Genomic DNA, 1,138,507 nt, shown 5'->3' with positions numbered 1-1,138,507 from the left:
ATTGCAAGTTATCCCTTATCCATAGGAAAGGTGATAACTTGCTGATCGGTAGGGATCTCATCGCTGAGACACCCGCTAATCTCCATAATGGAACTCACATATCCCGATCTGCCTATCACTGTGTAGGTCGCTTCTCTGTCTCCGCAGTGATGTCAGCATGAAGGGAGCGCTGGCCGAGCATGTACCGTCAGTCCTCCATTCAATTCACTGGGGCTGATAGAAAAACCTAACAGAGTGACACTCGGTTGTCTCTGAATCCCCACTGAAAGTAAATGAAGTGCTAGTAACATAGTATGTTAGGCTGAAAGGAGACACATGTCTATCCAGATCAGCCCCCCCCCACAATGTTGATCTAGAGGAATTTAAAAAAAAAACCAATGAGGTAGATGTCAATTTTCATCATCTAAGAGAAAAAAATTCCTTCCCGAATCCAATCTGGTAATTAGAATAATCCCCGACTTTTCAGAAGTAATCTGCGATATACAGCGGTCCCTCGCTATGTCGTGGTTCAATGATTGCGACTTCAGTGCATCGTGGATTTTAAATAGACCATATATAATTCTGTTTTCCCTCCGAAATCATGACCGCATACGCTGGAGGTTGCTCACCTGCTGACCTGATGGGACAGGAAGAGGCAGAACATAAAAGGCACCTTCCCTCCACCAACACCAGAGCTTTTCCTGTCCCTTCAGGACAGCAGCAGCAGAGCTCCAGCGATGCTGTCCTATTCCGGGAGTTCCAGGGCTTACCGGTGAGTGGCGGCATCTCTCTTCTGGCAGCCCCAGTTGCCCCAGTTGGAAGTACCTCATCTGGGTGCTAACCGGGGATTGCGTGGGCCTGGGTCCAAGGACGGGCTTTCCGGCACCACAGCGGCCATCATGCTGGCGGTGGCCGCCATCTCTGGCTGGCAGCCTCGGTTGCCCCAGTGGGAAGTACCTCATCTGGGTGCTAACCAGGGACTGCGTGGGCCTTGGTCCAAGGACGGACTTTCCGGCACCACCGCGGCCATCAACCAGGCGGCCGCCATCTCTGGGTCCTGGCTGTAGCGGCGCTTCACAAGGGGGCATGGCCTCGATGAAGCACAGGGAGTGTGAGGCCAGACGCTCCGCAAGGGGGCGTGGCCTCGACGGAGCACACAAAGGTGTGGCCTGGCGTGGCTTGGTGCCAGATTCAAACTTTAAAGCTCCCTGCATGAGGAGAAGTCGGCTGATGATTTTTTTCATGGAATCGATCCTAAGGACAGGAATGGATCCCACAAGCGCAGGATGTCGGCCAGAGAGGACCCAGAGAATCTCCAAACTGTAAGTGGTTCTGTGGGCCAACCTACAGACACCTGCACTACACTTCCCTTACTAACAGAGCTCTCCCTCCCCAGGGATACTCAAAAAGCTAGGGAGGCTAAGAAGAGAAGTAAAAAGCTTAGCAAAACTTGACGACTCCTATACTAAAACATTATGCGCTTCCTGCTCAGCAAAAATTCAGCAGGAAGAAAAATCTTCCCTCATGCCTGAAATCCGGTCCGGGAAGAAACACAGTCCTCCCTTTCGGACCTCCAAGAAGGTCTGCTCCGGAAGTGTTAGAGTCCGACTCTGACATGGCGGAAGAACTTGATCTCTTGATCTTGAAGATCTTGGGGAAGTGTCGTAAAGAAAAAAAAAATATTTTTTTTCGAAAAGCACTAACAGGGAAACCTCGCACTGTGCAGTCACGTCATGTTTGCGGGTCTGCTTCCACAACGTAAATCTAAATTCCCTGTAAACGACACACTTGTATAATTGAGAGTGGAATTGTGTGGATCAAGCTCCGTTAATTTCTTTAAAAAAAAAATTAAATTTTTTTTAGGAGCGTCTTTTATTTGCGGACGATGGAAGTGGCTATCCTTGAGGAGACGCCAAAGGTTGACACAGCTGAGGCTACGTCCCACTAAAAGGACTCTATGCACAACAATGAGATGGGGCTCTATGGTGGTTTGACTGGATCAGCTTCTACGGAGACTGTCTGCATCGGAGCATCAGACCCCGCAAAAGCCCCTTCTATCCACGTCCCTCGTCTTCAACGTACGTGGGGAAAGGAAAGACCGGAGGAAGGGCTAAGGCTCTTACTGTTGTTCCTCAGCCTGCATCTTCATGCCCGGCGGGCAGAAGATTAGTTCATTTGTGCACTAGTTGGAGAAACATAACTACTGACGGGGCCTACCACACGCTGGCAAACGATCCTAAGTACAGGAATTGATCCCACAAGCGCAGGCCTGGGGGGGACTGCGTGGGCCTGGGTCCAAGTACGGGCTTCCGTTTCCACCGCGACCGTCATCCAGGCACCAACCCTAGAGCAGGCTCTACTTAAGGGTGAACAGATCATACTGGATCTCGGTGCAGTTATCCCCAACCCTAAGAGGGAATGGGGGGAAAGGGTTTTACTCCCCTCTCTCTTTGGTTTCCAAACCAGATGGCTCCCATCGATGGAGACTATCAGAACTGCAACCCCCCTGATTGGTAGGGATAACGTTATGGCTACAATTGACGTAGAGGATGAGTATTATCACATCCCCAATTATGTCAACTCACAAAGTTTCCTAAATTTGTGCTGAGAATGGCGCCTTCCCTTTGGAATCTCCTCTGCTCCACGGATCTTTTCCAAAGTGGTGATTGAAATGGTAGCCTTTCTGCGCAATTGCGGGATTATTATCATCCCCCGTCTGGAAGGGGGCATAGCTTAGTGGATGGTTCCCTGCTTTTGGCAGATTCCCTCACTATTCTGAGGTCTCACTAGGGCACTTCAGCTGTTTAAGGGTCTGAGCTGGATCATTAATGATCTGAAATCCAACATGGAACCGGAAACCGGGAAAAAATTCCTGGGAGTCATTTTGGATTCTCGCCTCCAATGTTCGTCCCTTCCTCCTCTAAGGAAACAGCTCATTCTAGAGAATGTTCTACTCTATATAAAAAATCTAGTTTCAATAAGAGAGGCGATGCGGATCCTGGGGCTAATGACCTCATGCATTGGAGTGGTTCCCTGGGCCCAGTTCCACAGCTCTGATCTCCAGACACTTATCCTCCAGAATTTGGACAAGTCAGTCCTCACTTGACAGGACAATCCCTATTTCCACTAGGGCTAGATCCTCACTCCGCTGGTGGTTGTCCTTGGACAACCTTTCAAGGGTATCCAAATGGAATTTTGACCCCGCGATAACGGATGCCAGCGCCAAAGGGTGAGGGGTCCACTTTGAAGGTGGCCATATACAGGGTACATAGGACCCTCACGAGAGATCAAGGTTATCTAATTTTAGAGAACTTAATGAGGTTTGGGAAACCCTACGTAGCCTGCAAACCATTTAGGGATGAAACATGTGAGGATCTTTTCCGATATCATGATGGCAGTGCCACTCACTCGCCACCAGGAATCCTCTACTTCAGCATTTGGTGGGAAAGTTCCTTCAGTGGGCGGAACTCTCAACCAGGTCACTGTCAGCATTCCACATAAAAGGAGCTGAGAATTCAGCTGCAGACTTTCTAAGCAGAAAGAAAGTGGATGTAGGAGAGTGGGGACTCCATCCCGAAGTGTTTAGCCTACTCAGGACAAATAGGGGGTACCCGAAATACATTTCACCACCAGGATGGCGTCTCTTAGAAACCTTTTGTTACCCACAATAGCAGTAAGACTTACCGGCTCACACAACAGTCTGCGGGTCTCTCTCTCACGCGAGAACGCAGCAGGTATGTAATGATGTGTATTTGTGTGCCAAGAATCCCCATGCACTATCTTGACGTGTATACAGGCGTAATACGTGCCAATAAGAAATATGGCCCAATATCTCTGCAGCCGCACCTACTGGAAGGCAGCATTCCTGCAAGGCAATGTAAGACTCTTTATGCAAGTCTTTATAACAATGACTGGGAATTGAAAACCAAAAGAGAGAAATCCATACACAGATGGCTGTTTCGGGATTTTTGCCCCTCATCCGTGGGCAGCAAGTTTCTGGCTTGGCTACTGAGAGGCCTGTGATGTGAGTGAGAAAGGGTATCATCACCACTGTAACCTCCTTCCTGTTGTGGCAATGTCCGCAGAGGGAGTAACACAGTTAGGGGGAATAGAGTCCACTGTTAGTGGCCCCTCCAATCTTTCCTCAGGTGGAGGTGAAGCAGGTGAAGTCTCTGCCAGCAGGGCTACAAGTCCTTGCTCAACAGCCCAGTAAAAACATGGATCCACAGGCAGATATCCAGCTGACACATACTGGAGAGTTTTGGTAGCCATCTCTCCTGTAGGAGCACTTGCAACAGTCTGTTTGGACAAATCCAGTGGCTCACCCACAGAACTTGGTGACGCCGCCTCAGCTGGTTGCTGTTGTTCCGTGGTGGGGATGGCACCCCCTACTTTTCCCACAGCCAAGGTGGTAAACTGGTGGTGGGAGGAATTCGTGGGCTCTGTAGTATAAGAAGAGGAAGAAGCTTCAGCGCCATTTTGTGTGTCCATGCTGTCTTGTTCACTCACAGCAATTAAGTGTAGACCTGGTAGTTCCACTTTGTCCAATAACACGACAAGTCCTCGTCGAGAACGTTCATTGAGTAGGAGAAAGCATGTGTCGTTGGGTATAGCGCATTTTAGTCACACCAGAGCAGGGTTTAGGAGAGTCCTCATATTCTTTCTGCATACTGCAGTTAACTCAACCTTGTCTCTTTGGTAACTTTTTCTTCTTTCTCAGAGGGCTGCAAGACCGGAAAACCGCTCAATGATCCGTAAGAAGCTCTGATGCGAGTACAAAACTTTTCTTCGTGTCCGAAAAGATGGGGTAGGCTCTTCCTCTCCGTTTTTAGCTACAGGCGTGGAGAAATCGTCCTATTCGTGACGCCATAAGCTCCGGCATGCAGTGTCCAAGGAGCTGGCCCACAGCTGAGGAGACAGCGGGCGAGAAAAGGCCTTGTCACAGGGCTCTACCATCTCCTTCCCTGGGGGTACCATGGGGCCCGACCAAGTTACTGCTGGGGGAGTTTCACAGGGAAAACCAAATCCGCAGTTCACCTTAAAGTTCTTTTTGTCACTCGTGACGGCATCATTCCATCTTCTGCGGTGCATCCAAAAGTTGGAAATAAATAGTCCACACACACAGGGATAACTTTCTGAGCAACACCGGGAACGGTCAGTAGAGCTCATTTTTACTCAAATAAACTTAAATACAGTCCAAACTTTACAACATCAGGCTGACAGAGGTGCAACAAGAGATAACGGAGTGACACGGAGGATACTTAGAATGTCAGAAGAAGCCATAGTCCCAGTTACCTGTAGTGTTCAGCTCCCGGCGACTCAATTCTCTTTCTCACTCGCTTGCTCTCTGCTGGTCCACACTCACGATTAGCATTGCACTCTGTATTGCCCATAGGTCCTCTCAGTACTCCATACTAGCACTGAGGCGGCCTGGATGAATTAAGCCTAGGACAAACGGCAGGCCATTGCTCAGCCTCTTCCATACTGGGGATCCTCGTAAGATGAGGCACGCTTTCTCCTACTCAATGAAAGTTCTTTTGGGCTCAGACTTAGCCTGACTTGCAAGACTGACTCTCTTATCTTGCATGCAGAATAGAAGACTCTCTGTTCACTACATCTTTCATATACATATATATAACATGATCATGTGACATATAAGAGGATACATTTTTAAGACATAACCCAGACATTAACCTATTCAGTGCCGCAGAGGTGCAATACACTTCAAATGCATACACGTAGAAGACATTGACAATACAATTTTGCACAAGACAAACCCTTATGGAGGGGCCCGCTAACTCTGGGCCACTACCTATGCTCCTCTTGGAAATATGCAAATAAGGAATAATATCTTTCGGTCACTTTATGGATCATCATTCTCCATCCATTCCTATTCTTGTGTGCGACGGCCGGCAGCTTCCGGGGGCTTCCGGACCCCGTTCTGAATAATTACTATTTACAATTACATACAAACCACTTCTGGGGGGTAAATATTCGGCTGCAATAATCACAAACTGCCCCAAATCTCCCCAGGAACCCAGCGAGCGCCTGGAATGCTGCATCATGGGGAGCGGATGTGTGACATCACAATCCACCAATGGGGCGCGGATGTGTAACGTGACATCACAATCCACCAATGGGGCGCGGATGTGTAACGTGACATCACAATCCACCAATGGGGCGCGGATGTGTAATGTGACATCACTTACAGTCCACGGGCGCCATCCGTGGGATTTTTGGTAATAGGGACAGAATCTGCTTGGAATCCCCAACATAACCCGGGATTTCCTTTCCAGCCAATTCACACAGACGGAATAGGCCGCGCCAGAAACCAGAGGTAACCTGTAGATTTGGTGTGGAATTGCGCAGCCGGGGATTTGGCGGCGTCCTGCGGTGTAATTCCGTCCCGTGTGAAAGGTCACTAATATGTATTTATGGCGGAGAATGATCAGCCGACTATCACTGACAGCTCCCATCTGTCCGCCTCACGTCTATTTATCCTCCTCACTACTGAGCTCCGCCCCTACTGATCACATGACAGTGACATCATCACAGGTCCTTCAGCCACCACTTCTCACTGCTGAGCTCCGCCCCTACTGATCACATGATGATGACATCTTCACAGGTCCTATTGCAGTGTAGCAGATACAGAGCAGGTTTTGGTCACAGCTGTTCTCTCTGTTATCAGCCAGCATTCTTCAGAGACTTGTATAGAGGTAAGAGGTGGTGGAGGGTCTTGTGGGGAGGTCAGACACGGTCCATGTGGTTATTACTACAGGGGTGCGGGGGAGGTTATCCTCCAGTGGAGGGGGGATGTATATGAGAGCGCTCACACAGGGGGGCGGGGGAGGTTATCCTCCAGTGGAGGGGGGAATGTATATGAGAGCGCTCACACAGGGGTGTGGGGGAGGGTATTGTCTGCAGGACGCGACGCAGAGGGCGTCTTTGTTGTCTTGGATATTAGAAATCCCCCCCCAACAATCCCACAAGACGCCGTAATCACCAGCAGGAAGCTCCTCCGCTGCGCAGTTTAATCTCGCGGTTTTCTAGTAAAGACGTGCGGATTCTAACGGACGCGGAATTCCATCCCCATAGAGATACCATTGTGAGGCAGAATATCCGTGCGACGAATTCCGTCCCGCGGGAAAGTGTCGCTTCTACGGACAAACCAGCCCGTTATCGGCCTGAGTCTCGCTCTTAGGCCGCCTGCACACGAGCGGAAATTCCCAGAGTATTCTGATTCAAATGCCCAACAAAATCAGAAAAGTGATCAGCTGTACCCGACCGCAGGACAAAGATGTCCTCTATATACCGGAGCCATAGGAGAACATTGTCAGTAGAGTTGAGCGAACATACTCTGCCCAGCTTGATGCTCGTTCGAGTATTAGCGTACTCTATGGTGCTTGCTACTAGAACGAGCATCAAATCGTGTTCGACCCCGCCCCAGCTTTTGGCTCCTCCCTGCCGCGACGCAGCACGCGTGATTTGAAAATTTTTGGGCTGGCGGGAAGGGGGAGGGGGAGAGGGAGAGAGAAAAACACGAACCAAGAAAAGAACAAAAGTTCGTGACCCGGCGTTCCACATACAAAAATGTTCGAGTCTCCCATTGGAGTCAATGGGGTTCGCTACTCGAGTAGAGCTCTAGAATCTTACAAAAAGCTCGACTCGAATAACGCGGACCCGAGCATTTGGGTGCTCGCTCATCTCTAATCGTCAGTCCAGTCTTTGGAGATATTCGTGAACACAATCTTCTCGACTCATGAGCCCAGGAAAAGGTTAGCCTACATGGGGCGCACAAACTCCCCATGGCGGTCCCCCTGAGCTGGTGGTAGATTGTTCCATCAAAAAGGAAAAAATTGGGTTCTAACACAAAATGGGACAAGATCAATAATGAAAGAACTATGCGCTCTAGAATTTCCCATTGTTGGAGGAAGAATGAAATGGCTTCACATCCCTCATCGTGCCGTATCGGGCTTCTACAGCTAGGCTTGCCAACTTAGTTTCACTGTCTAGAACGATGTTCTCCAGATGTCTTGAAATATCCCTAGTGTCCCTGACATAAGCCGGGAGGGCTTCAAGAAAAGGATGCAGGACTTCGTTGATCTAGACCCCAGCATTTTGTGTTAGATTGTCAATCCCAGCCACTTTATTAACCCTTTCCAATCCACTGTCTGACGTCTAAAGACATTCTGGTTAAAGGCTGTACAGCTCCGATGTCGGAAGACGTCCGGCAGGGTATTCTTACTGTATATTACTGGCTGCTCTGTTGTCGGGGGCCTCTCTAGCATGTCACATACCGCAGTACTGGCTCTAACCAGCAGATGGCGCCATTGTATAATGGTAGAAAGAGAAAGCCCCCTAGGAAACCCTGAATCCAAAATTGGATTGCAAAGGGTTAAAGGTGACAAACATTTATGGACCTTTGGGCTAGTTTGACGTAGTGGCTGATTATTCATTAGTACCTCTAGAAACAACTCCCGTATGCCCTCTATTCATTTGTTTGTTTATTTTTATTTTTTTTGGGTGGGGGGTATTTTTTCTGGGGTCCATATAGGTAGGTGCTCCCTTTTGCCTTTCTTTATAGTTTGCACTTTAATAAAAGTTATATTTTAGAAGGATCTTCAGTACAATTTGTAAACACTTGATTTGAGTGTAAAATAAGCTGAGGAGCCCTGATTGAGACAGGAGCCCTGTACATGTGACAGGAGACGTCCACGTGGTGTTGGGATTTTCCTAGGGGTTCTCTGTCTTCCCCAGATGATGACCAGACAGATGATGTGTGTAACAGCCCTTGGTGATGTAAGAACTTAACCTTTTGTTAGAAGTTAGTGCAAAAGTATACGGAATTTCACTCACTATATGCAACAATATTACAGCTCATTCTATTAATAAAGTTAATATGATCTACCAGTCGATCTAGCTGAAGGATTGATTTGAGTTTAGTGAAGTGTAGATGAAACAGAGCACAAAGTGGCTGTAAGGCTAATCCTGGCTTTGAGTTCACCGGGTAGCTATGACTCACTGTTAGTAGAAGGCTGACCTCAGAAAGGTTCTCCTTTCCTCTGCCGTGGAATGCCAAGGGAGCGGGCTCACACCACGCTCAACCTTGGGAGAAAACGTGCTGCACTGCTGACTTGCTTCTGTCCTCTCTGAAACAACTGACTGCAACCCCTCCTCTCTCACACCTGGCTGAATTTGACTGTTCACTCACTCTTTCTTTTATCTCCTCTGTTTCTTTCCTGCACTTTCTGGACTCCTCCCACTCTTGCATAGGGACTTGTGTTGTGGCTTTCCCGCCCTTGAACTCTGCACCAGTGAGATTAAAGCTGACTATCAGCCAATAGGACACCAGCTGACATCAGAGCTAAGCTCTAGGCTTAGTAGAGAGAAGGGGGGGACACAGGGTCTCTCCTACAGATGGCACCTTCTGTGTCCAAGGACGGTACATAGACAGGTGAGACAGGACTAGTGTTGGTGTGTGTGTTCTGTAGGACCCGCTGGGCCGCTACATCAGCAACTCTGCTCACTGTGATCTGAACTCTGGACGTCTCGCTCAGGTCCTGCAGCCTTTTGTATTCTTGCATTTCCAAGCTTTGTTCAGCTATGTTCTCCTTGCAGCCAGAGGTTACGATCACAGTGAGTGCGGGGCTATCTTACCCCCGGTATCCTGTTCCTGGATGCCTGGTTATTCTATTCGTCAGTCTGTATCCTGGTTATTGTATTACTGAGAGCACTCGTATACTTGGGGGGGTCATTCCAGGACAAATCACCTAAGGGGTAAAATCCAACTATCTCCGATTTATATGAAAAAAATGTTTTGACCTCTTACTGACAAAGTAATGCAGAATTAATGATACTGGTAGGTGATTAAGTGTCCCACAATCCCATCGAAATACTCAGACAGAAACCACACACTGCTGCCTAGTGATGTAACTTGGCCAAAGGTCAATGGAAGAGAAATTAAAGGGGTTTTCCAGGACATAAAAACAAGTTAAAAGGGCTTAAAATGAAAATAAATTCAATATTCATCTATCCCAGCAGCTCCACATCCAACGCTGCAGTGCTGGTGCCCGCCACACGGATCCCAGAAGAAGCAGCAGGCTTCCATACATTCTGCAACTGACCGCTTGTCTAGTCACAGGTGTCAGCGGCCATAGAAGAAACACAAGTCTGTGACTGGCTGAGCAGTCAATTGCACAATGTACGGCACGTGACTGCTCGCCGCTGCTTCTGGGTTTTGTGTGGCGGGCATCGGGACTGCAGTGCTGGACGTGGAGCTGCTGGACAGAGGAGTAGTAATTTTTTTTTTCATTTTAAGCTCTTTTAACTTTTATGTCCCAGAAAATAGAAAACACGTTCCTGAAAATTTATGATGAGAAACTTCCATGTACGGGGCGTATACACTCAGCGTCAAAGATAATCAAGCAATTAGAATGAAACTTTCTCTGTGTGATTGTAACGTTGATATATGTAAGTGATTACAATGTCAGAGCAAAATGATAATATATTGGGAAAAACTGAACACTTGAAAGGAAATTAAAGCTTGTATACAAGATGTGATACTGTCCGGGTAATAAAATTTCTAAGTACAGCACCAATCGGGCCCACCCCACTTGCCCCATTGCCGGCGGTAAGAAGAGACACCACACAGGGAGGTCTGGTATAGTTTCTCACACGGGACATGGCTCTCTGCCGAGCTTTATTACAGATTACATGAGATCTTATACCCTTTGTCCCATCCCCAGCAAGGGGTGATGGGCTCATAACCATATATGGGCAGTCCGGATTTCTGGCCTGAGACAGTGAAAACAGCCGTTATCTTGCTACGGCGCCTCTGGCTTATGTACAGAAAATCACGTATTCAATTAACTCCAGTGCAAAGAATCACCCACTCAATTCTAAGAAAACGGCCAAGCATGCATTCTCCATATATGGGAAGTCCGGATTTCCGGCCTGGGACAGTGAAAGTTATGTACATTTGTACATCTTGATATCTTGCTTCTGGGAAAACAGCCAAGTACACGCGTCCTTCATGTCTGGTTCGGTATCATCTCTGAATTTCTAGAACATCTCTCTCAGCCTTGCAAAGCCTTGGAATATCTGATGTAAGGCGACATATAAGTTTTTTTTCTCATTTGGAATTGAATAGAACTTGCATATAGGTATAAAGCATAAAAAAACATATGGCAATATATATATATATCCTCACAAACCCCCCTAAAAAACTTAATATGGAGATCAAGCATCAGACCTTGCATTCTTCCTCGGTCGTCTCTCCCTTGCGTCAGGGTTTCTCCACTGCCCGTAAGTCCCTACTCCTAAAAGGGAGGGATCCCTACCTCACCTCAGGAGGCGGCCATGGATTCCCTGGGCTTATTTCCGGGCATCCATACCCTCTATCTGTACGAGTTAACACCCCGCAGGGTGTGCCCTCGCCGGAACCTAAGGTCTTCTGCACTTTCCCTAGGCAAATGGGAATTCCACTGACAGTCCATCTTATGAGACCGGGGCAGACACAGTACTAGTACATTTCTCCATTCTTCTGGTAACGTACGTGGTTGGCATTATCGGAACTGGCTCTTCATTTTTTTCAAACAAGGGAAACGCTGGTGTCACATTGTCCAGTCCCTTACTCATACTCTTTTTGATCAAAGGGATAATACACATACAGAAAATTACATACCCCACCTCTTTCTGCTAAAATCATATCCAGGGCTACTCTATTTTGGAACGCCATGGATGAAGTGGGCCCTAATTGGTCAGCTAACCCTTTCAAAGCATCCCTGGTGTAGTTTACAAACCTCTGCTTATTGTAATAGATATAATTCATCCAATCTACATTATTATTAACAGTGACAATAGCAAATAAGGACTCAAAACCTGCTTTAACCTGATCTCTAGAATTAAATTAATCTGGCACCCCCCTTGGCACTCCTATTGCATCTATGTGTACATGTGGATCAAAGTTACCACCTGGAGTGTCAACTTCTCTCTTAGCACAATGCGGTGTTGGATTCTCACTATCAGTGTAGTCTTATTGATTGTATTAATTTGTTCTGATCCCTAAAACAGGGGGCTAGTGTACAGTAGTCAAAGGTGTGTGTTAGAGGAATTGTACCACATTATAGCATGTAAAGGATATACAGGATCATTAGTTTTTTTCAGTGCGAAGTGTGGATCCAAGTGGGTTTTCCTTCAAGCTTGACTGCAGTTGGGGTGGTGAGCAACATCTGGTAGGGACATTCAAACCGGGTTTCTCTCTCAAGCTTTTTCACATAGACCCTGTCACCTGGTTTCAGATTGTGACACTCATCTGTAGGACCTGGGAGAAAAGCAGAGACTACAGAATACATTACTAACAATTCCTTGGAGAGGCCTATGACAACATTAACAAGAAAATCATTCCCCAAACTCAGCTACTGTGGCATGTATCCTCCCAAGAAAAAGAAAAACTAATGGGAGACACTCAATTCAAGATTTGCCCATTTCCTCTATTGGCTTTTGGATCTACTTTCCCCCTACTCCGCGGATGGTAGGGTGTGTGAAAAGCCTGGAATATACCCAAAACAGACATGACGTGTTGCATTATTTCACCTGTGAAGTGTGTACCTTTGTTTGACTCAATCACTTCCGGTATCCCGTATCTGCGGATTACCTCATTCATGAGCTTCTGTGCGGTTACCTGCTTATTTACTTTGGTAACAGAGTAGGTCTCCAACCTGAAAAACATCAACAACAACAAGCACATATTCATGCTTCCCAACAAGTGGGAGCTGAGTGTAGCCAATTTGCAATCCCTGAAATGGGTAGAGTGGTCTCGGCAAGTGTGGTGTGGCAAATTTACTTCTGCCCTGTTGCTTACGGCAAAGATCATGCAAAATTGGACAAATGATGCAGCAGCTACAGAAAACCCAGGAGCCACCCGTCCTTGTTCAAGCACCGACATCATTGCTGTTTTGAGAGGTGCGTCTTTTTGTGCGTTAGCTGGGCCATCATGGGGCACAGGGACTGTGGTAGGCAAGTGCTGTTGACTGTTCACCATACGCCGTCCCTTTTTAGTCCATTTTTCCTTTTCTTCCTTGCTGGCTTGTAACTGTAAAGTCTTTAGCATATCAAAGTCCAAGTTTTTATCAAAGTCCACGGTTTTTTTTATATCAAAGTGCAGGTTCATATCAAAGTCCAAGTTCATATCAAAGTCCAAGTGTAGTCAAAGTCCAAGTGTAGTCAAAGTCCAAAGTTATTGTCAGATTCTTCTTTTCTTCTGTTCTTCCACGGCTTGAGGGCCACTGCCTTTGCTGTGTGGCCTGTGATGACGTTGCCTCTCGCTTCTCCGGTGTAGGAATTGGTGTGAGCTTTCCACCTTGTTAGGTAGAAGTAGAGCCTCCATGAGACCGCTGCATCATTCTTAATTGGCTGTCCTGCTGAGGTAAAAAACTGTCTGGCCTTCCATTTTGGGCCGTAATCATGAGCTATGCCAAATGCATACTGGGAGTCAGTGTAAATGTTTGCCGTCTTACCTTCCTCCACTCTACACGCCTCCGTGAGTGCTTTTAATTCCGCTTCTTGTACTGCGACATGCGGAGACATTCTGCTTTTTGGACATCTTGTTGTGTAACCACTGTATATCCAGTGTGGAGTCGTCAATCACCCTGGTACCATCTATAAAAAACAACTCAAAATATGCATTATTAACAAGGGCTTTCAGTAACTTTTTAAAACTTAAATTTTCTTGTTGCATCAATGCTGGACAATCAGGCTGATATTCTATTTGAAAAAGATCAGAACCTTGTTGCAAAAAATTTTAAAAATTTAAAAATGGCTTGCAAAAAATTTAAAAATGGCTGATGATTTGCAAAAAATTTAAAAATGGCTGATTTGCAAAAAAAATTAAAAATGGCTGATTTGCAATACCTAGATCACCTATGCCTTCTCCTCCCCCCCTTTAAACCAGGGTACGCAATTGGAACAATAGTACCCGGTTTAAGGTAGTGCAACATTGTAAAAAGATTTGATGGATGCAGATAAGGCCTGTAAGATGTTAGCACCTATAACAGACATGAGTTCCATCAGGGCAGAATAATTTACAAACACCTACTAATATTGGAAATGTGAGATCCCTTTAAGTGAATTCATTATTAGTCTGTTCCTGCATGCAATGTCTTATCAAAATTTGAGACAGGAGAAAAAAACAAAAACAAAACAAAAACTTTTACTAGCTGTTCAAGATCCTCACCCCCTTCCTTGTACAAGAAGGATGAAACATTACGTACTATTACATCATCTAGCTCCACCCCTTCAATGTTGGTTCCGTGCGTCTTTCTTCTCAGCTTATTTCAGCTTAACAGTCCAAGCATCCACATCACAACCAAGCAAAGTCCCATGCATGGGGAGGACTTTTATCCCCAGTCATTATCCACATCACACATTCCACCACAGCTTGAACACGGGTCACTAACTCTCATCCATCCATGCTCTCAAGTCTGCTCCGTCACCCCCTATTGAAGGTGTACCAGTCCATACAGATGCACAGACAAAAAAAGTTTGACAAACAAACATACATCAGTTGAAAAACATTGAGGTGAGTGCTATTTATGACAATTTATGTGAAAAAATTTGCTGAGACATTCTATCTTTCTTATCTACTGAAGCTATTATATGCTGTATTAAACGCTGAAGTGTTTTAGAATCTGTGGGTATTTTTCAGCCCCCCTTGTGACCCTGAGCTCAGAGTGAATCTAAAAGCCCCCACCTTTTTAAAACATCTCTTATCTCTCTACGAATATGAAACACAGACTGAATTGTTTTAGCTAAAACTATTGCCTGCATTTTGAAATCATAATTACAGCGCAACATGTTCTTCATTTTCAACCCCTGTATAAGTAAGAATATACCTTAGAATGCTAGGTTTCCTGCCTACTAAGACGGTATAATTAATTAAATTCATTTCAAGCCTTCATTCCTTTACAGCAAGCAGAGATATTATCCAGGGTTATTATTGCATTTTCTCTCGCTTCGTTATCTCTTGACCTTGAAGACTAAACACAAGCTCGCAGCTACATGTCAACAAAACTCTTCTCCCCTAAAAGCAAGCTCAGTTAACTATTTGCACATACAGTATATACATATATATATATACACACACATATATATCCATATCTATTATCTATCTTGTATTATACACATTTTCTTCTTTCTTTGCCAACAAATCACATGCATTGTACCTTTCTTATCGACTTGCTTGTTCCTTCAGCACTTTCTCCCTACCTAGCTGCCAATATAACCTTCAATAGACACTCTCCTGACGCCCTCTTGATCACTTACTGTACTTTTCAACATTTCACTTACGGATACTTTCTTAAACAAATAATGTGTACATACCTAACTTTCTCTGACTGTCTCTCTGCTTCTAGCAAACCTTGGTCTTCCAAGGCACCTCTCGGTCCTAAAGACCTCCCTCCCAGACACCATTTTTGTAATCTACCGTGCGGGTCGGTGTCACACATTTTCATAAGTTTTGTTACATTCTACAGATTCATCCACACGGCGGCAGCCCTTAGGGGGCTCTATCTTCTTTAATAAGATCTTACGCATATTAGAACATCAACAACAATAATAATAATAACACGCTGCATAGAATGTATCCTTCTTAATTCCAAATTGTCAGGCCCTTATATACTGGCAAGACAACCGAAGGTCTCTTCTCCTATGGAACCAACTTCACAGAATGCATCCCTCTGAAATCAAATCGTTAGCCCCATATATAAGGCAAAACGACCGAGGGTCCCTTCTCCTATGAAGCCTATCTCACAAAATGCATCCCTCTCTGCTAAACCATTAACAACTAACTAAACTAAACTGAGGGTCCCTTCTCTTGTGAGACTAAATAAAAAGTAAGAGAAAAAAAAAAATTCTGCAGATACAACAAACAACCTTCACTATTGCTAAAACACTACGGACTTCAACAACAAATAGACTACAGACTAGTTTCTGGGTGACCTATTGGTGCGCATATCACGGTCAGTGGTCCATGACGGCAAACCCGGAGCCCACACGAGTTACCGTGTAGAACTCTTAACCCAACCCGTCCGGTCACAAACCACAGATAGTCAGTCCTGCTGCAAGACTCGCAGTGTAAAACACAACATAAATATATGCTGGCCTTACCTGGAGTTCTGTGAGTTGATCAGGCTCGGTTTGCAGCAGGACGGCTTCCCCGTGGCGTGGATCCGGGTGAATTGCGCTGTAAGCTCCTAGTTTTACCGCCCCAGTTGGTTGCGCCATTTGTCAGGGTAATTAAATTCTAAGTACAGCACCAATCGGGCCCACCCCACTTGCCCCGTTGCCGGCGGTAAGAAGAGACACCACACAGGAAGGTCTGGTATAGTTTCTCACACGGGACATGGCTCTCTGCCGAGCTTTATTGCAGATTACATGAGATCTTATACCCTTTGTCCCATCCCCAGCAAGGGGTGATGGGCTCATAACCATATATGGGCAGTCCGGATTTCCGGCCTGAGACAGTGAAAACAGCCGTTATCTTGCTACGGCGCCTCTGGCTTATGTACAGAAAATCACGTATTCAATTAACTCCAGTGCAAAGAATCACCCACTCAATTCTAAGAAAACGGCCAAGCATGCATTCTCCATATATGGGAAGTCCGGATTTCCGGCCTGGGACAGTGAAAGTTATGTACATTTGTACATCTTGATATCTTGCTTCTGGGAAAACAGCCAAGTACATGCGGCCTTCATGTCTGGTTCGGTATCATCTCTGAATTTCTAGAACATCTCTCTCAGCCTTGCAAAGCCTTGGAATATCTGATGTAAGGTGACATATAAGTTTTTTTTCTCATTTGGAATTGAATAGAACTTGCATATAGGTATAAAGCATAAAAAAACATATGGCAATATATATATATATCCTCACAATACGGGTGGGCATGGAGGCTGTAGTACCTGGTTATACCACCTCTAGCTTGGATACAAGATGTGATACGGGTGGGCATGGAGGCTCTAGTACCTGGTTATACCACCTCTAGCTTGGATACAAGATGTGATATGGGTGGGCATGGAGGTCTAGTACCCTGTTGTACCACCTCTAACTTGGATACTAGATGTGATAAGGGTGGGCATGGAGGCTCTAGTACCCCGTTGTACCACCTCTAACTTGGATACTAGATGTGATAAGGGTGGGCATGGAGGCTCTAGTACCCTGTTGTACCACCTCTAGCTTGGATACAAGATGTGATACAAGTTATGAAAACCGCTTGGGCAGCAACCTAGATATTGTTGGCAAATCCCTAGGATCCATATCATGAAGTCTCTGAGAGCCTGCTTCATTTAGTGCTCTATAAATGAGGGTCTGTATTTCACACACGATGAGGTTTCCAGTAGAATTGTGAGCCTCTCTTCTTTTTTTTTAAAGGTGCAGTACTAGAAACCTCCATTTGATCCAATTTTTTTCATCAAAATTGGTCCTTACCATGACTGAACCACCAAGGATGAGCAAGGACGGGAATGAAGTTACCAAAAAAATATTAAACTTCACCTTGGAGATCATCTACCTGCTGACCGGAGAGGTAAGCCATTCTATATTATTGTATTATGTAACAAGTCAGACTAAGGGAAGAGAAGATCCATTCTAGGAAGTAATAAGAACAATCCAGTGTCCTGTATAACAGCTTGCAGACCTTCCAAGTGAGGGAGAACTAAAGAACTGAGCAGCAGAGAATGTGAAGATCGGCCACCAATATGGTCAGTTCTGTATGGTGGGAACCAATGAGCTAATAGTAATGTTGTAGGAGGAATGAGAATGGGAAGTCGGCTCCTTGCAATGAGGAGGAAAGGGCAGCCAGTAACCAGCAGAATCACATGGACTGAGTTTGGCCTGGAGACTTGGACTTTTGTCACTAGGTTGACATCTATATAGACAAGACTGACAACAGGAGGAGCACACGGACCATCTACTCTGCAATTATATTACTTCCCTTTTGTTTATCCCTAAAGAAAGATGTATGTTTAGAAGTTTGTTTGAAGCATCGGCTACGCTTCCAGTAAAATAATATTTTCTGACATTGCTTTTGATCTTCCCTCCCATTAATGTCAGATTGTGCCCCTTGTTCATGGGGTTAGTGTCTTCCCTCCTGTAACATACAATATATGAAGGTTTCCATCATGTTCTCTCCTTTACCTTCTCTCTTTAGGGAACAAATCTCACTGTAATAATGATATATAATGACGGGACCAACAACAAGGTGCTGATCACTGCAGAAGGATACCGCTTTAACAATATACTGCTTTATTAGAAATCTGTAATAGCGTTAACCTCAATATATACACCCTGAATAATAAAGAATATTGGTTTGTCTTGGGGTCAGGGGTTATACAGTAGGTATTACTGCAGTAATCACAGTTTGTTGATTCAAACTTTGATGTTCCTGGTACCGAATATATATAGATGATTTTTCAAGGATAATTGGCCTAAATTAGAGGCAAAGTTATGATTGTATGCTATCACTATAAAAGGCTCTGTGATCTCCCTGCCTATTTGTGGAGAGATCGCCCTGACAAGAGCGACCCCACTCAATGTGGCCTAACCCTATTGTAACCCTACAAAACCCTAAGACTAACATTCAAAGTACTTGCATATCTGGTTGCTGCACCAGACAAAAAAGTCCTGCAGTCGGAATAAAAATTTGATCGGTTTTATGAGTCCATCATTGGACTTGTTCTATTTTGTAGATGAGGTCTCCAGAACTGAACACAGTATTCCAGATGTGGTCTCATCAGACCTCTATACAGCAGGATCACAATCTCTCACTTTCTACTAAGGGAGAAATACTGGGTTCAGTTCCCTACATGTCTCTCTCCATACACAGGATTACACAATAACTAAGAAGACGTTGGTTGACAGTACGACTCCCAACAGCCATCTCCATGAGTCAGGAGGATGGAGCAGGAGCCAGAGCCCCATCACAGAGGCTCCTCCTCACTTACCGATACATGAGCAGAAGATCCTAGAACTCACCAACAAGATCACTGAGCTGCTGACTGGAGAGGTGACACTGCTGGGAATGCTGGGTAATTATACAGTAAGAGCACTAGAGGTGTCTGGGTAATGACGGTATTATTGTGTTGTCAGGTTCCTATAAGGTGTCAGGATGTCTTGGTTTATTTCTCCATGGAGGAGTGGGAGTATTTAGAAGGACACAAGGATCTGTACGAGGACGTCATGATGGAGAACCACCAGCCTCTTACATCACAAGGTAAGGAGAGAAATGCAAGATACAGAATATGCATTATTTATATTTATCTTTTTTCAGTGTCTTGTTGCCTGATGCTGTTTTGAGGCCCTGATACCATCTTGTGCAGTGCATTTTAATGTGAGCAGTATGACATGTAATTTTGGATCTCTCCAATATAAGTTCTTTCGTATCGCTTTAGATCCCTATGTTTGCTATATATGTTTTATTGCTTTTTTTAGAGGTGTTCATTTTGGCTTTGACTAGAAGTACTGTATAAAAAACTGCAGGTCTTTTTCAGCTTAGTTAAAATGTTATATCGTTGGCTATGTTTTGCAGCTGAAAAAAAAACTAAATCCAAATTTAATCCTAACAGAAAATCCCATTGAGGACTTTGATGGAAACTTCATGTCATCACTAAAATGTAAAGCAGAAGATGAAGATATTGTGCAGCACTCTCCAGGAGAAAACCTCATTACCCTTAATGTTCAGCCAGTATGTACCAGTACAGATCTGTCATATAATCCCCCTAATCATGAGGAACCTTCTCCTGATCAATCTCAGAATTGTACTACAAGTACAGGTCACACCGGGGGTAACAGTCTGCAATGTGGAAAACAGTTTGCAAAAAGCTCCGATCTTTTTACACACACAGTTGAGAGGCCTTATTCTTGTTCAGAATGTGGGAAATGTTTTCCGAAAAAATCAAACCTCGTTAGCCATGAGAGAATTCACACAGGAGAGAAGCCGTTTTCATGTTCAGAATGTGGGAAGGGTTTTACAATTAAAGGGAACCTTGTAAGCCATGAAAGAATTCACAAAGCAGAGAAGCCATTTTCATGTTCAGAATGTGGGAAATGTTTTAAGCTGAAATTAGGTCTTGTTAGACATCAGATAATTCACACAGGGGAGAAGCCATTTTCATGTTCAGAATGTGGGAAGGGTTTTACAAATAAAGTAAATCTACTTGGACATGAGAGAATTCACACAGGAGAGAATCCATTTTCATGTTCAGAATGTAGAAAATGCTTTAAGCTGAAATCTGGTCTTGTTAGACATCAGAGAATTCACACAGGGGAGAAGCCATTTCCATGTTCTGAATGTGGAAAATGTTTTTCAGATAGAACACATTTTCTTACCCATCAGAGACTTCACACAGGAGAGAAGCCCTATTCATGTTCAGTATGTGGAAAATGTTTTCTGCAGAAATCACACCTTGTTAGACATCAGAGGATTCACACAGGAGAGAAACCGTTTTCATGTTCAGAATGTGGGAAATGCTTTGAGCGGAAATCTGTTCTTGTTAGACATCAGAGAACTCACACAGGGGAGAAGCCATTCCTATGTTCTGAATGTGGGAAATGTTTTTTAGATAGAACATATCTTCTTGCACATCAGAGAATTCACACAGGGGAGAAACCGTATTTATGTTCAGTATGTGGGAAATGTTTTACAGGTAGAACACCTCTTCTTACACATCAGCGACTTCACACGGGAGAGAAGCCATATTCATGTTCAATATGTGGGAAATGTTTTACGGGGAGAACACATCTTCTTACACATCAGAGACGTCACACAGGAGAGAAGCCATATTCATGTTCAGTATGTGGGAAATATTTTATTGAGAAATCAGGTCTTGTTAGACATCAGAGAATTCACACAAGAGTGAAGTAATTTTGATGTTCAGAACTACTAATACTACATTTTAATGTTATTTATGTGAAAACTGTTTTAAAGGAATTCAAATTTTGAAAACTCATTTGAGAGATGTCATAGAGAAAAGTCAATATTCCTATTTGAAATGGGCTAAAACAAAACAAAATTAATGCATCTGGTTATTCACAGGCATCAAATAGTCAGTAATAGTTTGTTTGTGTGTGGAATCATAGTGGCCCAAAGTTAGTGGGGCCCCTTCATAATGTTCTATGTCTGTCTCATGTCAGTGTCTTGTGGAATGCATTAGATTTATGTGGATTGAATGTCTGCAGACATGGAAGAGTTAACGTCTGGGTCATGTCTGGAAAATGTATCATTTTGTATTTGTCATTTGTGAGCACGTGATGATGCTATATATATGTGGCTACAAGAATGCTAAGAGATAGAGAGAAGAGAAAAAAAGAAGTCGGTCCGTGACTTTCTTATGTTTGGCCTGGGCCCGTTAGACCCAGGAATCTTCAGCGCTTCTGCTGAGCGCTGGGAGAAGTACAAGCTGCCATAGAGTGAGAAGAAGAGAGAGTATGAGTTTTTGCGGGTGGAGAGTGTTTGCCGGGAGAGAAATCTTACAGATAACTTAGACTGTGGAGAATCCTCCCAGCTACACAAAGTTCAAGAGTTTCAGTAAATGAACAGAATCGACCGTTCCCGGCTCTTGTTCAGAAATTACCCTGTGCGTGGATTATTTAATTAGATGTGTAAGATCCCCTGCAGAGGATGGCCACCAAGACAATTACACCCGCATGGGGGCAGTGACGACAGGCTTAGTATAATCCCCCAGTGGACGGTGTACCTAGTACATGAAGAGGGGTGCGCTTCTTCATGTATTAAGTGCAGCTCTGTGCTCATTCACAGCAATGTATGCCTGGTCCTGCTTATAAATAGATGATGGGAGAGATCTCTGTATTGTCCCCTGATATACATCGTTATTACGTCGCCCCTCAGCCGTCTTTTTTTCTAAAGTAAATAATCCCAATTTTGATAACCTCTCTGAGTATTGTAGTCCACCCACTCCCTGCGTGCTGTCTCACCATGAGTGTCCATATACTGTTGCCGTGAGACAGCATGCATGTACAGTCTCGGCAATAGTCCAGCATAGGATTCAGCCTTCCCTGCTAGATGGTGAATGCTACGTCACTAGTGACCTAGTGTAGACTGACCTGCAGGAAGGAGAATGCCACGAATGTACATAATGTCACAGGAAGAAGAGGATCCAGCCAGCTGGAGGTGATGTGACCCGGGGAACTGGAAGAACCAGGGGACGATCGTCGAGAAGAGGACGTGGTAAGAAGACAGGGAAAGAATTTGGAATTATAGCTTTTTTTTTTTAGTGACAAAACCCCTTTAATAAATATATTAAAGGCAATATGGCCCATAACCGACCCCTGTGGTTCCTCACTAGTAACAGTGACCCCTCCAATACTGCCTCTGTGGTGCCTCACTAGTAATGGTGACCCAATCAGAGTATGTACTATTTATAACCCCCCTCTGCTTTCTATCACTGACCCGTTACTTACCCACTTGCACACATTCTCCCCCAGACCAAGCATTCTCGTTTTATAGACCAACCTTTTATGGGGCGCAGTATCAAACACTTTGGAGAAGTCCAGATACACAAGATCCAATGACTCTTCCCGGTCCGGTCTAGACCTTCCCTCCTGGTAGAAGCTGATCAGGTTGGTGTGACAGCAGCGATCTCCCATAAACCGGCTGATACAGAGTTATCCGGTTATTTTCCTTGAGGTCCTCCAGGATGGCGTCTCTTAGAAACCCTTCATGTTACCCACAATAGCAGTAAGACTTACCGGCTCACACAGCCGTCTGCGGGTCTCTGACGTGTGGGCCGGCAGCTGGTATGTAATGCCGTGTACCCGCTGCGTGCCGCCAATCCCCAGCGTCGTCCTGGTTGTATGTACATGTAATACACGCCAAGATACAACATGCTGCGAGACACAAACCTCAGCTGTGAGCGGCCCCATACTAATGGCCGGGCTTATGGCAGTGTGTGCAATAACAATCCGCCTGTGTGCGACGGCCGGCAGCTTCTGGGGGCTTCCGGACCCCATTCTGAATAATTACTATTTACAATTACATACAAACCACTTCTGGGGGGTAAATATTTCGCTGCGCCCCTCTATATAAATTGACATATATGGCTAGGGGATGCCCTGCCAAGATATAGGGTCAGTGGGTTGACTGGCCCAATACTGTGCTGGGCGTATCTAACTCCTCTTTTCTATGTTGGTTGTTGTGACTCAAATGGACAATATACTGTATATACAAAATATCGGTACTGGAGCTGTGGGATTAGTTTATAGTGGTTTGTGCTATTTGTCACGATTCCCCAGGGTGGGAGTCTTGGTCTACTTTGTTATAACGGCCAAAGTTGTTTAAAATAAAAATTTAGGCAAAGGATGAGAAAGTGGATTATGGCGCTGTATAACGGACCCTCTGCAAGGATACGAGTAAACGGTGCCTTGTCGGATGTGATAATGATAAAGAATGGGACGCGGCAGGGCTGCCCTCTATCGCCCCTGCTGTACGCCCTCACTATGGAATCCTTGGCCAATGCCATCAGGGAAAATGGATCGGTTAGAGGTCAGGTGGAGGGCCCCTCCGAACACAAGCTAGCATTATTTGCGGACGACCTCCTCCTGTTCCTGTCAAACCCTAGAGTGGGGTTACCGGTGGTGATGAAGGAGTTTGAAAGATATGGCCAGGTCAGCAATTTTAAAGTGAATCTCCAGAAATCGGAAATTCTTAATGTAACCGGCGGACCCGGCACAGATATTCGAACTAAATTTCCTCCCCTATACAGATAGGCTGAGGGCAGACCTAAACAGGTGGAGCCCACTGTATGTTTCGTGGACGGGGCGGATTAACTCCATAAAGATGGACGCCCTTCCGAAGTTCTTGTATCTGTGTCAGACTATGTCGATACACCTAGGTCGTCAATACTTACTCAACATCCGCTCCCTAATAATTAATTTTGTATGGGCAGGGCGTAGATCGAGGCTTAGCTACAGAGTGCTCACCCGAGCCAAGGAGGAGGAAGGGCTGGGGCTTCCAGACTTTGCGCTTTACTATAAAGCAAGTATAGCCAATTGCGTCCTCGCACTACTACAAGGGAGGGCGACAAAATTGTGGGTGGAAATGGAACATGAATCAGATGCTAGGGCGATACAGGGGGCTCCATGGATCCCAAGACAATACATGGGAGACCTCACCTCCCTGTCACCCCTTGTCAAGGGGATTCTCAAGATCTGGGGGACATTCGCATCAAAGCTAGGTCTAGCAACAGTACCGGGCCCCCTTACACCACTACTGGCCAACCCTCAATTCCCAGCAACTAGAAGCATTATATCCATACTATCCCTCCCTAGTCATCCAATACCGAGAGTCAGAGATGTACTGACCCAAAATGGAATGAAGTCCCTGACGGAGATTCACGGGAACTCCATCCCACACCCAGGAGCCTGGCTGAGATACCTTCAAGTTAGGGAGTTTGTGGGGTCCCTGGCGCCTGAGGGGTGTGGTAGTAAGCAGTTGATGCCGTTTGAGCACCTGTGCATGTCCTCAGCTCCTACCGAGCATGGAATATCGACTATTTACAAGTTGCTGCTGACAAAGGAGACGGGGGACAAACCACCCAGTTACGCAGCCCAGTGGGAATCAGAACTGGGCAGAAGCCCAACGAGGGCAGATTGGCAGAGAGCGTTCCTTCTATGCCACAAAAGTTCCAGATTTGGGAGATTCCAGGAGCAAAACTATAAGGTCCTATCCAGGTGGTATTGGACACCGTCGAGACTGCATCAACTCGATAAACAAATACCCCCAACCTGTTGGAGGTGCCAGAAAGGCTCTGGGACAATGTCGCACATTTGGTGGGACTGCCCCCCAGTTAGAGAACTCTGGTATAATATAGAAACATTATACAACGAAATGACCAGGTCGGCGGTGTCCCTGACAGCTGATGCTCCCCGGACCTATAGCCAAGGTCAAGGCGGACTTATTGAGGATGGTGATACTGGCGACAAGGATGTCTGTCCCTGGGTTGTGGAGATCCACGACCCCTCCCACTAGAATAGTTTGGGCTGAGAAACTGAACCTCCTTATGAGGTATGAAGAGGAGGGGGCTGATTGCGAGCAGGAACGACTGTACTCCCACGATTTCTGGAGCCCTTGGATCGCAATGAGAGACTCAGACCAATTCAAAAAATGGCTGGAAACAGGTCGGTTAGGTTGATAACAACCTTTAGGAGCGGGTAAGCGAGGCTGATATTTTTCCCTCACCCGCCCTTCCCCTACCCCCGCTTCACCTCTCCCCTCATCCCCCCCCCTTAACCACCCCAGTTATGTTCATGATTTGTTATAATCTTACATTGCGTAGTTCTCAATTTCTGATACGAGACACAAGAGATTAAGCTATACAATCTAGTTCATGCCATAAGTATTATGAAACCAAGATATGCTGATTGTTGTGCTTCACAAACTAAGGCCTCCTGCCCACGGCCGTGACTGAGTCCGCCAGCGGAATATCGCAGCGGAGTCTGCCACGGCCCCCCCAAAACCTCCATACTCGCCACTCCGGAACTGCTGTCTGCCAGATGACACGGCGGGCAGGGATGCGTGTTCACGCGATACTTCCACTGTGCTCACAGCATAAGTATAGCGTGACGGCCGGCTTCCATTGGCCACAATGGAAGCCGGCCGCCCGTATTCCCACAGCAAATAGAGCATGCCACGTTTTCTTTCACGCTGCGGAATTCCACGGCGTGAACACTGACCTATTAGCTTCAATAGAACCTAATAGTTGCAGCATAACTCCATGGACCTCCGACGCGCAAGTTACAGCAGAAGCCGGCCGTCGGCATCAGCCCTAAATGAGTAACAGACTAAAATAATTAGATACATTACCCATTACAGAAAACACCTTTTGGGGGAGTAAATAAAATCACAAACTGCCCCAAATCTCCCCAGGAACCCAGCGAGCGCCTGGAATGCTGCATCATGGGGCGCGGATGTGTAACGGGACATCACAATCCACCAATGGGGCGCGGATGTGTAACGTGACATCACAATCCACCAATGGGGCGCGGATGTGTAACGTGACATCACAATCCACCAATGGGGCGCGGATGTGTAATGTGACATCACAATCCACCAATGGGGCGCGGATGTGTGACGTGACATCACAATTAGAGATGAGCGAACGTACTCGGATAGGCACTACTCGTCCGAGTAATGTGCCTTATCCGAGTACCGCTGTACTCGTGCTCAAAGATTCGGGACGCTCCGCTGCTGACAGGTGAGTCGGAGCGGGGAGCGGGGCAGAGCGGCCGGGAGAGAAGGAGAGAAAGATCTCCCCTCCGTTCCTCCCCGCTCTCCCCTGCAGCTCCCCGCTCCGCAGCGCGTCCCGAATCTTTGAGCACGAGCACAGCGGTACTCGGATAAGGCACATTACTCGGACGAGTAGTGCTTATCCGAGTACGTTCGCTCATCTCTAATCACAATCCACCAATGGGGCGCGGATGTGTAACGTGACATCACAATCCACCAATGGGGCGCGGATGTGTGACGTGACATCACAATCCACCAATGGGGCGCGGATGTGTAACGTGACATCACAATCCACCAATGGGGCGCGGATGTGTGACGTGACATCACAATCCACCAATGGGGCGCGGATGTGTAACGGGACATCACAATTCACAGGCGGCATCCGCGGGATTTACCGTCATAGGGACAGAATCTGCTTGGAATCCTCAACATAACCCGGGATTTCCTCTCCGGCCGCGCACATGGTCAGAGCGGTATATTTGGTGTGGAATTGCGCAGCCGGGGATTTGGCGGCGTCCTGCGGTGTAATTCCGCCCCGTGTGAAAGGTCACTAATATGTATTTATGGCAGAGAATGATCAGCCGACTATCACTGACTGCTCCCATCTCTCCGCCTCACGTCTATTTATCCTCCTCACTGCTGAGCTCCGCCTCTACTGATCACATGACAGTGACATCATCACAGGTCCTTCAGCCACCACTTCTCACTGCTGAGCTCCGCCCCTACTGATCACATGGCGGTGATATCGTCACAGGTCCTATTGCAGTGTAGCACACAGAGCAGATTGTGGTCCCCACTGTTCTCTCTGTTATCCGCCAGCATTCTTCAGAGACTTGTATATAGAGGTAAGAGGCGGCGGAGGGTCTTGTGGGGAGGTCAGACACGGTCCATGTGGTTATTACTACAGGGGTGCGGGGGAGGGTATCCTCCAGTGGAGGGGGGAATGTATATGAGAGCGCTCACAGGGGTGTGGGGGAGGGTATCCTCCAGTGGAGGGGGGAATGTATATGAGAGCGCTCACACAGGGGTGCGGGGGAGGGTATCCTCCAGTGGAGGGGGGAGGTTATATGAGAGCGCTCACACGGGCGGATTGTCCGCAGGACGCGGCGCAGAGGCCGATATTGGCAATCAGTGCAGAACTTCTCCTGTTTTTCCCGCAGCCTTTAGTTGTGAATTCCGTCTCCTGGATGATAGAAATCCCCCCCAACAATCCCACAAGACGCCGTAATTACCAGCAGGAAGCTCCTCCGCTGCGCAGTTTAATCTCGCGGTTTTGTAGTAAAGCCGTGCGGATTCTAACGGACGCGGAATTCCAGCCCCATAGAGATAACATTGTGAGGCCGAAATATCCGCGTGACTAATTCCGTCCGGCGGGAAAGTTTCCTAAAGGCCACAAAGGAATTGTAGCGTCACCCCCAAGTGTCGCTCTTATGGACGGACGGACCTGTCACTGGCCCGAGGTCCGCTCTTGAGGCCGGGGCGGCCCGTCACTGGCCCGAGGGCCGCTCTTGAGGCCGGGCGGCCCGTCACTGGCCCGAGGGCCGCTCTTGAGGCCGGGGCGGCCCGTCACTGGCCCGAGGGCCGCTCTTGAGGCCGGGGCGGCCCGTCACTGGCCCGAGGGCCGCTCTTGAGGCCGGGGCGGCCCGTCACTGGCCCGAGGGCCGCTCTTGAGGCCGGGGCGGCCCGTCACTGGCCCGAGGGCGGCCTCAAGATGCTTCAAATAAAAAAAAAAAGGGAAAACAGAGAGGCTTCTGCTGTTCTCATCCATCGCGATATTAGTTGTTGAATTAAACAGTGAAACTCCAGTAACCCACAAGGGCCGCTTATTGTGTTTGTAGGGATGTGGTTGTAGATAGTTGGATCGCCTTATTATTTCTGCCGAGGTAAGTTGGACCGTTAACCTGTTGGTTAGTCTGACTAGAACAGTGAGGGGAATTTCTGAATTTCATTCAGAAACTGTTATTAAGGCCTCGTTCACACGGGCGACACGGCATCGCCGTGACTTATATCGGTGATACTGTGACTTTGTAGCACCACATGCGAGGTTTTTCGGGGGAGGCTTGAAATATAAGCCCTTCCCCGAAAATAAGCCGTAGCTGAAGAAGAAAAAAAAAATACACATACGTCACCTGTCCCGCGCTGTCAGCCCGGCCGCATTTTCTTCCCAGGTCCCCGGCAGTGATCTTCTCCTCTTCTGGCTGGGGATTCAAAAATCCCCGCCTCCTGAAATCACTGGCTGTGATTGGCTGACGCTTAGCCAATCACAGCCAGCGCTCAATAAAGATTGGCCAAGCCAATCAGAGGCGGGGATTTTTGAATCCCCGGCCAAAAGAGGAGAAGATCGCTGCCGGGGACCCGGAGAGAAGATGCAGCCGGTCTGACAGCGCGGAACAGGTGATGTATGTGTTTTGTTTTTTTTCTGCAGCAAGGTCTTAAATTTTAGCTTTGACAGTAGGATTTCCTACTGTCAAAGTTGCATCGCACCACACGAAAAACGCATTTTCGTGTGATGCAACAGGGAGAAAGGCTCCATAGGGAAACATCTCATGCATATAGAGGGACCCGTGAGGTTTGTGTGTTGGGTTGTAGTGTGCTACATGTGTGAAGGAACCCATAGGAATACATGGGCTTCTCATACATGCGATTTCTAACATTGCTACAAAATCACGCGACTTTGTCGCCCATGTGAACGAGGCCTAAGTGGAATACTGAACAAGAAGCGAATGAACACCATGATTTACTAGTAACGTCTGCGGAGCCGATTGCATCTACTAGTACTACAGCACAAACCACCTCCAGCTGCAGCCAACCTGTTCTTCTGCCGGCTGAATGTAGAAATGATTGAAGATACTTCGTCTTCTGAAGGAATCCCAGAGGAGGAGGAGGAGAAAGTAGGTTCAGCTGAGAGATTTTCATCAATCCTGATGATACAAATACGCTGATGATACAAATCTAGCGCTGGATTATGATAACGCTGATCTGGACGACCCGCGCACGGGGCCATTAGGAATCACAGAGAGTCTGAGACAGAAAAGTATCTCTTCTTCTGCTGGTTTTACAACAATTCGGTGTCTTGAAAAAACTAAATCAAAGGATGTAAATGGTAAAAACTTTCAGGATTCGATGTTATACAAGAAAACAGCCAATGAAAGAACGGGGAGACTGTTACCACGTGAGGGGTTAATGTGGAGGAAGTTGAAAGTAACTGCATTGTTTACCCTGTAGTGTTTTTCTTCTGATGGGATCAATGACATTAGTATAAGAGTAAATCCAAATTAAGCCAATATTCTAAACATGGCTTTACTCTGAGATAAAGCTTGGAAAAGGCCATACAACATTTTACCAAAGCTCGGAAACAGCTCTGACCATAGAAAGAATTACTAGTTATGGACGACTCCTCAGACATCTCTACAAGGATATGGTGTGGATAAGAATCTCCAGTATACGATACAGTGTGAGGCAGATATATGACGGGCTATATTACACAGAATCTGGGATGCTACTTTGTTTTTAGCTTCTAGAGCTTCAGCTTTTTCAAAGCGAAAATACTGAAATCAGCAATGTTCAAATTGTTATTTGTTGGGGGGATATTCGAGCTGATTGGGAAGTATGATGAAGTAAATCAGGAACACTTAGCTGAGGTCAGAAAGCAACAACTAAAGAAAAAAGTAGTAATTTCCACAGTGCAGGGGATAGAAATGTGTACTTTTAGACTTTACTTCTTAAGTAAACAAATAAACTCGATCCCTTCACTCATCATTTTAATATTGACTTTAATTATTATTAAGTTGGGAATAAAGGAAGGTTGGGGAGGGGGGACTGGGTGAAATGCATGCAGAGTGAAGGGGTCTGTGCTAACTTCTGGCAAGGCAGCCTATAAATTGTTGCGGGGGGCATGCCTCCAAGACCCTCACATTGCACAAAACTGGAGTTGTCTCCCATTAACAGATTATGGAGTATTAGTGACAGATCTCCTTGTAGACCAACATGACATGAGAAGGATTATTCCCATCAGCATGTAAATACAACTGTAGTTTTGAACATTTAGTGCTGTATGGGGCTGAGATTACCTCCCATCAGCATCTGTGCAGTAGAAGTGATCGACCTCCTTGTGGTCCAACATGAGGGGGATTATAGCTCCTTCAAACTGAAACTTCTCGGCCTAGTCTGGGCTGTGACTGAAACATTTTGAAGACTACCTTTTTAAGTCGTTCTAAGATTAGCTGGAACTCTATTTTGGATCATGGTCTTGCTCTAATATGAACCCCCGACCAACTAGGCGTACACCAGAGGGTATTGCATGGAATATCAAACTGCTGCAGTAGCTCTTTCTCTCTGCAAAAGAGCCCAAGACCATCACGCTTTCTCCTCCATATTTGACATTTGGTGTCACACGCTCAAGAACCATCCTCTCGCCTACTCGATGGCAAACAAAAACCCTGCACAATGTACCAAAGATATCAAATTTCGATTTATTAGTCTATCGTCCTTCAGTAATCCATTGAAGCTACCGATTGGCCCAGGCAGGTCCTTTTTTAGCTTTCTTTTTTTTGTTTTGTAATCTTATGTAGATAACTTGTAGCATCCAAAACATCTAATATGCTTCCTTGAGGAGACATATTTTCAGATGAACAGCTAGAATGCGGCTCGCGTATTATCGAGGACAATCCTGCGGCGTGAGAGCAGGGCGGCATCCACAGATACAATAGTAGGAAATTTACTGTGTGTGGTTGTAAACCAGCTATTTCTACAGTAACAGTAGATGAGTGGCACAGTGTGGTGTGGAGGGTCAGCTCTATATCTGACATACCATATAGCTGCCATCCCTCCCAGGTCATACCACATCTGTGTGACGAAGTCCCACCCAAGGTCAAGGAGAAAGAATCAGAATAATTTAGTCAACTGTGTAAGAGAAGGGTTAGTTAAATAAGAGTCAATTAACATCCAACATTGTAAGCGAGATGGGAGTGGAGCCTATCCTTTGATTCTGAGGGGGATTGTAAGAAGATGGCCCTCCACCACTATGCAAAGACGTGCTGGGTAAGCTATTGAGTAAATGATGCCCCTGTCTTTTAAAGTTCTTCTTGACTTCCATTAACATCGCCCTTTGTTTCTGAAGATCCGCCAAGAAATCCAGGAGACTGTAGAGTTGGTAAACTTGATGTGACCCTTTTGCCTGGCTGGACGCAATGCTGTATCACGGGCTCTACAATTCAGGAGCATGGCCAAAAATGGTCATGGAGGGGCCCAGGTATAGGTGGCTCTGTAAAGGATAGAGAGAAGGCATCCTCCCCCAAGGTGGATTTCAGCCGCTATTCCGTGAAGGTTTCTGGATGCGATCCCTTTGTTACGGCAAAAATATATGGCCGTTTAGGGAAAGCGGAGTGTACCTTGTGAATGACGTCATATGACCTATGCTACGGCAATAGCCTGATGAGGGACAGCAGAGTGTACTCTGCGACTGAAGTCCAGGTGGCCCGTGCAGTAGGGCTGCTCACACCAAGACTTCAGTACACCATATGACGGAGGAATTAAATGACAGAGCCCACACAGTTATGGATTCATCAAAGTAATTCCCACCCAATCGATGTCGGGGCATCTTTATTTAGAGGCCCCTTACATTGGAGTGTCACAACATCATTGGACAATTAACTGCACGTTTATTGGTTAGTTTCCAATGCAACACCCTTCTTCGTGTTCATTGGTTACATCTCATTATTCCAAGAAATATAGTTTTTGGACAGTTCTCAATCTGACCTCTGATTGGTTACTTCTTAGACAATACATGAGATTCATTGGATACATTCTGATTCTTCATTTGCATACCTTCAAGAAACTATTAAGTTACAGTGTATAACCTCTTGACTGAGTGCCAAGAGGCCCAAGTAGCTCAAAGTTCTTATCTTATCTCAGTATGTGTCCCTTAGCTAAGAATATGGTCACGCGATCTGTGTAATACATTTCAGGATGATTCTAAGGCGTAATATTTCAAATATCACTTATATACATATAGGCATACACACATACATTTACACTCATATATATCCAGTTCGTGATTACTTTTATAACTTTGCTACATCTTTCCATCGTTAATGTGAGGCGTCAACCCCACCTTAGTTATATCTTGATATTCTTGGGAGGGCCCCTTGAGCCAACACGTGGAAGCTCCTCAATATCCTTATCTTATCTAGACATATGGATTCATGAAGGGTCGCTCATGTCAGACCAATCTGATCAGCTTCTACAATGAAGTAGGTTCTAGGCTGGACCTGGGAGAGTCTATTGATCTCGTATATCTGGACTTCTCTAAAGCATTTGACACCGTGCCACATAATAGGCTGATATATAAAATGAGACAGCTCAGATTGGGTGAAAACGTGTGTAAGTGGATAAAAAATTGGCTCAATGATAGAAAGCAAAGGGTGGTAATAAATGGTTCATACTCTGATTGGGCCACCGTCACTAGCGGGGGGGGGGGGGGGCACAGGGTTCAGTATTAGGCCCCATTCTGTTCAATATATTTATTAACGACCTGATAGAGGGGCTGCACAGTAAAATATCAATATTTGCAGATGACACAAAATTATACAATATAATCAATTCCACGGAGATCAATGTACGGCTACAAACGGACCTGGGTAAGCTGGGGGCTTGGGCAGAAAAATGGCAAATGAAGTGCAATGTTGATAAATGTAAGGTTATGCACATGGGCAGGAGAAACGGGTGTCACCAATATACACTAAATGGGGTACTGCTAGGAGAAAGTGAGATGGAAAAAGACCTGGGGGTACTAGTGGATTGTAGATTTAACTGGAGTAACCAATACCAGTCAGCTGCTGCAAAGGCAAATAAAGTTTTGGGATGCATTCAAAGAGGTATAGGGGTGAGGGACGAGAACATTATCCTTCCATTATATAAGGCACTTGTCAGGCCTCACATGGAATACTGTGTACAGTTCTGGTCACCGGTGCTCAGGAAAGATGTTACGGTATTGGAGGGGGTTCAAAGAAGGGCAACTAAACTAATACATGGAATGACGGGACTGGAATACCCAGAGAGGCTATCAAAGTTGGGACTATTTACTCTAGAAAAAAGAAGGTTAAGGGGCGACCAAATAACCATGTATAAGTACATGAGGGGACAATACAAGGATCTCTCCCAGGATCTGTTTATACCCAGGACTACGACGGTAACAAGAGGGCATCCGCTAAGTCTAGAAGAATGCAGGTTCATCAGCAACATAGAAAAGGGTTCTTTACTGTTAGAGCAGTTAGACTGTGGAACTCTCTGCCTGAGGACGTAGTGATGGCAAAATCCATAAAGGGGTTTAAAAGGAGACTTGATGTCTTTCTGGAGAGGAAGGATATTATAGGCTATAACTCTTAGGTTAATTGTTAATCCGGGTATACAGGCAGGTAGGAACTATTAGGGGTTGATCCAGGGAACAGTCTGATTGCCATTAGGGAGTCGGGAAGGAATTTTTTTCCCCAAAAGGGCTAATTGGCTCCTGCCTCTTGGGGTTTTTTGCCTTTCTCTGGATCAACAAAACAGGAGGCTAGACAGGCTGGACTAGATGGACATTGTCTTCATTCAGCCTTACGAACTATGTTACTATGTGTCTTTCGGTACAGTTACTCAACCTAGTTTGTGAAGTTGCTTTTCTGGCATATTTCGATGGTGTCTGTTATTGCACAGTTTAAATTCATATAACATATACATTATCCATAATCAAATATTTTCCATTACATCTAGTATCTCCAGCATTTAGACAACATTGTTCCTCAGAAACTTGCCTGAAAGGAAGTAAGAGGGAGGTTCAGGACTGCAGAAGAAAACCAGCATACGATCCATTAACCCCTTGAGTGGCACACCCGGAAATTTTCCGGGACAAGCTCCACTGCCTATAGTGATAAAGCCCGGAAGATTTCCGGGCTATGTATCAATATGGGAGCTGCAGAGCACAATGCCACAAGCTGTAGCATTGTGCTCTGCCTGCACAGACCCATACAGAGCAGTTCAGGATTTTGAAATAAGAAGCTGAGAGATACTGCCGATCTGCCGGCAATCTCCCGCTTTTAATTTTAAAGTCCTGCACTGCTTTATTTACAGTTGCCATAGAGACCATCGAGATCATAAGAAGCAAGCTGATGAGCTCTGTGGCAGGGAGAGCTGGTGCTTGGCTGTTAGAGGACAGCCAGGCACCAGCTCTTACAGCAGAGATCAGAGAAAACATCCGATCTCTGCTGTGTTAACCCTTTACATGCTGCAGTCTATGTGACTGCAGCATGTAAAGGGCTGACAGAGGGAGCGGGCTCCCTCTGTCAGAGGACAGCCAGGCACCAGCTCTTATAGCAAAGATCAGAGAAAACCTCTGATCTCTGCTGTGTTAACTCTTTACATGCTGCAGTCTATGTGACTGCAGCATGTAAAGGGCTATCTCCATCGGACCCCCTGAATGTGATCAGGGGGTCCTGATAGGTCTCTGTGGAAGTCCCCTAAAGGGACAAAAAAAGAAAAGTAAAAAAAAAAAAAACACTTGTCTCCCTTTACTTTGTAAAAAATTAAAAATAAAATTACACATGTGGTATCTGTGCGTCATAATGACACAGAGAAGGAAGTTGGTACATTATTTAACCCTTTAATGACACGCCCCCTTTTTTTCTTTTTTCCCATTTCTTTTTTTCCTCCCCCTGTTTATAACTCCTTTATTTATCCATCGACGTGCCTGTATAAGCGCTTGTTTTTACGGGACGAGTTGTATTTTTCAATGGTGCTGTTTAATGTACCATATAATGTACAGAAAAACTTTTACAAAATTTTAAGTGGAGTAAAATGAAAAAAAAAAAGACATTCTGCCATCTTTCAGTGCGTCTTGTTTCTATGGCGCACAAGCTGCAACAAAAATGACCTGATAACTTTATTCTACGGGTCGGTACGATTACCACAATACCAAACTTGTGTGTATGTATGTATGTATGTGTATATATATATATATATATAATTTTTTTTTTTTTTTTTTTTGCTCTAGTACTTGTATTTTTTTTCAGACATTTAATTTTTTAAAACTATTTTCTGCTGCATCTTCTGCGCGCAATAACTCTTTTTTTTTTTTTTTTCCATCGACATACTTGAGCAAGGGCTCATTTTTTGCGGGATGTCCTGTAATTTACGTTAGTACTAGAGATGAGCGAACGTGTCCGTTACGGACACATCCGCACCCGGACACCCGCTTTAGCGAACACTGCAGTGTTCGCGCGTAAGTGTCCGGGTGCCGCCGGGGGGCGGGGAGAGGCGCGGCGGCGCGGGCGGCAGTAGCGGGGAACAGGGGGGAGCCCTCTCTCTCTCCCTCTCCCCCCCACTCCCCGCCGCACCCCCCCGCGCTGCCACGGCGGCCCCCGAACTTTTTCGCCCGAACACCGAGGTGTTCGCAAAGTTCGGTGTTCGGGCGAAAAAGGGGCGGGGCCGAACGTGTTCGCTCATCTCTAGTTAGTACTAACTTAAAATATATGAGACTTTTTGATCGCTTTTTATTGCATTTTTCTGGGAGACAGAGTGACTGAAAGTGCATTTGTGGCGTTCTTTATTTTGTTTTTGAACTACGTTCACTGTACGGGGTAAATAATGCACTACTTTGATAAATCGGTCATTTACGGACACCGTGATACCAAATATGTATTTTTCTTTTATGATTTAGATTTTTTATTATAGATATGGCAAAAGGAGGGTGATTTTAAGTGTGAAAAAGTCATGAAAAAGAAAAAAATGATTACAATTTGGTATTGGCATAATCGCACCGGCCTGTAGAATGACTATAATACATTATTTATACTGCTCAGTGAATGCAATGGAAAATAAAAATAAAAAAAACATGCCAGAATTACAGATTTTGTTAATCTTGCCACTAGAAAAAATGGAATAAAAAACGATCACAATTTTACATGTTCCAAAAAAATTAGATAAATTAAGACTAGAGTTCATCCTGCAAAAAACAAGGCCTACTGGGGCTCTGGCCATGGAAAAAAAATTAATACGGCTCTTGGAATGTGGTGACACAAAAGCAAACCTTTAAGAAAAAAAATGTTTTAAATGTACAAAAATAGCAAAACCTAAAAAAAGGTATAGACTCGGTATCGCCGGAATTGTGCTGACTCAGAGAATAATGGTATCATGTTATTTATTCTGCATACTGAACGCTGTAAAAATGAGATCCAAAAAACAAATGACAGAATTTCTTTTTTTTCCCCCAATCTCCCTACAGATTTTTTCTTACAAAACTTATGCAATACATTATATATACCTAAAAATGATGCCATCAAAAAGTACAACTTGTCCCGCAAAAAAACAAGCCCTCACATGGCCGTGTCAATGGAAAAATGAAAAAGTTATGGCTCTTGGAACGCGACTGCAAAATTAGTTGAAACTAAATGATTGGCCCATTTAAAAAACCTGCCCTGGTGGGTCTGACAGGGGGGTAAGAAACCCGCCACTGAAGGGGTTAAGAGTAGAGTGTAACTTTAATTTCTGAGCAAGTCCTAAAATTGTAAAGTGCTCTCTCTATGCAGTATGGTGACCAGAACCCCTGGAGGTAAGACAGCAGGTGAGAGATGGAGCTGGGGGGTAACAGGGGAAACAGAATGCCGGCTGGACTACCGGCTCAGACTTGGTGAAGAGGAAATCCAACAGTGTTGCTGCTGCTGTTTCAAGAGGAAGGAATAAACTATATAGTGACTGTAGCACTCCAGCGGTAAAGGATGAAACTGAATGGGAGCCAGCGGTAACCTAGATAACCATGATACTACAGATAGGAGGAATCACAGACTAAGAGGTGGAGGTAGTGGCAGAAGGTGATAGGATGATAGGAGCAGATGTGAACTAAATAAATTTTTTTTGTAAGATATGAGTGCCGAGTTTCTTTATTTACTACATTTCCACAGAATATGCCATAAATGATGATGTGGGTTCGGCCTCTGACCCCCGGACCCACTATATGTGCAGCCAGGGGTCCACAGCAGGTACATCCAAGGGGACAATGAATAAAGAGGCGGCCACACATGTACAGTTCTCTGTTCACATCTATGGGAGTTATGGAAACAGCTTGGGCAGCCACCTAGATATTTATGGCAAATCCCTAGAATCCATATAGTGAAGAACCTGAGAACCTGATTCTCTCAGTGATCAATATGTGAGGGCCTTTATGTCACACATGATGAGGTTTCCTGTAGGATTTAGTGCCTTTTTTTCTTTCTTTTTTAAGGTGCAGTACTAGACCCCTCCAGGCGATCCAATTTTCTCATCCAAAATGGTCCTTCTCCTGAATGAGCCACCAAGGATGAGCAAGGATGGGAATGAAGTTGCCAAAAGAATATTAGACCTCTCCTTGGAGATCATCTACCTGCTGACCGGAGAGGTAAGCTTTCTATATTTCTTTGATCTTTATCGTATTATGTAACAAGTCAAACTAAGGGAAGAGAAAATACATTGTAGAAAGTCAGAAAAGTGCAGTTACCAGCAGCGTTACTCCATTCCAAACCTTGTGGCAGGACTTAAATCATGCACCAGCCGTCCAGGAAGCTGAACACCTTCCAAATATAGGATCCAATAATGCGTAAAGATGTCAGTATTCAGGTTGTCGGTGTAAAAGCGTCTTTTTATTTCCCCATGACATAGAGTAGACATCAGCGTTTCAACCTTGACAGTCTTTATCAAGCTTGATAAAGACCGTCAAGGTTGAAACGTTGCTGTCTACTCTATGTCATGGGGAAATAAAAAGACGCTTTTACACCGACAACCTGAATACTGACGTCTTTACGCATTATTACATTATAGAAAGTAATAGGAACAATCCAGTGTCCTGTATAACGGCTTCCAGACCTTCCAAGTGAGGGAGAACTAAAGAACTGAACAGCAGAGAATGTGAAGATCGGCCACCAATATGGTCAGTTCTGTATGGTGGGAACCAATGAGCTAATAGTAATGTTGTAGGAGCAATGAGAATGGTAAGTAGGCTCCTTGTAATGAGGAGGGAAGGGCAGCCAGGAACCAGCGGGATCACATGGAATAAGTTTGATGTGGAGATTTGGATTTTTGGCACTAGGTTGACATCTGTATAGTCAGAAGACTGATGACAGGAGAAGCACATGGACCATCTACTCTGCAATAGTATTACTTCCCTTTTATTTATCACTTAGGATAGATGTACGTTTATCTTTGGTACACTTAAAGGGCCCCTCTGGTGATATTTATTTTCACTCTTTATGTAACTAGTTTATCCTGCTTTAATTATTCCTTTCCGAACCTTGCCCTCTTCATGTGGGTCTTGTGATCTCATTGTGACCACCTGGGAATTACTTGTCTCCCTGTGACTCCTACAAAGAACTGTCTTGGGTCATGTGGTCTTCCTGGATGATTAAATTATATGGGTTGTACCACACAGGCTCTTCACAGGGGGATAGGAACTCCTACTGCTGATGAATTACATCCTTCTGTTACACATTTATAATGAAAAAGATGGCAGCTCATCTCCCTGACTGTTTACATGTAGTCTGTGGCTTATTTAGGTCAATATAGAAGGTAAAGGTAGTCTCAGCAGACAGAGATGGTACTGGCTGTAGCTGGTCATGTGATGCTCTACTGATGCATCATGTGACTGATAACAGCACAGAGGAAGAGAAATCTAAAAATAACACTGGTCTGCAAAAAAAACTTTAAAAAAAAATGTTTTGATTTTGTTAAATCATCTTTATGTAGTTTTTTGCACAGATTTCAAAAATGACATAAGGCTTGCCTACAAAATAAAGTTGAAGTATTTGTTAAAAATACAAAAAACTGAAAATTTTTTATTTGTTTTTATTATTTTAACATGAAGTAAAAGCAAAAAAAAACAACAATGCCCAGCTAAAATAAGCATAATAGTGATACACGTGTGTTGCAAAGTTATTATAAGTCTTTGTAAAAACGTTTTCTTTTTCCATCAAAGCTTCTTTTGGTATTTTTTCGGCTGTGTTCTTGTGAATTTTCCCTTTTTAACATCCAACAGTAGTCTGCCATCATGTTGACATTCCATCGACCTTGGTATCTGCGCTCCATTTCTTTTAGATCTTGATGGAAACGTTCTCCTTGTTCCTCACTTACAGCCCCACGATTTTCTGGAAAGTAGTCCAGATGTGAGGGAAGGAAATGGACTTTGACACTCATGTTGGAGCCCAAGATTTTGTAGTTTTGTAACAATTCAGCAACCAAAGTTTTGTAGTTTGGGTCTTTTTTTATTTCCAAGAAAGCCTGTTACAACAAGTTTAAATGAATTCCAGGCATTTTTTTCTTCCATTTCCATTTTAGTGACAAGGATTTCATCTTTTAAAAGTTTTCTTATGTCAGGCCCAACAAAGACTCCCTCTTTCAGCTTAGCATCTGATAGACCAGGAAACTGTTCACAAAGATACTTGAAACACTCTCCTCCTTTGTGTAATGCTTTCACAAACTGTTTCATTAGTCCCAATTTGATATGAAGTGGTGGAAGTAAGATCCTTATAGGATCCACTAAACTTCGTCTTTCAACATTTTTAACTCCAGGAATAAGAGCCTTTCTGATTGGCCAGGTCTGCTTGACATAGTGTTGTTTCCTGTCACGGCTATCCCATTCACAGAGGAAACATGGAAACTTTGTGTATCCACTTTGTTGACCTAGTAACATGGAAATAACTTTCAAATCCCCACAAATGGTCCATTTATGGTCAGAGTAGCTGAGCTTATTAAGAACAAACCCAAGATTTTCGTAGCATTCTTTCAAATGGACTGAGTGTCCAACAGCCACAGAAGCATATTGGTTACCATTGTGAAGAAGTACGGCTTTCAAACTCCTTTTTGACGAATCTATGAAAAGTCTCCATTCCTCTGGGTCATACGTTATGTTGAACATTTCCATGATTCCAGGTACATTGTTGCAGAAAACTAGTTCACCCTCTTGTGTAAAAAAAGGGACAAATTCCTTTTCTCTAAGTCGGTACCAAGAAAATGAAACACCGGAGGCTAACATATGTCTTTCTTTAAGTCTAAACCCTAACACTTCCGCTGAATCCTTTGGTAGGCCCAGATCTCGTACTAAATCGTTCAAGTCTGATTGAGAGAAAAGTTCAGGGTCATTGGTACCTGGATCATAGCTGTCATCATTATCGCTGCTACTATGTGACATTTGGTCTAAATCGTCTAAAATATTGTCCAGGGTATCCGGAGGTGAAGGAATAGGCAAGTCAGGTCCATGAGGAACAGGGCGAATAGCCGAACGTATGTTGGTTGGGTATGAAATGTCCTTCCTGTTTTTTAAATTGAAACCTTGCACTGAACAAGAACAAAAATAACCGTCATCACTGTGATTTTTAGGCTCTCTCCAAACCATGGGTACTCCAAAACGAAATGATTTCTTCTTACCTTGAAACCATTGTCTCAGTTCTTCAACACACACAGAACACACTATATGGGGAGCCCAAGATTTATCTTGGTCTCCTAATTTCATACCAAAGTATGCAAAATGCACCTTCTGAACAAAATTAGAAATGTTCCTTTGTTGCTTCTTGACGGTATAAGACCCACAAATATAACAGAAACAGTTAGGAGAGTTGACACATCTTCTAGTAGCCATTTCTTCTAAATACCGTATCACAAAACTGTTTGATGCGTACACCACAGTGGCTGGCTCCACACTGAGTCACTGACTGCAGTCAAGGTCACGCCTAGCAGACAGTTTAGATTCATTGTCGTACGCGTACCGAACCTGAAAAACCCTGAAAATAAGAAAATTTCAGGTAAAATTTGTGACTTATCCAGGGGTGATGGAATTTTTTCACTATTTTTACCGTAATCGGCACAAAAAATACTGTTAAACCCACTAATTAAATATGCTACAATTTTTTCATCGCAGACCTGTGTAATGATAGTGTCTAATAAGTAGCAGCAGGAGGCTACACTGCATGGCAGTGATTGCAATGTACACAGGAGATGCGAGAGTGAGAGAGACAAGCAGGTGAGCTGGCAGGGATGGAAAATGTGTTTTCACTGGATGCCCCTTTTAAATTCACTTACGGTACTTTTGATTTTCCAGCCACATCCACTAGAAGGTTGTCTGAAGCATCTGCTACACTTTCAGTAAAATGATATTTTCTGACATTGCTTTTGATCTTCCCTCCCATTAATGTCAGATTGGGCCCCTTGTTCATGGGTTTAGTGTCTTCCCTCCTGTAACATACAATATATGAAGGTTTCCATCATGTTCTCTCCTTTACCTTCTCTCTTTGGGGAACAAATCTCACTGTAATAATGATCTATAATGACGGGACCAACAACAAGGTGCTGATCACTGCAGAAGGATACGGCTTTACCAATATACTGCTTTATTAGAAATATGTAATAGCATTAACCTCAGTATATACACCCAGAATAATAAAGAATATTGTTTGTCTTGGGGTCAGGGGTTATACAGAAGGTATTACTGCAGTAATCACAGTTTGTTGATTCTAACTCTGATGTTCGCGGTACCGAATAAATAGATGATCTTTCAGGGATCAAAGGCCTAAATTAGAGGCGATGTTCTGATAGCACATTGTTACTATAAAAGGCCCTGTGACCTCCCTGCCTATCTGTGGAGTGGTCGGCCCTGGAGGATCTGAAAAAAGAGCCTTAGGCCGCCTGCACACGAGCGGAAATTCCACGGCGGGATTTCCCACGGAATTTCCGCTGCTGGAAGCCTCCATAGGATTGCGTTAACAAACAACAGGATTGCGTTGGCAAACAAATCGCGGCATGCTCTATTTGCGAGCCGCGCACAGAAATGTCACTAACCCGCCGCCGGCTGCCCGGCGAGCCGGCACATCAAACAGCCGGAGCCGGCGGGCGCGGGTGAGTACGCTCTGGTCCCTGCAGGCGCTCGGGTCGGGTCCCGCGGCGAGAATTCTCGCTGCCGGATCTGACCCGCCCATCTGCAGGCGGCCTTAAGATCTTTTCGTCTTTCCTGATCGGTTTTACGAGATCTTCCACGATTTTCGTAGTCCATCTTTGGACTTGTTCTATTTTGTAGGTGAGGTCTCCAGAACTGAACGTAGTATTTCAGATGTGGTCTCACTATAGCTTTTTACAGCCGGATCATAATCTCTTGCTTTCTACTGAGGGACGAATACTGGGTTCAGTTCTCTATGTTTCTCTCGCCATACACAGGATTACACAATAGTAAAGAAGACATCGGGTGATGGTACGACTCCCAACAGCCATCTCCATGAGTCAGGAGGATGGAGCAGGAGCCAGAGCCCCATCACAGAGGCTCCTCCTCACTTACTGATACATGAACAGAAGATCCTAGAACTCACCAACAAGATCACTGAGCTGCTGACTGGAGAGGTGACACTGCTGGGAATGCTGGGTAATTATACAGTAACAGCACTAGAGGAGTCTGGGTAATGACGGTATCATTGTGTTGTCAGGTTCCTATAAGGTGTCAGGATGTCGCTGTCTATCTCTCCATGGAGGAGTGGGAGTATTTAGAAGGACACAACGATCTGTATAAGGATGTAAAGATGGAGAACCACCAGCCTCCGATATCACAGGGTAAGAAGAGAAATACAAGATACAGAATATATCACTATATATATATATATATATATATATATGTGTGTGTACTGATTTAATATATTAGCATATGAGGAGGAGGTTGTTCAATAACTTACTGCTTGAGGAGGAGGTTGTCTATGTAATATTAGTATTTGAGGAGGAGGAAGCTGTCTGTGTAAGATATTATCTGAGGAGCAGGGGGCCTGTATAAACTGGTGTAATTAAAAAATGAATTGTTGTCAATAGCAACCAATCACAGCTCAGCTTTTACTTGTTATACTGCTGAGGTAAAATGAAAACTGCGCTGTGATTGGTTGCTCTGGGCAACACAGATTTCCTTTTGCACAGCTGTCATAAGAGTGGGTGCTGGCTCATTTCTGTGTGGTACATAGTGGCTTAGTGCTGGTGTAAAGCTGTGTGGTAGTTGGAGCAGAGGAGGAGGTTGTGTAAGATATTATTATCTGAGGAGCAGGAGGTCTGTGTAATATATTAGTATTTTAGGAGGAGGAGGTCTTCTGTGTAATATAAGACTGTAAAATAAAAAACATCTGCTCAAGTGCAATTCTGGCATTCCCTACCTTAGAATAGAAGAACATTGGATTTGGGGAAAAGAACTGGCAATCATATGCTCCAATAGTTCATCTGTAATGAAAAAGGGAAAAAAAATCAAAGGGTGTAAAATTTTCCATAAATACATAGAATTTACAGTGACAGTAAATTCTGGGATGTTGGGGGAAAATCCTTCCGTGGGTACTCTGTAAATTCTGGACCAGGAGTGGTCCTTGTGTTTTCTGGTACTTCAGTACCATTCCCTGTACGTGCCGATGCTGCAACGACGCTTGTGTTTTGTGCCAGTACAGGCTTCTGTTGCTAGGCAAATGTCTGCAGAACCCTTCTGAGGAGCTTCTTTTTTTCATGTAGTGCCCTCCGTACAGTCTTGTTGAGCCACATTTGTTTCCTTCTACTTGTAGTTTTTTTTTGTTTTTTTTAAAGAGTATGAACTCACATAAGGTAATTAGGATGTTTTTAAACTTCTCTGGGCTGATCAAATTGTGCTTTACTAAAGTCCAGTTTTTTTGTTGCTCCCTGATAAGACTTCCTATTAGAGACAAGAGAGCACGCTCGTTTAAGGCTGCTGCTCGATCAAATAGCAGTCTTATCAGGGGGGCGGCCGGGGCTCTCCGCATGCTGCTCGGGCGAGTACACAGTTACTCGATAAGACTACTACTCGATCGAGCAGCAGACTTAAACAAGCATGCTCGCTCATCTCTACTTCCTATTGAAAGGCAACTGGAAATTAATTATATTGGGGTCACTATTTCCCAAGTGTCCCTCAACCTGCAACCCCATGATTCTGTCCGGTCTGTTGGTTAATAATAAAAATGGCCCTCCATCTAGTTGGCTCCCGTACAAGTTGGGTAAGGTGGTTCTCTTTACTTGTTCTCAAGAACTCATCACCCTTGTCAGATTTGCAGGTTTCATCTTCCGATATTATATCCGGATAATTAAAATCTCCCACAATAATTACTTCATTGTGGTTTGACACCATTTTAATTTGTCTTAGTAATATGTGTGTTTAATTTATTGTACAGGTGCTTAGAGATGCAACGATAGCAAATGTTTTTTTTTTTTATTTAAAAAATGTAAATAAAGGGAGAGTGCGTAAATAAATAAAAAATGTTACTTTTATTTAATTTATTTATTTATTTATTTTTTTCATTATATTCCTGTAGAGGACTAGAGTCTGTGATCCTGTAACCTGAAATGTGTGTTGTCATCTAACCATTTAATGGGGTTGGACAAGGCACTCTAAAGCTGGAAACACACATGCAGTTTTGGGGGCAATTTTTAATGTAGCTTTTGGGTTTTTTTTCAAATAAAGCCAGAAGTTGATTGAAATGGAATGGGGAATATAAAAGGAGGATTATACAACTTCTTCCAGGGTCTAATTCCGAATTTGACTTGAAATACTGCATCAAAAACTGCAGGTGTTTTTCCAGCCAAGTACGATTTTTATATATTTGGCTACTTTTTGCAGCTGAGAAAAAAAATCACTAAATCAAAATTTAATCCTAACAGAAAATCCCATTGAGGACTTTGATGGAAACTTCATGTCATCGCTAAATTATAAAGCAGAAGATGAAGATATTGTGCAGCACTCTCCAGGAGAAAACCTCATTACCCAAAATGTTCAGCCAGTATGTACCAGTACAGATCTATCATATGATCCCCCTAATCATGGGGAACCTTCTCCTGATCGATCTCAGAACTTTACTACACGTACAGGTCACAGCGAAAGTGACAGTTTTCAACGTGGAAGCTCTGGTCTATTTACATACAAAAAAACTTGTACAGATGAGAAGTCTTATTCCTGTTCAGAATGTGGGAAATGCTTTGCAAAAAAATCAAATCTTGTTGCTCATGAGCGAATTCACACAGGAGATATGCCATTTTCATGTAAAGAGTGTGGGAAGGGTTTTACAAGTAAAGGAAACCTTGTAAGGCATGAGAGAATTCACACTGGAGAGGAGCCATTTTCATGTTCAGAATGTGGGAAATGTTTTAGGCTGAAATCGGGTCTTGTTGATCATCAGAGAATTCACACAGGGGAGAAGCCATTTCCATGTTCAGAATGTGGGAAATGTTTTAAGATTAGAAAAAATCTTATTATACATCACAGAATTCACACAGGAGAGAAGCCACATTCATGTTCAGAATGTGGGAAATGTTTTAAGCTGAAATCATGTCTCGCTAGACATCAGAGAATTCATACAGGAGAGAAGCCGTTTTCATGTTCACAATGTGGGAAGTGTTTTACAAATAAAGTAAGTCTTTTTGGGCATGAGAGAATTCACACAGGAGAGAAGCCATTTTCATGTTCACAATGTGGGAAATGCTTTAAGCTGAAATCTGCTCTTTATAGACATGAGAGAATTCACACAGGGGAGAAGCCATTTTCATGTTCCGAATGTGGGAAGTGTTTTAAAGATAGAACACATCTTCTTACACATCAGAGACTACACACAGGAGACAAGCCATATTCATGTTCAGTATGTGGAAAATGTTATCTGGAGAAATCAGATCTTGTTCGACATCAGAGAATTCACACAGGAGAGAGGCCGTATTCTTGTTCAGTATGTGGGAAATGTTTTCTAGATAAATCAGGTCTTGTAAGACATCAGAAAATTCACACAGGAGAAAGGCCATTCCCATGTCCTGAATGTGGGAAATGTTTTACAGATAGAACACATCTTCTTGCACATCAGAGAGTTCACACAGGGGAGAAGCCATATTCATGTTTAGTATGTGGGAAATGTTTTACGGGTAGAACACATCTTCTTACACATCTGAGACTTCACACAGGAGAGAAGCCATTTTCATGTTCAGTATGTGGGAAATGTTTTACGGGTAGAACACTTCTTCTTAGACATCACAGACTTCACACAGGAGAGAAGCCATATTCATGTTCAGTATGTGGGAAATGCTTTATAGAGAAATCAGGTCTCGTTAGACATCAGAGAAGTCACACAAGAGTGATGTAATTCTAATGTTTAGAACACAGGAAATGTTTTATAATTCCAAACATGGGGCTCATCATAGGTGTCATAAAGTGCAAGAGCCAAATTTTGAAAACTCATGAGAGATTTCATAGAGAAAAGTCACTCTTCCTAGTTGAAATGGGCTAAAACTGTGGTTCTTCACAGCAATACATGTCTGGTCCCAATCAGGCATACACTTTTGGCATCATTTATGTCAGTTTCTGGTATAAATTACATACCCCCTCCTCATCCCATTTTGAAAATGTGGTGGGTCGACACAGAAGGCTGAAAAGTTGCAAAATTTACGCGCAAGTGGCTCTTGCGTATACATTTGCGACTTTTCTAAGCTAAAAAACTGGTGTAAAACCTTTAGAAATGGTCCCAAAACTTCCTAGTCAACTACAGTGCAGTGGTAGTGTTAGACTACCAATGCATTATATCTGCGCTCTGACTGGCCAGCAATGCTCACATGATCACTGCTGGCCAATTGGAGACTAATGCACAGTGTGCGGTATGACTGAAAACAGGACGCTGAACCAGCGGATACTAGAAACATCAGCAGCAGGTATTTTATACCCTTTTGGTCCAGAAGGTCACTTTTTAATTTTTTTTTTAGTTTTTATTAAGTTTTTTTATATATATATATAAATTCTTTATTTATATATTTGTGGGGGGTACGGAAGGAGAAAATGGGAATGGGGGTACGGGTGTAACAGCACACTCGAAATCTCATAACAATCGTAATAGGGAAGTTGCATTGCAACATCAATGATTAGAATTACAAAAAAGAAACAAAATTAAGAAATGTAAAGGGTAGGACAGGAACGTGGGAGAATAGAAGCTCTGCTTGGTGATCTGTTCACAGAGATGTGAGCAAGAGTACAGAATATGTGAGAGTACCTTCCGCCTTGAGACATCTCCAGCATAGAGGGGGGTGTTTTGGATCGATTCTGTCGAGAAGGGGTCTTGTATCATCTGGAGATTATTTTATAATTTAGCTCTTGGTATCTTATTGATGTTGAGACTTTTTAGGATGGCCTTAACTTCATGTTATGAAAGTACTATGCCAAGATCGCTCTCCCAGCGATTGATGTATGAAGGGTATTCCGTATTATATGTGAGTGTATGGTACAAATTAGAGAGAATCCCTCTGAAGGAGTAGCCTTCTCCAAAGAGCTTATGAACAGGCAAGTCATGATCGGTATTCAGGATGTCTGACCGAAAAACAGATACGGAGTCTTTGATTGCATCATAGCCCCTTTCGTTGAGTTGTTGTAAACATGGCATCTTTTGAAAATCTTGTATTGAGATGAACAGGTTGTTATGGAAGAGCTTCAAAGATGGTGTGTTGGGATATTTAGAGTGTTAGAAAAGGTAGCTTTTGAGGTGTTTTAGTTTGTTTGGCATTAAATTTAAGAAAGGAGTATATCCACTTATATAGGGTATGAATCTGCGTTTTTTTGTTTAAGTTATGTTAGATTTTAAAGGAGGTTGCTGTAAAAGGATTAGTGATTTCTTTCAGCAAGGGTTTATTGTACAGGTTAACCAGGATAATGAGTGGAGTTTGGTCCTTAGGGATTGGTGTTCTAGTTTGGTCCAAAGTTTGTTGTTGGTAAGGTATGTTGGCTCGATTATTCGGGGTAAGTGAACAGCGTTGCGGTCAGGTTCAGAAATTAGGTAATCCTATGCCCCCATGGGTTCTGTGTTTAATTGGAGTTACATAGCTTACTCTGTGCCCTTTTATCCTGCCAGATAAATTTTGTAATTAGACGTTCCAGCTTAATAAAGGGTTGGAGTATTTCTATAGGAAGGACTTGTAGCAGGTAGAGGACTTTTGGCAAAACTATCATTTTAATTAGATTCTTTCTTTCTAGCCATGAGGTCTGGAACGTTATCTATGTAGTTAAATCTTTTTCAATTTTGTCTAGTAGCGGAATAAAGTTCTGATTGTATGGGTCAGACAAGACTGAGGGGATTTTAGTTCCTAAATATGTTATGTGGAAACAGGTATTTTTGAGGGGGGATATTTTAGATAGATGGTCCCACGTAGTCTTATCTATATTTATATTGAGAAGCTCTGATTTTGAGAAATTAAATTTAAAATTTGAGATTTGACCAAAAGGCTCGAATTCTCTCAGAAGTGGTTTGAGAGAGAAGGGTTTGGATATGAATAATAGGACATCATCTGTGAAGGATGCTGTCTTGTGTTCTGCTCGCCCACATTTTAAACCCGGGATATGTTGGTTTTACCTAATTTTTTCCAAGAGGACTTCCATTGAAAGAACAATTAGAAGAGGAGAAAGTGGGCAGCCCTGCCTTGTACAATTCTTAATATTGAAGGAGGGAAAAAGGTTTCTGTTACTTAAATTTTGGCTGAGGGGTTTTTGTAAAAGGCCATGATTTTATCAATGAAGTTGTCTGGGAAACTAAATTTCTGTAGGGTCATTTTGAGAAACAGCCAATTTACCCGATCAAATTCCCTTTTCTGTGTCAGTAGTGAGCACTAATGGGGTCTTGGTGTGTCTGGTTTGGTGTATCACATTAAGAAGTCTGGTAGTGTTGAAAAAATTCAGATTGGGGGAGGGTGTGATTCGTGCCATCCGAGCCCTGTACTCATTTCCTACAGCTAAAGTATTAGTAGATGGAGCTCTGTCAGACCTTTTGGTGATAACGAACGGCACAAGACAGGGTTGCCCACTTTCTCCAATTTTATATGTACTTACAGTGGAACCATTAGCAGAACTAATCCGATCAACACCTGAAGTGAGGGGTATCCCAATAAACTATAGACAGTATAAAATAGGACTGTTCGCGGACTATATAATTCTGACGTTGTCCCATCCCCTAGAATACTTAAGAGCTGCACACTAGATTTCGGAACAATTCAGAAGAGTCTCTCTCTGTACAAGCTAAAATGTGAGCAAGTCAGTTGTTCTTGGGGTAAATGTTCCAAAAAGTTTGAAAGACGCAATCCAAACTGAGTTCTGTTTTGAGTGGAGGAGAAAAAGTATACCATATTTGGGAATAGCCCTGACATCTACTATTAGAGATGTAAAATTTCCCAACACTGCTCAGAAAGAAATTGATCATTTATCTAAATTAGATTTTATATGGTTTGGCAGGACAAGATGAAAAGTTTACCTAAAATATTGTACTATTTCAGAGTTTTGCTGATCTCAATCTCTCTAACCTAACCTTTTACTAAACGGCAGAAGCAATTGAATAACTATGTTTGGGGAAGGGGGAAAAGACCGCGCTTAGCATTGTCAATTTTAGCTTTGCAATGTAAAAATGGCGAAGCCGATATTCCCAATTTAAAAATGTATTACAAAGCCAAGCTATTAAACCGAACCAGAAGCTGGGTGAATAAAGAAAAGGATGTGGGTTGAATTGGCAGGGAAAGAAGCTGTATAAAAGGTATCTCAGGACAATCCTTATTATACTCAGTGTCGTTAGAGAACTTGTTGAAATGCCCAGAGGTGGAATTACAAAAGCTAGGAATGTCCCCTTCTACATTAGTTTTAATTCAAGCTTGGAGAGATTTCTCAGACCTTGGCCTTGTTTGACTCTTCAAAAAAGCCGTCACTGCCCTTTGAAATCTTAAGCCTCTTCTTACCAGATCTAGAATTAAAAGTATGGAAGGCAGGGGAATAGAGATGAGCGAGCATGCTCGGAAAAGTCAGTTACTCGAGTGAGCCTCGCTCTTCTCGAGTAACTGCATTCTTGTCTGAGCATGCTCGCGGGGCGGCGGGGAAGAGAGTGAGAGAGATCTCTCTCTCCCCCTGCCACCCACGCTCACCCCTGCTGCCCCCCCGAGCATACTCGCACAAGAATGCAGTTACTTGAGAAGAGCGAGGCTCGCTCGAGTAACTGACTTATCCAAGCGTGCTCGCTCATCTCTACGGGGAAAGTAAAATGGATAAATGACTTATTGTCCTCAGGGAGCATCAGATCCTTCAAAAAACTTAGACTCAAATATAATTTACCACTAAATGAAATATTCAAATATTTCAGAGGCAGTTCTTTCCCGCCAAAAAATCCGCTGTTCATAAATCGAAACTTCCCAGTGTACTTGTTAACCAAGTAATAACAGAACCGATTATGGGGAAATCAGAAACCAGATTTATTTTTATGATGTATTGACAGATAACAAAAATCTGACGAAAAAAAATCATATATGTTAAGTTGGGAAATTGAATTGGGAGAAAAGATATCTATTAGAGATGAGCGAGCCTGCTCGGTTAGGGCAATTACTCGAACGGGGGGCGGCGGGGAAGAGCAGGGGGGAGATATCTCTCTCCCCCCCCCCCCCCTTCCCCCATGCAACCCTCCACTCACCCCCACCGTCCACCCAATCTTTTCGGACGAGTAGGCAGTTACTTGAAAAAAGCGATGCTCGTTTGAGTAATTGCTCTAACCGAGCATGCTCGCTCATCTCTAATATCTATAGAATCCTGGGAAAGGGCATCTAGAGCAGCTTCAAAATCCACTAAAGGTCTGGGTATATTGGAATCTCAACCTATTTTTTGGACATGTCTTAAATTAAAAATCTTTTAGGCAGATTTGCTTAACCTTCTACAAGATATATTGAGGTGTTACATCCCTAGAGATGCCAAGCTAATTCTACTTTTAATAGGATTAGACAATTTCCCTCTAAACATAAGATACCTATTAGGACATTCTTTAATGACAGCGAAAACAGTTATTGCCAAATATTGGATGACTCCATCCCCTCCGGTAATAGGAGAGTTCAGGGGCCGGATGGCAGAACAATACATATTCGAAAAATGGCTAGCGTTTCGTAACAACTCTACAAGCGAATTCAGTGAGTCTTGGGATGCATGGAAAAATTATACAAATGCTTGTCACGAAGATGCCAAGATGGTTAATTTTTTGTTTATTCTAAATAAAGATTAATATATAGGCAATATATTTGCTTATATAAAGGTAACCGATAGAGATGAGCGAGCACGCTCGTTTAAGGCTGGTGCTCAAGAGCATTGATCTTTTCGAGTAACTACTCATCTCTAGTAACCAACAAATATCATTTTGTTTAATTATTTGGAACAGATTACATGCAATAAAGGTAAATATTTGCACTGCATATTGAAATATATGTAAGAAGTGTCAGAAGACAAACTGGATTATATGACTAGCTGCTACTGTTCTAATTACCAGAATTTTGTGATTAATGCTGTATTGGATAACTCTGTTTTAAATTTAATTAAAAAAATCTAATGATGAGAAAAAAGGAAGTCTAGTAGTGTTGTCTTTTGCTTCCCTGTGTTGGATGAATCCCACTTGTTCCATGTTGATAAGTTTGAGAGAAGCAGCTTAAAGGGGTTGTCCCGCGAAACAAAGTGGGGTTATACACTTCTGTATGGCTATATTAATGCACTTTGTAATGTACATCGTGCATTAATTATGAGCAATACAGAAGTTATTCACTTACCTGTTCCGTTGCTGGCGTCCTCGTCTCCATGGTGCCGTCTAATCTTCAGCGTCTAATCATCCAATTAGACGCGCTTGCGCAGTCCGGTCTTCTCCCTTCTGAATTGGGCCGCTCGTGCCAGAGAGCGGCTCCTCGCAGCTCCGCCCCGTCACGTGTGCCGATTCCAGCCAATCAGGAGGCTGGAATCGGCAAAGGACCGCACAGAAGACCTGCGGTCCACCGAGGGTGAAGATCCCGGTGGCCATCTTCACAAGGTAAGTAAGAAGTCACTGGAGCGCGGGGATTCGGGTAAGTACTACCCGGTTTTTTTTTTATCCCTGCATCGGGTTTGTCTCGCGCCGAACGGGGGGGCTATTGAAAAAAAAAAACCCCGTTTCGGCGCGGGACAACCCCTTTAACTCTGTTAGCGAGGATTTAAAAAAAAAAACAACAACTTTTTCTTGTACCATTTTTTTCACTATTCAAGACATTAAACAGCATTCACATACATTGTAATACAAAGCTTGTTAATCAGGTTTCATTTACTTGCCCCACGTTAGGCTCCAGTATTTTCTGAAATAGGTTTCCTTGTAAAAGTATTACGTTATAGTAATCTAATATCATTGAAATTTATATCATACTGTTTAATATTTATGTAATAATAACTATAACCTGTCATCATTTGTAACAACACATAAGGGTAGACCTTCAAGGTGCTTCTTCACGCGATTCCTTATTCTTTAAGCCTATGCCATATCCTATCGAGATCCTCTATAGTGGATCATCATATAGACCTTCCTCTATGTAGCTTGCAGTATTGTTTTATGTTATTTTTAATTTTCCCAAACAATTGGCCCCTGCTTGTGTATGGTACCAAGATGTATTACTGAATGAGCGCGTGCACTCCACAATCTCGTTTGGATCTAGGAACATTTATATGAAAACTTGCCATTTAAAAAAAAAAAATAGTGCTTGGGTTTCTGCCCACCTTTCTGTCTCCAATCTCTCCATCTCTAGGAGGTATTTTAGCTGCTGCAGTATATCTGGTACCATTGGGGGGGAGGGGGGTTGGCCTGTAGCCATTTTGCTAGCGGGCACCTTTTGCTTATTATAAGTATGGTTTGTCTCCTATTGTTGTTTTTTGTCTGGCTAGGGAGGGAGTGGAGTACGTATGCCTGTGGGGTCAATGTCATAGATACACCTCTGATTTCCTGCACCTGTGTTTGGACTGCTGTCCAAAATGTTTGGATCTTGGGGCAGTGCCACATTCCGTGCAGAAAGTCTGTTTTTGGCTGGGAACTCCTGGGGCATGCCTGCATTCTAGTTTGGTTTACAGGATGCGGGGAATGTTGAAACCATAGATAGATCAAAATAATACATGGAGCAAAGTTTCCCTCCATATTTTGTTCGTTAAAGCTTTTCTAATCGAGATCCCACCCATCAGTTAGTTTTTGGGATATTTCCGGTCATGCAGTTCTCGTTCCCATTTATTAAACAGAGGTGTGTTATGTGATATAGCCCATCCTTCTCTAAATCGGCAATACAAGTCCGATATTGAGTGTCTCTGTGATGATGTTCGCCTGAGCGTGTCACTCGGGTTAACTACCACTACTTAGAGAAATCAGCAAGTCTGGCCTTCAGAAAGTCTCCTACTTGCGCATATGGCAAAAAGTCTGACAGGCAGATCATATGAACCACATAACTCCTCAAATGTTTTGTATCTAGGCTCCCTATGACACTACGCCATAATTCAAACATTTTATTGTCTTGCTCTCCTTTAAATTCCGGGTGTCCCCCATAGGTCCATATTTTTTGATAGTTTGAACGATAGCTTATAGTTTTGGCGAGTTATTTTCCAAGCTGCTGTAGTGTCCTTGGCCTGCAGCAGTAGTGGCTGCTGCAGTCCTCTCCAGTATGTGGGGTTCACAGGTGGCTCGGAGCTCTGGAGATGTTCTCTTCCTCTGTAAGATGGCCGCCACTGTCACAGGGGTGGGGAAGCTATCAGTCTGTGGGGCCCCCCAGGCCACTTGTTCCTGCAACTATCTTCTTCTCCCCTTACTTTTCTGTTGATTTTATTCACTTGACTTCCTTTTTAAGCTTCTCTCCCCTCCTGCTATCACTGCCCCCACATAAGATGGCAGCCGCCTGGTGTGTAGGGGCCTTCCTCACCCCAGGTCAGCTGCCCCACAGAGATGATTCCTGGGCCACAGAGACCTCTATCAATGTCCCAGTCTCAAAGGGGAGGGGGAGGCGATCTCTCGCTCACAATGGTCCCAGGTGCCTGTAAGGGCACGCTTGATGGCAGGATGCTGTGTAAAGGAGGCTCCTCCTCAGCGTCGGCAGTCAGCAGTGCCGCGGGCAGAAGCCCCAGATGTAGCGGAGGCCTCGGGCGTTGCAGGGGAATCCTCTTCACTCTGGCGGAGAGAGGCAGAAGCGACGCCCACCACAGGCCGGTATGTGGGAGGTCCTAGGATCTGATTTATGACTTTTTTCCCCCCATCATGTTTCTTCTTTTTGTAGCCTTATATATTGTAATGTAAGCAGTAGATGTACTATTATCTGCAGAGACATGTTGCATCAGAATACATTACCTTGCTGGTATTAATAAAGAAAGTCTTATTATCACCCCTGACTGTAAGGCGCTATTTCTAACCAATAAGGTCACGCTGGGGACTATTTTTTTTTTTTTCTCCACTACATCCTCCTAATTATAACAACCATTGGTTATTCAGCGCAGCGAGGCCGGCGCACCGATCCCATTCACTGGCCTATATTTCGGACCAGCATGCATCCCTGAGTGCATCTCCCATCATATCACTCATGACCTTGAGGGGCGCTCTGCCTTTTTATTTTTTTCTCATCCATTCCCATAACAAGCCTCTCTACCGCCCCTAAAATTGTCAGATTTGATTCTGTAATGGATTGTACCAAGATTGCAAGTTATTCCTTATGCTTAGGATGGATAATAACTTGCTGATCTGTAGGGGTCTCATCGCTGAGACACCCGCTGATCTCCAGAATGGAACTCTCATGTCCCATTCTGCCTGTCACTGTGGGGGGCACTTCTCCCTCCGCAGAGATGTCAGCATAAAGGGAACGCTGCCCATTCATTTCAGTGGAGCTGATGGAAATACCTGACCGAGTGCCTCTCAGGTATCTCCACACTCCCCTTGAAAGCGAATGAAGTGCTATATGTTCATCCAGTTCAGCCTATCCCCCACCCCCCAATATTGTTCCAGAGGAATTCAAAAGACCCCAATTAGGTAGAAGCTAATTTCCATAGCATCCATCCTGACAGCCCACATAGAGGTTGCCCCTCCTCTGCTCCTTGGGACAGGAAGAACGAGAGTTCTTAAGACCACCTCCCACCATCCATCTCCAGTGTTTCTTCCTGTCCCAAGGGACACAGAGGGGAGTTCTCCATGCTGGTAGGAACGCTATGGAAGACAGCAACTCACCAAGCACCGACCGGTAGGAGGGTCTATAGTGTCTGGGATCCGGCTTCCTTTTCTTCAGTTAGCAGGAGTGGTCTAGAGACCGCAAGACCCATGGTAGGTGCAGCTGCATCTCGCGCCTAGGTCCTGACGTCTAATGGTGGCCGACTCCCAGTGGGGATGCGGCGCTGTGTAGTGCGTGATGACATCAGATGCCTCCCCTTTCAAAATGGTGGCAGATTCAAATATCAAATGCCGTCTGAGCTGCTAGGCTCTGTCTTCACCTCTGAAACACCATGGATAGTGCAGAAGGTGACAAGGGGATTGTGCCAAGCGTAAGTAGTCCACTTGGACAAAAGACTGCACTGTTCTTATACAATATATTTGGGTAATGGCTTTTCCTGTTTTCAGGAGGAAGCAATAAAAACCCAAAGTGATAAGTGGATTAAAAGATGTGCCTTATGTTCGAAAAGGCTGGATGACAGTGTCAATGGCCAATTTGTCCTGAATGCACTGCAAAAAATTGTTAAAGACGAGCAGCAAAATTTATTGCAGGGGATTCGTGCTATGGTCCGTAAAGAGTTGCAGGTATTGCGGGCAGAACAGTTGCCTGATCCTCAACCAGGGCCATCTAGGAAGAGAGCTTGCGCACCTGTTTACGCGGTCTCGTCTTCAGAGCATTGGGAAATGGATGAGTCAGATGACAAGTCATCAGAATTTTCGGTGCTCGTCCTCACAGATGATAGCGAAAAGAAATGCTACTTTTCAAATCAAAATTTAGATGAGCTAGTCACGGCGGTGTGAAACACCATGGAGGTCATTGATGTTCTTCAAACTAGGTCTGTTAAAGACGAAATATTTGGGGAGCTCAGGACCAGATGCAGAAAAATGCTTCCCAGTTAGTGATAACTTGAAAAAGATTATTACAGAGGAATGGCATGAGTTGAAGCGAGGGTTTGCTATTCCAAAAGAATTTAGGGGAAAGCTTCTGTTCGCTCCTGATGACCCTGCTCTATGGCATAAGATTCCCAAAGTTGACGTTTGAGTGGCTAAACTAATTAAGAAGACCTCGTTACCATTCGAGTATAGCTCTCGATTGAAAGATCCCGTGGATTGAAGGTTTCTTAAAAGGCGCTTGGGAATCTGTGACCACTGTAATTGAAGCCAATATAGCGGCTACGTCGGTGGCAAGATCTATGTTTCTCTAGCTGAAACAACTGGAATCTCAACTTCAACAAAAAACCTCAAGAGAGGAAATTCTGGAGTGCAATCTGCTAATCAAAAAAGCTACAGGTTTTCTGGTAGATGCCTCAGCTGAATCCGTGAGGTTCTCAGCAAGAAACGAGGGGCTGGGGAATTCAACCAGGAGAGCATTGTGGCGTAGAGCTTGGTCAGGGAACACAGAGTCTAAGGATAAATTATGTGCAATCCCCTTTCAAGGAGAATACCTATTTGGGCCAATCTTAGATAAAATTTTGGAGAAAGCGTCCGATAAGAAAAAAGTACTTCATCTTCCCAGAAGGAGTCATTGCCACCTAGGGGTAGGAGTAAAGGCAAGTCGGGTAGGTGGTCATACCTGAAAGGGGGAAGGGGGAACTCAGTTTTTTTCACCAAACCCGAACCCAGATAAGTCTAGCATAGTGGGGGGTAGACTTGCGCAATACTCGGGGAGATGGTGCCAGGTTTCTGGTAATCCCTGGGTATTGAGGGTGATTATGTCGGGGTATCAGATAGAACTATCGTCTATCCCCCCTACAAGAATTTGGAAGAGGGGATTTATAATATAATAAAGTTAGGGATCATTTTGCCTGTCCCTGTGGATGAACAGGGTCAGGGGTTCCATTCCTTCTTATTTTAAGTTCCAAAAGCTAATGGATCATTTAGGGTTATTCTTAATTGAAAATCACTTAATGAGTACATTGAGAATTCTACGTTTAAAATGGAGACAATCAGGTCGATGGTTCCGTTGATAGGACCCTCTTATGTGATGTGTACAGTGGACCTGAGGTATGCCTTTTATCACATACCTATTCATACAGCATCCCAGAGATATCTTATGTTTGCAGTTCAGATAAAGGGGGTTATTTATCATTTTTAGTTTGTCTGCCATTTGGCATTTCCTCGGCCCCTAGGATATTTTCAGAAGTCATGATCGAGCCAATCAGTTTTTTGCGTGAGAGGGGCATCAATATTATCCCATACCGAGATGACTTTCTGTTAATTGCAAAAGACGTGGACACAATGCGGTCCTTGTAGACACTCAACCTCCTCTAACATTTAGGTTGGAATGTTAATTTTTTAAAATTAAGATTTTTGGGGGAGTCCTCTTAGATTCTGTAAGAGGGTATTCTTTTCTTCCAGAAGTGAAGGTCTCAGATATTATCCTTTCAATTAGCGAGTTCAAAAAGAAAAATTATGTTTCCACTAAAGAAGCAATGAGGGTGTTGGGTCAGATGACAGCATCCCTTCCTACAGTGCCATGGACACAGATGACACAGATGTCATAGATTCCTGCAGCAAAAAAATCCTGTTAACTTGGGATCGAAGTCAATCCTCCCTGGATAAAAAATTTAAGTTGACAATCAGTAAAAAGATCCTTAAATTGGTGGCCATCTCCCTCCAGGCTCAGGAAAGGAGTAAAATGATCCCCATCTCCTTGCATTACCATCAGCACAGATGCCAGTGGATCCAGTTGGGAAGTCAAAGTAGCAGGTAGAACGCTACAAGGCTCCTGGTCAAGCTAAACCAGTGCCCGGTTGTCTAATTATAGAGAGCTCAGGGCGGTCTGGGAAGCTTTAATCCGATCTGAGGACATGTTACAAGGAAAACACGTAAAAGTTTAATTCAAAAATGAAACGGCTGTCTCTTATTCACCACTAGGGAGGCACACACCATCCTCACTTGTAACATATGGCACGAAGGATTCTGTCATGGGCAGAAAACAACGTGGAGTCATTATCAGCAGACTTCCTAAGCAGAGAAAAACTAGATCCAGGAAATTGGGCTCTGAATATGGAAGTATACCAGCACCCTACGGCCATGTGGGGCCAACCTCAGATGGGTTTGTTTGCGGTGAGGAAGAATTTCAAATGCTGAGACTTCTCCCTGAATCCCACAGATCATACCATGGCGCTAGATGCACTGTCACAGAAATAGGATATGACCCTGGGGTACGCCTTTCCTCCCCTTCCTTTAATATCCTGGTGTCTTCAAAAAATACGGAGAAGTCGGACCACAGTGATCTTTATGGCACCAGCCTGGCCGAAGAGGTCATGGTTTCCAATATTGAACTCCTCGGCGATACAATCCCCCATAGCACTGCCTCTCAGGGAGGACCTTTTGTCTCAGGGTCTGTGTGTTCTTTCAGAAAGTCCGTTGGCTAAAACTAACAGCCTGGCTACTGAAAGGCAAACATTGAGGAATCGGGGTCTGTCTCACAAGGTAATCGATACCCTACTAAAAAGTGGTAAAAGCATTACTTCAAATAAAGGGGAAAGATTCTCTGCCTGGTATGAACCGGATTGTCCTGCTGTAAACAGTCCCGGCTTGTCCTGGATGTGCGTCAGGCAGTCCTATTCTACCTGCAGGCCTCTTGGAGTTTTCGATGATCGGAAAAGTTTTTCCTTCAGTTTTGGGGATGCAGCAAATCAAAATCGGTACCAAAGGATACCATAGCAAGAGGGATTAAATTAGCAACCCAAGAGCGCTATAGAATCAAGGATCTACTTGTGCCAGAAGGAATAAGCGCTCACTCCACTAGGGCCCTTGCTTCTTCTTGGGCCGAACCCGGGGGTGCGTCGGCAGAACAAATTTGCATGGCTGCAACTTGGTCAAATATCCATAGGTCACTGCAGGCTGCCAGATACCTGGTGAAGGGAGCGCCGCATCTTCTCAAATTAGCCGATCCAAATGGTGCTGATTTTTACTGTTTTGAATGCAGAAATGCCACTAAATTTTCTGTTTCGGACATTCCATCGCATCTCCCCCCATGTAAACCCCCTAATAATGGCTGCAGCAGGCTGTCCACCCTCGCTGATACGCTCTCATTCAATAAGCTATTCCAGCCATATTGGTCTCCCAGGAGGAAATTACAGCTTGTGTGTTTGTGGCAGAAAACTCAAGCGCCGTCCGATCAGCCGACTGTCACTGACAGCTTCCATCTCTCCACCTCACGTCTATTTATCCTCCTCACTGCTGAGCTCCGCCCCTACTGATCACATGACTGTGACATCATCACAGGTCCTTCAGCCACCACTTCTCTTCACTGCTGAGCTCCGCCCCTAATGATCACATGACAGTGACATCACAGATCCTATTGCAGTGTAGCAGATACAGAGCAGGTTCTGGTGACAGCTGTTCTCTCTGTTATCAGCCAGCATTCTTCAGAGACTTGTATAGAGGTAAGAGGCGGCGGAGGGTCTTGTGGGGAGGTCAGACACAGTCCATGTGGTTATTACTACAGGGGTGCGGGGGAGGGTATCCTCCAGTGGAGGGGGGGATGTATATGAGAGCGCTCACACAGGGGTGCGGGGGAGGGTATCCTCCAGTGGAGGGGGGGATGTATATGAGAGCGCTCACACAGGGGTGCGGGGGAGGTTATCCTCCAGTGGAGGGGGGGATGTATATGAGAGCGCTCACACAGGGGTGCGGGGGAGGGTATCCTCCAGTGGAGGGGGGATGTATAAGAGCGCTCACACGGGCGGATTGTCCGCAGGACGCGGCGCAGAGGCCGATATTGGCAATCAGTACAGAACTTCTCCTGTTTTTCCCGCAGCCTTTAGTTGTGAATTCCGTCTCCTGGATGATAGAAATCCCCCCCAACAATCCCACAAGACGCCGTAATTACCAGCAGGAAGCTCCTCCGCTGCGCAGTTTAATCTCGCGGTTTTGTAGTAAAGACGAGCGGATTCTAACGGACGCGGAATTCCAGCCCCATAGAGATAACATTGTGAGGCAGAATATCCGTGCGACTAATCCCGTCCCGCGGGAAAGTTCCCCAAGGCCGCTTTCACACTGGTGACAAAATCGCGTGATTTCCTCATGCTGCAACAGCGCTACAAATCACATGTATGTGAAGCCCATGGGTTCCTTCTCATTAGCGGTTTTGTAGATTGCTACATTGCGGAAGAAAAACAATAACGGCGCGCTCTATACAGCCGCAGTTTGCGACGCTTTGTAGCCCATGTTTCCCTACGGAGCCTTTCTTTGTGTTTCATCGCACAAAATTGCGGTCTTTGTGCGATACAACCTTTACAGTGGGAAGTCCTACTGTTTGTCCCTAAATAAGCCCTACATACACCACCTAACAGGCGCCGCCCGCTCCGCCGCACTCCTCCTCCAGCAGTTACATGACATTCTTTGTAGTCTTCAGTCGGCGCTTACTAGTCAGAGGGTTCAAAAATCCTGCCTCCAGGAAGCGCTGGCTCTGATTGGCTCTTGAGCACCACGGCTCAGCCAATCACTGCGGCACTCAATGAACCAATCACAGCCATCGCATAGCAGTGCCGTGAGACCAAAAATGGTTTGGACAGAGATAGGAGCCTGTAACAATGGCGCCACCTGTCTCTGGATGGCGGACCAGAAGACCGTTAGAGCTGGTCATGTTTATCAGATGATCAGACAATCCTCTCTAATGGTGGTCTGTGGAGGGCATCCTAAGTCCCCTCACACATCCACTGATCCCAACAGTTCCTAATGGTCTGGTCAGATCGGCCCGGTGGGGGGGTAATTAGTCGGTATGACCATCCACCTGCTTCATTCCAAGCTCTGGTAACGAATGAAATCTCTTCTCTGTGTCGTAGAGGCGTCTAGTGGTCAACAAGCTCTACAAGCGGAAGAAGAGGTCACTACACACAAGGAGCCTCCGAGAGTCTCCTTTAGGCCAAGGGAGGAACAACTGGTAGGGTCTCAGGTGACAAGACCATCCATCTAATCACCACAACTCTCATCTAGGGGTGGGATTTATTTTTCCTATTTTTATTTTGCCATGTGAGCTGGGCTCTTGATGTAGCTGTTGCTGCTTTGCAGGCAGTTAGTGGTGAAGGACAGGCCTGAGAACTGTTAGGGTGCCGACACGAGGTCACGCTTTAGCAGAGGGAAGGAAGGATCCCAGCTCACCTCTCACCCTCAGATGATGTCTGGATTGTCCTAGAGAAGCTTCTGTGTAGGTGTCAGCCCTGCCGGCCACAAAATGCTCAGGATTTTAGATTTCCCCAAGGGAGCTCCTCTCAATCATGTCTGGCCATCTTGGTTGCAAGCCACGCCCCCTTTTATTCTGTAAGCTTAGTGGCTGGTTATATAGAATCAGAGGGTTTGAAAGTAATCTTCAAAAGTTGAGACACTTGCAAGAATAGTTAACATCCAATTTCACACCATAATTTGCTTTCTGTGTTGCAGAGCGGCTGTCCTTGACTTGTTCCCTGAAAAAAGCCATTTGGTTAAAATCATAAATTTAGACTATTGAGGAAGGTTAAAATTTCATAATAGTTTTATGTTTTTTTCTTTTGAACTATTTCACATTATTTGCTCCACTTGAACTGTGTTAATATCAAAAGGAACTGGAAAAAGTGAGGTGCTCTAAAATGTTTGACCAGTAGTGAAGTAATATAGTATCTCCAGCATTCAGACAACATTGCTCCTCGCCTGAAAGGAGGGAAGAGGGAGGTTCAGGGCTGAAGAAGAAAACCGGTGTATATCCATTAAGAGTGTAACTTTAATTTCTGAGCAAGTCTCAAAATTGTAAAGTGGTCTCTCTATGCAGTCTGGTGACCCGACAGCCAGAACCCCTGGAGATAAGACAGCAGATGAGAGATGGAGCAGGGGGGTAACGGGAAACAGAATGCCGGCTGGACTACCGGCTCAGACTTGGTGGAGAGGAAATCCCACAGTGTTGCTGCTGCTTCACATTGGTGGTCCGAGCTGCTGGAGCGCTGAGGAGAGGAAAGAAAAACTATAGTCACTGGCGCTCTAGCAGTAAAAGATGAAATTGAAGGGGAGCCAGCGGTAACCTAGATAACCTTGATATTACAGATTTCGAGAAATCACAAAAAAAAAAAAAGAATTAGTGGCAGAAGGTAAAGTTGATAAGAGCAGATGGTAACAAAACAAATTTTTTGGGGGGGAAGATTGCAGCGGCGAGTTTCTTTATTTACTAAATAGCCACAGAATATGCCATAAATGATAATATGGGTTCGTCCTCTGACCCCCGGACCCACTATATGTGCAGCCAGGGGTCCGCAGCAGTTACATCCAAGAGGACAATGAATGAGGAGGCGGCCACACATGTACAGCCCTCTGTTCACATCTATGGGAGATATGGAAACAGCTTGGGCTGCAACCTAGATATTTATGGCAAATCCCTAGAATCCATATAGTGAAGAACCTGAGAACCTGATTCTATCAGTGATCAATAAGTGAGGAGCTGTATGTCACATGATGAGGTTTCCAGTAGGATTTAGAGCCTCTCTGTTTTATTTCTTCTAGCTGCCAGCAGTACTAGACCCCTCCAGCCGACCCAATTTTCTCATCCAAAATGGTCCTTCTCCTGAATGAGCCACCAAGGATGCGCAAGGACGGGAATGAAGTTACCAAAAGAATATTAAACCTCTCCTTAGAGATCATCTACCTGCTGACCGGAGAGGTAAGCTATTCTGTATTTCTTTGATCTTTATTGTATTATGTAACAAATCAGACTAAGGCCTTCTACCCAGTAGCGTTTGTTTTTTTTAATGCTGCGATATTGTTAAAATCGCATCTCACTAAAATCGCTATTTTGTGCGATTTTTGTGCGTTGCGATTTTAATATTAGAAAGCCCAATTGAAAAAAAGGCTGCGGTATTGCAGCGTTAAAAAAAACGCTGGTGGGTAGAAGCCCTCAGGGAGGAGAAAATCCATTCTAGGAAGTAATAGGAACAATCCAGTGTCCTGTATAACGGCTTCCAGACCTTCCAAGTGAGGGAGAACTAAAGAACTGAGCAGCAGAGAATGTGAAGATCGGCCACCAATATGGTCAGTTCTGTATGGTGGGAACCAATGAGCTAATAGTAATCCTGGTCCCCTCCATAAATGTCATACATGTTTTGTCCTATGTAGATGCACTGTGCACAGCTTGTCCTGTCATATCTAGTGTGTGTGTTGCACAGCTGCGGCGCTTGAGAGGTTAACTTTAATAAAATCATTGCCTGCATGTAGATGTATCAGTTTGTCATGTCATGTGGTATGATAGAGGGTATAAATAGGAGTGATAGAGAGCAGGAAGGGTCTTCCATCTTGCCTGCTACAGAGTGCTAACACAGAGCCACATGGAAGCAGCTTCAGCTTCCATGTAGGTGAAGAGGGGGGAAGAGGAGCGACATCCCATAGCATTTGGAGTGTGGATGTGAGAGGAGTGAGTCCCGTCATTAGAGGTACAGAGAGCCCCACCAAAGTTCTAAACAAGATACCAGTTCACATTACAGGCTTTTCCTGTGCGGTTGTCCATAGTTAGGATCACCTCACAGAGGTACTTGATTGTAACACCCATGTGTCTGCCGTGCGGGGTGTTTATTGGCTAAGCCTCCTTTAATAATTGTCTGCCAGAGAGTCTGCGGAGTGACTCCAATGCCCCTTCCTCCTCTGAAGTGCCCACAATCCAGAACCGTGACATACAGATAACATGGACTGTAGGACCGTATTCATCTTGTGTATTCTGCCTACCTCTGAGCTATAGCCTGCTAATGTGCTAAAGTGAATTGTACCTGCATTACCTGTTGTAAAGAAGTTATTCGTTAAGTAAAAGTCATACCGAGCTCTTACCGTTCCTGGGGACCCATGGTACTATACACAAATCTCTGTGTTCATTTCTCCACTGTGTAGCATACTGGGTGTATGGGAACGGTGATGTCACGAGTGATAAGTACTACTACCCCCATCAACCTGTTTATTGGCATTCCCTATCATAGGGGTGTCGAAGCTGGCTGGTGATACTACACTGGCCTTGGCTGCGTGTCATCCCTCCAGGACCAGAGCATGGTAAGTGCCACTGTGACGAGACAGCACTTATCCTTGCCAGCTCTTCCTTCATGTTAGCAGGTGCCCAGTGTCACCCCTCTGGGGTGTTGCAGCCATATTATAGGAGCAATGAGAATGGTAAGTAGGCTCCTTGTAATGTGGAGGGAAGGGCAGCCAGGAACCAGCAGGATCACATGGACTGAGTTTGACCTGGAAATTTGGATTTCTGTCACTAGGTTGATATCTATATAATCAGAAGACTGATGACAGGAGGAGCACATGGTCCATCTAGTCTGCAATTATATTACTTCCCTCTTATTTATCCCTTAGAATAGATATGTTATCTTAGTTACACTTAAAGCGCCGCTTTGGTGATATTTGTTTTCACTCCTTATGTAACTAGTATAACCTGCTTTAATTATGCCTTTCCGAACCTTGCCCTCTTCATGTGGGTCTTGTAATCTCATTGTGACCACCTGGGAATTCCTTGTCTCCCTGAGAGTACTCCAAAGAACGGTCTTGGGTCATTTGGTCTTCTATGATGAATAAATTATATGGACTGTACCACACAGGCTCTTCACAGGGGGATAGGAACTCCTACTGCTGATGAATTACAGCCTCCTGTTACACATTTATAATGAAGAAGATGGCAGCTCATCTCCCTGACTGTTTACATGTAGTCTGTGGCTTATTTAGGATACTGCCCTCTCCTGGTTCTCTTCCTACCTATCTGACCGCTCTTTCAGTGTCTCCTTTGCTGGCTCGACCTCCCCTCCTCTTCCCGTTGCTGTTGGGGTCCCCCAGGGCTCTGTCCTCGGCCCCCTTCTTGTCTCTATCTACACAGCCCCTATTGGACAAACCATCAGGAGATTTGGCCTCCAATACCACCTGTATGCTGATGACACCCAGCTATACACCTCTTCCCGTGACATCTCTGCACCTTTACTCCAAAACATCACCGACTGTCTGTCCGCTGTCTCTAACACCATGTCCTCTCTCTACCTAAAACTAAACCTCTCTAAAACTGACTTATTGGTATTTCCACCCTCCACTAACCGACCTCCTCCTGACATCTCCATCTCAGTGTGTGGCGCCACCATAACTCCTAGACAACACGCCCGCTGCCTTGGAGTCATATTTGATTCTGATCTCTTTTACCCCCTACATCCAATCTCTGGCCCGAACATGTCAGCTGCACCTCAAGAACATCGCAAGAATCTGCTCTTTTCTCACTGTGGACACGCTAAAAACTCTTACTGTTGCCCTCAGCCACTCTCTGCTCGATTATTGCAACTCGTTGCTGATCGGCCTCCCCTGCACCAGACTCTACCCTCTCCAGTCCATCCTGAATGCGGCAGCCAGGCTCATCTTCCTGTCCAGCCGCTACTCGGACGCCTCTGCCCTGTGCCGGTCACTGCACTGGCTGCCCGTTAAATACAGAATTCAATTTAAACTCGCCACCTTCATCCACAAAGCCCTCCACAGTGCAGCGCCCCCCTATATCGCCTCCCTCATCTCAATCCATCAACCAGCCCGGGCTCTCCACTCTGCTAATGAAACCAGACTGAGCGCCCCTTTAATTCGAACTTCTCATTCCCGCCTCCAAGACTTCTCCAGAGCAGCACCGGTCCTCTGGAACGCACTACCAAAGGCTACCCGGGCAATCCAGGACTCGCAGAACCTCAGGCGTGCTCTAAAAACGCACCTCTACAGGGAGGCATACCGCATTCCCTAAACAAACCCCTCTGTACTCCGCCTGATAACATGCTCCCTGACCTACTGACTGCAATCCCTGCTAGCCATCATAAACCGCTCCTGCAGTCACACCGTTTCTGCCGTCACACGGCTAAATGTCTGACCATTGTCTATGTGTATAACATCCCTCACTCTCCACCTGGCCATACCGTGCACATCTCCAGCCCTTTACCTTCTGTATCACCCCATTACTTGTAGTATCTAAGCTCGTTGGAGCAGGACCCGCACCCCTATTGTTTCCATCAACTGATTACTATATAACCGTGGTTCTGTAATGTTTGTACTTTTGTCTTACTGTATTCCCCCTGTCTATGTAAGCGCTGCGGAATATGTTGGCGCTATACAAATAAAGTTTATTATTATTAATATAGAAGGTAATGATCTCAGCGGACAGATGGTACTGGCTGTAGCTGGTCATGTGATGCTCTACTGATGCATCATGTGACTGATAATAGCAAAAGAAAGCGGGGAGAAATGTAAAAATAAAGATGGTGTCTGATAAGTAGTAGCAGGAGGCTGCACTGCATGGAAGTGACCGCAATGTACGTAGGAGAGGCCCAGAGTGAGAGCGACAAGCAGGTGAGCGGGTAAAATTATATTTTCTGACATTGCTTTTGATCTTCCCTCCCATTAATGTCAGATTGGGCCCCTTGTTCATGGGTTTAGTGTCTTCCCTCCTGTAACATACAATATATGAAGGTTTCCATCATGTTCTCTCCTTTACCTTCTCTCTTTGGGGAACAAATCTCACTGTAATAATGATATATAATGACGGGACCAACAACAAGGTGCTTATCACTGCAGAAGGATACCGCTTTACCAATATACTGCTTTATTAGAAATATGTAATAACATTAACCTCAGTATATACACAGAATAATAAAGAATATTGTTTTGCCTTGGGGTCAGGGGTTATACAGAAGGTATTACTGCAGTAATCACAGTTTGTTGATTCTAACTCTGATGTTCGCGGTACCGAATAAATAGATGATTTTTCAGGGATGAGAGGTCTAAATTAGAGACGATGTTCTGATAGCACATTGTTACTATAAAAGGCCCTGCGTTCTCTCTGCCGATCTGTGGAGCGATCGCCCTGGCAAGAGCGACCCCACTCAATGTGGGCTAATCCTGTTGTAACCCTACAAAACCCTAAAACTAACTCCCAACAGGGCAGTACTTCCATATCCGGTTTCTGCACCAGTACGGCAATTTTCCAAATGAAATTCCTGCAGTCGGCGCTGGAGGATCTGATTAAAAGAGCCTTAAGATTGTTATGTCTTTCCTGATCGGTTTTATGAGATCTTCCACCATTGTCATAGTCCATCTTTGAACTTATTCTATTTTGTACGTGAGGTCTCCAGAACTGAACACAGTATTCCAGTTGTGTTCTTGCCAGACCTCTATACAGCAGGATCACAATCTCTTGCTTTCCACTGAGGGAGGAATACTGGGTTCAGTTCCCTACATGTCTCTCTTCATACACAGGATTACACGATGGTGAAGAAGACATCAGGTCACGGTACGACTCCCAACAGCCATCTTCATGAGTCAGGGGGATGGAGCAGGAGCCAGAGCCCCATCACAGAGGCTCCTCCTCACTTACCGATACATGAGCAGAAGATCCTAGAACTCACCAACAAGATCACTGAGCTGCTGACTGGAGAGGTGACACTGCTGGGAATGCTGGGAAATTATACAGTAACAGCACTAGAGGAGTCTGGGTAATGACGGTATCATTGTGTTGTCAGGTTCCTATAAGGTGTCAGGATGTCGCTGTCTATTTCTCCATGGAGGAGTGGGAGTATTTAGAAGAACACAAGGATCTGTACAAGGACGTCATGATGGAGAACCACCAGCCTCCGATATCACAAGGTAAGAAGAAACATACATGATACAGAATATATTACGATAATATATATATAATAATTTTTTTTTTTTTTTTTGCTGATACTTCTTGAGGCCCTGATACCATCTTGTGCAGTGCATTTCCATGTGAGCAGTATGACATTTAATTTAGGATCTCACCAATTAGGCTCTTTTGTATCGCTTTAGCCCCCTAGTTTTGCTCTATGTGTCAAACATATTCATATCGCTCCATCAGCTGATGGATACCAAAGATGTGAGAGCAGGAAATACAGCTGTTACTAGTACAGGCTTTGTTGCTAGGTAAATGTCTGCAGCACCTTTCTGAGGAGGTACGTCAGCCAACGTAGGTTGCGTTCGGCTCCAGTGATGTTTTTATTATTTTTTTGACAAGTTCCGTTTTTTGCCTTATTTGTGATGGCCGGTTCATACAAACAACCTGCAGCTGTGACATTTAGTTTCCTCTTTCACCACTGAAAGCACTCATAACAAAAAAAAAAATTGAACGGAGGTTGCGGCGAGGGTGTCAGGCTGTTTTTCACCCATAATTGCTTAACACTCAGCGCTGTGTGGGCAAACAGGGGATTAAAGAATCGCAAGTTTTAGCCCCCTAGGGGGAATTTAAAAAATGAAAAGCTTTGTACTTAAAGGGGTTGTCCCGCGGCAGCAAGTGGGTCTATACACTTCTGTATGGCCATATTAATGCACTTTGTAATATACATTGTGCATTAATTATGAGCCATACAGAAGTTATAAAAAGTTTTTTACTTACCTGCTCCGTTGCTAGCGTCCTCGTTCCCATGGAGCCGACTAATTTTCGCCCTCCGATGGCCAAATTAGCCGCGCTTGCGCAGTCCGGGTCTTCTGCAGTCTTCTATGGAGCCGCTCGTGCAGAATGCTGGCTCCGTGTAGCTCCGCCCCGTCACGTGCCGATTCCAGCCAATCAGGAGGCTGGAATCGGCAATGGACCGCACAGAAGAGCTGCGGTCCACGGAGGAAGAGGATTCCGGCGGCCATCTTCACCGGTAAGTATTGAAGTCACCGGAGCGCGGGGATTAAGGTAAGCGCTCCGGTAAGCTTTCTTTACGTCCCTGCATCGGGGTTGTCTCGCGCCGAACGGGGGGGGGGGTTGAAAAAAAAAAAAACCCGTTTCGGCGCGGGACAACCCCTTTAACTTTACATTTTTATTTCATTATTGGAAAAATAAAAGAAAGTTTAAAAAAAATTCCCATATTAATAATAAAATAAAAGCACATTTGGCATCGCTGCTTCCATAAAGTTCTGAACTTCTGATCTTAAACAACATACTAGAAGATATACCCGTGCGATGTGTGTGTGTGTGTATATGTATGTATGTGCGTGCGTATATATATATATATATAATGTATGTATATAGACACACATATATTATATATATATATATATATATATATATATATACACAATATGTGTGTGTGTACGTATGTATGTACCTATGTATGTACGTGTGTGTGTGTATGTATATGTGTATATATATATATATATATATATATATATATAATACACACACACACACACCACTGCATTGCGCAGCAATTTTATGAATAGCAGTCCTGGAATATACAAAGTGAGCCACAACAATCAGCCGAACACCACACTGTTATGGAAGTCATCCAAAATAAAAAGCTGTTGCCCATAGCAACCAATCACAGCACAGCTTTTATTTGACCTCAGAAGTATAAGAAATGTAAGCTGAGCTGTGATTGGTTGCTGTTGGCAATAAAAATTACAGGGGAATTCGGTGAGTTCTCACTACCCGTCGCCGGGGGCTTAAGAACACTCATGCAGAATGTTACTTAATTCGGACAGAACTGTGGATGTGTATACGACACAAACAAGCAGATCGTGCGTTATATATATATAGCGCGGCTACCCAAAGCAGAATGCATGCAATACAAAACTGGGCATTATAGGTAACAAAAGATGATGATATCAGAAAGTGCACATAAATACATGACAGCACCGATGCTGAGTAATGTTGAGTTCCTAGGATCAGCCATTATGCTGCGTTGTGATTGGTCATTATGTATTATAGCGTTGAGGTAACATGAAAGCTGTGCTGTGATTGGTTGTTATATTTTATACTGCTGAGGTTACATGAAAGCTGTGCTGTGATTGGTTGCTATATATTATACTGCTGAGGCAACATGAAAGCTGTGCTGTGATTGGTTGCTATATATTATACTGCTGAGGCAACATGAAAGCTGCGCTGTGATTGGTTGTTATATATTATACTGCTGAGGCAACATGAAAGCTGCGCTGTGATTGGTTGTTATATATTATACTGAGGTAGTGAAAACACTAAATAAAATCACTAAATTCAAATTTAATCCTAGCAGAAAATCCGATTGAGGACGTTGATGGAAACTTCATGTCATCGCTAAATTATAAAGCAGAAGATGAAGATATTGTGCAGCACTCTCCAGGAGAAAACCTCATTACCGATAATGTTCAGCCAGTATGTAACAGTACAGATCTGTCATATAATCACCCTAATCACGAGGAACCTTCTCCTGATCGATCCCAGAATTTTACAAGTACAGGTCTAATTGGTGCTACTAGTTTTCAATGTGAAAAACAGTTTGTAAAAAGCTCAGGTCATCTTATGCACAAAAGAACTTGCACAGATGCGAAGCCATATTCATGTTCAGAATGTGGGAAATGTTTTAAAAGAAAATCACACCTTGTTAGCCATGAGATAACTCACACAGGAGAGAAGCCGTTTTCATGTTCAGAATGTGGGAAGGGCTTTACAAATAAAGGAAACCTTGTAAGCCATGAGAGAATTCACACAGGAGAGGAGCCATTTTCATGTTCAGAATGTGGGAAACGTTTTAAGCTGAAATCGGGTCTTGTTAAACATCAGAGAATTCACACAGGGGAGAAACCATTTCCATGTTCAGAATGTGGGAAATGTTTTAAGATTAGAACAAACCTTATTGCACATCACCGACTTCACACAGGAGAGAAGCCATTTCCATGTTCAGAATGTGGGAAATGTTTTAAGCTGAAATCCTGTCTTGTTAGACACCAGAGAATTCACACAGGAGAGAAGCCGTTTTCATGTTCAGAATGTGGGAAATGCTTTACAAATAAAGTAAATCTACTTGGACACGAGAGAATTCACACAGGAGAGAATCCCTTTTCATGTTCAGAATGTGGGAAATGCTTTAAGATGAAATCTGGACTTGTTAAGCATCAGAGAAGTCACACAGGGGAGAAGCCATTTCCATGTTCTGAATGTGGGAAATGTTTTACAGATAGAACACATCTTCTCACACATGAGAGACTTCACACAGGAGACAGGCCATATTCATGTTCAGTATGTGGGAAATGTTTTGGTCAGAAATCAGATCTTGTTCGACATCAGAGAATTCACACAGGAGAGAGGCCGTTTTCTTGTTCAGTATGTGGGAAATGTTTCCTAGTGAAGGCAGTTCTTGTTAGACATCAGAGAATTCACACAGGAGAGAAGCCATTCCCATGTTCTGAATGTGGGAAATGTTTTTTGAATAGAACAAATCTTCTTACACATCAGAGCCTTCACACAGGGGAGAAGCCATATTCATGCTCTGTATGTGGGAAATGTTTTACGAGTAGAGCACATCTTCTTACACATCATAGACTTCACACAGGAGAGAAGCCATATTCATGTTCAGTATGTGGGAAATGCTTTACAGAGAAATCGGGTCTCGTTAGACATTACAGAACTCACACAAGAGTGAAGGAATTTTAATGTTCAGAACATAGGAAATGTTTTAATACTAATGCCAAGAATGGGGCTCATCATAGGTGTCATAAAGTGCAAGAGCCAAATTTTGAAAAGTCAATCTTCCTATTTTAAATGGGCTAAAACTGTGCTTCCTCACAGCAATGTATGCCAGCTCCCAATCAGGCATACACTTCTGGCATAATTTATGTTTTTTTCTGGTATACATTACACATAAATTTGTTGGTCTTGAGCCACACCCCCCTCCCAACAAGCCTTTTCCCATTTTCAAAAACGTGTTGGGTTGGCTGGAAAACTGGTGTAAAAACCTTTAGAAATGTTCCTCAAACTTCCTAATCGTCTACAGTGCCGTGGTAGTGAAGAACAACAGCAGGTATTAGTTTGTCCCGACCGGTACTGAGGAACGGTTGTGTACACTTGTCGCCCGAGGTGTTGTGGGGTGTTGTAGCTATACAATCGTTGTGTTCAGGGGCATACCTAAAGGCTCAGGGGCCCGGGTGCAAAAGTACAGCTTGTCTCCCCCCCCCCCTCCTTCCTAAATTGTGCTGCATACAGCTGCAAAACAAATTTCCATACATGATCTAACCCCTTGGTGTAATTTTTCCAAATATAATGCTTTTCCTGCGCTAAATGAAAATTTGTTTGTAGCCCCTTTGGCCGGACGGACACGGACACACACACGGACACGGACACGGACACGGACACACGCACACACACGCACACGCACACACACACACACACACACACACACACCGCTGACCCCTCCCCCACTGGTGACATCATCACACGTCGTAGAAGCTGCTGTTGGCTCTGCCAGTGGGGGTCCATGTGAGACGGCTGTGAGGTGAGTGATAGCAGCGGCTGTCCTCTCCTCTCCAGGACGACTGGGGTGATCTTTGCCGGCATCCTTTCCTCCTCTCCTGCAACAGCTACACACTGCTGGTGACCAGCCAGCCAAGCACTCAGCATGCAATCTCTAGATCGTGGGAGCCGCTGGGCCCCTGAACGCAAGTGCCAGGTAGGAATCGCAACCGCTGCTCCCCCTCTAGTGGTACGCCTGGGGTTGTTTTGTTTGAACGTTTATACACAGGATGGCCTGCTCCAGTCGGAGAAATTGTTTAAATCACCCAAATGTATTTTGCTACATCTTTGGAGAATATACCCTACAAGAAAATAAAAAAAACCTATATCAGACTTCGTGAAACAGGTCTACATGCGTACTTTGGCGTAAAGCTTGGTAATCAAGACAAAAGTTGGGCTCTACATGTTGTATGCAAACTGTGTGTTGAACATTTAAGACAGTGGAGTAATGGGAAAAGAAGAAGCTTAAAATTCGGTGTGCCGATGGTGTGGAGGGAACATTGATGTCTGTTATTTTTGTAAAGTGAGTATTATTGGACTAAATCGAAGGAATCATAGCAAGTGGACACATGCTGATGTACCCTCTGCAAGACGTTCTCTCCCACACTCAGAAGACGTACCAATTCCTACTTTTCATGAGTTACCAGATCTTTCAGAGGATGAACTGACTACTTCAGATGTTCATTACGATACAGATCATGGAAGTTACAGTGACTATGTCGAACCTTCGGCATGTCCCCAACGTTTTAATAAAAGTGAGTTGAGTTGCTTAATCAGAGACCTTAGCCTTTCAAAAGAAGCTGCTGAATTACTTGCTTCTCGATTGAATGACAAGAATGTACTTGAACGGGGAACAAGAATAACATTCTACCGTACGAGGGGAAAAGGTTTTGTAAAGATATTAAAAGACTCATGATAAACATGAGACATCCCCAATATGTTCCTGACGATTGGTGTCTATTTATTGACAGTTCAAAGTGCAGTTTGAAATGTGTTCTTTTGAACAATAGAAACCTATATGGGTCAATACCAATTGCCAACACCACCAAAATGAAAGAAGAATACGAAACCATAGCATGGGTCTTGGAGAAGATACACTATCATGAACATCAATGGGATATGTGTGTTGATATAAAAATGGTAAATTTCCTATTGGGCCAACAAAGTGGGTACACATAATATCCGTGTTTCATGTGCCTCTGGGACTCTAGGGCCAAACAAGACCACTGCGTGAAACGACAGTGACCTGTGAGGGAGAACATGGTTGTCGGTGAAAAGAATTTGATTCGAGAACCATTGGTTGGAAGAGACAAAATAATCCTGCCCCCACTTCACATAAAGCTAGCCCTGATGAAGCAGTTTGTGAAGGCTCTTGATTATGATGGACGATGCTTTCAATATCTATGTAGGAAAATGCCTGGCCTAAGTACCGAAAAATTAAAAGCTGGCATTTTCGATGGTCCACAAATCAGACAATTTATAAATGATAGTGGCTTTGTAGACTCCATGAGTAATGTTGAGCGCAGTGCATGGATGTCATTTAGAGATGAGCGAGCATGCTCAAATAAAGCAGTTACTCGAGCGAGCATCACTCTTCTCGAGTAACTGCATACTGGTCCGAGCGTGCTCGGGGGGGGGGGGGAGAGATCACTCTCAACCCCGCCCCCTGAGCCTGCTCGGACCAGTAAGCAGTAACTTGAGAAGAGCGATGCTCGAGTAACTGCTTTATCCGAGCGTGCTTTCTCATCTGTAATGTCATTTGTTCAGGTTGTTTGAAAACTTTTTGGGCAACCACAAAGCACCAAAATATGCTGAGCTAGTAAACAATATGCTTAATAATTACAGAGATCTTGGATGTAATCTTGTCGGCGCGGGAACGAGCCTCTTCTCAACCGCGCATGCGCAGTTCTCTCTGCAGCCCGGACCGATATACGATCTCCTTGTGTGCGGGGGGGGGGGAGGGGGGGATGGAAGAGCGCCCCTGTCCCTCCTCATTGAAAATAGTGCAGAGGGGCGGAGAGGAGGCAGGAGCTCAGTTCCTGCTCCTCGCTCTTCCATCCTCCCCCCCCTGCACACAAGGAGATCGTATATCGGTCCAGGCTGCAGAGAGAAGAACTGCGCATGCGTGGATGAGAAGAGGCTCGTTCCCGCGCCGACGAGAGCTGCTGCGGCCCAACAAGAAGAGAAGATTCTTGTGGTAACCAGGGATGACGGAGGAGAAACACAGGAGGGGGGGGGGGGGGCACCCCTTCAGGTAAGTCCAAAACTTCTGTTTGCTTCATTTTCCATGCACAATGTATATTACAAAGTGCATGGAAATGGGCAAACAGAAGTAATGACAGGCAATGTTTCTGGCCGGACAACCCCTTTAAGGTTCACTCCCTTCACAGCCACTTGGACCGTTTTCCAGATAATTTGGGTGACTTCAGCGAAGAACAAGGTGAACGATTTCACCGGGGATGATGGGATAAACATACGATGGCTGATTCTTTGCTAATTCCAGCAGTAGACTCTCCTACCAAAGTTCATTCACGAATGTCCCATAAAAGAAGTTTCCTAAACCAATGTCCGTTTCATTTATGGTTTAATCTTCATTATTTGGAATAATAAGTTGTTACATGGTCCACTTTGTTTTGTTCCTTGCATCACAATTTTGTAGAAAATAACACTAATTTGTAAGCTATTTGTTTAATTATATCGATCGTATGTGTAATATTGAATAGGGTAATAAGATTCACTCAGTGCCTATATCACAGAAACTAGAGCTGATAGGGAAAAATCGATGGCATATTCCAAATCGGCACACGAAATATACCTTATAGCAGCTATCAAACGCTCTGCACCAAAATACGTGTTGGCCAGTGTTATTTATGCCCTGTTTTCTTTTCTTTTCCCATCATGCCTCTTCTTTTTGTAGCCTTCTATATTGTGATGTCAGCAGTAGATGTACTATTATCTGCAGAGACATGTGGCATCAGAATACATTACCTTGCTGGTATCAATAAAGAAAGTCTTATTCTCACCCCTGACTGTAAGGCGCTATTTCTAACCAATAAGGTCCCGCTGGGGCTGTTTGTTTTCTCCCCTACATCCTCCTAATTATAACCACCATTGGTTATTCAGCGCAGCGAGGCCGGCGCACCGATCCCAATCACTGGCCTATATGTCGGAGAGAAGCTCAGACCAGCATGCATCCCTGAGTGCATCTCCCATCATATCACTCATGCCCCTGAGGGGCGCTCTGTTCTTTTTTCTCCTCATCCATTCTCATTACAAGCCTCTCTACTGCCCCTAAAATACTCAGATTTGATTCCGTAAATGGATTGTACCAAGATTGCAAGTTATCCCTTATCCATAGGATGGCTGATAACCTGCTGATCGGTAGGGGTCTCATCGCTGAGACACCCGCTGATCTCCAGAATGGAACTCTCATGTCCGTTCTGCCTGTCACTGCGGGGATCGCTTCTTCCTCCGCAGTGATGTCAGCATGAAGGAAGCGCTGGCCGAGCATGTACAGTCAGTCCTCCATTCAATTCATTGGGGCTGACGGAAAAACCTAACAGAGAGCCAATTAGGTATCTCCGCATCTCCAGTGAAAGCGAATGAAGTGCTAGTAACAGTATGTTGTTCTGAAAAAAAGACATATGCCCATCCAGTTCAAACCCCCCCCCCCCCCCCCAAACCCTGCACCCCCACCAACGTTGATCCAGAGGAATTTTAAAAGACACCATTTAGGAAACAGACAATTTTCCCCATTTAAAGGAAAAAAAACTCCTTGCAGACTCCAATCTGGCAATCAGCATAATCCCTGGATCACCGACCCTTCTGAAGTAATCTGTGATATATGATATAATATTGTATCACTCAAGAAAGGCATCCAGGCCCCTCTTGTACTCTTTTAGCGAGTTTGTCATCACCACATCCTCAGGCAGAGAGTTCCATAGTCTCACTGCTCTTACAGTAAAGATCCCCTTTCTATGTTGAGGTAGAAACCTTCTTTCCTCTAGATATAGAGAGCGCCCCCTGTTACAGTCCTGGGTATATATAGATGATGGGAGAGATCTCTGTATTGTCCCCTGATATATTATACATAGTTATTAGAGCGCCCCCTTGTTACAGCCCTGGGTAGAACAGATGATGGGAGAGATCTCTGTATTGTCCCCTGATATATTATACATAGTTATTAGAGCGCCCCCTTGTTACAGCCCTGGGTAGAACAGATGATGGGAGAGATCTCTGTGTATTGTCCCCTGATATATTTATATGTAGTTATTAGGTTGTCCCTGAACTGTCTGTTTCTAATGTAAATAACCCCAATTTTGATCACCCCTCTGGGTATTGTAGTTCACCTATTCAATTTATTACTTTAGTGGCCCATCTTTGTACCCGCTCACGCTCTGATATGTCCTTCTTCAGTACCGGTGCCCCAAACTGTCCACAATATTCCATGTGTGGTCTGACCAGGGACTTGTACAGAGGAAGAACAATGTTCTCATCATGTGCCGCTAGAACTCTTTTGATGCATCCTATGAACCCGCTTGCCTTGGCAGCAGCTGCCTGGCACTGGTTGCTCCAGTTAAGCTTACAGTTAACTAAAACCCCCCAGTCCTTCCCCATGTCAGTGTTCCCAGTGGTTTCCCATTTAGTGTGTAATGGTGACATGGATTCCCTGCCCATGTGTAGAACCGCACATTTATCAGTGTTACACCTCATTTGCCACTTTTCTGCCCAAGTCTGAAACTTATCGAGATCCTCTTGTAATCTCCTTGCACCCTCTCTGGTGGTAATTACTTTACATAGTTTTGTATCATCTGCAAATATGGATATTTTACTGCACAATCCATCTACCAGGTAAATATAGTGAAAAGAATAGGACCTAAAACCGACCCCTGTGTTACCCCGCTAGTAATTGTGACCCCTCCAATATTGCCGACTGTGGTACCCTACTTGTAAGGGTGACCCCCTCCTATACTGCGCTCTGTGGTACCCCACTAGTAGGGGTGACCCCTCCTATACTGCCCCCAGTGGTACCCCACTAGTAACGGTGACCCCTCCAATACTGCCCCCTGTGGTACCCCACTAGTAAGTGTGACCCCTCCTATACTGCCCCCTGTGGTACCCCACTAGTAAGAGTGACCCCTCCTATACTGCCCCCTGTGGTACCCCACTAGTAAGTGTGACCCCTCCCATACTGCCCTCTGTGACACCCAACAAGATCCAGTGACTCTCCCTGGTCCAGTGTAGAACTTCCCTCCTGGTAGAGGCTGATCAGGTTGGTGTGACAGCAGCGATCTCCCATAAACCGGCTGATACGGAGTTATCCGGCTATTTTCCTTGAGGTCCTCCAGGATGGCGTCTCTTAGAAACCCTTCATGTTACCCACAATAGCAGTAAGACTTACCGGCTCACACAGTCGTCTGCGGGTCTCTCTCTCTTACGTGTGAGAACACAGCAAGTGTGCGATAACATGCGTATTGTGCTACCAATCTTCATGCACTATCTTAGTGTGTATGCAGGCGTAATACGTGCCAAGGCCCAACATGCAATTTTTTTTGTGTGCGAGTAAAACGCAGGTGTGAGTGACCCAATACAAATGAATGGGCATTGTGTCATGTGGGCAATGACAATACACCCGTGTCACACTGGCATTACCAGCCTGTAGTTTTCAGGTTCCCTTCTTGACTCCTTTTTGAATACTTAATTATTATTACAAACTACATAATACGATCAATTACCCGTTACATACAAACACCTTCTGGGGGGATAAATATTCACAAACTGCCCCAAATCTCCCCAGGAACCCAGCGAGCGCCTGTAATGCTGCACCATGGGGCGCAGATGTGTGACATCACAATCCACCAATGGGGCGCGGATGTGTAACGTGACATCACAATCCACTAATGGGGCGCGGATGTGTAACGTGACATCACAATCCACCAATGGGGCGCGGATGTGTAACGTGACATCACAATCCACCAATGGGGCGCGGATGTGTAACGTGACATCACAATCCACCAATGGGGCGCGGATGTGTAACGTGACATCACAATCCACCAATGGGGCGCGGATGTGTAACGGGACATCACAATCCACCAATGGGGCGCGGATGTGTAACGGGACATCACAATCCACCAATGGGGCACGGATGTGTAACGGGACATCACAATCCACCAATGGGGCGCGGATGTGTAACGGGACATCACAATCCACCAATGGGGCGCGGATGTGTAACGGGACATCACAATCCACCAATGGGGCGCGGATGTGTAACGGGACATCACAATCCACCAATGGGGCGCGGATGTGTAACGTGACATCACAATCCACCAATGGGGCGCGGATGTGTAACGGGACATCACAATCCACCAATGGGGCGCGGATGTGTAACGTGACATCACAATCCACCAATGGGGCGCGGATGTGTAACGGGACATCACAATCCACCAATGGGGCGCGGATGTGTAACGGGACATCACAATCCACCAATGGGGCGCGGATGTGTAACGGGACATCACAATCCACCAATGGGGCGCGGATGTGTAACGGGACATCACAATCCACCAATGGGGCGCGGATGTGTAACGTGACATCACAATCCACCAATGGGGCGCGGATGTGTAACGGGACATCACAATCCACCAATGGGGCGCAGATGTGTAACGGGACATCACAATCCACCAATGGGGCGCGGATGTGTAACGTGACATCACAATCCACCAATGGGGCGCGGATGTGTAACGGGACATCACAATCCACCAATGGGGCGGGATGTGTAACGTGACATCACAATCCACCAATGGGGCGCGGATGTGTAACGTGACATCACAATCCACCAATGGGGCGCGGATGTGTAACGTGACATCACAATCCACCAATGGGGCGCGGATGTGTGACATCACAATCCACCAATGGGGCGCGGATGTGTGACATCACAACCACCAATGGGGCGCCATCCGCGGGATTTCCGGTAATAGGGACAGAATCTGCTTGGAATCCGCAACATAACCCGGGATTTCCTCTCCGGCCGCTCACACGGACGGAATAGGCAGCGCCACAAGCTGCCGGCGACCGGCAGATTCTGATGCCGAACTGAAAGTGGCTGAAAACCTGCTGCAACCCGCATCAAAACCCTTCAGAGCGGGAGATTTGGTGTGGAATTGCGCAGCCGGGGATTTGGCGGCGTCCTGCGGTGTAATTCCGTCCCGTGTGAAAGGTCACTAAGGCCTCCTTCCCACGAGCGTGACGGGCTCCGCCGCGTAATATTCCGCTGCGAAGCCCGTCACGGCGCCCCCCAGAGCCCCTATACTTACCTGCGGGAGATAGCGTGAAATCGCTTCCCCGCCCACCGCCGCCGCGTCACCGCCCATGTCACGTGCACGGCCGGCCGTGTCACGTGACGCGGCCGGCCGCGTCATATGACGTCATATGACGCGCGGCTGTGGGCGGGAAAGCGTTTTTTCACGCTATCTCCCGCTGGTTACAGCGGGAGATAGCGTGAACGGACGGCTTCCATTGACTGCAATGGAAGCCGTCAGTGCGTACAGCCCGTCCTCACCCGCAGAAAATAGAGCATGCCGCGGGTGAGGACGGGAGAAATCGCGGTGCGTAATTCCGCGGTGGAATTACGCATCGTGAGCATTGTGCTATTAGGTTCAATAGAACCTAATAGCTGCGGGCAACGCAGCGGATTTTCGCCGCGAATTACGCGGCGGAAATCCGTTCGTGGGAAGGAGGCCTAAGGGTGTGTTTACAGGGGGCAGAATGGCTGCAGTGGAAATTTTGGGGCAAATTCCGCAGGACTTCCGCAACATAAACAAAGTCATAATCTGCACCATCTCAGAGGATCTTGACTAGAAATCGTCTGTGTCCGGCGGCCGATGCCAGGACCGCCAGCTCTTACCTCCCAAGTCTTCGGGCATCAGCGCTTCCTTGATCCGGCTGCTTGTACTGAGCGAAGCCCCGCTGGTCAGGTGATGCAGAAGTGACCAATGGCGCTGCGTTCACTGCAGGCTGCCGGATACCTGCTGAAGGGAGCGCTGACGGACGGGAGGGGGCGCCGCATCTTCTTAAAGGAGATGTCTCGAGGAAGCAGTTAATTTTTTTTTTTGCCCAGTCCCCCCCATTAAACATACATTACTAATTACCCCTGTAAATGACATTTCTAGCTGGTTCGTACTTACCGTTCCAGCGTTTCAGCAACTTATAAAAGTTTCCTCAAGATGGCCGCCGGCTCTTTCCCCGTCGCTCGCTGCAGCCCGACGTGCGCGCTCCCGAGACGCCGCCAGCTGTGTCTCCATGGCAACCGGACACCCCGCAGCCGCCAACCGGACGCCCCGCAGCCGCCAACCGGACGCCCCGCAGCCGCCGACCAGACGCCCCGCAGCCGCCGACCAGACACCCACCGCCAGGCAGCAGGTAACCGGCGCTAGCCCCCGGCTCCCCAGCGCTAGACCCTCAGCCCAGGTGAAGGCCCCGGAGCCCAGCGCTAGGTTCCGGAGCCCAGCGCTAGTTCCCCCGGCCTAGCGGCAGCCCCCCCATCGCAGCGGCAGCCCCCCCCGGCCTAGCGACAGCCCCCCCATCGCAGCGGCAGCCCCCCCCGGCCTAGCGACAGCCCCCCCATCGCAGCGGCAGCCCCCCCCGGCCTAGCGACAGCCCCCCCATCGCAGCGACAGCCCCCCCGGCCTAGCGACAGCCCCCCCATCGCAGCGACAGCCCCCCCGGCCTAGCGCTAGTTCCCCCATCACAGCGGCAGCCCCCCCCCCGGCGCAGCGGCAGCCCCCCCGGCGCAGCGGCAGCCCCCCCCCGGCGTAGCCCGGCGCAGCGACAGCCCCCCCGGCGCAGCGGCAGCCCCCCCGACCCATCACTTACCTGGGAGGCTTCTCGGGGCTGCTGGGCTGGGCTTCTCCGCTGGGCAGCTCCAGTTTCTGCACCTTCCTCTAACAGAGGATGGTGCAGAATGGCCGCTCCAGCGCGCTCCCGAGCAGTGACAGCTCGTCTGCGCATGCGCAGAAGAGCTGTAGCGGGGAGCACACTGAAGCGGCTCGTGCTGAATGGAGAAGACCGGACTGCGCAAGCGCGTCTAAAAAAGCAAGCTGCCAGCGAATTTAGACGGCACCATGGAGACGAGGACGCTAGCAACGGAGCAGGTAAGTGGAATAACTTCTGTATGGCTCATATTTAATGCACGATGTACATTACAAAGTGCATTAATATGGCCATACGGAAGTGTATAACCCCACTTGCTGCCGCGAGACCACCCCTTTAAATTAGCAGAAGTTTACTCTGTTTCAAATGCGGACATACCATCGCATCTCCCCCCGTGTAAACCCCCCAATAATGGCTGCAGCAGGCTGTCCACCCTCGCTGCTGCGCTCTCATTCAATGAGCTATTCCAGCCATATTGGTCTCCCAGGAGGAAATTACAGATTGTGTTTATGGCAGAGAATGAAATGTTGGAGCGACAGACAATCCAGTCACCGTCCGATCAGCCGACTGTCACTGACAGCTCCCATCTCTCCGGCTGACGTCTATTTATCCTCCTCACTGCTGAGCTCCGCCCCTACTGATCACATGACAGGGACATCATCACAGGTCCTTCAGCCACCACTTCTCCTCCTCACTGCTGAGCTCCGCCCCTACTGATCACATGACAGTGACATCATCATAGGTCCTTCACCCACCACTTGTCCTTCTCACTGCTGAGTTCCGCCCTTATGTACCGGTCACATGATGGTGACATCATTACAGGTCCTATTGCAGTGTAGCAGGTCCTGGTCCCGGCTGTTGTCTCTGTCAGCCAATAACTTGTTTGCTGAGGATATACAGCACGTGGTCACTGATATATAATACATATTATAGAACTGACTCAGAGTGAAATATCAGAGCTCCGCGTGTGACTCCAGCCGGCAGGTAAGAGGCGGCGGAGGGTCTTGTGGGGAGGTCAGACACGGTCCATGTGGTTATTACTACAGGGGTGTGGGGGAGGTTATCCTCCAGTGGAGGGGGGGATGTATATGAGAGCGCTCACACAGGGGGGCGGGGGAGGTTATCCTCCAGTGGAGGGGGGGATGTATATGAGAGCGCTCACACAGGGGGGCGGGGGAGGTTATCCTCCAGTGGAGGGGGGGATGTATATGAGAGCGCTCACACAGGGGTGCGGGGGAGGTTATCCTCCAGTGGAGGGGGGATGTATATGGGAGCGCTCACACAGGGGGGCGGGGGAGGTTATCCTCCAGTGGAGGGGGGGATGTATATGAGAGCGCTCACACAGGGGGGGCGGGGGAGGTTATCCTCCAGTGGAGGGGGGGATGTATATGAGAGCGCTCACACAGGGGGGCGGGGGAGGTTATCCTCCAGTGGAGGGGGGGATGTATATGAGAGCGCTCACACAGGGGGGCGGGGGAGGTTATCCTCCAGTGGAGGGGGGGGATGTATATGAAAGCGCTCACACAGGGGGGCGGGGGAGGGTATCCTCCAGTGGAGGGGGAGATGTATATGAGAGCGCTCACACAGGGGTGCGGGGGAGGGTATCCTCCAGTGGAGGGGGGGATGTATATGAGAGCGCTCACACAGGGGTGCGGGGGAGGTTATCCTCCAGTGGAGGGGGAATGTATATGAGAGCGCTCGCACAGGGGTGCGGGGGAGGTTATCCTCCAGTGGAGGGGGAATGTATATGAGAGCGCTCGCACAGGGGTGCGGGGGAGGTTATCCTCCAGTGGAGGGGGAATGTATATGAGAGCGCTCGCACAGGGGTGCGGGGGAGGTTATCCTCCAGTGGAGGGGGAATGTATATGAGAGCGCTCGCACAGGGGTGCGGGGGAGGTTATCCTCCAGTGGAGGGGGGAATGTATATGGGAGCGCTCGCACAGGGGTGCGGGGGAGGTTATCCTCCAGTGGAGGGGGGATGTATATGAGAGCGCTCGCACAGGGGTGCGGGGGAGGTTATCCTCCAGTGGAGGGGGGATGTATATGAGAGCGCTCGCACAGGGGTGCGGGGGAGGTTATCCTCCAGTGGAGGGGGGATGTATATGAGAGCGCTCGCACAGGGGTGCGGGGGAGGTTATCCTCCAGTGGAGGGGGGATGTATATGAGAGCGCTCGCACAGGGGTGCGGGGGAGGTTATCCTCCAGTGGAGGGGGGATGTATATGAGAGCGCTCGCACAGGGGTGCGGGGGAGGTTATCCTCCAGTGGAGGGGGGATGTATATGAGAGCGCTCACACAGGGGTGCGGGGGAGGTTATCCTCCAGTGGAGGGGGGATGTATATGAGAGCGCTCACACAGGGGTGCGGGGGAGGTTATCCTCCAGTGGAGGGGGGATGTATATGAGAGCGCTCACACAGGGGTGCGGGGGAGGTTATCCTCCAGTGGAGGGGGGATGTATATGAGAGCGCTCACACAGGGGTGCGGGGGAGGTTATCCTCCAGTGGAGGGGGGATGTATATGAGAGCGCTCACACAGGGGTGCGGGGGAGGTTATCCTCCAGTGGAGGGGGGATGTATATGAGAGCGCTCACACAGGGGTGCGGGGGAGGTTATCCTCCAGTGGAGGGGGGATGTATATGAGAGCGCTCACACAGGGGTGCGGGGGAGGTTATCCTCCAGTGGAGGGGGAATGTATATGAGAGTGCTCACACAGGGGTGCGGGGGAGGTTATCCTCCAGTGGAGGGGGGGATGTATATGAGAGCGCTCACACAGGGGGGCGGGGGAGGTTATCCTCCAGTGGAGGGGGGATGTATATGAGAGCGCTCACACGGGTGCGGGGGAGGTTATCCTCCAGTGGAGGGGGGGATGTATATGAGAGCGCTCACACAGGGGTGCGGGGGAGGTTATCCTCCAGTGGAGGGGGGAATGTATATGGGAGCGCTCGCACAGGGGTGCGGGGGAGGTTATCCTCCAGTGGAGGGGGGATGTATATGAGAGCGCTCACACAGGGGTGCGGGGGAGGTTATCCTCCAGTGGAGGGGGAATGTATATGAGAGCGCTCGCACAGGGGTGCGGGGGAGGTTATCCTCCAGTGGAGGGGGGATGTATATGAGAGCGCTCACACAGGGGTGCGGGGGAGGTTATCCTCCAGTGGAGGGGGAATGTATATGAGAGCGCTCACACAGGGGGGCGGGGGAGGTTATCCTCCAGTGGAGGGGGAATGTATATGAGAGTGCTCACACGGGCGGATTGTCCGCAGCGCAGGGGGGGTTGTTGAGTTTTTATCTGCAGAATGCATTCTGTATTCCATGCGGCCTGCAATGCCATCCTGCGCTGCTGCACTACGGTCAGCACCTTCTGCTTCCTGCGCTGAAAGCAGCACAGTGAGGGGATCCGAGTCGGGGTTTCCCGTCAGTCATCAATAAAACAAGTACATACAATCCAGGAATACCCCTTTAAGAGAGGCACATATGTGCTTGTGGGGTTTGGGACTGTTTAACCCTGTTGGATCTACACCAAGGCGAGAGTCTGCTCTGCTGTAGTGTGCCAAACCGAGGTCAGAATCTGCTCTGCTGCCAGGCCAGGCCAGGCCATAGCCTAGGTACTGCTCTGCTGCCAGGCCATAGCCTAGGTACTGCTCTGCTGCCAGGCCAGGCCATAGCCTAGGTACTGCTCTGCTGCCAGGCCAGGCCATAGCCTAGGTACTGCTCTGCTGCCACGCCAGGCCAAAGCCTAGGTACTGCTCTGCTGCCAGGCCATAGCCTAGGTACTGCTCTGCTGCCAGGCCAGGCCATAGCCTAGGTACTGCTCTGCTGCCAGGCCAGGCCATAGCCTAGGTACTGCTCTGCTGCCACGCCAGGCCAAAGCCTAGGTACTGCTCTGCTGCCAGGCCAGATATCTCATAGATATTGGTTCTACCTCTGGAACCTCTACATGTGTGCAGAATTGGGATCCTCAACCTGCATACTGAGATGAAAAATGAAGAAGATGGCCACATGCATGCTGCTCCCTCCATTCACTTCTACAGGAGTTATGGAAACAACGGAGCAACCATCTGGAAAGTTATGGAAAATCTTGTAGATATGGCATAGAAGTCCATGTTGGTAATATTCCTTTAACCCTTGTGGCGAAGGTTCTGAGGAGCTGTTTCTCTCAACACTTAATAAGTGATGTTCTGATTGGACACCGCCTTCTGGTTACAGTCCCACTTTCAACAAATATATAAACTCCTTTGGACATGGGCTTCAGACTACAATACTGGGCAAGCAGGAAAAAAAGCATTCAATATCAATATGCAGGAAAGAAGGACCATCTATGCACTTAAAAACAAAAAGGAGATCACCATTAAGCCTGCAGATAAGGGTGGTGCTATAATCCTCATGAATGCATCAAACTACATGAAACAAGCAGACAGACCGCTACCTGACACCAGATACTTCATCAAACTGGATCAAGAGCTGACTCAAAGATATGTGAGGGAATTGAGAAGGGTCATCAGAACTCTGTCTGTGGGTTCCACAAATCTTTTGGACTTGATACCGGAGAACCCCAGGATTGGAACATTCTACATGCTTCCCAAACTACATAAAGCTGGCAACCCAGGGAGGCCAATTATCTCAGATGTAGAAACGCTCACTGAAAGAATCTCTGGATGGGTAGAAGGTGTCCTCAAACCACTGGTGAGAAATACAAAAAGCTATTTGTAGAACACCACAGACCTACTGAACAAATGGCTCAATCCTGGCCACCATGGATGTGGAATCCTTATATTCCAACATCCCACACAAAGATGGACTAACTGCCTGCCTGATACACCTTGAGGCAATAGGGTTGCATCCAAATCGGTGTTACAACTCGCAAGATTCATCCTCACACACAACTATTTCTCCTTCGGCAAAGAAATATTTCTGCTACTTACCGCAACCGCTATTTGCAGTAAGATAGCACTGCAGTATGCCAACATTTTCATTGCAAAACAGGAGATTGTCTAATAAAATCCCGTTAGCGATTCGATGCATTTCACCTTGTCATAAACCTGATGTTAAGTTACTCATATAAGAAATCAGCTTTTTGGACACCAACATAAACATTTTCAACAACACAATACAGAAATCCTTGAAACCTATTGATTGGCCCACATACCTCAGATGGGACAGTTTCCACATCAAAAATTCCACTGTCTACAGCTAGGCCATCAGATACAACTAGATATCTTCTAACCCAATAGACAGAGTTGAACATTTATACAAGGACATTTTAAAATCAGGGCCATTATCCCACCTCAAGTGATGACCAAATCATCAGGGCCACCAGGATACCCAGAAGTCAACTACTCCAATACACATAGAAGGAATAGAACAATTGTGTACATCTAGTAGTGACCTACAACTCACAGCTGGAGGTACTAATGAAAGCCACAAAGAAACTCCATCATACCCTACACAAGAGTGACCATCTGAAAATCATATTTTTCAGACGGTCCCCTACTATGTTACAGGCAACCTCCAAATTTGAGGAACTTTTTAATCAGGAGTGCATTGCCCTCTGACACACAAAAAGAACTTATCCCTGCAGAACTATAAGATCCCGGGGACATACACATGTTCTGCTTCTCCAATGTTGTGTACCTCATCCTGTGCAGTAAATTTCCCATTGGGAGTCTTTATGTTGGAAGAACAGGACAAAAACTGAAAGCGAGGATGAGATCTTACTGCCACACAATTAAAGGAAGACCAAATTACCTGCGGATGAGTATTTTTCTAGTCATGGACATAACATAGAAAATATGACAGTCACTATATTAAAAGGCAACGTCAAATCTCAACGTCATAGAAGAATTTGGGAGTAAAGTTTATAACCATCTTTGACACACTCAAGAGAGGGATCAACATCACAAGTGGCTTCATGCATCATTGGAGAATATGAGAAATCTATAGCAGAGATAACACACAGGCCTGCTGACCCCCTAACACCAATTTAGAGACCATAAAACTTCCACATGCTTATCAGTGGATTAATTAAGTATTTACTCCTCTATTCATCCTATTCTGGTATTATTGTAAGTAGAAATTAATCACACCATGTCTGTGCCTTTTAATATGTATGAGTATATATATGTGTATGCTTCTTCGGATCTACTCCATTATGTCTGAGGAAGAACCCCAAGTAGGTTCCAAAGCTCGCTATAACGTCTTTTTGTTAGCCATTAAAAGGTATCATATCTACAAGGTTATTTAGTTTCTCTTGCTGAGAACAATCAGATGAGCTTCTGTATATCACACATGATGTCCCCTGTATGATTTCAAGTCTCTCCTTTTTTCATAAAGGGCCGGCAGTACTAGAACCCTTTAGTTTATCAAGGTCTCTCACATGCTCATCCAAAATGGTCCCCATGAATGACCCATCAAGGATGGACAAGAACAGCAATGAGATTACCAAGAGGATATTAAACGTCACCTTAGAGATCATCTCCCTGCTGACCGGAGAGGTAATCCTTACTATATTTCTATATTCATTATTGTAATATTGAAGTCAGACTTAGGCCAGGCTCACATGACCGTATCATAAAACGCCGCTTAATAAGCGCAGTGTTTTACTTGCATAGGGAATCGTGTATCTCCGCGATTTTGCTTGTGTATGCCTATGTATATAAAGTGTATTTTATGCACGCGGTCATGCGCCAGCTACCTGGTTTCTTCTTTATTTTTATTTTTTTTACATTCTACTCATGTCTCCTACCAACATGCGTAAAACAACTTAGGTGTGGGTGGTAAGAGCTTGGAGAAGCCATACACGCAACACATAAGATGTGTTCACAAAATGATCCTATCTAAGTTTATTGTTCAGCAGTTTCTATATTATTTCGAGTAACAACCCCCTGCAGTGAACCCCCTGCAGTGAACCCCCTGCAGTGAACCCCCTGCAGTGAACCAATCACAGGAATAGCAAGTTTTGTGATAACCTACAGCCAATTGTAACTTGTATTTGTATCATAAACAGGATTACACAATAGTGAAGAAGACTTCGGGTGATGAAGCGACTCCCAACAGCCATCTCCATGAGTCAGGAGGATGGAGCAGGAGCCAGAGCCCCATCACAGAGGCTCCTCCTCACTTACCGATACATGAGCAGAAGATCCTAGAACTTGCCAACAAGATCACTGAGCTGCTGACTGGAGAGGTGACAGTGCTGGGAATGCTGGGTAATTATACAGTAACAGCACTAGAGGAGTCTGGGTAATGACGGTATCATTGTGTTGTCAGGTTCCTATAAGGTGTCAGGATGTCGCTGTCTATTTCTCCATGGAGGAGTGGGAGTATCTAGAAGGACACAAGGATCTGTACAAGGACGTCAAGATAGAGGACCACCAGCCTCCGATATCACAGGGTAAGAAGAGATTTATGTATGTGTGTGTGATCTATACATATCCTCGCAGAGAAAATGTAACCCCATGTAAAAATGCTCGAAATGAGATGAAGCTCATCACACAGATAGAGAATTAAGTTATGTACATTTGTCTTAATTTCAAACAATCCCTTTGGCCCACTAAACTGGATGATTAATAAGTAGTGGGGCCTCCATGTTTGGTGATAGAGTCCTTAATTCAATGTGGCATTGATTCAATGAGTGCTCAGATATTGTCCTGGCGTAGTGTTCCCTGTGTACACTGATTTGCAATTGGAGGGAGATCAAGGGATCATGCTAGCCAAGGAATCACCTGGACACCTTGCAAAGTATGCCTGCTGCTGTTCGCTCTGGGGCCAGCTGAAAGCGCTGCAGAATAAGTTGACGCTATACAAATTTCTCCTCCAGCACCATAGTTCAAACACCTTGATTTTTCTTCTGTGTTTTGCTGAGCGTCCAACTTTCACAACCATATGGTTTTTTTTAAAACTAGAGAACTATAAATTTATACCTTTTTTTTTTTTTTTCGATTTTTGTGTATATCACCCTTAATAAAAAATTTTTAAAAATGAAGTGATATTAAAATATTGCCCAGTATGTGACCAAAAAAAAAACACAGCAAAAATTATTTTGGCAGGCCAGAAAAAAAAAATAGAGCAATAAAACCACCACATGGGTAAAAAAGGCTAAAAGGTGTCTGCTCCTTTATGAACTAAACACTCTTTAAGGGGTTAAAGCCCAGGACCAAGTGCAGTATATTTATGGCGCTTTGTCCCTGTATTAAAGTGATGCCAAATGTGTTGGTAGAGAACAGATTTTATTGCCAGATTAAGGTTTTCAGATTTTTGAATTTTATGAAGTCCAGGTTTACGTAATATATAATTTTTCCTTAAATGAGGCCAAAAATCGGAGTCTTTGTCACGATTACATTTTAGAGTATTCGACAACGCATTATAAGGCAGGAATAACACATGCAGTTTTTGATGTGGGCTTTTTTTTAACCAAAGTCAGAAGGGGATTAGAAGGGATTGGAGTAAAAGAAGGATTTATACTTCTCCTTCCTCCTGGATTCACTTCTGGCTTTGGCTATAAAAACTGTACATGAAGTTGCAGTTGTATTTCTAGCATAACAGGAATGTTATACATTCATCTACTGTTGCTGCAGGAAAAAAAAATCACTATATTAAATTTTAATTTTAACAGAAAATCCCAGTGAGAAATCTGATGAAAACTTCATGTCATCGCCACATTATAAAGTAGAAGATGAAGATATAATATGTCACTCGTCAGAAGAAAACCTCAATGTCCTTCATGTTCATTCACAACTTGACAGTACAGATCTATCATGTAATCCCCCTAATTATGAGGAGCCGTCTACTGACCAATCACAAAATTTTACCACAAGTGTAGATCACAAAGGAAGTGAAAGCTCTCAAAGTAGTGAACAGTTTACAAAAAGCTCAGGTCTTTTTTCATACAGACAAAGTCGCAGAAGGAAGAAGCCCTATTCATGTTCAGAATGTGAGAAATATTTTGGAGATAAATCAAATCTTGCTAGACATGAGAGAATTCACACAAAAGAGAAACCATTTTCATGTTCAGAATGTGGGAAATGTTTTACAAAAAAATCTAATCTTGTTTCACATCAGAGAATTCACACAGGAGAGAAACCATTTTCATGTTCAGAATGTGGGAAATGTTTTAATGATAAATCAAGTTTTTTTAGACATAAGAGACTTCACAAAGGACAAAAGCGGCATACATGTTCAGAATGTGGGAAATGTTTCATGGATAAAGCAAATCTTAGGATACATCACAGAACTCACACAGGAGAGAGGCCATATTCATGTCTATTATGTGGAAAAAGTCTTGCATCTAAAGCAAGCCTTGCTTTACATGAGATAAATCACACAGGAGAGAAGCCTTTTTCATGTTTAGAATGTGGCAAAGGTTTTGCATCTAAATCAAAGTTCATTTTACATGAGAGAAGTCACACAGGCGAGAAGCCATTTTTGTGTCCAGAATGTGGACAATATTTTACAGACAAAAGAAGTCTTGAAAGACATGAGAGAAGTCATACAGGGGAGATGGAATTTTCATGCCCAGAATGTGGGAAATGTTTTGTAGAGAAATCTAGTCTTGCAAGACATGTTAAAATTCACAAGGAACAGAAGCCATTTTCATGTTCAGAATGTGGGAAATGTTTTAATGAGAAATCAAAGCTGGCTAGACATCAGAGAATTCACACAGGAGCGAAGCCATATTCATGTTCAGAATGTGGGAAATGTTTTACTGATAAATCAAATCTAATTAAACACCAGAGAATTCACACATGTGCAGAATGTGGGAAATGTTTTACATATAAAATAGATCTTATTACACATCAAAGAATTCACGCAGGTGAAAAGTCTTGGTCTTGTTAAACATGAGAGAATTCGAACAGAGGAGAAACGATTTTCATGTTCAGAATGTGGGAAATGTTTTGTTATGATTGCTAAATAGGGAGCATTAGAGATGTAATGTAGGGACCATCGGAGATACCACACAGGGAATAAGCAGATGTGATATTCTGTGGAATTTACATGATAATGCCTGGTTGCACAAAGCTGGGGTGTCACAGGAATTCTTCAACAACATTATCACACTTTCGTGGCTGTCCAGTCACCAGATATATCGCCATTAGAACATGTATGGGCCATCTTAGACACCAACTTCGACAGCCATGCGTTTGCAAGATCTAGAGGCCTAGTTACAGCTAATTTGAAACAATAGATCAGGTCTGATGATTGGATAGATTACAGTGATTGAAAAGACATAAAGGGAGATTGTCTGATCATTCTCTGGATGAATTGGAGATCAGTACCAATGCATGAATTATTGTTGCCATTTGGCTCTGTCCAACCCCCATTGGGTAAATGGAGGAGAGACTAATGACATCTAACACAATTATTGGCACTCCTTGCTGAACTCCTGTGATGGGTGGTACCAATTTGGGCTACATAAGAGCACACTGTTCGTGTGACTGACTATTGGTCTCCAGCCTACCATCAAGGCTGGTAACTTTGCTAGGCTCTTTTGTTTTAATTTCATTTTGTTGATTTTTTTTTTTTTGTGGTTTGAAGCTCTCTATTCTCTTGTTTTGACTTTGTCTCCTGGAGATGAGTTCTAGTTAGTCTAGATCATTATATCAAGATCATTATAGCGTTTAGCTGTAGACAGTGATCTGACATTAGAGTTGCTACTAGATTCTCTTTAGGTAGTCCCATGTTTGGAGAAGGTCCAGTTTTGGGATCTGCTCCATATTAGCAGTAGGAGATTCATGCATTAAGAATTTTTCATTAACTACTTTATTAGTTATTTTGTTTTAATAAAGAATACAGTTACCATCTATTCTCTATCTGGTGATTGTCTATCTGCAAGGAATTGGTTCCTGATGAGTTGAGCAGTCAGCAGAAACGTGTTGAATCCAAGAACCAAACTAGTATGAACTAAATGAACTCTTGCTAAGAATTGAGAAGAAATAAAAACTAAACTAACTTCTCTTATAAACCAAATTCACTCCAGAAATCATTTGTCTATCTGGAATTAGGGATCTCCTATAGTAAGGGGGAGGGAGAGCTCCCTATTGAATCTAGAGTGAAACTTATTGAATCTCTTGCTTCATTTCACCAGGAATCTAGCAGTTCCCTATTTTATTTTATTTTTTTAAATCAATTTTTATTCAAGTTTTCTAACAGACAAATCGTCTAGGATATCAAAAACAGTTATCTTTTCACTCCATGCAAGAAACAAACAATCATTTGGATCAAATTACAAGCTTAGGTTGAGGTATAGCTGTTTGCTTACATTCATACTAAGTACGCATTTTGCATCTCAATCATCCCGATGCTTCGCGCTACTTAACACTAATCCTGAGACCAAGGCGTTGAGGTAAAACATCAAACATAAAATTCTTAATAAACAATTAAGTGGAGACTGGAGGGGGGACGGGAGGGAAGGGGGGGGGGGGAGTTCAGGTGGTGGTGGTGGTAGTAGGAGAGGTTCCTCTATGAGAAAAGATGTCCAGGAGCCTCAAGCTGCGCCAGGGGTTCCAGATTTTGGTAAATCTGTTATGTGTGCCATTCTTCCAACTCGACAGCTCTTCTAGATTGAAGAGACTATCTACTCTTTCTTTCCATTGTTTTAGTGAGGGGGGTCCTTCGCATTGCCAGTGCAGTGGTATTAATGCTTTAGCTGAGTCTATCAGGAATGCCATCAGTTTGTCCTTTCTGGGGTGGAAAGTTGCGGAAGGCCTCCAGAGGAACAGTATCTCTGGTGAGAGTGTGAAGTTTGGTTTAATTTTCCTCAGGATCTCCTCAACTCCCCTCCAGTAGGATTTTAGGGGGGGCAGTTCCACCATAGATGGAGGTATGACCCCTCCTCTCTACCGCATCTCCCAACATTTATCGTGGGAGGCTAATTTATAAGCATAGAGCCACTGCGGGGTCTTATACCACCTTACAAGCAGTTTATAGTGCGCCTCCTGAGCCATAATGCAGGGGGAGATACCAAATGAAGTTGCTAATATTGAATTGATGTCTTCTTGGGATAAAGAAACACCAAGCTCTTTCTCCCAGGAGCTAATGAAAGCTGGTTTAGTTATACTCTGAGGTGTTATGTAGCGTTTACGTAGAGGAGCAATTTTCCTTACTTTTGGGTCTTTGTTATTCAGGGTAGTCTCAAAGGGAAGCATAGGTCTAGCCCCTTTTATATCTCTTAATTAATTCTCCTATTACGCTGGTCACCATTGCTTGGTGTAGAAAAGATAGCTTATGCGAGGGCAGGAGGGTTTGGAGTATCTCTGAAGGGGAAAGATGCGCTATGGAGAGCAAGTCTCCAATCCTGAGGGTTCTGAATTTTTTCCAGACCGACTCAGTGACTGGATCAGCCCCGAGGTCTAGTAATTTGTGTATTGTATTCAGGAGAAAGGTTGGTGAGGGTGACGGAGCCAATCTCTCTCTTACCCCGTCCCATACTTCACACGGGCCTCTCAGCAAGGGATTAAAGTTTTTTGCTCTATAGCGGTTTTTTTCGGGTAGCCATAAATCCCCCTCCGAACCCTCCCTGTTATATTGCAGGGCCATTGCTGCTAGTAACTTGTCTCCTATCGGGTTCACTAGATTCATCCAGTAACCTAGTTGTGAAGCCCTGTAATAATCGCTTATGTTGGGCAGGTCGATGCCTCCCTCAGGCCCCCTCCTTATCATTAGGCTATAGGCCAGTCTCGGCCTCCGTTGTCTCCATACAAAGCCGGAGAAAATGGTGCGCAGGGTTTTAAAAAAGCTTGTAGGGAGGTGAATAGGAAGCATCCTTATTCTATAAAGCACTATTGGAAGTATATAAGACTTCAGGATGTTCTTCCTACCGAACCATGATATACATGGTATATCGTATGATCTCAGAAGGTTCTTAATTTTGTTTACCAATGGTATGAAGTTAGCTTTGAACAGGTCTTCCGCTCTTTTTTTTATAATCACTCCTAAATAGTCCAGTGACACCTCTGACCACGTAAAGGGGGAGGATGTCGAGAGGGTGTTAGAAAGGGTGCGGGGGCTAGAGATATTCAGCACTGTGGATTTATGGAAGTTGATTTTGAAATTTGAAATTTCTCCGAAGAGGTTCAGCAGCCCCACCAGCCCGGGGAGACCCTCAATAGGGTTGGTGATCAAAAAGACAATATCATCGGCGAATGCCGCTGTAGACAGTACCTTGTCCCCAATAGAAAGGCCTTTAATGTTCGGGTTTTGTCCTACTTCCACCAGGAGAGGCTCTAGAGCCAGAACAAATAGTGTGGGGGAGAGAGGGCACCCCTGCCGTGTACCGTTATTTATTTCAAATGGAGGGGACATAGCATCGTTTACTCGCAGTCTCGCGTGGGGTTTAGCGTAGAGTGTAAAAATAGCAGATACAAAGTCTGGTGGTAGATTGTAATTAAGCAGTACACTTTTCATGTATGTCCAATTCACCCAATCAAACGCCTTTTCTGCGTCTGCCTACAAAGGCTAGGGGAATTTGGTGTTTTTGGGCATAACGAGCTGCGTGTAGTAGTCTATGACAGTTGTCTTTGCCCTCTCTCCCCTTCACGAACCCTGCCTGTTCTCCGTCAATCAAGGAAGGGACCAGGGCCTCGAGCCTTTTTGCCAAAAGCTTCGCCCACAACTTTACATCCAAATTAATAAGCAAAATCCGCCTATAATTTCCGCAAAGTGTGGGGTCTTTATTTTTTTTTGGGACAAGGGTAATCTGAGCCTCCTGTGCCTGTCTAGGTAGTTCTTTACCCCCCAGTAGGGCGTTAAAGAGATCCGTTAGCCTTGGAACCAGCACTGCCTGAAGGGTTTTATAATAAGCTCTGGTCAATCCGTCAGGGCCTGGACTTTTGTTAGGCGGGCAGGAATCTATCAGGTTTTTTACCTCCTCTTGGGAAACCGGGGTCAGCAGAGATTCCGCTTCCCGGTGATCCAGCTTAGGCATATTTACTTTCTGGAGGAACCTGTCAATTTGTTCTTGCAAACTCTGATTCCCTCCTCCCGTGTGGGATGTTTGTATGTTGTATAATTTTTTATAGAACATCTGGAATTCTTTGGCAATTTCCTCAGAGGATGTAGCCATTGTGCCCGATGTGGTTTTGATGGCTCTAATTGTGTTCTTGGCCCGGGCTTTTTTAATTAGCGATGTCATAAATTTGCTGCCCCTATTTCCTTGTGCGTACACCACCTGCTTCATAAAGAGGCTCTTTTTGTTGAACCTCGATTCAAGGCAGAGTTTCAAATCTTTTCTTAAGTCTTCTAGTCTCTCCAAGTTATCAAGAGTCTGTGAAAGTTTGACGGATTGTTTCAGTTTAGCTATTGATGCGAGTTTTGTATCTATATCTTTTTGTAATTTTTTCTTGACCCTGGAGCCTAGTGCGATTAATAAGCCTCTCACATAGGCCTTATGGGCCTCCCAGACAGTGGGGTGCCGACCTCTCCGTTCGCGTTCAGAAGAAAGTATTCCTCAATAGCTTTAGAGAGCTTTGTAGCCTCATCTTCTTAGTCCAACAGTGACGGATTTAGTCTCCATCTCCATTCTTTGCAGGGTGGGTGGATGGGTCTGAGCAGGATGTGTATGGGGGCGTGGTCAGAGATGGTCAGCGGATCTATTATCGCTTTATTTAGAAACTCCACTAGTCCCTTGGATATCAACAGGTAGTCCAGTCTCTGGAAAGAGGAATGGACCGAAGAAAAAAAAGTGTAGTCCCTCACTGAGGGGTTAAAGGGGTTGTCCCGCGCCGAAACGTTTTTTTTTTTTTTTTCAACCCCCCCCCCCCGTTCGGCGCGAGACAACCCCGATGCAGGGACGTAAAAAAAAAAACGCTCAGCGCTTACCTTAATCCCCGCGCTCCGGTGACTTCTATACTTACCGGTGTAGATGGCCGCCGGGATCCTCTTCCTCCGTGGACCGCAGCTCTTCTGTGCGGTCCATTGCCGATTCCAGCCTCCTGATTGTGACACGTGACGGGGCGGAGCTACACGGAGCCCCATTGAAGAAAGCAGAAGACCCGGACTGCGCAAGCGCGTCTAATTTGGCCATTCGACCATTTTAGACGGCGAAAATTAGGCGGGCTCCATGGAGACGAGGACGCCAGCAGCGGAGCAGGTAAGTGAAAAACTTTTTATAACTTCTGTATGGCTCATAATTAATGCACAATGTACATTACAAAGTGCATTATTATGGCCATACAGAAGTGTATAGACCCACTTGCTGCTGCGGGACAACCCCTTTAAGGAGACGCCATACATCAATCATTCCCAATTCCTGGAGACCTCGGTTAAGTTTTCTTAATTTGACCTGCAAGATCTGGGATCGGCCCACGGATGAGTCTAATACCGGGTTAAGGGTGACATTAAAATCGCCCCCCAATATCACGTGACCTATTGCAAAATGTTTGTGTGTCTAACTGTTTGAGTAACCACGTGACCTGGTCCGTGTTTGGAGCGTATAAATTTGCTATAGTGATTTTAACATTATCCAAGAGACCTTTAAGAAATAACACCCTCCCCTCTCCGTCCGAATATTGGGACTCACATACAAAATTCACAGACTTGTGAAGGAGTATGGAGACTCCTTTAGATGCCGAGGAGGGGTGGGAGTTATGATAGCATTGGTGGTACTGTCTGCCTGGCAATGCGAAGCACTTGTCCCCTTTAAAATGCGTCTCCTGCAGGAGAACAATTTTCGAGTTGTACCTTTTTAGCAGCACTGCGATGTTGTGGCGTTTCAGCGGCAAGTTGAGGCCCTTGACATTGAATGATGTGAAGCGTAGATCATTCATAGTTTGCCGTATGTAGAAAGGTAAAGCGATATCTGAGAAAAGAAGATAATATTAATTGACGATTATACTTTTGCAATATACCACTGGGGTCCTCACCTGAGGGGTAGGGGGAGGAGTGAGGGAAAGAGGGGGACGGGAAGGATGAGTAGGTTTAAAAAAAAACTAAACAGAAGTCAGGTATAAACAGTAATGAACTTTGGCACTCTGCGCCCTGTCAAGGAGAGGTCTGGTGTAGTTCCGGTCCTCCTCCGGGGGGGGGGGGGGGGGGGGAGAGTTTCAATCGGTGTTGAACCAGTGACCCCTAGCACCAGGGTCACTAGGGAAACTATCAACAGCCTGACCTGACAGGCGCCCTCCAGGACTATTCGTGTCCTACAGGGGGAAAGACATTTGTTCCCGAACTGGGAAAACCTCAGAGTCGTCACCCAAGGGAGAGAGGGGGGGTCTGGAAGTATGTGGTATAACCCCTTCTTCCTCGGCGGGCAAACTGCCAGCTGATTCCTCTCTCCCTGCCCAAGATAACGAACTCGGGGCAATATTGGGGGCGACTCCCCTCCCGTTCTGTAAGCCAGGGTCTCTTGATGAATGTTGTGCATCACCCTGAGAAATACTATTCTCAAAATATTGTCTAAGGGGGGGGGGGGGGTGAGAGAGGGAACAACTACTTAAAGGTACGAATTTAGTAGGGACTAGAGTCTCTTTCAGGTATCCATTTCTGCGACGTTTTCTTTTGATTTTTTCCTTCTATTCTTCGGCGATTTCGGATTGCTCACAGTCTGCCAATTCTCCTGCACAGCTAGGCTGGGGAATCTTGGTAAATCGGGTAAAGGTAACCATCCTTGAAGCTCTACGGGTTCTACCTCTATTAGTTGCCATAGCTGTTGCAGATCTTCTGGGGTTCGTACATTGAGCCTGCGACCTTTGTAAGTAACTCCCAGCCCAAACGGGAACAACCAGGCATATTTTATGCCGTTCTCTCTTAATATTTCCAGGAGCGGACACAGTGCCCGGCGCTTCGCCAGGGTTGAGGGCGCTAAGTCCTGGTATAGCTGTATAGGGGTGTCGGCATAGCGAAGATCTTTTTGCTGTCTTGCTGCTCTCAGTATTGCTACAGCATCTGGAAACATGAGCAGTTTGCAGACCACGTCCCTTGGGGGGTCTGATGCAGGGGGTAAAGGGCGCAGGGCTCTGTGTATCCGCTCAATGTTAATAGCTGCGGCTCTTTCTGCTCCTAATAATGAGGTGAAAATCTCTGTTGCAACTTTGTGGAGACAGTCAGTAGCCCAGGACTCAGGGAGCCCTTTGATGCGCACGTTGCTGCGCCTGTTCCTGTTCTCTAAGTCTTCTTGCATTATAAGGGTTTTGTTAAGCTGCTCATGCTGTTCTTTTATGATTTTCTCCATCTCACGCGAATGTGTGATAATGGAGGCAGAGGTGGATTCTAAGTCCTCTACACGTCGCCCCATTTGCTTCAGGTCCTCCTTGATCTCTGTGAGATCTGACTTGAGTGGGAGCAGGGCTTGGGAGAATAAGTCTCTCATAAAAGCTCTAGAGACATTCTCTCCCCCCATCTCTTCTGCCTTACTGTGAGCTGCTGCAGATGCTGCAGGTTCCCGGGCCGACACCATCTTTAGCTGGGAGCGGGGGGAGCGGCGCTCCGTTCTTTAAGGTATTTCTGCATATCTGTTTGTCCCTTTTGCGATCGGGGTGTTCCTGAGGGTTCCCCTCCTCTCTCCTTTGTAATCTTCCCCATCTGCGCTGCTTGTAGCTGCTGTATTTAGCCCTGGAAGGCACCGCTGAGAGGGAGCTCTGTACTCAGACCACCATCTAGTTTAGCAGCCAGGCTCCGCCCCGCGCAGTTCCCTATTTTGATATAGAGGGGGAGCCCACTAAAACTCTAGATCCAACTGGTAATCCAGAAGTAATTACATCTCTGGAATCAACCTAGTGAACTCCTGTATCACAACAGATTAAGATTTTCTTCTGGCTACATATTTTTCTCGGTAGGAGACTCTATAACTTTGAGGGGTCCCTCATACCAGAGTCCTCTTAGGATCTGTGTGTAAATCACTATCGATCTGAATTACGAAACAGTGTAAGAATAAATCTCTATTAACACACTCCATTCAGATATATTTCTTCTTAAAGTAGGGGCTATATGTCATTTCTCCACCTACATTGGTGTGTGAGAATGATCTAGGCGCTATTTGGTGCTTCTTCCAATCTCTTGCCCGAACATGTCAGCTGCACTTCAAGAACATCGCAAGAATCCGCTCTTTTCTCACTGTAGACACGCTAAAAACGCTTATTGTTGCCCTCATCCACTCTCGGCTCGATTACTTCAACTCATTGCTGATCAGCCTCCCCTGCACCAGACTTTACCCTCTCCAATTTATCCTGAATGCAGCAGCCAGGCTCATCTTCCTGTCCAGCCGCTACTCGGACACCTCTGCCCTGTGCCGGTCACTGCACTGGCTGCCCATTTAATACAGAATTCAATTTAAACTCGCTACCTTCATCCATAAAGCCCTCCACAGTGCAGCGCCCCCCTATATTGCCTCCCTCATCTCAATCCATCACCCAACCTGGACTCTCCGCTCTGCTAACGAAACTAGACTGCGCACCCCTCTAATTTGAACTTCTCATTCCCGCCTCCAAGACTTCTCCAGAGCAGCATCGGTCCTCTGGAACGCACTACCAAAGGCTACCCGAGCAATCCAGGACTCGCAGAACTTCAGGCGTGTTCTAAAAACGCACCTCTTCAGGGAGGCATACCGCATACCCTAAACAAACTCCTTTGTACCCCCCCTGATAACATGCTCCCTGACCTACTGACTGCAATCCCTGCTAGCCATCATAAACCACTCCTGCAGTCATACTGTTTCTGCCGTCACACGGCTAAATGTCTGACCATTGTCTGTGTGTATAGCATCCCTCACTGTCTACCTCGCCATACCGTGCACATCTCCAGCCCTTTACCTTCTGTATCACCCTATTATCTGTAGTATGTACGCACGTTGGAGCAGGACCCTCACCCCTATTGTTTCCATCAACTGATTACTATGTAACCGTGGTTCTGTAATTTTTGTATTTTTTGTCTTACTGTATTCCCCATGTCTATGTAAGCGCTGCGGAATATGTTGGCGCCATACAAATTAAAGGTTGTTATTATTATTATTCTTACTCATAAGGGACTAATACCTTGGAGTTTGAACTCAACTACAGGCATTCCTTTCTTCAGTCCCCGCTTTTCTTTCTATGGACCTAATGTATGACTATAAGTACATTTAATATGTTTTTATTAAAACTTTTGTGCAATTTCCCATATAAAGAAAAAGTACAACATATAGCAGGTCTTGCAGGACCGCAATGATGGCTTATTGATTAGAATAAAGGGATATTGTACAAAATAATGCAACAATAGCCTTTGCTGTATATCCTTCCGGTACATCCTATGTACATTATATCTGAATAATAAAACAATATGGCATCAGGCCTTCAGACCTGCCAATTTCTTGTGCTCATGAAATAATACAACTTTTGAAGTCCTGCAAATATATTAAAGGTAAAAGAAAGGAGGGACAGTAGATCTTGAGAAGAAAGAGAAAAGAGAGGGGGGGATAGCTAGCAGAGAAGAAGGGAAACCCTCTAGTGGAGACACGTATACAGCTGATTAAAGCCTCGCTATGTGTCATCAAGATACCGGCCCCCTTCTAGGGCTTCCTCATGACCAATCTCTCTACAATCCCATTATATTTTGGAGCTCAGGTGAGTCACGGAATGCATTGTATAGAACCCAGTCACCTCCATTTGAACACGCAGCCTCAGGGCCCTCTTCAACCAACTCCTTATATACATTAATTAATTCAGCTCCTGGATAAATTCCTGAGTCAAGGGGGGTCACACTACTCCGTCAATGGCGTGGAATTACAGCTCTAGCCGCAGTGAGGAAATGTGCTTGAAATGTGTCAGAACTCGTCCAACATGTGAGCTATGCAGGGAAATCTCAATGTCGAACAAGGTCCTGGATTAAAAAGGGTTAATAGCTGTCTGCAAATATTTGAAGGGCTGTCAGTCTGGAGGGAACAGCCCTATTCTCATTTGCACAAGGAGAGACTAGAAGCAATGGGATGAAACTGAAAGGGAGGAGACATAGATTCGATATTAGACAGTGAGGATGATCAATGAGTGGAACAGGTTGCCACGGGAGGTGGTGAGTTCTCCTTCAATGGAAGTCTTCAAACAGAGGCTGGACAGACATCTGTCTGGGATGATTCACTAAATCTTGCTTTAAGCAAGGGATTTGAACCCGATGACCCTGGAGTTCCCTTTCAACTCTACCATTATATGATTTAGTTTATACAGAAACTGTGAACCACCCACGAGAAGTGAATAAACTCTCATTCATCATTCAGTGGGGGCATTTACACTAAACGATAAACTGGGGAACACCATTTTCGTTGACTTAGATCTTACACTTGTTTTTCCACTAACTTTTGGCTTCTGAATCCAAAAATGACCCCAGTTTTCTTTATCATACCAACTTTTTAAGTTACAGGATACCCTCCATTTATTTTCAAATACCTGAATGTAATTTTTTTTTAAAGTTATCTTGTCCATACAAAGTATATTATGTTTTTGTACATCAAATTACACTTATAGCTTTTCCCGGAGTGTTCAATCTGTGGATAATCTTGCGTGATGCTCCAACAATAGTCGGCCATCACATGTACCTCCCATCTACCCTCATACCATCCCTCCATGACTTTCAAATCTTGGTGGAATCGTTCACCTTGCTCATCACCGAGCGCACCAAGGTTTTCCAGGAAATTAACATGATGGCTTTGCCGAAAATGCACCAAGAGCATCCCAAGAGTTTCTGGACAATTACGGTGTAAATCTTTGCTCACTTATTTCTAAGAAAGTCCTTGACAATGTCTTTAAATGACAACCAAGCGTTCTTTTGGAGTTCGGACATTGTCCTAATGAAATGTTCATCTTCGATGAGTTACCGAATTTGTGGACCATCAAACACATCGGCTTATATTTTTTCAATTGACAGGCTATGAAATGCCAAAATGAGGTCCTTGAAACAGTCTCCTTCAGATGGCAAAGCCTTAACAAATTGTTTCATGAGACCCGGCTTCAGGTGCAGAGGTGGGGATATAATGTTCTGTCAACAAGTGGCTCATGTAGAAGGTTTGGATCACCAGGTTTGAGGTCAGATCTTCGAGGCCAATTCCTTTTTACCAAATGTTACTTATGAGCTCTGCTGTCCGACATGCACAGATAGCTGGGATACTTGGTGTATCCGCATTGCTGACCAAGAAGGAAGAATACCATTTCAAGGTCAACACAGATGATCCAATTGTGTTTGTGATATTGTAACAGCTCAATGACTCTTTTTATGCCTCCATATTCTTCAAAGAGAAACTGAATGGCCAGTTGGGACTGCACCAAATAAATCACCATTGTGGAGGAGGACACAGTTCAAACTCCACTTTTGAGCTATCGATGAACAGTCACCATTCAGTTGAGTTACAGAATGGATTATCCTATTCTTCCATTAACCCTTTCCAATCCAATTATTTTTTCCTCATTCATTCTCCTCAGCTCCAAATAAATCGGAGCTGGTGAGAATGTATGAGAAAAAATACATTAACCCTGCACCCTCCTGAACTGACAGAGTTCAGGAGGGTGCAGATGCTCACTGCACCGTGGGGGGGGGGGGGGGGGCTGCTTACCTGTCCGGCGTCTTCCGCATTCTTCCTCTGCCTCCCGTCTCGGCGATCATGTGACCGCTGGGGTCAGGTGGCACCCAGCGGTCACATGATCGCCGAGCCAGGAGACAGAAGGGAGAATGCGGAAGACGCTGGACAGGTAAGCAGCCCCACGCTGCAGGCTCCTGGCTCGGGGATCATGTAACAGCTGGGGGTCAGGTGACACAGGCGGTCACATGATCGCCGGCCGGAATCTCCGTGCATTACATAGTGCTAATTGAGCGCTATGTAATGTGTAAGGGAGAAGGCAGAAAGGGTTAAAAACCCTTTCTGCCATCTCCTCAGGGGTCCTCGAAGAGGACCAGTGCAGGAGTGTATCTGCACTCAAAGTGTCTGATGATCTGGTGCAGATGCACTCCTGCACTGCAGTGTCGGTCCTGCCCCGACATCGGAGCTGTGGAGGGAAATTATGATGTCGGGGCAGGCCCGACATTGGATTGGAAAGGGTTAAACCATGTATGTTATTGCAATACACAAAGCCACTGTCACTTCTAAAGTATTACAGAAATACAATTTCTCTGGCTGAAAAGTACCTTTTCAAGCAAGTTTTTCTCATGCAGTCTTGATGCTAGCAGTTCTGGAGCCTTTTCTGATAGTCCCACATCTCGTGCCAAATCATTCAGCTCATGCTCATCAAATCCCTTAAGAAAGTAAGCTTCAAATTTCAAAATCTTCATCATCGCTGTCACTTAGTTCTTCACCATAATCATGTTCTTCAAGAGAGGGTAGTTCAACGAAAACTGGCACTGGGATATCAGCTGAATGAGACACCGGACGGGTAGCTGATGGTAGAGCAGGACGTGTAGCTGATGGTAGAGCAGGGCGAGTAGCTGATGGTAGAGCAGGGCGAGTAGCTGATGGTAGAGCAGGGCGAGTAGCTGATGGTAGAGCAGGACGTGTAGGTGATGGTAGAGCAGGACATGCAGCTGATGGTAGAGCAGGACCTGTTGCTGATGGTAGAGCAGGGCGAGTAGCTGATGGTAGAGCAGGACGTGCAGCTGATGGTAGAGCAGGACCTGTTGCTGATGGTAGAGCAGGACCTGTTGCTGATGGTAGAGCAGGACCTGTAGCTGATGGTAGAGCAGGACCTGTTGCTGATGGTAGAGCAGGACCTGTAGCTGATGGTAGAGCAGGACGTGCAGCTGATGGTAGAGCAGGACATGCAGCTGATGGTAGAGCAGGACGTGCAGCTGATGGTAGAGCAGGACCTGTTGCTGATGGTAGAGCAGGACCTGTAGCTGATGGTAGAGCAGGACGTGCAGCTGATGGTAGAGCAGGACGTGCAGCTGATGGTAGACTAGAATGTATAGCTGATGGTAGAGCAGGGCGTGTAACTGATGGTAGAGCAGGACGTATAGCTGATGGTAGAGCAGGGCGTGTAGCTGATGGTAGAGCAGGACGTGTAGCTGATGGTAGACTAGAACGTAGAGCTGATGGTAGAGCAGGACGTGTAGCTGATGGTAGAGCTGATGGTAGAGCAGGACGTGTAGCTGATGGTAGAGCAGGACGTGCAGCTGATGGTAGAGCAGGACGTGTAGCTGATGGTAGAGCAGGTGTGTAGCTGATGGTAGACTAGGATATTCTATTCTGCATTTATTTTTCTTGTTCTATCCTGAAGTTTTCACTATACAAAACAGTCCCTGGAATGATCTCTTGGCTCTCCCCAAACCATAGGTATACCAAATGGCAACTTATCTCATGGTCCCTTCATCCACATTGCTTGCACACTTGTGAGGGGCCCGAGGCTTATCTTCATCACCAAGTTTAACTTTGCAATATACAAAATATGCTTGTTTGACAAATGTGCTGATGTTCGCCCTTTGACTGAATGCCACAGATATAGCAAAAGGAATCTGGGCTGTTTAGGCAGTTATTACGATAAATAGCAGATGCAGACATGATCTGATGGTGAGGAAATGAGTGGGTAAGTAAAAAACCCATTTGGCTGATTCACTATATAGAGCGGCACACAACTCCTTACCACATTGCCACACATGTAACTGAATAGCCTAGACATATAACAAGATGTAGCCGGTCGCCAAGGTCATCCTCCACCCCTCCGTACACGAGGGGGGAGGTTTGTTCAAAATTGTTCCCCAGTGTTCTAATCGTTCACATTCTCTTTGGATGCCGGAATCGGAACAATTTATCAGCCCATTTACAATGACCCAAAAGGCCTTTCACACAATAATAGGTGGAAGCGCTGCGGAATATGTTGGCGCTATATAAATAAAGATTAGTATTATGAATAGTTTGGATTCCCACAATCCAATGAGTATCGTTCAGTGTAAATGCTGCCCGATCCGCCTCCATTCACTGCGTGATGCTTGTTCCTGTGCAAGAGCACTGAAGTGATTGTCACGGGGGCGTCCTGGGTAATGGCATCCTTTAAGTCTCTTCACGGCTGAGCTCCGCCCTTTTATATACTGATCACATGATGATGACATCATTACAGGTCCTTCAACCACCACTTGTCCTCTTCACTGCTGAGCTCCGCCCCTACTGATCACAGGATGATGACATCATCACAGGTCCTTCAGCCTCCACTTCTCCTCACTGCTGAGCTCCGCCCCTACTGATCACATGATGGTGACATCATCACAGGTCCTATTGCTGTGTAGCAGATACAGAGCAGGTGGTGGTCACTGCTGTTCTCTCTGTTATCACCCGGCATTCTTCAGAGACTTGTATAGAGGTAAGAGGCGTCAGAGGGTCTTGTGGGGAGGTCAGACGCGGTCCATGTGCTTATCTCTTTTGAATGGGGTGATACACATGAGTGATTCTTTTCCCACATTGCGCCACGATGTGGGAAAGAAACCGCGGCTTGTATTTTTTGGGGGGCGTGCCTTCACATCACATCACCATTGCCTACGAAGGGGCCAGCAGCAGCATCGCACCACATGCTAGATACATGCCATGCGATGGAAGGTTTCCCCATTGATTGTCCGAGTATTTTTAAAAAAATTAAATGGCCGGGCATGCGATAAAATAACCAAAGAAGCAACAGAGCGGCTCCACTGAAGATCGCGCTGTCAGCACAGACCGGAAGTCAGATGACGGCTGCAACCAATCAGAGGCTGCAGTATCTCGTTCCGAACTCCTGGCATCGCGGTGCCCAGGATGTAAGGGCCGATTTCGGAAAAACTGAAGGTAACACCCCGGTCTCTGATTGGTGCAGCGGTCATCTGACTTCTGGCTTTAGTTGACAGCGGGATCTTTACCGGAGCCACATTGCTGTTTTCCAGGCGGAAGAATAGAGGTACGTTCTGCATCTTTTATTATATTATTGCATGCCAGACGTTTCACATTTTGCATTATGCTTGGACAACCCCCTTTAAAGGCGCCTGGTTACTTTATAACATCTATATGGCAGGTGCAGATGTGGTGAAATAAGTCAAGCAGCACCTACTTGTCCTTGGCCCGGCCATCCAGCGCCAGGAGAAAGGGTGATGCTGCAGTCTCTGATTGGCAGGCAGCAGTCACCTGACTTCCACTGTCAATAGACACCAAGAGAATAGCGGGGCCGCAGCGCTGGATTATCAGGGCCGAGTAAAGGTAAGTACTGCTTAATAATTTCTTATTTTACCACATCTAAACCTGAACAAACTTCAAAAAGTAAATTTACAACCCCTTTAACTGTCGCTGCAGTTAAACAGGCGATATGGTACCCACCGTACTTGTGGGAGTCCCAGTGATAAAGCCCTTGTGATCAGCTGTTAATGGTAGGAGAACATCTTTAAGGGGATAGAGTTATCGAGTAAGGCTGCCTGTCCATGGGAGTAGCGATATCCCACGGTGGATCTCCCCCACGGGAGCCGCCGCTGGGGAACAGGGGAGAGCTGACCGTTCTCCGCACTGAGCCTATCTGATTTAGCATGCTGCGATTTAAATCCCGCGAGCGGAGAATCACTATGATTCTCCCCTCGTGGACAGCGGGGCTGCGCTTTCCATAAATGAAATTGTGGGAGATGTCCTATATGTATTTTATGTATTTTTGTAAACTGTGAAGATGCTATGTTGTGTTTCCAGTCTGAACCACTGGGGACGGGAACATCACCCCCCCCCCCCCACCTCCACAAGAATTTAAGGATTTTCCATAAAACTGGTCAAACCGGTTCTAACTGGCAAAAACCTACCTAGGAATGCTTTGTCTTGGTCAAGCAGAGAGGAGAAACAGGATGTTCTTCTCATGAGACCAAATTCAAGAATGAACTGAGCGTGCTCACCGAAGTTCCTCCCAGATGGATGACATCACAAGCTACCTCACAAATACCTCCCTCTGAGGACGACCAATCAGCACGCTAAATAATGTAACTGTGTCCTAAATTGCCTGACTTCCTGTGTTGAAACTTATTTAAGTTTTACCCGCGCTTAATAAAGCTAGAGACTCTTTTGGGGACACATGATGTAGGCTTGTGATCTTTAAAGGCTCTCCAGGCCTGCACATATTATCAAATTTGGAACGCACAGTATATCGAATAGCGAATTTTGCGCTAACAAAATAAATCACTCCGGACTTCCATAAAAGTAAGTTGCATCATTTATTGTCACGTTGTGCTCATAATATCATGGTATAGAGTGTCCTGGAGTACGCGTTTCGCTCTTTCAATCTTGATCACCTCCTATTCCCATGGTGCAATACGTGCCTTTAAAAACCCTCTTGAATTAACCATCACCTCATGTGTTAACCCCTTCTCGTTTTTTGTGCATATTAACTATTTGTCTGGTCTGTATGTTCCCAATATCAGACCCTGGACACACTGACTATTCATCCTTAATCATTCTATATGGATTCCGAGTTTTTGCATTATATGTATCATTGTGTATATGTACTATTTTAATATAAATGTTCTGTACGCATGAATATGTTGGTTATCTGACTACTGTTATTAAAATCATGTTTACTATGGTATCGATTAGTGTCTAATGTGTCTTATTTCTCTGTTCACGATTTATGCTCTTTCGCTTGCTTATGATAATATACTTGTAATCCCAGTATGTTATATTCATTATTCCTAAATCATTTTAGGATGGCTGTCCTTGCTTTAATTCCCACCATCCTCTGATTTAATAAGTAGTGCAGCTGATTTAGTATGTTTTATATGCTATACACACATGCTTTGCATGCCATGCATACACCCATTACGTATGCAGGAATTCTTGATAACTAATTTGTGAGATCTCTAGTAGTGCTATCTACCCTATCTGAGTGTGTGTTGTATCATACAAACAAGTATGCATATACCCCTCCTATCAACATAACTCAATGACGATTTTTATACGGTAAACCAACATAATCCCAATTTTGGGTATTCCAGTCCTCCCAATCCAATTATTACTTTAGTTGCCCTTCTTTGAACCCCCTCCAGCACTGTAACATCTTTACTGAGCACCGGTGACCAGAGTTGTACGCAGTATTCCATGTGAGGCCTGACAAGTGCCTTATATGCTAGAAGAATTATGTTCTTATCCCTCGCCCCTATACCTCTTTTAATGCACCCAAAACTTTATTTGCCTTTGCAGCAGCTGACTGGCATTGGTTGCTTCAACTGAGTGTACAGTCCACTAGTACCCCCAGCACTGGAGTACTGCTAGGGGTTGCAGGGGTCACTATTACGACTTGGCCCCTTAGCAAATGGGGGCCCATGAGCCCCCTGGCAGATACAGTCTCTCTGCTGCAGGTCGGCACTTAAGGAGGGGAAGGCTGTTTCCGGGGGAGCCAGCAGCCAATCACAGACTGCAGACTTCCCGAGTGCACGCTTCTCTCACTGAGAGACTGCAGTTGTGATTGGTCATAGCTGCAGTCTATTAGTGTACTGTCAGCCATGTGATTGGTCCGGCCGGCAGTGACCGTGTCGGGGAACAGAGGAGTAAACCAGGGAACGAGTACAAGCCGTGGTAAGTGCTGTATATACTCAAATATGTACAGCTGGTATAAGTTATATCAGCTGTACTTATATAATTATATACCGGAGATCTCCAGTTTATACCAACATGCTCCATATCACTATATAAAGGGGCATGTACATCTACTGTATATAGTGATATAGAGGATGCTGGTGTAACCTGGAGATCTCCTGTATATAATTATATATGTACAGCCTGTATATAGTGATATAGACTATGCTGATATAACCTGGCCTAGTTTATACCAGCATGGTTGATATCACTATATACTGAATGTATAGCTTAGATCAGCTGTACATACATAATTTCATGCAGAAAATTTCACACCAGCACTGGGAAAATCCGCTTTCCTGTTCTGTTCGGCAAGCAGGAAAGGGGAATCCTCACAGCCGAATGGATCAATCTCTGGACGGAACCGAACACTGCCAGACAGACTCCATTGACTATAATGGGGTCCATCTGCTTTCCGTCCAGCTATACCGCATGCAGCACTTTTTCAGAAACACCTTGAATATTTTTCCAATTATTGAAGTGAGACCCAGCAGCCTGTAGTGAGCATGCTCTCTTCTTGACACTTTTTTTTGTATATTGGAACCACATGCGCCAATCCAGTGGGTAACACACTGGTCTCAATATAGTCCGTCATTATAAGAAATAGTGGTCAGTCTATCACGTTACTTAGTTCCCTTAGAACTCTTGGGTGTATTCCATCTTGGGCCGTCGATTTTTATCAATTTTTATCCTCTTTAACCGACTCTTGTGTGACATTTCTTTTTCTCTCATAAATATGCTTGAGAAAAAACTATTTAATAGATTTGCCTTCCCCCATCATCTTCTATGGTTTCCCCTGCATTGTTTGTTTGATTCCTGATAAGGCTTCCTATTGAATGACAACTGGAAATTAATTATATTGTGGTCACTATTTCCCAAGTGTCCCTTAACCTGCACCACCATGATTCTGTCCGGTCTGTGTTGGTTAATAATAAGTCGAGAGTGGCAAGCCCTCTAGTTGGGTAGGGTAGTTCTCTTTAATTGTTCTCAAGAAATGATCGCCCTTGTGAGATTTGCAGGTTTTATCTTCCCGTATTATAACTGGATAATTAAAGACCCCCATAAAAATTACTTCATTTCAGTTTGACACTACTTCTATTTGTCTTAATAATAAGTTTTCAGTTTCTTCTGTTATCCTTGGTGGCCTATAGAAAAAAACTCTTATCAGGATTTTATTAGCCTTCCCTCCATGTATTTCTACCCAGAAAGATTCCGTGTGTTCATCTCCTACACCTATATCTTCTCATAGCCTCGGCATTAAGTAGGATTTCACATATAGACATACCCCTCCCCCTTTCTGGTTTCCATGTTCCCTTCTGAAGAGGTTGTAATTCTGTAAATTTACTGCCCAGTCACATTCTTCATCAAGCCATGTTTCCGTTATTCCTACTATATCGTAGTTTTCTTCAGACTTCTCGTTTCAAGCTCACCCACTTTACTGATCAGACTTCTTGCATTCGTTGCCCAACGGTTTATATGGTTGTGGTAATTTGAATTTATTATGCTACTTATGGTCCTATTAGCTGCTCTGTCAGATCCATCTATACTAAGCCCTTCCCCCACTCGATCGGCATTTCCCTTCCTCAATCACAGAACTCTGTCTACACTGTCTTCCCCATCTCTCTTCTTGCCCCCCTATTTCCTGATTCCTTGTTTAAACACTCCTTCATTTCTCATGTTGATTTGCGTGCAAGCACAAAGACGCACCGATTAAAATGGCTAATTTGTCTGAGTTCCAGATATGTTCTTTTTCCAGTGGAATTCTGCAGTATTTCACGCATGTCTTTGCGTATTGCGCGCGCATTTGTGCACAACCCCCTCCTTGCTTGACTTCTAGGGGGACTTTTGGTGCGCAAATTTGCAGAAAAAAGAGCATGTGCATTTTTTGTTTGGTGGCTGACATGCACGTGTAAAATACGGAAATGTGTATGAATTCACTGAAATCAATGGGTTCCATTCTCTGTATATTACATACGCAAATACGTCTGTGTGAAGCCCGCCTTAGTATATAAAACTGACTGAATGCATATGAATTTATCTTGCAGAGGTTTTTATTATTTGTATTTTTCACTCATTTTTCATCAAACATGCGGGATGCTGCATGCAGGTGAAAGTTAGACAGAAAATATTGTTTTCCTCTAGCCATCATCCTTACAGGGATGATGTTTTCCTGAACGGGAAAGAAAGCGATCAGTTTAGGACCCATTCACACCTGCGTTGGCACTTTCAGTCTCTCTGTTCTGTTTTGGAGCAGAGGAATGGAATTAAGACACTCTGCGTTTTTTTTCCCCCATTTTTTTCCAAAAAAACGTAAAGCTTCTTGTTTGCTTTCATCCCATTTGGTTTCCATTTTCAAAAATGGAAGCAAACTGAAAGCTTTTCGTTTGCCCCCTTTTTTTTTTTTTTTGGAAAATTCATAAAATTTCAATAGGAAGGAAAAACTGACCCATTTTATTTCTGTTTTAATCCCTTTTCTCTGCTTCAAAAATGGAACAGAGAGATGGAATGCTGTAACTGAGCCCTAACGCAGGTGTGAACGAGGCCTTACTGCTTCTTTTTTTCCAGTACAGGACTTCACATTGTGATCACAATTCTAAAATGGCTTTATGTAATCAGTATACCGATTAGCCATAAAAGGGGGAGTCCCGTCCCTCTGTTAACCACTTCTTGACCAGAGGCTACCACCACCCCAATCCTCAAACAAGGAAAACTTTCAAATGTAAACTATGTGCCATCTTAACAGCAATTTCTTGTTCTGTGTTTCTGCCAATCTACATGTAGCTGGTCTTCTTTTGAGTCCTCCTGAATGAGCCACCAAGGATGAACAAGGACAGGAATGAAGTTGCCAAAAGAATATTAAGCTTCACCTTAGAGATCATCTACCTGCTGACCGGAGAGGTAAGCTATTCTGTATTTCTATGATCTTTATTGTATTATGTAACAAGTCAGACTAAGGGAAGAGAAAATCCATTCTAGGAAGTAATAGGAACAATCTAGTGTCCTGTATAACGGCTTCCAGACCTTCCAAGTGAGGGAGAACTAAAGAACTGAACAGCAGAGAATGTGAAGATCGGCCCCCAATATGGTCAGTTCTGTATGGTGGGAACCAATGAGCTAATAGTAATGTTGTAGGAGCAATGAGAATGGTAAGTAGGCTCCTTGTAATGAGGAGGAAATGGGAAGCAGCAGGATCACATGGCCGGGGTTTGACCCAGAGACTTAGACTTTTGCCACAAGTTCTTGTTCTAGTTTCTTCCCTCTCACATAAAGGTAAAGATTTCCTTCATGTCTCCCCTTTCTCCTCTTTATAACCATCTATAACCATACTCTTAAAAACTGAATGAACCTTGGAGTGGGCTTTTGTAAATCACTGGAGAATATAAGAAATCTGGAGCAGAGATAACATGCTGGCCTGGTGACCAAATTTAGAGACCATAAACCTTTCATATTTCTTATCAGTGGACTCATTAAGTATTTACTCCTCTACTCATCCAGTTCTAGTATTTTTAGAAGTGCAAATTAATCCCACCATGTCTGTGCCTTTTCGTGTGTGTGTGTATATATATGTATGTATGTATGTATGTGTGTGTGTATATATATATATATATATATATATATTTGCCTCTTCAGATCAATTTCATTTAGTATGAGGAAGGACTCTGAGTAGGTTCCAAAGCTTGCTATAACATCATGTATTTTTGTTAGCCATTAGAAGGTATCATATTTACAAAATTACTTGTTTTCTCTTACTGACAACAATCACATTTTTCTCCATACCCAGGATTACACAATAGTGAAGAAGACATCGGGTGATGGTACGACTCCCAACAGCCATCTCCATGAGTCAGGAGGATGGAGCCAGAGCCCCATCACAGAGGCTCCTCCTCACTTACCGATACATGAGCAGAAGATCCTAGAACTCACCAACAAGATCACTGAGCTGCTGACTGGAGAGGTGACCCTGCTGGGAATGTTGGGAAATTATACAGTAACAGCACTAGAGGAGTCTGGGTAATGACGGTATCATTGTGTTGTCAGGTTCCTATAAGGTGTCAGGATGTCGCTGTCTATTTCTCCATGGAGGAGTGGGAGTATTTAGAAGGACACAAGGATCTGTACAAGGATGTCATGATGGAGAACCACCAGCCTCTTATATCACAAGGTAAGAAGAGACATACAAGATATAGTATATATTACGCAATAATTTTTTTTTCAGGTTTTTGTTGCCCATTACTATGGGCAGAGGCAGATACTTTGAGCCAGGTCAAAGTCTTTACAGCATTGCATCCATTTAACTGATCGATGCGAAAAACGTGTTTTGTGATACCTCAGCGACATTCCGTGTGTTTGCTAAGTCTGCATTGGCACTTGTATTTACTGCCAATGTTCTGGTCGTTAAAGAAATCTTATCGCTATCATCCTCATCACTGGTAAAAAAAAGTTTATACTATGGGAATGGCTTCTATTTTGCTTCCTGTGCTGCTGGAACATAGCATGCTGTTTGCCTTTCCTAAAGGGAAGCTTCTATGGGGCTTCCTAATCACATATATGTGCAAACACTTAACCCCTTAGTGACCACCCATACATCCCTTTAAAGTGGTTACTAATGGACTTTATCCTTACGCAACGCCTTTTTATGGTGTTGCATTAGAATACAGACACAAGTCACACATGCCGGTAGAAGTCGGGGCCCGGCTGTCAGATTACAATCTGGTGCTTGGTCTAACAGCTGGGATGATCCCTGCTGTTTAACCCTGTACATGCTGTGGTAAATGTGACCACGTCATGTAAATGGCTGACAGAGGGATGGGGCTTACTCTGTCACCCATTGGATCCCTGTGATGTGATCAGAGGATCCCAATGGGTTGCTATAGCACCCAGAGACTTGAAGATGGCTCTCGGCAGAACCATATAGACCAGTATAGTACACTGCTCTACTAAAGTAGAGCAATGTATTATACCAGTAATCAAACCTGGTAACTTTTAAGGCCCGTGGTGGGACAAATATAGAAACTAAAAAAAAAAGTTAAATGTTAAAACCCCACCTTTCCCCCTTTTACTATGTTCAACCTCAATTCCAAAAATGTTGGAGTGCTGTGTAAAATGTAAATAAACGTTAAGAAAAAAGAATGCATTGATCATATTTTATTTACAGTAGAACACATCAGAAGGGGAAAGGGAGACATTTTTTCATTTCATTTTTTTTTTTAAATGAACTCCTTTAGAAATTGATGGCAGCAACACATCTCAAAAAAGTTGGGACAGAGTCAACAAAAGGCTGGAAAACTAAGTGGTACTAATGAAAACAAGCTGGAGGGTCAATTTTCAACTAGGCCACATGAGTAAGTATAAAAATAGCATGTTAGAGAGAATCATAGAATGGTTGGAAGGGGAACTCCATTGTCATCGGGTCCAACCCCCTGCTCAATACAGGATTCACTAAATCATCCCAGAGAGATATTTGTCCAGCCTTTGTTTGAACACTTCCATTGAAGAGAGAAAACTTCCAACCTCTCGTGGTAACCTGTTCCACTCATTGATCACCCTCACCGTCAGAAAGTTTTTTTCTAATATCTAATCTGTGTCTCCCCCCTTTCAGTTTCATCCCATTGCTTCTAGTCTTTCCTTGTGCAGATGAGAATGGGGCTGATCCCTCTGGACTGTGACAGCCCTTCAGATGTTTGTAGACAGCTATTAGGTCTCCTCTCAGGCTTCTTTTTGGCAAGCTAAACATTCCTAGATCCTTTAGCCGTTCCTCATAGGACATGATTTGTAGACCACTCACTATCTTGGTAACTTCTCTGAACTTGCTCCAGCTTGTCTATGTCCTTTTTAAAGTGAGGTGCCGAGAACTGGACCCAGTATTCCAGATGAGGTCTGACTAAGGAAGAGTAGAGGGGAATAATGACCTCACGTGATTTAGACTCTATACTTCTTTTAATACATCCCAGAATTGTGTTTGCCTTTTTGGCTGCTGCATCACATTGTTGACGCATGTTCAGTCTATGATCTATTCGTATACCCAAGTCTTTTTCACATGTACTGCTGCATAGACCAATTCCACCCATTCTGTATGTGCTTTTTTTCTTTTTTCTTGCCCAGATGTAGGACTCTGCACTTCTCCTTATTAAATACCATTCTCTTAGTCGCCGCCAATTGTTCAAGCTTTTCTAGATCTTTTTGAATACTCTCTCTCTCTTCCCTAGTGTTAGATATCCCTCCTAACTTTGTGTCATTGGCAAATTTGATCAGTTTCCCATCAATTCCCTCCTCCATATCATTTATAGAAATGTTGAACAACACTGGGCCTAGGACAGAGCCTTGTGGTACCCCACTTGATACATTCTTCCACTTGGATGTGCAGCCATTCATGACTACTCTTTGAATACGATCACTCAGCCAGTTGTGAATCCAGTTGGCTTGTCAATCCCATATTTGGTCATTTTTTTCAATAAGTATGGTATGAGGTACTTTGTCAAATGCTTTACTAAAGTCAAAATATACTATATCCACCGCATTTATCTGATCAACCCAGTAGGTGATTCTGTCATAGAAGGAAATTAGATTTGTCTGGCATGACTTGTTTGTTACAAACCCATGCTAGCTCTGGTTAATTACTCGATTTCTATCCAAGTACTTGCATAAATGCTGTTTAATAATTTGTTCAAAGATCTTTCCTGATATAGAAGTCAGGCTCACAGGCCTGTAGTTTCCTTGATCCACCTTCTTCCCTTTTTTGAAGATAGGGACAACATTTGCCCTTTTCCAATCTTCTGGGACTTCTCCTGTTCTCCAGGAATTTTCTTTCAAAATATGTTTATTGGTTTTCAAACATATAGACAACATTGCATTATTGAATATATCTAGTAAGAGGAGTTAATTTGACAAACTTGATGTCGGTAGGGGGCGCGGGAGGACACCGCGGGGAAGCCCAGCTAGAGGTATTAATCAGGGGATATGGACCATATGATCTATGTGAGAGTTTCCAGTTTCCTGGTGTAGCCGCTGCCCCCCCAATTCCCTCCTTCCAGTGCTCGGGTAGTTCCCCCTTTCTGCTGATGCTGTTAATTATTGCTGGGGGTTCTCGGCGTCTCCCCCACCTCCAACCTGTTCTCCAGGAATTTTCAAAGATTACGGCGATTTGTTTATGTTAACTATGTGTTCCCTCACCATCTCTCTGCTTATAGATAGCCTGTATTCTTTTATTCCCCCCAATAGCACAGGGAAGATCAGTTTATGTTCTATCTACTTTCTGAGAGAAAACCGATACAAAATAGGAATTTAAAAGTTCGACCTTCTCAACATCATTCTTAACCAATTCACCATTTTCATCTTGTAAACATCCAAAAGCATCTTTGACTTTTCTTTTGCTTTTGACATACCTCAAAAATCCTTTTTTCTTGCTTTTCGCCTCAGTTGCAAGCCTCAATTCATTATTAGCTTTAGCTTTTCTGACACTTGCCCTACAGTGTCTGCAGACCACATTATATTCTTCTTTAGGTATTCCCCCCCCCTCTTTTCATTTGATAACCATATTTTTCTTTGTTTTTAACATGTGTGCAAGTTCTCTGGTCTCTTTAAATGCTTCCCATTTTTCCTTCTTTTAGGGATTGTTAAAGATTGTGCTTTGAGAATCTCATTTCGCAATATTTCCCAACCTTCTTGGACATTTCTGTCCTTAAGAACATCCAGCCATTAGATTCTTCCTACCATCTTTCGGAGTTCATTAAAATCTGCCTTTCTGAAATTCAACCTTGAGGTCTGAGTTTTCTCAGGTCTTCCTCCTCTTTTTATCCAAAATTCAAGGATAGCATGATCACTGCCTCCTAAGGTCCCAGCCACAATTACTTCCTCAACCATTTCCTCCCTGTTGGTAAGAATTAGGCCCAAGATAGCAGATCTCTTTGTTTTCTCTTCGACCTTTTGGACGATAAAGTTGTCAGCAAGAGTGGATAAGAATTTGTTGGATCCATTACTTTTACCTGAGAGAGATTCCCAACAAATGTCTGGATGGGTAAAATCTCCCATGATCACTATGGCAGTGACAGAGTCTCTCAGAAGTAAATATGGTCAGAGGTTCACCACTCTGTGATAAACTGCATGTAAAAATTGTGGAAAAATATTCCTCAGCATAAAATTGAGACTTTGACTATCCCACCATCTACAGTAAATAACACCATCAAAAGCTTCAAAGAATCTGGAGAAATATTACGTACACAAGGATCAAGGCCGATGGTCTACGGGCCCTCAGGCGTCACTGCATTAAAAACAGGCATGATTCTGTAATGCAAAGCACTGCATGGGCTCAGGAATACTCTCAGAAATCATGGTATGTAAACACAGTTCGTTGTGCTAAACAACGTACTGCATACATCATTACATCATGGCTTTGCAGAAGAGTCTGGGTCCTGAACTGGCCGCCTGCAGTCCAGACTTTTCGCTAAGAGAAAACATTTGGCACATTTATGAAATGAAAAATCATCAGCCAACATCCCTATCCCAAAACTATGTTACACAATGATAGACAAGGCCCTGGCCCAACTTCTTTTGAGATATGTTGTTGTCATTCATCTCTAAATTAGTTAATTTTTTTTGTATGAAATGAAAAAATGTCTTACTTTAATTTCTGATATGTTGTATATTCTACTGTAAATAAAATATGATTATATGAGATTTGCAAATCATTGCATTCTTTTTTTTCTTTACATTCATTTACCTTTTACACAGTGTCCCAACTTTTTTGGAATTAGGGTTTAAAAAAAAACTAACAAATCGCCCACAGATTTGAGTAGAGCAATGTATTATACCAACTATCAAACCTAGTGACATTCAAGTCCTGTGGTGGGACAAAAATAAAAAGTTTTTTTTAAAAAAGCTTAAAGTTAAAAGAAATAAAAAGTTAAAGTCAAGAGCCCACTTTAACCTCTTTATTATGTAAAAAAATGAATTACCACAAAGTAGGGAGATAAAGGGGAGCTATGGTGGATTTCCCCATAGCAGGGAGATATAGAGCAGACCTATGGGGGATTTTCCCATAGCAAGGGGGAGAGAGCGGAGCTATGGGGGATTAACCCATGGCCCGGCTTCATCTCTCCCTGCTATGGGGAAATACCCCATAGGTCCACTCTCTCTCCCTGCTCTGGGGAAATCCCGAAGCCCTGTGGGGCTTCTTCTCTCTCTCTTCCTGGAACAGCTGTGCTTCTCTAAAAAAGCCTTTAGTCTTGATGCTTTTTTTTTTAAATGTGTCACAAGGACCATGTAGGTGCGGTGAAAGGCAATAGAAAAATTATGAAATTGTCTACAAAACGTATAGCTTTTTAATTTTTTTTTTTCCACTTGTGCATTTTGGGGTCAGACGAATTGTAATTTCTGCAGGCTGTAACCTTAAATTTTTTTCTGGCATTTTTGCATAAGCACCTCTATAGGATTTGAAAAACATCCTAAAAATATATTTCAAAGGTATGTGAATATAAAAAAAAAATTTGCCACCCAAAAAATACTTGTAAAAGTTGCATATACCATTTTTTTTAAAAATTGCTTTGTTTTTTAAATATGCTTTTTGGGTAATAATAAGAAAAAGCTGTGTTGGAAGCAGGATGAAGCTATAAAGAGTGCAGAGGTAGCAATTGCTTCCGGGCCTTGGAGACCTAGGGGGCCCAAAGACCTCACTATCATATAAGAAAACATCAGTTTTATGAATGGCACATGGATGATTGGGGGGCCAATTACAGATTGATAGAAGGCATTGGCACCCCCTACATTTAGCCTCTTCCTAATCTTTTAAGATTCTAGCAATGTTCCTGGCTGCTAGTGTTTCAACGAGGGGCTTTTAAAGGTTTTTATTTTTTTACTAAAAGCCAGACGTTGATTCAGAGGGATTGGAGTAAAGCATTTACATTCCTAATTCTGCCTTCAAACACTACATCAAAAATGGCAAGTGTTTTTTTCCAGCATAATAGGAATGTTATAAATTTGTCTACTTTTTGAAGCTGAAAAAAATTAATGAATCAAATTTTAATCCTAACAGAAAATCCCAGTAATAACGCTGATGGAAACTTCAAGTTATCGTTTAATTATAAAGTGGAAAATGAAGATATTCGGAATCCCTCTTCAGAGGAAAACCTCGTTGTCCTTCATACACATTCAGAAGTTGACAGTCCATATCTATTATACAATGACCCCAATCATGAGGATCCTTCTCCTGACCGATTGCAGACATTTACTACAAGTGCAGGCCACAAAGGAGGTAAAAAGATTCAATGTGGTGAATGTGGAAAACAGTTTACAAAAAGCTCAAGTCTTTTTACACACAGAAGAATTCACACAGGAGAGATGCCTTTTTCATGTCTAGAATGTGGAAAATTATTTCCAAAAAAGTCAAAGCTTGTTGTACATGAGAGAAGTCATACAGGAGAGAAGCCATTTTCATGTCCAGAATGTGGGAAAAGTTTTGCAGAGAAATCATGTCTTATTAGACATATGAGAATTCACGAACAAGAGAAGCCATTTTCATGCTCAGAATGTGGAAAATGTTTTGCCTATAAATCACATCTTGATACACATGAGAGAGTTCACACAGGAGAGAAGCCATACTCCTGTCCAGACTGTGGGAAATGTTTTAGTGATAAATCAAGCCTTGGTAGACATCAGAGAATACACACAGGAGAGAAGCCGTATTCATGTTCAGAATGTGGGAAATGTTTTATGTTAAAAACATATCTTAATATACATCAGAGAATTCACACAGGAGAGAAGCCATTTCCATGCTTGGAATGTGGGAAATGTTTTATCCTGAAATCATATCTTGTTATACATCAGAGAAGGCACACTGGAGAGAAGCCATTTTCATGTGCAGAATGTGGGGAATGTTTTACTACTAATGCAAAATTTAAATATCATCAGAGACAGCATACATAGGAGAAGCCGTTTTGAAGTTCTACATATGTGGAGAAACGTTTTACAAAAAAAATTTAATTGTGAAAACTCAGGGAAGTTACACAGAAAACCCGATGTTCTTGTTTCGAACAGCTTAAATACTGTAAAAGATTTTTAACACATTGTTATTCACAGACATTAAACAAATGTAAAAGTACTGGATGTGTAAAATTTTAGTCTGAAAAAAATTGCAAAAAAAAAAACTATATAAATTTGGAAGAGACCTAATCAAAGTGGCCTGCAGAATTAATTTAACATACTTATACTGCACCGTGAACACCGTTAAAACAAAAAAAAAGGAAAAAAAAACATGCCAGAATTGCAGATTTTGTTATTCTTGCCTGTAGAGAAAAATGGAATAAAAAGCAATCAAAATGTTATCTGCTCCCAAAAATGAAATAAATGCATACTGGAGTTCATACTGCAAGAAACAAGCCGCCATTGAGCTCTGTTGAGGGAAAAATAAAAATGCTCTGGCTCTTGAAATGAGAGAACACAAAAGCAAGTCCTAAAAAAATAGGGCTTTTTTGTGTACAAAATGGAAAAACAAAAAAAGACTTGGTATCGCCGGAATATTGCTGACCCAGAGAATAATGTTGGTTTCATAGAGAAAATCGTGAAAATAATGCAATGTGCATTGTGAGCCGCACAAATATGAACCCCCATTCTTTTGAATGGGGTCATACACAAGGGCGATTTTCTTTTTTTTCCCCGCATACCAATGCGATGCGAAAAACAAATGATGATGTGTTTATTTTGCTGCACGCTCTCGCATCGCAGCGCCTATTGTTTTCAATGGGGCTAGCCTAGGTAAGGAACGTCCCATTGAAAGCAATGGGAGAAACTTCGAGATTCTATGCCGCTGCTGTGACAGCCAGGGAGGAAGATTCCCTTCATCCCCGAAGTGATGCAGGGCTGTTTTCACATGAAAACCCCCTGCATCCCTGGAGAATTGAAATGTTGGGGAATGTGATATGGGAGGAAGGATTCACGGCCTCATATTGCGCTCGCCCGTGTGAAGTTAGCTTTACGTTTGTGCTCCCTGGACCTGGGGGTTCCAGGAGCACACTGATGCAGGTGTGGTTGATTTGGTTGGCTCATGGGGTGGAGTTCTTCAGCCAGCCAATCACCACCGGTCTGCTGCATATGAATACCAGTCCCTATTACTAGAGGGTGCCGGTCATTTATTCATCCTAACTCTCTCCCACTCAGAACTCTGTTATTATGCATGATGTTAGTCTGAAGTGTTTCTACCACCTTCCCTGAGGACGCTCTGGACACCTGTCTTCCCCATCTACATCTTATGCAGGACCCTACTCCCTTGCCCTTTGACAGGTGTGGCCTCCAGGCATCCGATGTCATGTGTGTTTTCAGCTGGGTGATGCCTGACACAGTTCCCTTTATGTCAGTTCGGTATCTGACTCTCTTTCCCCTCAGTGTAAGGATGCTTGCTCCAGCTATTGTATAATATCGCTATGCATGAGAGTTCTGAGTGGGGTTTCTGTCTGTTGGTGTGAATGGCAATGTGTTCATTGGGTCAGGACTCAGGGTCTGGGAAACTGGAGGTCCCTGAAGATACCCGCAACCCCTGTCCCTACCTCCTTGCCCCCCTGGCCAACGCCCAGGGTGACAACTGGGCGACAGTCCCTACATTCACTAAGGGAGGGGAACGCTGGGATTAACAAACACACAGACACTGAAACACACAACAGCAAGGAGAGTCACACTATCCGGGTTGGCAACAAGAGGGTACGTGGTACAAGAGGGTCAGGTAAAGGCAACATCAGGTTCAAAAGTCAGGAGTCACAACAAGAAGTACGCTGGTGTAGCAGGAAGACCAAACTAACACTGGCACTGGTCTGCAGACACAAGCAGGTTTAAATGCTGTCAGAGCTCCCTCCCGAGCAGCTGATTGGGGCGGGAAGTCTGACAGCAGCTGAGTGCACCCAGCAGCACTGGGGAACCCGCCCCAGCCCTGCAGGAGGCAGGGAAGGAGACACATGCCTGGCTGCCATGATACCGAGGACGCAACGCGGGGCAACACCCACCGCGTCCCTAGCAAACCCGGCGGCAAGGAGGAGCTCCGCAGCCAGGGGAGGTGACGAGGACCGGGGCTCCCCTGCGCCGCACAGTGGCAGCCCGTGTGACAGGACTGGCGGTGAGGGCACGAGGGACCCGCGAATCGCCGGTCCTTACACATTGTCTGTTGTAGGTGACCAGTTATGAGGTGTGGACAGTTACCTGTTCAGGGTGGATGTCCCTTGTATGTTGGTATTTGTGAATAGTGTCCTGTCTCTTACCATGTATGAGGAGCCAGGCCCCTAGATTCCAGCATTGGGCCATCCCTATTGGGGCGATCACCCCGTTTAAGTATCTTGGCTAAAATACTAACTAATACTTCATATTTAGTAGCTACTAGGTGATATACCCGTGCATTGCAAAGTGCTATAAACACAGGGATTGGCTATTAAAAATTGGGCTTTCAAAATGATTTTATGAATAGCAGTCCTGGAATATGAGCCAGCATCACCCTCTTATGAAAGCTGTCAAAAAGAAACTGTGTTGCCCTTAGCAACCAATCACAGTGCAGCTTTCAATTTTAACAAAAATTACAGGGGAAGTCGAAATTGGACCAGAGCTGTGGATTTAAAAATCACAGAAAGGGGAATATCAAACAGTCAAAAAAAATTCCAGAGTGCAGCCATATACTTACTGATATACTAATACGAGAGAGCAGCCATATCCTCACAGATATACTGATATGAGATAGCGGCCATATCCTCGCTGATATACTGATACGAGAGAGCGGCCACATCCTCGCTGATATACTGATACGAGAGAGCGGCCACATCCTCGCTGATATACTGATACGAGAGAGCGGCCACATCCTCGCTGATATACTGATACGAGAGAGCGGCCACATCCTCGCTGATATACTGATACGAGAGAGCGGCCACATCCTCGCTGATATACTGATACGAGAGAGCGGCCACATCCTCGCTGATATACTGATACGAGAGAGCGGCCACATCCTCGCTGATATACTGATACGAGAGAGCGGCCACATCCTCGCTGATATACTGATACGAGAGAGCGGCCACATCCTCGCTGATATACTGATACGAGAGAGCGGCCACATCCTCACTGATATACTGATACAAGAGGGCAGGTATATACATCACTTTTCCCCCAACATGCAGACTGCCAGAATGTAGAATGAAGGAGCAGCTCACACATGTGCGGGACACTGATGAGCAGCCACTCACACACCCTCCTTATACTGAGGGGGGCGGCTGCTTGGTGCTTACTCCTGCACATAAGAGTAGATACAGGGTGTCAGGCCACTTGTAGTGCACCATGTAGGCTTAGGCCTCATGTCCACGGCATAAATTGATTTACAAAATCCATGCGGGTGTCCCACGTGTGCGATCCGCGCCCATAGGGAAGCATTGGGCACCCGCGGGTAATTAAATACCTGCGGATGTCATTTTCCCCTGGCATGTGGATCACATGCGCAGGAAAACAACCACAGCATGCACCATTTTTATGCGGTTTTCCTGCACGGACGGCTCCCTCGGCTTCCATTGGAAGCTGTCCAATCCGCGACATAGTACGGATGACACTGTGGCTGTCTCGCAGATCTGCGGGAGTTTAAAAATAAACAAAGAAGGCACGGCACATTGCCGACGTCCCGAGCATATCCACCGTGCAGAAGAAAGAAGATCCGTCCGCGACAGACGAGAGCCCCGCAGTGTCCGGACAGATGAGTATAATGTATTTTTTGGCCACATGTCTGCCGGCCGGGTGGAATCTGCTGCAGGATTCTGCACGGGTAAACCGTGAGGGACCGTGGACATGAGGCCTTACAGCCCATTGATGACACAATGTTTGAACCCAGCAGGTTGCCCTGTACCCCACAGGTGACTCATACCGGCACCACCCCCCCCCCCCCCCCCCCGGGCCACCAGCGTACACAGCCGCACTGCATGTTAATGATAAATACTGATAGATGCTATTGTGGATGCGTGTGAAAATAAAAGTGCTTTTCCTCTCAGAGCAGTGACCCTGACTCCTCACCATGAACCGTGCTTACCTTTACTACTAGTGGAATATAATAGGGGCTCCACGCCATCTTAAATGGCTGCATGCTCAGAAGTAGCAATATTTCTTTACCTGTATCAGGTGTCTAGCCCCTCCCATTCTCATATGAGGCCTGAGATCTGTTCTGGCAGCACCGCTTCCAATCAGGAAGGGTATTGTTAGCGCAAAATTCGCTATTTAATATACTGTGCGTTCCAAATTTGATAATATGTGCAGGCCTGGAGAGCCTTTCAAAGACCACACGGCTTACATCATGTGTCCCAAAAGAGTCTCTCTCTTAAGCGCGGGTAAAACTTAAATAAGTTTCAACACAGGAAGTCAGGCAATTTAGCAGTTACAGTGAGCTGATAGGCCATTTCTCAGAGGGAGGTATTTGTGAGGTAGCTTGTGATGTCATCCATCTGGGAGGAACTTCAGTGAGCACGCTCAGTTCATTCTTGAATTTGGTCTCATGAGAAGAACATCCTGTTTCTCTTCTCTGCTTGACCAAGACAAAGACAAAGATATTCCTAGATAGGTTTCTGCCAGTTAGAACTGGTTTAACCAGTTCTTGGACACACAGCACTGCTTCTCCAATTCTTGTGGAGGTGTGTGGGGGGGGGGGGGGGGGCGATGTTCCCTTCCCCCAAAGGATTAGACCATACACAAAATACAGTATATTCACAGTTGACAACAGAAAATACATACAAAATGGTGAACATATAGGATATCTCCCACAGTATCTAGTTTTGTACCTGTCTGCTCTCCCCGTTTTAGCTTTTTTGCTGTCCTGACAGAGCAGTGTGAGTGGTTGCATTTCATCCTCGGCAGAAGCCGCCTGCCGCTGCCAAGGTTGAAACACGACTGACTGCAGCGTCGGAGTAACCCACAGAACGATCGGGGGATCTGAGCCCGATGGCGTCGCTCCTCTATAGATCCTTAGATCGTGCCTCCACTTTTCTTACTGCGGTTTTGATACAGGTAGCAGCTGTTGGAACGGAGGGGAATGGAAGCGGGAATCTGCAGAGAGACACAGAAAGCAGGTCAAGAATAATATTGGACCCTGGCTGGTGCACACCCCTCAAGCTGCCCCATCAGAAGAAGACATGGCTCATCCAATGCTGATCATAGGTGTCCACAATATAGTTAGGTATACGAGCCTTAAGTGTATGCGTAATATATGTGTATATGTATGCGATATACTGTATATGTATGTGTGTGTGTGTATAATGTGCACGTAGTAAAATGGCACCAAAACAGTTTAAAATCGGTCTTAGTCTTACTTCAGGTGGAAGGACAGCAGTGGTGGCTCAGTAGTACAGTTATTTTAACCTCTTATAGACCAAACGCTATAAATTTACGGCACTAGGTTTTAGGCTTTAATCCTGCCACTGGTAAAAATACGGCTTCTGATTAAGGCTCCTGCAATCAAAGTTGGGGCATCAGCTGTTAATTACTGCCGAGGATGTGGAGGAGAAGGTAATAATCGTTTTTTAACTGCTTCTGCCTTCTTTCTTGCAGGCTACATACCTCTCAATGAGTGCTATGTAGTGCAGAGAGCAAGCAGAAGAGTCACATGACCGCCAGGTGTCCCCTGCCAAGGTAGAGCTGCAGGGTCCTAGCAGACCCAGATCAGCTCTGTTAGTGACTACTGTTCCTACAGGGGAATGTTTCCCTTATAACTGAGGCTCCTATGGATGCTCCAGCTACAATGCAGAAGGGGGAAATTTAAAAAAAAAAAAAAGAAGAGACTGTGTGAATGACTCCCAGAGGTATCATATGATGTCATAGGGGACATAGGTGTTATTAAAAAATAGTTACAAATGCAGTCATACCTTGGCTTGCGAGTGCCTCAGCTTGCGAGCTTCTTGATCTGCAAGCAGGCTCTGTCCCGAATTTTTGTTCTGATTTAAGAGCAAAAACTTGGGTTACAAGCCTGCTTCCGCATTCCACCTGTAATCGGTGACGTTACTGCTCTGTGCAGCATCACTTTCAGTGGGGCTGCCGTTGAAAGCAACAGCCTGCCAGCAACCCCGCAGTGATTTCCGGGGAAGGGCTTTTATTTAATGAAAATCATCCCCAGCTATAGTAAACAATAAAAAAATATATACTCACTGCGGAGGTGCCAGCATCCTATTGCTTTCAATGGGTCTGTGGGCAGCGGCAGCCCCACTGAAATCAATGGCAGACCATCGCGATCCTTTGTCACAGCTGTGACAGGGGATTCTTTACTCCCAGTTCCAGACTTCCCGTGTTTTGCGGGAGGTCCGGAACGGATTAATGGAGTTTCAATTTATTTCAATGGGGAAAATTGATTTGACATAACAGTGTTTTGGGTTAGGAGCTTCAACACGGAACACATTAAACTCTTAACCCAATGCACCACTGTATATAAAAGAAAATGACCCATAGCGCGATGCCAACCAAAACTGTCGCCATATGTGCCCTGTTATCGAGACTATACAAATTATATATCAAAATGTCCGCAGGAAAATAAGAAACCCATTCCTATACTACCGTATATACTCGAGTATAAGCCGACCCAAGTATAAGCCGAGGCACCAAGTTTTACCCAAAAAAACTGGGAAAACGTGTTGACTCAAGTATAAGCCTAGGGTGGGTTTATACTCGAGTGAGGTCCGTGCATTATTGCTTTTAATGGGGCCGCCGCTGCTGCTGGTGATCCCATTGAAAGCAATGGCTGCGTGCAGTGATTTTTGGGGAAGGGCTTTAAATATAAGCCCTTCCCTAAATATCATCCCCAACGTAGGTAAAAAAAATAAAAAAATATATAAATACTCACCTCTCCGCGGCTGTCGGGGCTCGAACTGCAATATCGCCGCCCCTCCATCCCACCACAAACTGCATTATTGCCCCTCTATCCCACCCCAAACTGCATCATCATCATCGCCGCCCCCCTCCCCCCCAGGGCCCGCGCCAACGGAAGAAACGGGATGTGAGTGCCACCACTAGGGAGGCCCTGCATGCCTCAGGGAACAGAGCAGCAGTGGCACAGAAGCTGACTCACAGCAGCCACCAAGGAAGAAGTCTCTGCAGTGCCGGAGGGGTGAATCCAGGCTGTCACCACCGGAGTGGTAAGTGCAGCCAATCAGCCAATGGGGGCGTCACCTGGCTATACACACCACTTCTGGCACGGACAACACAGCGACGGCCGGCATGCAGAAGAAATGAAGAACGGCGATATCATCGGACGACACACAGAGGCTGCAGGCACACCCAGATGAGCGGGAAAGACCGGTGAATCGGTAAGAAGCATGGTTGGCACCGTATTCACTCGAGTATAAGCCGAGGGGGGGCTTTTATAGCACAAAAAAATGTGCTGAAAAAGTCTGCTTATACTAGAGTATATATGGTAATTTTTAAATAACTAGCAATTTGAAAAAAACTGTCTTTTTAACTTTTTACTCCTGAAGAAATGGGGGGAAAAAAATTCGATGAAAAAAGATGTTAAAAATATAGCCCTATATGTCAGGGGGAAAAAAAGCAAAAATAATTTGGGTAGCTGAAGAAAATAAAATAGGGCCATAAAACCACCACATGGGTAAAATCTAAACATCTAAATCTCAAAAACATCCTGGTTACGAAGAATCAGGCCTCCTGCACACATGGATTCTGTGTGGGAAATCCCGCATGGAATCCTCCCCTGCCTGCTACCAGCGACCCTTCGTACCTGTCAGAAATCATCTTCTGTAACTGCGGATGTGCCACCGGCGCACATGCATAGTACAGATCTGCCCGCGGCGTCACCTAGGAGATGACACGGATCCGCGACACTTCTGCGTGCTGCGGCAGGAATGGCTTCCATTGACTTCAATGGAAGCCATCACTGTGTATCCACTCTGAAAATAGAGCATGCTGCGGGTTTTATTTCAGCACGGAGCAGCAATAGAGAAATCTCTAAGCACATCAATGGGCACATTGAGCAGCGGATCGCCCGTGCCTGCTGACAAGCGCAGGATCTGCTGCTCAATTTGTCCCGTGTGCATGAGGCCTAAAGGTAACATAATAGTTTTACCACGTGGTGAATGCCCTAAAAGTGAATCCCCAAAAACAATGGTGTAATACCCGGTTTCCCTGAAAATAAGACATACCCTGAAAATAAGACATAGCATGACTTTCCAGAATTTTTGAGGATGCAAAATGATTTTTCAGGCTTTTTGAGGATGCTTGAAATATGAGCCCTACTCCAAAATTAAGCCCTGCTAACAGTTAAGTAAAAAAATCAATTTAAAAAAGTGTCCAGACAGCTATACATGTAAAAAAGTGAAACCTTTTTGAGCAAAAATTTATATGACACTGTCTTATTTTTAGGGAAACACGGTAGTTGTTTGTTTTTTTCCTACTGCCCCGCAGCAAAAACTAAATAAAAGTTATTCAGCACAATATATGTACCCGAAATTAGCTCCTCTAAAACTAGAACTCGTCCTGCAAAATACAAGGCGTCATACAGCTACATTGACTAAAACCTAGAAGAGCTATGATCAGGGGTGTAACTATAGAGGATGCAGGGGATGCGGTTGCACCCGGGCTCAGGAGCCTTAGGGGGCCCATAAGGCCTCTCTTCTCCATATAGGGAGCCTAGTACTATGAATAAAGCATTATAGTTGGGGTCCGTGTTACAGGTTTTGCATTGGGGCCCAGAAGCTCCAAGTTATGTCTCTGTGCAGCATGGTTTAGGTATGGGTTACGGGTACAGATACAGATAGAGGGGGGGGCCCAGCTCACCTTTTGCATCAGGGCCCCTGAGCCTTTAGTTACGCCCCTGGCTATGCTCGCTGGAACCCAAAGGGAAAATGACTGCTTCTTAAGGCTAAAATTAGTTATCTTGTTCAGTCGTTGGCTCGCGTTGAGACCGAGCGATTATCATTCACTTTCGCTCGTTTGAACGATGATCTTTATGCCTGCATAAAAGGAACGAAAAGCCAATTATTTACACTAAATGATCTTTTAGAAGGTTTTGGCGTAGTAAAACCACCCCTTTCGCAGATGAGAGCAGATTTTGAGTGTGGCAATTAGCCAATTAGAGAATAAAGGTGGATTAAGGCCACCGCAGGATTAGCAATGTTAATTTTTAACCCTTTCTAATCCACTGTCTGACCTCTGAAGACATTATGATTTGAAGCTGTACAGCTCCGATGTTGGAAAATGTCTGTCGGGGTTTTCTTACTGTATATTGCCAGCCTCTCTGCTGTCGGAGCCTATTCAACATGTCACCTTATGCAGTACTGGCTTTAGCCAGCAGATAGCGCAATTGTATAATGGCAGAAAAGAGTAAGCCCCCTAGGAAAACCAGGATACAAATTGGATTGGAGAGGTTTAAAAGAAGATACCTTCCTGCTGGATCCAAGATGCAGGCCATAGTGTGAAAGGGCCATATTAGTAGCACCATGAATTAGTATGTGCTATGGAACCAGCTTTGGAGCTGTGTATGTGACAGCTCGGGTATGTGGTCTTGTCGGAAATGGGTTTCCTGAAAAGATGCAATCTCATTACTAACCTCCTCCAAGATGTTGAACATTTGGCTTGTCTTTTGCGAGGTGTTGAGTCTTCTCGTGTTGAGTGATGGGCCCTTTTGATGATCAGATCTAGGTTGGTATCAGAGCCTAGAAGGGTGAGGATTTGTTTTAGAGCAGGTTGGATAGATTCTGCAGGCGCGTCCTCTCAGAGTCCTCTTATGTGGGGGTTATTACGTCTTGTGGTGGCTTTGGTCTTCAAGCCATATGTACAGGTTTGAGATGTAAGTTTGGTAAGAGGACACTTGGGCGGTGGTGGCGTTAAGCTCTAGTATAGAGGCCTGCATAGTTTCCAATGTTTCCACTATATGATCAATTTGACGCATCTTTTATATCAGAAATATCTCTCAAACCAAGATTTAGAGCCTGAGTGATTATTGTCTGGGGATGGGAAGGTCACCCAAGGCTGAAGAACTGTCTGCTATACTTTCTTAATCAGAGTCAACTATAGCCAAATCTTGTTTTTCCATGGAGTTGTGCAGACTAACGATTTACTATCTTTTCCGGAGTTGCTGTTATGCTCTCTCTTAATGAAATTGGCCAGGTCGCTTGACTATGGTGATGCAGGCTTATGGCTCAGGTGGGTATATAATGTTTACTTGGTGAGTGAAGACTTGGACAAATCTGACATGAGTAAGAAGATAATTATACAGTTATTATCGGGGGTCACAGGATCATTATATAGTTGTTATAGGGGGCACAGGATCATTATACAGATATTGTAGGGGACACAGGATCATTATATAGTTATTATAGTGGGCACAGGATCATTATATAGTTGTTATAGGGGGCACAGGATCATTGTAAAGTTATAGGAGTGCAGGATCATTATACAGTAATTATAGAAGCACAGGATCATTATACAGTTATTATCGGGGGTCACAGGATCATTATATAGTTTTTATAGAGGCACAGGATCATTATATAGTTATTATAGGAGCATACGATCATTATACAGTTGTTATAGGGGTCACAGGATCATTATACAGTTATTATAGGGACACGGGTTCATTGTACAGTTGTTATAGGAGCACAGGATCATTATATAGTTATTATAGGGGCACAGGATTATTGTAAAGTTATAGGAGCGCAGGATCATTATACAGTAATTATAGGAGCACAGGATCATTGTACAGTTATTATAGGAGTCGCAGGATCATTATATAGTTGTTATAGGGGGCACAGGATCATTATACAGATATTGTAGGGACACAGGATTCTTAATGATTTGTTAAAGGGGCACAGGATCATTATATAGTTATTATAGGGGGTACAGAGGCTGCGAGACATGTTGGCGCTATATAAATAAAGAATATTATTATTGCACTGGATCATTATATATTTATAACAGGGACTCAGGATCAGTATACAGTTATTATAAGGACACTAATTAGAGATGAGCGAGCGTACTCGGAAAAGCACTACTCGCTCGAGTAATGTGCTTTATCCGAGTATCGCTGTGCTCGTCCCTGAAGATTCGGGTGCCGCTGCGGCTGACAGGTGAGTCGCAGCGGGGAGCAGGGGGGAGCGGGCGGGAGAGAGGGAGAGAAAGATCTCCCCTCCGTTCCTCCCCGCTCTCCCCTGCAGCTCCCCGCTCCGTGCCGGCACCCGAATCTTCAGGGACGAGCACAGCGATACTCGGATAAAGCAAATTACTCGAGCGAGTAGTGCTTTTCCGAGTACGCTTGCTCATCTCTAGACACTATCATTACATAGTTATTATAGATGCACATAATCATTATTGTAGGAGGGCACATGATCCTTATACATTAGTTGTAGGGGGAAAAGGATCATTCATTATACAGTTATAATTGCGGGCACAGAATAATTATATAGTTCTTATATGTGGCAAGGAATCATTATACAGATATAGGGGAAAAGAAAGAGTATATAGTTATTATAGGTGCACAGAATCATTATACTGTTATAGGAACACAGGATCATTATACAGTTATTATAGGTGCACAGGATTATTATATAGTTACTATAGGGGCACGAGATCGTTATACACTTATAGGAACACAGGATAATTATATAGTAGTTATTATAGGAGCATAGGATCATTATATAGTAGTTATTATAGGAGCATAGGATCATTATACAGTTGTTATAGGGGTCACAGGATCATTATACAGTTATTATAGGGACACGGGTTAATTATACAGTTGTTATAGGAGCACGGGATAATTATATAGTTTTTATAGGTGCACAGGATCATTGTACAGTTATTGGAGCGCAGGATCATTACATAGTTATTATAGGGGCACAGGATCATTATACAGTTATTATAGGGGGCACAGGATCATTATACAGTTACTATAGGGGCACAAGTTCATTATACACTTATAGGAACACAGGATCATTATATAGTTATTATAGGAGCACAGGATCATTATACAATAATTATAGGGGAGCACAGGCTCATTATACAGTTATTATAGAAGCACAGGATTATTATATAGTTATTATAGGAGCATACGATCATTATACAGTTGTTATAGGGGTCACAGGATCATTATACAGTTATTATAGGGACACGGGTTCATTGTACAGTTGTTATAGGAGCACAGGATCATTATATAGTTATTATAGGGGGCATAGGATCATTATATAGTTTTTATAGGGGCACAGGATCATTGTACAGTTATAGGAGCGCAGGATCATTATACAATAATTATAGGGGGGCACAGTATCATTATGCAGTTATAGGAGCACAGGATCATTATATAGTTATTATAGGGGCACAGGATCATATAGTTATATGAAAAAGGAATAGTATACAGTTATTTTAGACTCATTATATAGTTATTATAGGGGCACAGGATGATTGTACAGTTATTATAGGAGTACATGATCATTATACAATTATAGTAGTGCAGGATCATTATATAGTTATTGTAGGGGCACAGGATCATTATACAGTTATTAGAGGAGCACAAGATCATTATATACTGTATATACTCGAGTATAAGCCTAGTTTTTCAGGACCTTTTTTTTGTGCTGAAAAGCCCCCCTCAGCTTATACTCAAGTCGGGGAAGGCTTAAAAAAAAACCTCCATACTCACCTCCCAGCAGGCGTCTGTGTCTCCGGTGGCGGTGCGGCAGGCTGCTTGAATTCTCTTCACTGTCATCTCCCGCCGTCCTCTTAGCTTGGCTCTGTCATCCCCCGCCATCAGCGCTGTGTAAGTTAGAGCTGTGATTGGATCGAGCGTCAGCCAATCACAGCCGGTGCTCGATCATTCACAGCCAATGAAGCTGCTTTAGAATTCTCCATGCTGTCATCTCCCTGCTCGGCTTTCAAATCCCCTGCCATCAGTGCTGTGTAAGTAAGCCCTGTGATCGGATCAAGAGGCAGCTGTAATTGGCTGGGGCTCAATCCAATCACAGCGCTTACTTACACAGCACTGACAGAGCCAAGCAGAGAGGACGGCGGGGATGACAGCGGGGAGAATTCAAGCAGTTTGTTGCACAGACGCTGGCTGGGAGGTGAGTACGGAGGGTTTTTTTTAACCTAGTATATACTAGGTGAAACCTATTGTCTCAGCTTATACTCGGGTGGGCTAATACTTTTATAGGAGCACAGGATCATTATATAGTTATTATAGAAGCACAGGATCATTATGCAGTCATTATAGGGGCACAGGATCATTATACAGTTATTACAGGGGCACTGTTTCATTATATAGTTATTATCGAGGTACAGGATCATTATGCTGTCATTACAGGGGGCCTGTGCACAAGTCCCAGATCCGACTTTAGTCTCATTAGAGTGTAGAAAGCACAATATCCTTTGCAGTTTTGGAGTTGCGTTCATGGGGAAACAATGTTGAAGCTGTGAAGTCTGTAGGACCTTCAGAGTAATAGCGCACTATGTGATAATAAGAAATTATATAAGCTCCACTCGTAAGGCGTTCTATCAATATAGAATATAAGAAGTACATTTTTCTTGCAAAGAAGTAAACTTGATAACCGGGGCTGCTGGGAAGGCTGGGGGAGGTGAGCATCCCTCCTTGAAGATTGTTATATAGAGCCATGTTAGTAATAACATAGTATTTCTTAAACTGGTCTGAAAGGCAGCCAACAAACTTGGAACCATCAAAGGGGAGACGGACCGCACCTCGTAAAAAAGGCAACTTTCTTATACTTCTACTTGCTAATAAATGTTTTGTGATAATTACTAGTGTTACTCATCTCGCCCAGACAGTTTTGCAGATTATTGCTTAAAGGGGTTGTCCCGCGCCGAAACAGGTTTTTTTTTATTCAATAGGCCCCCCGTTCGGCGCGAGACAAACCCGATGCATGTGTTAAAAAAAAAACCATTTAGTACTTACCCGAATCCCCGCGCTGCGGCGACTTCTTCCTTACCTTATTAAGATGGCCTCCGGGATCTTCACCCATGATGCACCGCGGGTCTTCTCCCATGGTGCACCGTGGGCTCTGTGCGGTCCATTGCCGATTCCAGCCTCCTGATTGGCTGGAATCGGCACACGTGACGGGGTGGAGCTACGTGATGACGCGTAGAAGGGGGCGGAGCCAGAACACCGCTCGTGCCGAGACCCAAGAGAAGGGAGAAGACCCTTCTGTGCAAGCGTGTCTAATCGGGAGATTAGACGCTGAAATTAGACAGCACCATGGAGACGGGGACGCCAGCAACGGAGCAGGTAAGTGAATAACTTCTGTATGGCTCATATTTAATGCACGATGTATATTACAAAGTGCATTAATATTGCCATACAGAAGTGTATAACCCCACTTGCTTTCTCGGGACAACCCCTTTAATCAGATCGGGTCCTACCAGCAGATTTTTGGCAAAAATTGTAAAAAAAATCTGATTTGCAATAAAAGTGTGTGTCTGTTTCAATGAATGTGCCTCAGTCATTAGTATGGTTGCTTTACATTACTGGGTTTCTAAATTAAAGGACAACTTCTGCATGGACTTTCAAAAACACTATTCACATGTTGCCCTTGGTTATATTAGAACCTAGAATTCCAGCACTGCACGGCCGTAGTGCTAAGTACTGAGCCACCACACCTGTTCTTTCTCCTCTGAAGAAGTAGAAGAACAGGAAGAATCTACACAAAGAGAACATAAAAAACCAGAACCGCAAGCAGCAGTTCTAACCACTGAGCCACCATGTTTGGTCTTCCTGCTTTTTCTCTCTGGAGGAGGAGAAAAAGACGAAAGGGAAGCACAAAGACAACAAAGTCCTTTCAGATTTACTTGGTGAGACTTGATCTTTGGAACTCAGTAATATAAGGCAGCCAAGCTAATGACTGAGTTGCCAAGCTTGTTCTTTCTTTCTCCTCCTCCTACAAAAAGAGAAGAAATGGAAGGAGGAAAATGACAGTAACGAGAAAGAAGTGAAGCATGAATTAAAGGAGAATAAGAAAAAAACCTTTGCCTTTCCCTTCTTCTTTTCCTTCTCCTACCCGACCCCTCCAGAGAAGTAAGGTGGTTGGTGGCTTAGTGGCTTGAACTGTGGCTCTGCAAGACTGGAGTTCTATGTTCACATCTAACTATGGAAAGCATCTGCATATAGTATGTTTATTCTTCTCTTCCTTGGGAAAAGCAAGAACAAGTCATTGGGCTCATCTGGAGTCTAAGACTCAAATCTGTCAAAGGGCCACATCTGGATGGAGGTTTTATGTTTTTTTTTTCTCTGTTTATTTTCCTTATTTTCCTCCTCCTGTGGTGGTGTAAGGACAAGTGTGGTGGCTCAGTTATCAGCGCTGAGGCTTTGCAGTGCTGGAGATGTAGATTTAAATCTGACTAAGGGCAACATCTGATTTTTTTACTCTGATTTACTTTAATGGGAACCAGAACCAGCATCTTGATTCACGATAATTCTTGTAAAATGGGGTTGAGCACTCCCAACCCAAATACCCCAATAATCACTCAAGATTACTAATTACATCCAAATGACATGCCCTGAAAAGAGGGGCTCCACAAACTCCCTGAAAGCTAAAAAAAAAGCCTGTATGACGCTATTCAAGATACATAACAGCAGGGACAGTATAACATCTGTAGACAAAGGCACAGGGTCCCTCTTTTCAGGGCGATTGCCCTGCATGTGGTGTAGGGTGATGTAGTAACTGGAGACATTTAGGGACAGGTGTCTATTTCCTTCCCAGTTCCCCTTGAAGAGGAAACCCCTGTGGACAACTAACAGGTCCCATACAAGATTGAACTCAGCCATTTGAACGGGAGTGGTAAAACCTAATCCGATAATTACTACTGACGCCAGATTGCCATAGTTGAATTTCCTATGGCGATTATGTGTTATGGCGTTACACATGTTATCGTGATCAATATCCATTTCTTGGACATTTTGATTCTCATCACTTTATTAAGCCATCATCTATTTTATCTTTATTTTACTAAAAGTTATATTTCAAAGTTGACAATTTTCCTCCTCCCCTTTTTTTTTGGTGTTATTTGGTGAAGTCTTAGTACAAAGATCCATACCAATTCTAAGGTTCCTTTTGGGGTTGTGGGGATATAGCTCGGTAGGCGTGCGGGTTTCTTGATACACAGAGACGGAACACCAGCGGATGCAGTCCAAATACAGGCCTGGACTGCGTTTATTTTGATATCAGCAACATAAAAAGTCCAACCTTAACTTCAGGCAAACAAATAATAGTCCATAATCCAGATATCAGGTAAACAGGCAATAGTCCAGAGCCCAGCGCTCAGGTCGCACTTAGCTGATGCAGCGCACAGCAGGGCTTCTACCTCCAAGCCGGTCACACAGGCTGCCAGGGTCCAGCAGCCATCTTAGCTCCCTCTATGTCTGTGCACCTACTATTTAAAGGCACCTTTAGTTTGGCTCAGCCTCAGCACCTGGGCTGATTGGCCTTGCCCACACCCTGGAGTGGAGGAGGTGGAATGGACAGCCCCCCTACCAACCTGCCATCCATTCCAAAAAAAAACGGCCTGGATATTTTTAAACAACAGATCTCCAGCAACTACTTGCTGGAGACCACATTACATTCCCGGTTTCTTATGTCTCTGAGAGCGAGACATGACCCTCCTCCAGTCCCCTTATGCATAATACCGGAACCGAGGGGTGACGTAGCGACCATCCACCACTACACCCCTCAGTACCTCACAGGGTCTTCTAAAAAATATTTGTACACTGTCTAGCCTACTCAACTGCACACATGAAAAGCTACGGGGCACATTTACTGATGTGGTTGCACCGACCTCATTGTAAAACATACATTTCTGGCGCAAAATTTTAGTAGTTTTTAATGAAGCAAATGGACCAAAAAGAATAATCCACTGATCCGGGGTCATCAAGGAGGCCTAAAGAGAAATGTGACTAAGCAGGGAAAGACATGACTTACATGTGGACTGTGCAAAATTTTGAAGCTACCTCAGCCAACCAATGGACGACTCAGTTAGACCAAAGCATCTACAGATGTGGCAGCATCCAGCATTAGTCACTGTGATAAGATTGCCACACTTTTACACTTTCTGGCCTAAATTTACACTGTATGACTATTAGGGTTCCTTCACACAGGCATAAGTACAATTGTACATGCCTCAGCGCAGCATACTTGCACTATAAATGAGGAATTTTGCGCACATGTTGGCAGTTTTATTGTACTTTTTCCATCGACGGGGCATGCTCATTTGCGAGCGGCAGACAAACACGACCCAATTTAAATTGCCATTTACTATAATGAGTTCCAGATATATCTTTTTTCTGACGGGGAAAATTACACAGTGCTTCACACATCTCTGCATATTGCGGGAGCATTTGATTTCTATGGGGACCTTTGATGTGCAAATGCACAATAAGACAGTGCATGCTGAGATTTTTCTTTTTTGTGTATGTGAACAAACCCATTGAAATCAAAACACCACTGCAAACTGAGTCGGTGGTGGGTGTCAAAGGCAGTACATAAAATAGGGGCCGTGAGACCAAATGTCTTTCAGCCAAGCACCTGGAAATGATTCAGACAGACACAGGGGTGTAACAATGGCGCCACCAGTCTCTGGATAGTTGACAACAAAATAGTTGGAGCTGCTAGTGCTTGTCGGACGATCAGACGCTCCTCTCTACTGGTGGTCTGTCGGGGGTCCTGAGCTGGTCACCTTGTGTGCCCTCACACATCCAGTGGTCCCAACACCTCCTAACAGTCTGGTCAGAGGCTCCTCTCTACTGGTGGTCTGTTCGGGGGTCCTGAGCCCGGTCACCTTGTGTGCCCTGACACATCCACTGGTCCCAACACCTCCTAACCGTCTGGTCAGATGCTCCTCTCTACTGGTGGTCTGTCGGGGTCGTCCTGAGCCTGGTCACCTTGTGTGCCCTGACACATCCACTGGTCCCAACACCTCCTAACAGTCTGGTCAGACACTCCTCTCTACTGGTAGTCTGTCGGGGGGTCCTGAGCTCGGTTGCCTTGTGTGCCCTCACACATCCACTGGTCCCAACACCTCAATAACAGTCTGGTAAGAATGGCCGGTGGGAGACAATTCACTAATATAACCTTCCAGCTTCTACCAAAAATGCGTCTCTTCTCCGCATCGTAGAGGTGTCTAGTGGTCAACAAGCTCTACATAAGCGGAAGAAGAGGTCACTACATACAAGGAACCTCCGAGAGCTTCTTATAGGCCAAGGGGGAAACCACTTTTAGAGCCTCATGTGGCAAGACCATTCATCCAATCACCACAACTCTCATCAGTTACGCATGGAACTGCATGCCTGGTTTTGCAGCAAAACAACTTATCTACGGTAGGGGCTGCATTTTTTTTAATTTATAAAGGCTGTATTTTGTTGAAAAGATTCAATATAACTTGTCATTTATGGATTTAAAGGAGGTGTATGATATTATAGAGGGTCCGAGGAACGGCACCACTCCTGTCCATTGGCGGTGCCTGGTATTGCAACGCTTAAGTGAAGTGTTATCTCAGAAGAAGTATCCCTCTACTATTTAGCTTCATGCACACAGCCAAATTATGGATCAGTATTGAGGTGATGCATTTACTGCTCTAGGTCTGTACTTTAACTCTAAGTGCTTCCCGTTTCATACAGTTCCATGGCAGCCATCTCCATTGTAGGGAAGTTGCCATAAGACACACAACTAGAGATGAGCGAGCATGCTCGATTAAGGCAGTTACTCGAGCAAGCATCGCTCTTCTCGAGTAACTGCATACTGGTCCAAGTAGATTCGGGGGGGGGGGGGACAGCTGGGTGAGCGGTGGGTAGCGGGGGGGGGGGGGGGGGGAGAGAGAAAATGCTTGCTCATCTCTACACATCCTTCCAGGGGAGGCTCCATTCCTGGAAGGAGACAGCCATGTTTTTCTAATGCAGGTCGACCTATTTAAGAGTAGATGAGAAGAAGCTAGAATAAATCAGATTCCATGTATGCCTTTTTTTTTTTACCAAGGTAGACAAGATTCTTGTTGAAAGTAGGCACAACAAGTGTAAGCCAGAAGAAAGGACAACATCATTAAATTGGACTTTTATTGAAGTTGATGGAAATATTGGCAGATTGTAAATAAATGAATTTTCCGCAGTCACTGAATGAAGATGGAGCTTCCATCCTTCTTGGCAAGATACACCAGGCAGTCCAGGATGATCAGGATGTCTTTCACCTTATCGGTATACATGCACTCAGTTATCATCTTCCTTAGGAATTGTGGATCATTCATGGACGACAAATCCTCAGGCTCAGTAGCCATCTTGTCCTTCATGATTCCGTAGGTGTTGACCAGATATTCAGTAAAGTAAGGATGGACTTTACGGTCGTAGCCAAACTTCTTTAATTGGTCCATTAGATGATAGTAGCGATTCATCATCTCAAATCTTAATTCTTCATTAACCTTGCCAGTCTGTGAACAAGTGGCCACCTGAAACCATAAGATAGACTTTAAAGGGATTGTCTGGCTTAGAAAACATTAGTTCAGATACCCTATTAGTGAATTCTCTTATTATAGAGGACGGGTCCCTTATTCAGGATGCTAATCTATTATCCAGACCTAATGGAGGCTACGAAAAGCATTTCATCACACTGGAGTACCCAGCACATCCGCTCATGACATGGAGCATCTACTAATTATAATGTGAGCTGTGTAATTCTCTATTTCACCTGTGGAGGCGCTGTGTTTTACTACTGTATATAATTAGATAGTAGTTTAGATTAGTAACCTGTTTGATCTTGTCTTTTATATTAGCCACTTGGAATCCATAAAGACGTTGCTCTGGAAAGACGGTACGCAGAATCACGCGGTCTAGCTCGAATGCCATCTCTCCAACGTAACGCTGACACTGCTTCACTTTTTCTGAATCTGTGAAAGTTTAATTACAGAGTTAAGTAGGTACTTTTGCTTGAAACAAATTACAGTAAAAAAAAAAAAATTATATATATATATATATATATATATAAATATATACACGCACACAGCTCTAATATGCACGTGCAAACACACAGCTCTGCTACATACATTGTTCATCTCATACAACAGGCCACTGACGCTGCATAGCACTGGAGATGAAGGACCTGTGATGACATCACCATCATGCTCAGCGCCTCTGATCACATGACAGTGGGGTCATCAAAGGCCCTGCATCCTTTTGCAGATTAAGGGGCGGACTACAAACCTACTGCGGCCTCAGTTGCTATGTAATACTAACGAACACCCAGACGGACAGCAGCCGTGTGCGTACAACACCTGTGATGTCACCATCATGTGATCATGAGATGGAGCATATAAGTCACTCACTCAAGCACGCACAGATGGACAGGTCATCGTTAGTAGTTTGAGCTATAGATAGAGATAGATAGAAGGATAGAATTAAAATGGTTTACATCTGCGGTTATTGACAGGTGTCAGCTGTGAGAAGCACTAGAGCCCCCAGTTACTAATAGTGCCCAACTTCCCTCTGGTGGCCATAGCTCACAAAATTCAGCACACCAACAGAATTATCTTTATTACTCTCTCTGGACTAATGACTGAAGCATAACCCAACTCCTCCTTCTGTCTCCTGCACTTACTATACTCGGGGGTGGGACAAGGGGTGGGGCCTCATGAGCCCTATAACAGCTGCTGTCATTGTCAGTACGCCACCGATATACCAAAAATAAACCAACAAGAAATGCCGGGACATTTCAGCGTTAAAACCTGCAAAAATATTGAGTGCAGCTCTGGAGTATAATATAGACTGATACACCGGATCACTAGGGGATACATAATGTAATAACATTTACATAGTGACTTAACTTCCCTTCTATATAGTTTACCGAAGGCTGCATTCAGTCCGCCTACAATAGGCTATGGTCAGAAGATGGGCATGTGAAATACTCCTTACCTGGAGATGGGCAGGGGTCCGAAAATTGCTGTCTGTCTCTGCCGTCTGAAACTTTCAATTGAAAGAATAAATACCATTAAGACCTTGTTATAAGTGATCTCTACAATATTTCTATACAGCACAAAGTCCCGTACAGGGACAAAAATAAAAAAATAAAAAAAATTAAAAACTAACAAACACACCCTTTTTTATGCACTTTCCCCACTTTGTATAAAAAATATATATTTAAAAGAAAAATTATTGCTAACCCCCCCATCCCCCGCACCACTTTTGTGGTATTATCATATCCATAATGACTTTACAATAAAACCGCAATAAAGTGATCAAAAACCCCTATGTACCCCAAACAGGATACCAATTTAAAAAAGCTACAGCTCGTCACACAAAAACACAAACCTCACAGAGCTCCGTCCATGGAAAATTGAAAAAAAGTTATGGGACTTTGAAAGCAACGATGCAAAAAAAAAAAGGGATTTCCCAAAAAAGGGTTTTTATTGTGCAAAAGTGAAAAGCTTGAAAAATATAGAATTTTATTGCATCATTGTAATCGTACCGACCCACAGAAAAAAGGTATCATGCCGTTAGTTCTACATGGGTAACGCTTAAAAAAACCAGTCACAATATATTTTTGCAGCAGTAGCGCCCTCTATGGGAGTTGGGCATGCTGGGAGTTGTAGTTTTGTAACAGCTGAAGTTCTGGAAGTAAGGCAGGAGCCGGTCTCATAACTTATGTAGAATCGTCCCATGGATGGACATAGCTCGTCATCAGCTCCTGCAGCAGTAGCGCCCCCTATGGTGCATTAAATTGAAGACTTACCATCTGAATTATGAAGACTTTTTTCAGATTTACCCTGTGAGCCCTCCTTTGATCTTCCTGGAGAAGACAGGCATTCAATCGTCATCTTGTGATCTTTTAAAGTGTCCCGAAGCTCCACGTTCTCCTGCATGAGACCCATAACTTGACGGAGCTTGGCATTCTCAGCCAGTAGACGCCGGGACTCAGCAGTGAGGGTTTCTACAGCCTCATTGTCTACAATATCCGTTATTTTGTAGCAGGTCTTATTCCTATATGCTTCTGAAGACATTTTAATGGGTTCTTCTGCTGGTCTAGACTGTGGATATTGTAGCCTCAACTGTCTAGAGAGCAATGTACTGCAGTGAAGCGGGTCAGAACCTGCAGGAACCCAACATTCCGAGAAAACTCGGTGATGTCATAACTGGGTTACAAAGAACAGTGAAGTCATATGTGATTGTCTAGCTACTAGTGATGTAGGCATATGCTTAGCAACCAGTCTGTCTGTCTATATTCAGCACAAGGCAGAATAACACCAGGGCTCCAAAGTGACACAGAAGGGGCCAAGATTTGCTGCAATTTGTGGGCGACGTCAGTGTTTCCATATGAGGAAAAAAGTTGCAAGAAACTTTTTTAAAGTTTGCAAACTTCCTTCCCATAAAGAAACACTAAAGTTTATCTGTAGCAACGTTTGCTCTAAGTTAGGCCGGGCTCACACGAGCGTAATTTAATAGCGTATTATATGTGCTTAATACGTGGTGAATGGAGTCAATGAAAGTACATGGATTTTCATCGATCCATTCACACTTGCGAAAATTCATTGCGTATAACATGCGCGCAAAAAAAGTCTGCAACATGTTCAATAATGCGATAGAGCGCATTATTCCCTATGGGTGCGTAGTCAACACTGTACATACACAATTACATTCCGTATGTGCGCCATTTATACGCCGAAGTGACAGAGTGAAAAATGTGAACAAAAAAAAGAAACCTGGCAAGCTGCGCAAGGCAGCGTGCGTGAGATATGCTGTCATGTGCAGTCTAACATTGCTGCTGCGTATGGCAATAGGCCGGATCCGTAGCTGTAAAACGCTACGTAATATCCGCCGCGCCTAACGCTTCCAGGCGTATGAGCCCGGCCTTATAGTCAAATCACTGCAAGCAACTTCAATGTCTTCCCAGAGGGAAAAAAGTGGAAGCAGTTCACAAGAACTTGGCTGTGTTGGATCGCCACACAACTGTTTTAGGGCCCGTTTACACGGAACGACCTGCAGGGGGCAGAGATGTCCAACAGTCGTTCCAGCGATAATCATTCGTGTGCGCTTACACAGTAACAACCATCACTCAGTGAATGGAGACGGAGCGGCCAGGGTTAATTCCAGCCCACCTCCATTCACAGTAAGCAGGCCATCATTCATAAGTTTACACGAGCCGATCCGTCATTCAGTTTATGCAGAAACTGAACAACAAAAGACAAGCGAATGAATTCTCATTTTCCGTCCATTCGGGGCATTTATTGAACTATTTATTGGCCCGTGTAAGAGGGTCTTTGAAGTAATGCAATTTTACTGCAACTAAGGGCTCATTCACACAAGCATATGTACTTGTGCTATGAACTAGGCTTTTTTTCCGCACATATTGGCGCATTTTACTATATTTTTTGCACACGTTCATCTTCATTTGTGCACAGCAGACGAACACGTCCTAATTTAAATTGCTATTTTGATCAGATGTGTTCTTTTTACATGGAATTGCATAGAGTATTGCGCATCCGTGTATGCACTGCGGGCGCATTTGTGCACCTCCCATAGACTTCTATGAGGACCTTTGATGCGCAAATGCAAAAGTGCAAAAAATAGAGCAGGTCCTATTTTTTTGTACACACAAGACAGCACACAGAAAATGTGTATGAACCCATTGATATGAATGGGACCTATTCTCTGCGTATGGCGCACACAAGCTGCGTGTGCAAATTTGTGCAGAAATACGCCCGTGTGAAGGAGCCTAAATAGTACTCCAGGTAAATTAATATTTTCTGTTTCAATCGCTTGTGATTATAAAGATCTCTGCCTGCTGTCAGTGAATAGAGACAAAAAGTTGCATTCAGAAGCATTCAAACGAGCTTTCCACATGTCCAGCTGGAGCGCACAAGGGCCCAATCACACGGGCGTATCTTCTGTCCATATTTAGGCCGTAATTTCTACTTCCTAACAACGGACATCGCACGGACCCCGTAAGTTAAACTGGTCACATAGTAAATAAAATAGGATTTTAGGCTGAAAGTCGTCGTATGTCCATCCAGGTCAGCCTATTGCCCCCGATGTTGGTCTAGAGGAAGGCAAAAAAAACAAGGTAGAAGCCAATTTTCCTGATTTAGGGCTTATTCACACAGGTGAGAAGCTCGCAGATGCCCCCATGTGTTCTGCCTTCTGCCACCCAAAAGGTAAATTCTATAACAGGACTGTTGTGTTGTATTAGTAGCAGAGACAAGTCCGTTAGCATACGGGGACCCTAGGATGAAGGGTTTTAGGGCCTATAATGTCAGTTTCCAAGTCTGCCTATTGCTTGGATGAAGTTTGTAGCCACCAGTTTCTTCACTGACCTATTAAAGACACCTTGGAGTATCTGCCTATACATGGGCAACCCCTCCCTGGTCTACTGGAGGCAATAAGGTGTCTTTTATTTTGCCAGATAAAACAACTGCAGTCATGAATTATGTCTTTTAAGTAAAGGAAGGGAAGTGGAAAGGAATGTTCCTGAACCGATATAACACTTTAGGAAGGGTCATCATTTAAGTGGTTGCAATGCAGCTGATTCAGGAGGAGGCGATGTCTTTTTTAGTTGCCTGTAGATTTGGGTATAGTTACTAGCATGCAGATTGGATACAGAGCATGTAAGGGCGATACATAGGTAAGGAGGTTTACCACAAGCCCATGCAAAAGGAAAGGAGCATAGCTCAACCGCAGATCTCCGGAGACACCGCCCTGTCTAAAATCAGTGATTTGGAGGCTTTGACATTATAAGAAACTTGTTATTTGTATAGCGCCAACTTATTCTGCTGTGCTTTCAGGTAATTATTTTTATGTATTACCCCCTGGGTACTCATTTTACTGACCTTGGAAGGCTAGAAGGCTGAGTCAACCTTGAGCAGATTACCTGAGCCATGTGGGGATTGAACCCGCAACCTTCAGGTCGTGAGGGAGAGCTTAGCACTGCATACTGCCGCCTTAACACTCTACGTCACACAAGGAGGCAGGGCAGGGCATGGCATCGCATCTGAAAGAGAAGTTAAGGAGGTCTCCGGAGAGGAGATAGTGAGGATCATGTTGTCTGCAAAGAGGCCGATCTTATGTTCCCTAATCATAATTCCCGTAACTGCAGGGGATTCTCTTACATGTTCAGCCAAAGGCTCCAGTGTAAGATCAAATATTAATGGGGATGTCCTGTCACGTGCCATTAGTGATATGACATGGTTCACCTAGGACACCGGATGTAATATCTGTGCTGACAGGGAAAGAGTACAAACTAAGCCATTACAGTTTGGAGGAACTGACCTTTGAAGCTGAATTTGCCCAAAATAGATCTCAGATAATGCTGGTGCACTCTATGGAGCGTCCAGTCTATAGAGCAGAGAAGTTGTCCGAGTCCTCTGTGCTTCTGATATAATATTGTATCGTGTCGGGTTCCATCAGAGCGTTGCCACCTCCTGACAAATCCTACTTGATACGATATTAAGGATGGAGGAATAGTAACTAATTTTGTGGAAATTAACAAGATGGAATTTTTAGGTTAGTGTTTACCAAGGATATTGTGGAACAAGAGCCAGTCCATCAGCTGGTTTTCAGGCTTGGGCAGGATTACACCAGTCAGGGAAGCGTTCCATTAGGAAGGCGGGGCTTTTGGCTTTATTACTGAACAGTGTAGCTAGTGATGGAGCTGTATTTCTTATACTCATCATCGGTCAGACCATCTGGGCCTGGAGATGTATTGGATTAAAGTAAAGCAAATTACTTTGATAGATCGGACTTTATGGACGCAGTGATACTAAATGTTTTAAAATTATAATTATTTAGATTCTATTATAAATATGATAAAGGGTTTTTTAAAACGTGTTACTTTTTTGTTTAATAATGAAAAAACATTTTTATACTGATTTTTCCTTTTTCTTGTCTCCACACTATTATGCAGTGTCCCATAAGGAGACTCCGGATGCCTGACATACGTGGAAGGAGGGACACACAGCCAAGGCCAGAGTAGCACTGCAGTCCACCTAGGACACCCCTAGGACAGGGAATGCCCACTAAACAGGATAACAGGGGTTGTAGTTGTCACCCATAATGCCACCGTTCCTACATACATTGGTATGCCCCCCAGTGGATTAGAAATTCAGCCACAGATAGTTCTTAGGTACCATGGGTCTCTAGGAATGGTTAGAGCCCGGCATAAACTTTACTTGAAATTTGAAACAGATAACACAAGGCAGTTCAATTGTAGACTTCACAGTGCAGGCAAATGAATAGACTTCAGAACTTAGCACCTCCACACGGCTCTTACAGGCTCAAAGATGCACATGTGTGAATAGAGATTATTATCTTGTAGTACCTCCACCCAGCCTTGGAGATGCGTGGGTGTGACAAATAAAGGGTGTACCTCTACATGGTGATCCAGACTTCAGACAGCTGTGTAGGAAAATCAGAAGATTAGGTAGTACCTTTGCACTGGCCTTGAAAGAAAGTTGTTACTCACAGATGCTCTCTCTCACTCTTGGGGCTTACTCCATCAACATCCAATTACATTTGGTTCGGGAAATCTCTCGTCTTTCTCCATGCTTCATCACACGAGGGCCGAAGGTGCCCCCATGTACCAGGAACCCCTGAATAGCCACCCTCCTAAAAACATGGACTCCCTTTCCCGCTCACAATCACTCATATTTATATCCTCTCTCATATCACATGACATAACTTGATACATTTACATGCAGGCTTTGGATTTTTGTAGACATTAAAGGGGTTGTCCCGCGAAAGCAAGTGGGTCTATACACTTCAGTATGGCCATATTAATGCACTTTGTAATGTACATTGTGCATTAAATATGAGCCATACAGAAGATATAAGAAGTTATTCACTTACCTGTTCCGTTGCTGGCGTCCTCGTCTCCATGGTGCCGTCTAATTTTCAGCGTCTAATCGCCAGATTAGACGCGCTTGCGCAGTCCGGTCTTCTGCTTTTCTCAATGGGGCCGCTCGTGCCGGAGAGCGGCTCCGTGTAGCTCCGCCCCGTCACGTGCCGATTCCAGCCAATCAGGAGGCTGGAATCGGCAATGGACCGCACAGAAGAGCTGCGGTCCATCGAGGGAGAAGATCCTGGCGGCCATCTTCAACCGGTAAGTAAGAAGTCACCGGAGCGCAGGGATTCAGGTAAGCGCTGTGCAGATTTTTTTTTAGGTCCCTGCATCGGGTTTGTCTCGCGCCGAACGGGGGGGGGGGTTTGAAAAAAAACCTGTTTCGGCGCGGGACAACCCCTTTAACCTCTCAAACGCTGCAGCTGTGCAACACACATACTGGAAATAACAAGACAGGTTTGCACAGTGCATCAACATAAGACAGACATGTATGACATTTATGGAGGGGACCAGGATGAAGTACTGGGTCACTATAATTACATTATACCGCGATCTGACAGACAATCTATCAGGCCACACGATAGGCAATCTGCCTTTCAGAAGGCCCCCGGCTGCCAAGGCAACCGCACAGCATCCTGCAAGCTCATTGCAGGGGTCCATTTGGGACTACAAGGACACTCCGCAAATAGTCTGGAACAACCTAAGGCTCAAGAACGGGAATTCTCCTCTAGTAGGCACTGCAGCTCAGCGAGCCATTCTAGGTCTTGTAGCTACTTCTGAATGCTGGTTACCTTCAATGCTCAGTGATGCTCCTTGCCTTGGACATGCAACAAAGGTGTCGCCATCCAGCTCTCCAAATAAAATGTTAGCTGAGATGTCTATCAGAAGCCTCTCAAAATGTCTTCTTTGGCAATCTGTCATGCGTCTAATTTTGCCTGCAATATTATGACCAATAGAATTGTACTTGTCCAGTGCGGTTTGCAAAGGTGGTTTGGCTGTTTCCATCTCATCATTTTTCTCATGCGTTGCTTCTCTCTTTTGAGTGGTCAGGTTGAGTTGGAAGTGATTGGTGCGGTGGTCTGTTCAGTGGTATCGGGGTCTTCTCTCTCAGTCGATCTACCCTGTAGAAAATAACAGAAAAGACATTAGTTTGGCAAGACTGTGTTCATGCAAGTGAAGTTATAAGTAAGCTCGTTGAAGTAAAGCAGGTCACATAATTGAATGTTATCCTTCAGGAAATTTTCACCTTGGCATGCCATGAGTCCTACGAAAACAAAAGCCACAAGATTGAACACTTGTGAAACAGCGATGTAGTAATTCATCACAGATCTCAGAGATATTCGCGTCAAACTCCAAAACAGACTGTGAAATCACAGACGCCAAACCCCCTACATATATTCAGAATATCTAAATACATTCAGACCCCCTCATCTTAATACTCTTTATAAAAAAAACTAAAATAAATCCCAAAACAACCCCGGCCCTAGTAGAAGTTGTCGTTTGCAGCAAAACTATGCATGATTAGATGAACGGTCTTGTTACCCGAGGTCCTAAAAGTGGCTCCCCTTTGACCTATAAAAGGCGCTCGGCGGCTCCCTGTGTCTAGGGACCTCCTCTTCCGCTTGTGTAGAGCTTGTTGGCTACTAGATGCCTCTATGACAAAGAGAAGAAATTTCATCCCGTTACCTGCATGGTCATATCAATGAATTGTCCCCCACCGGGCTGACCTGACCAAACTGTTGGGACCAGTGGATGTGTGAGGGCACACAAGGTGACCGAGCTCAGGAAGGCCAAGACAGACTACTAGTAGAGAGCATGAGAAGCACGCACACACATACATACATATAACTGACAAGTGTTGTTAGTATCTTTTTTCCTGATAATAAGCCCTACCCTGGTTTTCAGGGGAGGCTTGAAATATAAGCCCCTCCAAAATCGGCCCTAGCTAACCTACATGAAAAAAACATCAATACTCACCTCGTCCATGGCGTCACGGTGCCTTGCGATGGTCTCCGGCGGCGCTGCGGTAAGCTGCAGTGTCCTCTGTGCTGACATATCAGTTTCTTTCTGGTGACGGGGCTTTGAATACCCCGCCTCCAGCAAAGCGAGCACTGTGATTGTATTGAGGGCCAGCTCCTTTTTATTTAGTTTGATAGCAAAAATACGGAGTGGGATTAAAGCCTATGCTGCTGCAATCAAGCAGGAGCAGGTCGGGTCCTCAGCTGTCAGACACAGCTGAGAACCCGGAGGATGAGGGAGAAACGTTTTTTAACAGCTTCTGCCTTCTCCCTTCCTGGGTACATGGCGCTCAATGAGCACTATGTACTAAGAAGTGAAAGTGTTTCTTCCACTACACGACCAAATGATCAAGTGACCGCCGGGTCCCCCTGTCACAGCAGAGCTGCAGGGTCTTAGCAGACCCTGATCAGCTCCGTTAGTGACTTATGTCACTGAAGAGGGATATTTCCCCTGTAATTGGGGCTCCTATGGATGCTACAGTGGAAAAATGTAAAATAAAAAGAAAACATCTAAATGCGCCGATCATCTAAAGTAAGAGGGAAACTATTGTATAGATGATTGATAACCCCTCCTCCCCACCCGATACATCCAATAAACAGTAGACAGGCTTTCTGTTCAGGAAGTTAGGGAACTACGGTGGCAGTGGGAAGGCTGTAAAAATAACAGTATTAGTTAAAACACAAAATCTGCCATTTTGTCTTTTGTTTCACAGCGTCAGGCCGGGCTCACCCAAGTGTAATGTAAATGCATATTACATGCGCAATAATACACGGTGAATGAAGTTAATGAAGGTACATTGATTTTCATTGACTCCATTCACACTTGCGTATACAAGAACACAGCATGTTCCATTTTACCCCCTATTAAGCATGATAGAGCCCTATTGTTCTCTATGGGTGCATATGAAAACGCTGAACGTACGCAATTACATTGTATATGTATGGGTTATTTATGTATATTGCTAGCAAACTAAAAGCATACGCAACCTCAAACATGGTGATACGTAGCTCCACACCCCGGTAAAACGTGCAGCATAAATAACGTGATATATTTTTTCTGCGGGTCAGTACGATTAGAACAAAAAATGCCAAAATTATACTTTTTGTTTTTCAGGTTTTTCCCCCCTTTGCACAGTAAAAGCCTTTTATTTTATTTTTTTAAGTTCTTAGTATGTTCTTTTTTTTTTTTGCATCGCTGCATCCAAAGTCCCATAAGTTGTTTTTCCTCTATGGACGGAGCTCTGTGAGGGCTTGTTTTTTGCGCAACAAGCTGTAGTATTTGTTGCAGCATGTAAGGGGTTAACAGCGGGGCTCGGAGTTCTCACTGATGCCTCCTGCTTCAGTGGGAGCCCGGCTGTTGGTCACAGCTGTCTCCTGCTGCGGGTGACATGAGCTCAGCCTCTAACCCCATGCCATCCATAGGACGGAAGTTCATATCCATTTATGGGGACGCCTTTCCAGCCGGGACGTAAACTTATGTCCTGTGGTGGGAAGGGGTTAACAATAGGTTTTGATTGGAATCCACAGACACTCTTCAAATGTTTCGGAGTGTAAGGCCGGCTTCAGACAAGTGTAGGCACAATTGTGCACGCCTCAGCACAACGTATTTGCACACTGAACAGATCTGTGCTGCGTACTGCGGGCACATTCACACATATGCAATTTCACTCACTGCTGGAGTATTTGTGTTGCAGGCGTTTTTGCTGCGTACATGCGGTTTTGTACAGCTGTGTTGTATCCATGTGACATCCATTTTTTGGCGCACGCAAAAACAAGGCAAGAAGACCCAAGTAAAATACCACCAGGCAGTCCACTTAATGAGGATCATCGACTGGCACCGTCACTCAGAGCTTAAACAGTGGATCACTATAGAACAGACTACATCTTCCATACCACTAATAGTCCTCCCCTGGATAGACAATCCAACCGCCACAGACCTCACACAACACCCTACTATCGGACCTACTCTGAAGGTATACACCAAAGTATCAAACAGAGCAGACATATCCCCCAGACCCTCACCTATGTTACCAATCCTGAACAACCCAAGATTCCCACCGGGTTGTGAAAACAAGGCATTCCGAACCTGGTTCAGGGAAGGCAAATATAGGGCAGAGCACTTCATACAAGATGGACAATGGTCCCCAATGAAAACGCTAAGAGGAAATGGGGATTCAGCTCCATAACCAATATGGCAGACACTACAGCTAAGACATTTCCTCCGTTCACTACCACACCCCAGTGAATTCAGGAAACACAAAACACAATTCGAACTCACATGTAGCACAGTAGGCCCCTCTAGACATACACTATCTAGAATGTACAACATCCTCAACACACAGGCGGATACATCAGTACCAAAACACATAGTGAAATGGGAGGAGGAACTAAGAATCCAACTAACCCCAGAAGACAGAAACAGAATATTCATCATGACACACTCCTCCTCAATCTCGAGCAGAATACAAGAATCGGGATACAAGATACTCACCAGATGGTACAGGGTGCCCTCACATCTGCACAAACTATTCCCATCAGTCTCCCCAACATGCTGGAGATGCGGAATAGACCAAGGGACAATGCTGCACATATTCTGGGACTGCCCTGTGCTGGTGAGCTTCTGGTCAGAGGTTTGGCGGATCACCTCGAAATTCACCCAATACTCTCTACCAAAAACGCCATCCTTCGTCCTCCTACATCACTGCGATATACCACTAACGGTTTATAAAAAATCGATGGTATGCTTCCTGGTGGGCGCGGTGAGATCATGCATTGCCAAGCTTTGGAGAAAACCAACACCGCCTTCAATGGCGATGTGGTTTAACAAAATAGGATGGATTATGGAGATGGAGGACCTTTCCGCAACACTAAAGGGCACACAGGAAAAGTTTAGGAAAAAATGGTACCACTGGATAGAATTCCGAGACACAGAAGAATACCGCCCGCTACTCAGTTCCCAACCTACCTGAACTAACCACAAGCCCACCAGCACATCTCGCCCCCCTGCCCCCTCTCACAATATATATATATTTTTTTCTTCTTTCTTTCTCTTTCTTCTCTATCACTCTTCCTTCCTCCCCCCCCCCATACATACCCCAAGTGTCTAACCCATATGTGTCCTGTAAGTCTATTAGTTAACCCAGTTGAAATGGTTCAATGTAAAACAACACAGTGGTTCCTACATGGAGACGCCACAGATAACCACCCAAGAAGACTATGAGCCTAGTCTCATGTGCTCCAAATAAGTTTATTTCAGATCCGACATATTTCGTTCACAAATTCCCAGTTATCAAAATTGATAAGTAGCTTGACATATTCAGAATGTTGAAAATGACAGAATGATTGTTGATGAATATGTCTAAGCAATAAATAAAGAATTTATAAAAAAAGAAGACCCAAGTAATGGCAGGTTTGTCAAAACAGGGTGCGCAAAAATCCGCAGTGAACATGGATGCTAATGTGTGCGTACACAACCGCAGACTTTAAAAAGCGAGTTTGGCCCAGGAATACGGACCAAAGTAGGACACGCTGCGATCGAAAACAATGGGCGAGGCGCTCTGCGAGAACGCCCAACGATGGAACACGCTGTGATTTTTATCCTCACTGCACTGCGTTCGCGCGCCAAAGGTCCCTGTAGAAGTCTATGGGATGTGCAAGTGCGTGAAAAAAAGAACACACCAGGACCTCATTAGGCGAAATAGCCATTTACATCAGAACATGTTCGTCCGCTGCGTGCAAATAAACGTGACCTGCGTGCGCAAAAAATATAGTAAAATGCGCCAATATGCGCAAAAAAAAGTTTGTTCATAGCGCAAATACATTGCGCATTTGTAACAATCCAACATGCCCCAAATTCTTGTGAACTTCTTCAACTTTTTCCCTTCTGGGGAGACAATGAAGTTGCATGCAGTGACTTGACTATAAGGCCGGACTCACACGACCAGAAGCAAAAAGTGCTGCTTGTATTACGTAGCGTTTTACCGCAACAGAGCTGGCCTATCGCTGTGCACGGCAGCGATTTTGGACTGCCCATGACAGCATATCTCATGCCAGCTGTCATGTGCAGTCTTCATTGTTTCTTTTTTTGTTTAAATTCCCCGCTGTCACTTTGCAACGGCATGTGTAAATGGCGCGCATACGCAATGCAGCAACTCGAACAGTGATGACTATGCGCCCATAGCTAAGCATATGCCTACATCCCTAGCACCTAGACAATCACATGACTTCACTGTTCTTTGTAACCCGGTTATGACATCACCGAGTTTTCTCGGAATGTTGGGTTCCTGCAGGTTCTGACCCGCTTCACTGCGGTACATTGCTCTCTAGACAGTTGAGGCTACAATATCCACAGTCTAGACCAGCAGAAGAACCCATTAAAATGTCTTCAGAAGCATATAGGAATAAGACCTGCTACAAAATAACGGATATTGTAGACAATGATGATGTAGAAGCCCTCACTGCTGAGAGCAAATGTCTACTGGCTGAGAACGCCAAGCTCCGTCAACTGATGGGTCTCATGCAGGAGAACGTGGAGCTTCGGGACACTTTAAGAGATCACAAGAGGACGATAGAATGCCTGTCTTCTCCAGGAAGATCAAAGGAAAGCTCACAGAGTAAGGCTGAAAAACATCTTCATAATTCAGATGTTAGCTTCGAGAACTTCAGCTGCAACTATTGGCTCTTCAGCTGTTACAAAACTACAACTCCCAGCATGTCCTCCTTACAAGTTGCATTTTGTGAAGGCGTACCAGGAGTTATAGCTGAGCTATAGCCATCATTTGTGAACTAGTGAGCCAACATATCACCAGTAGTGATTGGAGACCAGTATGGATGGGCCACCAGAAAAGTATATTGACTACGATATAAGGAACTTATATCCAGTATGTGGGTGGCTACTAAACAGAGGAGAGGGTTATTATTAACCCTTTAACGGCATGGCCTATTTTGGCCATAAAGACACAATGATTTTTGGGGGATTTTCCTCTCGACTTTGCAAAAATCATAACATTTTTATTTTTCCACCAACATGGCTGTATGAGGGATCGTTTTTGCAAACTGTCATTTTTATTGGTACCATTTTGGGGCAAATATAATGTATTGTAAAACTTTTTTTTTTGGAGGGCCGAGGGAGAAAAGGCCGGTACAATTATAACGATACCAAAATTCTATTTCTTTTTACATTTTCTCCATTTTGCACAATAAAACCCCTTGTTTTTGGAAATTACTGCATCCAAAGTCCCATAACTTTTTTTAATTGTCCATGGACGGAACTCTGTGAGGCTTGTTTCTAGCATGATGTGCTGTAGTTTTTATTGGTATCATATTGGGGTAAATACGGCTTTTTTGATCACTTAAATTGGATTTTAATTGTAAAGGTCATTAGAGATACAATGATAACGAATATGTGGATGGGGTTTAATTAATTTCTCATATATTTTTTTATACAGAGAGGGGAAAGTGCATAAAAAAGGGTGTTTTGTTGCTATTTTTGAGTAGTTTCTTTTTTCTTACTACATTTATTATTTGTCCCTGTACGGGACTTTGTGCTGTATAGAAATATTGTAGAGATCACTAATAACAAGGTCTTAATGGTATTTAATCTTCCAATTGAAAGTTTCAGACGGCAGAGACAGACAGCAATTTTCGGACCCCTGCCCATCTCCAGGTAAGGAGTATTTCACATGCCCATCTTTTGAACATAGCCTATTGTAGGCGGACTGAATGCAGCCTTCGGTAAACTATATAGAAGGGAAGTTAAGTCACTATGTGAATGTTATTACATTATGTATCCCCTAGTGATCCGGAGTTTTAGCTTATATTATACTCCAGAGCTGCACTCAATAATTTGTATGTTTTTTTTAAGCTGAAATGTCCCAGCATTTCTTGTTGTATTATTTTTGGTACATCGGTGTAGTGCCGCTAATGACAGCAGCTGTTATAGGGCTCATGAGGCCCCACCCCTTGTCCCACCCCTGAGTATAGTAAGTGCAGGAGATAGGAGGAGGAGTTGGGTTATGCTCTGCACAGAGCCGCTCTGCATCAGTCCTGTGGGAGTAATGAAGATAGTTCTGCTGCTGCCCGGAGTTTTGTGAGAAGTTGGGCACTATTATTAACTGGGGGCTCTATCACTTAACCCCTTGATAACACAGGACATACTATTTTGTCCTTTACATTCAGGGTTTGTATGGAGGGAGATAAGAAGCCAATCCCACTCCATATAATACAGTTTCCGGCTGTTCCTCACTGCTGACACCCTCCAATAACATAGGCTATTAGCCATTTAAATGTAAACCATTTTAATCCCACAATCGGCTTCGTGGGGTATCTTAAAGCCACCCACAATCAGATTGTGGGGTGCCGTTTGGTTGCCATGGCTGCCTGGGGCCTTCTTAAGGCCCATAGTGCTGCCTTGGCTGATTGCCTATCAAGTCATGCCTGTAGTGTGGCTTGATATACTGCCTGTCAGCTGTAGATATAAGCTCTTCCCTGAAAAGCAAGAATTTTAGTGTAAAAAAAAAAGAAACTTACCTGTCCGCCACTGCCACGTTCCCGCGGGGATGAAGAACACATCTGCCTCATATGGCAGATGTGTCCTTGATCCCCGCGAGAAAAAAGAATTCCCTGCTGCACCTGCCACATCTGTGACAGATGCAGCAAAGGAATTCTTCATCACTGCGGGGAATAAAGAATCCCATGCCACAGCTGTCACAGCTGTGACAGCTGTGGCAGAGGATCGCAATGTTCTCCCATTGCTTTTAATGGGACCGGCACTTCTGCAGTCTCATTGAAAGCAATGGGCTGCTGCAAGCCTGCTGGGATTTTTGGGGAAGAGCTTTGAGGATAAGCCCTTCCCTGAAAATCATCCCTACAATGTGTTAAAAATAAAAAAAATACATACTCACCTCTCCTCAGTTGCCGGGGCTCAGGCGCATCCAGCCTGTCTTCTCCCTGCACTGCTCTAAAGCTCTTTCAGCAGGCGGGGATTTTAAATCCCCGCCTGCTGAAACAGCTGTTTGTGATTGGCTGAATGCTACCTATGATTGGTCAAAGCACCCAGCCAATCACAGGCAGTGCTTGGCCATTCATTGAATTCCCCGCCTGCTAAAAAAGCTTCAGAGCAGTGGAGGGAGAAGACAGGCTGGATGCGCCTGAGCCCCGGCAGCTGAGGAGAGGTGAGTATATATTTTTTTAATGTTTAACACATTGTAGGGATGATTTTCAGGGAAGGGCTTATATTTAAAGCCCTTCACCGAAAATCCCAGCAGGGCTTGCAGCAGCCCATTGCTTTGAATGGGACTGCAGAAGTGTCAGTCCCGCTGAAAGCAATGGGAGAACATTGCGATCCTCTGCCACAGCTGTCACTGCTGTGGCAGGGGATTCTTTCCTCTCCGTGGGGAGTCCCCCTGGCACTGATCACTGTGACAGTGTTCAATGACAAGGGGACTCCCATTTGGAATATTTACACGGCAGCGGTGGAGAGGTGAGTAAATATATATATATATATATATATATATTTTTTTTTTTACACTTAAAGGGATGTTTTTTAGGGAAGAGCTTATACTTAAAGCTCTTCCCTGAAAAATCACTACAGGGGTGCTGGCAGAACATTGCCTTCAATGGAGCTGCTGCCAGCAACGCGGCTCCATTGAAGGCAATGCATGGACCTTCATACATGCGTGTTTTTGCGCGTACAGGGGTGCGCACCTATGTATGCACCTATGTACGTATACGCTCGTGTGAAGCCACCCTTAAGGTGTTCCCACAGAGGTAAATGTTTACTTAAGTGGGGCCACAGGGGGAGGTCTATTACTTAGCGGGGCCACAAAAGATCCATTTTTATTTTTTTGGCCATCAAATGTATATCTTTACTTTGTTGGGCCATAGAGGTGGCACTATTGTTTTGTGGGGTCACAGATCGGACACTATTACTTTCTGGACCCACAAAGAGGACAGTGTTATTATGGACTGCACTAAGGAAGAGTGTAGCTACAGGATGTGGAGAGTGTACAGAGATGAGTTGTAGCTGTATATAGCTTTTATGGTAATTAATCCTTTAAATATCCTTAGTGGCAATTTTTATTTATATATATATATACATACTTTAATTTGTTTCAAGCCAAAGCACTTGCTTAACTTTGTAATTAAACTTTCACAGATTCAGAAAAAGTGAAGCAGTGTCAGCGTTACGTTGGAGAGATGGCATTTCAGCTAGACCTCGGGATTCTGCGTACCATCTTTTCAGAGCAACGTCTTTATGGATTCCAGGTGTCTAATATAAAAGACAAGATCAAACAGGTTACTAATCTAAACTACTATCTAATTATATACAGTAGTAAAGCACAGCGCCTCCACAGGTGAAATAGAGAGTTACACAGCTCACATTATAATTAGTAGACGCTCCATGTCATGAGCGGATGTGCTGGGTCCTCTAGAGTGATGAAATGCTCTTTGTAGTCTCTGTTCGCTCTGGATAATAGATGAGGATCCTGAATAAGGGACCCCTCCTCTATAATAGGAGAATTCACTAATAGGGTATCTGAACTAATATTTTCTAAGCCAGACAATCCCTTTAAAGTCTATCTTATGGTTTCAGGTGGCCACCTGTTCACAGACTGGCAAGGTTAATGAAGAATTTAGATTTGAGATGATGAATCGCTACTATCATCTAATGGACCAACTAAAGAAGTTTGGCTATGACCGTAAAGTCCATCCTTACTTTACTGAATATCTGGTCAACACCTACGGAATCATGAAGGACAAGATGGCTACTGAGCCTGAGGATTTGTCCATGAATGATCCACAATTCCTGAGGAAGATGATAACCGAGTGCATGTATACCGATAAGGTGAAAGACATCCTGATCATCCTGGACTGTCTGGTGTATCTTGCCAAGAAGGATGGGAGCTCCATCTTTCGTCCAGTAACTGCGGAAAAGTCAATTATTTACAATCGGCCCATATTTCCATGAACTTGAATAAAAGTCCAATTTAATGATGTTGTCCTTTCTTCTGGCTTACACTTGTTGTGCTTACTCTCCTCAAGAACCTTGGTCAAGGAAAGGCATACACGGAATCTGATTTGTTCTAGCTTCTTCTCATCTACTCTTAAAGAGGTTGGACAGGGGACAAAATGGCTGTTTTTTCCCAGGAACGGAGCCTCACCTGCCCATAGGTTGTGTGTCTTACCTCATATTCCCTACAAGCAGCACTGGAATTCTAGGTTCAAATATAACCAAAGGCAACATGTGAATGGTGTTTTTCAAACCCAGTAATATAAAGCGACCATGCCAAAGACTGAGCCACATTCATTGAAGCAGGCTAAACATTATCTTTGGTAGGACCCGATCTGATTGAGCAAATATCGGCAAAAATGTATTGTCTGGGCGATCAAGATGAGTAATACTAGTAATTATCACAAAAAGTTTATCAGCATGTAGAAGTATAAGAAAGTTGCCTTTTTTACGATGGTTCCAAGTTCCATGTTGTTACTCTGATTTCATCCTAACATAGCTCTATATAACAATCTTGAAGGTTGGATCCTCAACTTTCCCCAGCCTTCTCACCAGCCCTGGTTATCAAGTTTACTTCTTGCTATATGCTATATTGATAGGACGCCTTATGAGTGGACCTTATATAACATATTATTATCACATAGTGTGCTATTACTCTGAAGGTCCTACAGACTTCACAGCTTCTACATTGTTTCCGCAACTCCAAAACTGCAATTTTGGCGCTTTCTGCACTTTTAATACGACTCAATGGATCTGGGACTTGTGCACATCCATGCGCCAAAGAATCTGTTTGGGCTTTGATACACAGAATCCGCCCGTGCCCCCTGCCGGCAATCTTGTGTACCTGTCTTTTCCTCATTTCTTCCGTAGTGCAGATGGGCCACCGATGCACATGCGCAGTACAGAATCCTCCACGCCGCCGCTAGGCAATGACGCGGATCTCACGGCCTTTCCGCAATGAGGATTGCAGAAGGGCCACAGATCGGATGGCTTCTATTCACTTCAATGCAAGCTGTCCCCGTGGACAATGCTCTGAAATAGAGCATGCTGCGATTTTTCATTGGCGAGCAGAAACCGCAACTGGTTTCCGCTCATGTGTATGATAAAAATCACTTTTCCATTGAATGCTATGGACGGACAAAACTCAGCCCGTGTGCATGAGCCCTTACTGTTATGTTGTTTTAAAAAATATATCTATTTTAAAAGAAGAGAAAGATGCCTTTTATTATAAAAATGCATAATGGAAGAGTTCTACCGTGTTTCCCCGAAAATAAGACAGTGTCTTATATTAATTTGTGTTCAAAAAGATTTACGTTTTTTACATGTATAGCTGCCTGGACACAATTTAAATTGACTTTTTTAATTAACTGTTAGCAGGGCTTAATTTTGGAGTAGGGCTTATATTTCAAGCATCCTCAAAAAACCTGAAAAATCATTTTGCATCCTCAAAAATTCTGGAAAATCATGCTATGTCTTATTTTCAGGGTATGTCTTATTTTCAGGGAAACAGGGTATCATCTGTAGCACAACAGTGAACAAATCCATGCTGATATTGTCCTGCGTGGGTTCAAAGGTGGGATAGGAGACGTCTCTCTAGTACTGATATAGAAAACACTTCCCAATTGTATCACAATATCAATTAATACAGTTCTGTGCTGAAAGTTTAGGCAAGCATAAAAAAAACTGAATGCTTTCAGAAATCGAAGTGTTAATAGCTTATTTTGACTGAGCAAAAGAGAAATGTAACATAACAGATCAAATAAAATATCTGTATAATAATCCCGTTCCCTTATAACAATTGTATAATGATACTGAGCCCCTATAATCGTATAATGATACTGAGCCACCTATCATAACTGTACAATGACCCTGTGCCCCTAGGATAACTGTATAGTCTTCCTGTTTAGCTAGAATATCTGCATAAAGTGTCTCTATAATAAATATGGGTGATCACCCCATGGTGATCTTTTGCGTGGAGTTTCGCCGTTGGGCAGTGGAATGACCCGGCATTGCGGAGTTAATTTTGCTTTGAGCTAGCCGACAAGATTAAAGATCTTACGGTTTCACATCCCACACCTAGAACTCTTGACGAGGCCATGTCTCTGGCCATACGGATTGGTCGGCAGCTTAGAGAGTGGGCAAGTGAGCTATCGTTTGCCATGTCCGTAGAACCTGCGGTTCTTGATGAACCCATGCAATTGGGCTCCTTATCTGGTGAAGCTGTGAGGAAGGAGAAATAGGAGGGCACTGGTTGCTGTTTTTTCTGCAGCCATACAGGACACTTTAAAGAAGTGTGTCCTTTTTGGGGGTCTCAGTTGGGAAAACCAGCTGACCTAGAGATTAAGGGGAAGTTCCCTCTGGGTCCACAAATTGTCTGGATATCATCCTCCAGGTTGGTTCCTCCCACGGAAATTCTTTTTACTGGGTGTAGTTGTCCGGTGATGATTTTTTTTTGGATTGTGGAGCCAGAGTCAATTTAATTCATGATGAGGTGGCCAAACGTCTGACACTTAATATTAGAACTTTGGACTGCCCGATACCGGGGTCAGCCATTGATTCTGCCCGACTGTCCCAGAAGTGTTTAAAAATTTTTGTTTCTGATTTTTTTTTTAAAGATTGGGGTATTCCATACAGAGAAAACAATTTTATTTGTGATTGAGTCTCTACCTACAAGAGGCAGATGCCAATTTAGCTCATTTGGAGGAAAAAATTCCTTCCCAACTCCATAATGGCAGTCAGAATAATAACAGGATCAACGTTTGCGTTCTACCTGACTCCAAGACCCGGATCAACAACCCCGCTGGTCACCTAATGCCTATATCCTGTAATATCATAGCGCTCTAAAAAGAGGTCTGGTCCCCTCTTAAACTCATCTACCACGTCCTCAGGCAGAGTTTCACAGTCTCACTGTGAAGAACCCCTTTCTGTGTTGGTGATAAAACCAGCTTTCTTCTTGACGTAGCGGATGCCCTCGTTACCGTCGCGGTCCTGGGTATAAACAGATCATGGAAGAGATCCTTGTATTGTCCACTCATGTATTTATACAGAGTTATTTGATCGCCTCTTAACCATCTTTTTTTCAGGGTGAATAATCCTAATTTTGATGCCTCTCTGGGTATTCCAGTCCTCCCATTCTGTTTATTAATTTAGTTGCCCTTCTTTGAACCCCCTCCAATACTGTAACATCTTTCCTGAGCACCGGTGACCAGAACTGTACGCAGTATTCCATGTGGGGCCTGACAAGTGCCTTATATAGGGGGAGGATAATGTTCTTGTCCTTCGCCCCTATACCTCTTTTTATGCACCCCAAGACTTTATTTGCTTTTGCAGCAGCTGACTGGCATTGACTGCTCCAATTAGGTCTAAAGTCAACTAGTACCCCCAGGTCCTTTTCCATCTCACTTTCTCCTAGCAGAACCCCATTTAGTGTATATCGGTGACATCCGTTTCTCCTGCCCATGTACATAACCTTACATTTATTAATATTGAACTTCATTTGCCATTTTTCTGCCCAAGCCCCCAGCTTATCTTGGTCCGTTTGTAGTCGCACATTGTCCTCCATTGCATTAATTATCTTGTATAATTTCATCTGCAAATATTGATATTTTACTGTGCAGCCCCTCTATCAGGTCATCTATCTATATATATAAAATTGAATGTATGTCTGTTTGTCCTTTATGCGCTACTACACCATTCATCCGATCGCCATGAAACTTTGGGAAGTTGTTAAGTACACTCCTGGGAAGACTATAGGCATAGTACAACTATCCTATGATAAATGGCGCGCGTGCGAGCGTCGTCGACAGTTACGCCCCCCCACGTAGATCGTTCGATTTCCGTCATTGCCAATAATTCTCTCACTTCCCGATAGCGTAGAAACATGAAATTTGGCACGGGCATTGATTATGTCATAAATAGGAAAAGCTAATGGGTCCCAACTCGATTATTCAATTCTATGCGCAAAAGAATTAGCGTCCAAATTTTACGTACGGAATCTAATTTTCTCGCTTCCCAATATCATAGAAACTTGAAATTTGGCACGAGCATTGATTATGTCATAAATAGGAAAAGCTAACGGGTCCCAACTCGATTATTTAATTCTAAGCGCCAAAGAATTAGCGTCCAAATTTTACGTACGGAATCTAATTTTGTCATTTCCCGATGTCATAAAAACTTGAAATTTGGCACAAGCATTGATTATGACATAAATAGGAAAAGCTAATGGGTCCCAACTCGATTATTCAATTCTAAGCGCAAAAGAATTAACGTCCAAATTTTACGTACGGAATCTAATTCTCTCACTTTCCAATGTCCTAGAAACTTGAAATTTGGCACGAGCATTGATTATGTCATAAATAGGAAAAGTTAATAGGTCCCAACTCGAATTTTCAATTCTAAGCGCCAAAGAATTAGCGTCCAAATTTTACGTACTGAATCTAATTCTCTCACTTCCCAATGTCATAGAAACTTGAAATTTGGCACGAGCAATGATTATGTCATAAATAGGAAAAGTTAATGGGTCCCAACTCGATTATTTAATTCTAAGCGCAAAAAAATTAGCATCCAAATTTTACGTACGGAATCTAATTCCATCACTTCCCAATGTCATAGAAACTTGAAATTTGGCACGAGCATTGATTATGTCATAAATAGGAAAAGTTAATGGGTCCCAACTCAATTAAACTAAAAGCGCTAAAGAATTAGCATCCAAATTTTACGTACGGAATCTAATTTTCTCACATCCTGATGTCATAGAAACATGAAATTTGGCATTAGCATTGATTATGTCATAAATAGGAAAAGCTAATGGGTCCCAACTCGATTATTTAACTATAAGCGCTAAAGAATTAGCATCCAAATTTTACGTAGTACGGAATCTAATTCTCTCACTTCACGATGTAATTTGGCATGAGCATTGATTATGTCATAAATAGGAAAAGTTAATGGGTCCCAACTCGAATATTCAATTCTAAGCGCAAAAGAATTAGCGTCCAAATTTTACGTACGGAATCTAATTCTCTCACTTCCCAATATCATAGAAACTTGAAATTTGGTACGAGCATTAATTATGTCAAAAATAGGAAAAGTTAATGGGTCCCAACTTGGTAATTCATTTCTAGCGCTAAAGAATTAGCGTCCAAATTTTACGTACGGAATCTAATTCTCTCACTTCCCGATATCATAGAAACTTGAAATTTGGCACGAGCATTGATTATGTCATTAATAAGAAAAGTTAATGGGTCCCAACTCAATTATTCCATTCTAAGCGCCAAAGAATTAGCATCCAAATTTTACGTACAGAATCTAATTCTCTCACTTCCTGATGTCATCTATGTATATATAAATGAATGTCTGTCTGTCTGTCCGTTATGCATTACTACACCATTCATCCAATCACCATGAAACTTTGGGAAGTTGTTGAGTACACTTCTGGGAAGATTACTGGCATAGCACAACTATCCTATGATAGGTGGCGCGCGTACGAGCATCGTCGACAGTTATGCCCCCCAGACAAAGATCGTTTGATTTCCATCTCAAGCACGAAAGCAAAAGGCATTACAAGCAACGGGATGCGTGTTCAACTACAAAATGATGCATCCGCCGAACATTTCGCTTGAAAATTGCTGCATATTGAGAATGCTGAGGTAAATTAAAGCTTTGCTGTGATTGGTTGCTATTTCTTATACTGCTGAGGAAACATGAAAGCTGTGCTGTGACTGGTTGCTACTGCTTATACTACTGAGGTTACATGAAAGCTGCGCTGCGATTGGTTGTTATATATTATACTGCTGAGGTAACTTGAAAGCTGTGCTGTGATTGGTTGTTATCTAGATATTTAAAAACGTATGTATGTATGTATGTATGTATGTATGTCTGTCTTCGCAGCAACGCGCGACGGGTAAGCTAGTTGATAAATATATTGAACAGGATGGGGTCTAATACTGAACCCTGTGACACACCCCACTAGCAATGGTGGCCCAATCAGAGTACGAACCATTTAATACCACCCTCTGCTTTCTATCTCCGAGCCAGTTCTTTACCTAGATACACACGTTTTCACCCTGTACGAGCTTCTCATTTTATATATTAACCTATTATGCGGCACGGTGTCAAATGCTTTAGAGAAGTTCAGATATACAAGATCAATAGACTCTCCCAGGTCCAACCTAGAGCTTACTTCATCGTAGAAGCTGATTAGATTGGTCTGACATGATCGAACCTTCATGAACCCATGCTGTTGAGGAGTTATACTGTTGTTCTCCTTGAGGTATTCCACGATGGCATTTCTCATAAACCCCTCAAATATTTTACCATTTATTGAAGTGAAATTTACCAGGTTGTAGTTACCAAGCTCTCTCCTTGACCCCTTTTTGTATATTAGGACCACACTGGCAGTGTGCCAATCTAGTGGTACAACCTCAGTCTCTATAGTGTCCATAAATATAAGAAATAGCGATCTATCACATTACTTAGTTCCCTTAGAGCCCTTGGGTGTATACCATCTGGGCCTGGTGATTTATCGATTTTATTCCTTAACCAGTTCTGCAATTCATCCTGTGTTAGGCATGCAATGCTTAGTGGGGAGATGGGGGTGGGGAGGTTTGTTTTATACCCCTGTATCTCGTGTGACATTTCTTTTTCATTTGTGAATGCACTTGACAGAAAGCTACTTAATAGATTCGCCTTCCCCCTGATCGTCTTCTATGGTTTCTCCTGCAGTATTTTTTATGGGGCCAGTGCTTTTAGTGCAAATCCTTTTGCTGTGTATATATTTGAAGAATGGTTTAGGATCGTTTTTGCTCTCTTTGGCGATTAGTCTTTCTGCCTCCTCCTTAGTAATTTTGATCTTATCCTTACATAATTTGTTTTTTTCCCTGCATGATTTTAGCGCTTCTTCGCTGGCTTCTTGTTTTAGTAATTTCTTTCTAAACGCTTTCTTTTTTTTAATTATTGCTCCCCTTACAGTCTTGTCGAGCCACATTGGTTTCCTTCTGCCTGTAGTTCTTTTATTTTTAAAGGGTATGAACTGCTCACAGGTAATTAGGATGTTTTTAAACTTCCCCCACTTCTTGTCTATACTGATATTTTTGAGGACGTTGTCCCAATTGATGTTACCGATAGTAGTTCCGAGCCGATCAAATTTTGCTTTACTGAAGTTTAGTTTTTTGTCGCTCCCTGATAAGGCTTTCTATTGAATAACAGTTGGAATTTAATTATATTGTGGCCACTATTTCCCAAGCATCCCTACGGTAGAGCTTGTAGCCAACAGCAAAGTCAGCCCAGTTCTCCAAGAACCCAAACCCCTCCTTCTTACACCAACTCCAGAACCACTTGTTTACCTCCCTAAAATGCTGCTGCCTTTTTTGTGTGGCTTGAGGTGCAGGTAGTATTTCCAAGAAAACTACCTTGGAGGTCCTCGCCCTAAGCTTGGATCCTAGGTCCCTGAAATCATTTTTGAGGGCCTTCCATTGACTTCTGTGGGTAGAAAACCAAGGGATTCCTAGGATAATTGGAAATTCAGGAGAAGAAATAAGATGGAAACTAATCGCTTCTGGTTTAATAAGGATTTCAAGTTCAATTGTTTCATGAGTTACAGGAACGGAAGACAACGGGGTTGGCCCGTTTTTTTCTTCCACCCAAAAGCCAGCCAGCTGGGCAAAAAGCGGGCCGACCCCCATTATAGTCACTGGGGTCCGTCCAATGGTGTTCAGTTTCATCCAGAGATGGAACCATTCAGCCGCGGGGATTCCCTTTTCCTGCTCCCCAAATAAAGCAGGAGAGCAGAATCCCCAATGCAGGCGTGAAAGTAGCTTAAAGGGGTTGTCCCGCAGCAGCAAGTGGGGTTATACACTTCTGTATGGCCATATTAATGCACTTTGTAATATACATCGTGCATTAATTATGAGCCATACAGAAGTTATTCACTTACCCACTCCGTTGCTGGCGTCCCCGTCTCCATGGCTCGCGCCGGAGAGCTGGTCTGCGCGTCGTCATCATAGCTCCGCCTTCGTCACGTGGTGCCGATCAGCCAATGAGGTGGCTGTATCGGCAGTGGAATGCAAGACAGGAGAAGAAAATCCACGGTGCACCGTGGGAGAAGACCAGTGGTGCCATCTTTAAAAGAAGAAAAGAAGAAGCTGCAGAACGCTGATGCAGTTAAGCGAAATGTTATTTTTAAAAACTAACAAATGCTTTCTTTTTAACAGGGCATGATGCAGGGGTCTATTGAAAAAAAAAATTTTCGATTTCGCCGCGGGACAACCCCTTTAAGGCTACCTACACGCGGGTGAGCGCGATATTTGGCCCTGAAAAATCTTACATCGCACTAGTGAGCACCTAGCTCACCGTGCAATGCTTTTGCAGGCCTCATTGAAAACAATGGGCGATGTGTTCTGAGGGAACACCCAAATTTAGGATATGTCGCGATTTTTTTCCTGCACCGTGATGCAGGAAAAAAAATTACTCATGGGCCCCCTCACTGCTGAAAAGAATGGGATTCAGATTTGTTCATCTCGCATCCAACAAATTTTGCACGATTTTCTCGGCTGTGGGAAAGTGGCCTTAGGAAGAAGACCTTTTATGCCTCTTAGAAGTATTATACACCAGTTTAGGGTTATTGGTGAAATTCCAGTTCAATTCAAACAAATATGGACCGAATCAAACTTTTCAAAAGTTTGCTCAACACTATAGAGGACACCTCACTGCAATAGTACAAACCATCCCACAGAACACTCAATATTCACCTAATACACATCACTACCCCTCTATCTTATGGACTGGTTCCCGTTGGTCCCCTCTCTTTCATAGACTACTCCCCCATGCCCTCATAGACTACTCCCCCATAGACTGCTCCCTATGGGAACCCTCTCTTTCATAGACTGTTACAGTGGGCCCCCTCGCTCTGATAGACTGCTCCCTGTGGGAACCCTCTCTTTTATAGACTGTTCCCATTGCCCCTTCTCTGTCATAGACTGTTCTCATGAGCCTCTCTCTCTCTCAAAGACTGTTCTCATGGGCCCCGTCGCACTCATAGACTTCTCCCTGTAGGCCCCCCTCGCTGTCATAGACTGTACTCCGTGGGCCCCCTCTCTCTCGTAGACTGTTCACATGAGCTCCATCTCTCTCATAGACTGTACTCCGTGGGCCCCCTCTCTCTCGTAGACTGTTTCTGTGGGTCCCCACGATCTCTTTCTCTTTCATCATGATCATCACTGCTGAGCTCCACCCCCTTATATACTGATCACATGATGGTGACATCTTCACAGGTCCTTCAGCCACCACTTATCTTCCTCACTGCTGGCATATTAGCCTTTTACTCCGCACCTCTACACGAGACAACCTAAACAACCAATCACCATAATTCAGCCAACCCAAATATCCAATCACCGTGAATGCATAAATCCAAATAACCAATCAGGTTGCAAATGGTGTAGAGGTGCGGAGTAGAAGGCTAATATGTGCTCGCGGCCCTATGTACTGATCACATGACGCTAACATCATCACAGGTCCTTCAGCTATCACAATGTAGCAGGTCCTGGCCCCTGTTGTTGTCTCTGTTATCAGCCAGAGGATATATATACACACTGATATCAGAGCTCTGGGTGTGACTCCGGCCGGCAGGTAAGAGGCGGCGGAGGGTCTTGTGGGGAGGTCAGACACGGTCCATGTGGTTATTATTACACGGCTGGGGGGGGGGGGGGGGGGGGGGGGGAGAATCTGCAGCACAATGTATAAAGGTCCCAGAGGAATTGTAGTGCAGCGGATGGCGGTGGCAGAGGTGAGTAGTGGAGGATCACGCGGGGGGGGGGGGGATAATCCACAGCGTTTACCAAATCTTATCCACATGTCCATCATGTGATCTGCAGTAAGGATTTGATATCTGCGGCTTGTCCTTTATTTTGTGGACTTTCATCATCAGATATCAGCTTTGAGGCCCTTTTACACGCAATGATCTGTAGAGAGCAGATGTCCGACAGTCCCTATCATAATCACTCAGTGGATGGAGGCAGAGTGTGGAAGGAAATCAGAGAACCCCAAGGAACCCAGGCAGATGTTGTCCTTGGTCCTATTTGAACCAAGAACTCCAGCACTGCAAGACAACAGTGCTAACCACTGAGCCACCATGCTGCCTGCTTCTCCTGCCTGTATACTGGGTATAATCCAGTATATATACGCTGACGGGACACTTTATTAGAGCCCCCAGTTCTTTTGTGATTGGAGCGTTCCTGTATGGAAAATATCCCCGTGACCCCGGAGTGCAGCAAGGCATCACGTGATGAGTTTTCTGTTAATTAATTTCAATGTAGCTTTGTGCAGTGCATCAACATAAGACATACATGTATGACATTTATGGAGTGGACCAGGATGAAGTACTGGACCACTACACTATTATTTTGGATTGACTGTGCAGCCGAGTGTGTGCTGCTGGTTGTGGGATGCAACCGTGATTTGTTATACTCCGTATCACATCTTGTATCCAAGCTAGTGGTGGTACAACAGTGTACTAGAGCCTCCATGCCTGCCTGTATCACATCTAGTATCCAAGCTAGAGGTGGTACAACAGGATACTAGAGCCTCCATGCCCACCTGTATCACATCTAGTATCCAAGCTAGAGGTGGTACAACAGGATACTAGAGCCCACATGCCTGCCCGTATCACATCTTGTATCCAAGCTAGAGGCAGTAATAATAATAATAATAACCTTTATTTGTATAGCGCCAACATATTCCGCAGCGCTTACATAGACGGGGGATACAGAAAGACAAAAGTACAAACATTACAGAACCACGGTTACATAGTAATCAGTTGATGGAAACAATAGGGGTGCGGGTCCTGCTCCAACAAGCTTACATACTACGAATAGTGGGCTGATACAGCAGGTAAAGGGGCTGGAGATGTGCGCGGTATGGGGAGGTGGAGAGTGAGGGATGCTATACATATAGACAATGGTCAGACATTTAGCCGTGTGATGGCAGAATCGGTATGACTGCAGGAGCAGTTTATGATGGCTAGCAGGGATTGCAGTCAGTAGGTCAGGGAGCATGTTATCAGGTGGCGTACAGAGGAGTTTGTTTAGGGAATGCGCTATGCCTCCCTGAAGAGGGTACTAGAGCCCACATGCCTGCCTGTATCAAATCTTGTATCGAAGCTAGAGGTGATACAACAGGGTACTGTAGCCCTCATGCCTGCCCGTATCACATCTTTTATCCAAGCTATAGGCGGTACAACAGGGTACTAGAGCCGACATGCCAACCCATATTACATCTTGTATCCAAGCTAAGCTAGAGGCAGTACAACAGGGTTCTAGAGCCCCCATGCCTGCCCGTATCACATCTTGTATCCAAGCTAGAGTTGGTACAACAGGGTACTAGAGCCCCAATGCCTGTCCATATCACGTCTTGTATTCAAGCTAGAGCCGGTACAGCAGGGTTCTAAAGCCTCCATGCCCACCTGTATCACATCTTGTATCCAAGCTAGAGGTGGTACAACAAGGTACTAGTTTTCCACAATAAATGTCGCTTTTTTTTTTTTTTTTTTTTACAATGAGTGTAGTTTTGGTTTTGTAGCTGCTGAGTCAGAACTGCCATAATACGGTACCTGATGGTATAGACAGAGACATGGTCAAGGAATATGTTACGTTTGACCTAGGTGCAATGCACACCTTGTTCAGGACAGACGCAAGACTGTGTCATCACTAGATAAATAGGAAATGCAATGCTGCAGTAAAACCCCTAATCAATAAAGGAAAACACTAAATAAGAGGGAAAACTGACTCTGCTCCTAACTGGAAAAGGTCCCTATCTAAAAGCAGATTGACCGCTCTGATAAGTGCGAACCTGCTGAACGCTTCTCAGCCTGCTACTGGGCCCTAACAGGGAGCAAGGGAGCAGACTAAACCACAGTATGAATAACCAAAAGTGAGGGAAATAAACCAAAACATAAATGAAAGGTGCACAGCTAACTCTAGGAAGACTTGAACAGCTCCAACCACCCCGACCAACTGAACTGCAATAAACCACAATGAGCTAAGGGAGGGGTAGGAATATAAAGCCCTCACTATCAGCTGATAGACCAGAGAAGAAACCACATCTAATAAAACCTCTCTCAGATGGTGGGGACTCTGACGGAAATACCAACATGCAACTATACGGATACAGATAGTAGCAGGCAACCTGTATAGGAGCAGAGTGACTAGTTTGCTTTCGCATCACAGTTAACGTACCACAACACCGTCGTGTCCAACAAATAGTGACAGAATAGAGTTGAAGTCACGATCGGCGGAGGTCTTGCACAAGGTTTTTCAGAATGTGGTACTGGAGGGTATAAACAGAGACCTGGCCAGATCTAGCTACTTTATAAAACCTAGTCCACCATGTGTGGGACATAATAAAGAGCTCATAGAGTGGCTCAGTGAATCTCCATTCTTCATTATACTCTGCACACGGCGGACCGGCTTTACAAACAACCGATTTATATTATTCCTAAAGTAACCAGACAAGCCCTGTGATCTTATAAGAACATACTTTTTTTTATTACTGCATTTTCAAAGCTATATCTTTTTTAACATTTCCATTGACCAAGCCATTAGAGGGCCTTGTGTTTGCAGGATGAGTTGCCGATTCAAATGCCGCTGTTTCTGAATATGTGAAAGTTATTGAGAATGAACAATTTGAGGACAATGTAAAATACCTGGAAGGAAGATGGTGGGAGAAGAACCAATGTCAGTGTTCCTTGCATTATTTAGAAACTCTGCTTGTTTAATAAAGGTGCCGACGTTACTAGGACTATCCGTTCCTCTATTACTGTCATCCAACATGGGCCTCCTGAATGAGCCAACAAGGATGGGCAGAAGCAGGAATGAAGTTACCAAAAGAATATTAAACTTCACCCTGGAGATCATCTACCTGCTGACCGGAGAGGTAAGCTATTCTATATTATTGTATTATGTAACAAGTCAGACTAAGACAAGAGAAAATCCATTCTAGGAAGTAATAGGAACAATCCAGTGTCCGGTATAACGGCTTCCAGACCTTCCAAGTAAGGGAGAACTAAAGAACCGAACAGCAGAAAATGTGAAGATCGGCCCCCAATATGGTCAGCTCTGCATTGCATAGATGTAGAAAAAAAGGGAGAGCTGGAACAACCCCATGGTGGTCTGCGCTGGTCTGTGGGACTTGATATATGTGATTAATTAAGTTGAGATTTTGTGTATTTGTAGGGAGGGGCTGCCAGCCAGCAAAAGCTGGTATATAACAAGCATAGGAATAGGATGCCAAATACGAGCAGATAATATCGTTTATTGGATAAAAGCTTCAAACCAGCAAAATACACAACTACTGGATAAGGGCTTCTTTACTATAAACTTTTTTTTTGTTTTCTAATAAAGTTTTGTAGTTCAATACTTATTTTTCCCTCTGATCACAAAAAACATACAGCCATATGTTCTTAATTAACTGAAATTGGAGATGAGCGAGTATACTCGCTAAGGCACATTACTCGAGCGAGTAGAATTTGGTACATCCATATCAGCAATAGAGGAATTAGACAAAGCTAAGTCAGTAATTGGGCAAGCGATACACAACAATGTTAGTAGTAGTAAGGCGTAGTGAATACTAAGCCAGCCAAGAGAATCCAAGCTCAGCAGAATGATCTAAACCAACGTAAAAGCACTACAATCTCATGAGGAGAAGGTGGAAGGCTTAGGTGTCACTAGAACTCTATACATTATAATCTCTCGCTTTCTACAGAGGAAGGAATACTGGGTTCAGTTTTCTACATGTCCCTTTCCATACACAGGATTATACAATGGTAAAGAAGACATCGGGTGATGGTGCGACTCCCAACAGCCATCTCCATGAGTCAGGAGGATGGAGCAGGAGCCAGAGCCCCATCACAGAGGCTCCTCCTCACTTACCGATACATGAGCAGAAGATCCTAGAACTCACCAACAAGATCACTGAGCTGCTGACTGGAGAGGTGACACTGCTGGGAATGCTGGGTAATTATACAGTAACAGCACTAGAGGAGTCTGGGTAATGACGGTATCATTGTGTGTGTCAGGTTCCTATAAGGTGTCAGGATGTCACCGTCTATTTCTCCATGGAGGAGTGGGAGTGTTTAGAAGAACATGAGCATCTGTACAAGGACATCATGATGGAGGACCACCGGGTTCTTGCATTACAAGGTAAGAAGATATATATGTCGTAGCTCATTAATTATAGTACACCACTCAAATTGTTAATTTTGGGGGGAAATGAACAAAAGAAGCTTCTGTAGTTAGTGATAAATATGGTTATACTTATATACATTGTTTACCAACAAACTGAGCCTCAATTTTCTTAATTCTTCCCCTCATCAAGGTACTAGATCCACCCTTCACTGCGATCACAGCAGTGCAGACGCAGGGCATTTTGTTGGTCAACTTCTCTAAAGTTTCAGATCCAATTGCAGCCCACTTATCTTGTAGAACCACCCAAATGTGACTTGCACACCTGGAATACAACTGCCTAGAAGATTCCAAAGGAGTCTAGTTGTATAGCAGTCAGGACTCTGCGGAGGCCAAACCAGGTTCTACAGCCACTGCTGCCGGTCTTTTGTCTGATCAGACATGAAGTATGTAATGATGTTTTGTGTCATTACGTTGCTGTAGTGTGAAACCATGACCAATAAGATGGCTGCTGGAAGGGATGTAGTTTTTTGCAGATGAGAATAGGGCTGATCCCTCTGCACTGTGACAGCCCTTCAGATATTTGATAGAATCATTATCAAATATAGTATTACAAATATACATTAAAATTATGTTAAAGGGGTTTTCCCATAAAGACGTTAATCACTTATCCACAAAATAAGTGATAAATATATGATAGCTGGGGGTATAATTGCTGAGACCCCTGGGGATCTTGAGGATATCGCTCCCTGAGTCTCCCAAGTGATTGATGCAGAAGTGCGCATACATGACGACCACAACATTCACTTCTATGGGGCAGGAAATGAATAGAGCGAAGGTCAGACCTGTTCATCATTCACAGATGGCCTCAGGGTACACTGTTCTCATCATTTCTGGGATTTCAGCAGTTAGACCTAAAGCGATCATTCATTTATCACCTATTCTGTGGAGAGGCAATTAATGTCTTTATTGGGAAAACAACTTTAAGTTAAATTACAGCGATGCCCAATTGGTATGGAAGAGCCAAATGTGTTGGTAGAGAACAGGTTTGATTGTCAGACCAAAGTTTTGAATGTTATCAAGTCTAGGTTCATGTAATAAACGTTCTCACTGAACGTGCATCAGAATTTGGATCTTAGTGACTAGTACATTATAAGATATTAGATAAAGCTTTATAAGGCTGGAAGCACACGTGCAGTTTTTGATGTAGTTCTTTTTCAGACAAAGTAAGAAGTGGATTCCAAAGCTATGGGAAATATAAGGGAAGGACTTCTACGCCTCCTTCCTACTGGATCCAATTCTGACTTTGACTTAAATATTGCCACAAAAACTGCAGGTGTTTTTTCATCCTAAAGGGAATGTTTTTAAACTTGTGTACTTTGTAGTTTGAAAAAACATTCACAAGATTCAATTTTAATCCCAACAGAAAATCCTGTTGAGGACTTGGATGGAAACTTCATGTCATCACTAAATTATAAAGTAGAAGATGAAAATATTGTGCAGCACTCTTCAGAAGAAAACTTCATTACCCTTCATGTCCTTCCAAAACTTGACAGTACAGATCTATCGTATGATCCACCTCACCAAGAGGAACTTTCTGACCAATCACAGAATTTTACAAGTACAGGCCAGAGAACCTTTCAGTTTGGTGAATATGAACAACAATTTACAGAAAGCTCAGGTCTTTTTATATATGGAAGGATTCACACAGGAGTGAAGCCATTTTCATGTTCAGAATATGGTAAAGATTTCTCTGAAAAATCTGATCTTGAGGCAAATGAGAAAAGTCACACAGGAGAGAAGTCATATTCCTGTTCAGAATGTGGAAAATGTTTCCCCCAAAAATCAAAGCTAGTTAAACATAAGAGAATTCACAATGCAGAGAGGTACCTTTCATGTTCCAAATGTGGGAAATGCTTTGCATATAAATCAGCTCTTGTTGTACATGAGAGAAGTCACACAGGAAAGAAGTCCATTTCATGTTCAGAATGTGGGATGTGCTTTGCACATAAATCAAGTCTATTTAGACATAAGAGAACTCACACTGGAGAGAAGCCCTATTCATGTTCAGAATGCGGGAGATGTTTTATAGATAAATCAAGTCTTGTTAAGCATGAGAGAATTCACACAGGCGAGAAGTTATTTTTATGTTCGGAATGTGGGAAATGTTTTTCAATCCAGTCAAGTCTTCTTAGACATGAGAGAATTCACAAAGGAGAGAAGTCACATTCATGTTCAGAATGTGGAAAATGTTTTTTAAATAAGTCTGATCTTCTTAGGCATGAGAAAATTCACACAGGTGAGAAGCCATATTCATGTTCAGAATGTGGAAAATGTTTTAAAGACAAAACACATCTTTTTACACATAAGAAAATTCACACCGGAGAGAAGCCATATGCTTGTTCAGTATGTGGCAAATGTTTTACTGAAAAATCAAGTCTTGTTGCACATGAGAAAATTCACACAGGAGAGAAGCCATATTCATGTTCAGAATGTGGGAAATGTTTTATGCTGAAATCACATCTTGATATTCATCGGAGAATTCACACAGGCGAGAGGCCATATTCATGCTCAGAATGTGGGAAATGTTTCATACTGAAATCACGTCTTGATAATCATTGGAGAATTCACACAGGAGACAAACCATTTTCATGTTCAGAATGTGGAAAATGTTTTAAGCTGAAATCACATCTGGATAAGCATCAGAGAATTCACACAGGAGAGAAGCCATATTCATGCTCTGAATGTGGTAAATGTTATACAGCAAGATCAAATCTTCTTTCCCATCTCCGAATTCACACAGGAGAGAAGCCTTATTCATGTTCAGAATGCGGGAAATGTTTCATAGAAAAATCAAATCTTCTTATACATCAGAGAACTCACACAGGAGAGAAACCATTTTCATGTTCAGAATGTGGGAAATGTTTTACAGAAAAAATACATCTTGTTATACATCAGAGGATTCACACAGGAGAGAAACCATTTCCATGCTCAGAATGTGGGAAATGTTTTATTACTAATGACAAGCGTAGGGCTCATCAGAGACGTCACACAGGAGAGAAGCCTTTTTGATGTTTTATTGCTATTTGAGGTTTCTTCAATACCAGTGGCAATCATGTTTGATAAAGGCCCATCTTTAGATAAAGACGGAAACGTTACATTGTTTGGATTGCCAGTTCAGTAAAACTGATATTGCTTGAATCACATATTGGAGTGCAGAGTTCTTTGTTTTGTCCATATGTGAAAAATGGTTTGTAGGAAAATCAAATTTTAAAACTCATCAGAGAACTCGCCTAGAGAATAAACCATTTTCCTTGTTTGTATTCTGCAAAAGGCTGTAAGCACAGAAAAAGATTCTTAATAGAGATGAGCGAGCACGCTCGAATAAGCCAGTTACTCGAGCGAGCCTCGTTCTTCTTGAGTAACTGCATACTTGTCCGAGTGTGCTCGGGGGGGTGGTGGCGGGGGAGAGAGTGAGAGAGATCTCTCTCTCTCCCCTTCACCCCTCCCCTGCTCACCCCTGCCCCCCCCCCCCAAGCACATTTGGACAAGAATGCAGTTGGTCGAGAGGAGCAAGGCTCACTCGAGTAACTGGCTTATCCGAGCGTGCTCGCTCATCTCCAATTCTTAACCTATCAAATTATTTACAAAAATTAAACAGTTGGAGAGTTTTTGTTTTTTGTGTATAAATAGAAGTGATTTGTCACAATGTACAGCAAAAATAGCGAGGTACCCTGTTAGCCCCCCAAAAAATCTACGTAATTTTGAATATACTTGTATAAAAAGGTTTGATAGAAGTGATATGTTTATTGGCTAACCGGAAAAAAAAACATATTTGCAAGTATTCAGAGCACAGGGGCTCCTCCATCAGACAAGAGTATTTAATATTACATCGATGAGTCAAACACACAAATTACAGTATATGCTTTATGTGAGGTCAACTCTCACCAGGACTGACTATATAAAATAGGTCCAAGCCGCTACATGTCCACCACCTGTTCTAAAGTCCATATCCGTTTTTTTTATGGTGAAATATCTTTATTTTTTAACAAACCCGTCTTGTGGCCAAATAGCTCTTTGTTTATCTATTGGCATGCCGATCTGTTCATAAGCAAACTGTAGTCTTCCCCTCATGTTCTTTCTGAACCACATAGCTCGTCTTCTGGCATGGCCCAATGTATTCTTTTGCGGCAGTTGACCTCAATAGGGGTGAAAGTGAAAATGGCGACGCATGTGCAGACAACCAGATCAGGGTAGGACATTTGAAATCTCCTGCTTCCTGGCTACCTTCAGCAAGAGATGTCACCAGGGACCTCGGTGACCGGTTCCCAGGTCCGTGATTGCGGCTATCCAATAGATAATGGTGATCACGGAAAATTTGTTAAAAAGTAGAATAAAGTTAAAGTTTCACCTCCCTCATGGATCCGATCCATAGGGGAAGGTGAAAATACTCACCCCTGTCCTCCGCGATGTCCCCCGGTCGTCTGGTCCTTCCAGGCCCCTACGCCGTCTTCTGGGCCTGCACAGAAGGGCTCGCACCCCAAGAGATTTAAGATCCCTCTGCTCCCAGCTAGCATGTGTAGCTGGAAGCAGAGAGATATCACCAGGAGCCGCTGCATGCGGTTCTCGGTCACATGAGCACTGTTAAGTTAAAAAAAAGTGTGAAAAGAAAAGCTTTAAAAAGTTACAATTTCATCTCCCCTCGCAGATTTATCTGCGGACCTTATCCCGGCTTCTGTGCATGCGCCTGTCGCCGAAGTGGCGGATGCCAGCGCAAAATAATAATCTTTATTTATATAGCGCCAACATATTCCACAGCGCTTACAATACAGGGGAAATAACACAAGACAACGGTTAAATGAGGTAATCAATTAATGGAAACAGGGGGGTGAGGGTCCTGCTCCAACGAGCTTACATACTACAAGTAGTTGGGTGATACAGAAGGTAAAGGGGCTGGAGATGTGCACGGTATGGCGAGGTGGAGAGTGAGGGATGCTATACATATAGACAATGGTCAGGCCGTATAGTGGTGAAATTGGGTTGACTGCAGGGGCGGTTGACTACAGCTAGCAGGGATTGCAGTCAGTAGGTCAGGGAGCATGTTATCAGGCGGAGTACAGAGGGGTTCGGTTTAGGAGATCTGGTATGCCTCCCTGAAGAGGTGCGTTTTCAGAGCACGCCTGAAGTTTTGTGTGTCAGTGATTGCCTGGATATTTTTTGGTAGTGCGTTCCAGAGGACCGGTGCTGCTCTGGAGAAGTCTTGGAGGCGGGAATGAGAGGTTTGAATTAAAGGGGCACGCAGTCTGGTTTCGCTAGCAGAGCGGAGAGCCCGGGCTGGGTGATGCATTGAGATGAGGGAGGCGATATAGGGGGGCGCTGCACTGTGGAGGGCTTTGTGGATGAAGGTAATGAGTTTAAATTGAATTCTGAATTTAACGGGCAGCCAGTGCAGTGACCGGCACAGGGCAGAGGCGTCCGAGTAGCGACTGGACAGGAAGATGAGCCTGGCTGCTGCATTCAGGATGGATTGTAGAGGGTAGAGTCTGGTGCAGGGGAGGCCGATCAGCAAGGAGTTGCAATAATCGAGCCGGGAGTGGATGAGAGCAACAGTAAGAGTTTTCAGCGTGTCCACAGTGAGAAAAGAGCGGATTCTTGCGATGTTCTTGAGGTGCAGCTGACATGTTCGGGCCAGAGATTGGATGTAGGGGGTAAAGGGGAGATCGGCATCGAATATGACCCCACGGCAGCGGGCATGCTGGGAGTTATGGTGCCACACACTGAGATGGAGATGTCAGGAGGAGGTCGGTTAGTGGAGGAGGGAAACACCAGCAGGTCAGTTTTTGAGAGGTTCAGTTTAGGTAGAGAGAGGACATGGTGTTAGAGACAGCGGACAGACAGTCGGTGGCGTTCTGGAGGAATGTTGCTGTGATGTCACGGGAAGGGGTGTATAGCTGGGTGTCATCACCATAGAGATGGTACTGATAGCCAAATCTCCTGATGGTCCGTCCAGTAGGGGCTGTGTAGATGGAGAAGAGGAGGGGGCCGAGGACCGAGCCCTGAGGGACTCCACACACACACACAACCACACGCTAATATGCACCGTGCGCACAAACATGTGTGAAAACACGCATGTTAACGTGTGCACTAATGTACACACGCTAAAGTGCCCGCACAAACACGTACTGATGTGCGCACGCAAACACATGCGCTAATGTGCATCGCACACACACAAATCTGTGCCATATTCACACAGCACACGTACCGCATATACAGGACCACGTACTCGCACACCACATACACGGCCTACACATGCTTCAACATACTGAATACACACAAGCACATGCTAGTACATCACACATACACAGAGAACCACACGCTTACATGCTCTGGCTACACCACACAGCCTACACACGCACCAATGTACCACATACACACGAGCACACCACATGTACTGTATACTAAGACAACACATACACGCTAACCACATGCTAGCACACATACCTTCATACACACATATCCACACACCACATGCTAATATGCACCATATTCACACAATACACCATATGTACTGCATAAACATGAGCTCCGGGCTCCCCATCAATGACACATCCAGCCGACCCAAACAACCAATCAGGTTGCTGGAATTGCTGATTAGGGCAGAAGTCCAGTGGAAAAAGATAATACTGGTATGCTCACTGCTGAGCTCCGCCTCTTATATACGATCACATGATGGTGACATCATCGCAGGTCCTTCAGCCACCACTGCTCACTGCTGAGCTCCGCCCCTTATATACCGATCACATGATGGTGACATCATCGCAGGTCCTTCAGCCACCACTGCTCACTGCTGAGCTCCGCCCTTTATATACCGATCACATGATGGTGACATCATCACAGGTCCTTCATCCACCACTTCTCACTGCTGAGCTCCGCCCGCATATTTGGTATTTCAGCCGCACTTCAGTAGCGGTAAGCGATTCCAGCGACCTCATTGGTTGTTGGGTACAACCCTCCCTTTGGAGATGTGCACGAGTGGGCGGCCGTTAAATAAGCAGCACCACGGCCGCAGGAGGGTCGGCAACTAACCCTAAACCCTAACCCCCTGCGGGTCTCGTGAACTAGTACTCGTGCACATCTCTAAAGGGGTGTGTGTACCCAACACCAATGAGGTCGCTGGAATCGCTCACCGCTACTGAAGTGCGGCTGAAATACAACATATGCGCTCTGCCCCTATATACTGATCACATGATGGTGACATCATCGCAGGTCCTTCAGCCGCCACTTCTCACTGCTGAGCTCCGCCCTCTCATAATGATCACATGACTGTGACATCATCGCAGGTCCTTCAGCCATCACTTCTCACTGCTGAGCACCGCCCACTTATATACTGATCACATGATGGTGACATCATCGCAGGTCCTTCAGCCACCACTTCTCACTGCTTGAGCTCCACCCCCTATATACTGATCACATGATGGTGACACCATCGCAGGTCCTTCAGCTACTGCAGTGCAGCAGGTGCATATTAGCCTCTTACTCATCAGCTCAGTACTATGGAGCAATTCCAGCAACCTGATTGGTTCTGATTCACAATTGCAGCTACCTGATTGGTTGTTTGGGTTGTCTGGTTCAACCTGATTGGTTGTTTCGGTTCGCTCGTAGCAGGTCCCTGCTGCTGTCTCTGTTCTCAGCCAGAGGATATATATATACACTGATATCAGGCAGGTAAGAGGCGGCGGGGGGTTTGCTGCTTGTCGGACACTTTAGACTCGGCTCACCTCTGTGTTCGGGGTTTCTGTTCTATTCGGTCATACGGACAAAATAATGGACATAAATGTTTGCTTAACCCCTTACGTCCCGGAGGCTCGGGGTCGCACAGATCGCTGCATACAATGCGGCTGCCGGCTGTTTCTTCCAACTGACACCAACCGGCAACAGCTGCAGATTTGGGACTCCAATCAGAGTTCCGGGGTCCTGAATGGTCGGTTTGGTTGCCATGACAACCAGGGCCATCTGAAAGCCCCCAGGGCTGCCATTGCCTATCAATCTGAATTCCATCTTGTCCATTGTCACTGTAAGGACCAAGAAAACCGACTCCCTCCATTATATATAACCCACCGCGCCAGAGAGATAAACCGCCCAAAGACGTCACGCATTGCTGCGTTCGCTCTGATCGCTGACCTAGAGATGAGCCAACGGACTCGTTTTGGGGGATTTCGCAATCGAGCACCGCTTTTTTCGAGTAACTGACTACTCGGGCGAAAAGATTCGGGGGGGGGGGTTGCCCGGGGTGAGCGGGGGGTTGCAGAGGGGAGTGGGAGAGAGAGAGCTCCCCCCTGTTCCCCACTGCTGCCCCCTGCTCCACCACGCCGCCCCCCGAATCTTTTCGCCCGAGTAGTCAGTTACTCGAAAAAAGCGCTGCTGCATTGCGAAATCACCTAAACGAGTACGTTCGCTCATTCCTACTGACCTCCCCTCCTGGACAAAGAGAGAAAATGGTTAAAAGTTACAGAAAACTTTTTAGAAGTTCATGTAAAATTGTATCAATGAAAGATAGAATGCCTCCTGCGCAAAACTGACCTGCAGCGAGCGGGGAAAAGTCAGAAAAACTGAATTATTGTGTTAGTAAATGGGTTTGTCCGACCAGAAGGCCTCGTGTCCACAGGAACATCAGGCCGCCGCGGATTCTTCATGCAGGATCCCGCAGCGGGTCCCTCCTTTCCCGCGGACATGAGGCTAAAAATAAGCATTACATACCTGTCCGGACGCTGCAGATCTACCCTCCGTCGTGGCCAGATCTTCTTTCTTCGGCTGGGCGGATGTGCTCGGCACGCCAGCAGCGTGCCACACGCATGCGCCGTACACTTTTTTTTTGGAGCTCCCGCGCCGGAGAGCAGGAATTCAGCTGCGGGTGTGCCGCGGATCCGGACGGCTTCCATAGGCTGCAATAGAAGTCTGCGGGAGCCGTCCCCGCGGGAGACCCGCACCTAAATGGAGCATGCTGCGGGGGTTTTCCGGCACACGCAATCCACGCCTCAAGGGGAAATGACATCCGCAGGTATTTAACTACCTGGGGGTGTCCAATGCATCCCTATGGGGCGCGGATCACACTGCGGGACACCCGCTACGGATCTGTCCCCGTGGACATGAGGCCTAACAGTTCAGCACCTGCTCACAGGATGGGTGATAGACGTCTGACTGTTGGGTCCCCCAATCCCACACTGTTGCGTTGGCGAAGATATCGGAGCGCTGATTGTTTTTTTTTAAACCTCTTTTTATTTAGTCTCCCGATATTCCTATGGTGATCTTAAAGAACGGTTCTTTAACCCCTTAATGACACGGCCTATTTTAGGCTTAGGGACGCAACGGTTTTTGGCAGATTTTCATCTCTATTTTTCCAAAGCCATAACTTTTTTTTATTTTTCCGTCGGCGCGGCCGTATAGGGGCTTGTTTTTTTGCGTGGCAAACTGTAGTCTTTAACGGTGCCAGTTTTGGGTACATAGACTATATTGTAAAACGCTTATTATTTTTTTTTTTTTATGATCGCAGGGAGAGAAAACGCATCAATTCTGCCACAGATTTTTTTTTTGTTTTTTTTAAAGCATTAATTATGTAGCATAAATGACTCACTACATTGTTTCCTGCGGGTCGATACGATGACAACGATACCAGAATTCTTATATTTCTTTTTTTTTTGGTTTTTCCACTTTTCTGCAATAAAAAGTATTTTTTTTAATTGCTGTATTCCTGGTCCTATAACTTTTTTATTTTTCCATGGGCGGAGCTCTGTAGGGGCTTATTTTTTGCGAGACCAGCTGTAGTTTTTATTTATACCATGTTGGGGAACATACGGCTTTTTAGATCACTTTTATTGCGCTTTTTCGGAAGCAAAATGCTAAAAATTTTGCCGCAGTTTTTTAGCATTTTTTTGTACGCAGGAGGGGGTTTACAGCGGGGGGGGGGGGGGGGGGGGCTGGCTATCAGTGACAGCCGGCTTCTGCTGCTGGATAGCACGAGATCTCTTATGATCTCGCGCTATCCCCATGATGTAAGGGTACGTCCCATTGCGGGAAGTACCCCGCTGCCATGACGTACCCTTACATCATATGGAGGGAAGGGGTTAATGGTTGTATCTTCCAGAGCAGAGCCGAACCTTCAACTTTCGCAGAAAAGTTGGGAAGTGTAAATTAGAGGGGAAAAGAAAAAGGGAAAGCACCCTTCAGAACTCTGAAGTTAACTATTAGAAATGAGCGAGCACCAAAATGCTCGGGTGCTCGTTACTTGGGACAAAATTTTCGCGATGCTCGAGGGTTCGTTTCGAATAACGAAACCCATTGAAGTCAATGGGCGACCCGAGCATTTTTGTATTTCGCCGATGCTCGCTAAGGTTTTCATGTGTGAAAATCTGGGCAATTCAAGAAAGTGATGGGAACGACACAGCAACGGATAGGGCAGGCGAGGGGCTACATGTTGGGCTGCATCTCAAGTTCACAGGTCCCACTATTAAGCCACAATAGCGGCAAGAGTGGGCCCCCCCAACAATTTTTACTTCTGAAAAGCCCTCATTAGCATGGCATACCTTAGCTAAGCACCACACTACCTCCAACAAAGCACAATCACTGCCTGCATGACACTCCACTGCCACTTCTCCTGGGTTACATGCTGCCCAACCCCCCCCCCCCCCCCCGCACGACGCAGTGTCCACAGCGCACACCAAACTTTCCCTGCGCAGCCTTCAGCTGCCCTCATGCCACACCACCCTCATGTCTATTTATAAGTGCGTCTGCCATGAGGAGGAACCGCAGGCACACACTGCAGAGGTTGGCACGGCTAGGCAGCGACCCTCTTTAAAAGGGGTGGGGCGATAGCCCACAATGCTGTACAGAAGCAATGAGAAATCCAATCCTGTGCCACCTCCATCTGGAGCTGCACACGTGGGCATAGCAATGGGGAACCTATGTGCCACACACTATTCATTCTGTCAAGGTGTCTGCATGCCCCAGTCAGACTGGGCTTTTTAATTCATAGACACAGGCAGGTACAACTCCCTATTGTGAAGTCCCTGTGGACCCACAGCATGGGTGGGTGCCAGGAAGCCACCGGCGGTACATAGAAATATCCCATTGCATTGCCCAACACAGCTGAGGTAGTAATGTCGTGCTTAATACAGGTGGGCTTCGGCCAACACTGCATGCCCCAGTCAGACTGGTAATATGTACCTTAACAGTAACCGCGTTGGTGGTAATGTGGTGGTGACTGCGGACCTAGTAGCGCGGTTTTATTTTGTTGGTTTTCGGAATGTGGCCAGGATTAAGTGGGCCGTGGCGGAGGATGTCTTTGAGGCACTATGTGTCCTCTCCACGTGTCCGTGGTTATATGCACCTTAACAGTAACAGCGTTGGTGGGAAATGGCCTCGCCGCCATCATGTCTTTGGGAAGCACTCAAGACAGGCCCCAGTAACAATTCCGAAGCAGCAGTATAGTGGGAGCGCAGTCTTCGTTCCATTTCAGTAGCTGCAGTATAGACAAGGCCCAAGTTACATTTATGTAGCTAAAGTGTAGGCCAACCCCACACACCTTTCTGTACCATGAGTGCAGGCGAAGAACATAGAAATTACTATGATTACACTGTAGGTGAGGGCCCAAAAAAATTGGTGTACCAACAGTACTAATGTACCTCAGTAAAAATTGGCCATGCCCAACCAAGATGGCAGGTGAAACCCATTAATCGCTTTGGTTAATGTGGCTTAAGTGGTAACTAGGCCTGGAGGCAGCCCAGTTTAACGAAAAATTGGTTCAAGTTAAAGTTCCAATGCTTTTAAGAGCATTGAAACGTAAAAAAAATTTTTAGAAAAATTATATGAGTGAGCCTTGTGGCCCTAAGAAAAATTGCCCGTTCAGCGTGATTACGTGAGGTTTCAGGAGGAGGAGCAGGAGGAGGAGGAGGAATATTATACACAGATTGATGAAGCAGAAATGTCCCCGTTTTGGATGGTGAGAGAGAACGATGCTTCCATCCGCGGGTGCAGCCTACGTATTGCTTACTTATCGCTGCTGTCCGCTGGTGGAGAAGAGAAGTCTGGGGAAATCCAGGCTTTGTTCATCTTGATGAGTGTTAGCCTGTCGGCACTGTCGGTTGACAGGCGTGTACGCTTATCTGTGATGATTCCCCCAGCCGCACTAAACACCCTCTCTGAAAAGACGCTAGCCGCAGGACAAGCAAGCACCTCCAGGGCATACAGCGCGAGTTCAGGCCACGTGTCCAGCTTCGACACCCAGTAGTTGTAGGTGGCAGAGGCGTCACGGAGGACGGTCGTGCGATCGGCTACGTACTCCCTCACCATCCTTTTACAGTGCTCCCGCCGACTCAGCCTTGACTGGGGAGCGGTTACACAGTCTTGCTGGGGAGCCATAAAGCTGTCCAGGCCCTTAAAGACTGTTGCACTGCCTGTGCTGTACATGCTGCTCGATCTCCGCACCTCCCCTGCTACCTGGCCCTCGGAACTGCGCCTTCTGCCACTAGCGCTGTCGGATGGGAATTTTACCATCAGCTTGTCCGCAAGGGTCCTGTGGTATTGCAACACTCTCGAACCCCTTTCCTCTTCGGGAATGAGAGTGGGAAGGTTCTCCTTATAGCGTGGGTCGAGCAGAGTGTACACCCAGTAATCTGTAGTGGCCAGAATGCGTGTAACGCGAGGGTCACGAGAAAGGCATCCTAACATGAAGTCAGCCATGTGTGCCAGGATACCTGTACGCAACACATGGCTGTCTTCACTAGGAAGATCACTTTCAGGATCCTCCTCCTCCTCCTCCTCAGGCCATACACGCTGAAAGGATGACAGGCAAGCAGCATGGGTACCGTCAGCAGTGGGCCAAGTTGTCTCTTCCCCCTCCTCCTCATCCTCCTCATGCTCCTCCTCCTCCTCCTGAACGCGCTGAGATATAGACAGGAGGGTGCTCTGACTATCCAGCGACATACTGTCTTCCCCCGCCTCCGTTTCCGAGCGCAAAGCATCTGCCTTTATGCTTTGCAGGGAACTTCTCAAGATGCATAGCAGAGGAATGGTGACGCTAATGATTGCAGCATCGCCGCTCACCACCTGGGTAGACTGCTCAAATTTTCCAAGGACCTGGCAGATGTCTGCCAACCAGGCCCACTCTTCTGAAAAGAATTGAGGAGGCTGGCTCCCACTGCGCCGCCCATGTTGGAGTTGGTATTCCACTATAGCTCTACGCTGCTCATAGAGCCTGGCCAACATGTGGAGCGTAGAGTTCCACCGTGTGGGCACGTCGCACAGCAGTCGGTGCACTGGCAGATTAAAGCGATGTTGCAGGGTGCGCAGGGTGGCAGCGTCCGTGTGGGACTTGCGGAAATGTGCGCAGAGCCGGCGCACCTTTACGAGCAGGTCTGACAAGCGTGGGTAGCTTTTCAGAAAGCGCTGAACCACCAAATTAAAGACGTGGGCCAGGCATGGCACGTGCGTGAGGCTGCCGAGCTGCAGAGCCGCCACCAGGTTACGGCCGTTGTCACACACGACCATGCCCGGTTGGAGGCCCGGCGGCGCAAGCCAGCGGTCGGTCTGCTCTGTCAGACCCTGCAGCAGTTCGTGGGCCGTGTGCCTCTTATCTCCTAAGCTGAGTAGTTTCAGCATGGCCTGCTGACGCTTGCCCACCGCTGTGCTGCCACGCCGCAAGACACCGACTGCTGGCGACGTGCTGCTGCTGCTGACACATCTTGATTGCGAGACAGAGGTTGCGGAGGAGGAGGAGGAGGAGGGTGCTTTAGTGGAGGAAGCATACACCGCCGCAGATACCACCACCGAGCTGGGGCCCGCAATTCTGGGGGTGGGTAGGACATGAGCGGTCCCAGCCTCTGACTCTGTCCCAGCCTCCACTAAATTCACCCAATGTGCCGTCAGGGAGATGTAGTGGCCCTGCCTGCCTGTGCTTGTCCACGTGTCCGTTGTTAAGTGGACCTTGGCAGTAACCGCGTTGGTGAGGGCGCATACAATGTTGCGGGAGACGTGGTCGTGCAGGGCTGGGACGGCACATCGGGAAAAGTAGTGGCGACTGGGAACTGAGTAGCGCGGGGCCGCCGCCTCCATCATACTTTTGAAGGACTCCGTTTCCACAACCCTATACGGCAGCATCTCAAGTCTGATAAATTTGGCTATGTGGACGGTTAACGCTTGAGCGTGCGGGTGCGTGGCGGCGTACTTGCGCTTGCGCTCCAACAGTTGTGCTAGCGACGGCTGGACAGTGCGCTGACAGACATTGGTGGATGGGGCCGAGGACAGCGGAGGTGAGGGTGTGGGTGCAGGCCAGGAGACGGTAGTGCCTGTGTCCTGAGAGGGGGGTTGTATCTCAGTGGCAGGTTGGGGCACAGGGGGAGAGGCAGCGGTGCAAACCGGAGGCAGTGAACGGCCTTCGTCCCGCCTTGTGGGGTGCTTGGCCATCATATGTCTGCGCATGCTGGTGGTGGTGAGGCTGTTGGTGGTGGCTCCCCGGCTGATCTTGGCGCGACAAAGGTTGCATACCACTGTTCGTCGGTCGTCAGGCGTCTCTGTGAAAAACTGCCAGACCTTAGAGCACCTTGGCCTCTGCAGGGTGGCATGGCGCGAGGGTGCGCTTTGGGAAACAGTTGGTGGATTATTCGGTCTGGCCCTGCCTCTACCCCTGGCCACCGCACTGCCTCTTGCAACCTGCCCTGCTGCTGCCCTTGCCTCCCCCTCTGAAGACCTGTCCTGAGTAGGCGTTGCAAACCAGGTGGGGTCAGTCACCTCATCGTCCTGCTGCTCTTCCTCCGAATCCTCTGTGCGCTCCTCCCTTGGACTTACTGCCCTCACTACTACCTGACTGCAAGACAACTGTGTCTCATCGTCATCGTCCTCCTCACCCACTGAAAGGTCTTGAGACAGTTGCCGGAAGTCCCCAGCCTCATCCCCCGGACCCCGGGAACTTTGCAATGGTTGTGCATCAGTGACGATAAACTCCTCTGGTGGGAGAGGAACCACTGCTGCCCAATCTGAGCAGGGGCCCGAGAACAGTTCCTGGGAGTCTTCCCGCTGCTGAGAATGTGTCATTGTAGTGGAGTGAGGAGGCTGGGAGGAAGGAGGAGCAGCAGACAGAGGATTCGGATTTGCAGCAGTGGACGGCGCAGAACTGTGGGTGGACGATAGGTTGCTCGAAGCACTTTCTGCCATCCACGACAGGACCTGCTCACACTGCTCATTTTCTAATAAAGGTCTCCCGCGTGGACCCATGAATTGTGCGATGAATGTCGGTACGCCAGAAACGTGCCTCTCTCCTAATCGCGCAGCAGTCGGCTGCAATACACCTGGATCAGGAGTTCGGCCTGTGCCCACACCCTCACTTGGCCCTCCGCGTCCTCGGCCGCGTCCACGTCCTCTAGGCCTACCCCTACCCCTCAGCATGCTGTATTACCAGTGATTTGATTTCCCAGGCAGGAAATAAATTGGCGCAAGCCTGCAGGCCAAATATACTTTTTTCCCTTTTTTTTAAAAGGAAAGGCCCACTGCGTCTATTCAATGAATAATAAGTTTAATAACTGTGTTGTGCCCCTGCAAATGTGTCACAGAACTTTAGTGTTGCAGAGTTATTAACTACAGCAGAGCAAGGAATTTCACAGGCAGGAAAGAAAGTGGCGCAAGCCTGCTGTAAAACGTAGCTGGCTGCGTCTGATTTTTTTACGTTCTCCGCGCAGCACACACGTACCCAGAGCCCTGAGGACTGTCAGAGGCAGGCCAAATATACTTTTTTCCCTTTTTTTAAAAGGAATGGCCCACTGCGTCTATTCAATGAATAATATATGTCTTCTGGCCCTGCCTACACAATTCTGTCCCTGTAGTATTAATGCCGGGCGCAATGCTCTGCACAGCCGATTTTGAAAAAAAAAAAATGCAACACTGCTAACAGCAGCCTGCACAGTACTGCACACGGTTAAATGTGGCCCTAAGAAGGACCGTTGGGGTTCTTGAAGCCTACACTCACTCCTAACACTCTCCCTGCCTAACCACCACTTCTGTCCCTAATGCAGGGTGCAATGCTCTGCACAGCCGATTTTGAAAAAAAAAAAATATATATACACTGCTAACAGCAGCCTGCACACGGGTAGATGTGGCCCTAAGAAGGACCGTTGGGGTTCTTGAAGCCTACACTCACTCCTAACACTCTCCCTACAGCAACTCCAATAGAACAGCACTGTCCCTCAGCTAACTCACAAGGCATCTGAGTCGAGCCGCGGGAGGGGCCGATTTTTATACTCGGGTGACATCTGATCTCCCCAGCCACTCACTGCAGGGGGGTGGTATAGGGCTTGAACGTCACAGGGGGAAGTTGTAATGCCTTCCCTGTCTTTCAATTGGCCAGAAAAGCGTGCTAACGTCTCAGAGATGAAAGTGAAAGTAACCCGAACACCGCATGGTGCTCGTTAAGAGTAACGAGCATCCCGAACACGCTAATATTCGCCCGAGCATCAAGCTCGGACGAGTACGTTCGCTCATCTCTATTAACTATCTGTCAGCCCTATACATTTTTGATTGATCGGCAGCACTCTGAGTGATTAGTCACTCCATTTAAACAAAGAACACTGGAGACACTAATGCTGCATAGGGGAATATTGGATGCACTATTGCTGTGTGGATACACTGGAGGCGCTCGTGTTACACAGAGGGGAAGCCTGGAGTCGCTCCTGTTATACAGAGGGGAAGCCTGGAGGCGCTCCTGTTGCACAGAGGGGAAGCCTGGAGGCGCTCCTGTTGCACAGAGGGGAAGCCTGGAGGCGCTCCTGTTACACAGAGGGGAAGCTTGGAGGTGCTCCTGTTACACAGAGGGGAAGCCTGGAGGCGCTCCTGTTACACGGAGGGGAAGCCTGGAGGCGCTCGTGTTACACGGAGGGGAAGCCTGGAGGCGCTCGTGTTACACTGAGGGGAAGCCTGGAGGCGCTCGTGTTACACGGAGGGGAAGCCTGGAGGCGCTCGTGTTACACGGAAGGGAAGCTTGGAGGCGCTCGTGTTACACGGAGGGGAAGCCTGGAGGCGCTCGTGTTACACGGAGGGGAAGCCTGGAGGCGCTCGTGTTACACGGAGGTGAAGCCTGGAGGCGCTCGTGTTACACGGAGGGGAAGCCTGGAGGCGCTCGTGTTACACGGAGGGGAAGCCTGGAGGCGCTCGTGTTACACGGAGGGGAAGCCTGGAGGCGCTCGTGTTACACGGAGGGGAAGCCTGGAGGCGCTCGTGTTACACGGAGGGGAAGCATGGAGGCGCGCCTGTTACACGGAGGGGAAGCCTGGAGGCGCTCGTGTTACACGGAGGGGAAGCCTGGAGGCGCTCGTGTTACACGGAGGGGAAGCCTGGAGGCGCTCGTGTTACACGGAAGGGAAGCTTGGAGGCGCTCGTGTTACACAGAGGGGAAGCCTGGAGGCGCTCGTGTTACACGGAGGGGAAGCCTGGAGGCGCTCGTGTTACACGGAGGGGAAGCCTGGAGGCGCTCGTGTTACACGGAGGGGAAGCCTGGAGGCGCTCGTGTTACACGGAGGGGAAGCCTGGAGGCGCTCGTGTTACACGGAGGGGAAGCCTGGAGGCGCTCGTGTTACACGGAGGGGAAGCCTGGAGGCGCTCGTGTTACACGGAGGGGAAGCCTGGAGGCGCTCGTGTTACACGGAGGGGAAGCATGGAGGCGCGCCTGTTACACGGAGGGAAAGCCTGGAGGCGCTCGTGTTACACGGAGGGGAAGCCTGGAGGCGCTCGTGTTACACGGAGGGGAAGCCTGGAGGCGCTCGTGTTACACGGAGGGGAAGCCTGGAGGCGCTCGTGTTACACGGAGGGGAAGCCTGGAGGCGCTCGTGTTACACGGAGGGGAAGCCTGGAGGCGCTCGTGTTACACGGAGGGGAAGCCTGGAGGCGCTCTTGTTACACGGAGGGGAAGCCTGGAGGCGCTCGTGTTACACGGAGGGGAAGCCTGGAGGCGCTCGTGTTATACGGAGGGGAAGCCTGGAGGCGCTCGTGTTACACGGAGGGGAAGCCTGGAGGCGCTCGTGTTACACGGAGGGGAAGCCTGGAGGCGCTCGTGTTACACGGAGGGGAAGCCTGGAGGCGCTCGTGTTACACGGAGGGGAAGCCTGGAGGCGCTCGTGTTACACGGAGGGGAAGCCTGGAGGCACTCATGCTACACGGAGGGGAAGCCTGGAGGCGCTCGTGCTACACGGAGGGGAAGCCTAGGGGCGCTCCTGTTACACAAAAGAGGGTACTACTAGCATGTGGGCTCTAAAGGGGACATTATTACTGCCATGGGCACTCTAAATGGAGTGTTTGTGTAGGGATGGGGATGTTCTTAAAAAAGCAAGAAGCCAAAGATAACTGAGTTTAATATTCTGCAGAGATGAGCTATGGCTGAAAGAAGTCACCATAGCTGCATATATATATATATATATATATATATATATATATATATATATATATATATATATATACAGATTGTAGCTACACCACCACACCCATGCATCTATGCAAGAATTCAGAGGGAAATCAGGTCTAAAATTTGCCCTGGGGTCCATTCCCCTGAGAGCAGAAACAGCTGAGCAGATTGCTATAGAATTTTATGGGAAACTAGTTACTCCTAGTCAAAAACTGAAAGCCTTTTGCTTTCCATTGCTGAAGCTGGAAGGGGGCTTTGTTTCCATTTTTTAATTACACCATTTTTGGAGGCATAAACTTTATTGAATAACTACCATGTTTCCCCAATAATAAGCCCTACCCCGATTTTCGAGGGGGAGAGGGAGGAGAATTTAAATATAAGCCTTCCCTCGAAAATGAGCTCCAGCTACATAACATGTAAAAAAGAAAAAAAAAACCTCACCTAGCAGCCGGCGTTCGGGTCCCTCAACCATGAATGGCTGTGATTGGTTAATTGAGCACCGCATTAGCCAATAAGAGCTTTAGCTTGCTGGAGGCGAGGTATCAAGCCCCGCTACCAGAAAGAACTGCTCTGTCAGCGTGCAAGAGGACACGGAAGCCTGCAGCAGCGATGGAGACCAGCACGAGGGATCCTAACACCTGCTGCTAGGTAAGTATTATAAAACACCCCCTGAAAATAAGACACTGTGCCTCTTTTGAGGCAAAAATTAATATAAGACAGCGTCATATTTGGGGAATATTTTGGTAACATTCCGATGTCCTCTGTATTATTTAGAGTCTCTCCTTTTGTCATAAAGGTGCTGACATTACCAAAACCATCCAGTATCCTGGTATTCTCATCCCAAATGGACCTTCATCTGAAAGATCCCCCGAGGATGGACAGGAATGAGATTACCAAGAGTATAATAACTGCAACCCTGGAGATCATCTACCTGCTGACCGGAGAGGTAAAATTTTACATTTCTGTTATTTTTGTTTAATTTTTAACAAGTCAGACTAAGGGAAGAGAAGATCCATTCTAGGAAGTAATAGGAACAATCCAGTGTCCTGTATAACGGCTTCCAGACCTTCCAAGTGAAGGAGAACAAAAGAACTGGACAGCAGAGAATGTGAAGACCAACTGCCAACGCATTGGACAGCACACAGACACCCGTGTGCTGTCTAAGCTGCTGGGACGGTGGACATTGTGTATTCTACTCTCATCCATGAATATGGACCAGAATAGGACATACTGCAGTTATTTTCACATGGACCATCAGTCCACGTGAAAAAGTGCTCATGTGAATAGTCTAAAAGCTAATCAGGAAAGCACGGTCTGGAACTGTAGAGGCAAAGACCTAAACTATGAATTTTGCACTCTCTAGCAAGACCGGTAACTCGGTGAGAAGACCTACTGTCTGGGATGTAGGGGACTTCAAGTTTTAATCCTGACAATTTCCTGGTTACTTTTAGGCTTAAGACCCTCCAACATTTTTGTAGTTCATCTGGACTTTCTGTTTTAGCAGTGTCTTTTTGTAGGTGAAGTTTCCAGAACTGAATCTAGAGCTCAAGATGAGGTTTTTTATAGAACTCTATACAGCTGGTTCAAATCTCTCGCTTTCTACTGATGGAGGAATACTGGGTTCAGTTCTCTACATGTCTCTCTCCATATACAGGATTACACAATAGTGAAGAAGACATCGGGTGACGGTACGACTCCCAACAGCCATCTCCATGAGTCAGGAGGATGGAGCAGGAGCCAGAGCCCCATCACAGAGGCTCCTCCTCACTTACCAATACATGAGCAGAAGATCCTAGAACTCACCAACAAGATCACTGAGCTGCTGACTGGAGAGGTGACACTGCTGGGAATGCTGGGTAATTATACATTTACAGTACTAGAGGATTCTGGGTAATGACGGTATCATTGTGTTGTCAGGTTCCTATAAGGTGTCAGGATGTTACTATCCATTTGTCGATGGAGGAGTGGGAGTATTTAAAAGGACACAAGGATCTGTATAAGGATCCCATTATGGAAAACTTTGAGCCAGATCTTGCAGCACAAGGTAAGAAGATATATATGTATATTAAAATGTAGGTATCTTTTATAATATTATAACATGCCAAAAGTCCCAGGATAGCAGTACATAAATTGATTATGAAGTGGTGTTCCCTTGGGTGACAACCTGGGAATGACCACACTTGTATAAGTTGTGAGGTGTTACCTTGGCTAGCATGCTCGTGGCAAGGCAAGGTGAATTTTTGATTGAGGCAGGATGGTGGATGCCAGGAAGTAGGAGACCCACCCGAGTGCCTTTGTTGACACCGGACACCGTTTCTCATCCAGGCTTGTGAGATTGTGACATGGTCTAAAGAGTTATGGTACCAATTGTTTCAGGCTGATGGTAGGGTTCATCTGTGATGCAGACCCCGCGAAGCTATGGACCCCATTATCAACAAGGCAAAATGCAGGCTGGTGTTGGCTCCATACTGGTGTGGGGTGTGTTGTCATGGTATGGGTTGGGCCCACTGGTCTACCTAAACATGTCATTGACCATGCCCACTACATATCACTACTTGGTGACTATTTGCAACCCTTCATGCACTTCATGTATCCCCCACAATGATGGGGAATGATGATTCCAGTAGGAAATTGCACCCTGTCCTCAGGCCCAAGTTCCAGAATTAGCCTGAAGAACATTCTGGAGAGTTCATACAAATAGTATAGTCTGCATTCCTAACCAATATGAGCCCAATCAAGCATTTATGGGATGTGATGGAGAGGTCAGTTTGCACCCAAGATCTGGTACCTACATTACAAATACCACAAAGCTGTGTGTGCCTATCCAGTTGGCATGGCTTAGCAGCCCTAAAGATGTCTTCTGCCAACCGCATTGTGGAATCGATACCAAGGTGAGTTGCTGTATTTTTCTGGCAGTCTGCAATGATATTCATTCTTGTCCCATGGGTTTTGATATGATAGAATGTTCATCTTCTAAAGGTATTATTGTCCATTACTGTGGGCACAGATGGGCACGGGCAGCTTTGTTGAAGCCTTAAGGAGGACCTGTCCTTGCATAAAGTGAACAGGACTGGCTCTGCAGCCAGTGTCCCACTGACTGTACCTATTTTTGGATGGGTTCTTCTTTAGTCCTGTTCCCGATACTCTCGTTCACGATATTTGTGGAGTCCATTGTTTTGTTTTAAATGACATTGGATTTTGGGACTGGAAGTGGTGACCGTGCATATTATTTTGATGACTAAGGGGGATTTGGGGAAGCTCATTCTGGTGATTGCTAAAGATTTCAGTGTTTGGACCCCTAGACATTAATCACATATTCTATTGATTGGTGATACATGTCTTTAGTAGCAAATCTCCTCTGAAGAGATTAAACTAGAAGGAGAGCAGAGAATGGATATGGCATACAGCAGTCGGCTTCAGTTCCAATGATGGATTAATTAATTAGTGCACTTATGAAGCTGCACTTAGGGGATTTGCAGAGAAACGACCTCTTGTCTTTAATAAATACTGCTTTGTAGATTGCTTCAGTTCTTTTTTTGTGGGCAAATTAACTGCCCATAACTAGCCCTATTCAACAGTATAGCAGTATGTAAGGTCACCACTCGATTCATTCCCGTGGAGCAGAATGAGATACCTGGAGTGATGCCATCCTCTATCTGTAATGGTAATTACACATGTTCTCCGCTACTGTATTTATTCCAGTACAAATCACCCAAGTGGTAACAAACGACCATCTCTGATTTTTTGCGAAACATTGCACATTTTTTGTTACTAGAATGTATATAAAAATCCCAATTTCTAGAATCATCGGCTCAAGGGGGCAATTTTTGGAAGGTCACTGAGAACCATCATTTTTGATCCTTCATATCTTGGAAACTATTGATTGTAGGAAGACGTACGAGGTGTCATTCTCCTCATAATACTAAAGGCTCATGGGCCCGCGTGCAAAAGTATATCTTGGGGCCCCCCAACTTCTCTTAACTAGAGATGAGCGAACGTACTCGTAATGAGTACTTACGCACCCGAGTACCGCCATTTTCGAGTACTTCAGTACTCGGGCGTAAAGATTCGGGGGGCGCCGGGGGGCGGGGAGAGGCGCAGCGGTGCTGGGGGGAGCAGCGGGGAACAGGGGGGAGCCCTCTCTCTCTCCCTCTCCCCCCCACTCCCCACTGCTACCCCCCGTGCCGCCACGGCGCCCCCGAATCTTTACGCGCGAGTACCGCTGTACTCGAAAATGGCGGTGCTCGGGTGCGTAAGTACTCGTAACGAGTACGTTCGCTCATCTCTACTCTTAACCCCTTAACCTAGAGGTGTAACTTGAAGCTCCTGGGCCCAAATGCAAGACTATAATGCTTTACTCATAGTACTGGGCTCCTTATATGAAGAAGAGAGGCCTTATGGGCCCCCTAAGGCTCCTGGGCCCGGGTGCAACCGCATCCCCTGCATCCTCTATAGTTACTGAAGTTTCTTACTACAGAAGTTCATGAAGGAGTTTTTTTTTAGCTTCATAATGCTGGAATCACACTTGTAGTTTTTGATGGAGGATCTTTGAGCCAAAGTCACAAGGGAATTAAAGGGGTTGTCCCGCGAAAGCAAGTGGGGTTATACACTTCTGTATGGCCATATTAATGCACTTTGTAATGTACATTGTGCATTAATTATGAGCCATACAGAAGTTATCAGAAGTTATTCACTTACCTGCTCCGTTGCTAGCGTCCTCGTCTCCATGGTGCCGTCTAATTTTCAGCGTCTAATTGCCGGATTAGACGTGCTTGCGCAGTCCTGTCTTCTTCTTTTCTGAATGGGGCCGCTCGTGCCGGAGAGCGGCTCCTTGTAGCTCCGCCCCGTCACGTGCCGATTCCAGCCAATCAGGAGGCTGGAATCGGCAATGGACCGCACAGAAGCCCTGCGGTCCACCGAGGGTGAAGATCCCGGCGGCCATCTTCACCAGGTAAGTAAGAAGTCACCGGAGCGCGGGGATTCAGGTAAGCACTATCCCGTTTTCTTTTTTTAACCCCTGCATCGGGTTTGTCTCGCGCCGAATGGGGGGGCTATTGAAAAAAAAAAAACCCGTTTCGGCGCAGGACGACCCCTTTAAGTAGGAAAGGAAACCAGGAAGGGCTTCTACCTGTCCATCCTGCTGAATCCAATTCTGGTTTTGGCTTTAAAACTGCATAGTTTTCCAGTATAATAAGCCTGGAGGGGAGCTGTTTCTCCTTGTGGAGGCCAATGAAAGCTCCTCTAGGAAATTGGACATGCACATGGGAGATGCTATATTAGCTCTCACCCAGCCAACTAGAGCCCTGCTCTGCACTGATGAGGAACAAGAACCCAAAAACAGTCGTTTGTAGATGGATGTCTTTTCCTTATGGAGAAGACTAGTTTGGTTTTTAAAGTAACTCTAGTCGTGTTACAAAGCCTGTTAAAAGGTCAGACATTGGCTTAAAGGGATGTTACCTTCCAGTAGGTGGCGTGGCGTGGCGAGGACTTATAACATCTCCTATTTGGATACCTTATTTCCAGTATGATAGGAAGAGTAATAAATTTGTATACTTTTGTAGTAAGGATTGAAAATGGATTTCATGTTTTTTTCTCTTTTTTTTTCAAACAGAAAATCCCACTGTGAACGAAAGTTCATTGCCAAATTATAAAGTAGAAGATGAAGATGTCAAGCAGCACTCTTCCGGAGAAGACCTCATTACCCTTAATTCAAGACTTCAAAGTGCAGATCTATCATATGACCCCCCTAATCATGAGGAACTTTCTACTGAGCAATCACAGAACGTCAACACAAGTATGGGTCAGCAAACATTTGCTGAATGTGAAAAACAGTTTACAGTAAGCCCAGTAGAGAAGCCATTTTCATGTTTGAAATGTGGAAATAGTTTTACATATAAATCCGCTCTTGTTATACACAAAAGGATTCACACAGGAGAGAAGTTATATTCATGTTCAGAATGTGGGAAATTGTTTACACGTAAAAGAACTCTTGTTATACATCAGAGACTTCACACAGGAGAGAAGCCATATTTATGTTCAGAATGTGGCAAATGTTTTAGGATGAAATCAAATCTTGCTGAACATCAGAGAACTCACACAGGAGAGAAACCATTTGAATGTTCGGAATGTGGGAAATGCTTTGCACATAAATACTGTCTTGCTACACACAAGAGAAGTCACACAGGAGAGAAGTCCTTTTCATGTTCAGAATGTGGAAAGTCTTTTGCATATAAGTCAAATTTTCTTAGACATCAGAAAATTCACACAGGAGAAAAGCCATATTCATGTTCAGAATGTGGGAAATGTTTTCCAGATAAATCATATCTTGTTGTACATGAGAAAATTCATACCGGAGAAAAGCCGTATTCGTGTTCCGAATGTGGGAAATGTTTTAGGCTGAAAGCAGTTCTTGTGGAACATCAGAAAATTCACACAGGAGAGAAGCCATATTCATGTACAGAATGTGGGAAATGTTTTGCATACAAATATGGTTTTGTTAAACATTTGAGAATTCACAAAGGGGAGAAGGTATTTTCATGTTCAGTGTGTGGTAAATGTTTTATCGAAAAATCAAAGCTTGTTTTACATGAGGTAATTCACACAGGAGAGAAACCTTATTCATGTTCAGAATGTGTGGAATGTTTTACTACTAAAGCCAAACTTAGGGATCATCAGAGAATTCACACAGGAGAGAAACCATTTTTGTGTTCAGAATGTGGGGAACGTTTTACTACTAGTGCCAAACTTGGGAATCATCAGAGACGTCACAGAGGGAAGAAGCAGTTTTAATATTCTGTATGTGAAAAATGTTTTGCAAAGAAATCAAATTAGGATTAAATTATCATCAGAGAATTCATACAGAGAATAAACCATATTTTTGTTTCGCATGTTAGAAATGCTAAAAAAAAAAGATAAACACCTCAGGTTGTCAACATAATTATTTTTGTATGTTGTCAGGGTAATTTCTTGCGTACAGCACCAATCAGGCCCACCCCACTTGCCCCGCTGCCGGCGGTAAAGAAGAAAACACCACACACGGAAGTCTGGTATAGCTCCTCACACGGGGACATGACTGCGCGCTTTATTACAGATTACATGGGATCTTATACCCTTTGGTCTCATCACTAGGAATGGGTGATGGGCTCATTGGCTCAAATTCACAGCATAACCATATATGGGAAGTCCGGATTTCCGGCCTGAGACAGTGAAAGTTCAGATGCATAGTTGAACAGTCTTCATCTAGATATGGCGCTTCTGGGAAAACAGCCAAGCACACGGCCTTCGTCCGATTCTTCTTTGCTGTGTTTAAAATACATTTTGTCTTCGCCTTGCAAGGCCTCTTGGCATATCTGATATAAGGCGAAGTATTAAGTTTTTCATAGAGTTAGTACATATGAGAATAAAGTTAGTATACATATAAAAAGAAAGGCACATAACTATCTCTATATAAATGTATATATTCCAGTGTTTTCTTTTCTACCTACAAGGATATATATGTATCCTTCTCAAACCCCCTAAAAACTTAATACGGAGATCAAGCACCAGATCTTGCACTCTTCTTCGGTCGCCTCTCCCTTGCATCAGGGTTTCTCCACTGCCCGTAAGGCCCTACTCCTAGGAGGGGGGATCCCTACCTCACCTCAGAAGGAGGCCATGGATTCCCTGGGCTTTTTCCGGGCATCCATACCCTCTATCTGTACAAGTTAACACTCCGCAGGGTGTGCCCTCGCCGGAACCTAAGGTCTTCTGCACTAACCCTAGGCAAATGGGAATTCCACTGACAGTCCATCTTATGGGACCGGGGCAGACACAGTACTAGTACATTTCTCCATTCTTCTGGTAACGTACCTGGTTGGCATTATCGGAACTGGCTCTTCATCTTTTTCAAACAAGGGAAACGTTGGTGTCACATTATCCAGTCCCTTACTAATACTCTTTTTGATCAAAGGGATAATACACGTACAGGAAGTTACATACCCCACCTCTTTCTGCTAAAATCATATCCAGGGCCACTCTATTTTGGAACGCCATGGATGCAGTGGGCCCTAACTGGTCAATTAACCCTTGCAAAAGCATCTCTGGTGTAGTTTACAAACCTCTGCTGATTGTAATAGATATAATTCATCTAATCTACATTATTATTAACAGTGACAGTAGCAAGTAAGGACTCAAAACCTGCTTTAACCTGATCTCTAGAATTAAATTCATCTGGCACCCCCCTTGGCACTCCTATTGCAGCTATGTGTACATGTGGATCAAAGTTACCACCTGGAGCGTCAACTTCTCTCTTAGCACGATGCATTGTTGGATTCTAACTCTCAGTGTAGGCTTCATATTGCACATTTGATTGTATTAATTTGTTCTGATCCCTGAAACAGGGGGCTAGTGCACAGTAGTCAAAGGTGCGTGTTAGAGGAATTGTACCACATTATAGCATGTAAAGGATATGCAGGATCATGAGTTTTTTCAGTGCGAAGTGTGGATCCAAGTGGGCTTTCCTTCGAGCTTGACTGCAGTTGGGGTGGTGAGCAACATCTGGTAACGACCTTTAAAACCGGGTTTCTCTTTCAAACTTTTTCACATAGACCCTGTCACCTGGTTTCAGATTGTGACACTCATCTGTAGGACCTGGGAGAAAAGCAGAGACTGCAGAATGCATTATTGACAATTCCTTGGAGAGGCCTATGACAAAATTAACAAGAAAATCATTCCCCAAACTCAGCTACTGTGGCATGTATCCTCCTGGAAAAGAACTAATGGAAGACACTCAATTCAAGATTTTCCCGTTTCCTCCATTGGCTTTTGTATCTACTTTCCCCCTACTCCGCGGATGGTAGGGTGTGGGAAAAGCCTGAAATATACCCAAAGCAGACATGATGTGTTGCATTATTTCACCTGTGAAGTGTGTACCTTTGTTTGACTCAATCACTTCCGATGCCCCATATCTGCAGATTACCTCATTCATGAGCTTCTGTGCGGTTTACTTATTTACTTTGGTAACAGGGTAGGTCTTTCCAACCTGAAAAGAAATCAACAACAACAAGCACATATTCATACTTCCCAACAAGTGGGAGCTGAATGTAGCCAATTTGCAATCCCTGAAATGGGTAGAGTGGTCTAGGCAAGTGTGATGTGGCAAATTTACTTCTGCCCTGTTGCTTACGGCAAAGATCATGCAAAATTGGACAAATGATGCAGCAGCTACAGAAAACCCAGGATCCACCTGTCCTCGTTCAAGCGTCGACATCATTACTGCTTTGAGAGGTGCGTCTTTCCGTGCGTCAGCTGGGCCATCATGGGGCACAGGGACTATGGTAGGCAAGTTCTGTTGACTGTTCACCATACGCCGTCCCTTTTTAGTCCATTTTTCCTTTTCTTCCTTGCTGGCTTGTAACTGTAAAGTCTTTAGCATATCAAAGTCCAAGTTTTTATCAAAGTCCAAAATTTTATCCAAGTCCAAAGTTTTTATCAAAGTCCAAAGTTATTGTTAAATTCTTCTTTTCTTCTTTCTTCCACGGCTTGAGGGCCGCTGCCTTTGCTGTGTAGTCTGTGATGGTGTTGCCTCTTGCTTCTCTGGTGTAGGAACTGGTGTGAGCTCTCTACTTTGTTAGGTAGAAGTAGGGTCTCCGTGAGACTCTGCCCGCTGCATCATTCTTAATTGGCTGTCCTGCTGAGGTAAAAAACTGTCTGGCCTTCCATGTTGGGCCGTAATCATGAGCTATGCCAAATGCATACCGGGAGTCAGTGTAAATGTTTGCCGACTTACCTGTGGCCACTCTACACGCCTCCGTGAGTGCTTTCAGTTCCGCTTCTTGTACTGCGACATGCGGAGGCATTCTGCTTTTAGGACATCTTGTTGTGTGACCACTGCATATCCAGTGTGGAGTTGTCAATCACCCTGGGACCATCTATAAAAAACAACTCAAAATATGCATGGTTAACAAGGGCTTTCAGTAACTTTTTAAAACTTAAATTTTCTTGTTGCATCACTGCTAGACAATCAGGCTGATATTCTATTTCAAAAAGATCAGAATCTTGTTGCAAAAATTTTTAAAATGGCTGATTTACAATACCTAGATCACCTATGCCTTCTCCTCCCCCCCTTTGAACCAGGGTACTCAATTGGAACAAGAGTACCCGGTTTGAAAGTAGTACAACATTGTAAAAAGATTTGATGGATGCAGATAAGGCCTGTAAGATGTTAGCACCAATAACAGAGACATGAGTTACATCGGGGCAGAATAATCTACAAACACCTATTAATATTTGAAATGTGATATTCCTTTAAGCAAATTCATTATTAATCTGATCCTGCCTGCAATGTCTTATCAAATTTGAGAGAGGAAAAAAAACAAAACTTTTACTAGCTGCTCAAGATCCTCACCCCCTCCCTTGTGAACAAGAGGGATGAAACATTACGTCCTTTTACATCATCTAGCTCCACCCCCTCAATACTGGTCGCTTGCGTCTTTTTTCACAGCTTCATTTCAGCTGTACAGTCTAAGCATCCACACCACAAACAAGTAAAGTCTTATGCATGGGGGGGGGGGGGACTTTATCCCCAGTCAATATCTGCATCACACATTTTACATTCATCTCAGCTTGAACACGGGTCACTAACTCTCATCCATCCATGCGCTCAAGTCTGCTCCGTCACCCCCTATTGAAGGTGTACCAGTACATACAGATGCACAGACAAAAAAAAAGTGTGACAAACATACATACATCAGTTGAAAAACATTGAGGTGAGTGCTATAATGTTATAAAGTACATGATTCTATTGAAATGAGATTGTGAATGAGCGCTATTTTTGACAAATTATGTGAAAAAATTTGCTGAGTGACTGAGACATTCTATCTTTCTTATTTACTGAAACTATTATATGCTATATTAAACGCTGATATATTTTAGAATGCGTGGGTATCTTTCAGCCCCCCTGCCTTTCTTTCTCTATATTTGACCCTGAGCTGAGAGTCAAGTCTGAAAGCCCCCACCTTTGCAAAATATCTGTTATCTCTCTACGAATATGAAACACAGACTGAATAGAGTTGTTTTAGTTTAACTATTCCCTGCATTTGAACTCATAATTAACACATATGTTGGGACCTTCTAACATGGTCTTCATTTTCAACCCCTGTATTCTTAAAAGCCCCCACAGGATGTGAGTGGGATATAACTTTCTTACACCTGTATGAAAAAGAGACCAAGACGTGTCCATTTGTGATCAGAACCCAGTAAGAATATACCTTAGAAATTGCTATATTTCCTGCCTTGTAAGACAGTATAATTAATTAAATTCATTTCAAGCCTCCATTCCATTTAAGCAAGCAGATATTTTTCAGGGTTATTATTGCATTCTCTCTCGCTTTATCTCTTGACCTTGAAAGCTAGACAAAGACACTGCAGCTTTAAGTAAACAAACCTTCTCCTCTAAAAGCAAGCTCAGTTAACCGTTTGCACATACAGTATATACATACACACACATACATCTATATCTATCTAGTATTATACACCTTTTCCTCTCTCTTTGCCAACAAATCACATGTCTTGTAACTTTCCTCTCGACTTTGCTTGTTCCCCATACTTCTCTCCCTACCTAACTGCCAATGTAACCTTCAATAGACACTCTCCCGACACCCTCTTGATCACTTACTGTACTTTCCAACATTTCACTTACGGATACTTTCTTAATACGTGTACATACTTAACTTTCTCTGACTGTCTCTCACTCTAGCACTTTCTAGCAAACCTTGGTCTTTCAAGGCGCTCTTCTTGGTCCTAAAGAATTCCCTCCCAGTCACCATACTGTAATCTACCGTGCGGGTCGATGTCACACATTTTCATAAGTTTTGTTACATTTTACAGATTTGGACCCTTGTCTCTCCTACTGTCTCTCCTCCATCAATTGATCCGCACGGCGGCGGCCCTTGAGGGGCTCTGTCTTCTTTAATAAGGTCTTACGCATATTAGAACAACAACAACAATAATAATAATAACACGCTCCATAGAGTGCATCCTTCTGACCCGAATTGTCAGCCCCTTATATATGGCAAAACAACCGAAGGCATCTTCTTCTATGGAACCAGTCCCATAGAGTGCATCCCTCTCAGCTAAACCATCAACAACTAAACTAAACTAAAACGGAGGGTTCCTTCGTCTATGGGACCTATCTCACAGAGTGCATCCCTCTCAGCTAAACCGTCAACAACTAAATAAACCAAAACGGAGGGTTCCTTCGTCTGTGAGACCAAATGAAAAGAAAAAAGAGAAGAAAAAAAAATTCTGCAGATACAACAAACAACCTTCACTATCGTTAAAACGCTACGGACTTCAAAGTACAAATAGACTACAGACTAGTTCCTGGGTGAGCGATTGGTGCGCATATCACGGTCAGTGGTCCGTGACGGCAAACCCGAAGCCTACGAGTTACCGTGTAGAACTCGTAACCCAACCCGTCCGGTCACAAACCACAGCTAGTCCCTCCCGCTGCAAGACTCGCAGTGTAAAACACAACATAAATATATGCTGGTCTTACCTGGAGTTCTGTGAGTTGATCAGGCTCGGTTTGCAGCAGGACGGCTTCCCCGTGGCGTGGATCTGGGTGGACTGCGTTGTACGGCTCCGGTTTTGTCGCCCCAGTTGGTTGCGCCAATTGTCAGGGTAATTTCTTGCGTACAGCACCAATCAGGCCCACCCCACTTGCCCTACTGCCGGCGGTAAAGAAGAAAACACCACACACGGAAGTCTGGTATAGCTCCTCACACGGGGACATGACTGCGCGCTTTATTACAGATTACATGGGATCTTATACCCTTTGGTCTCATCACTAGGAATGGGTGATGGGCTCATTGGCTCAAATTCACAGCATAACCATATATGGGAAGTCCGGATTTCCAACCTGAGATAGTGAAAGTTCAGATGCATAGTTGAACGGTCTTCATCTAGATATGGCGCTTCTGGGAAAACAGCCAAGCACACGGCCTTCGTCCGATTCTTCTTTGCTGTGTTTAAAATACATTTTGTCTTCGCCTTGCAAGGCCTTTGGAATATCTGATATAAGGCGAAGTATAAAGTTTTTCATAGAGTTAGTACATATGAGAATAAAGTTAGTATACATATAAAAAGAAAGGCACATAACTATATCTATATAAATGTATATATTCCAGTGTTTTCTTTTCTACCTACAAGGATATATATGTATCCTTCTCAATGTGTGTGAGAAGCAGGGCTGTGGAGTTGGAGGCAGTGCCATTTTGGTGTAGTTCGTAGAAATGTACTGACTCCAGCTTGGAAAAAAAAATATTTATTTATATGTATAAATATGGTAAAATTAATTCAATGCAGAATTTGTTGTATTTTTTTCCTTTCATAGGAATTTTTTGAAATGTCCTATAAATATGTTCTATTCATCTGAGCCCTCTATTTATCAAAAACATTGATAACTAAAATTGTAAAATATCTTGAATATTTTATCATAATGGTAAATAAAAGCCTGATGTACCATACTTGTATATTTTACATTAGTATTTTTAAGCCAAAGCTAAGAGTAGGTGTAAAAAAAACCTTTAAACTCTTTCCGTTATACTTTACTATGTCTATGTTGCACTTCCAATTTTGGCTTCCAAATACTGATGGACGATACTGACCAAAATATGTGAATAAATGGGGCCTTACTGTCTACTCGTTTCTTAGATTGTGTTTGCGCTCTAAGCTCATGCACAGCCATGGATTAAAGAGTACCTGCACTTTCATTTTGTAGAGCTCCTGCTCCTTTGGCTGTTCTGGGCTTCTTCCAGAAACTGAAGACGGCCCCATATAGTGCTATATGAGGCAGTCTTCAGCTACAAGGAGTTGAAACTAGCCTACAGAGCAGGAGTGCTCCAAAATCAAAGTAAGGGTGGATTCAGATGAGCGTGTTTACGTGCGTACAATTGTGCACAGAAAAACATGCGTGTATTAGAACCATTGGTTGCCTATGGTGTGTTCACATGTCCATGTTTTACGTACCTGCAAAATATAGGACATGTGTGCACTATAGGTGCATGGTGCCCTTCAATATTCCCGAGCGGGGAGTCACCTTGTCACTGAACACTGTCACAGCACTGACGCAGTGTTCAGTGACAAGGGGACTCCCCGTGGGGAGTAAGGATTTCCCTGCCATAGCTGTCGTCTGTGGCAGAGGATTTTATCATCCCTGCGGGGAGTAAAGAATCCCCTGCCATAACTGTCACAGCTGCGATGTTCTCCCATTGTTTTTAATGGGACCAGCGCTTCTGCAGCCCCATTAAAAGCAATGGGCTGCCAGCACGCCCTCCATGGATTTTCGAGGAAAGGCTTTAAATATAAGCCCTTCTCTGAAAATCATCCCTAGAATGTGTTAAAAATAAAAATAAATTATACTCACCTCGGAGGCATAGCCTGGCAAGCAGCGGGAAAAGACGCAGCCTCTGGAGCTCCTCTGCAAGGGAAACTTTCAGAGAGGTTCCTAGCAGATTGGATTGACCCTTGGAGCTCGAAAATCCGGAAGTGAGGACAGAGGTCCGATGGGGGTCAGTTCCTGTGGCCGCTGGAGCAGAGAGGCCCGTGATCTGGTGGGTGACAGCTGTAGTGTCGCTGCCGCTACCAGGAGGATCCATGTGGGGGAACCGCAGGATGCGTCTAGACAGCATCAAGGCTTCATAATACTAGAGTACACTGCACCTTGGGGGTCGCTGCTCCCACCCAGAAATAAGGGGTTTGCTAGAGACACCTCTAGGCTCCTGAGGTGGCCTAAAGGAATCCCCCAATACAGCAGGACTGAGAAGTCAGGGGAGTCTGTGGCCCAGGGGCTGACCAGCTTCCAGGCAGGAGCACCACAATACCCCCTGAGTCTGGGAGAGAGGTGGGGACGACCTCCAGTAGGCTGGGAGGTCCAGAATCGCAGCCCTGAGCGCCGCTGACAGCTTGGCTGATGGAGCGGCATTCTGAGAGGAGAGGAGGGATTGCAGCTTCTCCTACATACTTGGGATATATACTTCCACCAGCGGTACCCCACTTGCCACCAGCGAGGGCTGAGGACTATGTAATCCAGGCCAGAGAGGCAGTGGGGCAGACTGAGGAGTGCTGCTTGTGGCGGTGGGGAGATGTCAGTGGGACCTTGGATTCCCCCTGCCCTCCTTGCAGAAGATTATCACCTGCAATCTTGGAGGAGAAAGGCATGCTGATCCACAGAGGCACAGAAAGTAGTGCATTTAAAAGAAGAGCAGGACGTTTTTGGTGTTCTGTCACCACCTAGTGGTCATTCAACAGAACAGCATACTCTGAATTAACAGCTTCTTCCTCTGGGGGTGGATGAAGCCCCTAAGCATTTTTATGCATATTTTTTGCCACGATCCTGTGCCGCATGATTGACACCCTCATTATTAGCCACCAAATGACATAAACTATGCCCACCCCCCATTTTACAAGTGACACCCGGTGGTCTGAGGTTGGCACCCTGATGTCTACCTAGGCCATACCTTGGCTAGACCATTGCACTCTCTGATAACAGCATACCATACTTTATTCGTGGGGCACTACAACGAATATGACCAGAACCAAAGGAAAGAACTTTCGGGACTCTCATACTACAATACAGGGTATACTCCCAGAAATGTTTGCAGCGCGGTCTCAGGCCGATTCCCATACAACATCTGGACCGTCGAGTCCAGCCGCATCGGAATCCTTATCTGATGTGCCTCCTTTGCAACAAATTCCAGATCCAACACCCCCGGCTCTGATGGGGCTACAAGCTACCTTGCTAATCCATATAAAGTCTATATTCAAGGAAGAGCTAGCTACAGCAGTTAAGGAAATTACTGATCAAATGAAAGATTTGGGCCAATGAACAGACGAACTGGAGCGCAAAACAGACGACATTGTTGTGGCGGTGGAAGAAGATAAACAACGCGTCAGCTCTGAAGCAGACAGCGGTCAATCTGTTCACAACAGTACTGCCCACGGTCGACCAGAATTTACTGAGGATTGACAGGATTTATCGGGCTCTTGCTCAACCACCTAACTCAGACTTACCCCGAGATGTAATTCTGAAGCTACACTACAGCAAAATGCAGGATCAGCTTCTGGCAGTAGCCAGACAACTGGCCCATCTTCCAGGGCTCCCAATGTCACTCCACCTATATCCGGACATTGCTTCAACTACATTGGCAAAACGTAGAATGCTGCGACCAATCACCCAAGCGCATCAATCGGCCAAAATAAAATATAGATGCCCTTTGCCTTTATCTTCCACTCTTCCATCTTTGTCCGGTCCTTTACCTTTACCTTTCACCAGCAGGGCAGGTCCTATTTAGTAAAAACACGGCAAGAGGCATACCAAGCTGTGGAGACTGCGCAAATTCCAATACCAACAACTTCTATCCCGAGGGCTCTACCTCCACGTCCCAGACGAACCTGGTCTGTAACCGATTCACATATATAATACACTTAACCCTTTGAAATTCCAATTTTAGATTTAGGGTTTTCTAAGGAGCTTTCTCTTTCTGCCATTATACAATGGTGCCATCTGCTTGCTAGAGCCAGTACTGCAGTATGTGATATGTCGGAGACGCTCCGACAACAAAGCGGACGGCAATATATAGTAAGAATACCCTGCTGGGCATCTTCCGACATCGGAGCTGCACAGGCTTCAATCAGAATGTAGGAAGATGTCAGACAGTGGATTGGAAAGGGTTAACCAACTTCAGTCTGGGGAAAAGCTTATGTTTATGAGGAGCTGGGAAGCGGACTTACAGCTTGAGATGACCACTGACAAATGGCAGTATTGTTGTTCTACAATCTCCAAAGGCAGCCACCAATTTTCCCTTATGGAAAGTTCAATTAAAATAGACATTGAAAGGACATACTTAGTTCCACAGCGATTGCAAAATCTCTACCCAGCCTCCTCCCCATTGTGCTTTCGGGGATGCCAAGAAAGGGGGGATATGCTTCACACGTGGTGGACATGCCTGGAGGTCGAAAGGCTATGGTCACAGGTTCACAATCCTTTCAACCAACTGTTTGTGGGTCCGGTTTCCAAATCCCCTACAGTGCTCCTGCTGGGGGACCGCCCTATGAGATTTCGATATCAAGCTCACAAACTGATTCAATATGTATGTATGGCTACAAGAATCCACATCACCTCTAAATGGAAATCACCTACTGTCTCCTTCCCAAAGGTGCTTAATAAAATATCCTTAATGATGTTGTTTGAAAGGATTCATGCGATTAGAACAGACACTATGACAAATTTCCAGAAAATCTGGCAACCATGGATTGAGGGCTTAGAGATCTCAGGGCTACGCCATAATATATTATCTACCTCAATAAAATTCTAGTAACGACTATGTGGATTGTTGACAACTCAATAGTTTAAACCCCCGTGTTAACTTTTTTTTCCTACCCATATATTATTTTTCTGGCAATACTTAAAGGGGTTGTCCCGTGGCAGCAAGTGGGGTTATACACTTCTGTATGGCCATATTAATGCACTTTGTAATGTACATTGTGCATTAATTATGAGCCATACAGAAGTTATAAGAAGTTTTTCACTTACCTGCTCCGTTGCTAGCGTCCTCGTTTCCATGGAGCCGACTAATTTTTGCCGTCTAATCGCCAAATTAGCCGCGCTTGCGCAGTCCGGGTCTTCTTCTTTTCTCAATGGGGCCGCTCGTGCAGGATGCCGCCTCCGTGTTGCTCCGCCCCGTCACGTGCCGATTCCAGCCAATCAGGAGGCTGGAATCGGCAATGGACCGCACAGAAGCCCTGCGGTCCACCGAGGGAGAGGATCCCGGCGGCCATCTTCAGCAGGTAAGTAAGAAGTCACCGGAGCGCGGGGATTCAGGTAAGCACTCTCCGGTGTTCTTTTTTAACCCCTGCATTGGGGTTGTCTCGCGCCGAATGGGGGGGTTGAAAAAAAAAAAAACCGTTTCGGCGCGGGACAACCCCTTTAATTCTTATGGACTTAAGAATATTACAAGCCTATTTTATGTATGATTATAAAACACAATAAAATCCTTTGAAACTAAAATATACTCACCTTGAATCAGCTGCCGGGGCTCAGAAGCCTCCAGCCTATCTTCTCCCTGCACTGCTCTGAATCTGTTTCAGCAGGTGAGGATTTAAAATCCCCACCTGCTGAAAAGGCTGTATTTGATTGGCTGAGAGCTCAGCCAATCACAGGCAATACTCAGCTATTCATTGAATGACAGCTGAGTGCTGCCTGTGATTGGTCACAGCATTCAGCCAATCACAGACAGCGCTTGGACATTCATTGAATTCACAGGTGTTACCTGTGAGTGGTGTTACCTACTTTTAGACTCTCTATGTCTTTGTTTTGTCTTATCCCTCGCAGCAGTGTTACCAACACTAGTACAAAGAGAATTGGGGACAGTGGGCATCCCTGCCTCGTCTCATTTTTAGGTTTTTATTATTAATAATAATATTATTATAAGTTTACATACAGATTCAAAACCAAACGTGAAAAAGAAAGAAAAAAGGAAGTTGGAGTGCAGACACCACTAGAATAAAGCAAGTCTTCATTGATTATACGTATGAGTAGCCTTGTGAGTGGCATTAGGCATCGTCTAGTGACATGTCAGAAAGCAGATTATATGATTGGCTGAGGCATTTACAATGTATTTGGTTGATTCAGCTGATGCACTTAGCCTAAGTCAGATGATGGGAGGGAGAGCCTGTCACCCCCGTTAACCGTGGGGCAGCCCATTACCGCCTCATCTTACCGTCTTTTCTTTAATCCTTCTGTGAAGGCCATTAACTTTATATTGACTCTCTGCTTTCAACTAGACTATAAAATGCAACTTCCCCGACTAATAGGGGAAAATAGACATGGTTTTAAGACAAGGAGAAGGGCAGGGGGGAGTAGGGGTGGGTGAAGGAGTATGGGGGAATGAGGGAGGGAGAAGCGGCCTGAGCATCTTATCCTTCATCACATTTACCGGATTATCTCCCAAACTGGTCTCGTTCCAGCCCACTAAAGATTCCAAGTAACCAAGTATCAGATCACTCCCAATGCTCTCCAATTTCTAAACCTGTCAGTGGTCCTGAAAGCTACCCAAACCTGCCAAGTCCTGTAAGTCACCTCCCAGGTTTCAGAGTCGTCAGCCCCCAACTTGTCATAGAGCATGAGGGTATGGAGTTCCTCCACCCACATTTCCCTAGTTGGAGCAGTCGTGGAGCGCCACAGCCTTGGAATGAGTCTCCAAATTGCCATTATGAAGAATTTTAAGAGACCGGACCTGGTGTCCCTCACGGATCCCGGGAACAGTGAAAGCAGGGCCAATTGCGGGGTCATCCTAACCCCTGTATGACAAATGTGATTATAAAGCATTGTCACCTTCTTCCATAGGATCGCCACCGGTGGGCTTTCCCACCATATGTGAGTCATTGTGCCTCTACTATTATTACATCTCCAGCAAGTAGAGGAGAGCTGGAGAAACATCCTCTGAAGCTGATCTGAGGTCCTATACCACCTTGATATTATTTTAAAGTTAAAGTCTTGGATCCTACATGCAGAAGAAAGCTTTTGTGTTAGCGTCCACACCTTGGACCCTCTCTCCTCTGACTCCCCCCCCCCCCAGCTCTTCCTTCCAGGCCCCCACATATCTCTGGGTCTCCTCCCCCGCCTCCCAGGCCAGCCACAACTTGTAAAGCCTTGAGATCATGTGCCTCAGAGATGAAGGTGAGGTGCACAACTGCTCAAAGGCTGTAAGAGGCACAGTTAGAAATCCTCTCAGCTGTAAGTATTGAAGCAAAGCCCCGGGCTGTGGTAAATTCTCTCCCAGAATGTCAGACATTGGTTTTAAGCTGGACTATGTCAGGGCATCTCTCAGTCTGGGGATCGGGTTGACCTGAAGGCCAGAAGAGTGGAATATCTAAGCATAACTTCAAACTGCAGATTTGCGATTAGTGGCGAAAGCGGACCCGGTACTGTAACAAGTCCGCCTGCGGCCGTGAAGCCTGCCCACATCTCAATGATTTGAAGACAGAATGGGCAAATGTTAGGCAGAAATCTGATCCATTTCGGGGGAATCCAAACGGCCCCATATAGGCCGTCCAGATTTCCCGAATGCTCCACCTCCACCCAGAGCTTCGAGGCTCTATTTTTGAGAATGTCCAGTACACACTTGGAGATATTGGCTCTGTAATAAAGGGAGAAGTCTGGGAAACCCAACCCCCCATCGCTCTTATCCTTGCCAGAAGTGAAAAGCGCATGCGTGGCTTATGTCCCATCCATATAAAATCCATAATTAAGGACCTCAGTTTTTTTAGATACAACTTGCGTAGCCCAATGGGGATTGTTTGACACAGATATAGAAATTTGAGCGACGCGTCCATTTTTATTACGTTGACTCTGCCACTCCAAGAGAGAAACAGGGGCCCCCATCTACCTAGATCTCTCTCAAGATTTGTGACAACGGGGACAAAATCAAGTTCGAAGGCCTGGGAGATGTCGGTCGGTAGTTGGATACCTAAGTATCTGATATGGGACCCACTCCAACGGAAGGGGAATGTAGCCTCTAGGTGTGAGGCTTCAGCCTGTGGGACCGAGACATTCAACACCTCCGACTTTTGTGCGTTGATTTTATAATTATTGACTCTCCCTAATTTTTAAAACTCCTTAAGCAGGAAAGGCATGCTGACCTGGGGATTGGATAGGTAGAGAAGCAGGTCATCCGCAAAGAGCGCCATTTTATGCTCCATGGGGCCGATCCTGAACCCCTTGATCGACTTATTGCTGTGGATGGCATTGGCAAAAGCCTCCATGGTCAGGACATACAAGAAGGGGGACAATGGGCACCCCTGCCTGGTACCGTTCCCCACCCAGAAAGCCTCCGACAGCACCCCATTCACTCTTATCCTGGCCGAGGGATCTTGGTATAATGCCATAATCCACTGCTTTATCCTCGGCCCCATATGAATTCTATCCAGGGTGGCAGAGAGGAAGGGTCAATCCACCCTATCAAACGCCTTTTTGGCATTAATGGCTAGGAGGCATAAGTGGGACCTTAGAGTCCTCGCCCTGGCTATTAAAGATAGTGTCTTGATGGTATTGTCCCTTGCCTTTCTGCCCAGAACAAAACCCACTTGCTCCTCGTGTATCAGGAGCGGTATCACACTTTGGGGTCTGTTGGTGATAAGTTTTGCAAACATTTTGATGTCTACAATGATCAGTGATATCAGCCTGTAGCTCCCACAGGCTGAGGAGTCTTTTTCCGGTTTATGTATGACCTTAATATGTGCCTGAAGAGCTTGTGGTGGTAAGGAGTAGCCCCTATTAATGGAATTGAATGCCTCCACCGCAAATGCGGAAAGCTCCTTTTTTGAATAATTTATAAACTCTAGTGGTGAAACCGTCCTGCCCGGGACTGTTGCCCACTTTCAGATTTTTTACTATGGCCCTCATCCCATTTTTAATGCTAAAGGGTTTGGACTTTGAACCATTTATCCTGGCCAAGGGTTCTGAATAGAGGATGAAGATAGCTCTGATTGATCAGGGAATCCAAACTTCACTCATATAATCCCAGGTGACCTTCTCAGCATCTGTGTCAAGAGGCACTAGAGGTCAATAATGAGTTTATATCTTTCTCCCTCAGCTTTTTTAAGCCGTACCCAGGGCTATCAGTTCCCTTCTGATAAAAGCATTGTGAGCTTCCCATAGCATTGGAGTTGATACCTCCGGGGTGTCGTTGAGCTCAAAAAATTCTTTAAGCTTCCCTGAGAGTTCCGAGCAATGACCTTCACTGCCTAGTAGGGTGTGGTTTAAACACCAACTCCACTCTCTTATTGGGTAGTTATTGATGGTCGACATTAGAGATACTGGTGCATGATCAGAGATTGTGATCGGACCCACTTCCACTGCCCTAACAGATTGGATAAACTTCCCTGATATTTGCAAATAATCAATTCTGTAAAAGGTTTTATGGACATGTGAGAAATATGTGTATTCTCTTATTGTTGGGTTCAGTATTCTCCAAGCAGCAGGTTGAGCTCAGAGATGAGGCCTTTGAGTCTACGGGTCTGTCTTGGAGGAAGTGAAGGCGAAACCGCAGTGGTGTCTATTGCAGGGTTCAATGCCGTATTAAAGTTGCCTCCCACCACCTAAAAACCAAATACCCTAGCTAACACGAATACTTTCCAAGTTTGAAGTCCCTGCTGTATCTTGAGCTTAGCTCATGTGCAATCACTCTAGCAACTGGACTGGACTGAACCGCCCTCTAATATATCTATTCTGGTTTCTAGGTAAACAGGGACCAGTGCATAGCACAAGGCAGCAAACACTCTTATCCAGGTATAAAGGGCAAATAGCTTAAGCAGTGTAGAATGGTACAAAACAGTGAAAACTATAGTTTGCTCATCAGCACATGTCTGTTACTGAGCGTAAAAGAATACTGTGTCACCATCACCAACAACTGGGAACAAGCAGTATACATCCCTTTTTCATATACCCTTACATATACAAAAAAGAAGCAAGAAGCAGTAGTGTGGGAATAAAGTAGGATTAAAGGGCCACTCCAGTGAAAATACATTGTTCCATGCTTGCCCTCCTTACCTGATTGCCTGTCACACTCTGGAGGTCTCTTCTATGTATTCCGATACCTTTTATCCAGTGCAGCCTCCCGTCAGTCAGTCAGTCAGTCAGTCAGCGGCCAAAATAGAACAAGTCCGAAGATGGACTATGAAAATTGTGGAAGATATCATAAAACTGATCGAGGAAGACTTAGGCCTTATGTCCATGGGGAAAATCAGGCCTGCTACGGATTCTCCATGGAGATTCCGCAGCGGGTCCCTCCTGCCCTGCGGACATGATGGCTGAAAATAAGATTAAACTCACCCGCAACGGACCGTGCAGATCTTGTCTTCTTCGCAGCTGGATCTTCTTTCTTCAGCCGGCGGATGTGCTCAACACGCCGGCAGCGTGCCGCGCGCATGCGCCGGGCCGAAGAAAGAAGATCTGGCCGCGAAGAAGAGAAGACCGCTGCGGGTAAGTTTATTCTTATTTTAGGTCTCCCGCTGATCTGGACGGCTTCCATAGGCTTCAATAGAAGCCTGCGGGAGCCGTCCCCGCTGGAGACCCGCACGAAAATGGAGCATGTCCATTTTTTTTCATGCTCCATATTTTTTTTAATTCACTTTTATTGACCATCCGCGGGTATTTATCTACCCGCAGGTGGTCAATGCATCCCTATGGGGTGCGGATCTGTGGGCGGGAGAAGAGTTAAAATCCGCTGCGGATTTTAATTCATCTTTTCCCCCGTGGACATGAGGCCTAAGAGTTTTGTTTAATCTGTTTATTAGATTTTAAATATAACATAAATAGTAAACAGGTATACTTATATATTTTAGGCCATGGCCTTGAATTCCGTGGCAAAGGTTGTACCAAGTAGCTCTTATAGTCCCTCTTTGTAACTTTTTTTCCCCAGTGTTTCTTAATATCCTTCTCAGCAATTTCTTTGGTAGCAGGCTGTAAAGTTACTTTTTATGCTATGAGTCTCTTTGTCGGAGACAAATCCCTTCTGCAAAATCCACCAGGCGGCCCAAGATTGATCTGCCCATTCTCATAGGACCCTGATTTCGAAGATATCAGTTTGCCAGCATGAATAGTGTATTCCATGTCTTGATCTTTAGAAAAACAAACAAACCCTCAGGATCCGCAAGAGTGCCCACAACCTCATAGGGAACTGCCTTATGTATAGCAATCGAGATTCCTCTTGACTTTGCTACGGGATTTGCACTGTAGAACCAAAACAACATGTGTTATATCATCTACCGTATTCATAATGTTGGTGATATTCCCGGCATGGAAATGAGTCTCCTCTAGGAAAATAATGTGAGATCTTTGTGTAGTTGATGTAGTATTTGGTTACGCTTTTGCGCCCCGTTTAGGCCCCTTGCATTTTTTGTGCAAAATTTCAACTGAGCCATTTGGGTTTTAGGATAATTGAGCGAGTATGCTGCTGTGGGAGGACTGGGTTGAGGTGAATAGGGGAGGAGAATTGGAGAGAGAAAGAGAAGAAAAAAAGAGGAAGGGGAGAGAGAGAAGGCTAGAAAGACTAGGTTGATTGGATGATAAGGAAAGATCAAGGCTCCACTGTCCCACCTTCATGTGCTGGGTGCCTCTTGACTTCTGACGCCATTACAGCCCCTAGCAGGTGAAAAGTAAACATTACACAGGCAGTCTAAACTGCTGCTCTGACCTTTCCTACCACCATTGCGTTCGCAGCACTTTTTCCCATCGTGCGGCCAGATGATCGTCATCAGAGAGTTCCCCTCAGGGCGGTCAGAATCCTCTGTGTCAGTTGCAGCTGTCAGGGATTCTCACTGGGAGCCTCTGGCAAGGAATCTCCCGATCCCAGGGATGGAGCTAGGAGCTCATGGGCCCCTCAATTTCTCTTGACCTCTTTTGCAGAGGCGTAACTTGAAGCTTCTGGGCCCCAATGCACAACATGTAACAGGGCCCCCAACTATAATGCTTTATTCATAGTACTGGGCTCCCTATACAGAGAAGAGAAGCATTATGGGCCCCTTAAGGCTCCTGGGCCCAGGTGCAACCGCATCCCCTATAGGTACGCTAGTGCTCGATCCCCACAGCCGTTGGAGCTCCAGTGCAGTGGTTAGCGCGGCTCTTCTTTGAGGTCTCCATGTGGGCTTTCAGTGCTCTTTAGCAGGGTGTAGGCCTGTTCTGGAGCAGGAGCTAAGCTGCTGTGCTTCCTCACTCCACTATAGCCAGGCTACAACTATAGGTCAGTACAATTCCTACCATACCAAATTTATATAGTTTTTTTTTTTGCTGTACTACTTTTTCCAAAGATATTTAATTTTTTTTATTAGTTTCTGCCGCCATCTTCTGAAGCCATAACTCTTGTACTTTTCCATCACCATGGTTGTGCCGAGGGCTCATTTTTTGCAGGACATCCTGTAGTTTCTATTGGCACCATTTTGGAGCACATATGACTTTTTGATCGCCTTTTATTACATTTTTCTTGGAAAGGGGATGATGAATAAAGCGCAACTCTTGCGTTTTTTTCGGATGATGTTCACCATGTGCGGTAAATAATGCATTACTTTGATAGATTGGACTTTTACGGACACAGCGATACCAAATATGTTTTTTTTTAAGGATAGCAAAATGTTTTCTTTTTTTATTACATTTTATTTAATACTTAATAAAACTTTTTAAAACGAATTTTACAAATTTCTTAAAATTCTGCAGCGGAAGAACTTGCAAAGGTTTGATCGCTTCTGCAGTTGGCACAGGTAGTGCGAGATACTTGAACATCGATCGAGACATAAAAAAATGCAGCTGTCATCATTGATGGCACTTAAAGGGTCAACAGCTTTGATCAGCGGCGCTGCTAATGATAGCTGTTGCGGGCTGGCATCGGCTGTAAGAAAGAAACCCGCATTGTATGGAGAAGGATTGACCTCTAACCTCCATGATGTAAATGTCCATGCAACTCCCTAACTTCCAGGGTGTAAATGTATGTTCTGCAGCATTAAGGGGTTAAATGACCTGATAAGTGAACTCAAGTTGAGGGGAAAAAAATAGAGGTAAAAGGAGGAAATCGGGCAACAAATTAGAAACCGACAATAACAGGGTATTTATTTTTAATCGAGAGATGAAAAGGTCAAAATTTTCACCTATTTGTGGAAGAGGACGTACAGAGCATCCAGCTGTGCCATCTGCTACCAGCGTCTCCATATGTTGGAGACAATGTATTTCCCCAGTCTGTTATAGTTAGAATCATAGACTGGTAGAGTTGGAAGGACCTCCAGGGTCATCGGGTCCGACCCCCTGCTCAGTGCAGGATTCACTAAATCATCCCAGACAGATGTCTGTCCAGTCTTTGTTTGCAGACTTCCATTGAAGAACTCACCACCTAGCGTGGCAACCTGTTCCACTCACTGATCCCCCTCACTGTCTAATATCTAATTTGTGTTTTCTCCGTTTTAAGTTGCAAGGTGTATTACTTTTCTTGCAGTAAGAAAAATACCGCAGAGGAGGCTCATTTATAGAGGATTTGAGTAAGCCTGGTAGTGTAGAGAGTAGTAGGATTCATTGGTTCATTGGCCAGTGAGACTCCTATGTGTCATAGCTCCCTTTCCTGGAAGAGAGAAGGTAATTTGTGCTTTATAGAGAACGATGTGTGTGCACAAGGAAAGCAGAGATTAGACCTCTGCACAGATGGAGCACAGACGTCCCGGGCCAACAGCGAAGAATAAAGGAGACAGATTTTAAAAAAAAAAAGGTCGCACCCCTGGTGCTCATAGGATCTCACAGGTTTCCTTTAACGCCTTCAGGACCAAGACTGTTTATTCCTTATCGACCAGGCCAATTTTTGGAAATTTGATGTGTCACTTTAACCCCTTAAGGCCTTAGTCACATGGGCGTTTTTTCACGCGATTTGCGCATCGCATGACGGATGCGCATGCGCAAATCGCGTGACCGGCGCCGAAAAATCGGCCCAAAAATCGCCCGAAAATCTGCTCCTAGCCGCGTTTCATTAGAAACGGGCCGGAGCTGTCCAGCGCATTGCATTCAATGGAAACGGCAATACAGTGGCTCCATTGAATGCAAGCGCTGCGGGCGAGTGTGGGATGAATTGTCGGGAAGGGGTTAAATATATAACCCCTTCCCTGCAATGCATCCTTAAATGTGAAAAAATTAAAAAAAAGGATGTACTCACCTGCTCCCGGCAGCTGGAGATCCCGGCGGCCGGCTTGCAGTGGGTGTGAAGGAGGTGTGACTCAGACTTGCCCCTGATTGGCTCAGCGCTGAGCCAATCAGAAGCAAGTCTCAGTCACACCCATTCATGAATGGGTGTGACTGAGATCTGCCTCTGATTGGCTCAGGCTGAGCCAATCAGGGGCCAGTCTGAGTCACACCTCCTTCACACCCACTGCAGGCCGGCTGCCGGGATCTCCAGCTGCCGGGAGCAGGTGAGTACATCCTTTTTTTTATTTTTTCACATTTAAGGATGCATTGCAGGGAAGGGGTTATATATTTAACCCCTTCCCGACAATTCATCCCGCGCACGCCGGCAGCCCATTGCTTTCAATGGAGCGGCTGTATTGCCGCTCCATTGAATTCAATGGGCAAACATCGTTCTTCTCTGCCACAGCTGTTACAGCTGTGCCAGAGAAGAATGATTTGTCTTCTATATGTTCTCAATGGGGTCGGCGCTGCTGCCGCCGGCCCCATTGAGCGCATATAGAGAAGAGAACAGGAATCGCAGATCGCAGATACGTGCGATCTGCGATTTCTGTTCTCTAATTTATCGGACGAGCGCATAAAAAGCGCTCATGTGTCCGATACCATTGCAAAGCAATGGTTTTAAAAAAATCGCCGGACGCATGCGCATGCGCAAATCGCAGTAATAAACGCCCGTCTGACTAAGGCCTTAAGGACATGGCCTATTTTGGCGTTGAGGACCAAATGATTTTTTTTTTTTTTTTTCATCTCCATGTCTCAACAGCCATAACTTTTTTACTTTTCCGTCGACGCGGATATATAAGGGCTTGTTTTTTGCGTGGCGAACTCTAGTTTTTATTGTACGTAGACTATATTGTAAAACTTTTATTATATTTTGATGATCGTAGGGAGAGAAAGCGCATCAATTCTGCCATAGTTTCTTTTTTAAGAGTTAATTATGCAGCATAACTGACACACTACATTTTTTTCTGCGGGTCGGTACGGTTACAACGATACCAAAATTCTTATATTTTTTTTAGTTTTTTCCGCTGTTCCACAATAAAAAATCCTTTTTTGGAAATTATTATTTTGTTTCTAAAATCACTGCATTCCTGGTCCTATAACTTTTTTTTATTTCTCCATGGACGGAGCTCTCTGAGGGCTTATTTTTTGCGAGACGAGCTGTAGTTTTTATTGGTACCATTTTGCGGTACATACATTTTTAAAAAATTTCTTTTATTGCATTTTTGGGGAGAGAATATGCTAAAAAGTTTTTTAGCGTTTTTTTAAAGGCTTTTTGCCATGCAGGATAAAACGCGAGTTCAATTTATTGTACACGTCGTTACGGATGCGTCGATACCAAATATGTGGGATTATTTAATGCGAATATGAGAAAAAGCATAAAAAAAGGGTTTTTAAACTTCTTTTACATTTTTATTTTTTGTACTTTATTTTGCTTTCTTCTTTTTACAGCATTTGTGTCCCTCTGCGGGACTTTTACTACAGCACTAATGAACGCTATGATAAGGCATGGCAGGACTTCTCTCACTTATAACAGCGATCTTAGGCAATGGCAATACAGGACGCTGGTATCTGGCGTCCTGTTGCCATAGCAACCAGCCGGGCTCTCGCGCTCCCTCATTTTGCGGGAAGTACCCTTCCTCCAGGACGCACCCTTACGTCATGGGGAGGGAAGGGGTTAAGAGAAAATAGCTCTGTAAAGGTTTTACACAGTTTTTTCATTACATATTTTATTTCGCTGGTAAAAGTGCATCTGCTTCTGGGTGGAAGCAATCAACACTTTTGTGCGGTACGATGAAATGAAAGCAGACGAAGATATAGCACACTTTGAGTTTTATGCGATGTGGCAACGCTGGTTTGCTTTCAGGTCATCCCCTAAATTTGGGAATTGGTTGTCCACAGGGAAGGTCATGACAGGAACCATTGCTTACTCTTCCCAGATCATTTGATTGTTAGAAATTCTATTTTCTGTTCTTTCCCCTTTTTTATCCACCAAGGGTGGCTCATTCTCTAATCAACCATGCAACCCCGCCCCTTCCCAAGCCTTTCCTTCCCCTCCCCTCTCCTCATCCCCCACTACATTCTAAGTTTTACAGTTTCCCTCTTGCTTATATGTATTCTATGTTTACTGAAAACTGCAGATAGAGATGTCCTTCAAAGGTTCATAGTAAGGTCCTCCAGCAGACTATTTCGTTAATATGTTTTCTGGTTTATAAGCTGTCATGTTGTTAAACCATGTTGATCTCATTTAGGATTTGACTCCTTTTTTTCAATAAAGTCCAAAAAATGAACCAGAAAAGGTCATGTTTCGACTTGGGTCTGTATAAAATAAAAGCATAGAATCGTAGAGGTGGAGGGGATCTCCAAGGTCATCGGGTCCAACGCCCTGCTTAGTGCAGGATTCACTAAATCATCCCAGATGTCTTCCCAGCCTCTGAAGACTCCTATTGAAGGAAAACTCACCACCACCTGTGGCAACCTCTTCCACTCATTGATCCCCCTCACTGTCTAATATCTAATCTATGTCTTCTCCCTTTCAGTTTTATCCCATTGCTTCTAGTCTTTTCTTGTGCAGATGAGAATTGGACTCATCCCTCTGCACTGTGACAGCCCTTCAGATATTTGTAGACAGCTATTGTCTCCTCTCAGCCTTCTCTTCTGCAAGCTAAACATTCCCAGATCCTTTAACTGTTCCTCATAAGACTGATTTGCAGACCGCTCACCATCTTGGTAATTCTTCTCTGAACGTGCTCCAGTTTGTCAATGTCTTTTTTAAAGTGGGGTGCCCAAAACTGGGCATAGTATTCCAGATGAGGTCTGACTAAGTAGGTGTAGAGGGGGATAATTACCTCACGTGATCTAGACTCTATGCTTCTCTTAATACATCCTAAAACTGTATTTGCCTTTTTTTGGCTGCTGCATCACACTGTTGACTCATGTTCAGTCTGTGATCTATTAGTATACCCAAGTCTTTTTCACATGAGCTGCTTAGTCTATTCCCTCGCATTCTGTACATATTTTTTTTCATTTTTCTTGCCCAGATGTAGGACTTTGACTTTCTTCCTGTTAAATACCATTCTGTTGGTTGCTGCACACTCTTCAAGATTGTCTAGATATTTTTGAATCCGCTCTCTTCCTTCTCTAGTGTTAGCTATCCCTTCCAGCTTTGTGTCGTTGACAAATTTGAAGTTTCTCCTCAATTCCCTCATCTAGATCATTTCTAAAAATGTTGACCACCACCGAGCCCAGGACAGAGCCTTGTGACATACCCCACTTGAGACATTCTTCCAGTTAGATGTGCAGCTATTTATGACAACTCTTTGTGTGAATAGCCCCATTGACTTGCATCTGTGTGCTGTCCGTGTGCAGACAGTTACACACACAGACTGAAAATACGCCCGTGTGAGTAAGCCCTTAGGGAGCTAGAGTTAGGTTTTGTCAGTTTGTAATTCCTGTTTCCAATGCCCAAAAAGGAATGAAAAAGTGCATGCAAAAATGTAATCACACCCCAACAACCATAAACAGATTGAAACATATCATCTTTATTAATACATGCATGCCAATAACACTATACACCCCCAACAAGAAGGGTTAAAAACAATTAAAATAAAGAAAGCTACACCAGCTTCTCTGACTACTTGATGCACACTTGTATTTTGGTATAAGACACTACACCTGCTTTGACTGACTAGTGATGCCCACGTGAGCAGTACTGGCCCGTACGAGCAGCATGTAGGGCCTTAGACTACCAATGCATACTAATGCACAATGTGTATCAGCTGGTCAAAGAAGTGGTTCGGCCATCTTTGTTTGTCCAGCCTGGAAGGTCAGTTTAATCTATGGTTGTGCATCATCTCCATGGTAGAGCAAACCAAATCCACCAATTAAGAGAGTAGTAAACAGTAAGGCCCCATTCATTTATATGCTGCATTTTAGTCAGTATCATCTATCAGTATTTGTAAACCAAAGCTGTAAGTGCTTCATAGATGGAGCAACATATTATGGAAAGATTTGTACATCTTTCATGTTTTACACCGACTCCTACGCAGGCCTCCTGCACACAGCAAAGCCAGTTCCGCAATGTCAATTGCGGAAGGGCTGCGGATCGGACGTCTTTCATCGATTTCAATGGAAGCAGTCCACAGAAAAATGGAGCATGCTGTGATTTTTCCTCCGCAGGAAGAATCGATGTCCCATAGCATGCTATGGGCCGGTATTTGCTGTAGATCCGGATGCCCACCGCGGATTCCACAGCAGATATACGCCCTTGAGCAGGAGACCTAATACTGATGAAAAATATATAGCAAAATATACAATTGTGAATAAGGTCTTACAATAAACTCCGGTTGGCGGTGGTTTTTGCCGATGAGGCCGTAACGGGTATTTGATGCGTGAAACGGTATTGCAAATCTTTGACTTTCTTTTGTGAACTACGGTAAACTCAATTTGTTCTTGTTTCTTTTTGCTCAGTTCCATCACTTTTAGCTTTAGATGATGTTTGAATGAATATCCACATATGTGGAAAGAATTGTTTATATGGGGGTCCTTACTTTTTCAGTGTCGCTCTGGATTCTTCTGCAGTAGGTGAATTTATGAAAATAAGAAGGAAGGTCCATTGTGGTGACAATTCAGATTCACTGCATTCGAGGGTAAGGTTGGCTTCAGATGAATGTATGCGCTATTGCGTATGCCGTTGTGCTATAAATGAAGCTTTTTTTGCACACGCTTCGGCGTATTTTATTGTACTTTTTATGCCTGCAGGGTATTTTATTTGAAAGTGGGACACACACACTGATAGAAATTGCTAACTCGTCTTTTTCCAGTGGAATTACGCAGCTTATCACGCATCCCCTTGCATACCCCCTATTGACTTCTATGGGGCCCTTCGGTGTGCAAATATACAAAAAAATAGAACATGTTCCTTTTTCTTCTTTTATGCGGCTGAAATGTGCATGCCAAGATATGGAAATATGAATGAACGCATTGAAATCTACTCTATGCATATCATAAATATGTGCGTGTGAAGCCGGCCTAAGGGTATAGTTCCACGGGACTGATTCACCATTTATTTTCCATAGTGGAAAAGCAGCAAAACAATGCACCAAATGATGGAGGTTTTGATCCAAATATTAGTGTAGCAATATGAGAGAATTGTTACAAATTTAATCCTTTTTATAGCCAAGGCTAAAATCTGTCGTGAAAATCTGCAGCAAATGATTGACAAGCTGCAAATTCAAAATGTGTATGTTAATTCTGTTGCAGGTTACAACCAATTACTGCATTTTTCAGATTATAAGCACCAACACAGGTTTAGACAACAGGAAAAAATATTTCATACTGATTTAAACAACTCAGGGGGTCTAACACAGTCATTAACTTTGGTATTCTAGTATAGCAAAAGTGGGTTAACAGTGAAAGGTCAGCTCCTATTAAACCTAGTGAGTGAAACCCGGTGAGGAAGATATGCGAGTGATCTCCAGCCTTATGTAATCAGTCAGGGAAAGGGAGGACTGTGCAGCCGCAGGATGCATGGTTGCAGAGTTCTCCCTATGAGTAGAGATGAGCGAGCATACTCGATAAGGCTAACTACTCGAGTGAGTAGTGCCTTATTCGAGTACCTGTCTGCTCGTCTCTAAAGATTCGGGTGCCGGCAGGGGGCGGGGAGCGGCGGGGGAGAGCGGGGAGGAACAGAGAGGAGATCTCTCTCTCCCTCTCTCCCCCCACTCTCCCCTGCCGGCACCCGAATTTTTAGAGACAAGTGGGCAGGTACTTGAAAAAGGTACTACTCACTCGAGTAGTTTGCCTTATCGAGTATGCTCGCTCATCTCTACCTATGATCGATCAATGCACAACCAGATCAAAAAGGTAGTGGTCAGGGATCTCTGGATTTATCAGACCCCCCTGCTACTGGATGATAAGGCCCAGACTATTCTCAGCAAAATTTTATTTTGCTGAAAATTGTGCCTTATAGAAAAATAAGGTATTTTCTCACTATATTGATAAAGTTTGTTGTTTATACATGTGGTTTATACTGCAAATGAAGCAGGAAAAATCTGCATCATTTATACCCTGTGGGAACATACAGTTATAGTTTGCCCCTTTTTTCTCCTTTTATGCACAATGCTTTTTAGGTCATGGATCCCATCAATACAGTCGATCTCAGTTAAATATAATCTTGAATGTTTGATAGATTTAGGCCAATTCCACACAAAACAAAAATCACCTAAATTGATAACCCAAAGTGTTAGAAATCTTTTTTAGCATTTCCCACAATCCAAACAAGAATATGGAAATTCTCAGTGTACATTTCTAGATGAGTTTTCTTAATGTGATTTCCTTACACATACAGAAAATCAAATTAACTTCCCTCTATGACATAATCTCATCCTGAACACAAAAATGACTTCTCTCCAGTGTGAATTCTCTGATGATCCTTGAGTTTGACAGGAGTAGTAAAACATTCCTCACATTCTGAACATGAATACGGCTTCTCTCATGTAAAAGCTTCTCTCATGTAAAACAAACTTTGATTTTCCTACAAAACATTCCCCACATTCTGAACAGGTAAATTGTTTGCTTTTGTGTGACTTCTCTCATGTCTAACAAGACTTGATTTATACGCAAAACAGATTCCACATTCCAGACATGAAAATGGCTTCTCTCCTGTGTGAATTATCTGATGTTTGAGAAGATCTGATTTATCCATATAACTTTTCTCACATTCTGAACATGGAAATGGCTTCTCTCCTGTGTGAGTTTTCAGATGTTTAACAAGACTTGATTTGTATACAAAACATTTCCCACATTCTGTACATGGATATCGTTGCTCTTCAGTGTGAATTTTCTGATGTTCCGCAAAAACTGATTTCAGTCTAAAAGATTTCCCACATTCTGAACATGAATAAGGCTTCTCTCCTGTGTGAATCTTCTCATGTTTAACAACATGTGCTTTATTTGTAAAACATTTCCCACATTCTGAACATGAATATGGCTTCTCACCTGTGTGACTTCTCTTATGTCTAACAAAATTTGATTTATATGCAAAACACATTCCACATTCTGAACATGAAAGGGACTTCTCTCCTGTGTGAATTCTCTTGTGTACAACAAGAACAGATTTATTTGCGAAACTTTTCCCACATTCCGAACAGGAAAACGGCTTCTCTCCTGTGTGACATCTGTTGTGTCTAACAAGATCGAATTTATGAGTAAAAGTTTTCCCACAACTCAAACATGAAAATGGCTTCTCCCTTGTGTGAATTTTCTGATGTTCAGCAAGATTTGATTTCTTCGTAAAACATTTACCACATTCTGAACATGAATGTGGTTTTTCTCCTGTGTGACTAATTTTGTGTGTAACGAGAGCAGATTTACGTGCAAAACATTTCCCACATTCCGAACAGGAAAACGGCTTCTCTCCTGTGTGCCTTCTGTTGTGTCTAACAAGATCGTATTTATGTGCAAAACATTTCCCACAGTCTGAACATGAAAAGGGCTTCTCTCCGGTGTGAATTTTCTGATGTTCAACAAGATTTATTTTCTTCGTAAAGCATTTCCCACATTCTGAACATGAAAATGGCTTCTCTCCTGTGTGACTTCGGTTGTGTCTAACAAGATCGTATTTATGTGCAAAACATTTGCCACATTCTGAACATGAATAGGGTTTCTCTCCTGTGTGCTTTATTTTGTGTGTAGCAAGAGTCGATTTATGTGCAAAACATTTCCCACATTCCAAACAGGGAAATGGCTTCTCTCCTGTGTGCCTTCTGCTGTGTCTAACAAGATCGTATTTATATGCAAAACATTTCCCACAATCTGAACATGAAAATGGCTTCTCTTCTGTGCGACTTTTTTTGTGAGTAGCAAGGTTTAAGTTTTCAGGGACATCTTGTAAACATGAATACGGCTTTTCTCCTGTGGGAATTATATTGTACATAAAAAGGCCTGGACTTATTGTAAATGGTTCTTCACATTCACCAAATTGAAAGGTTTGCTGACCCGTACTTGTGGTAAAATTCTGTGGTTGGTCAGTGGAGGTTTCCTTGTGATTAGTAGGGATGTATGATAGATCTGTACTTTCAAGTTTTGGATATACATTATAGGTAATGAGGCTTTCTCCTGGAGAGTGCTGCACGAAATCTTCATCTTCTACTTTATTATTTAGCGATGACATGAAGTTTCCATCGGAATGCTCAGTGGGACTTTCTATTTGGGAAAAAAAAAAAAAAAAAAAAAATCACAAAAAACAATTTAAAGCAAGTACTTTTGAGCTGTTTCTAAGTCGAAATTAATGAAGTAAGGAGGGAAAAAGATAGAAGAAAGAAGGAAAAAGAAGACTAAATAATGGAAATAGAAGGAGGAAAAATATTCCTCTTTATTTTTACTTCTCCTTCATTTTCCTTGTTGTTCTTTAGTGGATTCGGCCAAAATCAACCGCCATGGGTCTTGTTCAAGAAGTACCGAACTTTTAACAAAGTTCAACTTACAACAGGGTTCGACTGTTTTGGTTCACTCAACACTTGTCCTAACTACCAAAGTAGACAAATGTATTAGCATTCCTATTATACTGAAAATAAAGTATGAAAATTGAAGTTATATTTCCTCTGTATTGCCACCTAGGGGAAGGTAACATCCCTATTAGCCAATGTCTGAGCTTTTAAAAAGCCTTGTAACATTACTAAAGCTATAAGCCAAACCAGTCTTCTCCATAAGGAAAATATATCAATCCACGGCAGCTGTTTTGGGGTTTTTGCCCCTCATCAGTGCAGGATGAGCCATTATATCATATCTCATGTACATACCCAGTTTCCAAAAGGAGCACTGTGTGGCCTCCACAAGGATAAACAGCTCCCTTCCAGGACTGCTATACTGGAAAACCATGCCGTTTTTAGGGCAAAGACAGAATTGAATAGAGCAGGAAGAATAACTCAAAGTTCTTTGCCTAGATTTCTAATTTCTTTTGAATGTCCTTCTGATTGTGGCTAAAAAAAACCTACTTCAAAAGCGGTATGTGCAATTTCTGCCATATAAAACTGTCTAAAATACAGGTTTTGTAAATAAATAAATAAAATAAAAATCAAGCCCCTAGAAGGAGTTGTCATTCCGCTGCAAAACTCAGCATACAGATACATCTCAAGCATGCAATATTAGAGTTGTGGGATGATTAGATGATTGGTCTTGCCACCTAAAGCACTAAAAGTGGTTCCAACTTTGGGCTATAAAAAGGCTTTTAGAAGCTACTTGTGTGTAGTGGACATCTGTTTCCACTTGCGTAGAGCTTAACCACTAGACATGCCTCCACGACATGATCAAATAGATTTAGCTCAGTTACCAGAGTTTGAGAGGGAGCGCATTATTGGAATTAGAGAAGCTGGATAGTTCTATCGATGAACTGCCCGCCATCTGGGACATTCTAACCAGACAGTTAGGAGGTTTTGGGACCAGTGGATGCATGAGGGCACACAAACAAGGCAACCGGGCTCAGGACGCCCTCGATAGACCACCAGGATTGTCTGATAAGCACGAACAGCTCCAACTATTTCATTATTTACCATCCGGAAACAGATGGCACCATTATTACAAGCCCCTTTGTCTGGCTGACCTATTTTCAGGCGCTTGGCTGAAGGACATTTGTGCCTTTTACACCCACTTATGATTGCTTCTGTTTGCAGTGGTGTTGTGAAAAAGTAAACTGGACTGCTACGGAGAGGAACCGGGTTGTCCTCAGCGATGAATCCAGATTTAGTTTGGGCGCTGACAATGGCCGTGTTCTTGTCCGGAGACCTTGGGGTGAGCGCCTCAAGCCTGCCTTTGCTGTGGGACGGCACACTGCCCCACTACTGCTGTGATGGTCTGGGGGGCCATCACATATGACAGTCGGTCACCCCTAGTAGTGGTAGGAGGGACAATGACAGCTCAGTGCTCAGGACATCCTGCAGCCACATGTGTTCCTCTCATGGTGACTTCTAAGAGGCATTTTCCAGCAGGATAATGCTCAGCAGCAAGCACAAGGGCGCATATTGGGGGGAAGGGAGGGACCATGAATGCTTCCACTACATTGCCCTCTTTATGGCCTGCCCCGACGCCAGATTTATCACCAATAGAACATGTATGGGACCATCTTGGGCACCAACTTCAACAGCCCATGGATTTGCACGGTTATAGCAAATGTGGACAGATACGCCGCAGAATACCATATGGAAAATATATGCCTCCATCCCATCTTGCATCCAAGCTACAGGTGACCCAACAGGGTACTAGAGCTCCCTTTAAGTGTTATTTTCCGCAACATATGATCCTTTTGCTCTGATAATGTAATTATTAACTTATATCAACATTGCAATCATAGATATAAAGTTTCACTCGATTCCAACAACTCCTTCTAGGGAAAGGATTTCTTTGACAATAAGTGTATCTTTAGATGTATCCATGACAAAGATGATGATTCTGGTACACATCCAGCTAGAACTTTTATTATATAATCCTAACTTTACTCAAACTCAAAAATCTGAAAAGCCCAAATTTGTCTGGCAATCAAACCTGTTCTTTGCCAACATATTTAGCCCTCCAGTACCAATTGCAGATCACTTCAACCACAGGAACCTCAGAATAGATCGTCCAGAGTCCTACTGGTGAATGGGGCAGCAGTAAACCTGTGGCCACCAACATGCTTACTTCTATGAAGATAGCTGAGTGCATTGCCAGAGTATCTCCCTCCACATAGAAGTGATTGTTCTGGTGGTAGGACATGCACACTACCACTCCATTCCTTAGGAGTTCTTCAGTTACCCTGGTCCCATGTAACCTTTAGGGGTCCCACCAGTGGGATCCCCAGCAATCATACATTTATCACTTATCCTGTGTTGTTTTTTGTTTCACATATTTTTAACACCAAACTGAAATATTTTCTGACCTGTATGTGTGGTAAAATTCTGCGATGGGTCGGGAGAACATTCCTCATATTTAAAGGATATGATATTGAGGTTTTCTCCTGAGGAACACATGATCTCTTCATCTTCTACTTTGTAATGTACTGGTGACATGAAGTTTCCATCAGAGTTCTCACTGGGATTTTCTGTTAGAAATAAAACCAGATTTTGACATTTTTTGTTTTTGAACTACAAAAAGTAGACAAATGTATAACATTCCTATGAGGTCGGAAAAGACCCGCAGTTTTTGATGACGTTTTTAAGCCAAAGCCAGAAGAGGATCCTCTTGAACTCGTTTAGGGCTTTGGCTCACAAAAAGTACATCAAAAACTACATGTGTGATTCCAGCTTATAAAACATTATCCAGTTCCTTAAAATGTATCAGTGAAGACTTTTATCACATAGACTTGAGAACATTGAAAAATCCAAAAAGCACAATCTTTCTGGCAATCAAACCGGTTCTCTGCCGACACATGTGGCATCAGCTTAATTCAACTTCCAAGACCAAACCTGCTTATGCCTTAATGACCAGGCCAAATTTTGTAAATTTGGCATGTGTGTCATTTTAACACCGCTCTCACAAGCAAAAATATCGCAGGAATACGAATTCCATAATTTTGAATGGGGTCATATACATGAGTGATTCCGCGGTGCGGTGCAGGAAAAAAAAATTGCGCCAGGTCCTATCTTTGGGTGCTGCCCATTGTTTTCAATGGGGTCGACAAAAGCATCCCAAACAATGGAAAACACTTGCCTGAAGTGATGAGACACGTTTCTGACCCCACAACGCCTTGCATTGGAGCGTGATTTTGGGCAGAGTTACATGGCTTGATATCGCACTAACTGGCTAGAAATTAGGCTAAGGGCTCATTCACACGGGCCTATGCGTACAGTCTCCCGCACTGTTGTACGTATTATAGCCCATATGCACTGCCGGCACAGACTGTGTATGGGTTGTAATTGGCAGTGCGCATGCCCAGGAATCTGACCTCATGGATATACGTGATGTGATTTTTTTTCTCTTTCAAATTCCCCACTCTGTTTTGGGAGGGATGGGAGAATGGAATGGACCGAGGCTTCGACAGGGACCACACAGGAGAATGTCAAAGTTTTTAAGGTCAGCATATTTAGCTGGAGCCCATAATCTCTCAGTATTCTTGTGTATATTGGAAACTAACCTAGGGGGCTAGGCCGAGTACCAGGAGTTATATCATGTAATGAAGGCGTAAGTTCCTCCAACCACTGAATGTCCTCCACCTCGTGTACCCATTGAACCAGGAAAGGTGGCGAAGAGGACTTCTAGTAAGCCAGAAAGCAGAAGCGGGACGCATTAAATCAGATGTTTGAGTATTGACTTGCAGTTATGCATGTAGAGGGAGATCAGAAAGATGTAGGAGGAAAAGGGCTGGAGATTCAGGCACTTGCAAGTGTAAACTTTACAGATATTAAGGTTATCAGCCTTCCAGAAGCTCCGCACCGGTGGGCAGTCCCAGAAGATGTGCAAGAGAGTGCCTGTCCCTGTACCACAGCTCCAACATATTGGAAATGAAGAGGGGTATATTTTGTATAGCTGGGAGGGCACGTAGTACCACCGCGAGAGCAATATGTAACCTGCCTCCTGGGTATCTGCTCGGAATAGGGGACTTGTGTGTTAACTCGAATATGTTGTCACCTGGGCCAGGAAGAGAGACAGATCCTGCTCCCATTTGATCAAATGGGAGGGGTTGTAACCCTGGGGCTGTGAGATCGGGAGAGAATAAATTACAGATGAGAAGTGCTGGGTAGAGCCTGACCTCAAATAGGCACTTTCAAATGCAGTCAGAGGTCTACAAAAACCTTATATAGGGAAGAGGGAGCCTGAAAAATGGACTACTCGTATAAATCTCCAAGAAACTCAGGCCAACAGGAAATCCGACTGAGAGAGCCAATCCGAAACCGATAACAAGTGTACAGCACGACATTTACCGGCGACGCGATCTACTCGAACTTGTGGATTTCCTAGTATAGGAAATTGAGGAGAAGGGGGGGGAGATACCAACACCCTGGGGAACAGGTTATGGAAGAGGTAAAGCATACGCCTAATTATGGGATGAGATCACAAGGTTGGCAGAAGGGACGCTACCCAGGGAAGTATAGAGGGGTTTAGGAAAAGGAGAGTTCTATGGAGACGCACTATTTCAAGGAATTGTGCCTGCACCAATCCAGGGCATATAATACTGAAGCCTGATAATAATGTTGCAGGTCCGGTAGGCCTTCACCCCATTGAGATTTAGGTCAATAAAGAATCAAGTGAGTTAACTACATCAGTTTGTTAGCACAAATTAACTTGATCAAATCCGTAGAGAGTATTTTAAAGAAATGACCGGGAATTTTAATGGGACGAGTGTGAAAAAAATATAATATACAAGGTAGAACATTTATTTGGTAATAGCGCGACGTCCTAGCCACTTGTACAAACCCCTGGACCAATGAACCAGGTCTTCCCAGACATTCCGGATAAGGGCGATATAATTACAAGGGTAAAGCGACATGGAACCACCTAAACTGAAAGGAGAAAGCTTTGAAGTGTTTGGGGTAGCAACACATTTAAGGCCTCAGATTTCTGAAAGTTAATTTTGAAACTGGAAATCTGTTAGAGTTTCCGAAATTCAGCAATTAAAACGGGATTCGTGAAGGAAGGCTATCTAAGACCCTTTTGAGAGATGGAAGAGAGAAGACCTTTTCTCTGAAGAGTTGAGACCCTGTGTTTTGAGGGTAGCAAAAGAAAGTGTCCATGTCAAAGCCTCGAGAGAAATCATAGAGCCATCAGAATATAAAAGAAAACAAAAGTGCAAAAAAAAAATATCCTGGAAGACAGAGCAGAAAAGATAAAAAAAGAGCAAAAGTCACCAGGCACGCCATGAACCACATAAAGACGTAAGGTCAACCGAATCAGGCCTTCTTAGTATGTGGTGAAATTAAGGCTTTTAGAATGAAAAGGATACAAGAGATGTAGACTGAGACAGTGTGGACCCATCCCCTCCATTGAGGGAAGAGCGACGAGGTCTAGATGTCGAACTCCACTGATACAGAAGGCGTTGATGAATAGGAGGTAACAGGAAAACCAGAGAATCCGAAGTGGTCAACTGATTTATGCCTAAGAATTAGGCCAGAGCCGCAGCTTAACATGGGGGATGCAGGTTGAACGTAGAGCCGTTCTTCCGGAATATAAGATGGAAGGAATGACTCCACCTGCAAGTTACACCCATCTCAGAGAGCTGATTCAGGAGGTGGTTTTAGCAGGAGCCTCATCTCCAGGCTGCGTTGGGAAACATCCGAGAATAGCTGGACAGAAGCAATTTGAAAGGTTATGGTACCCTGCCACCAAGCTGGTTATAAGATCTCCTCCTTTAAGGCCGCCTGCACACGGACGGAAATTCCACGGCGGGATTTTCCGCAGAATTTCTGCCCGCTGCCATAAGATTGCATTAGATAATGCAATCCCATGCACACAGCTGCGATTTCTCTGCGGGAAAACAAGTCGCGGCATCTGTGGGCCTCGCAGAAGCCCGGCCAGAAACGTCACTAGTGACAGGCTGGTTCCGCTCTGCGCATGCCCCAGGTGGGCGGCAGCCAGCACGTAGCAGAGCAGGGAGACGACGGGAGTGGGTGAGCTGCAGGTCTGTGCAGGGGTGTGGGTCCGTCTGCAGCTGCGAGAATTCACGCAGCGGGATCCGACCCGGCTGTCTGCAGGCCGCCTAACTGAAAAAAAATGGATTTTGCATGGTACGTCTCTTGGCATGAAGGAGTCAGAGCACCGGAGGAGGCTCACCACGCTATGGACCCTATCAATGTGGATCTCTGTGGTCTCTGTTCAGGACAAGATTTTATTGAATACGGCTATTACATGGCTCCGCATATCTAAGGCAGGTATGGTTTCAGGGATTCCTTGCAGTTTGATGTGGTTTCTGTGGCCTCTGTTCTCTTGGTCATTGACTTGGAGAAGAACAGTTTTGTTGAAGGCACATTGGGAAGATCATGTTTCCTTGGCCCTGGTCATGCGAACGTACTTCTTCCATGACCAACACACATTGAGCATAGTCCTGTCTAAAATGCTGCAATGGCTCTTTCCTGCCAGGATTTCACATGCTATACCATGGATTCTAGGTACTTTTTGGTGGATATTGTATGCAGGAGACTCCAGATGTCTTTAATATCAGGAAGAGCCTGAGGACCCCCACAGGAGGGGAAGGTATCCAGCTGGAGAGGAAGATTCTACGGTGGAGCCTTGTCCGCCCTTCACTCTATTGGCAAGTCCCTGTGCCGGCTGATTCCACCATTTGTGGAGCTTGATGATGTTGAGAGCAGGAATGCAGCGCCGACCCCTTCTCCATGCCAGGCAAAGCCAGCCTCTCCTCCACTAATGGTCACACAGTCCCCCCTGCTGAGCGCATGTCGTCCGCAGAAGGACAGCTGTCTGATGGTGGTAGTGGGCAGAAACCCGCGGAGTCTGAAGAGGCACTCCCTCTATGCTGGCTTCTGAAGCACTAGTGGATGCAGCAGCAAGGGCCCTGACCTCAGAAAGAGCGGATGGAGTGGTGCAGCAGCGCCATATTGTCTGGAGCCTGAAGTAGCACGGATTGGGTTGGGAAGGGGGGTGGGAACACAGAAACCTGGAGATGCCACAGTCAGCAGTTGCGTAGGGCAGCCCCTTGCATCCTGCTCTCTTTCCCATCCTATCCTCCAGCAGGTAGAGGCTGGGGGCAAGAAAAGGCAGTGGTAGCTGGAGAACAGGGACACCTGGGTCCGGAGCTCAGCAGAAGAGCGTCTTTGTGGCGCCAGGCTTGAAGCACACCCACCCAGTCTTGCTGACTTTATCCAGTGCCAGGTCCTCCAACGCTTAAGCAAAGTTTTTAGTTCCCATCTTTGCATATAGTAATAGACAATGATACATTAAGAAGATAAATAAGAACTAATATTGTGTAAGACAACCTTTCACCAGCGAAGTGCAGCAACTCGACATGGCACTAATTCCACAAGTGGATGGAAGAAGTCCAGAGGGATGTTGGTCCATGGCATCTGAATAGCCACTCGCAGCTCCACGGTATTGATTGGTGAAGGATCTCGGGTGCAAATAGACTTTCCCACCACATCCCATGGGTTCATGTCAGTTGAATGTGCGGTCCACACCATTTGCAGCAACTTTATTGCAGCAACATGCTCCTCGAATAAATTCCAGACAACTGGAGCCGGATGACATTGTGTATCATCATATCACTGTGGCGGTATATGAAGTCCATGAAGGAATAGAAATGGCCATCAAGCAGTGGCATGTACGGGGCACTACTCAATGATGTATTTGAACATGGGAACACACCCCACACCAGTATGGAACGACCAGCCTGCACGGTGCCTTGTTGACAACTGTGCTCCATGGCTTCATGGGTTCTGCACCACAGACAAACCCTACCATCAGACTGAAACAATTGGTAACGTGACTCATCGGATCACGCCACATGCAATCAGTCAACTAGGGTTCACTGACCTTTAGGATATGTGTGTGTGGGGATCTTCTGCATTGTGCATGTGCTTTCTGCTGAAGTCACTTGTCTGTTTATATAGACCAGGGGTCCCCAACTCCAGTCCTCAGGGAGGACCAACAGGTCATGTTTTCAGGGTATCCTATGGTAAGTACACCTATGGCAAGGTCTGAGGCACTGATGATAATTACATAACCTGTGCAATACTGAGGAAATCCTGAAAACATGACCTGTTGGGGGTCCCTGAGGACTGGAGTTGGGGAACCCTGATATAGACAATTCTAGCCAGACGCTGCCAGTCATGATCATCAAGTACCCGTGGGCGGGCACTGCGCTGTCCACTGTAGGTGGTAATGCCTTCGATGACGTTTTCCCGATACAAATGTTACACTGTGGATCAAAGAATGTTAAATATCCACAAAACTTCGGAAATAGAGTATCCCATCCATCTGGCACCCACTATCATTGCTTAGTCGAATGCTTCACGCCATCTTGCCATAAGCATGCTGGGCAGTGTTCAACTTCACACACAAGAGAACATCCGACAACTTGTACAGGTGTGGGCATTTCCAAGCCGTCCCTTGAGGTAACGCCACTTTATAATCAATTTACATACTGCTCTCCCACTACTTTTAGCATGTCATTGCATTATAAAACAATTATATCCATTTTAGTATACACATATATCTTCTTACCTTCTACTGCTACATATGGCTTATAGTTCTCCATCATGATGTCCTTGTAGAGATGCTCATGTTCTTCTAAATACTCGGACTCCTCCATGGTGAAATAGACAGCGACATCCTGACACCTTATAGGAACCTGGCACACACAATGATACCGTCATTACCCAGACTCCTCTAGTGCTGTTACTGTATAATTACCCAGCATTCCCAGCAGTGTCACCTCTCCAGTCAGCAGCTCAGTGATCTTGTTGGTGAGTTCTAGGATCTTCTGCTCATGTATCGGTAAGTGAGGAGGAGCCTCTGTGATGGGGCTCTGGCTCCTGCTCCATCCTCCTGACTCATGGAGATGGCTGTTGGGAGTCGTACCGTCACCCGATGTCTTCTTTACTACTGTGTAATCCTGTGTATGAAGAGAGACACGTAGAGAACTGAACCGAGTGTTCCTCACTGAGTAGAAAGTGAGAGATTGTGATCCCGCTGTATAAAGACCTTATCTGCTGTACAACTCTAGATTCAGTTCTGGAAACCAAGAGTCCAAAGACAGTCTACAGAAATGCTGAAAGGCCTTAAAAATATTTTACTAAGGATAGTAGATTGTTGGAACAAACTCCCAGCAGATGTGGTTAGAAAATCAACAGTAAGTGACTGTAAGGGTCCATATTCACATAGGCATATTTTCAATCCATGTACTTCAGACACAGCAGATACCAGTTATAGCCAATTAGGCTATTCACATGAGCGCTTGTTCACACAGAATGTCCTATTCTGGTCCGTACTGTTGGATCAGTCTGAATGCAGCCTAAATGTTCCAGGGATAAATATATCCGATGAGAACAATATGAAGGAAACAATATACAGTGAGACCAGACGGGCCATAATCTACTATGCTTCTTTATAACAAAGAGTAACTAGCAAAAAGAAAGTCCGCTCACCACTAACGTGCCCACTCAATCCATCTTCTGCCTGACTTCCAATTACCTCCCAGGTGCCTGATGCAAGTATCAAGGACTTCCGGGAAGAATAACAAAAGCTTCTTTGTTAAATAGCATTAAAAGACTTGAAAACTTGACCCCCACCGCATGTGCGCATGTCTTGTAATGCCATTTAATAAAGAAGGTTTTTTATTTTCCCCAGAAGTGCTGGAAACTTGTCTTTTATGTTCCTTTATAGATGCCAAGCTACTGGCGAAATTCAAGTCTTGTGGCCAGACTTCAGCCAACTGATTCTGCTTTTTGCAAGCTGGCCCTTCCCTCCTTATTACAAGGAGCCTACTTACCATTCTCATTGCTCCTACAACATTACTATTAGCTCATTGGTTCCCACCATACAGAACTGACCATATTGGTGGCCGATCTTCACATTCTCTGCGGTTCAGTTCTTTAGTTCTCCCTCACTTGGAAGGTCTGGAAGCCATTATACAGGACACTGGATTGTCCCGATTACTTCCTAGAATGGATTTTCTCTTCCCTTAGTCTGACTTGTTACATAATACAATCATATATAAAAGCTTACCTCCCCGGTCAGCAGGTAGATGATCTCCAGGGTTGCAGTGATTATACTTTTGGTGATCTCATTCCTGTCCATCTTCAGGGGATCTTTTAGATGAAGGTCCATTCTGGATGAGAATATCAGGATACTGGACGGTTCGAGTAATGCAGGCACCTTTATGACAAAAGGAGAGACTCTAAATAATACAGAGGACATCGGAACGGATTATTTTCTAACTTTCCCAAAATATAGTTATTCAATGAATTTTACGTATGCAAAAATTGTGTAATTAAAAATGGAAACTTGTCCTGCAAAAAACAAAAACCCCAAGCCCCAGCTTCCAGCTTCAGCAATAGAAAGCAAAAATATATATATATATCTTTTAAAATTGCAGTAATGAAAAGATATGGTGCATTCTGAGAAGGTTAAATCCCTGCCTGTTGTGCGCTTATGAGGCCAGGGGGCGGGGTTACTTCATAATCGAGAACCGTTTCGAGACGCAACCACTTCAGTCCAACATTGGCTTTTTTGTGCTGAAAAAATAACATTCACTTTGCGGTATAAATTACAAAATACCACCTGGGGGTCTGAGCTCTTACTGACAGACTTGTTGCCTGGCTAGCCAGGTGACATACTACCAGCGAAAACAAAACTAACCATACAGTAGTGCCTCCACTCTCCCCCCCCCTAAAAGCGGTAGTGCTTCCACTCTTCCCCCCCCAATGCGGTAGTGCCTCCACTCTTCCCCACCCAATGCGGCAGTGCCTCCACTCTTCCCCCCCCAATGCGGTAGTGCCTCCACTCTTCCCCCCCCAATGCGGTAGTGCCTCCACTCTCCCCCCCCCCCCAATGCGGTAGTGCCTCCACTCTCCCCCCCCCAATGCGGTAGTGCCTCCACTCTTCCCCCCCCCCCCCAATGCGGTAGTGCCTCCACTCTTCCCCCCCCCCCAATGCGGTAGTGCCTCCACTCTTCCCCCCCCCCAATGCGGTAGTGCCTCCACTCTTCCCCCCCCCCCCAATGCGGTAGTGCCTCCACTCTTCCCCCCCCCCCAATGCGGTAGTGCCTCCACTCTTCCCGCCCCCCAATGCGGTAGTGCCTCCACTCTTCCCCCCCCAATGCGGTAGTGCCTCCACTCTTCCCCCCCCCCCAATGCGGTAGTGCCTCCACTCTCCCCCCCCCCAATGCGGTAGTGCCTCCACTCTTCCCCCCCCCCCCCAATGCGGTAGTGCCTCCACTCTTCCCCCCCCCAATGCGGTAGTGCCTCCACTCTTTCCCCCCCCCCCCCAATGCGGTAGTGCCTCCACTCTTCCCCCCCCCCAATGCGGTAGTGCCTCCACTCTTTCCCCCCCCCCCCCAATGAGGTAGTGCCTCCACTCTTCCCCCCCCAATGCGGTAGTGCCTCCACTCTTCCCCCCCCAATGCGGTAGTGCCTCCACTCTTCCCCCCCAATGCGGTAGTGCCTCCACTCTTCCCCCCCCAATGCGGTAGTGCCTCCACTCTTCCCCCCCCAATGCGGTAGTGCCTCCACTCTTCCCCCCCCAATGCGGTAGTGCCTCCACTCTTCCCGCCCCCCAATGCGGTAGTGCCTCCACTCTTCCCGCCCCCCAATGCGGCAGTGCCTCCACTCTCCCCCCCCCCCCAATGCGGCAGTGCCTCCACTCTCCCCCCCCCCCCAATGCGGCAGTGCCTCCACTCTCCCCCCCCCCCCCAATGCGGCAGTGCCTCCACTCTCCCCCCCCCCAATGCGGTAGTGCCTCCACTCTTCCCCCCCCCAATGCGGTAGTGCCTCCACTCTTCCCCCCCCCCAATGCGGTAGTGCCTCCACTCTTCCCCCCCCCAATGCGGTAGTGCCTCCACTCTTCCCCCCCCCCAATGCGGTAGTGCCTCCACTCTTCCCCCCCCCCAATGCGGCAGTGCCTCCACTCTTCCCCCCCCCAATGCGGCAGTGCCTCCACTCTTCCCCCCCCCAATGCGGCAGTGCCTCCACTCTTCCCCCCCCCCAATGCGGCAGTGCCTCCACTCTTCCCCCCCCCCAATGCGGCAGTGCCTCCACTCTTCCCCCCCCCAATGCGGTAGTGCCTCCACTCTTCCCCCCCCCAATGCACTAGTGCCTCCACTCTTCCCCCTTCAATGCACTAGTGCCTCCACTCTTCCCCCTTCAATGCACTAGTGCCTCCACTCTTCCCCCTTCAATGCACTAGTGCCTCCACTCTTCCCCCTTCAATGCACTAGTGCCTCCACTCTTCCCCCTTCAATGCACTAGTGCCTCCACTCTTCCCCCTTCAATGCACTAGTGCCTCCACTCTTCCCCCTTCAATGCACTAGTGCCTCCACTCTTCCCCCTTCAATGCACTAGTGCCTCCACTCTTCCCCCTTCAATGCACTAGTGCCTCCACTCTTCCCCCTTCAATGCACTAGTGCCTCCACTCTTCCCCCTTCAATGCACTAGTGCCTCCACTCTTCCCCCTTCAATGCACTAGTGCCTCCACTCTTCCCCCTTCAATGCACTAGTGCCTCCACTCTTCCCCCTTCAATGCACTAGTGCCTCCACTCTTCCCCCTTCAATGCACTAGTGCCTCCACTCTTCCCCCTTCAATGCACTAGTGCCTCCACTCTTCCCCCTTCAATGCACTAGTGCCTCCACTCTTCCCCCTTCAATGCACTAGTGCCTCCACTCTTCCCCCTTCAATGCACTAGTGCCTCCACTCTTCCCCCTTCAATGCACTAGTGCCTCCACTCTTCCCCCTTCAATGCACTAGTGCCTCCACTCTTCCCCCTTCAATGCACTAGTGCCTCCACTCTTCCCCCTTCAATGCACTAGTGCCTCCACTCTTCCCCCTTCAATGCACTAGTGCCTCCACTCTTCCCCCTTCAATGCACTAGTGCCTCCACTCTTCCCCCTTCAATGCACTAGTGCCTCCACTCTTCCCCCTTCAATGCACTAGTGCCTCCACTCTTCCCCCTTCAATGCACTAGTGCCTCCACTCTTCCCCCTTCAATGCACTAGTGCCTCCACTCTTCCCCCTTCAATGCACTAGTGCCTCCACTCTTCCCCCTTCAATGCACTAGTGCCTCCACTCTTCCCCCTTCAATGCACTAGTGCCTCCACTCTTCCCCCTTCAATGCACTAGTGCCTCCACTCTTCCCCCTTCAATGCACTAGTGCCTCCACTCTTCCCCCTTCAATGCACTAGTGCCTCCACTCTTCCCCCTTCAATGCACTAGTGCCTCCACTCTTCCCCCTTCAATGCACTAGTGCCTCCACTCTTCCCCCTTCAATGCACTAGTGCCTCCACTCTTCCCCCTTCAATGCACTAGTGCCTCCACTCTTCCCCCCCCCCCAATGCGGTAGTGCCTCCACTCTTCCCCCCCAATGCGGTAGTGCCTCCACTCTCCCCCCCCCCCTAATGCGGTAGTGCCTCCACTCTCCCCCCCCCCCTAATGCGGTAGTGCCTCCACTCTTCCCCCCCCCCTAATGCGGTAGTGCCTCCACTCTTCCCCCCCCAATGCGGTAGTGCCTCCACTCTTTCCCCCCCCCCAATGCGGTAGTGCCTCCACTCTTCCCCCCCATGCGGTAGTGCCTCCACTCTCCCCCCCCCAATGAGGTAGTGCCTCCACTCTTCCCCCCCCCCCCAATGCGGTAGTGCCTCCACTCTCCCCCCCCCCCAATGCGGTAGTGCCTCCACTCTTCCCCCCCCCCCAATGCGGTAGTGCCTCCACTCTTCCCCCCCCAATGCGGTAGTGCCTCCACTCTTCCCCCCAATGCACTAGTGCCACCACTCTTTCCCCCAATGCACTAGTGCCTACAATCTTCCCCCCAATGCACTAGTGCCTTCAATCTCCCCCCCCCCAATGCAGTAGTGCCTCCACTCCCCCCCAATGCGGTAGTGCCTCCACTCCCCCCCAATGAGGTAGTGCCTCCACTCCCCCCCCAATGCAGTAGTGCCTCCACTCTCCCCCCAATGCAGTAGTGCCTCCACTCTCCCCCCCAATGCAGTAGTGCCTCCACTCTCCCCCCCAATGCAGTAGTGCCACTACTCTCCCCCCCAATGCACTAGTGCCTCCACTCTTCCCCTCAATGCACTAGTGCCTCCACTCTTCCCCTCAATGCACTAGTGCCTCCACTCTTCCCCTCAATGCACTAGTGCCTCCACTCTTCCCCTCAATGCACTAGTGCCTCCACTCTTCCCCCTTCAATGCACTAGTGCCTCCACTCTTCCCCCTTCAATGCACTAGTGCCTCCACTCTTCCCCCTTCAATGCACTAGTGCCTCCACTCTTCCCCCTTCAATGCACTAGTGCCTCCACTCTTCCCCCTTCAATGCACTAGTGCCTCCACTCTTCCCCCTTCAATGCACTAGTGCCTCCACTCTTCCCCCTTCAATGCACTAGTGCCTCCACTCTTCCCCCTTCAATGCACTAGTGCCTCCACTCTTCCCCCTTCAATGCACTAGTGCCTCCACTCTTCCCCCTTCAATGCACTAGTGCCTCCACTCTTCCCCCTTCAATGCACTAGTGCCTCCACTCTTCCCCCTTCAATGCACTAGTGCCTCCACTCCCCCCCCCAATGCGGTAGTGCCTCCACTCTCCCCCCCCCCAATGCGGTAGTGCCTCCACTCTTCCCCCCCCCAATGCGGTAGTGCCTTCACTCTCCCCCCCCCCCCCAATGCGGTAGTGCCTCCACTCTTCCCCCAATGCACTAGTGCCACCACTCTTCCCCCCAATGCACTAGTGCCTACAATCTTCCACCCCCAATGCACTAGTGCCTTCAATCTCCCCCCCCCAATGCAGTAGTGCCTCCACTCTCCCCCCCAATGCAGTAGTGCCTCCACTCTCCCCCCCAATGCAGTAGTGCCTCCACTCTTCCCCTCAATGCACTAGTGCCTCCACTCTTCCCCTCAATGCACTAGTGCCTCCACTCTTCCCCTCAATGCACTAGTGCCTCCACTCTTCCCCTCAATGCACTAGTGCCTCCACTCTTCCCCCTTCAATGCACTAGTGCCTCCACTCTTCCCCCTTCAATGCACTAGTGCCTCCACTCTTCCCCCTTCAATGCACTAGTGCCTCCACTCTTCCCCCTTCAATGCACTAGTGCCTCCACTCTTCCCCCTTCAATGCACTAGTGCCTCCACTCTTCCCCCTTCAATGCACTAGTGCCTCCACTCTTCCCCCTTCAATGCACTAGTGCCTCCACTCTTCCCCCTTCAATGCACTAGTGCCTCCACTCTTCCCCCTTCAATGCACTAGTGCCTCCACTCTTCCCCCTTCAATGCACTAGTGCCTCCACTCCCCCCCCCCAATGCGGTAGTGCCTCCACTCTTCCCCCCCCCCAATGCGGTAGTGCCTCCACTCTTCCCCCCCCCCAATGCGGTAGTGCCTCCACTCTTCCCCCCCCCCAATGCGGTAGTGCCTCCACTCTTCCCCCCCCCCAATGCGGTAGTGCCTTCACTCTCCCCCCCCCCAATGCGGTAGTGCCTCCACTCTTCCCCCAATGCACTAGTGCCACCACTCTTCCCCCCAATGCACTAGTGCCTACAATCTTCCACCCCCAATGCACTAGTGCCTTCAATCTCCCCCCCCAATGCAGTAGTGCCTCCACTCCCCCCCAATGCGGTAGTGCCTCCACTCCCCCCCAATGCAGTAGTGCCTCCACTCCCCCCCCCAATGCAGTAGTGCCTCCACTCTCCCCCCCAATGCAGTAGTGCCTCCACTCTCCCCCCCAATGCGGTAGTGCCTCCACTCTCCCCCCCAATGCGGTAGTGCCTCCACTCTCCCCCCCAATGCGGTAGTGCCTCCACTCTCCCCCCCAATGCGGTAGTGCCTCCACTCTCCCCCCCAATGCGGTAGTGCCTCCACTCTCCCCCCCCCCAATGCGGTAGTGCCTCCACTCTCCCCCCCCCCAATGCGGTAGTGCCTCCACTCTCCCCCCCCCCCAATGCGGTAGTGCCTCCACTCTCCCCCCCCCCAATGCGGTAGTGCCTCCACTCTCCCCCCCCCCAATGCGGTAGTGCCTCCACTCTCCCCCCCCCCAATGCGGTAGTGCCTCCACTCTCCCCCCCCCCAATGCGGTAGTGCCTCCACTCTCCCCCCCCCCAATGCGGTAGTGCCTCCACTCTCCCCCCCCCCAATGCGGTAGTGCCTCCACTCTCCCCCCCCCAATGCGGTAGTGCCTCCACTCTCCCCCCCCCCAATGCGGTAGTGCCTCCACTCTCCCCCCCCCCCAATGCGGTAGTGCCTCCACTCTCCCCCCCCCCAATGCGGTAGTGCCTCCACTCTCCCCCCCCCAATGCGGTAGTGCCTCCACTCTCCCCCCCCCCCAATGCGGTAGTGCCTCCACTCTCCCCCCCCAATGCGGTAGTGCCTCCACTCTCCCCCCCCCCAATGCGGTAGTGCCTCCACTCTCCCCCCCCCCCAATGCGGTAGTGCCTCCACTCTCCCCCCCCCCAATGCGGTAGTGCCTCCACTCTCCCCCCCCAATGCGGTAGTGCCTCCACTCCCCCCCCCCCAATGCGGTAGTGCCTCCACTCTCCCCCCCCCCAATGCGGTAGTGCCTCCACTCTTCCCCCCCCCAATGCGGTAGTGCCTCCACTCTCCCCCCCCCCAATGCGGTAGTGCCTCCACTCTCCCCCCCCAATGCGGTAGTGCCTCCACTCTCCCCCCCCCCCAATGCGGTAGTGCCTCCACTCTCCCCCCCCCCAATGCGGTAGTGCCTCCACTCTCCCCCCCCCCAATGCGGTAGTGCCTCCACTCTCCCCCCCCCCCAATGCGGTAGTGCCTCCACTCTCCCCCCCCAATGCGGTAGTGCCTCCACTCTCCCCCCCCAATGCGGTAGTGCCTCCACTCTCCCCCCCCCCAATGCGGTAGTGCCTCCACTCTCCCCCCCCCCCCAATGCGGTAGTGCCTCCACTCTCCCCCCCCCCAATGCGGTAGTGCCTCCACTCTCCCCCCCCCCAATGCGGTAGTGCCTCCACTCTCCCCCCCCCCAATGCGGTAGTGCCTCCACTCTCCCCCCCCCCCAATGCGGTAGTGCCTCCACTCTCCCCCCCCCCAATGCGGTAGTGCCTCCACTCTCCCCCCCAATGCGGTAGTGCCTCCACTCTCCCCCCCAATGCGGTAGTGCCTCCACTCTCCCCCCCAATGCGGTAGTGCCTCCACTCTCCCCCCCAATGCGGTAGTGCCTCCACTCTCCCCCCCAATGCGGTAGTGCCTCCACTCCCCCGCCCCAATGCGGTAGTGCCTCCACTCCCCCCCCCAATGCGGTAGTGCCTCCACTCCCCCCCCCAATGCGGTAGTGCCTCCACTCCCCCCCCCAATGCGGTAGTGCCTCCACTCCCCCCCCCCAATGCGGTAGTGCCTCCACTCCCCCCCCCCAATGCGGTAGTGCCTCCACTCCCCCCCCCAATGCGGTAGTGCCTCCACTCTCCCCCCCCAATGCGGTAGTGCCTCCACTCTCCCCCCCAATGCGGTAGTGCCTCCACTCTCCCCCCCAATGCGGTAGTGCCTCCACTCTCCCCCCCAATGCGGTAGTGCCTCCACTCTCCCCCCCAATGCAGTAGTGCCTCCACTCTCCCCCCCAATGCAGTAGTGCCTCCACTCTCCCCCCCCCCCCCAATGCAGTAGTGCCTCCACTCCCCCCCCCCCCAATGCAGTAGTGCCTCCACTCTCCCCCCCCCCCCAATGCAGTAGTGGCTCCACTCTCCCCCCCCCCCCCAATGCAGTAGTGCCTCCACTCTCCCCCCCCCCCAATGCAGTAGTGCCTCCACTCTCCCCCCCCAATGCGGTAGTGCCTCCACTCTCCCCCCCCCCCAATGCGGTAGTGCCTCCACTCTCCCCCCCCCCCAATGCGGTAGTGCCTCCACTCTCCCCCCCCCCCAATGCGGTAGTGCCTCCACTCTCCCCCCCCCCCCCAATGCGGTAGTGCCTCCACTCTCCCCCCCCCCCAATGCGGTAGTGCCTCCACTCTCCCCCCCCCCCCAATGCGGTAGTGCCTCCACTCTCCCCCCCCCCCCAATGCGGTAGTGCCTCCACTCTCCCCCCCAATGCGGTAGTGCCTCCACTCTCCCCCCCAATGCGGTAGTGCCTCCACTCCCCCCCCCCAATGCGGTAGTGTTTCCACTTCCCCCCCCAATGCGGTAGTGTTTCCACTCCCCCCCCCCAATGCGGTAGTGCCTCCACTCCCCCCCCAATGCGGTAGTGCCTCCACTCCCCCCCCCAATGCAGTAGTGCCTCCACTCCCCCCCCCAATGCAGTAGTGCCTCCACTCCCCCCCCAATGCAGTAGTGCCTCCACTCCCCCCCCCAATGCAGTAGTGCCTCCACTCCCCCCCCAATGCAGTAGTGCTTCCACTCGCTCCCCCAATGCAGTAGTGCTTCCACTCCCCCCCCCCATGCAGTAGTGCCTCCACTCCCCCCCAATGCAGTAGTGCCTCCACTCCCCCCCAATGCAGTAGTGCCTCCACTCCCCCCCCAATGCAGTAGTGCCTCCACTCCCCCCCCCCAATGCAGTAGTGCCTCCACTCCCCCCCCCAATGCAGTAGTGCCTCCACTCCTTCCCCCAATGCAGTAGTGCCTCCACTCCCCCCCCCCCCCAATGCAGTAGTGCCTCCACTCCCCCCCCCCCAATGCAGTAGTGCCTCCACTCCCCCCCCCCCAATGCAGTAGTGCCTCCACTCCCCCCCCAATGCAGTAGTGCCTCCACTCTCCCCCCCCCCCCCAATGCAGTAGTGCCTCCACTCTCCCCCCCCCCCCCCCCCCAATGCTTAGGGAGAAAAAGATACTATAAACTAAGTGAGGACACTGAATAGGAGGAAAGACAGCGTTTCTAACCCCCGTCCCAGGCCTCTCACTAGCAAAGCCAGACTCCTACTGTACACTGATGAGGGGCAAACACCCTGAAACAGCTGTCTATACATGGAGTTTGCTTTTAATTCCCAGTCATTGTTACAAGGCTTGTATAAAGAGTCTGACTTTGGCTTGAAGGAATGCTGCCTTTCAATAGGTGGCACTGTGGAGGTATTAGTCCATCTCCCTTATTTGCATATTACCGAGCGGTGCATGAACGGCCTTTTAAATCTCCTCACTCACTGTCTAGGTCCTCTCCCTAAGGAGAAAAGATGGCGTTACAGACCGGTAACACTCTGCATGACCCACGGTGGTGTGAATGAGGCCGTAGTCTAAATTATTTTGTTTTTAGTGTTTTTTTAAGCATGTACCAACCGTGTATCTGTTCCACAGGGTAACGATACAGAAGACTTCCATCTGCAGCCCTTCTCCAGTGACAACAATTTAGGAAAAAAGTTTACTTTTTGCCAGTTTTACAGCCGACTACATGAAATAAAAACCTGAAATCTGAGGGAACGGACCCGAACGTTGGCAGACCGAGAGCCCTAAAGCCCCCCATATGTAGAATCTCTTCGGATCGGTTTCATTGAGCCTGAGGAAGGGTCCATAGAAGTTCTGAAAGCTGCTGTAACATCAGGTATTTCTGTTAGCCATTGAAAGTTATCATATCTACAAGACGACTTGGTTCTTCCTACTAAGAACAATCACACTCTGCTCTCCTGGTGACACCGGACCGAACCTTCTGCGTCTTACCCTTAGGCCGCCTGCAGACGAGCGGGTCGGATCCGGCGGCGAGAATTCTCGCCGCGGGACCCGACCCGAGAGCCTGCAGGGACGAGCGCGTACTCACCCGCGCCCGGCGGCCCCGGCTCTTTCATGTGCCGGCTGCGGTGCAGCCGGCGCATGCGCAGACCGTAGCCGGCGGCCGGGTGACTGCGTGCCCCGCACAAAAATAGGACGTGCCGCGGTTTGTTTGCCGCGCAAAATTTCGCGGCCGTCTGCATAGGAGTGCGTATTGTAATGCACTCCTATGCAGACTTTCAGCGGCAGAAATCCCGCGGGAAATACCGCCGCGGGATTTCCGCCCGTGTGCAGGCGGCCTTAGGCTACTGCACACGGCTGAGCACGGTACCCGTCCGTGCACCCGGCCCGATATCATGTCACGCACGTGCGATGTAAGGCGTGTTTTTTAATCAAAAACCCTCCCATGACTTGGGTGAGGCTGGGATCCCTCGGTACGGTTCACAGCCGCGCCGGTGGATCGCCGTGTCCCATTGTTGTCAATGGCGGCCTCGCGCCGCGTGCCGTGTTTACCAGCCCCATCGAAAACAATGAGCGATACATTCTGCGAAAACCCGTTCATGTACGGGGCGCCAATCAGAGAAAGCGGGGCTCATACTGGTGCGTCTCGCAACGCGCAAATGTCACGATCTCCTCAGCGGCCATAAACTGTGGAGAAGCCCTTTAACCCTTTGTGCTGAGAGCTGGGCTTCCCTCGTTACACAAGTACAAAAATAACACACATCCCCCCTCCAAAAACAACGCCCAGACTCCTCCTACCGCCTCTTACCTGCCGGCCGCAGTCACACACAGAGCTCTGATACTGTAATACAATGTAGCTGAGATCAGTGTATATGTGGATATATATATCCTCTGGGCACAAGTCTCTGGCTGATAACTGAGAGAACAGCACAACAGGACTCACTCGGAACTGCTGTGTATCTGCTGCAATAGGACCTGTGATGATGTCATCACCATGTGATCAGTAGAAGAGGGGCGGAGAGCAGAGGAGCTTCGCCCCCTTGCATAGTGATCACATGACAGTGACATCATCGCAGGTCCTTCAGCTCCTGCAGTGTAGCACCTCCCGGTCCCCGCTGTTCTCTCTGTTATGGCTCCCACACACTTGTGTTATTTTCATGCGATTGTCAATGGGACTTTCTAATGTTAACGCATCGCTCAGAACGCCCGGCTGTTATACAGCAAAGTGCTCCGAGCAGCGGATGAAGAACACCGCTGGACCGCTGTGTTCTTCATACCCAGCCTGTGTTCAGGGAGCGGGATACAGCTGACACAATAGTATCAGCTGTATCCTGCTGTGATTTACTAATAAGGCTTATCCTTGCCTTTCAGCAAGCTGAAAAATGAGCGACAGCTTGACGAAACCTGCACGATGTCAGTGCAGTTACAACGATTATCGCTCAAAAGATGGCTTTGAGCGAAAATCATTGTGTCCACATGGGTTTTTAGTGTGCCCACAATGAGTACAGGTGGCAGTAAGAAGTGTGCCCACCATGAGTACTGGTACCAGTGTCAGTAATATGTGTGCCCACCATGAGTACTGGTACCAATGTCAGTAAGAAGTGTGCCTACGATAAGCACCAGTACCAGTTTCAGTAAGAAGTGTGCCCATCATGAGTACTGATACCGGTGTCGGTAAGAAGTGTGCCCGCCATGAGTACCGGTACTAGTGTCAGTAAGAAGTGTGCCCAGCATGAGTACCGGTGTCAGTAAGAAGTCTGCCTACCATGAGTACTGGTACCGATATCAGTAAGAAGTGAGCCCAGCATGAGTACCGGTACCAGTGTCAGTAAGAAGTCTGTCCACCATGAGTACTGGTACCGATATCAGTAAGAAGTGAGCCCAGCATGAGTACCGGTACCAGTGTCAGTAAGAAGTCTGCCCACCATGAGTACCAGTACCGATATCAGTAAGAAGTGAGCCCAGCATGAGTACCGGTACCAGTGTCAGTAAGAAGTCTGCCCACCATGAGTACTGGTACCGATATCAGTAAGAAGTGTGCCCAGCATGAGTACTGGTACCAGTGTCAGTAAGAAGTGTACCCAGCATGAGTACCGGTACCAGTGTCAGTAAGAAGTGTGCCCACCATGAGTACCGGTACCGATATTAGTAAGAAGTGTGCCCACCATGAGTACCGGTACCGATATTAGTAAGAAGTGTGCCCAGCATGAGTACCGGTACCTGTGTCAGTAAGAAGTGTGCCCACCATGAGTACCTGGGTATTAGTGTATCATGACGCCACCAGGAAGTCCTGGTGGAGTCAAGATTGACAGGGTGGTCACACCCCCTGTAGCTGATAGGCTGCACAGCATCCAGCCACACTAGGTCCTGGAAGTTCACTGCAATGTGCAGGAAAATACATCCAGCGGTCCGTGGTGCAAAGGCACAGCCGGCGCGCTGTTCTGCCTGCCTGCTGGCCACCGCGAATACAGCTGTGGAGGTGAGGGTGGGCCCCCTTCAGCGGCGCGGCCGCCCAAGCAGCTTCACCCCCCTGTGCCCTCCATCATCCCGACCCCGCTGTGCGCTTCAAGACTAATCGGAGTGGGTGGCTTTTGCACGCCCGTCGGAGAAGGGGTTTCTACATCCACAATGCGGCCGCTGGGAGCCAACAGACTGCGGCCCGTAGGAGATGGGGTTAGAGGTGGCAGAATGCCTGACTACAGCCGCCGGCAGGCAACGGAGCAGGGCCCGTCGGGGAATGTGTTTTGAGCTGCCAGAATGGCTGCCTGCAGCGGCCGCCGGGTGCCAACGACGCACCAAGCCAACGGCAGGCTACCGAGAATTCTTAAGCCGTGGAAATATGTTTAGCCCAGGAGCACACGGAGGTGCGGGGAGCACTGCATTCCAGCAGCAGCAGCAGCATTGTGGGCTGCCAGCACCTGAGGCAAACCCACATTTTCAGCCAATCAGCTACAGGGGTGTCAACCTCCTGTCAATCTTGACTCCACCACTTGTTCATGGTGGCATCAAGATACACTAATACCGAGTACCTGTATTTGTGTCAGTAAGAAGTGTGCCCAGCATAAGTACTGGTATTGGTGTCAGTAAGAAGTGTGCCCACCATGAGTACCGGTACCAGTGTTAGTAAGAAGTGTGCCCACCATGAATACCGGTACCAGTGTTAGTAAGAAGTGTGCCCACCATGAGTAGCGGTACCGGTGTCAGCAAGACTGTGCCCACCATGAGTACTGGTGTTAGAAAGAAGTGTGCCCATCATGAGTACTGGTACCGGTGTCAATAAGAAGTGTGCCCACCATGAGTATCGCTACAGGTGGCAGTAAAAAGTATGCCCAACATGAGTACTGATACCGGTGTCAGTAAGAAGTGTGCCCACCATGAGTTTCGCTACAGGTGGCAGTAAGATGTGTGCCTACCATGAACACTGGTACAGGTGTCAGTAAGAAGTGTGCCCACCATGAGTACTGGTACCAGTGTCCATAAGAAGTGTGCCCACCATGAGTACTGGTACTGGTGTGAGTAAGAAGTATGCCCACGATGAGTACTGGTATTGGTGTAAGAAGTATGCCCACGATGAGTACTGGTACCGGTGTCAGTAAGAAGTGTGCCCACCATGAGTACCGGTACCGATGTCAGTAAGAAGTGTGCCCACCATGAGTACCGGTACCGGTATCAGTAAGAAGTGTGCCCACCATGAGTACCGGTACCGGTATCAGTAAGAAGTGTGCCCACCATGAGTACCGGTACAAGTGCCAGTAAGAAGTGTGCCCACCATGAGTACTGGTACCGGTGCCAGTAAGAAGTGTGCCCACCATGAGTACTGGTACCGGTGTCAGTAAGAAGTGTGCCCACCATGAGTACCGGTACAAGTGCCAGTAAGAAGTGTGCCCACCATGAGTACCGGTACAAGTGCCAGTAAGAAGTGTGCCCACCCAGCTGTGTGAATGGGCAAGAAAATGGGAGATTTAGCCACGACTTGGTCACGGCTTTCTCCTGTTCATGCGATTTTCGGCCGTGATGCGGGTGGCTGAGAATCACAATGCCCATGTGAAAGAGACCTTATAAAGGGAGTCAGAGGGTGAAGCTAATCAGAAAAACGTGGTCTGGAAGAGGCAGGGAGCTGAACAATGGATTTGGAGCTGGGATGAGAAGGCCAGAGAGAAGGGAGAACAAAGCCATTGAAAACTCAGTGGGGGACATAGATAAGAACTGACTCGGCCTCCCCTCCCCCAATGAAGAGCAACAAGAACAATAGAGTCCGACCATAAAGACTCTCAGAGCTGCTGAAAGAGGGATCGGGCACATTTATATAGAGTGAAGTGTCATTTACACCAATTATATCACTGCTTCTGAACTAATTACATCTTATTAAAGCTACAGTGCTGGAAAACAAGGCGGCATTATAAGCAGCAGCACCTGGCAGACCGGGGTACCGGAAGACCTCCCTATATGACAGCTTGCACTTCCCTACCGGGAATGTGCTGCAGTATATAAGCAGAATCTTCCTAAACATACTGCAGATCTTTAAGAAATACCCGTGAGGTCACATCTGACCCTCTACAGGATGGTAAACACTTCCAGAACTTTTCACAACCCAATCCCAAGCAGAATCACATGCAAGATGTGCACCACCGAGCCCGGCTACATCCGAACCAATGAACAACGATCCTCCCTCACAAGAAAACCCAGAACCAGCCTCCCTCTCACCTACAGGACCCCACGTCAGCACTCCTCCTACAAAGGAAGGCAATCTTCAAAGAACTTGCTTCAGCAGGTAATGACTTTGCTGACCCGATCAGGGACCTAGGTCAAAGAACTGACGAGCTGGAGCATAAAACAGACAATACCCTTGTCTTGTTAGAAGATGATAAACACCGCATCGGGGAATTGGAGTCCAGAGTCAACCCTCCGGAGTCTAAGGCTGGATTCACACGGGACGGACTTCCAGCAGAATTCTCGCGGATTGGCCACACCAAAAACCGCAGCTGCAGGTTTTGAAGCGGCTTTGCCACCTGCATTTCCGCTGCGACCATCTCTCCCCATAGAGAGGGCGCTGCGTAAAAAAAAAAAAAATTGACATGCTGCGACACGGCTGTTTCCACACGGTTTGCCCACAATGGATTGGCCGCAGCCTGTGGATGAGATTTTTTGCAAAATCTCATCCACTTTGCTGGCTAATTCCAGGACTAGGAGCCGTACACGGAAATTCCGCAGCAAATCCATCCAGTGTGAACCCAGCCTAAAAATGAAGATTTAGAAAACAGATCTCGTCGAGCCAACAGCCGGATAAGAGGTCCCCTGAGACAGGGCCAGCCTTGAAGGAGACAGAAGTCTCTTTTCTTTACTCTCCTCCCCGATACGGATCTCCAGGTATTACGAATGGACAATCTACTGGGCTTTGAGCCGCCCTCCCAGCCCTGATCTTCCCAGGGACGTTATCATAAAGTTGCATTATTGCAAAGTTTGTGACCAGCTTTTGGCAGCAGCAAGAGGAATGGGCCACCTACCTGGCCTTTCTACCTCAGTTCAACTCTTTACAAATATCTCCCATACCACATTGGCGAAACGCAGATTGCTCCATCTAGTTTTACCTAGCGCTCCAAGCGGCGGACGTCAAAAAATAAAAATCTCAGAAGCCGATTTTAGTTCTAACTAGAGATGAGCGAGTATACTCGCTAAGGCACATTACTCGAGCGAGTAGTGCCTTAGCCGAGTATCTCCCCGCTCGTCTCTAAAGATTCGGGGCCCGGCGCGGGTGACAGGTGAGTTGCAGCGGGGAGTGGGGGGGGGGGGGGGGAGGGAGAGAGAGATCTCCCCTCCGTTCCTCCCCGCCCCCCCCCCCCCCCGAATCTTTAGACGAGCGGGGAGATACTCGGCTAAGGCACTACCCGCTCGAGTAATGTGCCTTAGCGAGTATACTCGCTCATCTCTAGTCCTAACAGATAATCCTAGTGAGATCTCTGATGGAAACGTCATGTCGTCGCCACATTATAAAGTAGGAGATGAAGAGATCATGCAGCGCTCTTCAGGGGAAAACCTCATTACCCTTCATGTCCTTCTGAATATCGAGAGCACAGATCTACATATCCGGGCGTATCATGTGAAAAATACGCTGCAGCGCGGAATGCTGTGGGTTGGCAGAAATCCTCGGGACGACTTCTAATAGCTTAAATCACGGCATCGGTCTTCTTGTCCAAGTGCTAAATGCAGGAAAACTCCCTTCCATAGGAGGGCGCTGTTGGGTCACGTGCAGTACAGATTTTTTTTTTCACTATTCGTATTTCCCGCACCATCGTTAGGCAATGATGCGGGTACCTGTGGGCCATATGCAATGTAATGGTGTATAGGCTGTGGGTCGCATAGCCTCTATTGACTTCAGACTTGAGTCCACAGCAAAATAGAGCATGCTGCAATTCTTCCTCCGCTTGCAGAATAAGCAATTCGTATCAGCGAATACGAATTCAGGCCTGCGGGCATCATAAAAGAGCTGGACAGCAGCTTACGGATAAAGGACAAGGACACAAATGGATGTACCATTCCAATTACAATTATCAAAAATCAGACTGAAGCTTCAGTTCAGGCAGTGATGGGTTAATAAATTACTCACAATATACCCACAACTGAGCACAAATGTGGTGTTATTGTAACTCCTGTTTAGGGCCCCTTTCATGCGGGCGACAAAATGGCGCGATTTTCTCGCGATGTGACAGTGTTACAAAGCGCATGTATGTGAAGCCCATGCTTTCCAATGGGTGCCTTCACATTAGTGAGGTTTTCCGTGGCACTTGTGTGTAGTCTACAGCCACCAATTCCTGGTCAGGGGGTTCAAAAATCTGGCCTCCAGGCAGCTCTGGCTCTGATTGGTTCATTGAGCGCTGTAGTGATTGTCTGAGCCCCGATACTCGAGAACCAATCACAGCCATCGCATTGAACCCCCTGACCAGAAGGCGCTGGTTGCGGAGCTGCCGGAGAAGTGTGGCAGAGTGGACAGTGCCTGTTAGGTAATGTATGTTTTTTTTTTTTGTTAAATGGAGGTAGGGTTTAAATTTCAACCCCCCCCCCCCCCCCAAAAAAAAAAAATCCCATCAAAAGAGCACTACAAAATTGTGCAATGTTGCAGCACCATAAAATCGTGAGAACGCTGCAGTATCGCACATAACACAGCTGTGATATCGCCCTTAAGGCCTCCCTCACACAGGCGTTTGCAGAAATGTGTTTTTGCAATTTCAGCAGCACTGGCATGTGTTTTGCCAGCATTTCGGCTGCGTTTTCAGCCCAGTTGAAAACACAACAAAGAAAGCTGAAAAAAAAAATCCCCCAAAAAAACAAACCTCACCTAACCAGCGCTGTCCAGGTCCCTTGAACGGCACTCCAGCAGCCTTCCCGTGCAGTCGTTAGTGCCGACAGACCATCTCTTGCTGGTAACAGGGTTGTAACTCCGCCTTCAGCAAGAGATTGCTCCGATTGGCTCAGCCATCACCCAATCAGTGGCCTTATAGAGGAAAGCCAATCAATGACTGATTTGGTGCATTGAGCACTTGAAGCAATCTCTTGCTGAAGGCGGGGTAATCAAAACCCTGACTCCAGCTAGAGATGCTTTCGGCACTGGCAAGTGGTTCCCAAAAAGCCTGCCCAGAGAGCTGCGGGAGGGACCTGGACGGCACCTGCTAGGCGAGTTTTGTTTTTTTTCTCTTCCAGGTAGTGTCAGTAGGGCTTGCGTTTAGCGCTGTCAAAAACACGTTACCAAGTTGTGCCGAGTTTTCAGCAGCGCTGAATCCGCTGCCCATTCATTTCAATGGGTGACGCACGGCTCAAGACGGCCTAGAACATGCATCACGGTCAAGATGCTGCATTTTAACTCTTGCGTGAGCAGTCCCATTAAAATGAGTGGGTAAACGCTGTACAAAACCACGTGTGAGGGCGGCCTTAATGTGTCCTCGTTCCAGGACTATTGTGATACGACTATGGATGGGTAATCTTATGTGAAGAACTTTAGAAACATACCTCCTTATGACGAATTGGTTGTCTAGCAACCGAGTGCCATAAAGTGCGCTCCCCGAGTAAGTTCAGGTGCCTATTGCTGCGTACAAGCAGCACGTGTCTGCGGCGGCAGTGATATCCTAGAGACTTTACATTGGTTGTTACTTAGGGTTTACCATTCTCTTAATAGGGCCGGCTGCACACGGCAGAGCCAGATTCCGCATGCCGGTTCTCTCAGCAGATTCCAACTCTGACCGCTGTCAGCGACCCTCTGTACCGGTTTCTTCTGTAGTGCGTGTGTGCGTGCGTGCGCGTGTGTGTGTATGTGTATTTCTTCATGTTTGTTTTTCCCACGCTGGCACTAGGTGGGCTGCGGGTCGGACAGCTTCCATTGACTTCAGTGTAAGTCATTCGCGTGGAGTCCTTACAAAAATAGAGCATGCTGCGATTTTTGCTCCGCTCGCAGAAATTGCAATTTGTTTCAGTGGGTGTGAAGGAAAGAAGCGATGATGCCATCCCATGACCCAACCACTAGGTGTCTCCACACACTTTTTGGGTGCTCTCCCTAAGGAGAGATGGCACCCCTCCTGACCCACCAGCTGCACACAAGATATACAAGGTGTTTTTGGAATTATAACAGTCTTAAATATCACGCTCGCCCGTGTGAATTTAGCCTCACTGTTGAGAGGGCAAAAGAATCACAAACTTGGGTAATAAGACAAGCCATTACTTTCCCTGCATGAGGCTGGGCTATAGTGTTGGCATGGGTTTTCCAAAACCATTGCTTTTTTTTTGGCTGCACTTCTAGGAAGATACAGCGGGAAAAAAAAATGAACAGCATGACCCTGATGTAAGAACCAGGCCTTGGGCTCAGAACCTGCCGCCATTATTATATATGCCAAGCAGCAAAGTACCAGTGCATTCATGTGTTGTAGACTGAGGCTTTGGCGCAACCTACAGACAAAGGTGAAAAGTCCAACGGTGGGTAATAATGGAAGCTTTATTTAAACCAGCTGGTAACATGTTTCGAGGCCGAGATGCCTCTTCCTCAGACAGCCGGAGAGGGAAATTTCAATAGTTGAAGAATTCACAGAAAGTTCCCAAAATACATAACATCCATGCACCAAACCACAGTTAGTGGTACCATTAGTGGCCAGTGGTTAAGGTTGTATGTCATCATCAGCAAACATGACAGCGGGGGAGAGAATTAAGGATAATGGCGATCACGTAAAAGTAAAGAAAAGTTAAAGTTTCACCTCCCGTCACAGATCCGATCCGTGAGGGGAGGTGTAATTAATTACTTACCTAAGGCCTCCGGCAATGTCCCCCGACAGGATCTTTATCTGCGGACCTTTACCCAACTTCAGCGCATGTTCCCGTCGCCAGAACAGGGGACACAAGCGCAGAAGCTGGGGAGCGCCTGGAAAGTTTAAAATCTTTTTGCTCCTGACTACTAAAGGTAGTCTGTAGCAGTGACCGAGGGCCGTGGTTAAGTAGTCCCCGGTCACATTATCGCCGTTATCCAATGGATAATGGCGATTACGTAAAAGTTTAAACACAGTTGAAGTTTGATGCTCCTTTAGGTTTGGGCCCCGTTGTGCATACAGAAAGAAGATTAGGGCCTCAACAGGTATGTTTCTGAACACAGGACAAATGGGGGGATACAACTTGGGGTGAAAGTCTTCGTTCATATGTGTGCTGTACAAAAAAAAAAACACTTTTTAAAATGACAGTTGCCAAAAAAAGGATCATAATTTTTTTCCTCCTGCTTTGTCAAGATTAATTGAAATACTGTGGAGTCAAAATACGCATACACCCCTAGATGAATTTGTTAAGTGGTCTAGTTTTCAAAATGGGGTCATTTGTGGGGGTTCTCAATCATTTCGGACGCTCAAGGGCTCTACATGTGGACAATGGGGCCTAAATCACCTTCAAGCAAAATGACTGTTCTGAGAGCCACCGGCTGCTCCTTTTGGTTTGGGCCCCATTGTGCATACGAACATACGATTAGGGCCACAATGGGTATGTTCCTGAACAGAGGATAAACAGGGGGATCCATTTTGGGGTGTAAATCCTCACTTACATGTGCACAATAGGCAACAAGAAAAAAAAACCTGTCTTTAAAATGACATATTTGCAAAAATATAAAATTTTGTTTTTTTCTCCTCTAAATTGCATTAATTTTTGAAAATAAACTGTGCAGTCAACATACTCCTGACCCCCCCAGTGAATACATGAAGATGTGTTTTTTTTTTAATGGGGTCATTTATCCATCATTCTGACACCTATGAGCCTTTGCAATGTTGGCTTGGTGCAGGAAAACAAAATGTTCCTCAAAATGTTAACTAGTTTTTCCAATGTGCTTCCAGTATAAAGTAAACAGATAGAAATATGTATCTCACCAAAAATGTGTACAGTAGGTTTACACATATTTGAGATATTGCAGCTGAAAATGTGAAAAAAGACAATTTTTTCAAAATTGTCCCAATTTTGGTGCTTTTAATAAATATACACATTCATTGGGTCTATTTTTACCACCTAAATCAGTGTTTCCCAGCTCCAGTCATAAGTGACCCGAACAGGTCATGTTTTCAGGATATCCTATAGTAAGAATGCCTGTGGCAATGTCTGAGGCACCGACAATAATGACATCACTTGTGGAATACTGAGGAAATCCTAAAAACATGACCTGTTGGGGTCCTTGAGGACTGGAGTTGGGGAACACTGCCTAACTGACGTACATGTGGCTAAAAAAACACTGTCAGAATTACTTGGATATGCAAAACCTTTACGGAGTTATGCTACGTTAAAGTGACACATGACAGATTTCCAAGATTTGGCCAGGTCATTAAGGTGCAAACAGGCTCGGTCACTAAGGGGTTAAAGGTTTTATTTGTACTTTTATAACAAAATACAAAAATTACAGAAAAACAGGAAAAAAAATTAGGAAAACCCTGAATGTCAAATTAAAACGACTGCAATTACTAATTTTTACTTCTTAGTCCAATGATGCCCTTAGTGAGGGTTTAAGGAATATATACAGTCAACAGTCGCTGTTTAATTCATCAGAAGATACTTTACGTCAGACAGCAGGATCCTCTAAGGTGTTACTAATAATTTACATTGATTGCATTTACAGGTTTATTGAGGAAATCCGAAGGACTTCTGTGGTGTTCATCTCTAGCGGTCCGTGTAAACGCCAACGCCGTCCTACTGAGACGGCAGATTTCGGTTTATAGCACTAGGCAAATATCGCCTGCTGGGTGGACTCTGCATGAAGATCTAAGACATCTTACGTTTTCTTGTGGCCGTCCATTGCAACTTGTAAGGCTGTGGAAAAACAAAACATGATTAACCCCTTCCTGCTGCCACCCTTTTTTGTGTTTTCTCATTTACATTTTGTCCTTCCTACCTTCCATAGCTAAATGAGGACTTTCTTGTGGGACAAGCTTTGTTTATTTAAATGGTAATGGGGGGGGGGGGGGGGAATGCTGTTGTGTAATTTTTTGGGGGGACGTTTGCTTTTATGGCAATAATGGTGCAGTAAAAACGTTATTTATTCTGTGGGTCAGTACAATGAGGCCTCATGCACACGGGGCAAATTGAACCGCAGATTCCGTGCTCTTCAGCAGGCGTGGGCGTTCCGCTGCTCAATGTGTGTGGAGATTCCTCTCTCCTCGCACACCAGCGGATTTTATTTGCAGCCACTCCATGCCGAAGTCAATGGAAGTCGTCCCTGTCGCGGCACACCGGCAGCTGTCACTGCGGATGGCCATGGATCCGCGGGAAAGCAGGAGATTTAAAAAAAAAAAAAAAGGCACTGTGCATGCGCCGGGCACGTCGGCCGGGTTGCCCAGATGCATCCAGTGTGCTGAAGTAAGGAGGTAATCCGCGCTGGATCCAGAGCGGTAAGAGCCCGTCTTTCAATGTCCATGTCTGCGGGCACGCAGGGATCCCGCTGCGGTTTCAGTAGCCGTGTGCATAAGGCCTTACAGTGATACCACATGGATATAGGTTTTTTCCCAGGACTGCCTTTATTACCAGACAAGCCATTTCAGATTTCTGGAAAACCAGGCCTAGAATGGAATCTGAACAGCAGAAACTGAAGACCCAGACCCGGCACTACTGCCATAGTGATGACTTATTGATATACTTATGGCATATTCCCATCTCACAATTTTACTGTCATACCCGTCCCCTGTTCTGATTCCCATCGCCCCAAGCTCAGCTGTATGAGGTGACCGGGTTTATAGAAGCAGTCATGGAGGATCTGCTACCATTTCTATAACTTCCATAACTACACCCATTGCTTAACTCTCATGCACATCTATGGTTAAGGAAAAAGCCTAGCCCGACCGCTTGATAGAGAGCGCTGTTTGCAGCTCGACCATGTTTGGCCGAGATGGGAACGCCCCTTTAACACTTTACTGTGTTTCCCGAATTCATCCTAACCAACACCATCAACATTGAAGGGTTAACAGCTGTGACTGCCATGAAAGCTGATCGCAGCGAGTATCAGTTGTCAAAGATTATTGCAACCCGCCATGTACAGAGCAAGCTGAGCCCGCTTCATACACACCTGGCGCGCTGCACAGGTCAGGGAGATATTTATTATATAGGGAGATATTTATAATATATATTATATATATATATATATTTTCCTTTTTCTCAATTGCACTATGCAGGACAGAGCTCTGATGTCCGTGCTTTCTTCTGCGTAGTGAGAATATGGGAGCTATGCGGGGAGATCTCAATGTCGGACAAGGTCAGACACTGGATTGGAAAAGCTTCCTGTCGGCTCACTGATCATTACGGTTTTAGTAAAGAATTACATTTCCCATAACGTAACTTGCTGGAGAACTCTAGATTGTGCTGTTTCTCTGCGGCTCCTAAAAATGCATAGACAGATGGGCGTTACCAGTTGGGGGTGTGTCCTTATAGTCTGCCATTGTCCAATCAGTGGTGCCTTAGTCTGCAGGGACACTCGCTTTGGGGAGTGGTAACACCAATTTATCCATAACATTTCCAGTGTGTCATTCAGTAGATCCAAATCAATAAGCATATACAACCAGTGATGATATGAACACGGATGTGAACGACTACACATTTTATGAATGTCCGCTGAATAAACTTCTGCCTGTAACGGCTTCTAGATTTGCTTTAAAATGCATTGAAGTGATCAATTAAAATCTCCTACTCACTAAATTTTGTGGGGACATACGATCTATAGGATTCAAATCGGGAGATACAGAAAGTCATTTCAGGACACATTAAGGGATCCAACATGGTATGACGTGTTCATATCTTCCACCAAACAATCCAGTAAACTAGTGTCACATTTCATGACGACTCCTTGACTCATCCTTCCAAGCCATGGTCATTAGAGAATGGGAAAGCGATCTTAAAGCGAGACTGTCAGGTACTTTTAGCCCTGTAAGCTAAGTTTTTGGACTCAAAAGTAGCTGACCTGCTGAGTCCGGGGGTGTAAGTTTTATCCTTACCTTCTCCATCTTCCGATGTGAACGCTGAAGATAGTCGTTGAATGCATTGAGTGGCGTGCCTAGTAGACAGTCTAATTACTTATAACAGGTCCTAGCAGTGCCACTTGATGCATTCAGGGCTCACGACGGGGCAGGAAAGTATAAAATGTCCGACCCCAGACTCAGCGGGTCACCAACTTTCAGCCCATAGGCTTATTTCGCAGGGCTAAAAACAGCTGACGGTCTCTTTAAGATATCCTTCTCAATGGAAGATGTAAGCAGGATCCTCATGACTCGTGGTTTCACCAAATGTGTCCGAATCCAGGAAAATCCATCCAAATTTAACTAGAAAAACACCCGATCATCAGTCTAGGTTGAATTTAGTCCCTTCGAACACGTCTTGGAGATGCAACTCGCATAAGGGCACCTTAATTCACATCTGGTGGTACTGCCCAGTAAGAAGACTGTTCTGAGAGAATATGAACTAGCAGATTAATAAAATCTGCTTGACCCCAATCCAATTAACCCCAGCGTTGGTTCTTCTATGGAAACCTACATCCCGATTCCACCCTTCCCTTCCTACTCACCCGACATTGCCAATTACAGCTGCAAAGCTTCCGATGAAATGGCAAGACACAGATCCCCCCTCCCTCCCTATGGGGAAAGGCCAACTTTCTCAGATTTAACATGTTGAGGAGATTGCGAGTTGGGAGTCTGATATCAGATGTAGATTCCACGAGGCTTGGAAACCATGGATGGATTTTATTAGGAATTTGGGTTAACCCTCTCTTAAGCTTATTTCCAGATTTTGTTCGAGCTTGCCTTTAGGGTTGCCAAGGGCTGTGAACGAGTACCCTGGTTAACATGCAGCAGCTTACTTCACACATCGCTCACTGGGGCTTTTGACAGGCCATTGCTACCCAGCACCATTGGGCACTTGGCTCTACCCCTAAATTTATGCCCTATGCATGTACCCTATATGATTTTTACCATGCGTGATTACCTATTAAGAAGTTCTTGTGGGACGTATTGATAGACTGCCTCTGTTGTAACGCTGTATAGTGCAGTACTATGGTATTGCATTATAATATATCAGCGATCAAAAATTTGCACAAAACGTGTGGTGTAAAAACCGATTGTTACACTTACCTCATTTTCCAGAACGTCTCTCTGAATATTCGCTAACGATTGCTGCTGCGGTGAATAAATCCTTTCCTTGAAGCCTCTTTATAAGCTCATTGGGCATGCCAGTTGTATCTATGCCAAGAGACTCAAGCGATTGCGTATGATAACTTTTTGATGTATCGGAACGCTTATCCACTTCCAGTCTAGGATGCTTATTATAGCGGATGTCGACCTCATCATCATCCCAGTCAAAAGAATCGTAAGACCTTAAGTTAGGACGGGGTTTGGGGTTTTGTGTTCTCATTTCTCCACTTGTATTCTCATACCGATTTCTCGGAGAACTTGGCGAGAGAGGCCTTCCAGCATATGCCGCTTTTCTTTCCGCATAGTCATCATATCTGGGCTCTGACACTTGAGTTGATGAGCTGCCATAATACTCATCCCATTCTTTGCCACCTGCACTAGATTCATAACCTACATCAGTGTATGGCATAGGCTTTTGGGCATTAGGTCGGGTGGTCGGAGGGTTATCGACACCACCATGCCGACCGGCATATGAATTTTCTTGGGGTACGTAATTTTCGGCCACCGAATTTCCAAATGCAAAATGGTCATAGTTCTGAGACGAGCCGGGATAGTTTTGCATTGGAGCTTGGTAAGCATTCTGATCCATTGACATCGATGCATTTCCCTCTATCTGTCCAAATGTTTGTCCCCCAACACTCTGGTTTAAAGGCAATGAATTAACATTTGTCGGCATAGTTCCCAAACTCGGAATCCCTGGAACTACACCATCTGGGGCCATTAAATTGCCCGTCGGCATGGGCACAGCTGCTGTATTCCGAGCGGCCATTAACATCATTAGTTGTTGAGTCACAGAAGCATTCTGTGCACTGAGAGTATTCTGAACCATGGAGGCTATCTGCATCATCAACTTCTGGTTTGCTTGTTCGTGGGCTGCATTCTTCTCCTTTACCAACAAGGACTTTAACATCATCAGTTTGGAATTCAATTCTGAAGTTTCGGTGGATGAGGCGCTTTGTGGAAGAGCCTCAAGCAAGGTCAGCAATTTCTTAAAGAAACGAGTATCTTCTGGGGTTATGTTTTTTAGAAGGGGATCGTCAGACGTCTGGGGGGTTTCTGTCACTAAGGGCATTAAAGGTGCTTGCATTGATTGCTGTTGGTTTAAAGGAACAGATGGATTTGGTTGTGCCTGTTGATGTGGAGGGGCCATTGGCATACCTGGCATTGCCTGTTGACATGGAGGGGCCATTGGCATACCTGGCATTGCCTGTTGATATGGAGGGGCCATTGGCATACCTGGCATTGCCTGTTGATATGGAGGGGCCATTCGCATACCTGGCATTGCCTGTTGATTTGGAGGGGCCATTCGCATACCTGGCATTGCCTGTTGATTTGGAGGGGCCATTCGCATACCTGGCATTGCCTGTTGATTTGGAGGGGCCATTCGCATACCTGGCCTTGGCATTGCCTGTTGATATGGAGGGGCCATTCGCATACCTGGCCTTGGCATTGCCTGTTGATATGGAGGGGCCATTGGCATACCTGGCATTGCATTCATGTTTTGAGCATTTGGCCTAGGAAATGCACTCTGAGGGCCACCAGCTTTATTTATCAAATTGACATTTTCTGGAAGAGCTGCAAAACACAAAATGAAAGGTCAGAAGATATGAATTATTAACCCCAGTTTAGGAAGAACTCAGTTCGTGCTACAAGAGAAGGACAATACGGTTTTGGAGGAACAGCTCGCTCTACTACAAATGGCTATGGCTTTGGTTCTATCACTGCTACAGACACGCTTTGGGTGTCAATTTAAAGCCACGATTCTTGATTTTGAATTTACCCAAAAAGCATGTTAGTGGCTTTCATCTTCTGCACTAAGTTTTCTTGGCTAACCACTGCATCTAAAGTCCTCAACATTGGCCGTTTCTTCGTGCTTGTTCGAAAAAGTTTGAACACCACGTCTTGAACCCCAGTCTGCTTTGAAATCTTTGGCTGGAAGAGCCCTCGCTGATGCAGTATAACTATCTCGTGTCTTGTTGCTGTGCCCAGTGTTGCTATGGTGTATGACCTGTGACATGAAACTGTCTTCCACAACCTCACCAATGTAGCAGAGTGAACGGTTCCTCAACTAGTTTTAAGCCTCCTACACAGCTGTTCCTGTTTCAGTTAATGACTTTGTTTCAACCTATATATGAAAATTATGACCATCACCACCAGTCTGGTATAACTGGTTAATAGGGATGAGCGAGTATACTCGCTAAGGCACTACTCGCTCGAGTAATGTGCCTTAGCCGAGGTTCTCCCTGCTCGTCCCTAAAGATTCGGGGGACCGCCGCAGCTGACAGGTGAGTTGCGGCGGGGAGCAGGGGAGAGCGGGCGGGAGAGAGAGATCTCCCCTCCGTTCCTCCCTGCTCTCCCCCGAAGCGGCCCCCGAATCTTTCGGGACAAGCGGGGAGATACTCGGCTAAGGCACATTACTCGAGCGAGTAGTGCCTTAGCGAGTATACTCGCTCATCCCTACTGGTTAATCATAACACCAAACTAAAAATCCTACAAAATACCTGACTCTGTGCATGTGTGTGTGTAGAAGAACTGATGCGGTTTTAAAGACAGCAAATATTAATTTGATTTACATTTCTCTTTTGTTCACTCACTTTGCTAATTGACAAAAATAAAACTACCGTGTTTCCCCAAATATAAGACAGTGTCATATTAAAGGAGATGTCCCGAGGCAGCAAGTGGGGTTATACACTTCTGTATGGCCATAATAATGCACTTTGTAATATACATTGTGCATTAATTATGAGCCATACAGAAGTTATAAAAAGTTTTTTACTTACCTGCTCCGTTGCTAGCGTCCTCGTCTCCATGGTGCCGACTAATTTTTGGCCTCCGATGGCCAAATTAGCCGCGCTTGCGCAGTCCGGGTCTTCTGCTGTTCTCTATGGGGCTCCGTGTAGCTCCGTGTAGCTCCGCCCCGTCACGTGCCGATTCCAGCCAATCAGGAGGCTGGAATCGGCAGTGGACCGCACAGAAGAGCTGCGGTCCACGAAGATAGAGGATCCCGGCGGCCATCTTCAGCAGGTGAGTATGAAGACGCCGGACCGCCGGGATTCAGGTAAGCGCTGTGCGGGTGGTTTTTTTAACCCCTGCATCGGGGTTGTCTCGCGCCGAACGGGGGGGGGGTTTAAAAAAAAAAAAACCCGTTTCGGCGCGGGACATCTCCTTTAATTTTTGTTCAAAAAGGTTCAACCTTTTTACATGTATAGCTGCCTGGACACTATTTAAATTGACTTTTTTAATTAACTGTTAGCATGGCTTAATTTTGGAGTAGGGCTTATATTTCAAGCATCCTCAAAAAGCCTGACAAATCATTTTGCATCCTCAAATTCTGGAAAATCATGCTATGTCTTATTTTCAGGGAAACGGGGTATTAAGGCCGGCTGCACTTGACCGCGTCGGATTCTGCATGTGAGCGCCTGCAGCAGAATCTGACCCTGTGCCCAGCCGGTATCCGCGTGTACCTGCTTTTTCTTCTTAGCTGGCTGCACTGTGGATTGTCCGCATGGCGAACCATTGGAGAGGTGCAGTACAGTTTTTAAAATTTTTTTTTTTTAAAGTCAGTCTTTTTTAGCGTCGGCGCTAGGCGAGGATGCGGGTCATTGTGGAAGGGTCGCATGTCGGACGGCTTGCATTGACTTCAGTGAAAGCAGTCCGTACGGAATTGCACAGAAATAGAGGATGCTGTGACTTTTCCTCTGCGAGCGGAAAATTGCAATTGATTACTGCTTGTGTAGCGGAAAAAGCATTTTGCCATAGCATGCTAAGAGCGGTATTTGCTGCGGAATCTTAAGGCAGACGCCCATCTAGATACCGCAATGCAAATCCGCAGCCGGCCTAACACCTCGACTTTTGAAAGAATGCTTACTTGCAGCATTGTTTTCCACAGCTGCCTAAAACGTTTGCACAGTACTGTAAATTAAAAAATATTCCAATAGATCCAGAGTGCAAACTGCAAGGAAAGTCCAATAACAGGTTGACACTTCCTGTTCTGCGCTGCAGCTTCATGGGCCATACATAGGTCCATTATCTCCGATCCCGACTGTTAGTGCAGGATGCCCCCGCTGTATTATACAGGGAGCATCCGCAAGCGATAGCACTGGCAGAGCCCCTGAGCCATCAATACCATGTACTACTACATTGCTTCACAATGATCTTCCGGCACGGGCTAGTTCATCACAAAGGAGGAACGGTTTAAACAAGGAGTCATTTTCTGATGGCATTGCTTTTAAAAGGTGCATTCAGACGTCGCCGATTCAGAATTGCTGCAGATTGTGTTGCGCATCTACAGCAGACTTCACCATCGAAATAGAATTCAAATTGAAGCAGTGGTATTTGTAAATCCACAGCAAATCAGCTGTGTGAATGTACCCTAAGGGCTCATGTCCACGGGCAAAATAAGAATTAAAATCCGCAGCGGATTTTAACTCTTCTCCTGCCCGCGGATCCGCACCCCATAGGGATGCATTGACCACCCGCGGGTAGATAAATACCCACGGATGGTCAATAAAAGGGATTTTAAAAAAAATGGAGCATGAAAAAATCTGGACCATGCTCCATTTTCATGCAGGTCTCCCGTGGGGACGGCTCCCGCGGGCTTCTATTGAAGCCTATGGAAGCCGTCCGGATCCGCGGGAGACCTAAAATAGGAATTTAAAAGAATTTACCCATCCGGAGCGGACCGGGAAGGTCTTCTCTTCCTCACGGCTGCATCTTTCTTGCTTCGGCTCGGCGGATGTGCCCGGCGCATGCGCGCGGCACGTCGACGACGTGTCGGCGACGTGACGAGTTCATCCGCCGGCCGAAAAAGAAGATCCGGCCGTGAGGAAGAGAAGGCTTTCCCCGCCCGCTACGGATGGGTAAATTCTTTTAAATTCCTATTTTCAGCGCTCATGTCTGCGGGGCAGGAGGGACCCGCTGCAGATTCTCCATGTAGAATCCGGAGCGGGCCTGATTTTCCCCGTGGACATGAGGCCTAAGGTCTCCCTCACACAGGGTGTTTTGTACAGCATTTAACGCTGCCTTTTCAGCCCAGCACTAAACGCTGTACAACACTCCCATTCATTTCAATGGGACTGCTCACACAGGGCTGAAAACCCAGCGCCTCCCAACGCTGCGCTTTGACAGCGATGCATGTTCTATTTTGGGGCGTTTTCAGCCCTGTGTCGCCCATTGAAATGAATGGGCAGTGGTTTTAGCACTGCTGAAAACGCAGCAACACTTGGTGCCGCGTTTTTGGCAGCGTTAACCGCGCGCCGATTTTCGGGGTGAGGGCTTGTAATAGAAGCCCTACCCGGAACACAGTCCCAGCGGGCTAGAGAAAAAAAAAGAAAAATAATACTCCTAGCCGCTGCCGCTGGTCTCTGCCGCTGATCCGGGCTTCCTCGGCACCCCAAAGTCTATTGCCGGAGGCCAGCTTTGAGAACCCCGCCTCCGGCAATAGAATGCTGTGATTGGGCATCGAGCGTGCCGATAACCAATCACAGCCCTTCATTGACTGTCTCAGCCAATCAGCGCCGGCAAGCTCTGATTGGCTGAGACAGTCAATGAAGGGCTGTGATTGGTTGTCGGTGCTTGCTCGATGCCCAATCACAGCACTCTATTGCCGGAGGCGGGGTTCGCAAAGCTGGCCTCCGGCAATAGACTTTGGGGTGCCGAGGAAGCCCGGATCAGCGGCAGAGACCAGCAGCCGTGACCCGGACTGCAGCGGCTAGGTGAGTATAGCTGTGTGTGTGTCTCCATAGCGGGACATCACAATATTGTGGTCAGTGTGGGGGGGGGGGGGGGGGGGGGGGGGGGACACCCAGCGATCAGTGGGGGTCCCCGTGGTGGGACACCCAGCAGTCAGACACGTATCCTGTGGTTTGGTGATAAGTGTTGATATTGGGACAACCCCTTTTTAATGTTCTGTATATTCATAGTCATTCCCATGCTATTGTAAGGATGCTACATGCTAAAAGCCCTCTACAGTGGAATCTTATGGAGATGACCACTCAGATGGCCAGAATACATAATATACAGTGAAACTGAAACTCCAACCTACTTGGTGGTCTGTTAAACAGTGAAGGTATTTTTGGTTTTAATTTCATTAGAGGCATAGGCTTTTTTGCAGCCATCTGGGTCAACGACATCGCCACATCCTGCGCTTTGGCAACTTTAGCTGAAAAAATCTTATCAAAGATACAGCAATCAGCAACAAGTTAGTATAATAAACAGGGCTTAGAGATGTGTAAACTAAACCACATAATAAAAAAGTCTGCAGTAAAGTCACCTAACTAGAACGAATTGGGAAAGTCTTCAGACACGGAGATAAGTATTCACACCCTGCACTCAGTACTTTGTTGACGCACCTTTGGCAGCGATTCCAGCCTTCTTGGGTCTGATGCCAAAGGTCTGATTTGGGGATTCTCTTCAGATCCTCTCTGGCTATCAGGTCGGATGGGGGGGGCTGTCTGTGGACATCCATTATCAGGTCTCTCCAGAGATGTTTGATTGAGTTCAGGTCAGGACCCTGGCTGGTCCATTCAAGGACATTCACCGAGTTGACCCAAGCCGCTCTTGTGTTGTCTTGGCTGTGTGCTTAGGGTCGGTTATTGTCTTGTTGGAAGGTGAACCTTCTGCCCAGTCTGAGGTCCCTTGTGCTCCCAATTAGGTTTTTATTAAGAATCTCTCTATAGTTTGCTCCAGCTTTCCATCCACCCTGACCAGTCTCCCTGTCCCCTAGCATGATGCTGCACCACCAGGCTTCACTGTAGGGATGGTATTGGGTAGGTGATGAGCGGCGCCTGGTTTCCTCCAGACAGAACACTTGCAATTGATGCCAAAAAGTTATTGCTTCTCACAGTCCGAGTCCTTTAAGTACTTTTTGGCAAGCTCCAGGCAGCTTTCTGTGCCCCCACACAATCTCTCTGAGCTCCGCAAGCAATTCCTTTCTTCCCACGGCTTGGTTTTGGCTCCGATATGGATTGTGAGCTGTCAGACCATTATAATTCTATCTATCCTATAAAATGATATGCAATCTATTGCATTTCGTAAACAGGTGACTCCAATCAAAGTGTAGAAACATCTCACAGATGAGCAAGAGAAATGGGAGGCTCCCAGAGCTAAATTTCAAATATCATAACAAAGGGTGTGAATACTTATGTCAATGCAAAAATATTAGTTCATTAAAAAAAAAGTTACAAAAAGTTTCTAACATTCTGTTTTCACTTTATCATAAAGGGGTATTGAGTGCAGAATGAGGGGGGGGGGGGGGGGAACTGAACAAAAGGTAAAAATAAAGTGAAAGGGTCGGAAGACTTCCCAAATGCATTGTATATGGGCATTATATATGAAGTGCCTTAAGAAGGGGTCCTGTAGTCCATAACTTCCAGCAGTAACAAATCCAACTGCACTACATTTTGCCACAAAATTCAAAATGGCTGGAGCTTAGAATCGGGCTGCAAGCTCATACTCTACACAGAAAAAAAGGCTAAAAAATGCCAACTCGTAGTTGTTGGCGTGGTCAGATTTTTGAACGCCAGGTGAAACTAGACGACTCGGGGTGTGTACACAAGAGTTTAAAAACACTGCAGCCCCTCATTGGCTGCAGCAATCACATGATTTCCTGTGACATCTGTCACAACAATCACTGGGAACACAGCGGGGCTGCAACGCTGGATCCCAGTAGCCACGGAGGGGTAAGTTTAACTCACTTTATCATTTTAATACAGAAGCAACCCCGTTAATATTTGTGTTTACTGTTCTCGACATTCACAAAAATAGCACTACAGTGAACTGAACCCTGGTCTAAAACCTTCTGAAGAACCCAATTTACCTATGTGGCAAATGTGGTGCAGATTGGTTCAGTCATTTGGCCGGAAAAGAAACTTGAGGACAAACTTACTGCCTTTTCCTTTGCCTTGTTCATATACAATTTCATATCAGCTATCATCTTCTCACAGAGTTTCGATATGGTCGTTGCTTCAGTTTCACTCTCAATCTCAAAGGTTTCCTTTAATGTAAATCAAAACGGCTTGTTAGACATTTGGACTAATAAATCTACCAGTATATGTATGGTACAGGGGATCATAAAGAAACAACTTCTGTAACCTGCTTAGAAGGACCTCGAACAGTAAACATAGGTTTAGGTGAAACTGCTGTTGTCTCCAGCACTATGAAAAGTGCGCATACGAGCACAGAAAAACTAGAATGGTAGAGTTGGAAAGGACCTCCAAGGTCATCTGGTCCAACTGCAAGATTCACTAAACCATCCCAGACAGATGTCTGTTCAGCCTTTGTTTGAACACTTCCATTGAAGAACTCACCACCTCACATGGCAACCTGTTCCACTCATTGACCACCCTCACTGTCTAATATCTAGTTTGTGTCTCCTCCCTTTCAGTTTCATCCCATTGCTTCTAGTCTTTCCTTGTGCAAACCAGACAGCGATTTCAACTACAATGACAGCCCTTCAGATATTTGTAGACCGCTATTAAATCTCCTCTCAGCCGTCTTTTTGCAAACTAAACATTCCCAGATCCTTTAACCCCTTCATGACACAGCCTATTTTGAGCTTAAGGACGCAACAATTTTTGGCGGATTTTCTTCTCCGTTTATCAAAAGTCATAACTTTTTTATTTTTCCGTCGACGCAGCCGTATAAGGGCTTGTTTTTTTGCGTGGTGAACTGTAGTTTTTATTGGTGCCACTTTTGGGTACATAGACTATATTGTAAAACTTTTTATTTTTTTTTTTAATGATAGCAGGGAGAGAAAACGCATCAATTCTGCCATAGATTTTTTTATTTTTTTTTACAGCGTTAATCATGCAGCATAAATGAGACTTTCCATTTTTTCTGCGGGTCGGTACGGTTACAACGATACCAAAATTCTTACATTTTTTTTTAGGTTTTCCCACTTTTCTGCAATAAAAACCCTTTTTCTTGGAAATCTTTTTTTTTCAAAATCGCTGCATTCAAAGTCCTGTAACTTTTTTATTTTTTGATGTACGGCACTCTATGAGGGCTTATTTTTTGCGAGACAAGCTGTAGATTTTATTGGTACCATTTTGGGGTACATACGGCTTTTTTGATCACTTTTATTGCGTTTTTAGTGAGGCAAAATGCGAAGAATTAGCATTTTGCCTCAGTTTTTTAGCGTTTTTTTAAGCGTTTTCGTGCACAGTCAAAAGCATGTGCAACTTATTGAACGCGTCGTTACGGACGCGACAATACCAAATATGTGGGATTTTATATTTTTTTTACCTTTTTTTATGCTAATCTGAAAAAAAAGCATAAAAAAATGTTGTTTTTTTTACTCTTTTTTTTACATTTTTTTTTAATTCATTTTTTTAATCTTTGTTTTTTTTTTACACTATTTGAGTCCCTCTGAGGGACTTTAACCACTGCCCTGATGATCGCTGTTATAAGGCATGGCAGAGCTACTGCTCTCCCATGCCTTATCGCTTATACAGCGATCCTAGGCATAGGCAATACAGGACGCCAGTGTCTGGCGTCCTGTTGCCATGGTGACAGGCCGGGCTCTCGCGATGACATCGCGAGTTCCGGCCGGAGACACAGAGGGAGCCGCGCTCCCTCTGTGAACTCTTTCCCTGCCGCGATCTACTTAGATCGCGGCAGGGAAGGGGTTAACAGCGGGGGCGCAACTCTGATGCCCCCCCGCTGTTGCAGCAGGACGCCGGCTGTGACTGACAGCCGGCTCCGGGATAGCACGAGATCATATGTGATCCCGCGCTGTCTCCAGGACGTAAGTTTACGCCCTGTCGCGGGAAGTACCAGGCTGCCAGGACGTAAACTTACGCCCTGCAGCGGGAAGGGGTTAACCGTTCCTCACAGGACCTGATTTGCAGACCGCTCACCATCTTGGTAACTTCTCTGAACTTGCTCCAGTTTGTCTATGTCTTTTTGAAATTAGGGTGCCCAGAACTGAACACAGTATTCCAGATGATGCCTGACTAAGAGCAGAGAGGAAGAATTACCTCCCGTGATCTATCCTCTATGCTTCTCTTAATACATCCCCGAATGGTGCTTGCCTTTTTGGTGCTTGCCTGCTGCATCACATTGTTGACTCATGTTCAGCCTGTGATCCATTAGTATACCCAAGTTTTTTATCTCTTGTGTTCTACTGCTTAGCCCAATTCCTCCCATTCTATATGTGCTTTTTTCATTTTCTTGCTCAGATGTAGGACTTTGCATTTCTCCATGGTATTTAACATGGAGAAAATGCAAAGTCCTACATCTAGGCAAGAAAATGCTACATAAACTGTCTAATCTACCAAACATATTCCTATTCCATAATTTGTATTATTGGCAATATTTAGACATTTGGTCATGGTAACATTTACATAAAGGAGGTTGCTAATAGCCATTACCAATTAACTGAATTTTTATAAATCTTGCTAGTTTAATGCCATTTGAATGTATTAAACGCTCACATCTGCTAGTCTCACTATTCTATAAAAACAGGTTTCTTTATTTAGAATTCCTTTTTCTATCTCCGCCTCTAAAGTCTCTAGTAACTAATAATTTTTATATTGACATAGCCGTATGGTGGCTTATTTTTTGGAGGAAGAGTTGCAATTATATTTTTTTAATGCTACTATAAAAGATCATGTCCTGAAAAACTTAAAGGGGTTGTCCCGCGAAAGCAAGTGGGTCTATACACTTCTGTATGGCCATATTAATGCACTTTGTAATATACATTGTGCATTAATTATGAGCCATACAGAAGTTATTCACTTACCTGTTCCGTTGCTGGCGTCCCCGTCGCCATGGTGCCGTCTAATCTTCAGCGTCTAATCGCCCGATTAGACGCGCTTGCGCAGTCCTGTCTTCTGAATGGGGCCACTCGTGCCAGAGAGCGGCTCCTCGTAGCTCCGCCCCGTCACGTGTGCCGATTCCAGCCAATCAGGAGGCTGGAATCGGCAATGGACCGCACAGAAGCCCTGCGGTCCACCGAGGGTAAAGATCCCGGCGACCATCTTCACAAGGTAAGTCAGAAGTCACCGGAGCGCGGGGATTCGGGTAAGTACTGGACGGTTTGTTTTTTTTATGCCTGCATCGGGTTTGTCTCGCGCCGAACGGGGGGGCTATTGAAAAAAAAAAAAAAAAACGTTTCGGCGCGGGACAACCCCTTTAAACATTTAGTGGAGAAAAAAAAAATCAAAAGAAACAAAAAACGCAACTGCGCCATTTTTTGGAGCATCTAGTTTTTAAAGCATTCATATTTCAGTGAAGAGGACACATGGATGTTGTTCTTTGGGTCAGTGCAATTAGTGATGTCATATCTAGTTCAATGCTTTTCTATTTTTAAAAAGTAAACATTTTCTTACAAATTGTTTTCAGTCGCCATATTCTGAGAGCCGTAACTTTATTTTCTCATCAACTGGGCTGTGTGAGGACTTGTTTTTTTGTGGAGCGAGTTGTAGTTTTTACAGTCATCTTTTTGATTCAAACATTTTGGGAACCAGAATACCAGAAAAAAAAGGTTAAATCCGAATTCTAGCATTGTTTTTTTATGGCCTACACCATGTGGGATGAATATTGTGATATTTTAATAGTTTGAGGTTTTATGTGCACAGCTATATTAAATATGTAATTTAAGTTGTTTAGTTTTCTATGGCAAAGGTTTGGGTTTTTAATTTTTTTAAACTGTTAAAAAAAAAAAAAATCTTTTGCATCCCCACAGGGGACTTAAAGGGGTTGTCCCGCGAAACAAAGTTGGGGTATACACTTCTGTATGGCCATATTAATGCACTTTGTAATGTACATTGTGCATTAATTATGAGCCATACAGAAGTTATTCACTTACCTGCTCCGTTGCTAGCGTCCCCGTCTCCATGGTGCCGTCTAATTTTCAGCGTCTAATCGCGCGATTAGACGCGCTTGCGCAGTCCGGTCTTCTTCCTTCTGAATGGGGCCGCTCGTGCCAGAGAGCTGCTCCTCGTAGCTCCGCCCAGTCACATGTGCCGATTCCAGCCAATCAGGAGGCTGGAATCAGCAATGGACTGCACAGAAGACCTGCGGTCCACCGAGGGTGAAGATCCCGGCGGCCATCTTCACAAGGTAAGTAAGAAGTCACCGGAGCGCGGGGATTCGGGTAAGTACTATCCATTGTTTTTTTTTAAACCCCTGCATCGGGTTTGTCTCGCGCCGACCGGGGGGGGGCTATTGAAAAAAAAAACCGTTTCGGCGCGGGACAACCCCTTTAAACTTTAATCTCTTGTACTATACACTACAATACTTCAATATTGCAGTATAAAGCAACTTTTAATGTTGCCTTTCAAGCCCCACTATAGACAGGGCTTGATAGGCATCTATGTATGGCAACCCTGGGAGCCTTCAGTAGGCTCTGGGCTGTCCTTATAGCCCATTGGTACCTCCTAATTGTACTGGAAGGGGTGACAATGGGGTGTGGGGAGGGGTCTCCCCCTTCCACTGACTGTTTAGACGCGCAGTTTTGACCATGGCATTTAAATAGTTAACTGCAGTGATCTGAGCTAACTGCTGTTACAACTAATAGCCACCGGGAGCAGAGTGGACTCCGCTCAATACACACTTCAGGACCGCAGGAGAATTATATGTATTCAGGAGTTTAAGCTTGTTATCTACAGAAATCTATATCTATCTATATATCTATAAAGACGAAAGCCCTCACTGACTTACTCACTCGCCACTAATTCTCCAACTTCGTAGAAACATGAAATTTGGCACAAGCATAGATTTTGTCCAAAATAGGAGAAGCATGGGTCCCAACTTGATTATTCAATTCTAAGCGCAAAAGAATTAGCGTCCAAATTTTACGTACGTAATTTAATTCTCTCACTTTCCGGTGTCATAGAAACATGAAATTTGGCACGAGCATTGATTAGGTCATAAATAGGAGAAGCTAATGAGTCCAAACTCAATTATTGAATTCTAGCGCAAAAGAATTAGCGTCCAATTTTTTTTACATACGGAATCTAATTCTCCAACTTCCCGATGTCGTAGAAACTTGAAATTTGGCACGGGCATTGATTATGTCATATATAGGAAAAGTTAATGGGTCCCAACTCGATTATTCAATTCTATGCGCAAAAGAATTAGTGTCCAAATTTTACGTACATCATCTAATTCTCTCACTTCCTGATGTCATTTTATATAAAGGAGACGTCGCATGGTTACCTCCACGTGGTGTTTCCTGGGTAACGCAGAGAACTATGCAAAATGCTGAACATATTTTTCCTCGGTATCTCTAAAGTAACCACGACTTCATAAGATTTTCCGTGTGAACACCAGATAAACACCAGTACCAAATTAATTCGGGCGAAGCCGGGTATATCAGCTAGTATTACATACAGAATCAACCCAAAGCAAAAAAATAGAAATAAGTTGTGTTTAGGGTAAAATAAAAATGTTAATTTCTAATCAAACCTATAGATGGATAATTCTTACCAGAAACTTTAGAGCGTCCTCCATGCTTGTTGGATCCTGTGCGAACATAAGCAAAGTGAACACTGTAGATTTGTACTCTCTATTACCATAATGGACATGCTACAATAAGGATTTAAAGGGTACATTAACAATTTAAGGCAACTTCTACTCATTTAACCCATTAATGACTTCGCCCTTTTTTCCCCCCATTTTTCCTCCCTTTAAAAAAAAAAAAAAAAAAAAATCTTAGTTCTTATTTATGCATCAACAGATCGGACGGCTTGTTTTTTGCGGGACGAGTTTTATTTTTCTGAATTTTTAGATTCTTTTATTATAAATATCACAAAGAGTTAATAAAAGTTTTATAAAACTTTTTCAAACTGATTTTAAAATGTTCCTTGTTGACCTATGTCATGTTTTTCCACTACGGCACGCCTGCGCCGCAATGAGGAATCGAACATATGCGTTGTGACTCCCTCTTGGCATAGGAATGACATCACATGCATGTACAGTCCTCAGCGTGGCGCTCTACAGGTGAAACGCATGACATCTCCAGCGGCTGAAGCTAGATGCGTCAATCGGCAAAGAAAGAGGCAGTTTAAGTGGAAGAGGGAGACAGCCCAGAAGATGTGAATCGTCGGTCAGACTTCCCCCAAGCAGTGGAAAACGTCCTAACATCCCAGCTGCTAGGGAAGCTGAATGCCTTACAACAAGCAGTGGATTGCTGAGGAGCTCGATTTCAGCCTTGATTTTCAGTGGTAAAACAAAAACATTTTAATGGAAGTATATCGCAAGACTAATGTCAGGCACACAGGCTATTACAATGAAGTCCGACAGCTTATTTTTGCTGTATCAGCACAATGTGCTTTCACATGTGCAACTTATGGGGATTCGAACAGTACCTTTAATTTTATCCAACTCAGGCTCCCATGTTGAGATATCACCTCAAAAAGGGCTTTCCATGCAATATTTTTTTAGAGGCTATTAAATGAGCATAAGTTGAAGAGTTACGCACACTTAAAAGGAGTGCCAACAGCGGGATCAGAGTTGGTTATCTGTAACTAAAGGATACAGTAAAAAAATAAAATAAAAAATAAAATAAAAAAAGAAGAGGAAAAAAAAAAAGATTTTTTAATGCAAAAAATGCAACTCCATGATTTTGTCGAAAGCCTCATCCTCTATTCCCTACACTGATCAGTACAGCAGCCATTCACATCTTCTTGGACCATTAATACTTAACATGAAAAGTTAAGTATTAATGAAGGGCACCCTTGTGACACTTTAACAACCCTCATCTCTTTTCACATATGGGCAGCCACAACCCCTCCCAACAAGCCCCCCCCAATTTTTATAAAGAGGAGGCCAGAGAGAGCGTACTTTGCAAATAAATCTTGGTATTTGTATAGCGCCAACTTATTCCGCAGCGCTTTCAGGTAATTATTACTTATTACCCCCCACCAAGCTGGGTTCTCATTTTACCGACCCCGGAAGGATGGAAGGCAGAGTCTACCTTGAGCCGGCTACCTGACTCATGCGGGGATCGAACTTGCAACCCTCAGGTCGTAGGCGAGAGCTTACACTCTGCACCACACGAGGCGTAAATGATCAGTCTTGTGCCAAAAACGTTTGTACACTAAAATTAGGACTTTTCACCCTGGAAAAAAGATGACTAAGAGGCGATCAAATAACTATGTATAAATACATGAGGGGACAATACAAGGATCTCTGCCATGATCTGTTTATACTCAGGACTGCGTCGGTACCAAGAGGGCATCCGCTACGGCTAGAAGAAAGCAGGTTTCATCACCAAAACAGAAAAGGGTTCTTTACTGTAAGAGCAGTGAGAATATGAAACTCTCTTGCTGAGGACGTGGTGATGGCAAAACCCATAGAGGCGTTTAAGAGGGGACTAGGCGTCTATCTCGAGTGCCATGATATTACAGGATATAGACATTAGGTGACCAGTGGGGTTGTTGTTTCAAGTCTTACAGTCAGGTAGGAACTATCAAAGGTTGATCTAGGGATTATTTTGACTGCCATTGCGGAGTCGGGTAGGAATTTTTCCCTGAATGGGCTAATTGGCTTCTGCCTCTTGGGGTTTTTGCCTCCCTCTGGATCAACTATGGGTTGAAACAGGCTAAACTAGATGGACATTGTCTTTATTCAGCCTAACATACTACGTTACTAGTTTTTATTTGATAAACCCCCTTATTAAAGTCTATAAAGACTCAAGTGGATAGTTGAAAAGTAGTTTAGAATTCCTTTAGCTTTCTGACTCCGACTGACAGAAGACCATTAAGGAGTGGTGCAAGTTTGAAACATACATCAAATATATGCTACTTACATTCTTGTTGTCAACCCATCTGCGAATAGAAGAAAACAAAACACTACAGTTACGGAGGCCGCAGCTTCTTTACAAGAGAGTTGTGTTGGAGGATCTGCAGTTTTTCTGATATGTCCGATTTAGCAAATAATTCTATTTCCCATTGCCCATCATACTACTGGATCATTTTTTTAGGACTCCATTTCTGTTATTCCTACTGAAAAATGTTGGAATGGTTACGCCCAGTTGTCAATTTAACCGTATTGAAGGGCTGCACCAATCTACGAACCAGAAGCTCCAGTTCTCGCTGCCAGAGTACAACCTACCATACGGACAACAGAAAGGAGAAACCGCACTGCAGACCCGATGAAAGAACAGTGGGAATACCTGAATCATCAAGGATTCATCACATTCCTCCAAGAACTTTAACTAACAGCTTAAAGAAAATAAGCTTTTAAAAGATCACACCGGTAGGTAGGTCCCCAGCATATATAAGTGAGCTGGCGTTACCTTGGTTAGTTGTTTCGTTCTGATACTTCTGGAATTTTCTGCTCAGAAGGTCATGTGATCTTAATTTTGACTAGCTGAGATTTACTTGGGTTTGTGTGTTCAGTTTCTAGTCGGTTTCTCAGTCTGTGTGATGCTATTACAAGGAGTGTACCACGTAAACTGCTCAGAGGGAGGGAGGGACACAGACACTCCTATCAGTTATTAACCCCTTAAGGACCAGGCCGTTTTGTACCTTAAGGACTAGACACTTTTTAGGGATTTTACCCATGTGGTAGTTTTACTGCCCTATTTTTTTTTTTGCATTAGTTACCAAAATTATTTTTTTTCCGTGACCTTATAGGGCAGTTTTTAAAAAATATCTTTTTCACTGACTTCTCCTCCGGGTTCTCAGCAGTGACTAACAGCTGACCGCCTGACCTGCTTGATTGCAGAAGCAGAGGCTTTAATCCCGCATCGTATTTCTGCTATCGGGCAGGATTAAAGCCCAGGAACAAGCGCCATTTACAGCACTTGGTCCTCAAGGGGTTAATGGTGATAATACAGTTATAATGAAGGAGATAACAGCTCATCTTCCTTACTGTATATTTACAGCTTATTTAGGTGAATACAGAATGTAATGGCAGTGATGTACCTGCAGCAGAGATGGTACAGTCTCTAGCTGCTGATGTATCATGGGATTGATGTGAAAGGGAAAGCAAAAATCTCAGCATCAAGATGGTGCCCGATAAGCAACAGATAGGAGGCCGCACTGCATGGAAGTGGCTGCAATATACGGACGAGTTGTCCAGAGAGTGACGGACAAAGAGGTGAGCAGGGATGGATAAATGTGTTAAACATTAACATTGCTCATACAGAGTGCAGAGCAGCTGGAGCTTCAGCAATGTCACATTTAGGTCGGCCGCACGCGACCAGGTCAGATTGCGCATGCGGGAGTCCGCAGTGGAATCCGACCAGGTGTCCATCCGGAGGTGAATGCCTGCTTTGGATTCCGCAATGCAAATATGTCCGTGTGCAGCCGGCCTTACTGGCACTTCCAGATATTTCATAAAGTTTGTCTATACATAAAAAGCGAGAAAAAGTAACAACTGCGCCAAAAAAGGGACTGTAGTATTAGAAGGAAACGGTTATCTTACCTCGTTTTCTTTTTTAAATCTGTTAAAAAAAGACAAATATTTTATCATATTGCAGAATACAAACAAACAAAACAAAAACGACTGTTTTCACGTTGCGCTACGCGAACACATTCAGGATGTATGCTGGGAAAGGTCCCAATGATGCGCATATGTTGAATGTAGCCTCCTGGCAAGGTGACGGGGATTATCGGCCTTCCGACCACGTAGGATAGCGGGTGCCAGATTTCTTGGTCTACAGTGTCTTGTGTATGCCATGAACAGGTCATTGAAGGCATTACCACCTACAGTGGACGGCGCCGTAGCCACCCATGGGTGCTTAATGATTGCGACTCATGGCATCTGCTAGAATTGTCGGTGCGAACGAATAAGTGACTCCGGCAGAGATCACATCCGTGTTGAATGCAGGAGGCCCCAAATGTATATCCTGCAGGTCTTTTTTCAGCTTACATGGGATGTGGGAGCAGAAGACCCACCAGAGCCTGGTTATCACCACGATACCTGGGCTCATGAGGTGGCCAACTGGACCTTAAAGGACTGCCAATGTGGCGTGGCCCGATAAGTCATGGTACCAATTGTTTTGGGCTGATGGTAGGGTTTGTATATGGCAAAGACCCTATAAAGGCCATGAACCCCAGCTGTCAAGCCACTCTTGTTCCATTCTGGTATTGGGCGTGTTCACATGGCATGGGTTGGGTCCTCTGATCCATCTAAACATGTAATTGACTGGTGCCAGCTATATGTCACTGCTTGGCTTCATGTACCCCAACAATGATGGGATATTCCAGCAAGATAATGCATCGTGCCATCAGGTACAAGGTGTCCAGAATTGGATCGAGGAGCATTCCGGAGAGTTCCTATGAATGGTGTGCGGCCAGTACGTTCACCAGACACAAACTAAATGGAGCAGTCATGGGAATGCTCCTCAAGGAGCTTTTTTTTTTTAATGGCATACACAATGTGCCAACATATATCATGAGGACTTCATTCTGTGGGCCAGTAAGATGACTATACCAAAACTATATATATCCCTATAGCGAATATTTATCTAAAGGACATTCAAGGTCTATAGTGGTCATATGGCTTCTACGAGCTCCTCGTGATGAATGTTGTTCTGTAGCTTCGAAAGGTTGGGGATCACTACACGAATGCTAAACATAAAAAGGTCTCCAAGTCGTTGGTCAAGGAAAATATTGCGGGTGAACAAAAAAAAAAATGATGCGTTTAGGCCGGTTTCACATCTGCATCAGGATATCCGGACGGAGGTTCTTCCGGCTCAAGATACCCATAGAAAAAGCGTTTTTATTCCGACCAAAAGCCGGGCAGCTGGGCGGAGCCAATTAAAGTCTGTTCGGTTAAGGGGATTCCGCTTTCCTGACCCCCAAACTGAGCAGGAAATCAGAACCCCAAGTGCAGATATTAAAACACTCCTGTGTTTTTTTGTTCCTCACCTTTATTTACGGTAGTCATAATTTCCATCCGTACCTCTGGATCACTCTGAAAAACATTCAACACAATACCAAATTCTTACTTGACTGCATATAAAATACATGGCAGCTGGTGAACATACATGTAGCTGACAGCTCTTCACGTGAAGGGGGGCTTCCAAAACAGGAGAGGATCAGACAACATCCATGGGGTCAGGAGTAGACATACTAGGCAGTCTGGAGGGACCACATGGTATGATTTTGCCACGGATTTTCTATGTTTCTACAATGGAGCCGATGACCATTTATGCAGTCAATGTGCTGATCGGCCACGTAGGATCCAGTTAGTATATGTGGTCAAATTAGACTTTAACCACTTCAAAAGCATCCCTGTGGGATCCGACTAGCAAAATGTCACTAAAGCTCACAAATCAACCTTCATAGGTTACACTTTTAGGCAGTGAATCCAATAGAAAGCTTCCCTCTGAAAACGTCAAGGTTCAGTACTGTGCAAAGGTTTTAGGCAGATGATGAAAAATGCATTCAATAATAAATGCAAAGTGAATGAACAAAAGAAATATGAACCCCATCAGTATTCGGGGTGACGCTCTTTACTTTCACAGCAGCATCAGTTCTGCTAGCTACACTTGCACAGTTTTTGAAGGAACTCGGCAGGGAGGTTCCAGACATCTTTGAGAACTAAGCCCAGATCTTCTGTGGATATCGGCTCGCTCCAATCCTTCTGTCTCTTCATGTAGTCCCAGACAGACTGGATGATGTGAGATCCGGGATCTGTGGGGCCAAATCATCACTTCCAGGACTCCCTGTTTTTCCTTATGCTAAAGATAGTTCTTAATAACATTGGTGGATGTTTGGGGGGGGGGGGGTCTGCTGCAGAACAAATCTAGAGCCGAATCAGACGCCTCCCTGATGGAATTACATGATGGGTAAGTATCTGTTTGTATTTCTCAGCATTGAGGACACCATTAATCCTGAGCAAATCCCCTGAAATACAGCCTTCAACTTGCAAGGACCCTCCATTATGCTTCACTGCCTGCAGACAGACACTCATTATTGTAGCGCTCTCCACCATGCTTCACTGCTGCCTGCAGACACTCATTATTGTAGCGCTCTCCACCATGCTTCACTGCTGCCTGCAGACACTCATTATTGTACCACTCTCCACCATGCTTCACTGCTGCCTGCAGACACTCATTAATGTACCGCTCTCCACCATGCTTCACTGCTGCCTGCAGACACTCATTATTGTAGCGCTCTCCACCATGCTTCACTGCTGCCTGCAGACACTCATTATTGTAGCGCTCTCCACCATGCTTCACTGCTGCCTGCAGACACTCATTATTGTACCACTCTCCACCATGCTTCACTGCTGCCTGCAGACACTCATTAATGTACCGCTCTCCACCATGCTTCACTGCTGCCTGCAGACACTCATTATTGTACCACTCTCCACCATGCTTCACTGCTGCCTGCAGACACTCATTATTGTACCGCTCTCCACCATGCTTCACTGCTGCCTGCAGACACTCATTATTGTACTGCTCTCCACCATGCTTCACTGCTGCCTGCAGACACTCATTAATGTACCACTCACCAGCCCTTCAGCAAACAAATTGCCTTCTGTTACAGCCAATAAAAAACTCCCATTTTAGCTCATCAGTCCTGAGCACCTGCTACCATTTTTTTTTTTGCACTCCAATTCCTAGGTTTTCATGTATACGAGGGGCTGCTGATAAGTCTTTTGCTTTACCCGGAAAGAAACGAGATAGGAAGATGAAACTTTACATTTATTCCACATACTCTCCACTGATCTCAACACACATCTTACATCGGTATTCCAAGTTCTATAAGCCTTGCAAACCAGTCATCCGTAGCAGCCATGGCATCAGAAATGGTGTGAAATTTGGTCCCCTTGAGGTGTTTCTTCAGGTTTGGAAACAGATGATAGTCGGAGGAAGCTAGATCTAGTGAATAAGGTGGGCGGTCAACCAGCTCGAAGCCTAGCTCCACCGGTTTTGCCGCGGTCGCTTGTGCAGTGTGAGCGGAGGCGTTGTCTTGCAGGAATGAGATTCCTTTGGACAGCTTGCCGCGCCTTTTGGCCTTCAATTGGTCCAAAAGTTCAATGTAATACCTTGTATTGATGGTAGAACCATTTTGAAGGTAGTCCACTAGCAGCACGCCCTCCTTATCCCAGAACACAGACGCCATCACCTTGGTATCTGAACTTCTTTGGACGAGGAGAACCACTGTGCCTCCACTCTTCTGACTGCTCCTTGGTTTCAGGTTCATACAAATAAATCCAGGTCTCATCCATAGTGACCATAGTGACGAGGAAGTTCTTATCAGTCCAGAAACGCTAACAAATGGACCGGGAAGTTTTCACTCCCTGCTTTTTTGATCTGTTGTCAAACATTTGGGGACCCACTTTGCAGATAGCTTCTTCATGTTCAAATGTTCATGGATAATGACACAAACACGTTCACCAGAAATCCCCATGATGTTGGCTATTCCTGCAGCTGAAATTCGGCGATTCTCCAGTATGAGGTTGTGCGCAGCATCGGCGATCTCCAGAACAACCTCTATCGGTTGTCCAGGACGTTCCTCATCATTGGTGCTGAAGTGGCCTGTCAGTTCTTAACTGTAGACTATGTAGGGCATTGATCCCCCAATGTCTGCGACATATCACCATGGATATCCTTCGCGGACTTTCCTTGCAGAAACAAGAATTTTATCACTCTTTGCTGTGAATATCGCCTTAGACTCCGCCATTTTGTTTTCACGCCTGCCTAGATCACTGTTGCTATAAGCTACAAACACAACATTTTGAAAGCATATATTAGACACATAAGGCTGTCATGTGATGTAACATTCGTTACCATAGAAACAAACAAAAAAGAACACAAAGCCAAAGACTTATCAGCAGCCCCTCATAGTTGAGTTGGCCTTGTTTCTATGTTGAAGGTATAATTTTTTGGCCCCAGTTCTTCCATGCAGACCACTTCTGACCAGACTTCTCTGAACAGTAGATGGGTGTACCTGGATCCCACTGGTTTCTGCCAGTTCTGAGCTGATCGCACTGCTGGACATCTTCCGATATCAAAAGGAAGCATGATGTGTCTTTCATCGGCTGCACTAAGTTTCCCTGGCCGACCACTTACGGTCCTCAGCGTTGTCCATTTCTTTGTGCCTTTTCAAAAGAGTCTGACCAGCACATGTTGAAATCCCAGAGACCTTCGCTGATGTACCATGTGTCTTGCTGCTGTGCTCAGTCTTGCCCTAGTGTATGACCTGTCACATGAATCAGTCTTCTACGACTTCACCTTTGTAACAGAGTTCGGCGGTTCCTCCCTCAGCTTTGAGCCTCCTACACAGCTGTTTCGGTTTCAGTTAATTACGGTTTCAACCTACATATGAAAATGATGAGTTATCACCTGTTGGGTATAGTTGTTTAAACATCCACTAGACTATTATCCTACTAAAGTATCCCTGACTTTGTGCTAGTCTACGAAGAATTGCTGCCGTTTTGAAAGCAAAAAGGGTCATCACACTCCCTACTGATTTGACTTTGACGTCACTTCTGTTCATTCACTTTGCACTTTGTTAATAGTTTCTCAATTCATCCTTCCTTTGCTACATTTTTATTCCACACCTGCCTAAAACTTTTGCACTTTACTGTATTTCATACAGGAGAAAAAAAAAAAAAAAAGGTGGGGGTGGGGGGGGGGGTGGAGGTACCTTGTACAACTTTGTTCCCTCTTCTCGTTCTATCTCCACCGCCATTCTTTTTATGAACTTAGATAGCTCTTCTTTGCTCTTAGCCTGAGCACTTATAACATATGGATATTCTTTTGCCTGTATTAGGGTGTGTTAAAAATATTTCAGACAAGAACTACGACTAAGTACGTTGATCATAAAATCACTTAGAGAATTTAATTTTTTTTTTTTTTTTTTTTTTTAAGAACCCAAACTTTTCGCCTTACTAAGGGGAGGATTGCAAAGGTACACCACTGAATAACCATGTCTCCAAGTGTAATCCCCTCCACAACATTTGACAAAGGCAAAAAAACTTTAGCTGAGTAACTGAATAGGGGTTTTGTTAAAAAGACAGAATAGGCTGCTTAAACCTGCTACAAAAATGCTTAGAATCACCTATACTTCACAGAAAAAGACAGAATACATTAAAGTGCAGTCCCTCTTAACTTTTCTATGGTGGGGTCCTTTTGCAGAGGAGAAAATACTCTAAGATGTCCTGCTTGTTTACGGAGGAAGGGGACTGGTCTGAAACGGTGCCGACTGCTAGCCTTCTACCAGATTGTGTACAGTAAAGTCCTGGCTAGTTTATCCTACACCTAGATTAAAACTGCGTGTTACTTGCTGAGGTTGAATTGTACCTCATATTTCTGGCAACTTGTGCAAAAAAAAAAAAAAATTTATTTTAGGGAAAAAAGTCTGACTGTCAAAGCCCTGATCTAAATCCTGGCTGCAAGAAAAAAACAAAACAAAACAAAACAAAAAAACACACTACATACATCACCTCTCTGGCGCTGTCAGCCTGGCTGCATGTACTCCCTGGTCCTATTCTCCATCTATTCTGGCCGGGGATTGAAAAATCCTTGCCTCCTGAAAGTGCTGGCTGTGATTGGCTAACGCTTAGCCAATCACAGCCAGTGTTCGATGAACCTATCACAGAAATGTATTGAGTGCTAGCTGTGATAGGCTAAGCATCAGCCAATCACAGCCAGTGCTTTAAGGAGGCGGGGATTTTCAATCCTCAGCCAGAAGACGAGTGCCTGGACCCGGGGAGAAGCTGCAGCGGAGCCACGGACAGCGCATCTAGGCGATTCATGTTTTTTTTGTTTTTTTTTTAAAAAGGACCTCCAATCTTTAGCTTTTAGGATTACGTAGATGCAAGTTTATTAATAGCTTAAAAATGCCATTTTATTCATTGTTGTTGCAGACCCTCCCCCCCCGCACCAGTGTAAAAAAATCTAGTGTTGTAAAGTCACCGACAGGCATGTTTCATATCTGCTTCTTCCCTTTTTGAAAGGCTCCAGAAGTTAGACATACTCACCAGGTAACGCTTCTGGTGATTAGCGCCGGCCAGGTGCAACATCGTCGACTCAATATCCGTGCTACAGTCACAAAGCTCACAATAATATTGTATTTGAAGCAGATTGTTTTTTGTTTTCAGGCGATACTCCGTCACGTACTCCATGCCTGCAGGGGCAAAGGGAAGTCTCTTACCTTAGACAGGATTGCCACACAAAACTTACAAATCTTAAGTTGCTCGGGTTAGGTTATAGAAATATTGGTACTACTCCGCTGCAGCCATTTTATTATAACCTTTATACGGCGTGAACCCGGACCGTAGCCGTTAACCCTGTAAATGCGCTTTCAGTTCTAACCATGGCATCTAAAGCGATGGGTTTTTCAGGATCCCGAATGGCCCTCCTGCAATGAAATTACGAGGTGCCGTTTGGTTGCCTTCTGAGAGCCCCCAGCGCTGGCATGGCTGATTGATAATATTACATTATACTGCGATCTGAAAGTCTACGTCATCACATTAGACTGTATGAGTGATCAGGCGATCGCAAGTTCAAGTACCGGCTAAAAAAGTAAAAAAAAAAAAAAGTTTAAAAACTTTTATTAGAATAAAAAAATTACGTAGAAATATTAGAAGTTGGGTATAAAGTCGTACATACTCCAAAACGGCAGCCTTATAAGCTCTTGTGAAGGACATACCAATGAGAGGCTCCCTCTCCGCTATGGATATGAAGTCTTTTAACTTTGTAGCATTGTCTTCGCCGTTGTCGGGCTCGGCTCCTGTAAAACAGTAAATCGATGCGGTTGAAACAACGCTGTGAAGGAGGAACAGCAGCACATTAATTTGACTATTCTCAGGATAGGTCATCAATAGCTGATGGGTGCGGGCATGCTTCCCAGGACGCTGTTTGCTGGCAAGCGGTTACAATGTAACTCCATACATCAGGGGTGTCCAACCCGCAGCCTGTATGTGGCCACACATGGCAGAACCAACAAACTGACTGCAAGGGAAATCACTTCACAATTGATCGCTGAGCTCCGCTATTGGCTGCAGCGCCTGCGACTCCCCATAAACTGGGCGGGGCTGCAGCTGTAAACATGGACTGGAGGGGGGAACAGAGCACTGCAACGGGACACAGCGGCAGAGGTGGGTATATGACTATTTCTCATATTACTGAATGGGGAAGGAGCTGTACAGAGATGTAACAACTTGAACAACCCCTTCAATTAATGTCATTTTTAATTAATCATTAAAACGATGGTCAGTATAGAGTTGGTCACCATCAAGAATTTTCTTTCAAAAACTACAAAGAACGCCCTCCCAGAAAAGGTTTGGTCTCATTTCCAAAAAAATTAATTTGACATTTTTGTTCTAACTTTACTTTGACTTGTACTGACAGCGTTGGGTAAAATGTTAGAAGTCTACATATTACCACCTCGCACATCATCTTATGCCCAACAGTTTCCAATATATCAATCAAAGATTATGGTTCTCAATGACTTGTCCCCAGTATTTCTTGACCCGATGGGTCTTAAAATGTAGATTTTTACATACATTTTAAGAATACACAAATGTGCAATGGTTTCTTAAAAATCCGAGATGGTCGGGGTGTTACACCTTGGGTGATTTGCCCTGAAATGACCCAACAAGTGGCATAGCTTGCCAAAGAAAACAATAGAGAGTTTCTAATAAGTGCCTATTAGAGAGTTGTCCATGTTCTTGCTTCACACACACTTAACGTAAGACATTTTCTAGTGAGAATACTACTGATGACCTACCCTCAGGATAGGTCACCAATAGCTGACCGCCTGAGGTCCATTGCTCGGGACCCCGAGACTGATCAGCTGAGTGGGTGCATGCTGTCAGCACCGCAAATACAGAGGTTGGAGTGGAAGCGGCAGAAGTCTCCGTACCGACCTCTGTGTAGTGGCCGGCGCTTGTAACTGTAGGCACGGCTCGTGTTGATTTCAATGAGAGCCATGCCTGCAGTTACAAGTGCTGGCCACTACAGGGAGGTCGGCGCAGAGACTTGTGCTGCTTCAGCTCCGACCTCGCTGTATTTGAGGCACTGACCGCATGCGCCTGCTCAGCTGATCGGTCGGGTCCTGAGCAACAGCCCCTAGCCGGTCAACTATTGATAACCTATCTGAAGGATAGGTCAGCAGTAGTATTTTCCATGGAAAACCCCTTTAATTCTGACTTCTGGGAACTACACAGACCAACAATGATCAGATGCTAATTCAAAGCTGAAGGAAAGCTAAGTGATCCATACGTCAACGGAATCTTAACTAAACCCTTTAGCAATTATTAGAGAAAAGATAGTTACATCAGTGATAGAAAAACCGGAACCCACGACGCCAGTACTAACAGACCTGGAAGGCATACCAGAAAATTAAGAATGGCAAAGCAGGTCCTGCTGCTCAAGAACTGGAACCACTTCCGCACTGGGCAGATATATCCGTACCTTGACAAATCTAACACGATAATATTTTATATTCATCTAACTACTGTATTTTTTTACTTATACGACGCACTTTTCTTCCCCCCGCAGTGGGGGAAAAAAGTCAGTGTCTTATAGCGCGAACGTCCCAAAATTCGTTGCATTGCCATTTATTTTCGCGATTGCACGAACATGGGCGAGTTAAACATTTTTTTCTTATTTTCCCCCTCTAAAACAAGGGTGCGTCTTATAAAGCGAAAAATAAGGCTTATATTTTACATTTACACAAGCCATAAGATGACAGGATTATGAATTTATACAACCTCAGTTCTACAAACACTGGGATTCTGTGTAAAATCTAAATGTTAAAAGGGGAAGAAAAGATTGCAATGATTTGGAAATCTCACATAATCAGAATCTATTCACAGTAGAACATACACCACACACAGAGGGGAAAGGGAGAATCTACCATTTCAAAAAATTATCTCATTTAGAAATTGATGGCAGCAACACATTTTTCGGAATTTGTTCAACAATCTTTAGACGCATTTTTTTTTTACATATTGGTGAACCTCTGATAATTGTTGCTTCTGAGAGACTCGGCCTCTCTAACATGCTCATTTTACATTTAATCATGTTTCTTAGTAGAAAATTATGATAGCTCCCAGTAAGAGAAACCAAGTCATCTTATAGATAGGAGACCTTCTAATGGCTAACAAAAATACATGATGTTAATGGAAGCTTTCAGATCTTCTATCGACCCTTCATCAGGCTAGTGAAACACGGTCTGATGAAGGGTTGATAGAAGAACCTGAAAGTTTGCTGTAACATCATGTATTTTTGTTAGCCATTAGAGGGTCTCCTATCTACAAGATCACTTGGTTTCTCTCACTGAGAACAATCCCACTCACTCTACTGGCCAACACGATACCAATACTATTAGTGCCACTTACTTTTAGACATCCCAACTTTTATGAGATGTGTTGCTGCTAGGAATTTCTAAATGAGTTAATTTTTTTTAAATGAAAATTTAAAATATGTCTCCCTTCCCCCTTCTGATGTCTTCTACGTTCTATTGTGAATAGAATCGGATTACATGAGATTTCCAAATCATAAGATTTTTTTCCCCCTTTACACAGCATCCCAACTTTAGGGTTGTAGAACATGTAACCCTCAAAGTCAATGAGCTAGATTAAGGGTGCATGCACATGGGTGATTTAGATGCAGTAAAAACTGCATCAAGAGAACAATTTTTTTTGCCACGTTTGCAGTTTACCGGGCATCCAAACTGCTCTGCGTAAATGCAACCAAATTAAGACTATCGCAAGGGAAACGTGGAGCCGTTACCCATAATAAAAAAAAAAAATCAACTAAGTCATTGCTTTTTCAGGTTGTTCATGTGCTATGGCCAAGTACGTCACTTTCGGACTGCACCGGTTTTAATAATAATTCCTCACTTTACGTTGGGTTTCCAAAAAGTTACCAAAAAGCGGCAACACTAGAATCCGAATGAATTTAGGTTCCTTGGAATAGAACCACGTTACTTCTGCTCCCGAAATCCTTCATTCACAGCCATAATAAACAAGGTCCTCAACACTGAAGCAAGAATGAGGTAATAACTCCAGTAGCCCCCGGCAAGGACTCTTCCTCTCAAAACTTAACGTGTACCTGAGTTTTTCAATAAGTTTTCTAAAATAGAGTGTCTCAAAAGTGTGGAAACCCCCATATAAAATGAAAGAGGTTTGGCAGATGGTAATCCAGTTTTATATACAAGCTGCAAGAGGAGTAAAACATCTTGGGCCATGTCACCAACATGACGGCCATTTTGAATCAACTAATTCTTCCAGTAGAAGTTCACCAGGTAAACAATAGTATTCTTCATTTTGCTGTAACGCTTTTCGTTCTGACGTTTTCATGATTTTTTTTCACTACGGGCAATGTGAATGATGGCGTTATCCCAAGTAGAATGTGTTGAGCTTGTCCTTGTATCAAATGAATGAAGCACGGCTGTCATCCCTGTAGATTTCAATCAAGGTCACCCAACCAGACCTCCCCATTACCCACAGTAATGACCAAACTTCCTTCCAAATTCTGAGAAACTGGTTCTGTCGCTGATAAACCAAAATCTGGAAACCAAGAACAGTTACCAATGAAGCATCAGCGACCGGGTAGAAAGGTGAATATAGATTTTGAGCCAATATCAAGTGATGTAAAGTGCTGCATAATATGCATGAGCTCTATGAAGTGGAAGTACTATAAAACGTGGTGGAGGCTGTAGCACTAATTAAGTTCTCCACCACTTTCCCAGGATTTCCCCACCCAAGAACACCAGAGCAACCTGCTGTGCAGGGGACTACAACATAACCCTACTTACATGGGTAGAGCAGCGTTAATAGTTGCCTGCACGGCGGGTGGAAGATAGCGCAAGTGCATGATAAATGCAACAGGGAATGCTGCCTGTGGTGTCAGACTTAGGATGTGCCCCACCAGTAGCCTTCTTAGATGAGAATAGTACTTTAACTTACTAACAGATGTCTCCACATCTTGCACTCTTCAATTAAGACCTCCATCATTTAGCTGAGCAGAGAGCAGTAACACCCCACTGATGTCAGTGGAATTGGGTACTTGCTGGCGCCGAATTCTCTAGATTACTGCCGATTGCTGAAGGTATGGTAATCATTTTATTTTCAGAGGATCGTAGCAAAATAGTAAGGCTGAAAAAAAGACATATGTCCAACCAGTTCAGCCCATTATCCTGCAACGTTGATCCAGAGGAAGATAAAAAGCCCCAAGGAGGTAGAAGCCAAGTTTCATTTGTGGGAGAGAAAAATAAAAAAAATTCCTTCCCGACTCCAAATCTGGCAAAGGTAATAAATCCCTGGATCACAGACCCTTCTGAAATAAGCTAGTGACCATAATATGTAACATTGTTGCACTTAAGAAAGGCATCCCAGCCCCCATTGTACTCTTCTAGGGTATTAGTGTATCTTGACACCACCAGAAGCTAGAGGTTTGACAGGAGGAACACCCCTGTCACACCCACAGCTCCTGATTGGCTACCTTAATGTAGGTCCTAGAAGCAGTGAGGTCAAGATACAAAAATACACATTGTTTGGGGAGGAAAGGGGGGTGTGGGGGGAAACAGAGCCCTGCTCCGCTGCTGGCCACATTATCCGCTCTTTACAATGTGACTCCCGCCGCTCAGCAGGGCTCACAAGTGGAAATCACTGGCTGTCAGCTTAATGAACTGCAAGCGCTAATATGGGCGAGAGCAGTGTTCAAAAGTGCCGACCGCCACCTCTTCCCTTCTTGCAGGGCCAGCGGTGACATCTGGTACTGCAGCGCTCAGACATGCTGACTGACACCTTTCTCCACCGCTGAACACATCATGGGAACCGAGGGCCCACAGCTGGCAGGAAAACTAACCGCGGTCCGCCTGTCACCGTCCTCCATCGCTGATAGGAACGCTAGCCCCGCAGCCAGCAGGAAGAGTCACCGCGGCCCTGCGACAACGGAACTGAAGCCATAATGTGCTGCAATGCAGGGAGCTGTTAGGGCAAGCAGCGGTCACAAATGCCGACCGCCGGATGTGACCTTCCTCCACCGCACAGCAGGTAATGGGAACGGAGGGCTCGCAGACCTCAGGAAGAGTCAGTGCAGGACATGTACAAGGGAGCGGAGAGTCCCCTGCGTACAGGACCTGTGAGGCCTAGCACAGGGAAACAGGCATGCAGGCAATCACAAACAGGGGGCGTCAACCCTGTTAAACTATGTGTATCTTGGCTCCACCACTACTTCCGGTGGCATCAAGATACACTAATACCCTCTTCTAGTGAGTTTGCCATCACCACGCCCTCCGGTAAAAAAAATTCTATAGCCTCATTGCTCTTACAGTAAAGAACTCTCTTCCATGTTGGTGTAGAAACCTTCTTTCCTCTAGATGTAGAGAGCGCCCCCTTGTAACAGTCCTGGGTATAAACAGATGACGGGCGAGATCTCTGTATTGTCCCCTGATATATTTATACATAGTTACTAGTTCGCCCCTCAGCCCTGCTTTTTCTAAAGTGAATAACCCCAATTTTGATGACCTCTCTGGGTATAGTAGTCCATCCATTCTATTTATTACTTCAGTTGCCACCTTTGAACCCGCTCAAGCTGCAATATATTTCTTAAGTACAGATGCCCAAAACTGGGCACAATATTCCATGTGAGGTCTGACCACTGATTCTTAAAGAAGCAGAACAATGTACGCATTATGTGGCCCTAGACCTCTTCTGATGCACCCAGTGATCCAATTTGCCTTTGTGGCAGCTGCCTGACACTAGTCAAGAGCTCAGGCACCCTAGCAAAGGCAGAGACGCAAGCTCCCACATGAGAATTAAAACGCACTTACCTGCATTTATCGTGCTGGTTTTCTTTAAAGTGAAGAAGCAAATCAGCCCCAAAACAAAAGAAAAACAAAGAATTAACCTTAGGAAGAAAGCAAATTCACAATTACTTGGGAAAGCTCTGCAACTTTTTCCACCGAAAGAATGGAAATTAAAGCCTTTATGATGGTTATATCCATATGGAAATCCTCTGCTGTATTGAGGGAAAGAGAAAACCCAAAGATGTTGTACCCAATGAGGCAACGGCTGCAGATTGTTCTGAAAAAGGCAGTCATAAGTGGTTAAAGTGTACCTGAGTTTTCAGCAAGCTTTATAAAATATAACAGGTTCTCTCTACCCACTTATTTGCCACCGTTTGACGTTTGCAAGTTCTGATTTTCAGGTGGTCTTCCCGTTTTTTTTTTCCTGCTGCCCTGCCGTTTCCAATTCTACTTTCAGCCAGAGGGTGTGTCGCAAGCCTAGTATTCTGCCAGTAGTTCACTGTCCTTGCTTCCTTTTCCTGACATCACATGCTCTGATTTCCAATTAACAGGGAGGCGGTATCTGATTGCCCACCGCTCTTATTTCCCAGTACGATTCCGGCCAAATGGTTAGTAAACCTAATATAATGTCTATGTATACACATGATGTATCAACAGGAGAGGCAGAGATGGTGGGGAGATTACAGACAGTGCAGGGAATTTACTAAAACATGTCCAATGTCAGACATAGTATAATTTGTGGAAGAAACAGAGGAAAATATGTGCTCCCTAGTGCAGAGAAAATATTGAGAAAAGGACAATGGAATATTGCCATCTGCGAATGTTGTGCAGCGCCGCAATACGTAAGGGAGTAGATTACCACAGCAGCTGGCAGCTAAAAACCTCTGCGCAAGATAAGCGAAAAGAGAAATGAGGAACCTTAGGCGTACCAGGACCGTGGAAACAGGCAAACTTTATAATCAGAAAGGCTAAACATTTCTGTGCCGGACCAGAACAGAAACGCGTTGTCTGTCTATTAAGGTTTGCTTGTCTCCACCTAATCAGCGCGCCCGGTGATCGTCATTTGTTCTCACCAAGTTTAGTTTCCATCAGTGCAAGATGTGCCTAATGTATGAAGAGGTACACGCCTCTGCATATACAAGGCACATCTCGGCTGCTCTGTAAGCAGACACGAAAATCTATGCTAGCTAACTAGAATTTACTCCAGATTCTGGCGCAAATTATCCGTAAATCTGTCGGCCCAGGGTGGCCACACCCTTTTCAGGAAAGTTGCGAAGGTGGCATGTAAATAAGGAAAAAAGTTACAAATTTTGGCGCAAGTGGAGACGAAATTCTGACGTAGAGGCAGTAATAAAATTTTGCCCGCTGCGTCTGAGGATCTGTCATCCTGTGAAGATAAACCCCCACCCACGTCCTACCATCCCTACAGAAGCTCAGTCCACTATGTATGCCTACAGTGGTAAAACAAAGTTTTTAATAGAAGTCTATTACTTCTTGACTTATGAGCCACGCACAGGCTATTGCATGAGCATTCGATGCCTGAAAAGTTAATGCCCCTTTAACAGTTACCGTGAGAGTCAGTGGATATAAAAAGGTCTAAGGGGGGAGGTGGGGGATGGACTTTGTTTTTACGGCATACACACCACAGGAAAAAACTTACATAACTTATACTGTGGGTCACAACGATTAAAACTTTACCAAATTTATGTTTTTTTTCGTACGACTATGAAAAATAAAAAAATAAATCTTTGGAAAAAAAAAAAAAAAGGTAGTTATTTTTGCCGCCATCTTCTGTCAACCACAACTTTATTTTTCCATGGATACGGTTGCGTGAAGGCTTGCGATTTGTGGAACGCCCCTTGGCAGTTCATATGACTTTTCAAACGTTTATTAAATTTTCTCTTTAAGACTGGGAGACCCGGCAATTCTGACATTGCGCATTTGTTAACTTCTGACGGTGTTCACCGCGCAGGATAAATAATGCGTTACTTTGATAGATCCGGCTTTCATGAACCCGGCGACACCAAATTTGTTTTTGCTTGCTTTGATTTTTTTTTATATAAATACGGGAAAAAGTTGTTTTTTTTGTTTTTTTTTAAACTCGCTTGTACATATATTTTTTTTTCCATTTTGTGATTTTTGGGAGTCAAATGAAATAAATTTAGCAACTCTGGCGTTAGTTTTTATATTATTTTTAAGGAAGTTACCAAACAAGAAAGAATATTTTCATTGCTTGGGTTATTACAAATGCGGTAATACCCAATATGTGTTGCTAATTAATAGGGATGAGCGAGTATACTCGCTAAGGCACTACTCGCTCGAGTAATGTGCCTTAGCCGAGTATCTCCCCGCTCGGCCATAAAGATTAGGGTGCTGCCGCGGGGCGGGGAGCTGCGGGGGAGAGCAGGGAGGAACGGAGGGGAGATCTCTCTCTCCCGCCCCCCGCCGCAACTCACCTGTCAGCTGCGGCGGCCCCCGAATCTTTCGGGACGAGCAGGGAGATACTCGGCTAAGGCACATTACTCGAGCGAGTAGTGCCTTAGCGAGTATACTCGCTCACCCTACTAATTAATTTTGTATTTTATACATCTAGAAAGGGTTTTTGTGGAGCAAAAGTATAAATTTTTAAACTAGATTTTTAAAAAAAATTAAATTACTGGAATTTGTTTGACTTTTTTTTCAGTCCCTCAGGGGACTTGAAGATGCAACCATCAGATTGCTAGGACAGTACACTGCATGTACTTCATTCTACTACGCCTATGTCAGCAGCCTATTGGGTCTAGTAGGCTAAATTACGTGGCAGACACGGAGGTCTTTGCGCAACCACCTGTCTAGTTCCTGGATCCAAAGCTGTAAAAACGTGTTACATCCTGAGCAATAATCTCCTCCAAATCGGTAAATCTTAGAGAATGTGTCATACCACTCCCCCCAAGCTAGAAATTTGGATTTCCAATGACGCAGGACCAACCTTTTCGGGTATGGATTTCCAGTTATCCTGTAATGAAAAAACTGTTAACCTGTCCGTATGCGTGTCTAAGATGGTCACCTAATTCCACAGCTGTGCTTTGGAGAATACATTTTATCACTTCATGGTACCTCTCCAAAAGAAAAGCTGAAGCCAAAAGGTGACCGATCTCTCATGAATGGTTATGTTTTTAGAGTCCCACAAATACAGCACTTCCAGAACTGTAAGTCGTTGAGTCGTCTTCCTTTGCCAAGAAATTCAACATGGTAGCAAGTCTTCTTACGAGAAACCTTCTCATCCTTGTAGTTTCCACCATCCATCTCACTCCTGACGTTCGGAGTGCAGATTGACTAGAAATTTAAAGGGTGACACAGAAGAAAAGTGGCCTGTGTCTTCTATATTGAACAATGCTTTTTGTAGAAGCCATTGAAGAGGCCAAGAACAGGAAGGAATGGGTACAGAATTTACAAACTACTAATGGTCAGCTTAGGGTTCGTTCACATCAGCGGTGCCGGTTCCATTCAGAACCTCCATTGGCGATTTCCGCTAGAAAACAGGATGAAACAGGATTTTGTCCTCTAAATTCTAGCAAAATGCCAAACCACTCCCCGAAAATCAAATGGATCTCCATCATAGTCAACGGGGGTTGGGCTCAGTCATAGGACAGAGCCATTTGGCCAGGGAGTGCCATTTTCCTGCCCCCCCCCCCCACCAATGGAGCAAGAAAACTGAATCCCCTAACGCTGATGGGAATTAGCCCTTATATCCCATCAGGTCCGGAAACTTTGGGCGAAAACAAATCTTGACTTGCAATTTTAATCTACATAGGCTAAAGATACCAAGAGCTGAACCCTTCCCAACAGGTGAGATTTATGTATGGTAAGTATATTAAGGGGGGAGTCCAAGAAAGATCCCTTTTAATAGCCGTGTGGAGAGAAGCACAGACTTAGAACTCCACAAGTCAAAATTCCTAAAACCAACCATACTTTAAAAGATGGCTGCCCAAAAACAAAGCTTTGTCTAGCCGAATATGAGCAAAAAAAAAAAAAATGCTCCGGCATTAAAAACAAAAAAATCCAATTTTTGCCAAGGAGATGGATAAGGAGTTCGCCCGAGCGATAACCTCAGTGTCTTTGAATAAAACGGAGGGAACACCGGTTTCAATAGGAGCCACGTTTGCGTTCATTCTACCTGTAGTAGCAGCATGGGCATTCCTGGACACTTCCCTTAGCATTGGCAGCTGCAGGGACACTCTGTGGTCAACTCACCGGGCACGGCCCACCGTACTGTGAGAAAGCTGAATAATTCTGTAGAGTAAGCAAGTTCCCGGATTTTGATATACACAGCAGTATATTTTGCACATTAATGTGCCAGACTGCTGTGAGCTCCTCAATCTAAACTCAAACTGACAGAGGTAAGCTAGACTTCACAGACTTTCTGTAAAGCTGAAAGTTGGCCATACATATTAGATGTCTGTTGAACAGTCAATCAGCCAAAAGCTGTCTGACTTGTCACCTCTTCCATACACATGTTAGACTCAGTTATGCATATGTTCTGAATGTAGAGGGGAGAAAGCCACTGCTAGTCATCTCTGTTATCGGCTTATCTCCCCAAGAACAAAAGGATCAGGCAAGGGGGATTTGGGAGAGTAAAACTATCCAATGGAAGGGTGAAAACTAATAAAATTGGTAAGGATCCAACCACTGGGACCCCCACTGATCCCAAGAGCAGAGGACACCTGTCCCCATCTACTGTATGTCTCCATGCAGGTTTGTATCTCCCTATTTCTGTAATATTATATGAACAGCTGTCTGTTTACTCTGAATGGAATCGGGCGGGCGGAAGACATCTCTGGTGTACTCCATCTCCGACCACAGGGACCCCCACTGATACAGAGGACACCTGTCCCCATCTACTGTATTTCTGCATGCATGTTTGTATCTCCATATTTCTGTAATGTTCCTTAACAACTGCCTGTTTACCCTGAATGGAGGCAGGCAGGTGGAAGAGATCTCTGGTGTACTCCATCTCCGACCACAGGGACCCCCACTGATTCCAGGAACAGGAGACACCTGTCCCCACCTACTGTATTTCTCCATGCATGTTTATATCTCCGTATTTCTGTAACGTTCCTTAACTGTCTGTTTACTCTGAATGAAGGCAGGTGGAAGAGATCTCTGGCGCACTCCACCTCCTTTTGTGTGAAAACGCAAGAGCAATAATCTTTGGGAAGACTGATGGGCACTTCAGCGCTGTGAAGAGGACCCTTTATCACCACAATAGAATCAAGTCACATACAAACAATACTTTCCTATAAATACAAGGCAAGTAACAAATCTCCAACTTAAAGGGGTTGTCTAGTTGTAAACTACTGATGACCTATTTGATTAGGATAGGAAGGGGCCCACCAACCAGGATCCCCATCTATCAGCAGTTTACTGGGTTGCTGTGCTTGTGCATGAAGCAGATTCCTACAGGAAGCACGCAGCTCCACTCCCACTGCAGTGGCGAGGCTTGGTTTTGCAGGCAGTGTCATTATTGAAGTGAATGAGAGCTTTGCCTGTAATACCATGTCTGGCCACCACAGCAGGAAAGGAGCTCTCTGCTTCCTTTAAAAATCATCAGAGTGTACAAGACACTGGACCAGCAAACAGCTGATTAGCGGGTGCCCTGGCCCGTATACCCCCACTAATCTAATATTGATGGCCTAACCTAAGGCTAGGCCATCAATAGTTTAAAACTGGACAAACACTTTAATGAGTTAAATTAAGTTTATACAGTATTTAAAGCGACCCTCCAATTTCGGAAGAAAATTTTGTCGCAGGACCAGAGGCGGAATGAGTATATTGCCTCCAGTTCTTTTCTGCCGTCTCTCCCATCCAACAGCTCCATGTCCCGTTTTTGGCCATCTCGGATGGCCGACAATCCTCCGACTACCTAAGTCCCACAGTATACTGGTAGTTTTAGTTGACCATTGATCTATACCTGCTCTTTGATTGACCACAGCTGCTCATGTGATTAGAACTAGCCAATCACAGTGCAACGCTCATTAGGTAGTTTGAAAATTGCTGCAGCCATCTTGAACAGTTGACGCTGATGCCAAGAACTGATAGATCAGAAGGGCAACAAAGAAGAACCCCCTCTTACTTCAGGACAGAACTTGGTCTCAAAACAAGAGGGCCGCTTTGAGATGAAGACTTATTATACCGGGGCATTTATGGAAACCTTAAAGGGGTTGTTCCGCGCCGAAACAGGTTTTTTTTTTTTTTCAATAGCCCCCCCCGTTCGGCGCGAGACAAACGCGATGCAGGGGTTTAAAAAAAACAAAATGGGTAGTACTTACCCGAATCCCCGCGCTCCGGTGACTTTTTTACTTACCTTGCGAAGATGGCCACCGGGATCTTCACCCTCGGTGGACCGCAGGTCTTCTGTGCGGTCCATTGCCGATTCCAGCCTCCTGATTGGCTGGAATCGGCACACGTGACAGGGCGGAGCTACGAGGAGCAGCTCTCTGGCACGAGGGGCCCCATTCAGAAGGGAGAAGACCGGACTGCGCAAGCGTGTCTAATCGGGCGATTAGACGCTGAAATTAGATGGCACCATGGAGATGAGGACGCCAGCAACGGAACAGGTAAGTGAATAACTTTTGATAACTTCTGTATGGCGCATAATTAATGCACAATGTACATTACAAAGTGCATTAATATGGCCATACAGAAGTGTATAGACCCACTTGATTTCGCGGGACAACCCCTTTAAGGCACTCGTACAGATTACACAGCTGCTTGAATAAAAGCTCGTTCAGCCAACAGCCATCCCTTCAGACTCCCCCATACACATCCCCATTCAGCTCGGCGGGTTGAAAGCCAACATTCCTGAACTTTCTATCCCCTCAATGTCTCCTGTCGGGTTAGACCTGGTACACCCTCATAAACGTTAGCAGACTCTGTAGAAACCAAGACTGATCTTGTGTGTATGGCCACCTATAGTAGTCACTAGGTGAGCAATCAAGTACACCAAAAAGGAAGTTCATATAGGGTTAAATTAAAATATGCCATAGAAAAAAATAAGTAAAAAGAATTTGGTACCTGAGCTTTTTCGCCTCCCTTGCAATTTGCAGTTTGTACATGTATTCTGAAATTGTAGAAAGAATTACAGGTAAAGCCGCAGTCCTGCAGAGAGAGAAAAAAAAGTGTGAAGAGACGGTGAGAAGGGTTGGCGCAAATGAAAAACGGAGATGACTCAGAGTTAGAGCAAGCCCGCCGGCGCATTGCGGCACAGCGGAGCAAATCTTCAACTGAAGGCACAGATGTTTTTATCTAAATGCATCCGATTACGACCCCCTGCACACAGCAGAGCTGGATTGCGCATGCGGAATCTGGCTCTGCCAGCTGCGGCATCCGCGCGAACGTTTTCATTTTCATCTGTAATGCGGACGGTCCACAAGGCAAACCATCGGACATGCGTAGTACGGATTATTTTTTTTAACTCCCGCTTTTCCTGCGGAATTCGCAACCTTTCCACAATGTGATTGCGAACAGGCTGCGGATCGGATGGCTTTCACTGACTTCAATTGAAGCCATCCACGCTAAAAAAAAAAAAAAAAAAAAATGGAGCATGCTGCGATTTTGCCTCCACTTGCAGAAAACGCAAGTTTTCTGCAGTTGTGCAGGAAGAATCGATTCCTCATAGCATGTTATGAGCGCTACTTGCTAAGGATCCGCGGGGCGGACGCTCGCCGCGGATCCCGCAGCAAATATCAGTCCATGGGCAGGAGCTCTACACTTGTAAATGCCTACATCAGTGTTTCCCGACCAGGAGGCGCCGCAGCATCCTTGTGTGCTGGGAGATGTTTCTAGGGGTGCCTCAGAAGGAAGAAATGGAAGGGGTGGAGGTGGGAGAGACTGAAGAGAGGGATGATAGATTTTTTTTTTTCGCAGGGGTGCCGCAAGATCAACTTTTTTTTTTTTGACAAGGTGTGCTGAGAGCCAAAAAAAGTTGGGAAAGGCTGGCTACATAGACTTCTACCTATTCTCTCTCTATCAATGGATTATGTGCTGAAAGTGAGACGTGTAAACCGTATTCGCCAAGCTGAGATCTGTCTTCGGCCGCCTGCACATGGGCATATTTGGAGCGGGGTTCCGCAGCACATACTGCCCATAGCATGCAATGGAAAAACGCTTTTTCCTGCACAGGAGCGGAAATCAATTGCTCTTATTATATTTACCTAACAGACGCTGTCTGGGTCCCATCCGCTGGTCCCCAGAGGTCCGGCAGGCTTGCTTGCAATTTTAAGCTGCTGACAGAAGAAAGCCTCCATGAAGGAATAGCTCCGATTGGTTCTCGAGCTCCGCAGCTCAGCCAATCAATGCAGAGCCGATCACAGAAATTGAATTGGTTCATCAGGAGCGGCACAGATTGGTTCTCGAGCATCACGGCTGAGCCAATCAGAGCAATCGCTTGCTGGAGGCAGGGTTTAAAAACCCCGTTACCAGCAAGCGATCTTCTATCAGCGGCTGAGGACTGCAAGCAAGCCTGCCGGAGACCAGCGGCAGGGACCAGGACGTCGCCTGCTAGGTAACGTAAATTTTTTTTTTATGTAGTGTAGCTGGGGGTTATATTTTAAGCCCTCAGCAACCCCCTCTCCTGAAATTAAGTGTATACTTCTTGTTCTGCTGCTAGGATGGAGCCAAGCAAAAAAAAAAAACCTGCAGTGCTGAATCCGGGATCTGCTAGAAATGTACGGCGCCAGATGTACTTCATTCACTAAATAGGGTCAGAGTAGACCACTTCTGAGGTGCAGGGTAACCCGCTGGGCTATGTGACGTCATTAATAGGTTTACGTCTGCATGGTGCACTACACGTAGCAATGGGTACCGACACCCTTTGTATGCCTTATCCATGTACAAGAATACTACTAGGAAGGCGCTCCCTTCAGTATGTGGTAAGTGTGCAACGCTCCTCCATAGAGCAATCTGCAGGGATGTGGCACCCGTCTGTACCTGCCCTTGTATTTTGCTTTAGTATATCAGTAAAAATGGCCTATTATTACGACCTGCAGAAAACAAGACGGCTGTGAACTAAACCCTTATTATAGTCGGCACGCAAACAGTATTGCACTCGCTGTAGACGTGGATCCTACAAGGACAAAAAAAAAATGTAGATTGGCCCTAAATTCTAAAACAGTCATCTAGGCAGGCACACACCAAAGGACTTACCCTGCATGTGAATTTGGATCCCATCGATAAGTGGGAGGCTGCCTGACTTGATGCATTCCGATTCTTGCTCTGGAAAAATTTTTAAAAAAAGTTAAGAAAGTACTAAAAACTTTGTTTAAAAGAAAAAAAAACGGTAAAAGGACATACCATAAAGATCTGGTCAGACTGCCGGAACTGAGGGGGCCTAAGTGCCCTGTTTGCAGAGGACATTCTCCATTATACTGCATTCCAAGTGTTGACAGTTCATTCATTTAAACCAGATGCTAAAACTACTTTACTCCCCAGTTTTTATATTCTGCAGGAGTATTTGTTCCCTTATTTTCTGCACATGATTATGGGGCCGGCCATGTTTCTTGAACTGCAGCTGTCAGTTGTGAAAAGCAGTTCAAATATTGGTTTTCCGGCAGGCACTGAATTGTAAGGACGGCTCACTGACCTCTATGGCAAGTGTTGTGGGCACGCTCTGACCTGTGCATAGAAAACTGGGGCCCAAGAAGAAAAATACGTTTTTACCATCTTTATATTAAAAAAATAAATTGAAGCCATATACGCTACCTCGGCATCCGAACAAGTCTTATCAAAATAATGCAGATTTTGTCCCGTAAGTAGAAAAAAAAAAGCCAGACTTGTGTTTTTAGGTCACCCTGTCTCCAAGAAAAGAAAAAAAAAGAAAAAAAAGCTATCAAAAACTCATATGTACTCCAAAACAGTGCCGATAGAAACCAAAGGTTGTCCCATAAAAAATGACCGCTCACACAACCCTATCAGGTGACAATTAAAATTGTGGTAAAAAAAAGTCGCCATCTCTGATCACACAGTGATAGGTTTGTTGCTGAGGGGGGCAGGGTACTTGCTGGAACCTCACAGTTGTTACATGTAGTAAATGGGCTGGCGTGCCAGATGTCGGACCGAGTATTCAGGGTCTGTACTAAAGATACACCAATATTAAAGTCCAGAAAAACCTTCTAAAGGCCATGTGTACACGGACCGGGAATGCTGCGGAAAATTCTGTGGCTAAATCCGCAAGCTTTCTGTATCCAAAACAGTCAAAAGAGGAAAACCAAAGAAAATGAGAGAAAGAAAAATCAAAAAGGAGGGATTAGTCAGGGATGTTAGGGAAGGGAAGAAACTCCAAGACCATAGATCAATACCGTTCAGGAAATTTCACCGATTTCCGTAACCAATCCCCAATCCTCTGTGATCTCTTATGTTATTAAACTACTCCTCAACCAAGATGTGAGAGAGGGGAAGTCATGGAACTCGTGGAGCTCCACCCGGACGGCCCAAGTAGCAGAACATTTTGAATAGTCTGCTTTTAAATGTTCCAGTCCCAGGAATCTGCTTCTAAATCTTGGGGTTTCTGGTGATTGATGTGGTTCTTTCCTGAGTACAAGATGGCACTCCTCCGAGGTTTCGCACTGTTAGTGCCCCCCTTCAACCAGTACCCAGCGGTCTCTAGTGAGCACAGCGCCGCTGGTCAAGTAATGCGGAACTGGAATCACTAGAGGCTGCCAGGTACCAGGCGAAAACCTCAGGAGTGAGGGGGGAGTACAGCTGCATCTTCCAAAATTACCTGCAGATACGATTTTGAGTCACAATATGCACCAATGGTCTGGATTTTAGCTTTGTTTTGGACGCAGAAATGCTGCAGAATTTCCGTTCTAAGTAAGCGCACCCTCGTAGTGAGACTGAAACCCCAACTCTTCTTCTCTACAAGTTGATGAGCAGTAATTTTCTCACCTTCATGTTCCCAGCCGTGGTCTGCGGAGGCCCGAGACTCCTGTCCCCCGTTGTGGAACTCTGTGGAGAGAAGGGTTCCGTTACAATGTGCGAGCTTGCAGCGGGATGAGCTCTTTGGTTTGTTGCTTGAGGAAGGTGTTTTTATGGGTGTTCTGATCCCAAAACCAGTGAAATCTATCAGAGTTGATTGCCTGATAATGGCCAAATTCGAATCATCGTTCAAAAATGCAGCTTTTCCAGCGCCCTTCTGAAGGAGTCTAGTTTTTATTTATACCATTAGGGTACATGCAGCAGTTTTTAAAATCACTTTAATTGCATTTTTTGGGGGAGGTGATAACATAATAAACATTTTGGCTCCGTTTCTTTTAGTTTTTAGCTTTTAAACTTTTTTCCTGTGCAGGATAGTGTGTTTATCATATTTTACAAACATGTGCTTTTTCATTTACTTATTTTTATAAGAAGGGAGGAAAGTGTGCAGAAACACATTTTGTGTCCCTGTGGGGAACTTGAACCTGCGACTGTACGATCGCTATGGCAATATACTGCAGTATTTCTGTACTGCGTTGCATTATCGCTATTGCTAGCAATCATATGCCATGGCAACCCATCAGCCCTCCGTGAGGACATAATGTCGAGTATTCACCCACTGGGTACCCTTAAATACCGCGATCAATATTCATTGCAGCATTTAGGGGATTAACAGCGGGATTGGGGTTCTCACCGATCCCCGCTGGTGCCACTGAAATCCCAAATCCTTTTTTTTCAGATTTATGGAACATCAGACATTTTTCTAACCTGCATTTTCCCAGCGGTGGTTTGTGGAGGACCGAGACGTCTGTCACCCGTTGTAGGATTCTGTGGAGAGAAGGGTTACGTTACAAGGTGTGGAGAAAGCCTGTGACTCCGTGGGAAAGTATTTTTCAAATTCCATGTGGATTTAGCCGTGTGCAAGTCCGTCTCTCTTTCTTATATTACATCTATTTTTTTATGCATGTTACGGCTTCTTCAAACGATTATGCGTTTTTGAGCGCGCCTAAGTTGTGAACAATGCGCTTTTTGCACATTTTAGTGTAATTTGTTTTCACAGCGCATGTTCCCATGAGCACGACACACACGCCCGCCATACCACCCCGTCATGATATAAAAGCCTATACAGCCTAATGAGGTCCAGATCTGTTCTTTTCCCTACAGTTTTGCGCTGTATGTCATGCATCCCTTTGTGTATTGAATGTGAATTTATCCCCCTCCCATTCCCCTTTTTGCACAACGCAGGGGCACATATGCACTTTTTTAATTTTCCGCGTTCGTTTTGCATAATAACGAGACTTTAAAATACGCGTCAAAATGAACCTAATGCTGGCCGTAAGCATGAAACACTGCGGGGGTCATACAGCGTTTTACCTGTGGAGTCGGGGGTGGCCGGGGGTACTGACGCGAAATTGTACTGTGCATGTTTTTGTTGTGCTTGCGTATTAAAGGGGTTGTCCCGAGGCAGCAAGTGGGTCTATACACTTCTGTATGGCCATAATAATGCACTTTGTAATGTACATTGTGCATTAATTATGAGCCATACAGAAGTTATAAAAAGTTTTATACTTACCTGCTCCGTTGCTAGCGTCCTCGTTCCCATGGAGCCGACTAATTTTTGGCCTCCGATGGCCAAATTAGCCGCGCTTGCGCAGTCCGGGTCTTCAGCAGTCTTCTATGGAGCCGCTCGTGCCAGAGAGCGGCTCCGTGTAGCTCCGCCCCGTCACGTGCCGATTCCAGCCAATCAGGAGGCTGGAATCGGCAGTGGACCGCACAGAAGAGCTGCGGTCCACGAAGACGGAGGATCCCGGCGGCCATCTTCAGCGGTAAGTATTGAAGTCACCGGACCGCCGGGATTCAGGTAAGCGCTGTGCGGGTGGTTTTTTTAACCCCTGCATCGGGGTTGTCTCGCGCCGAACGGGGGGGGGGTTTAAAAAAAAAAAAACCCGTTTCGGCGCGGGACATCTCCTTTAAGTCATTCTAGCACACTAATGTGAGCCAAGCGGTGTAAGGCAATGTAATGGATTGCCTACGAGTTACCGTGTGTCACACGGGCGTACAGCGCACACGTAATACGCGGTCAGCATATGCCCGTGTGAGCCTGGCCTAAAATCCAGACACTAATAAACCGGCCTGCGGCGAGGTGGTTTGCTGAACATTTCAGTGGTTTCCATCAATCTTTTTCGTGTCTTTCACACATTTTTTCCATACCTGCATTTTCTCTGTGGTGCGTGGAGCACCGGCGGTGGACACTCCAACACTAAGGATCACCGGCGGTGGACACTCCAACACTAAGGATCACCGGCGGTGGACACTCCAACACTAAGGATCACCGGCGGTGGACACTCCAACACTAAGGATCACCGGCGGTGGACACTCCAACACTAAGGATCACCGGCGGTGGACACTCCAACACTAAGGATCACCGGCGGTGGACACTCCAACACTAAGGATCACCGGCGGTGGACACTCCAACACTAAGGATCACCGGCGGTGGACACTCCAACACTAAGGATCACCGGCGGTGGACACTCCAACACTAAGGATCACCGGCCGGAGACGTCTGCAGACAAACACATTCCATTAGAGCACACATAACATTACAATAGAAGACTGCTTACTTCTAGCGGGTAGTTTTAGTTTACGTCCTTCAGGATTACAGATGTCACTTTTTTAAACTTTTTTTTAAACTTTATTTTTAACCCCCGCTTTCCAAGAGCCATAGTTTTTATATTTTTCCTCTGGCATAGCCGACGAGGGCTTGTTCTTTTGCGGGACGAGCACCTTATGATGCATGATGTATACAAGTTAAAAACAAAGGAAAGAAAGTTACTGTCGCCACATTCTAAGGCCGCCTGCAGACGAGAATTCTCGCCGCGGGACCCGACCCGAGCGCCTGCAGAGAGCAGCACGTACTCGCCAGCGGCTCTGGCTGTTTGAGGTGCCGGCTTGCCGGTGGGTGACGTTTCTGTGCGAGCCCCGCACAGAAATGGGACATGCCGCGGTTTGTTTGCCGCGCAATATTTCGCACAGCCAAACCGCAGCTGTCTGCCTAGGATTGCGTTTGCTAACGCAATCCTATGGCAGCTTCCAAGGGCGGAATTTCCGCCCGTCTGCAGGCGGCCTAAGGCCCACGACTAATTCTTTGTCAACTGACCTGTGCTTAATTTTCCGGGGGTGGGGTGGGGGTGGGGGGTGTAAACTGTAGTTTTTACTAGTAGCATGTTGGGAAAAATATGTCGTCTTGATCACTTTTTTGGGTGAAAAGATGACCAAAAAAAACAAAAAACAAGAATAAAAAATTAAAATATTCTGGCATTCCATACCTTTTTTTTAATGGCCTTCAATATGTGACATAAATATTGTAATATTTAACAGCTCAGACTTCTACTGTTTTTTCCCCAAAAGTAAGACCTACCCCGCTTTCCATGGGTGGCTTGAAATATAAACCATCCCCAAAAATAAGCCCTAGCTGAAGTACATTGAAAAAAAAAAAAAAACAATACTCACCTGGCTCACGGCGTCCGAAACCCTCGCGCAATTGTGCCCGGCGCTGAGGCAGAGTGTGTCCTCTGCACTGAGAAATCCTCTTCTTTCTGGTGACGGGGCTTTGAATACCCTGCCTCCAGCAAAGTGAGCACTGCGATTAGATCGAGCGCCAGCCAATCGGAGCCGGCGCTCAATCATTCACAGTCATTTAGTGAGGTCATCGAGTGCCAACTGTAATTGGCTGGCATTCGAGCCAATCACAGCGCTCACTGCTGGAGGCGGGGTATTCAAAGCCCCGTCACCAAAAAGAAGAGGATATTTCAGCGCGGAGGACACTGCAGACTGCCGCATTGCCACCGGAGACCAGCAGCGCAGCAGGACGCGGCAGACCAAGTGAGTATAAGACTCTGTGCCTCTTTCAGGGCAGAAATTAATATGACAGTGTCTTATTTTCAGGGAAACACAATATGAACACAGAAATCCCGAATGTGTTTATTTAAAATGAGGGTTTTTATGGGAAAAGTGTGTTTTGAACGTTTTTTTCTTCTTTTACAAACACTTATTTACTCCTCTCAGAGGACTTGCAGTCATTTGATTGCTTGTGCTATATACTGCAAAACGTCAGGATTGCAGTATATAGTTATTTTGAACACAGCCTATGAAACCCAGCCATGGGCAGGAGGGCTTCATAGGCATCGATGGATGGCAGCCCTCAGAACCTTCAATAGGCTCGGGCTTCCATGCCATGCCATTGGGAACCCTCCGATTGCAGCATCTAAAGAGTTAACTGCAAGAATCAGACCTAACTCTGATTGTGGCAGTTACTGATAAAAGCCAGGCACCAAGTTATGCAGTCGAGAAGGGTTTAAGTTATACAGTCGCAGCCTTGAGCAGCAAAAAATAATCGTGGGTCATCCAGCAGGTAGCGGCGCCCTAACTGTGATGTTAACCCTTTCCTATCCACTGTCTGACTTCTGAAGACATTCTGATTGAAGACTGTACAGCTTCAATGTTGGAAGATGTCCGGCAGGGTATTCTTACTGTAGATTACTGGCCAATCTGTTGTCAGGGGCCTCTCCAGCATGTCCCATAACGCAGTACTGGCTCTAGCCAGCAGATGGCGCCATTTTATAACGGGAGAAAGAGAAAGCCCCCTAAAAAACCCTGAATTAAAAATTGGATTGCAGAGGGTTAATAAGAGCACCCAGGCATGTAACAGAACAAGCACTTAACGTGTACTTGTCATTTATTGAGAGAACCCAAATAAGCCTTTTAACTAGTAACTTGCCTCATCAGCAATTTTCACTTATCCCTGAGCTGGTCGGTGGAAACAGCTGCCGTTCCCACACACTGCACATGGAGGAGACAGCAGATTCTGTTCCCTGAGGAGGTCTCACACAAACTTCTTCCAATTCTGGAGGATCTGCGGCAAAACTCGGGCACTGAAAAGGTACGAACTTCTGCCTTTACACTCCCAGATATGAATTGCGTATTCCACAAGCAGGAGAAAGTCACAGCATGCTCTATTTTGCCACGAACGCCTCCATAGAAGTCAATGGAGGCATCTGACCCGCAACCCGTATGCAATGAACACTGTATGTGGTGCGGGTACCCGCATCATCGCTTAGCGAAGGCACGGTAGAGACTAAGAAAAAAAGCAAGCTGTACTGCGCACGACTGCCTGCGAGCCACCATATCATACAGATAAGTGGGGTACGCAGGGTGAGCGGGCGGAATCAGGTGTGGGGCCACATGCGGAATCCACCTCGCTTGTGGGAGCTTGGCCTCAGGCAGTGGGCACACGGGCCAGATACATATGGATGGGTTTTAGGCTGGGTTCACATGGGGCGGATTTTCTGCGGAAATTCCGTGCAAAATTTCGCCGCGGCAAATCCGCATGCGGCCGCTAATCCCAGGATTAGCCAGCCATGCAGACGAGATTTCTTCACACGGGACGGCAAATCCGCTGCGGCTAAGCCGGCAGAAGCCGCTGCTGCAGCGCGGATTTGACGAATGCAGCATGTCTATTTTTTTTTTTCCCGCTGCGGCCGCGCTCTCCTCTATGGAAGCGCCGGCCGCAGCGGAAGAGCGAGTGGCCGGGCCGCTTCAAAGCCACCGCGGCTTTTTCCACGACGAGCGGCCAAACCGCGACATTTCTGTCAGGAATCTGCCCTGTGTGAACCCAGCCTTACATTCCTCTTCTGTTCATTCATACAAGATCGTCCTACGGAGATCCACCCTGCTAGAGCGTCAGGGAATAAAGCGGGCGCTATTAACCCCTTAACGCTCCGTGACAATTACATCATTGGGTGGGTTTGAACCCACCGCATACAATGCAGGGGTCAATTCACCCCGGTTCTGACCGCGGCATTTAACTTCTCCGATCGAAGTTCAGGGGTCCCAAACGTCTTCCCCGTAATGAGATTATGGGATGCCGTTTGGTTGTCACGGCAGCCAGAGGGCTTCTGAAAGGCTCCCAGCGCTGCCGCTGCACGTGTCAATCAAAAAAAGGCGTATGTACTCCAAAACGGTACGAATGGCGACTACAGGACGTCCCGCAAAGACGCGCAGCGTAACTACGGCAAGCGGAAAAAAAAAAAAAGGTATGGCGGCCAGAAAATGCAAAAAACAAGTTCCCCACCAGCGACGTCCACAAGCGGATAGAGGAGTTACGGTTTGTTTTTAATAGGGGAAGAGGGGGAGGGGCAAAAAAAAACAAGCTTCTTTACTAAGGGGCTAAGATTTGTTGAAGGTGTCCGTGGGGAGGGACACAAACAACAGGGTCACTTCCTTAAAGGGTTTGTTCACACGTTTCAGCTGCGCTAATACGCTGTGTGAACAAGCCCTAAGGGGTTAAAAAAAAATAAAAAATATATATATATTTGGGGGAAATCAATAACCGGGTCCCCCATCTATCCCAAGAACAGGCAGACCACCCAGGAGGATGCAGCAGGGACCCCCATAGCCGAGACCACCATTATATGGCAGGATTACTCCAATAGCCCAGAGACGAGCAATGGCGACTGCCCTCCACCACCCCGGCCACAGCAGTCTACAATAGCTGCGTGCAGAGCCCCCGGTATCACACTTACAGGCGGCACGTACCGTTATCACGCTGCACCACCTGCCCTACAGCCACCATAATCCGGAACTGACGAGCCGCCGCCTCCTGGTGCGCCCACCAATCTCTTCCCACCGCTCGTAGCAGTGATGTGATTGGTGGGTTATCGATGACGTAAGAGACACGTGAGCGCGGCCTCTAGTGTTCAGTAGCGCATTGGCTCCGCAAAAATGGCGGCGCCTGTCACACAGCTTAGATGTTACCGCGCGATCTCATAGGCGTCATGCTTTAACCCCTTAGTGACCGGCTGATTTTGTGCTACAAGGACCACGTGACCTTCAGCATCTCACTGCAAGAGACAGAACCCGCTGACAGCCGTGCGAGGGCTTGTTTTTTGGGGGATGAGTTATGTATTTTAACCCCTTAATGACACGGCCTATTTTAGGCTAAAGGACACAAAGACTTTTAACGGATTTTCTTCTCCGCTTTTCAAAATCCATAACTTTTTTATTTTTTTCTGTCGACGCGGCCGTATAAGGGCTTGTTTTTTGCAAGGCGAACTTTAGTTTTTATCGGTGCCATTTTTGGGTACATTCACTATATTCTAAAACTTTTATCATTTTTTTTTATGATCGTAGGGAGAGAAAACGCATCAGTTTTGCGATAGTTTTTTTTTTCTGCAGGTCGATACGGTTACAACGATACCAAAATTCTTACTTTTTTTTTTTTAGCTTTTTCTACTTTTTTGTAATAAAAACCCTTTTTGGGAATTTTTTTTTTCTATATCGCTGCATTCAAAGTCCTGTATGAGGGCTTATTTTTTGCGAGACGAGCTGTAGTTTTTATTGGTACCATTTTGGGGTACATACGGCTTTTTTGATCACTTTTATTGTGTTTTTAGGGAGGCAAAATGCTAAAAAATTAGCATTTTGCCTCAGTTTTTTAGCGTCTTTCTTAACGCTTTTTTCCATGCACAGTCAAAAGCATGTGCAGCTTATTGTACACGTCGTTACGGACGCGATAATACCAAATATGTGAGGTTTAAATTTTTTTTTTTACCTTTTTTTTATGCGAATATGAGAAAAAGCATAAAAAAAGGGTTTTTTAAAACTATTTTTTTAACATTTTTCGTTTTTGGTCATTTTTATTATCGTTTTTTTACACTATCTGTGCCCCACTGATGATCGCTGTGATAAGGCATGGCAGGGCTACTGCACTGCAATGCCTTATCGCTTATACAACGATCTCAGGCTATGGCAACCAGCCGGGCTCTCTGTGATTATATCGTGAGAGCCCGGTGACGTCACAGAGGGAGCACGCTCCCTCTGTGAACCACTCCCATGCCGCAGCAGGGAAGGGATTAACGGGGGGGGGGGGGGGGGGGCGCATCTTCGATGCCCCCCCACTGTTGCAGCTGGAGGCCGGCTATGACTGACAGCCGACTCCCGCTGCGAGATAGCCCGAGATCATAAGTGATTTCGTGCTATCCCCAGGACGTAAGTTTACTCCCTATTGTGGGAAGTACCCCGCTGCCAGGACGTAAACTTATGTCCCGGGGTTAATGGCCGCACTCTGGGGTATACATATAGAACTTATATTACCCATTTTTTTGGGGGGTGGTGGGTGGGGGAGGGAGAATGGAAAAAATTCCATCAGTTTTTGGGTTTTGTTTTTACTGCGTTCATTCAGTGAACATTACCCGATAATTTTCTTGTCTGATTGGCGCGATGGCTGCGACAACAATTTATAGAGATGTTTTTATTTTTTTTAGTACTTTTGCACAATAAAAACATGTTTTTCTAGAACAAGCCTTAAATCCGCGTCGCCGCAGTCTAGGACGCACAACGTTATTTTTACGGTTGTGGTTGTTTTCGGGTCCTGCGACTTTTTCATTGCTTGTTACTGCATTCTTTGAGAGAACAAACATAAAAAAAGCAATTATGGCGTTATGACAACGATTTTTATGGCGCGCACCACGTACGGTAAACAACAAAACATTTTTCGTTGTCCGGGTCATTACATACGTGGCGATGCCCGTTACGCGCTGCTTTAATTAAAAAAATCTTTTGGTACTTTATCCATTTATGGCCGCCTGCACACGGGTATCTTTGCATTGCAGAATCCGCGGTGGGCGTCCGCCTCCGGGTTCCACAGCAAATACCGCCCGTGGCTATGGAAAAGCACTTTTCCCTGCAGGCGAGCGGAAATCAATTGCGTTTGTGGAGAAAAAAAATCACAGCATTCTGCATTTTTGAGCGGATTCCGTGGCCCATCCGCAATTAACATCGCGTAAAGATCATGGGAGCGGCGTGATCGCCTAGCAATGGGGGTGGGAGGGGCGGTGGGGGGAATCTGTACTGCGCCTGTCCAATGGCACTGCGATGCTATGCAGGAAAAAAAATGGCTGCATGTTTCATCTTGTGTGCTCTCGCATCACAGCGCCAATTTTTGTTCAATGCGCCGGCAGCAGCATCGCACTGTGTGCTAGGTGTACGCAACGTGATGCGAGGTCTCCCATAGAGAACAATGGGAGAAACTCCACGATCCCCCGCCGCAGCAGAGGATCGCTTCGCTTCTTCCCGGAAGTGATGCAAGGCTGACCGATATACGTTACGATCTCAGAGTTAAAGCTGGTGAACAGGCACACAAATCTTACATTTGTGCCCCTATTCAGACAGCATGGGCCCCGGCACATATATGCTGATGCTGTCGCCCCTTCCCTCCCCTTCGCCGTCTCACCTCCTCTCTCCTTCCCTCCGACCCATTGCTAGCTGCAGACAAGGGTAGGAAGCTTAGCTCCGCCCCCTCCCATTGCAATCAGCCGGAGAGGAGGAGAGAAGAGGGAGGGAGTTTAGTAGTCACGTTGCTATATTCCCTCCAACCTCCCTCCCATAGGAGCCCATGCAGCGGCCGACGTATTCCCGCCCAAAAGATAGTTCCAGGACTATCTTTCAGGCCTGATGTAAAAACACGTGGCGCTATATTGGCCGGCCAAGCGCTTTTACATTGTGGGAATACGGCCACGTGATCTTTTGCATTGGAATCCAATGCATCAGATCACAGCGTATGTCAGCCGGCCGTGAAAACGTCAGGCCGATATACGCTCATGTGAGAGGCCTAAGGAAGAACAGGGAGTCCTGGAAGTGCTGATTTGGCCCCACAGAGCCCTGATCTCACATCATCCAGTCTGTCTGGGATTACATGAAGAGACAGAAGGATTGGAGCGAGCCGACATCCACAGAAGATCTGGGCTTAGTTCTCCAAGATGTCTGGAACAACCTCCCTGCTGAGTGCCTTCAGAAACTGTGTGCAAGGCTGCCTGCACAATACATGATTTCCTGCCCACGAGCTGAAATCGATTGCAATTTTCTGCTTGTGGGGGGAGAAATCGCAACATGCTGCAATTTTGTACAGGCTACACACAGTCGGCTTCCATTGAAGTTAATGGAAGCAGTCTGTCCCGCCGCCATCCTCCAATCATCATTGCAGAATGGTCGCGGGAGCCGCGTCATAGCCATAGTGACGGTGCGGCGTCATCTGTACTCCGCATGTGTTCCGGTGCGCTGGCTGGCACATCCACAGCATCGGAAGAAAACACCGGACAGGTACGCTGGGGCTGCTGGCAAGGCATCAGGTCAACTCCACTGCAGGATCCCTCGTGCGAGGCCCAACCCTGCAGTGTGCAGGCGGCATAAGGCCGGTCTCACGCGGGCAATCTGGATACAGGATGCGGGTTCCTACAGCGGAATCTGCCTGTGACCCCAGCCGGCCACCCCGCGTACCTTCCTGTCCTGTACTGCAGGCGCTCGCCGCCGGTCATGCACAATACAGACTTTTTTTTCAATATTTGTTTTTCCCTCGCTGTCGCTAGGCGATAACACGGGTACCCATCGCGTATCCGCAATGTCGAGGGGCTGCAGGTCGAACGGCCTCTATTGACTTCAATGGAGGCCATCCGCGCGAAGTCCGCAGCAAAATAGAGCACGCTGTGATTTTTCCTCCGTTGCAGAAATTACAACTAGTTTCTGCGAGTGTGAAATAAAATGCGACAGTACATACCTTTCAATGTATGCGATTTGCTGCAGATCCTCCACACGGACGCCGACCGCGGATTACGCTATTCAAATGCGCCCCCATAAGACCGGCCTAAGTTTTTGGAATTGAAACTGTTGTGAATGTGAAGTGCGTCACACCCAGTACTGATGGGATTCAGATTTCTTTTTTGTTCAGTTAGGCCTCCCTCACACGGGCGTTTTTGTTCAGCGCTGCGCTAAACGCTGTGCAACACTCCCATTCATTTCAATAGGGCTGCTCACGCAAGTCTTCTACACTGCGCTTTGACAGCGTTGCATGTTCTATTTTTGCCCGTTTTCAGCCCTTTGAAATGATTGGGCAGCGGTTTCAGCGCTACCGAAAACGCGGCACAATTTGGTACCGCGCTTTTGGCAGCGCTAAACACCCTAGCTATACTGCTTGAGTCAAAAAAAAAAAATCAATACTCACCCTGCAGGTGATGTTGCTGTCCCCGGCAGCGCTATCGGGACTTGTCAGCCAGCAGGGGGACTTTTTCTCTGGTGACGAGGATTTGAAATCCCCGCCTCCAACGAGAGATTGCTCTGATTGGCTAAGCGACAGCCCACTCGGCCAATCACAGCCAGCACTGGATGAGTCCAATCACAGCCAATCATTCATTGCTGGCTCTGATTGGCTGAGTGGGCTGTCACTCAGCGTCGCTTAGCCAATCAGAGCAATCGGACGGCTTCACAAGGTCCCAACGGGCGCGGGGGACAGCAACTTCTCCAGCTAGGTGAATATTGATTTTTTTTCTTTTATCAGCAGCCTTGGCACATCCGCCGGGCCGAAGAAAGAAGATCCGGCCATGACGGAGGGCAGATCCGCAGCGTCCGGACAGGTAAGTAATTCTTCTTTTTAACCTCATGTCCGCGGGAAAGGAGGGACCCGCTGCGGGATTCTGCATGACGAATCAGTGGCGGGCCTGATTTGCCCCGTGGACATGAGGCCTAGAACTTTTAGATGGCACTGTAGATGGTAAACTTTATTTTAAGTTGATAGCCAACAGTTTGCAACCTTACATACCGTCTCTCGCTCCCGCAGACAAGATTGCTTTAATACCCCAATGGGTGGCTAAAGAGGCAATAAAGGCGTTATCCATGATCTCCTACACCAAGAGTAGGGGGGATCCCGACTTACGAAAAATTGGTCCTGGAAAATTTCCAGGTGTTAAGGCACACAAGTGTGTTATACAGCGCACCGATTGTATCTCATGTATGGGGAGCCCGCAGGAGTCTACAATGCATTGCCTACTTGCTGTGTGCCGACAATCACTATCTTGGCATGTACGTGCATGTAACACACACCAAGATAGTACATGCCGCGTATATTTTGGCGCATTCATTTCGCGCGCCGTGTGTGCGAGGCACAGTTGAAAGTAATGTAAGGTTTGTTACAAAACTTTAAAAAACACTCGTGTGTGAGAGCGCCTATCCAGATGGTGTAGAACACAATCAATACTATGGAACTTCTGCCGTCAAGGCTCTTGAGCGTAGAATATGTTGCAGCTGTGTAAGCAGCGCTCCTTTGTGGAGGGCTATTATCAATCATACAATTAAATATTTTCTACCAACCCTCCCTGGACTCCAGAGATGTCTTTCCTGTTCATGTTTCATGGGCCCCTCTCAACAAAGAGGCCATTTTGAAATTTTTCATTTAGGCAGCCCGGCTTACTATTCCAAGACATAGAATAACTCCGTAAAGGTTTTGCATATCCCAGTGATTCTGATTTTTTTTCACCACATGTTGTACTTCATTTAGGTGGTAAAAATAGACTGATAGAATTTGTAAATATTTATTAAAAGTGCCCCGATGACTCTCTCTGCTCCAGGCTGCACATGCTGGCCGAGAGCAGAGGGACTTTAGATTTCCCGGGGCGCTAGACCTTCTGAGTTTCTGTTGGGTGCGCATGCGCAGAAGGCGACGTGAGGTCCTGGAGGGACCATATCGTCATGGGACATCACAGAGGACGAGGATGAGTATTTTCACCCCCCCCCTCATTGATCCCATCCGGAGAAACTTTAACTGTATTTTACTTTTTAGAACTTTTCCATGATCACCATTATCCATTTCATAGCAGTGAGCCCAGGGACTGGACAACGCAGTCCCCAGTGACATCCCCTGCTTCCCGGCTACCTTTAGTAGCCAGGAAGCAGGAGACTTCAAGTGTCCCGCGCCAATCTGGTCATCTGCACGTGTTGCCATTTTCACTTAGGCACGCTTGCGCAGAAGACACCGAAGGGTCCTTTCCGGACCAGATCATTGCGGGACATCGCAGAGGATGATGATGAGTAGTTTCAACCCCCCTCATGGATACCATCTGTAAGGGAAGCTGAAATTCTAACATTTCAAAACTTTTTATTTACTTTATTGCGATCGCCGCTATCAATTGGATAGCGCCGATCGCATTACCTGGGGGGGGGGGGGGGGGGGGAGGGGGGCTACTTTCATAAAAAGGAAAGTTAAAAAATAGTGCCTACATAATGTGGACATATGGTAAATGTTATTTATTAACTATTTTGTGTAGTATGCAGATAGTATTACCAGCGGATTGTATGTCTGATTTGGAAAAGTACTAATTTTCCAAAATTTCTCCACATTTTGTATTTTTTTTCAAAAGAAACACAAACCATACTAAACAAAATTTACCATGTATATAAAATGTATCATGAAAAAGTCAAACGTGTCAGGTAAAAAAAATCTCAAAAAATTGTGCTTGATCACATAGGTCAAAACTGGCTTGAGTGGCAAGTGGTTAATGTAATTGAACCATTAGGGTGCCTGCACACGGGCAGAATTTCTGCCGCGGTATTTTAAGCACATTGTCCGCCCCTGACCGCAGCCAATATACTTCTTTGGGGATCCGCAGTTGTCCCCAGACGGACAGATTTGCATCGCAGATTTTCATGTGCTAGAAAAAAAACGCGGCATGTCCTAATTTGGGTCGGATTCTGTGCAGCTGCGGATGAAGGCACTGGTTGCTATGACAAGAGGAAGTAGGCGTGGTAGGAGGCTGCAGGTTTTTTCCGCAGCACATCCGCATATATCTGCGCGTGATTTTTCACGCATCCGCACCTATCCGCAAGCACATTTAGGCCGCCTGCAGACGGGCGGGTCGGATCCGGCAGCGAGAATTCTCGCCGCGGGACCCAACCCCAGTGCCTGCAAGGAGAAGCGCGTACTCACCCGCGCCTGTCGGCCCCACCTCTTTCATGTGCCGGCTGCCAGGCAGCCGGCGCATGCGCAGACCGGAGCCGGCGGCCGGGTGAGTGACGTTTCTGTCTGAGGCTCTGCGAGCCCCGCACAGAAATAGGACATGCAGCGATTTGTTTGCCGCATGACATTTTGCGCGGCCAAACCGCGGCCGTCTGCATAGGAATGCGTATTGTAATGCACTCCTATGCAGGCTTTCAGTGGCGGAAATCCCGCGGATAATCCCGCCGTGGGATTTCCGCCCATGTGCAGGTGGCCTTAGGTGCCATACACAGGTCTCTCGCGCATGAAAATCCGCTGGCGTAATCCGGAACGCTCGTGTGCAGGCGGCCTAAGGCCTCATGTCCACGGGCAAAAGAAGAATTAAAATCCGCAGCGGATTTTAACTCTTCTCCTGCCCGCAGATCCGCACCCCATAGGGATGCATTGACCACCCGCGGGTAGATAAATACCCGCGGATGGTCAATAAAAGTGATTTTAAAAAAAATGGAGCATGAAAAAATCTGGACCATGCTCCATTTTCGTGCGGGTCTCCCGCGGGGACGGCTCCCACGGGCTTCTATTGAAGCCTATGGAAGCCGTCCGGATCCGCGGGAGACCAAAATCGGAATTTACTCACCTGCTCCGGATCTTCCCTTCGCCACGGCTTCCATCTTCTCTCCGTCGCGGCCGGATCTTTTTTCTTCAGGCTGGCGCATGCGCGAGGCACGCAACCGACGTGCCCTGCGCATCCGCCGGGCCGAAGAAAGAAGACCCGGCCGCGACAGAGAGAAGATGAAGCCGCGGCAAAGGGAAGATCCGGAGCTTGTGAGAGGTAAGTTTATTCTTATTTTAAGCGCTCATGTCCGCGGGGCAGGAGGGACCCGCTACGGATTCTACATGGAGAATCTGTAGCGGGCCTGATTTTCCCCGTGGACATGAGGCCTTAGAGTAGTAGATCTTATTACCACTATGACAGGTGCCTCACTGCAATATGAACCAATAAACTCTACTACTCTCTATGCCACCAGGCTCACCCAGTGCTCTAAAAATGAGCTCCCTCCACTGCATTATTACTGCTGTGAGAAGAGTACTCTCTTTCCTACAATGACAGAATAGGGCTTATTTACTAATACTTTCTAAAAGTTAGACAGCGCAAACTAAGGCCTCATGTCCCGGGGCACGCACGGATTCTGAGTGTGGAATCCTGCAGCAGATCCCACCCATGCCCACAGACATGAGGCAACAAAGACATTTACTAACCTGTCCAGAAGTGGTGTGGTCCGCCGTCTTAGCTGCGAGCGTGCCGCGGATTGAACGGCTTCCATTAACTTCAATGGAAGCCGTCCCTGCGTGATCTGCAGGAAAAAAAAGGAGCATGCTGCGTTTTTTTCCCCCACGCATGCGATCCGCGCATCGGGGGAAAGAAATGACATCAGCAGGTATTTAAATATCTGTGGATGCCCAATGATAGTCTATGGACATATTAAACTGCGGATCATCCGCGCGGTTGACCCACGCAGATTCTGCAATTCAATTATGCCCGTGGACATGAGGCCTTAGACTAGATAGTCTTAAAATCCACCAGATTTATTACTGAATGATAAATCTGTTGAATTGTAAGACTGTCTATTCTAAGTTTAGATCACCTAGTAATTGGCTTAGTTTCCACCAAAATTTACACCACAATTTTGGCACAATTTGCAGAAACTTAGCTCAATTTTTGGTGCAACTTATGCCATACCCCATTTTCAGACAAGTGAGAAAAACTGAAAATGTCTAGAGATGTGATAAATGTGGCGCAAGCATGTAAGACAATTTTCTGGTCCAATTTGTGCCAAAAAACTCACATTTTGAATAGTAAATAAGCCCCACTGTATTCAACATATGGAGGAGCTGATAACAGAGATTAAAGATCTGTCTGAACTCCAAATTGTCACTTGCCAGGATTGGATGGTCCTTACTTCCTCTCCTACATACGGCTCATACTTTTGACCTTACTTCTCTCGGTTTAGATTTTCTCTACCCCCACCCCCCATCCTCTGATGGATTTTCTGTATGTCAGCCTCTCCATTAAAGGAAACCGTTCACCAGCTGTGATTACCATAAACTAAGTTATGGTACTCATAGGGTAGGTTCCCACGAACCCGTATTTTTTTTACCGGTGCCCACACTGCCAGCCCTGAAATTGCTTGTTGATAATATAATAGAACGACTTCACATTTAGTGGTGCATATTATTTGTAGGCTTCCTCGAGCTCGAACATTAAGGGCTCATGCCCACGGCCGTTTCGGAATTTCCCAGCGGATTTCAGGTGTGGGAGTACCGCGGTAGTAAACAAAATGTGCCCGCTAGGGATCGTGAAAAAACGCACATTTTTCCACGGTCTCCATTAACACTATGTTAATGGGGACCTCCTGCGGCATAAATCCACGGGAAATAGAACATGCTGTGATTTATTTCCCACTGCATAAATCCGCGGTAGAATTTCACGTGTCGGCATTGGCAGATTAGGTTCAATAGAACCTAATTGCTGCAGAATTCCGCCGTGGGAACCACGTAAAAATCTGTCCGTGGGCATTAGCCCTTACTCTTTGGATTTGGCCACCTAAAAACATACCAACTAGCGAATATTGCGCTGACAGCAACATAAATGATAATAAAAACTGCACATATTTAAAAACAAAATACATGCGGGTGGAATCATGTTATTAAAGGAGCTATTCAACAGGAACGACTCACTGTATATTTACTAAATTATGTTTCTATCTCTAGTTCTTTACGAATGTGACGCGTTTTTGACAGCACTAAACGTAAGCCCTAGCTAACTACCTAAAAAAATCAATACTCACCTAGCTGGCGCCATGCGGGTCCTTGCCGCTGCTCCCAGGAACTTCATGAAGACCTTTGGACACTTGTCAGCGCCGACAGAGCATCTTTTGCTGGTAACAGGGTTTGAATACCCCGCCTCCAGCAAGAGATTGCTCTGATTTGTTTGTCAAGCGCTGACTCAGCCAATAAGAGCCAGCTTTCGATGAACCAATCACAGCCATTTACTCAATGGCTGTGATTAGTGCATCCAGCACTGGCTCTGAATGGCTGAGCCCGTGGCTCAGTTCACGGGGCAGCCAATCAGAGCAATCTCTTGTTGGAGGCAGGGTCTTCATATCCCGTTACCAGCAAAAGATGCTCTGTTAGCACTGACAAGTACCTGGAGCACAAGAGAGCAGTGGGAGGGATACGGACAGCGCCAGCTAGATAAGGATTTTTTTTTTCAGCTTCCCGTGCTGTGTTTTCAGCCTCATGCACACGGGCACACACGGATTCTGTGTGGGAAATCCCGCACGGAATCCTCTCATGTCCACTGCCTGCGACCCTGCGTACGTGTTAGAAAATCATCTTCTTCTGTATGCAGATGTGCGTATGCGCAGTACAGATCTCCCCGCGCCGTCGCCTAGGCGATGACACTGATCCTCAACACTTCTGCAACGCTCATTGCAGAAGTGTCGCAGGAGGGACTGCTTCCATTGATTTCATTGCAAGCTGTCCCTGCGTATCCACTCTGAAAATACAGCATGCTGCAATTTTATTTAGTCACAGAGCGGCCACAAATAAAATGCACTGGTGTACGTGCAGAGAGGAATCTCCACACACATTAATGGTCACATTGAGCAGCAGATCGCCCGCGCCTGCTGACAAGCGCGGAATCCACTGCTCAACTTGCCCCGTGTACATGAGGCCTAATGCTGTGAACAAAGACCATGTTGATCTGAAATGTGTAAACATGTGTCACTGCACTATATGTACATAAGGGAGATGGAACAATACCTCTACAGCGCCACCTATTGCATGGCAGCATTCCTGCAAATCAATGTCAGTACCTATCTACAGGTCTTTGTAACAATGATTGGAAATTGAAAACCAAGCCAATGAGATGTCTATGACGTGAGTTGGCAGGGGTATCATCACTCTTCAAAAGGTTTTTTCATTAAAAAAAAAATTTAAACTTACCTATTCCTTCCCCATCAGTCTTCTTACCACATCTTCTCCTTGCCGATCTCCTGTTTCCTGCTGCCCCCTGGGTCACCTCACCACAAGCCGGTGATGAAGCGTCCATTCTCGGAAGTTTCCTTTCTTCAGGTCAATGTACGCTACGCCACTAGTGACATAACATTCACTGTCTAGCAGGGAATGCTGAGCTATTACAGAGACTGTGCATGCACGCTGTCTCACAACAATAGTATATGAACACTCGTGGCGAGACAGCGCGCATGTGCAATCTTGGCGATAGCTCAGCATTCCATGCTAGTCAGTGAACGCTACATCACTAGTGACGTAACATACACTGACCTGCTGGAAGGAGACTGCCGAGAATGGAGGCAATTTCCAAAACGAGAGGAAAAGAATCCGGCCCGCATGCGGTATGGTGAACCGTGGGACTACAGGACAAGATTGGGGAGAAGATGCGATAAGAAGATTGACGGGGTAGGAATAGGTAAGTATTGAATTGATTTTTTTTTTCTTCTAATGACAAAACCCCTTTTTACGGAGAGCACCTAACACTGCACTATGGCACCTATTTTATACAAGTTTTAATATTGAAATAAATGGAAGGTTTTATTCCTGGCTTGCAATCCTGATCACCGATAGCTGTTCCAAGCACTCCTGACATTCATTGGCTGAAATTATTGAGGGAAGCTTCTGGGAACCTGCCCTACGAGATGCATAACGAAGATTTTTATTTTGCTCAGCCAATGACAATTTCCCTGTTATTGTTTGTTCATGTATTTCCTGCTTTGCCCTGCAGCGATCACCTGATTTCCTGGGACATCATCTATCACAGCAATCCCCGAGATTATGGTGTAGCTATAGCGCTGGATCCTGGCTGCCATGAAGGGGTAAGTATATCTCACTTTATTATTTTAATTCAGGCAGCCCTATAGAAGTGGGTTGTCCGGTAACCAGACATGTATTTAGATCCTGCATACTCAACGCGTTTCCAGCTCTTAATCATGGCAAATTACAACGTAAAAGTAGATTGCTGTGTTACCAATCAATCATTGGTAGTTTTTGTGTTTCTTGTAATTTGCCATGATAAAGAGCGTCAAATATTGAAAACACAATGGATATGCAGAATCGAAATACATGTTAATGAAAAATCTTTTATTTATGTAACTAATAATGTCAGGGATCGAACCTGGGACCTCTTGTGCTGTAGTCAGTGGTTCTCCCTATTGAGCCATCCAGTCCATACAGGTCAATTCCCCAGCCGAGGACTGAAGCCGCACCACAAGCAAGGCAGGTTGACATCATCCGCAAATGCCTTTACACCACTAAAAAAGAAAAGTGCTGTGCTGAAAATTTGTGCCTTTATTGTGGAAGCTCGGGACTTTATGCCTTAAACTTTACAAACAAATTCCAAAGGACTCTCGCCCTGGCCAACGTCAAGACCACGACCAATCCAGCCATCATGAAATAAGGGGATGCCACCAAACACACTTTTGCACCGGTAGTTTGGGACGGTGTGAAAACCCTTCCTTCGCTCTACCATTTTGTCTTCCCAATAGATCTTAATGCAAAATCAAAGGACGCAGTGCTAAGCGATGTTGGATTCAGGAGTGGGGGGAAACTGCATGGAGTTATGATTCGGTCTTGACAAAGACATTGCAACCAGACCTAAGCCTATACCTATTGATACGGAAACTGTAGATGGGCCACCCTTGTCCTTGGGACCAGTCATGCAGTAGACAATCGAATTAGACCTCCGCATGAAATTCAACCACCAAGAATCAATCAGCTTTCAGGTCATCTTGTCCCGTAAATTTCCGGTGATTCTCGGGATGCCCTGGTTTTCTACCCATAATCCCTCTGTCAACTGGGAATTAAGGACAATTGACTTCCCTTCAAAGTACTGTTAAGAGAACCGCAAGATAGCATCATCCGCACCTAAACCTGTGCAAGACCCCGAGGATGGTCAAGAGGACTTTGAGAAATTACCCATTCAGTATCAGATGTTCAGGGATGTCTGCAGCAAGAAGAAAGCTGACCAACTACCACCTCATTGGCCCTATGATTGCCCAATGGAGGTGCCCCACGGTGCTTCTATCCTGTTTGGATGGCTCTACAATCTTTTGGAACCAGAGTTGAAGGAACTCCGAGAATACCTGGACGACAATTTGAACAAAAGGTTTATTCGACCTTCTTCTTCCCCAGCTAGGGCGCCCATATTTTTTGTGTAAAAGAGTGGCTCAACCCTGCAACCATGTATCGATTACGGGGAATTAAATAAGATTACAATAAAGAATCTCTACCAACTTCCCTTGATTCCAACTATTAGAGATACTCTGCTCCACCAAGATCTTCACTAAACTAAATCTAAAAGGGGCCTATAACTTTTATACGGATCCGCCCAGGGTGTCACTTAATGATTGTGGATCTACTATGTCTCCCTGCCAGATGGAACCACGCGACAGGATAGAAATCTGCCACCAAAGTGAAGACTGAACAGAATGTGAGAACTTGGTACAAGAATAAGAATGGGCCTTACCCTGAACTCAGACGGATGACGTGTCCCTTTCCTGGAGATACTGCTGAAGGTGGAGAGGTCCAGGTCGCCTTTCCTGACCCTGGCTCCTAGACATCCCTACCTACCTGGTGACAATGGAAATCCAGGGTCATATGCACTAAGCCACGTGGATATGCAGGAGTGAACATGAAAATGGGAATTAGAGACAGTGCTGAGCAGAGATCACAAATACAGAGAATGTGCAGACAAAACACAACCCAGCAGCAAATACACAGGAAGCTGGGAACACACTAAGACAAGGTATAAACTGGTTTAGGATACACAACGAACTGAATACAGAAAGGAAGGCTGCAACAGCAGCTTGCATGCAGTCATACAGGAAATAACAACACCAAGCATTGTAGGCAAGGTCTGGAGGGTTTAAATAGGAAGCTGATTACAAATCCCCACAGTCTGGGCTGAGGATTTAGACACAGTAACCCTGTGACTGCTGTAAGAAACAGAATCAGGAGACAAGACGACGCCTAGGTCTCCTGAACCTAACACAGGAGATGAGTGAAAGACTGCTTTTAGAATTCGATATGGACATTTTGAATACCAAGTGAGGCCGTTTGGCCTTTGCAATGCTGCGGCCACCTTCCAGCAGCTTATCAATTATGTATTTCAAGACCTGTTGGACCTTTTCTTAGTGACATATCTCGACGACATTCTCATCTTCTCTGATAACTTTGAGGAACATCGCAGGCATGTTCCGGTTAGTCCAAAAGAATAATCTCTACATCAAACTGAAGAAGTGTGAGTTTGCACAGACCAATTCCTGGGATACATTATCTCCCCAGATGACCTAAGTACAGACCCCAGCAAGATTAAATCCATCCTTGATTGGAAGGAAGTACAGCGTTTTGGAGAAACTAAAGACTCTTCAGCACCATTACTAATCCACCCGAGACTGGAATTGCATTTTGTTTTTGAGGTGGACGCCTCCGACTCCGCAGTGGGAGCTATCCTGTCACAATGAGTCAGGGATAAGATGCAACTATACCCTTGTGCATTTCTGTGCTATACCTTATCACCCGTGGAAAAACTATGACGTCAGGAATAATGAGCTTCTGGCCATCAAGGTGGCTTTCAATAAATGGATGCATCTTTTGGAAGGAGCCCATCGTCCAGTAATGGTTCTTACTGACCATAGGAATTTAGAATTTCTCTGTACTGCCAAGAGGTTATCTGTGAGAAACGATGGGCTGTGTTCTTCTTCAGGTTTCATTTTATCATGTCCTACCGCCCAGGTTTCAGAAATGGCAAGACAGATGCATTGTCCAGGATATTTTTGGAGCTTGAAGAGGGGTCAAATACAGACTACACGATTGTTTCTCCAAAAAGTTTCTTGGGTATCCTGCACTCTGAAGACCTTTAAAGCTTAAATGAGAATATGAAAATGACCCTTTCCTGAGTCATCCTCCTAAGGATGGGAAGCTTTCTTTCAAAGATGGAACACCAACCATATGTCCTGGAGGCCTGTTGACTAGTCCTTAAACTAGTCCATGATTCCAAATTTGCTGGTCACCTTAGGGTCACAAAGACTTTGGAACTCCTGCTTCACTCCTTCTGGTGGCCCAACTGCAGGAGGCTGTAAAGAGGTATGTCACATTTTGAGAAAGATGTGCTCAGAAGAAGATGCCATGATCTCACTTTCTGGGTTTCTTACAACCTCTTCCAGTCCCATCCAGGCCATGGGAATCTATATCTATGGACTTTTCTTTCCAATATATTTTATTAAGTTTTAACAGTACATATAAATTGTCACGAAAAGAGACAACAATGATATTATGAGGTTTCGCGCCTCTTTCTCGTTGTAAGAACAATAAATCTCTGTGAAAACCAACAAACTTGTGTGAATTATGATTTGTTGAAGAGACAAACGGGATGGTGGTGGTGGTGGGGGGGGTTGAGTAGGGGAGGAAAGAGGGGAGGGGGGGCGAGGGAGTGGTCCAGGTTGAGGCCCCCTAGTTGTCCTCGCCGAATGTTATCTGGTCAGGTTACTCGCAGCTGCCGGTCTGTAGCCATCTAGCAAATAGAGGTGAGTTGCGAATGTCTATCCATACTGCCCAGGTGTGGTAAAAGCAATGAGAGACAAAGAGAGGGAGGGAGACGGTCGCTGCCCCCTCCCCCCCACTCTCACAAACTGCTCCCTTTTCCCGCCTCTGTTTCTCTCTCCTTATCATGGCAGGTCCTTCAGCCACTATTTATCCTCCTCACTGCCGAGCTCCGCCCCTTATATACTGATCACATGACAGTGACATCATCGCAAGTCCTTCAGCCACTATTTATCCTCCTCGCATATTATCAATTTCTGCAACACCTCTGCCATATGCAGCAATTCCAGCAACCCGATTGGTTGTTTTGGGTTGGCTGATTCGACCTGATTGGTTGTTAGAGCAGAGCTGAAGCAAAAATTGATAATGTGCATCCTTTCCTCACTGCTTAGCTCCGCCCCCATGTCATGATCACATGATGATGATGTCATCGCAGGTCCTTCAGCTATCGCAGCGCAGTAGGTCCTGGTCTCTGCTGTTGTTATCAGCTAGAGGATATATATACACATATACACTGATATCAGCTACATTATATTACAGTATCAGATATCTGCGTGTGACTCTGGCCGGCAGGTAAGGGACACCGGAGGGTTTGCTGCTTGTCGGACACTTTAGACTCGGCTCACATCTGTGTTCGGGGTTTCTGTTCTATTCTGTCATAGGCACAAAATAATGGACATAAATGTTCCCTTAAAGGGCCGCTCCAGCCCAAATATATATTCCCATCTCTGCCCCCATCTGATTCCGGACGTCTCCTCTACAGTCGGGGGCAAAAGTTTTGAGACGAACACAAAGTTTGCTGCTTCAGTAACCGTAGAAACACCTGACAAAAGATCAAAGAACATTGAAGTACAGTTATAAGGGGTTCATAAGTGTTTAAACTTTTATTGACAAATTCATCACGTTTGGATAAATACACAATATTTACAGCGTTGACCCTTATTTTCCAGACTTCTGCAGTTCGCCCCGCATGTGTTTGTTGATGGCCGGGCGGAGGGACTACACAGCGGAATGTCTGTGTCTGCAGGCGATACAAAATTGTACAGGATGGTTGATGCAATGAAGGGCGGTGTGCGGCTGCAGGTGGACTGGGGGCTTGGGGTGAGAAATGGCAAATGGGGTTTGGCATCAGTGGGTGTGGGGTTGTGCAGATGGGCGGAAGAGATGGATGCCAACGGTACACTGGATGGGGTGCTGCTCGGGGAGTGGTGTGGAGGACCACCTGGGTGCTAGATAACTGTGGACTTGGCTGGAGCAGTCAGTGCCAGTCAGCTGCTGCACGGGCAAATCAGGTTTTGGGGTGCATTAAAGGAGGTATAGGGGCGAGGGACAAGAACATCGTTCTTCCACTATATGGGGTGCTTGTCGGGCCTCATGGAATACTGTGCACAGGTCTGGACACCGGTGATAGGGAGATACATTGCAGTGCTTGAGTGGGTTCAAAGATGGGCAACTAGAGTAATCAACAGAATGGGAGGACTGGAATACCCAGAGAGGCTAACAAGGTTGGGATTGTTCACCCTAAAAAAGGAATGATTAACGGGCGACCCAATAACCATGTGTAAATACATTGGGGGACAATATGGGGATCTCTCCTATGATTTGCTCATACCCAGGACTGCGACGGTAACAAGAGCATCCACTACGTCTAGAGGAACGAAGCTTTCATCATCAACACAGAAGGGGGGGGGGTTTTCTTTACTGTAAGAGCAGTGAGACTGTGGAACTCTCTGCCTGAGGACGTGGTGATGGCAAAATTTAATAGGGGACTAGACATCTTTCTAGAGCATTATGATATTACTGGATATAGACATTAAATAACCAGCAGGGTTGTTGATCCGGATCTTGGCGTCAGGTAGGAGGTTTATAAACGTTGATCCAAGGATTATTCTGACTGCCATTATGGAGTTGGGAAGGATATTTTTTCCCCAAAATGGCTAAATTGGCTTCTGACTCATTATTTTTTTTGCCTTCCTCTGGATCAACAAGGGGTGGTTGGGGGTGGAAACAGGCTGAAGTAGATGGACATTTGTTATTAAGACTGAAATAAGTCATCATGGCAGTATATATAGACCTTAGTGACACAACTGGGTTCTGTGCACCCATGTAACAAGCAGGGGTGAGGATTAGGTCCACAATTTGTCCTGTATCCCATTCAACTCTAGTTCTTCCCCTGAGAGCAGCTGAACAGACCGATATATAGTTTAATGGGAAAGAAGTTGCTCCCATTCAATAACTGACAATCTACCCCGTATGTGGATATACAGGAATGGCCCTCAATCATGGAGAAAGCCGCCCCCTGGACACCGAAGCCTGGAAAAGGCAGGATTGTAACCTTGTACGGATGGGCTCTTATTATTTCCATCACTGGGATGTGAGAGGTGGTATTTTATTTCCCAATGATAATGCTGTAAGAGGGATCTGCTTCTTTGCAGGACAAGTTGTCCTTTTTAGGTCCAAATAAATTTTATTATCAATTTACATACAATTTTAAGACCAAACTAAGGAAAGGGGGGGTTGGGCTACAAGCACCACTGTAGTTAAGGAGATCTTTGTGCACCCCGCGCGTGAGTAGCCATGCGTTTGGTGGTAGGCATCATCTAATGGAATATCTGATGGCTAATTAAGTGGCTCTCCGTGGTGTTTACTATGGATTCAATGGATTCGGTTGCCACACCTGGCCTGGTTCAGAAAATAAAAGGCTGGGTCCGCTGACCCCGTAGACTATGGGGCCACTGACCTTCCTTTGCATCTAACCCTTTTTTTCTTTGGTGCTTTTACGTGGTCATTGACCTGAGAATATATTAGTGATCTTGTCTAATCCATAGAATGCAACTGCCCCGACCAACGGAAGGGAAAAGACACAGTTTTACAATAGACATTGGGGGGAGGGGGGTAGAAAAAGAGGAGATAGGGCAAAAGAAAAGAGGGTGGGGGGGAGGCCCAAGACCTGGCACCTCTAACCTATCCTGGAAACAGGGAAAGCAGGGCTGTCTCCAGGGGCATCCTCACCGCTGCGTGACAAATATAGTTATAAAGCGCTGTTACCTCTTTCCAAAGGGTCGCCACCGCTGGGTATCCCCACCATATGTGGGTCATTTTGTCTCTACTATCGTGCATCTCCAGCAGGCAGAGGAAAGCTGGGGGAACATCCTCTGGAGCCAATCAGGGGGCCTGTTCCACCTATATATTATTTTGAAATATTTTGGATCCTACACGCAGGCCCCCACATATCCCGGGGCCTCCTCCCCCACCTCCCGGGTCAGCAGCAGCCTATAAAGCCTTGAGATCATGTGCCTCGGAGATGATGGGGAGACACACAACTGCTCAAAGGCTGTCAGGGGCTCTGTCAGATTCTCCCTGGGCATCAGTGTGTTCACAAATCCCCTCAACTGGAGGTATTGGAGCCACGCCCCCGGCCGTGTTGAGTGGTCTCCCAAAATGTCAGACATTGGTTTTAAGCTGGACTGTGACAGGACGTCTCTCAGTCTGGGGGTCGGACTTTCCGGGAGTGCCAGGAGGGTGGGGTATCTAAGTGTAGCTTCAAACTGTGGGTTTGCAACTAATGGGGTAAGTAGACCCAGTACAGTAACAAGTCCACCTGCAGCCGTGAACCCCGCCCACATCTCAACAAGTCGAAGACAGAATGGGGAAATGTTAGGCAGAGATTTGATCCATTTTGGCAGAAACCAGAAGGCCCCATATAGGCCATCCGGCTCCCCCCGAGTGCTCCGCCTCCACCCAGAGCTTCGAGTCCCTGTTTTTAAGAATATCTAATATGCAGTTGGAAATATTAGCTCTGTAGTAGAGGCAGAGGTCCGGGAGGCCCATACCCCCCCCCCCCCCACTCGCTCTTTCTCTCACCAGGAGCGAAAAGCGCAAACGTCTACGTCCCCTCCATACGAAATCTGTAATTAGTGACCTCAGTTTTTAAAAGTACAACCGTGGTAACCCAGTCGAGATTGTTTGGCACAGATAAAGGAATTTGGGCAATGCGCCCATTTTATTACGTTAACCCTGCCATTCCAGGAGAGAAACAGGTGTCTCCATCTGTTCAAATTCCTCTCTAGACTAGTAGCAAAGGGGGTAAAATTAAGTTTGAAGGCCTGGGAAATATCAGCCGTCAGTTGGATGCCCAGATACTTGATGTGGGACCCACTCCAACGGAAGGGGAGCGTGGCTGCTAGGAATGAGGCCTCAGCCTGTGGGAGTGAGACGTTCAACACCTCTGACTTTTGGGCATTAATCTTATAATTGTTAACTCTCCAAAACCTCTCAAACTCTCCTAGCAGAACCGGCATGCTGACTGGGGGGTTGGACAGATAGAGGAGCAAGTCGTCCACGAAGAGCACCATTTTATGCTCCGTGCAGCCGATCTTCATTCCCTTGATCGACTTGTTGCCGCGGATGGCATTGGCAAGGGCTTCCATGGTCAAAACATGTAGGAAGGGGGACAACGGGCACCCCTGCCTGGAACCGTTCCCGACTCGAAAAGCCTCCGACAACACTCCATTCACCCTTATCCTAGCTGTGGGATCCAGATACAACACCATGATCCACTGCTTCATCCACGGCCCTATTCCTATTCTATCCAGAGTGGCAGAGAGGAAGGGCCAGCTCCCCCTATCAAACGCCTTCTCAGCTTTAATGGCTAGGAGGCATAGAGGCACTTTCAGATTCCTTGCCGTGGCTATTAGGGACAATGTTTTAATGGTATGGTCCCTTGCCTTTCTGCCCGGGGACAAAACCCACCTGCTCTCTATATATCAGGTTTGGCACTACATTTTGGAGTCTGTTGGCAATAAGTTTTGTGAACATCTTAATGTCCACATTGATCAGAGATATTGGTCTATAGCTCCCACAGGCCGAGGGGTCCTTAGGGGGGCTTAGGTATAACCATTATGTGAGCCTGAAGCGCTTGCGGCGGGAAGGGGTGGCCCCTATTGACGGAGCTGAACGCTTCCAACGCTATTGGGGCGAGCTCTTTTTTAAATAATTTATAAAATCTGGCGGTAAAGCGGTCTGGCCCAGGACTTTTACCGCCTTCAGGTTTGTCACGATTTTGTCAGATTTCACCCCGCAGAAACTAATCTCCCGATCTCCCGCTTCAGTGGGTGTCAGTTTCCATGGGGCATTTTCGACCAGATACGAATCTATCTCTCTGACGCGTTGTGTTTCGGCTTTTTGGGAATCGGCTTTGATGTTGTATAACTTGCTATAATAACCTCTAAACTCTTCTAGTATATCTGTGGTGGTGTGCACCAGGCGCCCCCGGTTTGACTGGATTTTGGGAACATAAGTGAGCGGCACTCTGGGGTGTAGTGTTCTCGCCAGCCAGCTACCACATTTGTCCACATATTAAAAAAAAAAACCCTCTTCAGCTTATCTCTAAGGGCAAGTGAATCCTGCTCGAGTATCCCCAGAATTTGCTGCCTGATAGAGGAGATTTCAGCCCAGAGAGCGTCATTTTGCTGGCATTTATTGGCCATCTCTTTAGTCCTCAGATCTGTCAGGAGGCCAAGTAGGGCTGCAGAACTTTCTTTTTTGAGTCTTGCTCCCTGCGAGATCAGCACTCCCCTTATCATGCACTTCAAAGACTCCCATTTCACTGGGGCCGGAGTGGGATCATTCTGGTGGGTCTCTGTAAATTCCCCAACTACCCTCTTGACCTCCCCGATGCATGGGTCCCTGAGGAGAGACTCCCAAACACAGGAGAGTGGTCCGACCACAGGAGGTCCCCATGTGAACAAGTCGGGGCACAGTCCAGCAAACTATGAGAGACCAGGAGATAATCTATTCTGCTGTAAGAATTATGAACAGCTGAATGGAAGGTATAATCTCCAGAGCCCGGGTGCAGAATTCTCCAGAGGTCAACCAGATGCAATGAGTCTAGTGTTTTCCCAAGAGAACGTGTTGCTGACCGAGAGATGGAAGACTTACCCGAAGATGTATCTACGGTTGGGTCCAGCACCAGGTTAAGGTCTCCTCCCAGGACGATCCGCGAACCTCCTGCAAATTCAGACAGGCTTTTCAGAAACATTGTTGCATATGCAATCTGGTTCTGGTTGGGAAGATACAAGTTAGCAAAAGGAAGTACAATGCCTGCCACTTGCAATTTTAGGAAGATAAATCTACCCCCAGGGTCTGTCATGGAGTCAACAACCTGGTGCTGAAGGGATCTATGGAGAGCGATGGAGACTGCACCTGCCTTCCTCAGAGGGTCAGGCCCATAAAACCACGAGGGGTAGTATTGGGAGTTGCAAGTCGGCACACAGCCTTCCTTGAACTGGGTCTCCTGAAGTAAGGCCACCATTACCTTTTTCCTATGTAAGTGATATAGGATTTGCCATCTTTTTTGGGGACTATTTATACCTTTGGTGTTAAACGAGCAGAAGGTTACACTCACCATTTGTGTCTTTGTTTCAGAGTTTTCTGTACGGACCTCCTACTCCCCACCCCAGGGAAGATTAAGGGGGAAAGGAGGGGGGAGGGATGACACACATAAGGAAGGGGGGCGATAGGATGGGATGGCCTGAACTCATTGGCCAAAACAAACACATAAAACAAAACAAAACCTTTCTAACACGCACGGACTCAAGTCCTGCGGGAAGTCTTGTTCACTAACTATCTGCCCTAAATTGGCACTAAATAAAAGCTGCTACACTGTCTACCCTAGGTAGAAAGGTGGAAGCTCAAAGGAAGTCCGCCCCCTCCCGCACCCATACCCGCTACTAAACTCCGTTTCCAACTGGTGAAACTATTGAAACAAGTTGCTACCTGTGACCATTCCCAGACCCGACTCTGGTTAATTGGCTCTATCTGACTTGGAGTGAGGAAAAGGAAGTCAGAAGAGAGAGAGAAAAAGGTGCGTCTATTGGAACTCAGTCTCTGGAGTCGCTTCTGAGCGGTCTTCTCTCACTGTGGCGTGAAGCTCTTTGTCGACGCCGAGACCCTCTTGTGGCTGCCTGCCAAGTATTTTGGGGAGGCGGCATTGGCAGCGAGCATGAAGATGGCCAGTCCGGCAACTGCACAGACGGCAGCTCGAGGGCCCCCAGGAACTTGGGGAGGTCCCTCAGGCCTCTGAAACTTGTGGACTTGCCATTCTTGGAGGCATGGAGCTAGAAAGGAATGCCCCAGCGATACGGAATCCCCCTTTCATGCAGGAGTATCAGTAGTGGCTTCAGGGCCCAGTGCAAGAGGAGGGTACGGCGGGAGAGGTCCGTTAGGATCATGATCTTCTCCCCCTTGAAAGTGAGGTCCTTCAGGACACAAATTTTTTGCAGGATTAAGTCCTTTTCTTTGTAAAAGTGTATCGTGTAGACTATATCTCTGGTTCTGCTTGGGTCAGAAGATTTCGGGCCTGGTGACCTGTGGATCCTGTCGATTTCTAGCGTTGTTTTCGCTGGTCGTTTTAGTATGTTGTTAAAGAAGTCCTGAGCCCACATTTCTAATTGTGATGGTCCGGTTTCTTCCGAAAGACCTCTGATTCTTAAGTTATTTCTTCGGTGACGGTTTTCCAGGTCATCTATGAGGGAAGACAGTTCTGAGATCTGTTGGGATTGAGAATGCAGCTCCTGAGTGTGGGAATCTATCATCTCCACGACTTTCTCTTGCGCTTCTTCCATGGTTTCTACTCTCTGGCCCACTTGCCAGATCTCTTGTTATAGGGCTGCGACATCCTTTTTTACGTGCAGATTCCAACTGATGGAATAAAGTGTCAATGTAGTGCTGGTCCGCTTTGGGTCTTGCTCTGCGGTTTCGATCATCGGTAGAGGATCTAACTTTGGTTTTGGGCATTCTAACGCGGCCGATGAGGAACCTGTCTCGCTGTCAGATGGTCCTCTCTCCCTGCTCCGCTGAGGTGGTGAGCTTTCTATGTTGGAACTGTGCCGCACAACTGGGGAAGGGAGGGGCAGATATCTCTCTTGGGCTCTGTGTCTTTTCCATGTGCACCTGAGGTCCCAGGCTGCTTGGGAGGTGTGGCTCCTCAGGTGGTTTCGTGTAGCGGCTGCTGCTGCATTCAATCATTGCTATCTGTCCTTTAAGGGGTTCCTCCTCTGGGGGCAGATGCAAGGGGTCCTCCCTCCTCTGGTGTTCGCTGGCCTCCGGCCTCTCATCACTGAGGCTTTGTCCCTTCCTCTGAGCGATGGGAGTCTGCTGGGCTCTCTTATGCCCTTTGGGATATCCTTCTGGTGCTGTTACTGCGGCTCCCTCTCATCTCCCCCCAGTCACCCGGCCCACCTGATGTGCCGTGCTCCTCTGAGACCGTGGCGCCACGTGTCTCCTCATCTTCTCCCTGCATCTCTCGCAGGCTGTCACTGGGACTTCCCTGCTCCTCTCCACCGGTGGTTCCCGCTGTTGCTTCAGCAGAGCTTCCGCTTGTCTGCCTATGGAGCTCTGTGCTCTCTGGTCACTTCTGGGGTGAGTCGGGAGTCCCACACTCTGCCGGCAGCACCGCCGGTGCCATCTAGTGTGCGCCTGAGCGGGTCTCTCCGGTTGCCGTTCTGCGAAGAAACGCCGCAAGGCTTACACCCGGTGTTTCCTCACCACTCCTTGGGGTGCTCCGCTTCTTTCCCTTTGCCATGGTGCAGGTAAGTTGGGTCAGGGCAGTCAGGTGGTATTTGGTGGGTTGGTAGCGGGAGCTGGGCTGCGTGCGTCCTACTTCCTCATCTGCTGGCCACGTCCCCCAAGTTGTCATTTTTAATTGCATTTTAGGATACATGAAATGTATTAACTAACTATATTTTGGGAAAATAAAGAATTCCGATGTCGCCGGTATTATTTAGAGCCTCTCCTTTTTTTTTATAAAGGTGCCACGTTAGTAGAAACGGTCAGTATTTTCAAACTCTTGGCCAAAACTGTCATCTCCTGATTGACCCACCGAGGATGGACAAAGGCAAGAATGAAGTTACAAAGACAATATTAAACTTCACCTTGGAGATCATCTACTTGCTGACCGGAGAGGTAAGCTATTTTATTTAATTTTTTTAAAACGTCAAACACAAGAGAAGTGGCTTCAGTAGTAATATTAAACCCACAAAAGCAGCAGTAATACTAGTAACCCCTTCAGTAGTAATATTAACCCTACAGTAGCCCCAGTAATAATAATAACCCCACAGTAACCCCAGTAGTAATATTAACCCCACAGTAGATCCAGTAGTAGTATTAACCCCCTCATTAGCACCATTAATAATAACCCCACAGTGGCTCCAGTAATAATAACTCCCTCAGTAGCAATATTAACCCAACATTAGCAGCAGTAATAATAACCCCAAGATAGCCCCAATAGTAATATTAACTTTACAGTAGCAATATTAACCCCACAGAAGCGCTGGTAGTAGTATTAACCCCACAGTAGCCCCATTAGTAATTTTAACCCTCTCAGTAGCCCCAATAGTAACATTATTCCCCACAGTAGCTCCAATAATAATATTAACCCCACCTTAGCCCCAGTAGTAATATTATTCCCCGCAGTAGCCCCAGTAGTAATATTATTCTCCACAGTAGTCCCATTAGTAATGTTATTCCCTACAGTAGCCCCAGTAGTAATATTAATTCCCTGCCAAACCCATACACTTACCTCCTTGTTGTAGTCAGCGCCGCTTCTCCTCTTCTTGGCACTGACGACAGTGCGTGTGCCAGGAATGCTTCCTCCCTTCTCCTTCCCTGTGGAACTAAGGAGGAGAGATCAGGGGAGGAGGATCCCAGGTGCACACACTGACGTCAGAGTGCCACTGCGTGATTACCCACTGAGAAGCTGTGGCACCCCAGCCGGTAATCACTACTGTGGTTAGCAACCGTCGGCCCGCATGCCAGCAGAGAAGGCTCCGCGTGCCGCATCTGGCATGCGTGCCATAGGTTCGCCACTACTGGCATAGGGGAAAACCTGTATTTCTGGTACAACCCCTTCCTTTACGTTCATTAAAGGGAACCCGTCACCTCCCCACAGCACCATAAAATGAGTTATTGTGCTGTTTTGGGGAGATGACTGGGAGCCGGGTGATGTGTTTTTTTAAATACTAATCCACTCCATGGTTCCTGCACTGTCACCCACCAAAGATCACGAGCCACATGGCAATCTGCCTCTTCTTAGATTGCTGCGTACGTGCTCTCCCATAGACTTGTAGTTTATCATGCTCTAGGGAGGTGACAGAATCCCTTTAACTCTCTCTGTAACAGTCTTTGTCCATATCAGGGTTGCTGTAACCAGGTGGTAAGAGTCACAAAGATCTGACAAGGGAAAGGGTTTAGGCCCAATGCGGATTATTACTGCGGAAATCGCAGCCAGACACCCCCCGTGAATTCCGCAGCAACGTCCGTCCATAGAATTGTTGTGTTAAATGATTCTCCGCAGCGGCCACGAGTGGAAATCAACTGCGACTTTTCCACTCACGGGGAAGAGTCGCAGCATGTTCTATTATGTGGGGGAAAATGCACGGATGGCTTCCATTGCTGTCAGAAGCCATCAATCCCGTGATACTTCCACTGTGAGCACAGCGGAAGTATCGCGGGAATCTGCGTCCCCTCACAGCCCAGTGCCGCCGCGTTATGTGCTGCACTGCACATGTATGCCACCTCGCCAGACGAGATTCTCGCGGTGCATTCGCACAGGTGAGTATGGGGTTTCTTGGGGGCGCCGGGTCTGAATCCGCTGTGATATTTCGCAGGCGGAATCTGACCTGACCATGGGCATGAGGCCTTAAGTTTTTATAGGAAGTCCAATGGCAGAACTAATTAGGAAAACAAAGCCTGGAACTCAAGATACAAGGTCTTGGACAATGAATTTGGCAAAGGAGATCTCCATTAAGACTAGTAGCTCACTGAGAAGACGTAATGGGACATACTATTCGAACCTGAAGACTACTAACAATTTCCCGGTCAGTTTGATGCTTTAGACCTTCCACCATTTTTGTAGCCAACCTTTCAACAGATTAAATTTTATCGGGGTCTTCTTCTGGGGAGGTTTCCAGAACTGAACACAGTATTCCAGATGTGGTCTCACCAGACCTCTATATAGGGGGATCACAATCTCTTGCTTTCTACTGAGGTAGCAATTCTGGGTTCAGTTCTCTACATGTCTCTCTCCATACACAGGATTACACAGTAGTGAAGAAGACTTCGGGTGATGGTACGACTCCCAACAGCCATCTCCATGAGTCAGGAGGATGGAGCAAGAGCCAGAGCCCCATCACAGAGGCTCCTCCTCACTTACCGATACATGAGCAGAAGATCCTAGAACTTACCAACAAGATCACTGAGCTGCTAACTGGAGAGGTGACCCTGCTGGGAATGCTGGGAAATTATACAGTAACAGCACTGGAGGAGTCTGGGTAATGACAGTATCATTGTGTTGTCAGGTTCCTATAAGGTGTCAGGATGTCGCTGTCTATTTCTCCATGGAGGAGTGGGAGTATCTAGAAGAACACAAGGATCTGTACAAGGATGCCATGATGGAGAACCACCAGCCTCTTACATCACAGGGTAAGAAGAAAAAGTGCATATTAAATGTATCCATTGTCCATTACTGGGGGCATAGATGAGCACTGTCAGCTTTTTTTGTAATCCTAAGGTAAACCTGACATTTGATAGTCAGCAGTACTAATAGCACAGCTCTGCAGCTGCTGTCCTGCTGACTTTGTTATCCTTTTTTTGCTATATTTGCCCCTGTTTGTCCGGACAGGCTCCTCAAAGGTCCCGCTCTTGGCAGTCTAAATGTGTCAAGTGGGCGTTTCCCAATGCTCACTCTTAAAGGGCAACATTGGACTTTCAATTTGTAAAACATGACATGTAATTTAGGAGCTCCCTTACATTGTACTTTTTTTTTCAACATAGCAACATAGTATGTTAGGCGAATGAAGACAATGTCGATCTAGTTTAGCCTTTTTCAACCTCCTTGTTGATCCAGAGGAAGGCAAAAAAAAATCCCAATGAGTCAATTTAGCTAATTTGTAGGGAAAAAATTCCTTCCTAACTCCATAATGGCAGCCAGAGTAATCTCTGGATCAACATTTGAGATCAACAACCCTGCTGGACACCTAATGTCTATATCCTGTAATATCCTTCCGCTCTAGAAAGAGTCCCCTCTTAAACTCCTATGGATTTTGCCATCACCACGTCCTCAGGCAGAGAGCACCACAGTCTCACTGCTCTTACAGTAAAGAACCCCCTTCTGTGCTGAAACTTGCTTTCTACTAGATGTGGAGAATGCCCTGTTGTTACTGTCACAGTCCTGGGTATAAACAGATCATGGGAGAGATCCTTCTTTTGTCCCCTAATTCATTTATAAATGGTTATTTGTTCACCCCTTAGCTGTTTTTTTTTTCAGGGTAAATAATCCCAGTTTTGACAGCCTCTCTGGGTATTCCAGTCGTCCTATTCCATTTATTAATTTAGTTGCCCTTCTTTGAACCCCCTCAAGCACTGCAACATCTTTCCCTTTGCACCGGTGTCCAGAACTGTGCGCAGTATTCCATGTGAGGCCTGACAAGTGCCTTATATAGGGGGAGAATAATGTTCTCGTCCCTCACCCCTACAACTCTTTTAATGCACCCTAAGACTTTATTTGCTTTTGCAGCAGCTGACTGGCATTGGTTGCTCCAGTTAAGTCTTCAGTCCACTAGTACCCCCAGGTCTTTTTCCATATCACTTTCTCCTAGCTGTACCCCATTTAATGTATATTGGTGACATCCGTTTTTCCTGCCCATGTGCATAACCTTACATTTATCTACATTGAACTTCATTTGCAATTTTTCTACCCAAGCCCCCCAGCTTATCTAGGTCCGTTTATATCCGGATAATTAAAGTCCCCCATAATAATTACTTCTTTGCAGTTTGACACCTCTTCTATTTGCCTTAATAAGATTTCAGTTCCCTCCGTTGCTTTTGGTGGCCTATAGACCCCTATCAGGATTTGGTTGGGTTTTTTTTTCTCCCTGTATTTCAACCCACAGAGATTCCACATGTTCATCTCCTGCCCCTATATCTTGTTGTAGCCTCTGCATTAAGTAGGATTTAGCATACATGTATACGCCTCCCCCTATCTGTTCCCCATGGTCTCTTCTGAAGAGATTGTACCACTGTAGATTCACTGCCCAATCGCAATTATCATCAAGCCATGTTTCCGTTATTCCCACTAGATCGTAATTTTCATCAGTCATTTTCGCTTCAAGCTCGCCCACTTTGCTAATCAGGCTTCTTGCATTCGTTTCCATACAATTTATACGGTGGTTGTTGTTCTTTATATTCACTGTACTACTAATGGTACTATTGGCTGTTCTGTCAGTTCTAACTTTACTAACCCCAGCTCCTGATCGACCCCCTATTTCCTTTGCTGGGTCCCAGGTCACTATCTATACTATCTACCTCCCTGTTTCTTTTTGCCCTTCCCTCAGTCCCTAGTTTAAACACTTCTCCAGCCTTCTAGTCATCATCTCCCCCAGCACAGCTGCACCCTCCCCATTGAGATGCAGCAAGTCCTTATGGTAGAGTCTGTAGCCGACAACAAAGTCAGCCCAGTTCTCCAAGAAACTAAACCTCTCCTTCTTACACCAACTCCGGAGCCACTTGTTTACCTCCCTAAGATCCTGCTGCCTTTCTAGTGTGGCTTGTGGTGAAGGTAGGGTTGCCACCCAGCCGTTAATTTACCGGTCTGGCCAGTATTTTTCTTTTACTGGCCCTATCACAGGCCGGTATTTTGGTTGGGCTTCCATGTCTGCCATATGCGGCAGGGAACGAAGAATTCCCTACCCCACCCGTCACAGATGACCGCTGCAGTAGAGGATCCAGCTGCCGGCACCCCTTAATTGTTTTTCAGGGAAGGGCTTTAAATATAAACCCTTCCCTGAAAAACAACCCAAACTGGTTTGAAAAAAATATAAAACTCCTACTCCCCTTTCTTCAGCTGCCGGGGCTCAGCCACATCCTGTCTCCGCTGTCCCCGACTCTGCACTGAAGTTCTTTCAGCAGGTGGGGAATAAAAATCCCCGCCTGCTGAAAGAGCTGCTTCTGATTGGCTGAGTGCTTCAGCTAATCACAGGCAGCTCTCGCCTGTCATTTATTCAGCGAGAGCTGCCTGTGATTAGCTGAGCACCTCAGCCAATCACAGACAGCTGTTTCTGATTGACTGAGCTGACCTAAGCCAATGACAGGCAGCTCTCACTGAATTAATGACATGCGAGAGCTGCCTGTGATTGGCTGAGCTGCTCATCCAATTATAAACAGCTCTTTCAGCAGGCTGGGATTTTAATTCGGAGTCGGGGACAGCCCAGATAGGATATGGCTGAGCCCCAGCAGCTGAGGAAAGGGGGGTGTGATTTTTTTTTTTTTTACACCAGTTTGGGTTGTTTTTCAGGGAAGGGTTTATATTTAAAGCTCTTCCCTGAAAAATAATTAAGGGATGTCAGCAGCTGGATGCTCTACCGCAGCTGTCATCTGTGACGGGGGGCCGCTATGGGATGTCACCATTACTACAGGGGGCCACTGTGGGATGTCACCATTACTACAGGGGGCCGCTGTGGGATGTCACCATTACTACAGGGGGCCGCTGTGGGATGTCACTATTATTACAGGGGCCGCGGTGGGATGTCACTAGTGCTACAGGGGGCTGCTGTGGGATTTCACCATTACTATAGGGGCCGCTTTGGGGTGTCACTATTAGTGCTGAAGCCGCTCTGGGGGATGTCACACGCGCCTGTATGTAGATTGTATGCGATGTGAGTGTCTGCACACTGAAGCGTGTTCTCACTAGTAGATGACGTTTAGTGTGAACGCGCTAGCCTGGATCCCGCACATGCGTACAGCCGCTGGATGGGATCCAGGAGATAAAGGAGAAAAAAAATGCAGCGATAAGCCACGCCCCTTTTTTTTATCATGGCCTATATCTTTTCATGACTATGGTGGCAAACCCAAGGTGCAGGTAGTATTTCAGAGAAAACTACCTTGGAGGTCTTCGCTCTAAGCTTGGATCCTAGGTCCCTGAAATCGTTTTTGAGGGCCCTCCATTGACCTCCAATTTGTTCATTGGTGCCATTGTGCACCATAACTGTTGAATCCTCATCATTCCTTCACAGAGTTCAGTCAATCCTATCCGTGATGTGTAGATCTCAAGCGCCAGGAAGACAACACACCGTTTGACGATCCCAGTCATTGTGGCAGATTGCCCTATCTGTCCTCCTTATAATTGAATCCCCCACCACTAGGACCTGTCTAGCTTGCCCTGCGCTCCCCGTCCCCTTCTCACTGGAGCAGTCATCCCCCTGGCGTTCAGAGGGCATGTCATGCTGCAGCGGTGCTGGCTCTGTAATGCCCCCCCATCTGACAACTTTGCAAACTTGTTGGGTTGTGCCAGTTCAGGACTGGCCTTCCTGGTTCTCTTCCCTCTACCCCTCCTTCTTTCTGTCACCCAGCTAGCTGCCCCTGCCCCTGCTCTTCCGTACCACCATCCGCCCCAGCCTTTACCCCAGCGAGCATCTGCTCAGTGAGCAGCAGACTCCTTTCCATGTTGTCAATGGATCGCAGTGTGGCCAGTTGCTCATTTAGAGCCACGATTTAGGATTCCAAATGTGTGACGTGCACGCATCTTGCACAACAGTATGCACCCTCGATCGGCTGATCAAGGACCACATACATTACACAAGTAGCACACCGGATGGCATTGTCAGGCATGGAGCTCATCCTAATGGGGATCAACAATCCACTCTGGCACTGTAACGTATGTGAGAAAAGTATGTGGAAAAAAAGTGTAAAAACGGATGCATTTAACCATATGTTTACATTTTTGTAATAGTATGCACAGTATACATATTGATCTGTTTTTCATATGAAAAACATACATTTTTCACTGTAAAACTTTTTTTTCCTTAATAAGGGCTCATGCCCACGAGCATTGTGGGATACGCCTGCGGATTCATGCCACAGGAGTACCGCGATTAAAAACGCAACAGTTGCTGCGAGTGATCGCGGATTTCCGCGGTCTCCATTAATATTCTATTTTAAGTGAGACTTCCTGCAGAACATGCCGCGATTTATTTCCCGCTATGGAAATCCGCTGCAGAATTCCGCAAGTGAGCATTGGCAGGCAGAAAGCGGTCATGCGCGGATTTCCACAGCAGGAAACGCAGTAGAAATCCGTCCATGGGCATTTATCTTAAAGTTTTGTAGTTCAACGCTTTTTTTGCCTTGATCACAAAATCCGTTTACATTAAATGTATGGAAATGTACCACCTGTAGTGGTGCAGTATCAGAATGACCTGTAGAGTGTGCTAGTCAGGGTTAACACCTAATGGGTCTAGCAGGAAATGGTTGCATTTAAGCCAGTTCCTGCCAGAAGCAAAGGGGGAAGTTACAGCTTAGCAATGCAGGACAGGCTGCAAGCTGAGGTCCAGTGTAGACCAGTTGGGGCAGTCACCCGCTCTGACGGAGGAAGAGATGCCCTCCGAATGCCCCAGGAGGGGTTAGAGGCAGAACCCTGTGGGTTGTGAACCCCAAGCTTTGTGGACTGTATATAATTTCTTGGTATGCTGTAAATAAAGGCTGGCAGGAGCCATATTTTAAAAAAAAGTTCTGTTGCTGGAGCATATTTTGTGTGAGATGGCCATTCCGGTATCTCAAAGTGGGCGATCCTGTGGCAAGCAGACCCCAACTTGCCACACATCATACATTTTTGCATTGACTGCAGTGTTAAAGAAAAAGTGTACTTTTCCATACAGTTTTATAATATATTTTCCCTAATATTTCATTTCAAGTTTTTCTTTTCACCCTCTCTGATGCATTTGATTATCTTCCTTCCTCCCATAGAAGTGAATGGAGCCCTGCAGCAGTAGAGCATGTGCAACTTCAATCCATTTAAAGAGATAAGTCAGGGACCCCCATTCTGGTGATCACAGAAGGCTCCAATGGTTGGACCCCTAGTGATCAGATATTTCTTTAGTGGTTAACCTCCCCTAAGTAGATTTGCTAGATAAAGCTTTATGAGGCTGGAATCACATGTGCAGTTTTTGTTGCAGCTTTTGAAGTAGTTTTTGTTTTTTCTGTTTGTTTTAGCTGAAGCCAGGAGTAAATTCAAAAGGAATGGGAAATATAAAGGATTTCTGCTTCTCCTTCCTGCTGGACCCAATTCTGGCTTTGACTTAAGAACTACATGTGAATTTCCAGTGTAGTAGATCTCCAGGGGAACTGTTTTTTCTTGTGACAGCCATGCAGTGCTCCTCTGGGAGATCGGGTCTGCACATGGGAGATGGTATAATGCTTCTCACCCAGCCAACCAGAGCGCTGCTGTGTACTAAGAAGGACAAGACCCCCAAATAGCTGTCCGTGGATGGGTGTCTTTTCCTTATTGCGAAGACTGGTTTGGCTTATAGCTATAGACCTGTTGCAAAGCATGGTAAAAGGTCAAACATTGAAGTCTATTGATGTTAACTTAATTAAGTGATGCTGCACATCTTATTCCCAGCTTAGTAGTAATATTACAAATTTCAATACTTTTGTGGCTTTGAAAAAAATACTAAAATCCAATTGTAATTTTTACAGAAAATTCCAGTAAGAACTCAGATGAACACTTCATATCATCGCTAAATTGTAAAGTAGAAGATGAAGATATCAAACAGCACTCTTCAGGAGAAAACCTCATTACCGATAAGGTATATCCAAACATTGAGAGTACAGAGCTTTCATGTGATCCCCCTAATCCTGAAGAACCTTCTCCTAACCAATCACAGAACTTCAGCACAAGTACAGATCAGAACACGCATCAATTTAGTGAGAAATCAGACCTTGCTAAACATCAAAGAAGTCACACAGGAGAAAAGCCTTTTTCATGTTCTGAATGCGGGAAATGTTTCTCGGAAAGATTAAGGCTTATTTTACATCAGACAACTCACACAGAAGAGAAGCCATATTCATGTTTAGAATGCAAGAAAGGTTTTATGGATAAATCACATCTTGTTAGACATGAGAAAACTCACACAGGAGAGAAGCCATATTCATGTTTAGAATGTGGGAAAGGTTTTCTAATTAAATCAAATCGTGATAAACATTGGAGAACTCACACAGGGGAGAAGCCATATCCATGTCCAGAATGTGGGAAAGGTTTTATTGATAAATCAAGGCTTGGTAAACATTTGAAAATTCATGCAGAAGAGAAGCCATATTCATGTTCAGCATGTGGGAAAGGATTTATAGAGAAATCAGGTCTTGTTAGACATCAGAGAACTCATGCAGGAGAGAAGCCATATTCAAATTCAGAATATGGGAACGGTTATATAGATAAATCAAGGTTTGTTGAACATGAGAGAAGTCACACAGTAGGGAAGCCATTTTCATGTTCGGAATGTGGGAAATGTTTTGCGAAGAAATCAAGTCTTGTTACACATGAGAGAAATCACACAGCAGAGAAGCCATTTTCATGTTTAGAGTGTGAAAAATCTTTTCTAAATAAAACAGACTTTGCTATACATCAGAGAGTTCACACCGGAGAGAAGCCATTTCCATGTTCAGAATGTGGGAAATGTTTTGCAAAGAAATCAAATCTTGATACACATTTGAGACTTCACAAAGGAGATAAACTATTTTCATGTTCAGAATGTGGGAAATGTTTTGCAGAGAAATCATACCTTGCTAAACATCAGAGAATTCACACAGGAGAGAAGCCATATGCATGTTCAGAATGCGGGAAACGTTTCCCGGAAAAATGCAAGCTTGTTATACATCAGAGAACTCACACAGAAGAGAAGCCTTTTTTTTGTTCAGAATGTGGGAAATGTTTTACTAGTAATTTCAGACTTAGGAATCATCAAAGAACTCACACAGGAGAGAAGCCATTTATGTGTTCTGAATGTGGGCAATATTTTACCACTTATGCTAAGTGTAGGTATCATCAGAAACGTCACAGAGGGGAGAAGCCGTTTTAATGATCAAAATGTGAAAATGTTTTGTAAGGAAATCAGACTTTGGAAACTCCTCAAATAATTCCCATAGAGAAGAAGACATGTTCTTGTTTGGAATGTGGGAAATGCCCAAAAATATTTGTAACATCTGAGGTTATTTACAGACATTAAAAGTGATTACTTTCTGTGTGGAATTAGTCTGGATCTATCAAACATTCATAACTATTGTTACCTGAGGACAACTGTGTTGACTGCATCCTTGCCAAAAAAGCATTGCGAGAAGGAGAACATAGGAGCCACCTTTAGGGTTGTTCACACCAGATGGAATTGTTCTACAACACGCAGCCACCACCACCTAAATCCGCACCAAAACATGCAGGTCTAAATGCAGTTTTTGATGTGTAAACTGGCCAGCAGAGCTAAACAATTTTCAATTCTGCATCAAAATCTGCTTTAGGGCCCTTTCACACGGACAGATGTGTTTTTGCACACGCCTCAGCCCAATGTATTTGTACTATGTCCAAGGATTTTATGCACGAGTATTTTCAGGGGATGTCTTATTTTTCCATGAAGAAGAATTCACATGTATCGTTGAACAAAAAAAAAAATGAACATTTATTATATACTGTACAGTAGTTGTCATCACAAACCAGCATAACCAGACAAACTGTAAATCCTATCAAGAATTTCTTGTCACTACTATTATTTCCATGTGCACACTGTCTAGAGACTATAACGATCACCCCCTAAAGAATCAAAGTGACACACTGGTTGCCTGACTCACACACAGGGCCACAAAAAATAAGGGCTGTAAAGTACCTTGCTCCCACTCACTGTCTGGAGACTGTAATGATCACCCACAGCAGTTCCTGGACCACTTGTACAGCAGTGCAGCTTCCGGACACCAGGGGGAGCTCATCACAGCAGACTCACACAGCAGACACAGAGCTAGGTCTTACTTTGGGGGCGGGGCTTATATTTAGCACTTCAGCAAAACCTCTGCTAGGTCTTATTTTCAGGGAATGCCTTATTTTCAGGGAAACACGGTAGTTGTGTGCACTTATCCTGAATGTTTATACAGGCAGATCATTGCTGAGAATCGCTCCTCGCTAAATTCTCACTTAGTGCTTCACATTTCATTTCTCCACCCCCCACCCCCCTTCCTCACCATCCTGTAATGGAAGTATAAATAATTACAAGCCAGGAACGCCGGGCACATCCAAGCTAAATAAAAGCTTCTGTTTATTTCAACATTTTAAAACGTGTACGAAGAAGGTGCCACGGTGCATGACGCACGCTAACGCAATTCAAACCAGATGAAGCGTGGTTTCATTTATCGGGTCACGTGAATTCCCAGTATACGAGGCACTGGTCTGCTGAAAATCCCCACCTGACTCGCGAAAGGGCTTTTCTGGGCACATACTATCCCCAGGATGAGTCATTAATAGTAGATCCCCAGGGATCTACCACTCATGATCCCCGGCGATCAGGTGATCACCTGCTGTCAGTGATGTCGAACTTTGCCATCAGGTTCAAAACAGGAAGTCTAATAGATGGCTTCACTCCCATTGAAATCAATTACCACCTATAAGGGGACGCTCACACATAGCGGTATTGAGGCATATTCCGCAGCGGAAAATTCCATGGAAAAATCTGCAGCATCAAAACGAGTCAAAATGCTCATAATTGGCACGGATTTTGACTCAAAATCAGCCGTGGATCCGCAGCTGATTTCGGCCTCCTCTCACTGCAGCACATGGAACAGCCCTCATTAGGCAACCGCTACAAAGCACTGTGGCCGCTGGTCAGGTGATGCGCCCCCAGGGGCTGCTGATTGCAAGGTGAAAGAAGTAATAGATCGAAATCCTTACCAATTGTGAGCATTTTTACTCTTTTTGATGCAGAATTTATGCAGATTTTGCAACAGAATCCCCCTCTGGAGTCGGCAGCATTACCGCCGCAGGTGCAGATTTTGAAGCTAAATTTCAGCTGCTGAACACTCCCCGCATTTCCACTTTGTGTGAACATGACCTTACGCTTCCAGCTCGCGGTACCAATCTTCCCTGTCGCACAAGGTTAGTATCCCAGTCTGACGCTTGTCCCGTGGATCGCTAATTATTTCATGCTCTGTTTATCACCGTTATGTCATTTTTAATTGATTAAAATTAAAGGTTATGTGGTACGAGGACATAGAAAAATTAAAGTACTTTAACTGCTATTTCTTCTCTGTTATCAGCCAGAGCTCTGGACTATATTGTAAGTCTTCTCTGCTTACACTGTTGTAATTTGATCCTAAGATCACCCACATTGCATTCCAACCCCCCCTTTTGATATGACACTGTTGACCTCACCATGCATCTGTATGTACGTAGCGGAGAGACAAGATGAACCAATCAGTGTTGGCTTTTAATAGGCCCGCCCACACTGTATAAGGCTGTTAGAATCCGATTTTTAGGGACTCTGGGTGAAAGATGTGAATCAACCAGAGCCTGTGCGCACATAAAAGAAAATAACCATTTCCTGTCAAATATCCTATTTCATATAGGGGTCTTGTCCGGGATTTGACCAAGACGGCTTTTTGCCACCTGACTTCCCTGGGAGTTTCTACGGGAATATTTCCGCAGATATGACCGCCGTGGCGCCAGCCAGAGTTTTCTCTGGAACGACGGAAACCTCTGCTCAGATATTTCTGTCTACCTCTCAGCAGAATAAAGGGAACTCAGACTAGTCCCAGGAAATGCACAGTGTACGGTGACATTCATTTGAGGGCAAGTACAAAAGGTAAGACACAGTATTCTAAGATAGTATGTTCTGAGATAATATGGTAGCGATGGTATAGAGGCTATCGCAAATAAATGACTTGTCCCATATGGGCAGTTGAGGGTCCTGGCCACACCCTAGACAGACCTTAGTACCTTCATGGGAATTTCAAGTGAAGACGTGTTGAGTAATAATGATGAATGGAGGTCATCATAGTACGGTTCATAGATATTTGCTAACGAACCTTGCTAGTCTGAAGTAAATAAGCTTGGTAGATGAGATCTACCAAGGATTTGAATACTATCTCAAGTGTTGCCTTAGAAATGTATGTTGCAGAATTTTAGTAAATGGCATCATAAAGTTAGTGATGGAAAATTGACTGTTTAGACAAGAAGGTGTGAAAAAATGTGCCAGATGATAGTGAAGGAATGTTGGCTGATAAAGGATTGCTCAAGTTTGCAGAGACCCGATGAAGAATGTTGTTGATGGGAAGTAAAAGAAAGATAGTTGAAGTCACAAGATGGTGATTTTTAGAAGTGCTTTGTGTGAAAGACAAAGAAGGTCAGCCCTTCTTCACCATCTGAGGGCTCCAACCTGGATGTGTCCTGGAGGGTGTTTCCTGCCTATCGCATAGATGGCTGTGTTGTTAATGTGGCCAGTAGCAGTCTGTATACCTTAATACGTGTTTAGTGTGCAGAACCACCCCTTACCATTGCCTAGTCATGCCACGCTACCGGTGGCCATTTCAGTGCAAGCAGCTATTTTAGAATCTGCTGTAACAATCACTTAGACAGCCGCCTAAGTGCCATCTTAATTCCACAACAGGCACGGGCTTCTCAACTCTCATCGATGTACCTCTTACCTGCCATCCCAATGCTTGCATTGGTATTAGTGCAAGGATGAGTGCCTTCTCCAAATTGCATAGGAATATTCAAAACCCCCCTGGTTATCTGCCTGCAGCTTGTGTTAGCACCCACCTCAAGTCACTTTCCCTGGCATTGTGTTTAAATTGCCTGCACATATAGTTGTTAAATGGGGAGAAAAAGGGGGATTTTATCCTCTTATTCATACAGCTTGTGTCCCCCTATGCAAGTTCATGCAGAATCTGAGAAAAAAAACTTTCAGAGAGAGAGAAAGGATTATAACGTGATAATTTGATAGTCTCCTTAGACAGTGCAAAAGTGTTATTGTGTACGGGAATAGATAAATGGGTAATGCTTATTTCTCGCACACCTCTGATAAAGCTGTAGTTTCAATTTCCACCTGTCACCCCTTCCTTTCAGCTAGATAGTCCAGCAGGAAGAAGGGAAGGGGGAATCTGTGTTGATCTTCTAATGTAAGGATTCTCGCAGCGTTACTCGACTTGAGTTAATGGAATAGAAACTTGTAATGCAGTGAATTACTGTCTTTATTATAAGTTTATGCAAACAGGAATGTTAATTAAAAAATCATCAGAAAGGGTTCGTCAAGTTTTAGTGAATTTCTGACAGAGCATAATCGAACATGATATAGCAAATGCATAGTATTCTGATGTCGACCTGAACTGGGATGACAATAGTGACATTAAAAGAAAATTACAGCGCACAATGGCTGGAGAACAAATGACTGTTAAAAAAAATGAAAAAGATGGCCTGCACCAATTCAGTCAACAGTCAAGACAGCCCAATCCTCGTACCATGCACAAAACAACTCACTTCCTTCATACATATAGAAGTGTGGGCCCCAACACCGCCCCCTTGATGGAGATCAATGCAGAAGGTGCAGGACGCATGGTCACTGGAGTAGAAACTGCCTCCTCACTTCCTCTGCATATACAGGAAGAGAAAGAGGAAGGGGCCAGGCCCAAAATGGCTGCTACCGAAGATGAGCACATGGCAGAGCCATTCAGGCCCACCCACAACCTCCACCTTGTTTTGCTCCTATTGTTCTGCTGTATGAAGAAAATGCTGAATGAGGATGACCAGGTTCCTATCCGCTGGGCCCCCAGGAACCTATGGTCAGAGTAAATGTATGGGGTCATTCTGTGAACTTTATGCTTGATACCAGAGCTGAATATTCAGTTATAACCAAACAACTAGCACCTTTTTCACGCAGCACAGCCCTAGATTGTGGAAGCTACTGGACAAGGTGGGAAGCATCACTTTGCTGTACCACAGCAATGCACCTTGGGAGACAAAGAAGTTATTCATCAATTCCTGTATCTACCAGACTGCCCAATACCAAAATTGGGACAGGATATGATTGGAAAACTACAGGCCCAAGTGTCCTTTAAACCAGAAGGGCAGATGCCTTTACAACTTGAAAAAGATGTTCAGACTTCTGCCCACATCCTCTCACTCACAGTGCCTCAGGAGGAAGAATGGAGATTTATGGCTGTCATTCATAAGCCAGATCACTCAAGTCCCACCCTGGACCCAATAATGAAGCTGCTAGGAGAATGGGTGGAAGATAATCCACCAGGACTAGCTCAGAATTGTATAACAGCTTGTGGCTGCTGCTTCTACGGTGATCTCTGTTACTACTGATCTCCAGTCTGCTGTAGCTATTTGCAACTTGTGTACCTTCCAGGTTGTCTGTTACCTACTCTCACCCTCGATCTCTGTTCCTGTATGGTATGACCCATTCTGGTGTTAGGGTCAAGACAGGGATAGTCAGCGCCCAGGTTCCAGCTTAGGGCCGTTCTTGTCAGGATGATGACTCTGCTCTCTGTTAGGCAGGGATTTCATATTCCTCACCAGTGCAGGGCTAGCTCAGTCCTAGTTTCCACCTGGTACCAAGCCACATGCTGAGGAGTGAGTATCCGGTCTCTGGGTCAACTGTCAGTTTCACCGAGTGGTTTTCTTGCCCAGTGGGACGACACAGTGGTTTCACACCCAAATACGTAACAAGAATATACCTCCAGTCACAGTGCAGCTGAAGCCAGGGTCACAACCGGTGTCCATTAAGCAATACCGCCTACCATCTGCTACCTGCCAGTGCATCACACTGCATCTGGGAAAGTTTCTGAAGTACAGCTTCCTGAAGACATTCCAATCATCCTGGAACACCCCTCTCCGGCCTGTAAAGAAACCTAGAAAAACAGAGTATCGCCCAGTCCAGGATCTCAGAGCAGCGAATCGAGCTGTGGTTACTTTGCATCAAACAGTGCCCAGCCAGCCGTACACGCTGCTAGGACTGATACAGGAGAAGCTACTCACTTTACTGTGCTGAATTTGAAAGACGCTTTCTTCACCGTTAGGCTAACAAAGGACGGTCAGCTTATCTTTGCCTTCCAATGGGAAGACCCAAGAACTGGAGAAAAGTACTGTTTGCCCCAAGGGCTCAAGAACTGACCTACACTCTTCGTAGAAGCTCTTGCTATTGACCCAAGAAGAATTCCCAGCCAGGCAATACATTGCTACAGTATGTGGATGACCTCCTCATAACTGAATCTACCTCTAAATGAAGTCTGCAGAACACTAAGACAGTGCTTCATGATCTCTAAAGCCAGATACAAAGTCTCAAGGAAGAAGTCACAGATGTGCAAAGCAACTGTCAAATACCTGTGATTTCATATCTCACAAGGGAAGGTAGATCTGCAATATCCCTGTACCAACCACCAAAAAAAAAGTCAGAGAATCCCTTGGGGCTGCCGGATTCTGCAGAATATGGATACCTGGCTTTGCTGAAATGGCCAAACCCCTTTATGAAGTTACAAAGGGAGGTGAAGATGCCCCCTTCTCTTGGAAGCAGGAACATACAAGGGCCTAATGTAACATCAAGCAAGCTCTTCTAAAAGCACCCGTACTAGCCTTGCCTAATCTGGAGAAACCACTTATTCTGTATGTTCATGAGAAGAAACTGGTGATTGGCGTTCTCACCCAGATGATGGGATTATGGCATCAACCTGCTGCCTATCTGTCCAAGCAACTTGATAATGCAGCCATGGGATGCCTCAGAAGACTTGTAGCAGCAATGGCCTTGGTTACGGAAGCTGATAAGCTAACCCAGGGTCAAGATCTTACAGTACAAGTGCCACCTTCTGTCCTAACTCTGATAGACGCAAGAGGTCACCACTGGCTGACAAATGCTTGCATGATCAAGTAGCAAGGCCTCCTATTTGAAAACCCAAGATTGAAGCTGGAAGTGTGTACTGCTCTAAATCCAGCAACTCTGTTGCCCAACAGAACTGAAACCCCTGACTAGAACTGCTGGGAGGTGATGGATGAAGTCTTCAGCAGGCATCCTGATTTAAAGACACTCGTTGTCGCCCTCATCCACTCCCGGTTTGACTACTGCAACTCGCTACCCATCGGCTTCCCCCACACTAGACTCGCTCCACTCCAATCCATACTAAATGCAGCAGCTAGACTCATTTTTCTATCCAGTCGTTATTCAGACACCTCTGCATTATGCCAGTCGCTGCATTGGCTGCCCATCCACTGCAGAACTAAATTTAAACTCCTCTACCTCACTCACAAAGCTCTGCATGGCGCTGCGCCACCATACATCACCTCCCTACTGTCAGTACACCACCCAGCCCGCTCACTCCGATCGGCTAACACCCTCAGAGTAAACACCCCTGTAATACGAACCTCACATGCTCGCCTACAGGACTTCACCAGAGCAGCACCCATCCTCTGGAATGCTCTACCCCAAGGCATCCGGACAATTCCCGATGCACGAAATTTCAGACGTGCCTTAAAAACGCACCTCTTCAGGGAAGCATACCAAATCTCCTGACCTAGTCCCTCGCCCCTCCCTATGGTGCTCCACCCTGTTTGCCTTCTGATAAATGATCTGTACATAAACTTTCCTACTGCCTGTGTTCCCCACCCCCTGCACCTCCTGTACCACCCTCAACCCATTTGTGTCTAACCCAATGTACCTCACATTGTAATTGTTGCAATTGTTGTATTGCTTTGCATTTATCCATGCCTGAAAGCGCTGCGGAATAAGTTGGCGCTATACAAATAAAGATTATTATTATTATTATGAGACACACTGCTTGAAGCTCCTGATGTTGAATAGTACACAGATGGTAACAGCCTCATGGATGAAGGCATATGCTATGTTAAATATGCAGTGGTCACCCTAAAGACTACTACAAAAGTAGAACCGCTACCCAAAGGAACTGCAGCTCAAAAGGCAGAACTTATTGCACTTTACAGAAAAACCCTACAGCTGGGATGAAAGTCAATATCTTTACTGAATCAAAGTATGCCTTCCTCACACTCCATCTTCATGGGGCCCTGAGAAAAGAGTCTGATCCCGTTAGTGGGTCAAGAAGTGAAGCACACTCCTCTCATTCTGGAATTGACAGGAGAGGCGTGGGTCATTCACTGTAAAGGAAAACAAGGGAGACTCACTCGTTGCACAGGTAAACAGAGAGGCAGATGCTGATGCCAAGCGAGCGGTCACTCTCCTGAATCGCCGAAAGTCCTGTCAAACTACAAGCCTTTTTCCTTTTTCCCCTCAGAAACTGGAACCCCTGCTACAATCGAAGTGAACAGGAGTGACTAAAGACGGAAAATACACCCCTGAGGGTTGGTTCATCCCCTTGGATGGAAGGTGTGTGGCCCTAACAGCAGTAGCTGTGTCATTTATGCTGAAAATAGTCCCAGACAAGGACCTCTGAAGACATCAGGGATACAATCTTATGGTGCTGCTTTTTTCCAAGATGTACTAGTGGACTTTACTCGAGTGCTGGCAGATGGAAGTATTCCCTGGTCTATGACTTACGCGCAGTGGATGGAGGTCTACTCCACTAGGACTGAAAAATTGAACAAGAGCTGGCCAGCTACCTCACGATCAGATGAAAATTGTACTTTGCACACAGGCCTCAGGAAAGGCTGAGCGCATGAACTGGACTTTAAAACTTGCCTTAGGGAAGCTCTGGCAGGAGACTCACCTAAAATGGTCACAGGTCCTACCTATTGCTCTGCTCAGAATCAGATCTGCCCCCACCAAAATAACTGGTTATTCCCCTTTTAAGATGATGTAGGGTAGTGCTGGGGATTAGAGCAGACAACAAAATAGTGGGAGAGATGATAAATCACCAGCAGATGCTTGCCCTAGGTAAGACCATGGCAACCATCGCCAAAAGAGCAGGAGTTACATATATGTCTGGATACTGCTGTGTACCTTTTATTCTTTCTTCTAGGGGAAAAAGTCTGGGTGAAAGATTAGCACCAGAGGCCTCGCAACCCAAGGTGGAAGGGTCCATGCACAGTTATGCCATCTACCTTGACTGCTGTTAAAGGGGTTGTCCCGCGAAAGCAAGTGGGGTTCAGCACTTCTGTATGGCCATATTAATGCACTTTGTAATGTACATTGTGCATTAATTATGAGCCATACAGAAGTTATTCACTTACCTGCTCCGTTGCTAGCGTCCTCGTCTCCATGGAGCCGTCTAATTTCAGCGTCTAATCGCCCGATTAGACGCGCTTATGCAGTCCGGTCTTCTCCCTTCTGAATGGGGCCGCTCGTGCTGGAGAGCTGCTCCTCGTAGCTCCGCCCCGTCACGTGTGCCGATTCCAGCCAATCAGGAGGCTGGAATCGGCAATGGACCGCACGGTGCACCGCATGGTGCACCGTGGGTGAAGATCCCGGCAGCCATCTTACTTAAGTAAGTAAGAAGTCGCCGGAGCGCGGGGATTCGGGTAAGTACCGGACCGTTTTTTTTTTTAACTCCTGCATCGGGTTTGTCTCGCGCCGAACGGGGGGGTCATTGAAAAAAAAACCAAAATGTTTCGGCGCGGGACAACCCCTTTAAGGTTCCTCAGATGGGACCTTGAATCCACCAGACCAGAGTCAAAGTACACTGACCATGCCTGCTTACCACACCCGACATCTCTTCAATCTCACCTTAAAAACCTCCAGAAGTGCCTTGGACCAGATACCTTGCCCCCTCCTGGAAGCCCAGCAGGCACTAGAGACGGTGTTTTCTTTAGAGACTGTGTTTTTCCCTCAAACACCTAGGAGAGGGGAGAACTACAGCTGCAAGACAAGAAGAATGAAGAACCTGCTATAGACGGTGTTGGGGGTGGTGGGATGACACTATACAGGAAATTTGGACTTGTGCCAATAATTGTGATAAATATATACAGTAGTTAGAATGGGTACACGCATCACAGGAACATTAGTGTGCCATGCTTACTACACGGGTAAGGGAAGACAAGTAGGGGTTTGCACATGCAATAAGACCACCTACTACATGTGTCAACATGGTTTATAGCTCATATGCTATAATCCAGTATGCTCTCCGTCTAAAACATGGATCTACACTGATGGAGCATGGGATACACAGGCTATACTCAAGACTATGGGGGCATAAACCCCTAAATTAGGATGATAGGCTATAAGCCAGTGATAGCTATCAAAGGGAGGGAAATGTGGCACGAGGACATAGAAAAATTAATGTACTTTAACCACTATTGCCTCTCTGTTATCAGCCAGGGACCTTGAGTATATTGTAAGTCTTCTCTGCTCAAACTGTTGTAATTTGATCCTAAGATTGACCACATTGCATTCCCACAAACGTATATCGGCTCCCGCCCCCTCTCCGCCCCTCTGCACTATTTGCAATGGGAAGAGGCTGAACGGGGGCGGGGCTAATTTGCAAAACAGCCCCGCCCCCGGCCCAGCTCCTTTAATTGCAAATAGTGCAGAGGGGCGGAGAGGAGACGGGAGCTCAGTTCCTGCTCCTGGCTCTTCCATCCTCCCCCTCCTGCACACAAGGACGACTTATATCGGATCGGCGTGAAAACCGGGCCGATATGCGTTCGTCTGAATGCAGCCTAACACTGTTCTCCTCACCATGCATCTGTATGTATGTAGTGGGTATAAGAGATAAGATGAACCAATAAGTGTTGGCCTTTATTAGGCCCGCCCACACTGTATAAGGCTGTTAGAGTCCGATTTTATAATCACTCTGGGTGAAAGATGTGAATCGACCAGAGCCTGGGCACATAAAAGAAAATACCCATTTCCTGAGAAGATCCTGAGTTATTCTGGAGAGAGAGAGACAGACAGAGCGAGCGAGACAGAGAGAGCGAGCGAGACAGAGAGACTACCCCCACTCTCTCTTACAAACGACTTCCATTTCCCGCCTCTCTTTCTCTCGTTATCATCACCACAAGCCCTTCAGCCACTAATTCTCCTTCTGCTCAGCTCCACCCCTTATATACTGATCACATGATGGTGACATCATCACAGGTCCTTCAGCCACTATTTACCCTCCTCCCTGCTGAGCTCCGCCCCTATATACTGATCACATGACAGTGATGTCATCGCAGGTCCTTCAGCCACTATTTATCCCCCTCTGGCATATATTCCTTTCACTCAGCACCTCAGTAGCATTGAGCGATTCCAGCCACCTGATTGGTTGTTTGGGACACTGCCCCCTTTTCAGATGTGCACGAGGATAGAGTTACAGAGCTGTGCATGAGAAGCACGTGCTGAGCCGTCAGTGGCAGAAGCCGAAGCCGGAGCTAGGTAAGCAGCATGTGCCCGTGTTTACGCAATGCATATGGTACGTGTCGCTGCGTGTGCGTGGTGTGCTAGTGCGTGCTCGTGTTTACGCAATGCATATGGTACGTGTCGTTGCGTGTGCGTGGTGTGCTAGTGCGTGCTCGTGTTTACGCAATGCATATGGTACGTGTCGCTGCGTGTGCGTGGTGTGCTAGTGCGTGCTAGTGTTTATGCAATGCATATGGTACGTGTCGCTGCGTGTGCGTGGTGTGCTAGTGCGTGCTCGTGTTTACGCAATGCATATGGTACGTGTCGTTGCGTGTGCGTGGTGTGCTAGTGCGTGCTCGTGTTTACGCAGTGCATATGGTACGTGTCGCTGCGTGTGCGTGGTGTGCTAGTGCGTGCCCGTGTTTACGCAATGCATATGGTACGTGTCGCTGCGTGTGCGTGGTGTGCTAGTGCGTGCTCGTGTTTACGCAATGCATATGGTACGTGTCGTTGCGTGTGCGTGGTGTGCTAGTGCGTGCTCGTGTTTACGCAATGCATATGGTACGTGTCGCTGCGTGTGCGTGGTGTGCTAGTGCGTGCTCGTGTTTACGCAATGCATATGGTACGTGTCGCTGCGTGTGCGTGGTGTGCTAGTGCGTGCTCGTGTTTACGCAATGCATATGGTCCGTGTCGTTGCGTGTGCGTGGTGTGCTAGTGCGTGCTCGTGTTTACGCAATGCATATGGTACGTGTCGCTGCGTGTGCGTGGTGTGCTAGTGCGTGCTCGTGTTTACGCAATGCATATGGTACGTGTCGCTGCGTGTGCGTGGTGTGCTAGTGCGTGTTTGTGTTAACGCAATGCATATGGTACGTGTCGTTGCGTGTGCTAGTGCGTGCTCGTGTTTACGCAATGCATATGGTACGTGTCGTTGCGTGTGCTAGTGCGTGCTCGTGTTTACGCAATGCATATGGTAAGTGTCGTTGCGTGTGCGTGGTGTGCTAGTGCGTGCTCGTGTTTACGCAATGCATATGGTACGTGTTGTTGCGTGTGCGTGGTGTGCTAGTGCGTGCTCGTGTTTACGCAATGCATATGGTACGTGTTGTTGCGTGTGCGTGGTGTGCTAGTGCGTGCTCGTGTTTACGCAATGCTTATGTTACGTGTCGCTGCGTGTGCGTGGTGTGCTAGTGCGTGCTCGTGTTTACGCAATGCATATGGTACGTGTCGCTGCGTGTGCGTGGTGTGCTAGTGCGTGTTTGTGTTAACGCAATGCATATGGTACGTGTCGTTGCGTGTGCTAGTGCGTGCTCGTGTTTACGCAATGCATATGGTACGTGTCGTTGCGTGTGCTAGTGCGTGCTCGTGTTTACGCAATGCATATGGTACGTGTCGTTGCGTGTGCTAGTGCGTGCTCGTGTTTACGCAATGCATATGGTACATGTCGTTGCGTGTGCGTGGTGTGCTAGTGCGTGCTCGTGTTTACGCAATGCATATGGTACGTGTCGTTGCGTGCTGTGCTAGTGCGTGTGCTCGTGTTTACGCAATGCATATGGTACGTGTCGTTGCGTGTGTGTGGTGTGCTAGTGCGTGCTCGTGTTTACGCAATGCATATGGTACGTGTCGCTGCGTGTGCGTGGTGTGCTAGTGTGTGTTCGTGTTTATACAATGCATATGGTACGTGTCGTTGCGTGTGCGTGGTGTGCTAGTGCGTGTTTGTGTTAACGCAATGCATATGGTACGTGTCGCTGCGTGGTGTGCTAGTGCGTGCTCGTGTTTACGCAATGCATATGGTACGTGTCGCTGCGTGTGCGTGGTGTGCTAGTGCGTGCTCGTGTTTACGCAATGCTTATGTTACGTGTCGCTGCGTGTGCGTGGTGTGCTAGTGCGTGCTCGTGTTTACGCAATGCATATGGTACGTGTCGTTGCGTGTGCGTGGTGTGCTAGTGCGTGCTCGTGTTTACGCAATGCATATGGTGCGTGTGCGTGGTGTGCTAGTGCGTGCTCGTGTTTACGCAATGCATATGGTACGTGTCGTTGCGTGCTGTGCTAGTGCGTGTGCTCGTGTTTACGCAATGCATATGGTACGTGTCGTTGCGTGTGCGTGGTGTGCTAGTGCGTGCTCGTGTTTACGCAATGCATATGGTACGTGTCGTTGCGTGTGCGTGGTGTGCTGGTGCGTGCTCGTGTTTACGCAATGCATATGGTACGTGTCGTTGCGTGTGCGTGGTGTGCTAGTGCGTGCTCGTGTTTACGCAATGCATATGGTACGTGTTGTTGCGTGTGCGTGGTGTGCTAGTGCGTGTTTGTGTTAACGCAATGCATATGGTACGTGTCGCTGCGTGTGCGTGGTGTGCTAGTGCGTGCTCGTGTTTACGCAATGCATATGGTACGTGTCGTTGCGTGTGCGTGGTGTGCTAGTGCGTGCTCGTGTTTACGCAATGCATATGGTACGTGTCGTTGCGTGTCCGTGGTGTGCTAGTGCGTGCTCGTGTTTACGCAGTGCATATGGTACGTGTCGCTGCGTGTGCGTGGTGTGCTAGTGCGTGCTCGTGTTTACGCAATGCTTATGTTACGTGTCGCTGCGTGTGCGTGGTGTGCTAGTGCGTGCTCGTGTTTACGCAATGCATATGGTACGTGTCTTTGCGTGTGCGTGGTGTGCTAGTGCGTGCTCGTGTTTACGCAATGCATATGGTACGTGTCGCTGCGTGTGCTAGTGCGTGCTCGTGTTTACGCAATTCATATGTTACGTGTCGTTGCGTGTGCGTGGCGTGCTAGTGCGTGCTCGTGTTTACGCAATGCATATGGTACGTGTCGCTGCGTGTGCGTGGTGTGCTCGTGTTTACGCAATGCATATGGTACGTGTCGCTGCGTGTGCGTGGTGTGCTAGTGCGTGCTCGTGTTTACGCAGTGCATATGGTACGTGTCGTTGCGTGTGCTAGTGCGTGCTCGTGTTTACGCAGTGCATATGGTACGTGTCGCTGCGTGTGCTAGTGCGTGCTCGTGTTTACGCAATTCATATGTTACGTGTCGTTGCGTGTGCGTGGCGTGCTAGTGCGTGCTCGTGTTTACGCAATGCATATGGTACGTGTCGCTGCGTGTGCGTGGTGTGCTCGTGTTTACGCAATGCATATGGTACGTGTCGTTGCGTGTGCTAATGCGTGCTCGTGTTTACGCAGTGCATATGGTATGTGTCGTTGCGTGTGCGTGGTGTGCTAGTGCGTGCTCGTGTTTACGCAATGCATATGGTACGTGTTGTTGCGTGTGCGTGGTGTGCTAGTGCGTGCTCGTGTTTACGCAATGCATATGGTACGTGTCGTTGCGTGTGCGTGGTGTGCTAGTGCGTGCTCGTGTTTACGCAATGCATATGGTACGTGTCGTTGCGTGTGCGTGGTGTGCTAGTGCGTGCTCGTGTTTACGCAATGCATATGGTACGTGTCGTTGCGTGTGCTAGTGCGTGCTCGTGTTTACGCAATGCATATGGTACGTGTCGTTGCGTGTGCGTGGTGTGCTAGTGCGTGCTCGTGTTTACGCAATGCATATGGTACGTGTCGTTGCGTGCTCGTGTTTACGCAATGCATATGGTACGTGTCGTTGCGTGTGCGTGGTGTGCTAGTGCGTGTTTGTGTTAACGCAATGCATATGGTACGTGTCGCTGCGTGTGCGTGGTGTGCTAGTGCGTGCTCGTGTTTACGCAATGCATATGGTACGTGTCGCTGCGTGTGCGTGGTGTGCTAGTGCGTGCTCGTGTTTACGCAATGCATATGGTACGTGTCGTTGCGTGTGCGTGGTGTGCTGGTGCGTGCTCGTGTTTACGCAATGCATCTGGTACGTGTCGTTGCGTGTCCATGGTGTGCTAGTGCGTGCTCGTGTTTGCGCAGTGCATATGGTATGTGTCGCTGCGTGTGCGTGGTGTGCTAGTGCGTGCTCGTGTTTACGCAATGCTTATGTTACGTGTCGCTGCGTGTGCGTGGTGTGCTAGTGCGTGCTCGTGTTTACGCAATGCATATGGTACGTGTCTTTGCGTGTGCGTGGTGTGCTAGTGCGTGCTCGTGTTTACGCAATGCATATGGTACGTGTCGCTGCGTGTGCTAGTGCGTGCTCGTGTTTACGCAGTGCATATGGTACGTGTCGCTGCGTGTGCTAGTGCGTGCTCGTGTTTACGCAATTCATATGTTACGTGTCGTTGCGTGTGCGTGGCGTGCTAGTGCGTGCTCGTGTTTACGCAATGCATATGGTACGTGTCGCTGCGTGTGCGTGGTGTGCTCGTGTTTACGCAATGCATATGGTACGTGTCGTTGCGTGTGCTAGTGCGTGCTCGTGTTTACGCAGTGCATATGGTATGTGTCGTTGCGTGTGCGTGGTGTGCTAGTGCGTGCTCGTGTTTACGCAATGCATATGGTACGTGTTGTTGCGTGTGCGTGGTGTGCTAGTGCGTGCTCGTGTTTACGCAATGCATATGGTACGTGTCGTTGCGTGTGCTAGTGCGTGCTCGTGTTTACGCAATGCATATGGTACGTGTCGTTGCGTGTGCGTGGTGTGCTAGTGCGTGCTCGTGTTTACGCAATGCATATGGTACGTGTCGTTGCGTGTGCTAGTGCGTGCTCGTGTTTACGCAATGCATATGGTACGTGTCGTTGCGTGTGCGTGGTGTGCTAGTGCGTGCTCGTGTTTACGCAATGCATATGGTACGTGTCGTTGCGTGCTCGTGTTTACGCAAGGCATATGGTACGTGTCGCTGCGTGTGCGTGGTGTGCTAGTGCGTGCTCGTGTTTACGCAATGCATATGGTACGTGTCGCTGCGTGTGCGTGGTGTGCTAGTGCGTGCTCGTGTTTACGCAATGCATATGGTACGTGTCGTTGCGTGTGCTAGTGCGTGCTCGTGTTTACGCAATGCATATGATACGTGTCGCTGCGTGTGCGTGGTGTGCTAGTGCGTGCTCGTGTTTACGCAATGCATATGGTACGTGTCGTTGCGTGTGCTAGTGCGTGCTCGTGTTTACGCAGTGCATATGGTACGTGTCGCTGCGTGTGCGTGGTGTGCTAGTGCGTGCTCGTGTTTACGCAATGCATATGGTACGTGTCGTTGCGTGCTCGTGTTTACGCAATGCATATGGTACGTGTCGTTGCGTGTGCGTGGTGTGCTAGTGCGTGTTTGTGTTAACGCAATGCATATGGTACGTGTCGCTGCGTGTGCGTGGTGTGCTAGTGCGTGCTCGTGTTTACGCAATGCATATGGTACGTGTCGCTGCGTGTGCGTGGTGTGCTAGTGCGTGCTCGTGTTTACGCAATGCATATGGTACGTGTCGTTGCGTGTGCGTGGTGTGCTGGTGCGTGCTCGTGTTTACGCAATGCATCTGGTACGTGTCGTTGCGTGTCCATGGTGTGCTAGTGCGTGCTCGTGTTTGCGCAGTGCATATGGTATGTGTCGCTGCGTGTGCGTGGTGTGCTAGTGCGTGCTCGTGTTTACGCAATGCTTATGTTACGTGTCGCTGCGTGTGCGTGGTGTGCTAGTGCGTGCTCGTGTTTACGCAATGCATATGGTACGTGTCTTTGCGTGTGCGTGGTGTGCTAGTGCGTGCTCGTGTTTACGCAATGCATATGGTACGTGTCGCTGCGTGTGCTAGTGCGTGCTCGTGTTTACGCAGTGCATATGGTACGTGTCGCTGCGTGTGCTAGTGCGTGCTCGTGTTTACGCAATTCATATGTTACGTGTCGTTGCGTGTGCGTGGCGTGCTAGTGCGTGCTCGTGTTTACGCAATGCATATGGTACGTGTCGCTGCGTGTGCGTGGTGTGCTCGTGTTTACGCAATGCATATGGTACGTGTCGTTGCGTGTGCTAGTGCGTGCTCGTGTTTACGCAGTGCATATGGTATGTGTCGTTGCGTGTGCGTGGTGTGCTAGTGCGTGCTCGTGTTTACGCAATGCATATGGTACGTGTTGTTGCGTGTGCGTGGTGTGCTAGTGCGTGCTCGTGTTTACGCAATGCATATGGTACGTGTCGTTGCGTGTGCTAGTGCGTGCTCGTGTTTACGCAATGCATATGGTACGTGTCGTTGCGTGTGCGTGGTGTGCTAGTGCGTGCTCGTGTTTACGCAATGCATATGGTACGTGTCGTTGCGTGTGCTAGTGCGTGCTCGTGTTTACGCAATGCATATGGTACGTGTCGTTGCGTGTGCGTGGTGTGCTAGTGCGTGCTCGTGTTTACGCAATGCATATGGTACGTGTCGTTGCGTGCTCGTGTTTACGCAAGGCATATGGTACGTGTCGCTGCGTGTGCGTGGTGTGCTAGTGCGTGCTCGTGTTTACGCAATGCATATGGTACGTGTCGCTGCGTGTGCGTGGTGTGCTAGTGCGTGCTCGTGTTTACGCAATGCATATGGTACGTGTCGTTGCGTGTGCTAGTGCGTGCTCGTGTTTACGCAATGCATATGATACGTGTCGCTGCGTGTGCGTGGTGTGCTAGTGCGTGCTCGTGTTTACGCAATGCATATGGTACGTGTCGTTGCGTGTGCTAGTGCGTGCTCGTGTTTACGCAGTGCATATGGTACGTGTCGCTGCGTGTGCTAGTGCGTGCTCGTGTTTACGCAATTCATATGTTACGTGTCGTTGCGTGTGCGTGGCGTGCTAGTGCGTGCTCGTGTTTACGCAATGCATATGGTACGTGTCGCTGCGTGTGCGTGGTGTGCTCGTGTTTACGCAGTGCATATGGTACGTGTCGTTGCGTGTGCTAGTGCGTGCTCGTGTTTACGCAGTGCATATGGTACGTGTCGCTGCGTGTGCTAGTGCGTGCTCGTGTTTACGCAATTCATATGTTACGTGTCGTTGCGTGTGCGTGGCGTGCTAGTGCGTGCTCGTGTTTACACAATGCATATGATACGTGTCGCTGCGTGTGCGTGGTGTGCTAGTGCGTGCTCGTGTTTATGCAATGCATATGGTACGTGTCGCTGCGTGTGCGTGGTGTGCTAGTGCGTGCTCATTTTTACGCAATGCATATGGTACGTGTCGCTGCGTGTGCGTGGTGTGCTCGTGTTTACGCAATGCATATGGTATGTGTCGTTGCGTGTGCTAGTGCGTGCTCGTGTTTACGCAGTGCATATGGTATGTGTCGTTGCGTGTGCGTGGTGTGCTAGTGCGTGCTCGTGTTTACGCAATGCATATGGTACGTGTCGTTGCGTGTGCTAGTGTTTACGCAATTCATATGTTACGTGTTGTTGCGTGTGCGTGGCGTGCTAGTGCGTGCTCGTGTTTACGCAATGCATATGGTACGTGTCGTTGCGTGTGCGTGGCGTGCTAGTGCGTGCTCGTGTTTACGCAATGCATATGGTACGTGTCGCTGCGTGTGCGTGGTGTGCTCGTGTTTACGCAATGCATATGGTACGTGTCGTTGCGTGTGCTAGTGCGTGCTCGTGTTTACGCAGTGCATATGGTATGTGTCGTTGCGTGTGCGTGGTGTGCTAGTGCGTGCTCGTGTTTACGCAATGCAAATGGTACGTGTTGTTGCGTGTGCGTGGTGTGCTAGTGCGTGCTCGTGTTTACGCAATGCATATGGTATGTGTCGTTGCGTGTGCTAGTGCGTGCTCGTGTTTACGCAATTCATATGTTACGTGTCGTTGCGTGTGCGTGGCGTGCTAGTGCGTGCTCGTGTTTACGCAATGCATATGATACGTGTCGCTGCGTGTGCGTGGTGTGCTAGTGCGTGCTCGTGTTTATGCAATGCATATGGTACGTGTCGCTGCGTGTGCGTGGTGTGCTAGTGCGTGCTCGTGTTTACGCAGTGCATATGTTTCGTGTCGCTGCGTGTGCTAGTGCGTGCTCGTGTTTACGCAGTGCATATGGTATGTGTCGTTGCGTTGCGTGGTGTGCTAGTGCATGCTCGTGTTTACGCAATGCATATGGTACGTGTTGTTGCATGTGCGTGGTGTGCTAGTGCGTGCTCGTGTTTACGCAATGCATATGGTAGGTGTCGTTGCGTGTGCGTGGTGTGCTAGTGCGTGCTCGTGTTTACGCAATTCATATGTTACGTGTCGTTGCGTGTGCGTGGCGTGCTAGTGCGTGCTCGTGTTTACGCAATGCATATGATACGTGTCGCTGCGTTTGCGTGGTGTGCTAGTGCGTGCTCGTGTTTATGCAATGCATATGGTACGTGTCGCTGCGTGTGCGTGGTGTGCTAGTGCGTGCTCGTGTTTACGCAATGCTTATGTTACGTGTCGCTGCGTGTGCGTGGTGTGCTAGTGCGTGCTCGTGTTTATGCAATGCATATGGTACGTGTCATTGCGTGTGCGTGGTGTGCTAGTGCGTGCTCGTGTTTACGCAATGCATATGTTACGTGTCGCTGCGTGTGCGTGGTGTGCTAGTGCGTGCTGGTGTTTACCCAATGCATATGGTACGTGTCGTTGCGTGTACGTGGTGTGCTAGTGCGTGCTCGTGTTTACGCAATGCATATGGTACGTGTCGTTGCGTGTACGTGGTGTGCTAGTGCGTGCTCGTGTTTACGCAATGCATATGGTACGTGTCGCTGCGTGTGCGTGGTGTGCTAGTGCGTGTTTGTGTTAACGCAATGCATATGGTACGTGTCGTTGCGTGTGCTAGTGCGTGCTCGTGTTTACGCAATGCATATGGTACGTGTCGTTGCGTGTGCTAGTGCGTGCTCGTGTTTACGCAATGCATATGGTACGTGTCGTTGCGTGTGCTAGTGCGTGCTCGTGTTTACGCAATGCATATGGTACATGTCGTTGCGTGTGCGTGGTGTGCTAGTGCGTGCTCGTGTTTACGCAATGCATATGGTACGTGTCGTTGCGTGCTGTGCTAGTGCGTGTGCTCGTGTTTACGCAATGCATATGGTACGTGTCGTTGCGTGTGTGTGGTGTGCTAGTGCGTGCTCGTGTTTACGCAATGCATATGGTACGTGTCGCTGCGTGTGCGTGGTGTGCTAGTGTGTGTTCGTGTTTATACAATGCATATGGTACGTGTCGTTGCGTGTGCGTGGTGTGCTAGTGCGTGTTTGTGTTAACGCAATGCATATGGTACGTGTCGCTGCGTGGTGTGCTAGTGCGTGCTCGTGTTTACGCAATGCATATGGTACGTGTCGCTGCGTGTGCGTGGTGTGCTAGTGCGTGCTCGTGTTTACGCAATGCTTATGTTACGTGTCGCTGCGTGTGCGTGGTGTGCTAGTGCGTGCTCGTGTTTACGCAATGCATATGGTACGTGTCGTTGCGTGTGCGTGGTGTGCTAGTGCGTGCTCGTGTTTACGCAATGCATATGGTGCGTGTGCGTGGTGTGCTAGTGCGTGCTCGTGTTTACGCAATGCATATGGTACGTGTCGTTGCGTGCTGTGCTAGTGCGTGTGCTCGTGTTTACGCAATGCATATGGTACGTGTCGTTGCGTGTGCGTGGTGTGCTAGTGCGTGCTCGTGTTTACGCAATGCATATGGTACGTGTCGTTGCGTGTGCGTGGTGTGCTGGTGCGTGCTCGTGTTTACGCAATGCATATGGTACGTGTCGTTGCGTGTGCGTGGTGTGCTAGTGCGTGCTCGTGTTTACGCAATGCATATGGTACGTGTTGTTGCGTGTGCGTGGTGTGCTAGTGCGTGTTTGTGTTAACGCAATGCATATGGTACGTGTCGCTGCGTGTGCGTGGTGTGCTAGTGCGTGCTCGTGTTTACGCAATGCATATGGTACGTGTCGTTGCGTGTGCGTGGTGTGCTAGTGCGTGCTCGTGTTTACGCAATGCATATGGTACGTGTCGTTGCGTGTCCGTGGTGTGCTAGTGCGTGCTCGTGTTTACGCAGTGCATATGGTACGTGTCGCTGCGTGTGCGTGGTGTGCTAGTGCGTGCTCGTGTTTACGCAATGCTTATGTTACGTGTCGCTGCGTGTGCGTGGTGTGCTAGTGCGTGCTCGTGTTTACGCAATGCATATGGTACGTGTCTTTGCGTGTGCGTGGTGTGCTAGTGCGTGCTCGTGTTTACGCAATGCATATGGTACGTGTCGCTGCGTGTGCTAGTGCGTGCTCGTGTTTACGCAATTCATATGTTACGTGTCGTTGCGTGTGCGTGGCGTGCTAGTGCGTGCTCGTGTTTACGCAATGCATATGGTACGTGTCGCTGCGTGTGCGTGGTGTGCTCGTGTTTACGCAATGCATATGGTACGTGTCGCTGCGTGTGCGTGGTGTGCTAGTGCGTGCTCGTGTTTACGCAGTGCATATGGTACGTGTCGTTGCGTGTGCTAGTGCGTGCTCGTGTTTACGCAGTGCATATGGTACGTGTCGCTGCGTGTGCTAGTGCGTGCTCGTGTTTACGCAATTCATATGTTACGTGTCGTTGCGTGTGCGTGGCGTGCTAGTGCGTGCTCGTGTTTACGCAATGCATATGGTACGTGTCGCTGCGTGTGCGTGGTGTGCTCGTGTTTACGCAATGCATATGGTACGTGTCGTTGCGTGTGCTAATGCGTGCTCGTGTTTACGCAGTGCATATGGTATGTGTCGTTGCGTGTGCGTGGTGTGCTAGTGCGTGCTCGTGTTTACGCAATGCATATGGTACGTGTTGTTGCGTGTGCGTGGTGTGCTAGTGCGTGCTCGTGTTTACGCAATGCATATGGTACGTGTCGTTGCGTGTGCGTGGTGTGCTAGTGCGTGCTCGTGTTTACGCAATGCATATGGTACGTGTCGTTGCGTGTGCGTGGTGTGCTAGTGCGTGCTCGTGTTTACGCAATGCATATGGTACGTGTCGTTGCGTGTGCTAGTGCGTGCTCGTGTTTACGCAATGCATATGGTACGTGTCGTTGCGTGTGCGTGGTGTGCTAGTGCGTGCTCGTGTTTACGCAATGCATATGGTACGTGTCGTTGCGTGCTCGTGTTTACGCAATGCATATGGTACGTGTCGTTGCGTGTGCGTGGTGTGCTAGTGCGTGTTTGTGTTAACGCAATGCATATGGTACGTGTCGCTGCGTGTGCGTGGTGTGCTAGTGCGTGCTCGTGTTTACGCAATGCATATGGTACGTGTCGCTGCGTGTGCGTGGTGTGCTAGTGCGTGCTCGTGTTTACGCAATGCATATGGTACGTGTCGTTGCGTGTGCGTGGTGTGCTGGTGCGTGCTCGTGTTTACGCAATGCATCTGGTACGTGTCGTTGCGTGTCCATGGTGTGCTAGTGCGTGCTCGTGTTTGCGCAGTGCATATGGTATGTGTCGCTGCGTGTGCGTGGTGTGCTAGTGCGTGCTCGTGTTTACGCAATGCTTATGTTACGTGTCGCTGCGTGTGCGTGGTGTGCTAGTGCGTGCTCGTGTTTACGCAATGCATATGGTACGTGTCTTTGCGTGTGCGTGGTGTGCTAGTGCGTGCTCGTGTTTACGCAATGCATATGGTACGTGTCGCTGCGTGTGCTAGTGCGTGCTCGTGTTTACGCAGTGCATATGGTACGTGTCGCTGCGTGTGCTAGTGCGTGCTCGTGTTTACGCAATTCATATGTTACGTGTCGTTGCGTGTGCGTGGCGTGCTAGTGCGTGCTCGTGTTTACGCAATGCATATGGTACGTGTCGCTGCGTGTGCGTGGTGTGCTCGTGTTTACGCAATGCATATGGTACGTGTCGTTGCGTGTGCTAGTGCGTGCTCGTGTTTACGCAGTGCATATGGTATGTGTCGTTGCGTGTGCGTGGTGTGCTAGTGCGTGCTCGTGTTTACGCAATGCATATGGTACGTGTTGTTGCGTGTGCGTGGTGTGCTAGTGCGTGCTCGTGTTTACGCAATGCATATGGTACGTGTCGTTGCGTGTGCTAGTGCGTGCTCGTGTTTACGCAATGCATATGGTACGTGTCGTTGCGTGTGCGTGGTGTGCTAGTGCGTGCTCGTGTTTACGCAATGCATATGGTACGTGTCGTTGCGTGTGCTAGTGCGTGCTCGTGTTTACGCAATGCATATGGTACGTGTCGTTGCGTGTGCGTGGTGTGCTAGTGCGTGCTCGTGTTTACGCAATGCATATGGTACGTGTCGTTGCGTGCTCGTGTTTACGCAAGGCATATGGTACGTGTCGCTGCGTGTGCGTGGTGTGCTAGTGCGTGCTCGTGTTTACGCAATGCATATGGTACGTGTCGCTGCGTGTGCGTGGTGTGCTAGTGCGTGCTCGTGTTTACGCAATGCATATGGTACGTGTCGTTGCGTGTGCTAGTGCGTGCTCGTGTTTACGCAATGCATATGATACGTGTCGCTGCGTGTGCGTGGTGTGCTAGTGCGTGCTCGTGTTTACGCAATGCATATGGTACGTGTCGTTGCGTGTGCTAGTGCGTGCTCGTGTTTACGCAGTGCATATGGTACGTGTCGCTGCGTGTGCGTGGTGTGCTAGTGCGTGCTCGTGTTTACGCAATGCATATGGTACGTGTCGTTGCGTGCTCGTGTTTACGCAATGCATATGGTACGTGTCGTTGCGTGTGCGTGGTGTGCTAGTGCGTGTTTGTGTTAACGCAATGCATATGGTACGTGTCGCTGCGTGTGCGTGGTGTGCTAGTGCGTGCTCGTGTTTACGCAATGCATATGGTACGTGTCGCTGCGTGTGCGTGGTGTGCTAGTGCGTGCTCGTGTTTACGCAATGCATATGGTACGTGTCGTTGCGTGTGCGTGGTGTGCTGGTGCGTGCTCGTGTTTACGCAATGCATCTGGTACGTGTCGTTGCGTGTCCATGGTGTGCTAGTGCGTGCTCGTGTTTGCGCAGTGCATATGGTATGTGTCGCTGCGTGTGCGTGGTGTGCTAGTGCGTGCTCGTGTTTACGCAATGCTTATGTTACGTGTCGCTGCGTGTGCGTGGTGTGCTAGTGCGTGCTCGTGTTTACGCAATGCATATGGTACGTGTCTTTGCGTGTGCGTGGTGTGCTAGTGCGTGCTCGTGTTTACGCAATGCATATGGTACGTGTCGCTGCGTGTGCTAGTGCGTGCTCGTGTTTACGCAGTGCATATGGTACGTGTCGCTGCGTGTGCTAGTGCGTGCTCGTGTTTACGCAATTCATATGTTACGTGTCGTTGCGTGTGCGTGGCGTGCTAGTGCGTGCTCGTGTTTACGCAATGCATATGGTACGTGTCGCTGCGTGTGCGTGGTGTGCTCGTGTTTACGCAATGCATATGGTACGTGTCGTTGCGTGTGCTAGTGCGTGCTCGTGTTTACGCAGTGCATATGGTATGTGTCGTTGCGTGTGCGTGGTGTGCTAGTGCGTGCTCGTGTTTACGCAATGCATATGGTACGTGTTGTTGCGTGTGCGTGGTGTGCTAGTGCGTGCTCGTGTTTACGCAATGCATATGGTACGTGTCGTTGCGTGTGCTAGTGCGTGCTCGTGTTTACGCAATGCATATGGTACGTGTCGTTGCGTGTGCGTGGTGTGCTAGTGCGTGCTCGTGTTTACGCAATGCATATGGTACGTGTCGTTGCGTGTGCTAGTGCGTGCTCGTGTTTACGCAATGCATATGGTACGTGTCGTTGCGTGTGCGTGGTGTGCTAGTGCGTGCTCGTGTTTACGCAATGCATATGGTACGTGTCGTTGCGTGCTCGTGTTTACGCAAGGCATATGGTACGTGTCGCTGCGTGTGCGTGGTGTGCTAGTGCGTGCTCGTGTTTACGCAATGCATATGGTACGTGTCGCTGCGTGTGCGTGGTGTGCTAGTGCGTGCTCGTGTTTACGCAATGCATATGGTACGTGTCGTTGCGTGTGCTAGTGCGTGCTCGTGTTTACGCAATGCATATGATACGTGTCGCTGCGTGTGCGTGGTGTGCTAGTGCGTGCTCGTGTTTACGCAATGCATATGGTACGTGTCGTTGCGTGTGCTAGTGCGTGCTCGTGTTTACGCAGTGCATATGGTACGTGTCGCTGCGTGTGCTAGTGCGTGCTCGTGTTTACGCAATTCATATGTTACGTGTCGTTGCGTGTGCGTGGCGTGCTAGTGCGTGCTCGTGTTTACGCAATGCATATGGTACGTGTCGCTGCGTGTGCGTGGTGTGCTCGTGTTTACGCAGTGCATATGGTACGTGTCGTTGCGTGTGCTAGTGCGTGCTCGTGTTTACGCAGTGCATATGGTACGTGTCGCTGCGTGTGCTAGTGCGTGCTCGTGTTTACGCAATTCATATGTTACGTGTCGTTGCGTGTGCGTGGCGTGCTAGTGCGTGCTCGTGTTTACACAATGCATATGATACGTGTCGCTGCGTGTGCGTGGTGTGCTAGTGCGTGCTCGTGTTTATGCAATGCATATGGTACGTGTCGCTGCGTGTGCGTGGTGTGCTAGTGCGTGCTCATTTTTACGCAATGCATATGGTACGTGTCGCTGCGTGTGCGTGGTGTGCTCGTGTTTACGCAATGCATATGGTATGTGTCGTTGCGTGTGCTAGTGCGTGCTCGTGTTTACGCAGTGCATATGGTATGTGTCGTTGCGTGTGCGTGGTGTGCTAGTGCGTGCTCGTGTTTACGCAATGCATATGGTACGTGTCGTTGCGTGTGCTAGTGTTTACGCAATTCATATGTTACGTGTTGTTGCGTGTGCGTGGCGTGCTAGTGCGTGCTCGTGTTTACGCAATGCATATGGTACGTGTCGTTGCGTGTGCGTGGCGTGCTAGTGCGTGCTCGTGTTTACGCAATGCATATGGTACGTGTCGCTGCGTGTGCGTGGTGTGCTCGTGTTTACGCAATGCATATGGTACGTGTCGTTGCGTGTGCTAGTGCGTGCTCGTGTTTACGCAGTGCATATGGTATGTGTCGTTGCGTGTGCGTGGTGTGCTAGTGCGTGCTCGTGTTTACGCAATGCAAATGGTACGTGTTGTTGCGTGTGCGTGGTGTGCTAGTGCGTGCTCGTGTTTACGCAATGCATATGGTATGTGTCGTTGCGTGTGCTAGTGCGTGCTCGTGTTTACGCAATTCATATGTTACGTGTCGTTGCGTGTGCGTGGCGTGCTAGTGCGTGCTCGTGTTTACGCAATGCATATGATACGTGTCGCTGCGTGTGCGTGGTGTGCTAGTGCGTGCTCGTGTTTATGCAATGCATATGGTACGTGTCGCTGCGTGTGCGTGGTGTGCTAGTGCGTGCTCGTGTTTACGCAGTGCATATGTTTCGTGTCGCTGCGTGTGCTAGTGCGTGCTCGTGTTTACGCAGTGCATATGGTATGTGTCGTTGCGTTGCGTGGTGTGCTAGTGCATGCTCGTGTTTACGCAATGCATATGGTACGTGTTGTTGCATGTGCGTGGTGTGCTAGTGCGTGCTCGTGTTTACGCAATGCATATGGTAGGTGTCGTTGCGTGTGCGTGGTGTGCTAGTGCGTGCTCGTGTTTACGCAATTCATATGTTACGTGTCGTTGCGTGTGCGTGGCGTGCTAGTGCGTGCTCGTGTTTACGCAATGCATATGATACGTGTCGCTGCGTTTGCGTGGTGTGCTAGTGCGTGCTCGTGTTTATGCAATGCATATGGTACGTGTCGCTGCGTGTGCGTGGTGTGCTAGTGCGTGCTCGTGTTTACGCAATGCTTATGTTACGTGTCGCTGCGTGTGCGTGGTGTGCTAGTGCGTGCTCGTGTTTATGCAATGCATATGGTACGTGTCATTGCGTGTGCGTGGTGTGCTAGTGCGTGCTCGTGTTTACGCAATGCATATGTTACGTGTCGCTGCGTGTGCGTGGTGTGCTAGTGCGTGCTGGTGTTTACCCAATGCATATGGTACGTGTCGTTGCGTGTACGTGGTGTGCTAGTGCGTGCTCGTGTTTACGCAATGCATATGGTACGTGTCGTTGCGTGTGCGTGGTGTGCTAGTGCGTGCTCGTGTTTACGCAATGCATATGTTACGTGTCGCTGCGTGTGCGTGGTGTGCTAGTGCGTGCTCGTGTTTATGCAATGCATATGGTACGTGTCGTTGCGTGCTCGTGTTTACGCAATGCATATGGTACGTGTCGCTGCGTGTGCGTGGTGTGCTAGTGCGTGCTCGTGTTTACGCAATGCATATGGTACGTGTCGTTGCGTGTGCGTGGTGTGCTAGTGCGTGCTCGTGTTTACGCAATGCATATGGTACGTGTCGCTGCGTGTGCGTGGTGTGCTAGTGCGTGCTCGTGTTTACGCAATGCATATGGTACGTGTCGCTGCGTGTGCGTGGTGTGCTAGTGCGTGCTCGTGTTTACGCAATGCATATGGTGCGTGTCGTTGCGTGTGCGTGGTGTGCTAGTGCGTGCTCGTGTCTATGCAATGCATATGGTACGTGTCGTTGCGTGTGCGTGGTGTGCTAGTGCGTGCTCGTGTTTACGCAATGCATATGGTACGTGTCGTTGCGTGTGCGTGGTGTGCTAGTGCGTGCTCGTGTTTACGCAATGCATATGGTACGTGTCGTTGCGTGTGCGTGGTGTGCTAGTGCGTGCTCGTGTTTATGCAATGCATATGGTACGTGTCGTTGCGTGTGCGTGGTGTGCTAGTGCGTGCTCGTGTTTACGCAATGCATATGGTACGTGTCGTTGCGTGTGCTAGTGCGTGCTCGTGTTTACGCAATGCATATGGTACGTGTCGTTGCGTGTGCGTGGTGTGCTAGTGCGTGCTCGTGTTTACGCAATGCATATGGTACGTGTCGTTGCGCGCTCGTGTTTACGCAATGCATATGGTACGTGTCGCTGCGTGTGCGTGGTGTGCTAGTGCGTGCTCGTGTTTACGCAATGCATATGGTACGTGTCGCTGCGTGTGCTAGTGCGTGCTAGTGTTTACGCAATGCATATGGTACGTGTCGTTGCGTGTGCGTGGTGTGCTAGTGCGTGCTCGTGTTTACGCAATGCTTATGTTACGTGTCGCTGCGTGTGCGTGGTGTGCTAGTGCGTGCTCGTGTTTACGCAATGCATATGTTACGTGTCGCTGCGTGTGCGTGGTGTGCTAGTGCGTGCTCGTGTTTACGCAATGCATATGGTATGTGTCGTTGCGTGTCGCTGCGTGTGCTAGTGCGTGCTAGTGTTTACGCAATGCATATGGTACGTGTCGTTGCGTGTGCGTGGTGTGCTAGTGCGTGTTCGTGTTTACGCAATGCTTATGTTACGTGTCGCTGCGTGTGCGTGGTGTGCTAGTGCGTGCTCGTGTTTACGCAATGCATATGTTACGTGTCGCTGCGTGTGCGTGGTGTGCTAGTGCGTGCTCGTGTTTACGCAATGCATATGGTACGTGTCGTTGCGTGTGCGTGGTGTGCTAGTGCGTGCTCGTGTTTACGCAATGCATATGGTACGTGTCGCTGCGTGTGCGTGGTGTGCTAGTGCGTGCTCGTGTTTATGCAATGCATATGGTATGTGTCGTTGCGTGTGCGTGGTGTGCTAGTGCGTGCTCGTGTTTACGCAATGCATATGGTACGTATCGTTGCGTGAGCTTGGTGTGCTAGTGCGTGCTCGTGTTTACGCAGTGCATATGGTACGTGTCGCTGCGTGTGCGTGGTGTGCTAGTGCGTGCTCGTGTTTACGCAATGCATATGGTACGTGTCGCTGCGTGTGCGGGGTGTGCTAGTGCGTGCTCGTGTTTATGCAATGCATATGGTACGTGTCGCTGCGTGTGCTAGTGCGTGCTCGTGTTTATGCAATGCATATGGTACGTGTCGTTGCGTGTGCGGGGTGTGCTAGTGCGTGCTCGTGTTTATGCAATGCATATGGTACGTGTCGCTGCGTGTGCTAGTGCGTGCTCGTGTTTACGCAGTGCATATGGTACGTGTCGCTGCGTGTGCGTGGTGTGCTAGTGCGTGCTCGTGTTTACGCAATGCATATGGTACTTGTCGTTGCGTGTGCGTGGTGTGCTAGTGTGTGCTCGTGTTTACGCAATGCATATGGTACGTGTCGCTGCGTGTGCGGGGTGTGCTAGTGCGTGCTCGTGTTTACGCAATGCATATGGTACGTGTCGTTGCGTGTGCTAGTGCGTGCTCGTGTTTACGCAATGCATATGGTACGTGTCGTTGCGTGTGCTAGTGCGTGCTCGTGTTTACGCAATGCATATGGTACGTGTCGTTGCGTGTGCTAGTGCGTGCTCGTGTTTACGCAATGCGTATGGTACGTGTCGTTGCATGGTGTGCTAGTGCGTGCTCGTGTTTACGCAATGCATATGGTACGTGTCGTTGCGTGTGCGTGGTATGCTAGTGCGTGCTCGTTTTTACGCAATGCATATGGTACGTGTCGTTGCGTGTGCTAGTGCGTGCTCGTTTTTACGCAATGCATATGGTACGTGTCGTTGCGTGTGCGTGGTGTGCTAGTGCGTGCTCGTGTTTATGCAATGCATATGGTATGTGTCGTTGCGTGTGCTAGTGCGTGCTCGTGTTTACGCAATGCATATGGTACGTGTCGTTGCGTGTGCGTGGTGTGCTAGTGCGTGCTCGTGTTTACGCAATGCATATGGTACGTGTCGCTGCGTGTGCGTGGTGTGCTAGTGCGTGCTCGTGTTTACGCAATGCACATGGTACGTGTCGCTGCGTGTGCGTGGTGTGCTATTGCGTGCTCGTGTTTACGCAATGCATATGGTATGTGTCGTTGCGTGTGCGTGGCGTGCTAGTGCGTGCTCGTGTTTATGCAATGCATATGGTACGTGTCGTTGCGTGTGCTAGTGCGTGCTCGTGTTTATGCAATGCATATGGTACGTGTTGTTGCGTGTGCGTGGTGTGCTAGTGCGTGCTCGTGTTTACGCAATGCATATGGTACGTGTCGCTGCGTGTGCGTGGTGTGCTAGTGCGTGCTCGTGTTTACGCAATGCATATGGTACGTGTCGCTGCGTGTGCGTGGTGTGCTAGTGCGTGCTCGTGTTTATGCAATGCATATGGTACGTGTCGTTGCGTGTGCTAGTGCGTGCTCGTGTTTACGCAATGCATATGGTACGTGTCGTTGCGTGTGCTAGTGCGTGCTCGTGTTTACGCAGTGCATATGGTATGTGTCGTTGCGTGTGCGTGGTGTGCTAGTGCGTGCTCGTGTTTACGCAATGCAAATGGTACGTGTTGTTGCGTGTGCGTGGTGTGCTAGTGCGTGCTCGTGTTTACGCAATGCATATGGTATGTGTCGTTGCGTGTGCTAGTGCGTGCTCGTGTTTACGCAATTCATATGTTACGTGTCGTTGCGTGTGCGTGGCGTGCTAGTGCGTGCTCGTGTTTACGCAATGCATATGATACGTGTCGCTGCGTGTGCGTGGTGTGCTAGTGCGTGCTCGTGTTTATGCAATGCATATGGTACGTGTCGCTGCGTGTGCGTGGTGTGCTAGTGCGTGCTCGTGTTTACGCAGTGCATATGTTTCGTGTCGCTGCGTGTGCTAGTGCGTGCTCGTGTTTACGCAGTGCATATGGTATGTGTCGTTGCGTTGCGTGGTGTGCTAGTGCGTGCTCGTGTTTACGCAATGCATATGGTACGTGTTGTTGCATGTGCGTGGTGTGCTAGTGCGTGCTCGTGTTTACGCAATGCATATGGTAGGTGTCGTTGCGTGTGCTAGTGCGTGCTCGTGTTTACGCAATTCATATGTTACGTGTCGTTGCGTGTGCGTGGCGTGCTAGTGCGTGCTCGTGTTTACGCAATGCATATGATACGTGTCGCTGCGTTTGCGTGGTGTGCTAGTGCGTGCTCGTGTTTATGCAATGCATATGGTACGTGTCGCTGCGTGTGCGTGGTGTGCTAGTGCGTGCTCGTGTTTACGCAATGCTTATGTTACGTGTCGCTGCGTGTGCGTGGTGTGCTAGTGCGTGCTCGTGTTTATGCAATGCATATGGTACGTGTCATTGCGTGTGCGTGGTGTGCTAGTGCGTGCTCGTGTTTACGCAATGCATATGTTACGTGTCGCTGCGTGTGCGTGGTGTGCTAGTGCGTGCTCGTGTTTACGCAATGCATATGGTACGTGTCGTTGCGTGTGCGTGGTGTGCTAGTGCGTGCTGGTGTTTACGCAGTGCATATGTTACGTGTCGCTGCGTGTGCGTGGTGTGCTAGTGCGTGCTCGTGTTTACGCAATGCATATGTTACGTGTCGCTGCGTGTGCGTGGTGTGCTAGTGCGTGCTCGTGTTTACGCAATGCATATGGTACGTGTCGTTGCGTGTGCGTGGTGTGCTAGTGCGTGCTGGTGTTTACGCAGTGCATATGTTACGTGTCGCTGCGTGTGCGTGGTGTGCTAGTGCGTGCTCGTGTTTACGCAATGCATATGGTACGTGTCGTTGCGTGTGCGTGGTGTGCTAGTGCGTGCTCGTGTTTACGCAATGCATATGTTACGTGTCGCTGCGTGTGCGTGGTGTGCTAGTGCGTTCTCGTGTTTATGCAATGCATATGGTACGTGTCGTTGCGTGCTCGTGTTTACGCAATGCATATGGTACGTGTCGCTGCGTGTGCGTGGTGTGCTAGTGCGTGCTCGTGTTTACGCAATGCATATGGTACGTGTCGTTGCGTGTGCGTGGTGTGCTAGTGCGTGCTCGTGTTTACGCAATGCATATGGTACGTGTCGCTGCGTGTGCGTGGTGTGCTAGTGCGTGCTCGTGTTTACGCAATGCATATGGTGCGTGTCGTTGCGTGTGCGTGGTGTGCTAGTGCGTGCTCGTGTCTATGCAATGCATATGGTACGTGTCGTTGCGTGTGCGTGGTGTGCTAGTGCGTGCTCGTGTTTACGCAATGCATATGGTACGTGTCGTTGCGTGTGCGTGGTGTGCTAGTGCGTGCTCGTGTTTACGCAATGCATATGGTACGTGTCGTTGCGTGTGCGTGGTGTGCTAGTGCGTGCTCGTGTTTATGCAATGCATATGGTACGTGTCGTTGCGTGTGCGTGGTGTGCTAGTGCGTGCTCGTGTTTACGCAATGCATATGGTACGTGTCGTTGCGTGTGCTAGTGCGTGCTCGTGTTTACGCAATGCATATGGTACGTGTCGTTGCGTGTGCGTGGTGTGCTAGTGCGTGCTCGTGTTTACGCAATGCATATGGTACGTGTCGTTGCGTGCTCGTGTTTACGCAATGCATATGGTACGTGTCGCTGCGTGTGCGTGGTGTGCTAGTGCGTGCTCGTGTTTACGCAATGCATATGGTACGTGTCGTTGCGTGTGCTAGTGCGTGCTCGTGTTTACGCAATGCATATGATACGTGTCGCTGCGTGTGCGTGGTGTGCTAGTGCGTGCTCGTGTTTATGCAATGCATATGGTACGTGTCGCTGCGTGTGCGTGGTGTGCTAGTGCGTGCTCGTGTTTATGCAATGCATATGTTACGTGTCGTTGCGTGTGCGGGGTGTGCTAGTGCGTGCTCGTGTTTACGCAGTGCATATGTTACGTGTCGCTGCGTGTGCTAGTGCGTGCTCGTGTTTATGCAATGCATATGGTACGTGTCGTTGCGTGTGCGCGGTGTGCTAGTGTGTGCTAGTGTTTATGCAATGCATATGGTACGTGTCGCTGCGTGTGCTAGTGCGTGCTAGTGTTTACGCAATGCATATGGTACGTGTCGTTGCGTGTGCGTGGTGTGCTAGTGCGTGCTCGTGTTTACGCAATGCTTATGTTACGTGTCGCTGCGTGTGCGTGGTGTGCTAGTGCGTGCTCGTGTTTACGCAATGCATATGTTACGTGTCGCTGCGTGTGCGTGGTGTGCTAGTGCGTGCTCGTGTTTACGCAATGCATATGGTATGTGTCGTTGCGTGTCGCTGCGTGTGCTAGTGCGTGCTAGTGTTTACGCAATGCATATGGTACGTGTCGTTGCGTGTGCGTGGTGTGCTAGTGCGTGTTCGTGTTTACGCAATGCTTATGTTACGTGTCGCTGCGTGTGCGTGGTGTGCTAGTGCGTGCTCGTGTTTACGCAAAGCATATGTTACGTGTCGCTGCGTGTGCGTGGTGTGCTAGTGCGTGCTCGTGTTTACGCAATGCATATGGTACGTGTCGTTGCGTGTGCGTGGTGTGCTAGTGCGTGCTCGTGTTTACGCAATGCATATGGTACGTGTCGCTGCGTGTGCGTGGTGTGCTAGTGCGTGCTCGTGTTTATGCAATGCATATGGTATGTGTCGTTGCGTGAGCTTGGTGTGCTAGTGCGTGCTCGTGTTTACGCAGTGCATATGGTACGTGTCGCTGCGTGTGCGTGGTGTGCTAGTGCGTGCTCGTGTTTACGCAATGCATATGGTACGTGTCGCTGCGTGTGCGGGGTGTGCTAGTGCGTGCTCGTGTTTATGCAATGCATATGGTACGTGTCGCTGCGTGTGCTAGTGCGTGCTCGTGTTTATGCAATGCATATGGTACGTGTCGTTGCGTGTGCGGGGTGTGCTAGTGCGTGCTCGTGTTTATGCAATGCATATGGTACGTGTCGCTGCGTGTGCTAGTGCGTGCTCGTGTTTACGCAGTGCATATGGTACGTGTCGCTGCGTGTGCGTGGTGTGCTAGTGCGTGCTCGTGTTTACGCAATGCATATGGTACTTGTCGTTGTGTGTGCGTGGTGTGCTAGTGTGTGCTCGTGTTTACGCAATGCATATGGTACGTGTCGCTGCGTGTGCGGGGTGTGCTAGTGCGTGCTCGTGTTTACGCAATGCATATGGTACGTGTCGTTGCGTGTGCTAGTGCGTGCTCGTGTTTACGCAATGCATATGGTACGTGTCGTTGCGTGTGCTAGTGCGTGCTCGTGTTTACGCAATGCATATGGTACGTGTCGTTGCGTGTGCTAGTGCGTGCTCGTCTTTACGCAATGCATATGGTACGTGTCGCTGCGTGTGCGTGGTGTGCTAGTGTGTGTGCTTATGTTTATGCAATGCATATGGTACGTGTCGTTGCGTGTGCGTAGTGTGCTCGTGTTTATGCAATGCATATGGTACGTGTCGTTGCGTGTGCGTAGTGTGCTCGTGTTTATGCAATGCATATGGTACGTGTCGTTGCGTGTGCTAGTGCGTGCTCGTGTTTACGCAATGCGTATGGTACGTGTCGTTGCATGGTGTGCTAGTGCGTGCTCGTGTTTACGCAATGCATATGGTACGTGTCGTTGCGTGTGCGTGGTATGCTAGTGCGTGCTCGTTTTTACGCAATGCATATGGTACGTGTCGTTGCGTGTGCTAGTGCGTGCTCGTGTTTACGCAATGCATATGGTACGTGTCGTTGCGTGTGCGTGGTGTGCTAGTGCGTGCTCGTGTTTATGCAATGCATATGGTATGTGTCGTTGCGTGTGCTAGTGCGTGCTCGTGTTTACGCAATGCATATGGTACGTGTCGTTGCGTGTGCGTGGTGTGCTAGTGCGTGCTCGTGTTTACGCAATGCATATGGTACGTGTCGCTGCGTGTGCGTGGTGTGCTAGTGCGTGCTCGTGTTTACGCAATGCACATGGTACGTGTCGCTGCGTGTGCGTGGTGTGCTATTGCGTGCTCGTGTTTACGCAATGCATATGGTATGTGTCGTTGCGTGTGCGTGGCGTGCTAGTGCGTGCTCGTGTTTATGCAATGCATATGGTACGTGTCGTTGCGTGTGCTAGTGCGTGCTCGTGTTTATGCAATGCATATGGTACGTGTTGTTGCGTGTGCGTGGTGTGCTAGTGCGTGCTCGTGTTTACGCAATGCATATGGTACGTGTCGCTGCGTGTGTGTGGTGTGCTAGTGCGTGCTCGTGTTTACGCAATGCATATGGTACGTGTCGCTGCGTGTGCGTGGTGTGCTAGTGCGTGCTCGTGTTTATGCAATGCATATGGTACGTGTCGTTGCGTGTGCTAGTGCGTGCTCGTGTTTACGCAATGCATATGGTACGTGTCGTTGCGTGTGCGTGGTGTGCTAGTGCGTGCTCGTGTTTATGCAATGCATATGGTACGTGTCGTTGCGTGTGCTAGTGCGTGCTCGTGTTTACGCAATGCATATGGTACGTGTCGCTGCGTGTGCGTGGTGTGCTAGTGTGTGCTAGTGCGTGCTCGTGTTTATGCAATGCATATGGTACGTGTCGTTGCGTGTGCTAGTGCGTGCTCGTGTTTACGCAGTGCATATGGTACGTGTCGTTGCGTGTGCGTGGTGTGCTAGTGCGTGCTCGTGTTTACGCAATGCATATGGTACGTGTCGTTGCGTGTGCGTGGTGTGCTAGTGCGTGCTCGTGTTTACGCAATGCATATGGTACGTGTCGCTGCGTGTGCGTGGTGTGCTAGTGCGTGCTCTTGTTTACGCAATGCATATGGTACGTGTCGTTGCGTGTGTGTGGTGTGCTAGTGCGAGCTCGTGTTTATGCAATGCATATGGTATGTGTCGTTGCGTGTGCTAGTGCGTGATCGTGTTTATGCAATGCATATGGTACGTGTCGCTGCGTGTGCTAGTGCGTGCTAGTGTTAACGCAATGCATATGGTACGTGTCGTTGCGTGTGCATGGTGTGCTAGTGCGTGCTCGTGTTTACACAATGGGGGCAGTGTCCCAAACAACCAATGAGGTTGCTGTAATTGCTCAATGCTACTGAGGTGCTGAGTAAAAGCAATATCTGCCCCTTATGTACTGATCACACGATGATGATGTCATTGCAGGTCCTTCAGCTATTGCAGTGTAGCAGGTCCTGGCCCCTGCTGGTGTCTCTGTTATCAGCCAGAGGATATATAGAGCTCTGTGTGTGACTCCGGCCGGCAGGTAAGAGGCGGCGGAGGGTTTGCTGCTTGTCGGACCCTTTACACTCGGCTCACCTCTGTGTTCGGGGTTTCTGTTCTATTCCTTTCACAATGTATTGATTGGTTTTCCTCTGGTACTTCGCATTCAACCCAGTATCCTGAACAAGACCGACTTATCAATAATATAAAGAAGTACATTCCAGGATTGAGTGACAGTCGGCTGCGTACTATTGGCATTCCCAAAGATGGGGGGGGGGGAAATGGAATGAAATTTGGTTGATAACAATGAGAACATCCCGGGACCGGGCCGTGGCCGGGTCTGAACTCAATGGCAAGATATTGCATAAATTGGGATATATATCGAAACATATTGAATGAACATGGGGATGTACCATGCGATCTGCGGCCCATACCCCCCTAGGGGTGGCCGCTTAAGGGCCCCTCCAGTATTGGGCTAGTGTGCCCTAAGGGTTAATGGATGGGGAAAATCCCGTGGCTAGGTATTGCCGGGGTATAATGTGGGGCAAAGGTGTACATCTCGACCTCTAGTAACAAGAATCTAAAACAACTTAAGAAATAGATAAGAAAAGAAGACAAGGAGAAGTGAGGGGATAAGAGAAGAGGGGGTAGTGAGACTCGAGATACAGGGGAGGGACGAGGGAAGGGAGAAAGGGTGAAGGGGAACAAGACTCTCCGCCTCTAGCCTGCGTTTGTTAGAGTTGAGGTGGGGCGCCGTTCCAAAGTCGAGGGGTAGGACTTGTTCCAGAGCTCCTCGGGGATACGTCCTCCGAGCGACTCCACCCACACCGCCTCCCATCTCGGCCGCCCCCCCCCCCCCCCCCCCCCCATTCTTAGCGAGGGTTTCTGTTCTATTCCATCGTAGGGACAAAATAATGGACATAACTGTTCCCTTAAAGGGCCGCTCCAGCCAAAATATATATTCCCATCTCTGCCCCCCATCTGATTCCGGACGTCTCCTCTACAGTCGGGGCCAAAAGTTTGACACAAAGTTTTGTTTTCACAAAGTTTGCTGCTTCAGTGTTTTAGATCTCAGATGTTTCTATGGTTACTGAAGTACAATTATAAGGGGTTCATAAGTCTTTAAACTTTTATTGACAAATATTAGAAAATACTGCCGTGGGCTCAAATAAGAGGACAGAAATAAAGGTCTGGGTGCTCTAGAAGGGGGAGGCTGTCCAATGTAGAACAATGGGGTGTAACCTCCCCCTTTGGATTCCTGGAATAGCCTGTGGATTACAGGAAGTGTTTCCTTGGTGGAGACATGCTGTATCAACCAGAGGAAGTTTTTTTTCTTCTTTATTCTAAAATCCCAAAGGTCACAGGTATACACACGTAGCGCCTCACATGAGGGATAAAAGATGGATGCAACGCGTTTCGGCCACCAGATGGCCCTTGTCAAGCATACAAAACACCCTCAAAGTCAAGATATATAGAACGGTATCTACTCACCGCGCTCACGGCATTACTCAGTGTTCCGTCGCTACGTGGTGACGCTCACACGCAATGTACGTCATCACGTCCAGCAGGCACCTTTGGAACGCGCAGCGTAGTGACGTCACTCTGTTTTCCTCTATGCCGGCTTAATTCAAACATAGAAAACTTTATTCATAACCCCCCAAGAGACCCCCGGCAATCACGTTTTGATTGTCCCAGGGGGTGTATATTAACAATTTAGTTATCGGGCTTATGAAGGTGCTCCTTATATAATTATATTAATGCTTTCTTATTGTTTTTGTGTCTTTATATATGTGTTTTTTGGGGGCGGGCCTCCATTACTGTCTGTGGGACTGCGTGGTGGTCCGGAGTTTCTGGAACAGAGTACATCCGCTTCACTATAACTAACCTGACTTCAGCAGCCCCACTGGACCCGGTCTGGGCAATCTTCGGGTATATAAACCCAGATAAACAAAGATGTACCCCAGCACGCCGTAAGCTTTTGTTCATGGTAGCCATGGCAGGGGTGAAAACGATCTTACAGACTTGGATTGACGTGAGCCCCCCCCCCCCCTTCAAACTCTTCTTGGAGAAGCTCTCCTTTACTATGCGTATGGACTGGATGGAAGCCTCTTTCCAAACGGAGACGCAGGTAGAGGGATTTTTCGAGATATGGGAAAGTTTTATTGATATCCTACCGCACTGAGTAAAAAGAGCAATACATGAGTCTTTCAGAACGACTCCAACCGGTGGAGTATAACTGACATGGGGGTATGCTGGGGCCCCGTATGCGCCGTAGCGCTTATTCGTATACAGGACGGAGAATATGTTTTCGTTCGGAATTATATACAGAAGAGACGCAGAAGAAAAATAAAAATTAAAAAAAATTAAGTGTCAACTTGGTCCATGGTTGGTTAGGTTGTTGAAATATGTTGAAGGTTTTTTTTTTACCCATAATGTGACCCCATCCCCCCCCCCCCCCGCTCCCCCCTGCTGACTGCCGCTGCCGCTGCTCACCGCTCCCCCGCGCCGGCACCTGAACCTTTTTGTCTCGAGTGGGCAGGTACTCGCTAAGGGCAATGCTCACTCATCTCTAGTGAAAACATTATTCTCTGAGTCAGCACGATTCCGGCGATACCAAGCATAAAGGTTTGCTTTTGTGTCGCCACATTCCAAGAGCCGTGTTAATTTTATTTTCCCATTGCCGGAGCTCTAGAAGGCCTTGTTTTTTTGCAGGATGAACTCTAGTCTTCATTTATCTAATCTATAGGAACATGTAAAATTTTGATCTCTGGTTGATGCCGCATGTCTCCACCAAGGAAACACTTCCAGTCATCTACAGGCTATTCTGGGACTCCAAGGGGGAGGTTACACCCCATTGTTCTACATTGGGGAGCCTCCCCCTTCTAGAGTGAGCACCCAGACCTTTATTTCTGTCCTCTTATTTGAGCACACGGCAGTATTTTCTAACATTATCCCGCCACCATCATCCTGCATTTTGGGGGGAATTCTTCTTTTCCCATGTTTGGGCTGCTCTCCTACTTCGGTGGATTATAAGAGGACCAAGGGATTTTCTCGTGTGTACATCAGATCCATCTAGGTGCTGTCCACATCCACACTTTATTGACAAATACATCGCGTTTCAATAAAGGCTGAATGCACACGGGTGTATTTGCAGTACAGTGCTGCGGATCCCGCAGCAAATGCTGCCCCTAACATGCGATGTGAAACTGCTTTTTCCTGCCGATTGAGCGGAAATCAACTGAGTTTTCCGCTCACGGGGGGGAAGCAGCATGTTCTATTTTGGTACGAGCCTCACACAGACTGATTCCATCCATGTCACCGAAAGTCATCCGTTCTGCAGCCGGAGGGATCCAGGTCATCGCCTAGCGACGGTGCGTCACACACTGTACTGTGCACCAGCGCGAGGTCTGGCCCATCCGCAGTACGGAGGCCGAATGCAGGCGGATGATCTGCGGTAAAAGGTGGGCATTGAAAGGCATGCATCTTCAATTTCATGCACACTTGCGGATACAAATAGTGTATTCCACGAGCTGTCTGAACCGTAGCCCATATGCAATTAACACCTGTGTATAGGCTGCAGGTACCCACGTCATCGCTAAGCAAGGGAGTGGGAAATACAAATAAACAACCCTATAATGCGCATGCCCGCCTGCGAGCCTCCGCAGAACAGTTATAGGAGGTACGCAGTGTCATCGGCTGGGCTTATAGCCAGAATCCACTGTGGGCCTCCCACATGCAGAATCCGACCCACTTAGTGAACAAAACAGATATTTTGTGTCCACGATCAGGAAACTCCCAGATCTCATCCCATTGAGAACCTGTGATCAATCTTCAAAAAGCGGGTGAGCAAACAAAAGAACAGAAACTATGATAAACCCCAAGCACTAATAGGTGGAACGGGTTGTCATCAGTCAGGATTTGGCCCACAAGCTGATATCCAGCATGCCGGGGCGAACTGCAGAAGTCTTGGAAAATGAGGATCAACACTGTAAATATTGAGTCTTTATCTAAACTTGATGTATTTGTCAATAAATGTTTAAAAACTTATGAAATTCTTATTATTGTACGTCCATAACCAAAGAAATATCTGACTAAGGCACAATGTCCACCGGTGGATTTGAACTGTAGAATCTGTGCGGGTCACCCACAATTCCTGCCCCCCCCAAAGGGAATCACGGGCGTCCACACATGAATTAAAGCATGCAGATTTGTTTTGCTGACCCTTTGGTGAACAGACCGATATATAGTTTAATGGGAAAGAATGAATAAACCAGGATCAGGTAAGCGCTCCTCCAAACAATTATATCTGCAATTGAGAAGAATATGGAATAAAAATGGGACCTACCCGGTACTTAGTGGGGTCCCATGTAGGGACTCCTCACTAGTACCTCCATGTCCAGGAATGCCTGTCATATTAATATAAATTCTCCAAAAAAAAAACGAGATGAAGGTCAAAGTAAACTAAGCGCTTCCAGGGAGAGCCCAAATGAATCCTCTATCATATCAGATATGTCCTTATTTTATTGAAAGCCTCTCCTTTTTTCATGAAGGTGCCAACATTACTAGAAACATTCAGTATTTTCAAATTGTTGGCCAAAACTGTCGTTTCCCTGAATGACCCACCAACGATGGACCAAGCCAAGAATGAAGTTACCAAAAGAATATTAAACGTCACCTTAGAGATCATCTACCTGCTGACCGGGGAGGTAAGCTTTTCTGTATTATTGTATTATGTAACAAGTCAGACTAAGGGAAGAGAAGATCCATTCTAGGAAGTAATAGGAACAATCCAGTGTCCTGTATAACGGCTTCCAGAACTTCCAAGTGAGGGAGAACTAAAGAACTGAACAGCAGAGAATGTGAAGATCGGCCACCAACACTGGCGTACATGTAGGGGGTGCTGGGGGTGCGGTTGCGACCCGGCCCCTGGGGGCCCACGGGGCTTACTTTCCACGACACTGACTGACTGCACTTACTTTCACTATGGTCTCTGCGCAGGCAAGAAGCCTCTCCTGCACATCGGTGCTTCCTCCCAGGACCTCCGCTCAGACCCCTCCCCCATCTGGTTCTCCAGCACAGAGATCATCAGAGGGGAGGAGTCTGATCGGAGGTCCGGGAGGAAGCACTGATGTGCAAGAGAGGCTGCCTGCTGCGCAGAGACCATAGTGAAAGTAAGTGCAGTCAGTGAGAGGGAACGTCCTCGGTATGACTAAGAGGGGGGAGGGGGGTGAGTGAGGGGTGTTCTGTGTGTGATGGTGAGTGGGGGTGAGTGAGGGGTGTTCTGTGTGGTGGTGGGGGGGGGGGGGGACGAGGGGTGTTCTGTGTGATGGGGAGTGGGGGGGACGGGGGTGTTCTGTGTGATGGGGAGTGGGGGTGAGTGAGGGATGTTCTGTGTGATGGGGAGTTGGGGTGAGTGAGGGGGGTTCTGTGTGATAGGGAGTGGGGGTGAGTGAGGGGGGTTCTGTGTGTGATGGGGAGTGGGGGTGAGTGAGGGGGGTTCTGTGTGTGATGGGGAGTGGGGGTGAGTGAGGGGTGTTCTGTGTGATGGGGAGTTGGGGTGAGTGAGGGGTGTTCTGTGTGATGGGGAGTTGGGGTGAGTGAGGGGGGTTCTGTGTGATAGGGAGTGGGGGTGAGTGAGGGGGGTTCTGTGTGATGGGGAGTGGGGGTGAGTGAGGGGTGTTCTGTGTGATGGGGAGTTGGGGTGAGTGAGGGGGGTTCTGTGTGATAGGGAGTGGGGGTGAGTGAGGGGGGTTCTGTGTGTGATGGGGAGTGGGGGTGAGTGAGGGGTGTTCTGTGTGATGGGGAGTTGGGGTGAGTGAGGGGGGTTCTGTGTGATAGGGAGTGGGGGTGAGTGAGGGGTGTTCTGTGTGATGGGGAGTGGGGGTGAGTGAGGGGTGTTCTGTGTGATGGGGAGTTGGGGTGAGTGAGGGGGGTTCTGTGTGATAGGGAGTGGGGGTGAGTGAGGGGGGTTCTGTGTGATGGGGAGTGGGGGTGAGTGAGGGGTGTTCTGTGTGATGGGTGAGTGAGGGGGGTTCTGTGTGTGATGGGGAGTGGGGGTGAGTGAGGGGTGTTCTGTGTGATGGGGAGTTGGGGTGAGTGAGGGGGGTTCTGTGTGATAGGGAGTGGGGGTGAGTGAGGGGTGTTCTGTGTGATGGGGAGTGGGGGTGAGTGAGGGGTGTTCTGTGTGATGGGGAGTTGGGGTGAGTGAGGGGGGTTCTGTGTGATAGGGAGTGGGGGTGAGTGAGGGGTGTTCTGTGTGATGGGGAGTGGGGGTGAGTGAGGGGTGTTCTGTGTGATGGGGAGTGGGGGTGAGTGAGGGGTGTTCTGTGTGATGGGGAGTGGGGGTGAGTGAGGGGTGTTCTGTGTGATGGGGAGTGGGGGTGAGTGAGGGGGAGTGGGGGTGAGTGAGGGGGGTTCTGTGTGATGGGGAGTGGGGGTGAGTGAGGGGGGTTCTGTATGATGGGGAGTGGGGGTGAGTGAGGGTTGTTCTGTGTGATGGGGAGTGGGGGTGAGTGAGGGGTGTTCTGTGTGATGGGGAGTGGGGGTGAGTGAGGGGTGTTCTGTGTGATGGGGAGTGGGGGTGAGTGAGGGGTGTTCTGTGTGATGGGGAGTGGGGGTGAGTGAGGGGTGTTCTGTGTGATGGGGAGTGGGGGTGAGTGAGGGGTGTTCTGTGTGATGGGGAGTGGGGGTGAGTGAGGGGTGTTCTGTGTGATGGGGAGTGGGGGTGAGTGAGGGGGGTTCTGTGTGTGATGGGGAGTGGGGGTGAGTGAGGGGGGTTCTGTGTGTGATGGGGAGTGGGGGTGAGTGAGGGGGGTTCTGTGTGATGGGGAGTGGGGGTGAGTGAGGGGGGTTCTGTATGATGGGGAGTGGGGGTGAGTGAGGGTTGTTCTGTGTGATGGGGAGTGGGGGTGAGTGAGGGGGGTTCTGCGAGCCGGCACCTGACTTCACTATTAGAGGTATGCTAGAACTGAGCCGCTGTGTTGGTGACTAAGGGCTCAATGCCACAGCCATAAGCCTACAACACTGTGGGAGACCACCGGCATGTCACACATTTCCCAGCCGTGCACGCTGCCGGCAGGGACCACATATGGCTTTGTGTAGCACTGCACATGCACAGGGGGATTCTTTTTTTAATTCCCCACTCTGTTTAGAGTGACAATGCGTATGGAAACAATGTAATGTGTATGGGCAGCGTATCATACAAGTGTACAGGGCTCACGTTACGTGGTACGCAGAGAAAGAGCATGCTGGGATTACCACGTGTGCATAATACGTGGTGAAAACCTGGTCGTGCACATGAGCCCTAACATGTTATAAACGTTAGCTCATGCTGTCTCCAATGTATGTGTGCCTGTATGTATGTATGTGTATATATAATTATTTTTTTCTTTCTTGGGGAAGCACAGCGTGCCTTGAGGCTTGTGTTCTGGATGTTTTAAAAATCTAAAACCCCTGATTACTAATGATCCATTGATAGGTCATTAAAAAAAACTGTAATGTAGCTAAAAGTGATATACAAGGAGTAGCTGTGAAAAGGAGTGGTGGGTGGACGGGTCTGGAAGGGGGCCCCAAGCTAAACTTTTGCACCCGGGCCCATGAGCCTCTAGCTACGCCCCTGGCCACCAATATGGTCAGTTCTGTATGGTGGGAACCAATGAGCTAACAGTAATGTTGTAGGAGCAGTGAGAATGGTAAGTAGGCTCCTTGTAATGAGGAGGAAAGGGCAGCCAGGAACCAGCGGGATCACATGGACGGAGATTTTAATTTTTACCACTAGTATGACCTCTATAAAGAAACATGGAAGACTGACGGCAGGAGCAGCGCAGGGTCCATCTAGTGTACCGTTATATTACATCCTTGTTATCCCCCCCTCACCTCCCACTATATGGCTTGACACTAATTTCAGCTTCTGGCCCTTGTTTTTGGCTTTAGTTTCTCCAACTAAGATAGATAGATAGATATGGTACATATGAGATAGATATAAAAGAGATAGATATGAGAATAACTAATCAACCTGATAGATCCTAATTAGTGATGAGCGAGCATACTCGCTAAGGGCAATTGCTCAAGCTGCGGGGGAGAGCGGGGAGGAACGGAGGGGAGATCTCTCTCTCCCTCGCTCCCCCATGCTGACTGCCGCTACTCGCCGCTCCCCCGCGCCGGCACCCAAACCTTCTGTCTCGAGCGGGCAGGTACTTGCTAAGGGCAATCCTCGCTCGAACAATTGCCCTTAGCGAGAATGCTCGCTCATCTCTAATCCTAATGAACTAGAGAGATGGATGATACATAGAATATGACCTAGATAGGTAGAATATGTATGGTTCCTTACAGGATATACAGATTAAAATGGTTGTACCAGAATTTCAAGTTATTCCCTTTCCACAGTACAGGTCCCTTTTCACCGCTGTGGCCAGGAGCATAACTATAGGGGATGCAGAGGATGCGGTTGCACCCAATTCCGCGATCCTTAGGGGGCCCATAAGGCTTCTCTTTTCCATATGGGGAGCCCAGTACGATGACTTAAGTATTGTAGTTGGGGGCCCCATTACAGATTTTGCATTGTGGCCCAGAAGCTTCATGTTGCATCTCTGGCTGAGACCCCCACAAATCTCGAAAGTGGGGCTCTGGTCTCCTGCTCTCCTGTCATGGGGAGGGGGGAAGGGAGGGAATTGCTTCAACCCCCCTCAGTGACATCATTCTAAGTGGGGCTGATTAAAATATCTTGTGAGTCCCATTAAAAGTGAACAGAACACGGGTGTTCTTGCCCGACCAACGCTTCATTCAGTCTCCTCCTCACAGCAGGGGGTGCAGTAAACCTGCAGAGTAGATGCTGGTGAAACCCCACCCCCCCATTCTTCAGAGCAGTGAGACCCCCACCAGTCAGCAAGTTATCCCCTATCCAGTTGATAAGTGTAGAGACCCAGAAGGGTACTACAACTCTCTAATGAGAAACTGAGGTAGTTTTAGTACTAGGTCCAAGAATGGGTTAAATTGGTGCACCTCGGTGAATAAAGATGTCTCCCAACAAGAAGCTTGAAGAAGCCCTTTCCAAGAGTTGCCGGCGAGTCCTTTTCTCTTTGTCCAGTCTGTCCCTGAGGGAAATTTTGTGTTTGGTCAGAAAACGGTGGGGTGAGAATAATATGGGGCCTGGGTTTGGAGGATCGGTTGTCTGAGAGACAGGAGAGCCTGCTGGGAGAGCCCCACGCCGGTAGGACGTGTGTGAGGGCTGTTTTGGACAAAGTTGCTGCCATTTCAGCACGCAGAACGGCCCAGCAGGTGAATCCTGCAAGCAGCCTAAGCGACAAGCAAGTGATTGCGGAGACGCCCGCTACTGTCCGAGTGACAATAGAAGATCCCATAAGTCATCTTATCCATGAGCCAGCGTTGTTGGAGAGTTTTGGCGGGAAAAGTCAAAGAGAAGTGTGTAAAGTGGATCGGAAGGTACCCGGAGTCCGCATCCGAGCCTTAGCAAGCAAATCCGAATCAGGAACCATGAGTGAAAGTGCTACTTGGCACTTGGGGCCTCGTCTAGGAAAGTGGGGTTACCCTTCACAGATAATAAATAAAAATTATTAATTTTATATCTATAAGTAATTCTAAAAACGTGGGCTTACAGTGACACTAACAAACATAAATCAAGACGAAACAAAAGAAAAACCAGAAAAGGGAAGTACCCTGGTCTTAGATTGAATGGGGGATTAACTTCCTTTACACTTCGTGGAGACAGATGTATAGTCCCTCACAGTGTGTCTAGGGGTGTCCCTTAATGATTAGTGCACTGCTGGTACATATAGATATATAGAAGCAGGTATTATCAATTGACAAGATCCTGCTGAATTCCACTATTCAGGGTGTGGGTCCACCTCTAGGTGATTGATATAGAATCCACCAGGTGAATATGTGGTCTTCTGGTCAATCCCCAATTAAGCCACAGTGTTCATTTGCATATTTGTTATTTTGTTTGAAGATCTGGCTACAATACCATTAAGCATTTTGCATCCAGATCCTTCAAACAGGCTCTTGCACATCAATGGTGCTAGATCTAATAGCTCAAAAAGAGAGCTTGCAATAGCACCAGGTAGGTAAGAGTCTGTAGGCTCCCGCCCTGCAGTAGTGCCATGCAACAACGATCAATGATAGGCTCGACGCGTTTCCCTATCCAATTTTTGGATAGTTCCTCAGGAGCAAAGGTAAATATACCATCAGTTAATATGCCGTCTTTTTATCGTGGACCAATCGTCACCAGGGTTAGTGAAAAAAGTTTAACAATGTGGTTTTTCCGCGGTGGATACACGGTTTTTCCACCTGTTTCTGTTAAAGGAATTACGTATCAAACGGTTGTAATTTCCTTCTCTAGCTCTCAAAATACGCACACCCACAAAGCATCACTATTAGTCGGACCGGACAGTGTTCTGGTCAATGTCCGTATTATGTCAGATTATATAGTGAGAAGAGTTGGAGCTGAATGACCCTTAGTATGTAGTGGTCAATTTCATGCGTCTACATTCATAGTGAAGAAATAGTTCCCCGGGTTGAACTATCTCAACAGTAAACCCAGTGTCAAGAGGGGTTTTCTGTTGTCTAGGTTCAGCCTCTCTCCAGTCTATCTTTACCCATAAGGGGCTGCATAAGCAGGTCCCCTATGAGTTTGTCGGCATCCTTTGGTACGCCAGTGACTTTGCTGTCAATCTATATAGAGCCGGTCGGAGGTGGTACTCCGTATAGTAGTCAGAGAGTGACTGTATTAGGTTAGAAAGAGGAAAAGAAGTCCACTGTTGTGGGTAGTTTCTAGGGTTGGAACCCAATAGGTGCAGACAAGCCTAGAGAGAGAGAGGACAACAGCACCCCTAAGTAGTCCCATCCACAGTCAGATAGGACTCGGGTGTGTAGTCAAGGTTTGGAGAGCAAGAGGTCGTGCCTGCGGCTCTAATGGTGAGCGGCTGGCCATCTGACTGTGGATGGGACTACTTAGGGGTGCTGTTGTCCTCTCTCTCTAGGCTTGTCTGCACCTATTGGGTTCCAACCCTAGAAACTACCCACAATAGTGGACTTCTTTTCCTCTTTCTAACCTAATACAGTCACTCTCTGACTGCTATACGGAATACCATCTCCAGCTGCCTATAAATAGACTAATAGCCAGGTCATTGACGGACTAAAGAACGCCATTAAACCTATAGGGGATTTGCTTATGCATCCCCCGATGGGCAAAGAAGTCACTCTTTGACTGTTATACGGAGTACCACCTCCGACCGGCTCTATATAGACTGACAGCAAAGTCACTGGCGTACCAAAGGATGCCGACAAACTCATAGGGGACCTGCTTATGAAGCCCCTTATGGGTAAAGATAGACTGGAGAGAGGCTGAACCTAGACAACAGAAAACCCCTCTTGACACTGGGTTTACTGTTGAGATAGTTCAACCCGGGGAACTATTTCTTCACTATGAATGTAGACGCATGAAATTGACCACTACATACTAAGGGTCATTCAGCTCCAACTCTTCTCACTATATAATCTGACATAATACGGACATTGACCAGAACACGGTCCGGTCCGACTAATAGTGATGCTTTGTGGGTGTGCGTATTTTGAGAGCTAGAGAAGGAAATTACAACCGTTTGATACGTAATTCCTTTAACAGAAACAGGTGGAAAAACCGTGTATCCACCGCGGAAAAACCACATTGTTAAACTTTTTTCACTAACCCTGGTGACGATTGGTCCACGATAAAAGGACGGCATATTAACTGATGGTATATTTACCTTTGCTCCTGAGGAACTATCCAAAAATCGGTTAGGGAAACGCGTCAAGCCTATCATTGATCGTTGTTGCATGGCACTACTGCAGGGCGGGAGCCTACAGACTCTTACCTACCTGGTGCTATTGCAAGCTCTTTTTTTGAGCCATTAGATCTAGCACCATTGATGTGCAAGAGCCTGTTTGAAGGATCTGGATGCAAAATGCTTAATGGTATTGTAGCCAGATCTTCAAACAAAATAACAAATATGCAAATGAACACTGTGGCTTAATTGGGGATTGACCAGAAGACCACATATTCACCTGGTGGATTCTATATCAATCACCTAGAGGTGGACCCACACCCTGAATAGTGGAATTCAGCAGGATCTTGTCAATTGATAATACCTGCCTCCATATATCTATATGTACCAGCAGTGCACTAATCATTAAGGGATACCCCTAGACACACTGTGAGGGACTATACATCTGTCTCCACGAAGTGTCATTGTAAGCCCACGTTTTTAGAATTACTTATAGATATAGATATAAAATTATTAATTTTATATCTGTGAAGGGTTTCGAATATTTTACATATAGATTTGCATACCACTGTGATTTCTAGGAAAGTGGGGTTAGTCACCAAACTTGAATAAAGACTAGAAAGCCGCTCACAGGTCATATTAACCTCCTCAGTAGTCCCAATAATAACCCTACAGTAGCCCCATAATTATAACCCCCTCATTAGTAATATTAGCCCCAGCAATAATAATAACCCCGCAGTACCAGCAGTAGTAATAATCATATCACAGTAACCCTAGTACTAATATTAACCCCCTCAGTAGCCCCAGTAATAATAGTAATCCCAGTAATATTAACCCCCTCAGTAGCAATATTAACCCACCATCTGTAAACATACCCGAAGTCAGCTTGAGTGTATAGAAGCATAAATGAGAAAGCGCCAAACAGCTCTAGATGAATAGCAAATAGCCAGCTTACCTGGCGCTAAGCGGGGCCCCCAAAATGAAGGTAAGTTCATAGTATAAAGTCTTCCCTGGTTCCTGTGGATACAGATCCAGGTGGCAGCAGGAGGAACCCCAAGTGGAGGGGAAGGCTATCCAAATCCAGTGAAAAAACTGCCAAAGCAGTAACCCCCCAACCCCACCCCGCTCACAGACTCAGATTTATATACATTTAATAACCCAAAAGGGAAAGAAAAAGACAATTGAAGGTACAAACAAAAGACATTGTAGGGACAATGGGGGCATATAGCTACCTCTCCAGCTGTCACCTGTACTGGGTGCAACGCGTTTCAGCATACAAAGTGCCTTTATCAAGCATAGCATGTATGTAAAAAATAGAAAATGCGCCTCACTTGCAGTTTAAAAATGCTTTTATAGCTAAATGAGAAGTGGACTTACCCGGTGCCAGAAGGGTTAATCCGGTGGTGAAGGAGTTAACCCCTCTGCACCTGTTGTCCACGTTAGCCTTCAGCAGGTTTCTTGCTTCTCCATGTTTCTTTTTTGGAGGGGCGTCCATGGATATCCTTGCACCGTGTTTGCAAGCACGGTCCAGCTGGATAACGGAGTATAAAAGTAAAAATAAAAATATCCCGCGCCTTGGCAGAAAACCAATCTTTTTTTATTCTTGTTAAAACAACGCGTTTCGACACTTTTTATGATTCAGTTTTATATATTAAAAATAATATCAATACAAAAACTCATTTTAAAAAGGTAAATAAAAACAGTTACCTACAATACAATAGCTGCCATCATAAAAAAAATGGAAAAACAATATACCATATAGTCAACTACGACGAGTATACAGAAATTGCAGTGAAAAAGATATCTTTGAAAATCAAGCAAAAAATATAATTCATCGGTTTGAAAATAAAAATTACCCAAAGCAATTATTAAAAGACGCTTATCAAAAAACCAAAAAAAGTGAAAAAACAATAAACAAAATAAACACAAAACCCCTACAGCAACAATATTTTTATTACAAAATTTAGTACAGACCACAACAATATAAAAATCATCATACAAAAAAACGGGTCCCTTTTTAAAAAATGACCCCTAAAACACTAGAAAAAAACCCTAGAATTATTTTCAGAAAAAATAGAACGATAGGTAATAGTTTAGCTCCATCAAATCCTCTAAAGAAAAAAGAAAAAAAACAATACATTTAAAGAGAAAACAATATCAGGTGGTTTCAAATGCAAATGTTGTACACATATATGTCACAAACCAAACTATGTACAAAAAGGGGAGGAAAAAATAGAAAAAAAAGAAAAAATGACATGTAAAAGTAAAAATATCATCTATCTGCTAGAATGCCCTTGCGCCTTGCGATACGTCGGAAGAACAAGTAATAGCCTGAACATGAGGAGCAATCAACATCGATACAACCTAAAAAGGGGTATGAAAAACACAGTATATCAAACCATTTCAAAGAAAAACACAATAAAAACAGTGAAAAATTAAAATTAAATTCCTTTAGAAACCATAAAACAAAACTCAATAATGAAACTGAGAAGAAAGGAAATGTACTGGATTTATCGTTTAAACACCTTAACCCCTTGAGTGGCAGGTTTCCTACCACCCTGTCGTGCCCACCAGGGCAGGTTTTTTAAAATGGTCTAATCATTGAATTTCAACTAATTTTGCAGTTGCGTCTCAAGAGCCATAACTTTTTCATTTTTCCATTGACATGGCCATATAAGGGCTTGTTTTTTGCGGGACAAGTTGTGATTTTTTTAAACGGAGGGAAAAAAGAAATGGGGGAAAAAAAGAAAAAAAGGGGCCATGTCATTAAGGGGTTAAATAATGCATTAACTTCCTTCTCTGGGTCATTACGACTCATGGATACCACATGTGTGATTGTATTTTTGATTTTTTTACAAAGTAAAGGGAGACAAGTGTTTTTATTTTTTTTTATAATTTTTTAACTTTTTTATTTTTGATTTTTTTGTCCCTTTAGGGGACTTCCACAGGGACCCATCAGGACCCCCTGATCACATTCTGGGGGTCAGATGGTGACAGCCCTTTACATGCTGCAGTGACAGCCCTTTACATGCTGCAGTCACATAGACTGCAGCATGTAAGGGGTTAACAGCAGAGACCAGAGGTTTTCTCTGATCTCTGCTGTAAGAGCTAGTACCTAGCTGTCCTCTGACAGCTAACAACCAGCTCTCCCTGCCACAGAGACCATGACAAGCCGATGGTCTCTATGGCAACCTGTAAACAAAGCAGGAGATTGCCGGCATGTCGGCAATATCTTCTGCTGGTTTTTCAAAGCCCTTGCTTTGTTCTCTCTGGGTCTGTGCAAGCAGAGCACACTGTCACAGCTTGTGGCATTGTGCTCTGCAGCTCCCATAGTGATACATAGCCCGGAAATCTTCCGGGCTATGTTGCTATGAGCAGTGGAGCTCGTCCTGGAAAATTTCCGGGAGTGCCACTCAAGGGGTTAATGCCAGAAGGATTAAATGAAGTACTGGAGAAATTTTAATAAAATAAATGCACTCACAGGGAAGCTTTTACAATAAACAATAAAAAAATAGATAAAAAATATAGAAAAAATACACAATAAAAAAATGAAAAGTTTTTATGTTGAATATAGGAAAATAAATAGATAGTAATCTTATATAATAATTTTATAGGGAAATTTTTATAATCAGACCAGGATTATGGTGTGAATAGGAGAGACAATTGAAACGAAAACAATAAAGTTTAATGAAAAAAACTATGGAACGCAATGCATTCCATGAGAGCTCCATGGATAGACAAGTGATAAATAAATCACCCTAATTGGAAAAAAAACAAAAAAAAAAACCACGCCCCTAGATTGGGGAGTGAGCCTCACATACACTATATAAGGCAGCATATATGACAATGTCTGTATGAACTTGAAAAAGACACATGGCGTGTCGAAACGCGTTGTTTTAACAAGAATAAAAAAATATTGTTTTTCTGCCAAGGGGCGGGATAGTTTTTTATTTTTCCTTTTATACTCATGTATGTAAAAAACACATACATATGTACATACACACAGGACATTTAATCATACATTACCTGCAAGCTTTCTCCTCCGGTGTGGGACCCGATTAAGTGCGTGTTGCCGTGGGCTGGTGCCGAGGAATGACGTAACGGCCCATTTTGATGTTACACTATGGCCTTAGCATCTGTTGGAACACACCATTGTAATGGTGACCCCCCCCCCCCCCCACAGTGGGCTCAATTGTAATGGTGACCCCCCCCGCCCCACAGTGGGCTCAATTGTAATGGTGACCCCCCCCCCCCACAGTGGGCTCAATTGTAATGGTGACCCCCCCCCCCCACAGTGGGCTCAATTGTAATGGTGACACCCCCCCACAGTGGGCTCAATTGTAATGGTGACCCCCCCACAGTGGGCTCAATTGTAATGGTGACCCCCCCCCCACAGTGGGCTCAATTGTAATGGTGACCCCCCCCCCCCACAGTGGGCTCAATTGTAATGGTGACCCCCCCCCCCCACAGTGGGCTCAATTGTAATGGTGACCCCCCCCCCACAGTGGGCTCAATTGTAATGGTGACCCCCCCCCCACAGTGGGCTCAATTGTAATGGTGACCCCCCCCCCCACAGTGGGCTCAATTGTAATGGTGAACCCCCCCCCCCCCACAGTGGGCTCAATTGTAATGGTGCCCCCCCCCCCACAGTGGGCTCAATTGTAATGGTGACCCCTCCCCCCCACAGTGGGCTCAATTGTAATGGTGACCCCCCCCCACAGTGGGCTCAATTGTAATGGTGACCCCCCCCCCACAGTGGGCTCAATTGTAATGGTGACCCCCCCCCCCACAGTGGGCTCAATTGTAATGGTGACCCCCCCCCCCAGTGGGCTCAATTGTAATGGTGACCCCCCCCCCCCCAGTGGGCTCAATTGTAATGGTGACCCCCCCACAGTGGGCTCAATTGTAATGGTGACCCCCCCCCCCACAGTGGGCTCAATTGTAATGGTGACCCCCCCCCCCCCACAGTGGGCTCAATTGTAATAGTGACCCCCCCCCCACAGTGAGCTCAATTGTAATGGTGACCCCCCCACAGTGGGCTCAACTGTAATATCAACCCCACAGTAGCCCCAGTGGTAATATTAACCCCCTCAGTAGCCCCAGTAATAGTAACCCCCTCAGAAGCAATATTAACCCCACGGTAGCTGCAGTAATAATAGTAACTGCTTTAGTAATAATAGTAACCCCACAGTTGTCAGGAATCCAGGGAAAGCAGAGTCGGGATTCCCTGCAACGTAGGCCACAACCCCTGTCCCTGCCTACTTGTCCCCCTGGGCTAGAGCCCGGTGTGGCAACTGGGCGATGGTCCCTACACTGGGCTAGGGAAAACTATGTAAGACACTACAGTTCCTGGAAACAGAGAACGAGAATACAAACAGACAAACGACCAAAGTGTGGCACCAAGGGAAAGAACAACCAGTCCAGGAGCCAGCCAAAGGTCCAAAGCACTAAGTCCAAGAAGCACAGTACAGACAAGGGAAGACGGAGTCAGGTCAGGGGAAAAGCCGAGGCAAAAGCCACAATCAGTCAGAAATTGCAGGGTACCGCTGGTGAGTGACTGGAGGCCTAATCAAACACTGGCAGTGTCAGGAAGCAACTGAGGGGTTTAAATGCTGTCAGAGCTCCCGCCCCAGAAGCTGATTGGGGCGGAGAGTCAGACAGCAGCAGAAGAATCACAGAGTGCTGGGAGAACCGCCCCCAGCACTAGCAGAGCAAACTAAGACAGAGGAGGTGCTGTCATAGCAACAGGAACGCGGCGCCAGGCAGCAGCCACTGCGTCCCGAGCACCCCTGTGGCGTATAGGAGCAGCGCGGCCAGGAGTAGTAACCAGTGCCAGGGTTCCCCTGTGCCGCACACCAGCCGCAGGAGCGACCGTACTGGCAGTGCGGGCATGGCGACCCCGAGCGCCACCAACCCTGACAATAGTAGCCCCAATAGTAATAACTCCACAGTAGCCCCAGTAATAACCCTACAGTAGCCCCAGTAGTAATATTAACCGCACAATAGCAATATTAACCCAATAGTAGCCGAACTAGTAATAATAACCCCACAGTTACCCCAGTAGTAATATTAACCCCACAGGAATGCCAGCAGTAATATTAACCACACAGTAGCCCCATTAGTAATATTAGTAGCCGCAGTAGTAATATTAACCCCACAGTAGCCCCATTAGTAATGTTATTCCCTACAGTAGCCCCAGTAGTAATATTAATTCACCCCCAAACCCATACACTTAGCTCCTAGTTGTAGTCAGCACCGCTTCGCTTCTTCTCAGCACTATCACGGGTGCACACTCTGACGATAGTGTTTGCACCTGGAACGCTTCCTCCCTTCTCCTCTCCTGCGAAACTAAGGAGGAGAGGTCAGGGGAGGAGGATCACAGGTGCCCACACTGACGTCAGAGTGTGCACCGGAATCAGCGCCGTTGCATGATTACTGGCTGAAAAGCTGTGGCACCCCAGCCGGTAATCACTACCATGGTGAGCAACCGTCGGCCCGCATGCCAGCAGAGAGGGCTTTGCATGCCGCTTCTGGCACACGTGCCATAAGTTCACCACTATGGGCATAATGCATAACTTGAAATTCTGGTACAACCCCTTTAAGTTTATTACAGGGAACCCGTCCCCTCCCCACAGCACCATAAAATGAGTTATTGTACTGTATGAAGAGGGGACCAAAGGCTGGGACCTGGACACTTGTGGTGGATCCCGAGAGGTGAGTATTTGGGTTTCTGGAGGGTCTGATTCCGCTGCAATATTTCACAGGCGGAATACGTCCCGGCTGTGACCATAAGCCCTTAAGTTTTTATAGGAAGTCAAAGGGCGGAACTAATTAGCAAAACAAAGCTTGGAATTCAAGATACAAAGACTTTGACAATGGATTTGGCAAAGGAGGTCTCCAGTAAGACCAGTAGCTCAGTGGGAAGACCTAATTTCTGGAACATGGGCGTCTTTAGGTTTGAATACTAACAATTTCCTGGTCAGTTTTATGCTTAACAGCTTCCACCATTTTTGTAGCCAACCTTTTACACATTGAATTTTATCAATGTCTTCTTGTAGGTGAGGTTTCCAGAACTGGACACATTATTCCAGATGTGATCTCACCAGACCTCTATACAGCAGGATCACAATCTCTCCCTTTCTACTGGATTCAGTCCTCTACATGTCTCTCTCCATACACAGGATTACACAATGGTGAAGATGACATCGGGTGACTGTGCGACTCCCAACAGCCATCTCCATGAGTCAGGAGGATGGAGCAGGAGCCAGAGCCCCATCACAGAGGCTCCTCCTCACTTACTGATACATGAGCAGAAGATCCTAGAACTCGCCAACAAGATCACTGAGCTGCTGACTGGAGAGGTGACACTGCTGGGAAATTATGTAGTAACAGCACTAGAGGAGTCTGGGTAATGACGGTATCATTGTGTGTCAGGTTCCTGTAAGGTGTCAGGATGTCGCTGTCTATTTCTCCATGGAGGAGTGGGAGTGTTTAGAAGGACACAAGGATCTGTACAAAAACGTCATGATGGAGAATCACCAGCCTCTGATATCACATGGTAAGAAGAAAAAAAGTGCATATTAAATGTATCCATTGTCCATTACCGGGGGCATAGATGAGCGCTGTCAGCTTTTTTATAATCCTAAGGTAGACCTGCCATTCCATAGGCAGCAGTACTGACGGCAGGACTCTGCACTTTAATGTATGTGAAAAAGTGTAAAAACACATGTATTTAAGCATATGTTTACATTTTTCTACTCGTATGCGCAGTATACATATTAATCTGTTTTTCATATGAAAAACATACATTCTTCACGCCAGCCCAGGTTGCCCTAGAACTTACCCGCAACCCCTGTCCCTGCCTACTTGCCTCCACTCCTGGCTAACCCCAGGCGGGCAACTGGGCGGCGGTCCCTACACTCGCTAAGGACCAAGGAGGGACGCTGGCGTACCAAGATGGAACAGGGTAGGATACCGACAGGAAGGGCAGATGAATAAACCAACAGAAAATATAACAGACCGAGGCAGGTGGATAACCTGGCAGATAAAGCAAAGCTGAGACACAGGAGACTGTCAGAGGCAGACTTATGTAACACCCTGTGAACCCTCCATGTAGCTGGCAAACCCAGTTCGTAGGCGAGCGGGTTCACCACATGTGTGATGACAAAGGGACCCACGTAATGCGGCGCCAGCTTCAAGGATGGAACCCTTAATTTGAGATTTTTAGAAGACAGGTATACCTTCTGTCCCACCCTGAAAGTTTCAGATACAGACAGACTCTTCCCACTATGCAACTGCATACGAGTCCCCGTTGCTTCCAAGTTTTTCTGTACCTCTTTCCATACTCCCCGAAGCGTATCTGTGGCGACATCAGCTGCAGGATAGACCAAAGGAGTAGGGATTGCTGTAAGGAAGCGAGGATGCTGACCGTATACACAAAAGAATGGAGATACCCCAGTGGAAGAACAAGTGCGGTTGTTTAGTGCAAACTCTGCCAACAGCAGGACCTCTGCCCACTGATGAGCCTTTTCGCTAGCAAACAACCGTAAATATTGCACTAAATCTTGGTTCTTCCGCTCAGTCTGACCATTAGTTTGCGGGTGGAACGCTGACGAGAAGGAGAGTGACGTTCCCAGGTTTCTGCAGAAGGCACGCCAAAACTGTGACACAAACTGAACCCCATGATCAGATACAATATTTTGGGGAACCCCGTGTAAGCAAATTATTTCTTTTACAAAAATCTTGGCAAATTCTTTTGCCGAAGGTAGCTTCTTTAACGCCACAAAATGTGTCATCTTTGAGGAACGGTCGGCCACCACTAAGATAGTGGTGCACTTCTGGGATTCCGGTAGATCAGTGATAAAATCTATCGATAACTGCGACCATGGACTGGAAGGAACCGGTAGCAGTCTCAGAGGACCCTCCGGAGGACACCGGTGACTCTTATTGCATGCACAGACAGAGCATCCCCTAACAAAGTCGCGGATCTCCTGAGACATGCCTGGCCACCAGAAGTGTCTAGAACAAAGATCAAGGGTTCCCTGAAACCCTGGATGACCTGCGAGAACTGACGAGTGAGATTCATCCATGACTCTAAGACATAAGGTCTCTGGCACAAACCATCTGCCCTCCGGCACCCCCGAAGGAGCGTCCTGGTGAGCATTCTGTAGTTGAGGGACGAAGATAGACTCTACAGCTGCCACCACCATGCCAGGTGCCAAGATATTCTCGGGAGTCATAGTCTCACTTTCCGGCACCCCGAAACTCCGTGACAGGGCGTCCGCATTCACGTTCTTCTCTCCTGGGATATATGTTACGACGAAATTAAACCTGACGAAGAACAACGCCCACCTGGCTTGACGAACTGTGAGTCTTTTAGCATTGGCGAGATATACCAGATTCTTGTGATCAGTATACACGGTAATTGGGTGTCTAGCACCCTCAAGATGGTGTCGCCACTCTTCTAAAGCCCATTTGATAGCCAGTTATTCACGGTTACCCACGTCGTAGTTGCGTTACGTACTGCTGAATTAAACTTCCGCGAAAAGAACGCACATGGGCTATACCCAGATCTCCCACTGACTTCCTGCGACAATACTGCTCCTGTCCCCACCTCAGACGCATCTACCTCAATGAAAAAGGGTAGTCGTGCGTCCGGCTGTATTAGCATCGGGGCTGTAGTAAATGCCCTTTTTAGATGACTAAAGGCCTCAAGGGCTGCAGGCGACCATTTTACCAAGTCGGCCCCCTTCTTAGTCAGATCGGTCAGGGGTTGAGCAATAATCGAGTAATTCTTAATGAATTTGCGGTAAAAATTTGCAAAACCTAAGAACCGCTGGAGAGCCTTAAGTTTGTCTGGTCTGACCCATTGGGAGACTGCTGCTACTTTATCAGACTCCATCTGAATCTCCGTGGGTGAAATCACATATCCAAGGAAAGATACTTGTTTAGAACCAAATGTACATTTCTCCAACTTGACAAAAAGTTGATACTCGCGCGAACGGGCCAGAACCAACCTCAGGTGCCGCACATGTGAATCCCAGTCAGGAGAATACACCAGAATGTCATCAAGATAGATGACCAGAAATACCCTCAGGAAGTCGTGAAAGACCGCATTCATAAAACCCTGAAACACAGTGGGTGCGTTACAGAGTCCGAAAGGCATGACCAGACATTCAAAATGTCCTAACTGGGTGTTGAACGCCGTCTTCCATTCATCTCCCTCTCTAATGCGAATTAAATTGTAAGCCCCCCTTTAGTTCAGTTTGGAGAACCAGTGGGCCCCTACCACCTGATTCAACAAGTCAGGAATTAGGGGCAAGGAGCACTGGTTCTTCACTGTGATTTTATTCAAGGCCCGATAATCGACACAAGGCCTCAATGTCCCGTCCTTCTTCTCTACAAAGAAGAGACCTGCCCCGGCAGGGGACCTGGATGGCCGGATATGTCGTTTGGCCAGAGCCTCCGAGATATAGGACTTGAGGGCTTCGTGCTCACGGCCGGACAAATTAAAAATGTCTCCCTTAGGGATGGGACTGTCGGGAATCAGATCAATACCACAGTCCCACTCCCTAGGGGGAGGCAAAGCCTCAGACAGTTTTTTGGAGAATACATCCTGAAAGTCTGACAAATACTCCGGAATAAGCACAGTATCTGCGGAGCACATGGCTATAGTAGATAGGTGATTATGACAGGATGACCCCCAATGAGTCAATTCCCGAGTGGACCAATCAAATTGGGGATTGTGCAGTGCCAACCAGGGCATACCAAGCTCCACATCAACCGACATCTTTTCTGTAACCAGGAAAGACAGATTCTCAGAATGGAGAACACCCACAGTGAACTGCAGAATGGGAGTCCTCCATTTAACAACTCCTGTGGAGAGAGGGGTCGAATCAATACCACTGAAGCCCATGGGGGGGCTATAGCATGGAAAACTCCGTTATCAGAGGTCTGACAAACTTTAAATTAATCAGACTAATGGCAGCACCCAAATCAATATAGGCTTGACCGGACCAAATAAAATTCCGGAAGCCAACCTGACGCACCAACAACCTAGGGAGTACCTGTGACCCTAGGCGACCCTTTAGAGAATCGCCTTGGATCGGTAGTTCTTCCTCCGCTTCAGACTGATGTCGTCGTTGCTTCCGTGGACAGGTTGCTACTCGATGTCAGTCTTCCCCACAGTAGAGGCAAAGATGGTGAGTCATTCGGAACGGTCGCCGTTCTCCGGGACTTAGCTGGTCCACTTCCATAGGCTCGGCCCCTGGAGCTGGCATGGGAGAAATGGGAACGGATCGACAGGACTCCCTAGTTTTACACGCCTGATGTTCCTTTTCTCTGGATCTCAGTCTCCTGTCAGCCTTTACTGCCAATACAATCGCCTCATTAAGTGTTATGGGAGCGGGATGGGAAAGAAGTAGATCCTTGACAGCATCAGAAAGGCCCAACAAAAACACGTCTTTGAGGGCGCCATCATTCCAGGAGGTTTCACCGGCATACTGTCTAAACCTAGAGCAGTAGTCTTCAGCACACTGCTGCCCCTGACGCAAAGCCATGAGGTGAGATACGGCTAACCCCGCCCGGTCCGGCTCATCAAAAATACCTCCTAGTTCCTGAAAAAATGAATCTACAGACTGCAGGCAAGCCGAACTCTCCAGTAAGGAATAGGCCCATGTCTGGGGGGGACCACGCAGCAAGGACAGAATCAATCCCACCCTTTGGAACTCTGAACTGTAGGATCTGGGCCACATCCGAAAATACAATCTACATGCCCGCTGAAAAACGAAAAACTTGCTTCTCTCCCCAGTAAACACCTCAGGGAGAGGAAATTTGGGTTCAGGAATAGATGGGGCGGCAGGAACCTGCACCAACATCCGCTGCTCCTGGGCCACCATACGACCGGACAGGTCTTGGATCATGCCCACTAGCTTCTGCAACTGATTAGCAAGGACGCTCATAGTCTCCATTGGAGAGCGAAGAAAACCCGTAGGGTAATTTTAAGGGCCAGTTATTATGTTACGGTATCCTACCCGACGATATGCCAGCCCGGGATGCCCTAGAACTTACCCGCAACCCCTGTCCCTGCCTACTTGCCTCCACTTCTGGCTAACCCCAGGCGGGCAACTGGGCGGCGGTCCCTACACTCTCTGGGGACCAAGAAGGGACGCTGGCGTACCAAGATGGAACAGGGTAGGATACCGACAGGAAGGGCAGATGAATAAACCAACAGAAAATATAGCAGACCGAGGCAGATGGATAACCTGGCAGATAAAGCAAAGCTGAGACACAGGAGACTGTCAGAGGCAAGACACTAGCACACTGGAGCAGAAACCAATAACTGGCAGTGAATGGACCTCACTGCAAGCCTTATAAACAGAAGCCTCCGCCCAGGGGCGGAGAGGAGGAGGCGACACCTCCCAGCAGAATCTCTTAGCAGGGACTTGTGCGCAGAGCTGCACTCACAGACACCCGCGCGCACGCCGCCGCCCGGAGCCACGAGCGCGCGCACCGCGCCGACCACCTGCGGCCCTGGCCGCCGCCGCATGGTAACAATATTCCTTTTTTTTTCTTTACAAAGTTTTGTAGTTCAACGCTTTTTTTTTTGCCTTGATCACAAAATCCGTTTTTGCTGAATGTATGTAAATGTACCACCATACCTTTTTCCATTGACATACTTTTTTGTGGGGCAGGCTATGCTTTTCGATCCCTTGTGTGTCAGGCTAAACGTAGTCAAATGTATGCATAGCTTGACTGCGTTACACCATTATAGCCTGTGGATCAGTGAAACGCTACGTTTTAATCCGGTTTTAGGGCTAAAGACTAGTGTGTTTCAAGGTGAGCATATAACCGTCTGGATGGCCCCTAATTTGAACACTTTCTGCATTGTCAGAACATAACACTGTATGCCTTTACTACTGTTAAGCTACTATGGGCCTTCCTAATTACACATGCATGCAGACACTTAAGAAAAAGACTAGAACAGTTTTGTAATCTATTTCCCATAATATTTCATTTCAAGTTTTTCTTCTCACCCTCTCTGATGCATTTAACTATTTTCCTCCAGTAGAGCATGTGCAGCTTTGCTTCATTTAAAGGGATAAGTCCCCCCCCATTCCGGTGATCGCTGAAGGCTCCAATGGTCGGACCCCTTGTGATCAGGATACATTTCTACTATTCTGTGGATACATTTCTTTAGTGGTTAAACTGCGAAAAGTAGGTTTGCCAGATAAAGCTTTATGAGGCTGGAATCACATGTGCAGTTTTTGTTGCAGCTTTCAAATTAGTTTTTTAGCTGAAGCCAGGAGTGAATTCAAAAGGAATGGGAAATATAAAGGATTTCTGCTTCTCCCTTCTGCTGGACCCAATTCTGGCTTTGACTTAAAGGGGTTGTCCCGCGCCGAAACGGGTTTTTTTTTTTTTAACCCCCCCCCCCCCCCCGTTCGGCGCGAGACAACCCCGATGCAGGGGTTAAAAAAACAAACCGGAGAGTGCTTACCTGAATCCCGGCGGTCCGGCGTCTTCATACTCACCTGCTGAAGATGGCCGCCGGGGTCTGCTCCCTCCGTGGACCGCAGCTCTTCTGTGCGGTCCATTGCCGATTCCAGCCTCCTGATTGGCTGGAATCGGCACGTGACGGGGCGGAGCTACACGGAGCCGGCATTCTGCACGAGCGGCCCCATTGAAGACAGCAGAAGACCCGGACTGCGCAAGCGCAGCTAATTTGGCCATCGGAGGGCGAAAATTAGTCGGCTCCATGGGAACGAGGACGCTAGCAACGGAGCAGGTAAGTATAAAACTTTTTATAACTTCTGTATGGCTCATAATTAATGCACAATGTACATTACAAAGTGCATTAATATGGCCATACAGAAGTGTATAAACCCACTTGCTGCCGCGGGACAACCCCTTTAAGAACTACATGTGAATTTCCAGTGTAGTAGATCTCGAGGGGAACTATTTCTTCTTGTGACAGCCATGCAGTGCTCCTCTGGGAAATCGGGTCTGCACATGGGAGATGGTATAATGCTTCTCACCCAGCCAACCAGAGCTCTGCTGTGTACTAAGAAGTACAAGACCCCCAAATAGCTGTCCGTGGATGGGTGTCTTTTCCTTATTGCGAAGACTGGTTTGGCTTATAGCTATAGCCCTATTGCAAGGCATGGTAAAAGGTCAAACATTGAAGTCTATTGCTGTTAACGTTAATTAGGTGATGCTGCATACCTCATTTTCAGCTTAGTAGTAATATTGCAATTTTTGCCTGCTTTTGTGATTTGAAAAAAAATACTGAAATCCAATTATAATCTTGACAGAAAATTCCAGTAAGTACTTCACGTCATTGGTAAATTTTAAAGTAGAAGATGAAGATATCAAACAACGCTCTTCAGGAGAAAACCTCATTACCGATAATGCATATCCACAACTTGAGAGTACAGAGCTTTCATGTGATCCCCCCAATTATGAAGAACCTTCTCCTAACCAATCACAAAACTTCAGCACAAGTACAGATCAGAACACGCATCAATTTAGTGAAGGTGGAAACCAGATTACAATAGTTCCAGGTCTTTTAATATACAGAATAAATCCTATGGAAGAGAAGCTGTATTCATGTTCAGAAGATGGGAAAGGCTTCCCAGAAAAATCTGATTTTATTGAGCATGGGAGACGTCACGCAGAAGAGAAGCCATATACTTGTTCAGTATGTGAGAAATGTTTTTCTCAAAAATCAAAGCTTGTTAAACATGAGAGAATTCACACTGTAGAAAAGGCATTTGCATGTTTAGAATGTGGGAAATGTTTTGCAGATAGAACAGACCTTACTAGACATCAGAGAACTCACACAGGAAAGAGGCCATTTCCATGTTTAGAATGTGGGAAATGTTTTATAGATAAATCAAGTCTTGTTAAACATGAGCGAATGCACACAGGAGAGAAACCATATTCATGTTCAGAATGTGGGAAAGGTTTCATAGAGAAATCAAAGCTTGCTAAACATGAGAAAATCCACACAGGAGAGAAGCCATATTCATGTTCAGAATGTGGGAAAGGTTTTATAGATAAATCAAGGTTTGTTAGGCATGAGAGAATTCACAGACGGGAGAAGCCGTTTTCATGTCCAGAATGTGGGAAATGTTTTGTAGATAAAGCAGAACTGGCTAGACATCAGAGAGTTCACAAGGGAGAGAAGGCATTTGCATGTTTGGAATGTGGAAAAGGTTTTAAAGATAAATCAAATCTTGTTAAACATGAGAGAATTCACACAGGAGAGAAACCATATTCATGTTCAGAATGTGGGAAATGTTTTATAGTTAAATCAAGTCTTGTTATACATTTGAGAAGTCACACTGTAGAGAAGCCATTTTCATGTTCGGAATGTGGGAAATGCTTTGCAAAGAAATCAAGTCTTGTAAAACATTTGAGAACTCACACAGGAGAGAAGTTATTTTCATGTTCAGAGTGTGGAAGATGTTTTGCAGATAAAACAGACTTTTCTAGACATCAGAGTATTCACACAGGAGAGAAGCCATTTCCATGTTTAGAATGCGGGAAATGTTTTACAAAGAAATCCAGTCTTGTTACACATTTGAGAATTCACACAGGAGAGAAGTTATTTTCATGTACAGAATGTGGAAAATGTTTTGCCCATAAATACAATCTTGTTAAACATCACAGATTTCACACAGGAGAGAAGCCATATTCATGTTCAGAATGTGGAAAATGTTTCACGGAAAAATCAAAGCTTGTTTTGCATCAAAGAAGTCACACAGGAGAGAAGCCTTTTTTTTGTTCGGAATGTGGGGAACGGTTTACCACTAATGCCAAACTTAGGGATCATCAGAGACGTCACAATGGGGAGAAGCCACTTTGATGTTCTATATGTGAAAACGTTTTGCAAGGAAATCAGATTTTGGAAACTCAAAGAATTCCTATAGAGAAGAAGTCATGTTCTTGTTTGGATTGTGGGAAATACCAAAAAATTTGTAACATCTCAGGTCATTTACAGACATTAAAAGTGATTATTTTCTGTGTGGAATTAGTCTGGTTCTATTAAACATTCACAACTATTGTTATCTGAGGAGGACTGTGTTGACTACATCCAAGCCAAAAAGCATTGTGGATATAAGGAGAACAAAGGAGCCACCTTTAGGGTCGTTCACACAGGGTGGAATTGTTTTACAACATGAAGTGGAATTGGCCACCACTGCCTAAGGCCTCATGTCCACGGGGAAAATCAGGCCCGCTACAGATTCTCCATGGAGAATCCGTAGCGGGTCCCTCCTGCCCCGCGGACATGAGGGCTGAAAATAAGAATAAACTTACCTCCCGCCCGCTCCGGATCTTCCCTTCGCCGCGGCATCATCTTCTCTGCGTCGCGGCCGGATCTTCTTTCTTCGGCCCGGCGGATGCGCAGGGCACGTCGGTGGCGTGCCCCGCGCATGCGCCGGCCCGAAGAAAGAAGCCCGGCCGCGACGGAGAGAAGATGGCGCCGCGGCGAAGGGAAGAACCGGAGCGGGTGAGTAAATTCCGATTTTTGTCTCCCGCAGATCCGGACGACTTCCATAGGCTTCAATAGAAGCCCGCGGGAGCCGTCCCCGCGGGCGACCCGCACAAAAATGGAGCATGGTCCAGATTTTTTCATGCTCCATTTTTAAAAAAATCACTTTTATTGACCATCCGCGGGTATTTATCTACCCGCGGGTGGTCAATGCATCCCTATGGGATGCGGATCCGCGGGCAGGAGAAGAGTTAAAATCCACTGCGGATTTTAATTCTTTTGCCCGTGGACATGAGGCCTAAAACCGCACCAAAACCTGCAGGTCTAAATGGCCAGCAGAGCTATTTGCACTATGTACAGGGATTTTATGCACGAGTATTGGTGTATTTTACTGTACTTTTTGCGCACCGCAGTCGAACGGACGCAATTTTAATTTCAACTGATTTTACTGAGAAATAAGCAAATTATTACATGCAGATCAGCTGGAGACGTCTCCTCACGGGCGGTGCAATAAAAAATATTTCACATTAGAAACAGAACTATCAAACAATGAACTTTAACACAGGGTTCTGTCAGGGTAAAATTCTAAGTACAGCACCAATCAGGCCCACCCCACTTGCCCCGCTGCCGGCGGTAAAGAAGAAAACACCACACGGAGGTCTGGTATAGTTCCTCACACGGGGACATGACTGTGCTGTGCCCTTTATTACAGATTACATGAGATCTTATACCCTTTGGTCTCATAACTAGGAATGGGTGATGGGCTCATTGGCTGAAATTCACCACATAACCATATATGGGAAGTCCGGATTTCCGGCCTGAGACAGTGAAAGTTCAGATGCATAGTTGAACAGTCGTTATCTTGCTACGGCGCCTCTGGAAAAACAGCCAAGTACACGCGGCCTTCGTGTCTGGTTATTCCTTGTGTTCAAGATACATTTTGTCTTCGCCTTGCAAGGCCTCTTGGCATATCTGATATAAGGCGAAGTATTAAGTTTTTCATAGAGTTAGTACATATGAGAATAAAGTTAGTATACCTATAAAAAGAAAGGCACATAACTATATCTATATAAATGTATATATTCCAGTGTTTTCTTTTCTACCTACAAGGATATATATATATTTCCTTCTCAAACCCCCCTAAAAGCTTAATACGGAGATCAAGCATCAGGCCTCGCACTCTTCCTCGGTCGCCTCTCCCTTGCGTCAGGGTTTCTTCACTGCCCGTAAGTCCCTACTCCTAGGAGGGGGATCCCTACCTCACCTCAGAAGGAGGCCATGGATTCCCTGGGCTTATTTCCGGGCATCCATACCCTCTATCTGTACAAGTTAACACCCCACAGGGTGTGCCCTCGCCGGAACCTAAGGTCTTCTGCACTATCCCTAGGCAAATGGGAATTCCACTGACAGTCCATCTTATGAGACCGAGGCAGGCGCAGTACTAGTACATTTCTTCATTCTTCTGGTAACGTACGTGGTTGGCATTATCGGAACTGGCTCTTCATCTTTTTCAAACAAGGGAAATTTTGGTGTCACATTGTCCAGTCCCTTACTCATACTCTTTTTGATCAAAGGGATAATACACATACAGGAAGTTACATACCCCACCTCTTTCTGCGAAAATCATATCCATGGCCATTCTATTTTAGAACGCCATGGATGTAGTGGGCCCTAACTGGTCAGCTAACCCTTTCAAAGCATCCCTGGTGTAGTTTACAAACCTCTGCTGATTGTAATAGATATAATTCATCCAATCTACATTATTATTAACAGTGACAATAGCAAATAAGGACTCAAAACCTGCTTTAACCTGATTTCTAGAATAAAATTCATCTGGCACCCCCCTTGGCACTCCTATTGCATCTATGTGTACATGTGGATCAAAGTTACCACCTAGAGCGTCAACTTCTCTCTTAGCACGATGCGGTGTTGGATTCTCACCCTCAGTGTAGGCTTCATATTGCACATTTGATTGTATTAATTTGTTCTGTAACAGGGGGCTAGTGTACAGTAGTCAAAGGTGTGTGTTAGAGGAATTGTACCACATTATAGCATGTAAAGGATATGCAGGATCATAAGTTTTTTCAGTGCGAAGTGTGGATCCAAGTGGGCTTTCCTTTGAGCTTGACTGCAGTTGGGGTGGTGAACAACATCTGGTAGGGACATTCAAACAGGGTTTCTCTCTCAAACTTTTCTACATAGACCCTGTCACCTGGTTTCAGATTGTGACACTCATCTGTAGGACCTGGGAGGAAAGCAGAGACTGCAGAATGCATTCTTGACAATTCCTTGGAGAGACCTATGACAAAATTAACAAGAAAATCATTCCCCAAACTCAGCTACTGTGACATGTACCCTCTGGAGAAAAAGAAAAACTAATGGGAGACACTCAATTCAAGATTTGCCCATTTCCTCTATGGTCTTTTGGATCTACTTTCCCACTACTCCGCGGATGGTAGGGTGTGTGAAAAGTCTGGAATATACCCAAAGCAGACATGATGTGTTGCATTATTTCACCTGTGAAGTGTGTACCTTTGTTTGACTCAATCACTTCCAGTGCCCCGTATCTGCGGATTACCTCATACATGAGCTTCTGAGTGGTTACCTGCTTATTTACTTTGGTAACAGGGTCGGTCTCCAACCTGAAAAGAAATCAACAACAACAAGCACATATTCATACTTCCCAACAAGTGGGAGCTGAGTGTAGCCAATTTGCAATCCCTGAAATGGGTAGAGTGGTTTAGGCAAGTGTTATATGGCAAATTTTACTTCTGCCCTGTTGCTTACGGCAAAGATCATGCAAAATTGGACAAATGATGCAGCAGCTACAGAAAACCCAGGAGCAACTCGTCCTTGTCCAAGCATCGACATCATTGCTGCTTTGAGAGGTGCGTCTTTCCGTGCATCAGCTGGGCCATCATGGGGCACAGGGATCGTGGTAGGCAAGTGCTGTTGACTGTTCACCATATGCCGTCCCTTTTTAGTCCATTTTTCCTTTTCTTCCTTGCTGGCTTGTAACTGTAAAGTCTATAGCATATCAAAGTCCAAAGTTTTTATCAAAGTCCAAAGTTATTATCAAAGTCCAAGTTTTTATCAAAGTCAAAGTCCAAAGTTTTTGTCAAAGTCCAAAGTTATTGTTAAATTCTTCTTTTCTTCTTTTCTTCCACGGCTTGAGGGCCGCTGCCTTTGCTGTGTGGTCTGTGATGACGTTGCCTCTTGTTTCTCTGGTGTAGGAATTGGTGTGAGCTCTCCACTTTGTTAGGTAGAAGTAGGGCCTCCATGAGACCGCTGCATCATTCTTAATTGGCTGTCCTGCTGTGGTAAAAAACTGTCTGGCCTTCCATGTTGGGCCGTAATCATGAGCTATGCCAAATGCATACCGGGAGTCAGTGTAAATGTTTGCCGTCTTACCTGTGGCCACTCTACACGCCTCCGTGAGTGCTTTTAGTTCCGCTTCTTGTAATGCGACATGCGGAGGCATTCTGCTTTTAGGACATCTTGTTGTGTGACCACTGCATATCCAGTGTGGAGTCGTCAATCACCCTGGGACCATCTATAAAAAACAACTCAAAATATGCATTGTTAACAGGGGCTTTCAGTAACTTTTTTAAAACTTAAAATTTTCTTGTTGCATCACTGCTAGACAATCAGGCTGGTATTTTATTTCAAAAAGATCAGAACCTTGTTGCAAAAAATTTAAAAATGGCTTGCAAAAAATTTAAAAATGGCTGATTTGCAATACCTAGATCACCTATGCCTTCTCCTCCCCCCCTTTGAACCAGGGTACTCAATTGGAACAAGAGTACCCGGTTTCAAGGTAGTATAACATTGTAAAAAGATTTGATGGATGCAGATAAGGCCTGTAAGATGTTAGCACCAATAACAGAGACATGAGTTACATCAGGGCAGAATAATCTACCAACATCTACTAATATTGGAAATGTGAGATCCTTTAAGCAAATTCATTATTAATCTGCTCCTGCCTGCAATGTCTTATCAAATTTGAGAGAGGAAAAAAAAAACAAAAAACCAAAAAAAAAACTTTTACTAGCTGCTCAAGATCCTCACCCCCTCCCTTGTGGACAAGAGGGATGAAACATTACGTACTATTACATCATCTAGCTCCACCCCTTCGATACTGGCTGCGTGCGTCTTTTTTCAAACCTTCATTTCAGCTTAACAGTCTAAGCATCCACACCACAACCAAGCAAAGTCCCATGCATGGGGGGGACTTTTATCCCCAGTCAATATCTGCATCACACACTCACCACAGCCCGAACACGGGTCACTAACTCTCATCCATCCATGCTCTCAAGTCTGCTCCGTCACCCCCTATTGAAGGTGTACCAGTACATACAGATACACAGACAAAAAAAGTGTAACAAACAAACATACATCAGTTGAAAAACATTGAGGTGAGTGTTATAATGTTATAAAGTACATGATTCTATTGAGATGAGATTGTGAATGAGCGCTATCTTTGACAAATTATGTGAAAAAATCTGCTGAGTGACTGAGACATTCTATCTTTCTTATTTACTGAAGCTATTATATGCTGTATTAAACGCTGAAGTATTTTAGTTTCTGTGACCCTGAGTTTGGAGTGAAATCTGAAAGCCCCCACCTTTGTAAAACCAACTGTTATCTCTCCGAATATGCATTCACTGACTGAGTTGTTTTAGCTTAACTATTGCCTGCATTTGAACTCATAAATAACACATATCCTGGGACCTTGCAACATTCATTTTCAACCCCTGTATTCTTAAAAGCCCCCACAGGATGTGAGTGGGGTAAACTTCCTTACACCTGTCCAAGACGTGTCCATTTGTGACCTCAGAACCCAGTAAGAATATATCTTAGAAATTGCTATATTTCCTGCCTACTAAGACAGTATAATTAATTAAATTCATTATAAGCTTTCATTCTATTTAAGCAAGCAAAGATATTTTCCAGGGTCAGTATTGCATTCTCTCTACTTTGTTATCGCTTGACCTTGAAAACTAAACACAGACTGCAGCTTCATGTAAACAATCTTTCTCATCTAAAAGCAAGCTCAGTTAACCATTTGCACACATATATACACACATATATATCTATATCTATTATCTATCTTGTATTATACACCTTTTCCTCTCTCTCTGCCAACAAATCACATGCATTGTAACTTTCTTCTCGACTTTGCTTGTTACTTCAGCACTTTCTCCCTACCTAACTGCCAATGTAACCTTCAATAGACACTCTCCCGACACCCTCTTGATCACTTACTGTACTTTCCAACATTTCACTTACGGATACTTTCTTAATACGTGTACATACTTAACTTTCTCTGACTGTCTCTCTCTCCTCCTCACTCCAGCACTTTCTAGCAAACCTTGGCCTTTCAAGGCACGCTTCTTGGTCCTAAAGACCTCCTAGTCACCATACTGTAATCTACCGTGCGGGTCCTTGTTACACATTTTCATAAGTTTTCTTACATTTTACAGATTGTGACCCTTGTCTCTCCTACTGTCTCTCCTCCACCAATTGATCCGCACGGCGACAGCCCTTGAGGGCTCCGTCTTCTTTAATAAGGTCTTACGCATATTACAACAACAACAATAATAATAATAACACGCTCCATAGAATGCATCCCTCTTAATTTCCAAATTGTCAGCCCCTTATATACCGGCAAAACAACCGAGGCTCCCTTCTCCTATGGAACCAGCCTCACAGAATGCAGCTCTCTGAAATCAAATCGTTAGCCCCATATATAAGGCAAAACAACCGAGAGTCCCTTCTCCTATGAAGCCTGTCTCACAAAATGCATCCCTCTTAATTTTCAAATTGTTAGCCCCTTATATACTGGAAAAACAACCGAGGGACCCTTCTCTTGTGAGACTAAATGAAAAGAAAGAGAAAAAAAAATTCTGCAGATACAACAAACAATCTCCACTATCGTTAAAAACACTACGGATTTCAACAACAAATAGACTACAGACTAGTTTCTGGGTGAGCGATTGGTGCGCATATCACGGTCAGTGGTCCATGACGGCAAACCCGAAGCCCACACGAGTTACCGTGTAGAACTCTTAACCCAACCCGTCCGGTCACAAAACACAGATAGTCCCTCCTGCTGCAAGACTCGCAGTGTAAAACACAACATAAATATATGCTGGTCTTACCTGGAGTTCTGTGAGTTGATCAGGCTCGGTTTGCAGCAGGACGGCTTCCCCGTGGCGTGGATCCGGGTGGACTGCGTTGTACGGCTCCGGTTTTACCGCCCCACGTTGGGCGCCAAATTGTCAGGGTAAAATTCTAAGTACAGCACCAATCAGGCCCACCCCACTTGCCCCGCTGCCGGCGGTAAAGAAGAAAACACCACACGGAGGTCTGGTATAGTTCCTCACACGGGGACATGACTGTGCTGCGCCCTTTATTACAGATTACATGAGATCTTATACCCTTTGGTCTCATAACTAGGAATGGGTGATGGGCTCATTGGCTGAAATTCACCACATAACCATATATGGGAAGTCCGGATTTCCGGCCTGAGACAGTGAAAGTTCAGATGCATAGTTGAACAGTCGTTATCTTGCTACGGCGCCTCTGGAAAAACAGCCAAGTACACGCGGCCTTCGTGTCTGGTTATTCCTTGTGTTCAAGATACATTTTGTCTTCGCCTTGCAAGGCCTCTTGGCATATCTGATATAAGGCGAAGTATTACGTTTTTCATAGAGTTAGTACATATGAGAATAAAGTTAGTATACATATAAAAAGAAAGGCACATAACTATATCTATATAAATGTATATATTCCAGTGTTTTGTTTTCTACCTACAAGGATATATATATATTTCCTTCTCAGTTCTGTTTACAAGAAATCTAACAGGTATTTTTGTTGCTCTCTTTAAGTTCTTTCTCTCCTTTTGAGGGGACTACAAGGCCAGGGTTAGACTTAGTAAAACTATGAACGGCGGTAGGAGGGGACTAGGTCAGTACTGCGATTTCCAGCATATGTCCCAGAGTCGTTCTGCCTGAGTACTCTGGGCAGTCCAGGTATTGAAGGCATGCAATTTTAAATGGCTATTTAGCGCGAGTTCCAAATGTCCTTTTTTTCATGGAATTGCGCAGTGTGTCACACATGCCCCTTGCGTATTGAGCGTGCATTTACAAATCCCCCATAGACTTCTATGGAGACTTTTGGTGCGCAAATCTGCAGAAAGATGGAGCAGGTCTGGGAAATCAGAACAAATCCATTGAAATGTCTTCTATTCTCTTGTATTGCATGCATAAATTTTTATGTGTGCAAATACTCGCATATGAAGTCACCCTTATTCAGACGACCGTATATCGGCTGGGTATTCACGCTGGCCGATATAAGGTGTCCCTCTCTGCAGGGGGAGGAGGCTGGAAGAGTCAGGAGCAGTGCTCTGAGCTTCCGCCCCTCAGCACTATTTGTGTTTTTGATACTTACCTGCATCCAGTTGCCTGTGATGTAAACCCCGAAAGTTGGCGCATGAACCGTGTATTCAGAGTGCGGAGTTTGTCATCGGAGTGAGAGCTGCATGTGCATACTCCCACTGATCTCTATAGCAGCATGCGCATGCAGCTTTGAGTCTAATGATACGGTCCACGCACAAACTTTCGGGGGTGACAGTGCGGGCATCGGAAAGCGGGTAAGTATAAATCATTACAAGGCAGGAACGTCAGGCACATCCAAGCTACAATAAAAGCTTCTGTTTGTTTCAACATATTAAAACGTGTACAAAGAAGGTGCCACGGTGCATGACACACGCTAAGGCGATTCAAACCAGATGAAGCGTGGTTTCATTTATCGGGTCATTTGGTAGTCAGCTACCTGCATGGTGAGAGGAGGAGGCATCTATATGCACTCCTTAGTCAGTAAGTAACGGCCATTTTCTGTGATTGTTTTTAATTCTTGATTTCCCCTTCTGTGACGCATTTATATTAGTGTAGGGACCCACTACAACGCAAGGAACCGTGAAGTGGTTAGTGGGCTCATGTATCTTGGCCAACATCCAACCAATGCCTTGCATTTACTATCTATCATTCACATGCAGTGTGGCATTAAGACTCCAGGGGGAGCCCAGGGTGGCAGTACCAATGTGGTTCACTGATGGATATGCAGGGCAACCCGCCGAATTATCATGGCGTCATTAATAGGTTGCTGGTCTGCATGGTGAACTACATATATCAGAATGGTCTGGCACCCTGTATCCACTATGTGTGGGAGTATACGCCAAGCATCCACCCCCCTCATTATCAGGAGGCAGTGTGAGTGGTTGTCTTATCGGTGTCCTGCACAGGTGTTATTGGCTCCTCCATTTGGTAGTCAGCTACCTGCATGGTGAGATGAGGATGCATCTATATGCCCTCCTCATTCAGTAAGTAACGGCCATTTTTTGTGATTGTTTTTATCGGGTCACGTGAATTCCCAGTATACGAGGCACTGGTCTACTGAAAATCCCCACCTGACTCACGAAAGGGGTTTTCTGGGCACATACTATCCCCAGGATGAGTCATTAATAGTACATCCCCAGGGATCCTCAGGTGATCACCTGCTGTCAGTGATGTCGAACTTTGCCATCAGGGTCAAAACAGGAAGTCTAATAGATGGCTTCACTCCCATTGAAATCAATTACCACCTCTAAGGGTACGCTCACACGTACGGTACGGTTCGGTATTGATGCATATTCCGCAGCGGAAAATTCCATGGAAAAATCTGCAGCATCAAAACGAGTCAGAATGCTCATAATTGGTACGGATTTTGACTCAAAATCAGGCGTGGATCTGCAGCTGATTTCAGCCTTCTCTCACTGCAGCACATGGAACAGCCCTCATCCAGCAACCGCTACAAAGTGCTGTGGCCGCTGGTCAGGTGATGCGCCCTCTACTGGCAGCTGTGGGACTTGGTAGCATTTACCAGTTGAGGGATGTGAGGGGCTGCTGATTGCAAGGTGAAAGGAGCAGCAGGTCGAAATCTGTACCAATTGTGAGCATTTTGACTCTTTTTGATGCAGAATTTCTGCAGATTTTGAACAGAACCCCCCTCTAGTCGGCAGCATTACCGCCGCAGGGGCAGATTATGAAGCTAAATTTCCGCTGCTGAAAACTCGCAACATTTCCACCACGTGTGAACATGACTTTACGCTTCCCACTCGTGGCACCCATCTTCCCTGTCCCACGAGCACCGGACAGGTTAGTATCCCGGTCGGACGCTTGTCTTGTGGATCGCTAATTATTTCATGTTTTGGTTTTCACCGTTATGTCATTTTTAATTGATTAAATTAAAGGTTACATTTTACAATGAATTCAGGGCTTATTCAGAAATCTAGAATCCAGACGTCTCCTCTACAGCCCCTTCATCCGTCCATCCACATATAAAAACCGCATGTCCGTGTCGCCCCATTCATGTAATGCGTTTGTGTGCCGTCCGTTGCTAACACGGACATGAACATCGCCGCTGTCAATAAGGCTGCTTCCACATCTGTGTCGGCGGTTCCGTTTTTTCTGCTCCCGGGCTGAACGGGGTCCGTCTTATGACAGAGCGGAGCGGCAGCGGACGGACCCCGGTGACCAGAACGGTTCGGTTTCTTCTCAGTGGCTTACTGTTTTACCGGCCAGAAGAGCTCAGCATGAAATATTAGCAGTGACTTCTATGGAACGGACCCTCGTACCGAACCCCGGGCTGCAGACCGCCCCCCGTCACACTGACTATACCCTCATGTAGAGCGCTTGTACTATATGGTGCCCCAATGAGAGCGAGCGATTGGGAGGAGACAGACGGACAGCCACTGCAGCCCGCCTCCCTCCCAAACTGCTCCCGTTTCCCGCCTCTTTCTCTCTCGTTATCATCACCACAAGCCCTTCAGCCACTATTTATTCTCCTCACTGCTGAACTCCGCTCCTTATATACTGATCACATGATAGTGATGTCATCGCAGGTCCTTCAGCTATCACAGTGTAGCAGGTCCAGGCCTCTGCTGTTGTCTCTGTTATCAGCCAGAGGAGATATACACACACACACACACACACACACACACACACACACTGATATCAGAGCTCTGCGTGTGACTGCGGCCGGCAGGTAAGGGACACCGGAGGGTTTGCTGCTTGTCGGACACTTTAGACTCGGCTCACATCTGTGTTCGGGGTTTCTGTTCTATTCCATCGTAGGAACAAAATAATGGAAATAAATGTTCCCTTAAAGGGCTGCTCCAGCCCAAATATATATTCCCATCTCTGCCCCCATCTGATTCCGGATGTCTTCTCTACAGTCGGGGCCAAAAGTTTTGAGACGAACACAAAGTTTGCTGCTTCAGTGTTTTGGGAGAGAAAGCAAAGAAAGAACAAGAACATAATAGTGTCAGATAATGGCAAGATATCCCTGGCCAGTTCCCATCGCCTCAGCCATGAAAGCCCGCGTGAGGGAACAATGGACACCAATATCAAAGATGGGCAAGGGTTTAAGTAATTCTGGATGTCTTGGACTTCGAGTTCAGACTCCAGCCCACCGCCTTTGGAAGTTGAGGTATCTGGTGTTAAATTTGAACAGGCAGCCAGGAAGGAATCTCGATAGAAGGAATTCCCATCTTTTCCCAGGCATCTTTTAGGTCTTCAAGGGATCTAATTGTGATCTGCTGACCTTCTTTAAATGTAGCCAGGCCAAAGGGGTAAAGCCACTTGACTGGGAGTTTCTTCTCCCTCATGGCGTCCGTGAGAGGTTTCAGGATACGCCTCTTGGCCAATGTGCTTGATGCCAAGTCTTGAAAAAGCTGGATTTTGTTCTTTTCGAAAAGAATCTCAGGTGACTCCCTTGATTTTTGAAGGATGGCTGCCGTGTCCACATAATATAGTAGTCCACAGATGACATCTCGGGGAGGAGCCGATAATGCAGGCCTAGGTAGAAGAGATCTGTGGATGCGTTCAATTACTATATTTTCCGCCTTCTCTCTTCCCAGCAGGGATGGAAAAATCTGTAAGGCTTTTGATCTGAGGGCTTCATTTGCTGTAGATTCAGGTAGACCTCTCAATCTGATGATCTTCCTCCTGTTCCTGTTTTCTCGATTTTCTCTCATTAAAAAGGCCTGATTTAGATAATCTTGTTGGGCTAGTAGGTTTTTCTGAACTGTCTCACTATGTTGGGTTAATTCCTGATGGGAGGTTTCGAGGTCCTCGACTCTGCGACCTATATGTTTAACATCTGCTTTGATATCAGTGAGGTCTTTAAGAACTGGAGAGAGAGATTGTGACTGAATGTTTTTGAGAAAGGAGCGAGAGATTGTGCCTCGTTCTTGGTCGGAATTTATTGATGTGCTTTCCATATCAGAGTCTGCTACATCCTGATTTGGAGGATTTTCGCAAAATTTTGACTTTCGCGCGACTGGGGAGAAATGCTTTTTCTTTAAGTACTCATCCATGTCTGATTGACTCTTGCTCCGCCGCGGTGTGTCCACCGTGTCTTTGCTCTTATCCTTCCCAATTTTACCCATCTTGCTTTGGTCTGTGCGTTAAGTTGTGCTGAAATCTCGAAGTCTCTGTGGCATCTACGCGGTAGTTAAGCATATTTTCTGTTGTATAGCATCCCTTTAAGGAAGGCATTTTAGACTCCTTTTTATTTTTCTCTGAATGGTGTGGGAATGTAGGAGCTGTGTCTGGGGAGGAGAGGGGTTATGGAAGGAGGTTGTAGGTTGTATAGGGGCACACTCTCTGTTAAAACGGTGAGCGAGTCAATGATGGTGTCCTGGGTGTTTTTGTCTCTTTTGTGTCTTTAAGATTGACTCCTATAGTCCAGCTGACTCTCTAACCCACTCAGAGGCACTCTGCGTTTGGCTTTGTTTGCGCGCTCTCTCTATCCACAGCAGCCTGTGCCCATCTATTGAACTGACACCCCCCCTGGCTGGCTGGCTGCCAGACGTAGTGGAGGAAGGGGGCAGACTTCTATGGAGCCTCTCAGGGACTTTGTATGTCACTGTGCCGTGAGCCTCCTGCCCCACCGCTCACAGTCCCAACAGGGGAGCTCTCCTGCTAGCTCCAGATAGAAGGGAGAAGCAGTGTCCCCTGGAGCAGCTAATTCTTTCTTATTGTACCTCCTCGGTCTTGCCGGCGTCCACCGTCCCTCCTAAGTCTCTCTCACCTCCTCTCCTCAGATCTCACACCGATCACTCTCCTGCTGGTAGCGGTGCCTCCCTCCCAACTTTTTGTTTGCCGAGTGACCCGCTCCTGTGGCCGCTATTGTCCTCCGCAGCTGGGCCTCCTCCTTGACTTCCGGCCGATCGCACCCTAAAATTTAGCTTGGGGATGCACTTCCCCGGGTAGGCCGTGTACCTTCACCTCAGCCCAGAGGCTTGCGGAAGGTCTCGGTCAGTTCCTCCGTGTATTATGGAGCCAGCAGTGGTGGTTTCCACTTACAGGAAGCCCACAGGACAGCGGGATACCTTCTCTGAGCTCTCCCTAAGCAGGAGCCCCAGGGAAGTTCTCCATTCCCGCTGCTTGCCAAGCCACGCCCCCCTGCTTCAGTGTTTTTAGAGCTGTTAGTCAGATGTTTCTACGGTCACTGCAGTACAGTTCTAAAGGTTTAATAAGTTTTAAACTTTCATTGACAAATACATCAAGTTTAGATAAAGACACAATATTTATAGTGTTGACCCTTATTTTCCAGATTTCTGCAGTTCGCCCGGCATGTGTTTGTTAATGGCCGGCTGTAGGGACTGCACAGCGGAATGTCTGTGTCTGCAAAATTGTACAGGATGGTTGATGCAATGGGGGGCGGTGTGCGGCTGCAGGTGGACTGGGGGCTCGGGTTGAGAAATGGCTAATGGGGTTTGGCATTGGTGGGTGTGGGGTTGTGCAGATGGGCGGGAGAGATGGATGCCAACGGTACACTGGATGGGGTGCTGCTTGGGGGGGAGTGGAGGACCTCCTGGGTGCTGGATAACTGTGCACTTGACTGCAGCGGTCAGTGCCAGTCAGCTGCTGCAAGGGGAAATCAGGTTTTAGGGTGCATTAAAAGAGGTATAGCGATGAGGGACAAGAACATTGTCGTTCCACTATATGGGGTGCTTGTCGGGCCTCATGGAATACTGTGCACAGTTCTGGACACCGGTGATAGGGAGATACATTGCAGTGCTTGAGTGGGTTCAAAGACGGGCAACTAGACTAATAAACAGAATGGGAGGACTGGAATACCCAGAGAGGCTAGCAAGGTTGGGATCGTTCACCCTAGAAAAGGAATGGTTATGGGGCGACCAAATAACTATGTGTAAATACATTGGGGGACAATACAGGGATCTCTCCTATGATCTGTTTATACCCAGGACTGCGACGGTAACAAAGGGGCATCCGCTACGTCTAGAGGAACAAAGGTTTCATCATCAACACAGAAGGGGGTTCTTTACTGTAAGAGCAGTGAGACTGTGGAACTCTGCCTGAGGACGTGGTGCTGGCAAAATCGAAAGAGGAATTTAAGAGAGGACTAGACGTCTTTTTTAGAGCGCTATGATATTACAGGATATAGACATTAAATAACCAGCAGGGTTGTTGATCCGGATCTTGGCGTCAGGTAGGAAGTTTACAAACATTGATCCAGGGATTATTCTGACTGCCATTATGGAGTCAGGAAGGAATTTTCTCCCCCAAAATGGGCTAAATTAGCTTCTGCCTCATTATTTTTTTTGCCTTCCTCTGGATCAACAATGGGGGTGGGGGTGGATACAGGCTGAATTAGAGGGACATTTGTTACTATGACTGAAAGAAGTCATCATGGCAGTATATATAGAAGAGAGAGAGACAGAGCGACAGAGAGAGATCCCATTTCTTGCCTCTCTCTCTTTATCACCACAATCCCTTCAGCCACTATTTATCCTCCCCACTGCTGAGCTCCGCCCCTTTTTACTGATCACATGACTGTGACATCATCACAGGTCCTTCAGTCACCATCTTCTTCACTGTTGAGCTCCGCCACTTCACATAGTGATTGCATTGTGGTGACATCATCATAGGTCCTTCAGCTATTGCAGTGTAGCAGGTCCTGCTGTTGTCTCTGTTATCAGCTCTGCGTGTGACTCCGGCCGGCAGGTAAGAGGCGGCGGAGGGTTTGCTGCTTGTCGGACACTTTAGACTCGGCTCACATCTGTGTTCGGGGTTTCTGTTCTATTCTGTCATAGAGACAAAATAATGGACATAAATGTTCCCTTAAAGGGCCGCTCCAGCCCAAATATATATTCCCATCTCTGCCCCCCATCTGATTCCGGACGTCTCCTCTACAGTCGGGGGCAAATTCATCAAGTTTAGATAAATACACAATATTTACAGTGTTGACCCTTATTTTGCAGACTTCTGCAGTTCGCCCGGCATGTGTTTGTTGATGGCCGGGCGGAGGGACTGCACAGCGGAATGTCTGTGTCTGCAGATGATACAAAATTGTACAGGATGGTTGATGCAATGAAGGGCGGTGTGCGGCTGCAGGTGGACTGGGGGCTTGGGGTGAGAAATGGCAAATGGGGTTTGGCATCGGTGGGTGTGGGGTTGTGCATATGGGTGGGAGAGATGGATGCCAACAGTACACTGGATGGGGTGCTGCTTGGGGAGGGGAGGACCGGGAAGCGCTAGTTAACTGCGGACTTGACTGCAGCGGTCAGTGCCAGTCAGCTGCTGCACAGGCAGATGAGGTTATGGGGGGCATTAAAGGAGGTATAGGGGCGAGGGACAAGAACATCGTTCTTCCACTAAATGGGATGCTTGTCGGGCCTCATGGAATACTGTGCACAGTTCTGGACACCGGTGATAGGGAGATACATTGCAGTGCTTGAGGAGGTTCAAAGACGGGCAACTAGAGTAATAAACAGAATGGGAGGACTGGAATACCCAGAGAGGCTAACAAGGTTGGGATTGTTCACCCTAGAAAAGAAACGGTTAAGGGGCGACCAAATGACTATGTGTAAATACATCCTCTATGGTTGGATGAAAGAAGGTTTCATCACCAACATAGAAGGGGTTCTTTACTGTAAGAGCAGTGAGACTGTGGATCTCTGGCTGAGGACGTGTTGATGGCAAAAATCGATAGAGGAGTTTAAGAGGGGACTAGACGTCTTTTTGGAGAGCTATGATATTACAGGATATAGACATTAAAAACCAGTAGGGTTGTTGATCCTGTTCTTGGAGTCAGGTAGGAAATTTTCAAATGTTGATTTAGGGATTAATCTGACTGCCATTATGGAATCGGGAAGGAATTTTTTCCCCCAAAATGGGCTAAATTGGCTTTTGCCTTATTGTTTTTTTTTCCTTCCTCTGGATCAACAAGGAAGGGGGTGGATACAGGCTGAATAAGATGGACATGTTCTGAAAGAAGTCTGTGTGTGTGTGTTAGTGTGTGTGTTAGTGTGTGTGTTAGTGTGTGTGTTAGTGTGTGTGTTAGTGTGTGTGTTAGTAGCAAGGGGGTACTCTTGCCTCGGGATCGCTGACCTCATACCAGAAATGGCGCCCCACACGGGTAAACACGACTCAGGACTAGCGTATCTCTTTGTCTGGCTCCTGCCAGCATTTATTCCACAGCGCAGCATATCGCATCACATCATGTCCTTAAGCACCCCAACTTGGGTGGGAGTCCAGGAGCGTCCCCTGTTGGACTCTTGCCTTTTCAGGCCACCAGCCTGCAACCCCTTCCTGTGCTGCATTGGTCCTCTCTAAGGTGTTAAGGTTAGGGGCGTCACCCTGTCAACCTCTGGCCTTCTTGGTCTGCACCAGACCCTGGGCTAGCAGCCCTCCCTGCTCCACTGAGCTGTCTCTCTCCCTCTTGTCTTTGGCAGGAAGCGGCTTTTATCTGGTTCCTGCTCCACCCCTTGGTTAACCCTCGCACCAGAAGTCCTGTCTCTGGCCCTCTACAGGCCCTTCTGTGTACTGCACCGCTACAATATATATATACCATTGAACTCTAGTTCTTCCCCTGAGAGCAGCTAAACAGGTTGATATATAGTTTAATGATATATAGTTTGATATATAGTTTAATGGGAACTGCCAATCTACCCCGTATGTGGATATACAGGAATGGCCCTCGATCATGGAGTAAGCTGCCCCCTGGAATAGGCAGGATTGTAACCTTGTAAGGATGGGCTCTTATTATTTCCATCACTGGGATGTGAAGGGTGTTATTTTATTTCCCAGTGGTAATGCTGTAGGAGGGATCTGCGTATTTGCAGGACAAGTTGTCATTTTTAATTGCATTTTGGGATACATAAAATGTATTAACCCTTTCCAATCCACTGTCTGATTGAAGGCTGATGTCGGAAGACGTCCGGTAGGGTATTCTTACTGCATATTACTGGCTGCTCTATTGCCAGGAGCCTCTCCAGCATGTCACATACCGCAGTACTAGCCAGCAGATGGTGCCATTGTATAATGGCAGAAAGAGAAAGCCTCCTAGTAAACCCTGAATCCAAAATTGGATTGCAAAGGGTTACCTAACTGTATTTTGGGAAAATAAACAATTCCGATGTCCCCAGTATTATTTACAGCCTCTCCTTTTTTCATGAAGGTGCCAACATTACTAGAACCGGTCACTATTTTCAAACTCTTGGCCAAAACTGTCGTTTCCCTGAATGACCCACCGAGGATGGACAAAGGCAAGAATGAAGTTACAAAGAGAATATTAAGTTTCACCTTGGAGATCATTTACCTGCTGACCGGAGAGGTAAGCTTTTCTATATGATTGTATTATGTAACAAGTCAGACTAACTGTGGACACCCACTAGCATTTTCTTTTCTTGCGCTGCGAGAGCGAGTGAAAACGCTTGCTTCGCAGCGCAAAAAAACCCCACTGCGATATAGCAAATGCTTTCAATGAGGCCGGCAGCAGCGCCAATCCTATTGAAAGCATAGGAAGTATATTGCGGACTTCTGCCACAGCTGTGACCGCTAAGGTAGTATGTAGCGGACCTCTGCCACAGCTGTGACAACTAAGGTACTTTTGGCACTTACCCAAGGTCCAAGAATGGGTTAAATTGGTGCCTCCCGGTGAGTGAAGACCTCTTCCAACAGCAAGCTTGAAGAAGCCCTTTTCATTGATTGCCAGGGATTTACCATTGGCCTGTCTGTCCCTGAGAAAAATTTTGTGATTGGCCAGCAAACAGTGGTGTGAGAATAATATGGGGCCTGGGTTTAGAGGATCGGCTGCCTAATGACAGGAGAGCCTGCTGGGAGAGCCCCACGCCGGTGGGACGTGTGTGAGGGCTGTTTTGGACAGAGTTGCTGACAATTCAGTATGCAGAACAGCCCAGCAGAATGACTTAAAGGTGAATCCTGCGAGCAGCCTAAGCGACAAGCAAGTGATTGTGGAGACGCCCGCTACTGTCTGAGTGTGAGTAGCGATATAAGATCCTGTAAGACAACTTATCCGCAAGCCAGCGGTGTTGGAGAGTTTGGGTGGAAAACGCTGTAACCCCAGACCGGAGTAGGAAAAGTGAAGGAGAAGCGTGTAAAGTGGATTGGAAGGTACTTGGAGTCCCCAGCCAAGCCTTAGCAAACAAATACGAATCCGGAACCGTGAGTGAAAGTGCTACTTGGCTCCTGAGGCCTTGTCTAGGAAAGTGAGGTTAGGCACCGTACTCAAATAACGGGGCTAGAAAGCCCCTCACAGGTCGGCCTGAGCACTAAGGCTATTTCTACGGTTAAACACTGCTTACCCCCATCTGGAAATCTAACTAGGCTCACAGTCAGTTCAGCCAGTGGGTTCATACTAAATCTCTGCACAGTCTACTGTCCCCCATCTCCCTCCACCTCTGCTTGTGCAGTAGCCTAGAGTCAGGGCCTGCACGTTGCTTGTATGTCTTTCATGGGCGAATTGTTTGTATGTGTATATGTGTGTAGGTCCGATGTTTGTTTTACCAAACTTAAGTGTGTTTGTGCCTTTGTCACCCTAACTTGTTCGGTTCTTCGTGTTTATGTGTGTTTAAGGTCAGCATGGCAGAAAGTGGGTGGAGTCCGTAGTTGGAGAGCGAGAAAGTAAGACAGATGTATTCGGCAGGGAAAGTCATGTGGGGTGTGCTTAGGCTGCGACGAGGCCGTCCAGGCTAAGCTTAATACCTCCCCCACTCTAAAACAAGAGTCAGACAATCCTGCATCAGATCCACCTTCCCTTCGTGAATAACAATTCAGAGCAACCCCCTTCCCAGATAACTGAGACTGGCGGGTGTATCGTTTTTAAGTGGAAGAGAGAAGAAAGAGGTAGAAGTGATTCTGAATTGATTAAGAAAGCTGTGTCTAAAGATTTGCAAAGTATGAACTGTTTTTAGAAGTTTGTTGCGAAAATTGAGTAAACTGTGCACCTTCGGTTTACTTTATCCGATCTGGTCTGAACTCTTTTATTTCGTTGTCACCAGAATATTTCACTAAAGGGTACTGGCGTCACAGGAACATTCAAATTACTGCATCCCTAGTTGCTGTTCGAACTTATACCACTGCACGAGGCTGTGTCGTGACCCACCTGGTAGGGACAGAGGAGCCACCGTTGACAACCCACTTATTTTCCGCTGTCTCCACACAAAGGGTCTGCGCTCAGCTACCACACTTTTTTGTGAATATACTGCTCTTTACCGGTTTTAAGGGAAATGTATTATTATGAAAGTTGTAAATCAGTGGATATCTACAAGTGTTAGTAAAGCTGAACCCCTCTGATTCAACCTTAAGCTCTTTTTCTGCATTATTGCTATTAATTCCACTGTTGTGCTACATAGCGCCGGCGTCACCATTATCAATAAATGTAAAAAGCCTAAACACCCGTTTCCACCCGCTGCAGGTGCTATTGGTTAAGGAAATAACCAATGTGCTCCATGTTACGTATTACCACTCTCCCCCCGTAGCTTCTGCCAGCACACTGCATATGGCACTGTGCCTCTTCTCAGATTGCTGTGTACGTGCTCTCCCATAGACTTGTAGTAGTTTATGGCACTCTATGGAGGTGACAGGTTCCTTTAACTCTCTCTGTAACAGTCTTGGGCCATGTCAGGGTTGCTGTAACCAGGTGGTAAGAGTCAAATGTCCAGAACAAGCCAGAATTCAGGACACAAGTATCAGCAATAGAGGGATCTGAGAAAACAAAATCCGTAATCAGCCAGAGTTCTCTATATAATTATACATGGCAATGTTGGAAGGAGTGAGAAGAAAGCATAGTCAATACTTAGCTAGTGGTCGGTACACAGGTAATACCAGCAGTTGTCCAGAGGAGGCTCTACATAAAGGCGAAAGCACAAAGAACTGAGAAGGAGAAGGTTTAATCTTTTATAGGAAGGAACTAATTAGGAAAACAAGGCCTGGAACTCAAGATGCGAGGATCTGGACAATGGATTTGGCAAAGGAGGTCTCCAGTAAGACCAGTAGCTCAGGGAGAAGACTTAATGCCTGGGACATGGAAGTCTTCAGGTTTTAATCCTGACAATTTCCTAGTCAGTTTTTTGCTTAAGACCTTCCACCATTTTTGTAGCCCATCTTTCATCACATTGAATTTTATCAATGTCTTCTTGTAGGTGAGGTTTCCCCAGACATCTATTCAGCAGGATCACAATCTCTAACTTTTTATTGATGGAGGAATACTGGATTCAGTTCTCTACATGTCTCTCTCCATACACAGGATTACACGATGGTGAAGAAGACCTCGGGTGACGGTACGACTCCCAACAGCCATCTCCATGAGTCAGGAGGATGGAGCCAGAGCCCCATCACAGAGGCTCCTCCTCACTTACCGATACATGAGCAGAAGATCCTAGAACTCACCAACAAGATCACTGAGCTGCTGACTGGAGAGGTGACCCTGCTGGGAATGCTGGGAAATTATACAATAACCGCACTAGAGGAGTCTGGGTAATGATGGTATCATTGTGTGTGTCAGGTTCCTATAAGGTGTCAGGATGTCGCTGTCTATTTTTCCATGGAGGAGTGGGAGTATTTAGAAGAACACAAGGATCTGCACAAGGATGTCAAGATAGAGGACCACCAGCCTCCGATATCACAAGGTAAGGAGAAAAAAGTGCATATTAAATGTATCCATTGTCCATTACCGGGGGCATAGATGAGCACTGTCACCTTTTTTGTAAGCTTAAAGGGGTTGTCCCGCGCCGAAACGGGTTTTTTTTTTTTTCAATAGCCCCCCCGTTCGGCGCTAGACAAACCCGATGCAGGGGTAAAAAAAAAAACGTCCGGTACTTACCCGAATCCCGGCGCTGCTGCGACTTCGTACTTACCTTGCTAAGATGGCCGCCGGGATCTTCACCCTCGGTGGACCGCAGGTTTTCTGTGCGGTCCATTGCCGATTCCAGCCTCCTGATTGGCTGGAATCGGCACACGTGACGGGGCGGAGCTACGAGGAGCCGCTCTCCGGCACGAGCGGCCCCATTCAGAAGAAAGAAGACCGGACTGCGCAAGCGCGTCTACTCGGGCGATTAGACGCTGAAATTAGACGGCACCATGGAGACGAGGACGCTAGCAACGGAACAGGTAAGTGAATAACTTCTGTATGGCTCATAATTAATGCACGATGTACATTACAAAGTGCATTAATATGGCCATACAGAGGTGCTGAACCCCACTTGCTTTCGCGGGACAGCCCCTTTAAGGTAGACCTGCCATTCGATAGTCAGCAGTACTGACAGCACAGCTCTGCTGCCGCTGTCCCGCTGACTTTATCACCATCTTTTTTTGCTATATTTGCCTCTTTTTGCCCGGACTGGCTCTTACGTCCTGCTCTTCGCAGTCTCATTGTGTCAATTAGGCGTTCCCCAATGCTAACTCTTAAAGGGTGACATTGGACTTTCAATTTGTGAAACATGACATGTAATTTAGGAGTTCCCTTACAATGTACTTTTTTTATGGGCTCATCCACTCCGGCACATTAATGTATGTGAGAAAAGTACGTGAAAAAAAGTGTAAAAACACATGTATTTAGGCATTTTTGTAGTTATATGCGCAGTATACATATTAATCTGTTTTTCATATGAAAAATATACATTTTTCACTGTATATTCCTTTTTTTTTCCTCAATAAAGTTTTGTAGTTCAACACTTTTTTTGCCTTGATCACAAAATCCGTTTACGTTAAATGTATGTAAATGTACCACCACACCTTTTTCCATTGACAGCTTTGCTAAAGAAAAAGCATACTTATCCATACTTTTTTGTGGGGCAGGCTACGCTTTTCGATCCCTTGTGTGTCAGGCTAAACGTAGGCAAATGTATGCACAGCTTGACTGTGTTTAACCCATTATAGCCTGTGATCAGTGAAACGCTACGTTTTAATCCATTTTTTGGGCTAAAAACTTGTGCGTTTCACAGATGAACACATGACCGTGTGGGCGGACCCTAATTAGAACACTCCCTGTGTTGTCAGAACATAACACGGTGTATGCCTTTACTACTGTGAAGCTACTATGGGCCTTACTAATTACACGCGCATGCAACGCTTAAGAAAAAGACTAGAACATTTTTGTAATATATTTCCCATAATATTTCCCCCTCTCTGATGCGTTTGACTATCTTCCTCCCTCCGATAGAAGTGAATGGAGCCCTGCAGTGGTAGAACATGTGCAGCTTCACTCCATTTAAAGGGATAAGTCCCCCATTCTGGTGATCACTGATGGCTCCAATGGTCGGACCCCTAGCGATCAGATACATTTCTTTAGTGGTTAAATTCCCCTAAGTAGGTTTGCCATATAAAGCTTTATGAGGCTGGAATCACACGTGCAGCTTTTGTTGCAGCTTTCAAATTAGTTTTTTTTTGTTTTAACTGAAGCCAGGAGTCAATTTAAACGGAATGGGAAATATAAAGGATTTTTACTTCTCCCTCCTGCTGGACCCAATTCTATATTAGACTTAAGAACTGCATGCGAATTTCCAGTGTAGTAGATCTCGAGGGGAACCCCCAAATAGCTGTCCGTGGATGGGTGTCTTTTCCTTATTGTGAAAACTGGTTTGGCTTATAGCTATAGTCCTGTTGCAAAACATGGTCAAAGGTCAAACATTGAAGTCTATTAATGTTAACTTAATTAGGTGATGCTGCATATCTTATTTCCAGCTTAGTCGTAATATTGCAAAATTGAATACTTTTGTGTTCTAAAAAAAAAAAATTAAAGAAATTTTATTGTAATCCTAACAGAAAATTCCAGTAAGAATTCAGGTGGATACTTCATGTCATCTGTAAATTGTAAAGTAGAAGATGAAGATATCAAACAGCGCTCTTCAGGAGAAAACCTCTTTACTGATAATGTATATCCAAAACTTGAGAGTACAGAGCTTTCATATGATCCCCCTAATCCTGAAGAACCTTCTCCTAACCAATCACAGAACCTCAACACAAGTACAGATCAGAACACGCATCAATTTAGTGAAAGTGGAAACCAGATTACAGTACTCCCAGGTCTTTTAAACTACAGCATAAATCCCATGAAAGAGAAGCCGTATTCATGTTCAGAAGATGGGAAAAGCTTCCCAGAAAAATCAAATTTTATTGCACAAGAGAGACGTGACTCAGAAGAGAAGCCATATACTTGTTCAGTATGTGAGAAATGTTTTCCTCAAAAATCAAAGCTTGTTAAACATCAGAGAATTCACACTGTAGAAAAGGCATTTTCATGTTCAGAATGTGGGAAATGTTTTGCAGATAAAAAAGACCTTGCTAGGCACCAGAGAACTCACACAGGAGAGAAGCCATTTCCATGTTCAGAATGTGGGAAAAGTTTTATAGATAAATCAAGTCTTGCTAAACATAAGAGAACCCACACAGGAGAGAAGCCATATTCATGTTCAGAATGTGGGAAAGGTTTTGAAGAAAAATCAAGGTTTGTTAAACATGAGAGAATTCACAGAGGGGAGAAGTCATTTTCATGTCCAGAATGTGGGAAATGTTTTTCACACGAAACAGACCTTGCTAGACATCAGAGAGTTCACGGAGGAGAGAAGCCATTTTCATGTTTTGAATGCGGGAGAGGTTTTATAGGTAAATCAAATCTTGTTAGACATGAGAGAACTCACACAGAAGAGAAGCCATATTCATGTTCAGAATGTTGGAAATCTTTTATAGATAAATCAAGTCTTGCTACACATGCGAAAAGTCACAGTATAGAGAAGCCATTTTCATGTTCGGAATGTGGGAAGTGTTTTGCAAACAAATCACGTCTTGTAAAACATATGAGAATTCACACAGGAGAGAAGTTATTTTCATGTTCAGAGTGTGGAAGATGTTTTGCAGATAAAACGGACTTTGCTAGACATCAGAGAATTCACACAGGAGAGAAGCCATTTCCATGTTTAGAATGCGGGAAATGTTTTGTAAAGAAATCAAGTCTTGTTACACATGAGAGAATACACACAGGAGAGAAGCCATTTTCATGTTCGGAATGTGGGAAATGTTTTGCAAACAAATCAAGTCTTGTAAAACATTTGAGAATTCACACAGGAGAGAAGTTATTTTCATGTTTAGAATGTGGGAAATGTTTCATGGAAAAAGCAAAGCTTGTTATACATCACAGAGTTCACACAGGAGAGAAGCCATATTCATGTTCAGAATGTGGGAAATGTTTCGCGGAAAAATCAAAGCTTATTTTACATCAGAGAAGTCACACAAGAGAGAAGCCTTTTTCTTGTTCGGAATGTGGGGGACGTTTTACATCCGATGCCAAATGTAGGGATCATCAGAGACATCACAGTGGGGAGAAGCCGTTTTAATGTTCTGTATGTGAAATGTTTTGCAAGGAAATCAGATTTTGGAAACTCGTCAAAGAAATTCCATAGAGAAGAAGTCATGTTCTTGTTTGGAATGTGGGAAATGCCAAAAACGATTTGTAACATCTCAGGTTATTTACAGACATTAAAAGTGATTATTTTCTGTGTGGAATTAGTCTGGATCTATCAAACATTCATAACTATTGTTATTTGAGGACAACTGTGTTGACTGCATCCTTGCCAAAAAGCATTGTGGATATAAGGAGAACAAAGGAGCCACCTTTAGGGTCGTTGACACCAGAATGTGAGTTACAGTATGTTACACATCCCCCTGCGTATTCCGTGCACATTTACGACCCCCCCATAGACTTCTATGGGGACATCTGGGAAATCAGAATGAACCCATTGAAATTGGTTCTACTCTCTTTTATTGCACGCATACATTTTTATGTGTGCAAATACGCCCATATGTAGTTTCCCCCCTAGATATGCAAATTTTAATGCTGAATTTTCTGCACGGTGGCAAATTCCACTCCAACCTCCATCCCATGTAAAAATACCTTGATGGAGTTTTGATTATACTTGTTAATCTGTTTTCCCTTATGCCCCATGTACACGGGATGATTATCGGTTAAATGTTCTGCATGAGCGGGTGACGCCACTGCTAGTTGTTTGCGCTCATCCAGAATGTTTATACAGGCAGATCATTGCTGATAATCACTCCTCGCTGAAGTCTCACTCAGTGCTTCACATTCCATGTGAATCACTGTGTGGGGAGCGTTTAGACACAGCGAGAAGTGAGCGAACCACAATCCAAATCTGCTGGTGTGAGCCCGGCCGAAATTACATAGGATTTATCACTGAATAGTACATCTGTTGAATTTTAAGACTGACTAGCCTAAAAGTGCATTTACACGGGCGGGCGGTCAGGCAAACTATGCCCAACAGTCGTCCCTGTGTTTCCTCGCTCCCATGCTCTCACAGGGGAGCTAGTAGTGTTGGCTCGCTCATGGAGCAACCAGCAGGGGGGCAGTGCAGGAGATTTCTCTCCTCTGGCTTCCCCGCCCCTCACCATTGGGATAACACAGCAGCCGTTCACTACTGAACGGCCACTATTTAAACGGAACAATCAGCGATTCGCTCATCGTTTATGCTGCATAACTGATGGACAATCAGCTCATCGTTCAGTTTAAACAGCGACTGTTCAGTAGTGAACGGCCACTGTGTTATCTCAATGGAGAGGGGCGGGGGAGCGAGTGGAGAGAAATTCAGAACGCAAAACATGTCATCGGAGTGAGAGCTGCAGCCTGTGTGCGCATTAATCTCTATAGGAGCATGCACACGCAGCTTTGATGTGCCTAGTGATATAGTCCACGCACAAACTTTCGGGGCTGACCGCGTGGGAATCAGAAGTTTATAGTATAAATTATTGAAAGCCAGGAATGTTGGGCACATCCAAGCTACAATAAAAGCTTCTGTTTATTTCAACATATTAAAACATGTACAAAGAAGGTGCCACGGTGCATGACACACGCTAACGCAATTCAATCCCCACGGTGCATGACACACGCTAACGCAATTCAATCCCCACGGTGCATGACACACGCTAACGCAATTCAATCCCCACGGTGCATGACACACGCTAACGCGATTCAAACCAGATGAAGCGTGGTTTCATGTATCAGGTCACGTGAATACCCAGTATACGAGGCACTGGTCTGCTGAAAATCCCCACCTGACTCATAAAAGGGTTTTTCCGGGCAAATACTACATTAATAGTAGATCCCCAAGGATCTGTCACTCATGATCCTCGGCGATCAGATGACCACCTGCTGTCAGTAATGTCGAACTTTGCCTTTAGGATCAGAGGAGGAAGTCTAATAGATGACTTCACTCCCATTGAAATCAATTACCACCCATAAGGGTACGCTCACACATAGCGGTATTGATGCATATTCCGCAGCGGAAAATTCCATGGAAGAATCTGCAGCATCAAAAAGAGTCAAAATGATCCCAATTGGTACGGATTTTGACTCAAAATCAGCTATAGATCTGCAGCTGATTTTGGCTTCCTCTCATCTCACAATCAGCCTCCTCACTGCAGCACATGGAACAGCCCTCATCCGGCAACCACTACAAAGCACTGTGGTCACTGGTCAAGTGATGCACCCCCTACTGGCAACTGCAGGACTTGGTAGCATTTACCGGGAGAGGGGTGTGAGGGGTTGCTGATTGCAGTGTTTGTGTCCATTTTTTACCTCTTTGCGTCACCCCTTTTTTTTTGTAAAAGGAGGCCAATTTTTTTTTTTTAGCCCTTAACCCCTTCACGACCAATGACGTACAGGTACGTCCTAGAGCGCCGGGGTATGTATAAAGAAAGGTTGCGTGGCGTTCAATTCTGACAGCGGCATTTAAATCGGCCCCCCTGCGGTGAGATCGGCGGAGCCGTTCAGGCGTCATGGCAGCCAGGGGCCTAATGAAAGTCCCCAGGGCTGCCTTAACAGACTGCCTATCAAGCTATCCCCGTGGGGTGGCTTGATAGACTGCCTGTCAAAAAGTAGTATGACGTAATGCTATAGCATTACGTCATACTGCAGGGGCGATCCAAGTATTACATGTTAAACTCCCCCAGGGGGACTTCAAAGTAATAAAAAAACTTTATTGATTTTTTTTTTTTTTTTTTTTACAATTGAAAAAAAAAAAAAGTTGTAAAAGTTTAAATCACCCCCCTTTTGCCATATCTATTATTAAAAAAATAGAAATAAATTAAAAATATGTATTTGGTATCGCCGCATCTGTAAAAGTCCGAACTATCAAAGTAGCGCATTATTTTTCCCGCACAGTGAACGTCGTCCGAAAAAAAAAAATAAAGAACGCCAGAAATGCACTTTTTTAGTTACCCTGTCTCCCAGAAAAAAACGCAATAAAAAGCGATCAAAAAGCCGTATGTATTCCAAATTGGTACTATCAGAAACTACAGGACATCCCGCAGAAAAACTACGTCAACAGAAAAATAAAAAAGTTATTGCGCGCACAACATGACCGCAGAAAATAATTGAAAAAAATTTAAACGCCTTTGAAAAAAAAAAGTGTAGTATAGTAAAAAAAATAAAAAACTGTACAAGTTTGGTATCGTAGTAATCGTAGCGACCCGTAGAATAAAGTTATTAGGTCGTTTTTGTTGCCGTTTGTGCGCCGCAGAAACAAGACGCACCGGAAGATGGCGAAATGTCGTTTTTGTTTCATTTTACTCCCCTTACAATTTTTTTTAGTTTTTCAGTGCATTATATGGTACTTTAAATGGCACCATTGAAAAATACAACTCGTCCCGCAAAACACAACAAGCCCTCCGACAGCGACGTCGATGGATAAATAAAGGAGTTACGATTTTTTTTAAAGGGGGAGAAAAAAACGAAAATGGAAAGAGAAAAAGGGCCGCGTCATTAAGGGGTTAACCAAAGAAGTGCGCCCCTTCACCATCTGTAAATAGAAAACCCCATGTCCGTGTCGCCCCATTCATGTAATGCGTTAGTGTGCCGTCCGTTGCTAACACGGACATGAACATCGCCGCTGTGAATAAGGCTGCTCCCACATCTGTGTCGGCGGTTCCGTTTTTTCTGCTCCCAGGCTGAATGGGGTCCGTCTTATGACAGAGCGGAGCGGCTCGGTTTCGGACCCTCGTACCGAACCCAGGGCTGCAGACCGCCCCCCGTCACACTGACCATCCTCTCACGTACAACGCTTGTACTGTATGGTGCCCCAATGAGAGAGTGGGAGGCAGGCAGGCAGGCAGACAGACAGACGGACAGCCGCTGCTCCTCTCCCTCCCAAACTGCTCCCGTTTCCCGACACTCTTTCTTTCTCGTTATCATCACTACAAGCCCTTCAGCCACTATTTATCCTTCTCACTGCTGAGCTCCACCTCTTATATACTGATCACATGACAGTGACATCATCGCAGGTCCTTCCGCCACTATTTATCCTCCTCACTGCTGAGCTCCGCCCCTTATATACTGATCACATGATGGTGACATCACGCAGGTCCTTCAGCCACTATTTATCCTTCTCACTGCTTAGCTCCGCCCCTTAAATACCGATCACATGATGCCGATGTCATCACAGGTCCTTCAGCCACTATTTATCCTCCTTACTGCTGAGCTCTGCCCCTTATATACAGATCACATGACAGTGACATCATCACAGGTCCTTCAGCTATTGCGGTGTAGTAGGTCTTGTTGCCATGTAGCAGGTCCTGGTGCCTGCTGCTGTCTCTGTTGTCAGCCAGAGGATATATGTACACATATACAGCAGACTGATATCCGATATCTGCGTATGACTCCGGCCGGCAGGTAAGAGGCGGCGGAGGGTTTGCTGCTTGTCGGACACTTTAGACTCGGCTCACATCTGTGTTCGGGGTTTCTGCTCTATTCTGTCATAGGGACGAAATAATGGACATAAATGTTCCCTTAAAGGGCCGCTCCAGCCCAAATATATATTCCCATCTCTGCCCCCCATCTGATTCCGGACGTCTCCTCTACAGTCGGGGCCAAAAGTTTGACACAAAGTTGGGTTTTCACAAAGTTTGCTGCTTCAGTGTTCTTTGATCTTTTGTCAGGTGTTTCTACGGTTACTGAAGTACAGTTATAAGGGGTTCATAAGTGTTTAAACTTTTATTGACAAATTCATCAAGTTTGGATAAATACACAATATTTACAGTGTTGACCCTTATTTTCCAGACTTCTGCAGTTCGCCCCGCATGTGTTTGTTGATGGCCGGGCGGAGGGACTGCACAGCGGAATGTCTGTGTCTGCAGGCGATACAAAATTGTACAGGATGGTTGATGCAATGAAGGGCGGTGTGCGGCTGCAGGTGGACTGGGGGCTTGGGGTGAGAAATGGCAAATGGGGTTTGGCATCGGTGGGTGTGGGGTTGTGCATATGGGCGGGAGAGATGGATGCCAACAGTACACTGGATGGGGTGCTGCTTGGGGGTGGTGGACCGGGGGTACTAGTTGACTGAGGACTTGACTCCAGCGGTCAGTGCCAATCAGCTGCTGCATGGGCAAATGAAGTTTTGGGGTGCATTAAAGGAGGTATAGGGGTGAAGGACAAGAACATCGTTCTTCCACTATATGGGGTGCTTGTCGGGCCTCATGGAATACTGTGCACAGTTCTGTACACCGGTGATGGGGAGATACATTGCAGTGCTTGAGGGGGTTCAAAGACGGGCAACTAGAGTAATGAACAGAATGGGAGGACTGGAATACCCAGAGAGGCTAACAAGGTTGGGATTGTTCACCCTAAAAAAGGAATGATTAACGGGCGACCAAATAACTGTGTAAATATATTGGGGGACAATACAAGGATCTCTCCCATGATCTGCTTATACCCAGGACTGCGACGGTAACAAGAGGGCATCCGCTACGGTTAGTGGAAAGAAGATTTTATCACCAACATAGAAAGGAGTTCTTTACTGTAAGAGCAGTGAGACTGCATCTCTCTGCCTGAGGAGGTGGGGATGGCAAAATCAAAAGAGGAGTCTAAGAGGGGACTAGATGTCTTTCTAGAGCTCTATGATATTACAGGATATAGATTAGGTAACCAGCGGGGTTGTTGATCCGGATCTTGGAGTTAGGTAGGAACTTTTCAAACGTTGATCCAGGGATTATTCTGACTGCCATTATGGAGTCGGGAAGGATTTTTTCCTCCAAAATGAACTGAATTGGCTTTTTCCTCATTGGGGTGTTTTTGGTTTTTTTTTGCCTTCCTCTGGATCAACAAGGGGGGTGGATACAGGCTGAACTAGATGGACATTTGTTACTATGTTACCATGAATGAAAGAAGTCATCATGGCAGTATATATAGACCCTAGTGACACCACTGGGGGCAGTGCACCCATGCCACAAGCAGGGGTGAGGACTAGGTCCACAATTTGTCCCTCGGCCCCATTCAACTCTAGTTCTTCCCCTGAGAGCAGCTGAACAGACCGATATATAGTTTAATGGGAAAGCAGTTGCTCCCATTCAATAACTGCCAATCTACCCCGTATGTGGATATACAGGAATGGCCCTCGAACATGGAGTAAGCCGCCCCCTGGACACCGGAGCCTGGAATAGGCAGGATTGTAACCTTGTAAGGATGGGCTCTTATTATTTCCATCACTGGGATGTGAAGGGTGGTATTTTATTTCCCAATGATAATGCTGTAAGAGGGATCTGCGTATTTGCAGGACAAGTTGTCATTTTTAACTGCATTTTGGGATACATAAAATGTATTAAATAACTATATTTTATGAAAATAAACAATTCCGATGTCACCTGTAGTATTTAGAGCCTTTGCTTTTTTCATGAAGGTGCCAACATTACTAGAACCGGTCAGTATTTTCAAACTCTTGGCCAAAACTGTCGTCTCCTGATTGACCCACCGAGGATGGACAAAGGCAAGACTGACATTACTAAAAGAATATTAAACTTCACCTTGGAGATCATCTACCTGCTGACCGGGGAGGTAAGCTTTTCAATAGTTTTGTATTATGTAACAAGTCAGACTAAGGGAAGAGAAAATCCATTCTAGGAAGTATTAGGAACAATCCAGTGTCCCATATAACGGCTTCCAGACCTTCCAAGTGAGGGAGAACTAAAGAACTGGACAGCAGAGAATGTGAAGATCGGCCACCAATATGGTCAGTTCTGTATGGTGGGAACCAATGAGCTAATCGTAATGTTGTAGGAGCAATGAGAATGGGAAGTAGGCTCCTTGTAATGAGGAGGAAAGGGCAGCCAGGAACCAGCAAGATGACATGGATGGATTTTGGTCTAGAGACTTTGATTTTTACCACTAGTATGACATCTATAAAGAAACATGGAAGTCTGACGGCAGGAGGAGTGCAGGGTCCATCTAGTGTACCGTTATATTACTTCCTTGTTATTTTTCTCCCCGGACAGATCTATGTTCATCCCAGGCAGGTTTACCATCACTGACTGGTGCTAAAGGTTTGTTCTACTATTCTTACAGGAAAATATTTTCTGACATAACTTCTTGATCCATCCCCCCCCCCCCCCCCACTATACACCTTGACGCTAATTTCAGTTTCTGACCTTTGTTATTGTCTTTAGTTTCTCCAAGATAGAGAGATAGATATAAAGTAAATAGATACTAATCAACTAGATAGATACAAATCGACTAGAGAGATGGATGATACATAGATATGACCTAGATAAAAACAAAGAACATAGATAGAATAGAGGCTAGGTCACTAAGGGGTTAAGTTCATTAAAGGGAACCCGTCACCTCCCCACAGCACCATAAAATGAGTTTTTGTGTTGTAGGGGTAGATGACCGGGAGCCGGGTGGTGTATTTTGTTATACTCATCCACTCCCCGATTCCTGCGCTGTCACCTGCTGAAGGTCACAAGCTACATGGCACTGTGCCTTTTTTTTGGATTCCTGTGTACGCGCTCGCTCATAGACTTGTAGTAGTTTATCATGCTCTATGGAGGTGAGAGGTTCCCTTTAAAGGAGATGTCTCGAGGAAGCAGTTAATTTTTTTTTTTGCCCAGTCCCCCCCATTAAACACACATTACTAAGCCCCCCTGTAAATGACATTTCTAGCTGGTTCGTACTTACCGTTCCAGCGTTTCAGCAAGTTATAAAAGTTTCCTCAAGATGGCCGCCGGCTCTTTCCCAGTCGCTCGCTGCAGCCCGACGTGCGCGCTCCCGAGACGCCGCCAGCTGTGTCTCCATGGCAACCGGACGCATCGCAGCCGCCGACCAGACGCCCCGCAGCCGCCGACCAGACGCCCACCGCCAGGCAGCAGGTAACCGGCGCTAGCCCCCGGCTCCCCAGCGCTAGCTCCCCCGGCGCAGCGACAGCCCCCCCCCATCGCAGCGACAGCCCCCCCGGCCTAGCGCTAGCTCCCCCGGCCTAGCGACAGCCCCCCCCCGGCCTAGCGACAGCCCCCCCGGCCTAGCGACAGCCCCCCCGGCCTAGCGACAGCCCCCCCGGCCTAGCGCTAGCTCCCCCGGCCTAGCGACAGCCCCCCCGGCCTAGCGCTAGCTCCCCCGGCCTAGCGCTAGCTCCCCCGGCCTAGCGACAGCCCCCCCGGCCTAGCGCTAGCTCCCCCGGCCTAGCGACAGCCCCCCCGGCCTAGCGACAGCCCCCCCGGCCTAGCGACAGCCCCCCCGGCCTAGCGACAGCCCCCCCGGCCTAGCGACAGCCCCCCCGGCCTAGCGCTAGCTCCCCCGGCCTAGCGACAGCCCCCCCGGCCTAGCGACAGCCCCCCCGGCCTAGCGCTAGCCCCCCCGGCCTAGCGCTAGCCCCCCCGGCCTAGCGACAGCCCCCCCGGCCTAGCGACAGCCCCCCCGGCCTAGCGCTAGCTCCCCCGGCCTAGCGACAGCCCCCCCGGCCTAGCGCTAGCTCCCCCGGCCTAGCGACAGCCCCCCCGGCCTAGCGACAGCCCCCCCGGCCTAGCGCTAGCTCCCCCGGCGCAGCGGCAGCCCTCCCCCCCGGCGCAGCGGCAGCCCTCCCCCCCGGCGCAGCGGCAGCCCTCCCCCCCGGCGCAGCCCGGCGCAGCGGCAGCCCCCCCCGACCCATCACTTACCTGGGAGGCTTCTCGGGGCTGCTGGGCTGGGCTGGTCTTCTCCGCTGGGCAGCTCCAGTTTCTGCACCTTCCTCTAACAGAGGATGGTGCAGAATGGCCGCTTCAGCGCGCTCCCGAGCAGTGACAGCTCGTCTGCGCATGCGCAGAAGAGCTGTAGCGGGGAGCACACTGAAGTGGCTCGTGCTGAATGGAGAAGACCGGACTGCGCAAGCGCGTCTAAAAAAGCAAGCTGCCAGCGAATTTAGACGGAACCATGGAGACGAGGACGCTAGCAACGGAGCAGGTAAGTGAATAACTTCTGTATGGCTCATATTTAATGCACGATGTACATTACAAAGTGCATTAATATGGCCATACAGAAGTGTATAACCCCACTTGGTTTCGCGAGACCACCCCTTTAACTCTCTGTAACAGTCCGGCCATATCAGGGTTGCTGTAACTGGGTGGTAAGAGTCAGATGTCCGGAAAAAGCCAGAATTCGGTACACAGGTACCACAATAGCAACAGAGAGATTGGAGAAAGCAAAGTCAGAAATCAGCCAGAGTTAAGCATATAACTACACATGGCAATGTTGGAAGGAGTGAGACAGAAGTACAGTCAATACAGGTAATACCAGCAGTTGTCCAGAGGATGCTCTACAGAAAGGCCAAAGCACAAAGATCTGACAAGGAGAAGGTTTAATAGGAAGTCCAAAGGCAAAACTAATTGGGAAAACAAAGCCTGGAATTCAAGATACAATGAGTTAGACAATGGATTTGGCAAAGGAGATCTCCAGTAAAACCAGTAGCTCAATGAGAAGACCTAATGTCTGAGACATAGGAGTCTTCAGGTTCGAATACTAACCTTTTTCCTGGTCAGTTTTATGCTTAAGACTTTCCACTATTTTTGCAGCCAACCTTTCAACAGATTGAATTTTATCAATGTTTTCTTGTAGGTGAGGAACTGAACACCGTATTCCAGATGTGGTCTCACCAGACCTCTATACAGGGGGATCACAATCTCTTACTTTCTACTAATGGATGAATACTGGGTTCAGTTCCCTACATGTCTCTCTCTATACACAGGATTATACCATGGTGAAGAAGACATCAGGTGACTGTACGACTCCCAACAGCCATCTCCATGAGTCAGGAGGATGGAGCAGGAGCCAGAGCCCCATCACTGAGGCTCCTCCTCACTTACCGATACATGAGCAGAAGATCCTAGAACTCACCAACAAGATCACTGAGCTGCTGACTGGAGAGGTGACACTGCTGGGAATGCTGGGTAATTATACTGTAACAGCACTAGAGGAGTCTGGGTAATGACGGTATCATTGTGTTGTCAGGTTCCTATAAGATGTCAGGATGTCACTGTCTATTTCTCCATGGAGGAGTGGGAGTATTTAGAAGAACACAAGGATCTGTACAAGGAGGCCATGATGGAATATGATGAGACACATCTGGAATCACCAGGTAATAAGAAAAAAAATGCATATTGAATATATCCATTGTTCATTACCGGGGGCATAGATGAGCACTGTCAGCTTTTTTGCAATCTTAAGGTAGACCTGACGGCAGGACTGCTGACTTTATCCCCATCTTTTTTTGCTATATTTACCTCTGTTTGTCCATACAGGGTCCTCTTAGGTCCCACTCTTGATGTGTTATCTGGGCGTTCCCCAATGCTAACTCATAAAGAATGACATTGGACTTTCAATTTGTGGAACATGACATGTTATTTAGGAGCTCCCTTACGTTGTACGTGTTTTTTAAGGACCCGTCCACTCTGGCACTTTAATGTATGTGAGAGTGTAAAAACCCCCATGTGTTTAAGTATATGTTTTGTATTCCTATGCGCAGTATACATCTTAATCTGTTTTTTATTTGAATAGCCTACATTTTTCACTGAAAACTCTTTTTTTCTTAATAAAGTTTTGTAATTCAACCCTTTTTTTTTTGACTCGATCACAAAATCCGTTCACATTAAATGTTATGGAAATGTACCACCAAACGTTTTTCCATTGACTGCAGTGTTAATGAATACATTTAACAAGTATAATAAGTATACTGTTCATACTTTTTTGTGGGGCAGGCTACGCTTTTCGATCCCTTGTGTGTCAGGCTAATCGTAGTCAAATGTATGCACAGCTTGACTCCATTTATCCCATTATGTGGGTCAGTGAAACGCTACGTTTTAATCCATTTTTTGGGCTAAAAACTTGTGCGTTTCACAGATGAACACATGACAGTGTGGGCGGACCCTAATTAGAACACTCCCTGTGTTGTCAGAACATAACACGGTGTACGCCTTTACTACTGTGAAGCTACTATGGGCCTTCCTAATTACACATGCATGCAGACACTTACGAAAAAGACTAGAACAGTTTTGTAATATATTTCCCATAATATTTCACCCTCTCTGATGCGTTTGACTATCTTCCTCCCTCCGATAGAAGTGAATGGAGCCCTGCAGTGGTAGAGCATGTGCAGCTTCACTCCATTTAAAGGGATAAGTCCCCCATTCTGGTGATCACTGAAGGCTCCAATGGTCGGATCCCTAGCGATCAGATATTTATCACCTGTTTTGTGAATTGGTGATACATTCCTTTAGTAGTTAAACTAAGTAGGCTTGCTAGATAAAGCTTTATGAGGCTGGGATCACATGTGCAGTTTTTGTGGCACTTTCTGAATTAGTTTTCCAGCCAAATCCAGAAGTGGATGCAAGCGGAAGGGGAAATATAAAGGAAGCGCAACTACTTCTCCTGCCTTCTGGATCCACTTCTGGCTTTGGTTTAAAAATTGGCATCAAAAACTGCGATGACTTTTTCCAGCCTGACAGGAATGTTAAAAATATGTCCAAATTTTACCCTAACAGAAAATCCCAGTAAGAACTCAGATGGAAATTTCATGTTGTCGCTACATTGTAAAGTAGAAGATGAAGATCTGCTGCAGGGCTCTTCAGGAGAAAACCTCATTACCCTTCATCCAGGATGTAGTAGTAGAGATACATCATATGATCCCCCTAATCACGAGGAGCCTTCGCCTGACCAATCACAGGAGTTTACCACATGTACAGGTCAGCTGACATTACAATTTGGTGTTAGAAAAGTGGGAATAAAGAAAACACAGAACGGGTGATAAGCGTTAGATTGCTGCACACATGTGCATCGCTGCTCCGTTTACCTCCTAGACTCTGCATTAGCCATTCTCATGATCCCGGGGGACCCAGTGGTTGACCATACCTTCATCACCCATTCTGTGGATGACGTCATTAGTGAAAAAAACTAAAGTGTTGCCCAATTGGTTTTGAAAGGCCAAATGCATTGGACAGGTTTGATTGACAGACAAGAGTTCTACGACAAGAATAAATGGGCTCCAATACACACAGGCCAAATATTAATCAAGTTTTTTTCATAGCGCTAAAAGTAGAATGAAATGCAAGATATCAAGTCATCCAAGATATCAAGAAAGATCATCATGCGAGACATGGAAGATCAAAAGTCACACATAGGGTACGCAAATAGGGCGTCATCAAAACATAGAACACCAAAATAGTAATATGCTTGGCATCCATGATACGTGGCAAATCAATCTGGGGGGGGGTGGATGGTCATCAGCCCTAGAGGTTGAGAGTAGACTTCTCCGAGGTGGACTCCCTTGCCTTTGTATGCAGTGAACTTATAAACCATGGATGACGCTACATGATATTTCACACAAAGTTTTTCGAATTGGATATTTTACACCTTTTCTATCAATTGTTTTAAGGCGAAGCTTCTTCTTAACTGTGAGAGAGGAACTGCGGAGGTCAGAACATCATGCTTGAGGAATGTGTCCTCCTGTACTAGATTTAAGATGAAGACTTTCCAAGCTACGAGTGTCTGTAGATACTGAATTTAGCCTCTTAATGCCACAGGATATAAGTTTTTATATCCTAGTTGGGTGGCACTTAAGACACCGCCAGCACCCGCCTTAACAACAATTTTCCCAGAGGGAGCGCACTTTCTCTGCAACGTCATTGGCTTTCTGCTATATAATCGTGGAGGACTGATGGATTGCCGTGGCTACAGGAAACCAGATAATGGCTGACAATAGTCTAGTGTGAGCGATACACTGCAGTCTAGAAGTACTGCAATTCATTATTATAGTGATCATAGTGATGGTTCAAGTGCCATACAGGGACATAAAAAAAAGTTAAAAAGTAACAGAAAAAAAATCTTTTTGCACACTTTCCACTCTTTGTATAAAAAAAATGTAACCCCCCCCCCCCCTTTCCAACATATTTGGTATTATCATATCCGTATCGATAAACTATTTATCCCGCATGGGAAAATCTATTAAAAAAAATAAAAAAACTGAGCGAAAATGCCGATTTTGTTCATTTCGCCTCCCAAAACATACAATAAAAAAGCCGCGTGTACCCCAACATGGTACCAAATAAAAAAACTAGAGCTTGTCATGCAAAAAACAAGTCGCCACAGAGCTCCATCCATGGAAGAATAAAAAACTTACAGAACTTGGAATGCAGCGATCCAAAACAAAATGGGCTTTATTGTGAAAAATTCACAAAAAAATATAATTTTGGTATTGTCTTAACGTCTTTTTACACGGAAGAGATGCCAGGCAGCTTGTCCCAGTGATGTTACACAGGAGTGAGTATTGCTGGCATAACTTATGATCTCCACCCCCTCCCCCACCCGCCTCCGTTTACAGTAAGCAGTCGTTAAAAAGTAAACAACTGCTTTTTACACTGAATGGCTCGTTCAGTTTTCTACATTCTCGTTTGGTCGCTGCATTCATTTACACAGGACAATTATCGGTTAAATTCCCACGGGAGCGTTGAAATCTGAATGATAATTGTTTAAGATAACATTTTACAATACATTATATGCACCCAGAAATGGTACCAATAAAAACTACAGTTCGCCACGCAAACAACAAGCCCTCATACGGCCGTGTCAAAATAAAAAAGTTGGGGCTTTCGAGCGTGGAGCTGAAAATCTCCCCAAAATTGTTGTGTCCTTTTGACCAAAATAGACTGCAGCCTTAACCCCTTAACGTTACACAGTTACGCCATGCAGGTTTGTGGTATGTAAGGGTCAACCACTCCGGCAACAGCTCCGATGAGCAGTGCCACTGATCGGAGCTGTTAACTCTTTAAATGCCGCCATCAATTCTGACAGCAGCATTTAAATGCCCTGATCAATGTTCGGGAGTCCTGCACTGTCCCCCCAGAAGAGGCCTTCTGAGAGGCCCCAGGGCTGCCATTGCAGATTGCCTATCAAGCCATGCCTGTGGCGTGGCGTGATAGATTGCATGTCAAATCACAAAATATAGAGAAGGATGGATCCGCACGCAGTAACTTTTCTTCAAATGAAGCACAACATCTTTATTCCTCCAGCAAATGAGTAAAAGCTGCATGTGAGATCACGGTATAATGTAATGCTATGGCATTATATCATACTGCAGGAGTGATTAAACCAGAGCAAGTTCTTGTCCCCTATGGGGACTGAAAAAAAACCTAGAAAAGTAGTTTTAAAAAGTTTTATTAATTATATTAAAACACTTCATTGAGAGTGATGTCACTCTGGGGGGAAGAAGTGACTACCATAGTGATAGGAGAGTGGGACACAGGAGTCCCATTCTTGGAATATGTGGGGGTCTCAGTGGTGAAACTCCCACAAATCAGCAAGTCAACCCCTATCCTGTGGATAAGGGAATAACTTGCAATTGTGGTACGACCCCTTTAAAAAAATTAGACAAGTCACAAAACCTCTTAAGACTAGAATCAGCTGAAGCCAGAAGTGAATTCAAAAGGAATGGGAAATATAAAGGATTTCTACTTCTCCTTCCTGCTGGACCCAATTCTGGCTTTGACTTAAGAACTACATGTGAATTTCCAGTGTAGTAGATCTCGAGGGGAACTGTTTCTTCTTGTAAAAGCCTTGCAGTGCATGCACATTGGAAATGGCTTCTTAACCAGCCAACCAGAACGCTGCTGTGCACTATAGCTATAGTCCTATTGCAAAGCATGGTGAAAGGTCAAACATTGACTTTTATTGATACCTTATGTCCAGCTTAGTAGTAATATTGCAAATGTGACTGCTTTTATGGTTTGAAAAAAAATAATGAAATCCAATTGTAATCTCAACAGAAATTTCCAGTGAGAACTCAGATGGACTCTTCATGTCATCGCTAAATTGTAAAGTAGAAGAGGAAGATATCAAACAGCACTCTTCAGGAGAAAACCTCATTACCGATAATGTATATCCAAAACTTGAAAATACAGAGCTTTCATGTGATCCCCCTAATCATGAAGAACCATATACTTGTTCAGTATGTAAGAAAAGTTTTCCTCAAAAACTAGAACTTGTTAAGCATCAGAGAATTCACACTGCAGAAAAGCCTTTTTCATGTTCGGAATGTGGGAAATGTTTTGCATATAAATGCCTTTTTGTTTCACATGAGCGAACTCACACAGGGGAGAGGCCATTTTCATGTTCAGAGTGTGGGAAATGTTTTGCAGATAAAAAAGACCTGGTTAGACATCAGAGAATTCACACAGGAGAAAAGCCATTTCCATGTTTAGAATGCGGGAAGTGTTTCTTAGAAAAATCAAAGCTTATTTCACATGAGAGAACTCACACAGGAGAGAAGCCATATTCATGTTCAGAATGTGGGAAAAGTTTTATAGATAAATCAAGTCTTGGTAAACATGAGAGAAGTCACACTGTAGAGAAGTTATTTTCATGTTCGGAATGTGAGAAATGTTTTGCAAGGAAATCAAGTCTTGTTACACATTTGAGAATTCACACAGGAGAGAAGCCATATTCATGTTTAGAATGTGGAAAAGGTTTTATAGATAAATCAAGTCTTGGTAGACATAGAAGAGGTCACACTTTAGGTAAACATGAGAGAAGTCACACTGTAGAGAAGCCATTTTCATGTTCGGAATGTGAGAAATGTTTTGCAAAGAAATCAACTCTTGTTACACATTTGAGAATTCACACAGGAGAGAAGCCATATTCATGTTCAGAATGTGGTAGAGTATTTATAGATAAATCAAGTCTTGGTAAGCATGAAAGAAGTCATAGTATACGTAAACGTGCCCGAAGTCACACTGTAGAGAAGCCATTTTCATGTTTGGAATGTGGGAAATGTTTTGCAAAGAAATCAAGTCTTGTTACACATTTGAGAATTCACACAGGGGAGAAGTTATTTTCGTGTTCAGAGTGTGGAAAAGGTCATGCAGATAAAACAGACCTTGCTAGACATCAGAAAATTCATACAGGAGAGAAGCCATATTCATGTTTGGAATGCGGAAAAGGTTTCATAGAAAAATCAAAGCTTGTTTTACATGAGAGACGTCACACAGGAGAGAAGCCATTCATGTGTTCCGAATGTGGGGAATGTTTTACCACTTATGCTAAGCGTAGGGATCATCAGAGATGTCACAGAGGGGAGAAGCCGTTTTAATGTTCTATATGTTAAAACGTTTTGCAAGGAAATCAGATTTTGGAAACTCATCAAAGAATTCCCATAGAGAAGAAGTCATGTTCTTGTTTGGAATGTGGGAAATGCCAAAAACGATTTGTAACTTCTCAGGTTATTGACAGACATTAAAAGTGATTATTTTCTGTGTGGAATTAGTCTGGATCTATCAAACATTCCCAACTATTGTTACTTGAGGACGACTGTGTTGACTACGTTCAAGCCAAAAAAAAGTATTGTGGATATAAGGAGAACAAAGGAGCCACCTTAAGGGTCATTCACACAGGGTGGAATTGTTCTACAATACGCAGCAGAATTTGCCACCACCGCCTAAATCCGCACCCAAACCTGCAGGTCTAAATGGAGTTTTTGATGTGCTAACTGGCCAGCAGAGCTAAACCATTTTTAATTCTGCATCCAAATCTGCTTCAGAGAGGCTTGGGGCAGTGCGGGTGCATGGGGGGGAAAATAGCTGCCATCCTCCGGAGGGAGATGTGACCCAGGGCTGAGGTGAGAAAGCCTGTATCACTGTTGGTAACAGCCTGCATAGCTGGAGGGAAGATAACTTGCAGAGGAGGGGGAGCGGCTGCTGGCAATAGTCTGCAGAGCAAAAGATATTGGGCTGGGAAGCCTCTGCTAGGAGTTGAGAGATCACTCCACGCAGAGTGAAGAGAGAGAAACTTCCCCCTCTCAGCACTAAATCGGGACATTAACCCTTTCCAATCAACTGTCTGACGTGTAAAGACATTCTGATTGAAGGCTCTACAGCTCTGATGTTGGAAGATGTCTAACATGGTATTCTTACTGTAGATTACTGGCTGCTCTTTTGTCAGAGGCCTCTCCAGCATGTCTCATACCACAGTACTGGTTCTAGCCAGCAGATAGTGCCATTGTATAATGCAAGAAAGAGAAAGCCCCCCCTAGGAAACCCTGAATCCAAAATTGGATTGCAAAGGGTTAAATGTAAAGCTATAGTGAGCTTGGTGTGAGGTGATTGTGCACAATTCTGCAGTAGCACATGCACCAGTAGAAATCTACACCGTGCATCTAATAAGGCAGGACATCTGTCGAGTAAAAGGACTTAAAAGTAGTGCCCAGTGCCACTTCAGACCTTCTGTGACCTATACAACATTTTCGGCTCTGCTACATGCAATTTCTACATCAACTGCACTTATCCAGAACTCTACCACCTAGCGGCCAAAAGTGAAAATTACAGGAATTCTATCTATATGCGCCCAAGCTGAGGTGAGCGACTCTCATTTGCAACAGAGTGAAGTGCCGGATTTTCTACGTTCCACCAACAATCTGCCTCCATACATTATTACAGGCCAATCAGGTAAGACATAACTTAAGGGGCCCTCCATCCAGCAAGCCGGCCTGAACCCCCTGAAGGGAATGAACACATACATGGCGATGGGGATGTTACTTACCCTCCCCTGAACTATGCTCTAGCCTTGTCCCAGTATATCTAGAGGGATATCAGATCTTTTAGCTGAACTCCAGGGGTAGATGGAGGATGAAAACAAGAAAAAATGGCAAATCAAATAATCCACCACAGAATTTTTCCCAGAACAATCAAGCATTAGCCACTCCAACAAGGCATCATCACCCAGGAGTTCCAACTCTCCGGTCACAAGTGAACCAACAAGGGAAGGTCAGCCAATCAAGATTACGCCGCCTTCCATAAGTGCAAGCCTCTCCCCATCTGATGGCAACCTACTGGCACCCTACTATCTCAGATCCAGTGCATTATTAGAGAGGAACTACAAATCACGATGCGCAACATGGCAAAGCAACTGGGCGACCTGGGCCAGTGCACAGGTGATCTAGAGCAGAGAACTGTAAAACTCATGAAAGATGGAAATAGTAGATACTCTTGATTACGAGAGAACAAAGTGGGAGGACTACGCAGCCCGCGTTGAAGCGCTTAAGCTAAAGAGTGAAGATGTGGAAAATAGGAGCCGGAGAGCCGATATCAGGGTCAGAGGTCTGCCAGAATCTGGCAACAGCCTGAAGGAAGCAGCTCTTAACCTGTTCTTTGCTCTCCTGCCCCAGATTGTACAGGAGTTGCTCCGTATGGCCAGAATCCACAGATCGCTCTACAAGCGCCGCAAACCCAGACACCCCGAGTGATGTCGTCCTCAAGATACACAACCCTGAGAAGGGAGATCAGATCCTCTCCGCGGCTCGGGGGTTGGAAGCCCTCCCAGGGGTCCCTCCGGTGGTCCAGACCTTTGCCAACATCTTATCTGCAACCCTGGAGAGTCTTGCCACCTGTCACCACTGCACTGCAACCAGCAGGTCTCCGCTACCGCTGGGGCTTCCCATTCACTTTGCAGGTCTGCAACAATCAGCGCTCCCTCATGATTCGCTCCCTAGGAGATGGAAAGCGGGCCCTGGAAGAGATGGGAATTCCCTACAGCGCATCCAGATGTGGCCCACTGAGATCTAAGCATCCCCTGCACACCGAATCCTCAGCACACAATGAAAACCGCGTTTGCTGACCTGAGGACACTGACGCCAGATGCATAAAGTACCCCTCTGCTCCTTGATTGAAGTTGTTTGGTTAAATCGCCATTGGCGGAGGGGTCTTGGATATTCTGTTTCCCACTCTTTCTCCCTCGGGTGTGTTGCACCTTCTATCCCTCGTTTCCTTTCCTGCTCCTCATGTTCCCTCTCGGTTGTATATTTTTGCCTTTCCTCGCGCACAGAATGTGGATAGACACTCCTGACACACCACTAGGGATATATTGATCTCTTGATATCCCTCTTTTTCAGCTTCTCCTGACTGGGACAGGTTGTAGGGATTTGTTGCTCTCCCCCCTCCAGAATATGGGAGTAACGCCCATAAATATAGTGGAACTTTTAGCCCTGACCTCCCTAACTAGGCTTCAAGTTAATGTAGCTATTTTTGTTATGTTTTGTATATGTTATGTGTTGCTGTCCACATTACCTCCTGACTGGTACACTTCTAAATGGTATTATACTACTATTTGCGCTCCTTCACTTTCAATAGTTAGACTGATCCAGCAATCGCCCATCAATATAAATGGTAGTTATTATATCCCAGAATGTTCGAGGATTTAATTCCCCAGCCAAGAGGTGAGGAGCCCTATTGCAATATCTTAAAGAAAGACCGGAGGTTATATGCCTCCAAGAAACTCACTTCTCCGCCTCCTCAGCACCCAGATTTATACATTCACAATATTCGGAGATGTACTCCTCGGTAGCCCCAAAAAACATCAGGGGTCACTATTCTCTTCCATAACTTCTTCCCTATTATGGTATCTGACGCAGAGTTGGACTCACAGGGGCAATTTGTAATTCTGAAAGTGACACTTTATGATAGGCAGGTGGTTCTCATTAATTCCTATGCCCCAGTAAACAACCCCCTTAAGACCATCAAACTTATTTCCAACAAACTTAAATCTCCCCTTGGGGCTGATATATACTGGATGGGTGATTTTAACTTGAACCCGACGCCTGTCCTTGACCGCACATTGATGGGACCGGATAAAATTAGCGCTTCCCAAAGAGTTGCCCTACATTCCTCCCTGAAAGATCTGGACCTGGTGGATGCTTGGAGAGAGGCACATGGGACTAAACAGGGGTACACATCCTTCTCTCACCCGCACAGATCATATTCGCGTATTGATTGGACTTCAATTTCCACCCATTTAGCCCCTTCTCTCGTTCAGACATGGCACATAACTTGTGCTTGGTCTGACCATGACATGGTCCTGACACACTTTCTGACCCAGAATGCCCCGAGGCCTCCTAAGAGATGGCGCCTTAATGAATCTCTCCTAAAGGATCCATTAACTCTTAACAGACATCTTCCAGCAACTTAGTCTCTACCTGTCCACAAATGCTAACTCGGAGTCACAACCAATTTGGGTTTGGCTCGCCCATAAAGCCTTTATAAGAGGTAATATAGCTCGAATAGCGGCGCACAAAAAATGGCAGAAATCTCAGGCCCAAAATGCACTAGAAAATCGCCTAACTCTTCTTGAGATCACAAACCAACAAAGGCCCAGCATAGCAATCACTAAGGAAATCAGAGACATAAAAGTACAATTAAATCTGCTATATGGTGCTATAAGCCCTGAACTGGACCCAAACTACATACTTTAGATTGGCCAACAAGCCCGCTGGGTTACTGGCAGCGCAGCTCAGAACAAAAGAGTGCATCAACTCTGTGTACGCGATTAGGACAAGGAATGGGGCCTCTTCCTCAAAATCACTAAGATCTTCCATGAGGTTTACAGTTCTCTGTACAAATATAAACCGTAGAAGGTCCCTTCAGCCCTCACAAACTTTCTACAACACCTGTTGCTCGCAAAACTCACCACAGATAGTTACCACAAATTAAACAGTCCCATTTCTGAAGAGGAAATCACAGATACCATTGAAGACCTTAAACAATGTAAAGCCCCAGGTCCCGATGGCTTTACAGCCCACTAATGTAAAAAATTTGACGCCCTCCTAGCCCCCCACCTTGCAAGCTTCTATAATGAAATTTTAGCAGGGAAACGCCCTCTGGGAGAATTCCTTGATGCTCACATAACTGTTATCCTGAAGCCGAATAAGGATCACACCTCCTCCAAAAACTACCCCCCTAGATCACTATTAAACCTTGACTATAAAATATTCACAAGCTTACTCGCCAAGCGGCTAAATCCTCTATTCCCCACTTGGTCCATAAAGATCAAGTGGGATTTAAGTAATCTCCATTCAGAGAGTCACGCGGCAAGGCTGCCCTCTATCCCCAGCCCTGTTCGCTCTAGCGATAGAGCCATTAGCCTATCTAATTAGAAATAACCCAAACGTGGCAGTTGTAAGACGGGAAAGAATACAAAGGCACTCACTACCTGTGAGAGGCTATGCTTACAGTCTCCTTTGCAACTGGGAATAATTTACTCCCTGTGCTCCACCTTAAATCAACCCCCACAGGAGACTTTATGAGGCAGTGGGAGTCTGACTTAAATAATAATATAATAATAAACTTTATTTGTATAGCGCCAACATATTCCGCAGGGCTTACATAGAGGGGATACAGAAAGACAAAAGTACAAACATTACAGAACCACGGTTACATAGTAATCAGCTGATGGAAACAATAGGGGTGAGGGTCCTGCTCCAACGAGCTTACATACTACAGGTAATGGGGGGATACAGAAGGTAAAGGGCTGGAGATGTGCACGGTATGGCGAGGTGGAGAGTGAGCGATACTATACACATAGACAATGGTCAGACATTTAGCCGTGTGACGGCAGAAACAGTATGACTGCAGGAGCGGTTTATGATGGCTAGCAGGGATTGCAGTCAGTAGGTCAGGGAGCATGTTATCAGGGGAGTACAGAGGGGTTTGTTTAGGGAATGCGGTATGCCTCCCTGAAGAGGTGCGTTTTTAGAGCACGCCTGAAGTTCTGCGAGTCCTGGATTTAACCTTTTCACTTCAAAGATGGCACCATTGCTGTACCTTTATTTTCAAGGGTAGCCACCAAGTTACTCTGACCGAGTCCTCTTATAAAATTCTACACAAAGTATATTACGTTTCTACAATTATCCAGAAGTTTTCTCCAACCTCTTCCCCAGATTGTTTCAGGGTCTGTGGAGCACTGGGAACAGTCTCTCACATATGGTGGACATGCCCATCAGTGAGGGCCCTCTGGAGACAGGTGGCTCACCTGATATTTAGAGTTCTGGGTAAAACATTCCCTCTTGTCCCATCGGCTTGCCTCCTGGCGGAAAACCCAAATGGCTACAGTAACCAACAGCACAAGCTTTCACAATATATTTGTATGGCGACGAGGGTCTATATCGCATCCCAGTGGCTATCTCCATCTCTTCATAGGGATCCAATTTTAGCCCGAATCTCCAGAATAATGTTGTATGAGAAGTTGTGTGCCATGAGGGAAGACCGCATGGAGAGTTTCCTTAGGACCTGGTTGCCCTGGACCATATATTTGACCATCCCAGGGCTGCCCTGGATGCTGGCCTACTGAGGTGAAGCGGTGAGGAAGTGTGATGGGGGAGGGTGGGGAGAATGGCCTCACGACTCTACCAGGTGGGGGGGGGGGGGGGTCTAATCGACTATAAGAGGTACCAATATGTCAAGTAATTCTATTATATCTTTGATAGCATCCGATTTTATGAATATTCTTCTGATGCATTGTTTTTTTGTCCGTTTGTGATTTCATTTTTGGTTGTGTTACAATTTCTATAAACAGAAGATCCCCCTGCGAGGGGCGAAAGTCTGCAGTTTAATCTGTAACAAAATTTTTACAAAATTTCAATAAAAATCTTTTGAACTAAAACCTGCTTTAGGCCCCTTGCACACGGGCGTATGTGCTTTTGCACACGCCTCAATACAACTTATTTGCGCCATGTACAAGGATTTTATGCATGAGTATTGGTGTATTTTATTATGCTTATTTGCGCACAACAGACGAATGCACGCGATTTAAATGGCTATTTATCCTAATAAATTCCAAATGTGTCCTTTTTTAAAAAAAATGGAATTGCGCAGTGTACCACACATCCCCCTTGTGTATTCCATGCGCATTTACACCCTCCCCCCCACCCCCCATAGATTTCTATTGTAACCTTTGGTGCGCAGTTCAGGGAAATTAGAACAAAATTGAAATGGGGTTTCTGTTCTCTTTGAATTGTGCGCATATATTTTTATGCACACAAATACGCCCATATGAAGTCGCCCCATGACATACAAATTTTATTGCAGATTTTTCTGCACGGTGGCAAATTTCACTCCAAATTCCATCCCATGTAAAAATAACTTTAAAGGGGTTGTCCCGCGCCGACACGTTTTTTTGTTTTTTTTTCAATAGGCCCCCCGTTCTGCGCGAGACAAACCCAATGCATGTGTTAAAAAAAAAAAAGTTTAGTACTTGCCCGAATCCCCGCGCTGTGGCGACTTCTTCCTTACCTTAGCAAGATGGCCGCCGGGATCTTCACCCACGATGCACCGCGGGTCTTCTCCCATGGTGCACCGTGGGCTCTGTGCGGTCCATTGCCGATTCCAGCCTCCTGATTGGCTGGAATCGGCACACGTGACGGGGCGGAGCTACCAGGACCAGCTCTCCGGCACAAGCGGCCCCATTCACCAGGAAGAAGACCGGACTGCGCAAGCGCGTCTAATCGGGCGATTAGACGCTGAAATTAGATGGCGCCATGGTGACAGGGACGCTAGCAACGGAACAGGTAAGTGAATAACTTCTGTATGGCTCATAATTAATGCACAATGTACATTAATATGGCCATACAGAAGTGTATACCCCCACTTGCTTTCGTGGGACAACCCCTTTAAGGATCTGTTCTCATGGGGCATAAATGTGTTGATTATACTTGTCAATCTGCTTTCCCATATGCCCCATGTAAACGGGACGACTATCGGCTAATTGTCCTGCACGAGCGGGTGATGCCACTGCAAGTTGTTTGCACTCGTGCAGAACGTTTATACAGGCAGATCGTTGCTGAGAATCACTCACTTCTTGCTAAATTCTCACTCAGTGCTTCAAATCTCTTGTGAATAATGGAGGGGGGAGGGAAACAGACTAACAAGTATGATCAACGCTTCCCTTACGTCCCCCAGCAGCACAAATGATGGGGATCTAGCAAGTATCAACCCCCATGGGAGGGCCCCCTTGCAGAACTGCATTCGCAATTGAGCGCCCAAAGGCTGCTCCTTCAGAAAAGTAACTTTTTAGTCTATAATGATTAACAAAAGCCTGATGTGAGCTGTACGTTGCTGCTCCGCAAATGTTCTCCAAAGGAACTATGGTCTTGTCTGCCCACGGAGTTGTACCTGATACGTCAGCCGGGTGATCTCCTTGATTATTGTGGCTGTTATTCTTAGTCAAAAACAGAATCAAGAGATTCTTATGCAGCCTAATATCCTGAGATTTTTCCAGATACCCTTTAAAGTGGCAGTGCACACATGTGGACGTTCCCCATAATGAAGTGTGACCGGGATCAAGTGTAACTTTTATGCAGTTTAATATGGCATAAATTAATATCTGCTTATCCTCTCCCTCCTTTCAACAGGTATGTGTCTCTTTCTCCAACTGAAGTGCCACCACACTGTGCTCTTTCACCTCTGTTTAAACTGCACCATTGCTACCTTCTTGCATATTTCCACTGCTATGTCTATGGTACGTGTTTTTCTTTAACCTGAGTGCTGAAACACTGTGCTCCTCCACTGCTGCTTAGGCCGGCTGCACACGAGCGTGACGGGCTCCGCCGCGGAATATTCCGCGACAAAGCCCGTCACGGCGCCCCCTAGAGACCCCATACTTACCAGCGGGTCCGGAGTCTTCGCTCCCGCATGACGCTTCCCCGCCCACCGCCGCCGCATCACATGACACACCAACCGCGTCACGTGACGCGGCGGCGGTAGGCGGGAAAGCGTTTTCACGCTATCTTCCGCTGTGTTACAGCAGGAGATAGCGTGAACGGACGGCTTCCATTGACTGCAATGGAAGCCGTCAGCGCGTACACCCGCGGCAAATAGAGCATGCCGCGGGTGAGGACGGGAGATTTCACGGTGCGGAATTCTGCGGTGGAATTCCGCACCGTGTGCCCTGAGCTATTAGGTTCAATAGAACCTAATAGCAGCGGGCAATGCAGCGGATTTTCGCCGCGAATTACGCGGCGGAAATCTGTTCGTGGGAAGGAGGCCTTAATCTGTATCATTGCTACATCCTTGCATATTTCTACTGTTATGTCTATGGTATGTGTCTCCTGCCTAGGTTGAGTACTGCTCATATTTTGTGCAGCTTTGGTGCACCCTCTCCCATATACCGTGTTTCCCCGAAAAGAAGACAGTGTCTTATATTCATTTTTGTTCAAAAAGGTTTAACTTTTTTACATGTATAGCAGCCTGGACACTATTTAAATTGACTTTTTAAATTAACTGTTAGCAGGGCTTAATTTTGGAGTAGGTCAAGCTTATAGTTCAAGGGCTTATAGTTCAAGCATCCTCAAAAAGCCAGAAAAATCATTTTGCATCCTCAAAAATTCTGGAAAATCATGCCATGTCTTATTTTCAGGAAAACTGGGTAGTATCATCCCCCACTTCTATGTCCAGTTTTACTGTGGAGTTGTTGTTTATGTTAGCGAGCCATAAAACCTCTGGGTGGGTTACTGGCTAGTTGCTTAATGAACCTAATTAAACTAGTCCCTCCCAGCTGTTGCTTGGTTTTAAAAGCAGTTTCCATTCACTGACACGTGGCTGTTCCCTATGATGAAGTTTGACCGGGATCGAGTGTAACTTTTATGCAGCTTAACATGGCATAAAGTAATATCTGCTTATTCTCTCCCTCCTTTCAACAGGTACATGTCTCTTTCTCCAACTGAAGTGCCGAAACACTGTGCTCCTTTACCTCTGCTTAATCTGCACTGTTGCTACCTTCTTGCATATTTCCATTGTTATGTCTATGGTACAAGTCTCATGGTGCACCCTCCCCCATGTAGTATCATAGTGAATAGGAACTACTTTTAAAGTAGTTCGCCCCTTCACCATCTATAAATAGAAAAAAATGCATGTCCGTCTATGGGACAGACCCTCGTACCGAACCCCGGGCTGCAGACTGCCCCCCCGTCACACTGACCATCCCCGCATGTACAGGCCTTGTACTATATGGTGTACCGATGAGAGACAGCGAGAGGCAGACAGTCTCTCTCTCTCTCTCTCTCTCTCTCTCTCTCCTCTCTCTTCTTTCTCTCTCTTCTCTCTCTCTCTTCTCTCTCTCTTCTTCTCTCTCTCTTCTCTCTCTCTTCTTCTTCTCTCTCTTCTTCTCTCTCTCTTCTTCTCTCTCTTCTCTCTCTCTTCTCTCTCTCTTCTCTCTCTCTTCTCTCTCTCTTCTTCTCTCTCTCTCTCCCGTTTCCCACCTCTCGTTATCATCACCACAAGCTGGTCAGCCGCTATTTAACCTTCTCACTGCTGAGCTCCGCCCCTTATATACTGATCACATGACAGTGATGTCATCACAGGTCCTTCAGCTATTGCAGTGTAGCAGGTCCTGCTGTTGTCTCTGTTATCAGCATGAGAATATATATACACATATACAGCACACTGATATCAGAGCTCTGCATGTGACTCTGGCCGGCAGGTAAGAAACGATGAATAGTTTGCTGCTTACATAGGATGCTAGGTTGAATGAAGACAATGTCCATCTAGTTCAGCCTGTTTTAACCCCCTTATTGATCCAGAGGAAGGCAAGCCAATTAGCCCATTCGGGGGAAAAATTCCTTCCCAACTCCATAATGGCAATCAGAGTAATCCCTGGATCAACGTTTGATAGTTCCTACCTGAATATAAAACGTGTCGGACCCTTTAGACTCGGCTCACATCTGTGTTCGGGTTTTCTGTTGTATTCCATCGTAGGGACAAAATATTGGACATAAATGTTTGCTTAAAGGGCCGCTCCAGCCCAAATATATATTCCCATCTCTGCCCCCATCTGATTCCGGATGTCTCCTCTACAGTCGGGGCCAAAAGTTTTGAGACGAACACAAAGTTTGGTTTTCACAAAGTTTGCTGCTTTAGTATTTTTATATCTTTTAGTCACAGGTTTCTACGGTTACTGAAGTACAACCATAAGCGTTTTATATGCTTTTAAACTTAAATCAAGTTTAGGTAAAGATTCAATGTTTACAGTGTTGACCCTTTATTTTTCAAGACTTCTGCAGTTTGCCCTGGCATGCTGGATATCAGCTTCAGGGTCAAGTCCTGACTGATGACAACCCGTTCTACCTAATCAGTGCTTGGAGGTTATCATAGTTTGAATAAAGAATAGTATCTAAACGTCCTATAGGTGCAACTTCTCCCGACCATCCAGGAGCAACTTCTCCCGACCATCCAAGTGCAACTTCTTCCCCCATGCAGGTGCAATCATGCAAGTGTGATTTCTCCCGACCACGCAGGTGCGACGTCTCTCGACCACGCAGGTGCGACGTCTCCCGACCACCCAGGAGCGACGTCTCCCGACCACCCAGGGGCGACGTCTCCCGACCACCCAGGGGCGACGTCTCCCGACCACCCAGGGGCGACGTCTCCCGACCACCCAGGGGCGACGTCTCCCGACCACCCAGGGGCGACGTCTCCCGACCACCCAGGAGCGACGTCTCCCGACCATCTGCATGCAACTTCTCCCGGTCATCCAAATCAGATATGAATGGCAGCAGGATAGCTTCAGTGCATAAAAGAGGTATCTATTCCATCATATAAAATGGTACAGGCAACGTTTTGACCATTCAATGGTCTTTATCAAGCGTTCATTAATGGTCTTTATCATCCGGGAGCGACTTTTCCAAGTCAACTGTGAGCAACTTTTCCAGGTCATCCGAAATCAACTTCTCCAGGTCATCCGATAGCAACTTCTTCCGGTCCTCCAGTAGCAACTTCTCCCGACCGTCCCGGAACAACTTCTCCCGACCGTCCCGGAGCAACTTCTCCCGACCGTCCCGGAGCAACTTCTCCCGACCGTCCCGGAGCAACTTCTCCCGACCGTCCCGGAGCAACTTCTGCCGACCGTCCCGGAGCAACTTCTCCCGACCGTCCCGGAGCAACTTTTCCCGACCGTCCCGGAGCAACTTTTCCCGACCGTCCAGGAGCAAGGTCTTTCGACCATCCAGGAGCAACTTTCCCGATCATCCAGGAGCAACTTCTCCAGGTCATCCGGAAGCATCTTCTCCCGACCGTCCCAGAGCAACTTTTCCCGACCGTCCCGGAGCAACTTTTCCCGACCGTCCCGGAGCAACTTTTCCCGACTGTCCCGGAGCAACTTTTCCCGACCGTCCCGGAGCAACTTTTCCCGACCGTCCCGGAGCAACTTTTCCCGACCGTCCCGGAGCAACTTCTCCCGACCGTCCCGGAGCAACTTCTCCCGACCGTCCCGGAGCAACTTCTCCCGACCGTCCCGGAGCAACTTCTCCCGACCGTCCCGGAGCAACTTCTCCCGACCGTCCCGGAGCAACTTCTCCCGACCGTCCAGGAGCAACGTCTTTCGACTGTCCAGGAGCAACATTTCCCGGTCGTCCAGGAGCAACTTCTCCAGGTCATCCGGAAGCATCTCCCGACTGTCCCGCAGCAACTTTTCCCGACCGTCCCGGAGCAACTTTTCCCGACCGTCCCGGAGCAACTTTTCCCGACCGTCCCGGAGCAACTTTTCCCGACCGTCCCGGAGCAACTTTTCCCGACCGTCCCGGAGCAACTTTTCCCGACCGTCCCGGAGCAACTTTTCCCGACCGTCCCGGAGCAACTTTTCCCGACCGTCCCGGAGCAACTTTTCCCGACCGTCCCGGAGCAACTTCTCCCGACCGTCCCGGAGCAACTTCTCCCGACCGTCCCGGAGCAACTTCTCCCGACCGTCCCGGAGCAACTTCTCCCGACCGTCCAGGAGCAACGTCTTTCGACTGTCCAGGAGCAACATTTCCCGGTCGTCCAGGAGCAACTTCTCCAGGTCATCCGGAAGCATCTCCCGACTGTCCCGCAGCAACTTTTCCCGACCGTCCCGGAGCAACTTTTCCCGACCGTCCCGGAGCAACTTTTCCCGACCGTCCCGGAGCAACTTTTCCCGACCGTCCCGGAGCAACTTTTCCCGACCGTCCCGGAGCAACTTTTCCCGACCGTCCCGGAGCAACTTTTCCCGACCGTCCCGGAGCAACTTTTCCCGACCGTCCCGGAGCAACTTCTCGCGACCGTCCCGGAGCAACATCTTTTGACCGTCCAGGAGCAACACTTCCTGGTCATCCGGGAGCAACTTCTCCAGGTCATCCGGAAGCATCTTCTTCCGACTGTCCAGTTGCAACTTCTTCCGACTGTCCAGTTGCAACTTCTCCCGACTGCCCGGGAGCAACGTCTCCCGACTGCCCGGGAGCGACTTTTCCCGACTGTCCGGGAGCAACTTCTCCAGGTCATCCGGAAGCATCTTCTTCCGACTGTCCCGGAGCAACTTCTTCCGACTGTCCAGTTGCAACTTCTCCCGACTGTCCGGGAGCAGCGTCTTCCGACTGTCCGGGAGCAGCGTCTTCCGACTGTCCGGGACCAACTTCTCCCGACGGTCCCGGAGCAACTTCTCCCGACGGTCCCGGAGCAACTTCTCCCGACGGTCCCGGAGCAACTTCTCCCGACGGTCCCGGAGCAACTTCTCCCGACGGTCCCGGAGCAACTTCTCCCGACGGTCCCGGAGCAACTTCTCCCGACGGTCCCGGAGCAACTTCTCCCGACGGTCCCGGAGCAACTTCTCCCGACCGTCCGGGAGCAACTTCTCCCGACCGTCCGGGAGCAACATTTCCCGGTCATCCGGGAGCAACTTCTCCAGGTCATCTGGAAGCATCTTCTTCCGACTGTCCCGGAGCAACTTCTTCCGACTGTCCAGTTGCAACTTCTCCCGACTGTCCAGTTGCAACTTCTCCCGACTGTCCGGGAGCAATGTCTCCCGACTGTCCGGGAGCAACTTCTCCAGGTCATCCGGAAGCATCTTCTTCCGACTGTCCAGTTGCAACTTCTCCCGACTGTCCGGGAGCAACGTCTCGCGGCCGTCCAGGAGCAACTTCTTCCGAACGTCCAGGAGCAACATCTTTCGACCGTCCAGGAGCAACATTTCCTGGTCATCCGGGAGCATCTTCTCCCGACCGTCCCGGAGCAACTTCTTCCGACTGTCCATTTGCAACATCTCCCGACTGTCCAGGAGCAACTTCTCCCGACTGTCCAGGAGCAACTTCTCCCGACTGTCCAGAAGCAACTTCTCCCGACTGTCCAGGAGCAACTTCTCCCGACTGTCCAGGAGCAACTTCTCCCGACTGTCCAGGAGCAACTTCTCACAACCGTCCAGGAGCAACGTCTTCCGACTGTCCAGGAGCAACTTCTCTGGATCTGGCCCAGAAGCTGATATCCAGCATGCCAGGGCGAACTGCAGAAGTCTTGGAAAATAAAGGTCAACACTGTAAATATTGAGTCTTTGTCTAAACTTGATGTGTTTGTCAATACTTTATGAAATGCTTAGAATTGTACTTCAGTAACCAAAGAAATATCTGACTAAAGATCTAAAGATACTGAAGAAGCAAATTTTGTGAAAACCAAATTTTGCATCCGTCTCCAAACTTTTTGGCCACGACTTCCACAATGCTGAAGTTGGTTTCTTATTCTTACAGTTTCTTCCTAATCACTTTCTTGTTCTTTTCCCTTGTGATGTAATGAGGAGAACTTATTTTAATAATAAATTATGGAAAGTATTGCAGTGTATTTTAAAAGCAGTAAAAGGTTCCACAGTTTTCAGAACTAAAAAAAAGAATTTGTGCCGACACTCCATTCACACTCTGTCGAGCTTACAGATATCAGAGCACTGGACTTGATTATCTTTGTCGGCCCCGTAGATATTGCATGGATCGGCAGCAATCAGGGTGGCTGTCACTCCATTTACACAGGGAACATGAGGGTGCTGTTCTTGTTATCGTTGGGTGCTCAGCAATCAGACGGTTATCACCTATCCTCTGCTGCATAGGGGGAACACTGGAGGCACTATTGCTGCATAGGGGGAACACTGGAGGCACTATTGCTCTATAGGGTGAAAACTGGAGGCATTAATTTATATATGTATATGTGTGTGTATATATATATATATATATATATATATTATAGTATATATAGACTCTAGCGCTACCACTGGGATCCGTGCACCCAAGCAACACGCGGGGGTGAGGACTAGGTCCACAGTTTGTCCTCTAGTTATTCCCCGGAGAGCAGCTGACTAGATTGATATATAGTTTAATGGAAAAGACGTGGCTCCTATTCAATAATTTACAATGGCTGACTCAATCATGGAGTAAGCTCGCCCCATGGACTCCTACGCCTAGAACAAATAGAATTTTAACCTTGTAAGGGTGCACTGTTATTTATTTTGGTTTTTTTTTAAGCGCTGGGATGTAAAAGGTATTATTTTATTTTTCCGATGATAATGGTGTTAGAGGGATTTGTTTAGTTTTTTTGCAAGACAAGTTGTCATTTTTAACCCCTTCCCGCTGCAGGGCGTAAGTTTACATCCTGGCAGCCTGGTACTTCCCGCAACAGGGCGTAAACTTACGTCCTGGAGATAGCACGGGATCACATATGATCTCGTGCTATCCCGCAGACGGAGCCGGCTGTCAGTCACAGCCGGCCGCCAGCTGCAACAGGGGGGGGGCATCGGAGTTGCGCCCCTGCTGTTAACCCCTCCCCTGCCGCGATCTAAGTAGATCGCGGCAGGGAAAGAGTTCACAGAGGGAGCGCGGCTCCCTCTGTGTCTCCGGCCAGAACTCGCGATGTCATCGCGAGAGCCCGGCCTGTCACCATGGCAACAGGACGCCAGACACTGGCGTCCTGTATTGCCTATGCCTAGGATCACTGTATAAGCGATAAGGCATGGGAGAGCAGTAGCTCTGCCATGCCTTATAACAGCGATCATCAGGGCAGTGATTAAAGTCCCTCAGAGGGACTCAAATAGTGTAAAAAAAACAAAGATTAAAAAAATGAATTAAAAAAATGTAAAAAAAAGAGTAAAAAAAAAATGTTTTATGCTTTTTCTCAGATTAGCATAAAAAAAGGTAAAAAATAAAATAAAATCCCACATATTTGGTATTGTCGCGTCCATAATGACGCGTACAATAAGTTGCACATGCTTTTGACTGTGCACGGAAAAAAACGCTAAAAAAAACACAAAAACTGAGGCAAAATGCTAATTCTTAGCATTTTGCCTCACTAAAAACGCAATAAAAGTGATCAAGAAAGCCGTATGTACCCCAAAATGGTACCAATAAAATCTACAGCTTGTCTCACAAAAAATAAGCCCTCACAGAGCGCCGTACATCAAAAAATAAAAAAGTTACAGGACTTTGAATGCAGCGATTTAGAAAAAAAAAAAAGATTTCCAAGAAAAAGGGTTTTTATTGCAGAAAAGTGGGAAAACCTAAAAAAAATGTAAGAATTTTGGTATCGTTGTAACCGTACCGACCCGCAGAAAAAATGGAATGTCTCATTTATGCTGCATGATTAACGCTGTAAAAAAGAAAAAAAAAATCTATGGCAGAATTGATGCATTTTCTCTCCCTGCTATCATTAAAAAAAAAAAAAAAAAGTTTTACAATATAGTCTATGTACCGAAAAGTGGCACCGATAAAAACTACAGTTCGCCACGCAAAAAACAAGCCCTCATACGGCCGCGTCGACGGAAAAATAAAAAAGTTATGACTTTTGATAAACGGAGAAGAAAATCCGCCAAAAATTGTTGCGTCCTTAAGCTCAAAATAGGCCATGTCATGAAGGGGTTAATTGCACTGTTTTAGGATACATAAATGTATTAAATAACTATATTTTGGGAACAATAGGAAAATAAACAATTCCGATGTCACCTGTATTATTTAGAGCCTCTCCTTTTTTCATCAAGGTGCCAACATTAGTAGAAATGTTCAGTATTTTCAAACTCTTGGTCTAAACTGTGATCTCCTGAATGAGCCACCAAGGATGGACAAAGGCAAGAATGAAGTTAGAAAGAGAATATTAAACATCTCCTTAGAGATCATCTACCTGCTGACCGGAGAGGTAAGCTTTTCTATAGTTTTGTATTATGTAACAAGTCAGACTAAGGGGAGAGAAAATCCATTGTAGGAAGTAATAGGAACAATCCAGTGTCCTGTATAACAGCTTCCAGACCTTCCAAGTGAGGGAGAACTAAAGCACTGAACAGCAGAGAATGTGAAGATCGGCCACCAATATGGTCAGTTCTGTATGGTGGGAACCAATGACCTAATAGTAATGTTGTAGGAGTACTGAGAATGGTAAGTAGGCTCCTTGTAATGAGGAGGAACCAACTAACAGCCAGGAACCAGCAGGATCACATGGACGGAGATTGACCTGGAGACTTTGATTTTTACCACTAGTATGACATCTATAAAGAAACATGGAAGACTGATGGCAGGAGCAGCGCAGGGTCCATCTAGTGTATCGTTATATTACTTCCTTCTTATTTTTCTCCCAGGACAGATATATGTTTATCCCAGGCAGGTTTACCATCACTTACTGTTGCTGAAGTTTGTTCTTAAACTAAATTTCAGCTTCTGCCCCTTGTTTTTGTCTTTAGTTTCTTCCCCAAGTAAAATAGATAGATATGGGGCAGATTGAAAAATCTCGGCAGTGCCATTAAAAGTGAAAAACACCACTGGTGCGCTCGCCCAACCATCGCTTCATTCAGTCTGCTCACAGCTGGGATTGCAGTAAAGCCGCAGTGCAGATGAGGGGGGATGCAGGACCCCACTGTTTTTGAGATCTTGAGAGCTGTGAGACCCCCGCCAATCAGCAAGTTATCCCCTGGATAACTATACCTATCCAGTGGATAGGTATAGGGACCCAGAAGGGTACTACAAATTTCTAATCAGGAACTGAGGTAGTTTTGGCATTTACCCCAAGTCCAGGAACAGAATGAGTGAAGACATCTCGCAACAACAGGCTTGAAGAAGCCCTTTCCATTGGTGGCTGGCGAGTCCTTTTCTCATTAGCCAGTCTGTCCCTGAGAGAAATTTTGTGATTGGCCAGAAGACAGTGGTGTGAGAATAATATGGGGCCTGGGTTTGGAGGATCAATTGCCAAAAGACAGGAGAGCCTGCTGGGAGAGCCCCGCAGCGGTAGGACGTGTGTGAGGGCTGTTTTGGACAAAGTTGGTGCCAATTCAGCACACAGAATGGCCCAGCATAAAGACTTAAAAGTGAATCCTACGAACAGCCTAAGCGAAAAGCAAGTGATTGCGGAGACACCCGCTACTGCCAGACAATAGACGATCCTGTAACCCATCTTATCCGCAAGCCAGTGGTATTGGAGAATTTTGGTGGGAAACGTCAAAACCCCAGACCATAGTAGGAAAAGTGAAGGAGAAGCATGTAAAGTGGATAGGAGGGTACCCAGAGTCCCCAGCTAAGCCTTAGGACCTGGAGCAAACAAATCAGAATCAAGAACCATCAGTGAAAGTCCTACTTGGCACCTGAGGCCTCGTCTAGGAGAGAGTGGTTAAGCACCATACGCATATAACAGGGCTAGAAAGCCCCTCACAGGTTGGCCTCGAACACTAAGGCCATTTCTATGGTTAAACACTCTTTTACCCTATCTGAGAAATCCAACTGGGCTCAGTCAGTTTCACCAGCAGGTTCCTACTAAATCACTCCACAGTTTGCCATCTCCCGCCACCTCTACTTGTATACAAATATACCCCTTTCACCCTCCATAGCTACCTCCAGCAAGCTGCATATGAGATAACTTTAAATTCTGGTACAACCCCATTAAGTTCATTAAAGGGAACATGTCACCTCCCCACAGCAGCATTAAATGAGTTATTGTGCTGTATTGGTAGATGTCTCGGAGCAGGGTGATTTATTTTTTTATACTCCTCAACTCTCCGGTTCCAGCATTGCCACCCGCCGAAGTTCGCGAGCCACATGGCAATGTGACTCTTTTCAGATTGCTGTGTGCGTGCTCTCCCATAGACTTGTAGTAGTTTATGGGGCTCTACGGAGGTGACAGGTTCCCTTTAGCTCTCTCTGTAACAGTCTTGGGCAATATCAGGGCTGTTTTAACCATGTGGTAACAGTTAAACGTTCGGAGCAAGCCAAAGTTCGGTACACGGAGTGAGACAGAAGTACAGTCAATACTTAGCTAGTGGTCGGTACACAGGTAATACCAGCAGTTGTCCAAAGGATGCTCTACATAAAGGCGAAAGCACAATAATCTCACAAGGAGAAGGATTAAACTTATATAGGAAATCAAAGGGCGGAACTAATTAAGAAAACAAGGCCTGGAACTCAAGATGCACAGACTTAGATAATGGATTTGGCAAAGAAGGTCTCCAGTAAGACCTGTAGCTCAGTGAGAAGACCTACTGACCGGGACATAGAAGTCTTCAGGTTCGAATTCTGACAATTTCCTGGTCAGTTTTCTGTTTAAGCATTTTTATTGCCCATCTTTGGACTCTTTCTATTTTTTAAACATCTTCTTGTAGATGAGGTTTCCAGAACTGAATCTCGAGTTGTGGATGAGGTCTCTATAGAACTCTATACAGTGGGATCACAATCTCTCACTTTCTACTGAGGGATGAATACTGGTTCAGTTCTCTACATGTCTCTCTCCATACACAGCATTACACAATACTCAGAAAGACATCCGGTGACGGTACGACTCCCAACAGCCATATCCATGAGTCAGGAGGATGGAGCAGGAGCCAGAGCCCCATCACAGAGGCTCCTCCTCACTTACCGATACATGAGCAGAAGATCCTAGAACTTGCCAACAAGATCACGGAGCTGCTGACTGGAGAGGTGACACTGCTGGGAATGCTGGGAAATTATACAGTAACAGCACTAGAGGTGTCTGGGTAATGACATTATCATTGTGTTGTCAGGTTCCTATAAGGTGTCAGGATTTTGCTGTCTATTTCTCCATGGAGGAGTGGGAGTACTTGGAAGAACACAAGGATCTGTACAAGGACGTCATGATGGAATACGATGAGACACATCTGGGATCACCAGGTAAGAACAAACACATGTATAATAAATGTATCCAGTGTCCATTACCTGGCGCATAGATGAGCACAGACCGCTTTGTTGTAGTCTTAAGGTAGACCTGCCATTTAATAGTCAGCAGAACTGACTGCAGCCGCTGTCCCGCTGACTTTATCACCATCTTTTTTTTTGCTATATTTACCTCTGTTTGCCCGGACTGCCTCCTCTTAGGTCCCGCTCTTGTCAGTCTCAATGTGTCAAGTGGGCGTTCCCCAATGCTCACTTAAAGAGTGACATTGGACTGTCAATTAGTGAAACATGACATATAATGTAGGAGCTCCCTTACATTGTACGTGTTTTTTAAGAGCCCGTCCACTCTGGCACTTTAATGTATGTGAGAAAGTGTAAAAACCCATATGTGTTTAAGCATATGTTTTGTATTCCTATGCGCAGTATACATCTTAATCTCTTTTTTTTATTTGAATAGCCTACATTTTTCACTGAAAACTCTTTTTTTCCTAATAAAGTTTTGTAATTCAACCCTTTTTTTTTTTGACTCTATCACAAAATCCGTTCACATTAAATGTATGGAAATGTAAAAAAAAAAAGGATGCATTTAAGCATATGTTTACATTTTTGAAATCGTATGCACAGTATACATATTGATCTGTTTTACAAATGAAAAACATAAATTTTTCACTGTAAAGTCTTTTTTTCTTAATAAAGTTTTGTAGTTAACACTTTTTTTTCCTTGATCACAAAAACAGTTTACGTTAAGCATATAGAAATAAATTATACTTTTCCATACTTTTTTTGTAGGGCAGGCTACGCTTTTCGATCTCTCTAAAAAAAAAAAAAAAAACGCATGAAAGCGTGTGTCAGGCTAAATATAGTCAAATGTATGCATAGCTTGACTGCATTTAATCTGCTATAGCCGATGGATCCATGAGACCCCGTGCCTGCGCACTAAAGCAGGCTGTCAAGGGTCGGCATTCCCTACTAGGCAGTGAACGCTATGTCACTTGTCACATAGAGTACATTGGCCTGCAGGAAGGAGAATGCCGGCAATGTACGCTCCATAACAGGAAGTAGGGGATCCAGCCTGCTGAAGGGGAGGTGACCCGGAGGACTGGAGGAGCCAGGAGAAGATCGGTGAGGTGAAGATTAGGCAAGAAGACTGCCTGGGGAGGAATAGGTAAGTATAGAATTTTTTTTTTGGATTAGATGATGTTGCAGAGGGATTATATAGACCTTATTTCCAGCCTAATAGGAATATTGTTAATCTGTCTACTTTTTTGGTTTGAAGAAAAATTCTGCAATCCAAATTTTATCCTAACAGAAGATCCCAGTAAGATCTCTGATGGAAGTTTCATGTCGTTGCTACATTGTAAAGTAGAGGATGAAGATTTGGTGCAGCGCTCTTCAGGAGATAACCTCATTACCCTTCATGTCCATCCAGCATGTAACAGTACAGATACATCATATGATCCCCCTAATCATGAGGAACCTTCGCCTGACCAATCACTGGAGTTTACCACATGTACAGGTCAGCTGACATTACAATTTGGTGCTATAAACGTGGGAATAAAGAAAGCGGAGAATGGGTGATAAGCGTTAGATTGCTGCACACATGTGCATCGCTGCTTCGCTTACCTCCTAGACTCTGCATTAGCCATTCTCATGATCCCGGGGGACCCAGCGGTTGACCATACCTTCATCACCCATTCTGTGGATGATGTCATTAGAAGAAAAACCTCTTTTAGTTGAATTAAAGTGATGCCTAAATACGTTGGCAGGGAACAGATTTGATCGCCAGACAAGATTGTGTTTTTCAGATTTTTGAATTTTAGTAAGGTTAGATTTAAATAGTAAAAGCCTGGACCAGAATCAGGGTATTTGTCATTTTAAAGGAGTTGTATCACAATTCCAAGTTATCCCCTATCTACAGGATATGAGATAACTTGCTGATCTCACTGCTAAGCTACTCCACCCATCTGGAGAACATGGGTCCCGTGTCCCCCATCCTCTTGGGTTTACTGCATCCAGCATAATGAGGAGGAGACTGAATGGCGCTATAGAGCCGTTGGGGTTAGTTATTTCCGTCAGCCCCATTGAAATAAATGGAGTGCTGACTGTGCATGCTTAGACACCGCTGCATTCACAGTGACGTAACTCCATGTGGAGAAGCCACCTCCCTGGTGATAGGAGAGTGGTACATGAGAGTCCCATTCTCGGGTTCTCAGCACTGAAATCCCCCACCAATCAGTAAGTCATCCCCTATCCTGCTGATAGGGGATAACTTGCAATTGTGGATAGGGGATAACTTGAAACTAAAAAAATTTGACAAAAGCTCTTAAGACTAGAATCACACATGCAGTTTTTGTTGCAGCTTTTGAAGTAGTTTTTTTTTTCAGCTGAAGCCAGAAGTGAATTCAAAAGGAATGGGAAATATAAAGGATTTCTACTTCTCCTTCCTGCTGGACCCAATTCTGGCTTTGACTTAAGAACTACATGTGAATTTCCAGTGTAGTAGATCTCGAGGGAAACTGTTTTTTCTTGTGACAGCCATGCAGTGCTCCTCTGGGAGATCGGGTCTGCACATGGGAGATGGTATAATGCTTCTCACCCAGCCAACCAGAGCTCTGCTGTGTACTAAGAAGTACAAGACCCCCAAATAGCTGTCCGTGGATGGGTGTCTTTTCCTTATTGTGAAGACTGGTTGGGCTTATAGCTATAGTCCTATTGCAAGGCATGGTAAAAGGTCAAACATTGAAGTCTATTGATGTTAACGTTAATTAGGTGATGCTGCATACCTCATTTTCAGCTTAGTAGTAATATTGCTATTTTGAATACTTTTGTGGTTTGAAAAAAAATAATGAAATCCAATTCTAATCTTAACAGAAAATTCCAATAAGAACTCAAATGGACACTTCATGTCATTGGTAAATTGTAAAGTAGAAGATGATGATACCAAACAGCACTCTTCAGGAGAAAACATCATTACCGATAATGTATATCCAAAACTTGAGAGTACAGAGCTTTCATGTGATCCCCCTAATGATGAGGAACTTTCTCCTAACCAATCACAGAACTTCAACACAAGTACAGATCAAAAAACATTTCAATTTAGTGAAGGTGGAAACCAGATTACAATAGTCCCAAGTCTTTTTATATACAGAATGAATCCTATGGAAGAGAAGCTCTATTCATGTTCAGAAGATGGGAAAGGCTTCCCAGAAAAATCTAATTTTATTGAACATGAGAGACGTCACTCAGAAGAGAAGCCATATACTTGTTCAGTATGTGAGAAATGTTTTCCTCAAAAATCAAAGCTTGTTAAACATGAGAGAAGTCACACTGTAGAAAAACCATTTTCATGTATAGAATGTGGGAAACGTTTTGCATATAAATCCGCTTTTGTTTCACATGAGAGAACTCACACAGGAGAGAAGCCATTTTCATGTTCAGAATGTGGGAAATGTTTTGCAGATAAAACAGACCTTGCTAGACATAGGAGAACTCACACAGGAGAGAAGCCATTTCTATGTTTAGAATGCGGTAAAGGTTTTATAGATAAATCAAGCCTTGTTAAACATGAGCGAATTCACACAGGAGAGAAGCCATATTCATGTTCAGAATGTGGGAAAGGTTTTATAGATAGATCAAGCCTTGTTAAACATGAGAGAACTCACACAGGGGAGAAGCCGTATTCATGTCCAGAATGTGGGAAATGTGTTGCATACAAATCAAATCTTGTTAAACATTTGAGAATTCACACAGGCGAGAAGTTATTTTCGTGTTCAGAGTGTGGAAAATGTTTTGGAGATAAATCAGATCTTGCTAAACATCAGAGAAGTCACACAGGAGAGAAGCCATATTCATGTTTGGAATGCGGGAAATGTTTCACAGAAAAATCAAAGCTTGTTTTACATGAGAGACGTCACACAGGAGAGAAGCCATTCATGTGTTCCGAATGTGGGGAATGTTTTACCACTAATGCTAAACGTAGGGATCATCAGAGATGTCACAGAGGGGAGAAGCCGTTTTAATGTTCTATATGTTAAAACGTTTTGCAAGAAAATCAGATTTTGGAAACCCCTCAAAGAATTCCCATAGAGAAGAAGACATGTTCTTGTTTGGAATGTGGGAAATGCCCAAAAATATTTGTAACATCTCAGGTTATTTACAGACATTAAAAGTGATTATTTTCTGTGCGGAATTAGTCTGGATCTATCAAACATTCACAACTATTGTTACCTGAGGACAACTGTGTTGACTACGTCCAAGCCAAAAAGCATTGTGGATATAAGGAGAACAAAATAAAATTAAAAAAAAAAAATCTTGTTATTTGTATAGCGCCAACATATTACGCAGTGCTTTCACGTAATTTTTAATTTATTACCCCCCCCCCCCACCAAACTGGGTACTCATTTTACCATCCTCGGAAGGCTAGAATGCTGAGTCGACCTTGAGCCGGCTACCTGAACCAATGGAGCCACCTTTAGGGTCGTTCACTCCGGATGGAATTGTTCTACAGCACTCAGCGGAATTTGCCACCACTGCCTAAAACCACACCAAAATCTGCAGGTCTAAACACAGTTTTTGATGTGTAAACTGGCCAGCAGAGCTAAACCATTTTCAATTCCGCATCAAAATCTGCTCATTAGGCCCCTTTCACACGGACAGATGTGTTTTTGCGCACGCCTCAGTGCAACATATTTGCACTATGTACAAGGCTTTTATGTACGAGTATTGGTGTATTTTACTGTACTTTTTGTGCACGCAGGGCATGTTTATTTACGCACAGCAGGCGGACACACGCAATTTAAAAGGCTCTTTAGCCTGATGTGTCCTTTTTTTCATGGAATTGCACAATGTGTCACACATGCACTTGGGTATTGCATGCACATTTACGCACCCCCCATAGACTTCTATGGAGACCTTTGGTGCGCAAATGCACAGAAAGATAGAGCAGGTCTGGGAAATTAGAACAAACCCATTGAAATGGGTTCTATTCTCTTGTATCGCGCATGTAAATTTTATGCGCTCAGATACGCCCATATGAAGTCGCCCTTAGACATACAAATTTTCTGCACGGTGGCAAATTCCATCCCATGTAAAAAGAGCTTTAGGGATTTGTTCTCATGGGGCGTAAATGCATTGCTTATACTTGTTAATTTGTATTCCTTTATGCCCCATGTACACAGGACGACTGTTGGCGAAATGTCCTGCACGAGCGGGTGACGCCACCGCTAGTTGTTTGCAGAATGTTTATACAGGCAGATCATTGCTGAGAATCGCTCCTCGCTAAATTCTCGCTCAGTGCTTCACATTCTATGTGAATCACTGAGCGGGGAGCGTTTAGACACAGCGAGAAGTGAGTGAAGCAGCGAAGATTTTTATGTTGGTTGAAACTTAGCGACAAACAAAAAGTAAACAAATAGTGCATGATGGCTTTGTATTTAGATAAAATAGGTCAGCACTTCCCAATAGAAATCTATAGGTGCACGTTAAACCCCGGCTGCATCATACAACAGAAGCAGAAACTAAAAAATGGCAACAGCACACAAAATGTATTTATTATCAGAAATATACATACCCATAATCAATACTCTAACCACATTAAATAATGCAAGGTTCTAGGTATATCATTTGATCAAATCATATTGGCCCATCTACCAACGTCCAGGTGACCAAGCTTTCAGATGGGTCCTAGCTAGAGATGAGCGGGCATATTCGTTAAGGCAAATTACTCGAGAGAGCATCGCCTTTTTCGAGTATCTGCTGGCTCGTCCCTGAAGTTCGGTGGGGCCGCGGGGGCGAGCGGGGGCTTGTGGAGGGGATCGTGAGAGAGAGATCTCTATCACTTTCCACCCCGCTCCCCTCCGCTGCCCCGCGCCGGTCCCCGCCCCTCGCAACCCCCCCCCCCCCCCCGAATCTTCAGGGACAAGCCAGCAGGTACTCGAAAAAGGCGATGCTCTCTCAAGTAAATCACCTTAACGAGTATGCTTGCTCATCTCTAGTCCTAACGCTACTACCTGGTGGTTTAATCTTAACCTGGGAAAGATGGGTACCTACCCTATTGGACCATTTAAATGGTACCTTACCTTCCCTGGTTTTATTTGTAGGCTTAGTCTCAAGAGAGCAGCACTCTTAGAGGTAGGTACCCATCATTCCCAGGTTAAGATTAAACCACCTGGTATTAGCGTTAGGACCCATCTGAAAGCTTGGTCACCTGGACGTTGGTAGATGGGCCAATGTAATTTGATCAAATTATATACTAAGATCCTTGCATTATTTAATGTAGTTAGTGTATTTATGAATGATATATGTATACCTCTGATAATAAATGTATTTTAAGTGCTGTTGCCACTTTTTTGGTTTCTGGCTTTGCATTTAGATGCAACAATTATCATGCGTTTCCGTTCATTTGAATGAATTTTGCAAGCTAATCGTCCCAAGTAAGTGGTGTATTAGTCCTTACAGCAGCAGAAATAATGGGGTGTTCTGCCCCTCTGAACTCGCAGGACAGATGGTGAGCCCTGCCTCTCACTCCTTCTATAGAGGGGAAGTACCCCTCTAACCATTTAGTGACATTATAAAGTTCAATAACAAAAAAGAGGATGAAAAGCTTGAGCTGCTGTTAGGGCTAAAAAAACAAATTAACAAGTATGATCAATGCTTCCATAGTGCAAATGATGGGGATCTAGCAAGTATCAACCCCCATGTGAAGGTCCTCCAACTTAACTGCATTTGAAATTGAGTTCCCAAAGGCTGCTCCTCCAGAAAAATTAATTGCTAGTCTGTAATCATTATCAAAAGTCTGATATGAGCTCTACGTTACTGCCTCACCAATGTTTTCCAAAGGAACTATGCTCTTTTCTGTCCATGAAGTTGTACTTCATCCATCTATTTAGTGTTGGCTTTGATGCCTTCCGGCTGTTATTCTTAGTTGAGAACAGAATAAGGAGATTCTCATCCAGCCTAATATCCTGAGAATTTTCCAGATAAACTTTAAGGTTTCTGTGTAAATCTAGGCTGCAAATCCCTTCCTCACCTGCAGAAGAGAAATTGGGGCAGAAGCCTGGAAATGTTACAACCTGGTTTGTATGTAGGAAGGAGGGTACTTTAGGCATAAAAGTAGGCAGGAATCTTAAAAAGACTCAGAAGTGCACTGCTGTAAGGTGAGTTAAATTCTCCTCTCCATATCTCATTATCTTTCCCACCCCGATTTTGAGGGGCTGAGATTGAGTTCCACTCTACTTGTTTATGTAGCGGACTGCATTCATGTCGAACCTGACTTTTACTGCCTTCCTCTTGATCCGAGAGGCAAAGTGAGACAGGGCAAGCCTGATTGCCCAAAACTCTCTCAGATTAGAAAATAGATTCTTCTCCTGGGATATCCGAGTTTCTCGTACTGTGTCCTACTCCAAATAGGCACCCCAACTTAGTTGGGATGCATCACTGGTCAATAAGATCCAAAACGTTTGAACCGTAGACCTCCTGTCCATCAAGTTGCTCCACCAATGAAGTGAGAATCGGGTCCCATAAGACAGGGTGCAATTCTTGTTTAACCCCTTGAGGGAATGGTTCCAATGGCTCAAAACCTTCTACTGAAGAAGTCAAAAATGCCAACGGGACCATGGTAGAGCCTCTATTGCCATGAAATCCAAAGATCTCATCATGGTTCTGATTATTGTTGTCCTGGAAACAGACAAATTTAGCAGTAACTTATACTCTCTTTCTGCCCTCGTAATTGTCAATTAATCCCAGATTCTTTTTCTCTGTCTTGGGCAGGGTGTCTGATTTGTCCCAGTTTATCATCCAACCTAATTGTTCGAGACACTCTGTAGTTACACAAATTTGGTGTGTTAAGACTTCTTTGGAAGTTGCAAGCAGGAGCCAATCGTCCAGATAAGGGATGATAGACAATCCCTGAACCCTGAGAGTTGTTGCTACCACAAAAGTTTTTTCACAAAGATGAATAGAGCAGATGAGATACCGAAAGGCAGGGCTGTAACCTAATAATGTTTGATGACTCCTGCCACCTAAATGCAACTCTTGGAAATTTTCTGTAAGGACAGACAATTGGTATATAAAGGTATACATCCTTCAAATTTACAGTGGCCTTAAAATCCCCCAGCTGTAGAATGTTTATAACAGATCTGATTGTCTCCATTCTGAATCTTGTCTTCCATATATAGCTATTTAAACATCTGAGATCTATGATCATTATTAGAGATGAGCGAGCACCAAAATGCTCGGGTGCTCGTTACTCGAGTCGAACTTTCCGCGATGCTCGAGGGTTCGTTTCGAGTAACGAACCCCATTGAAGTCAATGGGCGACTGGAGCATTTTTGTATATCGCCGATGCTCGCTAAGGTTTTCATTTGTGAAAATCTGGGAAATTCAAGAAAGTGATGACAACGACACAGAAACGGATAGGGCAGGCGAGGGGCTACATGTTGGGTTGCATCTCAAGTTCCCAGGTCCCACTATTAAGCCACAATAGCGGCAAGAATGGGCCCCCCCCCAACAATTTTAACTTCTGAAAAACCCTCATTAGCAAGGCATACCTTAGCTAAGCACCACACTACCTCCAACAAAGCACAATCACTGCCTGCATGACACTCCGCTGCCACTTGTCCTGGGTTACATGCTGCCCAACCCCCCCCCCCCGCACGACCCAGTGTCCACAGCACACACCAAAGTGTCGCTGCGCAGCCTTCAGCTGCCCTCATGTCATACGCTGGCCTCATAGCCACACCACCCTCATGTCTATTTATAAGTGCGTCTGCCATGAGGAGGAACCGGAGGCACACACTGCAGAGGGTTGGCAGGGCCAGGCAGCGACCCTCTTTAAAAGGGGCGGGGCGATAGCCCACAATGCTGTACAGAAGCAATGAGAACTCCAATCCTGTGCCACCTCCATCAGGAGCTGCAAACGTGGGCATAGCAATGGGGAATCCGTGTGCCACACACTATTTATTCTGTCAAGGTGTCGCATAGCTCAATCGACACTGCAAGGGGAAAGCCGTCTGCGCTCTGCCCCCTACCCAAGTCAGTCAGTGTCTTTGTGCCAGACAGGTCAAACACAGCGATGGGAGCTAAGTTTGCACCAACAGCATAGGCGGGTCCTAGGAAACCCAAGACATGAACCAAAAATTGATCTGACCGGCCAAGCATGGCAGACTTGCACCACGCCCACGACATAGGCCTCGGCCCACAGCTTCAGCAATCCTAGGCAGGAAGTGCACAAACCCTCAGCAATCGCGGGCCTACAGCGGACTCCAATGCTAGCGTAGCTGTGCACGTCTCATTAGCGCTGTATTGCTCCTGTAGTTTGGCCCAATGCAGTGCCCCAGATAGTAGAGCTAACGTCAGATTAAATACAGGTGGGCTTCGGCCCACACTGCATGCCCCAGTCAGACCGGGTTTTTTTATAGTCACAGGCAGGTACAACTCTGCAATGGGAATTCCATGTGCACCCACAGCATGGGTGGCTCCCTGGAACCCACCGGTAGTACATAAACAAATCCCATTGCATTGCTCAGCACAGCTGAGGTAACGTCAGACTAAGTGCAGGTGGGCTTCGGCCCACACTGCATGCCCCAGTCAGACTGGGGTTCTTTATAAGTAGACACATGCAGTTACAACTCCGTGTGGACAGCATAGGTGGGTCCCAGGAAGCCACCGGCGGTACATAAATAAATCCCATTGCATTGCCCAGTACAGCTGAGGTAATGTCAGATTAAATGCAGGTGGGCTTCGGCCCACACTGCATGCCCCAGTCAGAGTGGGGTTTTTTATAAGTTGACACAGGCAGGTACAACTCCTTGTGGACCGACAGCATAGGTGGGTCCCAGGAAGCCACCGGCGGTACATAAATAAATCCCATTGCATTGCCCAGCACAGCTGAGGTAATGTCAGATTAAATGCAGGTGGGCTTCGGCCCACACTGCATGCCCCAGTCAGAGTGGGGTTTTTTATAAGTAGACACAGGCAGGTACAACTCCGTGTGGACCGACAGCATGAGTGGGTCCCAGGAAGCCACCAGCGGTACCTGAATAAATCCCATTGCATTGCCCAGCACAGCTGAGGTAACGTCAGATTAAATGCAGGTGGGCTTCGGCCCACACTGCATGCCCCAGTCTGACCAGGGTTTTTAATACATAGACACAGGCAGGTACAAATCCCTAATGTGAAGTCCGTGTGGACCCAAAGCATGGGTGGTTCCCAGGAACCCACCAGCGATACATAAACAAATCCCATTGCAGTGCCCTGGACAGCAGAGCTAACGTCAGATTAAAAACAGGTGGGCTTCGACCCACACTGCATGCCCCAGTCAGACTGGGGTTCTTTATAAGTAGACACAGGCAGGTACAACTCCATGTGGACCGACAGCATGGGTGGGTCCCAGGAAGCCACCGGTGGTACATAAATAAATCCCATTGCATTGCCCAGCACAGCTGAGGTAGCGTCATATTAAATGCAGGTGGGCTTCGGCCCACACTGTATGCCCCAGTCTGACCGGGGTTTTTAATACATAGACACTGGCAGGTACAAATCCCTAATGTGAAGTCCCTGTGGACCCACAGCATGGGTGGCTCCCTGGAACCCATCGGCGATACATAAATGTATCCCATTGCAGTGCCCTGCTCAGCAGAGCTAACGTCAGATACAATACAGGTGGGCTTCGGCCCACAGTGCATGGCCCAGTCAGACTGGTAATATGTACCTTAACAGTAACCGGGTTGGTGGGAATGTGGTGGCGACTGCGGACCTAGTAGCGCGGCTTTATTTAGTTGGTTTTCGGAATGTGGCCAGCATTAAGTGGGCCGTGGCGGGGGGATGGTGGGGGGGGGGGTCTCTCTTGTGTTGTTAAAGGTGAAATTCTTGGACTGCCACCAGACGGACCAATGCAAAGGTATTTGCCAAGAATGTTTTCATTGTTGGAGGAGGGGGATGTTTTTGAGGCACTACGTGTCCTCTCCACGTGTCCGTGGTTATATGCACCTTAACAGTAACTGCGTTGGTGGGAAAGGGCCTCGCCACCACCATGTCTTTGGGAAGCCTCCGTTTCCACACCCCAGTGACATAGCATTAGCAGCGGTATAGGCAGAGCCGAGAATTAGTAACATTTCAGCGGTAGCATTAGGGACAGGCCCCAGTAACAGATCACTAGCAGCATTATAGGGGGAGCACAGTATTAGTTCCATTTCAGTAGTAGTAGCACTCAAGACAGGCCCCAGTAACAATTCCGAAGCAGCAGTATAGAGGGAGCACAGTCTTAGTTCCATTTCAGTAGTAGTAGCAGTCAAGACAGGCCACAGTAACATTCCCGTTGCAGCAGTTTAGGGAGATAACAGTCTCTTGCACATTTCAGTAGTTGCAGTATAGACAAGGCCCCAGTTACATTTATGTAGCAAAAGTGTAGGCCAAGCCCACACACCTTGCTGTACCATGAGTGCAGGCGAAGCCCTTAAAAATTACTAGGATTACACTGTAGGCGAGGGCCCAAAAAAATTGGTGTACCAACAGTACTAATGTACCTCAGAAAAATTGCCCATGCCCAACCAAGAGGGCAGGTGAAACCCATTAATCGCTTTGGTTAATGTGGCTTAATTGGTAACTAGGCCTGGAGGCAGGCCAGTTAAAATAAAAATTGATTCAGGTGCAAGCTTCAACGCTTTAATGAGAATTGTAACGTATAAACATTGTTTACAAAAGTAATATGACTGAACCTTGTGGGCCTAAGAAAAATTGCCCGTTCGACGTGATTACGTGAGGTTTCAGGAGGAGGAGGATGAATATAATACACAGATTGATGAAGCTAAAAGGTCCCCGTTTTTTAGGGTGATAGAGCACGATGCTTCCATCCGCGGGTGCAGCCTACGTATTGTTTAGGTACCGCTGCTGTCCGCTGGTGGAGAAGAGAAGTCTGGGGAAATCCAGGCTTTGTTCATCTTTATGAGTGTAAGCCTGTTGGCACTCTCAGTTGACAGGCGGCTACGCTTATCCGTGATGATTCCCCCAGCCGCACTAAACACCCTCTCTGACAAGACGCTAGCCGTAGGACAAGCAAGCACCTCCAGGGCATACAGCGCGAGTTCAGGCCACGTGTCCAGCTTCGACACCCAGTAGTTGTATTGGGCAGAGGCGTCACGGAGGACGGTCGTGCGATCGGCTATGTACTCCCTCACCATCCTTTTACAGTGCTCCCGCTGACTCAGCCTTGACTGGGGAGCGGTGACACAGTCTTGCTGGGGAGCCATAAAGCAGTCAAAGGCCTTAGAGAGTGTTCCCCTGCCTGCGCTGTACATGCTGCCTGATCTCCGCGCCTCCCCTGCTACCTGGCCCTCGGAACTGCGCCTTCTGCCACTAGCGCTGTCGGATGGGAATTTTACCATCAGTTTGTCCGCCAGGGTCCTGTGGTATAGCATCACTCTCAAACCCCTTTCCTCTTCAGGTATGAGAGTGGAAGGGTTCTTCTTATACCGTGGGTCGAGCAGTGTGTACACCCAGTAATCCGTAGTGGCCATAATGCGTGTAACGCGAGGGTCACGAGAAAGGCATCCTAACATGAAGTCAGCCATGTGTGCCAGGGTACCTGTACGCAACACATGGCTGTCCTCACTCGGAAGATCACTTTCAGGATCCTCCTCCTCCTCAGGCCATACACGCTGAAAGGATGACAGGCAAGCAGCATCTGTCCCCTCAGCAGTGGGCCAAGCTGTCTCTTCCCCCTCCTCCTCATGCTCCTCCCTCTCCTCCTCAACACGCTGAGATATAGACATGAGGTTGCTCTGACTATCCAGCGACATACTGTCTTCCCCCGCCTCCGTTTCTGATTCCAAAGCGTCAGCCTTTATGCTTTGCAGGGAACTTCTCAAGAGGCATAGCAGAGGAATGGTGACGCTAATGATTGCAGCATCGCCGCTCACCATCTGGGTAGACTCCTCAAAGTTTCCAAGGACCTGGCAGATGTCTGCCAACCAGGCCCACTCTTCTGTAAAGAATTGAGGAGGCTGACTCCCACTACGTCGTCCATGTTGGAGTTGGTATTCCACTATTGCTCTACGCTGCTCATAGAGCCTGGCCAACATGTGGAGTGTAGAGTTCCACCGTGTGGGCACGTCGCACAGCAGTTGGTGCACTGGCAGATTAAACCGATGTTGCAGGGACCACAGGGTGGCAGCGTCCATGTTGGACTTGCGGAAATGTGCGCTGACCCGGTGCACCTTTCCGAGCAGGTCTGACAAGCGTGGGTAGCTTTTCAGAAACCGCTGAACCACCAAATTAAAGACGTGGGCCAGGCATGGCACGTGCGTGAGGCTGCCGAGCTGCAGAGCCGCCACCAGGTTACAGCCGTTGTCACACACGACCATGCCCGGTTGGAGGCTCAGCAGCGAAAGCCAGACGTCGGTCTGCTCTGTCAGACCCTGCAGCAGTTCGTGGGCCGTGTGCCTCTTCTCTCCTATGCTGAGTAGTTTCAGCACGGCCTGCTGTCGCTTGGCCACCGCTGTGCTGCCACGCCGCGCGACACCGACTGCTGGCGACACATCTTGATTGCGAGACAGAGGTTGCGTAGGAGGAGGAGGAGGGTGGTTTAGTGGAGGAAGTATACACCACCGCAGATACCAGCACCGAACTGGGGCCCGCAATTCTGGGGGTGGGTAGGACGTGAGCGGTCCCAGGCTCTGACTCGGTCCCAGCCTCCACTAAATTCACCCAATGTGCCGTCAGGGAGATATAGTGGCCCTGCCCGCCTGTGCTTGTCCACGTGTCTGTTGTTAAGTGGACCTTGGCAGTAACCGCGTTGGTGAGGGCGCGTACAATGTTGCGGGAGACGTGGTCGTGCAGGGTTGGGATGGCACATCGGGAAAAGTAGTGGCGACTGGGAACCGAGTAGCACGGGGCCGCCGCCGCCATCATGTTTTTGAAAGCCTCCGTTTCCACAGCCTATACGGCAGCATCTCCAGGCTGATCAATTTGGCTATGTGCTTGTTTAACGCTTGAGCGTGCGGGTGCGTGGCAGCGTACTTGCGCTTGCGCTCAAACAGTTGCGCTAGCGACGGCTGGACGCTGCGCTGAGAGACATTGCTGGATGGGGCCGAGGACAGCGGAGGTGAGCGTGTGGGTGCAGGCCGGGAGACGGTAGTGCCTGTGTCCTGAGAGGGGGGTTGGATCTCAGTGGCAGGTGGCACAGGGGGAGAGGCAGTGGTGCAAACCGGAGGCGGTGAACGGCCTTCGTCCCACCTTGTGGGGTTCTTGGCCATCATATGCCTGCGCATGCTGGTGGTGGTGAGGCTGGTGGTGGTGGCTCCCCGGCTGATCTTGGCGCGATAAACCTTGCACACCACTGTTCGTCGGTTGTCTGCACTCTCAGTGAAAAACTGCCACACCTTTGAGCACCTCGGCCTCTGCAGGGTGGCATGGCGCGAGGGGGCGCTTTGGGAAACAATTGGTGGATTATTCGGTCTGGCCCTGCCTCTACCCCTGGACACCGCACTGCCTCTTCCAACCTGCCCTGCTGCTGCACTTGCCTCCCCCTCTGAAGACCTGTCCTCAGTAGGCTTAGCAAACCAGGTGGGGTCAGTCACCTCATCGTCCAGCTGCTCTTCCTCCGAATCCTCTGTGCGCTCCTCCCTCGGACTTACTGCCCTTACTAGTACCTCACTGATAGACAGCTGTGTCTCATCGTCATCGTCTTCCTCACCCACTGAAAGCTCTTGAGACAGTTGTCGGAAGTCCCCAGCCTCATCCCCCGGACCCCGGGAACTTTCCAAAGGTTGGGCATCGGTCACGACAAACTCTTCCGGTGGGAGAGGAACTATTGCTGCCCAATCTGGGCAGGGGCCCGAGAACAGTTCCTGGGAGTCTGCCTGCTCCTCAGAATGTGTCATTGTAATGGAGTGAGGAGGCTGGGAGGAAGGAGGAGCAGCAGCCAGAGGATTCAGAGTTGCAGCTGTGGACGGCGTAGAAGACTGGGTGGTCGATAGATTGCTGGATGCACTTTCTGCAATCCACGACAGGACCTGCTCACACTGCTCAGTTTCTAATAAAGGTCTACCGCGTGGACCCATTAATTGTGAGATGAATCTGGGGACCCCAGAAACTTGCCTCTCTCCTAATCCCACAGCAGTCGGCTGCAATACACCTGGACCAGGGGCTCGGTCTGTGCCCACACCCTGACTTGGGCCTCCGCGTCCTCGCCCCCGCCCACATCCTCTAGGCCTACCCCTACCCCTCAGCATGGTGTATTATGAGATTAGCAGAAACAGAACGCTGTAATTAAATGTGCCGCTTATTGGCCTGTGGTTGGAGGCTGACTTTGCTTACGGAACGCACAGCAGAGCCAGGAAACAATTATGCGCAAACCTGTAGTGAGACCTAGGTGCATATGACTGAGCTACTGGAATTCACAGCGCAGAACCAGTCAAGTGGCCAAAGGCCAGTGGTAGGCCTTAAGTATTTTGCTTCTATTTTTTCAAATGGTGAAGTGAAACACCAGACAGACACTGTATGCAGTGTATATTATGTATACTGTTTCCCTCTGGCGGGATGACGGCGGTCATGTAACGGGCACAGCAGAGCCAGGAAACAATTATGCGCAAGCCTGTAGTGAGACCTAGGTGCGTATGACTGAGCTACTGGAATTCACAGCGCAGAACCAGTCAAGTGGCCAAAGGCCAGTGGTAGGCCTTAAGTATTTTGCTTCTATTTTTTCAAATGGTGAGGTGAAACACCAGACAGACACTGTATGCAGCATATATTATGTATACTGTTTCCCTCTGGCGGGATGACGGCGGTCATGTAACGGGCACAGCAGAGCCAGGAAACAATTACGCGCAAGCCTGCTGTAACGCTTAGCTGGGTATTAATTAGTGACTACTACCCCCAGCAGACACGCACTACACTGAAGACGGTCACAGGCAGCCCAAATATAGTATTTTTCCCCAATTTTTTTGAAAAAGCCCACTGCCTATATAGCCAGTATACCTCTTTCCCTGCCTCACCAGTACTGCCCCTATACTCTGTAAAATGACTGCAGACTGAGGACGCTATGGTCTGCACGCCTGATGTACAAAAAAAAAAATTGTGCAACACTGCTAAAAGCAGCCTCAACAGTACTGCACACGGTCAGATGTGGCCCTAAGAAGGACCGTTGGGGTTCTTGAAGATGAATATAACACCTAACACTCTCCCTATAGCAGCTACAGCAAGACAGCACTTTCCCTGATCTCTGTAGTATGCATCTGTGGCGAGCCGCGGGCGGGGCAGATTTAAATACTTGGGTGTCATCTGATCTCCCCAGCCACTCACTGCAGGGGGGTGGGATAGGGCTGGAATGTCACAGGAGGAAGTTGTAATGCCTTCCCTGTGCTTCTATTGGCCAGAAAAGCGCGCACATTTCTCAGGGAAAGAAATGTAATGGAGTCGAACACCGCGTGGTGCTCGTCTCGAGTAACGAGCATCTCGAACACCCTAATACTCGAACGAGCATCAAGCTCGGACGAGTACGTTCGCTCATCTCTAATCATTATCCATCTTCCTTTAGATTTTTTGATTAGAAAAATCGGAGTAGACACTCATTTATATCTCTGCAAAGGGTACTTCCACTAGCGCAGTCTTGCTTATATATCCAGAGATGGTGCCCTCTAGGGCCGCCTATTTCTATTTGCACAGATGAGAGGTGCAAACAAATCATAGAATGGTAGAGTTGGAAGGGACCTCCAGGGTCATCGGGTCAAACCCCCTGCTCAGTGCAGGATTTACTAAATCATCCTGGACAGATATTTGTCCAGCCTTTGTTTGAACACGTCCATTGAAGGAGAACTCACCACCCCCATGGTAACCTATTCCACTCATTGATCACCCTCACTGTCTAATATCTACTCTGTGTCTTTCAGTTTCACCCCATTGCTTCTAGTCTTTCCTTGTGCAACTGTGAATAGGGATGATCCCTCTGCACTGTGACAGCCCTTCAGATATATGTAGACCGATATTAAGTCTCCTCTCAGCCTTCTTTTTTTCAAGCTAAACATTCCCAGATCCTTTAACCGTCCCTCATAGGACATGATTTGCAAACCGCTCACCATCTTGGTAACTCTTCTCTGAACTTGCTCCAGTTTGTCTATGCCTTTTTAAAAGTGGGATGCCCAAAACTGGACAGAGTATTCAAGATGAGGTCTGTTTAAGAATGGGTAGAGGGGGATAATTACCTCACATGATCTAGCCTCTATGCTTCTCTTAATACATCCCAGAATTGTGTTTGCTTTTTTGGCTGCTGCATCACATTGTTAACTCATGTTCAGTCTATAATCTGTTAGTATACCCAAGTCTTTTTTACATGTGCTGCTGCTTAGCCCAATTCCTCCCATTTTGTATGTGCTTTTTTCATTTTTCCTGGCCAGATGTAGGACTTTGCATTTCTCCTTGCTTAATACCATCCTGCTAGTTGCCGCCCACTGTTGAAGCTTTTCTAGATCTTTTTCAATACTTTCTCTCTATACCCTAGTGTTAGCTATTCCTTCTAGCTTTGTGTCATTGGCAAATTTGATCAGTTTTCCATCAATTCCCTCCTCCAGATCATTTCTAAAAATGTTGAACAACACTAGGCCTAGAACAGAGCATTGTGCTACCCCACTTGATACATTCTTCCACTTGGATGTGCAGCCATTTATGACCACTCTTTGAGTACGATCACTCAGCCAGTTGTGAATCCACCTAATAGTTGCCTTGTCAATCCCATATTTGGACATTTTTTCAATAAGTATAGTATGGGATACTTTACTAAAGTCAACATATACTATATCCACCACATTACACTGATCAACCCAGTCGGTGATTCTGTCATAGAAGGAAATTAGATTCGTCTGGCATGACTTGTTTGTTACAAACCCATGCTGGCTCTGGTGAATTACTCCATTTTTATCCAAGTATTTGCATGCATGCTGTATAATAATTTGTTTCATGATCTTTCCCAGTATAGAAGTCAGGCCCACAGGCCTGTAGTTTCCTGGATCCACCGTCTTTCCTTTTTTGAAGATAGGGACAACATTTGCCCTTTTCCAATCTTCTGGGATTTCTCCTGTTCTCCAGGAATTTTGAAAAAGATTATAGCAAATGGTTCAGCAATTACCTCCGCTGCTTCCTTTAGTATCCTAGGATGTAATTCCTCTGGATCTTGAGACTTGAATTCATTTAAGTTAGCTATGTGTTCCCTCACTATCTCTCTGCTTATAGATAGCATGCATTCTTGTATCCCAGCAATAGCACGGGGAAGATCAGATGATGTTTAGAGATGAGCGAGCACGCTCGGATAAGTCAGTTGCCCAAGCGAGCCTCGCTCTTCTCGAGTAACTGCATTCTTGTCCGAGCGTGTTCGGAGGGGGCAGCGGGGAATAGTGGGGCGTAGCGGGGGAGAGAGTGAGAGAGATCTCTCTCTGCCCCCCGCTACCCCAAACCGCTCACCCCCACCGCCCCCCGATCACGCTCGGACAAGAATGCAGTTACTCGAGAAGAGCGAGGCTCACTTGAGTAACTGACTTATCCAACCGTGCTCCCTCATCTCTAATGATGTATTATCTACTTTCTGGTAGAAAACTGTTACAAAATAGGAATTAAAACGTTTGGCCTTCTCAACATCATTCTTAACCAATTTACCATTTTTATCTTGTAAGCATCCTACAGCATCTTTGACTTTTCTTTTGCTTTTGACATACCCCCAAACTCTTTTTTTTTATTGCTTTTGGCTTCTGCTGCAAGCCTCAATTCATTATTAGATTTAGCTTTTCTGACACTTGCCCTACAGTTTCTGCAGACCACATTATATTCTTCTTTAGATATTCCCCCCCCCCCCCCTCTTTCTATTTGATAAACATATTTTTCTTCCTTTATAACCTGTATGTAAGTTCTGTGTTCATCCATCCTGGTCTCTTTAAATGCTTCCCATTCTTCCTTCTTTTAGGCATTGTTAATGATTGTGCTTTGAGAATCTCATTTCGCAATATTTCACAACCTTCTTGGATGTTTCTGTCCTTAAGGACATCCAGCCATTGGATTCTTCTTATCCTCTTTCTGAGTTCATGAAAATCTGCCTTTCTGAATTCCAACCTTGAGGTTTGTGTTTTCTCAGGTCTTCCTCTTGTTTTATTCAAATTTCAAGGATAGCATGATCACTGCCTCCTCAACCATTCCCTCCCTTTTGATAAGAATTAAGTCCAAGATAGTAGATCCCCTTGGTTTCTCTTCTACCTTTTGGAAGATAAAGTTGTCAGCAAGAGCGGATAAGAATTTGTTGGATCCATTACTTTTACCTGAGAGAGATTCCCACCAAATGTCTGGATTGGTAAAAATCCCCCATGATCACTATGTCATGCTTTTTTGAGAGCTTGGCCATCTGAAGTAGAAAAAGTTTATCAATATCTTCTGCTTGTCAGGTGGCCTATAGTAAATGCCTAAATCAGTGTCTTGGAGGTGATATGAAATTTATTACATAACCTGAGTCTATTATCTCTAGAACCCAAAGGTCCTGAATTGATTCTGACCAACTCTAGAGGAAGAGAGTGAGTGTCTAATATACCCGGGGTGCGGGAAGGGCACAAATATTGTGTCAGAAATCTGGATTCTTCTGCCTTGCCTCTTAGTGCATCTAGCACCCCTTCTCTGACTCATTTTTAGTCTGCAGGCCCCTTGGGGGAGATCTGACATTTCTTGACGCATGCCCCGGGCCCTGAAAGGACTTCGGGAAGGATTTCACCGTTTTATCCACTAGCCCTCCATGATTTTATCAAGCTCAGAGCCAAATAGCTTGCTCGGCTCGTACGGAAGGGTGCAAAGATGGTACTTTGAAGTGTCATCTGCTGTCCATGGTCAGAGCCATAGGGTTCACGTAGCAAGACCCAGACCCTTTGCAGCATGTCTTGTATGCAGTGCTGATCCATCACAAAGGAACTCAATCTTGAGGTTGCGCTCTTCAAAGGCTGAAATAATATCTCTTGGTACCCCATTGTCTATGTCTCTTTTGGCCAGAGCTAGATCTTTCCTTAGTCCCTGAGCCACTTCATTGGAGGCCACTGCCACAGAACACTGTGCAGAAGATGCCGTATAGCACCTTCTTAAGGTGCTATTGGCCCAACAGATCCTGAGGGCTTGATCCATCTTTAGCTGTATTGCGATAATTTTGTTTCTCCTAAATTGGGAACATGGTCTTATAATGTCTAGAAAGGATTGATCCTTCCTCTAGATGATTTTATTCAGCCATCATTGCTTTATTCAGAGCATCATCTACTTTGAAGACCCTAGGTCCTCTAGAGGTGAACTCCAATTCTTCCCCCACATTAACATCCTGGTCCTTTGACGGTCCAACAAAATGCTGGAAAAGAGAGGGCTAACTATATCTTGGTATAACACGTGGGCGAATGGAACCGCGAGACTACGTCACTTCCAAATGCATTGCCTCCGGGAAATGACGCCTAAGCGAGTAAAGTAGCCCTCAATCAAAAAGGCACTGTACCTAGCTACACGCCAAATTCTCACCTCCATACCGGTGAAAGAACTCTGTCAAAACCTCAAACCAGTGACCATACCTCAAACAAGCGTGACAGCCACATGTAAGTAGTCTACTTGCATAAAGAAGCCAGCTTGACCGGATGGCTAATCAAGTCTTGTAACACACGCCTGCGAAAAGGAACAGGGAGTTGGAGACCAGCTAAGGTGAGAAAACATAAACTTTATTATTGCATGACAGCCACATGGTAGGTGAAAAAATATAGATAATAAGGAGGCTATCATCCATCTGTTCCCCTCACAGGACAGAAAAACACTAAATCGTTAGAAGTAGTAGGAGGCGGGGCTTACCATTAGTTTACTTTTTCCCTAAATGGGGAAAATTGGCTTCTACCTCATTGGGGTTTTTTTAAATCAAAATTGAGGGTAATAGGCTGAATTGGATGGATATGTCCTTTTCGGCCTAAAATACTATTTATTTGTTTATGTCATTAAAAATTCCATCTGTGCTCTCATTTCACTGGGGTAAAATACCCCATCATTTGTGCTGCTGGGGCACATAAGGAAAGTTGTGGAATATTCCCACCATCATGCTCTCAAATCAATATCAGGTTTCTCTGATGCAAAGGAACGATGGAATAATTCTCCACAGCAACATCTATAGAAATAGTAACTACTTAACAGGCCTTGCAATGTGACTAGGGAGATAAGCCAAGCCAGAAAACCCATGTACATACAGCTGTTTTAAGGTTATTGCCTATCATCAGTGTACAGTAGGATTCTGGCTGGCTAGGTGATGGCCAACATTGTGAGTCCAGAGGAGTAATGATTCTCCTGGTGGCGTTCTCCACAAGAAGAAATATAGCCCTTCAGACTTCGGATTCTCTAATAAACTGCCATTCATGCCTTCTTATCAGATTCTTCAAGACTTCCTGTTATTTGACTATAGTCTTGCCCTGATTACATGGTGTGTCGTGAAATTTCTACGGGATTGTAGTCAGGGACTACAGGCTCCATAAACATGTTATTTTGAAGGATGGGACAATGATAGTAAGCAAATCTAAAATTATGTTATTCTAGTTTTCACATGAACAAGACTTTATAGTTGTGTTACCATCTACAGAGCAGGACTTCTACATTGGACACAATTCAAGAATCTTCCATGGTCATCCTCTGATCATTACGTGTCACATTTTTTATTTTATAGAAGTAATTTTTTTCTCCTCTGTGTAAACCTTTTTTGTTATTGCCGTTTGGCCAATTGAGTTTTTTGTCAGGGAAAGTTCACACATTGGAGTTGCTGCGGTATTTCGGCTGCGAAGTTCATACAGAAATTCTGCAGTAATATACAGTACTATGTAAATGAACGGGACTTAACAACCCCCCTTCACTTATAGTGGATAAATTCCACAGCAGAATAAAGAAATAATGCAGATTTTGAAGAGACTGAATTCCGTGGTGAAAGCGGTATTGAAATCCACAGCTGGATTTTTCATGCAGATTTGTGATTTTTCATGCAGATTTTATGTGGATTTTTTCCCGCAGTGTGTGAACCTCCCTTTGCCTAAAGTATCATTTACACTGATAGATGATCGCTCAAAAGTCGCTCAAACGATAGTTCAAGTGACAGTTTTGAGCGATCATCTTTGCATACTTTATAGTAGCTAATTAGCTACTATAGAATATGCAACTGGAGCGGGACACAGCCGTGGCCACTAATAGAACAATACAGCTGTTTTGCATTTGCAAACAGCTGTAGTGTTCTCTGAGCTTACAGCCCTTGCCCCGCTGTGAATTCACAGCAGGACACAGGCACAGGGAATCTTATCAGTGCAGCCGGCTGATAACAGCCTGTTCCACTGATAACAGCTGATGGCTGAATTCTAGCAAGCTAGAATTCAGCAATCAGTGACTCATGCATGAAAACTGCATGATGTATCTGCATTTAGACTGAACGAAAATCACTCAAAAGACTGCTTTGAGCGATTTCTGAGCAATTCTCGTTGTGTCTAAAAAGGCCTTAAAAGGGATTATCTGTCCGTCTGTTGTCACAGGTGGCTCTGTAATCTTGCCCAACAGTGGCGATAATGGTGCTCTGCTCAGCTGTCACACAATGGCAAGAATAACGTATAAGGATACATCTGAAATAAACAATTGTTTTGTCACAGGTGACGCCAGTACTCCAACCTGAACTCCCAAGTGTAGTGGTGGTGAAATAACTTGAGATGAGTCCAGTAGCTTGTATTAGTAAACTGGGAGCACGCAGGTTTACTGAAGCTTTTGTGAATACAGATGAATTATAATTAACTTGTTGCAGCATTGAGGATGTAGCAGAATCAGTAATGATGCAGTAACTTAGCACGTGGAAAACAGTAGATTTGTACTTTAAAAAACAATTTCTTCAACGCTCTTTCTATTCGCCTAGAGCAGTGTTTCTCAACTCCAGTCCTCAGGACCCCAAAACAGGCCATGTCTTCAGGATTTCCTTAGTATTGCACAGATGATGTAATTATTGTCAGTGCCTCAGACATTGCTACCAGTGTTCTTACTATAGGCCATCTTGAAAACATGACCTGTTGGGGGTCCTGAGGACTGGAGTTGAGAAACACTGGCCTAGAGGTTACTCAGTAATGACTTTCCCTCAGCATTGAATAGCTGGATGGCTTACTGGAAGTGTATGATGTAGGTGTTGGATGTTAGTTGAAAATGGCCGCTGAACTAATCCTGGCTTTGAATTCACTGTGTAGTTTAACTCACTGTTTTGGCCTCCAACTCAGATCTCCTCACTGCAGGACAGATAAGGGAGCTGAAATGGACCTCACTACCCTTGCTGGCTTTATAAAACACTGCACACATGGCTGAACTGCTAACACACCTCCTCTCCAACCATGATTTGTTGCAGACTCCTTTCTCCTCCAACTGCTCTCAACTCACTCTCTGCTCAGTCTCCTCTGACTCGTCCTTCACTTCCTCTCTCACTTCACGCACTTTTTCTTCCTCTCCACCCACTCTGCATAGGGACTCATGTTAAGGTTTCCCGCCCTGAACTCAGTGGACCAATCAGTGAAGGCGTGACAAATAGGCAATAGGTAACCAGCACTAAGCTCTCAGCTTAGGAAGGGGAGAAACGGTTTCTCTGACATGAGGCACCTTCTATGCAAAAGGAAAGCTCATAGACAGGCGTGCCAGGACAAAAGTTGATCTGGCAATTCTGGAGGACCCTCAGTGCCACTACAGTTGACCGGCTGGCAATCGTCCACATGTGCCACAATTGTACTTTGGGGATAAGTCAGAGATTCTCATACTGCTGTTGGACAAAGGTGGTAGCCACCTGACAGACAGCCTATCTGGGCGTCAGCTGTAGATGTACAGACCCCGGAGATGCATCTGCTCGTGTAGGTCCTGGTGCATTGCCAGCGACTTCAGCTGCCATCTTGGGCCCAATGATCCCATGTTCTGATAATTTTGCGGATTCGGTCCGCCTCGCGGATTGCAATAAGCAGTCTGCCTTACAGATAGAGGAAGCTCCTCTTCACCCCACGTAATCGTTTGAGTACCCTATTTCCCCCAAATCGTTAGCCAGGTAGCGCGCTGTTCTGGCTGCCTCAACACAACCTGTTATGTAGAAAGGTTGGAGCAGGTTCCAGAACCTGCATGCTCCGGTGTGTTGGAGTTTCCCCCTTGGTTCTTGCTTCAACAAAATGAAGCCCAGGACAGGGAAACAAACTACCGCATGTGTAGTATCATTTGGTAACCCATACAAGATATGAACTGTTCCAATGGTTCCCCAAATTGTCTTATGAAGCAACAAACAGACAAGAAGAAGTTTCTAAAGCCACAGAGGGAACCACAACAGGTGAAGCGATAGCAGTTCTGCCTAAAACTCAGCAGCAAACAGGACTGAGGAGAACCTATCCATGTTTATGTCACCCTGGTTACACTGAAAGTGATCGGCAAACTAAATCCTGGCCACGGTCTAAGGCTACCCCGGTGGCAGAAGAGACAACTTATTTTTCTCCTAGAGGCTAGCTATATCCCTCCTCCCGAGTGGGGAGATGGTGACCTTGCTACCGAAAACAACAATTTTGAAGGGTCTCCCCCTGTTTACAGAAAGGGGAAAGACAGGACTTTTAGGGGCCTCCCAGTCATCGTGAATGCCTCCTTTCTAAAAGCTATATCTGTCACAATGACAGCTAAGGTCACTGCAATAGAGGCCCTGAACGATCTTCCTGCTAAAGAAGAACTGAATAATGTGAAGTTCAGCACTGCAGAGGTCCAACATATCCTCAGGGATGCTTCTCGTAGAAGCCCATCGCCCCAACATGTCAAGGTGACACCTGAAGGACCAAAGACAAGTGCTGAAACTGAGGACAAATATTACCAGCAATTAGTTTTAGGCACAGTGATTTTGTTCCAAGTAGACAGAGGGTTTCGGTTCATCCTGGAGGATGAAACCCAGGAGGTAATATTTGTAAACAGATGGGCAGAGAAACAAATAGAGATTTCTGCATACCTACATAACTTACAGCAGGGAGAAAAGGTATATTTTCTAAAGAAAGAAGGCAAAAAGGAATCCTGTGCTGAGAGGGTAATACGTCTGTTGCAGCGTTGCTGAGATCGCTGCCGGAGTGACTAGTCTGTTGCCCGTTTTAGAGGTGGTTTCCACCTTCTGGCTCAGTGGGTGTGATTTGCTGTGGTCACATCTGTTGGTAATTAGCTGGCTATTTATCCTGGCTAGAGACTGAGTTGAATTGCTGTGTATTCTCAGTTGCTTCCTGTTTCAGACGACCGTATATCGGCCGGGTATTCACGGCATCTCTCTCTGCAGGGGGAGGAGGCTGGAAGAGCCGGAAGTAGTGCTCTGAGCTCCCGCCCCCTCTCTGCCCCTCTGCAATGAGGGGAGGTGGGACGGGGGTGGAGCTAATTCATGGAACTTAGCACTGCTGCCGTCCCGCCTCCTCTCATTGCAAATAGTGCAAAGGGGCGGAGAGGAGGCAGAGAGGGGGTGGGAACTCAGAGCCCTGCTCCAGGCTCTTCCAGCCTCCTCCCCCTGCAGAGAGAGAGACGCCGTATATCGGCCGGCGTGAATACCCGGCCGATATACGGTCGTCTGAAATACCTCTTAGGGTGGCTTCACACGAACGTGTTTTTGTGCGTACATAGGTGCGCTCCAATGTACATGCAAAAACTCGCATGACTGCAGGTCCGTGCATTGTTTTCAATGGAGCTGTGGCTGCTGCTGGTGGCTCCATTGAAAACAATGGTCTGCCGACACCCCTGCATTCTTTTTCAGGGAAGGGCTTTACATATAAGCCCTTCTCTGAAAAAGAAAAATTTTAATGTAAAAAAAAAAAAAAAATTATATATATATGCTTACCCGTCCGCCGCTACCGTGACTCCCGCGGGGATGAAGAACACATCTGCCACATGCGGAAGATGTTTCCTTCATCCACACTAGGTAAAAGAATTCCCTGCTGCTACATCTGCAGCAGAGGAATTCTTTAATTCTCTACTGCAGCTGTCACACATGTCAGCTGTGGTAAAGGATTCTGCTGCCAGCGACCCCTTCAATTGATTTCAGGGAAGAGCTTTAAATATAAGCCCTTCCCTGAAAATCAAGTAAAAGTGGTTTAAAAAACAAAAAAAATAGATACTCACCTTGCTTCAGCTACCGGGGCACAGCCGCGTCTTCTCCTGCTGTCCCCTGCACTGTGGATTTTAAATCCCAGCTGCTGAAAGAGCTGAATGTGATTGGCTGAGGTGCTCAGCCAATCACAGGCAGCTCTCGCCGAATAAATGACGGGTGAAAGCTGCCTGTGATTCACCCTGAACTCCAGCTGGCTGAATTCCCTTCTTTCTGTGACATTGCGTACATTACTGGCATTCTCCTTCCTGCAGGGCAATGTACGCTATGTCAGTAGTTCACAGCCTAGCAGGGAGCGCTGAATGTTATGCCTAGCTAATGCCGAGCCTACACTGACCTGTAGGAAGAAGAAAGCCGCTGCATAAAAGGAAGAAAAGAATCCGACCGGCTTGTGGTGAGGTGACTCTGGGGTCTGCAGGACACAGGGGATCGTCGGGGAGAAGATGCGGTAAGGAGACTCCCTTGGGAGGAATAGGCAAGTATTTTTTTATGACAGAACCACTTTAACCCCTTAGTGACCATCCCATAGTGTTTCTCTGTCCTCGCTGTCTGGGCTTTAATCCTCAGGGCCATAAAAACACGCTCGCCCTGGAGATTAAAGCCACGGGGGCTGTGGACATGACAGCTCCATGCTGTCAGCTGCGACAGGTATCCGACAAACTGGAGCTGTTATGGGGGGCCACGATATCTGACCCCTGGTCACGCGATCACCACTATCTACCAGAGAACAGCAATCACATAAAAATGTTAAAAAGGTAAAATAAAGTTAAAGATTCAGCTTTCCCCATGGATAGGATCCATGAAGGGAGCTGAAAGTACTCACCCCCGTCCTCCGCGATGTCCCGTAACATTCTGGTCCTTCACGGATCTTACATCGCCCTTTGCGCATGCGCACCAGACGTAAATGTCAGGCATGTGCGCAGAAAGGCTCGCGGCCTTGGAAGATAAAATTACGTGCCTAAGAGTGACTACCCACTACAGTTTTTTTTCACTGCGAAATTCACAGCAGGGTCTGCAGGGGTCTATGGGACTTGCAATGTTAAAATCGCGATCGCGCAAAATCGCAATTTCGCGCTAAATTGCAGAAAAAAAACGCTGCGAATTTCGCAGTGAAAAAAAAAACTGTACTGGGTAGTCACCCTAAGGCCCCTGGATTTATCGAGGACCTTACTAAAATGATGGACACATGCGCAAAAGCTGCGGATTGCCGGGGTATTTTAAAATCTTCCTGTTCCTGGCTACCAAACATGGCCGAGAGTCTGGAGATTTTACGGGGGCCCCGCGGTACGTGAGTCTTGGTCACGTGATCACTGTTATCCAATGGATAACAGCGATCATGTAAAAGTTAAAAAAAAGCTAAAGTTTCACCTCCCGTCATGGATTCCAACCATGAGGGGAGGTGAAATTACCTACCTAAGGCCTCCGGTGATGGGATCCTTATTCACAGACCTTTCCCCAGCTTCAGCGCATGCGCCCATTGCCAAAGTGACAGACGCAAGCTCAAAAGCTGGGGAGGACTCTGGAAATTTAAAATCTCCTTGCTTCTGGCTATTGAAAGTAGCATAGTGCCTGGAGCAGTGACTGAGGGCCGTGTTGAGCGGTTTCTGGTCACGTGATCACCGTTATCCAATGGATAATGGCAATCACGTTAAAGTTAAAAAACAGTTGAAGTGTTATGCTGCTTTCGGTTTGGACCCCCTTGTGCATAGAGAAATAATATTAGGGCCACAATGGGTATGTTTCTGAATACAGGACAAACAAGGGTATCCATTTTGGGGTGTAAATCCTCATTTTTATGTGCACTATAGGAAAAAGAACCTGTCTTTAAAATGACATATTTGCAAAAATATGAAATTTTATTTTTTTTCCTCTAAATTGCATTACCTCCTGAAAAGAAACTGTGGGGTCAAAATACTCCTGACCCCCTCATTGAATACATTAAGGGGTGTAGTTTTTATAATGGGGTCATTTGTGGGGGTATCTATCATTCGGACACCTATGAGCATTTGCAATCTTGGCTTAGTGTAGGAAAACAAAGTGCTCCTCAAAATGTTAATAATTAATGTTAAATTTGTACGTCTCCTAAATGGTTAAAAAAAGTTTTTCAATGTGCTTCCAGAATAAAGTAAACTGATGGAAATATAGATCTCATCAAAAATGTGTACAGTATGTTTGCACATATTTGAGATATTACAGTTGAAAATGTGAAAAAATGAAACATTTTTCAAAATGTTCCCAATTTTGGCACTTTTAATAAATATACATAAATTCTATTGGTCTATTTTTACCACCTAAATGAAGTACAACGTGTGGTGAAAAAACAATGTCAGAATCACTGGGATATGCTAAACCTTCACTGAGTTATTCTATGTTAAAGTAACGTGTCAGATTTCCAAGATTTTGTTTGGTCATTAAGGCGCAAACAGGCTTGGTCACTAAGGGGTTAAGAGTAAAAGCGCCTTTATTTTCTTCACTGCTGAGCTCCGCCCCCTTATAGCTTGATCACATGATGGTGACATCATCACAGGTCCTTCAGCCACTACTTCTCCTCCTCACTGCTGGGCTCCGCCCCCTTACATGCTGATCACATGACGGTGACATCATCACAGGTCCTGCAGCTGTTGCCGTGGCCCCTGCTGTTGTGCTGTTCTCTCTGTTATCAGTCAGCAGAGGATTTCCCATTAAAGGGTGAGATACACAAGCAGGTTTTTTTGCAGTTTTGTTGCATTTTTTTTACGTGTAATTTTTGAGGTAAAAATCCCTCGTGTATATTAAACCATCGGAAATAATGGGCTGTCGCAACGAGCGAGTTCTGTGCGTCTCACTGCGTTACTTTTGGCTGTGTCCATACGGAATTAGGCCAGCTTCACACAATTGCGCTCTCAGCGTATTGTATTTGCGCACTGCACAAGGTTTTTTTTTTACTGTACCTTTTCTGTTGGCAGGCATGTTAATTTGCGCGGCAAACCAGGGGAAGAAAATTATGGCAATGACTACTATGTGGGGTCATAAGGAGGTATTATTGCTTGTTGTGGGCACTATGGGGTAAATACTGCTGTGGAGGCACAACAGAGGGCAGTCTTATTATTTGAAGCACAACTAAATATGCTGAGGCTGGTGTTCCTGATCTTCTAAGGTCTTCTCTTTGATGCGGTAGACATCTTGCTACCATGTTTCCCTGTTTTATATTAAACTTTGCCCCAAAAGAGGCACTAGGTCTTATTTTCGGGGAAGGTTTTGTTATACTTGCCTAGCAGACTCAGTCCAGGTCCGTACCGCTGCTCTCCTCAGCTCCGACTCGATTCCCCCAGTCCTCGACGCTCATACAACATCACTTCCTGGTTACAGAATTCATAAATCCCACCTCCAGGAAGCGATGGCTGTGATTGGTTCTTCAACTGCTACTCAGCCAATTAATGCAGCGCTGAATGAACCATTGCGATGGCTGTGATTGGTTTATCCAGCACTGCATTGACCGGCTGAGCAGTGTTGAAGAACCAATTGCAGCCATCGCTTCATGAAGGTGGGATTTATGAATTTCATAACCAGGAAGTGATGTTGTACAAGCGGCTGAGGACTTTGGGAACCATGCCGAAACTCTAGAGAGCAGGGGGAGGAATCTGGACCGAGTCTGCTAGGTAATATATTCTTTTTTTAATGTAGTGTAACTAGGGCTTTTTTGGAGGGTAGGGCTTATATTTCAGATTATTTTATGAAAAGAGGGACAAGAAAAAAGAGAGGTGAAAGGAGGGTTGGGAGGTACGCACAAGCCACCTAGTGAAGGAGGAGGGAGTAGGGGGTAAGAAAGATGCATTACAAGTGGGGAGATAGCTGGAAAGAAGGGGAGGAACAAAGAAGAAGAAGAGAAAGGAGCAGAGGGAGGAAAGGAAAAGAAGAAAAACAAAACAAGCACCTCAAGCTGACCCGAGCACCAAAACTCCATCTACAAGCCACCGCTCAAACCCTGAGAACATGCAAAACATCATCCAGACCTCCCATGTTGCATAGAATGCCAGCCATTTAGCATCTTTTGCCCTGAGTTCCTCCATATAGCTGACTTCATCCAGGGCTATCGCCCAACTCAGACGAGGCCTGGGATTTCCAGAGTCAGGGTATCACTGTGTTAATGGCCAGAACAAGGAACCTAAGGATGTCCCTTATACTAGCCACAATAGATCCTGGTAAAATCGATAAGAGCGCGATCTCTGGAGTGAGTTTCAGAGTGCTATGCAGGGCCAATATCTCCGACCATATGCCAGCAATACCTGGGACAGGACCACCAGATGTGAGACCAAAAAAACCCCAAATATATGTGTTTTTTTTTTCTTACAACGTTTACCTTTCGCAGTAAATAATGTGTTTACTTTAATAGATCAGACTTTTATAGTTGCAGCGATACCAAATATATTTTTTGGCTTTTTTATTCAGATTTTTTTAAATTATAAATATAGGAAAAGGTTTTTTTTTATTTTGCTTATTTCATTTCTTTTAATTACCTTTTTTTTTAAATGAAAAAACTTTTTTTTTTTTTAAACTGATGTTTACAGTTTTTTAGTCCCCCTAGGGGACATGAACTTGCTATGGTTTGATTGCTCCTGCAGACAACAAGGCCATTTTCCTTAGTTTTAAAATTGACCGGGATGACAACGAGGCCAATGATAAAATGTAGGATAGCATTGGGGCGAAGCGCGATGCTACACCAGGACAAAATCTGGAAAAGTAGTGATATCGGCATCGCAACTACCGTAAACGCAGGATAGTGCAAACCACTGTTTTCCCCAGAGCCATGTATGGATGTGACAGCTGGACTGCAAAAAAAGCTGATAGAAGGAGGACTGATGCGTTTGAGCTGTGATGCCAGCGAAAGCTGCTGCGTATGTCTTGGATGGCAAAAGTAACAAACAGAGAAGTCCTGAACCGTATAAGAGCCAATATATCACTGAAGGGCAAGATGACCGGGCTCAGACTGACATATTTTGCCCATGTAATGCGAGCAGAGTCGCTAGAAAAATCTATAATGCTTGGACAGATCAGTGGCAAAAGAAGACCCGGCCACCAAAGAACACGATGGCTGATACTGTCAGAGCGGATACTGGCATGGATATCACACAACTGAAAGAAGCCGTGCAAAACCGAAAAACATGGAGGGAGCTCGTCTTTAGGGTCACTGAGGGTTGTGAATGACTAAACTGCTAACAACAACAACAACATCATACTGCAATCTGACAGGCATGACTTGATAGGCAATGTACAATGGCAACCTTACGGGCTTTCATAATGGACCCTGGCCACCATGGCAACCAAACGGCACCCCGTGATCTCATTGTGGGGGCTGTTCAGGACCGCTGAACTCGGATCGGTGCATTAAAAAGTTGCTGTCAGAATTGATGGCAGCTTTTAAAGGATTAACAGTAGAGTTCAGCGAACATACTCTGCCAAGCTTGAAGCTCGTTCGAGTATTAGCGTACTCGATGGTGCTCGCTACTCGATCAAGAGAGAGAGAGAGAGAAAGAGAGAACACGAACCAAGAAAAAAGAAAAAAAAAGCTCGGGACCTGGCGTCCCACATACAAAAATGCTCGAGTCTCCCGTTGTAGTCAATAGGTTCGTTACTCGAGTAGAGCTCTCGAATTTTACGAAAAGCTCGACTAGAATAACGCGGACCCGAGTATTTGGGTGCTCGCTCATCTCTACTCATCTCCTGACCTGTGAATGTACTTAAACCTAGAATAATGTGGCAAAAGGGCACCTACTGGTAATTTAATCTCCATACAAGACCTGACTATTCCTATTACAATTGCATAGTAGTATTGGTAATCTTGTTTGTTGCCTTCATTGTTCGAATTTTACGAAAAGCTCGACTCGAATAACGCGGACCTGAGCATTTGGGTGCTCGCTCATCTCTAGTTAACAGCTATTGTGGATGGCTGTCAGCTCTAAAAAACAGCTGGCAACCACAAAACTCTGAAACTGCATAACATAATTAGACGTCATGAAGCGTTAAGGGGTTAACTCTTGTGTAGAAGGTTGTGAGAACCTATTTCTCTCAATGCTCAGTAGGTTTCTGTATATCACACATGAGGATGTTCCCTGTATGATTTAGAGGTTTGTTTTTTTTTGCTTAAAAGGTCGGCAGTACTAGAACCCTCAGCTGATTCAGTTTTCTGAAATTCTCCTCTAAAATCATCCTTCTCCTAATTGGTCCACCAAGGATGGACAGAAACATGAATGAAGTTACCAAAAGAATATTAAACTTCACCTTGGAGATCATCTACCTGCTGACTGGAGAGGTAAACGTTTTTGTCATCTTTATTGTATTATGTTACAAGTCAGACTAAGGTAAGAGAAAATCTATTCTAGGAAGTAATAGGAACAATCCAGTGTCCTGTATAACGGCTTCCAGACCTTCCAAGTGAGGGAGAACTAAAGAACTGAACAGCACAGAATGTGAAGATCGGCCACCAATATGGTCAGTTCTGTATGGTGGGAACCAATGAGCTAATAGTAATGTTGTAGGAGCAATGAGAATGGGAAGTAGGCTCCTTGAAATGAGGAGGGAACCAACTAACAGCCAGGAGCCAGCAGGATCACATGGAGTAAGTTTGGCCTGAAGACTTGGATATTTATCACTATTTTTTCTGTTAGTTTCTTGCCTCCTTTGAAGCTTTTCATCATGTCCCACATTTCAAATCTTTCCTCTAGTCTATAAAGAAAAAGTTCTTCAAGTCTTTCCTGATCAGTTTTATGCTTACAGGGGTTGTCCCGCTGCCAAAATAGTTTTTTTTTCCTTCCCTACTAATGACCTGCAAAGCAAACTGAGTAAAACGTACAACATGACGTTTTTTTAAACAGTTGATCTGCTTGCCTGCATCCTACTGTTCTTCTCCTTGTTCTTCCTTCAGTCTGAAGCATTGAAAGATGCCGCTGTGGTCCGCTTCTCACGATGCACCTCGGCATCTTCTCTCCCGCTTGATAGTCACCACTGGAAGCTCCAGGGCCTGTTTCTTACCCTCACCATGGCAGGCAGACAGTCCAGGAAATCAATGCTCTGAGCAGTCACCGCACAATGATGGCGATTGCGCATGCGTGAATATGCAGAAGCGCAATCATGGCCTGACGGGAGCTACGGCGCTTATGCGAAAATTAAGATGTTCGTTCACGACAAGCTCTACGGCACATGTCCAACAAGAGGAGCAGACTGCAGCGAGAATTTGTGGTATCCAGGGACGACCACATCGTCAACACGGGGTGGAGGGGGGGCACTCTGTATGGCTCATTTACAATGCACAAAGTATATTACAAAGTGTATTGTAATGGCCATACAGAAGTGCTTACATTCATTTGTCACGACGGGACAACCCCTTTAAGATCTTCCACCAATTCTGTAGCCCACATTTAGGCACATCCCATTTAGTTTCTTTCCTTCTCTAACATATGTAAAGATCTCCATTTTGTCCTCCTTTTCAAATCTTCTATCTAGGCTATAAAGAAAAAGGAATACGTTCTTTCAGTCTCTTCTGACACATTATATGGTTAAGATACACCACCAGTTTGTATTCAGTTTTTGGACTCATTCTGTTTTATCAATGTCTTCTTGCAGATGAGGTCTCCAGAACTGAATACAGTATTCCAGATGTGGTCTCACCAGACCTCTATACATCGGGATCACAATCTCCCTCTTTCTACTGATGGATGAATACTGGGTTCAGTTCTCTGTGTCTCTCTCCACACACAGGATTACACAATGGTGAAGAAGACACCGGGTGACAGTGCGACTCCCAACAGCCATCTCCATGAGTCAGGAGGATGGAGCAGGAGCCAGAGCCCCATCACAGAGGCTCATCCTCACTTACTGATACATGAGCAGAAGATCCTAGAACTCACCAACAAGATCACTGAGCTGCTGACTGGAGAGGTGACACTGCTGGGAATGCTGGGAAATTATACAGTAACAGCACTAGAGGAGTCTGGGTAATGACGGTATCATTGTGTGTGTCAGGTTCCTATAAGGTGTCAGGATGTCGCTGTCTATTTCTCCATGGAGGAGTGGGAGTATTTAGAAGGACACAAGAATCTGAACAAGGATGTCATGATGGAAAACCACCAGCCTCCGATATCACAAGGTAAGGAGATATATATATATACATTTCTGCCGCCTGTTCTTTATACATGGCCAGACTTGACCAATCTGCAACAAATTTGCAAAATTGGTAAGCCCCCCACTTCTCAAGGTTTTAGACCAGATTTCAGCTGTCTAAAACTTAGTGTTCTTGAAATATTCGCAAAAAAACAAATACAATTGACAAGTGACTGGACTAATCTATACCAAATTTGCCACATAGGTAAATTTGGCACTTCGGAGGGCAGACCGGGTTTCAGCTCGATAGGACCTGCCGTTCTTGACATATTGTAAAAATTGGAATACAAATAATTAAAAGGTTGTTTCTGGACAACACCCCTTCCCCCAATAAGACCCCAATTAAAATAATAAAGTGAACTATACTTTAGGGTGCATTCCCACGAACATATATCGGCTCGGTTTTCATGCCGAGCCGATATACGTTGTCCTCGTGTGCAGGGGGGTGGAAGAGCCAGGAGCAGGAACTGAGCTCCCGCCCCCTCTCTGCCTCCTTTCCGCCCCTCTGCACTATTTGCAATTGGGAGAGGCGGACCGGGGGCGGGGCTAATTCTCGGGGACTTAGCCCCACCCCCGTCCCACCTCCTTTCATTGCAAATAGTGCAGAGGGGCGGAGAGGAGGCAGAGAGGGGGCGGGAGCTTAGTTCCTGCTCCTGGCTCTTCGATCCTCCCACCCCATGCACACGAGGACAACGTATATCGGCTCGGCGTGAAAACCGAGCCGATATACGTTCGTCTGAATGCAGCCTTAGTCCCAGTGCTTGTTGTGACAGATGATCAGGAGATCGCTGCATCATCACTTTCCTGCATTGTTCCGTTCCAGGAGAACGAGCAGGCTAAAAAAACGTTCAGATTCCCACGATTGGTGGCCTGTTGGGCATCTGCACCCCACAGCTCATCCTGTGTAAAAGTACCCTAGGTTGCGTATCCTAAGGGAAATGTTTTTATAATGAAAAAGTGTGTGTTCTCTTCACTTGAACCTACTTATTTACATTGTATTATGCCTGTAGCCATCCTTTATCAGTGCCTAATAGGCTTCAGTACTTGGTAGAACCTGAGGCTATTCATGTGCCTCCAGCTGCCAGGGCAACAGATCAACAAACCACAATCCTATTGCAGGAGTTGTTACAGGTGGAGCCTCCTCCCCTTGAAACCATGTATATGCTGCAGTTGACCACGGCATACTGGATGTTAAAGGTTTTTTTAAAAATTTTAACATGCTTAAAACTGTGTAAAATAAAGAAAAAACTGCATACTATAGAGGCTCCCCGTCGGCTGCTGGTGTCCTGGTGTATTCCTGCTGTACATTGTGCACGCAACCATTAGCCAATCACAGGCTTCAGTGGTCATGAAAGTATTGTCACTGAAGCCTGTGTATGAGTGGTCACATGCAGAGTGTGACATGTACAGGGATACTCTATAGTTGGTGAATATGCATTTTTTTCTGTGTTTGGCACAACTTTAAACCTTTTGAGTTTTTTTCTTTTAAACCTGGAAAACCCCTTTAAGGGACTTTTTACACAGGACGGAATATGCCGCAAATATTGTTATAGAATATGTCCTCTTGCGGAATGTGCAGCATCAAAATCCGTACTGCTTAATGTGTAGATTTTGGTGCAGCATTGGAAATAGCATAAGGCTGCCGGCAATTCTGCATCAAAATCTGCATTTGCAGAATATTCCATGCCATCTGAAAGGTCCCTTAAATCAGGGGTCCCCAACTCCAGTCCTCAGGGCCACCAACAGGTCATGTTTTTAGGATATCCTATGGTAAGAACACCTGTGGCAATGTGTGAGGCACCAACAATAATTATATCACCTCTGCAATACTGAGGAAATCCTGAAAACATGACCTGTTGGCGGTCCCTGAGGACTGGAGTTGGGGAACACTGCCTTAAATGACTCGGGTCAGATATTTCTCCAACTGTGGCTATTAGTACAGAAGCCTGGCTGTTATTAAACAGCTAAGCACATCATGTCCACGCATCACTTAGACCAGAGTGCTAGAAATAGGCGAAAGCCTTACCCATCAAATACATTCTATCTATATAGTGCAGAAAAAAAATTTCAGTGTAAATTGACCTGCGGTGGAGCTTTTAAATTTGCTGCATTTCAATTTTCGCTGTAGATTTTCAGGACAGACCTCACCTATTCAATGAGGGATGAAAGGCGCTCCAAATCTGTAACACATGCAGATGGCATGGATCCACACCAAGAACTGCAGGAGATTCCCTGCTGCAGAGATTGCACCCAATGTCAGTGTACCTATACAGTTTTTGTGGCATTTTTTGATCCAAACCCAGAAATGGATTCAAAAGAAACTTGAAAGATAAAGAACTTATACTTCTCCTTCCTGCTGCATCCAATTCTGACTTTGACTCAAACTGCATTCAAAAGCACAAGTGTGTTTCTAGTCAAATTGGATTATTACAAATTTGTCTATTTTCTAGGTTTAAAAAAAATCCTAAAGTCCATTTTTAATCTTAACAGAAAATCCCAATACGAACTCTGAGGGGAATTTCATGTCATTGCCAAATTGTGAATTAAACAATGACGAGATCAGGTGTTACTCTTCAGAAGAAAACCTCCGAACCATTAAACGCAGAAGTGCTAACAGAGGGAAGAAGCCGTACTCCTGTTCAGAATGTGGAAAATGTTTTATATCAAAATCCCATCTTGTTAGACATCAAAGAATTCACACAGGAGAGAAGCCGTATTCATGTTCTGAATGTGGGAAATGTTTTAAACTAAAATCACATCTCAGTACACACCAAAGAATTCACACAGGGGAGAAGCCGTATTCATGTTCAGAATGTGGGAAATTTTTTATTAATAAATACAGACTTAAAGATCACCAGAAAATTCACAGAGTGGAGAAACCATTTATGTGTTCTGAATGTGGAAAATGTTTCATATGGAAATCAGTTCTTGATAAACATCAAAGAATTCACACAGGAGAGAAGCCATTTCCATGTTCTGAATGTGGGAAATGTTTTACGGATAAATCGATTCTCATTAGACATGAGAGAATTCACACAGGAGAAAAGCCATTTTCATGTTTAGAATGTGGGAAATATTTTATGCTGAAATCAGATCTTGTTAAACATCAGAAAATTCACATAGGAGAGAAGCCGTATTCATGTTCAGAATGTGGGAAATGCTTTATCAATAAACATAAACTCAAGTATCATCAGAAAACACACACAGGAGCAAAACCATTTTCATGTTCTGAATGTGGGAAATGTTTTACAGAAAAATCAAATCTTGTTGCACATGAGAGAATCCACACAGGAAAGAAGCCGTATTCATGTTCCCACTGCGGGAAATGTTTTACACTAAAATTAACTCTTGTAAGACATGAGAGAATCCACACAGGAGAGAGGCCATTTTCTTGTTCAGCATGTGGAAAATGTTTTAGGTGCAAATCAGATCTTGTTACGCATGAGAGAATTCACACAGGAGAAAAACCATATTCATGTTCAGCATGTGGGAAAAGTTTCAGAAATAAATCACAACTTGCTGCTCACAAGAAAATTCACACAGAGAAGAAGCCGTTTTGATGTTTCATATGTAAAAAATGTTTTACAAGAAAATCAAATTTTGAAAATTATTAGAGAATTTGGAGAGAGAAGGAACCTTTCTTGTGTGTAACGTGCAAAAGGCTGGAAAAAGCAAAAAAGATCTTTAATATATCAGGTTATTCACAGACATCAAACAGCCAGTAAGCGTTTTACTATGTGGAAATAGCCTGGATCTATCAAACACCTAAATGGTTGGTCAACTGTGAGCGGGATTCATATGAAAATGTATTGTGGATATGAGAGGAGCCTCTACTTTCAAAGCCGTGAAGCTGAATTGTGAACATGAACCTTGCTTCTAATCATTAATTCACCAACTAGAAGAAAACACAGAGTGACATACTGAAAAAGTAAAGAAACTCCATATAAAGATTTTTTTATATATTTAATTTGAATGTATGTGGACTTTAATTCAAAAAATATATAATGATAAAGGTGATGGAACGGAACACAAAAAAGTAAATAAATTGAATTTAATTTTTTTTTAAGGCAGAATAATTCAGCGACTTATTCAATTTTCTTCTGTGATACAAATACCTGGTAGGGTTGGTGTGAAGAAAAAACAGGTGGAGCATTTTTTTAGGGGTGAACAGGTAAATGGTGGAAGAAATATGCCACAACTGTAAAATGTGAGTATGACAGGAACTGGAAGAAGAGCGTAGAAATATACTGGGGTGCAACCAAACTTTCTAAGGCCACTCCTACACATAATTACCGTGACGTTTAAACGCCATGGTATAATGCTCCCCTTGATTTCAATGGGCCTCGCAGACATGCGCTTAATCGCGCCATTTTCTAACGCCATGATTTTCGAGCACTGTCTGCCCCATTTAGTTAGTACAGTTACAACTGGCAGAACAGTTAGTAGGGATACATGCAATATCAAAAATAACCAAAAGCTTCTAAACTGTATGGTGACTACTGCTAGACGTTTGACCAACAAACTAGACAAACTAGAAGTAATAATGTCTGAGGAGAAGTAGAACATAGTGGGAATAACGGAGACCTCATTGGATGAAAGCTGTGACTTGGCGGAGAACTTGCAGGGTTACAGTTTGTTCAGAAGGGATCATAAAAAATGGAAAGGGGGAAGGGTTTGTCTTTTATGTAAAATCCTGTTTAAAGCCCACATTACGGAAAGATATATGGAAGGGAGATGAACATGTAGAGTATCTATGGGTGGAAATACATGGAGGGAAAAACAACAGTAAAATCCTCCTGTGGGTTTTCTATAGGCCACCAAATATAACAGAAGCTACTGAAAGTCTATTATTGAAGCAAATGCATGAAGCAGCAAATTACAATGAGGTCATTATTATGGTGGACTTTAACTATTCGGATATAATATAGGAAGCCAAAACCTGTAGATCCCACAAAGGGAACAACTTTCTGTTAATTACTAAAGATAATTACCTTACACAACTTGTACAGGACCAACTAGAGGGAAGGTCATTTTTGGACCTAATACTAACCAACAAACCTGACAGAATAACAGGATGCAGGTTGGGGAGCACTTGGAAAATGGTGACCATAAAAAGTTTCAACTTGTCCTTCAAAAGAGAATTTTATAGGGGAGCTACGTAAATACTAAAATACTAAAGTTTAGAAAGCTCAAGTTTGATGCCCTTAACCTTATTGACTGAGATAATGTCGTCAAAAATAAGAGTACAAACAATAAATAGGAAACGTTAATAATTATTTACTGTGAGCGGTTCATACTTCACAGGAATAAAAGATTTAGTATTAGGAGAAATTCAATGTGGCTTAATAAAGATGTAAGGGGGGCAATAAAGAGCGTAAATGAAGCATTTAAACTACTAAAACAAGAAGGCCACAATGAAGGAAAATCCGATAAGGAAAAAAATAAATGATGTAAAAATTAGATTAAACATCAAAAATAAACTCAGCAGCACCGTGATCCTCTACATCTGTAACTACTACACCCGACTTATTGCCAGAGAGTAAAACTAACCCTAAAGTGTTCTTAAAATAGTAAAAAGATTAATACTGAAAGTGTTTGCCCTTTAATAAGTAATGTAGGAAAAATAGTAGAGGGTGATGAGGAGAAAACAAATCTATTAAATAGCTTTTTTTTTACAGTGTATGGAGGAAAACGAAATGTCAGATGAGATGCAGAGTGATAATGTAAACTCTCCACTAAACGTCACAGGAGTATGCCCCGATGACATACACGCCCGGGTTTTGAGGTTATGTGATACATAGACCCTTTTTTTCTTATATTTAAGGACTCTAGAGTGACAGGGTCTATTTCACTGCATTGGCGCATAGCCAGTGTGGTGCTGATATTCAAAATAGGGTCAAAAAGAGAACCTGGAAATTTCAGGCTGGTAAGTCTTACTTCTATGGTGGGTAAAATGTTTGAAGGGTTTCTAAGAGATGCCATCCTGGAGGATCTCAAGGAAAATAACTGTATAATTCTGTATTAGCATGGGTTTGTGGGAGATCACTTCTGTCACACCAACCTGATCCGCTTCTACCAGGAGGTAAGTTCTAGACTGGACCGGAGAGTCACTGGATCTTGTGTATCTGGACTTTTCCAAAGTGTTTGATACTGCGCCACATAAAAGGTTGGTCTATAAAATGAGAATGCTTGGTCTGGGTGAGAATGTGTGTAGGTAGGTAAGTAACCAGTCAGTGATAGAAAGCCGAGGAGTGTTGTAAATGGTACATTCCCTGATTGGGTCACCATTACTAGTGGGGTACCACAGAGGGCAGTATTAGGCCAGATTCTTTTTAATATAGTAATAACCTGGTAGAAAGATTGCTTAGTAGAATATCAATTTTTGCAGATGACATAAAACTGTGTAAAGATATGAACACAAGAGGACACAAGAAGGTCTGGATAAGTTGGTGGCTTTGGCAGAAAAGTGGCAAATGAGGTTTAACACTGATAAATGTAAGATTCTGCACATGGGCAGAGGAAATACATGTCACTAGAGATGAGCGAACGTACTCGTCCGAGCTTGATGCTTGTTCGAGTATTAGCGTGTTCGAGATGCTCGTTACTCGAGACGAGTACCACGCGATGTTCGAGTTACTTTCACTTTCATCTCTGAGACGTTAGCGCGCTTTTCTGGCCAATAGAAAGACAGGGAAGGCATTACAACTTCCCCCCTGCGACGTTCAAGCCCTATACCACCCCCCTGCTGTGAGTGGCTGGGGAGATCAGGTGTCACCCGAGTATAAAAATCGGGCCCTCCCGCGGCTCGCCACAGATGCATTCTGACAGAGATCAGGGACAGTGCTGCTGGTGCCGGAGCTGCTATAGGGAGAGCGTTAGGAGTTATTTTAGGCTTCAAGAACCCCAACGGTCCTTCTTAGGGCCACATCTAACCGTGTGCAGTAGTGTGGAGGCTGCTTTTTGCAGTGTTGCACATTTTGTTTTTTTTGTATATCGGCCGTGCAGAGCATTACGTCCTGCAGTAATTTTACATTGTCCAGGGCCAGTAGTGGTGAGGCAGGGACTGAAGACATATTTAGTGTATATGCGCAGTGGGCCTTTCCAAAAACATTTGGGAAAAAAAATATATTTGGGCTGCCTGTGACCGTTCTCAGTGTACTGGGTCTCTGTTGGGGGTAGTTGTCCTAATTCATACGCAGCCAGCTAAGGCCTCCTTCCCACGAACGGATTTCCGCCGCGTAATTCGCGGCGAAAATCCGCTGCGTTGCCCGCAGCTATTAGGTTCTATTGAACCTAATAGCACAATGCTCACGATGCGTAATTCCACCGCGGAATTACGCACCGCGATTTCTCCCGTCCTCACCCGCAGCATGCTCTATTTTCTGCGGGTGAGGACGGGCTGTACGCACTGACGGCTTCCATTGCAGTCAATGGAAGCCGTCCATTCACGCTATCTCCCGCTGTAACCAGCGGGAGATAGCGTGAAAAAACGCTTTCCCGCCCACCGCCGAGCGTCATATGACGCCAAATGACGCGGTCCGGCCGCGTCACGTGACACGGCCGGCCATGCACGTGACACGGCTGGTGACGCGAGGGCGGTGGGCGGTGACGGGCGGTGACGCGCGGCGGTGGGCGGGGAAGCGATTTCACGCTATCTCCCGCAGGTAAGTATAGGGGCTCTGGGGGGCGCCGTGACGGGCTTCACAGCGGAATATTACGCTGCGGAGCCCGTCACGCTCGTGGGAAGGAGGCCTTAGTGTTACAGCAGGCTTGCGCAAAATTCTTTTCTGCCTCTGTGTTGCCTCTTACATCACCGCTGTATTCCTGTCCACAAGTGTACTGGGTCTCTGCTGGGGGTAGTTGTCCTAATTCATACGCAGCCAGCTAAGTGTTACAGCAGGCTTGCGCAAAATTCTTTTCTGCCTCTGTGTTGCCTCTTACATCACCGCTGTATTCCTGTCCACAAGTGTACTGGGTCTCTGCTGGGGGTAGTTGTCCTAATTCACTGTTTGAGCGCAAGCGCAAGTACGCCGCCACGCACCCGCACGCTCAAGCGTTAAACGTGCACATAGCCAAATTGATCAGCCTGGAGATGCTGCCGTATAGGCTTGTGAAAACGGAGGCTTTCAAAAGCATGATGGCAGCGGCGGCCCCGCGCTACTCGGTTCCCAGTCGCCACTACTTTTCCCAATGTGCCGTCCCAGCCCTGCACGACCACGTCTCCCGCAACATTGTACGTGCACTCACCAACGCGGTTACTGCCAAGGTCCACTTAACTACGGACACGTGGACAAGCACAGGCGGGCAGGGCCACTATATCTCCCTGACAGCATATTGGGTGAATTTAGTGGAGGCTGGGACAGAGTCAGAGCCTGGGAACGCTCACGTCCTACCCACCCCCAGAATTGCGGGCCACAGCTCGGTGCTGGTATCTGCGGCAGTGTATGTTTCCTCCACTAAACCACCCTCCTCCTCCTCCTCCAACGCAACCTCTGTCTCGCAATCAAGATGTGTCAGCAGCAGCAGCACGTCGCCAGCAGTCGGTGTCGCACGGCGTGGCAGCACAGCGGTGGGCAAGTGTCAGCAGGCCGTGCTGAAACTACTCAGCTTAGGAGAGAAGAGCCACATGGCCCACGAACTGCTGCAGGGTCTGACAGAGCAGACCGACCGCTGGCTTTCGCCGCTGAGCCTCCAACCGGGCATGGTCGTGTGTAACAACGGCCGTAACCTGGTGGCGGCTCTGCAGCTCGGCAGCCTCACGCACGTGCCATGCCTGGCCCATGTCTTTAATTTGGTGGTTCAGCGCTTTCTGAAAAGCTACCCACACTTGTCATACCTGCTCGGAAAGGTGCGCCGGGTCAGCGCACATTTCCGCAAGTCCAAGACGGACGCTGCCACCCTGCGGACCCTGCAACATCGGTTTAATCTGCCAGTGCACCGATTGCTGTGTGACGTGCCCACACGGTGCCCACACGCGCTCCACATGTTGGCCAGACTCTATGAGCAGCGTAGAGCTATAGTGGAATACCAACTCCAACATGGGCGGCGCAGTGGGAGTCAGCCTCCTGAATTCTTTACAGAAGAGTGGGCCTGGTTGGCAGCCATCTGCCAGATCCTTGGAAACTTTGAGGAGTCTACCCAGATGGTGAGCGGGGATGCTGCAATCATTAGCGTCACCATTCCTCTGCTATGCCTCTTGAGAAGTTCCCTGCAAAGCATAAAGGCAGACACTTTGCGCTTGGAAACGGAGGCGGGGGAAGACAGTATGTCGCTGGATAGTCAGAGCACCCTCATGTCTATATCTCAGCGCGTTGAGGAGGAGGGGGAGGAGCATGAGGAGGAGGGGGAAGAGACAGCTTGGCCCACTGCTGAGGGTACCCATGCTGCTTGCCTGTCATCCTTTCAGCGTGTATGGCCGGAGGAGGAGGAGGATCCTGAAAGTGATCTTCCTAGTGAGGACAGCCATGTGTTGCGTACAGGTACCCTGGCACACATGGCTGACTTCATGTTAGGATGCCTTTCTCGAGACCCTCGCGTTACACGCATTCTGGCCACTACGGATTACTGGGTGTACACACTACTCGACCCACGGTATAAGGAGAACCTTTCCACTCTCATACCCGAAGAGGAAAGGGGTTCGAGAGTGATGCTATACCACAGGACCCTGGCGGACAAACTGATGGTAAAATTCCCATCCGACAGCGCTAGTGGCAGAAGGTGCTGTTCCGAGGGCCAGGTAGCAGGGGAGGCGCAGAGATCAGGCAGCATGTACAGCGCAGGCAGGGGAACATTCTCCAAGGCCTTTGCCAGCTTTATGGCTCCCCAGCAAGACTGTGTCACCGCTCCCCAGTCACGGCTGAGTTGGCGGGAGCACTGTAAAAGGATGGTGAGGGAGTACGTAGCCGATCGCACGACCTTCCTCGGTGACACCTCTGCCCCCTACAACTACTGGGTGTCGAAGCTGGACACGTGGCCTGAACTCGCGCTGTATGCCCTGGAGGTGCTTGCTTGTCCTGCGGCTAGCGTCTTGTCAGAGAGGGTGTTTAGTGCGGCTGGGGGAATCATCACAGATAAGCGTACCCGCCTGTCAACCGACAGTGCCGACAGGCTTACACTCATCAAGATGAACAAAGCCTGGATTTCCCCAGACTTCTCTTCTCCACCAGCGGACAGCAGCGATACCTAAGCAATACGTAGGCTGCACCCGTGGATGGAAGCATCGTTCTCTATCACCACCATCAAAAACGGGGACCTTTTTGCTTCATCAATCTGTGTATTCTATTCATCCTTCTCCTCCTGAAACCTGACGTAATCACGCCGAACGGGCAATTTTTCTTAGGCCCACAAGGCTCAGTCATATAATTTTTGTAAACAATTTTCATACGTTTCAATGCTCATTAAAGCGTTGAAACTTTCACCTGAACCAATTTTTATTTTAACTGGGCTGCCTCCAGGCCTAGTTACCAATTAAGCCACATTAACCAAAGCGATTAATGGGTTTCACCTGCCCTCTTGGTTGGGCATGGGCAATTTTTCTGACGTACATTAGTACTGTTGGTACACCAATTTTTTGGGGCCCTCGCCTACTGTGTAATCCAATTAATTTTTTGCCCACCTGCATTAAAGCTTACGTTACATCAGCTGTGATGGGCAATGCAATGGGATATATTTATGTACTGCCGGTGGCTTCCTGGCACCCACCCATGCTGTGGGTCCACAGGGAGTTGTAACTGCATGTGTCCACTTCTAAAGAACCCCAGTCTGACTGGGGCATGCAGTGTGGGCCGAAGCCCACCTGCATTTAATCAGACGTTACCTCAGCTGTGATGGGCACTGCAATGGGATACATTTATGTACAGCCGGTGGGTTCCAGGGAGCCACCCATGCTGTGGGTGCACACGGAATTCCCATTGCGGAGTTGTACCTGCCTGTGACTATTTATAAAAAAACGCAGTCTGACTGGGGCATGCAGACACCTTGACAGAATGAATAGTGTGTGGCACATAGGTTCCCCATTGCTATGCCCACGTGTGCAGCTCCTGATGGCGGTGGCACAGGATTATATTTCTCATTGCTTCTGTACAGCATTGTGGGCTATCGCCCCGCCCCTTTTAAAGAGGGTCGCTGCCTAGCCGTGCCAACCCTCTGCAGTGTGTGCCTGCGGTTCCTCTGGCAGACGCACTTATAAATAGACATGGGTGGTGTGGCATGAGTGCAGCTGAAGGCTGCACATGGACACTTTGGTGTGCGCTGTGGACACTGCGTCATGCGGGGGGTGGAGGGGGGGGGTTGGCAGCATGTAACCCAGGAGAAGTGGCAGTGGAGTGTCATGCAGGCAGTGATTGTGCTTTGTTGGAGGTAGTGTGGTGCTTAGCTAAGGTATGCATTGCTAATGAGGGCTTTTCAGCAGTAAAAGTTGTTGGGGGGGGGGCCCACTCTTGCCGTTATTGTGGCTTAATAGTGGGACCTGGGAACTTGAGATGCAGCCCAACATGTAGCCCCTCGCCTGCCCTATCCGTTGCTGTGTCGTTCCCATCACTTTCTTGAAATGCCCGATTTTCACAAATGAAAACCTTAGTGAGCATCGGCGATATACAAAAATGCTCGAGTCGCCCATTGACTTCAATGGGGTTTGTTACTCGAAACGAACCCTTGAGCATCGCGAAAATTTCGTCCCGAGTAACGAGCACCCGAGCATTTTGGTGCTCGCTCATCTCTACATGTCACCATTAAACACTAAATGGGAAACCACTGGGGAACACTGACATGGAAAAGCACTTGGGTGTTTTAGTTAATTGTAAGCTTAACTGGAGCAGCCAGTGTCAGGCAGCTGCTGCCAAGGCAAATAGGATCATGGGGAGCATCAGAAGAGATCTAGCGGCACATGACGAGAACATTGTTCTTCCTCTTTGCAAGTCACTGGTCAGACCACACATGGAATATTGTGGACAGTTTTGGGCACCGGTACTCAAGAAGGATATATCAGAGCTTGAGTGGGTACAAAGGCGGGCAACTGAAGTAATAAACGGAATGGGTGGACTACAATACCCAGAGAGGTTATCAATATTGGGATTATTTTGTTTAAAAAAAACAAAACCGTTGGCTGAGAGGTGACCTAATAAATGCAGAGACCTCTCCCATCTGTTTATACCCAGGACCACACCTGTAACAAAGGGGCGCACTCTGGGGGTTCTTTACTGTAAGAGCAGTGAGACTATGGAACTCAAGGCCTGATGACGTGTTGATGGTGAACTCGCTAAGGCACAAGAGGGGCCTAGATGACTTTCTTGGGCGATACAAATAGTATATGTTATAATCATTAATAACTTCAGTAGGGTTGGTGATCTGGAGATCATTCCGATTGCCAGATGACTAGTATCGCTAGCGATAAAGGAAAAACAAAAGAAAAATGAAAAGTGAGTAGGAAGTGAAGGGGTTTAGCTGCAGCCATACAGTGCGATGTCACTGATATCATAGCAACATGTTATTCTGTATCTGCTGACATCGCCCAGAGTGGGCAGAAGAGTACCAGAGTTACATAGGATAGTTTTTCTGTGAAGAAGAAAGACCCTCAACACAAACTCCCTTGATTTTTCCATAGAATTTCTGCCGGATGCTTGTTCAAGACGTATGGCAGTTTATTTTATTTATTGCTCTTTCTACTTGTGACTTTGAATACTTGTGCTACACCTATAAGTCAACCATAAATAATAAGGTGCTGTAGGGCGATAAACTCACTACAGCAAAACATGTATCCCAACATAAACAATCACTAGAAGGGTATCAATCCTTATTAGGCCGACTTCACATCTGTGTCGGGAACCTCGATTTACAAAAAAACGTAATAGAGATCAAAGTGTTGCATCGATCAACAAATGGTACTATTAAAAAGTACAGCAAATCCCACAAAAAAGAACTCCTTTCACAACACAGTTGACAAAAAAAGAAAAATGTTATGGGTCTTCGAATGCAAAACAAAAAAAGACATAAAAAAAAAAAAGTGTGAAAAAGTTGAAAAAAAAAAAACAACTTGCCTGTATAAATTTGATATTGATGTACTGGCTTGCAGAATTAATTAAACATATTATTTATACTGCACAGTAAACACTGTTAAAAAAAAAAAAATAATAAAACATACCAGAGTTGCAGATTTTGATAATCTTGCCTCTAGAAAAAAAAATGGAATAAAAATAAAAAGCAATGAAAATGTTATATGTTCTCAAAAATGGGATAAATAAAGGTAGCAAAAAACAAGACCTCATCGAGCTCCATCAGTGGAAAAGTAAAAATGTTATGGCTCTTGAAATATGGCAACACAAAAACTAATCTTGAAAAAAAAGTGTATGTCTGTGTACAAAAAGACTGTATAAACTTGGTGTCGCCGGAATCATGCTGACCCAGAGAATAATGTTATCATATTACTTATTATCCACACACTATGCTGTAAAAATAAAATCCAAAAAAACAAATGGCAGAATTTTTTTTTTCCCCCAATCCCTTACCACACCCTTCCCTTTTTCTATAACCTAAATATGTCCACCGTAATACGAAAGCGAGATAAAGCCTGACAATTAAATATGATTGTGACGTCATCACTGGTTCTTCAGTCACCACTTATCCTCTTCATTACTAAGCCCCGCCCATTCACCTGGTGATCACATGATGACATCATCACAGGTCCTTCAGCTATTGCAGTGTAACAGATATAGAGCAGGTCTGTTATCAGTTAGCAGATTTCTCATTATTCAGAGGCTTGTAAGCAGAGGATATGGTAAAATACAAGAGGCGCATTTTGTGTGGTTTTGGGGCCTTTTCTTGCTGGAATTTTTGTAGTTAAAATAAAACGGTAAAGAGAAATCCTTGCGGTGAGCTCAGACTTGTTACATGTGGATTTTACCCTTCGGATTGTAAATTGAGAGGTCTGTAGAACAAGCATTAGCAAGTCTACAGCTTAATCAGAACCAGTGGTGTAGCTATAAGGGCCAATTGCAATTGTAACCAGGTCCCTGAAGAAGGGTCCCGAGGGACATTCCCACCACACTAAACCCACTCCCAAAGTGCCGATCATCATTACTTGCGCTCACAGCCGAATCTCTTCCTCTGGTCTCCGGAGCTTTAGAGAAGGGGACTTAAATGTTTCAGTAATCTGCTGATATGCAACCTCGCAGTCGTATTTATCCTTTTCAAGCAACATGGCTGAAGAAGGACATCACTTCCGAAATGTCACTACAAGTGCTGCAGTTTACACTACATCTTTGAAGCCCTTGTGGAACGGTTAAAAGATCTGGGAATGTTTAGCTTCAAAAAAGAAGGCTGAGAGGAGACTATGGCCGCCTGCAGACGGGCAGAAATTCCGCGGCAGGATTTCCGCCGCTGGAAGCCTGCATAGGATCGCATTAACAAACACAATCCTATGCAGACGGCCGCAGTTTGGCCGCGCAAAATCTCACGCGCCAAACAAACCGCGGCATGCTCTATTTCTGTGCGGGGCTTCTGAAACGTCACTCACCCGCCGCCGGCTCCGGTCTGTGCATGAAAAGAGCCGGGGCCGCGGGGCGCTGGTGAGTACGCGCCGCTCTCTGCAGGCGCTCAGGTCGGGTCCTGTGGCGAGAATCCTCGCTGCCGGATCCGACTCGCCCGTCTGCAGGCGGCCTTAATAACGGTTTACAAATATGTGAACAGCTATTACAGTGATGAGTTAACGTTGGCATCTTTGCCACCCCAAAAAATGCATGCTTAAGTAAAAGGGGTGTGGTAAGAGGGTGGAGCTTATCATGACATGTTTTTTCTTCTGCTATTTCAGTAGCCCCAATCGTTATAGTGCCCCCTCTCAGTCCCCCTATTACTAATAGTGCCCCCTCTCAGTGGCCACAATTTTAATAGCAGCCTCAGTTGTCTTAATACCCCCTTTAGTTACCCCAGAAATAAAAGTGCTCCTTCTTAGTGCCCCCCAATGTTCAGAACCTCCGACCAGGCAGCAACCACATCATCAAGTGCTATAACTCACTCTGGTCTGAATGCCACTGCAGTGCTCAGAGAAGATCATCCGTTCTCCACCCATAGCATTTGTGCTCTGTACAGTGCGTGCGGGAATACAGACGTTGGGGGAGGTGTGAGGATCTCTGAGCGCTACAATGACGTTCTAATCCAGTTCTGGAACCTGTTCTATTCGTACCTTTTATCTGCTTACGTTTATGTTTTGTCAGAATTATCTCCTGATTCCTGTCTTGTCTCAATTCCATCTGATGGGTTGTCTGATGCCTGAACTCTGTCCTGTCTGAAAATCCATCCAATGGGTCATCGGATGGCTGAACCCTGTCCTGTCTAAACTTTGTCCAATCGGTTGTCAGAAATCTGAATCTTGTCTCATCTGACTGCCACCTAGGAAAAGTTATTGCCGATCTAGTTTCCTGACATGAGGCTGTGGGGCGATTACTCCGCTTGTTGGAGGGGCCTTCTGACCCTGTGAATACCAGGAACAAGCTGACATACTGTGATTCAGAGCCTCTCTGTTTTTTTTTCCATAAAGAGCCTAGAACCCTCCCGTTTATCCAGTTTTCTGATGTTCTCATCAAAATGGTCCTTCTGGATAATCTACCAAGCATAGACAAAGACAGAAATGAAGTGTCCAAAAGAATATTAAACTTCACCTTGGAGATCATCTACCTGCTGACCGGAGAGGTAAACGTTTTTGTCATCTTTATTGTATTATGTAACAAGTCAGACTAAGGTAAGAGAAAATCCACTCTAGGAAGTAATAGGAACAATCCAGTGTACTCGTTCTATGTTATCACCTTCCTGTAAGTGAGGTCTCCAGGACTGAACACAGTATTCCAGATGTGGTCTCTGCAGACCTGTATACAGTGGGATCACAATCTCCCACTTTTTAAGGGAGGAATAACGTTTCAGTTCTCTACGTGTCTCTCTCCATACACAGGATTACACAATAGTGAAGAAGACATCGGGTGACGGTACGACTCCCAATAACCATCTCCATGAGTCAGAAGGATGGAGCAGGAGCCAGAGCCCCATCACAGAGGCTCCTCCTCACTTACCGATACATGAGCAGAAGATCCTAGAACTCACCAACAAGATCACTGAGCTGCTGATTGGAGAGGTGACACTGCTGGGAATGCTGGGAAATTATACAGTAACAGCACTAGAGGAGTCTGGGTAATGACGGTATCATTGTGTTGTCAGGTTCCTATAAGGTGTCAGGATGTCGCTGTCTATTTCTCCATGGAGGAGTGGGAGTATTTAGAAGACCATAAGGATCTGTACAAGGATGTCATGATGCAGAAGCACCAGCCTCCGATATCACAAGGTAAGGAGATTTATATGTACTGCACATAGTATATACATACCGTGTTTCCCCGAAAATAAGATACTTATAACATAATTATTATATTAATTTTTGCCCCAAAAGAGGCACAGTATCTTATTTTCGGGGTGGGCTTAATACTCACCTAGCAGCCAGTGTTCGGGTCCCTTGCACAGGCTTCTGTATACTCCTGAACACCGACAGAGCATTTCTTCCTGGTAGTTTTTTTCCCATGTAGTGTAGCTAGGGGTTATTTTCGGGGTGAGGCGGTGGTGGTGGAGGAGATTATATTTCAAGACTCCTTCTCTCCGACCCCTGAAAATCAGGGCAGGGCTTATTGTCGGGGTAGGTCTTATTTTCTGGGAAACACGGTACATATGTGCAGTGTCTGCAGTAGTCACATGCTTAGATGTTACATTGGCAGCTGTAACCAGAAGTAGGTAGAGGCTGGTTGGACTCAAGTGGCAGGGGGATGTAACAGGTAAGTATGAGCTTGTTCATTATTTTGTAAGCAGTCACTGAGTCAATAAAAGAAAACATTTAGTCACTGAAGAAACCCTTTAGCACCATCTTATGCCGTTCAAATACATGTGAAATGACTCGCTATATAGTAGCTCCCCAATTTAAAGTTATTTTCACATCACATTAGAGCCCTATGTTTAGCATATACATTAAACATATCCACAAAGCTCCATTCACCCGATTGATGGCATCAGAGTGCCCTTTTGGTATACATAAGTCTGTTATATCAATGGTAGAGTTGGAAGGGACCTTCGGGGTCCTTTAACCGTTCTGCATAGGACACATTTGCAGACTACTCGTCATCCTGATAGCTCTACTTTGAACTTACTCCAGTTTGTCTTATTTTAATTGGGATGCCCAGAACTGGACACAGTATTCCATATGAGGTCTGACTAAGGAGGAGTAGAGAGGATAGTTACATCACATGATCTAGACTCTATGCGTTTCCTAATACATCCCAAAATTGTGTTTGCAGTTTTTGCTACTGCATCACACTGTTCACACATGTTCAGTTTATGATCTATTAGTATACTAAAGTCTGTTTCACATGTGCTGCTGCTCAGCCCAATTCCTCCTATTCTGTATGTGCTTTATTCATTTTTCTTGTCTACATGTAGGACCTTGCATTTCTCCTTGTTAAAGCTTTTTTGTTCAAACTTTTCCATATCTTTTTGAATCCTCTCTCTCTTCTCTAGTGCTAGCTTTCCCTCCTAGCTTTGTGTCAATTTGACCGATTTCCATTCAATTCCCTCTTGCAGATCATTTATAAAATTATCGAACAACATTGGGCCCAAGATAGAACTTTGTGTTACCCCACTTGACACATTCTTCCAATTAGATGGCAGCCAATTTTCACCACTCTTTAAGTACGATCACTCAGCCAGTTGAGAATCCACTTAACAGTTGCCTTGTCGTTCCTATATTTGGTCATTTTTTTTTTCAATAAGGATGGCATTAGATACTTTGTCAAATGCTTTGCTAAAGTCAAGATGCACTATATCTACTGCATTTTCCTGATCATCCCAATCAGGTGATTCTGTCATAGTAGGAAATTAGATTAGCCTGGCATGACTTGTTTGTTACAAACCCATGCTGGCTCTGGTTAATTACTCCAGTCTCATTCAGGTACTTGGTCTCTGTTGGTTGGCTGTTTCAAGAAGAGATAGCTGAGTCACCGGGGCCCGAGACGTTTCCTTTTTTCTTACTTGCTGCGATCCTGGCAATTTGTCCCTTTATTAGGGTCTTAGGCGCTAACCAAACCGAGATTGGCTTTGATTCGGGATTGACATTAGTGGTTATGTATAAGGCTAGCTGCTGTGATATTTGTGTAAAAGTTGTTGGGTCCATCAGGAGGGTTTTGTTTAGTCTCCTTCTCTTTAGAGGTCGCAGGGCTTTTTGGGGTAAAAAGTGTGAGAGAACTATATCCTGATCAGACCAGGCACATCGAATGTGCCTAGTCAGGACTGGTGTGGGTACTAGATGAGTAAATATCAGAGTCCAATCTAGATGGGAGTACAAGGTGTAACCTTTTTGTGACCTCTCTCCAGGCATCCGCTAAAGCCAAGTTCTTCATTGGAACATTCATTGATGCTCTTTGAGATATGCTGAGTTTGTGAGGCCCAGGCGAGGAGTGATCTAGGATAGGTGAGAGTGCTATATTAAAGTTGCCCATCCAAAATATATCAGAGTTATGAGAAACCATTAGTTTATTTACGATATAAGAGAAGAATTTAAAAGGGCAGTTAACCAGGGCATATGAATCCATAATTATGACATTTTGGCCATATAGGGAACCATGTAGAAGTATGAATCTGTTGTGTAGGTCTATTTCTATATTGCTAATAGAGATAGAAAGGGAGTTGTGTAGGAGTGATGCTTTTTGGGGGCCACTGACGAGGAAACTCAGGAGTACTGGAAGTGGAGGTATCTTGGGGCAAAAGTAGAGGAGAAACGCGTCTCCTGGAGACAAATAATATCTGGCTTCTCTTTGAGGTATTGTAAAAAAGCTTTACACTTTTTGGTAGACGAATTGAATCCCTTTTACATTATGGGAAATTATGACTACCATTGTGAGGAGAGAGTATTAGCTGAGATGTTTTGGTTCTTATGAGTGGAAGGAATGGAGACTTAGTAGTCTGCCTAGAATACTTAACAAACATATAAGCATAATTAACCTTTGATATGGTATTGTAAAACAACATGGTAAACATTTTGAAAACAGGAGGTAACTGGGTTAAAAAAGCCTAAATGGTTCAAGTCAAACGTGCACCCCTATAATTTTGAGGAGTGCAATTGAGCTCTGGAATGGAGAGAGAATGGAGACTCTCTGTCCCATACTGGGTTCAGTAATAATAAAATAACATTAGCTGTGGAGGCTCAAGAAATTCAGTCTGTCTCCCGGGACATGACATGATGGCTCACGCCTCCCCCTCCATAACATAGTGGGACCCGCACCAAGCCCTCAGGGGAGAGAATAGAATGATGTGAAAGTAAGGAGAGAGGAAATTAAGTTGGAAGACAATCTCAAGAAATGATCGTCCTGCACTCTATGCCCCCCTCATCCTAGCTGATAGATTGCCGATGGGTGTGGGGGAAGAGAGGGGGGCAGAGGATCTAGCCCAATTATACATTATATATCAAGGGCAGCAGATTTCAGGTCGATGTTTGAGGTCGTCGTCTTGTGACTGTAGACCAGACCCTGGTCAGTCATTGGGGCCTGGGGAATCCTTCGCCTTACGAACTGTGGGGGATTCCCATCTCCACCAAGATGCGCTGTCCCTCCTCCAGGGACTGGATCAAGAATGATCTCTGATTCATATGAACCAAAAGAGTAAACCGAAAGTTCCATTGGTATCTGATGCCAGCCTGTTGAAGGGCGATCATGATTGGGCATAGATCTCTCCTCTTAGCTGGTGTCAATAGTGCAATATCTGCAAAGATCTATATTGTCGAAGGAATCTCCAGGAGTGCATTCAAATCCCGTGCTGCTGCAAGGAGCTGTTCCCTCATTTCATGCGTTGTCTGAGGAGGATAGCGCGACTGAGGGTGATGGTGTAGCATTTTTGCTCTGCAGTTTGTCTGTTGCAGAATTGCTTGCTGTGTCAGTAACAGGGCTTTTAGGAGATGGCGCCATCTGGCTATGATTGTTATTTAGATGATCCACAAAAAATTCTGGCAGAGTGCTCTACATGGTAGCTTGTTATAATCTGCTTTGCTTGCTGTCTTTTCTGGTCATTGCTAATACATACATGTCCAGCAACCCGATTGCTGCACTATGTGATGAGTGTCCCTCTAGAGGTCCAGGACGGGGTCGGAGCATAGTTTAGAAAAGACTTTAAGTCATTCCTGTCGCCATGTATGGACTGCTTTCCTGGGGGTATGTGGTTTAAGTCATCATGCAGGGTTCCTTATGATGGACTTCGAAGTCAGTATACCATAGAAAACCTCTTAATGAGAGGCTGTGGTATAGGTTGTAGTAGCATTTTAGTATGGGACTGTCACTCTTGTAGAATATCATCAGCGGGTTCAAGGTAGAAGCTTTTCACACATACTTCCATCCTTGTTTTGGTGGCTACAGTTGCTGATGATTGTTGCTTTCAGCTATTTTTCACTCCTGGTCAGGGGTATCATCGGCTGCAGAAGCAATGGTCTTGTGCAATGCTGTTGGGGATCTCCTCTGCTCCTCATTTTTCCTTATTTTTAACGTGTGCAAGTTCTGTGTCCTGGTCTCTTTAAATGTTTCCCATTCTTCCTTCTTTTAGGGATTGTAACGATTGTGCTTTGAGAATCTCATTTAGCAATATTACCCAACCTTCGTGGACATTTCTGTCCTTAAGAACATCCAGCCATTGGATCCTTCCTACCCTCTTTCTGAGTTCATTAAAATCTGACTTTCTGAAATCCAACCTTGAGGTCGGAGTTTTCTCAGGTCTTCCTCCCCTTTTTATCCAAAATTCAAGGATAGCATGATCACTGCCTCCTAAGGTCCCAGCCACCCTTACTTCTCCAACCATTCCCTCCCTGTTGGTAAGAATTAGGTCCAAGATAGCAGATCCCCTTGTTCTCTCTTCTATCTTTTGGAAGATAAAGTTGTCAGCAAGAGCGGATAAGAATTTGTTGGATTCATTACTTTTCTCTGAGATTCCCAACAAATGTCTGGATGGTTAAAATCTCCCATGATCACTATGTTGTGCTTTTTTGAGAACTTTTCCATCTGATGTAGAAAGAGTTCATCAATATCTTCTGCTTCTCCAGGTGGCCTATAGTAAATACCCACAATAGTATTCTTCCTGTTGTTCTCTCCTTGTATTCTTACCCACACAGTTTCTATAGAGCTCCCATGCTTTGAATCTCTGTGGAGATTAATGTTTTCCTAACATAAACACAACACCTCCTCCCCTTTTGTTAGGTCTGTTTCTTATAAATAAGTTGAAAAAGAGTTACAGCAGCACTCCAAAAGTTCAATCACACTGCTGGTGCAAGGTACTATGCAGTAGCCCAGTTAGGGTCCCGACTCCCCGGGTCCACCATTGGTCATCAATGCAGAAAAGAAGAAGAACCAGGCAGCATTCATTAAAAATCCTCTTCTTGATAAAGACCTGAGCACAGGGTCGATACGTAGCTGCTTGCTTCCTCATGTTATTCTAATAAAGAAGAGGATTTTTAATGAATGCTGCCTGGTTCTTCTCCTTTTTTTATAAATAAGTTGTATCCTTCAAGCCTTGTATTCCAATCATGTCTATTTTCCCACCAAGTTTCCGTGATGCCTATGACATCATATTTCTCTTCCTGTGTTAGGAGCTCCAATTTTCCTTGTTTGTACCCCATGCTCCGTGCATTTGTGTAGAAACATTTTAGTTTGTGATCGGTGTCGCCTTTACTTCCTGAATTTTTTGCCTCTTTTCTTTTTTTTCTACTTTTAACGGCAAGGTTCTCAAATGTATAACTTAACTGTATATTTTTACCCGGCCTTTCAATCCCTTACCATATTGTTCTAGTTTAAATCTCTCCTAATGAGTGAAGGAAGGTGCTAGCCAAATATATGCTTACCTGTGTTTGTAAGGTGCAACTTGTCTCTAGCAAGCAGTCCATCGTATAGGTAATTCACTCCAAGGTCTAGAAATCCAAATCTTTGCTGATGGCACCATCGACGTAGCCAGTTGTTCAATTCTAGAATTCTGTTCCATCTCTTTACTCCATGGCCACCCACTGGGAGGTTGGATGAGAAGACCACCTGTGCTCCTAGTTCCTTCACCTTCCTGCCAAGTTTTTCAAAGTCATTCCAAATCCACACTGAAATTTGCATGCAGATTTAGACATGCATTCACATCAAAAAGTGCATACTTTCTGCTTCAGATAATGTGCCCTGCGTTGATGTATATAGTGTACCTATGCAGTTTTTGTGGCAGCTTTTAAGTTAAAGACGCAAGTAGATTCAAAAGAAATTATCCTCACAAATCAAAGTACTAACAGAGGGAAAAAGCCATACTCTTGTTCAGGAAGTGGGAAATGCTTTATACCAAAGTCACATTGTCTTACACGTCAAAGAAATCACAGAGGAGAGAAACTGTAGTCACGTTCTGAATGTCGGATGTATATAGTGTTCCTATGCAGTTTTTGTGGCAGCTTTTGAGTCAAAGACAGAAGTAGATTCAAAAGAAATTCGAAATATAAAAAGGAAGGACGTCTACTTCTCCTTCCAGCTATATCAGATTTTGGCTTTTACTAAAAAAAAACTGCACCTCAAACTGCATTCAAAACCACAAGTGTCTTTCCAGCCAAATAGAAATATTATACATTTGTCTATCTTCGTTATTTGAAACAAATCCTGAATTCCATTTTTAATCCTAACAGAAAATCCCAGTAACAACGTTGAGGAGAATTACATGTCACCGTTGAATTATGAAATAGATGATAAAAATATTATATGTCACTCTTCAGGAGAAAACCTCATTACCCTTACACATCAAAGTGCTAACAGAGAGAAAAAGCCATACTCCTGTTCAGAAAGTGGGAAATGCTTTATACCAAAGTCAAATTGTCTTACACGTCAAAGAAATCACAGAGGAGAGAAGCTGTATTCATGTTCTGAATGTGGGAAATATTTTACAGATAAATCAGTTCTTAATAGAAATGAGAAAATCCACCAGAGAAAGAAGTCATTTTCATGTTCAGAATGTGGGAAATGTTTTATACTAAAATCAGACCTTGTTAAACATCAAAGAATTCACACAGGAGAAAAGCCATTTTTATGTCCAGAATGTGGGAAATGTTTTACAGTGAAATCAAGTCTTGATAAACATCAAAGAATTCACACAGGAGAAAAGCCATATTCATGTTCGGAATGTGGAAAATCTTTTACATATCAATCGGTTCTAATTAGCCATGAGAGAATTCACACAGGAGAAAAGCCATTTTCATGTACAGAATGTGGGAAACGTTTTAGGCAAAAATCGCAACTTGTTAAACATCAGTTAATTCACACAGGAGAGAAACCACATGTATGTTCAAAATGTGGGAAATGCTTTAATGATAAATACAAACTCATGGATCACCAGAAAATTCACAAAGGCAAGAAATCATTTCCATGTTCTCACTGTGGGAGATGTTTTACAGATGAATCAAATCTTGCTGCACATGAGAAAAATCACACATGTTCAGAATGTGGGAAATTTTTTAAGCGCAAATCAAATCTTCTGATACATGGGAGAATTCACACAGGAGAGAAACCATTTTCCTGTTCAGCATGTGGGAAATGTTTTAGGCATAAGTCAGATCTTGTTACACATGAGAGAATTCATACAGGAGAAAAGCCATATTCATGTTCAGCATGTGGGAAACGTTTTAGATATAAATCACAACTTGCTGCACACCAGAAAATTCACACAGAGAATATGTTGTTTTGATGTATCATATGTAAATAAATGTTCTACAGGGATATCAAATTTTGAAAATTATCAAAAGAGAGAAAAAAACATACTTGTTTGTATAGTGCAAAAGGCTGTAAAAGCAAAAGATGATCTTTAATAAATCAGGTTTTTCACAGACATCAAACAGCCAGTAAATGTTTTATTGTGTGGAGTTAGCCTGGATCGGTCAAACACCCAAATAGTTGGTCAACTGTGAACAGGATTCATATGAAAATGTATTGCGTATTTGTAAAGCATAAGAATTCACAGATATGCTATTTTCTTCTGTGACACAAATCAGTAGTAGGGTTGGTATGAAGAAAAAACAGGCGGAGCGCAACAGAAGAGGTTTCTTAGGTGTGAACAACAAGTACATTTTGATTTCGTGAGATATTTTTGAATCAGTTGTGCAGAGTTGAAGTGGGTGTGATGGGAACTGGAAGTGGAGAGTAAAAAAATGCTGATCTGCAGCACCGCCTTCTATACTCTTTCTCAATCCACCTATATCTGCCTGATCCACTGTATAAATTTCTTCTAAGATAACAGACCCTCCCTCCAGAATTTAGCTTATCGTTTAGGAGAAGAACCATTAACGCTTTGTAGTAATAGAACTGCACAACAGATTTCACTGTCAGCCTTTATTATAACCTCAATATGCTTCCCACTCTTACAAACTACAAAATCCACACTATACAAACAGCAGTGACATTTATTCATTCGGATTGATAAACTTGGCAATTAGAAACTTTGACCATGATTATACAGGACTGCCGACAGCATACAAATAAGAAAGTCTTACCACTGCTTGACCCGTTTGTCCACTAACATTTACCCAATGCTACCGACGATTCTCAGAACACAACACATGCCTGATTTCCACTTACACATTCCTTATATTCATCACACGTCACTTCATCCAACATTCTCCTCCAACAATTTGCAATTTCACCTCTCAACATCCAAGCAACTTTCTGGAGTCATGCCCATTTTTTTTTATTTTAAACATCTTCCTACATCCCTTCACTGCTGTTTTACCTTCTCTTTCTTTAACCAACTGCTTAGCAGTCTTGCAGGAACCCCTCCACTTTACATTTCCTATTGAATTTTTCATAATTCAACCCTGTCTGATTCCTACACCTGTGAGCAAGTCAAACTGGTTCACTTGTAGACCACTGAGGACATCTTCCCAGAATATAGACCACTGAGGACTTCTCCCCAGGCATCCCAGTCCTTTCGGACTTAATCAGAGAGAAACCGTATAGTGTTGCCGGCCCAATATATAAAAAACTTTTATATACAAGAGACGGGCAATTGGGTACCCTTTCTGCTGGTCAATTACAGTTTTCCACATTAACCAAGTAATGAAAGCAACAAACTGAAAACACAACAGTAACACCACTCCACCATTCGACAATTCTACACACTTCAAAGCAATCGCAGAACTTACATTTACACAAATAACAGCAAAGGTATACCGTATGTCTGGTTCTTAGACTCGGATATCAACACAGCAGTTGTCTTCTTCCCCACCGGCGGATGCTGGACACTCATCCCAAGGAAAGGCAGATAAGATTTGATCGATTAGCTTCTTACCTTCCATTACTCTGTCAGTCCCAGAGACAAAAAGTTTACCATCAAGATCCGCTAGCAGCAAAAATAAAATCCATGCCCCAAAGTTGGGCGCCAAATTTATAAGTGCAATGGAGCGCTTCTTGTGTTTCGAATTCAGAGGGTTAAGTTATGAGCTACTCAAAGAATTATAAACTGATGACAAGCAGAAATATTTATATGGCTTTTAGACAAAGACACTGAAAACATTGAAATATGTACAGCTTATTAGAATTCATTGATTACCATTGGTTATTAAAATTCAGCACAAGCAGTGATGTCAATCCATAAGCTGATCCAATCTGAAGTTTCCTCAGGTCATGTGGAGTTTGTTATATTAGCTGCTTCTAGGCTTGGAAATTAGTTAATTTATAAGCTTTCTGTCAGGACTGATTAGGAACCAGGGGGCACAGAAGTCCCTACACCAGCCTTCTTCCCTGTCCCTGCCTACTTGCCCCCACGGGCTAAACCCCAGGATGACAACTGGGCGGCAGTCCCTACTCTTCACTAAGGGGAACCCCATGACAGAAGGGACAGAGAAGACCAACTAACAACAAAAGCAACTGAAAAACACAAAACCTCAGAGTCAAGCCAAAGAGGAAAGTCAAACCGAGGGAGAGACAAGCTCAGAGTCAAGGAATAGCTGAGTCAGACAAAAGAGACAGACAGAAGTGGTGGGTGTTAGCTGGACAGGACCAAATCAAACACTGGCACTGGGCTCTGATGTCAGTCGAGCTAAATACAGGAGTCCCAGCCTACGTGGGGTGGAGCGTGATGATGCGCCGGCCGGTGATGCTATAAATCAGTCCTCCCTCCAACCACGCCTCCTAACAGGGGAACCCCGAGCCCGGCCAGCGTGGACATGCCCGCGCGCGCAGCAGGACCCGCACCGCCGACCAGCTTGAGCGCCCACCAACACGGGGAAACCCGGCATCGGAAAAGCCAGCACGCCCACGCTGAGTACCAATGCCCCCAGTGGTGAGCCTCCTCCTAACACTTTCTAAATTAATTCTATTCCTAGTTACATGCTTACATATATCTTACTTATCTCTAAAATCGTTAGCTGGTTAATGTATATTACTGGCAGTGTTTAATAATAATTTATTGATTAAGGCTATCAAGAATAAAATTTATATGTGAACGTGTACGGTAAGATTAAATTCATATATGTATGTAGCCCGCATACACACACACATAAAAAGAGAGTTACATATCAAATCGAAAGAACTAATTACACCGGACAGCAAAAATGCACTTTTAAAATTTTTCCTTTCTCAAAATAAACTACCCTAATATTGGGTCGAGAAACCCGAATATGACATAAGATTTTGTTTATTAGCTTTGGTTTTTAAGAGATACTAATCTCAAATCAAAATACTAACATTACGCTTACAAGTTCCTTCTTTTCTCAAAATGAACTAAACTGCCCTAATTTTGGGTCGAGGAAAATGAATATGACCTTATGTTTTATTTAGTCGGCCTAACTCTACATTTATAGATACACTGACTTCAAATATAAAGGCTTAATCATGTGAACGGATTCTCTTTGCTAGTCCCTTGTACTCCTTCTCTGGGGCGTCTCTTGTCACCGTCCAACAGTCCACAAGCAGAGAAACGTTCCATTTTCCCTGATACCTTTGTTCCATTTTCGATATATCCTGATGGTATCGCTCTCCATGTTCGTCACTCACAGCACCGCCGTTCTCAGGGAAGAAGTCCAGGTGAGAATGTAGGAGATGGATTTTTAGTGACCTGTTTCTGGTTCTGTGAACTAGAAAGACCCTCAACAAAAACTCCCTTAATTTTTGATAGAATGTCTGCAGGGCGCTTGTTCTAGACATATGGCAGTTTATTTTATTTATTGCTCTTTCTCATTGTGACTTGGAATAATTGTGCGACACTTATAAGTCGACCATAAGTAATAGGGCGCTGTAGTGCAACAAACGCACTACGCCAAAACATGAATCACAACATACACAATCACTATAAGGTAAAACGTATCAATCTTTTTTAGAAAACCACATTAAAAACCATCAGGATACTAAATAGCTACGTTAAAAAAACAGCCTAAGGCCTCGTGTCCACGGGGAAAATCAGGCCCGCCGCAGATTCTTCATGGAGAATCCCGCAGCGGGTTCCTCCTTTTTCCGCGGACATGATGCTCAAAAATAAGAATTTACTTACCTGTCTGGATGCTGCGGACCTGCCCTCCGTCGCGGGCGGATCTTCTTTCTTCAGCCCAGCGGATGTGCTTGGCACGCCAGCAAGTGGGACGCGCATGCGCCGGGCACATCCACCGGGCCAAAGAAAGAAGATCCGGCTGCGACGGAGGGAAGATCTGCAGCGTCCGGACAGGTACGTTTTAATTCAGGTATGGGTGTTCCACGGATCCGGACGGCTTCCATTGGCTTCAACAGACGCCTGCAGGAGCCGTCCCCGCAGAACACCTGTACTAAAATGAAGCATGTTTTTTTTCCCGCACACGCAATCCGCGCCTGAAGGGGAAAATGACATCCGCAGGTATTTAAGTACCTGCGGGTGTCCAATGTATCCCTATGGGGCGCGGATCCGCGTGCAGGAAAAAACGCTGCGGATTTAAAATGACAATTTACCCGTGGCCATGAGGCCTAAAGGTAAGCACATATTAATATAGTATGTAGCAGTGGCTACTGTACAGCATATAATGCCTAATATCATATATTGTCATAGTAATGATCATAAAGTGAAAGGGCTACAACAACAGGGAAGAAAACATAGGATCCCTCACTACAAGGGTAAATACCTTTGTCTTCTTTGGATCGACCACAAAGGAGAGTAAGGGCCCGAAAAAAAATGAGGAATTGCACTAGGCCACAGCACAATGATAAGTATGGATAAGATCTGGAAAAACATATGCACTGCAGCAAAATTCTGGATAGTCAACACAATCATCTTTCCAATCATCACTTATGGCTGCGAAAGTTGGACACTGAAGGGAGGAAGACTGATTCATTCAAAATTTGGTGCTGGAGGAAACTCCTACAAATTCCTTGGACCATCAAGATCACGAACAAAACAGTCCTAGACCGCACCAAACCAAAGTTTTCATTGAAGGGCAAAGTTACTAAGCATACTTCGGCCACATAATGCCATCTAATTCATTAGATGCATCAATAGCATGTATCCCTGAAAATAAGACCATGTCTTATATTAATTTTTGCCCCCCAAAGAGTCACAAGGTCTTATTTTCAGGGAATGTGTTATACTTACCTAGCAGACGCCATCCGGGTCCCTCACGCTGGTTTCCGCAGTTCCACACAGGCTTGCTTGCAGTTCTCAGCACTTGAAAGAACATCACTTGCTGGTAACGGGGTTTGTAAACACCACCTCCAGCAAGCGGCTGCTCTGATTGATTCTTGAGCGCCGCAGCACAGCCAGTCAATGCCAGAGCTCCATGAACCAATCACAGCCATTCATTGGACCAACGGGAAGGACCCGGACAGCTGAGTGCCCGGTCGCCAAAGAACACGCTGGTTGATACTATCAAAGCTAACACCAACATGCAAATGATTGAACAGAACCAAGTGGAGAGGGTTGATCCATAAAGTATCCAAGAGTCGGCCCCCAACGAAACAGATAAAGACAGATAGATATGCCTAAGGCCATTTTCTAATTTTGGCACTTTTAGTAAATATGCACAAATTCTATCGGTTTACTTTTACCATCTAAATGAAGTACAACATGTGGTGAAAAAACAATCTCAGAATCACTTGGATATGCAAAACCTTTACGGAGTTATTTCTCGGCCTGATATCCCGCTCGCCCGTGTGATGGTAGACTTAAAGTGACACATATCAAATTTCAAAAATGTTACCTGGTCATTAAGGCACAAACAGGCTTTGTCACTAAGGGGTTAATGGATACTATTTTTCCTTCCCCGTTGCTGTAGCACTTTATGATTATTATTATGATAGTATATGATATTAGGTGCTGTATGCTGTGCAGTAGTCACTGCTGTATACTATTAGGGGGGGTTTCTCACCTGCGTGGGGGGTTCAGGGAGCAGGAAAGGGGAATCCCCAAGGCTGAATGGCTTTTTCTTTTGATGGAACCGAACAGCATTGAACAGACTCCATTTACTATAATGGGGTCCGGTGGCTATCCGCTCAGCTGTCCTGCTTCTGGCTGTAAGAAAAAGCACTACATGCAGTGCTGTTTTCTTCTACCTTGTTTTCCTGAAAATAAGACATACCCTGAAAATAAGACATAGCATGATTTTCCAGAATTTTTGAGGATGCAAAATGATTTTTCAGGCTTCTTGAGGATGCTTGAAATATAAGCCCTACTCCAAAATTAAAGGGGTTGTCCCGCGGCAGCAAGTGGGTCTATACACTTCTGTATGGCCATATTAATGCACTTTGTAATGTACATCGTGCATTAATTATGAGCCATACAGAAGTTATAAAAAGTTTTTCACTTACCTGCTTCGTTGCTAGCGTCCTCGTTCACATGGAGCCGACTAATTTTCGCCCTCCGATGGCCAAATTAGCCGCGCTTGCGCAGTCCGGGTCTTCTGCAGTCTTCTATGGAGCCGCTCGTGCAGAATGCTGGCTCCGTGTAGCTCCGCCCCGTCACGTGCCGATTCCAGCCAATCAGGAGGCTGGAATCGGCAATGGACCGCACAGAAGAGCTGCGGTCCACGGAGGAAGAGGATTCCGGCGGCCATCTTCACCGGTAAGTATTGAAGTCACCGGAGCGCGGGGATTAAGGTAAGCGCTCCGGTAAGCTTTCTTTACGTCCCTGCATCGGGGTTGTCTCGCGCCGAACGGGGGGGGGGTTGAAAAAAAAAAAAACCCGTTTCGGCGCGGGACAACCCCTTTAAGGCCTGCTAACAGTTAATTAAAAAAGTCAATTTAAATAGTGTCCAGGCAGCTATACATGTAAAAAAGTTAAACCTTTTTGAACAAAAATTAATATAAGACACTGTCTTATTTTCGGGGAAACACGGTAGTACTTTGTGCCGGATCGGCGATGGAACCTCCTACGTAGATGTGAACCAGCCTTACTGTGTGCTTGCCGTTTGTTTTTAATCCGTTTTTTTCTAATAAAGATTAATGCGTTTTACCTTATATTGATTGTTTATGCTGTGATTTATGTTTTGGTGTGGTTTGAATAAATGACACTTATATGTTTTCCATTGCCTGCCCCTCCTCTTATGGAAGACTCAACCCTACAGATAACAGACGACTCTCCGCATTCTTCCTGTCATTGCAGAAAGGCTCTGAGCTGATGGCTGTTGGAAATCCCTCAAGGGGCCCAGTGTGTAACATGCCCTCCCTCACACTAACTAATTGTCCTTCCTGCTTCATTGAATGGGTTACATGTAGTCCTCAGCACGCCCCTATCACTAGACTAGAGCAAAAATCGGCATAAGGTCACCAAAGCTCAAACCCAAAAGAGCCGCTGCACCTGTCCCTTCTCTAGAACCTCAATATGTCCACAGTGATACGATAGCAAGATGAATTATACATAGTGATGATGTCATCACAGGATCTTCAGTTGCTCCCTTATATACCGATCACATGATGATGACGTCATCACAGGTCCTTCAGCTATTGGAGTGTAGTAGATACAGAGCAGGTCTGTTATCAGTCAGCAGATTTCCCATTATTCAGAGCTTTGTATGCAGAGGACACGGTAAGATACAAGAGGTGCATTTTGTGCGATTTTGTTATATTGTTTTGGTGCAATTTTTGTAAGTGAAGTAAACCTATAAAGAGAAACCCTTGCGGTGAGCTCAGACTTGTTACATGTGGTTTTACCCTTCAGATTGTAAATGAAGAAGTCTATAGACCAAGTATTAGCAAGTCTTCAGCTAAGGCCGGCTGCACATGACCGGGTTGGATTCTTGATGTGGAATCCGACCCTGTGTCCTGCTGGCATCCGCACGTACCCGCCATTGTATCTTCTCTCCTGTATTGTGGATGATTCGCACCTTTCACCATTGGACAGATTTATTTATTTTTTTTAAACCCTGCTTTTCCCGCATCAGCGCCTAGCAATGAAGTGGAATTCGCAACCTTTTTACAATGTCAATTGCAGAAGAGCCGCGGGTTGGAAGCCTTCGATTGATTTCAATGGAAGCCGTCCATGTGGAATCTGTTAAAAAACAGAGCATGCTGAGATTTTTCCTTTGCGAGTGGAAAATTTCAATTGATTTCCGCATGTGTGCAGGAAAAAGTGCTTTTCTATAGCATGCAATGGAAGCGATTTGCTGCGGAATCCGGAGGCAGATGCCCGCTCCGGATTTTGCAATGCAAATCCGATCATGTGCAGCCGGCCTTAATCAGAACAAGTGGTGTAGCAATAAGGGTCGCAGGAGTTGCAATTGCAGCCAGGCCCCAAAGCAAGGGGGCCCGAAGGCCATTCTCACCTCACTAAACTCACGCCCCCAGTGCAGATCATCATTACTTGCGCTCACAGCCGGGCAGCGCTGCATCTATACTTCAACTCCTCCTCCCATGTCCGAAGCTTTAGAGTAGTGTACCTAAATATTTCAGTAATTATGAATCTGCTGATATGCACGCTCACAGTCATACTTATCCTTATTCCCTGTTATGTGGTTTTATATTGTGTAACATCTTTGCTACTGCGGCTTGTTGCAACCAAGGCAGAGTCAGGGTATATCTAGTTTTCTAACGTGAGGCCGCCCCTATCAGGGTGATTATTCCACTTCTAGGTTAAGCCTTCTGACCCTGTGAAGACCAGAAACAAGCTGACACACTGTGATGATTAACAGGCTCTTCTTTTTTCATAAAGAGACGGCAGTACTGGAACGCTCCAGTTCATCCAGTTTTCTGATGTTCTCATCAAAATGGTCCTCCTGAATGAGCCGTCAAGGATGGACAAAGACAGGAATGAAGTTAACAAAAGAATATTAAACTTCACCTTAGAGATCATCTACCTGCTGACGGGAGAGGTAAGCTTTTCTAAATTTCTATCATCTTTATTGTATTATGTAACAAGTCAAACTAAGGGAAGAGAAAATCCATTCTAGGAAGTAATAGGAACAATCCAGTGTCCTGTATAACGGCTTCCAGACCTTCCAAGTGAGGGAGAACTAAAGAACTGAACAGCAGAAAATGTGAAGATCGGCCCCCAATATGGTCAGTTCTGTATGGTGGGAACCAATGAGCTAATAGTAATGTTGTAGGAGCAATGTGAATGGTAAATAGGCTCCTTGTAATGAGGAGGAAAGGGCTACCCAGGAGAATCACATGGCTGGAGTTTGGCTTGGAGACTAAGATATTTGTCACTAGATTTTGTGTTTGTTTCTCCTCTCATCTAACATTTCTACATTTTTGATCATGTTCCCCCTTTCCAATCCTTCCTCTGGGCGATAAAGAAAAAGTTCTTAAGGCTTTCATTATCAGTTTTATACTTAACACCTTCCACTATTTTTGTAGCCCACCTTTGGACACATTCTATTTTATCAATGTCTTCTTGTAGGTGAGGACTCCAGAACTGAACACAGTATTCCAGATGTGGTCTCACCAAAGCTCTATACAGGGTGATCCCAATCTCCCTCTTTCTACTGATGGAGGAATACTGGGTTCAGTCTTCTACATGTTTCTCTCCATACACAGGATTACACAATGGTGAAGAAGACATTGGGTGATGGTGCGAATCCCAACAACCATCTCCATGAGTCAAGAGGATGGAGCAGGAGCCAGATCCCCATCACAGAGGCTCCTCCTCACTTACCGATACAAGAGCAGAAGATCCTAGAACTCACCAACAAGATCACGGAGCTGCTGACTGGAGAGGTGACACTGCTGGGAATGCTGGGTAATTATACAGTAACAGCACTAGAGGAGTCTGGGTAATGACGGTATCATTGTGTTGTCAGGTTCCTATAAGGTGTCAGGATGTCGCTGTGTATTTCTCCATGGAGGAGTGGGAGTATTTAGAAGGACACAAGGATCTGTACGAGGATGTCATGATGGAGAACCACCAGCCTCCGATATCACAAGGTAAGATTTATATATACTGCACATAGTATATACATACATATGTATAGTGTTTGCAGTTGTCACATGCTTGGATGTCACGTAACCAGCTATGCCCAGAATTGGACAAAGGCCAGAAGAACGAAAGTGGTGGGGGAATGAAATAGGTGAGTATGGACTTGTTATTATTTTGTCAGCAGTCAGTAAGTTCAGGGCTCCCTCACACAAGCTTATGTGCATTTGTGTGCGCCTCAAGACTAAATTGTTTTTTGGAACAATGTTTTTTTGCACGCAGATGAGCATATTTTGCTTTACTTATTCCGCCTGCAGGGTATGTTCATTTGCGTGCTGCAAGCAATACGCACCACTTGAAATGGCAAATTAGTTTTTTATCCAGCTGATTTAGGCCTCGGTCACACGGGCGTTTTTTCCCGCGATTTGCGGATCGTGACCGGGGCTGACGATTCGCTGAAAAAGCTGCACCTAGCAGCGTTTTCAGTGAAACCGCCCCGCACTGCCCGCTATCCTCTGCCACAGCTGTGGCAGAGGAGAACGATGTTTGCCCATTGAATTTAATGGAGCCGGCAATACAGCCGGCTCCATTGAAAGCAATGGGCTGCCGGCGAGTGCGGGATGAATTTTCGGGAAAGGCTTAAAAATATAAGCCCTTCCCTGAAAAACATCCTAAAATGTGTAAAAGAAAAAAAAAAAAAAAAAAAAGAAATAAAAATATATAACATACATACATACATACATACACACACTCACCTTTTCCCTGCAGACGGAGTTCAGCCGCGCCTGGCCGGCAGTCTCCTGAACTGCTCCGTGTAGTATTCAGCGGGCTGCCTCTGATTGGTCACAGCCCTCACCAATCATAGGCAGCTCTCACTCACCCATTCATGAATTCATGTATGGGTGAGTGCTGCCTCTGATTGGCTGAGCGCAGGGACCAATCAGAGGCAGCGCTCAGCTGTCATTCGATAGCTGAGAGCTGCCTCTGATTGGTCCCTGCGCTCAGCCAATCAAAGGCAACACTCACTCACCCATTCATGAATTCATGAATGGGTGAGTGAGAGCTGCCTATGATTGGTGAGGGCTGTGACCAATCAGAGGCAGCCCATTCAGCAGGCGGGGATTTTAAATCCCCGCCTGCTGAATACTACACGAAGCAGTTCAGGAGAACTGCCGGCCGGACGCGGCTGAACTCCGGATGCAGGGAAAAGGTGAGTATCCTTTTTTTTTTTAATTTTTACACATTTTAGGATGGTTTTCAGGGAAGGGCTTATATTTTTAAGCCCTTCCCGAAAATTCATCCTGCACTCGCCGGCAGCCCATTGCTTTCAATGGAGCCGGCTGTATTACCGGCTCCATTGAATTCAATGGGCGAACATCGTTCTTCTCTGCCACAGCTGTTACAGCTGTGGCAGAGGAGAAGATCTTTAAGTATATGTTCTCAATAGGGTCGGCGCTGCTGCCGCCGGCCGCATAGAGCGCATTTATAGAACACAGCGATGCGCAGAACGCAGATAGGTGCGTTCTGCGAATCGTTGTGTCCTATAATTGATCGCACATCTGCATAAAAATCGGACATGTGACCGATCCCATTGGGATGCATTTGGTCTATAGATCTGCAGATCGGACCAAAAAACGGTCGTGTGACCGAGGCCTTATACAGCGGATCATGCATTATTTTGCATGTCGTGCTCACATTTGTGCACCTGCATTGACTTCTATGGAAAATAGAGCATACTGCGTTTTCTTTGCATGACCCAATTGCGCACCTAAAATACGTGCTTGTGAATAAACCCATTGAAATCCCCTTAGCACTATTTTATGCCGTGCATACACAAGTGTGAAATGACACAAACTATAGGAGCTCCCATCACATCATATTTACCGTATACATCAAACATAGGGTTTTATTGCTTAGAATTAGCCTGGATCGGCCAAACCCCCAAATGGTCGGCCAGCTGTGAGCGGGATTCATATGAAAATGTATTGTGGATGAAAAAAAGAGATGCCTTCAAAGCAGTGAAGCTGAATTGTCACCTAATGAACTTAGCTTTTTGTCACTTTATTCATGAATTCGCCCACTGAAAGAGAATTCACAGTGACATGGTGAAAAAGTTAAGAAACTCTTTAACATTTTTTTTTAAATATTAAAAAGTTTCATAAAAACTTTTAAACATTTTTTAAACGTATGTGGACCTTCATTCAGACAACGCTGTAAATAATAATAAAGATGATGGAATTGAATGCAAAAAATGTATGCATTACAATTTATAACAATGTGTAAAGCATAAAAATTCACACATTCACTGTGATTGTTCTCAGTAAGAGAAACCAAGTAATCTTGTAGATATGATACATTTTAATGGCTAACAAAAATACATGATGCTGTAGCGAGCCTTCAGGTCCTCTATGGACTCTTCATCAGGCTTAATGAAACCAACCTGGATGGGGCGCGCACACACACGCACACACGCAGAGATGACAGATGACACCCCTCCTGATACAAATGTTCACACTCAGAAATTTGAGACTGATTTGCACTTAAAACAATACAAGCTGAGCAGAAAAATAGATACTTAATCGGTCCACTGAGCTAAAGGTGCGTTTAGACACAAAAGTTGGCTTTTTAGTGATCATTTTGCATAATCTACTAATTGGTACTAATTAGAGATGAGCGAACGTACTCGGTAAGGGCGATTTCGCAATCGAGCACCGCGATTTTCGAGTACTTCACTACTCGGGTGAAAAGTACTCGGGTGCGCTGGGGGGTTGCAGAGGGGGTGGGGGGTAGCAGCTGGGAACAGGGGGGAGCCCTCTCTCTCTTCCTCTCCCCCCCCGCTCACCCACAGCGCACCCGAGTACTTTTCACCCGAGTAGTGAAGTACTCGAAAATCGCGGTGCTCGATTGCGAAATCGCCCTTACCGAGTACGTTCGCTCATCTCTAGTACTAATGCTTTTTAGTACCAATTAGTAGTGTGTGAGCCGCAGGGAGGTGAATTTATTCAGAGGACTGCCCACTGTTCTAAGAATAAATTCCTTTTGTTCTGCTGGTGGGGCTGACAGCTGAGAATAGCTGAGACAATGCTATCAGCTGTTATCAGCGGTCCCTGGGCAGAGCACAGCATGTGGTCTGTCTTATCAGCTGTTCTGCTGAATGATAGATGTCAAGCCAAACTGACATCCGTTGCTCGGCAGAAAACCAAAAGATGGGCAAATCTACACGCAACGATTATCACTCAAAAGATTGAGCGATAATCATTGTGTCTAAACAAGGCCTTAAGGAATATGACAGTTTTATGATGTCTGTTATCGCTCCTTTTAACCCTGCCCATAAAGGAGATGGAACAATAGCTCTGCAGTGCCACCTATTGGATGGCAACATTCTTGTAAATCAATTTCTGAATTTTTTTGAAGTTTAAAGATAAAAAAATGATTGGAAAGAGGACATTCCTCTTGATTTCCTTCAGATCTTTTATATTCTCCACTTATGCAAGAATCCTACTCCGAGATTCATTCCATTCTTGAGGGTATCAAAAGTGGCCATACATTTATTTTCCCAAATTCTTCTGTGATGCTGCTACTTGAAGTTGCCCTCTCATCTGCTCTATGCTGTGTCCATGGCCACAAAAATGTTTTGCCACGGGTATTTCCGTCTTTTCCTCTCTAATTGAGTTGTGATGAGATCTCATCCTGGCTCTCAGTTTTTGTTCTGTTGTCCCAATATAAAGCCCCCTAACAGGACATTCGCTGCACCAGATCAGGTACATAACATTGGACATGGAACATGTAAATGTCCCAGGGATCTTATAGTCCTGCTGTGTGTTGGAGATCTGTATCTTTACCGTGGCCAGTAGATGTGAGCGGGTCTTGCAACTCTTTACCTTACAGGTATAAGTTCTTTTTTGTGTGTCAGAAGGCAATGTACTACTGATTTATAAATTTCCTTAAATTTGGAGGTTGCCTGTAACACAGAAGGGGAGGGTCTGGGAATATGGTTCTCAGATGGTCATCCTTGTGCAGGGTATGATGGAATTTCTTTGCAGTCTTCCTTAGTACCTTTAACTGTGAATTGTAGGTCACTACTAGAGGCACACATCCGTTTTTTTCTTTCTCCTCGTTTTGGAGTAGTTTATTTCTGGGTATCCTGGTGGTTCTGGTGATTTGGTCGGGATGGTAGCCCTGATTTAGAAATTTCTTTTTGAGATTGTGTAAATGTTCCTCACTGTCTTTTGGGTTGCAGCAGATCCGGTTGTCTTTGATGGCCTGGCTGTAGACAATGGAATTTTTGATGTGTTTGGAATGGTAACTGTCCTCTTTGAGGTATGTGGGTTACCATATACCAGTTACCACCCCAAACATATCAAAAAGTCCATTGTTTACAGCCAGGATCCAGTTCTGGCGTTGACTCAATAAAATTGCACCTAAAAGGGCATTCAAAACCTGAAGTGTCTTTCCATTCAAATTTGAAAATTACAAATGTGTTTATTTTTAAAGTTTGAAAAGAAAAATACTGAAATCAATTTTTTATCCTTACAGAAAAACCCTGTAAGAATGAGAATTTCATATCATTGCCAAAAGGTGAATTATACAATGACGATATCACGTGCCACTCTTCAGAAGAAAACTTCCTTACCCTTACACAACGAAGTACTAACAGAGGGAAGAAGCCATACTCCTGTCCAGAATGTGGGAAATGTTTTATATCAAAGTCACATTTTCTTACACATCAAAGAATTCACACAGGAGAGAAGCCGTATTCTTGTCATGAATGTGGGAAATGTTTTACAGATAAATCAGTTCTCATAAGGCATAAGAAAATTCACGCAGGAGAGAAGCCATATTCATGTTCAGAATGTGGGAAATGCTTTGTAGTAAAATCAGTTCTTGATAAACATCAAAGAATTCACACAGGACAGAAGCCATATTCATGTTCAGAATGTGAGAAATGTTTTATAGAAAAATCAGTTCTCATTAGACATCATAGAACTCACACAGGAGAGAAACTCTACTCATGTTCAAAATGCGGGAAATGTTTTACAGATAAATCAGTTCTCAATAGACATGAGAGAATTCACACAGGAGAAAAGCCATTTTCATGTTCTGAATGTGGGAAATGTTTTATGCTGAAATCACATCTTGTTAAACATAAGAGAATTCACACAGGAGAGAAACCGTTCATATGTTCAGAATGTGGGAAATGCTTTATTGATAAATACAAACTCAACGATCATCAGAAAATTCACAAAGGGGAGAAACCATTTTCATGTTCTAACTGTGGGAAATGTTTTACTGATAAATCAAATCTTGTTGCACATGAGAGAATTCACACAGGAGAGAAGCCATATTCATGTTCAGGATGTGAGAAATTTTTTAGGCGGAAATCAGATCTTCTGATACATGAAAGAATTCACACAGGAGAGAAACCATTTTCTTGTTCAGCATGTGGGAAATGTTTTAGGCAAAAGTCAGATCTTGTTACACATGGGAGAATTCATACAGGAGAAAAAACATATTCTTGTTCAGCATGTGGGAAATGTTTTAGAAATAAATCACAACTTATTAAACACCAGAAAACTCACACAGAGAAATTGCTGTTTTGATGTTTTATATGTAAAAAATGTTTTACAAGGAAATCGAATTTTGAAAATTATCAGAGAATTCAGAGAGAGAAAAAAAACATTCTTGCAAAAGCAAAAAATGATCTTTAATGCATCAGGTTATTCACAGACATCAAACAGACAGTAAACGTTTCATTGTGTGGAATTAGCCTGCATCGGTTAAACACCCAAATGGTTTGTCAACTGTGAGCGGGATTCATATGAAAATGTATTGAGGATATGAGGAAGAAAAAAGATGCGCCTTTGTTTTCAGAGCAGTAAAGCTGAATTGTCACCATGATGAACTTTGCTTCCTGTATTCATAAATTCACCTGCTGAATGAGAATTCAGAGTGATGTAGTAAAAAAGTAAAGAATCTCTATAGAAACTTTTAAACATTTTTTAAACTTATGTGGACCTTGCTTCTGAAAACACTGTACAGTATATAATAATAAAGATGATGGAACTGAATGCAAAAAATAAATACATTACATTTAAAACAGTTTGTAAAGCATAAGAATCCATAGATGTGCCACTTTCTACTGTAAATAAGGGAGATGGAATAAATCCTCCACAGCGCCACCTATTAAGGGACAGCATTCCTTCAAGCCAAAGTCAGACTTTTATACAAGGCTTGTTGCAATGACCGGAAAATAAAAGCAAAGCCAGACTCCATGTACATACAGCTGTTTCAGGGTTTTTGCCCTTCATCAGTGTACAGTAGGAGTCTGGCTTTGCTAGTGAGAGGTCTGGGATGGGGGTCAGAAACGCTATCTTTTCTCCTTGGGGAGAGCAACTATATTATAAACTAAGTGAGGAGACTCAAATGGCCACGCACGCTCCTCTGGGTAATATGCAAATAAGGGAGATGGAATAAATCTTCCACAGTGCCACCTATTGAAAGGCAGCATTCCTTCAAGCCAAAGTCAGACTTTTTATACAAGCCTTGTTACAATGACCGGGAAATAAAAGCAAACCCAGACTCCATGTACATACAGCTGTTTCAGGGTTTTTGCCCCTCATCAGTGTACTAGTGAGAGGCCTGGGATGGGGGTCAGAAATGCTATCAAAGTCTGACCCCCACTTTCTACTGTGACACGAATACCTGGAAGAGTTGTTGTGAGGAAAAAACAGGGTCAGCCTTCCCCGGGAGAGGTTTCTTAGGTTTCTTAAAAAGTGCTGCCAGTCCAAAGAAACTAACTATAAAAAGTGGGTGTAATGGGAACTGGTAGTAGAGAGCAAAAAAATACTGGTCTATGGCACAACCATCTAATTGGGAAGAGAAGCACAGAGTCGGTAGTATAAACCTGACTTCTCTTCTTATTGATAAACCAGCAAAAAGACACGTTTCAAGGCAGCAATCCTCTTCGTTAATAAATGTAACTCTACATGGGATGAATGTTGGATGCTTTAACCCTCTTGAGCTGTGCATACACATGTGTGAAAAGGCTTGGAATATAGGAGCTCCTGAACGTAACCCCTTAGTGACCGGCCAATAGTCTTTTTACATCCTGGCTTGCTAGGCTTTAATCCCCAGGGCCGTAAAAACACGCCAGCCCTGGGGATTAATGCTGCGGGAGCTGTGGACATGATGTGGAGCTGTCATGAGGGGACGCAAAATGCAACCCTCAGTCACGAAAGTATTGCATGCAAGTAAATAAAAAGTGAAAGTTAAAGTTTTAGCTCCTCTCATCGATCAGATCCATGAGGAAAGCTGAAAATACTCACCTCCCTCCTCCGCGATGTCTCGTGGTGTTCTAGTCCTTCCAGGACCTGGTGCCATCTTCTGTGCATGCGAGCTAGACGTAAAATGTCAGACGCATGCACTGAAGGCCAAGCAGCCCGGGAGATTTTAAATCTCCCTGTTCCCGGCTAGCATGAGTAGCTAAGAACAGGAATATGTCACCCAGCACTGCGGTATGTGGTTCCCGGTCACATATTTGCCGTTATCTAATGGATAACGGCGATCGTGTAGAGTAAAAAAAAAAGGAAAAAATTTTTCAAAGGTTTTAAGTTTCATCCACCCTCATGGATTATATCTGTGAGGAGAAACGAATGTACATACCTAAGGTCTGTGGATTTATCAGCGGATTTTACCCTGGCTTCTGCGCATGTGCCCATCACCAAAATGGCGAACGCAAGCGTAAAAGCCAAGGATTACCGTGGTAATTAAAAATCTCACTGCTCCTGGCTACCAAGCATAGCGGTACACAGTCCTTGGTCACATGATTGCCTTTATCCAAGTTTCACTTCCCGTCACAGATCCGTTCCCATTTTGGGGTGAAAGTCTTCATTCATATATGTGCTGTACAAGAAAAACTGTTTTTAAAATAACACAATTGCTTAAAAAATAAAAATTGTATTTCTTTCCTTCCTCGTTACTTAGATTCATTCAAAAACAGTGGGGTCAAAATACGCAGTACACCCCTAGATGAATTCATTAAGGGGTGTATATAGTGGCCTGAAAAAGGCACTACATAGCGCTGTTTAGCTATGGGGACTGGTAATATAATGACCAGCTCCATGGAGTTAAGCTGAGTCATTTTACACGACTGATGCAGGTAATCTAGCAACCAGTTAGTCGTTTTTATTCAGCTGCACAAGATAGAAAAAATGCCCAGAGACTCACATGATGTGGGTAGCCTAGTAACCAAATAGGTTGTGATTGGCTGCAGACAGACGACTCAGGTGACAGAGACGATAAATAGCCAGACAAAGGTCGCAGGAGGCAGAGTAGTGACAAGAAAATGAAGCGCCAGAAAGAAAAGAGTAAGAGAAAAGAAAGTGCCAGGCAGGAGAGAGAAGAGGCAGAGAGAGAGAACAGCAGTGACTGCGAGAGCCAAACAAGCAGGAGCAACAGAAAGAGAGAAACGAGAAAAATCTGAGAAACAGTGAGTAACAGAGAAGGAGAGGCAGCTTTGACAGTGAGTAGAGGAACAATTAAAGAGATGTTAATATGAAGAGAGGGAGATAACGAAATAAAGAGATATAAATACAAAGAGAGAGAAAAGAAATGCAGAGTAAGCTCCCAGTATATAAATGTGTTAGACACAAGTATCTTTAATGTTGCAAATTGTAAATCACTTATTATTCACTAAACGTGTTGAAGAAAATTCCCTCATCTCCCTGCCTTTACAACAAGTTAAGCAAAATATCTGACTCCGTGTATTATTCAGCACCTTCACTACTCACTATTACTAATTGTGTCCAAGGGCACTGGCGTCCGAGCTAAAAAAACAAATCATTAATCGCTCACAATACAATTAGCGCTCACCATAACACTTTGATTTGCCACAATGAAGACACATGTGTACTCTGTTGAACCTCTGCTCTGGAGAGGTTGAGGACAGCATCCGCGTGTAAGAGTGAGATTCGTGCCACTGGGTAATATTTCTTCAACTGTACCACAGACTCTCCTATATTAAGTAGGCAGACAGGCACTCTTCCTCTTGAAATGTTCACTACACTCCAGGCTTCCATAATACCTGGATGTTCTTCCAATTGAAGCGGCTCTACCTTGAAGACCTGGTCGAGTTTGGTACCAGATTATAGTTTCAGTCCCGGGTTTTAATGGTCTCACATCTTTTATTCTTGCACGTTTTACTTGACCTTTACTCTTGGTGAACTTCTGGTGAGCGGACAAGACTTTTATAGTCTGATGTAATACTCATTGCTGGGCTTGTGAAGCAGAAGGAATGAAGTTTTGTAAGGCTTCCAGCATTTCTCCATAGCAATTTCTACGAATGTTCATGCACAAAATGATGGCTGGAGCATTTCTCTCTGCTACATCTACGACTAAGATTCCTTGACAGTTTGGCCTTCCCGGTCATCACTGTAGACTCCCAGTAGCCTACTAAGGGAACATTTTGTCCATTGATAGCAATGACATTCATAACCTATTCAGGAGGTTGTACTAATTCTTCTAGGGACCAATAATTCTGAAATATGGCTCTGCATATGGTGGTCACCTGAGATCCTGTATCCAGTGGCACTGGAAAAGGTATGCCATGGATGTGCATGGTAACCTCCGGGCAGGGTCCCACATACTTTGAAAACCATCTGGGGACCTACTCTTGGTTTCCCTGAGGGACGGTCCTTGGCCTCAGGGGATATCCGTTTAACTGCCAACAATCTTTTTCGGTATGTCTTCTTTTCTGGCAATGCCTGCAGATAACTGGGTCTGGTCTACTCAGTCGTATTCTGGTAGACGTAGTAGCTAGACACTAATTACTCTTTTGTTGCAGGACTATTGAGTTCTCTCATCTGTCTAATCTTGTCTGCAGTTCTTCCATGTTGTTACAGAGAGAGGATACACTGCGGGCTACTGCTGCAACGTCCTTCTGTACAATGTCGAGGATCTCCATCCTGTCAGACTGGCTCTGACCCGCTTGTAACACCAGGACATTCTTCTGGGATCCTGTAGATAAATGTTCTTTTTCCTTATAGGGAGAGGTCTCTGACATTGCGTCAATCCCTGTTGAGACTTTTCTACCTAGCACCTCTATGACCAGTTCCTTAAAGGGGTTGTCTCGCGGCAGCATGTGGGGTTATACACTTCTGTATGGCCATATTAATGCACTTTGTAATATACATCGTGCATTAAATATGAGCCATACAGAAGTTATTCACTTACCTGCTCCGTTGCTAGCGTCCCCGTTGCCATGGATCCGTCTAAATTCGCTGTCTTCTGGCATTTTTAGACGCGCTTGCGCAGTCCGGTCTTCTCCCTGGTGAATGGGGCCGCTCGTGCCGGAGAGCTGGTCCCGCGTCGTCATCGTAGCTCCGCCCCGTCACGTGTGCCGATTCCAGCCAATCAGGAGGCTGGAATCGGCAATGGACTGCACAGAGCCCACGGTGCACCATGGGAGAAGACCCGCGGTGCATCGTGGGTGAATATCCCGGCAGCCATCTTGGTGAAGGAAGAAGAAGGAAGACGTCGCAGAGCGGGGATTCGGGTAAGTAATAAAATTTTTTTTTTTTAACACATCCCTTGGGGTTGTCCTGCACCGAACGGGGGGCCTATGGGAAAAAAAAAACCCGTTTCGGCGCGAGACAACCTCTTTAAAGTTTAGGAAAGAGAGACCCGTGTTCTGGACGGATAGCATGCGCAGCTGTCTTTTGATTTCTTCTGTGGCTGCTCCTTCCATGAATTGTTCACATAGCATCTGATCTGCTCCTATCGCTACTACTGGATCTGTGTGGATCATGTCCTTCATGTCTTCTTGTAGCGACAGTGCGTATTCTCGGAGCGCTTCATGTGATTTCTTGTTTTCTGTTAAAGAAACATTGTTTTCCTCCGGATGCAGTGCTGGTCTCAAAGATGTTCTGCTGTCTCTCAAAAATCTGATCCACTGTCTTCCTATGTTCACCAGGCCATGAATTGACCTCTCTAGTTGCTGCACCTTCTTGTTGGACCACTCACATCTCCAACTTTTGTTCATTAGTGAGAGGACTCAGCCATGTAAAATGACATAGATTAACCCTCTAGGGCTGGCCATTATATTACCAGTCGCCATAACTAAACAGCGCTATGTAGTGCCTTTTTCCAGGCCATTACATCTAGTTTTCAAAATGTGGTCATTTGTGGGGGTCCTCTGTCGTTTTGGCCGCTCAAGGACTCTACAAGGGTGCAATGGGGCCTGAAACACCTTCAAGCAAAATTTCTGTTCTGAAAGCCACCGCTGCTCCTTTTGGTTTGGGCCCCGTTGTGCATACGGACATAAGACTAGGGCCACAATGGGTATGTTTCTGAACACAGGACAAACAGGGGTATCCATTTGGGGGTGCAAATCCTCATTTTCATGTGTACTATAAAAACAAAACCTGTCTTTAACCCATTTAGAACCAAGCACTGTAAATTTACGGTGCTTGGTCCTGTGCTTTAAACCCTGCCGATAGTAAAAATACGGCGGGGGTTTAAAGCCTCTGCTTCTGCAATAAATCAGAAGCATGTCGGGTTGTCAGCTGTTAGCGACAGCTGAGAACCCGTGGGAGAAGGCATAAGTGGTTTTTAACTCTTTCTGCCTTCTGAGAGTGAGGGTGCTTTCACACTGGCGATGAAATTGCATGATTTCCCAGCATTGCGAGGCTGCAAGAAATTACAAAATGATGAAGCCAATGGCAAAATCGCAGCATGTCCTATCTATTTGTGATCTTGCCCATTGTTTCCAATGGGGCCGGCAGCAGCAGCGTCGGCCCCATTGAAAGCAATGGGAGATAATCACGATCCTCTGTGGGAATTTCTTTATGACCAATTAGAGGCAGTGCTTAGCCATTCACAACGCTCAGCCAATCAGAGACAGCACTTTCAGGAGGCAGAGATTTTTCAATCCCTGGCCAGAAAAGATGTTGAAGAAGAGTGTCGGGGTCCTGTAAGAAGACGCGCTGACAGCACTTCTAAAGGTGATGTATTATTATAATTTTTTGTTCGGCAACTAGGGATTATTTTCGTAGTAGGGCTTATATTTCAAGCCCCCACCCCCCTCCCCCATCCTCGCCACAGGGAGTCCCCTTATCACTGACAGCAGTGGCAGAGGATTGTGATCTTCTCCCATTGATTTCAATGGGGTGGGAACCACTGCCGCCAAACCCATTGAGGACAATGGGAGAACATCACGATCTCCTGGTGCAGCTGTGACAGCAGTGGTAGGGAATTCCTTCAGCAGTCTTGTCCCATTGGCATCAATGGGAGAAGATCCCTATCTCCTGCTGTGGCTGTGACAGCCACAACAGGAGATTCCTTCAGCCCTGCTGTGATGCCAGGTTGTTTCCCTGTGAAAATGCCTCGCATCCAGGGCTTTTCAGAAGGATTGTGAGAGCGATATTGGACCGTCAATCACATGCCAACATTGCTCTCTCCAGTGTGCAGGAGGACTGAAAGTGAAAAGCGTTCTTCCGCTACGCGGGCCGGCTGCCGAGATTCTCTAGCACAGCAGAGCTACAGGGTCCCAGCAGACCCTGATCAGCTCTGCCAGTGACTATTGTCACTACAGGGGATGTTTCTCCCTGTAACTGAGGCTCCTATGGATACCTCAGCTACAGTGGGAAAGTGTAAAAAAGAAAACGTGAATGTATAACGTCATGGGGGACATAGATGTTAATAAAAATAATCACAAGTAAAACAAAATTACAGAACAAAATAAACATCTATACATAAAAAAGAAAATTATCCAAAGCCGACGCCAACCAAAACAGTCGCCGTATGCACCCTGTAATCCAAAAGCATACGTTATATATCAAAACATTCGAAACAAAATGAGGAAGCCGTTACTATCCTTTATTATAGCCTTATAGTGACTGTTTATGCTGTGATTTATGTTTTGGTGTGGTTTGAATAAATGACACTTAAGTTTTCCATTGCCTGACCCTCCTCTTAAGGAAGACTCAAAACTACAGATGACAGACGACTTGCCGCATTCTTCCTGTCATTGCACAAAGGCCTTCAGCTGATGGCTGTTGGAAATCCCTCAAGGGGCCCAGTGTGCTCCCTCACACCCCCCTACTCTACCGTCATTAACTAATTGTCCTCCCTGTTGTGTGAGAGTACAAGTCCAGCACTGGAAGGGTTACACATAGGCCTCTATCACTAGACTGGAGTAAAAATAAGCATATGGTCACCAGAACTCATACAGGGAACCCAGAAAGAGCCACCGCAGCTGTCCCTTCTCTAGAACCTCAATTTGTCACAGTGAGACAGAGGGAGATAAATTTTACATGGTGGTGACGTCATCGCAGGCCTTCAGCCACCACTAATCCTCACTGCTGAGCTCCGCCCTCTTATATACTGATCACATGACGGTGATGTCATCACAGGATCTTTAGCTACCACTTATCCTCTTCATTGCTGAGCTCCGCCCTCTCACCTAGTGGTCACATGATGATGACATCATCACAGGTCCTTTAGCTATTGCAGTGTAGCAGATACAGAGCAGGTCTGTTATCAGTCAGCAGATTTCCCATTATTCAGAGACTTGTATGCAGAGGACACGGTAAGATACAAAAGGTGCATTTTTCGCAGTTTTGTGGCATTTTTTTGGTGCAATTTCTGTAATGGAAGTAAAACTGTAAAGATAAGGTGACCAGACGGCTCGATTTAGGCGGGACAGTTCTGCGTTCCACGAGACCCCAACGGGACAGCCATTTGTCCCACTTTCGGGACATTGGGTCCGCATTACAGTGATCACCAGCCAAAGTGCCACAGTTGCCAGGCCGATAATTACTTTACAGTGCCGCTCCCCTCCTCCCCTGACCTCTCTTTTTTGGTACCACAAGACAGGAGGCGCTGCTGTGAGCGCTCACACTTCCGCCGGCAGCGCTGAAAGGAGCAGCGACGCTGCAAATACCAGGAGAAGGTAAGTATATGGGTCTTAGGGGAGCACAATACTATTGGGGCCACTGTGGGGGTTAGTATTATTACTGGGGCTGGTATAGGGGAGCCATAATACTATTGGGCTACTGTGAGGGTTGTTATTATTGCTAGGGCTGTTCTAGGGGAGCACTACTACTACTGGACCACTGTGTGTGTCACTATTTTTGCTGGGGCTGGTATAGGGGGGCACTAATTCTACTGGGGCTTCCGTGGGGGTCACTATTATTGCTGGGGATGGTATAGGGGACACTATAGTGAGGCCACCGTGGGGTCACTATTACTACTAAGGCCACTCTGATGTGGCAGCATACCTCAAGCTGACTTAGGGTATGTTTACACATGGCAGAAATGCTGCGAAATGTCCACAGCAGAAATTTCCGCAGTAAATTCTGCATAAAAAACCTGTCAAAATCTGTACCATTGGTACAGATATCCGCAGCTGATTTCATACTATGCAGCGCTCCTGCTCCCCTCCTCTGAAGGCTTCCCACTGTTAGTGGTACCCGGCTTCTTATTCCCTGCAGCCTGGTCAGATGTGGCACTGGTGGTCAGGTGAGGCCACTACAGGCCATTGGGAACCAGAAGTCAGGGAGTGCTGACAGCGGGAAGCCTACGGAGCAGGGGAGCATTGCGTTGTATGAAATCATCTGCGGATACGTGGCTGATTTCCAGTCAAAATGGTACGGGTTTTGACTGGGTTTTTTTGGATATGGAAATGCTGTGGAATTTGCACCCTTTTTTTTAAACTAGTCCTGTACTTTTTATAACAGAGGTAAAATCATACGTTGTGGTAAGCCCGCCCCCTGACCACACCCCTTTGTCCAACTTTGACCCTGGAAAAATCTGCTCACTTTTGTTAAGAGAAATCGTTGCGGTGAGCTCAGACTTGTTACATGTGGTTTTTACCCATCAGATTGTAAAAAGGGAGAAGTCTGTAGAACAACCATTAGCAAGTCTACAACTTAATCAGAACCATGAGTGTAGCAATAAGAGTCGAAGGAGTTGCAATTGTAACCAGGCCCCTAAAAAGGGGACCCGAAGGACATTCTTGTCACACTAAACCCACACTGCAGATCATCATTACTTGTGCTCACAGCCGGCCAGTGCTGCATCTGAACTGCAACTCCTCCTCCCGTCTCTGAAGCTTTAGAGTAGTGGACTTATATATTTCAGTAATAATGAATCTGCTGATATGCAAGCTCGCAGTCGTACTTATCCTTATTCCCTGTTATGTGGTTTTATAATGTGTAACATCTTTGATACTGCTGCTTGCTGCCACCTAGGGAGAGTCAATGTCGATCCAATTTCCTAATGGGAGGCCACCCCTATCAGGGCGATTACTCCAATTATAGGTTGTTCCTTCTGACCCTGTAAAGACCAGAATCAAGCTCACACACTGTGACAGTCTTGTGTACAATTGAGAGTTTCTTCTTCTTTTTTTTTTTTTTAATAAAGGGCCGGCAGTACTAGAACCCTCCAGTTCATCCAGTTTTCTGGTGTTCTCACCAAAATGGTCCTCCTGGATGAGCCACCAAGGATGGACAAAGACAGGAATGAGGTTAACAAAAGAATATTAAACTTCACCTTAGAGATCATCCACCTGCTGACCGGAGAGGTAAGCTTTTCTGTATTTCTTTGATCTTTATTTTATTATATAACAAGTCAAACTAAGGGAAGAGAAAATACAATCCTTCCTCTGGGCGATAAAGAAAAAGTCCTTCGAGTCTTTCCTTATCAGTATTAGGCTTAAGACCTTCCACCATTTTTGTAGCCCACCTTTGGACACAGTGTTTTTGATCATCTTGTAGGTGAGATCTCCAGACCTGAACACAGTATTCCCGATGTGGTCTCACTAGAGCTCTATGCAGTGTAATCACAATCTCTTGCTTTCTACTGAGGAATACTGGGTTCAGTTCTCTACATGTCTCTCTCCATCCACAGGATTACACAATGGTGAAGAAGACATTGGCTGACGGTGTGACTTCCAACAGCCATCTCCATGAGTCAGGAGGATGGAGCAGGAGCCAGAGCCCCATCACAGAGGCTCCTCCTCACTTACCGATACATGATCAGAAGATCCTAGAACTCACCAACAAGATCACTGAGCTGCTGACTGGAGAGGTGACACTGCTGGGAATGCTGGGTAATTATACAGTAACAGCACTAGAGGAGTCTGGGTAATGACGGTATCATTGTGTGTGTCAGGTTCCTATAAGGTGTCAGGATGTCGCTGTCTATTTCTCCATGGAGGAGTGGGAGTATTTAGAAGAACATGAGCATCTGTACAAGAACGTCATGATGGAGAACTACCAGCTTCCGATATCACAAGGTAAGATTTATACATACTGCACATAGTATATACATATGTATAGTGTTTGCAGTTGTCACATGCTTAGATATCATGAAACCAGCTGTGCCCAGAAGTAGAGGCCGGAGGGACTTGAGCATTGGGCAGTGGATGTAAGAGGTGTGTATGGGGCTTGTTTACTATTTTATCATCAGTCACTAAGTTTAGGGCTCCCTCAGACAAGCTTATGCGCATTTACGTGTGCCTTAGCACTATGGTTTTTTTTGAATAATGTTGTTTGTGCATGTATCGGAGTATTTTGCTGTACCTACTCCGCCTGCAGGGCATGTTCATTTGCGCGCGGCAAACAAACCACACCACTTGAAATGGCTAATTAGTTCCAAATGTGTTCTTTATGCAGCAGATCATGCATTACCTTGCATATTGCACGCTCATTCATGCACCTCCTTTGACCTTCATTGAAAATACAGCATTTTCCTTTTTTTTTTCTTCGAGTGACTTAATTGCGCATGTATAATACGTGCTTGTGAACGAACCCATTGAAATCAGTGGGTTCTATTTTCTGTGTATTGTGCATGCAAATACACCCATATAGGAGCACTTGTAAAAGAAAACCTTTAGTCACTGAAGGTCGCCTTTAGCACCATTTTGTGCCATGCATGCACACATGTGAAATAACTCACAATATTAGAGTGCCCCAATTTAAAGGGGTTCTGACACAAATAATGTTTTTATGCTTTAGCAGCCATTGTTCCCTGGTGTGCCTAATGGACCCAGGGAACCAATGGTTTAATGGCTGCTAAAGCATAAAAAGATAATACTTACCTGTTCTTCTGTTGTTGTTGACATCGGGGGGTCATCTCCCGGCAGGCGCTGTTCCTCCTCTTCTGTCTGCACGAGCCGCGCCGCTCCGGGATCGCGCGCATGCGCAGTGGAGAGGTGCCCTCTGACAGGAGTCAGGATGGGCTGCGTCTCCACTGCGCATGCACAGCACTCCGGAGTTCAGCAGGACGGACGGGGCGCCCACAGCAAGCACTGCTTGTTCGTTCACCTCGGAAGTGCCTGACGGACGGACCAGAGCAGGAAGCGGTCTTTTTGACCGCTCCTGCTCTGCTTTAAAGGCACAGAAGAAGATGCCGGCTGGAGGGGACATGCCTGGCGATTGGGCCAGGCCAGGCAAGGTGAGTACAATTTTTTTTCTTTGATGTCAGAACCCCTTTAATGCTCTTTTGACAACACATTTACCGTATACAACAAACATAGTATATTATTGTGTGGAATTGGCCTGGATCCGTGAAACACGCAAATGGTTGGCCAACTGTGAGCATGTATTGTAGATATAAGGAAGAAAAAAGAGGCGCCTTTACTTTTTAAAGCAGTGAGGCTGAATTGTCAGCATGATGAACTTTTGTTCAGTTGTTACTTTATTGATAAATTCACCCACTGAAAGAGAATTCAGAGTGACATAGTCAAAAAGGAAGAAGAAACTGTTTAACATTTTTTAAACATATGTGGATCTTCATTCAGACAACACTGTATATTATGATAAAGATGACGGAACTGAATGCAAAAAATTAATTACATTTTATAGAAATTTGTAAATCATAAGAATCCACAGATATGCGAGTTATTTCTGTGACACAATCCCTGATAGGGTTGTTGTGAAGGTAAACAGGTAGAGTCCTGCCAGAAGAGGTTCTTAGGTGTGAGCAAATAAGGGAGATGGAATAAATCCTCCACAGTGCCACCTTCTAAAAGGCAGCATTCCTTCAAGCCAAAGTCAGACTTTTTATACAAGCCTTGTTACAATGACCGAGAATTCAAAGCAAAGCCAGACTCCATGAACAGACAGCTGTTTCAGGGTTTTTGCCCTTCATCAGTGTACAGTAGGAGTCTGGCTTTGCTAGTGAGAGGCCTGGGATGAGGGTCAAAAACTCTATCTTGTATCAAAAGTCTGACTTTGGCTTGAAGGAATGCTGCCTTTCAATAGGTGGCACTGTGGAGGATTTATTCCATCTCCCTTATTTGCATATTACCCAGAGGAGCGTGCATGGCCATTTGAGTCTCCTCACTTAGTTTATAGTATAGTTGCTCTCTCTTAGGTGTGGGCAACATAATGTAGAAAAAAAATCTGCATTGCAAATTGACCTGAGGTACAGATTTTATATCTGTGGCATGTCAATTTTTGCAGCCAATTTTTAGGGTAGATTGCAAATGAGGAGTGACATTTATTTCAAATCCAACCCGAAATCTACATGTTACACATGCAGATTTTGACATTGCTTTACATAAAGAAATGCACACTTTATGCTGCAGGTATTGTGCCCAGTGTTGACGTACATAGTGGACCTATATGGTTTTTGTGGCAGCTTTTGAGTCAAAGACAGAAGTGGATTCAAAAGAAATTGGAAATATAAAGGAAGGACATTTACTTCTCCTTTGTGCTGGATCCAATTCTGGCTTTGACTCTAAAAACTGTACCTAAAACTGAATTCAAAACCAGAAGAGTCTTTCCAGTCAAATTTGGAAAATTACAATCATGTCTATTTTTAAAGTTGGAAAAAAAACCAAAAAACTGAAATCCATTTTTAATCCTAACAGAAAAACCCCGTAAGAATGAGGAGAATTTCATGCCATTGCCAAAGTGTGAATTAGACAACAACGATATCAAGTGTCATTCTTCAGAAGAAAACTCTCTTACCCTTACACACCGAAGTACTAACAGAGGGAAGAAGCCATACTCCTGTTCAGAATGTGGGAAATCTTTTACATCTAAGTCACATCTTCTTACACATCAAAGAATTCACACAGGAGAGAAGCCGTATTCATGTTCTGAATGTGGGAAATGTTTTATAGATAAATCGGTTCTCATTAGACATGAGAAAATTCACACAGGAGAAAAGCCATTTTCATGTCCAGAATGTGGGAAATGTTTTGTAGTAAAATCATTTCTTGATAAACATCAAAGAATTCACACAGGAGAGAAGCCATATTCATGTTCAGAATGTGGGAAATGTTTTACAGATAAATCAGTTCTCATTACACATGAGAAAATTCATGCAGGAGAAAAGCCATTTTCATGTCCAGAATGTGGGAAATGCTTTATATCAAAGTCACATCTTCTTATACATCAAAGAAATCACACAGGAGAGAAGCCGTATTCATGTTCAGAATGTGGGAAATGTTTTACAAATAAATCAGTTCTCATTAGACATCATAAAACTCACACAGGAGAAAAGCTTTATTCATGCTCAGAATGTGGGAAATGTTTTCCAGATAAATCAGCTCTCATTAGACATGATAGAATACACACAGGAGAAAAGCCATTTTCATGTTCTGAATGTGGTAAATGCTTTATGCTGAAATCCCATCTTGTTAAACATAAGAAAATACACACAGGAGAGAAACCATTTTTATGTTCAGAATGTGGAAAATGCTTTATTGATAAATACAAGCTTAAGGATCATCAGAATATACACAAAGGGGAGAAACCATTTTCATGTTCTAACTGTGGGAAATGTTTCACTGATAAATCCAATCTTATTACACATGAGAGAATTCACACAGAAGAGAAACAACATTCATGTTTAGAATGTGGGAAATTTTTTAGGCGGAAATCTGATCTTCTGATACATGAAAGAATTCATACAGGAGAGAAACCTTTTTCTTGTTCAGCATGTGGGAAATGTTTTAGACACAAGTCAGATCTTGCTAAACATGGGAGAATTCATACAGGAGAAAAACCATATTCTTGTTCAACATGTGGGAAATGTTTTAGAAGTAAATCACAACTTATTAAACATCAGAAAACTCACAGAGACAAGATACTGTTTTGATGTTTTATATGTAAAAAAATGTTTTACAAGAAAATTAAAAGTTGAGAAGAAACCATTCTTGTTTGCAATGTGCAAAAGGCTGCAAGAGCAAAAGAAAGATATATAATACATTAGGTTATTCAGAGACATTAAATAGCCAGTAAACATTTTATTTTGTGGAATTTGCCTGGATCGGTCAAACACCCAATTGGTTGGTCAACTGAACGGGATTCATATGAAAATGTATTGTAGATTGTAACAGGGTGAGAGGTGTGGTCTGGAGTGGAAGGTATTAGCCTCTGTGATGTAGTCCGGTCCTCTTTTACTCCAGGCCAGATCTTACAACCAGTCCAGCATGCCATTTAAGGAGACAGGTGGAAGGTAGAGGCGGGTGTGTGTGCCTGGGAGATTCAGGCTGCAGTTAAACTGTGACGTCCTTTGTGAGCAGAGAGGCGCTGTGGACGAGGCGCTGCGTGGTTCCAGCAGGACCCCTGGGGTATGCCTGCCCTTGGACTAGAGTCTGAAGATACTGAAGGCGTACGGACCAGCTGCGCTCTGGACATCCACAGGTCTGTGCAAACCTATGTATTGTTTCCTCAGCTGAGGATTTACTTGCTTCGCCTACGGACTGTGGAGGGTTAAACTTAAAAAGAGACTTTGGTGTTGCCATCATTTATTATTTCTCTGGAGACCCAGTCGTCTATGTTTTCTGGTAAAGATTATATGAATAAACCAAACAAGAAGAAAAGTGACCGTTTGGCGTTCTCTTTAACCCCCGCTGTGCTACAAGATATAAGAAATAGAAAAGGCGCCTTTCTTTCAAAGCAGTGAAGGAGAATTTTCACCATGATGAACTTTGCTTCTTGTTACTGTCTTAGTAAATGCACCTGCTATTGGAGACTTCAGAGTGATGTAGTGAAAAAGTAAAGAAACTCCATAAGGACTTTTAAACATTTTTTAAACGTATGTGGACCTTCATTCAGACAATACTGTATATAATGATGAAGATGATGGAACTGAATGCAAAAAATAAATTCATTACATTTAAAACAATTTGTAAAGCCTAAGAATTCACAGATATGCCACTTTCTTCTGTGACACGAATACCTAAAAGGGTTGTTTTGAAGTCCCTCCGTGGAAGAGGTTTCTTAGGTGTGAGCAAGAGGTAAATGGTGAGTTCATGGAGGATTTTTGAACCAGATGGGAAAATTGGTGCTGGTGTAACTATACATGGGATGAATGCCGGTCGCATTAACCCTCTTGGACTTGGAATATAGGAGCTCCCGAACTTAAGGTTGTTTTCACATCACAGTCCTATGTTTACAGTATATAATAAGCATGTCACTAGCATTAGCAATTAACGGCCATGTGTGCGACTGTATGATTACACAGAGCCTTACGTTGGAACTAGAGATGAGCGAGCGCACTCGTCCGAGCTTGATACTCGTTCAAGCATTAGGGTACTTGAGATGCTCGTTACTCGAGAGGAGCACCACGCGGTACTCGAGTCAATTCCATTTCCTTCCCGCATAATTAGCGCCATTTTCTAGCCAATAGACATGCAGAGAAGGCATTACCACTTCCTCCTGTGACGTGCCAGCCCTATCCAAAGCCCCCTGCAGTGAGTGGCTGGCGAGATCAAGTGACCGCTAAGTACTGAAAGTGGTCCCGCCCGCGGCTCGCCTCAGACACACGCTGGCAGAGATTAGGGAAAGTGCTGCTGCTCATTCAGGGATAGTGTTAGCGTCTTCAAGAACCCCAACGGTCCTTCTTAGGGCTACATCTGACTTGTGCATTACTGTTGTTGCTGGCTAGGAGCAGTTTTGCATAATTTTTTTTTTTTCATCTCGGGCTGTGCAGGCCATTACAGCTATAGCGTTCTCAGTCTGCAGTCTATTATACAGAGTATAGGGAAGGTGCTGCTGCTGATATAGGGAAAGTGTTAGCGTAGAATCCTGTCTACAAGAACCCCAACGGTCCTTCTTAAGGCTACATCTCACCGTGTGCATTTTACTTGGTGCCTGCTGGGAGTTGTAGTGCTTCCATTTTTGTATTACGCAGCTAGGCCTGTTTGCAGCCTTTCAGCAAAATTTTTATTCAGGCTGCAGTGCCGTACACTAACGCTCTCATCGTGAAAGTGCACGCAAATAATTCCTAGCCTGCTGCGAACTACCTCATTTATACCGTTCTGTGTCTGCAGTGCATTAGACAGCGGTCTCACCACTAAACAGTACTGTAATATTACCGGGGCCACTGCAAAGTATTTCAGCTCTGCCACTGTGCAGAGCATCTCACAATACCATTTCCGCTGGTGGGGTTGAGATAGCCGCAGTTACCAGCACTATCCACTGGCTTTAGAGTCTTCTCCCACTCCACACAGCCTCTATAATCTACAAGTCTCTGTGAGCAGTAAATTACCCCTAGGTATCAGCACAAGACAGCGGGTTACTTTTTTCTAGTCACAGCATATAGCCTCCGCTATCCACAAGTCTCTGTGTGCGGTGAATTATGGCCCAGTTGTCAGTGCTGTAAAGTGGGGTAATTTATTTGGCCCCTGCTTTATTCGTAATCCGCCATGATGAGGAGTAGGGGTAAGGGTCGAGGACGTGAACGCGGACGCCCAACGGAGGGTGTGGGCACAGGCCGAGTTCATGGTCCAGGTGAATCGCAGCCAGCTGCTGAGAGATTAGGAGAGAGGCAAGTTTCTGGGGTCCCCAGCTTCATATCACAATTTATAGGTCCACGTGGTAGACCTTTATTACAAACAGAGCAGTGTGAGCAGGTCCTGTCGTGGATGGCAGAAAATGCATCTAGCAATGCATCGACCACCCAGTCTTCTACGCAGTCCACTGCTCCCGGCTTAGGGACTGCTACTCTGAATCCTCTGGCTGCTGCTCCTCCTTCCTCACAGCCACCTCACTCCATGAAAAGGACATATTCTGAGCAGGAAGACTCCCAGGAACTGTTCTTGGGTCCCTGCCATGAGTGGAAAAAAATGGTTCCTCTCTCACCTGAGGAGTTTGTCGTGACCGATGCCCAACCTTTGGAAAGTTCCCGGAGTCCGGGTGATGAGGCTGGGGACTTCCGGCAACTGTCTCAAGAGCTTCCAGTGGGTGAGGAGGATGATGATGATGAGACCCAGTTGTTTGTCAGTGAGGTAGTAGTAAGGGCAGTAGGTCCGAGGGAGGAGCACACAGAGGATTCTGGGGAAGAGCAGATGGACGATGAAGTGACTGACCCCACCTGGTTTGCTAAGCCTACTGAGTACAGGGTTTCAGAGGGGGAGGCATGTGCAGCAGCAGGACAGGTTGGAAGAGGCAGTGGAGTGGCCAGGGTAGAGGCAGGGCCAGAGCGAAGAATCCACCAACTGTTTCCCAAAGCACCCCCTCGTGCCAAGCCACCGTGCAGAGGCCAAGGGGTTCAAAAGTGTGGATGTTTTTTAGTGACAGCGCAGACGACCGACGAACAGTGGTGTACAACCTGTGTCGCGCCAAGATCAGCCAGGGAGCCACCAGTACCAGCCTCACCACCACCAGCATTCACAGGCATATGATGGCCAAGCACCCCACAAGGTGGGACGAAGGCCGTTCACCGCCTCCGGGTCGCACCACTGCCTCTCCCCCTGTGCCCCAACCTGCCACTGAGATCCAACACCTCCCCCCCCACAGAATACAGGAACGAGCGCCTCCCGGCCTGCACGCACACCCTCACCTCCGCTGTCCTCGGCCCCATCCAGCAATGTCTCTCAGCGCAGCGTCCAGCTGTCGCTAGCGCAAGCGCAAATACGCCGCCACGCACCCACACGCTCAAGCTTTAAACGTGCACATTGCCAAATTGATCAGCCTGGAGATGCTGCTGTACAGGCTTGTGGAAACGGAGGCTTTCAAAAACATGATGGCGGCGGCGGTCCCACGCTACTCGGTCCCGAGTCGACACTATTTTTCCCGGTGTGCCATCCCAGCCCTACACCAGCACGTCTCCCGCAACATCAATTGTGCCCTCACCAACGCAGTGACTAGGAAGGTCCACTTAACCACGGACACATGGACAAGTACTGGCGGTCAGGGCCACTATATCTCCCTGACAGCACACTGAGTGAATTTGGTGGAGGCTGGGACCGAGCCAGAGCCTGGGACCGCACACGTCCTACCCACACCCAGAATAACGGGTCCTTCCTCGGTTCTGGTATCTGCGGCGGTCTATGCCACCTCCTCTAAACCCTCCACCTCCTCCTCCTCTTACGCAACCTCTACCTCTTAATTAAGAAATGTGAGCAGCACGTCGCCAGCAGTCGATGTGGCGCAGCACAGCGGTGGGCAAGCGTCAGCAGGCCGTGCTGAAACTACTCAGCCTAGGTGACAAGAGGTGGAACGTCAGAAAAAGATCCGCGCTCAAAACGGAGTGGACTGAGGACAGATTCAAATGTAAGTAATGGTTTGGTATAACACTTACTTGGAAGGAGGGGGGTATGATGCACAGATGCCCCCTCCTCAAAGTGTCCTCCACAAGGTATAGAGCTATGCTCCAAGGTGCATAGTATTGATCAGAAAATTATAATCAAACGAAACTTTTAATCAGTCAACGCGTTTCGGTGCAAAACAAAGCACCTTTCTCAAGCCATACAGATAAAACAAATAATGCATACATTTATACATGATAAAAGAAGGAAGAAACATACCCTTCACATGCTTGTCAGTGCCGTGTTCCCGGCGTCTCGGGGGGTAGGCGTACACTGATGACGTACTGCGCTACTCGGTCCCCAGTCGCCACTATTTTTCCCGGTGTGCCGTCCCAGTCCTACACCAGCACGTCTCCTGCAACATAAATTGTGCCCTTACCAATGCGGTTACTGGGAAGGTCCACTTAACCATGGACACGTGGACAAGTACTGGCGGGCCTGGGCCACTATATCTCCCTGACGGCACATTGGGTGAATTTGGTGGAGGCTGGGACCGAGTCAGAGCCTAGGACCGCTCACGTCCTACCCACACCCAGAATAGCGGGTCCTACCTTAGTGCTGGTATCTGCGGCATTTTATGCCACCTCCTCCAAACCCTCCCCCTCCTCCTCCTCCGCCATGTCTACCTCTTAATTAAGAAGTGTGAGCACGTCGCCAGCGTCAGCAAGCCGTGCTGAAACTAATCAGCTTAGGTGACAAGAGGCACACGGCCCTTGAACTGTTGCAGGGTCTGACAGAGCAGACCGACCTCTGGCTTTCGCCGCTGAGCCTCCAACTGGGCATGGTCGTGTGTGACAATGGACATAACCTGGTGGTGACTCTGCAGCTCGGCAGCCTCACACACGTGCCATGCCTGGCCCACATCCTCAATTTAGTGGTTGAGCAGTTTCTGAAAAACTACCTGCACTTGTCTTACCTGCTCAGCAAGGTGCGCCGCGTCTGCGCACATTTCCGCAAGTTCACCACGAACGCTGCCACCCTGAGGACCCTGCAACATTGGTTTAATCTGCCAGAGCACTGACTGCTGTGCGACATGCCCACACGGTGGAATTATGTGCTACACATGTTGGCCAGGCTGTATGAGTAGCGTAGAGCAATAGTGGAATACCAGCTCCAACATGAGCGGCGTAGTGGGAGTCAGCCTCCTCAATTCTTTACCGAGGAGTGGACCTGGATGGCAGATATCTGCCAGGTCCTTGGAGACTTTGAGGAGTCTACCCAGATGGTGAGCCGCAATGCTGCAATCATTAGTGTCACCATTCCTCTGCTATGCCTGCTGAGAAGTTTGCTGCAAAGCATAAAGGCTGGCGCTTTGCGGTCGGAACAGGAGACGGGGGAAGAGAGTATGTTGCTTGATAGTCAGAGCACCCTCATGTCTATATCTCACCGCGTTTTGGAGGAGGAGGGGGAGGAGGAGGAGAAGGGGGAACAGACAGCTGGGCCCACTGCAGCGGGTACCCATGCTGCTTGCCTCTCATCTGTTCAGCGTGTATGGCCTGTGGAGGAGGATCCTGAAAGTGATCTTCCTAGTGAGGACAGCGATGTGTTGCGTACTGGTACCCTGGCACACATGGCTGACTTCATGTTAGGCTGCCTTTCTCGTGACCCTCGCGTTAGATGCATTCTGGCCACTACGGATTACTGGGTGTACACCCTTCTCAACCCACAGTATAAGGAGAACCTTTCCACTCTCATTCCCGAAGAGGAAAGTTCGAGAGTGATGCAATACCACAGGGCCCTGGTGGACAAACTGATGGTAAACTTCCCATCTGACAGCGCTAGCGGCAGAAGGCACAGTTCTGAGGGCCAAGTAGCAGGGGAGGCGCGGAGATCAGGCAGCATGTTCAGTGCAGGCAGGGGAACACTCTCCAAGGCCTTTGCCAGCTTTATGGCTCCCCAGCAAGAACTGCGTCACCACTCCCCAGTCAAGGCTGAGTCAGAGGGAGCACTGTAAAAAGATGGTGAGGGAGTATGTAGCCGATCGTACCACCGTCCTCCGTGATGCCTCAGCTCCATACAACTATTGGGTGTCAAAGCTGGACATGTGGCACGAACTTGCGCTGTATGCCCTGGAGGTGCTGGCTTGCCCTGCCGCTAGCATCTTGTCAGAGAGGGTGTTTAGTGCAGCTGGGGGAATCATCACGGACAAGCGTACCCGCCTATCAACTGCCAGTGCCGACATGCTTATACTCATAAAGATGAACAAAGCTTGGATTTCCCCAGACTTCTCTTCTCCACCGGCAGAGAGCAGCGGAACCTAAAGATTCTTTTCCCTGCAACCGAAGATAAAAGCACTCCTCTCTATCACCGGGAAAACGGGGCATTTCTCTTTGTCAATCTGTCTCTGCCATTGGTCCTCCTCCTGCTACTCCTCCTCCAGAAACAACATGTCATCGCGCTGAACTGCCAATTTTTCTGCGGCCAAAAAGGCTCATCTACATCTACCAATGTTTTTACAATTTTTTAAAATTTCAAAAGTATTGATACTTTAACATGAACCAATTTTTTCACAGGGCTGCCTACAGGCTCTGTTACAAATTAAGCAACAGTAAGCTGTATCTTTCAAAAAATATTTATGGGTTTCACCTGCCCTCTCGGTTGATAAATTTTTCAGAGGTACACTTGTTCTCTTGGTACACTTATTTTTCGGGCCCATGCCTACACTCTTATCCAACCAAATTTTCCGGCCTTCGCCTACGCTCATGGTACCCCAATGTTTCAGAGGTTGGCCTATACTATTACTACAGAAATTTTACTGGGGTCTGCCTGTGTATGCTTCTGCTACAAGAAAGTTACAGGGGTCTGCCTATACTTCTGCCACTTAAATGTTTCAGGGGTCTGCCTATACTGCTGCCACTTGAATGTTAAAGGGGTCTGCCTATACTGCTGCCACAAGGATGTTACTAGGGTCTGCCTATACTGCTGCCACTTAAATGTTTGAGGGGTCTGCCTATACTTCTACCACGTAAATGTTACAGGGGTCTGCGTATACTGCTGCCACAAGGATGTTACTGGGGTCTGCCCATACTGCTGCCATGTAAATTTTACAGGGGTTTGCCTATACTGCTGCCGCAAGGATGTTACTGGGGTCTGCCTATACTGCTGCCACATAAATGTTACAAGGGTCTGCCTATACTTCTGCTACAGAAATGTTACTGGGATTTTTCTATACTGTTACTACAGAAATGTTACAGGGGTCTGCGTATACTTCTGCTACAAAAATGTTACTGAGGTCTGGCTATACTGCTGCCACGTAAATTTTACAGGGGTTTGCCTATACTGCTGCCACAAGGATGTTACTAGGGTCTGCCTATACTGTTGCCACGTAAATGTTACAGGGGTCTGCCTATACTTCTGCTACAGAAATGTTACTGGGATCTGTCTATACTGTTACTACAGAAATGTTACAGGGGTCTGCCAATACTGCTGCTACATAAATGTTACTGGGGTCTGCCTATGCTTCTGCTACATAAATGTTACAGGGGTCTGCTTATACTGCGGCAACAGAAATGTTACTGGGGTCTGCCTTTACTTCTACAGAAATGTTACTGGGGTCTGCCTATACTTCTACTACAGACATGTTACAGGGGTCTGCTTATACTGCTGCTTCATAAATGTTACTGGGGTCTGCATATACTGTTACTACAGAAATGTTACTCGGCTCTGTCTATACTGTTACTACAGAAATGTTACTGGGGTCTGTCTATACTGTTACTACTGAAATGTTACTAATACTGGGCTCTGCCTATACTCCTGCTACTAACAATGTTACAGGGGTCTGCTTATACTGCTGCTGCATAAATGTTACTAGGGTCTGCCTATACTGTTACTACAGAAATGTTACTCGGCTCTGTCTATACTGTTACTACTGAAATGTTACTGGGGTCTGTCTATACTCCTGCTACTAACAATGTTACAGGGGTCTGCTTATACTGCTGCTGCATAAATGTTACTAGGGTCTGCCTTACTGTTACTACAGAAATGTTACTCGGCCCTGTCTATACTGTTACTACTGAAATGTTACTGGGGTCTGTCTATACTGTTACTACTGAAATGTTACTAATACTGGGCTCTGCCTGTACTGCTGCTACTGAAATGTTACAGGGGTCTGCTTATACTGCTGCTACATAAATGTTACTGGGGTCTGCCTATACTGTTACTACAGAAATGTTACTCGGCTCTGTCTATACTGTTACTACAGAAATGTTGCTGGGGTCAGTCTATAGTGTTACTACTGAAATGTTACTGGGGTCTGTCTATACTGTTACTACTGAAATGTTACTGGGGTCAGCCTATACTGTTCCTACTGAAATGTTACTGGGTTCAGCTTATACCTTTGCTACAGGAATATTACAGGGGTCTGTGTATACTATGGGTGCACTAAGTCTTCCCATCACGGTGTTCTACCTATCTGGCCCCCCAAAAAACCCAGACTGACTAGGGAGGGCATGGGTTGTGGGCCGAGGCCAACATGTATTTTCTCTCACGTTACCACAGCTATCCGGGGCACTGCAATGGGATTTCTTTATGTACAGTCTGTGGGTTCCTGCTAGCCACCCATGCTGCGGGTGCCCACAGACTTCCCATAGCGGAGTTGTACCTGCCTGGCACTTTAAAAAAAACTCAGATTGACTAGGGCATGGAGTGTAGGCCCGAAGCCAACATGTATTTTCTCTCACGTAACCTCAGCTATCCGGGGCACTGCAATGGGATTTCTTTATGTACCATCTGTGGGTTCCTGCTAGCCACCCATGCTGCGGGTGCACACAGACTTCCCATAGCGGAGTTGTACCTGCCTGGCACTTTAAAAAAAACCCAGACTGACTAGGGCATGGAGTGTGGGCCAAAGCCAACATGTATTTTCACTCACGTAACCTCAGCTATCCGGGGCACTGCAATGGGATTTCTTTATGTACCGTCTGTGGGTTCCTGGGTGCCATCCATTCAGTGGCTGCACACAGACTTCCCATAGCGGAGTTGTACCTGCCTGGCACTTTAAAAAAAAAACAGACTGACTGGGGCATGGAGTGTGGGCCGAAGCCAACATGTATTTTCTCTCACGTAACCTCAGCTATCCGGGGAACTACAATGGGATTTCTTTATGTACCGTCTGTGGGTTCCTGGGAGCCACCCATTCTGTGGGTGCACACAGACTTCCCATTGAGGTGTTTAACCTGTCTGTCCCCAAAACACTGACAGACTTGGGTAGGGTGCAGAGTGCAGATGGTTTACCCCTTGCGTTGTCGATCATGTATCCGACACCCAAACAGAATGAGTAGTGTGTGGACACATGGAGTCCCCATTGCTATGTCACTCGCAGCACCTTGGGCCACACAAGGTGTTTGCTGGGACAGAGGCTGACCCAGGGCCCGCTCACATACTTCCCTCACCGAGTATTGCTGCATTGTGGAGATGTGTAGAAGAGCTGGGCTGGCAGCTAAGTCCCCTTTATGCCCACATTTGCAGCTTCTGACGGAGGTGGCACAGGATTGGAATGAAGATCGAACATCAATTTCTCATCGATTCTCTACAGCATTGTGGGCTATCGCCCCCCACCCTTTTAAAGAGGGTCGCTGCCTGGCCCAGCCAACCCTCTGCAGTGTGTGCCTCCGGTTCCTACTCATGGCAGACGCACTTATAAATAGACATGAGGGTGGTATGGCTATGCAGCCAGCGTGTGGCATGAGGGCAGCTGAAGCCTGCGCAGGGACACTTTTGTGTGCGCTGAGGATGCAGGGTCGTGCGGGGAGGTTGGGCAGCATGTAACCCAGGAGAAGAGGCAGTGGTGTCACCCGCAGGCAGTGATTGTGCTTGGTTGGAGGTAGTGTGGTGCTTAGCTAAGGTGTGCCTTGCTAATGAGGGTTTGTCCGAAGTAAAAATTGTTAAGAGTGGCCCCCCCTGCCCCCTGCGGCTATTGTGGCTTAATAGTGGGACCTGGGAACTTAAGATGCAGCCCAGCATGTTGCCCCTCGCCTGCCCTATCCCTTTCTGTGTCGTTTCCATCACTTTCGGATGTTTTCCAGATTTTCACAAATGGAAACCTTAGCGAGCATCGGCGATATACAAAAATGCTCGGGTCGCCCATTGACTTCAATGGGGTTCGTTATTCGAAACGAACCCTCGAGCATCGCGGGAAGTTTGACCCTAGACACTAGAGATGAGCGATCACCGAAATGCACCCGAGCACTTTGGTGCTCGCTCATCTCTAGTGTTTAAGTGTTGCGTTTCTAACACTACACTGTTCCATGTTAGTGTGTTTTTGTGATTTTCAGCGCATCACATCACCCATTGCAATGATGGGCTGCGTTTGAAAACGCAGTTTGAAAATGGCGTTTTTGCTGACGCCTGTGTGGGACTGGCCAAAGGGTCTGTTTACACCAAGCAATTTGTTTGAAGGAGTGAATGATGTCAGAGTTCACGCAGGCAGATACATCGTTGGCTCGTTCAAACGAGAAATCGTTCAGTCGTTCGTATTCGCTGTATGAGTGAGAATGACTGAATGATCGGCATTCAAAACGAGTGATTCGTGAATGGTGATTTTTATGCCTGCATAACATGAACGAAAAGCAATTTGATCGTTCGCTGTCCAATCATTGGCTGCATTTATACTGAACGGTTATTGCTCATTTTCACTTGTTTGAACACTGAATGATAATTGTTCCGTGTAAAAGAGTATTTATACTCCTCACTGCTGAGCTCCGCCCCTTATATACTGATCACATGACATCATCCCAGGTCCTTCAGCCACTCCTTCTCCTCCTCACTGCTGAGGTCTGCCCCTACTGATCACATGATGATGACATCATCACAGGTCCTTCAGCTACCACTTCTCCTCCTAATTGCTGAACTCCGCCTCCTTACATACTGATCACATGACGGTGACATCATCACAGGTCCTTCAGCTGTTGCCGAGACTTGCATACCGAGATACGGTGAGATACTTGAGAAAGGTTTTGTGTGTTTTTGCTTTTTTTTTTTGCGTAATTTCTACACTGGAAGTAAAACTATCTCTCAAAATTAGAACTTTAAGAGAGAATACCATCATATAGGTACTGATAGTAGCCAGCGCCCCCCGGCACCACATGTGCCAACCCGTGACCTGTATAGTGGTCTGTCCTCACATCGTGGCTAACACACCACAACGCCGTTGCGACCAACAAGCTGCAGCATAAACAAGTTTTAGCCTGTAAACCTAGAGAAAGACGGTCCATTAATGTGATCAGACGCCTCAAACATGGCAGAGCCCCCGGCCCTGATGGCTTTACAGCCTTGTACTACAAAACATTTGCCTCAACCCTGAAACCTTATTTGGTCAACCTCTTGAACCACATTCCACAGCACGGTCATGTCCACCCTGACTTTTTACAAGACTTTCTTACAGCCATACCCAAACGTGGTAAAGACCATATGTTGCCCTCTTATTACAGGCCAAACCCTCCTCCTAACACTGGTCTTAGGCTATTCACATCTATTAGGGCCGATAAGTTATTATTACCTTTCCTGATACACCAAGATCAAGCGGGCTTTATACCAAGTAGACAAGCCCCTGATCATGTGTGATCTTATCCCCTCAGGCTGGGTTCACACGGGGCGGAAATTGTGTCCGCGGCTTTTTATCTCAGGATAAGCCAGCAAAGTGGACGAGATTTGAAAGGCCGTGAGTTTTGAAGCTGCATTTCTCCCCCCCCCCCCCAGATTTAGGGTGGACGCATGCACAATAGCCAGGGATTGCCAAGGTAATTTAAAATCTCCCTACTCCTGGTTACTAAATGTAGCTGAGAGCTTGGAGATCTCACAGGGGGCCCAGGACGCAGTTCTTGGTCACATGCTCGCCACTATCCAGTGGATATTGGTGATCACGTAAAAGTAAAGAAAAGCTAAAGTTTCACCTCGCGTCATGAAACGAACCTTAAGGGGAGGTGAAATTACTTACCTAAGGCCTCCGGTGATGTCCACCGACAGGATCCTTATCTGTGGACCTTGCATCAGCACATCCGCCCATTGCCAAAATGTCAGACGCAAGCGCAGAAGCTGGGGAGGGCCCAGGAAATTTAAAATCTCCTTGCTACTGGCTACTAAAGGTAGCCGAAATCCTGGAGCAGTGACTGAGGGCCACAGTGAGTGGTCCTCAGTCACGTGATCATCCGTTATTCAATGGATAATGGCGATCATGTAAAAGTTAAGAGACAGTTGAAGTGTAATACTCCTTTCACTTTGGGCCCCGTTGTGCATACGGACATAAGATTACAGCCACAACGGGTATGTTTCTAAACACTGTATAAACAGGGGGATCCAATTTGGGGTAAACGTCTTCATTCAGATGTGTGCTGTACAAAAAACACGGTTTTTAAAATGACATAGTTGCCAAAATAATGAAAATCGTGTTGTTAAATTATGCAGTACTCCCCTAGATGAATTCGTTAGGGGGTCTATCTTTCATAATGGGTAAATTTGTGGAGAGTTTTGTCATTTTGGCCACTCAAAGGCTCTGCAAGTAGACAATGGGGCCTAAATCGCCTTCAAGCAAAATGTCTGTTCTGAAAGCCACCGGCAGCTCCTTTTGGTTTGGGCCCCGTTGTGCATTCAGATATATGATTAGGGCCACAATGGGTATGTTTCTGAACACAGGACAGCCAGGGGTATCCATTTTGGAGTGCAAATTCTCATTTTCATGTGCGCTATAGGACAAAATATGTCTTTAAAATGATATATTTCCAAAAATATGACATTTTATTTTTTCTTCTCTAAATTGCATTAATTCCTGAAAAGAAACTGTGGGTTCAAAATACTAATGACACCCCTCCATGAAAATATTAAAATGTGTATTTTTAAAAATGGGGTAATGTGTGGGGATAACTATCATAACACCTATGAGCCTTTGCAATCTTGGCTTGGTCTAGGAAAACAAAATGTTCCTCAAAATGTTAATATTCAATTTTAAATTTGTACGTCTGCTAAATAGAGAGAGAAAAAAAGTTTTTCCAATGTGCGTCCAGAATAAAGTAAACACATGGAAATATATAAAATTTGTACAGTATGTTTGCACGTATTTGAGATATTGCAGTTGAATAAATGACATTTTTTTCAAAATTTTCCCAATTGTGGCACTTTTAGTAAATATACACAAATTCTATCGGTTTATTTTTACCACGTAAATGAAGTACAATATGTGGTGAAAAAACAATGTCAGAATCACTGGGATATGCAAAACCTTTACGGAGTTATTCTATGCTAAAGTGACATGTGTCAGATTTCCAAAATTTGGCCTGGTCATTAAGGCGCAAACAGGCTTGGTCACTAAGGGGTTGAATCTTAATCACTCTGCAAATGTCTCTGAAAAACCACTCTCAGTTATCGCATTGGACATAGAAAAAGCTCTGAATAGCCTCTTTTGGAAAGTAGGAATAAAATAGGATTTAGCGGCTCTTTTATATCTCCTAATTGGGAATTAAGCTTACAAACACCTTATAAATTATTTACAAATGGAACTATGAGCCACTCTTTCATCAACTTAGGCTAGACTTGGTGAAATGGGAATTCCCATATCTTTTTCTAGTTGGAAAGGATCCATTGTATTAAAATGATGCTACTACCATGACTCCTATACTTGTTCAGGGCACTTCCTATACCTGTCCCCAACTAGGTCCTCAAACATTCCAAAAAAAGATACTAGCCTTCATCTGGCAGAATAAACACCCCCCGTATATCCAAATCGATTATGTAATTACATAACAGATTCAGTGGCCTCTCTTTTCCCAGCCTTCTCAAATATTATAAAGTAGCCCATGTAGCTCAGATCCCTCCCAACCATGCATGTCCCCAAGCACAAATATGGGTCTATATCTATAGAGACTGCTCAATTCTTCCCAAACAGTCTCTTCTTCCAACTATTCTTAGAAATATAGCCCCATTCTAATTCTTCACCATTTCATTATGAGAATGGGTCTATTTTAAATTGATCCCAGGATCTGACCCCTCTCCACTCACCCCGCTTCTCTGCATTTTCCCCAAGCTTAGAAGTTGCACAATTTGTCTGGTGACAAAATTATAAACTTCCTCCTCTCTTTGAATTCCTACTACATGGCAAATTGATCTCCATATCTTCTTTCAACAATCAGTATACACCTCCTCCGGTAGAGTGGTTGAGAAAAATACAGGTTTTCCGTTATTGGAACTCCCTTGTTCCCCCCAGTAGCCAAAATAGAGCTAAATCCCATGGGAGTTATATCCAAATTTTACTTGATATACCAGGGTACCCTATCACAGTTCTATAGCATCTTGAATGGTACACTACAAAACTCTTAAGCCGTCCTTTATGCTACAATGGGAAACAGATCTGCAGCCCACACTAACCCTAGAGTGTTGGTGCCATTGTTGTGAATCACTTAGCAAAAAATAGGTGGTAGGTAGAGATGAGCGAGTATACTCGCTAAGGCTAATTACTCGAGCGAGTAGTGCCTTAGCCGAGTATCCTCCCGCTCGTCTCTAAAGATTTGGGGGCCGGCGGGGGGCAGGGAGCGGCAGGGGAGAGCGGGGAGGAATGGAGGGGAGATCTCTCTCTCCCTCTCTCCCCACTGCTCCCCTCTGCTCACCGCCGCAACTCACCTGTCACCCGCGTCGGCAGCCGAATCTTTACAGACGAGTGGGAGGATACTTGGCTAAGGCACTACTCGCTCGAGTAGTTAGCCTTAGCGAGTATACTCGCTCATCTCTAGTGGCAGGTCACCCTAACTGGTACATCATTAAGGGTGCTACACAGGGCTTATATAGTCTCTACGTGGATACATGCCATTTCCCAGAACTGTCAAATTTATGCTTCTGTGGTTGTGATGCTTCAGGCTCACATCAACATATCTGGTGGTCTATCAGTGGTAAAGGCTTCTGGAGAAAGGTCACTCACCTCATATCGTAGGTTACTGGTACATGCCCCGGACTAGACCCTTATTGGCTAACAAACCTGCCGGCATCGGTAACGGACCTTCTAAACTTTTACAGTACATCACCATGGCTGCCCGTATAGTGATGTCACAACACTGGCGAAATCCTCCACTCCCTTTTGACCTACTCATTACACGTATTAAAATCCTTTTTATATAAGAATCTTTCGTATTGACAAAGTTGCCCAGTTTGAAAAATCCCTGGGTTACTTTCATTAACGTCCCTTATCTAAGCTACTATGTATATTTCTGATAGACATAATGAAAAGTTGATATGGACCTATAAGGGACAAAGGTAACTACATGGAAAAAAAAACGTATTTCTCTATTGGCTTTTACCTCATAATATGCACAATTAGAGCAGTTTAGGTTGTTGTATCCACTGTTATATTGTTATATGGACTTCGATACTTTTATACAATTCTCTATCACCCCCGTATGTGGGGTTTCTGTGGCAGATTAGTTCCAAATTCTATGTTTTATAATCCAATAAATACATTTGGAACATAAATATAATGCTAACCCAAGATACTACAAAACTTCTGAAGCACAAAGTTTGTATCAAACACTGAATACATAGTGTCGTCCATGTTTTCTGAGATGCCAGTAATAGTGTGCCGACCTTAAACCATGTTCTGTTGACAGCTACAATGCCTCCCCAGTATTTGTCAGCCATGTGTCAGGTTGTCAGGAGTCAGGTCTCCACTGTGTACTCAGCTTTTTCCATAACACCCATGGAAGTAAATGGAGTAGAGTCATGCATGTGTGGCCACTTCTTCGTTCATAATCCAACCAAATGCAGCAACTGATTCATTAAACGGGTCAGAAGACCGCCTTTCTCCACATGGAGAAAGTTTAGGTTTTAGATTTATGGTTTTAGATTTCTGGCATATCCTTTTTTCTCAATGCTCAATTAAGTGTGGTTCTGTATTTCACACATGATTATGTCCTCTGTAGGTCCGGCAGTGCTGGAAGCCACCAGGTAACTACGTTCTTTCATATTATCATCCAAAATGTTACATCTTATGAATGATCTACCACGAATGGACAAGAACAGGAATGAAGTGGCCAAAAGAATATTAAGTTTCACCATAGAGATCATCCACCTGTTGACTGGAGAGGTAAACTTTACTATGATCTTATATTATTTAACAAGTCAGACTAAGGGAAGAGAAAATACATTATAGGAAGTGTCCTGTATAAAGGCTTCCAGACCTTCCAAGTGAAGGAGAACTAAAGAACTGAACAGCAGAAAATGTGAAGATCGGCCACCAATATGGTCAGTTCTGTATGGTGGGAACCAATGAGCTAATAGTAATGTTGTAGGAGCAATGAGAATGGGAAGTAGGCTCGTTGAGACGAGGAGAAAAGGGAAGCCAGGAAAATCACATGTCCGGAATTTAGCTTGGAGACTTGGATATTTGTCACTAGATTTTGTGTTTGTTTCTTCCCTCCTCTAACATTGCTACATTTTTGATCATGTCCCCCCTTTCCAATCTTTCCTCTGGGCGATAAAAAAAAAGTTCTTTAAGCCTTTATTTATCTTTTTTTTGCTTAAGACCTTCCACCATTTTTGTAGCCCACCTTTGGACACATTATATTTGATCAATGTCTTCTTGTAGGTGAGGTCTCAAGAACTGAACACAGTATTCCAGATGTGGTCTCACTAAAGCTCTTATACAGTGGGATCACAATCTCTCGCTTTCTACTGAGGGATGAATACTGGGTTCAGTCCTCTACATGTCTCTCTTCATACACAGGATTACACAATAGTGAAGAAGACATCGGGTGACGGTACGACTCCCAACAGCCATCTCCATGAGTCAGGAGGATGGAGCAGGAGCCAGAGCCCCATCACAGAGGCTCCTCCTCACTTACCGATACATGAGCAGAAGATCCTAGAACTCACCAACAAGATCACTGAGCTGCTGACTGGAGAGGTGACACTGCTGGGAATGCTGGGTAATTATACAGTAACAGTACTAGAGGTGTCTGGGTAATGACTGTATCATTGTGTTGTCAGGTTCCTATAAGGTGTCAGGACATCACTGTCCATTTCTCCATGGAGGAGTGGGAGTATATAGAAGAACACAAGGATATGTACAAGGATGTCAAGATGAAAAACCACCAGCCTCCCAAGTCACAGGGTAAGAAGATTTATATATACTGCACATAGTATATATATACATACATACACATGTATAGTGTTTGTTACATGCTTACATGCCATGTAACCAGCTGTGCGCAGAACTGAGCAGAGGTCAGAGAGACTCAAGCATTGGGGGAGGGGGGGGGGAAGGAAGAGGTTTGTATGGGTTTGTTTACTATTTTGTCAGCAGTCACTAAATTTAGGGCTCCCTTACGTGAGCTTGTGCGCTTTTACACGCGTTTTTTTAAACAAACAATGTTTTTTTGCGCATGTATTGGAGCGTTTTGCTGTACTTATTAGACCAGCAGGAAATGTTCATTTGTGCCCGACAAACAAGACGCACCACTAGAAATGGCTAATTAGTTCCAGATGTGTTTTTTATCTAGTGGAGTTATGCAGCGGATCATGCATTACCTTGAGTGTTGTATGCGCATTTGTGCACCTCCATTGACTTCTATGGAAAATAGAGCATGCTACATTTATTTTTGCGTGCTGCAATTGCTCATGTAAAATACGCGCTTGCGAACAACACCATTAAAATCAGTGGGTCCTTTTTTATTGCGCATGTAAATAGACCCGTATGAGGGAGCACTTATAAAAGAAAACATTTAGTCACTGAAGAACACTTTAGCACCGTTTTGTGCCATGCATGCACACATGTGAAATGACTCACAATATAGGAGCGCCCAAATTTAAGGCTCTTTCAAAACAGTGAAGCTGAATTGTCCGCATGAAAAACTTTACTACTTTATACTTTATTCATAAATTCACCCACTGAAGGAAAATTTAGCGTGTCAAAAAATTAAAGAAACTCCATAAAAACATTTTTTAAGCATATGTGGACCTTTATTCAGACAACACTAGAGATGAGCGAACCTACTCGTTTCGAGTAATTACTCGATCGAGCACCGCGATTTTCGAGTACTTCCGTACTCGGGTGAAAAGATTCGAGGGCGTCGGGGGGCGGGGGGAGGCGTGGCGGAGGGGGGGTAGCAGCGGGGAACAGGGGGGAGCCCTCTCTCTCTCCCCCCCACTCCCCGCTGCAACCCCCCACTCACCCACGGCGCCCCCCGAATCTTTTCGCCCGAGTACGGAAGTACTCGAAAATCGCGGCGCTCGGGTGAAAAAGGGGTGTGGCCGAGTAGGTCCGCTCATCTCTAGACAACACTAAATAATGATAAAGATGGCGGAATTGAATGTTAAAAAATAAATACGTTACATTTGATAATTTGTGAAGCATAAAACTTCACAGATATGACACTTTCTTCTTTGAAACAAATACCTGGTAGGTTTGTGTAGAAAAAAAGGTGGAGTCCCCCCGAAAGAGGTTTCTTAGGTATTAGTAAGAGTTAAATGGTGATTTCATGGGGCATCTTTGAATCGGATATGCGGAGTGGAAGGTGCTGCCGGTCCAGAGAGACACCACAAGTAACTATAAAAAGTGGGTGTGATGGGAACTGAAAGTAGAGAGTAAAAGAATACTGGTCTGCGACGCAACCTTCTAGTAGTGAACAGGATGTCCATGTATTATTTAGACTAGTGCCGTAAAAAGGTGGAGGCCTTATCCACCATGTGGATAACACTAACCAATTGATCCACATGATGCAGAAAGAAATCTGCATTGCCAATTAACCTGAGGTACAGCTTTTATATGTGCGGCACGTCAATTTTTGCAGCAGATTTTCAGGGCAGATATTACCCTTTCAAGTGAGGGGTGAAATTCATTCCAAATCCTCCCCTAAATCTACATGTTACACATGCAGATTTAGACATGGATTTACATTAAAAATGCACACTTTATGCTGCAGGTATTGTGCCCAGTGTTGACATACATAGTGGACCTATATGGTTTTTGTGTCAGTTTTTCAGTCAAAGACAGAAGTGGATTCAAAAGAAATTGGAAATATAAAGGAAGGACATTTACTTCTCCTTCGTGCTAGATCCAATTCTGGGTTTAACTCCAAAAATGGCACCTAAAACTGCATTCAAAACCAGAAGTCTCTTTACTGTCAAATTGTAATTTTCCAAATGTGTCTATTTTTAAAGTTTGAAAAGAAAAAATCCTGAAATCCATTTTTAATCCTAACAGAAAATCCCTGTAAGAATGAGAAGAATTTTATGTCATTGCCAAATTGTGAATTAGACAATATTATGTGCCACTATTCAGAAGAAAATTTCCTTACCTCTACACAACGAAGTACTAACAGAAGGAAGAAGCCATACCCCTGTTCTGTATGCGGGAAATGTTTTATGTCAAAGTCGCATTTTCTTACTCACCAAAGAATTCACACAGGAGAGAAGCCGTTTTCATGTTCTGAATGTGGGAAATGTTTTACAGATAAGTCAAATCTTGTTTCACATCAAAAAATTCACACAGGAAAGAAGCGGTATTCATGTTCTGAATGTGGGAAATGTTTTACAGATAAGACACATCTTCTTACACATCAAAGAATTCACACAGGAGAGAAACCGTATTCATGTTCTGAATGTGGGAAATGTTTTGCAGATAAATCAGCTCTCCTTAAACATGAGAAAATTCACACAGGGGAGAAGCCATATTCCTGTTCAGGATGTGGGAAAGGTTTTATATATAAATCAAGTCTCGTTACTCATGAGAAAATTCACACAGGAGAAAAGCCATTTTCATGTTCAGAATGTGGGAAATGTTTTATGCTGAAATCAGGCCTTGATAAACATCAGAGAAATCACACAGGAGATAAGCCGTATTCATGTTCAGAATGTGGGAAATGTTTTACGAGTAAATCACTTCTCCTTAGACATCATAGAACTCACACAGGAGAAAAGCCGTATTCATGTTCAGAATGTGGCAAATGTTTTACAGATAAAGCAGGTCTCATTAGACATGAGATAATTCATACAGGAGAAAAGCCATTTTCATGTTCTGAATGTGGGAAATGTTTTATGCTGAACACACATCTTGTTAAACATAAGAAAATTCACACAGGAGAGAAACCGTTTTCATGTTCAGAATGTGGGAAATGCTTTATTGATAAATACAAACTCAAGGATCATCATAAGAAAGTTCACACAGCAGAGAAGCCATAATCATGTTCAGAATGTGGGAAATTTTTTAGGCGGAAATCAGATCTTCTGATACATGAGAGAAACCATTTTCTTGTTCAGCATGTGGGAAATGTTTTAGGCAAAAGTCAGATCTTGTTACACATGAGAGAATTCATACAGGAGAAAAACCATATTCATGTTCAGCATGTGAAATATTTTAGAAGTAAATCGCAACTTTTTACACACCAGAAAACTCACACAGAGAAGATGCTGTTTTGATGTCTTATATGTAAAAAATCAAACTTTGAAAATTATCAGAGAATTCAAAGAGAGAAGAAACCATTCCTGTTTGTAATGTGCAAAAGGCTGTAAGATCAAAAAAGATATTTAATTCATCAGGTTATTCACAGACATTAAACAGCCAGTAAACATTTTATTGTGTGGAATTAGCCTGGATCGGTCAAACACCCAAATGGTTGGTCAATTGTGAGCGGGATTCATATGAAAATGTATTGAGGATATAAGGAAGAAAAGAGGCGCCTTTACTTTCAAAGCAGTGAAGCTGAATTGCCACCATGATGAACTTTGTTTCTTGTTACTGTCTTTATAAATTCACCTGCTGACAGAGAATTCAGAGTAATGTAGTAAAAAACGAAAGAAACTCCATTAAACATATGTGGACCTTCTTTCTGACAACTTTTTATATACCCTGTTACCCTCAAAATAAAACCTACCCTGAAAATAAGCACTACACTGATTTTTTTTGGGGGGCGGGATTTTCGGGGAGGCTTGAAATAAAAGCCCTGCTACGAAAATAAGCCTTAACTGAATTACATTAAAAAAAGGGAATACATTACCTAGCAGGCACGGTCCAGTTCCCTCCCGCTGTTCTCCGGGCTTTGACGCGCTTCTTGCAGTCATCGGCCATCCACAAAGATCACTTCCTGATTACAGGATTCATAAATTTCACCTCCAGGAAGCAATGGCTCTGATTGGCTGAGCAGTGCTAGAGAACCAATCAATGCAGCACGCGATGAACCAATGCGATGGCTGTGATTGGTTCATCGATTGCTGCTCAACCAATCCGAGCCAACACAATTTATTTTTCTAAGGCCGGAAGAAAAAAATGTAACCCCGTTTGGGGGGGTTGAACAATTTTCCTCCCTCAACAGACTTTGGTGCTAACCTGTATGGGATAAGGAAACCTAGAACCTTCACTGAAGAATGGGCATTAGTCTTATCAGAGCTTCCACCCAGGATAGAGCCTTAGTTCTGAGAAAGGATCTCTTCCTGAGAACACCAGTAACCATACTGAGATACCAATTAAGGTTATCACGTTAACTTTATAGGGCTATATATGTTGACAGCAGTACATAGACATATTACTTTTAATAAAAGAATAATGAATGCTCTAATAAGAAATCCCAATATACTGCACTTATTAAGGTGACCAGAATTTTCTAGGGTCAAATGGGTGTGGTCAAGGGGCGGGGCTTATCACAGTATATGATTTTACCTCCGTCGTTATAAACAGTACAGATCCTTTTCAAAAAGGGCAGGGACCAAATTTTGGGGTCCAAGCTTTGCGGGAATCTAACATTTGGTATCAGAGGGGTTAGGAGAAAGATTATATTTAAAGCGAATGTTCCTCCAAATACGCAGTGAATAGTAGTTAAGCGCACTAGTGTTACACAGATTGGCGACCATAGGACCATTTGACCACATCAAGTCTGGAAATGTGTGCGGAGCTATTCTTGATGCCTCTAGATCCACCAACAGTGGGGCTCCATCTCGCCCCAAAGTCTTAATCCATTGGGCAGTTCTAGCAGCTGTGTAATGCTTCATTAAATTAGGGACAGAAAGACCCCCTTGTCTTTTATGGTAGTACATTGTGCTATTTTTAATTCTAGGAGGTTAATTGGCTCAAATAAATGTAAAAATAAGTCTCTGAAAATTAGTTCACACACCCCTGGCAACTGGAATAGGCAAGGTTCAAAAGAGATACAATATTCGCAGAAGGAGATTTGTTTTGACAGCACGAATCCTTCCTACCCAAGACAATAAACAGGTCCTCCCACTTAAGTAACTCTGAAGAGAGCTTCCATATCAAGGGGGGATAATTCCACTTATATAGAGTGGACAGGGAATTGGTCGAGTTAGCGCCCAAGTAAAGGGATATAGCGGGCCCAATGTTGAAAGCCCTAACTTTATTAAGGAGGGTGGTGTATTAACATAGGCAATATCGCTTTTGTTGGAGTTTACTTTTAATCCCATGAGAGCTGCCCACTTATCCAGCAGACCCATCAGATTTGGCAAATATGTTAATGGCTGGGCAAGTGTGAGTAGAAGATCATCTGCGAATAAGCTCAGTTTATATATTCCCCTTCCCCCAGGCTACCTTCTTTTTTATTGGGATTCTGTTGAATTGCAATAGCCAAAGGTTCCATCACTAGTGCGAAAAGTGCTGGCGAGAGGGGACACGCCTGTTGTGTACCCTGCCTAATTGAAATGGGAGTTTCTTTATTAGTAGGGAGTCAAATGCCTTCTGAATATCTATGGCTGAGAGAGTAAGGGGAGTGTTACTCTTCTGTGCCTGATCAATGATATTTAAAACATGACTCAATTCATCAAGGTCCGAAGCATGTTCTGCAGAGGCTCGATTAATATGTCCTTGTATTTTTTGTAATAAATGGCTGTAAAGCTGTCCAGACCCGGGGCCCTCCCCAATTGCAAGTTAGCAATGGCATCAACTTTTTCCTCGGTTGTAATATCTGCGTTCAGAGACTCCCTTTGCTCTTGGGAAATGGTGGGTATTCGGAGGGACTCCATGAATTCGCGCCTTATAATCTCCCCACCCTCCCTATGTTCCTTGTATAAGGATGCATAAAAATGAGCAAAAATGGTCTAAACCTTATTCAGGTTAGTGGTAGTGGTATAAGGGGGGTATAAAGCTTAAATAACGAGTTTATCCTTTGTGTATCTCTCTGGTTTATTTGCATATTTGTATCTAGTCCATTGGAGTGCCCGTTCCACCTTTTCTGATAAAATGGCGTTGAGCTGTAACTTAATATCTCTGATCTCTTTGGTCGTTGCCCGTGAAGGAATGCGCTGATTATAATTTTCTAGCAAAAACAGCCTTCTTTCCAGAACTAGGAAAGCTTGTGACTTTTCCTTTTTCCTTTGGGAGGACAATTGTATAAGTTATTCTCAGATATAAGCCTTATGAGACAACCAAACCCATTGAGGCTGTGTCTCAGGGCTAGTGTTAAGATCAAATCATTCGGAGATCTGATTGGAAATTTGACCTGAAATGATAGGATCCTGGATAAGGGCCTTGTTCAACTGCCATCTAAATATATTACCAGAGCCATGTCGAAAATAATCTCAGAAAGTACAAGGTCATGATCCGACCAGATACAGTGGTAATGTCTGGTGGTTGTTACATGGGGTAAAAGGGATGTAGATACCAAAATCTAATAGAGTCTGGAGTTTGCCTGACTCACGGGTGAGAAAAAAGTGTATCCCCTCTTCTTTCCTTGAATCTCTCTCCAGATATCCCCTAACATCAGCTGGGACAATTTAATCTCCACTCCCTTCGCTGTGACACCGAAAATCTGTCTGGATTATTATTTGATCTACCTAGGGTTGAGCTAAAGGAAAAATTTAAATCACCCCCCCCCCCCATAACAACTTATACTGCAAATATAGCAAAAGGTTCTTACTAATCGCTCGCATAGTGGGCCAAGGATTCTCCGAGGGAGCATATATTAATTATGGTCAAAGATTGATCATGTAATTTGCCCAAAATAATACAAAATCTCCCTTCCTACTTACTATCTGTATAACTTGGAGGGCGAATGAATTATGCGATGTCAAAACATCTCTCTGTTTTTAAGGGGCCATGGCCATAAAGTATCTAGAATAATGTTGATTAAAATATCTGGGGGCAGAGTTGTGACAAAAATGAGCCTCCTGGACACAGATTACATCCAGCTTGTGTTTTGCGTATGTCAGGAAAGCCTTTTTTTCTCTTTATTTGGGGAATTAAACCTCCTTACATTATGGGAGATTAAACATACCATGAGATGCCTGACTTAGGCGCGCTTTAGCTTCTCCTGCCGAAACCTTCAGCCTTCCCCTTAGTTGTCCTCTTACTTGACCTGTTGAGTAACTGGTGACCTGTAACCTTAGTATAAAGAAAATAGCATTAAAGCAGATAAATGATGCAACTTCCCTCCGCCTAGTGCAGGGAGACTGTTAGATATGGGGTTACCACTTGGGGCGCTGGGTCTGGTTGGTACGGGATGCTTGTCCTGGTGCTGCGAGGGTCCGGGCTGGCCGCTCTGTCCTGGCACCACTCTGTCCACTGGTCCGCCGCACGGCGCTTGGGCTGCTGCGTGCCACCTGGGGGAGGAAGCTTTATGACTGCCCTCTGATCGTCATGTGACTACCTCCCACCCCTCTGGGCGCGGAATTCTGCATATATACCTTGCTGGCCCAGAATCTGGTTGCCAGTGTTTGGTTTTGACTTCTCTGCTTACACCCGCATTATTTACCTGACTTTCTGTGTGTTCGACTTCGGCCTTTCATTTGACTCTGTTTTGCCCTCCTGTACTCCGCACGTGTCTTCCGGTTTGACCCTATTTGCCAAATCTGATGGGTCTGCTGGATAAGTGGGCAGCTCTCATGGGATTAAAAGTAAACTCCAACAAAAGTTTTACGTCTACTCTCTGGTCTGCTCAGTTGTTGCCTCCAGTCACCTGCTGGTCTCCTTGTCCCTTCTTCTTTGGGGTCACTGTCACTGTCTGTTCCATTTTAGTGCGTTTCGGTAATTTTGAACATACTACATCACCCATTGCAATGATGGGGGAGGGAGGGTGGACGTTAAAAACGCTGTCGAACCTGTTAGGAAATACTGGAGGAACACCGCTTTTCAACGTTTTTACTAACGCTTGTGTGGGACTGGTCATTCACATTCAAGTGGCTGAACGATCGGTATTTAAAGCAAACGATTAGTGAACGGGCCAACGATGGTTTTTATGCCTGCATAATATGAATGATGAACGAAAAGCGATTTATTGTTTGTCGTTCAATCGTTGGCTGCGTTTACACTGAACAATTAGCGTTCATTTTCGCTTAGTTTAAGACTTTTTTGTATGTTAATCGTTCCATGTTGAAGGGTCTTTATTCTCACTGCTAAGCTCCGCCCCCTCATATACTGATCACATGACAGTGACATCATCACAGGTCCTACAGCCACCACTTCTCCTCACTGCTGAGCTCCGCCCCCTTATATACTGATCACATGACGGTGACATCATCACAGGTCCTTCAGCCACCACTTCTCCTCACTGCTGAGCTCCGCCCCCTTATATACTGAACACATGACGGTGACATCATCACAGGTCCTTCAGCCACCACTTCTCCTCCTCGCATATTAACATCTTCAGCAGCACTTCTGATCTATTCAGAAATTCCAGCAACCTGATTGGTTGTTTGGGATTGGCTGAATCAACCTGATTGGTTGTTTGGGATTGGCTGAATCAACCTGATTGGTTGTTTGGGATTGGCTGAATCAACCTGATTGGTTGTTTGGCTTGGCTGGTTCACAAGTGCTGTTGAAGATGTTAATATGCCCTCCCCCACTGCTGAGCTCCACCCCCTTATATACTGATCACATGACGGTGACATCTTCACAGGTCCTTCAGCTCTTGCCGAGTCTTGCATACTGAAATACTTGAGAAAGGTTTTGTGTGTTTTTTTTAAATTTTTGTGTAATTTCTGCACTTGAAGTAAAACTCTCTCTCAAAGGTAGGCCTTTAGAGAGAATACCATCATATAGGTACTGATAGTAGCCAGCGCCCCCGCACCACATGTGCCAACCCGTGACCTACATAGTGGTCTGTCCCCGCATCGTTGCTAACACGCCACAACGCCGTTGCGACTGACAAGCTGCAGCATAAACAAGTTTTAGCCTGTAAACCTAGAGAAAGACGGTCTATTAGGCCTCCTTCCCACGAGCGTGACGGGCTCCGCAGCGTAATATTCCGCTGTGAAGCCCGTCACGGCGCCCCCCAGAGCCCCTATACTTACCTGCGGGAGATAGCGTGAAATCGCTTCCCCGCCCACCGCCGCGCGTCACCGCCCGTCACCGCCCACCGCCCTCGCGTCACCAGCCGTGTCACGTGCACGGCCGGCCGTGTCACGTGATGCGGCCGGACCGCGTCATTTGGCGTCATATGACGCTCGGCGGTGGGCGGGAAAGCGTTTTTTCACGCTATCTCCCGCTGGTTACAGCGGGAGATAGCGTGAATGGACGGCTTCCATTGACTGCAATGGAAGCCGTCAGTGCGTACAGCCCGTCCTCACCCGCAGAAAATAGAGCATGCTGCGGGTGAGGACGGGAGAAATCGCGGTGCGTAATTCCGCGGTGGAATTACGCATCGTGAGCATTGTGCTATTAGGTTCAATAGAACCTAATAGCTGCGGGCAACGCAGCGGATTTTCGCCGCGAATTACGCGGCGGAAATCCGTTCGTGGGAAGGAGGCCTTAATGTGATCAGACGCCTCAAACATGGCAGAGCCCCCGGTCCTGAGGGCTTTACAGCCTTGTACTACAAAACATTTGCCTCAACCCTATTGCAGTGTAGCAGCTCCTGCTCCCTGCTGTTGTCTCTGTTATCAGCTAGGGGATATATACACACACTGATATCAGAGCTCTGCGTGTGACTCCGGCCGGCAGGTAAGAGGCGGCGGAGGGGTTGTGGTATGTTTTGATACACAGTAACATGGGTCTTTTTTCAGCCTTAACACATTATGTCCATCCAGCTCCGCCTATTATCCTTCAGTGTTGATCCAGAGGAAGGCAAAAAAAGAAGACAATTTTACTCTCTTAACCCATTTAGGACCAGCCACCGTATATATAGCGGTGTTTTAAGTCTCCTGCTCTGCAATCAGTCAGAGGCAGGAAAGGGTTATCAGCTGTTAGTGACAGCTGATAACCCGGAGCAGAAGGCAGGAGGGGTTTTTAACCCTTTCTGCCTTCTGCTTCCCCGATAAACAGTGCTCAATGAGCACTGTGTACTGAAAGTGAAACTAAAATGCACTTTCACTACGGGAGCCTCGGGGGGTCATGTGACCTCCTGGGATTCCCGGCTACTGCAGAGCTGGAGGGTCAGACTAGACTCTGGCAGCTCTGCAGGTGACTAATGTCACTACAGGGGTTGCTTTCCCCTGTAACTGGGGCTCTTATGGACGCCCCAGCTACAGTGGGAAAGTATCAAATAAAGAAAAAAGAGTTTTAGGTAGACGGAGGACATAGTGTTAGAGACAGCAGACAGTCGGTGATGTTTTGGAGGAAAGGTGCAGAGATGTCACAGAAAGAGGTGTATAGCTGGGTGTCATCAGCATACAGGTGGTATTGAAGGCCAAATCCCCTGATGGTTTGGCCAATAGGGGTTGTGTAGATAGAGAAAAGGAGGGTGCCAAGGACCAAGCCCTGGGGGACCCCAACAGCAAGGGGAAGAGGAGGGGAGGTAGAGCCAGCAAAGGAGACACTGAAAGAGCGGTCAGATAGGTAGGAGGAGAACCAGGAGAGAGCAGTGTCCTTTAGGCCGATGGAGCGAAGCATACTGAGGAGGATTTTGTGGTCAACAGTGTCAAATGCTGCGGAGAGGTCGAGGAGGATCAGTAGGGAGTAATCGCCCCTCGATTTGGCTGTCAGTAGGTCATTGGGTACCCTTGTAAGGGCAGTTTCTGTCGAGTGTTGAGGTCAGAAGCCAGACTGTAGGGGGTCTAGGAGAGAGTGCTCTAATAGATAGCTAACAAGGTGGGAGTAAACCAGGTGTTCTAGTAGTTTGGAGATGAAGGGGAGATTAGAGATGGGTCGGTAGTTGGCAGCATCAGTCTCGTCCAGCGTCGGCTTCTTTAGCAGTGGGGATATGATGGCGTGCTTGAAAGAGGGAAAGATGCCAGAGAGAGGTTGAATATAGTGGTGAGATGGGAGATGACCACTGGGGAGAGGGATCGGAGGAGGTGTGAGGGGAGGGGGTCGCTAGCGCAGGTGGTGGGGCGAGCAGAGAAGAGCAATTTGGAGACTTCTTCCTCTGTCGCTGGTCTGAGTACAGACAGTGAGCAGGAGCTAGATGCAGTGCTGACAAGACTAGGGTCAGTGCTAGTCTGACCCTAGTATTGTCCCCTGATATAGTTAAGCATAGTCATTAGTGCGCCCCCTTGTTACAGTCCTGGGTATTATAGATGATAGGAGAGATCTCTGCATTGTACCCTGATATATTATACATAGTTATTAGAGAGCCCCCTTGTTACAGTCCTGGGTATAAATAATTGATGGAAGAGATCTCTGCATTGTCCACTGACATATTATACATAGTTGAAGCACCCCTCAGCTGTCAATTTACTATGTCAATGGTGACCCCTCCTATACTGCCCCCTGTGGTACCCGACTAGTAACAGTGACCCTCCTATACTGCTCCCTCTGGTACCCCACTAGTAACGGTGACACTCCTATACTGCTCCCTGTGGTGCCCCACTAGTAACAGTGACCCTTCCTATACTGCCCCCTGTGGTATCCCACTAGTAACGGTGACCCCTCCTATACTGCCCCCTGTGGTATCCCACTAGTAGCGGTGACCCTCCTATACTGCTCCCTGTGATACCCCACTAGTAACGGTGACCCCTCCAATACCGCCCCTTGTGTTAGGTTGTGAGTTCAATCCCACATCGTTCAGTTAGCCGGCTCAAGGTTGACTCAGCATTTCATCCTTCCGAGGTCGGTAAAATGAGTGCCCAGCTTGGTTGGGGGGTTATACATAAATTACCTGAAAGCTGCAGAATAAGTTGGCCCTATACAAATAACATGATTTATTTCTTTATCTGACCAGGAGATGATTGTGTACTGTGATACAATTCTTGTCCCCTGGAGTCTCTCCTTGATGACAATAGTGCTGGAACTGTACATCAGCTGTTATAGCCCATCTGTGCTAAGGAACGACAACTTGTGTGTTTGGACACGTTGGTTGGTTGGAGCTCCAGCGTTGTATTCGTGTGAATGTTTTATCTCAGTCACAACATTTCTGTAAACTCTGTACACCGTTACATGAGAAAACCCCATGCGGTTGCAGCGACATCCCGGCCCCGGCTAGTCTACCACCAATAATCGGCCTCCTTGGAAGTCGCTCAGATCATTCGCTTTTCTCATTCTATGTTTATTCAAACTGCGACGCATCCACGGAAAAGCCATCACGTGGTTTCATGCTGCCCCCCAGGGTCACGGGAGAATTTCCATACAAGGAAGCTGCCTTTAGAAAGGGCCGGGGGACTAATAAAAGAGCGTGTGTGTATATGTGTTGGGAATACCTCTATAAAACAGGTGGCTAAGGCTTTGGAACATATTTATCTCAATGCTCAATAATTGAGATACTGTATTTCACACGTAACCTGTATGATTGAGAGCCTCTCTTTTTTTCATAAAGGGCTGGCAGAACTAGAACCCTCCAGTTCTCTCATATTGTCATTCACAATGGTCCTCCTGAATGACCCACCAAGGATGGACAGGCATGAAGTTACCAAAAGAGTGTTCAACTTCACCCTGGAGATCATCTACCTGCTGACCGGAGAGGCAAGCTTTCTGTATTTCTATAATCTTTATTGTATGATGTAACAAGTTAGACTAAGGGAAGAGAAAATCTATTCTAGGAAGTAATAGGAACAATCCAGTGTCCTGTATAACGGCTTCCAGACCTTCCAAGTGAGGGAGAACTAAAGAACTGAACAGCAGAAAATGTGAAGATCAGCCAGTTCTGTATGGTGGAACTAGAGATCAGCGAGCACTAGAGATGAGCGAACGTACTCGTCCGAGCTTGATGCTCGTTCGAGTATTAGCGTGTTCGAAATGCTCGTTACTAGAGGCGAGCACCACGCGATGTTTGAGTTACTTTCACTTTCATCTCTGAGACGTTAGCGCGCTTTTCTGGCCAATAGAAAGACAGGGAAGGCATTACAACTTCCCCCTGCGACGTTCAAGCCCTATACCACCCCCCTGCAGTGAGTGGCTGGCGAGATCAGGTGTCACCAGAGTATATAAATCGGCCCCTCCCGCGGCTCGCCACAGATGCATTCTGACATAGCTCAGGGAAAGTGCTGCTGATGCTGGAGCTGCTGTAGGGAGAGTGTTAGGAGTGATTTTAGGCTTCAAGAACCCCAACGGTCCTTCTTAGGGCCACATCTGACCGTGTGCAGTACTGTTGAGGCTGCTTTTTGCAGTGTTGCACCTTTTTTTTTTTTTTTTGTATATCGGCCGTGCAGAGCATTGCGTCCTTAGTCTGCAGTAATTTTACATAGTATAGGGCCAGTAGTGCTGAGGCAGGGACAGTGAAAAACGGGAAAGACATATACTGTCTATATAGGCAGTGGGCTTTTCCCAAAAAATTTGGGAAAAAAAAAATATTTGGGCTGCCTGTGGCCGTCCTGACTGTACTGCATCTCTGCTGGGGGTAGTAGTCCTAATTAATACGCAGCCAGCTAAGTGTTACGCAGGCTTGCGCAAAATTCTTTCCTGGCTCTGCGTTGCCCGTTACATCATTGCTGTCATCCTGTCCAGAGGGAAACAGTCTGCACTGCAGTAATTTTACATAGTATAGGGCCAGTAGTGCTGAGGCAGGGACAGTGAAAAACGTGAAAGACATATACTGTCTATATAGGCAGTGGGCTTTTCCAAAAAAAATCGGGAAAAAAAAAAATATTTTCGCTGCCTGCGACCGTCCTGACTGTACTGCGTCTCTGCTGGGGGTAGTAGTCCTAATTAATACGCAGCCAGCTAAGTGTTACAGCGGGCTTGCGCAAAATTCTTTCCTGGCTCTGCTGTGCGTTCCGTAAGCGAAGTTAGCCTCCAACAACAGGCCAATAAGCGGCACATTTAATTACAGTGTTCTGTTTCTGCACTACTGGTAATACACCATGCTGAGGGGTAGGGGTAGGCCTAGAGGACGTGGACGCGGGCGAGGACGCGGAGGCCCAAGTCAGGGTGTGGGCACAGGCCGAGCTCCTGATCCAGGTGTATCGCAGCCGACTGCTGCGGGATTAGGAGAAAGGCACATTTCTGGCGTCCCCACATTCATCTCACAATTAATGGGTCCATGCGGTAGACCTTTATTAGAAAATGAGCAGCGTGAGCAGGTCCTGTCGTGGATGGCAGAAAGTGCATCCAGCAATCTATCGACCACCCAGAGTTCTGCGCCGTCCACTGCTGCAACTCTGAATCCTCTGGCTGCTGCTCCTCCTTCCTCCCAGCCTCCTCACTCCATTACAATGACACATTCTGAGGAGCAGGCAAACTCCCAGGAACTGTTCCCGGGCCCCTGCCCAGAATGGGCAGCAATGGTTCCTCTCCCACCGGAGGAGTTTGTGGTGACCGATGCCCAACCTGTCCGGGGGATGAGGCTGGGGACTTCCGGCAACTGTCTCAAGAGTTTTCAGTGGGTGAGGAGGACGATGACGATGAGACACAGTTGTCTATCACTCAGGTAGTAGTAATTGGAGTAAGTCCGAGGGAGGAGCGCACAGAGGATTCGGAGGAAGAGCAGCAGGACGATGAGGTGACTGACCCCACCTGGTTTGCTAAGCCTACTGAGGACAGGTCTTCAGAGGGGGGGGCAAGTGCAGCAGCAGGGCAGGTTGGAAGAGCCAGTGCAGTGGCCAGGGGTAGAGGCAGGGTCAGACCGAATAATCCACCAACTGTTTCCCAAAGCGCCCCCTCGCGCCATGCCACCCTGCAGAGGCCGAGGTGCTCAAAGGTCTGGCAGTTTTTCACTGAGAGTGCAGACGACCGACGAACAGTGGTGTGCAACCTTTTTCGCGCCAAGATCAGTCGGGGAGCCACCAGCCTCACCACCACCAGCATGCGCAGACATATGATGGCCAAGCACCCCACAAGGTGGGACGAAGGCCGTTCACCGCCTCCGGTTTACACCACTGCCTCTCCCCCTGTGCCCCAACCTGCCCCTGAGATCCAACCCCCCTCTTAGGACACAGGCACTACCGTCTCCTGGCTTGCACCCACATCCTCACCTCCGCTGTCCTCGGCCCCATCCACCAATGTCTCTCAGCGTCCAGCCGTCGCTAGCGCAAGTGTTTGAGCGCAAGCGCAAGTACGCCGCCATGCACCCGCACGCTCAAGCGTTAAACGTGCACATAGCCAAATTGATCAGCCTGGAGATGCTGCCGTATAGGCTTGTGGAAACGTAGGCTTTCAAAAGCATAATGGCGGCGGCGGCCCCACGCTACTCGGTTCCCAGTCGCCACTACTTTTCCCGATGTGCCGTCCCAGCCCTGCACGACCACGTCTCCCGCAACATTGTACGCGCCCTCACCAACGCGGTTACTTCCAAGGTCCACTTAACAACGGACACGTGGACAAGCACAGGCGGGCAGGGCCACTATATCTCCCTGACGGCACATTGGGTGAATTTAGTGGAGGCTGGGACAGAGTCAGAGCCTGGGACGGCTCACGTCCTACCCACCCCCAGAATTGCGGGCCCCAGCTCGGTGGTGGTATGTTCGGCGGTGTATGCTTCCTCCACTAAACCACCCTCCTCCTCCTCCTCCTACGCAACCTCTGTCTCGCAATCAAGATGTGTCAGCAGCAGCACGTCGCCAGCAGTCGGTGTCGCGCGGCGTGGCAGCACAGCGGTGGGCAAGAGTCAGCAGGCCGTGCTGAAACTACTCAGCTTAGGAGAGAAGAGGCACACGGCCCACGAACTGCTGCAGGGTCTGACAGAGCAGACCGACCGCTGGCTTGCTCCGCTGAGCCTCCAACCGGGCATGGTCGTGTGTGACAACGGCGGTAACTTGGTGGCGGCTCTGCAGCTCGGCAGTCTCACGCACGTGCCATGCCTGGCCCACATCTTTAATTTGGTGGTTCAGCGCTTTCTGAAATGCTACCCACGCTTGTCAGACCTGCTCGGAAAGGTGCGCCGGCTCTGCACACATTTCCGCAAGTCCCACACGGACGCTGCCACCCTGCAACATCGGTTTAATCTGCCAGTGCACCGACTGCTGTGCAACGTGCCCACACGGTGGAACTCTACGCTCCACATATTGGCCAGGCTCTATGAGCAGCGTAGAGCTATAGTGGAATACCAACTCCAACATGGGCGGCGCAGTGGGAGTCAGCCTCCTCAATTCTTTACAGAAGAGTGGGCCTGGTTGGCAGACATCTGCCAGGTCCTTGGAAACTTTGAGGAGTCTACCCAGATGGTGAGCGGCGATGCTGCAATCATTACCGTCACCATTGCTCTGCTATGCCTCTTGAGAAGTTCCCTGCAAAGCGTAAAGGCAGACGCTTTGCGCTTGGAAAGGGAGGCGGGGGAAGACAGTATGTCGCTGGATAGTCAGAGCCCCCTCCTGTCTATATCTCAGCGCATTGAGGAGGAGGTGGAGGAGCATGAGGAGGAGGGGGAAGAGACAGCTTGGCCCACTGCTGAGGGTATCCATGCTGCTTGCCTGTCATCCTTTCAGCGTGTATGGCCTGAGGAGGAGGAGGAGGATCCTGAAAGTGATCTTCCTAGTGAGGACAGCCATGTGTTGCATACAGGTACCCTGGCACACATGGCTGACTTCATGTTAGGATGCCTTTTTCGTGACCCTCGCGTTACACGCATTCTGGCCACTACGGATTACTGGGTGTACACACTGCTTGACCCACGGTATAAGGAGAACCTTTCCACTCTCATACCCGAAGAGGAAAGGGGTTCGAGAGTGATGCTATACCACAGGACCCTGGCGGACAAGCTGATGGTAAAATTCCCATCCGACAGCGCTAGTGGCAGAAGGCGCAGTTCCGAGGGCCAGGTAGCAGGGGAGGCACGGAGATCAGGCAGCATGTACAGCACAGGCAGGGGAACACTCTCTAAGGCCTTTGACAGCTTTCTGGCTCCCCAGCAAGACTGTGTCACCGCTCCCCAGTCAAGGCTGAGTCGGCGGGAGCACTGTAAAAGGATGGTGAGGGAGTACGTAGCCGATCGCACGACCGTCCTTCGTGACGCCTCTGCCCCCTACAACTACTGGGTGTCGAAGCTGGACACGTGGCCTGAACTCGCGCTCTATGCCCTGGAGGTGCTTGCTTGTCCTGCGGCTAGCGTCTTGTCAGAGAGGGTGTTTAGTGCGGCTGGGGGAATCATCACGGATAAGCGTACCCGCCTGTCAACCGACAGTGCCGACAGGCTTACACTCATAAAGATGAACAAAGCCTGGATTTCCCCAGACTTTTCTTCTCCACCAGCGGACAGCAGCGATACCTAAGCAATGCGTAGGCTGCACCCGCGGATGGAAGCATCGTTCTCTATCACCATCAAAAACGGGGACCTATTAGCTTCATCAATCGGTGTATTATATTCATCCTCCTCCTCCTGCTCCTCCTCCTGAAACCTCACGTAATCACGCCGAACGGGCACTTTTTCTTAGGCCCACAAGGCTCAGTCATATAACTTTTGTAAACAATGTTTATACGTTTCAATTCTCAATTGAATAAAGCGTTGAAACTTGCACCTGAACCAATTTTTATTTTAACTGGGCTGCCTACAGGCCTAGTTACAAATTAAGTCACATTAACCAAAGTGATTAATGGGTTTCACCTGCCCTCTTGGTTGGGCATGGGCAATTTTTCTGAAGTACTGTTGGTACACCAATTTTTGGGGCCCTCGCCTACATTGTAATCCTAGTAATTTTTAGCCCACCTGCATTAAAGCTGACGTTACCTCAGCTGTGCTGGGCACTGCAATGGGATATATTTATGTACCGCCGGTGGGTTCCAGGGAGCCACCCATGCTGTGTATCCACAGGGACTTCACATTAGGGATTTGTACCTGCTAGTGTCTATGTATTAAAAACCCCGGTCAGACTGGGGCATGCAGTGTGGGCCGAAGACCACCTGCATTTAACATGACATTACTACCTCAGCTGTGATGGGCAATGCAATGGAATATATTTATGTACCGCCGGTGGCTTCCAGGGACCCACCCATGCTGTGGGTCCACAGGGAGTTGGAACTGCATGTGTCCACTTCTAAAGAACCCCAGTCTGACTGGGGCATGCAGTGTGGGCCGAAGCCCACCTGCATTCAACATGACATTACATCAGCTGTGCTGGGCACTGCAATGGGATATATTTATGTACCGCCGGTGGGTTCTATGGAGCCACCCATGCTGTGTGTCCACAGGGACTTCACATTAGGGATTTGTACCTGCCAGTGTCTATGTATTAAAAACCCCGGTCAGACTGGGGCATGCAGTGTGGGCCGAAGCCCACCTGCATTTAACATGACATTACCTCAGCTGTGATGGGCAATGCAATGGGATATATTTATGTACCGCTGGTGGCTTCCTGGCACCCACCCATGCTGTCGGTCCACACGGAGTTGTAACTGCATGTGTCCACTTCTAAAGAATCCCAGTCTGACTGGGGCATGCAGTGTGGGCCAAAGCCCACTTGCATTAAACCTGACGTTACCTCAGCTGTGATGGGCAATGCAATGGGATATATTTATGTACCGCCGGTGGCTTCCTGTGACCCACCCATGCTGTGGGTGCACACAGAATTCCCATTGCGGAGTTGTACCTGCCTGTGAGTATTTATAAAATACCGCGGTCTGACTGGGGCATGCAGACACCTTGACAGAATGAATAGTGTGTGGCACATAGGTTCCCCATTGCTATGCCCACGTGTGCAGCTCCAGATGGAGGTGGCACAGGATTGGATTTCTCATTGCTTCTGTACAGCATTGTGGGCTATCGCCCCGCCCCTTTTAAAGAGGGTCGCTGCCTAGCCGTGCCAACCCTCTGCAGTGTGTGCCTGCGGTTCCTCCTCATGGCAGACGCACTTAAAAATAGACATGAGGGTGGTGTGGCATGAGGGCAGCTGAAGGCTGCGCAGGGACAATTTGGTGTGCGCTGTGGACACTGGGTCATGAGGGGGGGGGGGGGGTTGGGCAGCATGTAACCCAGGAGAAGTGGCAGCGGAGTGTCATGCAGGCAGTGATTGTGCTTTGTTGGAGGTAGTGTGGTGCTTAGCTAAGGTATGCATTGCTAATGAGGGCTTTTCAGAAGTAAAAATTGTTGGGAGGGGCCCACTCTTGCCGCTATTGTGGCTTAATAGTGGGACCTGGGAACTTGAGATGCAGCCCAACATGTAGCCCCTCGCCTGCCCTATCCGTTTTTGTGTCATTCCCATCACTTTCTTGAATTGCCCAGATTTTCACAATTGGAAACCTTAGCGAGCATCGGCGATATACAAAAATGCTCGGGTTGCCCATTGACTTCAATGGGGTTCGTTACTCGAAACGAACCCTCGAGCATCGCGAAAATTTCGTCCCGAGTAACGAGCACCCGAGCATTTTGGTGCTCGCTCATCTCTAGCGAGCACGCTCGGTTAAGGCAGATACTCGAGCGAGCATTGCTCTTCTCGAGTATCCGCATACTCGTCCGAGCAAATGCGGAGGGCAGGGGTGAGGAGGAGCGAGAATGAGAGAAATCTCTTTCTCCCCCCTGCGCACCCCTGTCGCCCCCCCTCCCGGCATTTGCTCGGACGAGTATGTGGATACTCAAGAAGAGTGATGCTCGCTCGAGTATCTGCCTTAACCGAGCGTGCTCTCTCATCTCTAGTGGGAACCAATGAGCTAATAGTAATGTTGTAGGCTCTGAGCCCGCTCCTTCCACTTAAATAAAAATTATTTAAAAGTTTTTTTTCTTTTTTTTTTCTTATTGTGATATGAAGAACCAACAATAAAACACATTGAGTCAAGAAGCCTCTTCATCAGCCGGGGTACAGGCAGTAGAAACCCCAATTAATACATGGGATGTTGAATCAGGTGCCAGACACAAAGGCTAAGGTAGTGCCAGTGGGTAATAATAATAAACTTTATTTGTATAGCGCCATCATATTCCGCAGCGCTTACATAGACAGGGGAAATACAGAGAGACAAAATACAAACATTACAGAACCGCGGTTACATAGTAATCAGTTGATGGAAACAATAGGAGTGAGGGTCCTGCTCCAACGAGCTTACATACTTGTAAGTCCGCAAACCAGTAAGAGGGACCTGATCTGTGCATGCGAGGTAAGTGGCACACACTCTTTTTTTTCTTTTTTTTTATGCTGTGATTACCGGGGTGTTTTGAACGCCGCGGTAATCGTAGCCTAACTCTCCCATTGATTTCAAGCCTCACAGACATGCGCTCAAACACTATTTTGTGCTTTGTCTGCTCTCTAATTTTTTACATTTTTTTTTGCGTTTAGCATTAATGAACGCTGCCTCCGAAAGCTAAAGTAAAATCACAGCAGAGCGCCACCATTGCAATCACGATGATCTACCGCTGTTATAAGGCATTCTCCCAAAAGAGGCACAGGGTCTTATTTTTTGGGCAAAAATTAATATAAGACACGGTCTTATTTTCGGGGAAACACAATAGTAAGAGTTTCTATCATGTCCCCTTTTTTCCTTCTTTTCTTGCAGGCTGTAGAAATTATATTCTTTAAAGGGATTGTCTGAGTTAAGGGAGGGAAGCCTCTGAGCCGGGTCTCCATGCATTAAAATAAAAAAAAAGCAGTTTCTCCCCTCTCCCCTGTTCGTTTCCCACCGCTGGCTCCGGCCTCTGCTGTCTGTTTACAGACAGCTGTGGTGTCCCATAAATCTGCTGTAGCAGCCAATGACAGCGCTCAGCCATTATCCCTGAGTGCTGTCATTGGCTGCTATAGCTTTTTTGTAGACCTAGCATGTCAAGTGACATCACAGGGAGACCGGAGCCAGCAGCAGATGACGAATGGAGAAGCGGGAAAATGCTTAGGGGACATGGGGCAGGGATTTCCCTTAACTTAGACAACTCCTATGAGTCTTTCCTTAATGTGTTTTTTACCTGAGACCTTCCAAATTTTTATAGTTCGCTTTTAGACACATTCTGTTTTATCCATGTCCTCCTGTAGGTGAGGACTTCAGAACTGAACACAGTATTCTAGTGGTCTCATTAGGGCTCTATATGGTGGGATCACCATCTCCCTCTTTGGGAAAAGAGGTTGTTAAATTGGGTTCAGTGCTCTATATGTTTCTCTTTGTACACAGGATTACTCAATAGTAACTAAGATATCAGGTGACCGTGCACCTCCCAACAGCCATCTCCTTGAGTCAGAAGGATGGAGCAGGAGCCAGAGCTCCATCACAGAGGCTCCTCCTCACTTACCAAAACGTGTGCAGAAGATCCTACAACTCACCATCAAGATCACTGAGCTGCTGACTGGAGAGGTGACACTGCTGGGAATGCTGGGAAATTATACAGTAACAGCACTAGAGAAGTCTGGGTAATGACGGTATCATTGTGTGTGTCAGTTTCCTATAAGGTGTCAAGATGTTGCTGTCTATTTCTCCGTGGAGGAGTGGGAGTATCTAGGAAGACACAAGGACCTCTACAAGGACGTCATGATGGAGAACCACCACCCGCTTACATCACAGGGTACCAAACCCCCTGATCTAGTCCCTTGCCCCACTGTATGGCTTTCCACTTTTAACTATCATGTACACTTCCTGCCCTGTACCTCCTGTACTACCCCCTTTGTCTCCTAAAGACTGTATATCGTCGCAAATTAATAAACAGAATGGGAGGATTAAAAGAAATTGGAAATATAAATGAAGGACTTCTCCTTCCTGCTGGATCAACTTCTGGCTTTGGCTCATAAAACTGCAACCCAAAAACATTTTGTCTATTTTTAGAGTTTGAATTTCATGATTTGTATTTTCATTTTTAATCCTAACAAATAATGTGTATGTGCTGAGAATACACCTATATAACCTGCTGAAGACTCTGAGGACCTATTTCTCTCAGTGCTTTATAATTGAGGTTCTGTAGGTCACACATGATGTCCCCCGTATGATTTTGAATCTCTCCTTTTTTCTTATAAAGGGACGGCAGTACTAGAACCCTCCAGTTGCTCCTCTTCTCCCACATTCTCATCCAAAATGGTCCTTCTCATGAATGAACCACCAAGAATGAACAAAGACAGGAATGAGATTACCAAAGAATACTAAACTTCACCTTAGAGATCCTCTACCTGCTGACCGGAGAGGTAAACCTTACTCTATTTCTATCATTTGTATTCTGTTATTTAGTAAGTCAGACCAAGGAAAGAGAAAATTGTAATAATGAGGAAAGGACCAGTCGGAACCAACAATATGCTCCATGTTTGACAGTTGGTGTCACATGCTCAGGAACGTTTTTTCACTTATTTTGCAATCTTAGCGGTGGCTTTCTTACTGATTCTCTACCTATCAAACCTGCAGATAGATGTCTTCTCTTCACAGTTGAAAAGGAAACTTGTTTATGCTGTGAGGAACTTATCATACAAAAACTTGTGATTTGATTTTGTAGCGGCCTTTGGTCTGACAGACCTCTTCCTGTCAGTTTCCAAGTGCCTGTTGATAGTATAGGAAAGTGTACTGACTGCCACATTGGCTTTCTTGTAGGACAAATTTACACCTTTAAGGGTTATAATTGTCTGTCTTCTTTGCTTAATTTCCTTTTTCTGGCCATTATGATAGCAATATGCTCCTAAAGAGTAAAAACAGTCCAAATCCTGCCCTAGAGGGTGTTATAATGCAGTCCGTTCTAACATTGATTGTATAGAATCAGAGGGTTTGCAAGTAATCTACAAAAGTTGAGACACCTGTAAGAATAGTTTACATCCAATTTAAAACCATAATTGGCTTTCTGTGCTGCAGAGCAGCTGTCTTTGTTGTGTCTCCTGAAAAAAGACCTTTGGTTAAAATCATAAATTTAGACTATTGTTGCGTTTTCAGGTTAAAAGTTCATAATATTTGTATGTTTTCAACTTACTTTTGAACCATTTTACATTATTTGCTGGACTTGAACTGTGTTAATGTAAAAGGTAACTGGAAATATTGAGGTGTTCTTTGACATTTGACTGGTAATGTAGAAGCCTGACAGCAGAAGGGAAGGACTTGGTCCATTTATTCTGGCCTTCTAGTACTTTCTTTTACTACATAAATATTTATTCCAAGCATGTTTACAATCGCTTACTTCTGATTTTCCAACCAAATCTGCTGGAAGGATGTCCCAAGCATTTACTACTCTTTCAGTAAAACAGTAAATTATTTTCTGACATTGCTTCTACTCTTTTAGTTTGCACCCCCTCGTTGTGTTCAGTTTCCTCTCATCTGTAACATATGTAAAGGTCAGGAGCAGACAGAGTGCGGGGGCTTCTGTGCAAACCATATGCCGTCTGTCTCTCCCCACCTCCATGCCCCCCAAAAAATAAAATTACCAGCCCCGGGGAGAAGTTACGGAGTTTTTAACCCAATTGCTGGGTGTAGCGGTACCACCTGATCCAGCAGTGTGCCTACTGGGTATTCTAGACAAGGAACAATGGCAATACCATGACAGGATATTATTATCAAGCCTGACAAAGACCATAGTATGATGGTCGATATGTCGCATCTGTGAATGTATTGGACTTGAATAAAGACTGAATTTTTACATGGGAACTATCTGAAGGTTGTTTGGGTTCGTGAGTGCTGCCTTATCACCCTTAATTACAGTTTGTCAAGATTTGTAGGAAAGCTTGGCTAAAGCACCACAATTTTATGCAAGTCACAGCATAAAGGAGTGTCCGAGTACTTGCCTAAGTGGGCCCCCGTTTCCTTCTGGGCCCCTGTGTAGCTGAAACGGCTGCACAGGCAGTTTTCCCACCCCTGGTAAAAGTTTCCATGTCTCCTCCTTCCCTTCTTTCTTTCAGGCTATAGAGATTGGGTTCTAGAAGTCTTTTCCTGATGAGTTTTATGCTTGAGTCTGTCCACCATTGTTGTAGCTCCGCTTATTTTCTTTTATCAATATCTTTCTGTAGGTGAGGTATCCAGAACTGAACACAGTATTCCAGATGTGGTCCCACCGGAGCTCTATATGGGGGGATCACAATCTCCCTCTTTCTACTAAGGGGTCAGTTCTCTAAGTGTCTCTCTCCATACACAGGAGTACACAATAGTTAAGAAGACATCAGGTGACGGTATGACTCCCAACAGCTATCTCCATGAGTCAGGAGGATGGAGCAGGAGCCAGACCCCCATCACAGAGGCTCCTCCTCACTTACTGAAACATGAGCAGAAGATCCTAGAACTCACCAACAAGATCACTGAGCTGCTGGCTATAGAGGTGATACTGCTGGGAATGCTGGGAAATTATACAGTAACAGCACTAGAGGTGTCTGGGTAATGATGGTATCATTGTGTTGTCAGGTTCCTATAAGGTATCAGGATGTCACTGTCTATTTCTCCATGGAGGAGTGGGAGTATTTAGGAAGATACAAGAATCTGTACAAGGACGTCATGCTGGAAAACCACCAGCCTCGCAAATCACAGGGTAAAAAGATTTATACAGTATATACATACATACTTGCATATTGGCTGCAGTGGTCACAGGCTTAGATGTCATGTAACGAGATGTGTCCAAATATAGTCGGAGACCTGAGGGACTCAAAAGGTGGGGGGATGTAACAGGTGAGTATGGGCGTATTTATTATTTTGTTAGCGGTCCCGGAGTTTGTAAAAGAAAAGTTTTAAAAAATCATTGAAACAAGCGAAAGTAGATGTCGATGTTGACCATAGTATATTGTGAATAAATGGGTTTTTCAGGACTTTAAAAAGGATTCACATGCTTCAAAATTGTGTAATATAAAGAAAAAAACTCATAGTCGCCTATCTTAAAGGCTCCCAAAGTTGGAGCCCCATTGCCCGCTGATTTGAACCCGGAACATGCAAAAGGCGATCACATGCTTTTCATTGTGCACATAACTGCTCAATGGAAGATTGAGCAGCCATGGAAGGTTCAGCGCTGTGATTGGCCAAGTGGGCACTAGGGCTCCAGTGCTGCATCGGAATCTAAAGTATTTGAGTATGCATTTTATTCTTTATTTTATATAATTTTAAGCATGTGTAATTTTTTTTTTTTTATTTAGCGCTGGAAAACCCATTTAAATAGCTTGGATTAGATATTTTTCCACTCCCAAACTTTAGAACAGGAGCCCAGCTATCATTAAATTGTGAAACACACATTCCTCCGAGCACAGAATGTCCATGAATCACTTAGACTAGGCCACTATAAATCTGCGGCATGTCAATTTTTGCTGCAGATTTTGAGGGCAGATTGCAGCCCTTGAAATGAGAGGTGAAATGGATTTCAAATCTGTATTAAAATCTGAATGAAACATGCTAAAAATCACAGCAGATTATCTGTTGCAGAACTTGCACCCTGTGTCAACATATCTAAGTTTTGTGGCCACTTTTGAGCCAAAGCCAACAGTGGATTGAGAAAAAATTGGAAATACAAAGGAGGGGCTGCTTCTTCCTGGTGCATCTAGTTCTGGCTGTGACTCAAAAGAAACTGCATTCAAAACCACAAGTGTGTTTCCAGCCAAATAGAAATATAAAAAAAGTGTCTATTTTTGTTGTTTGAATAAAAATCCTAAAATCTATTTTTAATCCTAACAGAAAATCCCAATAAGAACTCCAAGGGGAATGTCCTGTCCTCACTAAAATATGAAATAGACAATGAAAATATCAAGTGTCACTCTTCAGGAGAAAACCTCATTGCCCTTAGACAACAAAGTACTAACAGAGGGAAGAAGCCGTACTCCTGTTCAGAATGTGGGAAATGTTTTAAATCAAAATCACGTCTTGTTTTACATCAAAGATATCACACAGGAGAGAAGCCGTATTTATGTTCTGAATGTGGGAAATGCTTTATACTTCAATACCATCTTAATGTACATCAAAGAATTCACACAGGAGAGAAGCCATATTCCTGTTCCGAATGTGGGACATGTTTTACAAATAAATCAACTCTAATTACACATGAGAGAACTCACACAGGAGAAAAGCCGTTTCGATGTTCAGAATGTGGGAAATGTTTTATGGTAAAATCAAATCTTGTTACGCATGAGAAAAGTCATGCAGGAGAAAAGCCATATTCATGTTCAGAATGTGGGAAATGTTTTCTTACTAAATACAAATTTAACAATCATCAGAAACTTCACAAGGGGGATAAGCCATTTACATGTTCTAAATGTGGAAAAAGCTTTGTGCTGAAATCAGGTCTCAATAAACATCAAAGAATTCACACAGAAGAGAAGCCGTATTCATGTTCAGAATGTGGGAAATGTTTTAAAGATAAATCCGTTCTCACTAAACATGAAATAATTCACACAGGGGAAAAGACATTTTCATGTTCTGAATGTGGGAAATGTTTTACAACTAAAGGAAATCTTGTAACACATGAGAGAATTCACACTGGAGAGAAGCCGTTTTCATGTTCAGAATGTGAGAAATGTTTTAGTCGGAAATCAAATCTTCTGCTACATGAGAGAATTCATACTGGAGAAAAAACTCATTAATGCTCAGGATATGAGCAATCTTTTCAAAATAAATCCTAGATTGTTATACACAAGAAAATTCATGCAAAGAGGAAGCCGTTTTGAAATTTTAACCGTGAAAAATGTTTTTCAAAAAAATAAAATTTTAAAACTTATCAGATAATTCAAAGAGACGAGAATCGCTTTTCTTCTTTTTTTGTAATGTGTAAAAGGCTGTAAGGGCAGAAAAAAATACATCCGATTATTCACAGACATTAAACAGCCAGTAAGTGTTTTGTTGTGGAATTAACCTGGATCTATCAAACACTCAAATGGTTACTGGAAGCCAATCGTGACCGGAGTCCATATAAAAATATATTGTGGATACAAAGAAGAAAAAAGAGACCTCTTTCCTTTTACTGTGAGTAAAAGAAATGAAAAAGGAGGATGGAGCAAGACCCAGTGAGGGTGGTGGAATATTTCTGGAGTACAAAGTGTTTCCAATGATAGAGTATTTCAAATGGTAGAGGTGCTGCCAACCAGATGACGCTCCACCAGTGTGGGCGGGAGTGTAGCGAAAAGGATGTGAAAAAAACTGGTATGGAGGTGCAACCCTCTAAGTTACTAGAAGATGAAGATCAAGGTCCAATGTGTGATGGTGAAAGCACTTCTTTTTTTTATTTTTTCACAAATTAAAAAACAGCAATAGAATACGCGTTTCGGGGATGAACCCCTTCGTCAGTTTGGCTGAATAGGACAACAGGATGCCTGGGGGTGACACAATTCCAAAGGTGTATTGGATGTGTCGGAGGTCCTGTGTGCAGGAGGACAGGGGAGAAAGAAGTGCTTTAGCGTTCTTTCCTTTTAAAGCAGTAAAGCTGAACTGTCATTATTGATCTCGCTTTTAATTACTGTATTCATAAATTTACCCACTGAAGGAGAATCCAGAGTTACATAGTAGAAAAGTAAAGAATCTCCATTTAAGCTTTTGACATGTTTTTTTAACATGTGGACAAATTGAGCAAAAAATAAAGTGAATTTAATAGAATTTGTAAAGCAAATAAAATTCACAGATATGCCATTTCTTCTGTGTCACAAATACTTGGTAGGGTTGGTATGAAAAAAATGGAGCACCCCTGGAAGAGTTTTCTTAGGTGTGAGCAACAGGTAAGTGGTGATTTACCTCTTTTTATTAACCCCTTAACGACCAGCCCATAGTGTTTTTACGTCCTCCCGAAGTGGGCTCTATTCTCTGAGGACGTAAAAACATGCTTCCTGCAGAGAATAGTGCCCCTCGGGCTGTGGACGTGACAGCTCCATGCTGTCGGTGTCCGCAGGTAGCTGACAGCATTGAGCTGTCATCCCGGGCTGTTCGGAGCCCCCCCCGGCATTGCGATCGGCGCTATGCAATGGATAGCGCCGATCGCAAAAAAAGTAAATAAAAGTACATAAAAGTTAAAGATTCAGCTGCTCTGATGGATCGGATCCATCGGAGCAGCTGAAATTACTCACCGAGGTCTGGCACGCTGCTCCCCGCTCTCCTGCCGCTCTGGGGCCCGAAGCCGGTCTTCTGCGCATGCGCGCCAGGCGGCATTACGTCAGCCGCATGCGCAGAAGGCCCGGCGGCGCGGGAGATTTAAAATCTCCTGGCTCCCGGCTCCTGTAGGTAGCCGGGAGGCAGGAGATGTCAGCGGGGACTGCGGTGAGCGGTCCCCGGTACCGCGATCGCCGTTATCCAATGGTTAGCGGCGATCGCGAAAAAGTTAAAAAAAAGTTTTAAAAAAGTCAGTTTCACCTCCCCTCATGGATCGCATCCATGAGGGGAGGTGAAAATACTCACCCCCAGTCCTCAGCGGTGTCCCGATGTCCCGGGACCCGAATCCCCGTCTGCGCATGCGCGCCCGATGATTGACATCGGGTGCGTGAACAGACGGGCTCGAGCCCCGGGAAATTTAAAATCCCTCTGCTTCTGGCTGCCATGTGTAGCTAGGAGCAGAGAGATTATACCGGGGACATGATCACTGTCATCCAATGGATGACAGTGATCATGTAAAGTGAGAAAAAAGTGTAAAAAAGTAAAAAAAAAAAAAAGTAAAAAAAAGTTTTTAAAAGTTTAAAAAGCGTACGTTTCATCTCCCCTCACAGATCATATCCGTGAGGGAGGATGAAAGTACGTACCTAAGGCCCCCAGATTTATCCGCGGACCTTACCACAGCTTCTGCACACGCGCCCGTCGCCAAAATGGCGGGCGCATGCGCAAAAGCTGTGGATTGCCAGGATAATTTAAATTCTCCCTGCTCCTGGCTACAAAACGTAGCCAAGAGCATGGAGATTTAATGGGGGTCCGCGGTGAGCGGTTCCTGGTCACGTGTTCGCCATTATCCAATAATGGCGATCACGTAAAAGTAAAAAAAAAAATTTGAAGTTTCATCTCCCCTCACCGATGCGATCGGTGAGAGGAGATGAATCTTTTTACCGGAGGCCTGCGTATTTGAATCCCGACGCGATCTTCCTCCGTGGACCTTCCAGGATTCTGCACATGCGATTGCCGGCAAAAAGCCGGACACATGCGCAGGAGTCGGGGAGCCCAGGAAACTTAAAATCTCCTTGCTCCCAGCGACCAACGGTCGCCGAGAGCCTGGAGCAGTGACGGGTGGCCTCGTTGAGCGGTCCCCGGTCACGTGATAAAAAGGTAGCGCTCTACCTTTGGCCGGTCTCACATGACCGGATAGGAATTACGGATTCCGCATGCTTCTGATCCGCGGTAATACGCAGATCAATCGCATTGGATTACACAATTCCGCTCACATTAGCGGGTCAGAATTGCGTAATCCACTCGCAGAAAAGAGAACGCAGCAGGTTCTATTTTACTGCGGATATCGGCAACATAGAGCCCATTGTGCTCCATGGTCGCGGATATACCCACAGCCCATACGCAACTACATTGTATACGGGCTGCGGGTACCCATGTCATCGCTAAGCGATGGTGTGGGAAATACAAACAAAGGTGTACTGTGCATGACCGCCTGTGTGAGTACGCAGTTATGCGCAGTACATTACGCAGCCGTACGCAGGGTCACAGCCGGGCTCACAGATGGGATCCGCTGTGGGCCTCCGCAAGCGGATTCCGCCTGCACCCGCGTGAGCCCAGCGTTATTCAGACCGCTACCTGTGATACGTATTTTACAAGAAGCCCCGGGAACGCTCGCTTTCCTGCAGTTCCAGGAGCACCTTGTTGAGCGCCTTCTGTGTGAGACCGCCGCACCTCAGCAAGCTTACGGAGACTCACGGAACGCCACTTTTTACACCCCATACCCGCCACTGAGGTCATGAAATACCCCCAAAAAGCATGAGAGGAGGGGGGGGGATACCCGGTTTTATTGCCCCATGGGCCCATTCCAACCAGCCTCCGTAATTACCCCTGTCTTCGGAAATACTACACAGTTCACATTTTTACTTTTATCTAAGATTTGCGAACGCCAAAAAGGGCGCGGAGGGGGAGGGGGGGAATTTTTAGGGAGTCAATCTTTATTCTGTACAAATAAGCAATGGGGCCTGGAATTTATTCAGTTGTGCTCTAAAATCCAACAGGTGTTCCGTCCTTTATAGGCCTTGCCATGCGTCCTGTAAGTAGATTAGGGCCACAATGGGTATGTTTCTGAACTCGGGACAAACGGGGGTATCCATTTTGGGGTGAACATCTTCATTCCTATGTATGCTGTACAAAAAAACTGTTTTTAAATTGAAAAAATTGCCAAAAAAATGCAAAATCGTAACTTTTTCCTTCTGCTTTGCTTAGATTCATTCAAATACTGTGGGGTCAAAATACGCAGTACACCCCTAGATGAATTCGTTAAGGGGTCTAGTTTTCAAAATGGGGTCATTTGAGGGGGTTCTTTATAGTTTTGGCCGCTCAATGGCTCTATAAGTGGGCAATGGGGCCTGAAATTTATTCAGTGGTACCCTGAAATCCAACGGGTATTCCTTTCATTGTAGGCCTAGCCATGGGTCCTGTAAGTCTATTAGGGCCACAATGGGTATGTTTCTGAACACGGGACAAACAGGGGTATCCATTTTGGGGTGAAAGCCTTTATTTATATGTGTGCTGTACAAAAAAAACTGTTTTTAAATTGACACAATAGCCCAAAAAATGAAAATCCTATTTTTTTCCTTTTGCTTTGCTTAAATTTATTCAAAAACTGTGGGGTCAAAATATGCAGTACATCCCTAGATAAATTCGTTAAGGGGTCTAGTTTTCAAAATGGGGTCATTTGTGGGGGTTCTATATGGTTTTGGCCGCTCAAGAACTCTACAAGTGGGCAATGGGGCCTAAAAGGACTTCAAGCAAAATCTATGTTCTGAAAGCCACCGATTACTCCTTTTATTTTGGGCCCCGTTGTGCATGCGGACATAAGATTAGGGCCACAATGGGTATATTTCTGAAAACAGCACAAACAGGGGTATCCATTTTGGGGTGTAAGTCTTCCTTCATATGTGTGCTGTACAAAAAAAGCTGTTTTTAAAATGACAGAATTGCCGAAAAAACGAAAATCACAATTTTTTCCTTTTGCTTGGTTTGAATTCATTCAAAAACTGTGGGGTCAAAATATGCAGTACACCCCTAGATAAATTCCTTAAGGGGTCTAGTTTTCAAAATGGGGTCATTTGTGGGGGTTTTCTATGGTTTTGGGCGCTCAAGAACTCTACATGTGTGCTATGGGGCCTAAAAGGACTTCAAGCAAAATTTCTGTTTTGAAAGACACTGACTACTCCTTTCATTTTGGGCCCCGTTGTGGACTCAGATATAACAATAGGGCCACAATGGGTATATTTCTGAACACGGGAGAAATAGGGGTATGCATTTTGGGGTGTAAATCCTGATTTTAATGTAAACTATAGGAAAAAAATATGTCTTTAAAATGACAGATTTGCAAAAATATGAAATTTTACTTTTTCTCCTCCAAATTGAATTAATTCCTGAAAAAAAACTGTGGGGTCAAAATACTCATGACACACCTCAGTGAATACATTAAGGGTTGTAGTTTTTAAAATGAGGTCATTTGGGGGGGTATCTATTATTCTGACACTCATGAGCCTTTCCAATCTCGGCTTGGTATAGGAAAACAAAGTGTTCCTCAAAATGCTAAAAAGTAATGTAAATTTGTACGTCTCCTAAATAGTTTAAAAAAAACGAAAGTTTTTCCAATGTGCGCCCAAAATAAAGTAAACGGGTGGAAATATAAATCTTAGCAAAAATTTCTATATTATGTTTGCACATATTTAAGATATTGCAGTTGGAAATGTGAAAAAATGACGATTTTTTCAAAATTTTCCCAATTTTGGCGCTTTTAATAAATAAACACAATTTCTATCGGTCTATTTTTTCCGCCTAAATGAAGCACAACATGTGGCGAAAAAACAATGTCAGAATCGCTTGGATATGCAAAACTTTTCTGGTGTTTTTCCATGTTAAAGTGACACATGTCAGATTTGCAAAATTTGGCCTGGTCATTAAGGCGCAAACAGGCTTGGTCACTAAGGGGTTAATAAACCAACAAAAAGACACATTTTGAGGCAACAAGGAAGGTGCACTATTAAGTTTAATACTATGGAACACTGGACCAAGATGAACTGTGTGTTAAACTAAAGGCGTTTTCAGAGCTGTTTTTTTTTTAGTAAAATATCTAACCAACTCCCCTCTCCCCTCTGTGACCCGGGTCTCCCCTCACAATTGCTACAACCAATTATAAAGCTCAGGGATTGGTTGCTGAGCTCTGTCCAGATCCCTACTGCTGCTCTCCGTAGCTCCGACTCGCTTCTTGTAGTCCTTGGCCGCTCACAGACGATTCATAAATCCCATTCATAAATCCCACCTCCAGGAAGCAATGGCTCTGATTGGAAAATCGAGTGCTGAATTGATTGGCTGAGCAGCGGTTGAAGAATCAATCACAACCATTGCATTGTGGAGGCAGGATTTATGAATTGGCTGAGCCATAGAATTGGTTGGCCAATTCATATATCCCGCCTTCACAATGCAATGGCTGTGATTGGTTATTTGACTGCTGCTCAGCCAATCAATACAGCGCTCGATGAACCAATCACAGCCATTGTATTGGTTTATCGAGAGCTGCATTGATTGGTTCTCGAGTGCTGCTCATCCAATCAGAGCCATCGCTTCCTGGAGGTGGGATTTATGAATCCCATAACCAGGAAGTGATCTTCTGTGGGCGGCCAAGGACTGCAAGAGCAGCAGGAGCGAACCAGACCCAGCCTGCTAGGTAAGTATATTATGACATCCCTTTAAAATAAGACCTAGCGCCTTTTGGGGGGCAAAAAAGAATATAAGACAGGGTCTTATTTCCAGAGAAACACAGTACTTCTTTATATTCTGTAAGCTCTTGTGAACAGGGCCCTTATCCCTACTGCTCAAGCTTTGTATCCGTTTAATACATACTGTTTGTCATGACTCATTTTGTGCATGATTCCTCCATTTTCTAAAGTTCTACAGAATATTATTATTATTAACTTAAGAGTAGGTTTGAGACATGAAAGGCAGGCAAATGTTTCCACTATTCATTACTCTACATTGCACTCCTAGTTTTGGCTTATAAATACAGATACAAGATACTGAGCAAGCTATGCACATGTGAATGAGCAATGATTTGGACAACCTCAGATGCCAGTCAGGTCGTTCCAGTGATAATCGGTTCTGCACTTTTACACAGGAACAAGCATCGCTCATTAAATGGAGGTGAAGCGGGCCAGAAATGCATGCAGAAGCTGAACGATAAGCAAACTAATTCTCGCTCGTCATTCTGTCGGGATGTTAAAGGGGTTGTCCCGCGCCAAAACGGGTTTTTTTTTTTTCAACCCCCCCCGTTCGGCGCGAGACAACCCCGATGCAGGGACCTAAAGAAAGCTTACCGGAGCGCTTACCTTAATCCCCGCGCTCCGGTGACTTCTATACTTACCGGTGAAGATGGCCGCCGGGATCCTCTTCCTCCGTGGACCGCAGCTCTTCTGTGCCGTCCATTGCCGATTCCAGCCTCCTGATTGGCTGGAATCGGCACATGACGGGGCGGAGCTACACGGAGCCCCATAGAGAACAGGAGAAGACCTGGACTGCGCAAGCGCGGCTAATTTGGCCATCGGAGGGCGAAAATTAGTCGGCTCCATGGGAACGAGGACGCTAGCAACGGAGCAGGTAAGTATAAAACTTTTTATAACTTCTGTATGGCTCATAATTAATGCACAATGTACATTACAAAGTGCATTATTATGGCCATACAGAAGTGTATAGACCCATTTGCTGCCGCGGGACAACCCCTTTAACATTGACCGATAATTGTTGAGATTTCCCGCTGGATGTGGGAAAAGGGTAAAAGGGCCCTTACTGTCGACTAAATCCTTATTTAGGAGATTTTGTGTAATGAAGTTGGATCTCGAATCCAACAAGGAGGATATTGTCAGAGGAGATGTTGTCAGATATAAGCAAGGTTCAGTACGCAGGGCTTGGGTATCAAAATAATGGTGAGCACAATGAACTGAAAAAGCCAGAATATTCAAGGCTGAGATTTTAAGGCTGGTGGCACACGGGACCGAAATCCCACAGAAATCTCCCGGAAGGACAGCACCGAAATACCGCCAGATTTCCGGGGGGGAAATGCAGTTTCAAAATCCATGGCATTTTGTGGTGGATTTTGAAGTGGCTTTGCCGCCTGCATTCTGCTACGGTTGTCTCTCCCATAGAGAGGAGAGCAGCCGCCGCGGAAAAGGGGAAAGAATTGACATGCTGCGTCTTTGAATTCCATGCGGCATGTCAATTTTAGCGCAGCTTCGCCGCAATGGATCGACCACAGCATGTAACATAGTATGTAAGGCCGAATGAAGACATTGTCCATCTAGTCCAGCCTGTCCAGCCAAATCTTGTTCACTTTGCTACTTTATCCAGGGATAAAAAGCTGTGCGCGGAATTTCCGTGCGTAAAGTCTGCATAGAAATTCCGCCCAGTGGGATTCTAGCCTACATGGGTTTTCCAGGACTTGACTATTGAGCTATTCTCAGAATGGGTCAGCAATACAGATGAGCGAGCACCAAAATGCTCAGGTGCTCATTACTCAAGCCAAGCTTTTCGTAATGCTTGAGAGCTCATTTCGAGTAACGAACCCCATTGCAGTCAATGGGAGACTCGAGCATTTTTCATGGCGACCCATGCTCTGCATAGGGGAGGGTGTGTGATTCACCAGGAAGCATCAGAAAGTGATGGGAACAGCACAGAAAAGGATAGGGAACAGCAGGGGCAGCAAGCATGGATGCATCTGAGGCTCCCAGGTCGCACTATTAAGCCAAATTGTGGGCAAGAGCCTGGTGGTCACCGCCCTAACAATTTAGTTGGGGCACACCATAATCAGCAAGGCACACGCGCTGGCACATCTAAGCTAAGCACCACACTAGGGGGAACAAAGGCCAATCACCACCTACGGGTGACACCATTGCCTCTTCTCCTGTGTTACATGCTGGCATTGCTGTCCAATCCCCCCCAGGATGCTAGTAGGCACAAGCCTGCATCCACAGCGTACTGAAATTTTTTCCAGCGCAGTGTTCAGCTGTTCCCATCCCAGATGGGATAAGGCGCACCTACTACTCAGTAGTCCACACCGTACTGAAATTACCTGGGTTGGTAAGCCTACTGATGACAGTGCTTCAGAGGGGGAGGCAAGTGCAGCACCAGAAGAGGCATTGGAGTGGCTAGAGGGAGAAGCAGGACCAGAGCAAGTAATCCCCCAACTGTTCCTCACTGCACCTCCTTGCGGCAAGCTCCTGTGCAGAGGGCTAGGTATTCAAAGTTCTGGAGGTTTTTTAATGAGAGCGCGGACGACCGACGAACAGTGGTGTGCAACCTGTGCCACACCAAGATCAGCAGGGGAGCCACCACTACCAGTCCGACCACCACCAGCATGCGCAGGCATATGATAGCTAAGCACCGAACGAGGTGGAACGAAGGCCATTCACCACCTGGGGGTCACACCACTGCCTCTTCTCCTGTGTCACATGCTGGCACTGAGATGCAATCCACCTCCCAGGACGCAGGCACGAGTGTCTCCCGCCCTGCACACACCCCTTCACCTGCATGGTCCTCCACTGCCTCCACCAATGTGTACCAGCATAGCAATTACCTGTCCTTAACAGAAGCATTAGAGCACAAGTGAAAATATGCAGCCACCCACCCGCATGAAAAATCGCTAAATGTGCATATCTCCAAACTGCTGAGCCTGGAGATGATGCCATATAGGCTGGTAGAAACTGAGGCTTTCCGCAGCCTCATGGCGGCGGCCATCCCTCCCCACTCGGTCCCCAGTCGCCACTATTTTTCCCGCTGTGCCGTCCCCGCCCTACACCAGCACGTGTCATAGAATATCAACCGTGCCCTCACCAACGTGGTTACTGGGAAGGTCCACCCTACCACCGACACGTGGACAAGTGCTGGTGGGCAGGGACACTACATATCCCTGACGGCACATTGGGTTAACCTGGGGGAGGCTGGGACCGAGTCTGACCCTGGGTATGTTCACGTGCTACCCACACTGAGGATTGCGGGTCCTACCTTGGTCATGGTTTCTCCGGATTATTATGCCACCTCCTCCTCCACCTCTCAATTACCATCTGTGAGCACGTCACCTTCAGTCGGTAGCTCGAGGTTCTGCAGCAATGCCGTGGGGAAGCGTCAATAGGTCGTGCTGAAACTCCTGAGCTTCGTTGATAAGAGGCACACCGCCCAAGAGCTGTTACAGGGTTTGACGGAGCAGACACATCTGTGGCTTTCTTCTCTGTACCTCCAACCAGGCATGGTCGTGTGTGACAATGGGCATAACCTGGTGGAGGCTCTGCAACTTGGCAGACTAACACACGTGCCATGCCTCGCCCACGTGTTCAATCTGGTGGTTCAGCACTTTCTTAAAAAAACTACACCAATTTGTCTGAGCTGCTCAGCAATGTGGGTCATGTGTGCACACATTTCAGAAAGTCCGCCACAGATGCTGCCACCCTCAGGAGACGGCAACAGCACTTACAGCTGCCAGTATACCGACTGTTGTGCGACGTGCCCACGCGCTGGAATTCAACTTTGCACATGTTGGACAGGGTTTAGGAGCAGCGTAGAGCCATTATTAAATACCAGCTGCAACATGCCCGTCAGAGTGGTAGTCAGCCTCCACACTTCTTCACAGAGAAGTGGGCATGGATGTCTGACATCTGTCAGGTGTTAGGAAACTTTGAGGAGTCAACACAAATGGTGAGCGGCGATGCGGCCATTATCAGCGTAACCATCCTGCTGCTTTGCCTGCTGAAAAGGTTGCTGCTAAGCATTAAGGACGATGCTTTGTGGATAGAACAGAAGATGGGGGATGGCAATACGTTGCATAATAGACAGACCACCCTCACGTCTGTTTCTCAGCGCGTATTGGAGGAGGGGGAAGAGACTGCTGCCCACACTGCAGAGGGTACCCATGCTACTTCCTTCACATCTGTTCAGCATGTATGGGCTGAAGAGGAGGAGACTGAGATTCATCCTAGTGAGGACAGCGATGTGTTGCGTACTGGGACTCTGGCACACATGGCTGACTTCATGTTAGGCTGCCTTTCCTGTGACCCTCGTGTTAGATGCATTCTGGCCAACACGGATTACTGGGTGTTCACCCTTCTTGACCCACGGTATAAGGAGAACCTTTCCACTCTCATTCACGAAGAGGAAAGGAGTACGAGAGTGATGCAATACCACAAGGCCCTGGTGGAAAAGCTGATGCTAAACTTGCCATCTGACAACGCTAGCGGTAGAGGACATAGTTCAGTGGCCCAACTAGCAGGGGAGACGAGGGGAACAGGCAGCATGTCTAGTGCAGGCAGGGGAACACTCTGCAAGGCCTTTGCCAGTTTTATGGCACCCCAGCCAGAATGTGTCACCACTCCCCAGTTGAGGATAAGTAGGAGGGAACATTGTAAAAAGATGGTGAGGGAGTACGTAGCTGGCTGTACCAATGCCCTCCGTGATCCATCTGCTTCATACAACTATTGGGTCTCAAAGCTGGACACGTGCCATGAACTTGCGCTGTACGCCTTGGAGGTGCTGGCCTGCCCTGCCACTAGCGTGTTATCAGCGAGGGTGTTTAGTGATGCTGGGGGGATTATCATGAATTAGTGTACCCACCTGTCAACTGGCAGCGCCTACAGGCTTACACTTTTTAAGATGAACAAAGCCTGGATTTCCCCAGACTTCTCTTCTCCACCGGTGGAAAGCAGCTTATCATAAAGTTTCTTAAAGCTGGAACTGGAGAACCATGCACCCTCTATCACCCCAAAAAATGGTAGAAGTAGCTTGGTCCATCCTTCTCTGATCCTCCTCCTCCTCCTAAACCAGCATGTCAGCACGCTGAACAGCCAATTCTTCAGAGGGCCAAAAGGCTCTGTAAAAAACATTTTTTTCTGAGGGCCGCCTCCAGGTTCTCGACCCCAATTTTGAAGAGACTCACCAGTAAAGTGCAGCAAGCGTGCTGGTTCCAGCTTCATACGCCCACAGAGTCCACAAATGTATCCCAGCGCAGTGTCCAGCTATCTGACACCGAGACAGAATAAATAGTCCTGGTTTGGCCACTCTAATTTCTTCATAGTACAGGCTGTCTTTCTCTGGGGCACTGGTTAAAAAAACCCTCAAGAAGAGGCAGGGGCTGGGACAGGCAGTAGCTTGCCTGTCGGTGGACCGCCACCTGGATCCCATTAAGTAAATACGAGCTCTATGTTAAAAAATATTTCAGGGGTTCACCTGCACTCTGGGTAAACAAATCTTTCAGGGGTTTACCTATACTCTTCGTACACAAATCTTTTAGGGGTTTGCTTATACTCTTGGTAAACAAATCTTTCAGGGGTTCACCTATACTTCTGGTAAACAAATACCCTGCACTCTCGCTCAAAAAATATTTCACGTTCTCACCTGCAATCTTGGTGACAAAAAATTTCTTCTTTTTAAAATGGGTTGTTTTCTTCATAAACAATGTAGAAGTACTGGCCTCTGAGTCCCCCCTATGCTGGCGTTTGTGGCTAATGAAATGCTGCGATGGAGGTGGCATGGGATGGCACTTACAATCATACATTAATTTGTCTGCGATTTGTCAGCTATGAAGCACAATTTTAAAAGGGCCACACGGCGTACGGAAACGTATCCCAGCGCGGTGTCCATCTTTGGCAACTAATTTCTTTACAGTTCATGCTGTCTTTCCCTGGGGCACTGGCTAACAAGCCCCTCAGAGAGAGGCTGGGGCTGAGACAGGCGGTAGCTTGCCTCTCGGTGGACCTCCACCTGAATCCCATTAGGCAAGTATGCGCTGTAGCTCAAAAAATCATTCAGGATTTTACTGGGATTCACCTGCACTCTGGGTAAACAAATCTTTCAGGGGTTCACCTATACTCTTGGTAAACAAATCTTTCAGGAGTTCACCTGCACTCTGGGTAAAAAATCTTTTGTTTTAGAATGGGTTGTTGAAATGTGGAGATGTGTAGAAGTACTTGCATCTGAGTCCCCTTTATGCCCACTTTTGTGGCTCATAAAATTTTGCGATGGAGGTGGCATGGGATTGGAATTATGATCATACGTTCATTTATCAGCTGCCAGGCCCTGCCAACCCTCTGCAGTGTGTGTCTCCTGTTCCTCCTCATCCAATACGCACTTATAAATAGAAATGAGGGTGGTGTGGCTATCAAGCAACCGTGTGGCATGAGTACAGCTGAACGCTGTGCTGGGAAAAATTTCAGTACGCTGGGGGGGGGGGGGGGGGATTGGACAGCAATGCCAGCATGTAACACACGAGAAGAGTCAGTGGTGTCACCCGCGGGTGGTGATTGGCCTTTGTTAGCTAGGATGTGCCAGCACGTGTGCCTTGCTGATTATGGTCTGGCCCAACTAAATTGTTAGGGGTGTGACCACCAGGCTCTTTCCCACAATTTGGCTTAATAGTGAGACCTGGGAGCCTCCGATGCACCCATACATGCTGCCCCTCCCGTTTCCTATCCATTTCTATGGTGGTTCCATCACTTTCTGATGTTTTCAGGTGAATCATACACCCTCCCCTATGCAGAGCATGGGTCACCTTAAATGCTTGAGTCTCCCATTGACTTCAATGGGGTTCGTTACTCGAAACGAGCTACCAAGCATTACGAAAAGCTTGGCTCAAGTAACCAGCACTCGAGCATTTTGGTGCTCGCTCATCTCTAATCAAGATAGCTTATGTTGACGTCTCTGATGATCCCTGCACTTGGTATTAGAAGCAAAACACTTCCAACATTCTGAACATGAATATGGCTTCTCTCCTGTGTGAATTCTCATATGAGCAACCACATGGGATTTATCTGTAAAACATTTCAGGTTTTATCGCATATTTTTGTGCGGAATTCACCCCTTTATTGAGAAGTGAATTTCGCAGTGAAAGCTGCAATAAAATTGACAAGCTGCTGAATTAAATTCCCCATGCATGTCACTTTCCGCACGGGTTTTGTGTGCATTTTTTCTGGAGCTTGTGGGTGAGATTTTCAAAACCTCATCCACTTTTTCTGCTACTGTAAATGCTGCAGAATTTCTGTAAGGAGGGTCCATACGAGAATACTGTGGGAAATCCTCCCTGTGGGGACCTAATAGTCCTAATGTCCACAGCTGCCAGTGATCACAAGCAGGAGACTCTGCTTGGCTGTATAATAAGGTACTATGGCTAGGCACAGTGGCTGGCAGTATGAAGGACCACAGCCACTGGCAGTATAGAGGAGCTCAGTGGCTGGCAGTATGAAGGGGCACAGCGACTGCCAGTATAGAGGGGCACATTTTTGCATACACCTGTGAGAATGTACCCTAAGTGGAGTCTGTTCTCCAAGTGTCGGAAGGGATGTCATCTCTCCTTAAGAAGAGTACCCAGAAGGTGTGTGGAGACACCTAGGAGGCGGATGAGGAGACTTACAAGGCCATGCGTGCTCCTCTGGGTAACATATGCAAATAAGGAAGGTGGAACAATACCTCTGCAGCGCCTCCTATTGGATGGCAGCATTCCTTCAAATTTATGTACAACTCTTTAAACAAGTCTTTAAAACAATGATTGGGAATAGGAAACAAAGCCAGAAAACCAAGCTTCATTCCGATAAATTAGAATATTACATATGCGCTCAAGCAGTGCCAATAAGAGATAATTTGTGACGCTTACTAGGAAAGGGGGAGGTGCCATTTAGCTGGAAGGTAAGGCAGACCTCCTCCCCTAGTCCCAAAGAAAGTTTGTGGATAACATCCAAATGGTTGTTGAAGTATTCTTTATTCTCACAAACCATATGCCGATAGGTATGGAATGATAGGCTGCAATGCGTTTCTCAAGCATACAATAGTAGGTAATAGCACAAATATGTATATCATACATACAACGAGAACTCACCAGAAATGAATTAGCAGAAGAATCCCCCATCTGTTCGGCTGCCTGGCGGAAGTTACGTCACTCCGGTGTCTCACATGACATGCTGGGGAAGGCAAATCCGTTGTGTGGAATGCATATGGCTTTGAGACTTTCACTCAGATAAATAGGAAAGTCATAGACATTTCTACAGCAATATTGCTGTGTGAGAATTTACACAGATTGGATCGAGGAGAGCTGTGTTTTAATACTGAGACATTTGGTATGATTTGGTCGTTGCTACTGTTAGCGCAAATATCACTATTTGGTATGTTTTCAGGCATCCAAATTCAGTTAGTTCATACTTCATTCACTGGAAAAGAGCCAACAATGCAGTACCTGATAAGGAGCAGAGCAGGCACAATCGCCATAAGGCCGGCACAATCGCTGTAGACCCTAATAATATGCAGTAAGCCAGACTATAGACTGGAGGAGCTAATTTTCCAGTGCAGACTAATATGCAGCCACCCACTCAAACCAGCTCGGATTGGAGAGGGGCGACTGCAGACGAACCTAGTCCTCAATGTGAACAATACCATAGAAGCCAGCCAATGAATAAGTGCATCCCACCATACAGGATTACAACTCACACTGACATAGCAGCGGGTTGCCCTGTATCTCAACAGTGGGGCACACTGGCTAACATCTTGGGCTCCCCCAGATGTCTACAGCAAACTGCATAAAGAAAATACTGATACATGCTAATACAATGCAGATGTTAGTTCTGCATTTTGGCCAAGACGCATAAGCTGATGGGCCGATGGCAAGGCCACCACGTGTCTGTTAGAATCTACACTGTCTCACTGTCAACTACATTGAAATCGCAGAGTTGAGAGGAAAAACAAAAGCAATATTTACTAGAAAAGAGCCAACCATGCAGTACCTGATAACGTGCAGAGCAGGCAGAATCATCTGCAGTCACTCCTCCCCAATCTGGGCTGGATTAAGTGGGTGGCTGCATATTAGTCTGCACTGGACAATTAGCTCCTCCAGTCTATAGTCTGGCTTACTGCCTCTTATTAGGGTCTATGGCGACTGTGCCTACTCTACGGTGATTGTGCCAGCCTAATGGCGATTGTGCTTGCGGCGATTGTGCCTGCTCCACACCTTATCAGGTACTACATTGTTGGCTCTTTTCCAGTGAATAATGCTTTTGTTTTGCCTCTCCCCTCTGATTTCAGTTAGTTCATGCTCGAGCATCGAGGAAGCTTACATATCACACACACATTGGATGTGATTGAAAGTCATCTGTTTATTCAATTAATAAGCAGAAGTATATATACAAAGACATCTAAGATGAGGCTAAAACACGCCTCACTTGTAAGAATTATGATATATTATTGTTTTATTTGGTTATTAATACACAACAAGAACAATGACGAATTAATAAGAGGCAGGACTTCTTTTAGACCGATTAGAATTATTTCTTATGAGAGTTTTGTAAAATGACCTTGAAGACGGCCTTGCATTCTTATAACAGAATAGAAATATGAGCTAAAGAAAGACAGTGAATAGCTGAAAGAAGAGCAGGCTACCAAACAGAAAATCTTATAATTTCCTCCCACTACAGAAATATATGGTATTACGGTGCCGAGATCCAGAGCTCTACACAGAAGAATAAACACTCCGGCTGGCTTTTTAAAATCCAGTGTGAATGCCCTGATGTGTTAAAACTCTTATTCTGCTGTCACAGGCTTTCTCACATTCCAAACTACAATATGGCTCTATCCCTCTGTGAGTTCTGTAAAACATTTTCAAAATTTAGATTTCTTTGAAAAACATTTTCCATCTATAGAGCATCAAGACAGCTTATGTTGACGTCTCTGATGATTCCTGCACTTGATATTAGAAGCAAAACATTTCCCACATTCTGAACATGAAAATGGTTTATTTCCTGTGTGAATTCTCTGATGTGCAACAAGACTTGATCTTCCTGTAAAACATTTCCCGCATACTGAACAAGAATATGGCTTTTCTCCCGTGTGGATTCTCGCATGTCTAGCAAGATGAAATTTGAGCATAAAACATTTCCCACATTCAGAGCATGAAAATGGCTTCTCTCCAGTGTGAATTCTGTTATGCTTGGCAAGATCTGATTTCAGTAAAAAACATTTCCCGCATTCTGAACATGAATACGGCCTCTGTCCTGTGTGAATTTTCCCATGTGTAAATAGGCTAGATCTGCTTTTAAAACATTTCCCACATTCTGAACATGAATATGGCTTCTCTCCTGTATGAATCCTGTGATGTGTAATGAGACTCGATTTGTCTTTAAAACATTTCCCACATTCTGTACATGAATACGGCTTCTCTCCAGTGTGAGTTCGTTCATGTCTAACAAGATGTGATTTTTTTACAAAACAATTCCCACATTCTGAACATGGGTAAGGCTTCTCTCCTGTGTGAAATCTCTTGTGTTGAACAAAACTTGATTTGTCTTTATAACATTTCCCACATTCTGAACATAAATATGGCTTCTCTCCTGTGTGAATTCTTTCATGTTTAACAAGATCCGATTTCAGCATAAAACATTTCCCACATTCAGAACATGAATAGGACTTCTCCCCTATGTGACTTATTTGATGGTACTTTAGTTTGGCTTTAGCAATAAAATATTTCCCACATTCTGAACATGAAAACTTCTTCTCCACCATGTGAATTTTCTCATGTCTAACAAGATGTGATTTTGAGGTAAAACATTGACCACATTCTGAACAGGAGTACGGCTTCTTCTCTCTGTGAGTTCTGTTGTGTGCAGAAAGTCCTGAACTTTTTTTAAACTGTTTTCCACATTCAGCACATTGAAACCATTTGCCATCTTTGTGATCTGTACTTGTGATAACAATCTGTGATTGGTCAGGAGAAGGTTCCTCATCATTAGGGGGATTATATGATAGATCTTTACAGTTAAGTTCTGACTGTACATGAAGGGTAATGGTGTTTTCTCCTGAAGAGCGCTGCACCACATCTTCATCTTCTACTTTATAATGTAGTGACAACATGACATTTCCATCAGAATTCTCTCTGGGATTATCTGTTAGGATTAAAATGGAGTTTTATTAATTTTATTTTCGAACTATAAAAGTAGACATTTATAATATTTCTAATAAACTGCAATACTATTTGAAATTGCTGCACCAAAGTTTGCAAAACAAATCTGCTGCAAATACACCACAAAATCTGTAACCATAATTCTCCAGCAAAAATGCAACAGAATTTAAAGGAAAACTTCCTTTATTTTTTTCTCAGGTGTTAAAGGGGTATGCGCATCTCAGAAATCCTATTTCAATGTGTTCAAAATCGACCACCTCATCTCAATCCACCACCCAGCCCAAGCCCTCTGCTCCTCTGATAAAATCACATTAAGCACCCTCAATCTCTCATTACTGCCTCCAATACTTCTCCAGAGCAGCACCAGTCCTCTGGAATGCGCTACCCCAAACTATCCGGGCAATCCTTGACACACGAAACTTTAGGTGTACCTGAACCATGTGGAGATTGAACTCACTTACAGGCACAGCTAGTCACATGCCGCCTAAGGTCCCTTTTACATGGGACGATCTGTCGGGCGCAGATGCCCAACAGGTCAACCCAGCAATGATCGTTCTTGCGTAAAAGCCCAGGAATGACCATCACTTAGTGAATGGAGGAAGAGTGGGATCGCTCCATGTGCCTGCCTCAATTCACAGTAAGCAGGCAGTTGTTTATGGATAAATGACTGCCTGTTTACACGGGCCGATCCATGATTCAGTTTTCTATATGCAGAAACGGAACAACGAATGAGAATCAAATGAATTCTCGTTCGTTGTTCAGCTCAGGCATGCATTTACACTGAACGATTTATCATCCTGTGTAAGGGCCTCAAGCATGTGGCCTCGACCATCAGTCACCGATGTCAGCCATAGAAATGCTAAAGCCAGTGACTGGCCACAGTGGTCTTATGCTTAGATAGCATAAGTCCAGCCGTGCCCAGAAGCGAGCAGAGACCAGGGGGGGCACCATGGGTGATGTTTTATTTTGTCAGTAGTCGTCGTGTTTCTAAAAAAATAAAGGTAGCCACTGAATAACCCCAAAAATGCCAATATAATAACATTGTATAAATTTCTTCTTACCCTGTGATATAAGAGGCTGGTGGTCCTCCATCATGACGTCCTTGTACAGATCCTTGTGTCCTTCTAAATACTTCCACTCCTCCATGGAGAAATAGACAGCGACATCCTGACACCTTATAGGAACCTGACACACACAATGATACCGTCATTACCCAGACTCCTCTAGAGCTGTTACTGTATAATTACCCAGCATTCCCAGCAGTGTCACCTCTCCAGTCAGCAGCTCAGTGATCTTGTTGGTGAGTTCTAGGATCTTCTGCTCATGTATCGGTAAGTGAGGAGGAGCCTCTGTGATGAGCCTCTGGCTCCATCCTCCTGACTCATGGAGATGGCTGTTCGGAGTCGTACCGTCACCTGATGTCTTCTTCACCATCATGTAATCCTGTGTATGGAGAAAGACATATAGAGAACTGAACCCAGTATTTCTCCATTAGCAGAAAGGGAGAGATTATAATACCGCTCTATAGTGGTCTGCTGAGATCACATCTGGAATACTGGGGCTTATTTACTATTCATAATACTATAATTTCCTGGTGTACGTTACACCAGAAAACTGTCTTACATGCTTTGGACACATTTATTATGTGTTTTTAGACACTTTTGGACAGTTTTCCTGGCTTTTGTGAAAAAAGGGGTGTAGCCCAAATTGCCATGAATTACACCCAGAGTTTGGTGCAATTTTTGCCATAAACTCAGTTAACTAATAGGTCGTCTAAACCTAGCCTAAAAATACAACAGATGTAGCATTGAGTGTTAAATCTGGCACATTTTAAAACTGTCTAGTCTATGTTTGCTCTGTCTTGTAGACAGTATTAGTATTGTGTTCAACTCTGGAGACCTCACTTACAAGAAAACATGGATAAACTAGAACAAGTCCATGGACAAGATACAAGAATGGTGGAAGATCTTAAGCATAATCACCATTTTTTGCAGTCCTCACTAGGAGCAACATAAGGTAATGCCAGCCACGGTGATTACAGTGATGTGTTTGCTGTGTGGAACTGTGCAGTAGTTTAGGAGAAACTTACATTTATCTAGCAGCAGCCAGACATAGAACTAGTCCTGCATATTCATGAGCTGCAGGCTGGCCACACCTACTCCTCCCTCCAGCCAATGATTGGCAGTTCTCTTTATGAGAAATGTGAAAATTTGATCCAGCACCAATATTCTTTAAAAAAAAACAAAACTCCTTTATTGAGAAAACATTAAAAATTCCCAAACGCACAGGGATTAAAGAACAGGCTGATGCGTTTCGGCTGTCATGCAGCCTTTCTCATAGCATCACATTGGAAATCAAGGCCTTAAATAATGCCAAAGGGTATGACATGTATACAGGGTATACAGGGTATACAGGGTATGACGTGTTATAGTTGCTTGTAATGCTGGACATATCACCATGATCATGTTCTATGACAAATATAAATGTCTCTATTACTATGTGCTTTACACCATGGATAGGAGTTCCCTCACATTGTGGAATATGTTCACCAGCTGAAACGTATTCAGGGGTTTAGGATGGAGACCAATGATTGGTAGACCTGCGGGAGGGGTGGACAGCTATAACATGGGTGGGTGTAGCTAAGCTACAGCTCATGAATATCCAAGACTACTTCCTGTAGTTCTCAATGAATGTCCTGCTACTGATAAAAGGTAAGTTTCTCCAAAACTACTGCACAGATACATACAACAGACAGATCACTGAAATCAGTGTGACTGTCACTACCTTGTGCTGCCCAAGAAAGAGGTGCAAAAAGATGGCGACAGCAGTCTCTTTAAAGAACCTAATCTGTATAGCCTGGAAGATGGAAGGGAAAGTGGGGACATGACCGATCAAACCTTTAGGGAAAAAAATAAACCTAAGACAAGCAGGCACAAGTTAAGATCAGAAGCAATGTCAGAAAATACTTTACTAAAAGAGTAGTAGATGCGCGGAACAACCTTCCAGCAATTGTTTATTATAAAACCCAATAAAAATTATTGAAAAGAAAAGCAAAAGTACGGCTGCCGGTCCACGGGCGTGAGGCGCTGCTATGGAAAGCTGGAAGTCATAGCGATTCTCCGCTCGCGGGATCTAAATCGGGGCATTCCGCAATTTGTTAGATAGGCTCACCGCTGAGACCTGTCAGCGCTCCCCCTCGGTCCCCGGATATTCCACAACGGTTGTGGACAGGGGCCTACATGACTGTAAACCTGTGTATGATATATATCCATTCTAAGGGAGAAATGAAAAGAGAATATAGGAGACGACGAGATCTGTTGTCCTCTGTGATTCTATATGGAAACTAGTGATAAAGTCCAGGTCTCCGGGCTGAACCCCGGCCATGTGATCCTGCTGGCTCCTGGCTGTCCTCTCCTCCTCATTACAATGAGCCTACTTAGGGCTAATTCCCACGGATGTATTTCTGCCGCATTTAATGCGTCGTTATCACGCAGCTATTAGATTCTATTAAACCTAATAGTTTTCTGCCTTTCAATGTTCACTCAGTGTGAGAGAAATCACGACATGTTCTAATTCCTGCGGAAAAACACGCGTCCGGCAGCAGTATCGCGTGATTACGTGTCATCGCCCACCGCCAGCACTTCATGCGCTGCACTGTGCATGCGTGCCGCCTCATCAAACGGGACTCACGTGGCGGATCCGGAGAGGTGAGTATGAGGTCTTTGGGGGGCGTCATGTTGGACTACGCTGCGATATTCCATTGGCGGAGTCCGACACGGCCGTGGGCATGAGGCCTTACCATTGTCATCGCTCCTACAACATTACTATTAGCTCATTGGTTCCCACCATACAGAACTGACCATATTGGTGGCCGATCTTCACATTCTCTGCTGTTCAGTTCTTTAGTTCTCCCTCAGGCCTTAGTCAGACGGGCGTTTTTTCGCGCAATTTGCGGATCGCATGACAGATGCGCATCCGCAAATCGCGTGACCGATGCCCGAAAATCGCCCGAAAATCTGCTCCTAGCCGCGTTTCATTAGAAACGGACTGGAGCTGTCCAGCGCATTGCATTCAATGGAGCCGGCAATACAGCCGACTCCATTGAAAGCAATGCGCTGCGGGCGAGTGTGGGATGAATTGTCGGGAAGGGCTTAAATATATAAGTCCTTCCCTGCAATTCATCCAGAAAAGTATTAAAATAAAAAATATATACATACTCACCTGCTCCCGACAGCCGGAGTTCCGCGCAGCCGGCCTGCAGTGGGTCCGAAGGGGGTGTGAGTCAGACCTGCCCCCTGATTGGCTCAGAGCTGAGCCAATCAGGGGGCAGGTCTGACTCACACCCCCTTCACACCCACTGCAGGCCGGCCGCGCGGAACTCCGGCTGCCGGGAGCAGGTGAGTATGTATATATTTTTTATTTTAACACTTTTCTGGATGAATTGCAGGGAAGGGCTTATATATTTAAGCCCTTCCCGACAATTCATCCCACACTCGCCCGCAGCGCAGTCGGCTGTATTGCCGGCTCCATTGAATTCAATGGGCAAACATCGTTCTTCTCTGCCACAGCTGTTACAGCTGTGGCAGAGAAGAATGATTTGTCTTCTATATGTTCTCAATGGGGTCGGCGCTGCTGCCGCCGGCCCCATTGAGCGCATATAGTGAAGAGAACAGGAATCGCAGATCGCAGATAGGTGCGATCTACGATTTCTGTTCTATAATTTATCGGACGAGCGCATAAAAAGTGCTCATGTGTCCGATACCATTGCAAAGCAATGGTTTTAAAAAAATCGCCGGACGCATGCGCATGCGCAAATCGCGGCTAAAAACGCCCGTCTGACTAAGGCCTCACTTGGAAGGCCTGGAAGCCGTTATACAGGACACTGGATTGTTCCTATTACTTCCTACAATGGATTTGCTCTTCCCTTAGTCTATGTTCACTCCTGCATTCTGGGGTTCTGTTTTCCTGCTCCGTTATAGGAATAGGAAAGGAGAATCCCCTGCAAAACGGATCTCTCTCATGGCGGAACCGAATATTTTACTGCAGGACTTTTACTTCTGGCATTTTATATGACGGAATCTCCAAACGCAAATGTGAAGATCTCAGTCTGACCTAATACAATAAAGACAATAGAATTATAGAAAAGCTTACCTCTCCGGTCAGCAGGTAGATGATCTCCAAGGTGAAGCTTAGTATTCTCTTGGTAATCTCATTGCTGGTCTTCTCCATCCTCGGTGGGTCATTCATGAGGACCATTTTGGATGAGAATATGAGGGAACTGGAGGGTTTTAGTACTGCCGGCCCTTTATGAGAAAAGCAAATGTTCTACATCATATAGTGGACATCATGTGTGATATACAGAGCCTCAATTATTAAGCATTGCGAGAAACAGCTTCTTAGAGCCTTCACATGTCATATAGAGGGATTCCCAGCACACATCCACACACAGACTGACTGGCACTTTAATTATTTGAAATTCAGTATAAAATCTGCAACCACTAGTTCAGAGAGATAGAGAAGAGATCCTGCTCTCCTATGTGTACAGTGTAAGGAGACATCATAGCTGCAGTCTACACCCACCAGCTCAGAGATGGAGAAGAGATCCTGCTCCCCATGTGTACAGTGTATGGAGACATCATAGCAGCAGTCTACACCCACCAGCTCAGAGATAGAGAAGAGATCCTGTTCCCTATGTGTACAGTGTATGGAGACATCATAGCAGCAGTCTACACCCGCCAGCTCAGAGATGGAGAAGAGATCCTGCTCCCTATGTGTACAGTGTATGGAGACATCATAGCTGCAGTCTACAGCCACCAGCTCAGAGATGGAGAGATCCTGCTCTCCTATGTGTACAGTGTATGGAGACATCATAGAAGTAGTCTACACCCACCAGCTCAGAGATAGAGAAGAGATCCTGCTCCCTATGTGTACAGTGTATGGAGACATCATAGAAGTAGTCTACACCCACCAGCTCAGAGATAGAGAAGAGATCCTGCTCCCTATGTGTACAGTGTATGGAGACATCATAGTAGTAGTCTACACCCACCAGCTCAGAGATAGAGAAGAGATCCTGCTCCCTATGTGTACAGTGTATGGAGACATCATAGAAGTAGTCTACACCCACCAGCTCAGAGATAGAGAAGAGATCCTGCTCCCTATGTGTATAGTGTATGGAAACATCATAGAAGTAGTCTACACCCACCAGCTCAGAGATGGAGAAGAGATCCTGCTCCCCATGTGTACAGTGTATGGAGACATCATAGCAGCAGTCTACACCCACCAGCTCAGAGATAGAGAAGAGATCCTGTTCCCTATGTGTACAGTGTATGGAGACATCATAGCAGCAGTCTACACCCGCCAGCTCAGAGATTGAGAAGAGATCCTGCTCCCTATGTGTACAGTGTATGGAGACATCATAGCTGCAGTCTACACCCACCAGCTCAGAGATGGAGAAGAGATCCTGCTCCCCTGTGTGTACAGTGTATGGAGACATCATAGCAGCAGTCTACACCCACCAGCTCAGAGATGGAGAGATCCTGCTCTCCTATGTGTACAGTGTATGGAGACATCATAGAAGTAGTCTACACCCACCAGCTCAGAGATAGAGAAGAGATCCTGCTCCCTATGTGTACAGTGTATGGAGACATCATAGAAGTAGTCTACACCCACCAGCTCAGAGATAGAGAAGAGATCCTGCTCCCTATGTGTACAGTGTATGGAGACATCATAGAAGTAGTCTACACCCACCAGCTCAGAGATAGAGAAGAGATCCTGCTCCCTATGTCTACAGTGTATGGAGACATCATAGAAGTAGTCTACACCCACCAGCTCAGATATAGAGAAGAGATCCTGCTCCGTATGTGTATAGTGTATGGAAACATCATAGAAGTAGTCTACACCCACCAGCTCAGAGATGGAGAAGACATCCTGCTCCCTATGTGTACAGTGTGTGGAGACATCATAGAAGTAGTCTACACCCACCAGCTCAGAGATAGAGAAGAGATCCTGCTCCCTATGTGTGCAGTGTATGGAGACATCATAGAAGTAGTCTACACCCACCAGCTCAGAGATAGAGAAGAGATCCTGCTCCCTATGTGTATAGTGTATGGAAACATCATAGAAGTAGTCTACACCCACCAGCTCAGAGATGGAGAAGAGATCCTGCTCCCCATGTGTACAGTGTATGGAGACATCATAGCAGCAGTCTACACCCACCAGCTCAGAGATAGAGAAGAGATCCTGTTCCCTATGTGTACAGTGTATGGAGACATCATAGCAGCAGTCTACACCCGCCAGCTCAGAGATGGAGAAGAGATCCTGCTCCCTATGTGTACAGTGTATGGAGACATCTTAGCTGCAGTCTACACCCACCAGCTCAGAGATGGAGAAGAGATCCTGCTCCCCTGTGTGTACAGTGTATGGAGACATCATAGCAGCAGTCTACACCCACCAGCTCAGAGATGGAGAGATCCTGCTCTCCTATGTGTACAGTGTATGGAGACATCATAGAAGTAGTCTACACCCACCAGCTCAGAGATAGAGAAGAGATCCTGCTCCCTATGTGTACAGTGTATGGAGACATCATAGAAGTAGTCTACACCCACCAGCTCAGAGATAGAGAAGAGATCCTGCTCCCTATGTGTACAGTGTATGGAGACATCATAGAAGTAGTCTACACCCACCAGCTCAGAGATAGAGAAGAGATCCTGCTCCCTATGTGTACAGTGTATGGAGACATCATAGAAGTAGTCTACACCCACCAGCTCAGAGATAGAGAAGAGATCCTGCTCCGCATGTGTATAGTGTATGGAAACATCATAGAAGTAGTCTACACCCACCAGCTCAGAGATGGAGAAGACATCCTGCTCCCTATGTGTACAGTGTATGGAGACATCATAGAAGTAGTCTACATCCACCAGCTCAGAGATAGAGAAGAGATCCTGCTCCCTATGTGTGCAGTGTATGGAAACATCATAGAAGTAATCTACACCCACCAGCTCAGAGATAGAGAAGAGATCCTGCTCTCCTATGTGTACAGTGTATGGAGACATCATAGCAGCAGTCTACACCCACCAGCTCAGAGATAGAGAAGAGATCCTGCTCCCTATGTGTACAGTGTATGGAGACATCATAGCAGCAGTCTACACCCACTAGCTCAGAGATGGAGAAGAGATCCTGCTCCCCTATGTGTACAGTGTATGGAGACATCATAGCAGCAGTCTACACCCACCAGCTCAGAGATAGAGAAGAGATCCTGCTCCCTATGTGTATAGTGTATGGAAACATCATAGAAGTAGTCTACACCCACCAGCTCAGAGATGGAGAAGAGATCCTGCTCCCCATGTGTACAGTGTATGGAGACATCATAGCAGCAGTCTACACCCACCAGCTCAGAGATAGAGAAGAGATCCTGCTCCCTATGTGTATAGTGTATGGAAACATCATAGCAGCAGTCTACACCCACCAGCTCAGAGATAGAGAAGAGATCCTGTTCCCTATGTGTACAGTGTATGGAGACATCATAGCAGCAGTCTACACCCGCCAGCTCAGAGATGGAGAAGAGATCCTGCTCCCTATGTGTACAGTGTATGGAGACATCTTAGCTGCAGTCTACACCCACCAGCTCAGAGATGGAGAAGAGATCCTGCTCCCCTGTGTGTACAGTGTATGGAGACATCATAGCAGCAGTCTACACCCACCAGCTCAGAGATGGAGAGATCCTGCTCTCCTATGTGTACAGTGTATGGAGACATCATAGAAGTAGTCTACACCCACCAGCTCAGAGATAGAGAAGAGATCCTGCTCCCTATGTGTACAGTGTATGGAGACATCATAGAAGTAGTCTACACCCACCAGCTCAGAGATAGAGAAGAGATCCTGCTCCCTATGTGTACAGTGTATGGAGACATCATAGAAGTAGTCTACACCCACCAGCTCAGAGATAGAGAAGAGATCCTGCTCCGTATGTGTATAGTGTATGGAAACATCATAGAAGTAGTCTACACCCACCAGCTCAGAGATGGAGAAGACATCCTTCTCCCTATGTGTACAGTGTATGGAGACATCATAGAAGTAGTCTACATCCACCAGCTCAGAGATAGAGAAGAGATCCTGCTCCCTATGTGTGCAGTGTATGGAAACATCATAGAAGTAGTCTACACCCACCAGCTCAGAGATGGAGAAGACATCCTTCTCCCTATGTGTACAGTGTATGGAGACATCATAGAAGTAGTCTATACCCACCAGCTCAGAGATAGAGAAGAGATCCTGCTCCCTATGTGTATAGTGTATGGAAACATCATAGAAGTAATCTACACCCACCAGCTCAGAGATAGAGAAGAGATCCTGCTCTCCTATGTGTACAGTGTATGGAGACATCATAGCAGCAGTCTACACCCACCAGCTCAGAGATAGAGAAGAGATCCTGCTCCCTATGTGTACAGTGTATGGAGACATCATAGCAGCAGTCTACACCCACTAGCTCAGAGATGGAGAAGAGATCCTGCTCCCTATGTGTACAGTGTATGGAGACATCATAGCAGCAGTCTACACCCACCAGCTCAGAGAAAACTGATAATTAGAGTTGGAACTGGGAATTAGAGATTGAGCCTGCAGGGGGGAGGGGGGCTGGTGATAAATGCCATATACATGATATATAATGGCCAGATACAGTATTATTTCCCCTGTACACACACTGCAGCTTATTCTAAAAAGTCAGGTATACTTTAAATTGTACAGCAATCTGTTGCTGGGTCTACGGCCAGGCTCACACGGGCGGATTCCAGTTGTGAGCCCAGACGGCAACCCTGCGAATCTGAGTCTACTGTAATGCAGATGACCGCGGTGGCTCGCCATTGACTCCAATTTTTTGCGCCAGCTTGTGGACAAGATGAAAATGTCGGCCCCCTTGCTGCTACTGTAAATTCCGCGGAATTTATGTGCGGAGGGTCCATGCAGAAATTCTGCCCGTGTGTACCCAGCCTAATAGTCCTAATCCCCACAGCTGCCAGTGATCATAAGCCGGAGACTCTGGCTGACAGAATAATGAGGTACTATGGCAGGGCACAGCAACTGGCACTATAGAGGGGCACAGCGACTGGCACTACAATGAGATATTCGGGCACTTGCCACTAATTGTGTCTGTACATCACCCTCCGCCGTCTCTTACCTGCCGGCCGGAGTCACACTGATATCACTGTATATATATCCTCTGGCTGATAACAGAGACAACAGCAGTGACCACGCCAATAGCTAAAGGACCTGTGATGATGTCACCACCATGTGATCAGTAGGGGGCGGAGCTCGGCAGTGAGGAGAATAAAGCCGGCTGCACACGAATGGATTTGCATTGCAGAAACCGCGGTCAGCTTCTGCACTGCGGATCTGCAGCAAATACGGCTCGGACCATGCTATGCAAACACGCTTTTTTTTTTTACACACTCGTGGAAACAAATTACGATTTCCGATAGCGAAGCAAAAATCGCAGCATATTCTATCTTCGTGCGGATTCTGCACGGAAGCGATGGGTTAATAGAGGGAGCCCCCCACTCTTCCTAATGGCTTAGATGCCGCGGACACTATTGTCTATGGTAAGTAAGTAGTTAAAAGGATCAGAGTTCTCCTCGATTCGGGGCGTTGCAGGAAGGTGGAAGCTGTGACCCACCCGCAGTCACCAACGGGAATCAAATTTAGTCTCAGCATTTAGAAGTGCAGCGGCCCATCAGCGCCACCATTGGGCTGTAAGCATACAACTATTCATGTTAGCGTCCTCCCACCAACACCATAGGAGTTCTTCACAGGGCCGGTGTGCTGGAAGTCATCAGATCCAGATAGATGAGAGGATGCCACTTAATTACCTCGGGCACTCCAAAAAAAGGTGAAAAGAAAGAGAACATTTGGTGCCCTTGTAGTGTCCCAGAACCTGCGGAGTCCCTGCTGCAAAGTTGTCAAGTGGTTGCAGAAAGCATATTTTTCCCATGCACAATCATATATACTGTTTGCACCTTGCATTGCTCTGCCTTATACTCACCACACCTTGCAGAAGCTCCGGCTATGCAGAGATATAAGGGTCCAATTGTACAGATGAAATGGGTTTTGGTTATCAGACTCCCCTCCAGCAGATTTTGCAGAGTGCATCAGTTTTGCAAAGCCGATCTCCAGCAGATTTGCAAGGCAGCAGGTCCCTGGGAATGTGGGAGGGGGCAGACAGCAGACAGACAGGCTGACGTCAGTTTGGGATGGGGAGTTAGAGAAGCAGTAACCTAACAGCCCAGTGAGAAGACCAGAGAGAGACCTGTGTAAACTTCTGAGGAATGACCTCGTGATGTGGGAACGCTCCGGTATTCTGTGCCTGGGGGATCTTTACAACGCTAATGTCTTGCTATCCTTCGAGCAACTGCAAAATCAGTACCAAATATCCGGATCCCACTTTTATAGGTATCTCCAGATTCGGCAGGCGTTACAGATACAATTTCTAACCCCACTACCCCCTCATAGGCCTTATATCCCATTTATTAGCTTTGAAGGCCGCCCAAGGGATTCCCCCTGCTTTATCCAATTGGAAATCCCTGATTCCAACATTGACAGAAGACATATTTCAAGATTTACTGGAATCTCCTTTATTTGTCTCCCCCTCAGTAAATAACAGAATGATTCAGTTATACATAGGGCACCAATGTTACCTCACCGTGGCGAGACTGCAGAGAATGGGCAGGAATCCATCTGCACATTGTATCCGCTGCTCTTGTTCCTTTGCTGATTTCTGGCATATGATTTGGGATGGTCTGTCTATCCAGTCATAATAGGGAGAGGTCACATGCCTGCTTTCTGAAATTCTCAACATCCAAATTCCTGCTACCTCTGAGATCTGTCTCTTCGGTATCCTCGATGAAGAACATTGGCAACACCATGACAGAATTTTTCTTCACGAGGTTCTGTTCCTGGCTAGAAAAGTGATTGCACTGCGGTGGATGGACCCGAGGAGCCCGACCCTGGCAATGTGGAGAAAGCTTATAATACAATCATACCTCTGAATAACTTGGTCTAGAAGACACACAAGTGCCCAGACAAATTCCATAAAGTTTGGGGTCGATGGTGCGATTTGTCACTTACCATTTCCCTTCACAATTGTTCTCCTTGATGATATCAACACTGCAAAGGGGGTTCCAGTGATTAGTAGATGCTTGAGACGGATTCAGTGATCTGGGTCATACACTCTGCTAATTGATTGGTATGCTTTGCATGCATGTATGTCAATGACTTAGTTTTTACTATGTTCTGTTCCCTTGTTCCCTTTCTTTTCTTCTGGATTTTACTGCAATTACTGTATACTGTAATGCCATTATTTGTGTATAAGACTGTATTGTTAATGCTTCGCATGTTGTTTACCTTTCAATAAAATGAATTAAAAAAACTTCTGAGGAAAGAAGGTCAAGCCATGAGAAAAGACCCCCGGAATCTTCGTGCACTCTGCCATTTGTGCAATGCTGATTTTTGTGCCAGTCTATGCTGTAAAGGTAACTACTGAGGAAAAGGAACAAAGCTGGAGTTAGACAGAGAGGATAACGCTGAACAAGGACCTCTCTGCATACGCTGATTTCTAACCTACGGTAGTAACCGTGCCAGTCAGCTACCACGTTGATGAATTGTCCCCACATGCATCCTTTCAGGTACCATGGGATATAACTGAATTGTGAGTAACAAGAGGATATTGTAATGTATTTTGAGCAGAGCCCCACAGCAGACGTTAATTTAAATTGGACTGTGCATGTTAAGAATTGAATCAGTAACTGTTAGCAAAGATATTCCTGTTACCAACCAAGTAGGGGACATTCCCAAGAGCATTATAAGCTGTAGCTTCAGTAACTCTCCTAAAGCAGCCAAATTTAAAGGCACGATAACCAAATGAGCATTCGTCTACTGTTGTTGTATAATACCTCATGTTACGTTATAACTGACTATTGTAACCGGAATGTGCATAGTTGCAGTAAAATTGTTTCATGAATTCTCAGTGTCAGAAGTCAATCCTGCATTCCGTATAACTGAAGTAGCTCCCCTTATTAAAGGTACGCTGTGGAACCCGGGAACCTCAGGTTAGTGAAGCTACCCTGCCACGTGACATAATAATTACTGGTCCTTGCTAGCCTGCTATATTAACCCCCGGTACACCACAAACTATGATGGAAAGCATGCCATATAAGCAAAGACAAAGTGCTGCCCTAATGGTGGACTGGCAGCAAAGCAACTGATAAGGGCAGGTAAGGCCCTAATGGTGGACTGGATGTGGTATAACTTGTTGCAGAGTTTGAGTGCTGGATGCGACTGAGTCACTTTAGGCAGACATTGTGGAGGAACAGCTCGTCTTTACTGGAACCACATGTGTGGATTCACAGAGATAAACTTTACATAACATGGTGGACTGTACAGACAGGAAGAAGGAAGAGGGGAAAAAACAGCGAGTATACAGCAAAAACAATTCAATACAGGAAAGACTATGTATAAGTATTAGTGGCATCGCAATCTATAGTCCTGTTAGTAAACTGCAGTCCTTCCAGTAATATACATAACAAGCTGAAGCTGTTGTATCTCCAACATAACTGTCAAAGAGCAGAGAAAGGGTTAATTGGCATAGCTGTAGAGATCCATACAGGATAGTGAGGGGGTAATGAGGAATATCTGTGGTTGTCTAGCATCATGCTTATGTGGTTATGTGATATCCGAGGATATTACAGGGAAGGGGTATAGGAGTACTACAAGTCCCAGTAGATCCAGGCTCTTACTTTGGGATTTCAATGGATATTACAGGTAGAGGGTATAAGGAGAGAACTACAAGTCCCAGGATTTTTCAGGCTACTTGATCGCATGCAGCGGCTGACAACCTTGAAATGACTGAAGCCATCCCTTGACCTCTCCTCCATACAAAGCTCCACACTCTCTTGTCACATGATGGGGACATCATCGCGAGCCCATCATCACCGCTTATCCTATATAATGCCGATCTCCATCCGCTTGTACCGGTCACATGATGGTGACATCATCACATGTCCACAAGCAAAACTTTTTTTGACAGAGCATGGTGCCATGACAGACATTGGTCCATTTGGCATTTCTTGGAATTGCCACGGGTCCCAGAGGGGAGAACCCACATCTAAGGCCGTTTATACAGAGGCGAGTGCGATATCAGTCTGAGAAACACGGAGAGATATCACACTCTTAAATCTGTGATTTCTGTACAATGCGATTTTCACGTGTATGAAGATCGCATGTTGTTTCAACAGGAAAAGGTTAAAAGTCACATAAAGCTCACATGTAGACGAGAGTTTAGTGCAATTTTTAATGGGAGCGTTTTCTGAGATATCACAGAAAATTAGGGCATGCTGCAGTGTTCCCGCCTGTGTAAACGAACCCATTGCAAACAATGGGTTAATACATTGCACGAGTTTTGTGTGTTGCGCAAATTCACAGAATGTGTGCGATTTTTCTCACCCATTTAAATAAGCTCTCAGACTTATAGTTAATGTAGAAAAGGGACATTTTTATTCAAACTGTACAAGAGCGAATAATCGCAGCATGTCCTATTTTTGGATGATCCTTTTCCAATAATCAACCATTATTTCCTATGGGAGCCAAAAAATTGCATCACACCCACATGTAAATGGGATTATTGCAAGTGAGTGGAATGCGTTTAAAAAAAAAATACTATTGAAATATGCAGTTATGTGAAACTTGTATGTGGAGCAATGCAATGCATTTTTCTCGCAATACGCATCGCAAAAAATATTGCATGTTAGCGAGTGCCATATCGGGCTTAGTTTCGCAGCCAGATATCAAATTCACCCATATAAATGAGGCCTCTAAATGTCCATGTTGGGAGTGCCCCTTAAATCCTACTCTGCCACACTGCTGTCTCCTGCTCTAGAGACTGAGACAGCCAGTCTGTAGCGGCTTGTCGGTCATGACAGCGTCGTAGCATGGTGGCCTCGACACAGGCTCAGACCTGTTGCCTTGTCATGCAGGACAAGTGTTAATGCACATTGTGCAGAGACTGCTGGTTGCTGTCTCTCTATGCTGCATGGGCGCATGCTAACTATCAGTCATTCCTGGGAGAAGGTTGGGGTCTGGTTCTCTAGTTGCTCTTCCAATCAACAGGTGTGGAGAGCTTTATATTCTTACCCCTCCCTTTACTTCCTGCTGCTTATTCAGTTCTCTAGAGGAGAGGTTGGTGTTCCTCTAGCCTGGGTAAATTGCTCCTTAACAGATAAGTGTGGCTGTATCCTGTCAGTTGTATTTTGGTTACCTTTATTGTCTTGCTTTGTGGTGTCAGTTCATCTCTCCAGGGGTTCCTATAGAGATAGTCAGGGCTCAGGAAGAAGACAGTGGGGCTGTCCTTATCGCTTTTAGGCAGGGATCCTTCACTTCCTCGTTAGCTTCGGGACAGGCTTCTATCTTTCTTGAGTGGTGCTCACTGTCCAGCAAAGTGTGGTGTACTGCTGTTACCATAAGTGTGTATATCCCCCTGCACCGGTGCTAAGCATGGTGCTCTTGTGCCGCATGGACATGGCATATTACAGGCTTTCATCTTCCTGGAGTGGTGCTTACTGTCCTACAGTGCATGGTGTACTACAACTGCATTAAGTGTGAACGTCACCCTGCGCCCGTGCTGAGTATGGTTCTCAGGTGCCGCACGGACATGACACAGTCTCCACCATGTGATGGGACATCAGGTCTTGGAAGCAGAGTGAGGATGTTAGCAGACAGGAAGCCCAGTTGGGGACTGATGCCTGACAGGTCGTCCCAGTGATGATCATTGTTGGTGAATAGAAGTGCAGCATTGGAGACCCTTTTTCATGAAGGGGAAAGACTTGGGTATAATAAAGCGCAAGGCCATTTGTGGGTTCCATTGAAGATCAGTGCAACAAACCTTGTTATGTAAAGAATTATCAGATCACCAAAAGGGACCAATTTATTTGCATGCTCACCAAATGTAAACATGAAGTTCCACAGCGGCAATGGGGTTGAGAACACTCTAGATAGAAGTCATGAATGTAGATTGATATTTTGCACCATTTGGTAAGAATCTGGTAAGAATTTTATAAAGTCTTCTGGAATTTACAAGCTATAGAAAATTTATGTGTAAGAGTGAATGCTTTGGTCCATTTCTCTAAAGAAAAATTGGAACCTAGTTCCTCTTCCCTTATACAGCCTCAAAAGGGGTCACAAGGATGGCCTCCCTCATCTCCTGCAATTGAGAAAAAAAAAAAAAAATCGCAGCATCATCTATCTTTGGGCGTTCCCCATTGTTTTCAATGAGGATGGCACAGCATCGTATGGCATACGAGGTGCATGAAAGTGTGATGTGATGTTTACTAGAGATGAGCGAGCGTACTCGTTCGAGTATTAGGGTGTTCGAGATGCTCGTTACTCGAGACGAGTACCACGCGGTGTTCGAGTCACTTTCATTTTCTTCCCTGAGAAATTTGCACAGCTTTTCTGGACAATAGAAAGACAGGGAAGGCATTACAACTTCCTCCTGTGATGTTCCATCCCTATACCACCCCCCTGCAGTGAGTGGCTGGCGAGATCAGGTGTCACCCGAGTATTAAAATCTGCCCTCCCACGGCTCGTCACAGATGCATTCTGACAAAGATCAGGGACAGTGCTGCTGATGCCGGAGCTGCTATAGGGAGAGCGTTAGGAGTTATTTTAGGCTTCAAGAACCCCAACGGTCCTTCTTAGGCCATAGTCAGAAATCGCAGATCGCACCTATGTGCGATCTGCGATTCCTGTTCTCTTCTCTATATGCGCTCAATGGGGCCGGCGGCAGCAGCGCCGACCCCATTGAGAACATATAGAAGACAAATCATTCTTCTCTGCCACAGCTGTAACAGCTGTGGCAGAGAAGAACGATGTTTGCCCATTGAATTCAATGGAGCTGGCACTACAGCAGGTTCCACTGAAAGCAATGGTCTGCCGGCGATCGCGGGATGAATTGTCGGGAAGGGCTTAAATATAGAAGCCCTTCCCTGCAATTCATCCAGAAATGTGTTAAAATAAAAAAAATATATATACTTACCTTGTCCCGGCAGACGGAGTTCAGCGCGGCCGGCAGTGGGTGTGAGTCAGACCTGCCTCTGATTGGCTCAGGCTATATTTAAGCCCTTCCCGACAATTCATCCCGCGCACGCCGGCAGCCCATTGCTTTCAGTGGAACCGGCTATAAGCATGTAACCCAGGAGAAGTGGCAGCGGAGTGTCATGCAGGCAGTGATTGTGCTTTGTTGGAGGTAGTGTGGTGCTTAGCTAAGGTATGCCATGCTAATGAGGGTTTTTCAGAAGTAAAAATTGTTGGGAGGGGGGGGGGGGGGGCACTCTTGCCGCTATTGTGGCTTAATAGTGGGACCTGGGCACTTGAGATGCAGCCCAACATGTAGCCCCTCGCCTGCCCTATCCGTTGCTGTGTCGTTCCCATCACTTTCTTGAATTGCCCAGATTTTCACAAATGAAAACCTTAGCGAGCATCGGCGATATACAAAAATGCTCGGGTCGCCCATTGACTTCAATGGGGTTTGTTACTCGAAACGAACCCTCGAGCATCGCGATAATTTCGTCCCGAGTAACGAGCACCCGAGCATTTTGGCACTCGCTCCTCTCTAATGTTTACCCATTGAAAACAATCGGAAACACTACATGATCCTTTTAACCACGGCAGAGGAGAAGTACTTTCATGAGCTGATACGAGGCGATTTTTAACACAAAAACGCATCATATCCGTGGGGACATCGCATATTGGCGAGCGTAATATTGGGCCGAGTTTCACGGTCCGATATCACACTCGCCTGTGAAATTAGCCTTAGAGTGAACACCAACTGGCGATACTTTATCCTTGCGATGTGAGAGTGAGTGAAAACACATAATGAAACCAATTATTTTCAATGGTTTCATTCTCATTAGCGATGTTTTCACTGTAACCTCGCATCGCAAAGAAGCATCTGCGATATTCACCATTGTTTTCAATAGGGCCAGCGGCAGCAGTGCTAGCCCCATTGAAAACATAGGGAGTACACTGTGCTCCCCTGACACAGCTGTGACAGCTAAGGCAGGGGATTCTTTCATCCCCGCGGGGATGAAGGAATGCCCTGTCACAGCTGTGGCAGAGGTCCATGATGTTATCCTATTGCTTTCAATGGAGCCGGCGCTGCTGCAGCCCCATTGAAGGCAATGGAATGAAGGCTACCACTGCTATGATTTTCAGGGAAGGGCATAAAATATAAGCCCTTCCTTGCAAATCGTGGCTAGGTTTAAAAAAAAAAAGTAAGTAAAAAAGGATTAATTCACCTAGAAGAGCCGTCTGGCTCTACTCTCCAGCCTTGGCCGTCTTCTTTTGTGTTTTGGAGGCAGGGGATTGAAAAATCCCTGCCTCTAGAAAGCGCTGCCTCTGATTGGCTAAGTGCTGTGGTCATTGAATAACAGTGCAGTGCTGTCTCTGGCTGAGCGCTCAGCCAATCAGAGGCAGAACTCAGCTGTCATTCAAGGACAACTGGGTGCTGCCTCTGACTGGCCACAGCGTTCAGCCAATCAGAGGCAGCACTTTCTAGAGATGAGGATTTTTCACTTGCTCTCGCATCGCAAGGATATCGTATCGCCAGTGGGTGTTCATCCTTAATGTTTGTTTGATTGTGAGAGTTGTTCTCCGAGATCGTGCCTGTGACCATTGACTCCATTCACTATTTTGTATGACCCGACAGATTTATCAGCGATCCCCCTATCATTTGGCGTCTTTTTTTGGTTTTATAAGAAAAGATAAAAAGTTAAAAATATAAAAATGTTTGTTAGTCTATGTGGGTGTCTGCTGTAGTGGAGTTAGGTTTAGAGTCGGGGAAGGTAGTGTAAAGAAGTACAGCTGTAGTGTTGGGGAAGTCTGGGTCAAGTACTGGAGTTAGGGTTAGCATTAGGGTATTTAGTGTCATAAAATTGTAACTGGAGTTAGTAGGACCATACAATGGAAAAAAACAGATGTGAAGCCTCTTCTTGACGTTCATCAAGGATTTATTGAAATGCCATTCTTTTAAAACTTAATTTATTGATGCACTTAAAATCAGCTCAACAGCTAAAATCAGCTCAAAGTTATACCAAATTCTTCAAACTAAATATAACAGCTGGTATTGTTACATTCATAAATTGTAAAATTTATTTATCACACATGGTGAACTCCATAAAAGGGAAAAAACAAGTTCAGATTTGATGCAAAAAAAGAAGAAAAAAAAAGGATTAAAAAAAAAAAATACATATTCTAAAATACAAATTGACAAAAATCAATCACCTAGGAGTTGTCGTTCTGCTGCAAATCTCGGCATGCAGTTACATCTCAGGCAGATATGCAAATTATGAAAGTTGTGGTGTGATTAGATGAATGGTCTTGTCACCTGAGGATCTAAAATTGGTTCCCCCTTTGGCCTATAAGAGGCTCTCGGAGGCTCTTTGTGTGTAGTGACCTCTTCTTCCGCTTGTGTAGAGCTTGTTGACCACTATACGCCTCTACGACGCAGAGAAGAGATTTCACTACGTTAGCAGAGTCTAAGAGGGGCGCATTATTGGGATGTGAGAAGCTGGATGCTTGTATCGTCGAATTGTCCCACCACCTGGGCCGTTCTGACCAGGCTGTTAGGAGGTGTTAGGACCAGTGGATGGGAGCACATAAGGTGACCGGGCTCAGGACACCCCCGACAGACCAACAAAGGTGCATAGGTAAACATCCGCAATAACAAAAAAAAAAAAAGAACAAAGCATTGAAAGATAGGATGTGCTGCGTTTTTTTTTTCACGCAATTTTGCATGAGTGAAAATATGGCAAATGTGGAGTAAACCATTGAAAAGCATGGGCTTCATAATTCGCACGATTTTAATCGCCCCATGTGAAACCGGCCCTGGGGTTGATTCACACTTGGCAGATTTATAGCACAAATTTCTACAATTGAAAATTTGTTCCATACTTGGGAATGGGGTTGTTTCTAGATCATGCAAATGGGTTTTCAGAAAAAAAAAAATGGGACAGTCACAGACTGTGAATATACACAGAAGGTATCGAGGATGACAGTGTTTTATTTACTCCTGAGGCATTTGGTTTGATTAGTTCGTGCCTACAGAAATATATGATATTACTGTGCCTAGATCCAGAGCTCTACACAGAAGAATAAACACTCTAACTGGCTTGTTAATGTCTGTGAATGCCCCGACGTATTAAAAATCTTTTTCTGCTCTCACAGCCTCCCTCACATTCCAAAACAATATGCAAATTCGGTAAAAAAAATTCTAAATTTTGATTTCCTCGAAAAACATTTTCCACATACAGAGCATCAAGACAGCTTATGTTGACGTCTCTGATGATTTCTGCACCTGATTTTAGAAGTAAAACATTTCCCACATTCTGAACATGAATACGGCTTCTCTCCTGTGTGAATTTTCTCATGTGTAAATAGACTAGAACTGCTTCTAAAACATTTCCCACATTCTGAGCATGAATATGGCTTCTCTCCTGTATGAATCCTGTGATGAGTAACGAGACTCGATTTGTCTTTAAAACATTTCTCACATTCTGTACATGAATACGGCTTCTCTCCAGTGTGACATCTCTTGTGTTGAACAAGACTTGATTTGTCTTTATAACATTTCCCACATTCTGAACATGAATATGGCTTCACTCCTGTGTGACTTCGCTCATGTCTAACAAGATGTGATTTTGTTAGAAAACAATTCCCGCATTCTGAACATGAATATAGCTGCTCTCCTGTGTGAAATCTCTTGTGCTGAACAAGACTTGATTTGTCTTTATAACATTTCCCACATTCTGAACATGAATATGGCTTCTCTCCTGTGTGAGTTCGCTCATGTCTAACAAGATGTGATTTTGTTAGAAAACAATTCCCACATTCTGTACATGAATATGGCTTCTCTCCTGTGTGAATTCTCTCATGTTTAACAAGATTCAATTTTAGCATAAAACATTTTCCACATTCAGAACATGAATAGGGTTTCTCCCCTGTGTGAATTCTTTGATGCTGCTTCAATTTGGCTTTAGTGATAAAATATTTACCACATTCTGAACATGAACGCTTCTTCTCTCCAGTGTGAATTTTCTCATGTCTAACAAGATGTGAATTTGAGGTAAAACGTTGACCACATTCTGAACAGGAGTACGACTTCTTCGCTCTGTGAGTTCTGCAGTGTGCAGAAAGTCCTGAACGTTTTTTAAACTGTTTTCCACATTTAGGGCATTGAAACCTTTTGCCCCCTTTGTGACCAGCACTTGTGATAGGAATCTGTGATTGGTCAGGAGAAGGTCCCTCTTCATTAGAGGGATTACAGGATAGATCTGTACAGTTAAGTTCTGACTGTAGATGAAGCGTAATGCGGTTTTCTCTTGGAGAGCGCTGCACCACATCTTTAACTTTATAATTTAGCGAGGACATGAAGTTTCCATCAGAATTCTTACTGGGATTATCTGTTAGGATTAAAATTGAGTTTCATTAATATAAAAGTAGAATTTATAATATTTTTAATAGGATATACACACATTTGACTGCAATACTATTTGAAATTGCTGCACCAACGTTCAAAAACAAATCTGCAGCAAATACATCACAAAATCCGTAACCATAATTCCGCAGCAAAAATGCTAGTAGAATTTGAAGGGAAATTTCCATTTTATTTGTTCTTCCTATTGGGGTATACAGCTCTAGACCATAGGATACAGCTACTGGTCACTAGGAGGTGGCACTAAGCAGCGATCCATTAGCCTTGCCCACTCGCTATATCCCTCCTGCCAGCACTGAGCTAACCAGTGTTAGCTTAGATAGTGTCTGTAGGAGGCAGGCCTATCGCATGTCTGCAAATCAGGGTGTTAACCGGGAGGCAGGATTCTCACTGGTTACCCTGACCGAGGCGGGCAAACAGAGGACGAATCCTTACCCTACTGTTCTCAGCCCCAACCTCTGAAGAAATGGTGGCAGTGCATCTGAAACCTAAGAGGCACATAACTCGTCAGCTATAGAGTACCCCTGTTTTTTTTTTTTTTTATATACACAGTTCCCCCATACCTAGCTCTAAAGGATGGTGGCTGCAGAGGGTACACTGCTGGAGCCCAGGACTGCTTTTTCTTCCCCCCCCTACAATGAGTTAGGGGTCCCTGTTGGATGTTTCTAACTATCTGTGTGCTGCATGTGGGGATTATGTGCTTACCTTGATGGTGCCCTTTCTGGGAGCTTGGAAGCTAGACGCTCCAGTGTCTTCTCTCGGGTTTCCCAGCTGTTGGGATCCTAAATGTTGTCCGGAGCTGGGGCCAGGGTGTGGTGATGTCAGACCCGCCCTCTTCACCAAATCAAAGCGCACAGCACACTATTTGAATATTAGTGCGGATTTGTCAGCAGCTCTTAAGTTCAGGCCGCCCCTCCCCCCAGCATCTCCACCATTATATAGCAAGCTGCATGGGCCTTCTGGGACCTGAAGTTCCATGTCAGGAGTTTCCCTGCGATAACAGCACTGCTAAAGCTCTAGTCCATGGGTAAGCTCTGCATGCACTTGGCTCCCCTACTTGCTATATTACTATACCTGTAACCATCTTACAGTTATTTTTTTGGGAGTGCCATGTCCGGACAAAGCTGAGGACCTGAGACAGGGGTCATCCAGAGCCACTCATTATGCATGCTCTCAGTGCACGACTAAGTTCACATGCGGGCAGCTGGAGCCCTATTGCAGTAGTTGCTAGCATCCTTCCTGTGCCGCCCTTGCCAACCACCGAGCCAGAATAGGCTCAGTCTCCACAATTGGCTCTGTCTAATTTTGCTGTAGCTTCCTCTGCTATTCTGAAGAGGCTGCATTGGATGTCTGAGCCTCCTAGCAGAGCGGGGTCCAAGAGAGAAGATTCTGAATCACAGAATGCTCATTGTGGTAGGCCTCTCAAGTGGGCCAGGCCGTCAGGGTCCAGGCATTCCTCTGGTTCACCTGTATCCTTAGATCGGTTGCAACCATCTGGCGCCCAGGCGAAGTTTGGTTTTTACTCTCGTTTCCTAAGCCAATCGCAGAATAAGCCTTCTGATTCAACGGTGTCCGATATTGATAATGAGCAAGCTGCTCAGCTATCAGGAATGGTTGAAAGCCTTATTACGGTGGTGACTGGTACCTTACAGGTCACACTGACCAGCCTTTGGCTATTCATGCGGTGACCGTGTCCTTCCAGCGCCCCTAACTTTTTTCTCCTCGTGATAATTTTGAGGATGTGATCTCCTGCGAATGGAGCAAACCAGATAGGTGGTTTGTTACGCCTAAGAGGTTGGATTTCTTGTATCCATTTTCTGAGAAATTGGTGAAGTGCTGGTCTATTTCCCCTGTTGCAGAACCGCTGATGTTGCAGTTATCCAAATATTACAGTCCCCATGGCAGACTCCTCATCTTTGATGTATGGGATAGAAAAATCAGACAGCTATGTCTGGCTTTGAAGCGGCAGGAGCGGCTATTAGGCCAGTGTTCACCACCACCTGGGTCAGTAAGGCCATTTCAGAGTGGGCTGTGCAGCTGCAGAGAGCTATCCTAGCTGATTGTATTCAGGATCAATGGAACTGACCCAGCAGATTGATCATGTGGAGAGATATGTCTGCTAGGCATCCCTTAATGCGGTTAGGCTCATAGCCCGGGCATCTGCCGCATCCATGGTCATAGACACCTGTAGTTGAATGCCTGGGAGGCTGATGCCTTCTGTAAGAAAGCGCTTGCTCTCCTCCCCTTTGGGGGCTTCAGGCTGTTTGGCGCTCGGCTGGATAAAATTATTTCTAATGCCACGGGAGAGAGTAGTTCCCATTTGCCTCAGTAGACCTAGGTTTGTTGGCTCCAGGTGGGGCAAAAAATTTCTATTCTGGCCCTTTCTTCGCTCCAGCCCCAGAGCCTCAGGTGACAGGAGGGCATTGCAAGACCAGAGATGAGGTCCCTCCTTCAAATCAAAACCAGCATGGCACCCAACCCCCAATGTGGCAAGCCATTTTCTGCCAAGTTCTCTAAATGAGGGGCAGCCCCCACCAGAGGTTTGCCAGGGTGGGGTGGATGGCTGACCCTTTTCAGGGATACCTGGCTCACCCACATTGCAGAGACATGGGTTCTAGAGGTGGTCTTCGCAGGTTATAAGATTGATTTTGTTGGCCAGCCACTCGAATGTTTTTTTTTTTAACATCAAGGGCGCCAGAATCTCCTCTAGCAGCCAGAGCCTTGAGCAATTTTATTTGCACCCTGGTGCTCAGGGCGTCAAAAGTGCAGGTGTTTTTATTCCAATCTGTTTACTATGGCCAAAAAGGATAGATCTTTCAGGCCGGTCCTGGATCCGAAAGCCCTAAATTGCTATATAACAGTGCAGCATTTCTACATGGAGCCCCTTAGGTCAGTTGTGACATCCAGGAAGCCGGGTGAATTCATCTTGTCCATAAACATTGAGGACGCCTATCATTTGTCAGGCGAATCAGTGTTTCTTGCTTTTTGCTGTTCGGGCCAGGCATTACTAGTTTGCAGCCCTCCCATTTCAGGCTAGCTACTGCACATCAACTTTTCACAAAGGTATTAGCGATGGTCATGGCACTTTTCCATCTAAAAGGGATTGTGGCCCTTCCTTATTTGGATGACAGTTTGATAAAAAAAAGCTCCTACTCGAGTGTCCAATCTGCATTGTCTTCAGTTCACATTGGACACTTTGGCCAGGTTTGGATGGGTCATCAATTTTCCAAAATTGTCCCTCATCAGAGCTCAGTACTCATTTTTTCTTTACCCCCAGAGAAATTGTGTCACCCCCACAAGCAGATACACTTTCTATTGATGCCAGACCGCGTATCTGTTCGTCATTGCATGCTGGGTCTCATGGTTTTAGCCTTCGAGGTGAATCGGTACATACTGTTCCATGTCTGATCCCTTTAATGGGCCTTCCCATATGGTGGGATGATTTTGTAGGGTCTCTAGAACGAAAGATCTGAGTACCTCCTCAAACCCAGTGCCCCCTCCACTGGTGGCTGGATTCTTCTTAAGCCCCCCCAAGGATGACAGTGACAGGTTCTTACTACAGAGGCCAGTCTGACCGGCTGGGGGTTGGTGGGGGAACGTTTCAGAGGTTCAGGATGCAGGGCTTCTAGCCCTCTTTCTCCTTCTTCAGAACTATGGGTCCAGACTGACAACGTGACGGTGGTCACATATATAAACCACCAGGGTGGGACCTGCAGAGTGAGAGTCATGACCGAAGTGGCAAAAATTCTGTCCTGGGCCGAGAAACATTTGTTGGTTCCTTCAGCAGTCTGTATTCCCGGGGTAGACAACTGAGTGGCCGACTACCTTAACAGAAGGGCAGCTTCATCAGGGAAGTGAGAACTGCATCCCGAAGTATTTTGGTTGATATGCTGCAGGTAGTGTCAGACAGACATGTATTTGATGGCCTCCAGGTTCAATCACAGGTTACCGGCCTTTGTGGCCTGATCCAGGGATCCCCCAGGTTATGCCGTAGATGCCCTTGTGATCTTGTAGGAGGTATTCCAGTTCCCAAATGCATTCTCTCTGAGCCCAGTGATTGCTCAAGAAAAGTGGGCAGGAGGGCCTTCCAGTCATCCCTGTGGCTCCAGATTGGCCACGTAGAGCATGGTACGCAGAGCTCATGGCACCATCCAGTTCAACCTGACCTTCTCCCTCTCTCAAGGACTCCTCTGCCACCCGAATTTGTCCACGCTACATTTAACGGCATGGCTGTTGAGTCTGAAGTCTTAAAATCTCACGGCTTTGGTGAGTCGGTCATCCAGAATACGATAAAGGCAAGGAAGCCTTCATCTTGTAAGGTCTGTTATCAGGTATGGAGGACCTTTTCCCTGTGGTTCAAGTAGTGGAAGTCTCATCCTATGCATTTCTCCCTGACTCGGGTCCTTTCTTTTTGCAGAGCAGTCTGGAGTTAGGATTGGGCACAAGGTCGGCGGTCTGCACCTTTTTGCAGGGTGTCACTCACACCTTTCCTTCCTATCATTACCTGGTTCCACCATGGGACCTAAACTTGGCTGCTCTCTTGGTTAAATTGCCATGTTTCATCCTCCATCATGATAGGGTGGTATTATGATGATGATCCGAGGTTACGGGCCCTTGACAGGCTGGACCTGGTACAGGCTTTTCAGATTTATCTCTCGAGGATGACCTCTTTCAGGCATTCGGATTCTCTTTTTGTCGTCCTTGAGAGTCTAAGACTTTCTGTCTCAAAGATAGCCATTTCCTGCTGGATTCGTTTGGGCATCTCCGAAGCTTACCATACTGGAGAAAAAAATGCCCCCCTTCTGGGTCACAGAGCATTCGGTTCAGACAGTGGAGGAATCATGGGCTGTGCAGAATGAGGCTTCTGCCTCCCATGTTTGTAAGGTTTCCACTTGGTCATCCTTGCACACTTTTTCCAAATTTTATATGGTTGATACAGTAGCATCCTCAGGCCCACTCTCGGGCGCAGATTTCTGCAGACTGCCATCAGCTGACGGCATGTGTCCTTGAGATTCCATCCTAGATGGGAACTGCTTTAGGGCATCCCATGTTCTAGAGCTGTGTAACCCAATAGGATGTACAAGTGACTTTTGTACTCACCGTAAAGTCTCTTTCTCGTTACTTCCATTGGGTACACAGCACCCACCGAATTTGGGTATTCTTTTTTTGGTTGGCAATCCTTGTTCAAGGTTCTCCTTTGTTGCCATACATGGTACTGTCCTGAGTGGTTTTATTCTTACTGGCTGTTCCTGCTGCTTGCTACAAAACTATAGAGTGGGTGGGGCTAACGCTTTTCTGATTAATTTTGCCTCCTAGTAACCAGTAGCAATAGCCTATGGTCTAGAGTAGTGTTTCTGAACTCCAGTCCTAACGGACCCCCATCAAGGTAATGTTTTCAGGATTTCCTCAGTATTACACAGGTGATGTAATTATTGTCAGCGCCTCAGACATTGCCACAGGTGCTCCTGAAAACATGACATGTTGGGGTCCCTGACGACTGGAGTTGAGAAACACTGGTCTAGAGCTGTGTACCCCAAGAAAGACTTTACGATGAGTGCCAAAGTCTAGCTATTTTTTCTCAGGTGCTAAAGGAGCATTCACATCTCAGGAATACTATTTCAATGTTTTCAAAATCGCAAGACAATGCACTCACCCATAAGATGTCTATTTCCAAATTGCTCCGTTCTCCAGATATTGATTCCTCTGCCCTCTGATTATTTACTGCTTCTTGCCAGGATAAGAGATCACATCTTCTGTGGAAAGTAATAGAGGAGGCCTGCACTTGCACACTTCCTCCATCTAAATCTGGCGGTTGGGATCTCAGGAACACATGTGCACATGCTTTCAACCTGTCGTCTGTCTTTTTTTTTTTAATAGAAGAAGTGGTCTATTTCCCTGGCAACAAACAGTAAACAACCAGAGGGCAGAGTAATCAAAAGCTGCAATATCTGCAGGAAGGAGCATTTTAGAGATAAACATCTTCTGGGTGACTGCATTATTTTACATTTCAAAGACAATGAAATAGGATATGCGATTGTATGTACATTTTACATTTTTTAAAACTCCTGCTATGTAAAGTGTTTCCTACGCTGCCTAGCATACTTGAGAGTACTCGTTACTCGAGCGAACAACAAGCGGTACTCGAGAAAATTTCGAGCACCTCCCCACATATTTTCAATGGAGCTGCGGCTGCTGCAGGCACCCCTGAATTGTTTTTCATGGAAGGGCTTTACATATAAGCCCTTCCCTGAAAAACAATTTCAGGATGCCGGCAGCAGGATCCACTACCGCAGCTGTAATCTGTGACAGCTGTGGTAGGGAATTCTTTATTCCCCGCAGGGATGAAGAATACCTTTGCTGCATCTGTCACAGATGTGGCAAGTGCAGCAGGGAATTCTTTTTTCTCGTGGGAATGAAGGAAACATCTGCATGTGGCAGATGTGTTCTTCATCCCCGCGGGGACATGGCAGTGGCGGACAGGTACGTTTTTTTTCTTTTTTTTTTTACACTAAAATTATTGTTTTTTTACGGAAGGGCTTATGTTTAAAGCCCTTCCCTTAAAACCAATGACATGGTGCCGGCAGTAGAATCCTCTACCACAGCTGTCATGTGTAACAGCTGCGGTAGGGAATTGCAGAATTGCTCTGCTGCATCTGTCACAGATGTGGTAGGTGTAGCAGCAGGGAATTCTTTTTACTAGCGGGGAGGAAGGAAACATCTGCCGCATGCGGGAGATGTGTTCTTCATCCCCGCGGTGGACACAGCAGCGGCGGAAAGTTTATTTATTTATTTATTTTTTTACACTAAAATTATTGTTTTTCAGGGAAGGGCTTACATGTAAAGCCCTACCATGAAAAACAATTCAGGGGTGTCAGCAAACCATTGTTTTCAATGGAACCGCCGGCAGCAGCCGCAACTCCATTGAAAACAATGCAGAGCATGGGTCACCTTGAAAAATGCACGAGTCTCCCATTGACTTCAATGGTGTTCATTACTAGAAATGAGCTCTCGAGCTTTACAAAAAGCTCAGCTCGAGTAACGAGCATACGAGCATTTTGCTAACTTTCAGTGTGACCTGAGGTGGTGTAATGACTCCCTCTGTGATGTCATCGGACCCCCGCGATGTAATCGCAGAGGGCCGATGGATTGCCATAGCAACAGGATGCCAGATACAGGCGTCCTGCTATGCCATTGTCTATGATTGTTATAACGTGTGATTAGGAATTGCAGAACATAAGTCCTCGCTCTTCTCGAGTATGTGCATTCTCATCCGAGCGTGCTCGGGGGGGGGGGGGGGGTAGGCGGAGATCTCTCTCACTTTCTCCCCCGCCATCCCACGCCGCCCCCCAAGCACGCTCGGGCAAGAAGGCAGTTACTCGAGAAGAGCGAAGCTCCCTCCAGTAACTGACTTATCCGAGCAAGCTCGCTCATCTCTACTCAAGTCCCCTTCTGGGACATAAACAGTGTAAAAAAAAAAAAATCGTAAAAAAATATGGAAAAAAAAAACCTTTTGCTGATTTCCCCCCATTTATATAAAGAAATTTAACATTTAAGAAAAACCCCACGTGTAGTATCATTGTGTTCGTAATGACCTCTACTATAATTTAAGCACACTATAAATCCTATGCATCAAAAACCATTAAAAAAATGGAGGCAAAATGTGCATTTTGTTTATTTTCTCTTAAAAAGCTCAATAAATTGATCAATAAAAATCTGTATGTACCCAAGAATAATAGAAATACAAACTACAGCTTGTGACACAAAAAACAAGCCCTCACAGAGCTCTATCTATTGAAAACTAAAAAAAAGTTATGGGACTTTGAATGCAGTGATGAAAAAAAAAATTATGATTTTAACAAAGGGGTTTGACCACAGTGGGCGCATGCTTAGATGGCACAAATTCAGCCATGCCCAGAAGTGAGCAAAGACCATGGGAAGGGAGTGGGTGGACCCACGGGTGATTATTATTTTGTCAGTTGTCGCTGAGTTTCTTAAAAAATAAAAGAAGCCACTTAACCCCTTTAACCCTTTGCAATCCAATTTTGGATTCAGGGTTTCCTAGGGGGCTTACTCTTTCTGCCATTATACAATGGCATCATCTGCTGGCTAGAGCCAGTACTGCAATATGGGACATGCTGGAAAGGCCCCCGACAACAGAGCGGCCAGTAATATACAGTAAGAATACCCTGCCGGACGTCTTCCAACATCGGAGCTGTACAGCCTTCAATCAGAATGTCTTTAGATGTCAGACAATGGATTGGAAAGGGTTAAACATATTGTAGGGGGGGGGGGGGCATGGCCTGCGGATGCCCGGATGGGATGTGAGAGAGACGAGCTCCAGCGGCACACCCTCCCCCCCCCCCCCCCCCCGTCCTTCCACGGCAGCAAACCTCCGACGATCGGCGAATTTTGCCCATGGAGACCGGGATGGGCAAGAAGACGGCAGTGGACATCAGACCAGCAGCAACAAGCAGCAGGAAAGGGGCTATGGAGCGATTTCTTTGTGCTCCAAGCCCGAGCGGGAGAAAAACTAAGATGGCGCCGGCTCCCATGAGGCAACGCGAGTGACTGCCTCCCTCAGCCTGTACAACACCGAACAGATCGGCATCTCAGCGGCATCAGCCTCTCCTGACCAGGGCTTCACCCAGAAAGGCAGAGACAGAGGGGTGCCCTCCACCCACAGAGCTGTCAGGACCAGAGGACCCAGAATCTGGATCCCAGATGGATCTGGGGACCAGCGGCAGAACTGTGAGTAACAATGTAAAACCACTCACAGGACAGGGGGCTCTGACCACATCATCTATACACAATATGACACCGCCACATCATGAAGATAGGGACAGTGACCCTCTGGGGTGGTCTGTTTCACCGGAGTATAGCTCCACCAGTAGCCCTGATCACAACACATCAGTGAGGGCAACATCTAATGGTGATAAGGACGACTGGAAGGCACACATAATGTCAATTTCAGCTAAAAGCGAACTGGACAAGCTACTCATGAGATTTGAAACATCAAACAAACAAGCTCTGGAGCGGATCCACTCTGATATACACCAAATAGGCCATAGGCTACTTCAAGTGGAGGAAGCACAGGAGGGAACGGCAGCAATTTTAGAGTCACATAGACAGGCCATCCAATTTCATGCTGATCAAATTGCCAACATCACTATGCATCTAGACGATCTCGAAAACAGAAACAGGAGGAACAACCTCCGCATCCGAGGCATAACAGAAGAGATAGAAGGTCACCAATTAGAACCATGGGCTGAAACCTTTTTTCCTGCAACTTCTGGGCCGCACCTCGGACGACACGGTCATTATAGATAGGATTCACAGAGCACTAGGTCCCAGAATGGCTGACCCAAACAGGCCTAGAGATATAATCTGCAGGATCCACTTTTTCAGAGACAAGGAATCTATATTACGCAAAGCCAAAGAAAAGGGAGACCTTACTCATAGCGGCAAACCTATTCTATTACTACAGGACTTGGCACACCACATGCTTCGCCCTAAAACCGCTGTTGGCAATGCTTCATAAAAACGACATTCCCTATAAATGGGGCTAGCCGGTCGCCCTGACTCCCCAAAAAAGTGGTAAGACTGCCACACTTCACACACTAGGCGACCTACCTAAATTCCTGGGAACCTTCCAGCTGCCAATGACCACACTCCCAGAATGGCCTACGGCCCTGACTCTGATCGCACCCACAGCTCAAGAGCATTGGCAGACTGCTCATCCCAAACAACGCCGCAGATGCCTGGACTCAGACACCTGAAGACTTCTACTTAACATTGGAAATCCTTTATCTGGGACTTCTATGGTGACCCACTGGAGGGGGGGGGGTATAGAGGACGGCAGAGGGTGCACCTCCCCCTTCCCCTGAGACTGTCCATGATTTAGTTGACTTGGTTGCTAAACCTGTGGCGAGATAGAGATCAGCTTGGTTCGCCCAGGCAGGCCGGGGGGCTGCACCTCCCATCATTGGACTAGCAGTTTTTGATGTCCTCTGTTTTATGTTTACCTGATTTGATTCGCCGAGATTTGGAGGTTATATACACAAAGGACCCTACAGCAGGGTACCTCAGCTTCTTAGTATTTACCTCAGGGGGGGGGGGGGGGGGGGGTGAGTGGGGGCCGATCTTGTTTTGACTGGCACCCTACCCACCGAGGTGAACTGTTGCCTGACTCTGTGACTACAGCGAGTTGCTGAAGTTTCACCAGGATAGCACCTGCAGCTGCTACCTGTCGAATGAGGTTTTTTCATGTAAACCTTGTTTTCTTCTTTCTTCCTCTTCTTTTCCCTCTCATCCTGTCTCTCCCTCACCCCGGCCTAGAAATGATCTTACCGATTAAGCTGGAAAATGGCTAATATCACGTTCGGCACATACAACGTGCGGGGGCTGAACAAACCTGCCAAGAAGGGGCAGATTTTGAATCATCAACATAGGCATAAAATTATGATCGCACTTCTGCAAGAAACACATTTCCAAACAGACAAAATTCCTAAATGCAAGAATTGTAACTACACCACATAGCCCACACCCCACCAAAAAAGCAGGGGGCATATCAATAGCCATACACAAACAACTTCCCCATAAGTTTATCTCCTCCTCGCTGGATACAGAGTGGGGTTACCTTTCTCTGAAAATCCAAATTTGCAACGAAATAGTAACTATTGCTAATGTGTATTTTCCAAATCAAGCACAGGTTCGCTTTGGGATCCGGATGCTGGGGGCCCCCCGAGGACCTTTGCTGATGGCTCCAACATCATATTAGATGGGGACCTTAACCTCAGCCTAGAGCCCACGCTTGACTCCTCTGGGGGTAACTCCGGAATTACACACAGACACATCACTTCGTAGACTACGTAAAGAGCTTGGCAGCCTTCGGCTGATCGACCTCTGGAGGACATTGCACCCTGGGGTAAAGGATTATAGCTTCTTCTCCCCATTTCATAACTGCTACCAGCGTTTAGATTACCTGTTCGTCTCACATAAACTTCTAGATCGCGAGCCCCTAAGCTCAATAGGTTCTTTCATATGGTCTGACCACGCTCCAGTTTGGGGGTCAATTAGAGAAGGCACGGGGAAAAGGATGATAAACAGCTGGCGTCTAAACGACAATCTGTTGAACAATACAACTTGTATGCAGGCGATCCAACAGGTTGTCGAAAATTTCAGCATAGACCATGCCTCTGACAAGACTCCGGACCCCATGAAATAGGAAGCCCTTAAATGTGTGCTTCGTGGGATCTTTATTTCACACTGGGGACACCTGAAAAGGGAAAGAGCTAACACATTAGAGGGTCTCTTCTCCCAACTGAACCAACTCGAGAGTACAAATAAAGCTATGCCCTCGAGCACTAGAGCAGCAGAAATATCTGCAACTCGAAATCAGATCTTGCACTTGTTGGACCAGGCCTCACTATGTCAAAGAGACAAAGCCAGAGGAAGTTTTTACGAGTATGGGAATAGATGTGGCAGGGGTCTGTCCAGAGCGCTGAATCCACAATCACCGCAGACATATATTTTTGTCTATTAAAACACCAGGAGGGACTGGTCAACACGAACTCAAAAATACTAAATGGCTTTTATAAATATTACCATGACTTGTATAATATACCAGATAAACACGGGGAACGGAAAGAACTGACTTGGGAAAGAAACAATTATCTAGCCAGTTGCGCTCCTAAACGAATCACAGACTCGGACCAAAATGCGCTCAATGGGGACTTTTCAGGAGGTGAGGGAAGCAATTCAATCTCTCAAAATTGGGAAGAGTCCAGGGCCTGACGGCTTCACACCCCACTTTTATAAGCTCCTCGGGGAGAGTCTGGCCCCCTTGATGCTTAAAACATTTAACTCTGTCTCTGGCTCCTGTCCTTTCCCTGCTTAAGCACTACAGGCAGTAATAACAGTGATACCCAAAACTGGGAAAGACCTTACAGCCTGCGGTAGCTACAGGCCGATTTCCCTTCTAAATATAGATACCAAAATTTTCGCGAAAATTCTGGCTACACGTCTCCAAACCCATATCCCATCATTAATTCACAGGATTCAGGTGGGCTTTGTGGCGGGGAGGGAGGCAAGGGACAACACCATAAGAATGCTCTATCTTGTGTCCCGGGCATGCAACTCTGGGGACCCCCTATGTCTCCTCTCGGTGGACGCGGAGGAGGGGTTTGATAGGGTGAGCTGGGGGTTTCTGGAGGCAGTTTTGGAACGTGTGTGCTTTGGCCCCAGGCTCAGGAGCTCGATAATGGCTCTGTACCGTTCTACCTCTGTGTGTGTTCGGGTTAATAGTCAGCTATCATCATCCATACAAATACGCAATGGCATGCGACAAGGTTGTCCCCTGTCCCCTGTATATTTTGGTGATAGTCGACTCAGAGGTCGATGCCCTAAGGCCCACCCTCCCATTCAAATGGAGCCCAGAAGAGCTTACATACTTGGGTGTGGTGATCACGGCAGATCTGAAAAAAAAAAAAAAACTTATGAAAAATTATGAATCTCTGTTAACCAGACTGGAAACAGACTTTAATAAGTGGAAAAATGGTCCCTTTGTCCTGGTTCGGGAGATTCAGCACAGTGAAAATAAATGCCTGCCTAGAGTTCTTTATATTCTCCAAACGGTTCCCATTAGTTTGCCGTGGTCATTTCTAACACAAGTCAGGAAAATTATAATGAATTTCATATGGGGAGGGAGTAGGCCTAGGCGTAACTGGAAGGCCCTTACTAGCCTAAGGGAATAGGGTGGCATAAGTATACCGAACATCTCTTTATATTACAAAGCATCATTGACCAGACGGATCCTAGACTTGCTCCATAACAGATCACAGAGGCTGTGGGTTGAAGTAGAGCAAGACTCAACTCTCTTTAATGGTCTGTGCCTTATGTGGCTCCCAGGCAAAGGGACTGTCCCCATTTATGGAAGATATGGTGACTGCTTGTATAGGGCCAGCGACTAAAACGGGCCTGATCACTCCCTTGGTAGGAAACCCGGATATTCCCAATTTTATAAGTGGCTCTCCTTTGACGAACAATATTTCAGACACGATCCTCAGGGTCCGGGACATTACTCTGAGTGTTGGATTCAAAAAGACCAGCGACCCCCACCCGGAGCGTGGTTTCAGTACCTACAGCTATGCCACTATGCGGGGGCACTGGGGGATGCGCGACAGCTAAGACGCCTCCTCACCCCCTTCGAGAAACTGTGCATTTCGACCAACATAGTCCAACAGAGTTTCTCAACGCTGTACTGGATGTTCCTAGAGGAAGATATGAGCAATAGTAATAGGGATGTAGAACGAGAATGGGAAAGATCTCAGTGTTATGTCCCCAGAGGAGTCTTGGAAAAAAAACTATATCTTGACCCATAAAATGAACGTATCCAGCAAAATGCAAGAACTAAATTATAAAATACTGACCCGATGGTATCAGACCCCAGTGAGGCTTACCAGGATATTCCCCCAGTATCCAGATACCTGCTGGCGATGCCTTTTGGGGACTGGGTCCCTAATCCGCCTCTGGTTGCCCCCTGATCCGCCCCCTCTGGCAGGAGGTTAACACCCTCTATTCCTCAGTTTGCAGAAACCGAATAGTGTTCACACCGGAGATAGCACTGCTGTCCTGTCTAGGATCCCAGGCTCCCTAACGTGTGCTAAGGGTTCTCTGCTCAGATTCTTCATACTGGCCATGTGCCAGATAATTCCTAGGAACTGGAGATTTACAACACCACCCTCTAGACTGATGTGGTTGGAAGCCTTAGATCATTTAAAATACATGGAGGAACTGTGTGCAAGAGACGAAATGAGACATGTCAAATGTTTCACAACGTGGATGACATGGAACCAGTTCCGCTTCTCTCCAGACCTAAACGTGTGGCTTGAGTGGTATCTTACCCACCACATACACAAACAACAACCTAGCCAACACCACAAGATACCATTTCCTTCTCCTCAGAGACCGGACCGTATTCCACCCTACCCCCCCCCCCCCCCACCCCCCAATAACCCTCTTTTTCCGCCCCTCCTTTCTCTCTTCTCTCCTTTCTTGTTTATCTGGATTTTATTTTTTCTGTTCTTTTTGTTTTCTTTGATTCTAAGTATCAGGTCACATATTTGATATATGATTGGTAAAATATTCTAGAGTTATATAAGAGGTATTACATAACTAAAATAACTGTCTTAGAAAATTGGAAATGCAATCTGAAGAATGAGGACAGATTTTTTGCATGTCAATTTTGTTTATTCGATAACTGGTTTTTACAATTCAGTATTCATTGTATCTCATTGACAGACTAAATAAACACTTTTTTTGAACCATAAACATATATATTGTACAAAAAGATATAAATATATAAATCTTATACCCAGTGTAATCGGAGGCTGGTGGTTTTCCATCATGACGTCCTTGTACAGATCCTTGTGTTCTTCTAAATACTCCCACTCCTCCATGGAGAAATAGACAGCGACATCCTGACACCTAATAGGAACCTGACAACACAATGATACCATCATTACCCAGACTCCTCTAGTACTGTTACTGTATAATTACCCAGCATTCCCAGCAGTGTCACCTCTCCAGTCAGCAGCTCAGTGATCTTGTTGGTGAGTTCTAGGATCTTCTGCTCATGTATCGGTAAGTGAGGAGGAGCCTCTGTGATGGGGCTCTGGCTCCTGCTCCATCCTCCTGACTCATGGAGATGGCTGTTGGGAGTCGCATCATCACCGGATGTCTTCTTCACTATTATGTAATCCTGTGTATGGAGAGAGACATGTAGAGGACTGAACCCAGTATTCATCCCACAGTAGAAAGTGAGAGATTGTGATCCCGCTGTATGGGGTCTGGTGAGACCACATCTGGAATACTGAACTCATTTACTATTTAAAATACAACTGTTTTCTGGTGCAAGTTACAGCAGAAAACTGTCTCACATGCTTGCGCCACATTTATCATGTGTTTTTAGACACTTTTTCTGACTTTCGTGAAAAAGGCGTGTGGCCGAAGTTGCACCAAATTGCTGCGTTTGTCACCCAAATTTTGGTCTAGTCTACTATTGTGTTCAGTTCTGGAGACCTCACTTACGAGAAGACATTGATAAACTAGAACAAGTCCAAGAACAAGATACAAGAATGGTGGAAGATCTTGTTTTTTAACCTTGCTTTATTCAGAAAATTACAATATTAAAACGATCATAGAGATGCAGAATTTGTACAATATTTTTTTTTGTGAAGTGAAAGGGGTATCTTCTCCCTAGTATCTAGTATGGAAATAAACAAGCTCTGTTGTCATAGATTATAATAAACAAGTCAACAAACATATTAGCTTTTGTGTTGGTAAATTATGAATGGACCCCATTGACTGTAAGGCCCTTATGTCCACGGGGAAAATCAGGCCGCCGTGGATTCTTCATGCAAAATCCCGCAGCGGGTCCCTCCTTTCCCGCGGACATGAGGCCTAAAAATAAGAATTTACTTACCTGTCCGGAATCTGCGGATCTGCCCTCCGTCGCAGCCAGATCTTCTTTCTTCGGCCAGGCGGATGTGCTCGGCACGCCAGCAGCGTGCCGCGCATGCGCCGTGCACTTCTCATTTTAAACTCCTGCTCTCCTGCGCCGGAGAGCAGGAATTCAGGTGCGGGTGTGCCACGGATCCGAACTGCTTTCATAGGCTTCAATAGAAGCCTGCGGGAGCCGTTCCCGCGGGAGACCCGCACTAAAATGGAGCATGCTGCGGGTGTTTTCCCGCACACGCAATCCGCGCCTCAAAGGAAAATGACATCTGCAGGTATTTAATTACCTATGGGGTGCGGATCATGCTTGCGGGTGACCCGCTGTGGATCTATCCCCATGGACATGAGGCCTAAAGGTTTGGACTCCGTTCAGCATTTTATGACGGATCTGTGACGGAATCTCCAAATGCAAATGTGAACATAGTCTCAGTCTGACTTACTCATAATACAATAAAGACAATAGAATTATAGAAAAGTTTACCTCTCCGGTCAGCAGGGAGATGATCTCCAAGGTGAAGCTTAATATTCTCTTGGTAATCTCATTGCTATTCTTCTCCATCCTCGGTGGGTCATTCATGTGTGATATACAAGACTTCAATTACTAAGAGTTCAGAGAAACAGCTTCTTAGAGCTTTCACATGTCATATAGAGGGATTCACTGCACATCCACACACACTGACTGGCACTTTGATTAGAGCCACCGGCCCTTCCATGATTGGAGCTTCTTGTATGGAAATTATACCTGTGGCTTTGAAATACAGTATAAAATCTACCCCCACCAGCTCAGAGATGGAGAAGAGATCCTGCTCCCCTATGTGTACAGTGTATGGAGACATCATAGCAGCAGTCTACACCCACCAGCTCAGAGATGGAGAAGAGATCCTGCTCCCCATGTGTACAGTGTATGGAGACATAGCAGCAGTCTACACCCACCAGCACAGAGATGGAGAAGAGATCCTGCTCCCTATGTGTACAGTGTATGGAGACATCATAGCAGCAGTCTACACCCACCAGCTCAGAGATAGAGAAGAGATCCTGCTCCCTGTGTGTACAGTGTATGGAGACATCATAGCAGCAGTCTACACCCACCAGCTCAGAGATGGAGAAGAGATCCTGCTCCCCTATGTGTACAGTGTATGGAGACATCATAGCAGCAGTCTACACCCACCAGCTCAGAGATAGAGAAGAGATCCTGCTCCCCTATGTGTACAGTGTATGGAGACATCATAGCAGCAGTCTACACCCACCAGCTCAGAGATAGAGAAGAGATCCTGCTCCCCTATGTGTACAGTGTATGGAGACATCATAGCAGCAGTCTACACCCACCAACTCAGAGATAGTGAAGAGATCCTGCTCTCCTATGTGTACAGTGTATGGAGACATCATAGCAGCAGTCTACACCCACCAACTCAGAGATAGTGAAGAGATCCTGCTCTCCTATGTGTGCAGTGTATGGAGACATCATAGCAGCAGTCTACACCCACCAACTCAGAGATAGTGAAGAGATCCTGCTCCCTATGTGTACAGTGTATGGAGACATCATAGCAGCAGTCTACACCCACCAACTCAGAGATAGTGAAGAGATCCTGCTCCCTATGTGTACAGTGTATGGAGACATCATAGCAGCAGTCTACACCCACCAACTCAGAGATAGAGAAGAGATCCTGCTCTCCTATGTGTGCAGTGTATGGAGACATCATAGCAGCAGTCTACACCCACCAACTCAGAGATAGTGAAGAGATCCTGCTCCCTATGTGTACAGTGTATGGAGACATCATAGCAGCAGTCTACACCCGCCAGCTCAGAGATAGAGAAGAGATCCTGTCCTCCTATGTGTACATTGTATATACTGCATGTAGATGTGGGATCTCATACATCGTTCTGTGGCTTTCAGGCTTTACATTCCATATTGTTGCTGTTAGCTGTTCACTACCTTCGGTGACCCTACAGACGAGCTCCCTCCATGTTTTCACACTGGACTCTGACCTCTCCTTTGCCCCCCCATATCCAATCTCTGGCCCAAACATGCCACATGCACCTCAGAAATATTGCTAAAATACGTCCGTTCCTAACCACGGACACGCTAAAGACGCTAGTGGTTGCGCTCATCCACTCCCAGCTTAACTACTGCAACTCGCTACTCATTGGCCTCACCCGCACTAGACTCGCTCCACTCCAATCCATACTAAATGCAGCAGCTAGGCTCATTTTTCTATCCAGTCGTTATTCAGACGCCTCTGCATTATGCCAGTCGCTGCATTGGCTGCCCATCCACTGCAGAACTAAATTTAAACTCCTCTACCTCACTCACAAAGCTCTGCATGGCGCTGCGCCACCATACATCGCCTCCCTACTGTCAGTACACCACCCAGCCCGCTCACTCCGATCGGCTAACACCCTCAGACTAAACACCCCTGTAATACGAACCTCACATGCTCGCATACAGGACTTCACCAGAGCAGCACCCATCCTCTGGAACGCTCTACCCCAAGGCATCCGGATGATTCCCGATGCACGAAATTTCAGACGTGCCTTAAAAACGCACCTCTTCAGGGAAGCATACCAAATCTCCTGACCTAGTCCCTCGCCCCTCCCTATGGTGCTCCACCCTGTTTGCCTTCTGATAAATGATCTGTACATAAAATTTCCTATTGCCTGTGTTCCCCACCCCCTGCACCTCCTGTACCATCCTCAACCCATCTGTGTCTAACCCAATATACCTCACATTGTATTTGTTGCAATTGTTGTATTGTTTTGCATTTATCCATGCCTGAAAGCGCTGCGGAATAAGTTGGCGCTATACAAATAAAGATTATTATTATTATTATTTTTCGGTTTTGCACGGCTTCTTTCAGCTGTGTGATATCCATGCCAGTATCAGCCAGATCTGTGTATTACACTTCATGTCCGTTGGACGTCTTCTCACCCGCCAGCGGGGGGCAGTGTCTACATCCTCCAGCTGCGTCTATCCTTGCCAGACGGCCGATCAGGTCGGCACTCAGAGAAGCTTCATTGCAAGACTCACCTCTCACAGTTTTAGAAATGTTACCGGAAGATGCGACAAACCCTCCGCCACCTCTTACCTGCCGGCCGGAGTCACACGCAGAGCTCTGATATCAGTGTGCTGTATATATGTAGCCTCTGGCTGATTACAGAGACAACAGCACACCAGCTGTGACCATAGCAACAGGTAAAGGACCTGCGAGAAGTCACCATCATGTGATCAGTATATAAGGGGCGGAGCTCAGCAGTGAGGAGCAGTGGTGGCTAAAGGACCTGTGATGATGTCACGATCATGTGATCAGTATATAAGGGGCAGAGCTCAGCAGTGAGAAGTGGTGGCTAAAGGACCTGTGATGATGTCACTATCATGTGATCAGTATATAAGGGGGCGGAGCTCAGCAGTGAGAATAAGGCTGGCTTCACACAAACATACATGTATTTGTGCACGTATGAGTGTAGCATTTTTACACGCACATTGGTGTATTTTACTGTACTTTTATCACACACAAAGGCACGTGTATTTGCCTACAGCAAAAAAAATACCGCATTACGCACCGTAATAGTCCATTGAAATCATTGGGAGCGCAGAAATACGCTGCAAACCTACGTATGCGACTCATATTTTGTCACTCGGAGCGTAAATACTGCCGAAAGTCAGAAAAACATGAGACAAAGGTGTATTTTGGCCGCATATTCACAGATCCGATTACATATACGCCCGTGTGAATGTGCCCTACGTGGTGGCAGTAGGAGGTGTGATGATGTCGCCATCATGTGATCAGTACATGAGGGGGCAGCGCTTTGTAAGGAGGGGAAGTAGGAAAGTAACGGATTTAGTGTTTTCTTGGCAGGCATGAGGGTCTTCACTAGGCCCTCAGCTACCATGACAACCGTTTTGGCTTTGGATTTAAAGGAGAGCGATGGGGTGATGGAGGAGCCCCCACTATTCCTAACGGCTTAGATGCTGCAGACACTGTTGACCATGATAAGTAAGTAGTTATATCGACCGGATCGGAGATCTCCTCGATTCTGGGCGTTTGGTGGAAGCTGTGACAAAACTGGCACTCATCATGGATGGAGTGGCTCCTTTGCCGGGCCGGACTGGGAATCGAATTTAGTTCCAGCATTTGAAATTGCAGCAGCTAATTGGCGTCGTCACTGCGAAGTAAATATATAGCATTTCATGTTAGCGTCTTTCCACTGACGCCATAAGTGTACTTCACAGAGTGGGTGTGCTGGAAGACGTCATCTCCAGATAGTGCCACCTAATTAACCCGGGCACTGCGAGGAAAAAGGGAAAATTATGATGGAAAGCGTGCCAAGTCAGCAAAGAAAAAGTGCTGTTAAAATCCACTCCCAGCCCTAATGGTGGACGGGTAGTAAAGCGACTGATGAGGGCAGGTAAGATGAAAACACCACCAGCCCTAATGGTGGACTGGTAGTAAATGAGGGATATACATAGGATGTGGCATAAATTCCATAGAGCAGAGAAAGGGTTAATGGGCAAATCTGTAGAGATCCATGTAGGATAGTGAGGGGGTGAGTGAGGAATATCTTGGGTGGTATAGGACAGAGAAATGGTAGTTTGATAAGGAGAGAGAACTACAATGCTCAGGCGGTATCGATCCTGAGAGAAAATTAAAGGTATAGAATATAAGAGTGAACTACAAATTCCATCATGCTCCAGCGGTTATGTGAGATCAAAGGACATTACAAGGAAAGAGATAAGAGAACTACAAGTCCCAGCATCTGCCTGGCACCGTGCTCTCATCCATCACTTGACCTCTCCTCCATACAAAGCTCTGCCCCCTCTTGTCACATGATGGCAACATCATTGCAGGTCCATCACTACTGCTTGTCCTATTTAATGCCGATCTCCATCCGCTTGTTTCGGTCACATGATGGTGACATCATCACATGTCCAGAAGCAAAACATTTACTGACAGAGCAGCGCCCATAGCCGACTTCGGTCCATTTAATATTTGCTGGAATTGCCATGGGGTCCAGAGGGAAGAACCCACATCTAGGGCCGTATTTACATAGGCGAGTGCGAGATCGGTCTGAGAAACATGGAGCGATGTCACTCTTAAATCTGCGATTTCTATCCAAGTGCGACGCATTTTTCATGTGTATTAAAATCGCTTGTTGTTTCATAACGGTTGCACGTGGCTGCGAGTTTCGTGTGATTTTTAACTCACCCATAGCAAATAATGGTCGGGTTTTCTGTGATATCACGAAAAAATAGGACATGCTGCAGTCTTCCCGCCTGTGTAAACGAACCCATTGCAAACAATGGGTTAATACATTGCACGAGTTTTAGGTGTCGGACAAAGTCACAGAATGTAAATAAGCACTCAGGCTTATGGTTAAGGGCTCTTACCCACTGGCGATAGACTTTTGTGCGATGTGAGAGTGAGTAAAAATGCACGATTACGAAACCAATGGTTTTCAATGGTTTCATACTCATTCGCAATTTGTTCACTCAACCCAAGTTAGGATAAAAAAAAAAAAGCTGAGATGTCACTCATTATTTTCAATGGGGTCGGTGGCAGCAGTGCTAGCCCTATTGAAATCAATGGGGGAAAAAAAATCACGAAACAGCCTTAGGATTCCCTATAGCAAGGAGAGAGAGGGCACTGAGCTACAGGGCATCTCCTACATATCTCCCCATATTCAGAGATATAGGGGACAGGGCTAGAGGACTTTCCCAGGGTTTACCCTAGAGCAAGTGCAAGAAGGTGTGGCTAGAGGGGTACTCATAGTTATTCTTCTCTAGCCAAGAGACGGGGTGGGCCTAGAGGGCAGATCCATCTAACCACTCCCCCTCTTGGCTAAAGAATCACTATGAGAACACCTCTAGCCCTGCCCGCTCTTTGACAAGAGAAGAATCAATATGAGAACCTCTCTAGCCCCACCTCCCTACTCACAGAAGCCCTCTAGCCCTACCCCCTATCTCTCCAACTATGGGGAGATGTGTAGGAGAGCTCCTGTAGCTCTGCCCCCCTCTCTCTCTCTCTCTCCTAGCTGTGGAGGGATTCCAAGGCGGTTTCACGATCTTGTCCCATTGTTTTCAGTTTGGCTGGCGCTACTGCCGCCCGCCCAATTGGAAGCAATAGGTGATATCGCAGATTTTTTTTAATCACAACTTGGCTTGAGTGATCACATTGTAAATGAGACAGAAACCATTGGTTTCGTCATCATACGTTTTCACTCTCTCTTGCGTCGCAAGAAAATCTCTCGCTAGTGTGGAAGAGCCCTAACGGTGTTTTCCAGGGAGATGCTATTGATGGTGTATCTTTAGGATAGCTCATTAATCGCTGATCAGCTGGGGTCTGTCGCTCGGAACCCCCACCGATCAGCTGATTGTGGTGCTCTTACTGGGTGCACAATTACACAGGGGTCGGAGCGGAAGCAGCAGATATCTCTGCTCCAACCTCCTGGCCGGCGCTTGCAACTGCAAGTGCAGCTTTCTTTGAACTCAACATGAGTCGTGCCTGCAGTTACAAGATCCGTCCACCTCATGTAGGTCGGCGCAGAGACATCTGCATATTCTGCTCCGACTGCTGTGTATTTACGACACTGTCAGCGGGCGCACAATCAGCTGATCGGTCGGTGATGGACCCCAGCTGATCAACTATCGATGACCTGATCCTGAGGACACATCATAAATAGTTTTCTCCCTGAAGAACCGCTTTTATGTACAAGAGCAATATTTTTGCTCGCACTGTGCGCAAGCAAAAAATTGCAGCAAGTCCTATTTTTGGATGATTCTGCTCCAATAAATAATCACCCATTATTTTCTAAGGGAGCCCCAAAAAATTGCATCGCACATACATGTAAGGCTGCATTCACACGAACGTATATCGGCTCGGTTTTCACGCTGAGCCGATATACGTCGTCCTCATCTGCAGGGGGGGGGGGGGGGGGGGATGGAAGAGCCAGTCTCTACCCTGTGATGGGACGTCAGATCCAGGAAGCAGAGTGAGGGTGCTTAAATGTGGTGTAAGCCCAATTGGGGGCAGATGCCTGACAGGTCGTCCCAGTGATGATCATCGCTCAGTGATTGGAGCCGGAGCAGCCAGGGATTTTTCTGACCCGCCCACCTCCACTCACAGTAAACAGGCAGTTGTTAATAGATGAACGACTGCCTGTTTGCACGGGCCGATCCGTCGTTAAGTTCTAGTACATGAAGAAACTGAACGATGACCAAATTTATCATTCAGTCATGCATGAATTAAAACCCCCTTCACATGCAAAAATTGCACACACAATACGCAGAAAACAGAAGCCATTGGTTGCTATGGACTTGTTCACATGCGCATATGTTTCCAAAAACACGGCATGCTCCATTTTCCTGCATTTTTGTACACCAAAAGTCACCATAGAAGTTGATAAAGATGCACAAATGCGTGCAAAATATGGTATATGTGTGAAACACTGCGTAATTGTACAGGAAAAAAAACACATCTGAAACTCAAAAGCGGCATTTTTTTCCGTACGTAAATGAACATGAATTGTGGGTGCAAAAACACTTATGTGAGGGGCTATAGGCTGCCTTCACACTGCAATAAAAAGGTGCAATTTTTTGTGCGATGCGAGTGTTCGAGAAAACGCAGAATTATGAAACTCATGATTTTTTTTTTTTAGGTTTACCTATGGAGCCTTTGTTTTATCACAAGGCAACATACGAACCTCATTCACTAAAAGCCAAATATTGCATAAAATGTTTACAAAGAGGTAGAAAAAAAACTTTATTAAGAAGGGGAAAAAAAAGACGATGATTCAAACATTACAGCAACATAACGATGTTCACAGCAGGATGACGGAAGACTCTAGTGCTTAGCGATTCATTTAAAAATCCCCGCCTCCTGAAAGGACTGTGCTGATTGGGTGAGTGCTCAGCCAATTACAGCTAGTGCTTAGCTAATCATGAATAAATGAATAGCTAAGCACTAGCTGTAATTGGCTGACCACTCAGCCAATAGCTAAGCACTAGCTGTTATTAGCTGAATGCTCAGCCAATCAGCACAGCCCTTTCAGGAGGCGGGGACTTTTAAATCCCCGCCTACTGAAAGTGCTGGATAGCAGTGTTAGGGATCCAGCCCGGAGACGCATCTGAGCGGCGGAAAGGCGAGTAATTTTTTTTTTAACCACTTGATGATTTTCAGGGAAAGGCTTATATTTCAAGCCCTTCCCCAAAAATCATGCTGCAGGGTTTGCCACAAACCACTGCTTTCAATGGGACCGGCAGCAGCGCAGATCCCATTGAAAGCAACGGGATAGCATGCTGCACTTCTGCCACAGCTGTCACAGGACAGGAATATAGTCAGAGTCCTCAGCAAGAAGACATTCTACTTCATTATGTTGAAACTGAATGTTGAAAATTTTACATTAAGATGAAAACCTAAAATCTTGAATTGCAAAAAACTGTAGCTTACAGAGAAAAACTAATTTTAGATTTGAGATCGGCTCACTCCAATTAAGAACAAGTGTTTTTATGGATGCAATAAAAATGTTATTATTCTGTGTAAATACATGCAGCGACTGAACAATGTTCCATGTAAACAGGCCACTGCCCACTTATGAATGTGGGTCTGCTCACTGTGAATTGATCCGGTCTGCTCCTCCTCCATTCAGTCAGTGATTCTCCTTCCTTTATAAAAGTACAGGAACGATTATCTGACCTGTCAGGCATTTGTGCCCAACAGATCATCCTGTGTAAAAGCACCCTTAGTCAATGCTCACTCTGCAAATGATTATCTCTTCCATACATGTGAATGGGGTTGATTCTGCAGCATGCACATCGATTCTCCAAGCCTCAATCAAATGAATGGGACAGTCCTAGACATTCCTGCAACAAAAACTGCTCCATGTATTTAGACCCTTTGGGAGGATCCAGTGCCTTGTATACATCTCAGACATTTTCTATGTTCTTGACATCTGTGGTATTACAATGTGTAGAGCTAGAGCTCTACACAAAAAAAATACAGAACACAGGGTTCGTAAATGGGACGAATTCTTCAAAATCTTTTTCTGCTCTTAAAGTACTTCCAACATTCCACACCATGATTCTTTAAGGAGTTTGAAAACTTAGACTTCCTTGAAAAATATTTCACACCTACAGAACATCAAGACGGCTGCTCTGTGCGACATCTCTGAGGAGTCCTGCACTTGGCATTAGTACTAAAACATTTCCCATTTTCTAAACATGAAAACAGATTCTCTCCTGTGTGAAGTTTCTGATGTTTAACCAAATTTAATTTCCGCGCAAAACATTTCCCACATTCTGAACATGGAAACGGTTTCTCTCCTGTGTGAGTTCTCTGGTGTGTGATAAGTTGCGATTTTGTTTTAAAACATTTCCCACATTCGGAACATGAAAATGGTTTTTCTCCTGTGTGAATTCTCTGATGTATAACAAGATGTGATCTTTCTGTAAAACATTTCCCACATTCAGAACATGAAAATGGCTTCTCTCCTGTGTGAATTCTTGCATGTGGAACAAGATAGGATTTTTTTATAAAACACTTCCCACATTCTGAACAGGAATATGGCCTCTCCCCTGTGTGAATTCTCTCGTGAGAGACAAGATGTGATTTTTTTGGAAAACGTTTCCCACATTCTGAACAGGAATATGGTTTCTTCTCTGTGTGAATTCTCTGATGATCCTCCAGTTTGGCTTTAAAATGTGTTAGGAATAAAAATGAAAACAAGAAAATATATTATTCAGACTCTAAAAACATACATTTGTAGTATTTCTAATAGACAAAACAAATGTCAATTTTGATGCAGTGTGAGGTGCAGTTTTATGAGCCAAAGCCAGACGTTGATCCAGCAGGAAGGAGAAGGAGAAGTCCTTCCTTTATATTTCCTATTTCTTTTTAATTCACTGTTGGTTTTGGCTCAAAAACAGTCATATTATCTATTAAATCTATCTAAAAATTCCAGATTTCTTTGTCCAAGAGTGACTTCACATGTGTTATTGGCCTTTTATGCACAATAGCAAACACATTTTTTCTTTTCTGTCCTGTCACTGGAGGTCTCCTTTGATTGTTGCAGTCACTGCCATGCACTATAGCCTCCTATCTAATGCTTATCATGCACCATCTTAATGTTGCTTTCACTTTCATATCAGTCCCATGACACATCAGCACACCATTACATGATCAACTACAGCCTGTACAATCTCTGTAACAGGGCCATTACCATCTGTATTCAACTAAATCCGCTGCAGAACATAAATATACAGTCAAGAGGATGAGCTGTGATCTCCTCTATTATAACTGTGTGACAGGAGCATATAATCATCATCAGTAACTGATAGGAGTGTATATCGCTCTCTATACATTTTTTGTGTTATACTCCATGTAATAGCATCACAGACTGAGAAACTGACTACAAAATGAACACAAACTCAAGTAAATCAGAGTTGGTCAGAATTGAGATCACATGACCATCTGAGGAGAATGCAGCTAGGATATTCAGACAGAAAGGAATAACTAGCCAGGGTAACACTATCTCCCTTAAATAATGAAATAGAAAAAAAAATTATCCTGGAGTGGCTCTTCAGAGCTAAAGTGGATAACGAAGGGACAGCAACTATATGTTGGAGTGAATTACAAAAAAGTAAACTTTTACCAAGCTTTGTCTCAAAAAGCTACATTGAAAGATCTTAATAAAAATGACACTTAAATAAAACACCCTTAGGCCATTCTCACACTTGCTGCCTGGCCAGGCAAGGTGAGTACAATTTTTTTTTTTTTTTTAGTGTCAGAACCCCTTTAAAGATTCAACACCAAAAGTGCTAAAAAGTGCCAAACTAATATTTATATATTTAATATATATTAAATAGAAATGTTTTCACACCTTGTGATATAAGAGACTGGAGGTTTTCCATCATTATGTCTTCGTACAGACCCTTGTGTTTTCCTAAATACTCCCACTCCTCCATGGAGAAATAGACGGTGGCGTCCTGACACCTTATAGGAACCTGACAACACAATGATACCATCATTACCCAGACACCTCTAGTGCTGTTATTGTATAATGTCCCAGCATTCCTAGCAGTGTCACCTCTCCAGTCAGCAGCTCATTGATCTTGTTGGTGAGTTCTAGGATCTTCTGCTCATGTATCGGTAAGTGAGGAGGAGCCTCTGTGATGGGGCTCTGGCTCCTGCTCCATCCTCCTGACTCATGGAGATGGCTGTTGGGAGTCGCACCGTCACCCGATGTCTTCTTCACTATTGTGTAATCCTGTGTATGGAGACAGACAGACAGACAGACAGACAGACAGATGGACAATTGGGTGACTGGCACACTGGACAAAAAGGGCTACCACAGCATTTTGATATGCCATGCATTACCCTCTGGAAAGACATTGATCTAATACATACTCCTAGGTTATGTCAGAACTACTTAAAAAGACAAGAGCAAGGCGTTAGGCTTCAAAGAATGCAATGACCTGCAAAGTCTCCGGACTTAAACCGCACTGAGCTTTTATGGGATGAACTGGACAGAAGGGTGAAAGGAAACAAGAGCAGCACATTTGTGGGAACTTCTGCAACAATGTTGGGAAGAAATTTTTGAATAATATCTGAATGCAACTGTAGAAATTCAAAATTTGTAAAACTGTTATATCTGCTAGAGGTGGCTACTATGAGGAGTGAAAAATCTAGGATTTAATTTTTGGAAACAAAGTTAATCCGTTATTTTTATTCATCTTAACTTGTTTTTTGTTCTTTGCTTTCATTTTAAAGTCTACTTGAGACATTAAACTGTGTAAAAATCAGTAAAAACCTCCAGGCTGGCCATGTGATATTGTTGGTTCCCCACTGGTCCTATCATCCTCATTACAATTTTCCTTTTCCTTAAAGGCCCATTTACATGCAACGATTATCGCTCAAAATTCAAACCACCGCAGATGAGCGATAATCATTGCATGTAAATGGGCTTAAAATCCATTGTTCAGCCGCAGAGAGATAAAATATCTCTCAACAGACCACACGCTGTGTTCTCTGCGTGTGGCGGGAAAAATTACATTGTATTCTGCCAGAAGCCCATACGAGAACAATGCAGCTGTGTGCAGAGCCCAGCCCACATGCTGGTCTCAGCAAACAGCTCCCCAGAGGCCCTTTTACACAAACAATTAAGATGATAAAGTGTTGATGGACATTAAGTGTTGCTAAAACTTTTAATCTTTCAATCGTTTGAATTATTGTATTTGCGTGTAAATGGGCCTTTAGTCTGACTTCTTAAATAACAAAAAAAGGTTGATAGAAATAAAGAAAAGTTTACCTCTCCAGTCAGCAGGTAGATGATCTCCAAGGTGAAGCTCAATATTCTTTTGGTAATCTCATTCCTGTCTTTGTTCATCCTCGGTGGGTCATTCATGAGGACCATTTTGGATGAGAATGTGAGAGAACTGAATGAACTGGCGGGTTCTAGTACTGCCAGCCCTTTATGAGAAAAAGAGAGACTAAATCATACGGGGGAAATAATCATGTGTGATATACAGAACCTTAATTATTAAACACGGAGGGAAACAGGTTCTCAGACCCTTCAACACATTTTATATGAGCATTCTCATATAAAATGAGTCCTTCATTTATATTTCCCATTTCTTTTGAATCCCCCAGCTGGCTTTGGTTCAAAAGCAGCCATAGAAATATATGCAACTCCAGCCTTCTAAAGCACACTTTTCCATCTCTGCCTCCCCTTCGTCACCAGATTGCCTGGAGGTCACACTTTGGAGATCTCCTCTGTAAACTGCAGTAATTTCCATACAATGCAGCCACCAGTCTGATGCTTGTCAGGCACCACCTTGATGTTGCTTTCACTTTCCCATCAGTCCCATGATGCATCAGCACAGCGTTACATGATCAACTCCAGCCTGTACCATCTCTACAACACTGCTATTACCATCTGTATTCTATAGTCACCTAAATGAGCCACAGCCCATAAATATATAGTCAGGATAATGAGCTGTGATCTCTTATTATAACTGTGTGACAGGAGGCTCAAATCATCATCAGTAACTGTGATAAGAGTGTTTGTCCCCGTCGAGGTAGTTTCTGTGGTACACTCCACGTAATAGTTTCTCAGTCTTGTGTGACGCTGACTAGAAATTGAACACATAAACCCAAGCCACTTTGACCTTGCTGGACAGGTCACTCAAGGTATCAAACTCAAATTTTATGACTTTATGGCGGTGGGGAGGATGTCATAAATCTAGTGGCACCAAAATCATCCACCAAAGGTCACGCAAATGGGTCAAGGTGTGGTGCACGAAAAAGCCTGAAGGTATTATATTAGATTTGCTTACTCCATACTTCTCCCATGGGTGAAGAAAAATGTTGGAGAAGATTCACCCTTTTCTTTTCTGGATGGTGGGCAGGACCACAGTTGAGCTCTCAATCTCCCCCCCCCCCCCCTCCCCTCAGTGATAACACCAGGGGTGACCCGCACCTGCCGCACCCCTTACCCCCTTCCTACGCCACTGCCTAGTACATAATATCTCGTCGTTACTGAAAAAAGAACGCTAGAGGTGAGATAAAAAGAACTTTGTCCTTTGAAGGGTTAAACGGAAGTATCTTATTGAAGAGAAAATTGTTGCAAATCAAGAAAGCGGAGAGCTTTTCTTTTTTTTTTTTTAAATGGATTTGGGAGTCAGCTGCAACTTTATTTGAACCTTATATTGCAGCAACATGCATGGTTAAACCTATGATATTTCGGTTAGATTAGTTGGAATCTTAAATTAGAGACGTGATTCCAAGGGAGCAGTTGCTATCTTTGCTTCAGACCATCCAGAAAACAACCTGTGTTATGGCTGATGCTTGTGCCGATGCTGTAAGGTTAACATAGCAAGAACATCTCTTGCCAATCCAGCTGTTAGAGCGCTTAGGTTAAAAAATTGGTTCAGTGACATGTCTTCAAAAAGGCCATGTGCAGTTCCTTATCTTAAAGAGTTTCTGTTGTGGCCACTCCTTGGCATTGCCTTTAGCGAGTACCTGCCCGCTCGAGACTGAAGGTTCGGGTGCCGGCGCGGGGGAGCGGTGAGTAGCGTCAGTCAGCAGAAGGGAGCGGGGGGGAGAGAGGGAGAGAGATATCTCCCCTCCGTTCCTCTCCGCTCTCCCCCGGCAGCTCCCTGCCCGCCGCTGGCACCCGAACCTTCAGTCTCGAGCGGGCAGATACTCGCTAAAGGCAATGCTCGCTCGAGCAATTGCCTTTAGCGAGTATACTCGCTCATCTCTATTCAACAGTCAACAAGTGCCAGTCTTATAAATATACATTATATAAAAAGCTCTTCTTACCCTGTGATGTAAGAGGCAGGTAGTTCTCCATCATGACGTCCTTGTACAGATATGTGTGTCTTCCTAAATACTCCCACTCCTCCATGGAGAAATAGACAGCGACATCCTGACACCTTATAGGAACCTGACAACACAATGATAACGTCATTACCCAGACTCCTCTAGTGCTGTTACTGTATCATTACCCAGCATTCCCAGCAGGGTCACCTCTCCAGTCAGCAGCTCAGTGATCTTGTTGGTGAGTCCTAGAATGTTCTGCACACGTTTTGGTAAGTGAGGAGGAGCCTCTGTGATGGAGTTCTGGCTCCTGGTCCATCCTCTTGACCCATGGAGATGGCTGTTGGGAGTCGCACCATCACCCGATGTCTTATTTACTATTGAGTAATCCTGTATATGGAGAGAGACATGTAGGGAACTGAACTCAATTTAACTAAACCTCCTTTTCCGAAGAGGGAGATGGTAATCCGAGCCTATAAAGCCCTAGTGAGACCACATCTGGAATACTGTGTTCAGTTCTGAAGTCCTCACCTACAGGAGGACATCGATAAAACAGAATGTGTCTAAAGATGAACTATAAAAATTTGGAAGGTCTCAGGTATAAAATTCATTAAGGACTCATAGGAGTTGTCTGAGTTAAGGGAAAGCCCTGCCCCATGTCCCACAAGCATTTTCCCGCTTCTCCATTCGTCATCTGTAGCTGGCTCCGCTCTATCTGTGATGTCACTCAGCAGGCTGAGTCTACAAAAAAGCTGCAGCAGCCAATGACAGCACTTAGCGATAATGGCTTAGCACGGTCATTGGCTGCTACAGCAGGTTTATGGGACACCACAGCTGTCTGTAAACAGGCAGCAGAGACCTGAGCCAGCGGTGGGAAACGAACGGGGGGAGAGGGGAGAAACTGCTTTTTTTTCATTTTAATGCATGGGAGACCCGGGGCAGAGGCTTCCCTTAACTCAGACAATCCCTTTAAAGAATATAATTTCTATAGCCTGAAAGAAAAGGAAAAAAGGGGACATGATGGAAACCCTAACTGCAGTGTTTCCCTGAAAATAAGACCCTGTCTCATTAATTTTTTGCCCCAAAAGAGGCACAGGGTATTATTTTTTGGTCTGCGGACTCCCAGCAGCTTGCTTCCAGTTGCTAACAGAACATTGCCTCCTGGTAACGAAGTTCGTAATTCCCGCCTCCAGGAAGCGATGACTCTGATTGGTTTTCGAGCAATGTAGCCGAGCCAATCAGAGTCATCGCTTCCTGGAGGTGGGGTTTACGAACTCTGTTACCAGGAAGCGATGTTCTGTTGGCTCTTGAGGACTGCAAGTAAGCTGACAGAACTCCACAGAGTGGCATGAGGAACCCAGACGGTGCCTGCTAGGTAAGTATTGATCTCTCTACCCTTGCTCCCTCCCGCTCCCCGCCGCATGCTGCTCGGCAAGTACACAGTTACTCGAAAAGACTGCTACTCGCTCGAGTAGCAGCCTTAAACAAGCACGCTCGCTCGCTCATCTCTAGTCAAGAAGCCGGGGTACAGGCAGTAGAAACCGCAATTAATACATGGGATGTTGAATCAGGCACCAGACACAAAAGCCAATGTAGTGCCAGTGGGTGAGCGGAAGGAGATAGCAGAAAACCCTACAACATTACTATTAGCTCATTGGTTCCCACCATACAGAACTGACCATATTGGGGGCCGATCTTCACATTCTCTGCTGTTCAGTTCTTTAGTTCTCCCTCACTTGGAAGGGCTGGAAGCCGTTATAGAGGACACTGGATTATTCCTAATACTTCCTACAATGGATTTTCTCTTCCCTTAGTCTGACTTTTTACATAATACAAAAATATTGAATAGCTTACCTCTCCGGTCAGCAGGTAGATGATCTCCAGCGTGAAGTTGAACACTCTTTTGGTAACTTCATTCCTGTCCATCCTTGGTGGGTCATTCAGGAGGACCATTTTGGATAAGAATATGAGAGAACTGGAGGGTTCTAGTGCTGCCGGCCCTTTAAGAAAAAAAAAGGGAGGCTCTCAATCATACAGGTTACTTGTAAAGATGAGCGAGCACACTCATCCGAGCTTGATGCTCGATTGAGTATTAGACTACTCGATGTACTCGCTACTCGAGTCGATCATGTGGTGCTCGAGAAAATTTCATTTCCCTTCCCCGCATGTTTAGTGGCATTTTTAGCCAGTAAACATGCAGGGAAGGCATTACCACTTCCGGCTGTGATGTGCCAACCCTGTGCACATCCTTAGCAGTGACTGGCTGAGCTGGTCAGGTGACCGCAGAGTATTAAAACTTTGGTCACCCGCAGCTCGCCTCAGACGCATGCTGCATGAGCTGAGGGATAGAGCTGCTGATATAGGGAAAGCAATAATGTAGGGATTGGATTTTGGTTAGGCAGGGATCCTGACTACAAGAAGCCAACAGTCCTTTCTAGGACTACTACTCCTCTCATTGTGTGCATCAGCATTTTGGCTGGCTGGGACAAGTAGTGCGCACAAATTTGTTCCCAAGCATCACGGCTGTATTCTGCCCACTCTTACCAGTTTTAAGCAGTGTACTAATTTTTTAGTTTTTTGGGGGCTCCAAACGTACGCTATATACCAGTGTCTGGGGATTTGATTCTCTGGTAATTAACAAAAGTGTACACAGTAGAAATTTTTTTTGACCCTGCTGACAGTGTACTCTATATACCAGTGTCTGGGGGCTGTGAATTCACAACAGTATACACACTTGAAATTTTTTTTGTACCTGCTGAAAGCCTAAGGTATATATACCCGTGTCTGGGTGGTGGGAATTTCTGCAATCTAACACTGCTTATTGTGTCTATTGTGGCCTATAAGCATACGCAAAGTAACTTGCATTTTGCGTAGCATTTAGTCCAAGTGCTTTATCCAACATGATGAAGACTAGGGGTAAGGGTCGAGGTCGAGGACATGGGTGTCCGAATGAGGGTGTGGGCAGAGGCCGAGGTCCTGGGTGGGGTGAAACAGTGCCTGCTGCTGAAGGATTAGTAGAGCGCCGCGTATCTGCACTCCCCAGCTTCATCTTACATTTTGCAGGTCCGCGTGGTAGACCATTATTAAAAGAACAACAGTGCGATCAGGTGCTGATGTGGATAGCGGTTAACGCTTCCAGTACTTTATGCAACACCCAGTCTTCCACGCAGTCCACTCATGGCAGCCAAGGGACTGCACCTCTGAATCCTCAGTCTGCTCCTCCTTCCTCCCAGCCTGGTCACTCCAGGAAAAGAAGAGATTCTGAACAGGTGTACTCCCAAGAACTCTTTTCGGGTCCCTGCCCTGAGTCGGAAAAAAAACGGTTCATCAGCCACGTGAGGAGTTTGTCGTGACCGATGCCCAAATTTTGGACCTTTCACAGACTCATCAAATATGCACTTATAACTAGATATGAGGGTGGTGTGGCTATGAAGCAAGCGTGTGGCATGAGGGCAGCTGAATGCTGCGCTGTGAAAAATTTGAGTACGCTGTGGACGCAGGGTCGTGTGGGGTGGTTGGACAGCAATGCCAGCATGTAACCCAGGAGAAGAGGCAGCAGTGTCACCCGCAGGCTGTGATTGTCCTTCGTTCCACCTAGTGTGGTGCTTAGCTAAGATGTGCCAGCGAGTGTGCATTGCTGATTATGGTCTGTCCCAAGTAAATTGTTAGGTGGTGAGCGCCAGGCTCTTGCCCACAATTTGTCTTAATAGTGGTACCGGGGAGCCTCAGATGCACCCATGCATGCTGCCCCTGCCCTTCCCTATCTGTTTCTGTGGCGTTTCCATGACGTTCTGATGTTTTCAGGTGTTTCACATGCCCTCCCCTATGTGGAGCATGGATCACCCTAAAAAATGCTCGAGTCTCCTATTGACTTCAATGGGGTTTGTTACTCGAAACAAGCTCCCAAGCATTACGAAAAGTTTGACTCGAGCAACGAGCACCCGAGCATTTTGGTGCTCACTCATCTCTAGTTACGTGTGGAATACAGTATTTCAATTAATGAGCATTGAGATAAATATGTTCTCTAAGCCTTAGCCACCTGTTTTATAGAGGTATTCCCAACACATATACACACACGCTCTTTTATTAGTCCCCCGGCCCTTTGTGATGGCAGCTTCCTTGTATGGAGATTCTCCCCGTGACCCCGGGGGGCAGCATGAAACCACGTGACGGCTTTTCCGTGGATTCAGTTTGAATAAACATAGAATGAGAAAAGCGAATGATCTGAGCGACTTCCAATGAGGCCGATTATTGGTGGTAGACTAGCCAAGGCCGGGATGTCACTGCCAACCGCATGGGTAGTTTCTCGTGTAACGGTGTATAGAGTTTACAGAAATGGGGAGACTGGGGTAAAACACTCAAGTAATTTGCAGTGGAATACAACGCTGGAGCTCCAACCAAGCAACGTGTCCAAACACACAAGTTGTCGTTCCTTAGCACAGATGGGCTATAACAGCTGATGTGCAGTTCCAGCACGATTGTCATCTAGGAGAGACTCCAGGGGGCAAGAATTGTATCACAGTACAAAACCATCTCCTGGTCAGACAAATAAATAAATCTTATTTGTATAGCGCCAAGTTATTCTGCAGCTTTCAGGTAATTTATTTATCAGGGGGCAGTATCGGAGGGTTCACCATTACTAGTGGGGTACCACAGGGGGCAGTATCGGAGGGGTCACCGTTACTAGTGGGGAACCACAGGGGGCAGTATCGGAGGGTTCACCGTTACTAGTGGGGAACCACAGGGGGCAGTATCGGAGGGTTCACCGTTACTAGTGGGGAACCACAGGGGGCAGTATCGGAGGGTTCACCGTTACTAGTGGGGAACCACAGGGGGCAGTATCGGAGGGTTCACCGTTACTAGTGGGGAACCACAGGGGGCAGTATCGGAGAATTCACCGTTACTAGTGTGGTACCACAGGGGGCAGTATCGGAGAATTCACCGTTACTAGTGTGGTACCACAGGGGGAAGTATCGGAGAAGTCACCGTTACTAGTGTGGTACCACAGGGGGAAGTATCGGAGAAGTCACCGTTACTAGTGTGGTACCACAGGGGGAAGTATCGGAGAAGTCACCGTTACTAGTGTGGTACCACAGGGGGAAGTATCGGAGAAGTCACCGTTACTAGTGTGGTACCACAGGGGGAAGTATCGGAGAAGTCACCGTTACTAGTGTGGTACCACAGGGGGAAGTATCGGAGAAGTCACCGTTACTAGTGTGGTACCACAGGGGGAAGTATCGGAGAAGTCACCGTTACTAGTGTGGTACCACAGGGGGAAGTATCGGAGAAGTCACCGTTACTAGTGTGGTACCACAGGGGGAAGTATCGGAGAAGTCACCGTTACTAGTGTGGTACCACAGGGGGAAGTATCGGAGATGTGACTGTTACTAGTGTGGTACCACAGGGGGAAGTATCGGAGAAGTCACCGTTACTAGTGTGGTACCACAGGGGGAAGTATCGGAGAAGTCACCGTTACTAGTGTGGTACCACAGGGGGAAGTATCGGAGAAGTCACTGTTACTAGTGTGGTACCACAGGGGGAAGTATCGGAGAAGTCACTGTTACTAGTGTGGTACCACAGGGGGAAGTATCGGAGAAGTCACTGTTACTAGTGTGGTACCACAGGGGGAAGTATCGGAGAAGTCACTGTTACTAGTGTGGTACCACAGGGGGAAGTATCGGAGAAGTCACTGTTACTAGTGTGGTACCACAGGGGGAAGTATCGGAGAAGTCACTGTTACTAGTGTGGTACCACAGGGGGAAGTATCGGAGAAGTCACTGTTACTAGTGTGGTACCACAGGGGGAAGTATCGGAGAAGTCACTGTTACTAGTGTGGTACCACAGGGGGAAGTATCGGAGAAGTCACTGTTACTAGTGTGGTACCACAGGGGGAAGTATCGGAGAAGTCACTGTTACTAGTGTGGTACCACAGGGGGAAGTATCGGAGAAGTCACTGTTACTAGTGTGGTACCACAGGGGGAAGTATCGGAGAAGTCACTGTTACTAGTGTGGTACCACAGGGGGAAGTATCGGAGAGGTCACTGTTACTAGTGTGGTACCACAGGGGGAAGTATCGGAGAGGTCACTGTTACTAGTGTGGTACCACAGGGGGCAGTATCGGAGAGGTCACTGTTACTAGTGTGGTACCACAGGGGGCAGTATTGGAGAGGTCACTGTTACTAGTGCGGTAACACAGGGGGCAGTATTGGAGGGTTCCCCGTTACTAGTGGGGTACCACAAGGGGCAGTATTGGAGGGGTCACTGTTATTAGTGCGGTACCAAAGAGGGCAGTATTGGAGGGGTCACAGTTACTTGTGTGGTAACACAGGGGGCAGTATTAGAGGGGTCACCGTTACTTGTGTGGTAACACAGGGGGCAGTATTGGAGGGGTCACCGTTACTTGTGTGGTAACACAGGGGGCAGTATTGGAGGGGTCACCATTACTAGTGGGATACCACAGTGGGCAGCATAGGAGTGGTCACCATTACTAGTGGGGTACCACAGGGGGCAGTATTGGAGGGGTCAGTGTTACTAGTGCAGTAACACAGGGGGCAGTATAGGAAGGGTCATCGTTACTAGTGGGGTACCACAGGAGGCAGTACTGGAGGGGTCAGTGTTACTAGTGCAGTAACACAAGGGGGCAGTATTGGAGGGGTCACTGTTACTAGTGGGGTAACACAGGAGCAGTATTGAAGGGGGTCACCATTACTAGTGGGGTACTACAGGGGGCAGTATTGGGGGGTTTACTGTTACTAGTGTGGTACCACAGGGGGCAGTATAGGAGGGGTCACCATTACTAGTGGGGTACCAAAGGGGGCAGTATAGGAGGGGTCACTATTACTAGTAGGATACCACAGTGGGCAGTATAGGAGTGGTCACCGTTACTATTGGGGTACCACAGGGGGCCGTATAGGAGAGGTCACCATTACTAGTGGGGTACCACAGGGGGCAGTATAGGAGGGATCACCATTACTAGTGGGGTACCACAGGGGGCAGTATAGGAGGGGGTCACCATCACTAGTGGGGTACCACAGGGGGCAGTATAGGAGGGGTCACCATCACTAGTGGGGTACCACAGGGGGCAGTATTGGACCATATTCCCTTTAATATATTTAGTAATGATGACCTGGTAGACGGATTGTGCAGTAAAATATCAATATTTGCAGATGATACAAAACTATATAAAGAAAATAACACAAGAGAGAACAGAAGGAGATTGCAGGAGGTTCTGGATAAGTTGGGGCAGAAAAGTGGCAAATGAGATTTAACACTGATCAAAAAATAAATCTTGTTATTTGTATAGTGACAACTTATTTATTCCCCTCCACCAAGCTGGGTACTCATTTTACCGACCTCAGAAGGATGGAGGGCTGAGTCAACCTTGAGCCGGCTGCCTGAACCATGGTAAATGTGCTGTTCTGCACACAGGCAGAGGAAATACGTGTCAGTACTACTGTAGCTTGTCACCACCGGAAGCTAGGGAGGGGTTTGACATGGCTGGCATGGATTAACGCCCCCTGTCGCGCCTCCTGATTGGCTGAATTCTCTCCTCTGTCCTCCCCCGTGGCCACACACCACCGGACTTCCCCCTGCTGTAGCGGTGAGATCAGCCCGGTAGCGGCCACACTGTCCTCTCCCCGCTGTACCGGCGAGATGCGGTCGCTCATCGGTTACCCCTCTCTCGATCCGCCTCTTAACAGCGCGCCAGTGACAGCTGCTGAAAGGAGAGGAGGCAGCGGAGCAGAGTAGCCGTCAGTGGCTGCATCCCCTGAAAGTGCAGAGAGCGTTGGAAGGGCCTTATCCACTGCACTGAGTGCCTCTACAGCACGGGGGCAGGACAGTGTTGGGCGCAGCGATCTGGGCAGGGGGGAGGACGACAGTGTTGCTCGGGGTGGCGTGCCGATCTCTGTGTACACACCACTTCAGAGCCGACAGGACTGTGAGTACAGGCAAGGCAATCACACTGTAGTGATATTTGCCTGTACTGGAGGGTTAGGGGTTAATTTTCCTGTTAGGCTTACATTATTCACTCTACATGTGTCCATGTTACACCTGTAACACCTGTAAAACGGAAGCATGTAGAGCTAATAATGCAAGCCTAACAGCAAAACTAACACTAACCCTCAGCTTGCAGCCCAGCGAAAAATCACTACAGATGCTGTTAGGACCTTCAACAAGTTAGCCAGTCGGGAGCTAGGGGAGTGACAGGGGTGTTCCTCCATGCAAGCCCTGTCAAACCCCTAGCTTCCAGTGGTGACAAGGTACAACAGTACCATACATGTCACCATTACACACTAAAAGGGAAGCCACTGGGGAACACTGACATGGAAAAGGACTTGGGGGTCTAGTTATCTGTAAGGGAAATAGGATCATGGGGGCATCAGAAGAGGTCTAGGGGCAAAGGACGAGAACATTGTTCTTCCCCTTTACAAGTCCCTGGTCAGACCAGAGAGGGAATACTGTGAACAGTTTTGGGCACTGGTACTCAAGAAGGACATATCAGAACTTGAGCGGGTACAAAGCCAGGCAACTAAAGTAATAAATTGAATGGACGGACTACAATACCCAGACAGGCCATCAAAATTGGGATTATTTAGTTTAGGAAATTGACAACTGAGAGGCGACCTAATAACAATGTATAAATATATCAGTGGTCAGGACAGAGATCTCTCTCATCATCTATTTATAACCAGGACTGTAACAAGGGGGCGCTCTAATAACTATGTATAATATATCAGGGGACAATACAGAGATCTCTCCCATCATCTATTATACCCAGGACTGTAACAAGGGGGCGCTCTAATAACTATGTATAAATATATCAGGGGACAATACAGAGATCTCTCCCATCATCTATTATACCCAGGGCTGTAACAAGGGGGCGCTCTAATAACTATGTATAAATATATCAGGGGACAGTACAGAGATCTCTCCCATCATCTATTATACCCCGGACTATAACAAGGGGGCGCTCTAATAACTACATATAAATATGTATCAGGGGACAATACAGAGATCTCTCCCATCATCTATTTATATCCAGGACTGTAACAAGGGGGCGCTCTAATAACTATGTATAATATATCAGGGCAATACAGAGATCTCTCCTATCATCTATTATACCCAGGAATGTAACAAGGGGGCGCTCTAATAACTATGTATAATATATCAGGGGACAATACAGAGATCTCTCCCATCATCTATTTATACCCAGGACTGTAACAAGGGGGCACTCTAATAACTATGTATAAATATATCAAGTGACAATACAGAGATCTCTCCCATCATCTATTTATACCCAGGACTGTAACAAGGGGGCGCTCTAATAACTATGTATAGATATATATCAGGGGACAATACAGAGATCTCTCCCATCATCTATTTATACCCAGGACTGTAACAAGGGGGCGCTCTAATAACTATGTATAGATATATATCAGGGGACAATACAGAGATCTCTCCCATCATCTATTTATACCCAGGACTGTAACAAGGGGGCGCTCTAATAACTATGTATAGATATATATCAGGGGACAATACAGAGATCTCTCCCATCATCTATTATACCCAGGACTGTAACAAGGGGGCGCTCTAATAACTATGTATAATATATCAAGTGACAATACAGAGATCTCTCCCATCATCTATTATACCCATGACTGTAACAAGGGGGCGCGCAAATAACTATGTATAATATATCAGGGGACAATACAGAAATCTCTCCCATCATCTATTTATACCCAGGACTGTAACAAGGGGGCGCCCTCTACGTCTAGAGGAAAGAAGGTTTATACACCTACATAGAAGGGGTTCTTTACTGTAAGAGCAGTAAGACTATGGAACTCTCTGTCTGAGGATGTGGGGATGGAGGACTCACTAAAAGAATAAAGAGGGACCTGGACGGCTTTCTTGAGTGATACGATATTATATGTTATATCACTGATTACCTCAGAAGGGTCGGTGATCCGGAGATTATTCCGATCGACAGATTGGAGTCGGGAAGGATTTTTCCCCCTGAAAGAGGAAAATTGTCTTCTTTTTTTTGCCTTCCTCTGGATCAACACTGAAGGATAATAGGCGGAGCTGGATGGATATAATGTGTTAAGGCTAGAAAAAGCCCCATGTTACTGTGTATCAAAACATACAACAAACCCTCCGCCGCCTCTTACCTGCCGGCCGGAGTCACACGCAGAGCTCTGCTATCTGTGTATATATATCCTCTGGCTGATAACAGAGACAACAGCAGAGGCCAGGAGCTACTACACTCTAATAGGACCTGTGATGATGTCATCATCATGTGATCACTACCTGAGAGGGCGGAGCTCAGCAGTGAGGAGGAGAAGTGGTGGCTGAAGGACCTGTGATGATGTCACTGTCATGTGATCAGTACCTGAGGGGGCGGAGCTCAGCAGTGAGGAGGAGAAGAAGTGGTGGCTGAAAGACCTGTGATGATGTCACTCTCATGTGATCAGTATATAAGGGGCGGAGGGAGAAGTGGTGGCTGAAGGACCTGTGATGATGTCACTGTCATGTGATCAGTGAGGGGCAGAGACGGGAGTGGGAGGAACAGAGCTGACAGCCGTCACTGTCATGGTTTCTATGTTTTCCGCCTTGTGTCAGGGACAGTATTGTTTCTCCTTAGGGCGAGCCCCTGGCAGGTGTGAGGAGACTTATAAGGCCATGCATGCTCCTCTGGGAAGTATGCAAATGGAACAATACCTCTACAGCGCCACCTATTGGAAGGCAGCATTCCAGCAAGTCAATGTCAGAGTTTTTAAACAAGCTTGTAAAAATGAAAGTCTGACATTGACTAGCAGTAATGTCACCTTCCAATAGGTGGCGCTGCAGAGGTATTATTGCATCCTGCGTTGGCATATTTCACATATCGCCTCAAGAAAAAAAAAAAAAAAAAAAAATCGCAAAAAAATTACAGCTTTGTTCGGGCAATTTTTGAGCGTCAGCGATGCTTTTTCTTGTGAAGAATCGCACATCACATGGCTGCCGCCAAAGGCAATAGGAGTTTATAAAAATGCATCGCATGGCAATCCCAAATTTGTGCATTGCGATGCAATAAATAGGAGGCAAGACACAGAAAGATAGGAGAGGCCACGGTTTTTTAAAAACATTGCAAATTGGAATGAAACCATTGAAAATCATTAGTTTCATAATTCTGCGCTTCACTCGCTCTCGCATCGCACGATTTTATGCCATTATGAAGGCAGCCTGAAGGGTAAATGATCCCCCTCCTGACCCACATCTACAGGCCTCTCACTAGCCAAGCCAGAAGCCTGCTGCACACTGCTGAGAGGTGAAAACCCAGAAACAGCTGTCTGTGTATGCATTATGGCTTGGCCTATAATTCCCAGTCATCGTCATAAGGCGTGTTTAGAAAGTCTAAGATTGACTTCCAATAGGTGGCGCTGCAGAGGCTTTGTACCGTCTTCACAATTGATTCTTGCGAGCGTGCTCAGATACAACGACGACTATGCCCTAGTAGTGGTGGCTGAAGGAGCTGCCTTGTTGGTCACATTAGGAGGCGGAATTTTGTATGGAGCGTTAGCGGGAATGTAATGGATTCAATTCCCCTATTGATGAATATTGGCATACATTGCGCCAATTCTTTAAGGGACTCAACAGTTTAAAATTGTGCTAAATTTACAAAACTGGCACACGGACTTGTAAATTCGGCACACCGCACGAAGAATAGGAAAAATATGCTAAAAATATGTTGTATTGAGTAAAATCAAGCCAGCAATGTAACACATTTCAAGGTACTCAGACCTCTTCCTCAGGCTGCATTCCCACGAACATATATCGGCACGGTTTTCTCGCCAAGCCTCCTCATCTGCAGGGGGGGGGAGGAGGGAAGAGCCAGGAGCAGGAACTGAGCGCTCGCCCTCTCTCTGCCTCCTCTCCGCCCCTCTGCACTATTTGCAATGAAAGGAGGCAGGACGGGGGCGGGTCTAAGTTCCGAGAATTAGCCCCGCCCCTCCCCCTGCAGATGAGGACGACGTATATCGGCTCGGCGTGAAAACCGAGCCGATATACGTTCGTGGGAATGCAGCCTCAGACAGCTGGGTAATCACTGACAATAGCCAATTACAAAAACAATAATGAAGTTAATTTCGAGTATTGCTATTATCAGTAATTGCCCAGCTGTCTGAGGAAGAGGTCTGAGTACGTCGAAACGTGTTACATTGCTCTACACATTATATGACCTGTTAGTTCTATGAGACTACACAGTGTCACGCTCTGCTCTGGGGACATGTAGTTCTATGGGTTTCCAGGAGCACACTGCCACAGGTGTGGGATGATTGAGCTGGCTAGGTGTATATTGCGCCAGTTAGCCAATCACCACCAGTCTGCCGCACATAAATGCCGGCCCCTCTTACTAGAGAGAATCCGTCATTTACCCTTCTCCTCGTTCCTCCCATAACCCTGGTGTTTAGAGTCATGCATGCTTTGCTTTGTGTTGCTGCATGAGCACTCGTAGGGAAGAACAATGTCGGAAAGTAATGACTACTATGTCTTGTGAAAAAGTAATTTGGAGTCCCGGCCACTTTAGACATGTTTACCTGCCGGTAGGATGGGTCTTGTCTAGAGATGAGCGAACGTGTTCGTCCGAACTTGATATCCGTGCGAATATTAGGGTGTTCGGGATGTTCGTTATTCGTAACGAACACCATGCGGTGTCCGGGTTACTTTCACTTCCTTCCCTGAGACGTTAGCGCGCTTTTCTGGCCAATTGAAAGACAGGGAAGGCATTACAACTTCCTCCTGTGTTGTTCCAGCCCTATACCACCCCCCTGCTGTGAGTGGCTGGCGAGATCAGGTGTCCGCCGAATATAAAAGTCGGCCCCTCCCGCGGCTCGCCACAGATGCCTTGTGAGTTAGATGAGGGACAGTGCTGTTTGTACCGGAGCTGCTGTAGGGAAAGAATTGGTAGTTAGTGTAGGCTTCAAGACCCCCAAAGGCCCTTATTAGGGCCACTGATAGCTGTGTGTTGGCTGCTGTTAGCAGTGGCAATTTTTTTTTCTTCTCAAAATCGGCTCTGCAGAGCGTTGCACCCGGCATTAGGGACAGAAGTGTTGCATAGGCAGGGAGAGTGTTAGGAGTGAGTGTAGCCTTCAAGAACCTCAACGGTCCTTTCTAGGGCCATATTTAACCGTGTGCAGTACTGTGCTGGCTGCTGTTAGCTGTGCTGCATATTTTTTTTCTTCTCAAAATCGCCTCTGCAGAGCATTGCACCCTCCATTGATACTGCAGGGAAAGAATTGTGTAGGCAGGGCCACAACACAGTTATTATTCATTGAATATACGCAGTGCGGCCTTTTGCTTGTAAAACAAGTGAAAAAAATTCTATTTGACCTGCCTCTGTCCGTCCTGTGGAGTGTGGACACGTGTGAGCTGCGTGTACAACGTTAAAAAATCAGACGCACCCAGCTACTCTTTACTGCTGGCTTCGCCATTTGCTTTCCTTAATTGGGAAAAAAAAACCTGCTCTGCCAGAGTTATAATAACTCTGCTACCCTCAAGTTCTGTGCCACATTAGCAGGGCCACAGCACAGTTATTAAACTTCTCATGTTCATTGAATATACGCAGTGCTGCCTTTTGGTGGAAAAAAACTGAAAAAATTTCTATTTGTCCTGCCTCTGTCCGTCCTAAGGGCGGTGGACTCGTGTCGGCTGCGTGTGCAACGTTTAAAAATCAGACGCACCCAGCCACGTTTTACTCCTGGCTTCGCCATTTGCTTTCCTTAATTTGGAAAAAAAATACCTGCTCTGCCAGAGTTATAATAACTCTGCTACCCTCAAGTTCTGTGCCACATTAGCAGGGCCACAGCACAGTTATTAAACTTCTCATGTTCATTGAATATACGCAGTGCTGCCTTTTGGTGGAAAAAAACTGAAAAAATTTCTATTTGTCCTGCCTTTGTCCGTCCTAAGGGCGGTGGACACGTGTGAGCTGCGTGTGCAATGTTTAAAAATCAGACGCACCCAGCTACGTTTTACTGCTGGCTTCGCCATTTGCTTTCCTTAATTGGGAAAAAAATACCTGCTCTGCCAGAGTTATAATAACTCTGCTACCCTCACGTTCTGTGACACATTAGCAGGGCCACAGCACAGTTATTAAACTTCTCATGTTCATTGAATATACGCAGTGCTGCCTTTTGGTGGAAAAAAACTGAAAAAAAAACTATTTGTCCTGCCTCTGTCCGTCCTAAGGGCTGTGTGTACGTGTCGGCTGCGTGTGCAACGTTTAAAAATCAGACACACCCAGCTACGTTTTACTGCTGGCTTCGCCATTTGCTTTCCTTAATTGGGAAAAAAATACCTGCTCTGCCAGAGTTATAATAACTCTGCTACCCTCACGTTCTGTGACACATTAGCAGGGCCACAGCACAGTTATTAAACTTAGATTATTCATTCACTAGAGGCAGTGGGGCCTTTCGTTTTCAAAAAAGGGAAAAAATTATATTTGGCCTGCAGTCTTGCGCCAATTTATTTCCTGCCTGTGAAATCAAATCACTGGTAATACAGCATGCTGAGGGGTAGGGGTAGGCCTAGAGGACGTGGACGCGGCCGAGGACGCGGAGGGCCAAGTCAGGGTGTGGGCACAGGCCGAGCTCCTGATCCAGGTGTGTCGCAGCCGACTGCTGCGCGATTAGGAGAGAGGCACGTTTCTGGCGTCCCCACATTCATCGCCCAATTAATGGGTCCACGCGGGAGACGGTTATTAGAAAATGAGCAGTGTGAGCAGGTCCTGTCCTGGATGGCAGAAAGTGCTTCGAGCAACCTATCGTCCACCCGCAGTTCTGCGCCGTCCACTGCTGCAAATCCGAATCCTCTGTCTGCTGCTCCTCCTTCCTCCCAGCCTCCTCACTCCACTACAATGACACCTGCTCAGGAGCGGGAACACTCCCAGGAACTGTTCTCGGGCCCCTGCTTAGATTGGGCAGCAGCGGTTCCTCTCCCACCAGAGGAGTTTATCGTCACTGATGCCCAACCATTCGAAAGTTCCCGGGGTCCGGGGAAAGAGGCTGGGGACTTCCGCCAACTGTCTCAACAACTTTCTGTGGGTGAGGAGGACGATGACGATCAGACACAGTTGTCTTGCAGTGAGGTAGTAGTAAGGGCAGTAAGTCCGAGGGAGCAGCGCACAGAGGATTCGGAGGAAGAGCAGCAGGACGATGAGGTGACTGACCCCACCTGGTGTGCAACGCTTACTCAGGAGGACAGGTCTTCAGAGGGGGAGTCAAGGGCATCAGCAGGGCAGGTTGCAAGAGGCAGTGCGGTGGCCAGGGGTAGAGGCAGGGCCAGACCGAATAATCCACCAAGTGTTTCCCAAAGCGCCCCCTCGCGCCATGCCACCCTGCAGAGGCCGAGGTGCTCTAAGGTCTGGCAGTTTTTCACAGAGACGCCTGACGACCGACGAACAGTGGTGTGCAACCTTTGTCGCGCAAAGCTCAGCCGGGGAGCCACCACCAACAGCCTCACCACCACCAGCATGCGCAGACATATGATGGCCAAGCACCCCGCAAGGTGGGACGAAGGCCGTTCAGCGCCTCCGGTTTGCACCCCTGCCTCTCCCCCTGTGCCCCAACCTGCCACTGAGATGCAACCCCCCTCTCAGGACACAGGCACTACCGCCTCATGGCCTGCACCCACACCCTCATCTCCGCTGTCCTCGGCCCCATCCAGCAGTGTAGTTCAGCGCACCGTCCAGCCGTCGCTTGCGCAACTGTTGGAGCGCAAGCGCAAGTACGCCGCCACGCACCCGCACGCTCAAACGTTAACCGTCCGCATAGCAAAATTCATCAGCCTTGAGATGCTGCCGTATAGGGTTGTGGAAACTGAGTCCTTCAAAAGTATCATGGAGGCGGCGGCCCCGCGCTACTCAGTTCCCAGTCGCCACTACTTTTCCCGATGTGCCGTCCCAGCCCTGCACGACCACGTCTCCCGCAACATTGTACGCGCCCTCACCAACGCGGTTACTGCCACGGTCCACTTAACAACGGACACGTGGACAAGCACAGGCGGGCAGGGCCACTACATCTCCCTGACGGCACATTGGGTGAATTTAGTGGAGGCTGGGACAGAGTCAGAGCCTGGGACCGCTCACGTCGTACCCACCCCCAGAATTGCGGGCCCCAGCTCGGTGCTGGTATCTGCGGAGGTGTATGCTTCCTCCACTAAAGCACCCTCCTCCTCCTCCTCCTCCTCTGTCTCGCAATCAAGATGTGTTAGCAGCAGCATGTCGCCAGCAGTCGGTGTCGCGCGGTGTGGCAGCACAGCGGTGGGCAAGCGTCAGCAGGCCGTGCTGAAACTACTCAGCTTAGGCGATAAGAGGCACACGGCCCACGAACTGCTGCAGGGTCTGACACAGCAGACCGACCGCTGGCTTGCGCCGCTGAGCCTCCAACCGGGCATGGTTGTGTGTGACAACGGCCGTAACCTGGTGGCGGCTCTGCAGCTCGGCAGCCTCACGCACGTGCCATGCCTGGCCCACGTCTTTAATTTGGTGGTTCAGCGCTTTCTGAAAAGCTACCCACGCTTGTCAGACCTGCTCGTAAAGGCGCGCCGGCTCTGCGCACATTTCCGCAAGTCCCACACGGACGCTGCCACCCTGCGCACCCTGCAACATCACTTTAAGCTGCCAGTGCACCGACTGCTGTGCGACGTGCCCACACGGTGGAACTCTACGCTCCACATGTTGGCCAGGCTCTATGAACAGCGTAGAGCTATAGTCGAATACCAACTCCAACATGGGCGGCGCAGTGGGAGTCAGCCTCCTCAATTCCTTTCAGAAGAGTGGGCCTGGTTGGCAGACATCTGCCATGTCCTTGGTAATTTTGAGGAGTCTACCCAGGTGGTGAGCGGCGATGCTACAATCATTAGCGTCACCATTCCTCTGCTATGCATCTTGAGAAATTCCCTGCAAACCATAAAGGCAGCTGCTTTGCGCTCGGAAACGGGGGCGGTGGAAGACAGTATGCCGCTGGATAGTCAGGGCACCCTCCTGTCTATTTCTCAGCGCGTACAGGAGGAGGAGGAGGAGCATGAGGAGGATGAGGAGGAGGGGGAAGAGACAGCTTGGCCCGCTGCTGACGGTACACCGGCTGATTGCCTGTCATCCTTTCAGCGTGTATGGCCTGAGGAGGAGGAGGAGGAGGAGGAGGAGGATCCTGGCAGTGATCTTCCTAGTAAGGACAGCCATGTGTTGCGTACAGGTACCCTGGCACACATGGCGGACTTCATGTTAGGATGCCTTTCTCGTGACCCTCGCGTTGCACGCATTCTGGCCACGACGGATTACTGGGTGTACACACTGCTCGACCCACGCTATAAGGAGAACCTGCTCACTCTCATTCCCGAAGAGGAAAGGGGTTCGAGAGTGTTGCTATACCACAGGACCCTTGCGGACAAGCTGATGGTAAAATTCCCAGCCGACAGCGCTAGTGGCAGAAGGCGCAGTACCGAGGGCAAGGTAGCAGGGGAGGTGCGGAGATCGAGCAGCATGTACATCCCAGGCAGTGCAACAGTCTTTAAGGGCCTGGACAGCTTTATGGCTCCCCAGCAAGACTGTGTCACCGCTCCCCAGTCAAGGCTGAGTCGGCGGGAGCACTGTAAAAGGATGGTGAGGGAGTACGTAGCCGATCGCACGACCGTCCTCCGTGACGCCTCTGCCACCTACAACTACTGGGTGTCGAAGCTGGACACGTGGCCTGAACTAGCGCTGTATGCCCTGGAGGTGCTTGCTTGTCCTGCGGCTAGCGTCTTGTCGGAGAGGGTGTTTAGTGCGGCTGGGGGAATCATCACGGATAAGCGTACCCGCCTGTCAACCGACAATGCCGACAGGCTTACACTCATCAAGATGAACAAAGCCTGGATTTCCCCAGACTTCTCTTCTCCACCAGCGGACAGCAGCGATACGTAAGCATTACGTAGGCTGCACCCGCGGATGGAAGCTATGTTCTCTCTCACCATCCAAAACGGGGACATTTCTGCTTCATCAATCTGTGTCTAATATTCCTCCTCCTCCTCCTGCTCCTCCTCCTGAAACCTCACGTAATCACGTTGAACGGGCAATTTTTCTTAGGGCCACAAGGCTCACTCATATAATTTTTCGAAACAATTTTTATATGTTTCAATGCTCTTAAAAGCGTTGAAACTTTAACTTGAACCAATTTTTCGTTAAACTGGGCTGCCTCGAGGCCTAGTTACCACTTAAGCCACATTAACCAAAGCGATTAATGGGTTTCACCTGCCATCTTGGTTGGGCATGGCCAATGTTTACTGAGGTACATTAGTACTGTTGGTACACCAATTTTTTGGGGCCCTCACCTACAGTGTAATCATAGCAATTTGTATGTTCTTCGCCTGCACTCATGGTACAGAAGTGTGTGTGGGGTTGGCCTACACTTTAGCTACATAAATGTAACTTGGGCCTTGGCTATACTGCAGCTACTGAAATGGAACTAAGACTGCGCTCCCACTATACTGCTGCTTCAGAATTGTTACTGGGGCCTGTCTTGAGTGCTACTATTGCTGACATGGAACGAAGACTGCGCTCCCGCTATACTGCTGCTTCGGAATTGTTACTGGGGCCTGTCTTGAGTGCTACTATTGCTGACATGGAACGAAGACTGCGCTCCCGCTATACTGCTGCTTTGGAATTGTTACTGGGGCCTGTCTTGAGTGCTACTATTGCTGACATGGAACGAAGACTGCGCTCCCGCTATACTGCTGCTTCGGAATTGTTACTGGGGCCTGTCTTGAGTGCTACTATTGCTGACATGGAACGAAGACTGCGCTCCCGCTATACTGCTGCTTCGGAATTGTTACTGGGGCCTGTCTTGAGTGCTACTATTGCTGACATGGAACGAAGACTGCGCTCCCGCTATACTGCTGCTTCGGAATTGTTACTGGGGCCTGTCTTGAGTGCTACTATTGCTGACATGGAACGAAGACTGCGCTCCTCCTATAATGCTGCTAGTGATATGTTAGTGGGGCCTGTCCTAATGCTACGGCTGAAATGTTACGAATTATGGGCTCTGCCTATACCGCTGCTAATGGTATGTCTCTGGGGTGTGGAAACAGAGGCTTCCCAAAGACATGATGGCGGCGAGGCCATTTCCCACCAACGCGGTTACTGTTAAGGTGCATATAACCACGGACACGTGGAGAGGACACGTAGTGCCTCAAAAACATCCCCCTCCTCCTCCAACAGGGAAAACATTCTTGGCAAATGCCTTTGCATTGGTTCGTCTGGTGGCAGTCCAAGAATTTCACCTTTACCGACACTACAAGAGAGCCCCCCCACCATTCCCCCGCCACGGCCCACTTAATCCTGGCCACATTCCGAAAACCAACAAAATAAAACCGCGCTACTAGGTCCGCAGTCACCACCACATTACCACCAACGCGGTTACTGTTAAGGTACATATTACCAGTCTGACTGGGGCATGCAGAGACACCTTGACAGAATGAATAGTGTGTGGCACATAGGTTCCCCATTGCTATACCCACGTGTGCAGCTCCTGATGGCGGTGGCACAGGATTCTATTTCTCATTGCTTCTGTACAGCATTGTGGGCTATCGCCCCGCCCCTTTTAAAGAGGGTCGCTGCCTAGCCGTGCCAACTCTCTGCAGTGTGTGCCTGCGGTTCCTCCTCATGGCAGACGCACTTCTAAATAGACATGAGCGTGGTGTGGCATGAGGGCAGCTGAAGGCTGCGCAGGGACACTTTGGTGTGCGCTGTGGGGGGGAGGGGGGGCGGTTGGTCAGCATGTAACCCAGGAGAAGTGGCAGCGGAGTGTCATGCAGGCAGTGATTGTGCTTTGTTGTAGCTAGTGTGGTGCTTAGCTAAGGTATGCCATGCTAATGAGGGCTTTTCAGAAGTAAAAGTTTTTGGGAGGGGGCACTCTTGCCGCTATTGTGGCTTAATAGTGGGACCTGTGAACTTGAGATGCAGCCCAACATGTAGCCCCTCGCCTGCCCTATCCGTTGCTGTGTCGTTCCCATCACTTTGTTGAATTGCCCAGATTTTCACACATGAAAACCTTAGCGAGCATCGGCGAAATACAAAAATGCTCTGGTCGCCCATTGACTTCAATGGGGTTCGTTATTCGAAACGAACCCTCGAACATTGCGGGAAGTTCGTTTCGAATAACGAACACCCGAACATTTTGGTGTTCGCTCATCTCTAGTCTTGTCCTGTGGTAATTGAACCTACACATATATTCCTGCCAATATTTTAAGGTGAGCCGTGCGCCCTGTCCTGGTTGAGTATCCTCATGTACCAAAGACCTGATTCCCATTAACACACACTTAAAGGGGTTGTCCCGCGAAAGCAAGTTGGGGTATACACTTCTGTATGGCCATATTAATGCACTTTGTAATGTACATCGTGCATTAAATATGAGCCATACAGAAGTTATTTCACTTACCTGTTCCGTTGCTGGCGTCCCCGTCTCCATGGTGCCATCTAATTTCAGCGTCTAATCGCCCGATTAGACGCGCTTGCGCAGTCCGGTCTTCTCCCTTCTGAATGGGGCCGCTCGTGCCGGAGAGCTGCTCCTCGTAGCTCCGCCCCGTCACGTGTGCCGATTCCAGCCAATCAGGAGGCTGGAATCGGCAATGGACCGCACAGAAGACCTGCGGTCCACTGAGGGTGAAGATCCCGGCGGCCATCTTACTAAGGTAAGTAAGAAGTCGCGGGAGCGCGGGGATTCGGGTAAGTACTGGACGTTTTTTTTTTTTTTACCCCTGCATCGGGTTTGTCTCGCGCCGAACGGGGGGGCTATTGAAAAAAAAAAAAAAACTGTTTTGGCGCGGGACAACCCCTTTAAGTATTGTGATTAATGGCTTAGCATGCGATATGATAAAGGGTCTGAATGCGACTTCTCAAGCACTGGAACTGCTACTCCTAGATGTACAAAACATTACGAAAGCCACCCTGCAGAACCTAGCCACCATAGACTCCTTATGACCCTGAACCATGGGTGTGAAGAGTTTGAAGGCATGTGTTGTTTTAATCTCTCTGATAACTCCGTATCTATCCATCAGACAATTAACCAGCTGAAAGATCTAGCCACTAGTATCAAGCAGGGAGTGGATCAAGGGTGGTTTGATTGGTTGACTGGGTCATGGTTTGGGTTCTCTTGGCTGAAGAAGTTATTGATTCTATCTGTCATTCTTACAGTTGTCCTAATTTCTGTTTGTTGTTGCATACAGCGCATTCCAACCCTGGTGACTACCTGCTCCACTATGATGTTTGCCAGGAAGTCCACTGCCGATACAGACCATATCCTCATGAACCTAGAAGTATATGATGACACTGAACAACCGTACACCACCATGACAGTTCCAGCCCCCATCTATAACACACTCCAGCCTTAGGGCCAGATCACCCCCCTTGGTACTAGTCAGTGACTATGGGGGACCATGGACAAGCTGTGGTCCAGTCGCAAGGCCTGTGAAGAACCCATGGATGGCTCGGTGAGCCAACCTAGATTTGGGATACCTACCGAGGGGGGTCAACCAGGACTATGGGAACGGGTAGGGACAGTTAGTGAAACAGACAGTTTCAAGGGAAGTTTGTAGTGGACATACACATATATCTATATGTCATACCAAAGCGTCATTTGACAACGATCGCTCACCATACCTTTGCCCCCTCCATCGAGCGCTACAAGATGTCGCTCATTTCCTGTCTGATACCACGGGATGGGCAAGGCCAAAAACCACCGATGACTGGATGCAGGAAGAACCTTAAAAAGCTTATCCAATTATCTCTCCATTTGTATTATCTATGCAATTTTTGGCATGCCCATAAAGAGCAGATATGTTTAATGCTATAAAAGAGCTACTTGCCCACTAAGGCCGCCTGCAGACGAGCGGGTCGGATCCGGCAGCGAGAATTCTCGCCGCGGGACCCGACCCGAGAGCCTGCAGTGACGAGCGCGTACTCACCCGCGCCTGGCGGCCCCGGCTCTTTCATGTGCCGGCTGCCGCGCAGCCGGCGCATGCGCAGACCGGAGCCGGCGGCCGGGTGAGTGCGAGACCCGCACAAAAATAGGACATGCCGCGCGATATTTCGCGCGGCCAAACCGCGGCCGTCTGCATAGGAGTGCGTATTGTAATGCACTCCTATGCAGACTTTCAGTGGCGGAAATCCCGCGGGAAATACCGCGGCGGGATTTCTGCCGTGTGCAGGCGGCCTAATAAAGCAGAAATGAGGAAGTTTTCATATGCTGAACTTCTGTGTCAGTGTGATTTCTTCTCTGTGCGCACATTCATTTGGAAGGGTGCAAACATTCCCATTGATCATGCCGTGGACCCCCAAAGGGTCATCCAGCATACCGCCCTGTGAAGTACACTTATGGCGTCGGTGGGCGGATGCTAACATGAAATGCTATATATTTACTTCGCAGTGATGACTCCAATTAGCCACTGCAATTTCAAATCCTGGGACTAAATTTGATTCCCAGCCCGGCCCGGCACAGAGGAGCCGACTCAGCAGCCGAGCCGCTCCATCCATGGTGAGTGCTGGTTGTGTCACCACCCAGAATTGAGGAGCTCACCGATCCGGTCGGTATAACTACTTACTTATCATGGTCAACAGTGTCTGCAGCATCTAAGCCGTTAGGAAGAGTGGGGGCTCCTCCATCACCCCATCGCTCTCCTTTAAATCCAAAGCCAAAACGGTTGTCATGGTAGCCGAGGGCCTAGTGAAGACTCTCATGCCTGCCAAGAAAACACTAAATCAGTTATTTTCCTACTTCCCCTCCTTATAAAGCGCCGCCCCCTCATGTACTGATCCCATGATGGCGACATCATCACACCTCCTTCCGCCACCACGTAGGGCACATTCACACGGGCGTATATGTAATCGGATCTGTGAATATGCGGCCAAAATACACGTTTATCTCATGTTTTTCTGACTTTCGGCAGGATTTTCACTCTGAGTGACAAAATATGAGTCGCATACGTAGGTTTGCAGCGTATTTCTGCGCTCCCAATGATTTCAATGGACTATTACGGTGCGTAATGCGGTAATTTTTTTTGCTGTAGGCAAATACACGTGCCTTTGTGTGTGATAAAAGTACAGTAAAATACACCAAAGTGCGTGTAAAAATGCTACGCTCATACATGCACAAATACATGTATGTTTGTGTGAAGCCGGCCTTATTCTCCTCACTGCTGAGCTCCCCCCCCTTATATACTGATCACATGATGGTGACATCATCACAGGTCCTTCAGCCACCACTTCTCCTCACTGCTGAGCTCCGCCCCTTATATACTGATCACATGATGGTGACATCATCACAGGTCCTTCAGCCACCACTTCTCCTCACTGCTGAGCTCCACCCCTTATATACTGATCACATGATGGTGACATCTTGCAGGTCATTTAGCTGTTGCTATGGTCACAGCTGGTGTGCTGTTGTCTCTGTTATCAGCCAGAGGCTACATATATATACACATATACAGCACACTGATATCAGAGCTCTGCGTGTGACTCCGGCCGGCAGGTAAGAGGTGGCGGAGGGGTTGTTGCATCTTCTGGTAACATTTCTAAAACTGTGAGAAGCGATGAAGCTTCTCCGAGTGCCGACCTGATCGGCCGTCTGGCAAGGATAGACGCAACTGGAGGATGTAGACACCACCCCACCCTGGCAGGTTCTGGGCGGGTGAGAAGACGTCCAACGGACATGAAGTGTAATACACAGATCTGGCTGATATTGGCATGGATATCACACAGCTGGAAGAAGCCGTGCAAAACCGAAAAACATGGAGGAGCTCGTCTGTAGGGTCACCGAAGGTCGGGAACGACTAACAACAACAATATGGAATGTAAAGCCTGAAAGCCGCAGAACGATGTATGAGATCCCACGTCTACATGCAGTCAGCGCCCGCGAGACGTGGCAGCTGGCGGGGTCTATGTGGGGTGTTGGGCGTCCGGGATTATCGGGCAGATTTGTTATAATTACTATTTTTCAGACCTTCTGGTGATTGGAAACGGAAAAAGAGAGAAAAAAAGATTATAGAAATCCTGCAGGTAATAGTCAGGTGATGTGGCACATAGTAAGGTGCAGGCGCCAGTGTACCTCGTGGTAGTGCCAGCCGCTGGGCCCCTCTATAGTGTCAGCCGCTGGGCCCCTCTGCCTAATTATTTTGCCAACCAGAGACCCCTGCTTGTGATCACTGGCAGCTGTAGGCATTAGGACTATCAGGCTGGGTCCACATGGGTCAGATTTTCCGTGCGGACGCTTCGCACAGAAATCCTGCAGCATTTATAGTAGCAGAAAAGTGGCTGACCTTTTGAACTAAACTTGTGTAAAAGCTGAAAAAAATTGAAGTTCCTGGAGACGTCCGACCCGCTGCCCATACGTAATTAACATTGTGCACCCATATCATCGCCAGGTGACGGCGCAAGAAATGCAAACATTCAAAAGAGAAAACTGTACTGTGTATGACCAATGGCGAGCCACCGCCGTCATCTGCATTACAGTAAACTCGGGTACGCAGGGTTGCCGGCTGGGCTCACAACCAGAATCCACTGCAGGCCTCCCGGATGAGAAATCCAGTCTGCCCATGTGAGCCTGGCCCTAGACACATCAAGAGATGACTCTCAGTTCCCTCTGAGCTGGTGGCGGTAGACTACTTCTATGATGTCTATATACAATGTACACAGGGAAGCAGGATCTCTTCTCTATCTCTGAGCTGGTGGGTGTAGGCTGCTGCTATGATGTCTCCTTACACTGTACACATAGAAGTGCAGGATCTCTTCTCTATCTCTGAGCTGGTGGGTGTAGACTGCTGCTATGTCTCCATACACTGTACACATAGGAGGACAGGATCTCTTCTCTATCTCTGAGCTGGTGGGTGTAGACTGCTGCTATGAGGTCTCCTTACACTGTACACATAGGGAGCAGGATCTCTTCTCTATCTCTGAGCTGGTGGGTGTAGACTGCTGTTATGATGTCTCCATACATTGTACACATAGGGAGCAGGATCTCTTCTCCATCTCTGAGCTGGTGGGTGTAGACTGCTGATATATCTCCATACACTGTACACATAGGGAGCAGGATCTCTTCTCTATCTCTGAGCTGGTGGGTGTAGACTGCTGCGATGTCTCCATACACTGCACACATAGGGGAGCAGGATCTCTTCTCTATCTCTGAGCTGGTGGGTGTAGACTGCTGCTATGATGTCCCCATACACTGCACACACAGGCAAGCAGGTTCTCTTCTCCATCTCTGAGCTGGTGGGTGTAGGCTGCTGCTATGATGTCTCCATACACTGTACACATAGGGAGCAGGATCTCTTCTCCATCTCTGAGCTGGTGGGTGTAGACTGCTGCTATGATGTCTCCATACACTGCACACATAGGGAGCAGGATCTCTTCTCTATCTCTGAGCTGGTGGGTGTAGACTGCTGCTATGATGTCTCCATACACTGCACACATAGGGAGCAGGATCTCTTCTCTATCTCTGAGCTGGTGGGTGTAGACTGCTGCTATGATGTCTCCATACACTGCACACATAGGGAGCAGGATCTCTTCTCTATCTCTGAGCTGGTGGGTGTAGACTGCTGCTATGATGTCTCCATACACTGCACACATAGGGAGCAGGATCTCTTCTCTATCTCTGAGCTGGTGGGTGTAGACTGCTGCTATGATGTCTCCATACCCTGTACACATAGTGGAGCAGGATGTCTTCTCCATCTCTGAGCTGGTGGGTGCAACTACACGTGTCTCCATCTACTGTACACATAGGAGAACTAGTGGGTGTAGATTTTATACTGAATTTAAAGCCACGGGTATAATTTCCATATAAGAAGCTCCAATCATGGCTCTAATAAAAGTGCCAGTCAGTGTGTGGATGTGCTGGAAATCCCTCTATATGACATGTGAAGGCTCTAAGAAGCTGTTTCTCTCAACTCTTAGTAATTGAAGTCTTGTATGGCACAAATGATAACCCAGCGAGGATGGAGAAGAACAGCAATGAGATTACCAAGAGAATATTAAACTTCACCTTGGAGATCATCTCCCTGCTGACCGGAGAGGTAAGCTTTTCTATAATTCTATTGTCTTTATTGTATTATAAGTAAGTCAGACTGAGACTATGTTCACATTTGCATTTGGAGGTTCCGTCACAGATCTGGCATAAAGTCCGAACCTTTACAGTCAATGGGGTCCATTCAGTGCCATTTGGTTCTGCCATGAGAGAGATACGTTTTTACAGGGGATTCTCCTTATTTCTCTATTCCCAAAACTGAGTAGGAAAACGGAACCCCAGAATGCAGGTCTGAACATAGACTAAGGGAAGAGAAAATCCATTCTAGGAAGTAACAGGAACAATCCAGTGCCCTGTATAACGGCTTCCAGACCTTCCAAGTGAGGGAGAACTAAAGAACTGGACAGCAGAAAATGTGAAGATCGGCCACCAATATGGTCAGTTCTGTATGGTGGAAATTAGAGATGAGCGAACGTACTCGTCCGAGCTTGATGCTCGCTCGAGTATTAGGGTACTCGAGAGGCTCGTTACTCGAGACGAGTACCACGCGGTACTCGAGTCAATTCAATTTCCTTCCCTGCGTGTTTTGCGCCATTTTCTGGCCAATAGACATGCAGGGAAGGCATTACAACTTCCTCCTGTGACGTTCCAGCCCTATCCCACCCCCCCTGCAGTGAGTGGCTGGCGAGATCAAGTGACCGCCGAGTATATAAACCAGTGCCGCCCGCTGCTCGCCTCAGACATACGCTGGCAGAGATTAGGGAGAGTGCTGTTCCTGCTATAGGGAGAGTGTTAGGCTATTGTCAGCGTCTTCAAGAACCCCAACGGTCCTTCTTAGGGCCACATCTTACCGTGTGCATTACTGTTGTGGCTGCTAGGAGCAGTTTTGCACCAATTTTTGCAGCCAATTATACAGAGTATAGGGGTAGTACTGGTCAGGCAGGGACAGTGCTAGTGTAGAATCCTGTCAACAAGTACCCCAAAAAAGATCCTGCTTAGGGCTACCTGTGCGCGTGTGCAGTTTACTGCGTGGCTGCTAGGAGTTGTAGTGGCTCACTATTAGCCAACTAGGCCTTTCTGCAGCCTGGCGTATAATTTTTTGGGCCTACAGTGTGCGTAACATAACCACTGTCAGCCTCCAAGTGCAGGCAAATAATTGCCTAATTTTTCACAACGCTCTGTGCGTCCCGTCAACTTCACGCACAGCGTACGGCCACAGCCGCTGATAGAGGGAAAGACATATACACGCTATCTAGGCTGCTGTTTTTTTCCAAAACATCTGAAAAAAAAAAAAAACTTAGGGCAACCTGTGCGACTGTGCAGTTTACTGCGTGGCTGCCAGGAGTTGTGGTGGCTCACTATTAGCCAGCTAGGCCTTTCTGCAGCCTAGCGTATAATTTTTTTGGCCTACAGTGTGCGTAACAAAACCGCTGTCAGCCTCCAAGTGCAGGTAAATAATTGCCTAATTTTTTACACCACTCTGTGCGTCCCGTCAACTTCACGCACAACGTACGGCCACAGCCGCTGATAGAGGGAAAAACATATACACTCTATCTAGGCTCCTGTTTTTTTCAAAAATATCTGAAAAAAAAAATCCTCCTTAGGGCTACCTATGCGCGTGTGTAGTTTACTGCTAGGCTGCTAGGAGTTGTAGTGGCTCACTATTAGCCAGCTAGGCCTTTCTGCAGCCTAGCGTATAATATTTTTGGCCTACAGTGTGCGTAACGTAACCGCTGTCAGCCTCCAAGTGCAGGCGAATAATTGCCTAATTTTTCACAACGCTCTGTGTCTGCTGTATTCGAAATACACCATGCTGAGGGGTAGGCCTGGAGGACATGGCCATGGACGCGGGCGAGGACACGGAGGTCCAAGTGAGGGTGTGGGCACAGGCCGAGTTCCTGGTCCAGGTGAATCGCAGCCAGTTGCTGCGGGATTAGGGGAGAGGCAAGTTTCTGGGGTCCCCAGCTTCATATCACAATTTATGGGTCCACGTGGTAGACCTTTATTACAAAATGAGCAGTGTGAGCAGGTCTTGTTGTGGATAGCAGAAAATGCATCCAGCAATGTATCGACCACCCAGTCTTCTATGCCGTCCACTGCTGCAACTCTGAATCCTCTCGCTGCTGCTCCTCCTTCCTCCCAGCCTCCTCACTCCATGAAAATGACACATTCTGATGAGCAGACAGACTCCCAGGAACTGTTCTTGGGCCCCTGCCTTGATTGGGAAAAAATGGTTCCTCTCCCACCTGAGGAGTTTGTTGTGACAGATCCCCAACCTTTGGAAAGCTCCCGGGGTCCGGGTGATGAGGCTGGGGACTTCCGGCAACTGTCTCAAGAGCTTTCAGTGGGTGAGGTGGTCAATGATGATGAGACACAGTTGTCTATCTGTGAGGTAGTAGTAAGGGCAATAAGTCCGAGGGAGGAGCGCACAGAGGATTCGGAGGAAGAGCCGCTGGACGATGAGGTGACTGACCCCACCTGGTTCGCTAAGCCAACTGAGGAGAGGTCTTCAGAGGGGGAGGCAAGTGCAGCAGCAGGACAGGTTGGAAGAGGCAGTGGGGTGGCCAGGGGTGGAGGCAGGGCCAGAGCGAAGACTCTCCCAACTGTTTCCCAAAGCACCCCACCCCCATCCTGCAGAGGCCTAGGTCTTCAAAGGTGTGAATGTTTTTCAGTGAGAGCGCGGACGACTGACGAACAGTGTTGTGCAACCTGTGTCGCGCCAAGATCAGCCGGGGAGCCTCCAGTACCAGCCTCACCACCACCAGCATGCGCAGGCATATGATGGCCAAGCACCCCACGAGGTGGGACGAAGGCCGTTCACCGCCTCCGGGTCGCACCACTGCCTCTTCCCCTGGGCCCTAACCTGCCACTCGGATCCAACCCCCCTCTCAGGACACAGGCACGAGCGCCTCCCGGCCTGCACCCACACCCTCGCCTCCTCTGTCCTCGGCCCCATCCAGCAATGTTTTTCAGCGCAGCATCCAGCTGTCGCTAGCACAAGCCTTGGAGCGCAAGCGCAAATACGCCACCACGCACCCGCACGCTCAAGCTTTAAATGTGCACATTGCGAAATTGATCAGCCCGGAGATGCTGCCGTACAGGCTTGTGGAAATGGAGGCTTTCAAAATCATGATGGCGGCGGTCCCACGCTACTCGGTCCCCAGTCACCACTATTTTTCCCGGTGTGCCGTCCCAGCCCTACACCAGCACGTCTCACGCAACATCAATCAAGCCCTCACCAACGCGGTTACTGGGAAGGTCCACTTAACCACGGACATGTGGACAAGTACTGGCGGGCAGGGCCACTATATCTGCCTGACAGCACATTGGGTGAATTTGGTGGAGGCTGGGACCGAGTCAGAGCCTGGAACCGCACACGTCCTATCCACATCCAGAATTGCAGGTCCTTCATCGGTTCTGGTATCTGCAGCGGTCTATGTCACCTCCTCTAAACCCTCCCCCCTCCTTCTCCTCCTACACAACCTCTACCTCTCAATTAAGAAATGTGAGCAGCACGTCACCAGCAGTCAGTGTGGCCCACCCCGACAGCACAGCGGTGGGCAAGCGTCAGCAGGCCATGCTGAAACTACTCCGCCTAGGTGACAAGAGGCACACTGCCCCCGAGCTGTTGCAAGGTCTGACTGAGCAGACCGACATCTGGCTTTCGCCGCTGAGCCTGCAACCGGGCATGGTCGTGTGTGACAACGGCCATAACCTGGTGGCGGCTCTGCAGCTTGGCAGCCTCATATACGTGCCATGCCTGGCCCACGTCTTCAATCTGGTGGTTTCTGAAAAACTACCCGCACTTGTCAGACCTGCTCGGCAAGGTGCGCCGCGTCTACGCACATTTCCGCAAGTCCACCATGGACGCTGCCACCCTGCGGACCCTGCAACATCGGTTTAATCTGCCAGAGCACTGGCTGCTGTGCGACGTGCCCACACAGTGGAATTCTACGCTCCACATGTTAGCCAGGCTCTATGAGCAGCGTAGAGCAATAGTGGAATACCAACTCCAACATGGGCGGCGTAGTGGGAGTCAGCCTCTCCAATTGTTTACCCAGGAGTGGGCCTGGATGGCAGACATCTGCCAGGTCATCGGAAACTTTGAGGAGTCTACCCAGATGGTGAGCGGCGATGCTGAAATCATTAACGTCATCATTCCTCTGCTATGCCTGCTGAGAAGTTCGCTGCAAAGCATAAAGGCTGACGCTTTGCGATCGGAACAGGAGACGGGGGAAGAGGGTATGTCGCTTAATAGTCAGAGCACCCTCATGTCTATATCTCAGCGTGTTTTGGAGGAGGAGGAGGGGGAGGAGCATGAGAAGGAGGGGGAAGAGACAGCTGGGCCCACTGCTGAGGGTACCCATGCTGCTTGCCTCCCATCTATTCAGTGTGTATGGCCTGTGGACGAGGAGGAGGAGGATGATCCTGAAAGTGATCTTCCTAGTGAGGACAGCCATGTCTTGCGTACTGGCACCCTGGCACACATGGGTGACTTCATGTTTGGCTGCCTTTCTCGTGACTCTCATGTTAGACGCATTCTGGCCACTACGGATTACTGGGTGTACACCCTTCTCGATCCCCGGTATAAGGAGAACCTTTCCACTCTCATTCCCGAAGAGGAAAGGGGTACGAGAGTGATGCAATACCACAGGGCCCTGGTGGACAAACTGATGGTAAACTTCCCATCTGATAGCGCTAGCGGCAGAAGGCGCAGTTCCGAGGGCCAAGTAGCAGGGGAGGCGCGGAGATCAGGAGCATGTTCAGCGCAGGCAGGGGAACACTCTCCCAGGCCTTTGCCAGCTTTATGGCTCCCCAGCAAGACTGTGTCACCACTCCCCAGTCAAGGCTGAGTTGAAGGGAGCACTGTAAAAAGATCGTGAGGGAATATGTAGCCGATCATACCACCATCCTCCGTGATGTCTCAGCTCCATACGACTATTGGGTGTCAAAGCTGAACACGTGGCACGAACTTGCGCTGTATGCCCTGGAGGTGCTGGCTTGCCCTGCCGCTAGCGTCTTGTCAGAGAGGGTGTTTAGTGCAGCTGGGGGAATCATTACGGACAAGCGTACCCGCCTGTCAACTGACAGCGCCGACAGGCTTACACTCATAAAGATGAACAAAGCCTGGATTTCCCTAGACTTCTCTTCTCCACCGGCGGAGAGCAGCGGAACCTAAAGATTCTTTTTGCTGCAACCGCAGATAAAAGCACTCTTCTCTGTCACCGGTAAAACTGGGCATTTAGCTTTGTCAATCTGTCTCTGACATTAGTCCTCCTCCTGCTTCTCCTCCTCCAGAAACAACATGCCATCGCGCTGAATGGCCAATTTTTCTGCGGCCCAAAAGGCTCATCTACATCTACCAATTTTTTTAACAAAGTTTCAAAAGTATTGAGACTGTAACATGAACCAATTTTTTCATAGCGTCCATCCTGACAGCACACATGGAGGTTGCTCCGCCTGTGACCCTTGGGACAGGAAGAAGGAGTTCTTTAAAAAGCCACCTCCCACTGCTTGACTCCAGTGTCTTCCTGTCCCAAACGGACACAGGAGGAGTTCTCCGTGCTGAGGATGGAGGCAGGGGGGCTGCGAGCGCTACTCACCGGGGCGCGGAGTATCCAGCCAGGGGAGGCAGCTTCCACGCTCCATCCGGAGGTCGGCATCTTCTGTGGGGAGGGAGCAGCAGGTGCGCCTGCTCTGCGCTCCTGCTCCCCGGCGTCTTCCGGGTATGGGGCGTCGTGCGTGATGACGTCGGACGGGATGACATCAGACGTAGCGCGGGCGCTTAAAGGCGCCAAATTCAAATATGAATGATCCTTCTGCATGTCCTAGGTGTCTCTTCCTTCCTGGCTGAGCAATATGGATAGCGCTGAAGGGGATAAGATTGTGTCAACTGTAAGTAGTCCACTTGGACAAAAATGGGGGACATCTTTGTTGTGAGTAATGAAGTTTCACACCTGGTATTAGTAATGGCTTCTCCTTATAGGAGGAAGCATTAAAAACTAAGCAGGAGAAAAAAAGGATCAAAAGGTGTGCGTTATGCGCAAAAAAAGTGGACGATAACGCCAAGAGACCCATATGCTCGGACTGCGCTACAAAAATAGTTAAAGACGAGCCACATAACCTATTACAGGGTATTCGGGAAATGGTGCGTGAAGAGGTACAGGCACTAAAAGAGCAAACCTTGGACGCCCAATCGGGGCCATCCTGGAAAAGGGCCCGCACCGTAACTTATGGGATCTCTTCACCTGAACATTCCGAGAGAGAGTTTTCAGACAACTCATCGGAAGTGTCAACCCCCACGCCAGAAGGAGATAAAAAATATTTTTTCTCAAATCTGGACCTAGAGGAACTAATCTCCACAGTCCGTAACACCATGGAGGTCACTGATACGCCGCAGGTCAGATCTGTGCAGGATGAAATGTTTTGGGGCCTCAGAATCCGCCACAAGAAGTGCTTCCCAGTTAATGAAAACCTGCGAAATATGATCTTGGATGAGTGGCACAAACCCAAACGGGGGTCCATCATCCAAAAAGATTTCAGAGAGAGACTCTCTTTTACTGCGGAGGATGCCTCTCTATGGCGAGTAATCCCCAAAGTTGACCTATGGAGCGTAAAATGGAGGGGTTTCTGAAAGGCGTATGGGAATCAGCCTCTACGGTTATAGAGACCAACATAGTGGCCACATCAGTGGCAAGATCCCTACACCTGTGGCTCGATCAGTTGGATTCCCACCTACATTTAAAAACCCCTAGGGAAGAGCTCCTCAAATGCCTACCCCTAATTAAAAAAGCGACAGCCTTTATAGCGGACTCATCGGGGAAGTCCGTGAGATTCGCTGCAAGAAGTGCAGATCTAGGAAATTCGGCCAGACGGGCCTTATGGCTCAGATCATGGGCAGGAGACCAAACGTCCAAGTCCAGGTTATGCACGATCCCTCTGGTGGGCGAATACCTTTTCGACCAACATTGGACAAAATCTTGGAGAAAGCAGCAGATAAAAAACTAGGCTTCCCAACGGATTATCTACCCAAGAAAACCATTCCCTTTCGGAGAGAGTATATTCCAAGCGGAGAAAGCAAAGGGAAGTTGGGTAGGTGGTCCTACCCGAAAGGGGGTAGAGGGAGAACTTCAGAGTTTCCCTCCAGATCTGACCCAAGATAAAAGAGTTACGGTGGGGGGTAGACTTCTCCAGTACTCAGAAAATTGGCTGCAGATCTCAAAAAGCCCCTGGGTTCTGGAGATAGTCTCTTCAGGCTATAAAATCAGGCTGAACTTGAATCCCCCCGACAATTTCTGCATAACACCACTGCAGCCCCCCAACCTCCAAGCAAGAATGGAGAAGGGTGTATTTAATTTGATTAAGATAGGAGCGGTTATTCCTGTCCCTGCGGCGGAACAATGCCAGGGTTATTATTCCCGTTTATTTTTGGTCCCAAAGCCGAACGGAAAGTTTAGAATTATTTTGAATCTCAAAAAATTGAACGCTTATGTAAATAACCATACGTTTAAAATGGAAACCATACGCTCGACGGTTCCATTAATAGGTCGGGGTAACGTTATGTGTACTATAGACCTAAAAGATGCGTATTTCCACATCCCCATTCATGCGACATCTCAAAAATTCTTAAGATTTTCAGTTTATATGGATAACAGCATACGACATTTTCAATTTATCTGCCTACCGTTCGGTATCTCCTCAGCCCCAAGAGTGTTCACAAAAATCATGATAGAACCAGTTAGGTTCCTGCTGGAGCGCAATATCAAAATTGTCCCTTATCTAGACGGCCTACTGATAGCAAGCGACGCGAAAACCATGAGGGCCCAGTTAGAGGAGACATTACATCTACTCAGAAAACTGGGCTGGATCATTAATTACGAAAAATCTAGCCTAGTCCCAGAAACCAAAAAGATTTTTCTGGGGATCCTCCTGGATTCAAATAAAAATTGGTCCTTTTTACCCGAATCAAAAGTTTCCCACATTTTGAAAGAGATATGGAATTTCAAAAAGAAAAAAGAGGTGTCAGTAAGGGAAACAATGCACATCCTGGGCCTAATGACGTCCTGTCTTCCGGCAGTTCCCTGGTCTCAGTTTCACTCCAGGTCTTTATAACAAAAATTGTTGACGACCTGGGATCTTTCTCAGGAGTCCTTGGAGAAGAAATTCAAACTACCACTATGGGTAAAAAAATCCCTAGATTTGTGGCTGGTTCCATCAAACCTGAGGAAAGGAGTCTAGTGGGCACTCTCTCCGTGCGTCACTATAAATATGGACGCCAGCAGTACAGGATGGGGAGCCAAAGTGGCAGGTGAAGCCTTGCAGGGATCCTGGTCTAGGTTCACCAGTACCCACTCATCCAATTACAGGGAACTAAGGGCGGTCTGGGAGGCCCTGATTAGATCAGAGGATGTATTGCGAAACAAACACGTGAAAATATTGTCAGATAATATGACTACAGTTTTTCCTTTCTCCATCACCAGGGAGGCACCCGGTATCCTCGCTTACAGTATATGGCGAGCAAAATACTAGCGTGGGCAGAGATCAACACAGCATCCCTCTCGGCGGTCCATCTAAAAGGGACTCAAAATCAGGTGTCGGACTTCCTGAGCAGAAAAAGACTGGATCTGGGAAACTGGTCCCTCAACCCGGAAGTATTCCGACAGTTTACGGACCAGTGGGGGCTACCACAAGTGGACCTGTTTGCCTCAAGAAAAAATACAAAATGCCGGGACTTCTTCTCCCTAGATCCAGCAGACCAGCCACTAGCATTAGATGCACTATCCCAGGAATGGGAAATGCCCCTGGCTTATGCGTTCCCTCCCTTACCGCTGATAGCCAAATGCCTGCAAAAAATCTCACGCAGTCACACCACCGTCATATTTATCGCCCCGGCATGGCCAAAAAAACCATGGTATCCAATGCTAAATTGGTTGGCAATACAATCTCCGATAGCGCTACCCCTCAGAGAGGATCTCCTGTCCCAGGGCCCAGTTTTGTTCCAGAGAATCCACTGGCTAAAACTGACGGCCTGGCTGCTGAGAGGCAGAGATTAAAGAAACGGGCTTTCCGACAAGGTGATTAATACTTTATTCAAGAGTCGGAAATCAACTACTTCGAAAATGTATTATAGAATTTGGGAAGTATGCTGTACTTGGTATAAACCAGAGAGCCGGAATCTAGATTGTCCGGACTTTATTAAAATTCTAGATTTTTTGCAAGCAGAGCTAGACAAAGGTCTTAGTCCCCGAACTCTGCGGGTTCAGACAGCAGCTCTTAGTGCCCTGTTTGACGTTAAACTCTCGGAAAACAAATGGATAAGAAGGTTCCTGAAAGGGGCTGATAGATCAAAACCCTTCTTGAGGGGGCCATCACCCTCATGGGATCTTAATGTAGTCCTGGAGGGCCTCTGCAACCCGCCATTTGAGCCCATTAACCATATCACGGTTAGAAACCTATCCATGAAATTGACCAAAATTTGGGTGACAAATGCAGCAATTTGGTGCAACTTGGGCCAGACGCCTTTTTCACGAAAGTCAGAAAAAGTGTCTAAAAACACATGATAAATGTGGCGCAAGCATGTAAGACAGTTTTCTGGTGTAACTTGCACCAGAAAACTGTCGTATTTTAAAAAGTAAATGAACCCAGTATTCCAGATGTGGTCTCACCAGACCTCTATAGAGCGGGATCACAATCTCACACTTTCTGCTGTGGGAGGAATACTGGGTTCAGTCCTCTGTCTCTCTTCATACACAGGATTACACAATAGTGAAGAAGACCTCGGGTGACGGTACGACTCCCAACAGCCATCTCCATGAGTCAGGAGGATGGAGCAGGAGCCAGATCCCCATCACAGAGGCTCCTCCTCACTTACCGATACATGAGCAGAAGATCCTAGAGCTCACCAACAAGATCACTGAGCTGCTGACTGGAGAGGTGACACTGCTGGGAATGCTGGGAAATTATACAGTACCAGCACTAAAGGAGTCTGGGTAATGACAGTCTCATTGTGTGTGTCAGGTTCCTATAAGGTGTCAGGATGTCGCTGTCTATTTCTCCATGGAGGAGTGGGAGTATTTAGAAGAACGCAAAGATCTGTACAAGGACGTCAAGATAGAAGACCACCAGCCTCCGATATCACAAGGTAAGAAGATTTATATATTTATGTACAATATATGTTGGCTGTGTTGAATCTTTAAAGGGGTTGTTAAGTGTCTTCTTTTATTTTTTAAGAAACTCAAAATAATAATCACCCGTGTGTCTCCGCTCCCCCCCCCCTCCCCCATGGTCTCTGCTCACTTCTGGGCATGGCTGAACTTATGCCATCTAAGCATGTGACCACTGCGGCCAAACCCCTTTGTTGAAATTATAATTATTTTTACATCAGTGCATTCAAAGTCCCATAAGTTTTTTTTTTTTTTTTTTTTTTCCATGGACGGAGCTCTGTGAGGGCTTCTTTTTTGCGTCACAGGCTGTAGTTTGTATTTGCGGGGACATACTGATTTTTTTGATCACTTTTATTGCGCTTTTTAGGAAGTAAAATGAACACAATGATCATTTTGACTCCTTTTTTTTTTACGATTTTTGATGTATAGGATTTATAGTGTGCTCAAATTCTAGTAGAGGTCATTACGAACACAATGATACTACACGTGTTTTTTTTTTTAAATGTTTAATTTTTTTTATATAAATGGGGGAAGTTGAGCAAAAAGGGTTTTTCCATAGTGTCCATCCTGACAGCACACATGGAGGTTGCTCCGCCTCTGCTCCTTGGGACAGGAAGAAGGAGAGTTCTTAAGGCCACCTCCCACCTCAATGTCCAGTGTTTCTTCCTGTTCCAAGGGACACAGAGGGGAGTTCTCTCTCTGCCGGACGAGGCTATGGCAGTACCTTGTCAGTGCCGGTTGCAACCTTCTGCGAAGTTGACAGGCGGCGAGAGGATCTGCAGCGTCTATGATGCCGGCTTCCATCCAGCAAGGAGCAGTCTGGAGATCGTGGGACCTGTGGCAGGTGCAACCGCATCTCGTGCCTAGGTCCCGACATTTAGCGGCGGCCGGCTCCCAGTGATGGCGCCGAGCATGATGATGTCAGATGTGATGATGTCAGACACCTCTCCATTGAAAATGGTGGCGAATTCAAAGTCAAAACACCATCTGAGATACTGGGCTCTATCTTCACCACTGATACAACATGAAGGTGACAAGGGGATGGCGCCATGCGTGAGTAGTCCACTTGGACAACAAAACTGCGGCTTTTTGTGCTAGATTAGCGGGGTAATTGTTTCTCCTGTTTGCAGGAGGAAGCATTAAAAACAAAAAAGCGAGAAGAAGCGGATTAAAAGATGTGCCCTATGTTCAAAGAGACTGGACGACAGTGTTAAAAAACCAATTTGTCCAGAATGTAAGGCAAAAATTATTAAAGACGAACAGCAGAATTTACTGCAAGGAATCTGTGCCAGGGGGAGGTACAGGTGCTGCAGGCAGAGCAGTTACATCTGATAATGTAACGACCGTCTCTTTTTATTTGCCACCAGGGAGGCACACGCCATCCTCATTTACAACAGATGGCACAAAGGATCCTGTTTTGGGCAGAAAAAAACCTGGAGTCAATTTCCGCAGTCCATCTATAGGGGTCCTTAAACTGCGTGGCAGACCTTTTGAGCAGAAAGAAACTAGATCCAGGAAATTAGGCATTGTATCTGTAAGTAGATCAATACCTCACTACCCAGTGGAGGCAGCCACAAGTGGATTTATTTGCAGTAAGGAAAAATGCCGAATGCCGAGACTTCTTTTCCCTGAATCCAGGGGACCACCCAGTGGCGCTCTATCCCAGAAATGGGATATTACCCTGGGGTAGGCCTTTCCTCCTCTTCTCTTGATATCCAGGTGTCTCCAAAAAATACGGAAGAGTCTGACCACAGTGATCTTTATCGCACCAGCCTGGCCGAAGAGGCTACAGTTTCCAATATTGAATTCCCTGGTGATACAATCCCCCATAATACTGCCTTCAGGGAGGACCTTTTGTCTCAGAATCCGGTGTTCTTTCAAAATATCCACTGGCTAAAGCTAACAGCCTGGTTACTGAAAGGCAGTGATTAAGAAAAGAGGGGTTTTCTCTTAAGGTAATTAACACCCTCCTAAAAAGTCACAAAGTGGTTATGTCAAATATCTATTCCAGAGTGTGGGAAAGTTTTTACACTTGGTATAAACCAGATTTTCCTTACGTGAACAATCCCAATCGTATAAAAATCCTAGAGTTCCTCCAATCAGGTTTAGAAAAAGGCCTTAGTCCTAGGACATTGCGGCAGCTCTTAGCTCTTTGTTTGACGTTTGCCTTATTGAAAACAAGTGGGTCAAGAAACTCTTAAGAGGGGCAGATAGGCTCAAACCCTTATAAGAAAACCGGTGGCTGCATGGGATCTTAATATTGTGCTAGACAGTCTATGTGATCCACCCTTCAAACCAATCCAGGACATCTCCCTAAGAAATGTATCCATCAAAGTCGCATTTTTGATAGCTATAACATCAGCGAGAAGAGTGGGGGAAATTCCGGTCCTATCATGTAAAGAGCCTTTCCTAAAGATACTAGAAGACCGTATAGTATTTAAAATGAGTTAGGATTTTTTTCCTCAAAAGTAGTATCCTCTTTTCATAGAGAACAGGAGATAATTTTACCCTCGTTCTGGCAAAATTTTAAGAACATAAAAGAACAGTGACTACACAACCTGGATGTGCGACGGGCAGTTCTAGCTTACCTACAGGCATCGCAGGAATTTCGGCGGTCAGAAAAATTCTTGGGGCCCTGGAACTGCACAAACAAGGGCAAATCGATATCAAAGAATACAATAGCAAGATGGATTAAATAAGCAATCCAAGAGTGCTATAAAAACAAGGATTTAGCAGTACCAGAGGGGATGAGAGCCCATTCCACCAGGGCTCTTGCCTCGTTCTGGGCCGAATGCGGGGGTTCGTCGACGGAACAAATCTGCAGGGCAGCAACCTGGTCAAATAGCCGTTTTTAAAACATTACAGGTTAGACCTTCAGGCAGGTAGAGATCTGGCCTTCGGAGGAAAGGTCCTCCAGGCAGTAGCCCCTCCTTAAAAAAAATGTTGGTGATTTGGTATACCTCCATGTGTTGTCAGGATGGACGGTATGGAAAGACTAGAATTAGGTTTACCATTAATTCCATTTCCATGAGTCCATCATGACAGCACATACTTTTCCCACCCATTAATTGTATATTATACATGTGCACGTAACATGTTATTGATATGTTTCAGCAATAAAAGAATTTGGCCACGTGTCCGTTGGGTTGATTTGAAGTCACTGGAGATTGAGGTCAGAGGTGGCCTTAAGTACTCTCCTTCTTCCTGTCCCAACGAGCTCAGGCGGGGCAACCTCCATGTGTGCTGTTGTGATGGACTCATGGAAAAGGAATTAACTGTAAACCTAATTCTAGTCTTGAAGGGGACCTGAGCCATAGCTGCTATGATCACTATGATAAAGCATTGTAAGACTTATGTTCTGCAATGCCTTATCACTTTTTATAGCGATCATAGATAATGGCATAGTAGGACACCTATATCTGGCATCCTGTTGCCATGGCAACCCGTCGGTCCAATGGCATCACAGATGTGGCGTGCTCCACAATGTATTCTCTTTCCTCATCACATTAGAGCCCTACATTTGCCATTACCATCAAACAATCTATCCATAGAGCTCCATTTACCCACTGGATGCCAAGAGGGTGTGCTTTGAGCATCCATAGCTGTTATATGTTTGTATATTTGTTTTTATTTACTTATTTTCATTGTTAAATGGAATATCTTAGTAGACGTCATTCAGCAAAGTAAATTGCAACCATTAGAGAGCATATGAGCCTGATTTAGCAAGCGCTGATTGCACTTCTGGAATAAAGTTGCTGATAGTATAGAAATAATAATATTTATATTACTCCGGCATATTTTGTAGCCCTTTACAAATCAATGTACGACTTGTCATATGCAAGAGCCCCCCCCCCCCCCAGAGTACAGTGCATTACATTAGTCTAAATAAATAAATCTCAGCAAGGTGGGTACTTTACCAACCTTGGAAGAATGGAAGGCTGAGTCAACATTGAGCCGGCTACGTGAACCAGCGGGGATTGAACTCGCAACCTTCAGGTCGTGAGCGAGAGCTTAGGACTCCATTTCTGCTCCCTTAGCACTCTGCTATGTAAGTCTGACACACAGTGTGTGTGTATGTATGTATGTATGTATGTATGTATGTATGTATGTATGTATGTATGTATGTATGTATGTATATTCCGCAGTGCTATATGCAGATTGTTATTCCTAACATTGAGCCCTGTCCCTACGGTGGCTCACAATCTACATTCAACTACTAGTATATTTTTTGCAGTGTGGGATGAAACTCCTGCAAACACAGGAAGAGCATACAAAGATATTGTCCATGGGCAGATTGGAACCCAGGACCCCAGTTCTGCAAGGCAACAGTGAGCCACCATGCTGCGCTCTTACTGTATAATGTGAATAGATGGAGGTAATGCTCTCTACTTGAGTCATTACACCTCCTCAGGTTGCAAGTTGCCTGAAAGTTGACAAAGTTTTAAGTTATTAGCCTTTTTGTCCTGCTTAGTGTGCACTCAGAGAAGGATAAGGGGCGGCACAGGAAATACTTTACATAGCAGGAGTTTTAAAAAATGTAAAATGTACATACAATCGCATATCCTATTTCATTGTCTTTGAAACTTAAAACAATGCAGACACCAAAAAGATGCTTATCTCTAAAATACTCCTTTCTCCAGATATTGCAGCTTTTGATTTCTCTGCCCTCTGATTGTTTACTGCTTGTTGCCAGGGAAATCGACCACTTCTTCAACATTAGCTGCTGGACAGGTTGAGAGCATGTGCGCATGCGTTCCTGAGATCCCAGCCGCCAGATTTAGATGGAAGAGGTGTGCAAGTGCAGGCCTCCTCTATTACTTTCCACAGAAGAGGTGGTCTGTTATCCTGGCAAGAAGCAGTAAATAATCAGAGGGCAGAGGAATCAATATCTGGAGAACGGAGCAATTTGGAAATAGACATCTTATGGGTGAGTGCATTGTTTTGCGATCCTGAAAACATTGAAATAGTATTCCTGAGATGTGAATGCTCCTTTAGCACCTGAGGAAAAAATAACAAGACTTTGGTACTCATCGTAAAGTCTCTTTCTTGTCTCATCCCAGTTTCTCAATTCCAGTCATGAGTGACCACAACAGGTCCTGTTTTCAGGATATCCTATAGTAAGAACACTTGTGGCAATGTCTGAGGCACCGACAATAATGACATCACCTGTGGAATACTGAGGAAATCCTGAAAACATGACCTGTTGGGGGTCCGTGAGGACTGAAGTTGAGAAAAACTGCTCTAAACCATGGGATATAGCTACTGGTCACTAGGACGCAACACTAAGCAGAGACGCGTTAGCAGCACCTATCTGCTTCACTCCATTCGCTGGAGATCACATCCTCAAAATCGCCATGCAGAGTAAAAAAGTTAGAAGCACTGGAAGGACACGGTCGCCGCAGGAATAGCCAGAGGCTGGTCAGTGACCTGTAAGGTACCAGTGACTGCCGTAATAAGGCTTTCAACCATTTATGATAGCTTAGAAGCTTGCTTATCATCAATATCAGACACAGAAGTTGAATCAGAAGGCTCACTCTGCAATTGACTTAGGAACAAGAGTAAAAACCAAACTATGCTTGGGCGCCAGATGGTGGCAACCAATCTGAGAATGCAGGTGACCAGAGGAATGTCTGGACCCTGACTGCCTGGCCCACTTGTGAGGCCCACCACGAGGAACATTCTGCGATACAGAATCCTATCTCTCTGACCTCGCTCTTCTAGGAGGCTCAGACATCTGATCCAGCCTCTCCAGAATAGTAGAAGAAGCTACAGGCAATTGTAGAGGCTGAGCCCATTCCGGCTCGGGGGTTCGCAAGGGCGGCGCAGGAAGGATGCTAGCATTTACTGCAATAGGGCTCCAGCTGCCCGCATGTGAAATTAGTTGTGCATCGAGAGCATGCATAATGAAAGGCTCTGGATGACCCTTGTCTCAGGTCCTCAGCTTTGTCCGGACATGGCACTTCCAAAAAAATAACTGTCAGAAGGTTACAGGTGTAGTTAAATAGCAAGTAGGGGAGCCAAGTGCATGCAGAGCTTACCCATGAACTAGAGCTTTAGCAGCGATGTCAGGGGAACTCCTGGCATGGAACTACAGGTCTCAGAAGGCCCATGTAGCTTGCTGTGTAACGGTGGAGATGCTGGGGGGAGAGGCGGCCTGAACTTAAGTGCGGCTGACAAATCAGCACTAATAATCAAATAGTGTGCCCTGCACTTTGATTGGTGAAGGCGGCGGGTCTGACGTCACAACACCCCAGCCCCAGTTCCGGATAACTTCTAGGCTCCCAATAGCCGGGAAACCTGAGAGAAGACACTGGAGCGTAGAGCTTCCAAGCTCCCAGAAAGGGCACCATCAAGGTAAGCCCAAAATCCACACATGTAGCACACAGAGTTAGAAGCATCCACCTGGGACCCCTTACTCACTCACTGAAGGGGGGGGGGAGGAAAAAGCAGTCCTGGGCTCCAGCATTGTACCCTCTGCAGCCACTGTCCTTTAGAGCTAGGTATGGGGGTACTCTGTATGTATGTGCCTTTTAGGTTTCAGATGTACGGCCAGCATTTCTTCAGAGGTTGGGACAGACAACAGTAGAGGAAGTATTCATCCTCTCTTCGCCCGCCTTGGTCAGGGTAACAGGCGAAAGTCCTGACTCCCCATTAACATCCTGCTTTGCAGACATGCGATAGTGTCTGTAGGAGGCAGACCTATCTAAGCTAAAACTGGTTAGCTCAGTGCCGGCAGGAGGGATATAGCGAGTGGGTGGGGCTAATATGTTGCTGCTTAGTGCCACCTCCTAGTGACCAATAAATATATCCCATGGTCTAGAGCTGTGTACCCCAATGCGACGAACAAGTAAAATGGAAGTTTGCCTTTAAATTCTGCTTACATTTTTGCTACAGAATTATGGTTACGGATTTTGTGATGTATTTGCTGCAGATTTGTTTTTGAACGTTGGTGCAGCAATTTCAAATAGTATTGCAGTCAAATGTGTGTATATCCTATTAAAAATATTATAAATTCTACTTTTATATTAATGAAACTCAATTTTAATCCTAACAGATAATCCCAGTAAGAATTCTGATGGAAACTTCATGTCCTCGCTAAATTATAAAGTTGAAGATGTGGTGCAGCGCTCTCCAAGAGAAAACCGCATTACTCTTCATCTACAGTCAGAACTTAACTGTACAGATCTATCCTGTAATCCCCCTAATGATGAGGGACCTTCTCCTGACCAATCACAGATTGTTATCACAAGTGCTGGTCACAAAGGGGGCAAAAGGTTTCAATGCCCTAAATGTGGAAAACAGTTTAAAAAAAGTTCAGGACTTTCTGCACACTGCAGAACTCACAGAGAAAAGTCGTACTCCTGTTCAGAATGTGGCCAACGTTTTACCTCAAAATCACATCTTGTTAGACATGAGAAAATTCACACTGGAGAGAAGAAGCGTTCATATTCAGAATGTGGTAAATATTTTATCACTAAAGCCAAATTGAAGCAGCATCAGAGAAGTCACGCAGGGGAGAAGTCATATTCATGTTCTGAATGTGGGAAATGTTTTCTGCTAAAATCAAATCTTGTTAAACATGAGAAACTTCACACAGGAGAGAAGCCATATTCATGTTTGGAATGTGGGAAATGTTATAAAGACAAATCAAGTCTTGTTCAACACAATAGATTTCACACAGGAGAGAAGCCATATTCATGTACAGAATGCGGGAATTGTTTTGGAACAAAATCACATCTTGTTAGACATGAGCGAACTCACACAGGAGAAAAGCCGTATACATGTTCGGAATGTGGGAAATGTTATAAAGACAAATCAAGTCTTGTTCAACACAATAGATTTCACACAGGAGAGAAGCCATATTCGTGTTCAGAATGTGGGAATTGTTTTGTAATAAAATCACATCTTGTTAGACATGAGCGAACTCACACAGGAGCGAAGCCGTATTCATGCTCAGAATGTGGGAACTGGTTTAAAGACAAATCGAGTCTCATTGTACATCACAGGATTCATACAGGAGAGAAGCCATATTCATGTTCAGAATGTGGGAAATGTTTTAAAAGCAGATCTAGTCTATTTACACATAGGAAAATTCACACAGGAGAGAAGCCGTATTCCTGTTCAGAATGCGGGAAATGTTTCTTACTGAAATCAGGTCTCACTAAACATAACAAAATTCACACTGGAGAGAAGCCATTTTCATGCTCTGAATGTGGGAAATGTTTTAAGCTCAAATTTCATCTTGCTAGACATCACAGACTTCACACTGGAGAAAAGCCATACTCTTGTTCAGTATGCCGGAAATGTTTTACTGGAAAATCAAGTCTTCTTGCACATCAGAGAATTCACACAGGAAATAAACCATTTTCATGTTCAGAATGTGGGAAATGTTTTACTTCTAATATTAAGTGCAGGAATCATCAGAGACGTCAACATAAGCTGTCTTGATGCTCTGTATGTGGAAAATGTTTTGAGGAAATCAAAATTTAGAAATTTTTTTTACAGAATTTACATATTGTTTGGAATGTGAGGGAGGCTGTGAGAGCAGAAAAAGATTTTTAATACGTCGGAGCTAGAGATGAGCGAGCATACTCGCTAAGGGCAATTGCTCGAGCGAGCATTGCCCTTAGCGAGTACCTGTCCGCTCGAGTGAAAAGGTTCGGGTGCCGGCGTGGGGGAGCGGTGAGTTGCGGCAATCAGCAGGGTGGAGTAGGGGGGGGGGAGAGAGAGATCTCCCCTCCGTTCCTCCCCGCTCTCCCCCGCAGCTCCCTGCCCGCTGCCGGCACCCGAACCTTTTCTCTCGAGTGGGCAGGTACTCGCTAAGGGCAATGCTCGCTAGAGCAATTGCCCTTAGCGAGTATGCTTGCTCATCACTAGTCGGAGCATTCACAGACATTAACAAGCCAGTCAGAGTGTTTATTCTTCTGTGTAGAGCTCTGGATCTAGGCACAGTAATATCATATATTTCTGTAGCAACGAACTAATCAAACCAAATGCCTCAGGAGTAAATAAAACCCGGTCGTCCTCGATACCCTCTGTGTATATTCACAGTCTGTGACTGTCCCATTCTTTTTTCTGAAAATCCATGTGCATGATCTAGAAACAACCCCATTCCCAAGTATGGAACAGATTTTCAATTGTAGAAATTTGTACTATAAATCTGCCAAGTGTGAATCAACCCCAGGGCCGGTTTCACATGGGGCGATAAAATCATGTGAAAACAATGAATTATGAAACCCATGCTTTTCAATGGTTTTCTTCATATTTGCGATGTTTTCACTCATGCAATGTTGCGTGAAAAAAACGCAGCATGTCCTATCTTTTGTTGCTTTGCTCTTTTTCTTTTTTAATCGCCGATGTTTACCTATGCAGCTTTTGTTTTATCGCATCGCAAGCACAAACTTGCAATTTTCGTGCGATGCGTTTTTAACATTAGAAAGTCTTATTTTCTTTCTCGTGAGAAAAATGCAAGTGGCAGTGCTGTTTTTGCAAGAAGAAACAGCGCTGACACTCAGATATCACGTGAGCAAAATTGCGATATTGTTGCAATTTTCTTGTGCCAATATCGCGATCACCTGTGTGAAACCGGCCTAACACTGTTCTAATAATTTGTTCCTTCTATGGGAAAAAAATCTTTTTACTTTAATACATTTTTGCAAAGTCAATTTGTTTGCAAAGACAGCGGAATAGTGGTTTTTTTTTTCAATTTCACTGCAATGAAATTAAATGATACCATTGAAAAGTACAACTTATCCCAAAAAAAACAAAAAAGAAAACAAGCCTACATGTACCGATGTAAGCGGAAAATTAAGTTACAATTTTTTGACTGCGAGTAGGAGGAAAAAACGAAAAAATAAAGGGCAGCCTCTTTAAGGGGTTAAACTATAGACCAGCATTTATCAATGTACTTGCAGAAATGTTTATGAAATTCGACTTTTTCAAGTCACAGTTCTACTCAGCACTTGTTTTTGTAGGGCTGGTTGTACCAAAGTTTTTATCTGAGATCAAGAAGAGTTGATCCATAATTAATTAGAAGAACATTGCAAGGACACGGTTTAGCCTGTTGTATATTGGGTCATTCCTGTGAAACCCTTGCTGTGTGAGGCCAAGTATTATCCTGGAAAATCCCTCTTGGAAGCCGCCATGAGAGGAACACATGTGGCTGCAGGATGTCCTGAACATATCGCTGAGCTGTCATTGTCCCTCGTACCACCACTAGGCGGGACAGACTGTCATATGTGATGGCCACTGAGACCATCACATCAACAGTGGCAGGGGCAGTGTTGCGCTCCACAGCAAAGGCAGGCTTGAGGTCACTACACACAAGAAGCCTTCGAGAGCCTCTTATAGGCCAAGGGGGGAACCAATTTTAGGGCCTCAAGTGACAAGACCATTCATCTAATCACACCACAACTTTCATAATTGCATATCTGCCTGAGATGGAACTGCATGCCGAGTTTTGCAGCAGAAAGACAACTCCTAGGTGATTGATTTTTGTCTATTTGTATTTTAGAATATGTATGACTTTTTGATCTCTTTTTTTTCTTTCTTTTTCGAGATCAAATCTGAACTTGTTTTTCCCCTTTTATGGAGTTCACCATGTGGGATAAATATATATTATTATTTATGAATGTAATGCATCGATAAATGAGGTTTGAAAAGAATGGCATTTCAATAAATCCTTGATGACAACGTCAAGAAGAGGCTTCACATCTGTTTTTTTCCATTGTATGGTCCTACTAACTCCAGTTACATTTTTATGATACTAAATACTCTGATGCTAACCCTAACTCCAGTACTTGACCCAGACTTCCCCAACACTACAGCTGCACTTCTTTACACTACCTTCCCCGACTCTAAACCTAACTCCACTACAGCAGACACCCACATAGACTAACAAACTTTTTTATATTTTTAACTTTTATCTTTTCTTATAAAACAGAAAAAAAGACGCCAAGTGATAGGAGGATCGCTGATAAATCTGTCGGGTCATACAAAATAGTGAACGGAGTCAATGGTCACAGGCACGATCTCGGAGAACAACTCTCACAATCAAACAAACATTAAGGATGAACACCCACTGGCGATACGATATCCTTGCGATGCGAGAGCAAATGAAAAATCCTCATCTCTAGAAAGTGCTGCCTCTGATTGGCTGAACGCTGTGGCTAATCAGAGGCAGAACTCAACTGTCATTCAATGACGGCTGGGTGCTGCCTCTGTTTGACCACACCGCTCAGCGAATCAGAGGCAGCGCTTTCTAGAGGCAGAGATTTTTCAATGCCCGGCCTCAAACACAGAAGAAGACTGGCGGAGAGTAGAGCCGGACCGCTCTTCTTGGTGAGTTAATTTTTTTTTTTAACAGCTAGCCATGATTTGCAGGAAAAGGCTTATATTTTATGCCCTTCCCTGAAAATCATTGCTGCGGTGGTAGCCCTCATTCCTTTGCCTTCAATGGGGCTGCAGCAGCCTGGCCCCATTGAAAGCAATAGCATGGGATAGCGGACCTCTGCCACAGTTGTGACAGGGTATTCCTTCATCCCCGCGGGGATGAAAGAATCCCCTGCCATAGCTGTCACAGCTGTGTCAGGGGAGCACAATGTACTCCCTATGTTTTCAATGGGGCTTTTTTTCCCCTCGCATTGCACGTTCCTGCGTTGTCTGACTGGCATAATTTTTACATACTGAGTTGTCCAATTTTGAGGAGATGAGGGAGGCCAGCCTTGCGCCCCTTTTGAGGCTGTATGGGAAGAGGAACTAGGTTCAAGTTTTTCTTTAGAGAAATGGACAAAAGCAGTCACTCTTACACATAAATTTTCTATAGCTTGTAAATTCCAGAAGACTTTATAAAATTCTTACCAGATTCTCACCAAATGGTGCAGAATATCAATCTTCCTTCATGACTTCTTTCTGGAGTGCTCTCAACCCCATTGGCACTGTGGAACTTCATGTTCACATTTGGTGAGAATGCAAATAAATTGGTCCCTTTTGGTGATCTGTTAATTCTTTACATAACAAGGTTTGTTGCACTGATCTTCAATGGACCCCACAAATGGCCTTGCGCTTTATTATACCCAAGTCTTTCTCCTTCATGAAAATGGATCTCCTACGCTCCACTACTATTTATCATTCTGGTGTAAAAGCACAGAAATGATCATCACTGGGACGACCTGTCAGGCATCAGTCCCCAACTGGGTTTCCCTTGTGCTAGCACCCTCACTCTGCTTCCAAGACCTGATGTCCCATCACATGGCGGAGACTGTGTCACGTCCGTGCGGTACCAGAGCACCATGCTCAGCTCGAGCGCAGGGTGACGTTCACACTTAATGCAGTTGTAGTACACCATGCACTGTAGGACAGTGAGCACCACACTAGGAAGATGAACGCCATGTGGCACAAGAGCACCACGCTCAGCACGGGCGCAGGGTGACATACACACTGATGGTAACAATAGTACACCACGCTTTGCTGGACAGTGAGCACCACTCAAGAAAGATAGAAGCCTGTCCCGAACCTAACAGGGAGATGAAGGGTCTCTGCCTAAAAAGCGGAGTAATTGTCCTGATAGCCCCACTGTCTTCTTCCTGGGCCCTGACTATCCCTATAGGAACCCCTGGAGAGAGAAACTGACACCATAAAGCAAGACAATAAAGGTAACCAAAATACAACTGACAGGATACAGCCACACTTATCTGTTAAGGAGCAATTTACCCAGGCTAGATGAACACCAACCTCTCTAGAGAACTGAATAAGCAGCAGGGAGTAAAGGGAGGGGTAAGAATATAAAGCTCTCCACACCTGTTGATTGGAAGAGCAACTAGAGAACCACACCTCCAACCTTCTCCCAGGAATGACTGATAGTTAGCATGCACCCATGCAGCATAGAGAGATAGCAACCAGCAGTCTCTGCGCAATGTGCATTAACACTTGTCCTGCATAACGAGGTGACAGGTCTGAGCCTGTGTCGAGGTCACCATGCCACGACGCTGACGTGACCGACAAGCTGCTACAAACTGGCTGTCTCGGTCTCTAGAGCAGGAGACAGCAGTGTGGCAAAGTGGGATTTAAGGAGCACTCCCAACATGGACATTTATGGTGTTTCTAGAGGCCTCATTTATATGGGTGAATGTGATATCTGGCTGCAAAACGAAGCCCGATATGGCACTCGCTAACATGCAATATATTTTGTGATGGGTATTGCGAGAAAAATGCATTGCATCGCTCCACATACAAGTTTCACATATTTCAATATTAAATAAAAAAATGCATTCCACTCGCTTGCAAAAATAACATTCACATGTGGGTATGATGCTATTTTTTGGCTCCCATTGAAAATAATGGTTGATTATTAGAAAAGAATCATCCAAAAATAGGACATGCTGCGATTTTCCACTCTTGCACGGAGTGAGTATAAATGTCCCTTTTGTACATTAACTATAAGTCTGAGAGCTTATTTAGATGGGTGAGAAAAATCGCACACATTCTGTGAATTTGCGCAACACACAAAACTCGTGCAATGTATTAACCTATTGTTTGCAATGGGTTCGTTTATACAGGCGGGAACACTGCAGCATGTCCTAATTTTCTGTGATATCTCAGAAAACGCTCCCATTAAAAATCGCACAAAACTCTCATCTACATGTGAGCTTTATGTGACTTTTAACCTTTTCCTATTGAAACAACATTCGATTTTCATACGCGTGAAAACCGCATTTTACAGAAATCGCAGATTTAAGAGTGTGATATCGCTCCATGTTTCTCAGACCAATATCGCACTCCCCTCTGTATAAACGGCCTTAGATGTGGGTTCTTCCCCCCCCCCCCCCCCCCCGGGACCCATGGCCATTCCAACAAATGCCAAATGGACCAATGTCTGTCATGGCACCCCGCTTTGTCAGTAAAGGTTTTGCCTATGGACATGTGATGATGTCACCATCATGTGACCAGTACAAGCGGACGGAGATTGGCATTATATAGGATAAGCGGTCGTGATGGGCTCGCGATGATGTCCCCATCATGTGACAAGAGGGGGTGGAGCTTTGTATGGAGGAGAGGTCAAGTGATGGCTTCAGTCTTTTCAAGGTTGTCAGCCACTGCGTGTGATCAAGCAGCCAGGAAAATGCTGGGATTTGTAGTTCTCTCCTTATACCCTCTCCCTGTAATATCCATTGTCCATAAATATCCATGCCCACCATTAGGGCAGCACTTTGTCTTTACTTATATGGCATGCTTTCCATCATAGTGTGTGGTGTAGCGGAGGGTTAATATAGCAGGCTAGCAAGGAGCAGTAGTTCTTATGTCATGTGGCAGGGTAGCTTCACTAACCTGAGGTTCCCGGGTTCCACAGCGTACCTTTTTATAAGGGGAGCTACTTCAGTTATACGGAATGCAGGATTGACTTCTGACACTGAGAATTAATGAAACAACTTTAAAACTTTACTGCAACCATGCACATTCAGCTTACAATAGTCAGTTATAGCATAACATGCGGTATTACACAATTACGAATGCTCATTTGATTATTGTGCCTTTAAAGCTGGCTGCTTTAGCAGAGTTACTGAAGCTATAGCTTATAATGCTCTTGGGAATGTCCCCTACTTGGTTGGTAACAGGAATATCTTTGCTAACAGTTACTGATTCAATTCTTAACATGCACAGTCCAATTTAGATTAACCTCTGCTGTAGGGCTCTGTTCAAAATACATTACAATATCCACTTGTTACTCACGATTCAGTTCCATCACATGGTACCTGGAAGGACGCATGTGGGAACAATTCTTCAACATGGTAGCTGACTGGCACTGTTCCTACCGGAGGTTAGAAATCAGCGTATGCAGAGGGGTCCTTGTTCAGCGTTATCCTCTCTGTCTGACTCCAGCTCTATTCCTTTTCCTCTGTATTTACCTTGACAGCATGGACTGGCGCAAAAATCAGCATTGCACAAATGGCAGAGTGCGTGAAGATTCCGGGGGCCTTTTCTCATGGCTTGACCTTCTTTCCTTGGAAGTTTTTTTTTTTAAGCTCATTTTATTGAAAGGTAAACAACATGCCGAAGCATTAACAATACAGTCTTATACACAAATAATGAGGAAGAAAAAACCTCATGACATTACAGTATACAGTAATTGCAGCAAAATCCAGAAGAAAAGAAAGGGAAAAAGGGAACAGAATATAGTAAAAACTAAGTCATCGGGATTCATGCATGCAAAGCATACAGGTCAATTAGCAGAGAGTAGGACCCAGATCACTGAATCCGTCTCTGTAAGCCGTGTACCGGGGTGGGCTCCCCAGGATACAGCAAAATCACGAAGGAAGACATCTCCGACACCAATTCAGGTGCAAACCAAATTTTACTACAGCTCTGTGGCCCACGTGACCACAAACAATAGGTATCCCAACAAAACTCACACTCAGCCAGATTGCTGAGACCCTTGTGCTGTACAGCGCTGTACTCCCCAAATGGGCGCTACGTATAAAGATCAAAAGAACAGCGGCTCTATAGCCAGGTGAATGTTCCCCAGAAGCTTCTTACTGAGCAGCTGGATGTGGCATGCCAGCCGCTGCGCCAATCACGCTTAAGTGTAGCATGCCAGCCGCTGCGCCAATCCCGCTTAAATGTAGCATGCTAGCCACTGCGCCGATCTTGCTGAATTGTGGCCTGACACGGTCCATAAACCTATCTAGTCTAACTACAGGCACGAACAAAGTCCCGAGTAACTTGGCGCCAAAATAAAGTGTCTTGCATGCCCATAGTTTTCTTATTGGCCTGGTCTGCTGTATTATCAGCCAAAGAGTCCAGACGGGGCCCTCCAGGAAAGAGTGCGGAACCGCAGAGAGCTGTTACTCACTTCCTCAGTGACATCCAGTATTGCCCACGCAATATCCAGTCTCGCTCCAGTTATTCTGCAACGTCCCCGGCAGCAAGTTCTCTCCCATCCGACTGGCATCTGGTGAGAATCTGAATCCACTCCGCTCTGCTGCAGTTCTGGTTCCCTCAGGACACTCCCATTGCTCAGGATTAGAGATGAGCGAGCACCAAAATGCTCGGGTGCTCGTTACTCGAGACGAACTTTTCGCGATGCTCGAGGGTTCGTTTCGAATAACGAACCCCATTGAAGTCAATGGGCGACCCGAGCATTTTTGTATATCGCCGATGCTCGCTAAGGTTTTCATTTGTGAAAATCTGGGCAATTCAAGAAAGTGATGGGAACGACACAGCAACAGATAGGGCAGGCGAGGGGCTACATGTTGGGCTGCATCTCAAGTTCACAGGTCCCACTATTAAGCCACAATAGCGGGAAGAGTGGGCCCCCCCCAACAACTTTTACTTCTGAAAAGCCCTCATCAGCAATGGATACCTTAGCTAAGCACCACACTACTTCCAACAAAGCACAATCACTGCCTGCATGACACTCCGCTGCCACTTCTCCTGGGTTACATGCTGCCCAACACCCCCCCCCCCCCGCACGACCCAGTGTCCACAGCGCACACCAAACTGTCCCTGCGCAGCCTTCAGCTGCCCTCATGCCACGCCACCCTCATGTCTATTTATAAGTGCGTCTGCCAGAGGAAAAGCAGGCACACACTGCAGAGGGTTGGCACGGCTAGGCAGCGACCCTCTTTAAAAGGGGCGGGGCGATAGTCCACAATGCTGTACAGAAGCAATGAGAAATCCAATCCTGTGCCACCTCCATCTGGAGCTGGACACGTGGGCATAGCAATGGGGAACCTATGTGCCACACACTATTCATTCTGTCAAGGTGTCTGCATGCCCCAGTCAGACCGCGGTTTTTTTAAAAATAGTCACAGGCAGGTACAACTCCGCAAGGGGAATTCCGTGTGCACCCACAGCATGGGTGGCTCCCTGGAACCCACCAGCTGTACATAAATGTATCCCATTGCAGTGTCCTGGACAGCTGAGCTAACGTCAGATGAAATGCAGGTGGGCTTCAGCCCACACTGCATGCCCCAGTCAGACTGGGGTTTCTTAGAAGTGGACACAGATGCATTTACAACTCCCTGTGGACCCACAGCATGGGTGGGTGCCAGGAAGCCACCGGCGGTGCATAAATATATCCCATTGCATTGCCCATCACAGCTGAGGTAATAATGTCATGTTTAATGCAGGTGGGCTTCGGCCCACACTGCATGCCCCAGTCAGACTGGGGTTCTTTAGAAGTGGACACAGATGCATTTACAACTCCCTGTGGACCCACAGCATGGGTGGCTCCCTGGAACCCACCGGCGGTACATAAAAATATCCCATTGCATTGCCCATCACAGCTGATGTTACGTCAGCTGTACTGCAGGTGGGCAAAAAATGAATTGGATTACACTGTAGGGCCCACAAAAATTGGTGTACCAACAGTACTAATGTATCTGAGAAAAATTGCCCATGCCCAACCGAGAGGGCAGGTGAAACCCATTAATCGCTTTGGTTAATGTGGCTTAATTGGTAACTAGGCCTGGAGACAGCCCAGTTAAAATAAAAATTGGTTGAGGTGAAAGTTTCAACGCTTTAATGAGCATTGAAACGTATAAAAATTGTTTAGAAAAATTATATGACTGAGCCTTGTGGGCCTAAGAAAAATTGCCCGTTCGGCGTGATTATGTGAGGTTTCAGGAGGAGGAGCAGGAGGAGGAGGAGGAATATTATACACAGATTGATGAAGCAAAAAGGTCCCCGTTTTGGATGGTGATAGAGAACGATGCTTCCATCCGCGGGTGCAGCCTACGTATTGTTTATGTATCGCTGCTGTCCGCTGGTGTAGAAGAGAAGTCTGGGGAAATCCAGGCTTTGTTCATCTTGATGAGTGTAAGCCTGTCGGCACTGTCGGTTGACAGGTGGGTACGCTTATCCGTGATGATTCCCCCAGCCACACAAAACACACTCTCTGACAAGACGCTAGCCGCAGGACAAGCAAGCACCTCCAGGGCATACAGCGCGAGTTCAGGCCACGTGTCCAGCTTCAACACCCAGTAGTTGTAGGGGGCAGAGGCGTCACCGAGGATGGTCGTGCGATCGGCTACGTACTCCCTCACCATCCTTTTACAGTGCTCCCGCCAACTCAGCCTTGACTGGGGACCGGTGACACAGTCTTGCTGGGGAGCCATAAAGCTGTCAAAGGCCTTGGAGAGTGTTCCCCTGCCTGCGCTGTACATGCTGCCTGATCTCCACGCCTCCCCTGCTACCTGGGCCGCGGAAATGCGCCTTCGGCCACTAGCGCTGTCGGATGGGAAGTTTACCATCAGTTTGTCCACCAGCGCCCTGTGGTATAGCATTATTCTCGAACCCCTTTCCTCTTCGGGAATGAGAGTGGAAAGGCTCTCCTTATACCGTGGGTCGAGCAGTGTGTACACCCAGTAATCCGTAGTGGCCAGAATGCGTGTAACGCGAGGGTCACGAGAAAGGCATCCTAACATGAAGTCAGCCATGTGTGCCGGGGTACCTGTACGCAACACATGGCTGTCCTCACTAGGAAGATCACTTTCAGGATCCTCCTCCTCCTCCTCCTCCTCCTCTGGCCATACACGCTGAAAGGATGACAGGCAAGCTGCATCTGTACCCTCAGCAGTGGGCCAAGCTGTCTCTTCCCCCTCCTCCTCATGCTCCTCCCCCTCCTCCTCCTCCTCCTCCTCTGGCCATACACGCTGAAAGGATGACAGGCAAGCAGCATCTGTCCCCTCAGCAGTGGGCCAAGCTTTCTCTTCCCCCTCCTCCTCATGCTCCTCCCCCTCCTCCTCAACGCGCTGAGATATAGACATGAGGTTGCTCTGACTATCCAGCGACATACTGTCTTCCCCCGCCTCCGTTTCTGATTCCAAAGCGTCTGCCTTTATGCTTTGCAGGGAACTTCTCAAGAGGCATAGCAGAGGAATGGTGACGCTAATGATTGCAGCATTCCCGCTCACCATCTGGGTAGACTCCTCAAAGTTTCCAAGGACCTGGCAGATGGCTGCCAACCAGGCCCACTCTTCTGTAAATAATTGAGTAGGCTGACTCCCACTACGCCGCCCATGTTGGAGTTGGTATTCCACTATAGCTCTACGCTGCTCATAGAGTCTGGCCAACATGTGGAGCGTAGAGTTCCACTGTGTGGGCACATCGCACAGCAGTCGGTGCACTGGCAGAGTAAACCGATGTTGCAGTGTCCGCAGGGTGGCAGCGTGCGTGTGGGATTTGCGGAAATGTGCGCAGAGCTGGCGCACCTTTCCGAGCAGGTATGACAAGTGGGGGTAGCTTTTCAGAAAGCGCTGAACCACCAAATTAAAGACATGGGCCAGGCATGGCACGTGCGTGAGGCTGCCGAGCTGCAGAGCCGCCACCAGGTTACGGCCGTTGTCACACACGACCATGCCCGGTTGGAGGCTCAGCGGCGCAAGCCAGCGGTCGGTCTGCTCTGTAGCAGTTAGTGGGCTGTGTGCCTCTTCTCTCCTAAGCTGAGTAGTTTCAGCACGGCCTGCTGACGCTTGCCCACCGCTGTGCTGCCACGCCGCGTGACACCGACTGCTGGCGACGTGCTGCTGCTGCTGACACATCTTGATTGCGAGACAGAGGTTGCGTAGGAGGAGGAGGAGGGTGGTTTAGTGGAGGAAGCATACACCCCTGCAGATACCACCACCGAGCTGGGGCACGCAATTCGGGGGGTGGGTAGGACGTGAGCGGTCCCAGGCTCTGACTCTGTCCCAGCCTCCACTAAATTCACCCAATGTGCCGTCAGGGAGATATAGTGGCCCTGCCCGCCTGTGCTTGTCCACGTGTCCGTTGTTAAGTGGACCTTGGCAGTAACCGCGTTGGTGAGGGCGCGTACAATGTTGTGGGAGACGTTGTCGTGCAGGCCTGGGACGGCACATCGGGAAAAGTAGTGGCGACTGGGAACCGAGTAGCGCGGGGCCGCCGCCGCCATCATGCTTTTGAAAGCCTCCGTTTCCACAAGCCTATACGGCAGCATCTCCAGGCTGATCAATTTGGCAATGTGCACGTTTAACGCTTGAGCGTGCGGGTGCGTGGCGTCGTACTTGCGCTTGCGCTCAAACAGTGGCGCTAGCGACGTCTGGACGCTACGCTGAGAGACATTGCTGGATGGGGCCGAGGACAGCGGAGGTGAGGGTGTGGGTGCAGGCCAGGAGACGGTACTGCCTGTGTCCTCAGAGGGGGGTTGGATCTCAGTGGCAGGTGGGGGCACAGGGGGAGAGGCAGTGGTGCAAACCGGAGGCGGTGAACGGGCATCGTCCCACCTTGTGGGGTGCTTGGCCATCATATGCCTGCGCATGCTGGTGGTGGTGCCTCCCCAGCTGATCTTGGTGCGACAAAGGTTGCACACCACTGTTCGTCGGTCGTCAGGCGTCTCTGTGAAAAACTGCCACACCGTAGAGCACCTTGACCTCTGCAGGGTGGCATGGCGCGAGGGGGCGCTTTGGGAACCAGTTGGTGGATTATTCGGTCTAGCCCTGCCTCTACCCCTGGCCACCGCACTGGCTCGGCCTGTGCCCACATCCTGACTTGGGCCTCCGCGTCCTCGCCCGCGTCCACGTCCTATAGGCCTACCCCTACCCCTCAGCATGGTGTATTACCAGTAGTGCAGAAACAGAACGCTGTAATTAAATGTGCCGCTTATTGGCCTGTGGTTGGAGGCTGACTTCGTTTACGGAACGCCAGGAAATAATTTGGCGCAAGCCTGCTGTAACACTTAGCTGGCTGCGTATGATTTTGTAGAACTACTACACCCTGCACACATGGACCCAGAACACTGAGCACAGTGACAGGCAGGCCAAATAGATTTTTTGCCCAATATTTTTTAGAAAAGGCCCACTGCGTATATTCAATCAATAATATATGTCTTCTGTCCCTGCTTCCACACTTCTGTCCCTGGAGTATTACTGCAGGGCGCAATGCTCTGCACGGCCGATATACCAAAAAAAAAAAAAGTGCAACACTGCAAAAAGCAGCCTCCACAGTACTGCACACGGTTAGATGTGGCCCTAAGAAGGACCGTTGGGGTTCTTGAAGCCTACACTAACTCCTAACACTCTCCCTACAGCAGCTCCAACACGATAGCACTTTCCCTCAGCTATGTCACAACAACGCATCTGTGGCGAGCCACGGGAGGGGCCGATTTTTATACTCGGGTGACACCTGATCTCGCCAGCCACTCACTGCAGGGGGGTGGTATAGGGCTTGAACGTCGCAGGGGGAAGTTGTAATGCCTTCCCTGTCTTTCAATTGGCCAGAAAAGCGCGCTAACGTCTCAGAGATGAAAGTGAAAGTAACCCGAACATCGCGTGGTGCTCGTTACGAGTAACGAGCATCTCGAACACGCTAATACTCGAACGAGTATCAAGCTCGGATGAGTACGTTCGCTCATCTCTACTCAGGATACGACCTCCTTCCCTCTTCCATAGCTCCACTGTCTTCATTCCCTGGACCAACTGTCACCTCACAATGTACGCACGCTTTTTAATTTTCTTTGCTCCCGTGCGCACGGTGTAACCAGGCAACGGGTGCTCCAATCACAGGCTACCATGGTCCTGTCACCTCACAGCTTGACCATAATCTTTTCTGTAGAACAGCGACCTCTTGTGGACGAATAATAAAACACACAGCAGAGGACTATATACAGTAACAAGAACTATGTACACATATTGGTGGCTGTCTCACCCTCTCACATCTCAAGCATCTACTAATCACTGGAACCCCCTTCGCAGTGTTGATATCATCGAGAGAAACAATTGTGGAGGGAAAAAGGTAAGTGACAAATCGCACCATCGCCCCCAAACTTTATGGAATTTGTCTAGGCACTTGTGTGCCTTCTATACCAAGTTATTTAGAGATATGGTTGTATTATAAGCTTTCTCCACATTGCCAGGGAGGGGCTCCTCGGGTCCATCCACCGTGGTGCAATCACTTTTGTAGCCAGGAACAGAACCTCATGAAGAAAAAATTAGTGTTGCCAATGTTCTTCATCAAGGATACCGAAGAGACAGATCTCCGAGGTAGCAGGAATTTGGATGTTGAGAATTTCAGAAAGCAGGCATGTGACCTCTCCCTATTATGACTGGGTCGACAGACAATCCCAAATCATATGCCAGAAATCAGCAAAGGAAAATGAGCAGCGGATACAATGTGCAGATGGATTGCTGCCCATTCTCTGCAGTCTGGCCACGGTGAGGTAACATTGGTGCCCTATGTATAACTGAATCATTCTGTTATTTACTGAGGGGGAGACTCATAAAGGAAATTCTAGTAAATCTTGAAATATGTCTTCTGTCAATGTTGGAATCAGGGATTTCCATTTGGATAAAGCAGGGGGGATCCCTTGGGCGGCCTTCAAAGCTATTAAATGGGATATAAGGCCTCGGGGCCCCTGAGACCCTAGAATTCCTATGAGGGGGTAGTGGGGTTAGAAACTGTATCTGTAACGCCTGCCGAATCTGGAGATACCTATAAAAGTGGGATCGGGATATTTGGTACTGATTTTGCAGTTGCTCGAAGGATAGCAAGACATTAGCGTTGTAAAGATCCCCCAGGCACAGAATACCGGAGCGTTCCCACATCACGAGGTCATTCCTCAGAAGTTTACACAGGTCTCTCTCTGGTCTTCTCACTGGGCTGTTAGGTTACTGCTTCTCTAACTCCCCATCCCAAACTGAAGTCAGCCAGTCTGCTGTCTGCCCCCTCCCACATTCCCAGGGACCTGCTGCCTTGCAAATCTGCTGGAGATCGGCTTTGCAAAACTGATGCACTCTGCAAAATCTGCTGGAGGGGAGTCTGATAACCAAAATCCCATTTCATCTGTACAATTGGACCCTTATATCTCTGCATAGCCGGAGCTTCTGCAAGGCGTGGTGAGTATAAGGCAGGGCAATGCAAGGTGCAAACAGTATATATGAATGTGCATGGGAAAAATATGCTTTCTGCAACCACTTGACAACTTTGCAGCAGGGACTCCGCAGGTTCTGGGACACTACAAGGGCAGCAAATTTTCTCTTCTTTTCACCTTTTTTTGGAGTGCCCGAGGTAATTAAGTGGCATCCTCTCATCTGTGCAGATCTGATGACTTCCAGTACACCGGCCCTGTGAAGTCCACCTATGGTGTTAGTGGGAGGACGCTAACATGAATAGTTGTATGCTTACAGCCCAATGGTGGCGCTGATGGGCCGCTGCACTTCTAAATGCTGAGACTAAATTTGATTCCCGTTGGTGAGTGCGGGTGGGTCACAGCTTCCACCTTCCTGCAACGCCCGGAATCGAGGAGAACTCTGATCCTTTTAACTACTTACTTACCATAGACAATAGTGTCTGTGGCATCTAAGCCATTAGGAAGAGTGTGGGCTCCCTCTATTAACCCCTTAATGACACGTCCCCTTTTTCTTTTTCCATTTTCGTTTTTTCTCCCCCCCTTCAAAAAAATCGTAACTACTTTATTTATTCATCGACGTCGCTGTATGAGGGCTTGTTTTTTGCGGGACGAGTTGTATTTTTCAATGGTGCTATTTAATGTACCATATAATGTACTGAAAAACTTTAAAAAAATTCTAAGTGGAGTAAAATGAAAAAAAAAAAGACATTCTGCCATCTTTTAGTACGTCTTGTTTCTACGGCGCACAAACTGCAACAAAAGTGACACGATAATTTTATTCTATGGGTCGGTACGATTACTACGATACCAAACTTGTATAGGTTTTTTCTTACTATACTACTCTTTTTTTTTTTTCAAAGGCATTTAATTTTTTTCAATTATTTTCTGCGGTCATTTTGTGCGCGCGATAACATTTTTAGTTTTCCATTGAGGTAGTTGACCAAGGGCTCATTTTGTTGCAGGATGTCCTGTAGTTTCCGATAATATCAATTTGGAATACATACGACTTTTTGATCGCTTTGTATTGCGTTTTTTCTGGGAGACAGGGTAACTAAAAAAGTGCATTTCTGGCGTTCTTTATTTTTTTTTTCGGACGACGTTCACTGTGCGGGAAAAATAATGCACTACTTTGATAGATCGGACTTTTACGGACGCGGCGATACCAAATACATATTTTTATTTTATCATTTAGATTTTTTAATAATGGATATGGCAAAAGGGGGGTGATTTAAACTTTTATAACTTTTTTTTCACAATTAAAAAAACTTTATTGATTCTTTTTTTACTTTACTTTGATCGCTCCTGCGGTATGACGTAATGCTATAGCATTACGTCATACTGCAATTGAACAGGCAGTCTATCAAGCCACCCCACGGGGATGGCTTGATAGGCAGTCTGGTAAGGCAGCCCAGGGGCCTTTCATTAGGCCCCCGGCTGCCATGACACCTGCACGGGACGGGAGCCGTTCGGGGGATTTAAATGCCGCTGTCAGTGTTTGCATAGCATGGTCCGAGCGGTATTTGCTGCAGATCCGCAGTGCAGAAGCTGACCGCGGTTTCTGCAATGCAAATCCATTCGTGTGCAGTCGGCTTTATTCTCCTCACTGCTGAGCTCCGCCCCCTACTGATCACATGGTGGTGACATCATCACAGGTCCTTTAGCTATTGCCGTGGTCACTGCTGTTGTCTCTGTTATCGGCCAGAGGATATATATATACAGTGATATCAGTGTGACTCCGGCCGGCAGGTAAGAGGCGGCGGAGGGTGATGCAGTACAGACACAATTAGTGGCAAGTGCCCGAATATCTCATTGTAGTGCCAGTCGCTGTGCCCAGAGTCACTAGCCGCTGTGGGGATTGGGACTATCAGGCTGGGTACACACGGGCAGACTTTCCCTGTGGACCCTCCGCACAGAAATCCTGCAGCATTTACAGTAGCAGCAAGGTGGCCGACATTTTGAAAATGTTGTCCACAAGCTGCCGCAGCCCATATGCAAGGAACATTGTGTTTGGGCTACAGGTACCCACGTCACCACCGGGCATCAGCGCTGGAAATACAAACATTCAAGAAATAAGCTGCACTGCGTATGGCCAATGGAGAGAGATTGCTGTACAATTTTAAAGTATATCTGACTTTTTGGAATAAGCTGCAGTGTGTGTACAGGGGAAATAATACTGTATCTGGCCATTATATATCATGTATATGGCATTTATCACCAGCCCCCTCCCCCCCTACAGGCTCAATCTCTAATTCCCACTTCCAACTCTAATTATCAGTTTTCTCTGAGCTGGTGGGTGTAGACTGCTGCTATGATGTCTCCATACACTGTACACATAGGGAGCAGGATCTCTTCTCTATCTCTGAGCTGGTGGGTGTAGACTGCTGCTATGATGTCTCCATACACTGTACACATAGGGAGCAGGATCTCTTCTCTATCCCTGAGCTGGTGGGAGTAGACTGCAGCTATGATGTCTCCATACACTGCACACATAGGAGAGCAGGATCTCTTCTCTATCTCTGATCTGGTGGGTGTAGACTGCTGCTATGAGGTCTACATACACTGTACACATAGGAGAGCAGGATCTCTTCTCTATCTCTGAGCTGGTGGGTGTAGACTGCTGCTATGTCTCCTTACCCTGTACACATAGGGAGCAGGATGTCTTCTCCATCTCTCTGAGCTGGTGGGTGTAGACTGCTGCTATGATGTCTCCATACACTGCACACATAGGAGAGCAGGATCTCTTCTCTATCTCTGAGCTGGTGGGTGTAGACTGCTGCTATGATGTCTCCATACACTGTACACACATAGGGAGCAGGATCTCTTCTCTATCTCTGAGCTGGTGGGTGTAGACTGCTGCTATGATATCACCATACACTGTACACATAGGGAGCAGGATGTCTTCTCCATCTCTCTGAGCTGGTGGGTGTAGACTGCTGCTATGATGTCTCCATACACTGCACACATAGGAGAGCAGGATCTCTTCTCTATCTCTGAGCTGGTGGGTGTAGACTGTTGCTATGATGTCTCCTTACACTGTACACATAGGGAGCAGGATCTCTTCTCTATCTCTGAGCTGGTGGGTGTAGACTGCTGCTATGATATCACCATACACTGTACACATAGGGGAGCAGGATCTCTTCTCCATCTCTGAGCTGCTAGGTGTAGACTGCTGCTATGATGTCTCCATACACTGTACACATAGGGAGCAGGATCTCTTCTCCATCTCTGAGCTGGTGGGTGTAGACTGCTGCTATGATGTCTCCGTACACTGTACACATAGGAGGGCAGGATCTCTTCTCCATCTCTGAGCTGGTGGGTGTAGACTGCTGTTATGATGTCTCCATACACTGTACACATAGGGAGCAGGATCTCTTCTCTATCTCTGAGCAGGTGGGTGTAGACTGCTGCTATGATGTCTCCATACACTGTACACATAGGGAGCAGGATCTGTTCTACATCTCTGAGCTGGTGGGTGTAGACTGCTGCTATGATGTCTCCATACACTGTACACATGGGAGAGCAGGATCTCTTCTCCATCTCTGAGCTGGTGGGTGTAGACTGCTGCTATGATGTCTCCATACACTGTACACATAGGGAGCAGGATGTCTTCTCCATCTCTGAGCTGGTGGGTGTAGACTGCTGCTATGAGGTCTCCATACACTGTACACATAGGAGAGCAGTATCTCTTCTCCATCTCTGAGCTGGTGGGTGTACACATAGGGGAGCAGGATCTCTTCTCTATCTCTCTGAGCTGGTGGGTGTAGACTGCTGCTATGATGTCTCCATACACTGTACACATAGGGAGCAGGATCTCTTTTCCATCTCTGAGCTGGTGGGTGTAGACTGTTGTTATGATGTCTCCATACATTGTACACATAGCAGAGCAGGATGTCTTCTCCATCTCTGAGCTGGTGGGTGTAGGCTGCTGCTATGATGTCTCCATACACTGTACACATAGGGAGCAGGATCTCTTCTCTATCTCTGAGCTGTTGGGTGTAGACTGCTGCTATGATGTCTCCATACACTGTACACATAGGGAGCAGGATCTCTTCTGCATCTCTGAGCTGGTGGGTGTAGACTGCTGCTATGATGGCTCCATACACTGTACACATAGGAGAGCAGTATCTCTTCTCCATCCCTGAGCTGGTGGGTGTAGACTGCTGCTATGATGGCTCCATACACTGTACACATAGGAGAGCAGTATCTCTTCTCCATCTCTGAGCTGGTGGGTGTAGACTGCTGCTATGATGTCTCCATACACTGTACACATAGGGAGCAGTATCTCTTCTCCATCTCTGAGCTGGTGGGTGTAGACTGCTGCTATGATGTCTCCATACACTGTACACATAGGGGAGCAGGATCTCTTCTTTATCTCTGAGCTGGTGGGAGTAGACTGCTGCTATGATGTCTCCTTACACTGTACACATAGGGAGCAGGATCTCTTCTCTATCTCTGAGCTGCTGGGTGTAGACTGCTACTATAATGTCTATATACACTGTACAGATAGCAGAGCAGAATGTCTTCTCCATCTCTGAGCTGGTAGGTGTAGACTGCTGCTATGATATCTCCATACACTGCAGACACAGGAGAGCAGCATCTCTTCTCTATCTCTGAGTCGGTGGGTGTAGACTGCTGCTATGATGTCTCCTTACACTGTACACATAGGGAGCAGGATGTCTTCTCCATCTCAGAGCTGGTGAGTGTAGACTGCTGCTATGATGTCTCCTTACACTGTACACATAGGGAGCAGGATCTCTTCTCCATCTCTGAGCTGGTGGTTGTAGACTGCTGCTATGATGTCTCCTTACACTGTACACATAGGGAGCAGGATCTCTTCTCCATCTCTGAGCTGGTGAGTGTAGACTGCTGCTATGATGTCTCCTTACACTGTACACATAGGGAGCAGGATCTCTTCTCCATCTCTGAGCTGGTGGGTGTAGACTGCTGCTATGATGTCTCTATACACATAGGGAGCCGGATGTCTTCTCCATCTCTGAGCTGGTGGATGTAGACTGCTGCTATGATGTCTCCTTACACTGTACACATAGGGGAGCAGGATCTCTTCTCTATCTCTGAGCTGGTGGGTGTAGACTGCTGCTATGATGTCTCCATACACTGCACACATAGGGAGCAGGATGTCTTCTCCATTTCTGAGCTGGTGGGTGAAGACTGCTGCTATGATGTCTCCTTACACTGTACACATAGGGAGCAGGATCTCTTCTCTATCTCTGAGCTGGTGGGTGTAGACTGCTGCTATGATGTCTCCATACACTGTACACATAGGGGACAGGATCTCTTCTCTATCTCTGAGCTGGTGGGTGTAGACTGCTGCTATGATGTCTCCATACACTGTACACATAGGGGACAGGATCTCTTCTCTATCTCTGAGCTGCTGGGTGTGGACTGCTACTATAATGTCTATATACACTGTACAGATAGCAGAGCAGAATGTCTTCTCCATCTCTGAGCTGGTAGGTGTAGACTGCTGCTATGATATCCCCATACACTGCAGACATAGGAGAGTAGCATCTCTTCTCTATCTCTGAGTCGGTGGGTGTAGACTGCTGCTATGATGTCTCTTTACACTGTACACATAGGGAGCAGGATGTCTTCTCCATCTCAGAGCTGGTGAGTGTAGACTGCTGCTATGATGTCTCCTTACACTGTACACATAGGGAGCAGGATGTCTTCTCCATCTCTGAGCTGGTGGTTGTAGACTGCTGCTATGATGTCTCCTTACACTGTACACATAGGGAGCCGGATGTCTTCTCCATCTCTGAGCTGGTGGATGTAGACTGCTGCTATGATGTCTCCTTACACTGTACACACATGGATTAGGATCTCTTCTCCATCTCTGAGCTGGTGGGTGTAGACTGCTGCTATGATGTCTCCTTACACTGTACACATAGGCAACAGGATCTCTTCTTTATCTCTGAGCTGGTGGGTGTAGACTGTTGCTATGATGTCTCCATACACTGTACACATAGGAAGCAGGATCTCTTCTCCATCTCTGAGCTGGTGGGTGTAGACTGCTGCTATGAGGTCTCCTTACACTGTACACATAGCAGAGCAAGATGTCTTCTTTATCTCTGAGCTGGTGGGTGTAGACTGCTGCTCTGATGTCTCCTTACACTGTACACATAGGGAGCAGGATCTCTTCTGCATCTTTGGGCTGGTGGGTGTAGACTGCTGCTATGATGTCTCCTTACACTGTACACATAGGGAGCAGGATGTCTTTTCCATCTCTGAGCTGGTGGGTGTAGACTGCTGCTATGATGTCTCCTTACCCTGTACACATAGGGAGCAGGATCTCTTCTCTATCTCTGAGCTGGTGGGTGTAGACTGCTGCTATGATGTCTCCTTACACTGTACACATAGGGATCAGGATGTCTTCTCTGTCTCTCTGAACTAGTGGGTGTAGATTTCAAAGCCACAGGTATAATTTCCATACAAGAAGCTGCAATCATGGAAGGGCCTGTGGCTCTAATAAAATTGCCAGTCACTGTGTGTGGATGTGCAGGGAATCCCTCTATATGACATGTGAAGGCTCTAAGAAGCTGTTTCTCTCAATGCTTAATAATTGAGGCTCTGTATATCACACATGATGATGATGACTATATGATGTAGAACATTTGCTTTCTCATAAAGGGCCGGCATTACTAAAACCCTCCAGTTCCTCCAGTTCTCTCATGTTCTCATCCAAAATGGTCCGCATGAATGACCCACTGAAGATGCAGAAGAACAATGAGATTACCACGAGAATATTCAACTTCACCTTGGAGATCATCTCCCTGCTAACCGGAGAGGTAAAGTTTTCTATATTTCTATTGTCTTTATTGTATTAGGTCAGACTGAGATCTTCACATTTGCGTTTGGAGGTTCCGTCATATAAAATGCCAGAAGTAAAAGTCCTGTAGTAAAATATTCGGTTCCGCCATGAGAGAGATGCGTTTTGCAGGGGATTCTCCTTTGCTATTCCTATAACAGAGCAGGAAAACAGAACCCCAGAATGCAGGAGTGAACATAGACTAAGGGAAGAGCAAATCCATTGTAGGAAGTAATAGGAACAATCCAGTGTCCTATATAACGGCTTCCAGACCTTCCAAGTGAGGGAGAACTAAAGAACTGAACAGCAGAGAATGTGAAGATTGGCCACCAACATGGTCAGTTCTGTATGGTGGGAACCAATGAGCTAATAGTAATGCTGTAGGAGCAATGAGAATGGTAAGGCCTCCTGCCCACGGCCGTGTTGGACTCCGCCAATGGAATATTGCAGCAGAGTCCAACACGGCCGCCCCCCAAAGATCCCATACTCAGCTCTCCGGATCGGCCGCACGAGTCCCGTCTGGAGAGCCGGCGCGCATGTACAGTGCAGCGCATGATGCTCCGGTGGTGGGTGATAACGCATAGTCATGTGATACTTTCACTGTGCTCACAGGGAAGTATCGCGTGACGGACGGCTTCCATTGACTACATTTTCCGCAGCAATTAAAACATGCCGAGATTTCTTTCACGCTGCAGAATTCCGTGGCAGAAAGCCTTAAATGGGGCAAAAATACATCTGTGGGAATTAGCCCTAAGTAGGCTCCTTGTAATGAGGAGGAAGAACAGCCAGGAGCCAGCAGGATCACATGGCCAGGGTTCGGCCCGGAGACTTGGAACTTACCACTAGTTTCTATATAGAATCACAGAAGATAAAACAGCAGGGGGACAACCGATGGTCCATCTAGGCTTCTCCTATACTTTCTTTTTATTTTTCACTTAGAATGGATATATATATAATATACAGGTTTACAGTCATTTACTTGCTTTGGGTTTTATCCGCCCGGTGTGAAACCAGTCTAAGGACTGCAGAAAAATGGTGATTATGCTTTAGATCTTCCACCATTCTTGTATCTTGTTCTAGTTTATCAATGTTTTCTTTAAGTGAGGTCTCCAGAGTTGAACACAATAGGGCTTAATTACTATTACTGTCTACAAGTTAGACAGAGCAAACATAGACTAGACAGTTTTAAAATGTGCCAGATTTAACACTCAATGCTACATCTGTTGTATTTTTAGGCTAGGTTTAGACCACCTATTAGTTAACTGAGTTTATGGCAAAAACTGCACCAAAATATGGGTGTAATTCATGGCAATTTGGGTCACACCCCTTTTTTCCAGAAACCAGAAAAACTGTCCAAAGGTGTCTTAAAAACACATGATAAATGTGTCCGAAGCATGTAAGACAGTTTTCTGGTGTAACCTGCACCAGAAAATTATAGTATTATGAATAGTAAATAAGCCCCAGTATTCCGGATGTGATCTCAGCAGACCACTATAGAGCGGTATTATAATCTCTCCCTTTCTGCTAATGGAGGAATACTGGGTTCAGTTCTCTACATGTCTCTCTCCATACACAGGATTACACAATAGTGAAGAAGACATCGGGTGATGGTACGACTCCCAACAGCCATCTCCATGAGTCAGGAGGATGGAGCAGGAGCCAGAGCCCCATCATAGAGGCTCCTCCTCACTTACCGATACACGAGCAGAAGATCCTAGAACTGACCAACAAGATCACTGAGCTGCTGACTGGAGAGGTGACACTGCTGGGAATGCTGGGTAATTATACAGTAACAGCACTAGAGGAGTCTGGGTAATGACGGTATCATTGTGTTGTCAGGTTCCTAAAAGGTGTCAGGATGTCGCTGTCTATCTCTCCATGGAGGAGTGGGAGTATTTAGAAGGACACAAGGATCTGTACGAGGATGTAAAGATGGAAAACCACCAGCCTCTTATATCACAAGGTAAGAATAATTTTTTTTTTTATACAACTTTATTATATTGGCATTTTTTGGGGGTTATTCAGTGGCTACCTTTATTTTTTTTAGAAACTCAGTGACTACTGACAAAATAATAATAATCACCCATGGTGTCCCCCCTGGTCTCTGCTCACTTCTGGGCATGGCTGGACTTATGCCATCTAAGCATAAGACCACATACAATAAAAAAACAAGCAGCCAGCGGCACTTACCAATTCCTAATACTGTGGGTGGAGTGGAATGATGCAGGCTTCAAATCCGGACTAGAGTCGTATCCCAAAGAAATCCACTTAGTTCACTAGTAAGAGCAGCATCCAAGGTGTAACTTGACAATCCATACAATCAAGATGACTTCAAAATCAGATAACAATTTTCTTTTTATTCCAAGGTCATGACAACAACGTTTTGACCCACCCTCTGGGTCTTTCTCAGGCTTTCTTAATCAGCTTGAGAAAGACCCAGAGGGTGGGTCGAAAGGTTCCTGTCATGACCTTGGAATAAAAAGAAAATTGCTATCTGATTTTGAAGTCCTCTTGATTGTATGGATTGTCAAGTTACACCTCTGATGCTGCTCTTACTACTGGACTAAGCATAAGACCACTGTGGCCAGTCACTGGCTTTAGCATTTCTATGGCTGACATCGGTGATTGGTGGTCGAGGCCACGTGCTTGAGGCCCTTACACAGGATGATAAATCGTTCAGTGTAAATGCATGCCTGAGCTGAACGACGAATGAGAATTAATTCGATTCTCATTCGTTGTTCAGTTTCTGCTTGTAGAAAACTAAATCATGCATTGTCCCGTGTAAACAGGCAGTCATTCATCCATGTACGACTGCCTGTTTACTGTGAATTGAGGCGGGCAGATGGAGCAATCCCCGGCCCGCTCTTCCTCCAAGAACGATCATTGCTGAGTTGACCTGTTGGGCATCTGCGCCCGACAGATTGTCCCATATAAAAGGGACCTTAGGCGGCATGTGACTAGCTGTGCCCGTAAGTGAGCAAAGCCTAGGGGGCGCCATAGGTGTATTGTGGTTTGTTTATTTATTTGTTAACAGTCTCTGAGTTCATTTAAAAAAAAGAAAATGCTTTTATTTTTAATTAGCCACTAGACAATCCATTTAACACAGTCTGCTGCATTGATACACACATGTAAGAAATGACGTGTAATGTAGAAGCTTCACAATGTATTCTCTTTCCCAGGTCGTCTCCACGCACCTGAGATCGCCTTCCTCCTGATAGGACAGGAACACACCGAGAGGTTAAAATCCCCCCCCCCCCCCCCGTCCCCCCTTCCTCAGTGTTTTCCTGTCCTGCCAGGAGGCAGGATCACCGAGAGGAGCTGGTGGAGACGCCAGCCTGAAGGTCTTACCGGCGGATCGGAGGGCAGTGGTCCAGCCTGCCCTCCCTTCCAGCAGAACGACTCCCGACACCACATGGGGTGGTTCCCCCGGGCCAGGTTCCTCCCGCGGCGGCCCATGGGGGGTTCAAAGCGGGGCTCCAGCTCTCCTCAGACGCCGGCTTAGGACCGAGCACGGCGCTTCCTGCTTCCCCTTAACGAGCACGGAGGGGGGCGGGCGCCGCGTCACGTGACGAGCGCGATGACGTCATCGCGGCAGGCTCGGCCGATGCTCGGAGGGGGCGGGGCTTAAAATTAAAGGCGCCAAATTCAAAAAAATTAAAAGGAACCTGAGAGAAGATGGCGCTGAGCAACTAAAAGCCACTCAGTGAGTATATGGCTTACTGCCCCAAAAGTGTCTGCAGCACCAGTATTAAAGACATGAGTGCTCCAGCACCAGAGGTTGCGGAATGTTCAGCCGCAGCAACCGTAAGTAGCCAGTGGGGCGAAACAAGGCATGCATATTCGTGTATGATATTTGTGAATGTTGCATCCTTATGCGCAAAAATTTTTTATCTGCCAGGGGGATAAAAAGGATGCCCCTCCCAGATCCAAGGCGAAAAAATGCGCAGAATGCGGCGCAAGACTACCGGCTTCGCATGTGAGGTCATTATGCAAAACATGCGTAGCCAAACTAGTCAAGGAGGAATCGGGGGGATTCCTCGAGGACGTCAGGAAGCTTGTCCGAGAGGAATTACGGTCAGCCCTGACGACTCCAAAAACGCCACCAACGGGGGCATCAGGGGCGAAACGCCGGAGGAAGGCATATAGCCCAGAGGAGCACTCAGACTCTGAAGAGAGTTCGGAATCAGAACCAGAAGAGCTGGTGTTCGAGGAGTCCTCAGAAGAAGAGGACTATAAAAAATACCTCTTCCACAGAGAAGACCTAACGGAGCTTATAAAATCCGTTAGAGCCACGTTAAAGATGGAAGAACCCAAGGAACCCCGCACCATACAAGACGAGGTCTTTGGGGGATTGGGGGAGTGGCGGAAACATACCTTCCCGGTCCACAACAATATATCCAAACTGATACATAAAGAGTGGAAGAAACCCGACACGGGATCCTTCTCCTCTAGGGGAGTTAGGAGACGCTACCCATTTGAGGAGGGGGTATGCTCAAGCTGGGAAGAAATACCCAGGGTGGACGTCCCAGTGGCTGAGGTGGCTAAAAGGACAACCTTGCCCTTTGAAGACGCCACACAACTGAGAGATCCAATGGATCGGAAGGCAGAGGGCCTATTAAGAAGATCCTGGGAGGCAGCCGCCAGTATGCTCAGACCAGGGGTCGCAGCCACGTGTGTCGATAGAACCCTGGAGGTATGGCTAGAGCAGCTGGAGCTGCATATCTCAAATAAAACACCGAGGGAACAAATTATAGATTCCCTCCCCATACTGAAAATGGCCACTAAACTAATACATGGAATGAAGGGACTGGAATACCCAGAGAGGCTATCCAAATTGGGATTATTCACCCTGGAAAAAAGACGGCTAAGAGGTGATCAAATAACCATGTATAAGTACATGGGGGGACAATACAAGGATCTCTCCCAAGATCTGTTTACACCCAGGACCGCGACGGTAACAAGAGGACATCCGCTACGATTAGAGGAAAGTAGGTTTCATCACCAACATAGAAGGGGATTCTTTACTGTAAGAGCAGTTAGACTGTGGAACTCTCTGCCGGAGGAAGTGGTGATGGCAAAATCCATAGAGGAGTTTAAAAGGGGACTTGATGTCTTTCTGGAGAGGAAGGACATTATAGGATACAAGTCTTAGGTTAATTGTCAATCCGGGTATACAGGCAGGTAGGAACTATTAGGGGTTGATCCAGGGAACAGTCTGATTGCCATTAGGGAGTCGGGAAGGAATTTTTTCCCCAAAAGGGCTAAATTGGTTTCTGCCCTTGGGGTTTTTTGCCTTTCTCTGGATCAACACAGGAGGATAGACAGGCTGGACTAGATGGACATTGTCTTCATTCAGCCTTACATACTATGTTACTATGTAATTTTTTGGCAGACGCAGCGGCGGAGTCTGTGAAACTCTCGGCAAAAACAACGGCCCTAACCAACTCTGCCAGAAGAGTTCTGTGGCTGAAGTCATGGTCAGGCGACCTGGCTTCAAAAAATAAATTATGCTCGCTCCCTTTTCACGGCCAGTTCCTCTTCGGTCCGGATCTGGACAAGATCCTAGAAAAGGCATCAGACAAAAGGAAAGGATTCCCGGAAGAGAAACAGTATAAAGGGAAGACCTTCTTCCGGGCCCCAGCCCAGCAGCCGGAACCATATAGAGGCAAGGGCAAGACGGGCCGCTGGAGTTACCCCAAGGGGGGCAGAGGGAGGTACTTCCTCTTCAACCCTCACCAGGGGGATCCAGCCAAGCAGAAGCCCTGACGCCATCCCAGTGGGGGCGAGGCTGCAGAGCTTCGTGGATCGGTGGGCCTCAGTGTGCAGGAGCCCATGGATCCCGGAGATCCTGCAGCAGGGATACCGAATCGAACTGGTGTCCCTCCCCAGGAGAAGATATGTCACTACCAGAGGTCCAGCACAGCAACTGCACCCGCTCCAGCAGGCGGTTCGGGACCTACAACGTCTAAAAGCAGTGTCCTTCGTGCCACAGAGAGAAGAGACCTGGGGGCATTACTCCAGACTCTTCCTAATAGAAAAACCAGGGGGGGGCTCATGCATGATAATAAATCTAAAACCCCTGAACATCTTTGTCAAATACCGAAAGTTCAGGATGGAATCAATCACTTCAGCAGTGAGGTTGATCCCCAAGGGAGCCTACATGGCATCGATCGACTTGAAGGACGCCTATTTTCATGTACCAATCCACAAGGACTCATGAAAATACCTAAGGTTCGCGCTAGAGATGGGCAAGAGGACAAGACATCTCCAATTCAGATGCCTGCCCTTCGGAATCTCCTCGGCACCCCGCATTTTCACGAAAATCATGGCGGAGGTCGCAGCCTACCTAAGGCAAAGGTCGATTCTCATAGTCCCCTACCAGGACGACATCTTAATTATAGTCGAGTCCAGAGAACTCCTAGCAGAAAACCTGACAACGGTGCTCAACCTACTACAATTTTTAGGATGGATAATAAATTGGGAGAAGTCCAGCCTAGACCCCAGCAGGGAAAAGGTGTTTCTAGGCATAACACTAGATTCAGAAACTCCATGCTCTTTTCTCCCCGAGTCAAAAGCGCACAAGATCTGACAGATGGTAGAATCCTTCCTTCAAAGACGGTCATGCTCAATCCGGGAGGCTATGTCCTTCCTGGGAAGCCTAACATCATGCATCCCGGGGGTGGCATGGGCTCAGGCGCACACCAGATCTCTGCAAGCAGCAGTTCTCGCGGCATGGGACGGCAAGCAATCCTCGCTAGAGAGAAGAATGCAGATAAGGAACTCAGTGAAGGTATCCTTAGGCTGGTGGACTTCCCCAGGGAATCTGCGAAGGGGGGTCCACTGGATGCAGAATCCGGCCACGCAGGTCACGACCGACGCAAGCTCCTGGGGATGGGTGGCGCACATCGGAGACAAGCTCCTACAGGGTCCATGGCCGCAGGAGATGAAACACCAGTCCTTGAACTACAGAGAGCTGCAGGCGATCTGGAAGGCCCTCCAGCACCTGGGGATGCGGTAAAAAACCAGCACATAAGAGTGCTATCAGACAATGTCACGGCAGTCGCCCATATTCGGCATCAGGGGGGCACGAGGTCGCCAGCTCTACAAAGCATCTCACAAAGAATCTTTCGCTGGGCGGAAGGCCGCATCCTCTCATTATCGGCAGTACACTTGAAGGGATCCCTGAATCAGAGGGCAGATTTCCTCAGCCGAAGGCGTATAGACCCAGGGGAATAGTCTCTATCCCAGGAGGCATTCCGGATCATGACGGACAGGTGGGGTCTCCCACAACTGGACCTGTTCGCATCCAGACAAAACGCCAAAGTAGAGAACTTCTTCACCCTCAGACCGGAGGACCGGCCAACAGCAGTGGACGCCCTGAGCCAGGATTGGGGAGGAGAACTGGTGTACGCTTTTCCCCCAATTCCACTAATCCCAAGGGTATTGCAGCACTTCAGGTCACAGGCATGCACCCTGATCCTAGCGGCTCCCTTTTGGCCAAGGAGGAGCTGGTTCAGCCTTCTAAAGAACCTGAGCATCCAGGAGCCTGTCACCCTTCCTGCTCACGCGAGTCTTCTAACACAGGGGCCTCTGAACCATCCCGATATAAGCAGACTCCACTTGACAGCCTGGATACTGAAGAATCCATAATTAGAGGCAGAGGATTCTCAGACAAGGTAGTCAGGACACTATTGGCAAGTAGAAAAGAGACAACAAACCGCATCTACCAAAAGATCTGGAAGAGGTTTATCTCTTGGAGACAGGGAAAGGACTCCTCAAGCAGCGGTGCTGACATCCCATTAATCCTGGACTTCCTGCAGGAGGGACTGGACATGGGCCTCTCCCCGAGCACCCTAAGGGTCCAGACGGCAGCCCTTAGCGCCCTTTTCGATACTAAGCTAGCGTGAGATAGGTGGATCAGTAGATTCCTGACGGCGGCAGATAGGTTGCGACCTAGACCTACTAATATATGTCCAGACTAGAACTTAAATTTGGTCTTGGGGGCTATGTTGGCGGAACACTTCGAACCAATTGAGGGGCTCTCAATAAGAACGCTCACAATTAAAACAATTTTTCCTAGTGGCCATTTCCTCAGCTAGACGGGTTAGTGAGCTACAAGCCCTGTCCATCCGCCACCCGCTCCTCAAAATAACACCAAATTAGTCTTCAAAACGGACCCGACCTTCTTTCCTAAAGTAGTGTCACCATTCCATAGGGCACAGAACATAGTAATCCCCTCATTCTTTAATAACCCAAAAAACGAGAAGGAGAGAGCCCTAAATTGCTTAGACATCAGGAGAGCGGTCCTGAAGTATATCGAGGCCATAGGTCCATGGAGGCAGGACGACAACCTGTTCGTCCAATTCTCAGGCCCTAACAAGGGGAAAAAAGCAGCTAAAAGCTCTATAGCCCGGTGGATCCGCCTGGCCATTAGCGAATCATATAGGACCCTGGGGAAAGAGGACCCCGCGGCTCTTAAAGCCCACTCCACAAGGGCAGTAGCGACTTCATGGGCCGAGCATAGCTCGGCATCTGTGGAACAAGTGTGCAAGGCAACAGTGTGGAAGAAGCCACACACTTTTGTCAGACATTATAGGGTAAAAGTGCAACTTGATGAGGACATGACCTTCGGTCGTAAAGTCCTCTCGGCGGCAATCCCACCCTAAAAATAGCTTTAGTTGGTACGTCTCAGGTGGTGCTGTCGTGGAGACGACCTGGGAAAAGGGTGATTATACCTACCCGATAATCGGGTTTCCAGGAGTCTCCACGACAGTACCCGTACATTCCCTCCCCCCCCCCAAAAAAAATAATAATAATAAATAAATAATAAATAAAATTTTACATATACCAGATAGGTAAAGAAATTTAAGTTAGCTCCTACCCTGGCAGTTTCGTTAAAATACACTGAGGAAGGGGGGACGGGGGGGAGATTTTAACCTCTCGGTGTGTTCCTGTCCTATCAGGAGGAAGGCGATCTCAGGTGGTGCTGTCATGGAGACTCCTGGAAACTCGATTATCGGGTAGGTATAATCACCCTTTTCTCATCAGATTAGAGCCTTTCATTTGCTATACACATCAAACAATCTATCCATAGAGCTCCATTTACTCATTGGATGCCAAGAGAGTGTCCTTTGAGCATCCATAGCTGTTATATGTTTAGCGCAGAGTCTCAAGGCAGCAGAAATGCAGTCCTAAGCTCTCGCTCATGACCTGAAGGTTGCAAGTTCAATCCCCACACGGTTCAGGTAGCCAGCTCAAGGTTGACTCAGCCTTCCATTCTTCTGAGGTCGGTAAAATGAGTACCCAGCTTGGTGGGGGGTAATAAACAGCTTAGCTGAAAGCTGCAGAATAAGTTGGCGCTATATAATAAACAAGATTTATTTTTTTATTTTTGTTTACTTGTTTTTATTTACTTATTTTCAATGCTAAATGGAATAGTTTAGTAGACATCGTTTGTTTGCAGTTGCATTCAGCAAAGTGAACCACTAGAAAGCTATGAGTCTGATTTAACAACAAGTACAACAGTTATACTTACTAATAGCACTGATTGCACTTCTGGAATACAATTGCTGATGTTTAATAAAAAAGGCAGTAATGAGAGATTGAGGGTGCTTAATCTGATTTTATCAGCAGAGGGCATGGGCTGGGTGGTGGATTGAGATGAGGGAGACGTCACCACCGGGCATCAGCGCTGGAAATACAAACATTCAAACGAAAAAGCTGTACTTCGCATGACCAATGGCGAGCCACCGCGGTCATCTGCATTACAGTAGACTCAGATTCTCAGGGTTGCCGGCTGGGCTCACAACTGGAATCCGCCCGTGTGAGCCTGGCCGTAGACCCATCAAGAGATTGCTGTACAATTTTAAAGTATATCTGACTTTTTAGAATAAGCTGCAGTGTGTGTACAGGAGAAATAATACTGTATCTGGCCATTATATATCATGTATATGGCATTTATCACCAGCCCCCTCCCCCCTGCAGGCTCAATCTCTAATTCCCTGTTCCAACTCTAATTATCAGTTTTCTCTGAGCTGGTGGGTGTAGACTGCTGCTATGATGTCTCCATACACTGTACACATAGGGAGCAGGATCTCTTCTCCATCTCTGAGCTGGTGGGTGTAGACTGCTGCTATGATGTCTCCATACACTATACACATAGGAGAGCAGGATCTCTTCTCTTTCTCTGAGCTGGTGGGAGTAGACTGCTGCTATGATGTCTCCATACACTGTACACATAGGAGAGCAGGATCTCTTCTCCCTCTCTGAGCTGGTGGGTGTAGACTGCTGCTATGATGTCTCCTTACACTGTACACATAGGAGAGCAGTATCTCTTCTCTATCTCTGAGCTGGTGGGTGTAGACTGCTGCTATGATGTCTCCATACACTGTACACATAGGGGAGCAGGATCTCTTCTCTTTCTCTGAGCTGGTGGGAGTAGACTGCTGCTATGATGTCTCCATACACTGTACACATAGGAGAGCAGGATCTCTTCTCCCTCTCTGAGCTGGTGGGTGTAGACTGCTGCTATGGTGTCTCCATACACTGCACACATAGGAGAGCAGGATCCCTTCTCCATCTCTGAGCTGGTGGGTGTAGACTGCTGCTATGATGTCTCCTTACACTGTACACATAGGAGAGCAGTATCTCTTCTCTATCTCTGAGCAGGTGGGTGTAGACTGCTGCTATGATGTCTCCATACATTGTGTACATAGGAGAGCAGGATCTCTTCTCTATCTCTCTGAACTAGTGGGTGCAGAGTTTCTACTGAATTTCAAATAATAAAAGTGCCAGTCACTGTGTGTGGATGTGCTGGGAATCCCTCTATATGACATGTGAAAGCTCTAAGAAGCTGTTTCTCTCAATGCTTAATAATTGAGGCTCTGTATATCACACATGATGATGATGACTATATGATGTAGAACATTTGCTTTCTCATAAAGGGCCGGCACTAAAACCCTCCAGTTCCTCCAGTTCTCTCATATTCTCATCCAAAATGGTCCTCATGAATGACCCACCGAAGATGGAGAAGAACAATGAGATTACCAAGAGAATACTAAGCTTCACCTTGGAGATCATCTCCCTGCTGACCGGAGAGGTAAGCTTTTCTATAATTCTATTGTCTTTATTGTATTAGGTCAGACTGAGATCTTCAGATTTGCGTTTGCAGGTTCCGTTATATAAAATGCCAGAAGTAAAAGTCCTGCAGTGAAATATTCGGTTCCTCCATGGAAGAGATCTGTTTTACAGGGGATTCTCCTTTCCTATTCCTATAACAGAGCAGGAAAACAGAACCCCAGAATGCAGGAGTGAACATAGACTAAGGGAAGAGCAAATCCATTGTAGGAAGTAATAGGAACAATCCAGTGTCCTGTATAACGGCTTCCAGACCTTCCAAGTGAGGGAGAACTAAAGAACTGGACAGCAGAAAATGTGAAGATCGGCCACCAATATGGTCAATTCTGTATGGTGGGAACCAATGACCTTATAGTAATGTTGTAGGAGCAATGAGAATGGTAAGGCCTCCTGCCCATGGCCGTGTCGGACTCCGCCAATAGAAATATCACAGCGGAGTCTGACACGGCGCCCCCCCAAAGACCTCACCTCTCTGGACCCGCCGCACGAGTCCCGTTTGGTGAGCCGGCGTGCATGCACAGTGCAGCGCATGAAGTGCTGGCGGTGGGCAATGACCCGTAATCACGCGATACTTCTGCTGTGTGCACAGCGGATTTATCACGCCACGGAAGGCTTTCAATTGACTACAATGGAAGCCGGACGCGCGTTTTTCCGCAGGAATTAGAACATGCCGCAATTTCTTTCACGCTGCGGAATTCTGCAGAGTGAACATTAAAAGGCAGAAAACTATTAAGTTCATTAAATGCGGCAGAAATACATCCGTGAGAATTAGCCCTAAGTAGGCTCCTTGTAATGAGAAGGAAAGGACAGCCAGGAGCCAGCAGGATCACATGGCCAGGGTTCAGCCCGGAGACTTGGACTTTATCACTAATTTCTCTATAGAATCACAGAGGACAACAGATCTCGTCGTCTCCTATATTCTCTTTCTTTCTCCCTTAGAATGGATATATATAATATACAGGTTTACAGTCATGTAGGCCCCCTGTCCACAACCGTTGTGGAATATTCCGGGGGACGAGGGGGGAGCGCTGACAGGTCTCAGCGGTGAGCCTATCTAACAAATTGCGGGATGCCGCGATTTAGATCCCGCGAGCGGAGAATCGCTATGACTCCCAGCTTTCCATAGCAGCGCCTCCCGCCCGTGGACAGGCAGCCGTACTTTTGCTTTTCTTTTCAATAATTTTTATTGGGTTTTATAATAAACAGATAATAAATGAAAGTTGACCTATTGCTTTTCTAACCACAATTGCTCTCTTTTAGTAAAGTATTTTCTGACATTGCTTCTGATCTTAACTTGCGCCTCCTTGTCTTAGGTTTATTTTTTCCCTAAGAGGTTTGATCGGTCATGTCTAGAGATGAGCAAACGTACTCGTCCGAGCTTGATGCTCGCTCGAGTATTAGGGTACTCGAGATGCTCGTTACTCAAGACGAGCACCACGCGGTACTCGAGTCAATTCCATTTCCTTCCTTGCATGTTTTGCGCCATTTTCTGGCCAATAGACCTGCAGGGAAGGCATTACCACTTCCTCCTGTGATGTGCCAGCCCTATCCCACCCCCCTGCAGTGAGTGGCTGGCGAGATCAAGTGACCGCCGAGTATATAAGGCACCCCACCCGCTGCTCGCCTCAGACACACGCTGGCAGAGATTAGGGAGGGTGCTGTTCCTGCTATAGGGAGAGTGTTAGGCTACTGTTTGCGTCTGCAAGAACCCCAACGGTCCTTCTTAGGGCCACATCTGACCGTGTGCATTACTGTTGTGGCTGCTGGGAGCAGCTTTGCACCAATTTTTTTTTTTCATCTTGGGCTCTGCAGACTATTGCGTCCTCAGTCTGCAGTCAATTATACAGAGTATAGGGGCAGTACTGGTGAGACAGGGACAGTGCTAGTGTAGAATCCTGTCCACAAGTACCCCAAAAAAGCTCCTCCTTAGGGCTACCTGTGACCGTGTGCATTACTGTTGTGGCTGCTGGGAGTTGCAGTGGCTCACTATTAGCCAGCTAGGCCTTTCTGCAGGCAAGCATATAATTACATGTACAAGTGCAGGCCAATAATTGCCTAATTTTTAACACCGCTCTGTGCGTCTCGTCAACTTCACGCACAGCGTACGGCCACCGCCACTGATAGAGGGAAAGACATATACACGCTATCTAGGCTGTTGGCTTTTTCAAAAAGAAAAGCTGAAAAATAATCCTCCTTAGGGCTACCTGTGACCGTGTGCATTACTGTTCTGGCTGCTGTGAGTTGCAGTGGCTCACTATTAGCCAGCTAGGCCTTTCAGCAGGCAAGCGTATACTTTTTTCGGCCTACAGTGTGCGTTACATAACCGCTGTCAGCCTCCAAGTGCAGGCCAATAATTGCCTAATTTTTTACACCGCTCTGTGCGTCCCGTCAACTTCACGCACAGCGTACGGCCACAGCCGCTGATAGAGGGAAAGACATATACACGCTATCTAGGCTGTTGGCTTTTTCAAAAAGAAAAGCTTTAAAAAAATCCTCCTTAGGGCTACCTGTGAGCTTGTGCAGTTTTCTGCGTGGCTGCTGGGAGTTGCAGTGGCTCACTATTAGCCAGCTAGGCCTTGCTGCAGGCCAGCGTATAATATTTTTGGCCTACAGTGTGCGTAACACAACCGCTGTCAGCCTTCAAGTGCAGGCCAATAATTGCCTAATTTTTTACACCGCTCTGTGTCTGCTGTATTCGAAATACACCATGCTGAGGAGTTGGGGTAGGCCTAGAGGACGTGGCCGTGGACGCGGGCGAGGACGCGGAGGTCCAAGTGAGGGTGCGGGCACAGGGCGAGTTCCTGGTGCAGGTGAATCGCAGCCGGCTGCTGCGGGATTAGGAGAGAGGCAAGTTTCTGGGGTCCCCAGCTTCATATCACAGTTTTTGGGTCCACGTGGTAGACCTTTATTGCAAAATGAGCAGTGTGAGCAGGTCCTGTCGTGGATGGCAGAAAATGCATCCAGCAATGTATCAACCACCCAGTCTTCTACGCCGTCCACTGCTGCAACTCTGAATCCTCTCGCTGCTGCTCCTCCTTCCTCCCAGCCTCCTCACTCCATGAAAATGACACATTCTGATGAGCAGGCAGACTCCGCTGTCCTCGGCCCCATCCAGCAATGTCTCTCAGCGCAGCGTCCAGCGTCGCTAGCGGAAGCGCAAATACGCCGCCACGCACCCGCACGCTTAAGCATTAAACGTGCACATTGACAAATTGATCAGCCTGGAGATGCTGCCATACAGGCTTGTGGAAACGGAGGCTTTCAAAAACATGATGGCAACAGCGGTCCCATGCTATTCGGTCCCCAGTCGCCATTATTTTTCCCGGTGTGCCGTCCCAGCCCTACACCAGCACGTCTCCCGCAACATCAATCGTGCGCTCACCAACGCGGTTACTGGGCAGGTCCACTTAACCACGGACACGTGGACAAGTACTGGCGGGCAGGGCCACTATATCTCCCTGACGGCACATTGGGTGAATTTGGTGGAGGCTGGGACCGAGTCAGAGCCTGGGACCGCACACGTCTTACCCACACCCAAAATTGCGGGTCCTTCCTCGGTTCTGGTATCTACGGCGGTCTGTGCCACCTCCTCTAAACCCTCTCCCTCCTACTCCTCCAACAATGAAAACATTCTTGGCAAATGCTTTCGCTTTGGTCCGTCTTGCACCAGTCCAAGAATTTCACCTCTAGCGGCACAATACGAATGCCCTCGGCCGTCCCTCTTAATCATGGCCCCAGTTCCGAAAACCAACAAAATACAACCGGGGTCCTATTCTATTATTCCTAGCTGAAGCATTCAGCCAACCGGTAGAGCAATAGTGGAATACCAACTCCAACATGGGCGGCTAGTGGGAGTCAGCCTCCCCAATTCTTTACCGAGGAGTGGGCCTGGATGGCAGACATCTGCAAGGTCCTCGGAAACTTTGAGGAGTCTACCCAGATGGTGAGCGGCGATGCTGCAATCATTAGCGTCACCATTCCTCTGCTATGCCTGCTGAGAAGTTCGCTGCAAAGCATAAAGGCTGACGCTTTGCGGTCGGAACAAGAGACGGGGGAAGAGAGTATGTCGCTTGATAGTCAGAGCATCCTCATGTCTATATCTCAGCGCGTTTTGGAGGAGGAGGAGGGGGAGGAGCAGGAGGAGGAGTGGAAAAAAAGCTGAGCCCACTGCAGAGGGTACCCATGCTGCTTGCCTCCCATATGTTCAGCGTATATGGCCTGTGGACGAGGAGGAGGAGGATCCGGAAAGTGATCTTCCTAGTGAGGGCAGCGATGTGTTGCGTACTGGTACCCTGGCACACATGGCTGACTTCATGTTAGGCTGCCTTTCTCGTGACCCTCGCGTTAGACGCATTCTGGCCACTACGGATTACTGGGTGTACACCCTTCTCGACCCACGGTATAAGGAGAACCTTTCCACTCTCATTCCCGAAGAGGAAAGGGGTTCGAGAGTGATGCAATACCACAGGGCCCTGGTGGACAAACTGATGGTAAACTTCCCATCTGACAGTGCTAGAGGCAGAAGGCGCAGTTCCGAGGGCCAAGTAGCAGGGGAGGCGCGATGATCAGGCAGCATGTTCAGCGCAGGCAGGGGAACACTCTCCAAGGCCTTTGCCAGCTTTATGGCTCCCCAGCAAGACTGCGTCACCACTCCCCAGTCAAGGCTGAGTCAGAGGGAGCACTGTAAAAAGATGGTGAGGGAGTACGTAGCCGATCGTACCACCGTCCTCCGTGATGCCTCAGCTCCATTGAACTATTGGGTGTCAAAGCTGGACACGTGGCACGAACGTGCGCTGTATGCCCTGGAGGTGCTGGCGTGCCCTGCCGCTAGCGTCTTGTCAGAGAGGGTGTTTAGTGCAGCTGGGGGAATCCTCACAGACAAGCGTATCCGCCTGTCAACTGCCAGTGCCGACATGCTTACACTCATAAAGATGAACAAAGCCTGGATTTCCCCAGACTTCTCTTCTCCACCAGCGGAGAGCAGCGGAACCTAAAGATTCTTTTCGCTGCAACCGCAGATAAAAGCACTTTTCTCTATCACCGGAAGAACGGGGCATTTAGCTTTGTCAATCTGTCTCTGACATTAGTCCTCCTCCTGCTCCTCCTCCTTCTCCAGAAACAACATGTCATCGCGCTGAACTGCCAATTTGTTCTGCGGCCTAAAAGGCTCATCTAGCACTCTTATCCAACTAATTTCTCCGGCCTTCGCCTACGCTCATGGTACGCCAATGTTTCAGAGGTTGGCCTATACTATTACTACAAACATTTTACTGGGGTCTGCCTGCCTATACTTCTGCTACAAGATTATTACTGGGGTCTGCCTATATGTCTGCCACGTAAATGTTACAGGTGTCTGCCTATACTACTGCTCCATAAATGTTACAGGGGTCTGCCTATACTGCTGCTCCATAAATGTTACAGGTGTCTGCCTATACTGCTGCCACTTAAATGTTACAGGGGTCTGCCTATACTTCTGCTACAAGAATGTTACTGGAACTGTTTATACTATGGGTGCACACAGACTTCCCATCGTGGTGTTTTACCTATCTGGCCCAAAAATACTCACTGACTAGGGCATGAATTGTGGGCCGAGGCCAATATATATTTTCTCTCGTGTTACCAGAGTTATCTGTGAAACTCGTTTCGGCCACTGAAGAGGAGCGTTACTGCCTTAATGAGACGTTCACAGCTGTACTAGCATCAGAGTCCGCTCTATGCCCGCGTTTACTGAGGGTGTGTGCAGTGACCTATGCCCTCGGTGGAGTGAAAGTCTGCCATGTTTGGGCACTATAATTTCTTCATGTTTATTATATTCTTTTGAATCCTTCGGCTCGCCTACGCTGTGGGTGCACAAAGACTTCCCATTGCGGTGTTTTACCTGTCGGGCACAAAGTCACTGACTGACTTGGGTAGGGTGCAGAGTACAGATGGCTTTCCCCTTGCGGTGTCGATTGAGCTATCCGACACCAACACAGAATGAATAGTGTGAGGGGACCTGGATTGCCCATTGCTATGTAACTCGCGGCACCTTGGGTACCACAGTGTGTTTGCTGGAACCAAGCCGTACCAAGGGCCTGCTCACATACTTCCCACACAGGCTACAGTGGGTCCTGGTCATGGTTTCTTGGCCTTGTAAGGACACCTCCTCCTCCTGCTTGGGGTCAGGGGATCAGCACTGGGCATCATGTATTTGCTCTCGTGTTACCACAGTTATCTGATACGCTGGTTTGGGCCAAAGAAGAGGAGCGTTACTCCATTAATGAGACGTTCACAGCTGTACTAGCATCAGAGTCCGCTCTATGCCCGCGTTTACTGAGGGTGTGTGCAGTGACCTATGCCCTCGGTGGAGTGAAAGTCTGCCATGTTTGGGCACTATAATTTCTTCATGTTTATTATATTCTTTTGAATCCTTCGGCTCGCCTACGCTGTGGGTGCACAAAGACTTCCCATTGCGGTGTTTTACCTGTCGGGCACAAAGTCACTGACTGACTTGGGTAGGGTGCAGAGTACAGATGGCTTTCCCCTTGCGGTGTCGATTGAGCTATCCGACACCAACACAGAATGAATAGTGTGAGGGGACCTGGATTGCCCATTGCTATGTAACTCGCGGCACCTTGGGTACCACAGTGTGTTTGCTGGAACCAAGCCGTACCAAGGGCCTGCTCACATACTTCCCACACAGGCTACAGTGGGTCCTGGTCCTGGTTTCTTGGCCTTGTAAGGACACCTCCTCCTCCTGCTTGGGGTCAGGGGATCAGCACTGGGCATCATGTATTTGCTCTCGTGTTACCACAGTTATCTGATACGCTGGTTTGGGCCAAAGAAGAGGAGCGTTACTCCATTAATGAGACGTTCAATGCTGTGCTAGCATCGAAGTCCGCTTCATCCCTACGGCTGCTGAAGCTGTTGGGCGAGGCCTATGTCCCGGGGGAACTGCAACTGCGCCAGGTTGGGCCTGTGGAACTTTTTCCTGCTAATCCAGTCTTTGGAGCGGTGAAAGAAAACGTAACTGATTTACTGAGTCCGTCGCAGATGAACTAGCATCGAAGTCCGCTTCATGCCTACGATTGCTGAAGCTGTTGGCCGAGGCCTATGTCCCGGTGGAACTGCAACTATGCCAGGTTCGGCCTGTGGAACTTTTTCCTGCTAATCCAGTCATTGGAGCGGTGAAAGAAAACGTAACTGATTTACTGAGCCCATCGCAGATGAACTAGCATCGAAGTCCGCTTCATGCCTACAATTGCTGAAGCTGTTGGCCGAGGCCCATGTTCCGGGGGAACTGCAACTACGCCTGGTTGGGCCTGTGGAACTTTTTCCTGCTAATCCAGTCATTGGAGTGGTGAAAGAAAACGTAACTGATTTACTGAGCCCGTCGCAGATGAACTACCATCGAAGTCCGCTTCATGCCTACGATTGCTGAAGCTGTTGGCCGAGGCCTATGTGCCGGGTGAACTGCAACTGCGTCAGGTTGGGCCTGTGGAACTTTTTCCTGGCTAATCCAGTCTTTTGAGCGGTGAAAGAAAACGTAACTGATTTAATGAGACCTTCACAGGTGTGCTAACATCGAAGTCCGCTTCATGCCTACGATTGCTGAAGCTGTTGGCCGAGGACTATGTCCTCGGCGCATTGTAAGTCTGCCATGTTTGGGCACTGTAATTTCTTCATGTTTATTACTTTCTTTTGGATCCTTCTGCTCGCCTATGCTGTGGGTGCACTAAGACTTCCCATCGCGGTGTTTGACCTGTCTGGCACAAAGACACTGACTGACTTGGGTAGGGGGCAGAGTGCAGATGGCTTTCCCCTTTCGGTGTCAATTGAGATATCCAACACCTAGACAGAATGAATACTGTGTGGGCACACGGATTCCCCATAGCTATGTAACTCATGCCCACGTTTGCAGCTCCTGATGGAGGTTCGCACTTTATTGGAATGAAGATCGAACGTCAATTTCTCATTGATTCTCAACTGCATTGTGGGCTATCGCCCCCCCCCCTTTTAAAGAGGGTCGCTACCTGGCCCTGCCAATCCTCTGCAGTGTGTGCCTCCGGTTCCTCCTCATCGCAGACGCACTTATAAATAGACATGAGGGTGTGTGGCTATGATGCCAGCTAAAGGCTGCGCAGGGGCACTTTTGTGTGCGCTGCGGGCGCAGGGTCGTGCGCGCGCGCGCGCGCGCGCGGGGGGGGTTGTGCAACATGTAACCCAGGAGAAGAGGCAGTGGATTGTCCGGCAGGCAGTGATTGTGCTTGGTTGGAGGTACTGTGGTGCTTAGCTAAGGTGTGCTTTGCTCATGAGGGTTTATCCGAAGTAAAAATTGTTAGGGGGGGGCAGACTCTTGCCACTATTGTGGCTTAATAGTGGTACCTGCGAACCTGAGATGCAGCCCTGCATGTTGCCCCTCGCCCGCCCTATCCGTATCTGTGTCGTTTCCATCACTTTCGTAGGTTTTGAAGATTTGCACAAATGAAGTCAATGGGGTTCGTTACTCCAAACGAACTCTCGAGCATCGTGGAAAGCTCGACTCGAGCAACGAGCACCCGAGCATTTTGGTGTTCGCTCATCTCTAGTCATGTCCCCACTTTCCCTTCCATCTTCCAGGCTATACAGATTAGGTTCTTTAAAGAGACTGCTGTTGCCATCTTTTTGCACCTCTTTCTCGGGCAGCACAAGGTAGTGACAGTCACACTGATTTCAGTGATCTGTCTGTTGTATGTATCTGTGCAGTAGTTTTGGAGAAACTTACCTTTTATCAGTAGCAGGACATTCATTGAGAACTACAGGAAGTAGTCTTGGATATTCATGAGCTGTAGCTTAGCTACACCCACCCATGTTATAGCTGTGCACCCCTCCCGCAGGTCTACCAATCATTGGTCTCCAGACTAAACCCCTGAATACGTTTCAGCTGGTGAACATATTCCACAATGTGAGGGAACTCCTATCCATGGTGTAAAGCGCATAGTAATAGAGACATTTATATTTGTCATAGAACATGATCATGGTGATATGTCCTGCATTACAAGCAACTATAACACGTCATACCCTGTATACCTTGTATACCTGTATACCTGTATACATGTCATACCCTTTGGCATTATTTAAGGCCTTGATTTCCAATGTGATGCAATGCTATGATGAAAGGCTGCATGACAGCCGAAACGCATCAGCCTGTTCTTTAATCCCTGTGCGTTTGGGAATTTTTAATGTGTTTTCAATAAAGGAGGGATTTTTTTTTCTTTTTAAGAATATTGGTGCTGGATCAAATTTTCACATTTTTCATAAAGAGAATTGCCAATCACTGGCTGGAGGGAGGAGTAGGTGTGGCCAGCCTGCAGCTCATGAATATGCAGGACTAGTTCTATTTCTGGCTGCTACTAGATAAATGTAAGTTTCTCCTAAACTACTGCACAGTTCCACACAGAAAACACTTATGTTGCTCTCAGTGAGTACTACAAAAAATGGTGATTATTAGAGTTGAGCGAGCATGCTCATCTGAGCTTGATGCTCGTTCGAGCATTAGCCAGCTCGATGCACTCGTTACTCGAGCCGAGCAGCATGCTGTGCTCGGGTGCTCGAAAAAATTTCACCCTGTTTCCTTCTTCCCCACTAGTAAAAAGAATTCCCTACTGCTGAATCTGCCACATCTGTGACAGATGCAGCAGAGGTATTTCATCAATTCCCTACCGCAGCTGTCACACATGACAGCTGCGGTAGAGGATTCTGCTGCCGACACCCGTTAATTTGTTTTTTTAGGGAAGGGCTTTAAACATAAGCCATTCCCTGAAAAACAATAATTTTAGTGTAAAAAAAAATAAAAATGAAAAATAAACGTACCTGTCCGCCACTGCCGTGTCCCCCTTGGGGATGAAGAACACATCTGCCGCATTTGGCAGATGTTTCCTTCAACCCCGCTACTAAAACGAATTCCCTGCTGCACCTGCCACATCTGTGACAGATGCAGCAAAGGAATTCTTCATCCCTGCGGGGAATATAGAATTCCCTACCACAGCTGTCACTGATGACAGCTGCAGTAGAGGATCCAGCTGCTGGCATCCTAAAATTGTTTTTCAGGGAAGGGCTTTAAGTATAGGCCTTCCCTGAAAAACAAGAAGAAATGGTGAATAAAATAAAATGAAAAAAGAACACTCACCTTTCTTCAGCTGCCTCTGATTGGCTGAGCAATATGACCAATTAGAGGCAGCTTTCAGCTATTGAATGACAGCTGAAAGCTGCCTCTGATTGGTCCCTGCCCTCAGCCAATCAGAGGCAGCACTCGCCCATTCATGAATTCATGAATGGGTGAGTGCTGCCTCTGATTGGCTGAGCGCAGGGACCAATCAAAGGCAGCTCTCAGCTATTGAATGTCAGCTGAGAGCTGACTCTGATTGGTCCCTGCGCTCAGCTAATCAGAGGCAGCTCTCAGCTGTCATTCAATAGCTGAGAGCTGCCTCTGATTTATCACCGTATTCAGCCAATCAGAGCCAGCCCATTGAGAGCAGTGCAGGGAGAAGAGCCAGCTCTACGCGGCTGAGCCCCGGCAGCTAAAGAAAGGTGAGTATTCTTTTTTTTTTTTATTCACCATTTCTTCTTGTTTTTCAGGGAAGGGCTTATATTTAAAGCCCTTCCCTGAAAAACAATTTCAGGATGCCGGCAGCTGGATCCCTTACCGCAGCTGTAATCTGTGATAGCCGTGGTAGGGATTCTTTATTTCCTGCAGGGATGAAGAATTCTTTTGCTGCATCTGTCACAGATGTGGCAGTTGCAGCAGGGAAGAACACATCTTTCGCATGTGGCAGATGTTTCCTTCATCCCTGCGTGGACATGACAGAGGCAGACAGGTAAGTTTATTTATTTATTTTACACTAAAATTATTGTTTTTCAGGGAAGGGCTTTATATGTAAAGCCCTTCCCTGAAAAACAATTCAGGGGTGCAGGCAGACCATTGTTTTCAATGGAGCAGCTGGTAGCAGCCGTGGTTCGATTGAAAACAATGCAGTGCATGGGTCACCTTGAAAAATGATCAAGTCTCCCATTGACTTCAATGGAGTTTATTACTCGAAACGAGCTTTCGAGCATTACAAAAAGCTTGGCTCGAGTAACGAGCACCTGTTCATCTCTAGTGATTATGCTTGAGATCTTCCACCATTCTTGTATCTTGTCCTTGGACTTGTTCTAGTTTATCAATGTTTTCTTTAAGTGAGGTCTCCAGAGTTGAACACAATAGGGCTTAATTACTATTACTGTCTACAAGTTAGACAGAGCAAACAAAGACTAGACAGTTTTAAAATGTGCCAGATTTAACACTCAATGCTACATCTGTTGTATTTTTAGGCTAGGTTTAGACCACCTATTAGTTAACTAGGTTTACGCCAACATTTTACACCAAAATTTGGGTGTAAATCAAGGCAATTTGGGTCACACCCGTTTCCTAAAAGCCAGAAAAACTGTCCAAAAGTGTCTAAAAGCACATGATAAATGCGTCCAGAGCATGTAAGACAGTTTTCTGGTGTAACTTACACCAGAAAATTATAGTATTATGAATAGTAAATAAGCCCCAGTATTCCAGATGGGGTCTCAGCAGACCACTATAGAGCGGTATTATAATCTCTGCCTTTCTACTGATGGAGGAATACTGGGTTCAGTTCTCTACATGTCTCTCTCCATACACAGGATTACGTAATAGTGAAGAAGACATCGGGTGACGGTACGACTCCCAACAGCCATCTCCATGAGTCAGGAGGATGGAGCAGGAGCCAGAGCCCCATCACAGAGGCTCCTCCTCACTTACCGATACATGAGCAGAAGATCCTAGAACTCACCAACAAGATCACTGAGCTGCTGACTGGAGAGGTGACCCTGCTGGGAATGCTGGGTAATTATACAGTAACAGCACTAGAGGAGTCTGGGTAATGACGGTGTCATTGTGTGTTGTCAGGTTCCTATAAGATGTCAGGATGTCGCTGTCTATTTCTCCATTGAGGAGCGGGAGTATGTAGAAGGACACAAGGATCTGTACAAGGACGTTATGATGGAGAACCACCAACCTCCAATATCACAGGGTAAGAAGAATTTTTTTTTATACAATGTTATTACATTGGCATTTTTGGGGGTTATTCAGTGGCTACCTTTATTTTTTTAGAAACTCAGTAACTACTGACAAAATAATAATCACCCATGGTGTCCCCCCTGGTCTCTGCTGACTTCTGGGCATGGCTGGACTTATGCCATCTAAGCATAAGACCACTGTGGCCAGTCACTGGCTTTAGCATTTCTATGGCTGACATTGGTGACTGGTGGTCGAGGCCACGTGCTTGAGGCCCTTACACAGGATGATAAGTCGTTCAGTGTAAATGCATGCCTGAGCTGAACGACGGGCGAGAATTCATTCTGCATGTAGAAAACTGAATCATTCATCCATGAACAACTGCCTGTTTACTGTGAGTTGAGGCAGGCAGATGCAGCGATCCCCGGCCCGCTCTTCCTCCATTCACTAAGTGATGATCATTCCTGGGCTTTTATGCAAGAACGATCATTGTTGGGTTGACCTGTTGGGCATCTGCGCCCGACAGATCGTTTCATGTAAAAGGGACCTTAGGCGGCATGTGACTAGCTGTGCCCGTAAGTGAGCAGAGCCTAGGGGGCGCCATGGGTGTATTTTGCTTTGTTTATTTTTTTGTTAACAGTCTCTGAGTTTATTAAAAAGAAAAAAAGAAAATGCATTTTTTTTAATTAGCACCGGACAATCCATTTAACACAGTCTGCTGCATTGATACACACTGGACAATCCCTTTAACACAGTCTGCTGCATTGATACACACTGGACATTCCCTTTAACACAGTCTGCTGCATTGATACACACTGGACAATCCCTTTAACACAGTCTGCTGCATTGATACACACTGGACAATCCCTTTAACACAGTCTGCTGCATTGATACACACTGGACAATCCCTTTAACACAGTCTGCTGCATTGATACACACTGGACAATCCCTTTAACACAGTCTGCTGCATTGATACACACTGGACAATCCCTTTAACACAGTCTGCTGCATTGATACACACATGTGTGAAATGACGTGTAATGTAGGAGCTTCACAATGTATTCTCTTTCCTCATCACATTAGAGCCCTTCATTTGCTATACACATCAAACAATATATCCATAGAGCTCCATTTACTCATTGGATGCCAATAGAGTGTCCTTTGAGCATCCATAGCTGTTATATGTTTGTGTAGCGCAGAGTCTCAAGGCAGCAGAAATGCAGTCCTAAGCTCTCGCTCGTGACCTGAAGGTTGCGAGTTCAATCCCCACACGGTTCAGGTAGCCAGCTCGAGGTTGACTCAGCCTTCCAAGGTCGGTAAAAGGAGTACCCAGCTTGGTGGGGGGTAATAAACAACTTAGCTGAAAGCTGCAGAATAAGTTGGCGCTATATAAAAAACAAGATTTAATTTTTATTTTCGTTTACTTGTTTTTATTTACTTATTTTCAATGCTAAATGGAATAGTTTAGTAGACGTCGTTTGTTTGCAGTTGCATTCAGCAAAGTGAACCACTAGAAAGCTATGAGTCTGATTTAACAACAAGTAGAACAGTTATACTTACTAACAGCACTGATTGCACTTCTGGAATACAATTGCTGATGTTTATTAATAATAATCTTTGTTTATAGAGCGCCAACATATTCCATAGCGCTAACAAAGCAGCGGGAAACAAACAAAACCCTGGTTACATGTAGTAATCAGTTGATGGAAACAGTAGGGGTGCGGGTCCTGCTCCAACCAGCTTACATACTACAGATAATAGGGTGATACAGAAGGTAAAGGGGGTGGAGATGTGCCCGGTATAGCGAGGTGGAGAGTGAGGGATGCTATACACATATACAATGGTCAGACTGGCTGAATCGGTATGACTGCAGGGGACGGATGATGGCGGCTAGCAATGATTGCAATCAGTAGGAAAGGGAGCATGTTATCAGGGGGGTTTGGTTTAGGAAGAGGTGCGTCTTTTAGAGCACGCCTGAAGTTTCATGTGTCAGGGTTTGCCTGGATAGTTTGGGGTAGTGCGTTCCAGAGGACTGGTGCTGCTCTGGAGAAGCCTTGGAGGCAGTAATGAGAGATTGAGGGTGCTTAATGTGATTTTATCAGTGGAGGGCTTGAGCTGGGTGGTGGATTGAGATGTGGGAGGCAATGTAGGTGCCAGATCTGTTATCCTGCGAAGAAGCAGTAAATAACCAGAGGGCAGAGGAATCAATATACGCAATATCTGGAGAACAGAGCATTTTGAAAATAGACATTTTAGGGGAAGTGCATTGTTTTTTGATTTTGAACACATTGAAATAGGATTCCTGAGATGTGGATACCCCTCTAACACCTGAGAAAAAAATAAAGGAAGTTTTCCAGCATTTTTGCTGGAGAATTATGGTTACAGATTTTGTGGTGTATTTGCTGCAGATTTGTTTTAAAAACTTTGGTGCAGCAATTTCAAGTAGTATTGCAGTTTATTAGAAATACTATAAATGTCTACTTTTATAGTTCGAAAATAAAATTTTAATCCTAACAGATAATCCCAGTGAGAATTCTGATGGAAATGTCATGTTGTCACTACATTATAAAGTAGAAGATGAAGATGTGGTGCAGCGCTCTCCAAGAGAAAACACCATTACCCTTCATGTACAGTCAGAACTTAACTGTACAGATCCATCCTATAATCCCCCTAATGATGAGGAACCTTCTCCTGACCAATCACAGATTGTTATCACAAGTGCAGGCCACAAAGGGGACAAAAGGTTTCAATGTGCTGAATGTGGAAAAGAGTTTAAAAAATGTTCAGAACTTTCTGCACACAAGTCCTACTCATGTTTTGAATGTGGGAAATGTTTTATGCTGGAATCGGATCTTGTTAAACACGAGAGAATTCACACAAGAAAGAAGCCATATTTATGTACAGAATGTGGGAAATGTTATAAAGACAAATCAAGTCTTGTTCAACACAAGAGACTTCACACAGGAGAGAAGACTTACCCATGTTCAGACTGTGGGAATTTTTTTGTAAAAAAATCACATCTTGTTAGACATGAGCAAACTCACTCAAGAGAGAAGCCGTTTACATGTACAGAATGTGGGAAATGTTTTAAAGACAAATCGAGTCTAAATGCACATCACAGGATTCATACAGGAGAGAAGCCATATTCATGTTCAGAATGTGGGAAATGTTATAAAGACAAATCAAGTTTTGTTCAACACAAGAGATTTCACACAGGAGAGAAGCCATATTCATGTTCAGAATGTGGGAAATGTTATAGGAACAAATCAAGTTTCGTTCAACACAAGAGACTTCACACAGGAGAGAAGACTTACCCATGTTCAGAATGTGGGAATTTTTTTGTAAAAAAATCACATCTTGTTAGACATGAGCAAACTCACACAGGAGAGAAGCCGTTTACATGTACAGAATGTGGGAAATGTTTTAAAGACAAATGGAGTCTAAATGCACATTACAGGATTCATACAGGAGAGAAGCCATATTCATGTTCAGAATGTGGGAAATGTTATAAAGACAAATCAAGTTTTGTTCAACACAAGAGATTTCACACAGGAGAGAAGACATATTCATGTTCAGAATGTGGGAAATGTTTTGTAAAAAAATCACATCTTGTTAGACATGAGCGAATTCACACAGGAGAGAAGCCGTATTCATGTACAGAATGCGAGAAATGTTTTAAACTGAAATCAGATCTTGCCAAGCATAACAGAATTCACACTGGAGAGAAGCCTTTTTCATGCTCTGAATGTGGGAAATGCTTTATGTTCAAATTTCATCTTGCTAGACATGAGATAATCCACACATCAAAAAAGCCATATTCTTGTTCAGTATGCAGGAAATGTTTTACAGTAAAAGCAAGTCTTGTTAGACATCAGAGAATTCACACAGGAGATAAACCATTTTCATGTTCAGAATGTGGGAAATGTTTTACAGTAAGATCAAGTCTTGTTGCACATCAGAGAATTCACACAGGAGATAAACCATTTTCATGTTCAGAATGTGGAAAATCTTTTGCTTCTAATATCAAGTGCAAGAATCATCAGAGACGTCAACATTAGCTGTCTTGATGCTCTATAGATGGAAAATGTTTTTCAAAGAAATATAAGTTTTGAAAATGTTTTACAGAACTCACAGAGGGATAGAGCTATATTGTAGTTCGGAATGTGATAAAGGCTGTGACAGCAGGATAAGAGTTTTAACACATCAGGGCATTCACACTGGATTTTAAAAAGCCAGTCAGAGTGTTTATTCTTCTGTGTAGAGCTCTGGATCTCAGCACGGCAATATCATATATTTTCTGTAGTGGGAGGAAATTATAAGATTTTCTGTTTGGTAGCCTGCTCTTCTTTCAGCTATTCACTGTTTTTTTTTAGCTCATATTTCTGTTCTGTTATAAGAATGCAAGGCCGTCTTCAAGGTCATTTTACAAAACTCTCATAAGAAATAATTCTAATCCTGTCTAAAAGAAGTCCTGCCTTTTATTAATTCATCATTGTTCTTGTTGTGTATTAATAACCAAATAAAACAATTATAATCAATTATAATTCTTACAAGTGAGGCGTGTTTTAGCCTCGTCTTAGATGTCTTTGTATATATACTTCTGCTTATTAATTGAATAAACAGATGACTTTTAATCACATCCAATGTGTGTGATATGTAAGTTTCCTCGATGCTTGAGCATGAGCTAACTGAAATCAGAGGTAGAAGTAGAAACCAAAAATGGCAACAGCACTCAGAATATATTTACTATCAGAGGTATACATACCTATAATCAATACTCTAACCACATTAAATAATGCAGGGTTCTTGGTATATAATTCGATCAAATTACATTGGCCCATCTACCAACGTCCAGGTGACCAAGCTTTCAGATGGGTCCTAACGCTAAAACCAGGTGGTAAATCTCAACATGGGAAAGTTGGGTTCCTACCTCTCAGAATGCTCCTCTCTTGGGACTAAGCCTACAAATAAAATCAGGGAAGGTAAGAAACCATTCATATGCTCCAGTAGGAGGGACAGAAGGCAAATGGGCAGCAGGTGTACATGACCGAGTGAAGACAGCCAAAACTTCACAATATTTGTATAAGAAAAGATAAAATAGGTCAGCACTACCCAATGGAAATATATGTCAATAGAAATATATAGGTGCACGTAAGACTATGGCTACAACATACAGTAGAAGTAGAAACCAAAAATGGCAACAGCACACAAAAAAAATTTACTATCAGAGGTATACATACCTATAATCAATACTCTAACGACATTAAATAATGCAAGGTTCTTGGTATATAATTCAAATTTGAATTACATTGGCCTATCTGCCAACATCCAGGTGACCAAGCTTTCAGATTGGTCCTAATGCTAAAACCAGGTGGTAAATCTCAACCTGGGCAAGTTGGGTTCCTACTAGAGATGAGTGAGCACCCAAATGCTCGGGTCCACGTTATTCGAGTTGGGCTTTTCGTAAAATTCGAGAGCTCTACTCGAGTAACGAACCCCATTGACTACAATGGGAGACTCGAGCATTTTTGTATGTGGGACGCTGGGCCCCGAGCTTCTAATTTTTCTTTTCTCTCTCTCTCTCTCTCTCTCAATTTGATGCTCGTTCGAGTAACGAGCGCCATCGAGTACGCTAATACTCGAAAGAGCATCAAGCTCGATAGAGTACATTCGCTCAACTCTAGTACCTACCTCTCAGAAGGCTCCTCTCTTGTTGCAGCCATGGTTTAATTCAGCAGCATGTCAATTTTATTGCAGCTTTCACTGCAGAATTCACTTCTTCTCAATAAAGGGGTGAATTCCACACAAAAATACGCGATAAAACCTGAAATGTTTACAGATAAATCCCATCTTGTTGCTCATCAGAGAATTCACACAGGAGAGAATACAGCTCCTGCTGTTCTCGGCGCTATCAGCTCAGCGGGAAACCACACTGAGAGCTCCGAGAGCAAAGATGCTGTTTGCATGTACAAAGCAGCTGCTGTTCTTGAAGTGTCAGCGGTGTCCTGCTCCGCCTGCATTTAACTCTTAACTAGCTAATTAGTTACTTAAAAGTTTATGCAAAGATGATCACTTAAAACTGTCACTCAAATTGTCGTTTGAGAGATTTTTGAGCAATCCTCTTTCTGTGTAAATGGGCCTTTACTCCAGTTACATTTTTATGATACTAAATACTCTGATGCTAAACCTAACTCCAGTACTTGACCCTGAACTCCCCAACACTACAGCTGCACTTCTTTACACTACCTTTCCCGACTCTAAACCTAACTCCACTACAGCAGACACCCACATAGACTAACAAACTTTTTTATATTTTTAACTTTTATCTATTCTTATAAAACAGATCAAGGACGCCAAGTGATATGGGGATCCTTGATAAATCTGTAGGGTCATACAAATTAGTGAATGAAGTAAATGGTCACAGGTATGATCTGAGAAAGCAACTCCCACAACCAAACAAACATTCTAAGTGAGTTCTAGAGAAAACAAACACAGACACCTGATGTTGGCTTGAGTTGCAATTGGTCAATCAGGTCTAAGAGTCCTATTAGACAAGCCAATTTTCGTTTGAACGAGCGAGTGACATCACGGCTAGCTTTTTCGCTCTCGTTCAGCCTGTTAAGACAAACGATAATATTTCTGTCTTTCACATTTGCTGTATAAGACTGGAGATTGCTCTTTAACCCCTTTAGTGGCACGCTCGGAAAATCCCCGGGGCTTTCTGCACTGACCATGTAGTTAAACCCTGGAAGATTTCCGTGGACAGCTCTAGTGCTGAAATGTGCAGAAATCTTCTGGTGTTTTAATTGCATTGTTGACTCATTTTACAAACCTGCCCTGTGAGGCATGACATGGTGGTAATAAACCTACCACTAAAGGAGATAAGCCGAACGATAAGTGAACGAGTCAACGATGGTTTTTATCCCTGCATAAAATGAAGGACGACTAAAAAACGAACAATTCTGGTTCATCGTTCAGGTATTGTGTTTCGACCGAACGATTATCATTCACTTTTGCTTGTTTGAACAATTTTTTTGAACAATAATCTTCCATCTAAAAGCACCCTAACTAATTAATGGCAGATATTGCCCATGTGAGCTGTGATAGGCTGTTGTCCAGAAAATAAAAAATAAAGGAAGTTTTCCTTTAAATTCCATTTGCATTTTTGCTGGAGAATTATGGTTACAGATTTTGTGGTGTATTTGTAGCAGATTTGTTTTGCAAACTTTGGTGCAGCAATTTCAAATAGTATTGCAGTTTATTAGAAATATTATAAATGACTAGTTTAATAGTTCGAAAATAAAATTAATGAAACTCCATTTTAATCCTAACAGATAATCCCCGTGAGAATTCTGATGGAAATGTCATGTTGTCACTACATTATAAAGTAGAAGATAAAGATGTGGTGCAGCGCTCTCCAAGAGAAAACGCCATTACCCTTCATGTACAGTCAGAACTTAACTGTACAGATCCATCCTATAATCCCCCTAATGATGAGGAACCTTCTCCTGACCAATCACAGATTGTTATCACAAGTGCTGGTCACAAAGGGGGCAAAAGCTTTCAATGTGCTGAATGTGGAAAACAGTTTAAAAAATGTTCAGAACTTTCTGCACACAACAAAACTCACAGAGAGAAGAAGCCGTACTCCTGTTCAGAATGTGGTCAATGTTTTATCTCAAAATCACATCTTGTTAGACATGAGAAAATTCACACTGGAGAGAAGAAGTTTTCATGTTCAGAATGTGGGAAACATTTTATTGCTAAAGCCAAACTAAAGTACCATCAGAGGAGTCACACAGGGAAGAAGTCCTATTCATGTTTTGAATGTGGGAAATGTTTTATGCTGGAATCGGATCTTGTTAAACATGAGAGAATTCACACAAGAAAGAAGCCATATTCATGTTCAGAATGTGGGAAATGTTATAAGAACAAATCAAGTTTTGTTCAACACAAGAGACTTCACACAGGAGAGAAGACTTACCCATGCTCAGAATGTGGAAATTGTTTTGCTACAAAATCACATCTTGCTAGACATGAGCTAACTCACACAGGAGAGAAGCCGTTTACATGTACAGAATGTGGGAAATGTTTTAAAGACAAATCGAGTCTAAATGCACATCACAGGATTCATACAGGAGAGAAGCCATATTCATGTTCAGAATGTGGGAAATGTTATAAAGACAAATCAAGTTTTGTTCAACACAAGAAATTTCACACAGGAGAGAAGCCATATTCATGTTCAGAATGTGGGAATTGTTTTGTAATAAAATCACATCTTGTTAGACATGAGCGAACTCACACAGGAGAGAAGCCGTATTCATGTACAGAATGCGGGAAATGTTTTATACTGAATTCAGATCTTGCCAAGCATAACAGAATTCACACTGGAGAGAAGCCATTTTCATGCTCTGAATGTGGGAAATGTTTTACATTCAAATTTCATCTTGCTAGACATGCGAGAATCCACACATCAAAAAAGCCATATTCTTGTTCAGTATGCAGGATATATTTTACAACAAAATCAAGTCTTGTTAGACATCAGAGACGTCACACAGGAGATTAACCATTTTCATGTTCAGAATGTGGGAAATGTTTTGCTTCTATTATCAAGTGCAGGAATCATCAGAGACGCCAACATAGGCTGTCTTAATGCTCTATAGATGGAAAATGTTTTTCAAAGAAATCTAAATTTTGAAAATGTTTTACAGAACTCACAGAGGGATCGAGCCATATTGTAGTTTGGAATGTGAGAAAGCCTGTGACAGCAGAATTAGAGTTTTAACACATCAGGGCATTCACACTGGATTTTAAAAAGCCAGCCGGAGTGTTTATTCTTCTGTGTAGAGTTCTGGATCTTGGCACCGTAATACCATATATTTCTGTAGTGGGAGTAAATTATAAGATTTTATGTTTGGTAGCCTGCTCTTCTTTCAGCTATTCACTGTCTTTCTTTAGCTCATATTTCTATTCTGTTATAAGAGTGCAAGGCAATCTTCAAGGTCATTTTACAAAACTCTCATAAGAAATAATTCTAATCGGTCTAAAAGAAGTCCTGCCTTTTATTAATTAGTCATAGTTCTTGTTGTGTTTTAAAAACCAAATAAAACAATTATAATATATTATAATTCTTACAAGTGAGGCGTGTTTTAGCCTCGTCTTAGATGTCTTTGTATATATACTTCTGCTTATTAATTGAATAAACAGATGACTTTTAATCACATCCAATGTGTGTGATATGTACGTTTCCTCGATGCTCGAGCATGAGCTAACTGAAATCAGAGGTAGAAGTAGAAACCAAAAATGGCAACAGCACGCAAAATAAATTTACTATCAGAGGTATACCTACCTGTAATCAATACTCTAACCACATTAAATAATGCAAGGTTCTTGGTATATAATTCGATCGAATTACATTGGCCCATCTACCAACGTCCAGGTGACCAAGCTTTCAGATGGGTCCTAATGCTAAAACCAGGTGGTAAATCTCAACCTGGGACAGTTGGGTTCCTACTTCTCAGAATGCTCCTCTCTTGGGACTAAGCCTACAAATAAAATCAGGGAAGGTAAGAAACCATTCATATGCTCCAGTAGGAGGGACAGAAGGCAAATGGGCAGAAGGTGTGCACGACCAAGTGGAGACAGCCAAAACTTCACAATATTTGTACAAAAAATATAAATAGGTCAGCACTACCCAATGGAAATATATCACAATAGAAATCTATAGGTGCACGTTAAACCATGGCTGCAACATACAGTAGAAGTATAAAACCAAAAATGGCAACAGCACACAAAGTAAATTTACTATCAGAGGTATACATACCTATAATCAATACTCTAACCACATTAACTAATGTAAGGTTCTTGGTATATAATTCAAATTTGAATTGCATAGGCCCATCTACCAACGTCTAGGTGACCAAGCTTTCAGATTGGTCCTAATGCTAAAACCAGGTGGTAAAGCTCAACCTCGGAAAGTTGGGTTCCTACCTCTTAGAATGCTCCTCTTTTGTTGCAGCCATGGTTTAATTCAGCAGCATGTCAATTTTATTGCCGCTTTCACTGCAGAATTCACTTCTTCTCAATAAAGGGGTGAATTCCACACAAAAATACGCGATAAAACCTCAAACGTTTTGAGATAAATCCCATCTTGTTGCTCATTAGAGAATTCACATAGGGGAGAAGCCATATTCATGTTCAGAATGTGGGAAATGTTTTGCTTCTGATACCAAGTGCAGGGATCATCAGAGACGTCAACATAAGCTGTCTTGATGCTCTTTATGTGGAAAATGTTTTACAAAATTTGCAGACAGATGAAGCCATGTTGTTTGAAAAGTGAGGCAGGCTGTGAGAGCAGGAAAATGTTGGGGCATTCACAGACATTAAAAAGCCAATTAGAGTGTTTTTTTTGTGTAGAGCCATGGCAATCCCATATATTTTTGTAGCAACAAACAAATCAAACCAAATGTTCTAGCATTAAATAAAACACGGTCATCCTCAATCCCCTCTGTGTATATTCACAGTCTGTGACTGGTCCATTTATCTGAGTGAGGCTTGGAGAACCCACATGCATGATATAGAAGAGGCTTCACATCTGTTTTTTTGCATTGTATGGTCCTACTAAAGGCCCATATAGACACAACAATTATAGCTCAAAATTTGCTCAAAAGCCATCTTTTAAGCGATAATCGTAGTGTCTAAACGGGCGGCCATCATGCACTATTCGTTCATCGTTAACTTCTATCAAGTTAAAAGTCAGCGATAACTCTTATCAGTGCGACGCGCTGAGTGCTATCAGTTGGTATCCCGCTAAGAATTCTTTCAGCTGGTATCCCGCAAGGAGTACTCAGTGATAGCTTTGAGAACAAAGCAGCTCCTGCTGTTCTCGGCGCTATCAGCTCAGCGGGATACCACACTGAGAGCTCTGAGAACAAAGATGCTGTTTGCATGTACAAAGCAGCTGCTGTTCTCAGAAGTGTCAGCGGTGTCCTGCTCCGCCCGCATTTAACTCTTAACTAGCTAATTAGTAACTTAAAAGTTTATGCAAAGATGATCACCTAAAACGGTCACTCAAATTGTCGTTTGAGAGCTTTTTGAGCAATCATCTTTCTGTGTAAATGGGCCTTTACTCCAGTTACAATTTTATGATACTAAATACCCTGATGCTAACCCTAACTCCAGTACTTGACCCTGACTTCCCCAACACTACAGCTGCACTTCTTTACACTACCTTCCCCGACTCTAAACCTAACTCCACTACAGCAGACACCCACATAGACTAACAAACTTTTTTATATTTTTAACTTTTATCTATTCTTATAAAACAGATCAAGGACGCCAAGTGATAGGGGGATCGCTGCTAAATCTGTAGGGTCATACAAAATAGTGAATGAAGTGAATGGTCACAGGCATGATCTGAGAGAACTCTCACAACCAAACAAACATTCTAAGTGAGTTCTAGAGAAAACAAACACAGACACCTGATGTTGGCTTGAGTTGCAATTGGTCAATCAGATCTCAGAGTCCTATTAGACAAGCCAATTTTCGTTTGAACGAGCGAGTGACATCACGGCTAGCTTCTTCGCTCTCGTTCAGCCTGTTAAGACAAACGATAAAATTTCTGTCTTTCACATTTGCTGTATAAGACTGGAGATTGCTCTTTAACCCCTTTAGTGGCACGCTCGGAAAATCTCCGGGGCTTTCTGCATTGACCATGTAGTTAAACCCTGGAAGATTTCCGTGGACAGATCTAGTGCTGAAATGTGCAGAAATCTTCTGGTGTTTTAATTGCATTGTTGACTCATTTTAAAAAAGTGCCCTGTGAGGCATGACATGGTAATAATAAACCTGTCACTAAAGGGGATAAGACGAACGATAAGTGAACGAGTCAACGATGGTTTTTATCCCTGCATAAAATGAAGGACGGCTGAAAAATGAACAATTCTCGTTCGTCGTTCAGGCATTGTGTTTCGACCGAATGATTATCATTCACTTTTGCTTGTTTGAACAATTTTTTTGAACAATAATCTTCCATCTAAAAGCACCCTAACTAATTAATCGCAGATATTGCCATTGTGAGCTGTGATAGGCTGTTGTCCAGAAAATTAATAAACAAATGTAGTTTGGAGACAAAATGCTCACCAATATAGAAAGCCTATAAACCATAACAGTGCATGGATGGATGGATGTAGCATTGGTGAAATGTACAAAATGGTTGATGTTTAACTAGGTTTTATTTTATAGGTCTCAAGCAATAGAAATACTGTAGATAAAGAAGCATGGTTGTCTTGCAAGATCAGAAAATAGGGAATAAGTCTTTCTTCTATATGTCATGTTACTATCTAACGTTCTGTAATCTATGGCACAAATGATAACAAAAACACCACTGTGGTCCATGCTATCAGTTTTGTTAACTATACCAATGGTGTAAAACCGGAACCACATCGGAACATAATGGCCATGGGGCTCTCCTCTAACCCAAGCCCACTCACTCCAGTCTTCCACAATCCAGCCTTTTCTGAAGGCACAACGCATTCCCATATCCTGGACTACTCTGAAGCTCCACAGCTGGGGCGTGGTTTTTACACACTCAGCTGTCTAATTTTCTGTCCCACCTATCTCTTTGTGACTTCATTTTTATGGGACTTCACACCATTTGAACATTTGTGTCTACAAGCCACCCTCCATTCTCCTCTGGTGTCGTTGCTCTGTGGTCTACTCCAAGAGATGTAGGAGGTCACCCTTTTTTGGCTGCATGGCAAGAGGAACTAGGTTCAAGTTTCTCCTCAGAGGAATGGACTAAAGCATTCACTCTTACATATGATTTTTCTGTAGCCTGTAAATTGTAGGAGAAGAATTATAGGATTCTTACCAGATGGTACAGAAGATTAGCCTTGCTTCATGACCTTTATCTAGAGTGCTCTTACTTATGTTATTATGCTTCTTTTGGGGCCCTTTGTATTAGTGAGCTTGTCTTTTCATCAAAGAAAAGAGAGGGTGGTTTGCAGGCAGATAATAGGTTGTTACGGTAAGGCTCATCTGTTTGCATATTCGCAAGATGAACCAATCGGTTAGGGGTTTTTGGATTCTGCTGCACACTATCCAGAGTCCTGTTTGCTCATTTCAGTTGGTGTTGGAATTTTCTTTGGGTTGGCATGAGAGCAGTGTTTTCTGGCTCACTTAGATAGATCCCCTTTGACTAAATTCTAGTTTCAGTCCTTGCTACACAAGGTTCCTTGGGTTTCATCTGAAGGAATTCAGGACCCATTCGTTTTACATTAGAATGGTGACAGAAGTAGCCAAGGATGGTCTTCTAGAGGCAGTGGTTCAGCAAATTGGTTGGTGGTGTTTGGCTTGCTTCAGAGGTTATTTTAGACCAGAATTGTTGCTTTAAAGAGGTTGTCCTGGATTATAAAAATATATTTTGTTTTAAAAAACAGCACCACACCTGTCCACAGTTTATATGTGATATTGTAGCTCACAATGAAGTTGAACTGCAACACCAAGCATAACCCATGAGAAGATGTGGTGCTGTTTCTGGAAGATAGAAGACAAGCTTTTCCTATCCTGGGCAACTTGTTCAACTTGTTTTTTTGTTTTAAGTTTGTTGTGCCCATTGGTTTAGCAGTTGGACCACTCTTATATCTTCTAGACGGCCAAGTTGGTGGAGTGTCACCTGGGGGAAAGAACCTTGGTTTTTGGGTTGTGGAAGCTTCAGGCAGAGGCATCAGAGGTCTCAGATTCTCATGGAAGCTGTTGGGATAAGTTGCAATATCCAAGGTCCAACTATTTTTATAATACATACTGGAGGGAATGATTGTTGCTACCCTAAGGTTTCGAAGCTGATAAATACTGTATGATTTAATCCGACTTGCAGTGGTTGCTTGTTTTTTCCTCTGAGCTGATGGTTGCATTGTAAGAGATTATTCCAAGGATGGTGTGACAAGGGGTAGTGAAGAGGGCTTGATGCACAGTTAATGCCCAGCTGGCATGCTTTGTGTGGTCTAGGTTTGGGGTTGTGGTGAGGCATTAGCAACTGGAAGGGTATAATAAACAGCTCATGAGGCAGGATGGTGTCCATCTCACAGATATAGTTTTTAGTATCTTTCTATCAGTGTTGGTATAGAGCAGGCCCTCTTCTTGATGATTAGGGGTTGGAGCCTAATGTAGTGAATCACTGTGCTCCTCCTTGGTAGAAAAGATGAGAAACATTTGCCAAATTTCGGATTCCTTGACAGCTTTGACTGCCAGGAGTCTGGAAGGTCATATAGCTTCAGGTGGAAAAAACACTGGTATATAACCTGTTTAATATTTCTTAGGGCTCATGCCCACAGACGGAGTGGGATATGCCCGCGGTTTTACACCACGGGAATCCTGTGGGGATAAACAAAATGTCGCCGCTGGCGATCACGGAAAAACATACTTCTTACTGCGCTTTTTCATGGTCTTCATTAATACTATATCAATGGAGACCTCCCGCCTCAGAAACATGCTGTAAAATAGAACATGCCGCGATTTTTTTCCTGCGGCATAAATCCGCGGCAGAATCCCGCATGTGAGGACTGAGCTATTAGGGGAACGTGGCAAAAATCAGTCCGTGGGCATTAGCCCTAAAGGATGGAACCTTGGGAGTAGCGACAGGTAGGAACCAAAGTAAAACTCTATCAGGTAAGAATGTTACGTATGGCTCTTTGGAGGATAGAGGCTAAAGCTCACCTAAACTGATGTAATAGCCAATAAAAGTCATCTTCATAATAAGAAGGTCAATATCCACTGTCTCAAAAGGTTCAAACACTAGAAGTGTTAACATAATATGTTAAGCTGAAAAAAGACATATACCCATCTATTTCAGCCTATTAGTAGAGATGAGCGAGCATACTCGATAAGGCAAACTACTCGAGCAAGTACTGCCTTATTCGAGTACCTGCCCGCTCGTCTCTAAAGATTCGGGTGCCGACAGGGGGCGGGGAGTGGCGGGGGAGAGTGGGGAGGAACGGGGGGGGGGAGATCTTTCTCTCCCTCTCTCCCCCCGCTTCCCCCTGCTCACCGTCGCAACTCACCTGTCACCCGCGCCGGCAGCTGAATCTTTAGAGACGAGCGGGCAGGTACTTGAATAAGGCACTACTCGCTCGAGTAGTTTGCCTTATCGAGTATGCCCACTCATCTCTATCTATTAGCCCCCAATGTTGATCCAGAGGAAGGCAAAAAAAACAAAACAATTACGTAGAATCTAATTTTCCTTATTTAAAGGAAACTTGTAACCTATTTTTAGCCCTATAAGCTAAGCTTATGGGCTGAAAGTAGGTGACCCACTGAGTCTGGGGATGTGTTATGTGTACTTTCCCTGTTATTCCTTTGGTGTCAGCACTGAAAGCCTGCTAAATGCATTGATCAGCGTGCCAAGTAATTTGCCTGATTTAATTTTTTGTTTAAATTGTTTAATTATTATTTAACAGCATAAATATGCAGCAAACTGTATTCAAAATTATGGCAACAATTCAACAAATACATGGCGGGCAGGTATACTCTCAGCGCCTCAGGTGTGCCGCATTAATAGTCCTTTAGCTGTGAGCTTTTTTAGGCTAGAATTAATACTTATTATATGCAACAATGGCCTGTCTGTATATAAAGGCAAAAATAGAGAAAAAAGGAAAGTATCAAGAAAGAAAGAGGGGAAGGAAGAGGGAGGGGGGGTTAGAGGGATGGGGAATGAGGGGAATATCTGAAAATGTCTGCAAAGGAGGGTGTCCACTCGCCCCCAGGTTCGTGTCCATATTGGCTCGCCTACTCCAAGAATTCTGTTCTAATTTTATAAGGAGAGGACTACTTAGCAGTACCACCCAAAGCATTGGGAGGCGAGGGATCGACTGGAAACAGGGGCGTAACTATAGAGGATGCAGGGGATGCGGTTGCACCCGGGCCCAGGAGCCTTAGGGGGCCCATAAGGCCTCTCTTCTCCATATAGGGAGCCCAGTACTATGAGTAAAGCATTATAGTTGGGGGCCCCGTTACAGGTTTTGGATGGGGGCCCAGGAGCTTCAAGTTACGCCTCTGACTGGAAAGGTAAGTATAACACTTATAACCACAGACTCCACGGGTCACCTACTTTCAGCCCATAAGCTTAAGTTATAGGACTAAAAGTAGGTGACAGAGTCTCTTTAAGGTGAAAAAAAAATCCTTCCTGACTTCAAGTCATATTGATTTGACAGGAGCGATTTCTCATAAACCTGTGTTGATATGGAGGTCCTATCTTCTTTGAATTCCTCCAGGATGGCATTTCTTAGAAACCTTTCAAACATTTTACCCACAATAGAAGTAAGACTTACTGGCCTGTAGTTTCCAGGCTCACTTTTCGACCAGTTTTTGAATATTGGCACCACATTGGCTATACACCAATCCAGTGGAACATACCTCGAGTGCTTAAATATAAGTAACAACAGTCTGTCTACTACATTATTTAATTTCCTTAGAAACGGAGCTGTATGCGATTGGCACCCGGTGATTTGTCTATTTTAATCTTTTTACACTTGTAAACTAGATCCGTCTTCAGCTGGCACAATGGTGCATTTGGAGGGTCTGGTTACTGTCATGCCAACTTTAGGCGGTTGTCCCAAGCTGTTATATTCTTCTTCCTTCAAGTGAAAAAAAAAGTGCTAAACTTTTTAGATATGACTGGAGCCTTCTCTGAAGGTTTCCATTCTCCTATTATCAACTTTTTAAAGGCTTCATCTACTTTGAAAGCCCTAGGCCCTCTAGAGGTAGACTCTGAGGCTTTATCTTGGTCAACAGCCAGGTCATAGGATCAGATGGACTTTACAAATTTTAAGTTGAACAGACATCCCGATTGAGGCGAGCAGTCTCACTTTGGGACCCTGTGTCCCACTTACCGCCGTACCCCAGTGGGACAGCCATATGCCCCGCTTTTGTCCAAGAAGGTGATTACCAGCTGGGATGTCACAGCTCCCCAGCTGGTAATCGCTTTGCAGTGCTGAGGCAAGATGCACGCACTGATGGCAGTGTGTGCATCCAGGATCTTCCTCCCCTTCTCCCCTGACCTCTTCTTTTTAGTTTTGCAGGAGAAGAGGTCAGTGAAAGAGGTGCTGCTGCAGGAGCACACACTTCCACCCGCAGCAGTGCTGAGAACCAGGAGGAGGATAAGTATGTGGATTTCAGGGGGTGTTCTATTAGTACTGCAGCTACTGTGGGAGGTCACAATTACTACTGGGGTCGATATAGGGGACACTGTTAGTGATAGTATTCCCTATATCAGCCCCAGTAGTAATAGTATTACCCCTGAGGCCACTGTAGGAGTCACCATTACTACTGAGGCAACTGTGGGGAATACTATTAGTACTGGGGCCACTGTGGTGGTCAATATTACTACTTGGGCCACTGTAGGGGTCTTTATTAGTACTGAGGTCACTGTAGGGGTCACTATTACTACTGGGGCCGATGTGTGGGTCACTATTACTACTGGGGCTGCTGTGGGGAACACTATTACTACTGAGGCTACTGTGGGGAGCACTATTACTACTGCTGCCACTGTGGGGGTCACTAATTACTACTGAGGCCACTGTTGGGGACACAATTACAACTAAGGCCCCTGTGGGGGACACAATTACAACTGAGGCCACTGTGGGGGACACAATTACAACTGAGGCCACTGTTGGGGACACATTTACTACTGAGGCCACCATGGGGGGTGCACAATTACTACTGAGACCACTGTGGGGGTTACTATTACTACTGGGGCAAATATAGGTGTCGCTCTTACTACTGGGGCCACTGTGGGGGACACTATTACTACTCAGACCTCTGCAGGGAACAATATTTCTACTGATGCCACTGGGGGTCACTATTACTACTGGGGTTGATATAGGGGACATTTTATTATTGAGGCCACTGTGGGGGTCACTATAACTACTGGGGCTGATATAGGGAACACTATTACTAGTTTAGCAACTGTTGGGGCCACTATTATTACTGGGACTGATATAAGGGACACTACTCCTACTGAGGCCACTGTGGGGGGTCACCATCACTACTGGCATGGTCAGGTGCGGCCATTACAGGCCGCTGGGAACCAGTAGCCAGGGAGCGCTGACAACAGGAAGCCTTATGGGAAGGTGAGGAGGGAGTGCCACATAGTATGAAATCAGCTGTGAAAATGCAGCTAATTGCCAGTCAATGGTTCGGATCATCATGAGGCCCCCTTCACACGATCATATGCCTATTTGTGCACACATGCGCGGAACGTTTTTGCACAATAACCAATGTTTTTTTTTTGCCTGCGCATCAGCATATTCTAGTGTACTGCCCGGCATTTTCATTTGTGTGCGGTAAACAAGGGCGCACTAATTTAAAGGGCTAATTAGTTGAATGAGTTCTAGGCGTGTTTTTTTCCAGCTTAATTACGCAGTTTATCATGCATCTCCCAGCATACTGACTTTGATGGGGACCTTCAGTGCGCAAATGTGCAGGAAAATAGAGTAAGCTACATTTTTGCTACATGATCAAAATGTGCATGGAAAATACGCGCATGTCAACAAACCCATTGAAATCAATGGATTCTATTGTCTGTGTATTCAGAATAAAGAATGTCAGTATCTGAATCTAGAAGTAAAACACTCAGAAATTAAAAAAAATAAAATCACTAGAGACCAGAAAATAGCAAAAACGGAACAAACCTTGTACATCAGAGTTTGCTCGTTCGCTTGTGCAGCATATTCATACAGGCAGATACATCGTTGGCTCATTCAGACAAGAAACCGTTCAGTTGTTCACAGTCATTGTATAAGGCCCCGTTCACACGGGCTTATTTGCGCATGAAAAATTTGCGCTCGCAATACGTAGAGAATAGAGCCCATTGGGTTCAATGGGTTCGTTCACATGCGCCTGTTTTCCTGCGCATTTCAGTTACTCCCAAAAAAACCGCAGCATGCTGCATTTTCCTAGGCACCTAAAGTCCTCATAGAAGTCAGTGGGGATGTGCGCAAAATATGCTAAAAGACGCGCAAAACACGGCGCAGAAAAAAAGAACACATCTGAAACTCATTTGACTAATTATCCATTTCAAAAGGTGCAAAAAGTACAGTAAAATATGTTCCACAAAGACACTACGCTCATGCGTGCACAAATATGCATACGCTCGTGTGAAGGGGGCCTAAGTGAATGAGAACGACTGAACGATCGTTATGTAGACCGAACGATTAGTGAACGAGCCAACGATAATTTTTATGCCTGCATAAGGCCAAATGCACACGGGCGGATTTGCATTGCAGAATCCAGAGCGGGCGTCCGCCTCCGGATTCCGCAGCAAATACCGCCCAAAGCATGCGATGGCAAAACGCAATTTCCTCTACATGAGCGGAAATAGATTGTGATTTTCTGCCCGTGGAGGAGAAATCTCAGTATGCTGCGATTCTGTGCGGATTCCACATGGACGGCTTCTGTTGAAGTCAATGGAAGCCTGTCGACTCATGGCCCTTCCGCAATCATCATTACAGAAAGGTTGCAGGATCCGCGACATTGCCTAGCGACGGTGCGGCATTAGCTGTATTGTGCATGTACGCTTGCCTGCCGGCCGCAACATCTGCAATACAGAAGAACCCGGACAGGTACGCAGGGGTCACCGGTCGGATCCTGCATGCGGAATCTGATCCGTCCATGTGCATTCGGCCTTACACGAACGACACGCAAGAGGTGAACAATTAGCGTTCGTCGTTGGCCGTGTTTAGACGGAACAATTCTGCTCGTTTGAACGATTTTCTTGAACGACAATCGTCTGTGTAAAGGGGCCATAACCGTACAACCCCGCGGATCGCATTTGTGACGTCATTTAAAATGCCTCTTGATCACTGCAACAATATCCGTAGCATGTTCCCTCGTCCTGATCCGCAGCACCCAAGTGGTACGCCCTACTTTCACACCTGCACCCCTGGTTCCGCTTACTTGCTCTGTTTGGGGAGCAGGAAAGGTGAATCTCCATGGGCAAATGGCTCCAACTCAGGACGGAACTAAACAGCTTCGAACGGCCCCCTTTGATTATAATGGGGTCCACCAACTTTCCGCCCAGCTGTCCCACTTTTGGACATGCAGCGCTTTTTCTTCTGGTTCTGCCGTTCCTGCGGTCCGGCTGTTTCCTTGCCCATCGCCGATGAAACCGGTACTTCATGACGTCTCCAGCTCTGCCTATTGGAAACAGCATACGCTCCCAGCGTCACTGCACTTGTGCCGCCTTGCGCATGCGCGATGACTCTTGCCTGGCGAGACGGATGACTGCTAAGCTCCGCCCCTCATGCACTGATCACATGATGGTGACATCACACAGGTCCTACTGCAGTGTAGCAGGTTCTGGTCCCTGCTGATCTCTCAGGTAAGAGGCGGCGGAGGGTCTTGTGGGGAGGTCAGACACGTTCCATGTGGTTATTACAGAGGACTTGTAGTGCAGTGGATGGCGGTGATGGATTGGGCGGTGGTGAGTAGTGGATAACGCGGGGCCGATAATCTATGGCGTTTTACAGCAACAAGAAAGTGGATGAGATTTTACCAAATATTCTCCACGCGCTACAAAAAAACGTAGAAGCTATGTGAGGCCTAAGAGCCCCTCCGAAGGGTCATGTGGTCATCTGGGAAACACACAGGTTTCTGCTCCCAAAACCGGATGAAAACGTAGCCGTTAATAAAACCACAGGCTATACAGCGCACATGTCGGACACAAGGCCCGCGACGATCCCAGTCCACCTCGTTTTATGTGGCCCGCTGGCCGTGCATCACAATAACAGGCATTATACTCACCTGCCTGCAGCCACTGCTGGTTGTGTGACCCCTGACCTCTGCCTATCGGTGTCTGCGCCGATGTGAGTGGTCAGCGGTCAGACAACCAGCAGCGGCTGCCGGACGGAAGCTGCAGGCTGGGTGAGTGTAAAGCCTGCAGGGAAACTTCCCGGCCAGTAGAAGGGTTGCTAATGGCCTCTGGCCAGGCAGCATCCCTGGGACTAATGGAGGGATCACTATTACTACTGGCATGGATATCACACAACTGAAAGAAGCCGTGCAAAACTGAAAAACATGGAGGGAGCTCAGCTTTAGGGTCACTGAGGGTCGGGAACGACTAAACAGCTAACAACAACAATATTACCACAGGGGCTACTACACGGGACACTTAGTGCTACAGCCACTACGGGGGACACTGTTACTACTTGGGGCCATCACGGGGGACACTGTTTGGATTGCACCCGCCACAGGGGGACACTGCTGGACTGCACCCGCCACGGAGGGACACTGCTTAAACTGTGTCCGCCACAGGGATACAGTGTTTGGACTGCGCCCGCCTCGGGGGGACACTGTTTGGACTGCGCCTGCCTCGGGGGGACACTGTTTGGACTGCGCCTGCCTCGGGGGGCACTGTTTGGCCTGCGCCCGCCTCGGGGGGCACTGTTTGGCCTGCGCCCGCCTCGGGGGGACACTGTTTGGACTGCGCCCGCCTCGGGGGGACACTGTTTGGACTGCGCCCGCCTCGGGGGGACACTGTTTGGACTGCGCCCGCCTCGGGGGGACACTGTTTGGACTGCGCCCGCCTCGGGGGGACATTGTTTGGACTGCACGCGGCTCGGGGGGTCACTGTTTGGACTGCGCCTGCCTCGGGGGGACGCCGTTTGGACTGCGCCTGCCTCGGGGGGACGCCGTTTGGACTGCGCCTGCCTCGGGGGGACGCCGTTTGGACTGCGCCTGCCTCCGGGGGACGCCGTTTGGACTGCACCTGCCTCGGGGGGGACACTGTTTGGACTGCACCTGCCATAGGGGGCACTATTTGGACTGCACCAGCCATGAGGGACACTGTTTGAACTGCGCTTGCCACGGTGGGCACTGTTACTACTGGGGCCAACACTGTGAACACTGTGTAGACTGCATCTACTACGGGGAACACTGAACTGCGCCTGCCATGAAGGACACCATTTGGATTACGCCCGCCACAGGGGGAAACTGGCTAGCGCTTGCCACCGGGGAAGCTGTTTGGACTGGACCTGCCGCCGGAGATGCTGTTTGGACTGCACCTGCCGCCGGGGTACGCTGTTTGGACTGGCCCTGCCGCGGGGGGCGCTGTTTGGACTGGGCCTGCCGCGGGGGGCGCTGTTTGGACTGGGCCTGCCGCGGGGGACGCTGTTTGGACTGGGCCTGCCGCGGGGGACGCTGTTTGGACTGGGCCTGCCGCGGGGGACGCTGTTTGGACTGGGCCTGCCGCGGGGGACGCTGTTTGGACTGGGCCTTCCGCGGGGGACGCTGTTTGGACTGGGCCTTCCGCGGGGGACGCTGTTTGGACTGGGCCTTCCGCGGGGGACGCTGTTTGGACTGGGCCTTCCGCGGGGGACGCTGTTTGGACTGGGCCTTCCGCGGGGGACGCTGTTTGGACTGGGCCTTCCGCGGGGGACGCTGTTTGGACTGGGCCTGCCGCGGGGGACGCTGTTTGGACTGGGCCTGCCGCGGGGGAAGCTGTTTGGACTGGGCCTGCCGCGGGGGACGCTGTTTGGACTGGGCCTGCCGCGGGGGACGCTGTTTGGACTACGCTTGCCGCGGTGGGCACTATTTCTACTGGGGCCACCACAGGGAACACAGTGAAGACTGCGTCCGCCATGGGGAACACTAGAGTGTGCCTGCCATAGAGAACACCATTTGGACTACGCCCGCCACGGGGGGCACTGTTTGGACTGCGCCCGCCAAACAATCGTTATGTAGACCGAACGATTAGTGAACGAGCCAACGATAATTTTTATGCCTGCATAAGGCCAAATGCACACGGGCGGATTTGCATTGCAGAACCCAGAGCGGGTGCCCGCCTCCGGATACCGCTGCAAATACTGGCCATAGCATGCAATGGCAAAACGCAAATTCCTCTACACAAGCAGAAATAGATTGTGATTTTCTGCCCGTGGAGGAGAAATCTCAGTATGCTGCGATTCTGCACAGATTCCGCATGGACGGCTTCTGTTGAAGTCAATGGAAGCCAGTCGACTCATGGCCCTTCCGCAATCATCATTACAGAAAGGTTGCAGGATTTGCGACATTGCCTAGCGCTGGCGCGGCATTAGCTGTATTGTGCATGTACGCTTGCCTGCCGGCCGCAACATCTGCAATACAGAAGAGGCTGGACAGGTAAGCAGGGGTCACCGGCCGGGCACAGGATCGGATCCTGCATGTGGAGTCTGTTCCGTCCATGTGCAGTCAGCCTTACATGAACGATGCACAAGAGGTGAACAATTAGCGGTCGTCGTTGGCTGTGTTTAGACTGAACAATTCTGCTCGTTTGAACGATTTTCTTACACAGAGGATTGTCGTTCAAAGGGGCCATAACCGTACAACCCCGCGAATCGCATTTGTGACGTCATTTAAAATGCCTCTTGATCACTGCAACAATGTCCGTAATATGTTCCCTCGTCCTGATCCGCAGCACCCAAGTGGTACGCCCTACTTTCACACCTGCACCCCTGGTTCCGCTTACTTGCTCTGTTTGGGGAGCAGGAAAGGTGAATCTCCATGGCCAAATGGCTCCAACTCAGGATGGAACCAAACAGCTTCGAACGGCCCCCTTTGATTATAATGGGGTCCACCAACTTTCCGCCCAGCTGTCCCACTTTTGGACATGCAGCGCTTTTTCTTCTGGTTCTGCCGTTCCTGCGGTCCGGCTGTTTCCTTGCCCATCGCCGATGAAACCGGTACTTCATGACGTCTCCAGCTCTGCCTATTGGAAACAGCATACGCTCCCAGCGTCACTGCACTTGTGCCGCCTTGTGCATGCGCGATGACTCTTGCCTGGCGAGACGGATGACTGCTAAGCTCCGCCCCTCATGTACTGATCACATGATGGTGACATCACACAGGTCCTACTGCAGTGTAGCAGGTTCTGGTCCCTGCTGATCTCTCAGGTAAGAGGCGGCGGAGGGTCTTGTGGGGAGGTCAGACACGTTCCATGTGGTTATTACTGCAGTAATGGGAGAAATCTGCTGCAAACTGCATGAAGGCCACAGAGGACTTGTAGTGCAGTGGATGGCGGTGATGGATTGGGCGGTGGTGAGTAGTGGATAACGCGGGGCGGATAATGTACGGCGTTTTACAGCAACAACAAAGTGGATGAGATTTTACCAAATATTCTCCATGCGCTACAAAAAAACGTAGAAGCTATGTGAGGCCTAAGAGCCCCTCCGAAGGGTCATGTGGTCATCTGGGAAACACACAGGTTTCTGCTCCCAAAACCGGATGAAAATGTGCCGTTAATAAAACCACAGGCTATACAGCGCACATGTCGGACACAAGGCCCGCGACGATCCCAGTCCAGCTCGTTTTATGTGGCCCGCTGGCCGTGCATCAAAGTAACAGGCATTACACTCACCTGCCTGCAGCCACTGCTGGTTGTGTGACCCCTGACCTCTGCCTACCGGTGTCTGCACCGATGTGAGTGGTCAGCGGTCAGACAACCAGCAGCGGCTGCCGGACGGAAGCTGCAGGCTGGGTGAGTGTAAAGCCTGCAGGGAAACTTCCCGGCCAGTAGAAGGGTTGCTAATGGCCTCTGGCCAGGCAGCATCCCTGGGACTAATGGAGGGATCACTATTACTACTGGCATGGATATCACACAACTGAAAGAAGCCGTGCAAAACTGAAAAACATGGAGGGAGCTCAGCTTTAGGGTCACAGAGGGTCGGGAACGACTAAACCGCTAACAACAACATTAATACAGGGGCTACTGCGCGGGACACTTAGTGCTGCAGCCACTACAGGGGACACTGTTACTACTTGGGGCCACTGTTTGGATTGCACCCGCCACGGGGGGACACTGCTGGACTGCACCCGCCACGGAGGGACACTGCTTAAACTGTGCCCGCCACAGGGGTACAGTGTTTGGACTGCGCCCGCCTCGGGGGGACACTGTTTGGACTGCGCCCGCCTCGGGGGATCACTGTTTGGACTGCGCCCGCCTCGAGGGGACACTGTTTGGACTGCGCCCGCCTCGGGGGGACACTGTTTGGACTGCGCCTGCCTCGGGGGGACACTGTTTGGACTGCGCCTGCCTCGGGGGGACACTGTTTGGATTGCACCCGCCACGGGGGGACACTGCTGGACTGCACCCGCCACGGAGGGACACTGCTTAAACTGTGCCCGCCACAGGGGTACAGTGTTTGGACTGCGCCCGCCTCGGGGGGACACTGTTTGGACTGCGCCCGCCTCGGGGGATCACTGTTTGGACTGCGCCCGCCTCGAGGGGACACTGTTTGGACTGCGCCCGCCTCGGGGGGACACTGTTTGGACTGCGCCTGCCTCGGGGGGACACTGTTTGGACTGCGCCCGCCTCGGGGGGACACTGTTTGGACTGCGCCCGCCTCGGGGGGACACTGTTTGGACTGCGCCCGCCTCGGGGGGACACTGTTTGGACTGCGCCCGCCTCGGGGGGACACTGTTTGGACTGCGCCCGCCTCGGGGGGACACTGTTTGGACTGCGCCCGCCTCGGGGGGACACTGTTTGGATTGCACGCGGCTCGGGGGGTCACTGTTTGGACTGCACCTGCCTCGGGGGTACGCCGTTTGGACTGCACCTGCCTCGGGGGTACGCCGTTTGGACTGCACCTGCCTCGGGGGTACGCCGTTTGGACTGCACCTGCCTCGGGGGTACGCCGTTTGGACTGCACCTGCCTCGGGGGGACACTGTTTGGACTGCGCCCGCCTCGGGGGGACACTGTTTGGACTGCGCCCGCCTCGGGGGGACACTGTTTGGATTGCACGCGGCCCGGGGGGTCACTGTTTGGACTGCACCTGCCTCGGGGGTACGCCGTTTGGACTGCACCTGCCTCGGGGGTACGCCGTTTGGACTGCACCTGCCTCGGGGGTACGCCGTTTGGACTGCGCCTGCATCGGGGGGACGCCGTTTGGACTGCACCTGCCATAGGCGGCACTATTTGGACTGCACCCGCCATGAGGGACACTGTTTGAACTGCGCTTGCCACGGTGGGCACTGTTACTACTGGGGCCAACACTGTGAACACTGTGTAGACTGCGTCTACTACGTGGAACACTGAACTGCGCCTGCCATGAAGGACACCATTTGGATTACGTCCGCCACAGGGGGAAACTGGCTAGCGCTTGCCGCCGGGGACGCTGTTTGGACTGGACCTGCCGCCGGAGATGCTGTTTGGACTGGACCTGCCGCCGGAGATGCTGTTTGGACTGGGCCTGCCGCCGGGGTACGCTGTTTGGACTGGGCCTGCCGCCGGGGTACGCTGTTTGGACTGGGCCTGCCGCCGGGGTACGCTGTTTGGACTGGGCCTGCCGCCGGGGTACGCTGTTTGGACTGGGCCTGCCGCCGGGGTACGCTGTTTGGACTGGGCCTGCCGCCGGGGTACGCTGTTTGGACTGGGCCTGCCGCCGGGGTACGCTGTTTGGACTGGGCCTGCCGCCGGGGTACGCTGTTTGGACTGGGCCTGCCGCCGGGGTACGCTGTTTGGACTGGGCCTGCCGCCGGGGTAGGCTGTTTGGACTGCGCTTGCCGCCGGGGTACGCTGTTTGGACTGGGCCTGCCGCTGGAATTCGCTGTTTGGACTGGGCCTGACGTAGGGCTACGCTGTTTGGACTGGGCCGGCCGCCGGGCTACGCTCTTTGGACTGGGCCTGCCGCTGGAATACGCTGTTTGGACTGGGCCTGCTGCAGGGCTACGCTCTTTGGACTGGGCCTGCCGCCGGGCTACGCTCTTTGGACTGGGCCTGCCGCCGGCGATGCTGTTTGGACTGGGCCTGCCGCTGGGGGTACGCCGCTTGGACTGGGCCTGCCGCGGGTGGTACGCCGCGTGGACTGGGCCTGCTGCGGGGGGTACGCCGCGTGTACTGGGCCTGCCGCGGGGGGTACGCCGCGTGGACTGGGCCTGCCGCGGGGGGTACGCCGCGTGGACTGGGCCTGCCGCGGGGGGTACGCCGCGTGGACTGGGCCTGCCGCGGGGGCTACGCCGCGTGGACTGGGCCTGCCGCGGGGGGTACGCCGCGTGGACTGGGCCTGCCGCGGGGGGTACGCCGCGTGGACTGGGCCCGCCGCGGGGGGTACGCCGGGTGGACTGGGCCCGCCGCGGGGGGTACGCCGGGTGGACTGGGCCCGCCGCGGGGGGTACGCCGGGTGGACTGGGCCCGCCGCGGGGGGTACGCCGGGTGGACTGGGCCCGCCGCGGGGGGTACGCCGGGTGGACTGGGCCCGCCGCGGGGGGTACGCCGGGTGGACTGGGCCCGCCGCGGGGGGTACGCCGGGTGGACTGGGCCCGCCGCGGGGGGTACGCCGGGTGGACTGGGCCCGCCGCGGGGGTACGCCGGGTGGACTGGGCCCGCCGCGGGGGGTACGCCGGGTGGACTGGGCCCGCCACGGGGGACACCGTTTGGACTGCGGCCGCCACGGGGGACACCGTTTGGACTGCGGCCGCCACGGGGGACACCGTTTGGACTGCGGCCGCCACGGGGGACACCGTTTGGACTGCGGCCGCCACGGGGGACACCGTTTGGACTGCGGCCGCCACGGGGGACACCGTTTGGACTGCGCCCGCCACGGGGGACACCGTTTGGACTGCGCCCGCCACGGGGGACACCGCTTGGACTGCGCCCGCCACGGGGGACACCGTTTGGACTGCGCCCGCCACGGGGGACACTTTGGAATGCGCCCGCCTCGGGGGGACACTGTTTGGATTGCGTCTGCCACGGGGGGTCTCTGTTTGGATTGCGTCTGCCTCGGGGGGACACTGTTTGGACTGCACCTGCCAAAGGGGACACTATTGATACTGCACCCGCCATGAGGGACACCGTTTGAACTGCGCTTGCCACGGTGGGCACTGTTACTACTAAGGCCAATACTGTGAACACTGTATAGACTGCGTCTACCACGGGGAACACTGGACTGCGCCTGCCATGAAGGACACCATTTGGACTATGCCCGCCACAGGGGGATACTGGCTAGCGCTTGCCGCCGCGGACGCTGTTTGGACTGGACCTGCCGCCGGGGACGCTGTTTGGACTGGGCCTGTCATTGGGGACGCTGTTTGGACTGGGCCTGTCATTGGGGACGCTGTTTGGACTGGGCCTGACGCGTGGGTACGCTGTTTGGACTGGGCCTGCCGCCGGGGTACGCTGTTTGGACTGGGCCGGACGCCGGGGTACGCTGTTTGGACTGGGCCGGACGCCGGGGTACGCTGTTTGGACTGGGCCGGACGCCGGGGTACGCTGTTTGGACTGGGCCGGACGCCGGGGTACGCTGTTTGGACTGGGCCGGACGCCGGGGTACGCTGTTTGGACTGGGCCGGACGCCGGGGTACGCTGTTTGGACTGGGCCGGACGCCGGGGTACGCTGTTTGGACTGGGCCGGACGCCGGGGTACGCTGTTTGGACTGGGCCGGACGCCGGGGTACGCTGTTTGGACTGGGCCGGACGCCGGGGTACGCTGTTTGGACTGGGCCGGACGCCGGGGTACGCTGTTTGGACTGGGCCGGACGCCGGGGTACGCTGTTTGGACTGGGCCGGACGCCGGGGTACGCTGTTTGGACTGGGCCTGCCGCGGGGGAAGCTGCTCGGACTGCGCCCGCCACAGAGGCCGCTGTGTGGACTGCACCCACCACGGGGGACACTGTTTAGACTTCGCTTGCCACAGTGAGCACTATTTCTACTGGGGTCACCACAGGGAACATTGTTTAGACTGCGTCCGCCATGGGGAACACTAGAGTGCGCCTGCTATAGAGAACACCATTTGGATTATGCCCACCACGGGGGACACCGTTTGCACTGCGTTCGTCACGAGGGACACCGTTTGCACTGCGTCCGACACAAGAGGGACACCGTTTGCACTGCGTCCGTCACGGGTGACACAGTTTGCACTGCGCCCACCACGGGGGACACCGTTTGGACTGCGCCCGCCACTTGGGACACCGTTTGGACTGCGCCCACCACAGGGGACACCGTTTGGACTGCGCCCACCACGGCGGACACCGTTTGGACTGCGCCCGCCACGGGTGACACCGTTTGGACTGCGCCCGCCACGGGTGACACCGTTTGGACTGCGCCCGCCACGGGTGACACCGTTTGGACTGCGCCCACCACGGGTGACACCGTTTGGACTGCGCCCGCCACGGGGGACACCGTTTGGACTGCGCCCGCCACGGGGGACACCGTTTGGACTGCGCCCACCACGGCGGACACCGTTTGGACTGCGCCCGCCACGGTGGACACTGCTTGGATTGCACCTGCTTGGGGGGGGACACTGTTTGGACTGCACCCGCCGTGGGGAACACTGTTTGGAATGCGTCAGCATTGGGTAGACACTATTTAGAATATGCCTGCCTCGGGGGGGCACTGTTTGGACTGCGTCTGCCTCGGGGGGACACTGTTTGGACTGCACCCGTCACGAGGGACACTGTTTGAACTGCGCCTGCCACAGCAGACGCTGTTTGGACTGCGCTTGCCATGGTGGGCACTGTTACTACTGGGGCCAACACTGGGAACACTGTGTAGACTGCATCTACCACGGGGAACACTGGACTGCGCCTGCCATAAAGGACATCATTTGGACTATGCCTGCCACAGGGGGATACTGGCTAGCACCTGCCGCCGGGGACGCTGTTTGGACTGCACCTGCTGCCGGAGACGCTGTTTGGACTGGGCCTGCCGCCGAGGTACGCAGTTTGGACTGGGCCTGCTGCCGGGGTACGCTGTTTGGACTGGGCCTGCCGCCGGGGTACGCTGTTTGGACTGGGCCTGCCGCAGGGGTACGCTGTTTGGACTGGGCCTGTCGCCGGGGTACGCTGTTTGGACTGGGCCTGCCGCCGGGGTACGCTGTTTGGACTGGGCCTGCCGCCGGGGTACGCTGTTTGGACTGGGCCTGCCGCCGGGGTACGCTGTTTGGACTGGGCCTGCCGCCGGGGTACGCTGTTTGGACTGGGCCTGCCGCCGGGGTACGCTGTTTGGACTGGGCCTGCCGCCGGGGTACGCTGTTTGGACTGGGCCTGCCGCCCGGGGTACGCTGTTTGGACTGGGCCTGCCGCCCGGGGTACGCTGTTTGGACTGGGCCTGCCACGAGGGCCGCTGTTTGGACTGGGCCTGCCACAGGGGACGCTGTTTGGACTGGGCCTGCCACGGGGGACGCTGTTTGGACTGGGCCTGCCACGGGGGACGCTGTTTGGACTGGGCCTGCCGCGGGGGACGCTGTTTGGACTGGGCCTGCCGCGGGGGACGCTGTTTGGACTGGGCCTGCCGCGGGGGACGCTGTTTGGACTGGGCCTGCCGCGGGGGACGCTGTTTGGACTGGGCCTGCCGCGGGGGACCCTGTTTGGACTGGGCCTGCCGCGGGGGAGCTGCTTGGACTGCGCCCGCCACAGAGGCCGCTGTGTGGACTGCACCCACCACGGGGGACACTGTTTAGACTTCGCTTGCCACAGTGAGCACTATTTCTACTGGGGTCACCACAGAGAACATTGTTTAGACTGCATCCGCCATGGGGAACACTAGAGTGCGCCTGCTATAGAGAACACCATTTGGATTATGCCCACCACGGGGGACACCGTTTAGACTGCGTCCGTCTCGGGTGACACCGTTTGGACTGCGCCCACCACGGGGGACACCGTTTGGACTGCGCCTGCCACGGTGGACACGGCTTGGATTGCACCTGCTTGGGGGGGGGGACACTATTTGGACTGCACCTGGCGTGGGGGACACTGGTTAGAATGCGTCAGCATTGGGTAGACACTATTTGGAATATGCCTGCCTCTGGGGGACACTGTCTGGACTGCGTCTGCCTCGGGGGGACACTGTTTGGACTGCACCCATCACGAGGGACACTGTTTGAACTGCGCCTGCCACAGGAGACGCTGTTTGGACTGCACTTGCCACGGTGGGCACTGGTACTACTGGGGCCAACACTGGGAACACTGTGTAGACTGCATCTACCACGGGGAACACTGGACTGCGCCTGCCATAAAGGACATCATTTGGACTATGTCCGCCACAGGGGGATACTGGCTAGCACCTGCCGCCGGGGACGCTGTTTGGACTGGACCTGCCACCGGAGACGCTGTTTGGACTGGGCCTGCCGCCGAGGTACGCTGTTTGGACTGGGCCTGCCGCCGGGGTACGCTGTTTGGACTGGGCCTGCCGCCGGGGTACGCTGTTTGGACTGGGCCTGCCGCCGGGGTACGCTGTTTGGACTGGGCCTGCCGCCGGGGTACGCTGTTTGGACTGGGCCTGCCGTCGGGGTACGCTGTTTGGACTGGGCCTGCCGCCGGGGTACGCTGTTTGGACTGGGCCTGCCGCCGGGGTACGCTGTTTGGACTGGGCCTGCCGCCGGGGTACGCTGTTTGGTCTGGGCCTGCCGCCGGGGTACGCTGTTTGGACTGGGCCTGCCGCCGGGGTACGCTGTTTGGACTGGGCCTGCCGCCGGGGTACGCTGTTTGGACTGGGCCTGCCGCCGGGGTACGCTGTTTGGACTGGGCCTGCCGCCGGGGTACGCTGTTTGGACTGGGCCTGCCACCGAGGTACGCTGTTTGGACTGGGCCTGCCGCCGGGGTACGCTGTTTGGACTGGGCCTGCCACTGGGGTTCGCTGTTTGGACTGCGCCCGCCACGGGGGACACTGTTTGGACTGCGCCCGCCACGGGGGACACTGTTTGGACTGCGCCTGCCACGGTGGACACTGCTTGGATTGCACCTGCTTTAGGGGGACACTGTTTGGACTGCACCCGCCACGAGGGACACTGTTTGGAATGCGTCAGCATTGGGTAGACACTGTTTGGACTATGCCTGCCTCGGGGGGACACTGTTTGGACTGCGTCTGCCTCGGGGGGACACTGTTTGGACTGCACCCGTCATGAGGGACACTGTTTGAATTGCACCTGCCACGGGAGATGCTGTTTGGACTGCGCTTGCCACGGTGGGCACTGTTACTACTGGGGCCAACACTGGGGACACTGTGTAGACTGCATCTACCACGGAGAACACTGGACTGCGCTTGCCATGAAGGACATCATTTGGACTACGCCCGCCACAGGGGGATACTGGCTAGCACCTGCCGCCGGGGACGCTGTTTGGACTGGACCTGGCGCCGGAGACGCTGTTTGGACTGGGCCTGCCGCTGAGGCACGCTGTTTGGACTGGGCCTGCCGCTGAGGCACGCTGTTTGGACTGGGCCTGCCGCTGAGGCACGCTGTTTGGACTAGGCCTGCCGCCGAGGCACGCTGTTTGGACTGGGCCTCCCACCGGGGTAGGCTGTTTGGACTGGGCTTGCCGCCGGGGTAGGCTGTTTGGACTGGGCCTGCCGCCGGGGTAGGCTGTTTGGACTGGGCCTGCCGCCGGGGTAGGCTGTTTGGACTGGGCCTGCCGCCGGGGTAGGCTGTTTGGACTGGGCCTGCCGCCGGGGTAGGCTGTTTGGACTGGGCCTGCCGCCGGGGTAGGCTGTTTGGACTGGGCCTGCCGCCGGGGTAGGCTGTTTGGACTGGGCCTGCCACAGGGGTAGGCTGTTTGGACTGGGCCTGCCGCCGGGGTAGGCTGTTTGGACTGGGCCTGCCGCCGGGGTAGGCTGTTTGGACTGGGCCTGCCGCCGGGGTAGGCTGTTTGGACTGGGCCTGCCGCCGGGGTAGGCTGTTTGGACTGGGCCTGCCGCCGGGGTAGGCTGTTTGGACTGGGCCTGCCGCCGGGGTAGGCTGTTTGGACTGGGCCTGCCGCCGGGGTAGGCTGTTTGGACTGGGCCTGCCGCCGGGGTAGGCTGTTTGGACTGGGCCTGCCGCCGGGGTAGGCTGTTTGGACTGGGCCTGCCGCCGGGGTAGGCTGTTTGGACTGGGCCTGCCGCCGGGGTAGGCTGTTTGGACTGGGCCTGCCGCCGGGGTAGGCTGTTTGGACTGGGCCTGCCGCCGGGGTAGGCTGTTTGGACTGGGCCTGCCGCCGGGGTAGGCTGTTTGGACTGGGCCTGCCGCCGGGGTAGGCTGTTTGGACTGGGCCTGCCGCCGGGGTAGGCTGTTTGGACTGGGCCTGCCGCCGGGGTAGGCTGTTTGGACTGGGCCTGCCGCCGGGGTAGGCTGTTTGGACTGGGCCTGCCGCCGGGGTAGGCTGTTTGGACTGGGCCTGCCGCCGGGGTAGGCTGTTTGGACTGGGCCTGCCGCCGGGGTAGGCTGTTTGGACTGGGCCTGCCGCCGGGGTAGGCTGTTTGGACTGGGCCTGCCGCCGGGGTAGGCTGTTTGGACTGGGCCTGCCGCCGGGGTAGGCTGTTTGGACTGGGCCTGCCGCCGGGGTAGGCTGTTTGGACTGGGCCTGCCGCCGGGGTAGGCTGTTTGGACTGGGCCTGCCGCCGGGGTAGGCTGTTTGGACTGGGCCTGCCGCCGGGGTAGGCTGTTTGGACTGGGCCTGCCGCCGGGGTAGGCTGTTTGGACTGGGCCTGCCGCCGGGGTACGCTGTTTGGACTGGGCCTGCCGCCGGGGTACGCTGTTTGGACTCGGCCTGCCGCCGGGGTACGCTGTTTGGACTCGGCCTGCCGCCGGGGTACGCTGTTTGGACTAGGCCTGCCGCCCGGGTACGCTGTTTGGACTGGGCCTGCCGCCGGGGTACGGTGTTTGGACTGCACCTGTCACGGGTATCAGTGTTTGGACTGCGCTTGCCACAGTGGGCATGTTACTACTGGGGCCACCACAGACAACACTGTGTAGACTGCGTCTGCCATAGCGGACACTGTGTGGACTACACCCACCACGGGGGACGGTGGACTGTACTCTCCAAATGGGAACTCTGGACCATGTCCACCATGTGGGGAAAACTGTTTGGACCACGCTTGCCACGTGGGGACTTTGTTTGGACCGTGCTTGTCACGGTGGACAGTGTTTTTGACCAAGTCCACTACGGGAACACTGGACAACACCTGCCATGTGTGGACTCTGTTTGGACCATGCTTGTCACAGTGGACACTGTTTGGACTGCGTCCACCACGAGGGGGCACTGTTTAGACTGCGCCCGCCACATGGGGACTGTGTTTGGACTGAGCTTTCCACGGAGACTCACAAAAACCTTTGTTCAAGATTTGGTATTTCTAGTTTTATGCTACAGAAGAAAGACAAAGCTGCATTCTTTGAAACAGGCCTCTTGTCTTCTGTTTGATATAGATATTTTCTGCAGAACATTCCAACTGTTTCTCCTAAAAGAGTTTCTGTGTATTCCAACCAAAAATTCTTTAAAGCGCAAATAATAATAAAATAGCTTAAGACAAAATGGTTAATACTTTTGTCATTTCCCTGACATGGCCCACCTACCTCCATTCACAGTAATATAGAACAATAGGGATGTCCATATTGCGAATATCCCTTTAAAATATATAGTGAAGGTTCTCAGGACCTATTTCTTTCAATCCTCAATAAATGAAGTTCTGTATTACACACATGATGATATTTCCTGTATGAAACGTGGTACTTGGGCCGAGGTCGCGTGTTGCCCTCGGGAAGGGGACTGGTGAGTGCAGCCGTGACCCATGACAGCTTTACCCTCCCAGCTCCTCCGTGTGGGCCTCGTGTCCTGAGTAGACCCTCTGGGTTACCACACAAGCGTCTTGCAACTTCCATAAACTACAATGGAGAAAACTGCATGCTTAGAAGGAAACTTCTTACTCATATTGTCCTTTCAGGAGCACAAAATGGGTGTCAAGGGACCCCATTTTCCTGATGTATGGAGGACCCAGTGATAGCTTCGCAGTACATTGTTAGTACTTGCTCTTTCCTTCAACTGAGGTATCTGTCACTTCTCTTTGCTACATATAAGCACAAGCATACAGACAAGCATTTATGTCACAGGATAGTTGGGGGCTTCATGAAATAGAATTGCAGCCCGCATGAGACCCATAGCCTGTAGTTTATGCACCCCTAATTTAGAGTCTCTCCTGTTTTTATAAAGGTGCTGACAGTACTAGAACCCTCCAGTTCATCCAGCTTTCTCTTGTTTATATCTAAAAAGGTCAGTTTCCTGAGTGACCCACCAAGGATGGACAAAGACAGGAAAGAGATTACCAAAAAAATATTAAACTTCACCTTGGAGATCATCTACCTGCTGACCGGAGAGGTAAGCTTTTTTAAATTTCTATCATCTTTATTGTATTATGTAACAAGTCAGACTAAGGGAAGAGAAAATCCATTATAGGAAGTAATAGGAACAATCCAGTGTCCTGTATAACGGCTTCTAGACCTTCCAAGTGAGGGAGAACTAAAGAACTGAACAGCAGAGAATGTGAAGATCGGCCACCAATATGGTCAGTTCTGTATGGTGGTAACCAATGAGCTAATAGTAATGTTGTAAGAGCAATTAGAATGGTAAGTAAGCTTGTTGTTGGCGAAGGAAAGGGCAGCCAGTAACCAGCAGGATCACATATGCATGGTGCTTTAAGAAATCTGGATCCATCTGACCAGGTGACATTTTTCCGCTGCTCAGTGATATAATTTTTGCACTCATTTGCCCACTGGAGTCTGTTTTTCTTGGACAGCAATGGTGCTCAAAGTGTCCCTCTGCTGTTATAGCCCATCTGTGCTAAGAAACGAGGAGTTGAGCATTTGGATACGTTAGTTGGATGAAAGATGAAAATGATGAATTGGTTAAGAATAATGTTGAGAAGGCCATACTTTTAAATTCCTATTTTGTATCTGTTTTCTCTCAGAAAGTAGATGGAACATCAACTGATCTTCCCTGTGCTATTGGGGGAATAAAATAATGTAGGCTATCTGTAAGCAGAGAGATGGTGAGGGAAGACATAGCTAACTTAAATGAATTCAAGTCTTCAGGTCCAGGGTAACAGAGAGACTTGAATTCTTTTAAGTAAAATATTTTCCAACGTTGCTTCTAACCTTAGTTTCTTCCCTCCTTTTAACATATATGTAAAGATTTCTATCATGTTCCCTCTTTCCATTCCTTATCCCAGGTTATATAGATTAACTTTTTTAAGTCTTTCCTGAGCAGTTTTATGTGCTCTTCGACCATTTTTCTATCTTGTCTTTGGACTCATTCTATTTGGTCAATATCTTCTTGTAGGTGAGGTCTCCGAAACTGCACACAGTATTAGAGATGAAGTCTCATTAGAGCTCTATACCACGGAATCACAATTTCACACTTTCTACTGATGGAGGAATACTGGGTTCAGTCCTCTACATGTCTCTCTCCATACACAGGATTACACAATAGTGAAGAAGACATCGGGTGACGGTGCAACTCCCAACAGCCATCTCCATGAGTCAGGAGGATGGAGCAGGAGCCAGAGCCCCATCACAGAGGCTCCTCCTCACTTACCAATACATGAGCAGAAGATCCTAGAACTTACCAACAAGATCACTGAGCTGCTGACTGGAGAGGTGACACTGCTGGGAATGCTGGGATATTATACAGTAACAGCACTAGAGGTGTCTGGGTAATGACGGTATCATTGTGTTGTCAGGTTCCTATAAGGTGTCAGGATGTCACTGTCTATTTCTCCATGGACCAGTGGGAGTATATAGAAGGACACAAGGATCTGTACAAAGACATCATGATAGAGAACCACCAGCCTTTGATATCACAAGGTATGAAGATATAGATACTGTACATATTTTTATAATCTAATTATTTGTCGGCTTTATTTTTTAAAGACTTGGCTAGTTTTAAACTATTGATGACCTTGGAATTGGTGACACCAATGGCATGTAGAGAACAATAATTTAACCCTTTCCAATCCATTTATTTTTTCTCACCCATTCTCCCTAGCTCCAAATAAATTGGAGCTGGGGAGAATGGATGAGAAAAAATACATTTTCCCTGCACCCTCCTGAGCTGACAGAGTTCAGGAGGGTGCAGGGAGGGATCTGCTTACCTGTCCGGCGTCTTCCGCATTCTCCTTCTGCCTCCCGGCTCGGCGATCATGTGACCGCTGGGGTCAGGTGGCACCTGGCGGTCACATGATCGCCGGGCCGGGAGGCAGAAGGAGAATGCGCAAGACACCGTACAGGTAAGCAGGTCTTCCCACGGTGCAGGCTCCCGGCTCGGCGTTCATGTGACCGCTGGGGGTCAGGTAACACCGGCGGTCACATGATCGCCTGCCGGCCGAAATCTCTGCGCATTGCGTAGCGCTAATTGAGCGCTATGTAATGTGTAAAGGAGAAGGCAGAAAGGGTTAAAAACCCTTTCTGCCTTCTCCTCGGGGGTCCTCGATGAGGACCAGTGCAGGAGTGCATCTGCACCCGATGTGTCTGATGATCGGGTGCAGATGCACTCCTGCACTGCAGTGTCGGGCCTGTCCCGACATCGGAGCTGTGAAGGAAAATGATGATGTCGGGGCAGGGCCGACATTGGATTGGAAAGGGTTAAATAGTATGCCAACGTATTTTTTTAGTTTAAACTGTAATACCCCCGTACCTGGTAAAAGTGCGGTTTAATCTTTACTCTACTGAACACTGAGATGTCTAGTATAAACACCCAGACCATTTCTACTGCTTGCAGTGCTCTCCAGTTCCCGGTCATCTTCTCTCTGGTTGACATGTATGACATTCCTTCATCATGGACCCATGGAAATCTGATACAGCCATAGACAGCTGCATGTGCAAATCATCTAACCCTATTGTGGACATACAGGTCTGAACAACTCTTTTTGCACATTTGCCGGCTGTGCTGTGCATGCGCAACATTTGAACAAGTTAGTAGATGACATAGCTGACATCATCCATCTCACCAGTTAATCAAAGAAAGGACAGCCAGAGATTGAAAGGCAGTCCGGGCTCGCCTGTTAGACCACCCGGCATTCATTTATAGACAGATCAGTTAGATTAAACCTTACTTTTACCAGTTATGCAAGCTGTAAGTAGAAAACAATCAGCTGGTCTGCTCTCTTATTTAGTGTTCCCTTCATGCCATTGGTGTCGCTAACTCCATGCTAGAGATATATAAAGAAGGGATTGAACACTTTTCATTCCTGCTACATCCAATTCTAATTTTGGCTCAAATTTAATTAAAAAAAGTTTTCCCAGTTTAATAGGAATGTTTTAAATTTGTTTACTTTTCTAGTTAGAATTAAAATCTGATTTAGTCATTTTCGTTTCTGTCCAACAGAAAATTCCAACAAGAGTTCTGATGGAATCTTCATGTCATCACTAAATTATAATGTAGAAGATGAAAATATGGTGCAGAGATCTTCAGGAGAAAATGTTGTTCCCCTACATGTACATCCAGAACTTGACAGTACAGATCTATCATATCATTCCCCTAATCACAAGAAACTTTCTGCTCAATCTCAGAATTTTACCACAACTGCAGGCCACACACAGGATAAAAGTTTCCCATGTAGTGAATGTGGAAAATGGTTTAAAAAAAAGTCAGGTCTTGTTACACACAGCAAAATACACACAGGGAAGAAACCTTATTCGTATTCAGAAGGTGGGAAAGGTTTTGCTGATAAACCAAATCCTCTTGTACATGAGAGAAGTCACACAGGAGAGAAGCCGTATTCATGTTTAGAATGTGGGAAATCATTTCCCAAAAAATGTAAACTTATTAGACATGAGAAAATTCACAGAGAAAAGAAACCGCATTCATGTTTAGAATGTGGGAAATCGTTTCCAAAAAAATATAAACTTATTAGACATGAGAAAGTTCACACAAGAAAGAAGCCGCATTCATGTTCAGAATGTGGGGAAAATTTTACATCAAAAGCAGAGCTTGTTAGACATGAGGGAATTCACACAAGCAAAGGGAAACAATTTTCTTGTTCAGAATGTGGGAAATTTTTTGCATATCAATCAAGTGTTGCTAGACACGAGAAAAATCACAGACGAGGGACGCAATCTTCATGCTCGGAAAGTGGGAAATATTTAACAGAAGAACCAGATGGCATAAATAGGAGACGAAAGAAGCTTTATTCATGCTCACAATGTGGGAGGTGGTTAAGAGATAAATCGGATCTTGTTAGACATGAGGGAACTCACACAAGTAAAGGGAAACCATTTTTATGTTCACAATGTGGAAAATGTTTTGCATATAAATCAGAGCTTGCTAGACATGAGGGTGTTCATACATGAGGAGGAAAAGCATTTTCATGTTGAGAATGTAATAAATGTTTTGCATATCAATCAAATGTTTTTGTAGACACAAGAAAATTTACATAGGAGGGATGCAATTTTCGTGTTCAGAAAGTGGTAAATGTTTTTCAAAAAACTCAGAGGGTGTTGCACTTGAGAGAATTTAAAATGAGAACATGGTTAAACAAAGTCTTGCTTCGTTTTACCAATGCACGGAAGCCTATATAGGGTAGGCCATTGACTGTTGATTTGTCAGGTCCTCTTTTTGCTCTTCTGTGTTAACTGTTTTTTCTTATAATAGATGTCTATTGGACCATAAATGGCTAAACAAAAAATTAACAGACACCAACCTCTTCTGTGGCTTAAAGTGAATGAGCCGCTGCTGGTTTTTAGGCCAGCTGAAACTGAACAACCAGCAAGAACCTCATGATTCTCACTCGTCGTTGGCCCTTGTTTACACTGAATGATTATGGTTCAGTTTCTCTTATTTGAACGACTTTCTGAACAATAATTGTTCTGTCTAAACGGGGCATTAGTCATAATTCTGATTGTAACCCTATTTAAAAAACTGTGCTAACCTGAAGAGGGCCGTACACGCAAAGCCTCCTAGAAATATTGATGTCTTGGCAAGTTTTTGTATTTGAGGTTCTGATATGCTTTTAAAGAAGGACAAGGAGTTAAATCTAGCGCAATTTTATTAATAGAATGAGCTGCAATACAGTTGCATATAGTGAGATTGCGTATACTTTTATTAATATACGTACATCATCAAGAAGCCTTGCAAACATTATCTGGCTGGACAACAGTTGGGGAAGCGCCAACAAAAACAGAGAACCCCTTCGGAAGCAAATCTCAACACCGTGATAGACATGTCCACTCATTGGCACAATGCCAAGAAATTTACAAGTTGTATAGACTACAAAATTCAGTGAGCAAGTATGGAGGTATACAAGTTCCATATGGTAGCCTGTGCTTATCCCTCCACATTTGCTGTAATTGAGCCTCTAGATCGTTCAAACTTGTAGGTGCAGCATGCGAGAAGCGGCCCATAGCCGAAGATATAGCAGGGTAGATAAAGACCTTGTCACAGGTGGCTCTACTATCTCCTCCCCTGAGGTTAGCTTGGAACCCGTCCACGTTACCGCTGGGAAGGTCACTGGGGAAAGGGCAACTAGCAGTTACCTTGCAGTTCGTTGTCACGCGTTACGCCACCTTTCCATCCTCTGTGGTGAATCCTGAAGATGTAATAAACAGTCCTCACACAGGGATAAATTTCTGAGCAAAACCAGGAATGGTCGGTAGAACTCGTTTATGAAATTTAGCATATATCTATGTTATACTTCAACACTATATTACAAGTTCGACACTATGGAGCAATTCCAGCAACCTCATTGGTTATGATTCCCAATTCCAGCAACCTGATTGGTTGTTTGGCTTGTCTCATTCAACCTCATTGGTTGTTTGGGTTCCCTGATTAGTGCCGAACTTCAGTGTAATATAGATATATGCGTCCAGGGCAAGTAGTCGGCCATCGCTCAGCTTCTTCCATCTTGGACTCTCGTTGACACAGCACAGTTTCTCCTACTCACTAAAAGTTTCTATCTATGCTCATTTGTCTGACAGCCACCGTGCTGAATAGTTCTTTGACCGTGTCTGCATGTCAATGTCCATCCTGATGACGCTGCTAGCTAAGACTTAGCAGCAGAAACGCGTTGCTGGACATTCACTATCTCCTAGTGTGACTAATATCAGTCTGAGCTGGTAGCCAAGCAATTCACCTAGGTAGATTAGTTTATTAGCTATCTCCTTATCAGACTAGCAACAAACTTAAAGGGGTTGTCCCGCGCCGAAACGGGTTTTTTTTCTTTTCAATAGCCCCCCCGTTAGGCGCGAGACAAACCCGATGCAGGGACTTAAAAAAAAACCGACAGTGCTTACCTGAATCCCCGCGCTCCGGTGACTTCTTACTTACCTGGTGAAGATGGCCGCCGGGATCTTCACCCTCGGTGGACCGCAGGGCTTCTGTGCGGTCCATTGCCGATTCCAGCCTCCTGATTGGCTGGAATCGGCACACGTGACGGGGCGGAGCTACGAGGAGCAGCTCTCCAGCACGAGCAGCCCCATTCAACATGGAGAAGACCGGACTGCGGAAGAGCGTCTAATCGGGCGACTAGACGCTGAAAATTAGACGGCACCATGGAGACGAGGACGCTAGCAACGGAACAGGTAAGTGAATAACTTCTGATAACTTCTGTATGGCTCATAATTAATGCACAATGTACATTACAAAGTGCATTAATATGGCCATACAGAAGTGTATAGACCCACTTGCTGCCGCGGGACAACCCCTCAAAAGGAGCTCCGTTTTAAAAGACCAGAGAATTGAATGATCATCTATTAAATTCAATTGCTCTGTCAATGAATGTTTGCAGACAGATATGACTCTCCCTATCATACTAAATAAGGGTCTAATGTCTATTCAGTGATAGATCATTCCAATACCAACAACGCCTATCACTGACATAGGTCCTTTGTTTTTCTGAACATAAATAGTTGCATTATTTATTGCCAACAAGCGCCCACAATTCAAGGGAAATAATGCGTATGCTATACAATGATATGCTCAGCCTCTGAATTGCTTACATAACCTCCATCCATACACCAGAGGAGAGAATCCTCACAAGAACAGGTGCATTATTATCAACAAGCACCCAGTTCTGAGGAAAAGATAATGCATATATCACGCATCAATATGCATATTGGTTGACATACCTGATTTATTAAAGGGGTTGTCCTGCGAAACAAAGTGGGGTTATACACTTCTGTATGGCCATATTAATGCACTTTGTAATGTACATTGTGCATTAATTATGAGCCATACAGAAGTTATTCACTTACCTGTTCCGTTGCTAGCGTCCTCGTCTCCATGGTGCCGTCTAATTTTCAGCGTCTAATCGCCCGATTAGACGTGCTTGCGCAGTCCGGTCTTCTTCCTTTCTAAATGGGGCCGCTCGTGCTGGAGAGCTGCTCCTCGTAGCTCCGCCCCGTCACGTGTGCCGATTCCAGCCAATCAGGAGGCTGGAATCGGCAATGGACCGCACAGAAGACCTGCGGTCCACCGAGGGTGAAGATCCCGGCGGCCATCTTCACAAGGTAAGTCAGAAGTCGCCGGAGCGCGGGGATTCGGGTAAGTACTGGACGGTTTGGTTTTTTTATGCCTACATCGGGTTTGTCTCGCGCCGAACGGGGGGGCTATTGAAAAAAAAAAAAACTGTTTCGGCGCGGGACAACCCCTTTAAAGATCTCTTATAACCCTTGCTACTGATAGTTTCCCCCCTTGGTGCAAAAAAGGGAGAGAATAAATACAAGAACTAACGCGCATATTGGTCTGTGAAAACTACGCACATAGATCTAATATAACGCGTAGTCTTTGGGTGTACATTCAGAAAACTAGGACCATAGTTTGACTCTGTCTACTTATGAAATATCTATGTGTTATGATATAGGAATTGTGTATTTACTATCAGAAACATACACATTATATGACACCTTGTCATCATAAATAGAGATGAGCGAGCGTACTCGGATAAGCACTACTCGCTCGAGTAATTGGCTTTATCCGAGTATCGCTGTGCTCGTCCCTGAAGATTCGGGTGCCGCTGCGGCTGACAGGTGAGTCGCAGCGGGGAGCAGGGGAGAGCGGGCGGGAGAGAGGGAGAGAAAGAGCTCCCCTCCGTTCCTCCCCGCTCTCCCCTGCAGCTCCCCGCTCCGTGCCGGCACCCGAATCTTTAGACCCGAGCACAGCGATACTTGGATAAAGCAAATTACTCGAGCGAGTAGTGCTTATCCGAGTACGCTCGCTCATCTCTAATCATAATACATCTATTTTGGGAGTCATTTACAAATAGCTAAATAAACGGACTCTCTCCTTAGTGCGAGCATAATAGCATCAAATACAGTATCGCGCACATACACACAACCTGCATTGTTGGGTTTTTTATTATTTTTGTTTGTCACATATATTTATAATAAAAGTTACGTTTTATCCTACTAGTGGTTCCCTACAGTGAATGACATATGACTTTTTGATCGCACTTTATTACATTTTTTCTTGAATGCAGGGTGATCAAAAAGCACATTTTTGACATTTGTGTATTTTTTTTGCCTACAATGTTTACCGTGCAGGATAAATACTGCTTTAGGCCGCCTGCAGACGGCCGGGTCGGATCCGTCTGCAAGAATTCTCGCAGTGGGACCTGACCCAAGCCCCTGCAGACACCAGCGTGGCACTCACCTGCTCCCGCGGCTCCGGCTCTTTGATGTGCTGGCAGCCGGCTCCGATCTGCCTAGGATTGCATTAGAAAACGCAATCCAATGGTAGCTTCAACGGGCGGAAATTTTGTGGGGAGATTTCCGTGTGCAGGGGGCCTATCTCTGACTTTTATAGATGCAGCGATACCAAATATGTTTTGGGGTTTTTCATTTAAATAATTTTACTATAAATATGGCAAAGGGTGCAGTTTAACTTTTACTATATATAATTTTTTTTGTAATACTAAAGCGATTTTTAATTTTTTTAGCCCCCATATGGGACCAGAACTTGCAGTGGTTTGATCGCTCCTACAGTATGACGTAGTATTACCACAGTATTACATTATACTGTGATCTAACAGGCAATCTATCAAGCCACGCCACAGGACCAGATGTCTTCACATAGGGGTCTATGGGACCCCTGAACTCTGCTCAGGGGAATTTAAATGCTGCTGTTGATGGCAACATTTAAAGGGTTAACAGCTCCGATCAGTGGCAGCGCTGATCACAGCTGTGGCAAGCGGGTGTCAGACGTACGAAACAGCCGACACCTGCATTGCATAGAACGGGATGGGCTCCTGATGCGCCTCCATACAAACCCCGAACCTCCATGATGTAACTGTACATCAGGGAGCGTTAAAGGGGCTAACTATATGGCATATTTCCTGAAATTCGCAACTTTGAGGAAAGATTGGTTGCTATGAGCAACAGAGACAGTTTAATAAATATTGCCGGACGATTCAATCACTTCTTCTCCATACAAAGCAAAGGAGATCTGCGACGTCGGGTCACAAAACCGTCATCACAGCTCCTTCAGCCACCACTTCTCCTCATTGCTGAGCTCCGCCCCCTTATATACTGATCACATGATGGTGACATCATCACAGGTCCTTCACTCACCACTCCTCCTCACTGCTGAGCCCCGCCCCCATGCACTGATCACATGACAGTGACATCATCACAGCTGTGAAGCAGATACAGAGGAGGTGCTGGTTGTCGTATTTCCCTTGTATTTGCAGGATATTCGGGTAAGCTGACCTCAGACGGCTTTTGCGTGCATTTTTTTGCATTATTTGCGCAATTTCTGTAATTGCATTAGAACTGTGAAAATCTAGTCTTGTGTTGAGTGCAGAAACGTTACATTTAATTTGCGATGGATGTTACGCTGCGCAATGTAAGGCACGAAAATGCCAGTAGAATGTAAGAAGCTCACGTAGGACTTTTGTCACGGGTGGAAATGTTGCGGATTTGACGCACTTTTCACTGTTTGCGTTGCGCGGGGTGAAATCTGCATGAATTGACATGCTGCGAATTTAAAATCTGTTCCGCTGATCTATTTCCGTTGTGCATTATTTCCACAGCTCATAAATAAGGTTTCTTGAAATCTCGTGCATGGTATCTGTACTGTAAGATCCGTGGGTTCGCAAACGATTCGCTGCATTTACCTTCCGTGCGCACGCACCCTAAGGCCACTCTCACACATGCGTTTCGTTAAACGCCGCTCGGAACTGCGGCAGTGATTTTGAGCTGCATTCTGAACACGTGTCATAGCGTTTGACAGAGCTTTTTAACGCACCCCATCGTTATAATGGGCGATGGGGTGCGTTTAAAAAACACTGAAAAATATAACAGACGGTGCTCAAAAATCGTGGCGTTACAAAAATGCTGCGTTTGAGCGCTGGAGCGAGAAGCCCCATTAAAATCAATGGGAGCGTTGAGCCACGGTTAGCGCAGCGCTTGGGACACCACGGTAAAGAGTGATGTGTGTGAGAGTGGCTGAGCGCCTGTGCAAAACGCAGTGAATAGGACCCTACACACGCGTGTTTTGCGCATATTTCCGTCATGCAAAAAATTGCACAGCATGCTCTATTTAAGCAGGGAAAGAGCACATATTGAACTAATTACACTAATTGCCCATTTTTTTATAAATAGGAGCGTTGTTGCGTGTTTTATTGTGCGCCTCATTCGTGCATACAAAAAGTACAGGAAAGCACGCACTTGAGTGCACAAATATGCAACGCCCATTGCGCAATTGTGCTTAAGGTCAGATTCACAGGAATGTGTTTGTGCAGCATTTGGCAGGGCTGGACAGCTTTCTGTGTATGGAGGCGACTCAACTCTCCCCCAACTGATGTCAGGGAAAAGAAGGGACGTTGAATTTTAAAGGCCGTTCCTTTTGTTCCCTAGGAGATAAGCCGACACCAAAGGTGTCTAGTGTTGGCTTACCTCCCTCTATACACAATCATTTGTCCAACAGGCTTTCTTCCTACCAGTAATTGAAGCCCATAATGACAGCACCCATACTCTTCCTCCCATAGTTTGTATTTCTACTTTGTGATACTGTTGATACATTGTATCCATCCTCCTGTAGTAATGAGGGAAATACTAGCGGGTGGATGCGGGCTGGGTTTTTTAATAGCTTTGTATTCCTGCCCCTTCAGAGGTCAACCCTTTGTGGTGCTGTCATGATGGACTCCCTGAAATCCAAACACTGGTAGGACTAATTCCTATTCTTTCTTTTTTGTTAACTGTAATCACTTTTTTACCCATTTGCGACTGCCGACGAAATTTACACCGCTGCTTCCTGGGCATTGTGCAGCAGCAACATAAATTTCAGTTCTGCTGTCAGCGGGCAACTGCAGTCATCCACAGCAGAAACTGTCTATAACTAACAGTCTGTTTGGATGCATTCATTGGGATTTGATTGGGTCAGGTTCTGATAAGTTCATCAGTGACAGCCAATCACAGCACTTTGATTTAGTAACAGACCTCCCTGGCATGTCAGTGCTGTAAGGGTGAGATCCGAACAGAGAGAAGGACAACAGAGTATGGCCCTCTGCACACTGCAGAGCCGGATTCCAAATGCTTAATCCTGCAGCCGAATCCGGCACTGCTAGCAGCGGCGTCCACACGTCCCTGATAAGCTTCTTTTTTCTTCTGTACTGTCGATGGTTGGCACAGTTCGTCATCGGACATACGCAATACAGATATTTTTTTCTTAAAAACTACTGCTTTTCCCTCATCATTGCCTAGCGATGACGTAGAATCCGCAACCTTACTGCAATGTGATTGCAGAAGGGACGTAATGAAAGCCATCCACGTGGAATCCACAAAAAAATGGAGCATACTGCAATTTTTCCTCTGCTTGCGGAAATCGCATTCGGTTTCCGCAAGTGTGGAGGAAGAATCGATTTCCTATAGCATGCAATGGGCACTATTTGCTGCGGATCCACGGTGTGGAGGCCCGCCGTGGATTCCGCAGTAAATGTCTACCCGTGGGCAGGAGCCCTATGTAAAACAGCACACATAAACCCCCAATTACAATCACTCCTGCGATTTAGTTGATTGTATAGTGTAACACTCATTTATAATAATTTATATAGAAATAAATTACATTTATAAGGGTGGTCTCACACAGGTGAGAAAGTTATGAAGCAGATGATAATAAGGGAGATGGAATAAATCCTCCACAGTGCCACCTACTGAAAGGCAGCATTCCTTCGAGTCAAAGTGGGACTTTTTATACAAGTCTTGTTACAATGACTGGGAATTAAAAGCAAAGCCAGACTCCATGTACATACAGCTGTTTCTGGGTTATTGCCCTTCATCAGTGTACAGTAGGAGTCTGGCTTTTGCAAGTGAGAGGCCTGGGACAGGGGTCAGAAACGCTCTTTTCTCCTTAGGGAGAGCAACTATATACTATAAACTAAGTGAGGAGACTCAAATGGCCACGCACACTCCTCTGGGTAAAATGGCTTTGCTTTTAATTCCCAGTCATTGTAACAAGACTTGTATAAAAAGTCCCACTTTGGCTTGAAGGAATGCTGCCTTTCAATAGGTGGCACTGTGGAGGATTTATTCCATCTCCCTTATTTGCATATTACCCAGAGGAGCGTGCGTGGCCATTTGAGTCTCCTCACTTAGTTTATAGTATATAGTTGCTCTCCCTAAGGAGAAAAGAGCGTTTCTGAAGCAGATGATGAAACCAATGATTTACAATGATTTCCTTCCCATCTGCGATGTTTTCACTGATGTGATGTTGAGAGCACAAAAAATCAAGCATGCTCAATCTTTCTGCGTTTTTTTTTTAATCTCCCATGTTGCCCAATGGAGACTCCTTTGTATTGCATAACAAAAAACATGCATCGCGATACAATTTTAACATAAGAAAGTCCTATTGACTTTTGCAATAAAAAATTGTGCGTTTTTATCGTGCAATTTCATCACGGCCAGCAGCGATGTGATGCGAGATTATTCTAAAAAAAAAAAGCATTGCTGACGCCCAAAAATCGTAGAAAAAAGATGAAATTTTGCCTTGATTTTCTCGCGATCGCCCATGTGAAGCTAGCCTAAGGCTATGTTCTTGCATGGTGGATTTTGGTGCAGATCAGCACTAAAATCTGTGTTAAAATAAACACCATTTGTGCGGATTTTGATACAGTTTTGATGTGGATGTTTTTTTATTCTACCCTTTCAAATGTAGGGGTGAAATCTGTTGCGGATACAAGTCAAAACGTGCGCCAAAATCTGCACCAGTGCTGTAATGTGGATTTTCCACGCCAAAACCCATAACCTCTATTCTACTAAAGGATCAGCTCTATTAATAAAGAATAATCATGCTCTATGTAACGCAAGCACCCCCTTTACACATGGAGAAGAGGGATTGCCTGACCTTCATGCTGAGGTAGTACTTCATTCAACTGAGATGGATGTTCGTGTGTGCGGCTCTCTCCATTCACTTCTATGGGTGGTACAGAAGTGCTGTTCAACCACTAGGCAATTGTTTTTTTTCCCCTCTTTTTTTCCTGGGTTTTCATAATTATAATTCAATAATTAAATATTTTTTCTAAATTCTTTTATTTTTTTTATTAAGATAACAAGTATACAGATTGACTTCAGCTTCGTCACAATTCAAGCAAAAACTTGTACAAACAACTTGGTTGTAAATTACAAAAGTACATTTTAACTTTTTGGGGGGTTTGGGGAGGGGAACGTGGGAGCGGCATGGGGGAAGGGGAGGAGAGTTGGGAGGTGGAGCCACAAGTGATTCAAAAGGTCATGCAATTTGAGATTTATCTCAGCAATGTACGATACTCAACTTATTGGGTGAGAAGAATGGTAAATGGCACATCCTCAATGCTCAATGACATTGTTTACTGTATTATGAGTTTTTCTTTTTTTTTTTCATAAAGATGATGGTCGCACTAGAACCGTCCCTTTGATCCTGTTCTCATCTAAAATGGTTATTCTCTTGAATGACCCACCAAGGATGGACATAGACAAGAATGAAATTACGAAAAGAATATTAAGTTTCACGTTGGAGATCATTTACCTGTTGACCTCAGAGGTAAACTTTTTTTGTATTTCTATGTTTTTTATTGTATTATTCATCAAGTCAAAGGAAAATCCAGTGTCCTGTATAAGGGCTTCCAGACCGTCCAAGTGAGGGAGAACTAAAGAACTGAACAGCAGAGAATGTGAAGATCGGCCACCAATACGGTCAGTTCTGTATGGTGGGAACCAATGAGCTAATAGTAATGTTGTAGGAGCAATGAGAATGGTAAGTGGCTCCTTGTAATGAGGAGGGAAAGGACAGCCAGGAGCCAGCAGAATCAGTTTCGAGTTCAGCCTTTCCCAATAGTTTGAAATCTATGCAGAAACATAGAATATTGTTGGCAGAAGGAGAGCACATGGTCCATCTCATCTGCACTTATATTATTTCCTTTTTATTTTTTTCTCAGATATATAATAATAATCTTTATTTGTATAGCGCCAACTTATTTCGCAGCGCTTTCAGGCATGGATAAATGCAAAACAATACAACAATTACAATGTGAGGTACATTGGGTTAGACACAAATGGGTTGGGGGAGGTACAGGAGGTGCAGGGGTTGGGGAACACCAGCGATAGGAAATTTTATGTGCAGATCAATTAGAAGGCAAATGGGATGGGGCACCATAGGGAGGGCGAGGGACTAGGTCAGGAGATTTGGTATGCTTCCCTGAAGAGGTGCGTTTTTAAGGCACATCTGAAAATTTCGTGCATCGGGAATTGTCCGGATGCCTTGGGGTAGAGCGTTCCCGAGGATGGGTGCTGCTCTGGTGAAGTCCTGTAGGCGAGCATGAGAGGTTCGTATTACGGGGGTGTTTAGTCTGAGTGTGTTACGCGATTGGAGTGAGCGGGCTGGGTGGTGTACTGACAGGAGGGAGGCGATGTATGCTGGCGCAGCGCCATGCAGAGCTTTGTGAGTGAGGTAGAGGAGTTTAAATTTAGTTCTGCAGTGGATGGGCAGCCAGTGCAGCGACTGGCATAGTGCAGAGGTGTCTGAGTAACGACTGGATAGAAAAATGAGCCTAGCTGCTGCATTTAGTATGCATTGGAGTGGAGCGAGTCTAGTACGGGGGAGGCCGATGAGTAGTGAGTTGCAGTAGTCCAACCGGAAGTGGATGAGGGCGACTACGAATGTCTTTAGCGTGTCCGTGGTTAGGAACGGACATATTTTAGCAATATTTCTGAGGTGCATGTGGCATGTTTGGGCCAGAGATTGGATATGGGGGGTAAAGGAAAGGTCAGAGTCCAGTGTGACCCCAAGGCATCGGGCATGCCGTCTGGGGGTTATGATGGTGCCAGACACTGGAATGGAGATGTTGAGGGGAGGTTGGGAGGAGGTGGAAAGACAAGGAAGTCAGTTTTAGAGAGGTTTAGTTTAAGAAAAAGGGAGGACATAGTGTTAGAGACAGCGGACAGACAGTCGGTGATATTTTGGAGGAATGGTCCAGAGATCTCACGAGAGGAGGTGTATAATTGGGTGTTGTCAGCGTAGAGATGGTATTGGAGGCCGAATTTGTGGATGGTTTGTCTAATTTGGGCAGAAGAGATTATAGATGGAGAAGAGAAGGGGATCAAGGACCAAGCCCTGGGGTAGCCCAACAGCAAGAGGAAGTGGAGCGGAGAACCAGCAAAGGAAACACTGAGAGAATGGTCAGAGAGGTAGGAAGAGAACCAGGAGAGAGCAGTGTCCTTTAGACCAATAGAGCGGAGCATAGTGAGAAGGAGGTTATGGTCAACAGTGTCAAATGCAGCAGACAGGTCAAGGAGGATTAGTAGGGAGTAGTCACCTCTTGACTTTGCAGTCATCAGGTCATTTGTTACTTTTGTAAGGGCAGTTTCGGTCGAGTGTAGAGAGCGGAAACCAGACTGGAGGAGGTCAAGGAGTGAGTTGTCAGAGAGAAAGTGTGTAAGGCAGGAGTAAACCAGGCGTTCCAGTAATTTGGAGATGAAGGGGAGGTTTGAGACAGGTTGGTAGTTGGCAGCATCAGTTGGGTCCAGGGTTGTTTTTTTAAGCAGAGGGGATATGATGGAGTGTTTAAATGAGATGGGGAAAGTGCCAGAGGTTAGGGAGAGGTTGCAGATTGTGGTGAGGTGAGTAATGAGAGCTGGGGAAAGGGACCGGAGGAGGTGAGAGGGGAGAGGGTCGCTAGCGCAGGTGGTGGGGCGGGCAGCGGAAAGGAGTCTGGAGACTTCTTCCTCTGTCATTGGTTCAAATGTTGATAGTGAGTAAGTGCTGGATGCAGTGCTGATGAAATTGGGATCGGGGCTAACCATGCAGTTTTCAGAGATTTCTTTTCGAATGTTGTCGATTTTTTTTAATTTTTTTTCTCTTTGAAATAGGCAGCTAGTTCTCCAGCAGTCAGATCTGTCACAGGGACCTGTTTTTGGGGGGCTGAGGAGGGTCTGAAAGGTCTCAAAGAGTTGTTTGGGGTTGTGGGATAGTGAGGAGACAAGGGAGGTAAAATAAACTTGTTTGGCATGGTGAAGGGCTAAGTTAAAAGTTTTAAGCATGACTTTGAAGTGGAGGAAGTCTGCTGGCAGCTTTGACTTTCTCCACAGCCGCTCGGCGCACCTAGAGCACCGCCGGATGAAGCACGTTTGGGATGTGAGCCAAGGTTGCCGTGGTCTGCGTTTGACCGCTCGAGTCACGGGCAGTACCGCTTCATCCAGGGCACGGCTGAGGGTGGTGTGGTAGTATTCGGCTGCCAGGTTAGGGCAGGGGAGGAGAGAGATAGGGGATAGGGAGGACTGAATAGTTTCGGCAAACTGTTTAGCGCGGACAGACTGGAGGTTCCTAGAGGTGTGACAGATAGGAGGGTCAGGGGAGATGCTAGGGTGCCTGATGGAGAAAGAGAGAAGGTTGTGATCTGAGAGTGGAAGGGGGGAGTTAGTAAAGTGAGAGGCAGAGCAGAGACGGAGGAAAACTAAATCAAGAGTGTTACCATCTCTATAAGTGGGGGAGTCAGAGAGATTAGTGATAAGCCAAGGGAGGAGGTAAGCGTTAAAAGCCGGGAGGCAGATGAGGAGCTGGAGTCGTTAGTAGGGATGTTGAAATCACCAAGGATAAGGGTTGGGATTTTACAGGATAGGAAGTGGGGGAGCCAGGCAGCGAAGTGGTCTAGGAACAGGGGGTGGGACCTGGGGGGCGGTAAATAAATGCGACACGCAGGGGCAGTGGGCAGAAGAGTCGCAGGGTGTGTACTTCGAAGGAGTGGAAGGTAAGCGAGGGAGCTGAGGGAATGACCTGGAAAGTACAGTTTGGGGAGAGGATGATGCCTACTCCTCCACTGCCTATGTCATCCGATCTGGGGGTGTGGGAGAACTGCAGGCCATCATAGGACAATGCAGCGGGGGAGGTAGAATCGGACTGCTGTATTCAGGTTTCCATGAGGGCGAACAGGTTCAAGTGTTTACTGGTGAAAAGGTCATGGATAGTTGAGAGTTTGTTACATGCAGATTGAGAGTTCTATAGGGCGCATTTGAATGGGGCAGGGGGGGGCATTTTGGTAGAGAGCAGTACGGGGTGGGCCTGGGTTGGGTAAAATGTCCCCTGTGGCTAGGAGTAGCAGGGTAGCAAGGGTGAGGGCATGGTTAGGGGATTTGTGTGGGTGGCTAAGGTGTTTCTTTGCGGTATGGGGGGGTTGGAGGCGTCTTAGGAAGTTGAAAAGTGTATGGGAGCCATACATTGGTGAGGAGAGGAGGGAGAGGCTGATGTGGATGGAGTGTGTTGGGCCTGGGCATTGGAAGAAAGTGTTAAGGCTTAAAAAGAGGATAATGATGGAGATCAGTGCAAAGAGGGGAGTATTTACCTCCAGGCTTTGGACAGTTGTGCATGTCACCTGTCTCCTGCTCTGTCGAACTGCGCTGTATAACTGCATCATTCGACATCATAAGACACTTGTTTTTTGACACATCAGGTGAGGCAGCCTCTGGTGAGGCATGGAGGATAGAACTGGCTTTAAAGTTCTGGCTACAGGACTTCAGCTGGGAGTGGCTTGTTACATCTCACTAGTCAACGAGCTGACCCACCTTTAGATGGCTAGTGAACAAGATGGAGGGGGGGGGGGGGTGTTATTACCCTCTTACATAAACTGTGTCCAGCAACACTAAGATGAGACAAGGAGAAAGCTATTTGGGGAGGTGATGAGGAAAATACATAGGATAACAAATAGAGTCAAATCAGTTTATATAAAGCAATGGGACATACCATTGCGCACAGAATATGACATAAATGAAAGAATTCACAGCAGATTCAGGAGAGGCAAGGCAGAGCAATCAAATTCAGATGAAGTGAAGCAATGGATGAGTGGGACATACCTGTTGGTGAAAGAGAGAAGGTAGATGATTATTAGTAACTGCGCTGTATAACTGCATCATTCGACAGCATAAGACACTTGTTTCTGGTCACTTAGTGCTGGACACATCAGGCGAGGCAGCCTCTGGATATATGTTTAACTCAGTCATGCCAGAAAATACCAAATTCTGTTTTAAAATGATGATTTTTTTATTGAAGGAAAATGCTCTTTACCCCCTATCTGGCTCCATGTAACAACGTAATTGCCCCCTTAGCTACTAAATCAACCAGTTAGCCTAATTCAATTGACCATTGGGTTCAGTTAGGGCCCTTTTAGACGGGATGATAAATCGTTCAGATACCGGCATCCAGTGTTCTAAAGACATTCAAATAGAGATGCGGACGTCATTGAAATTTACTGGTCTAAAAAGGCTTTGGGACCCCAGCGAACTACAATGAGAGCCATTATCCATAAACAGAGAAAACATAGAACAGTCATGAACTTTCCCAGGAGTGGTTGGATGGAATGGAATTGATGGAATGATCATTTGAAAGCTGCATCTAATGTTTACTCACATCTTCTATCTTACATTAAAATTAGTTGGATGATTTGAAACATTTAAATGTGACTTATTAGCAAAAATGGAAGAAATCAGATGAGGTGCAAATAGTTTTCCACAGCACTGTATGTTAACGTTTCCATCATGGCCCTCCTTTGACCTCTTCTAGGCTATACAGTTTAAGTTCTTCAAGTCCATTCTAATCATTTGTATGATTAAGACCTTCCAATATTTTTGTATCTCATTTCATCAATGTCTTCTTGTAGATGAAGTCTTCAGAATTGAACATAGTATTCCATAGAGGTCTCTCTAGAGCTCTATACAGTGGGATCACAATCTCCCACTGAGGGATGAATACTGAGTTCAGTTATCTACATGTCTCTCTCCATACACAGGATTATACAATAGTGAAGAAGACACTGGGTAACGGTACGACTCCCAACAGCCATCTCCATGAGTCAAGAGATTGGAGCAGGAGCCAGAGCCCCATCACAGAGGCTCCTCCTCACTTACCGATACATGAGCAGAAGATCCTAGAACTCACCAACAAGATCACTGAGCTGCTGACTGGAGAGGTGACCCTGCTGGGAATGCTGGGGAATTATACAGTAATAGCACTAGAGGAGTCTGGGTAATGACGGTATCATTGTGTTGTCAGGTTCCTATAAGGTGTCAGGATGTCGTTGTCTATTTCTCCATGGAGGAGTGGAAGTATTTAGAAGGACACAAGGATCTGTACAGAGACGTCATGAAGGAAAATTGCCAACCTCTTATATCACAGGGTAAGAAGAGATGTATATGTGTCTGTATGTAGTGCATACACACGTGAGGTAATGTAGGAGCTCCCCAATTTAGGCACCTATCACAACACCTTAAGTTTGCCATAGACATCAAAACTTATCCAAAAGAGTGGGATGAGGAGTGGTATATGTAGAGGTTGTAACCTGAAATGACTTATTTTAGGCCTCTAGAACAGACTGAATTCTTAGGGCACTTTTCATGGAGCAAGAAATCGCTTCATGGAAGAAAAAGAGCCCCATGGCCAGATTTTTGCTAAAACTCTTTACACAGTCTACAAGCAGGGTTTTGTTTTTTGTGGTATTTTTTCTCATTTGTAGTATATTTTCGGGGTCAGGGACATATTGCAAAGAACAAATGTGAGCTAGAATCTTGGTCTTTGTCCTGGATGCATTTTAAAGTAACTGCATCAAAAACTGCATGTCAGCATAATAGGAATGCTATAAAATTGTCTACTTTTGTAGTTTGAAAAAAATAATTGTAAAATATGATTTTAATCCTAACAGAAACTTCCAGTAAGGACTTTGATGGAAACTTCATGTCACTGTTAAATTATAACATAGAGGGCGAAGACATTGTGCAGCACTCTCTAGGAGAAAACCTCATTACCTTCCATGTACATCCAGAACTTGAAAGTACAGATCTATCATGTGATCCCAAGAAGAAGTGTGATGGAAACTTCATGTCATCGTTAAATTATAAAGTAGAAGATGAAGATACTGTGCAGCACTCTTCAGCAGAAAACCTCACTGCCATTAACGTAAATCCAAGACTTGGGCATACAGATCTATCATATGGTCCCAGTAAGAATTCTAATGGAAGCTTCATGTCATCGCTAAATTGTAAAGTAGAAGATGGAGATGCCATTTATCACTCTTCAGGAGAAAACGTCATTACCTATCATTTACATCCAGTACATAATAGTAAAAATCTATCATATAATCCCCCTAATCATAAGGAACCTTCTTCTGTCCAATCACAGAGTTTTCCTACAAGTGCGGGTTACACAGGGGCTAAAAGGTTTCAGTGTGGTGAATGTGGAAAACGGTTTAGAAAAAGTTCAGGTCTTTATATACACAGAAGAATTCACACAGGAGAGAAGCCATACTTTTGTTCAGAATGTGGAAAACGTTTTGCATATAAAGCAAGCCTTGTTAGACATACGAGAATTCACACAGGAGAGAAACCATATTCATGTTCAGAATGTGGGAGATGTTTTACAGATAAATCGGATCTTGTTAAACACGAGAAGCATCACACAAGGGAGAAACCATTTACTTGTTCAGAATGTGGGAAATGGTTTTCAAAACAATCAAATCTTGTTACCCACCAGAGACTTCACACAGGGGAGAAGCCGTATTCATGTTTAGAATGTGGAAAATGTTTTGCATATAAATCAAAGCTGCTTAGACATGAGAGAATTCACACAGGAGAGAAGCCGTATTCCTGCTCAGAATGTGGGAAATGTTTTAAAGATAAATCAAAGGTTGTTTTCCATAAGAGAAGTCACACGGGGGAAAAACCCTTTCCATGTTCAGAATGTGGTAGATGTTTCACGAAAAAGTCAGATCTTGTTAGACATGAGAAAATTCATACAGGAGAGAAGCCTTATTCATGTTCGGAATGTGGGAAATGTTTTGCCAATAAGTCAGATCGTGATAGACATGAGAAAATTCACTCAGTAAATAAGCTGTATTTGTGTTTAGAGTGTGGGAAATATTTTGCTACTAAAGCCAAGCGTAAGGCTCATCAGAAATGTCACGCAGGAAAGAAGCCATTTTGATGTTGTAAATGAGGAAAATGTTTTACAACAAAATCAAACTTTTAAAACTCACCAGAGAACTCGCATAGAGAAGAAACCACATTCTTGTTTGGAATGTGGGAGGCTCAAACTAGTCCCATCAGGGAGCCATTGATTTGCTTGGTAGGCCTTGGAACACTCTTGTATCTTATAGTTTTGTGCAAAAGCATGACAAAACTACCGAAACTGCTTCAGGACTCTGTGACATAATAGCCACATGACAGAAGGAGCTGAACAGGAGAGGAGGATGAGAGTCGGAGGCTACTGTGAAGAGTACACTGTAACTGCTCTAATGAAATATAATGAGGGGCCCCGATGGTTGCGTGGTACTGGATAATACTAATGAGAGGGAACGAGTTAGCAATGACGTCATTTACTCGTTCAAACGAGAATCGGCTATCAAACAATAACCTATGTAATTAACTTAAACATGGCTGTGATAACTTTCTGTGACAAGCTATCTTAAGCCATTAAAAAGATGAACACAACATAACCCATTGTAAAGCAACTGATGGGGCTAATGGACTGGGGCATAGAAAGTGACCGTAGTGTGTTAAGAGTTATGTTTTAACTTGGCTTAAACAGTATGGTTGAGATTGGAACAACTACTTGAAAGGGATGAAATACTTTTTTGTGTAGAATTAGCCTGGATCTGTAAAAACACTGAAATTTATATTTACTTGAGGTCAATTGTGTTTCGGGATCCATGAAAGAAAAGGGCTTCCATATTGTGTATTAAAGGGGTTGTCCCGCGAAACAAAGTGGGGTTATACACTTCTGTATGGCCATATTAATGCACTTTGTAATGTACATCGTGCATTAATTATGAGCCATACAGAAGTTATTCACTTACCTGTTCCGTTGCTGGCGTCCCCGTCTCCATGGTGCCGTCTAATTTTCAGCGTCTAATCGCCCGATTAGACGCGCTTGCGCAGTCCGGTCTTCACCGTGTTAAATGGGGCTGCTCGTGCTGGAGAGCTGCTCCTCGTAGCTCCGCCCCATCACGTGTGCCAATTCCAGCCAATCAGGAGGCTGGAATCGGCAATGGACCGCACAGAAGACCTGCGGTCCACCGAGGGTGAAGATCCCGGCGGCCATCTTTGCAAGGTAGGTAAGAAGTCACCGGAGCGCGGGGATTCGGGTAAGTACTATCCAGTTTTTTTTTTTCAACACATGCATCGGGTTTGTCTCGCGCCGAACGGGGGGGCTATTGAAAAAAAAAAAAAACCCGTTTCGGACAACCCCTTTAAACCTGAGTTCGGGTGCTCCGTCTTCCTGTTCCATGCTCTGTTATCAGAGTGTAAGAAGTGAAAGAAAGTGTAAGAAAAAAAGATTTATTTCGTATCACCGTGTCTTTGAATGCAATAATACCAAAAATAAATTTCCGGAAAATAGGTTTTATCGTTTTTAGTCTAAAATTGAAAAGCCTAAAAGAAAATATCTAATTTTGGTATTACTGTATACATACCGACCTGCAGAGAAGTTATATGTCATTTAAATGATATGCTGAATGCTGTGTTTAAAAAAAAATGAATTAAAGGGGTTGTCTAGTAATAGTAATGTATGGGTTAGAATAATAAAATGGCAGATGCTGAGATCCAGCACTGTAGTCCTGCTGCAGTCCCGCTGATGGCTGTGATAGGTGACTGATGCAGGCAATGAGAGACTGCAGCATCACATTTGTGAACTCCTGAAATCATGGTGCTGAGAATGTGTAGGCCGATGCTTGGAGAATGAGCGGTGATGCTACAACGGTCAACTACGTTCCTATAATGTCACCACTGGGAGCACAGCGGGACTACAATGTGGATCCTGGTGGCAGCAGAAGGGTAAGTGAGTTTCATTTTATTATTTTTAACCCTTACAGCCCTATTAAAGTGGGGTTGTCAGGTAACTGGAGCTCCACAATTTAAGCACTCTTCACAACACCTTAAGTTTGCCATAAACGTCAAAACTTATCCAACTATCAGATAGGCTCACCCTGGAGACCTGTCATTTCTCCCCCCTGCACCCCATGGCGGAATATCTCTAGCGAGGCACTCTGAAAATTATATAAGGGATTACAGTACCATCATATCTAGTGATTACAGATGAATTCATATATGGAGTTGTTAATTTTCTTTTTTCTTCTCAATCCAGCCCAGATCACCAAGACAACTTCACCCGGGCACAACTTATCTCTTCACAAATTGACATACTCTTATCTTTGTCTCCCTGCTTTGCCAGCATCCTCCCTATGTTTTCCATACCTCCACACAATCTCTTTGTCCATAGTACCTTACACTAAATAGGCTCCACATACTAGGTGCCATTTTTACTGCCCTCCACACTAAAAGTGCCTTTTTATGGCCCAAACAGTAGTGATGTGCCCTTTAATAATACCTCCATCAGTTATAATGCTGCCTTTTCTCTCAAACAATTCATAATCATGTTACTATCTGTAACAATGCTCTATTTCATGCCATCAAATAAAAAACACTACACCCACCTTTTTTGCTCCCCACTACCCTAGTCGAGTCCTTCAGTGCCTGGTAGTGCAGTGACATGCTGCACAGTACGTGACTACTGAGGACCATCTCTGGCTTCCAACACTTATTAGGACCCCTCCTCCTAAAGAGTTCATAGCCCCTGATATATTAGGCTAGAGGGGGAGAGGTGAAGTTTTGGCTATATGGGACCCAGAAACCTTTTATGGTTGTTCTGTCCTTGTCGCCTAGTCCAGCATACCTTGTCACGGGCAAGCATTAGGTCATTTTCTGCAGAGCCTTGCCAGCATACAAGGTAGCTGCTAACACTACAACCGGATGCACATGGGTGTATGATTAGCATGTATTACGCGCCGCTGTATGCCCGTGTGCTACATGGTAAATAGCAGGCAATTAATTACATTGCCTTACGTAGTTCGAATCACATTAGCGTGACAGAATTGCGTAAGCGAACGCAAAAAAAGAATGCAGCATGTTTTATTTTGCCATGTATATATGTGAGATACAGCCTATTGTTCTCTATAGGCCTGTATATACGCGTGCCCATACGCAATTATGGTGAATTTTGAGAATTTGAAGCAGAGGATTAAAGTGCCGACTTGTGGTGTGGAATGCGGAAAAATTCCACCCAACCTGAAAGGCCCCTAAGGCCTCATGTCCACGGGGAAAAGATTTTAAATCCGCAGCGTTTTTCCCGCACGTGGATCCGCGCCCCATAGGGATGCATTGGACACCCGCAGGTAGTTAAATACCTGTGGATGTCATTTTCCCCTGAGGCGCGGATTGCGTGTGCGGGAAAAAAACGCGACATGCTCCATTTTAGTGCGGGTCGTCCGCGGACACGGCTCCTGCAGGCTTCTGTTGAAGCCTATGGAAGCCATCCGGATCCGCGCAACACCTGTACCAGAATTAAAACTTACCTGTCCGGACGCTGCGGATCTTCCCTCCGTCGCGGCTGGATCTTCTTTCTTCAGCCCGGCGGATGTGCCTGGCGCATGCGCGCGGCACGCTGCCGGCGTGCCGAGCACATCCGGCGGGCCGAAGAAAAATTATCCGGTCGCGACTGAGGGAAGATCCGCAGCGTCCGGACAGGTGAGTTTATTATTTTTAGCCTCATGTCCCCGGGAAAGGAGGGACCCGCTGTGGGATTCTGCATGGAGAATCCGCGGCGGGCCTGATTTTTCCCGTGGACATGAGGCCTAATAGTACCAATATATAGCAGTAACATAGTAACATAGTAACATAGTAACATAGTATGTAAGGCCGAATGAAGACATTGTCTATCTAGTCCAGCCTGTCTATCCTACTGTGTTGATCCAGAGGAAGGCAAAAAACCCCAAGGCCAGAAGTCAATTGGCCCTTTTGGGGAAAAAATTCCTTCCCGACTCCCTAATGGCAATCAGACTGTTCCCTGGATCAACCCCTAATAGTTCCTACCTGCCTATATACCAGGATTGACACTTAAACTAAAATTTATATCCTGTAATATCCTTCTCCAGAAAGACATCAAGTCCCCTTTTAAACTTCTCTATGGATTTTGCCATCACCACTTCCTCCTGTAGAGAGTTCCACAGTCTAACTGCTCTTACAGTAAAGAACCCCTTTCTGTGTTGGTGATGAAACCTACTTTCCTCTAATCGTAGCGGATGTCCTCTTGTTACCGTCGTGGTCCTGGGTGTAAACAGATCGCGGGAGAGATCCATGTGTTGTCCCCTCATGTACTTATACATGGTTATTTGGTCGCCTCTTAACCTTCTTTTTTCTAGAGTAAATAGTCCCAATTTGGACAGCCTCTCTGGGTATTCCAGTCCCGTCATTCCATGTATTAGTTTAGTCGCTCTTCTTTGAACCCCCTCAAGCACTGTGACATCTTTCCTGAGCACCGGTGTCCAGAATTGTACGCAGTATTCCATGTGAGGTCTGACAAGTGCCTTATATAATGGAAGGATAATGTTCTCGTCCTTCGCCCCTATACCTCTTTTGATGCACCCCAAGACTTTATTTGCCTTTGCAGCAGCTGACTGGCATTGGTTACTCCAGTTTAGTCTACAGTCCACTAGTACCCCCAGATCCTTTTCCATATCACTTTTCCCTAGTGGTACCCCATTAAGTGAATATTGGTGACATCCATTTCTCCTGCCCATGTGCATAGTCTTACATTTTTCAACATTGAACTTCATTTGCCATTTTTCTGCCCAAGCCCCCAGCTTATCTCGGTCCGTTTGTAGCCGCACATTGTCCTCCGTTGCATTAATTATATTGTATAATTTTGTGTCATCTGCAAATATTGATATTTTGCTGTGCAGCCCCTCTATCAGGTCATTGATAAATATGTTGAACAGAGTGGGGCCTAATACTGAACCCTGTGGCACCCCGCTAGCGACTGTGGTCCAATCAGAGTACGAACCATTTATTACCACCCTCTGCTTTCTATCGTTGAGCCAATTTTTTACCCACTTACACACGTTTTCGCCCAGTCCGAGCTGCCTCATTTTGTATATTAGCCTATTATGTGGCACGGTGTCAAAGGCTTTAGAGAAGTCCAGATATACAAGATCAATAGATTCTCCCTGGTCCAGCTTAGAGCTTACTTCATCGTAGAAACTGATCAGATTTGTCTGACATGAGCGACCCTTCATGAATCCATGCTGGTGAGGAGTTATTCCCTTAATCTCCTTGAGGTACTCATCGATTGCGTCTCTCAGAATCCCCTCGAAAATTTTTCCCGTTACTGAAGTGAGACTTACTGGCCTGTAGTTACCAGGCTCACTTTTGCTCCCTTTTTTGTAAATTGGGACCACGTTGGCAATGCGCCAGTCCAATGGTACTACTCCGGTCTTGATAGTGTCTAGAAATATTAGGTATAGCGGCCTAGCTATCTCAGTGGGGGGGAAGGATACAAATTAATATGTATTCACCTTGTATGTTGGTGGATACATATCCTACAGTGGCCCCTCCAGTATCCAACACTTTTGAAACTAGACTTCATCTGTAAATCGTGCGATGCACCAAATCCCCGGATGTTCCCCCAGTTGTAAACTAGAATGATAAGCAATATTGCACACGTTTCTCCAAATCCGTTGGAAGCAGCTCCTGGACTATGGACACATTGAATAAAGAATGCCAATTTCTTGCGGAAGTCTCCCTAACCCTGAAGGTTGTAAGTTCAATCCCTGCATGGTTCAGGTAGCCGGCTCAAGGTTGACTCAGCCTTCCATCCTTCCAAGGTCGGTAAAATGAGTACCCAGCTTGCTAGGGAGTAATAAATGAATTATCTGAAAGTGCTGCAGAATAATTTGGTGCTATACAAATAACAAGTCCCTTCTCCTGTGGACATGGCCATATACGGGCTTGTTTTTTTGTGTCAAGCTGTAGTTTTTATCAGTACCATTTTTTGGGTACATATAATGTTTTGTATAACTTTTTAAAATGTTTTTGGAGAGCAGGGAGAAGAAACATCAATTCTGCCATTGTTCTTGTGTTTGGTGAATTAGGGGATGGGATAATTTGAATTGTGAAGGGTTAATGGTTGTACAATAGAGATGAGCGAGCGTACTCGGAAAAGCACTACTCGCTCGAGTAATTTGCTTTATCCGAGTATTGCTGTGCTCGTCCCTGAAGATTCGGGTGCCGCTGCGGCTGACAGGTGAGTCGCAGCGGGGGGAGCGGGCGGGAGAGAGGGAGAGAAAGATCTCCCCTCCATTCCTCCCCGCTCTCCCCTGCAGCTCCCCGCTCCGTGCCGGCACCCGAATCTTCAGGGACGAGCACAGCGATACTCGGATAAAGCAAATTACTCGAGCGAGCAGTGCTTTTCCGAGTACGCTCGCTCATCTCTATTGTACAAGGCTCTAAATTCCCTAAAGTCCTGAAATTCAATCCAATAATGCCATGCTTGGAACATTTTGCCTGTGATTCTTTAACCCCTTAAAAACCAGCCTGTTTTGTGCCTAAAGGACCAGATACTTTTTAGGGATTTTACCCCTGTGGTGCTTTTAGTGGCCTATTTTTTTTTTTCCATCAGCTACCAAAATTATTTTTGCAGCAATTTTTTTTATGTGACATACAGGGAATATCTTTGTTACAGACTTTTTTTCCTCTCTTTTTAGTTTTATTGGGGGACATTTTTTACCATCTATGTCCTCCATGATTTTTTTTTTTTAATTTGACACTTTTCCACTGTAGCTGGGCATCCATAGGAGCCCCATAGTCACTAGCATAGCCGATCAGGGTCTGCCAGGACCCTGGAGGTCTGCTGTGCCACGGGATCCCACTGGTCATGTGATCGCCAGCTTGCATAGTGGAAGAAACACTTCCACTTTCACTTCTTAGAACATAGCGCTCATTGAGCGCTATGTAGCGGGCAAAGGAAAAGGCAGACATGGTTAAAACCGCTTCTACCTTCTCCTCCTGGTTCTTAGCTGAGGCTAACCATTGACAACCCAACCTGCTTCTGCTTGATTGCAGGAGCAGAGGATTTTCTTTTTTGCTGTATTTCTGCGATTGGGGAGGATTAAAGCCCAGGACCAAGCACCATAAATTTACGGTGCTTGGTCCTTAAAGGGGTTGTCTCGCGCCGAAACGTTTTTTTTTTTTCCATAGGCCCCCCCCCCCGTTCGGCGCAGGACAACCCCAAAGGATGTGTTAAAAAAAAAAATGCTATTACTTACCCGAATCCCCGCTCTGTGACGTCTTCCTTCTTCCTTCTTCTTCCTTCACCAAGATGGCCACCGGGATCTTCACCCACGATGCACCGCGGGTCTTCTCCCATGGTGCACCATGGGCTCTGTGCGGTTCATTGCCGATTCCAGCCTCCTGATTGGCTGGAATCGGCCCACGTGATGGGGCGGAGCTACGAGGACCAGCTCTCCGGCACGAGCGGCCCCATTCACCAGGAAGAAGACCGCACAGCGCAAGCATGTCTAAAAAAGCAAGAAGACATCAGAATTAGACGGATCCATGGCGACGGGGACGCTAGCAACGGAGCAGGTAAGTGAATAACTTCTGTATGGCTCATATTTAATGCACGATGTGCATTAATATGGCCATACAGAAGTGTATAACCCCACTTGCTGCCGCGAGACAACCCCTTTAAGGGGTTAATAGAAGCTGTGAGCACCTCCATCTCCATGATGTATTATGTTGAACCATAATGAAATAGAAGGTAGGGAGGTTTGTCGCCATAATTTTTGAATGCAGATTCTTGCTGTGTTAACCAGATGGCGAACCACAGAGTGCTTGTAAACGGATATTGGGATATCCCTAAGATGCAGAAGAAAGAATGCAAGGGATTTAGGGAGGGCAAATGTGATATGCCAACACTGGACAATTCCAAAATATGTAAAGTAAGGTTTTTTGCTCCAACCCACATCTGCAGCATAGTGGAGACACGAAGGGTATCATTTTATGTAAATGAGAGGGCACCCTGTACCACCGAGAGAGGATTTTGAATCCTGTTTCCTGAAACCTACTACAGATGGAAGATGTGTGAGTAAGATTGTATATTTTGTCTTTCTGCTCCATTGTGAGTGGCAGTGGCAGATCTCTTTCCCAACTCTGAATGTAGTTGAGGTCTGGAGCATTGGGCTGGAAGATTAGGATTTTGTAGATACGTGAGATGGTATGTTGGAAAGAACGTTCTTCACTGCAAAGAGATTTAAAACGAGTTTTCGTCCATGAAAATCCTGTTTTCCCTGCTGGTGTGTATTACTGAACTGTACCAAGTTATGGCAAGTATGGTAAAGGAAAGTGTCAGGCAGCATCCATCGGTTAAATTCAGCCCACCCGAGCTTTCTTTATTCTCAAACAAACATCAGCAAGGCAGCAACATTTCGATCCTATGCAAAGGATCTTTCTCAAGTTATGGCAAGTAAACAAGCTTACCCAACTGTTCCCAGTTTGGCTCTGAAAGTTAAATCTCTGTGTGTGGACTCTTTATTGCTTACAACTGGATTTACCACAGAGGATGGAACGGTGGCGTCACGTGTGACAAAAAGGACTACGATAATCCACCACTGGGTTTCCCTATTTTCATAGCCTGCCCTCGGCCCCTTGGACGTGTCCCTGGTTACCCTCCGGGTGGGATGCGGTCGAGCCACCGTGAAAAGGCCCAAACTCTACTCTGCTGTCTCCTAGGCTGGAGCCCACTCCTTGGGTGCTGCAGGGATGTAAGGAAGTGTTTGAGTTGGATGATGTGCTAAGATGACAGGGGCATCAGATCAATTATTCCTGCCAGTGTCTAAAGAGAGCCAGCATCTCTCTAGCAGAAAATGGTGTACTCTGAATCTGTTGTTAGAGAGCCATTGACAAAATGTTTTCCAGGCCAGGTGGAAAGACTGAGCTACCCAGGATAGAAAAACAAAGGGGAGGGTATAGGAGAAACCCCCAGCCTGGGGAAGACCCGAGTGATAACCTTCAGTTCTGGGCCAATCGTCGGGTGATTTCTCGCCTCTATGGGCATATCTTCAACAAGCCAAGCTATTAAAGGCACTAATTGGGATGCTAGTTCTAAGGAGGCCCATTGTTTAAGTTCTTGGTATCTATGCCAATCAATTATTCATAGTAAGTGGGAGCTTGAAGGTAAGCTATGAAGTCAGGTAGGCCACTTTCGCCTTCAGCCTTCTGCATGGTGAGTATATTGTGAGTTACAAACGTGGATTTGTTTGCCCAGATGGATTTGGTGAGAAGAGAAAAAAAGGGTCTGAAAAAGTGTACAAGATTCTGGGGAGAATGTTCATCTTGAAGACCACCGAAAAACAAGATTGTCAGCAGAAGTCACCAATCTTCCAATCAGCTGTTTCGACCCGGGTCTTTTTCAAGCTGATTCACATATACATTGCTATTACCTCCATTATATATCAGTTAACAATTAAACATACCCAATCACCATTGCACCCATGATTACAATTAGTAAACACGTGTGATACCTCTATCCTCTCCTCGTCATAGGGTGGCACGTGAGTGACATCATCTGCATCTACTCCCTTATGATTATCGGTATACATCCAGGCACCGGCATCCATCAGGGCTTCTGCGCATGCGCGAGATTTACAACCTCTCGCGTGATATCCCAAACGACACTCTTTCTCAATAGGAACCTGTATACCTGTCCTGCGCATGCGTGAGAACACTGCTGCCGTGCGATACCTTACTCACACCCAATATCGGTCCGGCAGTGCATTTAGTCATTAGTTTGTTGTCATGACAACCAGGCAGCTCAGCCTGCTAACAATCTCAATCTCATTACTCCGCCAAGTATGCAGCACAGGTACGGGTTGTCAGACTTACCTAAGCAATCTTAAAATCCGCAGTATTAGCTTAAGGCCTCATGTCCACGGGGAAAATCAGGCCCGCTACGGATTCTACATGGAGAATCTGCAGCGGGTCCCTCCTGCCCCGCGGACATGGGCGCTGAAAATAGGAATTTAAAAGAATTTACTCATCCGGAGCAGGCCGGGAGGGTCTTCTCTTCCTCACGGCCGGATCTTCTTTTTCGGCCGGCGGATGAATTCGTCACGCCGGCGGCACGTCGCCGACGTGCCGCGCGCATGCGCCGGGCACATCCGCCGAGCCGAAGCAAGAAAGATCCGGCCGTGAGGAAGAGAAGACCTTCCCCGCCCGCGCCGGATGAGTAAATTCTTTTAAATTCCTATTTTAGGTCTCCCGCGGATCCGGACGGCTTCCATAGGCTTCAATAGAAGCCCGCGGGAGACCCGCACGAAAATGGAGCATGGTCCAGATTTTTTCATGCTCCATTTTTTTTAAAATCACTTTTATTGACCATCCGCGGGTATTTATCTACCCCGCGGGTGGTCAATGCATCCCTATGGGGTGCGGATCCGCGTGCAGGAGAAGAGTTAAAATCTGCTGCGGATTTTAATTCTTCTTTTGCCCGTGGACATGAGGCCTAAGAGTGTATATGTATGTAAAAATAAAGTACCAACACTATCTCAAGAGTGTATGCAAATGTATATGTACCCAAATTAGAATGCCCAATCTAATACCCCATATCAACACTGGGGAATATTTATTCTATTGCAGAACCTTCATGGCATCATTCATTTTTCATATTTGGGTATTTCCCTTAAGCCACTGCCAATCATGCCATATCCCAAGATTCAACAGAGCAGTAACCAAGGGATGGGTGAGTGGTCCCCAGTCATGTGATCGCAGTTATCCAATGGATAATGGCAATCACATAAAAGTTTAAAAAAAGGCAAAGTTTAATCTCCATTCACCGATACAATCAGTTAGGGGAGATGAAAATTCTTAACGGAGGCCTCTGCATTTGAAACACAACGCGATGTAGGTACCCGCATCATCGCTAAGTGACGGCGCGGGAAATATAAACAAAATACGGTATACTGCGCATAACCACCTGTGTGAGTACACAGTTATGTGCAGTACATTACGCGGCCGCACGCTGCGGCACGACTGGGCTCACAGCAAGTGGATTCCACCTACTGCCGTGTGAGCCCGGTGTTATTCAGACCCCTACCTATAATACATAATTACAAGAAGCCCCGGGTACGTTCGCCTTCCTGCAGTTCCAGGAGCAGCTTGTTGAGCACCTTCTGTGTGAGACCGCCGCACCTCAGCAAGAATACGAAGCCCCACAGAGCGCCACTTTATACACCCCGTCCCTGCCACTGAGGTCAAGAAATGCCCCCCAAAAAAGTGCCACTGAGCAGGGGGATACCTGGTTTTATTGCCCCATGTGCAGATCCCAACCAGGACCCCGTAATTACTCCAGTTCTCAGACATACTAAACAGTTTTACAGTGTCACTTTTATCTAAGATTAGGGGATACCAAAAAGGTGGGGGTCAATTTTTTTCTTACAAGTGAGCAATGGGGCCTGGAATTTATTTCGTTGTGCCCTGAAGTCCAAACGGTGTTCCCTCCATTATAGGCCTAGCCATGTGTCCAGAAAGCAGATTGGGGTTACAACGGGTATGTCTCTGACCACAGGACAAACTGGGGTATCCATTTCGGGGTGCAAGTCTTCATTCAGATGTGTGCTGTACAAAAAAAAACTGTTTTTAAAATGACAGAATTGCCAAAAAAATGAAAATCATAATTTCTTTCCTTCTGCTTTGCTTAAATTCATTCAAAAACTGTGGAATCAAAATACGCAGTACACCTCTAGATGAATTCGTTAAGGGGTCTAGTTTTAAAAATGGGGTCATTTGTGGGAGTTCTCCATCGTTTTGGCCCCTCAATGGCTCTACAAGTGGGCAATGGGGCCTAAAAGGTCTTCAAGCAAAATGTCTGTTCTGAAAGCCACCAGCTGCTCCTTTCGGTTCGGGCCCCGTTGTGCTTACAGACATAGAATTAGGGCCACAACGGGGATGTTTCGGAATACAGGGAAAACTGGGGTATCAATTTTGGGGTGCAAATTCTCATTTTCATGTGCGCTATAGAAAAAAAACCTGTCTTTAAAATGGTATATTTGCAGAAAAATATGAAATTTTATTTCATCTCCTCTAAATTGCATGAACTCCTGAAAATAAACTGTGAAGTCAAAATACTCCTGACCCCCTCAGTGAATACATTAAGAGGTGTAATTTTTAAAATAGGGTCATTTGTGGGGGTACCTATCATTTTGACACCCATGAGCCTTTGCAATCTTGGCTTCGTTTAGGAAAACAAGTTTGTACGTTTCTTAAATGGTTAAAAAAAACACTAAAGTTTTTCCAATGTGCTTCCAGAATAAAGTAAACAGATGGAAATATATATTTTAGCAAAATTTTGTACAGTATGTTTGCACATATTTGAGATATTGCAGTTGAAAATGTGAAAAAATGAAAATTTTTTCAAAATTCTCCGAATGTTTGCACGTTTAATAAATATTCACAAATTCTATTGGTCGATTTTTACCAGCTAAATAAAGTTCAATGGGTGGCGAAAAAACAATGTCAGAATCACTTGGATATGCAAAACCTTTATGGGTTTATTCTATGTTAAAGTGACACATGTCAGATTTCCAAAATTTGATCTGGTTATTAAGGTGCAAACAGGCTTGGTCACTAAGGAGTTAATCCACTCCATAATCCTTGTTCAGGTCAATAATTATAGAGAACAAAACCAAAATGACAGTTATTGAGGAATGTTTCCGTTTTCTAGCGAGAGAATCACCCTGTAGATTTCACTGCTGAGCTCCGCCCCTTATATACTGATCACATGATGATGACATCATCACAGGTCCTTCAGCCACAACTTCTCTTCCTTCCCACTGCTGAGCTCCGCCCCTCTTGTACTGATCACATGGTGATGACATCATCACAGGTCCTATTGCAGCAGATACACAGCAGTTCCAAGTGACTCCTGTTGTCTCTGTTATCAGCCAGAGGATATACATACACGGCACAGTGATATCAGCTACATTATATTACAGTATCAGCCCTCTGCGTGTGACTCCGGCCGGCAGGTAAGAGACGGCGGAGGGGTTTTATGCTGTTTTGTTCATTTTTTTGTAATTGCAGTAAAACCGTGAAGTGTGTCTTGTGTTGAGCTCCGACATGATACATAAACTACTAATATTTGGTGAAAACGGGTGGCTTTATGCTGCTTGAGGAGAGGCGTGAAATGGTGCCCCCTTGTAAACCCCCCCCCCCCTCGTGCTACAGACATTGTAAGCACCAATACACAAGATATCCGACATATACATAAACTATTGAGACTTGTCTGATGTGAGTAATAGTAACCCCCCCCCCGTAATGGTCCTGATAGTAATAGTGAGCCCCTTAATGGCCCCAATAGTAATAGTGCCCCCAGTAGTGTCCCTCTTAGTGGCCCCAATAGTAATAGGGACTCCTAAAGGCCCCGATAGTTATAGTGAACCTGTTAGTCGTTCCTGTAGTAATGGTGCCCCTTTTGGTGACCCTGGTAGTGTCCCTCTTAGTGGCCCCAATAGTAATAGGGACCCCTTAATGGCCCAGTAATTATAGTGACCCCATTAGGCGTTTCTCGTATAAATAGTGCCCCCAGTAGTGTCCCTCTTAGTGGCTCCAATGGTAATAGTGCCTCCTTCAGTGTCCCTCTTAGTGACACAAATAGTAATAGGAACCCCCTTAAAGGCCCCGGTAGTTATAGTGAACCTGTTAGTGGTTCCTGTAGTAATTGTGACCCATTTTCGTGGCCCCAATAGTAATAGGGACCCCTTAAGGGCCCCAGCAGTTATAGTGACCCTGTTGGGGGTTCCTTTATTAAAAGCCCCCCAGTAGTGTCCCTCTTGGTGGTCCCAGTAATGATATGGACCCCCTTAATGGACCCTGTAGTTATAGTGACCATGTTCGTTCTTATAGCTATAGTGGCTCTGCAAGTGGCCCAAGTATTAATATTGACCCCCCATAATGGTTCTGGTAGTAATAGTGCCCCCAGTAGTGGCCCCAATAGTAATAGTGCCTCCATTAGTGTCCCTCTTAGTGACCCTAATAGTAATAGGGACCCCCTTAATAGCCCTGGTAGTAATAGTGCCCACGGTAATAATAGTGACTCTTGTTGGTGGCCCCGGCAGTTATAGTGACCTCCAGCTGACAACATGAAGCATTTACCTTTGTCTGCGGCTCAGGTCAGGCAGCTGCCACTGCGGTGATCATACTGTGACCCCTGACGTCTGCACCCCGCATCTGTGCTGCGTACATGACAACCCCTGCAAGCAGGAACACAGACACCAGGGAGAGAGAGGTCAGAGGTCACAGACTGATTACAGAAACGATGACTAAAGTGAGGTAAATATTTCTTGGTTGCTGCCCGGGTGGCTAGCAGCTGACAATTATTTTTTACCGTCCGTTATTATATCTGGTAAATAAAGAAATGCTGGCCTTAATTACGGGCTGGACCGGTGACTTACTGGTCGGGTGACAACCCTAGCGCCGCCTCTCTGAGGTCTTGCAGACGGCTGCCTGAGAGCTCAGTTTGCTTCATGGCAGTAGCGCCCCTGGTGGTGAATGTTACCCTCCAGTGTAAAGAGTGAAATCTGCAGCAAAATGTATGAAGATCACACAAGAATCATAGGTGCAGCGGATGGCGGTGATATATGTGGTGGCGGTAGTATGTGGTGGATGATCACACAGGGTGAATACAATGCAGATTTTGTGCATGGGAACTTCTGAGCGTATCACAAGAGCAGGAAGGTGGATCAGGTTTTAAAGGGATTCTGTCACCAGGTTCGTGAGGTTTGACTCGGACCTGAGCGCTGCAGCACGAAAAGTGATGGTTCCCTCCCTATACATAAAAGGGGAGAGAACTGTGAGTCTGCATGATGAGGGCAGGAAGAAGCCGCCCCGGCCTGCCTCCATGACTCAGTGCTCGGGTCCAAGTCAAACCTCATGAATCTGGTGACAGAATCCCTTTAACCAAGTTCATCCCGACTACCACCAACATGTTTTCCCGAAAATAAGACCCTGTCATATATTAATTTTTGTCCCAAAAAAGGGCACTAGGTCTTATTTTCAGGCGGTCATATTATACGAACCTAACAAGCTTGGTCCACATCCCTCCCACTGCTCTCTGGAGCTCTGGCAGGCCTCCGGCTGTCCTTGGCCGCCCACAGAAGATCGCTTCCTGGTTATGGTATTCATAAATCCCAGCTCCACAAAGCGATGGCTCTGATTAGTTCTCGAACCCTGAATCCAATGGCTGTGATTGGTTCATCCAGTGCTTCATTGATTGGCTGAGCAGCGCTGAAGAACCAGTCACAGCCATCGCATTCTTGAGGCAGAATTTACGAATTGGCGGAGTCGCAGCATTGATTGGCCAATTCATAAATCCTGCCTCCACAACGCGATTTGCTGTGATTGGCTGAGCAGCGCTCGAGAACTAATCAATGCCGCACTGGATGTACCAATCAGTGCATGCATATTTTTGGTGGATTTTGACACATGCTGCGGTGTGTCCTTTGTCATATTCATGTTGTGGCGCAAAGAAAAACAGCCTTTGAGAGTTATTGCCATCTTGGCTTTTTAATGCTAAAATTGGAATACATAAGGCTTAATGTCCACGAGTGGATTTGATTTGTGGGGCACCCAGTGAGCCATGCAGACCATCCGCAGTACAGAAAACATGGAAGTACAGAGGTCCGTGCAGATGCTGCCGCCTACCTGCACAGGTACGCAGGCGTAGTGAGGTCAAAAATAGGCATCAAAAACAACACTAGCACTGGAAGCCAACACAACAGTGATAAGAGAGCGGTCATACAAGTTAGGGCCCTTTTACACGGGACGCAGATGTCCAGCAAGTCGTCCCAGCAATAATCGATCCTGGGCTTAGTAGTAAATGGAGGTGGAGCGAGTCGGTAATCGTTCTGGCTCGCCCACCTCCATTCACAGTAAATAGGTAGTTGTATGTTAGTGAAATACTACCTGTTCACACAGACTGATCCGTTGTTGAGTTTTCTGAAATGGAACAACGAACGAGAAGCGAACGGATTCCTGTTCGATCAGTTAGGGCATGCATTTACACAAACAATAATCTATAGTCCCATGTAAGAAGGCCCTTTCGCATTTTTTTTTTGCGCACTATGCCCTGCAGACAAATAAATATGCCACCACCTCCCACGCAGCATCACGCCAACTGCAAACATGGTAGTACTTGCAGCAATTGTCCCACAACGCTGGCCTGTCCTGCACAAGTACAAGAAGTTGCTCTTGATGAATTAAACGTGGCACTTTTCTGCAAAAATGTATTTTCTCTTTGGCTTCCGGCGCCTTCCCATCTGCACTTCCTTTTTTTCCCCTTGGTCGCCATAGTTGCAATGGCCGAGCAGCGACTCAAGGAACGTACCTTAATAAGGGTGACAGGAAGGCCTGTTTTGTCACGGTGACGCCAGTACTCCAACTGGACCCTCGGGGTAAAATGACAATGAAATAAATGAGTTGAGTCCAGTAGTATATTAGTAATCTGGGAGTATGCAGATTTACTGACTTTGGTATTTTGCAGTATAATTGAATTCACCATTTTCCACAAAGGTACCTTGAACAGGTACACACAGATGCAGTAGTATGCAGGCAATTGAACACAATGAGAAATACAGTGACCTTTCACTTGATTAGGACCTGACTTCAACACTCCCTCCTCTAATTACTGAACAGACTTGATAAACCATCTCCCCACTAGTTGATCAAGCTGAAGGATTGATTTGAGTTTAGTGAAGTGTAGATAAAGCAGACCGCAAAGAGGCTGTAAGGCTAATCCTGGCTTTGAGTTTACCGGATAGCTATGACTCCCTGTTAGTAAAAGGCTGACCTCAGAAAGGTTCTCCATCCTTCTGCTGTGGGATGCCAAGGGAATGCGTATACACCACGCTCGACCTTGGGAGAAACTGTGATGCACTGCTAACTTGCTTCTGTACACGTACCTCCTCCTCTCCGACATGACTGACTGCAACCTCTCCTCTCTCGCACCTGACTGACTAACTTTATCTCCTCTGTTTCTTTCCTGCACTTTCTGGACTCCTCCCACTCTTGCATAGGGACTTGTGTTGTGGCTTTCCCGCCCTTGGACTCTGCACCAGTGAGATTAAAGCTGACTATCAGCCAATAGGACACAAGCTGACATCAAAGCTAAGCTCTAGGCTTAGTGGAGAGAAGGGGGGACACAGGGTCTCTCCTACAGACGGCACCTTCTGTGTCCAAGGACGGCACATAGACAGGTGAGACAGGAAAAGTGTTGGTGTGAATGTTCTGTAGGACCCGCTGGGCCACTACATAGTTATCTGTGGGAGAAAATCATCCCAATTGCATGTACAAGTGACTCCAATGCCTTTTTTCTTGGCTCCCATAGAGATTAATGACCAATTCTCACTCTGGAATCGGACAAAAATAAGACATGCTGCAAATTTTCAGCCTAATACTATCGCGGCGAGAGGAAAATCGCTCATGTAAATTAACCCAAAATAATGGGTTATTACACTGCAAAGGTTCTGTGCTTCGCGCATTTCCACACAACATGCATGTTTTTCTTGCCCGTGTTAACACAGTGTTATATGGATTAGGGTTCCCCGATCTGTATGGAGAAGTGACCCTCGCATCCAGGGAAAAAATGAGGGAAGTATCTGATCGCGTTTCCTGCATTGTCCATTCCCTACTATGGCACGTACGGAAACAGTGGCCTAGATAACTTTGGCGTATCCCTGTCTGTACTGAGAATATACCTTGCATCCATGTGGTGATGGCTCTACAAACCGGATTCGCTCTAGTCTCAATCAGCGAATTTCTGTATTTTCACTCCTGATATTGTATGATTTGGGATCTTTCCTTGTTTCATAAAGGTGCCGGCAGAACTAGAACTGGAGTTTTTGTCTAGAACAGACCTCCTTCTGAATGACCCACCAAGAATGGAGAAGGACCGGAATGAAGTTACCAAAACCATATTAAACTTCACCTTAGAGATCATCTACCTGCTGACCGGAGAGGTAAGCTATTCTATATTTCTATGATACTTATTGAATTATGTAACAAGTCAGACTAAGGGAAGAGAAAATCCATTCTAGGACGTAATAGGAACAATCCAGTGTCCTGTATAACGGCTTCCAGACCTTCCAAGTGAAGGAGAACTAAAGAACTGAGCAGCAGAAAATGTGAAGATCGGCCCCCAATATGGTCAGTTCTGTATGGTGGGAACCAATGAGCTAATAGTAATGTTGTAGGAGCAATGAGAATGGTAAGTAGGCTCCTTGTAATGAGGAGGAAAGGGCAGCCAGGAACCAGCAGGATCACATGGCCGGAGTTCGGCGTGGAGACTCAGATTTTTGCCAGTCGCTCAACGTCTACAGTATATGAAGACCTAGAAGACTGATGGCAGGAGGACACGTGGTCCATCTAGTCTGCCTTTCGATTTATTTCCTCTTGTTTTGTTTTTCTTAAGCCCCATTTATACATAATGATTAACATTTCACTCAAACAAACAAATGTGCGTGATAATCGTTACATCTAAATGCGAGCCATCGTGTACTTCAATTTCAGCCGGTATACCAATCAGCGTTACATTTAAACGCTCCCAGCTCAGCGTTGCACATAGCAAAGTGAAGCCTTGAACAAGAAATGGATGATTTTAAACAATGACCTGCCTGTCTAAGCATTTTGCAGGAGGGCGGACAACTGCGAATGGATTAGCGGTGACATCATTGCTCAAACGGGAAGCGTTCCATGTAAAGGGCCATTAGGCTACATATATGTTTAAAGGGGTTGTCCCGCGCCGAAACGTTTTTTGTTTTTTTTTCAATAGCCCCCCCGTTCGGCGCGAGACAAACCCGATGCAGGGGTGTAAAAAAAAAACCCGTCCAGTACTTACCCGAATCCCCGCGCTCCCGCGACTTCTTACTTACCTTAGTAAGATGGCCGCCGGGATCTTCACCCACGATGCACCGCGGGTCTTCTCCCATGGTGCACCATGGGCTCTGTGTGCTCCATTGCCGATTCCAGCCTCCTGATTGGCTGGAATTGGCACACGTGATGGGGCGGAGCTACAAGGAGCAGCTCTCCGGCATGAGCGGCCCCATTCGGAAGGGAGAAGACCGGACTGCGCAAGCGCGTCTAATCGGGCGATTAGACGCTGAAATTAGACGGCACCATGGAGACGGGGACGCTAGCAACGGAACAGGTAAGTGAATAACTTCTGTATGGCTCATAATTAATGCACGATGTACATTACAAAGTGCATTAATATGGCCATACAGAAGTGTATAACCCCACTTGCTTTCGCGGGACAACCCCTTTAACTCCAGCAGGTTTACTGCCCCGTACTGTTGGTTCCGGCCACATCTGCTAGGAGTTTTTTTTAAGCATCTTCTACTCTCCCAGTTCAGTCTGTTCTGACATTACTTCTCTTCTTTGCCCAACTTCAGATTTTATCCCCGTATTCTTGTGTTAAGTTTATTTAAAAAAACGCTTCCCTCCGATCAGTCATTAAAGAGGTTTTCTGGGAAAATACTATTGATAACCCATCCCCAGGACCCCGACAGATCAGCGGATTGTGCACCCGCTGACAGCGCCGCAATTACACAGGAGTCGGGTGGAAGTCTCTGCACTGACCTCTGTGTAGTGGCCAGTGGTTGTAACTGCAAGCGGGGCTCATTTTGAAATCAATGCGAGCTGCTGAAATTGCAGGCACGGCTCGTGTTGGTCCTGTAAAACATGAATAAACGATATATGACTGCTTAAGCAAATGACCGGCCGTTTGCTCGATTATCGCTACATGTAAAAGTAGGATGGGTGGAGCTATATAAGGCAGCAGTGAAGTTGAGATGAGAGTGGCGCTAACAGTTTGTGCAGTCAGCCGAGTCATGGTTTCCCCAGCATATCAGCAGGGAACTAGCTCAGGGTATCCACCTCAGACCAAGCAGAAAGTTGGAGGTCAGAAGAGAGTGAAGGACTGTAACTGTTTCATTGCCAGCCCCCCCGCCCCTTTTGCAGAGGGATGCCCACATGCATTACAATGTCCCCCTATCTCTCCTCCAGGTTATACAAATTAAATTCTTTAAGCTATTATAGGATATTTTACACTTACGACCCTGCACTATTTTTGTGTCCTATCTCTAGACTTATTTTATTTCAACATAATTCAAAAAGTTCAATATTTCTATAAAACATGTATTTTCGTAGGTGATGTCTTCAGAACTGAACATGGTGTTCCAGATGTGGTCTCTCCACATCTCTATACAGTGGGATCACAATTGAGAGAGGAATACTGGGTTCAGTTCTCTGTTTCTCTCCCCATACACAGGATTACACAATAGTAAAGAAGACATCAGGTGACGGTACAACTCCCGATGGAGGATGGAGCAGGAGCAAGAGCCCCATCACAGAGGCTCCTCCTCACTTACCGATACATGAGCAGAAGATCCTAGAACTCACCAACAAGATCACTGAGCTGCTGACTGGAGAGGTGACACTGCTGGGAATGCTGGGTAATTATACAGTAAGAGCACTAGAGGAGTCTGGGTAATGATGGTATCATTGTGTTGTCAGGTTCCTATAAGGTGTCAGGATGTCGTTCTCTATTTCTCCATGGAGGAGTGGGAGTATTTAGAAGGACACAAGGATCTGTACAAGGATGTTATGATGGAAAAGTACCAGGCCCCTGTATCACAAGGTACGAAGAAATATACAGGACATATACAGTATATGTGTGTATATGTAATATATGCATGTTCGAAATATAGGAAAAAAAACATTCTAGCTGGAGCCATAGCTGGACTTCCTTGCAAGGGTTCAGGAGTTTGGAGTCTCTTCTCTGCAATGCTCTGTTATTTGTGGATGTTGACTCCTATGGAGGAACTGTTATCTATTTTATTGATTACAGCAGGGTTAATGGTGGTAATATAGCATGGTGCAAGGGCACTGATCGATGCCCACATGTACTACCCTTATGACCATCCTTAAAAGTTAGTTGTACAGTGATTTACTACATCCTGCATTCTAAACAAAAGGCTACAGCAGAATTCTACGGCCACACACTCACTTTGGCTGCAATGGGTGGTTGCACTTTCAACAAACGCTTTGTAGCCCTGCAACCTCACAATCTCATTGTGGTCAACGGGGTCATGGTATGGCTCACAATTTGCTGCCATCCGCAGATCACAGAAAAATCCAACCTTGGTGGATTTTTTTTTTTACTCCCCTCAGGTCATGATCGCAGCATTTTACGAGTTGCACCATGATCCTATTAACCTCAATGAGAGTCTGAGGCACAGGGCCATGACCTTTCTCTTAGTTGCCTTCTGAATTTAACCAATGTTAATGCTGCCTTGATCTGAGATCATGTCTCTCTTTACTAAGTGGAGAGAACAAGCGGACAGACAAAGAATAACTGCAAAGTACCAATACTTGTTAGTGACTGTCAACAGCTTCTAGCAATCATAGAATGGTAGAGTTGCAAGGAACCTCCAGGGTCATCGGGTCCAACCCCTGCTCAGTGCAGGATCACTAAATCATCCCAGACAGATATTTGTCCAGCCTTTGTTTGAACACTTCTATTGAAGGAGAACTCGCCACCTCCCGTGGTAACCTGTTCCACTTATTGATCACCCTCACTGTCAGAAAGTTTTTCCTAATATCTAATCTGTGTCTCCTCCCTTTCAGTTTCATCCAATTGCTTCTAGTCTTTCCTTGTGCAGATGAGAATAGGGCTGATCCTGTTTCTCCTTGTTAAATACCATTCTGTTAGTTGCTGCCCACTGTTCAAGCTTTTCAAGATCTTTTTCAATACTCTCTCTCTCTTTCCTAGTGTTATCTTTCCCTCCTAGCTTCATGTCGCCAGCAAATTTGATCAGTTTCCCATGAATCCCTAGATCATTTATAAAAATGTTTAACAACACCGGGCCTCGGACAAAGCCTTGTGGTACCCCACTTGATACATTCTTCCACTTGGATGTGCAGCCTTTTATAACCACTCTTTAAGTACGATCACTCAGCCAGTTGTGAATCCACCTAACAGTTGCTTTGTGAATCCCATATTTGGTCATTTTTTTCAATAAGTATGGTATGAGATAATTTGTCAAATGCTTTACTAAAGTCAAGATATACTATATCTACCGCAATTCCCTGATCAACCCAGTCGGTGATTCTGTCATAGAAGGAAACCTTGTTGGACATTTCTGTCCTTAAGAACATCGAGCCATTGGATTCTTCCTACCATCTTTCTGAGTCCATTAAAATCTGCCTTTCTTAAAACCAACCTTGAGGTCTGAGTTTTCTCAGGTCTTCCTCCCCTTTTTATGCAAAATTCAAGGATAGCATGATCACTGCCTCCTGAGGACCCAGCCACCCGTACTTCCTCAACCATTCCCTTCCTGTTGGTAAAAATTTGGTCCATGGCTCCTGGCGGCACAGTTTTTTTCGCTGTGTCCACGGTACCCAGAGGTGATGGGGATCTCTCAGAAGAAGTGTCTGGCGGCTTCCCATTTCTTCAGCCTCCCACCGGGCTTCTCAGGCCTGGGGAGCAGATTTTAGCCGCAGCCTGCAAATTTAGGCCCTGGCTGCGGCCTACTGTTTGGTACTTCTAATGGGGACAAGTTCCTTTCCCCTCTTCACCAATAGGGGCTTTTGGTGCTGGGTGCCAGGTTTCTGGTCCTCCCTCCATCTTCTGGCTTGGTGCCTGAATGCTCTTTTACCATTGTCTCCTATGCTACAAAACCTGCAGTTGGGTCCTGTTTGTTCTCTCTGCCTAAGCAGATGGCTCTCTGCTATTTCTGGGACCGGTAGTGCACCTCACGTCCTCCTGATTTCTATTCCAGTGTATCATCGCATCACCGCTCCGTATTCATCCAGTCCAGTAATGGGTAAGTGCTGCCTGGCGGCGAGCTTCACTGCTTCTTTGCCTCTCCTGCAGCACGTATAGCAGCAGGTACAGATAAAGGCGCAGTGTGGCACTACGTTCAACTCCAGGGCCAACAGATCTAGACAGGGCCCAAACAAAACCAAGTATTTTGCTTAAGCTCACTGCAGAACGAAATTCTTTTGCTGACAGTCGGAGCTGGCATTCCCCAGCTGTCTTCCACTGACCCAGGTGGCAAGAAAACCAGCCACAGGTACTTATCCTGTACAACCTCCTCCATCTGCCTAACTAGAATGGGCTTGCAGCCTCTTTCAGGCGGTATCCAACCTTACCAAAGCGTCTACCTCCATTTTAGACAGTCTGGGCTGCTTTTTCTGTCAACTGCCACCAAGGGTATATGACAATGATAATTTTGCCACACATGACCCTCCACGTGGTATACCTCGGAAATGAGCTTCGCCTCCTCTTTTGAGGCATCCTTCTCACTCTCTAGCCTCCTTTTACCTCCATGTCTCTCTTCCAGAGATGACAACTACTCTAATGAGGAACTTTCTGGGTCAGACTACAATTTGGATGAGGGACAGGCATCTAAGCTATCCTTTTTGATTGATAGTCTGATAGTGGCAGTAAAAGAGACCTTTCAGGTGAAGGGTCAGCCAGTGATTACATCTATGGAAACTCTCTCTTTTCGGCACTCAGAATGTACCCAGAAAATCTTCTCTTACTATTTGGAATACAAAGACATTGTAGTCCGGGAATGGAACCTCCCCAACAAACGCTTTACCAATCTAAACATTTTATAAACCCCCAGATCGCTTCTTTGCTTCTAGTATCCCAGCCTCTTCTTTGTAGGACACCACTGTGGATCAGGCAATAGCAACTCTGCCCTATCCGGGAGTAATAGTGCTGGTTCCTCCCTCAGAATGCTTCAAAGATTTTTCTTCCAACCTGTTCATGGTGCTGAAGAAGAATGGCACTATCAGATCCGTTCTGGACTTGGAGAAGTTAAACCGCATTATCAATGTCCTTCACTCCCACATAGAATCATTCAGGTCAGTCATAGTGTTCATGGAACAGGGAGAGTACCTGTCTTCCATAGACCTCAAAGACGCTTATCTTCGTGTCCCAGTATGTCGAACTCGCCAATGTTTCCTCTGCTTTGCCGTCTACTCAGATCAGTACCACTGCAAGGTCATTTGATTTGGCCATGGCCCCCCGAGTATTCGCTAAGGTCCTGGCATCCGTCTCCGGGCTCTGCAGCAATAACCCTCCATACCTGCTATGGAAAAACGATTCTTCATGCACATAAGTGGAAACCAAATGCAGTTTCGGCTTGCGGATGAAAAATGGCAGCATGCTCCATTTTTCTGTGGTTCCCGCGTGGATGGCTTCCATTGAAGTCAACAGAAGCCATCCGAGCCATGGCCCATCCGCATTTGACATTGCGGATGGGCCATAGATTCCACGGGAAAAGCAGAAATTAAAAAAAAAAATCTGTACTGCGCATGTCCGACAGGGAGCCATGGGGACCATGGTACCGCAGTACAGAAAGAAGAACAAAAACTACAGGTTCGCACGGATGCCAGCTGGGCACAGGGTCAGATTCCACTGCGGGCTCCTGCATGTGGAATCCAACCCACTCCTTTGCATGTGACCTTATGCAGACACGAAAATCTTTTTGGTCTGCCGCTGTATTGTTCCATCTATGAATGACTGCCTGTTTAGGCGGAATGATGCAGCAGCAGACCAAAAATGATTTTTGTATCTGCATGAAAGATCCAATCAGCAGCTTATTGAAAGATGGAGCCGTGCAGCTGTTCATCAATGAACAACTGCCTGTTTACTGTGAATGGAGGCGGGCGAGCCAGGGATCATTCCGCGTTCATTCACTGAGCAGTCATTGCTTCTGTGCACCCGACAGTCATCCCCTGTAAAAGGGCTTTGACAGGAATAATGCAAATTCGTTTAATTCATGACATCCATTTTTAATTACCAGATAATCCAAGTAAGAAGTGTGATGAAATCTTCCAGTTATCGCCTAATTATAAAGTAGAAAATGAAGATATCGTACAGCGCTCTTCAGTAGAAAACTTCGTTACCGTTCATGTACAGCCAGAATGTCATAGTACAGATCTATCATATGATCCCATTAAGAACTGTGATGAAAACTTCCAGTTATCACCTCATTGTAAAGTAGAATATGAAGAAGATATCATGCAGTGCTCCTTAGGAGAAAACATCATTACCCATCTTGTGCATCCAGGACATCAAAGTACAGATCTATCATACGATCTCAGTAAGAACTCTGATGAAAACATCATGTTATCACTTAATTGTAAATTAGAAGATGAAGATATCATGCATCACTCTTCGGGAGAAAACCTCATTAACTTTCATGCACATCCAGGAATTTACAGTACAGATATGTTTTATAATCCTGTTAATGATGATGAACATTCTATTGACCAATCACTGAATTTTACCACAAGTGCTGGTCACATACGAAGTAAAATGTTTCAATGTGTGGAATGTGGAAAAGAGTTTATAAAAAGCTCAGACCTTTTTACACACAGAAGAATTCACACAAGAGAGAAGCAATTTTCAGGTTTAGAATATGGAAAATGTTTTATGCTGAAATCAGATTTTGTTAAACAAGAAATTCCCATAGAAGGGAAGCCATTTTCATGCTCAATATGTGGGAAATGTTTTACGTATAAATCACATCTTCTTCAACATGAGAGAATTCACACAGGAGAGAAACCGTTTCCATGTTCAGAATGTGGGAAACGTTTTATGCGGAAAGCAGATCTTGTCCCACATAAGCGGATTCACACAGGAGAAAAGCCATTTCAATGTTCAGAATGTGGGAAATGTTTTACAGATAAATCAGATCTCGTTAGACATCAGAGAATTCACTCTGGAGAGAAGCCGTTTATATGCTCAGAATGCGGGAAAAGTTTTCCATGTAAATCACATCTTAATCAACATAAGAGAATTCACACAGGAGAGAAGTTGTTTCTATGTTCAGAATGCGGCAAAAGTTTTTTGCGGAAATCAGAGCTCGTTGCACATCAGCGAAGTCACACGGGAGAGAAACCGTTTCCATGTTCGGAATGTGGGAAATGTTTTACAGATAAATCATACGTCGTTAAACATAAAAGAATCCACACAGGAGAGAAGCCATATTCATGTTTAGAATGTGGGAAATGTTTCAGACTGAAATCGGATCTTGTTAAGCATGAGAGAATTCACACGGGAGAGAAGCCGTTTCCATGTTCAGAATGTGGGAAATGTTTTAGAAATAGATCACATCTTGTTACCCATCAGAGAATTCACACAGGGGAGAAACCATTTTCATGTTCAGAATGTGGAAAATGTTTTATGCTGAAAGCAAATTTTCTAATACATCAGAGGCGTCACACAGGGGAGAAGAAGTTTTGATGTCCTAAATGTGTAAAACTATTTAACAAGGAAATCAATTTTTGAAACTCAGAGAATTAACGTAGATAAAAAAATTCATACTCTTGTTTAGAATGTGCAAAAGGCTTTAGAAGCATAAAAACGTTAGCTAGTAAAAATATTTTTTTTGTGTGTGGAATGAGCCTGAATCTGTCAAAAACTTCAAATTCAAAATACCTGAGGTCAACTGTGACCAGGATCCATAAGAGAAGTATTGTGGGTAGAAGGAAGAAAAGAGGTGCCTTTACTTTCAAAGCAGTCAAGGAATTCTCACCAAGAACCTTAATCCGTTCATAAATTAACCCACTGCAGGAGAATCCGGAGTGGCATAGTGAAGAAGTGAGGACTCCTTGTGTAAATTGTTTACTTTCTAAAATATGTGGACATTCATTGAAACCGCATAAAGGTAAAGGTGATTGGACTGAACAAAAAATAACAAATTGTATTCCTAATGATTTGCTAAATAAAAAATAAAAAAATCTTAGATCTGCGATTCCTTTCTGTGGCTGGAATACCTAATACTGCCTCTGTGGCAAAAACAACCTCTAGCAGGCCTCATTCATACTTGCTTATTTTGGTGAGTATACTGCATCAGTATTCATAAGGGTGTATTCAGACAGGTGAGTTTCACATGCAAGTTACGTTTCATAGCGATATGGACGGAACTCACGCATGTTGATGAGACATCGATTGCAATGTTGTCATTCCCAAGCGATTTTACTCCTCACGATTGAAAAGTTGCTGCATGTCTTATGGTGCAGAGTGTAAGCGCTCGTTTACGACCTGAAGGTTGCAAGTTCAATCCCCGAATGGTTCAGGTAGCCGGCTCAAGGTCGACTCAGCCTTCCATCCTTTTGAGGTCGGTAAAATGAGCACCCAGCTTGGTGGGGGATAATAAATTTTAAAAAAATTACCTGAAAGCGCTGCGTAATAAGTTGGCGCTATACAAATAACAAGATTTATGTATTTTATTTAATTTTTGGGTGAGAAGGAATCAACCATTGTTTTCTATGGGGTCTTTAAAAAAAAAAGAACAAAAAAAAAAACACACCAGCATGCTATCTGATTGCATGCTATTGCGATGTGAAGTTTACCACTGAAAACAATTGGAAGAAATTGAATCAAACTATTGTGAAAAATACACAGATGTGAGATTATGGATTTCTTAACCCCTTAATGACATGGCCTATTTTGAGCTTAAGGACCAAGCCTTATTTTTCAAATCTGACATCTGTCACTTTCTGTGCTAATAACTTTTGAATGCTTTTACTTATCAAGGTGATTCTGAGATTGTTTTTTCGTGACATATTGTACTTTATGTTAGTGTAAAAATTTCTTCAATAAATTTTGTCCTTATTAGGAAAAAAAATCCAAATTTACTGAAAATTTGGAAAAATTCACAATTTTCAAACTTTGAATTGTTTTCTTTGTAAGATAGAAAGTCAAAAACCACAACATAGTTATTAATTAACATTTCCCATAGGCCTACTTTACACAGCAATCATTTTTTAAGTGTTATTTTACTTTTTGCAGATTCCACAAAGTATATAAATTTAGCAGTAATTTTTCACATTTACTAGCAAATTTCAAAATCTAAATTTTTTAAGGACCAATGCAGTTCAGACATAGTTTTGCCGAGCCTGTATATCAGAATCCCCCATGAATTGCCCCATTTTAAAATCAGCACCCTTCAAAGTATTCAAAATGGCATTTAGAAAGTTTATTAACCCTTTAGATGTTTTACAGGAATTAAAGGAAAGTGCATCAAAAATTAGAACAGTTCCTTTTTTCTACTGATTTTCAATATAAAACCTTTTTTTATATATAAAACAGTAGGAGTTAGCAAAGAAACAAAACTTGGAATGTATTACCCAGATTCCGCAGTTTTTAGAAATGCCCCATATGTGGACGTAGCCTGTTGTATGGGCACATGGTAGGTCTCAGAAGGATAGGAGCGCTTCTTGGCTTTTTGAATGCAGGTTTTGCTAGAATAATTTTCAGACACCGTGTAGTGTTTGCAGTGCCCCTGAGGTACCAGTGCATTTGAAACCCCCAACAACTGACCCCATTTTGGAAACTACACCCCTCAGGGAATTTTTTAAGGGGTGTAGTGAGCGGTTTGAACCCACAGGTATTTGAGGAATTTTTTTAACAGTTTGAGTTCAATACAAAAAAATCACATTTTTCACATAATGTTCAGCTTTAGGCCCAGATTTTCATTTTTCACCAGTGGCAGAAGGAAAAACGTACCCCATGATGCGTTACCCAGTTGCTCTCGAACACGGAAATGCCCCATATGTGGACGTAGCCTGTTGTATGGGCACATGGCAGGACTCAGAAGGATAAGAGCGCTTCTTGGCTTTTTGAATGCAGGTTTTGCTAGAATAATTTTCAGACCCCATGTAGTGTTTACAGTGCCCCTGAGGTACCAGTGCATTTGAAACCCCCAACAACTGACCCCATTTTGGAAACTACACCCCTCAGGGAATTTTTTAAGGGGTGTAGTGAGCGGTTTGAACCCACAGGTATTTGAGGAATTTTTTTAACAGTTTGAGTTCAATACAAAAAAATCACATTTTTCACATAATGTTCAGCTTTAGGCCCAGATTTATATTTTTTACCAGTGGCAGAAGGAAAAAACGTACCCCATGATGCGTTACCCAGTTGCTCTCGAACACGGAAATGCCCCATATGTGGACGTAGCCTGTTGTATGGGCACATGGCAGGGCTCAGAAAGAAAGGAGCGCTTTTTTTGAATGCAGATTTTGCTGGAATAATTTTCAGACACCGTGTAGTGTTTGCAGTGCCCCTGAGGTACCAGTGCATTTGAGACCCCCAACAACTGACCCCATTTTGGAAACTACACCCCTCAGGGAATTTTTTAAGGGGTATAGTGAGCGGTTTGAACCCACAGGTATTTGAGGAATTTTTTTTAACAATTTGAGTTGAGAACGAAAAATTCACATTTTTCCAATAATGCTCAGTTTAGGCCCAGATTTATATTTTTTACCAGGGGCAGAAGGAGAAAACGTAACCCATGATGTTACCCAACAGGGAAATGCCCCATATGTGAATCTAAACTGTTTTTAGGGCGCAGGGCTCAGAAGGGAAGGACTTAGCATGTGGCTTTATGTACAAGCTGTGCGAAGTACATCAGGGTAAAACGTCAGGGCAATAAAAAAATTAAAATTTCAGGGACGTGTGGTAGATCTTAAAACACTCATTTATACAGAGGCCGGGTTGTGTGGGGCACGTTTCACACTGGTATATGGTGTCTTTTCTTATCCCCTGTTTGTAGCACACTCTGCACCTCTTTTGGGTCCTTCCCTTCGTCGCAGTGGAGGGAATTTCACTGAGAAAATGCTGCCCTGGTACAATTCTTGTGGCCTCGCTTCCAGAAGTACTGGGCCTCTCCCCCACCTCCTGGTCCCCAAATATTAGGTCCTTGATAACTTCCTCTTGAAATTCAAGGAATGTCCCCCTGTGGCCTGCACCTCGGAACAGCACGTAGGCATTATACAGTGCCATCTGTACGAGGTGCACGGCCAGTTTTTTGTACCACACCCGTGTTTTCCGCATGGCTCTATAGGGCTCCAGTACCTGGTCTGATAGATCGACCCCTCCCATGTACTTATTATAGTCGAGGACGCAGTCTGGTTTGGGGGTCTCTGCACTGGTACCTCGTACTGGGCAGGGGGTACTGCTGTGGCCGTGTATTGTCGTCAACATAAGGACATCCCTCTTGTCCTTATATTTAACGCACAATACATTGTCGCTGCATTGGGCCCGGCTCTCACCCCTTCTGAGCAGTTGCCCAAGCAGCGTCTTAGGGAGGCTTTTTTGATTTTTCCGAACAGTGCCACATGCCACTGTTCCTCTGGAAGCGAGGCACTGAAACAGGGGGACACTGGTATAAAAGTTATCCAGGTACAGATGGTAACCCTGGTCTAATAGTGGGTGCACCAGTTCCCACACTATTTTCCCTGTTACTCCCAGCACGGGGGGGGGGCATTCTGGGGGCTCAATTTTAGTGTCCTTCCCCTCGTAAATACGGAACTTGTGGGTGTACCCTGATGTACTTTCGCACAGCTTGTACAACTTCACACCATACCGTGCCCGCTTACTGGGCAGGTACTGGCGGAATTTTAGCCTCCCCTTGAAGTGTACCAGGGACTCGTCTACTGCAATGTTTATCTGTGGGGCATACGCCTGGGCAAACTTGGCGTTAAAATGGTCTATTATGGGCCTGATCTTATACAACCGATCGTAATTAGGGTGATCGCTGGGGGGGCACAGCTGGTTGTCATTGTAGTGCAGAAATTTTTTAAAATACACTCAAAGCGCGTCCTCGACATCGCCATGCGGAACATTGGGGTGTGGTACAAAATATCGGTAGACCAGTACGCCCTGATTGTTGGCTTCTTTATTAGCCCCATGGTTAGTATAAGCCCCCCAAAATTTTTTATCTCTGGTGCATCCACAGGGGTCCACTTATCGGGTCTGGCATAGCTGGAGGTGGGATTTTCTTCTATAAAATTCTGGGCGTACAAATTCGTCTGGGTAACAATATGGGCAATGAACTCTTCAGAAAAAAAAAACTTGAAGAAGTCCTTCCCTCTGAGCCCTTCCGTGTCAAATTGAATCCCTGGGTTCCCAATAAAATCAGGGATCTGGGGTCTGTAATCTTCCGGGGTACTCCAGTGAGCATCTGATGCATTGGGGTCAGTGGCGGTCCTTGGACGCCTTCTCGGGGGTGCAGGGAGCTCAGACTCGCTGGATGAGGATGAGGATGAGGAGTTGGAGAATGCCAAAAAAGTGGGGTCGTCATCACCACTACCTGAGTCCGAGTCTGATGCAATGATTGCATACAGTTCCTCTGAAGTGTACCTCCTGCGGGCCATATTTATATAAAATGGGGCACACGGGGAAAAAGTTTTATTAGATGGGACACTGCGGGATGGGGTGACCACGGGACGGGGGTCGGAAAGAACGCGGAAACTTATGTGGTGTAGACTGGGGGCATCCTAATCCTAAGTACACGCTCACTTACCATATAATAAACCTATCTTATAATAACCAATACTTACAACTTCTTGCTGAAAACGTGGGTTGGCCACAGCTTTATTAACATTTTCAAACATATATTATAACCTTTAATTTAACCTAATTTCCTAAGTCTAAATTCCTCACGCTTTCCCATGCCTAAACTGTTGAACTTTTATTACCGTAACGGCCACAGGACGTCCGTAAGCCCCTTGTTACCTAGGGCTTGCAAACCCTCCTCTAAGCCGTAGCCCGCATGGGAAGCTCCCGGCACGCGGTATGCGCCGTATTCCTATGGCGCATCCCGCCCCACCACGCCAACCCTAGCCAACGCCATCTCCACACCGTCCTGAAGTCCTGACAAAAATGTGTCCAAACCAACATCGTTAAGGTGCACTCCATCATCCCTAAGTGCTCCTTTTTCCTTGTCCTCGAGTTCCCAATGGCGAACTGCCACTCCGCCCAACGATTGAACGAATCTGGACATCCTAAGGTTTATCAATCTTCTTACTCTCTCAATCGCATCACCGTCTCTGGCACCCCTCCAGCATCTCCTGGCCACGATATCCGACCATACAAGAACACAATCCTGGAAACAGTCTCGAAAACGCATCATGTCCTGTTTCATCAGCACTAGTAATTCGTTCATTTTAGTTCTTCCTAATTCGTTCCCCCCGGCGTGAACGACCAATATAACTCTCCGGGGGGTCCACCTGCTGATTTTTAGCACGAATTGTAAAATCCTGGGCCATTGAAGCCCCCGCACACCGATCCAGTTTACCAGCGCGCCACTCAGACCCAGATTCCTTCCCATAGGTCGAGTGGCCGCTCTTCTCTCCGCCCAATAGATAAACGAGTGGCCGATGATCCAAACATGCCATGGGTCAGACGCTGAAACAAGATAAACATAGCAAATACCCGCAAATTGCAAGAAAAACACCTACATAACACTAAGCTTTTCCGTACACATCAATCCTACTCCAAAACCACGTCTACCGTACGGTCCGGTCGTATGTACGACTTGTACGCTTGCGATTTCCATCGCCCCAATCGTTTCAAACCGTCCTCCGTCATACCGTGGGCTTCCGCCGTCGTTGCGGCCCCAATCCTAAAAGAATGTGTCCCGAATTCCCCCGGCTCCAAACCGCACTTCTTTAACGCCGAACGTAAAACCGCCGAAAATTGAAAACGCGTGAGCGGGGAACCAGATGCATGCACTAAAAATTGCCCGCTCTGGGGGCGCTTTTTTATGAACTCGCTAATAACCTGCACCGGGCACCATTGTGCCCCTAATTGGTTAATGGTGAGCCAGTCACCTCTCCCATAAATGTCCGTTTTCGACTTTCTTATACCTATCCGTATGGCCGGTCCCGTAGCGATAACGTCGTTGGCCCGTAGGCCACCCGACTTGACTTTACTTGCCGGGACCATCTCTCCGATACGTAAGGCCGCGAAAAATGCTAATGAAAAAGCCGTTCTAAACAACAGTGTTTCGTATTCATCCGCACAAACCGACTCCAAAACTGACAACAGGCTTGTCAATACTGACAACGTGATTGGACGGCGCGTGTCCGTCTGGACCTTTTCTTTTTTCCACCCGCGAATTATTTGTTGGAACACGAAATCCTTAGTCACATCTAGCCTCCCGTGTAATTTTAACAAAAACGCCACTCCCGCTAGATGCTTTCTGGCTGCTCCTACCGACAACCGTTTTTTACGCAACTCCGTCAGCATATCCAAGGTTGCTGACCTTGCCCTTCCACCTCCTACCACTTTTCCACCCGCAAACTTTAACCATGATAACCAAACTGAATTGTAATTTCTCCACGTTGTAGCCGCCACCGATGACTCCACCAGCTTCAACAACTCTCCTCTGCCAGATTCCATAAGGAAGGCGGGCAGCGTACCCCTTCGGCATCCGCCTGCGGGTACCGTTCCCTGAACAGCTCCATCTGTGAACGAGAGAGTGCATCAGCTGCTCTGTTGTCACAACCCGGGACATGCTTTGCACGCAAATACATATTGCCCTGTAAGCATCTTAGCACCACGTGTCTCAACAAAGCCAAGACCGGCGGGGAGGCCGACGATTGTTTGTTTATCGTCTGTACGACCGCCGCATTATCCGACCAAAAACATATTCTCCGATCTCGTAACCCTGCTCCCCATAACTCAATTGCTACCACCACCGGGAAAAATTCCAGCAGCGTTACGTTCTTCGTCCACCGTTTTTCTCTCCATGACCTTGGCCAGGACTCCCTGCACCAATGGCTGTTGAAAATCACGCCAAAACCGCCCGAACCAGCCGCATCGGCAAACAAACTGATGTCGGTTCCTTCCACATCTTCCTTAGGGCATACCACCTGCCCGTTGAAAGAATGCAGGAACACCGTCCATAAATGCAAGTCTGCCTTTATTCCCGCTGTCACACGTATAAAATGGTGTGGTTCGCGGACCCCCACAGTTGACAATGACAGTCTCCTGGCAAACGGCCGCCCCATGGGAATCACTTTGCAGGCGAAATTTAAAAGACCCAACAAAACTTGAACCTGCCGCAGCGTCGCCTTTTTACACTTAGCCACTTCGCCCACCGTTTGCCGCAACCTAGCCACTTTGTCCGCCGGCAACCTGAAAACCATATCCACCGAATCAATTTCTATCCCTAAAAACGTTAGACATGTAACTGGGCCCATTGTCTTTTCTTCGGACAATGGGACCCCCGCTAATCGCATTAACCTCTTAAAATTCGTCATTAGGAACCCGCAATCACCCGATGTCTCTGAGCCGACGAACAAAAAATCGTCCAAATAATGGATCACCGATGTGATACCCATCTCATACTTTAACATCCATTCAAGGAAGGAACTAAATAACTCGAAAAAATAGCATGAGATCGAGCATCCCATCGGCAAGCACATGTCGACAAAAAACTGGTCCTCAATTCTACAACCCAAAAGATGAAAGCACTCCGGATGAACCGGAAGCAAACGGAACGCTGATTCGATATCAGCTTTAGCCAAATGCGCAAATCTACCCGCCGACCTTACCAACCGAACCGCACAATCGAACGACGTGTAGGCTACCGCTGCCTCTTCTTTTGAGATGCCATCATTGACCGATCCCCCAGTCGGAAAAGATAAATGATGTATCAATCGGAACTTCCCGGTTTCCTTCTTAGGTACCAGACCCAAAGGAGACACTCGCAAGTTCTCGAAAGGAGGATCACTGAAAGGGCCGGCCATCCGGCCCAACTCCACTTCTTTTTGAACCTTCTCTTTTACCAATTCGATATCGTCCCTTGCCGATTTCAAATTGGGGCATAACATAGTGGCAGGCTGATGCGCATACGGAATTCTGAAGCCTTCCCGAAATCCTGACCTAAGGATTTCTGCTTCCTGTTTCCTGTGGTACATGTTTAACCACGGATCCAGGTACTGGCTTCTCACTGGAGTTCGCATTTCCGCCGGTGCTACCCACCGCGGGTACCGACCTCTGTTTCCGGAAACAGCGGATCGCCGCATGCTGCCCCCCGCATACCGAGCATTCGTGCCGGAATTTGCAGGTTGCGTAAAATCGACAATGGCCCTCATTGTACAACCAACAGGAGCCATTCGGTCTAGGAGATGCCGCGGGTGGTTGAGATGCCCCCCCCGCGGCTCCCCCGGGAAAGGAAGTCCTGGCTGGACGCTGCGCTAGGATCAGCTGAATCCATACATCAGTGGCCTTAGAGGCCCAACTCGTATGAGTTCCCGACACGCGACGCCGAAAATCTTCGTCATAGCGCCACCAGGCTGCACCTCCGTGCAACCGATACGCGCTATAAATGGTATTTAGATATACCATCATCTCCGTCGCTTTGCGCGGCTGATACTGACACGTCACATGAACCAAAATCACAAAAGCCTGCAACCAATTCCCAAAAGTTTTTGCAATCTTCGGTTTTTTGTCAGCACCTCGCTCTGCTGACCGCTCCTTGTCAACCATTACGTGGTCCGCAGAAAGCAAGGACCATATATCAATATACAAGCCATTTTTAATCTTTTCCACAACATCATCGGGCAGACCCACCCCCAAAGGGGCAACACCACAAAACAACGAATCGGCATATTGTAAACTATCCGTTGGAACACTTTCTGTGCCCGCTGATGAGCAAGCACCGATATTACCCGCAGGCGGGCCTGCGCCCCCTGGAGCCACACAGGACACTGAAAGCCCCTTTTCTGAATCAACCTTGCTCAGCAGCGACCTCAGAACCGACACTAAATCATCTTTCTCCGCACCCGCTGCGGGATCCGACACACTTTTAAGAACATTGTATAGGGTAGACTCACCAACTGGACGGACCTCCGGCGTTGCCAAGGGTGATGCCCTCGCTGTACCGCTCCCTTGGTTCCGTCCTAGATCATACGCGGGCTGCCGACCACTCGACCGCCGAACCCTCCTTGCGTTATCCGACTGGGACGTGCCAGGCTGGTCCGGCCCTGACCGATCCTGCGCAAGCTCCTGCCACCTACGGCGTTCCCGGACCTTCTGATAAAGGGATGACTGCGGGTCCGCCCTCCGTGGCTGCTCCCCTCGCACGCAATACTCGTCCTGGTCGCTGCTAGGCACTTCTTCGCTTGACTCGCGCGCCCTGCTGCTGGTACTACGCCCTACGCTTGCCTTCTCTAGCTGCGCTTGGAAATCTCTATCCTGCCTCTCCTGTCTGGCTCGCTCTTTCTGCCTCTGCCTGGCCCCTTGGCCCTGTTTCTTAGAGCTCCGGCGTGGGGCCTGGCTATGTGTGGGGAGGTAAACTACGGGATCTGCTGGAGGGGGAATGTAGTGGGGGTTAACATAGCATTGTCTGTATTCATAGGTCTGGGCTGGTGGGCGCTGGTACAGGGTAAAGGAGGGTGGGTGTTGTTGTGGGGGGGGTTGGCGGGCCTGAAATGTGTCCATGTACTGGGGGGGGGGGGCAGTTGAGTAGGCCATGTGTCTGGATGTACCCTCCCCGTTCCCCCCTGAGGGCTGTGTGGGGTCCTAAATGGCCTGTTCCCCTCTATGTGGCATGCTGACCCTGCACACCGTGCTGCCAATGGAGGGTAACGTGACCTGCCTACCCCCTCCCTGCTGCTGTCGGACCCGCTGGTGCTAACCGGGCTGTGTGTCAGGGGGGGGTTGCGTGGGCCCCTGTTATCCATTCTCCCCCTCTCGCTCCCTATCCCCCCTCCCCCTTCCCCCCTGCCAAGCGGGCTCCTTCTTTTTCGCGCCCCCGGCGCTACCTGTGCCGCCACGTGCGCTGCGCCGCCATCTTGCGGGGACGTGCGGCCGGACCGCGCGCTCCCCTGCTCTTCTCCGCTGCTCATACTGCGCTCACCTCGCACGAGTCTTGTAGTCCTGCGCCCGGCCGCGCGATGCTGCATCTGTTCGGAGCCTGCTGTAGCTTCCGAACGTCGTCCTCCGAGCTCCGGACCCTCCGCTGTTAGAGTCCTCTGAGCTTCCGATGCCGGTTCTCCCACCGTACCTCTAAGTGCCGGCGCCGACTTCCGGTTTGCTCCTCCGTCCCTCCTCGGGCCTGCGCTGCCCTGGCTGGCTCTTCCTCCTCCCCTCTTCGGCGCGGGGCTCGGACTGAGCCTCGCAGGGGGCTGCTTTCGCCGGCGCGGTCTCCCTCGCGGTGCCTCTTGCGTGCTGACTGGCTCCTTTCCCGATCTCCGCTGCGGTCTCCCTCGCGGTGCGTCTTGCGTGCTGGCTGGCTCCTTTCCAGGTCTCTGCTGCGGTCTTCCTCGCGGTCTCTCTTGCGTGCTGGCTGGCTCCTTTCCAGGTCTCTGCTGCGGTCTTCCTCGCGTCGCCTCTTGCGTGCCGGCTGGCTCCTCTCCCGATCTCCGCTGCTGTCCTTCTTCCCCGGCTGGCTCTCTGTCTCCGGCGATCGTCCTGCAGCTTGCCAGCACCTCTTCAAGCCATCCGGTGCCGTCTTGCATCACTGCTTCCTGGATCATGGCACGTAAGTCGTCCATTTTTTCCTCTTCCTCCGCTGCTTCTGTCTTCCACCCGACTCTTCTAAGCTTATCTTCTGATGGCTTCTCTCTTGCCCGACTCCTGTCGTCAGTGCTCTGAGTCTTGCTTTGTTCTTTTGTCTTTTCGCTGCTGCTCCTACTTTTTTCTTCTGCTCGTCTGCTCTCTTCCTACGTCCTTCTTCTTCCACTCCTCGGCAGTTTGTGGCTTTTCCCGCTCTTCTCCTTTCTACTTCCTGTTCTAGCTCCTCCCTCCCCACTACCCTTGCTCGCTAATGTCTAAACCCCTCACCCCCCTGCCCCCAGTCCCACGCCGCATCGTTAATCACTTTGCGGCTTGCAATTCACGTGTTTTTTTTTTTTCCTTTTTTTTTTGTTTTTTTTACACAGACGAATACACTGACACAACACGGACTAACGACACACTACACACTAGACGGACTAACGACACGCTACACTAACTAATGACGGGTGACGGGACAGGTAACGAAATGGGAACAACAGGAACTTTTTTTGTTTTTTTGGTTTTTTTTTTACACAGACGAATACACTGACAGTACACGGACTAACGACACGCTACACACTAGACGGACTAACTAAACGCTACACTAACTAATAACGGGTGACGGGACAGGTAACGAAATGGGAACAACAGTAACTTTTTTTTTTTTTTTGTTTTTTTTTTTACACAGACGAATACACTGACAGTACACGGACTAACGACACGCTACACACTAGACGGACTAACTAAACGCTACACTAACTAATAACGGGTGACGGGACAGGTAACGAAATGGGAACAACAGGAACTTTTTTTTTTTTTTTTTTTTTTACACCAAGGGATACACTGACTACACGCTGCGCTACACTACACTGCTGATCGCACGCTACAGCTCACTCACTACACTTCTGATCACACACTACAGATCCCTCACTCACTACACTACACTGCACTTCTGATCACTCACTCCACTCTGCTACACTACACTGCCTGATCAATCACTCACTACACTCACTACACTACACTGCCTGATCAATCACTCACTACACTCACTACACTACACCACACTGATCACTAAGGCCTCATGTCCACGGGGAAAATCAGATCCGCTACGGATTCTACATGTAGAATCCGTAGCGGGTCCCTCCTGCCCCGCGGACATGAGCGCTGAAAATAAGGATAAATGAGGATAAACTCACCTCCCATCCGCTCCGTTTCTTCTCTGCGTCGCGGCCGGATCTTCTTTCTTCGGCCGGCGGATGAATTCGTCACACCGGCGGCACGTCGCCGGCACGTCGCCGACGTGCCGCGCGCATGCGCCGGGCACATCCGCCGAGCCGAAGCAAGGGAGATGCGGCCGTGAGGAAGAGAAGACCTTCCCGGCCCGCTGCGGGTGAGTAAATGCTTTTAAATTCCTATTTTAGGTCTCCCGCGGATCCGGACGGCTTCTATAGGCTTCAATAGAAGCCCGCGGGAGACCCGCACGAAAATGGAGCATGGTCCAGATTTTTTCATGCTCCATTTTTTTTAAAATCACTTTTATTGACGATCCGCGGGTATTTATCTACCCGCGGGTGGTCAATGCATCCCTATGGGGTGCGGATCCGCGCGCGGGAGAAGAGTTAAAATCCGCTGCGGATTTTAATTCTTATTTTCCCCGTGGACATGAGGCCTTACACTCACTACACTACACCACACTGATGACTAACTCCTCTCCACTACACTGATCACTAACTCCACTACACTACACTGATCACGCACTCCCTGCTAATCTACACAGTAATCGCTCACAGTAGGTGCTCTATCTACAAGCACCGGAAACACACTGCGGTGCTTGCACATGGAGCCCCTACTGTAAACAGCGCGAAGTCCGCTGCTGCGCTGTGATTGGTCAGGGAGTTTTTCCCTGACCAATCACAGCGATCGTGGGGGAGGGACCGCTCTGATTGGTCCCCAGCCCGGACGCAGCACTTGTCTGCTGACTATGTCAGCAGACATCACTGCTGTGTCGCCGCGATTGTCACCGCGGCGACACTTTAATGACATGACGTACCAGGTACGTCATGTTGCGGGAAGTATCCCGCTACCATGACGTACCAGGTACGTCCAGGAGCGGGAAGGGGTTAAATAAAAACGCATCGTGCTCACATCCAAAATCACAATTTTACAAACCCTGACAGTGGGGGAGGTGGAAGGAAGGGGAAGGTAAGTACAACTTAGGCCCAGTGTCCACGTGCAGATTATATATATAAAATCCACGCGTAACCCACGCACTGGAGATCCATGCATCTTGCTGCCCATATGGATGCGTTAGAATCTGTAGGGCAGCTAAAAGCATGCGGATGTGACTTCTTCCCGACATGCGGGTCGCCTGCTTTGGAAGAAATGGCAGCATGCTTCATCTTCCTGCGGATCTCCGGCACAGACGGCTCCCGCGACTTCCACTGAAGTCAATGGAAGTTGTCCGTATCTGCGGCACAGCCACAGCTGTTTTTGTGCTGTGCTACAGATACATGGGAGAGAAGGAGAGTTTTTAAAAAAGTGTGCGTGGCACATCAGCCAGGCAAAAGAAAAAAAGATTTGGCCGCGACAGAGGGGAGACCTGCAGCGTCCGGAGAGGTAAAAAAATGTCTTTTTCCCTCTCCATGGTCGCAGGCACGCAGGGATTCAGCAGTGGAATCCATGCAGGCAAGTGGACATGAGGCCTTACATCCCCAGACTCAGCAGGTCACCTTTGGCTAAAATTAGGTAACACAGTCCTAAACCATTACATTTCAACCACAATGTTCTCAAGTCAGTATCAGGTTTTTCTGGTGACATGCTGTCTTTAGGTTTTGCCAGACAGTATAAGTAAATCCAGACACACTTATTTCTTAGGTTAATTCTATTGTATTACAGGAATTTATTTATCCACCTTTAGTCTGTAATAAGAGAACAAATAATTTGAGGGGTTATAAATTGGTTAAAGTGGATTTGGGTAGCAAAAGTGAAGTTGCCACGTCAATTGTTCCTGAAGCCAACGAGGTAAGGAACTTTTCTGTGTCCACATTGTAACCAGTACTCCAATATTATTAAAGGGGATTGGTTTTTTTCGGTTACATACAAGTAAATCCTATAGAATTTAAAGGTAATTTTTCTTGTGTGTCATCTAAACTCGAAAGAAACCACTGACTAAAGTGTCAAACGAACTCCTGACAGCCAAATCGACGGGCGACTACTCCCTACTGATCCTCCTCGACCTCTCCGCAGCGTTTGGCACAGTTGATCACTAACTCCTCCTCAGTATGCTTTGCCCCATTGGACTAAAGGACACTGCCCTCTCCTGGTTCTCCTCTTACCTATCCGACCCCTCCTTCAGCGTCTCCTTTGCAGGCTCTACCTCCTTTCCTCTTCCTCTTGGTGTTGGGGGCTTATCCCCCTCCTATTCTCCATCTACACAGCCCCTATTGGACAAACCATCAGGAGATTTGGTTTTCAGTATCATCTCTACGCTGTCGACACCCAGCTATACACCTTTTCCCTGGACACCGCAGCAACATTGCTCCAGAATTCCACGGACTGTCTGTCCGCTGTCTCTAACACTTTGCCCTCTCTCTACCTAAAATTGACCTACTGGTGTTTCCGCCCTCTACTAACTGACCTCATCCTGACATTTCCATCTCAGTGTGTGGCACCACCATAACTTCCAGCACGCCTGCTGCCTTGGGGTCATATTGGACGCCGATCTCTCCTTTACCCCCTACATCCAATCTCTGGCCCGAACATGTCAGCTGAACCTCAAGAACATCGCAAGAATCCGCCCTTTTCTCACTGTGGACACGCTAAAAACGCTTACTGTTGCCCTCATCCACTCCCGCCTCGATTATTGCAACTCGCTGCTGATATGCCTCCCCCGTGCCAGACTCTTCCCCCATCCAATCCATCCTGAATGCGGCAGCTAGGCTAATCTTCTAGGTCATGTTTGTAGGATATCCTATAGTAAGAACACCTGTGGCAATGTCTGAGGTACTTACGATAATTACATCACCTGTGTAATACTGAGGAAATCCTGACCCATTGGGGTCACTGAGGACTGGAATTGGGAAACACTGTTTTAATTAGGAACTCTGAATGTCTGTGTGCTGTGGATTACTGGTTTTCCTGTTCAGGATTAGTGATGTCCTCTTTGGAAGACTATGTCTACCAGGGTGATGGCTGAAGCGGTCGACCAAGGTGGTGGTTGGGCTATGTCCCTTGCTACCAAGGGGACAGATGGAGTAGGTGCCACAGACTGTGCCACGTATGAAGACTCATGACTCATCTTGGATGCTTGAACTTTTATTAATGGTACAATGACAAGTGAGTCCACACCAGGTGGTTAATCATAAATTAAAGCGTTCCTCTGCTCCGGTGAGGTCCTGCAATAATATTTAGAGGATTTCCTGCCATTTCTTTACATTCCTACTTTAGTCTCCTGTCAGGGCCTTATTCGCTGTGGTACCCGCAAATTGTACTAAGTCCACATTTTACCTTTACAGAGCTCATAGAATAAGTCCAAACTAGGCACAGAAGCACAGGTGACCCATAAGGGCCAGACTGCAGCAGCAGAATTCAAGACTGCTAAACACACTCATTTGTCTATCTGTTCATGAGCAAACCAGTCTGTCCCTGATGGGGTTTTTTCCCTTCTGGACAGCTAAGGTTTTGTTTCTGACACAACTCAATGTATTTACAGGAAGAAATGCAAAGTCCCTACATCTGGATAAGAAAAATGAAAAAAAAAAAAAACACATACAGAATTGGACTAAGCAGCAGCACCTGTGAAAAAGACTTGGGTATACTAATAGATCACAGACTGAACAGGAGTCACCAGTGTGATGCAGCAGCAAAAAAAGGCAAACACAATACCGGGATGTATTAAGAGAAGCATAGGGTCTAGATCATGTGAGGTAATTATTCAACTCTACTCTTCCTTGGTCAGAACTCATTTGGAATACTGTGTCCAGTTCTGGGCACTCCAATTAAAAAAAAAAAAGACCTTGAGAAACTGGAACAAGTTCAGAGAAGAGCTACAAGATGGTAAACGATCTGCAAACCATGTCCAATGAGGATTGGTTCAAGGATTTGGATAGGCCTGTCCCTGGAGTTCTCCTAGGCCATCTTTGCCTTAAATAGTATTGATGCTGCCTCACGAGGCAGGGTAGAGTGTGAGCAGCAAGATGTGCTGCTTGGCCCCAAGACAGAGCGAGTTGGCAAAAGAGACTGCAAAGAATGTGGCAGCAACAGTTATCAGCAATGGAGTGGTGTAAGAATGTGCTCACCATGCTGAGGGAACAGCGCATAAGAGGGTCTGATGAACGGGGCTAAAATTGACCACAGACCGTGTGGCAGGAGAGGGAGACTCCTTTCCTACCAGGGACTTGGTCCCTGAAGTAGATAACAGTGCTATGACTGACAGATCTATCTGTTGACTGGAAAGGTAAACTTTCTATATTTCTATGATCTTTATTGTATTATGTAACAAGTCAGACTAAGGGAAGAGCAAGTCCATTATAGGTAGTAATAGGAACAATCCAGTGTCCTGTATAACGGCTTCCAGACCTTCCAAGTGAGGGAGAACTAAAGAACTGGACAGCAGAGAATGTGAAGATCGGCCACCAATATGGTCAGTTCTGTATGGTGGGAACCAATGAGCTAATAGTAATGTTGTAGGAGCAATGAGAATGGTAAGTAGGCTCCTTGTTATGGGGAGGAAAGGACAGCCAGGAACCAGCAGGATCACATGGACTGAGTTCGACCTGGAGGCTTGGATTTTTTCCACTTGTTTGACATCTATACAGATACATAGAAGACTGATGGCAGGAGGAGCGCAGGGTCCATCTAGTCTGTCCTTATATTATTTTCTTTTTATGTTTCTCTTAGTGAACCTGCCTGGTATAAACTCATCTATCCTATCACTCACTGTTGATTTTCCTACCACATCTTCTGGAAGTTTGTTCCCATCTACTTCTCGTTCAGCAAAATATTTTCTGACATTGCTTCTCATCTTCCTCCAACTATTGTGTTTAATTTCTTATTAGTATGATTGTTCCCTGCAAGAGAAACAAAGTAATCTTGTAGATATGATGCCTTCCAATGCCTAACAAACTTCTTTGGACCCTTCCTCAGTCTTAATGAAACTGATTTGAATGAGGCATATACACACACATATACATACATATACATACATACATACATATACATACACACAGAAATTTGAGGCGGATGTAAACTTGAAACAATACCAGACCAGATAAGCAGAGAGGTGAATACTTAATTGGTCCACTGCTATGGGAGAATGCAGTACAAGCAGTCCACTGCTATGGGAGATGCACATAAGGGAGATGGAACAATACCTCTGCAGCGCCACCAATTGGATAGCAGCATTCCTTCGAATCAATGTATGAATTTTTATGAAGTTTTTTTTTTTAAACATTTATTAGGAAAAGAGACGACGCCAAGAGGACATCCCTCTTGACCTCCTTCAGACCTTTCATATTCTCCACTGATATGCAAGAATTCCACTCCAAGGTTCATTCGATTCTTGATGGTATCAAAACTTTTTTACCCTCAAGAGTTTATGTACTACTCTTTGGAGCTAACAATTGGTCAAAAATTTGAACACAAATTGCAGTTTTTCACAATCTCTGTTTCTCTACTTCTACAATTGATAATCACACCAACGGTATGTTGCCATTTTTTTTGTAGGTATATAATTTTGATTATAGATTTTTCTGATTAGGAATAAATTCATTGTGGAAGTGGTTTTGAAATGCCTATATAGAGATCCACCAGGAATCTAACCATTTTAAAATCTATGCACCTCAAAGCTTTTAAACTGCAGTTATCAAGTTACTTAACTCTACTTATTTCACAGGAATTTTTTAAAAATGGAGATATATATATATTTGTAAGATATTCAGTTTTGTTCCATTTTGTCTGTCGCACAGCAGGGGCTACCAAACACAATTCAATGGTCATTACCCTGGTTATGTAGTTAATAGATATATTCCATATCTGGCCCTAGACTGCTGACCGATTGAACAAAAGGCATCAGATGTTAAGCGGTAACTTTTCTGGCTTGAGGGTCCATGAGATGCTAAAATATAATAACCCCGCCCCCAAAAAGTTTTTCATAGATATGCCATTTCAGAGCTAAATATTCTGCAGTTTGTTCCACTGAAGACATCTACCCCACAATCTATTACAGAGGTTCTCCTGGTATTGCAGCTCCACCTGTTCATAGCCTGTTACCTGTTAACATGACACATATATTTCAGTGGTTTTTGGTTCTATACTTCAGTTTATAATGGGGGATATGCTGTATGTAAGCTATGACGAGTAAAATAGAGTAACTTTGCCTATAAGGGACCTTGACATGTTTTTATGGTGGTCCTTGTCTCGACACACAATTGCCGGCATTAGGATGCTCACTGCAGAGCCTGGCCAGGCATATAAGATAATTCCTGATGCTAGCCGTTTAACTCATTAGATGCCACAGTCAGTAGTGACTATAGCATCCAGGCAGTTAGCCAGAAGGAATGGGGACCATCATGACCTGCAAGCATACAAACAGTAAAAGAAACTGTATAAAACAGTGTATAATATTACCAATGTATAGTAAAGGGTAGGGATGAGCGAGTATACTCGCTAAGGCACTACTCGCTCGAGTAATGTGCCTTAGCTGAGTATCTCCCCGCTCGTCCCGAAAGATTCGGGTGCCGCCACGGGGCGGGGAGCTGCGGGGGAGAGCAGGGAGGAACGGAGGGGAGATCTCTCTCTCCCTCTCTCCCGCCCGCTCTCCCCTGCTCCCCGCTGCAACTCACCTGTCAGCCGCAGCGGCCCCCGAATCTTTAGGGACGAGCAGGGAGATACTCGGCTAAGGCACATTACTCGAGCGAGTAGTGCCTTAGCGAGTATACTCGCTCATCTCTAGTAAAGGGGGATCGAAGACAAATGAGGTGCAATAAATGTGTGAACAGTGCAAGTTGTAGCCAAAAGTTTTGAGACTGATGCAAATTTTGGTTTTCACAAAGTTTTAAGCCTCAGTTTTATAATGATATTTTGCAGTAACCCTAGATTTTTATAAAAAGTGATCGAATGAACTGCAACAAATTGCAAAGTCATTCCTTGCCAGGACCATCTCCTAAAGAGGATTCAGTATCTTAAATGACGCAATGTGCCTGAGAGACTTCCGCTCAACAATAGAAAATTTTATAGTGGATCATAGATTGGATGATACGGCGGCTCCTATACAGTGGGAGGCATTGAAATATGTGGTTAGAGGAGTTCGCATTTCTCATGGTACGAGACTCAAAAAACAGCGCTCGCAGAATTTAGAGAAGAAACTAGAGGAGCTAGGAATATTAGAAGCATCAAATAAAAAGGTCCCCTCAGATAGACTTTGGACAGATATCGCAGAACTGCGCAATCAGATTTTGTCTATTTCGGACCAGGCATCTCTCTGTCATAGGGATGAAATCAGGGGGGGGATATTACGAATACGGCAACAATTGTGGCAAATGGCTGGCAAAGCTATTTACCCAAAAACTGCCCAAACACTCATATTTGCCATCAAGTCCCCTGGTGGAAGATTGTTACATTCAACTGGGGAAATTCTTGACAAATTCCAGAAGTATTACAAGGATCTGTATAACATTAAAAATAAAACAAATGCTAATCCTTAGAGTGAAGACAAAACTTTACAAACTTATCTAAGCGGAAATGCTCCCCCTATAATCCCGATGGAAGAAGCACAGGCATTAGAAACAGATTTTACGGACCAAGAGGTTGCGGCGGTAATTAAAGACCTGAAAATGGGTAAAAAGTCCGGGACCAGATGGTTTTACCCTGTGATTTTATAGGGTGTGTGGTGATTTGTTGGGCCCTATGCTAACAATCATTCAACGCCATATCCAGGGGGTGTCCTTTTCCCCCGCAGGCCCTCCAGGCCATCATTACGGTGTTGCCCAAACTAGGGAAGGACCCTCTCAAATGCAGTAATTACCGTCCTATTTCCCTCCTAAATCTGGACACTAAGATTTTCTCCAAAATTATAGCCATTCGGTTACAGCCCCTTGTTTCATCTCTAATTCACAGAGATCAGGTGGGTTTTGTACATGGCCGTGAAGCTCAGGACAATACATTCAGGACCCTCTCCATCATGCTGAGGGCACGGAAGTCAGGAGATCCACTTCGTTTATTAACAGTTGACGTGTAGAAAGCATTCGATAGGGTCCACTGGGGCTTCTTGGAGGCGACGCTACATAGGATAGGTATGGGCGACAGAGTGAGGGAATTGATTATGGCCTTGTATAGGAACCCCTCAGCTAAAGTGAGGGTTAATGGATACCTGTCACAACCCCTGGAGATAGGAAACGGGACCAGACAGGGATGCCCTCTTTCACCCACACTTTATATTTTGGTCTGGAATCATTAGAGGATTCAAAACAGGGACTTCTACCCAGAAACTGGCCCTATTTGCAGATGACCTCCTAATCTATATGACCAATCCCAGAATTGACCTCCCTAATATACTCAAAGAATTTGAACGATTTGGGAGATTAGGTAATTTTGAAGTTAATGCGCATAAGTCCGAAATTCTGAATGTCACGCTCCACCAGAGGAAGTGTCCCAACTAAGTAAATCTTTTCCTCTTTAAGTGGTGTGGTGATAATATTAAGTATTTGGGAATTATTATATCTTCGAACCCAGATCAGCTATATAAACTTAATTATATACCGGCGCTACGTAAACTAAAGAAGTGTTTACAACAGTGGCGGTCCATTAAGATGTCATGGTTCAGCCGAATCAATGCCTTAAAGATGGACTCTCTTCCTAAATTCCTATATCTATTTCAGACCATCCCCAGGAAGCTTCCTAGGAAGTATATGCTTATTATTAGAAGAGAAACAACAACATTTGTCTGGGGGGATCCCGGCCGTGATTACAATTCAAAACACTATCCAGAACAAAAGACACAGGAGGAACGGGTTTACCCAACTTTGATCTATAAAGCGGCGATTTGTAAGTGTGTCCTGATCTCCTTCACAATAGGAGTACCAAAAGGTGGGTGGCCATGGAACAGGACTTTGCCTCAGGACAGGTGCTAGGTATGTTTTGGATACCTGGGGGAGAAAATAGGAAGAAACTGAGCCTGTCACCCCTCATGACAAAAATTCTGGATGTATGGTATGGTTTCGCAGAAAGGAAGGGCCTAGTGTCATGCACAGGACAACTTACTCCATTAACAGGAAATCCCGGTCTACCAATTCCAATAGACGATGGTTCATTGTTGGCCAAACTAGGGGATACGACACCACATATCAGAGACTTGTTGGAGAATGGGAACAGTGACCGGAGCATGGTTTCAGTACATCCAAATCTGTAGTTATGGCTGCTCCCTGGGCACAATGGGACAATTAAGTTTCTTCATTCTGGCCATAAAACAAGGTAATCCCGAGGTTAAGGAAATCAATAACACCCCCATCCAGAGTACTTTGGTTGGAAACCGTGGACACGCTGAGACAATTAGAAGAAACCAAAGCTACAGATGACAACAGATTTCAAAAGTATTCTGCAACCTGGCAACATGGCTAACACTACGTTCTTCCAATCGACTTAGAGACTGACTCCTTAGAGGGGGAAATTCACCCTTAAATCAGTAAGAAACTAGCAAAAGGTAATATAATTAGGGGCGGGCTGCTTAGTCTGCCAAACACAGAGGAGTTTTTCTTCCTCTTTTCTCTTTCTTTCTCACTTTTCTTCATCTTTAATTCTTGACCGTTTCTCACTACTCTATGTCCTGATATTTTACACCTGCACAGGGAGGTTTTCCTTTTGAGGACATCCCCACAACCTATTTAGTTGATGTTGGATATCGCTTTATAGACAGAAAACTCGATACTTATATAGTGAAAGTTATATGAACAAGATTTTTTCTGCTGTCACTATGTGTAGGATATGCATATCTCAAAACTGTTCTTATTGATTGAATGTACGACCAAATAAAATGCGTTTGAACCATAAAGAGGATTCAGTTACAGCAGTGGTTCCACACCAGTGTAGAGCTTGCTCAGGAATGGTGGCAGGCAGGCACAGTGAGGTGAAGGCTTTTGGAGGCCAGTGTCAAGAAGGGCAGCAGAGAAGCTACTTCTCTCTAAGGAAAAGGTCAAGAACAGACTGATGCTCTGCAAGAAGAACGGGGACTGGACTGCAGAAGACTGGGAAAAACTATTCTCTCTGATGAAGCCCCTTCAGACTGTTTGGGACATCTGAAAGAAGGATTGTCTGGAGAAGAGAAGGTAAGCGCTACCATGAGTCCTGTGTCATGCCAACAGTAAAGCATCCTGAGACCAGTCATGTGTGGAGTTACTTTTTATTCAATGGAGTGGGCTTACTCACAGCCTAAGGACACGGCCAAGAATAAGGAATGGGATCTAAACCTCCTCCAGGAGCAACTTCTCCCAACCACCCAGGAGCGACATCTCCCGGCCACCCAGGAGCAATCTGGTAATAAACGATGCTTTCTCCAGCATGATGGAACTCCATGTCACAAGGCAAAAGTGATTAAGTGGTTGAGTGAACAAAACATTGATATTTTGGGCCCATGGCCAACTCCACCGATCTCATTCCATTGAGAACCCACAGTCAATCCTCCAAAAAGCAGATATTGTAATAACCTCCAAGCACTGATAGGTGGAACGGGTTGTCATCAGTCAGGATTTGGCCCACAAGCTGATATCCAGCATGCCGGGGCGAACTGTAGAAGTCTTGAAAAATTAGGGTGAACACTGGAAATATTGAGTCTTTATCTAAACTTGATGTATTTGTCAATCCAAGTAAAAAAAAACTTATGAAGTTCTTATAATTGTACTTCCATAACTAGAGGTGAGCGAGCGTACTCGCTAAGGCAAACTACTCAAGCGAGTATTGCCTCTTGCAAGTACCTGCCCGATCATCTCAAAAGATTCGGGTGCCGGCGCGGGGGAGCGGTGAGTTGCGGGAGTGAGCAGGGGGGAGACAGGGAGAGATCGATCTTCCCCCCCCCCCCCCCCCCCCCCGTTCCTCCCCGCTCTCCCCCGCCGCTCCCCGCCGGCATCCGAATCTTTAGAGACGAGCGGGCAGGTACTCGCAAAAGGCAATACTCGCTCGAGTAGTTTGCCTTAGCGAGTACACTCGCTCATCTCTATCCGAAACCAAAGAAACACCTGACTAAAAGATCTAAAAATACCGAAGAAGCAAACCTTGTGTAAACCAAAATTTGTGCAAGTCGTGACGCTAGTGAGAATAACCCAGTGCTGGCACACTGGGGGCGTGGCATTTGCTCTGATCTGCTTTGGTGAGGCCTTTGAGGGCAGGAAGGGGTTAAAGACACTGGTTTAGATGAATGCTGGATATATGAATCCAGTCTAAAAGAAAAACAGTCTTTATTGCTGAAATCAATCGCAGCGCAGCTTTCCAGAGTGCTAGGAGGAATGAGAGCTGCGCTGTGATCTACAGTATATATATAAAATTGAATGTATGCGTGTGTGTCTGTCTGTCTGCATGTCTGTCTGTTTGTCCTTTATGCGTTACTACACCATTCATCCGATCGCCATGAAACTTTGGGAAGTTGTTGAGTGCACTCCTGGGAAGATTATAGGCATAGTACATCTATCCTATGATAAATGGAATCTAATTCTCTCACTTCCCAATGAAATTTGGCCCGAGCATTGATTATGTCATAAATAGGAAAAGCTGATGGGTCCCAACTCGATTATTCAATTCTAAGCGCCAAAGAATTAGCGTCCAAATTTTACGTACATAATCTAAATCTCTCACTTCCCAATGTCATGAAACTTAAAATTTGGCACGAGCATTGATTATGTCATAAATAGGAAAAGTTTAAGGGTCCCAACTCGATTATTCAATTCTAAGCGCCAAAGAATTGGCGTCCAAATTTTACGTACGGAATCTAATTTTCTCACTTCCCAATGTCATAGAAACGTGAAATTTGGCACGAGCATTGATTATGTCATAAATAGGAAAAGTTCAAGGGTCCCAACTCGATTATTCAATTCTAAGCGCCAAAGAATTAGCGTCCAAATTTTACGTACGGAATCTAATTTTCTCACTTCCCAATGTAATTTGGCATGAGCATTGATTATATCATAAATAGGAAAAGTTAATGGGTCACAACTCGATTATTCGAGTCTAAGCGCAAAAGAATTAGTGTCCAAATTTTACGTACGTAATCTAATTCTCTCACTTCCCAATGTCATAGAAACTTGAAATTTGGCACGAGCATTGATTATGTCATAAATAGGAAAAGTTCAAGGGTCCCAACTCGATTATTCAAGTCTAAGCGCCAAAGAATTAGCGTCCAAATTTTATGTACGGAATCTAATTCTCTCACTTCCCAATGTCATCTATATATATAAAAATGAATGTATGTCTGTCCTTTATGCATTACTACAATAGATATATAAAAACGAATGTCTGTCTGTCTTCGCAGCAACGCGCGACGGGTAAGCTAGTTGGTTATATAAATCTCCTACAATGAAACCATCATTTCTCCAATTTCTTGCCCCCGTATAAAGCACACGGGTTTGAACTCTTCCCCTTCTGTCACATCACTGTCGCCACAGCTCCTGCAGCCACTATTTATCCTCCTCACCGCTGAGCTCCGCCCCTTATATACTGATCACATGATGGTGACATCATCACAGGTCCTTTAGCCATCACTGACTCCGCCTCTCATGTACTGATCACATGGTGGTGACATCAATCCAGGTCCTATCGCAGTGTAGCAGGTCCTGGTCCCTGCTGTTGTCTCTGTTATCAGCCAGAGGATATATATATACACTGATATCAGCTACATTCACACCTGACAGTTGCTACATTATATCTCAATATCAGACCTCCGCGTGTGACTCCGGCTGGCAGGTAAGAGACGGTGGAGTGGTTGTTGCATTTTTCTTGCATTTTTTGGTAGAATTCCTGTAATTGTAGTAAAACAGTGAAAAGTGTTGTGGCAATCTGCGACACATTACTGCGGCTTATTACTAGAGCTGCCTGGTGGGTGTTACCCTCCCAGTATAGGGGTGCGTTACCGCCGCTCCTGTCCTGTATACTGGGTGTAGGGCCGGAGTCACGCGGGCGTAAACGGATTTACGCGCGCATTTGCTCAATGGAAGTTGTGTATTTGCGCACACATGTGCGTCTTACTGTACTGTTTGTGTGCGCAAAAAACGCACAAGACACTCATGTTCGCAAGTCCAGTTGTTCGCAAGTCCGAACAAATGGTAGTATGGAGCGGGATCGCGGGTGGATCCCGCTCCATACAACGTCGGGTGCCGGCTGTTTCTTACAGCGGGCACCCGGCGGCAGCAGTTCCGACAAGCCACGCCGCTTGTCGGAACTGTTAACACTTTAACCCTTTGCAATCCAATTTTAGATTCAGTGTTTCCTAGGGGGCTTTCTCTTTCTGCCGTAATACAATGGCGCTATCTGCTGGCCAAAGCCAGTACTGTGGAATGTGACATGCTGGAGAGGCCCCCGACAACGGAGCGGCCAGTAATCTACAGTAAGAATACCCTGCTGGACGTCTTCCGACATTGGAGTTGTACAGCCTTCAATCAGAATGTCTTTAGACGTCAGACAGTGGATTGGAAAGGGTTAAATACCGCTCTGACAGCGGTATTTAAAGTGTTAACAGTTCTGACGAGTGGCGCAGCTCGTCATAACTGCTGCCGCCGGGTGCCCGCTGTAAGAACAGCCAGCACCCGACGTTCAGGGGGCCCGTACAGCGTCCCACGATAAGATCGCGGGACGCTGTGCGGTTGCAAGGCAGCCGGGGACCTCCTGAAAGGCCCCAGGGCTGCCTATGCAGAGTGCCCATCAAGCGCACGGCTTGATAGGCACTCTGCATAGACAGCCCTAGGGCCTTTCAGAAGGTCCCTGGCTGCCTAGCCACCACACAGCGTCCTGCGATCTGACCGGACAGGCTTCTATCAGGCTTGATAGAAGCCTGCCCGGTCCCTGCACAGTATGATGTAATGCCATAGCATTACATCATACTGTGCAGGACAGATTGTTCGCATCTTGCGAAGTTCGTAAATCGAATGTTCGCAAGTAGGGGACTATCTGTACATACAGTTCTAGGCCGGTGCAGAATAAATGCTGCAGATAAGAAGGCTTTCAGAAATAGAAGGGATAATAGCTTATTTTTGTTAATTAACACAATACAAAGTGACTGAACACAACAGAAATGTAACCCCATCAGTATTCGGTGTGACGCCCTTCACCTTCACTGCAGCATTGGTTCTTTTAGGTACACTTGCACACAGTTTTTGAAGGAAATCGTCAGGGAGGTTGTTCCAGACATCCTGGAGAACTAAGCATCTGTGGACCTCTTAGGCTGGGTTCACACAGGGCGGTTGTGCCGCGTTTTGCCGCGGCAGATCCGCCTGCGGCCGCTAATCTCGGGGTTAGCCAGCCATGTGGACGAGATTTCTCAGAAACCTCGTCCACACGGGACGGCTAATCCACTGCGGTAAATCCGGCTGAAACCGTGGCTGCAGCCGCGGTTTCAAAAGAAGCAGCATGTCTGTTTACTTTTTTTTGTTTGTTTATTTACGTCGTGGCCGCGCTCTCCTCTATGGGAGCGCCGGCCGCAACGGAAAATCATGCGGCCGAGCCACTTCAAAGCCGCCGAGGCTTAAACCGCGGCGGTTCTCCCGGCGGAAATCTTGCGGTTTTTGCTGCGGCCAAACCGCGAGATTTCCGACGGGAATCCGCCCTGTGTGAACTCAGCCTTATTGTTATGTCAGGGCAGCAATCGGCTCTGCGTCCCACCCGGATGCAACTAAAAATTCATAACAAGGTGGTAAATGTTTGTGGCGTCAGAGGGACACTGCTGGTCCCTGTCGGTGGAGGAAGCGGTAGTATTAAAGGGGTTTTCCAGGGAAATACAATTGATGACATCATTTGGATAGGTCATCTATAGTTGATCGGCCGGGGTCCATTGCTCGAGACCCTGACCGTCCAGCTGAGCGGGCGTATGCTGTCAACTCTGCAATACCACAGAGGTCAGAGTCGAAGCCTCCGCGCCGGACTCCCAAGTAGTGGCCGGCGTCAGAGGGACACTGCTGGTCCCTGTCGCTGGAGGAAGCGGTAGTATTAAAGGGGTTTTCCAGGGAAATACAATTGATGACATCATTTGGATAGGTCATCTATAGTTGATCGGCCGGGGTCCATTGCTCGAGACCCTGACCGTCCAGCTGAGCGGGCGTATGCTGTCAACTCTGCAATACCACAGAGTTCAGAGTCGAAGCCTTCGCGCCGGACTCCCAAGTAGTGGCCGGCGCTTGTAACTGAAGGCACGGCTCTCATTGAAATCAAAGATATGGACGCGAGAAAAAAATCGTAGCAATATCGCATTGGTGGTCTGTGCAATATTGCTGTGTTTTCTCACAGCGATATCGCGATTTTGTGTCGCGTGACTTTGTAGCGCTCTTTTTCCGGGATTTTTGTTTGAAAGATCAGCCTTCCCCCGAAAATGTGCCCTATCTGCATAAAAACCCCACATACATCACCTAAAAAGTGCTGTCAGGTTTGCGGCGTCTTCTACTCGGTCCCCGGCAGTTGGTCAGAGATTGGAAAATCCCCGCCTCCAGGAAACGCTGCTTCTGATTGGCTGAGCGTGTTTTCATGCGATGCAACACAAAGGAAGGCTCCATAGGGAAACATGGGCTACAAAACATCGCTCGTGTGGAAGAACCCGTAAGAAAGCATGGGCTCTACATGCATTGTCACATTGTGGCATACTCACGCGAGAAAATCGCCCGCGTGGAAGTGGTCTAACTCCCTCCTGTCTAACAGGGGAAGAAAGCAAATAACCTACAACAAAACCTCTCTATATTACCCCGGTCTGGGTCATTACACTACTAACTGGAGACCTTCTCTCTGCCAGCTTACAAAATACCTACTTCTGCAGCCGTAGTCCTACACTGTAGTGGCTCACACAGACCATCTTTCTGTGTTCCCGGGGTAGAGCAACTACTGGTCTGCTAACTACTGCTTAAACATTCACCCACTGGCTTGGCTAATTAATCAGCCTACAAGTGAACTATTTTTGTTACCTCACATAGGAGATGAATCTGAGAGGAATATACCTCCCTTTCTGTCACTACAGATATATATATATGATCTGCATAGCACCATTTCCCCTGTCCTACGCACGCACGCAATATAGAGCCTCGTGTGGCGCAGAGAGTTAAGGCTACAAAATTGCGGTATTGCCGCGAGAAGACGAAGCGATATCGCATGGACCAGCGATGTGATATCGCTGCGATTTTCTTGTGGCAATGCCGTGTCGCCCTTGTGAGGGAGGCCTTATACTCATTAGATGCCAGTGTCTGTATTGGTCATTGCATCTACTGAAAGTGGTTCAATCCTCAGGACTAGAGTTTCTTCTGATCACGGTTGTTGCAGTGGGATGTTGCATGGACTGCCAGAACCCCCCGTCGGTGAGAGAGTAGATGAATGACGGGATAGAGAGGAAACCTGGGAACAACAATGCTGGCGGTTCTACTGGTTCAAACTTTGGTAAATATGACAATGTTGCTGGCAGATGTTCAAATTTCTGATGCTAACTACTGGAGCGTCAAGAAGAGGAAGTAAGAGACTAAGAACTATGATAATTGTAGCAACCACAAGTGGAACTGAATGGGTTAGAGTTACCAGGATGCCACAGATAGAAAGAATCCTAAGTGGAGGTAGCAGCAGAAGGTGGAATGTGGTAAGAGAAAGTGATCACCTTGATGTCAAAGCATTAAATGTTTTGTGGATTGCCTCCAATGACCAAAACTCTTTGTAAGACAAGAGTGCTGAGTCTGATTATATATTATAGATCCACATGATGTGCCTTAAATGTCTCATGGATGTTGGCTCTGACTTTTGGACCCATACATGTGTGAGCAATATGCTTGGTGAGGTGCCTCCACATCCAGGTGGACAATGAAGAGGTGGCTGCGCATGTGCACTGTTCTCTACATTCACTTCTATGGAAGTTATGAAAACCCCTGAGCAGCTACCCTGACATTTATAACACATCCTGTGAAATGCCATAGATATCCATGCTTGGAATACCGCTTTAATCGTTGCGGTGAAGGCTCTGAGATCCTGCTTCTCTCAATACTCAACAATTGAGGCTCTGTAGATCACACATGATGATGTCTGCTGTATGATTTAAATCCTCTCCTTTTTCAGAGAGGTGCCAGCAGTAATAGAACCCTCCAGTTGATCCAGTTCTCTCATATTCATATCTAAAATGGTTCATCTCATGAATGACCCACCAAGGATGGACAAAGACCGGAATGAAGTTACCAAAACAATATTAAACTTTGCCTTAGAGATCATCTACCTGCTGACCGGAGAGGTAAACGTTTTTTATATTTCTGTCGTCTTTATTATGTTATTTTACAAATCAAACTAAGGGAAGGGAAAATCCATTCTAGGAAGTAATAGGGACAATCAAGTGTCCTGTATAACGGCTTCCAGACCTTCCAAGTGAGGGAGAACTACAGAACTGGACAGCAGAGAATGTGAAGATCGGCCACCAATATGGTCAGTTCTGTATGGTGGGAACCAATGAGCTAATAGTAATGTAGGAGCAATGAGAATGCGAAGTAGGCTCCTTGTAATGAGGAGGGAAGGGCAGCCAGGAACCAACACAATCACATGGCCGGAGTTCAGCCTGGAGACTACTCTTACTACTACTTTGATATCTACATAAAAACATAGAGGATTGACAGCATGATGAGCATATGGTCCAGCTAGTCTGCCCTTAAATTACTTGATTTTTATGTTTCTCTTAGGATACATATATGAGGGGTATCCAAAAGAACCTAGGATCTTCTTCTGGTGGTCAGGGCATTACTATTACGGGCTTTTATTGCTAGGTGAATGTCTGTGGAACCCTTCTGAGGTGGTAGGCCAGCAGACGTTGTTGGGGAACGTTGCATTCGGCTCCAATAATTTATCTTTCAAGAAGTTGTTCAGTTTTTTGCCTATTTTGTGATGGCTGATTCATACGAACAACGTGCAGCAGAGAAATGTTGTTTCTCTTTGTGAAAAAAGCAACAAATACAGTTGTTATACCATGTTTCCCCAAGAATAAGACCCTGTCATATTAATTTTTGATGCATAAGAAGCACAAAGTGTTATTTTCAGGGATGTATTATTGTACTTACCTAGCAGGCGCCATCCGAGTCCCTGCCGCTACTCTCCTGAGCTCTGGCAGGCTTACTGCAGTCCTCGGCCACCCACAGAAGACGGCTTTCTGGCTATGGGATTCATAAATCCCGCCTCCAGGAAGCAATGGCTCTGATTAGTTCTCGAGTGCTGCTTAGCCAATCAATGCAGCACTGGATGAACCAATGCAATGGTTGTGATCGGTTCATCCAGCGCTGCATTGATTGGCTGATCAGCGCTTGAGAACCAATCGCAGCCTTCGAGTTGTGAAGGCGGGATTTATGAATTGGCTGAGCCGCGGCATTTTTTGGCCAATTCATAAATCCTGTCTCCACAACACGATGGCTGTGATTGGCTCTCGAGCGCTGTTCAGCCAATCGATACAGCACTGGATGTACCAATCACAGCTAGGACTAAGCCTGCTAGGTAATGTATTGCTTTCTTAATGTAATGCAGCTAGGGCTTTTTTTCGGGATAGGGCTTATATTTCAAGCCTCCCCCGAAAATCCTAAAAAATTAGGATAGGGCTTATTTTTGCGGTAGATCTTATTTTTGAGTAAACCGGGTACTACAAAGAGCCTATAAGGAAACTGCCATAAGTAAAATACAACGGTTCTCCCATTTCAAACGAGGTGATATGTCACAATGCACGGAGAAAACGTCCCAACTTGTGGCAAACAGATTACTCATTCTTCTATCATGACAATGCATCTGCCCACAAGGAGCTGAGCTTTTAAGCAATTTTTGATGAAAAACAGCATGACACCCTTGCATCACCCTCCATATTCACTCAATCTCGCTCCGCAAATGATTTTTATTTCCTCAAGTTCAGAGTGGAACAAAAAATGTCACAAGTACTAAAAGTAAGCAATGGAAAAAACACTCGGACGAATGCAGACTGCTTTGAAGGAGACTGAGGTATCAAAATGTGCAAATAAATTATTTTTAATAAATAAATTCCTGTTTCTTTTTGGCATGCCCTCGTATGTTTATCCCACACAGATTTTCAGTCACCCACTGTTGATTTTCCAACTATATTTGCTGGATGTTTTTTCCAAGCATCTACTTCTTTTTCAGTAAAATACTTTCTAACATTTCTTCTCATCTTCCCACAACTAATTTCACATTTTGTCCCCTTGCTCTTGTGTTAGTTTCATAGAATCATGCCATGGTAGAGTTGGAAGGGACCTCCAGGGTCATCAGCTCCAGCCCCCTACTCAGTGCAGGATTTACTAAATAATGCCAGGCGATGTCTGTCCATCCTCTGATTGAAAATTTCCATTAAAGGAGAGCTCACCACCTCTAGTGGTAACCTGTTCCACTCATTGATCACCCTCACTGTCTACTATCTAATTTGTGTCTCCTCCCTTTCAGTTTTTATCCCATTGCTTCTAGTCTTTCCTTGTGCAGATGAGAATAGTGCTGATCCCTCTGCACTGTGACAGCCCTTCAGATATTTGTAGACTGCTATTAAGTCTCCTCTCAGCCTTCTCTTCTGCAAGCTAAACATTCCCAGATCCTTTAACCGTTCCTCAGAGGACATGATTTGCAGACCGCTCACCATCTTGGTAACTCTTCTCTGAACTTTGTTTATGCTCTAGTTTGTCTATGTCTTTTTTTAAAGTTGGGTGGCCAGAACTGGACACAGTATTTCAGATGAGTTCTGACCAAAGAAGAGCAGAGGGGAATAATTTACCTCACGTGATCTAGACTCTTTGCTTCTCTTCATACATACCAGAACTGTGTTTGCCTTTTTTGCTGCTGCATCACACTGTTGACTCATGTTCAGTCTGTAATCTATTAGTATATCCACATCTTTTTCACATCTGCTGCTTCTACTCCCAATTCCTCCCATTCTATATGTGCTTTTTATCATTTTTTTCTTGCCCAGATGTAGGACTTTGTATTTCTCCCTATTAAACACCATTATGTTAGTCACCACCCTCAGTTCAAGGTTGTCTATTCTCTAGTGTTCATTCTGTCTCCTGGCTTCACGCCATTTGTTAATTTGATGAGTTTCCCCTCACTTCCCTCATCTAGATCATTTTATAAAAATGTTGAACAAAACTAGGACCAGGAAGCTTCCTACATACCTCTATGAGGCTGTCTTCAGCTACAGGCAATGTAGCAAACCAACCAAGGAAACATAACATAATGTTTGCTGTAGCCCCTTTCAGTCTAGCGATCAGTGGGGGTCTCAGCAATGGAACCATCACTGATCAATACTTTTGACATGTTTCAATGACATTTCAAAGGTTTACTGAAAGATCAGGTACTCTTTAAGACCATCCACCATTTTTATAGTCCTCTTTGGTCCTATTCAATTGTATCAATGTCTTTCTGCAGGTGGGGTTTCCGGAACTGAACACAGAATTCCAAATGTGGTCTCACTAGAGCTCTATAAGGCAGGATCACAATCTTTCACTTTCTACTGAAGGAGGAATACTGGGTTCAGTTCCCTACGTTTCTCTCTCTCTATACCCAGGATTATACGATGGTGAAGAAGACATTGAGTGGTGGTACGGTTCCCAAAAGACATCTCCATGAGTCAGGAGGATGGAACAGGAACCAGAACCCTATCACAGAGGCTCATCCTCACTTACCGATACATGAGCGGAAGATCCTAGAACTCACCAACAAGATCACTGAGCTGCTGACTGGAGAGGTGACACTATTGGGATTGCTTGGAAATATACAGTAACACTGGGGGTTTCTGGGTAATGATGGTATCATTGTGTGTGTCAGGTTCCTATAAGGTGTCAGGATGTCGCTGTCTATTTCTCCATGGAGGAATGGGAGTATTTAGAAGAACACAAGGATCTGCACAAGGACGCCATGATGGAGAACCACCAGCCTCTTACATCACAAGGTAAGAAGAAAGACCTCTGTGAGAGGAGGAGCATGGATGGCCTTAAGTCTCCTCACACACCTTCTAGGTGCTCTCTTTAAGAAGAAACAATACTCTTACTAACCGACATCTATAGGCCTCTCACTAGCCAAGCTGGAAACCTACTAATGAGGAGCAATTCCCCCGAAACAGCTGTCTGTGTTTGGTAATTTGGCTTTGGCTTACAATTCCCAGTGATTTTACAAGACTTGTTCAAGAAGTCTAAAGGTCCATTTACATGAGACGACTGTCGGGCAAACGATGCCTGACACTCGTCCCTGCGTGTCCGCACTCCTGTGCAGCCACACAGGAGCTAGTAGTGCTGGCTCGTTCACGGAGCGGCCAGCAGGGTGTGGGGCAGTGCAGGAGATTTCTTTCCTCTCGCTCCCCCACCCCTCTCCATTGACATAACACAGCAAGCGTTCACCACTGAATCACCCATCGTTTATGCAGCATAAACGATGGACGATGAGCTCAGGATGTGGTTCCCTTCGGATAACAGTGATCATATTAATTTAAAAAGTATTTTAAAAAAGTTAGTTTCATCATCTACCCTTACGGATCATACACGCAGAACTTACCCCGGCTTTGGCGCATGCGCCCGTCAGCATATTGGCGGATGCATGCACAAAAGTCAAGTATTGCGCGGGAAATTTAAAATCTCTGTGCTGCTGGCTACCAAAGGTAGCCGAGAGCCTGGAGATGTCATGGGGGGGCCGCAGTATGTGGTTACTTGTCACGTGATCACCGTTAGCCAATGGATAATGGCGATCATGCAAAAGTTGTAAAAAAAAGTTGACGTTTCGTCGCCCTCACCGATGCGATCAGTGAACAGAGATGAAACTTCTTACCGGAGGCCTCCGCATTTAAACCCTGACACAATCATACTCCACGGACCTTCCCCCCGCTCTTGCGCATGCGCCTGCCAGTGAAATGCCAGACGCATGCGCTAGAGCTGGGGAGCCCAGGAAATTTTAAATTTCCTTGCTCCTAGCTACCAACGGTCGCCGAGAGTCTGGAGCAGTAACCAGGGGCCTCATTGAGTGGTCCCCAATCATGTAATAAAAAGGCAGCAATCTATCTTAGGCCGGTCTCACAGGACTGGATAGGAATTCTGCTCACTGGGTTGGAATTACATAATCGACTCACACAAAACAGAATGCAGCATGTTCTGTTTTACCGCTGATATCAGCAACATAGAGCCCCTTGTGCTGTATGGTTGCGGATATACTCGCAGCCCATATGCAACTACATTGTGTATGGGCTGCGGGTACCCGCGTCATTGCTAAGCGGCGGCACAAGAAATAAAAACAGAGAAGGTGTACTGCGCATGACCACCTGTGTGAGTACGCAGTTATGCACAGTACATTACGCGGACGTACGCAGCGCCACAGCCGTGCTCACAGCTGGGATTCACTGCGGGCCTCCGCAAGCAGATTCCACATCTGGCCATCTGAGCTCGGCGTTATTTAGATCGCTACCTATAATATGTAATTTACAAGAAGCCCTGAGAACGTTTGCCTTTCTGCAGTTCCAGGAGCAGCTTGTTGAGCGCCTTTTTTTTTTTTGTTCGATAATTTTATTAACATTTTTGAATAATAAACAACAGCATTGCATTGAATACAATCAGTCTGGGGAAAATTTACTTTTTAAGTAAAACCCATTGCTGGCGTTCAGTCTTATAACTGGCTTTACCCATATTTCCCGCTGAGGTTATCCAAAATCTAAGCACAATTAAATACAAAAAAACATGACAAAACAAGACAAGAAACAAAACAAAGGGGAAGGGGGAAGGGGGAGGGGGGGGGGAAGAAGGGAGAGGGGAGATAGGAGCGAAAAGGAAATAGGAAATACGACCTTGCTCACGTCTCACTAAATTCGGTAAGGCTCCAGTCGACCAGATTCAAGCCACGCTTTGAAGGGATCCGAAGCTCTCATGGCTATCCAGGGAAGCCATAGCTCATAGGCGCCAATCCGTTCCTGGTCATCCCCAGACCCTTCTTCTTTGTACCTCATGAGCATATCCAATTTCTCTGTCCATATGATCCTTGATGGAGGGGAAGTAGAATGCCACAAACCAGGAACAGACCTCCTTGCCGCCAATATAACAGGGCCTTAATTTTGGCAATAGACCCTGGCAGCATTAGGAGGAGGGCCGTCTCAGCTGTTGTGGACACTGCCGACCTGGTCATAGCATTATACAACAATTCCACGCTGCTCCACAGATTTCTGACAGCAAGATATTCCCACCAGATATGTAACATCGTTCCAGGACTGCCCTGGCATCTCCAACACACCGGGGAGACCAGGGCATACATTTGGTGTAGCCTCGTCGGTGTCCCCTACCAGCGAGATAGCATTTTGAAATTCTGCTCCTGTAGTCTTCCAAATTTAGTGCTCTTTTGACTAAGAATGAAGGCCCGCTGCCACTCCATTCTGGAGCAATTCCTCTCCAACTCCTGCTCCCGCCAACCCAAGTAACTAGGGAGTGAGTCCCCCGTCTCACCGGGAAGCAACATTTTGTATATTACCGAAATCCCATGCTCGACGGGGACGACATCATACATAGGCCCTCAAATGGCATCAACTGTTGTCCCCTGAATCCACCGGGCGTCAGGGACTCCACAAAGCCCCGCACTTAGAGATAGCTAAACCATGCTCCCGGGGGGGCTCTAGAGTCTGTGTAGAACTTTCTCTAAGGGCCTCATCCCCTCCTGTGACACCACATCTCAGACCCGTGGAATCGGAGAACTAGGAAGGGACAAGACCGTATTATTGTTCCACGTGACCAGGAACTGTGGGTTAGCGACCAACGGAGTGAGGGGACCTGGGAGGGACACCAAACCTAACCTTGGCGCAAATATCCCCCAGATTTTAAGGACTCCCAGCGGAAATGGTGAGAGCGACTGAAGACCTCCCAACAGCCGCCTCGGGATCCAGGGTGCTCCTGCGCCATTCTATAGTCCGGCTCGTGCTCTATTTCGACCCACAACTTAGATGGCCTGCCCTGCATCAAAGTGAGGACAAAATTTGCGAGGCATGCTTTGTAATAAAGCGGGAAGTCTGGAAGCCCCCCTCCTCCTTATTCCTTGTGAGCAATCTGAAGCTGAGCCTAGAGCCGCCCCCGAGCATATGCTCGGACAAGTATGCAGTTACTCGAGATGACCGATGCTCGCTCGAGTAACTGACTTATCCGAGTATGCTCGCTCATCTCTACTCGGGACCCTTTTGTTTATTACCTCATTGTCATGCAGAGACTTCAATAAATTCCCAGTTCCTTAATGCGTTCTTTTTTTAATCTGGCCCCATGGAATATCAGGTTGCTCCTCAGGACACACTTCAAGGCCTCCCTTTAATAGAGGTCCGTGTATCATCGTTTTGGTGATCTTGTATAAAATTAGCTATAGTTGTTTTAATGTCCTGTACGCACTGAGAATCATTTAGTAGATTGTCATTTAGTCTCCATACTCTCGATCGTGAATTCCCCTGGAAACCAGCTAATTCTACATAGACTGGGGTGTGGTCTGACCATAAAAAAGGCCTGAATGAACTAGAAGGCTGAGAATCTAAAAGCGCATGAGATACCCATACATAGTCTAGTCTTCCATAGCTGTTATGTGCTAGCGAGTGGAATGTGAAGTCCCTGACGCCCGGATGCAGCAAACGCCACAGATCTACCAGGTACATGTCCCCTAGCTCCCTTAACAGGGAACGAGTTGCTGCCCTTGAAACTGAGGACCTACCCGAAGATGAATCCTGTGTCAGTTCCATTGTCATGTTGAAATCACCTCCCAAAATAATGACGGAACCATCTGCAAACTTCGCCAGTTCCCTCAAGGTGGCAAGTCCAAAGGAAGTCTGACCCTGGTTCGGAAAATAGACATTAGCACATGTGACCACCCTGCCCGCCACTTTAATTTTAATGAACAAATACCTGCCCTCTGGGTCACTCAAAAAGAGGGTTTATCTGTAGGGAACTGTGAAACGCAATGGACACTCCACCAGACTTTCTAGATGGGTCTGGGCTGTGAAACCAAGTGGGAAACAATTTTGTGGAGCATAGAGGGATCTCGCACGCCTTAAAATGCATCTCCTGAAAGAGAAGTACCTTCATCCCCTTTTTTGCATATGATAAAGTATTTGGCCTCTTTTGGAAGGAATGTTCAACCCCTTGGCATTGTAAGAGCAAACTGTCAGGCTAGCCATATCTGTAAGTATCTGGAGCAATGCAAGGGAAGCTTGAGCATAGGTCATATTCAAAAGTAAAAAAGGGACTAGGAACACAGAGGGAACAAGGGAGGTAAAGGAGGGAAAACAAACCCATTCTTTAAAGTAACCCTACTACCAGCTATCGATGCAGCTATGAGCTGCCTACCCTAGGTGGGGGAGACTGGAGACAAGAGTCTGCCCCAGCCCTCATCACGGACCTCATATTTACACAGCAAAAGAGAGGGGAAAAAAAAGAAAGAAAGGAGGGGGGGGGGGGGAGGCGAGGAGAAAGTAAGAGAGAGGAAAAAAGAGGGGGGGGGAAGAAAGGAAGGAAGAGTGATAAGAGAATAAAAGAAAAAAGGAAGATAAAAATTTTTTTGCAAAACTGAAGACGATAAACATGTTCGCTGCAGGACCCAGAGCAACATCACAGAAAGAAAGGAGAGAAAGCAGAAGAGCAGAGAAGTGGAGAAATCTGCTCCCCAAAGGGAGAATAAATTGGATGGGCGAAAACATCCCGAACTGTCCAGTATCAAGTTATCAATTTATCCGCTGCAGCACAGGGGATAATAAGCTCAGGAGATCAGCCATTATCTTGCACCCTCGGGAGTTTGTTCTTTGCTCCTCAGCCACTGTCACCGGCCATCTGCCAGTCCATTTGGGGTAAGGGTACCGGCATCCCCCCAACTCTGGGCCATTCTGAAATCGCGATTTGGGGTAGCTCCAAATTCCCTAGTAGATTGCTGAGATTTCTGAAGATTGCTGTTTTCCTTCCTTTTCTGGCTTGCAATTGCAGAGGAAATCCCCATCTAAAGGGAATGTCTCTTTCTCTCAAGGCGTTTAAGAGGGGCCTAAGGGCTCGTCGAAGCTGGAGCATATGCTTGGATAGGTCTGGAAATACGGACACCAGACTCCCCCAGAATTGCAACTCTGGCTTCCCATGTCTTTTGCAGGATCATTTCCTTTTCTCTATAAAAGTGAACCTGGCATAGCACATCTCTGGGTTTTGCGGGGTCTGTAGGCTTTGGGCAAGTGCACGGTGGACTCTATCTAATTCAAGAGCCGCATCTGGGGATGTGTCTAGAAGATGGTTAAAGAACTCTGTGACCCAGCCCACAAGTTGACTGTTGCCCACCTCCTCGGAGAGACCTCTTATACGGAGATTGTTGCACCTATGGCGATTCTCAATGTCGTCGATATGGTTGGTCAATTCTGCAATTTGGAGAGCTTGCGCTTCCAGGATTTGTACATGTTCTTCCATGGTGCTCTGAAACTTGTCCTGGGTCTCTTCAATCTCCACCACCCTCTGCCCCACATGCCTTATATCCCTCTGGAGAATGGCGATGTCTTGTTTATGCGCTGCATCAAATTTCATCTCTAGTTTCATGGGTATAGCTTTTAAATGGGCTTCTAGTCCCAGTCCTCCTCGGTTCCCTGAGTGCCTCCGGCCTTCTGGGGGTTAGATTGTGATGTGGGCCCAGATCTCTGGGTGTCGATTGCCCCCTCTTGAAATGGCGACTGCCCTCCTGATTTTCCCTTTTTGCGGGATGCTTCTCCCACCTGGGCTGCAGGCCCCACGGAGGGTACTGGTCAGCATGGGCCCCAAGGGGGCCTTTGTGGGAGGGGAGGGTACTGGGTCAGGGCTCCCCCTGATCACTCTCTGGGTCAGGGCTCCGATTTGTCTTCTTTTCCCTGCTTGCCCTCATGGTGGGGCATTGTGGGCCAGATTGCTGGCCTGTACAGTCCTGGCCGGGGGTCTCCCTTATAGCTTCCCCGGGACTCCAAGGGGGATTGTATAGGGGTGCAGCGTTTTGGTGGAGTACAGAGCATCCCTTTCATGGGGGTCAGAGCTGCCCCTTCTTCCTACATACTGTCCCCTTCCCTCCTTGTCCTCATGGTGGGGCGTTGTGGGCCAGATTGCTGGCCTGTACAATCCTGGCCAGGGGACTCTGGCCGCCATTAGCATTAGCCAGGGATGGTACCTTTCTGGGACCAGAGTCCCTGGAGTCTCCCTCCGCTGCTGCCGATCCATCATCTCCCCTGCTGCTTGTGCTGAACTCGCGGCTGCTCCCTCTTCTACACTCTGAGCCGTGGTCTCCTTCTCTGCTGCGGCTGCCTGGGCGCCATGGGGTTGTGCCATCTTTGCTTTCCCGCTCAGTGCCGGCGGTCCCTCTGGGGAGCGGAGGAAGTGCTCCAATCCTGGTGCGGTGGGTCTCTGCTGCTGCCTCGGGGTGACAGGCACCTTTCTCCTCCCCATAATTGTCCACATTCGGGTCCGCGGCGGCGGAATCATCCCTGCTTTTGGCGGATCAGGCAAGAGCTCAAGGAATGGGTGTCCTACTCCATCAGTGGTAAGCCACGCCCCCTTGAACGCCTTTTGTTTGAGACCACCGCACCTCAATAAGCTTACGAAGCCTCACAGAGTGACACTTTTTACACCCCATCCCCGCTGCTGGGGTCAAGAAATACCCCTCAAAAAAGCATGAGAGGAGGAGGGATACCTGGTTTTATTGCCCAATGTGCCCATCCCAACCAGCCTCCATAATTACCTCTCTCTTCAGAAATACCACACAGCTTACATTATTATTTTTAGCTAAGATTTGGGGGATGCCAAAAAGGGGGGTGGGTTGTTCTTAGGGAGTCAATTTTTTTTTCTGCACAAGTGGACAATGGGGCCTGGAATTTATTCAGTTGTGCCCTGAAATCCAATGGGTGTTCCCTCCATTATACGCCTAGTCATGTGTCCAGTAAGTAGATTAGGGCCACAACGGATATGTTTATGAACACGGGACAAACAGGGGTATCCATTTGGGGGTGAAAGTCTTCATCCCTATGTGTGCTGTAAAAAAAACAAACTGTTTTTAAATTGACACCATTGCCAAAAAAATGAAAATCGTAATTATTTCCTTCTCCTTGGCTTAGATTCATTAAAAAACTGCAGGTTCAAAATACACTGTACACCCCTAGATGAATTCGTTAAGGGGTCTAGTTTTGAAAATGGGGTCATTTGTGGGGGCTCTCCATCGTTTCCCCACTCGAGGGCTCTACAAGCGTGCAATGGGGCCTAAAACACCTGCAAGCTAAATTTCTGTTCTGAAAGCCACCGGCTGCTCCTTTCATTTTGGGCCCCATTGTGCATCCAGACATAAGATTAGGGGCACAATGGGTATGTTTCTGAACACAGTACAAACAGGGTTATCCTTTTGGGGTGCAAGTCTTCATTCATGTGTGCTGTACAAAAAAGCCTATTTTTAAAATGACACAATTGCCAAAAAAATGAAAATCATTTTTTTCCCCTTCTGCTTTGCTTATTTTCTTAAAAAACTTTGTTGCCAAAATATGCAGTACACCCCTAAATGAATTTGTTAAGGTGTCTAGTTTTCAAAATGGGGTCATCCATCTAAGCAGTTCCCCTATTTACTCCCACTACTGTCTCTCTGTCTCTCTCCTCCCCTCCGAGTGGTTTGCAATGGGAGTGGGTGGGTCCGGGGCTGAGCTAAGCTCCCTGCCTACCCTTTGTCCATAGCCAGCAATGGGAGTGGGCGGGACGAAGCGGGGCTTAGCTCCACCCCCTCCCATTGCAAACGCTGGACTGAAGGAAAGAGGCAGAGAGCCGGTGAGGGAAGGGGGAAAGTCCTTAGATGGAAGCGTATATCGGCCGGGCGTGAAAACCTGACCAATATACGCTCGTGTAAATAAGCCCTAATAGATTTCTTAGAAATCTGTTTACTTTTGTAGTTTGAAAAAAAATCACATTCGATTTTTAATCCTAATAGAAAACCCCAATGAGAAGTCTGATGGAAGCTTCATGTCATCGCTAACGTGCAAAGTAGAAGAAGAAGATAACATATATTGTTCTTCAGGAGAAAACCTCATTACTTTCCATGTACATCCAGAACTTTACCATACAGATCTATCATATGATCTCAGTAAGAACTCAGGTGGAAACTTCATTTCATCGCTAAATTATAAAGTAGAAGATGAAGATATTATGCAGCACTTTTCAGGAGAAAACCTCATTAACTTTAATGTATATCCAAAACTTGAGAGTACAGAGCTTTCATGTTATCCCCCTAATCATGAGGAACCTTCTTCAGACCAACATCTAAATTTTGCCACAAGTGTTGGTCACACAGAGGGTAAAATGTTTCATTGTGGTGAATGTGGAAAACAATTTACAAAAAGCTCAATTCTTTCTAAACACAAAAGAATTCATACAGGGGAGAAGCCATACACCTGTTCAGAATGTGGGAAAAGTTTCCCAGAAAAATCAAATCTTGTTACACATGAGAGAATTCACACAGGACAGAAGCCACATTCATGTTCAGGATGTGGGAAATGTTTTGCATACAAGTCAAGTCTTGATAGACATGAGAGAATTCACACAGGGGAGATGCCATTTTCCTGTTCAGAATGTGGAAAATGTTTTAAAGTTAAATCAAGTCTAGTTCGCCATGAGAGAATTCACACAGGTGAAAAACCATTTTCGTGTTCAGAATGTGGGAAGTGTTTTGCCGATAAATCACATCTTGTTACACATGAGCGAATTCACACTGGAGAGAAGCCGTTTTCATGTTCAGAATGTGGGAAATGTTTTGCTGATAAATCAAATCTTATTTTACATGAGAGAATTCACACAGGAGAAAGGCCGTATTCATGTTCAGAATGTGGGAAATGTTTTACTACTAATGCCAAACGTAGGGATCATCAGAGACGTCACAAAGGGGAGAAACAGTTTTACAAGGAAATCAAGTTTTGAAAGCTCATTTGAGAATTCTTAGAGACAAAACCAATACACTTGTTTGGAATGTAGGAAATGCTGAAAACAGATTTACTGCACTTTATTCTTATATACAGTTCTGTGTAAAGGATTTAGGCAAGTGTGGAAAAAGCTGCAAAGTAAGAATGCTTTAAATAATAGTGTTAATAGGTTTTTGGTCAATTAACAAAATGCAATGTGACTGAACAAAAGCAAAATCTAAATCACATCAATATTTGGTGTAATCACCATATGCCTTCAAAACAGCATCAATTTTTCTAGGTACTGATGGAACTCGACAGGCAGGTTCTTCCAGACATCTTGGAGAACTAAGCACAGATCTGTGGATGTAGGCTTGCTCAAACCCTTCATGGAATTATTCTAACTGACATTATGGAGCCGGGAAGGAATGTTTTAATTACCCAAAAGGGGTAAATTGGCTTCTACCTCATTGTTTTTTTTTTTTGCTTTCCTCTGGATCGACATGGGTGGTGGAAACAGGCTGAACTGGATGGACATTTGTCTTTTTTCAGCCTAGCATACTATGTTACTATGTAACTGCAGACAGACTGAAACATGATGAGTTCAGGGCTCTGTGGGGCCATATCCTCACATCCAGGACCCTCCTATTTCTATTTACCGTGAAGACAGTTCTTAATTACATTGGATTAATATTTAGGGTCATTGTCTTGCTTCAGAATACATTTGGAGTCAATCACACACCTATTTTTGAAAACAAAGTCTAACTTTTTCATGAAATTTTGGATTTTATATGGAAAAGGGTTATATTACTCCTATCATATCCCTCTCGAGTGATTCTGCAGGTGAACCGTTATTATTGTTGATGGTCTTTGTACAACATGCATTCAAGTTCTTGGGTCTCTTAATTTTTTTTTTCTGAAAGACTATTTAACCCAGAAAGTTGAAAGTATTGTCACTTCTCAACATAATCTCCCTCTTTACCTTCAAATTTTTCACAACGTTGGCTCCATGATTGCATGGCCATTGTGAACGCTTCTTTAGGGGTTTGTTTTGTCCACTGGAATATTGCTGATGCAAGAGCACCACGACTAGGAAATGTGTGCCAACGACGAATGTCCGTTATCCACATTTCATCCATTGTGAAAATTGATGGAATGAAGGCACCATTCATGTACTTATCACGTGTCAAGATCGCTTGACACACTGCCATGTGCGCAAACTTGCAATTGTCAGTCAACATTTGCACTCACTTGGAGAAAGCTTTCCACATTTTCTGATCTACATGCAGGATTGTGTACTCAGATCCTGCAAAAATGCTGACTTTGCGGTCAATTGATGGTCCTCCATAACCACTTGCGCAATCATGCTTTCAAACCAGTTGGTGTGTGTCCAAGGTTCCTTTGGTTCATTCCCATACAAGGTTTGTCTTTCTTCGAAGTGTCAAGCCAGGAATGCACATTTTTCACATCCATGACACTTTCAACATGTGTCTCACTCAACGTCTGATTAATGTTGATGGGTGCCACTCCACACGTGAGGAAAATGGGTGATTATACGCTGTTATTAGAACATGAATGTTGCCATTTTAAGTATTGAAAACACTTCTAAGTCAAACCGTTGTCCACTGGGTTTCTATCTGCTCCTTTTCCCGAGAAGAAAATTAGGAGACCTTAGAACTTGAATGTACCTTGTAACCCTGAGTTTTTAATAGTATTTTTTATCTTTGCTTCCTGATACTTTTTGAGCATTATTTCTTGGATTTAATACATTTAGGTCTTTATTTAATTCAATTAATTTGGGTTTGCACAACTTCTTATAAGTATACATTTTCAAACACAAGTTTAGAACATCAGGTTATTCACATACATTAAACTAGTTTATTTTTGTATAGAATTATCCTCAACCTATGAAACACTCAATATTGCAATTAAAAATAACTAAAATGATTTGCTCACTACTTCCCAATGTTGGTCCACGTTTATCCCTGGAAGGAAACCACTGGTCCATAGCAAAGTCTCCAGACAAAACAGGCAAAATCCAGCATTTGAAATAAAAAAAAAATGTCTTTTTAGTCTTTATTTGTATTCCCTGAAAAATATATAATGTTACACGAACTAGCCCTCATGCCAATGTGTTTCGACCTAAAAGTTCCTGCTCCCAACTATAACAGATGGCGCATGTTCATAGTTAAAACCAAAACAAACCTATTACAGTTGTTTAGACTACACAATTCTTAAAATGTTGAAAAGTTTGGGATGGAACATGTTAGTCGTATTCAGGTAAATGATGGAGAGTGCCAAAAGTGGTAGATAAAATCCAAGAGAAAACTTGGACTAGAGCATACCAATTGTGCTTATTAAATTAACCCACGCATGTTCCAACTATTCTCGTATTGACTATTCAACTCTCTTAAAGCCAATAAATAAGGACTATTCAACTCTCTTAAAGCCAAAATGTCTATAAGAACACAATAAATTGACTTGGCTTTTCTCTATGCCTCTGGCCTTTTCGGCTATCCTGACTTTGTTGCAGGTGACAATATATTACCCAAAATTTTGTCCTCACATAGCCACACAAGCTTCCATCTTCATCTAGTGCCAGTGCCCCACAGGTCCTCTCAGTGATTGTGACACTGGACATATCTGCTCCACAGTCTATGACACAGGTTCTCCTGGTATGGCAGTTCCCCAGATGTCCATAGTCTGTTGCCTGTGCACATGGCAAAACTCAGAAAGGAAGGAAAACTTTGGTCTATTGTAGCATGGATTTGGCTGGAATAGTTTTTGGGTGCTAGGATGTGTTTGCAGAGCCTCTGATGTACCAGTACAGTCAAAACTTCAGAGAAGTGACCCCATTTTGGAAACTAAATCCCTTAAAACATTATTCAAGCCATGTAGAATCCATGGGTAGTGGACATATATCATCTTGGAGCAAAAGTTATGCAGCATGTGCCAATGGAGAAATTATGTTGACCCCATTTTGAAAATACATTTAGGTCTGCAGTGCCTTTTTGTATCCACAGGTAGAGGACACGTAATGTTAGTGGAGAATTCAAAATGGAAAATTCTGGAGAAAACCTTGACAGGGATGAAACTGTTCTATTGTTTTTAATTTAATTATCCATGTCAACCTGACTGTCTAAGTAAAAAAGGGTATAAGATACATTATGTTGACAAAAGAACTGGGCCCCCCACCAATCTTGTGCTGTCAGAAGGGGATATGCCAATCTGTTGTGTGAGCATTAAGTATAAAGGAAAGAATCACACAGACCTATCCCAGTACAGAAACCATCAGAATTTCACAAGTTCTAGAGTTGACAGACTTGCAATGGGGTCTGGTGGTGGGTTGTCACCTGAGCAACCAATCAGTACAGGACATTGCAGCGCATTTGGACTTTCCAAAGTTGGCAATATTATTCAGAAATGGAAACCATCTGGTGTGTGCAGTGCAGCCACGTTCACGGGGACCTCGTAAACTGATAGACTGTGGACAATGAAGCCTTGTATGCCCTGTGACGGCATCACAAAAATTGTCTGCCAAAACACTCGTCCAGGAGGTCTCACGGGCCATTGAAACATTCATTAGCACCAGAACCATCTGTAGGGAACTGCATGTGAAGGGTTACCATGGATGAGCAGCTGAACATGAGCCCAATATCACAGCAGTGAATGCAGAGAGGCACCTGCGACGATTCTTCGGCTGTAAATGAGTGGAAGCAAGTTTTATGGACAGATGAATTTTGGTAAACCATCTTCTGATTGGATGGGTATGATGGTTGCCTGGACAGCGGTTTCTATGGGACCGCATCACCCCAACAGTCAAGTATGGAGGAGGTTCTGTTATGCTGTGGGGGTATTTCTGCTGGAAAGTACTAGAGCCATTGGTTATAGTGAAGACCACCCTCACTGCCAATGGGTACAGAGACATCCCAGACAATGTGGCATTACCTACCTTGTATTTTGGTACAGAATGGAGGCAAATCCCTCCACTTATCTATCAGAATTTGGTGGAAACCTGTCTAGGAGGGTTACTGGAGTCTTTGGGGCCAAAATGTAATTAAAATTTATCACCTCCTGTTTTTGTCCCAGTACGCCAACATAGTGTGTATGTAGTCTCTGTGTGATATAAACACTTACTGTTTGACATCTGTCCTGTAAGAACCTCAAGACCTTGTACCCTGTCTCGCTGTGCCTCATCTTTGAATAAATGCTGTTTGCTTAAAAGGACTTGTTCTTTGGATCGCTGATTTCCAACAAAAGTGACCTTTTCTCACCAGACTTGGAGGCAAGAAAGACACTGGGAGAAATTCTACTGAATGATAACGTTGCTACAGGTGCTAGTACAACTGCTGTTCTATTCTGGACCCGGGCAGTATAAGAATCTTCTAAGGAATTTGGGGGCTCATGATGTAATTTCAACAGACACCCTGACCGGACCCTTGGATGGAACCAATAGTGAGTCTAAGTTGTACTGTGATAGGGGTACTACTCCTGTCTGAGTAGAGATACTATTGTGACTCCAGTTCTGAACCTGAGTGGATGGGGTCAAACAGATCTAAAAAAAATCTGTGACATCCCATAAACCTGCTTTTATATTGGAAGCCCAAGTGACAGGTTTATGGGATTTATCAGATGCCATTGTGCTAAAATGGTTGTCTGTCACTACAGTGGGTATATTACTTTTATAAAGTTTGGGGCACGGTAGGCTCAAAACTATATAAAAGAAATAACTTGGTAAACTCCTTTAATTGATTTGTACCAAAAACTAAAGTTATCGCTTTCCACAAAATAGGCAATAACTTTATGATTGATATGAGTCCTACCACCGGAAACCCTACCGATCCCGAGAATAGGGGTCCCGACAGTTCTTGCATGAGTGGAGTGGAGGACACACATGCATGCTGCCTCTTCATTCATTGCAATGACAGTGCCAAGTGCTTAGTAATGTGAGGCGCAGTCATTGAAATTAAGCAGCACACATACATGTCTTTCGCTCCATTTATGCAGGGACTGTCTCCCTGTTCTTAGGTTCAGTCAGGGTCCCAGTGGTCAGACTACTAGGGATTATAGGAATAATCCTGTGGATAGCAGATAACTTTAGATTTTGGTACAACCTCTTTAAAGGCCCATTCAGACGCAACGATGATCGCTCAAAATTCGCTCAAACGTCAGTTTGAGTGACAGTTTTGAGCGATCATTTTGCATAAACTCTCAGCCTTTCGCTGAATGCAGATAACAGCTGGAGGTCTGTTATCAGCATTCAGCTGCTTTGTTCTCGAGCGGGTCTACGGCTGAAAGAATGCTATCAGTGCTATCCCGCTGAGGCCTTAGCATGCATTCCTGATGAGACACGTCGCTGACTTCAAGCTGGCTTGAAGTCAGCGATGAACGAATACTGCACGAAAAGTGCACAATGGCATTCATTTAGACACAGCGATTATCGCTCAAAAGATGGCTTTTGAGCAAATTTTGAATGATAATTGTTGTGTAAATGGGCCTTAATCCATTAAGGACCAAGCACCGTAAATATACAGCGCCTGGTCCTGGGGTTTAATCCCAGCCAATAGTATATCTGCAGTGTGGGATTTAAGCCCTTACTCTTGTAATCTGGCAGTAGCAGGTTGGCTTCTAGGCTGTCAGAATCAGTTTAAGGCCACTTCTCCTGTAAAAGCTACATAGTGCTCAGTGAGCTCTTGGTAGAGAATGCAGGAAGCAGCACTGTAATTTCCTGCATGGAGCCCAGCGGTGGCACATGCGCAGTACAGATTTTGCAGCACCGTTGCTAGGCGATGACGCGGATCCCCCAATGATGATTGCAGAAGGGCTGCAAGTCAGACGGCTTCCATTGACTTCAATGGAAGCTGTTTGCATGGAATCCGCCTAAAAATAGAGCATGCTGTGATTTTTTTCCTCTGCAAGCAGAAAATTACAGTTGGTTTTTGCTTGTGTGCAGGGGAAAAAAACATTGCTTTTCCATTGCAGACTATGGGTGGTATTTGCTACAGAATCCAAAGGTTGACGCCCGCTCCGGATTCCGCAATGCAAATCTGCCCGTGTGCAGGCGGAATTGTCTTTGCACATACTGCAAACACTAAAAATACTATGTTATCCCTGTCCACTGGTATTTTCCCCTCCACATTCAAACATTCTATCATATCCCCTCTCCTAAAGAAATCGACTCTTGACCCAACTGATGCCGCCAACTACCGTCCTATCTCTAACCTCCCCTTCATCTCCAAACTACTACGCCTGATCTATTCCTGCCTTACTCGCTTTCTCTCCGACAACTTCCTCCTCAACCCCCTCCAGTCCGGTTTACGCCCCCTCCATTCGACTGAAACCGCCCTCACAAAAGTGTCTAATGACCTGTTAGCGGCCAAGTCAAGGGGCGACTATTCCCTACTAATTCTTCTTGACCTGCCTGCTGCATTTGACACTATCGACCATGACCTGCTTCTCACTATACTTTGCTTTATTGGCCTAAAGGACACCGCTCTCTCCTTGTTCTCCTCCTACCTCTCTGACCGCTTTTTCAGCGTCTCTTTTGCTGGCTCTACCTCCTCTCCACTTCCTCTCGCTGTTGGGGTCCCCCATGGCTTGGTCCTGGGCCTCTCCTCTTCTCTACTTACACTATACGTGTTTTCGAAATTGCATAATCTTAAATAATTTCCGGAAAGGCTATCTGATACAAAATATCCGATGACAGTGACATCATTGTCACTACCGACAAACAACAGAGCAGAGGAGAAAGAGGTACAGCAAGAAATGACTCTACCCAAAAACAACAGAGGAGAGGAGAATGCGGGTAGAGTCATTTCTTGCTGTATCTCTAACAGAGCAGAGGAGAAAGAGGTACAGCAAGAAATGACCCTAACCACAAAGAACTGTGTAGTAAGCACACAAAGTCCTCTTGAATAGAGAAAAAGAAGTGCTGTTGTGAAGTAGAAAAGGAGAGTGGTGGTTGTGGGGGATTCCCTATTGAGAGGTACAGAGGCCGCTGTCGGCAGACCTGACAACTCAGGAGAGGTGTGCTGTCTTCCAGCTACACAAATGAAAGATGTGTCTGATAGGCTGTCAAGACTCTTCAGTCCTACAGAACACCACCTATTCCTACTAATACATGTAGGGACAATGGACACTGCAAAAAAGGACCTTGCAACTATCTGCTGAGATTTTGAAGACCTTGGAACGAAGGTGAAGGAACCAGGAGCACAGATGGTCTTCTCATCAATCCTCCCAGTGGATAGCCATGGAATAAGAAGATGGAACAGGATTCTAGAAGTGAACAACTGGCTACGTCGATGGTGCCATCAGCAAAGATTTGGATTTCTAGACCATGGAGTGAATTACCTATACAATGGACTGCTTGCTAGAGACGGATTGTACCTTACAAAAACAGTTAAGCATATATTTGGTGGGCGCCTTGCTTCACTCATTAGGAGAGCTTTAAACTAGAACAATATGGGAAGGGAAGTGAAAGGCCAGATAAAAATATACAGCTAATTAATACATTAGAGAACTTTGCTATTAGAAGGGAAAGAAAGAAGAAAGACTAAAAATTCAGAGGGAAAGTAGAGGAACAAGAGACACCGATCACAAACTAAAAGGTTTTTACACAAATCCACAGAGCATGGAAACAAACAAGGAAAATTGCAGCTCCTAACACAAGAAAAAAAATATGATGTTATACCCATCACGGAAACTTGGTGGAATGATACACCTGATTGTAATACAAGGCTTGAAAGATACAACTTGTTTATAAGAAACAGACCTAAAAAAAGGGGAGGAGGTATTGCATTGTATGTTAGGAAAACATTCATCTCCACAGAGATTCAAGCTTCAGAGCTGGGAGTTCTATAGAAACTGTTTGGGTAAGAATACAAGGAGAGAACAACAGAAAGGACACTATTGTAGGCATTTACTATAGGCCACCTGCACAAGCAGAAGATATTGATGAACTCTTTCTACATCAGATGGCCATGCTCTCAAAGAAGCATGACACAGTGATCATGGGGGATTTTAACCCTTTCCAATCCACTGTCTGACGTCTGAAGACATTATGATTTAAGGCTGTACAGCTCCAATGCTGCAAGATGTCCATTGGGGTTCTCTTACTGTGTATTGCCAGCCTCTCTGCTGTCGGAGCCTATCCAACGTGTCACCTCATGCAGTACTGGCTTTAGCCAGCAGATAGTGCCGTTGTATAACAGCAGAAAAAGAGTAAGCCCCCTAGGAAAACCAGGATACAAATTAGATTGGAAAGGGTTAACTATCCGGACATTTGTTGGGAATCTCTCTCAGGTAAAAGTAATGAATCCAACAAATTCTTATCTGCTCTTGCTGATAACTTTATCTTCCAAAAGGTTGAAGAGAAAACAAGGGCATCTGTTATCTTGAACCTAATTCTTACCAACAGGGAGAAAATGCTTTAGGAAGTAAGAGTGGCTGGATCCTTAGGAGGCAGTGGTCATGCTATCCTTGAATTTTGGATAAAGATGGGAGGAAGACCCGAGAAAACTCAGAACTCAATGTTGGATTTCAGAAAGGCAGATTTTAATGAACTCAGAAAAAGGATAGGAAGAATCCAATGGCTGGATGTTCTTAATGACAGAAATGCACAAGAAGGTTGGGAAATATTGCGAAATGAGATTCTCAAAGCACAATCGTTAACAATCCCTAAAAAAAGGAAGAATGGGAAGCATTTAAAGAGACCATAATGGATGAACGCAAAACTTACACTCTTGTTAAAAACGAAGAAAAATATGTCTATCAAATTGAAAGAGGGGGGGATATCTAAAGAAGAATATAATGAGGTCTGCAGAAACTGTAGGGCAAGTGTCAGAAATGCTAAAGCTAATAATGAATTAAGGCTTGCAAAAGGCCAAAGGTAATAAAAAAGGATTTGGAGAGTATGTCAAAAGCAAAAGAAAAGTCAAAGATGCTATTGGATGCTTACAAGAGGAAAATGGTGAATTGGTTAAGAATGATGTTGGGAAGGCCGAACTTTTAAATTCTAATTTTGTGTCTGTTTTCTCTCAGAAAGGAGATGGCACATCAACTGATCTTCCCTGTGCTATTGGGGGGATAAAAGAATGCAGACTATCTATAAGCAGAGAGATGGTGAAGGAACACATAGCTAACTTAAATTAATTCATGTTTCAAGGTCCAGATGAATTACATCCTAGGATACTAAAGAAAGCAGCGGAGGTAATTGCTGAACCACTTGTCATAACCTTTGAATATTCCTGGAGAACAGGAGAAGTCCTGGAAGATTGGAAAGGGGCAAATGTTGTCCCTATCTTCAAAAAAGGGAAGAAGGTGGATCCAGGAAACTACAGGCCTGTGAGCCTGACTTCTATAATCTGTTATCTTTAAACAAATTATTAAACAGTATGTATGTAACTACTTGGATGAGAATCGAGTAATTAACCAGAGCCAGCATGGGTTTGTAACACACAAGTCATGCCAGACGAATCTAATTTCCTTCTATGACAGAATCACCTACTGGGGTTATGAGGGAAATGCAGTGGATATAGTATATCTTGAATATAGTAAAGCATTTGACAAAGCATCTCATACTATACTTATTGAAAAAATGACCAAATATGGGATTGACAAGGCAACTGTTAGGTGGATTCACAACTGGCTAAGTGATCGTACTCAAAGAGTTGTCATAAATTGCTGCACATCCAAGTGGAAAAATGTATCAAGTGGGGTACCACAAGGCTCTGTCCTAGGCCCAGTGTTGTTCAACATTTTTATAAATGATATGGACGAGGGAATTGATAGGAAGCTGATCAAATTTTTCGACGACACAAAGCTAGGAAGCCTAGCTAACACTAGGGAAGAAAGAGAGTATTCAAAAAGATCTAGAAAAGTTTGAAAAGTGGGCAGCGACTAACAGAATAGTATTTAACAAGGAGAAATGCAAAGTCCTACATCTGGCCAAGAAAAATGAAAAAAGCACATACAGAATGGGAGGATTTGGGCTAAGAGGCAGCACATGTGAAAAAGACTTGGGTATACTAATAGATCATAGACTGAACATGAGTCAACAATGTGATGCAGCAGCCAAAAAGGCAAACACAATTTTGGGATGTATTAAGAGACGCATAGAGTCTAGATCATGTGAGGTAATTATCCCCCTCTACTCTTCCTTGGTCAGACCTCATCTAGAATTCTGTGTCCAATTCTGGGCACCCCACTTTAAAAAAGACATCGACAAACTAGAGCAAGTTCAGTGACGAGTTACCAAGAGTGGTCTGCAAATCATGTCCTATGAGGAACGGTTAAAAGATCTGGGAATGGTTAGCTTGTAAAAAAGAAGGCTGAGAGGAGACTTAATAGCCTACATATATCTGAAGGGCTGTCACAGTGCAGAGGGATCAGCCCTATTTTTATTTGTACAAAGAAAGACTAGGAGCAATGGGATGAAACTCAAAGTTAGGAGACAGAGATTAGATAGTGACAAGGGCGATCAATGAGTGGAACAGGTTGCCACGGGAGGTGGCGAGTTCTCCTTCAATGGAAGTATTCAAACAAAGGCTGGACAAATATCTATCAATCCTGCACTGAGCAGGAGGTTGGACCAGATGACCCTGGAGGTCCCTTCCAACTCTACCATTCTATGATTGTAATGAACTTCAGTTTAACTTCAGTCATTGATGTTCTTTATCTGTTCTGGATGAGTTTTATTTTTGAGAAGGATCGCTGTGCAGTACTATTCGTACCCATCATGGAAAGGTAGAGTCTTAAGGAAATTTGCATGTTATAAGAGGTATCCTTTATGTTTCTATCATGTAATAGTTTGTAGAGGAATAATTCATAACAGGTGATAGAGTCATTGTCTAAAAAAAAAAAACTTTCAAGAACTAGGCAAACCGAATCAGCTCATCTTCCAGGTAATTCTTGGGATCGTCGGGATAATGACTCACCAGCTTCTTGGCTTCGGAGCGAATCTCTATAGAAGTAAGGATGTCTAGTTTGCCAAGAAAATCTAACCGTGAGAAAATTAACTCGTAAGCAGGAAGTCGCCGTTCAAGCAAAGCTGAGAACTGATCAATGGTTTGTAGGAAGGAGGAAATTATCAGAAGCGGAGAGCTCAACCCCAGAAGGACTGTCACAATACAGGGGTCATAAACGAATGTGTACTTTATGCTGGCGTCGTTGCCGGTACTCATTTGTACTGGACAACTGGGCTCCCTGATGTTCATAGTCAGCGAAGGAGTTTTGCGTTGATTGCACATCAGATTGCAAAGATTGTAGAACAGCAACGACAGTCTTCAAATCCAGGTGTGGGTTTTGTAGACACAAATTTGTTTTGTTGGAAGCTTGAAGAATGCCGTTCCAGAATGTGGCGTATATTCCAGTCTCCAACATAGACATCTGATCATACGGGCCAGTCACGGTGCAACTGCAATATTAGAGTATCTGCAATAGCTGTGTACCCGTGCACAGGAGATTTTGTAACATCAGCCCGGCAAGACCATTGCGTTGTAGAAATTCTTTGAGGTAGAGAAAACTGATTTCCTTTCCCTTCACATTTCATGGCCGACTTAAGCGCCTTTGGTAATATTTCAAACAGATGATCTGAAGCAGTGAAGAATACGTAGAGCTCCTCAAGAAAGCAGAAAAATCAGACAGCTGTTTAACAGCACTCAGCTTCTTCTTTTCCCACAAGATTTAAGCTGTGGGCAGCAAAAGGTACCCAGATTGTTTTAGGATTTTCTCCTCTAATCTTGGCTTGAAGACCATTGAATTTCCCACTCATGGCTGCTGCATTCTCATATGACTGACTTCGACAGTCTTTAATATCTATTCCATGTCCGTTAAGAAATTTTGTCAATCCTTGTTGCATTTTCTCTGCCAAGTGACCTTGATTTGGCAGAAATTGTACAAATCATTCTACTGGCACCCCGTTCTCTATATATCGAAATACCAATGATAGCTGGTCGATGTGCCCTTCATCGGATGATGAATCAAGCAATATGGAGTAATACTGTTTGTTGTAGATAGTTGATGATAAATAGTTGGTGTGTCCGGATCTTCTAGTTGTGTGATTCTGAACGTGTAAACGTACAATTTCATCATATTCTGCTAGAAGCTCTAACATTCCAAGGCAGTTTACATTTGGAGGGCATCCGACTTTTTCTTCTCTTCCCCAGAGTGCCAAACCGCATTCGCATAGAAATGTAATGACAGAGACTGAGCGTTTTAGAATTTCTTTCCAATAGTTAGCCATTTCTCCAACTTTTTTGGCATGTTTCATGTCAACATGACCTTTTTCCACTGACTTTTGTGCAAATGCCATGATAGATTCCACGTGTTTCTTCGACTGTTCATATTCACACAAATGGCTTGTTGCATGCTTCCAATCGCAGAATCTATCAGCATTAAGCTGGGTTATATTTGGATTCATCAGTTTGCACATACAGCAGTACACACGACCAGTTGCCGGTGAAAAATATAACCATTCCCGTCTTGGTCAACTTCCTCACCGTTTTGTTTTTCTCTGTTAAACATCTTTCTTGTGCATCTTCTGGTTGTACTGCTGTCCTGTTGCTTCACAGGCAGGCATTCGGCATGCACGTGGCACCTGCGACCATATTGCAAATCTGCGTTGGACCATGGAAAAAGCTAGAGAATACCAAAAGAATATCTACATGTGCTTCATCGACTACCCCAAGGCCTTTGACTGTTTCGACCATGACAACTTATAACAGGCCCTACAAGAGCTGGGCCTATCGGCACATCTAGTCAAGCTGATAAAAATCACGTTATACCACTCAAGAAGCCACTGTGAGAACACAGTATGGGAACACAGATTAGATTGGGATCGGCAAAGGCTCCGACAGGGCTGCATCCTCTCACCCTTGTTTAGCATATATGCGGAAGTGATCATGCGTAAAATGGACCTAGGTGAATTGAAAATCGGGTTGAAATTAGGTGGAAGAAACATCAACAATCTCCATTATGTGGATTACAGAAGCAGGTCTAAAGCAGCTGATATGTAAGATTAAAACTGAAAGTGAAAAAATGGGCCTCTACCTGAATTTAAAGGAGACTAAAACTATGACAACTGCAAAAAATGGCCAAATTCAAATCAAATTTGACAATGAGGTCATAGAATACAGGCGAGACTTCTTCTTCCTTGGCTGGAGAATCTATGCAAGAAATAAAACATAGGATAGCATTAGCACGAAGCACAATGCTAAACATGAACAAAATCTGGAAAAGCAGGGATATTGGTATAGCAACTAAAAGCAAGATAGTGCAAATCACCATTTTCCTCATAGCCATGTATGGATGTGAAAGCTGGACTGTGAAAAAAGCTGATAGAAGGAGGATTGATGCGTTGGAGCTGTGGTGCTGGTGAAAGCTGCTGCATATGCCCTGGATGGCGAGCATAACAAACAGAGAAGTCCTGAATTGTATAAGACCTGATATATCACTGGAGGGCAAGATGACCCAATTCAGACTCATGTATTTTGGCAATGTAATGCGGGCAGAGTTGCTAGAAAACTCTATAATGCTTGGACAGATCAGTGGAAAAAGAAGACTCCACACTGCTGGTAAGAATCGGGAGCTGGTAAATCCTGGCTTCCCTGAAGATAAATGCTTGATTCAGCTGCTTGCATTGCAGACCTCCTACCTGCACTACCTCCTCCAACGACTCCCTCTGCAGACTGACTACTCTTCACTGCACTGACTCCTCCTTCACTTCCTGCATTTCTCCCGCACTTTCTCTCCTCTCCTCCCCCTCAGCATAGAGGCTCCTTGTATAGTTTCCTGCTCTGAACTCTAGCTGCCACCCCTCTACCAATCAGTGAGGACATAACATCCAGCCAATAAGCAACCAGCTGTTTATCAAGCTTTTAGCTTAGGAAAGGGAGAAACAGGGTTTCTCACACATAAGGCACCTCCTATGCCTCCTGGAAGCACATAGGCAGGTGTCACTGGACAAACATTGGGTGGCTATTCTGGAGGACTGTCTGGGCCACTACACCTGCAGCACAGAACTCAAGTGTCTGGAGGTTTTTTTAGTCCTCCAGACACACTGACACAGCTGTCCCTGATGATAAGCACACATTCAAGTACGTATGCATACATACGTAAAGGCATACACAATTTATTTTTTTCTATTAATTTATTTTTTGAATTTACATTGTAGCAATGTCTGTGTAGAGGGTTGGTTGACAACATCACAGAGGCTCACTTAGCCCCAATAAAAGTTCAAGTTGCTTTACTTTTTCTTACTTTCAGTAATAACAGGTAACACAACGAAACAGCAGCCACTGGCGGCCCTTGAGCTTAAGTGCAAAATGGAACACAAAAGAAACCATAACACAGCAAGGCACCAGCTGTACCTTAGGTTCTTCTCACCCAAGACTGACTTGCAGTGAGCATTAATCAGGAACCCACAGTAGTTGCACTCACTTACAGGCTCTGACCCTGACTGCATGGCCTTGCAGTCTTTTATGTCCCAGTAATGAGCTCAGTGTTTTCAGCTGAGCTCACTGAAACCCGCAAGAAAGCTCTTGACTGGATCCCTACCCCACCCAGGCTAAGTGTAGAGTGGATAGGAGCCGTGTGTGTAATAACTATGCAGGTCACTAGAGAGTAGTCAGGATAGCCAGGAGTTGTTACCAGGAAGTCTCAGGTCACCGTACAGATGGAGGAAATGGGTAGCGTCATTAGGAGAGAAGCCAGGAGTAGTTATGAGAAAGTCTTCAAGTCACTTGTAGCGGAGAAGGAGGAGAGGAGCTAGATCAAGGCTGGGAAACGCAATAATTACATTGTGGTGCAGTGGCAGAGTCAGGCTTTTCTACTGAACCTAATTAACAGCAAAACGTGTCAGGACAGGGGAACAGACCAGGAATATGAGCAAGGTCAACTATCCAGAGGCCCAATAGTGTCTGGGTGAGATATAAATATCCACCCCACCTCTTCTCTATACCAAAGGGCAGGGTAACTTTACCCATCAAACAATGCACCCTCGACAAGGCATCCGCATTACCCTGAGACTTGCCGAGTCTATATTCGAGGAAAAATTGAAGTTCTGTGAGTTTGTGTATTTAATGTGTCAGTCCTTTCAGGGAGAGCGGGGCCGAAGTTCCAGCATGGGGCCGCTTTTATTGAGGCGATCGCTCTGCTTGTAGGTAGGGCCAAGTCATCTTCCCTGCAGCACAGGGTCAGTTTTCCCTAACCCGTGTCTTTGGGTCACGTTCGTGTGGGCCTGGTGCTTATTTGCCCACACGAACGTAACAACAGGTACGAGTCACTTCGGCTTTACCTTCTTAGAAGGCAAGATTCTCTGTCTATCAGGGCTTAATTAAATTTACATGGTAATTCCTGTATGGCTTTCTTTTGCCCAGCTGGTATACTTTATAATTTAACTTCCCCAACCTTCTCTATGACCTTATAGAGGCCTTGCCATTTAGCGAAAAATGTATTTTTGACTGTGGTCACCAAGATCAGGACACGGTCCCCAGGGTAAAATTCTCAAATCTTGGCAGACAGATTTTACACCCTCCTTTGGGCCTCTTGTGCCGCCTGCAGGTGTTCTCTAACAATAGGCATTACCGTAGCAATGTGGTCCTGTATTCCACATGCTCAATGATACTCTTGTAGGGAGTCTACTCCATTTACCATGTTTCCTTGGCAATGTCTAGCAGCCCCCTTGGGTGACGCCCATAGACCAATTCAAAGGGCGAGAACCCTGTAAAAGCCTGTGGCACCTTTGTAATGGAAAACATCAGTTAGTGTAATAGACAGTCCTGCAGGTCTGCATATGAATAGAGGGGGATCGCGGGTCTATCCCGCTCCATACAATGCGGGTTCTGGCTGTTTCTTACAGCTGACACTCGCCTGGCCATAGCTCCAATAAGCAGTGCCGCTGAGCGGAGCTGTTAACCCTTTAAATGCCACTGTCAATGCTGACCGCTGCAGTTAAATGTCCCAATCGATGTTCAGGGGTCCCACACTGCCCCCCCGTGATAAGATCGAGGGCAGCCGTGTGGTTGCCATTACAGGGCTGCCATTACAGAGTGTCTATTAAGCCTTACCTGTGGCAGAGCTTAATAGAATGCCTGTTAGATTGCGGTATGATGTAATGCAATGGCACTCCATCATCCTGCAGGAGCGATGAAAGAATTGCAACTTGTCTCCTAGGGGGACTAAAAGAAAATGTAAGAATTAGCTTAAAAGATTTTTATTATTTATAAAAAAAATAAAAATAAAGGTAATAAAAGTTTTAACCCCCCCCCCCCCGTCCTTTGCCATATTTATAATAAAGCAATCTAAAAACTAAAACATAAACAATATTTGGTATTGCTGCATCCGTAAAGTCCGATCTATCAAAGTAACGCATTATTTACCCTACAAGAAAGAAAAAAAAAAACATCGCCAGATTTGTGCTTTTTTTGGTCATCCCGTCTTTAAGAAAAAATGTAATAAAAAGCGATCAAATAGTTATATGTACTCCAAAACGGTACCAATAGAAACTACCGGAAGTCTCGCAAAAAAATGAGCCTATGCAAAATAAAAAAGTGATGGCCGTCAGAAAATGGCGGGAGATAATTTTATATAATTTTTTTTCCACTTCACTCCACTTAAAAGTTTTTCAGTCCATTATATGATACATTATATACTACCGTATATACCGGCGTATAAGGCGACGGGGCGTATAAGACGACCCCCCAACTTTCACCTTATACGCCGGTATTACAGTGGAGGAAAAAAAAATCATTACTCACCTCCCCCGGCGTTCTGGAAGCGGGGATTTCAAGCCCCGCATTCAGAAAGCAATGCTGCGCCGGGGACGAGGAGCGAGCGACATCCTGCCGGAGCGCGACAGAACGCCGGGGGAGGTGAGTAATGATTTTTTTTTTTTACACTTTTTTTTTTTGTATTACCGGCGCATAAGACGACCCGCGACTTCAGAGCAGATTTTTCGGGGTTCAAAAGTCGTCTTATACGCCGGTATATACGGTACTACTGAAAAAGACAACTCGTTCTGCAAAAAACAGCCTCATACAGCCACGGCGATGCATGAATGAAAGAGCTGCGAGCCAATCATATCTGCAATTTCTTTCCTTCATTCAAAGCACAGAAGCTCCACCTCCTCGTGTCACATGTAACCACTTCTACTCACTGCTGAGCTCCACCCCCTCAGGTGCTGATCACATGACGGTGACATCATCACAGGTCCTATCCAGTGTATCAGGTCCTGGCCCCTGCTATTGTCTCTGTTATCAGCCAGAGGATATATATATATTGATATCAGAGCTCTGCCTGTGACTCCGGCCGGCAGGTAAGAGGCGGTGGAGGGTCAGACAGGGTCCATGTGCTTATTACAGTGGATGCTACGTTTCCCATTATGTGTATTTATTGGCATTAAGTATTCGCACATGCAAGTGTGTTTTTTTTTTACTGTACCATTTTCACACGCACCTTGTGTGCAACAAAAAAAACATTCAACTGATGCTACATGTATATGTGTGTGTCTGTGTGTGTGTATATATATATATATATATATATATATATATATGTGGGAGTAAGCCCTCACTGACAGGCTGACTGATTGACTCGCCACTTATTCTCTAACTTCCCAATGTCATACAAACATGAAATTTGACATGAGCATTTTAAGTGCAAAAGTGACCCCCCCCCCCCCTATGTAATGTAACTAATAACACATCTGTACCGCACAAAAGTGAAATTTGGTGCGACCGTTCTTTACATCTGTGTGTATATACTGAGGAGAGTCCACCTGACCACTGTGTGTGTATATACCGAGGAGAATCTCCCTCACCTCTATGTGTACATACTGAGGAGAATCTCCCTCACCTCTATGTGTATATACTGAAGAGAATCTACCTCACCTCTATGTGTATATACTGAGGAGAGTCTACCTCACCTCTATGTGTATATACTGAGGAGAATCTCCCTCACCTCTGTGTGTATATACTGAGGAGAATCCACCTCACCCCTACGTGTATATACTGAGGAGAATCTACCTCACCTCTATGTGTATATACTGAGGAGAATCTAACTAACCTCTATGTGTATATACTGAGGAGAATCTACCTCACCTCCATGTGTATATACTGAGGAGAATCCACCTCACCTCTATGTGTATATACTGAGGAGAATCCACCTCACCTCTATGTGTATATACTGAGGAGAATCCACCTCACCTCTATGTGTATATACTGAGGAGAATCTCCCTCACCTCTATGTGTATATACTGAGGAGAATCTCCCTCACCTCTATGTGTATATACTGAGGAGAATCTACCTCACCTCTATGTGTATATACTGAGGAGAATCTAACTAACCTCTATGTGTATATACTGAGGAGAATCTACCTCACCTCTGTGTGTATATACTGAGGAGAATCTACCTCACCTGTCTGTGTATATACTGAGGAGAATCTAACTCACCCCTATGTGTATATACTGAGGAGAATCTACCTCACCTCTGTGTGTATATACTGAGGAGAATCTAACTAACCTCCGTGTGTATATACTGAGGAGAATCTACCTCACCTCCATGTGTATATACTGAGGAGAATCCACCTCACCTCCATGTGTATATACTGAGGAGAATCTACCTCACCTTCATGTGTATATACTGAGGAGAATCCACCTCACCTCCATGTGTATATACTGAGGAGAATCCACCTCACCTCCATGTGTATATACTGAGGAGAATCCACCTCACCTCCATGTGTATATACTGAGGAGAATCCACCTCACCTCTGTGTGTATATACTGAGGAGAATCTACCCCACCTCTATGTGTATATACTGAGGAGAATCTACCCCTCCTCTATGTGTATATACTGAGGAGAATCTCCCTCACCTCCATGTGTATATACTGAGGAGAATCCAACTAACCTCTATGTGTGTATACTGAGGAGAATCTAACTAACCTCTGTGTGTATATACTGAGGAGTATCTCCCTCACCTCTATGTGTATATACTGAGGAGTATCTCCCTCACCTCTATGTGTATATACTGAGGAGAATCCACCTCACCTCTATGTGTATATACTGAGGAGAATCCACCTCACCTCTATGTGTATATACTGAGGAGAATCTACCTCACCTCTGTGTGTATATACTGAGGAGAATCTCCCTCACCTCTGTGTGTATATACTGAGGAGAATCTTCCTCACCTCTGTGTGTATATACAGAGGAGAATCTAACTAACCTCTATGTGTATTAACCGAGGAGAATCTATCTCACCTCTGTGTGTATGTACTGTGGAGAATCTACTTCACCTCTGTGTGTATATACTGAGGAGAGTCTACCTCACCTCTATGTGTATATACTGAGGAGAATCTACCTCACCTCTATGTGTATATACTGAGGAGAATCTACCTCACCTCTATGTGTATGTACTGTGGAGAATCTACCTCCCCTCTGTGTGTATATACTGGGGAGAGTCTTCCTCACCTCTATGTGTATATACTGAGGAGAATCTTCCTCACCTCTGTGTGTATATACTGAGGAGAATCTTCCTCACCTCTATGTGTATATACCGAGGAGAATCTACCTCACCTCTGTGTGTATATACCGAGGAGAATCTCCCTCACCTCTATGTGTATATACTGAGGAGAATCTACCTCCCCTCTATGTGTACATACTGAGGAGAATCCACCTCACCTCTATGTGTATATACTGAGGAGAATCTACCTCACCTCCATGTGTATATACTGAGGAGAATCTAACTAACCTCTATGTGTATATACTGAGGAGAATCTAACTAACCTCTGTGTGTATATACTGAGGAGAATCTACCTCCCCTCTATGTGTACATACTGAGGAGAATCCACCTCACCTCCATGTGTATATACTGAGGAGAATCTACCTCCCCTCTGTGTGTATGTACTGAGGAGAGTCTACCTCACCTCTATGTGCATATACTGAGGAGAATCTACCTCACCTCTGTGTGTATATACTGAAGAGAATCTATCTCACCTCTGTGTGTATATACTGAGGAGAATCTATCTCACCTCTGTGTGTATATACTGAGGAGAATCTACCTCACCTCTATGTGTATATACTGAGGAGAATCTACCTCACCTCTATGTGTATGTACTGTGGAGAATCTACTTCACCTCTGTGTGTATATACTGAGGAGAGTCTACCTCACCTCAATGTGTATATACTGAGGAGAATCTACCTCACCTCTGTGTGTATATACCGAGGAGAATCTCCCTCACCTCTATGTGTATATACTGAGGAGAATCTACCTCCCCTCTATGTGTACATACTGAGGAGAATCCACCTCACCTCTATGTGTATATACTGAGGAGAATCTACCTCACCTCCATGTGTATATACTGAGGAGAATCTACCTCACCTCTATGTGTATATACTGAGGAGAATCTAACTAACCTCTGTGTGTATATACTGAGGAGAATCTACCTCCCCTCTATGTGTACATACTGAGGAGAATCCACCTCACCTCTATGTGTATACTGAGGAGAGTCTACATCACCTTTATGTGTATAGACTGAGGAGAATCTCCCTCACCTCTGCGTATATACTGAGGAGAATCTTCCTCATCTCTGTGTGTATATACTGAGGAGAATCTAACTAACCTCTATGTGTATATACCGAGGAGAATCTACCTCACCTCTATGTGTATGTACTGTGGAGAATCTACCTCCCCTCTGTGTGTATATACTGGGGAGAGTCTTCCTCACCTCTATGTGTATATACTGAGGAGAATCTTCCTCACCTCTGTGTGTATATACTGAGGAGAATCTATCTCACCTCTGTGTGTATATACTGAGGAGAATCTACCTCACCTCTATGTGTATATACTGAGGAGAATCTACCTCACATCTATGTGTATATACTGAGGAGAATCTACCTCACCTCTATGTGTATATACTGAGGAGAATCTACCTCACCTCCATGTGTATGTACTGTGGAGAGTCTACCTCACCTCTGTGTGTATATACTGAGGAGAGTCTACCTCACCTCTGTGTGTATATACTGAGGAGAGTCTACCTCACCTCTGTGTGTATATGCTGAGGAGAATCTACCTCACCTCTGTGTGTATATACTGAGGAGAATCTCCCTCACCTCTATGTGTATACTGAGGAGAGTCTACATCACCTCTATGTGTATATACTAAGGAGAATCTACCTCAACTCCATGTGTATATGCTGAGGAGAATCTTCCTCACCTCTGCGTATATACTGAGGAGAATCTTCCTCATCTCTGTGTGTATATACTGAGGAGAATCTAACTAACCTCTATGTGTATATACCGAGGAGAATCTACCTCTCCTCTATGTGTATATACTGAGGAGAATCTACCTCACCTCTATGTGTATGTACTGTGGAGAATCTACCTCCCCTCTGTGTGTATATACTGGGGAGAGTCTTCCTCACCTCTATGTGTATATACTGAGGAGAATCTTCCTCACCTCTGTGTGTATATACTGAGTAGAATCTTCCTCACCTCTATGTGTATATACCGAGGAGAATCTACCTCACCTCTATGTGTATATACTAAGGAGAATCTACCTCCCCTCTATGTGTATGTACTGAGGAGAATCTACCTCCCCTCTGTGTGTATGTACTGAGGAGAGTCTACCTCACCTCTATGTGTATATACTGAGGAGAATCTACCTCACCTCTGTGTGTATATACTGAGGAGAATCTATCTCACCTCTGCGTGTATATACTGAGGAGAATCTACCTCACCTCTATGTGTATATACTGAGGAGAATCTACCTCACATCTATGTGTATATACTGAGGAGAATCTACCTCACCTCTATGTGTATATACTGAGGAGAATCTACCTCACCTCCATGTGTATGTACTGTGGAGAATCTACCTCACCTCTGTGTGTATATACTGAGGAGAGTCTACCTCACCTCTGTGTGTATATACTGAGGAGAGTCTACCTCACCTCTGTGTGTATATACTGAGGAGAGTCTACCTCACCTCTGTGTGTATATACTGAGGAGAGTCTACCTCACCTCTGTGTGTATATACTGAGGAGAGTCTACCTCACCTCTGTGTGTATATACTGAGGAGAATCTACCTCACCTCTGTGTGTATATACTGAGGAGAATCTACCTCACCTCTGTGTGTATATACTGAGGAGAATCTTCCTCACCTCTGTGTGTATATACTGAAGAGAGTCTACCTCCCCTCTAAGTGTATATACTGAGGAGAATCTACCTCACCTCTGTGTGTATATACTGAGGAGAATCTTCCTCACCTCTGTGTGTGTATATACTGAAGAGAGTCTACCTCCCCTCTAAGTGTATATACTGAGGAGAATCTACCTCACCTCTATGTGTATATACTGAGGAGAATCTACCTCCCCTCTGTGTGTATGTACTGAGGAGAGTCTACCTCACCTCTGTGTATATTCTGAGGAGAATCTACCTCACCTCTGTGTGTTTGTGTATATACTGAGGAGAATCTACCTCACCTCTGTGTATATACTGAGGAGAATCTACCTCACCTCTGTGTATATACTGAGGAGAATCTACCTCACATCTTTGTGTATATATTGAGGAGAATCTACCTCACATCTATGTGTATATACTGAGGAGAATCTACCTCACCTCTATGTGTATATACTGAGGAGAATCTCCCTCCCCTCTGTGTGTATATACTAAGGAGAATCTGACTCACCTCTGTGTGTATATACTGAGGAGAATCTGACTCACCTCTGTGTGTATATACTGAGGAGAATCTGCCTCCCCTCTGTGTGTGTATATACTGAGGAGAATCTACCTCCGCTCTGTGTGTACATACTGAGGAGAATCTACCTCACCTCTGTGCATATATACTGAGGAGAATCTACCTCCGCTCTGTGTGTATATACTGAGGAGAATCTACCTCACCTCTGTGCATATATACTGAGGAGAATCTACCTCCCCTCTGTGCGTATACACTGAGGAGAGTCTCCCTGCCCTCTGTGCGTATACACTTAGGAGAGTCTCCCTCCCCTCTGTGCGTATTCGCTGAGGAGAGTCTCCCTCCCCTCTGTGCGCATACGCTAAGGAGAGTCTCCCTCCCCCTGTGCGCATACGCTGAGGAGAGTCTCCCTCCCCTCTGTGCGCATACGCTGAGGAGAGTCTCCCTCTCCTCTGTGCGCGTACGCTGAGGAGAGTCTCCCTCTCCTCTGTGCGCGTTCGCTGAGGAGAGTCTCCCTCTCCTCTGTGCGCGTACGCTGAGGAGAGTCTCCCTCTCCTCTGTGCGCGTACGCTGAGGAGAGTCTCCCTCCCCTCTGTGCGCGTACACTGAGGAGAGTCTCCCTCCCCTCTGTGCGCGTACACTGAGGAGCGTCTCCCTCCCCTCTGTGCGCGTACGCTGAAGAGAGTCTCCCTCCCCTCTGTGCGCGTACGCTGAGGAGAGTCTCCCTCCCTTCTGTGCGCGTACGCTGAGGAGAGTCTCCCTCCCCTCTGTGCGCGTACGCTGAGGAGAGTCTCCCTCCATTCTGTGCGCGTACGCTGAGGAGAGTCTCCCTCCCCTCTGTGCGCGTACGCTGAGGAGAGTCTCCCTCCCCTCTGTGCGCGTACGCTGAGGAGAGTCTCCCTCCCCTCTGTGCGCGTACGCTGAGGAGAGTCTCCCTCCCCTCTGTGCGCGTACGCTGAGGAGAGTCTCCCTCCCCTCTGTGCGCGTACGCTGAGGAGAGTCTCCCTCCCCTCTGTGCGCGTACGCTGAGGAGAGTCTCCCTCCCCTCTGTGCGCGTACGCTGAGGAGCATTCACCTCACCTCTGTGCGTATACGCTGAGGAGAATCTACCTCACCTCTGTGTGTATACGCTGAGGAGAATCTACCTCACCTCTGTGCGTATACGCTGAGGAGAGTCTCCCTCACCTCTGTGCGTATACGCTGAGGAGAGTCTCCCTGCCCTCTGTGCGTATACACTGAGGATAGTCTCCCTCCCCTCTGTGCGCATACGCTAAGGAGAGTCTCCCTCCCCCTGTGCGCATACGCTGAGGAGAGTCTCCCTCCCCCTGTGCGCATACGCTGAGGAGAGTCTCCCTCCCCCTGTGCGCATACGCTGAGGAGAGTCTCCCTCCCCTCTGTGCGCATACGCTGAGGAGAGTCTCCCTCCCCTCTGTGCGCGTACACTGAGGAGAGTCTCCCTCCCCTCTGTGCGCGTACGCTGAGGAGAGTCTCCCTCCCCTCTGTGCGCGTACGCTGAGGAGAGTCTCCCTCCCCTCTGTGCGCGTACGCTGAGGAGAGTCTCCCTCCCCTCTGTGCGCGTACGCTGAGGAGAGTCTCCCTCCCCTCTGTGCGCGTACGCTGAGGAGAGTCTCCCTCCCCTCTGTGCGCGTACGCTGAGGAGAGTCTCCCTCTCCTCTGTGCGCGTACGCTGAGGAGAGTCTCCCTCCCCTCTGTGCGCGTACGCTGAGGAGAGTCTCCCTCCCCTCTGTGCGCGTACGCTGAGGAGAGTCTCCCTCCCCTCTGTGCGCGTACGCTGAGGAGAGTCTCCCTCCCCTCTGTGCGCGTACGCTGAGGAGAGTCTCCCTCCCCTCTGTGCGCGTACGCTGAGGAGAGTCTCCCTCCCCTCTGTGCGCGTACGCTGAGGAGAATCTACCTCACCTCTGTGCGTATACGCTGAGGAGAATCTACCTCACCTCTTTGCGTATACGCTGAGGAGAATCTTACTGGTGTTTGTGTGGATATACTGAAAGGACTGTAAAGTACATTAGGAAGTGGCCATGGACTGCAAGGATAAAGCCTTTAAGGCTAAGAAAAGGCTGCAACCCCCAGTCTGGGGGTAAAGTTGAATAACAAGAGGTGTTACCTTAAAGGTTAAAGAGTGGGAGGTGTGGCACATTCTGCAGAGGGACATCGATACATGCCGTCTGAGGACATATGTCCACGGGCAGATTTAAATTGCAGTATCTGTGTGGGATTCCCATGTGGATGATCTGCAATTTAAGTCACCCATAGGCATGCATGGGGATCCGCAGCTTTATTACAGCATGTGGGTTTTGTTCTGTGGACCTTCTGCTCTGGAAAACAAATCGCACCATGCTCCATTTTGCAATGGAAGCCTTCTGATCTGCGGCCTATCTCCAATTCTCCAACCTACATAAAGGTTAGCGAAACTAGGTGCGAATCTAGTATGCATCGTGTTAGCTTTTGATTTGTTTATATACAGTGGAGTTAAATATAAAATAAATTTATTTTTGAGGGTGAACCGAATACCGTGGATAATAAAATTCCTTTGTGCTACAGGGACGCAGTGGTCTTCGGAAATGGTGTCAATACCTAAGTCATGGGGGATATTAGAATAACGTGATGTAATGTCAGGCGTGGCCCAGTGGTAAGAAGGTTTCCAATTGATATTGGAAAGCTTGTTTATTAGAGATGAGCGAACGTACTCGGATAGGCACTACTCGTCCGAGTAATGTGCCTTATCCGAGTACCGCTGTACTCGTGCTCAAAGATTCGGGACGCTCCGCTGCTGACAGGTGAGTCGGAGCGGGGAGCGGGGCAGAGCGGCCGGGAGAGAAGGAGAGAAAGATCTCCCCTCCGTTCCTCCCCGCTCTCCCCTGCAGCTCCCCGCTCCGCAGCGCGTCCCGAATCTTTGAGCACGAGCACAGCGGTACTCGGATAAGGCACATTACTCGGACGAGTAGTGCCTATCCGAGTACGTTCGCTCATCTCTATTGTTTATGAATGAAGGTGCGTCTTTGAGAAGTGAATAGCATAGCATTGAAGGAGAATGTCAATATAATGAGATAAGGTGATGGTGGTGGTGGGGGGGGCAGAATAAGGGGGTCTATATGGACATCTGGAAGGTGGTGGAAAATAGTAAAAAACGAGGGACCTCAATAATGAGAATTTCTTGCATTTCTTCTGATGACCTGATCTATATGTGCTCTTTGGATCAGTTTAATGAATTTGCACTGAGTGGAAACAGTAGGGTCAGATTTGAATGGAATGTAATATTCTCTATCGCCCAAGATACGCATGGCTTCCTGAATGTAGGAAGGTCGGTCTTGTAGGACGATACTGCCACCCTTATCGGTGTTACCGATGACAAGATTTGGATCTTTGAGGAGCGAATCAAGATCTTGTTTCTGCTTTCTACTGAAGTTTCTCCTAACTGTTGTTAGCGCAAAATTCGCTATTCAATATACTGTGCGTTCCAAATTTGATAATATGTGCAGGCCTGGAGAGCCTTTCAAAGATCACAAGCCTACATCATGTGCCCCCAAAAGAGTCTCTGTCTTTATTAAGCGCGGGTAAAACTTAAATAAGTTTCAACACAGGACGTCAGGCAATTTAGCAGTTACAGTGAGCTGATAGGCCATTTCTCAGAGGGAGGTATTTGTGAGGTAGCTTGTGATGTCATCCATCTGGGAGGAACTTCAGTGATCACGCTCAGTTCATTCTTGAATTTGGTCTCATGAGAAGAACATCCTGTTTCTCCTCTCTGCTTGACCAAGATAAAGACAATCCTAGATAGGTTTTTGCCAGTTAGAACCGGTGTGACCAGTATTGGGACAATAGACACTGCTCCTTAAATTCTTGTGGAGGTGGGGGGGTGATGTTCCCTTCCCCCAGAGGTTCAGACCGGAAACACAACATAGCATCTTCACAGTTGACAAAAATACAGAAAATACATATAGGATATCTCCCACACTGTAAAACACTTATTAATGTTTCTAAAATCTGAAGATAATAAGCAAGCGTAGGTGTTGATATGGCTGCCCTTACAGTGTATGCTGTAAAAGGAGGATTTTGCTTTAAGGTTAGTATGAATGGGTTCTGGAGTAGAGGGGTTGGTAAGAATGAAGGTACCTGAATACCTACATTGGTATTAATATTATGATTAGTAGAATTGAAGGATAGAGAAATGATGGGTTAGTGTCAGCTATCTAATAAAAGTGTTGATATCAATGACTAGATCAAACTTGTTCAATTTTGGGCAGAAGACAGGCCTTTACTCAAGAGTTTGACCTCTGTTTGGGACAAAATACGTGACGAAAGATTGAAAATCTTCACTGTGCCAGTTTGTTCCTGTTTACCACTGGTTTGGCAATTCTTCCCCTTTCACCCCTTCTAGTGTGTCTTTTAGGTTCAGTTTCCTTTTTTGTCTTTTTTGGGGTATGCAATTAAAATATTTTGTGATATGTGTCGTCTTTGTCATCCATGGTACGTCGTGGTGGGTGAAAAGGTCAGCGGAAATTCTAGAAAAGATACCAAGTCGTTAAGCGGTAGGGAAATGGAAAGGTTGCGATGAAGTATTTCTTCTGAGCCACAGGCTCCATTCTTAGGGGTAGCAATTGATGAGTCCTCTAAGGTGGATTAGGGAGTGGACATGACTGAGTGTTGGGTGTGTTTAACAGTAGTTGCAGAACGATGGTCTACGTTTAGGGATTCGACTTCCTCAATTAGTGCGTCATAAAGTTTCTTACTGTCCTCAAATTAAGTAGAGGTTTCTAATGGAGGCATATATTTGGCGGTTGAAAGGTTTGTGAGGGATTATTCATAGTACCTGGCTCTGTATTGTTAGTTTGGGATGTATTTTGAGCGATAGTAATTTGGGGCCAGTGAGAAATAGGGGGTTGGGTCTAGTGGTGGCGCTTCAGTAGAGAGTTCGGTGGTGGTAAAAGGTATAGGTCTTGATGGTTAATGAACCTTGGGGTGAGCGTCAAAGGCGAGGAAAGAAGTCGGTCAAAGAAGTGGTGGGTGGTTAATAGGGATGTCCATAAGGGAAGGAAGAGAATTGGTAGTGGTTTGCTCGGAGAGTCGCCTGGAAAAGACTCTATGAAATAGTTTTGTTGTTAATGTATATTTCTGTTCTGTTAAGGTGCTAGTGGTTGGTTTATTATGGGTGTCTGATGTGGATCTTTTCCACATCCAAAATAGTCATCTCGATCCCTCTGTAGTTTATTTAACTTTCTATGGCCCCCTGCACATGGGCGGAAATTCTGCGGCGGGATTTCCTGCAGACTTTCAGCCCCTGCCCGCCTGCATAGGATTGCATTACAATACGCAATCCTATGCGAATGTACGCGGAAAAAAAAATCGCGGTATGCTCTATTTCTGTGCGAGTCTCCGCCGGCACATCAGAGAGCCGGATCCGGAGAGGTGAGTGCCGCACTGGTCCCTTCAGGGGCTCGGGTCGGGTCCCGCTGCAAGAATTCTCGCAGCGGGATCCGACCCGGCCATCTGCAGTTGGCCTATCTCTTTTTCAATATTCTATATACTAGACTAGAGCAGAGTGAGATTATGGAACTCTCTGCCTGAGGAAGTGGTGATGGCAAAATCAATCGAGGAATTTAAGAGGGGCTAGACGTCTGTTTGGAGCGCTGCAACATTGCAGGATATAGACATTAAATAACCAGAGGAGGGGTTGTTGATTCAGGTCTGGGAGTCAGGGATTCTGACTGCTAGTATGGAGTCGAGAAGGAATTTGTTCCCCCAAGAAGGGGGTAAATTGGATTCCGCCTCATAGTTTTTGTTTTTTTTTGCCTTCCTCTGGATCAACAAAGGGGGGTGGAAACAGGCTGAACTGGATAGACATTGTTTTTTTTCAGCCTTGCTTACTATGTTACTATATAGTGTCCTACCGTCCTACTACCTTTATTGGAGAGTGGCGCCTGTTTACCAGTTGTTTTTTTTCTATTTGATCCTCACATATCTGGCATGCCCAACGTTGATGGGTTCTTCTGGTTGGTAGCTTCACTATCCATCTAATTTTCGCAACCCTCTCCAGGACTTTTGGTTTCTAGATATTCATCTAGGACCCAAGCCTCTGATACCATTGGGTTTGCTCCACCCCGCTTCCTTTTCGCTGAATGATTTAGAGTTACTCCTTGTTTTCATAAAGGTGCCGGCAGTACAAGAACCCTCCAGTTCATCCAGTTCTCTACTATTCTCATCCGAAACTAAGGATGGAGAAGGACTGCAATGAGATAACCAAAAGAATATTAAACTTCACCTTGGAGATCATCTACCTGCTGACCGGAGAGGTAAACTTTTCTGTATTTCTATCATCTTTATTGTACTATGTAACCAGTCAGACTAAGTCCGGGCTTATATGACAGTATGCGTAATACCCTGCGTGATCGAATAATATCAATGTATACATGCAAATATGAGCGAAACAGCGTAAGGCAATGTATTTGATTGTCTGCAAATTACTGAGTATCATACATGCTTAATATGTGGTAAACTTGTGTTTTATGTGAGCTTGGCCTAAGGCAAGAGAAAATCCATTCTAGGAAGTAATAGGGACAATCCAGTGTCCGGTATAACGGCTTCCAGACCTTCCAAGTGAGGAAGAACTAAAGAACTGAACAGCAGAGAATGTGAAGATCGGCCACCAATATGGTCACTTCTGTATGGTGGGAACCAATGAGCTAATAGTAATGTTGTAGGGGCAATGAGAATGGTAAGTAGGCTCCTTGTAATGAGGAGAATAGGGCAGCCAGGAACCAGCAAAATCCTGGAAACTTGGAATTTTGGTTCTAATTTGAAACCTAGAAAATTGACAGCAAAGCTCCAGGTACATTGAGTCTAACCTTATAGTATTTCCATTTATTTTTCCATTTAGGATCGATATACGTTTATCTCAAACCTGCTTGAATTCATTTAGTGCCCCTTTACACGAGCCGATGATCAGGTATTACCGATCTGAACGATCGTTTCCTCGATCACCGGCCTTTTCGTATTTGTTGGTTGTGAATATTCACAAACGCTTTTTTATTGGCTGATCATGTCTCTTATATGAGCATAAAACGTTGCATTCTTTCCCAGCACACGTTCTCTTGTAAACGGCAGATGAACTTACGACAAATGCGTTCTGTATGGGGACAAGCCATCGTAATAATGGTGGTTTGTCACCATATGAGCAATAATCTGCCTGTGTAAACATTGTTAACAAGCACTGACCAACATGTTCATTATTAGTCAGAGCTCTGTAGATGCTCCACTCAGTTCAAGCCCCATCTCACTGTAAGGGGTCCAATGAGGAAATGCAGAGGGCTCTGGATCTCAGTTCTCGGGATCAATTTGTGTTTTGGCACTGAGACCTTCTCAATCATGTGGATTGTCAATTGTGGACTAATCCCTATAAGTACTTCTAAGTCATTCCTTTATCAGTTTTATGCTTAAAGGGGTTTTCCAGGCAGTGCCCGGTGACAGAGCCGGGATGCACCAGGTTGTAACTGAAGCCGCGGCTCCGACCCATGTGTAGTGACTGGTGCACATAATTGCAGACGTAGCTCTCATTGATATCACTGCACCAGCTATTGTGTATCCTGGCACCGATAGCAGGCGCTGCCTGAGAAACCTCTTTAACCCTTTCCAATCCACTGTCTGACGTCTAAAGACATTCTGATTGAAGCCTGTACAGCTCCGATGTTGGAAGACGTCCGGCAGGGTATTCTTACTGTAGATTACTGGCCGCTCTGTTGTCGGGGGCCTCTCCAGCATGTCCCATACCACAGTACTGGCTCTAGCCAGCAGATGGCACCATTGTATAATGGCAGAAAGAGAAAGCCCCCTAGGAAACCCTGAATCCAAAATTGGATTGCAAAGGGTTAAGGCCCTCCACCATTTTTATAATCCATCTTTAGACTTGAATGTTGTATGTTATCAATGTCTTTTTGTAGATGAGGTCACCAAAACTGATCACAGTACTCCAGATGTGGTCTCTCTAGAGCTCTATATCGCTGCCTGCTGAGGGATGAATACTGGATTCAGTCCTCTACGTGTCTCTCTCCATACACAGGATTACACAATAATAAAGAAGACATCGGGTGATGATGTGACTCCCAGCAGCCATCTCCATGAGTCAGGAGGATGGAGCCGGAGCCAAAGCCCCATCACAGAGGCTCCTCCTCACTTACTGATACATGAGCAGAAGATCCTAGAACTCATCAACAAGATCACTGAGCTGCTGACTGGAGAGGTGACACTGCTGGGAATGCTGGGAAATTATACAGTAACAGCACTAGAGGTGTCTGGGTAATGACGGTATCATTGTGTGTGTCAGGTTCCTATAAGGTGTCAGGATGTCGCTGTCTATTTCTCCATGGAAGAGTGGGAGTATTTAGAAGAACACAAGGACGTCATAATAGAGAACCACCAGCTTCCGATATCACAAGGTAAGTACCCTTTTGCATGAATTCTAGGATAGATTAAAGGCCCATTTGGACACAACGATTAACACTCAAAATTTGCTCAAAAGCCATCTTTTGAGCAATAATTGTTGTGTCTAAAAGGGCCCATCTTTCACTGTTCTGCCAAAGAAACAGTTTTCAGTTCTGCTTGAAAACCATTGTTCCGCATAACAGCTGCTAAGCAGGACTGCACGGTGTGCTCTGCCCAGGAAGAGCTGATTACAGCTGATAACGATGTATCAGCTGTTCTTAGCTGTCAGTCCACCGGCAGATCAAAGGAACATTCCTTGACTGCAGCTCCTGGCAGCTCACATGTTACTACTTGTTACTATTAGGCATTAGTACCAAGTAGTAGTTTATGCAAAATGATCACTCAAAAGACATCTTTTGAGCAATAAAGGTCTTTTATTGCTCAAAAGATGTGACATAGATTATGCGTATATGGTGTGGATATCACAGGGACGCTGTTACCAGCTCTCGCGGAAATCTGATTATTTTGTGCTAGGGAGGATGGGTGGGGTAGTGACCAATGGGCTGTTAACCTCTATGCTGTATGCATAGCGGGTGGTGTGTCTGACTGCAACCATGTGGGAGCTTTTACATCTCCAGGTGACCCTGTACCTCCATCCTTCAGCAGGGGTGGATGGGTATAGTAGTATCTTCTGAGGTAGTACTCCACCTCGTGCCTCTGGAGACTTCGTGGGCCTGCAAACCTGTGAAGACCCTGGGGACGGGGGAAGGAGGAGGGTAGTATGGCTCAGAAGGTTCCTCTAGATCCTGCAGGGCCCCTTGTGTGGTGGAGGATGGGCACTGCAATGTGTCTTCAGGGTGTTCTTTGCCCTGTGATTGAGGACAGATGTTCATTGTATTCTGATAACTCCCCTCCAGGGACTCCACAATTGTCTGAAGTACCCCTCTTCTCCTGAAAGACTCTCTGTTTGGCCTTGGAGCTCCACCCCCTGACCACAGGTCCAGTCTTCTGCCTCCCTGCCGGTTCTTCTACCTGTTCTGGAGAGGCACCATGTGAAAGGCCATCCTGCTCCTTCACATCTCCTGGCGGCCTCCCAAGGATTGCTTTACTCACCTCCTATGGCCTAGGAGCAGTTGTGGCAGTGCCGTCACTACTTCTTTCAGCCAGGCGCCTAAGTGTGTGCTCTGGCACATGCTCCGCTAGCAGGCCACCTGCATCTTCCAAGCCTGAAGCCATGCTCTGGAATTGCGGCGGTGAACGCAATCCCAGGGCGAGGTCAGAAGTCGCCCAATGCTAAGGGAGCCCCCACCTGAGTTCCCTGATGGCAATGAGTCCTCCCCTTCTTACCGCTACCCATTTGATGCTAGTTTGGAACCTCTTCTCAGAACTAGAGCTTTGTATCAAGCTGCCTCCCTCTGCCATGGCACGCCATGCCAGAACATGTTTTATAAGATGGTTATATTAATGAAATAAAGAAGTTGAGCTGCTAACCCCTTTGTACTTGCATATTTATTATAGGGTTGCATCTTAATTCCATTTTTTTTCCACATTGTTGGTTCCATAATAGGAATCTTACACTTTTTTGTTTACTCTGTTATGTGAGAATAAAAATCATAAAAATTCATTTTTAATCCTAACAGATAATCACAGTGAGAACTCTGAGGGAATTCTGTTACCACCAAATTATAAAGTGGAAGATGAAGATCTCATGCAGCACTCTTCAGAAGAAAACTTCATTACTCTTCATGCATATCCAGAATGGAACAATACAGATATATTATTTAAGACCTCTAATCACGAGGAACATTCTCCTGACCAATCACAAATTGTTACCACACGCATCGGTCACAAAGGGAGTAAAAAGTATCAATGTAGTGAATGTGGGAAACCTTTTACAAAAAGCTCACATCTTTTTACACAGAAAAAAAATCCTAGAATGAAAAAGCCGTACTCATGTTCAGAATGTGGGAAATGTTCTATTACTGAAGTCAAACTCAAAGATCATCAGATAATTCATAGGGAAGAGAAGACCTTTTCTTGTGTAGAATGTGGGAAATGTTTTCCATATAAATCACATCTTGTTAAACATGAGAGAATCCACACTGGAGAGAAGCCATATTCATGTTCAGGATGTGGGAAATGTTTCACAAATAAATCAGATTGCGTTAGACATGAGAGAATTCATACAGGAGAGAAGCCGTTTTCATGTTCAGAATGTGGGAAACGATTCACACATAAATCAGATCTTGTAAGTCACCAAAGAATTCACACAGGAGAGAAGCCCTTTTCGTGTTCAGAATGCGGGAAAAGTTTTATTCGGAAATCAAATCTTCTCAGACATCAGAGAATTCACACAGGAGAGAAACCATATTCATGTATGAGATGTGGGAAATGTTTTGCAAATAATACACAACTTATTTCACATCAGAGTATTCACACACTGAAGAGGCTGTTTAAATGTTCAGAATGCGGGAGATGTTTTAGCGATAAATCAAGCCTTAATAGACACCAGAGAATTCACACAGGGGAGAAGCCATTTCCATGTTCAGAATGTGGGAAATGTTTTAGGGTGAAATCCGTTCTCGTTAAACATCAGAGAAGTCACGCCAGTAGAGAAGCTGTTCCCATGTTCAGAATGTGGGAAATGTTTTAGGGTGAAATCACTTCCTGTTAAACATTAGGGAGTTCACACAGGAGAGAAGCTGCTTTCATGTTCAGAATGTGGGAAATGTTTTAGACTCAAATCTATCTTGTTAACCATCAGAGAAGTCTCACAATGAGAGAAACCACATTCATGCTCTGAATATGGGAAATGTTTTACTACTAAAGCCAGGCATAGGGATCATCAGAGATATTGCACAGGGGAGAAGCCGTTTCGAGGTTATGTGGAAAAAAAATCAAATTTTTAAATTTATGACAATTCACAAAGAGAAGCTTTTTTCCTTGTTAATGTGCAAAAGGCATTAAAAGCAGATAGTGTTTTTTATTAACACTTCATGTTCTTTATAGACATTTAAGAGCCTATCAGAGTTTTTTGGGGTGGCATTAGTCTAGATCTGTCAAACACTGAAAATGAGGGTTAGCTGAGGTCAACTGTAACCGCGATCCATGAAGGCTCCTTTATAGAGATGAGTGAACGTGCTAGTTTAGGACAATTACTCGATCGAGCATCGCTTTTTTCGAGTAACTGCCTAATCGGGGGGCACCGGGGGGGGGGGAGTGGGAGGGAAAGAGAGAGAGCTCCCCCTGTTCCCCACTGCCACCCCGCCCCCCGAATCCTTTCACCCGAGTAGGCAGTTACTCGAAAAAAGGGATGCTCGATCGAGTAACTGTCATAAACGAGCACGCTCGCTCATCTCTACTCCTTTACTTTCAAAGCATTGAAGATGAATTGTCCCTTTCGTATTACTGTATTCACTCACTGCAGGAGAATGTGGAGTGACAGTGGAAAAAGTAAGGATTCCCTGTGTGAACTTTGTATTTCTAACGTAGATTTTCTAACTTGTGGGCATTCATTAACCCTTACCAATCCAATTTCCCTGCCACTCGCATCCTCCCCAGCTCTTATTTATTTTGGGTGGGAAAGCGCATTATGGATTCCTTGGAATTACTCCATTGAAACCCATAAAAATGACCCGTCATGGTGATTTTATTACTAATTTTTTTTAAATTAACTGTGACTTAATATGTATATTAGACTATACAGGAGAGTCAGACGTCGGACCTCTCTCCTGCATACTATAATTTATATATGTAGAATTGGACTCCGATGGTGGACCTCTCTTCTACATAGCATGAAATCTCAATGTCGGATGAGGTCCGACATTGAATTGGAAAAGGTTAAAATAGTATTTATTGCTAAAGGTGATGAGAGTGAACAGAATAAATTACACATTTTATTCATAATTATTTGCTAAATAAATTAAAAAAATGACACAAATATGTGATTCTCTTCTGTGTTTCGAATACCCGATACCGCTCCTTTTGGCAAAGCAACCTCTAGTAGGCATCATTCACACTTGCATGTTTTGGTCAATATTTGTAACCCAAAGCAAAGAGTTTGTCTAAAACAGTAAAAGCCTTTCACTTGTAGTTTACTCTGTCTGTGTTGTACTTCTGGTTTTGACTTCCACATATAGATACAAGTTACTGACCAAAATACACAAATAAGAATGAATGTGTCCTTGCTGTCCACTACTTGGGAGATTTTGCTTCCCGCCCTGCCATGGAGATTATGCACAGCTACTGATTAAGGGTGGCTTCACACGAGCGTGTTTTTCTGCGTACATAGGTGCGCACTCCTGTACGTGCAAAAACACGTGTGTATGAAGGTCCGTACATTGCCTTCAATGAAACCACCCGCAGCAGGCAATGGTCTGCTGGCACCCCTGAATTGTTTTTCAGGGAAGGGCTTTACATATGAGCCCTTTCCTGAAAAACAAGAATTTTCGTGTAAAAAAATACTTACCTGTCCGCCGCTGCCATGTCCCCGCGGGGATGAAGAACACATCTGCTGCCTGCTGCAGATGTTTCCTTCATCCCCGCGAGGAAAAAGAATTCCCTGCTGCACCTGCCATATCTGTGACAGATGCAGCAAAGGAATTCTTAATTCCTGCAGGGAATAAAGAATTCCCTACCACAGCTGTCACAGATGCCACAGCTTTAAATATAAGCCCTTCTCTGACAAACAAGGAAAACGTGGTGTAAAAAAAAAAAAAATCATACTCCCCTTTCTTCAGCTACTGGGGCTCCGCAGCATCCTCTCTGCGCTGTCCCCGGCTCAGTAATGCAGTTCTTTCAGCAGCCAACCAGATGGACCTCAGCCAATCACAGGCAGCTCTCGCTGAATGACTGACAAGCGAGAGCTGCCTGTGATTGGCTGAGTGCCTCAGCCAATCATAAGCAGCTCTTTCAGCAGACGGGGATTTTAAATCCCCGCCTGCTGAAAGAACTGCATTACAGAGACAGGGACAGTGCATAGAAGATGCGGCTGAGCCCCGGCAGCTGAAGAAAGGTGAGTATGATTTCTTTATTTATTTTTTTCCCTCACCACTTTTCCTTGTTTTTCAGGGAAGGGCTTCTATTTAAAGCCCTTCCCTGAAAAACAATTACAGGATGCCGGCAGCTGGATCACCTACTGCAGCTGTCATCTGTGACAGCTGTGGTAATGAATTCTGTATTCCCCACAGGGATGAAGAATTCCTTTGCTGCATCTGTCACAGATGAAGGATGAAGAAAACATATGCCGCAAGTAGCAGCCACGGCTCCATTGAAGACAATATGTGCATTCCCTATGGTGCACGCATGTCCTATATTTAGAGGCACGCACCTGTAAAACACAGACATGTGCACACACCATAGGGAATGCTTTTGTACTAATAGAAGCGTGTTTTTGTGTGTACATATGCACGCACAAAAACACGCTTGTGTGAAGCCACCCTAAGTAAAGCAGTCACAAGTCATTAGATTTCCATCACCTGTTCTCAAGTCAGTATGAGGTTTTTCTGGTGAAATGCCATTTTTAGTTTTGCCAAACCTGTCTTCTGGTCCTGTGGCCAAATAACTTCTTATATTTGCCTAGCTGTACTTGATCAAGCTTTAGTCTTTATTTTCTGGACAGTAAAAGTTTTCTCCAGGCACACCCCAATGTAATTTTTGCAATGGTAGACATTAACGGCTTCTTTACACGTGCATAAAAATCACAGCATGCTCGATTTTTGTGCGCACCTCCCTTATAAGTCTAAGGGAGGTGCGCAAATGCATGCCCAAGGGGATGCATGAAGCAGTGCGCAAAACTGTGTAATACTAGACTGCTATTGAATTGCGGATCGCTCGATTCTACAGAGATCACTAGAGCCCATCTGCGGAGCATGCTGTGATTTCTTTTCCGCACGTGGCATCTGCAAATCGACTCCTCGGGTGTTAATTGAAGTACGGGCGCCCCATGCTTCCCTATGCAGGAGCAGATGTCCCGCAATTCAAATCCACCCATTGACATTGGACCTAAGGCATTCAGCTTATTTAGTAACTGGGACGTTTGGATGTCTGCTTAGCTGGGGGAGAGGGGCTAGGTTCACAGGCTACCTCCCTGCTCTCATATCTGCCTTCAGTGTGCACACAAGCTCTGCCTCTCCTGGTGTTATATTTGTCCGACCTAGTATATGCAGCCATTTTTATGCTATAGGCGTGTTTGCATGGTTATAGAGGGGATGGCTGCCATAATGGCTGTTTTGAATTCATGCAGCAACAAGCCTGTGGGATTTTGAACGAACTCATGATCTTTGGGCACATTTTAATGGGAAAAAAAATGTTATTGATTGTCATTTCTATTACTATTTTCATAGTTATATAAGCTAATTCCCATTGGCTCCAGGGTATCATGTGGGACATCTGGAGTACTCAGGCACCATAGAGAGGTTGTTAGGTTGTGCTGCTGGAGTTTGTTGTTCTACAGGGTTTAAGGAGCACACCTGCACAGGTGAGGGTTAATGAGCTGGCTGGGTGTGGTTGTTTAGGTCAGCCAATCCCCTGGGTCTGGGTGTAGATATATACCCCAGCCGCTCTGCACTGAGGAAGTTGTATTTCCTCAGTCTTGTCTGCTGTGTGAGTAGTGTCTGGTCAGCTTGCAGCTTGCTGTGTGTGTAGTGTCCTGTGCTGCCTGTTTAGTGTCTTGCTAGAGTAAGGACTGCAGGACACGAGGAGCCTTGTCGGGGCCTTGCAGCTTAAGTTCATTGGCCAATGTACGAACTAATCCCTCGCTTTTATATTCAGCTTTACCATCTGCTTTAGCATGCGAGGTTGTGTGGTAAGTGAGTTTGTGCATTTAATGTGTCAGTTCCGCCTGGTTGCGAGTATCACCCTTTCAGGGAGAGTAGGGCCGAAGTTCCAGTGTAGGGCCGCCTTTATTGAGGCGATCGCTTTGCTTGTAGGTAGGGCCAAGTCATCTTCCCTGCAGCACAGAGTCCGTTTCCCCTAACCCGTGTCTTTCGGTCATGTTCGTGCGGGCCTTGTTTTTAGTTGCCCACACGAACATAACAGAGGTGCACTGGATCCTGTTGTGTAGTTTGTGCCAGATAATAGACAGGAAGCATTGGCTACCTACTGGGTGCTGAATCGGGCTCACACGTATGGCCACACCAAAGTCAGGCCTACGGCCTTTAGAAGCAAGGACTTGCTGCTCAGATCATGGGTATCCCCAGCACTGTTGAGATGATGTCTGTATTTTTTGGATGTCTGTGACTGCCAACATGCTCCCCCGCTGCCACCAGGACGCATGCTTTACTGCTTCGAACCCATAGGCTTTTTATGTCATTGTTTGGGACTTGCACTCGGTGTACACTGCAACATGACACACTGTGACATTAAGGACTTTGCCATCATTACCTTAATTACAGCGGCGTCTGCTACATAACAGAGACTGTTACTGAGTGGAGAGTGAGTGAAACCCTGACTAGGTAAGACCCTATCACCTCGAATACAGGGTGGAGGGCCCTAACACCACCCATGGACACCCTGTTTCATGGTCACAGCATATATAGATATCACTATACATGCTGCATCTGTGCAAACAGACTTCACCTGGTAAAGCAGCTAATAAAGATAAATTATTAAGAATTATGCTGCTTTGTCCACAGCAAATTGGGGACACATATAATGTGTTCTTGGCAGTAACTGGTGGAATTAATCCTCCTCTTAAAATGTAACAGGGACTAATTGACTAACATGTACAGGGTGATTCATAGAGAATAGGGGGAAAGTAAAGCTGATTCAGTCATTGATGAATTGAAACACACCCAGTGGACACTACCACAGTGGGGCAAGCTGGTGAATCCACCCCCCCCCCCCCCCAAAAAAAAAACCGTGTATCTTCTTTGTAGGAGCCAAAGGCGCTGTGCTACCAATGAACTCTTCTGTCTATTCCAACTATAGTGGTGCACACTCTGTCAATACCTTCACATGCCTATAATCAATGTTCACATCACCGGTGTACCGCCAGGGGTCGCAATGTGACCCGGCTCCTCGGAGAAGGGGGCCCATGCCATATAATGTCTAACCGCTGTCAGACGGCTTCGGGTGGCGCTCAGGGAGGGGAGGACCAAACATGAAATTTGGCATGACCATTCTTTAGGTCCCAAATAGCCCAATACCCATCAGGAAAGCTGTTGCGACTTTAACCCTTTCCAATCTACTGTCTGACGTCTAAAGTCATTATAATTTAAGGCTGTACAGCTCCGATGTTGGAAGACGTCCGTCGGGGTTCTCTTACTGTATATTGCCAGCCTCTCTGCTGTTGGAGCCTATCCAACGTGTCACATCATGCAGTACTGGCTTTAGCCAGCAGATAGCGCTGTTGTATAACGGCAGAAAAATAGTAAGCCCCCTAGGAAAACCAGGATACAAATTGGACTAGAAAGGATTAATATTCAATACTAAGCACAAAAGTAAATGACCCCCCTGTGCTATGCTAATTCTCTAACTTCCCAGTGTGTACTACAAGTGTGAAATTTGGCACGACCATTCTTCAGGTCCTAAATAGGATAGGTTCGCTGTACTGCACATGGTCCTCATGGCTCGCCGTCGGACATGCACAGTACAGTTTATTTTTTTTAAATCTCCTGTTTCCCCTCGGATCCGTGTGCTATGGATCGGATGGCTTCCATTGACTTCAATGGAAGCCGTCGGTGCGGGATCCGCACAAAAATGGAGCATGCTGCAAATCTTTTTCTTCCTGGACCAAAAGGTCTGCAAATCAAATCTGTATGTTTTAATCCATTTACGGATGCCCATGCATCTCTATGGGTGGCTTGATTTGCGGATCTCCTGTGCGGGTGCCCTGCGTGGATTCCGCAGATCAAATTTGCCCGTGGCATTGGGCCTTACTTCCTGGTGTCGTACAAATGCGAAATTTGGCACCACCATTCTTTAGGTCATAAATAGGAAAAGTAAAGGTGTCACAACTCGATTATTTAATTCTAAGTGCAAAAAGTAAGTGACCCCCTATGTAATGTAACTAATACACATCTGTACCGCACAACGTGAAATTTGCCACGACCGTCCTTTACATCCTATATAGGAAAAGTAAAGGGATTACAACTTCAATATTCAATTAAAAACTGTGCGAAAATTCATGATACATGAGCTAGTTCTTTTTTTACAAACCATAAAGTCTAGGGAAATGATTTGTATACTGAGGAGAATCTACCTCACCTCTATGTGCATATACTGAGGAGAATCTACCTCACCTCTCTGTGTATATACTGAGGAGAATCTTCCTCACCTCTCTGTGTATATACTGAGGAGAATCTTCCTCACCTCTCTGTGTATATACTGAGGAGAATCTTCCTCACCTCTGTGTATATACTGAGGAGAATCTTCCTCACCTCTCTGTGTATATACTGAGGAGAATCTTCCTCACCTCTCTGTGTATATACTGAGGAGAATCTTCCTCACCTCTCTGTGTATATACTGAGGAGAATCTTCCTCCCCTCTCTGTGTATATACTGAGGAGAATCTTCCTCACCTCTCTGTGTATATACTGAGGAGAATCTTCCTCACCTCTCTGTGTATATACTGAGGAGAATCATCCTCACCTCTATGTGTATATACTGAGGAGAATCTTCCTCACCTCTATGTGTATATACTGAGGAGAATCTTCCTCACCTCTATGTGTATATACTGAGGAGAATCTTCCTCACCTCTATGTGTATATACTGAGGAGAATCTTCCTCACCTCTATGTGTATATACTGAGGAGAATCTTCCTCACCTCTATGTGTATATACTGAGGAGAATCTTCCTCACCTCTATGTGTATATACTGAGGAGAATCTTCCTTACCTCTATGTGTATATACTGAGGAGAATCTTCCTCACCTCTATGTGTATATACTGAGGAGAATCTTCCTCACCTCTATGTGTATATACCGAGGAGAATCTACCTCACCTCTCTGTGTATATACCGAGGGGAATCTACCTACCCTCTCTGTGTGTATATACCGAGGAGAATCTACCTACCCTCTCTGTGTGTATATACTGAGGAGAATCTACCTCCCCTCTCTGTGTGTATATACTGAGGAGAATCTACCTCCCCTCTCTGTGTATATGCTGAGGAGAATCTACCTCCCCTCTCTGTGTATATGCTGAGGAGAATCTACCTCCCCTCTCTGTGTATATGCTGAGGAGAATCTACCTCCCCTCTCTGTGTATATGCTGAGGAGAATCTACCTCCCCTCTCTGTGTATATGCTGAGGAGAATCTACCTCCCCTCTCTGTGCATATGCTGAGGAGAATCTACCTCCCCTCTTTGTGTATATGCTGAGGAGAATCTACCTCCCCTCTCTGTGTATATGCTGAGGAGAATCTACCTCACCTCTCTGTGTATATGCTGAGGAGAATCTACCTCACCTCTCTGTGTATATGCTGAGGAGAATCTACCTCACCTCTCTGTGTATATGCTGAGGAGAATCTACCTCACCTCTCTGTGTATATGCTGAGGAGAATCTACCTCACCTCTCTGTGTATATGCTGAGGAGAATCTACCTCACCTCTCTGTGTATATGCTGAGGAGAATCTACCTCACCTCTCTGTGTATATGCTGAGGAGAATCTACCTCACCTCTCTGTGTATATGCTGAGGAGAATCTACCTCACCTCTCTGTGTATATGCTGAGGAGAATCTACCTCACCTCTCTGTGTATATGCTGAGGAGAATCTACCTCACCTCTCTGTGTATATGCTGAGGAGAATCTACCTCACCTCTCTGTGTATATGCTGAGGAGAATCTACCTCACCTCTCTGTGTATATGCTGAGGAGAATCTACCTCACCTCTCCGTGTATATGCTGAGGAGAATCTACCTCACCTCTCCGTGTATATGCTGAGGAGAATCTACCTCACCTCTCCGTGTATATGCTGAGGAGAATCTACCTCACCTCTCCGTGTATATGCTGAGGAGAATCTACCTCACCTCTCCGTGTATATGCTGAGGAGAATCTACCTCACCTCTCCGTGTATATGCTGAGGAGAATCTACCTCACCTCTCCGTGTATATGCTGAGGAGAATCTACCTCACCTCTCCGTGTATATGCTGAGGAGAATCTACCTCACCTCTCCGTGTATATGCTGAGGAGAATCTACCTCACCTCTCCGTGTATATGCTGAGGAGAATCTGCCTCACCTCTCTGTGTATATACTGAGGAGAATCTGCTTCACCTCTATGTGTATATGCTGAGGAGAATCCAACTGACCTCTGTGTGTATATACTGAGGAGAATCTAACTGACCTTTGTTTGCATATACTGAAAGGCCGTAACGTACATAAGGAACTGGCTTGTTTAAGATGACTTTTCACCATAAAAGGTAAAGCTCTGAGCGAAAAGCGCATAAGAAGTCCACAATCTAGCGGCAAGTCTTTCAGTTTAAATGCTCTGCACGAGCGCTGACAACCATAGCAATCTGTCTGCTGAGCTGTAACATCACGCTGGTGATACAGTGCCTATGTTATATGTCACTGAGGGTGTCCAATGAAAGTGCTTTTGCTATGGAACATGGAGGACACATTAGCTGGCATCATCAATGCTTCCTGCCTGCTCATTGATTGCATGCTGACCTGTTTCAGCATGCATTATGGGAAAACCTGATTTCTTTCCAGCGGTTTTTTTCAAAAATTGTCTGAGCTGATCTGATTCGGAAAAAAATTGTCCTGATTTTACCCCACTGGCCAAACACAACAACAGCCCTAGGTCATCAGTGGATTTTGCCCGGAAAGCATCTTTTAACACTGCTGCTTGTCCCACAGGGTCATTTAAGTTTCTTTGAGCTAGACTGTTCCTCTTTCCTACCCTCACAGTGGAGAGGAAGGAGTAGAAGCGGATAAGTGAAGCTTTGATGAGATGTTTCAAACTATAGCATGAAGAAGGATGCATCTGCAGCCGCACTTACAGGCTTCAGCGGTGATTCTTCTAAGGGCACTGGAAAATGTGAGTGGCGGTGTGCACCGTAAAGTGACCGGTGGTCAGACTGCAGCGCTGGACGGGGAGCCATCAGGATAGGTGAGTATTCAAATTTAGTTCATTTTAAGCTCTTTGACATTAGTACTATGCCAGAATGTAAACTTAACGCACCAGGACGTAAAGTTATATCCAGTGGATGGCGCTGGATCGGAAGCTGAGTCTGCACCATCCTGCATCGGGAGCCTGGCCCCTTTCTGCAACAGTGGGAATGCATATCAACAGCGATCCGTGCTGTTAGCCCTATGTAGATTGCAGCATGTAAAGGGTTCTCAGAGGGAGCGGGCTCCCTCTGTGATGTCATCGGACTCCCACAATGTAATTGCGGAGGGCCGATAAGTTGTTATGGAAACAGGATGCCCGATACTGGTGTCCTGGCTTACCATTGCCTATGATCGCTATTGATCATGCAGTGCAATACCGAAGTCCTGCAATGCATTATCATAGCCATCATAGCTGTTATGGTTCAAGTCCTCTACAGGAATATAAAAAATAAGTAAAAATAGTGTAAAAACAAAAACAGACATAAAAAAGTAACCCAAAAATCATCGTAATCGTAGTGCCGAAAAAGTGTATCACATCATTTATGCTGTATGATTAACGCCGGAAAAAAAATGGCATAATTGATGTTTTTTTCTCCCTGCTCTCAAAAAAGATTTGCAATACATAGTATGTACCCAAAAATGCTACCAATAAAAACCACAGCTCACCACACAAAAAAAAGCCCTAATGCGGCCGACAGAAAAATAAAAGATATGGTTTTGAAAAGTCAAGATGAAAATCCCCCTGAAAAATTGTTGTGTCCTCGTGGCCAAAATAGGCCGTGTCCTTAAGGGGTTAAATACACTTGGGAAGCTTTATGAAAAAAATGTCTTAAAAGAAGAATTCTGTTGTACATAGCAACCAATCACATTTCTCATAGGGCTCTTGAAATATGAAAGCTGTGCTGCGATTGGTTACTATGGGCAAAAAAAAGAGCAATTTTACTTTTAGTCCGCCTTTATGAATCTCCCTGAATGATTCAGTTTGATTTCTAGTCTTATGCACAGGAGCTCCGCCCCCTTATATACTGATCACATACTGGTGACATCATCACAGGTCCTTTAGCCATCACTTCTGCTGCGTTCCACCACCTTATATACTGATCACATGGTGGTGACATCATCACAGGTCCTTCAGCCACCACTTCTACTCACTCCTGAGCTCCGCCCCTCATACTGATCACATGATGCTGACATCACACAGGTCCTACTGCAATGTAGCAGGTTCTGGTCCCTGCTGTTCTCTCAGGTAAGAGGCGGCGGAGGGTCTTGTGGGGAGGTCAGACACGGTCCATGTGGTTATTACTACAGGGGTGCGGGGGAGGTTATCCTCCAGCGGAAGGCCGGGCTCACACAACCGGGTCATATTCCGCATGAAGGAAACCCGCAGCAGGTTCCGGCTGTAAGTTTGGCTGGTGACCCTCCATATGGCGATTAATTGTATTGTGTATGCCCGCGGAGGAGTGCAGGTGGTCATGCACAGTACAGTTTTTTTTGTTTGTATTTCGTGCATGACGCGGGTACCCACAGCCCATATGTAATGCTAATTGTGTATGGGCTGTGGGTTACACGCCTGCATTGACCTCAGCGGTGGCCATCTGTATGGAATCTGTGGTAAAATGAGGCATGCTGCGATTTTTCTTCTGCTCGTGGAATATGAGGCGGTTTCAGATCACAAACCACTGAGGAATTCGGGAGTATAAATTTATAACCATTTTTAAAACTTTCAACAGAGCCCTTAATTCTTCAAGAGGCTTCATGTGTGACTGGGAAGTATGAAAAATCTATAGCACAGATAACACTCTGGCCTGGTGACCCCCTAACACTAATTCAGAGACCATAAAACTTTCACATCTTTATCAGTGAACTATTTAAGTATTTATTTATTTCTCTACCCATCCTGTTGCGGTATCCTTTTGCGGTATCCTTTTAAGTGCAAATTAATCACATCCATGTCTGTGCGTTGTCATACGTATGTGTGTGTATATATGCATGCCTCTTCGGATCTATTTCATTATGCCCGAGGAAGAACCCTGGGAGGTTCAAAACCTCGCTTTAACATCATTAATTTTTGTTAGCCATTAAAAGGTATCGTATCTACAAGATTAGTTTGTATATCTTACTGGGAACAGTCACATCAAGGAAAATTCAAAAATGCATGCCTTTCAATCCCCACGTTTAACTCTTCCACTGACTCACCCTCTGAATGGCACCATCCAGCCTGTCTACACAACTTTGAATGGCGTAATTCCCCTGGCCAAATTTAATGCAGAGAACCTTTGCCGAAGTCTGGGGCACCGGAAGGGTTTCTGGGAGATCAAATGCAGGATTCCCCCTTCCTAACCAGAGATTCTCACACTTATCCCAGTTGAACCTGGATGCCTCCGAGTAGTGGTTGACCTTGGATGCCACAAAGTCCGCCTTCCCTCTCAAGGACACAAAGAGCTTGATATTGTCGGCATATGCTACCACTCTCAGAGTGGCCTATGACAACACCTGGTCCATTCTGACCCCGGCAATAAGTCCATGATTAAACCTCTCAAAGAAAGGATCTATTGTGAAGACATACAACAGGAAACTTAGAGGACAGCCCTGACGGACACTGAACACCACCCTGTAAGGGAGGCCAAGCCAACCGCTCTCCAGCCGGAAAGTCTCAGCCCCAAAACATGTTCAAAGCCAATCAGCAAACCTTACTGGCAGGCCATATCTCAGAATGACTGACCAGAAGTACCCATGATTAACCTGTTCAAATGCTTTTGCTTGATCCAGGGACAGTGACCAGCTCTACCCTGCTGTACTGCCTCCTGGATACAGAAAACAGCACTAGAGGTGCTAGGCCTGAAACACAGCTATGTTAGACCCCCAAGAGGAGCTGGTGGTGCAAACTTCACTAACCAATTAAACAGCACCTTTACCTAAACCTTCCTGTTCATATTGAGAAGTGCTGTGTGATGCCAGTTCTCCATACTCCTCGAATCTTTACCCTTTGACAGAATGATCAGGGCTGACCTCCTCATTGACTTAGGCAGAGTGCCTGAAGAAAGACACAAATTTAATATCTCAGTCAAGAGAGGACTCAAGAGTTCCTTGAAGGTCCTATAATACACAGATGTTAAGCCATCTGCACCATGGGAATTTTTTTTTTTTAGTTAAAGCCCATCAATCACCAGTGTAACGTTCTCTTCCCTGATCGCTTCTGTCAAAACATGTAGAGGTTTCTACCCCTGGGACAGTTTTGACCAGGAAACCTGAAATCATGTTCGAATCTAGATCCTTCTTCCCCAATAGATGCAAGTAGTAGGATACAACAATCTCCAGAATCTTTGATCTGGATCGGTTCATGGACCCCATACTATCACTCAGGCCAGTGACAACTGCAAGTTTGGGGGGTGTAGGTTCAAGCATGTTTGCTTCCAATGCAACGCAACGTCGCATGGAGCTTCAAAGTGCTTCCGAAAGGGAAAAGCAAAAGGGCCCGCGGTTGCTGGAAAAAGGGATGACCCCAGAAAACCTGGTAGAAGACAATTTAGTGACATTCTACAGTTTCTGTAATGGTTGAGCAAGTGGTACTTCCCAAAATCCCTCTCAAAAAGCTGTCTACCATACTGGCATTTCTTGAGTAAAGATTTCACCCTGGATCTACTCGCGGCTAAACTAAATGTTCAAGTTTCCTTCTCCGGTGGTACTACTCCAGGCACCTGAGGTTGGAGAGCTCTCAGCATAACCTCACCACCCTGCTCTTGAATATCTCCCACCACTCTGAGCACTCCGCAGAATGTCCTCAAAGAGGGATCAATTTAGTCTCCAAAGACCTTTGAAAGTTGCAGAGACCTCCAGATTGGCATCTGCTTTCCTGTAATGTCATAGTCATTTATATTCTTAGCCAAATCAGAGGACAGCTCTATCACAGATTCGTGTTTCCATCTATCACTCCATCTTGTCAGTTTCGCAGGTGTTTGTGGCTCACCTTTTATCTGCGGGCCTGGCTCTGAGTTAGGCCGCCTGCACAAGGGCGGAAATCCTGCGGCGGGATTTCCGCCGCTCAAAGCCTGCATAGGAGTGCATTACAATACGCACTCCTATGCAGACGGCCGCGGTTTGGCCGCGCGAAATGTCGCGCGGCAAACAAACCGCGGCATGTCCTATTTTTGTGCGGGGCTCGCGGGGCCTCGCACAGAAACGTCACTCACCCGGCCGCAGGCTCCGGTCTGCGCATGCGCCGGCTGCCCGGCAGCCGGCACATGAAAGAGCCGGGGCCGCCGGGCGCGAGTGAGTACGCGCTCGTCTCTGCAGGCGCTCGGGTCGGGTCCTGCAGGGAGAATTCTCACCTCCGGATCCGACCCGCTCATCTGCAGGCGGCCTTACTGTCTCACTTCCCGCTCTGCCCACTGCACTGCACACCTTCTCCTGTCCTGTATAGATATACACTGAGGAGTACCACTTCTGTCTTGTGTATATATACACCCATTGCCAAAAAAAATCAAGAACCTAGAAGAAATTGTTGCAATCGAATGAAACTTAAGAAACTTAATCGAATGAAAGTAAGTGATTACAATATCAGAGCAAAAGGATCATTTATTTCAGAGAACAGACCCCTTGAAAGGAGGATCTAGTACCGTGTTGAACTTCCTGTAGCTTGAATGCAAAATGTGATATGGGCATGCATGGAGGCTCTAGTACCCTATTGTACCACCTCTAGCTTGTATACAAGATGTGATATGGGTGGGCATGGAGGCTCTAGTACCCTATTGTACCACCTCTAGCTTGTATACAAGATGTGATACGGGTGGACATAGAGGCTCTAGTACCCTATTGTACTGCCTCTAGCTTGTATACAAGATGTGATATGGGTGGGCATGGAGGCTCTAGTACCCTATTGTACCGCCTCTAGCTTGTATACAAGATGTGATATGGGTGGGCATGGAGGCTCTAGTACCCTGTTGTACCGCTTCAAACTTGTATACAAGATGTGATACGGGTGGGCATGGAGGCTCTAGTACCCTATTGGCGCCTGTAGCTTGGAAGCAAGTTGTGATACAGGCAGGCAGGGAGGCATACAGGTATATATGGTATCCTGTGGAATATCGCTCCACATTTGCTGCAACTGAGCTACTAGATTACGCAAACTCATAGGCTGTCGAAGTTGATTTTCCAGATAGTCCCATATATGTTCTATTGGTGATAAATCAGCGACTAGGCAGGCCACGGAAGTATGACAATGTTGTGGAGGCATTTCTGTGACCCCCTTCTGTGTGTGGCCGACAATATTCAGCTGGGAAATGTGTCTTGGAAGTTTCCATGAGAGGAACACATGTGGCTGTAGGATGTCATGAACATATCAGTGAGCTGTCATTGTCTCTCGTACCACAACTAGGGGTGACTGACTGTCATCTATAATGGCCCCCAGACCATCACAGCAGTGGGGGCAGTGAACTGATCAATAATAAAGGCAAGATTGAGGTGTTGTTCACCCCTAGGTCTCCAGACACACCCATAGTCAGTGCCCAAAGTAAACCTGGATTTGTTGCTGAAGGCAACACAGTTCCTTTCTGTAGTTGCCCAGTTTCATCCTTCATGACAACACTGCAAACTGATGTGACTGTGGGTGAAAGAGGCAGGACATGTATTGGGGGCCGTGAGAACAAAAACCCTTCAGCCAAGTGCAGTGACTGAGACACAAGGCACAACACTGAGGAGATGGCGGGGGTAGAGATGGCACTTGTCATGGTGGATCTACCGAACTCCTCCCCAGAGGGACGCGTACAGCCTGAGTCAAGGCACTCGTAGGCCTCTTCCAGGCTATGCTGGAACAGCGATTACCTGTATAGTAGTGTAGTGGACATGAGTAGTTGTCACTTGTGACACCACTGTTCCTTCACACCGTTGCTTGTACGGCGGGAAAAATAATAGAGTCCACACACAATTCTAGTTGAATACCTCAGTCACTGGGAATGGACAGTGACTGGAACTTTACTTCTTAATGGCAACTTTCACACACCAGTGCAGGAAGAACAGTTAAGCAGGGTCAGACAGGAGAACACAGGATGACACCGGGCCTACAGTCCTAGTTATCTGTATGACTCCGTTCCTGGACACATACACTCTGGGACACAGGATGAAACCAGGCCTACAGGCTGAGTTATCCGCTCCTGGACAGACACACACCGGAGGTGGACAAAACACTCTGCAGACACTCACTTGCGCTTAGTAGCTTGAACACTGCATGGCGGGCTCCTTTCTCCACTCACTCTCTCAGTAGGGGTCCTGGAATGGGAATATCAGGATACCTCTCCTCAGCTTCCATTCTTTACCACATGAGGGTTGAAGGTACCCCCATGTGGCTGGCACTCTCTTTTTGGGAACCCAGAAGAACAGCCATCTGGAGCCAGAATGGATGGACTACACCTTTTGGCTTGCACTCATATTTATATCATACAATATCATGTGACAAAACAATTGTTTACAATTTTCAGATATATCCCAGACATTCACAGACATTAACCTCTTACATGCTGCAGCTGTGCAATACACATAACTAAAAACAAGACAATTTTCAACAGTGCATCCACAATGAAGACATGACATGTATGACAATTATGGAGGTCAGTGAGGGCTTTATATTCCTATCCCTCCCTTAGCTCATTGCCATTTATTGCAGTTCAGTTGGTCGGGGTAGTTGCAGCTGTCCAAGTCTTCCTGGAGTTAGCTGTGCATCTTCCAGTTAAGTTGTGCTTTGTGTACCTCACTCTTGGTTATTCATACTGTGGTTTGGTCCTTTTCCTTGCTCCCTGTTGGGATCAGGTAGCAGGCCAAGGAGCGTTCATCAGGTTTGCACTTATCAGAGGGATCAATCGTATTTTAGGTAGGCCCTAAATACCTGAATAGGGGTTTTACTGCAGAATTGCATGTCCTATTTGTCACATTTTGACACAGTCTTGCATCTGTCCTGAGCAAGGTGTCACCTGTCTGTGGATAGTGGACAACAATACAGTTGGTCCTGCTTGTGCTCATCAAATGATCAGACGATCCTCTCTACTGGTGGTCTGTCAGGGGTCTTGAGCCCGGTTGTCTTGTGTGCCCTCACACATCCACTGGTCCCCACATTTCTTAACAGTTTGGTGAGAACAGCCCAGATTTTGGACAATTCATTGATACGACCATCCAACTTCTCGCATTCCAGTAATGCGCCCCCTCTCAGACTCTGTTAACTGGGCAAAATCTCTTAAATTATGTCATACAGGCATCTAGTGGTCAACAAGCTCTAAACAGCTCTAATCATTTGCACATCTGTCTGAGATGTAACTGCATGCTTTTTTTTATTTTTTATTTTTACAAAGAGTGTATTTATCCTGCACGGCACCACTTCTCCTGTCTGGGAACCACACTTACTTTGAAAACTGTCCCTCCACCTGATGCCATTCTGGCTTACCTCTGGTACCTATGATTATGGAAGCAGCTGAACTGGCTGTTGCATACAGTTTCTGTAACTACCATAGAAGTGAAAGGGGATTGCGTGAGCAGCGTAGCCCAGCAAACTTCTGGCAGTACCAGAACCCTCCAGTTTATCCAGTTTTCTCGTATTCTCATTCAAAGCAGTCCTTCTCCTGAATGACCCACCAAGGATGGACAAAGAAAGAAATGAAGTTACCATAAGAATATTAAACTTCACCTTGGAGATCATCTACCTGCTGACCGGAGAGGTAAGCTTTTCTGTATTTCTATGTATTATGTAACAAGTCAGACTAAGGGAAGAGAAAATCCATTATAGGATGTAATAGGAACAATCCAGTGTCCTGTATAATGGCTTCCAGACCTTCCAAGTGAAGGAGAACTAAAGAACTGAGCAGCAGAAAATGTGAAGATCGGCCCCCAATATGGTCAGTTCTGTATGGTGGGAACCAATGAGCTAATAGTAATGTTGTAGGAGCAATGAGAATCCAGCTTCTCTCATTCTAATAATGCGCCCCCTCTCAAACAGCGTGCCTACTTGCTATTCCTTGCATTGAGGAGGGACTTCCGGAAATGGCAGAGTTCAAAGCGCTGGGCCATCTCCAGCTGACACATTGCAAGGAATGGGGTAGTAGTATGCATGCTTGGCTGCCAGATATCTCTCTAGAGCTCTATACGGCGGGGTCACAATCTCCCACTTTTTACTGATGGAGGAATACTGGGTTCAGTCCTCTACATGTCTCTCTTCATACACAGGATTACACAATAGTGAAAAAGACATTGGGTGATGATGTGACTCCCAACAGCCATCTCCATGAGTCAGGAGGCTGGAGTAGGAGCCAGAGCCCCATCACAGAGGCTCCTCCTCACTTACCGATACATGAGCAGAAAATCCTAGAACTCACCAACAAGATCACTAAGCTGCTGACTGGAGAGGTGACACTGCTGGGAATGCTGGGAAATTATACAGTAACAGCACTAGAGGAGTCTGGGTAATGACAGTATATTGTTTTGTCAGGTTCCTATAAGGTGTCAGGATGTCGCTATCTATTTCTCCATGGAGGAGTGGGAGTATTTAGAAGGACACAAGGATCTGTGTAAGAACATCATGATGGAGAACCACCAGCCACTTACATCAGAAGGTAACCATATACAGATATACTATTGACATTATTATTTCAAGGGTATGTGGCATGTGTAGTATTTGTTACCCAACATTACCTTATTTAGGGCTTTTTCACTAATCTCATGTTGCATATAAGCACCAATTCCTTACTTACTAGCCATACTTTTTTGTTATGGAGGTCATTATGGGATCTGAAAGGAATCCAGCAATCTAGTTTATTCTGCCCGAACCACATTGTGCCTGTTTTTCTGAGTTATACCAAAAGCATTAAAAATATGCTAATGCATGATATGTAAAGTAGCCTGATATGCAAAACACTAGCCTGATCTTTCAGGATTTTCAGGGAGGCTTGAAATATAATCCCTAGTTAGATTACATAAAAAAATAGCAATACATTACCCAGCAGGCTCGGTCTAGGTCCTGCCCACTGCTCTCCAGACCCCCGATGCGCTTCCCACAGTCCTTGACTGCCCTCACAGGATCACTTCCTGGTTACAGGAAACAATAATCCTGCCTTCACAAACTGATGGCTGTGATTGGTTCTTCGAGCACTGAACTGATTGGCTGAGCAGCGCTCGAGGGGGGCCAATCACAGCCATCGCTTCATGGAGGCAGGATTTATGAATCCCGTAACTAGGAAGTGATCCTCTGTGAGCGTCTGAGGACTGCGGGAAATGTGCCGGGGCTCTGGAGAGCAGTGGGAAGGACCAAGACCAAGCCTGCTGGGTCAGTAAAATAAGATTTGCTTCTGGCAAAAATTAATATGACGCTTATTTTTGGTAAAAACTGGTATCTCTTATGTTTTTTTAGTTTAGACGCATTTTTAATAAAAAAAATTACTTTAGGTTCGGCTTTTATACTGTGTGTTTTCTAAAAACAATGGGGCTTATTCACGAATACTGTCTGAAAGTTACACAGTGCAAACTTAGACTGGATAGCTTTAAAATATACCAGATTTATCACAGTAGCTTTTCTGAATGATAGATCTGTCGAATTAAAAGACTTTAGTCTAAGCTTAGACCACGTTCTTACATTTTTTTAGCTTACCTAAAAAATTAGACTAATATTTTGGTGCAATTTGTCACAATTTGATTCAATTGTTTGCATAATTTAGGTCATGTCCCCATTTCACAAAGCTATTGGCCTATTTTGGAAGAGTTGGAAAAAGTGTTAGGTGATATATTGTGTTTTTTTTAATGCAGATAGGCCTTATTTTAGGGCTCTTAGGGATTTCCGACTTTTTTCTCGCAATATAGCAGCCTACAAAACATTGATAATGTGAAGGAACCCATTGGAAAGCATGGGCTTCACATACATACGATTTGTAGCACTATCGTATCATGAAAAAATGGCACTATTTTGTCGCTCGTGTGAAACCGGAACAGAGTAGGCCTACGCCTTGTTATCACCTGACAACTCCGAGGCAGAAATTTATGAAGTCAGTAGTTACTCAAACTATACTTCTCTCACTGAACCCTATATCCATTTGGTAGCAGAAGTCACTACTGGTGGATCATTAATCAATGAGAGCTGTATCTGCAATTACGAGCGCCAGCCACTACACAGGGGTTGGAGCTAACTGCTTCGGCTCCATATCCCTGTGTGTTGTGGCGCCAACAGCTGGCACCCAATCAGCTGATCAACCGGGATCCTGAGAGATGGACCCCAAGCAATCAACTACTGTTTACTTATCCTGAGGACTGAGTGTCTTCTATCATTTTTGGTATCTCAATACATCAACAATTGTGCAATGCGGTTTGAGACATTTTCAACAAAAATTATATGCTTTGACAGCCACTGGATGTTCCTTTCCTTTTGGACCTTGTTGGGTGTCTGGTCAATAAGATTAGGGCCACAAAGGGGGATAAATTCTGGGGTGCATGTCTTCATTTTTATGTGTGCTGTACTGAAAAAGAGAATTTAAAATGACACATTGGAAAAATGAAATTTGAATTTCTCAATTTCCTGCAAAAAAGTTGGATCAAAGTACTCTTGACACCCCTCAATGAGTTTCTTAGAGTTTTCCAAATAGGGTCTTTTTTTATGGGGCTGGTGGGTTGGTTACTAGAGATGAGCGAGCACGCTCGTTTAAGGCTGCTACTTGATCGAGTAGCAGTCTTATCAAGTAACTGTGTACTCGCCCGAGCAGCATGCTGGGGGAGAGAGAGATGTCTCTCTCGCTCTCTCACCCCCGCTCACCACCCCCGCTGACCCCCGCCACCCCCCTGCATGCTGCTCGGGTGAGTACACAGTTACTCGATAAGACTGCTAATCAATAGGGTAGCAGCCTTAAATGAGCGTGCTCGCTCATCTCTATTGGTTATCATTCTGACACCTATCAGCCTCTGCAAACTTGGCTTAGTGTGGGACAGCAAAACTTTTAAAAAATTGATGTTCACTTTGCCTCAAAAATATAGAGTTTTTAAAATCTGCTTCCAAAATGTATGTAAATGTACTTCTAATTAGGATGTATACACTATGTGTGTACATTTGTGAAATACTGTTAAAAATAGGGGGAAAAAATATATTTTTTTTTACGTTTTCCTCAGTTTTTTGAACTCAGTCAGCAGTGGACGCAGCCAGGAGAAGCGTATTCTGGCTTTATATTTCCCTTTCATTTTGAATCCACTTTTGACTTTAAATCAAAAACTGCATGAAAACGACCAGCTTTTCTTCCAAGAAATGTTGTGTCAAACCAGAATGAAATAGCTTACAGCTGAACAACCCCTTTAGGTTAGACTGTGGCCATGATCAGTTGTCAAAAACAGTAGTTCGTTAAATAATATTAAAGTGATGCAAAATTGTTAAATGGCTAAACATGTCGTCAGAGAATGGGTTGGATTCCCAGACAAGATTGTGATTTTCAGATTTTTGAATTAGGTTTACGTTATTGAACATCTCACAGAATGTGGACCGGCATCGGGGTCTTGGTCAATGAGACATTTTAAATTATTGGATGAAGTTTAATCAGGCTGGAATCACACATGCAGTTTTTGTTTTGAACAAAAGCCAGAAGTAGATTTCAAAGTAATGGAAATATACCGGAAAAGCTTAAAAGTCTCCATCTGGCTGGATCCACTTCTGGCTTTAGCTTAAAAGATAGCAGATCAAAAACTGCCCGTGTTTCTAGCCTGATATGAATGTTATAAATGTCTACTTTTGTATTATAAAAATTACAAACTCAAATTTTAATCCTAGCAGAAAATCCCAGTGAGATCTCTAATGGAAACCTCATGTCATCGCTAAACTGTAAAGTAGAAGATGAAGATATCGTGCAGCACGCTTCAAGAGAAAACCTTATTACCCTTAATGTACATTCAGAACTTGACAATACAGATCAGTCATATGATCCCAGTAAGAATTCTGATGGAAACTTCATGTCCCTGCTAAGTTGTAAAGTAGAAAATGAAGACATTGTGCCGCACTCTTCAGGAGAAAATCTCATTAACATTATTGTATATCCAAAATTTGAGAGTACAGATCTATTATATGATTCCACTAATCATGAGGAACTTTCACTTGACCAATCACAGAATTTTACTACAAGTGCAGGGCAAAAAATGTTTGGAGAATGTGGAAAACAGGTTGAAAACAACTCAGGTCTTTTTAAACACGGAATAATTCACACAGAAGAAAAGCTGTATTCATGTTCACAATGTGAGAAATGTTTTGCATATAAAGCAAGTCTTCTTAGGCATGAACGAACTCATACAGGAGAGAAGCCATACTCCTGTTCAGAATGTGAGAAATGTTTTACAGGTAAATCAGATCTTGTTAGACATATCAGAATTCACACAGGAGAGAAACCATATTCATGTTCAGAATGTGGGAAGGGTTTTACAGATAAATCGGATTGCATTTTACATAAGAGAACTCACACAGGAGAGAAGCCATTTTCATGTTCAGAATGTGGGAAATGTTTTGCAAATAAATCCCGTCTTGTTAGACATTACAAAATTCACACAGGGGAGAAGCCACACTCATGTGCAGAATGTGGGAAATGTTTTTCCGATAGATCAGATCTTGCTCGACATATGAGAAGTCACACAGGAGAGAAGCCGTTTCCATGTCCAGAATGTGGGAAATGTTTTACAGATAAATCTGATCTTGTTAGGCATGTGAGAATTCACACAGGATATAAGCCATACTCCTGTTTAGAATGTGGGAAAGATTTTACAGATAAATCGGATCTTGTTAAACATCAGAGAATTCACACAGGAGAGAAGCCATTTTCATGTTCAGAATGTGGGAAATGCTTCACCACTAATGGCAAATGTAGGGATCATCAGAGACGTCACTCAGGAGAGAGGCCGTTCTCATGTTCAGAATGTGGGAAATGTTTTACAGAAAAATCAACTCTTGTTAAACATAAAAGAATTCATACAGAAGAGAAACTATTTTCTTGTTCAGAATGTGGGAAATGTTTTATATTGAAATTAGATCTTGTTAAACATCAAAGATGCCACTCAATACAGATGTCAATTTGATGTTTTACCAGGAAAAACATTTTAACAAATCATCAGAGAATTCTTGTTCAAAAATTATATTCTTGTTTGGAATCTGGGAGATGTGAAGAAAGCATTTTAATAAACCAGTTTATTCACAGACCTTGTTAGTAACATTCAGTAAAAGAGTTTATTTTTGTGTTGAATTAGCCTGAATCTAACAATCCAAATTATAGTTACCTGAGGTCAACTGTGAATGGGATCCATATGAAAAAGTATTGTGGATATAAGGAATAAAGGAAAAGGAGCCTGCATTTTCAAAAGCGATCAGAATGGTAGACATCAGAACAAGCTTACGTGTGGCGTGTTGATATGATTCCTAGTCATAGGTCCTACAACTGCAATATGCCATACGTTTTATGAAAATAAATAATTATGGTGCCACAGAAACAATTAGTGACATTCTGGTTAGAACAAAGCAGTAATATTAGGTTGCCAGCAGCACCCACACTCCTCAAGCAGTTGCACAAACTTGCCTGTGCACGCCTAACAAGGGACTGGATCCCGTTGCCCCAAATAACAGTCACAGTATCAATGGTAGAAGGCAGCACTTCTTACAGCAGTGGAATAAAAAAGATACGACCTTTATTCAATCCATGGTCAAACAGAATGCCTCAGCAACGTTTCAACCCCAGCGTGGGTTTTTTTCAAGCTGAATGCTCAAAGGACAGACACAGCTATAAAAACATATAGACAAACCCCCATCACCACAGGTATCCAATAAAACAGCAGGTATAGTTACCGACAGGTGTGCAGAGATCCAGTCGGCATGCTTCGGATTGTGGTCTCCATATTCAAGTAACACAGTGTCTACGTCATCCCATATGATCCACGCGGCACTTACAGAGTCTCCCAAGAGTAGGAGCTTAATGTCCCAAATAGTCACGGAGGAGGTCGGCATCCAGCACATACGCACCAGCACAAAACATATGTGCAGAGCGTCGGGCAGGGAGAAGCCCAAAGGTGGGGGCTGGAAACTCCTCACTGCAGTGCTGTGCTGAAAGTTTCCAGCCCCCACCTTTGGGCTTCTCCCTGCCCGACACTCTGCACATATGTTTTGTGCTGGTGCGCATGTGCTGGATGCCGACCTCCTCCGTCGGCATCCAGCCCTGTGTGAACCCTGCCTAAAGAATCCATAATAAAAAAGGAAAACCGGTAGTGTAATCCATAAGGACCAATCCTGGATAGTCAATGGGAGCTGCCTGGGCATTGCAGAATATAAGGAGTTATCTGCTTCCTGCCTGGCAACCAGCTGATTGGTGGGGATCACCTGACCATAGACTTCAACTTAAGCATGATGGGGATGTGTCCAAGAAACCTATTTATTGGGGAATACTTTCATCAGACTGAATGACATACAAATAACAGGACATTTAAAAACAGAAGCGTGGGAATGTCAGGAGCGTCTGATGAAATTAGGCAGCCCACCCCACAGTTCATGCATGAAAAACACTTAATTACAAAGAATACATTTAAAACGGAACCATTAACCATAACAATAAAGCCCAGGCTGTGGAAATTGTCAATTGCCAAATGACTGCTTAATTAGAATTAGCATGCAGACACTGCATTGTTTCATAGTTTACCTGTTAATGGAGTCTTTAAAAGCTGAGTTCTCCCAGCCATTTAGGCATCGGCAGTAGGGGAAATAAAGGGTAAATGTATTAATAAAGATGCCTGGACGTATAAAGGTCCCAGCCAGATATGAATTATATTTTCAGAATTGGGCCGGCCAGCTGAATAAAACACACCCACAGATGTTTCAGTATGGGCCCTGGAACCCCCTCAAACTGCATATCCCTGAACCGGTTATAATTTACGTGTCACACTTGATATCAACGAATATATAAAATCATGGCCAGAAATATGACGTGCATATATTCCCAATAGGAGGACCTCGTGCTGACATATGACTGAAATGGGGAATTATCATTTTTCAGAGCTCGTATGAATCCCACCCACCTTTGTCCAAATGACTTCAGAGGGGGCAGGGAGAAAGTGTGTTCTAGGGAACCCTTTAAAATTGAGGGCTCACCGAGTCTGGGTGCCAAACCACGGAGGTATTCTGCTGCATTTGGACTGTCCCGTTTTGTTTCTAGGAACTCTGCCAATCTGAACCTTGGGCCGTGTATCCCAAATCTGGTATCTATCTTTTACCTTTCTCCTGATGTAATTTTAAAATGCTGTCTAGCTGTGTATACCTGTATACCCTTATACTTCCATGTAACAACCTTTTTTGTATATCCTTTGTATATGTGTATATATAAGTATATATGATCAGGTGATAATTTGAGCTTTCGCTTAACATGGATGCAGAAGCCCGGAAACCTGGGTACCAATCAGCCTGTATTCTAATGACTCTAAGCTTGCAATCCCACTTTGAGTGATCGATCGAGGCTCTGCTGTGGCAGTTGGTAACGGCGCCTGCATTCCAAGTAGTCAATCCGTAAGTGATCGGACACAAAGGCGGGATTAATAGGTATCTCCCCCTCTCCCCTCTGTGACAATTATTACTTTTATTCTAGTCAGAAGAATATTAGGGATATATTCTAACTAAATATTGGTATACTTTATTGAATGATTCCTTTCTAAAAGATCGGATTCCGTCACTTTCGAAAACTACATGTAGAAGATCTACAACACTTTGTAACCTTTTAGCTCCTAGTCATTTACAGAGGGTCAATAATCCATTTTCTAATGTGGTTCTGTGTATTCTTGGGTCCTTTTAGTTGTGGTAAGACTCGGTGTTTATGCTGTCTCAGTATTGGGCATGTTGTTAAAACCTTCAACTCTTTGGTCATCCATGAAACATTCACTGTCCAATCCTAAATTGTAGATCAAACTATGTGGTTTATCTGAACCAATGCGCCTGAAACCTACAATATGTGGGAAGAACCATTTAAGCCTTACGTATCCATATGAATAAGCATAGATCTAATGTTGCTTCCAGTTTTTTTCTTCATAGTGTTTCTATTCACTCTGCCAAAATACATAAATCCAATTGCAGTCTCGGAAATAGCTTGGCATTCCTTGATAGTCAGTGAACGTTACATCACTAGTGATGTAACCTACACTGACCTGCAGGAAGAACAATGCTGAGAATGGACGTTCCATAACTAGAAGAAGAGGATCCGGACAACTTGCGGTGAGGTGACCCTCTGGGGACTGGAGAAGATCAGAGAGGAGTAGATGCAGTAAGAAGACTGCCTGGGGAGGAATAGGGATGTATTGATTTTTTTTAACTAAAGACAAAACCCCTTCAAGTGTCCTGTCATTTGTATGTCATTCAGTGGTCTAATGAGAGTGCCGATCTGGTGCTGAAACACGCCACCCAAAAAAGTCCTTTGCCTGCAGTTTTCCTCTGATGGGTGTCTTCCTGCCAATAGCATTCTTGATATTCTTTGGGGACGATGTGTCTTTGTCTCCTGGAGAGGCTGCAGCTGTCTACAGGCTACCAGATGTGTTGCGTCGTGGGTGCAACTTTATGAGTTGATTGCTTTCCTATTTACCTTTTTCACTGTGAAGGTCACTCTGTGCTATGGGACACTTCTTTTTACTGTTGTAGCTCAGAAAAAAATGGTTTCTGTATAACCTTGTAAACCTGTAAAAACGGGTATCTCTTTTCATCTATTCTTCGAGTTGAAAACCAAACACATGTTAAAATGGGAACAAAACCTTGATTTTCAATTTGCACTGCATAAATGGCATAGAGCTCTGGCTGTGATCAATGTGATGGTAAATGCTGTTGTATGAAAAAGACAGCTACTACCTTTATTGGCGGGCTTGAAAATTAATTTTTGCTTGCTTTCAGAACTCAGAGGCTCCTGGATCATAAATGAATGTAAGATAAGAGGAGAAGCGGTGATGTCTTAGGAAGTTATAGATCAGGCCAGTGGATGTGTGTCCATATAACGAATCATAAACACAAGTGTTAAATTGAACTTTTTGTGTAAATGTCTGGAAAGTTCTTATCAGTTTGAATTCCAAAATGTTTCTGTATCTGTCATTCGTAAGATGACCATTCAATATTAAGACTTTTGGATCCATCAAACTGTGATCTGGTCCAGAGAAATGGTCCTCCACCCGTGGTAGCCAGCTTCTTCGTTGTTATTTAAATGCTGTGCTTTTTCACTCAGTGCTTCATTTTTTATCCAGCCTGAAGAAGTAATGTCTGAGCTCTGAAGAAGTCAAGATGAGAGCAAGAAGGGGAACGGCACTGCTTGATAGAAGAGCCACAGCAAGGAGGATAAAACCCAGAGGGTGGTTTTAAAGCTTCACTGGTGAAAGCACCTTCTTGGAACTGCTATAGAGACACTGGTGATCCGGTGGGTTAGCATCAGTGTTATTGACAGGCTTTAAGAGTTCATCAATAAAATCTGATCTTGCTTTGACTCTCTATTCCTTAAGGGTATGTACACCCCAACCCTATGCAAAAACCCCGGATTACACATTTGTGGGCCTCCCAAACTGCCAACGGGTCGATATCTGGGGAACAATTGTTCTCACAGTATTCATCTAGAGCCCTTTGGATCTCCCCTTATGTCTCTGGGCCATGGATGAGGGACTCATTAAGACACCCATGCCAAACCCTATCATGGATTGTAGGGAGTGACAGAGAAAGGGTGCTGAGAGCGTGATCAGTGTGATGCTGTCTATTTTTGCTGATGAAACTAGAGGGAGAGTCAAATGGTGTAGTAGAAAACAATATATCCTGGAGTATAAGTTATGATAGGGGAGAAATATGTGTAATCCCTAGTCGGGGGGGGGGGGGGGTACCCTCCAGACGTCTAGCTACTTTCCCTGGATGTGTCTGTGGGAGGATCAAGTGGAATGTCAAAATCCCCTCCTAGCACTAGGGTGCCCTCCTTAAATTCCTCCAAGTCCTCCAGGGTCCTTTCCAGGAAAGTCACCTGGTTGGAGTTGGGGAGGTACATTGTGGCAAGTGTAACTGGTGTGCTGGCGAGCTTATCTTTGACGAAGAGGCACATTCCCTCAGAGTCGCATCTCGTTGCCAAGTGCTCCCACGGAATTGAGCTGGAAATCAGGATCAATACCCCTTTAGACTTGGATTCTGGATTTGGGCAGTGGTAGGCATTGGGAAACCTGGCATCCGAGAATCCGGGAACCGCTCTTGCGTAGAAGTGGGTCTCCTGTATAAGGCCACCTGCGCCCTCTTCTTCCAGAGGAGACGGAGAATGGAGAACCTTTTCTCGGGGACATTTAGGCCCTGTGCATTAAGAGAGACAACAGAGAGGTTTGAGGGAATTATCAATGTTTTTTAAGATAGTGCCCAGGAGTTGTTAAGATGGAAGCTGAGTCAGTAAGGGGTAGGTGGAGTAGAGAGCGTTGGAGGGGGAAGAGGGTAGGCTAGAAAACAAGAGGATTTTACTCACAGAGAGGTGGGGGGGGGGGGGGTTAACGAAGACACAAACTTCATAATACCTCTAAATTAATCAGAGGGGGCGTGGCTTACGGCCGATGGAGTAGGACGCTTGTCCCCTGAGCTCCTGCCGGACCCACCGCTGCAGCAGACGAATCCTCCTCCGCTGTGGACCCTGGATTCCACAGCCATGGGAAAGAAGAAAATCCCTGAAGCCCCCAGGCAGCATCTGAGACCCTCCGCCCCGGGATTGGAACATTTCCTCCGCTCTCCAGACGGAGTGCCGACACCAAGTGGAAGAGTCAAGATGGCGCCGCCCCACCCTGCTCAGGAAGCCGACGGGGAGAAGGAGGCTGCGGCACTGAACACAGGTGAGCCAGTGCTTATGCACCAGACACCAGAAGAGGTAGCAGCGACGAGGCATCAGGAGGGGACACCGGGGGATCCATGCCCTGATGCGGTACAGCCCCAGGCAGGGGGTGGAGGAGGCAGCATGGACAGTGGGGAGAGGGAAGGCGGCCGCACACCACATATTAAGACAGCAGCGGTCCTTGCATTGGACCCTCCCTACATCCTTGCAGTCCTCACTGCCCATGGAAAGAGCACTGCAGGGCCCCTGGAGCCTATTATAAAGGCACCCATGGCCCCCAACCAGTAACACCTTGGCCACCAGGCAGGACAACGGCTTCCCACAACAAAGGGGGAGGGAGAAGAGGGCCTGAGCCATGAAATGGTGGCAGAGCAGGCTGAGGAGATAAACCTAGCTGCTCACTTCCTCCCGCAAAGGTCACCCCAAGATACAGGCCGGACAACTCCCCGTAGCAAGGATGCAGGCCGAGGAGGAGATGAGGCCTGCAACAGAGGAGGGCCTGGAGGGTCCCCCCCCCCAGGATGGAAAAGTTGCAGAGGGGACACGCGCCCCGACATCTAGACCAGCTCAGCATCCCGGCCCCTCGAAGGCTTGGGCCTCTTCAGCCACTGACGAAAACTGGAACTGGAGGGCCCACCTAAAAAGCTATCTCCACAGAAGGGGAGATGAATGACCTGCTACAGAAGCTGGATGCAGCACATAAACGGGACATAGCTGTCCTGCAAAAGGACATTAGGCATGTCAGGCAAAGAGTGGTGGAAATGGAGGAGACCCAGGATAGGTTTCAGAGTACCATGATAGAACGTGCGCATATACTGGAGGTGCAAGCTCACCAGATTGCAGAGCTGACCAACCATATCGACAATATAGAAAACAACTTGTCTGAGGAGGTGGGCAACAGCCAACTTGAGGACTGGGTCACAGAGTTCTTTAACCATCTTCTAGAGAGGCCCCTGGATTCCGTCTTGGAGCTCGACAGCGTTCATCGTGCACTTGGCCCGAAATCTACTAACTCTGCTAAACCTAGAGATGTCCTATGCCGAGTCCACTTTTACAAAGAAAAGGAACAAATACTACAACGGACATGGGCAGCTGAGGACTTGTTGTTTAAAGGGCCCTCGGTGTCCGTCTATCCAGACTTGTCCAAACACACACTCCAACTTCGCAGGGCCCTTAAACCTTTATTCAATGCCCTGAGAGAAAGAGACATCCCGTACAGATGGGGATTCCGACTACAGTTACAAGCCAGAAAAGGAGGGAAAACGGCCATTTTCAGACACCTCGGCCACCTACCCAAGTTCCTAGGGACTCTGGAGCTGCCCGATGTCGCGATCCAGGACTGGCCCAAAATTGGTCCCCCCGCCTAGATTGAAATGGCAGATGGTTGGAGGCTCGGGACAAGGGGCAAAAAACAAATCACCAAGGGCACAAGACATTGGCTGAGGAACAGGACCTAACAGGGTAGGAGGGTGCTCCTATTTCAAGAGACACAATTCAAAGCTGGTCAGATCCCTTCTTGTGCCACAAAATCATTCCCCACTTGGTTTCATAGCCCGAACCCATCCTGGAAGGTGGGTGGGGTGTCCATTGCGTTTCACAGCTCCTTGAAGGTCCAACCCCTTGGCATGATGTGAGATCCTGAGGGCAGATACTTATTTATCAAGGCCGAATTGTTGGGCACGTTGATTATGCTTACTAACTTTTATTTCCCAAACCAGGGCCAGACCACCTTTGGAATAGCCGCCTTGAGGGAACTGACGAAGTTCGCAGATGGCACCGCCCTTATCTTAGGTGACTTTAACTTGGCAGTAGACCCAGAACAGGACTCGTCATCCGGTAGGTCCTCGGTCTCATGGGCAGCAACATGCTACCTGTTGAAGGAGTTGGGAAACATCCACCTAGTGGACCTGTGGCGCTTGCTGCACGTGGGCGTCAGGGACTAAACCTTCCACTCCGTAGCCCATAACAGTTATGACATATTGGACTATATCTGGGTTTCCCATGCCTTTCTAGATTTCCAACCTGCTTGCGTGTTTGGGCGTTTATTTGGTCTGATCAAGCTCCGGTGTACTCCGAATTTGACGGTTTTCAAGGAGACCCTCGAATGCGAGTGTGGAGATTAAATGATAATATATTAAAAGACCCTCATTATGTTCAGGAAATTAAAATAACTTTAGCGAATTTTATAAACGACCATCAAAATGACTCTACACGGGCCCCACTTAAATGAGAAGCCTTGAAGTGCATCCTAAGGGGAACCTTGATATCCCAAGGTAGTCAGCTACCTGCATGGTGAGAGGAGGATGCATCTATATGCACTCCTCAGTCAGTAAGTAATGGCCATTTTCTGTGATTGTTTTTAATTTTTTATTTCCCCTTCTGTGATGCATTGATATCCCAAGGGGCTAGATTAAAAAAAAGAACGTTCCAGGGAACTGGGGGGTCTGCTGTCAGCATTGCAGGATGGCGTGGCAGCAAACAAGAGAGCCCCGAGCGATGTCCAACGGGCAGAAATATCGTTGTTGCGGCAAAGAATACTGACTATCTTAGACCAGAGGACACTAGCTTTCAGGGACAAGATAAGCAGAGAAGCTTACGAGGCCATATTAATGCACTTTGTAATGTACATTGTGCATTAATTATGAGCCATACAAAAGTTATAAGAAGTTTTTCTCTTACCTGCTCCGTTGCTAGCGTCCTCGTTTCCATGGAGCCCGTCTAATTTTCGGCGTCTAATGGCCAAATTAGACGCGCTTGCGCAGTCCGGGTCTTCTTCTTTTCTCAATGGGGCCGCTCGTGCAGGATGCCAGCTCCGTGTAGCTCCGCCCCGTCACGTGCCGATTCCAGCCAATCAGGAGGCTGGAATCGGCAATGGACCGCACAGAAGCCCTGCGGTCCACCGAGGGAGAAGATCCCGGCGGCCATCTTCAGCAGGTAAGTAAGAAGCCACCGGAGCGCGGGGATTCAGGTAAGCGCTGTGCGGTGTTCTTTTTTAACCCCTGCATCGGGGTTGTCTCGCGCCGAACAGGGGGGGGGGGGGGGGTTGAAAAAAAAAAAACCCGTTTCGGGGCGGGACAACCCCTTTAAGGGCCTTAAAATAGGCAAGATCCCAGAACCTGATGGGTTCTCGGTAAGATTCTTCAAGCTCTTTAGGGAAGAATTGTCTCCTTTCCTAGTGCAAGTCTTTAATGAGGTTTCCTGGGGGAGTCCCCTTCCGCCTCAGGCTCTCCAGGCTCACATTGGGGTAATCTCGAAACCAGGCCTATCTCTCTGATAAGCATAGATACAAAGATGCTGGCAAAACTAATAGCAAACAGGCTCAGTAAACATATTCCAGGCTTGATCCATAGATGGCAGGTGGGATTTGTCCCTCTCAGGGAAGCCAGGGACAATACCATTAAATCTATCTCTTTAATTGCCCGGGCTAGAGCGGGGAACAAACCGCTTTGCCTGCTTGCGGTGGACGTGGAAAAGGCGTTCGACAGGATCAGGTGGAGGTTTCTGGAGGGGGGACCCTCCGTCGGGTGGGCCTGGGGCGAAGGATGAGAGAATGGATCATGGCCTTGTACAATGGCCGTCTGCCAGAATCCGGGCGAATGGCGCCCTCTCGGACACCATCTTAACAACGGAACCCATCAGGGATGCCCCTTTCACCCCTGCTATATGTCCTATCCATGGAATCCTTGGCCAATGCCATCAGGGAAAATGGGGCAGTCATTGGCCTGATGGTGGGCACCTCTGAACACAAGATGGCATTGTTTGCAGACGACCTACTCCTGTTCCTGTAGAACCCTAGAGTGGGACTGCCGGTAGTGATGAAGGAGTTTGAGAGATACGGGCGGGTGAGCAACTTTAAAGTCAACCTCCAGAAATTGGAGATACTAAACGTGACTCTCCCCCAGAATGAGGTCAGGGAAGTCTCGGATTCCTTCTCTTTTAAGTGGAGATCTTCGTCCATCAAGTATCTGAGGGTACAACTCCCGGCAGATTCCGTACGGATCTTTGAGCTAAACTTTTTGTCCTACCTGAACAATCTCAGGTTGTATCTGAGCAGATGAAGCCCACTATATGTGCCATGGATGGGGACGGTCAATGCTTTAAAGATGGACTCCCTCCCAAAATTCTTGTATTTATGTCAGACCCTCCCGGTATCCCTGGACCGGCAATATCTCCTCAGAATCCACTCCCTACTCATCAAGTTTGTCTGGATGGGGCACAGATCTCGACTTAGCTTTAGACTGCTCACGCGGGCTAAAGAAGAGGGGGGACTAGGTCTCACAGATTTCTCGCTTTACTATAAGTCCTGCCTTGCAAACTTCATCCTCACTCTAATGCAGGGTAGGACTACTAAATTGTGGGTAGAAATGGAGCATGAGTCAGATTTTAGGATAGTGCAGGGGGCCCCATGGATTCCAACATAGTTCCTAGGGGCCCTTCAAGCTCTCCCACCTTTCCTGTTGGTGGTCCTCAAGATCTGGGGGGTATGCGCCCCGAGACTTGGTCTGGTATCTATACCAGGCCCCCCCACCCGAGACTTGGGTCTGGTATCTATACCGGGCCACCCCACCCCATTGGTAGCCAACCCACAGTTCCCGGCAGCTAGACATAATGCCTCTGTATTGCCCCTCCCTGACTCTCCAATCCCCAGAGTCAGAAATGTGGTAACCCAATCTGAGATAAAGTCCCTGAGAGAGATTTATGCAGATTCGGGCCCCCCTCCAGGAGCTTGGATGAGGTACCTGCAGGTGAGGGGCTTCGTGGAGTCCCTGGCACCCGGGGGTTGTAGAAGTAGACAGCTGACACCATTTGAATCTCTGTGTATGTCGCCGGCGCCCACTGAACATGGGATTTCAGTTATATACAAATTGCTGCTGAACGGTGAGACGGGGGACATACTTCCTAGCTATACGGGCCAATGGGAGGTGGAGCTGGGAGGGAGTTGCTCCAGATTGGAATGCCAAAGGACCTTCCTTCTGTGCCATAAAAGCTCTAAACTTGGTAGGCTACAGGAGCAGGACTTTAAAATCCTATCCCGCTGGTACTGGACCCCATCGAGGCTGCATCAAATAGATGACCAGATCCCTTCGGTATGCTGGAGGTGTCAAAACGGTCCTGGATCAATGTCACACATCTGGTGGGATTGCCCCCCGCCCCCATCACAAATTTATGGAGCAATGTGGAGATATTATATAATGCCATGACCAGGTCGACGGTGTCCATAACAGCTGAGATGGCCCTTCTCCTGATGCTCCCCGGGTCTATTGCCAAGATTAGGGCAGATTTATTGCGGTTAGTCATGCTGGCAGTGAGTATGTCTGTCCCTGGCCTGTGGAGATCTACCTCTCCTCCATCAAGAATCATATGGACAAAGAAGTTTGATTTGCTCATGAGATACAACGAGGAAGAGTCTGAGAATGAGCGGGAGCGGATCGGCACCTGTGATCTATGGAGCCCCTGGATTTCAATGAGAGCCTTAGATTCCTTCAAGCCTTGGTTGGAGTCTGGTAAAAGGGGCATCGGCATCCCCTTAAAGGGGCATCGGCAATACCGAGCGAGGTCGTCCTAATTCCCTATATCCCTCTTTCCTTATACCCCACTCCCCTAGTTTTCCCTCCCCCCTCCTTCCTCTACCTTGTTAGATAGTACTCTATTTTTATTTTTATTTCTTTCTGAGATGCAGAAAATTTTTTACTTGCCAGTCATAATGTTACTAAAAGAAGGGAGAAATAGCCAAAAACTATGGAATCTGATCCAAGTAGTGCCATCGGTCTGTCTCGCCGCAACTTGTATGTCTTAAGTGTACGGAGTAGAAGTTATCATAGCAAAAGAGGAAAGGGTAAGGAAAAAGCAAAAGGGAGGGAAAAGAATCAATGGTTCTTCTTTCCCACCGTGGGAGGAGGGGAGATATTTTATAAACCTAGGGGAGGTCAAGTGAATGTCCTGAAACTGTGAGGAGATCTGCGGGCATCGACAACTGGACAGCGTCCTGAGGATCAGAATCCTGTGGAGAGACAAAACTTAATTTTGGAAATGTCCCAAAACTATGAGGCGACCTGTAAGCTGGGTTGCATCTGCGAGACCATGGAGGATCTGGACATCACATGTTTGGTGTAGCTGTCTCCGGGATCGGTGTCAATGGAACTCCTAGGAAGTTGAATGCCCCGTCTAGGTTCGGGGAGATCGGACCGTGAAAAGGCGGCCACGTTTTTGGAGGATCAAATGAAAGGGGTGTCTCCATCTGTATGTTGCGTCAGCCCTGTGTGCTGCGTCTAGCAGGGAATGAATCAGCCTCGATTCCATGTGCCTTTTTGGCAGTTATTGGGACAGTGTGGCACGCCTGGGGGGGTCACTAAGGGAGCTGAAGAGTTCTGGGGTGTCCCCTGCTGCAGGTCCCCATCCCCCTCACTGACCGTGTTCGGCTGCAGGCAGTTTCGGGGTTCGAGCAGGGTTTCCGGGTCCCCAGTGAAGAGAGGCACTTGATCCACGTGGTGGTCTGGCGCCATGTTGGGGGGCAGCGCAGGGTGTCAGCGACTCCTATGTCTTCCAGGTACCGGCTCTTCAGCGTGCCACTAGCAGGCAGCGGGTCTCCCTCACTGACTGTGTAAAGAAGTAAAGAATCCTCCTATGTTGTGTAGAAACCTTCTTTCGTATAGACACAGAGGGCGCCCCCTTGTTACAGTCACAGTCCTGAATATACAGTAAATAGATGATGCTAGAGATCTCTGTATTGTCCCCAGATATAGTTATGCATAGTTATTAGGTCGAACCTCGGCCGTATTTTTTCTAAACTAAATAATCCCAATTTTGATAACCTCTCTGGGTATTGTCGTCTTCCCATTCCGTTAATTACTTTAGTTGCCCAACTTTCTACCCACTCAAGACCTGACATGTAGTCCTTAAGTACAGATGCCCAAAACTGTACACAATATTCCACGTGTTGTTTAAACAAAGACTTGTAAAGAGGAAGAACAATGCTCTCATCATGTGCCCCTATACCTCTTTTGATGCACCCCATGATCCTATTTGTCTTGGCAGCAGCCGCCTGACACTGGTTGCTCCAGTTAAGCTTACAATTAACTGAAATCGCCAAGTCCTTTCTCATGTCAGTGTTTCCAAGTAGTTTCCCATTTAGTGTGTAATGGTGACTAGAGATGAGCGAGCACCAAAATGCTCGGGTGCTCGTTATTCGGGACGAACTTTTCGCGATGCTGTTTTTTAAGATAGTGCCCAGGAGTTGTTAAGATGGAAGCTGAGTCAGTAAGGGGTAGGTGGAGTAGAGAGCGTTGGAGGGGGAAGAGGGTAGGCTAGAAAACAAGAGGATTTTACTCACAGAGAGGTGGGGGGGGGGGGGGTTAACGAAGACACAAACTTCATAATACCTCTAAATTAATCAGAGGGGGCGTGGCTTACGGCCGATGGAGTAGGACGCTTGTCCCCTGAGCTCCTGCCGGACCCACCGCTGCAGCAGACGAATCCTCCTCCGCTGTGGACCCTGGATTCCACAGCCATGGGAAAGAAGAAAATCCCTGAAGCCCCCAGGCAGCATCTGAGACCCTCCGCCCCGGGATTGGAACATTTCCTCCGCTCTCCAGACGGAGTGCCGACACCAAGTGGAAGAGTCAAGATGGCGCCGCCCCACCCTGCTCAGGAAGCCGACGGGGAGAAGGAGGCTGCGGCACTGAACACAGGTGAGCCAGTGCTTATGCACCAGACACCAGAAGAGGTAGCAGCGACGAGGCATCAGGAGGGGACACCGGGGGATCCATGCCCTGATGCGGTACAGCCCCAGGCAGGGGGTGGAGGAGGCAGCATGGACAGTGGGGAGAGGGAAGGCGGCCGCACACCACATATTAAGACAGCAGCGGTCCTTGCATTGGACCCTCCCTACATCCTTGCAGTCCTCACTGCCCATGGAAAGAGCACTGCAGGGCCCCTGGAGCCTATTATAAAGGCACCCATGGCCCCCAACCAGTAACACCTTGGCCACCAGGCAGGACAACGGCTTCCCACAACAAAGGGGGAGGGAGAAGAGGGCCTGAGCCATGAAATGGTGGCAGAGCAGGCTGAGGAGATAAACCTAGCTGCTCACTTCCTCCCGCAAAGGTCACCCCAAGATACAGGCCGGACAACTCCCCGTAGCAAGGATGCAGGCCGAGGAGGAGATGAGGCCTGCAACAGAGGAGGGCCTGGAGGGTCCCCCCCCCCAGGATGGAAAAGTTGCAGAGGGGACACGCGCCCCGACATCTAGACCAGCTCAGCATCCCGGCCCCTCGAAGGCTTGGGCCTCTTCAGCCACTGACGAAAACTGGAACTGGAGGGCCCACCTAAAAAGCTATCTCCACAGAAGGGGAGATGAATGACCTGCTACAGAAGCTGGATGCAGCACATAAACGGGACATAGCTGTCCTGCAAAAGGACATTAGGCATGTCAGGCAAAGAGTGGTGGAAATGGAGGAGACCCAGGATAGGTTTCAGAGTACCATGATAGAACGTGCGCATATACTGGAGGTGCAAGCTCACCAGATTGCAGAGCTGACCAACCATATCGACAATATAGAAAACAACTTGTCTGAGGAGGTGGGCAACAGCCAACTTGAGGACTGGGTCACAGAGTTCTTTAACCATCTTCTAGAGAGGCCCCTGGATTCCGTCTTGGAGCTCGACAGCGTTCATCGTGCACTTGGCCCGAAATCTACTAACTCTGCTAAACCTAGAGATGTCCTATGCCGAGTCCACTTTTACAAAGAAAAGGAACAAATACTACAACGGACATGGGCAGCTGAGGACTTGTTGTTTAAAGGGCCCTCGGTGTCCGTCTATCCAGACTTGTCCAAACACACACTCCAACTTCGCAGGGCCCTTAAACCTTTATTCAATGCCCTGAGAGAAAGAGACATCCCGTACAGATGGGGATTCCGACTACAGTTACAAGCCAGAAAAGGAGGGAAAACGGCCATTTTCAGACACCTCGGCCACCTACCCAAGTTCCTAGGGACTCTGGAGCTGCCCGATGTCGCGATCCAGGACTGGCCCAAAATTGGTCCCCCCGCCTAGATTGAAATGGCAGATGGTTGGAGGCTCGGGACAAGGGGCAAAAAACAAATCACCAAGGGCACAAGACATTGGCTGAGGAACAGGACCTAACAGGGTAGGAGGGTGCTCCTATTTCAAGAGACACAATTCAAAGCTGGTCAGATCCCTTCTTGTGCCACAAAATCATTCCCCACTTGGTTTCATAGCCCGAACCCATCCTGGAAGGTGGGTGGGGTGTCCATTGCGTTTCACAGCTCCTTGAAGGTCCAACCCCTTGGCATGATGTGAGATCCTGAGGGCAGATACTTATTTATCAAGGCCGAATTGTTGGGCACGTTGATTATGCTTACTAACTTTTATTTCCCAAACCAGGGCCAGACCACCTTTGGAATAGCCGCCTTGAGGGAACTGACGAAGTTCGCAGATGGCACCGCCCTTATCTTAGGTGACTTTAACTTGGCAGTAGACCCAGAACAGGACTCGTCATCCGGTAGGTCCTCGGTCTCATGGGCAGCAACATGCTACCTGTTGAAGGAGTTGGGAAACATCCACCTAGTGGACCTGTGGCGCTTGCTGCACGTGGGCGTCAGGGACTAAACCTTCCACTCCGTAGCCCATAACAGTTATGACATATTGGACTATATCTGGGTTTCCCATGCCTTTCTAGATTTCCAACCTGCTTGCGTGTTTGGGCGTTTATTTGGTCTGATCAAGCTCCGGTGTACTCCGAATTTGACGGTTTTCAAGGAGACCCTCGAATGCGAGTGTGGAGATTAAATGATAATATATTAAAAGACCCTCATTATGTTCAGGAAATTAAAATAACTTTAGCGAATTTTATAAACGACCATCAAAATGACTCTACACGGGCCCCACTTAAATGAGAAGCCTTGAAGTGCATCCTAAGGGGAACCTTGATATCCCAAGGTAGTCAGCTACCTGCATGGTGAGAGGAGGATGCATCTATATGCACTCCTCAGTCAGTAAGTAATGGCCATTTTCTGTGATTGTTTTTAATTTTTTATTTCCCCTTCTGTGATGCATTGATATCCCAAGGGGCTAGATTAAAAAAAAGAACGTTCCAGGGAACTGGGGGGTCTGCTGTCAGCATTGCAGGATGGCGTGGCAGCAAACAAGAGAGCCCCGAGCGATGTCCAACGGGCAGAAATATCGTTGTTGCGGCAAAGAATACTGACTATCTTAGACCAGAGGACACTAGCTTTCAGGGACAAGATAAGCAGAGAAGCTTACGAGGCCATATTAATGCACTTTGTAATGTACATTGTGCATTAATTATGAGCCATACAAAAGTTATAAGAAGTTTTTCTCTTACCTGCTCCGTTGCTAGCGTCCTCGTTTCCATGGAGCCCGTCTAATTTTCGGCGTCTAATGGCCAAATTAGACGCGCTTGCGCAGTCCGGGTCTTCTTCTTTTCTCAATGGGGCCGCTCGTGCAGGATGCCAGCTCCGTGTAGCTCCGCCCCGTCACGTGCCGATTCCAGCCAATCAGGAGGCTGGAATCGGCAATGGACCGCACAGAAGCCCTGCGGTCCACCGAGGGAGAAGATCCCGGCGGCCATCTTCAGCAGGTAAGTAAGAAGCCACCGGAGCGCGGGGATTCAGGTAAGCGCTGTGCGGTGTTCTTTTTTAACCCCTGCATCGGGGTTGTCTCGCGCCGAACAGGGGGGGGGGGGGGGTTGAAAAAAAAAAAACCCGTTTCGGGGCGGGACAACCCCTTTAAGGGCCTTAAAATAGGCAAGATCCCAGAACCTGATGGGTTCTCGGTAAGATTCTTCAAGCTCTTTAGGGAAGAATTGTCTCCTTTCCTAGTGCAAGTCTTTAATGAGGTTTCCTGGGGGAGTCCCCTTCCGCCTCAGGCTCTCCAGGCTCACATTGGGGTAATCTCGAAACCAGGCCTATCTCTCTGATAAGCATAGATACAAAGATGCTGGCAAAACTAATAGCAAACAGGCTCAGTAAACATATTCCAGGCTTGATCCATAGATGGCAGGTGGGATTTGTCCCTCTCAGGGAAGCCAGGGACAATACCATTAAATCTATCTCTTTAATTGCCCGGGCTAGAGCGGGGAACAAACCGCTTTGCCTGCTTGCGGTGGACGTGGAAAAGGCGTTCGACAGGATCAGGTGGAGGTTTCTGGAGGGGGGACCCTCCGTCGGGTGGGCCTGGGGCGAAGGATGAGAGAATGGATCATGGCCTTGTACAATGGCCGTCTGCCAGAATCCGGGCGAATGGCGCCCTCTCGGACACCATCTTAACAACGGAACCCATCAGGGATGCCCCTTTCACCCCTGCTATATGTCCTATCCATGGAATCCTTGGCCAATGCCATCAGGGAAAATGGGGCAGTCATTGGCCTGATGGTGGGCACCTCTGAACACAAGATGGCATTGTTTGCAGACGACCTACTCCTGTTCCTGTAGAACCCTAGAGTGGGACTGCCGGTAGTGATGAAGGAGTTTGAGAGATACGGGCGGGTGAGCAACTTTAAAGTCAACCTCCAGAAATTGGAGATACTAAACGTGACTCTCCCCCAGAATGAGGTCAGGGAAGTCTCGGATTCCTTCTCTTTTAAGTGGAGATCTTCGTCCATCAAGTATCTGAGGGTACAACTCCCGGCAGATTCCGTACGGATCTTTGAGCTAAACTTTTTGTCCTACCTGAACAATCTCAGGTTGTATCTGAGCAGATGAAGCCCACTATATGTGCCATGGATGGGGACGGTCAATGCTTTAAAGATGGACTCCCTCCCAAAATTCTTGTATTTATGTCAGACCCTCCCGGTATCCCTGGACCGGCAATATCTCCTCAGAATCCACTCCCTACTCATCAAGTTTGTCTGGATGGGGCACAGATCTCGACTTAGCTTTAGACTGCTCACGCGGGCTAAAGAAGAGGGGGGACTAGGTCTCACAGATTTCTCGCTTTACTATAAGTCCTGCCTTGCAAACTTCATCCTCACTCTAATGCAGGGTAGGACTACTAAATTGTGGGTAGAAATGGAGCATGAGTCAGATTTTAGGATAGTGCAGGGGGCCCCATGGATTCCAACATAGTTCCTAGGGGCCCTTCAAGCTCTCCCACCTTTCCTGTTGGTGGTCCTCAAGATCTGGGGGGTATGCGCCCCGAGACTTGGTCTGGTATCTATACCAGGCCCCCCCACCCGAGACTTGGGTCTGGTATCTATACCGGGCCACCCCACCCCATTGGTAGCCAACCCACAGTTCCCGGCAGCTAGACATAATGCCTCTGTATTGCCCCTCCCTGACTCTCCAATCCCCAGAGTCAGAAATGTGGTAACCCAATCTGAGATAAAGTCCCTGAGAGAGATTTATGCAGATTCGGGCCCCCCTCCAGGAGCTTGGATGAGGTACCTGCAGGTGAGGGGCTTCGTGGAGTCCCTGGCACCCGGGGGTTGTAGAAGTAGACAGCTGACACCATTTGAATCTCTGTGTATGTCGCCGGCGCCCACTGAACATGGGATTTCAGTTATATACAAATTGCTGCTGAACGGTGAGACGGGGGACATACTTCCTAGCTATACGGGCCAATGGGAGGTGGAGCTGGGAGGGAGTTGCTCCAGATTGGAATGCCAAAGGACCTTCCTTCTGTGCCATAAAAGCTCTAAACTTGGTAGGCTACAGGAGCAGGACTTTAAAATCCTATCCCGCTGGTACTGGACCCCATCGAGGCTGCATCAAATAGATGACCAGATCCCTTCGGTATGCTGGAGGTGTCAAAACGGTCCTGGATCAATGTCACACATCTGGTGGGATTGCCCCCCGCCCCCATCACAAATTTATGGAGCAATGTGGAGATATTATATAATGCCATGACCAGGTCGACGGTGTCCATAACAGCTGAGATGGCCCTTCTCCTGATGCTCCCCGGGTCTATTGCCAAGATTAGGGCAGATTTATTGCGGTTAGTCATGCTGGCAGTGAGTATGTCTGTCCCTGGCCTGTGGAGATCTACCTCTCCTCCATCAAGAATCATATGGACAAAGAAGTTTGATTTGCTCATGAGATACAACGAGGAAGAGTCTGAGAATGAGCGGGAGCGGATCGGCACCTGTGATCTATGGAGCCCCTGGATTTCAATGAGAGCCTTAGATTCCTTCAAGCCTTGGTTGGAGTCTGGTAAAAGGGGCATCGGCATCCCCTTAAAGGGGCATCGGCAATACCGAGCGAGGTCGTCCTAATTCCCTATATCCCTCTTTCCTTATACCCCACTCCCCTAGTTTTCCCTCCCCCCTCCTTCCTCTACCTTGTTAGATAGTACTCTATTTTTATTTTTATTTCTTTCTGAGATGCAGAAAATTTTTTACTTGCCAGTCATAATGTTACTAAAAGAAGGGAGAAATAGCCAAAAACTATGGAATCTGATCCAAGTAGTGCCATCGGTCTGTCTCGCCGCAACTTGTATGTCTTAAGTGTACGGAGTAGAAGTTATCATAGCAAAAGAGGAAAGGGTAAGGAAAAAGCAAAAGGGAGGGAAAAGAATCAATGGTTCTTCTTTCCCACCGTGGGAGGAGGGGAGATATTTTATAAACCTAGGGGAGGTCAAGTGAATGTCCTGAAACTGTGAGGAGATCTGCGGGCATCGACAACTGGACAGCGTCCTGAGGATCAGAATCCTGTGGAGAGACAAAACTTAATTTTGGAAATGTCCCAAAACTATGAGGCGACCTGTAAGCTGGGTTGCATCTGCGAGACCATGGAGGATCTGGACATCACATGTTTGGTGTAGCTGTCTCCGGGATCGGTGTCAATGGAACTCCTAGGAAGTTGAATGCCCCGTCTAGGTTCGGGGAGATCGGACCGTGAAAAGGCGGCCACGTTTTTGGAGGATCAAATGAAAGGGGTGTCTCCATCTGTATGTTGCGTCAGCCCTGTGTGCTGCGTCTAGCAGGGAATGAATCAGCCTCGATTCCATGTGCCTTTTTGGCAGTTATTGGGACAGTGTGGCACGCCTGGGGGGGTCACTAAGGGAGCTGAAGAGTTCTGGGGTGTCCCCTGCTGCAGGTCCCCATCCCCCTCACTGACCGTGTTCGGCTGCAGGCAGTTTCGGGGTTCGAGCAGGGTTTCCGGGTCCCCAGTGAAGAGAGGCACTTGATCCACGTGGTGGTCTGGCGCCATGTTGGGGGGCAGCGCAGGGTGTCAGCGACTCCTATGTCTTCCAGGTACCGGCTCTTCAGCGTGCCACTAGCAGGCAGCGGGTCTCCCTCACTGACTGTGTAAAGAAGTAAAGAATCCTCCTATGTTGTGTAGAAACCTTCTTTCGTATAGACACAGAGGGCGCCCCCTTGTTACAGTCACAGTCCTGAATATACAGTAAATAGATGATGCTAGAGATCTCTGTATTGTCCCCAGATATAGTTATGCATAGTTATTAGGTCGAACCTCGGCCGTATTTTTTCTAAACTAAATAATCCCAATTTTGATAACCTCTCTGGGTATTGTCGTCTTCCCATTCCGTTAATTACTTTAGTTGCCCAACTTTCTACCCACTCAAGACCTGACATGTAGTCCTTAAGTACAGATGCCCAAAACTGTACACAATATTCCACGTGTTGTTTAAACAAAGACTTGTAAAGAGGAAGAACAATGCTCTCATCATGTGCCCCTATACCTCTTTTGATGCACCCCATGATCCTATTTGTCTTGGCAGCAGCCGCCTGACACTGGTTGCTCCAGTTAAGCTTACAATTAACTGAAATCGCCAAGTCCTTTCTCATGTCAGTGTTTCCAAGTAGTTTCCCATTTAGTGTGTAATGGTGACTAGAGATGAGCGAGCACCAAAATGCTCGGGTGCTCGTTATTCGGGACGAACTTTTCGCGATGCTCGAGGGTTCGTTTCGAGTAACGAACCCCATTGAAGTCAATGGGCGACCCGAGCATTTTTGTATTTCGCCGATGCTCGCTAAGGTTTCCTTGTGTGAAAATCTGGGCAATTCAAGAAAGTGATGGGAACGACACAGCAACGGATAGGGCAGGCGAGGGGCTACATGTTGGGCTGCATCTCAAGTTCACAGGTCCCACTATTAAGCCACAATAGCGGCAAGAGTGGGCCCCCCCCCCTCCCAAAAACTTTTACTTCTGAAAAGCCCTCATTAGCATGGCATACCTTAGCTAAGCACCACACTACCTCCAACAAAGCACAATCACTGCCTGCATGACACTCCACTGCCACTTCTCCTGGGTTACATGCTGCCCAACCGCCCCCCCTCCCCCCCCACAGCGCACACCAAAGTGTCCCTGCGCAGCCTTCAGCTGCCCTAATGCCTCACCACCCTCATGTCTATTTAGAAGTGCGTCTGCCATGAGGAGGAACCGCAGGCACACACTGCAGAGGTTGGCATGGCTAGGCAGCGACCCTCTTTAAAAGTGGCGGGGCGATAGCCCACAATGCTGTACAGAAGCAATGAGAAATAGAATCCTGTGCCACCGCCATCAGGAGCTGCACACGTGGGCATAGCAATGGGGAACCTATGTGTCACACACTATTCATTCTGTCAAGGTGTCTCTGCATGCCCCAGTCAGACCGGGCTTATTAATTCATAGACACAGGCAGGTACAACTCCCTATTGTGAAGTCCCTGTCGACCGACAGCATGGGTGGCTTCCTGGAACCCACCGGCGGTACATAAAAATATCCCATTGCATTGCCCAACACAGCTGAGGTAGTAATGTCGTGCTTAATGCAGGTGAGCTTCGGCCCACACTGCATGCCCCAGTCAGACTGGGGTTCTTTACAAGTGGAAACAGATGCATTTATAATTCCCTGTGGACCCACAGCAGGGGTGGGTGCCAGGAAGCCACCGGCGGTACATAGAAATATCCCATTGCATTGCCCAACACAGCTGAGGTAGTAATGTCGTGCTTAATGCAGGTGGGCTTCGGCCCACACTGCATGCCCCAGTCAGACTGGGGTTCTTTACAAGTGGACAGATGTAGTAAAAACTCCGTGTGCACCTACAGCATGGGTGGCTCCCTGGAACCCACCGGCGGTACATAGAAATATCCCATTGCATTGCCCAACACCACTGAGGTAGTAATGTCGTGCTTAATGCAGGTGGGCTTCGGCCCACACTGCATGCCCCAGTCAGACTGGGGTTCTTTACAAGTGGACAGATGTAGTAAAAACTCTGTGTGCACCTACAGCATGGGTGGCTCCCTGGAACCCACCGGCGGTACATAGAAATATCCCATTGCATTGCCCAACACAGCTGAGGTAGTAATGTCGTGCTTAATGCAGGTGGGCTTCGGCCCACACTGCATGCCCCAGTCAGACTGGGGTTCTTTACAAGTGGACAGATGTAGTAAAAACTCCATGTGCACCTACAGCATGGGTGGCTTCCTGGAACCCACCGGCGGTACATAAAAATATCCCATTGCAGTGCCCAACACAGCTGAGGTAGTAATGTCGTGCTTAATGCAGGTGAGCTTCGGCCCACACTGCATGCCCCAGTCAGACTGGGGTTCTTTACAAGTGGAAACAGATGCATTTATAATTCCCTGTGGACCCACAGCAGGGGTGGGTGCCAGGAAGCCACCGGCGGTACATAGAAATATCCCATTGCATTGCCCAACACAGCTGAGGTAGTAATGTCGTGCTTAATGCAGGCGGGCTTCGGCCCACACTGCATGCCCCAGTCAGACTGGGGTTCTTTACAAGTGGACAGATGTAGTAAAAACTCCGTGTGCACCTACAGCATGGGTGGCTTCCTGGAACCCACCGGCGGTACATAAAAATATCCCATTGCAGTGCCCAACACAGCTGAGGTAGTAATGTCGTGCTTAATGCAGGTGAGCTTCGGCCCACACTGCATGCCCCAGTCAGACTGGGGTTCTTTACAAGTGGAAACAGATGCATTTATAATTCCCTGTGGACCCACAGCAGGGGTGGGTGCCAGGAAGCTACCGGCGGTACATAGAAATATCCCATTGCATTGCCCAACACAGCTGAGGTAGTAATGTCGTGCTTAATGCAGGTGGGCTTCGGCCCACACTGCATGCCCCAGTCAGACTGGGGTTCTTTACAAGTGGACAGATGTAGTAAAAACTCTGTGTGCACCTACAGCATGGGTGGCTCCCTGGAACCCACCGGCGGTACATAGAAATATCCCATTGCATTGCCCAACACAGCTGAGGTAGTAATGTCGTGCTTAATGCAGGTGGGCTTCGGCCCACACTGCATGCCCCAGTCAGACTGGGGTTCTTTACAAGTGGACAGATGTAGTAAAAACTCCATGTGCACCTACAGCATGGGTGGCTTCCTGGAACCCACCGGCGGTACATAAAAATATCCCATTGCAGTGCCCAACACAGCTGAGGTAGTAATGTCGTGCTTAATGCAGGTGAGCTTCGGCCCACACTGCATGCCCCAGTCAGACTGGGGTTCTTTACAAGTGGAACAGATGCATTTATAATTCCCTGTGGACCCACAGCAGGGGTGGGTGCCAGGAAGCCACCGGCGGTACATAGAAATATCCCATTGCATTGCCCAACACAGCTGAGGTAGTAATGTCGTGCTTAATGCAGGTGGGCTTCGGCCCACACTGCATGCCCCAGTCAGACTGGGGTTCTTTACAAGTGGACAGATGTAGTAAAAACTCTGTGTGCTCTTACAGCATGGGTGGCTCCCTGGAACCCACCGGCGGTACATAGAAATATCCCATTGCATTGCCCAACACAGCTGAGGTAGTAATGTCGTGCTTAATGCAGGTGGGCTTCGGCCCACACTGCATGCCCCAGTCAGACTGGGGTTCTTTACAAGTGGACAGATGTAGTAAAAACTCCGTGTGCACCTACAGCATGGGTGGCTTCCTGGAACCCACCGGCGGTACATAAAAATATCCCATTGCAGTGCCCAACACAGCTGAGGTAGTAATGTCGTGCTTAATGCAGGTGAGCTTCGGCCCACACTGCATGCCCCAGTCAGACTGGGGTTCTTTACAAGTGGAAACAGATGCATTTATAATTCCCTGTGGACCCACAGCAGGGGTGGGTGCCAGGAAGCTACCGGCGGTACATAGAAATATCCCATTGCATTGCCCAACACAGCTGAGGTAGTAATGTCGTGCTTAATGCAGGTGGGCTTCGGCCCACACTGCATGCCCCAGTCAGACTGGGGTTCTTTACAAGTGGACAGATGTAGTAAAAACTTCGTGTGCACCTACAGCATGGGTGGCTCCCTGGAACCCACCGGCGGTACATAGAAATATCCCATTGCATTGCCCAACACAGCTGAGGTAGTAATGTCGTGCTTAATGCAGGTGGGCTTCGGCGCACACTGCATGCCCCAGTCAGACTGGGGTTCTTTACAAGTGGACAGATGTAGTAAAAACTCTGTGTGCACCTACAGCATGGGTGGCTCCCTGGAACCCACCGGCGGTACATAGAAATATCCCATTGCATTGCCCAACACAGCTGAGGTAGTAATGTCGTGCTTAATGCAGGTGGGCTAAAAATTTATTTGATTACACTGTAGGCGAGGGCCCACAAAAATTGCTGTATCAACAGTACTAATGTACCTGAAAAAAATTGGCCATGGCCAACCAAGAGGGCAGGTGAAACCCATTAATCGCTTTGGTTAATGTAATGTGGCTTAAGTGGTAACTAGGCCTGGAGGCAGCCCAGTTTAACGAAAAATTGGTTCAAGTTAAAGTTCCAACGCTTTTCAGAGCATTGAAACATCTAAAAATTGTTTAGAAAAATTATGAGTGAGCCTTGTGGCCCTAAGAAAAATTGCCCGTTCAGCGTGATTACGTGAGGTTTCAGGAGGAGGAGCAGGAGGAGGAGGAGGAGGAATATTAGACACAGATTGATGAAGCAGAAATGTCCCCGTTTTGGATGGTGAGAGAGAACGTAGCTTCCATCCGCGGGTGCAGCCTACGTATTGCTTACGTATCGCTGCTGTCCGCTGGTGGAGAAGAGAAGTCTGGGGAAATCCAGGCTTTGTTCATCTTGATGAGTGTAAGCCTGTCGGCACTGTCGGTTGACAGGCGGGTACGCTTATCTGTGATGATTCCCCCAGCCGCACTAAACACCCTCTCCGACAAGACGCTAGCCGCAGGACAAGCAAGCACCTCCAGGGCATACAGCGCTAGTTCAGGCCACGTGTCCAGCTTCGACACCCAGTAGTTGTAGGGGGCAGAGGCGTCACCGAGGATGGCCGTGCGATCGGCTACGTACTCCCTCACCATCCTTTTACAGTGCTCCCGCCGACTCAGCCTTGACTGGGGAGCGGTGACACAGTCTTGCTGGGGAGCCATAAACCTGGCCAGGCCCTTAAAGACTGTTGCACTGTCTGGGCTGTACATGCTGCTCGATCTACGCACCTCCCCTGCTACATGGCCCTCGGAACTGCGCCTTCTGCCACTAGCGCTGTCGGATGGGAATTTTACCATCAGCTTGTCCGCCAGGGTCCTGTGGTATAGCAACACTCTCGAACCCCTTTTCTCTTCGGAATGAGACTGGGAAGGTTCTCCTTATAGCGTGGGTCGAGCAGTGTGTACACCCAGTAATCCGTAGTGGCCAGAATGCGTTGAATGCGAGGGTCACGAGAAAGGCATCCTAACATGAAGTCAGCCATGTGTGCCAGGGTACCTGTACGCAACACATGGCTGTCCGCACTAGGAAGATCACTTTCAGGATCCTCCTCCTCCTCAGGCCATACACGCTGAAATGATGACAGGCAACCAGCATGGGTACCGTCAGCAGTGGGCCAAGCTGTCTCTTCCCCCTCCTCCTCATCCTCCTCATCCTCCTCCTCCTCCTCCTGAATGCGCTGAGATATAGACAGGAGGGTGCTCTGACTATCCAGCGACATACTGTCTTCCCCCGGCTCTGTTTCCGAGCGCAAAGCGGCTGCCTTTATGGTTTGCAGGGAACTTCTCAAGATGCAAAGCAGAGGAATGGTGACGCTAATGATTGCAGCAACGCCGCTCACCACCTGGGTAGACTGCTCAAAGTTTCGAAGGACCTGGCAGATGTCTGCCAACCAGGCCCACTCTTCTGAAAAGAATTGAGGAGGCTGACTCCCACTGCGCCGCCCATGTTGGAGTTGGTATTCCACTATAGCTCTACTCTGCTCATAGAGCCTAGCCAACATGTGGAGCGTAGAGTTCCACCGTGTGGGCACGTCGCACAGCAGTCGGTGCACTGGCAGATTAAAGCGATGTTGCAGGGTGCACAGGGTGGCAGCGTCCGTGTGGGACTTGCGGAAATGTGCGCAGAGCCGGCGCACCTTTACGAGCAGGTCTGACAAGTGTGGGTAGCTTTTCAGAAAGCGCTGAACCACCAAATTAAAGACGTGGGCCAGGCATGGCACATGCGTGAGGCTGCCGAGCTGCAGAGCCGCCACCAGGTTACGGCCGTTGTCACACACGACCATGCCCGGTTGGAGGCTCAGCGGCGCAAGCCAACGGTCGGTCTGCTCTGTCAGACCCTGCAGCAGTTCGTGGGCCGTGTGCCTCCTATCTCCTAAGCTGAGTAGTTTCAGCACGGCCTGCTGACGCTTGCCCACCGCTGTGCTGCCACACCGCGCGACACCGACTGCTGGCGACGTCCTGCTGCTGCTGACACATCTAGATTGCGAGACAGAGGTTGAGGAGGAGGAGGAGGAGGAGGAGGAGGAGGGTGGTTTAGTGGACGAGGCATACACCGCCGCAGATACCACCACCGAGCTGGGGCCCGCAATTCTGGGGGTGGGTAGGACGTGAGCGGTCCCGGGCTCTGACTCTGTCCCAGCCTCCACTAAATTCACCCAATGTGCCGTCAGGGAGATGTAGTGGCCCTGCCCGCCTGTGCTTGTCCACGTGTCCGTAGTTAAGTGGACCTTGCCACTAACCGCATTGGTGAGGGCGCGTACAATGTTGCGGGAGACGTGGTCGTGCAGGGCTGGGACGGCACATCGGGAAAAGTAGTGGCGACTGGGAACTGAGTAGTGCGGGGCCGCCGCCGCCATCATAGCTTTGAAGGACTCCGTTTCCACAACCCTATACGGCAGCATCTCAAGGCTGATAAATTTGGCTATGTGGACGGTTAACGATTGAGCGTGCGGGTGCGTGGCGGCGTACTTGCGCTCCAACACTTGCGCTAGCGACGGCTGGACTGTGCGGTGCGAGACATTGGTGGATGGGGCCGAGGACAGCGGAGGTGAGGGTGTGGGTGCAGGCCATGAGACGGTTGTGCCTGTGTCCTGAGAGGGAGGTTGTATCTCAGTGGCAGGTTGGGGCACAGGGGGAGAGGCAGCGGTGCAAACCGGAGGCGGTGAACGGCCTTCGTCCCACCTTGTGGGGTGCTTGGCCATCATATGTCTGCGCATGCTGGTGGTGGTGAGGCTGTTGGTGGTGGCTCCCCGGCTGATCTTGGCGCGACAAAGGTTGCACACCACTGTTCGTCGGTCGTCAGGCGTCTCTGTGAAAAACTGCCAGACCTTAGAGCACCTCGGCCTCTGCAGGGTGGCATGGCGCGAGGGTGTGCTTTGGGAAACACTTGGTGGATTATTCGGTCTGGCCCTGCCTCTACCCCTGGCCACCGCACTGCCTCTTGCAACCTGCCCTGCTGATGCCCTTGCCTCCCCCTCTGAAGACCTGTCCTGAGTAGGCGTTGCACACCAGGTGGGGTCAGTCACCTCATCGTCCTGCTGCTCTTCCTCCGAATCCTCTGTGCGCTGCTCCCTTGGACTTACTGCCCTTACTACAACCTCACTGCAAGACAACTGTGTCTCATCGTCATCGTCCTCCTCACCCACAGAAACTTCTTGAGACAGTTGGCGTAAGTCCCCAGCCTCTTCCCCCGGACCCCGGGAACTGTCGAATGGTTGGGCATCAGTGACGATAAACTCCTCTGGTGGGAGAGGAACCGCTGCTGCCCAATCTAAGCAGGGGCCCGAGAACAGTTCTTGGGAGTGTTCCCGCTCCTGAGCAGGTGTCATTGTAGTGGAGTGAGGAGGCTGGGAGGAAGGAGGAGCAGCAGACAGAGGATTCGGATTTGCAGCACTGGACGGCGCAGAACTGTGGGTGGATGATAGCTTGCTCGAAGCACTTTCTGCCATCCAGGACAGGACCTGCTCACACTGCTCATTTTCTAATAAAGGTCTCCCGCGTGGACCCATTAATTGGGCGATGAATGTGGGGACGCCAGAAACGTGCCTCTCTCCTAATCGCGCAGCAGTCGGCTGCGACACACCTGGATCAGGAGCTCGGCCTGTGCCCACACCCTCACTTGGCCCTCAGCGTCTTCGGCCACGTCCACGTCCTCTAGGCTTACCCCTACCCCTCAGCATGCTGTATTACCAGTGATTTGATTTCCCAGGCAGGAAATAAATTGGCGCAAGCCTGCAGGCCAAATATAATGTTTTCGCTTTTTTGCAAACGGAAGACCCCACTGCGTATATTCAATGAACAAGAAGTTTAATATCGGTGGTGTGGCCCTCAAAAAGTGTCACACAAGTATAGTGTAGCAGAGTTATTAACTCTAGCAGAGCAGGTATTTGCCAGTCAGGATACACAATGGCGCTAGGCTGCAGTAAAGCGTAGCTGGTTGCGTCAGATTTTTGTACGTTGTACACGCAGCACACACGTACACGCAGACCTTAGGACTGACACAGGCAGGCCAAATATAATTTTTTTCCTTTTTAGCAAAGGGAAGACCCCACTGCGTGTATTCAATGAATAATAAATGTCTTCTGGCCCTGCCTACACAATTCTATCCCTGTAGTATTAATGCCGGGTGCAATGCTCTGCACAGCCGGTTTTGAGAAGAGAAAAAAAATATGCAACACTGCTAACAGCAGCCTGGACAGTACTGCACACGGATAGAAGTGGCCCTAGAAAGGACCGTTGGGGTTCTTGAAGCCTACACTAACTCCTAACACTCTCCCTGCCTAACCCCCACTTCTGTCCCTATTGCTGGGCGCAATGCTCTGCAGATCCAATTTTGGACAAAAAAAAAAAAAAAATACTGTGCTAACACAGTACTGCACACTAGTAGATGTGGCCCTGAGAAGGGCCGTTGGGGTTCTTGAAGCCTACACTGACTCCTAACGCTCTCCCTACAGCAGCACCAGCAGCAGCAATTTCCCTCAGCTAAGTCACAAGGCATGTGTGGCGAGCCGCGGGAGGGGCCGATTTTTATACTCGGGTGACATCTGATCTTCCCAGCCACTCACAGCAGGGGGGTGGTATAGGGCTTGAACGTCACAGGGGGAAGTTGTAATGCCTTCCCTGTCTTTCAATTGGCCAGAAAAGCGCGCTAACGTCTCAGAGAGGAAACTGAAAGTAACCGGAACACCGCGTGGTACTCGTTACGAGTAACGAGCATCCCGAACACCCTAATATTCGCACGAATATCAAGCTCGGACGAGTACGTTCGCTCATCTCTAATGGTGACCTGTTTTTTCTCTGCTCATGTGCAGAACTGCACATTTATCAGTGTTAAACCTCATCTGCCACTTTTCTGCCCAAGCCCGCAACTTATCCAGATCCACTTGCAACCACCTTGCGTCTTGTCTAGTGTTAATTTGTCACATAGTTTTGTGTCATCTGCACATTTTGGTATTTTACTCTGCAATTCTTCTACCAGGTCATTAATAAATATATTAATAATAAAAATAATCTTTATTTATATGGCGCCAACATATTCCGCAGCGCTTACAAAACAGGGGAGAACAGATCGAAAAAACAAAGATACAAAAACCACAGTTACATTTGGTAATCGATTAATGGAAACAGTAGGGGTGAGGGTTTTGCTCCAATGAGCTTACATACTACTGATAATAGGGTGATACAGAAGGTAAAGGGCCTGGAGATGTGCATGGTAAGGCAAGGTGGAAAGTGGGGGATGCTTTACACATATACAATGGTCAGACATAAGCTGTGCGGTGGCTGAAATGGTATGACTTCAGGGGGCGATTGATTACGGATAACATGGATTGCAGTCAGTAGGTCAGGGAGCATGTTACCAGGTGGAGTACAGAGGGGTTTGATTTAGGAGATATGGTATGCCTCCCTGAAGAGGTGCGTTTTTAAAGCACGCCAGAAATTTCGTGTACCAGCGATTGCCTGGATAGTTTGGGGTAGCGTGTTCAAGAGGACTGGTGCTGCTCTGGAGAAGTCTTGGAGGCAGGAATGACAGGTTTGAATAAAAGGGGCACTTAATCTGACTTCATTGGCGGAGCGGACTGGGTGGTGGATTGAGATGAGGGAGGCAATGTACGGCAGCACATTGCTATGGAGAGCTTTATGGATGAAGGTACTGAGTTTGAATTGAATTCTGTAGTTGATGGGTAGCCAGTGTGGTGACTGGCACAGGGTAGAAGCATCTGAGTAGCGGCTGGACAGAAAGATGAGCCTGGATGCTGCATTCAAGATAGGTTGGAAGGGGGAAAGTCTGGTGCAGGTTAGGTCAATTAACAGCGAGTTGTAGTAATCAAGCCAGGAGTGAATGAGGGCAACAGTGAGCATGGTGAGAAAAGGGGGGATTTAAGCATTGTTCTTGAGGTGCAGAGTAGAAAAAAAAGAATAGGGCCCAAAACCAACCCCTGTGGTATCTGAATAATATCCAATACTGACCCCTATAGTACTTCACTAGTAGTAGTGACCCAATCAGGGTATGTACCATTTATAACCACCTTCTGCTTTCTATCAATGAGCCAGTTATTTACTCACACACATTCTCGCCAGGCCAAGCCTTCTCATTCTATATACCACCCTTTTATGCGGCACGGTATCAAACGCTTTGGAAAAATCCAGTGGCTCTCCACAGTCTAATCTAGAACTTACCTCCTTGTAAAAGCTGTTTAGGTTTGTTTGACAGTAGCAATCTTTCTTAAACCCTTGATGATATGTAGTTATACAGCTATTTTCCTAGTATAGCATCTATCCTCAAGGATAGCATCTCTTAGAAACCCTTCAAACATTTTACCCACAATAGAAGTAAGACTTATTGCCCTGTGGTTTTCAGGTTAGCTTTTGGACCCATTTTTGAATATCAACACCACATTGACTATGCGCCAATCCAGTCCAGTGTGGTTTGATTGTCATCTAAGCCACAACTATAGACAAACGTAATCTAATAAGCAACACACAAAGTTATACCATTTGTGTCTTTCACTGGGCACAGTAAACATCCACAGTGCAGAAAGAAAAAAGTAAATGAATTCTTGCATTTAATAAGCTGTAGAGCTCCTTTTAGCAGCAATCACCTTCAACAAATGTTGTAGCAATGTTGAGAAGAAATTTTAGAACATTTTTTTTCTCCAAATGTGTTGTAGTTCATCAATATTTCTGGGATGCCTTGTGTGTACAGCCCTCTTCAAATCATGCTACAGCATCTCCATAGTTTTAAGGTAAGGACTCTGACTTTGTCATTGCAAAATACAAATCTCCTCATATTCTACCCACAATAGAGGTTAAATTTAGCAGTCTATAGTTTCCAGACGCACTGTAAGTTTCATTGGTACTTTTGGGGTGCATTCACTTTTTTGTTCACTTTTTATTTTCTGTAAGGTAGGATAGGCAACCCTTTTGCAATTTTGACATTGTTTATTTGTAAGGGTCTTAACTAGAGATGAGCGAACACCAAAATGCTCAGGTGCTCGTTACTCGGCACGAAATTTTCGCAATGCTCGAGGGTTCGTTTCGAGTAACGAACCCCATTGAAGTCAATGGGCGACCGGAGCATTTTTGTATATCGCCGATGCTCGCTAAGGTTTTCATGTGTGAAAATCTGGGCAATTCTACAAAGTGATGGGAACGACACAGCAACGGATAGGGCAGGCGAGGGGCTACATGGTGGGCTGCATCTCAAGTTCACAGGTCCCACTATTAAGCCACAATAGCGGCAAGAGTGCCCCCCCCCCCCCGCACTGTCAGCGTAAAGATCGTTCTCCTCTGGCACAGCTGTAACAGCTGTAGCAGAGAAGAACGATGTTTGCCCATTGAATTCAATGGAGCGGCAATACAGCAGGTTCCACTGAATGCAATGGGCTGCCGGCGATCGCAGGATGAATGGTCGGGAAGGGGTTAAATATATAACCCCTTCCCTGCAATTCATCCAGAAATGTGTTACACTAAAAATATATACCGGCGTATAAGGCGACGGGGTGTATAAGACGACCCCCCAACTGTCACCTTATACGCCGGCAATACAGTGGAGCAAAGAATAAAAAGCATTACTTACTTCTTCAGACGATCTGCGCCGCTCCTGCAGACTGTCACTCCCTCCTGGTGTTTGCAGGCTCTTGCTCGCTCCTGGTCCACAGCAGACTAAAGCTTTCTCTACGAAAGGCTTGAAATCCCCGCCTCCAGAAACACAGCCAATCACAGCAATTCAATGACATCACTGTCATTGGCTGTGATTGGCTGAAGGCACGTGTGTTTCTGGAGGCGTGGATTTAAAGCCTTTCGTAGAGAAAGCTATAGTCTGCCGTGGACCAGGAGGAAGCAAGAGCCTACAAACACCAGGAAGGAGTGACAGTCTGCAGGAGCGCTGCAGATCGTCTGAAGAAGTGAGTAATGCTTTTTATTCTTTGCTCCACTGTATTGCCGGCGTATAAGGTGACAGTTGGGGGGTCGTCTTATATGCCCCGTCGCCTTATACGCCGGTATATATTTTTAGTGTAACACATTTCTGGATGAATTGCAGGGAAGGGGTTATATATTTAACCCCTTCCCGACCATTCATCCTGCGATCGCCGGCAGCCCATTGCATTCAGTGGAACCTGCTGTATTGCTGGTTCCATTGAATTCAATGGGCAAACATCGTTCTCCTCTGTCACAGCTGTTACAGCTGTGGCAGAAAAGAAGGATTTGTCTTCTATATGTTCTCAATGGGGTCGGCGCTGCTGCTGCCGGCCCCATTGAGCGCATATAGAGAAGATTTATGGCCTTTAGAAGGACCGTTGGGGTTCTTGAAGCCTACAATACACCTAACACTCTCCCTATAGCAGCTCCAACACGATAGCACTTTCCCTGAACTAATGTCAGAATGCATCCGTAGCGAGCCACGGGAGGGGCAGATTACAATACTCGGGTGACACCTTATCTCCCCAGCCACTCACAGCAGGGGGGTGGTATAGGGCTTGAACGTTGCAGGGGGAAGTTGTAATGCCTTCCCTGTCTTTCAATTGGTCAGAAAAGCGCGCTAACGTCTCAGAGAGGAAAGTGAAAGTAACCCGAACACCGCGTGGTGCTCATTAAGAGTAACGAGCATCCCGAACACCCTAATATTCGCCCAAGCATCAAGCTCGGATGAGTACGTTCGCTCATCTCTAGTCTTAACCATATGGGATAAATAATGTGCCTATTTCATCGTATTTATTTTAACTTTTTTAATTTTCTTCCTGGATTATGTTTTACCTTTTCTGTTTTTAAAACCCTTTTTGCACTTAACACTTTTTTCATCCTTTTCGGGAATTTGATCATCTAATCTCCTGCTTGCTGATATAATACACTGCATCTGTAGAGACAGCCAGTGGTTAGCGCTGTTGCTATGTGGTGCTAAGTCGTAGTTTCAAATCTAACCAAAGGCAACATCTGAATAGAGGCTGTATATTCCCCCGAAATTAAGTGAGCAAAATAAATTGTCAACAGTATGGTTCATTCTGAGGATATGCCATTAAACATTTGATAGAAATGGATCCCTCCTTTGAGACATGGAGAATATAGGAGGTCTATGTGCACCATATTAAGTAGAAAATGAATAGAGAGGTTACAAGTGGCAAGAAGCTGTAAGCACGGAGAACAATGCAGCTGTTTGCTTATGCAAAACATCTGTATTGTTTGCTGAACAATAGCGGCAGTGTCCCGCTCTGCCTGCATAGTGCTTTAGTAACTAATTAGCTATCATAGACTATGCAAAGATGATCGCTCAAAACTGTCACTTAAACTGTCGTTTGAGTGATTTTTGAGCTATTATCTTTCAGTGTAAATGGGGTATTACTGGTTGATAACAGACGCATCATCAATTGTTTCTGTGGCACCATAATTATTTATTTTTATAAAACATTTGGCATATTGCAGTTGTAGGAGCCGACTAGAAATCATATCAACTCGACACACATAAGCTTCTTCTGATGTCTACCATTTTGATCTCCTTTTAAAATGAAAGCTTTTCTTTTATTCCTTATATCCACAATACTTTTTCATATGGATCCCATTCACAGTTGGCCTCAGGTAACTATAATTTTGAATGTTGGATGAAGGCTAATTCCACACAAAAAATAAACTCTTTAAACAAGAATATGAGTTCTTCTCTATGTGAATTCTCTAATGATTTTCCAAAATGATTTTCTTAGTAAAACATTTTCCTCATCTAAAAGATTAAATCGACTTCTCCTCTGAGTGACATCTTTGATGTTTAACAAGATCTGATTTCAGCATAAAACATTTCCCACATTCTGAACAAGAAAATGGTTTCTCTCTTGTATGAATTCTTTTATGTTTAACAAGAGATGATTTTTCTGTAAAACATTTTCCACATTCTGAACATGAAAACGGCTTCTCTCCTAAATGACGTCTCTGATGATCCCTACATTTGCCATTAGTAGTGAAATATTTCCCACATTCTAAACATGAAAACAGCTTCTCTACTGTGTGGAGCTTCTCATGTCTAACAAGATTTGATTTCATCATAAAACATTTGCCACATTTTGAACATGGAAATGGCCTCTCTCCAGTGTGAATTCTTTGATGATCCCTACATTTGTTATTAGTAGTGAAACATTTGCCACATTCTAAACATGGAAATGGCTTCTCTCCTGTGTGAGTTCTCTGATGTTTAACAAGATTTGATTTCAAAATAAAACATTTCCCACATTCTGAACATGGAAATGGCTTCTCTCCTGTGTGAATTCTCTGATGTTTAACAAGATCTGATTTATCTGTAAAACCTTTCCCACATTCTAAACAGGAGTGTGGCTTCTCGCCTGTGTGACTTTTGTAATGTCTAACAAGAAGTGATTTATTTTTAAAACATTTCCCACATTCTGAACATGAAAACGGCTTTTCTTCTGAGTGATGTCTCTGATGATCCCTACGTTTGCAATTAGTAGTGAAACATTTCCCACATTCTGAACATGAAAATGGCTTCTCATCTGAGTGACTTTTTTGATGTTTAACAAGATCTGATTTCAGTACAAAACATTTTCCACATTCTGAACAAGAAAATGACTTCTCTCCTGAGTGACGTCTTTGATGATCCCTACATTTGCCATTAGTAGTGAAACATTTCCCACATTCTGAACATGAAAAGGGCTTCTCTCCTGTGTGAATTCTCAGATGTTTAGCAAGATGTGATTTAATCTTAAAACATTTTCCACATTCTGAACATAAATATGGCCTTTCTCCTTTGTGAATTATTTGATGTTTAGCAAGATGTGATTTCAGCATAAAACATTTTCCACATTCTGAACACGAAAACAACTTCTCTCCTGAGTGACGTATCTGATGATCCCTACATTTGCCATTAGTAGTGAAACATTTTCCACATTCTGAACATGAAAACGGCTTCTCTCCTGTGTGAATTCTCTGATGTTTTACAAGATGTGATTTAATCTTAAAACATTGCCCACATTCTGAACATGGAAATGGCTTCTCTCCTGTGTGAACTCTCTGATGTTTAACAAGATCTGATTTATCTATAAAACCTTTCCCACATTCTAAACAGGAGTATGGCTTATTTCCTGTGTGAATTCTCACATGTCTAGCAAGACTGGATTTATCTGTAAAACATTTCCCACATTCTGGACATGGAAATGGCTTCTCTCCTGTGTGAATTCTCATATGTCGAGCAAGATCTGATCTATCGGAAAAACATTTCCCACATTCTGAACATGAGTGTGGCTTCTCTCCTGTGTGAATTTTGTAATGTCTAGCAAGAAGTGATTTATTTTTAAAACATTTCCCGCATTCTGAACATGAGTATGGCTTCTCTCCTGTGTGAGTTGTGTTATGACTACGAGTATGTAGATTTGCTTTATATGGAAAGCGTTTCCCATATTCTGGACATGAATACTGCTTCTTCACTGTGTGAATTACTTTGCGTATAAAAAGACCTGAGCAGTTCGTAAGTTGTTTTCCACATTCAGCAAGCATTTTCTGATCCGTACTTGTGGTAAAATTCTGTGATTGGTTAGGAGAAGGTTCCTTGTGATCAGGGGAATCAAATGATAGGTCTGTACTTTCAAATTCTGGATATACAATAAGGTTATTGGCATTTTCTCCTGAAGAGTGATACATGATATCTTCTGCTTTAGAATTGAGTGATGACTTGAAGTTTTGATCACATTTCTTATTGAGATCATGTGATAGATCTGTATGAAAGGTAATGAGTTTTTTTCCTGAAGAATGCTGCACAATATATTCATCTTCTACTTTACAATTTAACGAAGACATAAGGTTTCCATCAAAGTTCTCACTGGGATTTTCTGTTAGGATTAAAATTTTATTTAGTAATTTATTTTTGTACTGCAAATGTATACAAATTTATATCACTACATTGACCTGATGTTCACTATGCGAGCATATAATGTTTGGAAAAATGGTTGTGGTGAAAGTCTAAATCTGCTTCGTTAGGTCATTGTGCAGAGTGTCACTTTGTATTTGGAGCAGTTATGTCTCTCTCGCAGTTTCTCCCCCTCTCATCGTTTCTCTCCCTCTTGCTGCTTCCCTCTCTATCTTGCCTCTTCTCTCTCTCTTGCTGCTTCTCTATCTGTATCTCACTGTGTCTCGCCACTTCTCTCTGTCACACCGCTTCTCTGTTTTCATTTCTCTCTCTCGCTGCTTCTCTCTTTTGCTGCTTCTCTCTCTCCCGTGCTGCTTTTATCTCTCTGTGCTGCTCTCTCTATCTCTCTCACTCCCTGTTTTTCTCTTTCTCTATGCTTTTCTCTCTTGCTGCTTCACACATTCTCTTTCTTGACACTTCTCTCTCTGTCTCGCTGCTTCTCACTCTCTCTCCATTTCTCTCTCTCTGTTTCTTTCTCGCCATGTCTCTTTCTCTCTCTTGCTGCTTCTCTCTCTCTCTCTGCTTCTCTTTCTTACTGCTTTCTCTCTCTCACTGCTTCTATCTCTCTCTGCTTCTCTCTCTCACCGCTACACTCTCAGCCTCTTTCTCTCTTCCCTCTCCGCCCTTCTAGCGCTTCCTTAGCAGTGCTTCACTCTCTCCTCCTCACTGCTCGTGTCTCACGCTGCTTAGCAACGCTTCACTCTCCCTAGCGGTGCATGCCCATAGAACTAAAATTGCATCTTTAAGCTTCCCTTCACAGGTCAATCGATGTATGAAACTCAAATTTTAGGGTTTTACGGCAGTGGTGAGGATGTTACTTATCTAATGACACCAAAATCATCCACCTAGGGTCAGGCAAAGGTGTCAAAGTGTGGTGCAAGAAAAAGTCTGTAGGTTGTTTTATATTAGATTCCCATTAAAAAGGAAATAGTTTCTGATGTTTTTAAGCTAAAGCCAGAAATGGATCCAGCAGGAAGGAAAAGTATAAGTCCATCCTATATATTTCCCATTCCTTTTAAATGCACATCTAGCTTTCATTAAAAAAACTGCATATGTGATTCCAGCCTTGTAAAACTTTGTCCTATTTAAAATATTTCAACATCAGAGACCACAATTCTGGTCCACTTTCAGTGAAGGCTTGATAAAGTTCAAAAGTCTTAAAAGCTAAATCTGATCTGGCAATCAAACCTGTTCTTTGTGAACACGTTTAGCCCTTACCGATATTGCATCATTGTAATACACTGTAACAGAATATTACTATTGACCATCTGATCATGACTGCAGTCTGTATTAAAGGGGGTTGTCAAGTTAAAAACTATTTAATTCTGGTTCAACACAACATTTTTCGGAAAAAAAGCTGCAGGCTTTATACAATTATTTTAAACCAAAGTCAGAAGTGGATTCAAATGAATGGGAAATATAAAGCTAGAACATACTTCTTCTTCCTGCTGGACCCACTTATGACTATGGCTCAGAAAACTGCATGAGAAACTTCCATAAAACTGAATAAAAATGCTGTGAAATCACCCTTGACATAATAATATAAGCATCTCAGGCTAAGTTCATGGACCTTGAAATAATAATATAAGCATCTCAGGCTAAGTTCATGGACCTTGAAATAATAATATAAGCATCGCAGGCTAAGTTCATGGACCTTGACATAATAATATAAGCATCTCAGGCTACGTTCATGGACATGCCAATGAGGTCTGTAGAGTCTACAGTTCTCAGTTTTATAAAGCATAAACGATGGATGATGAGCTGATCGCTCATCGTTCAGTGTAAATAGCGGCCGTTCAGTATTTAACAGCAGCTGTGTTATGTCAATGGAGAGGGGCGGGGGAGTGAGAGGAGAGAAATCTCCTGCAGCCGCCCCGCCCCTCTGCTGGCCACTCTGTGAGCGAGACAGCACTACTAGCTCCCATGCAGGAGCGAGGACTCACAGGGACGAGCGTCGGGCATCGTTTGCCCGACATTCATTTCATGTAAACCCACTATTAGTTTATAATGCCATTGGAGGTGACAAGTTCCATTTAAATCTTTAACATGGTTGCTATTGCCTCCCTGTGCTCATGGTCATGGGAAAAAATCTCATTACCTTGTAATAGCAGAGGCTTACAGTTCTCCATCATGACGTCCTTATACAGATGCTCACGTTCTTCTAAATACTCCCACTCCTCCATGGAGAAATAGACAGAGACATCCTGACACCTTATAGGAACCTGACAACACAATGATACCGTCATTACCCAGACTCCTCTAGTGCCATTACTGAATAATTTCCCAGCATTCCCAGCAGTGTCACCTCTCCAGTCAGCAGCTCAGTGATCTTGTTGGTGAGTTCTAGGATCTTCTGTTCATGTATCGGTAAGTGAGGAGGAGCCTCTTTGAAGGGGTTCTGGCTCCTGCTCCATCCTCCTGACTCATGGAGATGGCTGTTGGGAATCGTACCGTCACCCGATGTCTTCTTCACCATCGTATAATCCTGGGTATGGCGAGAGAGAAACGTAGAGAATTGAATACAGTATTCCTCCCTCAGTAGAAAGTAAGAGATTGTGATCCCGGAATAGATGTCTGGTGAGACATTAAGCAATTGGGCATGAATGCAAGACTGCTTTATTCAATTCAATGGAACTGCCAGAGATAGCATGAGTTCGAGGCGCTGGGTTATCTTTGGCAGTCCCTCCTCACTACAAAGGGAACAGAGAGGATGAGACGGGGACCCAGGACCCCCATTCTTAACCACTTCCCACTGTAGGGCATACATTTACATCCTGTAGTATCGGGGTATGTATTAAGGGGGATCGCGTGGGTATCTCCCATTATACACCGCGGGCGGCGGCTAATCAACGCTGTTAACCCTTTAAACACCACTGTCAATTCTGACAGCAGCATTTAAATCTCTCAAACGATGTTCAGGGGTTCCTTACGGGCCCCCACGATGGGATCGCAATGAGCCGTGCAGGTGTAATGGCAGCTGGGAGCCTTCTGAAACGCCCCAGGGCTGTCATAGCAGAATGCCTATTAAGCCATCCCCGTGGGGTGGCTTGATAGACTGCCTGCCCAATAGCAGTATGATGACATGCTATGTAGGACTATTTGTAAAAAAAAAAAAAAAGTTATGAACGTTTTAATCCCCCCCTCTTTTGCCATATTTATAATAAAAGAACCTGAAACATAAAACAAAAATGCATATTTGGTATCGCTGCGTCCGTAAAAGTCCGATCTATCTAAATTATGCATTATTTACCCTGTACGATAGACGTCGTCAGAAAAAAAAAAAGAACGCCAGAAATGCCCTTTTTTGGTCACCCTGTCTCAGAGAATCAATGCGATAAAAAGCGATCAAAAAGTCACATATACTTCAAAATTATATCAACCGAAACTACAGGACGTCCCGCAAAAAATGAGTCCTTGCACATCTATGTCAACGAAAAAATTAAAATCTTATTACGTGCAGCAGATGGCGGCAGAAAATTAAAAACAATTAAATGTCTTTTTTTTAAAAACGCAGTACGGCAAAAAAAAGAAACTATACAAGTTTGGTATTGTAGTAATAGTACCGACCCATAGAATAAAGTTATCATGTCGTTTTTGTTGCAGTTTGTGCGCCATAGAAATAAGACGCACCGAAGGATGGCGGAAGGTCGTTATTTTTTTCATTTTACTCCACTTAAAATATTTTTAACGTTTTTAAGTACATTATATGGTTCATTAAATGGCACCATTGAAAAATACAACTCGTCCCGCAAAAAACAAGCCCTCATACAGCGACATCGATGGATAAATAAAGGGGAGAGAAAAAAAACTAAAAAAATGAAAAAAAAAAGGGCCGCGTTATTTTGGGGTTAAGATCAGTGGGGTTCTCAGTGGTGGTGAGTAGGGATGAGTGAACGTGTCCGTTACGGACACATCCGCACCCGGACACCGGCTTTGCCGAACACTGCAGTGTTCGCGCGTAAGTGTCCGGGTGCCGCCGGGGGGCGGGGAGATGCGCGGCGGCGCGGGCGGCAGTAGCGGGGAACAGGGGGGAGCCCTCTCTCTCTCCCTCTCCCCCCCACTCCCCGCCGCACCCCCCCGCGCTGCCACGGCGGCCCCCGAACTTTTTCGCCCGAACACTGAAGTGTTCGCAAAGTTCGGTGTTCGGGCGAAAAAGGGGCGGAGCCGAACGTGTTCGCTCATCTCTAGTGGTGAGATCCCCACTAATCAGACTTTTATCACCTATCCTTTGAAAAGATATATGCTATAAGAATATCCCTTGAATTCATATAGCTGAAGGGAAAGGGCAGACATGATCGAAACCTTTATCGACATAAGCTAAAGGGGTTCTTGGATTTCCTAAACATTGGTGGTAGTGGGAGAAAATTATATAACCTATATATTTTTTAAAGTACTTACCTCATACAGTACTGATGCTTGGCAAGGTCAGTGGAAAGAGAAGATCAGGACGACAAAGAACAAGATGGCTAGATACAATCAAGGCTATGACCAACATGTCAATCGCGGAATCGAAAGAAGCCGTGAAAGACAGGAATGCGTGGAGAACATTGATCCATAGAGTTACCGAGCGTCGGATGCGACTGAACAGATCATCATCATCATCTTATACATTACTCCCTCTTACAGTGCCACCACTTTTACACTTCTGGTAGGTCTTGTAGTGGATATCTGCCATATCTATATTTTCGGGACAATGGACATACATTTCATGTGGACAGGAGACCTGTTTTTATAAATTGCCAAATTCCGCACCTTTCTGGGCCTTGTTTCATACTGCCGCCCATACGACAGTATTGACACAAAAGCACGGAGGACAACCACGGCCACTGGGATACTACTCCATGAGGTTGGATCCAGTAACTCGAGGAGCTCCCTCATGTGTTTGTGCGGTGACAGCAGTACAGGCAATGGTTGACAAACACCCCACGTGTCTTCTAAGTTGGTATTGGACTACCCCCTAGTGGTCCACACCCCAAATGACACCCAGAGCATATTCATGCAAGTGCAACCCAAGCACTTATCTCTGGCCTGTTAGATCTGGCTACAATGTGCTACTCTTCTTTTAATCGGGTATTCCTAAACGGGGGAGGGGAGGCATAGGTGATCTGAGTATGGCAGATCAGCTATTTTATTTTAATTTTTAAATTCTTTGCAACAAGATTCTGACAAAAACTGTTATTAGAACCCACTGTTAATAATGCATATTTTGAGTTTTCTTTTGTAGATGGTACCAGGGTGAGGATTGATGACTCCGAACCAGATATGCGGAGGTCACACAACAAGATGTCCTAAACGCAGAAGCTCTGCCTCCGCATGTCTCAGTGCAAGAAGCAGAACCGAAGGCCCTCACTGAGGCGTGTGGAGTGGTAGAAGGTAAGACGGCAACCCTTTGCACTAACTCCTGGTATGCATTTGGCATAGCTCATGATTACGGCCCAATATGGAAGGCCAGACAGTTTCTTATCTCAGTAGGACAGCCAATTAAGAAGGGTGCAGCGGTGCAGAGTCTCTGGGAAACCCTACTACTACTACTACCTGGCAATGGAGAGCTCACACTGATTCCTACAATGGAGAAGCGAGAGACGACACCCTCGCCGACAGCACAGCAAAGGCAGCCCTCAAGCCGTGGAAGAAAGAAGAAAAGATACTGACAGCATGAGTCAGTGGCAAAAACTTTGGACATTGATAAAAACTTTGGACATTGATAAAAACTTTGGACATTGATATGATAAGGACTTTACAGTTACAAACCAACGAGGAAAGAAAGCAAAAATGGGCTAAAAGACGGGAGCAACAGAACAGGACGGCGTATGGCGAACAGTCAGCAGAACTTGCCTACAGAGGTCCCTGTGCCTCATGATGGCCCAACTGGTACACAGAAAGACATACCTATCAAAAGCAGCAATGACGTCGACACTGAACGAGAATGGGTGACAGCTGGGTTCTCTGTAGCTGCTGCATCATTTGTCCAGTTAGCATGATCTTTGCCATGTGCGAGTCCGGGCAGAAGTAAGGTGGCCATATAACACTTGCCTGGACCACTCTACCCATTTCAGAGATTGCCAATTTGACCACATTCAACTCACACCTGTTGGGGAGTATGAATATGTGCTTGTTGTTATTGGAGTCTTTTCAGGTTGGAGGCCCACCCTGATACTAAGGTAAATGAGCAGGTAACCCCACAGAAGCTCATGAATGAGGTAATCTGCAGATACAGGGTACCGGAAATTAATGAGTTAAACGAAGGTACACACTCCATAGGTGAAATAATGTGGCATCATGTCTGCTCTGGGTACATCCTAGGCCTCTTACCCACCCTACCATACACGGAGCAGTGGGAAAGTAGGAAAGATGAACGGTACCCTAAAATCTGCCCTAAAAGGGCAGATATGTTAAAATTATGGAGAAGTTTAAACTGAGAGACGGTGATGGAGAAAACGGACTAAGTATCTTTTATTAGCCTGTTTCCTCAGTTAGGTACATACCTAACAGCAGAATAGATAAAATGAGTTTTAAAACATTGTGCATTTAGAACACTGTGATAGGTTTTTGCTAAGATTTTGCTTTATTTTATCTGCAGTGCACTCTGCTCATGCCACGCAACATGCTGGCGTTACAACGCCCCAGTCCCGCTACCTTGCCGCCTCTGGAAAAGGGAAGTGGGAATAATCACCTTGTAGTTTTTCCTTCTGGACAGATAGATATGATCATGCACGTACTAATAGGGCAGAGGTTCAGTCATCTTGATTAGGCATTAGATAGTCCTAATTTTGCACTCTTTGTGGATGAATCGAGGTAGCGTCAAGAAGGCGGGTTTAACACAAGTTATGCAGTGTTTACCTAAAATAGTAAAAGCCGCACCTCTCCTAACCTAATACCTCAAGATCCCAGGTGGTAGCCTAGACCTTCACATGTACAGAGATGCCGTAAGGGTTCCTATGAGGGTACCAGATGAATATAAAGCCAGAGATCAAGTTAAAGCAGAATGGGTCTGGTCCTGTGGTAATTTTTCCTACACAAATATCCCCACCAATATTCCAAGAGGGCCGTGTGCACTGTCCTGGCTAGGTATCCTTATGTACCAAAGACCCGATTGCCATGAACCCACACCTAGGTATCGGAGGGGCATTTACAGCCTGAGCGACAGTTGTGAAAGACCGCCCACTCTACTGAGTTTTCAGAACATTCTACACTAGAGTTTATTCTGATAAAGAAGTTATTAATTATATTTGTCACCTCTATAGTTATCCTAATTTCTGTTTGTTGTTGTTGTGTACAGTGTATTCCAACCCCGATGACTACCTGTTCCACCTCGATGACTACCTGCTCCATTGTGTACCTACCACGATCTGGGACGTCAAGGAGGGTCAATAGTTGAGGATGATATGTGGTAGTGTAGGAACAGTTAGTGTAGTTAGTTTAGTGAAACGGATAGTTTCAAGGGGGGTTTGTGGTGGATATCCGCCATATCTATATTTTCGGGACAATGGACATACATTTCATGTGGACAGGAGACCTGTTTTTATAGATGTATACCAATGCCAGTATTACTCCATTTTGTTTTCCCTTCTACAGATATAGATATACTCTCTGTGTATCCAATATATTTACTTCCTTATATGTAAAAATGGTGAAACTTTCCAATTCTCTAAACTCCTACAGATGCAAGCAGAAGCTAGCAGTCAGCAAGAACGCTCTATTTCCCGATTCTTAGTAACTTTAACAGGGGTACATCAGACATAAATAACCGCAGTCTGAAGCAGCTACGGCAATAATAACCCAAGCAGTTTTACTGGAAACTTATGCAAATAACATGGGAAATTTAAACAATTAATAGTTCAAGCTGTAATCTCCAATCATATCGGAGGAATCACACGTGGGTCCAAGACAACCCACTCATCTCGTCCTGCCCTCTCCGGACTGCTACGACATGATGGCCAATAACAGATGACCGGAGGATGGAAGAATTTCAAGATGCTTATAAAATAATTAAACAATACGTTGTATCTATGTAATTTTTGACCTGCCCAGATGGGCAGATATGTTAAACTCTTTAAAAGAGGCTGCGCGCCCACAAATAAAGCAGAATTGAGTAAGCTTATACATGCTGAACCTGTGTCAGTGTGAAATCTTCTTATGCGCATTATCAATTCGTAACCAATCAGGAAAGGGTGCAAACATTCCTATTTGAGTAGGCCGTGGATCCACAAAGGAAATCCACAACAGTCTCTTTTTACACTAGTTACATGAGTGATGGGTTTGTATACCCATATGATGGCTGCAGCCAATGCTGGCAGAGATACAAGAGGGTGTTATTGGAGGCCGTGAACTTATTGTAGATTTGTTATGTGAACAGGTGTGTGTTGCATTTTAAAATAAAAACAAAGACCTGGACGACCCCTTTAAAGGTTTAATTAAAGAGTAACTAGACTTTTCAGTAACTTTTCACATGTTAGAAAGACATGTCAAAAGTTCTGATCATTGGGGTCCCCCTGCTAAGACCCCCGCTGATTGCTAGAACATGGTGGCTGCAGAGCTCACCAGAGCATTGTATCCCCTCTTCTGTCTTCGCTGCTTTTAGGCTCCTCTCGGCATCTGAAGACGGCCCACATGGAGGTTTATGCTTCTACAGGCTATTATGCAGGCTGTCTTCAGCTGCCAGGAAAATCCAAAAAGCAGCCAAGATAGCTGAGAGGGGACAGCGCTGGGTTGAGCAATGCTCTTCCTACATTCTAGCGATCAGCAGTGAGACCCTCACTGATCAAAACTTTTGACATGTCTCTCTGACATGTGAGAGGTTTCTGGATGTGTCGCTGAAGACAAGCTGTTTCCACTCCACAGCATCCAGTTTTGCTGTTTATTACACCACTGCAATTGGAGGGGACGGTGAGTGTCAAAGGCAGAATACACAATGGATGCCATGAGACCAAATGTCCTGTGGTGGCAACCCCAATATATTAAGATTTATGTATTGGGGTTTGGTGGGCCCATACGGGGAAACTTGTTAATTCAAATGCTTTAATTCTGTTTTGATTCAACTATAGAAGTGTACGTACAATTATGCAATACTATTAGGCAATGCTTATATGAAATATCTGTTTTTCATAACTCTGCTGACAAAGATGGAATTTAGCACGTAACCAACATGTATAAATATATTTGACCGTCCAGCTGCATGTATTAATACGGAACTAGGAATTAGACAATCAACCGCATCTGAGACGGACTACCGCTTTTGGATCACCGTGAAAATCCCCCAGCGATTTTACTGGAAACAGACGCAAATAACATGGGCGGTCTATGCTATTACTAACTCATGACGACACAGCCAATGATTTCGGTGGAAATACACGTACGATACGAAATAGTATCTGCCCCATCTTATCTGCTACCACGTGATGGGCCATACCATATGACCGGATGAAGTAAGACGCTTATCCAATAATCAACCAACACGTTGTGTCTATGTAATTCTTGCCTGCCCCAAAAGGGCTGTTTTGATGTGCCTTATAAAAACTTGTTACGCGCCAAGAATAAACAGGAAATAAACAGGAAATAAACAGGAAATAAACAGGAAAATTTCCGCAAAGGAAATCCACCACAGTCCTTCAGCCAAGCACCTGGAAATGGTTCCAACAGACACAGGGATGTAACGATGGTGCTACCTGTCTCTGGATGGCGGACAACCAAACAACTGGAGCTGCTTGTGCTTGTCGGACAATCCTCTCTAGTAGTGGTCTGTTGAGGGGGTCCTGAGCCTGGTCGTCTTGTGTGCCCTCGCTCATTCACAGATGCCAATACCTCCAAACCGTCTGGTCAGAACGGCCCAGGTGGCAGCAATTCGTTGATATGATCATCCAGCTTCTTGCAGTCCAATAATGCGCCCCTCTTAGACTCTGTTAATTGGGCAAAATCTCTTCTCTGCGTCGTAGAGGCATCCAATGGTCAACAAGTGGAAGAAGAGGTCACTCCACACAAGGAGCCTCCGAGAGCTTCTTATAGACCAAGGAGGAACCAATTTTAGGGCCTCAGGTGACAAGACCGTACATCTAATCACCTTACAACTCTCATTATTTGCCTATTCGCTTGAGTTGGAACTGCATGCCGAGTTTTTCAGGAAAACGACAACTCATCTAGGAGTGGGATTTTTTTTTACAAAGAGTGTATAGAGGTGAGACTAGATGGACCCTGCGCTCCTCCTGCCGTTAATCTTCTATGTTTCTATATAGGTGTCAAACTAATAGGAAAAATCTAATCTCAGAGCAAAACTCAGTCCATGTGATCCTGCTGGTTCCTGGCTGCCCTTCCCTCCCCATAACAAGGAGCCTACTTCCCATTCTCATTGCCCCTACAACATTACTATTAGCTCATTGGTTCCCACCATACAGAACTGACCATATTGGTGGCCGATCTTCACATTTTCTGCTGTTCAGTTATTTTGTTCTCCTTTATAATACAATAAAGATTATAGAAATACAGAAAAGCTTACCTCTCCGGTCAGCAGGTAGATGATCTCCAAAGTGAAGTTTAATATTCTTAAGGTAACGTCATTTCTTTCTTTGTCCATCCTTGGATTATTCGCGAGAAGGACTGCATTGGATGAGAATACAAGAGAACTGGATAAACTGGAAGGTTCTGGTACTGCCGGCAGTTCGCTGTGCTTCGCTGTTCACACAACTCCCTTCCACCTCTAAGAGAGTTACAGAAACAGTGTAGAACAGGCAGGACAGCTGATTCCGTAATCTCAGGCAGCGGAGGGGAGCCAGAAAGGGGTTGAGGAGGGTGGGCAGTTTTTGAAATAGGTGCGAGTTTCAGAGATGGAAGCTATATCTATCAGACATCCTGTGGATACACCATGAGGGCGGCTTCACACGGGTGTATGCACATATGGACGCTATACAGCGCCATGTATTTGTGCTATGAACGAGTCTATGTTGCACGCATGTATCGGTGTATTTTGTACTCACATGGTAGGGTTTTTGCACACGGGACACAACAATTTAAATGGATATTTAGACAGGACTGTTAGAAGGGGGCGCTCTAATACCTATGTATAATATATCAGGGGACAATACAGAGATCTCTCCCATCATCTATTTATACCCAGGACTGTAACAAGGGGGCGCTCTAATAACTATGCATAAATATATCAGGGGACAATACAGAGATCTCTCCCATCATCTATTTATACCCAGGACTGTAACAAGGGGGCGCTCTAATAACTATGTAAAAAATATATCAGGGGTCAGTACAGAGATCTCTCCCATCATCTATTTATACCCAGGACTGTAACAAGGGGGCGCTCTAATAACTATGCATAAATATATCAGGGGTCAGTACAGAGATCTCTCCCATCATCTATTATACCCAGGACTGTAACAAGGGGGCGCTCTAATAACTATGCATAAATATATCAGGGGACAATACAGAGATCTCTCCCATCATAAATTTATACTCAGGACTGTAACAAGGGGGTGCTCTAATAACTATGTATAAATATATCAGGGGTCGGTACAGAGATCTCTCCCATCATCTAATATACCCAGGACTGTAACAAGGGGGCGCTCTAATAACTATGTATAATATATCAGGGGACAATACAGAGATCTCTCCCATCATCTAATATACCCAGGACTGTAACAAGGGGGCTCTCTAATAACTATGTATAATATATCAGGGGACAATACAGAGATCTCCCCCATCATCTATTATACCCAGGACTGTAACAAGGGGGCGCTCTAATAACTATGTATAATATATCAGGGGTCAGTACAGAGATCTCTCCCATCATCTAATATACCAAGGACTGTAACAAGGGGGCGCTCTAATAACTATGTATAATATATCGGGGGACAATACAGAGATCTCTCCCATCATCTAATATACCCAGGACTGTAACAAGGGGGCGCTCTAATAACTATGTATAATATATCAGGGGACAATACAGAGATCTCTCCCATCATCTAATATACCCAGGACTGTAACAAGGGGGCGCTCTAATAACTATGTATAAATATATCAGGGGTCGGTACAGAGATCTCTCCCATCATCTAATATACCCAGGACTGTAACAAGGGGGCGCTCTAATAACTATGTATAATATATCAGGGGACAATACAGAGATCTCTCCCATTATCTAATATACCCAGGACTGTAACAAGGGGGCTCTCTAATAACTATGTATAATATATCAGGGGACAATACAGAGATCTCCCCCATCATCTATTATACCCAGGACTGTAACAAGGGGGCGCTCTAATAACTATGTATAATATATCAGGGGTCAGTACAGAGATCTCTCCCATCATCTAATATACCCAGGACTGTAACAAGGGGGCGCTCTAATAACTATGTATAATATATCGGGGGACAATACAGAGATCTCTCCCATCATCTAATATACCCAGGACTGTAACAAGGGGGCGCTCTAATAACTATGTATAATATATCAGGGGACAATACAGAGATCTCTCCCATCATCTAATATACCCAGGACTGTAACAAGGGGGCTCTCTAATAACTATGTATAATATATCAGGGGACAATACAGAGATCTCCCCCATCATCTATTATACCCAGGACTGTAACAAGGGGGCGCTCTAATAACTATGTATAAATATATCAGGGGACAATACAGAGATCTCTCCGATCATCTATTATACCCAGGACTGTAACAAGGGGGCGCTCTAATAACTATGTATAATATATCAGGGGACAATACAGAGATCTCTCCCATCATCTAATGTACCCAGGACTGTAACAAGGGGGTTCTCTAATAACTATGTATAATATATCAGGGGACAATACAGAGATCTCTCCCATCATCTATTATACCCAGGACTGTAACAAGGGGGCGCTCTAATAACTATGTATAATATATCAGGGGACAATACAGAGATCTCTCCGATCATCTAATATACCCAGGACTGTAACAAGGGGGCTCTCTAATAACTATGTATAATATATCAGGGGACAATACAGAGATCTCCCCCATCATCTATTATACCCAGGACTGTAACAAGGGGGCGCTCTAATAACTATGTATAATATATCAGGGGTCAGTACAGAGATCTCTCCCATCATCTAATATACCCAGGACTGTAACAAGGGGGCGCTCTAATAACTATGTATAATATATCGGCGGACAATACAGAGATCTCTCCCATCATCTAATATACCCAGGACTGTAACAAGGGGGCGCTCTAATAACTATGTATAATATATCAGGGGACAATACAGAGATCTCTCCCATCATCTAATATACCCAGGACTGTAACAAGGGGGCGCTCTAATAACTATGTATAATATATCAGGGGACAATACAGAGATCTCTCCCATCATCTAATATACCCAGGACTGTAACAAGGGGGCGCTCTAATAACTATGTATAATATATCGGGGGACAATACAGAGATCTCTCCCATCATCTAATATACCCAGGACTGTAACAAGGGGGCGCTCTAATAACTATGTATAATATATCAGGGGACAATACAGAGATCTCTCCCATCATCTAATATACCCAGGACTGTAACAAGGGGGCGCTCTAATAACTATGTATAATATATCAGGGGACAATACAGAGATCTCTCCCATCATCTAATATACCCAGGACTGTAACAAGGGGGCTCTCTAATAACTATGTATAATATATCAGGGGACAATACAGAGATCTCCCCCATCATCTATTATACCCAGGACTGTAACAAGGGGGCGCTCTAATAACTATGAATAAATATATCAGGGGACAATACAGAGATCTCTCCGATCATCTATTATACCCAGGACTGTAACAAGGGGGCGCTCTAATAACTATGCATAATATATCAGGGGACAATACAGAGATCTCTCCCATCATCTAATATACCCAGGACTGTAACAAGGGGGCGCTCTAATAACTATGTATAATATATCAGGGGACAATACAGAGATCTCTCCCATCATCTAATATACCCAGGACTGTAACAAGGGGGCTCTCTAATAACTATGTATAATATATAAGGGGACAATACAGAGATGTCTCCCATCATCTATTATACCCAGGACTGTAACAAGGGGACGCTCTAATAACTATGTATAATATATCAGGGGACAATACAGAGATGTCTCCCATCATCTATTATACCCAGGACTGTAACAAGGGGGCGCTCTAATAACTATGTATAGATATATCAGGGGACAATACAGAGATCTCTCCCATCATCTAATATACATAGGACTGTAACAAGGGGGCACTCTAATAACTATGTATAATATATCAGGGGACAATACAGAGATCTCTCCCATTATCTAATATACCCAGGACTGTAACAAGGGGGCGCTCTAATAACTATGTATAATATATCAGGGACAATACAGAGATATCTCCCATCATCTATTATACCCAGGACTGTAACAAGGGGGCGCTCTAATAACTATGTATAATATATCAGGGGTCAGTACAGAGATCTCTCCCATCATCTAATATACCCAGGACTGTAACAAGGGGGCGCTCTCTACATCTTGAGGAAAGAAGGTTTCTACACAAATTAGGAGAGGGTTCTTTACTGCAAGAGCAGTGAGACTATGGAACCCTCTGCCTGAGGATGTGGGGATGGAGGACTCACTAAAAAAATAAAGAGGGTCTTGGACGGCTTTCTTGGGCGATACAATATTATACGTTATATCACAGATTACCTCAGTAGGGTCGGTGATTCGGGGATTATTCCAATTGCCAGATTGAAGTCGGAAAGAAATTTTTTTCCTTTAATGAGGAAAATTGTCTTCTACCTCCTTGAGTTTTTTGCCTTCCTCTGGATCAGCATTGGGGGCCAATAGGCTGAGCTGGATGGACAGAGGGCTATTTTCAGCCTTACATACTACATTACCAAAAGAAGAGCAACTAAATCCTCCTGACGTAAATTACCTGAGAGAGCAACACAACAGCGTGACCAGGACCTGTGATGATGTCACCACCATGTGATCAGTATGTAAGGGGCGGAGCTCAACAGTAAGGAGGAGAAGTGGTGGCTGAAGGACCTGTGATGACATCACCACCATGTGATCAGTATATAAGGGGTGGAGCTCAACAGTGAGGAGGAGAAGTGGTGGCTGAAGGACCTGTGATGATGTCACCACCATGTGATCAGTATGTAAGGGGTGGAGCTAAGCAGTGAGGAGGAGAAGTGGTGGATGAAGGACCTGTGATGATGTCACCACCATGTGATCAGTATATAAGGGGGCGGAGCTCCTGTACTGTTTGCAGAGGAGAGAAAAAAATGAAAATCATTGGTGTTATATAGAGTATCTGCCTCGGGGTATCTCAGATGTTCATTTCTTCGCTCGGGCAGCCTGTTTCTAGAGGCAAATGAGAAATCATTCAGTCGTTAGTATTTGCTGTATAAATGACGGAGAACGACTGAACCATGGGTATTTAAACCAAACGATTGGTGAATGAGCCAACAATGATCTTTTTGTCTGCATAACATGAACGATTGCCGAAAAGCGAACAATTTATTCCTTGTTGTTCGATCGTTGGCCGCGTTTACACTGATGATCGTTCACTTTTGCTTGGTTGAATGATTTTTGAGTAGAGATGAGCGAGCACCGAAGTGTTTGGGTGCTCGTTGCTCGAGTCGAACATTCCGCGATGCTCGAGGGTTCGTTTCGAGTAATGAACCCCATTGAAGTCAATGGGCGACTCGAGCATTTTTGTATAGGACCGATGCTCCGCATAGGTCTTTACTTGTGAAAAACCAGAAAACATCCGAAAGTCATGGAAACACCACAGAAACGGATAGGGAAGGGCAGGGGCAGCAAGCAGGGCTGCATCTGAGACTCCCAGGTCCCACTATTAAGCCAAAATGGGGGCAAGAGTCTGCCCCCCCCAACAATTTTTACTTTGGACAAACCCTCATTAGCAAGGCACACCTTAGCTAAGCACCACACTACCTCCAACCAAGGACAATCACTGCCTGTGGGTCACACCGCTGCCTCTTCTCCTGGGTTACATGCTGTCCAACCCCCCGCACGACCCTGCGTCCACAGCGCACACAAAAGTGTCCCTGCGCAGCCTTCACCTGCCCTCATGCCACACGCTGGTCTCATAGCCACACCACCCTCATGTCTATTTCTCAGTGCGTCTGCGATGAGGAGGAACCGGAGACACACGCTGCAGAGGGTTGGCAGGGCCAGGCAGCGACCCTCTTTGAAAGGGAGGCAATAGCCCACAATGCTGTTGAGAATTGATGACAAATTGATGTACGATCATCATTCCAATCCCATGTCACCTCCGTCGCAAAATTGTCAGGAGCCGCAAACGTGGGCATAAAGGGGACTCAGGTGCCAGCCCAGCATTTCTACACATCTCCACAATGCAGCAATAATCTGTGTGGGAAGCACGTGAGCAGGCCCTGGGTCAGGCTCGATCCCAGCAAACACCTTGCGTGGCCCAAGGTGCTATGAGTGACATAGCAATGGGGAATCCATGTGTCCACACACTACTCATTGTGTTTGGGTGTCGGATACCTCATCGATAATGCAAGGGGAAAGCGATCTGCACTCTGCACCCTACCCAAGTCTGTCAGTGTCTTTGTGCCAGACGGGTAAAACACCGCTATGGGAAGTCTGTGTGCACCCACAGGATAGGTGTGTCCAAGGAACCCAAAGACAGTACACATAAAGAAATCAGAGTGCCCAAACATGGCAGACTTTCTCTGCCCCGAGGACATAGGCCTCTGCAAAAACCCTCAGGAATTGCGGGCATAGAGCGGACTCCGATGCTAGCGCAGCTGTGAACGTCTCACTAGCGCTGTATCGCTCCTCTTGTTTGTCCCAATGCAGTGCCCCGGATGGGCTTGGCCCACAATCCATGCCCTAGTCAGTTAGTGGTTTTTTTAGTGCCAGGCAGGTAAAACACCGCAATGGGAAGTCTGTGTGCACCCACAGCATGGGTGGGTCCAAGGAACCCAAAGACAAGACACATAAAGAAATCAGAGTGCCCAAACATGGCAGACTTTCACTGCGCTGAGGACATAGGCCTCTGCACAAACCCTCAGCAATCGCGGGCATAGAGCGGACTCCGATGCTAGCGCAGCTGTGAACGTCTCATTAGCGCTGTATCGCTCCTCTTGTTTGTCCCAAACAAGTTTCTCAGATAACTGTGGTAACACGAGAGAAAATACATGATGCCCAATGCTGATCCCCTGACCCCAAGCAGGAGGAGGAGGTGGCCTTAGAAGGCCAAGGAAAACTGACCAGGACCCGCAGTAGCCTGTGTGGGAAGTATGTGAGCGGGCCCTTGGTCAGGCTCGGTCCCAGCAAACACCTGGTATGGCCCAATGTGCTGCGAGTGACATAGCAATGGGGAATCCATGTGTCCAAACACTACTCATTCTGTTTGGGTGTCGGATACCTCATCGACAACGCAAGGGGAAAGCCATCTGTACTCTGCACCCTACCCAAGTCAGTCAGAGTCTTTGTGCCAGACAGGTAAAACACCGCTATGGGAAGTCTGTGTGCACCCACAGCATGGGTGGGTCCTAGGAATTTAAAGACAGTACACATAAAGAAATTAGAGTGCCCAAACATGGCCGACTTTCACTGCGCCGAGGACATAGGCCTCTGCACGAACCCTCAGGAATCGCAGGCATAGAGTGGACTCCGATGCTAACGCAGCTGTGAACGTCTCAATAGTGCAGTATCGCTCCTCTTGAATGTCCCAATGCAGTGCCCCGGATACCTGTGGTAACGCCAGGCAAAATACATACTGGCCTCGGGCCACAATCCATGCCCTAGTCAGTCAGTGTTTTTGGGCAAGATAGGTAGAACACCGCAATGGAAAGTCTTAGTGCACCCATAGTATGCACAGACCCCTGTAATATTCCTGTAGCAAAGATATAAGCAGACCCCAGTAACATTTCTGTAGTAACAGTATAGACAGACCCCAGTAACATTTCTGTTGCAGAAGTATAGGCAGACCCCAGTAACATTTCTGTAGTAACAGTATAGACAGACCCTAGTAACATTTCTGTTGCAGAAGTATAGGCAGACCCCTGTAACATTTCTGTAGCAAAGGTATTGGCAAACCCCAGTACCATTTCTGTAGCAGCAATATAGGCTGACCCCAGTACCATTTCTCTAGTAGAAGTATACGCAGACCCCAGTAACATTTCTGTAGTAGAAGTATAGGCTGACCCCTGTAACATTTCTGTAGCAGAAGTATAGGCAGACCCCTGTAACATTTACGTGGCAGAAGTATAGGCAGACCCCAGTAACATTTTTGTAGCAGAAGTATACGCAGACCCCTGTAGCATTTATGTAGCAGCAGTATAGGCAGATCCCTGTAACATTTCTGTAGTAGAAGTATAGGCAGACCCCTGTAACATTTATGTGGCAGAAGTATAGGCAGACCCCTGTAACATTTCTGTAGCAGAAGTATAAGCAGACCCCTGTAACATTTATGTAGCAGAAGTATAGGTAGACCCATGTAGCATTAATGTGGCAGAAGTATAGGCAGGCAGACCCCAGTAAAATTTCTGTAGCAAGAGTATAGGCCAACCTCTGAAACACTGGCGTACCATGAGTGTAGGCGAAGGCCGGAAAAATTAGTTGGATAAGAGTATAGGCGAGGGCCAGAAAAATTAGTGTACCAACAGTACAAATGTACCCCTGAAAAATTGCTCAACCGAGAGGGCAGGTGACACCCATAAATATTTTTTGAAAGATACAGCTCACTGTTGCTTCATTTGTAACAGAGCCTGGAGGCAGCCCTGTTAAACAAATTGGTTCATGTTAAAGTATCAATACTTTTGAAACTTTGAAAAATTGTAAAAAAAATTGTTAGATGAGCCTTTTGGGCCGCAGAAAAATTGGCAGTTCAGCGTGATGACATGATGTTTCAGGAGGAGGAGTAGGAAGAGGAGGACTAATATCAGAGACAGATTGACAAAGCTAAATGCCCCGTTTTTCCGGTGATAGAGAAGAATGCTTTTATCTGCAGTTGCAGCGAAAATAATCTTTAGGTTCCGCTGGTGGAGAAGAGAAGTCTGGGGAAATCCAGGCTTTGTTCATCTTTATGAGTGTAAGCATGTCGGCACTGGCAGTTGACAGGCGGGTATGCTTATCCGTGATGATTCCCTCAGCTGCACTAAACACACACTCTGACAAAAAGCTAGCGGCAGGGCAAGCCAGCACCTCCAGGACGTACAGCGCAAGTTCAAGCCACGTGTCCAGCTTTGACACCCAATAGTTGTATGGAGCAGAGGCATCACGGAGGATGGTGGTACGATCGGCTATGTACTGCCTCACCATCTTTTTACAGTGCTCCCTCCGACTCAGCCTTGACTGGGGAGTGGTGACGCAGTCTTGCTGGGGAGCCATAAAGCTAGCAAAGGCTTTGTAGAGTGTTCCCCTGCCTGCGCTGAACATGCTGCCTGATCTCCGCGCCTCCCCTGCTACTTGGCCCTCGGAACTGCGCCTTCTGCCGCTAGCGCTGTCAGATGGGAAGTTTAGCATCACTTTGTCCACCAGGGCCCTGAGATATATATATGAGGGTGGTCTGGCTATCAAGCGACATACTGTCATCCCCCATCTCCTGTTCCAACTGCAAAGCGTCGGCCTTTATGCCTTGCTGTGAACTTCTCAGCAGGCATAGCAGTGGGATGGTAACGCTAATGATTGCAGCATCGCCGCTCACCATCTGGGTAGACTCCTCAAAGTTTCCGAGGACCTGGCAGATGTCTGTCATCCAGGCCCACTCCTCGGTAAAGAATTGGGGAGGCTGACTACCACTACGCCGCCCATGTTGGAGTTGGTATTCCACTATTGCTCTACACTGCTCATAGAGCCTGGCCAACATGTGCAGCGTAGAATTCCACTGTGTGGGCACGTCGCACAGCAGTCTGTGCTCTGGCAGATTTAACCGATGTTGCAGGGTCCTCAGGGTGGCAGCGTCCGTGGTGGACTTGTGGAAATGTGTGCAGACGCGGCACACCTTGCCGAGCAGGTCAGACAAGTGCAGGTAGTTTTTCAGAAACCGCTGAACCACAAGACTGAAGATGTCGGCCAGGCATGGCACGTGTGTGAGGCTGCCGAGCTGCAGAGCCGCCACCAGGTTACGGCCGTTGTCACACACGACCATGCCCGGTTGGAGGCCCAGCGGCGAAAGCCAAAGGTCGATCTGCTCTGTCAGACCCTGCAACAGTTCGTGGGCCATGTGCCTCTTGTCACCTGAGTAGTTTCCGCACGGCCTATTGATGCTCGCCCACCGCTATGCTGCCGCGCCGTGTCACACCGACTGCTGGCAACATGCTGCTCACACTTTTTAATTGAGAGGTAGAGGTTGCAAAGGAGGAGGAGGAGGAGGAGGGGAAGGGTTTAGAGGAGGTGGCATAGACCGCCGCAGGTACCAGCACCAAGGTAGGACCCGCTATTCTGGGTGTGGGTAGGATGTGAGCGGTCCCAGGCTCTGACTCGGACCCAGCCTCCACCAAATTCCCCCATTGTGCCGTCAGGGAGATATAGTGGCCCTGCCTGCCAATACTTGTCCACGTGTCCATAGTTAAGTGGACCTTCCCAGTAACTGCGTTGGTGAGGGCACGATTTATGTTGCCAGAGATGTGCTGGTGTAGGGCTGAGACGGCACATCGGGAAAAATAGTGGCGACTGGGGACCGAGTAGCACGGGACCGCCGCCGCCATCATGTTTTTGAAAGCCTCTATCTCCACAAGCCTGTACGGCAGCATCTCCAGACTGATTAATTTGGCAATGTGCACGTTTAAAGCTTGTGCATGTGGGTGCGTGGCGGCGTATTTGCGCTTTTGCTCCAACGCTTGTGCTAACGACAGCTGAACGCTGCGCTGACATTGCTTGATGGGGTGGAGGACAGTGGAGGTGAGGGTGTGGGTACAGGCCGGGAGGCGCTCGTGCCTGTGTCCTGAGAGGGGGGTTGGATCTGAGTGGCAGGTTGGGGCGCAGGCGAAGAGGCTGTGGTGCGACCCGGAGGGGGTAACCGGCCTTCGTCCCACCTTATGGGGTGCTTGGCTATTATATGCCTGCGCATGCTGGTGGTGGTGAGGCTGGTAGGGGTGGCTCTCTGGCTGATCTTGGTGTGACACAGGTTGCACACCACTGTTCGTCGGTCGTCCGTGCTCTCACTGAAAAACATCCACACCTTTGAACACCTAGCCCTCTGCATGGAGGATTGGCGCGAGGGGGTGCTTTGGGAAACAGTTGGTGGATTATTCGGTCTGGCCCTGCTTCTACCCCTGGCCACCCCACTGCCTCTTCCAACCTGTCCTGCTGCTGCACTTGCCTCCCCCTCTGAAGACCTGTCCTCAGTAGGCTTAGCAAATGAGCCAGTGGATGTTAACACTTATCTTGATTTTAAAAGTGCTCATTAAAGAATGTTTTAGTTTGGAGAACTGTTGATTCATCAAAATAAAAATAATAAAGATACTCAATATGGGATGTAGAAAAATGCAAAGGAAAAGTCAAACCAAAATCATTAATATTCAACCAATTGACAATTTCCACAGCCTGGGCTTTATTGTTATCATTACTGGTTCCGTTTTAAATGTATTCCTTAATTAAGTGTTTTTCATGCATGAACTGTGGGGTGGGCTGCCTGATTTCATCAGACGCTCCTGACATTCCCACGATTCTGTTTTTAAATATCCTGTTATTAGGATGTCATTCAGCCTGATAAAAGTACCCCCCAATAAACATTCTTGCCTCTGACCGGTGTCTTCCTGGCAGCAGTGCCCATGGTCCCCCTTATTCCCAATGCTCCTGATATTTGAACCCGAAATCAAACTGGCAGACTCATCATGCAAGGTTTCCGAGGGATACCCCCATCATGCTTAAGTTGAAGTCTATGGTCAGGTGACCCCGGCGATCAGCTGTTCGCCAGGCCACCATTGTGAAGCAGATAACTCCATATATTGTGCAATGCCCAAGCAGTTCCCATTTACTATCCAGGATTGGTGCTTATGAATTACGCTACCAGTTTTCCTTTTTTTTTATTTTGGATGCTTAATACTCTTATTCTGCACATAATTGGCCAACGTAGCTCACATGATTTGTCTCTACATTAAATCAGGAGTGTATTGAAGACATTTGCTTCAATGTTCTAATGTACATTGTAATCTAAAACAAGTGTGTAATGTCCATCTATCATGTTTATGATCATATTATATCTATACTTGCAGCACATGTGACGGACACATGACTCTTGTATATATCTCCTCACCCTCATCATACGTGGTGTCCTACTCACCAGAGGCCTGGAGAAATCTGCTCCCATACCAAAGAACACATTTTAATGAAATTTGTTCAAAACATAGCTTACTGAGTGAAAATCAGAAACCCCTCAAAACATGGTCCCAAAGTATCCCCTATTGGCGGTCAAGCGCACCTGAACCCTAAACTAAATATTGCTGAATGTTCTGGTAAGTGCATCCTGTGTAACTACAGCACTTTTTTGATTGAGGTTCCTTTTCAATTCTAGAAGAGGTTGTGGCTTAATCCATTAAAAACTTTCCCACTCTGGGAGGCAGCCTGGGCTTCTATTGCCTACATGATTGAAGCAAAATATGGATTTTGGGGTGACTTGGTATGATGAGCAAGACAACCAGGATAGGCACCCAGACTAGCCATCCCATCTGCCTTGCTGGTGACTGCTGCTGTATGGATGGTAGCATTCGGGCTAAGGAGTGCTAGAACAATATGTTTGATGAATTCCTGGTTCTCATTGAGTGAGGTATGTTTTAACCAAATTTCAGTAAAATATGTTCATCAGTCTTGGAGTTAAACCTGATTTTTCTGGGCAGGCAACGAGTGGGTCACACTGTATATACTTACACATGAGGTCTAATATGCGTATTGATGCATAATTTGTCCAGTCTCTGATTGGTTTGTAAACGTTGCATGACCCGTTGATTTAGAAAAGTAGATGTCTTTAGTAAGCACCATTATGACTATATCAAATTGGCTCATTAACTGTTTATTTGGGGTTTTTTTTGCGTGTTAATTAACTGAATGGTCGCAGCTTCGGCTTTGGTAAATGTTAAGGCCCATTTAGACACAACGATTCTCATTCAAAACCATCTTTTGAGCGATAACCGTTGTGGCTTAATGCACGGACATCATGCAGTTTTTGTGCACAATTCGTTCCTCGCTCAATTCTATTTTTCTAGAATTAAGCAATGAACTCTTATCAATGGTGCAGGCTGTTATCACAGTCGGCGGTGCTGATTAGATTCTTTTAGCTCATGTCCCACTGGTAGTTCACAGCGGGATGCGAGCTGTAAGCAAGGAGAACAATGCAGCTGCTTGCTTATGCAAAACATCTGTATTGTTCGTCGAACAATAGCGGCAGTGTCCCGCTCTGCCTGCATAGTGCTTTAGTAACTAATTAGCTATCATAGACTATGCAAAGATGATCGCTCAAAACTGTCACTTAAACTGAAGTTTGAGTGATTTTTGAGCTATTATCTTTCAGTGTAAATGGGGTATTACTGGTTGATAACAGACGCATCATCAATTGTTTCTGTGGCACCATAATTATTTATTTTTATAAAACATTTGGCATATTGCAGTTGTAGGAGCCGACTAGAAATCATATCAACTCGACACACATAAGCTTCTTCTGATGTCTACCATTTTGATCTCCTTTGAAAATGAAGGCTTTTCTTTTATTCCTTTTATCCACAATACTTTTTCATATGGATCCCATTCACAGTTGGCCTCAGGTAACTATAATTTTGAATGTTAGATGAAGGCTAATTCCACACAAAAAATAAACTCTTTAAACAAGAATATGAGTTCTCCTCTATGTGAATTCCCTGATGATTTTCCAAAATGATTTTCTTAGTAAAACATTTTCCTCATCTAAAAGATTAAATCGACTTCATACAAGAGAGAAAATGGTTTCTCTCTTGTATGAATTCTTTTATGTTTAACAAGAGATGATTTTTCTGTAAAACATTTCCCACATTCTGAACAGGAAAACGGCTTCTCTCCTAAATGACGTCTCTGATGATCCCTACATTTGCCATTAGTAGTGAAACATTTCCCACATTCTAAACATGAAAACAGCTTCTATGTGTGAAGCTTCTCATGTCTAACAAGATTTGATTTCATCATAAAACATTTCCCACATTTTGAACATGGAAATGGCCTCTCTCCAGTGTGAATTCTCTGATGATCCCTACATTTGTTATTAGTAGTGAAACATTTCCCACATTCTAAACATGGAAATGGCTTTTCTCCTGTGTGAATTTTCTGATGTTTAACAAGATTTGATTTCAAAATAAAACATTTCCCACATTCTGAACATGGAAATGGCTTCTCTCCTGTGTGAATTCTCTGATGTTTAACAAGATTTGATTTCAAAATAAAACATTTCCCACATTCTGAACATGGAAATGGCTTCTCTCCTGTGTGAATTCTCTGATGTTTAACAAGATCTGATTTATCTGTAAAACCTTTCCCACATTCTAAACAGGTGTGTGGCTTCTCACCTGTGTGACTTTTGTAATGTCTAACAAGAAAAGATTTATTTTGAAAACATTTCCCACATTCTGAACATGAAAACGGCTTCTCTTCTGAGTGACTTTTCTGATGTTGAACAAGATCTGATTTCAGTACAAAACATTTCCCACATTCTGAACAAGAAAATGACTTCTCTCCTGAGTGACGTCTTTGATGATCCCTACATTTGCCATTAGTAGTGAAACATTTCCCACATTCTGAACATGAAAATGGCTTCTCTCCCGTGTGAATTCTCAGATGTCTAGCAAGAAGTGATTTATTTTTAAAACATTTCTCGCATTCTGAACATGAGTATGGCTTCTCTCCTGTGTGAGTTGTGTTAGGTCTACGAGTATGTAGATTTGCTTTATATGGAAAATGTTTCCCATATTCTGGACATGAATATTGCTTCTTCTCTGTGTGAATTACTTTGCGTATAAAAAGACCTGAGCAGTTCGTAAGTTGTTTTCCACATTCAGCAGGCATTTTCTGATCCGTACTTGCGGTAAAATTCTGTGATTGGTTAGGAGAAGGTTCCTTGTGATCTGGGGAATGAAATGATAGGTCTGTACTTTGAAATTCTGAATATACAATAAGGTTATTGGCATTTTCTCTTTAAGAGTGATACATGATATCTTCTGCTTTAGAATTGAGTGATGACTTGAAGTTTTGATCACATTTCTTATTGGGATCATGTGACATATCTGTATGAAAGGTAATGAGTTTTTTTCCTGCAGAGTGCTGCACTATATATTCATCTTCTACTTTACAATTTAACGAAGACATAAGGTTTCCATCAAAGTTCTCACTGGGATTTTCTTTTAGGATTAAAATGTAATATTGAGTAATTTATTTTTGTACTGCAAATGTATAGAAATTTATATCACTACATTGACCTGATGTTCATTACGCCAGCATATAATGTTTGGAAAAATGGTTGTGGTGAACGCCTAAATCTGCTTTGTTAGGTCATTATGTAGCGTGTCACTTTGTATTTGGAGCAGTTATGTCTCTCTCGCAGTTTCTCCCACTCTCACCGCTTCTCTCCCTCTTGTTGCTTCCCTCTCTATCTTGCCGCTTCTCTCTCTCTCTTGCTGCTTCACTCTCTGTATCTTGCTGCTTCTCTGTGTCTCGCCACTTCTCTGTTTTTTTTTTCTCTCTCTCGCTGCTTCTCTCTCTTTCTCTCTCTTGCTGCTTCTCTCTCCCGTGCCACTTTTATCTCTCTTTCTCTCTCTGCGCTGCTCTCTCTATCTCTCTCACTCCCCGTTTCTCTCTCTCTACGCTTTTCTCTATCGCTGCTTCACTCATTCTCTTTCTTGACGCTTCTCTCTCTCCATGTTTCTTTCTCTCCACTTCACTTTCTCACTGTTTTCCCTCTCTCTGCTTCTCTTTCTCACTGCTTTCCCTCTCTCTGCTTCTTTCTCACTGCTTCTCTCTCTCCGCTTCTTTCTCACTGCTTCTCTCTTTCTGCTTCTCTTTCTAACTGCTTCTCTCTCTCTGCTTCTTTCTCACTGCTTCTCTCTCTCTGCTTCTCTTTCTCACTGCTTCTCTCTCTCTCTGCTTCTCTTTCTCACTGCTTCTCTCTCTCTCTGCTTCTCTTTCTCACTGCTTCTCTCTCTCTCTGCTTCTCTTTCTCACTGCTTCTCTCTCTCCGCTTCTTTCTCACTGCTTCTCTCTCCGCTTCTTTCTCACTGCTTCTCTCTATCCGCTTCTTTCTCACTGCTTCTCTCTCTCCACTTCTTTCTCACTGCTTCTCTCTCTCCGCTTCTTTCTCACTGCTTCTCTCTCTCCGCTTCTTTCTCACTGCTTCTCTCTCTCCGCTTCTTTCTCACTGCTTCTCTCTCTCCGCTTCTCTTTCACTGCTTCTCTCTCTCCGCTTCTCTTTCTCACTGCCTAGCAACGCTTCACTCTCCATAGCAGTGCATGCCCATAGACCTAAAATTGCATCTTTAAGCTTCCCTCACAGGTCAATCGATGTATGAAACTCAAATTTTAGGGTTTTACGGCAGTGGTGAGGATGTTACTAATCTAATGACACCAAAATCATCCACCTAGGGTCAGGCAAAGGTGTCAAAGTGTGGTGCAAGAAAAAGCCTGTAGGCTGTTTTATATCAAATTCCTATTAGTCTGGAAAATTAGACACAGCTTCTTATGTTTTTAAGCTAAAGCCAGAAATGGATCCCGCAGGAAGGAGAAGTTTAAGTCCATCCTATATATTTCCCATTCCACATCTAGCTTTCATTAAAAAAAAACTGCATGTGTGATTCCAGCCTTGTAAAACTTCATCTTATTTAAAATATTTCAACCAAAGACCACAATTCTGGTCCACTTTCAGTGAAGGCTTGATAAAGTTCAAAAGTCTTAAAAGCTAAATCTGATCTGGCAATCAAACCTGTTCTTTGTGAACACGTTTAGCCCTTACCGATATTGCATCATTGTAATACAATGTAACAGATTACTACTATTGACCATCTGATCATGACTGCAGTCTGTATTAACCCTTTCCAATCCAATTTGTATCCTGGTTTTCCTAGGGGGCTTACTCTTTTTCTGTCATTATAAAACGACGCTATCTGCTGGCTAAAGCTTGTACTGTATGAGGTGACAGGTTGGATAGGCTCCGACAGCAGAGAGGCTGGCAATGTACAGTAAGAGAACCCCGACGGTTGTCTTCCAACATCGGAGCTGTACAGCCTTAAATCATAATGTCTTCAGAGGTCAGACAGTGGATTGGAGAGGGTTAAAGGGGGTTCTTAAGTTAAAAACTATTTAATTCTGGTTCAACACAACATTTTTCAGAAAAAAAGCTGCAGGTTTTTATACAATTATTTTAAACCAAAGTCAGAAGTTGATTCAAATGAATGGGAAATATAAAGCTACAACGTACTTCTTCTTCCTGCTGGACCCACTTATGACTATGGCTCAGAAAACTGCATGAAAACCTTTCATAAAACTGAATAAAATGCTGTAAAAACCACCCTTGACATAATAATATAAGCATCTCAGGCTAAGTTCATGAATAGAGATGAGCGAGCGTACTCGGCCACGCCCCTTTTTCACGCCGCGATTTTCGAGTACTTCCGAACTCGGGCGAAAAGATTCGGGGGGCGCCGTGGGTGAGTGGGGGGCTGCAGCGGGGAGTGGGGGGGGAGAGGGAGAGAGAGAGGCCTCCCCCGTTCCCCGCTGCTATCCCCCGCTCCGCCACGCCTCCCCCCGCCCCCCGAATCTTTTCACCCGAGTACGGAAGTACTCGAAAATCGCGGTGCTCGATCGAGTAATTACTCAAAACGAGTATACTCGCTCATCTCTATTCATGAACCTTGACATAATAATATAAGCATCTCAGGCTAAGTTCATGGACCTTGACATAATAATATAAGCATCTCAGGCTAAGTTCATGAATAGAGATGAGCGAACATGTCCGTTACGGACACATCCGCACCCGGACACCGGCCTTGCCGAACACTGCAGTGTTCGCGCGTAAAGGTCCGGGTGCCGCCGGGGGGCGGGGAGATGCGCGGCGGCGCGGGCGGCAGTAGCGGGGAACAGGGGGGAGCCCTCTCTCTCTCCCTCTCCCCCCCACTCCCCGCCGCACCCCCCCGCGCTGCCACGGCGGCCCCCGAAGTTTTTCGCCCGAACACTGAAGTGTTCGCAAAGTTCGGTGTTCGGGCGAAAAAGGGGCGGGGCCGAACGTGTTCGCTCATCTCTATTCATGAACCTTGACATAATAATATAAGCATCTCAGGCTACGTTCATGGACATGCCAATGAGGTCTGTAGTCTACAGTTCTCAGTGTTATAAAGCATCTTTATGATGTTTGGAATAGACAGAGGGAAGTCATCAATCAGAATCTGTAATAAAGGTTTCCGGCTTCTTGTTGAATTCATTACACTTTAGGCTCTTTTAGTGGTAACCAGTGTACTATCAAGTACTAGAAGTACTAGAAGAGGGACCTAACGAAGTGGCTCTGTCAGGCATGCATTCGGGAAAAAAAATTTAAATTTGTCTCTGACGTATGACATGCGACGCACTTAAAAAGGTTGGGTTGTTTTTGTCCTATTCGTGTCTTATGCATTTTTTGGTTTACATCTTGTAGTTTACATCCCTACCAGTAGATGGCATTAGTTTGCAGTTTCGTTTTGGCTCAGTGAGTAAACGCGCATGTGCAGGCAGTGTTGTTGCTGTGATTTTGTGCAGGATAACGGAGGAAAGTGAGTACATTCAGATCATGAAATAGACATTTCTGATTCGAGGAGTGAGTATTCCACCAGTAATGAATGGGATATCCCAGTGAAATGTCGGATAGTGACAAGGATGATTCAGTGCATAAATTCATCTGATCCAACCCCACCACGCTTTCTATTCACAGAAACTCCAGTCATTCATGGTACTTTTTAAAATCTTTTAGATTATTTTGAATGAGAATGTAATCAATCTGATTACCGAAGAAACAAATAAATATGCAGACGTCTCCAGAATGGGGGGGGGTAAGGTACTGAGGGGGGTGATAGTGGATGGTCGCTACATCGCCCCTAGGTTCCGTTATTATGCTTAGTGGGACAGGAGGAAGTTCATGTCCCGCTGTTTGAGACATGAAAATCCAGAAGGGCAATGTAATCTTCAGAAAGTAGTTGCTGGAGGTTTTCCTTTAAAAGTCTTTGGGTCTGGATTTTTGGAATGGATGTCAGGTTGGGAGTGGGGCCATCCATTCCACTTTCTCCACTCCAGGGTGTGTGCGAGGTCAATCAGCACAGGTTCTGAGACTGAGCTAGCAGGAGGTGTGCATATAAATAGCAGTGTGTACTGACACAGGGGGGAATAAGATGGGTGCTGGACCCTGGCAGCCTATGATACCTGCTAGAGGTAAAAGCCCTGCTGTGTGGTGCACCTGCAGAGCGTGACCTGGACAAGCAGGGACTACGTATTGACCAATTGCTGGACTGTTATTTTCTTGCCTGAAGCTAAGGCTGAATTTGTGTTGATTTTTCTGGACTGAAGTAAACGCAGGTCACGCCTGCACTTGGACTTTACCAACCTGTTTCCATTTTGACTGCCACAAACCCGCACTCTACCGAGCTGTCCTCCCACAATACACACATCTTTTATATTTTCATATATGTTCTATGAAATTATTTTATTTTATTCTAAAGAATACATCACCGGGTTCCTTATCATGTCCCCTAAACTTAAGGCCCTTTTAGACTGGACGACTGTCAGGTAAACGATGCCCGATACTAGTCCCTGCAAATACTAGATCCTGTGCACCTGCTTGGGAGCTAGTATCGTTAGCTTACAGCGGGGTGGCTGCAGGAGATTTCTCTCCTCTCACTCCCCCGCCTTTCCCCACTGACATAACACAGCAGCCGTTCAATACTGCACAGCTGCTATTTACACTGAACGAGGAGCAATCAGCTGATTGTCCACCGTTTATGCAGCATAAACGATGGATGATGAGCTGATCGCTCATCATTCAGTGTAAACAGCGGCCGTTCAGTATTTAACAACCACTGTGTTATGTCAATGGAGAGGGGCGGGGGAGTGAGAGGAGAGAAATCTCCTGCAGCCGCTCCGCCCCTCTGCTGGCCACTCTGTGAGCGAGACAGCACTACTAGCTCCCATGCAGGAGCGCGGGAGCGAGGACTCATAGGGACGAGCGTCGGGCATCGTTTTCCCGACATTCATTTCATGTAAACCCACTATTAGTTTATAATGCCAATGGAGGTGACACATTACCTTGTGATATTAGAGGCTGGTGGTCCTCTATCTTGACATCCTTGTACAGATACTTGTGTCCTTCTAAATACTCCCACTCCTCCATGGAGAAATACACAGAGACATCCTGACACCTTATAGGAACCTGACAACACAATGATACCGTCATTACCCAGACACCTCTAGTGCTGTTACTGTATAATTTCCCAGTATTCCCAGCAGTGTCACCTCTCCAGTCAGCAGCTCACTGATCTTGTTGGTGAGTTCTAGGATCTTCTGCTCATGTATCGGTAAGTGAGGAGGAGCCTCTTTGAAGGGGTTCTGGCTCTTACTCCATCCTCCTGACTCATGGAGATGGCTGTTGGGAGTCGTACCGTCACCCGATGTCTTCTTCACCATTGTATAATCCTGGGTATGGTGAGAGAGAAATGTAGAGAATTGAATACAGTACTCCTCCCTCAGTAGAAAGTACGAGATTGTGATCCCGGAATAGATGTCTGGTGAGACATTAAGCAATTGGGCATGAATGCAAGACTGCTTTATTCAATTCAATGGAACTGTCAGAGACAGCATGAGTACAAAGCACTGAGTTATCTCTGGCAGTCCCTCCTTACTACAAAGGGAACAGAGGGGATGAGACGGGGACCCAGGACCCCCATTCTTAACCACTTTCCGCTGTAGGGCATGCATTTACTGCCACAGGAGTAATCGGGGACTTTTACCGTTAATCAGTCTCCGCGCTCTGCTTCTTTGTACTCGGGCCTTCAAATAGGTGGTCTACAGGTAACTCTACAAAGCCAGGGGAGATTGATACGGGACACTGTTTATACCTAATGAGTTCCGTAGGCCTGTGTACCACCCTCGTTCTCCTCTAACTGGTCAGGGGACCTGGGACCTCCCTGATGGGAGGAGCCAAGTACCCTTTATAAGTCCTGTCAGTAACTCAGGGACCTCATTACCAGCCGCTCACCATCAGAGCCGCAGGCGTTACTCTTCCTCTCCTCTAACGCTACTGATCGCTCCTTCTGTCCTATACTAACCACAGCTAGAAAATATGGTGCTGGGTGCACCCCTCACTTGCAGACCAGTCTTTATTCTTACTAGCAATACCAGGCGTTCTTATGTGGCTTAGTGATACCTCCCCTCTTAATCTTCTCTACTATTGACTCTTCCTAGTTAGACTAGCCGTGGGCTTGCTGTTCAGTGATACATACGGATTCTCTGAATCCGACTGAACGGGGCAATAAGCACCAGCATTTGGGTGAGACCTTGACTTTATGATCTCTATAGCCAAGTGTTACGATGCAATAACTGGGTCAGTTTCATCGATACCCCTGTTATGGCACGTTGCATTTAAGTGCTACTACACATTCAGCCTAGTAGAGTCTCCCCAATACATGTATAGGTCTGTTCTAGCGAGCGTTTTCCAAATTATCACCTGTAATATTGATTATCCAAGTGGCGTTTTGCTATCAATAGGAGTGGATGTATCGTGAGGACCGAGCTATAGATTCTAGCTTGAGATTACACCCCAAGTCCCAATCTGGGTTCTTACAACTGGTATCTACAATTACGGTTAAACACTACTTCTGGGGCAATTCGGGGCCCCGCTCCAGATAAACTGTCCCAAATGAGGACAGGGAAACGCGTCGAGCACTTGTTCAACTATAATTGAGTGAATACTTGACATACTATATAGTAACGGTAGTAGTGCACAGGCACTTAACATTTATATGTAGTGCTGTGCCTGGAGCCCTATACCCTATTATTTTAAACCTGGTGAACATTATAGGGCATAGACTACCATCAGGCGAGCACTCAGCAAACATCTATTGCAGGAGTGGCCTATATATAAAAAACTACAGCACTGAATAAATACGTAAGATACGGTCGAAGGAGGACTGAACATAATATATAGTTATAACAAGTATTGCACAACCACTCAACACTTTCGTACAGTGCTGGGTAGCTTTACTTCGGAGCTCGGCACTGCAGTATCAAAATCCTGGAGAATACCACGAAGTGTGGATCACCACCAGGCTACCCTTTTACTGTTTTGTGAAATAAAGTTTATTATTTTAATCGATTCTAGATCTGTGAAGGTCTCTTTTTACACTAGTTGCATGAGTGATGGGTTCGTATACCCATATGATGGCTGCAGCCAATGCTGGCAGAGATACAAAAGGGGGTTATTGGAAGCCATGAACTTATTGTAGATTTGTTATGTGAACAGGTGTGTGTTGCATTTTAAAATAAAAAAAAGACCTGGACGACCCCTTTAAAGGTTTAATTAAAGAGTAGACTTTTCAGTAACTTTTCACATGTTAGAAAGACATGTGAAAAGTTCTAATCATTGGGGTCCCCCTGCTGAGACCCCCGCTAATTGCTAGAACATGGTGGCTGCAGAGCTCACCAGAGCATTGTATCCCCTCTTCTGTCTTTGCTGCTTTTAGGCTCCTCCCGGCATCTGAAGACGGCCCACATGGAGGTTTATGCTTCTATAGGCTTCTATGCAGGCTGTCTTCAGCTGCCAGGAAAATCCAAAAAGCAGCCAAGATAGCTGAGAGGGGACAGCGCTGGGTTGAGCAATGCTCTTCCTACGTTCTAGCGATCAGCAGTGAGACCCTCACTGATCAAAACTTTTGACATGTCTCTCTGACATGTGAGAGGTTTCTGGATGTGTCGCTGAAGACAAGCTGTTTCCACTCCACAGCATCCAGTTTAGTTGTTTATTACACCACTGCAATTGGAGGGGACGGTGAGTGTCAAAGGCAGAACACACAATGGACGCCATGAGACTAAATGTCCTTCAGCCAAGCACCTGGAAATGGTTCCAACAAACACAGGGGTATAACAATGGTGCTACCTGTCTCTGGATGGCGGACAACCAAACAACTGGAGCTGCTTGTGCTTGTCGGACAATCCTCTCTAGTAGTGGTCTGTTGAGGGGGTCCTGAGCCTGGTAGTCTTGTGTGCCCTCGCTCATTCACAGATGCCAACACCTCCAAACCGTCTGGTCAGAATGGCCCAGGTGGCAGCAATTCGTTGATATGATCGAGCTTCTTGCAGTCCAATAATGCGCCCCTCTTAGACTCTGTTAATTTGGCAAAATCTCTTCTCTGCGTCGTAGAGACGTCCAATGGTCAACAAGTTCTACACAAGTGGAAGAAGAGGTCACTCCACACAAGGAGCCTCCGAGAGCTTCTTATAGACCAAGGGGGAACCAATTTTAGGGCCTCAGGTGACAAGACCGTCCATCTAATCACAACTCTCATTATTTGCCTATCCGCTTGAGATGGAACTGCATGCAGAGTTTGGCAGGAAAACAACAAATCATCTAGGGGCGCGATTTTTTTTTACAAAGAGTGTATAAAGGGGAGACTAGATGGACCCTGTGCTCCTTCTGCCGTTAATCTTCTACGTTTCTATATAGGTGTCAAACTAATCAGTCCATGTGATCCTGCTGGTTCCTGGCTGTTAGTTGGTTCCTCCTCATTACGAGGAGCCTACTTACCATTCTCATTGCTCCTACAACATTACTATTGGCTCATTGGTTCCCACCATACAGAACTGACCATATTGGGGGCCGATCTTCACATTTTCTGCTGTTCAGTTATTTTGTTCTCCTTTATAATACAATAAAGATTATAGAAATATAGAAAAGCTTACCTCCCCGGTCAGCAGGTGGATGATCTCCAAGGTGAAGTTTAATATTTTTATGGTGATATCATTTCTTTCTTTCTCCATCCTTGGATTCTTCGCGAGAAGGACTGCTTTGGATGAGAATACAAGAGAACTGGATAAACTGGAGGGTTCTGGTACTGCTAGGAGTTCTCGGTGCTTCGCTGTTTACACAACTCCCTTCCACCTCTAAGAGAGTTACAGAGTCCGTGTAGAACAGGCAGGGCAGCTGATTCCGTAATCTCAGGCAGCGGAGGGGAGCCAGAAAGGGATTGAGGAAGGTGGGCAGTTTTTAAAATAAGTGCGGGTTTCAGAGATGGAACCTTCATCTATCAGACATCCTGTGGATATACCATAAGGGCAGCTTCACACGGGTGTATGCACAGATGGACGCTATACAGCGCCATGTATTTGTGCTACGAAAAAGTCTATGTTGCGCGCATGTATCGGTGTATTTTGCACCCACATGGTAGGGTTTTTTGCACACGGGACACAACAATTTAAATGGATATTTAGACAGGACAGTAAGAAGGGGGCGCTCTAATACCTATGTATAATATATCAGGGGACAATACAGAGATCTCTCCCATCATCTATTATACCCAGGACTGTAACAAGGGGGCACTGTAATAACTATGTATAATATATCAGGGGACAATACAGAGATCTCTCCCATCATCTACTTATATCCAGGACTGTAACAAGGGGGCGCTCTAATAACTATGTATAAATATATCAGGGCAATACAAAGATCTCCCCTATCATCTATTTATACTCCGGACTGTAACAAGGGGGCGCTCTGATACCTATGTATAATATATCAGGGGACAATACAGAGATCTCTCCCATCATCTATTATACCCAGGACTGTAACAAGGGGGCACTCTAACAACTATGTATAATATATCAGGAGACAATACAGAGATGTCTCCCATCATCTACTTATATCCAGGACTGTAACAAGGGGGCGCTCTATTAACTATGTATAATATATCAGGGGATAATACAGAGATCTCTCCCATCATCTGTTTATACCCAGGACTGTAACAAGGGGGCGCTCTAATAACTAGGTATAATATATCAGGGGTCAATACAGAGATCTCTCCCACCATCTATTTATACCCAGGACTGTAACATGGGGGCGCTCTAATAACTATGTATAGATATATCAGGGGACAATACAGAGATCTCTCCCATCATCTATTATACCCAGGACTGTAACAAGGGGGCGCTCTAATAACTATGTATAATATATCAGGGAACAATACAGAGATCTCTCCCATCATCTATTTATACCCAGGACTGTAACAAGGGGGCGCTCTAATAACTATGTATAAATATATCAGGGGACAATACAGAGATCTCTCCCATTATCTATTATACCCAGGACTGTAACAAGGGGATGCTCTAATAACTATGTATAATATATCAGGGAACAATACAGAGATCTCTCCCATCATCTATTTATACCCAGGACTGTAACAAGGGGGCGCTCTAATAACTATGTATAAATATATCAGGGGACAATACAGAGATCTCTCCCATTATCTATTATACCCAGGACTGTAACAAGGGGATGCTCTAATAACTATGTATAATATATCAGGGAACAATACAGAGATCTCTCCTATCATCTATTTATACCCAGGACTGTAGCAAGGGGGCGCTCTAATAACTATGTATAATATATCAGGGGACAATACAGAGATCTTTCCCATCATCTATTATACCCAGGACTGTAACAAGGGGGCGCTCTAATAACTATGTATAATATATCAGGAGACAATACAGAGATCTCTCCCATCATCTATTTATACTCAGGACTGTAACAACGGGGCACTCTAATCACTATGTATAATATATCAGGGGACAATACAGAAATCTCTCCCATCATCTATTTATATCCAGGACTGTAAGAAGGGGACGCTCTAATAACTATGTATAATATATCAGGGGGTAATACAGAGATCTCTCCCACCATCTATTTATACCCAGGACTGTAACATGGGGGCGCTCTAATAACTATGTATAGATATATCAGGGGTCAGTACAGAGATCTCCCCCACCATCTATTATACCCAGAACAGTAACAAGGGGGCGCTCTAATAACTATGTATAGATATATCAGTGGTCAGTACAGAGATCTCTCCCATCATCTATTTATACTCAGGACTGTTACAACGGGGTGCTCTCCTAACTATGTATAATATATCAGGGGTCAATACAAAGATCTCTCCCATCATCTATTTATACTCAGGACTGTTACAACGGGGCACTCTAATCACTATGTATAATATATCAGGGGATAATACAGAAATCTCTCCCATCATCTATTATACCCAGGACTGTAACAAGGGGGCGCTCTAATAACTATGTATAAATATACCAGGGGACAATACAGAGATCTCTCCCATCATCTATTTATACCCAGGACTGTAACAAGGGGGCGCTCTAATAACTATGTATAACATATCAGGGGACAATACAGAAATCTCTCCCATCATCTATTATACCCAGGACTGTAACAAGGGGGCGCTCTAATAACTATGTATAAATATATCAGGGGACAATACAGAGATCTCTCCCATCATCTATTATACCCAGCACTGTAGCAAGGGCGCGCTCTATTAACTATGTATAAATAAATCAGGGGACACTACAGAGATCTCTCCCATTATCTATTATACCCAGGACTGTAACAAGGGGATGCTCTAATAACTATGTATAATATATCAGGGGACAATACAGAGATCTCTCCTATCATCTGTTTATACCCAAGACTGTAACAAGGGGGCGCTCTAATAACTATGTATAATATATCAGGGGACAATACAGAGATCTCTCCCATCATCTATTATACCCAGGACTGTAATAAGGGGGCGCTCTAATAACTATGTATAAATATACCAGGGGACAATACAGAGATCTCTCCCATCATCTATTTATACCCAGGACTGTAACAAGGGGCCGCTCTAATAACTATGTATAGATATATCAGGGGTCAGTACAGAGATCTCCCCCACCATCTATTATACCCAGAACAGTAACAAGGGGGCGCTCTAATAACTATGTAGAGATATATCTGTGGTCAGTACAGAGATCTCTCCCATCATCTATTTATACTCAGGACTGTTACAAAGGGGCGCTCTAATCACTATGTATAATATATCAGGGGACAATACAGAGATCTCTCCCATCATCTATTATATCCAGGACTGTAACAACGGGCGCTCTCCTACCTATGTATAATATATCAGGGGACAATACAGAAATCTCTCCCATCATCTATTATATCCAGGACTGTAACAACGGGGCGCTCTCCTATCTATGTATAATATATCAGGGGACAATACAGAGATCTCTCCCACCATCTATTTATACCCAGGACTGTAACATGGGGGCGCTCTAATAACTATGTATAGATATATCAGTGGTCAGTACAGAGATCTCTCCCATCATCTATTTATACTCAGGACTGTTACAACGGGGTGCTCTCCTAACTATGTATAATATATCAGGGGTCAATACAGAGATCTCTCCCATCATCTATTTATACTCAGGACTGTTACAACGGGGCACTCTAATCACTATGTATAATATATCAGGGGACAATACAGAAATCTCTCCCATCATCTATTATACCGAGGACTGTAACAAGGGGGCGCTCTAATAACTATGTATAAATATATCAGGGGACAATACAGAGATCTCTCCCATCATCTATTATACCCAGCACTGTAGCAAGGCCGCGCTCTATTAACTATGTATAAATATATCAGGGGACAATACAGAGATCTCTCCCATTATCTATTTATACCCAGGACTGTAACAAGAGGGCACTCTAATAACTATGTATAATATATCAGGGGTCAATACAGAGATCTCTCCCACCATCTATTTATACCCAGGACTGTAACAAGGGGGCGCTCTAATAACTAGGTATAATATATCAGGGGTCAATACAGAGATCTCTCCCATCATCTGTTTATACCCAGGACTGTAACAAGGGGGCGCTCTAATAACTAGGTATAATATATCAGGGGTCAATACAGAGATCTCCCCCACCATCTATTGTACCCAGAACAGTAACAAGGGGGCGCTCTAATAACTATGTATAGATATATCAGTGGTCAGTACAGGGATCTTTCCCATCATCTATTATACCCAGGACTGTAACAAGGGGGCGCTCTCCTAACTATGTATAATATATCAGGGGACAATACAGAGATCTCTCCCATCATCTATTTATACCCAGGACTGTAACAAGGGGGCGCTCTAATAACTATGTATAATATATCAGCAGACAATACAGAGATCTCTCCCACCATCTATTTATACCCAGGACTGTAACAAGGGGGCGCTCTAATAACTAGGTATAATATATCAGGGGTCAATACAGAGATCTCTCCCACCATCTATTTATACCCAGGACTGTAACAAGGGGGCGCTCTAATAACTATGTATAATATATCAGCAGACAATACAGAGATCTCTCCCCATCATCTATTTATACCCAGGACTGTAACAAGGGGGCGCTCTAATAACTATGTATAATATATAAGGGGACAATACAGAGATCTCTCCCGTCATCTATTTATACCCAGGACTGTAACAAGGGGGCGCTCTAATAACTATGTATAAATATATCAGCAGACAATACAGAGATCCCTCCCATCATCTATTTATACCCAGGACTGTAACAAGGGGGCGCTCTAATAACTATGTATAATATATAAGGGGACAATACAGAGATCTCTCCCGTCATCTATTTATACCCAGGACTACAACAAGGGGGCGCTCTAATAACTATGTATAAATATATCAGCAGACAATACAGAGATCTCTCCCGTCATCTATTTATACCCAGGACTGTAACAAGGGGGCGCTCTAATAACTATGTATAAATATATCAGCAGACAATACAGAGATCTCTCCCGTCATCTATTTATACCCAGGACTGTAACAAGGGGGCGCTCTAATAACTATGTATAAATATATCAGCAGACAATACAGAGATCTCTCCCGTCATCTATTATACCCAGGACTATAACAAGGGGGCGCTCTAATAACTATGTATAATATATCAGCAGACAATACAGAGATCTCTCCCGTCATCTATTATACCCAGGACTGTAACAAGGGGGCGCTCTCTACATCTAGAGGAAAGAAGGTTTCTACACAAATTAGAAGAGGGTTCTTTACTGCAAGAGCAGTAAGACTATGGAACCCTCTGCCTGAGGATGTTGTGATGAGGAACTCACTAAAAGAGTAAAGAGGGACCTGGACAGCTTTCTTGAGCGGCACAATATTATATGTTATATCACTGATTACCTCAGTAGGGTCGGTGATTCGGGGATTATTCCAATTGCCAGATTGAAGTCAGAAAGGAATTATTTTCCTTTAATGAGGAAAATTGTCTTCTACCTCCTTGAGTTTTTCGCCTTCCTCTGGATCAGCATTGGGGGCCAATGGGCTGAGCTGGATGGACAGAGGGCTTTTTTCAGCCTTACAAACTACGTTACCGAAAGACAAGCAACTAAATCCTCCTCACATAAATTACCTGAGAGAGCAACACAACAGCGTGACCAGGACCTGTGATGACATCACCACCATGTGATCAGTATGTAAGGGGCGGAGCTCAGCAGTGAGGAGGAGAAGTGGTGGCTGAAGGACCTGTGATGATGTCACTGTCATGTGGTCAGTATGTAAGGGGCGGAGCTCAACAGTAAGGAGGAGAAGTGGTGGCTGAAGGACCTGTGATGATGTCACCACCATGTGATCAGTATGTAAGGGGTGGAGCTCAACAGTAAGGAGGAGAAGTGGTGGCTGAAGGACCTGTGATGATGTCACCACCATGTGATCAGTATGTAAGGGGTGGAGCTCAACAGTAAGGAGGAGAAGTGGTGGCTGAAGGACCTGTGATGATGTCACCACCATGTGATCAGTATATAAGGGGTGGAGCTCAACAGTGAGGAGGAGAAGTGGTGGCTGAAGGACCTGTGATGATGTCACCACCATGTGATCAGTATATAAGGGGGGCCGAGCTCCTGTACTGTTTGCAGAGGAGAAAAAAATGTGAAGATCATAGCGTATCTGCCTCGGGGTATCTCAGATTTTCGTTTGTTCGCTCCGTCAACAAGTTTGTAGAGGCAAATGAAAAATCATTCAGTCGTTAATATTCGCTGTATAAGTGACGGAGAACGACTGAACCATGGGTATTTAAACCAAACGATCAGTGAATGAGCCAACAATGATCTTTTTGTCTGCATAACATGAACGATTGCCGAAAAGCGAATGATTTATTCCTTGTCGTTCGACCGTTGGCTGCGTTTACACCGATGATCGCTCACTTTTGCTTGTTTGAATGATTTTTGAGCGATAATCGTTCCATGTAGAAGGGCCTGAAGACTACGGGCTGCTGTGACTGCCCAGAACTGCTCATGAGGGCAGCACCGGGTAATGAAAGCGGCATGTAGTATCTTAGACTAATGATGGATACTAATACACAGAGTGTGTCAAGTAGTCAGAGACGTTGGTGCGGCCATCTTTGTTTAGAGTCTAAGCCTGGGGGGTCACTTTCAGTGGGAAGCCTACTCTTGTATTCATTGACCAGGATAAAGCCATGCAGGATAAAGCCTGACTCGGTGGAGTTGAGGTATCTGTAGACAATAATGACTTCTTTCAGATTTGGGTCAATGTTTGTAAAGTTCGTGCAAGTTCTATATAATTCCCCTACAGCCAGTGTCATGACCAATAGCCACATATATGTGCAGTTCTCTATCACACGCTATCTGCAGCCTTATTCGCTGTTGCTTCAGATTCAGGTCTGTATGTCTCCATCAGTAGTTGAGCGTGAATTGAATAATCATGAAGAACGGATAATGCTGACAACATTCTTCTTTTCCTACAAGATCTAGAATCCTCTTTAAAATCTCTGCTCTCTATTTTCGATAAATTTGAAATGTATTTTGTTATTAAAGTTAATTCATTCTAATTGTAGGAGCGATGTGAAAAAATATATGGCCTCTTGTGTAACCTGTGCATAAAAGAAGACACCAGTCCCATCCAGGCCTTGGAGAGCAATATCAATGGATTTTATTGTGGTTCTTTTCTTCTAAAGGAAATGACTACCATCCTTGTTGCGGTGGACCGACTCACCAAAATGGCCCATTTTATTCCCACCAAGAAGATTCCTACTGCTGAACAAACTGCGGAATTAATGATCAAGGAGACATTTAGGCTGCATGGCATTCCCAATAATGTAGTTTCTAAAAGAGAGGTTCAGTTTACATCAAGATTTTGGAAAAGCCCAAAAGCCTGTTTCTTGCTTACCTTGGCTTACATCCGGTGTTCATTCCTAACCTTCCCGTGAATACTACCACTCCTATGGTCAGGAAGAAGTGAGCCACTGTCTCCACCAGTGAACATCCAGGGGGTAGAGGATACAGCATTGAATGGCTGTGATTGGTTCATCGAGCATGGCTCTGATTGGTTCAGGACCACGGCCGCAGCCAATCAGAGCAATCGCTTGCTTAAGTTGGGGTATTCAAGCCGCGTCACCAGCAAGAGATGCTCAGTCGGCATTGAGGACTACATGAAAGCCTGCAGGAGCGCCACAGCCCAGCGGGAAGGACCTGAACAGCAACTGCTAAGTGAGTATAAGACACCCCCCCCCAAAAATAGAACCCTGTGCCTCTTTTGGGGAAAAAGTTAATATAAGACAGGGTCTTATTTTGGGGGAAACATGACCTTAATTTTTTCAGCTAAAAAAATGTTTTAGTCATTTTATTTATAATCACTTGTAAGCGCTCGTAATGGACATGAATGCAAGTTTTTATTAATTTAATTAGCATTGCTATTGCTACATTAAGCCGCTGCTACAATTGATTTAACCCTTTGCATTTTGGATTCAGTATTTTCTAGGGGGCTTTCTCTTTCTGCCATTATAAATGGCGCCATCTGCCGGCTAGAGCCAGTACTGCAGTATGCGACATACTGGAGAGGTCCCTGACAACAGAGCGGCCAGTAATCTACAGTAAGAATACCCTGTTGGACGTCTTCCGACATCAGAGCTGTAGAGCCTTCAATCAGAATGTCTTTAGACGTCAGACAGTGGATTGGAAAGGGTTAACAACATACAATTATGTTAGGCATGAATTATTTTATGTGAATTGTACAATAACGTTGTGTGAAAAAAATTTCCACCGATCTCTGGTACTTAGTTACCGAAGCTGGGGCTCTATCCTTATTGGATGACAACGTTCCAACAGTGGTTAAGGCAAAAATGGCTCAAGTTATGCTGGAAGCAGATAAAGGTGAAGAAGAGGAAGAAGACGACAATAAACTCAAGAGGTACATTCTTCACCAAAATGATTCTTCTTCCTTTAGTAACATCGAATTTTCATCTTTTGTAATTCCTGGTACAAAAACTTGATTTTCTATCAGCATCGATTTCCTCGACAAAGACCCTTCAACATGGATAGATGATGCTGGGTACAAACGTGGAATTGAAAAACTTGAGAAGACAATTGTGAATGACGTTGGAAAAAGAGGTGTCAAATTCATTCAGGATTACAAGAAAATTCTCACAAAAGATGGAACTGAGAAACAATTTGTTTTACAGATCGTTGCCGAAAACTGTAAAAAATAGCCAACTGCTACTAAATCCTCTCTTAGGAAAAAATAATGTTGAATATTCGTTCCCATTATGTTTTGATTGTATGGAAATTACTGTTGTAAATAAAAATGTGTTTCTCTGATAGAAGTTGTGTATTTAAAAACAAAAAAAAAATATATATATATATTTTTACATACTGTTATTTCAGGAACTTTTTGGAATTACCTTTTGGGAAATTTGATTCCGTATGCTTTTATGTTCAAAAGTATTTTATTAAGGTTTTTTGCAAGATACAACACACAACATTTCTTTTCATGTCGCTCCTGAATCCAATTTTCGCGCTGTTCCTAACTTATCTTAATTAAACTGAAATTAACGTATAACATACATTGTTTATCTGTTCTCATTTTTCACAATAAATATCTCCCTAAAGGGGTTGTCCCGCGCCGAAACGTGTTTTTTTTTTTTCAATAGCCCCCCCATTCGGTGCGAGACAAACCCGATGCAGGGGCTTAAAAAAAAAAAACGCACAGTACTTACCCGAATCCCCGCGCTCCGGTGACTTCTTACTTACCTTGTGAAGATGGCCGCCGGGATCTTCACCCTCGGTGGACCGCAGGGCTTCTGTGCGGTCCATTGCCGATTCCAGCCTCCTGATTGGCTGGAATCGGCACACGTGACGGGGCGGGGCTACAAGGGCAGCTCTCCAGCACGAGCAGCCCCATTCAAAACGGAGAAGACCGGACTGCGCAAGCGCGTCTAATCGGGCGATTAGACGCTGAAAATTAGACGGAACCATGGAGACGAGGACGCTAGCAACGGAACAGGTAAGTGAATAACTTCTGTTTGGCTCATATTTAATGCACAATGTATATTACAAAGTGCATTAATATGGCCATACAGAAGTGTATACCCCAACTTGCTTTCGCGGGACAACTCCTTTAATCTTCAACGCTGTCCTCCAGCTGAATTTATCTTCGTGTCTAACGTTGCTACTTAAGTCATTTGAACTGCCAACATTGTAACTGCATAAACTTGCTTTTGTTCTGTTATCCGGCTTCCACCCCGCCCCAGGTATAACCAGGACGTGGTGGTCGTCGGATCCCTATACAACTTTTGATAGCATTGCTTGTGAGCTAATCATATGGTGTATTGGGGAGAAAAGAATGAAAGATAGTGAGAGAAAGAAGAAGAAAAAAGGTAAACAAAGGGGGGGGTTGTAAAGAGAAAGAAGGAAGAGTACAGGGGGTAAATAATACCTTTTTATACCTCAGATCTCAGTGCGCCCATTAGTCCCTAATTTATTTATCGGTTGGGTGAGTCGCCCCTCCGCTGCCACCCATTGAAGTCTACTGACCTTCGGAAAGTCAGCCATGGCTCCCAAATCGCGTGATAGGATGTATATTTGTTATCGTCACTTGCTCTCAACTCCTCCATACGGCTAATCTCGTCAAGCGCTGTCACCCAGTTAAGTCTGGAGGGCGGGGTTTGCGATCTCCAAAGACGGGGAATTGATACCCTTGTCGCTAGCAAAAAGAATCGGAGAATTCTTTTCTTATTTGTCCCTATTGACCCTGGTAGGACTGACAGGAGGGCAATTTCAGGAGTGAATGTTAGAGAGTCTCCGGTTAAAGCATTGTATAATTCCTCCACCGCCTTCCAGAGGGGTGAAACTAGGAAGCACGCCCACCATACGTGTGTGAGTGTGCCGGTTTCCGGCAAGCATCTCCAACATTGGTCCGACACCCCTGTGTAGAATCTGGCCAATTTTGCCGGAGTGCGATACCATCTCGTAAGCAACTTGTAGTTCAGTTCTTGATGGTTACCTGATACTGTCATCTTGTGTGTCGAACACTGGGCCTTTGCCCAGTCCCCTGCTGGCACGGCTCGTCCTAGCTCCTTCTCCCAGGATTTCTTGAACCCCTCCCCGCGTCCCGACCTCCCTCGGCGACCAAAATGCCACAGACCGCGGAGATTACACCCTTCTTTTTCTGAGGTGTTTCACATAGCTCCTCGAAGGGAGTCGAGGGCTGTGTCAGTATAGCTACCGGGCCCAAGGTTCTTATGTAATGAGCAATCTGATGATATTGGAGCCACGCGCCTGCCCGCATCCTCCCCCCTCCCGAGATCGTTTCCATTCGTAATATTCCGTCCTTGTCCGTGATGTCGCGCACCCTCGGGCATTGTAAGCCTAGACCCTCTAGAAAAGGTAGTCCCATATCCCCCTGAGGGAAGTCTGGGTTTCCCTTCAGGGGTGTCCATGGTCCTGGTTGCTTTATCAGTCCGCATTTTATTGCGAATCCGTCCCAGATTTTTAGTATTGACCTCATTAAGGGGGATACTTTAATTCCACGTCTTCCTAAACCTCCATTTAACCAAAATATACCTTGTATTTGTTTAGTTGATCTTTCTAGTTCTACCCAATGTTCCGTATAAGTTTCTCTTGTTAGATCTAGTACTATTTTACAGATTGCAGCCCTATAGTAAGACCGTAGGTCTGGAAGCCCTAATCCCCCTCTAGTTTTCCTCTGTGTCAGCAATTTATAGCTAAGGCATGGTCTAGATCCTTTCCATATGAAACGGGTTGTGATTTTTTGAAGTCTGTCAAAATAATCTTTTGGTATATTTATAGGTACTGTTTGAAAGAGGTAGAGGAGTCTGGGCAATACATTCATTTTAATTACATTAATTCTGCCTAGCCACGATACGTTCAGTGCTCTCCATTTGTCTAAATCTTTTGTGATGGATGTAAGAATGGGTTCGAAATTTAGCTTAAACAATTTCTCCGTCTCTGAGGGCATGGCCACTCCCAGATATTTTATTTGATCCTCCCGCCATCTTAAGGGGTATTTTGTTGATAGCTGTGCGATCTCTTCCGCCTGGAGTGTAATGTTTAATATCTCCGATTTGGTCGTATTGATTTTGAAATTGCTTACCCTACTGTATTTTCTACATTATTGCAAGACAGCGGGCAGACCTTTTTGGGGATTTGTCATGTAAATCAGCAGGTCATCCGCGAACAAAGCTACTTTGTGTTCATTCCCGATGGCCTCGTATCACGTTATTTCTTTATTGTCCCTGATGGCATTAGCCAGCGATTCCATTACTAGCGCGTATATTGTTGGGGATAAAGGGCATCCTTGGCGTGTTCCATTTTTTATGCTTATTGGATCAGAACGCACCCCATTCACTCTTATTTGTGCGGTGGGTTTGCTGTAAAGTGCCATAATCCATTGCCTACACCTGTTACCTATCCCTATCTGTCTCAATGTTTTTTCCAAAAACATCCAGTTGACTCGGTCGAAAGCCTTTTCGGCGTCGACCGAGAACAGACATAATGGTGTGCCTGCCTCTTTTGCTCGCTCCACCAGGGATAGTGTTCTTATAGTGTTGTCCCTGGCTTCTCTCCCAGGGACGAATCCCACTTGATCTCTGTTTATAATGTCCCGAGTAAGTGGGCTTAGGCGTGTAGCTATAATTTTCGTGAAGATCTTTGTGTCAATGTTTAGTAGAGATATCGGGCGGTAGTTCTCGCATGCCATAGGGTCTTTGCCTGGTTTGGGTAACACCATAATGGTAGCCTGCATAGCCTGCGGGGGGGAGGAGCGTTTATCTGAGATTGTGTTAAAAACTTTACTTAAAAGTGGCGCTATGAGATCTCCTACTGATTTGTAAAACCTTGGGGTGAAGCCATCGGGGCCCGGACTTTTTCCTATTTTTAATTCTTTGATTTCTTTGATTATTTCTTGCTCGCGGATGTCCTCTTCTAGTGCTCTTGCTTGATCTATGGATATTGCTTTCGGTGCGTGTGTCTGCAAGTAATGGTCTATCTCGCTTTGATCTACTGGATTGTCTATGTTGTATAGCTCACTATAATAGTTCTGGAAACATTCTAAAATATCTTTTGTCGCGTGGATTTTCCCTTTCGCTTTTGATTTCATCGCGAATATAAGTTTGGTTACCCCTGGGGTTTAATGCTCGTGCTAGCCATGATCCACTCTTATTTCCATATTCATAGAATTTCCCTTTAAATTTATCTCTCATACAGAGGTGATTTTTATCCATTATTTTTAGCACCTGTTGGCGTAAATCTGAGATTTCCGCGCTTAGGGTCTGTGTAGGATTCGCTTTATTGGATTGTTCCGCTCTATCTAACCGGGAGATCAGGTTTGATAATTTACCGGTCCTATCCCTCTTTAGGCGTGTCCCGTGGGAAATAAAAAACCCCCTCAGCACGCACTTGAGGGCTTCCCACTGTACTGTTGGCGGTGTTGTATCTGTTTTGTGTATATCTATAAATGTCTCAATTGTCTGTCTGATCTCCTGTAGACAACACGAGTCACTTAGGAGATTGTCATTTAGTCTCCAGGAGTTCAGGCCCCCTCTTCTCTCCTGCCCAAGGAGTGCCCCGTCGACAGGCGCGTGGTCCGACCATATAAAATTACCCATCGAACACTTGGGATCTAGATCTAGAAGGTCGTGAGAGACAAATATGTAGTCAAGCCTCCCATAGCTATTGTGGGACACTGAGTGGTGGCTCTAGTCCCTGACCCCTGGGTGGAGAATCCTCCAGAGGTCAACGAGTCTCAGCTCCGCCAGTTGTTTTCGCAGTCTACGCAAGGCCGCCAAAGAGGGTCCGGACTTACCCGAAGATGAATCCAGATCCGGGTCCAGTCCGAGGTTGAGATCCCCGCCGAGCACCATCCTCGAGCCGGTGGCGAACCGTGCCAGTTCTCCCAGGATGCGGCAGCTGAATGGGACCTGTCTAGAATTTGGAGAATAAACATTGGCTATTGTTAGTATGCGTCCTCCCAAATCGAGCTTTAAAAAGATGTATCTCCCTTCATTATCTATTTTTGAAGCTAGTAGTCTATGTGGAAGTGACTTATGTATTGCGATCAATACTCCGCATACTCTCTTATCTGGGTGCGTGCTGTGGTACCAACTGGTGTAGTGCCTGTTGTTTCCTTTTGGTATTTGGCCTGTTCTATAATGTGTCTCCTGAAGGAGGGCTATCATAATCTGCTTCTTGTGGAGGTGGGATAAAATCTGGCCCCATTTAGCCGATGCGTTCAGTCCCCTGGAATTATATGAGCAGAAGGTCAGACTAGCCATGGGATATTCGTTTTGGGTGCGTGGGTGGCTCTTGGGATGTGTCGCGTCCGAGATAAATGTGAGGTTTGGGTCCAAGAAAGATAAGATGGGTACTCAAGAGAGGTGTGGGTTAGGGGTAGAAGACAGAAAATTATTTTCCTGTCGATTGGAGTTCGGGTCTCCAATCTATCGTATTGGGGAACCAACCTATAGTTGGCTGCGGGCGATACATAGGCATCGTTCATCCTGGGAGGAGAAGCGGCCTAGCAGCAGAGTGAGCCCCCTCCCCCTACTCCCACTGGCATGCCCCTCAGTGTATTAGTGATATGCTGAAAGATAACATTTTTTCCTATCCGCATAAATTAAACTCTTATGCATCCGTAACAGAGAAAACAGAGAGAATAACAAGTTTTTTGGGTAGCCTATGTTACTACCCTGGGTGGCCCCCCTCCCTCCAGCCTGAGAGTTCCACCCGTGGGGTCCGTCAATGGTCAAACTTCAGGATCATTGGTACATTTTTGATGCGTTTTTATTGCTTGAGTCCATATATCTTTCGTCGCTGGTGCCTTTCTCTTGTCTAGTGTTCAGCTCTTTGACCTGCCGTTGGTCTCGGATGTTCTAGGTCTCTGTGGTCTAGCCTCCTGCCAAAGTTCTCTTGGGGGCCCGATAGGTAGCGCCAGGACGTAGGGCCAGTCTGGAATCGCCACCATGGGTAGTTCCAGTGTTCCTAAAAATCCTGGTAAATCTGCTGGGGATTTGAAGGTGGCAGTTTTCCCGTTTCTTGTTGCTGTGAGTTGAAACGGGAACCCCATCTGTAGAGAATGTGGTTTGTTCTCATTACTTCTAGAATCGGCCTTACTGCCCTTCGTAGCTGTAGCGTGCGTCATGCTAGGTCTGGGAACACTTCTATGGGGATGCCGTTGTGCATAATGGAATCTTTCATTTCGCGGGCTTTTTTCATAATGGCTTCTTTATCCTTGTAGTAGTGCATGGCACATCTCGCGGTCTATTTGGATTATCTGGCTTGGGGCCCAAAGCCCTATGTATTCGGTCGATCACTATCTGACTTTCGGGACCTCTTTGCATTAGTGAGCTGAAAAAATTGCGGGCCCAATCGTCCAATTACGCAGGTATGATCTCTTCCGATAAGCCCCTCAGGCGCAAGTTATTTCGCCTATGGCGATTTTCAATGTCATCAATATGAGTTAGAATGTCCGCTATCTGTATAGCTTGTGCATTAATCGCTTGACTATGCGCTTCTAGTGTGGATAGGGCCTTCTCGTGTGATTCTTCCACTGTGTTTAGACGGTTGCCCACATGTTTGATCTCTTGTTGTAACGTATGCATAGCTTCCTTGTGGGAGGCCTCCAATCTTTGGAAGTCGCTTTTAGTTGGTAAAGCGCGCAAATGATCTCTCCAGTCCCATTCATCCTCCGACAATGGATCTTGGTGTTGTGAATTGTGCTTAAGAGTTTTGGGCCTAGCTGCGATTATTGCGCTTCTGTGGTATTTCTGTTTATGGTTCTGCGCTCTCTCTTGCGGGCTGCCACTTCCGCTGCCTATGCCTTTGTCTGCCATACTGGGGCTCTGCCTGCCGCTCATTTTGTTTTTTGGGGGTCTGGCGCTGTCATGATCCCCTGCTGGAGGGGGATGGGAGGGCAGTGCTTTAAGTGTGTGCTGGCTTCCCCCCTTATATTTGGGCTTCAGGCCCTGTGAGTCGTTTTGGGGTGATTCTGGGGGCGATATGGCTTCTGCAGCCTCTCTCCACTTATCTGCTCTGCCGGCCTCCTGGGCTTCTGCTTCCTTCTCTGCTCCAGCCTCCTCTCCCCCGCTGTTGGCTGTGTGCTATGCTTCCAGCGCGCGCTCCGGTGCCATCTTGGAGGGGGGGCGGCTCCCGGAGTAGCGTCGTGTTGTCGGCGGGGCTCCCGCTCTCCTCCTCTCCCCCGCTGTCGGCCGCATGCTGTACTGCCAGCACTTGCTCCGGCGCCATCTTGGAGGGGGGGGGGGCCGCCGGGCCATGGCTCCCGGAGTAGCGGTGTGTTGTCGGTGGGGCTCCCGCTCCCTCCTCTGCCCCAGCTCTCCTCCTCTCTCCCGCTGTCGGCCGCGTGCTGTACTGCCGGCGCTTGTTCCGGCGCCATCTTGGAGAGGGGAGCTGCCGAGCCGCGGCTCCCAAAGTAGCGCTGGATTGTCGGCGGTGCTTCTTCTGTGGCATCCGGCTGCTTCCTGGTGCCTCTCTTTCTCACCATCACGGCTTTTAGGGGGTTTTCTCTGCTTCTCGGATCTCTTTAAGGTAAGCTTGCCGGTGTTTGCAGCGGGAGCCTGGGCAGCATGCGTCTCACCCCTGCATAGCTTAGCTCCGCCTCCGATTCAGTATGCTTTTAAACAGTTGCTGGGGGTTGCCTGGATGTGTCCACATAAATTTCTATAAGAAGAAAAAAGAAAATGGTCGCGAAAGGGAAGAGTACACCGCTTAATCATTGCGTAATGTGTATACTATGTTCCAATTTCGAGGCGTTTGAGGGTCGCCTAGCAGTTGTCTGATTGAGCTGACATTTAGCACATCCTGATTTTTTTTGTTGATTGGATCAAGATTAAGGGGTAGAGGCAGCAAAAGTTCAACTTTTGGAAAATTACCTATAGCTAAGGGCTACCCTATTGCACACTCTATATAAATCTGTCCCTGTCGCTCCCTCAGTGCGTGAATATTGTTCTCCCAGCCAGTAGTTAAGCTCCACCACCTGCTTTCTCCTCCATACTGTGGACTGATACTACCCATGTACCGGCCTCTGGCTTCCACTGACTACACTACCACTCCACAGCAGTTACGACAAAGAGACTCCAACTCTGAACTTAATCGCTACACCTTGTTACAGTCATAGTCCTTGGTATAAATAGATCCTGAGGACAGGTCATCAATAGTCTTTGCCTGGAAAACGACATTAACCCTTTCCAATCCAATTTGTATCCTGGTTTTCCTAGGGAGCTTACTTTTTTTCTGCCATTATAGAAAGGCGCTATCTGCTAACTAAAGCCAGTACTGCATGAGGTGACACGTTGGATAGGCTCCGATAGCAGGGAGGCTGGTAATATACAGTAAGAGAACCCCGACGGGCGGCTTCCAACATCGGAGCTGTACAGCCTTAAATCATAATGTCATCACAGGTCAGACAGTGGATTGGAAAGGGTTAAACACCAGGTGACTCCATACTATGTAAGTAAATGTCATAACTCATCTTCACTAGATTTTTTTAATGGCATGCAAATGGAAAATCTATTTATTATCTGAACAGTAAATATGATATTTACTGGTGGGACAGTCCCTCGAAAAACACTCATCAACTCATGCAGAGTTCATTGGCAAACTGCACAGTTTTCCAAGGACCCCATTTCCTAAGAACACATGAAAGGTATCTAAACACATTCTGCATATAGAGTGGATAAACATCCCAGTTGTCTAAGGTTATGCCGCGGCCCACTGGATAGGGGTTAACTTTACATTTGGGTACAACCCCTTTAATTGCAGATTTTGCGTTGGAGTCATGAAATGCATACTATATATCTCTTCAGCAGCAAATGACATCTGAGACATTATTATTGTATTACTATTACTGACATAATAGGCAATGGTTAGCTAGTGAAGGGATTGAAATAGGGCAGATTGATTCAGAGGTGTGATGAAGTGCAAGGCGGATTAACTGGACAGCAGCGTTGAGGGTGGACTGGAGAGACACAAGAAGGCCAAAAAGGTGGATGTTGAAGGCATGCACTAGCATTTTTGTTAACTTATGTGGTTTGAAATACTGGACAGAAATAAATGAGTTGACTGTGAGGTGCTGTACTTGTGAGACTGGGGGATGTGTGGAAGAATTGACTGTGGTTGCTAGTTTGTATTTTTCTATGTTGCTACTGGAAACCATGGAATTCTATGAACTTCCCCAGGCCAAAAGTATAGATGGAGAAGAGCACAAAACCTTGAGGGACACCAACAGAGATAGGAAAATGATAGAGTTATAGGCCACTTCAAGATGACTTTCATGTTGGTCATGTGCATTCATGTTGTCAGTAATTCCTGTATGCATGAAGTGTATGTGGTGCACCTCTCGAGCTGTTAACTGTCTGGTATGCAAGTAAGAGCAAAATGGGACGAGACAGGGATGCTCACTCTAACCATAATTATTCACACTGGTAGTGGAGTCCCTGGCCAACACCCTTAGAAGCAATGCATCTATCAAAGGAATGGTTATTGGGGACCGGGAGCACAAACGTTCTCTCTTTGCTGATAATCTTTTGATTTATGTCCACAATCCTAGAATAGGCCTTCCAGTTTTCCTACAAAAATACACTAGATACGGTAGGCTTAGTAATTTTAAAGTAAACACACAAAAATCTGAAATCTTGAATGTTTCCATCCCCTTAAAGGAAAGTAAACACATCCAGGAGATATTCCCTTTTTGTTGGAAAGAGGTATCTTACAAAAGTTGATAATTAGATTTGTGTGGAGAACATCCTCACCACACCTCAGTTAGAAGGATATTGACTAGACCTAAAATTCAGGAGGAGGAATGGGCCTGTCAAACCTTGACTTGATTCATAAAGCCACAATATGTAACTGCACTAAACTGTGGGTGAATAAAGAACAGGCCACCAACCCTTTCCATGTTCAGGGAGTATTCAGGATTCCTCATAGGGTGGACCGGGAGAAAACGGAAGCCTCAACTCTCATACCAACTTTATTGGATGTTTGGAGGAAGGTGGATAGGCGGGGTTGTTAAATAACTTCATCTGGTCCCTTATTGCCTTTGGTGGGTAACATAGTAAGTTAGGCGGAATGAAGATAATGTCCATCTAGTTCAGCCAGTTTCAACTCCATTGTTGATCCAGAGGAAGGCAAAAAAAACAAGAGGCATTAAGCCAATTAGCCCATTCGGGGAAAAACATTTCTTCACGACTCCATAATGGCATTCAGAATAATCTCTGGATCAACCTTTGATAGTACCTACCTGAATGTAAGACCCATGTCAACAACCCGCTGGTCACCTAATGTCTATATCTTGTAATATCATAGCGCTCTAGAAAGACATCTAGTCCCCTTTTAAACTCCTCTATGGATTTTGCCATCACCACATCCTCAGGCAGAGAGTTCCACAGTCTCACTGCTCTTACAGTAAAGAACCCCCTTCTGTGTTTGTGATGAAACCTGCTTTCTTCTAGATGTAGAGGATGCCCTCTTGTTACCAACGTAGTCCTGGGAATAAACAGATCATGGAAGAGATCCTTGTATTGTCCCCTCATGTATTTATACATAGTTATTTGGTTGCCCCTTAGCTGTCTTTTTTCCAGGGTAAATAATCCCAGTTTTGTTGGCCTCTCTGGGTATTCCAGTCCCCTCATTCCATGTATTAGTTTAGTTTCCCCTCTTTGAACCCCCTCAAGCACTGCAACATCTATCCTGAGCACCGGTGTCCAGAACTGTACACAGTATTCCATGTGAGGTCTGACAAGTGCCTTATATAGTGGAAGAATAACGTTCTCGTCCCTCGCCCCCATGCCTCTTTTAGTGCACATCAAGACTTTATTAGCTTTTGCAGCAGCTGACTGGCATTGGTTACTTCAGTTAAATCTACAATCCCCTAGTACCCCCAGGTCTTTTTCCATCTCACTTTCTCCTAGCAGTACCCCATTTAGTGTATATTGGGGACATCCGTTTCTCTTGTCCATGTGCAAAACCTTACATTTATCAACATTAAACTTCATTTGCCATTTTTCTGCCCAAGCCCCCAGCTTATCTAGGTCCGTTTGTAGCTGCACATTGTCCTCCATTGTATTGTTTTGTATAATTTTGTATCATCTGCAAATATTGATATTTTACTCCATAGTCCCTCTATCAGGTCATTGATAAATATATTGAACAGAATGGGGCCTAATACTGAACCCTGTGGCACCGCATTAGCAATGGTGGCCCAATTAGAGAATGAACTGTTTATTACCACCCTCTGCTTTCTATCTCTGAGCCAGTTCTTTACTCAGATACACATGTTTTCGCCAAGACCGAATTGTCTCATTTTATATATCAATCTATTATGCGGCACGGTGTCAAATGCTTTAGGGAAGTCCAGATATACAAGATCAATGCACTCTCCCACGTCCAGCCTAGAACTTACTTCATCATAGAAGCTGATCAGATTGGTCTGACACGATTGACCCCTCATGAATCCATGCTGGTGAGGAGCTATTCTAGGATGGCGTCTCTCAGAAACCCCTCGAATATTTTCCCAGTTATTGAAGTAAGACTTACCGGCCTGTAGTTACCAGGCTCTTTTTTGGACCCCTTTTTGTAAATTGGAACCACGTTGGCAATGCACCAATTCAATGGTACAACCCGGTCTTGATAGTGTCCATAAATATAAGAAATAGCGGTCTAGTTATCACATCACTTAGTTCCCTTAGAACCCTTGGGTGTATTCCATCTCGGCCAGGTGATTTATTGGTTTTAATCCTCTTTAACCGTCTCTGCACTTCCTCCTGTGCTAGGCATGCAATATTTAGCGGGGAGTTCATTTTATTCCCCTGCATCTCGTGTCACATTTTCGTTCGTGAATACACTTGAAAAGAAACTATTTAATAGGTTTGCCTTCCTCCCATCATCTTCAATGGTTTCTCCGGCATTATTTGTTAAAGGGCCAGTTCTCTCAGTGAAAATCCTTTTACTGTTTATATAATTGAATAATAGTTTCGGGTTGTTTTTGCTCTCTTTGGCGATCAGTCTTTCTGCCTCCTCCTTAACAATTATGATATTTTCTTTATATATTTAGTTTTTTTCCCTGTACGATTTTAGAGCTTCTTCGCTGCCTTCTTGTTTTAGTAGTTTAAACGCTTTCTTTTTTTCATTTATTGCCCCCCTTACAGTCTTGTTGAGCCACATTGGTTTACTTCTACTTGTAGTTTTTTTGTTTTTAAAGGGTATGAACTGCTCACATGAGGTAATTAGGATTTTTTTAACTTTTCCCATTTCTTGTCTGTACTGATATTTTTGAGGATGTTGTCCCAATTAATGTTACCGATAGCATTTCTGAGCTGATCAAATTTTGCTTTACTAAAGTTTAGGTTTTTTTGTCGCTCCCTGATAAGGTTTCTTATTGAATGACAGCTGGAAATTAATTATATTGTGGTCACTATTTCCCAAGTGTCCCTCAACCTGCACCCCCATTATTCAGTCTGGTTTGTTAGTTAATAATACGTCCAGAGTGGCCCTCCCTCTAGTTAGCTAAGGTATTTATTAGAGATGAGCGAGCACCAAAATGCTCGAGTGCTCGTTACTCGAGTCGAACTTTCAGTGATGCTCGAGAGTTCGTTTCGAGTAACAAACCCCAATGAAGTCAATGGGCGACTCGAGCATTTTTGTATATGACTGGTGCTCCGCTAAGATTTTCATTTGTGAAAATCTTAGCAAATCACCAGTCATGTAAAAAACATAGAAATGGATAGGGCAGGCGAGGAGCAACATGCAGGGCTGCATTTTGGACTCCGAGGTCTCACTATTAAGCCACAATAGTGGCAAGAGTGAGACCCCCCCCCTCCGCGCGCACTGTCAGCATAACGATCGTTCTCCTCTGCCACAGCTGTAACAGCTGTGGCAGAGCAGAACGATGTTAGCTCATTGAATTCAATGGAGCTGGCAATACAGCCGGCTCCATTGAAAGCAATGGGCTGCCGGCGATCGCACAATGAATTTTCGGAAGGGCTTAAATATATAAGCCCTTCCCTGCAGTTCATCCAGAAATGTGTAAAAATAAAAAATATATATATACTCACCTGGTCCCGGCAGACGGAGTTCAGCTGCAGCCAGCTGGCAGTTCTCCTGAACTGCTCTCTGTAGTATTCAGCAGCCGGGGATTTAAAATCCCCGCCTGCTGAATGAGCTGCCTCTGATTGGTCACAGCCTGACCAATCAGAGGCAGCTCTCACTCACACCCATTCATGAATTCATGAATGGGTGAGTGAGTGCTGCCACTGATTCGCTCAGCTCAGCTGTCATTCAGCTGAGAGCTGCGCTGAGCCAATCAGAGGCAGCACTCACTCACCCATTCATGAATGGGTGAGAGCTGCCTCTGATTGGTCAGGCTGTGACCAATCAGAGGCAGCTCATTCAGCAGGCGGGGATTTTAAATCCCCAGCTGCTGAATACTACAGAGAGCAGTTCAGGAGAACTGCCAGCTGGCCGCTGGAGTTTTCGGCCTAGCTGCGATTATTGCGCTTCTGTGGTATTTCTGTTTATGGTTCTGCGCTCTCTCTTGCGGGCTGCCACTTCCGCTGCCTATGCCTTTGTCTGCCATACTGGGGCTCTGCCTGCCGCTCATTTTGTTTTTTGGGGGTCTGGCGCTGTCATGATCCCCTGCTGGAGGGGGATGGGAGGGCAGTGCTTTAAGTGTGTGCTGGCTTCCCCCCTTATATTTGGGCTTCAGGCCCTGTGAGTCGTTTTGGGGTGATTCTGGGGGCGATATGGCTTCTGCAGCCTCTCTCTACTTATATGCTCTGCCGGCCTCCTGGGCTCCTGCTTCCTCCTCTGCTCCAGCCTCCTCTCCCCCGCTGTCAGCTGTGTGCTGTGCTTCCAGCGCGCACTCCGGCGCCATCTTGGGGGGGGGGCGGCACCCAGAGTAGCGTCGTGTTGTCGGCGGGGCTCCCACTCTCCTCCTCTCCCCCGCTGTCGGCCGCATGCTGTACTGCCAGTGCTTGCTCCGGCGCCATCTTGGAGGGGGGGGCCGCCGGGCCATGGCTCCCGGAGTAGCGGTGTGTTGTCGGTGGGGCTCCCGCTCCCTCCTCTGCCCCGCTCTCCTCCTCTCTCCCGCTGTCGGCCGCGTGCTGTACTGCCAGCGCTTGCTCCGGCGCCATCTTGGAGAGGGGAGCCGCCGAGCTGCGGCTCCCAAAGTAGTGCTGGATTGTCGGCGGTGCTTCTTCTGTGGCGTCCGGCTGCTTCCCGGTGCCTCTCTTTCTCACCATCACGGCTTTTAGGGGGTTTTCTCTGCTTCTCGGATCTCTTTAGGGTAAGCTTGCCGGTGTTTGCAGCGGGAGCCTGGGCAGCGTGCGTTTCACCCCTGCATAGCTTAGCTCCGCCTCCGATTCAGTATGCTTTTAAACAGTTGCTGGGGGTTGCCTGGATGTGTCCACATAAATTTCTATAAGAAGAAAAAAGAAAATGGTCGCGATAGGAAAGAGTACACCGCTTAATCATTGCGTAATGTGTATACTATGTTCCAATTTCGAGGCGTTTGAGGGTCGCCTAGCAGTTGTCTGATTGAGCTGACATTTAGCACATCCTGATTTTTTTGTTGATTGGATCAAGATTAAGGGATAGAGGCAGCAAAAGTTCAACTTTTGGAAAATTACCTATAGCTAAGGGCTACCCTATTGCACACTCTATATAAATCTGTCCCTGTCGCTCCCTCAGTGCGTGAATATTGTTCTCCCAGCCAGTAGTTATGCTCCACCACCTGCCTTCTCCTCCATACTGTGAACTGATACTACCCATGTACCGACCTCTGGCTTCCACTGACTACGCTACCGCTCCACAGCAGTTACGACAAAGAGACTCCAACTCTGAACTTAATCGCTACACCTTGTTACAGTCATAGTCCTTGATATAAATAGATCCTGAGGACAGGTTATCAATAGTCTTTGCCTGGAAAACGACATTAACCCTTTCCAATCCAATTTGTATCCTGGTTTTCCTAGGGAGCTTACTTTTTTTCTGCCATTATAGAAAGGCGCTATCTGCTGACTAAAGCCAGTACTGCATGAGGTGACACGTTGGATAGGCTCCGATAGCAGGGAGGCTGGTAATATACAGTAAGAGAACCCCGACGGGCAGCTTCCAACATCGGAGCTGTACAGCCTTAAATCATAATGTCATCACAGGTCAGACAGTGGATTGGAAAGGGTTAAACACCAGGTGACTCCATACTATGTAAGTAAATGTCATAACTCATCTTCACTAGATTTTTTTAATGGCATGCAAATGGAAAATCTACTTATTATCTGAACAGTAAATATGATATTTACTGGTGGGACAGTCCTTCGAAAAATACTCATTAAAAATGCAGAGTTCATTGGCAAACTAGACAGTTTTCCAGGGACCTCATTTCCTAAGAACACATGAAAGGTATCTAAACACATTCTGCATATAGAGTGGATAAACATTCCAGTTGTCTAAGGTTATGCTGCGGCCCACTGGATAGGGGTTAACTTTACATTTGGGTACAACCCCTTTAATTGCAGATTTTGCGTTGGAGTCATGAAATGCATACTATATATCTCTTCAGCAGCAAATGACATCTGAGACATTATTATTGTATTACTATTACTGACATAATAGGCAATGGTTAGCTAGTGAAGGGATTGAAATAGGGCAGATGGATTCAGAGGTGCGATGAAGTGCAAGGCGGATTAACTGGACAGCAGCGTTGAGGGTGGACTGGAGGGACACAAGAAGGCCAAAAAGGTGGATGTTGAAGGCATGCATTAGCATTTTTGTTAACTTATGTGGTTTGAAATACTGGACAGAAATAAATGAGTTGACTGCGAGGTGCTGTACTTGTGAGACTGGGGGATGTGTGGAAGAATTGACTGTGGTTGCTAGTTTGTATTTTTCTATGTTGCTACTGGAAACCATGGAATTCTATGAACTTTCCCAGTCCAAAAATATAGATGGAGAAGAGCACAAAACCTCGAGGGCCACCAACAGAGATAGGAAAACGATAGAGTTATAGGCCACTTCAAGATGACTTTCATGTTGGTCATGTGCATTCATGTTGTCAGTAATTCCTGTATGCATGAAGTGTATGTGGTGCACCTCTGGAGCTGTTAACTGTCTGGTATGCAAGTAAGAGCAAAATGGGACGAGACAGGGATACTCACTCTCACCATAATTATTCACACTGGTAGTGGAGTTCCTGGCTAACACCCTTAGAAGCAATGCCTCTATTAAAGGAATGGTTATTGGGGACCGGGAGCACAAACTTTCTCTCTTTGCTGATAATCTTTTGATTTATGTCTATGATCCTAGAATAGGCCTTCCAGTTTTCCTACAAAAATACACTAGATATGGTAGGCTTAGTAATTTTAAAGTAAACACACAAAAATCTGAAATCTTGAATGTTTCCATCCCCTTAAAGGAAAGTAAACACATCCAGGAGATATTCCCTTTTTGTTGGAAAGAGGTATGTTACAAAAGTTGATAATTAGATTTGTGTGGAGAACATCCTCAGCACACCTCAGTTAGAAGGATATTGACTAGACCTAAAATTCAGGAGGAGGAATGGGCCTGTCAAACCTTGACTTGATTCATAAAGCCACAATATGTAACTGCACTAAACTGTGGGTGAATAAAGAACAGGCCACCAACCCTTTCCATGTTCAGGGAGTATTCAGGATTCCTCATAGGGTGGACCGGGAGAAAACGGAAGCCTCAACTCTCATACCAACTTTATTGGATGTTTGGAGGAAGGTGGATAGGCGGGGTTGTTAAATAACTTCATCTGGTCCCTTATTGCCTTTGGTGGGTAACATAGTAAGTTAGGCGGAATGAAGATAATGTCCATCTAGTTCAGCCAGTTTCAACTCCATTGTTGATCCAGAGGAAGGCAAAAAAAAACAAGAGGCATTAAGCCATTTAGCCCATTCGGGGAAAAAAATTTCTTCATGACTCCATAATGGCATTCAGAATAATCTCTGGATCAACCTTTGATAGTACCTACCTGAATGTAAGACCCATGTCAACAACCCGCTTGTCACCTAATGTCTATATCCTGTAATATCATAGCGCTCTAGAAAGACATCTAGTCCCCTTTTAAACTCCTCTATGGATTTTGCCATCACCACATCCTCAGGCAGAGAGTTCCACAGTCTCACTGCTCTTACAGTAAAGAACCCCCTTCTGTGTTTGTGATGAAACCTGCTTTCTTCTAGATGTAGAGGATGCCCTCTTGTTACCAACGTAGTCCTGGGAATAAACAGATCATGGAAGAGATCCTTGTATTGTCCCCTCATGTATTTATACATAGTTATTTGGTTGCCCCTTAGCTGTCTTTTTTCCAGGGTAAATAATCCCAGTTTTGATGCCTCTCTTAGTATTCCAGTCCCCTCATTCCATGTATTAGTTTAGTTGCCCCTCTTTGAACCCCCTCAAGCACTGCAACATCTTTCCTGAGCACCGGTGTCCAGAACTGTACACAGTATTCCATGTGAGGCCTGACAAGTGCCTTATATAGTGGAAGAATAACGTTCTCGCCCCTATGCCTCTTTTAGTGCACATCAAGACTTTATTAGCTTTTGCAGCAGCTGACAGGCATTGGTTACTTCAGTTAAATCTACAATCCCCTAGTACCCCCCCAGGTCTTTTTCCATCTCACTTTCTCCTAGCAGTACCCCATTTAGTGTATATTGGGGACATCCGTTTCTCACACTTGAAAAAGGCCGTGCGGCCGAAACGCGTTGTGTATTATATTTTATTCTATTTTATTAAAATCGTGGAACCTGTTCATCATTGTTGATCGGCACCATATTTGATACGCCTATTTGGATTAGGAGGCGCCTACCCTAAAGGCGCCTCCCTGAAGTAAGTGATATAACCTTAATCTCTTCAGTATACTCTATTTCTATCTATTCTACGGTGCGAGCGCTGAGGTTTTTTTCCCTTTTATCTCATTTATATCTTCCTCCTTCATGCCATGATCGGAGTTTCCCTCTAGCCACTCTCTCTTATGAGATTGTTTACAGCACCTAGGAATATTCGTCTTCACCTGGCAATCAAGACCCCTCACCTACTACACTTTTCAGTATCCTTCCAGTGAGCGCCAAATCCTTACTCATCACAATTGTAGCAATGCAGGAGGAAACACACCAGGCCACGACCAAATGCTGAGCATCTTGTCTTTTTTCAGACTTGATGAACAAAACAAAAAGTACTGGCATTCTCCAGGTAGAAGAAAGTTCAAGGAAAGTCCTTTTAAATAAGCAGTCCAGCAGTAGTAACACCAAAAGTCTTTGTAAACTCCAGCAGGGCAAAATAAAGCAAACCTTCCCAGCAGTGTAGTGCAGTGTCTCCAGCTCAGCACTCTCTGTGAGCCTCTGCTGCTCACACAGGACACACCTCCTTCACACTGCAACCTGCACCCATTTATGCACCTCACCTGGGCCAGGTGGAACTGAGTACTGGAGTGAGAGACGGACTGGGTTTACCTCACAGATGCTAGTAGTCTCTGCGATATGTACCGTCCGTCCCACACTTTACCTCTCACTCTACTACAATATATATATATATATATATATATATATATATATATATACACACATACACACAAACAACACATTGGTATATCACCTAATGTGCATATATACATAACGCACCAGTGTGTCTTTCAGTTGATATATGCTTGGCATCTATAAAAATAAGGTAATCACACATCTAGATTTAGGTGGTACAGTCCCATTCCGGGAACCTGTGTCCGGTTCTCCCCAGGGTCCCAAGCGGGACAGGCATCTGTCCTGCTTTTGGGATGTCTAATCACCGTAAAGGTAAACAGCCAGGGAGCTGTGGCCCCCCCCCCAGCTGGTAATCACTCCGCAATGCTGATGTGGGATGCACCCACTGACGTCATTATGTGCACCCAGGATCCTTCTCCTCTGACCTCTCCTCAATGGTTCTTCAAGAGGAGAGCAGAAGGGAGGAGGAGTCCAGGCACATAGACTTCCGTCAGCATGTGCATCTCGCAGCAGCGCCGAGCGAAGGAGCAGCGGCACTCAGTATATGGGTTTCAGGTAAGTATATGGGTTTCAGGGGGGACTCTATTACTTCTAAGGCTACTGTGGGGGTCACTGTCACTACTAGGGTCAATATAGGGGACACTATACTGTACCCAATATCAGCCCCAGTAGTAATAGTATTACCCCTGAGGCCACTGTGGGAGTTGCTATTACTACTGAGGCAACTGTGAGGAATACTATTAGTACTGGGGCCACTGTGGGGGTCAATATTACTACTGGACTAGTGTGGGGGGACACTATTACTACTCAGGCCACTGTGAAGGAACACTATTACTACTGCAGCCACTGTGGGGGGTCAGTATTACTCCTGAAGCTGATATAGGGGACACTATTACTACTGGAGCCATTGTGGGGGTCACAGTTACTACTGGAGCTGATATAGGGGACGCTATCATTCCAGGGGCTGATATTGTCGGCACTATTACTACTGATGCCACTCTGCACATGGCAGCGTACCTCAGGCTGACTTAGGGTATGTTTACACGTGGCAAAAATGCTGTGGAATATCTGTAGTGGAAATTCTCGCTGCAAATTACGCATCCAAAAAAAAGTCAAAATCCTCACTATTGGTACAGATTTTGACTGGAAATCAGCCGTGTATCCGCAGCTGATGTCATACCATGCGGTTCTCTGCCTCACCTCCTCCAAAGGCTTACCACTGTCAGCGCTCCCCGGCTTTAAAGGGGTTGTCCCGCGCCGAAACGGCTTTTTTTTTTCAATAGGCCCCCCATTCGGCGCGAGACAAACACAAGGGATGGGTTAAAGAAAAAAAAAGTTTAGTACTTACCCGAATCCCCGCTCTGCGGCGACTTCTTACTGGCCGCCGGGATCTTCACCCACGATGCACCGCGGGTCTTCTCCCATGGTGCACCGTGGGCTCTGTGCGGTCCATTGTCGATTCCAGCCTCCTGATTGGCTGGAATCGGCACACGTGATGGGGCGGAGCTACGCGATGATGCGTAGAAGGGGCGGAGCCAGAACGCCGCTGGTGCCGAGACCCAAGAGAAGGGAGAAGACCCTTCTGCGCAACCGCGTCTAATCGGGAGATTAGACGCTGAAATTAGACGGCACCATGGAGACGGGTACGCCAGCAACGGAGCAGGTAAGTGAATAACTTCTGTATGGCTCATAATTAATGCACAATGTATATTACAAAGTGCATTAATATGGCCATACAGAAGTGTATACCCCACTTGCTTTCTCGGGACAACCCCTTTAAGTTCCCAGCAACCTGGTCAGGTGCGGCACCGCTAGACAGGTCAGGCCAATACAGGCTGATGGAAACCGAAAGCCGGGGAGCCTTCGGAGGAGGAGAGGGGGAGCGCCGCATAGTATGACATCACAGTCAAAATCTGCACCAATAGTGAGGATTTTGACTGTTTTTGGATACAGAAATGCTGCGGTATTTGCTCCCTGTCTTTTATGAATCGGCCCTGTACTCTTTATAATGACGGAGCTAAAACCATATGTTGTGATAAGCCCCGCCCCCTGACCACACCCCTTTGTCACACTTTGACTCTGGGAAAATCTGGTCACCTTAATAAAAACCTTTATGAATGTAAAAACTCAGAACAAGAGCCAGATAGTATAACAGTACCAGTGTTCACCACAAGGGGGAGACATAAAGTGCTACAAGTATGTGTACACAGTACTGCCGATGCCTTCCTGCTCCGGGATGGCGGCAGCACTGATGGAGGTCTCAACAAGGCCTTTGGGGATAGAAATACACTGCAGGGCTCAAAGGGTTAAAACGCTGCAGGAAATTCATGGAGAATGTCTAAAAACAAATGTGTCGTCCGTAGCAACCAATCACAGCGCAGCTCTCATTCCCCATGGTGCTCTGGAAAAATAATAGTTCTTTCGCTACATGACTAATAAAAAGTAATTTTGCATTTAGACGGCTTTCATAAATCTCCCCCTTTGCACAACACAAGAGCTCCGCCCCCTTATATACTGATCACATGACGGTGACATCTTCACAGGTCCTTTAGCTATTCCACTGTAGCAGCTCCTGCTCCCTGCTGTTGTCTCTGTTATCAGCCAGAGGATATATATACACTGATATCAGAGCTCTGTGTGTGACTCCGGACGGCAGGTAAGAGGCGGCGGAGGGTCTTGTGGGGAGGTCAGATACGCCCCTGTCCACGAGCGGCGGGCAATTCGCAGCATGCTGTGAATTCCCCCTATTCTCTGCAGCCAGCCTATCTATCAGATAGGGCTAACTGGCGGAAATACAGAAGCGGCTACCTCGGCGGATTCGCAACGCCCGTGGACAGCCGGCCTAAAGGTCCCAGAGGATGGATGGCGGTGATATACAGAGCTGTGGAAGTGTTCCTGGTCGGTGGGGAGAGAACGCTGCGGAGGAAGAGCGCTGATGAGGCCAGAAGGGATAATAGATTATTCTTGGTAATTAACACAATACAAAGTGACCGAACAAAACAGGAATGTAACCCCATCAGTATTCGGGGTGACGCCCTTCACCTTCACTGCAGCATCAGGTCTTCTAGGGACACTTGCACACAGTTTTTGAAGGAACTCAGCAGGGAGGTTGTTGCAGACATCTTGGAGATCTAAGCCCAGATCTTCTGTGGATGTCGGCTCGCTCCAATCCTTCTGTCTCTTCATGTAATCCCAGACAGACTGGATGATGTGAGATCAGGGCTCTGTGGGGCCAAATCTTCACTTCCAGGACTCCCTGTTCTTCCTTACACTGAAGGTAGTTCTTACTGACATTGGTGGATGTTTGGGGTTGTTGTCCTGCTGTGGAATAAATGTGGAACCAATCAGACGCCTCCCTGATGGTATTACATTAATCATGACAAAATCCCCAACTCCATTTGCAGTAATGTGGTTCCAAACTTCTTAGGACCCTCTATCATGCTTTACTGCTACCTGCAGACACTCATTATTGGACCACTCTCTATCATGCTTTACTGCTACCTGCAGACACTCATTATTGTATCGCTCTCCACCATGCTTCACTGCTGCCTGCAGACACTCATTATTGTACCGCTCTCCACCATGCTTCACTGCTGCCTGCAGAGACTCATTATTGGACCACTCTCCATCATGCTTCACTGCTGCCTGCAGACACTCATTATTGTACCCCTCTCCATCATGCTTCACTGCTGCCTGCAGACACTCATTATTGTACCCCTCTCCAACATGCTTCACTGCTGCCTGCAGGCACTCATTATTATACCCCTCTCCATCATGCTTCACTGGTGCCTGCAGGCACTCATTATTGTACCCCTCTCCATCATGCTTCACTGCTGCCTGCAGACATTCATTATTGTACCCCTCTCCATCATGCTTCACTGCTGCCTGCCGACACTCATTATTGTACCACTCTCCATCATGCTTCACTTCTGCCTGCAGACTCTCATTATTGCACCGCTCTCCACCATGCTTCACTACTGCCTGCAGACACTCATTATTATATCAATCTCCACCATGCTTCACTGCTGCCTGCAGGCACTCATTATTATATCAATCTCCACCATGCTTCACTTCTGCCTGCAGACTCTCATTATTGCACCGCTCTCCACCATGCTTCACTACTGCCTGCAGACACTCATTATTATATCAATCTCCACCATGCTTCACTGCTGCCTGCAGGCACTCATTATTGTAATTCTCTCCACCATGCTTCCCTTTTACCTGCAGACACTCATTATTGTACCGCTCTCCACCATGCTTCACAGCTGCCTCCAGACACTCATTATTATACCCCTTTCCACTATGCTTCACTGCTACCTGCAGGCACTCATTATGGTACCGCTCTCCACCATGTTCACTGATGGCTGCAGACACTCATTATTCTACCGCTCTCCACCATGCTTCACTGATGGCTGCAGACATTCATTATTGTACCGCTCTCCACCATGCTTCACTGATGGCTGCAGACACTCATTATTCTACCGCTCTCCACCATGCTTCACTGATGGCTGCAGACACTCATTATTCTACCGCTCACCACCATACTTTACTGCTGCCTGCAGACATTCATTATGTACCGCTCTCCACCATGCTTCACTGATGGCTGCAGACACTCATTATTCTACCGCTCTCCACCATGCTTCACTGATGGCTGCAGACATTCATTATTGTACCGCTCTCCACCATGCTTCACTGATGGCTGCAGACACTCATTATTCTACCGCTCTCCACCATGCTTCACTGATGGCTGCAGACACTCATTATTCTACCGCTCTCCACCATGCTTCACTGCTGCCTGCAGACACTCATTATTCTACCGCTCTCCACCATACTTCACTGTTGGCTGCAGACACTCATTATTGTACCGCTCTTCACCGTACTTCATTGCTGCTTGCAGACACTCATTTTTGTGCTGCTCTCCACCATGCTTCATTGCTGTCTGCAGATACTCATTATACCGCTCTCCACTACGCTTCACTGCTGCCTGCAGACACTCAGTATGGTACCGCTTCCCCACCATGCTTCACTACTGCCTGCAGACACTCATTATGGTACCACTTTCCACCATGCTTTACTGCTGCCTGCAGACATTCATTATTGTACCGCTTTCCACTATCCTTCACTGATGGCTGCAGACACTCATTATTGTACTGCTCTCCACCATGCTTCACTGCTGCCTGCAGCCACTCAATATTGTACCGCTCTTCACTGTACTTCACTGCTGCTTGCAGATACTCATTATTGTACCGCTCTCCACCATGTTCACTGCTGCCTGCAGACACTCATTATGGCACCGCTCTCCACCATGCTTTACTGCTGCCTGCAGACATTCATTATTGTACCGCTCTGCACCATGCTTCACTGATGGCTGCAGACACTCATTATTGTACCGCTTCCCACCATACTTCACTGCTGCTTGCAGACACTCATTTTTGTACAGCTCTCCACCATGCTTCACTGCTATCTGCAGATACTCATTATTGTACCGCTCAACACCATGCTTCACTGCTGGCTGCAGACACTCATTATTGTACCGCTGTCCACCATTCTTCACTGCTGGCTGCAGACATTCATTATTGTACCGCTCTTCACCATACTTCACTGCTGCTTGCAGACACTCATTATTGTACAGCTCTCCGCCATGCTTCACTGCTGTCTGCAGATACTCATTGTTCTACCGCTCTCCACCATGCTTCACTGATGGCTGCAGACATTCATTATTGTACCGCTCTCCACCAAGCTTCCTTGTTACCTGCAGTCACTCATTGTCGTACCGCTCTCCACCAAGCTTCCCTGTTACCTGCAGTCACTCATTATTGTACCGCTCTCCACCATGCTTCACTGATGGCTGCAGACACTCATTATTCTACCGCTCTCCACCATGCTTCACTGATGGCTGCAGACATTCATTATTGTACCGCTCTCCACCATGCTTCACTGATGGCTGCAGACACTCATTATTCTACCGCTCTCCACCATGCTTCACTGCTGCCTGCAGACACTCATTATTCTACCGCTCTCCACCATACTTCACTGCTGGCTGCAGACACTCATTATTGTACCGCTCTTCACCGTACTTCATTGCTGCTTGCAGACACTCATTTTTGTGCCGCTCTCCACCATGCTTCATTGCTGTCTGCAGATACTCATTATACCGCTCTCCACTACGCTTCACAGCTGCCTGCAGACACTCACTATGGTACCGCTTCCCCACCATGCTTCACTGCTGTCTGCAGACACTCATTATGGTACCACTTTCCACCATGCTTTACTGCTGCTTGCAGACATTCATTATTGTACCGCTCTCCACTATGCTTCACTGATGGCTGCAGACACTCATTATTGTACTGCTCTCCACCATGCTTCACTGCTGCCTGCAGAAACTTATTATTGTACCGCTCTGCAGCATGCTTCACTGCTGCCTGCAGACACTCATTATTGTACCGCTCTCCACCATTCTTCACTGCTGGCTGCAGACACTCAATATTGTACCGCTCTTCACTGTACTACACTGCTGCTTGCAGATACTAATTATTGTACCGCTCTCCACCATGTTCACTGCTGCCTGCAGACACTCATTATGGTACCGCTCTCCACCATGCTTTACTGCTGCCTGCAGACATTCATTATTATACTGCTCTGCACCATGCTTCACTGATGGCTGCAGACAATCATTTTTGTACCGCTCTCCACCATGCTTCACTGCTATCTGCAGATACTCATTATTGTACCGCTCAACACCATGCTTCACTGCTGGCTACAGACATTCATTATTGTACCGCTCTTCACCATACTTCACTGCTGCTTGCAGACACTCATTATTGTACAGCTCTCCACCATGCTTCACTGCTGTCTGCAGATACTCATTGTTGTACCGATCTCCACCAAGCTTCCCTGTTACCTGCAGCCACTCATTGTTGTACCGATCTCCACCAAGCTTCCCTGTTACCTGCAGTCACTCATTGTTGTACCGCTCTCCACCAAGCTTCCCTGTTACCTGCAGTCACTCAATATTGTACCGCTCTCCATCATGCTTCACTGCTCTCTGCAGTCACTCATTGTTGTACTGCTCTCCCCCAAGCTTCCCTGTTACCTGCAGTCACTCATTGTTGTACCGCTCTCCACCAAGCCTCCCTGTTACCTGCAGTCACTCATTGTTGTACCGCTCTCCACCCAGCTTCCCTATTACCTGCAGTCACTCAATATTGTACCGCTCTCCATCATGCTTCACTGCTCTCTGCAGACACTCATTATTGTACCGCTCTCCACCATGCTTCACTGCTGCCTGCAGACACTCATTACTGTACTGCTCTGCACAATGCTTCCCTGCTGTGGGCCGACACTTATTATTGTACCGCTTGCAAACAAGCTTCCTTCTGTTACAACCAAATATTTTCACCCATGCGTCTGTAGCAGCTGCTGTCATTTATCTAGAGTCCTGTTCCTATGTTTTCATGCATAATTGAGTTGCTTAGCCTTACTTCTATATCAAAGGTAATGACCACTTCTGATCACAATTCTCCAAACAGAAGATGAGTTTACTGGGGCACCATTGGTTTCTGCCGGTTCTAAGCTGATGGTACTGCAGGACATCTTTTAATTTTAAAGGGAAGTGTTACGGAAACGAGTGTGGACCAACTGGAACAACCAACCAGTTTGGCTTTGGGCAACTCCCCGTGTGGCTGGCAGCTGACACCTGGTGGTCAAATGGGAAATCTAGCCCTTTTCTAGTAAGGGAGATGGGGAACCCCTCCCTATAAGCGACGTAGGCGTCCTGATAAGAACGGCCCTACAGTCATCCTCTCGGGCCTGACTTTTCGTAATTAGACACAGGAGAGAAGTTCAGGACTGACAGCAAACACGGGAGAGATGTATGTGACTGACAGCAGACACACTTATAAAGATATGTATGAGTACGGCCAGGAAGTCTATGCTGGGTAACTTGGACAGGATCACACCTGGATAACATGCAAAGTCAGGGTGCAGCAAACATACAAGATAGAGTAAAGACAGAAGAGACAGCGATAGAAAGACAGTGCTGAAAGATAGAGCCAAACGGCAAAACAGGGAAGGAGCAAGGGCAGGATATACTGAAGTACAGAGACAAGCAGACAGAAGTCAGAGACAGATGACTTAAGAATGCTGAGTGGCAGGAACAAACACACAACAATACTGAGGCAAGGAGCAAGACCATCAGCCCAGCTTAACCCCTTAGTGACGGCCCCGTAGTGTTTCTACGTCCTCACTAAGTGGGCTTTAATCCTAGAGGACGTAGAAACATGCGTCCTCTTAAGATTAATGCCCACTTGGCTGAGGACGTGACAGCTCCATGCTGTTGGTGCCCGCAGGAAACTTTTTACCGGAGGCCTCTGTATTTGAACCCCGGCGCGATCTTCGTCCGTGAACTTTCCCGGATTCTGCACATGCGACCGCCAGCAAAACACCGGACACATGCGCAGAAGTCGGGGAGCCCATGTTATAGGAATTACGGATTCCACATGCGTCTGATCCGCGGTAATATGCAGATCAATCGCATTGGATTACACAATTCTGCTCACATTAGTGGGTCGGAATTGCATAATCCACTCGCAGAACAGAGAATGCAGCTGGTTCTATTTTACTCCGGATATCCGCAACATAGAGCCCATTGTGGATATACGCAACTACCTTGTATACGGGCTGTGGGTACCCGTGTCATTGCTAAGCGTCAGTGCGGGAAATACAAACAAAAAAAAGGTGTACTGCACATGACCGCCTGTGTGAGTAGGCAGTTATGCGCAGTACAATACGCGGCCGTACGCAGGGCTCACAGCTGGGATCCGTTGTGGGCCTCCGCCAAGCGGATTCCACCTACGGCCGTGTGAGCCCGGCGTTATTCAGACCGCTACCTGTAATACGTAATTTACAAGAAGCCCCGGGAGCGCTCGCCTTCATGCAGTTCCAGGAGCAGCTTGTTGAGCGTTCTCTGTGTGTGACCGCCACGCCTCATCAAGCTTACGAAGACTCACAGAGTGACACTTTTTACACCCCATACCTGCCGCTGAGGTCACGAAATACCCCCCAAAAAGCATGGGAGGAGGGGGGATACACGGTTTTATTGCCCCATGTACCCATCCCAATCGGCCTCTGTAATTACCCGTCTTCGGAAATGCCACACAATTCACATTATTGCTTTTATCTAAGATTTGCAGAACTCCGAAAAGGGTGTGGAGGGGGGGGAGAATTTTTTTAATGTGTCAATTTTTATTCCGTACAAGTGCGCAATGAGGCCTGGAATGTATTCAGTTGTGCCCTGCAATCCAACAGGTGTTCCCTCCATTACAGGCCTTGCCATGTTTCCTGTAAGTAGATTGGTGCCACAACGGGAATGTTTTTGAACACGGGACAAACAGAGGTATCCATTTTGGGCTGAACGTCTTCATTCCTTTGTACACTGTACAAAAAAAACTGTTTTTAAATTGACAAAATTGCCAAAAAAATGTAAAATCATAATTTTTTTTTCTTCTGCTTAGCTTAGATTCAATCAAATACTGTTGGGTCAAAATACACGGTACGCCACTAGATGAACTCGTTAAGGGGTCTAGTTTTCAAAATGGGGTCATTTGTGGGGGTTCTTTATCGTTTTGGATGCTCAATGGCTCTACAAGTGGGCAATGGGGCCTGGAATTTATTCCGTTGTACCCTGAAATCCAACGGGTGCTTCTTCCATTATAGGCCTAGCCATGTGTCCTTTAAGTAGATTAGGGCCACAAGGGGTATGTTTCTAAACACGGGACAAACAGGGGTATCCATTTTGGGGTGAACGTCTTCATTCATTTGTGTTCTGTACAAAAAAAAAACAGTTTTTAAATTGATACAACTGCCAAAAAAATGACATTTTGTAATTTTTTCCTACTGCTTTGCTTAGATTTATTCAAAAATTGTAGGGTAAAAATACACAGTACACCCCTAGATGAACGCGTTAACGGGTCTAGTTTTCAAAATTGGGTCATTTGTTGAGGTTCTCTGTCGTTTTGGCCGTTCAAGGGCTCTACAAGTGGTCAATGGGGCCTAAATTACCCACATGCTAAATTTCTGTTCTGAAAGCCGCCGACTACTCCTTTCATTTTGGACCCAGTTGTGCATTCAGACATAAGATTAGGGCCACAATGGGTATGTCTCTGAACACGGGACAAACAGGGGTATCCATTTTGGGGTGCAAGTCTTCATTCATATGTGTGCTGTACAAAAAAAGCTGTTTTTAAAATGATAAAATTGCCAAAAAAACGGAAATCACAATTTTTTCCTTTTGCTTTGCTTGAATTCATTCAAAAACTGTGGGGTCAAAATGGGCAGTAAACCCATAAATTCGTTAAGGGGTCTAGTTTTCAAAATGGGGTCATTTGTGGGAGTTCTCTTTTTGGTTTTGGCCGCTCAAGAGCTCTACAAAAGTGCTAAGGGGCCTAAAACGCCTTCAAGCAAAATTTATCTTCTGAAAGACACGGACTACTCCTTTCGTTTTGGGCGCCGTTGTGCATCCAGACATAAGATTAGGGCCACAATGGGTATATTTCTGAACACTGGAGAAGCAGGGGGATCTATTTTGGGGTGTCAATCCTCATTTTCATGTGCACTATAGGAAATAAATATGTCTTTAAAATGACATATTTGCAAAAATACGAAATGTTATTTTTTCTCCTCTAAATTGAATTAATTCCTGGAAAAAACTGATGGGGTCAAAATACTCCTGACCCCCCTCAGTGAATACATTAAGCGGGGTAGTTTTTAAAATAGGGTCATTTAGGGGGGTATCTATTATTCTGACACTCTTTGCAAACTTGGCTCAGTGCAGGAAAACAAAGTGTTACTGAAAAGTAATGTTAACTTTGTACGTCATCTAAATGGTTAAAAAAAACACAAGTTTTTCAAATGTGCATTCCAAATAAAGTAAACAGATGGAAATATATATCTTATCAAAAATTTGTACAGTATGTTTGGACATATTTGAGATATTGCAGTTGAAAATGTGAAAAAAATTACAATTTTTTTTCAAAATTTTTCCAATATTGGTACTTATAATTTGTGTATATTTATTAAATCAGTCTATTTTTACAACCAAAATGAAGTGCAACATGTGGCGAAAAAACATTGTCAGAATCGCTTGGATATGGAAAACCTTTACGGAGTTATGCTATGTTGAACGACGCATGTCAGATTTCCAAAGTTTGGCTCTGTCACTAAGGCGCAAAGAGGCTTCGTCACTAAGGGGTTAAATAGCAGAGAAATGCCTATTAACCCTGCAGCTGGGCTAAGAGCAAGGGAACTAATTAATTAGTTTGAGGCTGGAAAAAAACAGACTTACAGAGTCCATACACACAGGAGCAGCAGACAAATACTCGCGTCTGCCTGGAACCGCAAGAGGGCGGCAGACACGGGTAGCAGACCTAACAGGAAGTAAGCATGAGGTGTCTCTCATCTGCTAAATTGTTTCCTTGGCTGATGACTGTGTTTGTGGTCTTCAACATCGGCCATTTCTTGGTGTGTCTTCTAAGAATTGTGAACAGCACATCTTGAATCGCAGTCTGCTTTGAAATCTTTTCCTGGTAAAATTTCAACCAACATATGAAAATCATGATCATTATCCCGTGTTTTGCATAAATGTTTGATCATACACCTGACTGAGAGAACTGAAGCTGTTGTGAAGGTAAAGGGCGGTTACACCAAATATGGATGGGATTTAGGTTTCTCTTTTGTTTCTTCACTTTGCATTTTATTAATTGGCAAAGCAATAATTCATCCTACCGTTAATTCCCTTTCTTGAAGTCATCATGACAGCATACACATGGAGGTTGTCCTCTGGACTCCTGTTGGGACAGAAAGCGGAAGCGTATAAACCCCCCCCCCCTCACCTCCCCCCCAATCACCAGTGCATCCCAAATAACTACAGTGACTACGTCCTTCACAAGAAGGTGTTCCTTATTGTGCTCAAACACCTTGAACTTAAAACAGACATGTTAACTGGACGTAGAAAGGTTCAAAGAACATACAGGCAGGGTGGGAAAGCCTGTATGCTGTCATGATGACTTCAAGAAAGGGTATTAATGGTAGAATTAATTCCTATTTTTCCCTTGTCATCATGACAGCATACACATGGAGGAATACCAAATCATAAGTAGGGCTTAGGGTGGGACTATAGCCTGTGATTTCCGAAGGCCATATCTTGACCAGCCTCCAGATCTAGTCTATAATGTTTAACAAAGGTGTGGTTGTTGAACCACTTGTTGTTGGCTCTGCTAATCTGATCAGTGGAGACGTGAGCTTTTTCTGCCTAGGAGCAAGCTGTGGCCCTGGTGTAGTAGGCCATCAATTCTTCGTGGGGAGGAATGCCCTAAGATCTGTAGGCCTCCTGAATAGCTCGTCTGTCCCATCTGGCAATCGTATCCTTAGAAAAGTGGCCCTTTCCCTTGGCCGGCCCCTGAAATTGAGAAAAAGAGGTTAGGTATCAGCATTTCTGAAGGAATGTGTTGCCTCTAGGTAAGCTAGTACTGCCCTCCTGATGTCTAGGTTGTGGAACTTCCCTTACTTATCACTTCTGGGGTCCTGTTGGAGGAAGGAAGAGCTATTGATTGCCCCCTACAAAAGTCAGTTAGGACTTTGGGTTGAAAAAAAAGGGATCTAGCTTAAATACTATTTTGTCTGGATGGATCAATATATAGGGAGCCTTATAGGAGAGGGTCTGTATCTCTCCCATTCATCTAGCTGATGTAATTGCTACTAACAGGGCTACTATATACTTGAGAGTAGACTTGGCAAATCCACTATAGGCTCAAAGGGAGGCTCACAATGCGATTGCAGAACTAGGATTACATCCAAAGGAAGCGTAGTATTCCTGATAAGGGGAGAAGGCTGTTAGCTCCCTTAAGGAATTTCCTGACCCATCTGTGTTCTGTCAGGGAAAGTCAAAGAAAGCCCCCAAGTACACAACCTGCACTTTTCGAGTAATTGGGCTTAAACCCTTATCAAATCCTGCTTGTAAGAAGTTAAGGATTTTGGGGGTTCCTGGCTGAGGCAATTCCTTGTCTTGACCCTTGGCACTTGGAAAATCTCCCCCAAACTTTTGAGTAGACTTTCCTCATCAAGAGTTTTAAGGCTTTCGCAGAGGGTTGATACGACTTTATTAGATAGAGCTAGGTCTAAGAAGTTTACCCTTTTAGCATCCCGGCAGTTAACCTGAAACTCTGAATATCCGGGTCCTCATCGGTAGGGAAGGAATGGGAACCCTAAGGAAGTTTAGTAGTGGGAACCTGACCTTTATCATGGTAGCTCTAGACCTCTTGGTCCCAGAGAGATTAGAGGCAGGAAAAAAAAGGCATAAGCTAGATCCCAGTCACATACGTGTGAGAGGGCGTTTGTGCCAATGGCCTGAGAAGAATAGGGGACATTTGGTATTTTCCCCTGGAAGCAAATAAGTCTATTTGTGGGGATCCCCATTCCACGGTGAGCGTTTGAACCTTTGAGGATGCAGTGCCCAATATCTACGATCTACTTTCCTCCTGCTGACGTAGTTTGCTGCTTTCATGTGAAAACTGATAGCAACCAGGTCAGTTGGTTAATCTCAGAGTAGTATCTCTGCTGCCACCTGCTGAAGATGAGGATTCCTGGTGGATCCCTGGTGGATCCCTGGTGGCCAATAAGTGATGCAGCAGTTACATTCATCTGAATAGATGTTGACATGTTTCCCACTTGTCTCCAAATTGAATTAAATAGCACAGGTTGCCAAAAACCCCAACTAGTTGCATGGGGTCATCTGGGTTCCGAACCCGGGATCTTTCGCATCCAAGTGAGAATCATACTCCTAGACCTGTTGCGTAGGGATTTTAAGACTGCGCTTAATTATTTGAAATTTGAGGTTTAAGTTACTTTGTGAGATTTCCAAGTCCTCTGTGTGATTTCCGTGTAGGTGGGCTCCCAAGCCCGAGGAGCTGGCAACAGACATAATGATGACGAAGAATCTTGATTCCATTCTGTAGTTATAGTAATATTATCTACAGACATCCACCAACAGGGGAATTCATGACATTAGAAGATGTGGAGACCACTTGATTTAGAGAAAAACTGGGTTCTGTCCCAAATTTTCAAAGGATGGAGGATTGCAGTCCTCTACCATGGAATTGGGCCCAGGTACAATTACCAACGCAGGTCATTAGGCCAAAGACTCTTATGGCCTCTCTAATGGATACACAGGCTTCCAACACATGTTGCCTTTTGGATGATTCAGGGAGGAGCACTGGCAGTGGGAATCCGACATGACACCCCGACCTTTTTTTCTTTGTGCTCTGGTGCTGGATTTCTGTTAATAAGCCAGCCCAATTTTCATAGCAGAGCAAGTGTCAGTTCAAAACGTGAATGCAGACTTCCCAGAGATTCTGTGATAAGAATGGAATCTACTAGATAAGGAATAATGATTATGCCTAGTCTGCGCAAATGTGCCCCCCACTCTACAACTACTTAGAGAAACCCTGAGGGGTGGAGGAGATCCAAAAGGGCAAATAACCAACGAAGTGGTGGACCAAACCCTCTATCTGCAATGTAAACCTCAGATATCTCTGAGAGTTAGGATGTAAGGGGATATGCTAATAGTCATATTTTAAATGATAGTGGGCATGACACTGACTACATTAATCAATGGACAAAAAAGGAAGAGTAAGAAAGATGAATGGCACATGACTGATGCAGAAGCTTCTGGTACTGGAGTATGGATACACATGGGGGTTGAGTAGATATTTTTTATTGAAGTGATGCTACATCGCACTTTGGATAGTTTATCTTATCTTCTATTGTCTTTGCATTCCTTAAAGGAATATTCCTAATTCACACAGGATATGACATGAATGTCTAATCAATACTGGACCCATGTCTGGAACCCGTACTTATTTTAAAAAATGCCCGTCTTCCTCAACCCCATTCTGGCTTACCACCACTGCCTGAGATTACGGAATTAGGTGAACTGGCTTTTATACACTGTTTCTTTAACTTTTATAGAAGTGAAAGGGAATTGCGTAAATGGCGTACTGCCAACAATACCAGAATCCTCCGGTTTATCCAGTAAATTCTCATCCAAAGCGGTCCTTCTCCTGAATGACCCACCAAGGATGGACAAAGAAAGAAATGAAGTTACCATACGAATACTAAGCTTCACCCTGGAGATCATCTACCTGCTGACCGGAGAGGTAAACGTTTCTATATTTCTATAATCTTCATTGTATTATGTAGCAGGTCGGACTAAGGGAAGAGAAAATACATTATAGGAGTGCATAAAACTTTTAATATAGAGTGTTTAGGTTGGCAACTTAATAAGACTTCTTCGATCCCAAAAGGTCCTATATATCAAAGACACATAGTATTTCTTGTCCCAAAGCAGGTCATTTGAGAAAAATGAAAGATGTGTTGAAAAAACAGTATGGTAACTTTCATAGTTAGCATTGATATTACCATACAAGTCCAATGGAAGAAAGCTTTTAATTCAAGTCAAAGAAAACATGTAAAGGATAAATTTTCATTCATCCCCTTCGGCTAGGAAGTATCTAGTCTAAATGTCCAAGCTGCTTCTTTTTGCAGCAAGAATGTATCCACATCACCTCCCCTCATGTCACGTTTAACCATCTCGATCCCTTGGAATTTTAGGCATTCAGAGTTACCCTGATGTTATTCCCATATGTGGTTGGGGTGCTTTCCTTTCTTTTCACTTTGCCTACATGTCCGAGGATGCATCTTCTGAATTTCTGCTGGGTTTTGCCTACATACTGCTTCTGGCATGGACATGTGATTAAATAAATCACATTACGGGTCAGGCAGTTGATGCCATCCCTTATTTGATATTCTTTTTTCGTAATTGAGGGAACAAAAGAATTGTCAAAAAAGTAAAATGCTTCATCCACTATTTTGGGGGGATAATTTCTTTGTGCAAATCTATTCCTGAGTTTTGTGCTTTCCATGATAAAAGATGACGCGTCGGAACTGTTACGTCTTTTACGTAAGAACTGCCCCTTTTGGAATTCTCTTTCTAAGGGAGTAAGGGTGAAAACTGTTCCAATATGGTCAGCTCTGTATGGTGGTAACCAATGAGCTAATAGTAATGCTGTAAGAGCAGTGAGAATCCAGCTTCTCGCATTTTAATAATGTGCCTCTTACCATTCCTTGCATTTAGGAGGGACTTCAAGAGATGACAGAGTTCAAAGCACTGGGCCATCTCCAGCTGACACATTGCAAAGAATGGGGTGGTAGTATACATGTTTGGCTGCCAGATGTCTCACTAGAATGCTATATGGTTGGGTCATAATCGTTCACTTTCTACTGATGGAGGTTCAGTTCTCTACATGTCCCTTTCCATACACAGGATTACATTATAGTGAAGAAGACATCGGGTGACGGTACGACTCCCAACAGCCATCTCCATGAGTCAGGAGGATGGAGCAGGAGCCAGAGCCCCATCACAGAGGCTCCTCCTCACTTACTGATACATGAACAGAGGATCCTAGAACTCACCAACAAGATCACTGAGCTGCTGCCTGGAGAGGTGACACTGCTGGGAATGCTGGGTAATTATACAGTAACAGCACTAGAGGAGTCTGGGTAATGACGATATCATTGTGTGTGTCAGGTTCCTATAAGGTGTCAGGATGTCGCTGTCTATTTCTCCATGGAGGAGTGGGAGTATGTAGAAGGACACAAGGATCTGTACAAGGACGTCATGATGGAGAACCACCCGCTTTTTACATCAGAAGGTAACCAGATGTTGATATACTATTAACATTATTATTTCCAGGTTATGTGGCATATGTAGTATTTGTCACCCAACATGACCTTATTTAGGGTCTTTTCACTAATCTCTCTTTGAGTATAAGCACAATTTTTTTTCCACCTTTTTTTTATGGTGATCGGTATGGGATCTAAAAGGGAACCAGTCACCTGGCTCATGCTGCTCGAACCACATTGTGCCTGTTTTTCAGAGCTATACACATGATCTGCATAAAGTTAGAGGTCCATCACTAGACTTTCCTTTATATGTAATGTTTTTTAATTTTTGCACATTTTTGTTAAAAAAATCTTTTAGGGTGGGATTTCATACTGTGGGCTTTCAAAAAAAAACGGGGCTTATTTAAAAAGGCTGTCTAAAAGTTAGGCAATACAAACATAGACTAGATGGCCTTATAATGCACCAGATTTATCACCGTAGCTTTGCTGAATGGTAGATCTGTTGAATTAAAAGACTATCTAGTCTAAGGTTAGACCATGTTTCAGTTGACTTAGTTTACAAATAAATTGCACTAATATTTTGGTGTGCTTTGCCACAATTTTGTTCAATTGTTCGCGCAATTTAGGTCATGCCCCCATTTCACAAAGCCATGCCCCTATTTTGGAAGAGTTGGGAAAAGTGTCCGAATGGGTCTATAAATACATAGTAAATGTGGTACAATGCATGTCAGACCGTTTTCTGATACTATTGGCACCAGATAATGGTCATACTTTGAATAGTAAATCTGCCTCAATGTCTTGTAAGAGTAATAGCACAGATTAGTGCTCAAGAGTGAAACTGACCCCACCTCAGAGGCAGAAATGTATGAAGTCAGTAGTGAGTCAAACTATACTTCTCTCACTGGACCCTACTGCTCTTTGGGAGTAGAAGTCACTACTGGTGGATCATCAATCAATAAGAGCTGTATCTGCAATTACGAGCGCCGGCCATCACACAGGGGTTGGAGCTAACTGCTTTGGCTTCATATGTGTGTTGTGGCGCCAACAGCTGATCAACCGGGATCCTGAGAGATGAACAGCACCTGTAACTTAGTTTATGCTGCTGCAGACAGGTGACCGGATCATTCGGTAGTGTTGCTAAATCAGATTCTTAGGATTCCTTCACATGGGCGTATTGGCACTTGCGATAGGCCGAAAATAGAACCCATTGATTTCAATGGGTTCTCAGCATGCTCTACCTTTGTGAGCAGTCTATGGGGGTGCACAAATGCCCAAGTAATATGTAAAGAGATGCGCAATATGCTGTGCAAACCCACGGGAAAAAGAACACATCTGGAACGCATTAGGCTAAATAGGAATTTAATTCGGGGCTTGCTTGTGAACCTTCTACAAAAAACCATACCCTGCAAGTGCAAAATACACCGATACACATGCAAAAAAGACTCATTCATAGCACAAATACATGGCGCTGCATAGCGTCCATCTGTGCATACGCCCGTGTGAAGCCGCCCTTATGGTGTATCCACAGGATGTCTGATAGATGTAGCTTCCATCTCCGAAACCTGCACTTATTTCAAAAACTGCCCGTCCTCCTCAACCCCATTCTGGCTCCCCTCCACTGCCTGAGATTACGGAATCAGCTGCCCTGCCTGTTCTACACGGTCTCTGTAACTCTCGTAGAAGTGAAAGGGAATTGTGTAAACAGAGTAGCACAGCGAACTGCCGGCAGTACCAGCACCCTCCGGATTATCCAGTTCTCTCGTATTCTCATCCAATGTAGTCCTTCTCCTGAATAATTCAAAGATGGACAAAGAAGGAAATGTCGTCCCCATAAGAATATTAAACTTCACCTTGGAGATCATCTACCTGCTGACCGGGGAGGTAAGCTATTCTGTATTTCTATGATACTTATTGTATTATGTAACAAGTCAGACTAAGGGAAGAGAAAATACATTCTAGGAAGTAATAGGAACAACCCAGTGTCCGGTATAACGGCTTCCAGACCTTCCAAGTGAGGGAGAACTAAAGAACTGGACAGCACAAAATGTGAAGATCGGCCCCCAATATGGTCAGTTCTGTATGGTGGGAACCAATGAGCTAATAGTAATGTTGTAGGAGCAATGAGAAGGGTAAGTAGGCTCCTTGTAATGAGGAGGAAAGGGCAGCCAGGAACCAGTAGGATCACATGGCCTGGGTTTTGCTTTAAGATTTGGATTTTTGCTATTAGTTTTATATTTATATAGAAACATAGAAGATTAACGGTAGGAGGAGAGCAAATGATCCATCTAGTCTCCCATCTATACACTCTTTGTTTAAAAAATCCAGCCCCTAGAGTTATTGCATGCATTCCATCTCAGGCGGATATGCAAGTGTTTAGAGTTGTGGTGGGATTAGATGGACGGTCTTGTCACATGAGACCCTAAAAGTCGTTCCAACACCCTTGGAATAACACCCTTTTATCACTCCGCCCCCACTCCCGTGATCTGTGATGTCACCGGGTCTTCTGGTCCCAGTGATGTTCCGTGTACAGGTCACATGGACTTGTAATAGATTGTCCCAGCAATGTATATGGGACATCACTGATGACATTCTATTATGGGGCATTGGCTGCAGTGATCATGTGGGTATACAACCCATCACTGCTGCAACTAGTGTAAAAAGTGACCTACCAGGAGGGTGAAGGTGGTCACACTGTAACAGCGTGCAATGTATAAGGTAAGTACTTTTAAAAATATATACATTTTATATAATTTTCAGCCAATGTTTAGAAAATCCAACAACCCCTTAAACTTATGTACAGGATGGCTTTGATCATGTCTGCCCTTTCCCTTCAGCTATACGAATGGATCTTCCTATAGTATTTACCTATTCACAGGATAGGTGATAAAAGCCTGATTGGTGGGGATCTCACCAGCACTGAGAACCCCATCGGTGTTAAGAATGGGGGTCTTGAGTCTGATCCTCTCTGTTCCCTATGTAGTGATGAGGGACTGCCGGAGACAACCTAGCACCTTGTACTCATACTATCTCTGGCAGTTCCATTGAAATGCAAAAAGCAGTCCTGCATTCGTTCTCAATTGCTAGATGTCTCACCAGACCTTTATACTGTGGGATCACAATCTCTCACTTTCTACTGCGGGAGGAATACTGGGTTCAGTTCTCTACGTATCTCTTTCACCACTCCTAGGATTACTTGATGGTGAAGACATCGGGTGACTGTACGACTCCCAACAGCCATCTCCATGAGTCAGGAGGAAGGAGCAGGAGCCAGAGCCCCATCACAGAGGCTCCTCCTCACTTACCGATACATGAGCAGAAGATCCTAGAATTCACCAACAAGATCACTGAGCTGCTGACTGGAGAGGTGACACTGCTGGGAATGCTGGGAAATTATACAGTAACAGCACTAGAGGTGTCTGGGTAATGACAGTATCATTGTGTTGTCAGGTTCCTATAAGGTGTCAGGATGTCGCTGTCTATTTCTCCATGGAGGAGTGGGAGTATTTAGGAAGACACAAGAATCTGTATAAGGACGTCATGATGGAGAAGCACCAGCCTCTTATATCACAGGGTAAGGAGATTGTTTCCCATGACCATGGGCACACATAAGCAATAGCAACCATGTTAACGCTTTAAAGTGAATCTGTCACCTCCAACAGGATCATAACAAGAAACCCGATGATGTATTTAGAATAATATAAAATAATTGCATAGAACCTTTATGAAAATATATAAAAGGTTGTGTGTATATATAAAATACATATAACATAGAAATGTAAAATATAGGAAAAACGTAAAAAGGTATAAAGAAAATGGTAAGATAAAATGCAAACTTTTTAAATGAGAAACTTTTAAGAATTTTTGAAATATAATATTGACAAAATAGTTAAACTTAAAAGTAAAAATGGTCATGATAATTAAGATAGAATATAGTATATTATAATCAGGCTGTTATATGAATGGACTGGAATTTGATCATAAAATATGGGAGTAAGAAATATATGTATGTGTATATATATATGTATATATATATGTGTATATATATATATATATATATGGTTTTGTTGCAAAGCATGCTAAAAAAAGGGGGGGGAGGATTTAAAGCCGAGGGACCATAAACTTTGAAGGATTGTGCTGACAGCCGAAGACTTCGGAGGTGAGTGCTGTATCTTCTGAAATCAGCTGTGGGTATTCAGATGATTTTGTTTCAAAATCCACAATAATGGTATGCATTTTGACTGTTTTGCAATTCCACTGGTCAGGTGATACGGAAGTGCCATCACCTGACCAGCAGAGCTGCGCTCACTAGAGGCCACCGAGTACCGGGTAAAGGAGTGTGCTGATATCTGAAGACTTCAGAAGTGAGTGCTGTATCTTCTGAAATCAGATTTGGGTACACATGTCCATGAGCTTAGCTTGAAATGCGTACATTTTTATGTTAAGGGTGGTTTCAAAGCATTTTCGAATAAAACCGTATTATCTTTTAATTCAGTTTTGTGGAAGGTTTTCATACAGTTTTCTGAACCAAGTGACTTTGGTTAAAAAGAATTGCATGAAATCCTGAGATTTTTTAACTTTATCAAGCCTTCACTGAAAGTGGACCAGAATTGTGGTCTTTGATGTTCAAATATTTTAAATAAGACAAAGTTATACAAGGCTGGAATCACACATGCAGTTCTTTTTTTAATGAAAGCTAGATGTGCATTTAAATGGAATGGGAATATAGAGGACGGACTTATACTTCTTCCTGCTGGATCCATTTCTGGCCTTAGCTTGAAAAACATCAGAAGCTGTGTCTGTTTTTCCAACCGAATAGGAATTTTAATATAAAAAAGTCTACAGGCTTGTTCTTGCAGCACACTTTGACCCCTCTTCCTGACCCTAGGTGGATGATTTTGGTGTCATTAGATTAGTGACATCCTTACCACTGCCACAAAATCCTAAAATTTGAGTTTGAAACATCGATTGACCTTTTGAGGGCAGCTCAAGGTTGCAATTTTAAGCCTATGGGCGCATGCCAGTAGGAAGAGTGAGGTATTGCAAAGCAGCATGAGACTCAAGCAGTGAAGAGGAGAGAGTGAAGTGTTGCTAAGAGAGTGCGAGAAGTGAGGCGGGAGAGTGTGAGGAGGAGAGCGAAGCGGAGGGAGAAGTAGCGACACAGCGAGAGAGAGACACACACAGACTGAGAAGTGGTGAGAGAGAAAAACTGCAAGAGAGAAAGTGGTGGGATAGACAGAGAGGATGAAGCGGCAAGAGAGAGAGAAAAAAGCAGAGAGCAAGAGTACCTTCAAATAGAGGTACACAACAACACATTTTTCCTAAACATTAAATGTTCGTGTAGCGAACATTGGCTCATTTTAGTGATGTAACTTATATACATTTGCAGTTCAAAGAACAAAATTACAAAATCAAATTTTAATCTTAACAGAAAATCCCAGTGAGAGCTTTGATGGAAACTTTATATCTTCGTTGAATTATAAAGTAGAAGATAAAGATATTGGGCAGCACTCTTCAGAAGAAAAGCTTATTACCTTCCATACAGATCTAGCATATAATCCCAATAAGAACGCTGATGGAAACTTCAAGTCATCACTCAATTCTAAAACAGAAGATACCATGTATCACTCTAAAGGTGAAAATGCCATTATCCTTATTGTATATCCAGGATTTAAAAGTACAGATCTATCATGTGATCCCCCTAATCACAAGGAACCTTCTCCTAACCAATCACAGAATTTTACCACAAGTACGGGTCAGAAAATGCTTGTTGAATGTGGAAAACGACTTACGAACAGCTCAGGTCTTTATATACGTAAAATAATTCACACAGAAGACAAGCTGCATTCATGTTCAGAATGTGGGAAATGTTTTCCATATAAAGCAGGTCTTCTTAGACATGAACGAGCTCACACAGGAGAGAAGCCATACTCCTGTTCAGAATGTGGGAAATGTTTTACAAATAAATCCGATCTTATTAGACATAACAGAACTCACACAGGAGAAAAGCCATATTCCTGTTCAGAATGTGGGAAAGGTTTTAAAAATAAATCACTTCTTATTAGACATTACAAAATTCACACAGGCGAGAAGCCACACTTATGTTCGGAATGTGGGAAATCTTTTGTCGGTAGAGCAGATCTTGCTCGACATATGAGAAGTCACACAGGAGAGAAGCCTTTTCTATGTCCAGAATGTGGAAAAGGTTTTACAGATAAATCCAATCTTTCTAGACATGTGAGAATTCACACAGGGGATAAGCCATACTCCTGTTTAGAATGTGAAAAAGGTTTTAAAGATAAATCAGATCTTCTTAAACATCACAGAATTCACATAGGAGAGAAGCCATTTCCATGTTCAGAATGTGGGAAATGTTTTATGATGAAATCAAATCTTATTAAACATCAGAGAATTCACACAGGAGTGAAGCCGTTTTCATGTTCAGAATGTGGGAAATGTTTCACTACTAATGGGAAACGTAAGGATCATCAGAGACGTCACTCTGGAGAGAAGCCATTTTCATGTTCAGAATGTGAGAAATGTTTCATACTGAAAACAGATCTTGTAAAACATCAGAAAATTCACACTGGAGAGAAGCCATATTCCTGTTCAGAATGTGGAAAATGTTTTATGATAAAATCAGAGCTTGTTATTCATGAGACACTTCACACAGGAGAAAAGCCGTTTTCATGTTCAGAATGTGGGAAATGTTTTATGAGAAAATCAAATCTTGTTAGACATAAGAAACTTCACACAGGAGAGAAGCTGTTTTCATGCTCAGAATGTGGGAAATGTTTCACTACTAATTGCAAACGTAGGGATCATCAGAGACTTCACACAGGAGAGAACCCATTCTCATGTTCAGAATGTGGGAAAGGTTTTATGCAGAAATCAAATCTTGTAAGACATCAAAGATGTCACTCAGGGAAGAAGTTGATTTGATGTTTTAGATGTTGAAAATGTTTTACGAGGAAAAACATATTAAAAATCAGCAGAGAATTCACATAGAGAAGAACTCATATTCTTGTTTGGAATCTGGGAGATGTGAAGAAAACGTTCTAATACATCAGTTTATTCACAGACCTTGTAGGTAAAAGTTTATTTTTGGTGTGGAATTAGCCTGAACCTAACCTGTAAAATGATAGTTACCTGAGGCCAACTGTGAATGGGATCCATATGAAAAAGTATTGTGGATATAAGGAATAAAAGAAAAGGAGCCTGCATTTTCAAAGGAGATCAAAATAGTAGACATCAGAAGAAGCTTACGTGTTTCAATATGATATAATTCCTAGTCATATGTCCTACAACTGCAAAATGCCAAACTTAAAAAAAAAAAAAAAAATTATTATGGTTTCACAGGAACAATGACATGCTGGTTAACAACCAGTAACATATACGAAAGCTGAAGCTTCAAAAATCCAGTTAAGGAGATACCCAAGTAGGGTATGTTAATTAACTGCTCTACATCAAAATTATTTGAAGTAAACTTTAATCACCTCGATTTAAAGCAGAACTAGGTAAGCTAAGAACCCACGGCATTTCCTGGCTAGGCAGAATTGCTACAATCAAAATGATGATTCTTCCAAAATTCTTTATTTTTTCCCTAATGTCTCAGTTCATTTACCAATATCCTTTCTTAAAAAATCACTTATGCAATCTTTTATTTGAAGGATTAAAAACATCTAGAACCAAAGCTGATATTCCCTTCCAATATCAAGGGAAAGGGGGACTTGGCTCTCCGTAAATCATTCAATATTATAGAGCTTCTATCTTAGAACAACTCAGGTCTTTATGGCTTGAGGATCACTCAATGTTGTGGGTTCCGCTTGAAAGCTTTATAATTGGGAAATTTTCACTTACAAACCATTTACTAGCACACCAGTTTTTCAAGTGTAAGTACCCCTTTAATTCTACCACACTTCAAGCTATCATGAATGTTTGGAACATGTTAACTGCAAAAAAAGGACTAATTGCTTTTCCCATGCTTAACTCAAATATAGATATTTTATCTGTTGCAATTGAAAACCTAGATCTCTCAAACTGGAAAGAACGGGGTATCTCTCAAGTCAAACAGCCTTGGACAGATCAGAGTTTCATTACCTTTCCAGATCTTATATCCACCTTCAAAATACCTAGAACACATCTATACAAATACTTTTAAATTCGTCATCTACTATAAAAATTCCCCCCTCCTTCCACTAGAATCAATATTTCCTCGAAACTAGAGGCCTGGGTAAATTCCACTCAAGGAGCCAATAAATAATGGATATGTTCAAACAAAGGCTTGACAAACATCTGTCTGGGATGATTTAGTGAATCCTGCACTGAGCGAGGGTTGGACCCGATGACCTTGGAGGTCCCTTCCAACTCTACCATTCTATGATTCTATGATAAAGGAATATCTGTATGCTACCAAATCTTAATCTCTTACACACAAGACCCGGTAGCATCTATAAAGTGGGTCACAGATCTCCAAATCCCAATAATTGATGAACAAAGGTTAAATAGTTTCTCCTCCCTTTCATTAGTATCCAGATGTACAAACCACTTAGAAAACTTACGCAAAATATTGTACTGATGGTACCTAAATTCCCAGAAACTCAACAAAATTTCCTCTCTCTACTCTGAAAATTGTTAGGGAATGTAGCTCACCAGAAGGAGCCCTAATACACCTGTGGTGGAATTGTCCATATATTTCAGGTTTGTGGACACAGACTTTCCAATTATTGTCTGCTCGCTGTGGTACACAAATATCCCTGAACCCAGCTATGGCCCTATTAAACCTAGATTCTGATCAACTGACTCATAATGTACATATCCCTATTGTACGAGCCTCGGGTAGTGCAGAGTGTAAGCTCTCGCCTACGACCTGAAGGTTGCAAGTTCGATTCCTGAATGATTCAGGTAGCCCGGCTCAAGGTTGACTCAGCCTTCCATCCTTCCGAGGTCGGTAAAATGAGAACCCAGCTTGGTGGGGGGGTAATAAGTAATAATTACCTGAAAGCGCTGCGGAATAAGTTGGCGCTATACAAATACCAAGATTTATTTATTTTATAACAGACATAATTAAGGCATTGAACAATAATAGGTGGTTCGAATACATGTACTTCTGCGCATCTAACAGGGAAAATTCATGAAAAGTTGGGAAGTCTGGGTCTGAAGTAATTTCTGCTACATGCCAAGATCCTATCTGTTCTGATTGCTCTCTTCTCTCATTTAGTTCTTCAATGTTCTGACCTATTATGCTTACATTGCACAACATAACGTTTATATAAGAAATTCTGAGATGATTAATTTAACAAAGTTCTGATATTTGTTTATTATTCCTGTAACTTCATTGAAAAACCTTTTTCAATAAAAATTGAATGTTCAAATAAAAAAATTAAGGTGCCACAGAAACAATTAATGGCGTGTCAGTTATCAAGCAGTAACATATACCAAAGCTGAAGCTGCGAAAATCCAGTTAACACGTGAAAAAAACCCATACAGTTAATGAACCAATTTGATGTGGGCATAGTGGTGCTTACTAAAGTCATCTACTTTTTTGAATCAATGGGTCATGCAACTTTTTCCAAACCAATCAGAGACTAAACAAATTATACATCAATTTGCATATTAGACCTCACGTGTGAGTATATACAGGGTGTCCTGCGCACTGGCGGCCCGGAAAAATAAGATATAATAACAAGACTAATGAAAATAATTCTCTATATTTGGTCAAAACATACCTTACTCAATGAGAACCAGGAACCCGTAATAACTTCGTCTAGCACTCCTTAACCCGAATGCTGCCATCCATACAGCAGCAGTTACCAGCAAAGGAGATGGAAGGGCTAGTCTGTGCGACTAGCCTGGTTGTCTTGCTCAGCATACCGGGCCATGCCAACAGCCACATTTTGATGTTTAATTGGTTAAGCCATAACCTAGGATTTAAAACGAACCTCATGCAAAAGAGTGCTGTAGTCACACATTCAGCAATATGAAGTGTTGAGTTCAGGTGTGCTTTAGTATTGGAGCTGATTTCTTCAGGCCTCTAGTGAGTGGACACCCTGTATGATGATGGTAAGGAGATGTATACAAGAGTCACGTGTCTGTCACATGTGCTGCAAGTATAGATCTAATATGATCATAAGCATGATAGATTGACATTACACACACGTTTTATGCTTAAAGGGGTTGTCCCGCGCCAAAACGGTTTTTGTTTTTTTTTCAATAGCCCCCCCGTTCGGCGCGAGACAAACCCAATGCAGGGGTTTAAAAAAAAAACCGGATAGTACTTACCCAAATCCCCGCGCTCCGGTGACTTCTTACTTACCTTGCGAAGATGGCCGCCGGGATCTTCACCCATGGTGGACCGCAGGTCTTCTCCCATGGTGCACCGTGGGCTCTGTGCGTTCCATTGCCGATTCCAGCCTCCTGATTGGCTGGAATCGGCACACGTGACGGGGCGGAGCTACGAGGAGCAGCTCTCCGGCACGAGCGGCCCCATTCAGAAGGGAGAAAATCGGACTGCGCAAGCGCATCTAATCGGGCGATTAGACGCTGAAATTAGACGGCTCCATGGAGACGAGGACGCTAGCAACGGAACAGGTAAGTGAATAACTTCTGTATGGCTCATAATTAATGCACAATGTACATTACAAAGTGCATTAATATGCCCATACAGAAGTGTATACCCCCACTTGCTTTCGCGGGACAACCCCTTTAATCAGTTTTTAATTAAGCATTTTAGTTTTTACATAACCGTAAAAAAAAAAAACATTTTCAATCATCATCATTACATGGATCTTTCATTAAACCACCTATTAACTCTGAACACAATCAAATACCGTATATTCCGGCGTATAAGGCGACGGGGCGTATAAGATGACCCCCCCAACTGTCACCTTATATCGCCGGGAATACAGTGGAGCAAAAAAAAAATCAGTACTCACCTCCCCCGGCGTTCTGCGGCGCTGCTGCAGGCTGTCGCTCCCTCCTGGTCCCTGGCAGAACATTGCTTTCTGGACGCAGGGCCGTCAGCTAATCACAGCCATTCAATGACATCATTGAATGGCTGTGATTGGCTAAAACACACGTGCCTTCAGCCAATCACAGTCATTCAATGATGTCATTGAATGGCTGTGATTGGCTGACAGCGTGTGTTAGCCAATCACAGTATTAGCTTTCTGGAGGCGGGGATTTCAAGCCCTGCGTCCAGAAAGCAATGCTCTGCCGGGGACCAGGAGGGAGCGACAGCCTGCAGCAGCGCCGCAGAACGCCGGGGGAGGTGAGTAATGATTTTTTTTTTTTGACACTTTCTTTTTTTTTGTATTACCGGCGTATAAGACGACCCCCGACTTCAGAGCAGATTTTTGGGGGTTCAAAAGTCGTCTCATACGTCGGTATATACGGTAGTTAAACAACACCAGTGATAAATTCCTAATTATGCTAATAGCCCTTAATTAATATCCCTGTCTATCAAATGACCCAACGGTTGCGTTTTTCTAAGCCCTAGTTTTTAAGCTTTCCGTGAATCCCAGCTCTTAGTACAGCCACCAAAATACACTAATTTTATACAGTGTACATTGGAATATGGAAGCATTTATACTCCTAATATCATGAACAGACAAACCATGCAACCTTCGTTGGCCAATTATAAGTAGAATAAAAGTATAAAGCATCGATAATAAAAAAGGAGAAACCGGTAGCGTTATCCATAAGCACCAATCCTGCCTGCACATTGCAATATATATATAATATGAAGAGCCTCGTGTGGTGCAGAGTGTAAGCTCTCGCCTACGACCTGAAGGTTGCAAGTTCGATCCCCGTGTGAGTCAGGTAGCCGGCTCAAGGTTGACTCAGCCTTCCATTCTTCCGAGGTCGGTAAAATGAAAACCCAGCTTGGTGGGGGGTAATAAGTAATAATTACCTGAAAGCGCTGCGGAATAAGTTGGCGCTATACAAATACCAAGATTTATTTATTTATATGGAGTTATCTGCTCCCTGATTCACGATGGTGGCCTGGCAAACAGATGATCGGTGGGGGTCACCTGACCATAGACTTCAACTTAAGCATGATGGGGGTTTCTCTTGGAAACCTTGTATGATGAGTCTGCTAGTTTGACCTAGGCTTCAAATATGAGAAGCATTGGAAAGAAGGGGGACCACGGGCACTGCTGCCAGGAAAACACTGGTCAGAGGCAAGAACGTTTATTGAGGGATACTTTCATCAGACTGAATGACATCCTAATACCAGGAAATTTAGAAAGAGAAGCGTGGGAATGTCAGGAGCGTCTGATGAAATCAGATCATGCATGAAGAACACTTAATTGTAAAGAATACATTTAAAACGGAACCAGTAATGATAACAATAAAGCCCAGGCTGTGGAAATTGTCAATTGGTTGAATATTAATGATTTTGGTTTGACTTTTCCTTTGCATTTTTCTACATTCTATTGAGTATCTTGATTTTCGCATTTTTATTTTGATGAATCAAAAGTTCTCCAAGCTAAAACATTCTTTAATGAGCGCTTTTAAAATCAAGATAAGTGTTAACATCCACTTGCTGATTTACCATGGCTGAAGAATATAACATTTGGTCAGTTTAAATGCAATAATCGCTCTGAGGACAAAGTTTTTTTATCAGCAGGCCAAAGTACTATGTAAAGGCCTATTTACACGGAGCGGTGATCGCTCGAAGATCGCTCAAATGACAGTTTGAGTGACGGCTTTGAGCGATCATTTTGCATAAACTTTTAAGTAGCTACTTAAGTGCAATTAAGTGTGCAAATGAAGCCTTAGCAGGGGTGGGGGGCTCTTATCTGCATTCAGATCCTTTGTACTCCATGGGAAAACAATGCTCTCAGCACTCCCCATGGAGAACTGCTGATAAGGCTGACTGACGATTTTTAGGTTGGACTGAATTTAACAATCAGCTAGCAGTGCACAAAAAGTGCACAATGGGCGCACATTTAGACACAACGATGATCGCTAAAATGAACGCCTTTTTAGCATTCTTTTTTTTTTTTAAAGCAATCATCGCTCCGTGTAAATGGGCCTTAAGAGGTTTAAGCAGAAGAAATATCCACCCGGTTTTGTTTGAAGGGCCTTCCTTAGAGCAAAGGCCCTTTCACAAGGTGATTGATTACAGAATAAAACATCACAAAGCATTAGTCCTTCTTGTAATTATGATTTTATTACTACTCTTTATTGTAGTCAGAAGAAGATTAGGGATATATTATAACTAAATATTGGTATACTTTAATGAATGATTCCTTTCTTACCCCGACACAGCAGCGTAAATGTATGCCCTGCAGCAGGAACTGGTTATGTATGAAGAGAGATCGCGGGATGATCTCTCTTTATATATCGCAGGCGCCGTCTGTTTATTACAGCTGACACCCGGCGGCTGATTGGAGCTGTTAACCCTTTAAATGCCACTGTCAGTTCTCACAGTGAGATTTAAATCCCCTGAATAATGTTCGGGGGTTCCGTATGGCACCCTCCGCAATGAGATCACAGGGAGCCGTGCGGGTGTCTTGGCAGCCGGGCGCCTTATAAAAAAGGCCCCAGGGCTGTCCTGGCAAAATGCCAATCAAGCCATCCCCATGGGGTGGCTTGATAGACTGCCAGCCCAACAGCAGAATGATGTAATGCAATGGCATTACGTCAGACTGCAGGATCAATGAAAGCATAGCATGTTAAGTTTCAAATCTTCAGAGGTCAACAACACCTGCTCCCCAACCACGAACGATGCAGAGATTGTGCGTTTTTTATTAGTTTGACCAAGAAGTTTATCCTGGGAACCTTGAAGGTTTTTACAAACCTGGGCCCAAACTCTGTACAGTTCATCAATGGCAGAATCCGCAGACGGCGTGTCAGAAACTGAAGACGCAGAAAAAGAAAATCGAGGATGTCAACCATAATTACAAAAGAACGGCGAGACCTGAGAAGACGAATTTACATGATTGCTAATGGCAAACTCGGCGAGAGGTAGAAAGTTAACCCACAGATGTTGATTGTCTGAAACAATTGCAGGTATTGAATTAATTCTTGATTCATCCTTTATTTGCCCGTTCGACTCTGGATGAAAAGCCGACGAAAAGGACAAACCGATATTCAATTTCCTGCAGAAAGCTCACCAGAAGCGAGCGACAAACTGTACACCTCTATCTGAGACCACAACCTCAGGAACCCCATGCAACTGCACCACCTCTTTTGTCAGATAAGAGTTTGGCATTTGGTAACTTGCTGAGAGAAACAAAATGTGCCATCTTGGAGAACCGATCTACAATATCACACAGGCGAAGCTGGGGAACAGCCCCCAGCCCTGCAAGATAGGCGAGGCTCAGGATGTGAGCCTGGTTGTCATGGCGCCCAGGACGCGGTGCCGGCCGGTGTCCGTAGCATCCCTAACAACCTGGGGGCGAGGAGGAGTGCAACGGCCAGGGAGGCAACCAGGACTGGGGCTCCCCTATGAAGCACGGCAGCCGCTTGTGAGACAGGATCGGCAGTGAGGACACGCGAGCCGCCGGTCCTGACAGGTAGTGAGTTTGAATCGAATTCTATATTTGACGGGCAGCCAGTGCAGTGACTGGCACAGGGCAGAGGCATCCAAGTAGCGGCTAGACAGGAAGATGAGCCTGGCTGCCGCATTCAGGATGGATTGGAGGGGGTAGAGTCTGGTGCAGGGGAGGCCGATCAGCAGCTAGTTGCAATAATCGAGCCGAGAGTGGATGAGGGCAACAGTGAGCATTTTTAGTGTGTCCACGGTGAGAAAGGGGCAGATTCTTGCAATGTTTTTGAGGTGCAGGTAACCTGTTTGGGTGAGAGATTGGATAAAGGGGGTAAAGGAGAGATTGGGGTCGAATATAACTCCAAGACAGTGGGTGTGCTTTCTGGGAGCTATGGTGGTGCCACACACTGAGATGGAGATGTCAGGATGAGGTTGGTTAGTAGAGGGCGAAAACATGAGTAAGTTAGTTTTTGAGAGGTTCAGTTTTAGGTAGAGAGAGAACATAGTGTTAGAGACAGCGGACAGACAGTTGGTGGCGTTCTGTAGGAATTTTGCTGTGATGTCATGGGAGAAGGTGTATAACTGGGTGTCATCAGCATAGAGCTGGCACTGAAAGACAAATCTCCTGATAGTTTGTTCAATGTAGATGGAGAAGAGGAGGGGGCTGAGGACCAAGCTCTGGGGGACCCCAACGGCAAGGAGAAGAGGAGGGCAAGTAGAGCTAGCAAAGGAGACACTGAAGGAGCGATCAGATAGGTAGGAGGAGAACCAGGAGGGAGCAGTGTCCTTTAGTCCAAGGGAGCAAAGCATACTGAGGAGGAGTTTGTGGTCAACAGTGTCAAATGCTTCGGAGGAGGAGGATCATTAGGGAGTAGTCACCCCTCAATTTGGGAGTCAGGCGGTTGTTTGACACCGTTTTAAGGGTGGTTCCTGTCGAGTGTAGGTTTGTGAGATTGTGAGGAGACAAGAAAGGGGAAATAGACTTGTTTGGCATGGTGGAGGGCTAGGTTGTAGATTCTGAGCATGGATTTGAAGTAGAGAAAGTCTGCAGACTTTTGCAACTTTCTCCACAGCCATTCAGCACATGTAGAGCACTGCTGGATAAAGCGCATTTGAGGTGTGAGCCAGGGTTGCCGAGGTCTGCATCAGATGGCTCGGGTCACGGGGGTGCCGCTTCATTCAGGGCATGTTTGAGAGTGGTGTTATAATGTGTGGCAGCCAGGTTAGGGCAGGAGAGCAGAGGAATAGGGGACAGAAAGGACCATATGGACTCACCAAAGTTTTGGGTGTGAACAGCCTGAAGGTTTCTGTAAGTACGGTAGGTAGGTGGGTCTGGAGAGATGCTATGAAGCTTGACCGAGAAAGATAGGAGGTTATGGTCTGAGAGTGGAAGAGAGAAGTTAGTGAAGTGGGAAGCAGAGCAGAGACAGAGGAAGACCGGATCAAGAGTATTGCCATCCTTGTGAGTTGTGAGAGACCAAGGGAGAAGGTAAGCGATCGAAGCGGAGAGTCAGATTGGGTCATTGGGGGAGATGTTAAAGTTGCCTAAGCTGAGGGTTGGGATTTCGCAGGATAGAAAGTGGGGGAGTCAGGTGGTAAAGTGATCCAGAAACAGGCAGGAATGATGTGGGGGCGGTAGATAACTGCTACTCACATTCTGACTCTGGTCACCTTAATAAAAACCGTTATGAATGTAAAAAAGTAAGAACAAGTGCCAGATAGTATAGCAGTACCAGTGTTCACCACAAGGGGGAGACATAAAGTGCTATAAGTATGTGTACACAGTACAGGATGGCGGCAGCACTGATGGACGTCTCAGCAAGGCCTTTGCGGATATAATACATTGCAGGGCTCAAAGGGTTAAAGATGCTGCGGGAAATGTATGGAAAATGTCTAAAAAAAAATTTGTTGTCCGCAGCAACCAATCACAGCGCAGCCCTCATTCCTCACGGTGATCTTGAAAAATTACGTTTTTTGGCTACATGGGTAAAAAACAGTAAATTTTGCATTTACACCGCTTTCATAAATCTCCCTCTCCACGTGCGACACAGGAGCTCCGCCCCTTATACTGATCACATGACGGTGACATCATCGCAGGTCCTTCTGCCACTACTTCTCACTGCAGAGCTCCACCCCTCATGTACTGATCACATGACAGTGACATCATCACATGTCCTTCAGCTATCGCAGTGTAGCAGGTCTTGGTCCCTGCTGTTGTCTCTGTTATCAGCCAGAGGATATATATAGTAATATCAGAGCTCTGCGTGTGACTCCGGCCGGCAGGTAAGAGGCGGCGGAGGGTCTTGTGGGGAGGTCAGACACAGTCCATGTGGTTATTACCGTGGTTTCCCAAATATTGGTATACCACAGCCATCGCATTGGTTAATCGAGCGCTGCGTTGATTGGCTGAGCAGCGTTCGAGAACCAATCAGGGCCATCACTTCCTGGAGGTGGGATTTATCAATCCCGTAACAGGAATTGATCTTCTGTGGAGGTCTGCAGGAGGCACGGCGGAGTTCTGGAGAGCAGCGGGACGGACCTGGACCCAGCCTGCTAGGGGAGTATTCCTTTTTTTTTAATGTAATGCAGCTATGGCTTATTTTTGGGAAAACGGGGTCCTACAGGGGTGCGGGGGAGGTTATCCTCCAGTGGAGGGGGGGGGGGGGGGGCTACAGCACAATGTATGACGGTGCCAGAGGATGGATGGCGGTGATATACAGAGCTGTGGAAGTGTTCCTGGCCGGTGGGAGAGAACGCTGCAGAGTAGGAACAACTGTCCTGAGAGGGAGATCCGCAAATCAAGCTGCCCACTAGGAAGCACGGGCATCCGCAAATTAATTTAGGCATGCAGATTTCTTTTGCTGCATATTTTGGTCCATGCTCCATTTTTGTGGGGATCCCGCACCGACTGCTTCCATTGAAGTCAATGGAAGATATCCGATCTGCGGCTGACCATGCGGACGTGTGACGGCGAGCCGGGAGGATCATGCATAGTAGAGTGAACCCGGAAATGGAGGGATCTGCGCGGACGCCACTGCCGGGGACATCCAGGTAAATAAGGCTGCACAGAATCCGCCCCGCCCGTGGGTATGAGGCCTGAAAACGCTGATGAGACTAGAAGTGATAATACTTTACTTCTATCAATTAACACAATACAAAATATATATCTCATTAACCCCTTAGTGACCGCCCCATTGCCTTTTTACGTCCTGGCTTTGTGGGCTTTAAACCCCAGGGCCATTTGAAAGTAAATAAAAAGTTTGAATAAGTTAGTTAGGGGGCGTGGCTTGGCTAACTGGAGGAGAGGGCGCACAGCCCTGAGCTCCACCATCAAAGGCTATTTTTCTGCAGGAATTCAAGCCATCCTGCAAAAAAAGGAATACCAAGCACCTCCCGGTGCCCTCCGGTCGCATTCCAGGGAATCTGTGGAGAATTTGGAGCAGAGCCAATGCCACATTGCGAGAGAGAGAGCCGCTGCCTAGTCTGGCCTACTCGAGCTCCACATCCCCGAACTAAAGTTGCGGGACCTGTGGCTGAAAATGAGCAGTGTGTCAATGCTGCAAGGACAGGGCAGTGGCAGCAACAGATACTTCCCCCTCCTGCAGGAGAGTGGATCACGGTGCTCTGGGAGTCCCCAGACCAGCGTCTTCAAACATACTCACCACCGGCAGCGGTCAACATCCCGGAGCACCCCCTCACTGGGCCAGTCACTGTCCTTAGCTTTCATGTTTGCATAAACGGCACTTGATCACCAAGGGTAGTGATTGTCTACAGTAGTCATGTGAATGATGAGTGACACATGACTGGTGTGGGAGTTTCTGGTACCGAAGTATGGAGACACAATGGGGTACATTTAGGTGGGACGAATCCCCGACACTTGTCCTTGTGAGTCCTCTCTCCCATGCTCCTGCACGAGAGCTAGTAGAGCCAGCTCGCTCAGAGTGGCCAGCAGGAGGGTGGGGCAGTGCAGGAGATTTCTCTCCTTGCACTCATCTGCCTCTCTCCATAGACTTAAAGGAGATGTCCCGCGCCGAAACGGGTTTTTTTTTTTTTTAAACCCCCCCCCCCGTTCGGCGCGAGACAACCCCGATGCAGGGGTTAAAAAACCCACCCGCACAGCGCTTACCTGAATCCCGGCGGTCCGGCGTCTTCATACTCACCTGCTGAAGATGGCCGCCGGGATCCTCTGTCTTCATGGACCGCAGGGCTTCTGTGCGGTCCATTGCCGATTCCAGCCTCCTGATTGGCTGGAATCGGCACGTGACGGGGCGGAGCTACACGGAGCTACACGGAGCCCCATAGAGAAGAGGAGAAGACCCGGACTGCGCAAGCGCGGCTAATTTGGCCATCGGAGGGCGAAAATTAGTCGGCACCATGGAGACGAGGACGCCAGCAACGGAGCAGGTAAGTATAAAACTTTTTATAACTTCTGTATGGCTCATAATTAATGCACAATGTATATTACAAAGTGCATTATTATGGCCATGCAGAAGTGTATAGACCCACTTGCTGCCTCGGGACAACCCCTTTAACACAGCAGCTGTTCAATACTGAACGGCAGCTATTTAGACTGAACGATGAGCTCATCATCCATCGTTTGTGCTGTGTTAAGTCTATGAAGAGAGGCGGGGGAGCGTGGGGAGAGAAATCTCCAGCCTCCCTGCTGAGAGCTAACGATACTAGCTCCTGTGCAGCAGCATGGGAGCTAGCATGTGCAGGGGCGAGTGTTCGGCATTGTTTGCCCGACATTTGTCCTGTCTAAATGGGGCTTTAGGGGTTGAGTAAGTAGCTTTTTCTGAAAAGATGCTCATTTGCACTTTGGATGGTTTATCTTATTTTCTTTTGTCTTTTGTATTCCTTAAAGAAATATTCCTAATTCACACAGGATATGTCATAAATGTCTGATCAATACTGGACCCATGTCTGCAACCCGCACTTATTTTGAAAAATGCCCATCCCCCTCAATCCCATTCTGACTTACCACCACTGCCTGAGATTACGGAATTAGCTCACCTGGCTATTGTACACTGTTTCTTTAACTTTCATAGAAGTGAAAGGGAATTGCGTAAACGGCGTACTGACAACAGTACCAGAACCCTCCGGTTTATCCAGTTCTCTCATATTCTCATCCAAAGCAGTCCTTCTTCTGTATGACCCACCAAGGATGGACAAAGAAAGAAATGACGTTACCAAAAGAATATTAAGCTTCACCTTAGAGATCATCTACCTGCTGACCGGGGAGGTAAACTTTTCTATATTTCTATGATACTTATTGTATTATGTAACAAGTCAGACTAAGGGAAGAGAAAATCCATTCTAGGAAGTAACAGGAACAATCCAGTGTCCGGTATAACGGCTTCCAGAACTTCCAAGTGAGGGAGAACTAAAGAACTGAACAGCAGAGAATGTGAAGATTGGCCAACAATATGGTCAGTTCTGTATGGTGGGAACCAATGACCTAATAGTAATGTTGTATGAGCAATGAGACTCCAGCTTCTCTCATTCTAATAATGCTCCCCCTCTCAAGCAGTGTGCCTACTTACCATTCCTTGCATTGAGGAGGCACTTCCAGAGGTGGCAGAGTTCAAAGCACTGGGCCATCTCCAGCGGACACATTGCAAAGAATGGGGTGGTAGTATGCATGCTTGGCTGCCAGATATCTGCTTAGAGCTTTATACAGTGGAATCACAATCTTCCTCTTTCTACTGAGGGAGGAATACTGGGTTCAATGCTCTTAGTGTCTCTCTCCATGCTCAGGATTACACGATAGTGAAGAAGACAGCAGGTGACCGTAAGACTCCCAACAGCCATCTCCATGAGTCAGGAGGATGGAGCAGGAGCCAGAGCCCCATCACAGAGGCTCCTCCTCACTTACTGATACATGAGCAGAAGATCCTAGAACTCACCAACAAGATCACTGAGCTGCTGACTGGAGAGGTGACACTGCTGGGAATGCTGGGTAATTATACAGTAACAGCACTAGAGGAGTCTGGGTAATGACGGTATCATTGTATTGTCAGGTGCCTATAAGGTGTCAGGATGTCACTGTCCATTTTTCCATGGAGGAGTGGGAGTATGTAGAAGAACACAAGGATCTGTACAAGGACATCATGATGGAGAACCACCAGCCTCTTACATCAGAAGGTAACCAGATATAGATATACTATTGGCATTATTATTTCAAGGGTATGTGGTATGTGTAGGATTTGTCACCCAACATGACCTTATTTAGGGTTTTTTCACTGATCTCATGTTAAATATAAGCACTAATTCCTTTTTCAACTCCTTACTTACTGGCCATACTTTTTGTTTTTCCTTATGGTGATCGTTATGGGATCTAACAGGGAACCGGTCCCCTGGCTTATGCCGCCCGACCCACGTTGTGCCTGTTTTTCAGAGCTATACTAAAAGCATTAATAATTTGCTAACCCATGATCTGCATAGAGCTAGAGGTCCATCACCGGGCTTTACTTTATACCTTTTATGTTTTCTTTTTTCCCTCACACTTTCCTTAATCTCGCCGTTTTCTTTTCTAATTACACAAATCGTGTTAGTCTACTTTTACTGCCAATGCAAATCATAGGATTTCATGTAAACAGTCCCAAGTACTTGTTTTGTGCAAAGAGAGAATTATTCTCTGTTGAAGTGTCACCAAGGCGCAAACCGGTTTGGACACTATGGGGATAAATGAGGGTTTTTTCGGGTTTACCCTAAAATTAAAAAAAAAAATTCCAGATCCATGATTCTTAGGCCGGCTGCACACGGACGGATTTACATTGCGGAATTCGGATCAGGCGTCCATATCCGTATTCCGAAGCAAATACCACCCATAGCATGGTATGGAAAAGCAGTTTTTCCTGCACATGAGTGGAAATCAATTGCGATTTTTCGCTCACAGAGAAGTAATCACAGCATGCTCTATTGCAGTGCATAGTATTCACAGATGGCTTCCATTGAAGTCAATGGAAGCCATCAGCAGGGATTAAAAAATAAAAAACTAGTGCGCATGTCTGACGGCTCGCGGTGTGGACCATCCGCGGTACAGAAAAAGAAGAATGGCAGGTACGTGCTAATGTTGGCTGGGCACAAGTTTGGTTTTGTGCTGCAGCCTCCTGCATGTGGAACCCGACCCGGTCATGTGCAGCCGGCCTTAGGAAGTATTTATTTCACATTTATAAAGACTGCCACCATCTTTTTGCAGTTCTCACTGAGAGCACTATAGGGTAGTGACAGTTACACGGATTACAGTGATATGTCTGCTGTGTGGATCTGTGCAGTCGTTTTGGAGAGACTTGAAAATTATTAGTAACAGCTGGACATAGAAGTAGTCCTGAATGTTCATGAGCTGCAGCCTGGCCACACCCACTCCCAAGCCCTCCGGCCAATGATTGGCAGCTCGCTTTATATGCACAGTTATAGATGTCAGTCAGTCAGTAGCTGGAGGGTGGGGTGGTTGTAGCTAGCCTGCAGCTAATGAATATCCAGGACTACTTTAGGTAGTCCTCTATGTATTTGCTGCTCCTGATAAAAGGCACATTTTTCAAAAACTGCTGCACAGACGCACCCAGCAGACATATGGCTGTAAGCAGTGTGACTGTCACTATCTTGTGCTGCCCGCAGAGACGGGTGAAGAAGATGGTGACAGCCTAAGTAACAGCTGAATTCAGAGGCCACTTCATTAGGTCCCCTTTTTAGAACTTGATAGGACGCTCTTTACCATTAAAAGAGCCTAAATACTAAGTGGGATGGATTCAGTGGGGTGCTGGAAACCTTTATTACAGGTTCTGATAACTTCCCTCTGTTTATGCCCTACATCACAAAGATGCTTCATAAAACCGAGAACATGAGACTGTGTGGGCCTCGTTGACATGGTCATGAATTCAGTCTGAGATGTAGACATTAGGGTGTTTTTAGGAAAAAACAAACTGCAGCTTTTGATGCAGTTTTGTGTCAGATTGTTCTTCATTTTTAGGAGCAAAGTCAGCAGTGGACGCAGCCAGGAGAAGCCACTTTTGACTTTAAATCACAAACTGCATGAAAACCAGCAGCTTTTTTTCCAAGAAATGTTGTGTCAGCCCAGAATGAAATAGTTTACAGCTGAACAACCCCCTTTAGGCTGCATTTCCACGAACGTCGTCCTCATCTGCAGGGGGGGGGGGGGGAGATGGAAGAGCCAGGAGCAGGAACTGAGCTCCCGCCCCCTCTCTGCCTCCTCTCCGCCCCTCTGCACTATTTGCAATGATAGGAGGCTGGATGGGGGCATGGCTAAGTTTCGCAAATTAGCACCGCCCTGTCCCACCTCCTTTCATTGCAAATAGTGCAGAGGGGCAGAGAGGGGGCGGGAGCTCAGTTCCTGCTCCTGGCTCTTCCATCCTCTCCCCCTGCACATGAGGACGACGTATATTGGCTCGGCGTGAAAACCGAGCTGATATACGTTCGTGGGAATGCAGCCCACGGTTGGACTGTGGCCATGATCAGTTGTCTAAAACAGTATTTCATTAAATAATATTAAAGTGATGTAAAATTGGTATTAAAGGGCTAAACATGTTGGCAGGGAACGGGTTTGATTGCCAGACAAGATTGTGATTTTCAGATTTTTGAATTAGGTTTACGTTATTGAACATCTCCCAGAATGTGGACGAGCATCGGGGTCTTGGCCGTTGATACATTTTAAATTATTGGACAAAGTTTAATAAGGCTGGAGTCACACATGGAGTTTTTGTTTTGAATGAAAGCCAGAAGTAGATTTAAAAGTAATGGAAATACACAGGAAGGGCTTAAGTCTCCATCCAGATGGATTAAGCTTTAGCTTAAAAAATACCACATCAAAAACTGCCCGTTTTTCTAGCCTGATATGAATGTTATAAATTTGTCTACTTTTGTAGGATTAAAATTTGATTTTGTAATTTTTATCCTAACAGAAAATTCCAGTGAGATCGCTGATGGAAAGGTCATGTCATCGCCAAATTATAAAGTAGAAGATAAAGAGATCGTGCAGCGCTCATCAGAAGCAAATCTAATTACCCTTAATGTACATACAGATCTGTCATATGATCCCAGTGAGAATTCTAATGGAAACTTCATGTCCTCGCTAAATTATATGGTAGAAGATGAAGACATTGTGCCGCACTTGTCAGGAGAAAACCTCATTAACAATATTGTACATCCAAAATTTGAGAGTACAGATCTATTATATGATTGCACTAATCACGTCGAACTTTCACTTGATCAATCACAGAATGTTTCTACAAGTACAGGTGAGAAAATGTTTGGAGAATGTGGAAAACAGGTTGAAAACAACTCGGGACTTTTTATACAAAGAATAATGCACACAGGAGAGAAACCATATTCGTGTTCAGAATGTGGGAAAGGTTTTTCCGATAGATCAGATCTTGCTCAACATATGAGAAGTCACACAGCAGAGAAGCAGTTTCCATGTCCGGAATGTGGGAAATGTTTTAAAAATAAATTCAATCTTGTTAGACATGTGAGAATTCACACAGGGAATAAACCATACTCCTGCTTAGAATGTGGGAGAGGTTTTACATATAAATCTCAAATTGTAAAACATCAGAGAGTTCACACAGGAGAGAAGCCATTTCCATGTCCAGAATGTGGGAAACGTTTTACTACTAATGACAAATGTAGAAATCATCAGAGACGTCACTCAGGAGAGAAGCCGTTCTCATGTTCAGAATGTGGGAAATGTTTTATAGCAAAATCATCTCTTGGTAAACACAAAAGAATTCATACAGGAGAGAAGCCATACTCCTGTTCAGAATGTGGTAAATGTTTTACAGGTAAATCAAATCTTGCTAGTCATATCAGAATTCACACAGGAGAGAAACCATATTCATGTTCAGAATGTGGGAGATGTTTTTCCCAAAGAACAGATCTTGCTCGACATTTGAGAACTCACGCAGGAAAGAAGCCATTTCCATGTCCAGAATGTGGGAAATGTTTTACTGTAAAATCATCTCTTGTTAACCACAAAAGAATCCACACAGGAGAGAAACCATTTTCTTGTTCAGAATGTGAGAAATGTTTTATGTCGAAATCAGATCTTGCTAAACATCAGAGAATTCACACAGGAGAGAAGCCGTTTTCATGCACAGAATGTGGGAAATGTTTTACTACTAATGGCAAACGTATGGATCATCAGAGACGTCGTCACTCAGGAGAGAAACCATTTTCATGTTCAGAATGTGGGAAATGGTTTATGGTGAAATCAGATCTTGTTAAACATCAAATATGTCACTCAGAGGAGAAGTTGATTTGATGTTTTAGATGTGAAAAATGTTTTACTAAGAAAAAGATTTCGAAAAATCATCAGAGAATTCACTTAGAGAAGGACTCCTATTTTTGCTTGGAATCTGGGAGATGTGAAGAAAGCATTTTAATAAATCATTTATTCACAGACCTTGTCAGTAACAGTCAGTAAAAGAGTTTATTTTTGGTGTGGAATTAGCCTGCATCTAATATTCAAAATTCTAGTTTCCTGAGATCAACTGTGAATGGGATCCATATGAAAAAGTATTGTGGATATAAGGAATAAAAGAGAAGGAGCCGTTATTTTAAAAGGATCAAAATGGTAGAACAAGCTTTTGTGTTTCGAGTTGATATGATTCCTAGTCATAGGTCCCACAACTGCAATATGCCAAACGTTTTATGAAAATAATTAATTATGGTGCCACAGAAACAATTAGTGACGTGTCGGTTATCAACCAGTAACATATACCAAAGCTGAAGCTGCGAAAATCCAGTTAATTAACACATGAAAAAAAACCTAACATACAGGTAATAAGCCCATTTAATACGGCATAGTGGTGCTTACTAAAGACATCTACTTGAAGCATCTAAAGAATGTTTATTGGGGGATACTTACATCAGACTGAATGACATACAAATAACAGGACATTTAGAAAGAGAAGCGCGGGAATGTCAGGAGCGTCTGATGAAATCAGGCAGCCCACCTCACAGATCATGCATGAAGAACACTTAATTGTAAAGAGTACATTTAAAATGGATCCAGTAATCATAACAATAAAGCCCAGGCTGTGGAAATTGTCAGTTGATTGAATATTTACTAGAGATGAGCGAACGTACTCGGATAAGCACTACTCGTCCGAGTAATGTGCTTTATCCGAGTATCACTGTGCTCGTCTTGAAAGATTCGGGGAGCGCCGCTGCTGACAGGTGAGTCGCAGCGGGGAGCGGGGCAGAGCGGGCGGGAGAGAAGGAGAGAAAGATCTCCCCTCCGTTCCTCCCCGCTCTCCCCTGCAGCTCCCCGCTCCGCAGCGCGTCCCGAATCTTTCAAGACGAGTACAGCGGTACTCGGATAAGGCACATTACTCGGACGAGTAGTGCTTATCCGAGTACGTTCGCTCATCTCTAATATTTAATGATTTTAGTTTGACTTTCTTAGCATTTTTCTACATCCCATATTAAGTATCTTGATTTTCACATTTTTATTTTTTTTTGATGAATCAAAAGTTCTCAAAACTAGAATATTCTTTAATGAGCGCTTTTAAAATCAAGATAACTGTTAACATCCACTTGCTGATTTACCATGGCTGAAGAATATAACATTTGACCAGTTTAAATGCAAACGTTCTGAGGACAAAGTTTTTTTTATCATTCGGCAAAAGTACTATGTAAAATGTATAAGGAGAAGAAATATCCAGCTGGTTTGGTTCTAATGGCCTTCCTTAGAGTAAAGGCTCTTTCACAAGGTGATTGTTTACAGAATAAAACATCACAAAGCATTAGGCCTCATGTCCACAGGGAAAATCAGGCCCGCTACGGATTTTCCATGGAGAATCCGTAGCGGGTCCCTCCTGCCCTGCGGACATGAGGCATAAAAATAAGAATAAACTTACCTCTTGCCCGCTCCGGATCTTCCCTTCGCCGCGGCTTCATCTTCTCTCCGTCGCGGCCGGATCTTTTTTCTTCAGCTCAGCGGATGCGCAGGGCATGTCGGTTACGTGCCCCGCGCATGCGCTGGCCCAAAGAAAAAAGATCTGGCCGCGACGGAGAGAAGATGAAGCCGCGGCGAAGGGAAGATCCGGAGCAGGTGAGTAAATTCCGATTTTGGTCTCCCGCGGATCCGGACGGCTTCCATAGGCTTCCATAGAAGCCCGCGGGAGCCGTCCCCGTGGGAGACCCGCACGAAAATGGAGCATGGTCCAGATTTTTTCATGCTCCATTTTTTTTTAAAAAAATCACTTTTATTGACCATCCGCGGGTATTTATCTACCCGCGGGTGGTCAATGCATCCCTATGGGATGCGGATCCGTGGGCAGAAGAGTTAAAATCCACTGCGGATTTTAATTCTTCTTTTGCCCATGGACATGAGGCCTTAGTCCTTCTTGTAATTATGTTTTTTTTTTACCATTCTTTATTCTAGTCAGAAGAAGATTAGGGATATATACACTAAATATTGGTATACTTTAATGAATGATTCATTTCTTAAAGATCGTATTCTTCCGATTCTGAAAACTACATGTAGAAGATCTACAACACTTCATAACCTTTAAGCTCCTCATCGTTTACATAGGGTCAATAATTAATTTTTGAATGTGGTTCCTTCCATCCTTGGGTCTTTTAGAAGGGGTAAGGCTCAGTGTTTATGCGGTCTCAGTATTGGGCATGTTGTTAAAACCTTCAAATCTTTGGTCACCCATGAATCATTTACTATCAAATCCTAAATCATGGATCGAACTATGTGGTTTATCTCAACCAATGCACCTGAAATCTACAATATTTGGGGAGAACTAATCAATCCTTATGTATCCAAGCACCTCTCATATATGCAGGAGGGGAAGAGAGCTCTAAGGGGGTCACTCAGTTCAGGTCCCGCTTGGGGATTGGGCCTGTCCCAGGTCAACCTGTCCTCCTTACAGGTATACTCCAATATTTTTACCTTGCTACAAATAGTGGCATTTAATTTACAAGACTTTTACAAAGTGAGAGGGACTACTTAAGATTGGAGTTGACACCTATGCAAATCACTGTAAAAAAACAAATCAAAACCCCTCACACCATGGCTGACATCAAAATTAACTTCCTTTAACATCAGAAGGATAAATAACTCCTCAAAAAGGAGCCAGTTCTTCTCACTTCTGAGGAGGTTTAGAGGGGAGGTGGTGTTCCTTCAGAGACATTTCCATCATAACCATACACCCAAACTCCCTACATTCTGCCATAATCAGTGGTTCCATAGTACGTACTCCTCCACCTCTAGAGGTGTCTCAGTAGCAATTGAGAAAAACATTCCATTCACCCCCACACTTGTAGAAACAGATCCTTATGGGAGATATATCTTCTTAAAAGGAGTGATGGCTAACAATAAAGTTACCTTTGCCAAACTCTATGCTTAAAACCCAAAACAAGTACCCTGGTTACTGTGCGCTCTCACTAAATTTTCAGGTTTTGTAGAGGGTTTGGTGGTTGTTGGGGATTACCTCAATTTGGCGCTTGACCCCTCAAGCTATACTACCTCTAGCAATTCCTCCATCCCAAAACAAATGAGAAGACTTAAAAGCCCCCTCCCTGAGTTAAACCTTCATGATGCCTGGAGGATCTTAAATCCAGAGGTGAAAGACTACACCTGCTTTTCACACATCCATTCCATCTTGCATAGGATTGATTACTCTCTGCCTGAGGGTGTGGTGATGGCAAAATCCATAGAGGAGTTTAAGAGGGGACTAGACGTCTTTCTACAGCGCTAAGATATTACAGGATATAGACATGAGGTGACCAGGGGGTTGTTGATCCGTGTCTTGGTAGGAACTAACAAGTGTTGATCCAGGGATTATTCTGACTGCCATTATGGAGTTGGGAAGGGATTTTCCCCCCAAATGGGCTAATTGGCTTCTGCCTCATTGGGTTTTTTTTGCCTTCCTCTGGAGCAACAAGGGGGAGGGGGGCAGAACTAGATGGACATTGTTTTCATTTAGCCTAACATACTATGTTACTATGCTACTTACTAATATCAGGGAAACCCATAAGAAACGTTGCTACAGCAGACACCGGTTCAATCACCGTCTCAGCTTATGCATCCATATCGATGACAGTAGTTATAAGAACGTGCCCCGTACGAGAATGGACGTGGCGCTTAAATTGTACACTAATAGAAAATCATTTCACAAATAGAAATTTCCCTAATAGAAAATTGTTCACAAATCTCAGAGAAGCTTACAGAATTTTTCAGCATTAATAATAGCCCTGAAGTCTCGACCCCAATACTGTGGGAGACACAGAAAGCCTTTATTAGAGGTGAACTAATAGCATTAGGCTACAGAATAAAGAAACAAAGGACTAAGAAATTAGCTCCTTACTTGCCTAAATTTCCTATACTAAAAGATGTCCACTCTCCTCTATACTATTTATCCTAGGGATGGAGACACTGCTGCAAAGTATCAGACAGAGTACAGATATACAGAGACTGAAAATAGGCAAAAATATCCACACCACAGCTGCCTTTGATGATGATCTGCTCATCCTTATGACCAAACCAATAAAAGCCTTCACAGCAATCCTCGAAATATGTGAACTTTTTGTCAGGTTCTCCAACTTTAAAGTTAATTTTGATAAATCAGAAGCCCTAAACATCACAGCTCCTGCTGAGACCATAACATACCTGAAGAAACAATTCTCCTTTTAGGTGACCATCCTCAAGTATTAAATAATTAAGTACTGTCATTTCCTCCAACCCTGCCCTCCTTTACAGAGCAAACTATCTGCCCCTTCTTAAAAAGATTCAAACTAAACTTCTACAGGTGAATATATCGCTTCTGTCCTGGATGGGCAGGAAAAATCTGCTTCCCACATACATACTATCGTATATTCTATACACTCCGGCCTCTTCTTCAAACAGATACCCCAGGCCTTTAGGAAATTCATTTGGAACAAGCAGAAGTCATGACTGGCCTTCTCATATTTGGTTCAAAAAAGAGGATGTTTGGATCAACAGGGAGGTTTTGGCCTTTCATATATACTGCTTTATTATAGAGCAATACACATTTCAAGATGGATATTGTTGGTGGATCCTTTATAATAATCTTTATTTATATAGCACCAACATATTCTGCAGTGCTTACTAAACAGGCGAGAACAGATACAAGAAACAAAGATACAAAAAGCACTGTTACATATAGTAATCAATTTGATGGAAACAATAGGGGTGAGGGTCCTGCTCCTAAGAGCTTACATGCTACAGATAGTGGGGTGATACAGAAGGTAAAGGGGCAGAAAATGTGCATGGTACGGGAAGGTGGAGAGTGAGGGATGTTATACACAGACAATGGTCAGACTTAAGCCGTGTGGTGGATGAATCGGTATGACTCCAGGGGGCAGTTGATTGTGGCTGGCAGGGGTTGCAGTCAGCGAGGTCAGGGTTATCAAGTTATCAAGCAGAGTACAGAGGGGTTTGATTTAGGCGATATGGTATGCCTCCCTGAAGAGGTGCATTTTTAGAGCACGCCTAAAGTTTAGAGTGTCGGGGATTGCTCAGATAGTTTGTGGTAGCGTGTTCCAGAGGACTGGTGCTGCTCTGGAGAAGTCTTGGAGGAGGGAATGAGAGGTTCAAATTAAAGGGGCACTTAATCTAATTTCATTAGTGGAGCGGAGGGCGCAGATTGGGTGGTCGATTGAAATGAGGGATGCAATGTAGGGCAGCGCGGTGCTATGGTGAGTTTTATGGATGAAGGTAGTGAGTTTGAATCGAATTCTATAGTTGATGGGCAGCCAGTGCAGTGACTGGCACAGGGCAGAGGCATCCGAGTAGCGACTGGACAGGAAGATGAGCCTGCCTGACACATTTAGGATGGATTAGAGGATGGAGAGTCTGGTGCAGAGGAGGCTGATCAGCAGCGAGTTGCAATAATCGAGTGAGCATTTTTAGCGTGTTCGCAGTAAGAAAGGGGCGGATTCTTTTGATGTTCTTGAGGTGCAGGTAACATGTTTGGGCGAGATAATGGATATAGGGGGTACAGAAGAGATTGGGGTTGAATAGAACTGCAAGACAATGGGTGTGCCCTCTGGAAGCTATGGTGGTGCCACACACTGAGATAGAGATGTCAGGATGAGGTCTGTTAGCAGATGGTGAAATGCGAGTAAGTTAGTTTTTGACAGGTTCAATTTTAGGAAGAGAGAGGACATAGTGTTGGAGACAAGCGGACTGACGGTGGTGTTCTGGAGGAATGTTGCTGTGATGTCATGGGAGGAGGTATATCATTGGGTGTTGTCAGCATAGAGATGGTACTGAAAGCCAAATCTCCTGATAGTTTGTCCAATAGGGCTGTGTAGATGGAGAAGAGGTGGGGGCCGAGGACTGAGCCCTGGGGGACTCCAACAGCAAGGGGAGGAGAAGGAGGTAGAGCCAGCAAAGAAGACTCTGAAGGAGCAGTCAGATAGGTAGGAGAGGAACCAGGAGAGAGCAGTGTCCTTTAGTCAAATGGAGCAAAGCATACTGAGGAGGAGTTTATGGTCAACATTGTCAAATGCTGCAGAGAGATTGAGAAGGATCAGTAGGGAGTAGTCTCCCCTCGATTTTGCCGTCAGGAGATAATTTGACACTTTGGTAAGGGTGGTTTTGTTGGCGGAAACTGCACTGTAGGGGGTCAAGAAGAGAGTTTTCTGACAGATAGCTAATGAGGTGAGAGTAAACCAGGCATTCTTATAGTTTGGAGATGAAGGGGAGATATGAGATGGTCCGGTAGTTGGCAGCATCAGTCGAGTCAAGAGTCGGTTTCTTTAGCAGTGGCGATATGATAGCATGTTTGAATGAGGAGGGAAAAGGCCAGAGGTCAGAGAGAGATCGAAAATAGGGGTGATGTGGGAGATGACCACTGGGGAGAGGGACCTGAGGAGCTGTGAAGGAAAAGGGTCACTATTGCAGGTGGTGGGGCGAGCAGAAGAGAGCAATTTGTCATTGGTCTGAGTACAAAGAGTAAGCAGGAGCTAGATGCAGTAGTGACAAGACTAGTGTCAGGGCTAGTCTGGGATTGGGAGGTTATTTCACAAGAAAGGTGAAGTAGACTTGTTTGACATGGTGGGGGGCTAGGTTGTAGGTACTGAGCATGGATTTGAAGTGGAGAAAGTGGGCAGACTTTGTGACTTGCTCCACAGCCGTTTAGCACATCTAGAGCACTGCCGGATGAAACGCATATGAGGCGTGAGCCAGGGTTGCCGACGTGTGCATCAGATAGCTTGGGTCACGGGGGTTGCTGCTTCATCCAGGCATGTTTGAGAGTGGTATTGTAATGTGCAGCAGTTAGGTGTGGACAGAGATAGGGGACAGAGAAGACTTTATAGACTCCTCCGCCCGGGAGCAGGAGCTGGCAGACGGATCTCCGCTATCAGCCTATTTGACAGATAGGCTGACCTCGGAGAATTGCTGCAATTCGCAGCATGCTGCGAATTGCCGTCCGCGAGCGGAAAACGCAGTGATTCTCTACTAGTGGACAGGGGGCCGGCGCTTTCCATAGCAATGCTATGGAAAGTTTCAGACGGCGTGATTCGCCAGTGATTTACCACTGGTGGAATCACGCCCATGAACAGGAGCCCTTAGGCAGAAGAATGTATTATATATAAACTGTTAAAAATGCAGTAATCAAAGATCAACAGCATCACAGAGGAGATCAGCAGAGTAGTTTCAGCTTGATTTGGGATAATGCAGGAGAAGGTATCTGTTTATAGGAGAGAGAAGGTAGGTGGATGTGATTAGCTGCCATTTCTAACTGTGTGAAACCCTCGATCCAGCTCACACTTCATACAACTCACACGTGTGCCTGACAAACCGCTTAGCACAGGAGGCATGTGGTCAAAATTGAATTAATTAACAATCTACATCATCATTAAAAACCTCAGAATCAGTAGCTCAGAACAAACCTCCACCCTCATCCCTAATTGCCCACCACATTTTGTAGAGACCGTGGACATATACAACTCTTTAAGGAGGTTTCAGGAGAGTCAGAGACCCACTCTGGTTTGAGACTTATCTTTCCCTCTCGGTAAGAACAAAAAAAAACTAGAGTAGCCGTGGCTCCTCAGGGAATGGGAGAGAGACCTAGAAGTCAAATTTGATAAAGAGGATGCATAAAAAATCCTAAACAACTCACATGGTTTTCCTACACGCACTCGCATACAGCAGAACCCTATAAAATACTTACAAGGTGATTTTAAACCCCAGCCTCGTTATCAAGAGCCACCCTCGGGAAATCCGATATTTGCTGGAGGTGTAAGTCTAAGAAGGGCATAATCCTGCATATGTAGTGGCAATGCCCAAACATTGTAACTTTCTGGCATATAGTTGGGGGTCACTAATACTGTTAGGGCAACTGTTGGGGGTCACTATTACTGCTGGGGCAACTATTGGGGGTCACTATTGCTGTTAGGGCAACTGTTGAGGGTCACTATTACTGCTGGGGCAACTATCAGGGGTCACTATTACTGCTGGGGCAACTATCGGGGGCCACTATTACTGCTGGGGCAACTATTGGGGGTCACCATTACTACTGGGGCAATTGTTGGGGGGTCATTATTACTGCTGGGGCAACTATTGGGGTCCCTATTACTCCTGAGGCAACTATTAGGAGTCACTATTACTGCTGGGGCAAATGTTAAGGGTCACTTACTCCTGGGGCAACTATTGGTGGTACTATTACTGCTGGGGCAACTATGGGTTGTCACTATTACTGCTGGGGCAACTGTTGGGGGTCACTATTACTCCTGGGGCAAGTATTGGGGATCAATGGTACTTCTGTGGCAACTATTGCGGGTCACTAGTACTGCTGTGGCAACTATTGCGGGTCACTAATACTGCTGGGGCAACTGTTGGGGGTCACTATTACTGTTGGGGCAACTGTTGATGGTCACTATTACTGCTGGGGCAACTATTGGGGTTCACTATTACTACTGGGGCAATTGTTGGGGGGTCACTATTACTGCTGGGGCAACTGTTGAGGGTCACCATTACTGCTGGGGCAACTATTAGGTGTCACAATTACTTCTAGGGTAACTATCGGGGGTCAATAATACTCCTGGGGCAACTATTGGGGGTCACTATTACTACTGGGGCAACTTTTTGGGTTCACTAGTACTGCTGGGGCAACTATTGGGGGTCACTATTACTGCAGGGGCAACTATTAGGTGTCACAATTACTGCTAGGGCAACTATTGGTGGTCAATAATACTCCTGTGGCAACTATTGGAGGTCACTATTATTACTAAGGCAACTGTTTGGGGGTCACTATTACTACTGGGGCAACTGTTTGGAGTCACTAGTACTGCTGGGGCAACTATTGGGGGTCACTATTACTCCTGAGGCAACTATTGGGGTCACTACTACTGCAGGGGCAACTGTTCAGGGTCACTATTACTGCTGGGGAAACTATTGGGGGTCACTAATACTCCTGGGGCAATTGTCGGGGGTCACTTACTACTGGGGCAACTATTAGGGGTCAGTATTACTAGTAGGGCAATTGTTGGGGGTCACTTACTACTGGGGCAACTGTTGGTGTCACTATTACTGCAGGGGCTACTGTTGGGGGTTACTATTACTGCTGGGGCAACTATTAGGTGTCACTATTACTGCTAGGGCAACTATTGGGGGTTAATAATACTCTTGGGACAACTATTGGGGGTCACTATTACTACTGAGACAACTGTTGGGGGTCACTAGTACTGCTGGGGCAACTATTGGGGGTCACTATTACTGCTGGGGCAACTATTGGGGGTCACTATTACTGCTGGGGAAACTATTGGGGGTCACTATTACTGCTGGGGAAACTATTGGGGGTCACTATTACTGCTGGGGAAACTTTTGGGGGTCACTAGTATTCCTAGGGCAACTCTTGGGGTCAGTGTTACTACTGGGGCAACTGTTGGGGGTCACTAGTGCTGCTGGGGCAACTATTGGGAGTCACTATTACTGCTTTGGCGTCTATTGGAGGTCACAATTACTGCTGTGGCAACTATTGGGGATCACTATTACTCCTAGGGCAAGTCTTGGGGTCACTAGTGCTGCTGGGGCGACTATTGGAAGTCACTATTACTGCTTTGGCGTCTATTAGAGGTCACTATTACTGCTGGGGCAACTATTTGGGGGCACTATTACTACTGGGGGAAGTATTGGGGGTCTGTATTTCCATCTACACTGATGCACACTAGTCTGTTATTTCTCCCGATTATACAATCCCCCTGGGTTAGAGATGTGATGGGGCCAGGTCTAAGGGAGCTGTCTGATTTGGGCAAAGAGTTTGATATCCCCTCAGGCTCTTGGTTAAAATATTTTGAATTACGCAGTCACATTAATGCCCTTGCTCCTTCCTCTCACCTGGCAGTAGAACTCACTCACTTTGATACACATGGTATCACTAGGGAACCCGATCCTGGTTGGGTTAGGGCCTGGAGAGTGCCTTGGGTAGGTCGTTCTCTGGATCAAATCATTTACACTTACACATAAAATGTCAAAATCCAATAGACTTCAGGAACTCAACTACAAAATAATATCCCAATGGTAGATAACCCCTGCTGAGATACATACAATATATCCATCAATGCCAGATACCTGTTGGAGATGCTCTTCAGCAGTGGGATCAGTGTTATACATTTGGTGGGAGGGCCCACTTATACTTCACCTATGGCAAGACCTTTGTAGGTTGTACAAACAATTATGTAGATCCCAGATGGATATCACCTCAGACGCTCCTATCCATGGACCCAGGCTCGAGCTCCAAATATAAAAAAGACCTTCTACGACACTTCATGGTGGCAACGCATCAAGTCATCGGTACTGGAAACATTGGTATTCCTAGAATAGTATGGCTGGAGGCACTAGATCAGGTGAGATAGATGGAGGAATTCGAAAGCTCGGACCTGCACGAGGGCTCGGAGGTTTCATCTGTACCTGGCGGTATGGATAGACTGCTGAAGGTTGACCTTCTAACTGGTTGTTGAATGGCTCATGTGTATAGAGCGTGCTGGATGCATGTAGTTTGTGGGCTGCTCCCGATACTCCATAACCCCCCTTTTCTCTTCTTTTCTATTTCTTCTCTCTTTATTTTTCTCAATTCTTCTTTCATGCTTTTAATTCCTTTTCCCTGCGCCCGTATTTCCTTAGATTCCTGTGTGATATGATTGATATTGTGATTGAGCCAGATACACACTGACATCATTATGTGCACCAGGGATCCTCCTCCCCTGACCTCTCTTCATTGGTTCTACAGGAGGAGTAGTTCAAGCACACACTTCCGTCAGTGTGTGCATCCCACAGCAGCGCCGAGCATAGAAGCAGCAGCACTCTGAAAACCAGAAGGTAAGTAAATGGGTTTCAGGGGGGCTCTATTACTATTGGGGTTACTGTGGTAGTCAGTGTTACCACTGGGGCCGATATAGGGGACACTATTACTACTGAGGCCACTCTGCACACGGCAGCATACCTCAAGCTGACTTAGGGTATGTTTACACATGATGGAAATGCTGTGGAATGGTACGGATTTTGACTGATTTTGGATACAGAAATGCTGCGGTATTTGCTCCCTGTCTTTTATGAACTGTCCCTGTACTCTTTATAACGACGCAGGTAAAATCATACCTTATGATAAGCCCCGCCCCTTGCCACACCCATTTGTCTCGCTTTGACTTTGGGAAAATCTGGTCACCTTACTAAAAACCTTTATGAATGTAAAAAGTAAGAACAAGTGCCAGATAGCATAACAGTACCAGTGTTCACCACAAGGGGGAGACATAAAGTGCTACAAGTATGTGTACACAGTACTGCCGGTGCCTTCCTGCCCCGGGATGGCGGCAGCACTGATGGAGGTCTCAGCAAGGCCTTTGGGGATAGTAATACACTGCAGGGCTCTAAGGGGTTAAAACGCTGCAGGAAATTCATGGAGAATGTCTAAAAACAAATTTGTCGTCCGTAGCAACCAATCACAGCGCAGCTCTCATTCCCCATGGTGCTCTTGAAAAATGGCGTTTTTTGGCTACATGGGTAAAAAAGGTAATTTTGCATTTATACCGTTTTCATAAATCTCCCCCTTTGCACACAGCACAGGCGCTCCGCCTACCATGTACTGATCACATGATGGTGACATCACCGCAGGTCCTTCAGCCACCACTTCTCCTCACTGCTGAGCTCCGCCCCTCATGTACTGATCACATGACAGTGACATCATCACAGGTCCTTCAGCCATCACTTCTCCTCACTGCGAGGCTCCGCCCTCTTACATATTTATCACATGACGGTGACATCATCACAGGTCCTTCAGCTATTGCAGTGTAGCAGCTCCTGATCCCTGCTGTAGTCTCTGTTATCAGCCAGAGGATATCTACACACTGATGTCAGAGCTCTGCATGTGACTTTGGCTGGCAGGTAAGAGGCGGGGGAGGTCAGACACGGTCCATGTGGTTATTACCATGGTTCTCCGAAAATAAGACACTCTCCTATTAATTTTTGACCCGCTGGGTCTTATTTTCAGGGATGTCTCATTATACTTACCTAGCAGGCTCGGTCCAGGTCCCTCCTGCTGCTTTCCGGAGCTCCAACGCACTGGATTGGCCAATTCATAAATCTGACCTCCACGTTACGGTAGTTGTGATTGATTCATCGCAGCCATCGCATTGGTTCATTGAGCGCTGCATTGATTGGTTCTCGAACGCTGCTCAGCCAATCAGGACCATTGCTTCCTGGAGGTGGGATTTATCAATACCCTAACAGGAATGGATCTTCTGTGGAGGTCTGCAGGAGGCACGGCGGAGCTCTGGAGAGCAGCGGGACGGACCTGGACCCAGCCTGCTAGGGGAGTATTCCTTTTTTTTTTAATGTAATGCAGCTATGGCTTATTTTTGGGAAAACGGGGTCCTACAGGGGTGCGGGGGAGGTTATCCTCCAGTGGAGGGGAGGGGGGGGGGGCTACAGCACAATGTATGAAGGTGCCAGAGGATGGATGGCGGTGATATACAGAGCTGTGGAAGTGTTCCTGGCCGGTGGGGAGAGAACGCTGCAGAGTCCGGTCTCATGCCCACGGGCGGGTATGATTTGTGGCACAGCTGTCCTGAGCGGGAGATCCGCAAATCAAGCCGCCTACAAGGAAGCGCGGGCATCCGCAAATTAATTTAGGCATGCAGATTTGTCTTGCTGACCTTTTGGTCCATGCTCCGTTTTTGTGTGGATTGAAGTCCATGGAAGCCGTCCGTTCTGCGGCTGACCCTGCGGACGTGAGAAGGATCCGGCGGGAAAGCAGGAGATTTAAAAAAGGAAAAAAATGTGTAATGCGCACGTCTGACGGCGAGCCGGGAGCACCATGTGCAGTACAGCGAACCCGGAAGTGGAGGGATCCGCGGGGACACCGCTGCCACAGAATCCGCCCCGCCCGTGGGCATGAGGCCTGAGAACGCTGATGGGACTAGAAATCATAATAGTTTATTTCTATCAACACCATACAAATTGAATAAACAAATGAGAAATATAAATCTCATTAACCCCTTAGTGACCGCCCCATTGCCTTTTTACGTCCCGGCTTTGTGGGCTTTAATCCCCTGGGCAATTTTAAAGTAAATAAAAAGTTTTAAAAAGTTAGTTAGGGGGCGTGGCTTGGCTAGCTGGAGGAGAGGGCGCACGGCCCTGAGCTCCACCAGCAAAGGCTGCAGGAATCCCAGACATCCGGCAGAAAAAAAGTAATACCAAGCACCTCCCGGTGCCCTCCGGTCGCATTCCCTGGCACCTGTGGAGAATTTGGAGCAGAGCCAATGCCACATTGCGGCAAAGAGAGCCGTGGCCCAGTCTGGCCTACTCTGCAAGGACAGGGCAGTGCCGGCAACAGGTACTTCCCCCTCCTGCAGGAGAGTGGATCACGGTGCTCTGGGAGTCCCCAGACCAGCGTCTTCAGACATACTCACCGCCGGCAGCGGTCAACATCCTGACACCCCCCCTCACTGGGCCAGTCACTGTCCTTAGCTTTCATATCTGCATGAAGGTCACTTGATCACTAAGGGCAGTGATTGTCTACAGTAGTCACATGAATGATGAGTGACACATGGCTGATGCAGGAGCTTCTGGTACCGGAGTATGGAGGCACTTGGGGTACATTTAGACGGGATGAATGTTGGGCAAACTATGCCCGACACTCGTCCTTTTGAGTCCTCCCTCCCATGCTCATGTACGGGAGGTAGTAGAGCCGGCTCGCTCAGAGTGGCCAGCAGGGAGGTAGGGGAGTGCAGGAGATTTTACTCCTCGCGCTCCCCCACCCTTCTCTATAGACTTAACACAGCGGCTGTTCAGTACTGAACGGCAACTATTTAGACTGAACGATAAGCTCATCATCCATCGTTTATGCTGTGTTAAGTCTATGGAGAGAGGCGGGGGAGCGTGAGGAGAGAGGAGAGAAATCTCCAGCCTCCCCACTGAGAGCTAACGATACTAGCATGTGTAGGGGAAGGGGGCGAGTGTTAGGCATTGTTTGCCCGACATTCGTCTTGTCTAAATGGGGCTTTAGGGGTTGAGTAGGAAGTTTTTTCTGAAATTATGCTCATTCGCACTTTGGATGGTTTATATTCTCTTCTATTGTCTTTGCGTTCCTTAAAGTAATATTCCTACTTCACACAGGATATGTCATAAATGTCTGATCAATACTGGACCCATGTCTGAAACCCGCACTTATTTTGAAAACTGCCCGCCCCCCCTCAACCCTATTCTGGCTTACCTCCACTGCCTGAGATTACGGAATCAGCTGACCTGCCTGTTCTACACTGTTTCTATACCTTTCATAGAAGTGAAAGGGAATTGCGTAAACAGCGTAGCTCAGCGAACTTCCAGCAGTACCAGAACCCTCCGGTTTATCCAGTTGTCTTGTGTTCCCAAAGCAGTCCTTCTCCTGAATGACCCACCAAAGATGGATGAAGAAAGAAATGATGTTACCATAAGAATATTAAACTTCACCATGGAGATCATCTACCTGCTGACCGGAGAGGTAAGCTTTTCTGTATTTCTATGATCTTTATTGTATTATGTAACAAGTCAGACTAAGGGAAGAGAAAATCCATTCTAGGAAGTAATAAAAACAGTCCAGTGTCCGGTATAACGGCTTCCAGACCTTTCAAGTGAGGGAAAACTAAAGAACTGAGCAGCAGAAAATGTGAAGATCGGCCACCAATATGGTCAGTTCTGTATGGTGGTAACCAATGAGCTAATAGTAATGTTGTAGGAGGAGTGAGAATCTAGCTTCTCGCATTCTAATAATGCGCCCCCTCTCAAACACCCTGCCTACTTACAAATTCTTGCATTGAGGAGGGACTTCTGGAGGTGGCAGACTTAAAAGCGCTGGGCCATCTCCAGCTGACACATTGCAAGGAATGGGGTGGTAGTATGCATGCTTGGCTGCCAGATGTCTCCCTAGAACTCTATGCAGCGGGATCACAATCTCTCTCTTTCTACTGATGGAGGAATACTGGGTTTAGTTCTCTTAGTGTCTCTCTCCATACACAGGATTACACAATAGTGAAGAAGACATCGGCTGATGGTACGACTCCCAACAGCCATCTCCATGAGTCAGGAGGATGGAGCAGGAGCCAGAGCCCCATCACAGAGGCTCCTCCTCACTTACCGATACATGAGCAGAAGATCCTAGAACTCACCAACAAGATCACTGAGCTGCTGACTGGAGAGGTGACACTGCTGGGAATGCTGGGAAATTATACAGTAACAGCACTAGAGGAGTCTGGGTAATGACGGTATCATTGTGTTGTCAGGTTCCTATAAGGTGTCAGGATGTCGCTGTCTATTTCTCCATGGAGGAGTGGGAGTATTTAGAAGGACACAAGGATCTGTACAAGGACATCATGATGGGGAACCACCAGCCTCTTACATCAGAAGGTAACCAGATATAGATATACTATTGACATTATTATTTCAAGAGTATGTGGCATGTGTAGGATTATCCAACATGACTTTATTTAAAGCTTTTTCACTAATCTCATATTGAGTATAAGCACCATTTTTTTAAACCCCTGTGTCTCCCCTTCTGCTCTAGTCATAGAGCTCAATCCTCATGTTAGCTGGCCTCCCATTGGCTGACAGTCAGGTTAAATCTCACTGGTGCAGAGCCCAAGGGCGGGAAGCAAACACCAGTTCCTATGCAAGAGTGCGGGAGAGAGAGAGGCTATAAAAGGAAGTGACGCAGAGCAGTTAGGTAGACTCAGCCAGGAGCGAGTGAGGAGAGATTGCAGTTCTGTAGTCGGCAAGGAGGAGTACTTCAGCAGTTATCGTTTCTCACGGTCGAGTGTGGCGATAACCCGCTCCCTTGACTTCTTACAGTAGAGAATACCGAAGATCCTTTTAGGGGTCCATCTTCATCTAACAGTGAGTTAAAGCTACCCGGACTAGCCATACAGCCACTTGTCCCTCTGCTTTATAAAATCCTACAGTCAAATACAACTAAATTGTTTCACCTAAGTTCACTAGTGGGGAAATTGTCCAGTAAATCAATCTTCAGGAGAATAGAGAGAGAGCGTTGAAGTGAGAATAACATCCATTCTACGTTACTGTATTCTACTTGTTCATTACTGCACTCTTGACTACCTGCTGCAAATACGTTTTCAAAGGTAGATTCATTTTTCCTAAAATGCTGTAAAAACACCCTAATAAATGCATCCCAGGTTGAATTCATGACCATGTCAACGAGGCCCATTATTAGGGTGTTTTTACAGCATTTTAGGAAAAATGAAACTGTAGCTTTTGATGCAGTTTTGTGGTACATTGTTCTTCATTTTACTACCCAGAGTCAGCAGTGGACGCAGCCAGGAGGAGCATATTCTGGCTTTATATTTCCCATTCATTTCGAATCTACCTTTGACTTTCAATCACAAACTGCATGAAAACCAGCAGCTTTTTTTCCGACAAATGTTGTGTCAGCCCAGAATGAAATAGCTTACAGCTGAACAACCCCTTTACGTTGGACTGTGGCCATGATCAGGTTGTCAAAAACAGTATTTCATTAAATAATATTAAAGTGATGTAAAATTGGTATTTAAGGGCTAAATATGTCGTCAGAGAACTGGTTGGATTCCCAGACATGATTGGGATTTTCAGATTTTTGAATTAGGTTTACATTATTGAACATCTCACAGAATGTGGACCGGCATCGGGGTCTTGGTCGTTGATGCATTTTAAATTATTGGACAAAGTTTAATAAGGCTGGAGTCACACATGGAGTTTTTGTTTTGAATGAAAGCCAGAAGTAGATTTCAAAGTAATGGAAATACACAGGAAGGGCTTAAAAGGCTCCATCTGGCTGGATCCACCTCTGGCTTTAGCTTAAAAGATAGCAGATCAAAAACTGCCCGTGTTTCTTGCCTAATAGGAATGTTATAAATTTGTCTACTTTTGTAATATAAAAATTACAAAATCAACTTTTAATCCTAACAGAAAATCCCAGCGAGAAATCTGATGGAAACTCCGTGTCACCGCTAAACTGTAAAGTACAAGATGAAGACATTATGCCGCACTCTTCAGGAGAAAACCTCCTTAACAATGATGCATATGCAAAATTTGAGAGTGCAGATCAATATGATTTCACTAATCAGAAGGAAATTTCTCTTGACAAATCACAGAATTTTACTACAAGTACGGGTCAGAAAATGTTTGAAGAATGTGGAAAACAGGTTGTAAACAACTCAGGTCTGTTTATACACAGAATAATTCACACAGGAAAGAAACCACATTCATGTTCAGAATGTGGGAAATGTTTTACATACAAAACCGATCTTGTTAGACATATCAGAATTCACACAGGAAAGAAACCATTTTCATGTTCAGAATGTGGGAAATGTTTTTCCGATAGTTCAGAGCTTGGTCGACATATGAGAAATCACACAGCAGAGAAACCATATTCATGTTCAGAATGTGGGAAATGTTTTAAACTTAAATGCAATCTTGCTAGACATGTGATAATTCACACAAGGAATAAGCCATACTCCTGTTTAGAATGTGGGAAAATTTTTACATATAAATCTCAGGTTGTAAAACATCAGCGAGTTCACACAGGAGAGAAGCCATTTTCATGTTCAGAATGTGGGAAATGTTTCCCTACTAATAGCAAGCGTAACAATCATCAGAGACGTCACTCAGGAGAGAAGCCGTTCTCATGTACAGAATGTAATAAATGTTTTACAGGTAAATCAGATCTTGTTAGACATATCAGAACACACACAGGAGAGAAACCATTTTCATGTTCAGAATGTGGGAAACGTTTTTCCGATAGTTCAGAGCTTGGTCGACATATGAGAAATCACACAGGGGAGAAGCCGGTTTCATGTTCAGAATGTGAGAAATTTTTTACGGAAAAATCATCTCTTGTTAAACATAAAATGATTCATACAAGAGAGAAACCATTTTCTTGTTCAGAATGTGAGAAATGTTTTATGCTGAAAAAAGATCTTTTTAAACATCAGAGAATACACACAGGAGAGAAGCCGTTTTCATGTTCAGAATGTGGGAAATGTTTCATTACTAATGGCAAACGTATGGAGCATCAGAGACGTCACGCAGGAGAAAAGTCGTTCTCATGTTCTGAATGTGAGAGATGTTTTACAGAAAAATCATATCTTGATACACATATAAGAGTTCATACAGGAGAGAAACCATTTTCTTGTTCAGAATGTGGAAAATGTTTTGGACGGAAATCGGATCTTGTTAGACATCGGAGAATACACACAGGAGAGAAGCCATTTTCATGTTCAGAATGTGGGAAATGTTTTAGTCGGAACTCGGTTCTTGTTAAACATCAGAGAATACACACAGGAGAGAAACCGTTTTCATGTTCAGAATGTGGGAAATGTTTTAGTCGGAACTCAGTTCTTGTTAAACATCAGAGAATACACACAGGAGAGAAACCGTTTTCATGTTCAGAATGTGGGAAATGTTTTATGCAGAAATCGCATCTTGTTAAACATCAAAGATGTCACTCAGAGGAAAAGTTGAGTTGATGTTTTAGATGTAGCTAATGTTTTACTAGGAAAAACATTTTGAAAAATCATCAGAGAATTCGCATAGAGAAGAACTCATATTCTTGTTTGGAATCTGGGAGATGTGAAGTAAGCCTTTTAATAAATCAGTTTATTCACAGAACTTGTCAGTAAAAGAGTTCATTTTTTGTGTGGAATTAGCCTTCATCTAACAATCAAAATTATAGTTACCTGAGATCAACTGTGAATGGGATCCATATGAAAAAGTATTGTGGATATAAGGAATAAAAGAGAAGGAGCCATTATTTTCTAAGGAGATTAGAATGGTAGACATCAGACCAGGCTTATATGTTTTGAGCTGATATGATTCCTAGTCATAGGTCCTGCAACTGCAATATGCCAAACGTTTCATAAAGCTAAATAATTATGGTGCCACAGAAACAATTAGTGACGTGTCGGTTATCAAACAGTAACATATACCGAAGCTGAATGAACATATTTTACAAAAATTTGGTCAAAACTCAATGAGAACCAGGAACCCATCATAACATGTTCATCTAGCACTCTGTAACCCGAATGCTGCCATGCATACGACAGCCGTCACCAGCAAGGGAGATGGAATGACTACTCTGGACTGCTAGCCTGTATGGCTAGTCTGGTTGTCTCAGCACCCCAGAAGTCATATTTTGCTTCCATCATGTAGTCAACAGGAGCCCTGGCTGCCAGATGGAGGGAGAAAGTTTAATGGATTAAACCACAACCTGTCCTAGAATTGAAAAAGGACCCTCGTACAAAGCAGTGCTGTAGTTACACAAGACAGGCTTTAACAGTTCTTGTGCCATCAGGACAACAACCCGAGGCACCAGTATTATTCCCAACTGAAGATTGTGGGCGTAAGCTTTCTCCACTATGAAGCACCTTTTTGTAGTTTTTAGAGCTCTGAAAGCTTGTAAATATAATGTTTCTGGTTTGCCAATAAAGGTCTCACCTCTATGATACTTTTGTCTATTTAAGAGTCTAAAAGTTTAACATCCCCTAGAATGTTCTAGCTAACACTGTACCACATTATTTCAGCTTGGGTTTAAAAGCATCAAATGGCCTTTCCTATTGGGAAATGGCCCAAAAAATCTTTTTACGATAGTGACTTACCCCATCCAGAATTCACAATAAATTATGCATCAGTGTCTGTTAGAAGGCAGAAAAGGACCGATTTCCAGAAGTGGTGATCTTGTCCTGCTCATTACTTTTGACAACATATTTTTGTACTAAAACTCAATATGCAATGCATCAATAAAACCTGATCTTTCTTTGACTCACTACTAGAGATGAGCGAGCATACTCGCTAAGGAAAAACGTTAGAGAGCGCCACAGGCAGATCCGCTTCACACCCGCTGGGATATGTGGATTTTATCTGTATGGCTTGAGAAAGGTGCTTTGTGGCACTGAAACGCGTCGCCTTATTAAAAGTTTCTTCTGACTTCAAAACTCCTGGACTACTACTATGCATCTTGGAGCATAGCTCTGTACTGTGTTGAGGACACTCTGTGGAGGGGGCATTTGTGCATCATACCCCCCTCCTTTCAAGTAAGTGTCACACCTCACTATTACATCTATGTGAATTCGTCCTTAGTTCACTCCATCTTTGAGCGCAGATTCTTCTTTTTCATACTCGCTAAGGAGAATTACTCGATCGAGCATTGTCCTTAGCGAGTACCTGCCCGCTCGGAAGAAAAGGTTCGGCTGCCGGCGCGGGTGAGAGGTGAGTTGCAGCAGTGAGCAGGGGGAAACGGGGGGAGAAGAGGGAGAGCGAGATCTTCCCTCCGCTCCTCCCTGCTCTCCCCCGCCGCTCCCCGCCCGCCACCGGCAGCCGAACCTTTTCTTCCAAGCGGGCAGGTACTCGCTAAGGGCAATGCTCGATCGAGTAATTGCCCTTAACAAGTATGCCCGCTCATCTCTACTCACTACACCCGTTTACTTTCAGCTAAGAGAAGCTATAACTCACTGTCTAACCAGCATAAATGGCAATCCTGTGTCCCTCCACTAAGAGCTAAAGAATTGTCAGATATAGTAGATTCCCATCTGACTGCATCCAATGTTGGCCTGTCTCACATGCCATCAACTAAATGCTGATTTCTGGCATCTGATATGGGAATGCCGTTATATAGCAAACTTTTGGTCTCTTGTTATTAATTTTATATCCCCACTAGAGATGAGCGAGCATACTCGTCCGAGCTTGATGCTCGTTCGAGTATTAGGGTGCTCGAGATGCTCGTTACTCGAGACGAGCACCACGTGGTACTCGTCTCGATTAAATGAGCACTGACCATTGAATTCAGTGGAGCCGGCAATACAGCCGGCTCCATTGAAAGCAATGGGCTGCCGGCGAGCGCGGGATGAATTTTCGGGAAGGGCTTAAAAATATAAGCCCTTCCCTGAAATTCATCCAGAAATGTGTAAAAACAAAAAAATATATATACTCACCCGGTCCCAGCAGACGGAGTTCAGCCGCGGCCAGCTGGCAGTTCTACTGAACTGCTCTGTGTAGTATTCAGCAGCCGGGGATTTAAAATCCCCGCCTGCTGAATGAGCTGCCTCTGATTGGTCACAGCCTGACCAATCAGAGGCAGCTCTCACTCACACCCATTCATGAATTCATGAATGGGTGAGTGAGTGCTGCCTCTGATTGGCTCAGCGCAGGAACCAATCAGGGGCAGCTCTCAGCTGTCATTCATGGACCAATTAGAGGCAGCTCATTCAGCAGCCGGGGATTTTAAAGCCCCTGCTGCTGAATACTACACAGAGCAGTTCAGGAGAACTGCCATCTGGCAGCTGCTGAACTCCGTCTGCAGGGACAAGGTGAGTATATATATTTTTTTTGTTTTTACACATTTCTGGATGAATTTCAGGGAAGGGCTTATATTTTTAAGCCCTTCCCGAAAATTCATCCTGCGCTCGCCGGCAGCCCATTGCTTTCAATGGAGCCGGCTGTATTGCCGGCTCCATTGAATTCAATGGGCTAACGGCGTTGTTCTCTGCCACAGCTGTTACAGCTGTGGCAGAGGAGAACGATCTTTATGCTGACAGTGGGGGGGGGGGGGGGGGGGGTGTCTCACTCTTGCCGCTATTGTGGCTTAATAGTGGGACCTGTGAACTTGAGATGCAGCCCAACATGTAGCCCCTCGCCTGCCCTATCCGTTTCTGTGTCATTCCCATCACTTTCTTGAATTTCCCAGATTTTCACAAATGAAAACCTTAGCGAGCATCAGCGAAATACAAAAATGCTCGGGTCGCCCATTGACTTCAATGGGGTTCGTTACTCGAACCCTTGAGCATCGCGGGAAGTTCGACTCGAGTAACGAGCACCCGCGCATTTTGGTGCTCGCTCATCTCTTATCCCCACTCTTACCTTCATCTTTGAATATAAACTTAGACCCATAGACTATGCTGTTTGGCCAATTTGATGAGGAACGCTGGCCACGTTATACATGAATATTTCTGAGGGAATTTTTTTTTTTCTCATAAAACTATTGCCATGGAATGGATGGCGGTAGAGCCGTCCTCCCTGTCAAACTGGAAGAGGCTGTTCAACACAAGTATCCCTTATGAGAAAGTTCTATACCAGCATAGGGGCTGCCATGGTAAATTCCAAAAAATACGGGGTGCTTGGCTGGATGCACATTCCACACTACACACCAGTTACCTGTTACATTTCTCCACAGCAAAGAGACAGAGTTTGTGCTCCCGGTCCCCAATAACCATTCCTTCGATAGATGCATTGCTTCTAAGGGTGTTAGCCAGGGACTCCACTACCAGTATGAATAATTATGGTGAGAGGGGACATTCCTGTCTCGTCCCATTTTTCTCTTTTTTGTAAGCTTGTTACTATATACAAGGGCATAACTAGAGAAGCCTGGGCCCCATAGCAAGCTTTTAAATCGGAGCCCTTCTTTCTGTCTCACCACCTAGATGCCGCGGTCACTACTGACTGTTGTATCTAATGGCTAGCATCAGGAGTTACCTTATATGCCATCCTAATGTTGGCAAATGTGTTTCAAGGCCGGACCACTATAAAAAATTTCTGTGCTTCATATAGCAAAGTGTAACCTCTGCACAGAGAAGAAAAGGGGGCAATCTATCAGGGGTTTGGGGGTCTGTAGGGATACAGGGCATATTTTGTAAGGGGCTCTTTAGGGAGAGAGGAACAATATGTAGTGATCTACAGGCTTAGAAGAGGGAGAGTAGATCTTACTGACCTGATTCAGGTAAGCTTAGAAAGCACAACTCTCACAAAGGCTAATAACATGTAGGTGGAGGTGAAGCCGCCGGGCAGAATACGGTATCCTGAGCTTGATCCGATTTAAAGGGAAGGATTCAAGGTAAAGGATTGCCCAGTCACAGGCCTGGACCTCCAGAGTGAGACGCTCACAGATAGGACTCATGTTGCAGAAAAATCTCTTAATTGGTTTTTCAGGAACATTAGACCTATCTGTGAGCGTTAGAGATGAGCGAACGTGCTCGTTTAGAGCAATTACTCGAACGAGCATCGCTTTTTTTGAGTAACTGCCTACTCAGGCAAAAAGATTCGGGGAGCGGGGGATAGCAGGGGAGAGCAATCTCCCCCTCCACCCCTCCCCACGCAACCCCCGGCGCCCCCCAAATCTTTTCGCCCGATTAGGCAGTTACTCGAAAAAAGTGATGCTCGTTCGAGTAATTGCCCTAAACGAACACGTTCGCTCATCTCTAGTGAGCGTCTCACCTACTCCGAAGATCCAGCACCACCAATGGGCAATGCTTTTCCTCTGATCCTTAGGAAAAAAACACATAAAAGAGCATAGGAAATTAAAATAATGCTTAAAATTGGTGCTAAAGTTGTAGTAAACACCATAACATATCAGGAAGTATGAAGAAAATGATCACAGGTAGTGGATTTGTTTTCCGATCCCTGTTGGTGCCCCCCAAGGTTCTGTGCTCTTCTCCATCTATACCTTTGGCCTAGGAAAGTTCATAGAATCCCATGGTTTTCAGTACCAACATGGAAAATACAAAGCTCAGTATCTTTTATGCAGCTCAGCCAACCGGTATATCATTGGTTGTGGAATGGCTCATGTGTATAGAGCGTGCTGGATGTAGTTTGTGGGCTGCTCCCGATACTCCATAACCCCACTTTTCTCTTCTTTTCTATTTCTCCTCTTTATTTTTCTCTCTTCTTCTCCTTTTATGCTTTTATTTCCTTCTCTCTGCGCCCGTATTTCCTTAGATCCCCGTGTTATATCATTGATATTGTGGTTGGGCCACATGCACCCTCCACTCTAGGGGCTCATTATGAAGTATGGACACCCTGTCACTATGACTAAGTGGACTGTACATGGTAATAATCCATGTAGAAGTCATACCGGTAATACCGCCAGTTATTATACTCCACCTAGAGGGGGGATTTGCTTTAAAACAGAAGAACAGACTCTGTGACAAGTTTAGATAATATAACATGAAAAAGACCCCTGTGTGGGTGGAAACGTTGTGCTGTGCCATGTGCTCGGAGAACTAAAGGGGCATCAAAACTGAAGCAGTTTAAATGAGAGCCCCCTCTATGCCGCTCCTATCTGTTTACATAATGGATCACGCTGACGGATCTTCCAGATGTAGAATGTATCTATATATATATATGTTTGGCTTCAATAAAAGCTTTATGAACGTAAAAAGTAAGAACAAGTGCCAGATGGTATAACCAGTGTACATATATACTGATCACATGACCGTGACATCATCACAGCTCCTTCAGCCACCACTACTCCTCACTGCTGAGCTCCGCCCATTATATACTGATCACATGACCGTGACATCATCACAGGTCCTTTAGCCACCACTTCTCCTCACTGCTGAGCTCCGCCCATTATGAACAGATCACATGACGGTGACATCATCGCAGGTCCTTCGGCTATCGCAGTGTAGCAGGTCCTGGTCCCTGCTGTTGTCCCTGTTATCAGCCAGAGGATACACATACACTGATATCAGAGCTCTGTGTGTGACTCCGGCCGGCAGGTAAGAGGCGGCGGAGGGTCTTGTGGGGAGGTCAGACACGGTCCATGTGGTTATTACTACAGGGGTGCGGGGGAGGAATGTATGAAGGTCCCAGAGGATGGATGGCGGTGATATACAGAGCTGTGGAAGTGTTCCTGGCCGCTGGGGAGAGAACGCTGCGGAGGAAGAGCGCTGATGAGGTCAGAAGGGATAATAGATTATTATTGGTAATTACCACAATACAAAGTGACTGAACAAAACAGAAATGTCTTCCCATCAGTATTCGGGGTGACGCCCTTCACCTTCACTGCAGCACCAGCTCTTCTAGGGACACTTGCACAGTTTTTGAAGGAACTCGGCAGGGAGGTTGTTCCAGACATCTTGGAGATCTAAGCCCAGATCTTCTGTGGATGTCGGCTCGCTCCAATCCTTCTGTCTCTTCATGTAATCCCAGACAGACTGGATGATGTGAGATCAGGGCTCTGTGGGGCCAAATCATCACTTCCAGGACTCCCTGTTCTTCCTTACACTGAGGATAGTTCTTAATAACATTGGTGGATGTTGGGGGTTGTTGTTCTGCTGCGGAATAAATGTGGAACCAATCAGACGCCTCCCCGATGGATTTACATGATGAGTAAGTATCTACCCAAATCCTCAACTCCAAACTTACAAGGACCTTCCACCATGCTTCCCTGCTGCCTGCAGACACTCATTATTGTACTGCTCTCCACCATGCTTCCCTGCTGCCTGCAGACACTCATTATTGTATCGCTCTCCACCATGCTTCACTGCTGCCTGCAGACACTCATTATTGTATCGCTCTCCACCATGCTTCACTGCTGCCTGCAGACACTCATTATTGTATCGCTCTCCACCATGCTTCACTGCTGCCTGCAGACTCTCATTATTGTACCGCTCTCCACCATGCTTCCCTGCTGCCTGCAGACACTCATTATTGTATCGCTCTCCACCATGCTTCACTGCTGCCTGCAGACACTCATTATTGTATCGCTCTCCACCATGCTTCACTGCTGCCTGCAGACACTCATTATTGTACCGCTCTCCACCATGCTTCACTGCTGCCTGCAGACACTCATTATTGTACCGCTCTCCACCATGCTTCACTGCTGCCTGCAGATACTCTTTATTGTACCGCTCTCCACCATGCTTCACTGCTGCCTGCAGACACTCATTATTGTACCGCTCTCCACCATACTTCACTGCTGCCTGCAGACAATTATTATTGTACTGCTCTTTGCCATGCTTCACTGCTGCCTGCAGACACTCATTATTGTACTGCTCTCCACCATGCTTCACTGCTGCCTGCAGACACTCATTATTGTACTGCTCTCCACCATGCTTCACTGCTGCCTGCAGACACTCATTATTGTATTGCTCTCCACCATGCTTCACTGCTGCCTGCAGACACATTATTGTACCGCTCTCCACCATGCTTCACTGCTGCCTGCAGACACATTATTGTACCGCTCTCCACCATGCTTCACTGCTGCCTGCAGACACATTATTGTACCGCTCTCCACCATGCTTCACTGCTGCCTGCAGACACATTATTGTACTGCTCTCCAACATGCTTCAAAGCTCCCTGCAGATAATTATATTACCGCTCTTCGCCATGCTTCACTGCTGTCTGCAGAGACTCATTACAGTACCGCTCTCCACTATGCTTCATTGCATCCTGCAGACACTCATTATTGTACCGCTCTCCACCATGCTTCACTGCTGTCTGCAGAGACTCATTACAGTACCGCTCTCCACTATGCTTCATTGCATCCTGCAGACACTCATTATTGTACCGCTCTCCACCATGCTTCACTGCTGCCTGCAGACACTCATTATTGTACCGCTCTCCACCATTCTTTACTGCTGCCTGCAGACACTCATTATTGTACCGCTCTCCACCATGCTTCACTGCTGCTGGCAGAATGCATTATTGTACCGCTCTCCACCACTCTTCACTGCTGCTACAGCCACTCAATATTGTACCGCCCTCCACCATGCTTCACTGCTGCCTTCAGACACTCATTATTGTACCGCTCTCCACCATGCTTCACTGCTGCCTGCAGACACTCATTATTGTACCGCTCTCCACCATTCTTCACTGCTGCCTGCAGACACTCATTATTGTACCGCTCTCCACCATTCTTCACTGCTGCCTGCAGACACTCATTATTGTACCGCTCTCCACCATTCTTCACTGCTGCCTGCAGAAAATCAATATCACACCCATCGCCACCATGCTTCACTGCTCTCTGCAGACAATGATTCTTGTACTGCTCTCCACCATGCTTCACTGCTGCCTGCAGAATGCATTATTGTACCGCTCTCCACCATTCTTCAGTGCTGCTACAGCCACTCAATATTGTACCGCCCTCCACCATGCTTCACTGCTGCCTTCAGACACTCATTATTGTACCGCTCTCCACCATGCTTCACTGCTGCCTGCAGAATGCATTATTGTACCGCTCTCCACCATTCTTCACTGCTGCTACAGCCACTCAATATTGTACCGCCCTCCACCATGCTTCACTGCTGCCTTCAGACACTCATTATTGTACCGCTCTCCACCATGCTTCACTGCTGCCTGCAGACAATCATTATTGTACCGCTCTCCACCATGCTTCACTGCTGCCTTCAGACACATTATTGTACTACTCTCCGCCATGCTTCACTGCTGCCTGCAGAAAATCAATATCATACCGTTCTTCACCATGCTTCACTGCTGCCTGCAGACACTCATTATTGTACTGCTCTCCACCATGCTTCACTGCTGCCTGCAGACACTCATTATGGTACTGCTATCCTCTATGCCTCACTACTGCCTGCTCTCCACCGTGCTTCACTGCTCTCTGCAGATAATGATTGTTGTACTGCTCTCCACCATGCTTCACTGCTGCCTGCACACACTCTTTATTGTACCGCTCTCCACCATGCTTCACTGCTGCCTGCAGAAACTCATTATTGTACCGCTCTCCACCCTGCTTCACTGCTGCCTGCAGACACTCATTATTGTACCGCTCTCCACCATGCTTCACTGCTGCCTGCAGACACTCATTATTGTACCGCTCTCCACCATGCTTCACTGCTGCCGGCAGAAAATCAATATCACACCCATCGCCACCATGCTTCACTGCTCTCTGCAGACAATGATTCTTGTACTGCTCTCCACCATGCTTCACTGCTGCCTGCAGAATGCATTATTGTACCGCTCTCCACCATTCTTTACTGCTGCTACAGCCACTCAATATTGTACCGCCCTCCACCATGCTTCACTGCTGCCTTCAGACACTCATTATTGTACCGCTCTCCACCATGCTTCACTGCTGCCTTCAGACACTCATTATTGTACCGCTCTCCACCATGCTTCACTACTGCCTGCAGACACATTATTGTACTGCTCTCCACCATGCTTCACTACTGCCTGCAGACACATTATTGTACTGCTCTCCACCATGCTTCACTGCTGCCTGCAGACACTCATTATTGTACCACTCTCCGCCATGCTTTACTGCTGCCTGCAGACACTCATTATTATATCGCTCTCCATCATGCTTCACTGTTGCCTGTAGACAATCATTAAATTACTGCTCTCCACCGTGCCTCAGTGCTGCCTGCAGATACTCATTATCATACCGTTCTCCACCATGCTTCACTGTTTTCTGCAGACACTCATTATGTTACTGCTGTCCTCTATGCCTCACTACTGCCTGCAGACACTCATTATTGTACCGCTCTCCACCATGCCTCACTACTGCCTGCAGACACTCATTATTGTACCGCTCTCCACCATGCTTCACTGCTGCCTGCAGACACATTATTGTACCACTCTCCACCATGCTTCACTGCTGCCTGCAGACACTCGTTACTGTACTGCTCTCCACCATGCTTCACAGCAGCCTGCAGACACTCATTATTGTACCGCTCTCCACCATGCTTCACTGCTGCCTGCAGACACATTATTGTACCACTCTCCACCATGCTTCACTGCTACCTGCAGACACTCATTATTGTACCGCTCTCCACCATGCTTCACTGCTGCCTGCAGACACTCATTATTGTACCGCTCTCCACCATGCTTCACTGCTGCCTGCAGACACATTATTGTACCACTCTCCACCATGCTTCACTGCTACTTGCAGACACTCATTATTGTACCACTCTCCACCATGCTTCACTGCTGCTACAGGCACTTCAGCAAACAAGCTGCTTTCTGTTACAATCAAGCATTTTGCCTCATCGGTCTGGAGCATCTGCTTCCATTCATCTGGACTCCAGTTCCTTTGTTTAGATGCGTAGTTGAGTTTCTTATCCTTTCTTCTACATGAAAGGTGTGACTATTTGGACATGATTTTTCCATGAAGATCACTTCTGATCACAATTCTCCAAATAGAAGATGGGTCTACTGGGGATCCACAGGTTTCTGCCAGGTTTAAGCTGATGGTGCTGCAGGACATCTTCTAATTTAAAAGGGAAGTAAGCATAAGGTGTCTCATCTGCTGCAGTAGGTGTCCTTGGCCGATGACTGCGTTTATGGTCCTCAAAGTCTGTCATTTTTCACATCCCAGTATGCTTTGAAATCGTTTCCTGGGATAGACCTTGCTGATGCAGAATAACTACCGTGTATCTTGTTGCTGTACTCAGTCTTGCCATGGTGTATGACCAGTGACATAAAGATGTCCTCCACAACCTCACCTTTCTTGCAGAGTTTGACTGTTCCTCACCCCGGTTTAAGCCTCCTGCTCAGCTGTTTCTTTTTAGTGAATGACTGTAATTCAACCAACATATAAAAATCATGATCATTATCCCCCGTTTGACATAAATGTTTGCTCATACACCTGACTATGATCCTGCAGAATCCCTGACTTTGTACAAGTGGGCCTGAAAGAACTGAAGCTGTTGTGAAGGTAAAGGGCGCTTACACCAAATATGGGTGGGATTTAGGTTTCTCTTTTGTTCCTTCACTTTGCATTTTAATAATTGGCAAAAATAAACTATTAACATTTCTATTGAAAGAATTATTAGTTTGCAACATTTTTTCAACAACTGCTCAACACTGAAAGTATTAGTCCGGAGGGAGGCTGCATTTTTTTGCGGAGAAGACGTCTTTGGTGGTTGTTTTGAAATAAAATATGTAGCCCATCACGCATTTTTTTAAAATAATCTTTGTAAAAATCGGATGCAAAATGTATGAAAGTCATGTGAAAATTGCATAATAGCCCTTTATGGCTTGCCTATAGCATAATAGCCTTTATAGTACTGATGATAGCCTTTGGGCCCGGCCTGCAGCCCGACAAGCCTTTGGGCCCGGCCTGCAGCCCGACAAGCCTTTGGGCCCGGCCTGCAGCCCGACAGGCCTTTGGGCCCGGCCTGCAGCCCGACAGGCCTTTGGGCCCGGCCTGCAGCCCGACAGGCCTTTGGGCCCGGCCTGCAGCCCGACAGGCCTTTGGGCCCGGCCTGCAGCCCGACAGGCCTTTGGGCCCGGCCTGCAGCCCGACAGGCCTTTGGGCCCGGCCTGCAGCCCGACAGGCCTTTGGGCCCGGCCTGCAGCCCGACAGGCCTTTGGGCCCGGCCTGCAGCCCGACAGGCCTTTGGGCCCGGCCTGCAGCCCGACAGCCGAACTTTTTACCCATGGCTCTATTACCTGCCTGTGACTTATAGCCTCTAGGCTCCACCTATGACCTGTTTACTCATATCCTCTGTTTTGGGCTGCTGGACGGTGACCTCTGATTTGATAAGTGACCTTCAGTGGAAAGACAATAGACGAAGCCTCTTATTCCTCACCGCATATCTTCAGTAAGGTATCTATGGTAAAGAAACCTGATGATTGTATAAGAACAAGATGACAAATAGATGTTGGTTACAATTTACCTCCGATTGGGAATATTTATATAAGAATCTTCCTTCCTGAAGTTGCCTCCTTATGTGAAATAGTTATAGGATGGTTTATACTTTGGAACATTTATTTTTGATTTGCTGTCTTCATGGATCCTCCTAACTTTAAATCGATAACTCAATCTAGAATCTTGGGTTGGATTCATCCTGAGTACAAGATATTGGGATCATACTTCCTAAGAACAATATCATAGTGTGTTCCATAGTCTAGCTGACTACAAGTCAGTTGGAGTTTCTTTATTGGTGGATTCTCCAATCCAATAAGCGTTATTAGCCATCTGTAGACTAATACCTCAGGCTATCAACACTCCCTAGTTATTAATCTGGTTTAATCTCTCACTGGAGCTGTCAGGGGCATAAGGGAAACATAAGATTACTTACCGGTAATCCATTTTCCACTAGTAGGGAGCACCACTAGTTTTGCTCCCTACTGCAGTATTTAAGTTATTAATAAATGTAATTAAATAAGGTTTAAGTATAAATGTAAATAAAAGGGGTAGCCTGCAATTAGTCCATGGATGTTGCTACAGAACAGAGAAGGGATAGGGTGTGCCTAACTTTACAGAGCTCTGGGAGGTTCCTGCTTCCTCTCCGGATGGGAGGTGTTCTCCCACTGATGCGGTCATGGGCTGATGGAAAACTGATTACCAGTAAAGTAGTAATTCACACAGGATATGTCTGATAATACTGGACCCATGTCTGAAACCCGCATTTATTTTGAAAAATGCCCACTCCCCTCAACCCCATTCTGGCTTACCACCACTGCCTGAGATTACAGAGTCAGCTGACCTGCCTGTTCTACACGGTGTCTTTATTATAGAAGTGAAAGGGAATTGTGTAAACAGCGTAGCACAGCGAACTGCCAGCAGTACCAGAACCCTCCGGTTTATCCAGTTCTCTCGTATTCTCATCCAAAGCAGTCCTTCTCCCGAATGACCCACCAAGGATGGATGAAGAAAGAAATGATGTTACCATAAGAATATTAAACCTCTCCTTGGAGATCATCTACCTGCTGACCGGAGAGGTAAGCCTTCTATATTTCTATCATCTTTATTGTATTATGTAACAAGTCAGACTAAGGGAAGAGAAAACCCATTCTATGAAGTAACAGGAACAATCCAGTGTCCTGTATAACGACTTCCAGACCTTCCAAGTGAGGGAGAACTAAAGAACTGAGCAGCAGAGAATGTGAAGATCGGCCACCAATATGGTCAGTTCTGTATGGTGGGAACCAATGAGCTAATAGTAATGTTGTAGTAGCAATGAGAATCCAGCTTCTCGCATTCTAATAATGCGCCCCCTCTCAAACAGCATGCCTACTTACCATTCCTTGCATTGAGGAGGGATGTCTAGAGGTGGCAGAGTTCAAAGCACTGGGCAATCTCCAGCTGACACATTTCAAGGAATGGGGTGGTAGTATACATGCTTGGCTGCCAGAAGTCTCACTAGAGCTCTATATGGCGGGGTCACAATCTCCCTCTTTCTACTGAGGGAGGAATACTGGGTTCAGTCCTCTACATGTCTCTCTACATACACAGGATTACAGAATAGTGAAGAAGACATCGGGTGACGGTACGACTCCCAACAGCCATGTCCATGAGTCAGGAGGATGGAGCAGGAGCCAGAGCCCCATCACAGAGGCTCCTCCTCACTTACCGATACAGGAGCAGAAGATCCTAGAACTCACCAACAAGATCACTGAGCTGCTGACTGGAGAGGTGACACTGCTGGGAATGCTGGGAAATTATACAATAACAGCACTAGAGGTGTCTGGGTAATGATGGTATCATTGTGTTGTCAGGTTCCTATAAGGTGTCAGGATGTCGCTGTCTATTTCTCCATGGAGGAGTGGGAGTATTTAAAAGGACACAAGGATCTGTACAAGGATGTCAAGATAGAGGACCACCAGCTTTTTACATCAGAAGGTAACCAGATATAAATATACTAGTGACATTATTATTTCAAGGGTATGTGGTATGTGTAGGATTTGTCACCCAACATGAACTTATTTGGGGCTTTTCCACTAATTTGTCCTTGAGTATAAGCACAAATATTTCTTTAACCTCCTTGCTTACTGTCCATCTTTTTTATTTTCTTATGGCGATCGTTATGGGATCTAACAGGGAACCAGTCACCTGGCTTATGCTGCCCGAACCACGTTGTGCCTGTTTTACAGATCTATACTAAAAGCATTAATAATATGCTAACACATGACCTGCATAAAGTTACAGGTCCATCACCGGGCTTTACTTTATCTCTTATGTTCTTTAATTTTTGCACATGTTTGTGTCAAAAATGTAAAGCTTTTCCAATAGATGGAAATGTACAATTTATACATTACTGCTGTTTTAAACGTTTTTGTTTTTGTTTTTTTTTTTAATTTTTCACACTTTTTTTAATCTCGTCATTTTCTTTTCTAATTACACAAATCGTTTTAGTCTACTTTTACTGCGAATGCAAATCATAGGATTTCATGTAAACAGTCCCAAGTACGTGTTATGTGCAAAGAGAGAATTATTCTCTGTTGAAGTGTCACCAAGGCGCAAACCGGTTTGGACACTATGGGGTTAAAGTTATGAGGGTTTTTTCGGGCTTACCCTAAAATCTTAAAATAAAATTCCAGATCCATGATTCTTAGGCCGGCTGCACACGGACGGATTTACATTGCGGAATCCGGAGCAATGTATCTGACCCATTGCCCTTGCACAATGACATTGCGTAAAGTTTGTGGGTACCCAAGGAAAAGCAGGGATTAAAAAATAAAAAACTGTACTGTTCATGTCCCGACGGCTCGCTGTGCGGCCCATCCTCAGCACAGAAAAAGAAGAATGGCAGGTCTGTGCTATTGCCATCTGGGCACAGGTTTGGATTCCGCTGCGGGCTACCACATGCGTAACCCGACCCGGTTGTGTGCAGCCGGCCTTAGGAAGCACCTATTTCACATTCAAAAAGACTGTCACCATCTTTTTTCAGTTCTCACTGAGAGCACCATAAGGTAGTGACAGTTACACGGATTACAGGGATATGTCTTTTGAACCAAAGTCAGCAGGGAAGGCAGCAAGGAGAAGCTTATTCTAGCTTTATATTTCCCTTTCATTTTGACTCCACCTTTTGACTTTAAATGAAAAACTGCGTGGAAACCAGCATCTTTTATTCCAAGAAATTTTGTGTCAACCCAGAATGAAATAGCTTACAGCTGAACAACCCCTTTACGTTAGACTGTGGCCATGATCAGGTTGTCAAAAACAGTAGTTCGTTAAATAATATTAAAGTGATGTAAAATTGGTATTAAAGGGCTAAACATATTGGCAGAGAACGGGTTGGATTCCCAGACAAGATTGGGATTTTCAGATTTTTGAATTAGGTTTACGTTATTAAACATCTCACAGAATGTGGACCAGCATCGGGTCTTGGCCGTTGATGCATTTTAAATTATTGGATGAAGTTTAATCAGGCTGGAATCACATGGAGTTTTTGTTTTGAATGAAAGCCAGAAGTAGATTTAAAAGTAATGGAAATATACAGGAAGAGTTTAAAAGTCTCCATCTGGCTGGATCCACTTCTGACTTTAGCTTAAAAAATACCAGATCAAACACTGCCCATTTTTCTAGCCTGATATGAATGTTATAAATTTTTCTACTTTTGTAATATAAAAATTACAGAATTAAATTTTAATCCTAACAGAAAATCCCAACGAGAATTCTGATGGAAACTTCATGTCATCGCTGAATTCTAAAGTAGAAGATAAAGATATCATGCAGCGCTCATCAGGAGAAAACCTCATTACCCTTAATGTACATTCAGAACTTGACAATACAGATCAGTCATATGAGCCCAGTGAGAATGCTGATGGAAACTTTATGCCCTTGCTAAATTGTAAAGTAGAAGATATTGTGCCGCACTCTTCAGGAGAAAACCTCATTAACAATATTGTATATCCAAAATTTGAGAGTACAGATCTATTATATGATTCCACTAATCATGAGGAACTTTCACTTGATCAATCACAGAATGTTTCTACAAGTACAGGTAAAAAAATGTTTGGAGAATGCGGAAAACAGGTTGAAAACAACTCGGGTCTGTTTATACACAGAATAATTCACACAGGAGAGAAACCGTATTCGTGTTCAGAATGTGGGAAAGGTTTTTCCGATAGATCAGATCTTGATCAACATATGAGAAATCACACAAAGGAGAAGCCGTTTCCATGTCCAGAATGTGGGAAATGTTTTACTAATAAATTCAATCTTGTTGAACATGTGAAAATTCACACAGGGAATAAGCCATACTCCTGTTTAGAATGTGGGAGAGGTTTTTCATATAAATCGCAAATTGTAAAACATCAGGTAATTCACACAGGAGAGAAGCCATTTTCATGTCCAGAATGTGGAAAACGTTTCACTACTATTGGCAAATGTAGGGATCATCAGAGACGTCACTCAGGAGAGAAGCCGTTCTCATGTTCAGAATGTGGGAAATGTTTTACAGAAAAATCAACTCTTGTTAAACATAAAAGAATTCATACAGGAGAGAAACCATTTTCTTGTTCAGAATGTGCAAAACGTTTTGCATATAAACCAAGTCTTCTTAAACATGAACGAACTCATACAGGAGAGAAGCCATACTCCTGTTCAGAATGTGGTAAATGTTTTACAGCTAGATCAAATCTTGTTAGTCATATCAGAATTCACACAGGAGAGAAACCGTATCCATGTTCAGAATGTGCCAGATGTTTTGCCCATAGAACAGATCTTGCTCGACATTTGAGAAGTCACGCAGGAAAGAAGCCGTTTCCATGTCCAGAATGTGGGAAATGTTTTACGGTAAAATCATCTCTTGTTAAACATAAAAGAATCCACACAGGAGAGAAACCATTTTCTTGTTTAGAATGTGGGAAATGTTTTATGCTAAAATCAGATCTTGTTAAACATCAGAGAATTCACACAGGAGAGGAGCCGTTTTCATGTTCAGAATGTGGGAAATGTTTCAGTACTAATGGCAAACGTAGGGATCATCAGAGACGTCACTCAGGAGAGAAGCCGTTTTCATGTTCAGAATGTGGGAAATGTTTTGTGCTGAAATCAGATCTTGTTACACATGAGAAACTTCACACAGGAGAGAAGCCGTTTACATGTTCAAAGTGTGGGAAATGTTTTATGAAGAAATCAAATCTTGCTAGACATGAGAAACTTCACACAGAAGAGAAGCCGTTTTCTTGTTCATAATGTGGGAAATGGTTTATGGTGAAATCAGATCTTGTTAAACATCAAAGATGTCATTCAGAAAAAAAGTGATTTGATGTTTTAGATGTGGAAAATGGTTTACTAGGCAAAACATTTTGAAAAATCAGCAGTGAATTCACATAGAGAAGAACTCATATTCCTGTTTGAAATCTGGAAGATGTATTAAAATGCTTTCTTTACATCAGTTTACTCACAGACCTTGTCAGTAGCTGTCAGTGAATGTTTTTTGTGTGGAATTAGCTGTCATCTAACATTTAAAATTATAGTTACCCGAGGCCAACTGTGAATGGGATCCATATAAACAGTACTGTGGATATAAGGAATAAAAGAGACGGAGCCATTATTTTCAAATATCAAAATGGTAGACATCAGAACAACCTTATGTGTGTCGAGTTGATATGATTCCTCATCATAGGTCCTACAACTGCAAAATGCCAAAAGTTTTATAAAAATAAATAATTATGGTGCCACAGAAACAATTAATGATATGTCTGTTATCAAGCAGTAACATATACCGAAGCTGAAGCTGTGAAAATCCAGTTAACATGTGAAAAAAAATCAAACATACAGTTAATGAGCCAATTTGATACGGCATAGTGGAGCTTACTAAAGACATCTACTTTTTTGAATCAACGGGTCATGCAAATTTTGCAAATCAATCAGAGACTGAACAAATTATACATTTAATATGCATATTAGACCTCATGTGTGAGTATATACAGGGTGACCCATTTGCTGTCGGCCCAGAAAATCAGATTTCATTCCAAGACTAATTAACATATTTCACAGAAATTTGGTCACAACTAGAGTTGAGCGAACATACTCTGGCGAGCTTGATACTCGTTCGAGTATTAGCGCACTCCATGGTGCTCATTACTTGAACGAGCATCAAATCGCGTTCGAACTCGCCTCAGCTTTTGGCTCCTCCCTGCTGTGACGTGCCTGTTTTGGCCCCTCCCTGCCACAAAGCAGCATGCGTCATTTGAAAATTTTTGGTCTGGCAGGGAAGGGGAAGGGGGACGGAGAGAGGGGGTCAGAGTGGGAGAAAGGGAGAGAGAGGGAGAGAGAGAGAAACCAAGGGGGGAAAAAAAAAGCTCGGGACCCTGCGTTCCACATACAAAAATGCTCGAGTCTCCCAGTGTAGTCAATGGGGTTCGATACTCGAGTAGAGCTCTCGAATTTTACAAAAGGCTCGACTCGAATAACGCAGACCCGAGCATTTGGGTGCTCGCTCATCTCTAGTCACAACATACCTTACTCAATGAGACCCAGGAATCCATTATGTGCGCCTAGCACTCCTTAACCCCAATGCTGCCATCCACACAGCAGCAGTCACCAGCAAGTGAGATGGAACGGCTAGTCTGCTTGTCTTGCTCAGCATACCAAGCCACCCCAAAAGCCATATTTTGCTTAAGTCATGCACTCAATAGGAGCCTGTGCTGCCCTCCGGAGGGGAAGTTAAATGGATTAGGCCCCAGATGTCCTAGTATTGAAAAAGGCACCTCCCACAAAAAAGTGCTGCAGTTACACAGGATGTGCATGACTGCAATCAGGAGATACTTCCGGGACATGTTATGAGGGGTTTCTGATTATCACTCAGTAAGGTATGTTTTGACTGAAGTTCATTAACCCCTTAAGGACCAGGCTGTTTTGTACCTTAACGCCTTCCCTCCATATGACGTAAGGGTACATCATGGCAGCGGGGCACTTCCCGCAACTGGACGTACCCTTACGTCATGTAGATAGCGCGAGATCAGAAGCGATCTAGCACTATCCAGCAGCGGGAGCCGGCTGTCAGTGATAGCCGGCCTCCTGCTGCGACAGCAAATTTAACATTGATTATCAACATTTTGAGGAATACTTCGTTTTCCTACACCAAGCCAAGATTGCAGAGGCTCATAGGTGTCCGAATGATAGATACCCCTACAAATGACCCCATTTTAAAAACTAGACCCCTTAATATATTCACTGAGGGGGTCAGGAGTATTTTGACCCCACAGTTTCTTTTAGGAGTTAATGCAATTTTAAAAGCTGTTTTTTTCTATAACGCACATGAAAATGAGGATTTACACATCAAAATGGATACCCATTTGAGGTGTAGAAACATACCCAGTATGGCTCTAAATTTATATTTGTATGCACTACGGGGCCCAAAATGAAAGGGGCAGCCGGTGGCTTTCAGAAGAGAAATTTTGCTTGAAAGTGATTTAGTCCCCATTACCCACTTGTAGAGCCCTTGAGCTGCCAAAAAAACAGAGAACCCACGAAAATGACCCTATTTTGTAAACTAGACCCCTTAACTAATTAATCTAGGGGTGTACTGTGTATTTTGACTCCACCGTTTTTGAATGAATCTAAGCAAAGCGGAAGGAGAAAATTACGATTTTCATTTTTTGGCAACTGTGTCATTTAAAAAAACAGGGTTTTTTTGTACAGCACATATAGGAATGAAGACTTTCACCCCAAAATAGATACCCCTGTTTGTCCTGTGTCCAGAAACATATCGATTGTGGCTCTAAACTGCTTACTGGACACATGGCTAGGCCTATAATGGAGGGAACACCCATTGGATTTCAGGGCACAACTGAATAGGCCCCATTGCTCACTTGTGCAGAAAAAAAATGGTCTCCCTAAAAATAATCCCCCCTCCCTCCACACCCTTTTTGACATTCCTTAAATCTTAGATAAAAGTAGTAATGTAAACTGTGTATTTCCGAAAAACAGGTGTCATTATGAGGCCTGATTGGGATGGACACATAGGGCAATTAAATCGGTTATCCCTCCTCTTCTCATGCTTTTTTGGGGGGTATTTCTTGACCTCAGTGGCAGGAATGGGGTGTAAAAATTGGCGCTCTGTGAGGCTACATTAAGGTGTTATACCTCTGAGCCTTTGCAGTCTTGGCTTGGTGTAGGAAAACAAAGTGTTCCTCAAAATGTTGATAATTATTATAAATGATTATAATCAATGTTAAATTTGTATTTCTCCTAAATGGTTAAAAAAAACTAGTTTTTCAAATGTGCGTCCAGATTAAAGTAAACAAAAATTTGTACAGCATGTTTGCACGTATTTGAGATATTGCATTTTCCAAATTTTGGCGCTTTTAATAAATATACACTAATTCTATCGGTCTATTTGTACCACCTAAATGAAGTACAAGATGTGTACTTCAATGTCAGAATCACTTGGATATACAAAACCTTTACGGAGTTATTCTATGTTAAAGTGACACATGTAAGATTTCCAAAATTTGGCCAGGTCATTAAGGCTCAAACAGGCTTGGTCACTAATGGGTTAATGTGATCAGCGCTATCCATTGGATAGTGGTGATTGCATTACCGGAGGGGCTTCCCGTGGCCCCCAACGACAGCTCCAGGTTGTCGGCTACCACCTGGAGCCGACAGCATGGAGCTGTCACTTTCACAGACCACGCGGCTTTAATACACAGTGGAAACATGTTTTTACGTCACTAGGGATTAAAGCCCTCTCAGCTTGGACGTAAAAAGGCTATGAGGTGCTCACTAAGGGTTTAAAAGTATGATGGAGGTGTCTCCCGGAAACCTTGCATGAGTCTGCACGTTTGATCTAGGCTTCAAATATCAGGAGCATTGGAAAGAAGGAAGACCATGGACACTGCTGCCAGGAAGACACCGGTCAGAGGCAAGAACGTTTATTGGGGGGTACTTTCATCAGACTGAATGACATACAAATAACAGGTCTTTTAAAAAAGAGAAGCGTGTGGTTCCTTCTATTCTTGGGTCCTTTTAGATGGGGTAAAACTGGGTGTTTATGCTGTCTCAGTTTTGGGCGTGTTGTTAAAACCTTCAAATCTTTGGTCACCCATGAATCATTTACGATCAAATCCTAAATTATGGATTAAATTGTGTGGTTTATCTGAACCAATGCGCCTGAAATCTACAATATGTGGGGAGAACCATTCAAACCCCATGTATCCAAACACCCCTCCTATATGTGAGAGGGGGAGAGGGCTATTAGGGGGTCGCTCAGTTCAGGTCCCGCTTGGGGATTGGGCCTTTCTCTGGTTGACCCGTCTTCCTTCTGGATATACTCCAGTATTTTTACCTCACCACAATTAGGGGCATTTTCTGTACATAGGTTTTTACACAATGAGAGGGACTACTTAAGATCTGAGTTGACACCTATGCAAATCACTGTAAAAACACATCAAAACCCCCACACCATGGCTGACATTAAATTTACATCCTTTAATATCAGAGGGATAACTAACCCCTAAAAAAGGAGCCAGTTCTCACTTCTGAGGAGGTTTAGAGGGGAGGTGGTGTTCCTTCAAGAGACATTTCCATCATAACCATACACCCAAACTCCCTACATTCTGCCATAATCAATGGTTCCATAGTACGTACTCCTCCGCCTCTAGAGGAGTCTCAATAGCAATTGCGAAAAATATTCCATTCACCCCCACGCTTGTAGAAACAGATCTTTATTGGAGATATCTATATCTAATTGTACACTAATAGAAAATAATAAAACCTTGTTCACAAATCTCACAGAAGCTTATAGAATTTTCCAATACTAATGATAGCACTGAAGTCTCGACCCCAATACTGTGGGAGACCACAGAAAGCCTTTATTAGAAGTGAACTAATAGCCTTAGACTACAGAATAAAGAAACAAAGGGACTAAGAAATTAACTCCTTACTTGCCCAAATGTCCAGCGCTGAAAACCTACTAAAAAAACCACAAAGCAGTGAGATCCAGGCGGACCTAAAAAAAATTATTATTATTAAGCTTAAGAATCTCCTCAATATTAAAGCAGCAAAGACCCCTTTTGCATCCAAATATAAAATGTGTATGCATGGAGATAAAGGTTCCAAAATAATGTCAAAACGTATTAAAAAAAAGAACAAAAACGGCTTCAATAGCATTTCTGGAGTTTTTTTAAATTGCCAAAATTATCTGAGGAGGATTTATCCACATTATCATGGCCAATCTTTAATTCTGAGGTAGCAGCAGTTCTAGCCTTCATCCCAAATGGGAAGAGTCCAGGCCCAGATGGCCTCCCAATATAGTATTACAAGAAATTCTCAAAGATATTACTCCTAGTCTTTTTGAAGCTCTGCAATCCCCTCTTAAAGGGGTCAAATCTTCCCAAACAAACCTTTTAGAAGCCTTCCTCACCCTCATACCTAAAGAAGGCAAAGATCCTGAACTGTGTAACAACTATTGCCCCATCTCTCTACTAAACATAGATTTCAAATTATGGGCAAAAAATCTTTGCCCAATGCATCTCTCGCCAACTCACCAAACTTGTACATCCCGGATCAAGTAGGCTTTATCCCAAATAGGAAGGGTAAATTTAATACGTTCCGCAAAATTAACACTGTCCATTATGCCAGAATGAGTAAAATCCCTCTGATGCAACTCAGGACTAACACTGAAAAAGCCTTTCACAGAGTGAATTGGGACTTTGAGTTGCACACTTGAGAAGTTTGGTTTCTCTGAACGATTTATTGGGGTTATTTTATTTTTACTTTATACTCTAACCCCTCATCCAGAATCAATGTTAATGGAGCAGTGTCTGATGCTTTCAACATCAAAAATGGTCCACTCTCCTCTATACTATTTATCCTTGTGATGGAGACCCTGCTCCAAAGTATCAGACAGAGTACAGATATACAGGGACTGAAAATAGGCAAAAATATCCACACCACAGCCGCCTTTGCTGATCTGGTCATCCTTATGACCAAACCAATAACAGCCTTCACAGCAATCCTCGAGATATGTGAACTTTTTGTCAGGTTCTCCAACTTTAAGGTTCATTTTGATATATCAGAAGCCCTAAACATCACAGCTCCTGCTAAGACCATGACAAACCTGAAGAAACAATTCTCCTTTTAGGTGACCATCCTCAAGTATTAAATACTTAGGTACTGCCATTTCCTCCAACCCTGCCCTCCTTTACAGAGCAAACTATCTGCCCCTTCTTAAGAAGATTCAAACTAAGCTTCTACAAGTGAATATATCGCTTCTGTCCTGGATGGGCAGGAAAAATCTGCTTCCCACATGCATACTATCGTATATTCTATACACTCCGGCCTCTTCAGTCAGATACACGAGACCTTTAGGAAATTCATTTGGAACAAGCATAACTCATGACTGGCCTTCTCATATTTGGTTCAAAAAGACAACAGAAAGATTTTGTCCTTTCAGATATACTGCTTTATTACAGAGAAACGCACATTTCTAGATGGATAGCTTTGGTGGATCCTTAATAATAATAATCTTAATTTATATAGCACCAACATATTCTGCAGTGCTTACTAAACATGGGAGAACAGATACAAAATACAAAGATACAAAAATCACCGTTACATGTAGTAATCGATTTGATGGAAACAGTAGGGGTGAGGGTCCTGCTCCAATGAGCTTACATACTAATAAAAGGGCAGAAAATGTGCATGCTGTGGCAATGTGGAGAGTGCGGGATCCTATACACATAGACAATAGTCAGATCTGAGTCATGCGGTGGCTGAATTGGTATGACTGCAGGGGGCAGTTGATTTTGGCTGGCAGGGATTGCAGTCAGTGAGGGCAGGGAGCATGTTATCAGGTGGAGTAAAGAGGGGTTTGGTTTAGGAGATATGGTATGCCTCCCTGAAGAGGTGCATTTTTAGAGCACGTCTGAAGTTTTGTGTGTTGGAGATTGCCCAGGTAGTTTGTGGTAGCGTGTTCCAGAGTACTGGTGCTGCTCTGGAGAAGTCTTGGAGAAGGGAATGAGAGGTTAAAATTAAAGGGGCACTTAATCTAATTTTATTAGTGGAGCGTAGGGCGCAGATTGGGTGGTCGATTGAGATGAGGGATGCAATGTAGGGCAGCGCGGTGCTATTGAGAGCTTAAGATTCTATAGTTGATGGGCAGCCAGTGCAGTGACTGGCACAGGGCAGAGGCATCTGAGTAGTGGCTGGACAGGAAGATGAGCCTGGCTGCTGCATTCAAGATGGATTGGAGGGGGGGGAGAGTCTGGTGCAGGGGAGGCCGATCAGCGAGTTGCAATAATTGAGTGAGCATTTTTAGTGTGCTCATGGTGAGTAAGGGGTGGATTCTTGCAAAGTTCTTGAGGTGCAGGTAACATGTTTGGGCGAGAGAATGGATATAAGGGGTAAAGAAGAGATTGGGATTGAATATAGACCCAAGACAGTGGGTGTGGTGTCTGGGAGCTATGGTGGTGCCACACACTGAGATGAAGATGTCAGGATGAGGTCGGTTAGCAGGGTGAAAACGCGAGTAGTTCAATTTTTGACAGGTTCGGTTTTAGGAAGAGAGAGGACATAGTGTTAGAGACAGCAGACTGACGGTGGTGTTCTGGAGGAATGTTGCTGCGGGAGGAGGTATATCACTGGGTGTTGTCAGCATAGAGATGGTACTGAAAGCCAAATCTCCTGATAGTTTGTCCAAGAAGAGCAGTGTAAAATAGTTCGGTTTTTGAGAGGTTCAGTTTTAGGAAGAGAGAGGACATAGTGTTAGAGACAGTTGAAGGCGTTCTGGAGGAATGTTGCTGTGATGTCATGGGAGGAAGTGTATAACTGGGTGTCGTCAGCATAGAGATGACACTGAAAGCTAAATCGCCTGATAGTTTGTCCAACAGGGACTGGGGTACTTCCAACAGCAAGGAGAAGAGGAGGCCAAGTAGAGCCAGCAAAGGAGATGCTGAAGGAGCGATCAGATAGGTAGAAGGAGAACCAGGAGAGAGCAGTGTCCTTTAGGCCGAAGCATACTAAGGAGGAGTTTGTGGTCAACAGTGTCAAATGCTGCAGAGAGTTCGAGGAGGATCAGTAGGGAGTGGTCGTCCCTCAATTTTGCCGTCAGGAGATCATTTGACACTTTGGTAAGAGTGGTTTATGTTAAGTGTAGATGGCGGAAACCGAGATGCAGGGGAATAAAATGAACCCCTCACAAAATATCTCATACCTAGCGCAGGAGGAGGTGCGGAAGCGACTAAAGAAGACTAAAATCGACAAATCACCAGGCCCAGATGGAATACACCCAAGGATACTAAGGGAACTAAGTGACGAGATAGCTAGGCCGCTATATCTAATATTTCTAGACACTATCAAGACCGGTGTTGTACCATTGGATTGGCGCATTGCCAACGTGGTTCCAATTTACAAAAAGGGGAGCAAAAGTGAGCCTGGTAACTACAGGCCAGGAAGTCTCACTTCAATAACGGGAAAACTTTTCGAGGGGATTCTGAGAGACGCCAGCATGGATTGATGAAGGGTCGCTCATGTCAGACAAATCTGATCATTTTCTACGATGGAGTAAGCTCTAAGCTGGACCTGGGAGAATCTATTGATCTTGTATATCTGGACTTCTCTAAAGCCTTTGACACCGTGCCACATAATAGGCTAATATACAAAATGAGACAGCTCGGATTGGGTGAAAACGTGTGTAATTGGGTAAAGAATTGTCTCACGTTTAGTATCAGTATAATCACCTAAGCTAGTTCTAACACTTTGCAGTCATCAGCCCTCCTGGCACCTCACCGCGTCAGGGGTTACTTAGGCAAACACAGAGCTATTCTTGATATCATAATTACCTGTGCTCTGCTGCCCCCTGGTGCTGGCTGTATGATATTACAGCCACTATTGAACAGTAATATTGGAACGATTTACAAATTACTGTTCCTACTTTTGGTGTCATTGACAACTGGTGTCAATAATTTTCTGACAACTAATTAAAACTTACCTTATTCGTCCTGATGAAGCAGTGCCCCGTGGTAACGGGACACTGTGGAAACGCGTCGACGATCAGGCGCCTAATCCTATGAATAATGTGGATGATCAGACGCCTAATCCTAATCAATCATATATCTGCAGTTCTGATTGATTTTCATTCAGCTCTGCATTATTAGCAGGTTAGGAAAAGGCCGAGGGGGTTTACATTCAATTCTTTAACAAAGTTGGAAAACTGGATGTCTGTCCCCGTCCATAGGATGAAAATATCATCAATATATCGCATCCACATGTCGATATATTGTGTCCACATGGTATTGGTGTCGTTAAAGACGTACTTTTCCTCCCACCAACCCAGGTACAGACACGCGTAATGGGGAGCACATGGGCTCCCCATCGCGGTCCCCCTGGACTGGTGGAAGTACTTTCGGTCGAACACAAAGTAATTGTGCTCCAAGATAAACTGTAGCAATTCAAGAACCATATCATTATGTTTAGAATAATGCGTACCTCTCTGTTGTAAATAGAATTTGGCGGCCCTCAACCCTCCAGTGTGGGGAATAGACGTATAGAGCGCCTCGACGTCGAGACTTGCTATAAGTGTCGCGTCGGTGACGTGCAGATCTTGTAGACGTCTTAACACATCAGTCGTATCCTGCACAAAGGATGGCAAGGATTCCACAAAAGGTTTCAAGATAACCTCAATGTATTGGCTAGATGCCTGCGTGACGCTGTTGATACTGGATACGATAGGGCGTCCTTTGAGTCGACGATCAGGCGCCTAATCCTATGAATAATGTGGATGATCAGACGCCTAATCCTAATCAATCATATATCTGCAGTTCTGATTGATTTTCATTCAGCTCTGCATTATTAGCAGGTTATTCGTCCTGTGACCACGGCTGTAGACTATCTCACGCGCAGTGGCTAATCAATAACAAAGAGTATTGGATTGTCATAGAACACACTCAGTAGCGTCATGAATAGACCCAAATGGTAAAGCAATAAGGGTTTAAACTATTGGTGAAAGCAATAAGCACAGCCCACAATCGCATCATATTACATACTTTATGATTGGGGTATTTTTCTTATTTTTGGACACGTATTATCAGCATAGTGTCCACACGATATAACCATTTGCCCATTGTGGCATAGAAATTTGGTTGCCATCAAGCGGACACTTTGTTCGCTTTGTTTCTCATATAGGGAAATCGTGCTTTATATATCAACATACCTTTCCCCAATAATAATCTACCCTTTATCTCGTCCTCTTGACGATCGATATTTGTATCCTTGTCTGTATTTGTATGTCTGTTTAGTTTAACCACCTCCCTCAAGGTTAGTGGTTTTTAATAAATTATAATATCAATAAAGTTTATTTTAGTCCTAAGGCCTTCCAGTGATAAGGTCCTATTTGCTCAAGCGCCTTATTGCCACAGTGATTTGTTCTGATAGAGGGGCTGCACAGCAAAATATCAATATATATAATTAATGCAACGGAGGACAATGTACGGCTACAAACGGACCTAGATAAGCTGGGGGCTTGGGCAAAAAAATGGCAAATGAAGTTCAATGTTGAAAAATTTAAGATTATGCACATGGGCAGCAAAAACGGATGTCACAAATATTCACTTACTGGGATACCACTAGGGAAAAGTGATATGGAAGAGGACCTGGGAGTAGTAGTGGACTGTAGACTAAACTGGAGTAACCAATACCAGTCAGCTGCTGCAAAGGCAAATAAAGTCTTGGGGTGCATTAAAAGAGGTATATGGGCGAAGGACGAGAACATTATCCTCCCACTATATAAGGCACTTGTCAGGCCCCACATGGAATACTGTGTACAGTTCTGGTCACCGGTGCTCAGGAAAGATGTTATAGTACTGGAGGGGGTTCAAAGAAGAGCGACTAAACTAATACATGGAATGACGGGACTGGAATACCCAGAGAGGCATCAAAACTGGGATTATTTACCCTGGAAAAAGACGGCTAAGGGGCGACCAAATAACTATGTATAAATACATGAGGGGACGATGCAAGGATCTCTCCTGGGATCTGTTTATACCCAGGACTGCGACGGTAACAAGAGGGCATCCGTTACGTTTAGAGGAAAGCAGGTTTCATCACCAACATAGAAAGGGGTTCTTTACTGTAAGAGCAGTTAGACTGTGGAACTCTTTGCCTGAGGATGTGGTGATGGCAAAATCCATAGAGGAGTTTAAAAGGAGACTTGATTAGAGATGAGCGAACATACTCGTCCGAGCTTGATACTCCTTCGAGTATTAGCATGTTCGAGATGCTCGTTACTTGAGACGAGTACCACGCGATGTTCGGGTTACTTTCACTTTCATCTCTGAGACGTTAGCGCGCTTTTCTGGCCAATAGAAAGACAGGGAAGGCATTACAACTTCCCCCTGTGACGTTCAAGCCCTATACCACCCCCCTGCAGTAAGTGGCTGGCGACATCAGGTGTCACCCGAGTATATAAATCGGCCCCTCCCGCGGCTCGCCACAGATGCATTCTGACAGAGATCAGGGACAGTGCTGCTGGTGCCGGAGCTGCTATAGGGAGAGCGTTAGGAGTTATTTTAGGCTTCAAGAACCCCAACGGTCCTTCTTAGGGCCACATCTGACCATGTGCAGTACTGTTGAGGCTGCTTTTAGCAGTGTTGCACAATTTATTTTTTTTGTATATCGGCCGTGCAAAGCATTGCGTCCGCAGTCTGCAGTCATTGTACAGAGAATAGGGCCAGTACTGGTGAGGCAGGGAAAGAGATATTCAAGCTATATAGGCAGTGGGCTTTTTCCAAAAAATTGATCGCAGTCATCCCGCCAGAGGGAAACAGTATACATAATATTATACGCTGCCTACAGTATCTATCTGCTGGGGGTAGTAGTCGTAATTAATACGCAGCTAAGCGTTACAGCAGGCTTGCGCAAAATTGTTTCCTGGATCTGCTGTCTCTGTTACATGATCGCCGTCATCCCGCCAGAGGGAAACAGTATACATAATATTATACGCTGCCTACAGTATCTGTCTGCTGTATCAGCTCAGCATTTTAAAAAAATAGAAGCAAAATACTTAAGGCCTACTACTGGCCTTTGGCCACTTGACTGCTTCTGCGCTGTGAATTCCACTAGCTCAGTCATACGCACCTACGTCTCACTACAGGCATGCGCAAAATTGTTTCCTGGCTCTGCTGTGTGTTCCGTAAGGGAAGTCAGCCTCCAACCACAGGCCAATAAGCGGCACATTTAATTACAGCGTTCTGTTTCTGCACTACTGGTAATACAGCATGCTGAGGGGTAGGCCTAGAGGACGTGGACGCGGGCGAGGACGCGGAGGCCCAACTCAGGGTGTGGGCACAGGCCAAGCTCCTGATCCAGGTGTATCGCAGCCAACTGCTGCGGGATTAGGAGAGAGGCACATTTCTGGCGTCCCCACATTCATCTCACAATTAATGGGTCAACGCGGTAGACCTTTATTAGAAAATGAGCAGTGTGAGCAGGTCCTGTCGTGGATAGCAGCAATCTATCGACCACCCAGAGTTCTGCGCCGTCCACTGCTGCAACTCTGAATCCTCTGGCTGCTGCTCCTCCTTCCTCCCAGCCTCCTCACTCCATTACAATGACACATTCTGAGGAGCAGGCAGACTCCCAGGAACTGTTCCCGGGCCCCTGCCCAGAATGGCCAGCAATGGTTTCTCTCCCACCAGAGGAGTTTGTCGTGACCGATGCCCAACCTTTGGAAAGTTCCCAGGGTCCGGGGGATGAGGCTGGGGACTTCCGGCAACTGTCTCAAGAGCTTTCAGTGGGTGAGGAGGACGATGACAATGAGACACAGTTGTCTATCACTCAGGTAGTAGTAATTGGAGTAAGTCCGAGGGAGGAGCGCACAGAGGATTCGGAGGAAGAGCAGCAGGACGATGAGGTGACTGACCCCACCTGGTTTGCTACGCCTACTGAGGACAGGTCTTCAGAGGGGGAGGCAAGTGCAGCAGCAGGGCAGGTTGGAAGAGGCAGTGCGGTGTCCAGGGGTAGAGGCAGGGCCAGACTGAATAATCCACCAACTGTTTCCCAAAGCGCCCCCTTGCGCCATGCCACCCTGCAGAGGCCGAGGTGCTCAAAGGTCTGGCAGTTTTTCACTGAGAGTGCAGACGACCGATGAACAGTGGTGTGCAACCTTTGTCGCGCCAAGATCAGCCGGGGAGCCACCACCACCAGCCTCACCACCACCAGCACGCGCAGACATATGATGGCCAAGCACCCCACAGGGTGGGACGAAGGCCGTTCACCGCCTCCGGTTTGCACCACTGCCTCTCCCCCTGTGCCCCAACCTGCCACTGAGATCCAACCCCCCCTCTCAGGACACAGGCACTACCGTCTCCTGGCCTACACCCTCACCTCCGCTGTGCTCGGCCTCCACCACCAATGTCTCTCAGCGCACCGTCCAGCCGTCGCTAGCGCAAGTGTTGGAGCGCAAGCGCAAGTACGCCACCACGCACCCGCACGCTCAAGCGTTAAACGTGCACATAGCCAAATTTATCAGCCTGGAGATGCTGCCGTATAGGGTTGTGGAAACGGAGGCTTTCAAAGGTATGATGGCGGCGGCCCCTGTGCTACTCAGTTCCCAGTCGCCACTACTTTTCCCGATGTGCCGTCCCAGCCCTGCACGACCACGTCTCCCGCAACATTGTACGCGCCCTCACCAACGCGGTTACTGCCAAGGTCCACTTAACAACGGACACGTGGACAAGCACAGGCGGGCAGGGCCACTATATCTCCCTGATGGCACATTGGGTGAATTTAGTGGAGGCTGGGACAGAGTCAGAGCCTGGGACCGCTCACGTCCTACCCACCCCCAGAATTGCGAGCCCCAGCTCGGTGGTGGTATCTGCGGCGGTGTATGCTTTCTCCACTAAACCACCCTCCTCCTCCTACGCAACCTCTGTCTCGCAATCAAGATGTGTCAGCAGCAGCACGTCGCCAGCAGTCGTTGTCGCGCGGCGTGGGAGCTCAGCGGTGGGCAAGCGTCAGCAGGCCGTGCTGAAACTACTCAGCTTAGGAGAGAAGAGGCACACGGCCCACGAACTGCTGCAGGGTCTGACAGAGCAGACCGACCGCTGGCTTTCGCCGCTGAGCCTCCAACCGGGCATGGTCGTGTGTGACAACGGCCGTAACCTGGTAGGCTCGGCAGCTCGGCAGCCTCACGCACGTGCCATGCCTGGCCCACGTCTTTAATTTGGTGGTTCAGCGGTTTCTGAAAAGCTACCCACGCTTGTCAGACCTGCTCGGCAAGGTGCGCCGGCTTAGCGCACATTTCCGCAAGTCCAAGACGGACGCTTCCACCCTGCGCACCCTGCAACATCGGTTTAATCTGCCAGTGCACCGACTGCTGTGCGACGTGCCCACACGGTGGAACTCTACGCTCCACATGTTGGCCAGGCTCTATGAGCAGCGTAGAGCTATAGTGGAATACCAACTCCAACATGGGCGGCGCAGTGGGAGTCAGCTTCCTCAATTCTTTACAGAAGAGTGGGCCTGGTTGGCAGCCATCTGCCAGGTCCTTGGAAACTTTGAGGAGTCTACCCAGATGGTGAGCGACGATGCTGCAATCATTAGCGTCACCATTCCTCTGCTATGCCTCTTGAGAAGTTCCCTGCAAAGCATAAAGGCAGACGCTTTGCGCTCAGAAACAGAGGCGGGGGAAGACAGTATGTCGCTGGATAGTCAGAGCACCCTCCTGTCTATATCTCAGCGCGTTGAGGAGGAGGAGCATGAGGAGGATGAGGAGGAGGGGGAAGAGACAGCTTGGCCCAATGCTGAGGGTACCAATGCTGCTTGCCTGTCATCCTTTCAGCATGTATGGCCTGAGGAGGAGGAGGATCCTGAAAGTGATCTTCCTAGTGCGGACTGCCATGTGTTGCATACAGGTACCCTGGCACACATGGCTGACTTCATGTTAGGATGCCTTTCTCGTGACCCTCGCGTTACACGCATTCTGGCCACTACGGATTACTGGGTGTACACACTGCTCGACCCACGGTATAAGGAGAACCTTTCCACTCTCATACCCGAAGAGGAAAGGGGTTCGAGAGTGATGCTATACCACAGGGCCCTGGTGGACAAACTGATGGTAAAATTCCCATCCAACAGCGCTAGTGGCCGAAGGCGCAGTTCCGAGGGCCAGGTAGCAGGGGAGGCGCAGAGATCAGGCAGCATGTACAGCACAGGCAGGGGAACACTCTCTAAGGCCTTTGACAGCTTTCTGGCTCCCCAGCAAGACTGTGTCACGGCTCCCTAGTCAAGGCTGAGTCGGCGGGAGCACTGTAAAAGGATGGTGAGGGAGTATGTAGCCGATCGCATGACCGTCCTCCGTGACGCCTCTGCCCCCTACAACTACTGGGTGTCGAAGCTGGACACGTGGCCTGAACTCGCGCTGTATGCCCTGGAGGTGCTTGCTTGTCCTGCGGCTAGCGTCTTGTCAGAGAGGGTGTTTAGTGCGGCTGGGGAATCATCACAGATAAGCATACCCGCCTGTCAACCGACAGTGCCGACAGGCTTACACTCATCAAGATGAACAAAGCCTGGATTTCCCCAGACTTCTCTTCTCCACCAGCGGACAGCAGCGATACCTAAACAATACGTAGGCTGCACCCGCGGATGGAAGCATTGTTCTCTATCACCATCAAAAACGGGGACCTTTTAGCTTCATCAATCTGTGTATTATATTCATCCTCCTCCTCCTGCTCCTCCTCCTGAAACCTGACATAATCACGCCGAACGGGCAATTTTTCTTAGGCCCACAAGGCTCAGTCATATAATTTTTCAAAACAATTTTTATACGTTTCAATGCTCATTAAAGCGTTGAAACTTGCACCTGAACCAATTTTTATTTTAACTGGGCTGCCTCCAGGCCTAGTTACAAATTAAGCCACATTAACCAAAGCGATTAATGGGTTTCACCTGCCCTCTTGGTTGGGCATGGGCAATTTTTCTGAGGGACATTAGTACTGTTGGTACACCAATTTTTTGGGGCCCTCGCCTACAGTGTAATCCAATTAATTTTTTGCCCACCTGCATTAAAGCTGACATTACATCAGCTGTGATGGGCAATGCAATGGGATATATTTATGTACCGCCGGTGGCTTCCTGGCACCCACCCATGCTGTGGGTCCACAGGGAGTTGTAACTGCATGTGTCCACTTCTAAAGAACCCCAGTCTGACTGGGGCATGCAGTGTGGGCCGAAGCCCACCTGCATTTAATCGGACGTTACCTCAGCTGTGATGGGCACTGCAATGGGATACATTTATGTACAGCCGGTGGGTTCCAGGGAGCCACCCATGCTGTGGGTGCACACGGAATTCCCATTGCGGAGTTGTACCTGCCTGTGACTATTTATAAAAAACCGCGGTCTGACTGGGGCATGCAGACACCTTGACAGAATGAATAGTGTGTGGCACATAGGTTCCCCATTGCTATGCCCACGTGTGCAGCTCCTGATGGCGGTGGCACAGGATTATATTTCTCATTGCTTCTGTACAGCATTGTGGGCTATCGCCCCGCCCCTTTTAAAGAGGGTCGCTGCCTAGCCGTGCCAACCCTCTGCAGTGTGTGCCTGCGGTTCCTCCTCATGGCAGACGCACTTATAAATAGACATGAGGGTGGCGTGGCATGAGGGCAGCTGAAGGCTGCGCAGGGACAATTTGGTGTGCGCTGTGGACACTGGGTCATGCAGGGGGGGGGGTTGGGCAGCATGTAACCCAGGAGAAGTGGCAGCGGAGTGTCATGCAGGCAGTGATTGTGCTTTGTTGGAGGCAGTATGGTGCTTAGCTAAGGTATGCATTGCTAATGAGGGCTTTTCAGAAGTAAAAGTTGTTGGGAGGGGGGGGGCACTCTTGCCGCTATTGTGGCTTAATAGTGGGACCTGGGAACTTGAGATGCAGCCCAACATGTTGCCCCTCGCCTGCCCTATCCGTTGCTGTGTCGTTCCCATCACTTTCTTGAATTGCCCAGATTTTCACAAATGGAAACCTTAGCGAGCATCGGCGATATACAAAAATACTCGGGTCGCCCATTGACTTCAATGGGGTTCGTTATTCGAAACGAACCCTCGAGCATCGCGATAATTTAGTCCCGAGTAACGAGCACCGGAGCATTTTGGTGCTCGCTCATCTCTAGACTTGATGTCTTTCTGGAGAGAAAGGATATTATAGGTTATAAATCTTAGGTTAATTATTAATCCGGGTATACAGGCAAGTAGGAACTATTATGGGTTGATCCAGGGAACAGTCTGATTGCCATTAGGGAGTCGGGAAGGATTTTTTTTCCCAAAAGGGCTAATTGGCTTCTGCTCTTGGGTTTTTTTTTGCCTTCCTCTGGATCAACAACACAGGAGGATAAACAGGCTGGACTAGATGGACATTGTCTTCATTCAGCCTACCGAACTATGTTACTATGTTACTATGTATGTAGGTTTAGATAATATATCACTTTGATGGATCTTCCAGATGTAGACTTGGTATGTATGTTTGGCTTCAATAAAAGCTTTATGAACGTAAAAAGTCAGAACAAGAGCCAAGTACCAAATGGTATAATATATACCAGTGTACACCACAAGGGGGAGAGATAAAGTGCTACAAGTATGTGTACACAGTGCTGCGGGTACCTTCCTGCCCGGGGATGGTGACAGGACTGATAGAGGGTTCAGCAAGGCCTTTGATGATAGTGATACATTGCAGTGCTCAAAGGGGTTAAAGACGCTGCAGGAAATGTATGGAAAATGTCTAAAAAAAAAAAAGGTGTTGTCCATAGCAACCAATCCCAGCGCAGCTCTCATCCCTCGTGGTGATCTTGAAAAATGACGTTGTTTTGGCTACATGGATAAAAAAAAAGGCAAATTTGCTTGTAGACCACTTTCATAAATCTCCCTCTCCACGCACAACACAGGAGCTCCGCCCCTTATATACTGATCACATGATGATGACATCATCAGAGCTCCCTCAGTCACCTCCTCACTGCTGAGCTCCGCCCATTATATACTGATCACATGACAGTGACATCATCACAGGTCCTTCGGCTAGTGCAATGTAGAAGGTCTTGCTGTTGTCTCTGCATGTGACTTTGGACGGCAGGTAAGAGGTGGCGGAGGGTCTTGTGGGGAGGTCAGACACGGTCCATGTGGTTATTACTATAGGGGTGCGGGGGGAGGAATGTATGAAGGTCCCAGAGGATGGATGGCGGTGATATACAGAGCTGTGGAAGTGTTCCTGGCCGGTGGGGAGAGAACGCTGCGGAGGAAGAGCGCTGATGAGGCCGGAAGGGATAATAGATTATTCTTGGTAATTAACACAATACAAAGTGACTGAACAAAACAGGAATGTATTCCCATCAGTATTCGGGGTGACGCCCTTCACCTTCACTGCAGCATCAGTTCTTCTAGGGACACTTGCACACAGTTTTTGAAGGAGCTCGGCAGGGAGGTTGTTGCAGACATCTTGGAGAACTAAGCCCAGATCTTCTGTGGATGTCGGCTCGCTCCAATCCTTCTGTCTCTTCATGTAATCCCAGACAGACTGGATGATGTGAGATCCGGGCTCTGTGGGGCCAAATCAGCACTTCCAGGATTCCCTGTTCTTCCTTTAGCTTAAAATAGTTCTTAATAACATTGTTGAATGTTTGGGGTTGTTGTCCTGCTGCGGAATAAATGTGGAGCCAATCAGACGGCTCACTGATGGTATTACATGATGGGTAAGTATCTGCCTGAATGTCTCAGCATTGAGAAGACCATTAATCCTGAGCGAATCCTCAACTACAAACTTACAAGGATCTTCCACCATGCTTCACTGCTGCCTGCAGACACTCATTATTGTACCGCTCTCCACCATGCTTCACTGCTGCCTGCAGACACTCATTATTGAACCGCTCTCCACCAAGCTTCCCTGCTGCCTGCAGAAACTCATTATTGTACCGCTCTCCACCATGCTTCACTGCTGCCTGCAGACACTCATTATTGTACCGCTCTCCACCATGCTTCACTGCTGCCTGCAGACACTCATTATTGTACCACTCTTCATTATGCTTCACTGCTGCCTGCAGACACTCATTATTGTACCACTCTTCATTATGCTTCACAGCTGCCTGCAGACACTCATTATTGTACTGCTCTTCACCATGCTTCACTGTTGCCTGCAGACACTCATTATTGTACTGCTCTCCACCATGCTTCACTGTTGCCTGCAGACACTCATTTTTGTACCCCTCCCAACTGCTGCCTGCAGACACTCATTATTGTACTGCTCTCCACCATGCTTCACTGCTGCCTGCAGACACTCATTATTGTACCGCTGTCCACCATGCTTCACTGCTGCCTGCAGACACTCATTATTATACCGCTCTCCACCATGGTTCACTGCTGCTGCAGACACATTATTGTACCGCTCTCCACCATGCTTCACTGCTGCTGCAGACACTCATTATTGTACTACTCTCCACCATGCTTTACTGCTGCCTGCAGAAAATTAATATCATACCCCTTTCAACCATACTTCATTTCTCTCGGCAGACAACGATTATTGTACTGCTCTCCACCATGCTTCACTGCTGCCTGCAGACACTGATTATTGTACCGCTCTCCATCATGCATCACTGCTGCCTGCAGATACTCATTATTGTACCGCTCTCCCCCACGCTTCACTGCTACCTGCAGACACTCATTATTATACCGCTCTCCACCATGCTTTACTGCTGTCTGCAGACACTCATTATTGTACCTCTCTCCACCATGCTTCACTGCTGTCTGCAGACACTCATTATTGTACCTCTCTCCACCATGCTTCACTGCTGCCTGCAGACACTCATTATTATACCGCTCTCCACCATACTATACTGCTGCCTGCAGACACGTTATTGTACCGCTCTCCACCATGCTTCACTGCTGCCTGCAGACACTCATTATTGTACCACTCTCCACCATGCTACACTGCTGTCTGCAGATGCTCATTATTGTACCGCTCTCCAGCCCTTCAGCAAACAAGCTGCTTTTTGTTAGTCAAGCATTTTGCCTCATCGGTCTGGAGCATCTGCTTCCATTCATCTGGACTCCAGTTCCTTTGTTTAGATGTGTAGTTGAGTTTCTTAGCCTTTCTGATCACTTCTGATCACAATTCTCCAAACAGAAGATAGGTGTTCCGAGGATCCACTGGTTTCTGCCAGCTTTAAGCTGATGGTACTGCAGGACATCTTCTAAATTCAAAGGGAAGTAAGCATAAGGTGTCTCATCTGCTGCAGTAAGTGTCCATGGCCGATGACTGCACTCATGGTCCTCAAAGTCTGTCATTTTTTACATCCCAGTATGCTTTGAAATCGTTTCCTGGGATAGACCTTGCTGATGCAGAATAACTACCGTGTGTCTTGTTGCTGTACTCAGTCTTGCCATGGTGTATGACCAGTGACATAAAAATGTCCTCCATAACCTCACCTTAATTGCAGCGTTTGACTGTTCCTCACCCCGGTTTAAGCCTCCTGCTCAGCTGTTTCTTTCTTTAGTTAATGACTGTATTTCAACCAACATATGTAAATCATGATGATTATCCCCCGTTTGACATAAATGTTTGATCATACACCTGACTACAATCCTGCAGAATCCCTGACTTTGTACAAGTGCGCCTAAAAGAATTGAAGCTGTTGTGAAGGTAAAGGGCGGTTACACCAAATATGGGTGGGATTTAGGTTTTTCTTTGTTCATTCACTTTGCATTTTATTAATTGGCAAAAATAAACTATTAATATTTCAATTATTGAAAGAATTATTACTTTGCAGCATATTTTCAACAACTGCCCAACACTGAAGGTATTAGTTTAGAGGGAGGCTGCATTTTTTGAGGAAGAGACGTTTTTGGTGGTCATTTTGAAATAAAATATTTAGCCCATCATGCTTTTTTTTTTTTATAATCTTTGTATAAATCGGATGCAAAATGTATGAAAATCATGTGAAAATAGCATAATAGCCTTTATAGTTCTGATGATAGCCTTTGGGCTCGGCCTGTAGCCCGATAGCCTTTGGGCTCGGCCTGTAGCCCGATAGCCTTTGGGCTCGGCCTGTAGCCCGATAGCCTTTGGGCTCGGCCTGTAGCCCGATAGCCTTTGGGCTCGGCCTGTAGCCCGATAGCCTTTGGGCTCGGCCTGTAGCCCGATAGCCATTTGGCCCGGCCTGTAGCCTGACTGCCGAACTTTTTACCCATGGCTCTATTATCTCCTTGTGACTTATAGCCTCTAGGCTCTGCCTATGACCTGTTTACTCATATCTTCTGTGTTGGGCTACTGGTCGGTGACCTCTGATTTAATAAGTGATCTTCAGTGGAAAGACAATAGACGAAGCCTCTTATTCCTCATCGCATATCTTCAGTAAGGTATCTATGGTAAAGAAATCTGATGATTGTATAAGAACAAGATGACAAATAGATGTTGGTTACAATTTACCTCTGATGGTGGATTTTTATATAAGAATTTTCCTTCCTTAAGTTGCCTCCTTATGTGGAATAGTTATAGGATGGTTTATACTTTGGAACATTTATTTTTGGTAAGCTGTCTCCACGGATCCTCTTAACTTAATCTAGAATCTTGGCTTAGATTCATCCTGAGTACAAGATCTTGGCATCAGACTTCCTAAGAACAATATCATAGTGTGTTCCATAGTCTAGCTGGCTCTAATAGAGAAACCAGTAAAACGAGGTCTAAAAAGCTGTAATATATTCTGTAATTTGGAACATCTATTTGGCTGGCAGTTTTCATCATCAAAAAGAAGTGTTAATATTTCAAAGCTACAAGTCAGTTGGAGTTTCTTTATTGGTGGATTCTCCAATCCAATAAGAGTTATTAGCCATCTGTAGACTAATACCTCAGGCTATCAACCCTCCCTAGTTATTAATCTGGTTTAATCTCTCACTGGAGCTGTCATTGGCATAAGGGAAACACAAGATTACTTACCGGTAATCCATTTTCCACTAGTAGGGAGCACCACTAGTTTTGCTCCCTACTGCAGTATTTGAGTTATTACTAAATTTAATTAAATAAGGTTTAAGTATAAATGTAAATAAAAGGGGTAGCCTGCAATTAGTCCATGGATGTTGCTACAGAACAGAGGAGGGGAAGGGTGTGCCTTACTTTACAGAGATCTGGGAGGTTCCTGCTTCCTCTCCGGATGGGAGGTGGTCTCCCACTGGTGCGGTCATGGGCTGATGGAAAACTGATTACCAGTAAAGTAGTAATTCACACAGGATATGTCTGATAATACTGGACCCATGTCTGAAACCCACACTTATTTTGAAAAATGCCCGTCCCCCTCAACCCCATACTGGCTTACCACCACTGCCTGAGATTACGGAATCAGCTGACCTGCCTGTTCTACACGGTTTATTTATCATAGAAGTGAAAGGGAATTGCGTAGACATCTTAGCACAGCGAACTGCCAGCAGTACCAGAACCCTCCGGTTTATCCAGTTCTCTCGTATTCTCATCCAAAGCAGTCCTCCTGAATGACCCACCAAGGATGGACAAAGCAAGAAATGATGTTACCATAAGAATATTAAGCTTCACCTTAGAGATCATCTACCTGCTGACCGGAGAGGTAAGCTTTTCTGTATTTCTATGATCTTTATTGTATTATGTAACAAGTCAGACTAAGGGAAGAGAAAATCCATTGTAGGAAGTAATAGGAACAATCCAGTGTCCTGTATAACGGCTTCCAGAACTTCCAAGTGAGGGAGAACTAAAGAACTGAACAGCAGAGAATGTGAAGATCGGCCCCCAATATGGTCAGTTCTGTATGGTGGGAACCAATGCACTAATAGTAATGTTGTAGGAGCAATGAGAATCCAGCTTCTCGCATTCTAATAATGCGCCCCTCTCAAGCAGCATGCCTACTTACCATTCCTTACATTGAGGAGGGACGTCTGGAGATTGCAGAGTTCAAAGCGCTGGGCCATCTTCAGCTGACACATTGCAAGGAATGGGGTGGTAGTATACATGCTTGGCTGCCAGAAGTCTCACTAGAGCTCTATATGGCGGGGTCACAATCTCCCTCTTTCTACTGAGGGAGGAATACTGGGTTCAGTCCTCTGTGTCTCTCTACATACACAGGATTACATGATGGTGAAGAAGACATCGGGTGACGGTACGACTCCCAACAGCCATCTCCATGAGTCAGGAGGATGGAGCAGGAGCCAGAGCCCCATCACAGAGGCTCCTCCTCACTTACCGATACATGAGCAGAAGATCCTAGAACTGACCAACAAGATCACTGAGCTGCTGACTGGAGAGGTGACACTGCTGGGAATGCTGGGTAATTATACAGTAACAGCACTAGAGGTGTCTGGGTAATGACGGTATCATTGTGTGTGTCAGGTTCCTATAAGGTATCAGGATGTCGCTGTCTATTTCTCCATGGAGGAGTGGGAGTATTTAGAAGAACGTGAGCATCTGTACAAGAACATCATGATGGAGAACCACCCGCTTTTTACATCAGAAGGTAACCAGATATAGAAATACTAGTGACATTATTATTTCAAGGGTATGTGGTATGTGTAGGATTTGTCACCCAACATGACCTTATTTAGGGTTTTTTAACTAATCTCATGTTAAATATAAGTACCAACGTTTTTTTTTCAACTCCTTACTTACTGGCCTTTTTGTTTTTTTTCTTATGGCGGTTATTATGGGATCTAACAGGGATCCAGTCACCTGGCTTCTGCTGCCCGAACCACGTTGTGCCTGGTTTTCAGAGCTATACTAAGAGCATTAAAAACATGCTGACCCATGATCTGCATAGGGTTGGAGGTCCATTTTGTACATTTTTTTACTACTGCTGGTTAAAAGTCATTTGTTCAAATTTTTGTTTTCTTTTTTTTTTCACACTTTCCTTAATCTCGCCATTTTCTTTTCTAATTATACAAGACCTTTTAGTCTACTTTTACTGTCAATGCAAATCACAGGATTTCATGTAAACAGTCCCAAGTACTTGTTATGTGCAAAGAGAGAATTATTCTCTGTCGAAGTGTCATTAAGGTGCAAATCAGTTTGGTCACTATGGGGTTAAAGTTATGTGGGTTTTTTTGGGTTTACTCAAAGTTTTGACTTAAATTCCAGATCCATGATTCTTAAGCCGGCTGCACACGGCCGGATTTACATTGCGGAATCTGGAGCAGGTGTCGTCATCCATATTCTGCAGCAAATTGCACCCATAGCATGGCATGGACAAGCAGTTGTTCCTGCACAAAAGTGGAAATCAATTGCGATTTTTCGCTCTATTGCAGTGCGGATTGTGCACAGATGGCTTCCATTGAAGTCAATGGAAGTCATCTGACCCACTGCCCTTGTGCAATGACATTGCGACTAGTTCGCGGGTACCCAAGGAAAAGCAGGGGTTAAAAAATAAAAAAACTGTACTGTTTATGTCCGACGGCTCGTGGTGTAGGCCATTCACAGTACAGAAAAAGAAGAAGAATGGCAGGTACGTGCTAATGCCAGCTGGACTCAGGTTTGGTTTCCGCTGCAGCCTCCAGCATGGTGAACCCGACCCGGTCATGTGCAGCCATCCTTAGGAAGTAACTATTTCACATTTATAAAGACTGCCACCATCTTTTTGCAGTTCTCACTGGGAGCACCATAGGGTAGTGACCGTTACACGGATTACAGGGATATGTCTGCTCTGTGGATCTGTGCAGTCGTTTTGGAGAAACTTGAAAATTATTAGTAGCAGCTGGACACAGAACTATTCCTGCATATTCATGAGCTGCAGCCTGGCCACACCCACCCAGCGATCTGACCAATGATTGGCAGCTCGCTCTCTATGCACAGTTATAGATGTCAGTCAGTCAGTAGCTGGAGGGTGGGGTGGATGTAGCTAGCCTGCAGCTAATGAATATCCAGGACTACTTTAGGTAGTCCTCTATGTTTTTGCTGCTCCTGATAAAAGGCACATTTTTCAAAAACTACGGCACAGACGCACCCAGCAGACCTATGGCTGTAAGCAGTGTGACTGTCACTATCTTGTGCTGCCCGCAGAGACGGGTGCAAGAAGATGGGGACAGCTTAAGTAACAGCTGAATTCAGAGGCTGCTTCATTAGGTCCTCTTTTTAGAACTTGATAGGATGCTCTTTACCATTAACCCCTTAAGGACCAAGCTGTTTTGTACCTTAAGGACCAGACATGTTTTAGGGATTTTACCCTTGAGGTGGTTTTACTGCCCTATTTTTTACCTTTAGCAATCAAAATTATGTTTGCTGTTCCATGACATAGGCTGCCTGCAGACGGGTGGGTCAGATCCAGCTGCGAGGATTCTCGCCGCAGGACCCGACCCGAGCACCTGCAGAGAGCGGCGCGTACTCGCCCGCGGCTCCGGCAGTGACGTTTCTGTGCGGGGCTCTGTGCTCATGCCGCAATTTGTTTGCTGCGCGAAATCACGGCCGTCTGCATAGGATTGCGTTTGTTAACGCTATCCTATGGCAGCTTTCAGCGGCGGAAATTCTGCGGGAAATCCCGCCGTGGAATTTTCGTTCGTGTGCAGGCGCCCATATAGGGCTATTTTTTTCAATGACTTTTTTTTACCGTTTTTTTGTTTTATTGGGGGTAAAAAGTTAAAAAAATATATATTTTTTTTTAACATTTCTAGTTATTTTTTTTAAATTAGTATAGTTACACTAAAATAAAGTATGGGAACGGATTTCTCATTTTGTTTCGAACGTTTTGATATAGAATCTGTATGGTTTTGGATTATAGGACGCTTATAGTGACGTTTTATGTTGGCGTCGGTTTTGGGTTATTTTCTTTCATATGTATGTATTGTTGTTTTATTTTGGAATTTTGTTTTGTGTATGTAATTATGTTTTCCACTATCTATGTCCCCAATGATGTCATGTAAGACCTCTAGGGGACATTCATATTTTTAATTTTTTTATTTGACACTTTCCCACTGTAGCTGGGGCATCCATAGGAGCCCCAGTTACAGGGAAAAGCAACTCCTGTAGTGACAATACTCACTAGCAGAGCTGGTCAGGGTCTACATGACCCTCCAACTCTGCTGTAGCAGGGAACCCCGTCGGTCACATGACACCCACCCTGGGCTCCCATAGTAAAAGTTACACTTTATTTTCACTTTTGGAGTATACGGGGAAGCAGAAGGCAGAAAGGGTTAAAAACTTACAGAATCAAATTTTAATCCTAACAGAAAATCCCAGTGAGATCTCTGATGGAAACTCCATGTCATTGCTAAATTATAAAGTAGAAGATAATGATATCATGCTGCACTCTTCAGGAGAAAACCTCATTACCCTTAATGTACATTCCGAACTTGACAGTACAGATCTATCATATGAGCTCAGTGAGAATTCTAATGGAAACTTTATGTCCTTGCTAAATTGTAAAGTAGAAGATGAAGACATTGTGCAGCACTCTTCAGGAGAAAACCTCCTTAACAATGATGTATATCCAAAATTTGAGAGCACAGATCAATTATATGATTTGACTAATCAGAAGGAACTTTCGCTTGACAAATCACAGAATTTTACTACAAGTACGGAGCAGGAAAAGTTTGAAGAATGTGGAAAACAGGTTGTAAACGACTCAGGTCTGTTTATATACAGAATAGTTCACGCAGGAGAGAAACCATATTCATGTTCAGAATGTGGGAAATGTTTTAAACTTAAATGCAATCTTGCTAGACATATGATAATTCACACAAGGAATAAGCCCTACTCCTGTTTAGAATGTGGGAAAAGTTTTACATATGAACTGCAAGTTGTAAAACATCAGAGAGTTCACACAGGAGAGAAGCCATATTCATGTTCAGAATGTGGGAAATGTTTTTCTACTAATAGCAAACGTATGGATCATCAGAGACGTCATGCAGGAGAGAAGCCGTTCTCATGTTCAGAATGTAGTAAATGTTTTACTGGTAAATCAGATCTTGTTAGACATATCAGAACACACACAGGAGAGAAACCATTTTCATGTTCAGAATGTGGGAAATGTTTTTTCGATAGTTCAGAGCTTGCTCGACATATGAGAAGTCACACAGGAGAGAAGCCGTTTTCATGTTCAGAATGTGGAAAATGTTTTACAGAAAAATCATCTCTTGGTAAACATAAAAGAATCCACACAGGAGAGAAACCATTTTCTTGTTCAGAATGTGAGAAATGTTTTATGCTGAAAAAAGATCTTATTCAACATCAGAGAATTCACACAGGAGAGAAACCGTTTTTATGCTCAGAATGTGGGGAATGTTTCGCTACTAACAGCCAACGTATGGATCATCAGAGACGTCATGCAGGAGAAAAGCCGTTCTCGTGTTCAGAATGTGGGAAATTTTTTACGCAAAAATCATATCTTGTTATACATAAAAGAATTCATACAGGAGAGAAACCATTTTCTTGTTCAGAATGTGGAAAATGTTTTGGGCGGAAATTAGATCTTGTTAGACATCAGCGAATACACACTGGAGAGAAGCCATTTCCATGTTCAAAATGTGGGAAATGTTTTGGGCGGAACGCAGATCTTGTTAAACATCAGAGAATACACACAGGAGAGAAACCGTTTTCATGTTCAGAATGTGGGAAATGTTTCACTACTAATGCCAAATGTAAGGATCATCAGAGACGTCACTCAGGAGAGAAGCCGTTTTCATGTTCAGAATGTGGGAAATGTTTTATGCAGAAATC

At 45.9% G+C, this 1,138,507-nt stretch overlaps 25 protein-coding genes and 2 pseudogenes across 29 annotated transcripts; 21 read left to right on the top strand and 6 right to left on the bottom strand.

The window, feature by feature from the left end:
* The first annotated feature begins 19,113 nt into the window (after positions 1 to 19,113).
* On the top strand, positions 19,114 to 46,996 carry LOC136608707 (zinc finger protein 850-like). The gene is made up of 4 exons (XM_066589125.1): positions 19,114 to 19,244; positions 19,597 to 20,885; positions 22,212 to 22,214; positions 45,227 to 46,996. The coding sequence occupies exons 1-4, from the start codon at positions 19,160 to 19,162 to the stop codon at positions 46,406 to 46,408; spliced, it is 2,559 nt and encodes an 852-aa protein (XP_066445222.1). The 5' UTR covers positions 19,114 to 19,159; the 3' UTR covers positions 46,409 to 46,996.
* On the top strand, positions 27,033 to 42,732 carry LOC136608526 (oocyte zinc finger protein XlCOF29-like). Its single transcript, XM_066589115.1, has 3 exons — positions 27,033 to 27,118; positions 37,528 to 37,680; positions 42,477 to 42,732. The coding sequence occupies exons 2-3, from the start codon at positions 37,573 to 37,575 to the stop codon at positions 42,714 to 42,716; spliced, it is 348 nt and encodes a 115-aa protein (XP_066445212.1). The 5' UTR covers positions 27,033 to 27,118; positions 37,528 to 37,572; the 3' UTR covers positions 42,717 to 42,732.
* A 20,568-nt stretch (positions 46,997 to 67,564) lies between the features above and the next one.
* LOC136608355 (zinc finger protein 189-like) lies at positions 67,565 to 120,008 on the top strand. Its single transcript, XM_066589103.1, has 2 exons — positions 67,565 to 67,885; positions 118,949 to 120,008. The coding sequence occupies exons 1-2, from the start codon at positions 67,738 to 67,740 to the stop codon at positions 119,836 to 119,838; spliced, it is 1,038 nt and encodes a 345-aa protein (XP_066445200.1). The 5' UTR covers positions 67,565 to 67,737; the 3' UTR covers positions 119,839 to 120,008.
* Positions 70,265 to 92,223, top strand: LOC136615826 (zinc finger protein 585A-like). Its single transcript, XM_066594184.1, has 4 exons — positions 70,265 to 71,636; positions 85,632 to 86,108; positions 88,650 to 88,815; positions 90,037 to 92,223. The coding sequence occupies exons 1-4, from the start codon at positions 70,287 to 70,289 to the stop codon at positions 91,254 to 91,256; spliced, it is 3,213 nt and encodes a 1,070-aa protein (XP_066450281.1). The 5' UTR covers positions 70,265 to 70,286; the 3' UTR covers positions 91,257 to 92,223.
* Positions 120,009 to 138,962: 18,954 nt separating the features above from the next.
* On the bottom strand, positions 138,963 to 139,761 carry LOC136608478 (speriolin-like protein). Its single transcript, XM_066589112.1, has 2 exons — positions 139,628 to 139,761; positions 138,963 to 139,329 (listed from the first exon to the last, which is right to left on the bottom strand). Exons 1-2 carry the CDS (start codon positions 139,724 to 139,726, stop codon positions 138,997 to 138,999), a joined length of 432 nt encoding a protein of 143 aa, XP_066445209.1. The 5' UTR covers positions 139,727 to 139,761; the 3' UTR covers positions 138,963 to 138,996.
* Positions 139,762 to 167,315: 27,554 nt separating this feature from the next.
* On the top strand, positions 167,316 to 197,279 carry LOC136608690 (zinc finger protein 585A-like; annotated as a pseudogene).
* A 25,607-nt stretch (positions 197,280 to 222,886) lies between these two features.
* LOC136607801 (zinc finger protein 605-like) lies at positions 222,887 to 655,641 on the bottom strand. 2 transcript variants are annotated; one of them, XM_066589065.1, is made up of 6 exons: positions 655,535 to 655,641; positions 235,729 to 235,878; positions 234,437 to 234,616; positions 234,226 to 234,352; positions 227,996 to 228,157; positions 222,887 to 225,288 (listed from the first exon to the last, which is right to left on the bottom strand). In XM_066589065.1, the coding sequence occupies exons 2-6, from the start codon at positions 235,828 to 235,830 to the stop codon at positions 223,619 to 223,621; spliced, it is 2,241 nt and encodes a 746-aa protein (XP_066445162.1). In that variant the 5' UTR covers positions 235,831 to 235,878; positions 655,535 to 655,641; the 3' UTR covers positions 222,887 to 223,618. The 2 variants fall into 2 exon arrangements, with proteins under 2 accessions (XP_066445162.1, XP_066445161.1); XM_066589064.1 differs by lacking the exon at positions 655,535 to 655,641 and adding an exon at positions 246,114 to 246,256.
* LOC136612592 (bromodomain-containing protein 4-like) lies at positions 256,156 to 277,657 on the bottom strand. Its single transcript, XM_066593082.1, has 8 exons — positions 277,633 to 277,657; positions 277,348 to 277,366; positions 275,726 to 275,744; positions 273,403 to 273,438; positions 267,857 to 267,964; positions 266,015 to 266,141; positions 259,912 to 261,546; positions 256,156 to 256,612 (listed from the first exon to the last, which is right to left on the bottom strand). The coding sequence occupies exons 1-7, from the start codon at positions 277,655 to 277,657 to the stop codon at positions 259,913 to 259,915; spliced, it is 1,968 nt and encodes a 655-aa protein (XP_066449179.1). The 3' UTR covers positions 256,156 to 256,612; position 259,912.
* On the bottom strand, positions 278,764 to 308,212 carry LOC136612513 (uncharacterized). The gene is made up of 11 exons (XM_066592959.1): positions 308,177 to 308,212; positions 303,807 to 304,158; positions 302,364 to 302,423; positions 301,569 to 301,628; positions 299,829 to 299,897; positions 297,699 to 297,782; positions 290,670 to 290,691; positions 284,535 to 284,615; positions 283,864 to 284,009; positions 282,528 to 282,644; positions 278,764 to 278,841 (listed from the first exon to the last, which is right to left on the bottom strand). Exons 2-11 carry the CDS (start codon positions 303,810 to 303,812, stop codon positions 278,764 to 278,766), a joined length of 723 nt encoding a protein of 240 aa, XP_066449056.1. The 5' UTR covers positions 303,813 to 304,158; positions 308,177 to 308,212.
* On the top strand, positions 324,481 to 343,096 carry LOC136607981 (oocyte zinc finger protein XlCOF6-like). 2 transcript variants are annotated; one of them, XM_066589076.1, is made up of 5 exons: positions 324,481 to 324,603; positions 332,841 to 332,994; positions 335,125 to 335,304; positions 335,388 to 335,511; positions 341,557 to 343,096. In XM_066589076.1, exons 2-5 carry the CDS (start codon positions 332,917 to 332,919, stop codon positions 342,933 to 342,935), a joined length of 1,761 nt encoding a protein of 586 aa, XP_066445173.1. In that variant the 5' UTR covers positions 324,481 to 324,603; positions 332,841 to 332,916; the 3' UTR covers positions 342,936 to 343,096. The 2 variants fall into 2 exon arrangements, with proteins under 2 accessions (XP_066445173.1, XP_066445174.1); XM_066589077.1 differs by lacking the exon at positions 324,481 to 324,603 and adding an exon at positions 324,989 to 325,131.
* On the top strand, positions 382,298 to 504,515 carry LOC136608755 (zinc finger protein 271-like). Its single transcript, XM_066589128.1, has 7 exons — positions 382,298 to 383,281; positions 397,537 to 397,716; positions 440,478 to 440,604; positions 442,007 to 442,207; positions 469,063 to 470,084; positions 473,714 to 473,718; positions 503,139 to 504,515. The coding sequence occupies exons 1-7, from the start codon at positions 383,120 to 383,122 to the stop codon at positions 504,013 to 504,015; spliced, it is 2,574 nt and encodes an 857-aa protein (XP_066445225.1). The 5' UTR covers positions 382,298 to 383,119; the 3' UTR covers positions 504,016 to 504,515.
* On the top strand, positions 421,280 to 430,742 carry LOC136615810 (oocyte zinc finger protein XlCOF7.1-like). The gene is made up of 5 exons (XM_066594183.1): positions 421,280 to 421,333; positions 423,381 to 423,536; positions 426,471 to 426,644; positions 426,729 to 426,852; positions 428,987 to 430,742. The coding sequence occupies exons 1-5, from the start codon at positions 421,280 to 421,282 to the stop codon at positions 430,552 to 430,554; spliced, it is 2,076 nt and encodes a 691-aa protein (XP_066450280.1). The 3' UTR covers positions 430,555 to 430,742.
* On the top strand, positions 494,919 to 500,341 carry LOC136608610 (oocyte zinc finger protein XlCOF29-like). Its single transcript, XM_066589121.1, has 3 exons — positions 494,919 to 495,007; positions 498,447 to 498,608; positions 500,054 to 500,341. The coding sequence occupies exons 2-3, from the start codon at positions 498,531 to 498,533 to the stop codon at positions 500,291 to 500,293; spliced, it is 318 nt and encodes a 105-aa protein (XP_066445218.1). The 5' UTR covers positions 494,919 to 495,007; positions 498,447 to 498,530; the 3' UTR covers positions 500,294 to 500,341.
* Positions 516,614 to 539,880, top strand: LOC136608297 (zinc finger protein 84-like). 2 transcript variants are annotated; one of them, XM_066589100.1, is made up of 3 exons: positions 516,614 to 516,779; positions 523,152 to 523,868; positions 538,475 to 539,880. In XM_066589100.1, exons 1-3 carry the CDS (start codon positions 516,632 to 516,634, stop codon positions 539,413 to 539,415), a joined length of 1,806 nt encoding a protein of 601 aa, XP_066445197.1. In that variant the 5' UTR covers positions 516,614 to 516,631; the 3' UTR covers positions 539,416 to 539,880. The 2 variants fall into 2 exon arrangements, with proteins under 2 accessions (XP_066445197.1, XP_066445196.1); XM_066589099.1 differs by lacking the exons at positions 516,614 to 516,779; positions 523,152 to 523,868 and adding an exon at positions 533,612 to 533,826 and having other exon boundaries at positions 538,352 to 539,880.
* On the top strand, positions 531,401 to 533,656 carry LOC136615794 (oocyte zinc finger protein XlCOF29-like). The gene is made up of 4 exons (XM_066594182.1): positions 531,401 to 531,490; positions 532,613 to 532,772; positions 533,440 to 533,599; positions 533,649 to 533,656. Exons 1-4 carry the CDS (start codon positions 531,477 to 531,479, stop codon positions 533,654 to 533,656), a joined length of 342 nt encoding a protein of 113 aa, XP_066450279.1. The 5' UTR covers positions 531,401 to 531,476.
* Positions 547,339 to 1,111,672, top strand: LOC136612439 (zinc finger protein 721-like). Its single transcript, XM_066592832.1, has 9 exons — positions 547,339 to 547,400; positions 549,236 to 549,395; positions 734,208 to 734,387; positions 1,090,697 to 1,090,820; positions 1,092,372 to 1,093,928; positions 1,106,758 to 1,106,861; positions 1,107,376 to 1,107,437; positions 1,107,596 to 1,107,762; positions 1,109,522 to 1,111,672. Exons 1-9 carry the CDS (start codon positions 547,387 to 547,389, stop codon positions 1,111,060 to 1,111,062), a joined length of 3,909 nt encoding a protein of 1,302 aa, XP_066448929.1. The 5' UTR covers positions 547,339 to 547,386; the 3' UTR covers positions 1,111,063 to 1,111,672.
* On the top strand, positions 565,248 to 575,182 carry LOC136608213 (gastrula zinc finger protein XlCGF26.1-like). The gene is made up of 5 exons (XM_066589093.1): positions 565,248 to 565,294; positions 570,257 to 570,420; positions 571,060 to 571,239; positions 571,323 to 571,446; positions 573,538 to 575,182. Exons 2-5 carry the CDS (start codon positions 570,313 to 570,315, stop codon positions 574,512 to 574,514), a joined length of 1,389 nt encoding a protein of 462 aa, XP_066445190.1. The 5' UTR covers positions 565,248 to 565,294; positions 570,257 to 570,312; the 3' UTR covers positions 574,515 to 575,182.
* LOC136615778 (oocyte zinc finger protein XlCOF7.2-like) lies at positions 591,508 to 595,897 on the top strand. The gene is made up of 6 exons (XM_066594181.1): positions 591,508 to 591,600; positions 592,600 to 592,779; positions 592,864 to 592,987; positions 593,435 to 593,597; positions 595,517 to 595,696; positions 595,780 to 595,897. The coding sequence occupies exons 1-4, from the start codon at positions 591,508 to 591,510 to the stop codon at positions 593,557 to 593,559; spliced, it is 522 nt and encodes a 173-aa protein (XP_066450278.1). The 3' UTR covers positions 593,560 to 593,597; positions 595,517 to 595,696; positions 595,780 to 595,897.
* On the top strand, positions 595,553 to 598,878 carry LOC136615762 (oocyte zinc finger protein XlCOF22-like). The gene is made up of 3 exons (XM_066594180.1): positions 595,553 to 595,696; positions 595,780 to 595,903; positions 597,031 to 598,878. Exons 1-3 carry the CDS (start codon positions 595,553 to 595,555, stop codon positions 597,930 to 597,932), a joined length of 1,170 nt encoding a protein of 389 aa, XP_066450277.1. The 3' UTR covers positions 597,933 to 598,878.
* On the bottom strand, positions 613,677 to 676,992 carry LOC136615746 (zinc finger protein 585A-like). Its single transcript, XM_066594179.1, has 13 exons — positions 676,930 to 676,992; positions 668,615 to 668,760; positions 666,971 to 667,150; positions 666,764 to 666,887; positions 664,749 to 664,909; positions 663,528 to 663,707; positions 663,321 to 663,444; positions 661,585 to 662,133; positions 652,933 to 653,048; positions 651,517 to 651,696; positions 651,232 to 651,433; positions 635,896 to 636,906; positions 613,677 to 614,798 (listed from the first exon to the last, which is right to left on the bottom strand). Exons 2-13 carry the CDS (start codon positions 668,711 to 668,713, stop codon positions 614,161 to 614,163), a joined length of 3,564 nt encoding a protein of 1,187 aa, XP_066450276.1. The 5' UTR covers positions 668,714 to 668,760; positions 676,930 to 676,992; the 3' UTR covers positions 613,677 to 614,160.
* On the top strand, positions 692,756 to 711,514 carry LOC136615730 (zinc finger protein 568-like). Its single transcript, XM_066594178.1, has 9 exons — positions 692,756 to 692,833; positions 698,617 to 698,679; positions 698,771 to 699,366; positions 700,862 to 700,965; positions 701,265 to 701,435; positions 701,992 to 702,227; positions 702,538 to 702,717; positions 702,802 to 702,925; positions 710,002 to 711,514. Exons 1-9 carry the CDS (start codon positions 692,756 to 692,758, stop codon positions 711,393 to 711,395), a joined length of 2,946 nt encoding a protein of 981 aa, XP_066450275.1. The 3' UTR covers positions 711,396 to 711,514.
* On the top strand, positions 755,704 to 760,293 carry LOC136608155 (zinc finger protein 84-like). The gene is made up of 2 exons (XM_066589089.1): positions 755,704 to 755,823; positions 758,325 to 760,293. Exons 1-2 carry the CDS (start codon positions 755,790 to 755,792, stop codon positions 759,863 to 759,865), a joined length of 1,575 nt encoding a protein of 524 aa, XP_066445186.1. The 5' UTR covers positions 755,704 to 755,789; the 3' UTR covers positions 759,866 to 760,293.
* On the top strand, positions 761,637 to 812,690 carry LOC136615714 (zinc finger protein 850-like; annotated as a pseudogene).
* LOC136608787 (zinc finger protein 271-like) lies at positions 832,383 to 882,399 on the top strand. Its single transcript, XM_066589129.1, has 3 exons — positions 832,383 to 832,530; positions 836,711 to 838,097; positions 879,740 to 882,399. The coding sequence occupies exons 1-3, from the start codon at positions 832,383 to 832,385 to the stop codon at positions 880,311 to 880,313; spliced, it is 2,109 nt and encodes a 702-aa protein (XP_066445226.1). The 3' UTR covers positions 880,314 to 882,399.
* Positions 897,491 to 936,630, top strand: LOC136615698 (zinc finger protein 420-like). The gene is made up of 11 exons (XM_066594177.1): positions 897,491 to 897,605; positions 909,138 to 909,279; positions 911,043 to 911,222; positions 911,307 to 911,418; positions 913,045 to 914,054; positions 914,086 to 914,172; positions 930,691 to 930,748; positions 931,047 to 931,150; positions 931,656 to 931,835; positions 931,918 to 932,041; positions 935,224 to 936,630. The coding sequence occupies exons 2-11, from the start codon at positions 909,202 to 909,204 to the stop codon at positions 936,510 to 936,512; spliced, it is 3,222 nt and encodes a 1,073-aa protein (XP_066450274.1). The 5' UTR covers positions 897,491 to 897,605; positions 909,138 to 909,201; the 3' UTR covers positions 936,513 to 936,630.
* On the bottom strand, positions 970,320 to 1,012,263 carry LOC136615682 (zinc finger protein 585A-like). Its single transcript, XM_066594176.1, has 11 exons — positions 1,012,077 to 1,012,263; positions 1,006,734 to 1,006,837; positions 1,003,293 to 1,003,472; positions 1,003,086 to 1,003,209; positions 996,925 to 997,897; positions 996,736 to 996,864; positions 988,078 to 988,178; positions 983,332 to 983,432; positions 975,148 to 975,327; positions 974,941 to 975,064; positions 970,320 to 972,765 (listed from the first exon to the last, which is right to left on the bottom strand). Exons 2-11 carry the CDS (start codon positions 1,006,809 to 1,006,811, stop codon positions 970,661 to 970,663), a joined length of 4,095 nt encoding a protein of 1,364 aa, XP_066450273.1. The 5' UTR covers positions 1,006,812 to 1,006,837; positions 1,012,077 to 1,012,263; the 3' UTR covers positions 970,320 to 970,660.
* LOC136607775 (zinc finger protein 665-like) lies at positions 1,036,268 to 1,075,974 on the top strand. 2 transcript variants are annotated; one of them, XM_066589061.1, is made up of 8 exons: positions 1,036,268 to 1,036,369; positions 1,048,735 to 1,048,922; positions 1,050,089 to 1,050,268; positions 1,050,353 to 1,050,476; positions 1,052,228 to 1,052,328; positions 1,053,635 to 1,053,811; positions 1,053,895 to 1,054,018; positions 1,055,876 to 1,059,768. In XM_066589061.1, the coding sequence occupies exons 2-8, from the start codon at positions 1,048,845 to 1,048,847 to the stop codon at positions 1,057,384 to 1,057,386; spliced, it is 2,295 nt and encodes a 764-aa protein (XP_066445158.1). In that variant the 5' UTR covers positions 1,036,268 to 1,036,369; positions 1,048,735 to 1,048,844; the 3' UTR covers positions 1,057,387 to 1,059,768. The 2 variants fall into 2 exon arrangements, with proteins under 2 accessions (XP_066445158.1, XP_066445159.1); XM_066589062.1 differs by lacking the exon at positions 1,036,268 to 1,036,369 and adding an exon at positions 1,074,481 to 1,075,974 and having other exon boundaries at positions 1,047,932 to 1,048,922; positions 1,055,876 to 1,057,153.
* Positions 1,111,673 to 1,138,507: the final 26,835 nt, after the last annotated feature.

The sequence above is a fragment of the Eleutherodactylus coqui genome, chromosome 1, assembly GCF_035609145.1.
Source record: "Eleutherodactylus coqui strain aEleCoq1 chromosome 1, aEleCoq1.hap1, whole genome shotgun sequence".
In the NCBI taxonomy this organism is placed as follows: Eukaryota; Metazoa; Chordata; class Amphibia; order Anura; family Eleutherodactylidae; genus Eleutherodactylus; species Eleutherodactylus coqui.
This window is presented reverse-complemented; position numbering and strand designations above follow the sequence as displayed.

Excerpts from the sequence above, each read along its gene's own strand:
- LOC136608297 (XM_066589100.1), top strand. The coding sequence starts at position 516,632 with ATGACGGTATCATTGTGTTGTCAGGTTCCTATAAGGTGTCAGGATGTC. Across the intron at positions 516,780-523,151 it reads CCAGCCTCCGATATCACAAG|AAAATCCCAGTAACAACGTT; the intron begins GTAAGGAGATTT and ends TAATCCTAACAG. Across the intron at positions 523,869-538,474 it reads TCACCAGAAAATTCACAAAG|GGAAGAAGCCATACTCCTGT; the intron begins GCAAGAAATCAT and ends GTACTAACAGAG.
- LOC136612439 (XM_066592832.1), top strand. Across the intron at positions 1,090,821-1,092,371 it reads CCAGCCTCTTACATCAGAAG|AAAATCCCAGCGAGAAATCT; the intron begins GTAACCAGATAT and ends TAATCCTAACAG. Across the intron at positions 1,107,763-1,109,521 it reads CCAGCTTTTTACATCAGAAG|AAAATCCCAACGAGAATTCT; the intron begins GTAACCAGATAT and ends TAATCCTAACAG.
- LOC136607801 (XM_066589065.1), bottom strand. The coding sequence starts at position 235,830 with ATGGACCTTCATCTAAAAGATCCCCTGAAGATGGACAGGAATGAGATC. Across the intron at positions 228,158-234,225 it reads GCCATATGTAGCAGTAGAAG|AAAATCCCAGTGAGAACTCT; the intron begins GTAAGAAGATAT and ends TATTTCTAACAG. Across the intron at positions 225,289-227,995 it reads GAATTTTACCACACATACAG|AAAGTCCCACTGAGCATTCC; the intron begins GTCAGAAAATAT and ends TTTCCCAAATAG.
- LOC136612592 (XM_066593082.1), bottom strand. The coding sequence starts at position 277,657 with ATGGGTGGCTACGGCGCCGTCCACT. Across the intron at positions 267,965-273,402 it reads AGGACGCTCTAAAGTTTCTG|GAAACCTTTGAGATTGAGAG; the intron begins GTAAGAATTATC and ends TTTACATTAAAG. Across the intron at positions 266,142-267,856 it reads ACAAGGCAAAGGAAAAGGCA|ATTTTTTCAGCTAAAGTTGC; the intron begins GTAAGTTTGTCC and ends ATCTTTGATAAG.
- LOC136608707 (XM_066589125.1), top strand. The coding sequence starts at position 19,160 with ATGGAGGAGTGGGAGTATTTAGAAGGACACAAGGATCTGTACGAGGAC. Across the intron at positions 19,245-19,596 it reads CCAGCCTCTTACATCACAAG|AAAATCCCATTGAGGACTTT; the intron begins GTAAGGAGAGAA and ends TAATCCTAACAG.
- LOC136608213 (XM_066589093.1), top strand. The coding sequence starts at position 570,313 with ATGTTACATCTTATGAATGATCTACCACGAATGGACAAGAACAGGAAT. Across the intron at positions 570,421-571,059 it reads TCCACCTGTTGACTGGAGAG|GATTACACAATAGTGAAGAA; the intron begins GTAAACTTTACT and ends CTTCATACACAG. Across the intron at positions 571,447-573,537 it reads CCAGCCTCCCAAGTCACAGG|AAAATCCCTGTAAGAATGAG; the intron begins GTAAGAAGATTT and ends TAATCCTAACAG.
- LOC136607981 (XM_066589076.1), top strand. The coding sequence starts at position 332,917 with ATGGACAAAGGCAAGAATGAAGTTACAAAGACAATATTAAACTTCACC. Across the intron at positions 332,995-335,124 it reads TCTACTTGCTGACCGGAGAG|GATTACACAGTAGTGAAGAA; the intron begins GTAAGCTATTTT and ends CTCCATACACAG. Across the intron at positions 335,512-341,556 it reads CCAGCCTCTTACATCACAGG|AAAATTCCAGTAAGAACTCA; the intron begins GTAAGAAGAAAA and ends TAATTTTTACAG.
- LOC136615826 (XM_066594184.1), top strand. The coding sequence starts at position 70,287 with ATGTCATCGCTAAATTATAAAGCAGAAGATGAAGATATTGTGCAGCAC. Across the intron at positions 71,637-85,631 it reads ATTACAGAACTCACACAAGA|TCCCACTTTCAACAAATATA; the intron begins GTGAAGGAATTT and ends TTCTGGTTACAG. Across the intron at positions 86,109-88,649 it reads AAGGTGTCCTCAAACCACTG|ACTAGAGGAGTCTGGGTAAT; the intron begins GTGAGAAATACA and ends TACAGTAACAGC.
- LOC136615794 (XM_066594182.1), top strand. Across the intron at positions 532,773-533,439 it reads TCTACCTGCTGACGGGAGAG|GATTACACAATGGTGAAGAA; the intron begins GTAAGCTTTTCT and ends CTCCATACACAG.
- LOC136612513 (XM_066592959.1), bottom strand. Across the intron at positions 299,898-301,568 it reads CCACGGCTGGGAACATGAAG|AGCAAGAATCGGAATGCATC; the intron begins GTGAGAAAATTA and ends AAATTTTTCCAG. Across the intron at positions 282,645-283,863 it reads ATCACCAGAAGCGTTACCTG|GCAAAAGAATATCCATATGT; the intron begins GTGAGTATGTCT and ends ACCCTAATACAG.
- LOC136615762 (XM_066594180.1), top strand. The coding sequence starts at position 595,553 with ATGACTCCCAACAGCTATCTCCATGAGTCAGGAGGATGGAGCAGGAGC. Across the intron at positions 595,697-595,779 it reads CTGAGCTGCTGGCTATAGAG|GTTCCTATAAGGTATCAGGA; the intron begins GTGATACTGCTG and ends TTGTGTTGTCAG. Across the intron at positions 595,904-597,030 it reads CCAGCCTCGCAAATCACAGG|AAAATCCCAATAAGAACTCC; the intron begins GTAAAAAGATTT and ends TAATCCTAACAG.
- LOC136608787 (XM_066589129.1), top strand. The coding sequence starts at position 832,383 with ATGATGGTATCATTGTGTTGTCAGGTTCCTATAAGGTGTCAGGATGTC. Across the intron at positions 832,531-836,710 it reads CCAGGCCCCTGTATCACAAG|ATAATCCAAGTAAGAAGTGT; the intron begins GTACGAAGAAAT and ends TTTAATTACCAG. Across the intron at positions 838,098-879,739 it reads GAATGTGGAAAATGTTTTAT|CTCAATTCTTTCTAAACACA; the intron begins GCTGAAAGCAAA and ends ATTTACAAAAAG.
- LOC136608526 (XM_066589115.1), top strand. The coding sequence starts at position 37,573 with ATGGTCCTTCTCCTGAATGAGCCACCAAGGATGAGCAAGGATGGGAAT. Across the intron at positions 37,681-42,476 it reads TCTACCTGCTGACCGGAGAG|GATTACACAATAGTAAAGAA; the intron begins GTAAGCTTTCTA and ends CGCCATACACAG.
- LOC136608755 (XM_066589128.1), top strand. The coding sequence starts at position 383,120 with ATGAAGGTGCCAACATTACTAGAAACATTCAGTATTTTCAAATTGTTG. Across the intron at positions 397,717-440,477 it reads CTGAGCTGCTGACTGGAGAG|GTTCCTATAAGATGTCAGGA; the intron begins GTGACACTGCTG and ends TTGTGTTGTCAG. Across the intron at positions 442,208-469,062 it reads GGAGTTTACCACATGTACAG|AAAATTCCAATAAGAACTCA; the intron begins GTCAGCTGACAT and ends TAATCTTAACAG.
- LOC136615682 (XM_066594176.1), bottom strand. The coding sequence starts at position 1,006,811 with ATGGAGAAAGAAAGAAATGATATCACCATAAAAATATTAAACTTCACC. Across the intron at positions 1,003,473-1,006,733 it reads TCCACCTGCTGACCGGGGAG|GATTATACAATGGTGAAGAA; the intron begins GTAAGCTTTTCT and ends CACCATACCCAG. Across the intron at positions 996,865-996,924 it reads AGACATGAGAAGCTTCACAC|GGATCATCAGAGACGTCATT; the intron begins ATAGAAGCTGTT and ends TGGCAAATGTAG.
- LOC136615746 (XM_066594179.1), bottom strand. The coding sequence starts at position 668,713 with ATGGTCCTCCTGAATGACCCACCAAGGATGGACAGGAATGAAGTTACC. Across the intron at positions 664,910-666,763 it reads CCTGCCTCTTACATCACAGG|GGCTGGCAGTACTAGAACCC; the intron begins GTAAGAAGAGCT and ends TTTCTCATAAAG. Across the intron at positions 651,434-651,516 it reads CTGAGCTGCTGACTGGAGAG|GTTCCTATTAGGTGTCAGGA; the intron begins GTGACACTGCTG and ends TTGTGTTGTCAG.
- LOC136608478 (XM_066589112.1), bottom strand. The coding sequence starts at position 139,726 with ATGGCATTCGAGCTAGACCGCGTGATTCTGCGTACCGTCTTTCCAGAG. Across the intron at positions 139,330-139,627 it reads TAAAAGACAAGATCAAACAG|GTGGCCACTTGTTCACAGAC; the intron begins GTTACTAATCTA and ends TTATGGTTTCAG.
- LOC136615778 (XM_066594181.1), top strand. The coding sequence starts at position 591,508 with ATGGAAACAATAGGAGTGAGGGTCCTGCTCCAACGAGCTTACATACTT. Across the intron at positions 591,601-592,599 it reads ACCTGATCTGTGCATGCGAG|GATTACTCAATAGTAACTAA; the intron begins GTAAGTGGCACA and ends CTTTGTACACAG. Across the intron at positions 592,780-592,863 it reads CTGAGCTGCTGACTGGAGAG|TTTCCTATAAGGTGTCAAGA; the intron begins GTGACACTGCTG and ends TGTGTGTGTCAG.
- LOC136608155 (XM_066589089.1), top strand. The coding sequence starts at position 755,790 with ATGATGGAGAACCACCAACCTCCAATATCACAGG. Across the intron at positions 755,824-758,324 it reads CCAACCTCCAATATCACAGG|ATAATCCCAGTGAGAATTCT; the intron begins GTAAGAAGAATT and ends TAATCCTAACAG.
- LOC136615730 (XM_066594178.1), top strand. The coding sequence starts at position 692,756 with ATGGAGAAGAACAGCAATGAGATTACCAAGAGAATATTAAACTTCACC. Across the intron at positions 701,436-701,991 it reads ACTGGTCCCTCAACCCGGAA|ATTTTTTGCAAGCAGAGCTA; the intron begins GTATTCCGACAG and ends TTAAAATTCTAG. Across the intron at positions 702,228-702,537 it reads AGCCCATTAACCATATCACG|GATTACACAATAGTGAAGAA; the intron begins GTTAGAAACCTA and ends CTTCATACACAG.
- LOC136615698 (XM_066594177.1), top strand. The coding sequence starts at position 909,202 with ATGGAGAAGGACTGCAATGAGATAACCAAAAGAATATTAAACTTCACC. Across the intron at positions 911,223-911,306 it reads CTGAGCTGCTGACTGGAGAG|GTTCCTATAAGGTGTCAGGA; the intron begins GTGACACTGCTG and ends TGTGTGTGTCAG. Across the intron at positions 931,151-931,655 it reads TCTACCTGCTGACCGGAGAG|GATTACACAATAGTGAAAAA; the intron begins GTAAGCTTTTCT and ends CTTCATACACAG.
- LOC136615810 (XM_066594183.1), top strand. The coding sequence starts at position 421,280 with ATGGTTGATGCAATGAAGGGCGGTGTGCGGCTGCAGGTGGACTGGGGG. Across the intron at positions 423,537-426,470 it reads TTTACCTGCTGACCGGAGAG|GATTACACGATGGTGAAGAA; the intron begins GTAAGCTTTTCT and ends CTCCATACACAG. Across the intron at positions 426,645-426,728 it reads CTGAGCTGCTGACTGGAGAG|GTTCCTATAAGGTGTCAGGA; the intron begins GTGACCCTGCTG and ends TGTGTGTGTCAG.
- LOC136608355 (XM_066589103.1), top strand. The coding sequence starts at position 67,738 with ATGACGGTATCATTGTGTTGTCAGGTTCCTATAAGGTGTCAGGATGTC. Across the intron at positions 67,886-118,948 it reads CCAGCCTCCGATATCACAAG|AAAATCCCAGTAATAACGCT; the intron begins GTAAGAAGAAAC and ends TAATCCTAACAG.
- LOC136607775 (XM_066589062.1), top strand. The coding sequence starts at position 1,048,845 with ATGGACAAAGAAAGAAATGAAGTTACCATACGAATACTAAGCTTCACC. Across the intron at positions 1,050,269-1,050,352 it reads CTGAGCTGCTGCCTGGAGAG|GTTCCTATAAGGTGTCAGGA; the intron begins GTGACACTGCTG and ends TGTGTGTGTCAG. Across the intron at positions 1,057,154-1,074,480 it reads ATGTTCAGAATGTGGGAAAT|GTTTTACATATAAATCTCAA; the intron begins GTTTTATGAGAA and ends AATGTGGGAGAG.
- LOC136608610 (XM_066589121.1), top strand. The coding sequence starts at position 498,531 with ATGGACAGAAACATGAATGAAGTTACCAAAAGAATATTAAACTTCACC. Across the intron at positions 498,609-500,053 it reads TCTACCTGCTGACTGGAGAG|GATTACACAATGGTGAAGAA; the intron begins GTAAACGTTTTT and ends CTCCACACACAG.